At 40.2% G+C, this 1,153,433-nt stretch overlaps 5 protein-coding genes and 2 long non-coding RNA genes across 31 annotated transcripts; 5 read left to right on the top strand and 2 right to left on the bottom strand.

The window, feature by feature from the left end:
• The first annotated feature begins 51,157 nt into the window (after nucleotides 1–51,157).
• On the top strand, nucleotides 51,158–165,567 carry STXBP5 (syntaxin binding protein 5). 13 transcript variants are annotated; one of them, XM_037390873.1, is made up of 30 exons: nucleotides 51,158–51,440; nucleotides 51,666–52,064; nucleotides 53,876–53,973; nucleotides 82,527–82,608; nucleotides 83,424–83,524; nucleotides 97,278–97,412; nucleotides 98,471–98,534; nucleotides 101,910–101,993; nucleotides 112,435–112,558; nucleotides 114,062–114,140; nucleotides 117,321–117,475; nucleotides 118,521–118,593; nucleotides 120,748–120,895; nucleotides 121,301–121,368; nucleotides 122,430–122,470; nucleotides 124,527–124,747; nucleotides 125,564–125,742; nucleotides 127,360–127,485; nucleotides 127,957–128,108; nucleotides 129,619–129,702; nucleotides 135,968–136,030; nucleotides 139,587–139,646; nucleotides 139,743–139,790; nucleotides 146,861–146,911; nucleotides 151,056–151,295; nucleotides 152,793–153,162; nucleotides 155,723–155,888; nucleotides 156,688–156,799; nucleotides 159,034–159,254; nucleotides 159,923–165,567. In XM_037390873.1, the coding sequence occupies exons 2-30, from the start codon at nucleotides 51,912–51,914 to the stop codon at nucleotides 159,962–159,964; spliced, it is 3,540 nt and encodes a 1,179-aa protein (XP_037246770.1). In that variant the 5' UTR covers nucleotides 51,158–51,440; nucleotides 51,666–51,911; the 3' UTR covers nucleotides 159,965–165,567. The 13 variants fall into 13 exon arrangements, with proteins under 13 accessions (XP_037246770.1, XP_037246769.1, XP_037246773.1 ...); XM_037390872.1 differs by having other exon boundaries at nucleotides 135,965–136,030; XM_037390884.1 differs by lacking the exons at nucleotides 51,158–51,440; nucleotides 51,666–52,064; nucleotides 53,876–53,973 and adding exons at nucleotides 63,167–63,177; nucleotides 68,199–68,202; nucleotides 92,062–92,182 and having other exon boundaries at nucleotides 135,965–136,030.
• Nucleotides 68,224–70,914, top strand: LOC119149556. The gene is made up of 3 exons (XR_005104749.1): nucleotides 68,224–68,724; nucleotides 68,975–69,048; nucleotides 70,142–70,914. It is a non-coding gene; the product is annotated as an uncharacterized LOC119149556 (long non-coding RNA).
• Nucleotides 165,568–202,716: 37,149 nt separating the features above from the next.
• LOC119149818 (SAM and SH3 domain-containing protein 1-like) lies at nucleotides 202,717–773,043 on the top strand. Of its 10 annotated transcripts, none has more exons than XM_037391573.1 (21): nucleotides 202,717–202,767; nucleotides 203,240–204,354; nucleotides 671,180–671,308; nucleotides 710,183–710,233; nucleotides 710,344–710,393; nucleotides 720,900–720,940; nucleotides 722,466–722,543; nucleotides 723,804–723,919; nucleotides 725,550–725,651; nucleotides 740,186–740,318; nucleotides 744,387–745,222; nucleotides 749,194–749,265; nucleotides 751,627–751,770; nucleotides 753,923–754,058; nucleotides 755,088–755,257; nucleotides 756,370–756,579; nucleotides 757,307–757,457; nucleotides 760,142–760,255; nucleotides 766,542–767,680; nucleotides 768,263–768,394; nucleotides 769,215–773,043. In XM_037391573.1, the coding sequence occupies exons 2-21, from the start codon at nucleotides 203,878–203,880 to the stop codon at nucleotides 769,473–769,475; spliced, it is 4,542 nt and encodes a 1,513-aa protein (XP_037247470.1). In that variant the 5' UTR covers nucleotides 202,717–202,767; nucleotides 203,240–203,877; the 3' UTR covers nucleotides 769,476–773,043. The 10 variants fall into 10 exon arrangements, with proteins under 10 accessions (XP_037247470.1, XP_037247471.1, XP_037247469.1 ...); XM_037391574.1 differs by having other exon boundaries at nucleotides 202,718–202,767; nucleotides 723,807–723,919; XM_037391572.1 differs by having other exon boundaries at nucleotides 202,718–202,767; nucleotides 722,457–722,543; nucleotides 723,807–723,919.
• On the bottom strand, nucleotides 771,513–790,649 carry LOC119149819. Its single transcript, XR_005104870.1, has 3 exons — nucleotides 790,574–790,649; nucleotides 790,417–790,472; nucleotides 771,513–771,576 (listed from the first exon to the last, which is right to left on the bottom strand). It is a non-coding gene; the product is annotated as an uncharacterized LOC119149819 (long non-coding RNA).
• A 25,188-nt stretch (nucleotides 790,650–815,837) lies between these two features.
• UST (uronyl 2-sulfotransferase) lies at nucleotides 815,838–982,222 on the top strand. Its single transcript, XM_037392589.1, has 8 exons — nucleotides 815,838–816,467; nucleotides 877,413–877,456; nucleotides 895,133–895,288; nucleotides 903,565–903,644; nucleotides 920,305–920,458; nucleotides 947,549–947,646; nucleotides 949,872–950,029; nucleotides 978,156–982,222. The coding sequence occupies exons 1-8, from the start codon at nucleotides 816,200–816,202 to the stop codon at nucleotides 978,437–978,439; spliced, it is 1,242 nt and encodes a 413-aa protein (XP_037248486.1). The 5' UTR covers nucleotides 815,838–816,199; the 3' UTR covers nucleotides 978,440–982,222.
• Nucleotides 982,223–1,055,607: 73,385 nt separating this feature from the next.
• Nucleotides 1,055,608–1,122,712, top strand: TAB2 (TGF-beta activated kinase 1 (MAP3K7) binding protein 2). 4 transcript variants are annotated; one of them, XM_037391357.1, is made up of 7 exons: nucleotides 1,055,608–1,055,726; nucleotides 1,102,715–1,102,903; nucleotides 1,108,360–1,109,872; nucleotides 1,116,216–1,116,376; nucleotides 1,117,024–1,117,117; nucleotides 1,118,424–1,118,504; nucleotides 1,120,658–1,122,712. In XM_037391357.1, exons 2-7 carry the CDS (start codon nucleotides 1,102,802–1,102,804, stop codon nucleotides 1,120,801–1,120,803), a joined length of 2,097 nt encoding a protein of 698 aa, XP_037247254.1. In that variant the 5' UTR covers nucleotides 1,055,608–1,055,726; nucleotides 1,102,715–1,102,801; the 3' UTR covers nucleotides 1,120,804–1,122,712. The 4 variants fall into 4 exon arrangements, with proteins under 4 accessions (XP_037247254.1, XP_037247255.1, XP_037247257.1 ...); XM_037391358.1 differs by lacking the exon at nucleotides 1,055,608–1,055,726 and adding an exon at nucleotides 1,071,979–1,072,051; XM_037391360.1 differs by lacking the exon at nucleotides 1,055,608–1,055,726 and adding an exon at nucleotides 1,095,501–1,095,522.
• Nucleotides 1,122,713–1,138,515: 15,803 nt separating this feature from the next.
• On the bottom strand, nucleotides 1,138,516–1,150,066 carry ZC3H12D (zinc finger CCCH-type containing 12D). Its single transcript, XM_037392272.1, has 5 exons — nucleotides 1,149,652–1,150,066; nucleotides 1,144,280–1,144,419; nucleotides 1,143,107–1,143,341; nucleotides 1,141,028–1,141,134; nucleotides 1,138,516–1,140,303 (listed from the first exon to the last, which is right to left on the bottom strand). The coding sequence occupies exons 1-5, from the start codon at nucleotides 1,150,032–1,150,034 to the stop codon at nucleotides 1,139,288–1,139,290; spliced, it is 1,881 nt and encodes a 626-aa protein (XP_037248169.1). The 5' UTR covers nucleotides 1,150,035–1,150,066; the 3' UTR covers nucleotides 1,138,516–1,139,287.
• Nucleotides 1,150,067–1,153,433: the final 3,367 nt, after the last annotated feature.

Genomic DNA, 1,153,433 nt, shown 5'->3' with positions numbered 1-1,153,433 from the left:
CTTCCTCTGGAACAGCTCAGGGTGACACTGACCTCCCCCTCACCCTCTCCTGTCACTGCCCTGAAAACAAATCTAACAGCTGATGGGCAAGTAGGTGATGGAAGTGATCAAACACCTCCCAATATACGCCAAAGAGTAGGCACAGCTGTATGTTTGTTGCTAGAGCTAGACTGCTTCCTCTGCAGAGAAAATCAGATGGCATTTGTTCAGTTCTGACTGGGCTGGTATTTCACATCTTGCTTTCAACTTTTTTTGATCTTCAATCTGTTGACTGCATTTCCCTCCAAAATAATGAGGGAGCCTGCTGAGGAGCCACAAAACACACAAGATCCAGGGAGAGAAAAGCACAGCCCAAGGTTCATTGTAATGATAATTTAATGGGGCATCCAGGGACCTGCACTTTAAGTGGTTGGGGGGTCTCTTACAGTGTAAATTCTTATTTCCCTTGGAGAAACTGCACTATATAACATTAAGACAGTTGTGGGAACTTGCTGCTATGCCTGCTCAGTCATTACTTCACAGATTTTATGATTTTATGTTCACACACCAAGCATCAAATCATGGTGCAAATCATGGGCTTTGTGACTGAGAAGCAGAACTTGGCACAGTTTGTCATTTGAGAAACCCTTTTCTGAAAGGCAAAAAGCAAGTCTTTGCCACTGCTTTCTAAGAGGGGGTGGTTTTGTTTCAGCTGGCCCAGGTCTTTTTTTTTTTAAATACTGCTTCTATTAAACTATCCCCATTCAAACACCTTCTCTCTCTCCCTAGGAGATAAGCTGCATACTTCCTATAACACATTACAGTTTGTCTCAGAAATGTTAAACTCAGTGTCTCAGTTCTCAAGAATAGGTGGCACAAGGCCAGCGTAAATTCATTCCTGCAGTGGATCCCTCTTTGGCTTAAAAAGTAGCAAATCCTGCTAAAAAAATATCCTAAGGAGCGGTGTAACATTTGGAAGCAGGAGAGCCTGTGAAGAGGCAGCACTGCCCTCTGTATGACATTCATATACCATAGTGGAAATGTGTCATATTCTGAAAGTAATTTTCTGTTAGGGATTAGAGAGAGAAAGAAATGGGTGAAGAAGTTGGAAGGAATCAGATTATATTTTTTGTGATGAGAAGGGACCCCTGGAAATAAGAATTATTTTGGTGTTTGAAAGGAAGAATCTGTAGGGGCAAAGGTGGGGAGGAAGCTCTTGAAAGGAACACATTTCAGAAATCATTGGGAGCATTTTGCAGACTGCATGACAGCACACTGGGGAGGAAAAAGTCTTCTTGAAGTAAAAAACATAGCCCAGAAAATAAATCAGCTGTTCCTGATGTATCCTTCATCCTGCTAATGATTGCTACCAGTATCCTGCAAGCAATCTGGTCCTGCCCTTTTCATCAAACCTATGCAGATCCTGAGTCCAAGCAAAATCTCACTTTTCCACTACAAAAACCTAACAGATATTTTGTTCTTTTCTTTCCAACCACTTCCTAGTTCTAGATTTAATTTCAGAGTTATTTATCCATGCAGGCTTAGCTCCCTGTCTTCTGTTTATAAATCAATATTGATCTGCATCTTCTTATTATTTTAATTAATGCTTATTTACTGAGCGGTATATTGAGAGAAGTTTTACAAAAGACTGCTGCTGCACGGCAAATGAAGCTGGGGGGCACTGGTGGGAAGGATTGGAAACAAACAGGAGGATACTGTTTTTTTGTCTTTTTCCTTTGTTGCATTTCATGTGTCTCATGTTTGCTATAAAAGACAGTGGGGTTGTGTTGAAGCCAGTCTTAGGGAAAGGGAAAGAAAGAGTCAGAAACAGACAAATACCATCCCTAAGTAGCTGAATAGCCAGAGCATACATAGAAAATACACTTATTTGTCCAGGATAGCTTAGCTACAGGCTGTTTCCAGCAGTCCTTTTCCTTCTGGATGCACAGCTTTGATGCTGTCTGCAAGGAGCGCCTGGAGAAAAAGTTGCTTATGTCGGATTAGAAGACAAGGGAAATAAGAGAAGAGAAGGGAGGGGAAGGGAAGGAGCCCAAGCTCATTTCCACTCAGTAGCTGCTTCAGTCTCTGCTCTCAGCTCACAGTCACTGGTTCCTGATTTGCTGCCCCTTAAAACATTTTTGTTCATGATGGTTGTCACCCATCCAGCAGTTGCCTTTCTCTTCCCAGCTGCCATCCATGGCATTAATAGCAGTGACCCAGATGACCTGTTGCCTGCACAGCCTGCAAACCAGCAACCTCCTCTGGAGTGGCTTCTACCTTCCTGCCTTCACCCTAAATCCCCAAAACCATCAGTGCACCCTAGCCCTTACCCCAGAGACTACCAATGGCCACAGCTGATGCCCTGCTTTTGGCAATGCCGAGTGCTGAACATGGACGAGAAATCCCACTTCTCTTTTGTGTTCTGACAACATGCTTGTGAAACAGGAACTCTAAATGGGTCTAACCAGCAGTGAAATATCTTCACAGGGCTGTGTCTCAGGAGGCCGAGTGGGCCAGCTGCAAAGTTCACCGAGATAAAAAGAAGAGTTCCTGCTGAGGGTTAGTACTAGTTGCTGATCTACAATGCAAATTCGGCTCAGGCTGAGATGTGGAGCAGCAGTGCATTGGGCAATGGGTCCTTCCCTCTGGCAAGGGAGGAGTGCAGCTCTGGGGGCAGGAAAGGGGCGCTAGGCTGAGCCCCAGGAGCTCTGGGCTTCCCACCAGACTTTGGGGATGTCGTTGGCTGTTTCTGTACATCAAGAGGGAAGCCAGCTTACAGAAACTGAGTTCATGAGAAAATCTGAGGCCTGGTAAAGCACAAAGGGCATAGGTCAGTGCAGCACAGCTTTCCCGGATATGGGCAACAGCCTGCCTTTTGGTACTGTCACACACAAGGTTATTCAACCAGGAACAAAAAATGAAAGCCATGGTTACAGGAAGGAGGTCTTAGGATGCAGTGACTCTGAAAAGGACTCAGGGCGCTGATGAATTGGACATGAGGGCTCAGCATACCTATATGGCCACTATAGCTCTGGGGAGAATAAAAGGGGAATAATGAGTAGCAGTACTGACATTATGTTTCCACTGTATTCCTCATTTGCACAGCCACTGCTAGGATAGGTAGTCCGAATTTGGTGTTACAGATCGAAAACTACATAGATAAATTGGAGAGAAATCAGAGTAATGAGGATCATGCAGAAACAACTCCTGGAGAGAAGGACTGAAGGAATTCAATGTATTTAGCTACGAACAGTGATTTGGTCGCAATCTGTAGGTAAAGAACAGAGATGTGGTATGAAGGTCTCTGAAGTCTAGCAGACAAATGAATAACAAAATCCTGAGTGCATGATGAATCCAGACAAACTCCTGAACCTTCAAGAACAAAGTTTAAATTTTAGTAGAAAAGATAATTAACTGTTAAAACAAAATTATATATTTTGTAATGGATCTTCTATCACTGGAAAATTTTTAGTCATTGTCAGGCACTTTTCTAATAATGGCTTCAGTGCAAGCAGGAAATAATTCAGCCCCTAGCTTCTGTTACAGCGGAGGTCATGAAGGGACATTGATCAATTTTAACACCAGGATTGATGAACATGTATTCACCCCATAGTCCCAGGAATATGCTTTTAACGTCTGGACTTAAAATACCAAGTTCCCCACCCATGATACCCTAAAACTCTCTGACAGCTCAGAGAGATGTCCTCTAGTGGAGTTTGAGCCATATTATCAGGTGATTTTAGGAAGGATAAAACATTACTCAGAAAACCAAATTTTCCTCAAAACCTCCGGAGGAGAAAAGACGGTGAGAGCTATTTAAGGCTGTTCTGCTGCCACATGTCACACGTTGTGACGCACTCTGTCAGTGTGGTTACACAACACTGCCACCTCCTCAGACACAGCCGCCTTTTCATGCGGGGCCTGTGTGCCCCCTGCACCCCCAGCCCCCCACCACCTCAAATGCAAAGTAATAAAACTCTCCTGATATCTATCAAACCTATCAATTCTGAAACCAGGATGCTTTCTTCTCTTCCTAGAGACTTCTTGCCTCTCTTTGGCACACAACCCCCTTGCTACGATCAAAATACAACCACTGTTTTATTTTTAGTAATTATTTACTGACATTTAATTTGATGTTCCATAGAAGTATTAAAGGATGCTGGCATTACATATGAAAGAATCAATCCAGCAGTCTTTCCACCTCCTCGCACCGGAGTATGAAGCTATACAGTAAAGGCAGATAAGCTGCACAGCTAGTTCGGCGCACAGCCCTCCTGCAGCCTCACACCGTGAGCAGCCTGGGTGAATCACTGGGGCTGTTCCTGCAATAGGAATGCTGGAGGGCCCTGAAATACTGGTTTACAATAGTGGTTTGGTCAATGTGAAAAATCATTAAAAATTAAATTACAACTATGATAGCTAGCAGAAACTAGATAAAAAACATCTAAGTAATTTAACAGGCGTGTTTTGCCAGTTTTTTGGCTGATTTAAGAGCACTAAGTTTAAAATATGTACTGCTGTGGTCAAAATTTCTTTTTTTAAATGTTTCCAGGCTTTACAGATAAGCATGTATTTACATAATAAACTACTGGCATGGAATATATATATAACAAATAAGGCTACCAGTAATCTCAAAGTGAAGGTTGCCCAATACTTTCCAGGACAGGGCTGTACCTTCAAGTATTTGCAGATACGCCAAATTTTTTTTTGCTTTAAACCTTAATATTATAATGTGGGTGCCTGCTTTTGAATGGATATTTAGTGGGAGGAGAAAAAAGATCAGCTATTTCTGACCTTGAGACTAAAGGGAAATACCATGCTCTACCATTTTCAAAGTATACTTTCAAACATTTAGTTAAGCAACTCGGACACCGCTGTGTTTCTTTGACAAAGGAGCCAACTCGGGAGCAAAGGAGCATCCCTCAGGAAAAGTCTGCTCAAATAGAAATTAAAAGCCTTTCCAAATGTGCACGTTCAATGCACAATAAGGATTCCAGCTAAACACCCCCACCATTCTGTCACACTGAGAATAATCCAGTTCGGGACTCGGGTGAAGGGAAATGCTTGTGCTTGCTATTTGCCTGTCATGCGTGGCTCTGGCCTAAGCCATGGGAATATGGGAGCCATGGGAATACAAGGAACTGAAAGCAGCTGTCTCTGCTTTCAGGTCCGGGCAGTTTGCAGAAAAAAAATGTGACCATAGAAAGGGAAAGTAAATAAGTAAATAATAAAAGGATAAGTGTGAGTTTATAGGGAACTGGATCAAAGACATCCAGGGTTGAGGATGCCTGCAAGGATTAAGTTAATGTTTCACAAGTGACATTAGTGATAATGCTGAGTTTGCAAATTTACCGTTCTCTGGAGTAAGGGAAAACATTGAATTTGAAAAGTTTATTCATAACAGAAGAGTCAAGCACTCTTGAAAAAGAATCTTTTTTATTAATTTACATTTTTAATTTTTTGTCTGCAAAAACCAAAGGGCGAAGCAAAGTCCACTATTATTTTGATAAACCTACGAATGCCTTGCAAGGCAAACCACATTTTCTTTTTAAACAGCTTCACATACAAATATCTCTTCCTTCTCCTCCTTTACAAATGCAGAAAGCTTTTCCAGAAGCAAAGATCAAATGCGGTACTCAGATCTGTGCCCTCTGGGATTAGTTGTGTTTTAAGAGGCTGCAAAAAGAGCTTTCAGCCCTTCTAAGCTGGCAGGAACCCAAAGCACACAGGAACCTGCAGGAAGCTCCCAGTTTCAAACTGCCCAGTGGCAAGCTATCTGACTGCAATATATTAATACTTTGCTTAAAATAAAATTTGTTACTCTCTTAATTTCACAGAATCATGGAATCAGAGGATGGTTGAAGTTGGAAGGGACCTCTGGAGGTCACCTGGTCCAACCACCCCTGCTCAAGAAGGGTCACCTACAGCCAGTTGCCCAGGACCATGTCCAGATGGATTTTGAATATCTCCAATGATGGAGACTCCACAAATTCACTGGGCAACCTGTGCCAGTCCTTGGTCACCCTCACAGTGAAAAAGTGTCTCCTGATGTTCAGAGGGAACTTCATGTGCTTCAGTTTGTGCCCATTGCCCCTTGTCCTGTCACTGCTGAAAAGCACCTGGCTCCTCTTTTCACCCTCCCTTCAGGTATTTATATACATTGATAAGATTCTTCTGAGCCGTCTCTTCTTTAGGGTAAATAGTCCCAGGTCTCTCAATCTTTCCTCGTATGTGAGATGATCCAGTCTCTTCAAAATCTTTTTTGGCCCTTCATTGGGCTCTCTTCAGTATGTCCATGTCTCTCTTGTACTGAGGAGCTCAGAACTAGACACAGTGCTCCAGGTGTGGCCTCGCCAGTGCTGAGTAGATAGAAAGGATCACTCTCCTGGACCTGCTGGCAATACTTTGCCTACTGGAGGATAGCATTAGACTTCTCTGTTGCAAGGGCCCTTTGCTGGCTTATGTTCAACCTGGTGCCCACCAGAACCCCCAGGTCATTTTCTGCTCTCCAGCTGGTTGGCCTCTGGCATAAATTGGTGCATGAGGTTGCTCCTCCCCGGGTGCAGGGCTTTGCACTTTTCCATGTTGAACTTTGTGACGTTCCTGTTGGCCCATTTCTCCAGCCTGTCAAGGTCCCCCTGGACGGCAGGACAACCCTCTGGCTTATCAGCTACTCTTCCCAGTTTTGTATCATCAACAAACTTGCTGAGGGTACACTCTGTCCCATCATCCAGATCACTGACGAAGATGTTAGATGTGATTGGACCCAGTATTGACCACTGGGGCACACCACTAGTTACTGGCCTCTAATTAGAATTTGCGTTGCTGATCACCACCCTCTGGGCCTGGCCATTAATCCAGTTTTCAATCCACTTCACTGTTGCTCATCCAGCCCATACACCAGTGGCTTGTCTATAAGGATCTTACAGGAGACAGTGTCAAAGGCCTTACTGAAGTCTGGGTAACCAATATCCACTTCTCTCCCCTCATCTAGCAGGCCAGCCACTTCATCACAGAAGCTTTTCAAGTTGGTCAAACATCACTTCCCCTTGGTGACGCCACGCTGACTACTACTAATGATTTTCTTGTCCTTCATGTGCCTGGAAATGGTTTCCAGGATTAGCTGCTCCACCATCTTCCAAGGGACTGAGGTGAGACTGACTAGTCTGTAGTTCCCAGGGTCATCCTTCTCTCCCTTCTTGAAGATAGGGCTGACATGTGTTTTCCTCCAGTCTTCAGGAACTTTTCCCAGTCACCATGATTGATTATAGATTATCAAGAGTTGCCTTACAATGATATCTTCCAGCTCCCTCAGCATTCGTGGGTGCATCCCATTAGGGCCCATGGATTTATGCATATCCAGTTTGCTTTAGTACTCCTTGATCTGATCCTTTTCCACCAAGGCTACATGGCTACATCTTCTTTGCACCAGCCTTTCCCCCTGGTTTCGGGAACTGAGATTCCTGAAGGCCTGTCTTGCTAGTAAAGACTGAGGCAAGGAAGGCATTCAGTACTTCAGCCTTTTCCACGCCTGGCATGACCAGCTCCCCCACCTCATTGAGCAATAGGCCCACATTTTCTCCAGTCTTTCTTTTGTCACCTATGTGCTTATAGAAGCCTTTCTTATTGCCTTTGACATCGCCGGCCAGATTTAACTCCATTTGGGCTTCAGCTTTCCTAACTTCATAAGTAAACTTACAGAATGGCAAAAACACTGACTTTTTGGCACTCTGCTATGATTCTCAGTAGCAACATGGTCTGGCAACAGACTTCATGAAAACAGTTCCAAATTATGGAGGTCCTGTTCTCATGCAAGAAATGTGAGCTTTTATCAGAAAAGGTCACATCCATCTGTACGGTTTCACTGGACTATTTGAAAACTATCTATATGGTAATGGGGTTTGTAGCATTTCAAAGAAGTTCAGACCATGGGAATCTGACTTTTTTAGCAATACATCATACTTCATTTTGGAAAAAAAGGTGTCTCCAACAATCTTTGCATGGAGTGGAGTTAATCATGAGCATCCATACAAGCCAACCCAGGCAGCTATTTTTCTGGCCTTTTTTTCTTTCAAGAGAAAGCAAAATCGTGTTACAAGGAAACTTCATAGTATACTGCAAGCCATTGTGTTATTCACATAATTTTGGAGGGAGTTAGCGTACAGATAGTAAGCAGATTCAGTCAAATGGTATTTGCTGACTCATGGATGAATTATGTTAGGCTTTGTTTTGGCATTAATGATATTTGCAAAGCATTCCAATAATTTCATATTTGTTGGTGGCTAAAACCACCCTTTATGTATTATCAGCAGATAAATGGCAGGCTAGGTTAATAGCTAAATACTTAGTGTTTGAATTCAGTAGGTAAATTTGGGTTTGAAGAGCCAAGCCATTTGCTATTTAAAAATTCTACGTCTGTCTACTGCAGGCTCTACGTCAATCTGCAAACTAAGGTATTCAGAGACACGTCTGACGTAGAAGATATATTCTGACATACTGTGAAAATGATTCAATTCAGTAACTAGTTCAGGTTCAGCTCAGCTGAACCAAAGTTGAATCAAGCAAGATTTCAAAAATATTCCTTGTGTGTTTCAGCCCAGCTCTAATATTCCTTGCTTTCCACGCACAATTTTTTCTTTGCTCTTCTCTAAAACAGTGATTTTATTGATGTAGGGATTTGTTCAGCTAGCCCTTCACATGTTATTAAAGTGAGCAAGCAGGCTGGGATCTCTGGGACCCTGGAACCAATGAAAAGAAAGGTCTAGTTGGTAAAAGGAAAGAAATTAAGAGTGAGCTTGTGGGAAAGCATGTATCAGTGACATACCCCTACTAACATTTAGTTTTTCTCAGTCCGTTTTTTTAAGCTTTAAGTGCTGAAGTCACCTGAAGAAATTAGAGTAGGAAGAGAAAGAGGTGGGCTGTGTCTGTCTCTGAGTACTTATACTAATCCAACAGTGTACACCTCCCTGGCCTGTCCTCTGCTGAAGATTTTTACTTGATGGAGGCCCATGGAAATGTTACAAAGCCAAATGTATTCAGAAAAAGTACTGAAGGAGTAAACTAGAGCCCAAGGAGAAGGTAACATAGCATTGGCCTTAAAAATATAACAGCTAAGAGTGCTGGGGTCCTGATGGCAATACAAGGATATAGACTAAAACAAATGAAACATCCAACCAGTTCATGATTTAGAACCAATTTTTAAATTGCCCGTGGTAGCAGCACAAACCAGCAAGGGGATACTTTTCTAGTTTTAAATAGTTGCTAAATCTTCAAGGCAGTGCTTCTCTTAACTGAGGTAACAAGAGCCAAAAAAGCATGCATTTCTACCCTCAGAGTAAGGTGTGAGTTCTCCATCTAGATTAGCATCATAGGGGTTTAGGGAGGTAATGGCCACCCTTCTTCTTCATGGACAGAAATGAAGGGAAAGGACTTATAACTGTGTTTGTCACGGAGGGTCAGGGAAGACTGGGATCTTGCACTGTATCCTCATACTGATGAAATAAAAGGAGAGAGTAAGTAAAAATTGGTGTCAGTGTGAGGGCAAGCAGAAGGGTGGAGAGGACTGCTAAAAGCAGCAGCACATTCTGGCTTAACTTCTCAGCAGGGGGAAAGGCAGCCTTCAAACCCTGCCTTATAATCACAAAGGCAGAAAATTACTGCAAATAGACAAAGTGTAACTTATGCAGGAAAGACATTCTGTCCTCTTTTAGGGAATATGACATATCCCCAGTGTCAAGCACTGCAAACTACAAGAACGCAGTGTGGATTTCTGCGGATATTACGCAAATATGCAAAAATCCATATTATTCAACCTGGCAGTACAGACACACACACAAAAATTAAAAAAATACATTTAAAAAGCAAACTAAACTCACCAGATTTAAAAATAAAAGCCATGAGGCTACACAAACTTACCAAATGGAAAGGTCCTATTATGTTCACGTGAGGTTTGCACTACATAAAACTCCATAAAATACTCATACTCAAGAAAAAGGTAAGAGTTAAATTCTCCTTTCGCTTAGTGCTGACCTTTTTTTTTTTTTGTAATAGGTCACAATTTTCATTGAGGTTTCAAGCTGTGTTGAGAGCATACTTTGCTACTCAAGTATAGCCATCTTTGTTAGCTGGTAATCTAAACCTGTGCAAGCAAGAGGGCAGAAAGCCCTGTTCCAGAAGGCAACGAACCCAGACTACTCCTGCTGCAAATCGCCCTGTGAAGGAGCTTTTCTCTGCATTAACCGTACAGGAAGCTGAGAAAGACAGGCTGATCATTCAGGTGAGTGATTTCTAACATTGCAGGTATGGAGAAGAATGCAAATGATAAGAGAAGATGGGAGAAGAAAAGTTCTCTTCTGAAGGAAGGAAAAGAACTTGCTAATCAATAAATAAGTTTCTTTTTTTCCCACTGTCCCACCAGCTTACAAGCAAGAAAAGGAATTACTAAAAACAGTTATCCAACAAAATATTTAAGTATATTCTTGACTTTAACTATAGGACCATCTACTTTAAAAGGAACGTTTGCATACTTAAGAACGTACCTCAGAGTTTGCTGGGTCAAGGACTTTGTTAATTGTGAACTATAAAACCATCAGAGTGGTTTATTTGGAGGCTAGGTCTTGATAGAGATTAGGTCTTCCTGACCTTCATTTTTCTACAGCACTGCTTGCTGTACCTGTTTAATACTGTGGTGTGTATTAAATCTGCATAATTACCTATGGTGGGATTTGTTTATCAAGCTCTCCAGATTCAACGATTTTCCAACTCAGCAGGCAAGTCTCTTCTGCTTTTGATCAAACATATCTGTAGTTATAATGACTTCTAAGATTTCTCTCTGAAGTAATAGGGACAGGAGCTTTATCAGAGTGCTCAGAAATAGTATTTGTTCTATGGCATTAATTCTCCAACTTTGTTTGGGAGCTGTTTGTCTTCTACCCCTGGAAAATAATTATTTACTTAAAATCTGCAGCACAGCTGCATAGGGCTCTTTCTTCAAATTAAATGATTTGCCCTCAGAGAATTTATGTAAATCTTTGGAAATTAATTTCAAAAGCCCTACTCTGGAGAATCCATGCTGTTCTCATACAACACACAATTATATTAAAAAAACCCACCATAAACAACCAACCACTTCTAAACCAATGCACATTAAATGGAACAATTAGATTTGTTCCTTTCTATAGGACAAATCTTTGGCTTGTGCAAATTGATACAATTTCCAAGTCTTCAGAAGGTACCAGTGTATCCTAACCAGCCAACTGTTTTCAAAATCTGAATGTCCAGAGCCATACATTTAATTTCATTATATTTTGAATAAGTAGTTAATTAGCATGTTCCAAGCCCCAGCCTAGAGGATTGCTAGAAAACCTGTAGAAAGGAGTTGACAGTTGCTGGACTAGGTTAGTCAACATTAAATTAACGTGATGTTTCATGGCACATTGAGTAAAGCATTCGTAAAACCAATGGAGCACATCTTTTCTTTTATATAGGAGCAAGAGAAATTTGTTATGGAAATAATGTCATTCAGGAAATACAAATAACTGCACCATTCATCTGCTGCCAATACATCATTTTCAAAGGTCATAAGCCTTATACATAGTATGAATGTTCTTCTCAGCCTCATTTCTCTTATGATTTTTTTTTCTATTTATTATTCCTGGCTCCTTTTTTTTCTAAATGGACCCCCTGGGGTTCCTTTTACCCTCCATTGATCTGTATCTCTAGATACATCTTCCTAGAGATTTATACTTACTTCTTTCCTCCTTTCCTTGGTGTTAGTACATCTCGTATGTACAAATTAATCTTTTGGTGTTAGTACAACTCATATGTACAAATGGAGGTGAGATTTTTATTCTGCCAAAGAATAATTACCACTCCTAGACACAACTAATACATCTATCCATGATTATTAGTATCATATGTAATCAAATATAAACTCATTCCTTGCAAGCCCCAATTTCATTCCTTTCATTTTTGGCTTGCCAGTCTAACCTAAGATTTTATGGGGAAAAGTAATTTATTTCTAGTTAGCCAAATTTCTGTTGTGACCACCTGGAATGTGTGAACAGAACAAATACGTTCTTAGCAGAAAGGAACCTTGTGAAGTTCTCTGTAATCTGCTTCAAGAGATCAGATCTTTATTTCATCAGCATCTTCATCACTCTTCTCAGTGTAAAATTAGCCAAACTGCCTTTTGAGAACCCTTTTTCCAGAGATCAAAGGTCTTCTCTTATAAAGTCATAACTTTGGCTGCGGACTGCAAGATTGTAAAATCATTAAGGACCCTTCCTCAATTTAATGCTCCTTGGACGTTCTATGGCTTCAGAGTTCATTAAGCAGTTCATCAATGAAATGGTGTTATGGTTGATCAGGTGTCTTCACTAAAATCTCTATCATTAATTCCTTATCATTTTAGGATAGAAAAATATGTTTTTGCTCTGAGTTCCTTCTGCTCAAAGGTGAATGCTTTGCAAAATTTCATAAAATTTCCCTTGACTTTTCCTGAGTGAGCTCAGAGTATGAAAAAATATTTTCATTCATTAAATTCTTGGTGTGCTGCTTTTGCAGTCAACCAACTCCAAAATGGTCTTATCTATTAAAAAACCCAAATCATCAAATAACTCAAAAACAAGCCAGGCCTTACATATGACTGTTTTAACTTGTTTTAAAAATGCTAAACTGTAATCAAGAGTATCAATTCTATTCCAAAATAATAGAGTTGGCAGACAGTAAACACATAATACAGTAATGAAAACAATGCATACCAACTATGAGAATCCATGCCAACAGATCTAGCACTCTACTCAATGAAATAATTATTTATTTGCATGCGCTGTGTTTTATATACATCTAGACACAAATCCTTGGCACATTTGACTGGAAAACACAATCAATTAATTGTAATTTGTAAACTCATTGCAAAGCCTCCATTCAGTAATGTCAGATCCATCTTATAAGAATAAGAGGTGGCTCAAGCCAGCCATAGAAAGATAGTAATAGAAATAAATGGGATTTAGTTGTCCTCTCATCAGAAATCAGAAAGGCTTTTATAAAAAGCTCCTAATGCCTTGGAAAAATCTTTGAAGTATCCAAGTAGTGTTGCACTACATATAACTTCTAAATTATGTTCCAGACCTTATGGTTACGCATCATCACGTCACACAAAGACTAACCATGTCACCAGTTAGCTGATGCGTGTTAGCTAATCCCAGATTTTGATGTGACTAGCAGTTTATGTTAAACCCTGTTTTAATTATGGTTTCAACCAGCCGTGTGTGGAGCTGGATGAATGAGAAGAGTGCAGAAGTGGCTGGCTCACTGTGACTGCTCTCAACTCTAGGAGCTGTATATTCATAAGAGGGAATTCCACTTGTGCCAGATGGCATATGAATTTGGAATAACAATGAATCTGGAAACTTTCATAGTTTCCTGTTATTCTCCATGACTCCCTCTTGACATTATTACAAATGTACTTCCTTATTTATTGTTCACATCTTTATTTTACACACAGAGTAATATACTGGCCAAACAGCTGATGCAGTTATTATTATCCAGGACATGTAACTAATTTTATGATTGTAAATCAACTCCTGCTTTGGATTCAAATACATAAAAAATATGGGAATAGTTTTCTCAACAACAATATAATAATATATATCCCTCCTGATGAAAGCAAAGTTCATCTAAGATGGAAGAATTTTTATATGCCTTTTCAAGGGAAAGATAAATTTCTATGATTTGTCCTTAAAAAAAACCTGACAAACCTAGTAAAGTCTAGAAAGTGGTGTGGGACTTGCTGCCAGAGCAATTCTCTGATCTCTGTTGGCTTTAGGGTATTGCATTTGCAGGGAATGAGGTGACTGACAAACTCCTCACTCCTGATCTTGCACAATAACTTGCAAGTCACCATGGCATCCAGGTCCCTAGGTTACCTTCATCCTTGTAGCTACCCAGAATAATGCACCTAGCCTTTATTCGCAGTGAGAATCCCACAGAGATGCAGGCATAAGGGGTAAAGGTTCCCATGAAACTGGTGGTGTACTGCACAGACAGAAGGGCATATTTTGAGTGAAAGACTGAGACCTAGTAGTTTATCAACACCTATAAAAGTTTGGATGTTGCTTTTTTTTTTTTTTAATGGTTAGAGGATGTTTGTAGTTTCCTTTTCTTTACATCAATGCGGTATACATGAACTTCATCATGTTTGTAATGATGCAGGTTTATTTGGAAAAGTTCTCATTTCCAGAATGAACCAATGAAAGATGAGCTGAATATATTGCATAATCTCTTCCCATTTGTATAGTATTTTGGCTAATGTCAGAACAGTAATAAAGCCTGAAATAAAAAGAAGCAAATTAAAAATTCATGAAGTACCAGTGCGTTTCTAAAGTGGATGAGGGGAATTTTGGAATTCCAATGAAAGCTTGCATCCTGTTGTGATTTGGGACCTGATTTCATTTCATACCTGTGAATCAAATGGTGTTGGTGACCCTCCAGCCATAGCTCTTTAAATGATGGGCATGTTTTGTACATGATTGGGAAGATTAATCTTCTAGGTGTTTATATACTATATGGGGTAATTAAAGAACAATACTCTGATATAAACACTTTTTATGGGCATACAAACTGCCACCTGAAACCTGAAGCCTGAAAAATCATAGCCATTTATTGTGTTTGTATGCTATGAAACTGGTTAATCTACAGCCTTTTGATTTTCTTAAGGATGTATGGTGAGGAATGGTGTGTATATCTTAAGACTAACTTGACTATAATAGAAATGAAACAGTCATATTCAAAGATGCTCAATGATGCTTTGATTTGGTGTAATTATGAACATTAAGAAATTGGAATAAACAGCTTAAGATAATGAAATACAAAAACAATACTTCACAGATTGTCCTGAGATGACCTAATACATAAGTGAAACCGTTATGTTTTATCCTCACATGGAATATTTACCTCATGGAAACATCTATAAACAAACAATTCATGACCTTGTTTTTCTTCTCTTCTTTGTATGGGTTTGGGTTTTTTTGGTCAGCCCTAACTTTCTCTACCAAAGAGCTTTTGTAAAATTTTGAAAGTTTCTGGTCGCCTTCTACTTCCAGCAGTGTTTTTTTTTTGAAACAACGGAATAAAAACCCTCACGCACTGAGCAGCTAGCGCAATTAATAGCCCCATGTATAGAAGCCAATAACTTCCTTTTCTTCCTGCAGTTGTAGATGAGAGTTGGAAGGTGTTCTTGTGAGAGAACTACACTGCTGAACATTAAGCAGCTGTATCTAAAAATATAGGTGGAAGAAGCAAAGGTCTTTAGGCAAACTATTAATAGAATATTTTGATATAAATGAAGGAAGCAATTCCACCATCTGTCACACAAAAATTCCTCTACTGAAGTAGAAGATACCCTGACTCAAAGAGCCAAATTAACTCTATTATTATTTGACAGTCATTTATATTTAAAAGTAAATAGGAAATAAATAGCAGTGACACTATATAACGGGCTTGGGTCTGCAAAGAAGAGAAATAATTGTGTCACAAGAAGTGAATACAGTATTATGGAAAGAAATTTTATGAGAGTAAGAAAAGAGTAAAACTTAACTCATCTGTTTTATCACAGTAAATGGTTACATCTGCAGAAAAAGAGTAACTTACCGAAGTTCCATCATAATAGTCATTTTGCTTCAGCATATTTTCAACAACACATTATTAATCAATGGAAATCTTCATGCATTCAAAATGAAACAAATGCTAGAATGTATTCAAAATTGAATGGAAAACTACATAGAATATATAATAACATCATCCTATAATCAGGTTCATCCCACCTGCAGAATTTTTGATGCACGAAATGCAGCAAAAGGAGTTACTACTCTTCATAGTGTACAGAGGCCAGAAGCTAAGGAAAACAAAAACAAATCCCTAAAAAATTTAATAAAACAAAATTTTAAAACTTTTCAAGGTCAGGCTAGACAAGCCTTCAGTGACCTGATCTAGTTGAAGATGTCCCTTCTCATTGCAAGGGAGTTGGACTAGGTGACTTTTAAAGGTCCCTTCCAACCCAAACTATTCTATGATTCTGTGACTGAGCACCATGCTACACTGAAATTGATAGGAGTCAGTATTTTTTATTTTCTGTTTATTAGTCTCTGAATATTTTTCAAATAATTATAAGTTCCCAGGTTTACTTCAGAGAGCAGTTGATAAGTTTAATGTTCTTTTATTGTGAACATTAACAGCTATCTCCCACCAAATCCTCCATAGCAATCTGTCGGCATTTTGTTATATCCTTCCATGCGCAAAACCTTGTTCATGAATTTTATTTAAGAGTACAGCCTAACATCAATACACATCGGGCTACAGAAAGGCAATTCCTCCAAGAATGACTATTTCTCCTAAATATGCTTTTACTGAATTGTTCTATCTGCTTCTCATATTTATGTCCCATATACAACTTAACCATTTTGCATACTGTTAGAAATCCTAAACCTTCTTGGCTATGCAAATAAGTGACTTCAAGTTACAGCAACTGAAGTCAGCACTGATAGCAATATTGTTTTCATATTATTAGCACAACTTTGCAGATGACTCATTAAAATTCCAGGTATCAAAACAATTCTGTTACCCAGCTCATATATCCTGATCAAAATTTTCATATCTTTTGCTCTGTTCTCCTTATCGACTCTACCATCTTTTGAATAGAATTAATTTACTTAATGCCAAGCTACATGTTACACCATAATTTTCCCTGTGTATTTTGTTGCAAGGCAAACATCTCAATAAATTCAGTAGACGTAAAGGTGATACAATCTGTATCTAATTTTAAAAGCATGCCCTTGGGCATAACTTGTAGTCATCTGAACCTGAAAAAATTTTACTGGGATGCTTCATAATTGCCTATTCTGGTAGTTTTTGTACCTCAGCTGACAGATGGAAGTTTGTGTGCAATTATACCTCAGATCTGCTCCAGCTTCACCAATCCCATGTTCCTAAATAGTAGCCAGCATTACTGGAATATCTAACTGTGTAAACCTTTGGTAAACAAAAATAATTGATTGTAGGTAACAGTATTGCTTCTTGGACTCCTGGAATATTAGAAGCAGAACAGAAGTCCCATTCCATTTTGAGGGTGATATTTTTCTCTTAGTAATAGTTTAGACATTTGTAAAAAAAACCCTCAAACAAAAAAAAAACCTCCTTTTTTTCCCAAAGATTAAAAATGATTGCACTTGGATTTGTTTTATTTCAATGAACATTTTCAGTGAAGGGAAATCATTTTTGTTGAAAGCCATTTTCCATTTTGCAGAGGTAGTTTTGTCAGCTCCAGCTGAAAATGCTCAGAAATGCTCCCTCAGCCCCTGGGTTTTTTAGCATATTAGCCATAAAAGCATCACAGCCTGCTATGTTAGTGAAAAAAAGAATTTCTTTGACCAAGTGCAGAGTCCTGTTTTCAAAAGCCTATAACTCAAGCAAATCAAAACACTTTTTCACTCAATTTCAGCTTTTAACATCTCTCCATTACAGTTGTACAGATGTTCAAAATAACACCAGTGCCTCTTTTATAATGATAAATGTCTGTCTATTTTCCCATGCTCACACTCTGGAATGAATTTCTGATCAAACATTTTAAAAATCCTTTTTGGATAGAAACCAAGCAAGAAATACTCCAGCCAAAAGTTGATTTTTTTTCTGAGTTTGAGAATAACTGAATAAAAAGGGAAATCATTATGCTGCCTCAGCCAAAGCTTTAGTTGACAGCCTAATCAAATAACAGACTGGTATAATAAAATGAGATTACCCAAGGTATGTGCTTAGTGGAAAAAGAGGTAGAATTAAATGTAAGGCAATTATACTTTATATAAAGTATAATTGTAACCCTGTGTTAAAAGTTACTAAATTCCTTGTCATGGAGTGTTACCCATCCTGCAAACACTTGCACAAAACATTCCCAAACTTGCAGTGCCTGCCTATTCAACACTTATTTGCAGACACTGAGCTGAAATGCACAAAAGCACAAAAATTCTCCTTTAGGTCCTGTGAAAAGTTTAACAAAGGAAAATTAATTGATTATGTACACAGTAGTATTTTATTTTCAAACACTTGTGGTTATTGTATTCTTTCGGTGTATAAAGAGAAGGTAAAAGGCAAGAGATGATAGCTGAGGAATGTACCGACTATAGTGGTGCTAATTAGGAGCTCTTGTTCTGGGCTTTTCTTCTTGTTGCATTCATAAATCACCTGAAATAAAGTCCGCATCAAAGTCCAGCAATTTAAAACAGAAGTAAACTTCAAAAATTCTACATGAACTTCCATCCAGAAAGCACAAATATACTTCTTATATAACAGACTCCAAAGTTTAAAACCCACAAACAAACAACACAAAAACCTACAATCTTAGCAAATAAGTCTAATTACATGCTTTCAGATTATCTTAAAGGATTTTGAACACTTCTAGACCCACTCACACTACACTGTCAGGTAGTAGGGGCTATATTCTGCCCAAGTGGTGACTAATGGACTGTTTCTGCTCCAAATTCAGACGAGGTTAAGGTTGGCACCTTGTGAGCTTGCTCATACCAGTGCTGAATTTATCTTCCTGTGGCATGAGAACCTATGACTGTGTCCTGGTTTTATCTGGGATGGAGTTAATTTTCTTCTTAGTGGCTGGTGCAGTGCTGTGTTTTGGATTTGGTGCGAGAATAATGTTGATAGGACACTGATGGTTTTAGTTTTTGCTGGGTAATATTAATACTAAATCAAAGACTTTCCAGTTTCTTGGGCCCTGCCAGCAAAAGAGCTGGAGGGGCACGGGAAACTGGGAAGGGACACGGCCAGGACAGGTGACCCAAACTAGCCAAAGGGATATTCCATACCATAAGACGTCAAGTTGAGTATACAAACTGGGGGAAGAAGCAAGGGGGGGGACATTCGGCATTATGGCATTTGTCTTCCTGAGTAACCATTACATGTGATGGAGCCTGGCTTTCCTGGCGATGGCTGAACCCCTGCCTGCCAGTGGGAAGCAGCAAATTAATTCCCTCTTTTGCTTTGCTTGTGTGCACAGCTTTCGCTTTCCCTATTAAATTGTTCTTATCTCAACCCTTGAGTTTTACATTGTTTTCTGATTCTTCTTCCCATCCCTCTGGGTGAGAGGGAGTGAGCAAGCAGCTGTGTGGTTCTTGGTTGCCAGCTGGGGTTAAACCAAGACAGAGTGGTTTCACCAGCCTTGCTTTGAGTACTTCCCTACTCACTGTGCATAATCCCATAGAGAAGAACTTTGAATCAGCTAAGGCTGAGTAAGTATGACATCCATGCAGAGAAAACTCTTGAAAGAAAGAAAATGTCATCTTACGGAACTCCTCTTAAAGGCACCTCAATGCCCACACAACACATTTCCACTGACATGAGTAGACTTCACACCTCCTGACAGAACTTCCTTCTGCCTCCCAAATATAAGGGATCCCATCCAGCTCATTAATTTCACACTATAGAACCCCCACACTATAAGCCTAGCCCAACATTGATTATTTCATAAAATTAGTAAGGTCAAGATGATGTGTATGTGTAAGATTTTGAAATAAAGAGGAGATGGGGGTGTTTGGATTTTATTTATACTTCAGATTTGTAGTTCAGAGCTGTCCAACTGACAGCAATTTGTGTGTGTGTGTGTTGTTTTTCTTTTTAAATAGAATAACATGCAGAATCTATTTCTAAATCTATATTTCAGACTACCAGCTTAGAGAAAATGCTCTGCATTCCTATAACAGGTGAGGTAGCAGAGCAGTTGGTCCAAAGATTAAATGAGGACAGTAGTAACCAAGAAGAGCTATTAGGTTAAGAATATGAATTGAAACATGCTGGATAAACACATAGGCAATTTTTAAATGGCATAAAGATACTGCTTGATTTCTGCTGAGTTCCTTTTGAAAATATCTGCTGCCTAAATGAGAAAAAAAAAAAAAGCATAATTTGCTAAGGCAATCAATTCCTTTGTCTTCCATACACTACCCTGTAGTACTACTACCTCTTCTTATTATTGTCACCTGATGTCTATACATGAAGCAACCCAGAATACATGCTTTATAACGGCACCTGCACACATATATTCTGCCTAGAGTAGGTAGTTCATGTTAATGTTGAATGAAAATATAAACTTAATGAGAAATAAAGTAAGCAGTAATGACATTTTAATCACACAGTCACCTGAATATTGCTATTGCTTTACAGTCAAACTGGTTTCTTAGACTGAGATTAGCAAAGTTATTTAGGATCTTCTGGATGCAGAGAGGCACCAGAGAAATCTGCAAGTTTACATAATCACTCAGACACTTCTGAAAACTGCCCTCATCTGCATGCCTAAACAACTTTGAAATTCTGGTTTCATCCTTTTTCTGGATTGGAACGGCATCTGTGGTTGAGAAAGGCTGAAAGGGAAAAGCAGAAGTCCTAGTTGGGACTCTAGTTTAAAGGTTGGTTGGGTTCTTTTTGTTTGCTTCTTCTTCCACTAAGAATTTGGAAAGTAGTTTCTGCATTACTCTGAAGTGTACCTTGTTTTGACATCAGCTGCCATTTGTCAGAGTGCAGGTATTCTGGTCAAATCCCTACCAAATCAGATGTGTTTGAAAAGACAGGAGAGCTGTGAAAGCGTGATCCAGAAGTCATCTATAGCAGCTTCACACCACTTAAGTAATCCTTAGTAGTAGGAACAGTTTAAACTCCTGATAAAATGAGGGTTTACATTTTTCCTTTTGTGATTGAAGCTATGCAAATGGAACTCAAAATGGAGTTTTGAGTTGAGCTCAGGCTCAGGTTGAGCCTGAATTCACCACAGTTTTAAAATCCTATTGACTGATTTGAAGAACATTTCACTGTAGGTGAATGCAAGAGCATGGTAGCAGAAATATAGGGGGATGGCAGAATCAGCATTAGTTTTGAGGAAAAGGAATAGAAATTAAGATAGCGTAATGAGGGGACAACAAAAAGCTTCAATGTACTTTTCCCTTTCTGGAAACGACTGCAATATTCTCCTTTGGGAGAAGATAGGGAAAAGGGTCTTTTCGTTGTTCATTTTTCCTTCCAGTGAATACATTCCTGTGATCCTCTTGAATATCCTTGATCACAAGGTAGCAGTACTTCATTCTCAGTAAACCATCATATTTCAGAGAATGCTAGAACTAGTTTGAGAAAAACAAATGTCTAACCCTGTAACTGAATATTTTAATGCTAATGACACATTTGAATATCTCTTTTTAAAAAATAGTACCTAAACTTGGAGCATATAGAGTAGGCGAAGTACAGAGTTGAAACAGTGTTTCAAAGAGAAATTGCATACAGAGGTTGTTAAGCAGAAATAAGAAGTCTTCTGCAAATGGGGTTTTAGAAAAAATAGGGAATGTGCTCCTCCCTCATAAAAGCATAAGTAGCAGAAATTAATCCTTACAGGAGAGTTTTGGTAGTTCCAGGGTTTGGTTGGCTCTAAACGAATATGGCTTACAGAATGAGAGAGATACTTGTCACCAGAAACCTCTCTAAAATGCTAGTCAGGCTAAAATTCTATGCAAAAGTATGTGTTCTGCCATCCTCCAGACCTTTAAAACATTCCTACAATTATATAAACACTTCTTGTATTTTATTTGAATGTATCTCTGGACATATGCTATGACCATACTGTCAACAATTCTTTTCTTGCAGAAGTTTATAGTTCATTTTTTCCCTTTGACTGAGTCAGATTTTCCCTTGCTCTGACTTGGGTCCCTTGCTTCTTGCCCTTCCACTGTGTACCTCCAAGAAGAGTCGTCTTCTTGTTTTGGAGCAGAAATGTCTTCCCTAAGCCTTCTTTTCTTAAGACCGAATAAGTCAATTTCTCTCACCCTCTCCTTTGTACATGTCATGGTTTAACCCCAGCCGGCAACCAAGCACCACTCAGCCACTTGCTCACTCCCCCACCCAGAGGGATGGGAAGGAGAATCAGAAAGGAATGTAAAACTCGAGGGTTGAGATAACAACAATTTAATAATTTAAACAGAATAAAATGTAAGAACAACAACAATAGTAATAACAACAATAACAGTTATAATGGAAAGATGGGGAAAAGGATAAAATCCAGAGGAAAAGGGAGAAAGGAAACCAAGTGATGCACAGTACAACTGCTCACACCTGCTGACCGATGCCCAGCCAGTCCCTGAGCAACGATCCCCCCCCGCCCCAGCTCACCCCCCGAGTTTATATACCAGGCATGATGTCCCACGGTATGGAATACCTCTTTGGCTAGTTCAGGTCAGCTGTCCTGGCTGTGTCCCTTCCCAGTCTCTTGTGCCCCTCCAGCCCTCTCGCGGGCAGGGCCCAGGAAACCAAAAAGTCCTTGATTTAGTATAAACAACTAAAAACATCAGTGTGTTATCAACAGTGTTCTCGTATCAGAGCCAAAACACAGTGCTGTACTAGCTACTGAGAAGAAAGTTAACTCCATCCCAGCCAAAACCAGGACAGTACACCACACGCTCCAGCCCCATTATCATCCTGGCAGGCTTCTGTGGGATTGTTCCAGTCTGTTGACATACTACTTAGTTTGGATAAGCTTGTTATCTTGGGCATGGAACTGCATGTATAAACCAGTCTGAGACTGGTAGATCCTAATAGCTGGGTGTTACTGGAAAGATGTTCTTGTCTGGGACTTGCTCAAGTATCTCTCCATCAAAGGTTACTTCTCCTATGGTCTCAGCTAGAAGGGAATCCACATGCTCAGTGGTGATGAACTAATCTTTTTTTCCTCTGCTCAGGCTGTTTAAATGTCTGGTTTTGTTTCAAGAAATCAAATTCTAATCAGTTCCATGGATGGAACTGAATGCAGTCCGATTAGATTTAGGCCTCAAGAGAGAAAATGTGCAGCCTGACACTAAATTAGGACCAAGCTCTGTTTTAGAAACTCATGCGGAAGATAACATGTCACTGATATCCTAGCCAGTGCCACAGCAAGGTACTCCGAGGTAACACTCTCAGATGTTAGGAACCAAAAAACATGTTAGGAATAGTCTCAGGCATGATTTATGAAAATCTGGGGTAATTATGAACAAGAATAATTAAGGCAGAACTTCTATTTAAAAATTAACAATATTTGTTTCATAAACTTTCACACCTTAATCACAGTAAAACTCTGTAGATTTTATTTTAAAAAAATTAATCAACATAGCAAACCAAATACTGCTTGCAGAGCCCTGGCAGAAATTTTCTTTAAGGAAGACCTGAATGAAAAAAGAATGAAATCTGTTTAGCATTTAACATTTTACTCTGCAATTTTTCCACATCAACCTCTGCATAAGAAATGCAAGTGTAAGATTTATCCCTTTGTCAACCAAAACTGGTTCCTTCTCAGTTTATCTCCATTAGTCCCAGACTAAGAATACATAAGCTTGGTATTTGTAAGAAAAAAAAAGGAAAACCAGATTTTTTTGTTGTTCTTTTACGTCCCCATAAAGCAGCTGTACTAGTTCCTAAAACAATGACCTTGTCCCACTTCTGCATCCATGGATATCTAGGTGAAACAAACCCTCATAGCAACAGAGTAAATACCTAATGGCCTCCTAATTGTATTTTATATACTGTCAGAAAAGCTTTCTTCTTTAAAAATGTCAAATGTTAAAAATTTGCAAAGCTCTAAAAGTATCAGATGATTGTTATTCTTTTCATCATAAAAAGTATCTGTGGTGATGCATGGGATATATGATACATGGATGATTTTCCATTTTTTCCAAAGTTTCCTTGATTTTTGACTGTCTAGTCCCACCCTTGTATTTAGAGGGGCTCTTGCCTTTTCGATGTCTTGCCTTAAAATTGTATATCTTGGTACTTTTATGACATAAGATCCCAAAGGATTGGTTCAGTTCTTAGTGCACCTCATTGCATACTAGCCGCTGACTCTCTGGTGACAAGTATATGGCTGTGCTATAGATAGGGGCAGCATTGGCAGGTCTTAGCTTCACACTTCAGTCTGCTCCAAATGTTCTAAGGTCATCACTACGACTAATCTATACATTCCTTCCTTAGGGGAGTCCACCTTCAGCAGGAGACGCTGTAAGCCATTCCCTGTTGTTAGCATGATGTTCAGACAATGCAGTACTGTAAACAGCTGCTTCCATTGTGACCCAAGTATTTATTTGCTTTTCATGTCCTGAAATCTTCACGTGTTTTCAGTCTGAAATCTTAAAACATATTAATATTTGAGGATATCCAACGTCAAAATAAGAGCTCATAAGTAGTTATAATTTAGAAAGGAAATTACGCTTCTTGATAAATCGTGCTGAATATACTTCTTTTTTCCCGGAGTGGCCACATAATCAGCCATTGAAAATGGTTTGTATACAGTAAGGTTTTCTATTCTGAAAATGCAAGTCTGTTCAGGCATCTGTACAATATCTGTGAAGGGCCCTTCACTTCCAATTACCACTCAACAGTACTCAACTCCAGAGTAAAATCTCCTACACTGGTAGCACTGTACATGGTGTAAACAGTAGTAAACAGCAATGTTTTTATGAGCAGAACTGAAAACAATCTCTGCAACTGAAACTGTAGAGGAAGATAGACAATGAGCTTGGAAATGGCATAAAATAAAATTACTCAGGAGCAAAGCAGCAAGGTGATGCATGTTCGAGCTATTCTTGGCAGGTTCCAGAAATATCCAATCACAATTTTTGCTAAATATGCAATGGGAGGGTTGAAGTTGCTTCTGTACTTCCAGTGCACTCACCTCTGCTATGGGAAAGCTAATTATTCTTGAATATACTCTTGAATTTATGAGAACAAAAAGAATATGCATTTATTTTATTGTCTGATATTATATCTCTCCCCTGCTCCCCAAGACGCTGTTAAAATGCATTGTTCAAAGAGTCCTGTGGATTTCTGGATAGAGTGACACATCTGCCAAGGTTTGTCTCCTAATCATAGCTCTCAGACGATATATTCTGATGACTGAACAGCTACACTTGTTCTCTTTCTATAGTTTTCCATGCATTAACAAATTTCTTCACTAATGTACATACTACGTTCTTTTTATAATAACCTTTAAATATTATATTAACAGCTAGATTTTACTTGTTTATCTTATTTGTAGTGTTATTAATGTTATGAATAACATAATACTAATACATTTATGTCTATATGATTTTGTTTGTGTGTATTCATTATTATTAATTTTATTTACACAGACATATATAAGGATCCAAACCAGAGGCCAGGTAAAGGAGGCCCCAGTACTCTAGGGCCTTTTCAAACATATGTGACAGCACAGCCCTTCCCCAGAAAAGAAGAGATCTCTAAACCAAAGGCATTTAAAACCTGAAACATATGTTGATAAAGAACTGGAAACAACAGTAGTAGAAAAGGACACAGTGTATATTTTATTCCAAAATCTGCTTTCTTGTAGAGACAGACCTCTGTGTGTAGCTCCAACATGGAGACAGCACAGTAACGGCCAGTCCTAGCACTGTCCATGGAGCATGGTAGAGCAGATTGCTTTTCCAGGCTGGAAAGGAGTGGCCCTTCCTGAACCACTCCCAGTGCTTACACAGCTGCCAGAGGCATTCAGATGACGAGTTTCTCCACATCTGCCTCAAGCCTGTAGTAGAAAACCTTACATAGGCAGGATTGGATTCAGCTGTTGGTCACTACTTAGATCATCCTCTAACAATAACTTCTAGAAAATGCAGGTACTTTAGTTACATATTCTTACCAGACTAGATGGGATCTTTATAAGTCTACAAAAACAATAGCTAAGGGAATTAATGTTGATGTCTGGTATTAATACTTCTAAGAAAGTCATGTGCAACATCCATGCTACTATTGACACAGGTTTTTAAGGTTTGACAAATATGGTGAGTCAAGCCTGTTTGTTCACTACAGGTACAGCTGGGACTGTTTTTAAGGAGTGCCTGTTTAAATATGTACACCACACCCTCCATATCAACGGGAAGGCCTTGCTCAACTCTGTTGGTTAATCCTTCTAATGTTTTAATGATAATGCTACTTGTTCCAAAGTACTTAAGGATTTCTTATTTGCTCAGAACAATGTATTTGTGTCATAGTACCTACAATATACGCTGGACTATTCCATCACCATTGGTGTGCCCATTAACATCAATTCAATCATGTCTTTGTAAGATGTTTTGTTTTCAGTGGTCTCAGCTCTGAAATTCCCACCTAGATAAAAACTACTCCTGTAGCTTCTGAGACTTCTGCTAAAATGAGTGTACCAAAAATGGAAAAACAGTCATTCTTACCACTGAATTAGTCTAGAGAATGCCAAGGCTGATTTTTTAGATTAATAATACAGTATTAGAGTACTTAATATTCCTATGGTTGTGTTTTCTGGTGGTTGGTTCTTGCATACTGTCCATGCTCTTTACAGCCTCAAATGTTAGAGGAGGTGAAAGTAGTTACTGGCTTAGTTGCCAGAGAGGTACAAAGATATCAGGGAAGTTGTACCTTTTAGCGTTTGTGCATCTGGTGTGCTGTGCTTACCCTGGTCACACACAGAGATATGAGTAGCCACACAACTGCTCTGTCCCCTTCTCTGCAATAGAATAGTGAATTCCCTCCTTCTGGAAAGTCATAGTTGTGTCATGAGTCTCATAGTGTCTGGTGTTTCTTTTAAATCCAGGCACCTGCTATTGCCAAATAAAATGTGCACCTCTATTTTAACAAATGAAAATATACCTAGCCCTTGCATTTGAAAAAAAAAACCCAAACCCCACCTCTCAAAGAATGACAAAAGCATATCTCAAGGTTCAAAACAAACTGTGAGTACAAAGGATCAAATTTATCCTCATTCATTTACAAGGAGGTAGGGAAAGTTGATGTGTTAGAACTTCATTTATCAAAATACTAAAACACATGCTTAGCATTAAGCACATGAGTGTCACATACCCTTGAGTGCTTAAATTTAGGCCCATGATTTTATATTTGCTCAATCAACATCAGCATATTATTTTTATAAGTGGACACTTTCATTCAAATAAAAAAGGATTTTAATGAAGAAAATAATGACTACAAGTATTTCACTTTGCTACCTACTGAAAAAATGACTTCACAGGACTTAGTATCTGTTTTTAAAAAACAATGAAATAACTACCACACTGAACAGCTGTTTCTGACAACAGGGAAGCCACTTAGGCAATTTATATTTGCAGTGTTGTTTACATATGGGAATAATACTCCAGAGCACAGTATGAGAGCCAAGGAAAGTAAACATACACCCAATTTGTAAACTTTTAATATGCTTGGTTTACCATAAAAATAGACTTGCAATTAGTTCCCAGGAGTTTTGGTACAATAAGATGAGTCTAATTTCATACAAGATGAACAGAAGATTGTTGCTTTAACTGAGACTTAGACAAGCATGCCAAGACTGATAAAATGAATAGGAGTCTTCCTACATGTTTAAGTGCCTTTACATCAGAATAAATAACATGAAATTGAGAGTGCTGACTGACAACCCTGAACAAGATATAGCGTTGTATCACTAGCCCAGAGGATTTTAATTTCCTATCTTCAGTCTGTGAGGTTGCTGTGTAAACATAAACACATGGTTTTGAGCAATTAAACAAGATAGGATGATTAACTGTTCTAAGAGGGAGAAGAGAAAGAAATCCTAAAAAGTGACAAAGTTTTATATCCACAAAAACATTATGGTATAAAATGCCCTTTGATATCCGTTTTACTGGATCTAGACTAAAGATCCAATTCTTTAAAGATATATATTCGTGAGACCAACAATTTATAGTCATTCCCACATGACTACTAATATAAATAAAATACCAAAAAACAGTCTTGCAAAATTAGGCCCAAACCATAACACAACACGGTAAGGCTATGCATGCATAAAACACATGTAACACAAAATATATTTAAATGTTTAAAGCAATTTTGAAAACTCAGAAAATGAGGGAAAACCAGAAACTGCAACATCCATGAGCATGTTTGGTATTAGAAAATCAAATGTCTATGTGGAAAAGCTTGAAGGATTTTCTGCCATAGTCACTAAAGAAAATTATAATTTTGAGGTTTTTTCTTGCATGTTGAATTTAGGTGATCACCACAGCTGTTTCAGAGCTAACCTTTCTCTTTTTGGCAGTAAAGGCATGGTCTCATTACATCCTTTTCCCTCTCATCAACAACTTTGGAGACTTGGATGTGGAAGAAAAACTTAGACATTCTTTTGTGTTTTGTGGTATTTGTAATGAGCTCCTAGAAGATGTTGCAAGCCTAAGGCCACTTCAGTAAACTCCCTTGGGAAAATATCCCAATGCACCCTTTATATGCATGAATATATTCAAAAAAGTAATAGCATATTCCTATTCCAAAAGATGTCTGATTCCTATTCCTGCAATGTCTGATGCATAACCTTTGAAGACCCTTTCTATTCCCACAAAATACCATACAAACTTCCTCTGTAAATGATTTGATTTCAGTTTCTTTGTGCAAAGTACTTAAATTATTATCAGTGTTGTAATACGTCCCTCTCTTCCTATTGCTTTCCTTTTAAAGAATTGTTTTGGTGTATATTGCTAGTCCCTAATCTGGCTTTCAAAGTAATAACACAGATATAAGCTCTATAACTAGTAAGTCTTGTTTGCTACTTTACCTCATCTGATAATGGACTCCTCCCATGACATAGAGGGACAAGGATTTCCCAAACATGACCACAACATTCTTTATAACAAGGTCTCTAGCTCTGTCATGTCTATCTGGTTGGTGGTGGTTTATTTCAGAATGGATGGGTTTTTTCTTGCTTGTTATTTGGTTGGTGAGAAGAGAATGTCTTGTACTAGTTTAATCAAGGAAGATTATTATATAACATCTGTCAGATTGACTTGTACCATATGGGCCCTGGGCCATCTTCTGTAAGAGAACTTACAGAGACATCTCAAAATGTCTGTGAAAATAGAACATATTTTTAGAATTGTAGAATATCCTCCTACACTGCCAAATGAACCTGTCAAAAGCGCATCTTGATTTGTTCAGCTCCTACAATTCATGCTTGTTTGCAGTAACGGTATTTATTGACCAAAGGTGGGTGGTAGAGGTTTTTCGTATCTGCTTTTGCAGATGTGAAATCAACAGTATGGATGGATTTTTAGGGTGGGGGGTTTTTTTTGCAAAGTTTTCTAAAAGTTCTGAAGCAATCTCTTTTTTCTTTAATTTTACATGAGAGAAGGAAAGATATGAGACCAAATAATGAGAACAAAAGAGGAAAACAAAAAGTAACAAAATAAATTAAAAACATTTACATGGTCCAGTATGGTGGTTATGCTCCGAATACAAAGATTACATGTACCTGACCCTATTAATGATCCAAAATTCTAAATTTTCAGTAGCAGCAAGAAGTAAAACTTTGAAATAATAATGTTCAGTTTGGGGGTGGCAAAATGGCATCTTGGTGTGGAGCTTACTGGAGCCATTTTGAAGAGAATAAAGGAAATAGGCAGTAGGAGTGCAACTGATCTGGTTGGGGTAGAAAAGCTTCAAGTGGGCGGAGGGGAACTGGAAGGAGAGCATTTGGGAAATGTGGCAAAGCATCTAGAGGCTCTGTATGTGGCTTTTTGACTCTGTATTTTATTTACTTGGCTAGTGGTCTTTGAAGGATAGCATATTCCTAGTTTACTTACTATGGTAGAAAGAGAATCTGCTATTGCTAAACAGACAGGTATTCTAGCTAGTTCCTAAGAGGAAAGGCATCAAGCAGTTGGCTGCTAAAGTCATAGCTGCTGGAATATGGATTTTCTAAATGGTGGTGCAGTTGGCTGCTAAAATGATAGCTGCTAGGATATGGATTTCTAAACAGTGATGCCTAACTAATGAGGAAGCCCGAGCATAATTAAGAATGAATACAAATTTTTAACCTTTAAAAAGAAATATAAACAAAAGGAAAGTAAAGGTTCAGAAACGGCTCTAAAAATGTCCACTGTCCTCAGACTAACATTAATATGCATCTTTCATTAAGAGAGGTGTTGATGGAAGATCACATCGTTTAGATGTATGCACTCACACCTTTCTATTGAAAGCCTCAGTGTAAGCTGGGAAAGAATGATTCACATCTTGTAAAGGAAGCTATACAAGTGGCCCACAAAAATGTGTCTTGTACCTAAGAAAGTGACTATCCCTGCAGTAATCATGTTATTATCAGCTATCTATCAACTCTAGAAACCTACATATATCTAGGACTAGATTTTTAAACACAGTAAGGGCAGGATCATAGACATTTATGAGCATAACGCAAGTACTAGTGTCAAAAGCCACAGCTCAGTATCTACTTACCCTCCCAGCTACCTAGAGTAGAGCTACAGTGCACAAGGAGAGGAGTGCGTAGCTGTCTGAACTTCTGTCAAATGAGCTGGTATGACAATATGGTGTAGCACATGTGCCAGCATGCTAGTTTAGCCTCAGGAAGCAGTCTGGCTGTGAAAGGAAGCCAATGTGGATGAACTAATAAGCTTTACATCTCAGCAAGCCTAATGAGCTTGGGATGACACTGTGCTGATATGACTATAGTGTGGTCCATGATCCTTTTTGCACTATGGACATATCCTTTTTCTCCATCTGCTGGCATCTGCTAAAAGCCTAAATGCTGCTTCCACCTCCCAGTTTGCAAGCTGCTCAAAGCCTTAGCTCAAATCACAACCCTGAAGATGCTGAAGGATTTTAAGTTAGAGAAAGTGGCTTGGAGCATTTTTCAGGGCATATCTGGCACCTGTGGCATGTCCCATACCCTTGCATTTTGGCACAAATCCTCATTCTGACGTCTGATACTTGGTACAAACATGAGAGCTCTCCAGTGCCATGTAGCTCTTAGTAACAATATGGGTAAATGGCATTAATAAGCAGATGTACCAACACTTGCTCCTAGAATGCATGTCTTGACATGCTCAAAGGGAGGAACAAGACTGTAAACCTGAGAAGTGCAACCAGGAGGTGTTTAGGATTATTATGTTTACCGACTCTTTGCTTACTGTTCCTCTCCATGTATCTGCCCAGGTAATCCAGTCTGCTGAAGGCCAAGTCAGCTTCAGGGACTAGAAACACTTGCATTGTCTTTTATCAGTTCTCACCCAGAAATCAGTAACTAACAGTTGAGCAACTTCTTGAATTGTCTTCTAATGCAACAGGCCATGTTTGTTTGAGCGTTGTGCCCTCAAAGGTTGGCCTTAAATCACTGGCACTTTGCAGTGAAATGCAGTAAAGAAGAAACATCCACAATTCAGGCAGCAGTCTCATCTGGGAGGCCACAACAAAAAAGGTGAAGGATGATTGCTGTAGCTTCCAGAAAATGCCTTTCTCTGCTCATGGGAGTGCTTGCTGCCTTCTGTTCTAGGGCAGACATGGAGCAGCAATGTGATTAAGTGATTGCAGTAAGGAAGCAATTTCACTAAAAGTTTATGCAGCTAAGGTACCATTTGCTTGAGAATACACTGGGCAGAAGCAGCAGTGAAAGACCATTGACTCAGTCAAGAACAGCTGAGAGTTAGTTTAGGATGCTACTGCATGAAAGCTGTTGCTGCCTGAAAGCACAGGTTAGCTTAGCGTATGCTAAATATATATTTGGCTGTAAATAACATTGGCATGACCTCTATATTACTGGGTAAGCTGATAATATTTTAAGATGCTTTTGGAAGAGGTCTGAATGCAGCTGCCAGAGGGTGGAAGGGCAGCATGGCTCTCATCAAAACACAGCTCAGAGCGCACAGTGCACCTCTGTGAGATACCACACATAAGGCAAGAGGAATTCAGCTGCTAGTCACAGGCTACTATGTGCTCAGACACCATTCAAGTCTACCACAGCATAACAAATTACTTTGCTATAGCTGTTCCTGTATTTGCTCCTCGTGCATGCTACTGTTTGGTTAAAATTCACTTCAACTTTATTCTTTGAGCTTAGGCTGAGGGACTACACCTCTCTTTGTCACTGCTCTGACTTTGATGTATAAGCCACCCCCTCTCAGTCAATGAGATTTATGAGTTCTGCATGTGCCCTGGTTTTCATGAGATTTACATAATACGGATTTTTAGATTTGAGATCAGTAGGGAAGTACAGATCAATTAATACGTAACGTATGTAATGCAACCATGGCTCCTGATGTGGCAAATTAGGCAAGTAACCTGTCCTGTCTGCTGCATGGGAGTCTAACCAGCATGGTACTTGCTAAAATCCATCAGGAATCAGACACCTTAGTGACAGCTGTTGCCCCACCCAAACAAGCAGTCTTCTAAAAAAGCTCCTAAAAATCTGACCCTGTGTTTCCTGCCTCCTAAAGAACACACGTGGTAGTGCAGGCAGCTGTTTTCTAAGACTTGCTGTTTACAGGCACTTCAGATAAAAAAAAAAACTGGCATAACTGATTGCCCATATGCAAGAGCATAACACACATGAGCTTCCACCATAGATAGTCTCAGGCATTACCCAGTGCAACAGCAGCTAACTGATGCTGCTGACATGAAATGTACTGTCAATATGGAGCAGTAAAGAAGAGGAGCCGATGCTAATTTTGCTTCTCTTTTACCTTCAGAGAAGGAGAAGAGATCAGTCAGAGGTCTACACTGCTCCCAGAAAGCTGAATGTGGATCAGATGCAAAGCAGAAGCAGTATCACAATGCAACGTGTTCGGGATAACATACGCTTCTTTTTAGCAGAGATTTGCAGCTTGGGTACCTTGTCATGCTAACATGGTTATGTGATTTCCAGAGAACCTGGAGTACAGGCAAAAGTCATTTGAGTACATCTATACCTGCCACATAACGACACAGACAAGAATGCATCTAAATTTACCTTTAAAATTCCCATTGCAGTTATGTAAAATTATGGTCCATCTGCATTGTTTCATTAAGTCAAAGATGGTATCTGCTTTGAACATAGCAGGAAGAAAGCATTACTGGCTAGACCAACTCTGAAAAACTGAAAGTGGCTTTTGAAGCCTGTTCTTGCCTTTGAGGTAGCCATATGCATTCCAAAATGCAGGTTATTGTCTGATAGGCAATTACAAGGTTTTGATTTATTAATTTTCACAAGGGAGAAGATTTGAATACAAACACAAATATTGCCAAAGCATATTGCATAAATGGTCGACTTCTTATGTAACCCTGGATATGTGTCATAGGCAAGCATTTATAGAAATCCAGTAAGTTTCCTTCATTAAGAACAGATTAATTCTAGATGACCTCTAGCTTCAGCTGCTTCAGGTCCAACTGAAAATGAGTCTGCAAAAATGTGTATTTTCTCATGTCAGTTTGAAAGCTTCTGAACCATTGATCAAACAAATTTGGAAGATTCTTGAAACATGCAGCAAAGGGAAAACAATCACGTGATTTTCTTCAGCATAAATTGGCAAGAGGGAAAGGTCATTCTATTGACAGGCTGCAAACAAAGGGCACTTTTTTCTGGCAGCTGCAAACAAAAGTCACCGTTCCCTCGGAAGTGTAATATTTGAGAGCTTGAAATGTATTTTCACAGCAGGTAAAAGTCAAGAAGTGGCTCAGCCTTTCCAGTACACATAAGATGGCCCCTGTGCCTACTGTCTTCACTTTTCCTGCCTCAACATCTCCCACAAGAATGGTGCAGCACCTGCTAGGTAAAATTAAGAGAGGGAAAGCACCAAATCGGGCAGCTGAATACCTCTAATCTATTGACTTCCACTCTAACTGCTATGGCAACCAACCACATAAGGTAAGACTTACTAACAAAATTGTCAATGTTAGTATTCTGAAATAATGGTATTTACAAATAAGACATAGCTGAGAGAAATAGAGCTAATAACACATCTTACAGCTATTGCTTTAGGCTAAAGCACTGATTAATGCAACTCTACATCCATTGGCATTTAGACTATTTTCCTTATAGACACATAAATGAATGAAAATCTGCGACATCTTCCAATCTGCTCAAGACAAACTTATTAGTTTTATAGTGAGAACAGTTTTGGTGCCTATAGTTTGTGTATATCATAGGCATACAATGCTGGTTGATGTCTTTAGGGTTCTTAGGCGTGGCAATGACCTGTAATAAGACTGTACCTACATTTACTGAGATCATCTTGGCTTTTACATTGCATAAGTTAAAAACAAACTTGATATTTTCTATGCAGTAGCATTAAAAAAAAAAATATACTGGGAGGATTGGCTTTTGCTATCTTAGAGGTACATTTAAGCATGTTTGCGTTCTTTCCCGTAAGTGGAACAGACGCTCAAACTTTCAGTTTTGGCAACAGCCTAATATTAACACTTATTTGCTTGGTTCAGATTTTGGTTTCACATTTAATGAGTAGTTCTTCTCTATTCTGCTACATAATATGGGGCATCATTTCAACTGTGTTCTCTGCTTTTAGTCAGCTACATCACATCAATTTTCATACAACATAGATTTTATTTCTTAGTTTTGTCACAGCTCCAACAAGACAATGGGAAAGTGAACCAGATTCTATATTGCCAACAATCAAAACACTTATTCCATCTTCTTTATGTACTGTGTGATTACAACAATGTAATTAGAGGAAACAACTATTTCTAATATGCTTAGGGTAACAAAGGACTAGTCCATTATCATTATACGTGAGTCAAGAAAACACCAATCTTGTTTTCAGATCTCAGAAGTAGTGTGCTTTGCTGCCAATTAAAATTTTTTTTATCTATAAACTTGGCAAATTTTAGCAAAAAATCAGTCAGTCAATGGAATTCTAATTTTCGGAATAGAATCAACAAACATGAACACAAGCCTAGGAAATGCAATATTTTAAAAATGTCATTTGTCACATGAATATCAAGAGGCACCAGTTTTGTAAAGTTCATGTTGTCTAAGAAGTGCATACACCTAATATTTCATGTAAGGAAAGGAAGTTTCCTTATACAAACAAGTTTCTTTTCATTATTATTCTCTACTGCACATACACAATTTACAGTGCAGAGACTGCAACAAGTATTACACTCATCTCTTGGTATATTTAGGCAAGTAAAACATATATACAGAAATTTGAGAGGCTGTTTACCCCTCAAAATTAACAGATTTCCTTACCAGATGCAAAACCAAACTAGGGAAACTCTAAAGACTAAGTGATCTTTTCATATTATGAGAAAGTTGGCTCTAATATCTGTCTTACCCATAAGAGCCCTGATATTCTTTCCCTGGGCAGGATATTAAAGACCCAGTCCAACTTAAAGTTAAGACATCATTTGTCACACAGAGACTTTCTATTAAAAATTTCAGACCTACATCATTATGCACCATCTCACCATCATTAAGTATGTTCTTCATGGCTGACTAAAGTTAGCGGAGACACCCTAATAATTACAGAGATATTACTGCTGAGAATTGTTAATGCCTCTTTTCATAAGGACAAGCTACCGACCATGCTCAAGCATGCAATAGTTACACCTTCTTTCCAACTATTTTTGTATACCAACAGATTCACAAATTATTGTCTTGCCTGGCACCTATTCCTATTAAAGAGCTATCTCAAATGGTGTTAGGTGGCTAAGTATAGACACATATAGAGACTTTATTATATTTTATCTTAATGAGACTGTACAGACTAATGGAATACTAAGCTTGATGGAAGGCGTCCTCACAGCAAGAATCAGAAGTAATTGTCCTGATTTTTTACATCTTCTCACCTTTGACCATAATGCCTATACAGCTGTATTTCAGGAATTTCACTTTGATAGTGGATTCCAAACTGCTAGAGAATTGATTTGTTCCTTGAACTCTTTCCAGAAGAACTGACTGTACTCTTGACCCTTCTCTTGTTTGGTGAGTTATACAAAAAGCTCAAAAGGACTTCCACTTTCATAGTGAGTTTAACATCTCTTAATGCCTTTTCTTTAAATACAAGTTTTTAATTTCTCATTCCCTTGCCAGATCTGACAGCAAGGGACAGCTCAGTCCAAGAGTGAAGTTTGGTGGTAGAAAGGCATTTGAGGGAGCTCTTTCTGCCCTGTTCTTTGGCATCATAGTAGTTTTTACTTTTGCACTGAGTTTTACTTGCAAGGTAAGAGAGGAGTTCCTTTTAAGATTTAAGCATAACTGAAGCCCTGGACAGCCTAGAACAACTGCAGAGCACCCAGGGGTCTTGCCAGCACAGCTCCTGATGAATTGTTAAGGGCCAGTTGCAGACTGAAGTCAACACATGTATCAAACACAAACCTTTCTAGCTCTTTAACTAGGGATTTTATAGAGTTCTTACCACTCTAGTATTTGAGAAATTATGGAATGACTCCTGCTTTGTGTCAATGATGAATTCAATAGTATCTGGTGGCAGGAATTTTTCACTTCAGTGATGCTACCATTGGGATGTTCTTATACCCTCCAGGGCATGATGCCCTAATTTTTAATATTAGCATTTGTTTCACCCTTTTCCTTCTTGTTTTGATTTTTAATTACATTATATTAAAATAAAAATAAAAACATTCACCAAACCCAATGCTCATAAATTACATTTTAAAAACAAATGAACAAATAAATAAATAAATATAATGGTAGCATTTCATACTTTGAAGCAAATAATTCAAGGGTGAATTTCCTTGCAGTGTTTTGGGGTAAAAAAAGCATTGTGATAATATGAAAACTTGTAAGTGAAATAACCGGTCCAGTGTTCACTCTTAAAGCTCAACACAGCTAAAAACCACACACACAGTATTAAAATTACGTTATGTAAATGGTCATGTTAAGTCTATAATACAGCAAAGAATCTTTAAAGAACTATATGTATACTCAGTGTTCTTTTAAAAGACTCTTTGAGTTAGAAGCACACATCCTCCATAACTCCCTTCAACTCTGAAACACTGCAAATGTTCCACAGAAAAAGCCATTCCTTTGTACACAGTGAAAATTTCCTACAGGTATCCAGGCATAAGCGCTACTCAAATTTCAAGTGTCTTCCAGGATTCTTGCCCAAATATTAATAAGTTTTTCAATGTCAGATACCATTTGCCATAAATATATAAAGTTTAACATGGTTTCCTCAACACATACAAACAATACAGGGAATTTTTCTTATTTATGTTACTTACAAAGTGATGAATTTTCCCATTAATATTGTTTAGAGTGTGGGAGATTCTTGTTCTGAGATACAAAGGGAAAGTTCTGAATTCAGAGAATAATTTCAGGAACAGAAAGGCTCCTGCACACAGGTTCAGTCTTTGTTAAGAATAAAGTAAGTGAGATACTTATAAATATTGTAAGCAGAAAGAAACTCAGTCATAAGTAAAAAGCTATCTTAAAAGAAAGAAATGCTGCCCTAGTTGGGATGAGAACAGCCATTTACCAATGGAATTCAATCAGCAGTCCATGTAATCCTGTTTCTGACAGTGAACAACACTTGATAGTTACAGGAAGTCAGAAAAAACTCCAAAATTAAGAAATACAACAGTTTCAGTAGAGGAAATTCATCCCTTAGTCCAGCTAAATTCTGACTAATTTAGTCATGAATGGCCACATGCAGTATTTTTCAAAGCTGTCAGGTAATTCTCAGTGGATGTTCTTATTAATCATCCAAATATCTTCTTTTAAAATCCTCCAAAGCTCTTGGCTGACTATTTTTTTGCATTAAATTCCAACACTTCATTTTGTGTGTAAGACATATTGCCTGTTACCAGTTTTTAATTTGTTAACTCTTAGTTAAATATTTGACAATTTTTTGTTGGATGACCAGCTAAAAAGTAGACTCATTCTCTTCTCATAATCCCTTGTAACCTTCACTTTCTCACTGTTATTTGTATATAACTGATGCCTCTTTAATTAATCTCTTTCCTTAATGATGTAGACCTACTCTCCAAAAACTTAAGAGTTTCTTAAACAGGTCAGACTCTCCTTACCGATTTTCCTTCACCAATACTGTTTAGAATGACAAAATTCAGTATCAATTCAATATGCCATTAGTATCTTTTTAGAAATATATTCCATTGATCGTGCACAATAACAATTTATTTATTTGCTATTACCGAGCACAGGTTCTCCCTGAGCTTTCTACAGGCATGATGCTAGTACTTTAAAATGTGAAAATAAATACTCATATTTATATTCGACATTTTCCCACTCTATACATCAATTTACCAGCATTATATTTTTGCTTATCATATAGCTTTTCTTAGCTTTGTGAAGTCTTGTGACTAGTTCTCTCACCTAGATGTCATTAACTGTCTTCAAGATCATTAATAAATATATAATGTATCAATGCATACACTAAGTATATCTTGGAATATTCTGTTAGCATTTTTTTCCCTTAAATTTACTGCTTATTTCTGTTTCTTTTTACTTATATATTACGGCTCTTACACAAGTCTAGTCAATGACTTTTTTTTAATATGGACATCATTAAAAACTAAATAAGACAAACCAAGTCTTCCTTTATTGATAGTTTCTTTGACAATCTATATTTCACTAACATTTTCAACATAGTAAAGCTGGGGGGGTTATGGTGCTTTTATTGGCTTGATTTGTTTGGGATTTTTTTCTCTGTTAAAGGTAAATGCATCTCCACCTTGAGGCTGTTCTCAGCATCCCTGGTAATGTCAAGAAAGCAAATAGTCTTAATGCAACCTCAGACACTTAAAATAATTCTTATGTGTACCAAAGTACTTCAGAAAATAAACAGTGTTCCCCTTTCAAAAAAAAATCCTGTGATCTTTAAGACTTTTGTGTGTAAGGTACATCAATTCAGATCCATTATTTTAATTTCTATTATGATATTTTTGTTTTGCTACTATTGTTTACTATGTGGTGGGAAGGAAAAGAAGTTCCTACCCTATGGGAAAAGTTGTAAGTTATGTTTAACAGACATAAAAAACATTTTTCCTCTTTTTTAAGCCTAACTTAGGTTGCATGAAAGCAATAGGACTTTCTGAGACGCTTATTCAGCCTCATAAATTTATTTCAGAAACTCTATGTATATGCACATTGGGCAGCATGGAAGAAAAGAGGAGACCCTCCCAAGAAAATAGTAGAAGTTAGGAATACAAGTATAAGAAATTAATTTAGGTATGTAAGGAGGACAGTGGGTATTACAGAACTTGAAAATGCTGACAAAATTCTTGTGAGATAATGTCAGATGAAGTGTAAGTAGAGGTAAAAAGAAGGAATGATACAATGGTAAATGATGGGCAAGTATGATAACTTGTGTTGCTGTGGTTCATGGAAAAAACGTGTGAAAAGATGTTTTTAAAGAAGCCAGAGAGATGTTGCATTAGTTGTTAAGGAATGAGAAACTCGAGAAAGGAACACATCCCCAAGGACAGAAATCTTTGTGACAGTGAGAAAGAAGATGAAGTAAAATTGGAGTTCATACTGCTGTGGAGAGTGAGTAGGGGGAGAATTCAAATATGCTGCTTTTAGTGCTGGTAGCATGAGCTCTCATGTGAGCTGCATCCTGTGTATGAATAACATAATGTACTGGGAGGAAGAGCAGGGGGTCTGATTCTCTGTGTGTTAACTGAAGGCATATAAGGGGATACCCAAGAGATAGTTGAGATGGTCCAGGTCTTTGATGAAGAGTGACCAGCTTACAGATCAGCATCAAGAGACAGTAGCTATAACTGTGATGAGGTATTTCACAGGAAACACTAAGTTCCTTCAGGATGTGTCAGGATAAAGTATGAAGGACAATGAACCACATGGGAGGTAGACAGGATGGAGAAAAGCCAGGAGTATGTAACATTTGATACTGCTTCTGATGATTATCTGACATCTGGTGGTATAGCAAGCAAATATTTTCATATCTTTTGTGACCCTGTTCCTGGAAGGTTCTCAAATCTATGCAAACCTACACAATAAATTACCTCAGTAAACCTTTCCTGGTTCAAACTTTTTCAGAAAACTGAAAGTAATTTTTGAATACTCTTCATTTGGATTTCCAAGTATTACATATAACTTTACATAAAAGCAATAAAAGGAACAGTTGAGGGGCATGAGCTTTGTTGAAAACAGGTCTAAGGGAAAAATGCATAAAAATATGGGGGCAGGGAGGCTTACATTGGCCTTTGCATAGTTCTCACTCATGTAATACTGTGGCAGTTGAGGTCAGCTGAAGCACTCATGCTCACAGTTCCATGTTCAACCAGGAAGGAGCTGAAGGAAGAGACCTCCACCATACGATCTTCAGTCAGGATGTGTTTCTTCTGTTAATCCACTAAAACTGGAAGTCACTGACCTCCAGGTCACAGTATTTTTTACCCACTTGCACACTTTGTGTTATACAAAAGAAATGTCCAGCTTGTTCTGACTGGGGAAGGGGTGATATCTTAACACTGTTTCAGGCTGTATGTTTATTTCACAAACACTAAACAATGCACATAATTACTTCAGAAATTAAATTTTAGGGAGGGTAGATTATGATCTATTTTAAAATATTAAAAAAGCAAAGTAGAATTGTGCTTTTCCCTATTTATACTCTTCTTTTAATTTGTTTGATTTTGGTATTTTCCAGCATGAAAATACATGAGCACATTTTGCTACTGTTAAAGTATTTACTTATTGTATTTATGTTCTTAGAAGTATTTCTTTCTGCTTTCACCTTTATGAAAGCTTTTCCTTTATTGTTTAAACAAAGTTATATTTTTTCACTAAATTTAATTTAGTTTTGATGAAATGTGGATTGTCACAAACATTATCATTTTCTGCTTATTGTTTTCTGTGTTAAGGCACCATCCTTTGATCATACTTCCACTTGCAAAAAAATACAGTGGCATGTATCTGCAACCAACTGTCCGCCTCAAAGGAAACTACCAAAGGGAAACATTATATTGCTCACACAATCCTCCTTAGAGGCTGAGAGAAAACAAGCTATGTATGACAGATGAGAGTTACGATGCTGAATGCAGAACTGGTTGTTCACTCAGCAGCTACAGTGGTGATAGTGGTAGTAAGAAACTATGCAGAACAGACTAGAGAAACAAGACAAACTTCTTATTTCACTTAATCATTTACTTCGCTCAAAGTTACCATGCTTTCAAAATATGTGAAAGGAAAGCATTATTATGCTTCAGTATTATGTGAACAGTTTCATGTACAGGGTTTTTTGGGCAATGTTTGGTAATACTTACGTTGCATTTCGGGAGAGCTGAAGTTTTGTCGTAATATAACTCTAATATGCTTTTTTTTTTTTTTTTTTTCTGGGAAGACACCTTTTCAACACATCTGTCCACACCTGAAAGCTCCAAAGTCAGAGGCATTATTAATCCGGCTATTAGAGATATACTTTACCAAATTTATGGTATTTCTAAATACCTGGTTGGGAATTGAGGAACGTGTGAGTGTGGAAATGTAAGTTACCCCATGTCTAGTGTAGCCTAGCCATCGGTAATCCCTGATCAATTTCCCTGGAAAAAGCTATAGTAAAAGCTACTGCTAGGGACTACACACTATCTCTGATAAGACTGGGAACAATGGACCAAGAATAGCACAATGGATTTTGGAAATCTTTCATAATCACTGACTAAAATGTAGCATTTCTTTAATTTTAAGATACACACAGATAGTTCTCGCAATCCATGTTGGGCTTACAGTGCATAATAAATAGCAAATAAAAGAAAACTGCTTGTTTGCACTTATTTGTGATGACTCATTAAAAGTCCTGTTTTCTTTCATTGCCATTTGTGAAGTCACTATGTAGTGTTGGAAATAAACAGGAGAATATTTTAGTAGCAAAAACTGTGCAGTCAAATGAAAATACACAAGTGAGTCAGCAGTGTGAGTGACACAGATCACAGAAGCCCAGGTTTTATTTATTCTTGAGTCAGCCCTCACAAAAACAATGGACTTTCTTGCTTGGGCGTTAGATGAAGAGTGAGAAGATTTTTCCATTTACTTCTGTTGTAGGAAGTAAGTGACATTGCACAACAGCAATCTTAAATTCATTTTCATATTAAGTGAAACAAAAAAACCCAGCTTTAATAATATCACTCGTATTATGCAACTGTTACCAGATTTTCCCATTTTAAATTTGAGAATGGAGCAGTCTCATACATTTTTTCCCAAAAAAACATTCTCGGAGTATGAATGTATGTCCACACTAAATATACAGCAAGGGAGTAACTCACATTTGATATAAGGATTATTCATAAGATACATTTTTCTCTAAAAAATTTTACTTTTGCTGAACTTCTAGACAAAAACAGTCATGACAGGAAAACATTTCCATGGGACATAAATTAAGACTGCCCTTCAGAGGCAAATTGCTACTTCAGATGTTGGCACGAAAATGCCAGGGCCCCGGGGCACCACCAGCCCTGGCTGTCCCTTCCCGGGCTCCCCTCCCCCGGCCCAGCGCTCCGGGCCAGCCCCGGGCCCTCAGGTCTCCTGCTCCCCTCAGCCCTGCCCGGCCATGGCCCCTGTCCCAGCCCAGCCCCGGCCCCCCCAGGGAGGCTCCTGGTGCCCGGGGCTGTGGCTGCCCAGCCTGGGGCCAGCCGCCTGCTCCTGCATGTGGGGTGGGTCAGGCGCTGTCTGCCAGGCCCTGTCCTCATGGACCCCCATGGGCAGCCCCCAACAACCAGGGGAGCCACGGGCCCTCACAGCGCCCTAACAGGATACGGGTCAAACCCTCTTTGCAATGAAACCTTCAGAGCCCAGAGTTAGCACAGATCAATATTTACTGGTTAGGCTGAAGTGTTTTTCAGAAGCTTAGCTGCCATGTTGGCATTAAAAATTTCAGTGTCGCTAAGGGCCACACAGCGTCCAGAAGCAGCACTGTGCATGCTGAGGGGAAGGGCGGAGGGAGCGGGGCTGGCCCGGGCAAGGGACAGGGATGGGGAGAACAGACCTCCTCAGCCTGGCAGGGGGGCAGGAGCTGCGGGCACCCTCGGGCTGTGCCTGCAGCCTCCGCCATTCCTCAGAACACGCCTCAGCAGTGTTCCAGGAAAGCTATTTGCTTTATGGGTAAGGGGGGAAATGCAAATCTAATGCCAATTAAACAGCTTCCACTGCAGTTTGCAATTTAGGCGTAGCTGTAAGAAGCAGTACAAATTGTACCAGATACTTGCACAGCGAAACCGGCACAGCTTTCCTTGTGTGTGTGCCTTTATTTCCAGTTGCTAAAATGAAATATCTTTTTCCCCATTAACATGTCTCTCTTGCCTAAAGAGGTGGGTGTCTGTGCCAAGTCTTTCTCCCACCATTTATCAGGAAGTGGCTTACGAGCCGGAGCATCTACATGGTGATGCACTATAAAATACAGGTGCAATTAATAATTGTTGGCTGTTCCTAACTGGCGCTGTTACCAGCCCTAACTGGGATGCTGTGGCAGAAGGCACGGTGACTCACAGGGAGATTTGAAGAAGCAGATATTAATGACTCCTCACACACCTTGCCTGAAGTAAAGCTCAAAACTGGTAATACATCTAGTTGCTGAATCTAATCCCAGCAATAGGTCTAAATTCTGGGCAGGACAATGCCATGCACTATAGTGCTTGCTGAGCTGATCTAATTAAAGCTTACAATTTCCTCTAGGCTTTAATTCAATGTTACTACATGCCAAAGTTCAATTGCCTCACTTAGGGTTTCAAAAAGTCTTAGATTAAGTCACCAATTGGACATAAAGCCTACTCAAGAATCTCACTGACTAGTGTCTTGGGACAGGATCTAGAAAAATGTAAAGAACAGGAGAAATGAGAATTGTCAGGCTTATTGACTTAAATAAATTGGAATCTGTCCTGTGTATCCTAGGCTTCTCCTACCCATTTGCCTTGTTACCCATTTACTTTCCCTGAAAGAATTATTTGCCTTGTTAATGTCAAATTTTTGTGTTGTTCTTAAATTGGAGGGCACTAGCATTTTCCTTGGAAAGTCTCAGCTGTCCTTGCATTTCACCTTCTGTTTCACTGGTTGGAAGAGAGAGGGGAAATGCAGAAAGAGGTACTATTTACCATGCTTGGAATGGTGTTAAAACCATATAGAATACTCTTGCTTTTATGGGAAATTTTCTTGCACAACTGAGCTAATCAGAAAATTTAAATATGTATCTGATATTATTATTTCTGAACTGGTGTTACAAGAATGGTTTACATTCACAGAAAAATGGCGACATCATAAAAATAAATGTACTAAAAAAAAGGCTAAAATTAAATGAAGCATAGATGCATTTTGGATCTTCTAGCTTCAACATCATTAAAAGGATTGTCTGCTTACTTGCTCACGTGCTTAGCCTTGCAGTTTATGTAATTCACTCTTTTAATTTAAAGTAAGAAGAAGAAATACCAGTGAAATAGTAGTCATTTTTAACAAAGGCCTAATATTTCTGTAGTCTAAATGAGTACTTGTCTAGGTTGTTAAACTAGTGTGCAACAGGAATCCCCTCCCAACTAATGCACTGTAATTACAATGACAGTAATAAAATGTGAGCTTTTTTCTTTCTTGTAGTGGGCAGTCACTTAAAATGACTCATTGATGAAAGATCCTGTCTGAAATGCTACACTTGGTACAAAATACTGTATATAAACAGATCACTATATCTGAAAGACATCTTTAAAATTGGAGCACTATAATTCTGTTTTAAGAATGGATAAATTAGTTTTGTCCATCATATTTCAGCTTTAATTCATTTAGTCCAAGAAAATCCTTCTTCACTTGGCAGACACTCATACTTCATCATAATTTGGCTGTTTTATAAAGCTTGTGTTGATTTCACTGGTAATATTTTGCTGCCTTTTAATGGAGGCAGATTGTATTTCATATTTACTTCACTCTGTTATGCAGGTCTTAAAGTGGCACTGTAACAAGAATCACTTGTATTATACTTGACCAAATATCATAAAATGTGTATGATAAATACATACTAAACAACATTCATTATTCAGTAAAGTATCAGCCCATATTTTTCTGCACAGATAAAAGCCTTACTTTGTTTAAAACCTGTTCTGACTGTACTAGCATTGTATCTCTGACATTCTAATCCTTCCTACTATTAATGTAAAACTCAGAAAACAGAAATGCAGCACATGGGATGTGAAATTGCAATTTTATTTTGTAACAACGAGAAAAGCAGAGGTTACAGAATCTCCATCTTTGGAGATACGCAAAAATTAGATATGACCCTGCCCTGAGCAACACGATCTGACTTTGAAGCTGGATCCAATTTATAACTGAGTAGACCATTGGACCAGATGACCACCAGAGATCCCTTCTCACCTCAGTTATTCTGCACTTATATGATTCTGCATTAATATGTCTCAAATATCCATCAGAATTGATCAAATTGCAGAAGCAATATGATCTAAGGCAAGTAATGATTCAAGTTTTGTACTGGTCACAAGTATGTGATACTATCGGTTGAGTAAACCATGTCTTCTGCTGTAGCTTAAGCTTCTATGTACTGTTAAGGAGGTGCACAGACTGCACTGAAGAAAACATAAGGTTAATTACATGTTGAAGTTATGGCATAGATTGGGCTAAAAGTAGAAATTCCTTAGTATCATTATTTATAATTTTGCTTTGGCATATACAGAACAACTACAACACATTAAGCAAACTTAAATGTTGAGTGTACATATTTCATGCTCCACCTGTAAATCATTACAATCCACCAGCAGTATCTGAGGAACGGCTTTCTTATAAATATAAAGAGACTGAAAACACCAAAACACTTCAGTTCAAGCAAGAGATAAACATTATGAGATTAATTCATACACAAAAAAAATTATCCATAAAAATATAATCATTTAGGAATGGAAGAAATTGACAAAGGATCAGATCCAAAGTATAACAGATGTGGATTTTAGAAGCCTAAGCACAACACTGCACTTCAAAACTGCTCATTCTCTGGCTGCCTAGTCCTGGTAGTGCTTATTCGTGACAAGAAAATGAGAGCTTTAATTCAGACACTCCTCCTTTCACCTAACGAGTAAACACAGTCTAGAGGAAAATGTCATGGAATGAGGATCTATCCCCTACTTCAATTATTGATTTTTTTTCTAAAAAGAAAGTAGGTGACAGAAGGAGATGATCTTTGCAGCTTACAGAGTATTTCCTTGGAAGAGAAGCATCCTAAACTGTGAACCCTGCTCCTAGGACTGTTCATGCACTATACCCTAGAAAATCATGAACAAAAAAGAGGAAATACTCTGACACCAAAACTACCTGTTTTGATCACACAAGAGATTAATTTAAAGGGTACAGGACAACTGAAGAAACTGTTAGAACTAAAAGCGTGAAGCGGGAGAGGACACAGAGCTGGCCCAGGCTCAAGTGAAACGGGATATAGAAAGCAGAAGAAATCAACAGACTGTATGAACAAAAGAGAACTGTGCATTTTTAGTACGTACGAATGAAATTAATTAAGTGCCTGCACTGGCCAGAGAAGATTTGGATAAGCAGAAAAATAAATTATTCCTTCAGACAGTGATAAAAGGAAAGGATTGGCTGGAACCAAATAAGTCAAGACTATGCTTCTAGGACAACCTAACCTTAGGTACCAAAGACATGGCTGAAAATAATGAAAGTAACTTTGAAAACAAAAAATGTGGTGTTAACATCCTTTTTAAATAGCTTTGGTGTTATTTATTTTTTACTTAAAGAGCTTCTATCACATGAAAAAAGATAGATGCTTAAGAACAACATTTTTTGAAGGGACTGCATGTTATCATTGAAGATGAGAATAACATGTAAATAGGTCAATAGACAATAAGCAATACACGTTTTCATTAGATACAGTACATTTTTGTGTATAGTTTAATAGCTGACACTGCCTTTGTCTGGTCCAAGAAGACAGTGGTGGGACAAAGGTGCAAATAGGCATGTGAGTTCCCAAGGAGGATGGTGCACAACCTCTTCCACAAGTCTGTGTTTTCATCACATAGTGCTGCTGTCATCCATTCCTTTTGCCTTATGTACTCTCCCTTGCTCATACACTGTAGCTATTCACCTCTTGTCACATACCACTGGTAGTGGCCAGCTGTCAGAGACCCCCGTGGTTAACTGGTAAGGATTCCTTAAATTCTTCCTAAGACAGCCATGCCTCTTTCTTTTGGCAAGCTCTAACTCAACACACAACTACATGGGCACTTCTGTATTATCGTCTGTACTAGCTGTGCAGATCAATGCTGCAGAGCCCTTCCAATTCATACTTCAACCACCAATGTATGTGTTTGTCATACTTGCTGGCCCAAGCTGAACATGCAGGAATATTGGTGCAGTCTCTGCAGCATTAGGATGTGTCTTCTTTCTGCCATGCACATCCATACAGCCTAATGGCATCCACACACAGTGTTAGTCACACTGTTCCATAGGCCTTTAATAAAAGATGCCCATGATCGGTGAGCCTGCCAAAGACCACACAAGGCTTCTAGATGCAGGAACTCATCATATCAGTACAGGCACGGCCAATCAGGGTGTTTCTGAAATGGGTGAATTTAGAAACAGTAGACAGGTTATCTGCAGTTGAGGTTATGGCAAGTATTAACATAGCTTTCTTCCAGAAGCTGACCAGCTAATTGACAGATGCTTTTCATTTCCTTCTTGTTTACGGCTTATTCAAATCAAGCTGCAGAAATATCAAAAAGTTCACCTGCAGCTGGAAGTCCTCCTTAGTATTTGTCACCAATGCAGATTATGGGGGGGAAACAAATTTTAAAATTACAGATGTTCATTTGGCAACAGCTCTGAGTCTAGAAAGCTTGAGCAGTTTCCCAGCAGCCAGGAAAGATTCCAAAACTCACTTGGAGCTGTAGTTACACTGCCCTGTCCAATACATTTGAGTAGAACAACCTGAACAGGATTAGTTTAGAAATGTTTCCCAGCTTCTTTCTATTTATGGCAAGCAAATGTTTGGCTACTTGATCTTGACGGCAGTGTGAGTGAGTAAGCACCATTAAGAAGTTCTCAGGGAAGCTAAGCATCTTAGTTAGCCTTTAAAGCCTGGGTTGACTGACTGTCAAAACTTTTAGTGCGGTTAGAGGCCAAGCAGAGATCTTGAGTTTACTTGTGATGGTCCTTTTCTCATCTGTGCCAAGAACTGCAATGATTATGATGGTGTTCAAATCACCTGGGGAACATTGCCTTCTCTGGATACAACCAGTAACACCTTTGGGCCTTACGTACAAACTAATGGCAAACACCACAAGTGGACATTTCAGTTCACTACCTATCCTACGCTCTGGGATTTTTCCACCAAATCTTAGCATACATTATACCTGAGTCCGCTTTCACTCATTCTGGCTTATGCGGGACTACCATCATTCTCTTTCTTCTTCACTGGTAGTATAGAACCCCCTGCCTTCCCCCACACCACACACACACCTCTCCCCCCACCCCACCCCAAAAAAAAAAAAAAAAAAAAGCAGCCTATAAGCAAAGTGGTGGCTGCACTTTGCAGTTTCTGTAAAGTTATTGTGATTGTCTTGAGGCAAAACACCCAACAAGTCTGACCTGCAGCAACTAATGGTCTGTAGGATCGCACTGGTACATAAGCAACTACTGCCCCATTGCCTCAAACATCTATTAGGAAGAGTGGTTGCTCATGTGGTATCTGTAGAATACTGATCAAGAAATAAGCAGGTGATCCTCGGTCTCCTTTTCTCGGAGCAGTAAATAACTGGATCAGTAAGAAAAGGCAGGGAAAGAAGACCAAAACCAAGTGGATTCATTTGGTGGCAAGGATTTGTATGGCCAGAGAAGATGCACTTCTTAGGTCTAAGTGACTCGTAAATGTTTATCACTGGCTCTGTCATAGTTGACTCCAAAGATGTTGCAAACTGCTTGCTTGTTCCCCAGCTGTGAAAGACACTTGGGCTTTGAACTGGGGTATAAAACACTGGCAAGAGATTTCAGACATCAGGGGCTGGAAGGTCTGAATGGGCAATGTGAAGCAAGGAGGTTAAGCAGAATTGGTCCCGTTTGTAAACAGGATGTGGTTATTGGGTAAGAGCTGGAGGCCCAAAGAAGCTCTGAAATATAGCAGCTAAATCCTGAGAGATAATAGGGATATTTGCTGAACTATAAAATTAAAAGGTCTACTACTGTTCCCACTGATATCCCAGTGAGAGGGAAGGTTGCTGATTTTTTATGGGAAGAGCTGAAGTCCCAGAAAGCATTGATTTGTTGAAGGGTATCAGCTAGAAAGAAAGCCTGAGGGAAGAGAACTGCTGTTGTCTCAGCCTTGTGTACCTTGTATCATTTCCCTGAATGTTTGCAAGTGTTGTTACAATGTTGCAATAATGAATGAGGGTCTCCTTGTGCTAGGTGCTAACCTAAACAGAAAACAAAACCTGATCTCTCCTCTAAAGACGTATGCTCCAACTAAAGAAGAGGTTCGAGCCAGGTGCATAGAAGGTATGAAAATGACTGTCGTGTGCAAAAAAAGTGTTTTTAAAGTCCTTTAATTTTTCCTCCAGTTTTGAGGTGTTTTTCTTGTTGTGGTTTTTTTTTTTTCCCCCTGCAATTAATATTACTATAAATAATAAGGCTATTTATGCTACAAAAGTTATAACTTAGGCCAGGCCCTGCAAATACCCTTACGTATACTGACAACAGGACTCAAATGGGCTATAATTTACATTCTTAAAGTTATACTGAAAATGCACACATTTCTCTCTCAAAATAATTTGATTTCTTTATCAGGTATTTACTGAACCTTACTTAGGTCTACTGATTTTATTTCTATGACTTTTGCCATCTCTGGAAACATATTTTTCACAATTTACTGGGATGATTTGAGGAAGTGTCCAACAGTCCTGGTAACACAGCGGAACAGCTCTGTAAATTCATGACTCGGTCACTTTGTAAGAATATGTAAACTCTCTTGGTTTCCTTCTAATGCTCATACGTCATACACCTGCTGGCATTGTGGCTGTAAATTGACCTGTGGTTACAGGTCTAAAAAGAGTTTGTGGAATTTTTACGTTTGAGGTTACGATGATGGCTGCATCATAACTATTTTGCTGCATTCTGATTACACTTATCTCTCTGTGTAGTATTACATTTACTGTGCTAATAAACCATGCCTGGCTTTCAGGCTGAAAATACCACTTAAAAGGACCATTTTACTGCGTGTGGAGCCTTTTTACTGCTACAGCATGAATGTAAGCCAATGTCTTGAATCACATTTCTACAAGCTTTCCCTCCAAAAGTGATGACTGAACTGCCAGTTCATTTAAGCTGAGAAGAAAGTTCAGGAAAGAGTCACAAATAGTAATTACCTTCAGCGATAAAACAACGACTGAGACAAGAGTAGTATCTATTACCTGACCACTGATGAGACAATCCAAAAATGCAATCTAGTGCTAAAAGAATAATAAAAGTAGAATACAGAATACTGTACAGCAGCCGTTAGTAGAAAGCAGCGTTTAACTCTGCGCACTCTGTGCCAGTTTTGCTGGCCGTGACTTCTCCCGGCGCCGCCGGCTGGCTCTGCCGCAGCCCTCGGTCCAGCCGCTTTTCGGCTACCGCTCGCAGACCGGGACCACGGCACCGGCGCAGCTCTCACAGGCACGGCGGGCCAGGGTGAGGGGTACGGGGGATCACACACGCAGCCCCGTTAACCGTTACTGCCGCTGGAAACGTTCCTCTCGCCTCGCCCCCGGCCCCGGCGGGCGCTGCCAGCCCCACCGCTGCGCACCGAGGCAGCGCCAGAGGGAAAGCGCCGGCGCTGCTCCGGTTTCGGCTGGCTCCCGCCAGGGCGCCCGGGCCCCCGCCGCAGGGCGAGGAGCAGCCCCTGCGCCCCCCAGCCCCCCTGCGCCCCCCAGCCCCCCTGCGCCCCCCAGCCCCCCTGCGTCCCGCAGCCCCACTGCGCCCCTCAGCCCCCTGCGTCCCGCAGCCGCTGGGGGGTTTCCGCGCGTCACCACGCGCGAAGCGCGACTCTCTCCCCAGGCGCCCGGCCCCGGGGAGCCGCCTCCAGCGCCGGGCCAGCGGCAGGGTCGGGGCGGCACACGGCAGCCTGCGGCCGCCACCTGTTACCTGCTCCCGCCTCCGCCTGGCCGAAGGCCAACACCCAGCTCACGCCCGGCGCGGTGCCCTCACGGCCGCGCCCCCCCGCACCCCTCACGGCGCCCCGGCCCCCGCGCGGAGCGGCGGGGGGGAGCTGGCACCGCCACATCCGGGTGCCGGCGCTCTTAGCGCGCATGCGCGGCCGCCCCGCCGCTGCGAGGCAGGGTGCCGCGGCAGTCGCCGCCGCCGCCACTCCTCCCGGGGCGCTGCGCTTCCGCGTTGTCAGGCAAGGGGGAGCAACCGTGAGGCGGGGGAGGCGCCCTCCGCGGCGGCAGGAGGAGGCGGAGGAGGATGGTCGTGGGGGCGGGCGGCGGCGGTGGTAGCCGCTGGCAGCAGCCGGGAGAAGCCCCGCCGGTGACTGGCTGGCGGCACACGCAGCTTTGAGGAGGCGGAGGGTGCCCGAGCCGCGGGGCGGGCGCCTGCGAAGGGGGGAGAGACTGCGGCGGCGGGAGGGACCGGCACACGCACGCACACATCCACAGGCGCACGCACGCAGAGGGATGACAGCGGCGGCCGCGGCTGCCACGATGTGAGGCGGGCTGCGCGGGGGGACGCGGGGGCTCCGCGGAGAGGCGAGGCGGCCCGCACGCTCCCGGCGGCGGGAGGGGCGGCCGGGGCGGGGCCGGCCGGGCCCGGGGCGAGCCGTGCGCCCCGGCGGGCAGGGCGCGGGGCGCGGAGCGGCCGCGGGCGGCGAGTCCGGGACCGGCGGTGGCGGCGCTGGTGGGCTGACCGGCTCCTGTTTGCTTGGCTCCAGTCTCCGTCTCCGAGCCCGCGGGCCCCGATGAGGAGCGCCCCTGCGCTGCCGGACTGACGCCTCGCCGTCCTCCCCGCGGCCGAGGAGGAGCGCTGCCCCGCGGCGGAGAGCGCGGCGCCCCCGACCGCGGGCCGCCCCTGCACCGCCCTCCCCGGCGGGGGCTCGTCTGCCGCCTGCGGGGCGGGCGGCGCGGCACGGCGGGCGGCGGCGAGGCCGGGGCAGCGGGCAGCGCCGCCGCCGAAGACCATGAGGAAATTTAACATCAGGAAGGTGCTGGACGGCCTGACGGCGGTCTCCTCCGCCGCCTCGGCGTCGTCCGCCGCGCAGCAGCAGCAGGCGGGGAACCGGGAGACCGAAATCCAGGAGACGCTCCAGTCCGAGCACTTCCAGCTCTGCAAGGTGAATGCACGCTGCAGCCCGAGCCGGCCGGGGAGGGGGGCGCGCCGCCGCGGTGGGCTCTGCGGGCTTTGCCTCTCGGTACCGACCGCGCCGAGCCTCCCCGCCGCTCCTGTTTACTTGTTGGAATATTAATTTTTTTTGGGGGGTGGTGGGGAGAAGGGAAGGAAGCGGTGGGTGTAGCTGTACAGGTCTCATGGATTTCCGTAGTCATCTTTCCTGGAGAGTTTCAGGGTTTGTCCTCTTCTAGGCTCTTTCATGCGTGCTAATATTGACCGTGTTCACGAAGGCTTCGTAGAGAGAGTGGGATGGCTGGGGGAAGGAGTCATACCTAGCTGTAGTGCAGATCTGATTATCGCGGCATTTGAGTAGAAGCCTCTGCTAATGGGCCCGAAGGACGGGGAATCTGTCGCTCTGCATTATTTGCAAATGGATTTATCGTGTTCCTTTGCGCCTGAAAAAGGCTGTAGACGTTTGTGGTGGTTTCGCTGCAGTGTGTTGCCAAGTTGCCGATGCTGCTATTGCAAATCTCTGGAGACAGAGGAAAAGTTCTTGGGTTTTTTATTTGCTTGTGCGTGATACAGTAACTGCAGTTCGTGTCTGCACACTTCAGAAAATGATGCAGCGAATTAATTCACCAGCTGTACCAAGAGGAATAAAAACTGATTTGAATATCAATACCCGTTTTTATCTTTACAATGCACTCATGGCCTAGCCTGATATGGGTGAGCTTGTTTGTGGATTTTCCTCCTTGTTTTATCTAGTTTTGCAGGCATTTCTGCCACTTCTGCAAGTTGTTCAGGAAGGACATGGAAACGAGCAGAGCAGTTTCACAGCCAATAAAATCTAACTGGCAATATTGAGAGTTGTGGGGTATGTCTGCAACTTCAGTGAAGTAAAAGGAGTATATCAGAAGCTTCCAATGCATTTATAAGGTTCTAACATAACTCTGCTTTAAACTAAAGGTTTTGAAATGGAAAAGCTGGCATTTGTATGGCTTATGTTGTGTACATTTTGTAAAGGAAATAAGAGTAGGTGACACTTTTTATTATGTTCTCAGTTCTGATTAATTGCAGCCTGAGAAGTGGAGTTATTGTTTGGTCAGTTACCAAATTAGTCTTGGCTAATCATAAAGCTAAATGTGTCGATAGTTGCATATTAAGACAGAATCCCATGGTTGAGGGTGAAGGTTTTTTTGCTTTATTTGGTGGGGTGGTTTTTGGTTTTGTCTATTTTTGGGAGCTGTTTTTTCTCTTTGGGGGAAGCGAGGGGAGAGAGATTGGTTATATGGAGCTTGGGTTGTGTTTGGTTTTTTTATTAATGTGCTGAGACAGGTTGCACTGTCATGTGGGCCTCTTGGACTAAAACTGAAGTGATCTGCAGAAAAGCAAGTCTAGTAATTTGTAATAGTTCTAGTGACAAGTCTGGCTTTGCCAGACTTGCTAGGAACATCTGAGACCTTAATAGTTAAGTGCCTTTGTTATAGCTGAAAACAAGATTACTCAGAGAATGAGGTGGTTGAAAAAATGCTGAGTTGATACAATCTTTGTACAGGAGAAATGTAGGTTCAAATTAAGTTTTAGTAAGTATGACTGTCACTTGATCAAGGATGAATGAGTAATTGTGACTTTAAAAAAAATTTATAATTGGTTCATGTAAGACAGCTGACTTTCTCAGTCTGTTGTTAAAATGCTTTATAGCTCCTTTCTTAATTGTGATTAACACTGAATCCTGTTCCCTAACACAAAATATTGATTCTGTTTATTTTCGGTCTGCTGCTTGTCCATCATTACTGCAATGCTCTGACTTGTTAGACTGTACGCCATGGTTTCCCCTATCAACCTTCAGCCTTGGCATTTGATCCGGTTCAGAAAATACTGGCCATCGGGACTCAGACTGGAGCACTAAGGCTGTATCCTTTTATATTCTGAAGCAGATTCGGTGCACCTCATGCAAGTGATGTTTTGATTCAGCTGCTGGAACCATTCAGAAGTCTGTAGGAAGCAGGTATGCAGGAAGGGAGGAAGAAAACCCTGGTTTCTCTTGGTGGGTGGCCTGGCTGTTCTGGTTGTTGTTTGTGTCAGTTCACATTGTGTTAATGATGTGAGCTATGGCTGCTCAGTCCCCATTATCTCAAGTTAATATATACGTTTTGTAGAGGGTTACTAGTGTGTTGACAGCTTACAGCAGCTGACTGCGAATTGAAGGAGACCTAGGCTGAGCTCTGTTTCATTGTCCTGCTGTACCCTCTGGGATTGAAAAATTCTGTGCTGCTTGTTGGGGAGGTTTTGGGTGGTGGGTTTTGGGTATTTCTGGGTTCTTGAGATAAGCTTTGTAATACTGTAGTTACCTGCTACTGCTTCTGTGTTGCTAAAAGATGGTTTCAAGTGGGGACACTAAAAGGTACAGGAATTGTATTTCACTTTACAGTTTCCAAGTGATTGAGACGAGCAGGATGAATTTGTGGAATAAAGCACCAGTAACCCTACTTCTTTTTGCTCACTGAAAAGTGAACTGCCCATATGTTCATAGGCATATGGTACTATCCAAGCCATGTAAAAACATATGTGTTTAAACTTTTATTTTTAAGAGAAGATGCCCTGTAGATTCTTTATCCACACTGCCATTGCCCAAACCTTACTTTTCAGCAGAAGACAATGAATTGAATTATCTGTTGTCCTGAAATTGACTGAACTCTGACCTTTTTGGGTAAGCCTTAGGCCACCTTGCTAGAAAAATTGACTTAATCCTCTTTGAACTGTAGGTGAATCTCATCTTTTCCTTTGCTTATATCAGTCTGCAAGTAGACCTCTTATTTCCTTCTGTAACATCGCTACTCTGTCTGTAAGGTTAATTGCCTTAAGAGGGTCGTCTTTTGTGGGTTGAAAAATTAGAACTTCCATTATCAAATCCAAGGCTTTAAGAAGAGTCTGAAGTAGCTTGTATGGCTTCTGTAATAATATCTATTATAAATTCCAAAGATCTCTTAATTCAGAGTATGAGTAATGGTAATGACCATGCAGTGTTCTTAGTGCTGTATTTGAAAGTACCCTAAACTCTATAGATTTTGGTTTTAAAATGTGATAAAGTTGATTTAAATGAAGAATGAATTGTGGGTGGGTAGTGCTGGTATTGGTATCAGATCTCATATTGGTAGAATAGATGAGAAGAGAGATAAAAGTAAGCATTTGGGTTGGAGGAAAAGGAGACATCAAAATGTACCTATTTAGAACTTACCTGTAACTGTGGGCAATGTGATGTTGCGATGTGGATAATGATGAATTGGTAAAACCTGTGTACTGGCACTTGTCCATGACTACACCTGTGAGTTCTCAGAGTGTGAATTGCTTTCTAAATTATTGGGAGAAGTGCTGTACGATCCTGAGGGAAGAAACAGTTGCTGTGAGATGAAGTAGTAACATTGACTGAAAATGTGTTTCCTAAGGGAAGGGAAGAAGTTTCATGCAGAGGATGAAACATTGGTGCTCCCCTAACTTCATGGCGAAGAATATGCTTCTCAGTACCTTGATAAAGATCTTGATTCTTGGAAGAACTGGTTAAAACCTCTCAGCCTCAGCTGATAGGCCTAACCTAGTAACACTGCAGAAGATAAATCTGTGATTACTTCCTCTTCGAGATGGAGGAGTGCAGGCAGAAGGGATAGATTCAGACACATTTCAGTGTAAAACCAGACTCTGGCTAGTGAAGCAGGTTTGAAAAGCACCCTTTAGGAAGGAGTAAAACTTGCGAAGTGCTTATTTAATTCTATTGCTCAAAGATAAAAACACAACTGAAAAGTGCTTGTTGACCTACAGGATGCTTTACCTGCTAAGGTGTTTATGAACAATGAATTATGTGCACAGATTCATTAAAATGGGAGCCCTTTACTCTTTAGTGCGGCAGAAGTGTTTTAACTGAAATAAGGTGTGCACTGGAAAGACTGAGAGTAAGTGAAGAGGTATTCATTGAGAAATAAATCCTGAAAGTGGGACATAAGTCAATCGTCATTTTATTCTGCATTCATGTTGTAAGAATATAAAAGTAAAGGAATGAGAATGCTTCTTTCATTGCCTACAAGCAAATGGGAGCTGGATATTAGTGTTTTCCGTGCATCTTACTGAGTTTTCACTTGCTTCCTGTTGCATGTAAGTGATCTGAGGAATTGCAAAGCAAGTTTTTAATTAGGAAGGTTATAAAGTATTCTTAAATTAAGAAATTAGCTAACCTCTTTTAGATTACATTAAAATATGAAAAAATTAATGTTACAGTCCTGGTTGACTTTGGGCCATTTATCAGTTAACCCCTTTTACAGAGCATGTTCTCTGTATTTGAGAAGTCTGCAATTTTGTTATATTAAATTCAAAACCAGTATTGATTAGAACAGATTAATATGAGTAGGAATTTTCTTAATCACGCTTTTATCTCATTCTGTTTTGAGGAGTCTGTAACCACCAATGGAGAACAGAGAATTCTTATACACAAATACTAAATGCTGTCTCTAGTGTTGATACAATGACATGTGAAAATAGAACTAAAGCTTTTTCTGAAAAACCAAAATCTGTGGTTACAGATATACTGGAAGTTCACTGACGTGGTATATTTATCAATTGGAGATTAATAAAGACAAAATAACATCAACGCTGTATGGAATTCTCTGAATCCACAAAGTAATTGTGGAAATGGAAATACCTAAACTATAGTTGATATGTTTCACTAACCGCGTTGGCAGTAGAATTACTACTCTATTAATATTCTTTGTCCCTGAGTCTAGGCTTGATGGGTTAAAACTGGAGGAGTGTTATGGAGTTGATGACTTAGTGTGCCAGAGGCAAGGTCTTTCCTATTCCGTGTTCATGAGCAGCCGTTGGTTCTAGATCTTTTTTCACACTTTTAAGAGGGGGCAAAATCAATAAAAATATTAGGAGACTGCTTTTAGTGTAAAACCTAAACCTCGTAAGTCACCAAAGTTACAGTTTGGGATTGCAGACGAGCTAACTTGAGTGGTGTATCCTTTGTATTCCTTCTTAAAAAAAACCAACAACCCACCCTTGATTCTATTTCCAGGGTTACTTAGAAATATTTCAAACTCTGATTTAACTAGGAGACTTTAACAAGTGTTTCTGAGGCAGGCTGATATTGCTCAGGTATTATCCTTAATTAGAGAAGTATTTAGTGCCCTCGGTGGAAAGGAACATTTTTAACATTTAATAACAAAGGGTCTGTTCTGTTTTCACCTGTGGACAGCAACTTGGTTCTGTTGCTGTGTATGTGGGAAGGTTACAGAGTATAGCTTAGTAAAATAGAAACCTTGGAGGGAGGGCAGATGCTGGACCTGCTACTCCTGACTACAGAACAGCCAGCTGATAGGACCCTCTCCCTGACGGTAGAATCTGTGGAAAATAGTTAAGCTCTTCGGTTCTGTTTTCTGTATTGCAGGGGAAATTGAGTGGTGAGGTAGGCACAAGAGGAGAAGCACAGTGCTAAGTGACATAAATCTTATATTTATTTCTTGCATACACCCACGCTTTTCTGCTCACACTGATCCAGTTGTTCCTCTGAGTTTGTGGTGCTGATCAGAGGACTCAGTTACAGCTGCTTGAGGTGTTTGAGCCTTGGCTGGTGGCCTGCCTCTTATGTGTGGCAATTCTGCCTCAGGCTCACCCTTCTGCACAGTGCTGAGTGCTTGTGGATGTGTTCCCTACAAGTAACAATTGTGCTTGCAAAAGATTTCAAACTGCAGTGGTCAGTGCAAGCTGCTGGTGGCCTCATTTGTCACTGCAGGACAGTATTTTTGGCTTTCTTCATACTTAAAGGGAGTTATCTGTTGTTACCAGGGTGGCTTTCACCTTTTGATCTCCTGTCTCAGATGTCTTAATATCAAGTAGTTAAAAATTAATCTATGCTTTGCCTCTTTCCTGTGCATACCTGAACCATTGCAGCAGGACACATAGTCTGTAGTCTTTAGGAAGTTTTGTGAATAATTGGCTGTGCTTTGTTTTCCCAGCAGATATCAAAACCTTCTAAGGAGTTAGAGCAGAGTATAAGTACTCAAGATTAAACTTACCTGAATGGTGTAATTGAGTAGACTTCACCCCGTGATGTCCTGCCAGCATTTGGTGTCATAGGCAATAGCCCTGCTTTCATGCTGTCTGTTGTTTTTTCTCTTCTGCCTAAAAGTCCCTCCAGAAGTTGAATGTGATCTGAATGGGGCAGCAGTTAAACTGCACAGAGGTTTGAGAAAGGTGAAATGGTCTTTTTCAGGATTTGTCTGCCTTTAGGATATTCTTTGCTGAGAACTTTAAATTTAGTAATTGTACGGGGCTCTGGACTTAATAGTTGGCTGAGCTTTTTTGTTTGTTTTTATAGGAGGTAGAATAAGCTTTGAAGCTAAAGCAGAAAAATTGAAGGAATTCTCTTGCTCCCTGCTGTTTAACTGCTCCATCTTAAACAAGTTTATTCAGTTTTCTGTGCTTTAATTTCTCAATAGCAAAACTAGGACAGTATATCAAATGAGACACATTTTGATTGTCTGCCAACATGAATGCAATATCTTTATTGGTGCTTCATGCCTTTAAAATACTCATTTGAAGCTGGAAACTCAGTCTTTCTTTTGATAGAGGGAATTCTGAAAAGAAAGACCATTTCCACTAGAAATTCTTGAAAATAAAGGGGATACCTGTAGAGTAAGTGTTGTGCCTTCCACACAGACCAAATTGTGCCTATGATTCTATTCCCAAGCTGAATAGGTTCTTAATTAAAAAGTTCAGTGGGGGAGGAGTTTCCTGTTGCAAACCCAGTTCATGGGAAGGAGAAAAATTAGATTGTTCATCGTTCTGTCGTTAAATATCTGAAGATCCCAATCATTCTCAATATCAGCATCTGTTCACTTCCCCTTGTTCTTATCAGCAGTGAAAGATGACTTTGTAAGTGAATGACATTTTCATGTATTTGAGGCGTATAAAACTTTTGTTCTGTGACTTCTGTTCTCTGGCCTGTGTGAGAAGAATCACAACTGTTATTCTTTGATCGAAAGAGCTCAAAGCCTGGATATGTGGTTCCATGCAGTTATGAGATGTTTATGTAGCAGCATCTGGATAGTTTTGCTGTAGATGTATACCGAAAAATTCAAGTAAATTCCCTGAAGCTCTAAGAAAATTCCATTTCAAACTTGTGATCTGATTATATCTATTAAAAATACTATTCCTTTGGATCATTCAGACTATGCAAGGCAGTCTGTCTGGGTTGGTTTTTTTACTCCTATCACAGAAACATCCACTTAAGATGATGTAGGTGGTATTTGGTTGGGGGCTTTTGCATGTGACGGGGGGTTTTTTTGTTTGCTTTAAGTAGCTCTACACTTGCTCTTTTCCCTTCTGGAGAAAGGGCAGTAGGGCAGTGGCTGAAGCTGTGTTTACAGCATGCAGAGCAAAGATTGCATGTTTTTCAAACCAAGCACCTATCTGAAGTTGGCACAGCTTCAAGTGGGAGACTGGAATAGATGAACTTGGGAGGTCCTTTCCAACCTAAATGATTCTGTGATTCTGTCTAATCTGTGAATATACCAAAGTCAAATTAAACTACTGTTTTGTGGATTGCCAGGGGGTTTTGGCTTTTGTACACTGAAGAGAAAAATCTCAACCTTTGCCAGTTTTCTTCTGGACTTCGAACAAATCTTCCTGTTTTGGGAAGAATACATCAGTAAAGCTACTAAAAATATTTCAGTAGTGTCATGCCAGAGAGACTCTGTGATTATCTGTTAATAAAATATTTCTTGGCTACCTTGCCATCCAATTTACAAAGAGTAGTTTAAGTAAGAAAACTACTTTGCTTAAAAATGTACATTAATCTTATCACATTTCCGTTTCCTTTAACATGACCACATTTCTTGTAATATCTTCCAGCTTTTAGTTCACATGGAAATCATTAGCTGTCTTGTATCTTTCTTTCAATGAAAAATCCTCATTCCCTAAATGAAGAAAATAAATTATCTTTAGATATTCTGAAATGAAATAAGGCCAAAATGCCATGATGAGATATGTAACCCTTAAGTGTATGGGATTATACCAAGTTAGTGCTACACAGAGAAAGCTATTATTGAATTCTTCATAATAAATAGGATCATGTACTTTTTAGATCTGTGATTATGCTTGTTGGGAGACTTGGTGTGCTGGTTTTGGCAGGGGTAGAGTTAATTTTCTTCGTAGTAGCTAGTATGGGGCTATGTTTTGTATTTGTGCTGAAAGCAGTGTTGAAAATACAGGGGTATATTAGTTACTGCTGAGCAGTGCTTACACAGAGTCAAGGCCTTTTCTGCTTCTCATTCCACCAGCAAATAGGCTGGGGATGCAAAAGAAGTTCAGAGGGGACACAGCTGGGACAGCCGACCCAGCTGACCAAAGGGATATTCCAATACCATATGGCGTCATACTCGGCATATAAAGCTGGGAAAAGATAGTGGAACACCTGGATGATGGTGTTTGTCTTCCCAAGTAACAGTTACGGGTGATGGAGCCCAGCTCTCCTGGGTATGGCTGAACCCCTGACTGCTGATGGGAACTGGTGAATGAATTCCGTGTTTTGCTTTACTTGCGTGCACAGCTTTTGCTTTACATAATAAGCTGGTTTTATCTCAACCCATGAGTTTTCTCACTCTTACCCTTCCAATTCTCCATACCACCAGGGGTGGAGTGAGGAAGCAGCAAGGTGGTGCCAGCTGGGGTTAAAGCCCCAATGTGGGGCTTGAAGGGTCGAAGAGGTAACAAATTTGATTGGAATGTGCTAGGTCAATTTTATAGATGTTATTTTTGTTTAGCAATTAATTGGCAGGCTGCTGTGCTTGCTGTGGGGCTTGCTTGCCTTACTGTATATTGGTCTAGTGCTCGTTACTGGCTGCTTTTTGGTTTCGCTGCTCGCTGTACTGCTATCACCTTACTGCGTTGTGCCTGGGAACATGTTGATAGCAGCCATGGTGATGCACCTGGGCTGGCAGATGGCCAGGGCATCGCTGCTGTTCGGGTGCTGCTGTACCAGACAGGCTGGAACTCCAGAGTGAACTTGAGTTGAAGGGACTGTGACCTGTGGGTGAGCCCGTGTGGGAGCAGGACACCCCAAAGCATCTGTGACCATGGGTAAGTCCACACCAGAGCAGGTACATCTTGGAGTGTCTGTGGCTGTGTTTGTCTATGCTGCAGCAGGTATGCCTCTGAAGGGTTCTTGGCCCAAGGACAAGTCCACAGTGGAGAAGTACATCTTGGAGCATCAGTAGCTGTGCATGAGATCATGCTGGAGCACTTCAAAGTGTATGGTCATGGATAAACCCATGGCAGAGCAGATCACCTCTGGAGAGACTGCAGCCATGGGTAAGGCCATGTTGGAGTAGGTTTACTTCTGGAGGGACTGTGGCTGTAGGTAAGGCTACACCGGAGCAGATCTATCTCTGAAGACATTGTGGCCTATGGATAAGGCCATGCTGGAACAGGTGCACCTCAGAGCAACTGTGGCTGTCAATAAGTCTGTGCTGCACCAGGTCTTTGATCTAAAGTATTGTTGCATGTACTGTAATTCTACTAAATGGCTTTTAGTAGCAATTGCTTTTGTTCAAAAATAACTGAAGTATAACTGTATTATATCTAATACTACAATTTACTGAAATGGACTTCAGAATGAAAACTTTTCTTCCCTGTAAGTATTGTAATTGACAGAGGAGAAGCCTAGTGGATATAGCCTTGCAGCTTCAAACTTGCTGGGTCATAGTGAGCTTGGGAAAGGTAAATGTTTTTGGAAAGCATGCCAAGTTTGCAAGGCTGCAGGTGTTACAGTAGCACTAGTGTAGCCTGTTTCCTTGTATGTCCTAGCTATTTGTGAAACACTGAGGTGGTATGGATTGGTGATTTGATGATGTAAGGGTAAAATGTGACAGGGACTCAGCTTAAGCTTTCAGACTTCTGATATGGTGCTCAAGTCACTAGGCTCTTAATTCCACATTTTACTGGATTTGTTCTTTCTCAGTTACTGTGGAAGAGCTTTTAGAACTGAAATAGCATTATTGCTGCAGGAGAAGACATGAGCCTTTTCGGTAAGGTCATGTCTGGAAAAGTAGAAATAGCTCATGATTCGAGATATGATAAAGCTTGAAAGAACAAATCAAGATGCAAAACCCTTCCTAACAAAACTTCCTGTTTGACAGAAGTTTTCTGACTGTGTTAGACTACTTCTAAGTGTCCAGCCCTCAATTTTTACACAGGTTTCAGAAGGCAAAGATAAGTATTTTTACATGTTACCTTTAAGGTGAGTAGAATTGCCCTCAGTTATTTTACATATTTACTGCTACTCTTCTGGAACTGTTTTTGTTTCTCATTTTAGCGGAACAGTAAAAACCCATGTTACTTATCAGGATTCCCACAGCACATCTGTTTCTGTAGGGTTGTCTATGAAGAAGCTCAGTGAAAAACAGAATTAAAACTTGTAAATTATTGCATTCTGGATGCAATAACTGCAAAAACAGCAAACTGGAGGATGTGTATTTTGGAAACAGTTCACTTTACCAGTTAGCTAAAATTAAGGACAGTGGTTTCATATTGTGAAAAAATAGTCCTTAGCAGTTTTGAGAGAGTTAATACTGCAGTAGCTCTTTATCTTTAATCTCTTGAGTCTTCTGTTTTCCTCTTACTACTCTTAATGTGGCCCATCCTGGAGTATACCATCAAACTGATCATTATAACTTTTTTTAAAAACCAAAATTCTTAATTCTGCAAAGTGCACTTGGTTAAGTAGACAAGACTACTTTTCCTAAGATCTAATTCTTTGACATGAAGTGTATTTATTTATTTGTTTACCTGAGGAAGCTGTTTGTGGGTTTTGGTTCACAAGTACATACACGACTGCATTGCTTACCCACTGCCAGTGTGCTGTCTTTCAGCAGCTTTTGATGTTACCTTATTTTGCTGACCCCTAAGTTTAAGTTGTGGTATTGTAATTGGTACTTCAATGATAATCAAGCATAGCCTCTTAGTATTCAACTGGTGATAACTTGGGTGAAATTCTTCGTGTCAACACTTCTATCATAAGCACTTCATGACAATAATACAGTTTACATGTTTGTCAAATGGAGCACTAAGTTACTACCGTTGACTTGCTGTGCAAATACAGGTGAAGATCTAATGATATAATTTAAATATCTGACAGTGATATTTGTATTGCTGAACTTAGGCACAGTTTAAAATAATTAAGGTCTTGGAAATAGCTAAAACTGAAATATTTCACCAGTCAGGACTGTGGTAGAGTATTTAGTAGATTTCTAAAACATGCAGCAATTCTGTTAGCCTCCAGAGACTCATACTGAATCCTGATTCATTTTGATTTTTACAACACTTTCATGAGATTACTCTTTCTGTGGCTATCATTTAGCCTGATCTGACACACTGATGTTCAGTTTAAGACACTCTCTCACAAGTGAGAACTATTTTGTCTTACAGTTAAAATATCTCCTTGGGAAGAGATTCCAAAACTGCTCTTGTGTCCTAGATCTGTACAACTTGACGACAACCTTGGTCTCATACTAGTTGTTCTAATTAATCACTTCCTGCAAAGACTCAGTCTATTTTGAATCCTAAACTTCTCTTAACTAGATTTTTTTTATTTATTTATAATGCTTGTGTTGAGGTAGCTATATCAATTGCTGAATTAAGATTGATTTTAATATTGTATTAGTAAAGATTTTTCACTGAAGTTCACAAATAGATCTTCCCTAGTCATTTGTCCACAGTTCTACTCTGTATCAGTGGTTCTTCGGGGTTTTTCATTTGCTTTGAGTTTTATCTTAAGTGTCAAGAATAGTGAAAGTAAATGAAACTTGGAATGTGTGTCTGCTAGAAAACAAAAGTGTAAGATTAAGTACTTTAAGGAATGCTATGTTATGCTGATTGAGCTAACTAAAACATGTGGTGAAAACTTGCTAAATTGATTACTGCTTATGAAAGTCTTTTGTCTTTAATTAGGGATCGCTTAACTTGGACAGTGAGCTCAGGGAGCTCAAGGACAGATTTAATGAGCAGATGGTGTTTGCCTTGAGCCCCCTGAAAAGCAAGATATGAGCAGGACCATCCAGACAATAATTATTGTGTGCAGCTGTGTCATGACAAACTCCACCACGCTTGGGCATCTGGCCAGCATCCCTGGCATGTGTGAACCTTATGAATCATGAGATAGTGCATGCCTGCACTTAGCCTAAACTTAAATTTACATACACTAGGTGTGTAAGCTATTCTTGTTTTTCACTGAGTACAAAGGTGGGCAAGCTCCAGGACTGGGCAGGAAGCCTCACCTACAGGTGGATGCACCACATGGGAATTTTCCCAGTTACTGAGAGGCTTCTGGCACTGGCTGCAATGGTGTTTCCCAGCCAAAGTGTGGGCCTGAATGATGTTAAGGTGGTAGTTGGTGATGTATCCTTTTCTTAGTCTCCTTAACGCTTTGCAGTAATGATTTGATGCTTCAGGTCTATTACTATTTTATCATATTTTGCATAATAACTAGTACTGTTTCCTTTTTTGCATATTGCATGCTATTTTTCCTTTATTATACTGTAATATAATAAAATGCATTTATTTGGTCTGGAATTCATTTTTGCTTGGTATCCAGTCAATCAGCAAAACAACATGTGAAACAATTTTTTTTGTAAAAAAAAAAAGATGCTGATCTTGTAATGCTTAAAAAGCAGTCTGAAGTGTTGCAGTTTGCAAAAATCAACTACATGATTACTGTTCTACAGAGACGTTTGTATCTTGATAGAAATAAGTGAAGGCTACTTTATTTATTCATTTTACTGAATGTCATGGGATTTTGTTTTGTAAGTACCTTATAAAGGTAGTAACAATCTGATTTCTTTTGGGCAACTTGAAGCTTAATTTCCTTCTAAAATTGAGATAATACAGTTTCAGTGACCACTGCTTCCCTGTCCAGAATAAGTCTTAGCCTGCCCCACTCAAACCAGACAGTGCTCGTAACAGCAATACTGGTGGAGAGAGATTAGGTTCTCCCTCAAGAAAGGCTATAGACCAAACTCACCCTTTTATGAGGTATCCCATGGATTCTCCAAGAACGAATTGCCTTCTGCTCCTATATTCTTGTGTGAAGTCTTCACAGAAGCTGTATTAACTTCAGAAACCAGGGAACTAAAGAAAAGATGCAGATCCAAAGGAAGCAAAGCCTTTGTACTTGTGCTTAGCAAGCTACTGTTTTATGTGATTCATGCTATTTCAAGCAGAGAATTGCATTCCATAGCCTCTTGAAGCTGCTGCCAGGCTTGTACTCTGTATGTATTTGATTAACGTTATTAGATCTTTGTTTCATGTTAAGATGATATATTTAACGCTTCAAGAGTAGCCAACTGAAGAGGTAATCCAGCTGATACCCAATGTTTTTTGTAACCTTTTTTACTAAAGGTTCTGCTTCTTTCCCACCTAGTGACACCAACTTGTAGTTAGTAGCAGCAAATGGATGAGAGCAATTTGCATATTTCTGTTTTCTCATTAGGGAAAATAATAGAACGCCAATTTTTTGTGATCACTTAATGTCAATTTGATGGGATTAGTATGCCTGTATTTTTTTGCATATGCTCTATCCAATCTTACTACAGTGTTAAACAGAGCAGATGTTCATCTTCACAGTTGAAAAACATTCTTGACTGAACTTTGTAGTGTTGCTATTAGAAGTACAGTTACTAAGCTTTAGTGATGCTTGTTAATATGCAGAATGGGCTGCAGAGCGATACGTTGCCTGGCATTCCCTTTTACATGTGTTCCAAACTTGTGCAGTAAACTTGTACAGGGAGGTTAGTTTCACAGCCACCCTTAAATGTCAGATAAAGAGGAAAGTCACTACAAAAAAGCCCTGGATAAACTTCCATTTAAGTGACTAAATAATGATTTCTTACTGTCATGGTGAATATCCCTTCATTCTTTAAAATAATTAGGTGGGAAACATAACTCTTAGGAAAGAAATCCTGCTGAGTTACTAACCTGGAAAAAAGATTGGGTAGCCTACCTCTTTAAAGTACACAGTCTTACTAGTAAAAGTCGCCATATTTTCTTTAGTGTTGCTGACCAAAGGAAATTGTATTCAAATAGCAGCCACTCACAAAGAATACTATTTTATTAAACTTGTTTTGTACTTAATTCTGTATCTTTCAGTTAAAAAAAAAAAAACAAAAACACTAAGCAGAAACATAGGTCCAAAAACTGTTACCCACAGTATATTTGGCTGCCTAGAACTTGACTGTTTTACTTATTTTTGTTCATCAGACATTGCCTGTGAAAGTACTGTGAATACAGTCCTAATTGTGTTAATAGTCAGAGGGTTAGTAAAAAAAGTAAAATAGAATGGGATTTGTACATGCCTTAGAGGATGCTGTGAGGAAGAGGCAGTAGGAGTTAACTTTTATAATATTCTTTCTCTTCTTAGGGAAAACCAAATGGTAAAGGACAAAAACTATTTAACTTTTGAGCTATGGCAGTTTAAAAGAACTGTGTTTGGTTTTTCCCCATATGATCACTGTCAAAATTTACAGATCAAATACTGTAAAAAAAAAAAAAAAGAGATGAGGAAGAGGTGGCATGTCCTGAGCAAACTTTACTAACCTTTGATAATCTGTTCTTTCACCTGGCAACACCCAGTGGGAGAAGCAGCACATCAAAAGACGCAAACAGTTTGGATTTCTATAGATAACCTGACTGAAACTTAGTAAATGCATCTCTTTGAATGCAGGAAAGTCACCTGTAATGCATTCAGTGTAGTGCAAACAGCTGTAAAGGCCCCTGTTACAGTAGTTTGCAAATGCAACTCTGCAGAAATAAAAACTTAACTTTTACAGATCTGCAAATACATAGATATCATGACTGGTGCATAGCTACAATTGGAGAGCAAGTGATCAATGTTCAAATGGATCTGTGTCTGTTTGGTCCCCTACTTTGCAGCAGAACTGATTTCTATTTGCAGCGGACTTTTCTTAAAGCTAGCTCTGTTTTGGTAACAGAAACTACTATACCAAAGGGGCCAGAAATGCAATGGTGTGTGGCTCAAATGCGAGTAGTCACTAAAAATATTGTCTTGATGGGTACTCTCCATTATAAAATAGCTAAAAATGATGCTGTTGTTACTTTTGCACCCGAGGGTGAGGTTATCTTCCTTAGCATAATAAGCAGTAGAGGTGATCGCTGTCACCAGTTAATCTAGCAAACAGGAGCTGCCTGCATTTCATTTTGAGAGACAGAAGTTGTAGAGGTCCTTGCTGTTTTATTAAGGTTGTGGATAGGCTCTTCTCACTTAAGTGCTCAAAAGTGACCTTAACTTACCTGTGTCTGGTGCACCCTTGCCTGGGCAGAATACTTAGACTAGCTGTTCTTTAAAAGGGTTTCGCTAAGGGAAGGATCATTTCTAAAACCAGGAAGAGGAAAGTATTTGGTTGTTGCCTACCTACAGGCTTTCTGAGTTGGGTTGTCCTTTACAAATGTGGTCTTTCCCTATTTTTGAGCTTGTCTGGGCAGGGGTGGGGAGAGGTGAATTGATGCCTAGCCAGACTGCAGAAACTTGGGAGACACTAATTCAGTTCCAGTAATACTACCAAAATGATCATAAGTGGGGTTTTTTGTGTATAACTTCATAGTAATTCACTGATCTGAATTCAAGATGACGTTTACTGAGATTATGTATAATACTTAGTGTATTATGTATTTAGAAACATATTTAATGTACTATATTGTATGTAATATACACAATAAATAAAAGAAAAATAGGCCTAAGTTAGATCTTTGAGACATAAAGATCACAGCTAAGTACAAAGCTTCAAATTGGTGGATAAGTGGATATGTATTTTTTTCTGAACCATCTACTGAAACTTGGTTTTTCGACTTGGCCCAACAAGCTTGGAAAAACATGGTCAACAAAGAAGCATTTTGCTGTCATAGAACAATACTGTGTCCATGTTTTGAGTCTGTTTTCACGGTTTTTGCATTTTAAGTGATGTGGATTTAGAGGGGGGAAACTAGAATTAGTGAGAATAGGGTGGCTGCCTTAAAAGAGGATTAACAATGCCTGGTCTCCTCAGTTTAGAGAGGAGGAGAAGGGGTAAATATGATCAAGGGCTGTAAAATCAAGAGGACACCAGTTAAAATGCATGCTGAGCTGTCACTTAGCAAATCTGCTGTGCAAAAACTAAGGAGCATTCACTAAAGTACTATTAGACTGATTTTAAAGAAATAAAAAACAAGTTTTTAGAATTTCACTACTTGTTATTTTCAGACTAGTATTTGTGGGCATGGATGAAACAGTGTTGGCAGGCCATACTGGTGCATTTAGGAAGGGAATAGACAAATTTAGACACAAGTCTTAATAGGTAAATGCTGAAGGTTTTACATAGCTAATCTACTGGGAGGGTTTGGTTTGGGAACAGGCTGAAAAATGTGGACAGGCTTGTGAGCTCTCCTAAATAAAGCTGATTGCTGTTGTAGGAGACAGTTCTGGGCTGCATGGACCTCTGGTTTGAATCAGTGTGGTGGCTCCTGTACTTCTAGTCTGGTTGACTCCTCTCAGAGAGATTCTGTAACAATGAAGTGGTTCAACAGTATGGTTGCACAGACTTCCTGACTTCAGCTCAGCACTTCACATGGTAAATAATTTCTGTTAATGCAATTTAACATTTTCTCAGCTTCTGTGGTTTGTTAGCAAGGAAATAAACTCTGCTTAAGCAGCAAAAATTATCAGCTGCCTGAATAGTTGATGAAACTGTTTCTATACAGTAAAACTTAAAATGCCAGATGTCGTGGTATGGTGTAAGGGTGAGTTTTAACATTAAGGAAGCTGTCCTGAAAACTTGTGTGGTAATCACATTGTGATCTGGTAATGTTTTCTGCTTTCAGTTTTTTGCCTGCAGTGGAGGTTACTGTTGCAATTAAAACAGTGTGCTGGTGAGATCAGAAAGCAACTGCCTTGAGTAAGTTTTAAAGTGGAAAAACTACTTTCTGCCATTCTACAAATGTCATAATGTGCTATGTATACGGTAGTTGTATCCAATTTGACAAAGATGGTGCTAGTAACACTGTTCTAATCTATAGAGTAATGGATGGGCATTTTTAGGAATATAATCTCACCTGCTGCATGGGTAGCTCATTCAAAGAGACTATTCTTTTAAAAATATTCCTGAAATTGTATTTAATATCAAACTTAAAATTGGCAGATTTCAATTACAAAACAGATAAAATACTTAAATGCATAGTTTGAAAACTTTGTCCACATAGTTTGTACATAAAAAAAATATATCCAAATATAGAAGATCTTCTGTATTCTGAAACCTCTAATTGTCTGCTATAGTACATTAAAAACATATACTTATAAATTATACAAATGTACTTAATTTGGGGGAACTTCACTTCTGAGGAAGTTAAACTCAACTGGGAATACTTGTTAGTGTTACCTTAGTGTATTAATGGAGAATCTTTAAAGATGATCAGTGTAAATGCATTCTATATGAGTGATACTGAATCATTATAGATATATTATTTTAGTCTCCTAAAGAACTACTACAAATATTTAGTAGTTGAAAGTACCATAGTAGCTCAGTGCTGGTCACAGCTATTGTTTGGTGTGTTAGTTCTCTGGTTGCCTTTTTTTAAAGGACTACTAATAAATGCCATTCAGCATACTATTTTTGCTGATGTTTGACTGGAATGCATGTATCAGTCTATCATGACGGGTTTTAATAAAACAGACTTCATCCTGGCTTTGTACAACCAGACAGTAGTTAATGTTCCTCTTTTCACTCTGAGATGATTATATGATGAATTTTTTTTCCTTTTATAGTTGCTATTTTGAATTATTGGAAGTTACTGGTTAATCGAAATCTCTGCTTGTCTTTAAAAACCTAGTTAGTCTCTTTATCTTAAACATACGTAATTTTCAGTGTCCATACATGACCAATTTCTTTTTCTCATGGAGTGATTCTTAAAAAATACTATTTTACAGTTTTTAGGCATGCTTTGGTACAATGCTGCTTCTGGTACTTAATTGTAGCTTTCATCCATGTATAGTTTCAAGAATGTATCCATCCTGGAGGAGGCCATCTTGGGTGGTCTTGGGCAAGTGATTTAACTCCTTCCTCTTTTCCCTCTGCTTCAAGAGGATCAAATTTGTGTATGTATATGGCTTGTGAGCACAGATAAGACTTAATTTTGTTGAAGTGTTTTGGTTTTGTTTGTTTTTTTTCCCTGACTCTATAGCCTTGTTACCGTACAGTGAATTTAAAGACTACCTGTTTGCTGGGGACTCGCCAAGTTTAGAGGTTAGGGCAGACTTGGAATGTGTGTGGGGATTTGTAGGTGACTCTTGGTTAAATGGCCTACTACTTTCAGCCTTTCCTGGAAGCTGAAGTTGGAAACGGGGCATTCATGGGGAAAAATGAGGAGTTATCAGGCTTCAGGTTGCAGTGCTAGTGTATCAATCAGTTTTTTTTATAGTCCTTTATAGCAAAAGAAGTTGGGATACTTTGCAAGCAAAACACTGCCAGACTTGTAATGCTTCAAAGAATTAAAGTGAATCTGCATTCAGTTGGCCAGTAAAGATTCTCTTTTGAGATCTGTAAGAGAAAATGACCTTAGCTTTTTTTCTAAATACATATGTGACTTGAATTTAGCTCTGGTGGAATTCTTTACCATCAGGAAGTCATGTTTTTCTTATTGTTTTTAATTCACACAGAGCTACTGACCACTGTAAATATACAATGGGATTATTTGTTGCTGTTTGATTGCAATTCTGTTATGCTAACATTTCAAAGAAGAAATAAACAATGCTACCTTGTAAAGATGGGATTTATTTTCTTCAAACTTTCCTAGCTAAATCTTTGAAACAAGTTTTCCCCTGTGCGTTTGTCCTTTTTCCCCATGTAAATGTTTGAGGAACATCACAGGTGATTGTCTGACAAATACCAATTTAAATGATTACTACTCTAGCTTATATCTGAGCCTCCTGTGTTTCTTAGTCCTCACCATGTAGATAGAGCACATATAACTTTCATGTGCTACAACTCCAATGAGTTGCAGTAGCTGGCTGAGAGTTACATTGCGCGTTTCCTCTTGTGTTTTTTGATGGAAGGCTCCAGAACTGAACTTTCAAAACTAATTTCATTTTCTCTATTGCTGAGTAGAAAAAGCTGTCTGACACTCAGAACATTAAAACAAATGTGTTCATCAAAACATTTTAAGCAGTGAATTATACTGTGTCAGTGCAGGTTCTCCTGACTTAAACCAGGTCTGAACTGAATAGGCCACAGTACCATGTTAATTTTAATGATCTGGATTTGCTGCTTAGAAACCATCTTGAGGTTGGATAAGGAGTTCTGTTACAGACGATACTTTTTTTTTTTTGTCTGAACCCCTGGATATTTTCATGTTATGGCATTTCTGAAGCACTGTTTGTCACAGCTGGAAATTTCCCTAGAGAAGGTGGGAGACCCTGTCTATTTGACATCTGTAACTTCAAGCTTCACCTCAGTGAAGTTCTGGACTGTGGTCTACTTCAAACAGTGAGGGCTTGATATTTTTTTTGTGTATGTCTTTTAAAAAAAAAATTACTTGTGGGGGTAGTAGTGGGACTAGTGATGATGGTAGAGGTTACTTTATTTGGAAGGTGTATGATTGCTAGGTCTTTAAATACTTTTACCTAAGCAGCAGCCATTTTGCTTTCTTGGAATGACTCATGTATAATTAAGTTACTGAGGATTCCAATAGGAACCAAATTGCTTAAAAAATTCAAAATTTCAAACTTCCTTAGTCTTGTATTTTAACAGCTGTGATTTTGAAGGTAGTAATTTTCTGAGGAACCGGGTGGTATTTCTCTTCAAGCACACCTTTGTGCAGACTTGCTCTTTACCTTGCCGCCTTTTTACCATTTAAGAAAAGGAGGAGGAACAGTGGAAATGTGAATGTCTTCTCATGGCATTTGGGGAGCAGCGTGGTAGTGAAGGAAAAGATGGCAGCACTGCAGAGGAAAACTTCTACTCTTCTGCAGCCTTCCCTTGACTGTGGAGGAAGTGTAGACAACTGCTCAGCTTTCTTCACCCCCTAACCCTTTCCCTGCTCCTAATAAATCAGGTCAAACTATTAAATTTCAGTGTGTGCATTTAAGACTATCATTCTTGCAGAATTATTGCTAGCTATTTCAGTTAAGCTAAAGGGAGGAACCTTGGAAGTGCTGAGCAGCATAAGCAGGTATAGCTCTGCATTTTTGGAGGGCTCAAAAGTGTGGTTTGCTGTATGTAACACTTCCCTCAAGCCATCATATGAGAAGAATGGGGTTTCCTCTTCCCTTGGAACTGGAACAGTTTCAGTTACAGGAAGTGAGTTGTAATATATGGTTATTCATTATTTTGGATACTCTTATCTAGAGGAAAGAAACAGGCATTTTATCTGTGAAACCTGGTATCATATGGTTTTAGCTTGTATAATTTCCTGCATGTTGCAACTTCCAAAATGTTTCCTGTGATTGCAGCATTTTATACAGAGCCCCTATTTTAGGATTTTGAGGTAACAGTGCCACCTTTCTCCTGTTGATTGGGATATGGGCCTAAGCTGGGTTTCTTCCCTCTTAGCTACCTATTCACATAAAATTTATGGCAAAGTATTATCTGCAAGACTTCTTCCCTTCTGTCAAAGTTGATCAAAATAGCTCTTCAGGCTCAGAAATTGCTAGCAAATGACAAACAAGTAAAACAAACGTTCTTGTAAAAGCAGGGCAGATGAGCATGGCCTGAAGTATTTAACAGGAATTGGAAGTACACGAGGCCAAAAGATGAGCAGATTCTCTAAAGTATCAAAAATCTCACAGAAACTGTTTTGCAAGGTAATACCTTCCCTCCATCTAGTGAAGTGCCTACTAGAAAAACTCAGGGAAGGTGCATAAGGGAACTGCCTTGGGCTGTGTTTTACTGTTGAAGATCTGTTTTCCATCCTATTGCAGTCTTGAACTGGACTGTGGGTACTTGGAAATCTAACACTGTCTGAATTATCCCCTTACCAGTGTTAATAGGCTACTTGTTTCTCACATCCACAGCCTTTACAAAACAGTAGCTCTGTGTTTGTACTCTCAAGGGAGCTCTTTAGCACTGTTGAGAGGTGCATTTCTTGGGGCCAAAGAAAGGACCCATATGAGGTCTTCTAGTACGATGGAAAGATAAACCTATAGGATCCAAGGTGATGTCTGCAGTAACTTTAAAAAGAGTTAAGATGGCATGGGTAGTGTTATTTTTAATGTTATGCCTCATATTATAACAATATTGAAGACTTGTGTTTTTAATGTCAGTTCTTTTTATCTGACAACTTAATTTAGGTTTTTCTATGACCTTTTATCTCTTGACACTACTTTCAAATAACATTTAAGCTGAGTAATGCAAAGCATTTACTAGTGATGCTGATATAGGCATAAACTTCTAAAAATAAATGACCATAATACTTTTGAAGAAATCAAATAATTCTAAGCAACTTCTAGGGACAATGTCAACCTTTTAGTAGTCCTTCTCAAGTTGGATTTCTGGTAAACACAAGCCACAAAAACACCACTTCATGCAACACTGATATGCAGCTATTTTACTACAAAATGACTACAAATATTTCAACAAAACATAGTAGTCGTCTTAATATCTTGGCATGTAATAAACTATTTTTCCAAGTTCTATGAAAAGTACAAAAAATTTAAGAAACACTGAGTAGGAAATGGTTTTGCGTATTAAAAATAAGAATTCCAGCTCCAAGTTACCCCTTGTTTATGTGCGGACATTGTTTCCTCTTGATTTTGGTGGAAGACTGCCATCTACTGAATTGCTGAAATTGTACCTTAAGTTTTTCATTTGCGGTGGTAATTTTGAGCAAACCTATAAAATAGTCGCTACAACTTTAATAGTGAAATAGTAAGTTTTTCAGTTTCTTTGGTGACTTGCAAAACTAAAAATTATGCCACAGTGGAACCTGAGGAGGCTTAAAATAAATTTGAACACATTGTTCTTAGAAAAACTATATTGCAAAATACTTAGAATAGTGATGTGAGGCTAGTTACTGGTAGCTTATATATGTTTGAATCTAATTTAAAAATCCTGTGTCATTTTCAATGGAGAAGATTTAAGATGTCTCTCTACTTATACCTTTGAGCAGACTTCAGGGAAACTCTTCTGAGGCTTATTTGTTGTATTATGTTTGAATTAAGATTTAGGCACTGCTAGCTGAAACATTTAAAAGGCAACAGCAGCAGTACTGCTTGTGAACATCGCTCTGGCTATTTGGAAGATCTTGCAGCTTGTGACCACCACAAATTTGTGGACAGATTGTCAAGTTGGTAGAGACAGAGAGGTAAACTTGTGTTTACCACCCTGATTTGGCATCTAAGTTTCTACTTTTTGTCTACATGATGGAAGTGTTGGCATTTTAACCTGTGACCCCCTTAACACTTCAGCAAGTGACTTTGCTGGTAAATACTGCAAAAGGCTTCATAAGCAAAAAAATTAATAAGAAAAAAAAAATGCCTGCATCACTCTTGATAAAACTCCTAGTGATAACTAAACTTTCTCCAAAGGTTGTTTGGAAGAGGAGGTTATTTCGATCATAGGTGCAAAGCAAAATGGTGTGTAAAACAGAAGGCTGGATTTAAGCCTTATCCACAAGTTAAGTGGTGACAGATTATGTCCAGGGGGAAGAGCTAATATCAGTGCTGAGAGGTAGACCACAGCAAAATCTGAGGGAGAAATTCATACATGTGACCAACTTAAACTTAAGGTAGTCCTTAAGAGCTTTTCCTCATCGAGACCTTCCAGCATTCTGTTGATAGTGGTTTTAGTTCTGCTTTAGTTGCCTGCTTTTTATTGCAGTTTTTCTCAAAGCAAGTAAGTAAACATGGGTATATGAAGAGTGATAAATTGAATGGCAAAGGTGAAGAATGGGGCAAAACCTGGTTTGGTTTGGGATAAGAAAAGAGTTAAAAGGGGTTAATAGTTAATTTGAGAAATAAGACATTGGTGCCAAAAGGAGAGATGATGTGAGAATAACAAGTTCTGTAAAAGGAGAGAAATATTAACTGAGTGATAGCAGAGGACCGGAGAGGGGAGAAACAGTGTAGCTTATGTAAGTCTTAATAGTGCCTGTGGTCTTATTCTACATAACCCCAAAATGATGTAAAGTTCTTTTTATCTGGGGATATGTATGTATCTCCAAAATGATGTAAAGGGTTAATGAGATATAAGTGAAACTGGGACTCAGCAGGCTACGCTGCCACACAGTTTGCAGGGAGGGGGTTGAAGTATGGGCTTGTATTTGAACAAAGTTGAGATGGAATGACTGGTGATTACAGTTAGTGTTTTCTGTTGTGAATATCCAGTAGTCAGTGACTTGAAAATAACTGAAGAGGACTAGCAGGCAAGAATTAAGGGAGGTATTTTAGATCATGCTCTGTGAATGAAGAAAGACTTCTGACCACACGAAGAATTACTTTTCAGTCAGAAACCAGTATTGATGGACAAAAATTGATTGGGCAAGGATTGGCTATGTTCTTTGAAAATGTTAAATTGTCCTTCTTATTAGATACTATCTATAGTTCTTTACCTATTTAGTTTAATTTATGAAACCATATATAAATTCACTTAACATCTAGTTCAGAACATTGCATTTGTTAATGCTGCTGTGGGCAATGTCTGAACAAAATATTTGGATTCTGGGATGAGTCGTCATTCTTACTCCAAGTGTTCCTCAGTTCTAGGAGCATAGAATGCCCATGCCCTTAGTCTTGGCTAAGGAGCTATGGACATGAGAGGAAAAGCCTGGTTAATTATTAATACTATGGTACAGTATGTGCTACCAGAAGGATGTATGAGGTAGGATATCTGTAATAACATGTTAAAATTTGACATTAAAATTGAACTGGTTTAGATGGATGACAGATGAGCAGGATTGGAAGCATGCAACAGAATACAAAGATTTTTGCCTCTGAATTTTGATTAAGATCTTTCAAAATACATAATTTCCTGGGTTTACTCTTCTGTATAGTCATTAAAAAAAATCTGCATCTTCTGTAGTCAGAGGAACTGTTATGTTGATGTATTAGTAGCAATTTCCAACTCTTTCCCCTTGTATTATACCATTCTCCTTCCCTTCCATCCCACCCAAAAAAGTGCTGATTAGTCACCTTTTTGCAGTGTTAGTACTGAAATACAGCTTTTAGTCTAAAAGTAGTAGAACCTGGATCAGAAAACAAAGTGAATAAAATCAAGGAAAGCCTGCAGCCTTGTTAGTGTTTTGAAAATACTATGTTGCTCAGTCTAAATTGATGTTTTTACCTCTTCATTTAACAGCATGCTTCGCTGTCTGTGAATTGTGCATATAGAAACTTACAATTAAAAACAATTTTATTTCTTGTTTGATTTTAAAACACAGATTTCTAATCCTGTTTGCATTTGTACTACTTAATTACATCTTGTTCTAATGAACGATTGCCTCTCACTGGCAGCTATGAGAAAATTCTACCAAATACAGCCTTTACAAAAAATATTCTGGCACTTTTTGAAGCTGTCTGGGAAATACTGTATTTGTGCATGTTTATGTAAGCAACTTTGATATCTAAGATATACTTTGCTAGCTATTATCATTGGAAAATGGATCAGATATTAATACTGCTCACTATACATTCCTTTCTTACCAGTTTCTATGCAAATTAGTTGAATAAGTGCTTAATTTTAAAATGCATACTAATTTATGCAAAAAAAGTGGTTTTGTGCTTTAAAATTGCTGCAACTTACTGTATACATAAATTAGTTAATGAACTTTAACTGATATCTACATACTTCGGTATTTCTCAGAATAGACCTTTTTCACCCTATCAATCTAAGATTTTATGTTAATTTTGAATCAGTTGGCTTCTGATACTTAAAGGAGCTGAGCATTGTTTTATAGACAAAGTGAATACTTTATTTATGCATACTTACATTTATGCAGTAACTAATGTTATTGGTAGCTGGTTTGAAAGTTGAGAAATTCAACTTCCCGGCAGTTGTGGAATTTCTAAAGCTGCAGTAGGGGACAGCAGGAGCAGTTTGCTGTAAGCTGTTATGCTAATAAGATAATTGTAGTAAGTTCTAACAGCAACTGTATAAATAACCTACCTATTGTTATCCCCTTCCCTGCCCCTGCAACAGGAAAAGGACAAATTATGTGCTGCCCCCTTCCTTAGGAAAGTACGAACTCTTATGAGTGTCAGGAGATGTAAAAACTGCTGAACTCCAATGGTACTAAATAATTTCATGATAATGAATCTCAGATACTTTTTTGGGCAAACATAGTATCTGAATGCAGCTTCTTAGCCTTCATTGTTATTTAAAAAAGAAAACACTGCACAGTCAATACTACTGTGCTCTCAAAAGTATTTGGGAACTTTGTGTAATGTTAAGCTTCCTGGAAAATGAGAAAAACAGTGCATTTGCCAATATTCTGGCACGTAAACGATCTCTTCCAATTTATCTTCCTGTCTTTCCCCCCAACCTTCTCTATGAGAAAGGAAGACCTTTGGGAGAAACCTTTCGGTAACTTTTCAGGACTGAGATCCTATCCTCTTCACCTCTGAGGTGCCTTGCATTCTCATCCTTATGACTAACAGAAAAGCTGAATGTAGATTTTTATTTTTTTTTTCTTAATTGCCTGGAAGGTGTAGCTCTTTACTCTAGGGACACTTGATTTGGTTTCAAAGTATAATATGTAATGTTGATATTTTTTTTTTCTGTCCAAGTAATGAGGTCAGACTGTATTTAGAATTAGCTCATTTGCAAGTGCTATATTCGTGTGAAAGTTGCAGCCAGTGTCTTCTGACTGTCAGTATCTGATGTCTTCCTTTTCCTTATTGTATTTCTTACTGTCAGTTTTCTTGCCTTCTCGCCCTCCTTAGCTGGCAGGAGAGTGCATCACGATAGTCCAGCTGGAATTCCCACAGTAAATTGTTACCAGTGATTTGATAGTATTTCCATCTGATGAACTTCAATCTCAGGGTTTTAAAACCCTAGTTTGTTTTTGCTTGGTGCTGTTAATTACATATAGGAAAGTAGATCTGAAGTGTTAACAAATATTAATGTATACTTTTGCAAACATAAATACTGAGACATGGGGAGGAATAAAAGACCTGATTAGCCCAGTGATATAAACCCAGGATGCTATGCAGGCCTAAAGCTTTAAAAGGAAACTATAATCCTGAAGTTGTTGGAAAACAGTGATATGATACCGTATCAGGATTGGTACAAAGTCTAATACTCTCCCCAAAGTATTTTGTGGATTTTTATTTTATCCTATTTGGTAATACATGAATATGAAAGGTCAAAGTTAGTTTTGGAGGCAGTGTTGACTAGTACTTTCGGACTTTTAAAATAACTCTCTTGCTAAATAGCTGTGTGTCTTGATAGATAGTTCTTTATGAGATTGTTTCTTTGAGACATCATGCTTTTGTATGTGCAGGTAATAGTTACTGATGAGGTCAAGGTGTAGGTAAGATTGAGAAACAGGAAAGTTGTGTGAAGCTGTTCTTTTACTGCTTTAGTCCTGCTTAGATGTATCACCAGGTAGGACTTTATGGTACTCTGTAACCTGATGTAAAGTAAGTTTTTGGCTTTTATCTGTTGTTTGATTATATCCAGACTTGGCAATGGTGAGTAATACCAGACAAACTTTTACTCTTTATTTATAAAAATGATACTTGGAAATCTCACCAGCATTATGTGGGGTTTTTTTCTAAGTTATAATAATTCTTGTGGCCCACAATCGAAGTCCATACAAAAGTGTCTGTGAAGTGATGGTTTTGCTGCCTATAAAAATAATTCAGGGTCTGATTAAGTAAAGTGGAAAACTGCTACATAGCAATGACTGTAGTAAAATATACAGGTATAATGTGCAGTCCTGAAGAACTATACACAACAGACTGGTGTACGTAAGAATATTGTGAGTTATCTACTGCCCTTAGTGTTTTGTATGTAATTCAGATCAGTGATATGTGTTGTCCTCTAGTTGGAATTCTGGGTTTTTGTCAAAACTGTCAAATGTTTAAATACTCTGAGGTGTTACAGCTACAGATTTGAGAAACATCTAGGAATGCATTTTAAAAGGTACTGCAGTTTCAGATTTGTCTTAAAAATCTTGAGATATTGTAACAGTGGCAAATCTGATACAGGAACATGGTCCATATCTTGTGCTGTACTATCAAAACTTTATAGCAGTGTAATGACGTGAAGATGCAAGTGTCTGTGTGGTGATAGTTTGGAAGGTGATTTACAATATAAACGTGACTCTGTATACATAACTGACTTATGCTAGGGATTGAATTGATAGTTACACATGGGTCAAGCACAGGTAAGAACCCAATATTCCCTAGGTCTACTTAGAGTAACTTAAGAATTTAAAAAAAGGACTGCTCTTCTGAAGCTTTCATAAATGTTCTGGAATTAGTTTTCTCTTTCAAAATGTGACTTCTAAGGGCAGATGTGCACTGAGTTGCTCCTATGTAAATAAGCTATAAATAATAGTAATTTTTAAAAATAGTATTTTGTGGAGAGAACTAGGATATTACTAACAAAGTGCTTTAATTCTGCCTGGGAAAAAAAAAAGTGTAACCTTAGGTGTGAACCTTGTTTAGAAGAAAAGTACCTTTTGCAACTGTTGCCTTTTCTCACAAATCAAAGTGAAATCAGTTTCACTATGCAATATTAAATTAGCATGATACTGTGCTTTTCTTATGTATGACCTGCACTTCTAGCAGTTAGAAAAAGCCATAGCTTTTGTCTGTAACTTACTTTTTCAAAAAACATGCAGTCAAGACAACAAAATACTAGTGTTTTCCTGGGTTAATTTCCTAATGGCAGTGGGGGACACAGCAGCAACATTCAAAGGTACAGCTGAAAAGCTATTAATTCATCTAATTTGTTAGTATTTGGAGTAGGGGATGAAGCAAGAATAGTAGGAAGAAATGCTTGGAAGTGAAGGAGGAAGGATGGGTCTTTGATTAGAAAACTGCTCACAGCAGACTGTTTCCTCTAGAGCTACCCGAGGTCTTAGAGAGTTTTTCCTGCCTACAAAATTAAAATGCTTTGCTTATCTTGTCATTATTCATTATAATGTTTGCCTGTTTTGAGAACTACTATGTGGCACTACTTAGTACAGTGAGCTTTCTTGCCTTAGGCACATATATGCAACTATAGAACTTAAAACTGCCTTCTCTGGGATGCTGCCTGTTTTGTGTGGTTGAGAAATGCTTAATATGTACTGAAAGGGGCATGTATCATTATCCTTCTACACTCAGTATTTAAGTGACATGCTTTTTCGACTTGGCATACGCTGCAAAACTGGGAGGCTTTGCATTGCTTTAGAAAAGAAGATTAATGCTGGTTAGGAGGATGATATTAATTTGAGATGAATAATTTTAGCTACTAGGTGAAGAAGTGATGACACAGTTCTTGGGTAAAGGAACTAAAGGGGGCTAGCTGCAAGGACTATTTTTATTATATTGATAACTGTAAGCACCGTAAAAGAGGCCAAACTCTTTTTTTTTTTTTTTTTTTTGTTCAGATCTGCATGTGAGGCTTCTGCTAATTTGTCAAAAAAAAAACCCCAACCACTTGCTCTGAATGTTTAAAGCTTGTGTAAGCTTATGCCCAGTACTGTGTACTTAAGGATCTCTGGAGAGAGAACCGATTGAGGTGTGGAAAAAGCAAAAGGATTTTTTTGTTTTCTTAAAGAAACGGTCAAATATTCTTAATACCGAAACTTCTACTGATAAAGTATTAACAGTGCTTCCAGAAATATTTGCATCAGAAGTGCCTAAAGAAAATATTTGAGGGATAGAATCTGAAGATTGGAGTAACTTTGAGGAATCCATATTTTTTTTATTTTTCTGGGTCACATTCCCCTTGTTTTGAGGTGAGGTAGCTGTAAAGCCTCAATTCCAGATAATCTCTGAGTGGGTGAACGAACAAGAGTTACATTTAATTATGTTGGAAGCTGGTGATCAGGGGAGGAGTTGAGGAAATAGTCTTTTGGTAGAAAACAACCTGTGTCTGTGCAGATAAATAACAAGTTTTAAAATTCAGTTCCTGTAAACATCTGAATTTCACTTTAAGAAACTGCTTTTTTGTTTGTTTCTGCAAAGAGTTATTAATTCAAGTGAATGCTGAAGCTTGAGCCAAGGCTGAAGGAAATCTGCTCTGAAACTTCTGGTGTTGCTTGTAGGGATGTTTTCCCCAATCTGGCAATTTGTGTAGTCAGTCCACAGTTAATACAAAAGCAACATTTTACATTAAAAGTATTTTGAGTTTGTGTAGGAAGGTATCATGGGGATGATTCTGTGCCCCCACCCCCCAGCTTTAAGCTCTCTCTTTAAGTTTTATTAATTTCTAGTGTATACTGAGAGAACAAGTTGTACGTTATGTTCCTTGTTTTGCATATATATATCCTTGGAATTATCTCCTTTCTTCCAAAAACTAAGATGCCTTTTTAAAGTGAGAGGTGTTCAGCTTTTTGGCAACTCCAGAGACTGTGGACATATAATGATGAAGTACTGTCTGCTTTGTTTAATTTATCTGGACTTGTGTTGTTTCTGCTCTGTCTTCTAGAGGATGGAGAATTTTCTTAATATTGGAAGGAGGGGGCTAACCACATTTTGAAATACAGAATCTTTGCAGCTAATAAATGAACAGAGTATGGGGAATTGAAAGAATCTGTGTTGCTGCTGCTTCAGTTTGATATTTATTATGGAAGTATAGGACTGATTTTTGTGTGAGAGGGCAAAATAAACAAGCTTTTGCTATTTTATAGCTGGTGTGAATCAAGGAAGTCTTGAAACAGATCTGGGATATCTGTGCTACATAATTTCCTATTGACTCCGTATTTTGGCTACTGATCTTTTTATCTCTGTCACAGCAGGCTTTTTTTCTAACATGCTTTGCATTATTCAGCTCTCCTTTCATCTGTAACAAGTGTTTAAAAAGGAGAGAAAGCTCCTTTAGTACTTGAAATGTGGTCTTTTGATTATGATGCTTATTTAGATTAACTTGCCTGTATACTAGCTCTGATATTTAACAATACTAAACTGCTTCATTATTCTGTTGTGTTCTCATTGATGAGGAATCCCTTATTGTTAAGTTAAGCAGTTCCACATAACTTTTGTATTCCGTGTGGATAATGATGGGCCTTTTAACTTCTCTGTGTTACTTATATTGTTTATAAATGTTTTTTTTCTGGTCATCACTTGGATCTATGTGGTTGAGTGCAGTAGTTAGAAGCAGGATGTTAACCTGTTTGAATGTTGATTATTTAGTTGAATTAGTGATAATGACAATGTTGTTTATGATGTTTAGTGGTTGTTCTTTTTTCTGTTTTCCATACAACAATTATTCCTTAACGGTACCAATTTTAGCTTTGGTCGTCCAGGAGTTGAATGCTACTGCCAACATGACAGTGGAGCTGCAGTAATCCAGCTTCAGTTCCTGATTAATGAGGTTGGTAAAATGGTGTACATATTCCATAATTCAGAGAAGATAGAGGGTTTTCTTCAGTTTCTCATTAAGCAAGCATCAAAATCAGGTAACACAAGTGGCTCTTAGCATCAATGGCAAGCAGTCACACCAATTATAAATTAACTTTTTAATTTCAGAAAATGTTTGACTGCTGAAAATCTCTCTCTCTAGAGTATTCTTTTGCTATAAGCAATAACTTTTATCCTAGGAATATTTATTCATATCATTGAATGTTATGTCATGAGGTAATAAAGTCTGTTTTCAATAGTACTAGCAGTTTTAGTAAGTAGTTGATTTTATATTGATAGAGTTACTGTTTTAGACATGATCTGAGCAATGATCCCTCAGTAATTTCAAGTGTGTTTCTAGGGGTGTAGCAGCTGAGATGTGACAGTAGAGCTGTTCTTGAGCTAGCTGGGGCCAGATTTGTAGGGGAACTTTAGCTCAGAGGATTGAAGTCAAACCTCACTGGCTTTGTCAGCGCATGAATATTAGCAGTTGAGTTCATTGCTTAATTTCCCTGTGGAGGTGGAACGGTGTGCACACAGGAAAAAGCTTCTCCTTTGCCATCACCCTTCACTATAGCACTGAATCAAATGTGATTGAGCTGAATGACATGGGATCACATCAGCTGTCGTTACTAGTACTTAGAAATTATCTGTGCTGTGGTGTTGATGCATGTGCTTAGAAATACTTTTTCATCCTGGCAGCAGATATGTAATATTTCCACTATGCTGATGAAATGTACTGTTACTAGGGTTATGAAAATAAGTTGACTACAACTTTCTTTCTCATAGGGAGCTCTTGTGAGTGCCTTGGCTGATGATACCTTACACCTATGGAATTTACGTCAGAAGAGACCTGCTATACTTCATTCGCTCAAATTTAACCGAGAACGGTAGGGATTGGATTATTATTGCTTTGCCCCTTACCATCACACTGTCTTGTTTTAAGATCAGGTTTATTAATACAGTCCAATTAATAACTTGTTAAATAACTGAAACTGGTTTATATTGGGTTTGAGTTGCAGGCTGTTAGAACGCAAGATACTTGAGTGAACACACCAGTGACCTAAAGTGAGATGACTTTTCTATCACTTTGCATATTGCATTGCTGAATGTCAGATTTCCCATATTTAAAATGTAGAGGGATGGAAGGCTTGCAATGTGTGTCTCCAAAGGAATTTTTGAATAAGAGAAAGTGTGTGTGTATGTGCACCAAGATGTCAGGAAAACTTGTTCAATTTTAACTGGAAGTTTTTCTCCCCTTGATAAATTGGACTTCCACAGTTAGAGCTCCTGTGTGTATCAAAGCAGCTGAAAACAATGTGAACTTTGACTAACAGTCTTGAGACTCAAGTAACAGTGTTGTAAGCAAGCTAGGGAGACATTTTAGATTAGACTTCTAAAAGTCAGTTGATTGACCTTCTGCAAAAAGTGTGTCCTCTTTTATGTACTAAATAACAAGTAGTCCTTCCCTCTAGGAAAGTAGCCCTTCCTTTCCAGTATGCGTAAAGTCTCAACTGGCACACTATGCCTGCTTTTGAGCAGCATGCTTCAGAAATGGGCTGCCTGGGGAGCTCAAAGGATATTAGCAAGAACACAGAATCTGTGACTTGTACTGCTGAAGATGGCAGGAAGCAGTAAGTTTTAAGTAATGGGTAGCAATAGAAAGCAGTAAGTTAAATATCCATGTAAAACCTTCTAACGTAAGGTAACTACATACAAAGTAGTAAATAGATTGCTGGTGGGTTATGGAGTAACATCGTGGTTTTAAAGAGCAGGTTATAAACAAATTTGTTAGGAATAACATAAATGCAGATTACTGTGGTTTTTGGATAGAGGACCAAGTGATTCCAAGACACCTTTGAGGTTGTTACTGTGAATCATGGTGCATAAACTTTTTACCAGGGCCTGCAGGGATAGGAGTAATGGTTTTCAACTGAAAGAGGATAGGTTTAGATTGCATATGTGGAAGCAACTCTTAACTGTGAGGGTGGTGAGGCGCTGGAACAGGTTGCCCAGAGCAGCTGTGGATGCCCCATCCCTGGGAGTGTTCAAGGCCAGGCTGGATGGGGCTTTGAGCAACCTCGTCTAGTGGAGGGTGTCCCTGCCCATGGCAGGCATGTTAGACTAGATGGTCTTTAAAGGCCCCTTCAAACCCAAATCTTTCTGTGATTCTAAACTATTGTGCACAAAATAGACAGCTCTGACAGCAAAATTCTCTGCCCCAATGGAGTGACAGTATTCCTTTATGCAGCATAAAATCAAACAGAGAAATGCAATTTACAGCCTCTAGTTTAACAACTGTCTGGCTATTAGGAGATGCGGTGGTGTATACAAAGCAAATTTTCTCTCTCTCCCTTCTCCAATCTCTTAAATGACTCTTCTCTTACCTGTAGCACCTACTTGTGTCAATAAAAAAATTCAAGTCTAGTTTCAGGCGGCAAATCTGGACACTGGCTTCTAACTAATGCTTCAAAATAGATATCTAAGGAGGTGATTCTGATTGTGTGCAAATCTGTTGCAAGCTGGTTTACTCTTAGATGTATGGATATCTTTGGTTAGACAATGTGGAAATTATAAACTATCCTTTTTCTCTAAATGTGGTGATCTCCCTAGAAAAACCTGTCACAGTTGAAGTGTGTGTACTCTTACCAGAAAGAGGAGCAGGGGTGGAAAGGAGTCTAGGTCACTCATTCACTTCAGTAGTTGTATTTGCTGTTAACTTTGGACAGAGTACTGATTTTTCCAGGCAACCCTGTGCCTTGCTAAAATAGAGAATGAGAGCACCATAGTTACCAAGAGTGGTGAAAGTATAGTTTGAGACAAAGTCTTATTCTTCTAGTAATTTTAATCTTAAAGTATGCATTATAATAGCATGTACAAGTTGCCAGAACACTTAAGATCCCAGAACCATGCATTGTCTTAGCCACTTACTAAGTCATGCTGGGTATGGTTAACTGTTTCCAAATATTCTGGGTTTTTTTGACTAGTGTATAAAATAAAGCTTTATAAAACAAAGTGTAATCTCACTACTGGGGAATTATTGTGAATGATCTTTAGAGAATTGCACAAATGCACTGTTCAATAATTCTAAATAGGTGTCTTAATTCCAAAGAACTCAGTGTTATAATCAAACCTATTAGATATAATCGTTACATGAATATGAAGTAAATGGGCTTTGCTTAGGTCAGTTTGTATATTAACTACCGAGTCTGAGAAGAGTGTTCATGAATAAAACTGGGTCGTCTTAATTCACAAGCACCAAGTTGTTAGGTACTTACTTAATAATCTTTTAAATAATTAATGTTGTGGGATTAAGATTTGCTCATCAGGATAACTAACCTCTCAAACAGGAATTATTTTAAATATTAAATACTACAGCAGAACATTGTAGCAATATATTTTCTAATGATACTTTAATTTGCCAGCTTGTATAGGGATTTTTAATATCTTGGAAATGTTTGGGTAAGAGAATAGGTAAGTTAACAAACTGGAAAAAATGTCCTTGGAGGGGAAACAAAGCTAAATCTTACTACATGGCTGAAACAACTATTCCAGTTACATCAGTATTTGCTCTAGGACACTGTAGATGCCAAGATTTAAAATTATATACATGATTGGGAGTATTTGAAAGTGTGTTGACATTGCAGAAAAGCAGTACTTGTGTCCTGTTTAATAGGAGTTGAGCTCAACACGTCATAGGCCAATTTTATTCACATTTTGTTTACAAATTGGAGTTTAATATGTAAGGATTAGATGTGAACTAGAAAGTTGTATCATGGAAAGCTAAGTGTAGCAGTTAGCTACCCAGGTTAAACGATATTCTAGTCTTGAAAACCTCTTCTTGAACTATGTTTAAAAAAAAAAAAGGTAAGACTGACTTGTTAAAGAATTCTATGTTCTCCTGGCACAACCTTTTACCAATTCCCGGCTTTGAGCCACATGCAAGAATTACTGCCCAATATTTAACAATGTAATTTCTAGGTTGCTTGATTTTTCTCCTCTTGGCAATCTAGTTAGGCTAGCTTGCTTTCAGGCCTGTTTTGAACATCTTTAAAACAAGGAATAAAACAAGTACATAGCTTGTTTATAAATGCTTGTGTGTTACGTATTTTGTATACTTAACCGAAAATTGAATTACCTGTAAATTAATTGAGGATGCAGTCTCTAGTGTATGACTGGAAAGCATTGTGGATTATTGCTTTTCTACTTGTGAATCTCAAGAACAGGGAACGATGAGAAAGCTACTTTTTCATTTAAAATTTTATGCCCATTACAGACTTCATTCTGAGCTGTGGAGAATGTCTTTATTGGGTAACTTGCAGCATTTTAGATTTGAGCAAAACACTTCTTCAAAAGTAGTGGCCAAGAGACTTCAAAGATGCTGCTTTCTGTTGAATCTTTATATGAATTGAGTATCTGCAGATAAGAAACTGTCCATTTAATAGGTACTTAGCTCTTGACTGCCTTTTGTACCAGTGATAATTACTAATTTGAAGCAAGTCTTCTGAACCAGTGATCGAAGTTTCTGATTTATAATAAATCTGAAATTACTGGCAGATGTCAGAAGCGCAGTGCAAAAGAAGCTAGTTTTGCAAGTTTTCCAGGCTTTTGTTTCTGTTGCATTTGTGTAGGTTTTGTAGCTGTTTCATGTTCTAGTTAACAAACAAAAGTTAGGATATACTAAACCAATGTCATACTAAGCTTGTCCACTGTTCTTTGATTGTGGGAAGTGGAGAGGCCAGGAAAAAATGCATAATGATGCTTACATGGAGGTGGTCGCTTTTGTGACTTGTCATGCAAGTTAAAAGTGTATAAGTAGTACTACTTTGCAGAACGCACCATTCAGTGTCTGAACTTATTTAACATCCTAGGTTTTGTACTACTTTGAAAATTTCTTCAGTGAAGCACAATGTAGTTTCTTTGTCATCTACATACTGTTTACATGAGGGAGCAACTGGAATATATTGTGCTCTTCCTTGAGGTAGATGCAGAACAAGTGGAGACCTTATAAGTAAAGATTAAGGGGCAGACAAAGATGTTGGACACTTTTGTGTGTAGCTGTGGGAGTTTGTGTGTAGATGTTGTAGCTGTGGGAGTTTGCTACAGGACACCTGATCAGGAAGAGGAAGTCAATGAGGCCTTCTACAGACAACTGAAGGTGGCCTCACAACCATAGGCCCTGGTTCTCCTGGGGGACGTCAACCACCCTCACATCTGCTGGAAAGACAACATAGCCAGGCACACATAGTCCAGGAGGTTCTGGCAGAGCACAGATGATAACTTTTAGATGAAGATGGTGGAGGAGCCAACGAGGTGCGGTGTGCTGCTGGACCTCATAGCAACAAAGGACTGACTGGGGCTGTGAAGGTTTGGGGCAGCCTTGTCTGCTGTGGCCAGAGATGGTGGAGTTCAGGATCATGCATATAGGAAGCAGGGCCATAAGTAGGACTGCAACCCTGGACTTCAGGAGAGCTAACTTTGGCCTCTTCAAGGACCCACTTGGAGAAATCCCATGGGTTAGGGCTCTGGAAGGTAGCAGGGTCCAAGATAGCTGGCTAACATTCAAACACCACTTCTCCCAGATCAATATGTGTGCATCCCTGTGAGTAAGAAATCAAACAATGGGCAAGAGGCCTGCATGGATGAGCAAGGAGCTTCTGGCTAAAGTCAAGCAGAAGGAAGTTTCCACGAGATGTGGAAAAAGAGGCAGGCCACTTGGGAGGAATATGGGGATGCGGTCAGAACATGCAGGGATGCGACGAGGGAGGCTTAGGTCTGTTTGGAATTAAATCTAGCAAGGGACGTCAAGGACAACAAGAAGGGCTTCTTGAGGTACATCAGTAGGAAAAGGATGACTAGGGAAAATGCAGGCCTGCTGATGAACTAAGTAGGTGCCTTGTGATGAAGGATGCAGACAGAGCAGGCAGAGTTACTGAGCACCGCCTTTGCTTCAGTTTTCACTGCCAGGGCCAGCCTCAGAAATCCCAGACCCTGGAGGCAAGAGAGGAAGTCTGGAGAAGAAAAGACTTTCCATTGGTCAGGGAAGATCAGCTTAGAGATCACTTAGGCAAACCTGATACCCCAAATCCATGGGGCCCGATGGGATACACTGCAGAGTGCTGAGGGAGCTGGCAGATGTTACTGCTAAGCTCCTCTCCATCATCTTTGAAAGGTCATGGAGGACAGGAGAGGTGCCCGAGGACTGCACAAAAGCCAGTGTCACTCCAGTCTTCACAAAGGGCAAGAAGAAGGACCCAGGAAACTACAGGCCGGTCAACCTTACCTCCAGCCCTGGAAGGGTGATGGAACAGCTCATCCTGGAGATCCATCTTGAAGCATGTGGAAGAAAAGAAGATTATCAGTAGTCAACATGGATTCACCAAGGTGAAATCGTGCCTGAACAACCTAAAAGCCTACTATGATGCAGTGACTGGCTGGGTAGATGAGGAGAGAGCGGAGGATGTTGTGTGCCTTGACCTCGCAAGGCTTTTGGCACTGTCTGCCATAACATCCTCAGAGGGAAGCCCAGGCAGTGTGGGTTGGATGAGTGGACAGCGAGGTGGGTTGAGAACTGGCTGAACGGCAGAGCTCAGGGGGCTGTGACCAGCGGCGCAGTCAGGCTGGAGGCCTGTGGCCAGCGGTGTGCCCCAGGGGTCAGTGCTGGGTCCAGTCCTGTCCAGCTTATCCACCAGTGCCCTGGGTGCAGGGACAGAGCGCACCCTCCGCAAGGCTGCTGGTGGGACAGACCTGGCAGGAGCGGCTGATACAGCAGAGGCTGCGCGGCCCTTCAGCGAGACCTGGGCAGGCTGGAGAGCTGGGCAGAGAGGAGCCTAATGCAGTTCAACAAAGGCGAGTGTGGGGTCCTGCAGCTGGGGAGGAACAGCCCCCTGCACCAGTACAGGCTGGGGCTGACCTGCTGGAAGGCAGCTCTGTGCAGAAGGACCTGGGAGCCCTGGTGGACAGCAAGTTGCCCACGAGCCAGCACTGTGCCCTGGTGGCCAAGGCCAGTGGGATCCTGGGGGGCGTGAGGAGGAGCATGGCCAGCAGGCCGAGGGAGGTGATCCTCCCCCTCTGCTCTGCCCCGGTGAGGCCCCATCTGGAGTGCTGCGTCCCCTGCTGGGCTGCCCAGTTCAAGAGAGACAGGGAGCTACTGGAGAGGGTGCAGCAGAGGGTCCAGAGGCGGTGAGGGGGCTGGAGCATCTCCCTTGTGAGGAAAGGCTGAGAGAGCTGGGCCTGTTCAGCCTGGAGAAGAGAAGGCTGAGAGGGATCTTATCAATGTGTACAGATCTCTGAAGGGTGGATGTCAAGAGGATGGGGCCAGGCTCTTCAGTAGAGCCTAGCAACAGGACAAGGGGCAACAGGCACAAACTGCAACACATGAAGTTCCATCTGAATATGAGGGAAAACTTCTTTGAGGGCAAGAGATCACTGGCACAGGCTGCCCAGAGAGGCTGTGGAGTCTCCTTCTCAGGAGACATTCCAGACCTGCCTGAACACAATCCTGTGCAACCTGCTGTAGGAGAACCTGCTTTAGCAGGGGGGTTGGCGTAGGTTATCTCCAGAGGTCCCTTAAAGACTTCGCCATTCTGTGATACCTGTATAAATATCCTACACATAGTAAAACTGTTGTGTTCACATGTAATGCAAGCCTTATGTCAGACTTGGTTTGACTTAGTAGTATTAGGCTAGAGTAACTTTGAAATAAGCATAGTTAACACCTCGTTAGAGTAAATATTTGAAAGCATGTTGAGAGAGGTACTCAGTGTGGCATTAGTTTTCTTGCCATGCAGGAAGTATTAAACTTTGTGCTGATCTAAGATGTGAAAAGTCATATAGACATCACTGATGAGCCAGGGACTTCCACAGAACCCATTTGAGAGGGTGAAGTGACAAACTTGACTTAAAATAAAAGGTGTGGGATGACAAATTTGAATCTCCTTTGATGCAAACCAAACCCCAAACCAATCAGCTTTACGTGTATGAAAAATTGTTTAATTACCTTTTGTGTGATATTTTGCATCCTTCTGGAGCTGAGATTCCCTGTTTTAATGCCAAAAAAATAGTTTACTTGCTTTGTGACTTAGCATAAAGACAAGAACCAGAATCATAGCATAAAAATAGAACTGAGTGTTTAGCGAGTGCTTTGCATATTGATCAATGAATGCATTGATAAGTTTAATTTTTAATATGTCAACTTTTGTGCTGTGGGTTTTAAATGGTTTTTCTCAGCATGAAACTGCAAAATTCAGAGTTACAAAACTATTCTTTAAGTATCTCTCGTTTTGTATGGTGCTGTAAACAGCAACTTTAGCATTATGTTCAAAACACACTCTGCCTACAGTGAGTGAAAAATCCCATTTGTATTTACTTCTTATTAATAAAAAGGCTTTGAAATCTTATGACACATACCTTACCTGGTTAGATATTTTAACTTTGTACCCAGCCTGTGTATTAGCAGATATTACTTGTGGGAGGATTTTTCCTTCCACCTCACTGAATGTATAAACTGACCAATTCTGCCACTTTGTGGATAGCAGAAGGACATGCAGCTTTTCCTGTCTGAGAGAGCAGGTGATGATAGACGTTGTTTGTGGGGGTTTTTTCTTCCCCTTTCTTTGTATCAATATCACTCTTTCACTTCCATTCTGAGGGCTCTTTTTTCTCCCCTGTGCCCTGTGTGTTTTGGGATAGGATTGTAGTGTAACAGGAGGATTACAGATATGCATCCAAACAACAGGTCTGAGAAGTTAAGTATTTGGAGTCTTTGCAGAGTCAATGATTTACCAAATACAAGCTAATATAAGACACAACCAAGTTTTTCACACATAAGTATGTTTTTTACACTTTTTAAACCAGCTTTCTTCAGAGTGAAAGGAAGTGTTCACTGGGTCTGCTTGCCTTTGTGGTGTCATATAAAGCCTTCTCTTCACCTGGTGGGCTTAGAAGTGTTACTCAATGGTGATCCACTAAATGATGTAATCAGGAGTTTTATCTTGTTTCAAGAAGTTAGCAGGAGAAAGTGAACTTCTTGACTGTCTGGATTTGCTGCAAATATTAATGTTTCTTTCATACAAGATCAGATTACTTTGGAAAACATTTTCTTGAAGCTGCGTATGCAGACAGCCCCACTTGTCAGTGTGGTTGATGGAACTGCAGTTGCATCAGTTGCCTTCTGCTGCCTTCGGCGTTGAGGCAGAACCTAAGTGCTGAGTCCTATTACTCTGAGATTTCAGGTTTCAAAGAAACGGGTATTTTTTTTTTAAACTGTCTCTGTTGTCCTGTTAGCTGTTTGCCTTGCACACTGATTTTTACAGTGGTGTGAGTGGAACTGCCGTGTTCCTGGGCAGAGTTCATCTTCTGGTCTTTAAGCCCTGCTTGTCTGATTTTTCTCCACCAGTGATGGGCATAATTCTTCTGTCTCCCACAGGAAAGCTACATCTCTGACGTGGCCGTTTTTTTAAGTTGTAGTGTGTGACTTCCCCGATGAGTTGTTCAGCCTGAACTGTATGAGTTGGAGCAAGCTATCCAAGTGTCTTCTGATGCCAAAGGTCTGGTTACTTTGAGTCATGTCATACGCCTATGGGAGCTCATAACAGTGTAGTGCAGGGAATTTTCAGTGGTAAGAGATTCTGAAGTCTTTAGGGTATTTGATGTGAATTCCTTCAATACCAAAAAATTTTTTTAGTTTCCAGATCTGTTGACTCGAAAGGCATATGTGTATTGGTCTTTTGTCAGCATTACAAGCAGTGAAGCAGCCCTTTTCTGTTTGTGTATAAGTAAAAATGTGGAAACCCCTTCCAAGTGAAGTACAACTGAAGCTTGAAAAGCCATCTTAAAAAAAAAAAAAGGTGAAATGTGACTCCATAAAGGAAAACATGTAAGTCATGAAATATATTAGGGATACTATATCATAAAAACAGGAATACGTACAGCAACCTAAAAACATCTAAAATGGAATCTTTTTCTGGAAAATAATCTAAATGGCCCCAGTATTGATCACATCAGTAGTGGCAATTCTATTTCTGTTCTTGGCTCTTGCTTCCCCATTACTCCATCTTGACACCACTAGTGTATACTAGATACTTAACGTAGGTACTTCTCAGCTGCTTTTAGAGACAGCCCTGGAAGTGACCATATTTGGAGAAGCATCATTTGGAGTGCTGTTATGGGGTATAAATAGAATTTAAGTATCTGGTCCGGTTTCTATGATATACTGTGTTTATCCACATGGTCTTTTGGGGGGACAATTCTGGGATATATTGAAGAGGAATTCTTCCTCTTTATGTCCCTTCTGCCCATTCAGGCCTTTTTTGTACAGGTAGGTATTAAGCTTATTGCAGTTACTAGATCTGGAAATGGATTCCTTGTGACTGTGGCAAAATCACAGCCACTGCTAGCTTCCATCAGTATGTCATTCTGACACTGGCTATTGACTTTTTATGCTCATTGAAGATTTGATAAGAGACCGTGGACATGGACTTTTCAGCTTCTGAATTTTACATAACGGCTATCTCATGTATGAAAGGCTGGAGATAGAGGTATGCAGAACACAACTTTGGTAGTTTCACACTTTTTAGAAAACTTTTATTTTGCGTATACAATAATGATCTGAGCAGCTAGCGTAAGTACAGTAAGTGCAGATCTATAATGATAACCTGAAGTTCTAGAAATAGTTTTAGTGACTTGAAAATAAAACCAATTATCAGTGTTTGTCATTCATCAGTATTTGTCACTGTACTTTAAAAGCAGTGGAAAATTCTTAAGAACTTAAAATACTTCATAATGTAGTAGACAAAGGAAATGTAAATATTAATTTAGAAGGATTTCTGTTACAATAATATGCTCAGGATAGCAGCCTGTAATTTTTACTTAAAAGTGTAATGCTTTGACTTAAGTATTTAATAAATTATATTCTTTAATATTTTTGTAATTAAATTCCTCTAGGGAGTACTATCGCTTGCTATGATAACTATTTTGATACACATTGTGAAACAACCACAATTAAAGTTTTTCTTAACTAAGTTAGAGAAGTCACATGGTCTTCAGTTAAAGGAAATCCTTTCAGTAAGTTCACAAACAGCCTCTTCAAGACTTTCCTGTTGCTGCCAATACTCTCCCATAAGCAACAGCACAAATTATATTTTAAGTAAAGTTAAAACAAGAATTTTGTGAGGTTTTCTTTTATCAATGTTTTCCACTGCAAGTGTACCACTGGGTTTTCTGTGGCTTTTAAAATAATTTCAATAAAATAATTAAAAAAATAATTTGGTTTTCTTGAACTGTTGGTTCAGGTCTTCCAAATTCATTTAACAGGAAACTGAAATTTCTTGTGGCTTTGTTTTTTCGAAGGGTGCAACAGGGAAAAGAGTGGCTTTGCAGATAGGTATACAGTGAAGAGGAAGATTTTGTGCTTAAGGAAAAGTACAGCTACAGTAGAGTACTGTACCTGACTGTTTTGGGGTTGCATAATAGTACTTAATTTTAGCAGTAATCTTAGCATATATCAGAATCACACTGTAGATTTCGGATTAAAAGAATATATCTCTTTAAAGCATTGCTTTTATCTATAAAGGGATTTTTCTTTGAACAGGTATGCAAAAGTGAAATATTTGAAATAAAGTACTGTGCACAATACTTGCATTATGCCAACAGTACAATCTGCTTCACAAAACGTACTATATTTATTGAGATAGCTGAAATTTCCTTGGAGGTAATGTGAGGAATCTCTTATGCCATGAAAGAGGTGCCTGCAGAAGTCTGCTTTCTGTGATCCTGGCTCAGTCAGTCTCAGGTTGTCTCTTTAGATGCACAAAAGTGCTCTATCTTTCACAGATGCTTCTGGTTTTGACCAGAATGGCTTAATACAGGAGAGGAGGAGTATGGTACTCTGCTTTCTACTGATACACTGTTTTCAGGCAGTTTGAATTCAAGACAGACTCACAAAACAACCTTTTACTTGTGTTGAATGTATCTGTAGTCTTTTCAATCTGTTCCCAACAACTGATTGAGTTTTCCACATTTATATATGTATCCATCTGTGGGCAGGGAGAGACGGGGGAAGAATGCTGGGGTAGTAGAAATGGCCAGAGCATTATATGTAGTCTTCCACTTCTGCTGAACTTAAAACGTTATGGGTAGAGTATATTATTCTAATATTGTGGTTGCAAAACAATAAGTTTTTGAATGAAAAATCTGCATGTTTCAGAAAAAAAAATAATAAATGCTGTCCTTGGTCAAGTATCAAATAAGCAAGACCTTGACCTTCTGTTTCCATCCTCTGAAACAACTCTGAATCCCTTTAATCCTCAGTCCAATTTTCGATGGAGCAAGTGAGGCCACTGAACATGGCCTGTATATTTACTTGTTAGTTTGTCATCACTGGTCCTTCAAATGGTCATAGCTTCACTGGATTTTAGTTTTTAAGAGGTTCTTTAAATCTGTTATATATAACAATGTTGTTTAAAATCTACATAGTTTAAGACAAAGCCTTAATTGCTGAAGAGAGAGAAGCTCAGTACGTGGACTCTTAACATTGGAAATGTTGTTCTGTAAATTGCTAAAATTTAGTTATTTGAAATTAATCACTTTAGACAAATGTTACTGAACTTCTGAAAGTTGGAGGACATAATTTTCCTATTAAGAAAATAAATAGCAAATCAAATTATATTTGTAAATGGAGTAATATTTACCACATTCAAGGTGAAATTGGATTTCTTCCATTATAACAGGTTTAGCACTACAAATTCCTTTTGGATTTAACTAGTTATCAGTTCTGTGAAACAAGCTCTAAGAAATATTTTTTAGGCTATAAAAATCATACAAGATTTTTCTGATTGTAGAAGACTGGTAAAAGCATGCTTTGAAGGATAGAGTTAAGAACCCTGTTTTATATATGCCTATATTTAACAATTTTGAAGTCTCTTCAACCTCCTGCATTTGAGTTTGCAAATATTTTGTGAAGTTACTTGTTCAACTCTACTTTTTACTTAGTGTGGAAACATTACAGTGCTTGCAAACTCTTGGCAAAATTCATCTCGCTTGCATGGAGAAGGCAGTAAATTGGGTATGGCTCCATATTCAAGAAGAGTGTCAAGAGTACTGAGGAGTTGGATGCTTTAAGTTTTGCCCTTTTGCCATACCAATCGAAGTTGCAGCCCCCACTTACATTTGCCCACCTTTAAATGATATGAAGTAATTTGTTTTTGTAACACAAGTGTTGAGCAACTGTAATTGGCAATATTAACTAACAGATCAAGACAGATAGGCCCATGATCCTACTCCTGAATATTATTTCTGGCTGCTAGGCCATGTTTTTAGATCCAACTGATGTGGCTGCCAGCTGCTTCTGGCACGTGGAGTGCTGGCACAAAAAGAAGCTGTGGTGTTGCCAAGTGCTGAAGGCTTATGTTTTTATGCTGCATCACTTTCCTCTTCCCCATGACCTGTTGTAGTATGGGAGCTCTGCCACTGGGCAGTAAGATTTTGGGGCCTGTCTATGAAGTGCATGTTCAGATGTATGTGGCTTAGCAGCCAATAAAGTATTTATTTCAAGGACACTGGGGAAACTAAAGTCTTTAACCTGTGGTGTTTGCAGATTACTGTGCTAAGTAAAAATACTCAGTGAACTGGAAGAAGTTGTAACTTACACATTTTAAAACTTGTATATAGTCTCTTTTCTGTGAAAGATCAATGAAAATGTTAGTGCAGCCTTTTGGTTTAAGTATTCAAGCATAAGAAATCAAGGAAGTTTGAAAATGGATGAAGAGTTGCTTGAGTGATCTGTATTCCCTAACTAGAAAGAAATGAATGATATCAAAAGTAAATGGGTACACTTTTGATCCAGGTAGTATTACTATGGAAGCTTTAACTTTTGAAACCTGTAATACAATTTAACATCTTTTCAGCCAGTAGCAATCTTTTTCATTGCTGCTATTAACCTTTGCTTTTATGCTGAAGTTAAGTGTGCTTATACAGCATCTAATGCAAAGGATCTAAAGCTGTTCTTTGCATAAAAATAATTAACAGGCTGGTGAACTGATGCATGGATTTAGCAAGAAGGGAGTCCAACTGGGAGAAAACAAGAACAAAAAAAATCTGTAAAGCTAAGGATTAGAGCTGACAGAACAAATTTCCATTGAGTAATTATTTTACCTTATCACTGAAACACTTCTGAAAGCCCAAGTTTGATAGTCCAAGTAGTTTGGCAGTTACTTTCAATTTTGGACCTTGACAGGTTAAAATGGTTTAGGGTTTACAGTTTCCACAAGGTTTGTAGACCAATTTCAAGTTATGATTTCTGTTGTATAGGGAAATCAGATACTTCCGAAGCTGCAGTTCCTATGGACACTATTTCTTTATCAGTTTTGAAGAAATAGTAAGCAATAAGCAGGACCCAAGAGGACAGCAATAACAAAGTTTTCAGTTATTAATATTTGCGCTGGAGTTAAGGTCAAGGAAGAGTTCTCTGCTGGTACTGTTACTAGCTTTTGGGTTTTGTTGGCTTTGTTATCTTTTTCTACCTGTAACTGGTCTTATTTCTTCTTGTTTGCCTATTACCTTTCTTCCACCTTTTGGCAACGTAGACCGTGAAGCATAGGATATCTAAAAGACTTTAATACCTTTTCTGGTGGCTTTCTCTTTCAGGATTACATTTTGTCATCTGCCTTTCCAAAGTAAATGGCTATATGTGGGCACTGAAAGAGGAAACATTCACATTGTCAATGTGGAATCATTTACTCTCTCGGGCTATGTCATCATGTGGAATAAAGCCATTGAACTGTGAGTTTAATCAAGTATTGTCTGTTGCGGGGAGGGAGCAGAAGTATCCCAGATGTTATTAACATCAGTTGTAGAAAAGTCATTGTTACCTAGAGTGGCCTCCATATTAGTCTCCCTACACGAAACACACACTATCAATGTACAGAAATAGTCATGTAAAAATTTTTTATTTTCATAAATGTGAAATGTTAATGTATTATGTTTCTGCCTGTAACACTATTTTATCATAGTGCCTGCAATAGACATAAAAATAATTATCTGTGGTGATAAAGAACTAGAAAAATATGTGGTTGGTATTTGGGCAGGCATGTCACTTCTGCAGTTTTGGGGTTAAAGCCCAAAGTACAAAGATACGCATGCTGAGTATAAAATCACTGGCTGAAAGTGTGGATTTAAATAAGCTTATTTCAAGAGCAAAGTCTATTTTACAGCTATTGTCATTGCTTCTCCTTTATAAATAATAAATTTGTGCATGCAAATACAGTGTTTTGTTGCTGAAAACATATACTTGTGTGCTGCTGTTCCTGTGCTGTTATTTTGTTTCCAGAATAATTTCTCTATCTTGAAAAGGTCCGTGAAGTCCATCACTTGCCAAAGGCTGTTTCAACAAACACAATTATCATTAGTCCATCTGCTTCAGTAGCAGGAAGTCAACATAAAGTCTTAACTCTGTGGTGTTTTAACAATGCCCAGCTTGGGCAGTTTATGCAAAAAGGCAAGACCTGTTTTCCAGCATAAAAATAAATGCTTTATCCAACTATGTCAATTCTGTAACAAAAACCAGTAAGACAGTGATTGTAAAAGTAATGGCAATTTTTTCTGTGTTGTGAATAGGCAGTAAAAAAGTCTGTCCTTCCTATAAAAAGACAGGAACTAGGTGCCTAGAAATAAACAGAAATTTATGGGATTGAAGATAAAAGTGATTCCATGCTGAAATGTCAATAGATTGCTTACATTGGAGTGTATAGCTGCAGAATCTGTATTACTTGCAATCATTTTGTGATGCAGTTTGGGGCAGGAGAGTTTTTTTTAATTAAATGGAAATATTTCTTGTTTAGGTCGTCCAAATCTCACCCAGGACCTATTGTCCACATTAGTGACAATCCAATGGATGAAGGAAAGGTACGATATGTTTAAAGACTATTCAAAAACTTTCAAGCAGGACTTCTTTTTTTGAAGTATTACTACCACTGCTTTTTAAGGAAGGATTAAGCAGAGATGAGTACAGTGTTGAAAACAAAAGAAGGCTAAATCAAAGTTGTAGGCTCTGAAAATAACATGAAGCAGGGTGCAGACATGACTGTAGGACACAGTACCAGCATAATTGAATGTATCTTGTAATCGGAAACAGTTGAAAACACAGTTGAAAGTGTTTAATTGTAAAAAATCTTGGAAAAAAAAGCAAAGAACTTTATGGTAGTAAAAAAATGAAGATGTTACCAAAAATGTCATAACCTGAGTGCAGAAATAGTGGGATGGAAATTAAAGAAACTTTAATGCTCTTGAGTGTTGCTGTTTCCTAATTTCAAAATGCTTATTTATATGGGATACGATGTACTTGGTCTAGCAGTTTATGGAGTTTGAGGTTTGACATACTCCCATTTAGCAAACAGCATCTATTGATTATAAATTGCTTAAAACTTAACTGGCCTGTAGTACAACTAGATACTTCAGAAAAATAAACTAAAACATGTAGGACAGAGCTATGTATTAGACTTGTCTCTTTCTTCTTTTGAGTTAGTATTAACGTAATAATCTTTTTATCTTGACAAAAAGTTTTACTGTCTTGCGAGGGCTTCATCAATGTGTAACTTTTTATGTCCTGAGATATAGCAGCCACAAAGAAGAACTTGGGTTATAAAGTCAATGGTCTTGAGTTCCTCCTGTATTACTAAAGGAAATCTACAGGTATTACCCTTTGCTTTGGGACATTTGGTTATGAGGCTTATGCAAAACCAACATAGAACCCATAACTTTAGTTCACAGTGAAGACTTCAAAAATTAAAAGAGAAAGCAAGGAGTTAAAGGCAACATACTAACATTTTAGGTGACAGTAATTACTGTAGTAGAAAATCATACATTCCCCACTAAAGTCATGATTGTAAGACACTGCTTCAGGTAACAGACCTCTTCTACAAGTCTTGCGATGGGATCACGTAACTCACCCACTCTATGAAGGATCTTCAGCCTCTTTGTGTGTTCCATATAGCTGTTTAGCAAATTTTAGCGATCTACTGTTGTTCAGATCCCCTGGTCCACACTGAAGAGTAAACAGGAAGGGTTTTCTTTAATTTTTACAATAGGAGTAAAGCAAAATATGAAAGGATTTGAAAACAGTAGTGTTACCTGTGTCTTTAACAAAAGTTTGTGGACCCCTGATAAAAGTATCATTACAATTTAGCCGGAGACACCTTGATGCCACTTTAAACACATTTTCATTAATGACTCCACTTTAGATTAATCAGGTATAAGTGATTGAAAAGATTGATGACTTAAATTCTGAATTATTTTTGTCAGTGTAATGTCTCAAAAATATCCTAGAGTTTTGAAGTCCCATTTGTGAAGAATCTTCAAGAAGGAGGAAAATAATTTTCCTTACTGCTGTACCATATATGCAGGAAAAAAAATATTTTATTTAGTTGCCTTTCATTTGACATGTTAGTGGTGGATAAAACTGAAGAGAGAGGGAATGATACTCTTGTCTCAGCAGTAGTTTGAATGTTTTAATAGCATGCTGGTTAAAAGCTTGTATCCTAGACACCTGAGGTTTCAGTCCAACAAGAAGAATTTAATGAGTAGAGTTTTTTTCATTGGGGTGAAGCTTACTGCAGTAAGTGCATAATGAATGGATTTCTCTGCAGGATTAGGTTTGAATCACATTCCAGAGTCATGGACTCTAGGATATGAACACAATGAAGCTATGGTAACTTAAGAAAAGACAAACTACTTATTCTGGTGTATTCCACTCCCACCCCACATTTAATTATTGCTAAATAAAGTTTAGGAATTACTTGTTTTATCAACCAGGCTATCAATCTGATGTTTTAGAATCTGACCTTGCACTCATCTTCTATCCCATAAGAAAAATATTGCTGAAAAACCTGTACAGTTGCAAGAACCTCCTGTGTACTCACTTTTAAAATCTGTTCATGCTATTAGCCTTCTAATCACTGTGATTTTTCTAATGTTTAAAGTTAAAACAAAAATTACAAAAGAATAAGCAAGATCACGTAAAATAGTATATATGACACTGTAGTGAGGGAAAAAATCTAATACTTTTACTAGATCAAATGTGTCTTAACATTTTTAGCGTATTCTAGTGCTATATAGCACTGTAATAGATCAAACATTTTATCTGTAAGGTGGAAAGAGATCCTGTTTTATTTTTCATACTGGAAATAACACTACACTGTAAATCTTAACATGCTGAAAAGACTGTCCAGACAAAACCTCTAGGTGCCTTGATTTAGATCTCTATCCTTGACTACAATGGCATGTATGTGAAGGCAGTGTTTTCTTATATGTGATACAAAGGCATTCCTCAGGGCACTTCTGTTTGCTCACAGGAAATAGGCTGCTTCAACAGCCGGTAAATCCCAGCAGCCAACCACTTGGCGGTTTTGTATGTCCATGCTGGGAAAAAGAAATGAGAGTGAAGGCGTGCTACGAAATGCTAGGAGCTGCATCTGCTGTAGCAGCATTGCTCGAAGGAAAGATGTCACAGTAGATCCAGCAGCTATGAAAGATGAAGCTGCATTGCCGCCTTCTACCTAACAAGTGCCAGTTTTGTTACTACTACCTTATGTTGGCCTTGTTTTGTTTTCCTTGTCACTTAAGATAGGAGAGTAAAATACTTACTCAACGATGTTGGGCAAATCATTGAGCAATTTGGAAAAAAAAACATGCAGAAAGGGTTTAATCTTACTTCTAGCAAAAAGATTTAGAAAACTATCTTGTTTAATTTCCTTCTAGCTTTCTTTCTCTTAACAACTAAATGTTCTTGGTGTTCCTTTAGTCAGTTATCTCAATTGTGACTAACAACTGGGGAAAGCTTATATATTGCATAGTTTCTTTATAGACAACTTCAGGAAGGATAGTGTGTTCTTCCAGCAAATCTAAGCAGAACAAATTTCAGTGAAGAAAATCCACAATAAAGTTCTCTTTTCCAACCCCCCCATTTTCACTAAGGAAGGAATACACTTAGGAAAGCTTAATATTAATCTTTCTGGAACTCAAAGGGATTTCCAAAGACTCTTCAGAAGAATACATTATTTTTTTTTCTAATTTTGCTTGTATGTGAGTTGTATTTGCTGGAAGTTTAAGAAAACGATGAGTACAAAGTAAACCTCTCTGACACTGAGGGTCTTCACTGCTTCTCTAATTTTTTTGTCTTCCTAACTACTTTCAGTTATTACATGCTGTAATATTACAGGTATTACAAAAGGTATTATTTGGCTTATCCTTATAAAGACTTAATATATCTGCTTATTATTGCAGCTTCTGATTGGCTTTGAGTCTGGAACAGTGGTATTATGGGATCTGAAGTCAAAGAAGGCAGATTACAGATACACACATGATGAGGTAATATTTTTCATCTATATTACTTCCTATGAGGATTTGCTATTCTAATAATTATTATTCTTTTAGTTTCTTCTGCTTCTGTCACTAATGGATCAATAAATACGTCTCTTTGAAACTGTAGGTACTCCCTAAAAGAGCCATAGTGTTTGAATAATAGAAACTTCAGACCAAATAAGTGTTCACTGAGTTGAAGATTGTGAAGCAGTGAATGGTGGCATGGACTGGATTTCTTTACTAACTGGGGGGGGATGGCTTTCCGATATTTTTTTTTCTGGTTTGAGGAGTGTGACTTTCACCTGTGTTAAGAGCTTGAGTCTTAAGTTAAAGCAGGGTGGTTTAGCAATTATTTTTTTTTTTAATCTTTCACATATTCTGAAAAGTGGAGGGGGAGGTGGGAAGAAGCCACTAAATAGTTTCACTAGAACATTTCTATAAATACACCTTTTCTTTGTAGGGTGAGATCAAAGTTTGAAATAAAACTGGGGGAGGCTTAAAAAAAAGGCAACTGAGTGGCATTTATTTCTATAAAACTTGATTCTTAAAAGAATGTAGGCTTTTTGAAAGACTTAGATTAAGAAAAATCAATCAACATAGTACGCAAGATGATGTATTTTATTTAAAAAAACATAAAATCAGTCTTAACTACACTTCATTGATTGTGAAGACTATCATTGTTCAGTACTAGCTAGGCTTGTTTCTTGTATCACAGTGTGTGTGGTTTTCTTAGCTCTGCACTGAACTCACAAGACAGGATTTGTTGGGGGTTTTTTTGTGGTGGTTCTGGCTCAGTACTCATGCCTCTGTGTGTTAGTTCTACCAATGAAAGGTTTCTTTGAAGGGGGAGTCTCTGAAGTAGTCTAAGCCTCAGATCATCAGAGCTGAATGACGTATCTTTGTGTATTCAGAAATGTCTGTATAAGCCTCAAAGTATGTTACATGAAAAGAAATCTTCTACTTTCTGGTTTCACTGCATGTACCGAATTAATTCCCTCTGTCATTTTGTTTCATAAACTTAGTCATATCTCTACCATCTTTTTCTAGTCTTAATGGAGTTCTTCCTGTACGTCTTTCCTCTAACTTTCTTTTTTTTAACCATTCTATTTTTATCTTTGTTTTATAACAGAGAAACATAGTATAGCATAGTCAAGATGTGGGCATGCTGGATTTATGATGTGAAGTAATTGTTTGGCGTTTTCTTCTTTCTCTCTTGATCTTGATATTGCATTAGCCTTTTGATACTGCAAGCATTAAGCAGATACTTCCTTGAACAACCTACTATAAAACTAACCTCATTCTTCAGTGTTAATTGTCAGCTCAAAGTCCACTGGGTTTATGCATTGCTTCACATTTATGTAGTTGGACAAAAAAAATGTAAGTCTCTCTGCAGTTCTTCAATGGAATCCTGATTTCTACCTTGAATATGCCTTAGCAGTGTCAGCAGACCTATCACCTTAATATGCTTGTTCTTATTTTAGTTATTGATGAATAAAATGAGTGGCACAGATCCTTGAGGGTCTCTACCTATTGACTTCATCCATGAACTAATCAGTTGCTGCCAGCCTGTCTTTATTCTAGGTTGCTTTACTTCTTGATACCTTAACCAATTATTCATCTGCTCAAGGATCTCTGGTTTGTTTGGGTTTAGTTTCCTTTGAGAGGTATTGTTGAAAGACTTTGAAAGTTATGCAGACAACTTAATTGCTGTTTCCATTGGCTGCATTGCTTGTTAACACTTGACGACGCTTGTGGAGGTTTGTTGGATATGATTTCCTTTTACAAAATGCATATTGACTTCTCTTACCTGCTATATTATGTTCTTCTATATGTCTGTTAACTCTGTTCTTTATTAAAGTTTTGCTGGTTTCTCGAAACTTACCCAGGGTAGACATGCTGCTTATCCTGTTTTCCTTGGGGTTTTGTGTAAAAATTGATGCCATACTTGTCATCTTCCTGAACCAACCCTGACTTGAGAGGTTGCAAACAGCAGTGAGTAGTTCAGCTGTTTCATCTTTGATTTACTTTAGGATTTGTAAGTGAATGCATCTAATTGTTCAATTTGGGTTTAGGTTGTAGAAGAGGTAATGAAATACCTCAGGTCAGATACTTTGATAAAGAAATGTGCATTATCATAAGTTGGGAACAGATAGGAAGGGAAGAGTTAAAAAATGAAGATCTATAGAGTGAATTTGATGAGTTTCACTTTCTCATTATTGTGAATCAACATACATAAAGTTACTTAAAAATACTGGCCATTCAAGTCTTCCAAGTATGCTTTTTCTGTGAGTTCAGATTGGCCTTTAAGAAAAATACCTTTCTGGAAAGGAAAAAGAATTACTGTATGCAGTAATAATTTCTTGGTTCTCATCCATTTAACAGTGTATGACAAGGAATTTCTTCTTCAATGGGCAAGTTATTTATATCTAATATTCTAAGAGGGAAGGCAGAATAGAATAATCTCCCTTTTTTGAATTTGGATTTGATATAGTTAGGCAGTTTCAAGTTCTTCTGGATTCTGGACTGAATGGCATAGAAATAAAAAGATTAATTTTGTGTAACAGAATTGAAAAATGTGTGTTTGTTGAAAGATGCCATTGCAGAGCATGCTGTAATTGTTTCTGGACCAATGGCCTTGAGAGAAGATCCTATCGGGTACAGAAAAGATAATGAATAGAAAGCTGCAGAAAGTGGGTGATTATATGTATGCTATATATAGATATCTGTCCTTCTTGTGTGTGTGTGCGAGTGAGGTGGGGCTTCTCCTGTATCGTTATTTCATTTTATTCTCCAGTGCCTCTTCATTTTCTATTTAGCTGCAAAAATGGAGAATCTCCCTCAGTTTGTCAGTGAAACAATTATTCAGCTCCATAATGTTGTCTTTCTAATCATATTATGATCAGTGCTGACTAGTGGCCTATATAAATATACTGTTCTTGTTGTTTTTCAGCTAGCACAGTTTCGAGTAAGTGAATGTAAATGTTAAATGCAGAAGAAGCAGGGGGTTTTATTGCATTTTGAAAGAATAAAATGATGTTGCCAAATAAGAAAAAAAACTGCTAGTTTTTTATAAGCAACTTCCTTAACAGAAAAGAGAAAAGCATTCTCACTTGCTTAAAGCGGAAAGAGGTTACTGTGTAAAGGTGGGTAACCTTTTTGAGTCTTAAACAAGTAATACTGTAATTGATACCGTGAAAAATCCTGATCGACATTATTGGAATCCTGTTAATAGGGTAACCTGTTCATTCTAGTTGAATAACTTAGAAATTCAAATACTTAGCCAAAAATGAAATACATATATAATATATAGTAGGCAAATAATTCTTTTCAGTGACAGGCTAGTACAGTTTTGTAGATATTAAAGTAAAATAGAAAATCAGAAACCAGGGGTACTGACTGAATTGAGCAGGACACAGGGAAGGTAGAGCTAATTGAGGCTGTGAGTAAGAGAGTAACTAGTAGACAGTTCTAGGGAGAAGTGATTTCATGCGTGTCCATTCTAAATTTAACTGCACCTTGGGTTTTTTTCTTCCATATTTGAGGCTGATGTTAGGTTTTTTCTCTGAACGTGTAATACTGATTTCAGATTTGAAAAACTTTGGTTAAGAAAGATGTGACACAATCTGGTTTTTAAGATATGAAATAGAAGTAACCAAAGTATTTTTACAAAGATGTAGCCAGGATGTAACACAATTCATAACTTCTAGAGTTAAGCTTGATCTTGAATGATTTTCTGTAATATCTTTTCCTGTTGATTGGAGCAGCAAGACATGTGCTCCCTGTATAATGAAGGAGCCTAAAAAGTTTGTGGCCATATTAATTTCTTTAGTTCCTTCTCCCTTCTGTCCCCAACTACAAATAATTAGGTAGCGTACCGTAATTCAGGTATTGTATTGCCTTTCCAAGAACTTTATTGATTTAGCTTAGTCTAATCTAAGATTGTTGTGCTGCCCCAAAAGGCAGTCTTACCCTGAGCACCTCAGCAATACCTTTCCATAATCAATTGTGGCTGCACAGGATCAATACTGTGACTATACAGGAAGTCACAGTATAATTGTCCCCTGTTTCCGCTCACCCAAGAAAATTGTCATTTGGAAAGACCCATTGCATGTAAAAACTGAAAGTTTGAGGACAATCTTCAGACTTTCTGGCAACATAGTGGTTTCGTTGCTCAAGAGAGTGCATACACAGCGTCCAGCAGGAATGGGATAATGCCTTATCTCATGAGATCTCCTCTGCTTCTGGTATGTGTGACACAGAGCAGAAAAAGCTCTCTGCCGCTTTGTTACCTGCTAGCAAACTTTGTAAACTTTATTTTCTATGCACAGAGTCTTTCTAGCTTTTGTTTCTTGTTAATTTCCTGGTTTGGTGGCTTTACCACAGGTGGCTTTTGTATGTTGACTGTAAGGGCTGTCTTCCATCCATGGAGGCATTTCACCCCTTCTCTCACAGAGGGTAACGCTTGTGACATCCTGCCCTGTAGCAGGAGCAGGATTTTAAACCTTGGGGCTTATGTCCTTGGTTCTCCACTTCTTGATGAGAGCTCTTCTAAGCATGGAGTTCACAACCAGTAAGAAGAAAGCAACATAGTCCAGTCTTGTCATGTTTGAGATCTGGTGCAGAGCTGCTCATCAGACACAGGAGATGCCATCTGGTCTGCCTTCTTCCCCCCTGACTGTACCCTCTCAGACCACTGAAGTTGGGGCGGGGGGGGGAGGCAGGGGGGAGTTGCAGAAGGATCTTGTTTGGTGAATCAGGCCTGCTTATTCTGGGGGAATAATAAACCAGGGAAACATTCTATGGCTCTAACCCTACTGAAAACAAGTAATTCTTCTGGTACTGGTTAAATGTGTAGTCCCATCAGTTTCATAAAGTCCATCACTACTGAGTTGCGAAGGCGATGACTGATTCTGTGCCTAGTAGAAATAACAGTGCTCTACCTGGGGCGTGAGCTTTGTTGCTGCTGGGAGTTGCAGGACTGACATCAGCAGAGCCTGGCACTACAGTACAGCTGCAGTTCTGTATGACATCGAGACACAAGATAGAGCTGTCAGGACCCTGGACCTGGATCCTCTCCACCTGTGCAGTCATAGTCTCATAGCAGTACTGTGAAATACACTTCTCTGTTTTGAGTGATGGCGGTTGTTCATGGGTGACTAGGCTTCATCAGGTATCATGAACAGGATGGCCAGGCACACTGATACCATAAAGACTGTTTTCTAGAAACTTTGCCATTAGATTAGTCTCCCCTGTCATTGCTTAGTGGTTGATGTTGGTCTTAAAACATGTAACTTGAGGGACTGTGCAGCCTACCACCATCAATTGATGCAACTACTTTTGAATCAAACCTTAGATGTGTGAAGGGATCCAAATGTCATCCTTTATGATCTTCCTCAGCTGAGGAACAACGAAGGTCAAGCTTCCTGCATGATTAGAGGTTTACGGAAAGACATCTGTGCAACTTCCTCAGGGAAGAAGCTGAATCCTATTATGTTTTTTTGTAGCTTCCTGCTTGGTTTCATTCCAAATTACCTGACCTTTAGGAGGCTTTCTTGAAGCAAATTCCCATGACGTAGTGGGGCGGTCTCATTTGTTTTCTGAAAGCTAGGTTAGTGGAACACAGTCCACTCTTTCTTCCTATCTGAACATGTGTGCTTGCCCAGCACCCTGCTCTGGCAGTTGCAGCACAAGAACACTAGGAGCACTCACCCCAAGGACAGGCATGCTCATAGGGTGGTTAACACCACCACCCCTAAAACCCTTGTAGTCGTATTTCTGCTTAACCATGGCTGGAGGATGCAGCTCTAGGTTGTGATTAGTATTAGTTCTGATTATGGAGTATTCTTTCTTCCACAACATTCTAGTTTGTAACAGGAAACTTACTTAGGCTTTATTCTTCATTTTCCCGTGTTACAAATGAGAGGTCCTGAAATGACAGTACTGTACACTTTTTATAACAAAAGTAATATGTTGTGTGTTTAGAATTAGTTAGAAGCATGCACAAACATAACATTCTTTTTCAGAGAATTTGGAAGGAAATTACCTGTGACAATGGAACTGTAGTGACTGAACTTTTCTTTAGAAAGCTGCTTGGAAACCCTTTCCTTATAAAACATCCTTTTTGTCTTGGGCAAGCTTAGTGGAAAAATAAGATTATCAATTCTTTTTGTGTCATTCTTTTATGTTCAAACACTGGGAATTTAAAAAGAAATTACATGTTTATGTAGAATACAGCTTATAGTGGGAACATTTCCCGTACTGTATTTTCAGTCATTAAAGAAATAAATTTCTCTCCTATTAACTTGTTTCTAAAATACTTGAAGTGCAACTTCTGAAAATTAAAACTAGTTTTTCAATAAAGTACATCCTTCAAATAGCATTTTTTTGTTCTCATTTAAAGTAAGCTTTGATAGCATTAACTCAGCAAATGTATTATAGATTACTATTTTTAGACTCAATGTTCTTGTACATGACTGAGTGTAAGATTATTTTACAGCATTAAAAGCATGTCAAAGTAGCCTGTGGGATTAAGAGGAGTGGGGAAAAAAGCAACCCTGATATGTGACTTGCCAGAAACCAAAGCATGTCAGTGCAGTCATTAGGCACTTGCACATTTCATTGCATGAAAGCAATCTTTATGACATATTGCCATTTAAGCCTCAGTAGCTACATTCTTTTTTCTTTTTTTCTTTTGGAGCATTTTTTTTTTCCACTTTCTTTTTTAGGCTGTTGACAGAAGAGTTAGCATAGGTACTCCCGAGTTAGTGTGTTTGCTTTGAATATTTTGGTAAACTTGCAGAAAATCAGTATGTGTCATCATCTGTTCAAGTTTACCAGAAAATACTGTCCCTGTCGATGGAAATAAGACAGTGAAGTCAGAATAGGCTACAGTGAACAGTCTGGTTTGCAGAGTAACTAATCTTGTATTAACTGTCATGCACAGTTTATTCCAAGCTCAGTTAACAGCATACAAGAGTAAGGGATCATGGTCAAATCCAAAGAGCAAAGAAGGGAATTCTCCATGCTTCTGGTGCATTCCTGTGGGAAAGTATGCAAAAACATTTTGCCAAAGATTGTGTTATACTTAAAGGAAGGAGGTGTATAATAGTTTATTTTTTTAAAAAGCCGGTTTACTTAGATATTTTTTTTCTTTTGAGTTGTAGCAACTGTATTTGCAGCAGTCTAGACCTGATATTAGAAGAAAGGGGGTTAAAAAGTCTCTTAGAAACAGGGAAAACTGCTTAAATTATAGCTTTTGTATTCACATCAAAGTGTCAAATTTCTGCATGTATCTTGTCTTGCAGGAAGATAGGATATGAAGAATGGTCTCAGACTGTTCTGAATTAAAATAAGTCTGCAGGAATTGAAAAGAAAGGGATTTTTTTGTATATGTTTCATGAATTGAAACAGTTAAACCTCCTTGGTTGAATACTATGATCAAAAATCGGGTCTTTATTGATGAACTTATCTCTTGAATTGAAAGGTTGTATTTGTATTTAGAGTTATTATTTTTTGTACCTCTTTAAAGAACCAAGAAATAGTAGTGGTTTCTGGGGATACTGACAAGCTATTGCAGCAGCAAAACTGAATTTCATAAAATGTTGTTAAACCTGCATTAATCTCTTCAAACATGAGTGATCTACTTGAGATTTCTGTAGGAGACTTGCATATAAATGTTTTTAATTTTGTCCCTCAGACTTTTTCAGTTTCTTACTTGTTATTGTACTTCACAGTCCTACAGTCTTCCTCAGATAACTGTTGCAGGCACTGCAAGAACATTTCCTTTTAAAAATCAGGTATGGTCACTTTCTTTGCAGGCAGTATAGCAGTCACTTTTCTACATGGGATAATCCTTCTGGAACAGCCAGTGAAAGTGAGGCTTCCGTTCTGCACAGCCTGTCTCCACATAATATTCTAGGATGGTTAGTTTCTACATTTCTGGTTAAGTTTTGGCATATGTAGGACATCACAGTTAATTGTGCTGGGCTTGTTATTCAAAAAAGTAAGATTCAATTATGATTTATTTTTTTCCTAGAAAACACGTAACTATCTTCTGTATAGTCGAGAACAGCTACTTTAACTTAGTGTCAAAGTGAAGGGGGTAACATGAATACTTTTGATGAGAAAACTTTAGTTATAATTAAGTAAATATAAATATTTATTTAATACAGTTTTTCTTACAGAGCATTCTCTATGTAAGTTCCTGTAAAGATTCCCTGTATTTGGTGCATGTTTGTAAATGGAAGTATTCAGAATATTAGTGGGGTCAGGATTTGGGTTACCAGTGCAGACACCTCCTCTTAAAGATACAAATGCCTAGTGCCTTAAATATAGCAACAGCCCTCTGTGGTACTAGTGCATGATCCTGTCATAAAGGATTACTGTCTGTTTGGAATCCGTATGACCAGTGGTACTTCCCACAAAAAAGTTTGAGACTCAGTTGAATCAGCACCAGCTGATTTAAGCATGCTGCTGCATTACAGTACCAAAAGGGTACAAGGTGAAGTTTTTACATCAAGATGAGAATTATGATGAAAACTTTTGGAGTTTTATTCTGAGTCAGCAAGTTTTGTGTAAAATACTGGGGGGAGGGGAGGGGGGGAGGAGATTTTGCTCCTAGGGGCTTTTTAGTGTTTAAGAAGCTCTACGTATAGATTTGCAGCCGCAGTGGATTCTGCCCAATTTTTCTGTCTTGGATGTTATGTTTTCCTTCACATTCTAGCACTAATATTAACCATGGAAAAGATGTCAGAACTTTTGCTCTTGAGTATTGGGATGATTTCTCAGTTACGAGTTTTGGATTGGTCGTTGAAGCTGTTGGTATCAACCAGCTAGTGCCATTTACCATATTCAGCCCACAGAATTGTTAGTTGGAGTATCTTGAAAATACATAAAACATGCTGCTTTTTTTATGCTTTAAATATTTAGATGTATTGCTAAATGTAACCAGATACTCTATAAAACTAGACCATAAATAGCCTTAAAGCCAAAGGCTTCATTCTCTTTCAGTATTCTTTCCATCCCATCAGGTTCCTTGTAGAAATTAAGTGATAGCAGTAATCATTTTCCTTTGTGCTCAGTTTATCAGATCTTTTTATGTTCTTAAGAATTAATGCTGTTTGAACAGTAATGGGTTACTGAATTTCTTTCCTTTTGACCTTCTTTTCAGGAAAAGGAAAAAGTGTTCATTTCTCTGATTTATTTTTCCTTTTATAAAGTTTACTTTCTTAGTGGTTATGAAGACCTATTTCTACATAAACATGTATCAAAAACTGTTCCATTTACATTATGGGTTGCCAACTGTTGTCAACGTTAGACTCCACATGGGAGAGTATTTAAGACTTACTATGTTGTATTGTTAACCATTGGATAGATAAATTCTTTTATTAGTGAAAACAGCATTTTGAAATGCAGCCTTTGCTTTACCAAATCTGCACTTTGAAACATGCTGATCCTTGTTGTTGGTGCAATGTTGGCAAATAAAAACAATTTTTAAATATTTGGTAATGTGTCTTTCTATACCTTTTGGGTAGTAGATAAATACTTCGGGTTTTCATTGTTTATTGATATTTTCATGCTATAACTAAAATTCCCTTGAACATTGCTGAACGGTTTCGTGATGTCTACATGTACTAACAGAAATGCTGGAAACAGAAATGGTACTAATCTTTTACTAGTTAACCTCTTTGCCTTATTTGTACTCTTTGCTTCATTTTTTTACTTTTCTCTCGCCTTAAGGCAGAAACTAGATGTCATTAAATCTGCTTTTTTCTGCAGTAAGATTTCATGTGGCATGGCTTTATCATTCCATTTGTAATTTCATGATTATACAATATGTTACTGTATTCATGGAAAGGTTTAGTAGTAGACTCCTACACTTTCCTGTACCTCAAAACTGCCATTGCAACGTTAGAATGCTATTCAAGCTAATATTTTATCATCTCCAAAAAATCTTACCATTGCTTCAGTTCTCATTTTGGTTATGTTCTCAGCCCGTGCTTGCCTCTTGTGCATATCCACAGATACCCCAAAATGCCATTTAAAACTTTGACTTAATCTCATCAAGTAGAATTTTTTTGTAATGGCAGTGTATTTTTCCCAATAACAAAATGATTCTGGTTAGCAAAGCTCAATAAGTGCTTGCAGGTATTCTCTGCTTTATACTTTAATGCTACACTCTAAGGAGGATTTTTTTTTTTTTTTACCCTTAAATGTACATTACACTACAATGAAGGCAGTATTTTTGGATAAAATATGTCTGAAAGAAGTACTTATGAATAGAAAACCTACCATGGATGAATTAGGACATACTAAGAGCAGCATGATGTAATTAGTACTTTCTTTAATTTCCTTTTGCTGTCTAATGTCATTGAGCAAGGAGTTAAGGATAAAATGATACTAAGCTACTCAACTTATGCTGTACTGGCTTTTCTCTTCTCTTGCGTAGGCTATACACTCTGTGGCTTGGCATCATGAAGGAAAACAGTTTATTTGTAGTCACTCAGATGGTACTTTGACCATATGGAATGTAAAATCTCCTACGAAACCATTCCAGACAATCACTCCACATGGTAAGATGAAAATGGATGCCTACTGTGTGTGACAGCTCTTAAAACACAGACAACTTAAACACGGAGAACTTCGAAGAGTAGTGTGTTTTGCAAAACGAAGTATTAAAAATGTACTTGCAGTGCAAGTAAAAAAAACTTTCTCTGTCAAATGAGATTCCAATAATTTCATTAAAAAGTCTTCATGAACTTAGAATCCAAATCAGTGCAGTTTTGTCTAAATCTCTGAACTTAAGCGTTCCTTTCACACAATGGCATTGATCTCAAAATTAACTAATGCATATTTTATAGGACTTACTTTTTGTCACTTACTTGACATTACAATCCCATATGTTGTTTAAAATACATATAATCAAGCATCTGTTTCATGTATAAATGTGTATATTACCATATAAATTCTTGGAAAGGTTTGTAACAGAGTAAGACTAGCATCTGTTAAGATGTTCCCACTTCAGAGAAGCCTACATTTATGTTAATCTAGGGAGTTAACATTACATGTTGTTCTGTGAAATATGCTGCTGCTCATAAAAAAAAAAATAAAATTATAAAAATGCCAGGTTTACATGGTATGCATGTGTCTAAGTCATGTCTTACCTTATTTACCTCAGATTCTGAAGTGTGAATCTAACAGCTCCATCTGTGAGTTACAGTTGTAGTACAAGATGCTATAGTTAAGCATCCTGATTTACCTATCTGAGCCTCCAGCAAGTTCATGTTTACTGTGTTGGCTGTGGGCTCAAGTGCAAAAAGGAAGGTGTGGATTTCTATATGATCCTGTAGCAGTCAAAAAATAAAAAATGACTGCTACTGTAGTAGCAAAACTAGTTAGAGAAGGCTATCTTTATTTTCATATGCTCTGGCCTCTTTTAATAGTTTTTGGTTTTATCTTGGGCTGCAATTTTCTGCACCACTTTATAGCTGTATTAGATTTTATCAATGCTCAGGTAGAAAAAATGCATATTTACACCATACTCTTAATTTCTACTGACTCCATGGGAAATGGTATCTGTAGAAGCTTTAGTTGCTAATAGTGCCCAGTAGAGGCAGAGTAGGCATCCATGTTCAAATTCAAGTCTTAGCCCTTAAGGATAACACTTAGAGTAAACCTCACTTCACTTGTAAGCTGGCCAATTCTAATTGCAAAATGGTAGACATGAGAAATTTTAAATATCCCAGATTTAAACCAGCTGGTTTAGGGGAGTATTATATTTTTGAAAACAATACTTTACAACAATTTAAAAAACAACAACAAAACAACAAAAAAATACCACCCCACCCAACAACCAAAAAAACCCCCAAACACCCTGCACCTAAATATTCTAGGTTGGTACATTCAGGTTTTTAAGAGGTCTTTAATGATATTATTCCAAGGTATACTCTGTAACTATCAGATGCTGAATATAGGTTTACATGAATGTGCTATATTGCAAGTTGCATAGTGAATGTCATCATTTTTCATCATGTTGTGGAACTGTAAGATTAATATAAGAAAATAATTCACTGTAGGAAAGCAGCTGAAGGATGGAAAGAAGCCAGAACCCTGCAAACCTATCCTTAAGGTGGAATATAAAACAACTAGAGCTGGGTAAGACTTGTTTTGTATGCAAAATTAGCTTAGTAAAATAAATGCAGCTCTCTAGAAATGTACTTTGTTTCCCAGTTGTTGGGATACACATCCTGATGGCACTGAGCTATGGTAACAACTGGAGTAGTTTTAGTAAATCTGGTATTGCTGAATAAACTACAGAAATGTATGTGAACAATTATACACAAACCTTAACTTTAGATAGAGATAATGCTAATGCATTATCTGCGTGCTTTTTGCATGCTGCTAATCTTCACTCAATCTTTTGAGAATATTAAAGAAACTAAGCTGATAAAGCATAGAGGACACCAGAGCACAGACCTGAAGAACTGAACTTTGAGAAACAGTACCCTGATGTGATTATTCTGAACTCTGAATACATGTTTTGCCCCCCAAAATGTTACCAACAGAAGCTTTTCTGGTAGAGTGCAGTAACTTAGCATCAAAGTGTGCCTAATTATGCACATTGAGAATGTAAGAAACCAATAATTGTAACAAGAGGCTCAGATGGAATTAGTTTCTTGAGTAGCATGTTTTATTACCGAGACTGCAATTGCAATTGAAGGATTTCATGAACTGTGTGGAATTTATTTTATTTGTGGTTCTAAAGTGCTTTAAAGTGTTTGAGTAAAAAGTGCAATATAAAGATGAAATATTCATGGGAACCTGTTCAGCTATTTGCAAACGTTGATTTTTTTATATATATATATATATCTTTTCTTCTTCTGCCTTTGGGGACATTATGTAGTTTTCACTTGCTTCCTAGGCATTCAAATCTATAGAAGATTGTTACTTAATTGATATAGTAGAGTTTTCCACTATGTATTGGTGTACCCATACATATAACATCGGTGGCTTTGTGCATTTTTCTTTGCTGAAAGTGAGGTAAACAGAAATTTAAAACTGTGGCTAATTCCCAGACGTATGAATATCTATGACCAGTTGGAAAGCTGTATTTTACTTGCAGCAGTCCACATATGTTCCTTTCTCAATTTCATGAAAATATGAAAAGTTCATACACAAACCTGGATTAATCTTTCTGGCAGACTAAAGTAAACTTTCAATATTCATTTCATCTGTGAAGAATCCATGTGACAGATCCATGTAACCTATTCTTTCCTTTGTAAGGATATAGACGCTGGCAAACCTGCCCGAAACAATCTGATTACCTTGAGAAATAAAACCAAAAGAAACCAAAATGCAGTTTTCACTGGCATATGAAACTTAAAAACTGAAATTTATCCCTTTGTTATCATTTGACCTTGATGAACCTGCAAGTCTGATAATTACTGCAAATTGTCCTGGCAGCATTATCATTTTTAAAAAATAACTTTTTAAAAATATTTATTTAAATAAAATAACATTTTTTAAAATATTTTAAAAAATAGACAAAAAATGAGATACTGCAAGTACATCACACCAGTATTTTTCTTTTCATTGACATCCTGAAAAATATCAGGTTAAATTAAAGTTTGTCCTTTTGAAATTACTTCATGGACCTGACAATAAAAGATTGTGTGACAGTCCAATATAAAGAATTGAGATTAAATGAAAACTTGGAGAAAACATTCCTTCGCTAGAAATGCACTTTTGGCTACTGTTGGAGGTGGGATATTGAACTCAGTGGACCCGTGGTCTAATTTATGGCCATTCCTTTGAGATCACTTCCTCAGCCAGCAGAACTCTGATCCTATCAAATCTTCAGTCACAGGGTTTTCTGAAGCATCAAGCAGATTGTGAAATAATTGCAAAACCCGAAAGCTTATCTCTGCCTGCTTTGCCTTCGATGCTACAAACACGAAGCATGGTTCAGCCAAGCCTTAAACATATGAATGGTAGCATGTGCATAAGCTACATCCTTCATGCATAGTTTTCAAGAAGATGTATCTAGTCTGTCACGTTTTTGTTTCAAATGAAAACTAGTGAAAACCATTTAGATGGCATGGGAAAGATGGTGTTGTAAGAAAAGACAAAAAATAAAAGATCTCTTCAGATCTTTCACAGCATGTCAGGATGGTGCTTTTCCCCTGCAAATTTTCTCCGGATACTGACATACTAGCAGCTTCCACAGTAAACACAAAGGGATAGGATTCCTGCCTAAAGTAAGCATAAAAGTAGATCAGAGGAATTTCGCACCAAGTGTCTGGTTTTCCTCCAGAAGTATAACCTGGAATTTGAGGCAATAGTAATGTGTAGATTTTCTTGAGCTGTATACTTACAAACATTCAGTCTGCTCTTTAAGAGGTGTTATGCCTTATTTTAAACATGAACAGTATTAAAATAAGTGGTAACTTTTGATAATCAGGAAAGAAGAAAATACCTATTAAAACAAACTTAACTTCATCTTGGTTTTCAGTAAATGAAATACTAAACTGTATACTATGTGCATAGTGTTGGGAAATGTGTTTCAATAAAGACTTAATTTTTTTGTAGGGAAGCTTCTGATTTTTCTCAAGAGTAGAAGAAACATTTTTGCTTTGCTGTACTCAGCTATTTAATTATGCAGTAGGAGGAGCCCTATGACATAGTAGTTCCTTCCTACCACAATGCACAGAATTCAAGGGAAATGGATAAAATGTCTAGAGTAAATGTGTGATGAGGGAACCATGGGCATGTACTTATGTCCTTGCTTCTTAAAAGACGTTAGGTCTTTGCTTATCAAGCAACTGGTTGCTTCTCCATAAGTCGTATTACTGTGACTGCAAAATTACTTTTTCACTATTTGAAAAACTGTTCATCCTTCAAAATTTAAGATAATTCTGTACAGGAAGTAAAAGAGACTATTTTTTCCTGATCCTGCTGGAATATTGTGTATTACAGATAAGTGGGGCTGTTGGCAAATCTGAATCTGCAGTTCAGTAAGAAGGAAACAATTCTAAAGTTTAACAATAAAAAAAAAAATCTCATCTCTTCGAACAGTTACAAAGATTGGTTAAATAAACAAAATAGAACAAAAGGTTTGGAAGAGATGCCTGACTTAAGTTAGCCTTTGGACTCTTCGTTTTTAAATTTTGAAATGCATAGCCAAGCTACAGATTGCTTGGAAAGCTAGTTTGCATTATTCTTAACATATCTCTGCATAATGGTATCTTATTGAACTTTATTACAAGGTTACAAAACTGCCAATCTCTTTTAACATATTATCTTAGCTTGATCCGAAATGCCTCTGCTTTATTCCAGGGAGCCTTTCATCATTCTCTCAGGAGGCTTGTCATATGACACTGTAGGAAGACGACCCTGTTTAACAGTTATGCATGGGAAAAGTACTGCTGTGCTAGAAATGGATTATTCTATTGTTGATTTTCTAACCCTCTGTGAAACACCATATCCTAATGGTAGGTTCTGTAAGGATTTTTCTCAGTACTTTGACCTCTTCTCTCTGGAGTTCTATCCCATCAGAATATTCTTCACTATTGCCTTTCTGGTTTACCTCTAGGGATCAGACTGCAGCAGCAACATCTGTTATCCCTATTGTCTGAGCATCCAAAGCATCATGGTAGAATAGTTTAATATAAAACCTATTTTTCTTCTAGAAAAATGCCAATTACTGGTTGCATGGTTTTTGCTTTTTTAATCCCAAAAGCATGTGCAGACAAATAGTAGCATTAAAATTTTAAGCTGTAGTTACTGCACCAGATGTGTTCATAAATATTTATTTGAGCACATAAGACTTTTTCACTCCATGCTAAATCTTGATTAGCATTTGTGTAATACTCCTCACTACTAGTGATTTTATTCTATCCAATACTCATGTGAAGTTCACCACTAACCTGTAATCTAACTTCTGCAGAAGGGTATTTTTTTATCATAGTTTATGTGGTTGTCCCAAATTAATAAAATCGTATTGTCAGTGACTCCAGTGTTTTTAGTTGTCAACTTCCATCAGAGTACATAAAACTGCTTAGCTCAGAATTTGAGATCTGCCTGAAAGAGGGCAAGGTAAACTTTGGAAATGCTTCCCATTTTCTTGTTTCAGTGTAAAGTTGGCTGTCTTTCAATCTATTTTGTAAGCAATTAAAATTTAAACCCCTTTGAATACAAGGAAAAGCAGTTTGGGGGTAGGAAGATGATTGTTCAGTAATTGGCTCATTCTCAAAAATACTGCTTACGCAAGTTCCTCTGCATGTTCCTTTTCCTGTTATTTGAGCTTTTCAAACGGTTCTAGCAAATTGGAAGAGAGCTGAGAACGTAGAATTAAAGGGCAAGCATGGCTTTTCCAAACTTGGAGTATTCAGGGCAGTGAGTGTATAAAATACCTTCAGAAACTATAATCAAAGTGTTTTTTCTAGTCTTGACTGATAAAATGCAAGGACTGATCACATTCTTGAGACTGTGTGTGCAAGAACTATGTTTACCCATAAGAAATTTTCTTCTTCTCAGACTTTCAGGAACCATATGCTGTAGTTGTTCTCCTAGAAAAGGACTTAGTACTGATTGACCTTGCACAAAATGGGTAAGAATCTTGTGTAGTCTTTTTTTCATGGTTGGCTGCAGTGATCAGCCTGTGGTTCTGCTCTAGTTTTTAAATCTACTGTAATACCTCCCTGTCTAGAAAATAACATTCTGAATATTAAATATAAGGTTTATTCAGCGGAACTTGGAATCGTTACCAATCAGACTTTCTCTAGTTAATATGCAGTAGGTGAGTAAATATTATGCAACTTTTTCCAGATTTGATTGACAGAAATTACTCATTCAAACAATTTTCTTTGTTTTACAATTAAACATTGAAACATAGGTCACCACTGCTTTTTAATTATCACAATTTATCTTGAAGTTGATTCCTTAGTCCTATGAGGGGAAGTCAGAATTTGCAGAAAGGGAGCAGGGGAAACAACTGTTCAGATAAGGCAGGTAATTTTGGCTGACACTGAGTGTTGTCATCACATAAGTATTTTCTGATTTTATTGCCAAATGAATTGCTATCTGTATTGCTCAAAGTAACTCAAGTGATGCAATAAATATCATGTATATCAAATTAGAAAGGTAACATCTACTCATTGGTTTACTACTGTGCTACAAGGTTGCTTTAAAAGTAGTATCCTATTGGTTTTCTAACTAATACTTGCCTAATGTGTTTTGACTCTTGTTACTTTGTCCATGGAACAGTCTGTATATTCCGTTAGGTGGTGGCTAAAAATTCTGGATCCTACAATGTTTTTAATCAAGGATTTTGATATTAGTATAGGCAGTAACAACTAACTATTAAGGAATTAGTACAGAGGAACCAGATGGCTAAGATCTTTGTAGTATTCCTGGTTAAAAGTCACCAATGGTAAATGAAGAAAAAAAAAATCCTTGTGAAGAATGTCATTCTAGAGCAAAACAAAAACCTGTAAATATGTATCTTCCAAGTCGGTGGTGATACCTTAGTGAAAACTATCAAATTTAGAAGAAGGTAAAGTTTAGTCCTAATACCTCTGCAGCTAATGAGCAATTTCATTTAGATTTTCCCAATGTTACATGTCCACATGCTGAATCTGAAACTTGTTTCTGATGTATCAATGGCATTAAGCTTCCAACACTCATATGTTGAAAGATGGTATAACAAGTTTTAATGAGCTTCAAATAAAAAGGTTTGTACAAGGCTTTTTAAAGTGAAATAGTTTGCAGTGCCTGAAATTTGAAGTTAAGTCTTGTTCCATTTCACATTAAAAAAATCTTCAGCATTTCTGTTTTTAGAAGACTTAGAATGGTCCTTGTTACAATTTACTTGCAAAGTATTAATTCTTTCACACCTGAAAAAAGCAACAAAATATTAGATTGTTTTGCTACAGGAGGTTTCCTTTTGCCCTGTGTTGTCATATAGATTTGTCATATATTGTTAAAATTAAGCCTCTTCCTTCAATTTTTACAAGATTGTTTTGGCTTTTAAGATAGCTCTGTCTAAAGTTATTGGTATGCAGAACATTTTCATCTGTTGTTACTAAGGTTTCCTTTTAGATGGGTTGAGAAGCTGTGTCCCTTTTCACCTCAAAAAAATCAAAACAGGGGGAGGAGTGTATGCATTTCTCTGGAAATAATACGTTCTTTGAACACAGATATGTTTACCTCTATTATTATTATTGGCATTTTTTCCTCTTTAAGTCTCTGTCACTTTTCTAATGGAGGTGGTAGTGGGGAGTATGTGTTTGTTGGCTTCTAATTGGTAATTGAGTGTTGCTATCTATCAGAAAATTATCTTGGAGTTGCAAGTAGGTTATGAAAAGTGCTGAACAACTTTCTCTTTACATTATTATCTGTATTATAACAATATAGAGTGTGAAGTGGAATCTTTCTGTCTTTCTCCCTGGAACAACAGACTGAAGACTTAGAAATAAATTCATACTACATTACTACAATTAGGACTTGGTAACTTCAGTTTTTTCACAGGCCATTAAAATAGAAAGCTTTTAAAAATATACAACTGCTGGGTGAGTGTACTGGATGAGCAGTATATATATACTATATATAGTATATTTGTTCATAATCTAATTCGATATGCATTTATTTTCCTCTATACGAAAAGAATGTAAATTTAGTCTTCAGTGTTTTACTTGTGTTCTGCATTTAAAAAAAAATATATGTTTTTCCTAGATTAATGGTCCTCCCCTTTCATCCATTAAAGGTACCCTATATTTGAGAATCCCTATCCTCTGACAATACATGAATCTCCAGTTACCTGTTGTGAATATTTTGCCGATTGTCCTGTGGACCTCATACCTGCACTCTATTCGGTGGGCGCTCGACAGAAACGTCAAGGTTACAGTAAGAAGGTACAACATCTAGTATTTACACTTGCATTTGAAAGTACTGAAAACCAGCAGCTCTGAACAATGTAAGAGTGGCCGTACTAAGACCAAATCTCCATCTGATTCATTTTTCTGTCTTTGATAGTGGCTAATAGCAGATGTGTAGGGAGGATATAGCATACGTCAAGCCTATAGTCATGCTTTCCTCATGTGCTCCCATTGATTGCTGTATCACTGGAAGTTAAGGAACTTCCTGGAGCAGGGGTGGTGTTTATAGACCTTGTTAATCTTTCTCCCCCCCTCCCCGTGATGGGTATGTCTAATTACTTTTTGAAGCCATGTGAAATACGGGAATCTGCAGTAATTTCAGTGGCTTAACTTTGTACTGTATGATACTTCCTTCCTCAGTGTTATTTGTTGATCTTCTAGGAATGGCCTATCAGTGGAGGCAACTGGGGTTTGATCACTCAGAGCTATCCAGAGATAATTATTACAGGGTAAGTGACACCATAGTGTAGTAGTAACTCTCTTAGCTGATTAAGTGGAAGTGAGAATATTTTGTTCCTCTAAAAAAAAACAAACCACGAATGTTCTAATAGTGGTTTGAATGGTTTAAGAAATCATGTTCATCAGAGAAGTCATTTGTATATTCTTGAGGTGTTAACAAAGTAAAGCAAAACATGGAAGAGAAGGTAGGAACAAAATGATAGCAGGTGATTTACAGGGATTATTATTATGACATGGGATTGTGATTATGTCTGCTTGCTATCAATATATCCTGGGTGAAACTTACCTTTTACTCTTTAACTTTAGGAAAGTAGTCAAGTTGTGTTTTGAAACATAGGAAGTCCATTAAATAATTGAGTTCAGTTCTTCAAAGTGCAGGTTTTTATTTTGAACGGGACAACCAAATACTTAAGTGTGTTCATTTTGATCTCTTTTGAGACTGATCCTTCTAATACTACTCTAAGGAGCATAAATAAAATTTGATTTATAACCGTGCAGTGCATCACTGAAAGTGAGAACGTTGCTGAAGTTTTTTTAGAACAGCCCATTAACCCTGTTGAGGATTACTGTAACTTTATGCTACACACTGCAGAGACTTTGAGAGACAGTCCTGAAAATATCCAGTTATGTGATTCTCAGTTTCAAAGATAAACAAATTAACTCATTTACACTGAAATACAGTATATTTAGGCATGTCCTTTGCAAGTGTTACTCTGAATAAAGGGCATCTTTTAAGAAACACTGCACGGTAAGGTATACCAAATAGGAAATGCAGGTAACTGAAACAAATACTTAAAATGGTAAATTAGTATTAGTACAGTGGAATTTCAGGGAGACAGCCTCCAAACATTTTTTTAATCCCTTCTGTACAAAGTAATTGAGGCACATGTTTGTAAAATATTGGGTTTTCAATAAATTGTGAAAATCAAGAATCACTAAGAATACTAATAAAAATAGAATGTTAACCATATATTTTTCTAATCAGTAGCAAAGAGGTCTAACACTCCAACTAACCGTTTTACCATCTTATTAATTTTTTAATATTTCATAGGCATGCTGATGGGTCAATCAAGTTTTGGGATGCCTCAGCAAGTAAGTGTTCTTTCCTGTGCAGTAGGAGTCTTCTAAATTTACTGATTTTTTTTCTAATGGAATGTAATTGCAGACTAGTCATTCTCATTATTTCCTGCCTCATGTAGAGTCAGTAACTTCATAGGAAACTTTGAATTACTATTAAACAAAATTAACATTATTTCTTAGTTAGATGTTTCATGATTTTACCACCTCAGTGAAAATGCACTGGTATTTCAAGGGCCAGCTAAAACGGAAGAGTACTAAAATTTCTCCTTCTAAAGCACATTGAGTATAGAGATGCATGACAGGCAAATGCATTCCTTTTTAGTAAACTTGAATTTCAGTAAGCTATTTCTGTCCTTTTAGACAGAGGCACATGTTTATAAGACATCAGCTCCCCATAAATTACAGTATCTAAACATGAAAATTGGAACCAGTAATAGCTTCTGCTAATGAAATGATCTAGGCATTTATGAAGAAAGGCAAGAGAACAGTAAAAGAAAGACTTTTTTCCTTTGGCAGAGCACTGAACAGGCCTGAAGAGTCTGATATAACTTTACATTTCTCTTCAGTTAAAGGGTCAATTGCATCTGGTGTTCTACACAGTGAGAAATGCAGTAAGAATTCAAATTAGAATGCGCTACACAGTTAGATGTTTTAATTAATCTAGTTCTGACTAACGTTAGTCTTGGTGCTTAAAAGCTGTCTGAAGCAATCTTGGAATCGTTGCCAGTTGTCTTTCAAAACTAGTGGAAGGCTGGTGAGATTCCAAAATGCAAGGGCGTGTGTGGGTGTGGGAGGGAACAGATGTAATATATATGTTTAAAACCTGGGAGGAGGATTATTTGGAGTGTGTTAGATCTTTAATTTCAGTTTTGGGTGGGGGTGGAACCTGGGGTGGGGGGAACAAACCCGATTGATTCTGTGTACTTAAAAATTCTATTCAGCGTAGATCTGTCAAAAGGAGATCCTGTTAAAGACATTTAGTTTTTCTAAAACAGATAAACCAACCTGTTAAGGGAGAAACTGCAAGTGTATCTTGATTTTAAAACTTTTAAAATGTCTCTAATAGCATAGTCTTACAGATGAACTAGGAAAGTGTGATTCAGGTAAACCCACTGAAATATGGAAGAGGAGATAGGATGCTCTAAATGAAATTTTCCTGATGATACAATTAGTATTTGCAGCAGTGCTTTGGGTCACTGAATGTGACTTGAGAATGTGCTCGTGGAGTTTGAAAGCAACAAGAAGACAATTGAAAGAAAACGTAAGAAAGACTCAGAGTTACAATTGAGAATGATATTGCTAATTCTTGACTAGCATCCAAGATGCTTTATTTGAATGTAGGATCAATGATTTATGCTCAAACTTGTCTTCTGGGGGGGGAAAAAGGGAGGTCTAAAGGATTGCAGTGTCAGCGCTGCACAAAAATCCCCAAATCAATGGGATAAATAAGTGGGATTATCCGTAAAACCAACGTGGAGTGATTCTTTCATAATTTTAAACTGTGGCAAGGCCTTACGAGAACAGTTCTAGGAAAGACACTATCAAGAAAAATGTGGACTGATCAGAGGGAAGTGCTTTTGAAAGATCAGACAGGACAAAATAAAAACTGGAGGAACTGGGGCTGTTAAGTCTGACAACACAGGTGAGAGGCCATGGATTTGAAATACTGTAAGGAGAAAAGAAAGGAGCTTCACTTTCTCAGCAATAGACAGACTTAAGTTTTGGGTATGGCATATGTAACTAGATATTATTGTTCTAAAGAGATCTCAAAGTATAGTTAGGCCTTGGAGCTGTGGGGGTTTAGTTTGTAACTGAAGCTTAATATAGATCTCTCAGGAAAAGTGTTGTTTAGTTGGTTGGGTTTTTATACTAACCAATCCTGCATTGGGCAAGTGGTGCACTGCACAGGCAGAGTCAGCACAGATACTCAGTTCCTCTACTCTGCCCTTTTTTGTTGAGTATTGTGGCTTTATCTATGAAGAGAAGTTTCGAAATACAAAAAAAAAATAAAAGGAAAAATATCTGTTTAGATAAAAACTAATTTTTATATCTCTTGGTTTGTTCCTAGTAACACTGCAAGTACTCTATAAGCTAAAAACAGCCAAAGTATTTGAAAAATCACGGAATAAAGATGACAAGCAAAACACAGATATAGTAGATGAAGATCCATACGCTATTCAGATCATCTCATGGTGTCCAGAAAGTAGAATGCTGTGCATAGCTGGAGTTTCTGCACATGTCATTATTTACAGGTTCAGCAAGCAGGAAGTGACAACAGAAGTTATTCCGGTAATTAGTATAACAGTTTTTAACTTTGTAGGATTTAGCTATAATAAGACTGTTGATGATTGATTGTTGAATGTTGTAAAAAAAATCTAAATCATTTTTACAAATCAGCCCCTAGTAAATTATTCTTCAGTACTAGGAATGCTTTAAAAAAAAGTACCGTATAGTCCTTTGTTTCAGTCCAGGAGTTAAGCTCTATGTAATATGAGATGAGAATAAAACAGTGGGAAACTTTCTTTACACTGTGCTACCATTAATACTAATATTGTTATAGATCCAGCAGAAGGAAATCTGAAGTCATGATGAACTTAGTTCTTTAAAATGTATGGTCTAGTTCAGTGCAACATCAAACATATGAACTAAGTCCTGTATGTACAGAGCTACAACAGTATAAAGTGTAGCTGTTTATATGACTTCAACTCTTCTTAGTTTCAGCATCCTGAACTACATAAAACAAGTAGTCTTCATAACTGAGAATTTATTATATGCACAGAATAATTAAATGGGTCTTGTATCTAGTATTTTAATTTCTTGACAACATTAAGTGGCAAGCTTTTAAATATTGGAAATGGGCTAGATTTTTGAGTTCTAGCAATCTTCAGATACTCAGTCTGTATTAGTTAACATGGCTTTGTGTTTCTGAAGGCTACATATGTGTATTTAGGTTGCACTTTTTGTTAAACTACTGTTATCTTTCAAAAGATGTAAAAGTCCTCGATGTCACTTTTATCACTGGTATCTTCAGCTGACTTGATTTATTTCATATCTAGTTTTTTCAAAGGCAGAGTTTACTGATAATTTTTTTACTTTAATTTACAGATGTTGGAAGTGCGCCTGCTATATGAAATAAATGATGTTGAATCTCCAGATGGTGAGCAGGTGCCACCTTTACCAACTCCAGGCACAGGTTCCAATCCTCAATCTATTGTTCCCCAGTCTCATCCATCTACTAGTAGCAGTTCATCTGATGGACTTCGTGATAATGTCCCGTGTTTAAAGTAAGTATTTTCTGTTATAATTCTGTTGATTGTGAAACTTTACAAGAATATGTAATGAGAATATATGTACTTTAATATTATTACAGAGATGTCATTGTTGGTGAAATTTTTTTATTCCTTAGAGCAACATTTTCCAAATACCTGAAAGTTGAGTTCTGCTTTAAGAAATTAATATTGCAAACTCAGTCATAAGCCATTTTTTAAAAAAAATCAGAAAATTCTTGCCTTACGATTGCTGTCTGCTTTAGGAAACTTTGGCATAGATGTTAGCGTAGTTACAGATGCTCATGATATAGAGGGAACACTTTACATAGCAGCAATATATTGAGCACATATGTGCTTTGAAATCTTATTGTCCATTGATATGAACAGGCAACTTAATGTTTTGTGGCTCTCCTTAACTTTAGGCCAAGGATGTCTGAATAGTTTTTACCTGTTAGTTTTCCAGAGCTTTAGTGTGTGTAGTGTAGGTCTTTGACCAGTGTTCAGGTTTTTTAAATTGGGAGATTTTTCCTTAAGGTTCTTTGTGTGTGAACTTTTACTCATTTGAGAAATCAAAGTTAAAAGATGACATTTGTTTTCGCTCTTCTACAAGAGCACATTGAGGCTTCTGGACCAACTCCTTTTCCTTGAAGAATGTACACGGAACTTCATTTTCAAATGCAAAATTGAGATGTACTTCTTGTTTTCTGAAGTTTTAAGGTCCCAACTTGTACCTTAATTCTTTGAGTGCACCCATCCAGAAAATAACAAATTCTGATGGGTTTTTTTTCTCAGGGTGGGAGTTTTAGTATTTTATTGGTTGTACTGAGTTGTAGAAGTGTCTTATTAAAGAAAACTGGAAGGAGTGGAAAAATTGGAAATTTATGAATTGTTGTTAAATACCAGTAAACAAAAATATGCATTAATGAGAATGAATGGGTAAAATAAGCTCCTTCGGTTCCTGAATTCTTATGTTCTATGTAATTTTTTTTCACCTTAAAAGAGGAGAAAGACCTAATTCTTTCTGCAGGATGTTAGTTTGTTCATCAGCACACAGACAAAATCTTTGAAGGAGATTCCACTCCCCCATTCCCAGGTTCATTCCCTACAATTGGTCTACAATTATTATAATTTACCTTGCTTTTCTTCCCCTCACCTCCCCCCACCCAGTATTATCAGCCTTTTGTTTGTATTTGTTTTAATATATTGTGCTTCCATTTCCTTCTTCCAGTATACTACTTCCATGTACCCCTCTGACCCCCTTCCATTCTCTTAAGTCAGAGTTCTTTTAGGAACTCTGAAAAGAATGGGTAACACCTTCCTTGTAGACACTGAACACCTTTATTCAAGTCAATCCAGCATGCTAATGCTATTATGCCTAGCTCTGAAGAGGGGAGAAATGAAGTATTGGTGGTGATTATTAATTTTCAATTAAGTAATGAATCAGAAGGGCCCTTAAAGAAATGAATGACCAGTTTCAATGTGTGTTTTTTTGCAGTTGCTTCTATGTTTGTGTTGATTTTTTTGCAGCTTTCCAATTTTGTAAAGTCCAGTGTGATGTAGTATTCAATTAATTCTAAGCCCATAAGGAAAAAAAATGGATGGCTCTGGAGAGTTGCTTTGTTTATTTTGCAGAGTTAAAAATTCTCCTCTCAAGCAATCTCCAGGCTACCAAATTGAGCTAGTTATCCAGCTAGTGTGGGTGAGTGGAGAACCTCCTCAACAGATAACCAGCTTAGCAGTCAACTCAGCATATGGCCTGTAAGTATATTCTATACAGTTCATTATTCTGTTAAAGTGTTTTAAAACTATGTATTAATAATTAAGTATCCATGTGTGTTCACATGAGCTACACAACAACACAAGAGAGGCAATAAGTCCTCTGTGCTTATAAGATAATTTCTTTTGGGTCCTGATGATGCTAACATCAGAAACAAATCAGCATCACTCTTCCTCACCTGGCACTGTACAGCCAGGAGTAAGTGTCATTCAAGGCTCTTTCAGACAGGTTGGCATGTATAATGACAGTGATCTGTTCTACTGTCACGTGTTTTTACAAGAGAAAAATAAAACAATACTGCATTCTAAACCAGTAATTTATAAATATGCATAATTTGGGTTAATTCATAAAAATTATGGAAGCTTTAAAATGCTGAACAGCAACAAATAGTGGTATAAAACTTTACCAAAGTTTGATTAGCACTATCTTTCCTTCCACTTCCCTTTTTCCAGAGTAGTTTTTGGAAACTGTAACGGTATTGCCATGGTTGATTACCTCCAGAAGACAGTGCTTTTGAATCTAGGCACTATTGAACTGTATGGCTCCAATGATCCTTATCGCAGAGAGCCACGGTCTCCCCGAAAAACTCGGCAACCGTCTGGAGGTTAGTGACCCAAAACTTCTTTTAACGAATTGTGCCTTCCTTCTGAGCTTATCTGGACAATACAAGCACACTTTTCTCCACTGTGCTTTCCATCCTTTCTTCTTGATCTGTCCCTAATGTCACTATTATGGGTTTGTTACTTCATGTTTCCTTTAAAACCATTGCTTAGTGGAATCTACTGATGTTTGATGTCATTACTTAATTTTCAGTGTAATGTATGTTTTAAGGAAAAGCAGATGAGAAGGCTTATTTGTTTGAAAAGGTATCAGTATAAATGTACAATGGATTTATGCACTTTACAAGACTCTAACTTAACACAGCATGAAGAAGTAGGAGTGTCCTGATGTTTCTGATAAACCTAGTATCTGTATCACATGCTTGGATAAACAAACCCATTAATGTTTGCACATTGCCAGTGTTTCTGCAGAGAACTTTTGGCTTCCTACTTTAAACTTTGACTAGAAATGTCCCTGATAACAGCATACAGAACATAATATGCTTTAGCTTATGTTATGCTTGAGAGGAAGCCTTTGATTTAAATGAAAGAAATAAAGTTCCAAAAGCAAACTGATAGAGTACACTTCTTTTTTTTTCTTCCAAAAAAGGACTTGGACTTAAAATATACTGAAGGAGGGTGTTCCTTTGCAGCTGAGGAGGAAAGTGACTTTTTGGTCAAAATGGCAAGCTTTTTTTTATTGCCAAAAGGCAAATTTAGTATTTTTAAATTATTTTCTCCTCCTTGTTATGTAGTAGTTACTTTTAATTTGGAACATGGCTGAAGACAGAATGATTAACAATGTCACTGCTGCCCTAAGCAATTATTTTTCAAAAGGAATTAAATTGTTCAAACAACTTCTTCATGCTCTAGTGTTGATGACTTTATATTAAGAGACCCAGAAAAAAGTCCAGGTAAGTTCTTTAGATAATATTTTATTCAAATTGAAATGGATACTCTTAAGATGTATTTTTTTAAATCATTGGTTTCAGAAAAGCTGACTACTGCTACCTAGATCTATTTCAACTGAGGAAACAGGTCTAAAAATCATTAATGTAGAGCAGAACATACACAGCTGGTATCCTTTCGAATAAAATAATTTCTTCTAATAAATAAAAACCTTGTTTAAAAAATTAATTTTTGAGAGAAATTACTGGTTGACTGTTAACTCCTCTTGGGAGTAAAGAGCTTAAATTCTGCTTCATGTGTTTAGATTATAAACTGTGTTTTGGAGTGTTAAGCACTGCTTTGTTTTCTTGACTTTTTTTAATGTACTGGGTCTGCACAACTGAGTTACAACTGTGTCTCTAAGACACTCATGAATGAAGTCCTTTCTGCTCATTAATATAACTGTTACAGGAAATCATATATTTTTTCATCTTACATTTTAATAGTAGTAACCTGCATGGCAAAAAAGCATTTTATGAACCTAGTATACAAGTTATTCTGCTGGCTTTTCTGTCTCAAATGTACTGTTAGTGTCTCCGTCTTTCCTTTTCTCATTGCTTCATAAAGGTATGCTGACTGTGGCTTCTTGCATGTGCGGCCTTTCTAACTTATATTCAGAGTCTGTGAAAAAGCTTCGCACCTCTTATATAAGTAAGTCATCTCATGGCATGAAAATACTTTTGAACATCTGAATTAATTTTTTTGACTTGTTCACTCACCATAAATATTTTTGTTAGTCCAGTTTAATTGTTTTAGTTTTAGAAACTGATTTTAATCCCTTATACATCTATCGTATTTCTTGTTCATGGCTTCTTGAAAATAAACTTTGAGGGGAAAAAAGCAACCATAATAGTTTCTGTATTTTGTGTTATTAAAAAAATAGGATCTCCTTTTGATTTTGATATTTATCTCGGAAGTTAATGATGTCTACAGACCCGAGATCTTACTCACCAAACTTAGTGTGGTTTTGAGATCTACAGACCAGGGATCTTACTTGCCAAACTTAGTGTAGTTTGTTTTGAGATCTGAGGCTAAAAGCTTCCCTTGCTTGAGCCCTTTTCTGGCGGAAAAAGCTTCACTACTCTAGTATTAGATTATTATTATTATTATCTGTATTAATAATGATAATATTTAACATTGTAAAAGACAGTGATTTGTCTATTACAAATGAAAAGTTGCTTCTACAAAGGTGCTGTTCATAGGGATTAAGGCTGGAGGTGTTTGTGTACTGCACAGCCCTGTGGGTTTTCCATGCAGTCTTGGAAAATATAGGTGCCTCTGTGAGTCAGGTAGCCCATCAGAACCATGGTGTACCTGAGGGCTTCTCTCACTTAAGCCATCATTCACGTTTGGAGAATGTAAAGCTGATTTTTAAAAGTGTAACGTTGTTCCTTTCCCTAGGATGCCAATTTTCTCCAGCCCTTGGGCAGAGGTAGGTAATCTCACCCCATTTTTTAATGAAGGAGAGGAGAGTAAATCAAAGCTAAGGGGAGAATGACCTGAAATTTAAAAAGTACTTGAGATTGTGGTCCAGTTCTGTAGTAGTGCTATTTTTTTTTCCCAACAAAGAAAAAAGAAATATATTTTAGGGAGGGTAGGCTCAATGGCCAAATACTGCTTTCTGTATAGTCTTCCATCCTCTGCTGCAAAGTGAGGAAGGGAGCTAGACATGAAAGAAATACCTCCACCTTACGATGATACAGAACTGAAAACTAGGATCTGCCACTGATTTGTTATTGTGAAGGGAAACAAAAAAGTTCCCCAAACTGGTTTCTGAACCCAACAATTGTAAAGCTCAATGTACCTCGACTATTTAATTTAGGAACAGGTTATAGCAGGTTTTGTTAACTGTGTAGTTAATTCTCTTTCCCTCTACCAACCTGCCAATATCTTGGCTAGGTGGAGCCACAGTCTTTAAAAACTGAAAATAATTTCTCTGGAGTTATCATTTAATATTTCTCATTCTTTGTTGTGATGTATGTTTTGCCCAGACTTCATTAGCTTAAATAATAAAGCATTACTGCTGTGTAACTTTCCACAAGTAAGACTGTTAGATTAAAGAATGATCCTTTGCTGTATTTATAGTATTGGAACTGTAAGAGTCAGAACACTTGTGGATCTTGCATTCTCCCTTTCTTGAACATTAGTATTTGCATTTAGTGTTTTCAAAAATGCAAGGAACTTACGCTTCCTTGTTGCTTGGTTTTTTTTTAAAGATACACTTTCACTGAATTATTTATATTGAAAACATTTGTATTTGAATACTTCTAAATTTATTTTTCTACAAATAAGACATGTACAACTACTGTACTGCTTTAACCTTTAGGGATTAGTAATACTTATAAATCTTCCTAGAAAAACTGCTTATGTATTTAATGTGGTTCTTTTAGAGAAACTGAGTATATATCCCATTCTCTTTGAGACAACCATAAGGTATTTAAGAAAAAAAATTATAATAGCCTATGCATGCATTTTGACAGGTTGTTAATTACATTAAGTTCCGCTTCAGACAGCATGCAACAGAGCAGCATATAGTTATTGTACATTGTATTCCAAGATTGGCAGAACCAAAAATTAAATTATTTCATTATAGAGAAGTAGGAAAAAAACATTCTTTGTTAACTGCTTCCATAGGTTTTGCCCAAAAAAGGCAGCAAGAAATCGTCTTTCCTCATTAAAAACCCTGCTATTCCGTATGTTCCAGCATAAAATATCTATAAAATAGATCATCATATCTGCTTACATAGTTATAATTTAGTAAATGGCATGTCCTGATTAAACCAATTGAAAATTTAAAAAGACTTTTTAAAAATAGTTCATAGAATAAGTTATGTATCATCTAAAATATGAATGGAAATAAGAGATTTTTTTCCCTTCATTTGTGTTGCAAGAATATGATGTATGTTTCTGTCATCTTATTTTTTTCTACTCAGAAAAGAAATTCAGATTCCCGTCTTAAAGCAGCATCTATTTAGAGACAAGGCTTTCTACACTAGCTAGAATGTAAACTGTCATTTGAGGCTAGCTCAACAGATACAAGCTCCCAGTTGAGATCGTGTTTTGGAATTTATCAGTGATTCATACCAGGTATACTACTCACATGTTTTGGGTGGCAATTTATAGTTTGTGAAGCATGCAGTATATGTGTTTTGTGAAGGCCTGCTAAGACAGTATCATCAGGTGGTTGTCGGGGATAAAGACAGTGTCAACCTTTGCCTTCAGATCATACTAGTGAAGGGAAAAAAACCCAAACAACTTTGACCATGTGCCAAAAGACATAAAATATGTAAGTAAAAGCTTTATCATGTCATGAAAACTCTATACACAGTAGAGGCTTACACTGTTCAGAAACCTTTGCTTGATACACTGTTTGCTAAATATAACAGGAGCCTTGAAGAAAGTCAATATTGATACCAAATGATAAAACAATTTGTAATTTTATGACTAAACACCAAAACTTAGGGACAGCTGGTTTTTTTCTTGCTTAGTTACATAATGAAGTTCACATAGGACACCAGTCTTAACACTTGCAACTTACTATTGGTGGGAATTTCAAGACTTTATGTGACTTCTCAACTAGTACAATATAATATGACTTTTTGGGAGTTTGTATTTCATAGTGCTACCAGAGGCAGATTAGGATTCTGACAAAATAGAAGCAGTTCTTGCATGCATGTGACTTCCTATTTTTATTATGTGTCAAAAAAGCCTTTTTTGAGTGTAATCTACAAGGGATTCAGAGCTGGGGTTGAGTCAAACTGAAGAAAATACATTCCTAGAAATCTTCAGGGGTTGCTTGTTCTAGTTGTTTTCCCTATCCCCTTTCTCCTTGAACTGGACACAAACTATTTGATTTTTTTTAATTTAAATGTCACCTAAAGCAGACTAACAGCTGTGGCTAAGCCAAATCCAGAACTGAGTCAGGAAATTTGATTGTTGGGTTTGAGGATTTTTGACTCAGTTTTTCAGATTAATTGTTTTTAATTCTGACTTTTAAATCTTTGTATCAAGCTAACTGTAGTTGTAATTTTTAATTAGGCTGGTTTCCAGTCAAGTTGTAGTTTAATCAGAGATAATACCTCCTTAAAGCTTAAGTGAAAAACTGATGTCTCATGAAACTTATACAAGTTAAGAAGTATAACTTAAGTTAATTTTAGCTGTTATTCTAGGAAGTTTTTAATGCAGCATGGTAATTTTTAGGTCCTTAATGACACTAACTGATTTTTTTTTTTTTATTTTGGGGATTTCAGATTTCTTGCTACTAGAGTTCAGAGAGATAAAATAAAACATTAGAAGGTCACTTTTCCATACTTTTGCGTTCTAGCAGGTTGTAGTCTTTGTAGTTCTGAAATGGAAACTCTTGGATCAATTATCTCTTGTAATCCATAGCAGCTTGAATTTTATGCTGTAAGCCTGAAACCAGAGAACTTTACTAGAAGAATTGTCTTACTGCTAGTGCACACACTGCGTCTGTCAGGGTACCTGGGGTGTTAAGATGAACAGCAATAATGATTGTTACACCAGTTTCTTCTCAGTAGTCATGAACAGACCCTCATAGTTCACAGACTTAATTCAGATCATTCTTGTTATTCTCTGCTTAGTTTAATTAATTATATATATTTATATATATAAAAATAGGTAACATTACTTTTTATCTATTCCTGTCCCTTCTTTGCTCTTTCTTAAATAGCAGCAGCGATAGCTGTGCTTAATTTCAAAGGTTTGTGTGCCGTAATAATTGTCATAATGTACACTTACTCTTTAGTGTGGGATAAATCTTACATAATGCATAAGGTTAGTGCATAGGCTTATGATGAGAAAATGTTTTGGTGGTTTTTTTGTTGGATCAATTGATCAGAGTTATTCGTTAAGATGTATATTAATCAAATCATAGCCTCAAGACAAAGAAATCAAGTGTGCAGGTGTGTGACTTCATTCTTGGCTACAGGCTATTTCTGTCAGTGCAGGAATTTTCATAGAAAAACTAACATAGAAGTTAAAATCTTCCTATGAAGATAATTTCCTCTTTCCCATAAATATTTTAATTCTTTAAGTTCCTGAACTATACATGTTTGGATTTGTTTAGTCTGGCTCCCAAAGGAGCACGATCTAGAAACACTAGAAACTACTTCTAGAAGCACAGTACAGGTGTGTCCTCCCAGCACTACTACTATCTGAAATTTGTATTGCTTGTTGGGAGAGCAGCACCTGGATTTCTGAAAAGTCTTTTTACACAGCTCTGTCTAGTATAAAACACTTTGAATCCCATGCGTGTTAAACCCTGCTTTCAGAGGTCAAATTGTAATTTGTTAGGGAATAGGTTCCATGATTACCCCATAGTGCTTATTGACTTACTGATAAAGAAATCAGGGGGTGGGGTTTCTCCTGTGTGGTGAAGGGTATAGCTTCCCCCTGGGATTTCACCATATGTTCTATAATTAAAATCAGTTCCTGAACTGTTAAGTGTAGACTTAACCAAGCCTTAAGGTCATTTGACAATTTCACATCAGTCCTAGTCATTGAGTTTTCAGGTTCAAGCTGTACATGCTTTTAGTAATCTTAAAAAAGACAATTTTGCATAAACTAAACTTTGTGTGAATGCAACATACTTTTAATGTGTTCCGCATTGGTATGATATTTCAGGAGAACCTTTTTCCCTTTAAATTATTAACTTCTGGGTTAGTATTTGGAAATCTTAAAGCTTTGATAGAGTAGTGCTTTTCCCTTCTTTTCGTTGTCTGTGTCAACAGATCTGTACAGATCAGTAGTGAATGTGTAGTATACAGCTGTATAGACAGGCTTTGCATGTGCAAGCCCTTGTTGCCTTAGCCATTACCATTACACCTCTCAGGCTTTTTGAACACTTGAAATATTTGCGTGCATGCCAAAAGATTTCATTTTGACAAATATTTCTTAGCCATTACTGTAAGTATTTCATACTTGTTTTTATTAGTATCACATCACGACGTTTCTAGAGGAAAACTATTATATAAATTTAAAGATGCATTATTAGCCTTAAAATCACTTAATTATGGCCAGTCTTGACAGCAATTTCTTATCAAAAGGAAAATAGAAAAATTCCTTGTATACTTCTATGGACTAGTATTTAGGACACTTATGAGACAACTTTCATCTTTAGCATCTGACTGTGGACTCCTGTGCTTTATTTCTTTCACTGGAATGGAAGGAATGAGCTTTTAGATATTAACATATTGCAGTTATTCAAATGATCAGATTTGACAATGTAAGAATTTAGGAAAATTCCTTTGGACCAGGAAGAACACTTTCATAAGCACTAGAACCTAAAGTCTGTAAGTGACTTCAATAAGGAGTTTTGCTGGAAACCAAACTTGGCAATGTAGCAGCAAATACAAAGCATATCACTGTAACTGGGAAAATGCTTTGAAAAAAAGCACTGTAGTTCCACATATCTTACTGTGTGCGTGGTTGTAAACTTCCAAGATCCTCTTTCAACTGACTTTTGCAATTACAGAATGACACAAAATCACGGAATAGTCAGGGTTGGAAGGGACCTCTGGGGAACAGAGGACTAGCTGAACTAGATGATGGTTTTTAGTATAACTCTAGGATTTTTTCTAAACAGAAATGAAGTTTGTACTTAATTATTTACATGCTATAGATATATATTAACTGCTATGATATGTCTGTCTCGCTGAAAATATGGTCGTTCTCAGAATATGAAGTTTAATGAGGAAGTGTATTTTGTAAAGAAAACTTTAGTAGAAAAAGTAAACAACTACAGTCACTGTGGGTAATGTCCAAATTAGAATTTGTGTTATTTTTTTATCACAACTGCCCGGTTTGTAGCTAATAAGAAATGAATTTCCTGACTGCAGTGGAAGAAAGGATAAAGTAGCAGGTGTATTTATTATACACTGTTTTTGTGTTCCAGCAGGTCTCTCTGATATTAATGAAGGTACAATGGTGCCAGAAGACCGCTGCAAATCGCCCACTTCAGGTAATCGTAACTTCCTCTGACTGTCAGCTGCTTATTTGCCCAGAAGTTGACATGCTTTAAGTCAACACTTACTAGTTGAGTAGTTATATAAGACTGTTGTCTTACAAACTGAGCTCTCATAAATTTTGCAGTGTTGCACAACTGCATTTTTAAAACAAGGCTGATTTAAGAGATGCAATAGGAATATGTCGTAAAGATGAGTGAAGAGATAATCTGAAATATTTATGCTTCAAGGAACATACTGCACAATGGAATTTTGAAACATTGATATAATGCACAAATTCCTGTAGTAGTTCATGTGATTGTGTTTCAGTCCTCAAAAGTGGTAAAGATTGTTTCTGTAAAAAAGAACCTAGTTTACTTCCGCTTCCTTGTAAGAGGTAAATTACTGTTTTTCTTTGGAACCAGCGGTCTTCAGGAACTGGCATCCTTACAAAGCAGGAGTTCCCTACTTAACATTCCCCCTACTTTTTTTAGTTGCCACTACCATATGTTAATATTTTAAATGAAAGCTTCAGCAATATGTAATACCATTCAGTATTTTGCTCAATATTCTCGAGTTGAGGCTATAGCCAGGTAAATACTTAATAGTGCATGTCAATATATGCATGTCAATAATATGAGTATTTCATGTAGTAGCTAAAAATTTGTTGCTTATCTTCACTATTACTCTGAGAACTTTTAAAGTAATACATCACTTCATCTGCTTCATTCAAAGCAGTACTCAAAGTTAGGCTAAAAGACAAAACTGCTGGTTTACTCAAGTACCTAAAGTAGTATGTGCACTCTTTGCAATGTAATGTAAAATGATAATCAACATAGGAACCTGAAGATAGATTCCTTTTTTTTTGTAGCCTGTACCTTTCAAAGCCAAGTTGAAAGCCTAACAAAACATTTTTATTTTTTTTGGTAGCTCTAGTAGAAATTGTAACAAATTTTAATTTCTGATTTGACAACTGCTGTCTTTTGATGATAATTTTAAATTGTGCAGAACTCTCATGTAGAACAGGTAATGCCATTTTCTGTTTTAGTAACCCTTTCTTAGACTAAATTAGATTTATTTATAATTAAAGCAAAATCTGGCTGGAAAATTTAAGTAAAATTTGTAACTGAAGATGTGATTTCATGAAAAATCTGTGTAACGTTAAGTATTGGCAGGTTGAATTAGTCACTTTCAGCATAATTTTTACTGCAAGCATTTTTTGTGGTGTTTAGAATAAAGTGCATCTTTCCTATTTCTTTTTTTTAAATGAAGAGCACTGTCTGTAAATAACTTACTGTGGAGTGCTGCAGTTGCGCAGTAAATCTCTGTCAAGACTGAGGAGAATGATAATTCTTACTAAGGTATTTGAATTGAACCCACTTAAAATGTCCAGGCTAAGTCTAGTTTCTGATAGACTGCTCTAAAATGTGTACAATGGACAGCTAATCATTTGTAACCCTTAGTCCGTATCCTTTTTTCCCCTTTCTCCAGCATCACTCAAATGTCAGCCCAAACCACTTCCATATGACATTGCCAGAACTTAAAACACTAATTTTAATTAGAAGGTTTCTTTCATAATTTGAGGTAGAGCAAAACTTAATTCACTGTTTCTGCTAAAAGTGCAATGAAGGCAAGCCCAAAGACGAAAATCAAGGTTTATATGGAAAAATACTAAATTTGACAATTTGCCTCCCCTCCTTCTCTGCTTACTTCCCTCCCTCCCATCTGAGTTGTGTTAGCTGAAGTTGGGTAGAAATTAATGCAGTTTGGATATTTCTTTAAGAGGATCAAAAAAGGAGGCAACTTAGAATAGTTGAATTCAAATGTCCTGAAAGAAAACAGAATTGGGGGAAACTCATAATTCTGCAGAGCTCTAGAAATCAATTTCCAATTTAAGTTGACTATGAGAAGACTGTTTTGAAGTTCGTTCATATTAGAATAAAGTCAAGATGTTTGGAGAACTGAATATTCTGTAAAAAGAGTATATAATGTCTTGGATACACACAATACTAAAGAGGCGCAAGTTCAAAGTACCAAGAATAGTGAACGGACAAACGATGGAGGTGGAAAGCCACTGCTGCATCCTCCTGTAAACTGGAATCTTGAAGGAGCAAGGCGCTGCACGGTGCCTTGCTTCCCTTGGTTCTGTCCTCCCTTCCCAGCTCTTGGTGAGTGAGATAGGTTCATGGCAGACTTCTCCAGTTTCCTTTGAGAAAGGTACTTGGAGGGAGGCACCTCCCTGATATGGAAATCATTTGGTGATGTTTTGTGAAGAGAGAAGAGCTGCAGTTCCTTAAGTTTACTTTAAGCTTTATATCTTTTCTGGGCAAGAGCACAGGACTGGAAATGGTGTTCAGTTTTCAGAGAGGTAAGAGGGGACATTTAGGATAAATCAGCTGCACAGTATTGGTGAGTTTGAGATGCAGGACGGGCCAGATTTAGATTAATTTCTTCCAGTCTAGGCACGCTCTGCTTTAAAGGAAAATACACTAGCACAAAATATTTGCTTGTTACTAGCTTGAAGACTAGAGGATGGGACTGGCAATTGAGTGCCTCTTTTGAGTGTTACAATATGATGTGTAAAACAGACCAGCCACTGTTTGGGCTGAAGTCTGCATTTGCTCAAGTGATCTAAATCTTCCACCTCTTCCACTTCTCTGTGCCCAGGTGAAGGGAAGTGGAAGCTAGCTTCCATTAGACTTGTTCCAGCGGGTGGTTATACAGTTGAAAGAACTGTGAAAGGGACTACCTGCCTATACAAGTTAGGAGAGTATCCTACAGTTTCAATAGCATGGAACTGTAGAAATACAGTGAAAATGCAAGAGAAATAATAACTATCTGGTGCTTTTTCTGCAGAAGTTAGGCGGTAGTAAGCTTAAACTTGGGGGCATTTATCTGACTCATAAAACTTCGCATAGCATTGTAACCTGTCAGGTTTTTGTGTTCATGAGTGTCAAAATGTTTGCATTCTATTCTTATTTCACACTTCCACAATATAAAATCCAATTAAATTCAACATATTTTAGTTGAACTGTTTTAATTTCATGACAATGGTAATCCCCAAGTTGTGAGGTTTTTCATTATTAAGGATTCAGAAAAATCCCAGGTGGCAGCACTGGCTCAGAGTTATCTGCAGAACAGTTGAAGAAACATGGCCCGATGGTGACTTACTGCATTCGAAAAAAACCAAATATTCAAAACTTGAGTTTATTGTTACAGCAGTGTTCTGTGAATCATAATTTAGGTTAATCTTTGTGTCTGGAACCATGATTAGAACAGCAATCTAGTTGTTCAATGTAAACATTTCATTCAGTGAGAGAAATATTTCTAGGAATAAACTTGCTGCACTGTGCAACGTTGTACCTTGCATTATAATTTTTGTGGTTAATGTGGCAGAATTCATGTCATACCCAAACAATTTGGACTTTATAGTGTCTAATAAAGTTACAGAGAATACCAGTATCAGTATTTGATACTTTTTGTCATCTTTAAACTCAAAGCTTGTATTAATACATTGGTTTTTTGTCAAAGATGCATGTTTGTATATCCATTTCATTCTGTCTTCACTCATAGGTTCTGGTTCACCAAACAATTCTGATGATGATCAAAAAATGAATAATTTTATAGAAAAGGGTACAGTATTTTTTCTTTTCTATAGTCTTATTTTTTATTCAGTTCATCCTTTGATACACTTAGATTGATCTTTTTTTATTAAAATATTATTTACAGTGAAGACCAAAAGCAGAAAGTTTTCCAAGATGGTAGCCAATGACATAGGTAGGCACTAGAAAAATTCTGCTCTGTTCCTAATCCAGTGCCTTGCTCTATGCAACACTAACCCAGCGGCAAAAAAAAATAAAATATAAAATTCAAATTTCAATCCATTACGTTATTAAATTTTCATTCTTTATGCTAATTGGTAATTCTGTGGGCTGCTTCTTTACTAAATACACTGAGCACAATTTTTAAAATCAAGGATATTGCTGGTTTAAATTCTCTGATTTCACAATTGCACTTCTGTATTTTCTGGATGGGTGAAAATCTAATCTGTACTAAGAGTTCAGTCTATGCAAGTCACAACATTATTCCACTACTTTTGCAAAGGTACACTCTCTTTGAGAACAAGTGGCTTCTGTAAATTCTTTTTATGTATTGCATTCATAGTCATATGGTCAGGTTTCCGTATGACTATGGTAAAGATAGACACAGTATCATGTTTTCATTTAATCATCTGGAAGAGGACTTGGTTATATATATATATATGTGTGTGTATATATATATATGCACACAAACATATATATGTACACCCCATTACTGTTCCAGAACTGTATTTACATTTCTGCATCCAACAGTGACACAATACCCTACCAGCTCCAGACTTGTGTCTTAACAATTTGGCAACAAAATTGCCTTGGAATGTGTTGTTTGCAGGTAGATTGAACCCTTTATGATTGAAATGGAAATTAACTCTGCTTCTGGCAACTGGATCATTAAATAAATGAAGGCGAGAGGCTGTATGATTTAATTCTAGGAAAAGGATCCTTCTTCCTTAACTGGGATATGGTTGTTTTCATTTCAGAATCACTGTGTTATCGGTTCTTTTTTTGTTTGTTTAGTACACTAGTTTATCATTGTTGAAGGATTTCACTTTATCTCTTTAGTTAGATCAAAGGTTGAAACTACTTTATATAGTAAAACTGTTTGCTAAACTCTTTCATAGGTTGTATGGAACCATATCTTAAGGCTAGGGAGAAAGATTTCTTTTCTTGTAGTCTCCCTTTGGTTTTCTGTTTGGCAATTTAACTTTTATCCTGAATCATTAATCCCTTCCATTGCAATTCAGTAATTGAGACTAAAGAATAATTCAAAATTTAGTGAGATAAATATAAGTATGACAAAGTAATCTTTGGCATCTGAGGTACAGAATGAGGAAGAACAGGAATATGCCCTTTGCTCAGTACTATGTTGAGCCCTCCTTGCAGTCATGACAGAAATGTTAGGGAGGATGAGTTCTGAGGCAGTGGAAGCCTGAATGTAATTCCAGAAAGCAAATGGCTGTCGATAATATATCAATTCATCTGTAATAATAATAAAAAGTATCATTTACATGAGTATGGATTAATACGTTGTCCTACAGAAATTCAGGATAACTAGAACCTTATGTTCTAGTTCTTCTAATGAGAAAAACAACACTTAATCTTGTGCATGTTATTTCAATGCTTATTGAAGTAATGTTTCCCTTTTGTCCCAGAGCAGTCCCTTCTGAAATTAAGATAGCCTGTCTTGTGCAACAAACATAGTATGTGTGAATGTGACTTCATTATTTTTTCACTTTTTTCAGAGCAATGTTACAGTATTAATGAAACATCCCAATGACAGTTGTGTAGAACTATTGACACCAGTTTCAGCTTGAAGGCTTTCAACCGAAAGTATTGTGAATGTTTTTCACAGCTAAAACCCCAAAATATTTATAAATAATGCATTTGTCAGGGTGTAAGTTAAATACAGAGTTAATTGAGACAATAATGCATTTGATGTGTAATTCATAAGCGTCTCCTATTCAGCCCATACTGTGATTTGTGTAACTTGCATGGTTCGTTGGAAGTTTAAAGAAACCTATTTCATCAGTGTTCTGTTAGTTTTGAGTGGTTTGCTGTGCACTGAATGGGTTTTTTTCACTGCCTTGTCTTCTACACCTTGTCTGGCATGTTTACTTTGCATGGCTCTTCCTGAATTTACATTTTAAGCTCTTCCACATAAGTAAAACTACTCTTCTTCAGTGTTAATAGTTGTATGGTTTTGCATTTGATTGTTTTGTACTGAATTGCCAACTAAATGTTAATGAACAATGATTTCTGTAACTGTGTCACTCACTGTCATTAACTTCACAATGTTATATGAAACAAATTGTTTACCATCAACTGTGTTCACATGGATGACTTTGTATGTAGTATTGGTTATAGCTCTTTGCACTGGTACATAGTGCAGTCAGTTCAAGTTCTTTCCATTCTTTGTCAGTGTGAAATACAACCTGTCAAATGGATTGTGAAACAGAACAAGAATTACTTACATTGGTAATTCCAGTTGCTGTTAATCAGTCCTGTGTTTTTTGTCACATGGGAACAGTGAGTAAGGGAATACTGCTTGCAAAGTGCAAAGTAATTTTATTTCAGTGATAGGGCTGTAAGGTGGTAACATAATAAACATGCATTTAGAGTTATGAAGCCATTGTCAATTTAATCACTATTGAAAATTACGTAGACACATCTTCATGTCTACACTTTTCTATCATTAGTGACAGCATCAGACAAGGAGTCTTGCTCTGTTAAAGGATCAAAAACCATCTAGGACTGCAAGAATAGCAGAAATCAAATAAAACGTAAATGCTTCATGTACCAACACTTCAGCTTTGCCATATATACTGTTAAGATCAGTTGGTATTCTGTGGGGTTTTTTCCTAAATACTCAGTGCTAACTATGTCTTCTAATGGTACGTGCTAAGGAATGGATAGTAACTCAAGGTAAAGACCTATTGTGAATATGTTGCTTTTGGGTCACATTTTGCTTTTATTTCCATCAGAGGTGAACTTTGCAAAAGTTGCAGTTACCTTGGATATATGGAGGTACTTGGTTTAACCATTCCTAGAAATTATAGAAAATACTGGCAGTTATTCAGAGCAGCCATTTATCTTGGGAATGGCAAATATTTGAAACTGCAATGTGCTGTGAAGTAGTACAGAGAAGTGTACCAAACATCAGTGAACTTACAAGAAGAAGATTTGGTAGAAAGTATTTAATTTCTAAGGCCATGTCATTTTTGTAGAAAGAAGTTGTGATCCAACTTAAGCAGAAGCAAAATCTTAAATTCATTACTCGTGCTCTGGTCAATTATTTGGCTTGAAGAGATATATGTGATTAAATATATAGCTACTAATCGGGTCAGAAGCTAAGAGGTATTGTTAGCATCCATTTCTGGAAGAAGCTTTAGTAAAGGTGCGTGCAAAATACTGTAGACTCAAAGACCTTCATAACTCTTCCAGTAGGCTAATGTCAAATACTCTTCAGGAAAATTGGTTTTATTTATTTTCTCCAGCTTATAAATTTTAAAAAATAGCAAACAATATTAGTAGGCAGATCTAAGCAGAGTAGCTCTAATTCTAAAATTCCATAGTTCCTGCTGTTACTATTGACATAAGGTTTCTCACACTTTTTACATTTTAAGTGTACACCTGGATTTTTCAAACAGTGCTAATGTCATTGACTATTAATGTTGTTTTCATGGAATCAAATTTTAAGATATTCATAATAAGTTCTCATTCGCTCTAATGCCAGAGTAAGACTATTTCTTGCAATGTGTTTTTAATACTTTGATCTAATTCTGAGTATATCAAGTATGTATTTTCTTGCGTTGTCTTGTAAAATAGTTTTATTATTCTTATATCAAATTTAGACATTTCAGCATTGATACTCTATTTCTGTATTGTACCATCACTAGTACTTTATTCAGTTCTTTAAGCATCTTGAAATTGGTAATGTAAAACTCTTACTTCTGTGTAGTCTTCAAACAGAATAATTTGAGAACTTTGTCGAAATTCTAAGCTGCTTAGCTATTTCTCATGAAATGTTACATAAAATAGGCTTTATGTAAACTGTTCTCTTGTCTGTCAAAACACCAAGATGCTAGTCTCCTTTATAATCATTAGAATTTTTTTGAAGGGTTTGTACTGTTTTTTTAAATAAGGAATGGATGAGAAATCACTCTAGCTCAGGATAACCCACTGCAAATATTGATAACCCACTTCCTATTGATAGTTCAGCCATCAGATTTTCTTCATCGAGTTGGTGGGGCCTCCTATGCTGAAATATGACTTATTAAGCCAAGGTAACCTTTCGTATTTTAACGTCTGCCTCCTCAAGTCTGTCCTATGAGAGATCTCCAAGATTCCTGAATGTTGTTTTTGCCAGTTCTCTCATATACTTTTATATGATACTTTTTAATTAGTTATGTTAGCAACAGAAAGAATGTGTGCATATCTTTATATAACTCTAGGCCGTCTAATTTAGGGGAGTCTTAAATCTAGGGCTAAACACAGACAAAATAGTCATTGCTGCCTTGAGCAGCAGCACACCAGGAGGAGCAAAACAGCCCCCCTGTCTGTCTCCTTGACTCACACCAACTGCAGAAGGGTGGTCTTGGTGGTGGCTGCTGCAGCCTTTACAACCAAGAGAGGTATTGAACTCTGATAATGACAGCTACTACTTGAGGCCAGCACACCAGCAGGAGCGGTCAACATCACCTTTGCCCTGTTGTACAAATGGAGTAAAAAAACTGACCCTGAGCATTCTGTCTGTAGATCTCCATCCTATCTTTCCCATTTCTCTCATTTGTATCTTTTGCATAGAAGTTGTCTAGCATGTTGCTGGTTTTCATCTAAGGCATGGCAAAACTGAATTTTCTAAAACTGTTGTAGACCATAAACCAGATATAAAAAAACTCCTGCTTGTATTCATACTAAGTAATGTTAATTAAAAACAGCTTATCTGGCAAAATATTCCTATTTTCTTACTGTATCTTTAGGCACTTTTTTCTTTAAACACAAGATGGCACTACTGCTATTTAAATAAGTTCTTGTTTATACTTCTATTTATACTTGAATTATTGAGGCATTTGACACGTGTATGTATTTTTTGCATAGCACATTAATTCATGATTTCTAGTAATGACATCCTTTTTAACAATTCATGTATCCTCATGTCCTGTTAATGAGTCAGTTCAGTGTTTGTAGAAAATGTCTGACAAATTTCTTTTACCTTATCAACCTAGTTCACACAGCTGGCCTTTCACTAAGGAAATAAAGCTAAAACTGCAGATTGACTCTTAGACTCCAACACACTCACCTGTAGTAGTTATTACCTGCTATATTACCTGTTACTAGTTACCTTTTTTTGGTCAGTTTTCTCCTAGTTCCTAAAACTGTGTTAAACATTTGTGTTTGAAAAGCCAAAAGTGAATGCTCTGGTCTGCAAAGTGACTTGGTTAATTAATCTTTGCTGGTATTCACATACGGTAAAAGCTGTGAAAAGCCAAAAGTAATGCAAAATTATCTTTTGCGTGCATAACTGAGCTTTTGTTCAGTATCTCAGCTTTTGTAGTTTACATGTCTAACACAGAAAGCAAGTCTTACCCTGAAGATTGCCCATTTTGTAATTCACAGTTCCAGATTAGGTTTCATGATCTCTTTTCAAGTTGATGTAAATTCAAGCTAACAGCAAAAAGATGGGCTCCTGGTCACTAGTGCTGTTTTGTACCATGGTTTTCTGTTTGTATAGCTGAGCTCTGACCTGAAACAGTTTTCTTGTTGAAAACAACCCTTGGCAGAAACTTTATGTAGATGAGTTTTGGCCTTGCCATTAAGCTAGGCAGGCACCAGTGCCAGTACAAGGATGAGGGTAGAAAACAGGTAGTCAGACTGCCCTTTTCAATTTCAGCCTGCGCTAAAATTGAAGTGACTGGCATTTCTGTCTGAAAGTAAGTAATTTCAGTTTAATTTGAATAGGACATACTTTGTAACATTGACATGAAGGAAATTAAAGATTATTTCTGGAATCTTATTCTCAATTTTTTATAATGTATGACAGGAATAAAACTGTTCAACTATTCAGATAACTAGCATTTGCAATATTGATGAGCATAATTAACGATACAGTGAAGTATCTCACTTTTTGAAGGAGTGGAAGTAACTTTAAATCACGTGCTGTTCTTCAAGATATGTAGAAAATGGAATGATTTCTGTTAAAATGGGAACTAGAATGAGTTAACTCCATTTTTGACTGAGAGAAGCAGCAAGATTCAGGCTGCTTTATGACTGGTATCCATTACTATGTGCTTCTAGAATTAGGAGGCTATTCTCAACTTCTTCTTTAGGTAGAGTAGTATTACCCTTACAAGATAGATTACCCTTACAAGATAGTGAAGAATTAAATAAAAAAACCTCAGCATTTGGCTGGGAAATAATTTCAGAATCTAGCCCAGGTCTAGTAGTTAAGATACATCAAAATTATTCCTTCTCCAGTAATTGCTGGAAGAATGATGGAAGGGGGATGTATGGCTACTAGTAACTTTCATTACAGCAGCATTTTTTTAGTATTGTACTGCATTTTGAAGGGATCTCAAGATTTCTATTTCTATAAAAAGAATGTTCCAGGTCAGGGAGGAGTTCAAGTGCTATTTTGTACTTCAGCAATACTATCAAAATGATGCTATCTTTTGTCTGACAGTGGTGCAAGTATGTGTGTGCTGCTGATTTTATAATTGCTCTGTAATGTCTTCATTCTTCTAAGATTGTGGATTGCATCTCAGATTACTGGCTTTTTACACATGCAAATTAATGTTGTAGCATAATTAAAGATCATCTTTATTATACATATCTCAGGTTTGAGCAAGAACTAGGGCAGAAGAAGAGGGGATGGGTTGTTAACATTACGTAAACTTCAGTGCACATTCTTGCAATAGCCCAAAGTCTGTATTCTGTCCTCTCACTTGAGAAGATAAAACTTGAGGCTGAGCCAAAGCAAAATCCATCCAATTCCTCAAGTTCTACGTGAAGCCCAAGGAGAAATGAAGCTTGGCAAAAGTCATAAAATGCTGTATTTGGGGATTTTTGGTATCTTCCATGTTGTACTTTGAACCCATCCCCTTGTAGAAGTGAGGCTCAGCTTTACAAGAAAATCTGTGAAGTACTGCAATTAATGTAATAATGATACATTACATACTGGGAAAGAAAAAAATAAAGGCCAGCAGAATCATGTTTATTCTTTTTTAAAAAAAGATATACTTCACTTTTCAGCAAAGATGTCCAGGAAGCTAAGTTTGCCAACTGAGTTAAAGCCTGATTTAGGTAAGTTTACATAGCTGATTTTATTTTTACTAAGACTGTTTTACACAATGAGAATATGTTAGAGTCCTAAATTACATAAATGCAATGAAGTCATGATAGTTTATGTGAAGTGTAGAACTAAAATTTTAATCCCACTCTTCTGGGGGGCTCTTAGGCACAAGGTATTGCTGTCATCGTAAGGTAAGCCTGCAATTGTTATAGATGGCTTATCGCACCTTTGTCATAATCTTTAGGCATCTGTCACTCACTTTATCAGTAGTGCTGTGACACCAAAAGCGTGAATAATCAGGTAATGTAAGGAAAATTGCTGCCTGTGTAGAACCATCTGATAAGTTTTAAATTGAAAAATGAGGTATCTTAAGAATAACAGGATATGTTGAAGTCCACTCAAAAAACAGTTGGACATAGTTTTACAAATGTTAATTGTCTTGTGACCACTCTTTCTAAATTAAAATAATATACATCTGTTTGGATGGATGACCAGTCTGAGAATTTCATAATTTTTTTTTGAAAAAGCACAGTAACTTTTTGTATTAAAAGCAATTCAGTTGTGAAGCCTGTAGTGCTCACTAAAACAGCATGCAAATGAATAGATTTAATATTCTTTCTAGTACTTTGCCAGCCTGTAGATCAGGTCCAGCTTCCCTGTCTTGCGCACTAAAAATGATGGGGGACAGCCATAGACCTACAGCCATAGATGCAGCCTGAATGCAAAAGCTGCCTTCTGCCTTCCCACAGCTCGTTCCCCTCCTGCAGCAGAATTCTTAACACAACCCCAGCAGAAGACAGACAGGATCGGATTGGCAGCTGCAGAACTGTATTATTTGACAGCTGCTGCTATCAGCAAGGAAAGAGTCCGTGGCACAGGGATATCCTGAAGCTGAGCTGGACCACCCTGATTTGCAATTACAGCTTGCTCCACTCAAACGTGAAGTTGGAAGGAACCCTCAGACATTCTTTAATCCATTGTTATGGCAAGGATCCAGATGTCCAACAGTTTAACTTCTCATCTATTCATGAGCCTCCAATAAATAAGTTTTTAGAAAAATCCCAGACAGATAGTTCCAATGTTTTAGTCAGTTATATAAATTCCCTGTTATTTAATCAGTCTTTCTTGCATACGTATTAACTTTTTCATTGTTCTTTCCACAATGAACAGGGATAACAAGTGCTCCCTATCTTTTTGTCAGCCATCTCTTACGCTGTTGAAAAGTCATCGTATCTCTAATCTTTCTTTTTGCAGATTATTTTTTTTTTACAGTATTCAGTTCCTTCTTCTTCTTTAGGTTATCTTGTCTAAATCTAGGATGGCTTCTGTTAATCTTCTGTGTACTTAGAATTTTTCATCATCTTTCTAAAACTCTTGTGCCCAGAACTAGAGAGATTAAACTGTGGCTGTGTTGGCGTGAAAGAGCAGAAAAAAAATTGTCTTTTCAGTCAGTTGCTGTTCTTCCTTACTACGTTTACTAATGGTTTAGGGATGATTTCAGTTCAGGGTGAATTTTATCATATTTTGCAAACTGGAACACATTTGTACTTAAACACTATCAGATTCATTCTGACTTTACTGTTTTACTCCTAGTTCTTCAATAGCAGTAAGTACTTACAATTTTTTTTCTAATGAAGACTGGAGAAAAGAGAATGCTGAAATCCTTTCTGCATTTTCCCATCCTGAATGAGTTTCAACATTTTCTACATCGCTTTAATATTTGCTGTTCTTTCTACTGAAATAATGGAGACTTTTTTCAACTCACTTCTGGTATACTCATGAAATAGTTTGTGCCTTCTGAATTGTAATAGCCTTTGACTGGTTTTGCTTGACTTTGCACATGTGTGGATATCTGCACTTGGATGCCTCATTTTTTTCTGTGTAAAATTCTTCTAGGTTTTCAGGTTTCCTTAGGCAATTATAATCTTTTCTTAAATTTTACTTGTATCTTTTCTTCTAGCAGGATAGCTTTTGCATTCTCCAAAGACTGTGAGGTTGCTTGTGTATTTATTTTTTTTTATGCTTATGTGGTCATATCTGCTGGCTCTAGGAGATGACTGAAATACCTTTCTCCCAAGTTTATTATCCTTACCATTTTCTGTCCTTTCTTTCCATGGCTTCTGAAACCTAATCTTTCGTGATCTCGTTCTTTCAAATTGCTTTTCTCTTTAGATCTTTTACCTATCCTCTTTTCTCCCTAAATAGCCAAAACAGAACCACATACTTTAGATTTTCTATTTTAGAAAGTGGAAGATCTCGAACATGCTAGTCTGCATTATACCATTGCTTTTCAATGTTGTAATCAGATGATTCAGGTGCCATTGTCACTAGGTCCTACGCTTTGGTTGAGTTGCTCAAAAGAGCCTCAACTTTCCATCCTTCTGATGAAGTGATGTGTAGTGGGTGATCACACTGTTGTCTCTCTCTATTCATCTGAAACTAATTTGTAAACAAACCATAGATTCTTCCTTGACTCCAGGATAAATAATATGCACTAAAGAAGTTAAACATTTTACCCTTAGCTCTCTCTTCTGAATGAGTTGTCTCCTCTCCACGATGCCTGTATTGTCTGGCAAGTTAATTTTTATGGGGTTTTTCCTGTCCATTCCAATGCTTCTGAGATTTGCACACGTGCTTTTCAGACACTCAACCAGATACAACTTAACAAATGCACATTTAATTGTATGCCTATTGCAGTTAAAGTATTAGTATATTAAGACTGATTAATCCACATTAGAGTTTTAAAAAAATCATTAAGTTAATAAATATTCAGCCCTGAAGAAACAAGGCTATTAAGAGGTTGTGGTCATTAGAATTATAAAACAAATGATTGTTCTTATTGTTTCATTCTGGATTTGATTTTTTTTTTTTTTTTTAATGTGGAAACTTAGGATGTCAGCATCTGAGTGGTTGACCTAGTAGTTTCTTTCTGTAATCCATGTTTTACATTTGGCTTAGAAAAGTTATTGTCTTGCTGAATTTTAGCTACTGTTGGAACAAAAGAAGTATCTCCTGAGAAGATTAGCTGTGTTGAGTAGATGTCTGTATTTAGACAGTTTAGAGCTAGTTTGTATACTTTTCAAATGCATGTTAGATGTTGTTCTTAGAAAGTTTTGCAGTAAGTTAATGAAATTAGCACAGTGATGCTTCCAGAAAGTATGTGGTTAAGTGTTGCTCTTAAGCTCTTAATTCTGCTTTAAAGATGCCAATTGCATCTCTACCCTACCCAAAGATCCAAGACAGTAACTTTAAAAAAATGAAGTCATGGTATACATTGCATCAAAGTTTTACTAGTAAGGGTTGTCTTGTACTAAAATTTTGGCATGGTGAGTTAAAGCAAATGATTAATTTGTGAATGTGCAGAAATCAAGACATGCTGCGGTGTTAAGTATCACCACATGTACAAACAGCACACAGCTAGAATGGAGCAGCATGGTTACTGTTTGAGTTTTGTTAATGTTAGGATTTATCCTCTCTTGGGAGAACCTTATTTTCTAAGCAATGAGTAAGACACCCTGAAAAGCTTTAGTGCCGTTTCTGGCACTACACTACAATATTCAAAATGGAAGTCTTCAGCTTTGCATACCAGTGCCAGGTGGCATTTGGTAGCATTTGATGTTTCTCTTACTAAAAGTTTGGGTGTGTAGATAGCCTGTTAGACCTCCTCCATACAGTTTCCTGAAGTGGGACAATATTTTTGTGAGTCATTACAGGTTATATTATCTTGCTGTCTGGATGTCACTGCAGTTCTTACAGTAAAATAGCTGCATCTTCAGAAGATGATCAAACAGTGTTCTGTGGAAGCCAGTATTGTTTAATCTCAGCAATGAACTAGTGGGCAAAGAGGTTTATAATTCACTTTTTTTAAAGGAGTCCAGTTTGACTCTTCTCTGTCCCAAGACAGAAATATGCATAACAATTGCTCATGACAATTATTGAATGGCAACCTCTGCAAAAAATGATTGGGTGCTTTGTTCAGGATGTGGTATTGTAAACTGGGCCCAGAGGAAATATGGCTAAGGAAGAATACAGGAGCAATACTCAACAGAATGGTAGCTAGTATATACTTCAAGCTAAAGAACAAAAAAGAAAATCTGAATTCTCTTAATCCCTGCATTTTGCCATTCTTTTTAATTAATACTGATTTATTTTCAGATGTCAAAGACAACTCTTTCAGTCGATCCCGGAGTTCTAGTGTAACTAGCATTGATAAAGAAACACGTGAGGCAATTTCGGCTCTTCATTTTTGTGAGACTTTCACAAGAAAGGCTGATACATCACTTTCCCCATGCCTGTGGGTTGGGACCACACTGGGTACAGTGCTTGTCATTGTACTGAACTTACCCCCAGGAGGAGAGCAAAGACTTCTTCAGCCAGTTATTGTTTCTCCCAGTGGTATGTACAAAGCAGACGGGCTAAAGTATACTGTGATAAAATATTGTTGTCTTCATGTTTTTTAAAGAAATTTTGTCAGCTGTGGATTAATGAAAAAATAATGTAGACTCCATTGATCTAGCTACTAAGGTTAACAGTCTAGATTGGTTACTTCATTACTGGATTTTTAAAGTTGTAAAATGGAAAATATGATCTCATATAATACAAAAATACCACTTTGATGTACACTTGCTGAGAAAAGCATGTTTGCTAACCTTAATGTAGTACCTGGCAATTATTAAAGAGAAATAGCAGAAAAGATTAGTATTTCAAATGCTCAATTTATTTTTTTATTGGTTTTATTCATGAGATAGTAAACTGTTTCCTGTGTGATGAATAGGGAATACAAATTAAGGGTTGTATATTGAATAACTAGCTTTAAATATTAGTGATAAATTCTTCCTTTGGATTGCTGTGAGAGGTCTTTTATCTTGTTTTTCTGATACACACCAACTGATTTTATTGTAATTATGTATTAATGGTTTGTTGAATATGCTGTTAGACATAGATTTAGCTTTCTTGCTACCACTGTCTCATGCAGAACATGCTGCTCTGCTCCACTTTGCTCACACAGATGGTATCAGGAAATGCAAATTGCGATTTTATTTGATTGAAATAGTGATTTAAAATAGTGTGACCTCTAGACCATATATGTGCTTTTTGCTTATTGAGTATGGTATTGGCAGCAAGATTCAGATTTTCATAACATCTGATCGTAAAGGCAAGGCTGCAGACTAGACAGTATGTATAATCACTGGTTCTGCAGCATAATCTTTAAAAGATACTGCCTTTTTTTGTGTACTTAGCAAATGTTTGTGTTTTTACACTACGTGTGAATAAATAGAAGTACACTAAGAGACGTATCAGCTTAAGATCTGGCCTACAGAGACAGTGATTTAAACAGTGGGGAGGAAAAACTTCCTCTTTCATTTTATGCTAGAAAAGTGATTTCAAGCTTAAAATGCAGGGGGAAAGAAATCCACATGTTCCTTGTTTCTGACCCTGTCTGTATTGAAGAAAACGGAGGTGCTCTCCTTTGACTAATAGCATCTATTGTTGATATTAAGCACACTGTGTACTCCTCAGGAGAGAATAAAATCAGTTGCATTTGTGACACTGAACGTGAATCCAAATGTGCATTCCAGCTTGGTTCTCTTAATAAAGGTATACATTTCTGTTGATGAAATGATTCTGTTGATTCTCTTAATGAAAGAGTATGCATACGCTTAACCCTTGAAAACTGGTTTAACATCTTGTTGAATACCTCTGTGCTTTTGCATGTGCTTCATTGCTTTTAGATAAATGTCCAAAGGCTTTGGTACCTCTGTTTTGCTACAGAAGCAAGCCAAAGTTCTTTTTTTCTTTTCATTGTGCTAGCTTCTTAGAGGAGTGTTTTATAGCTTGAAAGACAATTTAGGAGAACCATTTTAGGAATGGGCTCAACTTCTTTTTTCCTAGGAACCATCCTGAGGCTGAAAGGGGCAATCTTGAGAATGGCTTTTCTGGATACCACGGGATCTTTGATCCCACCAGCACATGAACCCTGGAGAGAACACAATGTCCCTGAAGATAAAGATGAAAAAGATAAATCGAAAAAGCGACGACCTGTCTCAGTATCCCCTTCTTCCTCTCAGGAAATCAGTGAAAACCAATATGCAGTGATATGTTCGGAAAAGCAAGCAAAAGTTATCTCACTGCCATCCCAGAACTGTATTTATAAGCAAAACATAACAGAGACTTCTTTTGTTCTTCGTGGAGACATAGTGTCGTTGAGTAACAGTGTCTGCCTTGCGTGTTTCTGTGCCAATGGACATATTATGACTTTTAGGTAAGGCGTGTTTGATATAACTTAAATTTTAAAAGAAAAAAGTCTTCTGCTAGATAAGCGTCCTTTTCCATAAGAATATAAATCTACATTCACTCAGTGCTGATGAAATTCTAACACTTGGGCCTGGGTAATTTTGTTTATGCATTCTTATTAGTTATGCCTTTACCACATTAAAATTTACCAGTTTAGTTGAAGCTACCCTGATTCAAGAAACAGTTCCAAATGTGTGATACAGGTTGGTGAGTTGATGAAGTTTCTCAAAGGTGAATTTATTCCCCGATGGAGAAAACTCCCTTGAGTCAGACCTTCAGCTGGTACCTGACCACAACTCTGCATATTTTTGTGCAGCTGTTTGCATCACACTCATGCCTCATTACTGTTTTGTTGTGTAGTTTACTCATATCTTAAAGGCCTTAAATGCAGGCTCTAAAGGCATCATTAATTGCTAGCAGTTGTAGTATAGAAATAAGTCACCTAAAGTGTAAAAAAAAAAAAAGTGTAAAAAGCATGTGTAACTATATTTTTTTTAATGTATTTGCGTGTCACCTGTGCGATTTTAACTTGTCCTTTTTTTTAATATTTCCAAATGCTCTTTTATTGGGGACAGTAGTGTATATACCTATACTCTTGCACCTACATTTTAGTCGTGGCTAATAATAAGGTGAATGTGAAACATGGCTTTATAAAATTGTCAGTAGAATTCCTACAAGATTATTTTTAAGATTGTGAAAACAAGCTCTTAACTTGAGAAAACCTAAAAAGACACTTCTTCAGGAAGTTGTTAGGAATAAAACTAAAGCTGACACATAATACAATTAAAAAATAAGGTTTGATTGTCTGTTAACTCCATTGATGTATCCCGACGTATATTCTAAACATCTCTACAAAGTGCTGCTCACCTTGCAGGGTAAGCACAGATTTTTCCCCAATTAAAATGGAACTTAATAATGTTCAGGTACCATATATTGAAACAAACCCAGTTTTCCTCAGGATTAATTGTTTTCTAATGAACTTTGCATAAAGGTAGGTGCTAAATTATAAACATTGAGTTGTTACATTGTGTGTGGAAGTTGAACTCCCAAGGATTAACTCCCATTTTAGAAGCATGTATTGTTGCTGGGGAGTGGACTTCATGTGCTGATGTGTGAAGTTGTCAGAGCATTGTATCACGCCCAGAATGCCCAATGCTTGTCTACTGATACATATTTAGACAGGAGTCTGCAATTCTGTTACAGATTTGTTTGATAATATGAAAATGTTATCATAGATGTCATGCTTGTCCTATCTGATCTAATGGGTTTGTGTTTTGTGTTGAAGCTGTAAGGATGTTTGATGCTTCTATCAGCCTGAAGCAAAGCACTTCCGTATTCCTAAATCACTTCTAAGAATATTCTTATTTTAGATATGTGCACAGCAGAAGTATCATTTCCTGGGTGACGGGCTTACAAGAGAATATTGCTTGTTATTTCTTACCTGTAGAACTTGCCTCCAAAGTCACGTTACCAGATCTTCCTTTCGTTTGTTGTAGGTAGAGTCTCCTGCTAAGAGACAATCCCCAAGCTGTAAAATGCAGGCTTAACATTTAGAAATCTCAGTACAACTGAAAAATAGTAATCAAACACTTACTGTTGTGGTTTACTACCTCTTTCTTTTTCATTGGTTTTGGTTTCACTTCACCCCTTTACTACTTTCTTAGTTTTTAAAAATAATTATCTTCTGCAGATGGTATCTGCAGCAGAAGCAGATTAATGTATTGTGCATTTACAGCTAACATCTTGTGTAAATTATGTTTTTATGGAAATCTCACAGGGAAATTTTTGGGACAGCAGTTTGTTTTGGGTTCTATTTATCAAGCTATCGGGTGTTCATTCACTTCTCATATTTATTATTACTTTGAGGGAGAGGAATGCTTGGTAGCAATAGTTATAGCCTGTGTGCGCTGCATCTGTTCTTCAGTAGCTTGATGCAGTAAGTACTGCAGTTACATGTGCAGAATCAGAAAATACAAGGTAAGTGAACTTTGCTCCAAGAGGACTTCCTCTTAAATATGCAGTCAGACAAAAAAAAGCTGGATATAATTGATAAGATTGTTTGAGGCTACTGTTTGGAAACACACCTCTGTGTATTTCTAAGTAGTCTTGAGAGATCTTTTAGTCTTTTATTTTTAGTCAAGGAGAAATTCTTCACCTGAGAGAAGAGGCAGAATGTTTAATTGTAAACTTTTGGTAGATACTTATCAAAATCCGTCGTTAGTAATTACTGAATAATGCTTTAAGTGAAACTGATTTACGTGCTCAGAGTATCATTTAAATGATGCTTTCAAATGCATCTGTGGTGCAGATGTTTAAATTTCACTTTTGAGGTGCTACCTTGAAAAGTCTTGTATTTATGTTTTGAGATTTTTCTAATTGCATTAAATGATACCCTGTTTGTGGTACTTATGCAGATGAAGAGAGAAATGATGTATTGCAGTTTACAAATGAGCCATTTGATCAATAGTAAACAATCCTGCTATATTTTATTTTTTTAATAATTTTTGTAATTTATTTATTTTTTTAAGTTTGCCAAGCTTAAGGCCACTGTTGGATGTATATTACCTGCCACTCACCAATATGCGGATAGCCAGAACGTTCTGCTTCACTAACAACGGACAAGCACTCTACCTTGTCTCACCAACTGAAATACAGAGGCTAACCTACAGTCAAGAAACATGTGAGAATCTTCAGGTAATTAATTAAAAAAGTATTTCTCTTTTCTAAGATATACTTGGAGATTCTTCTTTCTGGATTTATGATGCTTATAGTAAAGAAGCTTGTCATAAAGCTGAGCACTTCATCTTTTGTATCTCGATTTATTTGGGGGGGGAAGGTTGTCACTATAGAGTCTTAATTCAGGATGCATCACTTCTCAACTCTGAAATTTTGTTGGTTTATCTATCCTCTTGTATTTGAAACAGTTGCTCGCTTGATTTCCTTTTTGATGGATAAGAAATTTCCTTGTTTAACATGTGCAGTTAACTCGCTTGTTCAACTGGTGCTGGTGGAGGTGCATGCTGACATAAGTGGGGAATGCTAGCTCAGGATGCTTGAAAGAAGCTATTATGTTTCATGTCTGTTAATAGCTTGGAAAGATTCTCAGTCATGCTTCAGCTTGGAGGTTGTGTAGAGTACTGAAATAGCAGAGATGCCCACTGTAAGCTCTACTTTGGTACCACGCATGGATATGAGTATTTGTAGACAGTTTCAACAGAACAAAATCAGAAGTGTTGCTCAAGTTGTTGAGGGGCAAATACAGCTTTGTTTGAACCCATTTCTTTGCTACTGACTTCCATGAGCTATAAGCTTACAACTATCAGAACAGATGGTTTGTACAGATTTCTTAATGTATCTTTATTTTAAGTCACCTTGCAAAGACAGATGTCTGTTAAAGCATATTCATTTTGAAATTCAAATCCCTAAAGTGAAAGAATGTTCTATTAATTTGTGTGTGAAATAACATATGCCTTGTCTCTTCTTCACTGCAAAGGAAATGCTGGGTGAGCTCTTCACTCCTGTAGAAACACCAGAAGCACCAAACAGGGGGTTCTTTAAAGGCCTGTTTGGAGGTGGGGCCCAGTCACTTGACAGAGAAGAGCTCTGTAAGTTTTTAGCAGTCATTATTTTTCTGCTATTTTTACCCAAGGAAGCCAGTGATCCTTGAGAAATGTTACCTATGTTCATAGAACATGACACTTGCAAAGAGGAAAGTAAAAAAGGGTAGGACAAATACTTTTTCATAGCTTTTATGTGTTGTACACTTTACCAAGACGACCAGAAAAGCTTGGTACTGTTTTCTCAAAGACTCCTTTACCTCATTTATTCAGGAGTAGATTATAAAACAAGAAATGGGACAACTGATCTTGTTTTTATTCATCTTTATGAAGTGTATAGTACTGACCGTGATTTTCTTAAGCTGTTGAACTGAAAAGAGCTGATTCTGGAGAACACTGGAGTTTTAATTTTCTCACTGTCTAGAACATTCTACTTCAGTTCATTTGCTGGATTCCTTTTCCTCATTCAACTTGTGCAGAGACACAAAAAGAATGAGGGCAAGGATAGAATTGTATGATAGTTCAATCCAGTCCTCTCTTCACAGGACAATAAAATTCAGATTTGGCAAAGCTTTTATTACTTGATCATTTTCTCATATTTATTTTTTTTATAACAGCTTTATTTTTTTTACTGTGGTGGCATGTAGCATTTTAATATGTTTAAGGAAAATAACTTCCACTTATTTGAATATTTCCTAGATGAAACACCATATTACACCAGTTTATTTGTAAGAAAAATATGAAACATAGCTGTTAAGACAGACGAGGCTCCCTAGCAATCCCTTCTTTTTTATTGGTTCTTTTTATCTATCCGATAAAAATTAACTTCATCTTTACTACTTGTGCCTGTACATTTTGAACAAATATCAAATATTTAGAGGTCACTTTCTGCATTAAAAATTCTATTTGTATTTATATAGGTGTAATACTTTGAAAGGTTGGTCAAGTATTATATTACAGAAATTTGTGCGCACAGATTATGCTTAATAAGTATGACTGGGACAGGGAAAACCTAGCTTTTCATGGCAACAGAAGAGCACTCTTTAACCTTAGGTGCTATCTCTTTACATCATTTCAAGTTTTCACAATCAAGTTTGGCTCAGATATTTAGAAGGAAAATAGTATTGAATGGGAGAAAAAAAGCCTAATAAATTGTAGCCTGAAAGTCAGTTCAATCACAATTCAAAAGATATCTGAAAATGTCTTTAAAATAGTCATATTTAATATGAGAGTCACAGCAGAATCTGTAATACGTTAAATTATTTCTCCTTTTAATTCTTGGGAATTCACAGAAAGGTGTTTATAGTGTTAGTTGAAATCTAAGTTGTTCTTCCTAGAAATGTAAAATCAAATCAGGAAATCTTGAAATATCACACCAAAACTTAAGTTAATCTTCCTAGAGGTGAAAAACACCTATGTAAACCGTAATTTAATTGTTAAAAAGAAGTTAAAGATTATGTGGTTTGACTTCACCATCCAAAAATGTTTTAGTCTTCACTCAGATCTGTGGAGTATACAATTCAGCATGAGCTTGGACTGTCCATTAAGTGTCTAGACTGAACTAGGTGGCTGGTGTCCCATTATGAGCAAAGGAGATGTACTCAGTGTGGTCACTGGTGTCTAGAGAGCTGTTCAGCTGACCATTTGTGGGTGTTTAATTTAGGACAAGCTGGTGTGTTCTTACAACTGTACTTACTTTTCATTATTTACATTGCGCTTTTTTTAACAAGGTTTTTATAATTTGGGAGCATAGACACCTAATATTCCGGTGTCTGCATCTCAAACTGAACTTCCATCAAAGGAAACTTCTGCTGGTGGAGTCACACTGGCTGGCTATACCAGCAAAGCACTTCTGGAACTGACCATAGCTTGTATTTTTTAATTTTTTTTTGTTTTGTCTGCTGAACTCCCAACACCTTCCCTGTGAAGTAGCTGTATTGTTAAAAACCACTTCACCATCACAATTCTGTTGATAACTGTGATGCTAGCAGTGTTGAGAGAGTTCTTAATTTCACACTTGAGCTGTGAAAAATTTTTATAATTTTATAACCTGCCTGGAAACTTGGAAATATGTTTGAAAATCTCAAATTTATGAAATTGAGTAGAAGTAACATCGAGTAACATTAAGTAGTGAGTCTTGCTCACAATCATGCCTATGATTAAGGTGTTCAGTGTCCATGCAAGGGAGTGACACCTCTTTATAAACTAGTTACATTGGTATTTATGTAAAGATGATAGAAAACCTTACTGTTCCATTTTTTTTGCCTTGCAAATGCCTCCAGTTGGAGAATCAGCATCTGGGAAGGCATCAAGGAGTCTTGCCCAGCATATTCCAGGGCCTGGGGGTATTGAAGGTGTCAAAGGAGCAGCATCTGGTGTAGTTGGTGAACTAGCACGAGCCCGGTTGGCACTAGATGAAAGAGGACAAAAACTAGGAGAGCTGGAAGAAAAAACTGCAGCTATGCTTTATAGTGCTGATTCTTTCTCTAAACACGCTCATGAGGTGAGTCTATTACATGTTAAACTGAGCATTAAACTGATTTCCTGTCAAAAAAATCTAAGTTTTGCAAGTAACTGACTTTGGCAAAGGCACTTTAGAGCTATCTAAAGGGAATGCAATATCATTAGTAAAGGATACTTATCTGTCAGTCATTGCTCCTAATAATTAAGTATTAATGTAAACAGCTTTGGCCTGTGGCACCCTGGTCTAGAGCATACAGTCTGCCTCAGTTCCTGTTACTTAAAGAACCTGTCACTGAATTAGCCAAGAGTAATGCTCTGTATGAGATTCCTGTGGTTCTTAAGATCCAGTTTTTGTATGCAAACCCCATGAGTCAGAGTTAATTTTTTTCCCTCGGTAACTGCATAGGATGGCCATTCTCTTTCACGTTCATGCAGATCTCTTTCCACCCCCTAAGCTCCTGTGCGACCTTCCCATTCTCCCAAAAATGTCTTTTTCTGTCTGAGGCCAGATCATCAGCAGTGATGCTACCATTAGAAAATTCATCTTGCTAAACCGTCACCGTTCAGCAATGTTGTTAAGGTTTTGAGAAGCCTTACTGAAGTCCTCCTTTCTCATGCTGCTTTGTAAGCATGTAATTCATTTGTATCGTTGTACTTTTGGATACGTTATAGAAACATTAATTAGAAATTGTTTTTTGTATTTTTTAGATGATGTTGAAGTACAAAGACAAGAAGTGGTACCAATTCTGATGACGCTCATCGATTACATCTGTTTAATTTTGTCCTGATGAAAAAATCTTGGTTTTTCGTTAGTTTTGGCAGGACCATTTAAATATAAAGGAGTATTCACCGTTGGATACTGTTGTTTCCTAGCACAAATCACACACTGTTTTACCTCAGTTGTGGCTTTAACTGAGGAGCTTTATATTTAGAAGAAACACACACGAAGAAAACCAAACTTGAGTGTTTCTTAGCTGTTGGTTAGCTGAGAGTTGGAACAGAGAAGGTAACTAGAACATGTGAAAAACGGTAAAGGGAAAACGTAGTGTGAGATGGGCAGGGGCAATGCAGGGTCAATCCTGTGTTAATACTTCATATGCCAAAAGTTTTTGTGCTATTGTAATTGCTGCCAGTGTTATACCCTCCTGTGAGGAGAGGCAATAAATCAGGGGTCCAAGAGCTGGAATAAAGTTGTTTTGTCTTGCTGGACAGTAGTTGACTTAAACTTAGCCTCTCTAGGACTCACTATATTTACCATTATTGATGAAGAAGACTGGAAGTTTGCTGTCACTTCTTTCATTGGAAAAGCTGGAAGTTTGGAATATTTCTTCTTGAAAATTGTATACATAGTTGACCTGTGCATAGTCTTTTCTTGGACCCCTGATCTAGTATTCTTGTATTCACATCATATTCTGTGAAGTGCAAAACAAGAGAATACACAATTTTTGCATTAAAATTCAAGTGAATAATACGACTGGAATGTGTCATACTGGGAGTTTTCATTTGTGTTATGGCTGTGCAGTGTGAAATGTGGTAACATCTTCATTGTGCTAAGAATACTTCAACTTCAGTTCAGTTAAATATTATTTTTTGCCGAAAATAGTTACTAGTTCAGTTCATACAACATTTAGACTTGGCTGTGGGTTCCATTCATGCTGTGAATTTTTATAAATGTTTAACAGAATGTATCTTTACAGCCATTAATAAAAATAGCTGAGATTAGTTTTGCTCAAACCTTAAGTTCTAGATGCCCCTTTACTATGAAATCAGATAATCTTGGACTCAGGTTTTCAAACAGTTTTACACTTCATGGAGGTGCTGATGCATGAATAATGGCAAGCATCTAATATTTAATATTTGTCAGTATATTGTTCAGCAAATCTTGAAATCCTGCTAGTAGAGCTATTTTACAAGTACTTATCTCACCCCACCCACCTGAACTGAAGGCAGTTGGCCTAAAGTTTGGATCTAGTCTCTAAAGACGGGGTTTCAATGTGGGCAGTGGTAAGCATTCACTAAAATTTCAGGAGCTGGTGAAATAACGTTCAGTTTGGGTGAGGTCGATAATATAGCTAACTTGTCAATGGCTGCTGCACTAAGCAGTGCAGTGGGAATGACCAGAGTTCTTTTTTTAAAATAGAGGATTCCTTAAAATAAAAGTTTGCATTTCAAAAATTCATTTAGACTTTTTTTTTCCTCAAAGCCAAAATAGTTACTGACTGGTTTTATTTTTATCAAAGGGAGTACTTAGAAGCTGATAGGTCTACACTGTCTGAAACTAACCATTTTGGTTTTCTTCTCCAAACATTACATTGTGTGGGGTTTTTTAACACACGTTCTGAATGTTGCCAAAGAAAAACCTCAGTTCTGTTTGTATTGTAAAATGATGTTGTAAGTACATAGATAAGGCAACCTTACAAAACACTTAAAGGATGCAAAATATTGAAGTAGCTGATGGTTCTTTATTCATTTTTCAAATGAATGGCAAATATGTTTGGGCTTTGTAGCACATACTGATAAATTTTCTGGGTTTATATATAGTAACATTTAATTAGACAAGTGAATTCTGTTGCCAGTATGAGGGCATGCCGTATTATGCCTACTGCTCAAAGAACTTAACAAATGAGAACGTGACAGTTTGAACAGGTAGCATTATGATTTCTTGATGACTCTGTCCCATATTTACTGAGGCCGTGTTAACTCCAGTTACTTAACTCAGCTTGTCACTCAATTTGCCTCTGCATGTTAATTTCTTTTTTTTAGTGTTTAATTAATGTGTATTTAAACTAATACCACACTTTGTTAAAAATCCAGTTAGAAAAAAACCTAGATAAACTACTATCCATACCATTTCAAAAAATAAAACACCCTAGCTGACACTTGTCCCTTCCTTATCTCACATTTATAAACTGAGATGACTGGTTGTGATTTGACCTGGTGAAGATGAACTATATTGCAGAGCAACAGAATCCTGGAAAATTAGTCTGGTCAGGCTCTTGGGGAGAGGATTGCAAAAGTACTCTTCAGCAAATCATGGTATCAGTTCAATGTAAGACGACCTTGGCTTGAAAGGAGAGCATACTTAACTTTCTCATCAAGAAACATTTGACAACCACCAGCAAGCAAAAAAATATGAGACAATGAGAGACCATCTGCCAGTACAAGAAGAGTAGTGGCTTATTTGGTGTTACAGAATTTATCACAGTTGTATCTTTTTTTTTTCTGTTGTATATGTTTAAAGCATGCTTCTAGATTTGAAAACTAATGAAACGATTGCCGTGAAATAAATACACAAATGGTTCTTGGTCAATAAAAGGGGCTATGTACAATTTCAGTGTAAAACCTTCCTTTTTCCTTCTCTGTGGAAGGAAGTTGGTTGTACACACATCATTGCATCTTACTCTGCTATTGGTGATGCACCTTTTGTACAGCAAAGTATATTGAAATCCATGGGGGGAAGCACCCCTGGGTTTTTTGCTAGCATTTTAGTTGTGTGAAACTTTTTTAGAGTGTCTGGAAAACTATAAAATACAATTGAGCTATTACTTTTTAATTTTTTTTGATGGAAGTGTAAGAAACTGCTGCTACCTATCTGTTTATACGTAGTGTGTCTCATTAGGAACTGTAAAACTGAAGAAGCTTTTCTTCACCTTAGTCCTGCCAAATTGTGACTTTTGAGTGCTGATATGTGTAAATATGCGTGTAATCCAAATAAGTCTGAAAGTGTAACACCACAGGCATTTCCAGTGATTCGTTCTTCAGCAGTCAGTCAGTTATAAAATATAGTAATGCATAGTTGTGTTCCTTGTCTGTCTTTATGCAAAGATTTTTGCCTGAGGTGATATTTGCATGGCAGGTGATGTTGGTAAGCTACATCCAAAGGAGGATTTTTGGAAACAAGTTCATCTCCTTTTTTTTTTTTCTTTTTTTCCTTTTCTGTATTCTGTTTTTTCTTAATGGCACTGATCTTACCTGAACTTCTAAACTTGAATTTTTCCTGCACTTTAATTCAATCATGGTATTTTATTCCTTTTTTTTTTCTGCATTTGTGCAGTTCAGGTTCATTATTTGTATATAAACACACATGTTCAATAAAGTCTTTAGAATGGATTACTTTCAGGCACATTTGCTAATTATGTGACTATCATTTAGAATGTGTGTTTTCTTAGCAAAATATGTATATACAATATAGAATCTAATGAAAGGCACATATCCTGTGTCAGCATTCAGTTTATAAATTATTGCAACACTTTCAGATTTGTTACTAGATAATACAATGAAATCTGTTATATTTATACATACTGTTTAAGAATATACTTTTAGTTTTAAATAATTTTTATATGTACACTTCTACCTTTAATTTTAAAAATACTTATGTTCAATTTTTAAGTCAAAGTACTTAAAGTATGTATATTATCCATAGAAGAAGTTGTTTTAAGCTTATGAATACATTCATATCTCATATCGAGATGATACAATTACTAAGCAATGAAAACAAATAGCCCATTTTGCTTTGCAGAAAATAATCATACTTATTTTTACCTCCCATTTTGAACATTCTTAAACAATTCCCAAAGTATCGAGAGGGAAGGTAGTGCATTCGGAAAACTAACCTAATGTAAAAGTTTACTCAGTATCACAGTCTGTGGCTGACTGGTTTTCTATGATTTTATATTTTTTTTTTTAGGTATACACATGAAAGACTCTTTTCAGCTCTATTCCTCAGACTTATAAAATTCCCTAAAATTGAAGTGAGGTCTGACCGATAAGTATTTTCTTCGAGTAACGCATTACTCTTGATTATGCATCAGCTTTTTACGTGTAAATCAGGGTGGAGTGGCTTTTTTGGCATACTGAACTTGTGTTGGAGAACTTGCAGCCTGCGGCTGAGTGCCCTCTTGTTTCTCATCACGGTTGACGTACCCGAGTGGGCATTGCTGGCAGCTGAAGCTGGTGCAGGGGGAAGGAGTGCGGTGCCTTGCCTCCCGCCGAGTCGCGCAGTAACTTGTCGGTTGAACCTTTTCTCATTCTAGCCAATTTCCTGTATAATTTATGCAGATCTTTTTGGGTGGATGTCGACAGCTTTGCTACTACCACAAAATCTTTAAATACTTTGTAGACAGAAATTAATGGTGTTTGAGGGGAGGAAGTAAGTAAAAGGGGAAAAAAGATGTGTAGGGTAGGCAAATCAGCTAAACCGATTTTATTTCAGTTTTCATTCAAAAGCTAAGTTAAGCTGGGCCAATTTCTTCTTCTTATGCATGTTATAAAGATGTGTTGTATATCATCTACTTTATTACTGTTTAAGCCAGATGAGTGCACTGTGTTTCTTCTATACTTTATAAAGTTTAAGCTTAAAGATGTGGGCATTCATTTTTAAAAAGAAAAAAAAAAAAGAGGAAAAAGAGAAGAGGCAGAAACAGAACAATCAAATGAAAGTTGTCAATCAGTATTCCTTTTAGTTTTCCATGTAAAGCGCCTAGAAACGTGGAAGTCATACAGCTGTAGGTTACTTTGACACTTGTATTTCTTTATGTAGTACCTAAGTTACATATTACCAGGCAAATAATAACTAGAAGTTAAACTGTTTCAGTTGAAAACATGTAAGGAGTTGTATGTGGATTACCACTACCATTCAGGAATAGGTGATGCAAAGGGTGAGGGGTGGGAACATGTTTTAAATATTCCCTTTTAAAACAGAATTGTAAATAAGCAGTACTGTGTTATTTTAGACCTGAGCTCTGCTATCTGTAGTGGTTAGAACTAGGAAAACATGCTGCTTTCTAGTTATGCTACTGTTTCATTGTACCAGCACCATGGGGCGAAAAAATAAAAAAACATCAGTAAATTTTCCTAACATTGCCCACTTGTGGGTAAGCATGCTTGATGTGTAGCAGTTCTTGTTTATGTATATCTTAGTGTGTACATGTGTGTTTTCTTTTTTCTTTTTGTTCATTGCAACTTATTCTTCAGTTAAGTCTTGCTGAGCCCCACTAGCTCTTCTGAGGGTGATTACTGGAATATGCATTTTAGATAGGGTTGCAAATTCATCTGTCTACAAATATAGTTTCATATGAACTGCAAACTGTACTGTTACAAACACAACTGTTAGATTGCATAGAGTTATTTTACTTACATGTACTTGAACTGAACTATGTCATCATAAAAGTTAAAAAATTAAGTATGGAATATTTTTGTAAATAAAAATACCTGTGCAGCTGGTATTTTAAATTTAAAATGTATTATACATTAATGTTTAAAAAAAAAAATGTTCATATATGTGTATATGAATGTGTCATTATGCTGAAGGGCTCTTGATTGGGCAAAATAAACTATTCAAATCTCTCCTGAAATGAGTGGAGCTTACTCCTTTTCTTCCTAACAGATTCTTTTTCTGCTAGCTGGAGCAGGCAGTGACTCCTTGCCAAAACAGGCTGTTTCATTTTATTTAAGTTTGTGAGATGTGCTTTATAACAAGCAGGACGGTGTGTGCTTGAGGCAGTAGCAGCCAGGCTGACAGCGAATAGCCCCGAAGGAGCACAAAAGGTGAAATGGTTCGTCTGTGGTAATGTTCCCAAGCAGGTCTAAAAACATTCTGAAACACACACCTCAATGATGATGATGTGAAGTCCTGTTATCCTTTTAAGTTATCGGGAGAGTTATGATCACTCATTTTACAGACTTGATAAAGCAAAGTGTTTTCTGCAGCTGCATATGACAGTGTTCATTAATTTAAGATTCTGGGTTGTATGGGGAGAAGAGATTAAGCTGATTTTTTTTTTTCTTTGCTATACTTATGGCACAGTAAATGTAGTACTTTCTTTGGTTGAGGCTCAGCTTTGCTACAGACAGATTTCTAGCTTGCAGTCTGTTAAATTCTGTCATCTGCTGTGGTGGGGGAAAAAAACAACCCACCTTTGTAAACATGCTCTGAACGATGCAGAAATACTGAATCCAAAGAGGGACTGGGGCAGTAATTCTGCAAAGTGAAATTGCTGCACCTCTGTGAAATGTTTGGAATCTCATGTTGTCAAATAGTAAACTATTTTGGTGCTGGTTGTTTTAGTATGTGGCTGATGTGGTGAGGATACAGTTTCTTCTGTGGGAAAAATCTGCTGGTTCCAGACCGCTCCTGCCCTTCCTGGGTTTTGGTTGGGTGTTTTTTTTCCCCCTCTGATATCTGACAGTTACATATGCTGAACTTTAAGCTCTGCAGCACATGGAGTTATAAATCAAGTGATGCATTGGAATAAATTGTTTTACCTTGAACTTAATTGGACTGAAGTTACGTGGAGCTGTAGCTCTGCCTCCAGCTGCTCGCTAGCTCTGCTAATCTCTGCCATCACCAGTGACACAGCAAGAATGGCTCCCTCCTTACGGGGACTGCGGGGCTCAAGGGACTGGCAAGAGGGAGGGGATTGTCAGACGGGCTGCAAAGTGAAGCACTTTGATTTAGTGAAAGCAAGGCTTTGATGAGACCTACATAAAACTTGGTCCCTTTGTACATTGTGTGTTACAACAGTTCCAATGCCAACGAACTGTAAATTAAATGCACCCAAAACCTACAAACGTGTGGTGGCATGACCATGAGTATTAAACTGTGCCACCCTCCAAAAGTTTTCCATATCTGAATTCTTTATTGAGAATGGTCCCTGGCCAATTCTGCCTGGGAGGAGGCTGGGAAGCCCGGTAAGGATATGGCAGTGGGCAACCAAGGCCCAGTACAGAGGGACTGTAAACTGGGAAGTGCCGAGGACTGAGTACAGATGCAGGCACCAGGCTTGTGTCCCAGCTTTTGGAGACAGGCCTTTTCATCTAGGCTGGGTTATGGAACCAACTCCTCCTGGATGCCCACTGGCCTGTGGGTGCTCAGTGGCATCCTAGCCCTGATCTCCCCTGCTCCCTTCTCCCACCCTGGTGTGCCTGGGCTACTCGCTTGCCGTGTGTCGGTCAAGCAAGAGGCACTGGCTTTCTTCTCTTCCTTAGGAGAAAAGGTAGCAGCCTTGCTGGAGGCATCCTAGTCTGGCCTTGGGGAATAGGATGTTTTCCACCACAGTCCTGCACTGAGACAAGCCCACAAGAGCAGAATGTCAGCAAATGCCAGTTTCTCACCTTCTAGTTTGCTGCGGATTTTTCTCAATGTGTAATTAATTCTCCCTTAGTAAGGGCTTGGGGGCTTGCATATGTAACTCGTTATAGCATCAGAGTTCTGCCCAGTTGCTGCAGCAAATGATTTTCTATGTTTTTTTCAGCCACAGGAGACAGCCTGGGCTGAGGCCTGTGCACAGGCTGCTCAGAAGGGAGGCAGCTGTGCCCCATGGCTGGCTGAGACCTGGGCAGTGATTCTTTAGCCTCAAACACTCATTTAGAGCTGTTTGACTCCAAAACTACTCAGAAGGGGTGATGGAGGACCGAAGCAAAGCCACAGTCAAGAGGAAAATGTGAAGACTGATGTTATGTTTTGGAGCAGATAACAATATTTCTGCATCTTGCTGTAGTCAGGGTGTGAGCAGGGCTTCAGAGAGTGTTATCGTTCGAAGGGGTTTGCAATCAAAATGTCAGACCATGCTTATGTTTTTATAAGTTTACCAACTTCTCTCTATAATTAAGCAGACATAATGATAAATTTTATATAGCTGCAATTTCTGTGGCGCAGTCTGGTACTCCTGGGAAGAATAATGTGGAATGCAGTCTCCTGTGTGGGAGTAAACAGAAAACAATTTCAAGCTGATATCCCCTAATTCTCTTGTGCACGGGCAAGTCTCTTAGCACTACCTCAGTGAGTAGCTTTTATTTGTCAGTGTTACCTACTGACTATGGTGCTTTTTCTTCCAGAATCTTGAAGCACAGTGGGCTGGGTCCTTATGAGGCTTCTCTTTATTTCAGTTACGGTCTTTAGACTGGGTACGGATGTGCCTGTCGTTCAAGATGTGTATCACAACCTAATACTAATTTCTATGATGAAGGACTGTTTCTTTAAGATCTGTGTCCTATGAAAGGGTTAGATAAAATTCATTTAAAAAAGGACAAATCAAGGTAATTGTGTTAAGTTTTCTCTTTAATATGCTCTTTAATATTAGGTTAGGTCGGTTATGAAAGGGTTAGATAAAATTCATTTAAAAAAGGACAAATCAAGGTAATTGTGTTAAGTTTTCTCTTTAATATGCTCTTTAATATTAGGTTAGGTCGGTTATGAAAGGGTTAGATAAAATTCATTTAAAAAAGGACAAATCAAGGTAATTGTGTTAAGTTTTCTCTTTAATATGCTCAAACTCAGAGTCAGTTCTAGCTGTGAGCATAGGAGGGCCCTGCTTCCCATTTTGTCTTTAAGCACGGCAGTTTCAGATTGGGTTTTAGAGTTTGCAGTGTCTCTTGAAAGAAATTTGTAAAGTATCTGGGAAGATACAAATCAATTCTTTTATTCTACTGTTTCAGTTAAACTGGAACAGAAAACTTTCTAATTTTTTACACATTTTTGAACATAATTTGCTGCCAGAGCAGGATCCATGGAAGCAGCATTGACCTCTAGAGCTTTCCTTTCATTGTAAAAAGGCCAGTAGTTGGTTTAACTCTCAATGTCTTAATATGCAACTGCTTGTTCTTAGGTTTCTTCTGGAAGTGGCTGCTTTCTCTCCAGTAGTCCTGTCATGCTGCGTGCACCAATTTCGGCAAGTAGCTTATGGACTGTAGGCACCAATGGCAACTTTCTCTTCCTGTAGGTAAAGGGGAGCTGAAAAATACCTAAACGTTCATGACTAGGAGGCTCTGATACCAGTATCGCAACTACTTGAATGTGTTTAGTAGATGATGCCCTTAAAGGACAACCAAAAAATCTCCCCCTGTGCACTCTGCACAGTGCAAAGCCCTGGGACTCCTACCCTGTCAGAGCCGGGGAGTGCTGCAGCCAAGGCCTTTTGCTATCCCGTCATATTTCAATACTGGGAGTGTGAACATCTGTCAGCCTGAAGTGGATGCATAGTTTACTGAGGTCTTTAATGCAGAGCTTCAAGCAAGGAATAGATATGGTCTTCCAAAATATAAAATGACAGGGATTGGCCATGTACCGCATCCTGGAAAGGCAATTTCAAGCCTGAAAACCCTGCTCCTTGTGATTTAACCTGGAGAAAAAGCAAAGCTGATGTGAATAATGGCTGTTTGCCATGGTCCTCCATTGGACTGATGGCAAGTGATAACCTAAAATTTCTCCTGTAGCTGTTAAAAGGAATTTCTTTACATTTGCATTATAAACTATAATGTTGTGGTTTGTTCTCTGTCAGTGTGAGCTCTGTGTGTTGCTGTATCACTGAGGGGGCTCCCCGTGGTCTACTACCTTATTATTACAGGCAGTGTAAAAATGTTGGAAAAAATGTTTATCTGAGCCTGGCCCTGTAGACTTCAGCCTGGCAGAAGAATGACTGTTGTGGTCAGAGAGGCAAGGGGGCGGAAACAAGGAGACAAGGTTTGGCTGGGCTGGTCAGCACAACACTGGTTCTCTTCTTGCCATCTTTTTGCAGCTATTGTGGCAAAGAAAAGCTTTTGAGAATGCACGTAAAATGAGAAAAAGTTGCTGTTTGGGCATTTACAGGTAGCTGCTCCCTGACATAAACACCACCATGGGAAAAGCGAATCTAACCAGGATTGATGGTGTTTAGCGTAGTTCACCGATCATGAGAGATCTGGCATCCCGCTAAAGGAGCAATGGTAACTCTGGAGGGGACAGGGTGCTGAGAAGGCAATAAACATGGAGACAAACTGCTTGCATTTGCTGCTGTCGAGAAGGGAGAAGCAAAGGGAAGGCAGCACGGGGCGGCAACGAGCACAACGCGGCAGGCTTCCAAATGATCTCTGCAGCTGTGTTGTGCGAGATGGCTTTTGTCAGAACCAGAGGAAAGGATCTAAATGAGCGCTGATGTGAAGCTTTGTCATGTGGACATAGGCGACAGGCTTTATTTTAGAACTGATATGTAAAAAAGGGCTGGTGAGGCAGCAGGCAGCCCCCGTCATCAGGGCCTGAGGGGACACCTGCGTGGCCAAACAGAGCACCCATGTCATCTCAGCGTGGTGGGTTGACCCTGGCTGAACACTGCGTCCCCACCAAAGCCGCTCTATCACTGAACTCCTCAACCAGACAGCGGAGAGAAAATCTAACAAAAAGCTTGTGGGTCAAGACAAGGATAGGGAGATCACTCAGCAATTACTGTCACGGGCAAAACAGACTCAACTTGGGGAAAATTAATTTATTACCATTCAAATCAGAAAAAAACATCTTACCCCCACCCCTCCCTTCTTCTTGGGCTTAACTTAATGCCTAATTTCTCTACCTCCTCCCCTTGAGCAGTGCAGAGGGACAGGGAATGGGGGCTGTGGTCAGTTCATCGCAGATTGTCTGTGCTGCTCCTTCCTCCTCCCTCTGACCCTGCTGCAGTGTGGGGTCCATCCCACAGGAGACAGTTCTCCATGAACTTCTCCAGCATGAGTCCTCCCCAGGGGCTGCAGTTCTTTACATACTGCTCCAGCGTGGGTCCCTCCCATGGGTGCAGCCCTTCAGCAGCAGATTGCTCCAGCGTGGGTCCCCGTGGGGTCACAAGCCCAGCCAGCAACCCTGCCCCAGCCTGGGCTTGTCTCTCCATAGCACCACAGGCCCTGCCAGGAGCCGGCTCCAGCGCGGGCTGCCCACGGGGTCACAGCCTCCTGCGGGCATCCCCCTGCTCCGGCGTGGGGTCCTCCATGGGCTGCAGGTGGGGATCTGCTCCACCATTAACCTCCGTGGGCTACAGGTGGGTATCTGTTCCTCCACAGGCTGAGGGGCACAGCCTGCCTCACCATGGTCTTCACCACAGGCTGCAGCGGAATCTCTGCTCTGGTGCCTGAAGCACCTCCTGCTCCTCCTTCACTGACCTGGGTGCCTGCAGGGCTGTTGCTCTCATGTTTTCTCACTCCTCTTTTCCACTACAGGGGTGTTTTTCTGTGCAGATTTTTTTTTTACTCCCTTCTTAAATATTTTGTCACAGAGGCACTACCACTGTTGCTGATGGGCTCAGCCTTGGCCAGCAGTGGATCCATTTTGGAGCCAGCTGGCATTGGCTCTGTTGGATGCTGAGGAAGCTTCTGGCACCTTCTCACAAAAGACACCCCTTGTAGTCCCCCGCTACCAAAACCTCGCCATACAAACCCACTACACTCAGGTGTCACTTCACATACAGTCACCACCAGACCTGGGCCACGTGTTTCCAGACGGTCACACCTGGAGCAGTACTGTGGCTTGTGGCAGCCCAGGAGTGAAGGACCTCAGATTTGTCTGTCAGCCAGGGCGAGGAGACCACTGACACCAGGGCTCTTCTGCTGGCAGCAAGGAGACTGAGAACGAGAGTCTGACATTGCTGCTTCCTCCCCAGCATCCAGACCAGGATCTCTGTCCTCCTCAAAGTGCTACGAGTGGGCTTTTGCTCTTCACAGTTGGTAGGAGGTGTCTCAGGACCCCATGTGTGAGCCTGCTGCCTGCTCTAATGCTGGCACCAGGGCTATGACCCCTGAGGTTTTCCAAGGTGGGTCTGGTATAAACATAAAAAGACAATTTTTTGGGGGGGTTCTGTAGCCGGGAAGGTGAAAATTAATCAATCTTCAATTTTATAGATCTTTTTCTTTCAGAGGAAAAAAAATCCCCAAACCAAATAAACCCAGCTGCTCTGGGCCAAATTAACTGGCAATGCTGCTTAATGTAACTGAAGGCACAACGGGTGCAGCTTCCATCAGTGCACTGATGTGTGGCCCCATCTGTCCATAGGGCATTACAGATGCAAGCACCCTCTTGTGCGAAGAAATTATCAGTTGCTGAGTGCCCTTCGGACAGTTTCTGGCTTCATGGTTGCTGTTCTGCAGGTCTGCTTTACCTTGGGCTCTTCCTCCCTGAGGGCATTGCATGTGACACAGGAGCAGATTTTTTTCATTTATTCCCAGAGCTTCTAGTGAAGTGTCACATCTTGGCTGAAGTCTCATGAGACAGGGCTGCGTGGGCATGCCAAATTCCTGAGCTTCACTGCCAGGTCACTGTGAGTGGTATCTGCAGCAAACTCACAGGCTCAGCAATGAACGTGCCCTGTAAGTAATAAGCCCCATGGCTCTTGGGCACCAGATGGATGTTCTTGGGAGGAGTACTAGTAATACTGCAAATTAATAAGTAAAGAGCCATCCCCTTCTCATTGTTACCCATCCCACTCTGGAGTGAAATAAAAACCCCTCCTGCTTCATAGTTTTAATTAAAAGCTGTGCTGGTACATCATTAGGGCATTTAGGGACGACTGAAACTGCAGGCTCCTCTTCCCCTCCACTGGCAGATTTATTGTGTAGGCAACTGGGAGTTGTAAGTCTTCCCAACAGTGTCATCCTTTAGTCCTTCGCACACCTGAGTAATACACTAACTAGTATATGCTGTAGTAAAACTTCCCATAAAAAGTTCCCATATAACTAAAATATGGGTCTCTAGAAACTTTTGCTTTGACAGGGTCACTTAAAAGATTCACACACTCAGGTGGTGCTTGTGTTGGTTTTGGGTTTTTTTGCGGGGGGGAAGTTCTTTTGTTTAAAAAAACTCCTCCTACCTGTGTGTAAGCTATAGGAAAAGCTTTTGCAAAACCTGTTCTCCAGTTTTTAGTGGAGGGTTTTCCTTGCTCACTGTGCCAGGCAAAGAAATGTCACTGGGCCACAGGAGCAGAGGCAGGGCAGACATACCTGGGGGAAGAGGAAAGCTCCGCCAAGACTTTGTCTCTCCACAAACACCCGTTGGGTGTGAGAAGAGCATGGTGCGTACGCCGGGAGGAGGAGGGATGGGAGGCTGCAGTGTGGGATGGGACAGTCTTGCATGGCTGGCGCTGGCCAGCCCTGGCTCCATGCCCCGCTCCCTGGTACAGGAGGACATCTCGGTGGGGCAGGGGCAGGCACGGCTGCAAGGCGCTGGGGTGCGCAGGAAGGGAATAGCTGGAGGGACCTGGGCTTGGCGGTGGTGGCATTTTGAGCACAGGAGAGGGCCAAGCAGGGCCCCGGCTGGCCCTGCGGAAGCCCAGGCAGTGTGCAGCTGTGTTTTGGACAGGTGAGGGACCGGGAGAAGAAAAGGAGCCTTTGGATTGCCAACACAGTGGTGGGCAGCTGGCGAGTTCAGAGGTGGAGGAGGTGGCCAAGGACAGCAGGAGGAGAAAGGTCTATGTGAGGGGAGTCGCTGCTCTGACTGCACAGCAGAACCAGGTTTTGCTTTGCCGTGACCCAGTGTCCTATTTACAAATGTTAAGCATCACTGGAGACCTGCGAGAAGCAGTTTGGCTCCCAAGGACAGGAGCAGCAGCACCAGGATGTGGGTCACCTAAAACCTGACCAAATCAAACAGCTGGGGATGCTGCACCCTGTATAATCCTACTCACCTCTAACTTGTGTTTGCTAGGAAATTCTTGCTTCTCAGAGGATGCTTTACACGAGTCTGTGGTCACTGCCCATTGTGGGGGGCTGAGTGTCAGAGCAAGGGGAAAAATTTGCCTCAAAATACATAATGAAGGCAACAGTGTGGATCTTACCTAGGTCTGACTGTAATGAAGTGAGCCTTGGGTCATTTAGCAATTATTATGGTTGATCAATAATAAGCACTTCATGAATTAATGTACCCCACTCCTGTGCAAGGTGAAGGTTTTACAGATAGTGACCTTTGCCATGCTGCGACAACTCTGAAACAACTGTCCCAGTCTTTTCTAGCGCTGAAAAAATCAGCTTTTGTCAAAAGCACAATGAGACATTAGGCTTCTGGTCTGGGTTCAGATACAACAACCCTGTGGTTTCTCAGGAGTTTTTAAAAATAAAACCAAAATGCCTTTACTTAGCGTAGGCTGCTATTATAAAATGACATTGTGCGTAGATTACAGATTTTGCTGGAGTTGAACAGTCGATCTTTTCCATATGAGCGCATGCTTTTGGCTGGGAAAACTATTATCTGAATATAATGGCTTGCTTTTCAAGCCAAAAACTAAGTATGGAAGGCACATCCAACTGAAATGAGAAATGCTGTGTTATATCAGTTTTTGTAAAACTGCTCTTATTTCTGATGGAGGTTTTGCTGAAGACAGTGGTTTTGCAGCAGAGATGCAATCTTTCTTAAATAGACTATAAATAATAGCTAAAAACTGAATTGGAAGCAGAATAAATAGAGACAATTAATTCAACTGAAAAAGGCTAATTTTCATTCTGATTACCCATGCTAGCACACAATCATCACTTAATGCCATTACAAGACTGTAGGATGAGGAACAAATAAAATTCAATTGATAAAATAAATGGTACAATATGCCTGCTGTTGGTTTCAATCTGTCAGTAATTATTCTCTGCTGTGTTACACAAGAATGTTCCCTTCCAGTTTGAACACAGTTTCAAAACTGATTAGAAATTTATGTAGACATATATGTAGACAACGTGGGTGATGCTCGGTCCTCAGTTCTTCAGTGTTGTGTGTGTCTTTCTGCCTCCCCTTTCCAAGCACATACTTGGAAACTCTTTTTGGGTGGTGAGTACACTCATGCCCTGCCTCTATAATCTAAAGTATTTTACTGAGGTTATTCCTTAAACCTTAAAATTCCTTAAATTCCTTAAAAACCAAGACAAATCTTGCTGCTTCCCCTCATCCAACTAATTTCCCAAGCTAGCCCACAGTCAATTAACTTTTTGTCATCCTACTGTGCTGGACACACTTCATTCCTACCACCAGATGCCAACCAAAGTTTCTTGTAAGTGGCAGCTGTCATCCAAAAACAGATCCGGAGGAAAGTCCATGCTGCTCTCTGTTGGGAGGACTCAGAGGTACGTGCAGCATTTGATACCTGTGTTGTTTTCACACTGCAATACATATTTCCCCTGGTAACCTACTGCAAGAAAGCCTTTTGAACAAAATTCCTCAATTTCATCGGTGCGGTCTTCATTTTCTGTTTAAAAGCTTCGCCATCTAAAAGCTTTATTTCACTGTAACACTGACCTTCCCCACCCTCACTCATTATGCCCAGAGCGGACCAAAAACTGCTCACACCTCAGCATTTCTGCCATGGGGTGAGGGGGTGTGATAGTACAAGTACGTCTGCTTTTCTTGTTGTAGCTGCTGATGGCCAGAGAATGAATCAGAATTTGGAGGGGATTGCTTTTAGCATGATGTGGAATTTGAGTGAAATTGTAAATTGAAGTTTAAGTGCAAAAACAATTTGCTTGGTATAGGCAACTAGACTACATGAGCACATAAAACTTGTTATCCCTGAAAAAATAGGCTAGAGACCCAGTCTGAAACCCTTAGTACATTTGGATCAAACAGTATCAAGAAATCAATTCAAGAAATCATATAAACAAGAGCACCTTAACAAATACAATTTAAAATACTAATTTCTAACTGGTGCAGCAATGTACTACTAAAAAAAATCTGTTAGCTGGCTGAAAACTTTTCCAAGCCCTATCTCTCAGCTTATCTCTCATCTTTATAGACTCTGGGAAGGCATGTTAGTCTCTAAACGATGAATATGATTTGATTTGTTTACTCAAAGAGCTTCCTGAAATCACAACACAGCACTACTGTATGTTATTAAAAGATAAAAAATGTATTACTGTCGGGTGAAGGGTCAATGTCAAATCCTTGTTATATCTGGCAAATTCAGATTTAAAGCTGAAGCAGTCTTGAAGATGCTCAATTGAAAGCATCATATTCAGCAAAAATATCTCATGATACCACGTTGTTTCCTATGTCTGGGTCCATCTAGTGTTGTCAGGAGAGAAATATCACCCTAACATGCAGCTGCCCATCAATTTACCTCTCTGGATACTTGGCAATAAATTACAAGTTGTACTACAAAAAAGAAATGTAGAGAAAGACCATCTTTACAGTGCGTGGGACCAGGCAGGGGGAGAGGAGAGCCGGGCTGCTCTAAAAGGGCTTGCAGGAGCCTTTGTCTTTCTGGCTGTGAGACGTGGCTCTGCACTGAAAGGAGACTTTTAAAATGTCATTGGTACGTACTGTATCTCAAGGGGAAGAGGCAATAAAAGTAATTTCTGTCAAACAACTAAGCAGATGTGACTGGATATTGTAAGGAGCTATTCAGCTGGAAATCAGAAGTCATTTTTACATAACTGTTTCCAGAAGAAACACTCTAAGTTTTTACTGAGGGGCTCAATCAAGGCTTGTGTACTTGTCTCTTCATTCAGTTTTACACAGATACCATCTTCATAAGGGTTACTGTAACATATTTTGAGGAAACTAATTATAACCTGTGTAATTATTCTTGCCCTGGGAAATTATTAAAAAATATAAAAAGTCGGCTTGAAGTACTCATAGTCACAGCACTGTGATTAAGGTGAAATAGCACAACGGCAATTTTTTATTCAAAAACTAAACCAAAATGTCTATTGAATTGGTGGGGGGAAGCAGAGCAGTGTGTTAGGACCACAAGGCAATCTGATCTTTCAGCTAAATTGTAGAAATCCATCATGTTGCAATGAGGTTCTCAGAGGCAATTTAGGTAACTTTGTTTGATATACATCTCAAAACAGTAATGGTAACAATAAACCACAGAGAAAACAATTTACCCTGTTTCTGACAATTATTCTTTCAATATTGCAGTGACCCCATTAACCAGCCATGTGCATTAGCAAAATCCAGCATTTCAGCTAAGAATAAGGGGAAGAATAACAATGTTTAAATGGGTTCATTCTAAATCTAATAGCCAGTTGAAAAACCTATAAAGTTTTTATTAAGCGTATAGATTCACCTAAATAGACAATGTTTTTACTTATTTTTCCACTACAGAAAAAGACAAGATCCTTAAATCCATGGCCTTTTCCACAAAGGGCTTGAATTTCTGTTACAAATTTTAGCTACTGGAAACTGCTTTTGTATTGATATTTTTCTGTCAGCAGAGGATCAAATATTTAAAATGCCTAATTTATTATTGCTTGCATGCAAACAGTTTCTCTCTTTCAGAATGAACAAGTGCAAATAATTACTTATACATTCCTGACAAAAGAGACACATGAATTTTTCCTCCCACGTAGCGAGGCCATCGACCCATCAGGTATGTCTCTTGCAATTGTTCTAAAGAAAAAAGGAAAAAAAAAACGTCTTTCAATGCCTTGATATGATCGTGTGTAACATCAGTGGCTTATGATAAACCCTATTCTCAAATGGTTTTGCTGAGACAGTTCTGCTGACTTTCCGTATGAGCAATACCCATTGACATATTTCTGCCACAAGCAGCTACTGAGGGCGTTAACAAATCACACTTTTTCCCCTGGGACAGCCAAAGCCCGGTGGAGTCTGTGTTATGCCTCATCCTTGCTTCGGTCTACTCAGGCATTTTACTTGGGTTGCAGCTCCCATTTGCTAACACAGTATCCCTGGAACAGACCATTCTCAGAGTGTGCCTATGCAACCCCAACCTCATTTCCATAGTTTTGTGCATTATGGCAGAGCTGCTTGGCTGGTAGAAGACATACACAGTATAGATTCATTGATGCCGGCCACAAAGTAGCAACTTGTTAGTTTCAATTCTCTTGGTACATAAAATAAAAAAAAAAAAAAAAAGTTTTAGATGTTTCTTTTCAAGTGCAGATGTGATAGAGGGTGAATATTTCAAATTCTTCAAATTCTGTGACAAAACATTACAAATAAAATGAGAACACTGTGCCAGTCAATCTAAGTGTGGTCTATGTAACATTTAGCCATAGGTAAATCATTCTGGAGTTGCCTGTTAGCAACCCCTATGTACACCAGTAAAACAACAGTCACTGCTAATGAAAACACAAGGCAGCACCAGCTCAGGGTCTGGCTGGGCTTACACTGTAGCCCCATGTCATAAAGCTGTTAGGATCAGATCCTCAAAGATATTTGGCTGCTTGATGCTCTTTGAAATTAGTGGAAATCAGGTTATGCTTACCTGTAAAGCTTTATTTCTTTCCCAAAGTAAACTGAGCATTGCTTTTGGGTGCCTATCCACATGCTTGGGTACCTACATATCACTAAGACTCCTGCCTGTGGAGCTAGGATTTCACGACAGGTAAATGGTATGGCAGTAAACACCTGAACAATATCCCTGACACACCAACAACCAGAAGCAGTCCTCCCGTGCTAGAGATGTCCTGTTTTATTTGATTGCTTGTGGTCATTCATAATCCCATGGCAGTTTTTATAAAAGACCTCAAACCGCAATTTAATTGCAAGCTTAAACCGCAGCGCCAACAAAACTGCTATTTGAAATGGTAGATGCGGTCCCACTGGGATCCAGGCAGCGATGGAGCCAGCTTTGTGGGATGACATGGGATAGTTTGGTCAGGCTGAGGTGCAGGGGGAAGGAGAGCAGGACAGGAGGGCTGGATCCCACACAGGTGGGTATGGCAAGGCCACTGCCACCTTGGCCCTGCTCCTCCTCCACCAGCCAAAGACAACACAGCCCACGTCACATGCGACTGGTTTTCCTCCCTTCTGAGGGTATAACTTGTGGTACAATTGCTGCTATTATAAGCAAAGAAAAAAAAAATTGAAAACTGCAATAAATTAATCAAAGGCCATTGCTGAAAAGCAAAAACAGAATCAGGAACTTTTTTTCAGAGACAGATTCCAGCAATACCACTGTGTACCATCCATTTCTTTTCTTTCTTTGTATGTGAGGCATTACATTAAGTCTTCACGTCAAGCAAAGTAATTGTTTGTGACCCTGGGAAAACGACCGTACAGAAATTTTGTTTTGATTTGTGCTTTCTCTGCATTTCAGAGTAAGACCTCTATGGCATGGTAGCATAAATGCTGTACTCTGTGCTGGAGCGTACACCCCTGGTAGGACCAACCCTGGAAGATACATTTTTCCTCAGGGTAAGTAGAGTTCGTCAACCCATGGTGGTGTGTAGGCTCTCATACAGCTGCTTTGCACTTAGTATTTATAAGCAACAACCTCAGAGTTGATTGTGTTGGTTCTATGAGGAGAAGGGTTTTTTTCACAGAATCACAGCACAGTCAGGGTTGGAAGGGGCCTCTGGAGATCATTTAGTCCAACCCCCTGCTAAAGCAGGTTCTCCTACAGCAGGTTGCATAGGATCACGTCCAGGCAGGTTTTGTCACCCGAGAAGGAGACTCCACAGCCTCTCTGGGCAGCCTGTGCCAGTGATCTCTCGCCCTCAAAGTAAAGAACTTTTCACTCAGATTCAGGAGGAATGTTTCACTGAAAAAAGCCTGGCCCATTCTCTTGACACCTGTCCTTAAGAGATCTGTACGCATTGATAAGATCCCTCTCAGCCTTCTCTTCTCCAGGCTGAACAGGCCCAGCTCTCTCAGCCTTTCCTCACAAGGGAGATGCTCCAGCCCCCTCACCGCCTCTGGACCCTCTGCTGGACCCTCTCCAGTAGCTCCCTGTCTCTCTTGAACTGGGCAGCCCAGCAGGGGACACAGCACTCCAGATGGGGCCTCACCGGGGCAGAGCAGAGGGGGAGGATCACCTCCCTCGGCCTGCTGGCCATGCTCCTCCTCACGCCCCCCCAGGATCCCACTGGCCTTGGCCACCAGGGCACAGTGCTGGCTCGTGGGCAACTTGCTGTCCACCAGGGCTCCCAGGTCCTTCTGCACAGAGCTGCCTTCCAGCAGGTCAGCCCCAGCCTGTACTGGTGCAGGGGGCTGTTCCTCCCCAGCTGCAGGACCCCACACTCGCCCTTGTTGAACTGCATTAGGCTCCTCTCTGCCCAGCTCTCCAGCCTGCCCAGGTCTCGCTGAAGGGCCGCGCAGCCTCTGCTGTATCAGCCGCTCCTGCCGGTTTTGTCTCACCAGCAGCCTTGCGGATGATACAAAACTTCCTTTGAGTTGTCTTCAAAGTATCATTATGATCATACTATCTCCTAACAGTTTCCGTCTGACAAGTTCAGATTTCTGCAAAACAGAGACAGGCAGTCTGAATCCAATTCACTTCACTCACAACCCTTCTTGTCACATCACTCACATCAGCAAAGTGTCTTTTGTGTCAGGCTAAAGGATTTGCAGTCCTTCTTACCGATCTGTGTTGCCATGACCTGGCTGCCATGCCCAAGCTTGTGTACTATTTATTTTCCTTACAATTACTCATTCAGCTATTAGGTGTGTACACCTGTAGTTTGGACCTTCACAAATAGAATTAACAGTAACTAATATTTAACAAAGTTTGCACCAAATTAAAAGCTAAGGAAGGAAAAAAATATGTTGATAGAGAAGCTGTGCCTGCTGTTCATTTTCCATTAAACTCCCCCCAAGATCTGTTAATCCAGGATAAGAGCTTGGAGGTTTCCTTGTTGCCATTTCCTTTTTCTCTGCTTTTAAACATTTCTAGGAAATTTAGTAAAGGCTGGCATAATGGCAGGTGGAAAGTTAATCCACTTCAGGCCACAGAGATCCGTGGGCAAATGGGTCAGCATGACATTCTGAAGGAAATCCTTTGAGGGAAAACAAATGTTTGGCTTAAAACATTTTTTTTTCCTTTCAAATCTAGAACAAAAATACAGACAGCTATGATGGACAGTTGAACTCTAGATGTTAAATTATGCTGATCATTTATTTTTTATGCATATAAGATTTATATATTTTTATGCTAAACCAAAACATAGCAAACAGGTCAGAACAGATTGCATTCCTCTTCTGGATAATGAAAATTTAAACCATTGAAGACAAACTTTCTTCACTTTGTAGGCATGTTGTAGGAGAAATTCTGGTTACAAGGCAGACCTTTGCTCCTTGTCCCTGTTCCACACACCAGGATTTCTGCCTGTGCCTATCCCCACCACTGCCGCCCCAGCCTGCCCCAGTGCCCTGGGCTGGCTGGCTGGGGATTGCAGGCCCCCACCAGAGCAGTGGTTTGTCCTCATCATAATCACCCTGCTGGTTCTTCTGCCCTGCAGCTCATCTCACCAGCTACGCCTGCAGCACCTCAACATTTCAGTCATGCCCTCATCTCTCCTGCCTTCATGCCAGGAGGACCCTAGGAGGTCCAGGTATGGTCCTATTAACCTTGCTTTGCTGTTTATCTCCAAATCTCCAGTGTCTGTATACTTGCTAGGCTCCGCCCTTTCCTCTAGGGCAGTCTGCTCCCTCTCTAGTTTCCTACCCTGTCAGTCTTTTATAGTTTCTGCCAACCTGACTTCCTTCAGATCCTGCCATATTCAGGTTTTGTCTCCAGTTCCATAGTCTGGTGTTGGCTTCCCAGCCCCAGCTAACCCTCCTTCAACCCAAAAGGGTTGAACTAATAATTTTCTGCCTGAAAATAAAAAAACCTTGATAAGCATTTGCTGAATTGAATAGACAAGGTTTAGCAAATTATTTTACATTCACTGATTCCCTCAGCATTCCTCACAATTGAACACCAAAAGGAGTGACTGAGGCTCACTCTGGAGACCAGGATCCCTCCTTTCACCAGAAAGCCTGCTGCCAGGTGTAAAATGCTCTGTCCCCTCCTCCACCCCACAGCTTTGCACAGCCCTAGTAATGGGCCTAAGCTGGCCCCCATGGGAAAATCTGCTTTTTGTCCACTTTAATAATTGCTCCATACAGCCATGTCCTTTCAGTCATCAAGCCGTAAAATTGCTTTTGTTATTTATGTTATAAAAGCACCTTGAGTGCAGCCTCAGCAGAGCTTTCTGTGCTAGGTAGTCGGCTTTTTCTCCTTTTTGCCTTTGTCTCGCAATTTATTGATTGAGGTCCTTATACAGATGATTAACGTCCGAGCACCTCCCAGAACTACTGTGTGGAAAAGTTGCATTTACCTCTTTCTGCAGACATGAGGTCAAAGGAGTGGCTTGTGTATTTACCTCTGAATACAGCAAATGTCTTGGTCATCTCAGTACCATTTTGTAGTGAGCCACAAACCTCATACCCCTGAACCAACTGACAAGGAAGCAAAAAGAAACACGGGCACTCCCTCAGTGCCACTGCTGCAGAGGTGAGCACTCGTTGTTCTGATCCGATTACAAATCCCAATTCCATAACCTGTTGGACTATATAAATACAAACTACAATTTGTTCATGAAACAAGATGAATCAAACCTTTACTTTGATTTGTTGTTACATACAGAATTGCTAAAGACAGCAGGGCTGGGGTGATACCATTTTGACAAACTGTACTGCCTAGCACGTGTCCTTTGGTCAGCAATGCTTTGCTGGAGGCAAACAATTTACATTCATATTTCAAGCTTTCTGTTTAAAATGGCATTTATCACACAGAAGTCTGAATTCAGTAGGAAAACTGCTGCTGCTTTTCCAGATGTCAGTCAGAAGAGTATCGCTCTCCTTTCTACCGAACACTCCCATGAGACTCTTTCGAAGCCTGCAGACTATCTGAAGAATTTTGCTGGACAAGTAATGCAGTAATGACATTTCTTTCCACACCACATACTTAGCAAATACCATAAAGTGATACCTTAATTAGGATTAGGCATTTTAGAGTTTCTATCACAAATGATAAGTCTTTTCAGAAAGAAAAGAATATAAAACATTTACTTTCTGCTACTGAATTTCACCCTCCTGAGGGCAGGATATCCACACAAATGAATTTTTTCCATTTGTTGCTTAAGAGTCTTCTGACAATTCAGGCACCTCCAATTTCTTCCACCAAGGCTGAAAGATGCTTGGAGATTAGGACTTTTAAAAACTTCAGTGAGGTTTGCAATTTGAATTGAAAGCCCAATTCTTTAGGTGTTTAGAACACCAAAATGTGTGACTGCAAGTGTACTTACTGGATTGTACTACATGGTTAGCATCTATTACTGTCTTCTAGATTTGTTTTCACATGACACACAGAACTTCTTAGCTACCTGTAAGCCTACGTACTTAAGCTTCCTTGAAGGTTTCAGACTTTTCCTTGGTCTAGGTCATGGGTTCTGGTCATCCTGTGAATATTATCTTCTAGGCAGTAGGGTTGGGTTCAGTAAACCATCTGAATACTACCTGCTCTTCCAAAAGACCAACAAAGCTTGGTTCAGGGAATTTTAGAATCCTTGGATCAAAGGAAAGACCTGAGCTAGAAGAAAGTCAGTGCTGGGCTGTTAAGAGTGAATAGGAAAACTGCTGGTGATGACAAAGGCACAAAGTCAGGCCCACCTGACGTTAAGGTAGATGATTTGAGGTGTAAAGTCTTCAAGGAGCCACTGAGCTGAGAAAGGCAAGGGGGGAGGGGGAAAAAAAAAAGCACTGGAAACTGTATTATATGTTGGGTATAATGACTATTTGTTTTGATATTTTGCCTCCATTTTTGTCTAACCACTAAACTGGCCTGAAGCCATGTCTCGCATGGCCTTCAATTTTTTAGGATTTAGGAGATGGTGTGTTCTTGTGAAAGCCCTTCCTGGCGCAAAAGTTTCTCTCCTAAACCTCAGTGCTTTCTCTCTCATAAGCATTTATAGGATTTTTTGTATGCTTTTTGAAGTTTGATGACCTTGTGCCATTCCCAGTCTTCAAAGTAATATGAATTGATGGACAACGAAAAGGCCATACTGTGGGGCTGTGATTTAATTTCAGAGATCTGGTATTACGGCAGCAAGTTAAACACAAACAGCAACAATTAAGTCTCCCTCTCCTCACCTCCCTCCTCATAAAGCATCAGCTGTGACTTCAGAAACAACACCCAGCACCAGACACTAATTCAAGTCTGAGGATTTTCATTTCAACTAATTACATGAGCAGTGTTCCAGGGCACTGTCTCCATTTCTGAGCTTCATCTATTTAATTTCTTCATTCTCAGCACTTATCCATGTGAATAGCAGATGACACGCAAACCTAGCAGTAGTCCTGTTGCTCCAGTTGTTTCTATTTAATCAGTCATGAAAAACAGTCTTGCAGTAAAGTTTTCCACACTTCTCATCTTCTCAGCTTGAACTAACTCTCCATCATTTCCCCTCTAGCATCAACAAAGATTCTACAGAGAAAAAAAAAACACACAACCAAACCAAAAAAACAGGAAAACAAAAAACTGTGTTAACCTACCTCAGAAAACAAAGAGTGGTTCATGGAGAAGGGCACACCACCAGTGGCATGACTTTCCTCTGCTCCAAGAGCGATACTTGTCTTGTCGGTCTCCAGAGACTTCATTGGCGCTGGCACTGGAGGAAAAGAAAACCTATAAAAAGTTCTACAAAAACACACCTAGAAATTCAGTAGTTATTTCTTACTTTATTCTTTCCTGTGCAAATAATTATGTTTGCCAGCGCACATTGCAACAGAAATGTTCTGACAGACTGCAGGTGATGAGGTGGAAGTTCACAGAAGCCAATGACTTTGTTAAGTTGTGGTCACTGTTATGAAAGCTGCTTTTCCATGGCTTTAGGCACCCTGGCCCTTCTTTCTCTTGCTGCTTTTCTAAATACGGACTTGCATTTCAATCTGTGTTGGGTGGGGTTTTTTTGTTTGGTTGGTTGGGTTTTTTTAATTAGCAGCACACATTGAAAAGGATGTCACTGCTGATGATACTCTAATTCTCTGGACTGGGATCTTTGAAAAAGCTTGGGTGCCCAGCCTCTTAAAACTGAACTTTGGTCTTAAAGGGTTTCCGTCCACTGCTAGGACTCACCTAAACAGAGCCCCTAGCTGCAATTTCCACTCTCCTGTTGGCAGTAGAGTCCTGTCATCAAGTCACAGTACTTAAAAGACTAAAAAAATCAGCATTTTGCTTGCATATATAACAAATAGCCCTAAAAAAAGAAAGTAAGATACAGCTCTGCTTTGTCACTATCCAGAGAATACAAGAGCTCTTAAGACTGAAAACAAATCCTTTTTCCTTCTGACCATGTAAGCTTCCCAGCCACTAAGAATAAATGCCTTATAAAGACTGCAGTAAATCCAAGTTAAAATTTAGTGTACTTATAACTAGTGATGGATTCCACAAAATAATTTAAATCACATAAATTTGTACTTTTGAAAAAAGTTTGTTATTGTGTTACTTCATGTATCAGTAGCACCAAGGGGCTCTGTAACATTCACAAAACTCTAGAGACAAGGTATCTTTCATGTAGCTCAAAGGTTCATTCATTTTAGCCACTCGAGAGCCTTCACTGATCTGCTGTTCTTCATTGTACTGAATCTGAGCTTCTAAGCCTGTTTTCCAAATCTCCTGTGATTTAGCTCTGACCAAGCTATTTCTGGCTTAGCATGTTGTGCAGGGTGGGGGGTGGCTGACTGCTATGACAGCTTTTTAAATGCAAATATGCAAATGACCTTCAGTTTGTCCTCCTCCAAGTGCCTCTAAGCGTAGCATGAATTTCCCCCAATATTTAGGCTGCTAATACCACCCTTTTCTCCAAACCTCTAATTAGCATTTGCTTCTGTGTTGGTGCCTGTTGGAATTAATTGATATTTTTTAGATGCTGAAGGGCAGGAACATATGGTGCCACCTTGTGTGCTGTGCGGATCTGTATAAAACCCTGCTTCTGTAACCGCTGAGTCAGTTCCTTTTTTTTCCTCCACGATGGCAGTAGCTCCAAGACTGACAAGTAGTGAAGGTGAAAACATTTAACCCAGTGTCAGAGCACTGTGCCTACAGCTGCATTAGGGAATACTATGGGCCAACAGAAAGATATGTGTAGAGAGAAACACTCAGTGTTAAAGACTTGGCTTTCAGACTGCGCCTATCAGGAGGGTTGCTTTGGACTAGGTCAGTTCTTGCCCCCTGGGCAGAACCCCAATATGCAGATGAAGCATATTGCATGTGTTGCTGGAGCATGTATTTTTTGGTTTCAAACAGAAGGAAACCAGCTCCTGTGCTCCAAGGCTGCTCTGTGATGCCTACCCTGCATTTGCTGATCTCTATGAAGTTTATTCAAAGTGGTAAGCATGAAAAGTTGGGAGATAATAAATGTAAGCATACCCTATACATGCCAGACTTCTCCCCTGTAGCAGCAATGCCCCATGTGTGATCTAATACCCAGTTCTTTTTCCTACAGATGTCCAAACTGTGAATTGTTAACTCATGCTCTGGATTTAAAGTGGGTTTGAACTAACCAGCTCCTTTGGCAAGAAAACATGGGTGTGATGAGAGGGTTGCTAATGCCAAGCTCCATGCCTGTAGATGCAGTGCAGATGTAAACAAAACTGTTTGGCTTTCTAAGACTGACGTAATCTTCCAGAAATAACCCAGCAACCTCTGTGGCCTCTTTCACTCATAAGCCACATACAAGTGACACACACAGGCATTGTGAATAGCAGATGACATGCAAACCTAGCAGTAGTCCCGTTGCCTCAGTTGTTTCTATTTAATGTCATGAAAAACAGTCTTGCAGTAAAGTTTTCCACACTTCTCATCTTCTCAGCTTGAACTAACTCTCCATCATTTCCCCTCTAGCATCAACAAAGATTCTACAGAGGAAAAAAAAGCACCCAGCAAAACAAAAAACTGTGTTAACCTACCTCAGAAAACAAAGAGTGGTTCATGGAGAAGGGCACACCTCCAGTGGCATGACTTTCCTCTGCTCCAAGAGCGATACTTGTCTTGTCGGTCCCCAGAGACTTCATTGGCGCTGGCACTGGAGGAAAAGAAAACCTATAAAAAGTTGCCTGTGGTGGGCGGTGAAGCAGCCAGTCATTTCTGTACCAACGGCCAAAGGACACAGGGGTTCGGTGACTTCAGTGCTCTAGTTTGCAGTTGTTGTGACTTGGACTTTGCTCCAAGCAGCAATACAAAGCATCAGCTGAACGACTGCTTGATGCTGGCTTTCACTCTAAGAGTAAAGGATGCCAGTCCAAACACAAAAGGACAGCCTACCTGAAGTCCTTGAAGAAAACCACAGCCAGAGCACACCAGAACATGTTGCCCTTGTTTTGGCATGGAGACCTTTGGTATGGAGCCTTTGTCAGCAGGTCTGGTCATACATGACTCGCTGGGGTTGGGGCCTGGGATCCATGCAAACTTGTTTGAGGCTGCGATTCCAAACTCCCCTGCGAGTTTCTCAGTGACTGGAGCAGCTCCCGGGGACCGCAAGCAAGCCCTGCCCAGCAGCCTCGGCCATAAGTTCCTGGGGCCTCTCCCAAAGAGCATGCCTCCCCGCTGCACAGGAGTCCATCCCTGGGGAATATTTTGGCCTTGTTTCTGTGTTTTGAAGAGAAAGAAGAGGGTACAGCGGTTGTGTGTAGGAGGCAAACATTATCTGACACTGTATGTGAGCAGCGAGGTGTGAGAAGACAGGCCACAGGGCTCGGAGGCAGGGAGAGGCTTCCAGAACAAGTATTCCTGCCCCATGACAGATAAGGCCTGAGCTGCTCAAGCTGTCGGTCCCCACACCTGACAGGGGCCAGGCACCACTTCTGCATGCAGCGACCCATCGGATCAGAGAGCTGCGCTCCCCGCTGCGCACGGGCCCCTCCCTGGGCAGCTCTGCCCTCTTCAGCACCCTGGCCCTGCCACACACCACCAGGCAGGGATGCTGCACATCATTATGCGAATGTTATTTCTTAGAAAGCAAAGGCTGGATTCTGCATCCACTGACACGCTGCTGCTGTGGGATTAAGGCATCTACGTTTGTATCGCAATTACTCCGGGTGCCTTTATTTTTATATCACCTTTATTCAGGGACTAGTGGTCGTAGCATAAACATGCAATGTATTACCGGCTTCCTAAACATGCAATGTATTACCGACTTCCTGATGCCATTGTTAACCTTCTTCAGAATAAAAAAAAAAAAAAAAAAAAAAAATTGAAAATACACTGAAAAGCCCTAAAAGAAAAGAGAAAAAAAACAAGAGCCCCACCAAACCAAAACCTGAAACTAACCCCCCATTGCAAGAAAAGGTGGTGCCTGCAAAGCAGAGATGCTGAAAAACTAAATGGGCCATGGCTTTTAGCACTGATTTGGTACATCTTGCTCCCAGGTCTTCAGCAGATGACAGTACCAAGGAACTAGTGCAGATCTGGGAATGCAATCTAGACTTTGTTATTCCTAAACCATTCAGCTTAATCCCTTCTTAGAGAGGACAAATGCATTGAATAAGAGTTTATCGTTTTAAAGCTATGCTGTAGACCCACCTACTGAGATTTTTGGTTTGGTTTTTTTTAAGTTTATGGGCTTCACTACCTACTGGTAGAAAGTTGCATACACATTTTTATCAGCCAAGGAAAACCATAAATTGGCTGCATTTACTGACAGAGGAAGGTGCTGCTAAGGCAAATGTTCTATTTCCTACTGAGAGGCTGTGAATCATAGCACACACAGTAATATGCACAGAGCTCTTATTCTAATGTAAAAATACTGGGGTGAATTTGTTGCCTGGAAGAAATGAAATGCAGTGAGGTAGATACCTTAATCTGTTGCTTGCTAACATAATGTGTTTTGGATAGCTTTTCATTATATTACCCTAAACAGCTGGACATTTGAGTTGATGAGAATTTATCATTTTTTCATGATTAATATAGGTTTTCCTGAGGTAAAGGTATTTCTAGCACAGCAAAGGGTTATTTTATTTTCCTTATTTTACTCTCATTCATCTTCACATCTCTCCTACTGACTTTTTATTTCAGCACCTTTTGCTTTTCATGGGTCTTTAGTTCCATTAAACATCCAGCGATAATTAGACTCTATTGTCTAAACTGTACCAAACACTTCACTCAAAATCAGAGAGCATTTAATTACTTAGCCCACAGGTTACACCCCATCTTGCAACATTAACACAAATGAATAGTTGAAATGCTTGTTACAGCTTCACGAAAATGTAAAAAAAGCTTCTTTAATGGCAATCAAGATTTCCATTTCACTATTGATGAAGACAAGCATGACAAGTCCTTGCTACTCAGATGACTGCTGAGCTGTTTGTCATGGGGGGAAGGCAGGGGAGCAGAAATGCTCATTTCTGTCCTTTCCCAAGCACAGCTGCGCAGGCAAAGCCCGGTGCCTGTGCTGAGCACCTGTGGGGTCAGAGCCAAAAGAGGGGTGAAGCAGCAGGGTGGCCTGCCACGGACAGGTTCAAATTTCCAGATTTTCACTCCTGCATCTTTTTTTTGATCTCTGAGTGCTTATTCTGGCATTCAAATGGGAAGCAAGGAAGTCCAGAACCAGCTGCTAATCTAGTAATATCTGTTTCGTTTCTAATTAATACAGTAAGAGAATGCTAAAGTTCAGTTTATCTGTGTTTATTAAATATTCTGATGTCTCTGGATGTACTACTACCATGCTACCAAGCTCTTCTGATTACCTGATATTTTACTCATGTTCAGGGAGGGAAGAGGTGCAAGACAGGTTTGGGGTACTCACTGTTAATGTACCTGTCCATATCTTCTAACCATTCACAGGCAGAAGAGGAGATATTAAGCCCCAAAAAACATCAAACTAAACTAACTAAATGTCTTAGGTCACGTCCTTCTTTTCTAACCTGGACAGGGTGACAATGACTGCGACAGGACTAGCCACATGCAGGTGAGGTAGGAGAAATTCAGCTACCATGTGCCATCCAACAGGCAGTATTTCTTTCAGGAGCACAGTAGACATAAGGGTGAACTGGATGCCCACTGGATGCTAGACAAAGCATCCAGTGCAAAGTTTACTAAAACTCCAAATCCCAAAGCAAGTCATTTTGTGAAAATCTCACCCTTCTTCCTAAAAGAAAAAAAAAAAAAAAAAAAGAAAAAAAAAAGTAACTCCCACGCACTCAGTCTCAGCTGTCACCCCCCAAAAAAACAGCTGTCACGAAAATGAAATTAATGTCATCAAGCATCAGACCTAGTTCATGATTTCTGAATATTCTGAATTGAAAACATGTTGGTTGCTACAGAAGTAAAGAATATTAGGCAGTTCACTTAAGAAGTTAAATCTCTTAAGAAATTACTCTTCAATGTGTCAAAACCATGAATAATAATTATTTGTGGTCTCTAACAAAGCTGAATACAGTGGTGTGAAAGTTATTTGAAAAAAATGGAAAAGGCTAAACAGAACCAAAACCTGAAAGTGCTTTAAATCTGTATGCTTTCTGGAATACTTGGAGGAAAAGGTCTGCTTAAGTGAGTGAACAAATTCTTCTCAAAGTAGTTCAGACCAGTGACCAGCAGTAATGTTTTCCAGGTACGCTTTACTCCTCCTTCCTCTTCTTCTCAGTAATAATCCTCTAGCACCATTTCAAAAGAAAATTCTGTCAGGTTCAGAGTTTGCCTCTACTTTGCAAGACATTTAAGTGTCTGTTAAAGTAAAACTCCCCAAAGGAGCCTCTTCTTGCAGATGGATCTATGTAAGTCATCTTTTCAAGGAAAACCTGTGCTGAAATATGCAGAACTGCTCAAGCTGTGCTTGGGATAATTTGTTGACGACATTGGGTTAGGCAGCTCAGTCTGCAAGAGCAAGTTGTGCAAGTTAACAAGGAAAATAAAATCAAACTCCCAGATTTCCCCTTTAAAAACTGGAAAAATATTTTTTACAGAGAAAATTATCTGAAGAAAAACAAAATCCAATTTATAACACTTAATTCATTTTGGTGATCTTCAGAATGCCAAACTTTTCAGTCACTTGCTGTGGTTCACTAGCATAGCTGGCTATTAATAGTGGCAGACGTATTTTTGGTGTTCCCATTGTAAAGTACATTGTAAAGTACAAAACCAGTATTACTGTTACCAGTTTCTAAGTATTTTTATAATTTTTACAGTGTGCTGCTGTCTCTCTCTTCCTTGTTCATCCTACAGGTAAAAAACTAAGGAAATAAGGAAGATTTTCCATTCTCCCTCATGAAATTAAAATTTCCAAAATTGAGTTGAACTGTGCACTGCCAAAACTATGGTAAATATTCCTGTTTAGTGTGTTACCTTTTTTTTTTTTTTTTTTTTTTTTTTTTTTTGTAATAAGACCTTGCTACAGCCACTTTTTAACAAATTGCATTAAGTACAAGTAGACAGGTGCCTCATATACTGCTGCCATCTCTGTGGGAAGGTTTCCAATAAATGTGCAATTCCATGAGTTTGAGGTGTCTGCCATTCCTTAAGAGGAAGGTAAGTAAATAAAGCAGCAAGTCCTTGTTTATGTTTTACTATATAAAACTAACAAACAAACAAACAAAGCCATGTCTAACAAGCAGTTGTGGTATTTTAATGGAGAAATCTGTCTTTAAAGAGTTCTCAGAATTAGCACTTTAGAAACCATGTGTTTGACTGATAACTGCTGCAATGTTTTAGGGGTGTCACATCTCAGGGGAATCGCAGAGAATGTTGGAGCATAAGTCAGATCAGCCAATATTAACAAAGTAGCACTAAATATCTGTAGTTTGCAATGGAAAATGACACAGTTTTCTATTTGGACTTCAGACAGAGATAAAATGAATATAATATGGTATTCCATCATTACTCTTCAGAGCTCTGAAACCCCTAACATCCTTGACCTTGCACCAGCTAGTGTTCAAATTTAGTTTATTCTAGAAGTTCAGTGAAGCCTTCTAGCATAGCAAAGGTTTATGCACATGCTTTGTACAAAGCACCTTCAAAATGTCATTAAAAATTATTCATTAAATATTACATTCATGTGTGTTAAGGTTGAATTAGTAGGCAGACCACAGAGACATGTATATTTTACTTCTACAGTTTTCTTTCATCTTATTAATAGGACCTTCCGTTGTATTCCTTAAAAAACCCACAAAAATCTTTAGCATTTCTCTTGCTTTTACTTATCTTCAACAACGTGCCATTTCCAATGATCCCTCCTACAATTACAGTAGACATGCGGTGCATAGCTCGGCATAGCAGTGGGTAAGGGAGAAAACTTCTGTGAAATAGAGACTTTAGAGTTCAAAACCTCTGATTGAAAGAATCCATAGCGGACTATCTTTTTCTGAAAGTGAAAGAGTTCATTTGCATGAGATGGAATTTTGATAAACGCTTGTAACACAAAACCCGTGAGCCTTGCACTGGAGTTAGAGTATTCTGCACAGGCTGGAGCTGACGAAGATTTGTTTGGTTTGATTTTTGCTGCCGTAAGAAAGGTGAGATTTTACTCACCCCCTAAAAAGACAAGGGAATGTCTTATACACCTGCTAATGGAAAGGTAAGCTGCAGATTGCCTCATAAATTTACAGACTGGCATCACTAGAAAGAGTTGGCTTTTTACATTATCTGAAAAGAGAAAAATAATTCATTACAGCATATCTCTGCAGAATAATTCTGACACTTCACCTGATCAGTCTGAACCAATGCTGATTTTAGGAGCCTAAGACTGGTCCGTGATAAGGATGCATTAATCTTCCAGCTGGGTTTCCAACTGGACTTGAAAAAACAAGAATTGCACTATTATTTGACTAATCAAAATTAAGCTAATTCATCAGAATTTTATTAACGTTAGATTTAGATCAAACCTTGGATCTCAATTCCAAATAAAAGTCTTGAACTTAATAAGGACATGATTTTATCTGTCTCCAAGCATTAGCAAGACCAAAACCCAGAGACTGCAGTTAGATGAGAAGGTTGGCGTGCTTCATGGCACACTTCTGAGTCCTGCTCTCTCAACCATCTTAATCAAGGTTTTGGTTAACATGAGCAATAGCTGTCTTCCAGGCTGTGTGACTGCTGTCCTTACCATATGAGTTAATGCAAAGATAACTACCTGGACCCCCAAATTCCACTCTGGTAAGAGGTTGTGATGCAGCTGAAAAATTCACCTGGACACCTGGGAGCTCAGAAATGCCCTCTGTCCACCAAGCTAAGATACAGCTTTTCTCAGATGCTCAAAAGGCAGAGCTATAGATTTAACAGTGTCATCTCCTGCACTTGGCAACCTGAAATGGCAACAAGAATCAGGATTCTGATGAACACCAAAGTGTCATCTATGAGGCCGTTTCTGGACTAGGTTTGACCCATGCTTAGATTAGAGTTGGTGTCACAGCTTGGATCACACACACGTGCAGCCCCTTTTCACTTACACAACAGTCCACTCCTACGTTGCATACTCAGCTGGAGTGGGTGAGACATGAAAGTCTACAGAAGCCTGGAAGGGAAGAAAATATTTCTTCTTCCCTCCTACCAACATTTCCAGGGTTAACAATAATCAGCAATCTGCACATATGGTATTCTTGAAATTTGAGAGCTATTTGCTTTATAACTCGTCTTTCTCCTCTCTTCTCCCACCAGAGGTGCAAAGGTTAACCCACAGATCTGTCTGCCATTCCACAGCCAAGGTCTGTGCCCCTCAGCAGTCTCCCCAGATTCACTTCAAATGTAAGCTGATAATTAAAGATGGATGAGGGTTCGCCCAAATGGAAGTGTTTGTAAGTGAATGGAAACAGCATGAGATACAGAGAATTGAAGACCCAGTGATACAAAGATGAAAAACTTTTGCCGAGCTACTGGTTGTTGAAAAAGGAATTTAAACATGATACATTAAAATTTTAAATGGGATGTGTTCCCTGCAGATAAACCCCATCATCTCGATTTTGTACCTACGAAAAAACTGCCGGTTCTTTTAGCTGGCATGACTCTCTAACAAGAAAAAAATGTCCCAGAAGGACAGAAAACACATATTACTTATTCCTTTTCCTTCCTTCATTTCTAATTATACTGTTATATTGACTTTAGCAGAAATATGTGTGGTGTAAATGAATTCATATGATTGTGAGAACTTCTGTTTGTTAATTCCCTGGTCTTATTATATTCTGCCAGTCTTGTGCTTAACCATCTAAACGGTTAAAACCCCACAGATGCACCAGCTGTGACCACCTGTGTCAGGAAGATACTGAGTATCAGCTGCAGAAAGACTGGAATCAACACTGACTTAATGACGAGTTGGTGCAGCGCTGTGGTGCGGCAGCCAGTGAAGGCAAGGTGGGCGTGATAGTTGGGCTCCTGTGACGCGTGATTGACTCCTGACATGCCAAGTAATGTCAGAACAAGTCCCAGCCGGAAGAAAAGACCACACAAAAGGCAGGAGCTGGGATGCAGCTCTGTCTTTTGGGACACCTAGTTGAATGACTGACAAAAATCTATTATGGAGAAAGGGGAGAGCATGACTAAAAGGTCTCACAGTGTTCATTCTGACAGGATGATTAATTTCTCATTACTCATCCAGAATGGGGCTGTCTTGGGGGAATTCAGGGAAATATTTGATTCTTTCAAACATTGATTATTTGGAGAAAAGCTTTTGCATAAATCCAAACACTTTACCCTGCCTTTGTTTTGAAATGGCACAGCGGGAGCTTTCTGATTTCTTGACGGAAGTTCTTCAGGGTCTCAACACTATCAGGATTCTCTATTTCAAAGCCAGGAGCCAAACCCTTTGCTGCTTCAGAGGTTCTAACTTACTTGGGCCATACTGTGCCCTTTCAGGCCAGCTGGTTCCTTCTCCTCCTCCCCCACTAGGATTATTGGTCCGGCTGATGTGTTGGGCTCAGGTCCATAAGAGGAAATAACGTGACTGCTAACCTGCAGTGCTGCTTGGCTCCAGGAATTTTTACCTGATAGCCACCTGGATTATACTCTTGACTTCTTCCTGCAAGGAAGCACTTTATATTCGATGACCCTCCAGAAATAGATTAAGTATTTGCTGCTTTACTTTTGCTGGTTTCTACCTTGCATGGCTCCTGCTTTTACAGCTTGGGTCTCAAGCGCCATTCAAGAAGCTCTGTGTGTTTATACCATCTACAGCAGCTGAGCTCAAGAGAGAAAGGGAAAGCTAGGACAGTGCCTTTGCCCTTCACAAAAACCATACGCAGCAATGGCCATGCTGAATCAGACAAGAAGTCCCTCTAGCTCAATATCCCGTCTAGGTAGCAGGTGCCTAAGCGAAAAATAAGTATATGAACAGGGCAAACATTACAAGGAAATTTTCCAACTTAACTGTTTTTGTTGGAGGTGCAGGGGGAAAGAATCAGATCTGGATGTGGCAAGAGAAGGGGAAAATAACTGAAAGTGAAAAGCATTAACAAAAAAGGTCATTCATCAGAGAAGTCGTGAAGGAAAAGGGGAGGAACTGTGGAAACAGGAGATGAGGAAAGAGTCCATGAGGCAGAAAGAGCTGCAGGAAATTGGTTGGGGTAATAGACATGGAGGAAGGATGGATGAATGGAGCAGTCAGAGGCCATGAAACAAGGGAACCAAGCATATGCCAGCAGGTAATAAGAACAGCCACTCTCTACTGTCAGCTATGTACATAAGAGAAAGGTGTTTAAGAGCAGAGTTTAAATGCTTATTATTAAGAGAGTCTGGGTTTTGAGTAATTTTGAAAACTTCGTGATTTTCTATCTGTCTTCCCCTAAATACCTTATAAATCTGGGCCTTTGCCTATATGTTGCTGAAGTAAGGCAGAGTAAAAATAAACAAGGGAGAAACTAGGACCTGGTTGTTATAAGGCAGCTTTTCTGATATCTCTGTAAAATGAGAGGGTGACACTGCTCCCGGAGTGCACAGAAGCCTCAGCTGTTCTGAACTGAATGGCAGGGTTTATTTTCCCTAATTTCCCCTGGGGTCAGGATACTACCTTGCAGTTCTAGGACATTGAAGGACCCTTTTGGAATGGAGAAGATGATTTCTGAAGGGTTGAAGGATTCTCCCCTTCCCTGACATATACGTTCTGTCCCACAGTAATTACAGCTGGTAATTACAGCTACTACCACAATTTTTTAGGACAAGCTGCACAGGCTGGTTAGATTTGATCCATTAGAAATGATGGATCCATTTTTGCCCATTTTATTAAATCCCCTTTTTTCCCCCCTCCACAAAATGCTTTGGTGTCCTGGAAACCTGATGCCCGATGTTTGCAGATTTTCACGATGTATTTGTTTAAGACATATGACCATGCTGACTGAAAGAGAGCTCAATTTTATTAGGCAGTAGCTGTATGCTCTAAATTTAATTTCTTACTGGAAAAAACCCAAAACAACAACTTGAAAGCTGCATAAAGATTGTTGTTTCATAGCTTGTGCGTGTGTCTGATGAAGCAGCATTTCTTAATGAAGAGGAGTATGTCAAAGATCATGGCAATAAGGAAACAGAAGCTCACAGTAAATGTTCAAGTGAGCAAAGCTTTCAGCTTTTTGTTCATTATGATTCCAAGATGGTATAATGTGGAAGTGCTAGATTGTAAATTGTGAGGATGTAAATATTCATTAGTTTTCTACCCACTGTGCTGATATTCAGTTGGTATTTCTGGTGACTTCAACAACTTAAGTAGTAGTAAGAACACTATTAGTAATCATTTAAGATTTCTTCTTATATTTACCTGCAATAAATACTTCATTTAAACAGCATTCAGTGTGAAGCTAGATGTTTTGAGTACAGGTAAAATTCGGCTGCGTGCCCATCATATCAGCACTATCTTCTGTCTCAAAGGCAACAGTAATCAAAGGTGGTCAGTGTTTTAAGTTTGTAAAAGTAAACCCACCCTGAATTATTGTAGAGAATTGTTTCTTTATGAAAATAGGTGTCTGTCAGCAGCTGGTAAAATAGCAGTTACAATATATTTCTAGGGATAAAGTATATTTTTATTTTGTTTTAGGATAACGTTTGCTTTCAGGATAGAGTCTTTGCCACAAAAGGCCAAGAAGGTAGTATTTGTGCAAGCCTGTTTTACTTTCTTATTGACAGTGACATTAAAAAAAAATGTTGGAAATTGATTGGTTAATAGGGACTTGGCTACTCCATGGAAGAAACTTAGCTTTTATACTTTCTCCTTCTGTTACTGAGGAAAAAAAAGGCTAAATTTTTAGACTGAATCCTGTTTACAGAACTTGGTCTGAGGAAAACAATAGCCTTGATCTGGATTTTTATTCTAGTTTCTATCCAATTTCCTTCTCTATTTCATTTAGAAAGTGATCTTCTAGTTATCACAGACTTGATCTTAAATTAATGCCTGTAAATTTTTATGGGAAAAGAGAACTACAGTAAATAAAATAGCTGCTCTGTTTCCAATACAGTCTCAAATCCAAAATAATTTTATCTTCATGACAGAGAAAAAGGGATGCTTCATCAGCTAGATCCTTTTACATTCCCAGTTAGATAGTCTCAGTGAGCACTAAATGGTTACAAAAATAGTGAGTAAATATAGCGCAGGGGATCATGGTTTTGTATATTTTAAAGTTTCCATTAAAATTAAAACATTTCTTTGTTTACATAAAGTACCGATAGATTTGTTTTTGTAAACAATTACATTTTTACACTTAAATTTCAGATAAATTCCTTACTGCAGTCTTCTGATTATTCTCTTTTTTCTTTTCTGTGATAGAGCTTTTGCTTAAATAACCCTTCATACCTCACAAACAGCACCTTTTCAGACTTCTGTCTTCTGACAAAATATGAGGAGAGGCTAGAAGAACTTGGTTTTCTTAGCCTGGAGATGAGAAGGCTAAGGGAACCAGACTGCAGTCTTCTGCTATTTGTGGGGAAAGTTACAGAGAAGACAGAGCCAAACCCTCCTTAGAAGTTCTCAGCAAAAGGACATGAGACAAAGGTAACAATTGCTTTGACTAGACAAAAGGAAGAAATTCTTCAAGGTGAGAGGGGGTCAGTGCTGGAAGAGACCACCCAGAGAGGCTAGGGAACCTCCACCCCTGCAGATTTTCAGAAGTCAGCAAGGCAAACCCATATGCAACCTGATCTGAGTTTGCAAGTAGCCCTGCTCTGAGTGGGGTATGGGACTGGGTGACCCCCACAGGTCCTTTCCAAACTGAATTTCCCTAATCTTCCATGAAAAAGTACTTAAAATAATGGTAATCTGATTTGTTAATGAGGAAAAGTCAGTCTCCAGAATACTTAACAGCCAGTACTATTCATTAGTTAGCACAGCTCATGGGAGTTGACGTGATATCTTCCAGTTTTTGAAGTTCTAAGCTTACACATAAGCTTATTTCTCTGCAGAGTTTACATGAACAAATCTTCCTTCAGATGCTGAGTTTTGTTGCTATATATTCTTTAGGATTAACATCTTAGATAAGACATGGGATAAATTCAAACCTTTTCTCACCATCATCATTATTTTCCTCTGGATTCTCTGCCAATGTACTCCATGTTCAGTCAAATAATTGCAGCACTTTTCACAGAAGCATAAATAACTCTATTTACCTGAACTAATAGTCTTGTTCTGCAAATATTTGCCATTGTATATGAGCAGTTCCATTCATTCTAGTGAATTATTCACCTTGTGCCCTAGTGGAAACCCTAGAAAAGTATTTGAGAATCTGCTTCTGTTCATTTAGAAAAGTACAGAAGTATTAGCTTGCACTCATTCACTGCGCATTATTCACTGCAACACAATCATGTGGTCTTCCCTCCCTCTGTGCATGAACCTGAGCTTCCTTCCCTAGCTGAACCACTTCACAAATGTCTTACTAGAATTGTATCCGTTTCAGTCTTCCTCTTATTCATCCACTATGTGATTACTCTTCTAAGTATTAGTGTTCTTGTCTAGCTTTGTTTCAACCATCAAACACACCAGTGTGTAGTTCAAAACACTAAAAAGGATTTAGGTATTCAGAGCAAAGGCCCACACTGCTTCCTTAATGGGTCAAAAATCAACTCTTGATAAAGACAGAAAAAAATAAACAGCTCTAACGATCCTTTAATATATTTTGTACCTAGGTGTAAGTTAGCATTCAGCTACATTTTTATTTATCTCATACCAAGCGAAATTATTATATACAACATCTCCTGGTATAGAAAATGAGTTACCATAGCTCTGCAAAACCTATCATATATTATTGTCAGATAATGTAATCCAATAGATAATAACATGTTTTAATAGAATACCCTTCAGAACAGAAGTTCAAGGATTAAACTTTTTCATTCCTTGGTACAGTGCATAAATGTAGGGTGCCCTCTGTTTAACAGATACCTAAATCAATGATTTTTTAAAAATATCCTTTACATTTGCTAAACAAATTTTTCATTGCTATGCTGTATCCTTTTTAGCAATATCAGGCACATTTATGTGGTAATACATGAACAATATAGTCTGACACAATGAAACATGCCAGGAATCTCTGCGTTTCCTCACAGTGGGCCTGCAAAGCTTACAGAGAAGAAAAAAAATCCTCAGTAAAAATAGTAATTTTTTCTGCCATGCATCTCATGTGTACTTGGTTCTTCTGACTACAGGTTAGAGAGAACTTCTATCCATTTTGCTGAAAGCTACCCTTAAGTGCAAAAATCTGGTCCTTACCCTCCATTACCAACCTGCTTATATGTAAAAACTCTACCAGCAACTTCACAGCAAAATTTCTGTACTTGCTTTCCATATGTATGTACATATACTGTGGCTGCAAGATAGCAATCCTGTATCGTTGGTGCATGTCCTAATACATCTTCCTACCTTTATTATCTGCTGAATTTATAAAAGAAAGTCAAGACTGAGTTTGGAAATGTTAGAGACAATCCAGTCATATGGAGCACTTCAGAAATTAAGCCCATTGTGTCAAATTTTCAACAGGCCACACAAATAAATTCCAACCAAACTGTGGATTGATTAACTTAAGCTCCATAAGCTTTGAAAGAAGTGGTCTTTATTTGAGTGGCAAAATATGGAAAGCAGGGAGAAGTGCCCTTTTCCCACCTGCTAATAACAGGTAAGGAAATATTATTTATTATGTTCTGCATCTCTCTCCTAGGACGACGAAGTTCAGGTTTCCTCTGGGATGCTCATCCTTCCTTACACAGTCCATTGGCAAGGCCAGAGACAACGGACCATTCCATAGCCTATGCACAGTCTTGAGTAATCCAAGACAAAAGGATGATTATTTGCATGATGAGAGCAGGATATTATACTAAATGAAGGAAGCTAGGATGTGTGGAACTAACGTCTTTAAGGTTTTAACTCATCATAGTTCATTTTTCTGATTTTCCTGGAACTCAAAGGCAGACTTACCTGTACTACTTTATCTCACCCATACTAGTTGTCCACTTGTCCTTTCATTTACAAATTGCTCGTACTCTCGCTGTTTGTTTAGGCACAACCTATTGCTGGCATATGTCAGGGAACCCTATGCATTCAGGGAAAGCTTCTTCCATCTTCCAACACATGAACACCTTAATTAGTACATGTATATAGCACAAGCATATAAATAGTGTACCGAGAGAAAAGCTAAAATTAAGGTGAAATAAAGTACCTATATTCCACCACTGAAATTAAACTGCAAATACTGTAAGAAACGCTGTTTAGAGTGATATCACCCTACCGATTTAATAGTTCTATAGATACAATATGCATGATGTGAGGGGCCTTAAAATCAGCAAGCATGCTCTTAGGTTTCAGCTGGATTGAAATCACAGTTCAATGTCTCAGAAATTAACATTTTTTGCATTTAATAATTTTTTAATAATAAGTTTGCATTTAATAAAAGGCATGTAAAGGAGGTTTTCAAACTGAATTTGCTGTTATCATTCAAAACATCTTTCCATTTCCTGCTCCGCCACTCTGTGATCTTTCTCCTTTTTCACTCTCAAATTAGCTTCCCAACATATTTACTAACTCTCTCAGTTTGGTGTCATCTGGGAACTTGCTGAGGATGCACTCCACCTTGCTACTGAGAGCATCAATGAAGACATAGTACAGCACTGGCCCCAGTACCAGCCCCTCCTAACCACCCACAAAAACTTCTTGTAAGTCTTCACAAAGACTTGCCCCAGTTTTCCCAGGAACTGAGGTGAGCTGGACTGGTCTTTTGTTCCCTGGACTTCCTATTGTCTTTTTTAAAAGGTAGACATAACATTTCCTTTTCAATTGTAGCTCATTTCTGTATTTCAAGGTCATGTAAAACTTTGCTGTATTTGCTGCCAGTTGAACTCATTTTGTGAAAGCAAAGTCAATGCCAAACAACCGGAGAGTTTTGCAATGCTGTAATCTGCTGCCAAGCTCCACGCTCCCATGGGGACATACCACTTCCCCTCCTGGCATCCCATCAGAAGCTAAGAATCCTACCCTTTACAGGTGGGAGACCCGCAGTTTACCAAGCACCTCTGAGCATAAAATTTGCAATACCTTAAAAGCCTTCCAAGACCCTTCCAAAATACACACAGAAAAATGATACAGTTCTGCATGTACTGTCAATAAGCCTGATGAATATGGGCTGTACCAGTCAGTTTTTCCTATCTCTCACACCATCAATTCCAGTTCCAGTTCACAGAACCTCCTTGCTAATTTCTCTGATGTTGTCAGTCTTTCACCAGGTCTGTGAAGAGAATATAATTGCTGCTTCAATCTCTGTCTCTGGCCTAAGAAGAGGGTTTGAAATATGATGTGGCCTGGAAGGAAAATAAGGTACAGAAAAAGAAGGATGGAAGGAGATTTCAAGAGAAATAAAAGGCTGCTCCTCCCTTTCTCCCCTTTGGGCTTTATACCCAGAGGCTGCATTTTAACCACTTGTATTTAACCTTTTCACAACACCTTGCATTATGGTGCTCTTTGTGAGAATGCTGCCATGCTACACAATCCTGTGGTGAACTACCATGACACCCCGAGGACAAAAGTGGGCCTATCTGCTAAAAAATGTCCTTCAGAAAACTGTTACAAGTAAACCCCGCCGAATTACAAAAGCGAGTGTGCCCCCCCTCCGGCAGCCCTGGGCTGCGGGGATGGAAGGTTGGTCCCCACCTCCCCCCATCCCCTGCCCCTGCCACTGCCCCTGCCCCTGCTGCTGCCGCTGCCCCTGTCCCTGCCGCTGCCCCCGTCCCTGCCCCTGCTGCTGCCGCTGCCCCTGTCCCTGCCGCTGCCCCCGTACCTGCCGCTGCCCCTGTCCCTGCCCCTTCTGACGGGACCGACGGGCAGGGCCAGCCCGAAATGCTCTCACTCTCTCAGTACCCCGCGCACCGGGCTGAAGGGTCTGCGGGGGGAGGGGGATTTTCGTTAAGCGAACAGGTTTGCACTGGATTTAAATGACAATGACTGCCGGGCCCACGCCTCACCCCGCTGGGGGTGGGTGAGGGGAGCGGGGAGCCCCCGCCGCCCGCCGGGCCGGGTGGGGCTGCGCGGACGGGCCGGGCCGGGCGGCGCTTCCCGCGGCGGCCTGGCGGGGGCGCTGCAAGCCCGGCGTTGCTGGCGAGCGCGGCGGGCAGCGTGCGGCGCCTCGGCCGGCCCCGGGCAGCCGGCGGGGGCGGGTGGGAGAGCGGGGCCAGCGCCTCCCGCCTTCCCTCACCGCTGCCCGCAGACGCGGAGGGACGCTCGCCCCCGCCGACAGCCCCGCTGTCCCCCCGCCGAAGGGTCGCCCTTCGGCCGCGAAGGGGCTCGGTGCCCCCGCGGGGAGCCGTCGGTGCGGCCGTCCCAAGGCGCTTGGGGGCAGCTGCCCGGGCCGTGCGCGGCGCCTCGCCCTTGCCGGGGGAGCGGGGACGGGCGCGCCCGCCGGGTAGCTCGCACGGTGGAGGCGGACCCCGCCGCTGCCCGGCCGGGCTGCCGTGCCCCCGACACCCGCACGCCGCCTCCCCGCGCCCCCGGCGGGTCGGCAGGGGGGCGGCCGGCGGCGGAGGCCGCGGGCGGCCGGCGGGGAAAGTTGGAAAGGCCTTGGGGGGAGCCGGGGCAGGGGGCTGGCAGCGGGGTGACGGGCGCGGAGGAGGAGCGGGGAGCAGCCGCACCGGAGCGCCGGGAGGAGCCGGAGGAGATCTGCTGGCGGCGCGTCAGGCGCCTCAGGGGTAGGGGAGGAAGGAGGACCCGGGAGGGGAGCACCGCGCCGGGGTACGGCGGGCAGGGAGGGGACGACGCGGCCGCCGGTCGGGGCGGAGGGGGGAGCGCAGCGACCTGTCGCAGACCGCCGCCGCCGCCACCGCCGGAGGATGCAGGGAGCGCCGGCTGCCGCACGGCCCCGCCGCTGCCTCCCGCGGGCGGTTGCGGGCAGCGGCGGGAGGGCCCGCAGCGGAGAGCGGGGAAAGTTGTGCGCGGCAGGGGCAGGGCTGCGGGCCCCGGGGGGGCAGGGGGGCACCGCCAGCAGCAGCACCGGGAAAGTGGGGTTGGAAAGCCGCGAAAGCCGCTTCTGGGCTCGCTGCCGGCGAAGCGCATTTAACCATCATCCCGGGGGTGAAGGGGAACTGGGAAAGTAACTCGGAAAAGTGAGTGGGTTTCTAATTTTTTTTTCTCCATCCTTTCTTTTTCCTCTTAATCCGAAAGGACCCGTTTAAAAGGAAAGCAAAAGCCGCCGTGTGCACCCGCTGCCGGGAGAGAGACGGGGGAGGAGGGCACCGCGCACGGGCACCCTGCCTGTGCTGGGCGAGGGTGCGGGGTCCTGCGCTCGGTTCTCCCCCAACATGACCGTGTACCAAAGCAGCTACACATAGTAAACAGATTCATCATGCGACAAAGCGCAGGAAGGTGAGACACAAGAAGAAACAGAAACTAACACTGAAAGGAAGAGGGGGGAAGAAGACAGCGACTGCGAATTACTTCCAGATAAAGTGGGTGGATGTTGTGCAGCAGCGACTTGGGATTTTAGGGGATGCACCCTTATATTTTGCTTCTCTCTAGTCCGAGCCTCCCTTCTCCGGTGACAGAAAGCGGCCGTACTTGGTGGTAGGCAAACAGGAGGCAGAATAAACAGGAGGGGTTCTTTCAGCAGCGCTGGCGATGCCCTCCTGATCTGCTGTAAGGATATTTTTTTTTTCCCTCTTGGTGGATGTTGATTCTTGACCTCGATTTTGAGACCTTTTAGTTGCATCGTGGTTGTTGTGGGTTTATTTCTTTTGGCGAGGAGTGGAAAGGGGGAGGCTGGCTTCGGTGCTGAAAGTTGCAGTCATTATTTTGGAGCCAGCATGTGCACCAACATAGTCTACGAGTGGCTGAAGACCCTGCAGCTCCCCCAGTACGCGGAGTCCTTCGTCGACAATGGCTACGACGACCTGGAGGTCTGCAAGCAGATCGGGGACCCCGACCTGGATGCCATCGGCGTCGCCGTGCCCCACCACCGGCGCCGGATCCACGAAGCCGTGCGGCGGCTGAAGGAGGCGGACGAGACGGCGGCGGGGCTGTACTTCACCCTGGAGCCGCAGCCGCCGCCGCCGCCGCCCCCGCGGCCGGCGCCCCCCACGGCCGGGCGCTGCCCCCGGCGGGCGGTGGGGCAGGATGAGGCCCGGCGGGGGGCGGCCCCCCGGCACCGCCCCGGCGGGCGGCGGGGGGCAGCCGGCGGCGGGGGGCTGGCCGCCTACCCCCGGCTGAAGCTGAAGATCATGATCCGGGACAAGCTCATCCGCGACGGCATCAACCTGAGCAAACCCCCCTACTCCAACCAGGTGAGAGGGTCCCCGCCGGCCGCTGCCCCCCCGGCGGGGCCGTGGCTGCCGGGCGCGGGGGGGCAGGGGGGTGGGCGAGCCCTCCTCCAGGCAGCGGCGGGGGGCGCCGGCCAGCGGGGCCCGGTCCCCTCTGCCGGGCACTGCTGCGCGTCTCCAGCTGCGCCGGTGGCGTTTTCGGAGGGACACGCGGTGGGCACTTGGCCCCCGCCAGGTGCGGGGCGAGCGGGGCCGGCACAGGTCGGGGCCGGCGGCGCTCGTTGCCCTGATGCGGGCTCACAGGGTGGTGCAGCATCGCGCTGCCTCTTGGGTTTGCCTCGATGTGTTTTTTCATTAACCGGTTCTTTTAGTCCAGGGGTGGTTTGGGGCGTGAAGACTGAAACTGACAGCACGGTCTGAATGGTTTGGCTGCTTGTTTGTTTTTCTTTTTCTGTGAAACTTTTCCATTGTGTTGGAGAGTGATGGCTTCCCTCATCTGTTGTTAAAGGTCATGGTTTAGTGTCAGTTTCTGTTGGTGAAATGGCTCATGAAGCAAGTGGTAATCTGGCTGGAGGAACAACTCCTTCTGTTGCCTGGATTTATTTACTGGAGGATGGTGGTGACTGGTGAATGTCAAAACGATTCATCAGCTGCTCCGGCACAGGTCGGACTATCTCCAGTATACGTAGGCTGCTGAAAGGCCAGGAAAGTGCAGGTCTCGGAAGAGTACATTCCAGTTTGATGAAACCCCAATATTTACCTAATTCTTACCTTTTGAAAAGGTTAAAATGTAAGATTAATGTGGTCTAGAAGATAGGAAATGTTGTGTCTAAACTTTTCTGTGGGTTTCCTGCTGAAAACGCCATACATAGAGTAAATAAAGCAATAGAATTAAATGAATAGTGGCATGGAGGAGAAAATGCTTTGTGAAAGAAAATAGGGTATTATGGTGCATGGTTGCTTCAGAGTTCAGAATTAAGTGCTTCAAAGTTGTTTGATGACCCAAGTTGCCTATATTTTCTTTAATTATATGAGGTCTGATTTTTCGGAAAGACTGAGCAGTTGCAGTTGACCTTCAACTTGTGGGTACTTGAAGGAAGGTGACGGGGAAGTCTGGTGTTCTGGGTTTACAGAAATATGAGGAATTAAAATTGAGAATTAATTATCTGCTGTAGGGGATCTAGGTGTGAGGATAATGAGTAAAATTCAGCTTAGAGAACAATGCGGAGGTGTAGATAATAAGGCTGAGAGGACAGTAAGTTTCAGGACTCAAATTTTTTAACAGCTCAGTGATCGAGGGCCACTAGGCACTTTCAAGTACAGCACAGTTGAATGGTGTGAGATATTTGTTCTCGTTTCCTGAAACATCTGGCTAATGACATTGTCAGAGGCAGTGTATCAAATCTGATAGGATAGTAGTCTAATCTAACCAAACATCCATGAACATCTAGTCTAAGTACAGCATCTTTCCTCCCCCACCCCCACCCCCACCCCCCACCCCCGCTTTTGAAGTGCTACATCACTTCAAGACTGGCACCCTTCTGAAATTACTATTACATGTCTTATATAAAATAACTGCTATGGAAATTCTGGCTTATCAGTGTAGCTGCAGTGCATTGCCCACCTCCACAGATACATTTCACTTCTTCCTTTTGAGTTTGTGTATGTTCATAGTCACTGGTTCTGTCTTACCAAGCAAATCCTCTTATCTTCTCGTTTCTATACCTCTTCCATAGGAATTGTAAAATTTCTAAGATGCTAGACATAACATCAAGGAAATTGAAATCTTTAGTGTTGATTTCTTCATTAGCTCACTTTATTTGAATTTGATCAGTCTGATAATAGTGTGGATTAACTGTCAGGGCAAGCTCATCTTGCACAGAAAGTGTCACTCAGCTTTAATTGACTTAAATCTAAATGCAGTATTTTGAAATAGAAAGAGGAACCAAGCTTACTTACCTAGTTTTATTTCAGCCTGTGGTGTCAGTGTATTTATTTTGGACGATAAATGCATATAACATCATTTTTTTACAGTAATAGAGAAACTTTCTCCATCTCCTCACTGTGAATCACTTCACATCATAGCATGTTGTAAGAAACCATAAAGCTGGCAAAATTGGAGTGTGTTGCTCAACATGTGTTATTCTGAATGGCACCCACCATAGCAATCCATCTCCAAAACAGCTTAAAGGGAATAGCAAAAGATCATGTCACTGTACATTATTCACTGGATGTTGTTTAAAGCAAGAAAAACAACATACTGTATTCTTTCATTTGGAAAAGAGCCAAAACTGTGTCTCTTAAAAAAAAAAAAAAAAAAAAAACCAAACAGAAAAATGTGGATATAATTTAAGCAACCTGTATTATACTTTTTGTATGGAACATGCAGTGTACAGACTTATGCATATCAAAAAAAATGGGATGTATTCTTTGCTGTGCACAGGATTAAAGAAGCAGTTGAGGTCTGTGTCAAGTTTTCTAATACATTTATCACGTGTCCACCTACAGAGAGTCAGTGGATATCCTGAAGTAGGGCACTAGACACTGACCTATTTGATGTCCGTTGGCATTTCTGGTGCTGCTGAGCTGCTAACTAGCCTCCTACTTCCCTTCATGGCTTATGTGGGGAATGCCATCATCTTTTCCTCTTACTGTCTATGAATGGAAAGTAGTATCTATGAATGGAGGAGCATACTTGTGCATGTATGTATGAATACTCATATGTATCTGGATTTTACTTGTTTCCTGAAAAATACTTCATGTGTTCAGTTATGTGGTTCTCAGACAGTTTAGGAGTTCTACTTGAAAATATCCCTGAGAACTGGAAATGCTGCTCCTCTGTCTTGTTTATAGCCTTTTGCTAGCTGCCTGAGCCCTAGACTTGTCAAAAGATCAGAAATGAGTATTGGATGTGGCTGTGGAGATGCTAAAAGCATCCTTTTGCTGTCCTTCCAATGTTGTTGCTGTGTTTTCAGTTGAAGGGTGAAATATCAGAGTGGGGAGGATAGAAATGTACTGGCATGGTAGATTTTAGTTTAACTTTGATTACAGTCAGCAGAAATTACTAACTACTTAGCAGAGCTTAATATAAATCTCTTAAAGATGTGCAAACTTTGAATTGGAGCCATGTGTGGGGGTGACTTCAGTCATGGAGAATTATCACAAGCCATCTTGATTATTTCCATGGAGAATTAGAACAAGGTCTCACCTCCTGAAATTGCATCTTGTATATTTTTCAGGTATAACTCAAGGAATGTAACTGTAACTGAGAAGAACTCTACAGAAGTCAGATTTTGTTCCATGTTAGTAATGCTTCTTAATACTCACAGCCCTCTGTTTTAGTTGCACACATGCAGTTGCTGGCTGATAGCCTTATAAGTCTCATATATCTAAGGAACATCTTGTGGAGGTGATGGGATTGAACACCCTTCAAACAAGAACCCATGGTACCTTTCTGAGTCAAGTGTAACATCTGTGTATTCTCAAAACATCTAGCTGCTTTAAAAAATTATCCTTGATGATGGTAATTCTGTCCTTAATTAGGAACTTAATTATGTGCAGTGTAGGAATAGTATTAGTATTATTTTGCCATGTAGAAGTTCTGGGGAATGAAGTTATGGCAAAGCAAAATCAAAATGAGCAGCCTCCCCGGGTTCCAGTGGGCATGAACGAAGGAGAATGCAGCACTGACCTGAACCAGCTGAATCACAGGAAACTAAGCCTTTACCTCCATACAAAGACACTTCTTGCCTTGGTGGGCTTGTTGCAAAACAGGTTGTGTCCATGCTGCGTTTGAGCAGGAGTATTGTCACTAAATGTCGCTGTGGTAGAGAAAGCAGAGGAACACCGGTTTTGTCAATATAAAGACGAGTACCTTGTTGTGCAACATGCCAAGATAAATTAGGTATTCTATTTATCTCAAATATAGATTAAGTGACATTTAATAGTTTACTGGAATTTCATTACTATTTCTAATTGAAATAAATGGCCTGACCTGTTTCTTGAGGAACTTTGTTCAGTTTTTCATCTGCAGAGAACTGCAAATACATTAAAAATCACAAAAACCATACATGCATTGAAAGCTCCCATACCAATTAAGATGATTTTCTTAGCCTCAGTAAAGTTTTACTCATGTAGATTTCAATTTTTATTAGAGAGACTAAAACTGTAGTGTGACATATGTGTATGTACGTGACCTCATTGTCTTTCACTGTGCTGTTCATGATTATCAGCATGCTTGGAAAACAAACACTAAAAACTCAGCTGCATTTGAGGTCATAATCTCAAGAGTTCAAGCAGATGTAGAAAAGTAAGAAGTTAGATCCAAGTGAGTATCTGCTTAAACACCCAACCACATTTTTTTAAGTTCTGTGCTGATGATATAGCACAGATTTGTGGTTCTGATTAAATCTTTGTTTAATCCTTGCCACTACAAAATGAGGAATATTTCACATAAGTTAAATGTTAAGAGGTAAAGATGCCAGCAATACTGCTTTGAAATACACTGCTTCAAGCTGAATCTCGGGCTGGGTAATGTAATGTAGTCAGCACTTTACATATCTACAGAGGTGAATTCAGTGAATTAAAAATATTGTGCTTTGAAGAAATGGCAACACTCACCTATGCTAGAATTAAACATGAACCTTTTTCTAAAGACCTGGCTGCTTTGGAATAACTGCAACTCTGATTAGCAGAGCGTTCTCAAATATGCCTTGGGGAAAGCTGCCTATTGACAAAAGTTCTAGTGCATTAAGTAGTAACAATATTTTCATGGCAATAAATTAGCAAAGCTACAAGCAATGTTCAGGAGGTGAAAAGGTATCTTATATAAGAAAGCACTGAATTTGCCTTTGACTTCCTAAGTCTGCTTTCTTCTAAAGGAAATACAGCACCTTGTATATTGGGCATTTATTTCCAAGTCCTGGTTTATTAAACTCACAGAAATACAAATTGGAAAAGATCTTCTTCCAGTCAGACCATTAAGGCAAAATATTGCAGAAAATGAATAATACAGTACCGTGCTGTATTTGCATTTGAATTGTTCCTGAATATTTTAAAGTGTATTCAATCTCTTCTGGAAGTGTTGAATGTAAATCTTCCTGGGTTTCATTATCTCTCAGTTTTGAGGGGCAGAAGATCCCACAGGGCATATTAAAGGTGGCATCCTGAGAGAGGACAGTATCAACTCCACAGCCTTCTCCCCACTTTCTGTGGTCATGTTCAGTGTACCTTCTCAGCTCTGGCCGTGGTGGGGGCTGGCAGAGGGGAAGAGGAACGTGTGGCTCCCAGCTCTGAGTGTGGGGCTGAGCAGCCTGCCACTGCGAGTGCAGCAGCTGCCCTGGAAGGGTGATCCTTCCTTCGTCCTTCACATGGCTCTAAGTTTGAAGGTAAAGCTAAACTTACAGGTCCCTGGCAAAAGAGAAATGCTTGGCTTTTTGAGGTTCCCCAAAGGCTTTTTCTTCCCCCAAAAGACATGATTCAGCCAGAACTCAGTGGTACAAAGTTGAACTGAATTTTCTCATATCATGTGAGGTTTTGTGTGTACTGCACCTCAACAGGGACACCAGCAGTGCTGTGACAAAAGTCTAACTACCAATTTCACCCCTGCACACTTATAAACCTGTCCTGTTATAAGACATTTGGTGTTCATAACTCTTTCTGAGGAGAAAACACATTTTATGAAAAATATTTCTGTTGATACCCCCACCCCCAGAGCTTCTGTCTCTGACATATGTAGGATGATGAAGCCTGTACACACAACCACGTGTGAGGAATACCAAAGAAACCAAGATAATTTCTCACCAACAGAGTAATCTTGCAAACCGTATTTCTAGTTTTTTGCATGACCAATATCACTGTCTCACATATACCATAATATATAGGTCAGCTGCATCCCTGATTTCAGATGTGAAATTGAAGAATTTGCCTAAAGTAATGAAAAACTTCAGACAGATGAAGGTTGGGACCCACTACTGTGGCATCTTTGTCCATTGCCTTATGATTAAGAGTAAACTTCTTTATGTGTAACAGAAAAGTGATCAAGGAATAACCAGTAACTTGGCTATATGGCAATTAGTTATGCCTGTTAATTTTGCCTGTTAGTTGTACTCTGTGTGCATATGTCATTATGAAAAGTCCCTATTCACTAAGGTATGTATAGATCCATATGTATAATCTGAAACATACTGACAGCTCTTACGGAATTTTTGAAAAGTGCAGCAGAGGGGTTTGAAGTGACAGGAATATTGTTATTGCAGATTAGGAATGAATTTATTGTATCACTTACAGGAGCTCACTTACTGGTCTGAGACTCTTCCAAAGCAGGAGAGGATGGAATGAGTTAAGACTACATTGGTAGGTTCAACTTTTAAATTACTTGCTTTGTCAGTTTCAATGAGCCCCTTTGCTTGGTGTTTGACAAAGCTATCTGGTTCAATCTCTTTGTCTAGGCTAATATGACATCTCATATTGATGTGCTTATCTTGACAAATGTGGTGGCATGTACATGCTGCAGGAATTGTCGTTTATTAAAAGAGCACGGCGGCACTATGTTTAGCACTGCTGCGTTATTTTGGGAGCGGCTGTGCAGCAGGAAGGGGAGATTCGGGTGAACCTTCCCTGACACTGGCAGTCTGCAAGCTGAGCTGGCCCAAAACCGTCTCCAGTGACTCATCCAGCCTCTTCAGTTTGTTACTTGCAGATAGTAAAAAACTTTTATTATGATTTTGCAAAACAAAAGACTAGTGGTGTGTCACATGAAACACAAGTAGAAGGGCTGTAAAATAGTATCTCATCCTGGTTCTCACAGACTCAGCAGGATGTGAATGACAGCGATGCATGCCTCTCACGGGAGCCTTGCTCCTCCAGTTGGTCCTATTCCCAGTGTAGTCAGTGGGGGTTTTGCCAGTGATTTCATTTGATGCTGAGTTTGGTGTGAAGTGTTCAAATTTAAATCAGCTAACAAGCACACCCTTACCGACTGTGATTGTGGGAGGTGAGAACAGGATGATGTGAACAATAAATACAACAGTAGGATGCAAAAAAAAATAATAATAAAAAAAAAAGCAAAACTTTTCAGAGCTGTAAATATCTCTGTTAGCAGCTTGAACACCAGCAAGGCAGACTTCTGAACACAGATCTCATGAGTTTGCGCGAGAGTAAATGTTTGGTAGTCTCTGAAATCTGCACTAGTGTGCACTTAGCTGGAGTCAAGTACACATAGTTGTTTATAGCTGCCCCCTCGGTAACTTACAATGAGGGAGAAATGGCCATAACAGGTAGCAGATTAAACCTAAAACCAGGTACAAGTGTACAACTTCCCCAAGTTATTTTTTCCCAAGAAGAATTGCACTGGTTTTGAGGATACACACCCTGAAGCAGGGATGTGGTGTTATCACTGAATATGACATCAGTCAGAACTTTATGGGGGAATTAAGTCCAGTTGTGATGTCTGTACCTCAGAAACCACACAGTAAATTTGGTGTGGTTAAGGAAAGACTTAAAAAGCTGGAAAAAATCCTGCCTTTCAGTCAGGGACTAAGAAAAGCTTACACTGTGTTTTTCCCAGAGTTAGTTAAGTAGCCACTTGGCCATGCTCTCATATGCACAGAAGGAAATATTTTTATTAGCAGAAAAAGGCATTGAGAACTTCATGGCTGAGAGCTGGAGCTAGGCTATTCATGCTGTGAAGAAGGCCAAAAGCCAGTGTAAACCAAAACCTCAGTAAGTCAATATTCATAGAGAAAAAAAAAAACACTCGAAAACCGAAATGAGTGGGTGCCAGTTCTGCATCAGTGCCCTTGGTTTGTGGACCGGTGCTTGCTGGGAGCAACTCTTCTGCCCTGGCAAACTTCTGTCCCTTGGCTCCACATCTCCTCACTCTGCTGTCCGAGAGCCTTCTGTGTACCCTAGAGCTACCCATTCCCTGACTTCTCCTAAATCATTTCCCTTAAGTCTGCCTCAAGACACACTATCTTCTTCCCTAAAAGCAACCTCTTTCCTACCCAAGAATGTACATCTTTTGCCTTAGGTCTCCCTAGCCTTTTTCTCCCCCATCTACATGCACTCAGCAAAACTGAGGAGTGTTAACCATGATCTCTTTGGGTGGACAGACAGGACTGATGCAGTGATACCTTTTTGTACAGCTTGAGACAATGCTGCATCTTTCTCACTTGATCCCATCCCACTACACCCCATCCCATTCCAAGCCCTGTATGTGTTTCACTCCATATCTCTCTCCTGCTGCCCCTGAGTCTCAGGCTTTGATTTGGATCCTGCTCTTTCCTCGCCCATGCTCTGATGAGAAGAGGAGCTTTCTCTCCCACTCAGAAGAGTGGGGCCATCACTTCTCTCTCCTTTGCTCTCAGTGCCCCCAGCTGCCTTGCCGTTGATCAGCACAGGTGGCTGAGCCCAGGTTGTTCTCATAAAAGTAAAGATCTAAACTTCGATCTTATGAATTTCAATCTTAACAATGCCGCAGGCTGCAGTTATCCAAAATCCCTCTGGCCCCGGTATTGTGGCAGAAGGAAGGGATTGCTCTAGGAAGAGGAGGATGTATTACAGGTTTCAAACATTTGTATGGGACTGTATTTATGGGACTGTATTTGTCTTTTTGAAGCAAGACAGAATGTACTGTTAAAAAAATAAGTTGTAACCTCATCAAAATTCTGAGTTCAATACAAAAATGTTGAAAGCTTTTTTTTTTTTTTTGGCACAATTTTTTAGTGCTAATCATGTGATCATGATAATTGCTTCTAATTTCAGCATTTCTGAAATCTTGTCCAGTTGTTTAGTGGCTGCCAAAATGTTTTTCTTCAAATTTTGTTTAAACTTGCTCTACTAGTAGTTTTTTACTTTGTTGTTCTACTGTGTTGAAAATTTTTTTACAAATGCATCTCTGACCATTTGTACATCTTGTAGTTAAGGTTTTGCCCTAAATATCCAGCTATTAGTTTAGCAGATGTTTTTCTATAGCTAGGAAATGAGAAGTACTTGAATAAAGAATCATAAAGAATTGAATTTGCCCTTGAGAAGGTCTGTCACAAATCTTCACGTGCTAGTTCCTATACTAAAATTTTTACCTTAAAGATAAGAATGAGTGACTATTTTCAGCCTCTGAATCTATATTCTCTCTCATATCAGACCAAACATCACAAGGAGGTCTCATTTTAAAACACTACTCTGAAGAAGCTCAAGGGTTAATAAGTGGAACTGTGGAAATTACTAACCAAAAAGGTTTACTCATTTTAAAGTGTTAACATCCAAAAAAGGAGAAAAAGGAAAAAATAAGGAAATGTGACTGAAATTATACCAAGAGATCTGGAAAAAGAGCGATTTTGATTTCACCTGCTTTGTTATTTTCATGTGAAGAAAATTTGTTGGACTTTCCTGTGATAACTTCTAAATAAGGTGTTGCTAAGAGCGGATTTTCACATATACTTGATATTTACACAGTGGTAAAAATAATGCTCTGTAGCTTGTGGAGTAGGATGGAGCAAGAGGAAGTTTGACAAGAATATCACTAGCTGGTTTCTGTCCAGCTCTAAAAATTACATACAGTAAGGTCGTATTTCATGCAGGCAGTGACTAGAAGTAATGAAATGTGTGTGTCCTTGCCAATAATGTCAAAACCAAACCAAAAAAACCCAGTTGTCCATTTTGTATCACTTTTGAGAAGTAACATTAGTATCCCTAGCAAAGGTTATGGCAAAATTATTCTAAACATTTGACTTTATTGCCCAGATTTGTGGTCTAAAAACTCAGTGTTTGAAGAAATATTGAAAAATTCTCCTTTCATTAGTAGTTTGGGTCCTGATGCAATAATTCCCCAGGAAAATGATTTTATTCCTTTTGATAGAAAGGCATGCACATGCTGCAAAGTGAAAGGAACTAACTTAATTGCTCTCAGGTAGCAATGGAAATCAGCTGAGCCAGGCTTGCTTCTGCATACTTCCAGGCTAGTGGCTTCAGTGCTCATTTACTTCTGGAAGTATGAGTAAAACTGTGCAGGATTGAACCAGTTTGGGATATTTTTCCAATGATTCTTAGATAACCTGCAGTATCATTTGTCATAGGTAAGTGTTATGCAAATTAATGAAAGCAGAAATTGCTGTAATTAGAAGTAGTCTGAATCTCTTGTTGAAGTTGGCTTGTACTGATACTGTAGCAAGTATGTGACAGTGTGGGCGGTGTGTATTTTACAAAATACTACATCACTTACAAAAGCAGGTGCTTTTTGTATAAGCCATCAGTAGCAAGTATTAATTCATCTATATAGGAAGTTGTAAAGGCGTGAGGTGTTTCCCTAAGGAATTATTTCACCTTAGAGCTGGAAACTTACTTAAAAGAGAATTTCTATTCTAATCCTACGTATGTTAAAAAGAACTGCTTATGCAACCACTGGATTCATTAAATCAATTCCTATGGTGTCTAACAGGAAATAAGCTGCTGCAGTATATCTTTCCTCTGTGTGTGATGATTTTGGAAGGAGCACAGATTTGTCCAGAAGAACTAATTGTTTTCATAGTACTTGTCTTATAGATCTTTCAGTGGCTGAAATTGATGTAATAGTTAATAGTATTGATCTAGATTTGGAAAATAAGGCAGAAATTCCTTCATGCTGAACACACTTCTTCCTGTAGGTGTAAGGAAATTAACATCTTTTTAATAAGAAATAGCTTCATACTTTCAATAAATATGAATGAAATTCAAGGCAAAGGTAGTAAAGGAATTTCAAGAGCTGATTTTTCTTTTCTTCTTCTTGCCTCCTTTGTCGTATTTACAGTGGAAATATGTTTTTCTCTAATTTGAAATTTCTGTACAACTGGACAAAACCAATGTCTTCCTTAGCACATTCTAACTTAATAATCTTCCTTTTTTTGTTGTTTCCCCTGATAGTTTGTGCAGTATGAATATACACTTCATGTACGTGATGGTTTTCAGTTCATAAGTGTCTAATTTAAAATTTTCAAGGTGTGCTATTTTTAACTGAAGTGGTGGCATTTTTCTTCCTTTAAATTAAACATGGTGTTTGAACTCTGTTATGATCTTTTAGAGGTGGTGTCTTCAGAATGACTTTCAGAATGATTCAGGTGTTTTCAGTAACATCTCACTGCTTTAGCCAGTCCCTCTAAGAACTTACCTTGGCTCTTTAGTAGTACAAGCTTGCTTTATTTTTTTTCCTGCTGCCTTTTTTTCTTTTTTTCCCTCCTTACTATTTGCTGATACATTGTTTTACTTATCTGGCTGCTTCTGACAAAAGATAAAAACCCTCCATTCTAAATGTTACTGCTTTTTGATTGCTTCTTTATTTTAGTGGAGGTTTGTCTTACAAAATGTTGCATTTACAAAAAAAGCCAAACCACCGAACTTTTCTGCAGACTCTTTCAGATAGTTACCTGAATAGTTATTATCTACTAGTGATTATGTATATCACACAGACAAAGATTAATATGTTAACAGAGCAGTGTTTATGAGTTTTATATTGCATGGTTTTAGGGGCATGTATGAATATTTAGGTTTTAGTTTCAGGGATTTGGTAATGTTTCTTAACAGACTGCAGCACTGAATTTTTGTCTTTCTGTACTTCCCTGCAGTCTGTTTGCTAGCTGCTTGAAAGCAAGATGTCTGTGCAGAATATGTAACTGAAACTTGTATGTTGGTAGGTAAATAGCACTTTGATACAAGAGGAAACTTCTGCAGTTCAAGCAGTGTTACCAGTTGCCTTTTCTATAGTCGGATTTTCAAAAGTAAAAGCGTGTTTGTGATAAACTCTGTCAGGTGCGTAGGGTCTGGACCTGTTACCTCCTGTCATGAAAGTCGGTGGAAATTTTGCTGTTGATTTGGTTGGGAACAGACTGAGGGTTTTGCCGAGGATCTACAATTCTGTTTTCAAAGTACTAAATCAAAATATGTAACCATTGTGGTTTCTGGTTGAAACATTGCCTTGATCTAAATGGCTCTTTAAATATATTTTTATTAGCTTCTATTTTCATGAACTGGTAATAGTCTTTTTCTTGGAATGGGCTGTTGAGATTGTGGGGATTGTGGGTGTCTCCCCAGTTAATGTTGCCATCCAAATACTGCTAAATTGATCTGTACCTCATTTCTAAGTTTTTTTCTTTTCTTTTCTTTCTTTCTTCCCCCCACCCCCATGCCTTCTGTTTCCAGTTTGGAGACTTGTGAAATAAGTCCTAGACTGTCAAACAGCGTGGTGAAATTCTGGATGGTTTTCTTATTTTCAGCTAGAATTAAGGGGAGCAGAAAATGTAATCACTAATAACGACATGCTTTTTGGTATAAGAGAAATATTTAGAAGGCAAGAAATGGAAAAAAGTAGATAATTGTTCTGTTATTATTTACTGATGCTGTATAGCCCTTTCAAAAGGATTTTTAGCCTATTTAAGAAGAGTAATCCTATACATTAATTATTGGTGCCTTACTGGGCTTAAACTGCCTGGGAGGAGCTAAACTTGGAAAGGAGGTATGAGCTGTAGTAAAGAAATCTCAAGAGCAGCCAGGTTGAGAAAAAAGTTTTTAAACTGCAGGTTTACATAGTGGTATTCTGGAGCTGTGTGCTCCAAGGAGGAGGTAACTTTGACTTTGGTGAAATGGTGGGATTTGTTTGGAGATGGGTAGATTGGTTTACTTACTTGTTCAGTCAATCCTAAAGGTAGAAATTTGGCAGATGTTGCAACTAATTTCCTGTTATTTATTTCAAGTGATGTGTTCAGAGGACTTGCTGTCTATCTGTCCATACGCTCACTCACTTTTTCTTCAGAATCTCTGGCTTCTGCTCCCTTTCCTGATAAACACATATTTTTAGACCTGGTAGATCATTGCTTGTGCCCATGTAGACCATTTTGTCAGCTTGGGGGGGAAAAAAAGCCTAAAAGGGTATGTAAATAACACTCTTAAGGGTGTTTTTTTTCTACTGTATAAAGAATACTTAAACCTTGGGTTTCCAAATACTGTCAGTGTCTTTTAAATACAAGAAAAAGTTGGAAAAGAAAAGCACTTTTTTTTTTTTATTAGGTTTATGTTTAAATCGTAGCTCTGGGTGTTGTTGAGACAGCTTGCAGCTGAAGAATATGTTTAGAGAAAAACTCCTGCAGTTTTATGCAACTTCTTTTCCACTGTACAAATAGGTGGTAATGCTGCATGCAACAGAGGCAACTGTGTATCTCTAAAGATCAGAAGCAACAGTGAAATTGGTGCAGGGGTTTTCCATGTGTTCCCTTTCAATATATCTAAGGTTTGACTAAATTGATATTGCCAAAGTTGTAAAAATAATTCTGTATATGTGGTATCAGTTCCACACCGGGAGTGAAAATGTCCTTCTGCTGTTTGGCTAATTGGTAATACCAACCCTTAGTAATTTTTGTGATTGAAATGCTTGTCCAATACCTCTGAATAGAGGTGACATAGTGACAAGCGTTTTCCTCAGGTGTGAGGTGGGTTTTGAAGCTACTGATTGACAAGCAGTTGTCTAACTTTGCAGAAGTTGCACTACTGGTGATCTTATCTTGGCTATTAACCTTTTTACAATGCTAAACTCTCTTTGCCATTAGAATTTTTTTCCTAGTGTCTTACTTAAGTCTTCCAATCAACAGCTTTATCTTGTTACTTCTTGCCATGTCTGCCAGGGGCATGGAGAGTAGAGGGTTTTTTTCCATTTCCTCTCTTCAGCTTTAGCTACCTAAATGTCTGTGCTAAAATAGAGAGGATGGTTCATTAATTCTCCTTTTGTGTTACACTTTCTGGATGAATTCCCATTCTTTGACGTTGGTCCCTTCTGTACTCTTTCCCTTGTTGGTCTGAAGGGGTCTGGGCATAATATTCCAGCGGGGGCCTTGCTGGTGTTGGGCAGAACTTAAGTTACTCTCTTTGCTGTTGATAATTTGATTCATTTACTCCCATATGGCTGTTGCCTATTTTTTCACATTATGATATTGCTGACTCATGCCTTGGATCCACAGGAGGCCCCGGGACCTTTAGGTAGCAGAGCGAGCCATTTGTTTCCCATTATTGCTGTGCGTAATGATTCATAGTCAGGTGTGCTTTCTTGCTGTTGTCCCTGATGAATAACATCTCTCTATTTATCAGACTCTACCTCCAGTTTAAGGCCATTTTAAAGTCTAAGCCTGGCCTCCTGTGTACTAATGCTCCAACCAGTTGAATGTGACCTGCTGATATAAAAAAAAAAAATATTTTCTGTTTTACTACCCAAATCAGTACTAAAAATAATGATTATTGATGTACTGAGGACAGCCCCCTGCAAGCCTTCTTTTGATACCTCTTCAAATTATGGCATAGATTGTTTGTAAATGTGGTTTTCCTCATGTTTTGTACTCCTGTGTTGTTTTCATTTAGGCAGTGCTTCCCTAGTTTGCTGATATAAATGTAGTATGAAACAGTATCAAAAGATGTAATGAAGTCAAGAAGTCTGGCATCTACTTATTTCCATTTTTTTTCCCAGGATGTATGTTTGTCTGGCATACAAAGAGATTAGGCTGATTTGACGTAATTAATTTGTGACAAGACAGTGTTGACTGTTAAGTATCTTGTCACTTCTTGATTCATGAAACAAAAGCATTTTTTTGTGCAAGGATCAATAAGGCTTTCCCTATGCAGCATCATACTCTTGTTCCAACAAATACAGGTTTGTTTCATCCTCCTGTTACCTTCCCTTACCCAAAAAGTAACTACTCTCGGTCATGTACACCACCAGTTTTGGGAGAGGGTACCATGCTTTCTTGGTACACAGCAGACCCCATCTCCCTGTGTGCACTCTCCTGTTTCCCCTCCCCTGCCCCATGCTACCAGTCTAGTAGTGATCGTAAACCTCACATAGAAGGTCAACTCCTTTTAGAGCTGTTTGCCCCTGCATAAACAAGGTTTTGTCAGGCACAGACACCTGTGGGTCCTCTGTGTTTCAGCTCCTGCTAGTTTTCTGTTGGATAGGGGGAACTGAGGATAACGCTGTGTGCACTATAGCACTTTGTGCTTGAGGAGAGTTCATCCATAGGCACTACAGGAATGTGTACGTGCAAAAGTGGCGTCTGCAAAGGAAGGGCTTGAGACACTTGCATAAATCATCTCCTGGGAAGTGCTGTGTGTGTTTTGGTCACTGCCAAGGATCTGGCCTGATGTGTATCGAATGCTGTGTGGCATCCATTCTGTTGTTCTGGATGTAGATGAAGAAAATTGTAACATGTCTGGGTCACACATGAATCATGATTTTCTCAGCCCTCAGAAATATCTTTATTTTATGTTAGTCTGACTCAAAAGTATAAACTGTAGGAAACACTTTTCCTACTGGGCATGTCACATAAAACCAAATGTGTGTGTGTTCTGTGTCTCCCTGCATACATACTGACCTGATTCAGGGTCACTAGGGGTAGGACTAATGTGGCTTTTAATTGCAGGCCTTTAGGATTTTGCTATATAATTGCAAGGATATCCCCCTCCCTCCCTTTCTCCCTCTGGATAACTGGGTGCATTGGTTCTTCTCAAGGAGTCTCTGCTATTCTACATTTTTCCTCTTCCATCAAGACCTCAGAAAGTTTCATAGACTTTTTGTAGGTTTGGCAATGGGCAGACATGTATCCTGCAGTTTGTTTATGGGTATTTTTTTGTTTTGTTTTTGGTTTGGTTTTTTTTTTTAGAGAGGGTAGACAAACAGTAGATTAGTTTGCCCTAGTTTATGCAACATCCCAGGGCCAGGCCTGGCAGTAGCCTGCTGTGCAATATGGGCAATTGAATGACTGACACAGGAACAGATTTACAGGGCATACTGCAACTTTCCTTCCTTCTGTGCAGAGAAAAGGTGCCCTCTCCTTTCTCTCTCCATTGTGCATTTTGCTGTTCTTTTGCCAGGAATTCATCACTCATGCTTTTACTCTCCAGGATCTCCATCCCTTTTTAAATGCACCTAACCTGTCAGTTGTGTGGGAGAGTCACAGCGGGATTATTGTAAATCTCTTCTTCTGTCAACAGTGGTTCAGTAATGAAATCTCTGATGCCATTATCTCTGAAGAAGGGCTCTTCCTCTATTAATTGCACTGCATGACAGCCATACATTGTGAGGATCTTCCTGCTGTGGTGTTGCAAAAGGCAGAAGCAAGAGTGGTTGACTATTACTAGTGGTACCTTAAGCATTTGGCCTAATGAGAAGAAATCCTTTCCTGACTCTAAAATAAGTACTCGGTCATATGCACAGCATCTTGAAAGATAGCACAGTAATGTAACTGGGGAGAGATGTGCTGCTGAAAGGAATCAGGTTTGTGGGAAAGCTCTGGAGAGTTTAATTGCACAGGCAAGAGAAAACCAGAGCCAAGTGACTCTTGTTTCCTCAAGCCTTAGCGATAGAAGTGGTAGATGAGGAAAAGCAGCATCTGCATCCCCATGTCTGCTTCTCCCTAGTGCTGTATATCTTATTCCCTACTTGTATAAACAGCGGATCTTCCGGAAAACGCAGTGGGAACCCATTTAGTATCTTTAAGTGTTGTTGGCACTGTTGTTCTAATGGACTGAGTATGTTTTGGTGCACAAATACTGATCTTAATGTGAAGGGGGCAAGCTGCAGCATATGGGACAATTTTACTTAATTACTGAATCACACATTCATCTACATATACTTGGGTGATTTTAGCATTTTCAACAATTTATTTTTAAAATAGCTGAAATTGTTACATATGCTGAAAGTGGGCAACATCAGCGTCACTGTTCCTGAAAACAAACAGCTCAATATATTACTTTTAGGGGAGGTACTTTGCATGGCTGCTCCTAGCCTGAAGCTTTGGGAAGATCAGGAAATAATTTAGGGGAAGTTATAAATCAGCAGAAAGTGACTTTTGGATTAAAGAATGCTTCTTGAACCATGACTGTGGCTCATAATATGATGTTGTAATCTGGTCATGTAGAAATTTCCATGTTAAAGTTGGGTGTAGGGGGGAACAAAGTGTACTTTTTACCTTGTTCTGTTCAAATTCTGTCCCTGGAGTTTCTGCAGGATGGATCTGGAAATTGTCTTTTACTAATTATTTTTTTTCTTTGGTGTCTTTAATTTAGGAAAACCCCACCAGGATGAAAAACAATTGTTACCTACACTAAAATAAACTTTGTTGACCAGCAGATGCAAACAATTATATCAGCATGTAGGTGTGGAAGAATCTTTTTGATTTGGGAAACTGGTTTATTTCCATCGTTCATCCTAATAGAAGCACTTCAAGATCCTCAAAACTTTGGGTGTTTGTTTTTGTTTTTTTTTTTTTTTTTTTAATTTATTCTCTCTTCAAATAGGAACTATCTTCTAATTTCCAACCCACATTTATTAGTGATTTTTTTATTCCTTAAAAAAAAAAATAATTAATGGTTTAGTTTAAGTAGGTTGTGTGTAAAAAGAACAGCAGCACAATGGCTGTCCACCAGTGCATTGTCTCCAATAGAGGTGTATCTCTTTGCATGTAGAGATAAATTGCAACAGTAGTTCCCATTCAAGGAATACCCCAGATTCACCAGCATGACAAGAGTAGTCATCTCTCTTCAATGGTTTTGTTCTGATGGTAAAACAAGGAAAACTCTTCCAGTCTCTCCTTGTAAATTGGGCTGTCCAAATCCATTAACATTTTGCTACCCCTTTTCTGTACCCATCTAAGTGTTTATTATGCCTTTTTTTGAATGAGGGTTTGTTCCAGATGAATTTTTATTCTACTTTTCTATGAGATGTCTAGCTAGCATACACTTTAATATATCTAGAAACGTTAAAGCCTGTTATGAGGTATTTAATTTTTCTGATTTCCTTTCCACCCCTCCTAGAAAACATATTTCTAGAAGCTAATTCTTTTTTATTACCAAAGAAATACAGTAAATTGCCCAAGTAGTGTGTGGGCAGGGGTTTTTTTTAAATAAATTCATATACAGTCTTTTAGTACTCTGTGGAGTGTTCTTGGGCACTGCTGTAGGTGGGTGGTAAGTCATACCAGTTATCATAAGCTGCGTCTTGAGTTCTTAATTACAGGCCCAAACTGCAGGTATACTACTGCTGGTGTTTTCGGTTTTTGCTTCTAGCACATAGAGCAGTTGGGTTTTTTTTAACTGGTGATTTTGATAGCCACATGTATTGCACAAACAAGCAGGAGTGCCAAATCTGATCCTTGACATTTGTAATTTTATTTTTTTTTTTTACATTTCCCTACCAGTACCACTCTCTTAGATAAAGTAAATGTTTTTAAAGTCAATTCTTCAGGGCTGCAATTCTTGGCAACAAAATAATTTTGAACACTAGTAAGGAAATTTATGGATTTCAATTATAGCTTGTAGTGTATCATAATTCTAGTTTTATACCCTGTGCAGTTCAGTGTTTTGGATTTTTAATGGGTATAGAGCAGTAATCATAAAAGTAATTCAAAATGCACCCAGTAATTACAGAGATTTGCTGTTGCTTTTGCATTAAAAATGATGATGATTTACAATCAACAGAATTGCAGTCTGTGGTTTTACTTCAGATACTCCTGCTATTACACTGCTTATTAGTTATGGTCAGTGATTTAGAGCTTAAGAGCTACACGTTAGAAAGCTGTAAAATTAGTTACTCTTTAATAGATTATAACAGCAAATTTAAAATAGAAGTTAGATTAATTATAATCTTGTACATTAAAGAATACATATGTAGCCCTTTGTATCTTCTTTTGTTGCTGGAAATTAATTACAAGTAAAATTAAGTAGTTGGACTCCATCAGCCAAAGTCACATATATATTTTTTTTTCTCTTTGTTTCTATTATGGTCCAAGAATTTAAAGGTTAGCTGCCAGACTGATTTCTGTCTAGCAAGTACTGTAAATAAGTCCTTTTCTTCAACCCTCCCCATACTCCAGGTGCATATCTAGGTATATGTGAGTTATTAAAAAGGTAGCTAACATAATGAAATTGTGAGCGATTAAAATCATATAAAAAGAAGGGAGACATATTTTAGCTGGATATTATTTTTAAATACCTTGGAACAAGGTAAGAATATGAAGGGGTTTTGCTCACACTTCTCCTTTCTGTCCATTTTCTTCCCTTTATGAATATTTCTTCTTCTTTTCTGGTGCAGTCATGCATCAAAACTCAATAATAGATTACTGCCTGTAAGAAGTAGTATTTCTGAATTGGGCTTTGCAGTTGAGAGCTGTGAGTTAAAGCTGTTCCAACAAAAGTGTGTTTCTTTAAACGTTCTCAAGCATTAGCATAAACAGCACTTTTCCCTTCTTATTAAACCTGGATTTTTAAATAAGATAGCGATCAGGTACATTAGCAGTCAAGTCACGATGTAAAATGTACTGGCATAGTTACTGATTATATAGCTGTTAGACATACTGGCTGAAAAACTCAAAACTAAAGTAGTTTCTGAACGGTTGGATGACAGTGGTTTGTTTCTACAAGATCTCATGGAAAGAGTGCCCCTGTTATTTTTGACCGATAGTGTTACTAGAATAAACTTCCAGTACTTAAGCTAGTGTTTTATGTGGAATCCATAGTTGACCAAGGTTTCAGTCACTGTCTTGCAGTAACAGTTGCATTTATCTTACTGTTTGCAAAATATCCTAAAGTGCTGACCTTCAGAAATTCTCCTTGTCAAAACTCTGTGTGTGAAAAAGGGTTTTGAAATACAGCAGAGACCACCTTGGTACTAGTTGCTTCAGGGTTTGCACACTCTGGCAGATTCTTTCCAGCTTAGTACCTTATTTTGGTGGTTATGGTGGTGTGAGACTGGGTGCGTCAGAAAACAGGAATATCAGGATTTTATTTTTATTTTAGTATGTTTGAGGGCTTAAGCATTTGTAAGTGCAAGCAGGAGAGATGAAACCCAAACCCTCACCTGAAAAGAGGTGTGGGTTTTTTTCTTCACCATGGTCTATTCAGGTCTAGAGATTGTTGGATATTTTTTTAATTAATATTAACAGTCTGAATTGTTTAATTTGGATTCTTCCAGGTTAAGTGAACTTTTGGTTTCTGATGAAACTTGGTGCAGGCTTCCAGCAGAATCTTTCTGGTCGGTAAAGCCTCATCTGTTCATTTCTCCTTCTCATCCTCTTCCTCAAACTGGAGAGCCTGAGAATCCCTAGCTGGTATCTGGCCCCAGTTTCTGCACCCGATTTCTGATACATTTCTGAAGCCCAGGTGGGTTTCTGTTGTGTAGCCAACACTACAGCATTTGAAGCCCAGGAATTGATGATCAGGGTGAGGAGGCGTTTGCCCAGGAGCCATATATTCCGCAAGCCCTCACAGCTGCGCAGTGAGATTGCATTCTTGCATGACTGAAGGTGCCTTTTGCCAAAACAGGTTTTAATTACTGTACTTTCACTGCCTTAGCTGAAATAGTCTGTATCAGAATTAGGCCCTCATTTTCCAAACAGTTTAAACTGGTTGTGCTTTTATTTTAAAAAAAAAAACAAAACAGCAACTTTTTCAGGCAGTTAATTCTAAATTTGTGCTGCCTTCCTCTTGTATGAGCATACACACATAAAAGCTCCTGTTTGTATGAGGAAGATTACTCTTGACTTGGATTAGTCCTGTGGTATGGGCAAGTTCATGATCGTGCAAGGAGAGGTGGCATAAGGAGCGTTAGGAGGTGGAGTAGGGGTAGGCAGGACAATATGAGGGGTGGGAGGAATTAAGGAATGCTTCTCCAGAGTCAGTTTGCCTCTGCCTCCTTCAAATATGTGACCCTGTGCTCTGTGCACTGTAGATTCATGTTTTGTGAGCAGAATGATTTCAGCCAGGTATTAACTGGAAGGGGTAGTGAGTGATGGGTGAGTAGCCAACAGCACTGACAGAGTCCTTTGCTCAAACTAGCTCTTGTGCTGTTCGTCAAGAAAGTTCAAGCCTGCTTGTTTCCAAATAGTTCTGGATTTGCAGAAATAAAACTTTTGGGCAGAGTTTATTTTTTGTCGATTTGTATAGTGGATTGTGCTAGATGGGTTAATATTTGCTGCTAATAATTCCGTGGTTTCTCTGTTTAGGCTCTGTTTTCCATGTAATACAGGAAGGGCAGAAAAACTAAGACTTTAAGTTCCCAGTAAGTCTGTAAAGCATGAACATCTGCTGGAGTCATGAACTGTGTATTGACAGTGTATCATAATAGGGCAAAAGCAGCTGATCATCCTTCTCTTAATTACTTTGTCAAATGTCACTACAGTTCCATGTAGGGAAAAGAGGTATTTCCTTAATGACAAGGAAATCAGATAAACAGCAAGCAAAAAAAAAAAAAAAAAAAAAAAAAAGGGATAGACTGCCAGAATGCTGCTGTTCTTAGTTTTATTTAATCATAGCTGTCATTTGTCATGTTGAGTTCTTTCTTGTGAAGATCTCAGTTCAATTTTTCTACCAAAATATATGGTCTCAAATTCTAGTTTTAAAGGCTGTTGGCCTTTCATCCTTCTAGTAATTACCCAAAGTGAATGTAGGTCAGAGGTTCAGCTTGGGTGTTCCTTCTACCACTTTCACTTTCTCTAGACTACGCTCATTCACCCTAATATTGATATTATTTTTTTAATGTCATCTTAATTAGTGCTTTTATGGAGCAAGATGAGGAAGAGGTATATTTTGCAGATGTGAATGGCTTACCAAAATGTAAAATGGACAGATTTCAAATGAATCTATTACTTTAAGCTAAGCCTGGCAGCAGACGTTACGTTTGAAGCCTTTGGACCTTCAAGGGACAGTAGTAATCCATAGCTAATCTTTATGTGAGCAAATCAAAGACATGTTAATACATTTTTAACACTCAAGTACTTACAATACTCTGCTCCAAAAGGGATTGAATATGTAAACCCAAAATGTATTATATCATGCTAATTCCGTATTGATTGTTTAGCTTGCAAAGCTTGAATAAAGTATTTGTGGTCTTTAAGGCAAAAATAGACTCATGACTCTGTTAAGATCATGACCTCTGCCTGCGCCAAGGCAAAATTGGGCTTTTTCAGGTTAAAACTAGCTGGGTGATAGCAGTAATATCACAGCTTAGACTTCAGTGTTGGCTGTGAAATTCTGTTGGGAATTTTCTGGACAGTAAGGCACATAGAGTAGGTAAATGTGCAAGTTACACACTTTTGCTGTGTTGGATTTGAGCTTAGTCTTTTTGATTTGTTCGGTACTGTTGAGTCCCCTGAGCATTTCTCTCCGTGGGAGTATAAACCAGCAAGTTTCCTGTGCAAAGCAACCCACTACAGCCGTTGAACACGTAATATTAAAGTGACTGTTTGCCTACAGTCATGCTGAATTATGTTAGCCTTTTAAGATGAAATATTCTGAAACCAGCTGCATTTACATGCATTAGCTGAAGTTACCTAATTAGTTTAATTAATTAGCATAATTAGCTAAAGCTTCATTGTTCTGCAGAGTTAGACTGCTGGGTAAGCCTTTGGGCTCAGAAAGGGCATTTGAAGTACCCGAGCTAAACTAGTGTAGGCAGGATAAACTGACTATTAATAAATCTTAGAAGTAATAAAAGATGATACAGGAGATCTTTACATCTGCTAGGACGTAGAGTCTTCTCATATGAAGGCTTACGTGAACTTTATTTGAACAGTTTTTCTTGTGGCAAATATAAACATGAGTCTAAACTATGTTACAGTAACTGCATATGAGATTGGAGTGTAACTTCTTGGAATAGTTTAATATAAGTTGTCAACAGAAGGTCCAGTCACTTGTATCAATTTTTTTACATTATAAATTCCATATAGGTTGCCTGGGAGCTTCGTTAGGTGCCTGAAAACAGGTCAGCACTCAGGAGCACCGGCAGTGGAAGCTGTCATGTTCACCACCGTTTCTGGGCAGACTCAGTTTGCCGATGGAAGAGCAGCGTCTTCTCTCTGATGTCTAAGAGCAGCACATCTGAGGCAGAGGGAGTGCTTTGGTACCCCGCTCTCCACACTTGCAGCCTGAGATGGTGCTGAGCTCCGTGCCCTTTCACAGCAAGTACATGAGCAAAATGTAGGTGGTGGGCTGCCATGACCACATATGAGTACATGCTAACCTTCCCAGGCTGTCCAAGGAACTTGTGCTTTTTTCTAGGTTGGATTCCTTCTGGAAAGGTGTAGGTGTATTCCATCTATGTGCCTGTATGGCTGACAGTGTGTGGAGTTGGGTTTTTTTTTTTTGCTTGACTGCTCACCAAACTTGAGGGGCTGGATTTGTCCCTGATGTAATGTACAAAACCTCTGTGAAGTCTGCAGAGTTGAATCTTATATTTTCATTTGTCTTTTCAAACTAAAACAGTAGTAGCAGGATGAACAGTATTCAGTAAAACAAATGCTGATTTTTATTTTAGAAACTGTAAATTTTAAGGCATGATGTTTGGTGAATAATACTATCACAAGATAGATTTATGGGGAGTTTATGAAAATTGAAACACTGCATTGTTTGCTTTTGGGCTAATTCTTTAATTATTCTTATAATCACAGAACTGCATCAAAGCCATTCCTACTGTTTCTTATTGAATCAGAGTTTTCATTTCTTTGTCCTAGAATGACTTCTGTAAAAGATATTATTAGTCCCTTTAGATTTGTTTATGTAATGATCTGCCGAAGTGTGAGAAAGAAGATGGCTCACACTGCGCTTTCTCCCTCTCACTGGTTTCTCTCCAAAAACATTGCAAATGATCTGTCTGTGCATTGCGTGAGCTTCTGTTGCATGTTTCTCAGTAAGCCTGTAGTATCAAAGCATGCAATGCAGTACACCAGCAACCAAAATATTGAGGCTCATATGGCAAAGGTGTGAAGGGGAGGTAAGGCATCGTGTTATACTTCTGTTTGCTTACAAGTTCTAAAAAAAATATTAAAATAGAGAAATTGAGCTACAAAGAGTACATGTGTGAAATGGCAGCAGCTGGCATGGACTTACATGATTTTAAGTGTGAAATTTAAATTGTCTTATCATCATAATAAGTGTCTATGTTATTCATGCCTGCTGTATTGGTTCCTACAACCGTAGTGCTGTCACTCGTCTGTGAAGTAATATGTAGTAGACACTTCATTTCAGTGATTGGCCTAAAAATAATTTTAAAAGGTGCAATTTTAGAGGCTCTGTTGGAACCAGACACTTGTGACTGATGAGTCCTAGGATACATTCAGTATTGAAGCTTAGCGTGAATGCTTATTATTCATTCAAAATCTTGCCTCTTGTAAATAAATGGAAATGTTAGTTTGTGTTGTGTGAGTGTTTCCTTCACCAGCACCACTTGTTTTAGAAAACCTTGTAGATAAATGATGAGCATATACTAGGGGCCATGTGGATGGAGAAATAGTGTTGAAAGCCAGAGTAATTTATTACAATCAGCTTGTTTTTGGAACAGGTAAGGTAAATCATTAGTTGCCAAGGACATCTCATGAGTGTGCAGAGAGGCAATACATTAACTGAGGAAAAAGCAGACCACAACTTTATTATTCTCTTGCTCAATATAAATGAGGAAGAGGAGAGTGGTACAAACAGGATGCTGTGTCTCGCAAGGACTAGGAAAGACACTGTGTTGGGTTTTTTTGTTGTGGCGAGTGTATATTGCTGTGAGCAGCTGAGTTTTTGTCCTGCTAGCTGTCACTGATACACAAATGAGCTCTTTGGAGTTTGCATCCCCTGTTTGTTCTTTAGACAGTTTTCTGCATGTGAATATAATCCTAAAACTTCAGAAACCTGTGGCTTCCCTTGTACAAATTTTAAAACACCTGTTGGTATACTTAAATGGGCAGTAAAGCTGGTTGAATTTTTTTCTGACTATATTTTAGTGAATAAGTTGGGGTTTTTTTAAGTATGTGGGATTTGATGCTACAGCATTTTTTTGATGTTTTGTTTTTTTCAAAAAACCCAACATTCGTTATAGTTTTTTTTAAAAAAAGGTTTTAAATGGTCAATTTCAAATAAAGGACTTCTCTTTTAAACAGAAGTCTGTACATCAAATAAATGCATTGTGTTTGGGGGTCTGTTTTGTCTTGGTTTTACATCATATGGAAATGATGAGAATCTTTCTGGAAAATAGAAGTGATAGTTTTTTTTCCTTTGAAATAATAGTAATAAAAAATTAGTTGTGCTGATGCAAGACTTGCAAGGTAAGAATGTGGGAGACAGAAGTAAGGGATATGATGGGATGGAGGCCACCCAGGAGAGTCATTACAAGTTTACTGTTTCTCTTTTGGAAAGTGAGAAGGAAATGTTGCGAAGTAAAGGGAATACAAAGAAGACTTGAGGTGGAAGTGTAGGTTAGTATAGCTTTAGTATAGCTGTCCTGTGCCAAAGTACCAAACCTAGTGTGTGTCTGATGATGGTTGCTTTTTGTGAGAGTTTGTTTCATATTATGGGAATTAAATAAAGCTGTGGCCTGCCATATAAGCTGCTACTGTTATCCTTGCTGCATGTCTGAACAGTGATAGTTAGATGCTGTCAAATAAGAAAGTGACTATTTGACTTGCTTTAGATAACTGGAATTTTCTAAAGGGCATCAACATGCTCTGTGTGCTTGTTTCTACCCTTAAGTTTTGCATATCGATATTCCAAAATAAACTTGCGTCTTGGCATTACATGACTAGTGGTATCTCTGACAGCCTAAACCCCTTTTGATCATGATTTGTTGCAATTGATTGCTTACAGATCTTCTTCCAAGCTGAGATGAACGACAGCAGCTTTTTTGCCCATTGTCTTTCTTCCTTTATACACCCTAAACTAGGTGCCTGCTGCGGCTAGCGTGTACAATTCATCACATAAAGTTTGCATAGAATGTTCTTGTTATGTTCCTACAACTCTAAAATGAAATCAGACTTTTCTGTATGCAATCTCATATGATGAGATTTCCATCCTAATCCTATTACTCTAGTTATAGCAACATTTCAAGTTATACTGCTAACTGTAGTTTTCTTTATTCTGTCAGGCTGACTTCTGTAGGTGATGTGCAGAGAATCTCTGCATGTTGCTGCTCCTCAGTTATTTCAGGGATGGGATTGTTCCTTTTTATATATGCTGGGTTTGATACTTTGTTGCAGATGTTTATTGTTGTTGTTGTTGACATGCTATGAAGGAGTGCAGCCCAACCTAATAGTGCCTCTCTCAAGATTTCAGCTTGTGCAGACAAGATGAGAACCTTTCCTTTTCCTTGTTGAGGAGGCTGTTTGGCTGAGGGTCTCAGGCCCTTGTCTTTCCGACCTTTGCCCTTCCTATGTAGGATGGCATACTTGGGAAGGGGGCTGACTGTTGTATCCTCTTGGCCCTCTAAGAAATCTATGTGAAGACACAGATAAGCAGAGAAGTTGGTCTAAGGGTACTGGTACATAAACAGCTATGCCAATCAATTTAGCCTTTGTCTTTGGAGAGGGGGATTATTATTTTTTTCTTTTAACACTGTTTTTATCGTATTCTGTCTGTTCTGTCTCCTCTCCAGTTATTTAATAAGGCACCCAGATTGACTGAGTTAATAAATAACTTGCATCTTCTTCCTGCTCTGCATACTAATCCGGTTCTTTGCGGCCGCTGTGTCCAGTAGGCAGTTGTGATGGGCTCCGGGTTTTATTCCGAGCTACCTGGATATCCTCTGAGCTGCTCAGCCGGTGCTTTCCTGCTGCCGTGGAAGGGAGGAAATGTAATCTCTGATTGGTGTCGAGGACATGCAGTGTCCTGCTGAGGACTCTGTCATTAGTCTCCCTCTGTGTCTTGAAATCAGAAGATTCCTTCCCTAGTGGTAAAATATCAGTGATTGGAATGCATATACAGAAGCAAAAAGAGGTAACATGTGAAACAAGTCATCTCCTGATGATGAAATCAAGACATATGATATGTCACAGTTGGCAGAAGGGCTTTACTGGAGATAAATGGATGCAGTTAAATTCTATACTAAAAATAAAACCTTCTCAACAGCAGACTCAGTTGAACTCCTCATCGCCATATATGTGAAAAAGCAAGACATTTGAGAATGAAAATTGTGTCTCGGGTCTTAAAACTGACACTAGGAATGTTTACTGAAGTGGACATTGTTTTTTAAATTATTGTTCTTTACTTTCAAGTGTTCCAGGTTTTATTAGAGAATTAAAAGGCACTGTGGTGTTCCAACTTTAATCAGCTGAAGGGACAGTGGTTGAAGTCCTGGAGCTGCAGTCAGGAAAATAGATATGTAATTGCAATTGAATGGGATGTTTAATATCTATTTGTTTGTGTAATGTGGATTTATATGCATTTTCTTTTGCACGACGTCAATCCCAGGACTTTCAGTGTTAATGAGTGCACAGAATTTATGCTATCGTCTGCACATCATGTGTTGGTTTTCCAGCTAGAAGCAGCAGATCTCAAAAGATAAGAATTTCTTGAAGATTATAGAAGGAGAAATTGGAGGTTGAAGTATGGAAACTTTCTGTGGAGAAATGGATATATTCTGACCTTGAGCTAAGGGATCAATGTGAGAGGGAGTCAAGTGCTGTTTAAAATATAAACAAACAACAGCAACCCCCCCAGCATTAGTCTAGTTAGCATTATTGCAGGTGAGTGTTTTATTGCAGTAAATCTTAGTTCTCTTATCCTTTATGATTTAAATGTACCAAGTTCAGTCAGTAGCGAGTGGTTTGGGAAACTACTGGTAAAGGACTGACCTCCAAGCTAATAAAGTTTTGCTGAATTTATTATTCCATACCTGGATATCTCACCCAGGCTCCCGTTTAGCCTACAGGATCTATGACCTGAGGTAACAGACTGAAAAATCTCTGGTTTGGTACTGAGTGTTGTGACAGCTGTTGAGAATTGTCTTTGTACCAGTTTAGTACTTGCGGCCACGCTGCTTTACAAACATGTTGAGGGGACTGTTGCTTGGACTTACCATCTGAATAGACAAGATGAACTATGAAAAATGGGGGGAAAACGGTGAAGGGTAGAGCTGATGAATATAAGCTCTATAAATAATCTGCAACTAGATTTTCCAGGTTGATAACTTGCCTTCAGAGCTGTGCCTTGGAAAAGGGAAATGGGGACATCTTTCCTAGCTACTCCTGTCCTTGGTTCAGCAGCCCTGAGATTTTCTTCTGGGAATTGTTTTTGGCTGATTCTTGATGTATGAGGCTTAAGGGTTTGTTATGGGATATAGTCTTTGGTGACCTGATGCTGCCGTTGTGCCAAGTGACATAACTTTTTATCTTGCTGGGAGCATACAGAAATGATGTGAGAATTTTCCTGTTTCTGCCTTCAGGCAGGTAGCAGCGATGGCTGGATGAACTGGCTGGCAGCCTCCCAGCTCCTGTCTGCCTCTCCTTTTCACCCTGCAAACAAGTTGGTTTGCTTCATATTTCCAACTCTTTCAATGACAAAGCTATTTTTCTCACTTAGCAAATGTAAAGTTTAGAGCATTACACACAATATTTTCAGTGATAGAGTAACCTGAGCATAAACAGAATAATCGACAAAAATGCTTGTGTTTTGTTTATGTTTTCAAGTAAAGAAAGAGTAATATCCCCTCAGAGATGAAAAGATAGTACTGTAAAACATAACTACAACCTACTCTGCTCTGTGCTACCGTTGGTTTTTGTTTCTGATAAACAGTGTTGTTTGCTTGTTTATTTTAAATATTGTTGCTCAGTATGAATGGTTTCAAGTTAGTGTTTAATCTTCCAGCAGTTTGCGTTTCATGGGGGCTGAGAAAGGGTCAGTTCATAGTTAGTAAGTTTCTTGGTTTTCCAGCCAGAGCAGTCATATTGATGAAGTAGAAAAATATATACAAATCTAAATGACTACTTAGTCTAGGTGAATTGAGAGATTTTCTTTTCTTTTTCCAGAAAACTGTAAGTGATTTTTGAAATCTTTTTCCAACAAAATGCTTTTCTTAGAAAGTGGGAACAATTATATTAGTAGGTCTTTGGATTTTTTTCATCTGTATTATCTCTGCAGTGATACTCAAGGCTGTGGGAATACTTCTTAATATTTCATGTGATACTATTTTGTTCCTTTAATCTGTAGATTCTGTAATCTCTTGACCTAAATGTCTACTTACTGAACTGAAAAATAAAAGTACTAGATTACGTAGAGGTCTTCATCAGTAGATCTCAAGCGTTGTACAATGGAAAGAAGTACCATTTGACAGGTGATGAAATTTATGAATAGTAGCAAAATAAATCACCTGCGTGTGCTCATTACATCAGTTGAAGATCTGGGAATAAGGCAAAATTTTCCTGTGCCACTTTCTTGTTTTCTTTCCAATAAAAAATACCACCTTGTGCAGCCAGTTTTTTACTGAAATTTCATTATTTTTTTCCTGACAAGAATACCTGGCAGTTATTGAAAATAGTAACAGGTAGCATATATGTCTATCTGTAGTGCTATTTATAGTGCTTACCTGCTCATGGCTCTTTGCAAATATTAATTATTCTAATTATATGCAAGGTTATATTATATTATAAGTTTTATATATAATTAATATTCCTAACCATGTACAATGTTAATACAATTTTTAAATGCATTCAAAGCTGTCTTTTCTCACATGACAGCATCAACCTCTATGGTTCAAAAGAATGAAGAAAATAACCCCCTTTGTTTTGTTGTATAAAGTGAGATTTATCTTTTCTTTAAAGTTTGGGGGGGTTCTGTTGGTTTGTTGTTGGTTTTTTTTAAGATTGAGTAGACGTCTCAGTATTGCCTTTTTGCAAATGCTGTAAGACTTTATCTGTGGCCGCCAGCTCAGATCAAAGGAAGTCATTCTAAAGTGGGATTAAAATTTTATTTCCATCTTTAACATAAATGTCCCATATGCACAAACTGGATTTATTTCAGCTGGAGTATTTCATTGGTATATACCTCCCTGATCTGCCACTGGATTATATTTGCTTTTCCTGTGGGCAGTGGTCAAATGCTGTGGTGATGTTGGGGAACTGCAGGAGGAGCTTCACAAAACTGAGTGGACAAAAAGGCACCAGATGGTTTTAGTGTAGAAAAGCACAGTAGTAATGCATTGAGGGGATGAATAAGCCAAACCAGACCTACATGTTTCTGAATTTGGAAATGCCAGTTAGAAATCAGGAACATCACAATTTGCTGTTCACCAAATCTTGTGACATGGAAACTACAGTGGACTCAAAGCTTGTAGGATATGGGTTTAAAATGAATAAAGAAAGTGTTCCTAACAGCAAGTGAGGAACTTCTAAACTTGCCCATCCTCACAACAGGGAGGGAGACCAACTGCAGAAGGTGGCTGTTCCCATGCCTGCTCCCTCAATACCCCTTTCCCATTGCTTCTGGGGAAAGAATATGGGGCTAAACGGACCAGTGGTCTGAACCACTGGGACATTTTTCTTTTCTGCAACAAGTGATTTGTTGGGTTTATGCAAAAATCTTCCCACTGAGCTGATGACTTTCACTTCTGCACACAGTTATGGAATGTAGATCATCTAGTTCTCCAAATTCAAGTATAAGCCTCTACCTCAATTAGTCTAAGAGCTCAGTCATCTCCTGTTAATGTCTCCCACCCTCATGTTCTGTATTCTGTGCTATTGCAAACTGAGCCAAAGTAGGTTTTGGTGCATATCTTGAGTTTAAACACCACACTCCCAAAACTTTTAGTAACTAATGAAAATAATCAAATTTCCATCCCTTCCAGCAGGCGCTAAGCCTTGCTGTTATTAATTCCCCTTTTTTCATGAATTTGTGTGGTAGATTCAGTCACTGAGATAACTGTGTATTTGTGGCTTCTTCAATAAAACGTAGTTCTTATCTCATCAGATTTGTGTTGATGATGAATTTGATACAGCAAAATTTCGATGATATTCCATGTGAATGTTCAACCTGATGCATGCTGTGCACAGCCCAGCAGTAGGAGTATGTTTATTTTTGAAAGTTAAGCATAAGTGTAAGCCTTTGCAGGATCATGTTTCTGGGTTCCTCTTCTATCAGTTACTTAAACACTTAAAATAGGCTATGACTTGTTCTTCTGACTTCAAGGCAACTTACTTTGTGTACATTTATGTGGGACTTTTCTTTCTATGATTGTAACAAAATAGAATAGCATCAGAGAGAAGTTCCAAGGTACTAGAGGGCCTTTAAAAGGGTTTCCAAGAGCAAATGTCAGGGCTTTGTTGTTGTTTGTTTTATATATTTCACCTAGATGATTTAAAAAACTAAATACAACAATGTGTGCTTGTAGACACATTATAATTTCTTGAAAGGTTTTATATGTCATCATTTGGCTTTTGTGTCTCATTATCAACTTGACATATGGTAAAACATTCTTTTTGTGTGTGTGGTTTAAAATTTGTTTGTTGAAGAATTTCTCTAGTAAAGGATGGATAGTGGGCATTTTGGTATGGAACAACATAATGCCATGTTTGCATTTTTATTAAAACACTGATTTATTTTTTCCTTTGTATTTCTTATTTTCTTTAGTTCAGTATTTTAAGATAGAATTTTCTTTTAAACATACCATAAGCAGTAGTTTGGAAAGATGCATGAGTGCAGTGCTCTCTGTAATCCATCTAGCATTTTGTGGTTGAACTACAAAATTTGGTAGCATACCAAATCAATTAATAACAGCCTCGTAGTTAACATACTGGCACCAGAAGGCAATTATTTGAAGTGTGACTTTTCTTTTAATCCCTAAAAACTGTAGGTTCCATTAAACCAGCCAACAATAATAGTACAATGGAAAAAATCATAATAAAAATATGCTTTTAATATATCTGAGTATACTTTGAAAAAAAATGATGTGATCTTTAGGCAAAGTTTATGTTCTTGATGGAGGAGAAGATTAAAAAAATCTGAGAATGCTTCAGAACATGTTGGATTGCTTTTTAATAGTAAAATAAGAGGAAGGTGTTCCACGAGATCATCTAAATATCTTCATATCACCAACCAAGGCATTTCTCCCAGTTTCACCTGTGTCTCTGTACTCTTGGAAACCTTTTTCAAAGTATACGCTCATGCTGACTTCTCTGGAATAGCAGTTTGAGGCACAGACTTACGTGTCATTTAAACTATGTGTAAGTCTCATAGTAAGATTTTTGTGGTGCCTGGGAAGTTGTGTGATCTCCAGCAGCGAGGTGAGCTTGACCATTCAGTGGAAGCTCACAGGGAGTGCCAGGGGTCCTTTCCCCAGCCCCCTTCCCCTTCCAGGCCTGGCTCTGCCTGACTCCGCACTCGTATCTCCCCCAGAAGGGCTGGGGGAGACAAACTGTGACACACATTTCTGAAGGGCTGACTTTCAGCCAGATGGGCAGTAAATCATAAATTCTGCTGGCGTTCAGTTTTGCAGGGGCTGTCGTTCCAATGAAGGCAGTTAAAACTGTCAGCACCTTACAGTGCTTGAAGATAATGAATGTAATATAAACCTGAGAAGCCCGTGAACGGTGCTGGCTTCCCACGTAGCAGATGAAATCCACTGGGTCTGCATTTCAAGAAAGCCTCTTAATCCTATTCAGGCATTCATAATACAGTGCTTATGTAAAAAATTCTGCTTGTTCAAAGCAGCATGTTAACAAAAATAAGTTAAAGTATTTAAGCATCCTAGATTTAACGTGTTCCAAAGCCACTCCAGGATTTTGACAACTAGTTATTAATTACAGTGCCATGGATAAATATGCCATGATAATGTAGCACATAATTTTATGTAACTTATATACACATTACCCAGCACATGCTCAGTGTTCCCTTGGTGGATTTCAGTAGTAAAATACGGTATAGTGGATTTCTGTGTTCTTCACTAGCTTATCTGCTTTTAGTTGTGTTCAACATAGAAGCAAATTTAATTATCAGTTAGCAATTTTTGTGATAGTTGTTTATTTTTCTAGAAGAAAAGTCTTTGTATCCAAGTCATTTTCCTTTTTTGGGGGAAGAAGGTAGAAGGAATGAGCCCTTAGTAAGGGTCTTTCAGAAGAACGAAAAGCGGCAAACCTAATGGTGTAGGAGGCCTGGCTTTCAAAATCCTTTGAAATTAAATAGAATACAAAGTATTGTAGCGTAAAGTAATCCCCAAGGAAAGTAATTAAACAAAGAAATGATCATGAAATGTGTGAAGTAATTGCTGAGAATAATGCATACAGAAATAATTTGTTTTCTGTCAGTGTGTGTGTGGCTTTAACTAGAATAGAGTATTGTTTGAAAACACAGTTGCCACTAGCCATGGAGTATTCAGTGCCATTTCCCTTTTATTTGACTATTGTAATTTAAAAGCATTTTAATTACATGACCCTATATGGTAGGAGAGATTTAGAGTCATAACATACAACTTTGATTGTAGAAATCACATGGATGCTCTAGAGTGTTCAGTAATTTTTATTAAGAACACTGTTTCATACGCATATCCACACATGCGCATGATATTTACAGAACTATAAGATGATAATTTCTGCCAAGAATCAATTTTACTGTAATAAATTACTTGGAGATGAAAATGTTTGAGGGTAACGTGTCAGAGAGGTGCATGCTTTGTTGTCCATCCTCAAGTGGCAGAGTATGTAGTGTATTAGTTAAAGTAGAAGAGCCAAGTTTGACAAAGGGATGCAAATGGAAAATCATCAGTAGCGCCTGTGAACCTGGTTGCGGAACTTGTGATGCTCTTGGTAAGTCACATCGTTGTGGGAACATGTAAAAAAGAACAAATGAAGCTGGGGAGAATTTACACCAGCTACGAAGGTACATTTTACGTACTTGAAGTTCAGAAAAGAATTTCACTTTCAACTTTCTGACATAGCAAGAGTGTCCAAATTAAATCTATGTGGGGGAAAAAGAATTCAGTTCCCCTCTCCCCAGATTGCTCTGAGAGCAGAAAAAGTGATAGTTACTGTGCCTTGAGTAGTTATACATCATACAACAACCTCATTGGTATTTTCTCATAGTCTCTCTGTGGAAGTTCATCATTGCTACTTCTATTTTTCTCTTTAATACTGTTTCTACAGAAAGAAAAGATACCTGTTTTTGTACAAACTACAAGCATTTAATTCAAAGGGAAAAAGAGACAACTTCTTACTATGAAATTGTACAGCAGAACTCTGGCTTAATTTTTTCATTCTTACCAAAGTATATGCTTAGACCTGGAGATCCCTGTGTTAAACAGTCTTAAGAAATGCTGCAGAACCTCCATGTAAAACCACAAAATCCTGGGTGCATTTCAGCTATTACTTGCATATAAAATGGATTTTTTTACAATATGTATTATTTACTCCTTTGTAATGTAGAAAGAACAGTTGGTTAGGAGGAGGGATGCATTGGCTTGTGGAAATTTCTAAGTGACTTGAAGTGAAATACACCCCTGTGGGAATGAATACAGCTAGTGAAGGATATAGATAAAGTTGCTGTGCACTAATAAAACTGATACAGTGAGCAATTAACTGGCTTTGTGGAAAAATAAATATGATTTTATGATTCTAATAAGGGTCTATAAACAACCAATGACATGAGCTTAGTTTTATAGAAGTGAGCTGTTCCACTCAAGTACTTCTCACTCATGTCTAGAGTTAAAGAAAACATTCAAATGTTTCAAGTATTAATCCCATGGAGGCTGTTTCCTGGACTAGGAGTTGGTGTAAAATGGTCATTATTAAATTTTTGCATATCCCACAAGAAAGACAGCACTCTTCTGAAGAGAAGGGAGGTTTTAACCAAGAGTTTGGGGATTGTTTTTGAGGGATGGTAGGTTGCTGATGGATTTGGGTTATTTTATTGGTTGTTTTTTTTGACTTTGTGTGTGTTTTTTTTACTCTTCTTGTGAGCATCTCTTGGTTTAATGTCAGTAAAGCATGTGTCACACATATCACTTTCATTCAGATCTTAGGCATCTTCCCTTGTGTTGTGGTGTGTGACACCAAACTGAACAATATTAGTTAATCTCAATATTTTTCCAGCTTGGGTTTGGGCCAATACCTGCATGCCATAGTCGGTGATCAGGTCACATTATGCAATAGAGTGTATTTTACATGAGTTTGGTAAATGCATATATTTCATTCTGACTCTTGTTTCTGCAGTTCTTAAGACAAAACACTGTAGGGCCGCAGTTGATAGTGCACATTTAGGTGTGCTACAGAATCAGGCAAGTAGTAATTTTTCCCACTGGAAAACACTATTGAGTCATAAAAAAAAATAGATCAACTTGTTGAAGAAAAAAAAGAAAGTTGGACTTTTCAGTTGGTTTCTGAAGTAATCTCCCCTTAATTTCTCTGGAGAATAAATATCAAAAGGCAAATTAGGTAAAGTGAATTAAAAAGATTATTCCTGTCACTTACAGCTTTGGGAAGACTTCAAAATTTTATAAAAGTATTAATTTCAGATCAGGAATAAATGGGTTAAACTCTGCATTTAGATCTGGTTTCTACTTTCCAGCTAGTTCTGCCAAAAAGTCATTCCAGTGGAACATTAGGAAGGAAATAAACTTTTAAACATAATTTAAGACCGGAAAAATCATTTATGGTTGTATTTTCTATCATGACTGTTATAAAAATGACAACATTTATTATTTTAAAAATGAGATAGTCTTTCAAATCCATGCAGGATAAGATAATACATCTCTGGGACTGAATGGCAGGCATGTCACTGTTTTCTGTATTTGCTTTAATGGTTGTAAGTGTTTAACTTTCTTAGCAACTAGTTCATATACTAATGACTTAACTCAGTAAAATTCCCTGAGAATACGGAAATCTGCTCAGTCCCTGAAAAATAATTCTGGGGCTTGTTCAACAATGCAAGTGCTTACATAAGAGCGTGTGGGGTCTTCTGTTTTATTTAAATATTGTCCTAAAAGTATTCCCTTGTTGGGTTTGTTTGGTTGGGTTTTTTTGGTTTGGGATTTTTTTGAGTGACCTATAACTCTGAAGCAGTTTATTCCTTTCAGACAGCGTAAATGTTCTTATTTTTTTCTTTTCCTTCTGCCTTTTTACCTAAAGCTATTGTTGCAGTAGAACTATACTTTATGTCATTATTTCCACTGAATAACCTGTTATCTTTGAAGTATTTCCAAATCCCATGTATAAGATGCTGCTCATAAGAATAAGGATCTTGATACTTGGTCCTTCTAGAGAAACAAACACAAGTAAGAGGCACAATTATTCATTTAGTTTGAATAACTGTTTAGACTTGCTGTGACTTGCAGGAATCCATAGTTTATTGTTTTATTCTTGCAAGATCAACAAATTAGTCCAATGGTGGCAGTAATTCTCCCTCACTAGGAGAATTTCCTCACTAGGAAGGGACTTGCCTGCTTTGGGCAGCTCTCAGACCTTCTGTATATTCAGTGAACAGGGAGTTAAACACATGCAGAAATGTGATTTCCGAATTTGGACAATGGGTACATACTCTGAAAGAAAAAAATGTTTTGTAGTTATTATTGCTGTTTTCTATTGACTATTCGTTGGATTGCCATTGAAAGCAAATTATGCTTGTGACTAAGTGTGAGCAAAGCAGGTGTAGGCTGAGGGCAATGGTCTGCAGCTAAGTGCCAGCTACAGCCAGCAGTGATGTAGGAGGTCTTGTGTTTATTAACAAAAAGGTATAATTTGTCAAATGTTAGAATTAATGTTTAAAATGTTGCCTGGACAAGGTGAACCACAGGCATATAGATGATTGAGGCTTGTCCTTCTAGAGTCAACTACGGATGATTGAGGCCTCAAAGTCCATTGTGAAATTTAAAAACCCCCAAATGTCTGGTTTTAAAACTAGCAGATTGCACGTGCAGGGAGGGGATCGTCTAGGGCATATGAAGAGGGTAAAAACACAATTCCCAGACTTAGAACTGAAACAATTTTCCAATAATTCTACTGAGCCTATTGTAAAAAATTATTTTCCTAACTGAAAGTAAACCAAAGTATTTTCAACCAAAATGGTAATTTTCAAAAAAGAGTTAATTAAACTGTCACTTGAGCTGTAGCTGTAGTCAGTCTTATAATAACACTTAAATGTTACAGACATCCTTAATTCTTATAATTAGTAAGAAGGAAAAATAAAGACAAAATATCTTGCTTTGTGAGCACCTGCCTTGATAGTGGTTTCTTCATGGTATTTTATTTAAGGTGGTGCAAGTTTACCTACTTTGGCATGCCCCTCTATAGTTAGAATTTTGTTTCAAAAGCTACTGCGAGGTGATACATTAGCACACATTCATTTCCATAGCTCCATACTACACTTTAGCAAACCATGTGCATCTGATTCCTTCCCTTGCAGTCTGATGCCAGAAGCCTCACTAGGCTGAAAACTAGAAAATACAAAAATGTAGAATTTAAGTTTAATTTTTTAAATTTTTAAAATGTTTTCAATAACCTGAAGAGTCTGTGCCCCTGGAAAAATGGAAAGCAAATGCATTCTGTCAGCCTTCTGAAAGGAAGTGGTAGAGATTGCAGGGAGAAGAGCTTGGAGTGTCGCATCTAAAACTGTAGAAATGAGAAGTGTGGAAGGCAATAAGCAAAATGAAAACTAAAGTATTCTTCATAGGGAGTGTGTTAAGGGAAGAAAATAGCTCTGCATTCAATAAATTTGAACATATGCTGAAGAATAGATGAATTAATTTTGCTCTCTAGTCAAATTACTGCTAATAGGTGTAGAAAATTGAAGTAACTTAGAAATAAACTGTCTCAAACATTTGTTTCAAATACCACCTCCTTTCCCATCCCCTTCCAGTGTATAAAAGAGATGAGAGGAAAAAATCCAGCTGTAGAAACAATTTGAAGCACTCTATAACAAATTGTAAAAACTGTGTGTTACTGAGGTGAGATTTTCATCATAAAGATCTGAAACTTAGCACAGGGGGCTTTGCACGAATTTTTCTTAATGTTCTTGAAATGCATGTATTAGTATATGATTGAGTTTGCATCTTTTCACCCTTCCACTCCTATCCAGAATATCCTTCCACTAGATTGGATGCCTTTATTTTAAATAACCTAGATTAATCTTGCTTGTTCCATATTAGCCATATGAAGTACATCCATTATGATCTAGATGAAATTCAGGTTTTTCAATTAAATTTATTATTTCTATTTCTAGAAAAAATAACTTCTATAAATACTGATTTCTAATCACTTTGTCATATTAGCTGATCTAAATTCGACTTACACATTTTAAGCATAAAATGAAAAAAACCATAAAATGTGTAGGTATCTGTGGAAGTAGTAATCATCTTGATTGGTAATAGAGATTTACAAATCATGCTACTTTTATTTTTTAAAAAAATCTTACAGTGAAAAATAATGCTTTGCAGAATGCATTGGTTTATATAATCTTATGGAAGTGAGGTAATTTAAGGTCTGGCCTTGTACAAGTCAGAAAGCAGTCAAATATAATTATAATGTGTCTAATAATGTATTCTACTTGCTGTAAGAAGGTTAATTATAAAGGAGAAGCCTTGAACAAACTGTAAATGTGATTATCAATCATTTTTCAGGTTGCCTAGGGACAGTGTGCATTTCTGTAATTAAGGGTGTGTATTTAACTAGCACAAACATGGAAAAAAATGTATCAATGTCTTAACACTGTATTGGTGAAGTTGTGTTCATTTCTTTCCTGAAGAAACATGTATGGTTCTACATATATGAAGTTACTGTATCAAAATCAAATAATTGTTGTTTACGTTAATTTCAGTGGTTTTAATGGAAAAAAACCACCTGTCTTCTAAGGTAATGGAAACATTTTATTTGTGCAAAAAAAGTTTCAATGTAATGCTGTCTATAAGTATTAGGTAAAAGATGATAGTTATTAAAGAACAGTTTCAGGTGGTGTTCAGGATCCGAGTCATGGCTTTCTGGAGAAGAAAATGTTACTTTTGTTCAGATATTAGATTACTAAAAGAAAAGTTTAAATACTGTATGCTGACTGATCTTGAAAGTCTTCCCCTCCCCTGCTCAATCCTCGCATCTCTCTACCCAGGGTCTGAATGAAACAAAATGGTATTTGTAAGTCCTGGTTTGCTGTGGTCTATTTTTTTTATTAACCTAGGGCAGGTTATTCAGTTTTGAGATTAACTCAAGCACAGGGCAGGTAGACTTGCTGCAGTAGGCAAGGTGGTAGGTAAGGTGGGCTTCTATGACCCTGGGCTGCTCTTTGGGACTGTTCTGCACAGGTGTTGCAGGTGCCTCTTTGCTTTTCCATTTACACCTTTCTGTGTTTTGTACTTGCTCTGGCATAAAGTAGCTTGATCTGTTTTTGTTCTGGTGGTGTTTTGGGTTTTGGTGTTGGTTTTTTTTCTGTTATTCATGATGTGGAAAACTTTTCCTACAAATGTAGGAAAAAGAAAAACAAAAGGGAAAAAAAGTGCATGACTCTTAACTTGAAACTAGAGTTTGTCCAAAAAAAAGAAAAAAAGGAAAAAAAAAAGCTGGGACACACACACCAAAAAAAAAAAGGAAAGAGTAAGTATGGGATTTTACCTTCCTGAAGATCTTTGTCCTCTCACTTTGAAATTTTGCATATTGGAGGTTCAGCCATCCTGGCATCCAGTGTTAATCATGGAATAAACCAACTCTTCCAAACCAATTCCGTAGCACAACTGGTATAATTAGATCTTTTCTCAGGTTGCTGGTGTATGTTAAGAACAGTAAAATTGGATTGTCTTCTGTTACTGTGGATCATCCCTGTGTCTCACTTATCAATTTATGTGGCATGGATACTGTATGTTTTTCTCTTCCATCATTTTACTTTGCCCTCTTAGCTCCTCTGCTTATTATTGTATTGTTAATTGTATCATTTCCCTCAGTTTATCCAGAAGTCATTTCTGTATTTTCTGCCTCTGAAGATTTTATTCAGGCTCAAAAGTTTTAATACCAAGTCACATCATCTTCAATGCATGTAAGATACAACTGTTTTGCTCAGTGTTTCCACTGAGCTGTAATATTGCAAATATATTCAGAAACACTCTAGTGGGTGTCTCTAACACTGTATTCCTCTGAATAAGCCCATCTTAGATCTTTGTTTTCTGTCGTTTAAAAATAAGGGCAAATTTAATAGAAAATTGAAAACAAAGTCGTGTGGTTGAATTTAAATCCATCCAAAAAAGCAGGATGCAGCTGAACATGACAGCTGCGGTTGCCTACAATGTCATTCTGCATGACATTAAAAGCAGTGGCTGAATATTCTCCACCTAAACTGATACAAATAAGAAAGTCTTTCCTACTTCAGTTCTCCCCCTTGTGTGCACAGATGGAGAAAATCTAGTTGAACGATGACTAAGAGTCTTTGTGAACCCTGTGTTTTACTGCTTTTTGAACTGTATGTTTCACTAAAAATAGAGGCAACAACTTTGATAAAAAGGGCCTTATATAATAAAAAAGAAAGCAAATAGAATGTCGTGACAAGCTGCAGCACAAACTGAATATAGTGTGCACAGATGTATATTAAAATTGTTTAAAACAGAAATTCATTTAAAATTCTCTTGTGCGGTGTACAAATAGCCCAGGACAGAGCCACCCTTGAGATCTGTACAGCAATATTAAGTAAATTATTGCAAAAATCAAATACTTTAATAGAACTGTTAAAGGGTATATCAAGAGATAATCTCTGCCTTTGACATCCCTTTGCTATGTAACTCATTCTGAAATACAGCTATTTACACAACAGTCTATGTGGTCTCTTATTTTTCACAATATTTCAAAATGTTCTTTTTCTAGTCTAACACTTGTCAAAATTCTTTGTTGGCATTTGCCTTTGTTAAAGACTTCAGAATCTTGCTGAGTTAGTTTAAGGATTTGTTGACAATAACTGTAAGGGAAGCTTGCAATATTATTACTCTTTTATTTCATGTTGTATTACGAAGCTTTACACATTATGTTGCTTAATAGCTAAATGTGAATTTTTCTTTAAGGAGAAAAAATCAGCTTGTTTCAGTGAAGCTGATAAAGAATGTTAATTTAGAAAATGAAAAGCTGTGTTAAATGATTTAGTATGGTAATCCCATACTGATCTGACTGGGATCAACAGTTGCTTGGGACTAAAACAGCTACTTAATGTGCACACCCGTTTAATAAGGATGGATACACTGGAAATTAGGTACAGCTCATCAGGCTTTACTCTGCAAAATTTTTCTAACAGAACTTGAAAAAATGACAAAATTAATTCTCCCTTCTTGTTTCTTTCATTGTTGAAAATCAATATGCTTTATAGTAAGAAGGGAGAGCTAGGACTTGAATTTAAGTTTCATTGGGAATTTGGGGTTGGGGGGTGGGGAATGCACCTGTGTACACTTAGAAGGATGCAGTAGTGCACAGTTATATGTTTATGACCAGTTTCCTTATTCTGACTGTAACTTGTTCTTCCTGAGGCTGTTTCAAAATGTCTTGTTTTCAAAATCAGGAGAAGGGGTATAACATTGGCTAAGTTTTAAAATAGAAGCAATTTTCGTTGTTTTAAAAGGGCTGAGATTTCCCAGCAGACCATGCTGCTTGCTTTTTCTTGTTGTTTAGATTTCCTATATAGCACAGTGCTGATCAGCATGGACAAGAGTCTACCATACACCCCTTGGTTTGAACCACATATTCCTCAAAATAGTGTTATGGGAGGGCGAAGGGTTTCAGATGCTGACTAGTGAAGTAATGCGAGCAAAATGAGGTGGTGGAAAGGAACAGACCTTCTGGATCTGTGTGGACCCATATCCAAGTAGCATCTTGTGCTGTAAGGCATGCTCTGGGAAGCCTGGCATGTGGTCTGTACCAAAGTTGTTCTGCTCAGTGCCCAGCCTCAGACTGTTTCAAACTGCAGCTGCTTAGGTAGCTAGAGTATTTGGAGCATGTCCATTGGCGTGACATTCCCAAGAGAGGCTATGTTCAGGTGACACAAGTGCAGCACACATGGGGTTTTAGTGGATTGCCCTTACTTTGGGTACCTGAAAAGCTCCCTGAAGCCTGTGTGGTCCAGGCCAAACTTGGTTGTTTGGCAGGTCTAGAAAAGCAGGAGTGTAATTTGGAGAGCAGTATAAAAACATACATAGCTGCAAGAGGCATTGCTTTCATAAGCTCCACTGTGCTAAACTCATCTGAACAATGTTTTCTTAAGAGTAATTTTTAATGTGTGTATTCTTAAAAAATTTCTTTGTTTTATGAAGAAGCTGTTTCTTCATCTAACCTTCTTATGCCAGATTACGCTGTTCCTCTTTCCCCTTTACGTGCAGGTGAAGCAAGGGATTGTCAACAATAAGATAGGAGCATTTAACCTCTAGGTCACAAATTAACAGCTTCGTCCTGTGTCAGTACTGGTAGATAGGGTCACATTTGAGAACTGTATGACACAGATGTGGGATCACAGTGAGATTTTTAGGAGCCTTCATCCATGCAGTAAAAAATTCTAATCTCATTTCTCTTCACAGCCTAGGCATGATCCTTCTGCACTAGGATGGAGTGCATTTAAAAATGTGCATCACTTGTCTATGTTTTCTCTTTTGCCTGGATAAACAAACTGGATATAAAACTGCAAAACCCATGTCTTTTCTAAATACTAAATTCATTTTAGAACAAGAACAAACCCTTTACTTCCTCAGTTGTGAAACTTGCTTATGACTCTTAATTAAAATACCTCAGTAGATATGATTTCCCATCAGTGCATTATTTTGAAAATTTCATAAACAGGAATAACTCCTGAAGTGATTTATAAGTGTGTAATAAGCATACTGATTGGTTTGATTTTATTTCTAGGGAAGAAACAGCACAAAAATCTATAAACCTTTGCTGAAAAATCCTTGAATTCTTGACCTTATGTGTGCTAAAGGAAGAAAGTTGGGTTATGATGCAAGTGGTAGTTTTTGGTTACCCTTGATTATGTTTAGTTTGGCAGTATTGCAAATGTATGTCTCATAATGAGTCTATATTTTTTCCATGTTCTATTGCATAGTGTATATGTACATGTTTTCTTTGGAACCGATAGAGAAAAATAAATGTCATAGGATACAGTGGGCATACTGGTGTGTAAGTACACCTTCCTCTCCTTGTAGAACATATTACTATGTTACTTAAACTGAGAACAAGTAAGAAGTTCCACAAATGGTTGTGTGCTTTTGCTGTTTTAAGTGTAAAAAATGCAAATGTTTTTTTGTGGGTTGTGTTTTTGAGTGCTTTTTTTATGGATATTTTACAGAATAGAAAATGAAGCAGATGTTTCAACAGATGTCACAGGGGGCCTCTGGAGGGAATGGCTGTTCCATGCACCAACAGCATTAGAAAAATACTGAAGGGGATGGAGGAGGAATCTAGAGTTGTGTGACCTGACATCTGGGGAGCTAGAACTCAGAGGCTTGGAGATTGCAGCTATGAAGTGTGGCAGGTTCTGCTTTTATTCTTGTGTCAGGGCACAAATTTAGAAACCTTCATTGCAAACTTATTTCTCCTCCTTTGGCACCTATGAAACTGTCTGCAGGGATTGCAGTGGCCCTCTGCAAGCTCTTGTGCAAAGTGCTCCATCTGTAAGTGTCCGAAGCAGATTTCCCTGTTTTGTGAGAAAGAAACTTACCCTGGCCGCTGCGGCCAAGGTGCCCTTTGGAGGAGCTGCCAGAAGGAAATCAGGCACACCTGTCTGGAAACATGTTTTCTGGGCTGGAGGAAACTGCTGGAGTGAAGGAAGGGTGAAGAATAGAAATGAAAAGCAACTTTACAAAAAGGTAGAATGGGATACAAACTGTAGACTCTTGCTGCACAGTTAAGTGGTACCAGTTGCAGCATTTAGTGAGCTTTAAATTGAGACTAATTTAATTTCACAGCAAGGAAGAATTGTAGCGACCTCCACATCCTGTCTAGCAGTGCCTTGCTCAGGAAAACAGCTTTCCTATCACTCCCTCCCCCGCCTTTTTTTTTAATCAAAATGCCTTTCGTAGTTGTAATAACCATAACACAAAAAGAAAAAGTCGGAGTTAGCTGAGTGGCCTGTCATCCAATTTTATCTTTATTCCATAATGTGCAAAAATGTTTTTTACAAACTATGGGAATATTGGCTCCAGCATCTCTGAGTTCAGCATGGTTATTTGTAGGGTGTTCATGCCGTGAATGTGGTATGTTCCATCCTGCAGATGCAGTTTTGTGGAAAAATGTCATCTTACTAATGAATACAAATACATATTAAGAAAAAGGAAGGACCCATTTCATTTGGGAATGAAAGCTTTTGTCAGTGAGGCCTTGGAGCTTCCAAACATATCTGAACCTTCTGTCTGAATGACACAAAGCTACAGGGAAGATAAAGGGATAGGTCTGAAGAGTCAAGAAAAGCTTTTGAAATGCAAAACAAGCCTTTGTCTTTTTAATTACCCAGAGCGGACTGTTGAAAAGAGTGGGGTGATGAAGAGGGCAAAAGTAAGGAAAGCTGCTCGTTATTTCTCATGGAGCAGAACCTACCCAAATCTGTGGAGGCAGGAAACTGTAGTTTTCTAGCTCATTAAAGGCAGCCGGCTGTCAGTCAGATGCTTATGAGCCAGCTCAGCTGAGAGGGCACATGCCTTGGTTGTTTACACAGAAATCCTATGACTGCTGCATGAACGCTTTTGCAGCCGCTGTTGGCAGCACTTAACACAGTGGCACGTTGCTTTGATTTCAGACGTGCTTCCCGATTTGGACCTACTTTCCCATGTCATCACGAATCAGCTCAGAGGGTATTTCAGAACTAACATTTACATGCTGTATTTCACCTGGAATTGGCTGTGTGTATCTATTAATTTAATCTGTGAGTTACTGCTTCTAAGAATAAATTATTGCAATAATTTATACAATGGGACTCTGTAGTACTATTCCTGTGCTGTATATAGATTTCTGTCCTATAGATTCTCTGTAAATCCATCCATTCCCATGCTGCAATATGAAGAACAGCCATCATCCTACTTGAGGGGGAAATGGATTGCCGGGGCAGGAGGAAGAGGGAGCTCAAAAATTTAAGAGGATTTAAGAATTCCTGAGAAAATAGGTTTTGCCTCGGGCATTTCCAAAATGTGAGAAGCACAAAATGAAGGGGAGAGGAAAACAGAATTAAACGGAGCAGAACAAAACCTAGAAACATGGAGCTGTAAGAATGCATGAGGTGTTTTGTTGGGTTGGAGTTCTTTGTCTGGGGTTTGTTTGCACCTGTGACTTGAGTATTTTGCCTCAGGACAGTACAGAGCTGCATGAACAACCAACCCTGTGTGTGAGTGTAGAAAACACTCAAGAGCTCTAACAAGAGGAAGAGAACCTGGGACCATCCTGGGCTACCATTCCCAGGACAGTGTGGTGTCCTACAGAGAGATGACATCAAATGGATAACAGTTTGCTGAGAGGAAGGGAGAAAAATACCCTAAGGTGGCAACCTTCACCAATCCCTTGTGGTAAAGCATATTATCATGGCTTAACTTTCACAGCATCTGGACTAATGTAGTATTTTAGTCTACATGTATTATTTGCTACCTGAATGGAAAGAAACCTTCTGCCAAATTTGTAGTTGTGAAAATATAAGTGGCTGGAATTATACTCGGAAAGATGTCTTCCATTCCATTTCGTTATGTCATTTAGTAGCTCCTGGAAAAATAAGAATAATTTTGCTGAATCAAGGGCTTTGGAGATGTTTGTTGCTATTTTCCCATGTACTCTAAATCTTGATATTTGTACTTCCAGCAGCAAGCTGATTTGCAGATGTAGAGACTGAAATTTATGGCAAGAAATAGAGGACTCCAGTGGGTTTAATACTGTCCACAGCGGAATTGAAATAAATCCAGAGCAACTGCATTTAAATGTAATAGTTGCTTCAGAACTTTTTTATTGCAATACTTTTCCTCTCAGTGTGGTTTTTTTTCCCTTTATTACTATTTATTTATCAAGAATCATGTAACTTGAGACTATTTAAATGTTGGATATGTGACCCTTACTTGAACATCTGCTTTATTCCTAAAAGCCAACCTGTTGTGGTGGCAGAGTGTTTGGTGGTGAGGTTTTTTTTGTTTAAGTAATGCACAGTGAAAATATGTGGAGATTAATCCAAAAGGAATTACATGGTGGAGATTAATCCAAAAGAAATTATATCTATATTACACTGATGTACACGTGTTCTTGATTTGATTTATAAGATCCAATATAAGATACTCCATAATAAAGCATACTCCAGAGCCATGAAAAATGTTGCTCTGTTTCAGGAAAATACTAATGCATGCTGCCCTCCCCCTTGAAACTGAGGAACGCATGCATTAAAGAACTGTAATTGTTACTTTTTACAATAGTTTTTAATATTTCCATGCATTTGTGATCTGAAGGTGGAGCAGACGTGATGTGCACATTAAATGAACCTGTGTGCAGTGGAGGTGTAGGTGTATTTGTTTATGGTGCGGTTTTGTTTATTTTCAATTGACATAGCTTGACAGAAAGTCAAGTCCCATGCAAAGACATGGGACTTTTGAGATAAGAATCCAATGCAGAGCAATGGCATTCTTTCTAAAGCTTTATTTATTGAGAACTATGAGGTCATAGTTAAATACCTAGGGTACAGTATATATAAAGAAGTGAAAATACAGAAATTTGTATTACTTTCTAGTAGAGCCTGATTTGCTGCCCAGAACACAGAGAATTCATGCCATGAGGAGAAGAATGTGAATGGAGGACAAAGGATGCTATCCGTATGATGCACTGATAGTGTTTCAATTCCATTTTCCATGGTTTTTGGGAACCAGGAACTGTGTAATGTCAATGAGTACAGTTAGGTAACTTTTTTCTCTCTTTTTTTTTTTTTTTTTTTTCCTCCTTCTTTTAAAGAAAGGTTCATATATGTGGGTATGTGTAATATGTCTGTCTCTAAATGATTGTGAACAGCAATACTGCTAAATCATCACATGCTCATGCCAGAAAATCTCAGTTGTATTCTCAGGGGTAGAGTGCCGGTCCAGCAGTGGGCATAATTTAACACAGTTCTGGACAGTGGAAGGTGTTTGCTGCAGAGACCTGTTTAGATATCTGCACAAAACCCTGACTTGGTTCATCACCTTCATTCTTACCTACGAGTGACATAGTGGATTCTGCAGTAAATCTTTGCTTTATGCTGGATGGGGTGGGGAGCTGTTGTGTTTTTCCATCTGCATGAGGGACGCATACTGGAGACTGATGCCACGTTCACCTTGGGGGTACATGTCCACTTGATGGTGACTCTTAATGACTTCAACACCTTCCTGACTGGGTTTAGGGCACTGCCACCCACAGATCTTACTGAGAGCAGCAGCCATTTATTTGCTCTTCGAGGCCACCACAGCTGTATTACCACTCAAAAAAGAAATAAGGAAAGTGACTGAAAATCATGAGATCAATTCAGGTTCTTTCAGTTCTGAAATTAATTTTTGTCTGTTGTTTTTTCTTTTGTGCTTTTTAAGCTTTTTACCCAGCTAAAAAGAACACACTATTAAAGAGTGGGTTCTCATTGGATTGTCACTTAACCATATGCCTCAGGGGGAAAAGAAAGTGCTGATAGTACTTCTGACTGTTGTAGAATTGGCAACATGTTCATATGCTCTCTGTGTTCCTGACAGAGAAAGCAGGCTGACTTTGGCAGTTACATTTCAATGCTCTAAATTATTTGGTTGACATGAATAATAAAACCAGAACAAAACAAAAGGGAAAAAAAAAACCCACCCTATTTTTCCACTAGTATCTCTAAACAAAGAAGTGAGAATCACATTTCAATATACTGGTGTCACAAGACTTTTGTTATGGTCAAGCACAGATATAAAAACTCATTGTCCCAGATTGTCTACTCTTCCCACACAGTAGAATTCCAGTCCTCAGTTTTGTATTTCCAAATTGTTCGGTCTTTTAAAAATTTTATTTGGTGACCCCTGTCTTCCCTCATATAAACTTCTTTTCTTGTGTATTCTATTATCATAAAAATTAGTCTTTCTTAAAACAAATACATGCTTGTTGGATTGGATTGGTGAATTAGGCTTTATTGCACTTTCCTAGTCTCAATACAGCGTAATAATGCAAGCAATTTAAGGAGAGAGTGATGTAATAATAATTAGTTCAGCTACAAGAAGTATTCCAATACCTTCAAATGTAGCAGTAACAGTATTTTCTATATATGGTTTTTAAAAAAAGCCATTACAGAAGCATTTGCAATAGTAGCAAGGACATCTAACTTTACCTTAATCTACTGGTTGACAGATCACTTGTCATCTGCTGATGCTGACCAGTTACTAAAGCGTGAATACAGTTATGGTTCAACATAGCTAGAAGATCAAGTCTTCTCTCCTGATACTTCATTTGAGGGGAAATAAAAAAAAAATAATTGACTTAATCTGTGAAACTCTAAATAATTGCATTGTTTTATTTATTTATTTTTTGAAATGCCAGAAAATGGAGAAAAAAAAAAAAGGAAAGCTAAGGGACCATGTAGGTGATACTTAAGTCACCACTAGTGCGTCACCAACCCATGCAGTTTGTTTAATTCCAGTAGTTTGGTTCAATACATTCTCCTTTAATTTACTTTCCTGTTCAGTTAAGCTTTTCCATATATATTCCAAATAATCTATTTCTAGCTAATGTTTGCAATTTAAATGTATGATTTGGTAAAGTCTTATGTTAGGGATTTTTTTGTGTGTGTATCAGGTAAACAGAGTCATTGACTGTATGTGATTCTTACATAGGCATCAGGAGAAAAGGGTGTCAAATGCAGAGGAAAAAGTAATATGAAAAGTCACAATATAAACTATGAGTAAAGGTTATTTTTAAAAATGCAGTATCGATGACTTATTTTTAACCAGTTGATCCCCCTTGGTCCATCATTCTCCAGACACTTCAGTTATTAATGTAATGTAAACAGTAAGTCCATCACTTTCTCTTGGTTCTCTTTACGCTTGTCAGACACATTTCTGTACAGTCTGTTTTGGCAGCAGCAGTGATGAAATACATTTATTGACTACAGTCACAGCAATCAAAATAGATATCTGTCTTTTCCTAACACCGTGTAATAGGAATTTGTGGGGTTTTCTCCCTGAAGTACATCTACTTAGAGTATTTTTTCTACCACAGGTTTTAATGTTTGATTTCTGTCTAGAGTGTTTTTGTTAACTTTTGGAACACTTACAGAAGGGAGGAAGGTGGTTTTCTGTAATATAAGGTTCTGTTGAACATACTTTGCTATATTTTGGACTTGTTTCTTACAATTAGTGTATAGAATTTGGTCTTTTTCTGTTGGTAGAAACAATCATTTACTGTCTTCTATAAATGTGTTATAAAAGAAGCCTGAAGTAATGGATTTCTTTCCTTCATTCCAGTTCATGACTCATCTCACTTTCTTTGATTAATTTGTCTTCTTTCTAGGTTATCCAGTGAACTTCTTCAACTAGTTCCAGTTGTTCTGGGACCAGTGCAATAAAATTATAGCAAGTTACTAAATCAAGTAGACAATTAGTTTTATTGGGGAAGTCCTCAGTATTGTCTCTATTCTGCTACCTGTATCTTTTATTTTGTATGAAGCAGTAATTGGATAAAACAGGTAATTCTGTTGGGAAAAGGTCTTGGTTGGTAGAGAAGTGGATGGATACCTTTGTCACAGACCATGGAGTTATTTATTTTTTTCTCCCCACCCACTGTCTTTATAACTCTAAGAAATAGTGTCACTGTATAGACAAGCATCGCAGAGTTGTACAGGGGACAGAAAGTGCTGACTTGGTCTGGCCTATAATTTTGGGAGGGGAGAGACATAGGAGGCTGGAGAGTGCAGAGACAGCACCACATTCTTTATCACTAGTTAAACCTCTTCAATTACCTTTTTAAGAGACCCAGGCTGGTAAGAAACGAGAAAGTGGACCACATATTACATATGAATGGTGGGGATGGGTATAGTTTCTGTGTGTGACACATCAGGTATCACAGGTCATCTACTGCCCATTCTGCTCTCTAATCTCATAATTGTAACTGTATATTGACCATTTTTTCACTAAAACCACATTTTCCTACCGCACCTGTATTACTACTACCATTATTTGTTTTCAAGTTGTGTAAAAACTGAAACACTTCTGTATTGGGTTTGCATGGTAAGGTTTTTGGGGTTTTTTGGTGGGGAGGGATACAGGGGTGGCTTCTGCGAGAAGCTGCCAAAAGCTTCCCCCAAGTCCGATGGAGCTCTGGCCAAGGCTCAGCCTATCAGCGACAGGAGTAGTGCCTCTGTGATAACTTCTTAAGGAAGTGGGTTAAAAACCCACCCAGTTGCAGCCAGACAGAGGATTGACAATATGCAAGAGCAACAGTTCTGCAGACACCCAGGGCAGTGGAGAAGGAGGGGCGGGGGGGTCCAGGTGCTGGAGCAGTTTCCCCTGCAGCCCGTGGTGAAGACTGTGGTGAGGCAGGCTGTGCCCTGCAGCTCATGGAGGTTCATGGTGGAGCAGATTCCCACCTGCAGCCCATGGAGGACCCCACGCTAGAGCAGGTAGGTGCCCAAAGGAAGCTGTGATCCTGTGGGAAGCCCACACTGGAGCAGGTTTGCTGGCCGGGCCTGTGACCCTGTGGGGGACCCACGCTGGGGCAGCCTGTTCCTAAAGACCTGCACCCTGTAGAAGGGACCTATGGCGGAGCAGTTCATGAAGAGCTGTAGCCCATGGGAAGGACTCATGTTGGGGAAGTTCATGGAGGATGGTCTCCCGTGAGAGGGACCCCACACTGCAGCAGGGTCAGAGTGTGAGGAGCCCCCCCCTGAGAGGACAGGAGCGGCAGGGACAATGTGTGTGATCAACTGACCACAACCCCCATTCCCCCTGTCCCTGTGCCACTGGCGGGGAGGAGGTAGAAAAATCGGGAGTGAAGTTGTACCCAGAAAGAAAGGGAGGGGTGGAGAGAAGGTGTTTTTAAGTTTTGGTTTTATTTCTCATTATCCTACTGTGATTTGATTGGTAATAAATTACTTCCCCCCCACCCCAAGTCAAGTCTTTTGTCTGTGACAGTAATTGGTGAGTGATCTCTCTCTGTCTTTATCTTGATCCACAAGGCTTTTGTTGTTTTTTCTCTCCTCTGCCCCACTGAGGATGCGGGTGATAGGGCAGCTTGGTGGGCACCTGGTGTCCCGCCAGGGTCAACTCGCCACAAATTCCCTCTACTCCATCTTTACCCAAGAGGTATCTGAAGGTTTCTCTAAGCACTCCTCCCACTCTCTACATAGTTCTTGCTCTGCAGGTTGTGTTCTTGGTGAGATGCTATGTGTTTTGGTAGCACTGGTCTTATGGTGCCCACAACTGTGCAGCTACTTGGTAGGACTTTAGTTAATGGCAAGTATCAGCTGAACTTACTTGTTCAATATTCTGTTAAGAAAATTCTAATTTATTGTACAACTGCAGAGTTTTCAGGCGTTTCCAAGAAGGAATGTTGGGTTTGATAGTAATATCCAAGCATTACATTGCAGATAAAATAACAAAACTGACAAGGACAAGTATCCTATATATTTAAGTCAATAGTTTCACTTGAGTTATAAATTAGATTTCTTTCCTGTTGTCCCGTAGTCTATTATAATAATGTGATATGCATTCATGAAGAGATTTCTTTGTCTTCTTGGGCCAGGGGGACTTGAGCATAAAGTGATACAGTAGCATTTTAAAAACATCCTATCTCTTCCCCATTGGGATTTTACCAGCCACCTCTGTGAATTTTTCTTTAAGTAGCTTTTAGAATTTAATGTGGAATGGTTTCTTTCAGTCTTGGGCTTTGCCAATACACCTAGTTTTCCAAAAATAAACAGCATGTGAAGACTTAAGCTAAAGAATTCAGGAATGCAGGAAGAGAATATTATGGCTGTAGAAACAAGCACGCAGAACAAAGCAAACACCAAGTTGTGGCTACCTATGCAATTTTAACTTCTTGACTTTCTCCTCTCCTTCCATGTGTGTGCTATTTCATAGATAATTTTGTTTTCCAGCTGTCTGTAAACTTTTTTTATCACATGGGATGTGTGATGTGCAAAATGCTACTTTTTTCCTCACTATATACCTAGTACATTTTTTATGCTAACTAAACTGTATTTGTTGCAAAATTATTCAAGTGTCTGTGGGCTTTTAAGGTGGATGTCAGTGAAGTATCTTTGTGCTTCACTAAGTTCATTACTTTCACGATATCCCTTGATGTACTACCTTCCTTATACATTTGGGTGAATTAGACACGAAGGAGGAAAACCAGTATCAGAATTTTTAGCATATTTAACATTGTATAGACATGCTGTCAGATTCAACTATGATGACAAGAACATTCTGCAATGAGGCTTTTAGCTTGTTATTAGACAGCACTCTAAGCTGGCTGTCATGCATTGTAGATGATTACAGTTCATACAAAATACCTCATATAATTACGGTATTTCTTTTGTAGAAATGGATATGCCCATCTTCTTGGTGAGACATGACAATTAAATAAGATTGTTCACAAACACTGCAGCCCTGTCATGGTTTTGCTTAGGCTTCTCTTTGCTGTTGTGTACCACTTGCATACCTTGATGATTTTAAATTAAGTAATACTCATAGGCTGCCTCATGGTTTATGTATCTCTTCATAGTCTTGGTGTTTGTAACTTTTTCTCCCATTCCCACATTGGTGCCACACTTCAGAATCAAGAAATAGGTAAATTATTTTTAATAGCATTTGTCTCCAGTACTATATATGCTAGAGACCAGAAATACCACCACTTTTAGAGTTGCTCTGGATGTTCCCATGGCACATATGGTTTTGTAAGTCAGTCGGTAGTTAGCTAATGTGTTCTAGAAACCTGAAGTTAATCATGCAGATGGGCATTTAGGAAGTCAGCGTTTTCTCAACTCTATGGGTTGATGATGATTTTCTTTAGGACTAATTAGTAGGGTTATTAATCCAAACAATTAAATTTTCTTCTAACGCTACAGCTGTCTAATTAATGAATCTATTAATTAATCAGGTTCTCCAGATGTCTACTTGAGATACTGTCCCTTGAGCAGCAGTATTAGTTGTTAAATTTTTGTAAACCAAGAACTGGAATTATTCATTTGGTTAGTTGTGTGTTAAACAGGAGCTGGCTTTATTAAAGCACAAGAGTTGTATCTTTTCCTTTTTTCCTCTGAGTAGAAATCTATTTTTTAATTATCATTGGTATTTTTTCTTTTCAGCCACCTGACATACTTGTGAATAGATAACGTGTGATTAAAATCTAAGGGGCTGTTATTCAAATGCCTCTTTTCCAGTGACCCAGAAAAAGCTCTTGCAAAAATGAATGTTACCATATAAACATGCAAATAGCTTAACTGCTTTCAATTTCAAAAGCCTACTTGCTTTGTGCCAGCAAGTCATGATCTTACCACAATACTGCTGCTGAACTCTTGCATTTACTGGGATGTGTTTCCTATTTTCCTTTCTACCAAATGGGAACATGCTTGCTGAGGCCAAAGCCACTATTTTGTTCAAAGCTTCTGGGTGATAAGCCATTAATAACGATCTGGTGAACCTGCCTGCTGCCCTGCCCCATGCTCATCTCTACATGTGCAAGGATGGGGAAAGTTATTATGCTTGTTTTCACCTAGAAATGTAAGTGTTGTCCTTCTCAACCTTTGGTACAGGGAGACTAACCTGTGTGGAAGCAGTTTGCACTGTATCATTCCCAAAGGTGCGTTCTTATCTGTGGCATGCTGTCTCACAGCACAGCTTGAAAACAGGCTGCCATTTGGGTCAAGGCTGGCAGAGTTATCCTGTCTGGTTTAATTTGACTGATAGTGTTTATCCCACAGGAACAGAAAGTGCTTTGACCACACACACTACACATATCTTTATATGCACAAGTCTGGAAAAAAAAAAAGTTTCTCTGCATACTGAAATATAGGATATGTTCTGCATGTTTATGCTGGTCTGTTTGGTTTGTAATTTCTTTAGAAAATGTGGGGTTTCCAAATTAAATATTAAATCTTGGTATTTAGTATTTTCTGTTTCCCAACTAAAATAGTTCTCAGTTTATTCAGTAATGAAATCTTAGTCGTCTAAAAGTAATGAAACTGGCGATCATGCTTCTCTCTGTGTTCTGTACAAGCCAAGGTATAAACTACCTCGTCAGTTCTAATTATTGTACAGCAGGCTAGAATGTAACTCCTAAGCTGCCATGGCTGCGTTTTTGCTAGTGTGTTGTCTCCTTCAGAGGCAAGGACCTATTTTATTTCTCCTCTCACTTCTTCCTCTTAACATTTCCCTTCCTTTTCATTTATCAGGTACAAAAGAAGGTTAGGAGTAGGATTTTAAGCTTCAGGAAAATTGTATTCCTTTTAATTAAAATCCTAGAATTCAATCTACACTTCTTATATTCATGTGTTGGTGTGCCTGAGACTCCAAAACTTGCCAGCCCACAGCTGGCAACGTTGCTGTATTACTGGAACATATGCGGAGTTGGCTGCTTTTCCCAATGCCATGCGTCCGTGCTGAGAAAGGTGCTATAGTGGGAAAGGATTGTGTCAGAGGAGCTGAGGGCATATGTTCTCAATTGGAGTTTGTCCGTAGTGACATTTTGCTGGAGGCTTGTGCTGTTTGGGAAGGTAGTTTTACTGAGGTGACAGGCTGGGTTTTGCCAGCTGGCATCGAATTTATGCAAACTATTGGCAACAAGAAACAACGACTTTGAATATAACTTTGTAGGAGCTCAGACCTGAGTGAAACTGGCTTTACTCAGGAAACATCTTGTTCAGGTTTCTTCAGCTTCTGTCCATCTAATTCAGTGTTAATGTGGATATTTTAGGGAGCTTTGAGATTACATTGGCTCAGTTTCCAGCTGAGTTCTGGGAACTGAGGACTGAGCAGGGGTGTCATTCTGTTTCTAGCTATAGACTGAGCTAGAGATAACTGTTAAGCATTCATTGTCTGAACTATGTTGTGCAGAAACCTACAGTTGCAGTATATCAATAGCTGACTGCATGTGGCTAACCAAGCAAAGGGGACTCACTGGAAAATAGAAAGAATGCTGAACAACCAAGGAAATAAATCCTAAATCTATTAAAGGAAGAAAACAGAAAACTTAGCTCTGTAAAACTCTTCTGAATTAGGAAAGGCCTCAATCTGCTTCAAGGGCAGAAGCTTTATTTAGCTCATCTTTAAGAATTTTCAGTATTCCTGTTCCTCTAAATTCTTTTGCATGACTTCAAAAGATGAATCTGACCTATCATTAATTGAAGACTTTTCAGTGGTAGCTGAACAGGTAGTATTCTGGGGTGGTGTTGTTGTTCTTGTAATTTATATAATTGGTTTCTATTCCTGTAATTGTGAAAATAATTTCTTAATTATTTTTTTAAATAAGTGTTTAAAAAACCCCAAACCACAACAAACAACACCTCCCCCCGCCCCCCCCCCCAATCCTCCGTCAACAAAATCTTAACTGTGTAAGCATTTAATAGAAAAGAGTAACCACCCATAAAACAAATGATAGTGGTGTTGGCAAACTTTGTATAGTTGCATCCTAAATATTTCCTCTGACTAAAGAATCTTTGGAATCTGGCTAATCAGAAACTGGAAAACAGTTTCTGTCTCACACCCACCCACTCCCCACTTTGCTCTCCTGTTCTCTTACCCCACCTCTCGTCCCAGCCCCCAGCTCAATTCATTACCTAGTTTTAGAATTTTATAGTCACTTGCTTTTGAATTAGTCCTTGAATATCCAGTGGATTTAGGGCAACAGTGCTAAGAGTTGTTTAAGTACTAAAGTGAAATGAGCAAAACTCACTGTTTGCCTACTTCTGTCTTGACTTTCCACTGCGTCACAGGGGTTTTCACTCTGTGGTTCACTGGTTATTGGTGGTCTGGGAAGTATATGCCAAGTATTTGATCCTTAGAGAGCAAGCTAATCACATGGTTTTAACTCTCCTCGTTGTTTTCAATTTTAAAATTGCATTAGAAGGAAGACAAAACCACATTGCCAATATTGCTCTCATGTAAGCAGTTTATATAGTCATTGAAAAGATATTATATGACTTGTGAATGGAAAAGGAAAGTTGTCTGTGTCTATGAAAGGAAAGATATATGTTTGAGAATATAAGGCTGTGTTAAGACATAGTCTGCAGTATAAAAGCATTTGAAAAATCCTGCTAATCAACCTCAGCATTAATGTTTCCATGGATTCAAATTCAAGGATAACCAATGCAGTCCAAAACCTGGATCTAGAAGCTATCAGAGGCAGAATTAGGATGTGCCCAAGTTCGGCTGATGTACAAGACCGTTTGGAGCATGTAATTGTATTTTGTGCCTTTGAAATTGTTTCCTAACAGTGAAATCAAAAGGTCCGTTTTTTAGACTTGGCTCTACTAACATCTTGATTTCCCCTTTTTGTGTCCTAGCTAAAGCTGTATCTGTAATATTTACTCCAACCTCTTTAGCCTACTTAGAAAAAAAAAGCACCACACAGCCATTAATGCTATATTATTCTACATCTTACATTAGCGCTAATAAAGACTGCTTTAGTAAGACAGAATATTTTCCCCATCTTATTTATATCTATTCTCTCTTCTGGATTTCCACATTAAGTGCTGAAGAAGCATGGTTTTATGATCTCCACAACTTAACGATAAACTTCCTTTTAGGATGGACAAAGCAGGTAATTTGTCGCAATGAGCTGGGCTTTTGGTTCTGGTTGAGAGCTTCCTGAAGTGCATAGGTTAAAAGCATGCCTAAAAAGTGAGATAATTTCTAGAAATGGGAGTCTTTACCTCTCTGCCAAACTCTTCTACGTGCTTGAGTTTCTTGCCACCCAGCTCTGTTTCATTCATTTTGACACTAGCTATTTGTAGTGTTTAGGGAGACTTTTACTTCGTCAGGATGGTCTTGGATACAGTAGATTGTTACTGCACCAGTAACAAGATCCTTTTGAAAGCTGGGAGACAGTGATGAGCTAGCCAACTTTCCAAGCAGGTATAAATAAATTCCGAAGTAGGTTTCACAGAAATAGATTTGTACCTTTGGTCCCACTGCTTCAAAGAGTAGGACAGCATGGAAGCTACTCTGTTTGGCAAAGATAGATTTTTTAAAGGCAATGGAGTTTGAACCTTCTGGGTTTTGATGTAGGTGGTAAGGATCCTTGAAATATGAATGGCTTTTTGTTCTTCCAGCCTACTTAAACACAGCTCCTGGAATGGCGAGTCAGTTTTGAATGAAAGCAGGAGGGCCCCTTAGTCTCCTGCTTAGGCAGACTCTCTCAGTGTACAGTGTATGATACTTCAGCACTTTAAATAAACATGCTGTGTCAGGCATACTTGATCAAAGGTAGCCTTCCATTTCTGATTAGGGCAGGTGTGCTTAGAGCCTGCCTTTTCAGAAGTGCTGAGCATCTATAAAGCTCTGAGTCACTTGGATTTGCAAAGACTCAGCATCTTTGAAAGTCACACCACTAGCAACGACAAAATTGGAGTATCCAATTAGGTCATCTCATTATAAGTCCAGTCAAATTATAGATGCTAGTGTACTTACAGATGCAGGTAATCGTGTGAATGCTTACCTCCATTGAAATCAATAAATGTTAAATTACTTAGTGCTTTTGAAAATCCCATTAGACCCTGAGACATAACTTTAGAAATCTGATGTATGGGAATGTTATTTTGTATATATGGCATCCATTATACTAGGAGACTGTGCAAGACAGCTGAGCTTTTCAGAGAGAGTGAAAGGAATTAAATGCCCAGTCAATGGCCATTCAGTGGGTAACTGTCATAAATTGCTTTAAAGCCCTAGATTGCCCCTCTGCTTCCAGAGGCTTATGGCCCATATGTGGGAAGAGACCAGCTTGGCATATGGCAACAGTGAAGCCCAGTAGAACGTTTATAACATTCAACACTGCTGTCCTTGGCAGAGAAGTCTAAATATTGACCCACTGCCATACTTTCTAACCGCTCTTAGCCAGATTCTCTTCTCAGATAAGTTCCTGCAATACCATTAAGTTCAGTGGACAGAACCTAACAGACATGAAAAAGGGTGATATCTGGAAAAGCAGGAATTCCTTAGAGTTGCTTTTTTTTTTATTTTTTTAGTATCAACATATTTCACTGGATCTCATTTTTCTGGTGATCTCTGTGAAATACAAAGAAATTGTATTTTCTGTTTTGAAAAGCTTGTGTGTAAGAAAGGGTTATAATCTCTTACAGAGGGAAGAGGGAGTTAGGGATGATAATCAGAAAGCCTGAGTGGTAGAATTCCAGTTAGTGTAGGGAGGAGAAAAGTAGATACTTAGCCAATATGAGTCAGACGAGACAATGTGAAGACATGCAATTTCACTTGTCTGACAGATGTTCAAAACCTTATTTCAAAGGAATGCCAAGAAGCCTTCAGTGGATATGAATGTATTAACAACTTTAATCTTTTTAATATTTCAAAAAATAAAATACATTAAAGCTACCACTTGGCTATCAGCTCCCCCATGAACTTCTCCAAATGTCAGCCACAGATAAAAGCAAGAAAGTTTTTTTCATCAGATATTATCAGAAAAGTAAAATTATGTCTGTTACATTTTATGGAAACAAGTGGCATATAGAAAAGGCTTGAAAACTATTCGAAATTTCCCTCAGTGGTGTCTTTGTTGCCTTGCTTTACCTTGACTAGTCTAGACAGCTTTTTAAAAATACATTTTAGGACCTTAATATGTTAAGAGTGTTTTATAATGAAAATCTTTAAATGTGGTCAGTTAATCCATTTACAAAAATAGTAAAAAGCATGGCTTTGTGAAATGCATTTCCTCAGTTAGACTTTTGAATACAAAACCTGCTAAAATTAAGGATTGAGTAACAATTTTGTATGGTCTAAATATATTTATGGTCTCATTTTGTGGTAAGAGCAGTAATCAAGCTATAATTTCTTACCTAAAAAGCTTGCAGTGAAATGCAGCTAAGTTGGTGTTTATTCCTGCAATGCTATTCGCTTTTCTTAGGTCAGGGGGGAAGTGAAGAGCGGTAGCTTTGGGGGCTTTATGGAGGGTGCTTTTTTGATGGGGAGGGACATATTTTTACTGGGACAAACCTTAAGGATGGATATTTAGCAGAGTTTTCAGCCTTCACAATTTTTAGTTTCCTTTCTGTAGATAAGGGTCTGGGTCAAAAAATACTGTATGTGCTTAGTAATAATAACATTTAACAGTGCTGCAAACTGACCCCTGTGAATGGATTGCTCTGCATGACGCCTCCCTGTTGTGTGACATTATAATCTAGTGTGTGATAAACCTCAGTAAATGCCTGTAGGTTGCTTTTTTCTTTTCCTTCTCAATATAGCATGTATTTAGAGGTACAGTAATCTGCCATTGTTTAACTTGAGACAATTTTGTACCTCACCAGAGTGACCTGTTGGGGCCAAGGCATAATATTCTTGATGGAACTGAGCACTACATTTAAGTACACATGTGTTTTAGTTTTTCTGTTACAGGAATTTTTATTTTTCTTATTTTTTTAAAGTTTCAGTCAGAATGGTTGTAGAGTTTCTGGAAATGAGATGAGGAGTAAAAATGTTTTACATTTAAAATAAGTCTAGTAGCTTTTATTATTATTAGCTTTATCTACTGAGTTCCATAATTGGGAGCATAGACTTGAAATTTAGGTGCAGGTGGCCTTTTTGTCAGGGCTATGTCTTTCATTATTCATTTGCCAAATTATAAACTTTTAAAGTCTGCTTGCATGGGCTGAATAGAGACAAAAGGGAGGTATTGAAAAAGGCTAATCTTCTCTATAGTTAATGGCAGACAAGTTCTTCCAGGGTTGATTAAAAGGATCAAAGTTAGGCTCCTGCTGAGTTGCTCTCTTCTTTCATTACTTCTGGAGAAAGTCAAGGGAGAGAAAACTCAGTTGACTGAAGCTAGCCCTGGTGAATACTCCTTTTAAGGTTTCCTGAATTCTCTGAAGTTGTGTGTGAGCATTTTGCTGCACCTTTTAGTTCTGCTAGTGCTGACCAGTCAGTGCACATATCAACCCCTCCTGAGAATACTTAACATGCTTTAGCCTGAAGCTACATCATTAAAGGAGTGGATTCTTTTTACTGCAATTGCTGCTGCTGGCTGAAGAGCTAGCACTGAAACTGAAATCATAGCTCCTGTCTTGCTGTGCTCTTGGTGAACCCTGTGCTGGCCCTGAGGCAATGCTGCAGAAGACTCTGTCAGCCAGCTTTTTTCCTATAGTGTTGCCCGCTGCTTTTTAATTTCAGATTTCCATAATAAACCTATTTATACTCAGATGTTTGAGAGAATGATGCTTTTGTGTGTTGAATGTGCTTTGACATAATTTATCTAGAACTTGACAGGGATGTCATCCTTGATGATTAAAAAGGCATTAATGAATGATGGGTACCTGTCAAGACTGGATTATGGCCATCTCCGTTAGTTAAATGGCAATGGAATGACTACTGGAAACAAATGTGAAGCATACACTTTTGCAATGAATTATTGAGTGTTTTTGATAGGAGAAGTAAGAAATTAGAATGGCTGGACAACAATATAAACATTCCTTGATATTTTAATCAGGCGTATTATGATGTAAGATAAAAAGCTGCATATGATATGAAGCCATTTCTCTTTAAAGAAGCCTAATTCAGTTTAGAAAGGAAAAAATGAATGTGTGGGGGTTTCTTTTTTGATTAAGCCATAATGCACTATGGTTTATGCAATATGCAAATAGATTTCTTCAACATGTACGTGGGAATTTTTAATTACCATCAGATAAACTGATAATAATTCAGCTAGATACTAAGCATATGGTTGACATTACATCTATAACAATTCTCAGAGCTTCAAAATCTAAGTACACACTAATGGTGATCTAATTTCTTAGCTATTTAGTTATCTATTTTTATTTGACAAACTGAAATAGGTGGCATCTTGGGGAACCAGACCGAAATCTGATGTGTAAAGCATTTTGCAATGGTAGTAAGTCTTTACAGACACTGTTTTACTGTGAAAGTCTCTTCACAGATTTTTATCTTGCAATGTCAAAACAATTAATGAGAAAATAAGCATTTCAGGATGCTTCATCTTACTTGTCTTCAGTTTGTTAATGAGCTCATCTGGAAGTTTTTAATATGTACGTGTGAAGAAAGACGTACTGCAGTGGTGGTGCTGCTTTATGGGGCAGTACGGTTTCAGGAAAATTGTAGCTGTGAATGAATATTCTTTCACACACACCTCCCATCTAATCTCAGAAGTATGTGATGTGAGGTACAGTAAACATTTCCTGCTTACCATAAATTTGTGTTTCTTCCAGCCAGAGATAAGAGATACAACATATTAAGGTTTGGCATTTGCAGAATTTTGCCTAAACATGGAGATATTTTCAGAGTATGTTGGTCTCTAGAATTGGAAGGAAAAAAAATTTCTTTTCAACCATTTTTTTTGCTACTCCTCTTATCATGCAGTTGAAGAAAAATGCAGGAAGACCAGTTTTAATTACTTTTAATTCTGCAATACAAATTTTACTGTTTCTTTTGTGCACATGAAATAGACAGTCTTTATCCACTTTCTTGTTCATTACTGTACCAATGTACTTTCCTATTTGAAACTTCATAAATAATGGTAGCTTTAATTCCAAGACATGACGAATGAGTGCATCTGAGCTTTTTTAACACTTGATATCAAAATTGTAGAAAGCCTTTGTTTTCACATCTCATTTTCAAACATTATTTTAGTAAACTGCAACAAAGTAGTAGTTAGGAAGATCCAGCACTGACAGTAATATGTCTGGTCTTGTAGAAAACCATGTGGTCCTCTGTGCTGAGTTAGCCACATATTTTTGACAGCACTTTGGTTTTGGGTTGCAACACAGGGATTACAGGATTACACTGTCCACTAGGTTAGTAAACGATTCCTACTTGGCTGCCAGGCAAGTATGTAGTGAGGCGTACCTAAATTTTTGTTCTTTTTTTTAACCTTTTTGTTTCTAAATCAGAGTAACTTGGAAACCCACTCCTGCCTCCTCAGTTCTTTCTAGCTGTATGTGGGATTTTTCATGACAGTAGGTAATTTCACTTATAAATATCTAAGCATAGATGTCTTGTAACACATTTATGGATGTAAGGATGCCAAAATACCCTAATTAGTTTACTAGGAAGTGCGATCATCATATGTACAAACATTATCAAGCACATGATCGCTTGTTGTGACTCTAACTTCCTCCTTTTGGCGATAACATGAGATGATCTGCCTTCTTTTAAGCAGCGCAAAGGGAACTAACTGTTTCCTGCACCCTGGCCAAGCAGCAATGCTGGCAAAGGAATCTGCTTTGCTTCTCCCATGCTACACCAGGAAGAATTTCCAAGCAAAGTCACCCATCACATGGAAGGGGAAAGGGATGGGTGCACGTGTGTATGTGTGGTGGTGGGGTAGGGTGATTTCACCATTGCACCATTACACCAAGGGAAGAGTTTGGTCTGCTGGATTTTTCTGCTGAAGTAGCGCTGAAGTAGCACTGGAGCTAATGGGAAACAGTTTAAATACCTGCTCAAGCTGTAAAGTAACTGTTGGCAGAACAGCAAAGCACAGACATTTTCCTGGCTGGTTGGATTGTGCCAGGATGTGAACAGCTATGTTTTAGACATAATGTGTAGAGTAAAACCCATTCAGGTTTGCAATGCACGTTAGCTTTTTCATTGTAAGTGGTAAATTTCAGTGTGTTGGGCTTTTTTTTTTCACATGGTTTCTGTTAATATACGGTTTCTGCATTTAGAGAGGGAGAAATACCCATTTTTCCAGTTTTATGACACTGGAGTGTTTTACTTTTATGTGGAGGTTTTTTAAAACAATGAAAGTATTTTGGGATTTAAATTCTCCTTTCACTGAATTCAGTAGGAAAAACTCATGAACCTGTCAGGGAAGACTATCAGGCCAATAATGGGCAGGAAAAATGCCCATTGCTCTGAACCAAGCTGGTTCTGCTTGTGCACAAGCCCATGGTATTTTCTCACATGATGACTGTTGGGAGGCTGAATGTGTCAGCCCCACGCTGGAAGCTCTAGGCTGACTGGAACTGCTCCAAACAAATCTAAATATCACCAGATACAGCGGAGTCTGTTGCATGTTCCCATTGTTCCTGCCCCTAAGAAGCAACTCACAAGTAGGTGTAGGCAGGCATAAAAAGTCTGGTTATCTTTAGGTTAGGTTGCAATGACAGTTTTAACAAGTCTGCCACAAAATTACAATTTGAGAGAACGGTATGTCATAGCCAAACCTGTTACACCTCAGTGTGATTTAGTCCTTGCTGAGAGTTTAGCCAATGTAGCAAGTTGTAAGGCTTTATGTCAGCATTTTGCAGCTGAATCAACCGAAAACATCAGACTCACAAGAAGTGTTCTTAATACAAGTCCAAGCGTACAGTGAAAATGAAATTTCCTATAGAAACTCTCAAAATATTAACTGTGATGATTCCACTGTTATAAGCTGTTAGATACTATTTAGCTGAAGAATACTGTGGGCATGTAAGTAACTATTGAGTGGAGAGAGCTGTGAAAGAAAATAGGTTCTCTCCCCATCTGATAGGTTTAAAAGAAAAATGACACTAAATTAGAGGTTTATGTTATCATTTATTGATGGTATTTTTATGCTTCCATAACATCTTAAATTTGAAAATATCAGTGCCTCAGGAAGCTAACTCATTTCTCTGTAGGTGCTAAAATTTCCATAAATGTGTGGTGTGAAATCTGATAGACTTGTTTTTGCTGAATTGAGATGTAACTGAGGTTCTATTAACTTGTTATAATCTCTCTACTAAATTGGGTTCTGCATGTTTTCTCACTGTTAAGTTTCACTATGCACTGTACATATTGCAAATATGTAACTGCAATTGACTGGGAATAGTTGTGAAGAGGTTGTTATGGTCTCTCTTGCGTAAGTAATGCATCTTTAGAAAAAAGAATTAGGTCATTGGCACACACATTTAACAGTGATTTGACTCAAACAGAAGAACTGGAACTGTTTCTTTGCCCCCTGAGGAAGCGAGCAGTCCTCTGTGTACTGAAGTCCTTCTGACTTTTGATCTTAGGCTACATGTTATGTTTACTGTCCTTCCTTTGGAGGACAATTAGACCTTTTTTGTCAGTGTTTTAGTTTTTCTTTTGGTAAGTGAAGCACCAAGCTCTCGGATATTGCTATGGCTGTACAATAGATCAGTAATACAAGAGATAAAAAGTTCAGAAGTTCAGGCTGCTGTGTGTTGCTATTGAACTACTACTTCCTCCAGTACATCTGATTAAATAAAATCTGAAGGTTAACTATACATCCAGAACTGGTAAGTAGTTTTAACAGTTTGTATGAGAACAGCTGAGAGAAGCCTTACATTTTTAGAGGATCTCAGTGGCATGAAATTAAGAAAATTGGATGTGTTGCTGATGCAGGGCACTGGCTGGCTGGAGTGGCATTTGTCCACATGAGCTCCTCAGTGAAGGCTCAATTTTCTCAGCCTGTGCATGTGGTTATCTCTCTGCTCTGTGGGGAGCACTGCACCAGCATAGCTGTGGAAAGCCAGATCTCAATGTGCAGAGATCTCAATGTCCCTCTTCCCCACCCTGCTCTAGCTTAAGTGTGGAATGGCTGTAAAGAATATTACATTTAAAGCTCCTTTCTTTTGTCTGTGTGAGACTCTGTCAAGGCTGCTCCTTACTTACTCAGAAAGAGTTTTACACTACTTTCACATTTTAAAGAAGGCTTCGCATGTCCTCTGGTTACATCCCCCACCAGTGGGGTGTGCCTCACTGGTGAGCTGGAAATACATTGTCTGTGAGCTGCAATGCAAAACATGAGCAATTAGACTTTGCCAGACCTGTACTGGTCTGTTATTGCGCATGGTCAGTTTGTTATTGCAGCCCCTAAATTTTGGTGTGGGAATTTTATACCCATGACAATTTCCCAAGAGCCATGGCTATGAAAAGGTTAGGAGCAGTTATTCTGCACTACTCCACAGTATGAAAGAATGTACAGGAGAATTTGTTTCCAACTGTTAAAATCTCTTCATAGGTAATGCCGGTCAAAACAGGACAGCTTCATTAAATCTAGCCTATATAGATTCTAGACTGGCATTCAGCAAATACAGCAAATTGCCACTTTAATGCTTGAATATTTTGTTCCATGCTTAATACTATGTCCCTGACAGAGGAAAAACTTGTATTAAAAAACTACCCTGAACTGTGGTAGTAGGTTGCATAAGAATCTCAGCACACTTTAAAAATAAATATATGAAGTAATGCTATATGTAGCAACTGTCATATGGTTTAATCATAGTTTAATACAACCGAGTTCAGCCTGAGTCCAAGAGATAGTTATCCTATTAAAATCCAGTGTGATTACAGAGCTGTTTTCAGGAAGGAAAGGAAAAAGGGCTTGTCAGCTCTTGGCAGTGCTGAGGTGTTGGACTTTGATCAGAAACTTTGATTCCTGTGGCTTCTATTACACAGGAAAGGAACTAGTCTTGGCACATCTTCTAACAGGTTGTGAGAGATCTGTTGCTCATGCCTATTGGAAGAAGTTTCTTGACTATCAGACATCTTGGTTTCATTAAATAGTTTCAGAGAAGTCATGAATTAGAACTTGAGCATTCACAAAAATGGTTTTAATAATGAGTTTCCAGGCACCATATTTATGAAGCATGGGAGAACAACACTTCCCTGCCTGAAAGGAAAAGTTTATTGAAGGTTATAAGAAGCTGTACTTAACTGGAGATTAAAACATGGTAAGGGAATGGAAGGAGGAAAGTAATTTGTAAATACTGGTATGAAAACCTGAAGCTACTGTATATGATTAATAAGCATATTAAACCATAAAATAGTTGAGATTTTATGTATTTTCTTAGGGTTTATATCTTCTCTTTAGAGTTTGTATGATTTCATTCCCCTCTTCAAGTCAATGTAGTGCTGTAAGTGGTCAGATTTTTCTGTTTACCCCTCAAAAGCCACTGGATGACTTGAAATAGGAACATGTACAATCCAAAACAGTGTTAGCAAAAGGAGAGTAAAAAGTGAAAAGATAATGACTGAATCCCCTTTGCTTCAATTTCTTTAATAAAGCTGAACGCTGCAAGCACTACAGAGCTCTACAGGTGAGGAATGGACCTATATGGAAATTCATATGCCCATTTTGGAGAGTTTCTAGGCAGGCAGGAATTTTCTAGAAGTGGAAAGGCATTGCTGCTTCCCCAGCACTGCTCCAACTTCTCCCATCTTGCCCATGTGAGATGGGAAGGGCTGTGTAGGATCTCCACATACTGACCAGCCAGCCCACTTCCATGTCTGCAGATACAACTGGCCACTTAATGCAACTTTCAAAGCTGTGGAGCTCCTGCTGGCTGATCCCAATCATATCCCAGTTGTCAGCCACCTGAGGCCTCAATACTTCTGAGAATTGTCTTAGCTCCCCTTCCAAATGTTTCTCATTATAGCAGAGTGTGAATTTAGAGTGTAATAGCTGTGTCAGATCAGCTCCACATCCAGACCCTAGCAATACGGATGCCTATGCATGGCGTTAATCAGAAACACTTTTCATATACAGAAAGCCAAACTGGTTCATCCAAGGTGATACAGACTGGGAAACACAGACTTCAGACACTGTAAGTTCATGCTTGCAGCCTTAAGCCTTAATTTATTTTTTTTTCTTTAAATGTCACTGTTGTCCTGGTTGATAAACAGTGTGGACTGAGCACATGTCTGCAAGTATGTCCCACAGACCTGAGGTGCCCCTGAGGTTATCCCAGCCAGATGTGGTAAAACTAGCCTTTCTTATGGGGAAACTGGAACTGCAGGAGTGGCACTGAAGGATTCTCAGTGTTATTTTATTTGTATTCTCTCTACAAAATGGGCAAGTGCTAACTTAGTTTAACCTAGATCCTGGGCTCTAAGCCACGCTGCCATCTGTGCTAGCTAGTCAGGATTCAGGATATTCAGACTGAAGCTAACCTTTTGTCTCTGTGAAGGTGAAGAGTTTTCAGCGAAGATTCAGTAAAACATTAAACTACTGATAATACAAAAAGGACAGAGATATTTTATTTTTCATTAACTTTCTGGACATGAAATGGTTTGTTATTGTATCTGTAGTTGGTGGTAATAAACAAATTACAGGCTTTAAAAGAAGCTTGGGATGACTGTAAATTTCCATACAAAATAGTAACGCTAAAAAAATAAAAACCTCAGGACCTGACAGGAATAAGTGGTTTTATTTTTCTTCTTACCATTGCAAGGCAGAATTCTTCAGCTCTGGGCTTGATTTTCCCTTTGGATGATACAGCTCTTGTTTTAACTGAATAGCTAAAGCTGTGATGATGCTGCAATAGTTATTTAAGCCAAAGATGTTCTATACAATTTTTTAAAATGTTCCCTGCTTCAGGGAAAAAAAGGGAGAGTAAATTAAAAACATAAGGTTGTTTTTTGGTTGGATTTTTTTTCCCAAAATACATCCTTTCTATGTTCTGTATACCATAATTTCATGTTTAAACTTTTAACCAAAATGCAGCATGCTTAATGAAGTACAGCACGCAGATCAACAGTTTCCAGTTTTCTGCTGTTTGTGAATCCAGTTCCAGCATCACAGACTTTTTTCCAGTTGCTTCTTTGGTCTGTGAACCCTGATTTATTTGAGAATCACTGAGTTTGCAGAACCATGGCTATGGGAAACCTCAGTGATGAGGAATGAGGCCTTTGTTTGCAGGAATACCAGTTCCCAGTACTGCCTTGGCTGGTGTCCTGGTTCTGACAGTGCATATGACAGCATCAGATGACTGAAGTTGTAAAAATGGCACGGTAGGCAGATAATTTCTTCTTCACAACTGTTTTCACCCTGATTACAGATATTTAAAGACAGTTTTAAAACCATAAAACATGAGACTTCAATAGTCTTTTAAAATGTCGGTTTCACAAAATCTGAGTATCCCCGACAGCTGTGGAAGTTATGTATGGCTGTCAAAACTTCAGCTATATCCTTGATCTTATTTTGAATTTTTCTTTTTGCAAAACAATACCGATCACTTGTTTTTATTTTGGAGTTTCTCTGCCTTCAGTTTCATTGTGTGAAACATTTCTTTGTTCTTGTATTGCAAGACAGGGGTCTCTAACTTCTCTATGCCATTGCTGTTTTACTTTTATATCCTAGGTAGTGTTCTTATTCTTTCACTTGAACAAAGCAAAAAGACTTAAAATTGTCATCTCTTCAGTTTCATGCTACCAGGTTTTCCCATTTCTTGAAATCAGAATGGTAGAGGTCACGTTGGTGGATGGACCGCAACAGATCATTGCACATTTCCCTGTGCATATGGCCTCTCCCTTTTCCCCATCACATTACTCACAGCTGCATATGCCTCTGATTTGCCTCTGCCTTGTCCCCACTAGTTCTGTGATCTCCTTTCTATTTTCAGGAATCTCAAACATTTGGCCTTCTCTGGGCGTGAGGTGGACCGGCTGGGTGGATGAACCTGCACTCTGGACAAGTAACAGAGGTGGCTGGAAACCGCTGGGTCGGTCGGCTTCTGTCTCTTGCCTGTCAGGCACTCGTGGCAATTTATTCTTTCACGCCGTACTCCTTTTCATGGCACAGATGTGATACAGGGGGCTTGGATTTTAGCTGCTCTTAGCAAGCCTGGATTGCATAACCGAATACACAGGCGTACTGTTGTATGTTTACTGTTTGCATATGCAGCTTCAGTTGAGCAGGGAGCTGTTGGAGGAAAAATTAGTAATGAAAATGAGTATCAGAAAGTAAACTGCTTCTGGACAAGTGTCTGAGAACTGTTGGTGGGGAGCGACAGGGCAGGGGCAGGTGGCAATGCAATGCAGCGCTGAGGGAAGGGGCCTGCGAAGCAGAGTATGGCTTCTTCTGGCGAGCGACAGCGGGAGCCCAGCTAGGGTGCTGCCTGGGCTTGTCTGAGGCCTTTCCTAGGCTGCCTGCAGGCAACAGTCAGTCTTTGCATTTGTCGAAGGTTTCACATAGAAATGGCTTTTATTTTTTTCCTAGAGGCAATGCGAATGCTACTTGTGTTTTAAGATGGCTTTGCCATTGGTCACTTGTCACAGGCAGCTGGAGGCCCAGCCTGACGACCGAGCTGCGCCGGGGCCTTGGGACGCACACGAAGCGGTGGGCTCTGTGATGTGGGGGGCTTGCTGGGCTCTGCCGCAGGGCCTGCAAAGGCAGCAGGTCTCCAGATCTGACTGGATCATCACTCCAAGGAAAACTTAAGTGTTCTCTGGAGGTGAGGGGCAGTGATGGAGAGGCAGAGGGAGATGAGGGAGCTGGGGCAGGCTGGCTGCCTGGGAGGCCAGCGCTGGCTCTTTCTCCCCCAGGCAGGAGTCACTGCTGAGCCGTGTGCCCATCCTTGGCATTGCTGTCAGCTGTCTCGCTCCTCAGAGATCTGGCACAGGAAAGTAGGTGGCAGGGACAGGGCTGTTTTCCTGCCCCCAGCAGTCCACTGCTGTAGGCTGTCATCTACTTCAGCTGCACACGTTAGAGGATCCTGTGCTGAGAAGTCTGAACAGAGGCAGCCTCGCACTGTGGCAACAGGTGAGTTCTGCCAAATGCCAGCATACTGGAAAACTGGGTTTGAGGAGGAATGAAACTTTAGTGTATCTTGATTCTGGATGTCAGTGCACGTCCTTTTATTTTTATATATATGAAACAGTAATTAAGTCAAAAGGAAAAGCTGCACAGAATGATGCTGGACTGTCAGTTCACAGACCAAAGGATTGTACCCCTTAGAAGAAGATGCAGAGGTATTTTATGCAGTATTTTCTATCCTGTGTTGGGATAGCTATCACTTTCTGAAGGTGTAATTTCATATGCTGTTCTGAGTGTGGCACTTCTTTAGTGAGTGGAAGAAAAACAAGTGAAAGACTTGAAGCTTGCTAGCAATGAGGGTCTTTAACATTGATCTGTTGAAGGGATGTGAAATTATTTTGCAAGGTATTTATACATCCTTTCTGTTCAGCTGGTATTTGTGACTTGTCCCATAATTTTTTGAGAGCTGTGTTATACTCCATCCATGCTTGTCATGAACCCCAGAAATCACTGGACTGAATTTTCTTGCAGGGACGCCGTGTGTGTTGCAGTTAAGTGTTCAATATAGTAAAGACTGTGGTAAAAGATCTGTTCTGATAGAATATGCATAGTTTTTCAAATGCTTTGCTCAGATTAATTTTTTATTCCCAGTCAGTCCAATAACAACTTACAACTGGAGTTTTTTCATGAAGTTGTTGGAAATAACTGTACTGCAGCAAATGATAAATATGCTATATTATTCTGAAAATTCTGCACTGTAAAGCATGAACATAATTTTCTTACTTATAAGATACTTTCTGTGCTGTGCACAAATCTCTTATTATGTGTCTAGTGTTGCAGTTGTCCTTATAAGATACTTTCCATGCTGCGCACAAATCTCTTACTGTATGCCTTGTGTTGTGGTTGTCCTTATTTTCATTTAAATTTATTGCAGTGTTTTGTCTGAAGAAAATATTTTGATTGGTTAGTAAACATGCCACAGGGGGTAGGTAATTTACATGAACCGGCAATTCGGTTGAAATTGCTATACAGCAGTTGAAACTATCTATTTCATCCTTGCTGTAGTTAAACAAGGGGAAAGAGCTCCCCAAAATATGAGCAGGTGGCGGAACCCCAAACCAAAAAAACCCTGCCAGTTCTAGAAATATGGAGTAGGTGGTTTATTTGTTTCTAGTGAGGCAGTAACTTTCTGTGAAAATAGGAGGAGCATGGTATGTTAGTCTCTATGAATACCCCAGCAATGTGTTACTATTGCAATAAATTCCTGTAGTCATTGATGCTGTTCTTTTTTTGCTATAAAACTAGGTGAAACTGAAGTTCATTACTAGTAGCTTGAGACAATTAAAGTGAATTTCTCAGCCTCTAATTAGCACTAAAAATGCCTGCAAAGTAGCAACTTCATTGACAGAATGAAGCAAATGAAAGCAAATGTCAGAGCTCTGTCAGGTATGAAGAATGATGTTTTCTGCAGAGCATGAAGTTTCTTAAAAAGCTGTTGTTTGCCCTTGTTCTGGTTGCAATAAATCTGTTAAGTATTTAATAACTAAGACATGCATTCTGTAAAACCACCTAATATGTTAGGTGGTTTTAAGCTATGAATGGCCACCCAGTTCTGCTATAGGACTTATGAAAGTTGCGCAGTCCTGGGCCTCCATTTCCCAGTCTTTTATGACTGTGTGAGGCTGCAAGTGAAAGCATTTGTGTTTGGGAACCACTGAAGCATACCTAACGCTGAATAGTTTAAATATGTAAAAGATTCTGCTCTGGGACATGATGTGACAGATTATATCCTTCGTTACTCTTGGACATTGCAGAGCATCTTGCATTCTGTACATCCTTGAGAAGTGTTCACCGACAAAGTGCTTTCTGCCACCTCATTCCTTCTGTTTCCATTTTCACTTCAGTGAAGTACTGAGACCCAAGCTCCAGTGGGCCCAAAACTAGATAGAAAAAGAAATCTAGAAGCCTAAATATGTTCTCAAGAGATGTCTAACTATACACATGTCTCAAGTCAATTAGTGCTCAGATTTTCATTGTCAATATTTTCTGAGAGCTGGAAGCTCTGTTTCTGCCTAGGCGTTAAAGTGTCTGCCATATCCGCATGATTGTTTCTGTCATTTCGCTACAATGAAAAATCACAACAGGGCTGCAAAAGAGGGGGAAAAAACACCACCCCAAAACATGAGGGAGGGGCAGTCTTCCCTTGTCTATTTTAGAGAGCTCAGCAAGGATGTGAAAGATTGAAGATGATTTCTCTCTTCCTTCTGGGAATGTGGTAGCCCAGACACACTTTCCTGTGTCCTGCCTTGCAGATGACCCCCATCTGGGCTCCTCAGCTGAGACTGCTTTTTGCATATAAAAAGATGAGAGACTTACCTAAAAAAAATAAATAAACAAGACTTCATATTTTTAACGTTTATGTATCTAACTCTTGGACTACTTTCAAAGCTGTTTAAATGGGCACATTGCTGCTTGTGCTACAGGGGGAATTGGTTTGAACATGTACCATTAGGTTCCCCATTAGCATGTTATGGTTCCCATTGGCTGACTTTGGCATCTCCTTATCCAGGTTGCTGGTTTTTGAGGGTGCCTTGTGAGGCACCTCCTTTTCCTGTGAATGTGGAGCGCTGTGCACAGGTACTTGGCTCGGGACTATAAGGACAGTGCCTGGAAATTTGGTAACAAAATCTAGGCAGCAGGTAGCTCAGCCACACAGGGATAGTCTCTCTTGCTGGAGAAGGTATTTAGTGAGTTGTATTCACTGCCCAAGAGAAAATAACTGTAATCTTCCTTCATAAGTGAGGATTTGCAGCCTACCTAAACACTCCAACTTCATGATGAGTATTAGCCCAGGCCGTTTCTCCATCTGAAAACTGTGGAAAGTTTGCACCAGGACAAATGAGGCAGCATGTGCTAAGCATGTCCATGTATAACATGGTGGTCAAAGAGCCACAGATTTTACTTTTTCCATATAGGGTTCTCTAAAACATAGCAACACTCTTAAATCCTGTACATCTGAGGAATTAACAGTAAATCTTGAGACCAGCTGTAACACATCTGAAGATTAAATGTGGTGATCCAGGGACAGAATAATTCATTCAATGCTGAGCCACATTGAGATCTACAGCATCTCTTTCTGTTGTATTTCATGATGCCTGTTGATGGTTTAGTGTGTGTGATTGACTTGCTATCCACAGTATACAATGGAAGCTCATTAGCTTTTCACCCATTTTCCAAATACTTTTTGCACCAATAAAAACAATGAATTGAAAATCAAAGCATGAAATACTGTTTCTTATAGCTACATGCAGGCAGTCTCTGGTTTTTGTGTTATTCCTTGCTTAAGTTCTTCTGATTCAGTGACAATTCATTTATGTAAATACAGTTTTTAAAATGTACCTAACAGTTCATTCAAATTTCTAAAATGGTTGAGTTTGGAATGCTATCTCTTTACTGCAATTCTGTAACAGGAATACTTCATGTCATGCACACAAAGGCCAGGCTAAGCAGCAAGCTATGCCAGAATTTTCCTGGCTTCAGCCTTAATAGGAAGTGGTCAGGAATTTCCTGCTTTGAAATGTTTTTGATGGAGTTTTGAAATTGTTGTGACATTCTAATTTAACACCATTTGAATGAAATGGTTCTGCTTTACTCCCTGGTGTTTATTTCAAAAGCTATAATAATTTACAATAAAGCAAAAAAAATTGAAGCCATCAAAATAAAACATTTAGATTCATTTAGGATTACCTATGGCTTGAAGCCATGTTTAGATTTTTGACATTTTATTCATAGCTACAAAAAAATATATATTGAAATTTTGTGTGACAGCAAAACCACTTCCATCTTGGTCTAGCATTAATAATGTGTTAAGCTAGCTTTTCATATTGGAAATTATGAATGGAGGAAAAAATATGGTAAGGCTGTGTTTCTAAGACATAAAAAGAAAGCATTGCATGACATGAAAAAACTGCTAACCTTCAGCTGACAAAGCCAATGTCATAAATATATGATTATGTTTGTATATTCTCTAGCCTCAAAATATATTGAAAGCAGCAGCCACCACTCCACTTGGGCATTTTCTCATAGTGTAAGTATCTTCCTGTTGCCCCTTCTTGCTCCTTTTGTGTCTCCTTGCTCATGCAGATGGGTTTGGTGTTTGTAACATTACAGCTGTTCTTGCTACCCTGAAGTGTGCAAAAGCTCAGTAGCTGATGAATATATAGCATAATAACAATCATGATGGTAATGAAGACTAATTTATTACTCTGGCCGACGCTTAATCTGATGTAGTTGTCAATGTCAGATGCCTGTGAGGTTGTTCTTCTTTTTCATATTACCAAGTTAGGAGCAAATTGAGGGTTGGCAAAAAATGGCAGGAACATTTTCACTCATAAATTATTTTCAACCTTTGTGAAATACCTGTTGCCATTTGACCTTTTACTGTTTGGGTGACTTCTGTGAAGTCGTGTTGGTACTGAACTGGAGACTTCTGTCTACGCCAGAAACTATACAGTTTTGAAATTTTGCATAGATTCTGGATGTGTGCATGATTTCATTGGAAGTTAGTATGAGCCAGTGTAACCATCAGAGTGGAAGAAAGCCTATCAGCCACCTTCTTTATATATATGCTAATACATTTTGAGGCATGTATATTTGGGAACAGCCCATCCCAAGAAATAACTTATTTCTGGGCAGTTAAACTTGAGTTACAGAAGCACAAACAATTTTTTTCCTTATCTGCATGTGGAGGGATTCAAAGCTCAGGCTGTAAGTGGGCAACAGCAAATCTCATTTAAAATTGCACCTTGCCAAAAGTTGATGTAGTTATCAAAAAACCCTAATGCCACTGATGATTACATAGGCAGAAAACTTGTTGTAGGCCACAGCTGGGGATAGAGATGGAGGGGAGGGAAAGGAAGCATGCCAAGACTGCAAGAAAGAAGTCACTTTTTTGTTGAGCAAGCTTAAGATGCTCAAGGCAGTCTCCCAGGTCACTGGTGCATGGGTTATTTGCCCACCTGAGAAGCAGAAATATACCTGCTGGGGAAATGCATGATGGAAACACTGGCAATAGTACCTTGTTGTTAACTGTGGCAATTTTAAATGGCTTAGAAATACTAGCCATTTAAAAAGCAACAGCACTTCAAGCTGGTTTAGAATCAGCGTAATTTAGGTTGGACGGGACCTCTGGAGACCTAAGTCCAGCCCTCCGCTCCAAGCAGAACCAACTACAGGAGGTTGCCCAGGGCCTTATCTGACCACGAAGATAAGCATTCAACTGCTTGCCTGGGCCCCTGTCCCAGGGCCCGTTTCACTGTGAACACTGATTTCCTAATACCTCACTGGAATTTCCTTTATGGCGGACTGTGTCAATGTCACTCATCCTGTCCCTGCATGCTTCTGAGAAGCTTCCCCCTCTGCGCCTGCCAGCTGCCTTACATTGACGTGTTAACATATATCCATGCTGACTATTACGGAAAGAAAGAACAAGCATCCAGAACAAGAATTAGGAATACAAACCAAACATTTAAAGTGCAGCATTTTGCTTATGTGTCACAGTAAGTATCTGTAGAAACAGCAAATTTTTTCGATCTGATTTTTTCCTGGTTTAAAAAATGCATATATTAACAATTTTTAAAATTTAACCCACATCCAGATAGACTGTAAATGTTATTAATGACAGGAGTCCAGCGTACAGCTTTCTTCCTTTTTTCATTTTTCGGTCTAACTCTGTGTTGATGCTGGTTAATTAGATTTAAAATAATGCCATGTCTTCAGTTCAGCCATAACTTGGTCTTCAAATGCTCCTTGATACATATCACAACAGAAAGAAGTGCCCTCTCTTGCTCTTCCTCTTAGGCAGTTGTTTGCCTGCCCCGCTTCACTGCTGAGCAGCTGCTGTGATTTATAGGATAGTTTCTGTGCCAGTTACATAAAGTGTGGGGTGACAAGTTCATGATTAGTAAAGAATATGTACAGCTGATCACAGTAAAAATTGATTATGCTAAATGTGACAACACTGGTGCTAGTGTGGTGCTTTGATGAGCCAAGGACAAATGCTTGACATGTTTGTCATGTATATAATTTTGCTTTATTTTGTTGCTTAGGATGAGTTTCAACTAACTTAAATCTAGCTGTCTGGACAGGCATCAGTCTTGAGCAGGGGTCCTCAAACTGTGGCCCACGGGCCAGATACGGCCCCCCAGGGTCCTCAATCCGGCCCCCGGTATTTACAGACACCCCCCCACCGCCGGGGTTGGGGAGGGAAACCAAGCAGCTGCAGATGACCTCCTGCCACTTCATCCACGTGCCGGCCCCCTGTTTAAAAAGTTTGAGGACCCCTGGTTGAGCATCTCCACACTGTGATTTTTCTTGCCTACGTCCAAAGAGGCTCTCTAGCCTTTTCTATGATGATAGAAGAGTATGTGCTTGGATTTTCTCTCCCTGCCTGCCTCCCTCCCTCTCTCTTAAACTGGCCAAAACTAGATAGATAAATCCTGCCCCTAAGCAGTATCTATCCCATATGTGATTCCCAACTTCATTTTCATAATAGTGTAGTTCTTTTCAAACCTTCTAGTTCTCATTTGTGAATTTCAAAATGCAGTGGAGACCAGTAGCAATAACCAGTATCTGGGTGGGAAACTGAAACATTGTGAACAGAGAGTGGAAGCAGATAACAAGAAAGCCATAATTAGAATCTGCGTTTGTGAATTCCCAATGTACTGCCCTGAGCTTTAGAACAAACTGTAATGTGAGTTCTTTAGGGATATTTTTATTATTATTATTTCTTTTTATTTATTTTTAAGAAATGCTAGACCTTAGAATTAGGTTATTATGTGATAACTTCCATTTCCTTTTTCAATTTTAATTAAACCTTCAGCTTGAAGGTACAGGACTCAAAGCTCTAAATGTGTAAAGAAAAGAAAGGTCTTTAAATACAGTCTGTAAAAGAAAGCCTATTTTTAAACATAATCTCCTGAGCTTTGAAGAGGGCCTTAGTCATGGCTCTCCCATCCCCAAAAGCCTAAGATTTCACTTCCCCACCCCCCAACTATTGCTGTATCTTTTTATGTGTCTGCATTTAGCCAACACAGTATGCTCTGTTTATGCATTGATGGTGGTACATAGTGATAAATCCATTGCAGAGTAGCAGGTCTTTGCACAGAATGCTGTGGTGGTAGTCTGATCTGTCTAGAGCTAAGATGATTCAGTATTGAAAATCTGTGTGGTCTTGGAGAGGAAGGAAACAATAGCTTGCTTTAAGTAGCTATATTTTAAGCAGACCACCTCCTTGTTTTTGGGATGGGGGGAGTAAATGAAATCATTTGATCATCATCAAAAGCCTAGCAAGTCTGGAAGGACTCCTTTTCAAAATCTTATTACATTTTTTTTCAGTTTGAAAACAAAAAGAGAATCTTGTTGGAATTCTTTATTGGGTCTGGGTTTTTTTGCGTGGTTTTTGCCTAACAATGCTCAGATACAAGGGTGGGAGTCTCTCCTGGATCAATGGCAATTTACAGTAAGGCTCTGCATCTGTTGGTGTGGAGTAATTAACAATATGGAGCAGCACAGGTGCTTACCCCTAAATTGGAGTGAATGAGACCTTTTGTGTTTTTAGAGCTAATTGCAGTTAAGTCTAGATAGCAGGGCATTATACTGTAGGAAATACCTCTTAAACATTGCTGTTTTGTCCAATATGAAAAAATTTAGCAGTAAAGCTGATTAGGATTAATGAGTTATGTGGGTCAAAGTTATTTCTCTAGATGATTATCATAGACTGAAGGTAATATAATTTTGCTAGTGTTTTTCAGTCACTTGTAATAGGTAGATGCTGTCCTTATGCCTAATATACTATGTGATAATGTTCTTTGTAGCGTTAAATAATAATTTCCTAAACTTAGCAAATGTAAGTACAATAAGTATGAAAAATGCATCATTCTGGTAACCTGGAATGGTGTTAAAAGGATATAGAAGGGAGTTCAGAGAGGTAAATGTTTACTCCTTGTGTTCTTCTGGGGAAAAAAAATCTAGTGAGGAATACATAACTACTTCAATGTGTGTGTGTGATAAAATAGATGTACTCCTTTTATCACCTCAGCATATGTATATGCTTCATTTCAATAAAGTGAACTTACTGCTCATAATGCTACAAAAATCACTATTAAGCTATATTTAAGACAATATTTTAATTAAATTTAAGCCTCTAAACAATGAATTTAATTAATAGATTGTGTTCTTCAATGACTTTTAAATAAAAAGGATTTTGTTTTGCTTTCTGTTGAAGAACAGATGAGTTCGTACATAATAAGCTGTGTCAGGACTTTTCCTTTCTAAACCTTTAAAAGCTGATTTGGTCTTTACAACAGAAAATTCAATTGCAACTCCTACTTGTGTTGCCCTTCTGCCAACATACCTAGGGAATGATTAAGATGGTACTGTGTGTTACTGTAGAAGTTGAAGAAAACATAATGTATTTTCAGTACTACTCATTGTTTTGCATGTATAAGTATGCAAATGTTATATGGGTAAAAACTAAACACCAAGATTTCTAGCTGAAGCTGTTCGTAAGCATTGGTTAGCTACTTTTTTTCCCTAAATATATGGCTATATCATAGTGTATATTTGGAGTAATTTTATATACTGTCATTTATTTCCCTTCAGTAAACGTTGGCTGTCTGCCTTCATTTCTTTATGTCTGTGCGTGTGGTAAGTTTCTGGACAAATAGTGCTATACTTTGCAATCATGCTGTTGTAGCTCAAACATTATTTTAGTAGAAACTTGAAAAGGGTATATTTACTATTATTTTAGCTAAGCTGTAGCCTTTTTAAATTGGCAATATAGCATACTTTGCCATGTTAAATTTATGAAATCAATTTTAAAAAACATTTTTTCCTACTTTATTTTATTTGGAAGTCCCTGAAAAATATCTGGAACCATAACTATTTCTGTTTATTACCCACTTTTATATTTATTTCTTTCATTTCTTCCCTTCATCAAGCTTTGCTTGCTTTTTTTTATGTACGATCCTTAGATTCAGTCCTTTGCTTGAAGTACGGACACTAAATGTTATGCTATCATAAGCAAAGTGATGGACAGCAGCCCTTGTTTTACACTCAGTGCATGGCTCAGATTTGTTTTTTGAGAGAGTGCAAGCAACCCTCAGAAATTGAGGCTGGCTTCATGGAGAAGAGATAGGGATGTCCTCTTACAGCTGAGTCACTTACTTGAGATGGTGGTAGGAAAACAAGACTAGAAGCTGGACTTAAAGCAGAAAGCAGCCCTCCACCTAAGGAACTGGATAATAAAGTACATATTTTCAGTTGAGTTTGTGCTGTGGTCCCCTCAATGCAATGCATCAGAGGAGCATTAGGGAACACGTTGCAGCAATACAGACTCCGTACACTTTATTCTCTTCTGGAGCCCAAGGAGGAGAGGAATACAAACTGAATCAGCCTCCCTCAGACTGTTTCTGAGGCTGCACAACTGTGTCCCATTTGCTTGTGACCTGCAATGACTGCATATTTAGAAAAAAATGCCATTTTAGGCACTTAACAGGAACTGGAGCAGTTTTATTGGCAGAACTCTCCTGCACAAGGCTGTATTTTAGTTCTAAGTAGTTAAGCTCATGTGACTGAAAGCATGTGACATACTGCTAACTGCAACAACACCCGCTCCTAGCATTTCTAGCGCTTGTCCTGAGGAAACCTGAAAACACTTCAGTAAGGCTACTGCAGTTGGCCTTCATTTTGAAGACTGGGAAATTGAGGCACAAAGTGGTACGTCTAGGTCAAGGTCAGTGAGGCACTGGCAGGTCTTGGCGCCCCAAGCATCAGCCCAACACACAGTACAGTAGTTCATTAACTTCTGTTTGGCCCGTCAGTTGTCAATGAAAGTGTGATTGATTCAAGTGCTCTTTGGGTACTTGAGAGCACTGTTGCAAATGGTCTGTTCCTATTATGTTATGAAAGATTTTTTTTTCTTTAGTGCTGTTAAATATATATCCATATTTTGGCATATTCTGTGCTTTTAATCTTTCATTTTCATATTGTACCAAATCCAACTCTGTTTCTGATCTGTTAGTTTAATTTTAGAAATTTTCTAGTTTGACAAATGTTGATGGATTTCCATAATAGTCTTTATGCTTACACATTCTTAAGCTACAATGGGTTTTCAACAAGAAGTAGATAAAAGCTTAATTTTAAAAAGTGGAGTACAGGTTTCTATGTATTGTATGGTTTTATGCTGTGGATAGCAGTGGCAAGCACAGTTGCTACAGCTCAGACAAGAGAGAAAGTGTTTGCCATTTGACCCTGCTCCTGAGCGGTCCAGGGATGTGGTGCTACACCCCACCACAGCCCTATGAACACACATTAAATAATGGCAGTACTTGAACAAGATTTTCAGAGCTACTTCAAATGGGCATTTAGTTTTATATGGCTTTGAAGGCAGGTGACATATGATCTAGGTGGGGATGGAGTTTCTTGCAATATGCTGCAAAAGGGGATGTGTGAGCAGTTGATGGGGAGCAGGGAAACCATGTGTTCTTCACTGATGTAAAAAAATCCCCAAACTAGTCTTATTGCTGCTCATCATGAGAACGCACTTCAAAAATCTTTAAGTATTTCCAAAATAAGTAAAAAAGACTGTTACCTCTCATCATGTATCAGTCAGCATAACTTTTGATCCAGGCCTTCATACTTCTCATCATCTTTTGCTTTGCAGCAGTGTTTGTACCTTCTCTATCCACATCATCTCAGGAGGTATGGAGAATCATTGACTTCAAAGGCAGTGTGTATTTTAGTAGTGAGACACCGTGAAGAAAAATAAATCAAAAAGCCATTGTGTAGGCTTTTGGTATGTGGCTCATCTTTGTAGTGAAGATCAAATAGGTGGTAAATTTAAGTTTTAAAATAATTTTACATTTGAGAAACTAAAGTGTGGAGCAAAAAGCACCTGTAGAATGTTAAATTGGTGATAGAGGATCGATATGCTTGAGTGGTTTGTTTTGTGGGTTTGGGTTTGGTTTTTTTTTTGTTGCGGGGGTGTGTGTGTGTGTGCATTCTCTGCTTTGGGGTTTTTTAATGTGCAGTTTTACAAGAATGACAAATACCTTCAGAAATCATGGGAACAAGCAAAGCCTAAGAAATTTTGTCCCAAAGGATGACCTTCCTAAGAAAATATATGCAAATGTCTGGCATAAGGTCTTATGATAAAAATGACTTCTCAGTCATAGTTATGACATTGTCCCTCCAGTCCTATAGGCTGTATACTGGGTGTAGCAAACAAGATTGGATTTTGTTTGTTTGTGGCAATACATTGCTGCTGTTACTGGTAATCCATCATGCAGCTTGCTAGAGTAGCTGTTCTGTTCTCCTGCAGCATTAACTTAGCTCTAAGTATGTGGTATGCCTCCTGCTTACCTGCAAATTCCCGGTTACAGTATTGTGCTTTTAATACAAAAGTTATATTCATATTGCCAAGTAATTGGCAAACCTTTCCATGCTAGGATTGGCTATGGTATTGCTAAAAATTAAATTGGTACTATGCCAAATTCATTCATGCCGTAACATTTTTGTTAACGTTTGATTTAAATGGCATTACACCAGATCTGAGTTTAGCCTATTGTGCTTCTGTTGCTTGGTTTTTCCAGGCACAGATACAGGAAGGAACAGGGTGGATATAGTATAGCTGGTATCTTCTTTGCCTTTCCCATGATTCATTTTCCTTGTAAATTAGTTTCATTGAAGGAAATTATATAACTTAGCAGATCCTTGGCACAGTTCTTCATACAAACAAAACACATTATGGAAAAAAAAAAAGTATCTTTGTCCGTTATAGTTTGACAGCATTGTGTTCACTAACCATGTCTGACATCTGAAAACATAATGGGGCCACTCCATATGAAGCAAGGAAGGAATAAAAAAAGCATTTCAAATAGGATGGCAGTGACCAAATAACTTTTTACAATATGAATTTTTGTTTGCATTCTTTTAGCTGTTTTATAACATTGTGGTAATCTTTACAAAGCCCAACCAAACAAAAGAACTTACACAATAGTTTTGTTTGGAGTATTGTCACTTAAAGTACAACAGAAAGTAGATAAATAGGCAAATTTAGCCTATGCAGCAGATTTGGTCTGACCTCGTGATTGTTACCATCATATCCCAGTGAAAGAAATTTAAGAGGGTAAGCAGCTTAGTCCTGGATTCTATACTGTGGGCAAACAGTAAAGTGTGAATTGTGAATGTAAAAATGACATTTTAGAGACTATCTCTTCGTATTTTGCTTATTTGTTTTCCATTCATTATTTCCTCAACAGCTCTTGGAGCTGACAAAGAAAAAGGACAAACTTAGTCTGCATCCTGTCTCTTCTGTAGGCATGCTTTGCCTCTGTAAATGAAGCTTGCTTGTCTTAACTTCATTTCAGATTGCTGCATCGTTTGTCCTTTTCCTGTTCTGTGGCACTGACTGTGCTGCTCTTTGAGTATGTTCCTTCTTTTCTATTGCATAGATACCTGTCTTTGTTTGATATTGATGATCTGTTCCCTTTTGGCAGCAGCCTGCTCTTGTACTGAATAGGTCTAACATGAAACTGCTCTTGGGGACATCATCTTCTCCCTTGAATCAGCCTATGATCTCTGTCTCCTTTGCCTACTAAAGAGATTCTCAAATGAGCACCCATTGCGGTTTCTTGCATGCAGCTTTCCATACTTGGCTGCAGCTCATCATGAGGACCTATAGAACTACTTCATTGCTCTCCTTCACGTCCCTCCTTTAAACTTTCATTGTGAGGTGTGTGGAAAACAGACTTTGTAGGTGGCTGTTGGGCTGGCCTGCACTGCTCCCACTTCTTATTGGACTTCCATCTCTCCTAATCCATCTGCCCTTCTTCCCTATGGAACATATTTTAGTAAAAGGAAGGACTACCCTTTTGTTCTTCGTTCTGTTTTCTAGAACAGTGACATCTTGATCTATGGCTAAGGCTGAAAGTAAGTCATCTTACTCATATTTGTTAACGTGTTGCATTAAGGAAAGACACAATGGAAGGATAAGGAGAAAAACACTCAAAAAGTGCCAAATTAGAGAAGGGGCTGAGGTATCAGGACCAGTCCTTTTAGAACCAGTGCCGCGTGGCATTGTTCCTTGCAATAACATTTATTTCAGGACTGTTTTTCTTAATTGTTCTTCCAATTTCAGTGTCCACACCCTGAAATAGCTATCTCCAATTTGTGAGAGAAAATTCTTTCGTGGTTTAGAGTTGGCATGCAAATCTTAAAATTAGAACAGACTGGTAGTTAAGCAGCTTTTGAAAGAAACACTGCTTTGAAGTAAAATTCTCTTCTTTCTGCAGCTCTGTTCGTTTAACATACAAGGACGGGATTGTGTGCAGAAGAGAGCAGCCATGATCTATAGCAATACAGATAAGCATTAGTGGGGTTTTCTTTGGGGTGGGAGAGGTGGGGGAAGAGCAGCAGTGAGGGAAATTTTGATTATAGATTCAATTTGTGCCCACTCTCCCACTTTGCTTATCTGGTCGACAGGAAAGTGGTGAGATCCCCCTTCTGCTGTATTTTGGGGCTGGGGGCATCCTCTGTGCTTCTTGGGTTGCACAAAGCCCTTCATTAAAAACCTTTGTGATCCTTTCTCCACTGATCGCTCAGTGAGAACTGCATGTTCTTGCTGATTGCTATTGTACTCTGAAGTAACCATATGTATTATTTCTTGTGAGATTTATAGCTCTGGTTTTGTTTTTTGTTTTTTCTTCTCCTTTTTCCCTAGTTCTGTCTATATATGAGTATACCTCATTATGGTGGTAGGCTCTTCCTTTATAGTGTCAATACCCACACTGTTTGAACCTAACATTACAATCATATAATAACTTTTACGTGTGGTATTTAAGCGTGTTGCTCTAAGTCCACTGGCAAATTTCACAACCCAGTGAAGTAGCACAAGTGTCTAGGAACTATTTTAACTATTCCAGCAAATGCCAAAAGCCAAATACACTGGTATAAAACAGAACAGGAACACAGAAATTAAGGATTTGCTGGTCTAGCATGGATTTACTCTAACGTCATAGATGCCTTTGGTTCTTTGGACTTTGCAAAATTATGCTACTGTTAAATTAAGCATACTAATAAAATACAGCACAAAGCAGAAATAAAATCTCTCAGTATTATTTTTTACATTCTTTTCTAATAAGTGCAAATAATAGTGATGGGCCTGTTTTATGAAAAAAGGAAAAGTCACATGAGAACAAGTAATGCATTTTCTTATTTTCTTAATCAAAATGTCTTTTCATAAAGCTTCATTGTACTGACAGTGCTTTAAAAGGGAGGGGGAAAAGCCCTAACAAAATACAGATATTATTATCTATCTTATTTATTATTTACTGTTTATGTAAATTAGGGATTAAAATCTTTCTTTGTGGTGGAAATAGAACTTAATAGTGCATATGGCATTGCAGTTTACAGGCGCTTAATTGTCAGAGGGATGATCTGTTGCTCTTTTGTGTTGAGCAATGAGGCATTTGCTTAGTAGTGGGAGAGAATCCAGTGTAGTATCAACTATGCCTTCCCCTACAGGTGGGCACCCGAGAGAGCTGCTGAGTTTGCTCTTGGACTGTGACAGGTGAAAAATGCTATTTAATGAGTTTTCTTCTCAGTCAATTAGCAGATGGACGGAGCTTTCCCATCTGTGCCTGACTCAACCAGGGTTTGTCAGTTGCCACATTTCCTTTGTGAGAGTGATGGGCAAATCATAGAATGGGGTAATGACAATGCTTTTGCTGGCTGCAGTCGGTCTCACTAACTGCTCAGATCTGTTTAATCTCAGTGTTTTTTTATTAAATAGTTCCCACTAGTTAAAAAGGGCAATGTGGAAGAAGGGTTCTGGTTAGGACAGTGCAGTGCTGTACATGGGCTATGGATGTCTTGGGGTAAAACAAAATACAAAGAATGACCAGCAACCCCCAGGCTGTACTTAACATTCTCATCTATACTTGTAATGTATCAGTAAGAAATGTATGTTTGGATTGCTTACTGTCTGCTAGAGCTGCTGTTACTGGTTGCCTTATTTTTAACAACTACTGGCTTTCTTGAAGAGGTATGTTATACCCACACCAGTAAAATATACATAAATCCTTCTAGAGTCTTTATTAATCTTTTCCCACCCTTTTCTTTTCATGTACCCTAGTAAAGAAAATTTCAGTCTGATACTAGAAAGCACAAAAAAAATCAGTGGGTTACCATTCACATGAATGTAATGCACCTTCCTCTTTGCAAATTCTCTTCCTAATTTAAACAGAATTTTCTAGTTGCGCCTTTTATTCATTTCCAGACTCTATTAATCCATCTAAAGCACAGACTTTTAATTTCTTCACACATCAGTTCTACTGAAGTAATGGAAATAAGAGCACATTAACACATCACATCCTACTGCTGATACATTATATTTACTTGCAGTGATACATAGAATTTTCACAGAGGAAAGGGCAAAATGAGTAGCTATGCTTTCTCTACAGCAAATCAAAATCTCTTTGCAGGTTTTCCTGGAAAGTAAGATTCTTATAAATATATAGCATTCAGCTAAGAATCTGTATATTGGATGGCATTCAGTTGCCTGGTAGCAGTATTATTCCTGTTACCTATACACTTAGTATTTATTTTTCACTTCCCAGAAACTACTTTTGTCTTAAAATCTATTTGAGCAATTTTATTTCATATGTTTTATTGTAGGTTTATAAACTAACATAAATACAGTTTTGAGTAGGGGGAATTGCTTTGGTTTTCTTTTTCTTTTATTTTAAATCTTCAGTTCTGTGAAATATAGCTGCCTTGGGGATTCCTTTGAAAAACCTGATAATGAATGTAAGATGTGAGTGACTGGTGTGTGATTGTGTTGATGTTTTCCCTTCTCTTGAGCCCAGTTTGAAATTCAGCTCTGCACAGCAGGGATTGTCCTCAGCCACATATGACTATTTTGAGGATTGTGTGCTCGAGTAGCTTGTGCAGGCTTTGGGCAACTGGCAGCAGTTTGTCATGACTGCCTTTAGGCTAGTAAACCTTGGGGATTTTAATCCCTGCCCCTCTCTGTCAATCAAGCCTGTTTCACTTTTTGATGTAGTATTATATATTTTCAAACAAATGGTGTTCATTCTACAGTAGGTGCAAAAATACCAAAAGGCAAAATGCATAATGTAGGGGGTTTACCTATTTTCCCCTGGCTGTGCCACTGGAAATTATTTGCTCTGTGATATAATTGTTCATATTTAAATCATCAAGCTCGCCTGCCTATTTTCTCATTGTTTTATTTTGATTGAGTACTTTGATGCTGTGAATCCTGGCTGCATTTAATTCAATATAATCATGTGAAACTAAACCCTGAATGGCTTCCAAATGAATATTATTTAGTTTTCTTTGGCATTCACGCAAGCAGCAGCTTTGCCAGCTGAGTAGTAAGTATAGACACGTTTTTCACTTCTGTGTGACATGGTCAGATTTTAGTGCTGTTCTCTCTTGCATTTCTGAAGTACTGAATGTGCTGTTCTGAATATTATTATTAATATTTTTCCTTTCTTTTAATCCCTGAACGTGAAAAATACAGCACTGAAAAAGCTGTTAACACCATTTTTTTTTTTTTTTATATAAGATGAAAAGGGAATTTCCACACTTAATAGCCAGGTACTTTGCAAAGGTGACCAGACATACTGAGTGTCCAGGAAGAATAATTTGATGTGTATTTGTGACACATTTTAGAATATTATTCTATAAGATGGAAAAAAAAGAAACAGACATTTGTATAACTTTCTGTGTATAGCCATGCTGTTAAATTACAGAACCTCACATTATAATGTTGACAGGACTTCCAACACTCCAAGTGAATTAGTTTTGATTTTAGGCTTCTTTTTGTCCCATGTTCCTTTTTGGGTGAGTTAGTGAATGTGGTACGCAATCTCTGTAGGTAATTCATGGTAAAATGCTGGCAGTTGATTTCAACGAGTTAGCCATAGAAAACAAGTTAGAAACAAATAGTGCTCAAATATAAGTGATTTCAGGAGGAGGCTGAGGTATCATCTTCTAGTGCCTGATGTGTTAAGGGGAATAATTGTGGCTTTCATAGGCTTTTTTTATTGTTGAAATCATACAGTTCTTTTTGTGTCTGAAAGGAGCAGGCAGCCAGGAAGTCAAAGGTTGCTCACAGTGAGCTGTTGGAGCTGTGGTGCACTGGAAGCAAACCAACACTAACCTATCCTCTGCTGGCTTCTCCAAGTGGGAAATAGGCATGGAGTCTAAACTGTGGGGTTTTTCAACTTTTTTTAATTATTATTTATTTTTTTTCCAGAGAAGGGGCAATGTAGTTCGTGTTCTTTGACACCTCAATGATTTTCACACCCATGAAGCTCATATGGTTGCACTTTGGCCCTGGGTTTTTTTCTGCCTTTTGAGTATTATTACCCTATTGTAGAAATATGAGTTTGGGTTGGGTTTTTTTTGTTGTTGTTGGGTGGTTTCTTAATGAAATGCAGGACCATCGATTGAGAGATTTTACTCCCATACAGCAGATTATATGATGAGCAACAGGTTTCATGATATAATAATAGGGCTAATGCCAGTCTGCCTGTCTCTTGCCTTCCTCTTGAGTCTGAGAATGGGTGAGTCCCTAAAGCCCTTGCTTAAAAGAGGGAAATGGTAAAATCCCTTTGTAACATACTCCACATGGGACAAAATCCAAAGACTTTGTTCAGAACACAGGGGTCGTCCTTTAATGATGATTAACGTGGGTCCTCTTGTCACCGTAGTGCATGTGCTCCCATAAGAGTGTGTCATCCCTTCTACTGTTTCATTTTCTTGTAAGGTTTGAATACAGAAGAGTGCAGGCTGCGCTGCCTGTATCTGAGTGGTATGGACATCAGCCCAAATAAGGAATCAAAAGGGAATCCAAAAATGAAGTGACAGCAAGTCCTGATAAATGAACGGGGAAAAGGGAAATGGAAGAAAGGCTTAAATTTCATGAGATGTTGGAGACAGATCTTGCATCCCATTTTACTGTGACAGGAAAGAGCTATTTTAAGTACAACGTACTGGGCTTGCCCTTCTTGCATTCTGCGAGTCTGACCAGACATTTGATTTTTAGAACCCTTGGTTCTGCTTGCAGGTTGAGGGGCATGCTTAAACCTGTTTGTTTTCTGTAGTCATATTTTTTAAGCCTTTTTCTTCCTTGTAATTTCCATGCTGTTATTACTCCGTTACCTACTCAGTCACCTAGACACTGCGCGTTCTGCGAAACTTTGACCTGGTGTTCACCAGGCTGTCAGGCTCCCATGGTACAATTACAGAATGCATGAGGGAGGTTTAAAAATTATTTGGTTCCCTAGTTTTTAACAGTTTTACATATGATTAACTGCTAACTGTCTCAAAATGCTGCTGTAAGCACTATCTTTATACTCCACCAGAGATGTGCTCTCAGGAGAACAATGAGACGTTTATGGTATTAGGGTGGGAGGGAGATTAGAAAGTGTAAAATAATTTCTTACTCATAAACTCCCAGTAAATTATATTTTCATTTCATAATAAAACACTTAGTTTCAATAAAGATATACGTCAGTGGATTGCCAGAAAATGGCACTATATTTTTAGTCCTTAATGAAGGATAACAGTGAAATAATCAGATGGGTTTGGAAATTGTTTCTCACAAATCTTTGGATCTTTGTTTGTGGGAATTCTTGGACTGAGCCCTTTCATTTATGTTCTGCTCTCATCATCTCACTTTCATTAATTCAGAACCTCAAGTTACTGAATTGTGAAGTCTGCTTTTGCTTTTTGTTCAAACTGCAGATCATTAAACAGCAGTGATATGTTATACTCAGATGGCAGTGCCATTTTTCTTCTGAATTAGAAGTCACATAGCCCAAGACCCCAGTCTTCCTCTGCCACAAAGAATAGATGGTCCCATAGAAAGATAGGGTCCTGCTCAGCTCTGGCCACGTGCTTCCTTTATACTCTTGTGTTGTCTTACATGGAGGGTAATGGCCACAGTATGTGACCGTGTCACTTCTTGTAACATTTTGGGTGATGGGCTTTCTCCATAGCCTAACTGGTCTTTGGCATGCTTTTCTAAAGAGCTCCCTAGTCTGGATTAATTTTATGTTTGCAAAAATAATGAAAGACTCATGGATGCTATGGAAGTATTAGAGACTTTTATCTCTGAAATTTCACCTTTCATGTGTAAAGCTGCATAGAGGTTAGGTGATTTGGGGACGAGGATGTTAGGACAACTGACAAGTTTCTGGTGTGATTCAAATGATCGACTTTTTTCCAGTTCTCTTTCTGGGGTAAAGCAGCTCACTTTGAGCTGGATCGTCAGGCTGCAGCATCACATTTGCTCAACACACACCTTGTTGGTTTGAAATTATTCAGGCTTAACCCTGGGAATGGAGGTAGAATTACCTTTACAAATAACATCAAAGACACAAGTTTAAGAGTCTGAAGATCATGTCCTTGGGCACGGAGGTGATTCTAATTAAATCCCCACCTATGTACCATGCTTGTATTATGGATCTTAGTCTTACACTCCGGTTGGAAAAACAACCTGCAACACATCTGGTAACAATTGGTTAGAGATCTTTAATAAAGCATGCTTTTGCTGTAGCTCCATATAGTTGGATAATGTGTAATAGATAAACTGAAGTACAGGTGATATTCCCAGTGAATAATGATCCTCCTTCGTTTGTTATAATCCTTACTTGTTTATTCTCTCTGTTTTCAATAATTAGAATGAATTGCCATATTTACTGGTATTTGTCACTGTTTAATTTTATTTGAAAAATTATACAGTCCGTTCATATGCTTTCTAATTCTGCACTAAAGTAGAATATTAGTAAGTTTAGTTTTCTAGATGACTAGTCTTTGGCTTCAGACTTTTTCTTCCTCACTGTTTGATTTATGTTCCTGGTGTTTTCACTTGATATCCAGGATTCAGCAGTCTAAACTAATGGACTTCTGTGTGCCTTTTCTGACAGCTCACATCAGTCCCCAGTCAGCTGATGAGCTGGGGATTCTTTCACCAGAGACTATGCTCAGCGCTTTTGGAGGTGTGTACAGTGCCTGGCTGATCTGTGGATATCTTTTTAAACTGAGAACATTTCAGATGGACAGAATAATTTGACAGAATACATACTTTCCTACGGGAATTTCAAATTTCTTTTGTATTTATGGATTTCAAAGTGTATGGCCAGACTTCAAATAGCTGATCAGCTTGCTTGATAGGAAGAACTTGCATAAAATTACAATCATGTAACTTGCTTCTTTTATTGTAATAGAAAATAAGAGCTGCAGTATGTGGATAGCATACTCAAAGCAGTAGCTGGAGGAAATGGTCACAACTGAGCACTGTTGCATTTACCAGCCTTAGAAAGATAGCACAATAATCAGGATGTGAGATGCTGTGGGCTTGCGTGAACATTGTAGCCATGTGGAGGGATACAAACCAGCCCTATCTTCCTTCCTTCTCCCAACAACCTAACAGCTTATTCTGCCTCCTTTTACTTACACTAATGCCTCAGTTTGTAATTCACAGAACTAAAAAAACCACCAAAAAACCCCCAAATGAAACCAGAAAAAAACTCAAACAACCCAATGCCACAAACACTACATTCAAGTGCAAAGAACTAGAAACTGTTTTTCTATACTATCTTTACATGCTTACATGAAAAGTATTTCTCTGTGGAATTACGTAATTGTTAAAATATATTTGTAAATAAAGAGTCATACCAATTATGAGGTCTTCTATTCAGTTTTCTTAAGTTTTCTTAATTTGTAATACAAATACATATTTATAAACTAGTAATACATATTTATGGATTGCTTCTAAGACAGCAAGTATTCCACAGTTTGTATAGAAAACGGTTCACAGGGCTCTACTATGTAGTTTTCAGAGCTTGTGGAAAAACAACAGTATCTGTAATCTTTTGAAGACATAGAACCTTAGCAGATTTCACTGTTAAAAAAAAAAAAAAAAAAAAAAAAAGATTTAGAGCATGCCTGTATAGCTACTAAAGTTTTGCTTTTGAAACATGGCAGGAATTCAATTCCCCTGAAATAGATTTGGGGTTTTTTTTCCTACCTTTTTTAATTTTTCCTCTGCCTCCCCAAAACACAAGGAACGAAGAAGGATTGAAGTGATAGTGGTAATCTGTAACCTTCCCACTCACAACATGTAGTACAATCTGTTGTGTTTGGGAGGAAACCTGTGGACCAAACGGAAACATTGCTCAGGCTATTTTGGGGTGTGAAGCTGTCCTCTGGTAGCTGGGAGAAGGAGCTGATGTGACCTACAGAGAATCCTCTAAGCAGTTTAATATGTCTAGGAGACATAAAGGTGACTTCTGCTTCTTCATTCTTCTGGACTGAGTCTACTCTGCTGTACTTATTTCACCCAGCACAGGTTATAGATGATTTTTGTGGTCCCAATTAAATAGAACTAAGCTGGTGAATCAGAACCAATCACTTTTCATACATGTCTTTGTGGCTGCTTTCTTAAAATAAGCATATTTTAGAAAGAGTCAGACAAAAAATTACTGGAGAACATAATATACAAGTCCTTAGGAAATTGTTACAGGAAGGAGCTGTGCCTGCTTTTTAAATGCAGAGAGCAATGGGTAGGAGTAATTTCCTAGACTCAAAACGTTCTGCCTGCATAGCGTAATATTTCTGCTCACTGCAACTTTTGGGTTTCACTTCCAGAAGAAAAAAACTGGGGTTGTCTTATTCCTCAGTTGATTCATGCTTGTAGTGTAATCACCTCTGCCTCAGGGCTCAGTTCAGTGGCCAACAGCATGTCTCCAACCTACACAGGATTTAACCAAAGATTTGGATTACTATGGATACTATTTGGATATTATTACAATTGCTCAGAATACAAATCTTCTGTCAAGTGAATCTAAGTTCACGTAGTGTTTTAAAAATAGCTTTTCCTCTTGCAGGATGAGGAATATATTGCATACAACTGGAGGGAACTGGGCACTTCTGTTTGTGCTGAAGCTCACACTGAGTGAATGGAGAAAGTGAAAAAGATGAAAGCCTATTTCTTCATCTTTGTTCATCTCTAAATTATGAGTCTTGTAACATCCCAGCTTCATGTTGGAACAAGTCTAGACCATACGGTAATTCCTCCTACTCCTGTTGTCCTTTTTTTTATTTCATCTTTTGCCTGCACCCTCACACACTCAGGTCAGGTGCCCTGCAATTCAGACAGTCTTTGTGACTAACAAACCTCAGTGCTGATGGGACTCTCCAGCTGCCTTGTTACTGCAGCACCAAAGGAGCTAGCCATGGGACTACAAAGCAAATTTTGGTTTATATTTTTATATATATTGATATCATGAAACCCTGTATGTCTGCTACATTTTGAAAATTCTACCTTTTAAGCTCTATTTTTGTGATTTTACTATATTCTTTTTATTATTATTTTCATTATAATTACTTCTATTAGTTTTGGGGAGGCTTTGCTACACTATTGCAAAAATGTTCACAGTGCGAAGAGAGATGCTTTAAAAGAGATCTGAAATACACAGGTGCTCAGAATCCTGTTGGTAAAATAACTTCTGTTCAGCTTTATCAGGGTCAAAACTGGTGGGTTTGCAAGATCTTTCAGCTTTAAACATTCTTAGCAATATTAGAAAGTTATGATTTTGGAGGCTGCACAAGATCTTTCAGCTCTAAACATTCTTAGCAATATTAGAAAGTTAAGATTTTGGAGGCTGCTGGTATCTTACACTGTTTCAGTAAAAGTCGTATGTGGAGATCACTTTGCTTTACTAATTGGGAGGGTAGCAGAAGATACCATTGCAGGTTTTGCCTTTGCACTGCGTAGTCCTCATTGTCTAGAAATGAGTGAGGACCTTCATGCCTAGGGGAAGAAGAAAGGAGCTTTCTAATGAAAATTCCAGAGAACCACAATCACTGTACTTTGTTCAGAGGACATAAGTGGAGATAATATTTCTTCCCAAAATTTACAGCTTGTCTTATGTGGCTGATGATTGTAGACAAAAGAAAGAAACCACACAACAAACTGAACTACATAATTTAATATCTTTGACTGCAGCAGTACCAATTTGATGGATCTGAAAATAGAATTTCCTGTTTCAGGGATTGGCATGAAGTCTGGGAACATCATGCCTGATATTAAAATTATGTCTACTAAACTGCATAAGGTAAACTAAGCTATAATTCTCAGCAGTGTTTTCAGGTATCAGCATCCAGACAGGCAGAGAGCCAAAAGCTATCTTGAACTGAGCATGTATACCTGCCAGTCAGCAAGGGAATTAAAGAGAAATATAGGTGGCAGATACTTTTGGTTTCCTGTCACTTTGAAGGGGAAAAATACTGTTAATGTTTCAAATGGATCTGTACACAAGCTTGGTAGGTAGGTGTTTAGGTTTTCTTATTTCTTACAAGTTGTAATAAGGGATTTCTGCTCTTCATCTCTTCCTTTCACTTTCTTAACTGAATCTGTTGCGTGTACCAAGAATGGAGAGTTCTACAGCACTAGAAAATGTACAATGAGTTTATGGTGCCAGTGCACTCCAGGTAACCAGTGAATATAATCCTCTGCTGAGAATGATACTCCTTGGTTGCTACTGTGTTTTCTTAAGGCTTTGTGACTGTCACAGTAGCAGTGCTGCATGGAACTAATTTCCATTTTAAATGATTCATCTTACTCTTGGTAATTGAGCAAGGTTAGCTAGTTTAGTTAGTCTCTCACCCTCCTTGCTGCGCCCCCCCCCCCCCAATTCACTAAAGTCATGCATATTTTTGCTTAGTGTGTTCTGTTTATGTATTTGGGTGGGGATCCTGTGGCCTAATTGTCTGTGGTGTACACATACACATGTGAATTCAGCTACCTTTGCAGTTCATAGAAGTGACACTTGGAGAAAATGATTCACACATTTGTCTTCTGACAGATGTCTAGAGCTGGTCAGGTGAATCACAGCCCAGAAATGCCTTTCTCTTATGGTGAGTCTAGGCAGCTAGCCAAGATGTGGATGTCTGCGTTGCAGGAGTCTGAAGCTGTGTCCTTAAAATAAAATGTCATTGCTTTCACTTCATGAACAACACAAACTATGGTATTCTAACACTATTAGCTGTTTAGATAATTGTGCGAAAAAGTTTACTTTCAGAGTCTGAACTTGGAAGAAAATAATTTAACAAGATAGTTGAGTAAGTTAACTAGGTGAGAAAGCACATTTATTTAAAATGATAGTTAACTAATTTTGTATTTCCATTATTTGTTTGATTTTTTTTTGAGAAAAGTACAGCTTTTACCTCATATATATTATATAAAATATTTTTTGCATGTTATACAGAATATGTTGTAGGCACATAGAAACTTTTGTTCAGTGACTGCAAAGGCAGATGCTCCCTCTAGTGCCTAAGACTATTTTCTTGTAATGGCAATAGCTTTTTTGGGCTTTCTGCCATGTTTTGCTCTCCATTGCTTGAGCCCCTTAGGTATTAATCTTGAAATGGGTAATATGAAATGGCCATAAAACCTTTAATATTGCATGTCTCCTGCATCTTTCCCCCTGTGTGTAGCAGAGGGAGTCAGATAGTGCATTAGGATAAAACATATGGGAAAGTTAATTTTAATATATTCTTTTAATTAATGTAAAGGTTTTTTTACAGCCCATCAGGTCAGTATATTGTTCCTTCAAATTAAACATCACCTGTGAAAACTGTGGTACTTGTGAGCTTTTCTGATCCTAAGGAGGGTTCATTGTGTGTCTGGAACATGAAGGACTCAAAAAAGTACCTGGGCACTGTTCTCAAATTCACTTCGTTGTTCCTTTTTTGGTATTTTTGTTAGCTGATGTTTTTAATATGGCTATTGAAGGTAGCAGACTAAACTTATATGACTTGTTCTAAACTGGTATATAACATCACTGTGTAGAAAGAAGAAATACCTGAGCTATCTAGACCAGCCATATGTGCTGCTTAGTAAGAGAGAGTAAGCTATGAGCATCTATGCTAGCATCTGAGAGGAGAGGAGAGGGGAGAATGGAATATATTTGTGTGCTATGTGAGATGCCTGAGGTTGCTTATCGTCTTTGCTTGTTAGGTTGTGGCTGCATTCAGCCCAGCATACAGTTCTTTCTGAAGGCAGCTTTTCAATGCTCTGTGCATTCTAAAGTTTTTAAATGTTATTTTTTAAAACATGCATTCTACAGTTTTGTGTCTATCTGTAAGTCATGCTTAAAAATAAATTATGTTGGAAATAATATAATAGGTGTAGGGAAAAATATTTTTGAATCAATGTATATTCCTAACAGTGTTCCACAACAAATTGTAAAAGCCAAGCTTATGAATAGTACTTCAGTGATGCATTACTTATACCATTATCAAGCTCTGGTAGATGTGACAGCAGAGGGTTTAAAGGGGATTTGGGGGAAGAGAATATAGGTAGGAATTTCTCAAGAAATTTCTTCCAAGCATGATGATGAGCGAATATTCTTGTGGTTTGTATTTATCCTGTCTAAAAGCTGTCATAAATGGTGAGCTTCTGTTTTGAGGGGGTTTCTGTTATTTCTGCAGGTGGTCTGTGTGTCCCTTCTCCCTCTTTTTCCTTCCCCAGTCTTTCTTCCCACATGGAAAACAAATGGAAAATCTATTGTAAAGGAGCTGTGGACATCAGCATTCAAACCCAAGAAGAAAATACACAAGTAAAATGCATGTTCTACTTAGGTACACTGGGAGTATCAGTAATATTTTTCATTCTGTAGCTTGTGTTTATACAGCTGAATGGAACAAAGATGCAGTGCAATTTGAAATACCTGCCAGCAGCAGCCTCTCTTCTTTGCTGGATTCTTGAATCTTCCTTCCTCTTTCCCAGGAGGAGGGAGTAAGGAAGTGATCACCTGTTTGAACAGTCTTTCTATTCATGGTATACCAATACTCAGTGTAAGAAAAAGTAACTGAAGGTAATTAGCTATTCTTAACTACATTTTGAAGTAGTCTGAATCTAGAGCTGAGTACAAATATATATATAAATAAATAAATCCAGTAACTTGTTACAATTATAACTGATTGTCTCTTAAAAGTTACCTTCTCAGCATTGCCACTGGCAAAGCCATTTGCCTGCTGTAAAGATTCCTTTTCTCCTTGTGGTGGCATTCTATCAGCATTAGTGGGCATGACAGTAAACAGCAAAATCATGGTTTAAGAGCCAGACTCCACTACAGATAACCCCTCCATGAAAAGGATGCTTCGTAGATTGCCTCTCTTAAATTCTGACAAGATATGTTTACATCCTATTTGATGTCTCCATATGCCTTTAACCACTTGGAAGTTTAAATGCTGTGCACTTACTCTTTTGTTTCCAGCTGTGCATTGTAGATTTTGTGCAGTAAAATGTTTCATTTATCTGCTTCAAAATTACTAGGTAGGCTAAACCCTTAGTCAGCTGAGTCTACATTTTACTGGGACTTTTTGGGTGGTCAGGGACCTTTGAAGAGCACATCTTTCCTAGGAGGGGAACTCAGCCCCTAACTTTTTATTGTGTGCTACATTATTACCTTTGCTGAGATTCTCTCAAAAGAAATGCTGTTTCTTGGCAATTGCAGTATAATGTCAGTAGGGACAAATATAGTTCAACAGAGTCATATTCAGGAATTTTAAAGATCGGGTAACATGTCAACATCCTGGAATACAGTATGGAAATGATCATTCATGAGGATACCATTTGCATGTGAGCATCACATTTCTTTTCTTTGAGGAAATGGAAAGGAATTTATCCATCATGAACATTTGCATTCCTGCTTCAAATAAAGGGTTTTTTCGTCAAGCTGCGTTGAGTCAGCAGGATGTAGCCTATCCCTACAGTTCCCTGCTTGCTGCTGCTTCCCTCTAAGACTGTAGCAATTAGCTGACAACCTGTTGGAATAGAAAATTATTACTCCCCCCTCCTGCTGGCTCTGTTTAAAGAGGAAAAAAAGGAGGATAAGGTTTTGGATGTGAAATGCTGAATTGTCTCCTTTTTTATCTGATGATCAGCCCTTGTGTATTCAAACCAAAGATATGGGTGCTATTTCAGGATAAAGTACAATTTCAATTGTAATCCATTCTTCATGTAGTCATATAGCCATTGCTTTTGCAGAACCAAGATGCTCAGGCTTATGATCTTAGGCCTGTTTCTGCCCTAGTGCTGTGATTAGCTTTGTGCTCCTTAGTTAAAATTGTTATGATCATTTAGAAATGACTAAGAACAGAAGTGCACAGCATGATGCTGCACTGATGGAGTTCTTATTATAATTTCTGTCTAAGCGTCAACTGCTATGGGATGTAAACTTTAACAAGACTTTTAGATGTATAGCTTTGGTTTTATTAGTAAAGGGTAAAGTCTGCCCTGTGACTCTGAAAAAATGCATTGGCTTTTGGTTTCTATATGATATAGTGGTTTTTCAGGTAAGGACAGGAAAGTTTAATCTAGCTGAATATATATTTTAAAAATTACTATTTCAGTAGGTTGCAGCTTTTATTTTTGCTTTCTAAGTCCTGGGGATGTCTGAGCAGTGGGGCACTGACCTGACCTGTAATTCTGTCATGAATTCAAGTCCCATCATAGCTATTCTGATTTATATCACTGCTGAAGTTCAACCAAGACCTTGACCACTTATATGTCATGTAGTGTTTTTTTCATGTACTTTTTCTTTTGTGCAGAAAAGATGACTGCTGACTTCCTTTACATTGTAGAATTCTTTGTTTTCTGCTAGTCTTGTTGTTCAGAGTTAGTCTTTCCCTGAATGCATTTATACGCTGGGTGAAAGCTGATTTTTCTATCATGGAGCTTGAGAGCAGAGCTTAGTTTGATTTCATTTCATTTTAATAGTGACCTATTTAAACAGTTTGCAGTTCACCTTTTTATAGTTATGAATTCATACCTTGAGTCTTGTATCTTTGAAATTCTTCTGGATTTTCTCAGGATAGACCTAGTGGAAATTGCTGTCTTTGACAAAAGAGCTTTAAGATGCTAAAGCTACTGCCTGTGTCAGACCTGTATTTTCTGCAAAATGAGGCAGCCATAATAATGAAACAAAACCCCATCAACCTTTAATATTACCCTACATTCCTAACTTAAAACTATAAAATAAAGCCATTGCTATTTCTCTCGGTTTTCTGTTGTAACAGTTTATCATATCAATAATCTCGTTTACACCATTCATCTGACATGTGCTACCAGAGGTTATCTTTCAAGTGTAAATCAAGCTTTTGGAAGTATTCCAGAATATATCACAGTGTGATATATGTCATTGTATAAACATGTTGGCCAAGCTTACCTCAGTATAACTCTAGTGAATTGGAAGTATGAATCACTGTGTTCATATATTTCCAGTAGCTATTCTTGCTTTTCACACTTCTGTGATAGTTGACCTGCTTATCCTGTATTCTTTTCTCTGATTTGTATGCTCTTTCTCATTTTCCATCTGAGTGTTACAGTGCTGTATGCGTTTCCTGACAGCCAATTAATTGGCTAGCTCTTCACGAAGCCAAGAATAGAGGTAGCAGTTCTACATGGACCCCTCATGTCCATTGATGTGTACAGCAGACATCCTAAGAATGGGGACACATTTCCCTGGTCTTGTGGCTGCATGCTGTTCACATCAATTTCCCATTAAAAGGTAATTTAAAGGTATAGCCCCAGGCGGACTCAGGAGAGAGTTATAAAAAGAGTTTAATTAACAGTTCAGAGTAATATAATCTAAGGTTGAATAGTCTGTAACCAGCTCATTTTTTTGTTCACACTTGTCATTTCCTTTACTTGCAGATTAGAGGAGATTTCCTTGTTTGGTAAAGAATGCAGTGAAATAAGTCTTCGAAGAAGCTTTGTTGTACGTGTCTTGGAGCTAGATCACTGCGTTATCGTGAGCTTTAAACCTGCCACTGCTTATCTGCCCTCTGCATTAGCTCACCTCTTCTGGTCAACACGTTCTAAGGGAGGAGATTCAAGTCACCTCACAGCTGGGCCCACCATGCTTTTTGCAAGCTTTACTGCCATTCAAAAATGTATTTAGCCCAACTTGTTCCAAAGTACTCTAAAGAAATAGCTATTTTCATGTGGGGAAAAAAAAAAGATAATGGGGCTGGAAGAGATACAGGAGGCTTTGTATTCAAAAGCCAGTACTGTTGTCTCTCTTTCTTCCCCTTGTTGGTTCTTTTAAAAAACTTTCTTTCTGAGGATTTTGTTTCTCTTTTTCTTCCCCCTTCCCCCCTCCCCCTTCATGTTTTTTGTTGTGCGGGTTTCTGCACACATCCAGCCAGGCTGAATATAGCAGGATGTGTTACTTTCATGACTCCTAATGGCCTTCAAATCAGAATGATTTTCTGTCACACTGGCCTGACCTTTTCCTGGAAAAATATATTACCTAAAAGAAGAAAAAAAAGGACATGTAAGGGGATCTGAAGTACTCTCTTCCTTGAGGGCTAAAGATATACAGTACTTGTTGTCATTTAACCATCCACCCACCTAATTCATTCTAAAATGCCAGCTACAAGTGGAACAATTTGTGGAGATGACATATCTTGTGTGCTTGGTACATTAGGACTACAGGCCTGACAGTTTTATTCTCCCACAGAAATCTGTCTTGCTTTCTTATGTCTGCCCCCTTTTCTCTACCAGTGCAAAATATGTAGATTTTTTAAAAACTTTTCGTTTTTACATAGATCACCTCTGAGGAATAGAGTGGAAGCAGTGACTGAACTCTTGTTTTGCCCCATGGCCTAGTATGTTAAATCATTCCACAATTAAATATGGCTATGCTGGGACATTTTCTGCACAATTTAAATAAGCCTGACTTGTCAAGTATTGAGTTTGTTTTGATTGCAGAGAAAATGAGATGAGGCATAGTTTGATCTTTATTCTTTTGTGTGCCAAGTTTTTAAGAACATTATGACAGTTTAGGAAAAAAAAAAGAAGCAAAACAGCAATCTTTTCATATGATTGACAGAAAGACCCCTTGAGAAGTGCTTTAAGTGACTACCTCAGTGAAAATTGTTGTGGAGCTAAATCAGCCTTTGCAGTATCTAATTAACACTGCCACAACATACAGATAGTTTGTTAATTACTGTTCTGCTTTTCCCTCCAGTTGCTGTCAGGCACAAAAGTTAACATGCACCTCCATAGTATACATCAAATCTGTTAATTTTCATCATGCTCTCACAATGGAAAGCTGTAGAGGTGATCAAAATAAATTTTTACTATAGTCATTCTGAAGACTTTGCAAGCTTATGAGGCAAATGTTAATTTACATGTGTGTATTTCAAACATGATGGGTTTATAACTGTGGAATGATTTGGAGTAGAGGATTTGGACTTGTAGAGATGAGACTAAAAGCAACATTTTTCAGACAAGCCTGAAAAATTCCCATGGTGCTGACAACAGGGATTTTCCAAAGTGAGCATAACCCAAGCAGGCTTGATGTTCATTGCCAGGAAACTCTGACTTCAGGGGTCTCTAGCATTCCTGAGTTCCAGGGAGTGGGTGAAGGAAATTAAAAGTAATTTTAAAATAGATCTGTGTCTCTCAGCTGTAGTCTACACATGTCACATGAAGATAGTCACTGTGTTACTTTTTTTTATTTTCCCTTTTTTTCTCCCTCTTCCCCCTGCTCCCAACTACTCCCCCCTGCCCTGGCCCTGCTGGTTGCAATGCCAGGCTTCTGATCTGTATCTGTCCTATACAGCAGACCCTGTATATCCAAAGGCATAACTCAGGGGTCCTCAAACTTTGTAACCAGGGGGCCGGCGCGCGGATGAAGTGGCAGGAGGTCATCTGCGGCTGCTTGGTTCCCCCCTCAACCCCCGGCAGGGGGGTTCCGTAAATACCGGGGGCTGGATTGAGGACCCTGGGGGGCCATATCCATCCCGCGGGCCATAGTTCGGAGGACCCCTGACATAACTTTTCCATACAGAGACAAGAGCACTACAGAAAAAAATGGACTTTACTGTCCTACGTGCATCCCCAGCACTTCATTGCAGGATTGAGCACTGCTGCAGAAGAGGTCTAGTGCTTGACTTGTACCACTGATGAAGGATGCCAGAGGTGACGTGAGCAAGAGCAGACACATCAATAGCTCTGTTCTGTTTGCTCACAGGTAGTTGCTGACCTATACAAACAGTATGTATGCTAATCACTAAGGAAGTCTGGATAGTATATGCAGCTGTCAACTCTGAGAGGAATGAGGAGAAAGTGGTCCAAGTTTCTCCTGTGATGTAGGCTTGAGGACTTGATAGTCCAGACAAAGATGAAGAGACTGGAAGCTTCTCGCTGGGTTGCATGGTGGAAATCACTGTCTAGCTGTAACTCGCATAGGCCTGAAACTACTCATTTCCAAGAATGACAGTGAGATACATCTGTGTCAAACTGTCACTCCATCTTGTATTAGGATCTCCATCTTGTATTACAGCACAAACACAGCTAGACTTGCCCAAAACAGTGTACTACAGACAGTTTATCTGCTGAGAGGGATGCTTGACAGCTTGTCCCTGAGAGCCATTTCAAGGTGAATGCTAGACATCAGTTTGGCTTGTCTCTCAAAAGTTGGCCCAGCTAGCAGGGAGAGTGAATTTGCTGTGGAAGCATCCCTGTGTATAACTAATAACATCTGACACTTCACAGACTTCCTACATGGCAGAGAGAGACAGTGCGTTCAAAGGTTTGTTGACGGACCATGTGCAAAGATGACTGGAGAACAAGAAAACAGGAGACACTCTGCTTTGCCCCAGAAAGTCGGAAATTTTCAGACTCGGGAAACAGTAAGATTCGACAACAGTGGGTGGCAAGCCCAGTACTTTTATTATTATTATCTTTTATATTAGAATTTCCAAACCATTTATAATGGCTGTGATTTAAACAATTCCCCTCTTTAGCTAGAACTGGTAAAACTAGGAATAAGAGGAGCCTGCAGTCAGGGTAAGGACTGAGCAAGAGCAAGTTCAAAGTGGCACCTAAATACTCACAGGAGGTATATGTCAGACCTGAAGAGAGTTGAATCTGTTAAGAGCTATTGGGTCTGGAGATGCTGTAGCTGTTCAGCAGTGGACTGGGCCAAAATGTTGCATTGAAAGTCTTTTGATGGACATCCTTAACTGACACAAATGCAGCACATTGCAGTTTTTAAATCTCATTGCAGTGCTCTTTCATTTCAACAGCTGTTCTGTCCGTACTTTGTAGTAGCTTCCAAAGTTTTAATTATTCTTGCCTATAGTTAAAATTATGCTTGTGTGTGTAAATGCAAGTATGTTGTATCAAATGTCAGAGATAATTGCTGGCTTCCTCCAGAGACTTGATAGATTCATTACCTCTACATATGGTAGGAAGAAAACTGTCAGATTTTATTTAAGCTTTGAAGAGCCTTTAAAAAGGGTTAGAAATCATCACAGAAAGAGCATCAGTTTGCTGAACAAGGTCCCACACATTGCTACATTAGTGCACTATATTTAAGTTGATACATCTTTCCTACTTGTCTTACAAAAAATAGTCTGGAAACAAAAAATTAAAGGACTTGTGGCTCTCTCTGATGCTCATAGATCTTCCAAAATGAAAGTGCTTTATGTTTGACATTGTCATTTTGAATGGCTGTAGGAGGTCTGTCAAATATACTGAGGTATTTTCCAAGCAAAATCTGTGATGCATCTGATGCTATCACTTACTAAGACTATAGCCAGTTCAGCAAACATTACGAACAGCATGTTCACTTTGACATCTTCTCATTTTATTTATTTTATTGTATTTTTCCAGTGTGATTGCACTTAATGGCCTCACTGTGTTTGAAATTGTATTGCATGAATACAGATGAGACAAGTTCCTGTCTCAGAAAAGTAACGGAAGTTCTTGCAAGCACCTAACAGGAATTTAAGTTGATTTTATTGCTGGGTGTATAGTCCTATTCTCCTTTTTTTTTTGTTTCACGGTCTCATCCCACTCACTTGTGCCAGTTCTGGTATCCATCAAGCCTGTATTTCACTGCATTAAGCTAGTGAAACACTGGTCCAGGCAGCCAGTAGTAGCTGATTTGTTTAGCCTGCCATAGAGCCTCAACCTGGAGGTGCAGTTACATGCTACAGCTGAGCTCATCAAGAGGTGTAGAGAGAACTCCTCCCTTGCTGCTCGTCTGCTGCTAACTACATGGTTTTACCCATCTACTTTGCCACAAAACTTTGGCTTTCACCAACTTTTCTTTTGTTTAACTTGCTAATTCAGCAGAAAGTTCTTCAGTTCCTTTTCTTAGGCTTCTTTTCTGATAAATAACTCTACCCAGTTCAAAAGTGAACCGGCACTTGGTAAGGTGCAAAGGGGGATGAGGGGCAGATGAAGTGGTGGGATCAAGGGGGGAAATGGCAGAAGAGTTGGCCACACTGAGAGCTCCTTCTGCAGCAGCAGCATACTTCACATCAGCTTGGGTCATAAGACGTCACTTCTCCCCAGCATCGGAACTGGTGGAAGAGGTGAAGCCGAGGCCAGGAAACAGGTGCAGAAGAGCCAGTTGCAGCAAAGAGCTGGGAATTAGCTCAGGAACCCTGCACCCTCTAGACTGTGCTGTCATTGTGCTTTTTTATGATCTTTGTGAACTTGTGGCAGGCTTTTGAAAATTACAGCTGCTGCAGAAAAAAAAAAAGTGCAATGGATTTTATTGGATGTTTTCCCATTTGAATCTCTCTGCCTTCCCTGAAATATTTACATGAACTTAACAGATACTGATAAGATTATTTTTTCTATGCACTAACAAAGATTACAGGCTAATTTCAGTGTGTGAATGAAATATTTAAATAATAAAAGGAGAGGAGTGTGTAGTGAGTAGTAAGAACAACAAGTATTTTCATTAACGCAGAGGAAATGTGAAGGCTGTAGGGCAGTGTGGTGGCCTAAGGAAGTTTCCCAGTGGCACTTGCTGGAATTCTCAAAAGCTTGAATCCTGCCTTTGTGCTGAGCTGTCATGGGTGTTTAAATCTGTCATGAGCAAGCAGGGAATTGATCAAAGTATAGCATGCATTTGACATGATGGCAGCTACAGTAAAAGGGATTAAAACTGTTACAGATGTTGACATATTGCAGTTAGCTCAAGTAGAAATCTATCTTGTCTTAATTAACACACAGAAAGCTGGAATACATGTAAAGAGGAGAATTCTTCAGAGCAGATATGGGATCTTTCAGCTAGTTAGTGAGTTTGCTCTCATCTCAAATTCAGAATGATGTCTCTTTAGACGGGAGAGTTGGATGATGAAGCACAATTGTCTCTCTTTTTTCCCAGCATTTAAGGTTAAGAAACCTGGTTATCTAAAAAAAGCCCATTTGTAAAAAAGTTGCTATGCTTAATACCTGTAGCAAACTGTTGGAAAACTGTGTAAATCAAAATTGCTGAAGAAACATCAAGGAGATTCACAGCTTTTCCAGTTTTGAAGTATTATCTTCCAGTCAGCCAAGCACCACACAAGTGTACTGCTGTCATGTATGGATTACTCAGATATGAATTTTTTATTAAAGTAGATGAGAAAGCACATAAAGTACCTATATTACTATGCAGAATAATCTTATAAAGCAGTGAAGGCAGGTGTGAAATTTTCTTCCATGTTTGACATACCTGAGAAACAGAGGGCGGCTCTGCAGAGAGGCATGTAGGAAAGCAGTTCATGGTGTGATGTAATGTCTGTAGAGAGTCATAAAACCCTTCTGTAGGGTTTTATTTAAAAGTAAAAGAACATTTGTTTGTTGTTGTGTAAACCTCCTTTGAGGAGAATTTATATTGCTTTTTTTGTCCTCAATTCTATCAGTGAAAAAAATTCTGTGCATTCCGCACATTTGTCTGTTTTTCTATGCTGCAATTTTCTCTGATACTCTGGGGAAGAGAGTTTTTGAGGCCAATAATACAGAAATTTTGCAGATGTCATCCAGAAAGTGAAATTTATCTCGCTATTGTCTGAGCTGTAGAAATTAGCTTGTGAGGTTAACAGTAAAATAAAAAATGAGGTTTTGTGCAATCTTTATTGTTTGTGATTTATTTCTGATAATAGCCTCTGTCATAGAACTAATCACTTTACAAATGTTCAAGGAGGACATTGTTTGCTCTAGGGAACTCACAGCATAAGGGAACAGGGGAACAGACAGGCAATTTAAAGCTCTGAAGGTGATGACAAGAAGCTTAAATTTGATGTGATAGAAGTGGAAGGCTTCAAAGAGGGAATGACTTGACATGACCAAATTGACAGGTGAAGAAGATGGCTGTTGCAGTTGTTTTGCATGGAATGAGGGGGAGTCTTTGGCAAGTCAAGGAACAGGATTTACTAGTGCTGAAAGTGGGATATAAGGAGGGTCTGAGTAAGATATTTGTCTACAGGAAACCCAAGCAGGATCTTGGAGATGTTAGGAATGAAGCAGCAGTAGAATTGGAGTGTGACTTAGATGCATGGTAGGGGAAAGAACAAAGTGAAAATTAACTCTGAGATTTTAAGTATAAGCGATAGTGAAATCAGTTGAATTGTCATCTTTCATAAAGAAGTACAAAAGTGAAAACAAAATTTTTATAAGGGAACATGGGGGTACCCTTGCAGCAGTTTCATGTAATATCCATGTACTTTGTTACTGTACATCAAAAAATAAAATTGGAAGTACAGCATCTTTCACTTCAGTTTTCCATGCTATAGGTAGGACAAAGACACGAGGCAAGTCTTCCACTGTCTGGAACTGCACTGTGTGCACCAACAGTGCAAAACAGAACTGTGTACAGTTTGGAAAACACAGGAGGAGTACAGAGAAAGAGAATGTAATTCACCATGAACCAGATTGAAAACTTCCCAGAGCAAAGGCACGTGAATTTTATTGATGGGAAAAAGTTCATTTCAAGTCTCAGAAGTCATAGGATACAGATAATCTGTGTTCAAGTGAAATCTAGGTTCTCTGGCTGAAGAAGGGGCTATAGAAAACTCAAAGTCAAGCAAAACTATTTTAGTACCTCATATCAAGTTCTGAAGTATTTCAGCTGTCTTTCACGTGCAGCCAGAAGCATCCTTGTCTGAGGAGCACAGGCCTAACCAAACACAGGGAGCTGGCGCAAATAACAGCAGCATTGTAATTTTAAAAGTTATTTCTTCTTACTTCAAGTTGATTTTTTTTTTTTTATGGGATTTTTTGTCTGGGTGTTGGGAATCAAGGCTTAAGGAGATTTTTTTTGAAGCGTCCTAATAGACTACTGGGATTCAAAGCCACAACTCTCTTTTATCAGGAGAGTTTTCTAACCAAATGACTTCAGAAGGGTTGTCTTTGGGTGGGCATCTAATTATGAGGCTATATCTAAAATAGTAGAGAAAATGCCCATTTCATCAGTCTGTATCTTACCTCTTAGCTTCTTTGAAGTTTGAGGGACTATTTCTTCTTGGCTAATATCAAAGGAATATTTGAAAATTGTGAAGTGTTTGTTTTCTCTAGATTTCTCCATGTACCTTTTTCCTACTTGGTTAACTTGCAGGATATGAAATCTGTGATAAAAATTATTGTTGCAGGTTATAATTCTGCATTTTATTAAATAAAAAGTAAGTAAGAAAAAGAGAGTCCTACAAAACTCAAATTAGCAGTTAGATAGTGCTTAAAGATACTCTACAATTGTCACCAATGTGAAAATATATAGAAAGCCAGGCACAGATGATTTTCACCAGTCTCACTGCGTAACAAAATATGATCTGCCAGCCTGTCTTTTTTGTGATTCTTTTCTTAGCCTTGAGCTTTATGAAACACATTTATTTTAATTTTATTTTATATTACCATCCAAATAACATGGTGGCTGAATGTCAGACTAGAGAGAAATATGCTCTCCTCTACCATGTGCTTTCACACAGGCTTTTAATTTCCCCTGTTATTGCAGAATATCTCTTGTCTGAGCTCTCATAGTGAAGTGTGCTGCAATTTTCTCTGGCTGTCTTGGGTGTTTATGGATTGCTGCTTTAAGAAGTAGGAAAGTTCACTTCACAAACATAACCCTTAAGGTAGGGTAATGGAAGAGTCAAGATGGCCCCTTTGCTACTGTAATGGCACAAGCAGCATTACATTTCATGTTGCACTTGCTTGTGGTGACCAGAAAGTGCTAGTTTTTTACAGGAATTAGTAGCTAGTGGGACAGAACTAACAGAAAACTTTTTTAAGACAGAATATCTAATACGTAAAGGCAGAGGGAAGAAAGAGAGACAATGTATCATCATTGTTGTGATAGAAATCACAGGCTTCCTGGGAGTCATTGGCCATTACTGCAAATAAAATTAGTGGGCAGGAGCTGTATTGACTTATGGCTGGCCTGGACACAAACATGTTTGGTTGCATTTTATTTTGGTAAGATTCAGAGACTTTGCCAGCATCCATCAACTACATTTTAAGGGGAAATGAAGCCTAAAGCATTTACACAGATACACTATGTTTTTATTGCAAGAACATTTTCATTGCAAGAACAATATAGCTTTTCAGGTGCTTCCTTGTGATGGTGACTTCTCTACTTTCAGGCTTGCACAGTGAATTTCTAAGTATTATTAACTTTCTTGGGTTTTTTCTTATCTTTAAGGGTAGCTACCTAAGCGATAATCCAGCTTTCCATTTAAAAAGTCATGTTACTCCATGACGATGTCTTTGTGAGTTTTATATTCCCTTTTCACAGAAGTATCTTTGAGAGGAAAACATGGGAAGGGAAAACTCACGAGGAAATGACTGTATGTTTACAACAAAATAAGTATCTGTATGTCATACTAAGTCATAATCTGTGTACTTCTATATTATTTGCATTTTTCTACAACATAAATGTAATATGCAGAGGGTTTAACCTTTGAAAAGAAAATGTTTAAAATGCAGACAGACTGAAACAGTGGTATGTAATGTAGGGGCTTTTCTATGATAGCAAAGATCAGTTATTATGATTGAAGAGAAAAACCCTTGGTATTTTGACTTCTCTGTCTACAAGAGCTACTACTGTTAAATGTGTCAGTGTATGGGTGACCAGCTGCAGATGTTCGTGACATATGAGTAAGGCAATCTTATTTTCTCTTTTCTTTTTTTACTTATTATCCATCTCCTTCAGTGGCTATACACATACAGACACATATAAAATGTCAGTGGATAATAGGATGACTAAATGCTGCATGTATAGAAATTGTAAAAAAAACCCCAAAAAACACAACCAAAAAAAAGCCAACAAAACCACCCCAAAATCCACAAAGGATAGAAAAGAGGAAGTAATATATTAGAAAAGACTCTAGAGATGTGGTAAACAGAAACCCAAATTATAGAATGAGAAGTTATTCCATACAAGATGTTTTGTCTCTCCAGACTTGCATCTTTATTCTCCATATTAAATTCTAAAATCTCCAATTATTTTTGTATTTTGGTAAATGCTTGACAGCTCCTTCTCTCTGTCCAAACTAGTAGTGTTTGGATGGACTTAAGTAAGAGGCTGCGGCAGAGAGAAATCCTGAAAGAGGAAGGAATTTTACTTGTAATTATTCCATTCCATCTTTTTATGTAGTAGTAGTCCACAAATCTACCAAAAAATCCCAAAAGAGGAATAGCAGATGTATGACCTGGAAAAAAGTATACTTGCATGTAATAAACTGCAATAGAGTAGTTACTGGTAACTTTTTAAGGCCATTGCTTTTAAAATTTTAGCAAAAACACTATGTATAAAGACAGACGTTCAAGCAAAATTGTATACCACATTTTTTTCTAACATGTATGCTTTTTTTCAGATAGATTATATATTCTTGGAAGAGGAATTCAGCCATATATTTGAGGAGATACTGTTTAGAAGGCTCTGTCCCAAATTTAAATTTACTAAGATACATGACTATGTGCTACAATACAAATATTACAACTGTCTTCTGAGTATTGGGAATGGTTGCAAAAAAATAGGCATTTGTGGGCTTCTAGAGGTGAAAAGAAAGCTGGTTAGATTTTTCATGCTTTCATTTCACACCAGATAAATGTTAACAAAATCTTTGTTAGTTAAAAAAAGAAACCCCCAAATTCTTTATTCGGGGCACAAAGGCAGGCATACGGATATGTTGGTAAAGCATATGGAGGCCCTTACATAAAGACAAAACAAAAGCAAAATAAAGTTACTGGCCGGACCCCCAAGGTGCAGCACATAAGTGTTTGGTGGAATGTTGCCAATTCTCTTTTCTTCTGAAGAATAAAAGTTCCTTTATACCCTGAACAAGTAAAAACAATGCAGACAGTATACATCTGGTAGCAGCAGAGTGTTGCACGCTACTTTAATCTCTGGTTTTATATTGGTTATTTTCACTCAGTGCTCAGAAAGTAGTAACCTTGAAAAGCTTATGGCAATTACTGTATTACTCTAGTTGGTTTATTCCATGCTAGCACAATGCACTTTTTTCTTGGGTTGTGTATCCACAGTGTACAAAGATTGCTACTGTAGGAACCTCCTTTCTGTTAACAAATTTCTTTACCCTGAAATGGTGGTTTCCTACTGCAGTAACTTACTTACATTTGCAAATAAAACTTCGCTGGCTGAGCCCAGAAACATAGTTGAATGCAGTTACTGTGTCTCTAAATGTTATGCAATTTTTTGGTCATTTTTACTTCCTTAGTAATAGTTCATGTCTCCCATTTTCATATATGGCAGCCATTTAGACATACCAGCTGTGCAAAGGTAAACATGTACTTAAAAATAAAGTATTTCTCTTTTGCTGAACATAGTATCTATTAATAGCTTGCTCTGAAAGTATTTGAATCGGTGTCTGGGATCTGCTGCAATTGACACACACTGTCATTACTAAATTAAAAACGCCAAAACTGTTAGGGCATATCCACAGACTCATACTACATTTTCACACTCTTTTCATGTCCTCCAAAACAGAGGCAGCATGGCTGAGGGCAGACTGCCTGTTAGGAACAGTCTGTAGTGTACACTAACCCCTTAACCATGGCAAGAGATTGTTAGGGAGCACACTGGTCATCACAGCCCAGAAGCATATTCTAGTGATTTAATCATAGAGACAGGTAAGTTTTAGTACCTAGGAACATTCTTTGGTACAGTAAAATTTACTATTGTAGCTGTAACCAAGTACTACTAATAATAAGTCTTCTTGTAGGCTACTGCTGTCTCTCTATTCTGAGGTATTTTTAGAGAATATTGCTTGGAAAAAGAGGCCACACTGAGCGTTACCCCTTTTCAGAGCACACACAGAGATTACAACTTATGTATCCCTGTACACATCGTTTAAAAAGAAGAAAAGGAGAAAAAAGAAGAAAAGAAAAAAAGTCATGCTCTCTGGAGATTTTAGGCTCTGAGAACTTTCCAACATTAATGTCTAGTGCAGGGGTCCTCAAACTTTTTAAATGGGGCCGGCGCGCGGATGAAGTGGCAGGAGGTCATCTGTGGCTGCTTGGTTTCCCCCCCAACGGGGTGTGGGGGGTCTGTAAATACCGGGGGCCGGATTGAGGACCCTGGCTGGCTGTATCCAGCCTGCGGGCCATAGTTTGAGGACCCCTGGTCTAGTAGATGGCTAATGAATTGTGTTGAATTTTTTTAAAGGACTCAACTGAGTACTCAGCAGCAACCAATAAGGGTGCCTTGACAACTTCAGGTTCTTTTGACAATAATAGTCTCCATTTTTACGCTGTCTTTTTTATGATGTCCTTAAAATTATTAACTAAAAACCCCATCACAGTTACTGATGCAAATTAATACAGTTTCTTTCTTGCAAAAGGGTAGAAGCTACACCTCAGCTCCCAATGTATAGCTGAGGTTACATTCTGAAATGTGAAGAATGTATTTGGGAAAGCTGAATTGTTGCCATGTTCTTCAACACTCAGGTACTGTGTCTTAAAATATATCTTTTAATCACAGACCGCACTGAAGTAGGAGCATGCATGGGCATGAGGGGAGAGAGTGGGTATTAGGCCCCCAAGGGGAACTGCATACCAGAAGCAACATCACTCAGAGCTGTAGCTCAGACACATACAGTGTCTGTGTGGGCACTGTGACAAGACCTCCACAGTACCATTCCTACATCAAGTGCAAACTGTTTTAAATGCACAGCTTCATCTCAGTCCTGCCCAACCTAGTACATGTGAGACTTGCTTCTGTGTCCAGCTTCTCCCAAGCCAGGGCAATATCCTGTAGGTTTGAAGGATGGTACTGGCCTTCCTTTCAGTCTGTGACCCCACATACCAGAGAGAGAAGCTCATACAGCTGCCTCTTGCCTTGGAGACTGCTGCACTGTACTGCAACTGTGTGTGTGCTTCCTAGTGTGGTCCCATGCTGAAAAAAGTCCTGCTAGAAGGCTTCTTGTCTTCCTTCCCCGCATTTGGAGAAGACTGGCACAGCCCATCTGCTCTGTGTGGTCAGAAGTGCTCACTGTGCACACCTCCATTGTGTGGGCCCTTATAAGAAGATGAAGTTGGTCTCTGCCTGTAATGCATCTCAAGTTTCTATAGTGTCTCCATTTTGGTTTTGGACAAGATCTATAAATTATATTGTTAAACGTAATTCATTAGGAAGGCAGTTTACCATGGCTAAGTGTGTCCAGCTGTTAGTGCAAAACAAATAGAAGGCGATGCTTGGCCCAAAGCTGTGATTGAAAAGCAATTGGCCAACACGTGCTACATGTCAGTTTGTTTTGCCGTTTGTTAGATGTAATTCCTCTGATATGGAGAATTCATCTTCCACCCCCTACCTTTCCTTTTTTTAATTGGCATTAGATTTTAAATTGAGAACAGTTTCCCAGACAGCTTTAGCATTCCTTAAATGCTGAAGACGTTTCTGCCATTTAATGTAAATGATGTGGAAAACAATCTTAAAAAACCAAGCAAGCGATGTCCTAGTTTTCAGTCATCTTAATAATTTTCTGTGATTAGATTCAAAATTCATAAATGATCTTTACTTTTATTGCCTAGCAGTTGCACCAAACAGGGTTGCATTTTTTTTCCTCTAAGTGTTCTTGAACGTCAGACTGATAGAAACAAATGCAGAGTATCTTTGCTCAGAAGGACGTACTAAAAAACTTTGAAAAGAAATGTTGAGAACAGAGACGTAATCTGGAGAGTGAAATTCTACTGCAGATAGAGCAATTTCTTCTTTTTCTTCCTCACCCCTTGATTTCATCACATTGATAAGGGTCTATGTTATACTCCTGTGTTAGAAAATTAAAATATTTTGAGGAGCTTATACGGAGTGTCCCTGCAAGAAACAGATCACCTTTTTAGACATGTCTGTTCAATCCCATAGAGCAGAGTTTGAGATGGAGGTCACAATGAGTAGGAGAAGATCAGGAGAACTGGTAGTTCTGCTTCTACACAAATTTAGCAGCCACTTTACAGAGGTTCTGGGGAAACCGAGGGGAGACCTTGGTGAAACAGAGTCTGGGGAGTCTCAGAGGAGGCCTTGGTCTGGAGAGACCAAGAGGCTGATGCACTGCAACACGGTTAAGGAAGAAAGATAACTTTCATGCTAGCTTTATTACTATGAAGTATTTCTGCTAAAAAATGTTTCTGTCCCGTGGCAGTTTAAATATGCCACATTATTAAAAGGCACGTAAGAGGGGAACAGAAAAGATGGAAATTACAAGGCTGCCTATGCGTGAAGGCAATTTTCCAGAAGACTTGTATTGCTAATATGTTCAAATCTTTCTAATATGATGCTGTATTTGATGTTTTTTTAAACGGCCAATTCAAATTATTATGATATTGTGAAGAAAAAAATGAAGAGTGTTTCAGTGCCTGATGTTATCCCAAGCACTGGGTACCAGCAGTGTTTCCCCTGCAGTTATCTAAGTAATTTCTTTTAAGGCTTTGACCCTCAGGTAGGTTTCACCATAGGTTTAGTGAACAAAACCTTCCTATTTCTGTACATCAGCACAAAAGTACATCAGTTTGAAGGTATATACTGCCAGAGTATAGGGCTCCTTCTATTGAATGCTCAGACAGCAGCTCTGGCTGAATCCTAACCGAGCTCCATGTTTTGAACCCTCCCTCATTGTGCCTTAATAAAAGTAGATTGCATTGTTTGGCTCAGCGGTTTATGGTGGTCATGAAGGCTCTCCACCTATTAGTCCTCCATGGTAGTAGGTACTTTCGCAATTTGGCTGTGCTAGGCCCCCAAACTGTTGCTGGTTCCTCAAAGATATTCTAGATATGTAAGCATCTTCTTCAGAATTTAATGATTCTCTGTTGTGCTTGCTATGGGAGATGAATTTTACTATTTAGACAATAGATGATGGATTCCAGCTACAGTGAGGCATTTCCTGACAGTTTGATGAATCAGCCAGAATTTATCACTTGTACATACACAGTTTATTAGAATATTTGGTTCTACAAACACTCCTCAGACTATTTCCCAGTCTTCTGAGTGTGACCTACAGGTATCAGCTGGGTGAGTTTGTGTAGGGGAGGCCTAATACTGATATAAAACGTAACAGTAGGTTAAAGGAAAAGAAATTGGAAGTCAGCAAAAGGTAGCTATTTCTGTGGTTGAAGTACAAGAACAGCTGGAACAGCTGACATCTCACACTGAGTAGTGTCGCAGTCTGCCAACATTGCATGTTCTACAGAAAGATTTTGAAAGGCTCTGACTAATTCTCTACACATGCAGGGTATTCACTATCAGTTTTACTGAAGTGGAACATCTTGGTTACAATTTTTTGTCCTCTTTCACTAACCTCTATTAGTTTTTTTGCAATTTTTAATATTGACACCAATAATAATTACATCTAACTTAAGGGATGAATAGACCTACAGATGTACTGAGATAATGGGAAAGTGCTATTTTAGGTATTTTTAAATTTAGTCATATGTGCTTCTTTTTTCTTCTTCAAATCAAAAAGGTGATAATTTCTATTGCTGAATTGCTTTGGTTGTATTAAATAATTTTAAAGAATAGTTTAAGAATAACTTGAGATCTTGAAACTTTCATTCATAATTTGAATTATGGTAATAGTAATGGAAGTGCAGCTTTGGGATAATACGCTTGCCTTCAGAATCAAAGGCTCGATTTTAATCAGAATTAAAATAAGAACACTTCCTGAAAGGGGGCTGTGATACATCTTCATTGGTGTATATGTCGAGAGCCTGCTGATATCAGTAGTTCATGGACTGCAAATGGTCCCATGAGTTCTGGTAACTTGAGGTGCTCATCTCCCAGAGTGGTATCCTTAATTTCTGTTGTTGAGGTTGTAAGTGTGTGCAGAGAAGTGAGGGACTCAATATTCAGTGAGCAAGTTCCTCCTCCCTTCAAGGAAGTTGATCTTTCTATCAGCAAGAAATTTCTAATTTCTCATTTTGTTAACCAAGATAGTCCTTTATTTTTGCCTTTCAGGAACACTCAGACATGTATACCTTATTTGTACAGTATTGCTTTTCGGAATGGAAGTTGCATTTAGCACCTCTGGTTTCCTACCTACAGTAGGAAGAGATATGTATGTGTTTAGCAAAATACACAATGTCATTCAAGACTATTAATCCCAGGCTATTAAAATAATTCTTGACAGTCAGAATTCCGGATGATTTAACTTTCAGAAGCACCAAAATGCCAGGAGGGAAAACAGATGTAAAAAGAAAAAAACACACCAAAACCCAACTTAAGCATGAGAGTCATCTTGTAGAACTAAGACAAACTAAAACTTAAAACTTAATCACAATAAATGCCTTTAAAAAGCTGAAGACTAGAGCTGTCTGCCTTCCTTCAGCCTTCACATAGGTGCTGTCCAGGTATTATGGAGGATATCCTTATGATGGAAAATTCATCATGTCCTCTGGCCATGTAGTGCTCCCATTTACAAAGCTGCAGCAACTTGAGGAAGATTCACTAACTTTAACAAATTGAAGGGAGCTTGGGAGGAAGATTAGCAATAAAATTAATTAAGGTATTTATAGCTCCTTCTTACCACTAACATAGTCGTATGCACATTTTATGCGTCTGACCTTGGAGCTTCATAAGAGGATGTTTACTTTAGGAACGTGTGATAAACTGCTTATTTGTAAATTTTGATAAGTACTAGCTTTTGCAAAAAAAATGATAGGGCATCATTTAAAATGAAAGTAATTCACTTTAAATAGAAAAATGTCATTATCAAAAAGATGAGATTTACACTTGGTTGTTAATTTGCTGTAGATTTTTGAAGAAACTATAACAATCTGAAATGTGGAAATTTATAACCTTCTGCTATAAAACAGCTGCACTTTTCATAACTAGTAAAATTATGCATATTTTATATTTGTCAGATTAACTACTGGGTTTGTTTTTTGTCAGAGTTGCTGTTACAAAGTCAGACAGAAGTATAAAGTTCATGTTTTTTGAGCTCACTCTGTTATTGCTACTGTTATTATTCTTTCAGATTTTTGCCCCTTTTCCACTCCCTTATCTCACTGTAATCATTTCCACTCCATCTCCAAAGGTCTTTCTTTAAACTAGCTTAAGTCTGTTGTCAAAATTGGTGTGAGTACACCATTAAGAAGGTGGATAGAGTGATGTTCCTGGGCCTTTGCAGTGGAACAAAGTTATGAAAGAGTAAACATTTGATATTGAAGAGTAAGTGTTTTAATTCCTATGTTTTTAACATTTATCTGAATCCTTACCTTTCAGTGCTTGTGCTGTCTACCCATTTTTTTTGTCTTCTGTGTATTAAGTCTGAGAGTGAGATTGCTTATCTAATTGCTTATTGTCCTGTAAGCAGTGGTGTTTTCCAAACATGAGAACAACACTATTGTGATTCATGATAGGACACTGATTTCAGAGAGCACTCTTCCATATAGCTCTTTCAAGGAACCAAAATTTGTCCTTTAGTTATACGCTTAGCTGAGTGAAAGGCATCTTACTAGGCTACATGGACTCCCCATAACCTCAGCCTACCCGGTCCTCTAGCTGGACAAATGTGCTAAGTGTCTGCACAGCGTATTATCTCTACATCTTGTCCAGGAGCTTTGTGTGTTATATCATCCACTGAAAAGGAAGCAGCTGATGCTGAGTAATAAACACCTCGTTCGCACTTTGCAAAGGAGAGGTGGGAGTTCTCTGTTTTCTTTCCTTCTCTCTCTGCAGCTGCTCCCTTTTTTCTCTGTTTCAGACTGTGAAGATAAATCTCCTCAAGTGCTAATATTAGAATACTTGACCAGCAGTTTCAGGTTGCTTCCATTTGTCTCTATTGATGTAGATGAAATAAATTTTCAATTATGAGTTATTTCAATTACACAGCCTTTTCTGCCTACTTGTCTTTAGAAAGAATCTGTAACTGTCTTAGCTGTACATACTGTAATTACTGTTTTCTACAAGCTTATTATTCATTGGTTTAAAATAGAAAATCCATTACTAAGGAATGAAGAAATCTCAGTATGTCTACTGTTAATCTGAATATCTTTTCCCATCTGGTTTCCTAATAATGATAGGTTGTGAAAAAAGGATGTTTATATTTACAGCTGTAATGAACTGCATGATCACATGAAGAACTGGTAGGGGCCTGCTGGGGATAATTCAGAAAGGAGGAAGGGAGATGCAGAACATAAGTGCCAAACACTGTGTGTAATTAGAAAATCCGCAGCACATTCTTACAAACTGTGACTGCTCATCTGCACCGCATACTTGTCCTTAAAGGCCTGATCCTGTGAGATATTGACCGTGATGTTTGCAGGGTACTGTTCTCGTTGATATTAGTGGAAACTGAGGGCATATGTCTCCTTGCGTGAACATATGCTCCAAGGGGTGACATCAGTTACCTCCTGCGATGTGAGTGCCAGCTTTGATCCATCACAATGTAGTTTCCCAGATGTGTCCCGGGTCAGATCTCTGTGCTCAGCCAGTATTGTTCACCTAGAGGGTGAGTGTTCTATATTGCTTCTGTAACCCTTCCCAGGAGCCTGTTTGAGCCAGCACAGCTCAATTACTGGCAGTGACAGCCCTCAGGGTTTTCTGGGTGGGTGGGTCTCTGTGTGTGAGTGGTGATGGGGCATTTACTTTTTAAAAAGAAAACTAGTCAGAGGGAAAAAATACAAAGCTTAATTCTCCTTCTAGACAAATTGCAAGCGATGGACTGTTTTATTCAACTCTGTTAAAAGTGCACAGAATGTATTTACACCACCTTATTGACTATCATGACAAAAAATACACAGGAGAAATTTTTCTGGAGGCAGAGACAGCACCAGAATGTCTTGTAATTATATTACCACTTTAAAAAAAAAACCAACTTAACCTCTTCTTTTAATCAGCATATTTAGCAAAGTTGTTTGTTGAGGGGTGTCTGTGTTTTTGTGTCTGTCTTCCTTTCCCTTCACTTTCCACATTATAATGGAAATACAGGATGCCTGTGTACAGTCTTTCACCTCTGCCGGCATGTACTGCATGCTTCATACAGCTGTCATGGTAATGACAAGCCTGGTACATCAGGATAATTGGGTACCTGAAGAAGATTCATAAGGCAATATGCTGCACAGTACTGTGTTGTGCCCTGGGGCAAGGGGAAACGGAGAGAGGGTACCAGGCAGAGTAGGGAGTCTGTTTGTGAGAATGATAATCTAGTAATGTGATTTTGTTTGCATATGAAGTGGTTTCCCTCATGTCCACCTGCCTGACAGAACTATGTTAAGGGTTTCAAAGTTGGTTTGTACTATGCAGGAAATTGGGTTCCATTTTATAGGTAATGGAATTGAAATATCCCAGCAGAATGAAGGAGGTTGGTGTCGTCACACTGTGGCTCTCCATGAGATGTAGTTTGGTGTCAAACTACACTATAATCCTGCCGTCTGACAGCTCGTTATTAAGAAACAACAAGAACTGACTTTATTACCGTAGACTACAGTTGGCTTATCTGCAAATTAGCATCTTCTGTTCCCTTGTGACAGATTCTGTCTGCTTTTCTGGCATCTGTCATGAGGTGTTAAAGGAGAGCATATTTTTAGAGTTTAATGTGATAACAATTAACCTTTGATCTCTTTTCTGATACATCTCCTTTTTCATTATTGTTGAAGTTATTTGTCTCGGAGTGAAATTGAAATGCTTGGAGACCATGTATTTATGCATACTGATACTGATAGTTGGCGTAATGCACTATTAGATTACTAACAGATTACTCATTAAAATTTTTATAAAGGCTTCTCTCCAGCAAAAGGAGAAGAAGCATTGGTCACAATTAAAAGCAGGAACATACTATTCAAATCTTCCATCTGAATCTCTGATTTCTTTCTGTGTCCTTGAACAAGTCATTTAATCTTTTGGTATGATGGAAATAATAGCCATGGTACCTCACCAGCATGTTGAGAAACCTAATTAATTACTGTTTATATAGCACTTGGGTACCAGCAAATGACTTGTGGCAGAAATATGAAGTACTATTAGTAATAATAGGTTGGAAAATTTAAAAACTGCCAATATCGTTTTGCCTGGAGAGGTTTTTTTTGGTATCATACAAACAGATTTTTCATCCAAAGAATAATTCATTAAAAAATGAGATCTGTAATACAATTTATGCTGCAGATAACATAGATAATGATACCAGCATAACACAATACTAGCACTTGTAAACAAGAGCTGATTTGCAGTTATGTAGAGAAAGGTCACATGCCTGAAAAGCTTTTCCAGCATCACCAATTTTGACTATTACAGAAAATGAAACATGTATCAGGGTATCCTTATCCTATTAAGAATAATGGCATTGACACAGGCCATAAAGGAGCGCTGGAAGAAGCATTCATTAACTGCCGAAATGGTGAATTAGGCTGAGCTTCCTTCTCGTACATCTTTATAAAGAACTTTTTACAAAGAACATATATTGTTTTGTAGATCTCACCCTTTGGGAGCCCAAGTTTTTGAGTACCCTTCAAGGCAATTAGTTCTCTGAGTTTTTCATTGTGCAGGAACATGTTCAAAAAGCACTCTAGAAGCCAGTGTGCTGTCTTTGTATGTTCTCTGTTTCTGGCAGACTTAGACTATGTTTTGAGTGTGTTTGGTCTTCATCTGAACAGATGCTTCCCTTCATTCCCCCTCATTCCTCTCACCAAAAAAAGGATCTGAGTTCTCTGCATCCTTATCCAAAGATGCCTTTGTATTTCATCCCTCCAAGGAGGGCTGTCTTAGGACAGTCCAGTTCCCATTGGCTTGAAGTGAAGCTTCGAAGCATGATCCTGCAGGGTGCAGACCGCTGCCACCTCACAGTGTCCTCAGTGAGAGATAACGGCTCTTCATGCCCTCAAGGGGGTTCCTGCTGCCTTGACATGTATGATTATTCTAATAATTGCATTAGAAATGGATAAGTTAAAAGGTAGCATATAGGTTGAAGTCATGAACTGTTCAGCTGCTGAGTTGCTGTGCTAGCCTTGCATTTTTATGACTTCTGATTAAACCATTTTCATTTTTTGAGCATCGAAGTGGATAACCTTATACTAGTCCACATTTTATTGGCCTAACATTGTATGTATCTCCCTCAGGTAACTCATAATGTATAGGCAAACCCTAAATACACAGAACCTTTGATCAACAGTGGACTTTCATGGCCACATTTTCCTGAGAATGGAACGTGATTTGTTTTCACTCCTCTGAGAGCTGCAAATGTAAATTGTATCTTTGGATGTTATTTTCAGTGCAGTGATGAAGCAGAAAGGGTTATTTTCTTATGATAATCTTTAAATGCCCAGTCTTTCTTATTAGCACCAAGATGATTCACGCTATACTGTGTGGTAGTATGCCTCTGTCTTCTGACTTTTGAAGACACATAATGCAGGAAAATTTCACTGCCCAACTGATAGTCTCATCTGGAAAGCTCTGAGGCTTTTTTTTGTTGTTGCTTGTTTTTTTGGTTTTTAATTCAGTGTTCCTTCTTTAAATACAGTAACTCTCAACCATAGGTTCACTTAGAAACAAAATGTTTAGTTTTTCAATAGGAAGAGAGTGCTAGCACAAATTAAATACATTGTAAAGACATTTTTTCTTGTTGTGTTCAAGATCAAAGAAAAGGTCAAGTAAGGAAATAAATTTGTAGCAAATCAGGCACAAGCCTATTACAATATTTTGTGTGCTGTGAACTAAGCAGTAAGCTTCAGAAAGTAATCATCGTTTGTCTTCTTAGGGCTTGTAAGGTTTTTCTTTCTTGCTCCATTGCCTTTAGTTCACTTTAAAGGATCTTCCACGGGATTGTAGCCATATAACTGAAAGCTGATTTTACCTATTATTGCATAGAATAATAACTTGGGACCTTGATTAATTTTGTGAATATGCTGCAGGTTGCTGCTGACAGCAGGCAGTTAACCAAAGACACTCACAAAAACAACTGAGGACAGTGGCCTGGATTTCTAGAAGCTCAAAAATGCTTGGCTGCAGCTCCTGATTCTGATGAAGGTCTCTGCTGATGTGGGCCTTGTACAGTCTTGTACAGTACAGTATAAATTGACTGCAATACTTAGGAGAACAAACCCCTGATCATATTATCTTATTTCCTTTAACATATTTGTTATGTTGGGTGGTAGAGAGGTAAAGGTTAGATATGCCAGGTGGGACGATCTGCCAACAATCTGTCTCTGCTGACCTGCCAAAAAAGCAGGTTGTTGCATCCAAGGATTTGACCCAGGTTATTTAAAGTAGTAAGACTGAGCCTTGTGAAGCTATTAGGGTGTGAGTGCATATACTTGAAAGGGTGGAGACCTGCGGTAGGTAGGGGAACTTTTCACATTTCAGATTTCATTTGCAGGAAACATACATGTCCCCCAAATGAATTTAAATGTGTCTTTAGTCTGAGGAATTGGGATTTTTGACCCTCACCTATTTGTACCATATTAAGAAGCCTTTTGAACCTCAGGAAAAGCAAGTTCCAGTTCAATGATACCTAAGAGGCTAGATTTTTCTTTGCTTTCCATAATTCTTGCTAATTATATATGTGTATGTGAAGAACTAAATTGTATTTGTAAGGATTACTCTCTATTTGTTCTACAATTTAGTGTTTATGAAATCACTCATTGGGTTCACTGCTGCTATTAACAGTCTTTACTCATTAAAAAAAATGGGTATAAAATACTGCTATTCACAGAGGTTTATTTATTATATGAGATTTTTTAGATCCATTAACCATATCAGCTAGTAATTTTAAAGAAGTCCACATTCCACATTCCCTAGTACTGAATGAAAAAAATGTCAACTTTTAACTCTAAGTAGTGTCTATAAACCACAGTAAAAAATACGTTTACACAACATAACCAATAAAACACAAAATACTGTTCAGTAACAGTCTGATGTTTGACATCTGAATTACAGAGTTTATGCACATACCAAATTATCTTGAAATAATAATCTGTAATTAATGTTTTAATTTTAATATCAACTAAAGAATAATGAATGGTTGGAATGAGAGAACCTGTTTTTAATAAGTGAGTACCTCTTTTAGTGCTAATTAATTCATTACTTCATCTTTCACCATTCATCTCCTTGTTTTTCTTCCTTTTCTTTTGAAGACCATTGTTGCAGCACCTTTTTGCTCAGTGCCTTGAGCTTGTATGCAAAGCTGTCAGATATTCAGATTGACCTGCATTTAAAAAATTATGTCACATTTATTTGGAGGAAGCTCTTCAGTCTTCCCTTGGTTTTGTTTTATTTATGTATTAAAACAATCATAGCGATATTTGTTTTCCCACACCACAAAAAAGCATGTAACAAAGGAATTAAGGCCTTAAGGATGGCAAGGAATTACCCTTGAGCTGCAAACACCGGCCAAGAAGGTCTCTGAGGAAGTCTGTTTCTATTTTTACAGAGCCCGTAGGATCCTGAGTAGGGACTTTCCTTGTGACTTTAGGGCCCTTCTCACCTTTTGCAGTCCATTCCCTGTAGCAGGCTGTTAGCAGCACCGGTAGGTGGGAGCCTCACAAAGCCTTTCCTGCTGCTGCTACTACAAGGTTTAAGCCACTTGAGGGGCTCTTCAGCATAAACAACTCGGTTATCCATGGAAATCAGATGGTATATTTATTATGGTAAGTGTTTGTTGGCTACTTCTGCTCCTGTCCTAGGCATGCCGATGTTTCACTAGGAATGTTAGTATCACAAAGTAACAATAAAAGGTGCCTGAGGAAGAGCTCAAATAGAGCAGTGGCTCTTCTACGTGTTGCTACTCCTACCCTATTCACACAGGTTTAGTTGATCTGGTGGCTTGCCTTCTCGAGTTATTTCATTGACACCATTTGGATCAGTATCCAGAAAGTAACACAACTGTAACTGAGGTATGAAAGTAATTTAATCATCAGTGCACATATGATGCTCTGATTCAATCTGTTGTATCTGAGTGCTTTTCAGGATATGTAGGAAAAGACAGACAAGCAATTGTCCTGAGGCATTAGTTTAAATTTTGATTATATTTTTGACATGCGTGTTATGCTGTGGAAGAATAGAAAGTTACTCCTCAGGGGAAGTAGCACATTCTTTTAAGCAAGTGGAGGCCTAATGTGACCAGATTGACAATACGGAAGACACTATTTAAAAGTGAGACACAACAAAGCACCACATTGTTTAAAAACAATATTATTGGAAATAATGATGGTAAATGTGATTTGCTAGTGGTAAATTGAAATCACTGATTAAATTACGTCTTTGGCTAATAAATTCACTGGGGGAAGAGTGCGCAGTAAGTGCCAACACAGCACAACCCTAAGGCATAAATAAGAGTTATCTAATTGATGGCAAAGATAGATCAGAATAGAAGCAAGTGGCTTGCTAAAGTGCTTACATAGAATTCATTACAGCTGGTGGAAAAATCTCCTCCTCTCTGCATGCTTCACTGCACAAGGCAATCCTGGTGTCTGTCACTTTTACCCACCTGAATTTGTTACCTTAAAGTTTCTAGGGCATGTGGGTTCTTTTGAGGAGGTACAACAGGTATCTGTGAGATAACTCCATGCTTACTAGACTACATCATGGTTCAATTGACACTTGAGCTGTATCTGATTGCTTTTGTGATTTTTCTGCGTTGCTCAAGAAGCCCTGAATATTTTACCAGGAGGTGTTTTGACTTTAGTTAGTGAAGTGAGGCAGGGTCCCAAGCTGATTTCAAACTGACCTTGCTCAGTGTAGTGAATTGAATTCCTGAACCAGCTCTGATGGGAATGATAGTTGTTTCTAGTCAGTACAATTGCCTGTGCAGAGAAAAGGGGATATGCTTTTCAAAGATGCTTTCCCTGGAGTGAACATCAGAAGTCAAATTTCAGTCTGATGACTGAGCAGCCATTAAATGCCACACAAAAAACATGGTATGGAAATTATCCTTTCTTTGTAAAATACTTTGCAATATCCTTGGTCGCTGCTTTGGGCTACACGATCATTTGGTTAGCAAATGAAGGCTTTGAGACATAATTTTAATGACTTAAAATGTGAGTCTGATTCTGCAGTCTTTGAGATTTATTTCTAGGAGAAGTCAATGGGAATTTGGATATCATAGTTCTTCAGACTTAGTTCTTCAGTTCTGTACTAATATATCTTTTAGAGCACAAACAGATAAGCATCAGTGCAGATCCTGTGCTCTCTCATCTGCTGCTATTTATGGTTGTGTTCTCATCTCAGTGTCACTGAGAAAGACACTCAGGTAACTTTGCTGCATTTAAGGAATTTGTTACTCCTCTACCTATAGCTGAACAGAACTTGTCCTGCTACCTAAAGCTGACAATTAGTAAGGATCTAGTCACTTCACAGAGATTATATTGTGCTGCTTCTTTGTGATGGGAATTTTGTGATTGATATTCACACTGTTTCTTGAGCCATTAAGCTTAAACATAAATATGCATGTTCAAGTAACAGCAGCAGACTTAAGCTTCAGTAGAAATCCTGGAAACATTTTAAGTTGTGTAGTTAAATGTAACCACGTGTCCCACATAAGACAAAGTGTAAAAGAATGTAAAAGTGTTACAAATGCAAGTAATGTTGCATTTGAAAAAAAATAAAAAAATGCAGTTCAAACCTGGCAGTGGTAAACCCTGCAAGACTTTATGGTCCTTCTATGCTAGTGCTGGCGGTCTGGTTTTTCATTGTTCTTTCAAAGCTCGGAGCTGCAATTTAGCGGGAAAACCAAGTAATCTTCTCTCTTTGAGGTAGATGGCGTAATGGCTCAACTTCTCCTATCTCAGTGAAGAAAAGAGGCAAAAATTGCCTTTCTTGAAATGATTGTGTAGTTCTCCAGAGACGTAATGACTGAGCAATCATGATAACCTTATTGACTTCCTTTACCTGCCTTGTTGAGTGGACATGCTATTCAAATGAATGCCAGTCAGCATTGTACAATCCTTTGAAGCATGTTGCTGATTATTTTTTTTTTTTTCATCATGAAGTGCAACTTCAGGCAGTGGTGGGTTTGTAAAGAAAAACAGGGTGAGTATCAGGAAAAAATACTGTAGTGATGGGAGATTGGAGTGGGAGGAAACTGTTAAAAAAACCCATTTTGTACATAGTAAGTGGGACAGCCTATGTTTTCATCTCCAGATGAAAAATTTTCTTTGCTGTTGCAGCATATTTTTCTCTAACCTAGATCTTAGATATGCGTAACTACAGATTGTTGGCAACGATAGTCAATTTTGCATGCAAGAAACTAAAATTATATTGAAACAGCTAAAATAGGTTTGTCCTGAGTGTGGTTCCAGCAGCCTTTGCTAGCACCGTTACTCAACACCTCTGAAAAGAGTTTCTTTTGCAGGAATGGCTGATTGAAGGTGCTCAATTCTGAGGTAAAAATGGGCATGTTTTTTATACACATAGCTATTCATTCAGAGTCTAATGCTATATATACCACATGCTTGTAGATGATGAAAGCTGTCCACAAGTGGTTATGGAAGCCTCTTTTTCCTGGTGGGTCCTGCAGTGGTAATACTCAGTGGCAGAGCAGAGTGGTGGGTCCCTGGCAGCCTCTGAATGTGGTATAACAGAAGGAAGCTCCGGAGATACACTGAGTAAGAGATAGCTATCATTTGCTGTTTAGTCTAGACGCTGAAGAAAAAGAGGTGACAGAGTGGTAGGGCATTTGTGAAGGTCTACAGAGTCAGCTCCCACTTTGGAAATGGGTTCTGTACCTTGAAGACCTCCATAATTCCTAACCCAAAGCCAGCTGCTGCTGCTGCTGCTGTTATGCATGGGGAGGAGCAGATTTTCCCTCGTAATGAGTATAGTTGTCTCTTTAGCACTAAAATGCATTACTTGTTATAAATGGCAGCGATGGAAAAGCTCCTGAGATTATTGTCACAGCTATGTGCTATCACATGCCTTGACATCCCCATTAAGGAATTAGAGGTACAAAGAGAATGCTGAATGAGCTGATTAAATCAAATAAACAGATTTTTAATTCTCATTAAAAAACATTAAATAGCTACTGCTTTTACCAACAGAGGGGGAAAAAAGCCTAATAAAAATCTGCCACTGTAATTCAGAAAATTTAAGGTACTGTTTGTATTAGAAATATTGGGCAAATGTAAGTGTATCTTGCTGAATGTTGCAAACCTTTTGCATTATAAGCAGCAAAAATGCCAAAGTAGATTATGTATTAATCAGTCAAAATGCAGAAAGTAAAATCTAAAACCTCATAGAGCAGCAGAGGATATTCCTCAGGGGCTATTTCTATGGAATTGCCTGACTTTTGCTACTGCACAATCCAGATATCTAGCTATTGATTTAAATCTAATTATCTGCCTTTTAGTAATGGCTTACATGTGTAAACATGAAAACAGGTTTCAGGAATGGAGTAAGGAGGTTGAGAAACAGAGGTAAAATGTTGGGGCAATCAGGAATTGAGGAAGATAAATTCAGAAATGTCTTTGATATGTTGGGGAACAATTTTTTGCTTATATGATGGGAGAATCACATAATCAGAAAGCCATTTTATTGCAGGCATAAACACATTTTGTTTAGCATTTTTGCTATTATAAACGAACATTTATTTTGCTTACTATTTGCAGCCTGGTAAGAGCAGAATTAATATGTTCATTTAGTTGCCTGTAGAATTGTAAAATGTCCTGAAGAAGGGCAGATGATTTTCAGACTGGAACAGACAGAGACAGAAGGGAGGAAACAGGAAAAAAAGAACCAGGATGAATTAGATGAATACCGTCTTGGCTTGTCTGTCTGGTTCCTTCTTTCCTTCATCAGCCTTCTTTTCATCTCCCTCTTGGCCATCTGCTTTGGTAGCAGCTCCCACAGGTGCTGAGAAGTTGAGCACATACAGCAAATAGTTTCAGTTTACTGGAGCTGGGGGTTGTTCTCATTAGAAAAATGCCAACCACTTTTTACTACCTTCTGAACCAAAATATTTCATTAAAAGTTCCATGGGAATTTAGCAAAGAAAGTCTCCCAGTTCAAGCATTGCATAAACACCTGGTGGTCTGGGGCTTTTCTATAGTCCTGCTAGCAGCTGTGGATTTAAAGTCACTGCATTTGAAAGGTTCTTTATTAAATGAAAGTAACAAAACAATGGGAAAAAAAAAAAAAAGGAAAATAAAGCTCTTTCAAGGATCTGGAATATTACTATGAGGTATCTTTAGATTGAATAGTATGTGTTGTGCCAAACATAACTGACTGTACCTTGCAATTCTCTGTTTTGTGATTACTAAATTAGTGGTGAGAATGTTGAGGGTCCAAGCTGAATAATGGTTATTCCATGAGAACCCATTCTAGCAAAACACTTAAGGACACACAATGCTAAATACACAAAAAGAACAAGAAAAGTAGTATTCAAATAAATAAAAGTTAATGCATCTGGACTATATATACAGCAAGAATGAAGACATACTTCACGCTTTACAGAACCCTTAGATTGCTAATTTCACATACTTAGTAAGAACAATTAGTAATTTATTTGGATAATAGTTGAAAATCAGTATTTGAAGGTAAGCTTTTACAAGAAAGGTAAGTAGAGAACTGGAAAAAAAAAAAAAAAAAGGTAATATTAGTTTCCTATCCTGTCATTACTATAATAAAAAAGAACATTTTTTAAATCAGATTCCTAATGATCTTCCTTAGTGAGTTGATCCTGTTTCTTCATTTTCTCCTCATTCAGAGCATGATTCATCACAAAAAATATTTGTTCTAAAAACAGTTGACTTCAGAAGTAGTCTGAAGCAGGAAGAGATCATATTTTCAGGAGGACTTATTATCAAAGTTAGTTATTTTGAGAAGGTCCTGAGATACCTATCTGTAGCACTGAGCACCCAAAGACCTTGACAGTTCTGGTCATGACTTATGTTGGAAAATAGTACAGTTTGAAAGTGGATGCTAAATTAGATGCCCAGAACCAGAATTTATTCAGTAGGATGACTATTTTAGGTGTTTCCCACTCATTACTATGAAGTGTGTCATTATCTTTGCACGCACACAGCTTCCTTACCTTTTCCAACCTTTCTCAAGATAGCGGCTGAACAGTTGCTTTATTTAATAAAGTCTTTGGGTTGTATGGATATCTGACCTTGTCCCTAGATATTTTGATTGTACTCTTTTTCCACATAATTATCCCCACTGGTAGTCTTGAAATATTAGGACATGAGTAATGGAATGATACCATAGACTTTCTTAAGTGACAAATGAGTCATGTGGGTTCCATTTACAACTTGGTGATATCCTTATCAAATTATTCATTTCTGAATCATCTGGTTAACTAATTGTGTTTATTGTTCCATATGGAAGAACACTACAAGGTATTGCTCGGAAGACCCAGTGTGCCAAGAGGTGATATGTAGACTCTTAAATAAATATTAACAGAACATTTTTTCTGCCTTAACGTTTGTAAATTATCTGTTGGTTAGGTTTTTTTCCCCCCGTGTCAGTCTCACTCTAATTCTTCAGTCTATTGGGGTGGGGGGAGAGAGGATAAATTATGTCTAAATTACTACAGGGAATTAAGTTGTAACTGCAAAATAGCTATATTTTTGTGACTCTCCCTTTCCCATTGCCTCCTGAATGATTAACTTCTGTTTATTTCTAATTAGAAAAGCCACATCAGACTAAGCCACAAAGCTTGTCAAAGAGTATGCAAATAATGCAGAGTACTTGAAAACCTAGGGCACTTTGCCTTTAAATGCCCTGCGTGTTTTATTAAACTGTAATTGCACTCACTGAAATGTTGTATTGCAATTATGTCCTGGGTTATTAATTAAAAGAAAAGAAACTATAAATGGTAAAAGATAATTTTGCCTGTGAAAAGCTTTATTGAGATTTTAGAGAAGGGCATTCAAGCAAAAAGTCATTTGTGAGAAAAGCTCCCACTGAAAGAAAATTAAATGTTTTGATCATCTTCTGGGGAAATGAACCTGCATCCGTTCTCAGCAGGTTGGGAACTGTAGCTAAAATACAGTGAGCCACAGAGGAAGAATTGCAGGTGATAATGACACAAATTTAGTAATATCAACTTCTATAAGGAAGGTCTTATTTTCTCTAGTCGTATCTTTGGGAAAAAAAATGGTTGTTTTTTCAAAAAAATATGAATACTTGTTGGAGTTACCATAATATAGAAGTTGTTAATATTCTGTAAAAATAGGTACAGATGATGAAACTTCTAAGAGTATCATCTGCATTACCACCACCTCTAGTAGAAATGGAGGTTGTGTGCAAATCTTTGCTATTTAGGAAATGGCACTTCAAAAGAGTAAGTTTTTATGCACCTGATAGGAGTTTACTTTCTGTATTCTATAGAATAATATGGCTTTTAAAAAAATTGAATTTAATTTATGATATATGGAGCAGATCTAAAATGGCTGTCTGCTAAAGCAGGAAAGAAAGCTTCTACAAGCCACAACTCACTCTTGTATGACTTCTCTTTAGGAGTGTGTTTATAATTGAATCCATCCTGAAAATGAGGAATTTCAGTTTGACCAGAGCTTTCTTGTATAAAAGGATCGTTTTCCTGGGTCCGTTAGTGTGAGAATGCATTTATACTTTTCAGAAATCATTGTGCTGTTGAACTGTATTGCTGAGATGGATCTTGCTGAAGCATCTGTAGGTTTTTCTTTTCTGTTAAAGCCTTCCTCCCGTGCAAACTGCATGCTTACACATTACTGCTTTGCAGCTGATGTTAGAAAATAAATCTGACAAGGTGCAGTATGTGTTTCTGTCTACGTGGATATTCTCAGACCATAAATAGACTATGTTTTTACCTCTGTATAAACGTGGGAATATTTTTTGCTTCTTCAAAAGAATGCTACAATTAGCTGTCTTTGGGACAGGGGGAGGAACATCTGTCAGATTACTTAGTAGGTTTGTCTCCAAAAAAGGTTCTTCCATGCTTCTACATAGTAGCGGTAGGTCAGGATGTGTGCGGTGCTTCTGGAAATATGATACCACAGTAGCTGTTTTTCCTCTAAGCATTGTTCAGTCAGTGCAAGTCTACATTGGAAAAATGTTCAAGTTACATGTTTTCTGCATGTGGCTTTCATTTAATTCTAGAGAGACAGAGGAAGCTGGGTCAAGAGGTACTGGCAAAGGAGGGACCAAGAACAACTGCTGAAAGTCAGCTTTAGTGTTGGTCTTGCAGGTGTAAGTAATTCTGACAGTCAAAAGGGCTGCTGGAATGAATGGAAGAGTGTACAAATAATACATAAACTGCCCCTTAGACTGCACAGAAAGACAGCTTTTTATGATAAAAAGGCTCTAGCTGCTATCTTTTTCTTTCAGCTGTTGAGAGGAGAATAATCTCAGCGGGTTGGTTATTCTGTGGAATACTAATCAGAATATGCTTTTTGTTATACTGTGTCTTTTAATTAAAAGAACAACAGGCAAAGAAAAGAAAATAAATATTCTTAGAGAAATTCTTATACATCTCAATGAATGAAGAAAAAGCAAATATTTTCTTCCTGTCAAGAAAAATCATAACCCAAAGACTCACCACATAACTAGAGGCACAAAACTCTTTAAATTCACCTTTGTCTGGCATAAACTCATTCAGGATAGTAAGAAAGTTTCACTGAATCTGGTGTCCCAGTTTGAAAGTTGTTGCAGGAGAGGGGTACTTCTTGGACACATGCCACTGTTGAACCCATTCCCCTCATAGGGAAAATGGAACAGATATTATTTTTTTTCCCACAAAACATAAACCTGAAAAAAATAACCTGTATGAACTGCCAGAAAGTAGGGTACATCCTGGAATGAATCAGGAGCTCACCACTTCATTGTAGCCAGTGATCTTTGGCAAGCTCACAGATGTTAAATAGCAAAACACCTGTATCAGTATATGACCTTATCTGCTCTTCCCTCTGTTAGAGGCTGTGTTTCACCTTCTGTTCATCCAGTTGATTGTATCAGAGATATGTCAAAGTTAGGAGCTCTTGGAAGTAGCTGGGGAGAATAGCAGAGAAGTTTGTTCCGAAGTAGAATGTTTATTTAAAAAAAATACTGTAATCATCTAATTGTTCAAAACATAAGTGATGGAAAGAATGTATTATGCCTTTCAGCAACAGCCTGTAAAGAATTCATAGCATTATGTTTGATACCATTTACTTCTAAAGGAGAAAACACTTCAAATCAAGAATTCTTAAACCTAAATACTTTCTTGGTACTGGGTATTTCGGCTGTTTCATGAAAGCACACTTAAAATAATATAAATGTAAAGTTAAAATCATGTTCAATTTTGTTATTATTTTAACAGTACAATTTGGACTTATTAGCAGCTCGTCATTAGGGTCAGGATTTGAAAAGCTCAAAAAGTTTAGTCTGTTAATTGCTGTGAACCTACATTACTATTATTCTGAGGTTTTGAATCAAGGCATATGTTTAAATAACTATTAATTGAAATACTATTAAGACAGCACTGAAGAGACTGTGCCATGAAGGTGTAATAAAAGTGAAGTGGTAGTACTCTAAAGACTCATTTTGGCACTTTTACAATACAGTTAAATCCTTATAAAACTTTAGAAATAAGTTTTTCAACTCTGTAAATAAAGGAATAATGAAGAATTGGATTTTCTACACTGTAAGGCTGCACTGACCTTAAGCACAAGGAGCTGTGGACTTGACTGGGTGAGAATGGGAATTACTGCATCTGAATTTCCAGAGCTTAATGTGCTCATTTCTGGAGAGTTTATACCCCAGATTTCTGAGGAAATTTGCAAATAAGATTGTCAGTTTGGAATTAATGATTTTGAAGGAATCTACAGTGACAGGAATAATATTGAAGCATGGAAAATTGTTTTTGGAGAGGAACGACAAAAAGGGAAGATGTGACTTAGTATGTGAAATATTAGGAAGCAGAAGAGCTGGCTAACAGGACATGACAGTGAATTGTATTGAAAAGAAAATACTGGCTTGAGGGGGGGAAAGTAGTGGAATTTCCCAAAGATTAAGAAGTTAATGGAGTTAGTTGTGTTTTCAACAAATTTTAGCAAGTTGTAGTGCTCTGCTTCTGCAGTTGACGCAAATTTAGGAGGGACTGTCAATAGAGAATGAGGATTGAGGTAGTGGGATGGGAAGAACCTGATGGACTTGAAGATTTTAATAACAAAGATTTAATGAAATTTAGTGTCAGAAAATGCAGGATTATTTCTGTAGGTCACATGTGGGCTGCTAAATAAGATGGAGAATAGGTCAGGAGGTCGGGCAGTGACTGCAGATTGCACTGCTTAATTTTTTGCATGGTCCCTAATTTTTTACATGCTCCTTGATGTGGTTTTAGGCCGTGTTAACTAGCTCTCTTTTAGGGGCTAGTTAGGAATAGTTCAGGGGATAGCGTGCTCCGAACACTGTTGCTGGCAGCCAGTTTGGACAAGACAATGCCAGTGTCAGCACCACCTAACGCTCACAGGCTTTACACGTTCAGACATCCCCATAATGCTCTCATACTGCACCGTTGTGCCACACATTATACATAATCTCCATTTTGTGGCATAAAAATACTACTGGGATGGGCTGCAACATGGGGTTCTCATTATTTCGGGTACTTTGAACTGAAAAAACCTTACACAACAACAATAGTAGTTAAACTAATAGTAACAATGATAGTTATTGTCACCATCACCATCATAATCATCATGTCCTTGGGCCAGAGAAGTACAAAATATGCCCTATCTTAGACTCTGATGATGTGCAGTGTGTATGTGGCTTTAGGGACAGAGGAGTCCTGGGACTTGTTTTCTTTAGCCTTAAGGCTACCAGTTTCTGCACTGAGGTGCCCCCTTCAGTCACAAATTAACAAGTAAAAAAAAGACCCTCTAGGACCTCGCATACCAGAGGTATTTGCACGCTGAATCCATAAATCAGCCTGTGGTATTAACCAGTGGGAAACTGCATTTTGGTAGAGATAGGAGAACATTCGTGACATTGTACAGGACAGCGGAGAGACCTCACCTGACAGTTTTGTTTAGCCATGTTCATGGAAAATGGATTTGAACTGGGACAGCTGGAGCTAGAGTAATTAAGGAAATAGAAAGCTTGCCATGCAGAGGAGACAAAAAGAGTTGGCTTGTTAAATGTAGTACAATTAAGGCTGAGGAGTGTGATTACTCCTTCAGGGGCAGGCACCAGAGAAGTGAAATAACTGTTTTAGCTGAAGCAGGGTGGTGGTAGCACAAGAGCAAATTGAATGTAACTATTTTACGTATTTGTAATTAAAGTGTTCTTTTAAGAGAGCCTGTTTGATACATAAGAATATTTAATTCTGTATTTTCCCCCTCACCTTTTTATTTATTCTTACAGCAGTTGTGGGGATTCTGGTTTCTGAAGTTTATCCAGGTATGAAAATAATATTAGGTTAGCCAAAGTTTACCAGATAAAAGTATTTTCCAGCTTTCAGTAGTGAAATAATAGTCAACGCCACAATTAATTTGGCAGTCATAATTTTGGGTGCTGCTACCTTTTGCAGCTCTTAAAGATACTATTTGGGAAAGGGGGGAGAATTTAGAGAGCTTGTGACCAGTTATGTTTTCCTTTTCCTGTACAATGATCTGATAATAACTGGACAAATACTAGAGGGAGAAGGTCAGTAATAGAGTAAAAATGTATTGTTCCTGGGGTTGGGGGGGAAGTTGCTATTACTTAAAAACATACTTTTTTAATGAGAGAAACTTAAGGTTTTTCAGGGTAGCACCTGGGGCCTGGGGCTTTACGTCCAATTTTACCAGTGGAGGAAGAGTTGATTCGTTAGGGACCATGTCTGGACATCTAACTACCTGAGCAGTTTGTAGCATATGCTGCTCTAATGTCAGTTGTTGACAGCCTAGTCTTGTTGAATTTTCTCTTTCTGCTATACTAAAAATACCCATTCCAAGTGGGGCGGGGAGAGGGCAGCCAGGCTAATTTAGATGTATCATGCAATTACCTTTATATATTGGCATTCTCAAACATTATGTATGTCTAATAACTTTTCCTCTGAATAAAGAGACCCAATATATGCAAATGTATGAGGAGGCCTCCACTGTTTGGCTGCTTTTGTGCCTGAGGGCACGTTATGAAGTGTTGGTGATTACAGGTGCTTTTGTTTCGAACAGCATTTCCCCTAAAATAGCAAAAATCACCAGTAAGAGGAAAACAAAGCCTTGCCAATACCAGCAGCATTAAATGAACTCAAGGGTGCTCAAGGGTCCTTCTAGTAAAGATAGCCAGTAGGGAGATGGTCTCCTCTTGGCATATTAAATGTGTTTTATTGGTTTTTTTTTGTAAGAGAGGGGAATTACACCTCTCAGAAACCCAGTGGGAGTGACACTGCAGCATAATGGTGCCAACTTTTATGCCTCTGCTTGAAGCACCTCATCACACTAGTGAGAGATTCAGGGAATGGGCGCTTTGAACCGTTGCTTGCGTACAGTCCTCACTGTGCCAAGAGGTTGGAGGAAACCTAATATATGTTGCAAAGAAATGTAAATAAACTGAAAGGCTCCCTTAGGAAAAATGTTATGGTATTGTTACAAACACAGGGGGTTAGGTTTTCTCCCACCCTCCCTGATTGCTAAGGACGTTCTGGCTGAGGCTGGCTCTTGGAAGGCACTTTGTTCGGAATGGTGCCTTGAGTTGCCCCGTCAGCTGCTGCAGTTCTGTGCGGAAGCCCTCATGCCCTGCCTCCTGCGTTTGACTACTGTACTTTGGTGTTGGGTACTGTGATAGCTGTTGCTTCCCCAACTAACTATAGCTGCAGGTCTGGAAGGATGAATGAAAAAAAAATCCTTAAAGAAAGATGAATTGTCACATAAAATTAAAATGTTAATACTTAGACCATGGTGAATATATTATTAATAAACTTATTACAGTTTGACATCACAAAATACAGGAAAATCAAACTCATATCTTCCTAGCCTTTTGATGAACTAATTTGAAATATTTTTCGCTCTGCTACGTATTGGTACACATTGTTAGGACAATTGCATGACATCTTAGCTGGTATCCAGTCTTTAATAGACTCTCCTAGGCCTTTTGTGCTGAGTAGAGCCCTGATCTGAAGAGGCAGTTTTTGTCAGTGACAAAATCTGCCTAGACTGCCAAGGATGCTACTTGCATTCTCTTCCTCCATGGCTGCTCTGCATTAGAGGAAGAGAGTTATTTAGAATGCCTTAAATATAACCCTGAATGACTAATGAATGCAATGTCTAACTTCTAGAAATGCAAACCTCGATGTGGTATCAGGCTGTAATCTCACATCCAGGCAGGGAGAAGAATGTGCAACTAGGTCTCAACATTTTAGCAATACCTTTTCTAAGGTAAAACATTCCATCTGATTCACAGGCAGCAGCTCACAGCTCAGGTTGTTTGTGCTCTGAGTGCTACATTATCTGTACAAATGTAGACAGATAATGAATGATTTTTATGCAAGCATGCATTTAAATGAGAAAAATGCATCTGACTCATTACTAGCTGTTGAAGGAAACTAGGCTTAATCATAGCCATTCTAAAGAGAGTGTGTTTGGAAGAAATATTTTGGAAGAACATGTTTTTTTCTATTAGCTGTATCTTGTTGGAGCAGTGGTGTTTTGTTGGGATACTGCTGCAAGTGGAAAATAGGAATTAAACAATAATGTTCCTCTTGACATACAACAAAATCTTATAGTCTTGCTTAAAACAGTCTTGAGTGATTTTTAGATTTTTATTTTTAATTAAGATTTACCAATCTTGGTAAGAAAAAGAGTTGATGTGAAAGTATAACTCAAATTTATTAATGGATTTCACAGTCAGAAATGATGCAGACTTGCACACTGGGAGGTGAATGACTATGTAATGCAAAATCTAAATAGCAGAGAGCAAAAGAAATAGACATGCCCAGCAACATTTCAGTGTGCCAGGCTCTGTGAACTAAAATGTACAGTAGCTCCAAAATCAATAAGAAAATCTATTCTGGGGAAATAAAGGATGAAAAAAATGTGGAAAATATGTTGGTTCCCCAATAGACTCTTTAAAAAGCCATTTTCAATTTCTGGTGATGCATCAAAAGAAAGATAACATCATTTTCTATAGTGGTACTCTTCTAAGGCAGAGCACATGAAGAATGTCTGTGATCAAACAGATGAAACATCAGATGCAATTAACTTGCATCTAACTTCTTAATTTTGCATAACAGTAAATGCCATTAGCAAATCTGATCTTTCCTTTATGATAGAGTATATCAGCTCCTTTGTCTTGTATCAGTGTCTGTATGGAGACCAATTAATTTCAGTCTAGTTTTTACCAAGGTTCTCACAGAATCAGTTCTTATTATAATGTATATGACTTGCCAGAGAAAAATAATGTCACATGGTTTTCAGTAGCAGTGTAACTCAATAGACTATAGTAAATAATTCCAATCCCAGTTGTCAAAGACTGATCTTTCAACAGTGTAAAAGGCAGTGAGCTGAAAAGCAGACATGTAGAGGCCTTGCAGTATAAGTTATATGCAATACATGAAATAGATTAATTTGGAGAGATGTGTATTTTGCCGGTAACTAAGTAGCTATCAGGTGTTTCAATGATTTTCAGGGTCCTAAAAGGTTGTTTGGCATACTGTTTCATTAAAAGTAAGTTCTACAGAAGTTCTACAAGCAGTTTTATACTGTATACCATTTGAAAACAAACCAAGAAAAATCCTATAAAGTAATTAATATTAAATAAAGACAAATAGTTCTAAAGCATGAAATTCCTTGTATGAGCTATAGGCAAATACAGTATTTAAGAAGGCTTTTCAGTATTAGGTTAGTGAAGCAGTTGTGGAGCGCACACAGCCTATTTGCTTTGTAATTGACATTTCCTGGGCATCTGAGCAGTCATATGACCCTAAAGAAGAGAATTAGTGATTGCAATCATATCTAGTTAATCAAGCCTTCTGCAGTGAGCCATATTTGAAAATTTTCCACGTACACAGGATGTTTAAATTGACTTCCAAATTTTTCTCACACATTTTCACAACCGTCCAATGTTGCATATTTGCTAATATTCCCTAATTTCATTAAACAGACTATGCGAAGTGGATAGTTGGTAGGGGAGGAGCATGTCTGACACTTCTGCGAGCAGAAGTTCAGCTGCTGTAGCTGCTTTATAAGACCTCCTGTTCTGTTTGTTGCTCTGAAATTGAGAAAGCTCTGAGGTGCAAAACCAGCATCACTTTTGAGGGAGGAACAATGCCTGATCCCCTAGAGAAATTCACACTGTTTTTTCATCAGTTGATTTTTCATTTAATGACAATCATGACAATGCGTTAGATGCCCCCAAATAATAATTTCATAAATAAAAATGTTCATTTTTACAGGCAGCATTCTTTATGAGACTTTTTTTTCAGATATTTTGGCTCCAGCCTACAAAATCAGCTTCTTCTATACCTACACTGTCACTCATGTTCATGTAGCAAATGAGTATTTTCTGCGGGTTCTGCCATAAAGAAGTGGTCTTACGAAATTATTTTAGACAAGAAAAAAAAGAATCAACCAAAAAAACTAACCCTGAATTATTGAAACTATGACAGAGGTCTTTCCCCTGATTGGTTCCAAGCGGTAATATAATGAGGTACTTTCCGTACACATTTAATGTATGCCACCTCTCTTTCCCATTTAAATTGTATCACTGGGGGAAGCTGGGTTTTATCTGGTTTTGCTGGGTGAGCTACAGCTAAAGGCAGCAGCACAGGGCAAGACTGTTTTATCTGCAGTAAAACACTAGCTTTGAGGCAAATTTTCTGTGCCTGGTCCTATAAATTAACAGGGAATTGAGCTTGGGGTTTGAAATCTTGAATTCCTGCATCCAAACAGCAGTTCTCTTTATTGATTCTCACTGTCCATCTTTGTACAGAGATGGCGAGGAGTGTAATGTCTGATTAGATGATCATAATGTCCTTTTCTGGCCTTAAAAATCTGTGGATAAAGCACTTCAACCTCTCTGTTCCCTGGTTTCTCCATTTGTAAATTGACATAATTTTTACACACATAGGTCATGGGATATGCGAGAATTATTTAGTGTTTGTGAGAGCTGTGAAAATAGAAAGGCATATGTATTTTTAATAGAAATACTCAAATACTGTTAGAGACACTCTTCAAACATTTACCAAAGTGTCATCTGGCTGTCAGAGTTAATCTAATATGATTAACAATTATATTATTGTGATATGCAATGCAGACATTTCAATACACATTTGCAAGGGATTGCTTCTGATTAATTTGTATGGTAATCCACAGTCATTTATTTTACTTTGTGCCTGTTTATATGAGGTAGTTATAATCTATGTTAAGGTGTTTGTGAGGTGGATAGGCAGTTGGATTCATGCTCATTAAGCCTCAAAGCCTCTCACTGTCTCCCCTGCTAGCAGTGTTCAACGTGCTGTGGTTTTGTGATTTGGAAGTACAGCACTGAGGGAACTGAGCTGAAACCACCAGTCTAATTTCACTTTGGTCTTTTTTCACTTGACTGATCAGAATGATTTTCAGTCACTCCAGTCAGGGCTGGAATCCCAGAGGTGAAAAGTCAGCGAGTAATCCATTTAGCCACCAGGTCCTCCAGGTGGAGCTTAGCAAACTATAACAATTATTGTATTCTCTTCTCTCTTATCATAGCATGGCCATTGCAAATGTTGTGCTGGAGCTTCCATTTAAAACCATGCTTTGCAGGAGGTGTAGAATTTGCTGTAAAAATCCCCTACGTGAAGAATCTGGACACAAAAGCTCGCAATGCAAGAGCCATTTTTGACACCAATTTAAAGATGAGCTTCAGTGACTTTTAATGAAAAATTGACTTTTTCATCCAGAATATTCTTCCCCCAAATCCATGCACAGAAGAAACCTTCTGTGAGGGAAAAAGGGGTATTTGGTGGGATATGTGCCACCATTTCTCCCCAGCTGCTGCATAAGTTGCAGGGGGACCCTTGCTTCAGTATTGTAAGAAACGTGGAACAGCAAAGGAATACCTACGGACTGACTCATTAGTTAAACAGGGCAAAATGTATTTATTTATTTATCTGTCTATCTATTTATTTATTTATCTATTTATTTGGCCAGTGACACCTCATTTTGTTATATCTAACATACTTTATAACAATAGAATTTGCTTTTCATGCTCTATGGTTTGGTTAAACCCTTGCATTTTCAGGTTGGAGAATACAGATCTGAGAACTCACTTGTGTAAACAGGCAGTTTCAGTTTGATTGCCGGTACTTCAACATCTGGGAAACAGTTCTCACAAAATTCTTTGGTTTAGCACAGAACAGTGGAACCAGGATGACTTTTTTTTTAATAATTAAATGCATTTCTTGAATCTCTGTTTTAGAAAAAAACTCGTATTTTTAATCAATTAAAATTAAATTAATATCCATCCCTTTTAAAATCATCTCTGCAAATCGTGTGTGTGTATATATATATGACACATATATATATTTTGTCATATATGGATTTTTAACTGACAAAGAAAGTAAACTGTCCTGAAAACATGAATTGGTGAAAAACAGATGGAAGATGGTCACTGTTGTTATTTTAAAGCCAACTGTTTTATAGCCAGTCTTATGTTTTGTGAGGCCCTACTGTTAAGGGCTACAGACACTTGAAACTGAGGGAACTCATGAAGAGTTATAAACAGAGGAGTTACATCTGAACAGTATTCCACTTACAGTCATTTCTCCTGTTTGGACCTGTTTTTTTGTCTCATATCCTTATATTCCTCTCGCTTCCAAGAAGAAAACATTTGAAAATTAATGGTCTTTCTATTCCCACGCAGAGAACAGGATTATACCCTTAACTCATAAGTGTTGTTAACCATGCAGATACCTTCCCAGACATTATTCTTCCAGTTTATCTCAAGTACTGCCATTTCTTAGGATTCGATGGCTCCATGGAATCACATAAAAGATTTTGGTAGATGCACAATTTGTGCTTTAGCTCTCTCTTTGAAAATTCAGCCTCAAAATAACGACTTGGGGAGAGAAAAACAAACAGAAAAAACCCCACCCTTCTCTTTTCTGTTGCTGGCCTTTCATAGCCGCTGTGCAATCCTTAAAAATTTATCCTGAATTTCTAGTAAATAATGTAACATTTAGCAGTATCAGCAGGCCTTCTCTTAAATCCTTTGTACTTGGATCTACTTTTGTACAAGGAAACAAGATGGTATGCATAAATTTTATGCACTCAGGATATCCCAAGTGTTTTCTCTTTAAGAACTGGAAAATAGGGAAAATTATCAAATAGGAGGAAATATTTTGAATGCATCTTTCATATCATAGAACACAATGGGAAAGCTGACAAAGCATTCCTGAATTGAAGATCCATTTTTTATTTCAAATCTTTAAAAGTCTCTTGGCTGTTAGAAGTGAGATGGATTCAATTATTTTAAAAGTGACAAACTGTAATCAATATTCAATTATTGGTGTGTTAATTAGTAGATGATGCCTTGTCTCTATTATAATTAGCTCAGGCAATTTGCGGCTGAACCTCTTTTATGTTTTGACTGCTCAGTCTTCAGTTAAGAGTAAGTATCAGTACAGAAGCACAGGCAGTGTACCAGAACCTTCTCAGAGCCTGTGTTTGGCCAATTGACGTTCTAAAGAAACATGAAATTTCTGTGAAGAAATGTTTGTATGGGGTTATGTTGCATAAAACACTTTAAAGAGCTTTTATTCGTTAATTAAGCAAAGGCAAAACTACAGGAGTTGTTACAATATGTGCCTGTGCTTGTTTGTGAAGGGCAAGTGCATTGCTTTGGAGTCAGCTGCAAAAAGTTCCTTGACTTCAGTGCAAACTCACTTGGGTTATTAGTCTGCATTGCACTTGGGATGGTCTTTGTGTGAAGCTAGCTACATATTAAATTAATGTCTGAACTCCGCTTTCAAACTATTATGCATTGTACATACACTCGCATATATTGAAGGCACATTTCAATTTAGGGATCAGAGTGGGGAAAACAAGAGCTGGAATTATTTCTCACGGTCATAAAAGCCTAGAAATTTAAATCCTATCAAAAGGCTGAGTTGTTGCTTACCAAAGTAATTTTTAAAAATACCACTAAATTTAGGATACTGTTAATCTGTTGCCTGCTTCTGAAAGTTCAATTATTAAGGGTAATAGAACATTAATGCAAAACAAAATGGTCTGGGTCAAGGATTATTAGTGGAGAGACGCAGATTTGAGTGCAGGCTTATTTTCATCTGTGAGATGCCAGTAAGTACCGGATGACTGCATCAATGTGCTTTTGGTGAATATACCTGTTCCTACAGAATTTAGACTCCTAAAAAATTAAAGATAACAATGTATACTTTCTAAAGGTATTAGGTATTTGATTTTAGTGGGCAGCTAGATAGTTCTAGATGATTAGTGGTACTCTTGGAGTATTAATTGTGATACCTAAGGAAAACAGTATACAGCGCTAGTATTTAGCATCATGCCAATCCTGACCATTTCATTTAAAACACCCAGCAATTCTGCCAAAAATGTTTTCAGTACCATCACTTTCTAACCCCAGTATAACACTAGCAGCTTTTCTCTACAGTAGTTGCATTGCCTTTATGTATATATTTTTTTCCCCAGGACTCTTGTGCTGGGCTACTAAACACACATTGCACTACAGCTTTGTATTTTTTGAAGTATGAAATATGAATTAGAACATGTGAAGTTGAGCCTTACTCATTTTTGCTTAGTTTATGATACTGCTTTTCTCCCTTTGTATACAAAATGAATGTTGCACGTTCAAAGGGACCACGTGGGGAGGAGTACGAATGGGTGCTTTTGCTCTTTGGAAACAGCCGATATGTAATCCACAGTAGCTTCCAGCATGCTTTCAGGTACAGCCTTTTGCCTGACCACTCTGTCTTACCACCTCCTTGCAGAGCTTAAGTCCTTAGTATTGTTCCCACCTTCCTATGCTTTTCTCAGTGTGATTTAGCTGGGCAACACTTAATTAAACTCAATTTCCTTTCTTTACACTTCAGGTATTATTACACAGCTCCCTTCAAGAGGTAGTTTGTAGGCTGTTTATCAAAGCTGTGCATTTAATAATATTAAAGTCATGCTATTGCGCTGTCACTGTAATAAGATATATTGACATTTCTTGTGAACAGGATTTTCTCTGCATAAGCGTTGCAGCACAAGCAAGCTCTCAGGCTGCAACAAGGCTTCACTGTCAGTCAGATTTTACTGTCTGTGCTGTTTCTCCTTCCTCCAGAGACCACATTACTCCTCCTCCATCCAACCCCCTCTCCCACAATCCTCAGGGCTATTTAACCACTTAGTGGAACGAGCTACAGCTGCACATCATCCATGTCAATCAACCCACTGCCTCTGAGGCAAGGCCACAGCTGCATGTTATCCATGCCAATCAACCCACTGCCTTCATTCCTCTACAAATAAGTGTGTTGTTCCTCTGCTGAATATTGTAGGTTTTTAAAATAATGAAACCCCCACAACATCTATGATATTTAGTCACGTTATTCCATTACCCTTACCTCCTTCATAGTTAGATATTGCTATTTAAAAAACAGAAGTTCAGCACCATAGTACTCTGAGTGCAACAGGAAAACCATCCCATGTTTTATCCAACAGTGTTACCTGCACCGCTCAACTAACATTTTGGATACAAGGCATGCAGGAATGACAGCAGTGGCCTTTCAACCTGTTGGAAATACAGGTAGTCTCTGCTGTGGTTCCAGAGCAGCACTGATGTAGTTCTAGAACTGGTCAAAACCACAGATTTTTGTTTCCTGTGGAAATTGTGTGTGATTTGTTAAATAACTGGGGTTTTTTTTTAGGAGAGAAGGTTCTGAACAAAAACCATCATTATTGTACATAAAGCAGATGCCTTCTTTGATATAATGGAACATTACTTGGTGATTTTTTTCCGATATAGTTTCACAATAACATGTAGTATGATTACAAAGTTTGTTCTTTCCTTAACTATTGTGTATATCTCTGCTTTTTGTGTAATTTACTCTCCTCTCCATAATTCTTTGCCCTGCATTCAAGAGGTCTGCTGAGATTGCATATCAAAAATATCCAAAATGAAAATACTAAAGAATGAGCATGAATAGAACTACAGAAAAGACTAATAGCAAACAAAATTACTGAGTCTAATTCCTGCTCCTTTTTTTTTAGTTTTTCTTTACTTTAAATTTCAGGGTAGTAAGAGGATGTGAGAAGGAGCATCTTCTAGACATTATACAATGAACGGTGATTTAGGTTGTTTTAAATTTAAAGGTCAGAATATGCAGTATAGCCGTGCATTAATGCTAACTTCTATGGCAGCGTTATAGCAGCCCTGTGGTATTTTTGAATGAAAAATTATTCTTGAATATTCGGTCCAAATTTTTTATATCTTTTTATTTTAGATTTGTAGATTTTGTTCCACTTTTATGGTTTTGGGCTATTTGTAGATTTTTTTTTATTATTATTATTTAATTTTTTTTGAGAAAGTATGAATTAATTCTTTTCTTAGCATTAAAAACCAGTAACCGATGTTTCTGGTCCTCTCTTTATATGGGCAACCCAATTCTTGTATTGCTTCTTTTTTGAATGAATGCCTACAAAGTGTCTATATTTGGTTCATGTGTACTGAGACTAGACTTATTTTGAGTACTACTATAAATACTGTGGCCATGGATGCTACTGTTGTTGAAAATTCCTGGCATAAGATTACCCTTGCTTATTTAAAAACTTGCTTTCTGTTTGTTGACAAAGTACTTCCTCAGAGCAAATGCAGTTATGTGCTGGCTGCAGAATCCTTGATAAGATAGTCCTAGCTAGGCATTTTTGACAGAAGGTACAAAAACCGGTCTGTCCTCTGCACTATCCCGTAATCTCATCTGCTACCTCAGTGACTTAGGCGCTGGTATACTCCAGAGGACTCTCTCATTGGCACTCCTCTGTTCCCTTCCCTCTTCCCAACGTGAGAAGACAAATCTAAATCTGGAGATGGTCTTGGTTGCTGAAGATTGTGGAATAGCTGCACACCCCACAGAAAAAGTGCAGCATACCTTCACTTCAGCCACTGATTAGCTTTGTTCAGTGACTTCAGTCTCATGGTCAGAGAAGCTGAGGGCATATTTCAACATCCTCCAGGTCAGCTGCCCCAACACTAGAAAAAGGATCAAAATGGTGACCAGCTTTATCTATGTTGGTTGCACTCTTCTCGGATCAGTAGCAAACAATGAAATAAGTGTTCTCACTTTCAAAGAGAATTCATCTTTTAGTTTTGAGGAAAAATACAGATATTATTTTCGCTTCACTTGAAGTACAATGACACTATACTTCTTGCATTTCTTCCTGAGTCTTGGATTCTGTACAATCACAATATTCAACACCTTGAGCTGATGGAGTAGCACAACCTGTGCCAGACTTTGGAGTTTCACTGTCATAAACAATGTGTCATATGGGCATACTAAGATGTTCTTCAGTACTGGATGTGATTTAGGATTTCATTTGCATTGGGCTGAGTACACACAGAAGAAAGCCTAGGATTCTCATATAGGACATTTGCTGCCTATTACCTAAGCAACGAAAGAGGAGCTGGAGGTATTAGATCAGCTCAGGAGAGGAAGTTATGCAAGGACAGCATAATTAAAAGTAGTTTTGCAGAGAAGACTACAAAATACTTTTAAGAACATCCTAAAATGCTCCCTTGAATTAACCGTCTTAAATCAGTCTTAGTATATAGTAACCAGAAGCTTTGAGCTGAGAAAAGAAATCAATTATGAGACTACCATAATATTTGTGGTGAAATATGCATTCAGAAGAGAGAAGAGCTTCAAAGAGAATTAGTCACCACCTTTCAGTTGTGTTATTTTTAGTTGACTTGTAACTGTGTTTGTTCCTCAACTGTCTGTCTGTTCTCACACAAACGTTCACATAGACTGGGAAAGTACATCACAGGAAAGAAATGGCTGTTGACCACAACAAAAGACCAACCAGTCAAGCTTAGTGAGAAACCAAATGCTGGCCACGTGCTCTGTCTCTTCCATGACACAGTTTACTAGCGTGAAAGACAGTTGTGTTTTGTGATTGGACTTTGTTTTTCCTGTTCTTTGAGCTTCTATAAATTGGGTCTTTTGAAGGAAAAAAAGTAACTACATTTATCTGTATACCCATCTTCCCCTACTGACTGGCCTTTTCAAGAGGCTACTTTAGTTATTGTGGCAGACCCCTAGTCCCCTGGCTTTTAGGCCTGCCTGCCATGTTCTTCAGCACACAAACACCCTTGTGGCTTCATCAACTCTGGAGACAGTTGAAAAATTAAGCTAGAGGCTCTGAACCAACTGTTTCTGAGAAGCCAGGAAAAACTTCAATGTTTCTGTTGTCAAGGGCTGTTGTTCTTGGTCCTAGGCTCATTACTCCAAGACCTGTGCCCATACGCATGAATGTTTTCTTTGTCTCATAGGTTTGTGATGCCTTTGGTGTTTTCTTCTCTCCAGCACCTCAGACAGAGACACCTGTGATTTCCACAGGTTTGGGGTTGGCACCGGTCATCTCTTGTCAGGCCACATAGCTCAGCACTGATCATCTCATCACTAAAGCTGCTCAGGATATTGGCCAAGCTTAAGAGTTAGTTCAGTGTTGAAAACTGCAGTGCTAAACTTCATGAAAGATATGATATTCAGGTATCTGCCAGTTCCAATTCCACTTAAAACAGCATGAGGTAAAATTGGCACTCTGCAGATCCAGCCCTTCAGTGAATGATTTTGTCTGTTTCATCTGTCTCTTTGAAAAGAAGCCACAGTGCTCTCTCTAGTCATTTCTCCATCACAGATCTCACAGAAGGAGGCAATACATTGAGCCATTTTCAGAAGATGAAAAATGGGATATTTTCATTACAGCAACAGATCATCCTTTCTCACTGTTCTGCGATCTTCAGGAGCCCTACAGGCCTTGGATGGCCAAGACTCACTGGATTGTGAATTTCTTTCAAAGAAAGTTTTTTTAAATGATCCCATTGTTCCTCTTAGAGGAATTGGAGTACATGGTTGCGTTTCATACCTCTATTTTTTCAGTGTCAGTCACAAAAGGCAAGTACTTCAGGAAGGCCTCTTTTAATAATGGTGCCACTCCAAATTTATGAGACACTTCTCATCAGGTGCTTTCCATACTTAGTCCGCTTCCTAAGATATGGTTTAAGAACTTATCAAAGGACAAGTTGCAAAGATAAGTAATTATGGATAACTTGGGAGAGGTGGCACAACTTTTTAATAGCATACACACAACAGCATTAGAAAAAGTCATCTGTTGAGCATGCTGTAATCACACTGAAGTCATTGGGCACAATCTCACTTTCCCCAGAAAAAGGACTAGAAAGTAATGCTAGGTCACAGCTAAAGAAGAAATTTTGAATGATAGAATTTAAGGAATGGCCCATTCAGTTGGGACATAAGAGGGGTGCTATGATTCAGGTGACCCTGTGGCAAGCAACAGTCTGTCTGCGCTCCTATCCCAACACCATGTTTCCACTTCTCTACTTTGTGTAGGATCAAGTGATTTTATCACTAGAAGGTGAGTTGGTATATCTTGTTGATGAATCAGAAGACTTTCCTTCTGTTTTTCTGTATTGGCAGAGTTAGTTTTCCACATGATGAGCCAACTGAACTAACTCACCATGTAGTTTCATAATTCACTAAATCTGACACAAGGCAGAGAAACAAGAATCCTTGACACAAAAATGTAGAGAAACTGAATAGTTTTGTCTATAAAATCTATTCAGAGGCTAATATCTGAAAGTGACGTAGCCAGTCCTCAAGGTCTCAGACTTTAAAACTGACTTGCTCCTGGGGGACCTTTAAAAGAGTTGAATTTGTAAAATAATGTTAATAATACTGTATGCAAACAACATGAAACATAAATGAAAAAAATAACCTATCTATTAAGTTTACTATGTTATATAATAAACATTTTACAATTTGTACCTATGAATGTGATTGTTGATGCTCACCTGGACGCATCTCTTTTCTTACTGGTTTCTTGGATACCCACCTTTTCTTTTTTTTTTTTCCCCCATGCTTGTTTTCTCCTAGTCACGCACGTACAGACTATAACACACATCAGCTCTGTTTTGAAGCAGAATCTTAAACTTACATTTTTTTGCACATGCCCATTAATGTTTACCTGAACTAAATTATGATAGGAAATAATCCTGATGCTTTTCTGATGCAACTGTGTATTATATAATCACTTGTGGTGGTGCTAGTTACCCAAAAATGAGAATAGAAATTCATTACAAGGAAAGACTCATTACATTTTTAGACCTCACTTTAGAAGCTGAAGGCTTATCTTTGAATGGTTGCTGAAAATAAAATCAAATAAAGCAATTTGCTATAAATATTCCTATGCCTGTCCTTTGAATAAAATAAAACAAAGTAAAACCCAACCCCAAGTTTCCTTCTGCTTGGCTCATCATGTCTTTTAAGGCTATGGTGCCTTGTAGCCATGTACTGTGTTATAGCATTTGAAAGGTTTTTTTTCACATGTACGTGAAAGATTTAGCAGCAGGAACATATGTTCTTCTTCAATTTCCTCTCATCTCCTTTATTATATATAAGATGGTTATTTGCCATAGATAAGTATGCATTTCTAGAAATACTGGAAATAATTCATGTTCTGAAAAGCCTTTAAAGAAATCCAAATCTGTCCTTCATTTTAATGTTTTCTCTTTGTATAGTAGAAACTGCAATATGGAAACTATTAAATGACAGTTGTAAACTCCTTACAGTAAGCATAGCAAATTTTAACTCTGTCAGACCACTAGGTGAACTCTGGGAACATTGTGTTTTCTCTGACCTGGCCTCGAGGAACTTTGCTCATGCTCTGAATTGGGAGTGAGAATTTTGTGCTGCATGTGTAAGCAGCATCTTACTCAAATTATTCTGAAAATATCTTCCATTGTGTCTCTAGAAAATTATTCTTATCAGCCACATGAGAACAGTATAGCAGGACATTGCCCTCACAAGTTGTCCTTTTCCAAATTATATCAGTGATGGCTAGTGCAGTAAAAGCAGTAACAAAAGTGAAAGCTCTTTTTCTTCCTTTAGTTTGGAAATCTGACAAGGACAGGGTGTTTTCTTGCCCATTAGTGCCATGTCATGTTTCACAACTGGGAGACACCCTCATATTCAAATAAATTCTTTCTAAGTGTACACCGGGGGTGTCCCCTTTTTGCTTGTTTTCTGTATCCCAAAATTCTTTCTCTGTGGCTCACTCAGTATTGCTTGCTGAGTAATACACATGCTACTTTATTTGCTCCCTCTTGTGTCCTACTGAATTGTCTGTAGCTTTAATTATCTGTGCCCCCATGGGATATCACAGAATGTGCTCCAGCATAGCGTGGTGAGGGAAGGGTTCATTCAGCCTTTCTCTTCTTCTTGACTCTGCTAGGAGCTCTGTACTTTTCTTGAGAGATTCCTGTGGTGCCTTTCTTCTTTGGTAATGTAGCCACTATGGGAGTCATATAAGGAAGAGAGTTAAATTCTAACACATGGTAAGGGCGGGTATAAGTACAAGCAAGGAATTCAGGGATTATTTTGAAGTTTGCTAAAGATGTTTGGTTTAGACCTGAGTGAACCAAAAAGTAGGAAAAATACATGATAATGTGAAAGTGGGATCATATTTCCAGACTGTTAGGAAGAAATGCTAATGAAAGAAAGAAAGGACTTGGACCATGCGCGTGCTGGATAGAAGAAAAGGAATGTTCAGGAAAGACAGAGGGAGATAGAAATAGCTTTAGTGATAGGCACAGCAATTGCAACATAGGGAAATAATAGTCGTTGGGAGCAATAAAGGATTGCATGTTTCGAATAAGGTAGGCATGAAAAGGAGAAAATGGAATGTGCAGGAAATAAAACAATTTGTTCCACATTTATGTAAAAATAGTTTAGTAAACAGATCGACTATAAAGGTTCTTAAGAAAAAAGATTGTGGCAAGTTGAATTGGACTGCGTGGACACATGAAGACAATAAGAGCAGTAGCAGTATTTGTAGGTGTGAAATAGCTGATCTGCGTTGTCTGGTTTTAATTTCCATTCAAAACAAATTCTTCTACCTGCCCAGTGGTCAAGTTTCTCCTTGATAAAGTTGCATGTAATATCAAGCCAAATGTGGAATCAGTGTAGGGATCTTATCCAAAGCTTCATTATGAATGCTTTGGTGGAAGATCGTTTCAGAGCTTGCGCTATTGACCAGAAAAAGTTAAGGCAAAGGAAGGGCATAACATGCAAGAGGAACAGGGTAATAGCAGGTACAATATGTCCCTGTGTGCATGCACTGCACGTCATGCTGTACTGTCCTTCCTAGGAGGAAGTGAATGCGGGTATGTAATTTACTCCACGCTTGGTTCTTTCCATGTGCTCATGGATTGGATTGTGTTGGCAGCCAAGTGTCTAGTTGTACTAAGAACCTATCTTTTGGCCAGGCTTTTAATTAAACCAAGGATATTAATTAAGATCTGTACATCATAAATGCATAAAGTGTTAGGATTTAAAATCAAATTACTGTTATGAAATGTTCCCAATGACTACTAAAACAAAGCACAGCAAGGCATTAGAAACACTTTACTACCATGTAAAAGGTCAGTGCACTGTAGTAGCCTAACACAGCATTTTCTTTTGCTGCTTTGATAGCTCCTCCATGCCTGCTGCCTTCAGACATACAAATCAAAATATTGTAAATCGTCTTACTATGCCAGGATTAGGCAGCCACAGCTATGCCATCAGCTTCAAGATTACCCTGTGCTATGCGTAGGTAGCCATTGCATAGATGGTGAACAGATAGCTCACTGTTTTAATAGCTGAGTGCTCAGACATCGGAAACGTCATGATTTCTGTTTTTTCTAGATTTTGAAGGAAATTGTCAGAATTAGGCAAGGGGCCAGGCTTTTTTGGTCACAACACAAGATGCTTATGAACAAGTTACTGTATTAATAAATATGTAAAACCTGGTGTTGTGGCAAAACATCCTGTTCATGCTGCTGCCAGATACTGCTACTAAAGAGATGGAAAACTGTTATACCGTAATATACTTTTGGCCTTAATACTTAAAGGGAACATTTATAAATTTAATTAAATGACATTTTCAGTTCCTTTGAAGTTAATGGCAAAAATCCCTTCAGTTTTTCATAGTTTTCACTGTCATATTTCTCAAATCTACCTTCTGTATTTATGCTTATGTGTTGAAAATAATTCAGTGCATGCGGTACCTTTTTAACTATAAAATGTACAAATATTTCAATATCTCCCCTTTAAATCTCAAATCCATTTCCAGTTATTCACAGTGACTTTTCTCTTGGCCGATTGTCAGCATGAGGAAAACCTGTGGCAATTATTTCCTGGGGAGTCTGCCGTGGGCTATAGGATTCTGAGAATGTGGTTCCTGTCTATTCAATTTTCACTTAAAAGCAGAAGGCTTAGGCTTTAACTGGGGAACAGTGCTTTTCTATTTGTACAATAAAATTAAAGATACAGCACTGAAGGTAAATGTAGGTTATATTTAAATTTAGATTAGTTATCTGTGCAAATTATAGGATACTTGAGTACTTTGTTAGGCTTTCCTAGAAAGTGAAGGATTCAGAATTTGGTAATTTCTAGTTATTTTATGAAACTTCATATTTTGATAGTACTTCCTTCTGTCTGACACTTTGTGTAGCTGCTTCATTCCTTAGTTTGTAGGTACCTATCAGGCCTGAAGTTTCATTCCTGTTAAGTCCTTGGATTTGGAATAGGTACATATCTTCCATTGTATTTTTAGTATTGGATTGAGCAAGAAAAGAAGGTGTTGGGATGGAAGTCCATTCTCAAATAAATTCTTACAAGCGAAAGTAAAATAGGGCATATGTTAACATATATTCATATTTTTTAAAGATTGGTCTGTCAGAAACTTTTCATTAATCTGGATCCTCTGTATAATATGCCATACTCATATGTCCACTGTCAACCCAAAGGTTTTGCTTGAGAGAAACCGTTAAAGATGTCTATTAGCAGTGGCTTGTAGCACATTTGTTCTGTAAAATCTTAAGATACAGGCAGGAACTCTTAGTTCGTTTATGACTTTGCAACTGTTCAAGGTAGCAGGTCTTTCAGAATCTGCTTCTAGTGAAGCTTTTCCATAAAACGTAACTTGAATGATAAAAGCAATAATTACAGTACTTAAAAATGACAGTCTGCATTTTTAGTGAAAACATGCAAAATTATGGTTCAGAGTTTATTATTTTATAATAGCCTCTAATTACATTATTGTTTGCAAAAACAGGGTAGTGTTTATACTTGCAGCAATCTGTGAACTAAAATTTTCCTACATAATAGCCTTGTTGGAGACAAAATAGACCCAGCAAAGCGTCTAGCCTGGGGTAACTCCAGCACAGCACTTTTGAGTAAGAGTAAAGAGGAAGGAGGGTGTGTTCAGCTGCAGGCTGAGGCATGACAAGGTTTGTTTGGAATTCAGAGCTCTCCTTTCAGTGATACTTGGTGTGTACTTAAGGTAGGAGCACGTTCATCCAGGTCAATTTGAGAATTACTGTAATTTTCTTCTACTACGCTGCTCCATGCCTGGTAAATTGCTTTACAGTACAAAAATAATGTAACACAATTCCTTTGTCACTTCCAGGAAGACTTTTGATCCCTGAAAGACATGACTGACTGGCACTCAATAAATCCTACAATATTGCTAACAGGATAGAATGCTAAGAAATAGTAACTTGTCTCTCCTCACAGCATCAGCTGAACTCTTTCATGTTGTTAAATCTGACTAACACAATAATGCTACCAAGAGCATGTCTGAGAAGTGCTTACATGTTTGGCGGATAATATTCTTGTATAAGAACCTATAGACTAAAAGTCCTCACTCTTTTGCAACCCCTTCTCTGTTGTTTCTTTCAGGTCTGTTAAAATTCAGCTGCATATTCACACATAAGGTCTCTGCTGTCCTGTGTATTGTAGGAGAGGAGCTGTTTGGCAGGAACTAGATCTAAGTGGCATTTTTTTATAAACCATAAAATCCTGTACATACAAAAAATAGCAGGTAGTAGCATGAATAGAAGTGATACAAGGTTTCTTGGATGGCAAGTCTAGAGAGGTTTTAATCACCAGTATAATATACATGTCCAAGTATGGTACGATGAAGTGACTGTGTCAGTGTCCTTGAATCTTCCATAGTTCCTCTTGTTTCTGTGCAACTATAAAGGATAGCTGCAATATAACCAGAGACAGTAGAATATGAATAAATGATGACCCTGCCTTCACTCTGTATAGATACAATACTTGTGATTATATGCATTACTGAAATATTGTCATCTTTGAATCACAGTAAAATACAAAACAAGGAACAGCTGCTGAGTATCTGAAGAACTTTTCTTTGCTCCCCTCTGTGGGCTGGTCAAATGCCCAAAGAGACATTGTTGTTAGCAGAGAATATTTGACAAAATACTTCACAAGAGTGGGTTTCTGTTCAACGTGTCTTTCTCTCAAGTTTATGTTCACTATGGGAAATCATCTTGACCTTTATTAACCCAAATATTTGGACTACAATTTTCTGTGAGGTGCAATAAATTTGAATATGAACCTATGGATACTAATAATGGATGAAATATCAGCATATTGTAACTGCTGCTGAATAATTTCTGGAGGATTTACTGGTTTACAGATTAATGAAATGATGGAATCAAACTGCTAGCTTCTCTCATAAGAAGTCTGATTATCCATCTGTACTGTGACTGGGGTTCATCACTGCCTGGAAGAACTTCACATAGCTTCTTCAAGAACAGTTGGGCATACCTACAGAAACTGTAGGACCAAATTGTTTTCTAAACACTGAGGTGCTTTTAAGCATGTAAAACATATGGTACTACAGAAGAAAATTTCCTGTCTTCTGATGTGGGCCTCAGCTTTAAGAAAGGATCCTGTAGAAGCAAAGATAATTTTTTTATCAGCTTGCTTTAAGAATGGAGAATTAGTTTACCATTTATTTTTGCAACGGCATCCAAATTTGTCTATATTTGATTATAGTTTTACCTAAGGAAGGACCAGAAGTTCAGAATTTCATAGATATTAGGAAAGTTCTGTTAAGTTACGTGTACGTCTGTCTTCCACCGCACCATCGATCTCCACAGGCAATTTTCCAGTGGTTTATCTAATTTGCTTTTAAGTACCCAAAATAAATTGTGCTTTTGCCATTTGCAATGGGAAGATGATATTCAATGAGTCTCAACAACCACATACAAAATTTATTTCAATTATATATGATGTCACCAGAACTTTATCAACCAGAGAAAATTCAAGCAGAAAAAATATTTTTATTTATATTTGTTCAGACAACTTCTGGCATCGTGGTGGTGTGTTCTTTTTCATAGTATAAATTTTATACCTCAATGCACAGCAGCTGCCTATACTGCCATGTTCTACAGGAGACTTCAAAGGAGACAGATTTATATAATACAGTCATAATTTACAGTCATTAATATGAAGATGTTTTATCCATTACATAAACAAAAATACCCTGCTGAATTTATATCTTTTAGTTATTAAAAAGTGTTTACTATCCTAAATTAGTTATTGGAAATAAAGAATTCAGCAACGGAAATTAATCACTGTCACATTCTTGTGCATGTCTTATGGATGCTAGGCTGTGTAGAACATTTGTTTGGAAAAGGCAAAAATATTATTATTATACCCTTAATAGAAACAGACAATCAAACACATCTTAATTTGAAAAGGTTTTTGCAGTCGTAAATCATAATGGCACTGTGCTCTAATGGAGGAAAACATCTTCATAACTATATGACCTTGGTGCAGAGGGCCACATTCTGGGAAGGATATGTTCTCATCAGACATATTCCCCCCCACCCCCCCACCCCATTTCAAAGACAGATGACATTTTTGCCAAAATACAAAGTTAAAGATGTGCATTGTAGCTTCTGATAAAATCATGCTGTATCTATCCTTACATTTTGTGGCAATTAAGTACATATTTCACCAGTGTGTTATGGCTTTCTCTCTCTCTGTTAATAGATACCTTATGGTCATTTGCAATGTCACTGAACCCAGCAGAAATTAAAGGTCAATATGTATTTAACATAGATATAAAGACCAGTAAGACCAATGTGCTGATAACTCTGATTGTTAGGGTCATGAGTACTTGGGCTGAACAGAATGAAGTTAAAAAAAAACAAAACAAACCAAAAAACAAACAACCCCCAGACAAACTCCAGAAGAAAAAATGTAAAATATGGAACTTAGGCTGCACAAACCTCAGTTGGGGATGTAAGGTAGCTTAGCTGCCATTTTGGCAATCTGCCCATATCATCAAGAGAGGTTTTCTTTTTACATAGGTACGTACATTAAAGATAGTAATTGCACTTTCATTCCCATTGAAGGGGAGAAGATAGTAGATATTGAGTAAATTAGAGGCTGAAATGGTGACAATATTTCTCTTCAGCCTAAGGAGAGATTAGTATGGATTTAATCTAATAAAGAACGGGACAGCAAATTAAGATAGATTAATTGTAGTTATGTATATAGCTTAATGTATTCTTTATTTACAAAATTACTGTCATCTCACCTATTACATCAATGCGGGGCAACTACCATAGTTTAAAAAGATAAGGGAGATATTTTGCGAATTAATATAGTTGAGATAACTTGATACAATTTATATAATCAAAATGACTGCTGAGATCTGTTTATGTTCCTCTGCACTGAGAATGTCAGTCCAATGCCCATAAGTGCACATATGTTTAGCAAAAGATGATCTCCATGCCAAAGAGCAAGATAATGAATATAAAGAGCATATGGTGTAAAGACAAGAGAGAGAGTAGTTAAAGTGATATGGACTGTGGAATTGAACATGTACCTGCTGAGCCCAGCTCTGATACCTGAACCACATCTAGAGTCATTAAACAGCCTGAGCTGGTTCTATTTTGAGATATGGTGGTGAATGTGAGTGTGTGTGTGTGAAGTAATATTTGATCTATATCTTCTGAAAAAAGAAATAAAAATAAAATCATGGAATTAGTTTAAGTTGGAAGGGACATGTATGCAATGAGCAGGGACATCTTCAGCTAGATCAGGTTGCTCAGAGCCCCATCCACCTGACCTTGAATGTTTCCAGGGATGGGACATCTTCCATCTCTCTGGGCAACCTGTTCCAATATTTCACCACCCTCATTATAAAAAATGTCTTCTGTATATCTAGTCTGAATCTACCCTCCTTTAGTTTAAAGCCATTACTCCTTGTCCTATCCCAGTGAAGGGCATAGCAAAAGATTAGTGATGTTGTTTCCTAGTAAATGTTTGTCATCTATCAGTGTGTGAACTTGTACTGTGTCTGGCTTACATCATTACTGTGCACGTCTACTGACCCCTCTCTCTTTGTGCAATGGGATGCACTTCCTGCAGGTTTTCTCAAACAAAGATTTTTGGAGTAACACTTTGGAGTAATTTTTGAGTGTAACAGGTTTTCTGCTGTAAAATGAACTGGCCCCATAATAAACAGCTCAGCAGTATCACGTAATTTTTTTCAGGTCACCTTTAAAGACAGACACAGTGTTCCTACTGTGCTACATGCCCCCACAAACTGCTTCCTTAGCAGGAGCTCTGTTGTTTTATTGATAGCACAACTAACTACAGATAAATACTCTGATTTGGTAAGTCCCTTGTTACGTCCCTGATACAAGGCATTTCCTACTGTGTTTCCTAACTATCAGATGATCAAAAAACTGAACTGTGAAAATAAAAGTAACCATGAATCTTCCTTTCAGAATCCAGTTTTTTAAATAAAAATCTTACAATAAATTAGTAGATGAATGAAATAGATCTCATTAATGTACATTATAGCAGTGAGAGAGAGTAGATTTTACACTAATTAAGGAAATTATAAGTTGGAGAGAGTTCAGCTTTGCTAATGAGCTATATGGTATGGACAGTTAGTCATTGGGATTATGGAGTCTTATGTGATTCAGAAGACACCTACAATTGTAGATCCATAAAGTAGAAGAATAATGATTGTGTATGAGGTGGTGCATTATCCCTTTTATCTGTACACAGGTTCGTGCTGTGATCTTGGAGCACTTTTCTATTTGCTCTCGCTGAAGAAGGCGCTCACAAGGTTTCAGCACCCACTCTGAAAGAATTTGGAAAAGTTACAGGCTTGTTTGTATATGTATCAGCTTATACATCAAAGCTTCACAACTTTGCTTTAGTGAATCTCTATTTTGGGATGTAGTTCAGTCACATACCTTCTCACGAAATGTCACCGCCTCAAGCATACTGAATGTGTCTGGTATCCCATAGGCATCTCATGTGGCCCAGTCAGAGGGATTTTAAGATTGTGGTCATAAATAAATGGCTTCCCAGATTGCACCTCCAGGAACTGTTCAGCTGTACCAGTGTTTACTCAATAGGGCTAAGAATTAGCAGGTCAGAAATACCTTAAAGGCGTTCAGGGGGCATTGACCCAGTCTTGGTAACAGTGATGTTACACATTACAAAGGCTAGTTAAGTCTCTGGAATAGCTGCTTTATTATAAGAAAAGAAAAGTGGGTAGTGTTTTGGGCTGTGGATTTGTAAAGTACAGGTCTTGTTCTTCATAGGTTTTTTTCGTGGAGGTGTTAGCTAATAAAAGCGGCAGTTGCTACAATGCAAGTGTTGCCTTTCCTAGTATTACTTCTGGAAGAATCTCAGTTTGAGTATGTTTGCAGAAAACTAGAGGATCATTCAGTCACTGAACATATTGATTCCACAAAGCAGTCTAGCACAACTGAAAAGAAACCTTCTCTGCTTCTCATCAGTCTGACCATAAAACCTGCATATTTAGCATACCAGGATTCTGTTTGAGAAACAGAGATGCACAAATCTTGAAATACAGAACAAAAACTCAACAGTCAGTGTAATTGCATTTACTGTGTTTTCCATATGCTGAAAATGAAGATGGAGCGGTCTGAGGAAGGCAGGGGTAGAAAATTAAGTAATGTAAACCAAGAGGCTACTGAAACTTGTTGAAATGCAGTAACAGTGTAAGAGCACCTATGCAGTATCCCCTGAGTAGTGCATTTCTGGACTTAGGACAAGGACTGGAGAACTTGCTGTAGATTTTTCTTCAGTTGGAGAAAATATTTTCTTGTTTTTTGTTAATGAGGTTCTTTGGTGAAGCATGGGGGGTTGGAACTGTCACTTTGATTACTTTATGATGGTAACAGGCTCAACATAAAAGGGTTGTGAAATGCTAGGGGTTTTAATGTCTCACTTCATAAATGAACTTAAAAAAGAGGGCAGTCTATTCCAGAAATGCTGGACCACACTATCATCAGTTGGACACTGTCCTTGTAATTGTATTAGCTTTTCACTAAAAACAGGAGCATTGATGGTTTAGGATCCAAAACCATAAAGTATCAAAATAAAAATGGATTTTGTGCTGTCAGAAAACTTACAAGAAAATTTCCAGCTGTGTGGTATTCAAATCTGGAATTGTCCTGCGCCCCTGAGGAAGAGGGCAGAGAAGGCAGCTTTCATTATGCACTGATCTAAAAGCCTTTTCCCCCAGATTCCAGAAGTTTATTTTATGATGAAGCAAGTTTATTATGTTTTGATTATAGATAAGAAGCATATGGATAGCATACGATAGCTAGGACCTACATCTAGTCTATTTTCTGCTAAGCAGAAAACTATCAAACGTATATGCATTTCAGAGCATCTAAGGTTATTGCATCCTGGAGTTCAACACATGCTGCAAACAGGCAACATGCAGCGAATACGTGAACATTCTCTCTTCCTCAAACATATACATTCCAATTTTCAAGAGTTTTGGCTCTAACTATAAGGATGTCTTTGATTTACATATAATACACAAATGTTAGAGAAGCAGTGTATAGGCTGCCTGGAAGTGACTTGTCATTTTACAAATGCAATGGAGATTGTTAATTGTTTGCACAAGATGTTATTTACAATAATGACTTCTGAACCAGGTAATGATCTTTTACATTTCATGTAATGATTTTGGATATTATATCATGCTCCAATGCATTTAGACTTATTACCAAGTCCTTACAACAAGAGTAAAGTTTTCATAATTTATAGAAGTTATTATGCTGTGTAGTGTTGGAGCTGACCAAATAAATAATTGAAAATGGCATTTTTTGCTCAGGTTCCCTGCCACTAGCACATTTCTCCACTCTGACTATTAGAAAACTGTGTCCCAAGCTACTCTTCAGACAATATAGAACATGGTTACAAGGGTCTTAATTTCCATCAGTCTGAATGCAATATGTGCTTAATTCTATCATGTAAGCTTTGTGTACTGGTAGTACTGTACTGATAACTTCTGATGTAGAGAATGGAGTTTTATTTTTTGCTTTTCAGATGCTTGATTATTTCTCTTCATCAATTTTTTTTTACAGTTGTGTATGTTGTACAAATTGTCACAGCTTTAGTTCTGCAACCTCTTTCTCCTTAGGGCTTTTGCCTCAGGGCAAACCATAACTGTCAAGTGTCCTTGTTTAAATTAGCTTGTTTAGAGTGTGTAGCAGGAAAAGACTAGACTGAGTAATGAAATCTATACCCTGACTATTTAAAAAAAAAACTTTTTTCTTTTTGGAAGATCAGAACCTGTGTATTAATTTTGGGCTAGTTGTAGAAAGCTCTGAAGCACCAATTCTAGACTTGTGAGTAGTCCTACTTGTAAACTAGTCCAAGAAGTGCTCCAGAGAGCAGCTTGGCTTCTGAATGAGCAAATTAGGGCTATGAAATTTAAGCTTGTATTTAATTCTCAGCTTCTTACATTTAAAATCTTAAGTGCATGTCACATGGCAATCATCTGCAAAAGCTTAAGAACAACCTGCCAGTTGCCTGCTTCTGCTGGACAGCTGTGTCTACAGACCATGTGAAAGCTCCTCTGCTAGTGTAAAATGGTTTTATTTTATGTCATGGGAGTGTGGCTTGGGCTAAGCTGCTGGTTTTCATGCTATGTGGCTGAAGAATGCAGGTCAATGCAGTAACCTCCAGCACCAAGGCAGTAACATGTAATAAGCTCTGTAACAGCAGCATCTTCGACTACTGTGGGTGCTTGCTAGGCAAAATATACATCTGACCCTTAAAATCTATATTCGTTTAATGAAGACAAGGATTCATGATAGTCTTTGCCTGAGTTACAGTACATAGTTTAATAACTGGATCTTTGAGTATGAGATTGATTTTTCATTTCTTTTTTTTTTTTAAAGAGTTAATTTTTGAAGTTACATTGTCTTTTTCTTTGGTCATGCTATTATGTTAGTGTATATGCATACTTTCAGAAATCTAGCTGCTTTAGAATGAGGATTTTAAGCCCTCTGACAAGTGTTTTCCTTGACAGCTGATGTGTAGTTTTTCATATGCAAGAGTGATGTGTTGATTATAAGGGTTTATTTAGAAGTATAGTAGAAGATGAAGAAGGTGAAGAAGACATTGGGAGGACTTTTTAAAACAGAAAACCAATCTTGAGAGCTCTTTCTGACCACACGTGAATATATGGAGTTACTGGCTTCTGTCGTACACTTAAGGCTGATACAGAGTTGTTCTTTGTTACTGGTTCTTCTAGATAGTATCTTGAGATTTTCTAAAAAAAAAAAAAAAAAAAAAAAAAAAAAAAAAAAAGACATAGCAAAAAGGAAGAGGATAGTGTATGCCACCTGTCTGCAAGGTTCTCAATAAACCATCCACAATCTTGTGTTTGGGTAGCGAAATGTATCAAAAAAGGGTAAGGAAGTACATTTTGAATCTTAGGTCAAGAAAAAATTCTGAACAAAAACTTTAAGCAATATGAAAAAGTAATACTGTTGTAACCAGAATGTGTCAGGCTGCTAAACTGTCATTTTATTTCAAGGGCTTAGCTCTGCATTGCAGTCTTCCCTTTGCAGTGCCATCTTCATTGTCTGTTGGGGTGGGTTACATCAACAATTTTGTCACGGATGCTTGACAGCTAGTGGAGTGACAGGCTCCAAGTGGTCAATGTGCAATAAAAGCCCTTGGACTGAGCGACATTCCCTATAATGATTATAGTTTCTCATTTATTAATCAGTCTTGACAGAAAATAAAGGGGAATATGTATGTGTGGGTGTTTGAAGGAAGGGAATATGGAGAAGGCAAAGCCCTGAAATTCTCTAGTGAGAAGTAATCATAGTTAGCCACATCCTCATAGGCAGGCTTAGCTGCATAGCCAATGAAACTTGTTAGAAAGGGATCAGTGCCATGCAGGGAGTATTCTCTTTTCATGGCTCTTTGACAGTCTGATAACTCTATATTTTGTTCAGACGGAGGTGTCAAGTTCAGAAACATGATTGCTGAGTCTCAGTTCTTTGCCTTCTTGCCATGTTTAGCAGGAGGTTTAGCACATATGCAAAGAAACAGATTTCATAGGGGCAGTGTCTGTGGGCAAGGAGCCATTCCTTAGCTTTAAGGTCAAGTGGCACAACAGAGTTTATACCCATATAGTTAACTTTTTTCCTCCAAAAAATGTCTTGGCCTCATACACACAGCCTTTTCAGAACAGTCCCAGGGCTCTGCTACAACCGGGCTGTTACCCAGTCACACCAGTGCTAGCTGGTGTGGGCCAAAAGCACCAGACAAGGTATTAATTACAGCTTTGACACTAAGTGATCACAGAGCAGTGCTGGAGCCTATTCCGAGCCCTATTATCCATACATGTTGGGGGAATGTATCAATAGCTGAAGTGACAAAAGTAGGGTCTGTACTGGCTGGATTTACAAAGATGACTGATCCCCTTCGTTTCTGGGATGCCAGAAATGATAGTGCATTTGAGAGCTCTAGGACCACAAGACATCAGCAGTCACTAGGCAGACTCAGTGAGCTTTAGATCACGTGGGAGGCAACAGGCATGGCTATGTGTTAGAGGCATGTCCATTTGAGAGAGGACTTGGGTCATTTCCCTGTTTTGCAATAGCTTGCTTAAAAGCCTATGCAAGTACGCAAGCAATGGAGAAGTCTTGATGAGGAAAATAAGGGAGGTATACTGCAGCTGCCACAGTGTCACTTCTTATTCATGTTCACATAATGAAAGGAGCAGGTTTACTCTTGGTTATGTAATGCTCTAAAATTGTACTGACTGACGGTTCTTTCACTCAGTCTAATCTGCAGTTGCAAATGACTGGAATGTGAAATGGAACAAGCCTACAAGGGCATACAATTACTGTAAGGGATTTTAAGTTGATATACAAAATTCACCCTCTCAGTAGTCTTTAAGATGTAAAATGTAAGAAATATATATGTATGTTTGTATATAGGGTACCTTTGAATTTCTAACGAGTGCTTGATTGTGGGGATTCTAAGCTGATAGCATTTTTCACCTTTAATTCCTTATTTCTGGCATGGAATACTCTATCATAAAAATAGACTGTTCTTTTCAAGTATGTTCACAGTAACTGTAGGGAAATGCATTTCATGGTTTGACATTAGGGTTTCAGACTTCACAAAGCAACTGTATTGTTTTTTATGCATCCTTTCAGCATCTAAGTAACTTTATTCAGTGGTAATGACCAGTAAAAGGTATAGCACTCTCCTGAGATGTGAAAATATTGGTTGTAAGTCATAGTTTTGTAGTGGTTCACTACAGGAACTAGGAATATCAAACTATATGTATTATTTTTATTTAAGTGCCTGGAAGTATCCAGCATCTTTCAAGTAAATCACAAGTAACCTGATGTAGCAGCAATGACTTTTGTTTAGGTGAATGGTTCAAGGCTTGATCTAGTGAAAATCTTTCTCCCTCTTGAAAATCTCTAAGCAATTGTTCAAGCTCTGAGGCTGACTTTGGGGGTGGAGGGTAGAAAAACCTAAGCAGAGAGTGCAGAGAAGAGAGAAACTGCCCTTTTCAGGATTGGCATGGACTTAGTTTTAACAAAGTGCCGAGACCACATGTGGACATAGACCATGAAGCTGGTTACCCTGAGCAGCTGCCTGCACATCCTTACTTTGGTTCTGCTCCTTGCTTCCTGGACTATGTAGAGGGATTTTACACAAACCAGCCAGCAAATATGCTCACATTAATCAGTGCTCTTCCTCCAGTTTTTCTAGTCTTTCAAGTTGGATCAGAATTACTGTTATGTCTTAATTATTTTTTTCCCCCAAGAACTTTAGTACCTTTGCCAAAATTATATGCTGATTCAAGGGAAGGAGGGGAAACAGGAATGCAGATGTGTGAGGAGCACAGGAGTACTTCTTTGGGTGGCAGAAAAGAAGGTCATGTCATAGGTCATGAAGCTACACCAAGTACCTGTCTTCCTCTTGTCAGAGTTGAGGACAAGACTTGGTTGAGGTATAGCTTAAGAGCAGAGCAAGGTAATTGCTTCTGCAATTTATCTGGCTACAAAACTATACAAATTGAGTTTGCTTACTACAGAGCAAACCACCTTGTTCTGTAGCCTGTATTCCACTGTTAGAGCAATGCTTCAATGTTAATGTGGAAGTAATACATTTTTGGTCCATGTCTACAAATGTAATCAGTTCTTCTTTTGATCTGGGTATTAGCTGATTTAGCCTTCAACCCTTCTATGCTTCAGATCTTGAACTCTGCAACACATACTCATTTTTTTGCTCATGTTTCACAGGAGTCTTAAGTAAGAAATATGTTTTAGACTATAAAAATTCAAATAATGCAGTGTGAAAATGGCCCCATTATTGTTTTCCAGAAAGGATAATAGATAGTGGTTGAATGAGGGATGTGGAATATAAAAGGCACTGATGAAACGTCAAAAAGGTAGAATATATAGAAGGTAGGAGGACAATTGTGGAAGTTTGGGAGGCTCTGCGTGTAGGAGACTGTTAACTTTCTGGGTTTACTTATATATAATATATATAAATATATATATATATATATATAAATATTTCACAGAATTTAAAATTAATGATATCTTCTAAGATTGAAGAGATAATAGAAAACCTGAAGGCAGATCGTAGCTTGGTCCTTCCATGAATATACTGAAGCCTTTGCTCCAGTAGGAGTAGGCTAGCTGACCCAGTTTAACAAAGCATATATCCCCGCTGATGCTTACAACTGCAGGTTCTATTGGCAGAACATTAGAAATTGTAATCGAGGCTGAACGTGCCAAATTTCAGAGCCTAAAGACTTCAGAAAGGCCCAGCACATTGGGAAGGTCTTTCAAAGGCTTTAGCAAAGGGTTGCAACAAACAAAACTGTAGCTGTTCTCAAAAATAGTTGTGCTACAAAGCAGGAAGTTATTATTTCTGTTATGGCAGTAAAACTTCTCCAGATTACCTCAGAGGGGTACTTCTGTCATCTGGAAAGGTTAATAGTTCACTGGAGTCTCTGTTTATCTCATTGGTCATTAATTTCCAGGAAGTGCCTGGTGCATCCAATAAAGACTCCTCAGATAATTAAATAAATAATGTAAACCAAGAAAACCTTAAACTTAAACCATAACAAACTATTATTAAAAAATATAGTTGTGCACAATAAGTAGATTCAACAGTATTAATACAATCAGCATCTAATAACACTCTTCACTGAATTGCTTTGATTTCTCAGATGCAGTTGCCAATAAATAAATAAATTTCTGGATAACTTTCTCCTGTATTAAAGTTGCGGCTTAGCCTCCTGAATCACTTCTTACATTGAAGTCATAGACATTTTAAAAAATGAATATTGCTAGTTTTTAATGGGAATAGGTTTTGCATGTGTTCTGCTGATAAATGTCCTTCAAGAATTGGAATTAGATAAACTAATTTTAATGAAGACCTTCTGTTTGGACATTGAATCGTTATGCTGGCATTTACTTACTGGGATACTTTTTAAGGTATCTAAGGCCATGTTTACACAGCAGAAATAAACACTTAAGTTGATTGCCAAAGGTTTCAAACTGTAGAAATTTTATTTAATTACATTTCTGTAAATCAGGCCGCTTCCATTTTTATACAACTTGGCCATCCAAATCTGAAAACACTCGCCAAAATTCTACATCATGCCAATAATGGTTTGGTGCTTTTTGGGAAAAAATGCAAAACAAAATAATTCAGGTTTAATACTTTGGGGTTTTTTTCTCAGTACATCCCTTGTGCTCTCTATGGGTACATCTGTACAGATAAGGTCCAGGACATGATCTTGGCTGAGGGCAACCACGCCACTGCTAGGAACAGCCCCAGGTGCTGTTTGGCCTCTCCAGTTAGCTCTGCCCCAGAGACAGCAGGGGTGGAGGGTCCTGAGCAATGTGAACATGTAGTAGTTTCTGGCCATCCTGTATTCAGCATCACAGAGGGTACCTGTGTGTCTACTTCATCTGGTGCCTGTTCTAAGGCAGGATCCAGAATGGAGGCTGTCCTCTTCTGGAATATTCAGAGGGGCCTCACTCACTGGGTGCCTCAGAAGACCCCAAAGAGGTGATGGCCAGGGGAGGCCTTCACAGAGTGGGGCTGCAGCAGCCACATGCTGCTGGTGGAGACTGGGCTACAGGTCTGTCACCTTCTGCCTTTCTACCGATTGCCTTTGCCTTAGGATCCCATCCACAAGCTCCAGGTCCACGTTTACTCCCTTCTCAACGTTTGGGCCGAGCTGTTCACTAGCAGCTTCCTTATTTATCCTCATTTTTATAAGCTGTAATTGGTTGAGCATCATTTTAAGAGACTCTTGCCTGCTTCTGCCCTGCCAGCAGTGGCTTTTCTCCCAGCCCTGAGGAACGGCACTGGGGGTGAGCCTGTCCAGCCAAGGTGCTGAGCGCCTGCTTTTTACGAGGCCAGAGGCTTATGGAGAAGCAGCCAGACTAGTACAGGAGAGTCTCACTTCTCACTGTCTTCTCTTCCCGTTGGAAGTTTTTGCCTGTCAGTTGTAATCTGTGGTTAATGCCCCATCAGCTGCTGTTTCTAAACTTTTGATGCGGCTGCTGTCTACAGACATGGAAATCTCTGCTTGGAGAATCAGAAGGGAAAGAGCAATTATATTTTTTACACTTCATATTTACTGCTGGCCTTTTTTTCTGGTTGTTACTTAAATAGTTGGCTCTCTGAGTTTTGAACTTACCCTGGAAAAGCTTGAGGGTGAGCTTTTTGATCTTTGCAAGGTTCAGGGAGGTGTAGAAGGGACCCCAGAGACTGGTTGCCAGTGCTTTTGAGCTGAGCTCCAAGCTGTTTCCTTTATTCTGCTGGGAGCCAGGACTGATTCTTATGAGTTGTGATGGTGGTTAGAGATATATTTTCCAGTAATTTCAGGTTTCAACATAGTTTAGGGGGTTTTCTCCTTTATTATTTTTTCTAGAAAAATTAAGTAGGTTTAAAAAAAATAATGGATAAATTATTCCAATCCAGATGTGTAGGGGGAGGACTGTGACCCTTCCTCCCCTCCCCTGCAACCCTCCATATTCAACTGTTTCAAGAGAGCTGCCCTGGGTTTTCTTTTACACCTAGTTTTAGCAACCACTCTGCTGTGAGATTGGTCTGTCATAATTTTGAAGGAGTAATGCCTATCCCATTGAGCAGTTTTGGGTTTATATAACTATGTGGAACACAAATCACAACATTTGTGAGCAAGAACGGTACAAAGACTATTTTGAAGTGCTTTTTCAGATATAGCATGACTGTAGGCAAAAGGAACAAGGTAGCCTGTGAAAGTGTACCTTATGTTCATATTTGTTAGGTATGTGACCACATTTTTCTGTTCTCATAATACACAGAAATGTGTTTATGCTTAGACTTGCAGTTTGGAGCAAAGACTACCATAATAGGAATGATATGTCGAGACTTAACTACTCTGTGGATTGTAGTACCATATAGCAGTGATCTGTCTCCCCTGTGATGGTTCTAATTTTTTATTCAGCTGTGGCGTTCCATACCATGCTGTTTATCTTGTACTTTCATTCACTCATGGGTCTGATAGTTGTGAAATTGGCAGATGGTTTGTGATGCTTTGCTAGGAGTGGTTGTATCAATCCCAGTGATTAAAAGGCTTGCTGATTTGCTTACCCCAAAGGATTAATGGCAGGCAGTGAGGGCTTTGTTTGAAAAATCCATGCCCCATAATTCGACAAGGGGACAGAAAAGTAGACTGGAAGTAATCCAGTATTAGAGCTGCTTTGTGGAGAAGCTTTTTAAAAATCTTACTGAATCAGCAACTGGACATTTCCTGATGAGATCTGAACTATCAAGGAAAATGCAGCTTCATGCTGTTTTCTCAGTCATTCCATGAGAATAAGGTTCAAATTTTTAAGCAGGTCAGCAGCGGAACTGAATGACATGTAAAACTTTGAAGTGCCCTGGATATTTTGCTTCTGTCTAAAATCAGTAAGGCAAAGTACAAAAAAACCCACGCAACCCAACTTGATCCATTCTCTCCTAACTATGTAATTTAAGCATTCATAAATTGCTGGGTTTCCAGTGGTATAGTCAAATGCTCAGGCAGACCAGACTATGAGCACTTTAACCTGCTGCTTAGGCTTGTGTAAGTTAATGTGATGGTTTCCTAGGGAATGGTAGTTGCAAAGTATAGTCTACTGTAATAGTAGGCTATTAAATTTAATGTTAAATGTGAAGTACACAACACATAACCTAGTGGAGAGCAAACTTCTCTGGGAGTCCAGGGTGCTGGTCCCTGTTCTCAGAACCATTTTTGAGGTGTATGCAGTGATCCTTGAATGGGAACAGAGCTACTTTATCAGCCTTTCCCACACTCATTCTCTCTTCAGCCCTTCACCTCTTCCATTCTCTGTTTCCCAGCTCTGAGAGGAGGCAGCATCCTCTCAGTCCTGCCTCTTTTTGGATGAGAAAGGCACTCACAAGCAGTCGGGTTCAAATACTGTCAAGCTGGGAATGCCTCGTCCTGCCTCTGTCAGCAACTGTGCTACCTACTGGATGCCCCACAGAGGTAGGCATGGCTTCATCTGCCCAGTGTGAACTTCCCATTTCAGTCGGTGCAGGCTGCCTAAGCCATTTGCAAGTGATTTGTTCTAAACACATCTACTGACTTTATCCTTTTGGGAGTTTAGGTGGAGGTAGGTACACTAGAGCTTAGATGACAGATAGATGTCTCTCCACAGACTAAGGTGCTCCTCCATATGCAAAGATACCCATTTTGTGGCTAAGAAATTGAAACGGAGTTGTTTCTTGACTGTGCATTTCTGAAAATTAAGAATGGGCATAAGAGTAAACAGTCCAAGCTTGCCTGTTTTGGGACCCTAATAGACTGTAGGCAATTGTTCTATAGTATCATACAGTCACGGTGCTGCCACCACTCCTGCATGCCAGCTGGTTCTGCATATTGGTATCCTTTCTTAAGAAGAAAAGGCATCCCTTGTATTATTTTTCTTCATTACATTATCCTGATTTTGATACTTTGTGCGAGCTTCAGATGTTATTAAATATACATTGAATCAGCTCCACTTGCTTTTGGCTTCCAGTCCTTCCTTGTGATACCTTTGCATTTTTAATTGTGCTCACAGAGTCAGAAACTTCAGCCTGGTCAACATGGTGGCTGTTGCTGGAAAAGTGAGAATCACCTTGTAATGAACTAATTCTCAGTCTCCTTGAAATCTCCCTCTGAGATTTCTGTCCTGTAGTATGGTCAAGAGCTGGTCTTTTATCTCAGCTAATCCTCTCAGAGTTGCAAACAGCTTTGCAGTCTTAGGTCAGCCACAAACCTTCCTGAAGTTTTAATTTATCTTCTGTCTTCGAACTTAAAGCATACACATTTTAAAACAAACGTGTCTGTCTTACTTGAGGTATGACTGCAGCTATATGCAATGCACTTGCACAGTTAGCTCCTTTTGCATGATTGCCAACCAAAACACATGAAGAACACAAGAATCTGCTGCTATCAGGCTATCCTCTGCATATTTATTTTTCTTTTCACCAGCACCCATTCCTTAAAACACACAATGTGGTTTAGATCTCTTGCAGTTGCCTTCCATATATCCGGATGTTTCTACCTTTTCTGCTCAGAATATTTTCTGTAATTTAATTTTCTTCTAGCGCTAGATGCTGTTCAGAAAGTTTTGAACCACAGTTTTGAATCTGCTTCTTCGCGAGATCTTTCTGGGTCTTCCAAAGAATGAGCAGGATTATGTAAAGCCCCATTTTTCTATTACATAATGTTTGTAACTATATCAACCAGGTTACTCATCTGGGGTGTTGTCTACAGAATCTGAGACCCAGCTGGAAAACCTGTCATGTAGACCTAAGATAAAATCGTCAAATGTGCCCAAATAACCTAAGATCCTACCTGTAAAAGAGAAAAAAATACTTAGGATTCTAAATTTCACTGAAAGCACTCCTTCTACATTCTTTTGCATTCTTTGCTCTGCTAGATTTAAATCCAGGGATTTAAAATATGCATATTTTCCATATTGTCTCAGCATACTCTGGAGACGCTCTATGTAAGCTGTTTTTAATTAGATTGGTGTTAAAGAGAGACTGTCTTTATCATAGTTGAGCAGGAGATGTATTGAATACTTTTAATGGCAGTCTCTCACTGCTCTAATTGTATGTGTAAGTATGTATTATCTTTTTCCAAGTTATAAAAAGACAACAAAAATTACCTTCAAGCAATAGAGGCATGACACTGATGTGATGCTGATCTCACAGGTAGCAGATGAGAATAAACTTCTGACCCCAGAAACACCTCAGGAACAAATGAACTTAAGCTGCTTATTTACCTAAAACTTAGGATAGCTTCACCAATCAAATAATTTTCCTTTCAGTTAATTCCTCCATATGTAGACAGAGACTTCTTAGTAGTCATTTGCTTTAGATAAAATTTTTCCAGAGCTTTTGTTTTGACTGGAAGGGATTAACACAATGAGGAAGAAAAGTCCTGTATATGAGTAGTTTTTGTTGCCACGAGGAAGAGTGAGCAGTTAAAAACATGTAAGGGTAGCAGGTTGTTTTCTGTTCATATGCTTTATGTATGGAAAAGGTTCTCAAGCAATCCAATTTTAGCTTCAACTCCACAAGTACCTAGTATATTCCAGTGGTTTTTAACCTACGTAAGTCATTTGTCCAGCCCAAACAGCTTAGGTTATATCTATTTTCCTGTGTCCGGGCATAGCTGATTAAGTGAAGCACAAGTGAACTTCTAGGTGTCCGTGATTAAGCACATGTGCATATCCCAGTGCTATAGAGTGGTTGTGGAGAGAAGAATCAGAGTATGTTGAACTGTGTTTTGGAAGAGACAGTATTTCTGTACAGATCTGTCATGTGCAATTATATCGTTTTATAAATACAGTGTTTGCTGCAATGAACAGAAATGCACTGCAAATGTGTTTTTCCATCATAGATAGTACCTTTGCTATCTAAAGCCAGTTTCCACAGCTAGCTTCATCCTTCTCCGTGACTGGCTTCTGTCAGTGCTTTTTTCTTAACAGTGTGCCACACAAAGACACATCTCACACTAAAAAAAAACAGTACTAGGTCTTTCCAGTGGGGAAATTTATACAGTTCTATTGTACCTCAGGTTAAGGAACAGTTAATTTTTTAACTTTGGAGTTCAATACATATTTTTTTTCAGTCTATTGATTATTTTTTTTTCATAGTTAAAAAAGTATTATCACATTCAGCTTGTGAAGTCCACTGTTTCCTTCTGGAATATAAAATTGGTTTGAAGAAGAGTAAGCTTATTCTGCTTTGCAAATCCTCATGTGAACATAGGATACAAGCATTAATAACATAATTTTCAAACTTTTTCTAAAAGGAAAAATGTTTTTCTTTTCCTTTCTGATTTGATTGCTAGGTGTTCACCTAATGAAGACCTGTAGAATCTACAGATTCAACTCTAATAGAGCCTGCCCCTGATTTTAAACACAGGTTGTAGTCTTTAACCATGGGAAAAATATCCCTTTCAAAAGTCCGATCTTCCTAGTAATCGTTAGAATTATTTTAAGACTATGTATAGTCTGTAAGTATCAGATCCCATTCCTTGGACCATAGAATGATACCTTATTTAATTGTGCTAATTCTATTGTTTAAGGTATGAAAGATGTAACACTTTTCTGTGCTGAATAAATATTCTCCCTATTATAAAAATGAATGTGTTCCCTAGTGTGTAAAAACTGTATTCATAGGACACTGACTGGCACAGGTGATCAAGTTAGATGACAGAAAAATGGAACTAATGTCTTGTGAGGACCTTGAAAGAAGCAACAGGTAAAGAGGCTGGTTCTTACCCACACTGTTTTCACCAGGATTAGCATTAAGATTTTTTGTCTTCTCTAATAAAGTACTGGTCCTGCACGGTGTAAGCCTTATTGAAAATAAACCTTATTCAAAATCAGATTGCAGGTAAAGAAGAAAGTAGCAACCATTATGCAGTAAACTCAAAGAAAGTAATTACAGGGAATAATTAAAACATTGTGGTTTCATTCAACAATAACCTAAAGCCTTCTGAATAGACTTTTGTATCTTTAAAATGTTTCAAGTAAAACAACGAAAAATGTGTGTGCACATATGCATGTGTATGTGAAGCTGACAATTTTACAGAAGTTTATACTCAACTCTGAGGCTTGAAATATAGTAATATAGTAAATAAGATAATAGTATTGATGTACTTTGTTTTCCACTGTTTCAGTGTAAGTACTGCTCAGTGCAAGTTTAAATGTACCTGATAAGAAGGAACCTGTAAGCTAAAGTGAAATTATCTGCCCAGTATACATTTTTTTTCAAAAAGTAAAAAAACACATGAATATTGAAAAAAACATACTAAAAATAAATAAAAAATGTAGTAGTTAGAAATACCAGAAGGAAAAAAAAATCCTAGGTATGTTATTAGTAAAAATTACTCCACTGTATCCCTCAAAAGATTTCAGTGAAGAAAAGATTCTAGTGAGGACTGTAAAGAGGCAAAATAACAGTTCACAGCCTAAAGATTAAAAACAGATGGGGGCCAGAAAAAGAAAAAATCCATATGAGGAAATTAATTTGGGCAAAAAAAGTCCTGCCTTTTTTAAACTGTATGTCTACTTAATCTGTTTCCTGGCTGTAAATAAGTGTCAGATATGTTTTTATTTGTTGTGGGGTTTACATTTATTTTACTTACATAAAGAGTGACTAGGTCTTGCCACCTGCTTTGTTTGAGGGTCATTTGAACATGGCTCAGAACAGGTCAGCATACCCTAGCACACAGATGTGTTTTTCCATTTGCACAGTTTTGCTTTCCCAGATGAAGGTTTATCTGTGTCTTGCCAGGTTGCTAGTGTTTTTGTCAATACTGTCTTTGGACCATGATCTGTCTGGTACCTCTTTTTGGATCTGTGTAACGTAATGATTAAAGAGAGAGGAATTGTTTCTCAGAATTGACCTAATTTGCTCTGCTTGTTTAATGACATGACAGCTTAATGTGATGTCCATAATGAAGGTAGTCTGTGATGACTTCACGTGGGATTGAACTAGCCTTAGGCTGCAAAAGAAGGCTAGCCAGATAATTTTATATTTTTTTAAACACCTTCAAAAATCTTGTGAGCTATCTTCAGCACCCTTTTACAGTGATGTACTTTCTGTTTAACCTGACTAGATAACACTAAAAAAAAACCCCAAACCACAAAAAAACCCAGAGTTAATTCTCCCAAATTGGATATTCAGAAATTTGGAATCAGCACTAAATTTGGAACCAAGGTATTTTGAATGTATTTCAAGAGATTGTTTTTCAGTAACTGATAAAAATAAAAGGCTAGAATACCCGACCACTTACCAGTCAGAGACTGGGAATGTAGATTTTTGAGATATTTTCCAAATATGGACTGACAGTATAAGAAAACAAAAAGTAAGAAGATTCTCACTTTTTTTTTCCCTTGCAGATTAGATTCTGATTACAGATTGGATTAACTCTGCTTTGGGAAAAGCTAGCTGTAAATTTTTGCTACTGTATGGAATCGTACATTTATATGAAACAAGAGATTTGTACTGCAGATGAAGACCAGAGAACTGGTGCAGCATAGGAATTACAGGTGCATCAACTTCAGCTGAAGACAGTACGAATTTTTATGTCTTAGCCATGTTAATGACAAGGATGTATTCTTGTCCTGTTTCTAGAATTATAGTGTCTCTCTTCCTTGCAGGTATGGATATACCATTTGCAAAAGCAAGGAAGCAAAAAATAGTCCTGTGGGTTTTGGTTCTTCTTTTCTACTGGTAGTTGTGTGACATTTGCAAGCTCAGCAAGTCATATATTTTCAAAAGAATAGTTTGGTACCCTATTTAAATAATTGTTAAGAGCAGTGATGGCTTTAGTCTGATTTGGAGTGGGTGATCATGAGACTGAAAGATGAACAAAATTACCATATGACAGATGAGTTTCAAACAAACAAACCAACCTATTAAACAAAGTTGCTGGCACAGGTGGTAACTGATTTCTCCCAAATATCCACAGAGAAAGTGACTTATGTCATCACAACATGATACAAAATAGGCTGCCCTGTGTGGTTCCTTTGTGAAGGAGGTAGGTGAACATCTTTGTAATACTGTTGAAAAGCTTATATCTCCTCACCTGAATTGATGGCTGTCATAAGGTTTTCTAAAAAATACTACATAAATCTTACTTTTTGGTGATTTCTGAGATTGAATTCAGTTGAGCTGAAGCCTTTATTGCATTGAATCACAATGTAAGTCAAGGACCAATGGACATGAATAAGAATTAAAGAGATGCAAGAAAATAGCCCTAATAAAAAAAGTGCAGCACTTGATGCCACAGTTAGATTGAGTCCTGAATTGTCATTGATGGGTTTCTCAATCTTGTCAGTAATGATGGTCTCCCATGGTGCCAGCAAACTGCGAGCAATTTTCTGCAGTAGCTGCTGTGACCAGATTGTATTAAGATGAAATGTTGTCATGAGACAAATACACAAAACATTCTACTTGCTTGTGTCTGATGCAAGGAAGAAAACCATCTTTCTCTGCTTGGTGAAGCGTAGAAAACCATCCTCAAATCAAGGCTGGAAGAAAATGTGTTGGTGCTTCAGTCATGTGCCATTTATTGTGTCTTTATTAGAGCCAACTTTTGTAACTGGAATAAAATGAGATTGTGTGTGTACAGACTATTTTCAATGTATTAAATATCATTTGGTCATTTATGTGGGTATATTGTGTACAGTAATGTCTTCTTCATTTATTACATAGTAGAACAAATGTTCTTTGCATGAAGAGTAACCTAACTTAGTATGAACATTTGTAGATAGCACTGCATTATGCTAATGCATGTTTATAAGTTATATTTATAATTAAATTATAAATTATATATAAATATATTATATAAAAATATATATGATATAAATAAATATATAGATATAATTTAATTATAATTATAATATAATAATATTTTAAATTTTGTGTTTCTTAGAAGTAACCCAGACTAGTGGTGGTTGAATATAGTAGTATATTTCAGTTGGAAAGGACTGACAATGGTCATCTAGTCCAACTGGTTGACCACTTCAGTTGCTGGTGAGACAGGAGAACAAAATTGTTTAGATGGGTTTATCGAGGAGCACTGACACAGATGACAGGTATCTACATCAGAGATACTTGGTTCTGTTAAATCCATTGCAGTCTCTAAGTTGAGACCTTTAAGATGACAAAAGTTCACAACTAAACAGCTCTTTATGGAAATATAGCTATTTTCAGTTATAATTAAATATAGACCTATTTACGCCAAAGTCTGTAAACAACAGGGTGTCATCATATCCAATTAAATTTAAGCAAGAATTCTTGGGAAGGATGCAGTTTAAGGTTTCTGTTCTTGTGGTTGCTTTTGCTGGTAGTGAAAGAGACATACTAGCACTTACTGCATACAAACCAGTTTCTGGACATAATCAGAACATTTGGATAAATGAGAGGGCTAGCACTTTGCATTTTAAGTGGATTAAGTACATAAGCAGTCAGGTGCAGTTGAGAGAAAGAGCAACAGCTCTAAATCCTTTAGACACATTAGCTGAAAATGACTTGTTTTGGTTTGATTTGTGTTTAAAAGGTGTTTATTCATCATTGTTGTGTAACTAGCAGCAGCCTACAATTCACCACATAAACCACTGTGGTACCTGCAGATTGGAAAGTGGAAAAGTGACACCAGCTTTTAAAAAGGCTTTCTGGGAAGTCAGGGTTAATATAAACCTGTAATCTATACAGATGTTAGTCTGTAACGGACAAATATAATTTTCAGGGAAATGAATAAAAACTGTAGTAAAAATAGAATTAATAGACGCATCAATAAATATGATGAACATTCATGATGGCTTTTTAAATGGAGTGCTTGACTTACAAAGCCATTGGAATTCTTCAAGTTGTCAGCAAGTATATGGATAAAGGAGATTGTCAGAATTTGCAGGTGGCTTCAACAAGACTTCTTTCCAAAATTTTTAAGGAATTTAAGTGACTAAAGGGTTGCTACTTCTACAGTTCCTAGCATAGACAGGTAGGGGATCAAAAGACAGAAACAAAGGAATAGAAATAACCAGAATGAATATAGATGTGACCAAGTCTGCTGATGATATTAAAATTAACTCTGCATAGTTAAAGACAAGGTTCATCATTTACAAACCACAAGATGAACTTATAAGGATCAGTGACTGAGCAGTGAAATGGCTGATGAAACATAACATAAATAGGTACAAGGTGATGCACATATTAAAAAGGCCAAACTTCACACAGAAAATAAAGGCATTGAGCTCACCATTAATAGGAGAACCAAGAGTGCCCTGGACAGGCTGATCACATCTTATATAAGTAAGAGGGAGCTGAACTGAAGCTGGCTGAAGGCAGGTTTGGAACAGTAAAAGGGGGCAGTTTTTCATCAGTTGTGGAACTCCTTCACACAGAACAAAACTTTGCTGCAGCCCAAGGTCTTATGTGTTAAAGCCAAGGAGCTAAAATGGCCCTGAAAGTTATTGCAAGGATATTTCTTTCTGTGTAGTTCCAAAGTATGGCTTATATTGGTACTAGCAGATGGTAACAAACAACTTCTTTGGCTGTCAGACAAAGCTGCTGAAGTGTGCTACTGCCACCGCTTTTCACAAGCAGCCATATAGTAATACAAATCCATGATGTGTTGTTTCACTGGTACTCTTTTCAGTCTTGTAAAGATACAAAGGACAAATACTACAAGTACGTGCTGTCTTGGGTGAGAAACAAAGCTAAAACATTGAGGTTGAAGCTCTTGTAGACGGTGGGCACACCTGAACAAACAGGGTGCTTTGGAAGTGATGAAAGAGAGAAATTGCATTTCAGAACTCCTGGACCTAAAAGCTGAGACAGGATAAAGTGAAATGGAGGAGTTCAAAATATGAGAAATATACCAACAAAAATGACTGAGGTTGATGGATACCTGTGGGCAAAGTGCAAGAATAGCTCCCTACTAGAGAATCCCAGAAGCTGAGTTATCAAGAGTAATGCTGTCTCAAGTTCTGATTCATAGGCTCAAGTGAGACTTGAGTAACTTTTCAGACCTCTGCCAAAATGAGTACTTCCAAATATGTTTTAGGTGTATTTGAATAAGTAGATTGGAAAGATTTTTTCCAAAAAGTTTGGGTTTTTCCTTCTGATTATTGCAAGATGTGGCAGCTTTACAAGTGCACACCCAGAAGAGGAAAAGAAACATAGTGCCTTTTCTTCCTCTTAGTTTGTCAAGTAATTTCCTGTTAATTCCATGGAAATAACTGATCTTTTTATATCAGTGTCACAGCACATGTCTACTCTCTGGGACGGCTTAAAACAATAATAACTGCTTGTTGTGTAATGTTGCTTATCATCGTCTTTTAAGATTGTTTTGAGTCCTTCAGTAATTTAAGTTGCAGCTGAGACAGGCAGTAAATATATACTCCAGTAATCAATTTGAGATGAATATTTGGAGAGAGCCATACATACGTAAGTGTTGTTAATATATCCTTTAGCCTGCAGGTGTACAGCATATGCAAACAATATAATGTAGCAGGTGGGAATACTAGAGACCTCTGGAAGTTGATGAAACTCATGGCTGTTCATCCTGAGAAAACCTGTGTTTTCAACTCATTAATTATTTGTTTATTTAGGATGCTTAGATTGGTTAATGTTGGCTCTGCCCTTTGTCATGGATGCAGGTAGTCTTTGTATCTCTGGTTGCCAACACTCATTTATTTCTTTCCACTTACTGAGTCTTTGGTTTAGTTTCTGATCTTTCTTGAGGCCCACTCAAATTCCTTATCCATATCTTGGGCATCTCTCCTGAGTAGATAGTCAGCCTTTTGAAGTGGAAAAATCCCATTCGATACCGATTCCTTGAATTTTCTTCTTTAAACTACCTGTATTTTCAATACCACCTTCTATCAATGACTCTTTCTCTTTTTTTTTAACCATTTAACTCTGAAGCTCCTTTTTTTAAAAAACAAACAAACAAACAAACAAACAACTTCTACCAAGTATCTATTTCATTTCTCCTCAAGCTAAACATTGTTTTTCTATTGCCTGAAGCCTCCTGATAGTCTGCCTCCAAATCATCCTTCACACTGTCCCTAGATTCTTTCCACTTCAAAATATCCCCCCCCATCTGCCTTCTAAGAGGTGCACCCTTTCATTATGCTCTCCTTCTTGCAAGCTCCTACATCTTTCTTCTTTCCACATCTCATGGCTACCCAATACGCCTCCTTTCGCCTGTCAGATGTATGCTGCTGTATTTTCCCTGATCAAGATGTCTTCTGTTGTAAAAATAACCTGCTTGCTTTGCTTTCATATATTGCATCTGTAACCTCCTGCCTCGCCTCACCAGGTCTTCTTTTCTAACCCTTGTATTCTTCTCCACGGTTGAGAGGGCACTTAAATTTTCTCCTCCTTTAAGAGACCATCTAACTGTTAAGAATCCCTGTGGTACCTTTTTTTTTTTTACATCTTATTCTCTTTTTTTGCTTCCCCTCTCAGTCACCCAGAATGTAAGCTATAGAAAATGAAGTTTTTCACAGCAGTGCTATGTAAGTGAGAACAGTATTTCTTCATTCTCATTTGTGGCTTGCGTATTCTGTATTGCTGGCATAAAAGGACTCTCCTGATCTCTCCAGAAAGCATAGGTGCCTGCTCAGAGTCTCACTGTGAGCAGAACTGCAATTCTGAGAAGTCAGGGCTCTATGTGCCGCAGTAAATGCCCAGCCACAGCTCATGGCCCAGAAGGTTAATTTTGATCATTTCTTACAGTGAGAGGAGTTCTTCGGATGTTGGCTAACCTCATTTATAACTTAGAGTAAAATAATCTTTATGAGCATTAATAAATAAAGCTTTTACAACAAATTGTCACAGATACGTTTTGGTAGTGTTTCCAACAGTGCACAAGTAGAATGCTGAGCCTGTAGGACCAAGTAGACATAAAAATGATTGTTCAAGAGACTAAACTTCCCTGCCAGGTGCTCCAAAGATATTAGGTGCCTAACATCTAAAATATCAGGTGTCAAAACGCTTAAAATCCTGCTTCTTGAGCAGATGATCTCTGAGCTGAGGTGGGAGGAAAGGTTATTGTATACAGGAGTCTGAGATGAATGTGTATCGTGCTGGTTTCTTTCAGTTCCCCTAACTTTCACCAAGCTTTCTGTGTGCAAAAGGAGAAACAGATTAAAGTGGTAGACAAACTTTAAAATGGATGCTACCTCAGAATTTAGTGCAGTTATAAAAAGTCACAGTCCATTCCCCACCAACCCATCTGCACTTAGTTTCTTTCATTAAAATATAGCGGTTTGTAATTTTTCATAGGACTGTAAACAACAGCAGCCTCGTTTACAGTCTGTTGACCTAATAGATTTTAAATACTGGAATCTTTTTTTCTGAAAATATATGTAAATGGCTAATCAGAAAGGATTTTTTTCTTCTGGTGATAATGGTTCTGACTGAAAACAACTCTCCTAATGGGTAAATCTTTATAAGTCTTTAAACTTCTATGGCATTTGTAGCTGGGTGAATCTAAAAGTACTAACAGAGGGACAAATAAAGGGATAAATTGCTATCACAGTTCTAATTACCAAGTATCTTCTATATTTTGTCCTCTATATATGATTTAGGAATAGGTGTGTAAGTATTCTGTTTCTGAGGGGGAATTCCCTTGTCTTTCATGGTCATAATAGTTCACATGATCTGCAGTCACATGGGGGGTGGCGGTGACTTGACTTATCATGTACATGATGGTGCTGAAAGGTTACTGTTATATTTCCAGGGAATTTGTAAGGCAAATGCTGAACGTCTTACATTAATTATAGAAATGCCTAAACATGTTTTTCCCTTCCATCTTCTATAATCTTCCATAGTCCTAATCTGTTTCCTCCCACCTCAGAAATAAAATTTGAAAACATGGCCTGTAAAACATTGCTAATTTTTAACTAGTTTTTCCCTTGTAAGATTTTTACCTGAACTTGGTCCATTAGCTGAATGGAGTCAGGCAACATCCGTTTCTCCAGAGCAGCTAATATTGAATTCACTAATCTTGAAAAGCAAGCATGGACGGGTCCTGCAGACACACAGTGGCACTCTCCCAAGCTCCCCTCACTGCTGCTTCCAGATTGAGATGCCATTCACTGGGCACAGACAGGAACAGCTGGACACACTGTGTGATACCTGCACAACACATACCCACAGTTAAAATGTCATGACAGAACTGGCTGGCTCCAGCTGTCCCTCTCTTCTTTTGAGGTCTAGCACTTACCATTGCAACCTGACCCAGGGGGTTTCCAGCAGAGGAATTCAGTCTGTGTTCTCCTTTTTCATGCAGGAAAGAAGAGAATACATATGAGGGGATGCACCCCAACATTTTTGGGGTGACTCCTAGCTGCAGAACTGTTGTGTAGGTGGTGGCACCTTTCATGCATGTGATGGGATAGAGGCACTAGGGGAGGACAAGGAAAAAACAAAAAGCTATTCATCGGATAGTCCTGCAATCATTTTCTTGACGTATGATATATATGGATCTGTTCTGAATATTTTACACAGAGATATCTTAACTGAATTATTTTTAAGAGTTGTCTCTGAAATTTCTTCACTTTCTGAAAACAATTTTTGGATTATGGATGACAAAACACATGTGAAATGCTCTCATGTCAATTTACTGCTATGGTGAAGTCCTTTTTTCTGCTTGATACTCTTTGCTCATGCCCAAGGATTTCATTAGTACTTCTTGTCATAACATCATCCTCAGAGTTCTCGTTCTTCCTGAGTCTTTTTCAGCTTCACCATTTGCCAGGTTCAAACCTCCTGTTCTGTTAGGGTGGCCAATATTCTTGGTTCCTAGTGTGCTTACCTTCCCAGTAACTGCTTTCTATGCACTACTTCCTTCTCCATATCAGAGTTTACAAGCAGTCTTTGTGTAATTTGAAAAATCAGCCATGTTTTTGCCATGTTTTTCTTGTGTTTGCTCCTGGATTTTTATTTTTTTTTAATGTTTAATGCGATTGTCTCTAATACTCAACACTGCAAAATAGCACTTTTGGTATTTGAGAATGATTCAGTATTAGGTAATTTTAGATCACTTAGTATTCTGAATGTACACTTTACTGGTATTGTTCAGTGTTGTGCTATTTTCTAAATACTAGTTAATGTGGTTCTAACTGAACCAATGCAAAATTCTAAGAATATCTGGACTTTGTAATTACCAATGTATAACCTCCTAAAATGCTAGAAGTATGTATGACTGCCAAGACCTTCATTTGGTAACCCCAAATATAGTGTTTAGTTGTATTCCCATCATCTAGAAAGCAAATCTTTGACAATCCTTTCTTTTGTCATGCAGAGCATTCATACTTCTTTCTTGGCCTTTGCCGCATACTGAAATGTTAACATGCTTCCGTATTTCTTAAGTTTCCTGAATATTATGAGGTTTGTATAAAAACTGGTAATAGTAGCTGAAATATCTCTCCAGCCATCTCCATAGAGCTTTGGGAGGTCATTATAAAACAGACACTGATTTAGCAATCCTTATCCCTAGTCCATGTTAGGTATTTATCTGCTTATGTTACTCGCACAATGAAAAAATCTTTCATCATTCCCATGTGATGAGTGCATTCTGCTTTTTGCAAATATAAGTATTACTTGAATACTTGAGCCTCATTGGCATGTTATGAAGTTTTATCATTTCCATCTATAACCGAAGTTTTTACTACTGCTAAGTCTTCTCTTGTTACTATATTTTAAAGTCTTTTTCATAATGGCTGTATACCTGCCAGCTGTGATTTGATTTCAGTTGATCTTAGATCTCATCACCATGTTTCTAATAACATCCATCTCACTTCTAATGATAACTAAATAATTTCCCCCTTATTTTATCTTTCTCCAAGCCAAAATCTCTCGTGTGGATTTGACAGTAGCTGCAGCCCTTGGGGAAGTGTTGGTAGGGAGAAATATCGACCAGCTGAATCCTGTGATTTGTTACAGTTAGTCCCTGTGTAGTTGTCCTTGAATAAAGATCTTTGCTTATTTTTAGGTTTACCAAAGCAGTGACATATTTAATATTTTGTTGTTTGGATAGAATTTTCTAATTAATATTAAATGACATCCTAAAAATATGAGAGAAGCAGCTCCAATAAATCATACCAAAGTGATGGATTTTTTTCAATATCAAAACCAGATGTAAAATAAAATTTAGCAAAGCAACATTATTTATCAGTTTAGCCAAAGAAATCAGGCATTGCTTTTGCAGATAGTTAAGGTCTGATATAGAAATTGCATGTATCTTTTGAAACAAGCTTTTATTACCTTAAAGGTCAGTGTAGATCAATTGCTTCCATGTGCAAATCCTTTTCTAAGTATGCCTGTATCAGTAGGCCAGGCATCATGTTGCGAATCAAAAATCATGTTGCTTTTTGCTCCCTCTGGAAGTCAGTTGTTGATATTTTCTGTAGAGCTGTTTGCTCTGTAGTTACTGTGCTGGGGCAAGTCTGAAGACATATTACTGTGGAGCCTGTGGTTTTTGAACATAAATGGAACCCCCCCTCCAGCCTGCTGTGACGAATTTCCTGCACAGTCATGTCCTTGAATCATAAGCAATCAGTGAAGCATGGTTGCAGGAGACAATCCTGGGAAAGAAAGCTGGAGGATAACTACCTTTTAGAGGGACAAATGTAAGGAATAAAACCATAGCTGTAATCCCACAGTCAGCTCCAGGTTAATTCTTGAAATTACGTGCATTGAACCTGCCACAGGATCTTGGTCTTGAAAAGGCACAGGTCTGTAGCAGCAATTTTAATCTTAAATGATACAAGAATTGTCCTATGAAATTAGAGATTCTTCCATTCTTTAATGGACATAGAATAAAAACTTACCCTCAGTTATTTTAAAAGGTGGTGAATGCCTTCAAAGAGAGAAGTTTATTATTCATGCTAAAAAGCTAAACCTCTTAGATACCTAAATATAGATTTAGGATTCTATCTTTAGGCACTCCTGTAAAGAAAATTCTGAGTGCTCTTCAGGGCAAAAAGCTCTATTCGCTCATCTGTCTTGGATAAACATGACTAACAAAAACTAATAAAACAGATAAGGAAAGTAGAGTTAGTATCCTAATAAAAATGCAATTGCATACATTTCTGTTAAGCTTCTCGAAAGGCATTTTTTTGTGAGCCCAAGAGCTGATTGAATGTTTTCCTGTTCATATTTTCTTAAAATTCCTGTGGACTCCAAGCAAGAAATTTATCTCAGCACCCATTCCCAACAAATTTCCATTTTGATACATATTCTTTATGGACTTCCATTGGGAAAAGGAGGATTGAAAGTCAGTATCTGATATATTGAAAATAATGTAACTGATAAGCAAAAATAATCTCAAAAAGATAGACTCATTAGAAAACAAAATACTAACTATTGAAGTGCAAGATGACCACATTTTTTTTTAGAACAGTTTATTTGGGATAGAAGATTGTTGTGGAAAGTAACTTCAAAAGTGCAGTCTAACCTGAAATGTTGATACAATCTTTCTGTAACCTAAGTAGAAGTCTCTCAAATGCTCCTTTATTTTTATGTGTTCCTCCAAAAATATTTGCCCAGTAAGTCATAAAAATCTTTTAAAGTGACATTGTAGTTTGTTAATGTCCTAAATATTATCAATTATTAAAGCATCTCTTTTATCATCTTTAAAGTAGTTATCCATCTGAATAATTGATAGCATAATTGCTTGTGCTTATTTCCATTACCCAAGGGCTTGTCTATTTGCTGTTTTAACATGGCTATCTGGAAGAAGACTACTGATAATATGCAAAACACTTTTTAGTGCTTATTCAAGAGGATAAAAGGATATTATACTGATTTTTGGTGAAGAATTCCTACCTATTTTTACAAAATCTGTGCTATAATAGTGTTGCAGGGGGGAAACGTCACTATGGTTCACCTTGGGATATTGTAATATACAGTAGGCAGTCAGTACATTTTTGTATTCCTCTCATTTTCTCTCAGCCAAGTGGTTGCTGAGCTCTATCCCATATGCAGTAGCTTTGTTTAACAGCACCCATAATCTCCTAGCACTCTTTGTTTCCCACATCTCGGATCAGACAGCAGCATGCAAAGCAGCTTAAAACCAGCAGAATGGTTGTCAAGGGATCAGAGTGGCAAAATGGTAAGGCTGTGAGGAGGGGGAGAAGGATGAAGAGGAATGTGGACTGATCTCATGGTCATGTGTGACACATGGCAGCCATGCTTTGGTCCTTGGGTCCTTCAGACTTGGCAGATTTTTGGCTAATAGTGTGAGAAATTTATAAATTGTGAATAGGATTTGTGTGGGCATTGTGTAAATCATGTTGGTTGTGCAGAAGGATTGGCTGTTGAGTACCCAGGCAGCGAGCTGCGCCCTGATTGCTGGGCCTCCAGTCCATATTGCAAAATGGAACTTTCTGTTAGGACAATCCTATTACATTAGACACCTGCATGAGGTGAGATGTGTTTTTTTCACTTGCTACTGCAAACAGAAAGAAGAGCAGCCTGTTGTTCTGCTCCACTAACAGTCATAGGCATAAAAACCATAAATGGTTCATGATTCACTCTTTAGCGTACAGGTTCTTTGACCTGGGAGGGTGTGGTGTGTAAAGGGAAGGAGCTCTTTGCCCTGTCATAAAAAATGAAAGTTGTCTCAGCATGGCTGTAAAAAATTATTAAGAATATGATGAAGGAAGACATAATATCTGTGGAAAGAGTGGTTTAATTGAGATACTTCAGTAGTGGAGTAGTTGTACCAATAGCTTAAGAGTTTTCTCAGCATCTGTATTGGATTTCACAAAATGGATATAATATTATAGACTCCAGTTCTGTGATTAGTTTCATACTACATTTTTATAAAGAGCAGAAGACCATGAGCTCTGGAGAAATTCTAGGTGGTTATTGCTTTGTAAAGCACCAGGGAACCAATTGCAAGTTTTTTGTAAATGGAGTTGCTTGCCTATTTGTACATGTTGACAAAAAGGACCTACCGCCATTTCTCAGTGCCATTGTAAGAACTGACATTTGCTCCCAAGACTTTGCTTTAAGCATTTTTTTGTCATGCCACACATGTAATAGTGTGTGTGTTGGCTGCCTCCCTACACTACTGTGTGACAGCAGACCAAGTACCCCTTCCGTTCTTTGCCATAGCAGTGGAAAATAAACATCTGTCTAGCTGTCTCTTCAGAAAATATAAAATGTAACTTCTGAGAGAGTGTCTACATACCAGAGCATTACTTTGTCAAAGAAATAATGCTCTATCTAAGAAAAAAAACCCAAGAAACTTTAAAATCACAGTGTACAGCATTAACATCTGTTTTAAAGTGTGTTAAGAGCCAACAACTCAATGTCAATTTGGTCTGACTTTACGGTATTACTTGCTTGATTATGGCTCTCGCTGGGGGAGCTGAGCATTTCAATATCATCCAAAGCCCCTGAGAACGATTCAAACCAGCTGGTATTCTCTATATTACATAATTATGAAGCACACAGTGCCGTTTGGCATACTGAAGAGGCACTGGGGCCCACTTCTCAAAATATTTACAGCCTTTTATTCTTCTCTAAACAATCATTTGCATAGTAGAAGTGATATACAGCATACCAACATGTGGGTTTACTTTATTTTCACTTTCTCAAACTTACCTGGAAGTGGCTGTGTTTAGCAGTGAGTAGGCAGAAGGGAGATGGAGCTGGCAGGGATAAAGGCTGTAGTGTTTCCAGGAAAAGCTTTATTTTGACTCGGTCAGTGAAAGACGAGGAATCTTTCAAATAAAACCTGAAAGATGTATAAAAGTTCTTTTGCCTGCAAGTTACAAAGGGATAGGTGAACGGTTAATGGTAATTTTCTCTTTTCTCCCTACCACAACAACAAAATATATACAGTTCTTGTACACACACAACTCTTGAACTACAAATCTCTATCTGGTCTTAGCACCCACAACTTACCAATTATGCCCTGTATGGGAGGCATTGCACAATGTAGCTAAAGTCCTTCAAAGCCCCAAATTCTTCTCAAGTTTCTCTTATTAAATTCATATTTGTCAAAAGGAATCACATACAGCAATGTGAAATGATAGATTGATTAATTTTTAAAGGCTTTCATGCTGCGTAGTACAGGTTCTCTCTCTTTTATTTTGTTTTTAATTAAAAGATCATTTAAAGTACTCTAGTTATGTTGTGGGTAGGGCTAAACTCCAAATCCTTTGTCTTTTTATTTGCAGAGCTTCAAATCTGATTTGAACTAAACTTTTACAGCTTATAATATTGTTTTGGGGAGGAAAAAATTAGTAGCTGAAAGCAAGCATAGGCAAATTATCAGATACACTATAGGGAGCCTGGTATTTACATACTGTCCAGGATCTGAATGGTTGGTACTAACAGATATGATTAGTTGTAAATCTCTGCACCCCTGCGGGGGGTGTTATCATTCAATTTCCACACAGCAAGGGTTACTGAAACTAATTTTTGGTGCCTGTTTGTTTTCCACTTTCAAGATGTTTTAATACATTGCATGATTTAGACTGTAAGTGAAGGTTTTGTAGCTACAGAATCAAAATGAAAAATATAATGGCAGCCTGAATGGACCATTATAAGCGGTTTGCTGAGCACAGTGACATGGTATGGCAGGTGCCACTGTGTAGTTAAATGTGCAGACTGCAAACCTTACTGAATTCTGAACTATTTTTTGCTGTTTGGTCCACTGCAGAATTTGACTGAGTGCCAGTGGGTTTCACAGCCGACTTCCTAAACCTGTCCAAGAGATAGGGCAAAGAAAGGATGCTCCTGTCACATAGAATAAGGAGACAAACACCTTCACCATGCAATGTCATGTTAGATAGCCAGGCATTAGCAGACCATTGGATCTCCCATTGCACTATTTCTTAATTTAGGCATACCACCAGAGTACCTGCCACAGGAGATGCTAGAACAAATGATCTTAAACCTGCTGGACAGCTGGAGAGGAACATTTCTATTGCTTTAGTTTCTCCAAGAAAATATCTGACTGCATTTTAATGTATTCTGTTTCTGTAAGAGCTGCACAAATGCTTAAATAGGAAACCATACCACTGACTGTTGCTTTAGAATTCTTGTCCTCTGGTTCGCATTCTTTATTATTCTGCTAGTTTCGCCTTACAAGCTTTCCTGAGCAGGGACAGCATCCTGAAGGAAAAAAAATGGTGAATTGAAGGAAAAAGGGATTCATTTATGACACAAGTGATCAATGAACCAACAAAGTATGTATGTATACATATATATATATATATATGGACTCTGCTGGACCACATACTTACAAACAAGGAAGAATTGATTGGGAATTTAAAGAGCAGCAGCAGTCTTGGCTACAGTGATCATGAAATGGAGTTCAGGATCATACAAGGAGGTCACGAGGCAAAAGCAGGATCACAGTGCTGGGCTTCAGGAGAACAGGCCTTCACCTGTTGGTAGACCTGCTTGGAAGGATCCCATGGGATATGCCTCTGGAGAAAAGAGTGGTCCAGAACAGCTGGTTGATTTTCAAGGATCTTCTCTTCCAAGCAACCTGATGGTCCAGCCTGATGTACAGGAGGTCAGGCAATGTTAGCAGGGGGCCTGAGTGGATGAACAAGGAAGCCCTGACAGGGCCCAAACATAAGAAAGATAGCAGGCAAGAAGTGGAAGCAGGGCTAGGTGACTCAGAAGGGATATAGAGACACTGTCCAAGTGCACAGGGATGAGTTTAGGAAAGCCAAAGCCATGAACAAAAGGCCACATACGAAATAGGTGCCGATATAGACTAAAGGTTAGCTCTTGGGTCTCGCAGACTGAGAATTTTTCAGAAGAGGGATCTGTGCATCCTGGAATCTGTTATCCTAATAACAGCCACAAAGCATAGAAAGAAATCCAGATTATTGTGTTGTTACTGTGTCTTTTCTGTGTGTCATTTTTAGACTTTTCTGAATGTTCTTCTCTCCTAACGGTAACACAGATTTAGCCACTCATTCAAGTGAAGTGCAAGCTTTTATCAGGCCTCCAGTCTCCCAAACAAAATATTTTTTTGGTCTTTTAAGGACCCTTCTTACTTCTCTAGGTACTCAGTATAGTGGCAAAACCTAGTTATATTTTGCATGACTGTGTGGATGTGTTTTAGATGAGACAGGAGTCTGCAATGCAGGGCAGAAATACTTCTGCACTTCTGATATTTTATCCAGAAAGAGCAGAAACCCTCCTGCACAGTAGCTCACTAAACTCCCAGTGATACCGTTCCCCCTTCTAACCCAGGCAAACAGTGTTTCCAGTCTGTAATATATCACTGAGAAACACCTTGGAAAGATGGACAATTATGTTTATGTGCTCTCACTACTGGAAGAGAACAGTCAAGATAATGACATATCTGGTGAAGTTTATGTTCTTTCAGCACCACTTGTTTTAACACTATGCTAACTTTTTCGAAAGTCATGCACTGGAGCATCCTATTAGCATATATATTTTTTAACATAAAAATCCCAGTCGAGTTTGTATTTTGAGGTTGAATTTGAAAGTCTGTGGAGGCAGAAGCTTGGAGATTTCAGCTTCATACTCCTTTCCATATACTCCCTGCTCATTCTGTCTGTGAAATCAAAGGAGAGGAAGAAGGGGCAACAGAGTCATTGACATAATCAAATCTGGTAAAAAAGATGATGGATTTAATGGAACTCCTCTGGACCCTCAAAGTAAAATCCATAAATCAGCTGTGAATAAATCAGCAAAAGTTTACCTACCTGGATTTCAGATTTCTTGCCATAGGATGTGACCTATTAAGGAAACTTGAATCAGTGTAAGAATACTTCACAATAGAAGTCTAATTTCTACCAATAAGATGGATCCCTCAAAGAAGGCTGCACACAGATCTCTAACCAGGCAAGGGGTCCTTCCACACCGTGGCTGGAAGGATGTTGTGGATGGAACACCCACCTTCCTAAATGGGCTCTGGTCTGCACACCAGACAGAAACGGGCTTTGCCTTTCACCCTGACACTTCAAGCACATGTGCATGTAGATGAAAAAAGGATGTTTGACAAGAGTTGAATTTAAAAGAGATTTTTTCCCCTTGCTTGTAGGATTTGCTCAACAGTTAATGCAGCTTTCAAATAGACAGTCTTTCTTTTTGTCACATCTCCAAAATATTATTCCTTTGCATTCTGGCATCTTTTAGCACCTCTCTTATTTCTCCAGCTACTTTAATACAGCAGTGACACCTGGTTCTATCCTATGTGATAATGTTGTTTATGGAAACTGGAAAAAGCAGTTGTTTATGGAAACCGGAAAAAGCAGTTGTACCTGAAAGCCTAGCTGCCTCAATATAGATAGGCCTTGCTAGTAGTTAGTCAAGCCTGCCTGAAAATTCCATTAATTACATGTGAGTACTTTTCTCTCCACAAACCTAAGATATTTTAGTCTATTCTGTGTTCTGATGTGCTTCTGAAACAGAACCTTCAGTGAAAAGTAGCCATAGTCCTCTAATGATAAAGGCAGAAAGGACAGTGAATTGCATGTGGAACAGACAACATACCTCTCCAAACCTATGCAAAATAGTGTCACTGCTTTGTTCTTTGCTAAGTTTAAATCCATTTTTTAGCAAGCAGATTCAATAGTCTGTGTGGTGCTACTACGCAATTTAATGATATTTCATTATTACATTCAATACTATTATTAATAAAGTTCAACAAAAAGAAGAGTGTTGTGGAAAAGCGATAATACCCCTTATCACAGCTCAAATAAGGAAGTAACTATTATTCTATTGAATATGTGTCGTATCCTGATATGATTAACTTTAATTCATGTTGAAAAGACTTTCACCTGTACAAGAGAATAGGCTTTTCAAACATGGTTCCATTTCTTTTACTGGTTTTAGTAATTACATTTATCTGGTACTGATTTTTCTCCTCTTCAAAAACGTACATAGTAATTTTTGTGTGTATATATATTAACTTGAATTGCCTGATTTCTTAATGCTGTAAAGCTGCACTTTGAAAGTCCTTACCTCTTGCAACAGGAAAAGAACCTCTGTTGTGCACAACTAGTGTCAAGATATTTAAGGTAGATAATGCAGTTTGTGTTCTTCTGAACAGTATTTGTGCAATTTTTAAAACATTGATCTCTATGCTGTTGTTATAAATCATAATTGAACCCTTATTTGCTGAAATGTTCTCAGAAATATCACTTTAAAATGTGCCTTAAACCATTCAGCTGAAAATGATACCTTTTTAAAATGCATGGCAGCTAGCATTTTGCTACTTGAAAAAAGAAAAAAATCCCAAAGCTTAATGAAGCAAATGCATCAATTAGGTAATTAGCTTAAAAAGCAAAAGGGAATTTCATGTCACTTTTACTTACTAAACCTTAGGATGTCTTACTAATTTACACATTAGATTTTTCTCAGGAAGAGGTCAATAGATTGTGTGCTTGTAACTTCATTTACGTAGGTGGTAAAAATAGCAGACATAGAAAAGGAAATGTGTAAAACTTGAAAAATGGTGCCCACTATGGGGGAGTAGTTTGCTCTGAAATAGGTCTCAGCATATGAAATTCTTATGTTGATTAATAAAATCCTGCTTTGATTTCTTTAATACAGTTACAGGAAGAACTTAAATAAGAATAGTGCACAAAGAGAATATTGTCTGGAATGCTATGTTGCAGAACTGGTAATTATTCTTACAGCAGAACATTTTAGTTTCCCTCTGTTAGAAGCTGATTACTCCCTCTGTTAGGGTGGCAGAGTTTCCAGCCTTTCTTTCTCTGCCTCTGTGGGCTCCAACCATAATTTCCCTGTTACGAGTTATCTTTGCTTGCTTGTACGGCTACGGCTCCTCATTGTACTGTGTTGTATTGTACTGCAAATGCAGGATGAGGCAGGTGAAAAGAAAGGATTCTTGCAACTCTGTCCTGATTTGTAAGATGATGTGACCTCCTTTAAAAAAGCCAATAATCCATATCCATTTCTAAAAAGTGCCTAATACCTCCCCCCTCCTGTGAATTATGTCTGCTGTTTTCTGAGAGGCGAGGGTGGTTCTTTTTTATACACACGATATTTTCCAGGCACAGTGTTCTAAGCAACTTGTGCAAGAGTACGTTGGAAATGAAACAGAGAACTTTTCTTAGTTTTATCTGTTTGATAGCACTAATATGTAACTGATTAAGGCCCAAAGAAAGGGGCATCAGTATAATAGTTTTTAAAACAATGAAATTACAGTGAGATGTTGCCTATCTTTATAACCTGTTCTTGCAGACTTTTGATATAATCCTTACGGATTATCCTTAAATCTAAAATTCCCTTGCATAAGGATTTTATAATCAAGTACCGTATCAGTGCTGATACAGTTCTTCATGCTCTCATAAAAACTTCTTTCAGATTACACTTTGATCATTTCTAGACTTCTATTATTGCTTTCTCACACAGATTAATAACCAAGGAAAACAGCTAATGAAAGAGATTCTACCTAGCTAAAATCCAGACCATCCTGTCTTTGCATGCAACATACACTCTTGCAGACTGACAAATGACTTTTCTTTGAAGCCCTCTACCTATTTTTCTAAGAAAGGGATTTTCAGAGGCTTGCCTAATTCTTCAGGTTTCTATGAAAATCCAAGATTAATTCTTGATTCATTTGGCTATTGACTGCACAGCTCGTTTTCCATTATACTACTAGCCTTTGTCTTCAAATAAATTGTGTTTAACTGCATTTTATGTGTATCTTTCTTAGAAGTACTTGTAAAAGCTTTTAAAACTCCATTTATAACTATTCTATATAACCATTCTATAAAGCTCAACTCTAACTCAGAATTGTAAATTCCTCTGACTGACCCAAAACCCCAAGTAACACCTACAGAAGAAAAGCTTACCACCAGGCTGTTCTGTGAATTAGCTTTCTGTAAGTAAGCTGCCAGCCTGGCTATGTTTGGGATGTATCTGTGTGGCTGCTACAAGTCAGTTAAGAGCTTCTCTTCCTCAGCAGAGGAGCAATAGAAATACAAGAATTTACTTGCCTGTATCAAATTTCTGTGTGAATTCCTGTAACCTAGTTGCAACCAAAAAACAATTTTTGACAATAGATCCTTATAAAATAGACCAACATGCTTCAAAAGCCAATTTGTACTTCTGTATTTCATAAGGCTGTGTGCATGAATCAAGGTCACTCAGATGTGATCGAGCTGTTTCAGTTCTCCATTTTCCCTTTGCTTTCTCCTCTTTTACCTCCATCATTTTATACCTCATGGTTCCACTACAGTCCAGAAAGCTGTAACACGGTCTGTGAGCCTGCACGGCTGCCATTTGGGCCTCCCTTCTGCTTAGGGACCATCTCGTCTCCACACCTGCTTTTACTGCCATTACCTGTGCTGCCAGTCTGCATAGGCCAGCAGGTACAAAAGTAACTGGAATATGGTTGAAGCGGTTCAATTAAGCTTTCTTTCTCTTTCTTTCTTTTCTCTGTCCTTTCTTTTCTTTCATTCTCTCTTTCCTTTTTTCTTTCTTCCTCCCTCCCTTCCTCCTTTCTTCCCCTCTCCTCTCCTTTCTTTCCAGTTTCTCTTTTTTTTCGTACCAGATAGTCTTAGACTGCAGTCTTACTAAGCTTAGCAATGGTTTTTATCTAAGCAACGTTGCTGAGCATGTCTAATTTTTCGCCCCATTGGCCTGCCAGCTCCAGTGGACTAGCTAAATGGTTGTGAACCTGTCAGCACTCAAGGACAAGAGGGCAATATTTTGTTGCACAGCTATAAAACCTCTTTAACAAAGCCCTAAGAATTGCAGAATATTATCGTGCTAGGATGCATATCTTCTGAACCATTCACAATATTGATACTAAAAAGTAAGAATCATGATAGTACAAAATAGGTAACACTATCAAACTATTTAGGTTATGTTCCAAGAATCTGGGGCTCTTTCTCTTTCTTCATGAATGCTCTGTCTTCTAGATGGTCTCAGTTTTGTTGCGGACACCAGGACATTTCTCTGGGAGATTTTGCCTTATGTTATCATCTCTTTTGCTGCAGCTTGTGAGGACTGTCTCTCTCCTTCTTCATTGACCTCCCCAGCTTCCCTCCAGGTTCCTCCAGCAGCCCTTGACCCCACACATGGATGGCATTTTGCTGGTAGCAGTCCCTTTTTCTAGCGTGCACAAGCCATGCTTGCAGTGCAGTCCCCATGTGTGGGCCAGGCTTGGGTGAGTTTGGCTCATCAAAATGTGGTAGCTTAACGAAGGGCCAGACCAGGTGTGGGACACAGAATGAGACATGGTAACATTAACATGTAGTACCTTTGACAATACTAACAGGTTTCAGTTTATTGCTGTTCCAAAAAGAGGCTCCAAACAATTTAGTTCATTCCTAATCCTTTGTCTGTTATGTGTGCTCCTTATCTACCCAGAAAGATGGGTTATCTTGAAAGTGGAAGTATTTCAGGGAAAAATGATATTAGAGGAGTTCGTCAAGTGAACAATCTTATTTAATATTCCTCTTAATGACCTTGACTCACAAATGAAATTTGCTGATAAAGCAGAGATGAGGTCAATCTCAATACAGAGGAGGAGTTGAATAACAAGTAGGATGAACTGGGTAATATCGAGAGCTAAAATGAATAAAAAGAAATGGATTTTAATAGTAGAGAAGACAAAGTAATGTATCAGAAATAAGTAATAATTTCTGCTATATTCTGAGCTCTCACCAGTTAGAATAAAAAAGACTTAAGTGCATTAGGCAGTCATAGGATGTTTATGAAATACTGAAGAGATTTGGCTGTGCAAAACACACAATAGTAAGGGGTGTTTGATAAGGTATTTCTAGCCCTTGCACTGAGTAGTGTCAACTATTTAAAATGTGGATGGGGTTCCTTCTGAAATGCCATGTTCGTGCCTGTCTTCCAGCAGGATGAAAATGTTACTGAAGCCACTGCAAATAAGGACTCTTAGGACTGCAGCATATCAAGGAAAGGACATGTTTGTTCAAGAACAAATAGATGTATCTCTTGCTTAGAAATTTTCTGCAAGTACTGAGACAACCATTGCACTAGCGTTCCAGTGGGCATAGGAAATCTAACCAGATTTAAGGTGACACTTGATAAAGTTATAAATAGGATTATGTGATGCAACTACTTGTCTGCTATAGCAGGGGACTTGATTTGGTGGCATGCAATTGCTTCAAGTGTATGTTTTCCCTTCGAAGGGAGCTCTTAAGTTTTCAGGCATTGAAAATAAAATTTAATAATCCACAGCAGAGAGATGCATTCTCACAACTACTTAACCTCTACAAAAGAGGCAGTGAAGGATAGACCTATGAATTGCTTTTGTCAGAAATGTTTAACCTTTTTTTTTTCCATAAGGGATGCTGGAGGATGTGTTTAAGTTTCTTTGTAGTAGAAGGAGAGTTTTGCACAGTATTGACTCTTCTCTGCTGACTGGAAAAATGCTTTCTTCACAGAATCTGGGCTTCCCTGATTCGGAAATAAAAATGTTTATGTCCTGGAGTTTCATGATTTTTCATCATCCTAAAAAGAAGCTTGCCCTTCTGTGTTAGTTTCTCTGAATCGTCAGTCCTTGAACTTTGCCATAGCGCAGGTTGATTCCAGGCCATGCCTTTTTGTCCTCTTTGGGTTTTTTTCTGTCTGCAACATGCATCTGGACTGTGAGAGGAAATGCACGAGCAACTTGTTGATAATGATAACATTTCTGTGTAGTGACAGAATCTTTCAGCTGAACATACTTTTCAGCTTTTTCATCATTTTTCTAGAAGGTTTCCCTTATTCTCAGCCCAGGTTTGGCTATTCTAAAACAATATTCCTAGTTTTAGTTCAGATGCCAAAGGAAAATATTCCCATTGGTTTTTGCTAAGAATTTCTAAGTATTTGTTCTCAAGGAATTCAAATTGCTTTGACAGTGACCAGATATAAAGCTGGTTACTTTCCAAGTTCTCATTAAAGATCATTTCAAAGACCTCAGAAAACAGGCATCTAATTAGTACAAGTGCCCACATCTGAACAAAAAAGGTCAGTGGTTTTATCAGATACAATGGGATTCATGAGAATGAGAATAAGAGTCCCTGGACAGTTTGCAGAAAGGTAATAATTCAGTTACTATCAGTTTTAACAGATACCAATTCAACATGCATAAGCAATTTTCTCTCAGACTCCTAGACATTCGTATCTTAGGCTTCAGGACAAGAAACTGACGGATTTAACTTCCAGACAGTAAGCATCATTGTATTTCTCAGTCAACCTTAGAAAATATACATGTTTTTTGACTTAGGCGTTCATTAAAGAGCTTGACCTTTATCGTGCTCCAGAAAGGACAAGATTTCAAAATTCAGGAATACATTACTGTTACTGTACTGTTAATTATACCCATATCCTAGTTTTCTGAAGTGTTAGGTTTCAGTGGAAAAAGCATTCTTTAATTTTCCTTCCAGTTCTGGATCTTTTTCCCAGCATGTTCTAATTTCCCAAATTTTTAAACGGAGTCTGCAAGAATAAATCTAGAGAATTCCTGCAGGAAAATATTGTACTTAATCATTTCACTTTCATTATTCCCTGAACCCTTGATAATTTTGCAGATGGAAGACTTTTTTAAAAAATAAATTTCTTTTCAAACATTTCCTATTAGCAGTTGTAGTGGGCCCGTGGAGTTTGTATGTATTGACAGCTTATGCATCTGGAATCCTTATGTGCACATTTTTCCTTTGCATACTTTGGCACTCAGGCCAAAAGCAAGATTTTCTGTCCTCTAAAAAGTTTGGTTAGAATTAAAAAAAAAAAAAAGTACCTGTCTGTCTATCTTCTAGGGTTTTCACAAGTGAACTAGTTGACTGCAACTTTGGTTGACACAACCAAATTAATGCAACAGTTATCAATGAATAGAAAAATTATGGCTAGTTGGTACTACTAACCATTGCCTACTACATTCAGTCTATACCCCTAAAACATTTCCGAGTGCATGTAAGTGCTTCATAAAAGGTTACTGTTGCTCAGTTAAAGAACAGGGCTGCTTCATGGGCAAAGAGCAATGTTTCAACTGTATGTATTTGCTGCTTGGCTTCCATATTTTCAGTGTGTTTCTGGCACTTTAAGAAAGGGAAGAGAAGAAGAAAAATACAGTAAATGGCACTATTACATCCTCAAAATCCCTGTCTTCCTGCCTCTGCTCTCCCAAAATTCTCTACCAGTTGTTCTCCTTCAGCATTTGCTGTCTTCCCAGCTGAGCAGGAGTCATCTGTTGCTGGGACGGGCTTTGAGGTCTGGACATACTCGTTGCCTATCTGATTTCTGCTGATTAAAATAGACAAAATGTTATTTCTATCTCTACTTTCAGAAAATAGGAGACACTTATATGAGTCTTTACTCCTCTACACAGGTGATATATAAGAACTTCACTCCCTTTTAAGGCATGGTTAAAACATTTAAATAAATGTAGAATACTAAAACATTCAATCATGCTTAAAGAGATTCAAACCAGAGGAAATAAAATAACCCCAAAACCAGAAAACCGAATGAGGGATCACATAATCATATAAGGCTCTAACAAAAGAAAAAAAATCCATTATTTTCCCTCATTTTTTTTTTTTTCCTTCAAGATGTAAGTTTTGACCCATTGTAAAGGATCATGGAGCACTTATATGCACATCAGTGAAGGAAACACCCTTCCTTGTTCAGCATGCTTTTTAACAAGAGAATACTTGGAACAATTTGTTAAATAATTATTAAAAATATTCCAGATGTGTAGTTAACTGGGACAGGGAGGGATCAAAGAGGGTGAAATGGGTCCCATGGGAAGACCTATTTAGCTGAACATGAAATATCAATCATTTTGACTTCTTAGATTTCATGGGAGTAGGGCTGGTAACTTTGATTGACCTGAACCTGAGATCTACAACACAAAACTGTAAGATGTGCAAGACTGCAGAAGCAATCTTTGGGGGAGTAGTTTAGGGAAAAAGAAAATAATGGCAGGATGGCCAGAGAGATTGTTCTCCATAATACCTTGTTCTGTCAGTAGAAGGAAGAATGGTTTATGCCACTTAAAAATACAGGTCTTATCTGGCAGTCTGCTTTTAATAAATGTTTGTTGTTTGTTAGGATTTCCACAGGGCTGCTCTAGATTAGCTGATATGAAAGTTGCTGAAGTATGAGAAATGTGCAGTTCTACTTCAGTCTTACTCTCCAGTTCTGTCAAGTAATGTCTTCTCCAAGTGAGATCTGTTCCCAGCAAGTAGTGGTGGTTGAATGCATAACAGGAAAATAATTTGTCTTAGGAAGTATAAAATCTGATGGGCAAAAAGGACTCTGACATTTTTTATACTGTGGCTCTTTCTGTATTAAGCATGTCTGGGGAATTTTAAGACCCTCTTCTAACTTTAAAAAATTTAAAGCCCCAATAGGTATTACTCACTGAGAGCATTTCAGATTATTCACTGCCATTTTAATCAATACTACTTTTCTTCTTTACATTTCCATTGCTTTATTATCCCACTCCAGCACAATTTTTGACTCAAAATACTGTCTGTAGCTATTCTACCTTCAGGTAGGTGCCTTGAACAATTGTTGCCTATGATTACCAGTTCCAGTGGAGAAATCACCTTTCTTCTCATGCATGCTGCTCCGAAAGACACTGACTCATGGTATTTCAGCCCTTGGACAAAACAGTTGCCATGGGAACCTGAATGTTTACCCCCAGGTCCTTTGCAAAACTACACCTGCCCTGTGGCAAAGGTGTTTCTATGGTAACATTATACTGGAGGCCATAGAAGTTACACAGGATGTGCTGTAAGGCTTCTTTTGCACATTATCTGACTTAGATACGTCAATATAGATTTAGCTATATTAAGGCAGGTAATAGTCAGGAGAAGTGTTTCCCTTGCTGACTAGACTCCCTAGGAGTTATTGAACATACTTCATCAGGATTGTGCTTTATTCCAGATTTTTATTCTGTGCTCTTTCGTTGTTTGTGATGGGGTGCCCTATTTTTCAGTAGTAGTCATTCTTTGAATAATATTGGCTGATGATATTATCTTCAAAGAAAATATTATATCAGTATCACTTCTGATCCTTCTTTAATAAATCAAATAAGACTTTTGATTTTTGAGAAGATGTTGATGTGTTTCAGTTTCCTAAGGTGTCGTTTTGGTGTTTGTAAGGAAGTTGCTATCTGTAGCTAATACATTGGACTGAGGGGTTGAGTATGGGGTTTTATTGTTTCTTTTGATTCACTATAGATCATTGTCATTTTTGATAATGGCTTTCACCTTAAAAAATGAGATGACGCTTCCCAAATTAAAATGGGCCATGTTTTCTCACCAAGAGTCATCCATTGATGTCGGCTTCCATTTACAGCAGAGCCTCAGCAGGCAGCAGTGTTCTTGCCTTGTAATAAATAATTTTGGGTTATCATCATTGTTTTATTACTGTGCTATCAGCCTTTATATTTATTCCTATCCATCAGTGAAGCGACTCGTATTGCTGCCAGGTATGTGGGCCCGTTTTGTTTCCCTGCCTGTTTCAAAGCGCTGCTCCTGGCTTTACACCAGCAATTGCTTTGCTTTAACTATTGGGACTAGCTACAATATGGGTTGTTATTAACGTCGATCATTCTCTGCTGGCAGTGGTACAAAAGAAGGCTTCAGCCAACACGGTGCTACTTTTAACAGGAGTCTTAATTAGATCAGTTTCCTTGGCCGGGGAAAGGTGTAGAAGAGAAAATTATATGAGCTAAAATAATTAGGACAAATAAAGGCATTTTGTGAGTGCATTTGTGACAAATTAGCTCAGACTGCAAATAGAGATTGATTTTTTTGGATGAAATGAATTGTTTTCAGAAACATAAAGATCAGACTCTTTAAGATGAGGGAAGGTCTATTTAGAACCAATGTTACCTTTCCTTCTGGCATTAACCCTAAACTGAAGATAGAGTTTGAGGTTAACACCATGGAAGCTTCTTGTGTATACAGTCTTCTTGGGTAAGGAGCAGCTGTTCTCACACAGAAGTTGGATGAAATGCAAATTCTGAAAGTGAGAAACAAACTGAGTCACACCCCATAGAATTAATACTGCCTGCCACCTTACACATACTGCCACCACGGAGGAGGGTGCCAGCATCCCTCATGCTCACTTGCTGAGAAGACTGCAGTCTTAGTCACTGCTGGTGGGCTTAGAGTCAGATCCACTTCAGATGAGTCCCATCAGTCTGCTCAAACTAAATACCCTGAGCTGTTTGCCAGCATATGATTGATGTTAATTTTTATCTTTGCCATGTAAAAGCACAAAGAGGGGACAGGAAATTATTTCCAGCCAACCTGTTGACATTTGGAGTATTTCATTCATGACAGCATTACTTTATTCTGCTTTAAAACGTAGGTGCCGTGTAATTAGAAGCTTTACATGTGAAAAATTCATGCACACATGGCTATCTGGCATTCAATCTTTTGAAAAATAAGCAATTCAATAAAATATGGAAATAAAATATGGAAGCCGTATTTACAGAAGGGTCTCAGTGAGGCATCTGAAATTATTCAAGTACTTTTTAACAAACATTCATTGCCATGCATAAGTTAGGTGACTGCACACATCATTTGATCCTTATGTGTACCGTTTGGTGCTCAGTTTCAGAATGACTCAAAATTGGAACATTTGTTTACTTAGCTGGATTGTTTAGAAATGTGTTTTGCCAAGGCTTTAAGCAAGCCAGCTGTTTGTAGATGCTGTTTGCTAAGGATTCTTCCTAGGGGCAAATCTCCCAGATCCCAAGAGTTAAAGTATTAAGCCAGTTTACCTGAAAGGGTATGAGAAATGCTCTGTGATGCTGCCTGTTCCCCCTCCTCCATTTCTTTGGTTAATTTCCATCCATGTATCTTTACCTCTCTGAAATGAATCATTTTTGTGTTCAAAATAATCAGTTTAACCCTTTTGTAATTGAATTGTGCCCAGCCAAATGAAGTCAGTTAATTCTAGTATCTTGGCCAAATCAAATTAATTAATGCTGGCCTCCACTCCTTCCTCAGGTCTTCTCTGCTGTTACATGAAACTGCACCCTGGATAAGTAGCAGGCCTTCAGGGCACCATTTATTTCTCTTTACATAAGCCTGCTGCCCCCTCTTCTCAGCAGTTCAGAAACTATTTGATACTGCCTTTCCATGCCCAGGAAGAAGGATGAGGCACAAAGGTTAGTATAAACCTTGTTCTCATCTTGCAGACTGTGAGACTATAACTCCTTTTACACTTCTTCCTTCTTCTCTTCATTTAATTTCTGCCTCTAGCAGCGTCTGTATTGCTCCTTTTTTGTACCGTGATTCTCTCTTCCTACACATGCTTGTTGCTCTTGGAGTGCAGCTCAATGGTGGAAGACAGATCATTTGAAAGGAGCAGGCATTTTAGTTTTTTCATGATCTGCAGGAAAACGAAGTCTTGATGCTTTGTTTTGTGGGTTTTTTTTTCCCATGGTGTTAGAAGACAATGATGAAGTTAAATAAAGGGTGTGGTATGAAATCTGCAATTTGGCATGCAGGTAATTCTTGAGATTGCACAACTCCACCTGTGCTCCACCTGTGTCCTAGGAGCTGAGCAGTCTTACAGAAATGGAGATAGGGCCTGGTCATGAGCCACATTCCTCTCCTTTTTTTCCTTAGCCAGTAGCAGGTTTTCCCTATCCCTTGAAGTTCCAGATGAGAGCTGTAATTTCTTCCTGTCCTAGGTGGGAAATGGCACAGGGAGGCAATCCTGTACCTGAGGAAGAGGGGGAATGTAGAGAGGGTCCCATAAGTGCCCTGGGCTGCAGCCTGCACCATGGGATCCTGGCCTTTCCTGCAGGATTTAATTTGGAGAAAGGGTGTAGTTTAAGGCAGAAAAGGAGATTCATGTCACTGTCTCCTCTAAACTTGAAAATTTTTGTAATATTTCCATTTAAACCTTGTGGAATTTTGGTGAGAAAGTTCAAACAATATCACCCTGGATGTCACTGAGAGCCAGGGTAACCCAAGTAATACTCCAATAATGAACCTTCTCTTGGGCCATCAGTAGTGTAGTAGTGTTTGCTCCATAATTAAAGTAGAAGTTTCCATTAAACATTTGCTTTTGGATCCATCCGTGAAATTTGTTAAAGAATTTCCACCAGATTCAAAATGGGTTAGATTGCCTACAGGACTGAGAATTTCTCCCTTCCTTCCTTTCTCCTCCCCCCTCCCCCCCCCCCAAAAAAAAACCGGGGGGGGGGGGGGACGGGACGGGACAGGAATTAGATAATATTTTCCTGAAGACAATGTTCCTCAAGAAGAGGAGGATATATATTCATTTGTATCCAAACCAGAAAGAATGAAATAAAAATTGGGATTTCAGATAGGCTGATATGGGAGAATGAACATTTTTCTTGTTAAATACTTGTTAAGTATTTAATTTATATAGTGGCAATTTATAAAAATGTGTTGTGATGAAGATTTGTAATCCAGTAATTGATAAGAGCACAGTAATTTGACAGTAGATTTTTCCATCAATGCACTTTTGTTGTGACCATCCTTTCTTTTGTTTCTATTGCTCCATTTATGTGAAATAAGAGAGTGATGACACATATATTGTTTAAGTGGGTTCAACAATTAATTACTAGTTGGGATGAACATGGATATACCCATATGTACCTAGCAGTTCAGGAAAACTAGTCATAAGCCTTTCAATATTTTCATGATAGCATTCCTGTAACAAGTTAGGTAGAAAGTGATCCCTAAACCTGCGTGTTAATGCAGTTACTTTGAAATTACTTTAGATGGAGAGAGAATGAAATCCAGGACTCCTGCTTCCTGGGCAAATTCTCTAGCCAGCGGGCTGACATTTGATACCACCTTTCTCCTCCCAGGGCCTTAAACCAGGTAATTAAGCACAGCTGAAAGTTTGGAGCTTTTCACATTTCTTGCAGTGATGTTATTTGGGGCAGGGCTTGGCTGGCTCACTCCACCTAGCCAGCAGTTTCAGTGTCACTCGTAGTAAGATACATAGCATTCAGTAATACAGCACTCGATTACTGTTTGGATATCCTGTGCAGCTATGTTAAATAAAACTCTAGCAGTAGGTCATGTGAACTCAGTTACGACTGGCACAAGTTTTTGAAAGAATTGTTGTGACTGATTTTGCACTCTCTTAACTAGCAGCCAAAGTAGGAAAAAACATTTATGTTCTATAGGAGCAGAATAGTTTAAAAACATATGAATTAACAGAATTTATTATTCTTCATTGTACCAGATTCTTCTATAATGAATTTTGGCAGGGGGATCTAATTAAAGTAAATAGTAGTAAATGATGACAGTAAATACATGGAAGCCTGTGAAATAAATGTCTTGAGAGACACTTTATCGAATGTTTTTCATAGCCCGTTCAAGCTGTAATACTGTGCAGAGCTATGTTTTGCATGTCATGTAGTGATTTGTTATTTTAAGAGATTTTTCTTTTTTTGGTGGTGGTTAACTATTTTGGGGGGTACAGTCACATTAAGTCTAAACCAAAGCTTTACTTCTCATGTACTTTCTTTCCAGTAAAAAGCAATGTGGCCTGCACTACTATTGAAGTATAGCTGGCTGAGTTATCATAGCTGTCATTTTCTTTCAGAAAATACAGGTTCTGGGTTCTAAGGCTCAGTACCATAATACTGATCTCTTTATGTAAAGACATATGGGGTGGGTTCACTGTAATCTACTAAAAGAGAAGCAATTGTTTTAGAATTGCAATGCTTGGAAATGTTCTCTTGGTTTTCTGAGTTTGTCATGAGCAGAGGCTGAATAAATTAGTAAGGAATTACATTACCAAATTTTAAACCTTCAAATTGCAATTCAGTATCTTCTGTCTTTATGTGTTGGGGTCCTACTAGAATAGCACACCTGTAGGCAGAAGGTGTCATGTGAAAAGCGACCTTATTTCAAAAGTGAGTTGAAAATTTCAGGATGGTTCATACAGAAGCAGCAGTCAAGGCATCTAATGCTCTAGTTCAATCTAGCCCTTATTAAGGGTTAGTGAGCACAGAGATGCAACTACTATTTTATCCAGATATTTTAATTCAAGGAGTTCCAATAATATTTACAAAAAACCACATTTCTTGTCTTTCACAAGCTAATTTGAATGAAATTCAGTCATAATTTCCTCCTGTAATTTTGTCTTTCAGTTAGATAATACTGTGTTGGAAAAAAAGAAGGTGATTAGGAGATTAGAATGGGAAAGGACTGTTGGGTTGTCTTCTGTGTTCTCTCAAACACATTGAGCTTATTGGACAGGAGAAAGCAATGTCACACAGCAGGGATTCAGGGATTTTATTTTTTTTTTCAGCACTATTAACTTTGATTTTGCATACATTCCCTGTGCCTCAGGGGCCTGCTGGCTTGGACAGAGGTTAGCCAGTAACTGCTAACCTTGTCTGCGTTACTGTTCATTCTCTTTCAGACACAGTTAAAAAGACAACTTTCTAAATAAAAATTGTGTCACAGTCTATTGCATAGTGTGTACTAAAGCAAGAGCAAAAAGTATCTGTGCCCTTCTGTCTCCTCCTTAAACAGTGGAATTAATTTTAAATAAATACAGATGCTTTAAAAGTGCCCTATGATTAATAACATAATTGGATATAGTGTTCTTTGGTATGCAGTAGAACATTCTAGATGTTCGTTCATATATATTGGTTAAATATTGGATTTTAAATCATTAAGGAAAGATGGGAGAGAATGATGGATCTCCCTTTGACCTGGTCACCATTCCTTGGGTTTAGCCTTCTGGAGAGGATACTGGACAAGGTTCCTCTTTCCAAAGAGCCACGGAGCTTCCATTTCTGTCACTCCTGGCAGAGCAGAGCAAGTCAGCCAGTGGGAACCTTCAGCTGCAGCACAGCCAGGGAGACCTGGGGAAAGTTGGAAGCTGATGGGCACTGGGAAGCCCAGTACCTGAGCTGATGAAGAGGGGCTTTCTCGTGCCCTCTGAGTTAATGGCAGGGAGTTTAAACCTAAACACTGAGAGCTGCTGAGCTTAAGGCAAGGCAATAGTTTGTCTTCAAGCCTTTTTTTTTTTTTTCTTTTTGGCACTTAGCAGTTCTGAATTTCTTTAGCTGCAGTTACCTTTTTCTAGTAATTTTTCTGTGTGTGTGGTGTTTTTTTTTTTCTTTTTAAAGAAGTCTTAAGAGACTGCAAATGTCCAATTAAAGACTGTGAATATTTAGTGTCTTTAAGGATGCTTGAAAGAAAGGGGGAAGCAGTTGTATCCCAGAGCTCCAGCTGACTTGAAATTATGTCAGGCTTTCCTTCAGCCACTCTGTGGTTTGCACCATTAACCTGGAATTCAAACTATCCTGACAGAAAAGGGTACTGGGGGCAAGCAGGGAGACAGTACTGATCTACTGTGTCTCTTGCGCAGGCAGTTTAGAGTTGCTTTTTAAATCACACATGCTGTAGTACGTTGTGTCACTTTGTCCAGTCTACTGTTAGGAAACCCAAATGAAAATTTCCTTCCTGTGATCTCATTTCTTTAATGTAACTGTATTTTCATTTTTGTATCTTCTTTATAACACGTTAAATACTCTAGTCAGTCTACAGGCTGCTTTTATACCTTTTCAAACAATTTTAATAGATATTATTTTGCTGAAAGAGTTGGGTGTATTTCTTTACCTTTAAATAAGAAAAGTTTTATCCCAGTCTCCAGGTGTTAATTGGTAATACTGTGAAATCACAGCATGATTAAACCAATGTGTCAAGATAGAACTTGGCCAGCTGTAAACATTGTTCCTGTGGCATTCTCCAAAAGTCACATAGTGGTGAATGAAATCCTGTGGCCTTATGTCCACCAGCAAATAACCACTTGCCTGTCTGCTTTTCATTTAGATCAGGGGTCCTCAAACTTTTTAAACAGGGGGCCGGAGTGCAGATGAAGTGGCAGGAGGTCATCTGCGGCTGCTTGGTTTCCCCCCCCCAACGAGGGGGGGGCAGGGGGGTTTCTGTAAATACCGGGGGCCGGATTGAGGACCCTGGGGGGCCGTATCTGGCCCGCGGGCTGCAGTTTGAGGACCCCTGATTTAGAAGGATGAGTGATCTACTGTGAGAAGTCCTCCTCTTTACCTGTTACTGGACAGAGTAGCATGAGGAATGAGGCTTATCGTCTGAGTCAGTCCCAAGATCTTTGACAGCGAGCTTTGCCTCACAAACAAACTAGTTCCAGCACTTAAAATAAATATTGTGACCGTTCTTGTATTTTCTTAATAGCAAATGGTAGAGTGTTTTTATAAGTTGCTTCATAATAATATAAACACACATCACAGTTTGTACTGTGCATTTTTCTCAGCTGTGTAGTAAGAGCAATGTGTATGGAGGGGCTTGGACAGCAGCACTAGGGGAGAAATGGGATGAAGAAAGCTCAAGGGAATCAGTATATCATATTTCTACTTGAAAATGATGTTGCAGTAGTAGTGATATTGTTCTTATGAAAGCTATTCTAAATAAATGAAATATTCCACTAGAGGAAACAGAAAGTAAATTTGGTTTGACTTCACAACATACCAATAAATACTGTATTTTCAGTGGTGTGAAAGCGAACCTTTGCTATAGCCAAAGGAACAACATATTTCTATTGTAAGAAATAGCCTTAAAAAGCAAAACAACCCATGCAATACTTTTCCTTTAAATAAACAAAATGTCTTTAATGAGGAAATGGAGGAAAAAAGTCATTACTTTAACTCGACAATTAATCATTATGCCCTTGCCTTGGTAAACATATATTTCTCTCAGTTTAGCTGCATTACATAATAAAATATTCTGGTTTCAGCAAGTGTGTTTTCTGCTGAGTGTTGTGAAATTTAATAGAGAAGTAATGTCTTATTGATGCTTAGTTTTTGTGACCTTTTCCGTCTTGTATTAGTGACATATTGGTCCTCTGTCTGCAGTACTATTGGATTCTAATGGATAGTATAGAATGGGTCAGATAATGAAAGTCCCTGGTACATTAACTTTCAATTTCATGAATGTCTGAATACTGCCTGGAAGATGAATAACAGGCATTTCCTTCCTTTTGCATGTTAACATTTATGACCTGGTTACGATTTTTTTTTTGACTGAATTACCTCACAACAGGTCCTATACTATCATATTAAACTATGTACTTCTGCTTTTGGCAAAGATCAAATACTGTAATTTGCAGGGAGAGGCAGATAATGCCCAAATTCTGCTCAATGAAATAGTCTAATGCCCATTTGTTACTAGGAAATGCAATTTTTTTGCCAAAAGTTGTTTCTTGTTTAATAAGGTCTCACTCAGCAAGTTTAGGAAAGCGGTTAGACTTTGTTAGTGGTTGATCTGTGACTGAAAAAAAAATGGTAATTACTGTTATAAGCAGTATTTGAACCTTGTAAAGTTTTACCAGTAGGCATGATATATAGAATACAGCCAAGGATAGCGATTAACTGGTGAGTATACATAGGATACAATATTACACATATATAATGTAAATACTACACTGTATATATGAGCTAATGGGAAGCTGGAAGTAAGTAAAATGGACACTGCCAGTGTTAAAAGTAAGAACAAATTGTTAATGATATGACTGATGGTACAGCAAGGTGGGAGCTCAGTCAGTCTTCCACCTCTTCATAATATATTAATATAGCAGTTAGTCTTTTTGCAAAGTGTGTAAGAACTGTTCTGAAGCTTTCTAGGAAGGACTTTTAGACAAAGTTTCAGAAGGCGTTACCTTGCAGGTCAGAACAACCTTTTCTGATGATTTCAAGAAGCCTCTGCAATGTCAAGTTGCATAGAAATGGGTATCAGAAAATTTCTGAGAACATAGGTGATAGTAATGCCTAATGTTAAATAACAGCAGTGCAGCATCTTCAGAACCTTTCTGTTGAAAGCACTGTAAACTATTTTCAGGGGAGGAGTAGAGGGTGAAGTCCATATTCTGTAGAAAAGTTCAGCTGCATTTACTCTCCTTCCATTCAACAGCATTCAGAAACTGGAAACAAAGTTATTAATGTCAGTACTTGTTTCATCCATTGAGATTGATGGATATAGATGAATACGGTGGTTAACAAGATGGGAATATAGCCAGTGCACTATGTCTAAATAGGAATTGGACTAGATTTCCTCATTAAAGTGAGTTCTGTGGTTTCTGTTCCAGATTTTAAACTGATTTGATGTTGGCACTAGTGGGGAAAAGGATGTTTTTTCTGATATCAGGAAGAAAAAAAATCCACAAACATCTTAGATTTAAGTGAGATTTTCTAGAGGGAGGTGTGAAACGATGCCAAGAGCAGGCTAGGTTACATCAGAATGTTTTACTGTTTTGTGGCTGCAACAGCTGAGTCAGTTCACAATACATCTCAGAGACAAATTGTATGTCAACAATTTTTCGATTCCCAGCATCAACTTTATTTATGATCCCAAAAGAAAAATTCAAAACATTCTGGAGCTGGATTGCATTTGCTAGCTAGGAACCCCATTCTTTCTCTGAAACCATTTTATGTTGGAGTATTTCAGAAATTAGCAGCATGTGACAGTGTGAATTTAGCAGAGGTTCTGTGGAACCAATTGCAACACTCCTGGGGTGTGTAGACAATTTATAACTAGCTGTTTGATAGACATTGTTATTTTACATTCAAAATCGGGGGGGGGGGGGGGGGTAGAAAGAAAAAAGGTAGTAATAGCTTTTTTCGCTACAACCCATGTTGATATTTTTGCTTTCGCCGCAGTTGTAATTTAATAATGGAGTATGAATACCAAACACATTATATATTTTAGGAAAAAGAAAGTTTTCTTGGGCTGGCTGTATGCAGGAAGACCAAAAATTAACTGCAAAGTAAGAATTGCAAAGTAACTTCTGTATTGTACCTTTTTGATTTGAAAAGTCTAAAACCTGCCTTTTTAAAGTAAGTGTTTTTGGAGGAGGCATTCCTCAGCATGGGTGATGCTCACGGTCATTAGCAGTCCCATCTGTTGCAAGAGCAAGGACTTCTTTGTGAACAGCTGCTGATTATGCAGTGGGTGCCTCATTTAAAGAGGTTCTGTTATGCAGTAAAGCATGAGCGTATATATACATGGGGCATCTTTCACCTGGATTTAGAGGACTGCTTCATTTTTAGTAAAAAACATAGTTGCAAAGACTGTGCCCAAAGCCTTGTTTAGCATTTAAGAGATACTACCTGACAGGCCATGAAAGCCTGTTCACATACTCGGCATATGTAAAAATAGGCTGTGTCAAACCATAGCCTTTTATAACTAGCCAGCTCACTGCTTTTGAATTCTAGTCTGGTTCCAGCATCAAACGGGAAAGCTGATGTATGGAGGGTTGGTGTCTGTGCAAGTGTAGAAAATAATTAATGTCTCAATTTGTCCTCCTTCCATCCAGGCCTAGTTGCCTTCGGAAGATCACAGCTGGGGTTGTGGGGTTGCTGCCTTCCCTTTCTGGACAGACCTTTGACTGTCACTGTAGTTGATGACATTGCCAAAAGCAGGTGTAATGGTATTTGGCCAGAGGTAAATTCTACAAAGCACAGATGTCATCTACTTCCCTAGTTAAAAAGGATAGCCTACCATACTTAGTGTGAAGTAGAGCAAAACTGTGATACAAGGGAGAGACAGCAAATCAGGCTGCCATCTGGAATGAACTTGATTTACTTGCATTTTAAAATGAACTGGATTGCATCAATCAGTTTTGGTCTACTATTAAAATTTCATTTATTTTAATGCACATACAAAAAGGTATTGCAAGTCATCATTTCAAAGTGCAGACATAAAACATTGTACAACATGTTTTTCCCAGATTTAAGAATGAAAGAATAGAATCAAAAAGAGATAATCTGCATTTTAATTTTATTTGAAAGCATATACAATACAGCCAAAGATGATGTACGCTTTGTAGCAAAGATGAGTATACAATTCTTTAACATTAATGAAATAAGTCTGGTAAAATTAATTTAGTATGTAATCTGACATCATATTTTAAACTGAGGCATGTGACTGTGCATTACATGGCACATTCATGATTTGGATTCTGACAAATCTTATATGTCCCATTTTAAGTCTAAAGGCTCTTGTCTACCTGATCATTGCATGAATTAAACTGCAAGTTTGTGTTATACACAGATCTGAGTGACTTTTAAGATGACTGGGATTGCATTACTCTCCATCATGTCACCAACACAATGATTATCACAGTTGTCTTACAATGATGGAGTGACCTCCCTATGGGATAAATGCTGTTTAACAGCCTCACAAAAAACAGAGAGGAAGCACAAGGGGGTATTCCTGCACCAGCACATTTACACAAATCCTAAGTATGAGACCTCAGTGCTTGAGGAAGGGGGAGTTTGTAAATAACTTCCTGTAAATAAACACATTTTACTAAGAAAATCCCTCAGCTTTGGAGCTGCATCAGGGTATCTTTAAGTAAAAAGTGGCTCTGGAAGGAAGGCCCTGGGTCTGGTCCTACTAAGCAAAGCATTTCAGTTATCAGCAGCTCAATTCTTTATCAGGTGGTCCTGCTGCAGCCTTGCTAAGAAATGCTGCTCTGAAAAGGTATGGATGGCTGTTCTGCACAAACGTGTGTGCCTGACCTAGGGCAGGGGCTGGAACAGTGGCAGTGCAGATACAGCTGGAGTTTCTTAGAAAAGACTAAGAAATTCTCTAAGACAGGAGAATTGTTATTAGAAAAAGAGGGTTGGTGGTGCTTGCAGCTACAAAATGTAACTACATGATTTCAAGGTGAAAATCCAGGAGACTATTGTGCTTGAGGAAAGCAAGCTCAGGGGATGTGCTTAAGCAGGGAAAAACTGATTTCAGTTTCCAGTGATTACAGCTTAATGGATTATTGGTAATAAATTCATCAAGTTCCATTTGAAAACTAATTAGAACAGTTACCTCCCTTACTTGTACAGACTAGCAATTTCCATGGAATTCCCAGACTAAATTTATTTGTAGTTAGCTTGTGCTCAGTTTTTCCTTGGCCAATGTAACCAATTTGCTTGGATGTCTTTTGCTCTTCCCTACTGTCTGTGCACCCAAGTGTCTCTCTGGTTCCTTGTATTATTTGTATGTCCAGCCTAGCTTCTGCCTTCCTCAGCTGGCAGAATTTTCTTTGACGTAAACATATGTGCACATGCCTTACTTCACAAAAAAACCCAACCAGCCACCATTAGAATTCTTTACTGTGCTCTTATCCCTTACAATTAAATCCTCCTCTTTCCCATTTAACCCAATTTAAGCTTTCTGAAGTCATATTGCCCAGTACTAGGAACTCAGGCTAAAAACATGTCCTGTCATGAAGCAATTTAAAATGCTGATCTTTGAACATATCCCTCCTGCTCAATTCAATCAAAGCAGAATACATTAAGGGTGGAGATGACATTTAACTTCCATTCACCAGAACTGAGAAAAGTGCAACCAGGAAACCCTATGTCAGTTATCATATTTCTCTCATTTTGTTGGAAAGTTCCCTTTAACCCATATTAACATCTTACACTAATTGAGAAGGAGGTAATAAATTACTTCATGGATCGTTCAAAGTCTGATGCAGTGACATACAAAGGTTTTCTCTGAAGAGTCATTATCCGATTATTTAATCTTTGCCAGAGCCTGAAATTCTGTATTTATTTCTAGGCTTTTTTAGAAGACTTAAGTGAAAGATGGTCATATCCTAGAGATATGGTGCCAGAAAATTAACAATGAATGTATAATCAATATTTCCAGCACCTATTGATTTATGTCAGTAATTACTCATGAACCCGTAATGCTGACTGTTGTCAAAATAGCCTGCTCTTCATGGTGTAAAATACTAGTTGTGTCAAGAGATTCCTTATTTATCTCAATGAATTAAGTATAATAGTGATAACTCTAAGCAAGTGTTTATATTACGTGGCACCTTTGACACTGAATGAAAGTAATTCATTCAGAAGGTTTCTAGGCATGAATTAGTAAAGAAAATAGTAATTCCAGGCAGAGTCAGATAGCAAAACCCTTGGGTTGAGTCAGCCTGGGCAATGCTGATGTAGAATATAGTAAGTCAGCTTTCCTGAAAACTTGCAGAGATTCTGTTCTGCTTTGACACTTGTATTTGTTTTTTCAAACAAAGAAGCAACAATCTAAGTTGTGTTCCTGGCAAACTCTTGTCACACAATAAATTGCATCTTATGGAATGTAAAATACAGCACAGAATTTCTCTAGGCTAGTAGTTCATACCTGATTCGGGGCGGGGAGACACCTGCAAATTTGTCAGTTAATTACAGCTCTCTCCCTGACGGTTTGTATTGAGCACTTCTGAAAACAGGAGCTTTAACTTGCCAACTCCATAATGCTTTTTCAAGGTGTAAGGTGTTCCCAATTTCATCAAATTCACACGGAGCTGCGGAAGACTGGAGTCATGGATTTTGAGTAACTTATGTGTATACTTGACTCCTTTCAAAAACAAACCCACAAAAACTGTGGCTGTGTATCCTGGTAATTGAGGAGTAATACTGAGAAACAGTAGTTAGTACAATCACAATTCACTTCAGTCCATCTTAGAATATATAGGTTGCCTCAGCTTTATACCTGACTGGGCTGTAATTATGTTAATTATCACAGCAGTAACTCATGTCTGGAACCACTCAACTATTTGAGTGTTCACCTGTTGCCTAAGTGTGTTCTTGTTTTGTTTGTGATAAACACCCTCCTTTCCTGGCTCCTTATTTTTTGTTAAAATGACCACAGTTTTGAAGGAAAGCAAACTATAGCACCTCCTTTTTTTTAAAACTGAATACTCAGAACACAAGCTTTGATTAATTTAGACATGATGGCAAAGGCCATATGTTAGTGCTATCAGTATTGCATTACACTAGGGCTTAAAATGCTTAATGGAAGTTGTTAAACTTTATTTTTCTACCATTATTTAATATTGGCAAAAGATTTTTGCTGATCCATACTGCTTTAAGATTAAGTATTCACATTAGAAGTTTAGTTTGCACAGTTGAAACTAAGCATAAGCGTATGAAAGGTCTTTTACCACAAAAGTTACCAAAGATATTAAAAAACTACTTTTACAACAGAAATCCTCTGGATACAAAATGCTTTTCCCTTACATGTTTCCTGATTTTTCTGAGTTAACAAATGCTAAAAAAGGTTTAGGTGTCTATTGTCTATGTTTAATGTTACATTAGACCTTAATGGTCATTGCCTAACTTGGTTAAGTAACAATAATACTGTGGCACACACTAAATCTATCAAATTAAAAGTTCAAGTGCAAAGCTATGATGAATTAGCAGACTACTTGCAGATATTTTTCTGGTTTCCATTACATCTTCTCTTTAATAACTTCATTTAAGAATAAACTATCCGAAATGAGAATACAGAATATCTACAACGAAACTGTAGGTACATTATGAGTAGTCTTCATTGCTGGAAGTCAAAAGAAATAGTACAGAGATTAAAAATTCTCATAATAAGCAGAACAACTGAAGGCAAAATGTAAGAGCAAATTTGAAAGAAAGGCAAGGATAAACAGTGTGTGCTGAATGTTTTGCAGGCATGTTGGATACTTAACTTTAAGAGAAAGTTTAGTCTTTTTGTAAATCTTTTGCCTGTGAACACCTGAAGTTTCTAGTAAATAGTTTTACAAATTAAATGTCAATAGTATAGAACAATAGGATGAGAAAACTGGAATCCATAATGAGATCATGAAGAGGACAAAATTTTGGAATGAAGGAGCAACAAAGCAAATTTCTACTGTTCCCATGTGAAATCCTAAACCTGCTACCTTGACTTGACTGCCGCAGAGAGCAGTGCTCCTTTGTGGTGCCAGGGTCCAGGTGCCAAAGTGAGCCTCAGATTGCAAGAACACACCTGTTTGGGCAGCCTCTGGAGGTAAGAGGGGCAGAAATTTGCCCTCCACTCTGGAGTTACCTTAATTGTTCCCCATGGGACACAGCTGAAGCAATCCTCTGCTGATGCCCAGATGCCATGCTGATCTTCAGGGAGAGGTAACTAAAAATTAAGCCTAGTAGAACAGTAGTTTGTAGGCTGTTGGAAACCACGGTGAAGGATTCACCTATCATGTAACTCCATCAGGAACACTAAAGAATAACAACTGCTGGCAGCAGGGCTGCGTGCCTCTTGGTTTTATGCTTAAGTAAATAACACTTAAATGGTAAGAAGTTTATAAAGATAGCATTAATAAAAATTCTTATGTTTACCTTATCTGGAATAGACAGATATATCAGGAATTAAGTTTTCCTGCTCAAATTATAATTGTAAGTAATTTTATCTGTAATTCTTATGAAGTTAAGATACTCTTTTTGTTGTTGTTGTTGCTCTTAGATGATTTTGAACACATAATTTTGCATTCTGACATGAGAAAAGAAAATCACAGGATATACTTTCCTTTTAAGTCTCTTAGCTTCTGATTTGTACTTCAAGAATATATTTACCTGACTTGTTTCTTAGAACCTTGGATTTTAGTTGATGTAAATTTGCAATAGTTAGTATGATCAGAAATTAGAAGATGTCCTAGAAAAATTATACAAGTGTCTGACAAGAATATGTGGATAAAAGAAGCAAGCAGTGTGTTCAGAGGATAATAGTTTGATAAAATCAATTGAACCAAGGCAGAAGAGCTCCAAGTAACTCCTCCTTCTCCAAAACTGTTCAGTTATCATAACAAAACTTTCGTGGCTGGATTGTCAATCAGATAGTCAGTCCCTTGAGGCTTGCCTGATTGCAAGTGAAAGGATTTTCTTTTTTTCCCTGTTTGCTACAAAATTAGCATAGATGCAGAGTAGAAAGTAATTAACTATAATACAACCCCTAGCATCAGAGAAGAGTAATGAAAAATAATATTTGGGAGGAGTTTTGAGTTTGTGGGAGGACCAAACAAAAAAAATAGAGGGTCTTCAGCTCACTGCAACACAATGCTACGTACCCGCTTGGAGGAGTAGAGCATGATTCCTCCAAGCTGGAGAGGCAGGGCAATGTTGGGGAGTTCCCTTCTTCACCCAGCTCCAGTCACCTCCCTGGAGACCACAGGAGCCTACAGCGTTTCTGCCTGTATTGAGTTCTTGTCTGTGGGTCTCCTCAAGCAGCTTTTGTGTTTCATCATGAACGGTTTCACATCTTTCCCACACTTAACAATTGGTGGCTGAGTATAGTCTCTGACCTGCTTGGGATTTCAACAGACATAAAATTCACAGATGAGGTCTATAGTGGATTAACAGGAGGTTTCACTTTTTCTCATCCTGGAGCACATGGATGCTTAGCCTTGCTTTACAACTTTTCAGATTTCTTCTATCCAAATCAGGTAAAGGATGAGACATCGTTTCCTAATTTTGAGTTCACTATGTTTGTGATAAAAAAAATAAATAAGAAAGCAAGAAATCTTCCCTGCTAAAACTATAGCCTGTGAAGAACAGATTTGAATGTTTCCTTGAGAATGAGGAAATACAAAGCAGTATCCTTTGACAGGTTAACTGAAGTTAGCAAGAAGAAATGTATGTGATGGAGTGACCTTCTGTCATTCAGAATTTCATTTGTGATTGATAGTGCTACTAGTCAGCCTCTTGCAGTCAAAGACTTAATTTAAAACTTTCATAGTAACTTACATTATTAATACTTCAAAAAATTAACTAGCAAAACAAAAAAGGGTGATATTTTTTTTTTCCGGAGTTACATTATAAAAGCATCGAATCTTTTCTTTTTGTCAGAAATGAGTGTTAATGTTTTAGTTGCTGTGAACCTGTGGCTTCATCTGAAAGACGCAGGGCTATGGACTTAGCAAATAAGGAGGAGAGAAGATAACATTGCAGCCTAATGTTAGGATTCTTTTTTCATTCTATTTTTACAGAGTTAACCTATTCATTGCAGGAGAAAAAAAAAAAAAAAACAAAACAAAAAAAAAAACCCAAACCCCAAAAAGTCCAAACCATCTCTAATAGCTCCAGAAAGGTTTAAGCTGTAACCACCACCATCACCCCTTCTGTGGTGCTTCAGTTTGTGACAGACACAGCTTTTAAAAACCTTTCCCTCACTGAGCATTTGTGTGGAGGCTGCTGCTAGACGAGTATTGCAGCCACAGCTGTGATCAGCAGGTTCTGCTGCCACAGCTATTATGTAAGAAAGATTGTTCTTCAAAGAGCAAAGCATCATTTTTGATGAAGAGCTTAATACCTTTTGCTCTCAGCATGACATAGAAAGTCCCCGTTGCCTATGGAAAAATTGATATGGCAGGTCTCAAAAAGAGTTTGAATTCCCAGAAGAAGTCCAGAAGAAGAAGTAAGAAAGAAATTTAATACTCACCTGTCTGCTTGTACACCGAGGTTTCCATTCAGGCTGGAGATGAGGGGTTGCTGGGAGTATGCTTATATTTTGAAGGGGTACGGTGTCCTTTACAGGCAGATTTTTCCCTGCCTCATGACTATCTAATATAGCTCTGTGTTTCTAAAGACTATGGGCTACACAACAATAGTGTTTTTCTTGATCTTGAGGCAAAGCCCTGGTGACAGCTGTTCCTTTGTATTTTCTTCTCTTATAATTCCCAGAAGCTATCATCTCAGTGTTAGCAACTACTTTGAAGTGTTTCTCCCAACTTAACTCATTTCTGAGTGTTGAATATATCTGAAATATGTATAGCTTCAAGGATTTACACTTCTGTTTTATCACCTTGGGTACAACAAGTCCAGGGGCAATCTCTTTAATAAATATAAAAGATGTTTTAGCGCATGTGAAATCTGCTGGGTTAAGAGAACCAAAACCAGAAAATAGAGAGTAAGAAGGTTTTGTTGACAACCCAGACTGGGCTATGGAAAGATTAAATCTCGTAGGGAAGGAAAGTTGATATTAATACATAGCAGTAACAGCTGTAGTCATGATGAGTGAAGGACATAGCTAGCTGAACCGCTCATAAAAATAAGCTACTGCTAATAAGACTGAAGGATAGGCCAAACCTTACCTTCACCAGCACAGTAAAGATGTCTAGCTGTGGCCTTGTGCTCCACCAAGTGTGTCCTAGCAAATCAGTGCAATGCAGCATGCACATACTCTTTTTTTTCTGAACCGAAACTGCAAAAGTGTAACTAGCATTGCTGTTGACTTCATCAAAGGTGTTGGTTCACTTGACAGTTTGACCTTTCTCTTCTGAGGACAAGCACTTGGGAATATGCACTGGAAGTTAGCTTGACTTGATTTTTGTGTGCTTTGTGCTATTGATGCTGCCTTTTGGCTTTTGAGAGGGAAATTGCCCTCTTGCATTCTCAGCTCTTGCTGTAAAGCAGACTGCAATGAACAAATTCTGCCCTGAAAACCTAACGTATAAGAGCTCCTTGCCAGCAGTTTGCTGGCTGCTATTAAGCACAAAATTGGTGTCTTAGGGTATGATCAAGTTTTTACCTTAGCCTTATACATATTCATTATCTTACATTTTGACTAATTGCTCTAGAGCAAGAGAAAATGTTAATTTTTAATCAATAATACAGCATCCTTGAGCACATTTTACAAATTAGGAGTTCATTTAAGTCTCGGCATATGTTGTTAATGTTGGTTGTTACATGCTAATTAGTTTGGATTTTTTTAATCAAGTGTAGCACTGGAAATGCAAGCTATGGAACTGGCAATGGGCAGAAGAATTCTGAGCAGAGGTCAAGTAAGAGCTCCTGTATAGAAGAAGCAGGATGTACTTACTTGCCGTTTGAGTTTCCTCTAGATCAATTGATAAGGAAATGAACTCCTTTTCCTAATACAGATTAACCAACTGTATGTGTAATGCGCAGGAATTTCTTCTGATTAGTGATTTCGCCATTTTAAGGCACCATGATCATAAATGGATGGGGTTTTTTGAAGGTTAAGTATTTTAATGCACACAGATTTATTCATGCAGACTATCAATTACTTTGATATCCTTTGAATTAGCATTAATGTTAAGGGTCTTTGAACTGAAAGGATTTCATTAATTGCAGGCAAAAGATACGGAGTCTGTAATTCCTTTGGATGTAACTGTCATGAATCTTGAAATGTGGCAGGAAGAGTCATTAGCAGACTGCCATTCACATTGGCTCATCAGAAAGGAAGTTTGATGTGATTGCCTCAAGCAGAGTACAGAAGGTCAGCATGGGCCAATACCCTCAGCTAACAGAAATGTAGAAAGTTCACAGAGCCGCATGACAGCTAGCTCCAGTAATCCTGACTCCTCTGTCCAGATGAGTTGTTTCTCTGGGAGAAACCTATTGTCAACTGCTCAAGCCTCTTGCCATTTCAATACTTAAATGGATTTTATTTTTTATTAGATGACATTTCTATAATATTCTACATGACATTATTTTTAGGGGTAGTAGTAAGGTTCAATTAGAGATTAAGGATTAAGGCCATGACCTTCTCCCTATTTCTATGTGTTTCACTTGCAATTTTTCTCTGTGTTTAATGTTCTCCTACTATAGCTCTTGTGTAATTTCACATTGTATTAAATGCAAAAAGAAAATCTTGAATCCTTGCAGACTGAGAAGATATGTGACAGGTCACAAAGGGGCATTTCTTCATTTAGCAGAGCCTGGGCACAAAAAAGATGGATGTGCGTGAGAGAGAAAGCACCAGTCACCAATTCTCAGTTCTTTTGTGCTTTACTTTATTCTACTGGTGCAGGACCAGGAGAGGAGGCATACTTGAATGACTGGAGGCATTTACCCTTCTTCCTCTGCACCACTAACATGGACAGGCACAATTCTGAGAACAAATGAGGAGGTGCAGGCTGGCAGAGCCACCAGAGACAATGAAACATGATAGGTATCCAGAGGGTCTTTTGTCCAATGTAAGAAACTACAAATTATGTTAGTAGGAAGGAGAATATTCCTCTAAACTTTTGGTATTAATCTTACCCAGCTGTTTCAACTCCTTCACTAGATTTCCATTACAAAAGTTTAAATCCTAACCAATTCTGTAGTGGACAATAATATTGAAATTTTATTTTGTATTTTTATTCATATAGCATTATTTTATATGTGATATATGTTATATATCTCATATATTATTATATATAATATATATTTCATATTCATATAACAGAAAAAATCTGTTGAAATTATAGATATGATTTCATGACTCTTGGTTAACTCTCAGTAGTCATTACAAGGGGTATCAGCCTCAGTTTTTCCTGCTTCTTAATCCTTCTACCAGCCCATTTTCCCATGTTAACCTTAAAGTGAGTATTCCCCAAAATGAGATGTATAAACATCAGATTGACTCAAGTGGCCCAGCTTTCTGACCGACACAGATTATGCATGACATAATGCCTACAGAGAAGTAAAGGGACGAGATCAAATTTTCTGAACCACAGTTATTTCTGTTGCTTCTGCAGAGCAGATAAATTTTCTTCACAAAACACTTACGGGTCTCAGCCTCAACAAGGAAGTTATTTGAGATTGGGATTGACTAAACAAACCACTTGATTCATAAACCTTTCAAATTACTAAATTGACAGATCTGGATGGACAGGAGAAAGCATGGAAGGCCTGAATCTGACTGATCGGTAACAAGAAATGGTCTCTTAAAAAGATTACAGTGCAGAACAAGGGATTTGGAGTGGTTTTTTTATGCTTAGGGAGGGAGAGGTTTTCTGTGGTGTTTTTTACTGTGATCATTACTTATCTGTGATGCAACTGCCTTTTACGAAGTGTGTGAGATGCACTCAGTTCTGGTTGCATGAAAGTTCACGCTTAGCCTCTAGGGCTGTGAAAAGGTTCGGTTGATAGTTAAAATAAAAGGTAGGTCACTTACTGCTAGTCATATTTTAAATTTGGTGATACTTCTGGGGATCTACTTTCCATGCCATTACAAGCAAAGGCACTTTTCTTTTTAATTGGCATTTCAGGTTGTAGATGTATTGTTTCTCATGGTCAAGTTTTGAGCTTTTATGTCTCCTGTCACAGTGACAAAGTGTTAATGATTTCACTCAACCAGCCAGTCAGTCAAACTAAAATCTCACAACATCTATATTGTTCATCTGTCTTGTCCTACTATCTTTCAGTAATACTTCTGATTTCTAATGGTCAATAACCCTTAAACCTTTACCAGTGCTTAAGCCCAAAGGGTTATTTGGGGATTTTCTTCTTTATTGTTAAGTACATTCTGTGCCCCACCACAGTCTCTGCTTTACTTCAGTCAAATTCATATGTTTGGGTGTCACGTATACTTTCGTATTCAACCCTGCCATGCAAGTTCCAGCCCTACCAGTCACCTCTGAATCAACAGCACTCAGAAATGTTAGAGCCTGGGAAAACCATGAAGTCACAAGTATTTGTATTTAAAGTAACAGCTTCCAAGATCTTCCATGTACCTCCTGTTTTAGTCTCCCCTGGCATGTGAGGCAAATTATTTTGACTCGGCTATAAATACATAGAGTTTTCCTGGTAGTAAATATCATGGTTTAAAAAAGCGGTAATTGGTGGCACTGCTGCCAAACAATAGAGCTCCATTATTTCTCAGTCTTTGCATTCAGACTCAAAGATGTGCAGTAACTGGAAATACTACTAATCTGTATGAGTTATTTACCACTTACGAGATGCTTTTTCTGGCAAAATACAATCCTTTTAAAAAAAAAAAAAATAAATGTTGTAACAGGTTATGGTGACCTGGCCAGTGGTGATACAGCTATTTTTATATGACTTCACTGCAGTCCACTAGGGAAGATGCAATAGCCCCATTTTGTTGGACCCAGAGATGTTGATATCATCATGAGGGAAGAAAGCAGGTTGAATGATGAGTTGGAGGGTTTATATATAACTACATCTGTGTGTACATATATAGATAGATAGATACATAAAGAGTAGACAAACCTGATAAGATCAGTGAGTGGTTTAATTTGGTCTGATTTTCTAGTTATCCCAGAAATCCATTGAGCAACCTTTTTCAGATGTAGATTAAATCTAAACATAAATCCAAAGCAAATTGCATATCCATTTATTCTGCACAAGGGAAGAAAATGCATAAATAAGCTTAGAATTAGCTTAGAATTTTTTTAATGTTCACTTTATTACACATTCCTCCTGATAGTTATTTAATTTTAAATGGTTTGGGTTTTGAGTCATGGATTTGAGTGCATACCTCTTCAAAGAGATTATCAGTGCTGCTGCATTCCAAAATAAACTGTGATATAAATAAAGTGAAGTAAAAATGTTTCAGTAACATAATTTAAATGTACTCTAATGTTGTAGTTCACAAATCTCAGATAATTTTAGACACCATTCCTTTATTTTCTAGGTATTTTATTCACTTCTTCATATTTAAAAGTATAATAAACAAGTAGAATATAAACTATATATGTAAAGATATATATAGAGAGAGGGTTTTATGTGCTTTTAATAAAAATGTAATAAAATGTTGCATATACTAGATACATGTTTTTACCTACTGTTAGCTGAATCAAAAAACTGCATGTCAAATCCCTAAAAAATTCCCAATAGTCATACCAGCTCACCTACTAATATGAGGACTGCTTTGATCCAGATCTGTATCGTTTGGTCTGAAATAGGGTTAGGAGGAAACAGCTTTGGTGTTAGTATAAATTTTTATGAAAACACGTCCAACTGAGATGATGCTGTAGATGGAAATATTTCCATTCAGCAACTGTAATAGGGTACCTGAGTAATGTTTGCTTTATTTTTTTTTTTTATTCAGCCTTTGAAGAATAAAAATCAGTCTAGAGTTTCTTTAAAATAGTTACTGAAAACAAAAATGAGACACATGCACCGACATGCAGAGAAACAGAGGCACTAAACATACTTGGACATTAAACTTTTTTCTAGCACAAATTCTTAATCGAGATATTATATTGACTTGTCCTATAGGGTGGCCCTCCACCTTTGCCTCATATTTCTTCAAGTACCCTAATTATGACTTAGAGAGCTCAGCATTCCTAGGAAGAGCCTTATTGGTGAAGAAAGAAATTAGCATGGAAGCACTCAAAATATTTAGAAACGTCACTGCCTGACATTACTTTTACAGTAAAAATCCCAGCAATATTGATTGTTTTTCAGATGTTCCAACATTTTCAAAAGCCATAAAATGATCTCTCTGAGGCTATCAAAGGCTCCTTTAAGATTATGTAAGCATTTTGTAAAGAGAGTCCTTGAGGATTCCCTGCCATTTTTGATCCAAATGTGTAGCTTTCATATTGATTGAATTGAAATTTTCATGAGAAGTAGTCTCCTTGTAGCATCTTCCTCTTGTATACCTCTGGGTAAAGCTGTGCTCCCCACGTCTCAATTAAATCAGCATTGACCTTGAACTCCCAGTAGAAAACACAAGAGTTTGTCTTGTCACTTTTTTCCCCTGCTGATTATAATACGTTGTTGTGCTCTTCAAAATTGTAGGAGCAAACCTTCAAAAATATATGCAAAACACACCATGGAATTATTTCAAATGCAATCTCTATATTAAAGTTAACAAATTCCACAATTTAATGTGCTCCTTCTGAAAAGAGTTAAAATAGTACAAAAGTCCATCAAAATTAATTTTTCAGCCCTCATGTGCAGAATTTACTACCTCAAATCTCCCTAAAATTCTGTTTAGGAAGACGCTGTGCCACATGCCAAGCTGAACTTGGTAGCAGGGGTTATTGGGGTAGGGCAGAAGCAATATAGATAGAGCAGGGTATATGATAAGTGGGTTTTAACTGCCAATTGCAGAAGCTGGTGTGCATTTTATCACTGGGCTCAGCCAAACTGAACGGCACACAGGCCAGCCACTGAGTCTTACAACAGCTGGTTGGTACAGAGGACAAACCATAGAGGAGATACACAGAGGCTGGGACTCTGAGAAGACTGAACTCTGCAAAACTGTTTTTTTTTTTTTCCCTTCAACTCAGCAGAAGCGCTTGTGCACATATGTAGCTTATACAAAACACAGAATATGGACCTACAGTGAAGCTGATGCTTCCCAAATTCTAAAGATGGAGGGATATTTTTATAGAAGCATAGGCATCTCTATAGGGAATGGGTAATGCAAAGACAGTCATAATTGATTTGAAGGCATTGTATTTTCCATGTTATTCTCTACATTTTATTGAGCATTAACTGAAAGAGAAATTGCAGCGTATTTTGCAGTTTGATTATTCTTTTAAAAATAGACTTCTCCAGTAATTTTAACAGCTTGTAATATTTTTTTCATATGTCTAGAATATGGTACAGGTTTTGTATTTTTCTTCTCTTCCATTTTTCATACAGGAATTTTGAAAACCCTTTATTATGTAATGGAAGTTATGCCATGCTGTATTCCAAGATCACAACAAACTAAACCCTGAGGGCTGTTCTGTTAGGTTTGCTAATATTTATGCATTTTAACTATTGCCTGATTTTCAGAGGCATCTGTTCTATTACCCAAAGGGCTTTTTCCTCCTAAGAAGCAATTTTGCAAGGTTAGGTAATTCAGAGGCTTGTTAAACCACTGGTCAGGGAGGACAGTAGTTTTTGAAATTTCACTCTGTTTTGGATTTTTTTTCTGTTTCACTATTGGATTTGGATGTGTATTAAAATCATATTTATTGTGGATTTGGGGAATTTGCCTTCCCTCCTATGGGTTCTTCAGTAAAACATATACTTTCATGTGCTTTCCCCAAAACTATAGAAGTCAGCTCCAAATTCATTTGTTCCTTTCTATTTATGAACCAAGTAAGATGTTCTGACTGGCCATTTTTCACCTTTCTTGCAGGCATTTGGTGTATATAAGAATGCAGGGTTTGGTTTTTTCTCAGTATTGTCTGTTGTAATTATGTATATTATAGTGGAGTTTATGGGATCAAAGACACAGAGACCTAATCAATTTTCTTCCCTATGTACTCTAAGCACTTATTTGTCTCCAGTCAGACTGCAATATGTATGTTGACTGCAATTTCTTCTGCAGATGCTAAAGGGAGACAAGAAGAGTTGACATTTATTTTTCATTTTACTAAAAAGTTTGAGAGACAACTGCAGTCCGGTAAAAGCCAGGTGAAAAGAAACCAGAAATAAGGTGTAATTGGGTTTAGAGTCTGAAAGACTGGGACCCAGAAGCTGTGCAGTCATAGCCTAGTCTGCTGTGCTTAGCAGAAATAGGTCATGTATTCAGGGGAAGAAATATAAAAGTGGCAGGCATTTTTGCCAGTTTGGATCAGTTTGTTCAAGTGTCGTTAGCCGGTACAAAAAGGCGTAGGATACAGGATATATGTAGCGTAAAGTATAAAGTAATTATTGTCTAACTAGCACACAGAAGATAGGTGGGATTTAATGAGCTATTAGGCTAAGCATCAGTCCGTAAGCATTAGCATTAGCTCTTAGGCTAAGCATGCAGCACATCCGGCCAGCATGAGCCCAGCAGGGAAGGGTCAGCCTCTGCAGCCCCCAGCACTGGCTCCGCAGCGCTGCTGAGCTGCCGTCTGCCACCAGCTCTGTCATCGCTGCTGTCACTGGCAGCTCAGACCTGTGACCCGATGATTCCCAACTCACTTGACCAGCATCCGTGGCTTTTCCCTCTTGGGTGCACCTTTCCCTCTTGAACGTTGGCTTACCTTTCCCTGTTGAGCCCTTGAGCTACTAACGAGCCCCATCTCAACAACTGTACCCTATGTCTAATTTTTCTTTTCTTGTCTTCCTCACATTATTCTTTCTCCCGACTGAGTAATTTTCTCAGAAACTGGAGGTATAGTTACACAGTTGGGCTGGATCAGAGCTGGGTCTCCAGTCCTGGGAACAGACGGCCAGTGCCCTAGGAGACAAAGAAGGAGCTTATAAAGAATCATGGCCTGGTTTTCCTGTATCTATTTTATTTACCGTTAATGTTTAGCTTTATCAATTTTTGTCAACCAGCCAATTTGGAACAATTTTTTTTGGTAAAAGCATAGCATTGCATCCTGCTTTCCTCCTTTCATCAATATAGGCAGTTGTTCTATATTGTCCCAATGTTTCATCTTTCTACACTGACCTGTATTTCTATATTGACCTATTTCATCCTTCACTATGTTTTTTGAACCATTGGCATTGTTTTCTTTTCACAACCACTTTCAGGTGCATAGCATATGCTGTAGGTTTATAATACAAATTCTATAACCAAGTAATGTATGTTGTGTGCATTACAGGGGAAAATAAGTCATATTTCCATGAGAAAACGTGCTTCCATTTTACAGCATAACTACTTTATCTTGCTGTATTCATAGAAGCAGTCCTTATAAACTGATATTTATGTAAATGCTGAAAAAAACCAGACGTCCAGTGAATTATTTTTTCCAGTGTAATTTACATTTGGTCCAAATTCCTTTCCTGAATGCAGATTAAATATCTTACTATGTTTTGAATATCAAGGCAGAGTACTGTCTGTTTCAATGGTATTTGTATCCTTATGCAAATTGCTACTCAAGTTATATAAATTTAGTTTGAGGTTATTATATGGATAATTTGTTACTTAGTAAAGTAGTTTGTCAGGTTATGAGACATTAATCCTCCAATAGGTCTTTAATTAGGAGAGATGAACTAAATAATTCATAGCAAGACTTGGCCTGAAAACATTTATACTATTCGATTATACCATTTTACATGCAATGACAAATTGTTTTGATGTAGTCTGGAAATAGTGGGACTTAATTAATTACTTCCAAGGTTTTAGACATCTGTGATAGGTCCTTTAAATGCATTAGATTGGAAATTCATACAAAGGCTAAAAATAGAGTTCAAGTCCTTGGGGTTAAAAAACTGAACTGAAAAGAGAACATTCTGCTTGCAGAAAAGATCAGGAAGCAGCTAAAATAGGAGAGGAACGGCAGCTAACTAGCACGTTCAATACCCCAAATATTATTTTTGCAAAACTGAGCTGGAAATCATTAAATATTGAAAATGACATGGTTTAAAATATGAATAAAAGAAATGTGCTAATTGTTTGAGCATCTTTTACTCTTCTGACCAGTATAGATGGAAGAGGTGGCTAAGAAAGGAGGCCTGAATAGTTTAAACAGACTACAAATAAATGAAAAAAGGGTGCAATTTTTTCCTACTCTGAAATCACCTTGCAGATGATATCAGCTAAGTGAGAATAATTTACTAGACTGGAGGGAGAGATTCTTTTTTCGTAAAATCAAGAGAAATAAGCTGGATGTTGTAGTAACCCAAGGTTTATTATATGTCATTAAGTGGGATCTTCAGATGACGAAGCAGTGAATCGTGCTGCTATTGCACTTACAGCTAGTGGGAAGAGCAAATAGCAAAGGCTTATATTCATATAAGCATATAAATCTGAGAAAAAAATCCTTTTGGTAAGACTGTTTACCAACTTAGGTTGTGGAGGATGGTATTTTTTACAAATTCCATACCTCCTTGAACACTTGAGCTTGGAACTCTGAAAGATTGAAATTCATAACCCCAAATCTGGAATTAATCCCTGAAAATGGTCCTTTTCAGTATGGACAGATACCTGATTTTTTTCCTTTACACAGTCAAGTTGCTGACCTTTACATGTAGCCTCACAGTTGGAACACTCATCCAGTGCTCTCAAGTTCTGACTTCAGTTTCCTCTATGGCCTGAGAAGACTCAAATGCACATTGCTACCTTGCAAGAGGACATCTGGATTTGGTAAAAGGAACTGCAGCATTGTGCTGAATGCAGCTGTGGGAGACCAGAAAATGAGCAATCAAAAGGGAGAGTGATGGAAAAGTCATTTGCAGATTATGTGATGGGAAATGGCAGTTTGAGCACCATACAGACTGAGAAGGGTGTCTTATCTACGACTGCTTTCTGACTTTTTGCTGTACATAACTACTATGTACCTACCAGCAGACCTTGAGGTTATTATGCCTGTTTAATTTATTGGTACGGATATGGCTTGTAGGGAGAGCTGGAGGTCTGTGAAACATCCTCCGTGGATCCAGGCCACTATCTTCCACTTAAACTGCATGCTAGGTGCCTCAGCGCTTGTGCTGTTGTAGACCTTTGTCATTTGAGTTTCAGGTTATCTGTCCGTTTGTGAAAGTTCTGAACTGAAAGCCTCCTCTGATCAAAGCACTGCTATTAGGAACAGTGGCGCTGAGGACGGCAACAGGTATGAAAACAACATGAGGTGGCTGAATGGAAATAAGAAGGGAAATAGCAGTAGCCACTACTGCTAGAGTCCACATAACCTAGCCTCATTCGTAATACATTTCACTACTAATTCTTTCTAGTCATCAAGTCTCAGAATATTTGCCACCTTTGGGATGATTTTAGACATCTGCAGAAAATTTCAAACAGGTCCATATTTAATGAAGAAAGAGTCTGAAGTCCACCTCAGAAGCAAAATACACCAATGGATAATAAAAAGGTACTTATAATAGAGATGCAAGAGGCAGGAGAAAAGGGATGTGTAGGGTCTCAGCAAAGCAATGTAGTTATATAAATGGTAAATAGCTGAAGAGTAAACTTACTGATTATGGTTGTCAAATGCAGATACGTGGGTTAGTTGAAGCTAGATTTTATGGGTTACGTGTGAGCAAAGAAATTGCATTTCACAGCCACAAAGCAATTGCTTTATTTCATAACCATCCAAAATCAGATGAATTTTTTTTGTTCCATTTTTCAGTCAGAAACACATTTTTGCAGAACCCACTTTTTAGCAAGTCAGGGCACTTAGCAGGAGCTGCTGCAAACTCTTTCAATTCATTTATCAAAGCATTTGCAGCGCCCATTATAAAACAACAATAGATGTTAACAAAAGGGATTTAATCTGTATTCTATAAATAAAAAGCTAGAGAACATCAAAGCTACTTGCAAACCCTTGTGTTTCTTTTAAGTTTCTTTCAATTTCCCGTCTTTGCATCCATGTGATGAAAGTTTATGTAAGGAGCCCAGCTAAAATATTCAACATTATAGAAAAAGCCATAAGAGCCTACATAAAGAGAAGTGAGAAAAGTGCAGCTGAGTGAGAAAGATGTCAGAAAACAGCTTAGGTAGCTGTCATATGCTGCTGAGGCAGAGCCCTGCAGACAGGCTTTAACTGGCTGCTGCCCCTCCTCAGCATGAGGGGTCAGTGCCCAGAGCAGCTCCAACAGCACCGCTGGACGGAATCACAGAACACACTTTCTCGCTCCAGCATCCACAGCCCCAGCGCCTGCCTGAAGCTGAGCCTGGGTTTTGAATTGGCTGATGCTGTCAGCATGGTTCCTCCCAGTCCACCCAAACAAAACATGAGCTGTTGGCCTTGCAGGGGCTGCTCTGCTTTCTGTGTGAAGCTTTGAGACCCTGCTGCAGTACATCCTGCTGTTCTGAGTTTGCTCTAAAGGAACTGATTGATGGAAGTGATGGTTGCTCCAGTGACTCTGGCAGCAGGAGCAGCACCAGTGGCTGTGATTTTAAAGCATGCATGCCAAGATGGCACCAAAATAGCCTTTGCCCAAAGTCTTAAAATCAAAATAAGCAAGAAAAAAAAGTATGGAAAAATGAGGTAAGACAAATTGTAAGGTCAGTGGAGGAGTCTGAATATGGAGTCTAGCAGAGCAGCATCCTCTGCCAAGATGATCCATTACACGTGAAGGATGCAGGGCAGAGGCAGCAGTGCCAGTAAAAGTCAGCATGATCTATCTCACCAGAGCCTGGCTGCTGAGAGCCAACATCAGGCAGATACAGACAGTCCAAGTTTCCCTCCCTACATTATAGTCCATTAAACCTGAAATAGGTGTCCTTCCAGGGCTGGATTGCCTTTGTCATTTTCTGAAGAGCTTTTCACTTTAAAGCTCATTGTGTGTTAGTCCAGTGTTAATGCATCTCAGTTTGCTGCATAGATTTTGCAGGGGCAGAACGGGTCGTTGGTTTGCCTGGTGGGAGAAACTACTAAGACTTGGTAAAGTGGCAAAATCCTGTGCTGAAGCCACTTGAAGAGGTTAATCTCTGCTTATATCATAAGTGAATCCAGCCTGTGAATTTGTTTGAAAGTAAGTTAAGCTGACTTGTAAGATTTATGTTTTTTCAGAACAGTTCTTACAAGTCGCTGAAAGAGGTACCATTCAGTTGGTTTACTTCATGTTTGGAAAGAAAACCAAACACCACTCAAACCAAAAAGCAAGAGCCATCTTCAAAACATTAGTCTGCATTGTCGTATATGTCTTAGTCATTCTCACCATGAATGTTACTAAAATGAGGATACTGATCATTTCTCAAGCTACTTAAATAATATTTTGCATTTCTCTGATTTTTCAAATCATTACTCAGAGGCATTCAACCATCCTAAGTATATGCTGCTGTCATGAGATGGATCTTAAAACAAGGAGATACTGTGTAACTCAAGCAAGGTTTGCATATTTGACTGTTTGCAAAAAACAGCTATTAAATGTTGGGAGTTGCAGGAAATGTAAAATGTGGCAATGAGAGGGAAAAAAAGGAGAGAGGCTGTGACATGCAGGAGCAGTCACACTGTCCTGAAGTGTGCATGCTGTGCCACCTCTCAGTGGTGGTATTTCAGGTGTGGGGGAGCGTTTGTGCAGTTTATGCCTTTGTTGGTGTTTGGCAACGGTAAAATCTTTCTTTCCAATAGCAAGGCATGTGAAATGCAGGGCTTTTCTCCTGAGGAGCTGATCCCTCGAGAGCATGAGGGGTGCTCCTGCCTGGCAGGGAGGAGGGCTCGGGTCCCAGCTGAGCTGGCCATGTTTATGGCTGCACCTTCTCCCCAGCGAAGAGGCAGCGCAGAGAGATGCTGCGAATGCCCCTGCACATCCAGCTCTCCTTCAGCCACCCCAGGGGCACCTGCCTTTTCCTTCCTACATGTCGCCCATCTCTAGCATCCTCATGAACAGCTGGTGCTGTAGCCCACCTCTGCCTCTGGGGTCCATGTGCAGAGGTGAGGGCGAGGGGCTGGAGTGGGGCCCCTGTGTTTTTGGGCTGGGGAGAGGCCACAGTTGTGTCCTCGGGGAGCTGGTTGAGTAGAAGGGACTGAAGATGTGCTTGTGGCCTGAGGGGGTGGGGGGTTGGGAACACCCGGGTTGGCCTGCGGCTGGGAGGTGGGTGGCCTGGCCTGGCCTGGCCTGGGATGGACACGCAGCCCTGCCGTGGGTGGTCAGCGGGACCTTGCTAGCCAAGCAGGCTGTGCTTCCCGTGATGACCAGAAGGGTGGCCCCAAAAAGTTGAGGTGGGCACGGGACATGTGCTCTGGGCCCTGCCACGCTGCTCTTGTGGCACGACTGCCATGCAGGGTGCATCTTTTGCTCCTGCACCGTAGCTTGCTGGGGTGTTAGGGAATCGCTGCAAATGTATGGCTCAAAGTTTGTTACATTGTATAGACATGTACAAACAGCTCTTGGGCATCGGCATTTGTTGAAGCTCATTTGTGGAGGATGGGGGTTGGGAGGGGTGGCACACAAGGGGGAGCAGGCAGCTGGGCAGGCAGCAGGCTCTCCTCTCTGGGAGAGCAGCGGCCGCCCTGCCTGCACCGCTGCCCCCGCCTGGCATCTGCAGCCTCCTAGGGGTCCCCGTGCTGCTTTCGAGGCCTGTGTGTTGGGAAACTCAACAGTGAGATGAACATCCTGTGTTCAGAGGTGAGCGTGTATTAATATTTCAAAAGCTGTATCTTCCATTTAAAACTCTTCTGTATCTATGAATCAGAAAAGTCTGAAAACCCCTGAACTAGCAAACAGGCAGACATTGCTATTATCTGAATAGTGCTGTTTTCACTTCATCCTGGTCGTGATGTGGAGAGCAGGTTGAAAGGTTGTCTCTTATACTTCCTTGCTATAACACTGCATTAACTTTTGGATATAAATAAATCAAGTGCTCGTGTGGAAATACGGTATCTATGATGGCTGGTAGTTAGGGAAATAATTCACTCTGTTCCAGAAACTCTTGACTCTGCCTTCATTTACTGCTGGCTGTCAAAGTCAAGAGATAACCTGTAAAATACCTGCATAATAAAGGGATCTGGAAACCTAATGGTCATAATCAGAAGATACATTCAGGATACCCTATGTTCACATCATTAGGTAGCATATTGTAGCTCCTTGGCTCTGGATAGGTGCTGAATTTGCTTACCAATATTCAGTGTCGTAAAGGGTTCATTAGAGTAGAAAACAGCTAATTTTTAAACAGCTTTCTGGTGCACTCACGGAAATGTTGCAAAACTGAAGTAAAGCTTCTGAAGCCTGCCTTCACTGAGCCCCTGAAGGTGATGTATCTTGACAGCTCCTGCCAGACTTCTGCACAGCCAGATCATCTGGTGGATTAAACATGGTCTGTAATTAGGCACAGTTACATGCCTGGCCTCAGCTACATGATGGCAGTCATCCAGTAGCAACTTTAACCTTTATGAAGCTTCCTGAACTTTGTTTAAAAAATTCAGCTGTAAAAACCAAACAGCTAATGCCCTCTCTGCGCTCTACCCAACTGCCAGTATCTTAGACCACCTTCTGTGTACTAAGAGTTCTTCAGTGCCTTTCAGTGTGCTTAAATTGCATCTCTCTGAGATGGTGTCATCCATACAGACCTTCATGAGATTTTCCAGGAGAAGTAAGGAGTATTAGAAAAATGTACAGTAAAGACTTAATGAGAAGTCTTTTGTACAATCCATGTCATCTGCCCACCCAGAAAGCCACTTACCTCCCCTTTGTTTGATATGACCTTATCCCAGGTATTCTGACACTATAATTCTTCAGCCACTAATGTTTCTTTCCACAGTATTTTTTTATAACTTTGCATGGGGATCTTTTCTTCTTTGGCCTCTACCATTAAATACACTGGGAGGTGCTGGTAGAGGAAGCTTCATGAAAACATTAGTTGGAAATGAGGGGAGAGGGAGATGAACTTTTCTTCAGTCTACGGAACAACCTTCTTTGACTGGCTTGTAAGTAATTAAATTTTATTCAAAATACAATTAAAAAAATAAGTTTGAAATATCTATGAACAAGAATATATGAAACATTCAGCAGCCTCTGGTTTTAAATACATTGTGTAACTCTCTTCAGGCGTCCGTTGTTTGGGCTTCCTCCATATAAATAGCGTGTGCATGGGCCTAGTTTTGTTGCAGAAAACTCTTCCTACCCCGTGGTAAACTGTGTGAAATGTAGATTGAATTTGTCCCCTGATAACATTAATATTGAGTGAAATTGCTAATTTTGTAACTTCTAATACTTCTTCAATTGTATATTATATTGTAATATTCGAGTAATCAATCCCTCTAAAATAACTTTGAATCATGGAATCATTTGGGTTGGAAAAGACCTTTAAGATCATAAAGTCCAACCATTAACCTAGCCCTGTCAAGTCCACCACTAAACCATGTCCCTAAGCACCATGTCTACATGTCTTTTAAATGCCTCCAGTGATGGTGACTCAACCACTTTCCTGGGCAGCCTGTTCCAGTGCTTGACAACCCTTTTGGCAAAGAAATTTTTCCTAATATCCAATCTAAACCTCCCTTGGCACAACTTGAGGCCATTTCCTCTTGTCCCATCACTTGTTACTTGGGACAAGAGACCAACACCCATCTCGCTACAACCTCCTGTCAGTAGTTGTAGAGAGCAGTAAGTTCTCCACTTGTTATCATTTAGGCTACAAGATTGCGTATGTAGATCTTTCTTATACTGATGTATTTCTTTTTATGCCTCTATGATAATAAGTCAGTGGTATTGGAGAAATAGCAGGTGTTTGTGTGGTCAGAGCCAAAAAGCAGAGGTCCAGTACGGCCTGGGATCTCTCCCTAGAGCAGAGGCTTTTGCACAGAAGTCTCAAAGAGAAACAGCCATGAAATCTGTGTGGGAGAAAGAAAGGAGCATGAGAAAGGAGTTGGGTTTGCAAAACACAGTCTTCAGCAAGTGACTTGGAAAACTGGCTGTGGTATCTGCTGGAACCAGCTGTCAAAACCTAAAGAGTATGCTGGATTTGGCATGGTACCTTTTCTCTTTTAATGGTTCTTTTTTATGTATTGCAGACTTCTCTGGGTGAAAGCAAATAATTGCATTATATACTACACTGTGCTATTTTAAGTAGGTGTAAAAGGTGGTAAATGTCTGGGAAGGGGAAGAGAACTGGTGAGATGCATTACATAATATATCACTTTCAGGTTTTGCAGATAGTAAATGCATATGTAAAATGAAAATGTTTCCTTAGGTTTCACAAGTTGTCAGTCAAAGCTCTGCCATATCCTCTGCAACAGGAGGCAGGAAAGACCACGCTGAATTGCTTCCTTGAATATAACCTATGAAAAAATCCTTGAAATGTAACCTCTTATTCCACAAATGGTCCTTTGCTTATTACATCTTGGTAATAAAAGAAAAACATGTTCAGAAGCTGATTAGATAATTCTTATTACCAAAATGCTGTTTTCAATCAAAAATGACCTTTTCTTACATTTATTGGGAAGCTAGCTTTACAACACATTAAACTGAAGCTTTTGTGCTGATGCTGAAAAGCTTGCTGTTCCACAAAGATGATCTTAGTTTGTTTGCTCTCTACAACCCTTATTACAGACAGCTGGCTGGCTGCTTAATAAGAATTTTGGGAGGAGGGGTCTCATATTTGAGTTCAGTCTTCCTGGTCTTTCAGTCTCTGCTGCATGTTATTAAGTCAGCTGTACAAAGCCTTCACTCTGCTTAAATTCTGGGCATAAAAAGGATGAATAAGAGGGGTTTTAGGTAAAAGATTGTCCCCTGAAGATTATTCAGCAGCCTTATTGCATGTTGTCTTTAGATGTTGAATAAGATGATTTTGTTAGAAAAAAGTTGTTTTAGAGAATGTAAAGTTGCTATTTTCTCATCTGATTCTTATCTCCATTCTAGATCTATTACTAATTGTTTTTTAGTAATGGCATTTTTACATTAAATAAACATCTGACTTTTCTGAGCCTTTCTCATCTTGCAAACAACATGGGGAGTACAAACAAGGATCTAACTATGCTGGCATTTAAAAGAGGGAGGAAGAAATTATAGTTTTGTGCTGTTTAAGAAGTGCTTTCACCTGCTGTCTTTTATGTTTCTTATTTTCTGCTCAGTGGTATGTTTTTCAGAGCAGAATTTTTATGCATGTCCAACATTGCTTTTTTGTGAGTTTTTTTTTTTGTGTGTGTGTTAATGATTATGGCAAGAAGTTATTATCTTAGAATATTGGCTTTTGCTACAAACCATTTCATATTTCCTATTTTCCTGCAGCATTTGAAAGTATTTAAACAATCTGTGTTTTCTGTAGATCAGTTTCTCCTTTTTGTGTGAAAGTGGAAATAGCACTCCAGTCAAAGATTTTTAGGTTGTTTGGGTTTTTTTCAAGCTGTAGTTGTTCAATAATCAGTCATTGCAAGACTCCCTTCTGGACACACCAAGTGTTTTGTATGTTGCAGTCACATGAAGTGAATTATGTTCCTCTACCTGTTGCTAAGCAAAGTGTTCACTGTATTTTACCCATATACTCTTCTGTATTATGTAACTTAACAGCAATGCTAAACAGGACAGAGCTTCCTCATTGTTTTACACTAAAAGTAGCATATATCTTCCTTAACTTAAAACATTCCCAACATAGGCACCCACATGTGAACCTGTGGTGTAGACCCCCACTTTGTAGCTGGTGAAGAGATAAAGATCTTTCTAGGATGTGGTCAAGATCATCATAAGGTTAGTGACAAATACAACAGAAGTGTCCGTCTCTCTTTGCCGACAATAAAGGTCATCTAGAAGTTGTCATTCTCTAGACATGTAAAGTTAAGCAATGTTTCTATCAACCATTCCCTCAACTGTGGAAAGTAGACACACATACAAATTTGAGAGCATTGCTTACTGGGGGTCAGTAACACCTCCATGTGTTCAAGTTAATTGCTGTGTGGTTTTTAAGTTCTTTTAGAAGAAAAATTGTGGGGTTTGAGAAAACTAGGATTTGCTTTTAGATGGGTGATAATTTTTAAACAGTAGCTGTGCCTTGTGGCTTGCTACCTAGGGATGTCAGAAATAGGAGAGAGAGAGAGAGAGGGATTTGTTGGCAGAGGGCAGGTGAAGATAGCCAGAGGTGCACAGTGAAAACAATTTATCAAGTGGCTTTACTGCGCAAAAAAAATGCAATTTATTCTGTAGGTAGTTACCACATTACGTTTTTTTGCTGTGATTCATCATAAGCTGTGCCTCTGTCAAGCCACTGTGGGGACACAAAGTATACATTGACTTGTTCTTGTGCCTGTGTAGGAGACTGGCAGCAGCTTAGAATTTTCCAGCTTGCTTCTCATGAGGCATTGTGGAGGATCTTACTGGTATTAACACCTTACCTAAGATTTTATGGAATACCTCGGTCTGCAGTTTCAAGGAATTACAATAGATTTGGAGGCAGCTTGTCTTTTATGCCCTAATTGCTTGATGGCCTGACAGAAGGATGCAACCTTTCCTGCTAGGGTCAATGATATACAAGCTTGGAATTATAAAAGATAAGCTTCTGTGTTTGTTTAATGTGATAAAGTATCAAATGAACTGTATTTGGGTTTTTTTAAAAGCCTGTTTACATTTGGTTGTGGGCAGATAAAAATCTCCTAGAAGACAGAGAAAAACTTTTATTACAAAGAATTCTGATATGTATATATTGGACAAACAGGCATAGTGCCTCCACAGGTGAATGTTTTAAATCATTCAAGGGGTAAATGGAGCACAAACTGATCTCTACTTTTCTACTATATAAAGTTATCCATACATATATAATATGAAAGGAAACTGGAAGTCAGGCTATATGTCTCAATGTTTTTACATAAGGAAATTGTTTTCAGTGGAGTATAATTAGCCACAGTACGCCAAAATTAAGAGAGAACCTTTTGTCTGAGAGGCTGATATGCTTTGTGGCATTGGTGATAGAGCTTTTTTACAGGAAAATTTACCAGATTACCTCTCCAATAAAGCATTGGATTTAACTGATGTTATCATTAGATACTACTGTCCCAAAGACTTAATTTAGGGAAGTTTTGACAAGAGACATGATGGAAGTTCAAAGCATTTATTTACTTAAGTGTGTTTTACTTCTAAAAACCGTGAATGTTGTGCAAGCTCTATAGTAAGAACTATTGCATTTTTTAGTTATGTCTTAAAAAAGAAAAACAGGAATGAAAATTTTCATCAAAGTAATTCCAGTGTACAAAAGGGAGCTATTAATGTGTGCAGTCATGTTATAAACTACATGAGAGCTACCAGGACCAGTACTTATTAGTGGTGTTTGTAACCTCTTAGGGCATCATTTGAAGATTCTAGGGTGGCTCTCAACTTGAACATCACAACGTGGATATAGACATTGTATATAGTGTCAGTGAATTGTGTGGAGGAAGAGCAAGCAGTCTGTTACTAGTGTAATTTAATTCTGAGGAAAATAACAGAATACTCAGAAGATAGCTGTTTTCCTCCTTCAAATGCAAAGACCATTTTGAGCCTAATAATAATATAGAGAATAAAAGTAGAAAAATATTTCAGGTAGCGCTTATTTATATATCTGATTCTGTGAATGGGTGGGATAATTTGGTTATTTAGGTGTATTTCTGACTCTATGCAGATAAAATTCAATAAGGCAGAAAATGGAAACTCCACACTACATGGAGGCTTTCTTTTTAGTCACAGTTAACTGATTGGAAGAAGTGGAAATTAAAAGCAAGCCTGGAATTTAATGACCCACTGATAAGGTGCCTCAAGGTGGCATCTTAGACATCAAGACAAAGGTGAGAGAAAAATTCAGTTGGTTTAGGAAATCATATGCAAGGATGCTGGTACCAGACAAAGAAGGAATGATTTTCAAACTGTGTGAACTTCATAAAGAGTTTCTCACAGACTACATTTTTTATTATATAGATATATAAAAATATATCTGTAGTGTATATAGTAATGTATATTTTACATATATTTTTTAAAAAAAGCGCAGTCATTTTCAGGTGGTATGTTAATCTGCAAACCTTCTTTTGATCCCTCAGTAGATCTTAAACAAAAGGTTGTTAATACTACATTCCTGGCTCTTTTAAGGTTTGCAAGAAGTTGTAATCTTCACAGTTGTATTCTATGGGTATTACAAGCCATGTGAGGAAGCACATCTTTCTTACATGGTTGTGGCAGTAAAAGTACTAAAGTCATAGTTAAATACTTCCAGTATCTCTAGTGTGAAAATGCTCTTTAAAATTCAGTCCTGATCTACTGACACTATTTTTTTTTAATTTATACATTTTATGATTATGTAAGTGCTTCTCCAGAGAGGGGCTTTAAAGTGAACAATTATTTGGGGCTTTCAGTCGCCTTTTTGATAGACTTCTTTTTTCTCAATTGTCTTTATAACATAATTTCCCTTAAGTAATTATATAACTGAGCAGACTAACCTTCATTTAGTCTCTGCTGATCTTTCTCAAGCTAGAAACAGTCATAGATGGATAGTGAAATTTCTGTATGTCAGTAAAAGTCTCAGCTGAAGTCCTAACAAAGGACTCTAAAATCTGCACTAAAACCCAGACTCTCAAAATCCTTTTCTGGGTCTTATTTCTTAGTAATGAAGCTAGCAAACTGCTAATGAGAGAACAGATTTTTAAAGGTGATGATCATGGCACTTTCACGTTTTCCCTCACCTCTTCAATTCAGTACTACTTAGACTGTAGAGGTAGAAACAAAGTTGAAGGCTGCAGGATTCAAAGTGGGGTTTTTTTGTTTGTTGGTTTGTTTCAAGTTTGTTTTGTAGCTAACACTGAAATAATGCATTCATATTTAAAGAGTTGCCAGATGAGATTATGAGAGTTACAGAATTCAGCTGAAAAAATTATAGAGATATTTTCATTATCATTTCAGGTATACAGTTGTAACTGGCATAAATTAAAAAAAAGAAAAGTGCCTTATATTTAAGAGTTTCTACAATATTACTTTTTTCTATAGGCATTTTTATGATTCCTTGTGGCAAAAGTTTGAAGATTGAGTAGCAGCACTTAATATCAACAAAACATATTATTTCTTTATATTGGATTTGTTCCTACTTTAGTTATGTCTTTGATTTGTACTGTTGGTTACAAACACCTGCTACTTTCCTGTCAAAAGGAAAGGAGACCACTGTGTCGATTCACATAACCTCCATATGAAGCAGCTAAATTTTCAGTGAATCTGAGGTTCTTATCGCACTATTTGGGTTTATTCATTTTGTTAAAGGGGGGTGTATGTGTGTGTGTAGAGGTGAGTATTTTTGCCAAAAGACATGATGAAGTGCCAGCTCTTTACTGTGCTTAAAGTGAGTGTTGCAGATTTCAAAACACAATGGTTACCGTCTCTGGTATCACCTATGAAAACAAGATCTGCTAGGAACATAATGGATAAATCTTAGACCCACAGCTTTAGAAAGAACATACTTCCTTCCTACCTTTGCAGTTGCAAGTGGCCAGGAGAGCTCTTGTGTTCTCCCCGTGGCTCCATGATGGCCACAGTCCTTATGTTTTGTGGTTAGTGGGAAACATAAATTATCTTTCATGATGATAATACTGCTAATTAGCACACTGTAGTCTGCAGTGTGTAATAATATTGCTGCTTTCTGTAGGATAGTTTTGAGAGGGTTCAAGAGGGATTTATATGCCTTCCTCACTCCCCTGCTGCTTGGTCAGTTTGGTTTTCCTCCTGAAGTCAGCCGTGTTCATGGGGAGCTTGCACCCATGGTGAAAGTTACAGTATCAGGTAGTGCTGACACCCCCCAGCCCTGTTCCGTAACAGTTCCTCCCCTCAGCAGCTGTCCTCCCAGAGTCTGTACTCATCTTGGTTTTCCTGCTCTGCTCTAGTCCATGTTGGGAAGAGGAGTAAAACTGGGTGGAAGAAAAATACCTGACTAAGCCCCTTCCATGTATTGTTAGAGCAGGGAGCACATGTAGATAGTACCAGTTTATAGGTAGAGGGAGAAAGGATATAAAAAAAAGCTGAGTTGCATGAAGCCACAGCACTAGGTTTTGGGGTAGTATCAGCCTAATTTCTTGGTTTTTTTTTTTTTTTTTTTTTTGAGGTTTGGTGTTTGCTTTTTTTTCCTTTAATGATGTCATTTACCAATTGTACATTACTAGCAGGAAACCAGCAGTAATATTGCTTGTCACTGAGTTCTGTGAACCTTTACCTGTTACTTATGTATTCTAAAAAAAATATTTTTTAAAATTAGCTTTTTCCCCTATGCTTCTGTATCTAATTTTCACTTAATTTAGAAGGGAGGTTTAACAGACAAGAGTCACTTGCTTATAATGTATGTAACCCATAAGATAATAATTTCCATGTCCCAGAGGGCTGGGAGAGGTGTTTGGTGGTTTTTTTCCTATGTATTTCTAATACTTTCTTAAAAGCCCTGCTTCAGCCAACTATCAAATGTGCCATAAGTTTTCTGAGGTGAGAAGTGTAGAGGAGATGTTCTGCAATTAAAGAAAATACTTGTGGAGATACTTTTCCTCACTTCACACACATCACCTGAGAGATGTCATATTTCCAGAGTTCTCTCTTTGCGCTTTTTCTCTGATGTGCAGGCACGAGGCCCAGCTGAAGGACTGATGATTGCGCTTTGCTTGCTGTTGTATTCAGTAGAACTTTTGAAGGAAATAGAATCAAATCCCTGTGTGTTTTCAGGGAAATATCATTTTGATGTTGAAATGTAGAAATCTTCTCTGACCTAAATTTTTGGAAGTGACTAATGCTTTGGGGAATTGCATTTTCTAATGCCTGAGCTGAGGTTATGTAAGGAGACCTTTTGTGGAGAATGAGTGCTAACAGTTGGGGAATTGATGAATCTTAAGTGATCCAAACTGGTTATCTGAATATTCATGCCTTGAAAATGTATGGAATACAGTTCCTTTGCTCTAATTGAATAACATAAATACATTTTTTTCAGTATTGCAAAATCTACTCAATTATTAACTGGTGCACAAAGATGTGTTAACATGAATCAAAGCAAATCTGATTGAATTACCCCTCATATCTTTCCCTCTCTGATTCATTTTATGAAAGTTACATTAAATGTTATGGAAAAGAAACACTACGATATGGAGAAAAATGTAAATCCACAGAGGTCAGGAAAATAAAAACTAAGGTCCCTGTGATCTCTGTCACTTTTCCTATCTTGTATAGATATGCAGTATTTTATTACTGAGGTCTGCAGTGCTAAACTGTATGGCATAAGGGAGCTGCTGCTGGAAAAAATCTTTCCATCTTTTGATTTTTTGTGCAATATTTGGGGTTTTTTTCAGTGGGGGTTCTTCAAGTTTTATTTGTTTCTTTGGTTTTTTGGTTAATGTAACTTATTTTCATTAAATTCCATCTGACCTTGGGAAGAAAATGTGAGTACATTTACTCCATTTGGAAAAGAGATAGAAAGAGATAGATGTAAGGTTTTCTGTATTAACTGATGGAATAAAATTTGCAAGCTTGCCCCCACACTGAGTGGCTTTGGATGGTGGTCCAGCAGATGCAAAGCAGCTTTCCTAATTGTGCTTGTTGTAGCCAGTTTTTCATGCTGAGGTTTAGATGTGCCAAGAGAAACTGTGTTCTCTTACACAGATAAAACAGTAGGGAATTGAACTTTTTAAAAAATGGTCTGGTGTCTTCATAACATTCCTGCATTCATTTGCATATGCTGTATAAAGTGTATAGATCTGTGCTTAGGAAATCATATATAAATTTTGAAATGCAAATATTTATTTGTCCTCTAAATTGACAATCTGTGTGTACCTTCAAAGCAGGAGGAAATCTTCATCGATGTAATCTAAAAAAATGTATGTCCCCTATAGAAAAGAGATTTACCCAGGGGAACAAGGTATTCTTCAGTTACATCTTTTTACCTGTTTCTGAGAATAGGCTGGAGTTTAGAGAAAAAAATGGAAATATAAACCATCATAATTAAGGCTTGCTGATTTAGAGAGCTAGAAATGTGCCCTTGGTCTCAGACCTTTAACTTTCAGTAGGTTACATATTTGATGGTTTTAGAAGTGCTGCTATACTATAACTGAAGTTACTTTGTTGTAGATGAGGACTAACAATGTTTTTAAGTGCATCGTAGAAGAAATTGTTTTACTGCTGAATTATAGGCAACTTCTAAAAACAGGATGTTGACTACATTGGATGAAATTAAAGTCAGCTTTACTTGATTAAAATCTACATCCAGGAGTGTGTATTTTAAGGATCATCCTTTGATACTTAGCATTTTCATGTCCCTTAAAAACTAGCTTAAGCAGTTAGGATAAGATTTCTAAATGTGTGTTATGCCTAAAGATTCAGTGAAGGCCTGGCAGGATTTTGTAGTCACATGCATTTGAATGTTATGGATTTGTGGAGTAGCTCCTGTAACTCAGTGTGGAGGGAAAAGTCTATGTAAAGATGAAGCTACCTAAAAGTTTGAGAGTGCTGTGAGCTTAGGCACTCTGGAAGTGATGAGAACTTGAAGCTTTTAAGCCATTTCTGTAACTTAGAAAAATTTCCTCATTGTCTCATACATTGAAATTGTTTTTTATACCTTTATGTAATATTTAATGGCAGATGATAGCAGAGAGGAAAATCTGAATAAAAAGAGCGGTACAAATACTATATGAACTGGACTCTTCCTGCCAGGGAAAAGAGAAGACATGCCACAGTAGGATGGTATTATTGCAAATTTAGATTAGTTTAAGAAGCTTTTAAATCTGAAAGGCGAGTGCAGAATTCAGGTGCAAAATAGGTAGGTAGCCACAAAAGCAGCTGTTAGGATTTACCCCATAAGGTAATTTCTTGCTTTTGAATGCTGCATTCAGTACAACAGCTGGATACATCCTCACTGCAAAATGTTATCTTATCACATTATTTTTTCCTAAGTACATTTGTGAAGCTAGAGAATAATTTTCTTCTTGAATCTTTTGGTTCTTCCCCATGCAGAATTCCACAGCAATGCTTTTGAAGACAACATTTCTCTCTAAACATGCTTGGGGAGTGAGGAAAGGGAGTTATTGTTATTAATTTATTCAACACATCAGCCTCACTGATCTCATAGGATTTAGTAGTCTTCTGCATTAGTAGTTCACTTTTATGACCGCTGAAGTAATTATTTATTGTTCCTTAAGTTGGCATGAGAAAGTTTCTTGTTATTCATGTGGATACTCTTGAGTAGCCAGGCAACTAATTTGGGGGATTAAAGCCAGCAACATCAGTGTAAATTGCATATGTTCCTTTAGTTCTTCCATGCTATTGTGTGAAAACAGGTCTTCAAGCTTTGAAAGCCTCTCTTTTGGCTGCTGAGTACTAAGAGTTATAGGCAAGTTTGAACCAAAAATACATAGAGTGGAAACTCACACATCTGCTAGTAGGAGATTCTGATGGCCTGACTGAATCTCTGCTCAGGGCTATCAGGGGATGTATCCTGCAGGATGTAATTCATTTCACTGTGTTCAAAGAAACTACACAGGTGCTAGTGGAAATATTCTGAAGTAATGTTCGTTAAGTTACCTGCAATAATAAGATACTGGTAATTTGTTGCAAATATTACAGTAAAGCACCTATGAAAGTCCTCGGTAAGAACACCTTTGCAGTTAAGTCCTTGTTTTGAAGTGATATTGAAATGTTCATAACTTCTGTGAAACCCTTTTATGTCCATAGAACTAACAGAAAAGAATAAAATATGAGGGAAGCTAGACAGTTGCATCAATAATGAATTTGTGGAGGAAAATACCAAAACACAATTGAGTTGATAATAAAATTCTTTCCTTGTGCCATGCAATTCTTTAGATCTTGAGCTTATCACTTATATATAAACTGATAGTAAAATCACATTATTCCTAATTAGCAAAATACCACCAGATGGTTTTTGGTTTATGAGATAATGAGTAAAGGTTGACTACATTTTCAATAATGAAATGTCACACCATACAATAGATTTATTGTAGAATAACCGTAATACTTTGCACACACTTCATCTGAAAATAGTTCAGAATCTTCTTCCTCATTTATTCATAAAGGCCTGTGGTTTATATAGCTGTATTAAGGACTATACATGTGTGCAGCTATGGATAGTTTAAAATTTCCTTTTGAAAATTGTGTGGTTATACTTGAGTTTGTAGTTTCCTCCTGTACAATGTGAGCCATGGGAAGGACAGTCTAAGCTGCAGCAGCTTCCTTTATTACATCAGTCACTGATCCCATGAAAGGGCTGTGTCATGCTGCATTGTGTATGTGTATTATTTCTCAAAGAGAATTACTATTGAGAATAATTAATTATAATTAGCAGCAAAGCAGGAACAAGGTCAAAATACTGACATCAATACCACCTATTTATGGTTCAGTTAGAGAAAAATCCATTTTTTAGTATGTGTACTTTTCTAGTCTGGATCCAACAGCAAAAGACATTAAAATGCAACTCTTACAGCTGAATTTATGGACTTTTTTTCACCTGAAAGAAAAAAATCCCTATTTAAGCACTAAAGTTAGGCTGTATTTCTTTTGTCATCCCTTAGGAATTCTAGCTAGGATGTATTCATCCTATTCAGGGATGTAGGTTGTTGGGGTCTTTTTTAGTTCCTTGTAAGTATAATCCTGTCAGTGCTGGTGACATGTATCAGCACCACAGAATGAAACACAGAAATGAAAATAAAATTTGAGGCCATCACATGTTTGCTAAAAGCACTGAAAGAGATGTCCTTAGCAATAAACAAGAAAATAATAGGTTAGGCCATGACAGGATTTTGTGCATGTCATCCACATGCACTGATGCTATAAACCTGTACAAATGGAAATAATAAAGGGAATGATTTTACCCTTAGGCTTGACTCCAATAACTGATAAAAAGTGAGAGGAGGGGAAAATCTGATAACCTGTGCACTGAGGACTAAGGAACTGGAGAAAAGTTTATGATTAATTTGACCCTAGATAGATTAGGAAATCAAGCTGAATGCAAGACCGTTACAACACAATGCTGTATGTTGGTTATCCTTTAGATATGAACCAACTGATTGAAGGCATATTTGAAAGTAAAAACTATATGGTTTGTGTATAATAGGTCAAAGCCCTCTGAAAATATTAAATCAACTTAGTAGTAGTTTAGTTGCTATGCTTCTATTCGGACAAAAGGTTTGACAAATATAAGTAAACTAACAAAATTATTTCTATTCCTGAAAAGGTAAAGAAAACAGATATTAATCTTTGCCCCTTCCATCTTTACATTTCCTTTTTTTATTTTTATTTTTTTTGTGAACAAAGAGAAATCACTCCTGACATAAAAGAATTACTCCTGACATTAAAAACAATGTTTTAGGCATCATTTACATGCTTTACATCAGATGTTGTAACTACAAGTTTTGATAACTTGGAAGCATAGGTTTTTGAACGCAAACATATCAATGTGCTGGCTACGAAAGCACAGGAGGAAGTACTGCTGGGACATACAACAGACTTGAATCAAACCAGAGAACACAATGAATTCCTCTTTAAGTAACTGCAAATCATATGAGGAAAGGGAAATATTTTTGAAAGGCCTCAATTTCCAACAGGCATGCTAGAACTTGCATACCAGCAACATTTTCTACAATTGATAGAAAAGTTAAACTCTATAATTCTTTTAACCTAGTGAAGTTCTGTAAAATACAATTTAGAAGTGACAGTATTTTAGAAATGAGGTGGAAAATGTACATGTAAAAAGGAAGAAAACCAAACCAAACCAAAACACCAAAAAAACCCAAAACAACAATCAACCTCCAAGAAAGCCTTGAGAAACATCTACAGGGGGATAGCATTTCAGTGCCAGTGAACCCAAACAATTCAAGATCCAATTTAGAGCTTGCAGAAGGGGTCTAATTACTGTGGACCTAAAGAGTGCTTTTCAGTGTACACAGATGCCACATTACAGTTTTGACAATTAGATTTTTTCATAAGAAATACTGATCTTTAAAGCTAATAGAGGTGACAAGTGGCTCCCTATTTTTTTCCTCTTTTCTAGCATCTCTTTCATGTAGTTTATTTTAATGATGATATTTTTACTTTGTTTTTCCCTCGTGGAAGATCTGACATGAAATTTCTGAAATACATGCCAATTCTGCTCCTATTACATCAATATCAAAGTGAAACAATATAGCACATATTTTTGTGTATTTTATATACATTGTGAATATATATCATGAAATATTTAACAAATAAGTAGCAAATTAGGAAGTTTATCCAGTTTCCTTTCTCTGAAGGAATACCAAGAGCTAAAGAATTGACTCTGCTCAGATCCAGCCAAGCTATCAAAAAACGGGGTAAGGCTGGAGGAATTGATGTGCTTATCACCCTTGCATATCTTCTGTCCTTGTATATTCATTTGACTATGTTACCAGAAAACTTAGGAACCAAGGACAAGATTTTAGACAGGAAAATGTGGAAGTGACTGTAGGAATAACTAATTACCAGTGCTCTTGATGGAAGAACAGACATGAACTGAAATGCCATTGTTTGAAGTGCTTGCGACCTCTTTATAAATTACTTCAGTGATTTTTTTCATTACTATAGAAGAGTAATTGTTTATTACTGCTGCCCTCTCTTCCAAAGTGCTGCATCATTCTAGAGTGCTGTGCTGAATGGATACTTCCCCAGCATCCTAAACGTTGTGTTTTAATGAGCAGATATGGAAAGCAATGCTACTATTTTTTCCTGATAATTCCTTGTGCATTAATGTTTCTGAGGTGTTTTCTAGAAGGTGATTAAAACAGATTGTTCAAAAGCCACAAATCTGACCCACCAGGGCAAGACAGACTAACAAAATTTAGATGAAAAGCATGAATCCAGCTTTATGGTTGCTTTATTTTGCCTTAGCAGCCAATATGCCCTTGACTAGATAGGGCCTAACCATCTAGTACAAATTCTTATACTTGCAGCCTCAGTGGGTTTTGTGGAAGATACTGACTTCTACTTTATGAGTCAGCAGTGTTTATCAATTTTAGTATTATGCCTTAGGAATATTGCCACTTACACTTTAATATGATTTGGCTTGTCTATTCAAATCTTGATTTTTTGCAATTTTAAACTCTCATGATGTTATAATTTATAGGGCTCCATGGTAATTCATAAAACTATGCCTATTGGTTCTCAGATAAAATATTTACAAAGATACAGGGTTTTGTTCTTGCAATGAACTATTTATTTGGCAGGTTTTATTTACCATATTTAAAGGTGTAACATTGCAAAAATTCTTAATGCAAGCTTGGAAGTTCATATTTTAATCACAGTGGGCATCTCAATTGGAAAATGCTCCTGTGGAATCCATTCGGTAAAGATTTAATTCTTGTTGCTGATGTGTCCTACAAAATTCTTTGTATAATCCATCTTAGAATCACACCTTTTCTAAGACTACTCATGTGGGAAATAATAATTTCCCAATATGTGCACAGCCCCAAAATCGTGACTTCTTGATACAGCCTTTGGTGTAGAATTTTACAGGATTTTTTTTATTTAATTTATTAGAGATTTTGGGGGATTTGCAGTGTTGTTCTGAGCTTTGTATGGGCTTTAGCAACTTACTTGTCTTCTCTTTGCTTTGAGGTTCCTTGGCCAAAGACAATAAACCTTATTCCTGCTCACCACACTCCATGTAGATACCTTAAATTAGTCATCAAATGACTGGCATATTAGAAGCCTGAACTGAGTTCTTGGCATAAATTGCTTTGTAAGTAGTGTGACATTAGGTGCTAACAGCATCTTCCTGTACAGGAAAGAATGTTTATTTCATTGCCTTGCCTTTTCAAAAATAGAAATAGGTTGTGTTATCTCTATTTTAAAGACCACTTAGAACTTTAGTGCCAGAGCAGTTTTTCATTTTTTATGTAAAAGAACAATATATTTGATTAAAATAAACAATATCACTAATTATGTATCATCTTTCATCTGAAAGTTGTACAAACATGTTTTAAAAAGTCTTTGTGAGGTATCAAGTAAAGAAAAATTCTTTACATGCATCAACTATTAGTAAAAGTTGTTTTTAAACATTTGCTGTTTATTATGATATAAAGGTGGGAGTATTCTAGCAGGAATAGTGTTGCCTGTGCACTGCGGATACCTAAATACTGTTTTTTGGTTGGCGCTGGGACTTTTGATGCTTGGAGATTCTTCAACGTGAAATATGGTTGCAACACCACACAGTTCCTCTTGTGTTTCCTTAAGCAAATCTTACTGTCATGAACAAGGAAATTGCAGAGCAAACCCAACTATTTCCTTTATAGAAGTTTTTTACTCACCAATAGGACAATGCAAACCAAAATCATTCTGAATGAACACTGAATCCCAAAAGCATGATGATAATTGAGTATACTGCTGAATAGTAGCTTTCAACATGTTTGACCGTGGACTATGGAGAGTGGTGGGGGTGTGGTAAGGGTTTAGGGTTTTTTTTTCTTTTTCTCTTACCCAGTGTTTTATCTGCCCCGTTTTTTGTTCTCTATTTTCTTGTCTGTGGTTCTTACTGTTTGTATATCTGCAAGTTACTCGATACACTTTTTTCTTACCTCTCCTGCCACCAAGATACCCATACCATTTCCAAAGCTGTACTCCAGGCACATAGATGACAACTGGTGGGTTAAAATCTTTATCAGCTGTAAAAGAATAGTTTAGGGAAGAGGTTTACTGTGAAGTATTAACCAGCAAACATGGACTTAAAACATCTGCTTTTGAAAAGCAGTATTTCCAAAACATGATGTTACTGTACTGACTGATATGAGAATTCATATGCCTCAGTTGTTGGGTATTACAGTCTGCATACATATACTGACAGAATAATGGAAAACTGAAGGAGCTCCGAGGATTTAATTTAGAGTCTGTGCTACATAAAACTGTATTCTTGTTTTATTTTAGTTTGCTCTAAACTGAAATTTATGAGGAAAAACAAACAAACAAAAAATTATCCTATATATTGCTTTCCTTTATTCCAAATTTATGGTTTTAACAGTCTTTAGTGAGAAGCTGTTTATCTCAGCTCTGTGCACTTTGACGTACAGGACTCATGTGGCTTTATTTGTGTAATCTGGAATGCTTTTGAAAGAAACACCAATGGCAATTGTGAATATTCAGAAATGTAGTGTGATTCTCTGTAAAAGTGGGACATTTTCTTTACTTTATGGTCTCTTGATATTTCAATATTTGTGTGAATATGAAGGAAGGAAGCATTTAGGTATAATCTGTAGAAATTTAGTAATTTTAGAAAAAAATCAAAGAGAGGAAATATTTTTTTTGAGGGGGTGTATATATGCATGCATATACTAATTTATTAAATACTGAACTTCAATATATATAATACTCTTACATTTACAGAAGATAACTTCAGTGGAGGTTCCTGACAATAAAACTTGAAAAGTTGTGTAGACATCTGCTCTTTGTCATTCCACAAGCTGCATTTTGGTTTCAACTAACAGTGTTTGGAGCATATTAATATTACACAGAAGTTAGACAAAAGAAGGGAGCTGCAATGCCACTAAGGGATTCTGTAACTTATAGTTTCTTATAGGTGTTTTCCATTTACATGCATATTTATTGTCCTGAAAGTAGAGCTGAGGCACTTAATAAGCTGGTCCATAGTTTTAAATTGAGCAGGTAACATAGGTGACGGGCTTGAGCTGCAGGGAAAGGAAATTTGTGATAGCTTCTTAGAGATGGGTTTGGGGTCTTTTGTTTGTTTGGGTTTCCACAATACACAGCAACTTGATGATCTTATGTTTTCTTGGTGTCAGTCAGCTCTTCCTCCTTTTTTTCATGACCTTCATTCCAGTCCTATTGCAAGAAACCATTTGAGTGTTCTTTGCGATATTTACAGTGAAGCTAACTATTGCCCTCCTTAGATACACATTAAGCATTGGTTCCATAAATTGGTCTGTTCCCTCTGGGCAGAGCTGTCACATCTGACCCTATGCAGAGCTGAGCAGGCGTGTGTATTAATACAGTGCTGTGTGGTCACTGCTGCTGTGGCTATCTGCTGTTTAAAAGATAAGACCACAGTCTGATGGCGCGTGTGCAAATAGCTCTCTGCACTGAAACAAAATATTCTACTAATCCAGCCTTCCAGCTCTTTCCCGATCCTAACTACTGTGCCATGCGGTTTCTGTCCTAGAGGTTGAACTTTCTTCATTACGTATCTCCTTATGTTCTCAAATTTTCTGTCCTTATTTATATGCAAGAACACTTACTATATGCAAGGAGCCCTTCCATTCCTTCTTTCCTAATGCTCTGCATTTGTTTCTCCTTCCAAACCCAACATATCCTGGGAATATATCATATTTCTGAGAGATGCAGACTTCTCATCCACCTCCTTCTCTGTTTGTACAACAACCTGTATCACTTCAAGACACCCTGCTGACCGCAGGGTAGCTCTGTTTTCCCTTAAAAGACCCCCATGACTGAGTTTCAACTCAGGGTAGCGTTGTGGTTTAACACCAGCCAACACCCCACCCCACACAGCTGCTCCCTCACTCCCCACCACCACAATGGGGGAGAGAATAAGAAGAAAACGTCTGGCTTGAGGTAAAGACAGATCAACAATATGCACAATATTAGAAGAATTAATATGCACAAGCATATTTTATAAAATGGTGTACTATTTGATTAAAATTATACAGACACCCCACCCCCTCAAATTTACAACGTGTTTTCTAAAATAATAATCAGCAGACATTGTTCTGGGGAACATTATCACATTATATACAGTATATGTTTTAGAAATAGTTCATTCTCGGTCACTGGGCCTCTGTCCATTTTTTCAGTGCCATGCTAGATATAGATATAGCTCTCAAAATATGGTGAAATTGTATTTTGTGCAGCCTTTCTTTTCAGATTTTTCTGTTTTCGCTTTTAGTTGGCTTGGGTTTTTTTGAGAACACAGTGTCCTTGCCAGTGAGATGGTATATGCAATAACTACATTATTTTAAATCTCTCTAACTTTACAAGGCATGAGAGACTGAGCTGACATTACCTCCAGTAGCTGATTACATTTCCTGCTGGTGGATTACTGTTAAGAGTGAGGGAAGAAACTCTTGGTGGGACACATAGAATCTGCCAATCAATTCTGCTAAAATTAATGTAGAATTTACAGCAGAAAATCCAGACCATCAGTGATGTGTTCAGTAACTTGTGCCAAGGCCTCTTTATCAATAATACTTATCTTTGGAAGGGGCATAGTTAATTTCTTCAGTAGTCCATGAATTATTACAGAACTTACAAATCTGCTATAAAATCAATACAACTAATTGTAAATTAATAGATTTCTAAGTGTGAAGGAACATGTAATAATATAGGTAAGTCCTTGAATGAGCACGCCAGTTCTGGTGTCAGGGGTGGGAGCTTCCCACTGTTTTATGTGACATCTTCAAGTGTAAACACATTCCTTTTCCTTTCCCCAACTGATTTAGCCTGCTAGTGTAGCAAGTAACATTTCCATTAGCCTCCTACCGTTAAATTGTGGAGTAACTATAATCACAAAAACATCCACCATGCAAGCAAACTAATAGAGCAGCAACTGTGGTCATAGCTTATCTCCATCTTACAGACATTTTTTGTGAGTTCACCACAGTTGGTGCAGAAACAAATCCCTTTAAACTGCATCTAACAAAGGAGAATAAAAATGGATGGTTACAATACAGACTAAGAGTTTATAGATATTCTTCAGTATGCTCGCTAGAAAGAAAAACATTGTTTGCATTGTTTTCCTTATATGCAGAACTTAGAAACAAGGCAGTGTTTATGCATTGATGCCTAGACTGCTCAGGATTGAAGTGACAGAAGAGGCATTAGTCTGAATTCAGGATACTTCAGATTTTATTTGAAGTAATATATACGTAGATGCTGACAGTTTTAGCTATGTTCCAGGCAGTAGAATAGAAACAATTTTAAGGTAAGAAAAACTTTCCTGTTTATTGCTTACATTGTTTTGGTTCTGGACTAAACCAGACTGTGTTTGCATATGTGCAGTAGCCACATGTTTCTGTCATTTAGCTTTCATTTTAACTAGAATTAAATAAAAAATACTTTTCATACAGCATACTAAGGCTTTGTTTATCTAAAATCCCAGTCTGGTAAATCATGTAGACTTGAAGCTGAAGTGACTCTGAGCAAGGTTAACTTTTTCTGGTCTGGGATTTCAAGGTGTCCTTATCTTCCTCTGAGACTGAAGTCTGAGAACTTGGCAGAAAGCCATTTGTGCCAAACGCTTATCTTGCAGTACAGCTTCTTTCTTTTGGATACAGCTATACCTGTTAGTATTAATGAATTTGATAGTAGTACCTTTAGTACCTATGTGCTATGGGTTTGGTTTGTGGGTTTTTTAAAGCAATAGAATCATGAATAGGGTGATGGTACAAGGTCTCATACAGAGTAGTCTGTACGTTAAATAATATGCGGTAATGGGACATTTTACGTAGGAGTAATACACACAATGTGTCACAGTTTGGAGGGAGAACAGAGTCATAATAAGCTATGAACTACTAGAATAAGTAACAAACCACTAGAATTAGAATGTGTAGAAAGTAGATGCTTTTCTGGTTTTGCTTTTGTTAATTTTCTGATTTCAATTTTAAGTGAAATACGGGCTTTTTCTAACAGCACATTAGGTAACCTATCTATAAGGATGACATGGAGGGGGGGAAAAACAGCTTGCTGTGTAGTGCTGCCCAGGAGGAGCAGCAGGCGCATTGTAGAGATAATTCCTCACTATATCAGATACCGCCTGATCATTCTGACAGCCACCCAAGTTAAACACTTTGGTAGCACTTTCCAGGATTCCTGCTTACAGTTCAGTAACTCTTCATGCTTATATATGTTCATTAAAAGTCAACCCTTGTTCTGTGCTTCTAACTATCCTGTAGCAGTAAGATAGTAATAGAAGCAAGAGATACTTTAGAAACAGTGTCTCACCTGTGCTTGTTGTTCCCAATCCTGGGTTGTCAAATGTATTGTGAACATGAATGTTCCTGTCCAAATATGAGCATTTGTTTAAGGCCCATTTTGAGTCCTTGCCTGCAGAGTGTGCGTTAGGGTGAAAGGGCACAGAAAAGCAACATTTTAGCTATGAGTAATATGAAAACATTGATTGAAGGGCTGAAGGGAAATATATTTCTCAGAAGGTCTTAGCTTAGAGATGATAGGAGTTTCAGAAAAAAATGAGTTAAAAAAGCTTTACATAGATTGACATACATTTTCCCCTGGTTGAGGAGGATGAGGTTAGAGATCACTTAGGCAAATTTGATACCCACAAATCCATAGGCTCCAATGGGATGCATCGCAGAGTGCTGAGGGAGCTGGTAGATGTTATTGTGAAGCCACTCTCCATCATCTTTGAAAGGTCATGGAGGACAGGAGAGGTGCCTGACGACTGCACAAAAGCCAATGTCACTCCAGTCTTCACAAAGGACAAGAAGAAGGACCCAGGAAAATACAGGCTGGTCAGCCTTACCTCCAGCCCTGGAAAGGTGATAGAACAGCTCATTCTGAAAGTCATCTCGAAGCATATGGAGGAAAAGAAGGTTATCAGGAGTAATCAACATGGATTCACCAAGGGGAAATCGTGCCTGACCAACCTAAAAGCCTACTATGATGCAGCGACTGGCTGGGTAGGTGAGGAGAGAGCGGAGGATGTTGTGTGCCTTGACCTCAGCAAGGCTTTTGGCACTGTCTGCCATAACATCCTCAGAGGGAAGCCCAGGCAGTGTGGGTTGGATGAGTGGACAGCGAGGTGGGTTGAGAACTGGCCGAACGGCAGAGCTCAGGGGGCTGTGACCAGCGGCGCAGTCAGGCTGGAGGCCTGTGGCCAGCGGTGTGCCCCAGGGGTCAGTGCTGGGTCCAGTCCTGTCCAGCTTATCCACCAGTGCCCTGGGTGCAGGGACAGAGCGCACCCTCCGCAAGGCTGCTGGTGGGACAGACCTGGCAGGAGCGGCTGATACAGCAGAGGCTGCGCGGCCCTTCAGCGAGACCTGGGCAGGCTGGAGAGCTGGGCAGAGAGGAGCCTAATGCAGTTCAACAAGGGCGAGTGTGGGGTCCTGCAGCTGGGGAGGAACAGCCCCCTGCACCAGTACAGGCTGGGGCTGACCTGCTGGAAGGCAGCTCTGTGCAGAAGGACCTGGGAGCCCTGGTGGACAGCAAGTTGCCCACGAGCCAGCACTGTGCCCTGGTGGCCAAGGCCAGTGGGATCCTGGGGGGCGTGAGGAGGAGCATGGCCAGCAGGCCGAGGGAGGTGATCCTCCCCCTCTGCTCTGCCCCGGTGAGGCCCCATCTGGAGTGCTGTGTCCCCTGCTGGGCTGCCCCGTTCAAGAGAGACAGGGAGCTACTGGAGAGGGTCCAGCAGAGGGTCCAGAGGCGGTGAGGGGGCTGGAGCATCTCCCTTGTGAGGAAAGGCTGAGAGAGCTGGGCCTGTTCAGCCTGGAGAAGAGAAGGCTGAGAGGGATCTTATCAATGCGTACAGATCTCTGAAGGACAGGTGTCAAGACGATGGGCCAGACGTTTTTTTGTGGTGCCTAGCAACAGGACAAGGGGCCACAGGCACAAACTGCAACAACACATGAAGTTCCGTCTGAATATGAGGAAAAACTTCTTTACTTTGAGGGCAAGAGATCACTGGCACAGGCTGCCCAGAGAGGCTGTGGAGTCTCCTTCTTGGGAGACATTCCAAACCCACCTGAACATGATCCTGTGCAACCTGCTGTAGGTGAACCTGTTTTAGAAGGGGGATTGTTGTAGATGCTCTCCAGAGGTCCCTTCTTTGAACACCAACCATTCTGTGAATCTGTGACACAGGAGTTTTTTTGTTGTATCATTCCCATGGTGGTGTATTCTGCCCCCCTGCTGCTATCCTCCCCTCTCTCCCCTGTGAATAAAGGACAGGGGTAACAGGTGAAATCTGCTGAATGCTGGGTATGTGTCGAAAACTTCTGTGTTGTGCCAGCTTCAATCTGTACTCTCATGCCCAGCCAGGATGTCCCAGCGGAGGAGCGGTACCTTAGTCTGCTAAGGGTCTGGCAAGGGTGGGCATAGTCCCACTGAACCAGGGGATGGCACATCACCCGTTTTTTTTCTGTAGGTTTATGATGAAAGAGGCTCTGCCGCTATGCTGCATGACACAACCTTGTGCTTAACTAGATGGCATCTCTGTCCCCAAATAGTAGGAGTATTCTTGCTGTGTTAAAAAAGCCCCAAAGGATGCACTTTAAATATATGTTGGAAGGGCACAACTGCATGCAAACTATTTAAAATCTTCTGAGGATTAGAGTTTTATTGTATTGTCAACTATACTTGTTGGAAATCCTTTGTTTCTTCTTTAAAATATATGTAGGAAATCCTTTGTTTCTCCTTTACAGGCTTTCAGGGTTCCTTATTTAAATGCACATCATCATGTTTTAAATGATTCAAATGCTTCTTATGATGGCAACTTTAGAAAAGGAGCAGTGCAGTTCAAAGGTGGTACCAACTGTGAATGAGAGGCTTTGTTCCTTTCCTTTTTCTCTCCCTGTAACCACTCTTTAAGTGTCCTTATGCATTAAGCATTTCATGTGGTTGAACAGTGGTGTATTCTTAAACTACCCCTTCTTTGATAATACCTGCTAGTAATTAGAAAGCTTTTGTATATCTGTATACGCATTTATAGCAGAGACAGTATGTTCTATTTTTAAAAATCTCATGTTCTAGTAACTTTCAGACACTACCTCATTTCAGGTCTCACTACATTCATATTTATTTTCACATTTTTTCCTTACAAAGCTAAGGAATTATGGAGGACTTCCAATCTAACACTACTCCATTTATTAAGAATTATTTTGTGTGTACTGGATTAAATACTATGTTAATTGTATAGTTCTTGGTTTTATAACAACTTGCCTTCGAGTAAGGGCATGGGAGTCAGTCCACCCATTCAGAAGGGGGGAGGGGGGGCTGCCTCAGGTGTGCCTTGACTGAGTGACCCTTTGGCTCTTGCTCCAGGCAGAAGAATTGTCCCAACACAGCCCCAGGAGGAAGTGGGGAGGTGAGCTGGGAGGCTGGCCCCCCTGGTCAGGGAGTTGCCCAGACCAGCCATTTCATCCATCCCTATCAGATGGAGTTTGTTTCTCTGCCTCAGTTCTCCCCATCTCCCTAAACTGAATATCCTGTTCCCAGTATTCTGAATTTCCACATCATTTTTAATAATAGGCATATTCATGATGATGTTTATTGATTAAATGAATGTGCTGGTTATAGTACACGTACAAACTACTGTAGTTTCTTATCCTTTGCATAACATGTCTTACCTTTTATTTTTTTGTGGGAGGAGGGGGAAGAAGGGTGAGTCAAAACTGAATGAGATAAAACTTCTTTCCCTCCCCTAAATGTCAGATCTGTAACAGAGATTTCCTGATATATTATTTTCATCTTCTTTTTTTTTTTTTTTAATTTTAGGTAAGTGGAAGCTTTCTTTTCATGCCTTGGGGATTCCTTTAATTGGTGTGGTAAGTGTCCCCCATCACATGAATATAGGAATCAGCTGTATGTAAATTAACATCATTTTTGCTTTACAAGTGGCAGGGATGGTTTCTAGAAGGCTGCATAGATCTATACATATGCTGCTTCTCCTACACAAGTGGGGGTTTGAATACAAAAGATGATCTGTCTTCTGCAGATCTGCTCGGTTGTATAGCTTGCAGGTATCTTCACTTATTTTTATTCATGAAAGTGGTTTAGCATTGGCTTGTTATGTTGTGTTTAGTCTTACAATGCGGAAGCTTGTTGGCTCAAGTGGTTTACCTGTGTTTTTATTCTGGCTACTTGTCCTCCAAATTTAATGTGTTCAGTTACAGTAATAAATGTTATTTTCCTCACCTCCTTTGGCAGTATTTCACACTGCTTTGCAGTAGCATAGTTCTGATTTAGTGTCTCGGACTTACTGCTGTATGTATGTTTTGATTGCAAATTACTTTATAAATTGCATGTGTGTATGAAAGGGGGAAAAAAATTGAACAGCTAGCCATGACTACTTTCAGAGTAAAAATGAATGTTCAAATTTGCTTTTGTGCGCTAACTGTTCCTGATATATCATAGCTGGGTCAAAGGGAATGATGGACTATTTCTTAGGAACTTGTTTTTTACATGGTAAGGGAGGAATTTTCTATTTGGGGCATGCAAATTCCACGGGTTTTTTTTGCCTAAACAGATGTATGATGAATGAGGCAGTGTATTGTAGGAGAGAGAAACCTCCTTTTGTGTTTTTGGCATTGTCCTGGGAATAGCAATACATATGTAATCCTCCTGTTGAAAAGACTGTGATCTCGCATTCTAGCATCATCTATTCAGTCATGGCTTTGAAAAGAAACTTTATGACGCTGCTTGAATTTTTTGTTTCTTTTGGAGAGGTTTACGAGGTTTGTGACTGTAAATCTTTATCTTATGTGGTTTTCATTTATATATTGGATTAAAGAATACATTACTTATGGTGGTAGTATTTTCAGCGTGTCCAGCACACTTAGCTTTTGTCAACAGTGTTATTTATATTGATGGTATTTTTGCATGCAGGTAAAAAAAGTTATGCTAGTATAGAATAGATGTTCATTAAAATGGATTTTTTTCATTACTTTCCTTAAGACAGATGCAGTTTGTACTCTATAATAGAAAAGGACAGTTCACTTTTGAACCAAATTAGGTTGATTTGTTTGTATTATGATATCTTTTGTTGCTTTATCAAAAAGAAAACAACGGTGATACTTAATTTTTAAGTAATCAGTTATTAAATATGGAAGTGATGGAGCGGTAACATATCCTGCTTCAGAGTAATCATACAAAGGCTTGGCAAAGTCTTTCTACACTGGTTGTGGCTATTTTGTGTAGAAAAAGATCACTGTACAGTTGTACTTGTAAAATTCAAGTTTTACTCAAGGTATTTGTGAATTAGTTGGAGGAATACCTAGTTGCAATATTTTTGGGGTTTTTTTGCTTAAAGGAAGCATTTACTCAATACTGTACCTATATCAAACTTGTATATTTATATTTTTTAAGGCTGTAGATTATTGCAATTGCAGAACTAATACTGGGGTGAAGGAGAAGCTGGTACAGCAGACAAAATCGCAGCATGTGTGATTATGTACATACATAAATATATGAGCTTTTTATTTAAAGATGTCCAATGATTCAAGTTTTCCAATGCTTAAAGTAACTTTCAAAAAAAAGAAGCAAACAAACAGAAAAAAAACCACCAAACATTTCAATAACACGTAAATCTTAAGTAGGTTGCATTCAAATATTTTTTTTTAATAGGATTCAGTGACCTGATAAAGAATGCTTACTTGTTATTTCAAAAATCCTGAATTTAGAATTGGAATGTACTTATTTGCTTCAAATGTCCTTTCCCCTTACCTCCCTTTTTAACTGAATGCTTGCTAAAACATTTGAATTATTTTTCTATTTTTTTTTATGTCTTACAAAAAAACTTCCTAATTTTGTTGTCCAAAGAGACAGATAGAAAAATTCAAAATAAGTTAAAAAAATTGAATAAATTCAACCACCCCATACCAACACAAATAATATTTTATTGCCTGGTGATGTAGAGTAGTAGAAAACTGACAACTCTGAGAATTAGAGAGTGTCCAAATGGAAGGACATTTCATGCCGAAGTTGAATAAACAAACTCATGGGAATTGTCATCCCTGTTGTTGGCTGTGTGGTTAGAAAGACCACAAAGTGTCCTGCCAGTGATACCCATCATAATGGGGGAAGTCATGCATATGTGTAATGTTATATAGAAACTGCTGATGAGTTGCCAGTGGTCTATGCGTGAAAAAAACTGTTTGAGAACATAGTTATGTCAGTGTCATGTCTACTTATATATTATTTTTCAGCTTTAAAATTTTCTTTCTTTGTTGGGTAGAAACACTGAAAAATTAATTCCTGACAGACAAATAATTTTTTTATTGAAATGTACTAAAGACAGCAGACTTTACTTTAGATGCTACATAAGGGTCCATGCCCCATGCTGTTTCCAACCCTGTTACAGTTCTCTTTTCTATTAAAGGAGGGCTAGAAGGATCAGAAAATAGAAAAATGGGAAGGTGAAGGTCAGTTTTTTGTGCTTGCATAGGCTTTTTCATACTTGTGCTTTGAACCCTTTTAAGAATGACAGAGACACACAAATCCAGATGTTTTTTGAAGAGCTACCTCAAAGGAGGTTGGTCAGAACAAATCACACCAGTGTCAGGGCAAACCTATGCTGTGGCTTTTCATGACCACATACAGTCCAACAGCTTGACAGCTGCACCCCATTTCAAGTGTTAACGCTATCCCGCTATGCCTCTCTTTTCTTTTGCATTTGATTTGAGGGTGCTGGTTCTTGATACCTGAAGTTGTTCGCTGTAAAAACTGCAGTTAACAATTTGTCATAGTGGGCTTTTTTTAACCACCGGTGATCCTCATTTGTACTCAGCATCATTATATATGAAGCTTTTGGTTTTTTTAGTAGTGATAGATATTCTTACTTTGCATTATACTACAGCAATCTTCCAAATGTTAAGAAATTAATTTGGGATTAATGCAGATATTCAAAATTTTCCAATACATTTTGCAGCTCAGGTTGCTTTCAAATTTCTGTAGAGAAACCTTAATAAAACAAAATAGTATTGTAGAAACTGGGAAAAGAAAGGCTTGAGTTCTTTTATACACAGCAAACATTTTTATCACTCTGGCTTTGCAGGCTGTCTTGGTCATCATTATTTTAGGTTGTAAATGTTTCTAGTGTCACTGTTCTGTATGCAATCACCTGTTACATTCTTACTGATCAAGTTGAGTTTTATTGTCAGAAATCAAGTTACTTTTTTTAAAAACCTTTAACTTACAGCTTCTATTACCATGTTGCTTGTTCTCTTGCATTAATAGCATAGTCAAAGGCTGCAGAAGACATTAAAACATGAAAAGAAACAGCTGTGCCTTTTGCTGCTGCTCAAAAGAGACACCAAATGTAAAATTATGCTATCAAAAACTTGTAAACACTAAAAATCTTATGTTTCAAAATAGCTATTCAAAATAACAGTACAAGTAAATAATGTTGGATTTGGTATTCATAACAATTACTTTAGACCTGTGAAGTTTGCTAGGTATGTTTGGAAGGGGAAAGCGTTTCCAAAGAGCTCAGCAGGTTACTTCAGCTGAACATGATTTTGAGGCAAGCCTGGAGTGTATGCATTCCTAGGGGGATGAAGGCTATCATAAAATTTCTCTGTCTGATTAATGGGATAACTTTCCTTTTAGGACTGGGGAGTGTTGGGGTGTTTTTGTGGTGGTGCATTGTTTGGGCTTTTGGGGGTTTTTTTCACTTTGCTACATTTCTCAGACTATTTTAAAAAAATATTTTTGCTAGACTGTATTACCAAAATTGATTTTAAAATGTGCCTTTTTAAGCTTTTATTTTAAAAGATAAATCATTGCATTTCAAGATGCTTCATGAACAAGGACAAAGCAAATAAGATCTGTCTTCTGATAGTACAAGGTACAAAAAAAACCCAACACAAAAAACAGCCAACACCAACACCCTGCCTTGTCTTGGGACTTGCTGTGAAATTTGCAGTGACAGATTGCTTCTAATGAACTTACTTCCACTGCATTAATCTGTTAAGTAACATTTAACTTTTCATGATTATACTATTGAGATTTTCCTAAGCAGCCTTATTTCTACAGCAGGCTGATCAGTTTGTGTCAAATGTCAACCTCCACTGAGAAAGATCCATTAGCTTTCATTGAACCAAACCACTAAAACAATAATCGAAAAGTTTTGAAACTGTATAATGTGAATATATGTATGTATACATGTGTGTAACACATAGGTAATAAAACAGGTTTATAATACCAATCTAGATAATTACACTTTCCAATTTGTTGTTTTGATGATCAGAAACACATTCCTTTTTGGATTTTGTACACTGATAGTTTTGTGTTACATTGTGATCTCTTGTAGTCCATGACCTTACCTTTACCTTTACCAGCACGTTTTTGGTGGGATTAGTCAGAACCATGCTCTATAAAGCAAAAAGCACATTATTTGTATTAACTCAGAAGTCCAGTCTGGAGGGATTGTGGTCAGAAGATTATCAATTTTTAGTCTATTAAATTTAATTTGAAAGGCTTAATAATGAGCTTGTAGCTGCAGGGGTGGTTTTGGTTTTTTTTTTTTGTCTTTGCTTTCTTAATTTTGAAAGCGAGGGGTGAATTCGTGTGAAAATAGTCAGTATGGTCCCAGAAGATGCACACGATCCTCCACAGCACGATCTGTTTCTTTATGCAAGAGTGAGTGGAACCGCTATGGGCAGCAATAATAGTGAGCTTCTGTGTGATACGGTTTCAGATACTTGGATCACTCAGTGTCGCTTATACAAACCCAGTGTGCAGCAAGTTAGAGGTGACACACTGTCTTGTTAAACTGGAGGTCTCAGATTTGACTAAGTTCCTGTTGAGAGCATTTACCTTGATATTTACCTGCCCTTATTTATGGTAGTCAAAGCAGGCCATTGAAATTAAGCATCTGCTAGTTTACGTGTTAACGGGGCGTCTGCTAGCCTTAACCATTTTCTGAAGCCTTGAAAGTATCCTGGTATTTTTGTGCTTTTTCCATCAGCTAGTGAGGACAAACTGAAAGTCAATTTATCTGGTGTCATGTATCAAAACTGGATGTTAAAAAAGAATCATAGCATCGTTTATGGACCAGAATAATTCTAGGGTATTTAATTGCTGTGAGCATGCAAAACTTAACCATCATATTGTGGATTGCCACATAAGTATTGATCTGTGCATTTTACGACCACTAAATTTCTTTTGAAACAAAGTGGAATTTATGAACTGCAACTGAAATCCATATTTGTTTTGGAAAAAAGATTTAAGAAATGTTTTAATGAAACATTTGTTATTTTGTGGTTATTATTTGAATGAGTGCTTTCCTAATTATATGAAATGCTTGTTTTCCTCAGGGTTTGCCTGACAGGAAACAGCAAAATGCTATGTTACAGCTTGTTAGTAATGGCTTCTTTTATATATATATATATATATATATATATATATATATATTTCTCAGCTGTGAGGATTTGTCTCTCATTCTTCTGCATTCGGAACTTTAATTTTCCTTTATGGAAGAGGGGTGGAAGAGAAACTTATAAATATTATAACACCGGAATGGAGTCACAGCAGAGGTGTTGACACAAAATTGTTTTAACATTTATTTACATAAGTAATTAAGAACTGAAGAGACAACCTTAAAATAAAATCATGGGGGAAAGTCTTATGCATGGCAAAATCTGCTCTTTCATTACTGCATACTTTTAGCACTCATTTACATTGTTATTTCCCGAAGTCCCTGCAACTGTTAAATTATGCAAATCAACTTACCATAATATTCAGTGCTGAAATGTTTTATTTAATAGCAGTCATTAATTTATTTCTCTAATCGAATCCACTAGGAAATAATTTTAAATGTATCATTTTGTTTCAAATAAGTCCCAGTTCACCAGAACAAGAAAAGCTGTTGGGCCTTACAATCGTGGTTTTTTTCAACCCGTACATGACAATTCAGCAGTGATGCTCCTCTCTTTCCCTCCCATTTACCCAGTAATTTTGCATAATGGGAGAATCAAACAACATATTTAAACATGACATAACCAGGTATTTTATAATGCAATTAATAACTAGTGTTGTTAATGCATCTGCTCAAAGTAGAGCATTGTAAGAAAAAGAAGAGTTGAACCAGACCTGAGCGAACTAGGGTAGCACCTCTGAGAGATGGTGAAGACAATGATAATGAGATTAAAAAAGAAAAAAGAAATCCTTGTATAGCTCCGGGTCTCTGATTCACGTGATCTTTAGAACAGAATACAAGGACGTCTTGAATGCTGCAATGAGGTAAATTCAAGCAGTTTCTGGATCTCCACAGGGGAACTGATTTTTTTTTTTTCCCCAAGCCTTAGTAGAGGGGAAGCAGGAAATTTTCCTGTTGATTCATCCTTCTGCCATGTGTATTTCAAATGTGCCTCAAAATTCCCCTCCCCTACATAGCACATGATTTAGTTTACTGTGATCACAAGAAGGAGCATGATATGGAGTTAGATCTGCCCTAGGCTTTGGGAGAGCTAAACATAATCTAAAGGTTCTGAGATGTGGAATTACTACTCCAGTAACATACAGAGTTTCTTTTTGTCAGAAGAAGCTATTGTATTTGAAATCCTGAATTTTAGGTATAAAATACAAAGCTTTACATGTATATATTTAAAAGCAAAACCTGGATTTTCTTTCTGCTAAACTCTAAACCTTCACACCCCCTGCCCCCATCCCAATACTCTTGTGCAGCTGTGGCAGGAAATTAAATTCAGTGCAGGACTGGAGATTGCAATCATCTCTCCTCCTGTATCTGACACATTTTAACTTGTTCCATTGCAGGGAAGTTCTGGCAACTTGTTTCAAATATTTTTGCAGGGACAAATAAGGTTAACTTTGCACCATTTAAAAGCTACAGGGAGCAGAATATCCTGTTGTCTTTGAGAACGTGCAAATGAGATTCTTGTCTAATTGAAAAATAGGACATTTCTGGGTTAATTGCTGGAAATGACCAATTATCCAAACACCTCCAATAAAAGAAACGCCACCCCGCCTCTGCTTTCTTTCTTCAAAGAAATTATCATCTTTAATCTGTAGCACGTTTACAAGAAGACTACATGATTCTTATTACATTATTATTATTATTCAGCTTTGTGAATAACTGGTAAGATTGTTTCCCAGCTGCCTTATTTGCCTTTTGAAATTACATGAAGTAACAGTTCTTATGACAGTGGATTGCCTCAAACCTGTCGGTGTCCATCTTGGTGACAAGTTACAGGTCCTTAAGCACACAAAGTGGTGTGAAAAAGTAGGTAGGTGGCCATCACCTCATATTTTCCCATCTTCCCTCTAAACAATTTAATCCAGCCCTAAACAGGATAATTCCTTCAACATCCATTATTCCTTCTTATCTTTGCTTCTAAAATTGTTGCTGTAGGAGGCAGAGGAATTAAAGGAGTGGGGAACCTGACCATTTTTATATGGGTTGAAGGACAAAACAAGGTTGCTCTGGTCTCATCATCCTTTCTCTCCTCTTCCCCAGCCCCTCTTCTGCAGTTAGGCATCTGGAAATGAGGAAGAACATTCCTGGATTTAATCTTTAGAGCAATCTATAAGTGTTTATAGGTTTCTTTATATATTTCCATGTTTTTCATGAAACCCTGACATAAAATTAATAGCATGATGGAGTGTATGTGTGTTTTTGCCTAGTTAATGATGCTTACCTCAGATCACTGAATATATGTAAAAATCAGGACTTAAAAGATATTAGGAGAATAAGTAGGTCTTTTGGAGAATTCTTATATTTATTTGATTTGAAAAGTAGGAAGTTCTTAATACTGTATAAATGCTTATCTTCATGCTTGGGAGAGGTTTTTTTAATTATCTTCTGAATCAATAATTAATTCAAAACAAGAATGGCACATAGAAAAGGTCTTAACTTTAGCCAAAATAATGTAAGCTGCCTTAGACTAGTGTCGCGATATATAGATATTATATTGTGACAGAATTAAATGTTCTGTTTATTTTAACTAAAACAAAACAATAAGCAAAAGCAGTGAGCAAAATCAGTGGTCATCTCCTCTTCTTCCCTTCCTCTTACTTTGTTCTTGGCAGATTTCCCATCTGTGATTATATATTCCTGCATTCCCAAGACATAAAGCACTCTGCTGAATCTCAATGACAAGGAAAAGTCTCAGCAGGTTTATTCTAGCAATCTGACCTTTCCTCTGTCAACTTGTTTACTTACAAACAGTTCCGCATCTTTGATTCAACCTGCAGTTTACTGAAAAGCAAGAAGCAAAGCTTCTGAGTCTGCCTCTACTTCTTTGGTCTGTAATTTGTTTCAAAATAATAGTTTAGAGGATTAGAGAGAGGTTGTTGGGGTTTTTTATTTCTTAGGAGCCCAGGATCTCAGGCTTGGAATTTTGTAGGCACTTTTTACTATCTTGAAATGCTGTTTACCTCACTGCAGTGCTGGGTGTTAATCAGATCAAACGGAGGCAACCAGCTGCTAACACTTCAGTTCCTGTTGCTTCTACATAGAGGTAAAACACAGTAGGTAAAATGCCAGCTCATCAGTCCTAGGCTTTTTTTCAGTAGAATTTCTTGAGAGTGACCTAGAAATACTTGTACAAGCTCACCAGTGTGAGAGAAGCCACTTGTGAGGGAGGAGCAGCTGTGGGCTTGAGGAATGAGGGAAGCTTCTGTCAAACCTCTCGGTGACTCACCTGTCAGCCTGAGCCTTGCTTTCAGGAATAATAGTTTTCATCTAGATCTAGGTCCCTCATCCCCTACCATGTTTTTGTCTGTCCCCACTGACTAGGCTTGTCTTAGCTAAACCGAATCTACCAAATCTACCTAACCCTAGCACTTTCTGTGAGCATACATGATTTTCCATTGGTTTTGCTGGTTGTGAAAAATTGTAGGTATTGGGGTTTTTTAATCATAACAACATGGTAGAGACTGAACTGGTATGTACAAGGTTTCTTTTTAAATTTAACAGAACTTCCTTAGCCGAAGGCGCTCCAAAGCTCAGCTAGCACGTCTGCTTTTATTAGGATGTCTATTCTTGTTACGTATCACAGTGTGTATTATAAAACCATCCTGACTCTTCTTTCCCTCCTTCTCCTTTCAGGATTTGGTTGTACTGATGAGTTGTTTGGAGGTTTTTTTAAGCTAATAAGACACTGACTTAGAAGGTGTTCAGACAGAGAAATGTTTGCATAAGCTAACTACCACTTTGGTTGTCATTTGTAGATGTCCCTAGGCTTCTCCTCCCCCACATTTCTCCCTAAAGAGCCTCTCTCTGTTCATGGCTTGAGAGGATGCTGGAAGACATTCCCGTTGCCTGGCAAGTGCTCGTAGTTATGGGGATGCCCAGGGTAGCAAGGTGGGCTTCTCTACCAGCAGTCAGTGAAGACAGCTGGTAGTAAGGATTTTTTTTCAGTTCGGAAATTACTTCCCCGATCGTTTGCTGTACCTGTTAACAATTAGCATTAACTACAAATAATGTGTTGGTTACTCATTAAAGTCCAGATTTTGAAGTTATTTATATGACCAAGTTCTGTGGGTTTCAGTATTGAAAACTTGAATAACTTTATGAAAGATATAAGTGACTTCTCAAACTTCACAAACATCTACACTCAGTTCATTTCCCTGAGAGCACTCAGTTTCATTTCCCTGACAGCCATCTGCTACGCTGCTGCAAATCTTACATGTAGAAAGTGGATGAGGGACCTTAAAGTGTATTTGCATATTGGTTGCTTGTAAGTTAGATTCTATTAAGAAGATGGTGGCTAAGAGACTACTTTTTGGGGTTGTTTTTTTGGTGGTTTAGTTGTGGGGTTTTTTTTCCCAAGCATATGGCATGTACCTGAAGGTGTGCAAACAAAAATTATTCCTTGCCTTTCTTTACTGTGCGTTTTTACTGGGAACTTTTAGTGTTTTGTGTCCTGCTTTGTTGATCTTCATCATCAGAGATGTTTATCTACTTCTTCTGAGTTTGTTTACCAAGATATGATTAATTTGTGTGGAATAAATAATAAGTTATTTAAATGTCCCTGCCTATCTGCAAAGATTGTTGTGTAAACTGTACAAAGGATCAATGTTAGTGATGTTTAGTGCCCTTTAATGACACCAGTTTCACCACAAACTTTGAAGCCATTAGTACCTGTTAATAGTCTCCAGAGCTATCCACCTGAAATTCTGAAGTGGTTCAATACTTTTACATTTCACCAAGCACATAATTATATTGCTGTTATTCAAAGAAATCTATGTAAGTATACTCTGTACTTCTTTCTCATGATACAAATAAAACTGCAAATTTATAAGAGGGGTTTTTTGAGTAGGCTGAAATCTTGTGTGACTTGAGAAGACAATGTGAAAAGAATGCTGACTAAAAAGAAATAAGATATCTAACTAACCTTAGTCTGAGTGAGTTAGTAATAGTGCTGGTACAGCCTACACTCTCAGGCAGAAATTTCATCTGTGAGGTATCTGTTTGTCTTAATCATATGGCTTAGAATAAACTTTCTTAAAACTGTAGTGCCCCTTCTGATTTCAGTGAAGATTCAGTCCTAAAAAAAACTTCTTGTGAATGCATGTTCTGGATGAGGCTGAAGCCTGAGGATTGAACTACTTTTTGCCTGCCACATGAGTGTACTCAGAAAGATATGGGAAAACTAGTCTCTTTGTGGAATTCAAATGTACAAGATAGTCAGCCCTTTTTACTGACAAATTTGTTTTCAAGTTTTAAGTACTAATAAATAATAGATCTGTATTTTTAATAGAGTGAAATTATGTAGAGTTAGGAAAGTGATTTGAAACTAAGTACATCTTCGAAGGTTAAAGAGTAATCCATCCTTAAAGTAATCTGAAGACCATTAGTCTTCATGTGGTGCCCAGCAACAAGACAAGGGGTCACGGGCACAAACTGCAACACATGAAGTTCCATCTGAATATGAGGAAAAACTTCTTTACTTTGAGGGGAAGAGATCACTGGCACAGGCTGCCCAGAGAGGCTGTGGAGTCTCCTTCTTGGGAGACATTCCAAACCCACCTGAACATGATCCTGTTCCATACCTTACTGTTCCATACCTGATCCTGTTCCAGACCATAGATTACAGCCTATGTTGTAAAAGTAAAATGTGTGTCCTCTCTAAATAGGTAGAGAATTTGATTTGAGAAGAAATCAAAGTCCTAATTCTAGCCTTAACAGCCTGCGTAAGATTTCTGACCATGGAAGACAGCAGAGCCCTTTCCACACTGAAAGTGGACAAATGCCTGATATTGGTAAAAAGTAATGCAATAAATGGAAAAGGATAGAAAGCCCTTAGTGGTAGCGCTTTGAATATTACTATTCTGCTTCACAGGAGTTCTGAAACTGCTTGGCAGGTTCATAAACTGCTCCTGAGGGAAATGCTCTGACCAACAGAAAGGCAGCAACAGCTAGAGAGAATACGTATCTGTTTACATATTGAGTTGTGCAGGGATTTTGTAAAAGCTGTGTATCATTTCAGCCTGCCTTCTACCTATCTAGTCAAGGAAGAAAGATGCCTCCTTGCTGAAATACTTAACACAAAAAATAGGAAGAATAACAAACCCAACGACTTCCCAGTAATTTTTTATTTATTTTTTTTTTTTTCCAAAAAAAAGGCCAAACATAGAGACAGCACAGCATTTCACAGAATGTTCAGGGTTGGAAGTGACCTCAGGAGAACATCTACAACAATCCCCCTTCTAAAACAGGTTCACCTACAGCAGGTTGCACAGGATCATGTTCAGGTGGGTTTGGAATGTCTCCCAAGAAGGAGACTCCACAGCCTCTCTGGGCAGCCTGTGCCAGTGATCTCTTGCCCTCAAAGTAAAGAAGTTTTTCCTCATATTCAGACAGAACTTCATGTGTTGCAGTTTGTGCCCGTGGCCCCTTGTCCTGTTGCTAGGCACCACAAAAAAAACGTCTGGCCCATCGTCTTGACACCTGTCCTTCAGAGATCTGTACGCATTGATAAGATCCCTCTCAGCCTTCTCTTCTCCAGGCTGAACAGGCCCAGCTCTCTTAGCCTTTCCTCACCAGGGAGATGCTCCAGCCCCCTCACCGCCTCTGGACCCTCTGCTGGACCCTCTCCAGTAGCTCCCTGTCTCTCTTGAACTGGGCAGCCCAGCAGGGGACACAGCACTCCAGATGGGGCCTCACCGGGGCAGAGCAGAGGGGGAGGATCACCTCCCTCGGCCTGCTGGCCATGCTCCTCCTCACGCCCCCCAGGATCCCACTGGCCTTGGCCACCAGGGCACAGTGCTGGCTCGTGGGCAACTTGCTGTCCACCAGGGCTCCCAGGTCCTTCTGCACAGAGCTGCCTTCCAGCAGGTCAGCCCCAGCCTGTACTGGTGCAGGGGGCTGTTCCTCCCCAGCTGCAGGACCCCACACTCGCCCTTGTTGAACTGCATTAGGCTCCTCTCTGCCCAGCTCTCCAGCCTGCCCAGGTCTCGCTGAAGGGCCGCGCAGCCTCTGCTGTATCAGCTGCTCCTGCCAGGTCTGTCCCACCAGCAGCCTTGCGGAGGGTGCGCTCTGTCCCTGCACCCAGGGCACTGGTGGATAAGCTGGACAGGACTGGACCCAGCACTGACCCCTGGGGCACACCGCTGGCCACAGGCCTCCAGCCTGACTGCGCCGCTGGTCACAGCCCCCTGAGCTCTGCCGTTCAGCCAGTTCTCAACCCACCTCGCTGTCCACTCATCCAACCCACACTGCCTGGGCTTCCCTCTGAGGATGTTATGGCAGACAGTGCCAAAAGCCTTGCTGTGGTCAAGGCACACAACATCCTCCGCTCTCTCCTCACCTACCCAGCCAGTCGCTGCATCATAGTAGGCTTTTAGGTTGGTCAGGCATGATTTCCCCTTGGTGAATCCATGTTGATTACTCCTGATAACCTTCTTTTCCTCCACATGTTTTGAGGTGACATCCAGGATGAGCTGTTCCATCACCTTTTTATCCAGGGCTGGAGGTGAGGTTAACCAGCCTGTATTTTCCTGGGTCCTTCTTCTTGTCCTTTGTGAAGACTGGAGTGACATTGGCTTTTGTGCAGTCCTCAGGCACCTCTCCTGTCCTCCATGACCTTTCAAAGATGATGGAGAGTAGCTTAGCAATAGCATCTGCCAGCTTCCTCAGCACTCCCCTATATTGGCAATAAGGTACATATTACACAATATGCTCAAAACCATAGGCTTTTTTCTGAGTCAGAGTCGTTGGCCTTTAGTCAACTGCATCATTGCTGCTAGTAGATGCCACCAGAAGACTGATAACAAAACTCACCTCCATTAAATGTATTTGCTCAGCAGGTGTCTGTCATTGGAAATGAAGTTAAATTCATGCTTCACTCTGAAATCTAGCAATATGATCTTTGGTATGCTTTAGTCCTGCAAATTGAAGTGATAGCTGACTTAATCTTCTCTGTCAGACATTTATTTACATTTCGCACATGGAGATGTTTTGCATGTTTAGAAAGCCACTGGAATCTGTTGCAATAAAAAATATTTTTTAGAATAAGGTTCATCTGTCATAAACAGGAATTATATTTCATTGTAATGTGATGAATGCGTATTTGTATAAGAAATGAGATATCTTGATGATCTTGCACATACATCTTTGCAGTTACTGGTGTGCTTTTTTCTAAGAAGCAAGTTCTTTGGCAAAAATAAGATGCTGATGTGCAATGTTTACTTTAGAATGCCACGGGTACTTGATGTTCTAGTAATCCCTAAGACAACCTGAGAATCTCTTACATAGTGCAGAATTGCCCCTGGAAACTTCAGTAATTCCTAAAAAACACATGGATGAGATCTTAGGGTGGGCTAGTGGCCACAGTAGCAGGATTCCAATTTCCACATACTTTGTCACTTAGTTGGACTCTCTATGTTGATGAAGTGGAATGCCTTTGGCATTACTTTGCCTTCTATGTGACCATTGTGGCAGCTCCAGTATTAAATGTCTGCTAATATATATGCCCCATGGGGACGTTCATTCAACTGTGCAGCTTGAGCTTTCCCATCAGCTATTCATCATCTCTGAAGTAAAGTAGTAGGTCACATAGCAGTGGGACAGGTTGTTCTCACCATTGCTCCCTTTGTGGTAAGGAAAGTTGAAATGAGAAGAGCTTGAAACAGCAAAGTTTGTGTTGCCAAACAGGAATGAAGTGGAAATATCTGATTGTTTTCCACTTTAAAGTCTAGTTGAAGTTTGTTTATTAGGTAACACTCAATTATCTTGCTCAGAAGAAAAAAAAAAAAAAAAGAAAAAAAAGTGGGCAAGCTGTAGAGGAATGAAGGCAGTGGGTTGATTGGCATGGATAACATACAGCTGTGGCCTTGCCTCAGAGGCAGTGGGTTGATTGACATGGATGATGTGCAGCTGTAGCTCGTTCCACTAAGTGGTTAAATAGCCCTGAGGATTGTGGGAGAGGGGGTTGGGTGGATGAGGAGCAGTGTGGTCTGGCCTCTGGAGGAAGGAGGAACAGCACAGACAGTAGAATCTGACCTATGTTAAAAGCCTCCTTGCAGCCTGCTGGTTTGTTTGTGATGCAACGGCAAGCTGTTCTCAGATCTTTTTGTTTTGTATTAACTTGGGCTGGACTCTTAAAATACGATGTTTTCTTTTGTATTTGTAAAAGTATGGTTATGTTAAATGAAGCTTAATATATTACTTTGTTAAAAACAATAATGCAGTGAATGTCTCTGAAGTGCAAGCCCTCTCTCTGATTAACCTACTTGCCTTCATATTTAGAATAATCATATCACGTAATTTTTAATAAAGTGAAACTATACGGAATGATGTAAGATGCTTTAATAGAATAATCTGTTTTGGAACTGATATGTCAAATTATAACATGATATGGAAATATAGAAAATTGTAAATATGTAAAAATAATTTGTTGTTTGAGAGCAGCAACATGTTTCAGTGCTCTCATGTATTGTTTGATCATGGGGAAAGAAAGGAATATTTGTGGAAGATCAAACAAGCACATGTACCGGATAGATTATTACAGTTCACAAAGTCTGAGCCTTTTCCTCTAAAATTCATCTGACACCTATAGCTTCATCTGGGGGTGGTGGTGACTTTCAGCATAACAGATTTTTTTTCTGTATAACATTCAGGATGGTCAGATCTATTACTTAAAAAAAATACACCAAAAATCTGTAAGTAATAGGTTCTAATGTATTTGGTAAACTTATCTTAAGGGTTACTTCACATTTTACTTCAATACCATTTGGAATACTAAATTTGAACAGTGTTACAGTCAATCCCACCTGTGGCCAGATAACTGTCTAGTCTGCGTACAGCGGATCAATGGCATGATATTTGCACACACTTGAGAAGAATTTCTGTAAGTGTGTGTGTATATAAATGCTTGGTAGCTTAATACTTACCAGGTGCAATTTAACACAAAAAAACCCACCCCAAAAATAACAAAATCCCCTGTGGTTTGTCTCAGTTGCTGTGCATGCCAAGTAGAATAGAAATTCCCTTGCTTAACCATCAGTGAATAATATGATAATCTTTCAGCATTCCAGTATGTCTTCTCATGAAGGAAATATGTTTGAGTTAAATAAAAACAAATAACAGTAAAGTCAAGGATGTATTTCTGTTCCAGTTGGCATTTTAAGTAGCAGACTCCTGATTTGTGGCATTCAGCTCAAGTAAGGGGTAATTCCTTTTGGAAGAGCAGAGGAAATACTCTCCCCCCACCCACCTCCTGCAAAAGCACCAGTAGAGCTGCCTTTCAGTGACCTGCCACTTGTCCTGGCTTTTGTATATAACTCCCTCAAAGCATGGGCATCACGGCAGATCCTCAGTTCCTCCAGTTCCCTGGTCTGTCTCAAGCCCTGCAAACACTTGCATGCTTATCCAGAGGGAAGTCTTGTGCCAAGTACTTGATGTGAATGTAGCATGTGGCTTCTTCAGTTCATGCTACCTAGTCTTCCTCTGAACTGCTGGTAACACTGCTTTTGCAGCTGAAAAATAGGGATGTAGAGTTTGCTGCTACCTCCTTGCTTGTTTTTCCCCTGCTGTGTTCTTCAGTTATCAGGCATTGTAGTCTGTTATTAAAATGAGTTGTCTCTCAGCCATATTACCACTGTGTTTATTTTTACTAGCTTCTTGTAATTTGACTACAATTCATATTATTGTTATTGACGTACCAACCTGTTTCCTTATAAATGGAATAAAATGGCAGACAGCAACTCTGCCTTTTTCAAATGGCTTGCAACTGACCCAAGTGCAAGACTAGAACTTCTAGCAAGCTGAACCCTCAGTATCTGCATTTCAAACCATCTGCATTTTGAACCATTTTTACTTTCTTTCTGGTTTGCGTTGCACAGGTCTGTTCCTTCGAAATTACTGTTATCCTGTGTTTAAAATACCTGATCAGATGCCTTCAGAGTCATGGCTGGCTCTGCTACAGACACAGTCTGTGTACTTCCCAGAGGGCAGGAACCATGGGTGGTTCTTCCAAAGCTTTTAAAATTGTGGGGGAGGCTGCTGAAGGTCTGGGGAAAAGCGTAGTAGAACTGGATTCATAAGTCTGAGGAAGTAACATAGTCTAGTACCTGTTCTATAGTAATTATGTCTTGTTAAATTGCATGCTACAGGGAACTTCCAGTCCCATATCAGTTTAGGCCACTGCATATAGCTGCTTTTTTCTTTTTAAACTTGTCACATGTCTTAAACTGCACATAATATATGATATGGAGATTGTATCAGTCGTATTTCTAAACACAAGATTTCTGGTTTCCTTTCCCTACTTTGATGTCAGGGTTTTGACAACTGCCCTTTACTTGTGTGCCTACCTGCTGCAGCTGGGGGCCCAGCTTATATGCCATATTTAGTTTTTAAAGCTATATTATTTTTCCTTTGATTTTTTTCCTTTTTTTTCTTTTTTTTCATTACTCTCAAAGGATTTTGTTTTCATGGTATTTTTCTTTTATTCTCTCTTTTGTACTAATAGAAATGAGCCCATCCAGGTTCAGTACTTGGGAGTTTCGGGTTGGGGTTTTTTTTTTGTTTCTGTAGTTTTCCAGCTTCCCTGTTGTTTACAAGGTTTGCATAGACATGCTACACTCTACAGACATTACACTCTAGTCTGGCATTACACTGTGTAATCATTTGTAATCAAAATTGCTTCAGATGATTTAGCAAGCAACACTGAATGCAACTGCTAAGTATAGGAAGTATGGAAGTAGAGCCTGATTTAGAGCCTACTCTGAGATCTTAAAGCATAAAACTAATGGTGCTAAAATGGTAATGTGGAGACAACTATATGTTATCTGAGGCTGGCACGATAGAAGCCTAAATTACGTTATTACTGTACTGTAGCCTTCACATGTAACAAATACCGCTATGCATAAGCAGAGCACGGAGAGAAATAAAATCAGCCCTGTCTGTCAAACGTGAATTCACAGATCCATCTGAAGAGGGTGTTCTGTGTATTTGTACAGTTCTGTGCCTGATGGATTCCTTGTTTTGAAAAAAGTGCAGTTCTGCTAAGGATTTTAAGATCAAAAGGGTTCTTCTGCTTCAAATTAAAATTGAGTCAGAGGACTTAATTTCCTTATTTTTATCCAACTTTTTTCCGTAGCAATAAAATACAAATATTAGATAAGTCTTTAAAAGCATAATAAAACATTACTGTGAATAATACACTGTTGAGAGGATGCAGGTGTAATTTATTTCCTCTTACTCATTATTTTGGAAAAAGATTGTGTTAAAATTTTAATGGAAATACATTTTTGAACCTTAGTCTGAAGGACCTGTATGCAGATAATAGGATATAAAAAGAGAAGTTCCGATTCCAGTTTTAAAACAAACATTTATTTTTAAGATATAGAGAAGTTACTTGTTTTCTATAAATCCTAGTGTTACTATACATTAAAAAATGTAATGAGGAAATCATGTTTGGACATGTCTTATGAAAAGCCAGGACATTGATGGTGTAAAACAACTGCATCCAAGCTATGTTTTCATAGCTGTCCTTGGGGAAAATGAGATGGCTTATCCTAGCAAATGGTTAATTTCCAAAGTGTTCAGGAAAAGTGAAGGAAAATACTGATGAGAAGGAAAAGGAAAGGAGCCTACACCTTGAGGGAGGAAATCTGAATTGGAACTGTGAAGCTAAGAAAATTCCACTCCTGGTGTCTACTTGTGTGGTACTGGTATTTCAATTTCATGGTCTGCTATCCAAAAAAAAGCCTTGTTCATAGTTTTCAACTCAAGTGGTGAGAGTGTGGTACATATGGCCAGGGTGTCTGAATGGGTTCACAGACAAACAAACAATTGGGTTTAATGGAGAAGGTGAAGTACTTGAGATAGATGAGCTTGTTGGTTTTTACCTGGAAAGGTAAAAAACAAAAACAAAACATTTACCCTGGAAAAAGAAAATTCTTGTTGAAGGAAAAGAAAACAGGGATAGAGGTGATTGTGTTTCGTGGTGCAGAATGGTGAAGAGAAATATCCTTGCAGTCTGTGGCTGAAGAAGTTAGATATGATTTTTACTTCTGAAGGTGGCTATAAGCCTTTTTCATTAGCTTCCTCTAACACCATCTCTGTATTTAATTTATAGAATTTGAAGTTTAACACTGACTTTAGTGGTGCTGGCATTGATTTGCAACAATTTCAGACAAATGCAGCTTAAATGGGTTTCTAACATAAGCTAACATGTTGTTCTATTGATGTGTTAATTAAGCTCTTAATTAGATGGTGGTAGACTATGACAATATTATGTGATGTGGCAGGATCCCCAAACTGTTCCTGAAAAGTTGTGTGTTGAAAAAGAAAATGTGGGATATTGAAGGTGGGATGTTAATTTCTACTAAGATGGTAGTAATGCAGTTTTTAAAATCAAACATATTTTGTTTTGCCCAGAAAAGATATGGCTTCAAATCTATTCTTTTACAGTGCCTAACATTTTGATTTAGTAATCTAATTCTGAAATGTTTTCTTTTAATTTGTATTTTTGCTTGTATTTATTTATTGGCCTTTTCATTCGCTTGCAGTAAGTTGTTTGCAATTTAATGGATTTTAATTTAATTTTTCAAAGTCTTTAGAAACCGGAGGTTGGCATTGCTACTTATAGAAATGTCCAGGTACCAAATTCAGCACCCTCCTGATGAACAGCATGGAAGACACAAATCTTCCCCAGGAGCATTTCATTTGCCTGTGAAGACAGTGTCTTTTCAATTGAAAGGAATTTATTATTATGAAAAATCAAAAGGCGTTCAGTCTTTTGGTGATAAATTGTCAGACAAGACTTCTTCTGAAGACAAAGGCATTGATAAAATATTTATACTGAAACTTGTAGCAGGCAAAGGGATTGTGAGGTTCCCAAGACAATTAACTTTTGGTGTTTTTTTTAGCTTGAGTGATCTGAAGGTGAAGAATAAGGATCACATGGAATTCATTAGTGAGTTAAGCCAGAGTCAGAAGCCACTGATGCTGTTGTTTCACTTACAGTGACGAACACAGAAGTTGCAGTGACAAGTTGCTTTTTTTTTTTTTTTTTTTTACAGCTGAGTGATGTAACCTGTGCCTGGGCTGTAGTACAGTAGTGACTGGTCAATAAAATGAGGGTGAGGTGGCAGCAGAGAATTTTGTTTTAAATACTCTGATTGTTACCCTAGTCCTTAACTATACTTGGATCTTTGGCTATTTTTTTTAATACATTTAAAATCTTTCCAATGTTCTTTATGTCTGCACAGTGGAATGATTTTCCATTGCGATGGAAAGACAGCTGCCCCCTGAAGCTATTTACAGCCACTGCAGCCTCAATAGCTGCTCTGGACACTTCTACAACTGATACATCCCTACAGGTGGGAGACATTGGCTGTCCCAGGAGAAGAAAGAAAAGAAAAAAAAGCTGTTGTAAAGAAGATAATAGTGTATCTGTATAGTATTTTTTGATTCTTGATTTTTAGATTACCTGCTAATGCTGTGAACTATAATTATTTACCTCACCCCCAGTTTACAACTGGACGACACTACTATGTAAGCCAAGAGTTGTAACAGTGGATAATTTCAAGCTTCAAAGCTCCCAGCATAGATGTGTCCAGAAGTCCATTCTGCACTCTGAACTGTGGTTTTCAATTACTGCGCACAAAGGCCATGATTTCCAACCCTATTGTTCTGCTTTCCGCTAGCTTTTCTAACCTCTGATTTATTATACCAGAGTGAGATAAGAGTCAGTAAGTTAAAATGTGTCTATTTTGATGGGGGATGGGATGGGAGGAAAGGCTACAAATCCTTTTAGTAAAACTGAATGCTCTCTTGGTGGCTGCTTCGTTGGGGTTTATTAGCTCACCTGCCTTCAAATGGGTCCTGTAGGTGCTTTGACAAATGGATTGAGAGATTGCCTAGTAAGCTCCTCTGCTTCCTGCAAGTACTTCTGTGCCCTATGTAGATGATTTGTAACTTCCTATGCCAATATGTCTCTGTAAATTACACCAGAGACCCCTTTGCCTTCCAAAGCCACAGCATGACTTGGAAGGGGAAAGGAGTGAAAGCTGAAGAATGATGCTGACAGAAAAAGTATTAATAGAGTTTCAATACCTTAATTTTCTAAATGCATATTGAGCAAAGAGATGTCTTTTTCCCTCACTAGTTCTTGCCACTCAAGGCGGTATGTGCTGCTTGCACCTGGAGTTGTAAGACCAGTTCTCTCTTCTGCCAGCTACTGGGGTTCTAATTTGAATCTCCTCCTCATAAGTTGCATCTCTTGTGGCTTCTCCCTGCATTACCTTTGTTCCTCAATTGATACTTCAGACTTTTGAGTTTGGCTTGTCCCAACATCACCCCTGCCTTGAAAGAGAAGTTTAGACTTTACATAAGGACTTGAATTATTCACAGCTGTTGACAAGATAACATATTTGGTATTTCCTGATATTTAGAGAATATTTTTCTCTAATGAGATGAAAGTTGTGGGTGTTTCTGATGCATGAATAAAGTGGGGAGATAATGCTTAAAAACAACAACAAACAAATCCAAACCATTACACATGTAATAATTTCATCTCACCCTGGATATACTGAGATAGGCAAGTGTGATATTTTTACAGAGAGAAGAATGGAGGAACGTAGCATAAAGTCAAGTGTCATTTCCAAGGCTCAGTCTCAGGATCTGGGTATTCCACAGTCCTATGGTTCAATCCCCTCCCTGTTTTTAAATAACTTTTTAGTTTTCTGCAAGATCCTGCAGGTTGAAATTCAGGGCAGCACCCACAGGTGAAGGACATTTTGGTGGTATATAGGCTAAAGTGACTTCTGAGTATTTTTTTTGCATGCTTTAAGTCAAATGCAAAATATCTGGCTCCATACTGGGATAACTGGGTAGTTACAGTAACATCTGACTGATTTTTTTGTGGTAACAACTTACTAGGGACCTGATGGGCCACATTTTGGGGGCTGAAAAACTGTTGTATAGAACAGGTGTTTGATTTTAATCAATTCTGGAAATGTTTCCTTCTCTATGTAAAATATTCCCATGCATATATATTTGTATGTATGTATTAAGGCAAGGAATAGTACTGTGATAACTCACTATGTGAACTTCTTTGTAGATATCTTTATCTTGTAATTTCTTCTGAGGGTTTTACTGTCAAAGCTGGTCTCAACATTTTAAGACTGACCATTAAATTATATCCAAAATGAATAGCATTTGAATGTCGAAGATACTGACAGATGTTTTTTAGAAGACGGAAGTTTTTTAGAAAGTAGGATTGTCAAGTTTTAAACATCTCTGGCAAATTCTTTTGGTACTTTGTGTTCTGATTTCACGTAACATATTCCCTGCTTTTTTATAGCATTGCTTCATTCTGAAGTCAGTGAGGAGAGATTATTTCTGAGAGAAAAGATGCCTAAGAAAGTTCAGTAAAATCTTGGCTTGTTTTGTAATTGAGCAGGTTTTGGTGTCTTTTTTTCTTATTTAAGCAAATGCATGGAGTGGTGGTGGGAGAAGCTTTCTGTTTCTGCTTTCTTCCTAGAAGGCTAGCCTGTTCTCTGGCTGGCCCTCAGTAATTTCTGCTTCGATTTTGGATCTGTATTTTTCTATCGGCAATTAATTTCAGAAAAATTAGAGGGTTTGAGCAATTTTTTACCTGCAGTTGTTGTTCTATGTTGGTACAGGAGGATAATTTTTGATCCCACTTGGAAAGTATAGGTCGCTCTTAATGAGCTTTATTTTCTTCTGTGTCCTCCGGCTAGGGAAAGTTTTCTGGTAGGTCTGACATTTCTCCTACTTGTTTCATACCATAAGTCTTAGGCTATGTCTACAATGTGCTAGCATACTAAGGTTCCTTATTTTAAAAAACGTTGGTGTTACCTCTTAAAATTACTGATGGAGGGAAATTAAGAAAGATTGGTAAGTTTTTAGTAATGCTGTTTTATTTGCTGGGAAAGTTACAGAGCTTCACACGATGTAAGTTATAAGTGCAATCCCAGGTGACCTGTAGGTTAACAGTGGCCTTTGATTGACCATGGAAGCACAAAGTCTTAATAACTGACTCCATACTGAGACAACTTGTAGCCCGCTGCATTTACTTAGTAACTGAGGACCATTATAGTCTCATGGATGTTTGAAGACTTGCTCTTTCAGGCTAAACTTGTGTTGACAGATACCTTTATCTCTATAGATTCTTTTATTGACAGTGGCACAGCTCAGCCAGGATTGATGTAAATTATCTTCATATTAAGATCATAAATAAGGTCATACTTCATTTTTTGGCCAAACCAAATATTTCATTATTATTTTTTTTGTTTGTTTTATTTTGTTTCAAATCAGAAATACATGATAACTGATACAGGTATGAGTTCCAGAAATATATTTCAAAAAATAGAGATCTATATCTCTATTGATCAGCATTCATTAATGAAGACAGAAGGGCCTTTCAGTTTGGAATTTCAAATTATTTTCAAATTCCTGATCATATTTTTTTATTTAATTTCCTGAGTGTCAGGAAAATCTGTAATATATTTTAATTTTAAAGGGAAGTTTCAAATGCTGGTGTAGGCCAAATACAGAACCTAGCACTAATAAAAAACCTCTTACTTCATTCTTTATACACGTATGCATACATACTTCCAGTGTTGTGGTTTTTTTTCCTCTTATGCCGTGTGCTAAGGAATGGACCAAGTTCTGTGTTCTGATGATGTTTGCTACACAGTGGGATGCCTGGGCTCTGGGGCTTCCTTAGATTACCTTTCTCCCAACCCTGCCTGCCCCTTCTTTTGTGTGAAGTTGAACTAATAAGATTGTCTGTCTTTGCACAAGAGAAGAAAAGGGTTTTGCTATTTCAATTTGTCAGTTTTTTCTACAAGCTTGAGAGGTGACCAAAATTAACAGTAACGATGTCTTTTTCTGAAGCATTTGTTAAGGGACAAGAAAATAAAAATATTGAGTCGTAATTCTAAAAAGACATATGGTGGAGCACTGCTTATCTTTCTTGATAATCCTTCAGCACTCTAACAGTGAAAATATGGAAGCACAAAAACAGTCATCTCGCCATGTAAATCAGCATATAATTTTATGAAGAAATTTCTAGATTCTTTGGACAGTCTAAGCTTTTGTTACAAATACTAACTAAAACCATTTCCCATTAAAAGAAACTATTTTCCAGAGTGTACTTTATATCCATTTTATTTATTTTTTTATTATCTTTTTGTTATTTAACTCTTTGCTGTAGGCAGTCTCTCCCTATGCAGAAGAGGACTGCATGAGGTGAAATCCTTCAGGTTACTGAAGGCATTTACGAGAAACAGAATAAAATGCTTTTGTGTTTATTTAAAAAAAACCAGCCAACCACCACCGCCCCACCCCTACCCCCCAAAAAAATCAAACCAAAACAAACTCATGCTGACATTTGTCTTAACAAATCTGTACACACAAAGTGTAGTAACTTAGAACTAAAACAATGCTTTAAACATATTTTCATTTTCATTCTGTACTTTCAGTGTCTAGTTTTGTACTCTGTGTGTATTTCAATGCGCCGGGCAGTTTTATAGTTAGGTGGGGATTGATAAGGTGGTAAATTTGTGTTTGAGATAGTTTAGCACTAGATCAAAAAAATCTCAACCGTGTAAATGGTGAACAGTATATTACAGTTCCAATTTGTTTAAAAGCTCTGAAAGAATAGCTTCGTCCAAGGAAAATTCAGATTGTATTGGGTGCTTTCTGCTTCCTTACACTATTTGGTATTCAGGCAAACTTTATGCTGGAGTGGTGTCTCTGTCTTGCTACAGCACAAACACCTGCACGCACTGATTAAATGGAAAGATGCACAAGCATACTTTCAGGCTTGATACATTTCAAGCTGGTGCTATGTGATGTGGCATTAATGAGTACAGCGTCATGGTATGAGAAGCCCATGTAAATAAACTGGACACCAACACAGAAAACTTTTGTTGGAACCCTTTAATGTAAAGCAGAGCAAAGCCACCTTGGTCTGTAGAAGTGAAAATGACAGTATAGATGACAGCACCACAGTATGAGCAGACTATTGAAGAGCACTGAAAGCTGTGTTTGTACTGGATGTTTTCTGGATTCTGCCTCAGTGTTTACAGATAGATCACAGCTGGAGTATTTGCAGAACTTCACATCATTGGGGCATGCTCAACACTGGCTTATATTATAAATCAGTTTTTCCTTTTTTCTCAGAAGGAATTGGAATACAGGTCAAAAAGAGCATATGATTGACAATACCCAAGTCAAGATAGCAGGACAATTTAAAACAGGAAGAAAAGGGTGAAGGTAATAGCAGGACTTAAGCAATCACAAAAGCAGGGTAACCTTTGTAGTTGAGCCTGACCTCTTTGCCTTTCAACTCCCCATGTCATGCTTGTGTTTTAGGAACATTTTAACTGAAAAAAAAAGAAGAAAAAAAGAGACATTAATCTAAGAATACTAAAATAGCTCAGCGAAATGGGGTATGGTATTGCAATCTGAATCCTATTTAAACATTGTTTTAAAATGCTAGTTTTCCGGGGTTTAATCTCTCTCTTTTTTTTTTTTTTTTCCCTAACTGAGCACAGATACACCCGTAAAAAATGACACTTGGCATGCAGTGATTTGAAAATCGCTGTCTGCCCCTTGATGTCTTCATCTGACAATATCTATATGTTGCCAGGTTGCCATGGTGACTAAGTACAGTTGTAATTGCAACCCTGGAAAGGTAATTCTTTCACTCAAAGTGTGGCATACATTTAGCCTGTCTGAAGTTTCAACAAACCATCTTTTAATGACAAGTATTTTGAAAGGCCTGAATGAGGTAGTTTCTTTGGTGTCATTTTTTTTTATTATTATCTCATGTAGCTTAACTAGATAGATACATTGGCTTTTATTCAGTGGAGCCTGTATTTTTTAACCTTTTTATGCCTTATTTAAGTTTCAAATATACGGTATCAAATGTGAATCTGAAATTAACATATGAGAGCAAAATACCACATAAAGTGTTCATTTACTTGTATTGGCAGTTCTGAAAGCAGAAAATCTTGATACATTCTTCATACTGTTCTTAATCGAATGAGTTTTGTTGCATGGCTGATTGTAATTTCTTAAATTAACAAATAAAAGCACATACCCCTCAAAACCAAAAAACAACTGCAAGTGTTAATACTCAGCAGACCACATAGGCTTTATAGTATCACAAAGACAATCGTAAGAATCGGCAAAACTGCAGTAATTCTAAGAAATTTCCACCTGATTTGTATTCTGGGGCAGGGGGCAGAACTGGGGATTATGTGTGCATAGTTGAGCCTTGTTATTCATATACAATCCTGGATACTGAGAATTGGCAATATGTAGCTGCATTTTACCCTGTTGACAGCCTGACCTGTCTTTTCCATCTGTGATGATGTACGATCTCTCACCATCCATTTCCATTACACAGGGAAAGTAGTATGGTGGTTGACTGCACCACTTAGTAGTAGTGGAAAAAGCCACTTTCCTTGGATGTCATTTAGGGCCAGAGTATTGGGCTTTATACTCTCTGAGGGGTATAAACTAGTTCTGGAAAGTAAGAATGAATGCAGTTCTAAGCTTTCCACATTAATTTCCTCAAACTACTGCCGTACTGCTCCATGAGGACATGGTAGGAGCATTTCTTAGGTTGCCAAGTTCTTTCTCACGAAATGATAATACTGTCACTTGGGATTTCTGGGATAAATTAGGCAACTTCAGTCTTCAAATCTGTTAGAGCTTCAGTGAAAACTGAACATAAATACTGTGGGTTTAACTTCATATGGGATAAATGCCTGCATTTAGCTGCTCCTTTGTCTTGGCTATCCACCACACTAAAATCACTATCCATCAGACACATGCAGAGATGTTTGTGATTTTTTTTTTTCTTCCCTGAAAAACAAGAGCAGGGTGGGGCTCTGTTCTGAAAATCAAGCTGGTTTTGCTACAACAGCTTTGACTTTTCAGCATACGCTTCAACTGCTGGTCAAAGAATACTTTAAATGGATCAAGGCCATTCACACTCCAGATGTATTTTATTTTTATAATAGGTCTCCTTGCAAGTCTAGGCATCCATGATCATTTCAGGACAGGTCCTCTAAAACAATTGTGGCATTATACCATCTGATTAATTTTTTTTATTATTTAATCCTTTGTGCTTCAAATTACTCAAAGCATTTTTCTTTGGCTTTTTTTCCATTGTCTCCTAATGAACCATAGAACAAAACCATTGTATCATTCATCAAACTACAGCTTGTGTATTTTGAAACAAGTCACAGATGTTTCTCTCAAGATGTCCTAAAGCTCAATATTCTAACATATAACACAATGATATAAATAGCAGAGAATGAATCAAAAAAATGATTGATTTGAAATAATTCTTTTATCTCTGAGGCCTGTGCTTTGCGTAGATGTGGTGTATAGTTTGAGCATTTTGTGTGATCTGGTAAACAGCGTTCTAATAGTTTTGGCAGATCACCAGTTCAGGTGTAGACACACCTTCTACACAGGGTAGAAAACAGCCATTCTGTGATTGAAAGAAACTGAGCAACAAGCACATAACAATACCAACTAGTAAGGCAAGTGGAGTAGGGAAAGGACCACAGCAGTGCCTCACCATCTCTCTACATATCTTACTCTGAATATCAATATAGGGAGATATTCTAGTGTCTCTGGATAAACATAATAGGGTGTGCTGGCATAATTCAGCTCAGGATTTCCTGCTTCATATATATGAAATATATTAAGTGTTTTACTTTAAAATTTAATGTTCTGCAATGGAAATGTAGGCAGTAAACTCTCATTTACTTCTTTCTCTAAACTTTGTGTTCAGGACCTTACATCCTGGTTTTTGGTTTATACTGTAATTGTTACTTTTCATTTTCTTAAAGCCATTGACATCTACAAGTTGAATGAGTATTCTTGCAAGAAAACAGGCTGTATGTGTTTTGAAAGCTAGCTATGACTGTGATTTTGATTTCTTATCCCAGTTGCTGCTGTTCCCTGGCAGAGGCACTGTATTGTGCTATCAAAGGTCAGGAGTTCTCACAATCCTGTAGCAGCTCCACACTATTAGTTTGTTGATTTTGGTCTTCACCTGCTGGACTATTGCGCTCTGAATTTTTTCTTGGCCTATCAAGAGGTAGGATTCTGTCTTCACTTGCCATTCCCCACCACCCGCCCCGCTGCATGTTTGCCGAGTAAAAGTTCTTGCTCTCCCTTCATAAGAAGCGTGCTTTCAGGCTGACCTGGACGACACTTACATGCTCTAGTACTCTGCCCCCTGAATGCTCTGTATTTACATTTTATCTGTTCAGAGTGGCATGGTAGGGTATAACTTATAGATATGCTTATGGTGCATAGGATTTGAATGAAACTTTTTCTTAACTTGCCCAAGAAATCAAGAATAGGCAGCCCTTTACTGTATTTTCTCAGTTGCCTCAAGATCCTTCAGAACCCTTTCCCTGTTTTAAACCCCCTGCTTTCACCCTTTGTCTGACCGTGTACTTGGGCAGGACTCCACCTGCTAAGAAAGCAGGCTTTTTATTTTCTGTATTGTACCAATGCTCTTTAGGGGCTCTGTTCCTTAATTGTGTGCTGGTGACTTCTTCATTGACCACTTCAGCACCCCTTTGCACAGAGTTTTTGTCAAAACTGGTTGCCCATCTAGGCAGCTTGCTTAGCCTGCCCGTTCTTGGGTCAGGGCAGCCAAGTTAGAGTTAACCACTTTGTCTGATCCTGCTTCCCACAGAGGCATGTTACAGTCCCTTTTCCCACAGGCACACACTCCTCCTTAAAGCAATTACATGTCAACATTATAATGGTGCCAAGAATTCATAAATTATATATAGACTGCCTGTATCATCCTATTTCTCCTTTGTCAAGGAAACCTCATTAGGATAGAGGTGAGCTAGTCCCCTGGGTGCCTTTCTGATGTTCTGGCATCTCAGCCACAACACACCTGCTTATAATCCTTATTAATTGAGACTTCCAGCATTCATTCAGCGTATGGCCCCCTATCATGAAATTGTTTTAGGTCAGTTTTAATCTACACTGTGTAAATCTCCTTTCTCATTACATGTGGGAAAGCCATACAGAAAAAAGCGTTCATAGCTCCCAGTTATCCTTAAGTTCACTCATCCATGAAATCTGGTTTTCACACATGAATATTAAAGAAAAGAATTTACATGAGGTAGATGTGAATTAACCTGTAATGCTTTTGCAAACCTCTATGTGTGATCAGTAAGACAAATAGGTGATTGTGATAAGCCTGCAGGAAAAAGACACTTAAGCACAATTTCACCATTGCATAGAGCCATCCTGGAGAAGTTTGGAGTCCAGAGGATGTTTGTCTGTTCATCAAGTAGGACTTGTAGTTAAAAGAGAGTAAAGACTACTCTTCATATATGCTGAATGGGCAACAAAAAATAAGTTGTTTCTCACATGGAAATGTTGATATAGAGAGAGTGCCTTGCATACTCTGTAACAATTCTGGTGTTGAATGCGCATACTGTGATTAATACAGTCCTTGCAGCCTTTGGTTGTAAATGTGGGAACATGGGCTAATCAGTAAGAATCAAACTTTCAAAATGTACAGTCCTTACCCATAAATCTAAGAACACATTTTGGCAATGAAAAACATGTTTGAAGGGAAAACAGTATTTAAAACAGAGGGTCACACGACATTTACTTGAAATCATAATTCAATAAAGAAATTGATGCTAATTAATGTTTAAATCTCTCATCTTGTCAGCTCTGTGTGGTGCCTTGTTTGAAGTGAAATGCTTTTTGACACAGCCTTCCTAATGCAAAATTTGTTTTCCTTAGTTCTTTGATGTTGTTGTTAAAGAAAAAGATACAAAAAAAAGCTTGTCTTTAGCAATAGTAGCAAAGGAGGGGAACTGATTTTATTTTCATATCAAATTCTCTGGGGTTTTGCATATAAAGTATCAACATCCCTGACCTATCTTCATCAAGAATAGAGAAAAAATTATTTATTTTTTGTACTGTAGTAGCACCTAGGGGTTCCTTTCAAAGTCAGCTTTATCGTATTTGACATTACACATGTTGATGAGCATTTGTCCTCCAAAAATACCAAATTGGCCAGGAAAAGACTACAAGTAAAATTGGTGTTGTGGTAAGCTGAAAGGAGGTACCCAAAGTCATTCATAGATCCATTGCAGACCTGGGAAAAATGCAAGATTACAGAAGGTAAGACCCAGTGCAGCACAATCATCCCTACCAGTGTGCTAGCACCAGTACAGTGCCATTTGCAGGGGTCTGGGCTACCAGACCTCATAAACTCTTCTGGGCTGCTTACGTGCTGCCCTGTCTGGATAGCTTGGTGGAAATCAATGGGGCAGTGGCAGCTTCAGCCTGAGGTGAGCTGAAGGAGGAGAAAATTGTGAGAAGTAAAGGCTTCCTACAAGAACATTGATACTACACCAATTTGCACTACTTCTGTACTGTATACTCTTAATGCAGTGTAGTATAAAAACACATGGGCCTTGCTTTAAATGCTGTGATAGTACAGTGAGTTGTAATCTGCTGTTTATCTTGCACCTGGCAGATGCATGAACCAAAGTATTCCGGGTGTAAGTGAAACAGAAATAATAAAATATGTGCTATGAAATAATCCTGTGAGGGTGTATTTGTTGGGGAATGGATGTGTGCATGTAGACACAATATAAGTCATAAATAAACCAAGATTACATAGTATCACACACAAAAGCAGTGTTAAAGTAGCCTTATTAAGGTCATAAAATTTAGCTTTCAGGAGCTAGGAGATGTTTGAAGGTTTTCTTCATGGTCCCCATTTAATCTTCTTGTGCACATACATTATAATCACATTGCATACGCTATGTTTGTTTGCCTCCAAATTCTTAATTGGTTCAGAAAGGATTGTTCCTTTTTTCTTCCCCTCTCCTATTTGTTCTTTGTGTTCTTTCTTTACCTGCTTTACTGCATGTTATTCAAACCCGTTCAAATAGGAGAATTTATATCCTTGTGAGTTTTCTAAGGTGTTTATGATTACACAGTCAAAACATTTAAATATGAAGAAACCTATCAACAATACTATTCTGAAATGGCATTGGTATCATTATCCTCATTTAAAGATTAATTTTTCCAGAGCTGCACTGAAAGCATCAAAATGCTGTTTGAAGACTAGCAGGAAGTCTAGAACTGAGGCAAACAGATGACCATCACAAATACCAATTGGATTTATTTGCCTAATCTGAGATGTCCAGGATCATGCTTCTCAGGGTATTGTTTCATTCAAAATATAACTCTGCCTGGATCCACAGCTAAGAAGTCTGGACCTGTGTCACTTGTACAAATAAGAACCAGACTCTTCAGCTGAGAACCCACACAAGGTAAAATGCAAATGTTTAACCATCTATGAAAGTTAAGGTTCTGTTTTGTCCAGTATTCTAACTTCTCACTCAGTGAATATGTAATGTGGAATTAAATTCACCATGGCAATATCCTTCAGACATGACTTTCTGAATTTATATTTTTTTTCTCTGCAGTATCTCTCCAGCTTTTCAGGGGGCGGGGGGAACCCCAAGCCTGAAACACCACAGCAATTTTGTGGGTGTTAGTAATCTTTATGCATCCCCAAGGGGAGGTACATGATATCCAATGCCATTTCACATATACAGTGAAAAAGAATAGTATCTGGTCATTTTAAAGACATATTATTCAGATAGCAGCCAATGTGACACATCTTGTTTATTATGTACTTTATTCACTGTCAGGAATGGAAACTGTAGGACTACCCACAAACGATGACTGAGTAAACAGAACACCCAACAGTAATGGAGAGTTATTTTTCTTTACATCAGAATGGAAGATACTGAAGGATTGGTGATGGTGGCTCTTGGTTTTGGGCTGGAGGGGTTTTTTTTTTTTGCTTCTTGCAGCACAGTACAGAAGACCATCTGAGTCTTACAACCAGAGGTCTTTTTTTAATAGTGTATTTTCCGATTTAAATTGTCTATATGAGCATATTGTCTTCCATTTCCTCCGTTTTAAGAAGTCAAATTTTGGTAGTGCATAGTGGAAGTTTTAAAGCGTTTTCTCTGAAACTAAATATAATAAAAACACCAAATGAAAAGAAGTTATGTAAACTCTGGGTGTATCTTTTCTTTAAATACAATATTTTTTTTCAAGTCACCCTGATGATTCTTGAGTAGGTACAAAAAATCATTTTTTTTTTTTTATGATCTGAAAAATAGAAATCAACAGTTAGATAGACTATTCTCTGTACATAGCACAGAATTAGCTAGAATGTGGCATACATCTGAAGAGTACTTCAAATACTGCTTACATTGGTTTGCTTCATTTCCGGTGTCTTTAAATTATAAAGTGCGTGAAACTTCACATTTCTAGATTAATTGATTTATTCTGTCTATGTTATTAATGTTGAATTGCAGTTGTAATGCAGTTGTAATGTTTGTTTATATTAATGGTGCATCTTCAGTCAATAAACAGCTTCCAGCAAATATTTGAAAACTGCAATCAAATCTGTTGGTATTTTCTATGGATTAATTTCTATTGTATGGCATCTGACTTCTGCTCAGAAATTTCCTCTCAAAATAATGATCATTTTATTGTGAACTTTGTGTGGAATATATTCTAATATGAAACCTTATAAATATTGGCTTCCTTATCATACTAAATATTTTCCTTTATCAGCACTACTGTTTGTGAACTTGACAACTTAGAAGTTATCAGTCCTCCCTCGCATTCTAAGGCAGCCCTAAATGTAGTATGATAGTGCTGGAGAGCAGTGAGTGTGGAGAAACCATCTCACGGAGCTGTCGGAAAATTAGTGTTATTCATATAAAAATAAATTCTAATGTATATTGCTACTCCCAGACATTTTTCTTCTTGGATTAAGTTATGTTCCATCTGGGGGTGTGTTCCTTCTTTGCTTGCTGCCTGCTGTAAAAATGTTAAAGCATTCAGACTGTTTTAATAATCCTTTTAAGTACTCCTACTACAGTTTGTTAGATCATCTGTAGTGGAGCATTATTAGTCAAATGAGCCATTTCCCATGTTCTAGCAGTAAGTGTAATATTTAGAGATATAAATTTGTGTAGGTGTTACACTGTTATTTCAGTATATGAGTCGCCTGGAGAGACCGTAAGTCTCACTTCCATAGGAAGAAATACTTTTTCAATCCCCAGGGCACACCTCTGCCAGCAGTGCACTTTGTGGGATTGTGCTCTTGGGTTGTTGGCTGTTTTTTCTTCTCATGTCTTGTGTTTGTGTCTTTCAGTCTATGACTTCTACTTAGGTCAAGGGCAAGCTTTGTCAAGGTAGTGCATTTCTGTAACTAGAGCTAAAGCCTGCCTGTTAAAGTCTAAAGGAGCTCATTTTATTGTATTGAGTATGGTATGTCAAAACATTTGTACAGTCAATAGTCACAGATTCTTTAGTATAGAGAGGTAATTTTTAAAAATACATGAATAACTGAATCTGTAGAACTTACATCATGCCTCAGTATTTCTGAACTTTAGCTTACTGGGGGAAATGTTTGCATTCTGAAACTCAGAACACTTGCTCCTATCATTTTGTACTTTGCTACTGAATTATATGAAGGAAAAAGAAAACTAAATGCATCTGAAGCAAGTTTACAGTTACTAGTTTCTGAGTTACAGAATTAAGAAACAACCACAAGATAATGCTTTAATGCTTCATCATTTTGTGGGGTGTTGACCATTTAACAGTCATCAGTTTGAACCCTCCAGCCCAAGATAGCAAAGAATTTTATTCCTGTCGAGCTATTCAATAATGAACTGGAGGACTGGCCAACTGACTTCAGTCCCCACATTTCACTGGTAGCCTTAATACGCTAAATCTTGAATTAAGTCTTTAACAGCTGGAGAGGTATTTTTCTGAATTGGAATATGGTACCGTTTCTAATGTGTTTCATACTGACCTTGTCTCCTTTGGACAGAATGGTATGGTGCGAAGTCATGAGAGGTTGGAATACAGATACTAATCTCAGTAAAATAACCTTTTTTTCCCTTTGAAAATTATTGTTTTGTCTTTCTCCCACTTTATGGCCAATGCTGATTACGTTTGTAGTTAGTAAGCCTCTTACCTAGAAAATCAGGAATGAGTCCCATTGCTCTTCAACTTGAAAACTGAATAAATTAATTGAAATGTTGTATCTGAGCATTCAGTTGGTAGAAAAAAAGTATTGATGCAGGGTTTAAATTTTACACATTCTGAAACTTTATTTAAAAAATAGATGTTTGTTTTCTTCTGGGGATGGGTTTTTAATGTTTTGGGGTCTTTTTGGCCAGTCTTTAGGGTAGTAATTTGGAGTTCAATCTGCCAGGTAAACAAGCAGAGGGGCTTAAAGGAAACTTGCCTTTTGGTGTCTCAGGAGACTTCAAGATAATTCTCCTCTTCAACCCTGACAAAGAAAAGGAACTAAAAACATGCAGGGAATGGAGGTCCTGGCAGCCCAGAGAAGGTGAAAATCTGCACCTCTTTCTTTTGTCAAGGAAACACTCCTCTGTGGGCTGGAGGGAAGGAAACTTGAGCGGAGTAAGCGCATGTGGCAGGAGGCAAGCAAGTGTAGGCTTCTGCAATTTTATATCCACTGATAGAGGGCTTTAGTTTGGAAGAGTACATCTGAGGCTGCCTTCACCTGTGCAGTTAGCAGTCACAAATCAGAAGAGGGAGCAGCACAGATATATATTCTTTGGGTAGACTGAACGACAGAAATCCAAAGGCCCTTAAGCTTCAGTCAAAATTCTGGGAAGGCAGAACAGAGTTTGGATGTCGCGCCTCTGAAGGCAGTTGGGGCATGTCACGAATAACTTTGCATCGAAAGATTATTGAGAAAGCACAGTCATCGGGCCCAAAGACTTTAAATCCTGATTAGATTCAGGCTTCATGCACTGGGCTCAAAATAAATGTATGTATTCGGTGCTAGAAATTAAAATGAAAGTCATCATTTGTTGAAGAATCTGTTTAATTATATTCCTAGTTTACTTGTTTTTAAAAAACAAAGTTATTCAGCATAATCTTCACTGCTGTGTCCAAAATAAAACCTGGTTTAGTTAATTGGCTGCTGAAAGTGAGCAGGCTTTTAGGCAGTTTCAGCATGACCCTTTCAGTGATAAGATAGGGAGCAGAGTGTATACTCTACGCAGAGCTATCAATGTGCATATTGCTGCTGACAAGAGTTGCTGTGCTTTCCATTATAATATTTGTTTTACTTCTGTCTATATTCCAGACAAGCATCAAATATTTGTATGTGTTTTCACGTACAGCTCTGTCAGCATATTTTGTCAGTACACAGGCTCCTCTTATTTCTCTGCAATAGCTGCTAAACATCAATCGGCATAATGTGTTTTTGTGATGAGGGTGAGATGACAGTGATTTGTCTGAAGCCACCAAATCAGTTTTCAGCTTTGGCCAGAAGTGGATTTTTAAGCTAGTTCACGGTGATAAACTTGCGGAGTAAGTTGTACAGAAGAGTTGTAGGTGGTATTAAAGCAATAACTTGGTAATACAGTTCTTGTTATTGGACTGCATATCAAGTTGCAATAGAAACTATGAGAGAAATCTTTCATTAAAGAGAGTTAAAAGGCTGAGAATTTCTGATCAAATTTAGTTGCATGATTTTAAATACTTCAGAATAACTTCACAATAACTTATTTAAGAAAAGATGGGTCCTTTGTGAAAAATGTTATTAGTGGAGTCCTTGAAGCAAGTGCTGGAAAATGGCTTTTCCATTACTTCAGAGGCAGCATTAAAGTACCATGAAATTCAGAGCTTCTGGGTTTATCACAGACATTTTTATATCAGTATTTAAGTATTTCTCTTATAGACATTATCTCTAACAGCCAGCATTTTAAGAGAACTGATATACTTGGAGATGGATCACCAAATGATGGATAAACAACAAGTTATAAAGATTTTTCTAAGTGTTGTAGATGCTTATATATCATTAACTGATATTACAAAACATATTTGGGTTTAATTAAAATTCCAGTATATAGAGAACTTGCTTTTGTAAAAGGAAGTTGTAAATTTAGCTGACCTGAAGCCAGCTCTTGGATCTTTTTATTATTTTTCCTAGTTAGGTGGGCCTTTATGAGTTAAATGAAATTATTCATTTGCTTCTTATATAAATTAATGAACTTCCAGACATCATTCCAATTGTTGTATTTGGTCACAATAGGAAATTTTCTTTCCTGTTGCAGTGTCACCTGCAGTCTGCAGAAGAAAAGATTTGCATTTTATTCCTCCCTGGAGACAGATTATAAGAAAGAAGAATTAGTGGGTAAAGCAGAGCAAGTCTGAAATAAAGCATTTGTGCTGACTGCCCACCGTACCATCAGTCTCCTTTTGCCAGAAAATTCATTGAAGCAATATTTTTTCAGACCTGCAGATTATTTAAGGTAGCTGTGGGCGATGACTCCAAGAACACAGCTGCTAGCACCTGGATTATAAATAGGAGTAACTGCAGAGGAAGAGCAGATACATACCTGTCTCCAAGAAAAAATATTTTAGTGAAGGAGCACTTTCAGAAAAAAAACAGACTAGTACAATGGGAACGGTTTCAAAGGAATATGTTTGAATGGCACTACCAGGGCAGGGCAAGAGGGGTTGCAAAATAAGAGCAAATACTTTGCTACATATCCAGAGCTATGGCTTATAGGAATCCAGAATGAGAGAGGAGCTGGGCATCGCAAGAGATTAGAGGGTCATTGTCACATCTATTGTTATGGCACTTTTTCTTTCTTAAATAGGGCTAAAGAAACGTGGTATTACAAGCCTCTTCCTTTTCTGAGATATTTGAGTGCCTGCCTACTACAGAGGCAGGTGTATTGTTCTGTTCTTCAATTACCGGCCAGAGGACTGCTCTTTGAATATTACTGGTCAGTGTTAGTGTTACAGAAAAACATAGTATGTTGTAGCCACAATGTTCTGTTGTCTTCTCTCAACGTGATAAAGGGCATGGCACAGTGAAGGCTTGACAGCACTTGGCTGCTAAATCTGTCAGGAGCTTGAGGCGATTTATAGGAGTGTTTAGTGAAGGCAAAGAGGGGTAAATGAGTGCATTAAGAGGACGTTACATAAAGTTTGTTCTCTTGGAAAAGTTGTAAAGCTGGGGTTTGATCACTTAAAGTTTTTACATTCTGTTTCACCTTTCATAAGTTACTTTCAGAAGTGAGAACTGGTGATGTCCAGACCAAAGCTAACTTCATGTAATTGTCCTCTGACTATGTTACAAGTGTTGTGAAATAGTGTAATAACATCCTCTCCCAAAATATGGTCTGATGTTATTGCATTTTATAAAACAATTGTTCCTTTTTCCCTAAAGCATATGTATTGAAGGTGAAATAGGAAAATTGCTTCTGACAGAATAATTTTAGGTAAACTAGCAGGGAAGTGAGGTTGCTTCTAATGCTCTCCATTATTAAAGCCTGCTTCCTGTAGCTTATAGTTTTACCAGACTTAAATTTCTGGTTCGGAGTTCTCTGTGCTTGATCTCTGTCTTAGGACATTTTTTTCATCACATTGAGAATGAAACTTCAGACTGCAGGTATAAACTGTTTGCACTGAACAAGGTTTACAGGTATTACATACACCTGTAATTATAAACCTGGATCATTGGAAATAAATGTAGTTTGAATTGGTGACCTTACTGTTAAATTTTCATGAGCTCTTGCACACTTAACAAGGTGAAGCATTTCAATAAAATTAATGTGGCAGACTTGCGTTTAGATAATGTAAGAACTGAGAATTCACAAGTTACTAAACATTACATAATAAATAATGTTCTTTCCAGAAATTTAAAGTTAGTTCTTTAGCACGATGAGGTCATAAGCTTGAAAGAAATTAATCTGTTCGGTCACCAACAAGGTAGGGGAACCACCCAGAGGAAGAGCGATGGCCTCTATTTCATAACTTTCTTTCATTAGATCACATCATTGTAGTTAGGAGACAAAGTTATCTAGATTTAATAAGTTTTCATTTGTTATGAGATCATATGAAATACCACTTGAAATACATTTCCAATTGACTTAAATATCCTTTGATAGATTAAAAACTGAGAGGCAATAACCCAAAACTTCCAAATGATCCATGGCAGTGCACTGACTGTAGGATCTATTGAGGGTGTCACTGGTCATCAGTAGCCCTGATCATGCTGCGTGAAGAATTTCAGCAGTAATTTCTTAGGGAAAATGTCACATATTTATAAAACACATTGATTACAGTAAATTGGAAGAGAAAATAAGAAATGGAACACAAAGTGACTATTCATACAGACTGGCAATAACAAATTTAGTTTTGTTATATGGTGTAAGTAAAAAAAACAGGTGCCGTTTTAGTTTTAAAAGAAACCTTGTCATGGTGGGGATATCTTTTTGTAGTAAGGTTATAGTTTAGCACTATCGGATTCTGGTGAAACAGCATCAAAGCTGGACAGCTTGGTATTAGAAAGATGCACCTAAACAATTCTGATTCTGTGAAAGAGAAAATCACGAGTTGAAACTACAAGAGTAAATCATTGATTAAGATTGATTTCTGGCTTGCAGAATAAAGAGGTTCAGAGTGCCTCAAGTCTACAGCATTCATATTAATCCCCTCTAGAGTGACTTGATGGTGCTCCCACCATGTACACATTGACCTGCCCTAGTCTATGTGGGGCACCCCTGTCACTCCCAGACATACTTAGATAAGCATTGGGTGTGGGACAGAAGGGAAGAAGTTAAGCTGGTAACCTAGAGAGAGTCACAGCCCACCAGAGGGGTGGTTTATGGCATGATGTCAAGAGCATGACAGACAGCAGTAGTCAACTTCTCCACCAGGAGAGCTGGTCCTGGCAGAAGGTAACATTAAGTGGTGCTGCCTTGACTATACCTGCCTCTTGGAAGGAGAAGCTGAAGCAAGTCCCCACAGCCTCACCTCAGTTGTATCTGGGTGATCGTTTTCTCTTTCTTCAAAGAAAGAGACACAGATAGTCAACAAGACATGACACATCATCAAACTGGAAATCTGTGTTATTTGGTGGCATACGTGTATCCTCACAATTGTTTGTGTTGGCTGGAATGACTTTGAGTCTGATTGTTCTTTATATTATATCTAGATTAATATATATGCTAAATTAAAGTAGAAAATTATGATAGCTTGTGCTGGGCTAGTTCCAAAAAACTTATGACCTGATGGGTTATGGGCCTTTTTCTCTCTCTCCTTTTTGTTTTCTCTTTTTATTTTTTAATATAGCCAAAGTCTCCCACACCATTGAGACTGTTAGCATATGCTAAATGCCTTGAAGAAACCAAAAGTTACTGTATTGGTAAAAAATTCTATCACTCTGATAATTATTGTTATTCCCAAGCTAATGCAGTTGATGACTGTTAACCTGAGAATTATTAGTTATGGACTCAATGTTGTGTGTCATCTGTAACATTGAAATTGTAACTTTAAATGGCAGAAAGCATTAATGTCTAACACTGGGTATTAAGAAAAAGGTTTGCATTAGAAATACTATAATTGACAGAATCAAGATACTAATGAGATTTCACATCTAGTTCTATTAATTTCAAACATCTAGTGTTTGTTTTAGAATCTAAAATAGAGATCTAAATCTAGATATTTCCAAGCAGGAGTATCAGTGCATATTGTCAAATTTTAGCAAAGTAAAACTTAAAAATGTTTTTACAAAACCAATAAAGTGGGGGTTTGGCTGGTCATGGGGGTTTCTCTTTTCATTTTTGGGTTTTTTTTAGCCTCCACTGTATTTCTCACTTTTATTTTAAGAGTAGAGCTGTTGCTGAAATTAGAAGCTATTATGGGATAAACAAATTCTCTGGATTTTCTATGGGTTTAGGATTGAATAAAAGTGGACAAAAAAGATCTGTTGTTCAGTCAGAATTGCTACTTGAAAAATATTTCAAGAGTACGAATATACCTGACCATTTGTTTAAAAAAATATATGAACAGGTACTTAAAACTAAAATACAAAATATATTGGTCATTAAAGTTTAGGATGTTAGTTATGGAAAACAATCCACAAGTTGATGCCAATTTATATGAGGTTATTACTGTATATTGAGGCAGAATTTCCCAGGTGAAAGCTACTCTTATGCTGCATTTTCTGTGCTGTCTTCCCTTAAGATGCTTCTTAGTCTACATGCAGTTCCCAGTGAGTCCCTTGCTGCCATGTGAAAAATGTATTATGCAAGTTGCCTGTGAATATGTTCACGTCAGTCATTTTGTATGAAAACAGAAATTCCATCTGAGCAATGACCTGCAGAGAAAGGGGCAAAGGAATGAGCAGTAGGATCTATGCCAACAGTATGTCTTATACCTTGAGGAGAATGACTTTCTAAGATTAATTCATTTTAAGCAAGAGGAATCACCTTGTTTTATGGCCAAGTAGTAATCTCAAGGTCTGTACATTAAGTTTTGTCATTATGAAAGGAGGATTCTGAAGTCACATAAAAAAACACGACCTGTTAAAACAATCCAATGCACAAAGTCTATTTGCAAAGATTGTGTTATAAATCATGATTTATTGTGTGATTGTGATCAGCATGTAGTAGAAAAAATTAATCTTTTTCAGTGGCATATTCTTTTTATGGCCTTCTTTTTATACAGTTAAATTGCTTTACTGCTTTGTTCTTTTTCTGAGTTTAAATAGCATTCACATCTTTGCTTGTGTATTTTCACAGTATCTGTTTTACAGCACTGAAACCTTTAAAAGAAAAAGGAAAGCTTTTTTCTTTCTTTTGTTCTTTATAGAATTTTACATTTGCATTTATGCATTAACGTTTCAAGCACAAGACTAGGCACCTAATAGTGAAGTACCACCTTGCTTATTTTTTGACCCAGATTGTGGCTGATGCCTATTGCAAGAGGAAGAATCATATAAAGCACTCCTAACTCTTCTGCAACACTGGCCTGGGCTGTAAGCTGTAGCCCAATGTCAAGCAAACCAGTGCTGCTAAGCATGGGTGAGAAATTATGTAGACACCCTTCCTCACTGCTCCTTTTCTGCTAGCCAGTGTGCCTGAGCTGACACGGAGGTGGAAATGATCTGGACCACTATAAAGCTGTCACTGCCTATGTCCCTTGCCTTTGAGTTACTACCCGATACATCTGCAGCTATGTGTTTCTCTCTTGGGTTTTGTGTCAGAGGTAGAATTTAGTCCTTTATAAGCATAGAATATGGGTGTTTGCAGTCTTTGTGAAAACTGCATTTTCACTGACTCTCAAATGATTTAAAAGTATGGTTCTGATCTAAAACATGATGACATTACAGACTTGTAACTTCCCTTTACATGACATGAGCTCAATTTACACCCCAAGTTTTTATGTTCTTCTGTGCTTGAAGTACTTGAAAATATTTTTCTCTGCCAGCAACTGCTGATAGCTTACAGACCCTCTGTATTTAAATACCCCATGTATTTAAGAGTGTTGCCAGTTACCAAACTTCAACAGTGTAAGAACAACAGATGGAGAGCATAATAATTTTACTATCTCAATAGAAAGCCAAAAAGCATCAAACTGTCTGACACATGGGCCCAAGAGCACATAAATGATACAATTTTTTTTTGCTAGAGAAATTGGAATCTGAGATCTCATTTGACCCACAAAATGTTAAAGGTACAGTTGGACATCTACAGTTTTTAATATAAAAATGCATTTGCAGTAACTTATCTGCATTCAGATGATCATTGAATGATCTTATAACCATAATAATTTAAAAATAAGTGGTTATTATACTTCACTTTAAGTGTCTCTGATATAGGGTTCTCTATTATTGAACTAAGACTGTTAGAAACCTTCCACTTGTTTTATGTGCCGAATCTTGAACTCTTCTACTGGAGACTATCAAACCAAATGTCATTTGGATTTTGCATACCATGATTAACAATGTGCAGGCCTGTGAAACTTTGAAGTAGGCTTTCCTAAACATATTAGTGCATGATTTTTGTTTCTTTTTATTCCAACGACATGACCCCTGAATGAAATCAGGCAAGGCTTGCCTTAGAACTACGCTCTGTTGCTTTGGGACCAAACCAACAAGGGATGTGTAAATTATGCAGAGAGCAAATCCCAACTGTGTGCCGTTTACTTGCACAACAAGCTCAACTTTAATTAAGCCCGGGCCTAAGATCCTTTGCCAAGTTGCTTTCAATACTGATTTTACAGTTCATAGAGCAACATCCTCACCTATATGAAAGCCTTTTTAACCCTTCAAAAACTTGCCTTTGGTAGAGTGTGTGTTATAGTGGGCCCTCATAATTCAGTGGCTGACAGAAATGCTCTGTAATAATAATTTTAGCAGATTGCAGACTTGAATTTAAAAATGCAGATTCTTAGATTTCTTCGGTGCAACAGGCGTAAAGATTGACACGACCTAGCACTATAGTGTTGGTATTAAATCTATGAGATTATCACCTGCTAACATCAAACTGACAGGATTACAAAGAGGTGACCTAAAGGGCACACCCAGGATTTGGAAGTGAGATAAGTTCTCATAACTCAAGAACACTGAACCTCCCATGTGAACTGTGAAGGTATTTCCCAGTGAGTGGAATCCGTTCTAGGAATGCTTATTACTGTGTGAATTCTTTCCTCCGAGAGGAAATAAAATATTAATCCATTTGGCTTATATTCCACAGAGCTATATATTTCAGTTCTATTACAGCTGCCAGCTAGTAACTGTGACTGTTTCACTTCGAAGGGAGTGTGGCTGCTGTAATTTTTATTCTAGTGTGTTAAACAAGATTTCTAAAAATTACAGGGTTTAATTTCCAGCACTAAAATTCACTGTTGCACCTAACATTAAAGTCCATCTAAAAATCTCATTTTAACAAACAAGAAATTGAAAAAAAATTGATTGCCTTACAAAATTAATTATTAGGTGTGTATGGTTAAACTTGTCATGTGGTGTGGGATTAGTCCTAGGTATTGAAAGAGACCAGTTTCACCAGATGAAAATAAATTATCAAGAAAATCAAGGAGAAAGAAGTGTTAAAGAAGAAAAATAAGACTGGGTGATTTTCTGTGGGGCTTTTTATTATTATTGTTGTGCTTTTCAAAACTACTGTACTAGCCCTGATAAAGGACTTTGTTCCTCAAAGCATGTGCAAAAGCAAATCTTAGAAGAAAAAAGGTTGTATAAAAACTAGTAGTTAGGTGGGAGGTGTGACAGAGGGGAATGTGTTTTGGTTTGTGCTTTTTTGTGTCTTTTTTTTTTTTTTTTTTGGGGGGGTGGGGCGCAGCGTTAAGTTTTTTGAAAATTAGACACCTCTGTAATGTGCAAGAGCTCTTCCTGACAGTCTCTAATGCGCTTCAACAGGCTCTCTTCACTTAGTTCATTTCTAATTTCTGTTAGTCCTCTGGCAAGGATGGGAATTTGGGCTTCTAAGATTAAAGTGAAATGTTGGTGCTGACAGTCTGTTCTAAAGATGCTACTGTATGTCAAATACAGCCAAATATGGTCTGTCATTGGATTTCAAATCCTTTTATTTATTTATCAGCAATTTCAGAAATAGTTTAAGCTCCATTATACCTCAGGCCTTTTGAATGAGGCTGGCTGGGACTTGATGGTGAAGGTTAAAATTGCAAATTGCTCGAAGTCCTGGTCACTGAGCTGGAAGCCATTATCGGGTTCTACTATTTCTAGCACACTGATCATATACAGATCTAATGCATGCCACGATATATTTTTACATGAAATTCCCCCTTAGTGCAATCGCTGGAATTGTAAGTAATAATTGAATAGTAAAATATAACCCTTGTGTGTAAATACTAATGCCTGGTTCAGATGATATCTTCAAGATTATCTTATGTGCCAGCATTGTTTATTCTCTGAGTTTTCTAATTCCTGTAAGACCTTCAATGGGTTGTTTAATGTGTATGTTTCTGTTGGTATTTTTAAAACTCCGCATGGTACTGAACAGTAATAAATATTTTTCTGGCAGCTTTTAATTTTCAGCTCATGGTCTTACAGTAATTCAGTGGATGTTAGTTCCCCAGTAGACACCCTCAGTTTTACTGAACTTTTCTCTATGTAAGTTTTTTTTCTTCTTAAGCTTGCTATTGGTGATCATATAAATGTTAGGCCTGAAAATATTTTAGTTTCAATATTTAGTTATCAGATATAGAGACAGTCTCTACATGTATTTTGTTTCCTTCAGAAGGTCTGCACACATGTCTATATCTTCTCGTATTTCTGGATTTTCCAGGCCTTTCAGTAGCTTTTTTTGTATCATTGTTTCTAGTCATTATGTGATTATCACAAAATCTTCTGTAGTCTTACTGTGTCTTACTCATTAGCTTAAGCTTAGTCAAAAAAAAAATTGTCATGTTTTCCAGCCTTGTATAACTCTTGCTCCCCCCACCCAAACTGCGGGCAGTATTCTTCAATATACTCACTGTAACTTACAGCCTAACTCATCTTGACTTACTGCATAGTGATTTCATAGCTCTCAGTCCTGTGACGTTTTATAAAATTACTGAGTTTTCATTCTTTCTAGCCCACTTCCTCGTTTCTGGAACTCGAAGCTTTGCACAGATATTTTTTCAGTGAAGTCTACAGATGAGTCCTAGCTCTTTTCAATTTCTCAGTGCTCTGGTTTTCTTGATGTTGTTGTCAGCAGTCCTCCTATTTGGTCTTTTTTGGGGGACCATCTTCTCTTCTTCTGATATCCCTTCTTTTTGAGGTAGTCAGTCCTTGTAAGGTAGTGTTCGAGTAAGGACTTCTAGTAGTTCGTAGAAGTTTTGATAGAGATCAAACCTTCTGTCTAGAAACGTCATATGTTGGAGACCCTGCAGCTGCCTGACTGTGGGTAAGAGATAATTCCCATAGCTTCATATGTCCAGATCACCAGAAGGGCAATCTAGTTAAAAGGAACAGAAAAGTTCAAAACTAGTTAAAAACAAAAGTGTAGGGTAATAGTAGCAAATATAAATAATCCAAATATGCATTATGGAAAAGCTACCAACCTTTTTAAAAGAAGCTTTATCCAGCACATGCCAAAGACTTCCCAGCATTGCTAGCACTTAAAACTATGGCTTACAGCTCTTTAAAACACCCAAGTGCATGTTTGGTGGTATGTAGTCTACAATAATATCACCCCTCGGAAAGAATAAAATTTAGGCACGGAATGTATGTAATGTTAACCTAGCTGTTACTTAACTAGTGAATCTTCCTGTAGAAATCTTATGGAGAGCAAACAGGTCTACCCTTCAGGGCTCTGCTTCTAGGACACTGAATTTCAAAGCAAAACTTCAGAGGTATTTGCTGAGCAAAAGTCAGCAGTGGCCTTGTTAATCACACTCTACTTGAACGATGAAGCAAGAATGAAATAAAAAAAGCTTAAAAAAAGCAGAGGATTATTAAAATGTTGGAGGGTGGACAAGTATAACATCAGAAAAGAGGCTGAGAGAGGTGGGGGTTACAGCATGAAGAAAAGAAAGATAACCAGGGATATTATTGTAATTTTCAGTTAAAATGGGGGAGGAGCGTTTCAGAGAAAGAAACTGGGTTCCTCTTGGGAGGCGCACAGGGAAAGGACAAGTGGGAGCAGACACGTGGTTGGAATATAGGGGGAAAAGAATCTTCCCTGTGAGGGTACAGCACTGGAACAGAAGCCCTGGGAGGCTGTCATCTCTCCACCCTTACAAGTTTTCAAAGCTTGCCTGGACAAGGCCCTTTGGAACTCGACCTAGCTTTGAAATTGCATCTAAACTTGAAAGGCATCCCTGCTTTTGGCAGATGATTGGACCAGGTCACCTTTAGAAGTTGCTTCCAGCCCAAGTTATTTGGTGGTTCAGTATTAAATCTTCTATATACCATTTAGTTTGAAATCATGTGATTAAAGGTTCAAAATGAATATGATATGTGCATAATAGGTTTAAAATTCCTAACCATTCTTGCATCCAAAGTAGTAACATGTCTCTTTTTCCCACATCCCGTGTCCCTCCCAAGCCCTGGACTAGGGAAGGCTGAGACTGGAAGTGAGTTTGGGGCTGGATTGTGTTCCTTTCTTACTGCAGATAAGAATAAACATGTTGGTCTCAGGGCAAAGTATTCACAACATTTCATTTATTTCTGTAAGTTTTAATTTACTTTATGTGCAGTAACTATATTGCCCTCAAAGGGAAGCTATGTTTTAGCTATTTGTAACTTCACTATCAAACAAAACACTAGGACTAGTGGGCTTATCTTAAAAGAAAAAAGGAAAAGAAAAAAAAAATCCTGGGTCATTTGTGAGCAAAGGGAGGGAATACCAGAGATCAACAGAAGAGTGCAACTGAAATGGGCCCGTCTCTGATGTGTTGCTTAGGGAGAAAAGGAGGGAGTGAGTTTTCCAGCTTCTGACTACATCCTCTCTCTTTTCCTACACATCTTAAATATTTTTTTCATTTAAAATTCAACCAGTAAGATGCTCATTTTAAGCTGTCAAACATTTATTTGAAAACTAGAATAAAATTGTCAGGTTTATGAATTTTTTTTCTCCATTTATTTATCCAATTATAGAAGGTAAAAGGTGGGGGGAAAGAGGGGAGAGAATGCCCTACCAATTGTAATGACTGGCAGAAAGGTCCTTAACGTTTTTAAGTAAGCATTTTCATGCTTTGCTATTGCAGTCTATAAAAGGACAGTGAATTGATTCAGGACTGTTTGTTGAAATGCAAGTCCTTGGATGAGCTGGAATAGACCTTGGACAGATGAAATGCTGGTGTAGTTCTTGGTCCCTTTGCTGAGCTTTTTTGACAGGGAATAGACAGAGAGTTATCCAATACTCAGGTAACGTTGGCCATTTCGTACCTGATGCTCATATGTGGAATGGACTTGAATATGCCCTGAAGAGACTATCAGACATCTTTAGTGCATTGGATTAAACCCAACTTAGGTCTCACAGGTATTACCAGCAAAAGGAGAGGCAGGGGGAGAGGGAATAAAACCTGAAACCTTCATAGGATTCTGCTTATAGGAGCAAAAGATGCCTCCAAGAAACTGAGTTACACTCAAGAAAGAATACTGAATTTGTGCTGGGGGTGGTGGTGTATAATTAATTGGCGTTATGTAGCAGGAATTTCTATTTGGTTTGTTTTTGTTTGGTTTCATTTTTCATTCATGCATCACCCCTAACCTTTAGGGTAAAAGGTATTTCACATTAGCATAAATATCAAGCAGATGCCATTTCTGCTACGTAAAGAACTTTCAGCTAATCATTTTTCTATGCATTTAAATAGGAATATTAGAATGAGGGTAATTACTTCAGTTTTCCATGAGTGATCCATCAAGACATTGAATTTCACTGTATATTTTTGCACAGATTAGTAAGTGTAGAATTACATTAGAAACCAGTGTTAGAATATCTGAAGTGTTTTGACAAGTTTGATATTTTTTAGTTTTTTTAAAAAATAGGGTTTTATTTTTAAATTGCATCCCCTTCCTATGAAAATGTTATTTTGTCAGGAAAAGGTACATCAGATTGGATGATTAGGGAAAATTTTGGTTTTAAGATATGACCAGTTATATTATGGAATAGCCTAGGAGAAGTGAAAAAGTGTTAGAGAAGTTGCTTTAACATTAAAGATTCCAAATTGTTATTGTTGTTGTTATTTTATTTCACATTAAAGATATCACTCTTGGCCTTGGGGAAGGACAGTACAGCATTGTTGAAGCAAATGTAATTGTAACAAACAAGCATGACTTCAACAGAAGTGTCTCTGGGCTTTCAGTTAACAGCTATTATCAAATAAAAAGAGTTTTTATTTGCTTTTCCCATTTTTGGCCGCTGTACCTAGATAATTTTTATTTTTCCAAGTCTTTACAAGAGTATTCCACATTCAAAACATCACAGGGAAAAACTTGTAATTTTATATACCAAGAGGCTAAGCAGCTGTCTCAAAAAACTGTCTTGCTGAGCTGGGCTTGTAAGGAACTGCCAAGAATTACACACCATTGGGTACTATCCGCCTTGCCTAAGTGTACCCTTCATCCCCTGTCCGGGTATAGAAGCAATGTGGAGGTGTTTGTGTCCCTCTGCTTGACTGTATGCTTGAAAGCTGATCATTGGCTAAGCAAGTGATGGGACTTGGAAAGAAATTTGCTTTTTTGAGTAAAACATACTGTGTTGCCAGAATGAAGTATCAGAGGAACTGCTTATTGCATGATTGCAGATCTGATATTAACAGGATGCTTTGTCAATGGTTGGAAAAATCCTAAGTAGGCATCGACTTCTCTTGGCAATATCAAGATTTATTGGCACAAGAGATATTGACTTCAACAAATCCATGACATTATTATATCTCAAAGATTAATAAATCTTGTTACCAGCCAAAACCATAAGTCAATATAATTATGCTTGATGATGCATGTTTTCCCTAAAGGTCTCAGCTTCATTTTATACTTCCAAGAAATATCAAAGTAGCGAGAAAAAACAACTAAGGGAGAAGTCAGTATAAATAGCCACGTTCACATTATCATAGGTCTCTTAGTCTCTAAGCCTTCATGAAGGGCTTTTGCCTGTTTTTGTGCTATTTCATATACTTTTTGAAATGGGTTGTTCTGTCTTGAAAAGTTGGACTCCTTTTCAGCAATAGGATTTAACTTTTATTATTGAAGAATAACCAGATGACACATACGTGTGTCCACAGGAACTTCTGAATTCTCAGATAATCTTGTTTCCAAATTATATTGTAAAGTATGTAGGCCTAATGGGCTGCATATGATTGTGCTTTGTTGAAATGACCATGTTTTACACTGCCTGAAGGAAAACAGTGCTCCAGTGTACAATTTAGGTAAAAAAGTCAAAACCAAGCTCCTTAATAACCTGCTTATTTTGAGCCTGTTTATTGGTTTTTTTGGAAAGAGTAATTTTTATTTTAATAAGACCTTCTGCCATGGCTGTACCTAGGGTTTATTTTCATCAGTTTTTTGTCATGGATTGTGTTCGTCAAAGCAGAAGGAAGGTGGGGGAGGCCCAGGAAGGCTGCTTGGTTTCCCTTTGCCTGTGGCGGGAGGGAGCCCCGCTCACCATCCCTCCTGGGGACGGTATGGGACCCAGCTGAGATCTGGCACACAGATGCTCCCCGTACAGGGCACAGACAGCAGAACTACTCAAGATTTAAAATTTCTGCAGTGAATAGTTTGACATAGAAATAGCTTTGGGACTATGTGGTTGTACAGTGCTTTCTGGTTCTGTCTGAAGCATACTGTATGTAAGAAGCAGGGAACAGTCATGAAAACTCCTTTGCACTGAATTAGTTTTGATTTCTTTCTGGATTTATAACTGATTTTATAAATCTGAAGAAGCTTCTGTCTGAAAATATATAAACACTTTTAAAAAGAATTTCCTAAACTGTTGCATGATTTCAGATATTTCTTTTAAAAGAGCCTCTTGCTAAGCTTTTTGATTTCCTCTCTCGACTATGGCATGTTCTTTACCAGGTGACAGTTATCAGCATTAATAGCTTTTCTTTACAATTTACAAAGTAAGAAGTTATCTTATTGTGGAAGTTTTGTGTTGATCTGTTGTCTTGGAAAAATATTTAATATCAAATGAGTAATCTAGTAAATTTCTGAAGAAATTAGGAAGGTTCACAAAATGTAGCCATACATTAAATTACATTTTTGTATTTTTTCAAAGAGGATATAAAAAAAAAATCAGTGAAGACCTACAATCACACAGCAGTGGAGGGAATAGCTCTGCACAGGAGCTGAATTAACTTTTGTAATAAACCAGTTACTGAAAATGCACTTTAACAAAATGGACATGCTGATGGGGTTGAGGAAGAAGGTAAATTTTAAGTTTGTCCATTCTTTTCAACAGCTTTAATTTCAAATTTTTTACTAATTTGAGGTGAGAGGGCTTTAATAAAACATCAGAAGGTCACCTTTTTTCTGAGAAGTCTAAGCCGTTTATCAAAGGAGGAGGACAGCATTAAGAATTAGGTGCTTTGTCACATCTGATATAGTTGGGGTTGCAAAACAGTTTCCGTATAATGTGAGGGGATGTAAAGTATTAATGGCTCCATAAAATCAGGCAGCAAAATCCCTTCCCATAATCTCCCTTTTGCTCCCACAAATTAGTTGGAAGATTGCTTTACTTCAGAGAAAATAAGAATTGTCGAGCACTTTTCAAAAGCACAGATTAGGTCAGGGAGATTTATCATGTTACAGGATCATATCAATTGGTATTTTAATTTTTTTCCCCCACACATGATGTGGTTTATATATTATTCAAAAGTTGAGATAGTTGGTCTTACATGATTTGAAGCAATTTATAGAGATGAGGGTTGCAGAAAAAACACAAAACACCAATAACCCAACAAAAAGCTAGTAGTAAAAAAGAAAAGCTGCATACAAAGGCTTACAGTATTACAAGAGCTTTTTAAACCCTGTCTGTCCTGTGCTACTCAGGATGTTTCAAGCTGGCATGCCTCCTAGAACTGAGGTCTTCTATTAACAGACAGTGCTGGCATTGCAGGAAGAAAACAGTTGCCATTTCATCTGTAGATCAAACAACATGTTTTTTCAAGTTAAATTTGTATGTGATCTCCAAACCAATTTTTTGTTTGATATACTCTTTTTTTTTTAAGTATTCCAGATATTGTGTTTCATACTTTAAAGGCAGTTTCATAAATGTAGTTTCCCCCTTAATGTGGTGCATTCATCACAGCACAGAGCATAGCGCAGGCAATTGTATCAAAAACAAGAGGTAACAGAACCTGTGGTAAATGAGTGTATAGTAAAGTCTGACTTTATCACTTTCTGTTTTGATAATCTTTCTCTCTTCCCCTTCTGACTAGATGCACACTCATCTTTTTTTTTAGCTGGTGATTCTCTATACCCCCTACAGTCCTTTGGTAGAGATCACATCTACAAGTTTGCAGGCTAATTTGGAGGGAAACCATGGCAGTATCGCAGTATCACATTGTCATTGAGTGGACCACTGTGTTTTGGGGAAGCGCAAACACATAGATTAACTGTTGTCTTCTCAGAAGTTCCTAGGAGTGCAAAGGAACATAAAACTGCATTGGAGGAGAGTGAGGAGAGCTGTGGCAGAAAAGGAGGAAAGCACTGTGATAAGGACAGATACAGTCAAAAAAGTTACTCATTTTTTTGTGAAGGTAGTAGGGATTAAAAAATACCAAAACTGTACATCAAGAGGTTTCCATGAAAATTAATGACAAATGCTCCTCTGTCTGGAATGATAATAGGGAATTGTTTCCTTTGAGACTGCTTTGGCTTCCCTGCGCTGCTATGGAGTCTGTTGTGTATCTCTGATGTAATGAAGACAGAACTGTGACTTACTGAGGTACACATGACACATTTTTACAAAGCAGGTAGATCAACCCTCTGTCCTAGTACAACTTTAATGAAAAATCTTGCAACTGCTGAAATCTGTAGCTAGGCTGTATGTCTACAAGGAAATAATTTTTCATATTTCTAGTAGTTGTTTATAGCAAGCTTCACTGAGTCATCTTAATTTTCCATTTCAAGTTGGTTATAATAAGGATGGTGTGGGATGTCTGAGACACTGTTATAATATTACATTATCTTAATTTTACTGACATATATTGCCCTTTCTGAGGTGAAACACGAGATTTTTGAGTAGGTTATACAAAGATAAAAGCAAACTTGGCCATTCTTTAAAGTGTTTAGAGTAGCATGGCTGGAGCCAGTTTATACTGCAAATACCAAACCACATGCTCTGATTTCCTGATGAATTAGTGACTTGTCGTCTTGCTTATGCTGTATGGACAGAGCTGAAATACAAAATTCTGTAAAATTTCCCTAATGTACTGATCAAATAACTTTGTTTATGAGCAATATAAGATAATGGTTTGTTGTACTGTGTTCATAACTGATCTATAAACCTTTGCTGTTTGCTCTGATAGGGGTTCAATTTGTAATCTGTGATTCAAGCCATTGCTCGTTCTTTTTGTATTCTTCCCTCTTGGCTGGCTGAGTCCCAACACAGTTTGTTCTTTAAGCAAGCACTGAAAGCAATAACCATTAACCTTTTTAAAGTGGCTTTTTAGCATGTCGTGAGTTTAGATGTCTTGCTTCTTTTTACCATTAACCTTTCTGATGGGACAGTGTGCTGTGTTTTGCTTACTTCAGCATGTCATGCACATTTTCACCCCTTGCCCATTTGCAGGCACTGTATATCATGACAAGAAGGATGGGGGAATGTGGTGAGGAAGGAACAAAGGCAGTTCATGCCATACCTTTTCCCTAGGCACATGAGAAGCTAGCATGACCCTAGTTAAGAAAAATAGCCCATTAAAAAGCATCCTTGTTCAGGCACAGAAGCAGCTCCTCTAACACTATTACTGGTGCTTGCTACAAGGCCTTAATTGTCAACCATGATAAGGCATTGCAACCAAAGCCCACAAAACAAAAGCTGTTCATCTAAGGCCAACATCAGTGAAAGGTTCTGTTATTCTTGCTTTACTGAGCATGAAATGGAATTGAAAGGCAATATTAAATGGGTTATTAAGCTTAAGACATGGTGCCTTGTGATCTTCTCTTGCAATTGCCCTTACTACATGCATATATAATGTGTGGAATATTCTCTACAGGGCTAGTCATTTGTATGGCCTTTAAGTTTCAAGAAACGTTAGCATTGCAATTATTCAGTCATCATTTTATGATAAACTAAAAATATGGTTCCTTTGGAAACAAAATGCCTGGTTATTTTCATCCTCTCTTTATGCAGGCAGGTATCTACCACAAAGAATGATTCGGAAATTGAAAAAATATACTTATTTCTAGCACAATTTCCCTCCCTCTCAAAAATGTTTAACATGAGAAAGAGGAGTTTGAGTTTTTTTCTCTTCAATATAAACACCAGTCTCTCAAGTTTTGGGTTTATGTTACATGGAATTATGACTTCCCTCATGTCCCATTGAAATGGTTCTAGGACAATTGATGTATGTTTCCTGAAAATAAACCAAGCATTTAAAAATTAATGCCATCATCTAGTAGCGTTTTGATCGGAACCTTTTCTCAGATGAGCACTGAACAGTTGCTTCTGTGGGCTTTAGCTGGCTTGAGGGCAGGCCCAAGGGAATTGCATGAAAGCACGCTTCTAGTGCTGGATTCAGTGTTTTTTCAGCTTGCCTAGAAACCAGAAAGGGCTGGAACATTAAACAAAAGGAATTAATCTAAAGCATTTACCAGTTAAACCCAAGAGCTGGTAAAGGTGCCTGGTGACACAACATTTTCACTGTTTGCTCAAAAACTACAACCAAACTGGACTAGGAAGCTCCCTTGTAACCCACCATCATTTGCCTGGCAACAAAAGTACTTTCTAGATACTAACCATCTCCATTACTAGTTGAAAGACTTATCCAGACTGGTTAATTATCATTAGACAGGACCATTCAGTATCACTTCACTAACATGAAGTATAAATTGGAGGAACTGACACGGTGCCTAACTGGCAATCAGGCAGAAGATAGAGTGTCAGTTAATTTTGTTAACTGAAGCTTAGCTGATATCCAATTTGTTTTTAACCACATACCCGAGTGCTTGCTAAAGAACTGCAACATTTAGGGGGGGGGGGGGGCAATAGTCCTTGTGAAATGAAAGAAATGTTAGAAGATAATTCTCAAAAGATGTTGCTAGGAATGTAAGGAATGTAATCACTTCCACGAGGATTTGGCTGTCTTATTTTGGCAGTTTGTGTTGAAAACAGCAACTGGATTTAGGAGTGGCTAAGAATCGTGGTATAAATGGGTAAGCTGTATTAGAATTTTTAGTTCCTTTTGCTGCAAGGTATGAATCTATTTCTAAAACAGTAGTAAAGAAACTCACCTTTTTCTTTAATGAATCTGAAAATATCTTTAGTTACTGTCTCTTTAATAATGCACCTAACTCTGGATTATCTGTAATTATCTGCAAAAGAAAAAGAAGTGGTGATACAGTTAAAACACTCACGGACCTAGAGCAAGCAAAAAATTGAATGTAATTAAAGATGCTGTTGGGGAGGATTTTTATTTAATCTAATTACTTGGTTTGGTTTATGTCTCCTGACAGACAACTACCACAGATTCATTTTAATACTTTACAAAATCATCTTCCAAATTGCTAGAAGTACGAAGAACACTTAAGGGCAATTTTCACCTGAAAATAATTTTATTTATCAGAAGAAAAGTAAGGCTCAAATTAAAAGCTTCATCAGATCAGGTCTGAGTTTCTTGGAACAATGCAGTTGCTGTAGCGTTACTCTAAGCATGCTCTGAAATTAGGGTTCCATCTTATTCAAAACTAAAACTATTTTGTTGCAGATATTCAAGGTCCTGACAATTTTTTTTATGTTTTATGCCTGGGATTTTGGCTTATCCTAATGGTCTTTCACAAGAACTATAGATTGACTTCTGATTGTGGGGCCACCTCAGCCTGTATCTAAATCCTGGATGTGCTATTCATAAATAACTTTTTGGTCATACTATTTTGTGGCTATATATGGGATAAACAAGGATTTATGCCAATGATTTTATGTGTTTTCTTCTTCCAATTTACAGTAATGAAATTCTATGTTCTGTTTTCGTCATGCCAGGCATTTAATCCCCCTGCCATTAAATCTTCCATTGTTCTTCAGCGCAACACCTAGAAGCCAGGGAAATGAACAAAAGTGCTTTTTATTTCAAAGAGTAACACTATGGATCCTATTCTCTGTGTTAAGGAAATAAGTATATTCAATCTTCCTGCATGATTCAATCAATGTCCTTCTGAAAGGGAAAACCTGTACTTCTGTTACCTTCAGACAATAGATGTAGTATTTCTACTGTCATATAGAGGCAATGGATTTAGAGGGATTTTCTACCTATAAACAAACCAGACCCACCCAGACTGTTTGCTCTGAAGTTCATGCTTCAGATATACATACTGCAATTAATGCTTCAAGGACTGGTTTTAGCATTGCAGTTTGTGCTGCTTCTTAAGTGGGGTTGGCTGTTCTTACTACTTTTGCTCTCTTTCACAGTGATTCAAGGACCTGCCATGTAGATTTGCACCAGTTGTGCAGTGCTCTATGCAACTGGTGATACTTGGTGTGTTGTATCTTCCATTGACTGTGTTGACACAGTAAAGAGCAGGTTCTGAGCACTCTCCGTAGTGATGCCAGTAGTCTCTGTGTCTAAGCTGCATGTCATTCACATTTAGCTTGCTGAGGTCCAGTGAAAAAGTGGCATTTCAATACACAAACATGTTGGAGCCCTTTGTGATTTTGTACAATAATCTTTTGCAGTCTAATTAAGACATGAGATCTGAGCGATTCATTCTAAATCTGTCAGAAGAACAAAGTTTCTGGTTTGTGGGAAAACAGTTTTGACCTAAAATTTGCCTTAGGTCAAATTGGGCTAGGATGCTTCAAATCCACTCTTCAGCTTCTCCATAAAACATCAGTTTACAATAGCAGGTGCAGGAAGCTCCAGCATCTTTCTCCCCATCCAGCCCAGAGGAGCCTATAAGGAAGCCAGGCACACTTTTGTTCAATAGCCTTGTGTTCAAGAAATTCAAAATATAAAAAAACCCAACTAAACAAACAAAAAACCCCCTCAAAAACCTCCCCCCCCCCCCCCCTCAGTAAATAGACTATAAGGCCTGAATTTTTAGCAGTTTATTGTTAAAAGAGAAGTTGTTCTACCCTGAAAAATCTTCGGGCCAGCTCTGCTTGAGGTGACTTGCACCTCTGTGATGCTGGCAAGGGCAGGGCCACAAAGAGGTAGAAGTACTGTTGTCTTCATATGCAGAAAATTTATGGTGACAGCTAAGAACTGAACATAAACTTGTATTTTATTTTTACCTCTTAAATCTTATAATTTATTCATCTGGTTTCCCTTTTATATTTTACAAAGCATATCTGTCAATCACAGCAATTAAAAGATGAATAATTTGTACTAGTCTAACTGCATATGGCTTTGAAAACCTCAGTCTGCTGTTTGAAAAACTCCACTGGGGACAGAAGTAAAAGTACAAGTTTATCTTAGTTTTAAGGTCTAGGACAGTATTCCAAAGAATATCATAGAATGGTTGGAAGGGACCTCTGGAGAACTACACCAGCTGCCCTGCTAAAGCAGGTTCTCCTACAGCAGGTTGCACAGGATCATGTTCAGGTGGGTTTGGAATGTCTCCCAAGAAGGAGACTCCACATCCTCTCTGGGCAGCCTGTGCCAGTGATCTCTTGCCCTCAAAGTAAAGAAGTTTTTCCTCATATTCAGACGGAACTTCATGTGTTGTTGCAGTTTGTGCCCGTGGCCCCTTGTCCTGTTGCTAGGCACCACAAAAAAACGTCTGGCCCATCGTCTTGACACCTGTCCTTCAGAGATCTGTACGCATTGATAAGATCCCTCTCAGCCTTCTCTTCTCCAGGCTGAACAGGCCCAGCTCTCTCAGCCTTTCCTCACCAGGGAGATGCTCCAGCCCCCTCACCGCCTCTGGACCCTCTGCTGGACCCTCTCCAGTAGCTCCCTGTCTCTCTTGAACGGGGCAGCCCAGCAGGGGACACAGCACTCCAGATGGGGCCTCACCGGGGCAGAGCAGAGGGGGAGGATCACCTCCCTCGGCCTGCTGGCCATGCTCCTCCTCACGCCCCCCAGGATCCCACTGGCCTTGGCCACCAGGGCACAGTGCTGGCTCGTGGGCAACTTGCTGTCCACCAGGGCTCCCAGGTCCTTCTGCACAGAGCTGCCTTCCAGCAGGTCAGCCCCAGCCTGTACTGGTGCAGGGGGCTGTTCCTCCCCAGCTGCAGGACCCCACACTCGCCCTTGTTGAACTGCATTAGGCTCCTCTCTGCCCAGCTCTCCAGCCTGCCCAGGTCTCGCTGAAGGGCCGCGCAGCCTCTGCTGTATCAGCCGCTCCTGCCAGGTCTGTCCCACCAGCAGCCTTGCGGAGGGTGCGCTCTGTCCCTGCACCCAGGGCACTGGTGGATAAGCTGGACAGGACTGGACCCAGCACTGACCCCTGGGGCACACCGCTGGCCACAGGCCTCCAGCCTGACTGCGCCGCTGGTCACAGCCCCCTGAGCTCTGCCGTTCGGCCAGTTCTCAACCCACCTCGCTGTCCACTCATCCAACCCACACTGCCTGGGCTTCCCTCTGAGGATGTTATGGCAGACAGTGCCAAAAGCCTTGCTGTGGTCAAGGCACACAACATCCTCCGCTCTCTCCTCACCTACCCAGCCAGTCGCTGCATCATAGTAGGCTTTTAGGTTGGTCAGGCACGATTTCCCCTTGGTGAATCCATGTTGATTACTCCTGATAACCTTCTTTTCCTCCATATGCTTCGAGATGACTTTCAGAATGAGCTGTTCTATCACCTTTCCAGGGCTGGAGGTAAGGCTGACCAGCCTGTATTTTCCTGGGTCCTTCTTCTTGCCCTTTGTGAAGACTGGAGTGACACTGGCTTTTGTGCAGTCCTCGGGCACCTCTCCTGTCCTCCATGACCTTTCAAAGATGATGGAGAGGAGCTTAGCTGTAACATCTGCCAGCTCCCTCAGCACTCTGCAGCGCATCCCATTGGAGCCTATGGATTTGTGGGTATCAAGTTTGCCTAAGTGGTCTATAACCTGATCCTCCTTGACCAAGGGAAAGTCTTGCCTTCTTCAGACTTCTCTTGCCTCCAGGGTCTGGGATTCCTGAGGTGAGGGCTGGACCTGGCAGTGAAAACTGAAGCAAAGGCAGCATTCCATAAGTCTGCCTGCTCTGTGTCCTTCGTTATCAAGGCACTCACCTCATTCAGCAGCAGGCCTGCATTTTCCCTAGTCATTTTTTTCTTGCTTGAAGAAGCCCTTCTTGATGTCCTTGCCAGATTTAATTCCAAACAGACCTCAGCCTCCCTCGTTGCATCCCTGCATGTTCTGACCACATTCCCATATTCCTCCCAAGTGGCCTGCCTCTTTTTCCACATCTCGTGGAAACTTCCTTCTGCTTGAGTTTTGCCAGAAGCTCCTTGCTCATCCATGCAGGCCTTTTGCCCATTGTTTGATTTCTTACTCACAGGGATGCACACATATTGATCTGGGAGAAGTGGTGTTTGAATATTAGCCAGCTATCTTGGACCCTGCTACCTTCCAGAGCCCTAACCCGTGGGATTTCTCCAAGTGGGTCCTTGAAGAGACCAAAGTTAGCTCTCCTGAAGTCCAGGGTTGCAGTCCTACTTATGGCCCTGCTTCCTATACGCGTGATTCTGAACTCCACCATCTCTGGCCACAGCAGACAAGGCTGCCCCAAACTTTCACAGCCCCAGTCAGTCCTTTGTTTGTTGCTATGAGGTCCAGCAGCACACCGCACCTTGTTGGCTCCTCCACCATCTTCGTCTAAAAGTTATCATCTGTGCTCTGCCAGAACCTCCTGGACTGTGTGTGCCTGGCTATGTTGTCTTTCCAGCAGATGTGAGGGTGGTTGAAGTCCCCCAGGAGAACCAGGGCCTATGGTTGTGAGGCCACCTTCAGTTGTCTGTAGAAGGCCTCATTGACTTCCTCTTCCTGATCAGGTGGCCTGTAGCAAACACCCACAGCAGTGTCCCCCATGCTGGCCTGCCCCTTAATTGTTACTCATAAGCTCTCTGCTTGTTTTGCATCCACCCCTAGGCAGAGCTCAATACATTCCAGTTGCTCTCTCACAGGAAGAGCAACTCCACCACCTTGCCTTGTTGGCCTGTCTTTCCTAAAGAGTCATCATCCATGACAGCATTCCAGTCATGTGAGCTATCCTGCCATATTTCTGTAACTGTGATGAGATTGTGGCCCTGCAACTGCACACGGATCTCTGATTCTTCCTGTTTATTCCCCATGCTTCAAGTGTTGCTGTACAGGCATTTCAGAGAGGCAACTGAGCATGCAGGGGTCCCAGGAGGGGTGCAAGAGCATCCACCATAGTTATGCACACTGTTGAGGTGGTTGGCCTTCTGGTTCTCATCTTTGGAGGCAGCTAAGGAACATTTGTCACTGCTCTGGTTATCTGGCTTTTTCCCTGCATAGATGCGATGATGTGAGCATTGCCACTTTGGACCCTGCCCCTCCCAAGTCCTTCACTTTCATCACCTCACCAAGTTGGCCAGCCCGCTGCCAAGGATTCCCTTGCCTCTTCTAGACAGGTGGATTCCACTCCTCCCTAACAGGTTGTAGTCATCAAAGAATGTCCTGTTTTCAGTGAAGCCAAAACCCTCATGACAGCACCAGCCATGAAGCCAGAAATTGATTTGTATTATACATCTATTTCTGGCTGCACCCTTTTCTCGAACTGGTAAAATGGAAGAAAATATAACTTGAGCACCAATATTTTTCACTTGCACTCCCTGGGCTTTATAGTCTTCCTTGATTCTTGTCAGGTTCTGGCTTGTGGTGTCATTTATGCCCGTGTGAAAGAGTAGCAGTGGATAACAAGTAGTCTGTACAGTTGACAAGTTGTGGCACTCTCTTGGCAGCATCTGAGACCTTATCTCGCACAGGGTTGGGAGACTCACATATGACTCTTTGTCAGGCCAGAAGATGGGTGTCTCAGTGTTCTTTGAGAGAGGGTCACCCACTACAACCAGCCAGAGTTTCTTTTTATGCTGTCCACTGTGTGCTGCTGGTACAGTTTCTCCTGTCAGACCTCGCTTATGGGTGTTTATATTTGCTAAACTTTCATATCTGTTTTTGGTTGCAATGCTGGAGGGTAGAGACTGAAGCAGAGTTCTGCTTTTGTGAGTCACCATGATCCAAGGTGCCTCCTTCTCTGCAGTCTGCTACAACAGCATGGTGCCAAAACCAGCTATCTACCTCCACTTTGGCTGCTCTGATACTGTGCAGCCTTTTAACTGTTTCCTGCAACGTGTCCACTTTGGTAACACATCATCGACCTGTGCACACCTTATGCAGGTGTTTACCTTTTATCTAGGAGAAGGATCTGGGCACTCATTTAAATTTACCACCTGTACTGAAGTCTCCTTCCTTACCAGTTCCATCTGGGTGGAAGCATCAAATGTCTCAGGTGCTTTCTCTGTAGAAACACTGGTTTTAACTCTGAGGCGAGTGGCCATCATTATGGCAGAGACCTACAGCATTTCCGTGGGCTGTTAGCCTACTAACAGGGTGCAGGGCTCTCCTGTGTGAGCTGCCATACCACACCATGGCTGCAGCGTTCCCGAGGGCCATTTAAAACTGCCACGGTCACCCATGGCAACGGCCAGGCTACATCAGCCTCACTCGCAAGGGCTGCCGGCTCCCGGCAGGTCTCTCTGCTCTTCCTTGGGGTTCCCTGGCTCAGGGAGCACCCTGTCCACCTCAGTCTAGTGCTCAGCCACAGGACTTACCGTTGCCACCACTGCATGCCTCACCAACTGAGAGAAAGTATGGAAGAGAATATAAATCAGAGTATGGCTGTCAATCCATCCTACCCCTCACTGTGTTCCCTTGGTAGAATGGTGGCTTCTGTAACCCGTTAACATATTCGGAGGCAGTTTAAGATCAGCAGCTTTTAAAAGATCGAAGGGGGGGCTATTTTTCTTTTTTTTTCCTTTTTTTCTTTTTTAATCTTTTTTCTCTCTCTCTTTTTTCTTTTCTTTTTTTTTTTTTTTCTCTTTTTTTAAAGGCACTTCTAAACTGCACTGGTGTCTGCTCTTACATGCAATGGATTCTTTTTAACTCCAAGGCAAGCCCTGGGGCTGTAATCCATGTCTCCAGGTGACCTGCAGTTAAGGCTTGACAGAATAATTACATCTTGCTGTGGATGGGCATAAGCATTCTTTGTCTTTTTTAAGATTTTGCCCGGTAACCTACCTGACCTGAGCCGACTACCCTTCACAATGGGGGAGGCGAGCGTAAAGTAGAATTAGCTATGCATGTCCTGCTGTCAGCCTGAGATCTCCATCATTGACTTCTGTCAGCCTCCTTGGCAGGAAAACAACCTATTCTGCCTGTGCTTTGCTTTATGAAATCAATGCGTGCTCATTAAAATAAGGAACAAGAAACAAAACAAAACCCTCCATCGTATATTAATTTACATTAAATTGCCTCAGAAACCAAATCCCACATGTTTATTAAGATGTGTGTCCCTGTTGCTGTGACCACCTAGCATTGCCTTGAACTGGAAAGAACAGACAAGGAGTGATTGAGTGTGGATTTTTCCTTTTTATGTATTATACTTGAGTTTAGTCTGGTTCTGGCTCCTAAATAGAATAATCAATGCCATTATCTCTTCCTCCCTTATCTAAATCACATCAGGAGATCAATAGCTACAACAAAGACGGCCAGTGCTTTCTTTCCACTGGGACTCATTACTTTGCTGCCCAAGATGGGGGTATAGATATTCTCAGGAAGGTTATCTGGTGTTCCCTGGTAGTTAACAACAACTGTCAGTTATTAATGGTGCTCTGCAGCCTCACCTTTACAGCGCTGTGACTGATAACAGGACATGTTTATAACAAAATGAATCTCTGCCGCCTTTTTTCCTCACCCTCCCAATTCTTGTTTGTTCTTTAGTTTCCTTTCTCCCCTCCTGTCTGCTATTGCAATCTGAGGCAGCATGTCTGAGAATATCAAATGTTGGGGGCCTTCTCATTGAGATTCCTCACAAATGCAGGTTTGCTTTTGTACAGGCTAACATCTGCTGCAGTATTACAAAGACTAATTAAAATAAATTTAGATCCTAAATTAGTCTTTTCTATAACATTTATTACACAAGACACTGGGTGATAAAGTACATAATATGGTTAAGCTGAAGCAAAAGTCCTATTTGGTTGGGTTTGCTGGCGAGTCAGGAGCAATCTTTCCAAAGAAGTTTGCATTTGCAATATAGTATTTTTCAATAGACTAATAACGAAGTCTGCCACAATGTTCTCATGTTTATTTATACATATCAACTAAATGTAAAAAATGATGCTTAAAAAAAGAAGAAAAATACACTTCTCCTGTCAGTTTGGGCTACACTCAGTTTTTCTTGTCAAAAACAGACAGCCAGTTTGCAAATCCTAGGTGAGTAGTATGACAGACAATTCACACATCAAGTCATCAAATCCTCAAAGGGGTAGTTTAGCCACTAATTTAATGGCTTCACTTTCTGAAGTGGTAGAGCCTCAGTTTAAGTGCAGATCCCATCCTACTTTGTAATCCTGCCTTGGTGCGCTGGGCGTGGAGCTTGGGTAACCCCAGATTTCTGTGGAGTGATAAGCAAAGATAAACAAGGCAGCTCTACCTGAAGTACATTTTGTATGTATGAAAAGTGTTCACAGCAGTTAGAAATACATGGTCGACCAGGATTGTATTTATTCCTTATAACATGCTTCAGAGAATCAGTACAGGGTGCCCAAAGCACGACATCATCACTTTTCTAGCCTGCAAGGCTGTAAATGGATGGAAGTGGGGGGACAGCAGTTGTGAAGCTGTCCCCCTCTAGACACACTAAGCTAAGGAACCAAAACACAATGCAGTTGTGCTCCATCTTTTTTCTAAGACAACATCCAGGATTTACTTATCGATCTTATGGGCCTAATGTTATGCCAAGTGAAAATAACGGGAGTTTAGTGGTTGGATTCGGGTAGGGACAAGAGTCACTTTTCTCTGCAGAAAAACTAACGTTTTTCTGATGTATGGAGGAGAAAAGAATGTGTGATGTTTCAGGCCTTCAGACTACCAGTGAACACCACCATGATGTGAAATGTGTAGCTGTAAAAAGGCTCATCTTAATAAGGAACTGAATTACTCATATCTCCAGTCATTTGTTCTGCTTAAGATAGGTTATTATGGTAGGGGGTTTTGTGGCTCTATGTTAATAATTTCTTTTGGACTTCTTGTTGACTATTTTATCTGCAATCACTCCTCATTTTCGCTAAAATAGACTAAGAAAGAAGAGAAAACACTTGTACTTTTGTTTTGCTTGTCTCTTAATGTACCTAAGAAAATATTGGGAAATGTGGAGTGTGGGACTATTGCTTTCCTTTGCCTGCACAACATTTCACGTGCAAGACCTCCTGGCCTGGACAATTCCTGCTTTTTTTTTTTTTTATGCCTTTTAGGTGCTTCTTTTGGTCATCTTTTTCTTTAAAGATTTTGGGGCCCTTTTGAACTAGTAACTTGGCATCTGTCCTGCTACTCACAGGCTTTGTGCACCTTCCAGTGGATGGGAAACAAGCTAGTTGGAAAGAACCTGCATTTCTTTCTGTATGATTGAAAGAGCATCCTTACGTATGTTGTTTGCTTTGATAGTTTTTATTCAGGACTAAAATATACCTTAAAGATATATTTACCCATAGCTTTCCCTTGGCCACTCCATTTTTCTTACATGAAACAGCAAAGTAGTGCAGGAGTTAATAAAAGACAGGTCCATAAAAAGGGCATAATATGTTACAGACAACTCAGCACCAATATTTATGTTTTCTTTTACTTGGTCAGTCCCCAGATTATAATATAGAGATTGAGTATTTCCAAGGACACCACAGGGAAATGCAGGGAAATCAAAATGGGCTATGGTAGGGCATAATCAAAACAAACAAAAAGTCTCAAAAAATATCCTTGAAAGCAACCAAGCTTCAGAGTAAGATAATCACATCAAAACAGTTAAAAGGAACGCAATGAATGAGAAAGGTAAGCAGTAGAAGTGATTGAGGCTGTCTTAAATTAGAAAAACACAAAGGAAATTAAGTTGTCTTTCTGCAGTTCTTGAGAAATGTGTGTAAAGTTCCTTTTTCTCTGATAGTTTCTTTGTGTGGCATAAATAAAATGACTTGTATGTAGTTTGCTGCTTAAAATCAGTCTAGGAGAAAACATGAACTGGTAGTTAAATTCTGGAATGGCTGATGCCAACTTCTTTCATCTTTGTTACCTGGATGACATTGTGTCTTCATCTCACATGATGATGAAAGAATGAGCCTTTGTTAGAGTACGCTGTACTTTTCTTCATCTGGCAATGTTTTTGAGCTTTTCTCTGCTTGCTTGGGGGCTTGCTATATGCTAGTAGCCATGCACCACTGTCTCTGCATTACTATTGCCGTCATCACTGTTCAAGACCAAGAAGAGATTAAAACATTTTAGTTACGTTTTTATGTTACTTAAAAACATATTACTTATGTTTTTAAATCAAAGTGTGATCATTAACTAACATGAACACATACCCTCGCTGTGTAGAGCTGGTAAACTACATCGATGCACACCTTCACCTTTTGCCATGCTGAAAAGTGAGTGGTGCTGGAATTCAGGTTCAGTCTCACAGGAACTCCTAAAATAGTGAAAGTTTAGTCATACAGTTCACAACCTAGTGTTTGGCTACTGTTCAGCAAAAAGACAAGAAGGGAGGAGCAAGGCAGCAAGATAGACACACCATGCGGGAACGCTGATGCTGATGAGATGTTTCGCTAAGATGATTAATGCCCATTTACAAAATTGGGCTATTTAGAAAATTGAGCATGTAACTTAAAGACCGCCTGGGTTAAAAGAAGCTGTCCCTGCCCGCTGACACTGCTTTTATCGCGCACTGTTCCCTCTGTACCATTGTGCCATAATTATGGCTGAGCCTTGTGCAATGGCCTGTCTCAGGTGGCATTTGTCCAGGCCCTGCTCACTGCAATTGCTCCTGTTTCTCCCGGTGTGTTGTGCCAGGCTGCAGGAGCAAAGGGACAAGGGAGCACTTAATGGAAGGCGAGAGGTTTCCATTTGCGACTGTTATTCCACTCTGATTCTGGGGTAAGAGCCGTTATAAGGGTGTTTCAGAGCACAACAGGTAAAAACTGCCATAACTAGGAGTAATGGGATAAGATTGAGCAAAAGCAAATGGAGGTCATTTCCTGACAGTGAGATCTATTAGACTGTGGAATAGATAAGTCTCCCAAGGGAAGTGGTAGAAGTCCAAGCACTTGGCTCATTTAAAACTACAGTGGACAAAGAGCTCCAGAGTGTATAATAGGGAATAATCTACCAGTGGCCACAGAATGAAAGACTGACATAATATGTCCCTTCTATCTCTAATTTCTGGAATACAGAGAGATTGAAGCTTTCCAGCTTGTAGTTTCCTGCTAAACATTTTTTTAGAAAGTCCTGTTTCTAGAGGAAGAGTAGTAGCTGCAGATGTCTCTTAAAGGAACTACTGCTTGTTTTATAATGCTGTTCCCAACCCTTTCTGTAGATATCTCCTCTGAGTGTGACAAGTTTCAGTCATTTGCAGTTGAGCGAAGTCCAGCTCTGGGGAGAGCTTCCCTTTCAGAAATACCATTTTCCATTCACCCTCGTTGTTCATCACACCCCATATCCAAATATGCATAGTGTTATTAATATTAGTTTTAGGCTTTTTAGGATGCTTTGTACTTTGTTTAACTATTTAAGTAACCCAAAACATACAAATAAGGTTTCGTCTCAGTGGTAGTCATCTCCTTCACCTTACAGCCATATGTTGGCATGGTGGAGTGGGCCTTGCAGGAAGAGAAGTCCACGGTCCTACAGTTTAACTCAGGAAAGGCACCTTGTATATGAGGGAGAGTAAGAATCTGAAGCACAAAGAAAGTATCTATGAGAGGCATGGCAAAGTCTAGAATTACTAGAAGAGATGGGGAATGATGTGGTACCAGAGGAGGACAGTAAAGGTAGGAGCAGCAGAGTTCTTAAGCGTGCTTGAGCATAAATGTGATGCAGAGGGATAATGGTGTGAGCGATTCAGTGCCATAGAGAAGTAGACTTGAGATGCCAAGGTTTTGATAACTTGAAGGCAAAATTAAAGGTGTTGAACAGGAGTCACTGGGGAGGGCAGAGAAACATGTTAAATACTTCTGGGTTTGGAAATTCTACTGCCTCCAGGAGACAATATTGAGCTTACAATGCATTGAGTAAAAGCTGCATCTAACCTGTCACTTTGTCCTTCTTTCACTGTTGCATGCATAATGTAACCTTAGATTAAACCATGGATCACAGAATTCATGAGCAGGTTGTGCAATGTATCTGCAGCTCACTCCTCTCAAGCTATACCCCTTAGTGGGTATTGGCAGAACAATACTACTAGCATAAGAATTGGATTGATCTAATTTTGCAATGTTGTTTGTGCTAGAAAAGTGGAGAATAGTTATTGAAATGGATTATGTTCAAGAAGCCCTAAGGGTGGGCTAATATACTAAGAAATCTTTAGCACCCTGTAATGATTTGCTGTCTTCAAGAGGTTGGGTTTTTTTCTGTGACTTTTTGTTCTTTGAATGTTGCAAGATGAATTTTTAACAAATCTGATCTGAAAATTGTATTGTTCGCTCCATATTTTTTATTTCCTTTCCCTGTTTTCTTTGCAACGTTGATATGTATCATGTTTGCCATTTATGTCTAAGCCTACGTGCTTTGCTATCTCAAGATTCTTTAGTTAAAAGCCTTAGCCAAGAACTGAAACACACTCATTAACCCACTCTGATCTATATCAAATTAAGTCTTTTTTTATGTTGGGCTGTGTAAATGCATGGATTTTTGCTTTGTGCCTGGATAGTGATGTGACTTTTTTTTTAACTAGCTACAATGGCTAATTCCAAAATTTTGACGTCTCACTAAGATGTTCGTTTGATCAGCACCTCCATATTTCCAATTCATTGATGTGGGTGGTCAAGATATTAAAGATAATGTGCTGTGATGCAACTTGACGTGTCAAAAGAAGTGAAAAAATTGTTTATTGATCTTTTTTGAATTCAAAACCTCTGTTTTGCTTGATGTGTCACATCCAGTTAATAACAGCAGTTTAAGACAATTTTATGTGTTTTCTGTTGCCTACACTAAGCAGACAGATCTTCTGTTTCTTGCTATTCTGTTTTGTTGTTGTTGGGGTTTTTTTTTTTTCAGAGAAAATCCATAAACTTTCTTTCTCAGAATTGATTTGCATAGGATAATAATAAAGCTTAAGTATTAACATTGTACCAGAATAGCTGTTACTTTGTGTTTTATATTTATAATGCTGTTCTAAATTTAAAATAATAAATGAGCAAAATTCAAGTGACTATACCAGTGTTTATCCTCTAAATGAACACCTTTATTGTATCATTTAGGTGAAAGATAGGTATATTAAAGAGCATGTGTTATGGTAGGATACAGAGTGTCTATGCATATTATATACACTCCAGTAGAAAGCTATGCTGAAACATGTAAATGGATGAAAACAGCTTATATAACTAGTCTATCAATATATATTTTTCCATATTATTTGTTGTGAAGCTTTTCCCAAGCGGGAAAATTAAGAGCGTGTGAGTGGAATACTGATTCTACTGGAAATAATGGCATCTGATCTACAGAGATGGCTAGTAGATTCAAATTCTTGTCAGCTCCTGCCTTCTAGGCAGCAATCTTTCAATGCAGGATTTACTATAAAGATCAGAAAAACAGCTGGCAACTAGCAACTTGTTATATAAAAGACCTTTAAATGTCTTGTACTATCTAGCTGTGATGTAGACTGATTTATTTAAAACTGTAGCTATTGAATATACAAACTTATTCAAGACCCAGACCTCAATTTAGCTGGTAAAATCCAGTTATGGCTTTAATTGTTTTAAAGTTTCTGTGGGGATGTGAGCCTGTGAAGAGCTAGAAGAGGGGTGGGGGGCAGGGGAAGACTGAGTTCTAGAATTTCAGTTTCCTAACTGTGTCAAGAATGTTTCACTGGATGCATTTGCACTGTCATTAGTGAGCAGAAAGCCACACGGCAAGTATTAAAGAAGGGTAACATACAGCAAACTGCAGAAAAATATAGTTGAAAGGAAAAAAAAATGGGGGCTGAAGGATATGTTGGACATTTGGAGTAACTGAGATAATGATTTTCCCTGTCACTCAGTTAGTGCACCAATGCAAGTGTACAGTCCATACAGACCCACGTACACTCTACATTGCTGGTGGAACTGATGCATCTGCACCACAGTCACTACTGTGGGAATTGGATTGGGATGGTTTTGAAGGTGAATTTTCAAGGTACCTTCTTTACAAAGCAGAAAGCTTGAGAAAATGTAGTTGCCATCAGCAGGGGTTTTTATTTCTATTTCTTTTGTAGGGTGCAAAGTTGTTCTTCAGTCACCTGTACTTACCCCCTCTTTTTTTTTTTTTTTTCTCCCCTCCTCCACAATTCCTGGATCTCTCTCCGTATTACCAAGTATCTAATTCAGCTTTCATATCTGTTTTAGCTATCTATCTCTCTGTTATAGCTACTATAGCTATATTTCAACAAGCTATCCTGCTAAAATATCCTGCCTGAAAACTCAGACCGACAGCTTGGAGAGTGAGTTTGGATGGATAGATAGATAAACGGTTATCCAGAATAGCTCTTAGAGCTGTCTATTTTAGCAAACTATTTAAGCTGTCAGCCTCTGTGTATTTATAGCCTACTTATCACACTAGCATCTGAACACCTATCAATTTAGCATTAGAAATCCAGTCCAAGTCTCAATCCAATTGTGGAGACTCACTGGCTGTTCCCTCCTTGCCTTAGATGAGTAGAATATAAGATGTGATATCCAGCCATGCTTGCCTTTTTCCTTCCTAGTCTGTTATCTGAAAGCTTGATCTAGGGTTTTCTGAAGCCAAAAGAGTCAGAAGAGGCTTTTTTTTTTGATGATTCCTTATAAAAGGTGGTTTTCTCAGAGCTGTTTCTCTGTTTCAGAGAAGTTTGCCTTTTTCTGAAAAGGAATTTCCATTTAGAAGTATTGCAAATTTTCAAACTAAAATTTTACTTTCCATTTTGGCCAAACTTTTCCCCCTTTTTTAGTGTTTTACCCTTTTCCATGTCTTTTATCCATGAAGTTGTTTTTGTTCTTCACATTACTAGTTGGGCAATGATTTCCTTCCCCCCCCAGTTAAAACAATGGATAACATTTTGTTGATATATCACCAAGTGGTAGGGATATTCACTTGGTAGTCAGAAATGCTAAGCTTTGAAAGTGAAGTAGTTCTCCAGCATGCTGAGTTGAGTTATCCAGAGAGAGGGAAAAGGAAATGTTAAACAAAAGTGAAAGTTCCACATCTAATAGCTTGGCACCTTTTTTTTTTTTTTTAAAGAAAAAGAAACTAATAATTTGCAGTGATATGTTCCCAAGCATGAGAAGGACATCATAAGCATGTGGTGGACTGCTCTTGAGGTTTCTGCCGATCACAAATCTGCATCCCATTTGTATCAAAGTGGGCATCTGCATCTTGTCTTTAGAAGTGGCCAGCATTATTGACAGTAAAATAAAAAAGGTTTTCATTACTCCCTAGGTTAAAAGGCAGAACAGAGTCAGGATATGACAAAATGTGGTATGATAGCACAACCTGTGATACTGATTGTTAATGCAGTCATACATCATTAGAAGAGCTCAGTCCATTTGTACTCATGGCAAGTTCATCACAAAGGCACTTCTGCGGCACTGGAAGGTTCTCATGGTACTCCAGCTGCCCTGAGGAAGCACCAATAAAAGAAACCAGGTCAGCATGATCACGAGTTACCCATGTGGATACAGATATAAGTTCACATCTCCATTACTGCTCAGGTCAGACAATTTTCTCGTCATGCCTCTTAAGAATGAGCAAAGAAGAAGACCAGGTGTGTGCAGCCAGAGGCATGCTTGCTTTTGTTCAAGAAAGAGTGATTGTTTTTCTTCAGGGGAGAAAAAGCTTTCTCATAGGGTGGTCTCAAGGAGCAGAGGTTTTCGGGTTTTTTGTCCTTGCTCAGCCCTAGCTCCAGGGCATTTGAGACTGCAGTCGGTCTTAAATATATGAAACCCCATCCCTTGGCCAAAGGGAAGTGGAATTTGTGGCTGAGTTCAGAGTTTGCAGTTTCTTGGCCTTTGTTGCCAAATCACACATGTCCCAATTTTTCTGTGTCAACGTTTATGTCCTGTTTCCACTAGGGAGGTCAAAAAGGAAAAAGTTTGGATTATACCGTTTCCCTTTCACTGAGTATGAGGTTCTGGTGCAGATAGGTGATTAATTCATCGTGGAACAATATTAATGTATTTGGTTCTTCAGTTAAATGAGAGAGGTCATAGGGCAATGTACTCGATGTTTTTGTAGACTTACTCAGCAGGCTGCTTTCTGATGCAGCAAGGAACACGCATATTTTTCTCTTTTTTTTGTTAATTTGATTATGTTTTTCATATTAAATTAAAATGAGATGTGTTTGAAATACTAAAGCACATGGGTTTTCAGGAAAACAAAAAAAACCCCAAAATACTTAACTGGTTGGAGAAATGCAGGTTATAATTGGGAAGACACAGCAGAATTGTCTGGATATCTGTTCTCCTGAAAGAGCTGAGGGAGAGAGCAACCAGAAAAGGAGGCTGCTGCAGGATTAATCTTTGTATTGGGTCTGGTTGGGATGGCGTTAATTTTCTTCAGAGCAGCCTGTAAAGTGCTGTGCTTTAGATTTGTGGCCAAAACAGTGTGGCTACCACACCAAGATTTTCGCTATCGCTGGACATGGTTTGCACCATTTTAAGGCCTTCTCTGTTTCTCACTCTGCTGCCCCAGCCAGTAGGCTGGGGGTGGGCAAGGGGCTGGGAGGGGAGACAGTCGGGACAGCTGACCTGAACTGAGCAAAGAGATACTGCAGCCCATATAACATCAGGTATCAGTCTGCTGCTGGGAGGTAATGAGTGACTGATTTGTATCACTTGGTTATTTATTTCTTTTTCTTTATGTGCTAGACTGTCTTTATCTTGACCGGCAAGAGTGAGAGCAAGTTTTTCTTGCTTTAGCCCTTCTGAATCTCTCCCCCATCCCACTGTGGGAGAGTGAGCGAGTCAGCAGACTGGATGGGCGCTTAGCTGCCAGACAGCATCAGCCCATTACTGTCTGTGATGACCCAACTTGGGAAAAAACGAAAAAAGCCAAGTCTTTCCTGTTGGAGATAAGAGCTTGGTATCAGCTCCCCCCTGCTATGCACCTATATTTACTACTAGCATACTTTTTGTATTCATGTTGTTTGTAATAAAAACATAACAGGGAGAAAAGGACATGCATATAAATATAAATCTCTAGAGGTGTTAGTGACAAGTTGCTCTCAAAGGAAACAGCTGACCGATGTATAGGAAAGATGAAAGGGTGTGATCATGATCAAACAACAAGGTTAGCAGTATCAGCCAGGTCTCCCAGAATAGATGGAAGAGTTGCAATTTCATGTCTTCAGCTACAACCTGGTCTTTTTTGCTGGTTTCAAATATAAAATAGCAATAAAGCATCCATCTACTTGACATCCTTTTATGTTCTCTTTCAATCATGTGCTGCAAAATGTTTCTTTTCAGGTTTACTCTGGTTTGGCAGCCTTGTTATTGCCTATCACTTTAAGGAGTTGAAAGGCTGAGGATTGATTTCGTTTTCTTTTAGCTTGCAAGCTTTTTTATGTGGAATCTTTCTCACTTGGTTTGCATTTCATCTAGGATAATGCTGGCTATCAGTGCTTCAATAATAATTGAACTGAAGCAAGCTGTTCAGCCTAAGGTCTCAAGCTGGGAATGCTATGTATGTCATGTGAGTATTTCAAAAGAATGTAACATTCCAAAATCAAGTTGCAAGTACACACAAAGGTAGGGGAAATCTGTGCAGCTCTGGCTATGCAGCTACACTGCTGTCTTCAGTAGCTCTTCACTGTGCCTGAGCTAGTCCTTCATGTTCTTTAACAATTTTCATCAATGGTACATAGTAAAGCATTACAGCACTGAGAGGTGGAAAATGGCATATTGGTCATTTTGAAACATGGATGAGCCTCGTGGAATTGTTACTCCCACACCTTCATATGCTTAGCTTCTGTTGAATGGGCCTTTAATAGCTACCCTACTTGAAATTGCACTTTTATTTAGATACCATTAGTGCTGCTAAAACATAGAAGCTGGTTGTAGCTTTTGTAAATTGTGACGCTGCACCTTAAGTTTACAGTAACACTATACCATTATTGCTCCACCATCTGTAATCTCTGCTGATAAAAATGTGAAATTGTGGCTCAGCTGGCAGGAAAAGCAAGCTTATTTTACAGTATTGGTCTGTAAATGGATTGGTGAATATGCAATTTGTAGATCACTTCTATTGAATGCCACTGACATTCTACTTGAAATTGGCAGATGTTGGCAGTTGGAGATAAGTGGTTTGGGGTTGCAGTTTGATGCAACCCCAAGTGAGGACTGAATGATGGTCCTTCTGTCTGTAACAGGCTTGGGCTGTGACATGGGGGCAGGGTTTTAGCTGGAGGTAGAGGAACAGAAAATTGTTCACTTCGTGAACAGACACCTACAAAACTACAGAATTTTTTATCTCTTTTTCATTAGATTGCTGTTTGAATCATTCTAATCCTTTTTATAGTCTCCTGTATAAACCATTTTTTCTTCAAGTTGATGGAAAAATTACACTGATGGTCCAAATAGTAATTACATTTTGTAAGTCACAATCTGATTACTTGAATACATGGGTTAATTAAAACTTCACAGAATGTTTTTGAAAAGCTTTAACCTTCTCCTACCCTACACTAATCCAGACATGGCAGTGAGACTTCACCAACATATAAGAACTTTTATGTGTTTTACTAGCTATTCATGTGCAGGTACTGTGCTGCTAGTTAGACAATGTGATTTCTCTGCGCTCTGGAGATGAGAAACAAGGAAAGATGTATTAAATATTAAGGAAAGGTCTTTCTGTAAGAAATTAATCCATTTGCATAAAAGATGCTATAAGATGCAAAAGTGTGAGTTAATCACAGAGGTTAAACTATGAAAGAAAAAGTTACGCTTAGAGAGAGACATTCCTGTTGTAGCTATCTGTGAATTTATGGTACTGCTGATGGATACCTTTTAAACTTCAGAATTAATGAGCACCCTGGGGACAATGAATAATATTTGGTTAAAAAGGAATAGAAGAGTGAAGGGACAGTATTGAATATAGGGGGTTTTGCTCTGCAGGGGTAGGGCAAGCTAAGATCCTTTTGCTGATAAATATATAATAATGTAGTTGGAAAAAAATGCTTCAGCCAAATAAGAAATTGCACAAACCAGTTACAGTATAGCTCCTGCAGCTCAGAAGAGACAGCTAAATAGCATAACTCAAAACAAAAAAAACCCAGCTTTTTCTTTACCTTTGAAACTTCAAGGGGAAATGCCAAGCTTTCAATTGTCAGATCATATCCAAACTGTTACAGACTTCTTTTTTTAGAAGAGAAGAAAGGAATTGGGCTGTCTTGGGACTGTATTTTACCACGTACATAAAATTAGGAGAGGAATGTGTACGTTTGAAACATCCCTTCCTGTGTAGGTGTCTGCAGAATCCTATAGCATGTACATTTGCAGTCTTCTGAACTGTTGAGATGTTGCAATTCAGTGTGAAGGACTTGCTTAGTATTTTCTTTCTTAGATTTAAAGCACTTCTCCTTAGTTCTGAGCACCCTAAATCAGAGGTGAAGTTTGCTACTTTCAGCACTGCTCAGGCTGATCCACATGGTCTTGATGGGTTGATTGAGAGTCAGACAAGCCACTGACCAGCACCTCTGGGTTTTGAGAGTCCTGCTACAAAGTGAGGTAAGTCACACATACAGCAAACCTCAAGAGGTATTCAGCCTTTTCAAAGGCTGCAAGCAGTTGCACAGGCATCTCCTGGTGGTGGATGGTCAGTGTGGATTCAGTTTCCCTCTTGTGGGTACACACTTTATTACCACTCTTGTGCAGATCTTTGGGTTGCACCTGGTCTCTCAGCTGACTGTGCCAAGCCAATGGCCATAAATTTGTCAGCAGCCCGGCAGTAAGTGTTTTTTTATGTTGTGAATCTGGCACCAGCATTATGGAGGGAAGGGAGCAGTGTATTTTAGAGTTGTCTTAGCCTCATAATACTGTGGGTTTTGTCCTCACCAGAGGCCTTCATCTTTGCTGTGTTTGTAAAATATTTGGGCAATTGTCTGCAACTTCCAAGTTACATGGCATTTAATTTTGAAATGTACTGCAGTTTTTGCTTGCCTCTAGAAAAACTTTTCCTTTAACCTTTAAAAATCAGTTCAGCCATTTCTTGAAAAGCTCTGTATGGCTGACAAACTCCTTTTAATCCCAGTTATCCCTCCATTCCTCTGTCTTGTCAGCCCTTGTCATAAAGAGTCCTCTTTCATATGAGTATTTTGTCATTATCGGGGCAGAGTGAGTGCCTTGCTGCTTAATATAAAGCCCTGAGACTTCCCTGAGTGATGAGCTTAGACAAGTAATTTCACCTGTCGTCGTACCTTTTCAGTCTCGGGCTGATCAAGTTTTTCTTTACAAAAACAAACTAGGTGAGCAAACTGAGCAATGTGTCACTGCAGTAAGTAGGACAGAATCTTCCCTCCCCTTGCAGAGGTTGAGTTCAAATGGTAAAGAGGAGGAACATAAGCAGTCCTCCTCCGTTTGGGGGATGTTATCTGGGGAAACGTCAGTTCTGCATCTCAATCACAGCAGATACTGGTTGAACATAATCTCCCAAGGCAACAGTGAGGCTAATATGATCTGCAAGCTGCGGACACTTAGCAACTTTACATTTGGAACTTGGTATGACCGTTGCTGGAGTACTGTGTCTAGTTCTGATGTCCCAGGTACAAGAAGGAAACTGGAAAGTTGGGAAGGTCTAAGGTGAGTGCCTTGCAGAGGCTGAGTAAAGGGTCTTAACTGGTTCAGTTGGTCAAAGAAATGGTTGAGAAAGAACTAAATTATTAGTTTATAGTATTTGCGCAGAGAACAGAAGCATGATGTTAGAGGGCTTTGCAATCCAGCTGACAAATATATCTAACTGGAAACTAGGCAAAAATGAGAGAAATATATAGCCTGCTTTAAATAGTGATAAGCACTGGCAAAATGTACCACAAATCCATCCAAAAGGATGGATTCTCTAAACCACATCAGTGGTTGAACATCACTCAGTATTTTCTAATTCAAACAGGCATGAGTTCCATGAATATCAGAGGTTCCTTCTAACCTCACAAGAAAGTCTTTTAAAAATCATCTGTAATACACCCTCCACCTTACCTTTCTCTTTAATTCTGTTACATACATTCTTTATACTATGGAATAATGCCGTTTGCTGTCCAGACTCTCCAGCAGTTTCTTTTTCTGCTAGGTACAGAGTCTGTACTGTGCATTGGGGACAGTGATGTGAAGATCCTGACTGGGTTTGGTCTGAGTGCAGAAATAGCAATATACAATGGGAGAACAATTATTTGATTTTCCTGAGCTTTCAACCTGCTGTCTTAGAGGACAAAGCAGAACAGAGGAACGTGAGAGCATTTCTAATCTCTGGCTTGTCACAGCTTCTACTTGATAAACAGGTCTATGCTACTGGTAGGTTTAAAGTGTTAGCATTAGACTGCCCTAGTAGTAATGTAAAGGTAGGTATAGCCTTATGTTAAGCTTACTACCTTAATTAAGTGTGGGGATTTTTAGTAATCATTCCTGAATCCCATTCCTTTACTCTACATTTCACTTATACTCCTTGTGTGGATCTCTTGAAAATGAGCCTTAGTTCTGCAGTCTCCTGAGTCTTCACCAGGGCTGAGGATGGCAGCAATGCTGTGTGATTTTTTTTTTCTTTTTTCTTAAATAAAGGTGTTCAGTGCCTGCAGTACTTCATGCTCAGAATTGAGAAAATGGCAGTGTGCTCCCAGCAAGCATCAGAATATTTAATCCCCAGGGCTAGGAGATGCAGTATTTATATCTGTACTTATTTCTCAGGTGGTTTTAATGTCTTGGGTTCCTTTTACAAAATAGGGATGCTTGCATTGGATTTTTTTTTTTTTTATGAGGAGGAGAATACAGACAAAACAATAATAACTTTCATTTTCATTAGCTACATCTCTGCCTGTCCTGACATTTTCTGATTAATACTTCCTAGAATTTCAGCAGCAGCAACAACAGCAAAAAATACTGGCTGTCCTTGAGGTATCTTAGAAGGCTGGGAAACAGGGAAGGAGAAAAAAGAATATTCCAAGAGTATATTGACTGTGGCAGAATTTGGATCTGCTTCTGACTGATTAATATAACCAAAAATACACTTGAGAAAAAATTAGTAGGCAATTATTTATATTCTCCCTTCAGCATATACTATTTGTATATCCTGTCTCCCAGGTTTTAGAAATACTTTTATATGTAGCTAGTTTGTGTGTTCTTCCCACGGAACATGAAACTTCTGAGAATGAGACTCACTGCATTTTTAAAGCTTCCTCTGCTCTGTGTGTAAATGGTATAGACCAGCTACAACAGGTGCCGTTTGTTTTAAACACCCTGTTGTATAGAACCATTTTATGGAGAGCTGGCTGACAAGTGTCTTCAACTGATGGCAGCAGCCGGGAGGGCAGCTACAACTACAAGTTTCTCAGCAGTGCTGAGTCTGAGTCCTCAAGATAAGTATCAGCAATTCTTGCAAAAAATTTAGTGGATGGACAAGCCTTCACCATTTTAAAAAAAGTATTTCCAAATTTGATCCGCACATTTATCTATCTGTATCAGTGTTTCTGTCTCCAGCAGTGGAGAGTATTAGATCTCAGAGAAAAGTGCTAAAACTCCCACAGTGGACAATTATGGAATAAGCTGCTCTAAGGGAAAGTTCCTTCCTAACCCCAGGATGCCTTGAAGTATTTCTGTTCTGTTTAATGTAATTGTAGATCCTCATATTAGTCCTGTAAATGCCAAATCCCTTTTTTAATCCTTCTGAAATATTAGTTCTTTTAAAAGTCAGTTCTGCACAGTGGCTGTTCAAAAGAAGCAGAAATTAATCTTAAAAAAAAAAAAAAAAAGATTCCTTCTGTATTAAAAGCAGGACAAGATCTAACTGATAATTTATAAACATACTTCTTTTCATGACTAGCCTGATACATTCTAGTTGAAAGAAAGATTATTCACCCTGGTTGTGGACAACTGAGTAAATGATGTTGCTGCTAGAATATTCTTGAGAGTTGTTTTTAATATTGTTATTTTTTATTTACCTGTTGCAGTTATTCCTGTAATTCTTCGTAAAACACTCATTCCATAATCCTTTGAAACATACCTCAGATGGTCTTCAGAGCATCCTACACCTTTTTTTTTTATTCAGGTTCATGATCTAAGTTTTAAACATCTAATTCACTACTAATCTTTGTAAGAAATAGGTTCATAAATTCAGGCATTAAAGATAAATATTAGGTAAATTATAAGGCTAATGTGTTCCCAACTAAGTCATTTTCTGATAAGCATTGACATTTCTGGAAGACATTTAATTATTGATGTACAATATATCAGGAATGATTAATCAAAAGGGTATCGTAAGCTCAAATGATATAAATTATATGTTTTATAATGCTGACATTATTTAATTTACTAGGATTTTAGTTTAGCAGTCATCTTGGATTATGTAGGGGCACACTGTGGGAATATTAATTTTTGTCTGACTTCACAGAGATTCTGAACCGGCAGGAACTGGGCACAGTTTCTAAGGCTAAATCCTATGTAGAATTTCAATATGAATGCATGCCTGACAGACGGTTTAACTTGTGTAATGGTGTCAAACACAAGCAAGCTTTTAAACTAAAATTACATTGGCTTCACTTTTCTGGGACTGGGGTGGGGTGTTTAACCTTTTCATGATCTTACCAGCAAAACCTATGTTGTACCATAAAGTGGTGAAAAATACCGTCATCCATTTCTATCTAAGATTTAATATTCTGAGGTTACGCTGAATAGTTTAGATGCTGTAGATTTGATTTTTCTTTCTAACACAAATTCTACTTTGATAGGGTAGTGCTGATACTGCACTCTCATGAATATGTAACAGCATAAGGAAAGAACTGGACAGTGTGTGTTCTATATTAAGAAATCTATTTTCTCTTCATTCTGAAACACAAATATGTTCGTAACAGAACCATCCATACTGTAAGTATGTTTAAATCAGCTGTTATACACTGATCTTATGCAAAAATGCAGTTCTTTTATATGCAGCTTCTGAACATGTCTATTGTGCAGGCTATGTGCTATCTGACAGATTCATTGCTGGTAGAATTGGGTCTGTAGTGATGATTTCTCAGCCCTCGTGAATGTTGTATAAAGTTTGTGGCCTTTCAACTCCAAAATGAGTTTGCTTTTCAAAGTCAAACACATCTCCAAGATGCCTTTTCCAGCTGAATAATCAGCTTACTGAAAATTCTCTATGGTAATACAGTACCAAAGTAATTGTGAATCTAAAGCGTGGTTTGTTTTATTTAAAATCAAAACAACACAAAACAAATGGAAACATTTTAGTGGCCTTCAGGAAAAATGATGTTTTCAGTGAAAATCTGGATGCAGTTATAACAAGCGAATCTGTATTGGCAAATATCGGCAGATAAGAATGTTTTGGCAGTTTGGTATTTTCTCTCAATATGACTTGCTCAATCATTCAAAGCAGATAGAAAGTCCATTATTAGGGCCTTTGGTTATCAGGTCCCTTAAGTGTATTGGGGTAATATTGCTCTTCCCACAGCTTCCATGGCAACTGAGGAATATTTAGAGGTTCAGTTCAGCGGCACACATCAGTGCTGATAGCAAAAATACAATAGCTGCCTGACAGTAACCTCTCTGTTCTGTTACCCCAGAGAGCAAGCTAGTGGAAGAAGAAAAGAAATACCCCATCTCTGCTACAGGTGAGAACAGTCCTGGGTTTGCCTACATCTGGTGCGTGGAAGTATAGGTGACTTCTTGGGCCTTTTGCTTTCCCAGCATACCATCCAGCCATTACTGGACGCCATACAGACACATATCAGTGTATTACTTTTTTGGCTTTTTTTCTTGAGAGAGGTGACAATGTCAATAGTACAGCCAATACTGTATTAAAAAAGGAAAAGAAGGGCACCTTCTCAGTATGGCAGACTTCAGAATTTATGATGATGCCATTGCTGAAAATTCATGCAATTTCTTTTTTAGTAGTGCAATATCTGTGATAGTATCTTTTGTTCATTTTGGAAGAATAAAAGATCAAAGTATCTTAGGTAGAATTTGCTGAAAGGCTCTTGATGGGTTTTGCTTATGTGCTGATCATTTTCAGTAAATTGGTTGTTTATAGTGGAGGGGTGAACACTGCAGTAAGTTAACTGTTCTTTTCCTTTTTCTGATTTATCTCCATCAAAAAGAGGAGTATGTTTCAGGGGTGGAGACCAGTGCAATTTTAAAGAGAAACACTTGCATTTTTAGAAGAAACAGAGTTCTGTATCAAAAGATAAATCATCCAACAGCCTAAGTATTGAATTTGCCTGTAAGTTATTTAATCAGCAGTAAGGTCATGACTGTATAAGAAACCTTTCTGTTCTACAGCTATTGATATGTTTAAAAAAAAAATGTTTGGCTTCTACTACATTTTCTTCGGGCTCATTGTGCCTTTGGAAACATCATGGTACAATAACATCATTTTGAGCTGGTGAGTTCTGTACAAATGCATGTATTTCAGAGATGTGTGAGGGAGATCACTGCGACCATCCTCATGCATCTGCAGATGCCTTTACAGAGGTTCCCTGTTGTCTGTTCTGACTCCTCCATGCTCATCAGGTCTGCTCCTAATGTCCAAAGTTGGGTGGTTACCTTCCTGACTAGCCTTTTACTGTAGGCATTACTTGATTTTTCTGTGTGTGTGCTGTTTTCCAAATTGTGTGTTTGAGCTACTGTGGTGCAGGTCAGCATGACTGAGATTTTGTTCAGGATCTTAACTTAATTTGGGATAAACAATGATTTTGTTAATAGCAAAGCAAGAATGTAAGCAAATGTAGTGGAGCTTTAAGTAAATGAAGAATAGAGAAACATAATTTCCTCATGTACGTCACATGGTTCACCTGGCTATGAAAGACAAATGGTGAAGTGGTGCATATTGGGGGCATTTTGTGCTTAGTGTCACCCAAAAAGATGTTCTGATGCCTAAGGTTAGAGAATTCAATTGTCATGATCAACTTATGGCAAGGAAAGGTTGCAAACACCAAACAATATTCAGTGGAACAAATCTTGAGGGTTGCATATATGTTTGTATAGCATCATTTTAAAATCGCATATTTTAATACAAGAAATACTAAGATTGGTTTGTAACTTCAGAAGGCACTAAGGAAATTGTCACAAGATATTTTTTGTATTTTATAGAGTACATATTTTCTTCTTTCCTCCTTATTAATTACAAGAACTTAAAACCTTAAAAAAAAAAGTACTTCCTTGGCTAATGGAATTATTCTGTGGGGAGTGAACCTTGGATGCCCAGAGCAAAATCCACAAGCTACACATTGCATTTGGTCAAAGAGTTAATTTTTTTATTTAAACTTCTCTCTGCAAGGGTCAGACAGCCACAGTATTCTGGAGTGGGTCACATTTATCAATAGGGGGTTTTGCCATTTTCTCATAAAAAGGCTTGAGTGCAGAGTCTACAGCATGCATTTGGAATGGGGAAAAGTACAGAAAAGGAGGAGAGTAAGCATTTCGCATTTGAGAAATATTGGTGTATTCAGGGATGATCTTATTTACCAGTAGAGAATTTCAACTTTCTTTCCTCTTAGACATCACAAATGTAGCTTGATCTATTGCATCAGTTTTATGCTGGCTAGCTGCCTGGTTAGGCGTAGAGGACAGTGTGCTTATCTGAAGGCAATCTAGTAAGGACTCATTTTGCTGCTGCTGAGTTAAAATTAATCTGTTTAGGGAGAGAATTCATCTTTCCACTGTTCTTTAAACAGATGAGAAGAGGCCTCTTCTTGCGAGGGTTAGAGGCTTTTCAGTAGTCAGAGTTGTCAGCCAAGTGCTCTGTTGGCTTTCCCTCTGCAGGGGCTTGTGTGCAAAGTGGATATTCAAGGTTGAAATGGGATCTCTGCAATCATTTATGTGAAAGTTGTACAATGATGCCCCTAGATGAAAGAATACATAAAAATTCATAAGATACATGAGGAGAAAATTTCATTAATATTTATCAGCCTTCTCCTTTGTGGAATATACAGATGTTAGCTCATTGTTGCATTTAAATGCAGTATACTCAAGACAGGAAAGAAGTAATGGGCAGTAAATTTCAGCAACCTAATATTTCTGAGTATATCTGTACATGGCCATGCAGCCAGAATGATAGTATCCCTGCTTTAAAACAGCATTTTCAGCTACTCTCTTCATGTGAGTTTCCAAAAATTAATCAACTTTATTAACATCCCAAATTAAGGACTGCATTAAGACAATTTTGTTTTCAAAGGCTGACTTCAGACTGTTACAATTGCCTACCATCACAACCCCAGCAATACTGGAAAATTAAATCACGATGGTGAAACAGTATTTCTGTTAATATAAATCATTTTCAAGCTCTTGTGCTCTTTCTGAGAGAGGACAAAAGTTCAACCTGTAGCTCATCATTTAATTCTGCTCCAGAAGTGTAGCTGAAGTGGAGCAGGTTATTTGGAGTTACAAATGTGCTTAAGACTGTCAAATTCTGCTGTGGCTACTGTTGTTCTCATGCTAGGGAATAATTACTTGGAACCGAGGTTCTTGGCACATGTACTTTGTGCCATACCAGAAAATCAGGCTGAGCAGTGCAGTGTAATAAGCAGTATTGTATAACATGTTGTTCCAATTAGCTCGTGCCAGGACCTATTAACAGGACTTTCTCCCATTTTTATTTCCCAGCCAAACATAACAGTAATACCACTGGAAAACACAAGAAAACTATTACAATCAATCCATCAGTTCTAACTAAATGGCAATGTATAATCAGTTGCTGAGGGGTCCTGCACTGTTCTGTGTTGACTGACAAGGCTGCCCTGAAGTAAAGCCAGAGTGTGAGCAGTCTTACCTGTGGCGATTCTGCTTGGGCCTCAGACTCGGTGGTTTCACCTGCACTGGCTCTTACCTGAGTCTTTCTTGAGCAAAACAGCGTCCCGCTTTTCTGGGATGTGGGAAAGATCTGCTTCTGTATAAGAAGTGCCTATCTTGGCTGACAAGTTCGTGTGGTGCCACCTACTTCTTGTGATGCCCTGCTGTCTGCATTCAGTTCCCCATTGTAAGCCCTTGTTTTCGTGTCAGACTCCAGGACCCACATGGTATTGGCTTTTGCTTTCTCTCTCTCCTTAGCTGCTGCAAGACCTGGCTGGGTCTGATGTTGTTTTCCAGCGGTGTATGCCTTCTTGCAATTTTTGGTTAAGCAAAATGCAATAGCTATTGAGATAATTTCTTTTCAGCCCATGTTTTAGATCAGATGTTTGTGCAAATCCAAGATATACTGAAGTGCCAGAAACATCTGTGTGAATTTCTGCTGAGTGGGCTCCCCAGTTTCACACTGCATTACTGAGCGTCAACTGTCAGCTGTAAGATAGCAGCTAGACCCGTGCACATTCTCCAGGCAATTCAACGGGCTTCAGAGATTCACAGCATTAATCTCTGTGTCAAAGGTGGGGGGAAAAATTAAATAAAACAACCAAAATTGATGCAGTTCTCTCTGTTGTGGAAGCTGGCTCTAATGGACTGTCAGAGGCACACTCTGGTGTGGAACTGTGTGTGTCAGACTGGGGCGATGCTCGCCACACAACGGGCTGTTACACAAATGCTACCAGAGGAGCAGTTTCAAATGGCCCTGGGAAAAAAAAAAATCAATGATCTAGAAAAAGAGTTGAAGAAATTATGATAGAACTGTAAGAGTCCTGAAGGAATTGAGGGCTCTGACCCTGAGAGGATTTTAGCTAAATGGCTACTTAGTTGATTGGATTTACTTAGGGACAGAGGGTTGGAAGGGCAGGAGGAAAAAGCTTAAATGAAGCTGGATGGGGAAAAGATTCTCTAATAGATCAGACTGAACAATAGTAAGAGCTTTATTACAGTCTTGTTAAAATTCCCCCAGCTGAACAGTTACTCAGTTATCGTGTTAAGATCCCACTGTAACATGTTCCCAAGGGTGTTTTTCCGTCTCAGAGGTTGTATTCATGCCATAGTAGAAACAAGTCGGTAGTTCTCCATCTTTTGTGCCAAGGGGAGACTGAACTCCTTCCTTGTGACACATCAGCAGAGCTGCACAGAGCTCTGCCCAACACGAGGCAGGTACAGACCATTTAGATCAGACTTCTGCACCTGCCTTTTCATGCAGGCCAAGAGTGTTTCTGATTTCTTGCTCTTGCCTAAGTACAGCCAATTTGCTTCTTTTGCTGCTATTAAAATGTCATCCCTTGATTTTCCTTCACTGAATAGCATGTGTCTGTCAGTCCTCCCGGCAACTCTTGGATCTTGCTTTTTAAACCTGTTCTAAGAGCTACTGCTTTGTATTCTGAATATATTCCACTGCTCCAAACATGACTCACCTCTCCCACCTTGTCTTCTAAACACTTCACTTTTGCTGTAGCTCAGGCTTATTCTAATCTTACAGTAGGGCACTTCAGCTCAAGTGATGGCTCTCCAGTTCTGATGACCTTTTGCTTTCTCCAGCCAGGAAAATAACAGGTAGAATCCCAAGTGTACGTGATGGATTGCATGTGCACCAAGACATTGTTAAAGAAGCACTTACTGCTGTACTTCATACATTGCATACAGGCAGATTCGTGAAACTGTCATATTAGGTCTAGGAGGGGATGATTAGATGTTTCTATATAAATGCAAAGATGAAATGTAGTGCAAAGGACAATATCAAATGAAAATGTGTCAGCAGATGGCAAACTGCTGCTACTAGTACTACTGGTTTATTTGTTTCCATAGCAAAAAGCGTGTAGGAAAAAATATTCTCAGTCAACTCACTGAGCACACAGCAAGCCTTGGGGTGGGAGGAAGTCTTTAACACTGATTTGCAAGAAAAAATAATTTATGTCATGCAATTTCTGCTATCACAGATCTGATCAAACTGTTCTTCATGGAAGCAGCAGCTAGGTCAGACCAAATCCTTAGCTTGGTGTCGCAGGAATGGTGTTAGAGGAATCATCTGTCTGTGACTTTATCCTTCTGAGAACTGATGCCAGTGGCTGAGCTGTCTGTGGATTAGTAGTGACCCCTCAGACCCACAAAATGAGTCTTCCTCTAGAATGACATATGGATTCTTTGGGGCAACTTTTTACCTCTTTAGAACTGTCGTAATGGCTGAACTCGTCATGAGATGACACCACAGGGTTTCTGTTTATCCCCACCTTTTTGTTAGGAAGGAGGGCTAGGTAAGCGTAGATAATTTAGAAACCAAAGAATCATGATCAAAGTTCATTAACATGATGCTTTTCTTTGTAGTTTACTTTTCCTTGGGAGTCTAGCTTGTTCAGAAGGATGGGTCTCTGCTTTTGCTTCAAGATCAGATAGTAATTTTATTTTAAGCAAGTAAAACAGGATCCAAATTATCCATCTCTGATCCATTTCTTACCCTGCTGTCATAAAGTGCCACGCTCAGCACCAGAGAGTGATTCCCAGCAGACTCGACTCAGGGTTCTGTTCTGAGTGACCTCTACTCATGGACACCAGCTGTCAAGGGCAATGCCAGCCTGCTGCTTAGCAGGAACCAGTTTAAATTGCTTTGTAAATATGGAAATAAAAACCCGCTTCATATAGAATTTTCACTTTAAAAAAAAATTAGTTCTTAATCTTGCTTGGAATGTTTTTTAGTCTTTGAGGTTTTTCGCAGCTGGATTCGTAATGTATTTTCATACAGAGTTTGACTGACAGAGGTACAACCAGAGCACAGCTGCTTATGAGCAGTATTTGCACCTTGCCTCGGTACTCCTGCTTGTTCCTGACCCACTGCATCTTATGTTACTTAAAAGCCTTGATTTCGGAGACATTTTTGTATGCTTTTACTTTACTCACATAAGTAGCCCATCCTTCAGAAAGGTGTTGTCATATGCTTAAAAGAAAACTTTTCAAGGCTAATCATAGGTTCCTTAAATAAATAGCGGGTTCCTTTTTCAGTGTAGGAGCATGACATACATTTAATAAAAGCTGCTGAATGTTCCACATGTTTGAAAGTAAGGCTTTTATTTTTACTAGTGTAAAAAAGTTTTCTTGTATGAGTAGATAGTTTTCTTCAAAATGTTGGTCGCATTTGCTAGATGAGGACGTATAACGCTGGAAGCGCTTGGGAGGCAGGGGTGTTTTGGATAGGATAGAATGAAAAATGTGCAAGGACATCCTCGTGTCCCACAGACACTGAGAAGTTAAAATTCTAGGGTCAGAAAGGGACCATATAGCAAAATAGATTACTGTAGATTAGTTAAATAATTGCACATCAAGTAACGTTTGTGAGCTTAAAGGGGTAGCAGAATATGGTGCTTGCAAGTAAATCACCTTCGTGTGTTTGGAAGGTGAAGGATTAAAAGATGAGCCTTTTCCCAATGAAAATACAGTTGGAATTCCTGACTGTGCTGCTGCTCAGCCTACACCCCGATAAAGGGTGGGTCTGCTGTGCTGCTGTTGGTGTGTAAAATCCCTAGAAGATGTTCTGGGTTGAGACAGCTTGCTTTGAATATTCATTCACTGAATTCATATAAATTCAGATAATGGTTGTCACGCCATTTTGAAAACAGATTGGAAAATTATTTCCATAGTTCTAGCAATGGTTAACCTTCAGCATAAGAATAATAAAGGGACCAATGGACCTATAGTACATTTTTTAGGTTTTCCATATTTTTACTGTGCCTTGTAGTTTATTAACTGTAGGTACTTCTTACCCTCTAATATGTAGAGTGTTATACTTAGTAATTGGTCTTTTACCCAGTTTGAAGTTACTGAGCAATTTTTAGAGCATATTCTGCTCAATAAAGGACACCTTTACAATTATATCCTCCTTTTCATGAATTAAAAAAAAAAAATCAACATGACTAAAGTTCTGGTTATAAACTGAAACACAGAATTTATGAGAAGAACGTAGAAGTTGTTGAATTATTAGTATGAAAAGAAGCAACAATCTGACTTCCTAGGGGCAAAAAAGAAGTTTCTTTCTGTTGGCTGTTTTTCAGCATTTAAAATATTTGTGAGGATTGTGTATTGTTTAAATATTGTGAAAAAGTTTGGAAAAAATATTTGAATTAGCCTGTTATCACTGACAGGTTGTATTTTTGTGCATTTAATTTTGATCCTGGCTATAATCACTTTGACTGAAGGCTCTTTACTAAAGCTTCTTCTGCAGCTTAGGTATTTAAAGTCATTTCAGGTTAATTTTTCTTCTAATATAATTTTTCTGTTTGCTTTAGTGTTTTCTTGAACACGGATGGACCATTATATTGAAAATTAGTTTACAAGACTTGTAAATACAGGGGTGAAGTCTGTGAATTTAAATACTGATATAGGAATTAAGCTTTCCTTCAACAAAGACAATTCATGATAGTTCTTTTGGAAATGCTGCAATCTGTTAAAGCTGAAATTACATTAAATATGTATTAGATAAATCTTAAGCCAGAAATATGGAAATATTAGAGCCTGTAATTGCATCTTTTGTTTTTCCTGATGTGTCTATTGATTTTTTGATGACACCAAATTTTCCTCTTCTGATCTTTTAATACTTTAAAAAAAAAAAAAAAAAAAAAAGCCACACCAAAAAACCTCAACAGCCCTACCAGGGTTAGTTGCATTATCATCAAATCCCCAGTGGATTGCTCTTTTGAACTACTGACTCACCTCGGCTTCAGTATTTATAAAGTATCTTTGTTATATCTTTGATACTAAGAGAAGTAAATAGCTATATAAAACCAATTTCCAGTCAAATGCCATTTGAGAATTTGGAATAAATACTGCATTATTGTATGCACTATCATTTATTATTTGCGTGGAATAAAAATAAGACTTTGACCTTCAGGGATTCAGTTGTTTTCTGGCTACGATGAAGGCTTTACTAAATATAATTCAGTGTACTGGAACATGGGTAAAAAGATGTGCAGATACAGACTGTAAGGAAAATGTTAATTATCTTAAATTTAATTACAGAAAAAGATCATGATGAGAATACATAAAAATGCTTGAAATGCAGCCAAAACATTTTCCAAAGAACATTAAAAATGATTGCTGTTTACTAACCATAGATGATGTAGACACGAAGCTGAGGTGAAAAAGATGTTTAAATTTCACCTGTGTGGGCAGCAGTAGAAAACAAAGGCCAGATGTAAAGTAAACTGGAAGAACCTTAGTTTTATAAAAAAGTAGTTTGTCTAAGGCTGAAGCAGAGCCTTCCCCGTTACCTCTGAACTTTGCCAGCTGGACATGTCACCAGCCTCTGCAAGTGTCAAATGTCTCCACATTGACTTCCTCATCCCTGAGTACCAAACACACAAATTGCATGATCCTTGTGAGGAGTCCTGCAGCTTTCAGTGGTCTGCTTTTGTGTTTAATGTGAAGTCTGAAGATTACAGTTAGGAAAGAAGTATGGTACATGGCAGCAGCATTACCTACTTGATAATTGTGGGTGTTTAAGGTTTACTCTCTTACATGCACCTGGTAGCTTCCTTCATTGTGGCAAAGATGGGAAGTTTCACAATCCCACATTTTCAGACAAAAAATGTGTATTAGCCAGGGATGAAGCAGAAAAGTATTTATTGGAAGAATTGTTTGTGACTATTGATTTTTATCTGAGCACTCTGACCCCCATTTCCCTTGAAAGTACTGCTAATTTCTGGCAATCCTTGGGTTTATATTGTTTTATGTCAAGCTGAATGTTGCCCGTTCAGCCAAGTAGAATTCCAGAAAGCTAAATTTTGTTCCTATTAAATGTAATAGTTGAGATTCAGATAACTCACTAAATTCAAATGAGCATTGGAACATGCAAAAGTATTATTTCTTTTCAGAATTGTTTGAGCTTTTTCCAGTTTTACTTAAATTGCTCCGTTGCCCCCACCCCCCACTCCCCACGCCGCCTTCCTCCAAGGAAACAAAGTGTAAGCAATTGGTCTGGCCAATTGTCTGGCTAGCTTCCAGTTCTCCTCCTCAATTTGAGGTGAATAGGCAGAAAAGACAACAAATCAAAATATCCATGGAGACGCACTAATGAAAATGGATCAGACTTCTCACTGCTCCGTAATATCCATGTGGTTTGTATGAATCTTTATATTCCAGAGTATAACAGAGAGTACTGCTGTTTCTCAGACTGCTAGGAAATCTGAACTTAAAACTTCCCAAATCTGAAGGTGAGACAAGTGTAAATTCTAAGGTAAGACAAAAGAAAAGGATAAATCTTCAGGTAACACAAAGACAATCCTGAGACAAGGGTTCAGGAGCATCATGATGGTCTGTAGCATAGTACTTGGAAGTATCAACTCCTTCATCCCACCCCCTTCCTTTTTTATTGCCTTGATAAATGAATGAATTACTCCAGTGCCGATTGATCTTAAATTGAGAAAAGAGGCCTGAGATACTGCAGGAGAGAAGGGAAGGGATGGAAAGGAAATAGAAGGGACCAGGAATGGGGCAGAGGATGAGGTGATTGGGAATGCAGAGCAGTGCAGGTGAGCCTTGGCCCCAAGCCCTGCATGTGCTTTCCGCTGACAGCGAGATCTGGCCTGTCGCTAACCTACCCCGGACATCTGTTGGAAAACTGAACTGGAGAGTAACAAGGAGTCTGAAACATCACGCTCTGTCCCACTGGCCACAATCGCAAACCTCACGCAGCCTTGGCGGTGGATTTGGCATGAGTTTGCAAGCCGTTATCGGGGAGGTTTTTGTTCTGACCTCTCAGGCAGTGAGCACTGTGAGCTGGCTTGGGGCTGGCCCCCATTCCCAGGTGGGAACAAAGGGAGTTAGGGGAGCGAAACAAGTGCCCGGCAGAGGCCCGGGAAGGCTGCTGGGCCTGGCATGTTTGAGGAGAAAGGATTAATTATATTTTAGGCAAATCAGAAAACACTGTAGCTCATAGACCTTTCAGGCTGTGCAACAGATGGTGTTGTTTTGGCTGGCACAGGAGGCAGGTGTTGAAGCAACTTCCAGAGATAATGGAGCTGCAACCGGCAGAGTTGAAAAGAGCACAGAGAATTACAGGGCATAACACTTTTATATGCAGCGTAGGAGAAGCGGAACTTTGAAACTGAACTCAGGCTTTGGAGGCAGCCACCTGACTTGTCGCTGCTTCTGCGTGAAGTCCCTGGTGACTGGAAAAAGGGAAACATTGCACCCATTTTTAAAAAGGGTAGAAAGGAGAGGACCCTGGGAACTACCACCCTGTCAGCCTCACCTCTGTGCCTAGGAACATCATGGACCAGATCCTCCTAGAAGATATGGAGGACAAGGAGTTGTTTCAAGACAGCCAGCATGGCTTCACCAAGGACAAGTCCTGCCTGACCAACCTAGTGGCCTTCAGTGATGGAGTTACCACATCAGTGAACAAGGGAAGAGCTACAAATGTCATGTGTCTTGGACTTCTGTAAGGCCTTTGACATGGTCCCCCAGTTAGCAGCTAAGCACCATGCAGCCGCTTGCTGAGTACACCTGGTGGGATGGAGGAGAGGATCGGAAGGGTAAAAGTGAGAAAACTCATGGGTTGGGATAAAGACAGTTTAACAGGTAAAGCAAAAGCTGCCCATGTAAGTGAAGAAAAACAAAGAATAAATTCACTGCTTCCCATGGGCAGGCAGGGGTTCAGCCATCTCCAGGAAAGCCGGGCTCCATCATGCATAATGGTTACTTGGGAAGACAAACGCCATAACGCTGAATGTCCCCCCGTTCCTCCTTCCCCCAGCTCTGTATGCTGAGCATGGTGCCATACAGTATGGAATAACCCTTGGGTCAGTTGGGGTCAGCTGTCCCGGCTGTCCCCCCTCCCAGCTTCTTGTGCACCCCCAGCCTACTCGCTGGTGGGGTGGGATGAGAAGCAGAAAAGGCCTTGGCGCTGTGTGAGCCCTGCTCAGCAGAAACAAAACATCCCTGTATAACCAACGCTGTTTCCAGTACAAATCCAAAACATAGCCCTACACCAGCTACTGTGGGGAAGATTAACTCTATCCCAGCCAAAACCATCACACACCCACAATATCCTTCTCTCTCTAATTCAGAGAGATACACATTTGATGGGTAGACTTTTTGGTAGATGAGGAATTGGTTGGATGATTACATCCAGAGGGTAGTGGTGAACAGTACAATTTCCACATGGAGCTTCATGACAACTGGTGTCCCTCAGGGGTCCATATTGTGACCAGTACCTTTAATATCTTAATCAATGATATAGTGGAAATCAGTACACCCTCAGTAAGTCTGCAGATGACACCAAGCCGTGTGGTGCAGCTGACATGCTGAAGGGAAGGGATGCCATCCAGAGAGACCGGAACAGGCTCAAGAAGTTGGGCCCGTGTGAACCTCATGGGATTCAACAAGACCAAGTGCAGGGTCCTGCACCTGGATCTGGGCAACCCCCTGCATCAGTACGGGCTGGGAGATGAAGGGATCGAGAACAGTCCTGGGGAGAAGGACTTGGGGATACTGCTGGATGAAAAGCTGGACATGACCTGGCAATGTGCACTTGCAGCCCAGAAGGCCAACCAAATCCTGAGCTGCATCAAAACAAATGTGGCCAACTGGGCAAGAGAAGTGATTCTGCCTCTCTACTCTGCTCTCGTGAGACCCCACCTGCAGCACTGCATCCAGCTCTGGGGCCCCCAGCATAAAAAGGACATGCATCTGTGTTGGACTGGGTCCACAGGACGACCGCAAAGATGATCAGAGGGCTGGAGCACCTCTGCTTATGAAGATGGACTGAGAGAGGTGGCATTGTTCAGCCTGGAGAAGAGAAGGCTCCAGGGAGACCTAATGTCTACATCCCAGTACCCAAAGGAGGCCTACAAGAAAGCTGAGGAGGGACTTTTTACAAGGGCATGGAGTGATAGGACAAGAGGTAATGGCTTTAAACTGAAAGAGGGTAGATTTAGACTAGATATTGGGAAGAAATTCTTCACTATGAAGGTGGTCAAACACTGGAACAGGTTGCCCAGACAGGTGGTAGGTGCCCTATCCCTGGAAGTGTTCAAAGCCAGGTTGGATGGGTCTTTGAGCAACCTGATCTAGTTGATGTCCCTGCTTGTCGCAGCAGGGTTTCGACTAGATGATTTTAAAATGTCCCTTCCAACACAAACCATTCTATGATTCTATGATTCTAGAAGGAAAGGAGATACAATGCCATGTGCTGCTTTGTGCTCCCTTGGGAATGGTGTGAATTGCAGAAAATATGTAACCTTGTCAGGGCTGAGATGTTATGGCTATCAGTTTTTATTGCTGATGTTTTCCATCCTCATATATCACTGAAAGAAGAGATGGGCTGTCTGGGAGTAGTAAAAGCTGTGGAAAAATGGGTTGATGATGATCCCTGAGCATGGTAGTATTTATCCACCAGAGCAGTCTAAGGGGAAACAGTGTTCAGCCAGGGAAGAGGTCCTCAGACTGCAGACGTTCTCATCTTCAGTGGTGAATCCCAACCTGTCAGTTTCTGCGTTTGTTTTTTGTAGCTGAACTTCAGATTCATATTATAAGTAAGCCCTTGCTGGGCACACTTCTGCCAATCCTGCTCTGGTGATGGGCCTGGCCTGACCTCTCTGGTGTCTGCACTGCAGCTTCACCCCTCCACCAGAGTGGCTGGCATGGATGACAGACCTGCTGGGTTGCGAGCCATGGGGGCAGGTGGCCACACAGAGCTAGGCACCGCCTGGGGAGCCCGCTCTGGGACAGACACCGTTTAAACCATATGTAGCCATTTGCTGCAGTGGCCAAATGGTGCTGGCTAGCTAATCATACTGGTTTCCTGACTCAGTGCTTGACTACTTGTAGTGCAACCTGGGCAGACATACATCATATTCAAGCGGAATTCCAGAGGCTTGTGGTTCAGGCTTAACAAAAGGGCAACATTAAATCTTATTAACTCTCTGCTCATGTTAATTTGCCCCTTGGCAAAAACCTGCTACCAGTCTCCCCGATTTATTTTGTGGCTTAGACATAATTTCCCCTAAAGGGACACTTGAATGAAAAAGAAAGGCTATCACGCTGGCTCTGCCAGGGCAAAGAAATGCTGGAGGTACCTGCACAGTTTTCTTGCAGGTCAAATACAGATATTGCTGCAACTTCACCAGGTCAAGCAAACCTTAAAAGTGCAGAGGCCAGTGCATGTGATGCACGTACTGCCATTGGTGCAAACTCAGCTTCCAAGCCCCTGGCTGGGAGAATGACTTTTTAGGTATTGACTTTTTAGGTATTTCTTTCAAGCTGTAATTTCAAGGACTATTTCCTCTATTTCTTCTATATCTTAATTTAGCTAATTTTATTTCCATGACATTGTGACATATTTCATCATTGTTACCATGATAGTAAATAGTAACACAGTTGCTATAATAGCTACTGTATACAGATAATTAAAATAGAAAAATATTACTCTACTTGTTTCCTTTCGCTAACTTAATGAGGAGTCATTGAACGTCTCAAATGCCGCTTACTGTTTAAGGTGTACTCCCTGACTTTGTTAGCTGCTCACTTGGCAGATAGTGTAAAGAAATGCAAGCTGTGTCCCAGTTAGAAAATGTAATACCTAGGTTATTGTGTCATGGGGATCCTTGTCATCTAAGGATTGGTGTAAATAGGTTTTGTAAAATATTTTAGACCTCTAAATCGCTAGAACTTTTTTTACAGATTTGTCAATCACTCTATCTGTTCTCGAAAGTATGTATGGATTATAACTGGTGTATACAGATGAACAGACTATAGAATAATCTCTTTGGAAATACAATTTATCGGTTTTCTAATTTAAATTGCCAAGGTTAGTACCAAGTGTTAGTTATGATCTGCCAGGAAGATTGAGGTCCAGATTGTCTAAATAGGCACGTGGAAGTCTTCCTTTAGAGAGAGATACAAAGCTGCTCATTTTCCAGTGACTGAATGCTACAAATATGTATTATTCCTGAAGTACAGAATTCTACATTTTAAGTGATTTAGGAATTTATCTTGCAACAGGACATTATGTCTAAGTTTTTGTGTTTAAATACAGCAGTGTTGTGATATCATCCATGTTAAAATAGGTGGAGTACAAATTACCTCTTAGACATGTCTGTGGGAGAGTAAGCAATACAATATTTGAATTATCTCTGATCTGTGCATATGGTTCTTGGCTGTTTGCTGCCTGGTAGTCTCAAACCCATGACTTTCAACATTTGACATTGACTTCCCAAATGACAAAATAAACTCAACACTCACTCTGAAAAAAAAAAAAACTTGCATAGAAACAAAATGCAAAGAATGTTTTAAATTTTTTGCAGGGGAAAAATAGATTTTTTTAAAAGAAAGTGTCAGGCTGTATAAAAGCATAGGGTTTTGTACTCTCATTGTCTAGTCAAGTAGATTTTTCTTTCTTTCAATTTGCATTTAATATACTGGTAGAATCATTGAATGGTTTGTGTTGGAAGGGACATTTAAAAATCATCTAGTCGAAACCCTGCTGCGACAAGCAGGGACATCAACTAGATCAGGTTGCTCAAAGACCCATCCAACCTGGCTTTGAACACTTCCAGGGATGGGGCACCTACCACCCGTCTGGGCAACCTGTTCCAGTGTTTGACCACCTTCACAGTGAAGAATTTCTTCCCAATATCTAGTCTAAATCTACCCTCTTTCAGTTTAAAGCCATTACCTCTTGTCCTATCACTCCATGCCCTTGTAAAAAGTCCCTCCCCAGCTTTCTTGTAGGCCCCCTTTGGGTACTGGGATGTAGACATTAGGTCTCCCTGGAGCCTTCTCTTCTCCAGGCTGAACAATGCCACCTCTCTCAGTCCATCTTCATAAGCAGAGGTGCTCCAGCCCTCTGATCATCTTTGCGGTCGTCCTGTGGACCCAGTCCAACACAGATGCATGTCCTTTTTATGCTGGGGGCCACAGAGCTGGATGCAGTGCTGCAGGTGGGGTCTCACGAGAGCGGAGTAGAGAGGCAGAATCACTTCTCTTGCCCAGTTGGCCACATTTGTTTTGATGCAGCTCAGGATTTGGTTGGCCTTCTGGGCTGCAAGTGCACATTGCCAGGTCATGTCCAGCTTTTCATCCAGCAGTATCCCCAAGTCCTTCTCCCCAGGACTGTTCTCGATCCCTTCATCTCCCAGCCCGTACTGATGCAGGGGGTTGCCCAGATCCAGGTGCAGGACCCTGCACTTGGTCTTGTTGAATCCCATGAGGTTCACACGGGCCCAACTTCTTGAGCCTGTTCCGGTCTCTCTGGATGGCATCCCTTCCCTTCAGCATGTCAGCTGCACCACACGGCTTGGTGTCATCTGCAGACTTGCTGAAGGTGCACTTAATTCCACTGTCCATGTCACTGACAAAGATGTTAATCAGCTTCAGTCCCAATACCAACCCCTGAGGAATGCCAATTGTCACCAGGTTTCACTTGGACATTGAGCTTTTGTCTGCAGCTCTTTGAGTGTATCCATCCATCCAACTCCTCATCCACTGAGTGGTCGATCCATCAAATCTATGTCTCTCCAATTTAGAGAGAAGGATGTCGTGTGGGACAGTGTTAAATGCTTTGCCACAAGTGCAGGTAGATGACATCGGTTGCTCTTCTCTTATCCACTAATGCTGTAACCCAGTTGCGGAAGGCCACTAGATTTGTCGGGCATAATTTGCCCTTAGTGAAGCAAAATTGGCTGTCACAAATCACCTCCTTATTTTCAGTGTGCCTTAGCATAGATTCCAGCAGGATCTGCTCTATGATCTTGCCAGAGGTGAGACTGACTAGCCTGTAGTTTCCCAGGTCTTCCTTTTTTCCCTTTTTAAAATGGAGATTATGCTTTCCCTTCTCCAGCCAGTGAGAATTTCACCAGACTGCCATGACCTCTCAAATATGATGGTGGCTTAACCACTTCATCCGCAAGTTTCTTCAGGACTCATGGATGCATCTCATCAGGTCCCAGGGACTTGTGCACCTTCAGGTTCCTTAGAAATTCTCAAATCTGATCTTCTCCTACAATGGACTGTTCTTCATTCTCCCAGTCTTAATGGGAGCTTTGAGAAACCTACTGTAATTTAGTTTGACATGTAGTTTGTATATGCTGCACAAATTTATAATATGTGGCACTTAAAACACACTAAACGTCTCAATTGTACTGAGCTTTGCTAGGCAAAGAAAGATGAATAAAATAATCTCATCATGAGTTTTTGGAAGTCAATATGTGTTCTTCCTTCCAAGTAGTGCATTTGTCTTGCCTGTTGGCCTGAATTATCCGTGTTCTCAATAAAATGTGAGAATTTGCATGGCAGCTGGTGTGAAGTTAGCAAAGTGTCTAATTTCTTGGCGAGTATTATCAACAAGAGATTTGAATATAAAAGTAGACAGTTATTATCATTAGTTTAGAAAATTTGGGAGGGTTTAATATTCAAGATTAGATTGGTCTCATGTTCCTTTATTGCATTTTGAATGTATCACAGCATAATTTAGGAGGCATCTACTCCACACTCCTGTTCAAAGTAGGGTGAGCTATGAGTTCAGATGAGGTTGCTCAGGATTTTGTCCAGTTGGTCTTGAAATCCTCCAAGGGTGGAGACTGCACAGCCTCTCTAGGCAATCTGTTCCACTGCTTCACCGTTCAAGCAGTGGAACAAACCTTTGATTTCCGATCTCAACTTCTTATTTCAACTTATGCCTGTTGTCTCCCATTCTCCCACCATGTATCATTATGAAGAGCTGGATTTATCTTCTCAGTAACTTCCTTGTAGGTTAGCAGGAGCTGCTGTCAGATCTTACCAAAGCTGTCTGTTCTCCAGGCTGAACAAGCCTTGCTCCCTCAATCTCTCTTTATGAAGCAAGTGTTCCAGACCCTGACCATGTTGGTAGCTCTATTCTGAAACTGGTTGATTGTCAGTGTTTTTTGTGTATTGGAAGGCCTGAAACTGTGGTCTAGGGGGTGCTGAGTAGAGGGGGGCTGTGGCCATGGGGCTCCTGTTCACACAGCCCTGGGTGCCACTGGCTGTCTTTGCTGCCAGGGCCACTGCTGGCTTCTGCTCCCAGGTGTATTCATGGCTCCCACCATTTTGGAGTGAGCTGCAAACCTGATGACAGTGAGCTCTGCCACCTCCTCTGGGGTCACTGGTAAAGGTGTTAACCAGGACAGGTCCCAGGACAGGGCCCTGCAGTGTTCTGCTTGTAACCAGCCTCCAGGCAGAGCGCGACCCATTGCCCACCACCCTCTGAGCTCAACCAGCCAGCCAATTGTGTACCCCTATCAGCTGTAACATCCTAACACGGATTCAAGAATATTGCACGTTGTGTTGAAAGCCTTGCTGAAGTCAAATGGGCCCACTTTGTTTCCTTATTTGGCCTTTTACTTCTGAAGTATCTGTATTGTTTCCCTTACTTTAAAGGCTTTTTTCTGACATTGTTTATCCCTGCTCTTTGGAAATTTCTGAAGTTCTCTTTTGACTGACTGGACCAGAATATTTTTCTTTTAATGAGTGGCCTTTCGCTTTTGTTTTATTGAGTAAAATTCAGAATGAGTAATATTTATTATTTAATAAAAGAAGTAGCAGACAGTATTAAGGAAAGGAATACTAACATTTAATAGGTTGTTCAATAAGTAAGAATTTGCTGTGCCCGACTCTGAGTTAGGCTTTTTAAAAATGTGTACCTGTGGTGGAAATTATTTCTATTAAATATAAAGACAAATTATAATAACATTCTAATGGAAAGCTTTGAAAGATACTGCTATGAAAACAAAAAGGTCATCCTTCAGCCTCAGAAAATGCCTTCGAGCAGACTCTGTTTAGGCTGTTTTTTAAATATGTTCTTACAGATATCCTGTCCAGGTAGATCCTATTAGAATACAAAAGTTTATTTCTAAGTAGTTGCAGTCCCTAAAGTATCACAGTTTAGGGATCTGAATGTAATCTCTGCAGGCAGGAAACTCCACTATGTCTGTATGCGCATGCACAAGACCTTGCATCTTTAAGACCAAAATACTGAAGATCCTGAATTCCATTTTCCAATGTGGCAGATGCTGCCGGTCGTGTTTCTAAAGCTGCCTAACCAGAGGATTTATGCAAGCAGTGGGATTGTTAAAAGCATCTGGATATCTATCTTCATCACAATTTATCTGTCTCAACTTTAGTCATCTTAAGCATGTAGTCAGCTAGAGTATTCCAGATTCCCCCAACCATCAGGAGAGAGAGACAGATCCACCACATAGTGAATTTGTCAATGCAGTCCAGATACCTCCTGGGCTGCTTATGCCCTGTACAATTTTAGATTGTATAGTGCTGACATGATTAAATACATATTTATATTTGGGCCTAAATAACGTGATTGTATCTACTTAATACTTTAATATCTAAGGCCTGAAAAATCAAACTCTTGAAAGCATTTATAAAATGGTGTTTAAGAATTTTTCAGCCCTGATTTTTATTATCCGTATTTATTCCAAAGCCTGCCCTTTAAGTCTGAAGGACTTCACAGACTACTTTTGCATGTAAAAGCAAAATGGAAAAATTAAAAGCATTCCTAAGTTATGTTAAAACATACTTCTGTATTTATCTGGGGGGAGAAGGTCTTCTTTCTGTAGTATTTGTCCAGCAGTTTTCATGAAGATAGCTGTCTAGTTGTCCTCTGCTATGTGTGCAAGGAAATGGGAGCGGGCACTTTTCAGTTCAGCAATGGAAATGAAGCCAGGATATATGCACAAACTGCACGACAGCTGCCCTGCGCAAAGCCCACTCTTACTCTAATTTCTAATTTCTTCAACCTGTTAAAAAAGAAATATGTATGAAGCAAAGACTAATATTTTCTTAATATTAAATTTAAAAACCGTGCTTAGACAGGCCTACAGGTAGTAAATGAAAATACTCCAGAGAAGTATTTCATTTTACGTAGAAATCTTTATGCATATAGTAAAAGCCTGCCTAAACAGTCTCCTTTTTATTCTGGGTGGTAAGTGGTAGTGAATTTCTTGTAGAAGGGTGTCTATCGGAAGCTATGGGACAGGAAAAATTATAGAAGGACCCTTGTTTGGGGTTTGAGCTCATCAAAATATCCAGATTGTGGGCTCTTGGTCTGCAGCCATTTTTCAGGGCACAGCACCTTATGCCGGAAGGTAAATAAGAACAGCCCATGTCAGCACACAGTGAGGAGAGGCAGGCAAGTGCCCGGGCACCTCTGCTGTGAGCAGAGTTCACAGCAGCAGCCCTGGCCAGGAGGGTAAGAGAGGAGGGGAGTGAGGAGGGGACACACTGCGGGGTACCCGGAGGCACACTGCAATTGGGATGAGCAGCCAGTTCTCAGGCTCCTTAGCTCCGCCACCCTTCACCTCGAAAAGCCCTGGGAAAAAAGGTAAGTCAGTCAGTCAAACAAATAATTATATTCCTTCAAAAGTGAGTGAAAGTGGCACGTGTTCAACATGGATCCCCTCCACCCTTTCCCCCCCCTTCTTGATCATAACAGAAGATTTGGGCGGATTTCCTATTCACAGGCAATCAGTGAATGTGGAGAGCCAGGGATGCAGCATGCCCTGGCTGACCTTCAGAAGAATTATTGTTTCTTTCACTCATGGTTTCTTCCCCCATCTCCCTTGTACAAGGCTTGGGAGCTACAGAAGCTTTCTATTTAAAAACAGGTGCATAAGTGGAGCTGTCTGCTGCAGGGATGTAATTGATTCAGGACAACAGTGCCCCTAATCAGACAGCTGCTTTTGTCATCTTGCCCTTTTGTATGAGGGAATAGGAAAATAGCTATCACTATGCATTTTAGTCGGGAAATATTCAGCAAATATTTGTCAAGTAACGTGTGTTTAGAATATTGCTTGAAATTATACATATATTTAACACTTTCCCCTCCTTTACTGCTCAAAACTGTCAGGCTTTAAAGGATACAATTTAATTAGCAATGGCATTTTAATACAGTTACTGGCACTGGCTATGCTGTATGCAAATAATTTATTTCAGTGAAATTGTATTGGGATTGAAAACGTTTTTTCTTTCACAAGAAGTATTATAATTCCTAATTGACTGAAGCTTTGCTGATTTAGAAATGCATTCAAAGAAACCAACATGCAAGTCAAGGGTACAGAGGGATTAAAGTTACTGTCACTCTTATGCAAATGTCTGTCACCCTGCACAAGGCTCACAAATTAAAATTGAAGTGCTGGTTTGCTGCCGCAGTCATGCTTTCAGAATAATCAGTGATGAATTCAACTGACATACCACAACTGTTTCCTAAATCCAGAGCATCATTCTTGTATAACACAGCACATTTATATTGTTAGAGAAGATTTATATCAATTTCATTCTGCATTGAGATTTTTGAAAGTCGCTAGATATGAACCAAGTGCCTTTGCCTGCCCAGAAGATGAGCTTTCCGTGTGCAATGCCATGCTTGTCATTACAGATTAGTGCATCGTTTAGAGGCAGAAGGGATAGATAGAATAGATAAAATATTTTGCATATGCATAATCAACACAATTGCAAATAAAGGCAAAAGTCTTGGGAGGCAAAACACAGCTGTAATGCTAATGCTGAGTGAATAATTTTCTTGATGTATTTAGCCTCTGTGTCTGCTCACCAAATGTCCTCAAACATATTGTAATTTCTGAAAATTTGGTTATTCTGTAGAATTGTTGCACTGTTTTGGTTTTTTTATTATTTTATTTTTAACTCTTCCGATTACATGCAATTTATGATTATAAAATATTTGATATTCAGCCTGCAGGCTTTGTTAGCTGGCAGCCATCAATCATATAAACATACCTCATTTCTGTCTATTGGTTGGATTGGTGTAATTCCTTAGGGAATACCATCTGCAAACAGTTGGCCCATATCAAAGCATTCGAACTGTATTTGTAGTGTATTATGGTATATCCTAGGAATAGTTGCTTTTTGTATGTAAAAGAAAATTTTGCAATGTACGCAGTTGCAGTCTTTGAAGGAAGGACAAAAGATAAAGTGGTGATATGTTGCCCATGGGATATGTATTTTCTTTTCTCACCACATTTTCATCTGCTTGGTCTGGTTGAATGTTTTCTTGCTGTTTTTCTGTGGAAAGGAATGTTATTTGCTTTTTTCTGTAATGTTCATTTATAAGCAAAGTGCTAATGATCACAAGCATTTTGAGAGAGTATCTGTAAGAATTATCTATCCGAAAAGTGTTAGAACCTCTTTCTGGTACAATATAAACAACTTATTATTAAGGAAAAATGGAACAAGTGTTATTTCAGAACAATTATTGTCCTTCCTAGAGTGATTAGAACATTGCTTTGCGTTCTGTGGAAGGAAATATTTGCTTTTGTGTTATTAAGTTTTATTTCACTTCCTTATTCTAGTTGTTGGAAACTGCCACAGTGAATCCAGTTAGGCAGTTCAGTATTGTCTTAACATATCCACAGGCTGCCCAATGAGTCAGGAATATTCTCTGTGATCATGTTCTAATGGGTAGCAGACAGGTTATATCAAAAACCATTACAGAAAGTATAAAGCTATAAACCTCCTGAAGTGTTTTCATATAGAAATAAAATCTTATGCTTTCAGAAACAGTAAATCAAGAATATAAATATGCTCACAAGTGGAAAAACAAAGACATTAAATGGACTTATATTAGTTCATGTGATTTAAAAGTATTTAGATACACAGGCACCAAACAACAGGCTGCTGCTTCCAGTATCGTCTGTGTTCTTGCGTTTGCTTTTCCATAAATCCATTAGCCAGGCAGCACTCTTCAACAGCCTCTGTACTGGGTTTTACAAAGTGTTACATTCAGTTATTCTAAAATCAACAAGTTATATATACCAGATAAAATCACAAATACTCTATTTGCCAGTGGCTCTGTACCAGTTACAAGGTTGCAATCAAGCTGCCATACATATGATATTGTTAATGGTTCTGATTGTGTAATTGTCACTCCCGTAATACAGGAGAATGAGTGACTGCCCAAAGCAAAACAGTGTCTGTGAAGAGCCCATCATATGCCATTTTCTTTCGTGACACGTTCGGTGACCAAGTACAAAACCTCACCAACTCCATAGCTGTTATTCAGGAACATTATTTGGTTTGATGTGCGGAAGGAAGGTCAAATTCATTTAACAGCACTGCACGTTCCCAACCTCTGTCTTACTATCTTTAGTATCCAGATGTTGACTGTGAAACCATGTTTCTCAAGACTGTATTTGAGAAAACGATCTGGATGCAGTTTATATATGTCTATGATGTGCACTGTGTTTTCAGGAATTATTAGATCAGCTGAATGGATTTCTTTAGCACCTGTAATTTTTGTTTGGTTTTATGGCTTGCTGTCACCTCTAACCACAAGCATTCATCTCTGGTGAGGCACGCAGTATTGCTGTTGGTCCAGTGGCTGTTTGGGGTCTGAGAGTTTTGCTTGAGGTTAAAGCTGTTCCCTTATAAGTCCTAACTTTGCAATTTATTAAAGAAGTACACCTCAGTGAGGCATATTGGCTGTTGCTATTCTTCCACATTGTGAAGGAACAACTCACAAACTGGATCTACCTTTCTTTTCCCCTCTGAAAGTAATTATTAGCTACAAAGCTGTAATAAATCAGAGCACTTAAAGATGGCCCAAGGGAGCATTTATGTTTGTAAAACCTCATCAAGTCAGGGTTTGGTTTTGCAAAAACTCCAAATGAAGGAAAGTTCCTTGTGTTTTGTGGGGTTTTTTTTTTATTTGAACTTTCAGAGCAATTAAGTTGAGAAAGCTGGGATTAAAGTTTCCTGTTGGGCTGCTTTTTTTTTTTTTATCCTGTTATCAATGCTAATTCAGATATCAGATATATTAAATCAGTTCTCGTTCATTCCCAGACTGCAAAACATTTAAGCTGGGATGAAGAAAAAGTATACGTTTTTATAGCTTCCATAGACCTAACTATGTCTACCCAGACCATTTAATTGCTTCCGTTACTCTGCATTTGAGAATGGTTTGCCTGAGAGAGAGCTTGCAGAAAGAGCCACACTGTGCTCTCAGCGGTGCAGGAGCGCTAATACCAGGCTAAGCCAGAGCACTGGCCCTGGTGGTGTTGGAAGGGCACACTTGTACTGGGAACTGCGGGTGGTTTATGTGCTTAGAGAAGCTGCTGCAAATCCAGGCACCTCCAGTGCTGCATTATGATGGCAATCTTATTTTACATACTGCGGATGTATTTCACACATGGACAATGTTATTGATGGTGCCTTGACATACTTCTGGTAGAGAATACAAAATATCTCCTAAGATGTGATGTGTAGGAAGAAACCTCTTGAAGGGGAAATCACCAAAGAACAGTGTCAGAGACTGTGGATTTGGTTACAAATTGGATTGGACAAAGGAATATGGCAACTGTACTCCCGAGCCTTTAGTTTTATTTTGGTAGAATGGATTTCTTTTCTTAGTAGAAAAGTCATTCCTTTTTTTACAGTGAATTAAGTCAATGTTTCCAAAGTGAATATATACGCTCTTTTAACAAACTGAACAGGACTAACTTAATGGCAGGTTTTAGGAGGACAGGCAAGGTTAAAAGCATTAGTAGAGAGAACAGAGACACAGGCTGCCTAGAGAATAGCTGAGGTTTGTTTAGCAAGGACAGTGTGGCTACAAAACATAAGTTGGCATTTGCTGCTTACTGTCTTTCTGCCAGGCAGTAAATCTGTTAACCAGTTAGTACCTGTGATTGAAAGAAGTCGGGGGGTGGGGCGGAGTTGGTGGTGGGGGCTCACAAGATACAAGAAGTGTTATTGTACTCATTAAGGTATATTAGTAACATCAGAAGTATAAAGATTAATTGGCACAACTGCAGAAGAAGGAGCATAACCCTACAGCATGGTTCAGGTGGACATGGGTTGGAGCAGTTGATTTCTCATGTTTTAAGTCTTTCTTGTCTGTTACCCCTCTGCTCCACTAAAGCAAAAAGAAAGTTATCCGCCAGTGGTGTATATTGTAATTCTCTGTAGATTCCCTAACCTAGAAATGAAGCTGTTACTGTAATTCTTACTGTATTTGTGGAGTAGCTGCAGGCCTGATTAAAACAAACAAACAAACAAAAGTCTTTTAAATGGGTAGGATTGTTAAACTGCTGGAGGGCTGGTTAAATGTATTTGAGAAATACAAGTGTTACTTTAGAACAGCCTAGACAAGGGCATAGGGACAATGCACTGATACTCAGGGCCACCTATCTAAAAATGCTAGACTCACATTAAAATATCCACTTTTTTTTATTACTAGAAAATCCTTAAAGTGAGAGATGGTATGGTAGAAGAGCAATGAAAAAGGAAAATTAAAGAACTGCAAATAATTCTTCCATTTCAAACACTCTCTAATTAAAAGCCTGGGTAATCTCTACTAGTCATTAACTGAGATCAGCTAATGAGGGCACAAGGCAGTTGGGCTGTAGCTCTGCTGTACAGTTGGTCCTGTGAATACAATTGTTACCTAATAGTAATGAAGCATTACTGAAGCTGATTGATAGTAAAACCCCAACTGATTTCGATGGGGAAGGAGAATAGAGCGCTAAACGCTCCCTGTGTTTAGCTAGTGGAGAGACTTTTAACATCATTGAAAAAGGGAAGAAATTTTGCTTCAACTTTTCACTGAAACACCTCCAATAAATAGGATTATACATGTGTAAGCTCTTCAGATCTAAAATAAATTCATCAGGCTAACAAGTGCGTGCTCAAACAACTAAGTCAGTGGTCTGATTCCAGAGGGTGAAGTGTAACTCTGAAATGAAGACAATGCATGTAGAGTCAAATCATTCCCCCCATTTATACTGGGACAATTAGTTAAAAAACTTGTTCTCAGCTGCCAATGATATACTCATAAAAGTATCACAAATCACACAAACAGTCCCACATACATTTTAATGATATGTTCCCAAATGACAGGAATCTTCTCTGCTTCTGACATGTTAAAATCTGTGCACAAAATCAGGCTGTGGGTGAAAAGGAGTAAACATAAAAATGGCAGTGCATGAAAAGGTGAAACACTGAAGAAATAAACCAAGGTATTACTTTGGTCTTTCATTCCCTACTCAGCTGAGCAGTGAGAAGGATGAGCTCCTTTTTGATTCGCCACAAAACTTCAGTACCTTTTTTGGTTTTTTTCCCCTCTCCTTAAAGCTTCAAACTCTCTTGGAGATGTCACTCCTTCCTTCCTAAAAAAGATTTGCGAGTCATGCACATGCTAACTCCAGGCTCAGCAATCCTAATTTATAGGCTTTGTGGCTGCATGTGAAAATGCTGTAGAGCTCCCAGCTGGCAGGCTGTCCAGCTGCCCTCTGGGACAGCCCCTTGGACTGTGCCCATGCTGGGCTCCTTCCAGCAGCTTTAGTCACCCCTTGCTAAACCTGCTAACAAGGACCTGGTGCCCATTTTTGTGTGGAGGGTGTAGCGACAGCAGCAACAGCTTGTTAGTTTTAAGCTTGTTTACTCCTTTTTGGCAGCTCCTTCCCCAATTCAAAGGGGCATCTGAGATATCATAGTTGCAGCCCTTCTGCTTCCCTCTCCTGCTACAGGCACGTGCATTCTCTGTTCACCCTGCCCTAACAAGGTGAATCTTCTAATCTTCCAGTTCAAAGACAAAACCAGCCCAGCAGAAGGGTGTTCAAAAGCAATAATTTGCATTTCTCCATAATGTCGTATTAAAATTTGTATTCATCAGTGAACCTCTGCAAGAAAGTCAAGAACATGTGGTCCTGGAAAGGCAAGTATTAGGTGAATGTCTATTTTGACCGTTTGTTCACCATGAAAAATTACTTTCCATCACACGAAGATGATATTTACTTGGCAATGCCTTATATCCATAAATCTCATCTCCTTTTACTCTTGCCAAAGTAGTTTTTATTCTGAAAAGAAAATGTGAGAGAGTTGAGAACTTTAAAACTTTTGTCTGAAGTTGTTGCTGTTATATGGAAGATGCGTGAAAGTTATGCTAGGGCAAAATGTGAAAACCTTAAAATAAACTTCTTTTGGAACTAGAATGATCCAATGAAATGAGTAGAATCACTGTAGTATAAATCATGGTTTGGCCCTGAGTCTGAGTATTTCTGCAGTTTTTGGTAACTGCGTGTAAGGCCCTGGTAATTTTGTCAGTGTGCAGCACATGCAGTCAGTGTTGCCATTTCCTTCAGGTTAGCCTGTCACGCTTGTTTCCACTATTTGCTGAATGTGCTTTTAGGGCTGAGTGGTGGCAGGTTTATTCTTCACCTGTGAAGAAACACAGAAACAGGGAGAAGGATCCTATAATGCTTCCTTAAACCAGACTGTCAGCAAACTCTAACTAGTTTCCAGAGAAAGCAAATATTCATGTATGTTTTCGTAGCACTGAAACCATCATCTCAAACCAGGAAGAGTGCCAGCAAACTCTGATCCCTGAATAAGCAGTTTACTTGCTCAGACTCTCAGGCCGTATGGGAGTTGGCACTTTTCTCCCCGCAAATACCTCTGTTACTTGAAAGAAGTAGTCCAAGTGTTGCACATGTTCATGGTCAATGGTTCATACTTTGAATTTCAGTTGAGAGAGTTGTATGTAAAACCTGAAACCTTCCCTCACGCAGCCTCTGCTAGCTATTTAAAGTTGGTTAATAGCAAGGTGCAACTATATGAATGATTTTTTTTCACAAGTTTTGATGGGATTAGATGGGATCTAGTCTGATAGGATTAATTCAAATTTGATCTTTGATACACTCAGTGTGCCTGATTTTGGAGTTCCAAGTTTTTTGGCAGGCCAGCACTGCTTGAAAGCTGCTGACAGCAGAGCCGTCAAATCCTAGGTGATAGCCTAAATGTTAGTGTCAGAATGACATCCAGTGTTAAGTTTCTTCAGGTCTAGCTTGGACTGCTTCTAAAATCTTGAAGGAAGGTGCTGAACAGTCGCAAGCACAAGATCTGAGGGTATGTGTTTGGTTTCTTGCCTCCAAAGCAGCAGGAACAAGTGGAAATGTCAGGGGTTCACCTGCCTGAGACCTGTAATGAGCTTGTGGTGCAGCTCGGCACACGATGTTGCAGTTGAGTCTGGTTTGGACCAGTGCCAGCTTGGAAGGAGTCGGGGGTGCTCTTCATCAAGTGTGCTATTACGAAGCTGCATGCATGCTCCTCCTTGGTACTGTGCAGGTTTTTCGTTTTTTCTTTTTTCTTTTTTTTTTTTTTTTTCTCCAGTCAATTTCCTTAGTTTCTTTATTGGCTTCCTGAAATTCTCCAAGGAGAACTGAAAAGCTTTAATAAGTAATAAACTTAAGCCTTTTACAATAACAGTAGTGAAAAAAATGACAATAATTTCTCAAACTATGTGGTGCTGGGGGTTTTATGTACTATTTGTGTGTATGTGTGTCTTGTTTTTTTAGTATTTGTTATTGTTATTTTTTTAAGCAATATCAGTATTCTGAAAGATGCAGCATACTTATTGCAGAAGTGGGAGCACAGGAAACTCAGGTATTCTGAACCAAAGCGATAAGAACTGGAAAGTCCAGGGTTGCAGGTTATTCCTTCTGTGGGTGAAGGCACTGTAAACACTCACAGACTTTGCAAAGGTGCAGGGACATCTGGGGTGATTTTCTCCTGGAAAAGACTTGGAATTAGCTGTCTTTGTGCTTGACTGCAGGGAAAATTTGCCAGTGTAATTAAACTGCTCTAGTTACACAGGTATAACTTCTTGTTCCGTCACTCGCAGGGAGTTTATACCAGAGTAACCACGGCAATGCGCTGCCATACAAGTACATCAAGGCTATTTGCCAGCTGGTGCATGCCAGGTGGTTGCCATCTGAGATGCTCAGGACAGCATTGCTCATAGTGAAAAAAATTGCCGAGCTGTGCCAGGGCCTTAGGCAGGACACACGTTCCCATCAACGCCCTGAAAATAAACATTTTAAGTCATAAGTCAAATCATTCCCCTATGTATATAAGCTCCAGCTGCCTTTGAAAACCTCCTATCACAGCTTTCTTTCACAGTTCAATTTGATAAAAAGATGAATTTAACTGTTAATATTCAGCAGGCTTCTGATGCTTGATCCTTAAATCGGTTTCTCACCACCCCACTTCCCTACCCACCCCTCTTTTTCTCCACCCTGCTTGTGGCTGCAGAGTGATTCCTTACTGAGGGAAGGGCTAGGAAAGGCATAAGTTGACTAGCTGGAAGCATGGGTGACCTGCCTCCAAGCCCTTGCTTTGCTGCAGACTTTCTGTATGGTCTTGTATAAGATAATCTCTTTGCACTTTGATTCCTGCCCTGCAAAGGTGAGGAGCAGCAACTCTCAGAAGAGCTGCAGGTTGTGGTGACTGTGTCAGAGAAGATGAGTTGTACAGGATGAGAGGTCAGGGCAGTATCTCAGCTGCATTACATTTCCCAGGAGATAGGGACTGAAAAGTGTTTCGTTCACCAGCCAGGCTGCCTTTCTGGAGCAAATCCAGTTTGCCCTCCCTCCTCTTCCCTTACTGAGCAGTCTTCCAGAGCCTTAACTGCCCAAAGCACAATTCTGTTTGTCTTAATGCACTAAAATGTATCTTTCTGAACAGAACCCTTGTGACTGCTGATTACTACAACCTGAAGAACTAATTGATTTTAAAGTAGGAAGGTTCATGACACTTCTCAGTTCATTTGTCTTGTGAAGATTTGGCTGGAGAAAGACAACCCTCATTCAGAGAGGCATGTTCCAAAGAAGTTGACTTTTCAATGTGTAAGATATAACAGTTATTATCAGACAGGCTCTGCTATTACCATCAATGTTTGCTAACAACACGTTCAGAAAAATTGGTAGCACTGGATATTAATGTTGGATACCAAAAAAATAAAAATAAAAAAGCAGGGACACACCCCCCATTAAATGTGAGCTAAAGCTAGGTTGGTCTTCATCTCTTCATCACCCACGTGTGTAGCTTCCCATGCTTGGCCTGGTCTGGACTGGAGTTATTTATTTGGCTAGTGTTTTTTGCAGGGTGTTCCTGAACTGCTGAATATTTTGTGTGTTCATCAGCTTGCATAATTTGCTCTTAGCTCTTGTCTTACACTAATCTCTGTCTGAGGGGAAAAAAGCGCTTATCTTATGCGGGAACTTTATTATAGAGTTGTTAAAAGCAGCTGTTTGAATCCTACTTTTCAGTCTTCCTTTCAAATGGGACAATTTAGTTTGTGAGTTTAGCTCAAGGATATACAATGAGGGTAATCAAACGTCTTTATATAGCCTCAAATTTGTGTCATAAAGAACTGCAAAAAAGGCATCCAAACGCAACACTGAAAGTTAGATGGCAATTTATTTCAACAGTGTAATCTGGCAGTCTTTCCCTGGCCTACAACAGGCTTGGAAGTGCTCTGCCATGGTTTGTACACTCTGGAAAGAAAGATCCTCATGAATACGTGCAGAGGTTAAATGTATCTTCTGTGTTTTGGAATTTGTGTTTACTTGGGTAACTGTAGGCATAGAATATCCCTGACATAAAAATGAGGGGATAGGCTAATATTTTATCCACAATTATTGGTGTTCCCTCTTCCAGCCATACCACATTTTCATCTAATGAAATGTCTGGCGACGGGAGAGACAAGCCATAGCTTTTTAAGTGTAAATGGATCACACTAGCTCTCCAGTCTGATCCTTGGTCAGAACAGTAGACAGAGGTGATGGAGATGTGCTTAGTGGGAACTACTGGGTCCAGTTCCTTTCCTTCTCCAAGCTTGCTGGCTTTCCCACCCCCTCTCCCCAGGTCAGTGAGCCGCCCAGGGCTGGGGGCGGGGGTCAGCACTTGACTGACATACCCCACCTCTGTTTTCTCTTAAAAGCCGTCTCTGGTTGAGTACCGCTTTCATTTTTCTTTATTCTTACTGTGCAGAGAATTTTCATGAGAAATAGTTCATTCCTCTTGGTTTTTTCAACATGCAAAGCAAACCAGTGCTGTGTCCTTTCAGATCTTTGTTGCCTTTTTTTTTTTTTTTTTTTTTTTTGGGGGGGGGGGTGCAGTCCAGGGTGGCAAAGTCAGACTGGGCCTCCAATCCCACAGGCACTATTCTAATGCGTGTAAAATATCAGATGCTTTTCCAATTGTATCTATTTAGGAGAAAGCGCAGAATATGTTTAGTGCTTGGTAGGAGTTGGCTTTCTGCAATTCTGCTGGTGATGGAGTTTGCTTGCTTGGTCTCTGCGTGGGGCTAAACAGCAATGACAGGGATATTTTGTTCAAAACTTGCTGTGCTAAACTACAAAAAAACCAAACAAACCAACCTAAAACAAGCAAACAAAGAGCCACATGGTATTTCTACAGCCGTATTGGTTATAAATCATTATCTTTGAGACCACTGGTAAGTTTTGTAGCAAGTTTTATCCAAACACGCCCTCTGTGGAAAGGACTACGTGTGCTCGATGTAGCGTACCTGCGGATCTGGGGAGGGTTACGCGTAGGGGCCGCCCGGAGCAGGGCCGGCCCGCTCCGCCGGGCGGCTGGGCGAGCGCGGGCTGACACCTAGCGGCCGCCGCCGGGCGCCGCGCCGCGCCGGGCCGGGCCGGGCCGGGGGACCGGGGCCGGGACCGGGGCCGGGGCTGGGGTCGGGGGCGGCCATGCATGCGAAGGGGGGGACCCGTCGCTGGCCGAGGTGCCCACCCGGGCTCGCTGGGTTTCGCTCTGTGCTGCTGCCAGAGCGTTCGTACCGCTGGCGGCTGTAGCACACCTCCTCACTTCAACTAAAAACCCCAAACAACAACAAAAAAAACACCACACAAAAAAAGCAAACAAACAAACAAAAAAAACCAAACAAGCCAAACTCAACCCAAACAACCCGCCCCCCCCAAAAAAAACCCCAAAAACCCCCAAACAAACAAACAAACAAAAAACACACACACACACACACACCAAAAAAAAAAAAAAAAAAAAAACCACCAGAGAATCTACAAAATGTCCCATGCATTTACACAGCAGGACTTTGGGTCCGTGACTGAGGTGGGGGTTCATTGCTATGAAGTGCCTGGGGAGGGGAAGGCCCGCGGAGTGCTGCATGCTCCCCCTACGCCTGTGGGTGCTTGCTGGGGCTGGGCACAGCGCTGGGCGGTCTGTGGGTGCAGTGGGGAGGCTGTGGGGCTGTGCTCTCCGGGCCACCCAGAGCCGCCCACAGTGGGGTGGGATGAGGGGCTTCTGGGGCTCCCGCCTCATCAGTAATGGGAGGAATCGGCATTGTCATTGCTTTTGTCGTTCAAAAGAAGTAAACATTTGCTGAAGGAATACCCCATGTCTCCTGAAAAGGCCTAAGGCAAACAGCCTCTTCCCCTCCCCACCCACCCCCAAAACCCCAACAAAATGAAGGAAAAAGGAAGAAAAACATAGGACAAACTTAAACAGGCAGAAGAAGGGAAAACATGATTTGCTTATGTACAAGATCACAACTTAAATATGATACAAAGAGCTCATATTTTGCCCTGACTTTGTAATCATAATTCTACTTTGTTTTTCTTCCCAAAAATGAAATAATTCTGATAAGGATGATAACGTGGCTTAAATAATTTAGCCATTCAAACTTTTCTTTTGAATTATCTGGCATCTATTCACTGAAATGAAGTTATGCCTTCAGCTTTTTTCAAGGCCTAGATTTGAAACTACAGATTTATTTGCCACTTAGAGCCACTTCATATCAAAAATCACTACTGTAAGGTTGCTGGAATTTGCATTGTATTTTGGTATTAACCATTGCAAGATCACTAGTCTGTTTATAGTACAGAAAAGTTGTTTCATGGTGTTTCCTGCTATGCCACACTACCCTTCTGAAATCAATGGAACTGAGCAAATTGGAAGAGAGGAAGATTTGGGTTGTTTATGATATTCTGGACAGAAATAGATGAGGCAACTGAGTCCTGTTTTTTTACGATAGAGAACTGTGGATATAAACAAAAAGCAAAGGGATTCCATTGGTACTAAGAGATTGTTATTTCCCCACTGCTAACACCAGGTATTTAAAAAAACAGTTTTATTTACCATATTACATTTCTTTCCTTTAGGCATCAAACTTTATGTCCTTTCTCTGTGTGATTCTGAATACTTAAATCATCATGAAATATTTCATGAAAACCGAGCTTCTCTTAAATAACATGATTCTAGGAGCTGAAGCTTTATAAAGAAAGCTATGGTTATATACCTTTGAAAAAGCCCCAGGTTATGAAAGTTATGTTAATTAAATTATAGTATTGTTGTCTGGGGGAGGTTGTGTCATTTGTAGTTATCAAAGTATCTGTGGATATTATATATCGATAATGAGGAATGAGACTGACCAACAAACTGCCAAATATTGTTTTATTAGAGCCAGATGCTGGGGGAGGGGTAGGGATACAATCACAGCTTTTGCTAAGAGCCAGGTTGAGGCTATACTGACTTCTAGCCTTGGACATCTTTTTCCCATCAACTATCAAACCCTGACTTATCCTTCATATAGTACTGTCAAGGAGTTTGATAAATATCTTGCTGATTACTTCTGTACTTTATATAATTCTGGCTTATTTCTGACAGGTAATTATATCAGTCTTTGCAGCAACCTAGCTTGGGCTATAAATGTTTTTCTCATGCTGCCAGGCTGCTGTATTAAGTTGAACACAGGACAGTCTGCCATAGACAGAGAAGCTGATACTGTGTGAGAAAATGTTTAAAAATCTGTTTGCAAGTCTGATAGAGAGCGAGGAAGAATGTTGTTTACTGTTGTTTACTGGGGGACTTCATACAAGAACAAAACCAGCTTTTTATTTCCAGTCAGGATCTTGTTGACTGTAGACTGCTTTAGCTTCTAGGATTTAGGATAGTAACTAATGATTGGTAGCAGCCTCCTAATAACAGATAAGTTGTGTAGGAAGCCAGCAACATGAACAACATAATTAACAGAGCTGCTGGAAAGTTCAGAGTAAGATGATTTGTTCCTCTCTCTTCCTGTCTTTTTTGGTAAATGAGATGGTAACTTTTTTTAAAATCAATATCAATCTTTACTGCATTGTTTCCAAAAAACCCACAGCGTTCATGTCTGGGTAGGCCTGACTGAACAAAGAGCATCAGTGGCTTTCTGCCCTACCTTCTAGCACGGCAAATTGTAGAATAATGTTCTGTATTATAAAACTGATGTAAGCACAAACCCACTTTTTGCAGAGATTGCTGGCATCACTCCTGCAGAGGTACCAGATTTTTCTCTTCCTTCTTGGGAATGGCAGCACTCTGTGTACATTGCCTGCAACATACAGCACAGTGTATATTGTCAACAACCTAAGTACACAAAACTTAGGTCAGATGAAAATAAGGCAGCTAGCAGTCATCAAGTCTTTTCAAAAGTAGTTTCTTTGCTCTCATTTGGTTTGGTCTGGTCTTTAACTAAGCTTAAAATTGCTGTTGTCAGTCTGTCCAAGCTGGTGAACTCTGCCAAGGAAGAAACACTGAGCCACTTCCTTGGAAAGCAGCTAAAAATGCATTTTCAAAACAGTGAATATTTTATTGTACACTCTTTCATTCCACACAAACCCTTGCTTTACTTGTGTTAGTGTCCAAGTGTCATGTTCTGTGCATGGGATGTGTGTGCACAGATAAACGTCTTGAGTTAAGACTGGCTCCACATGGAGAGCAGCGCCATCTGCTACCTCTGCCTCGCAGCCCCAGAGACCATAGATCTGATCCAGGGGAATGACTTCCTGCTCCTCTACTTGCAACATTTCTTAAATGTTTCTCACAGCTCACATAGGAGTTGATCTTGATGTCCCAGCTTTGTTTCAGCTGTGAAAGGACTCCTGCTACTGCAGATTTTTATTCATGCCAGGGTTTTCTGCTACAGGATCTATAAAGAGGAAGAGCGTGATGGGAACTCTTCCTGTCAGCATGCTGATTTCAAAAAGCAGCGTTGGTCCTGCAAGGAGGAGGAAGGAGGAGGGCGGGGGGGGAAGCATAGTTAGAAAATGAAAAGCAACATTTCCCTGCTCCTCCACTTTGGCAGAAGTATCTGGGAACATGACGAAGTTTTGGCATTTGTTGATGCTGAAGACCTGTGTATAGGTTCCTGGAGGGTGAAGATGCTGACCTCTGGTTTGAATTTGCAAACCTGCCATGAACTTTATGGTCCTTACTTAGTGTCCCAGCTCCTCTGAAGACTCCATGCTGTTATAGTGTTGTAAATTAATGAAAACAGGGACTGAAGAAAATGTAGTAAAGGGGTGATAAAGTTTTTCCTAGCCAAATTTTGTTCTGATCCCCACAGATCTCTGTAGCATAACAAGCAAGGACAACTGGTAAAATTTAAGGTCTCTTTAGCATAGCTATGTCCGGATTTACTAGTTTACTATATAGTTTGCATTTGGAGTCACTGTTAGAGATGCTGGAGACCTTTTTGTCCCATTTCCTCATTATTTTATCAATTACCAGAGTCCTTGGTGTTGTATTCCCCTGTAGTGATCTGTACTAAACACGAAAAAGAATTCCCCTAACCTCTCAGACTTTGTAGTTACCATTTCATGTGATAATTCTCAGCTATAAAAATGAATCCGGTATTAGACAGTTCGGAACGGTAGGATTTTATGATCAAAACTCTCCTGATATTTTGTGACCCAAAGGGTATTTTGAAGTGACAAAGAAGATCATGCACAGGTAACAGTGGGGACTTACAGAAGGGTTGTGTTTGACTGCTTACCTTTGTCACAAACAATCCAAAACAGTTATTTTCAAGGATCTTCTACCATGGTACATAGTGAGCATACAAGAATTTTTAATAGGTAAGATCTATAACCTGGCTTTTTGTTTTAAGATTGCTGCTTATGCCTCTGCTACACTTCCAGCTCCTGTCTTGTATTTTAACTTGATGAGTCTGATACAAATTCCATTGGCATTAATGAAGAATACTCATTGAGTCTAACAATCTTTGAATTGCATCTGGTATCAATTACATTAACATAATCAAGTGAGGCAATTGTTATGGATGCATTATTTAGCACTGATTGGGGAGGTAGTCAGCTCCCAGTGTCAGCTGGTGTTAGATGTTATTTTATAAGGGCTTGATTATTTGATTAGTATTGCAGGTTATGAATCTTTCAGTTGTCCTTTCATTGCTTGCTGTGCAATATTCTGTATTTATGTTATAGTTCCCCTAAAGTGTACACTGGAGGGGTTCAGCCACTTTATATAATTTCCAAATCTGTAATCGCTTCTTCTGTGAAGTGGCATTTCTTACAAACCTGAGTGAAGTGAGGGCTACAACGTGCCTTACATTCCGCTCCGCATCACAAAGTGAGGCGCACCCTGCATTGCTGCAGATAAGGCTTTGACCTGACAGCACTCATTTGTGCATAAAGTGGGAGAAGGACTAAGCCAGGTTTCTGATGCTGCTCATTCGAATCAGACTCACCGTACACAGTGCTCCTTAGCTGGAAAGTTGCTGAAGGCCATTAAAACAAAGAATATCAAACTACTGATGCCATGTCCTGGAATAACTTCATCAAGCCCTGTTCGGGGAGTGTGATCAGCAGTCATGAAATAGGCAGTTGGAAGTAGGAAGCAAGGTGCTGGCAGGTTACATGTGTATGGCAAAGCTCTGCTCCAGCTGTTTTAGTGACGGTGTTAGGTGTTGCCCTGTCCCCTGGAGGCTCTGCCTGTGCCCAGGACATGAGTGTGGCTGGATTGCTATGTGCAACAACAAATATTTTTAGATTTTTTAAGATCGGTATTCAGCTTGACCAAATCTAAACATATTTGTGGTTCCAGTTGCCACCAGTTTAAAAGCCATACTTGATTACAACTTGAATAAGCAAGTTCAGAGGCCACAATGGTGTAACAATAGGAGACAGGATACTTTCTACAGTGGTAATCTCAGTTTTGTTAATACTTATGGGGCAGTTAAAAATAGTTTTGTTGGTCATCAGGGCTTTTCTCCAAAGAGCTGCAGGAGACATAGACCTCTGCTGCAAGTCAGCTGCTTGCCTTCCAGGAGCACATAATTTGCTTTTAGTGAAGTCCAAAATTATTAACTGTTATATTAACCAATGCATGTGCTTGTGTCAGCAGTTAGAAGAATTTCACTTCAGATCCTAACCTTCCGGCTGATGGACGCCTGTGCCAGTCTAAGACTTCATCAGTCAATAGAAGTCCAGCTGCAACCTTATTTCATGTGGCAAAAGCCAGACCTCACCCAGTAAACCAGACATGAAATATTTTTCTGCCTTGCCAGATTGGAGTCAAGGTGCTGGAGAATAATGTGATTTAAATTTTGGGACAGAGAAATGTGTGCATGTTGTACTGAGCACAGTACTATCACAGTGGGCTGTCTTAATCACACACGGGACAAGGGAAACCTGCAGTGTTACACCCACAGGTAAAAAAGACCCTTTGCTGGGGTGAGTTGCTGCATTTCCACAGCTGAGAGAGATCACCCATTAGTATGTGGCTGCAGTACCGAGGTCTGCTTCAGAAATAGGTCATTAAAATCAGAATATGCTTACACTTGCTGCAGGAACCAACCCTCAGAAATCTTTCTCACAAATCAAAGCAGGTAAAGTGTGCTGAAGCTCTAAGGAAAAACATTTATAAAAAAATAGTGCAAGTGCATGATTTTAACATGTAGCTATGTACATAGGTATTGAAATTAAAATATAAAGTTGAGGGTTGGGTCCTGCATAGTACAGGCAAAAGCATGGAGCTAGATGATGGGCATGTGAAACTGTTCAAAACGTGTTTTCGGGTGGGGGGATCAATATAAAAGAACTTCAGGAAGGGTACATAAAGGTGATTTACTTTTCACCTTTTTCTGGCTTACTGCAGAAAAGTGTAATTGAACTTCAACTGGTCTCTGAATTATTTGGTCTTCTGCTAAGGTAGCAGAGAAAGATCTTTGATAGATGTTTATTATGATCCTGATGGAAGATTTTATGCTGTGTAGCACAAGAATCAAAGGGAAAAAAAAGAAGAAAATAGACTTTTAAAGATGGTTTCTACTGTGTACCATTTCACCTCTGTGGTTTTCCTTGCCATATCTATCCCAAGTTCCTGCTTATAGGATCCAGTAGTGCACAAGTTGCCATCTCTCGCCCTTTGCTCTTCTTTTTCACCCTCCCCCTCCAAATATTAGTTTGAAACAAAGAACTCAGTAACTTCGCGTTTTCACTGCAGTTTTGCACCAGAGTATTTCCAACTGTTGAAATTGTTTTCTAGTTTTTGAAATAACTAATGTAAGATGAGGTAATTTTCCATATAAATTAAATTTCATGACACAAATTCAGATGCTCCTTAAAATAACAGAGTAAAATAAAGTAGCATTATCATGGCAAAGTAATGGATTTACAAAAATTCCTTAGAGCTTACAGTGGAGCTCAGTGACAGGACATATTTCCAACCCACTGGATTCAGTGTACATGGTTCAAAACAACAGATAAAGTATTGGAGACATCCTCGTTGTAACTGGAAAGCCCAGAAGGTTAAAGGTCCTTTGCAATAGGACAAAGATGTCTGTGTTCCACAAAATGCCAGAAGAATTATATTCATTTTCCAAGTTGCAGGATTCACAGAATAAAGCAGGAAAAACATACATGCCGATGAGGAACAGTTTGCTACTTTTTGCAAATCAAAGAGCTTGAAAAGCACTAATAATAGATTTATTGCTGAACGACATCCTTTGTAATTATTTGTTTCTGGACAGATGATTGGCATCCTGTTTTATATCATTGTGTTTGTATAAGTAGAACGCTGAAGTGATTAACTGGGAATAAGTGCTGATTAAAGGTGCATCTACATTTATCCCATATTGTTTGGGGATGACACAGTCTGGGGAAATCTGAAATCAGATCATCGGATGGTAAATGTTGATCAGTGTGTTAAACAGCACAAGTATATCCCAGGCCAAAGTGTGCAGTCAGAGTCCCATATGAGTTTTTTACTGGCCTGGGTGACTCTATTGGGTGTAAACACAGCATTTTTATTCTTTTCATTTTGTCCCACTGATGTAATTAAATGCTGTCTGAAAGTGCGTAACTGGTTCAGGCTATGGTAGGGTAGATACTACACTATTGTATGCGTATTATATTAGGTATTATATATAGGTAGAATTTCCTAAGTGGTATGAAGGTGGAAGGCTTTGCCTACATTTTTAATGATTTAATGGGGTGATAGCATTACTACTTCCTTGCCCAGCAAAAACCACCATGTAGGCGTTTCACAGCCCAGCTGCCGAGGGTCCCCTCCAGCCGTGAGCACAAACCGCCCCCCAGACAGGCTGGCCTGGCCCCAGCGGAGGCTGCCCAGGCTCCCCCGGGAAATGCTTCCTGCTCCCATCCACGTTCTTACTTCTCGTAGTTACAAGAAGAGTCTGCAAGCGCAGCAAGGGCATCAGAGTAAGATGTTAGAGACAGAAGCTTGGCAGAAAATGTAAACTTTTAAATATTAACACAACTCCAAAGCTGTGGAGAACTTTCATCTGGATTGTCTCGGCAGTTTCCATGGCAGTGAGGGCTGCAGCACGTGCAGTGGTCCCAGGTCATTAGGAAACATCAAGAGGTAGAGTGAGTATTACCTCAGACCTCAATGTGTCAGAAAAAGAAAAAGCTTGCAAAAGAGAAAAGGTTGTCTGATGCATCAGGTGAGGGCTTGATGGCCGTGTAAAGGTCTGCAACAGCATTTATTTGCTTGGAGTGAAATTTTTAGTCTGGGACCTGAAAGCTTTTGAACGAGCACAAGGTTTAGCTGTGAAGGCAGCAGAATGAAAATGTTAAAGATAGGCAGATGAAATAAGTGACAAATCTTGCGCTGAAGCCTCGCAACTAACAGGTGGTCATTAGGTTCTTCCATATTTCCCCCTTTTCAATTTACTGCAGAGAGTTGTTACTAAGCTACTCAGCCTCTCAGGGCACAAACAGGTCTGCGTGGCTGTGGAAAAGAAAATGCAGCATTTAGATTGTCCCTTGTTCTTGTTACCCCCATTTCTCAAAAAATGCACTGCAAATTCTTCTGTGCTTTTCTTGAGTTCGGGGGGGGGGGGGGGGGGCATGTTGTAATTGTTGAAAGCGGCAATTGTAAGTGCATGTAAATATGTATTTGTAACTTCTTCCTATCGCAATAGTTTTGTGCATTAATCCAGTAACTCATTGTAGCAGACTAGATGCTTTTAACGTGTGGCTTACGATGAACTTTATGATATTTATATATGTAGCGAGCAGGAATCCACAGTTACGTTTCACACATAGAATGTAACTTCATACACCTTAGGGACTTACACTTCAGAGACTTTTAAATACAAGCCTCTGGCTTGAAGCTATCTTTCTCTTGGCTGCACATAGCACCCAGTAAAAGTTTCTATCTGGCACGTCATTTCTGAGGTGTGGCAGAGTTATAGATGTTAATATGAGTTGAAGTTTTACAAATTATTATGTTAGAGACGTGTATGAATCCTTGAGTTCCTTTATTATATGTTATGCAAGCATTCAGTTAGCTGAGGCATTCTTCACTTTTGAATCATAAGGAAAATGCCACTACCCAGCTTGCCTGCAAACTCGTTTGCTTAGAAGCCTCATTGCATCAGCGAAAACAACAGTGCGTGTTTAGAGCGCTCTGTGGAGCACAATGTTTCCTTTTCTTCATTCAGGACTTTAAATGATTGGAGTGATACTTTTGACAAGGAAGATATAATTTCATTGTCATGGATCATTTTTCAGGTGAAACTGAGTTTTGGAATAAAGTGATGGTGAGTAAACCATGTGAGGGGGGAAGGAGGGATTATTTTTGTTCCGAGTTTTATTCAGCAGTTTCTGAAAACTAAGATGGAAGTGATTTTGGTATTCTGACTGCAGTTATGTTTTTTATTAAGTGGAAAACATAACATAATGATTAAAGAAGGGGTGAGACAGTAACAGGCATGCTTGCTGTCGTGTTCCATGGGAAACTGGAATGTGATTTCTCTTTTAATATCAAGATACAAATCTGATTCACAGTTAGTTCATCTGACTCCTGAAGGGGAAACATGTCAGCTCATTAAATAGATGCATTTTGTCTAAGCAGCTGCTTTTAACATAATAGCAACCTAAGTTTTCAAAATCATTTGTGGGTTTGCTATCTAGATATTTTAAGAGTGCATTTTTACTTTAAAAAAAGGAAAAATAAAATCAAAACCTAAACTTATTTCAGATGGGGGGAAACTTTTTAAAGGACTTATTGTGATTGTTCCCTTTCTGGGAACTGTATTCTCTGTGTTAACTGTATTCTGCATGTTCTGTAAGTAGCCATTTTCTTTTGTTTCTTTTTTTCTCTTTTTTGCCATCAAAATGCAAATAATATTTCAGTCATTGAATTATTGATTTCATCCAAACAGGGAGGGTGGGAGTTTTTAAGTCCAGGTCTTGCCCAGAAGAGTAAAAAGGCCAGACAAAATAATGCTGCTTAAGTATAGGGAGGTAACCACATGCATAGCTGCAGGTTAGGACAAGTAAACTTTATTGTGCCTTCTCTTGTTGCTGATGGTAATCAGAACATTCATATTAGCCTGATGAAAAGAAAAAAATCAACTAGAGGTTTTCTAAAGTAACTTAAGGAACACTTTTTTTTTTTTTTTTTTTTTTCTGAGGGAGAGAGGCAGCGTGATCTAGCTGTAAAGCGTATAATCAGTGTGTCTGGCTTATCAGCTTATCATCTCGGGCACTGCCACAGGCAGCCTTAGACGAATTTAAGGGAGCCACCGTACAGCCAATTTTACTGCACTTGCTTACAAAGTGAATTGTACTTTATTCATGTAGTAACATACCCCTGCAAAATCTTTCCATTTCCGTATTTTTAAAATAGCAGTAATTTTTGTCTCCTTCACAGGGCTGCTATTATTCTTACTCCATTGGTGTATTTAGTCTTTGATGACACCGTTTCAGCCATCTCTAGGTCTTTCCTCCATAGGCAACACTGCAATTTGGAGAAAGCGGTTAACATACAACTTCTTCACATTTGCAGGGACTTATTTGTATTTCCTTGTTTCAGAAAAGGCAACTAAAGTAACCGTTTGGCTGTCCAACTGCTGAAAATACAGGAGTACTTAAAACAACCTGCATTTCAGAGATGTATGAGTTAAGCTAATCTTTTTCCATATAATTTAGTTCAAGTTTGCAAGCTATGGAGTTCTTCATTTTGCTATCTTGTGTATGTGATACAAACATCATTAGCTCATGACAGCAGGTTTGCAAGTGCAAATGATCATCCTGTTGAACCTTTAGGCCATGATCATGCGATCTGGTTGTAAACCAAGAGTCTTGTGGGTAAAGATAACATCCGTGCTTGTCTGAACATGTATATTGAGTGGGTTCCCAGGCATGGAAGTGACCTTTGTAATTTAGTTCTTTCACAAGAGCTTGTGTCCAGTGACAGCTTTGGAAACACCGTGTCCTTCTTGGTTTGCTAATTGGTTTAAATATCTCTTTAAAAATAAAACTAAGAGAGCAGCTCAGCTTGTTCTTTTTGTGCAGTGACTGGATTTTTCTACTGCCTTTCTCCCAGAATAGTAGCACTTCTATCTTCATCTGACTGTACTCTCTTCTCAGGTGAGCTCGCTCTGCACTGAGAGCTGAGCTTTATAAACACTACATGAAGAAGATGCAATGAAAACTTCTGTCTACAGGATTTCCTATCTCTTCAAATCAAGTTTTCAAATAAGCGGCCACATGTCCTAACGTTTTCCTGTCACAGAGCATTGCTTGTAGGACAATGCAATTTTCTTCATTGTTTTTTGCACTTGAATACAGCTTAATAATTTAAAATGTCCAAAGGAGCAAAAATGTTTTTTTGAAAAATAGGGCTATGGTTGTGTGAACATTCTAATTTTCAGGAAGGCTTTCACAAGAAAGATGCCTGGAAATATTGGTTGTAATTTCAAAATAAAAAAGCAAATGCATTGCATTCCTGTGGAAGAAGCCACCTGATTGTCATGAAGAAGATATGCCAGTGTCTGCATTGTTAGTGAGGTCTGCAGTAACATTGCTGTGCTGAGCTAAGATCTGGAGGGGATTCTCAAGTTGCCCTGCAGAGTATCTCAGTGCTGGAAGTTGAGGAGCTGGTTTCCCGTGTGCCTTGAGGATGGGGTTATCTAGCCAGCTTGGTAAGAGTGAGTCACAATAGCTAGTCCATATTGGATCATTGGACTGAGCCACGTCCCCTGTCAAAGACAAAAAGAAGAAAACACTTTGAGGCATGCTAATACTTCAAAGACAGTAGTGGACCTGTTCTCCTAATCTCAGGCGTTTTGCTTACCTCAGTTCCAGTTCTGAGTTTTGGTGAAGAAATACATGACAACCAGAATGTGGCTAAACATCTTGGGATAGAAAGTGTAACAGGGGTAGAAAATATTTAATCCTATAGTCATCTTACGTTGAATAGTGGGGAGCGGAAGGGAGGTCATTAGAGCAAAATGGTGGTTTGATGCAGGGCAACCAAATCCTGTGGAAAGATTAGGGTAGTCGTTTCCCCTCAGTTCCTGTTGGACACTGATTTTCTTCCTCTTTTTGTATCTATGGGTCAGGTTTGAACTGTGACTTTCAACAAAGGCTGATGAATGTGGCAGGTCTCTTGACTTCCCTTGGTGGCTGCTGGTGTCCTGAATCTGGGCATCACTCTTGCAGGCTCAGGAGTGCCCTACCATCCTTATCATCTGCTGGATGATTTCATTTGGGATGCAGTTAGTTATCAACAAAATCTCTTAGTGAAGGGGGGGTTCTTTGTATAAATTCAGAGTTGCTGTAACGTGCCACTTGGTGTCAATGCGGTGTTTGAAACAGGCCGAGAGAAGGTGAGTACAACAGAAAAAACACTAATTGCCAGGTCATGGGTTCATGGGGCCTGTCTAACCATAGGAGTAGGATGTGCCAGTGTTCGCTATTGGCAAGTGCAGCATCACTCAGCTAAGTTTTTTGGGATGTAGTTCAGAAACTTGGCTCTGCAAAACCATAAGTTAACTGTGTGGCCAGCTTCACCATACAATGGAAGGAGTGATCACACTTTCCTTTAATTAAAGTGCTTAAAGTAAAAAGATTAGCTAAAAAGTGCTTTAGCAATATCATAAGTAAAAGCATTAGTAGGTTTTAAACATGAATGCTGAAGAAATCATGATTTAAAAAGTAAGCAACCCTTCTGAACTCAACAGATCTTCTGCAGTCTCAGAGGCAGAGGAGGGAAAGCCTTATTTGTAAGGCTGGGTGCAGCAAGGGAGTGGGCTGTGTCTTCTCCTTGTTTCAAGTTCTGGAAATGCTGATTGTAGCCAGCTTCCCTTGCCAAGCAGAGGTCCAACCGTTTTTAAGAGGACTATTCTTATCTGCATACAATGCACCAACATCTGAAAAGCTTTACCCATCACTGACCAGGTGGAAAGTTCAAATTCACATGTGAAGAAACTGCTGATCCATTTGCATGATATGACGGAGTCCCACTGTTTGTTATGTAGTTAGGCAGTAGATAGCAAAAGATACTGAAACATATTTTTCCATAGTAGTTACATATAGAATGTCCTTTTTTTCTCTTCCTCCTAATTTTCACTCCTATTTTACTACCTATATTTATATTTACATTTATTTTCCATCCAATCTATAGAACTGAAAGTACTGTATCCACTGCACATCTACATTTGTTTTCTGTCAAGTCACCCAAATTCTGGAAACCCAAACCCAATATTTACAGGTAATCTGCTCATCTGGAAGCTGTTAATTTGTTTAGAATCAGGTTGAAGGCTATATGCTTCCCCAGAGAAAAGACACATATATTGATGTGTTTATGCTTTGCAATAATAATATTTGTCCATGTGAGAAAGCATGAAGCTTTTTTTCTTCTGCCACACCATATGGCTTATGACTATTTACAATCCAAGCAATAACAGCTGCTGCTGCTGCGTAAGGGAATCCATTCCTTTGAGCTGGAGATGCGCTGAGTAGCGAATGACAAAGTGTACGTACACAAATGTATTCCAAATACCTTCATTTACCACTCAACATCTTGTCTATCATTCTCCTCTTGGAAACCGTTGGAGCTTTTTTCTTATATGCTTAGCTAATGGGGAGACCTTTGACAGCTTGGTTTGGGAGTTTGGGAGCAGATAGAGAAGCTGTGTCTGATGACAGCTATCCAAATGGGAGAAGGGAAGAACATTCTGGCTGGGTGCTCAGCAAAATGAAAATGTGAATCATGCTCTTAACCCCTTTCAAAGAAAAAACAGCTGACTCTCTTAATATATTAGAAGTCTCTAGTTGGAAGAATAAACCAGGTAGTCTTTTGACCTTTAAAACATGGGTCACTTCATGCCCTTCATTGATGGCATGCTTAAAGTATTAAAAAGATATATTTTGCATTTCTCAGCTAGTATCAGTCTTTTGGGGCTTCTGTCAGTTGCCTGTTTGAGCCTTTTTCCTGCAGTTTTCTGCTGGCCATTCTGATAATTCCTGAATTTTTGTATCAGGCGTTGTAAAAAGTGATTTACCATTGTCAGTCATTCCTGTCAACAGCAAGAGGACAATTTACAGATATTATACAATTGGGCTACGTGCCTGGCCTTTACCTGTGGTGTTCTGACTGGAATCAGCATTTAAACCGTCCATGCCTGTCAGCAGGTTCTCTTATATTTGTACCAAGTTGTTCGTGTACCTGCTCTTTCCCAATAGGTTTGATAATTGGCACATTATATTTATTATGACTTATCTCACAAAAGCATATTCCAGGGAGGATGAAATGTTCAGGGGGATATTCCCTGGGCATCTTCTTCTGGCACACCATAATCTAACAATACTCATTATTAAAAAAGAATTGCAGGTTTCTTGCAGTTGACATTTTATCTGCCATGAAGCTTTGCTGGTAAATAAAACTCACTGTATTTCATCTGACTTCAGAGTTCATTGAAAGGTGGCTATGAATAGAAGTGATCACGCTTTCTAACAGCATTTACTGTTACAGTGGAGCCTCCTCATTGAAAAGCTTTAAAATTAAGCCAGATTAATTCCTTGACAGCATATAATGATTTATATCGTTTACGTTTTACTTTTTTAAAGTGTCTCTGTAGTAGTCCTGTGCCACTGGGAATTTCTCATGTCAGGGCTACTGCTACCATAGAAACAAAAGGACTGAGAGGAACCTTCTGAGCCTTACTGGTTACAGGCAGCCCTGAACCTCACTGTTTCAACCACACTTTAATTTGGGTGTCCTTGTGGTCATCCTACAGAGAGATGTTTTTAACTCACTGTTCTTCCCTCTGCTTGGTGAGAGCAGATCTCCATTTCATATTCCGCTTTACTAAGGTCAACAGCCTCTGCTCTTCTCAAGGGGTGGTTGGGTCACCATCCCTGGAGGTGTTTGGAGGATTTATGGATGTGGCACTCGGGAACATGGATTGGTGGTATACTTGGCAGTGTTAGGTTTACAGTTGGACTCGATGATCTTAAAGGTCTTTTCCAACCTAAATGATTCTATGATAGATGCTCTGTTGCCATGATTACACCAGCTGCTTACAATTTCTCTTTCATGACTGTGCAGTGACCAGAAGGGCTTTGAAGAAGGGACCCCACAGGAATGAATAGACACTTGTGACACTTGAGAATGACCTGTAGGGCACATCCCGTGTGCCAGTTCAGCAAATAAATGAAGTGGGGCTCCAGGTAGGCACAGGTCAAATCCCTTTCTTGTAAAGCCCAAGCAATGCTGCTTCTGTTTAATGCAAAAGCTCCTTTATAAATCTAAGGGCTGTGATATGGCACCACATAGTTGTGATTCCTTAATTCATGTGCTGAGTCAGCTCATTCCCATCTGAAGGAAAGAGTTACCTGAGAACATGCTCCTCGGTGTGAATTTCATCTCGCTTGCCAGAGATAAAATGGAATTACCAGAAATATTTGTATGAAAAGCCGTAAGTGCAGGTTTGATCTACATCAGTGCTACAGGAAAGAGCTTCTAACATATTCCTACCAGAAAAACGGTGATAGGTACTGTCTCCTGCCCCGTTTCTGCTTCACTAGAAGAGACAAATTACTTCAGCTTTCTTGGATCAATGCAGCTGTGCCTGGGTTAAACTTGGAACTGCATGGAGAGAAATCAATGTAAAACAACTGACTAAAAAAAATGGCAGATGGGAAAAATTGCTCTGTATAAACTAAGGCTACATTTTGTCGTGCCCTTTGCCTGCCAAAGCTGTTCTTTGAGCAGTAACAATGGGTTGCATAAACAAATTTAAGGGATTGATGGAATTTGATTTCATGCTTTGTTCCTGTTAGCTGTCTGCTATGTTAAGCAGAGAATCCATTTCAATACCCACTATGCAAAATTGTAGAAACAGCTGTGAGTATTTACTTCTAGGGTGCTGCCTAGGGATAGCGGGGCTTCTTGGCAACTCTATGTTACAGCAATCAGTGTCAAGAAATCACCTAGTGAATGAAATTGTTTTGCTGACCTGTGACATGATTTGAAGCCATTAATACCAGATGTTGAAGCCTCTGCTCCTCCTCCACTCCTGTTCTTAGTTCATACGACACTGAGATGTGAATTTGCTATTGAAAGCTGTCTCTGCTTCCTAAGTAGGGAACCCATGAGTTTTGTCTGTAGAGGAAAGCCTCTGTACTGGCTTAACTAAAGGAACATCCATACGGACTGTTGACTTCATAAAAAACAAAAAAAAGCATATTGTCACACTGCCCAAATGTGGAGACTGAATTTACACCCATTCCCTTCTGCTGCCCCATGGCTTTGGAAACACTGTGGAAATAAATCGGAAAGGGTCTGTGCTTTGCTATCAGCTTTGCAAGCCAGTGAAATTGAGCCTCTCCTGCACAGAGAGCAGCTTGCGTAGTAAAACTGCTTAGCTTTGGGACTTCATAGGTGTTGTCTGCATTTTGGCTTCAGACCAACAAGCTAGAATCTAAAAGAGTAATCTCTCAAATCCCATACGCTTGCTTTAGCATAGCAAGTTAGAGCGAGAAGCTGTGTTTGGACAGCATCCCAGTGACACAGCATGGAAAGTATGGAACCAATTAATGTCAGAAACCTGTACCTTGATGGGAATCCTAGTGTTCTGGTGTTGGTGAAGCACACCTCTCAGGAGTCTTCTCCTGGAAGTTAGACTGGTTGATTTGCCCAGAGACCTTTGCCAGGACCAAAGTGAGTGATCTGAATGCTCTTACGCAACAACCTTGCAAAAGCACGTCCATTAGCATCAGGCAAGCACCTCCAACAGCAATTGTTTGTATGGCTTTTACCTGGCACGTCAGAAAAGGTTGAGCAAAGGCTGAGGTAAGAGGGAATGAATCTGAGGAGGTCTCCTCTCCATCCTACTCAAAAGTAAAGAAGAAAACCCTACTCTTTCCATCTCCTGTCTGTAAGGGATCTTTTCCCCTGTTTCCACAGCCTGATGATAGGAGGACTCATTTTGTTGGAAAATACAAGTAGGGGTAACAAGACAATGTAACAGCAGAATTTGCAAGAGAAGAATTAAAGTGCAAATCCCTTGTCTTCCTCCGTTCACCTCCAGAAATGCCCCATTTCTTAGCTCTGCCAAAGAGCAGGGATGCTGGCAGCAGAGAAAGCTCAGCAACCCTGGCACTCTGAGATCCTCAGGGGAGCCTCAGGTCCCACTGTACTGTAGGAAAAGCATTTGGGGCCATTCACCCCCAGCGTGGCTGTCACTCCATATCTTGAGAGCACAAAATAGTCAATCAGCGCACCAGGCAAGGCTCTGACAACTGAGAGCTGTGCATGGGCAGAACGGTTCACAAGGCATCAAGCATCTGTATGATCTGCTTTAACGTGGGCTATTTTAGATTTAAAATGTGCTTGATCTATCATCCTAGACTAATTCCTGCAACATGAATTGCACTTTATAGTGCCATTGATCTCATTATTTCTGCTATTTCATTCCTTTTATTGTGAGTTTGATCTGAAAATTAAAAAAAATAATAAAAATAAAAAAACCAACCCAAATTTACTGTTCACTGCTTTGTGCTGTCATAGGATGAACTTACTTTCCCCAATACCTTTACTAAACTCACTGTGCAGATGCCCTGTGAAAAACCTGCAGCTGTTACAAGAATTTAGAACATGTATCTTATAAATCCATCTTTTGCCTCTTGATTTAATAGTCTTCTAAGCCATTACTTCAAAAGGGGATGTTGCCTATTTTTTATTTCTTGGGTTCAGTAGTTACTGATAAATGAATCTCAAGAGAGAAAATAACTGAAGATGATGAATAGAAGAAAAATGTTCATTATTAGCTCAGGCAGAAAATGAATCCCTTTTCAGAAATTCAGGAAGTTGATAATAGTGAATTTTTTTTTTATATAGATGATTACCCTCATGACAAATCTATCACGTTGCCTTCTCAAACAAGTATGATATGTTTTGTCTTTTTTTCCTCTTGACAAGGGAATTCATGACATAATGTCACCCTGTTGGAAAATGTGTATGTTTCTGGTAATTACTGGGAAATGATGTTGTTCTTAATTTCCATATTACGCAGGGTGGTTGTGATTAAAAAGTTAGACATTGACATGCAAGAAAGTGCCAGGATAAGTCGGTTAATTCCTCCTAGCTGCAGCAGACATTTCTCTGTGAGAAGACACACTACCACTTATGTGTGCTCTTTTAAACTGTTTAACAGCAATCACTGTACAAAGCAGAGCTGTGATCCCACACAGATGCAGAGTTTCTCTGCTATCTTCAGTGAAGGTACCCTATCCCTCCTGTAAATTTTTACCTCACCAGGAACTCGGCTATACCTTTTGTTATTGCAACACAATGTGAAAAAGAAAGAACTGTCATCTTACCCATTTCCAGGTCTCTACATGTTATTTTCAGAGACGCAGAGGTGAAACTTCATCCAAGCACCCATCCCCCTACAGTGGTGTGCTGCATTTGAAACTCAAACAGAGAACAAACTGCCATGCTGTCCTCCTTATCTGTAAACCAGAATAGTATCTCTGCCTTCTTAGCCATACCCTGCCTTTAGACTACATTTAGTATTTCTCTCCAAATTGTTCTGTTAGAAAATCAAAGCCAAGGGTGACAGAACCGCTCTGTCACCACAAGTACTGGTTTCTTCTCACTGTCAGCTTAACGAGTGAAGTCACAGCTTGTATTAAATCTTGCCCAGCCCTTTATAATTCCTCAGCCACATTTAACATGTCACATCTGGCCACCCTTAGGCGTGGTTGGCATCTTTATTCGAAAGATGTGATGGCATGCTAACCCAAAGTGTTTGCCAAAGCGAAGGACTGAAGCAAAGCCAAGGCTTAAGGTTCCCTTGGGAAGTGGAAAAAGAAGCTGGCAGTGTGATCCCTGAGCGGTCCTTCCAAAAACTGCTGGGGGGAATCAGAAGGAGGGCTGATCCTCTTACTAGTACCCCAAGATAAGGCAAGGTTTGTATTAATGGTTGCTGCAACATAGGCAAATCCATAGTGCTTTCTGAACATAGACAGGTTTTTTCTGACTGGTCATGGTAGAGAAGTAATCCTTTAAGTGGAAATTTATAGTATTTCAACACATTTTTCATTCTCGAAGTAGGATGGAAAACCTAACTCCTGGGAGGCATCATAAACTCACAAACTAAAAATAATTAAATAAAAAATCAGTCACAACATCTCTTTTTGTTTTCCATCCCTTTCCCTCCCATTTGGCACCTTGTTTTGCCAGTTTTTTTGGTCAAAAATTACTAATCCTTCAAAACAACAAAAAAATACTGCCACAGAAAATACAAGCTTTTGCAATTGGGGTTGTTGTTGGCAAATTAAAATCTTTTATGAAGATAGGATGTGTTTACTGAAAAAAAACCCTGCAGTTGACTTAACTCTGTTCTTGAAAGTAGTTCCTTCAAATCCGTGCAAAATGTAGATAAAATCCCCCTTAGCAGTCCTTTCCCCTGGGCTCTGCTTAAAGGAGTCTGGGTCCCATGGGCTTAGGACGCAAGGTGAAAATCTGTTACGTTGACTAGACTACAGTAAAATATGGGTAGAGCACTGGCATTGATTTGTATAGCACATGGCCGAAAGCCTTCTAAATTCCTTACGTGAAGGGAAAGGAAGAGGAGTGAAACCTTGTTTTGAGTGCCTAGATTAAATTCCAACAATCCCACTGTGTTATAATTGAATGATCGATAAAGGAATTCCACACTATACAATTATATGAAAAAGATGAATACTGTTCAACAAGATTAATATGCTAATAAAGGGGATTTTTTGCTCCCAACTAATTATAACGTCCACTTCAAGCAAACAGCTGAATAGGCTCAACTTGCTTCTTCCTAGAATTTCTTTGTCATTGGTTGTCTTTTAGTGAAAAAGTTCGTTATTTGCAATGTAATGGTATAATGAAAAGTAAGAGAAGAGATTGTCATCGGTTCAAGAGGGTTTGGTTTTTTTCATCTTTACAGGCTTTCTGGCAGTTTCATTTAGCTTTCAAACATCCAGAAAGCCGACTTACATTTTAAATCTTAGATGCTGTGTACAAAAATTTCAAGCAGATGTTTTTAGCCTGAGCACCAGTCAAGCGGAGTGGAGCCCTGTGCAAATGGTCTGGAAGCTGATGTGTGGTGTTCCCTGCCTGTGCTCCAGCAAGATCTCTGCCAGATCGCTTTGGCTTATTGGAAAGGTTTTGTTGTGTACAACTGACCCCAAAAAAGGGCCTTTCTGATATGATTCCTGTGAAACTGTGGAGCACAGGGAGTTGTCAGGGTGGAGATGATGGAAACACAGGATAGTTAAGCCAGAAGACAAAGACCCTCCATCTATTCCTTTGCTAGCAGTAGTAGTAGGTGGTAGTAGGAAGCAGGTGGTTCTACATAAACAGGACAGATGTGTGGCAACTCTCTCAAAAGATTTCTCTTTCTTCTGCAGGGCCCTCATTTTCAAAGTCACCTTGCTTTCACACAGCTTTTGTCTGATCTCACCTCTCTCATCTAGCATCAGAGGCCTTTTGGTCCTACCAAAGGCTGCCTAAAACTTTTGCTGCCTGAAAAGAGCCCTCCTTTATCTTTTTGAAGCATCTGTTCACCATCTAATTTCAAAGCACAGCAAAAATCTGTTTTGTTGGGTTTTTTTCTTTTCCCGCATGTCGGTGCTTTTAAATTTCTTAATCCCTTTGTTGCTGTTGTTTAATTTGTAAATTTTTAGATGCGGTCCCTTTTTTTCTTTTGAGAGCAAAAATATTGCCTCAGATTTCTGTATGACAACATAGATCAGATATTAGTAGTTAATAATACTTTCAAAAACAAAACAAAATAAACCACAACATCCTCATTCTGTTTAAACCAGAATAATGATTTCGACCCATTTTGTTCACCAAACAAAAAATCACAAGGAATAAATAAGCTCTTTGACTGAGAAGATGAAATAGTTAACCCTGCTGGATTTTCATACATCAGTTTTGGTCATTTTTTTATGGTTTTTTTTTCCCCTAATACTGTAACTCCCCTGTCTGATGGTGGGATGCTTGCCATGACACTGTAATTCCTGACTTTACAGAGATTGTATGTGCTCATTGGTGCATGCAAGAATAACTTCAGTTTTCCTTTCCCATCCCTTACTCCCCTCTCCCCCTCTCCCATCTTTTTTTCTTCATACATATTTATACCAATAGTGATGAAAAAAAGGAAGGAGAGCTACCTCCTACTATTTCCTTCAAGGCCTAAGGGTTTGGGGTACATATCCAGCTGGGTTACACTTTTCACTTGATGTGGATTTTTTTATTCTCTCCATTTCTAGACTGGAAATAGTCAGGAAATGCTTTCCTCTTACAACCAGCCACAACCTGAGGCTCTTAGAGAAAAAAGGAGAGGGTCTCCCAGAACTTTTTCTTTCCCTTCCCTCTCTCCACACCTCTTCCCCCTTCAAATCACTGGTCCAGACTGTCTCATCTCAGCCAAACACATCTTTTAAACTGCATGGATACATTCCTTTCAGTTCTTTTAAAACTCATTTTTCAATAAAAAAAGAGTGGAAAATTTGCAGTCTTTAATGTGGGTGGGAAGAGCCTTGAGAAAGACGTATCCAAACACATCATGCTGAGCTTATGACAGAGGCTGCTTCCCCTGAGCACCTTCTGAGCTGCGATACTTGTATCTGATCGATGAGAAAACCTCACACAGGGCATTTTCACCAGCGCAGCTTTGTTAAACATTTTGTCATGTGGTTGGCCTGCATGCTGCACCACTAGGTATATTTGAAATCTGAGATGCAGATAAGACAAAATCTTTTTTTACCAGAAAACCGAAAGTTGCATCTTATTGCTCCTTAAATAATATTTTGGTACCAAATATTTTTCTTCTCTGGCTAGATATTTGGGGATAAAAACTCCTTTTAAGAAATGGTAGAAATCATGAAGTTCTCCAAAATATTTGAACTCTGGAAAATTCATCCTTCAAGAACAAGAAATACAGCTGATGTGAGTCTAGAAAGTAAAAGTAATTGTAGCTGTAAAGGCATGAAAATCAAGAGGATCCACTAGAGGTATTCATGCAACATGATAGCTGCTGTTCTTCCTTCTGTAATAGATACCTATGGCTGAATACACAGGTTTGGATGTATACACTCAGTTACTGTAAAACTGGTCCTACCGAATCCAGAAATCCTGAGAACTCAGTTGAGAGGTTTTGAAAAAATTTGTGAATGTGGAGTTACAGCTGTAGCAAATAAGAATTCTGCATCTATCATCAGTGCAATAGGTTGGGGGGAGAATCTCATCTAAAAGCAGGTACAACAAGTACGATTTGCCTGAGTTTCTCCTTTGAACTTAGAGAAAAATGTTCTCCACCTACGTGAGCAAAAGCCAGCTGCTTTCTTGCTTATACACGTACATGTCTGGTCCTGTAGAGTGGGCAGAAACCGAGCTGATGCACTGAGCAAGTATAATTTAAACAGCAGGTTTAATTACAGTCCTAGAACTGGAGTGTCAAGTTTGTGACAAACGCATAGTAATTTCCACTGCACTTCATAGAGTCAGCAAATGTTGATCAACAGGTACTGCTTACTCTGTCTTTCTGAAGTTTTGATTTGAAATAACCAAGATCAAACCAGTTCTAAGAAGGTATGCATGCATTGGATTCTTAAAGTTTATTCATTTTACCAATTCATTTTTTTTTCATGGTATATATTCTCAGTAGCAGTAGAAATTGCAAAACTGCTATGACAAGATAATATGGTTTTAAATGCCAATACTGTTGAGTGCTGGAAAAAGAGAAATGAGTACCCCTTGTACAGACTTAGGATTTGTGTGCGGTGACAGCTGTTTTCCTGGGTATCAGTGGTATGTCAATAATTGCATCCTATTCAGGAGATATGTCATCAAATCATTCTAAAGGCTACTAACTATACATTTTCCATTAAATCAGAGCTGTGTTTCCACAGCATTTGGAATATATTCTCTTAAATCCTGCTTTTGGTTTTAGAGTATGAATTAAGCCCCTTAATATTAAAATAATTTTACCTCTGGTTAACAGAGAGTAGTGTTGTTAATGCAAAAAAAAAAAAAAAGTAGAAAGTAGTGCACAAACACTTTATTTTCAGAAGCCATTTTCTAAATATTTTGTTTTATGTCCATTACCTACACTGCTAATGAATGGCCAAGTGGGAATTATATTTTAGAAAGAAAACTTTTTTCCTCTTTAAAATATACTTTGTGTGTTTTTATGAGACTCTCTGGAGATTTAAAGCAAATAGTTGATTCTCAGGAGGACTTTCATTTGCTTAAAAGTGAGGATTTTTTATTTTTTTTTTTTTTTACAGAACACATTAGTTTAAAAGATGTTATTCAACCTAAATGGGCTGTTGGTTTCATGTTTCTTTGGTTTTCCCAGTATCTTTTGATTTTCCAGAAGACTCCCAAAAACGACCTCCATGTATTTGAATATTTATTTATTACTGTTAAATCAGTGTTAGAAATAAATAAATTACTCCAGAAGATATTTTGAAATTAAAATGTCCATGTTATTTTCTCCCTTTTAATTCAGGCACATTTATTCTGTTCCTTTGAGGAATCTGGGCCCTTCGATTTCTCTTCCCCCTCCCCTAAACCTTTGCAGCATTTTAGTCAAATATATTGACAACTGCAGGATTTTTGTCTTGTTTCTATGTTCCAATATTTGAATTCAAGAGAGCTGTTGTATGTAATCTGTTCAGGTTTGACGCCTCTGATGTCAAAACCCAAGTGGGATGCACTGGACACCACCTTGGTGTCTTCAAGATGAGAAGCCAATTTTGTGTTGTCTTGTATCTGCCCCTATATTTTCCTTGATGCATGATTAATAGAAAACAAAAGGGTTCATGCCCTATATTTTTAAATTTATCAATTCTGTTTTCAAAAAAAATTTGCTGAGCAAAAATTTTTACCATGTGTTAACTCTGTGCTCTTTTTCTTTGGCAAATTTTAGTCCACCTTGCCAATTTCAATCATACTTGAAGAATAATATGTTAGTTTTATTTTTCTAATTATGTTTGTCATGACCTATGAAATAACTGAATAGAAAACATTTTCCAGTTATATATGAGCGGATTTTTGCTCTGTCATTTGCAACATGAGGTTAAGCAATTCTACGAATCAGCTATTGGATACAGGGCCAGATAGCAAGACAGATAATGGGAGAACCTTACTGGATGTGAGCCGTTCCAGTAACGGGTGCAAAAGAGCTGTGGGTCCCATCATGCAGTCCCCCAGCCTGGTTCCCTCATCTTTGTACCTTTCCATCTCAAAATTCCCATCCTCAGAAAGTGTCTTGGCATCCATATCTGACAAAACTGTGCACTACCTCTCAGTGCATTGGCTCCAACCATCCCTACTCCACCCTCCCGAAGGGACCACCCTAAGAAGATTTATGTCAGTTCTGCCCTGGAGCAGTGAAAGTGAGGCTTGAACTTTTCCCCATGCATAAAATGTTGTGAACTTGTCCCATGACTTGACACAGTTGTTGCTCCTTAGTGTGATAAGACACACCTTGACTCCATGAACAGGGCCCCCCTCAAGTCCTCCTCAGGATGCCTCCAGAAAGAAAAGCTGCAGTTCATGCCACTCTGCCACAGAGAGAAGGGAACGATTCACATTCCCTCCAGGCTTTCTGCTTCTCCTTAAGGCATTAATCAAAAAGCTGCCTTGGAACCAGAAGACTTGGGGGATGATCCTGTAGAGGTGTTATGACTTCTTGTTGCAAAGTGGAGAAAAGGTCTTTAAGAAAGAGTCACAGCAGAACTATCTGAGCTGGTTTTGCACTCTAATAATATTAATGTTGCTCTTCAAGTGCTGATGAAAAAGCAGTAACTCCATTAGATACCAGTGGTCTCTTTCTGTTGCTTATATCAATCATGTTGGGTGCTATGGATCATCCATAAGGAATCTAAAGAAAGACAGACTGATTAAGAAACAGCCGGTTGTCTGGTGTTATAAATACTGGCCTATGGCTTTGCCCTTAGTGACCTAAGAGGTACCATAGGTTCAATTTTTATTAGCAGTACTTCCCCAATAAAGTTATTTTCCCTCAAACATCATGTATTACATTGATTATGCACCGTGTCATTTTAAAAGTATGCAGTTGCTCTTTGATTCATATGGTCAGACTGCCGGCCAACTCAGCAATTTCCATCCTAAAATAACAGATCCAAAAAAACCCCAAGACCCACAGTCGGCTGTTTTATGTTGTAATGAGTCAGCTGCAGATCTGTGCAACCACTAATTTCAGCCCATTTGTCCAAAGGGACAAGCGAAAACATGTAATTTTCTAGCAATTACAATCAGTGAAGAACTCTACATGAAACGGTCGGTAGAAATATCAAGAAAAGAATTTAGACCAGGAAGCATTTTCTGCTGTTTTCTGCATGTGCTCTCTGTATATATATACATGTTTCCAGTAAACAATTAAATGACAATCACAGACATTGTTGGCCAGTTTTAGGAAAAGAAAAACAAGGGAAAAACCCAGACCAAAACCAACCAACCAAAAAACCCCAAACCCGGTGAATTCAATGAAGTTGCTAGAGGTTTGTAGCTAAGTGTGTACTTAACTGAATTGATGCTGGCAAGGCAGTGCAAGCTTTAATAATGTCTCTTAACGCCATAACAAAATGAATGAAAGATTTTCTTGGCAGCTCTTCTATGCATGATTATTTCAGATGTAAACCAGACAGGCCCGTGTGTGTCATGTATGTGATACTCTGTCATTGCACACAGCACACAGACCAACAGAGAGCAGCAGTAGGTATGGCAAATACAAAGGTATGTCATATCTCAAAGCAAGAAAAAATAGGGAAGCAGGCCACAAAGCTAAATAATGCTGGTACTCTTTTCATCTGTATAATATGTATCTTGGTATTTATTAGGAAAGAGTAAGAGAAGTTAGTCTACTCTTACTTCTACTAGTTCGAGGTACATAGCTTGCTGATCTCTTCAGGATATTGTGATAGAAGTAACTTGTGGTGACCACCTAAAACCCACTGCACCGTAGTGCTACAGTCTTTTCATTGTGACTGGAACATGAAAAGCTGTATGGTCAATCCAGGTAAGAAATGGCATTCTCAGAGTTCTCTAGTGGTAGCAGGAGACACAAAAAAAATTCAACCCATGTAGTATGCATCTGGAAAGCAGGGAGCCCATTTCTGTTATCTTCCCTTTTGGCATTGTGAAGGTCACCAGGAATTCAGATATTCTTTTTGATGTGAAAGAGCCAGTGAGCATCTAACAATCACTGTGGAATCCAGCTTTTACCAGTCCAATCACTTGTGATCATAATAACATGTGACTTTGCTGTTTTAAGGTGCTCTATAGAGCCTCATACTTAATTTGTATATTGTTTCTGTTAATGATGCATAGTTAAGCCCAGAGCAATAACATAATGAGAGGAATCCAATAGAGTTCGTTTGTGGGGCCTGTGAAAGGAACATCTTTAACAGACCTTGCATTTAATGGGAATATGGTATTGATTAAATTAGATCCACAATGGCATAAACAATAACACTGAAATTTCAAAGTGTGCTCTGATTGAGCTACTATTTCAGATTTAGTCTCTAGGGTTAAAAATGGGGTGAATGCATATCCATAAGTAGTCTTTGCATGGCATCAGTACTAATTAGTATAATTATATCCCAATGTCATTTGCTTAATTTATGAGTTGGCAGCGTGGCTGAAAGTAGGGTTTTTTCCCTGCCTTTTTCTGTTTAGAATTTGGTTATTAGGATGAGGTCGTTAGTTTACAATTAAGTCACTTTATTTCCTCTAGCACTAATATTAATGGAACACTTCATCACTGGAGCCCATATCTTGCCTTTCTGGTAAACAGAGGGAGGAACTCCTATGGGGTTTCGCTTCCCACTCCATCATTAAAGCTGCAGGAGGAATTTCTTACATGTGTTATATGAGACAATGAGGCAATTTCTTATGAAGTCATTTTTGTACACACATTCCCATCTTCATTCCTCCAGTGGGCTCTTTGTATCTTCCCTCCCATCCCACTACCAGCACAATCCATCAGTTCAGATGTGGAAGAAAGCTTTGCTTTGCAGGGTGGGAGGCAGAGTGGACTTGAAACTTGGCTCTAATTCCAGAGTTTTACCAACCCAAATCAGCTCTAAACATTCAGTTCTAGGATATGTGTCTGGCAGCAGTTGACATCAGATCCCTCTGGTGAAGGCTTTCTCCTCAGTGTGGAAGGGAGATAGGGGAGGAGGCCTGTTCTTTGGACCACATGAATAAATCCCTATATTTAGCACCATGTGATGCTTAAAAACAAAACCATAAAAAGGAACAAAAAGATAGTAGAGATTCCTTTTTTCCCACCTGTATATAAAATAAAAGAACAATTGGCTAGGGGCTTTTTATTATTTGTCACAGCATGATCTGTTTTAACAATCTGTCTCTCCCCATACCGTTCCCCTCCAGCGGTGGATCACAGGAGGAGGGCTGCTGCGTACCCGCAGAAGCTGCTGCAGAGCAGACCGAGATCCTTGCTTATGGAATTGGGCAGCAAATGTTTGAGTCACACTTTAGGATGCAGGTTTATAAGCAGTTCTTCCTGTTGTTTTAAATGCTGTGTTTTCCAGTCATGTAGTCATACCCCTTCATAGGTTTTCCTTTTTTCCCCTGAAACTAAATGACCTACAGCTAATACCACTGCCATAAAGCACATCCCTTGTACAGCCCTCTTTGCCAGCAGTATCTGCTCAGAGCATGAGGCATGCTGTTATAGTAAAGCACTGTATTTTAATCCCAATTCACTACTTGTGTCTTTTGTCTTTCTAATTCATTCTAGATAAGTTTTAAAAGAATCCCAAATCTAAACGCACCTGAGAATGTGTGCTGTGGCTTTTTAACAGTGTAGCTGTGTTACATGTACGCACAGGGATACATGTCCCTGAATATAACCTACGCCTGAACCTTCTGAACTGGATGTCTTGAGTTCATCTGAGAAATCCCCTCTGTGTGGTTCCTAATAGAAGCCGTGGGTGGGGGTGGTTGGTCTGCAGTGGGTGACCATGTGAGGATGTGTCACAGCAGGGCTTTTGCCAAGGCTGACCTCCTTCCACCCTCTGTTTGCCCATCGGCCTCTGGAGGAAGGTGCGTGCTGAAAAGCTCTGCCCGTTGACAGGAGGATTAGCTGTGTTCCCAGTCTGCTGGGGCTGGAGCGGTGGTGTGCCGGAGGGCTGAAGCTGAGCAGCTAGCAGGGCTGTGAAAACTGTTCAATGGAGAGCTGGGGGTATCGCCTGAGAGTGGAAGTCCGGTCCTAGTGTTCCTTCACCCATCCCACATTCCAGCCTCCTGCATTCATCTCAGATGTCTTCCAGAAACCTTCCCAAGAGAAACAGCTGTCTCATGCTTAACAGAGGAAACACTGAAAGCTCCTGAGGTTTTAAATCTGGGTGATTGATGCAATCTCTCCCCTTTGGCAACACAAATGGTGTTTAACTCATTTCCTTCCACAGTCAGGCTGAAAACTACCCTAAATTTTTTTGGTTGCTTAGGTAAAGGATGGTACCTTGTGCCGGCCCTCAATGGTCTTAAAAGTGGGCAGCTCTTTGGTATTAAATCATACAGCTTAACAGAATTTGAATAGCTATATTGAGGAAAGGGTGGAAGTGATGTGATATTAGCACATGGGCTCAGATTTTCAAATCTAGGGTACCTTAAGCTTGTTCATGTAAAGGTGGCTCTTTAGTGGGGTTTTTGAAGTGTCTACTAATAGTTAGGAGAATAGATAGATCATTTAGCAAATCTCACTTTTTGTCCCTTTGAGTCCCTGAGTGGTCTATTTATAAAATATAAATGTATATACATAAATATGTATATTTATAAAGTTTCTATATATTTATATAATATATAAATATAAAAATATGAAAATAAGGCTTGTGGGGCTTTTTCTCCTACAATGGCTAAAGTTCTTACTATAATGCCTTTGGAAAAGACAGTCAAGAATTGGTCTGGTATAGGGCTGACTCCTGATTACTCACAGACAGAAGCAGCAGCCTTACAGAAGTCTGGCAGAGAGACTGAAGTCTGAATGTCCACACGCATGGATCTGTTCATGCATGTGTTGATGTAAACAGGCAACTTCTGAGTTGGACTTTCAGCAGATTAATGTTAATTGTTAAATAAAGTGTTAAGTAGGTATTTTGAGTCATAGACATATTCTCCAATTCCCGTAAGGGTATGGTTCAGCTTGTGTTAACACTTGCAGTGCTGTAAATCCAAAGTAACTCCATTGAGACAGTGGCTTTGGCATAAATTTTACCAGAACGTGAACAGAAGGAACAGGTACCTGAGGAAAGGCAGTTAAGACATGGAAGAGAAATTAATTGCTGTGATATATGCAATAATTTTGCTAGATAAACAGAGGAGGTAGAGATTACATTCATACTCTTTAGAAAAAGAAATAGCAATTCTTCATAAAAATAAAAGCCAAAGTTCCTGTAACTAAATGAAGTGCTTTTTCTTCTATTCATTTCTTCCAACTTGCTTACTTCACACTTTGGACAGCATTTTGAGGATATCTGTGTTCGCTGTATCCCCTACCATATCATTTAATCAGTTTTCAGTGTTGTGCCCTGGTCCCTGCTGTTTAGTATTTGCAGGAGTGCCAGCTATATGCTTGGCACTGTCTAAGCACTTGAGGATAGCAGCGTGGACAACTGGTAAGGCAAAAAGTGATAATATTACTCTGCACAGCTTAAAAATCAATGTATTTTTCATAAGCAGCACATTTCAAGTGGATCTGCCAGGTTCAGGTAAAGCAGGGCTTTTGGAGAAATTTCAACAGAAAGGGTAATATGGGGCAAAAGACAAGGAAACTGAAAAGCCGGCAGGCAGGAGGGCTGGGAGGAAAGGAGTCGGGGGGAAGTTAAGATAAAGCTTAACAAAAGGAAAATAAATTAAAGGGACCCAGAATTACATTGAGCTTGGAAGGTCCTGACATGTGTTAAGATTTTGGAGGGAAGCCAGTGGTGAAGCTAAGAAAGGGATGGGGGGAAAGGAAGGAAAATGAACTTCCAGCAAGAAACACATGTTTATTTGGCAGCCCTTGAATTTGTATGCTTTTGTGCACATGGGAAGCCTAAAAGGAGGAATGGAGGCTGCAGTAATCAAAATGGGATATGTGTGAGATACAGAGCAAAGGACCACACTTTAAGGATGGAGATGAAAGGGTGGATTTTGAAGATGCTGAAGAGATAAGTGTAGTGACTTGGAAGTGGTTTGAATGTGGCTTAGGGGGAAGGAATCAAACACAACCCCCAGATGTGTGCCAGAGTGATAGAAAGAGGAGTGATATTGCCAACAGCACTAGAAAAGTTTCATGAGGAAAGGTAAATTTGTTTTGGCCATAATCCATCAAAAATGACAGCTAACAGATTTTCCTGGATAGCTAATTCATATTTAAACAATGATTTTTTTCATGGAATTAATACAATGTTAACTCCCAGCAACTAAAATAGTTGCCAGCTAATTTAAACCACTCTTACATAGATCTGTAAAAGGCCTCACATTTCATGATATAGCTCTTTTGAAATGGTTGTTAGTTCTTGGATTATATAGGTCTTTCAGATAACAATGGGGTAGGAGAAAGACATTTACTTTTAAGGGAAAGCATAACTGGAAGATCCCAGAACTTGGCAAGAAAATGTAAGGCAAAATGTTAGTACCTTAAATAGGTAGCGCATATGTGGATATGGCTGTGCTCCCTTTTTGGGTGGCTAGTTTGCATGTTAGCTTGAATTTCCATGACTGTCAATCTTTCTCTCTGTCTTGCTCTTTTTTATTTCGCTAGCACAAAAAAATATATAGTATCAACTTTTAACTAGTCCAATATGATGTTCAGTATTTCTCTCGATGCCTTCCTGGATCACAGTTCAGGAAAAAAATGGGGGTTTAGCCACTATTGATATCGCTAAAAAAGATAAATAAGAGCTGTTTATTCCAAGAATCTTTACAATGACATGAAAGTTACTAGTTTTAGTCTACACAGCTGAAAGTCATGGCTGCTTCTTTCAAGACTGACAACGAAGTTTATTTCTCTGGCGGCTGCCAGGTCCAGAGCACCCATGAGAAGTTGTCTCCTAATGAACTATTTATGGACTACCCAAGTGGGAGAGCCTGACAGTTGACAGACACACATCAATACTGTGGCAGCACTGTGATTCAGCTGGTAGACGGCATTGAAACTAGGAGCTGCCACTATTATTGTGGCACTCACAAAACTAAAAAATCGCTGAAATACACATTTCTCCCCCTCTGTGCCTCTTCTTTTGCTGTCCTCTGCTCCCAAAGCAGGATTGCACTACTGATGCCAACCTGGCTGTTCCTTGTGGGGAGGTGAGGGCAGCCCCTGCTCCTGAGGGAGACTTGAGGGCAGCCACACTTTCCTTCCATTCTCTCTGTCCAGGGGGCACCCCTTTCTGTTCCCAGTAAAATGCCAGAGCACACCCACATCAGTGAGAGCAGTGGCACAGATCCTGAGGAGCTGCAGGGGGGTGAAAGAGGCGGTTCCAGCATCATTCTGCATTTCAGGCCCCATGCAGAGTGAAATCCCCCAGGGACACACCTGGTCTCCCAGCAAAAGCACATTCTTTAAGAAGCAGAGGCGTTAGCATGGGAAAGAGATTCCTGATGCCAGTGGGATACTTGTAGAAACTTGTCTACTGTGTGACAGTACAGATCTAAACTTTTGAGGAATGTGGTGCCTTTTGTATTATTTAATCTATAGATGAACATACTGCTTTTTTTCAATGTCTTGGTGCAAAAGAGAGGCTGTAGTGTAGCTGAGTTTAAAATGCTTTTTATATGAGTTTATATATGAGTTTCAAATGTGCTTATAAACCTAATGCTTCCTCCAGATGGGAGCTGGAGCAATTCCTGTAGTTTCTTGTTAGCTACCCAAGGACAATTGTGGCTGGTCTGTGATAAGAGAAAATTATTCATGCAATCTGTCTGGAATACAGATTGCATCCTTTATTTTTAAACTATTAGAGGAAGGAAGTGCACATGAGAGGTGGAAGGAAATAAGAATGTAAACGTTTGACGAAAGTCAGCCTACCTCCTGCCCCTCCCCTCAGCAAATGTTTCCTTGTGCATCATCAAGGCCCCTTTCATGATTTATCAGCAGTCCTGGGTAACCAGGGAGGTCCCACTTGACTGGAGGTTAGCAAATGTGACGCCCATCAACAAGAAGGGCAGGAAGGAGAAGCTGGAGAACTACAGGCCTGGCCTGTCCTCAGTGCCAGGGATTATGGAGCAGATCATCCTGAGTACCACCACAGGGCACGTACAGGACAGCCAGGGTATCAGGCCCAGCCAGCACAGGTTTATGAAAGGCAGGCCCTGCTTGACTAGCCTGTTCCCCTGCTGTGACAAGGTGGCCCACTTACACAGAACTTAGTAAAGCCTTTGACACCATTGACCACAGCATTCTCCTGGAGAAACTGGCTGCTCATGGCTTGGATGGGTGTGCTCTGCGCTGGGTAAAAATCTGGCTGGACAGCTGAGCCCAAAGGGTGGTGGTGAATGGAGTTACATCCAGTAGCAGCCAGTCACAGGCGGTGTTCCCCAGGGCTCCACAATGGGGCCAGTCCTGTTTAATATCTTTATCAGTGATCTGGACGAGGGGATTGAGTGCACCCTTAGTACATTTCAGATGACACAAGCTGGGTGGGAGCGTTGATCTGCTTGAGGGCAGGAGGGCTCTGCAGAGGGACCTGGACAGGCTGGATGGGCCCAGCCAACTGCATGAGGTTCAACAGGGCTCAGTGCTGGGTCCTGCACCTGGGTCACACCAGCCCCACACAGCGCTACAGGCTGGGGCAGAGCGGCTGGAAAGGGCCTGGCGGGAAAGGGCCTGGGGGTGCTGGGTGACAGCCATGAGCATGAGCCAGCAGTGTGCCCAGGTGGCCAAGGCGGCCAACAGCGTCCTGGCTGGTGTCAGAAGCAGTGTGGCCAGCAGGACGAGGGCAGTGATCGCCCCCCTGTACCCGGCACCGGTGAGGCCGCACCTGGAACCCTGTGTTCAGGTGGGGGCCCCTCACTGCAAGGCAGACACTGAGGTGCTGGAGCGTGTCCAGAGACGGGCAACGGAGCTGGGGAAGGGTCTGGAGCACAAGTCTGATGGGGAGCGGCTGAGGGAATGGGGGAGTTTAGTCTGAAGGAAAGGAGGCTCAGGGGGGATATTGTTGCTCTCTACAACTACCTGACAGGGGGTTGTAGTGAGGTGGGTGTCGGTCTCTTCTCCCAAGTAACAAGTAATGGGATGAGAGGAAATGGCCTCAAGTTGCACCAGGGGAGGTTTAGATTGGGTATTAGGAAAAACTTCTTCACTGAAAGGCTGGTCAAGCATTGGAACAGGCTGCCCAGGGAAGTGGTTGAGTCACCATCCCTAAAGGTATTTAAAAGACATGTAGATGTGGCACTTAGGGACATGGTTTAGTGGTGGACTTGGCAGTGGTAGGTTAACGGTCGGACTTGATGATCTTAAAACTCTTTTCCAACCTAAATGAGTCTATGATTCTATGATCAGGAGTTTTGCTTTCCTTGATATTTCTGTGTGCTATCATCATCTCAGAGCATTCATTATTACTGAGGAAAACTGGGCTGGAAAACCCCCTTTTTTAAACCGAGCATTGTTTGCTAATCAGGGTGTTATATTTAATTTAAGGAAATCACAGTCTCATTTCCTGCTAAGCAATCTTCTGTGTTTGGAGGAGGAGGAAGCTGTAGCTATTGCTGCTACTGTTCTTTTAAAGTGCTTGACTTCATTTGCTGCAGATAAAGTTTGGGGTTTCCTGCTTCATATGTATGGAACGATTAGGGAAAAGGCACTTTAGAAGGTTTTGATGACTTTCCTCCCGAACCAGACTGTGCTGTCACACCCCTTGCTGGCCACCTCCTGGGACAGTGTGCAGGATTTGCAGCAGTGAAAAGATCAGAGAGCAAATGAAAGTGGCAGCTGCGGAGAAGCACCAGCAGCAAAGGTCTGCCCTTACCCCTTCAGCCCCAGGCTGAAACTTGTTCAGATAGTGATAGCTGAACATGTATTTCTTTTCTAGCAATTACTCTCAACATAAGCTTCCTCTAGGATATAATTGGGTCACTTGCAGTGGGTTTTGCTCTCTCTCTGCCATGAAGTCCTGCTTGAAATGTATAAATGGGCCAAGAATGTTGAAGTCTCGTGGGGAACTGTTTTCAGGGTTAGATCAGTATTTGTGTGTACATGCTCACAGAGTCAGGGTTTAAAACATGTAACCCTGCGCACATAGACCGCCTGCTGACAGAGGAGAGGTCTGTCCAAGACAGACTGACTTCTTTCCACTCGGACAGTAACAAGAATACAGGAGCACGCTAGAGGAGCCAGAATGAATTTGAACTAGATTACTCTATATTTGCTGCTGAGAAATGCAGAACAAGAGCATATCCATTCATATAACATTTCTCTGCTTAGGCATTTGACTAAGGAGGCATGAGGGAGTGAAGCTTTACTCCTGTTAGAAATAAAACAGCCTTAGCCCACATCTCCTGATTTAAAAATAGTGCTCTGTGGCCGAGTTGCTTCCGCTTGACTGGAGCAATAGGTCCTGTCTTTTTTCCTTCCAGTTTTAGTATCGTTCACCTAAATATGCTTATCAGAGTCATCTACTCCTTTACAAGAACAAGGCTGGTATTTTAAAAGGAAAATAATTATCTAAAGCCATTCCATTTCAAAACTCAAACCATCAAATTTACCCATTTCTTCTCTTGCTGGTTCTCTCCAGGTTGACTTGTCAGATCACTTCCAAACATTGTGCTGAGGGATATTTGGGAACCAGAGCTTAATTTGCACCTGCAGTGTCAGGACAAGAGCTGAATGAGCCAGTCATGTCTTAACCACTACCTCTGACTCTAGGGTGCCTGTCTGTACCTGTAGCTGTCACACTGTAGCCAGTGCTCTGCTTCAAATGCCCCCACTGTTAGCTCCATGTTGTCCTCTCGTTGCAGTGACTCAGCTTCCAGCATGGTTTTAGAGCACAGGTTTTAATGGCAGAGAATCACTGTTATCACCTGCACAATACAGTGCAGGGATTTCAGCATGGAGCCCATTCAACCTATCGTTTATGTTTGGTCAGTGCTAGTGATCCCAGATTCAGTCTGGTGAGGAGGGTTCATCTTTGTCTGCCCCTTAAGTTATGGAGGGACAGCTGTGAAACCATAAATAGCTTGACTTCAGCACTTTGATTGCATTGGTTAATAAAGTCTGAAGTTGAAAAAGATGCAGAGGAAGGCTAGAGGGAAGGTAGCACATTCATAATCCTCCAGGCAGAATCCATCAAGAATTACATTTAGGATGACTGACAATAGTGTCTGCCTCTCACAGCACTTCCCAAACTAGCCAGCTGCAGCAAGGTCTTTTACCATCTCATACCAACATACGCTTCATGCCAGTCCCTCTGCTGCCTTCTCCTCATCTCATCTCATCTCACCTCACCTCATCCAGGGCACACTCTCTCTCTTCTTTCTGCTTCTTCCTCCTCTCTCTTCCTCGGCTGGTCTCTTTCCATTGGCTGCCCAACCTCTTAACAGAACCAGCCACAGCTGCACCTTGTCTACATCAGCCACCCCACCGCCCCTGAAGCCAGCCCACAGCTGTGTATTATCAATGTTAATTAACCCAGCTTCATTCCTCTACATCTGCCTTGGCCAGCTCTGTCTCTTTCCTGTGTACATGCACACCTATGTACATACATATATACATATGTATATGCGCGCATATACACAAACATACACACCCTCGGTCTTTGACACAATAGAATTTGTGATGCTTGCGTGGCTCCTTTGCCTATATGTCAGTCCTTCCAGGTGTAACATATGCTTCTGGGGAGCACAGTAACATCACTGTGCCAGCTGAGATCTGTGAGCAGATCTCTGCTAATGCAAACACGCTCTTTGTTCTGATGAGATTCCATTTCTCATTTACATCAGCCCTCTTGCAGTACTGCACCCCTCAGGCTGGGGTCCTAGGAGGGCAAAGGAAGAAGGGTGGCTTCAGTGAAGGTTATGGCTCATTGCAAATTGGCTTCTCAATGTCCGGGTGTTATCTCAGTAGAAATGTAACCCATTCTCATATCCACATCTGGCAGTATAGATCCCATTACTCAGGATGAGCCTGAAAATTTTGTGTATATTTGCTATAAAAGCAAGAGATGCTTTGAAAAAATAGAAAAGAAATTTAACTAGCTTGTGTGATTTGTGTAGTGAAGTAAGTGAACATGGGAACTAATGAGCAAAGTGTGAAGCATGGCTTGGAAAGCATGCAAATCCAATGAAAAGTATGCTGGATTTCAGACAAGATAAAAGAGGGAGCACAGGTGTGAAAGAGAGTTTTCTCTCAAGTCAATAGTTACTGTACTTGGTGAAAAAGAGGAACTGCTTTGAAATGCTGAAGCAGTTCAGACCCAAATACGTTAATTCCAAGTTCAAAAACTATCACAGGCTAATTCAGGGTTGGTGATATTTGGTTTTTATTTTTTGTGATCCACCTGCACATCTGGGATAAATCCTTCTTGCATTCTTAAAAGTTGCTCCTTCTCTCACTGGTGATGCCATGGAGAAGCAGAAGGCCGTGCTTGGGTTCACTGAGCTGGAACAGCATATTGATATAAACAGACCTGGGACCTGCTGAAAGAGATGCCTGCTTGGCAGTAACACCACCTTGAGTTCAGACGGGATGTACATCTGTGCCTCATTGATAATGTAATAACCTTCATTACATTTTTGGCTGAGAGCACCTGTGCACAGCCCAAGATGTCAGCCCAGGGCAACCATTTTGATTGAGGTGATATTAACAACTCTCATTAAAACTGATGGCTATAGCGGTGCCCAATAGCACTGCTGTACTAAAGCATCTGTCAGCATTTCTATTACAGAACTCTATTTTCAGGAGTTAATAATTCAGCCGTAAAAGTTTGCCTACCTCTGAGCTGAAACTTGAATACAAAATACCAGACTGGGGTTTCTTCAAAGCAAAACAACTATTACAGGTCTAACTTTCCCTTTTTTCTGAGGCTATTTTGTGCTTTGTTAACAGTGCAGTGGCATTTATCTGGCAATTGTAAGATGCCAAAAAAGTCATGTGTCTTCCTAGGCTGGAATGAGAGAGCTGGAAATGCCTGAAAAGTCTTGGGAATCCATTGAAGGAAGTATCCTCCATCTGTCCTGAGAGGAACTAAAGGAGGCTATTAACCTTTAAAACTGGGCATTGTTCTAAAATATAGTAATGTGATTATCTTCTTTGTAATTGAATTTGGGCTTTTTTTTGCTTGAATTGCATGCATAAGCTGTATAGTAGTTTTATCTGTCTGGATAATAATTGTCTCAGTAATAATGAAGAAATAATTATTTCAGCTAAAATATTCCTGGTTAAGTTTCTTCAGGTAAGCATGCTTATTTCAATGTATGAATATCATCTTCATACTAAGTTTTCATACTTAGGAGAGAGCATTTAAGTAATTTCCAAAACTTAGGTGTTCTGATTTTGGAGTATAATTTTTTCTGAGTTTATTCCTGAATCATATTCCATTTAAATATACTTGCCAGTGAGAACAGGCCCTAAAAGACAATTAGATTCATTTAAACATGTAAAGGTAATGCATAAATACAGACCCTGAAAATGTCATCTTTCCTCTTACTGGCAAGTAACATTAATGCGTTTGAAGGGTTTAAATCACGATATTTAATTACACAATTCCTTACAGACACAAAATGACCCACTAAATCAGTGGGACCGCAACATTGCAAATACATGTCAGCAAAGAAGAATGTGGATAAACAGCAATTATGACACAGATCTGACAAGTAAAAAAACCATCTGAGCTCTGAAGTTTATATTTTGGCATCTGGCTCTTTGCCAACACCAGTGTTTCATACTTGACACCTTACATGGACAGCGTGTACTTTTGAGAATATTCTTAGACAATTATGTGCATCTTGGCAAGCCAGTGTCCCCCTTAGGGAAAGGAGGGGGTGGGAGAGAGAGGAGAGAGCGAATAATGGGAACATTAATGATGCCTCTTATTAGTCATAAATTATAGAATCACATAATAATTTCAGTTGAAAGGAGCTTATGGAGACCATCAGTCCCAACCAGCTGCTTGAAGCAGGGCTAACTTCAGAGATAGATCAGGTCCTGTCAACTTTTGACTGTCTTCAGGGGTGCTGATTCTGCTAACTCCTTGAGCACCCCTTCAAGTGCTGAACTGCTCTCACTGTGAAGAATTTTGTCCTTGTCTGTAATCAGAATTTCTCTTGTTGCAATTTGTGACTGTTGGCTCTTGTCCTGTTGTCATGCCTCTCTGAGAAAAGTTTGGCTCTGTCTTCTCCACAGCCCTGCTTTTGGTAGGCGAAAACTGGTCAGGGTGCCTTTCTTCCTTCTTTTCTCCAGGGTAAGCAAACATGGCAGTGTTTGGGTTGGGTCTAGCTTCACAACTCTTTGGCCTCTGCTGCATTTCTCTCAAATTTATCAGTATTTATCTTGTGCTGTGGCCACATTGGCCACAATGCTTTGGATGTGGGTTCGCATGCTGGAGAAAAGAGAAAAAACTCTTCCCTAGACTATCTGGTTATTGTCTTGCTCATACAACCTGGTACACAGCTAGTCTCCATCACTGCAAGGGTGCATCACCGGCCCACGTTCAGCTTGATGTTCAACAGGAGCCCCCAGTGCTCTTCTGCAAGGCTGCTAGCTAGCCAGGCAAGTCAGGCTGTATCAGTGCCTCCTTTGGTCTCTCAGCATACTGATGGGTGATTTTTTTAGTTTGGGGTTTTTTTAAAAAAACAGAAACATTCTGAGATTTCAATGGACTTTTATTTAAGAAGCAGTGAAGATGTGAGGATAGACAGGAAAATTACTTCCCATAGTCTATAGAATTAATGCAATCAGTGGAAGAAGGCAACCTCGCCTGGAAGTCATATTCACTGTCTGTATAACTGTTTAACACATACGTGTAGTTTCATCATCCATAAAATTTGTCTTTGTACAGATGAGTAAAACATGCTAAGCATCCTTTCCATGTATGGTACCTAAAGCACAGCACAGGAGTGTGCCAATTAAGCATTCCTCCAAAGACTTAAGCAAGATAAGGGGATAAATATTACAACCATGGTGTAGGGAGTAGGAAAACTGAGACACAATAGTTCAGCTTTTTCTAAAGGTCCTTGCAATAAGTCATTAAGTAAGTCAAAAGGAAAACTCTCCAATCTTCTCCTTAGCGATGTAGCCTTCTCAGTCACCTAAGCTATGCTATAGCTGTATCTTTACAGTTTTAGTGAAAATGATTTGAAGATGGCTTGAGGAATGCATTAGTGTTTTGCATATTTAAGTTATGAGTTAACCAAATGGTTCCTATTTCTGCCTTAAAAAAACAGTCTGGGATAGAATATACCTACAAATTGTCAGGAAATCAAAAAATGTTTTCTATTTCCACAAACTAAAGTAGGATTTGGGTCTTGGTGTTAGAATGACTACGATTTACAAGAACAAAAAAACTCAAAAGTATATTTTAAAAAATCAAACAAGTGAACAGCAGTAAAATAAGCAGTGAATCCAAAGTTAAAACATTGAGAGAAAGCAGCTGTGATTTGACCAATCTGGTCCTCAGAATGCAGAGACAGATCCTTAAATCTGCACTTTCTATGGAATCAATCTAAATCATGCCTTTGCCATCAGTCCTTCCCAGAGCAAGCAGACTGTGCTCAGTGTATTGAGTGTTTTAGATTAATTCATAAGGGGCCTACGAGCCAGTCCGGAAAGGTAGAAAGCAGATCAGTTGCTTGGCACTCCTCTGCGGCTGAATTTGGCCAACAAGCTGTTCATGATGGCAGCAGATGTTCCTGCCTTTGTCTTATGCCAAAGTTCACCGTATGGACTTAGTTCGTGGGCTGTTCCTTCCAGCTGCAAATTCCAGTGCAGGCAAAAGCCTTTCAAAGTAGAAAAATTGTATGCTTGGACTAGTCAGCGTTTTCAAAAAGGTGAATGGCAGAATAATAGTAAACTACAACGTAACAATGCAGATATCAGAATTGCTTTCTTTTCCAGTCTTTGGCCCAGTGCCGTTCTCTTTTGTTTCAGTGCATAAACATCGAGGTTTTTGTGGCTGGACCACATTAAAATTTGCACGTCACATAGTCCACGTTTCCTTTGATGTAGGCCATTAATGTTTTGGGACAAGGTTCCTCAAGGCCATGATTCAGCCCAGTGGAAAAAATGCTAGCATGGATTTGCACAAGCAAAGAGTAACATAAGAAGATTATTTATACTTCTTTTATCCAAAGAAATCCTGGTTTTGCTAATAAAGGACTTCATGAATAGCAAATTGAAGACTGAGGCCAGCTCTGGATAGAAAAGACTATCTCAAGAAGGAAACAAACTTTGTCACGTGCATCAGTGAGTGAGATACAACCACAAACTCTCTTTCTGGAAGCTCTGCATCCCCTCCGAGCCTGTGCAAAGCGAGCCTGTATTGAAGCCATGCGGTGAGCATGCACGTAGCCTGCTCCTGCCTTCAACAGGGAGCAAGGCTGTGCTGGCTGCAGCAGGGCTCCACCCAGAGAGACCCAGTGAGCCGGGATGCGGTGCTGAAGCCTGCACTCCAGAGGGAGCGGGGCTTCAAAAACCATAGCTCTGTGTAAAGAGATCACAATTCCTTTTTGACTTGGGGGCTTTGGGGGGTTTGAAGTGTTTGGGTTTTTTAGAAAAAGAACTGAGTGGCACATTGCTCATAGTTTTAGAAGAAACAGGTCATGTTCTTAATTACTCATGCAATCTTGCTATAATAAATACATCCATTTTATTTAAACATGGAAAGTCAATTAAATGGCTAGGTTTATAATGCTGGGTTTTTACATATTAAAGAAATGGACCTATCTTAAATTTTACGTTCCTTTTTGTGTTACTTTTTTCAGTGCATACCAGTTATTAGTAATTAGTCTATTTTGCTTTTCAAAAATCGGGAAGCATTGTACAACATTTCAGAAATTCTGATCATTTTTCAATTATTTTTTTTTTTGTACATATTTTACCGTGAGACATGCTCCTATACAGGAGAAAGCTAGAAAGTAGGTATGGGTGCTCTGGTAGAGGTATGATGTCAGTATTTCTGTATTTATTAATGCAACAGGTATTTTTAAATCTATAACTTTTCAGTTTTCATAAATTGGAATTTTGGAGTCATTGGCTTTTATTCAAGCTAGAGAGAAACCTACAAGTGGTTATGAATAGGTTTTCAGTGCCTTTGAAGCTCCATTCCTGATTTTCAAAACTCAAGCGGTTAGTATTTAAATCAGTATTGAAAATAGGGCTTTGGTTGCAAGACCATATAACTGCTTCTGAAACATGTTGCCTTTCAGCTACACTGCAACAGAATCACAGCGTCTGGTTAGAACATGTTTAAAATGTACAGTGTGGCAGGCACCTAAGGGCAGAGCTTAACATTTTGTTTATTTCTTAAGAGTATACGTTGCAAACTCTGTCTTTTTTTCTTTAAAATTGGTTAGTTATGTAAGCCTAATTTTTCCACATGCTTACTGACAGTTTGATGGAATCCTAAGTAAGCCTCGGGAATCAATTCCTCTGTTTTATACACCATGCTAAGAGTAATCTGATTATCCCTGTGACTGAAAAAAAATAGCCTGCATCTGTCCATAATTGAAAACAGATCTGTGTTAAAGAGCATTACATCAGTATTGCTGATATGCTAGAAATGAGTCAGTTGGGAAGTACATTTTCAAATAAAATATGATGGAATTACAAGTAATTAACATCTTCCTTGGAGTAACAGAGATATAAGAGATACACGTTCTGCTTTTAAAAATACCTCACACTCTTAGTTGGAGAATAAGATAGGAATAATGTACTTAAAGAGTGGACTACACAGGTAGCAAGGAAATATGTGCTGCACAGCTAGAGACTTTGCTTCAGCCTCACCCACGTAAGCAGTACGTGTTCAGCCAGTGAAATGGTCCTCACTGCTTCCTCCTTTAGCTGAAAATATGGCCTAATGTCTCGAGTCATGCTGGTGCCTCATCAGGCTCTAATATGTATATTAGATTCACTTTTACTGTGCAAAAGACTACAGCTGTAGAGCCAACACATATTTGTAATTCATACAATACAGTTCTTGCTCAGATTGATCTGTCTTCAGTACAAACCAAAGCAGCATCAGCATTTTTACCTCTCTCACTCAGGTGACAAGAACACAGTAGTCAGTACTGCTTCTGAGTAATCATCAAAATGTACTTAAAAAATCCAGTAGCAAGGTAGGTTTTTCATAGCCCATTCTCCTTTTAGGCATATGTGTGAATTACCTGATTTGTTTTCATAAAAGGAAACCTCATTTTAGCCAATTAAAATGCAGTATGTCAGTATCTGAAAAATTTAGAACTATATAAAGCATACTGTAATTAATATCTGAGTCCTTTGGCTTTTCTACTTCTTCGTTCTCAGCAGTTTGATGTGTTTAAGGACCAGTTGATGCCAGAGGTGACTGAGCAAAGCATAGAGTGTTTTGCTGTAGTGAGTCATTCACTTTGAAGCTGCCCTTGACTGTTTCACCTTCCTTAAAAAAACTTAATTAATAAAGTTACACTGTTTTGCTATTTTAGTTTATTGTTTTGGCATTTGCATCTGAAATGAAGTCGCTTCTTGGCATCTGGGACAGCAGTGACAAAAATTACAATTGAATCATCTAGATGTATGTTGAGTTCAAAAAGCAGTTAGTACAAATTGAGGTGGGACAACTGCTTTGTTGGTTGCTTTTGGACTGTCTGCTTGGGACAGGACAAGGCTGTGGGAGGCAATAAGCCTAATTTTTAAGGAAATGAGGCTGTGAATCAAAGATTGACTCCCTGTAGGAGGTATGAGTTACATCCAGTGACTAAAACCACGTGAAAGATAGGGAGCCAAAATGCTGACAAAAGTGGAAACAAGGATTTTTGTTGATTCATTATAAAAGAAATAATGAATGCTAAAAAGATTTTGGAAAGCTGGGATAACAATCACTGGGTCACTTTCTTCCTTTCTTTCTTTCAGAGCTTTTGGAAAAGTGGGAGCTGTATCTGATCTAGTCAGCTACCACTTTTTTTTTTTTTTTCTGAGTCCATTGATCATAAATATTGTGATGGTGTTAAGAGAATTTATGTTACACGAGATTACACATAACTGAAGTAACGATGTATTGGCCAGGAGATGATGTGTTCTTTGCAGGATCCAAAATTTTGTTGTGTTTTGAGAACCTGCCAGCATCCCTTAAATGATGTCAGATTTTCATGTATACCAAAAATGACTGCAGACTGCCATGGGACCATCTTATGATCACCCAGATTTTTTTATTTGGTGGGTTTTTTTGGTGGCTTATTTGTCTTCACCTAACACCGAAAGACCAAGAAAGTTGATCGGTAGAATTAACAGGTTACCAACAGCTCAAACTGTTTGAATAATGGGTCATTGGGAGCCAGTTAAGGAAGTAGATCAGTGGATAACTCTTCCATCTCTGACAACTGGGATCACTCCAGATCAATAGGACTAGTGAGTTATCTTTTGATGGTTGTATTCATCTTGTCCTTGAATACGTGTTTGATCACAGTTAAGTACACATTCCTTGGTTTTGACTCACTGGCACTGCTGGGGACAATCTGGTCATGGCAGAGGAGCACAAAGGACAGAGATAGCACTGTCTTGGCCGTGAGATAGGGAAGTGCTGTTTGTGCTCAGGTGAGTCTTTCTGCATTACTTATGTAAAAGGAAGAAAACTTACTTGAATATTTTACCGCTGCAGAAGCTGAGTTTTTTAAGAAAATCTACTGCACCTTCATTGTTACTTTAGGCTTGTGTGTATGTTGTTACTGAAAAAACATGACAACATTTGTGAGGAAACAAATAACTATTCTCTCTACATTTCTTTTGTTTGTTTTCTCTCTACAGTTAATAAGTGTGTGTGTGTGTGTGTGTAAGTTTACCTGGTATTCACAGAATTTGACTTAAAATATTTGCAAAATCCCCAAAATTTCACAAGTTACTCCTGGCCTTGCATGCTTTGCAGGTTGTCATCAGGCATTAGTCGTCTCTGTTCTGTAATTGGAGAGCAGCAGAAATAGTCAGCAAATAGCTAAAAGTTTATTATTCTACTAAATTATTCAGGTACATATTATTAACATGAAATATGTTCTCATTAACAGACCAAATGAAGGTGCCATATAGATTAGTGGAGGAAGGAAGCACAATGCAACAACATGCTGCTGTGCCGTCAGGTGAACCAGTGTTACTGGGTATCTGTAAGATCAGGGAAGGGGATTGCCTACTTAGCTTCTCTCTGAGAAATCTACATTTGTCATCTATTAGATTAGATAATTAAGCTTTTGTGTGGAAAAACACATCGATTTTTACAGAATTTTTGCTTGCTGGTAGTGAGCTGGCTGCTTTAGCTGCGCCCAGAGCGCAGTGGTGAACAGCTTGTTGCAAGCCCTGATAAATCTGCTGTGGATGCTACCAGGCAATTTGCTCAGTGTTACACCACATACTCAACTCTTACGTCCTGTTCTAACATAACTAGAGCACAAGATCTTGCAAGATACAGTATTTAAGCATGAGCTTAATTTAATCACATGAATAGTTGAGTTGAGATGACCCAAATTTTTATTCTTAAGTACTGTCCTGTTGGACTGATACCACAGCACTTTTCAGCATCTTGTCAGAACAAGACTTTGTTTTATTATTCAGCAAACCGACTTAACATAAGCCATGTACAGGTATGTCTGTGTTACACTTGTAACCATATCAGGACATCCAGCTATGACTACTACTTTTGTCCACCATTATGGGGCTTTCATTTCTCATTTGGTTGGTTAGCTGGTTGAAGGAATTTTGTTTCATGTGTGTTGAACCACCATTAAAGTACCTGAGGAATATCCCTGATGTTTAGCTCTCTTTGTAACCATCCTCAACAATGGGGCTCTTTCTGCAGCCAAAGGTAACATTGCCAGTATTTTTTCAAAAAGTTGATACTCAACCAAGAGCAGTTTCTGGTTTGGACTGGGGAATGTATCATAGAAGAATGAGGATAAAAAAACAGATCATGACTTTTTATTGACCATATCACCAAAACTTTATATATTCTGTACATCAGTGAATAACCATATCTGGAATACTGATTGTATTATCAAAGTTTTTTTCTGAAAAAAATAAGATCCTAATTTTCAATGGGAAATATTTATTTTATATTAAGACATATGGTCTGTGTGCTTTTTTTCATGCATTAACTTCAGGAATAGACGTTTATATATAATTTTTGAAGGATTTCTATCATCTCAGCATTTCTAAAGGGAAATGGATGATGTGTATTTATTAGTGCTATATATGTTTTTATTAGTTAATAGCTATGCAAAGTGCTTTACAAGCAGGTTAGTACCTTAGAGGCAGCTGTCAAAAAGGTTTTCTTCATTTATTCAGTTATAGACCATATGACATAAAGGACAAGTAAGTGTCAAGAACTCAGGTGTAATATTATTGTACTCTATTGTATTCTGCAGTGCTTTAAGAGTCATGTATTTTAACCCTCTGCTTGCTTGGCAGTACATTAATCAGTTAAAGTTCAGAATGTACGTACATTTGGGCACGCACATAGAAAATAATCAGACATTTATTCTCTCTCTTACCATTATTGTGAGCATCATTGCAATTACTACTTTGTCAAAACCAAAACTTCTCTGGTCTGCAATTGTATTTTTCAGACTATCAAACCCAAGGGGAATTTAAATTTAAAAGCTTTCAAAGGAACTACTGGTGACATTTTGAAGTTTATGACAGAAAGACAGATAATAAAGTGCTGTCTAAAGGGAAGGCACCAAAATGACTGCTGTGTCTGCCTTTTCACAGCCTCTGGAATGCCAGCCTCCACTCAGGAGGGTCTGGAGGCAGTGCTAACAACATCAAAATCCTTTCAGACAATTCTCTGGCTTCCTTAGGGTAAATTTCAACCTGAACTAGCCTGTTTGCAAACATGCAGTTTATCTTAGTCTGTTACCTCTTCTTTTTCCTAATCTGACCTGAATTCTCACCCCTTTGTCACTCATCTTAATGGTGTTAGGCACCTGATAACAGTTGACATTGTTAATGAAACAGAAAGGACAAAATCTTTACATACATTAGCATCTCTGTAGTGCATGTTTGCTTTACTTCCTCTTGAACTGTGGATCAAAGCATTTCCTGGTCCCTACAGTTAATCTACTGTACTTGCTTGTTAGACCTCCAAACACAGGAAGTTTACAGCTCAGGTTGCACTTTGATTCAAGTATAAGATATATAAGTACAGGGAAGGTATTTACCCAGTCTTAAGGCAGTAATTATTCCATAAAGTAATTTACATTTTGACTGATGCGTCTCTGAATCTTACTTTAAAAAACTGCAGCTTTTCACTTTCACCCAGTATGCATGTTCATTTATTATTCTTCTTCACATTGTTGTTCTTCAAAGTTCATCTGGCAAGATAATTTTATAAAGGTATTCTGTAAGGAATCCAGGAAAAAACATGTTCTCTTTTTGAAATGGTTGATACTCCCCTTTATTCTTAGGGGACTGGAAATTACATCCCTAAGAAACAAAATCCCCTTTTGAACGGTTGTTCCTACCTGTTGTGCACGAATGCAGTGGACTAACTTGGCTACTGCAGTAGTTTTCTAAGCCAGCAGATCTTTTGTCAGTCACGTAAGGTTGTGCAAGCACTCAGAGCAAACCTCACTGGAGAAGCACTGCCCCACACTGTCAGGAAAATACGCTGAATTCCCATTATATGAAAAGTTAAGTGCTCTTCACGCACCCGCATCAAGACTTCTTTGCAAATGTTTTCCATTATCTGAACTGTTGGCCCAGATCCACTGGCAAGAGCAGTAGTGGGAGTGTAGACCAAGTGGTGACTATTGTTGTCTCTTTTTGTTTTGTTAGATTTCTCATGATATTTTGTATTTTTGCTAATCCCTAGTTACTGGATATAGTGATTACATGAGAAAGACAGCTTTCATTAAAATAAAATAAATGAGAAGTTGCATCAGTGGTAAAATTCAGCTCTTGCTGTTGCAGACTTTGAAAACATTTACTCTGGAGGTGCAAAACTCTGAGTGGAAAAAGAGCTCCAAAATCTGCCTCTTACACATGAATTTAAGCCTCTGTAGGACATTGAGAAGTGCAAGCTACAATATTTGAGAATGGGATGTCCACAATCCAGGGTATATGCATTACAGACCATTTGTTCATTGTTAGCTTTGGAAAGTAGCATATAAAGCAGCAGTAGCCAACTTGCCACATCTATGCAAAACCTCTTTTTGCCCAGCAAGGTGAGAAAAGATGATGTTGTTGGGGTCCAGGCACTTCCAGATAACACCAGATGCATGTTAAAGGTGATATGCAGCATCCTCCTGCTCTTTTAAAAACAGCTTTAAAAATCAGAAGGTAGTGGTGTCTTTAGAAAGGAAAGAATTCAGACTTTTAAATGCTAAGCCAGCGAGATTTAGTTGGAAAGGTAAAGTAGCTGAGGTCATATCTGTTTGCATTGCTAGGACCAAAACAAGACCGAAAAAAAAAATATGTTAAAATGCAGGCTCAGTGCGGTGAGTGCAGTGGGCGAGCACGGCCAGTTCGTGAGCAAGGCAATTTCAAAAATTCAGATTTCTTCAAGAAACGGGGTTGATCTGAACTGGAGCAGGAATCCACCAGCCCGCAGCAGGGAGCAGGAACCGCCTTAGGCAGGGATCCTCTTGTGTCCCAGTTCTGAACCCGTGCTCCAGGGGGCCCTGCGCGGCCAGAAGTGCAGCTCGCTCCGGCTCACCGCCTGCAAGCCGGGGGCTGCGCTGCTGCAAGCCCTGTGGCACCACGGCCCGCGGCCCCGCCTTAGCCCAGTACCGCAGGGGAGGCGAGCTACTCCTGCCCCAGCCCTGCGCACTCCTCAGCGATCGCTGCTTGCTTTTACCTCTGTGCTGATCAGGGCCAGGGTGATGGTGCTCTGCCTGGGAAACACTGGCTACATTCTGCCCTGGAGAGGATTAAGCTTCAGTGCTGAATGCAGCGGTCTCATTTTATCATATATAAATGTCAGTGTATAGGTCATCTTTAAACTCCTTCAGAAGTCCTTAAATGCTACAACGAATCACAAATTATTGTAAGAGTGGTGGTTTATTTGGAGAGAAGTATTTTATTTCCAAGGAAGAAGATAACCAACACATGAAGAGCAATGAATTTTGTGTGTGTTCTGTTTGCAGGCTTGTGATTGTTTGTGGACAAAAAGAAAAAAAAAATAATCAAGTTAAAAATTACCCAGCCCCAGCAGATGCTGGCAGTGCTTGTGAATTGTTTTCTGTGTGTGAACTGGTAGGAAGAGGAAAGTGGGTATTTAGTTCTTTGGGTTTATATGGTCTTGCTGCTTAACAGGTTTCAAAACAGTTGCAGGGCACCTCGCAGAGGACTCCTGGTCTCCCACATTAGGGTGCATACACCTCTGCTGCTCTCCTCTTCCCATGGTCTTCCAGGTCCCATCTGCAAAACTGATACAGGTTGCAAAGGGTGAGAGCAGCTGATACAGTCAGCTGTAAAACGTTTGGACTGTCCAACACCTCTTGCTTCCTTTAAATAAAATGTGTTTCCATATCACAAATGAACGGAAATTCGGACTTCCACCTTTTCTTTTTGCTGCTTAGGTTTCAGCTGCACTCAGTCACGTGGCCTCTAGCGCTGTACAAGAAAAGCACCCTGTCCTTTTAACAGTTCCTGTCATTGAGACAGCCTTTCTTCAAGGAGACACCAGGAAGTTTTAGCCAGCAGTATTCCCTGTGGTTCAGAGAAGCAGCTTGAAATGAAGCTTCTTGAAGCTGTGCTAACCTCGGGAGTTGCAAACAGCCTTATTCCTGATAAGCTTTAGTTATTTCAGAAAAACAGTGATTTGGAAGTTGAGGGTTTAGCGTTGGTGGTAAAGATTTTTTCTGTATGTAACAGCAGACACAAGACAGTTTTCTGGAGTAAAGGGAAGGAATGCAATGAGTCAGTCTTGCCTGTTAAATGTAGTTGGTTTTGTGTGTTAAGATTAATAGTAACTGTGATGGGTCACAGAGTAAGACTCAACTTCTTCCGTTTCCTGCAGATTTATATAGAACACTTACCTAGTTTTGTCTCATTGATGGCTGGAGTTTAAAAGATACAGAACAGCCTAAGCTTAACAACAGTGATCATTCTTGCTTCAAAGCCCTTAAAAAATATCAGTGTGACAGACTAGGGACGCCACTTAAAGATGCAGTTAGAAACTGCGGTGGTTGTAATCATGGCCTGTTTCCACAGGGCACTATTACCAAGCTTATAAAAATGGTACCTAGCTTTATTTAGCTTTACAAAGCTTTAACTTCATTCTGGCAGAACCGCATGAGCCTGTTTCCCCCCGCACACCCCCATGAGAAAGAGGGAAAGTTTAAAAAGGGGGCCCAGCCATTACTAATGAATGCCTGAACTGTGCACACAAATCCCGCTTCTTGGGGACGTGGGAGAGCACTTTGGCTGTGGCTGCACATCCAGGAGCAGTGCTGTTTGAATAACATCTCCCATAAAGCAGCCTTCCTTTTCTCCTCTCTCCCACCCCAGGCTATGCCAACAGAAGTGTTCGTGTGGCTTCCTGGTGTGCCTGATCACAGAAGTGATCTGGCCAGGAAAATAGCCTAAAATTTTATTTCAGGTTTCTTTTTTCCCCGCCCAGATCAGCTCCTTGAAACATTTCACCACACAGCTGCATAAATAGTTGGCTTTGGCAGAGAGAGCACAGGGACAGGCGTGGGAGCAGGCACCAATGTCCAAGGAAGAAGGGGATCCAGGGCTGTTTAAGCTATCCTTGCCATCAGAGAAATGCTCCAAGAACCACAGTCCCAGCTTCATGAAGTGCAAAAGCACAGGTCTAGACTGCCAGCTGCTTCCAGCGTGCATGAAGAACGTCTACAAAATTAGGAAGCCATTGCATACAAATGAGATTTGCCCTGATCTGTTTCTTTTGTGCGGGCCATTCTCAGTGTGCCGTTGCTACGAACCACAGCGGTTATGGTTGTTTAACATTATGTTGCTGGATACCATCTAGAAGTAACTTTGTGCCTTTAAAATATCAACCTCCAGATGTAAATAAAAGTGGCCATTGGAACAGGTGGTGCTTGCACTGTGGTCCCGCAGACATCCATCCTGCTTACCTTGCCATTAAGACAAGGTCTGTGCAACACCAGATCCAGATCAACTGGCAACACAGGTGCACCCCCAATCAGACTTGGGCACATGGTTACTCAATTAGTCCAAGCCTGCAAAACAACATGTATTTCAGACTTCTATTTATGCTGGATTCAGAGGACAGACAGTTCCTAGTCAGGAGTAATGTCTGCCAGAACAAAACATCCTTCAGAAATATTTTAAAACAAATTAGAACCAGAAAAGTAGGTTTGGGCAGGTTCAGTGTTTTATGTCAAATAACTAGATTTGATTGTATTTGGTACTGTGTGCCCTAGAACCAGAGTTAACACATCATATGACAGCAACCTGATATTCTGCACAAGAGCTACAAAAGGAATGAACATCCCCCCCCCCAAAAAAAAAAAACAACCAAACCCAAACAACCAGAATCTCCCCAGCTACATCCAATTGGTTAAAATCAAGTTAAAATCTCGAAACCACCTGTAGCTCATGAAGCCTAGCAGTTTTCTCTTCTTTAATGCCTCATGCTTGCAAAACTGTTCTGAGGCAGCTGAGTGAAAATTAGTAAGAGTTTCTTGTTTTGTTTTCATGCTGGTCCTCTTTTATGGAGGAGGAGATAGTTAATTTTAGCAACTGAGAGTAGCATCCCTATATCTCAATGAGTTGGTGGGGTGTGTATCTTTTAGGTACCCAAGAAAATGCTTTTTACACAATCACTTAAGCTCTTTGCAGTTGGAGGCTTTTGAAACTGTCTCTGGAGGTGATTGCACTGCAGTCTGTGTGGATGTATTATTGGACTGAATACCTGCCAGGTGGCTGCATCTGACTGAACAGGGCGTTTTGCAGAATCCTTCTGGAAGGAAAACTGGCTACAGAGGTCTGTTTGAACAGTTGGATGATGGCAGAAAGGAACAGACTAAATTTTTATGGAGTACCATCCTACAGGTCACAGAAAGCAATTTGCAAATGTTGGAGAACTGTCAGGGGAAAGAGAGGCAACAAGGTCCATCCAGCTCTGAAAGCATCTGTGAAAAATTACGTAGCCCAGATGGCTGAAATGGTTTTCACATTCATTGCACATGTAGTCTGGTTTTAGCTATCTCCAGTGCAGTTGTTTTGCTGATATATGGTAGTTATTCCCCGCTCAGTGCATGAGCGTGTTTCCCATTCACATAAATAAGAGTTATGTCTTTGTATCCAGAGAGAGGGGATTTTATTTGTCTAGCGTCAAAGCAGCTTCTCACAGGACTGTTTTCTTCCCACACTCTCATTTTTGTTCAGCTCTCCTGACCTGTGTTTTCTTTGTTTTGAACTGTTTCGACTTTTATATTTTAGGTAATAAATGTGAGTAAACTATTGGAGAAGGTGACATGGCTAGGAATGGAGTCCTTAGTGGGTTCAGCCTAAAATGAGAGGTAGGTAGAAAGAGAGAAAAAATCTTGAAACTTTTGCAGCGTAGAAGTAATTTTATTTTATGTGCTGATATCCCCACAATTTTCCCTCTCCTTTCCCCCAGTACCTATCAGTGAGTCTTGCTTTGCTGGATGTGGGAAAGCTTGTTCTTATTTACAGGGCTTTTGTGTTATTTAGCTATTTTCTGTCAACTGCTTTTAAAATCTCTGTCACAAGCTACTATTGAAGCAGTGCCAGTGATGCCTACGGCTATCACTGCTAAAAAGCTTCTATGCCATGGAAGGTGGGTTTCTTTTGTATATGAGTTTAGGTTGTTTAATTAATGGAGTGCAATACTGGTGACCAGGGTACCTTAGGCCACGTAGACACCGGTGCTGTACTAGCAACCACAGGGTCGCCTTTGACACCTCCTATTTATTGTCCAAGACTTTTGCTGGGAAAGTGGAGCCAGTAATGTTCACTCAGTATTAGGTTTGATGTACCAGGGTTCTCTGGAGAAAAGGTTCATCAAGTTGGAATAGTCAATTTTTGCCATTTGTTCTTCCCCCTATGCAGTTCATCTGGTGGCAGCCATGCTGCGAGGAGGTTCGCTATGCCCTCCTGCCTATGAGCTTCTGGAAGTGTTGCTGATGTGTCTGCTTTTCACTCACTCATTTTTTCTTGGAGGAAGACAGGGAAGAGACAGGAGAAGAGGAGGAGAGGTGGCAACAAAAATATTTATTTATTTGTTTGATTGATTGATTATTTTCATTCCTCTGCTGCTGTTATGGAGCACGGGGGCCAAGACCGTGACCTCTGGGTGAGGGGCACCCTCCGGGTGATGGTGCTGGGGTGATGCTGCGGAGTGGGGCTGGCCGCTCCCCTGGGAAGCCAGAGAGCCCTTGCCTTCCGCGTGCAGCCCCGCCGCAGCGGGGTTTTGGTACTCGGTGTCAGTGGGTAGCCAGCGCGCAGCGGTGGAAATGACACATGTCTAGCAGAAAGGGAAAAAGGTGTTTGTCAAAGGAAGGCCAGCAGCTGGACAACTGCAGCTGGGTGGCTCTGCCTTTGTTAGAAATAGTGCCGGCGAGTCAGCCAGGCCTTTGGCTCAGCCCCTCGGAGCCTTTGTACCTACCTGTCAATATACTTTCCCGTATTTTAGGGAGCGGCTACACAGCATTTTTAGGAGCCATGGCTTTTCTTTAGGAATGGGACTGTTTGGCTTGCTGATGCTTTTCATCTGGAGTATGAAGTGCTGTTTTGATGACTGATGGGGTTTTTCCCCTTGCTGGGTCTGGAAGTTGGTGCAGAAGTGAGTGGCACAGATGCTTTGGAGAATAGTCTAGGCTGTAAAGAAGAATTCACATAATAATCCCTGTTGAGAAAGTTGCTATTCATTGATGTCAGATGGTAAGTCATTTAAATTACTCCATCCTCATATATTTCTATAGCTATTTACCTGTATTTCCAAACTACATTCAGATTAAATTGATACTTTTTACAGAGCTGTCACCCGACTTTGTGATGATGATGTTTCTCTTTACCTTTTCTGTCTCTTCTCCTTGCAGTCCACAATTTTCCTACCCTGCTCATTGCCTGGTTAATCAAACAAATTGGCATGCAGCCACCTTGAGAAAGAATTGTATAACTGAAGATACAGGGAGAAGGCAGGAGAGGTTTCTGCAGCATAAAAGTTAGCAGTGTGGGAGGAAAGAGCTCCTGGATAGCACTGCGTGCCTGCCAACGTCCCTGCAGCTGGCTCCTGTGTAAGCTGGGGTCAGCAAGAACGACTGGATCGGTGTTGTACCTTAAGCGAGTGCTCTGCAGGGAGCTCAGTCACTGTGGCTCCAGGATAACTTTGCATCAGGCTATGGATATATCCTGCTCTTTTGCATCTTCCATGCTGGTGGAAGGCAATTTTGCCTCAGCTCCTTGTGGTGCTGGGCGAATGTTTGCCCAGCTGCTCCCTGGATTATCAGGGGCTGCAGGAGAAGCAGATTAGGGCCATTCACACCGGCAGTTTCCTTAGTGCCTTTGCAAGACCGATAACTTGTGGCAGAGAGGCAGTGACGCCAGCAGGCACCAATCTTTTCCCCAGGGAGAGCTGCCTGGCCTGTTGTATGTTTATCCCCGCAGGTGTGGCTGCCGGCTCCTGGAAACTCTGTCTCTCCTGGCTGTTGGTGCCTGCAATGGTACCCCAGGCCAGTCACCGCGGCTTGTCCGCCCCAGCAGTCCCTCCTGGGGAGCCACTTCTGGACAAGACCTCGGAGAAGTGTTGCTCAACAGCAGCCTCGTCCTTCATAGGTGCCATTAGGGTGCTGCCGAGGGGGTACATGCTGAGCCAGCCGCGCTGCCACAGATCACAGCCTTCACCCCTATTACCTCCTGGCGGCCCGTGGGGAAAGCTGTGGGCAGGCAAAGACAAGACAAGCTAGGTGAGGAAACAAGAAGAGGCATGAGAATAGCTCGGTTTAATTCCAAGCCTTCACATTTCAGTGCTGCCAGTCAAAAGGCAGGGAGCAGGCTGAGCTGCCCGGGATGGGTGGCAGGGGAGCGTGCCCACCCCGACGTGCAACGTGCTGCTGCAGGAATGTGCTGCGAGCACAACCGCCGACGTGCGAGGCAAGAGCCTTCCCAACAGCAGCACGGTACAGGCAGGCTGCTGGCTCAACCCACTGCGCCTCGCCGAGCCCCTTTACACAAAGGCAGCACTAAGTACAGGCATGCCCTTAATCTTCATTTCCTATCCTCACCTTCAGGGGAGTTACGAAAGCAAAGTCCTTCTGTGTTCGAGGATTTTGTAACACGGCTGTGAATGTATATTAGCTTGCTTGGCCCAGGATATAGTGAGCTACTGAGAAGGAGTGTTTACTGAAGTGTACCCTGGCATCCTTATCCTTCCTTTGCAGCTGCTATTTACCAGACAGCATTTGTGGTGAATGTAGCTGGCAGGAAACATCGTCTAGAAATTAACTGGATGAGTTAAAGAAATTTTCACGCGAACATTGTCGCAGGCATTTGAAAATACTTCACATGAAGGCGTATTTTTGTAACACTGAGTTAAAATAACATTACATGAAGCTGGCTCAACTAAATCGAATTCACCATCAAAATGTTTGGTGTTTTTGTTTTGTGTCCCTGCCTTGTTTACAGCTCCACTGTGTTACACTCTGTGTTGCAGAGAGAGTGTCTCCATCAACTGTATTCATGCGTTGTTTCACAAATGTGGCAGCAGCAGAGCTAATTCATTGGTGCTGGGGGGGGTGGGGGAATTTATACTTTTTCTTGGCAATTAAAGAAACTGATTATGAAAATGTCCTTATTCCTGTTTTAGTCACAATGGCCTGCTATGATGCTATTTCTTTAAGAAGCTCAGATTACTTAAGTAAAATCAGAATGTCTTCTTTAAAAGTTATCAGAATGAAGTAGCAGGATTATTTCTTCCATAGGCTGCTCTGAGATTCGGAATTCACTTTCTCCATTCTGGGTTTTAACTTGCCAGTCAGATGTAATTATTATTCTTGTGTTTTTGTGACCCATGACTGGAACATATTTTTTTTAATTGTCACTCCAGAAACTGAGAAAACTGCTTAAAAATAGATTTTAGAAGAGATCAGAACCCACAGAAACAAAAATACACAACCATTAATATGCATGTCAGTCCACTGTGCTGGTTCTTTCTTTGTAGGTTGTGCAATCTACCCCTTCCTTTACCCGTTGTCTCTGTTTTCTTATTTAGATCTTTGTTTAGATTTCTCGTAGGACTGTAAATCTCTATTTTGTTTTAAAAGTTCCTAGCAGATTGTGGTTGCTATAGCTATATGGGAACAGACTTTTTTTGTTGAGTTATTTATTTGAATTGGGACTCTAAAACCTGCTCCTTGTCGTCAATGTAATAGAGATGTTCTGACAGTGTATTAGTCATTCCTGGGGTGATGTGAAGCAGAATATAGCGTTTGGAGATGCCCCTTCCAGTCAGAGACACTGAGGTTTAAGCCTCCTCACAGATGTGCAGAGCTGTACTAGCCATGCCTAACTCCCTTGCATGCTTAACAGGCTTTTTGCTTATAAATCCCAGTGTTCCACTGAGAGATTGGATCTTTGTAGAAACGCTGGATTTAATGGGAAGCCTGGATGTCTCTCATTTATCTCGCAGCTCGCATCCTCAGTGTTGTTTATGGGGGTGGGCAGAGCGTGCTGCTCTGCCACTGATTCTTTTGCCACCCAGCTTAGAAGCAGCAGAGGGGGAAGATCTCCCTGCCCAGCACCCAGAAGCAGGCTCAGAGCTGGGGCTTTGTCTCCAGAGCTCTGACAGCAGCATGGCCATGAAACAGCTGAAGTAAACAAACCAACAATACAGGCATTTTTGTACAGAATAGATCCATTATTCTTCCTGACAGCATGACTTGGATTTTGAGTTCTCATTCTTTGTATTGTTCCTTATTTAAAAAGAAAGAGAAAGCAGAACAAGGAATAATACAAATGCGACAGCCTAGGGCTTGTGCTTGCCTATAGGATTCTCTTTAAGGTCCTGTTGGTGCTACAAATTGGAACCATTTTGTAACCAGCTCCCTGAACCCAGCTGTATTTATAAAGCCGTCAGGCCCTAAAGTCTTACCTGCCTGCACAATCGATTCACCCAGGACCTTTACGCAGTCTAATAACCAAGAGGCAATAAGCAATCACATACCAAGACCAGCTAATTGATCATTCAATGTACAGTTTTCCTTAGCTCGGCAATCGGGCTTGCACAGTCGCATATAGTAGCATGTGGGGGGGTGGGGTGTGTATGTGTGTGTGTGTGCGCGCACGCGCGTGTGTGTGTGTATTTTCACTGCCCTCTTCGTTTCAGCACTAGGTGGGCTTTAGCCCGGAGGATGCTCGGTGGGCTGCAGCAGGGGTGCACACTGCTGCACCAGGCATGCTAAGCGGTGAGCCCTGCCTGCGGGAAGCTGCCAGGCTGGGTTCTGCCCTGCGGGGCCAGAGGGCTGCTGGAACAGGGCACGAAGCTGTCAGGGCTTTCAGACAGCCGTTTGTTGCAAGGCTCACACTCAGTAAGGCTTCAAACAGTGTGAGTCAGATAAATTTTGAGCCCTTTCAGGTCATTTGGACTGGAAATCCATACTGTCAGTGGGACGCAGAAAAGCCAGCATGGATTCTGGGAAAACACTTTTTTCTTCTTACTCCGGCACAGGCCTGAGAAACAGCCCCTGAGCTCGCTAAAGCATCAAGGGTGGAGACGTTTCCCAGCTACATAAAGAGAATATGGATTTACGCGCTCTTAAAAGCACACAGACTACCTGGCAAAGGATAATGAGTTTGTCTGGTCTGCATGGTAACCTTCTCGCCTGGTTGAGGAAGACATCTGGGTTGTTCCTCTGGCTGGGGGAGATTTGGTTGCAGGGAAGCCCTGCCTGTGGGAGAGGTGAGGGAGGTCTACTGCGATCCTTACGCTCTCCCTGCTCTGACTTTTTCAGATCTGGGTAGCCATAGCAAGGGACGAGCAATAAAGCCATCATCACTGAAATTAGTTGCGCTGTTCTAATAATCACATTAGCTATCCTGAGCCCACTTCTGGAAAGAGCACATCAGGTAGAAAATCGCTGTATGTTTGAAAATTGTTAGTTACTGATTGCGTGTGTTAGAGACAGAATTTCTTGTGTTGCTCTGTGCTGTTTTTGTTTTAATCTCTGCACTTGTGATTTTCCAGGGGGGGCCACAGAGTATCCTTATTCTACTGTCAAGACTGCATGTAAACCCCATTTTAATCGGGCAGTCTGGAAGATCTTTCGTTCAACTAGACGCCATTTATGTTTACACATCTGTAGCATTTAAACATTGCAGGATTGTTTAAATGCAATGTTTAAATGCATTTAGCATTTAATGCATTTATGTTTATGTTTAGATGCATAAACTATGCATATATTCATGTTTAAATGCATAAACATTGCACAACCACCTCAGTTCATGGTCTTCAACATAAATAATTGGGGTTTTTGACCTGGAGCAAACAAACTAACAGTGGAGGAATTAAAGGGAACCACAGAACATCTCTTCATTTTTGTCAGGTAATAGATAACAGGATAACTTTATTAACAGATAAATAAATAAGTGGCTGAGGGTCGTAGTCATTAACGGCGACCAGCAAACCAGCTTCCCCACTTACTCCCCTGATACCATTTGAGAAGCTGATGCCCAGCCACCCGGGAGTGCTGTCCTTTTGCAGCAGGAGGTGGGAAAGTGGAGAGAACAAGCAGCAAGTAGAACAGAGCGCATGAGGGAAGAAGGCAGCATGAGGAACCCCGGTAGGCAAGTCAGATGCATTAAAAAAATGTTTGACTGAGACATGGAAAAATGCAAAAGCAAGAGCTGACAGAGGCATCCAGCAAGAGAGGTAAATGGGAACAGACAGATTTCCCAGTACAGGAGGCCATTAAAGCATCCTGGTCAGGAGATGTGGAGGAGGAAGATGAGGCGGCACATATCTGGAACAGGCCTGGCATCCAATGAGGGTCATAGGATGGAGGTATGACAGAGGGAAAGGCATCACATATGGGTTAACCTGTCGTGCTTACAGACCCAGGTAGCTGGGACACAGGGGCACAGATAGCATGGAGGGATTAGAGAAGCCCACACTTGGAGAGCATGGGGTACACGCAGAATTGCTGGCATGGGAACACCATGGTCAGCTGAAGGAGCATCTTCTGTGGCCCTGGGAGAAGTTCTTGCCCTGTCTTCCCACATCTTCATTGTTTGATACATACCAGAGGCAGCATATGCAGTGGGACTGCATCAGCAGTGCGCTTCATAAGACAGCAATAAAATTTCCTCAGGAAATACATTGTGCATCTGTTATTTTCAATGTATAAGGTGGGAGAAACACCCAAAGGTAATTTGCTGGCTTAATCCCCACTCATACTTTAAATTTGGAAGCTCAAATTTTTTTTCAGGCTTTGCAGCCATTGAGCAGAGGTTGTAAAGCTCTGCTTTCAGTGGGGAAACTGATCAACTTGAAAACTAAAAATTGTCTCTGTCTGACACTGTCTTACTAATTCTGCAGTGTGTATTGCCTTTTTGTCCCTTTTCTGCTATTGATTTCCTAGTATGGGGTAGTTGTGCTATGTTTTTGAATGCATGCGTATGTCTAATTGGACATTTGTCATGAAACATAAAAATCACACACACACACATTAAGCATATGGAAGCCTTGTTAAGAAGGATTTATTCTCTCTGTGGCTATATACAAACATTTTACATACTTGAATCAGAATGAATCATGAGGTTAAAAATAGATCAGTAAAATCTTCATATTTATTTTCTTAATTTTAAACTCTGTGGAGGTGTAAGGAAGCGTTTAAAGTTTTCTTACTTTTATCTTTTTTCTCTGATACCAGGAGTAAACAGGGAGGGCTCTTTCCTTTTAATGAAAACAGGAGATTCTCAAGACTTGAAGTGAAATCCCTAGAATAGGCGACAGCATTTTCCTGCTTCCTTCCCATGTTGTTCCTGCCAGGAGTCCTCAGCTGCAGCCCCCAACCCTCCTGCATCCCCCTTCAGCCCACCCACTGTCCTTTCCCTTGGCTCTTCTGCCCCTTGGATGGTCATTGGTGTGCTCGGATGGGCTACAGCTGCTCCAGCTTACTTTGGCCCCAAGGTCACTGCCACTAGGTGTAAACGTGGGTGTTAAATCCCTGTCCTGGAACCTGAGGACTGTGCCTGTTTGTTATGTGCATCTCACTTAATCTCACTCCTCATTCCTCTTTCAGCAGCAGAAGGGATGGCTGGTGAGGTTGGGATGGTGTCCAGATCTAGCCCACACTGTTTGTCACTGTAATATTGAGGTCAGGCCCTCTTTCTTCTCCGGGGAGCGTAGGAGATCTGGACACTCCAGGGAATGCCTAATTGAATAGCTGCAGATGGAAACGCCACCTATAGCGACTGCAAAGAGCTGCTGCTTGCTGCTGTTGCTGCCAGAGCACACCTTTGCTTTGCAAACGCAGGAATTGCTGAGCTGCAAAGGTGAGCTAAGGAAAGTAATGGAATGTGGGGAAATTACTTAAAATCACCATAGTCACTGTCATCTGTAGAAAATGGTTTTCTGCCTTTCCAGTACTCCAAAACAGCAATGCCATTTTTGCTCATATGAGAAAGAAATCGAGACATTTTTAACCTGGAAAGGGAAAGTCTACGAACATCAGTGACTTCTAACAGTGTGGAGGGACTTGATATATGGCACCCTATCTCAGAATCATTTTACCCCTTTTGAACTCATAGTGATATATGTTTTGATAAAGCATTTTTTTTTCAGTTTGCTTCCAAATAGAACTAAAAAAGTATTTTGGAAATTTGTATGCAGGGACCTTTCTAAAGGCCTAACATTTAAAATCTTCCATGTGTGTATGCATACGTCTAAGAGAAATTTCTATGCATTGGTGTAGGAATGAGTCACAATTTACAACACATTTGCTTGCTTTCTGCACTCCAAGTTCACTCTCACTTGCATAGTTACAAAGCTTTTGCTGTATTTAGTCCTAGATAAGATTCATAGGGCCACACAGACTGGCAGTACAATCCTTATCAGTGGTTTTCATAGCCGGCCGGACTCGGGTTGGTCCAGGCTGGAGGGGAAGCTGTGAAGGGCCCAGCCTGGGCTGGGCACGGGGGCCAAGACCGTGACCTCTGGGTGAGGGGCACCCTCCGGGTGATGGTGCTGGGGTGATGCTGCGGAGTGGGGCTGGCCGCTCCCCTGGGAAGCCAGAGAGCCCTTGCCTTCCGCGTGCAGCCCCGCCGCAGCGGGGTTTTGGCACTCGGTGTCAGTGGGTAGCCAGCGCGCAGCGGTGGAAATGACACATGTCTAGCAGAAAGGGAAAAAGGTGTTTGTCAAAGGAAGGCCAGCAGCTGGACAACTGCAGCTGGGTGGCTCTGCCTTTGTTAGAAATAGTGCCGGCGAGTCAGCCAGGCCTTTGGCTCAGCCCCTCGGAGCCTTTGTACCTACCTGTCAATATACTTTCCCGTATTTTAGGGAGCGGCTACACAGCATTTTTAGGAGCCATGGCTTTTCTTTAGGAATGGGACTGTTTGGCTTGCTGATGCTTTTCATCTGGAGTATGAAGTGCTGTTTTGATGACTGATGGGGTTTTTCCCCTTGCTGGGTCTGGAAGTTGGTGCAGAAGTGAGTGGCACAGATGCTTTGGAGAATAGTCTAGGCTGTAAAGAAGAATTCACATAATAATCCCTGTTGAGAAAGTTGCTATTCATTGATGTCAGATGGTAAGTCATTTAAATTACTCCATCCTCATATATTTCTATAGCTATTTACCTGTATTTCCAAACTACATTCAGATTAAATTGATGCTTTTTACAGAGCTATCATATGGTTAATCATAGCTGAATTTAATAGTTACTAGCATTGCATATTTGATTGAAAAGAAGTAGTTGCTTTCAAACTGGTTTCACCCTGAGAAATAGAAGCATTACTTCTGATATTATTGTTTGTGAACAGTTCTGTTGCTTGCGCTCTTCCTATCAGAGAAAGGTAAGAAATTAAATTAGACAAGTAATTATAGTTACAGGTAAGATTTTAGTGTTGGTTTATATTTTCAATTTCTCCCTTTAAACAGAATTTGTGGATATAAATCATGGTGAAGAATGTTTGAATTGAAAGGAAAGAGACCAATAAATACAAATGTGGAGCAGCAGGATGTGGTGAAGGCTAATTGTGGGGTTTTTTCTCTCTCTGCTTTAACTAGTGAAAACTTGCTTCTTGAATTTAGCTTGAATTCAGATTATTTCTCAGTTGCTACATCCTCTAATTGCTCACCTATTCACATTGTTTTAGAGCCAACAGAAACTGAATGTTGCTCCTATGTATTCACTTCGTGTAGATGTAATTTTCTGTTCAGGGCACCCGTAATGGAGAACATAAAATTTCAGTGATTCACTGGGTGACTGAAGCTGTTAGTACTTCCCAGGGATGGCACAAGAAACGAAATCTCAATTAAAAGTGACTTTCCCTTACAAAGTAAAGCCTTTGAATCAGAGCCTACCTCTGAGCTTTTTGTCTGCCAAGTGGGTGGGGGTAATTCAGTTGAGAAAATGCAGTCAAGATGTGAAAAAAAAGTGCCTGGGGGTATGCAAGACCTGTTTCCAATGATGCACGGATGTTAGCAACATGCTGAGCTTTAAGATCTCAGAGCACAGTAAGGCAGAATATGCTCTTCTCACTCTCTGGAAATTAAATTAGGTGTCAAACCGAAGGGCTATAGGAAAATAAAATCTGAAAATGTTTGGTTTTCAGTTGGAACTTTTATGTGACTTACAGTGTTTTTTGTGTGTGAAAGCTTGCAAAAATATGGTTCTTTCTGGGCAGTGAAGTGAGGAGTTGTCATGTTTTTAGTGTCAGTGCCTTTTATATAAGCAAATTGTAGCTTTGACTCAAAAGCTGTTCAATTATAATGGCTAGTTTCCAAAATAATTGCAGGCTATGCTTCAGCAAAGTGAATTCTAAAAATTTTTAAAAGTATAAAGTATGCTTTTCTAAGTATATAGTTCTTTACAGTATATACACTTTATATTAGATGGTATAGAGTCAAGCTTAAGATTCTTAATTTTTAGAATTATGTGTAGAACAGGACCAAATTATTTTAGAAGTTCCAGTAGAGACTCTTTTTCCAGCTAAATAAGCAGGTTTTCACAAGTGTAATCATCTCACGTATTGTGGTATTTTAATAGTACACAAGAATTTAAATGGAAAGAAAAAAAACATCTGGACTGTTCCTTCAGTGGTGATAAACACAGAATGCATCCCCATTGAGAAGTACTGAAAATATATTTTCAAAGTCCTTACACTTTCAGAAGACTCAGGGAGAGCAATGTTGATGAAAATGGAACTTGAGTCATTCTGGTTGGTGAAAAGTTGGCTGTTTGCATCCCTCCCAGTATCAGTGGGAACTGCTGCACCCTAAAGGGACTGAAGTAAATGTATGTGTCTCTGAACAGAGAAAGGAGGCAAAGTAAATGAAAAGGAAATACAATATACTAGCGCTATACATTTGGTTTAAATGAATTTGAAAGATACCACTTGAACATTGTATGAAGATACATCACTGTGGCCAGAGGATTATATATCTCTAAGTGCAGATTGTCTCTTTTAAGAGAAAATAATAAAAAATTCAACTGGGCTTTATTTTCTTTTCTTCATAAAATATGAAGACCATCTTTTTTTAATACTTTCAATTTTCTTCCTCTTCTAGTCTGTTGTAAGTAGGCAGTATTCTTGATCTCAGCCATTCAAGATTAGCTTAGGCTTCTTGAATAATGAGAATTCTTCTTTAAGCAATTCTCCTTGATACATTTTTGGTGTCTTTTTATGCCAGGTGGGGGTTTTTCAGTATTTGAAATATGCTGAAACTGTATTTTCATGCATTATAAAATCAAGAGGGTTAAAAATCCCTGCTTTCTTCTCCTGATCTCAATTTCCATTAAAAAAAAAAAAAAAAAAAAAAAAGAAATATTGTGTCCACATAACTTCATGTGTTTGTAGAGGGGCAAGGAAATGCCAGCTGTCATAAATTCTTAGGTTGAAGATCTTCCAAGTGAGCTAGCACTAACTCCCAGGCAGCTGAGTTTTTTTGAAGGACATGTCTTGTAGACCTAATAATTTGGCCTCTAGGTTATTTAAGGTGTTCTTCTCTGGACTCAATTGATTCAGATGTTTTTTGAAATGCAGTGTCAGCAATAAGTCTCATAGCCAGCTGATGAAGGTCTTGCAATGCTAAGGAGAGCAAAAGATTTATTTTATGTGTCATCTGTTAGTAAATCTTTACATAATGGTTGCTTTTCTATGACAGCAAGGAAGAACTTTACTCATGGTCAGCCTGCATCCTGCAGATCCTTTTGTGACAACTGCCGCAGGGCCAGCTGTCTCCCATCTCCTGCTCATCCTCCTAACTTATTTCTTCCCAAGTGAAGTATTTTGCAACAGTATGTCCTTTTTGCATACTGCCTCTTGTTTGTCTTAGCCCATTTCTCTAATTTCCATATCCATCTGTGTATCTAACCATGCTCTCCAATATGCCTGCAGCTCCTTCTAGTTCTGTGCAATCTAAAAACTCAGAGATCAGGTTGCATCACCCACAGCAGAAGCTAGCCTGCGACACGGTCCTCTCTTACTCATGATTTTCAGCGCTTTCTGTTGGCCTCTGCAGGCTCAGGCACTTCTTTCAGGTTGCTGCGGAGCATCGTGATCTGGAGAGGGTGGTTACTGGCCCTGGAAGAGCCTCAAAATGGATGTCTTGATCACAACTCTCCAAATGTGAGCAGTCCCTAAATGAGTACGCTGCAAAAATATTGAATAGTGTCAAAATGTCTTGATGCATATTTCCGATTTGATGAGGAACCAATGATAAATACTCTTTGATATGGTTTCCCTGTCATGCACTGGCATTTTCATGTAGACCGGTCTCCTCATGAATAACGAATATACCATGTGTGGCAGCATGAGGAACCATATGAAAATGGAGATATATCTAATCTCCTTCCTTCTTATTTGTAAGGTATATCATTGTACTGTTGAACAAAAATTAGCTTCATTTGACAATAATTTACGTTGTTTCTCACAAAAGCACATGACCTTGATATCTTTACGTGCTTACAAATAGTGTGTGTGATTCTTTGTTCCTGAGCATTTTTTCCTGTAACTCTAGGTCAGACTGAAAGGTCAGTGGGTCCCCTGTGAAACCTGCTTTTGGCTCGTAAGGATGAGCTTATGCTTGCCTTTTTTCTGTCTTCTGCAACATTAACCACCTGTATTGTTGTGCCTGGATCTATGCTCCTGGCCTCACCAGACTAGCGTGCCAGAAAGATTCCGGTGTCAGTGGCTAAGGCGGCTGGAGGGCAGAGGTTGTGTGGGGCAGGGGGGCAGCATGGGGCAGGATGGTGGCGTTGGGCAGGGGGGCGGCATGGGGCAGGGAGGCGGTGTGGGACAGGGAGGCGGTGTGGGACAGGGAGGCGGCGTGGGACAGGGAGGCGGCGTGGGACAGGGAGGCGGCGTGGGACAGGGAGGCGGTGTGGGGCAGCCCTGTGAAGGGCCGGTGAGCCTGCGGGGACCCAGACCACACAGGTGACCTCTCTGAGGGTGGGTAAGGCTCAGGTTCTCTCCCTGTTTCACACCCAGGCTGCAGCTGCCATGACCACCTCTAGCCACTTTCTCCTACTTACATACCAGAGACACACTTAATGGCCTGTGGGGTTTGTGTCTCAGGAGCATTTGGGTAGCCTGGTCTTTCTGCTTACCAGTGGGTTCTGCTTTGTGTGATACTATTCAGAAATAATCCTTACTCAACCTGCTTTATACCTGATGTAGTCATTTATAGTAGGTGTTCAACAGTACCAGACCTTTTGTTATTTTCCCCTTATTAATGCCCAAAAACTCTCAACAGGGCTTTCTGCTCTGCCTTTCCAGGGTCTGAGACAAGCGTAGGTTCCCTTTGAAATACAAATGCAGGCCTCTCCCTTGCTTATCATTCCCAAACAAGCCCTACCTTTTCTATGGTAGTATTTCAGTTGTGTGAATTCTCAGCAAGTTTCTGTTAGGCCAGTTAAATCTCATCTTTTATTATGCATTAAGACTTCCAGTTCCTCCTGTTTTATTCCTCACAGCTCTTTTATTAGCAGACAGGCTTTTAATACATTTGCCAGACTGAGCTGCTATTTGTTGCTGTCCCTCTGGTGACCTTACAGTGAACCCCGGTATCTCTTTTTCCTCTTTCACAGTTTGTGCTCTTTTTTCCCCTCTTTTCCATCATTTCCCTGCGTTTTGACCATTGTCTGCATTGTTTTAGTCAGGAGGGGACAATTCAGTTCACTTTGTTGTTTTCTGTCTGTCTTCACTAGATGGATAACAGCAGGATAGCAGGGAATCTGTAGTGGAGCCATTATCCTGTGGTCAAAGATGTCCAAGTGCTCTTGGCAGTATCCTCTGCACAGCCTCTGCATCCAGCCCCAACACACCTGTGCACATGTATGCACACACATCCATGTGTGCCCCTCTTCTCTGCCTGGTCTTTTACACTGGTTTGGTAGGATCTAAGGTGATGCTTAGTGAGCCCCTGTGCCCTCTCCCTTAGCTCAATTATTGTCCAGTTTTGTCCCACTTTCCCTAGGAATCCATGGTTTTGTTTCTTTGCATTTCCTGCTCCATTTTTTTGAACAAAGAGAAGTTTCTTGCCTTTCCTGAGAGAGGCCGGAACTATGGGTGAAGGGAGGTCACTAAGGTGCCTAAAGACCCAGAGAGGAGCAGGAGTGCTTCCCACTTGTGCTGGAGGTGCCTGGGCTGCTGATGAATTGAAAGGCAAGCAACAGGCAAGGGAAGAGGCTCAAGACCCTAACAAAGGGAAACAAACTTCTAAATATATTTTTTTGAAACTGTAGGAGAAAAATCCTGCATACCTAATGGCTTAGATGTCTTAAAAGAGGGTTCGTAATTTCCTTGAAAATGTCATGGCCACCTCCTCCTCTTGACTGATTCTTCCTCCTTCCTTTGAAAGACCACACAGTTCAGTGCAGTGTACACATATTTCAGGGCCGCTATGCCACTTACTCACCTAACTGCTAGGACTTTGCTATGTTGAACTGACTACTAAATTGCCCCAGAATAACTGATTAGCCCACACACCTTTTGCTTGCAACAATTCCTACACATTAGCCATGGCTTCCATTAGTACGTACCATCATTTAATGGCATATTCTGCATCTGGTACTGTAACTTATCCAGTTAGTTTCAGACTCTGGTTCAAACTCAGAAAAAGAGATTTGCAGCCTTCCTGTATTCTTAAAGATGTCTAGGTGTAAATGCAAATCAGTGTGGTAAATTTAAGGGTATTAAAATGAAGACATTTTCTTAATTACTTTATAAGGACTTCGTTAAGATACTTAGTAAGACCTCAGAAGTCCATGAACCACAATTTGAAAACTACAGCTTCCGAAAAAATGTATTAGGAATTAATGGTGGATTCACAGTGTTTGTTACCTGCATTGCTGCTAGTAAGTAAGAGGGCGGCATCTACTATCTATTTAAGCAGTTAGCATTAGCAGTAGAGGTTTCAAAAGCAATTTGTTTACTCCACTGATACTGATAGAGAAAGGATTTCAGGAGCTAGATTGTTCTAAATGTTTCATTTCTCTTTCTCCCTTTTCACCATATTGGCATATAGTTTTCGATATGGGGAGGTAACGTGAAATCCAAAGGTTGTGAGAGCCTGAAATGAAGAGAGAGAAAACTACCACTATGATTCTTATAAATGTAGATTACTGTAGCTGTAGTTGAATACTCCGTGATTCTTCATCTTCAGTACTGTATCAGCAAATTATGACCATGGGTTACTATGATATAGTGTCTGCCACTTCTGTAATTATCATGAATGTAATTTTACATGGAAAATACAATTGAAATACGACTGCCTGTCACTGTGTTACCTTCCAGAAAGATCACAGTGCTGATAAAGGTCTGCAGATTACTATAATGCTTTTAGTTCTAAGATACCAAGTTGCCTTGCGAAAAGACTTGACTTCAAAAATATTTGATAGTTCAGTTTCTTGTGAAACTCTGCGTTTCGCATGCACTTTGTAGTACAGAAGTATTACTTTCCAGAAAACACTCCCACGTCTTTGCATAGTTTGGGACTTTATTACAGAGCATTTCCCCTTCCCAGTTAGGAGAATAAGTGTCATCTTACAGCTGTGTATTTTCTGTGGTCATTGCTGTAATGTTCTTAACAGGTTTATTTCTGTTATGCTTCATTGTATAAAAGGTGTCTAGCAAAACAGATCATTTCCTAAGATATCTTTGCTTTCTTAGAGTCATGGAGCATGTGATGTGCAGCCTGGGCTGGTGCATGATTATTTACAGCTAGAAGAGTACAGCTTGGTCCAGTCAGCAGTGCCCTGGACCGCGACTCAGGAAGACCTTGATTTCCTTTTTGGCTCGATTACTTATTTGCTGTGTTTCCCAGTGCAAATAATTTTATCCTCATGCATCTTCACCCTCTATTTCTGACTCGGATGGAGAGTGAAAATGCCCTTAATGTATATGCAGTGTTTAGTACAATAAGGAAAATCTTCTTTAGGTGAGGTGTCCAGATGCTTCTGTAATAAACACTGAATACATGCTAAATACTAAATAATACTTGAAGAAGTAACAAAACATGTTCAGAAACTGGAACATCGTAAAAGATATATTTGGGCAAACACCTGTCAGGAAAATTTTCATAATGATCCCACTACCTGTCATTTCCTGGTCCTGAATTTATTCCTGCATTATTTATTTCTAGAGTTTCCAGAACGTTTTGTGTAAGACAAAAGCTTCTATTTTACCTCATACGTTCCTCTGACTTTGGTAACTCTAACAACATTGTAACTTATTATTACTGCAAGAGTTATAATATCTTTTGTTGTAGAGAGCTGGCACGGTGGCAGTTCAGGCAGGAAGAGCAAGTCGCTTAGAAAAGAGAGAGCTCCCTTTCACAGTTGCCACGGTAATTGTCAGCTATGATGAAGTCCAAGCACTGATGATTTTAGATTTAGAGTGTTTTTTAACGCAGAAGATAGTCATACGAAGGAAAAAAGCTCTTTTCAGAATCTGTCTTTATTGCTTTATATCCATGTCAACCTTCATTTTCTGGGTTTTGTGCAAATTTGATTAGTTTTCAGATATTTTAAAGCAAGCATAAGCAGCTAATGCAGGGAGGCTGCAGAAAGGGAGCACTGGGATTTCAGGGGAGACCTTGTCTCTGTTCAGTGCAACACAGAAAACAGGCTGGCTTTCCCTGGTCCCAACTGGATTATGGAGAAAGGAAGCTTCTTGCTGCTCCTTTCCAGAAACTGCTCCTGTTCCAGGGGAAGTAAGCAGGAGATTTACAATTGGCATTGTACCTTTTGCAGTGTGCAAACCAAGAATTTACTAGGAATGGGTTTAAGCCCTTCTGGCAGGGAAATAAGGTACTTAAAGTATAAGTTGCCGACTTCATCCGTCTTTCACCATTTGTGCTTGAGGGGAGGGACTGTTTTCCTACCAGTGGAGTTTTTAGCTACAGTTACTGCACCTTCACAGTTGCAACAAAACTCACTCCTTTTTTGTGGTAAGGCATTCAGTGTGGAAAGGGTATGTATATGTTTTCTCTCTTTTCACCCTCTGATATAAAATACTACTGCAAAAAATATTCCAAACTTTTCCAAAGGACTTTTGCTGCAGAAAGCACTAGTACAAAGAGTTCTTTGTTTGACAGGAGTATCCAAACCTGTGGTAAACTCTTGCTCATTTTTCCCCCCTCCCCAGACAGGTGCCATGAAGCTCTTTGACATTTGTAGAGCAGATGGGATGCCATTTTACTGTTGTATCTAAATGACAGAACCTTACTAACTCTCTCCATGCACCCTGCCTCAGAAAATGTGGACTGGTGGAGTCTCAGAGAGCGCTTTTTCCTCACCAGCAGCTTAACTCACTCACTGCTGGGTGAATAACTTGAGAGAGATAACTTGCTAACTGGCCTATGAAGCCTCTTCGAAATTCATAACCCAGGGAAATTATTTCTTGCTGATGAATTTGCCATTTTGGCTGTTTTTTCACTTGCTGTTGACTTGGCTACCATACATTGTATTACGTATATCTGCAGCCACAGATGTTATCATGGGCATATATTTTAGTGTAAAGAGCAGTGTTGTCTGCCTATGCAGTCACATAATGACATATGTAATTGAATATGTGTAGAACACATGAAGATGTCTGTGAAATACTATTTCTGGGATGCATGAATGTCTCTCCACGCCTCCTCCCTTTTTCAGGCTCCCAAAGGAGGGGTTTTGTGAATGTCCAGTTTTGGGATTTCAGACATGGTGAGGGTCTGATTTCCAAAAGGCTGGTGCCTATGAAGGTCTCAGAGAAGAATGTAACTGTCCCAATGATTTCTGCTAATCTTGCCATGCCACCATCATACTAAGTTCTTGCACATACATCTGTCACATATGAAAAACACAGAATAACTGTTTTGAGTGTAACTTCTGCTAAAGGCTGTACAATCCTTGTCGGGTCTGATTTACACAAGAAAGCTACATATGCAATGTGCTTCATCATTTGAATCCCAATAGACACGTATGTTTCCCCAGAAATTACTTCTTTGAAGAAAGCTGGCAATGATCTCACTTTTTGAAAGGTAGCTAGACTGTATTTTATGGTGAATGCCATTGGATATGACCAAGAAGGGCAGGAATACCCAAACAAATATTTAATGCATTTCATTTGGGGTATAAATGATCTAACAAACCCCTTGCCCTCGAGCAGCTGTAATTGTTAGGATTATTCTTATGAAGTGGATGGAGTTTGAGATTCTTGGCTCCCTTGTGCAGCAGCCTGTCCCTCTGGCAACTGTCATCCTCAGTTGTATCAGTTACATGCTGCCACAGCCACTCAAACATCTTGTACAAATGTTAATATTAAAAGCAGGCCAGGTGGTAGGAAACTCTGGGATAGAACTTCAGGTCACTACCAAAATCACAGGATTTACAAATAACCTGTGCAAAAATTCTCCCGTTCTCCAGGTTTCAATAGTGGTTTCTGTGGCACTGGCATACAAAGCATTTAAATGCCCTTTGTGGTGTCCTTGGTACCTGCAAGCTCTAATTCTAACTTGTGGCATTGTATGTTGCCCTTTTGGCATGAATTCCATTCAGATATCCTTTTTGAATAAATACTGACTGCTGTACGGAGGACTTTGACAGTCTGGTTTTAAAGAATTAAAACACAAAAAAGTATTAAAAAAAAATACTGGAAAGATTTTTAAGACATTATTTAGCCAACCCCAAGCCCCAGTGCAGAATCATTTGTACCAAAATAATTGGATATTGGGAAGCTTTCAAGAACAGGTTAGACAGTGATGAAGGCACTACACTGACTGCAGGCAATCAATTCCACCGCTTTTATGAACCTTGCAGTTAGAAAGCTTTTTCTAGTGTTTAACCCCAAATCACCCCTGCTGCAATTAAACCTGTTCATTCTTGCCCTATCCCCAGAAGATAAAGAATTTTATTTTTCTTAGTGAAGAAAAGCTTTTACATATTTTAAAATTCTTATCCTATTCTCTGGCAATCTTCTTTTGTCTTAGATAATGCATCGTCACACTTTCAATCTCTGCACATAAACATCTCATTCGTGTAGTTGCCTGCTACATTTCTTCCCATTAGTCAATGTCTGTCTTGAGATCTAGGGCATGTTGGTAAGCAGTGTATAGATTACTACATCTTGCATGTGGTTGTGTATCCTACTGGTTGTACTGGGTATGTCCTACTATGAAACTTGCTGCTCTGCACTAAGATGACTTGTTTGATTCATGTTCAGTAGTTATTTTCAAGCTCTCTGAGCTTTCTGTCATCTGTAAATTCAGTGCGCTTATTCTCTATTCCACCAGCGAAACTGTTAATTAAAATATTGAACAGATCCCTGCAAAACTCCACTCAATATATTCTTTCATTTTGGCCGCCAACCACTGAAAACTAATCTCTGAAAGTGTTTTTTTCAACCAGTTGTGTACCACTTTATAATGGTATCAGCTGACTGTGTTGAATAAGGTGGAAACCTTATTAAATTCAGTATGTATTCCATCTGCTGCTACTTCTTATCCAGTAGCAATTATCCTCCAAGGAAGGAAATTAGATTGATTTGACACAATTGGTTCTTGAAAAATCTATTTGGCTGTTTTAAACTCTTACAGGATGATAGGGTGGAAAAATAAATGTTATATACTTTCTGTGTATCTTTCCAGCCCCATGCTCGCACTCCCTTAGCCTTCTTGAACTCTCCTCTCTACAAGTCCTCATTTGTAATTACCATGGTGCAGGAGTGAGAACAAGGGATGGAGGCAGCTGTTATTATTACTGCCAAAACCTTTGTATCTTAAAGCCAAGCCTGGGCATTCTTGGATGAACTTGTTTGAAACTACCAGGCACACTAAGTAGCCTCTAATACTGTTTAGCCCTTTGACACTGACATGAATTGTCTGTCATATGGGGAGCCTGTTACAGTCATTTCTCATACATCCATATAAAATCAATTCAGCTATTTAACCTCTTTTACCTAAATATATATATACACACACACTCCTTCGGGAAATAGCTAAAATATTTTAAATTTTTTTATCCCTTGCCAAAACCTTTGGCTGCATTTGAACTTGTTAGAGACCAGGATAATATCGTGCATGTTTGGGGGTGCCATGAACAGCTAGGTCCTGTGAGTTCCTTTCTGGTTGCAGATAAACATGAGCATTAGCTGGACAAGTACAGGCAATAGAAGGCATAAGTTTAACTCGTGTTTGATACACTGAAAGCTGCTTTAAGTAACTACCCAAGAGAACAATTGTATTTCCTTTCTAACATTAGAAGTGCATGTCTGTTAGTATCATGTTACCTGGAAAATGCTAAGAGATAAAAGGGTATCACGACATTTGGAGTATGCTTTTAGGAGGTAAGGAATCTGTCTTTCTGACAAGTCAAAACACAGTCTTTTCTTAGCTCTGTCTGCTCATTCTGTTCACATATACAAATATAATACTTACCAAATTATAATAAACAATAAATATAATAATTATATTTATCTCCAGGAGTTTTGAATTTTATAAAAACTGAAAGCTGGTGAGTAATGAAAATCATCTAATTGAGGCCTAATACCTTTCTGGCATCTTACCGCATGCTTATGTATTCCCTAAATGCCACATGTGTAACCATGAGGAACCTAAGGGCCACATAGGCTTTTCACACTTAGGCAATTGCCCAGATAGCATACCCCTTAGAATTATCCATTAAAAACACGCAAAAATAATTCATGTAGCTGCAAGCCACATGAAATGAAGCCATGGATTGTATCTAGCCCAGAGCCTTGTGGGCTCACCACTTACCCCTGCTGCTGCCTCCTCAGTGGTGGAGATGGCAGATGATATAAAGTGATTCCGGAAGGTCACCTGCCTTGCCCCCAAGATACAGAGTTACTGCTGCTATTTATCATATTCCCCTCATATTTTTGCATATAAATATAGCAAATCTATTTCGTTCCTTTTAGTCCACTTTCACATATTTTGTCCTCAGTGACATAGTGATGACTTCTGAAATGACCAGAGCCTCATTTGTATACACAAATAATGTCATCGTTTTAGGAGCCAATATTTCAGGGCTTAAAAACACATCCATTTATCTCATTGCCCTGAGTTACACCCTCTTGAGCTTTCTTCAGCAATCTGACTTTCCCCTTGGTGTTTACACACCCTTCATGCTTTCAGATAATCACTGCATCCTTTCCAGTCCCTTTAACCTTCATCTAGCTAAGCAACAGTTGTTTGTTTAAATTTGTTCTCATAAATCACATCTTCCCACAGAAGTCAAAAGGAATGGCTGATGTACTTCTGGGATCAAGTGCATGAGTAACTTTCAAAAACCCAGATCTCAATTACTTTTTATTAGGCATATGTTGCTACAGGATACACTTGTACTGAAGAAGTGTATTTGGCCATTTTCAAAATTGCCTAATTATTAAATCCTTGCAAATGAAGACTCTTTTTTTCTAAGAACTAGACATACCAGCCTACTCTACATATACTTAAACAAGATGACTTCCTTGTAAAACTTCACCAACATGGAGCCAACGCAGTTAGCTCATTGCCCTTGGGGGCTGTTGTATCATCATTGATGCAGTTGGTTGAGTTGTGGAGGGTAAATTCTTCCCACTCACGCCACCACAGTCACAATAATCCTTCTGTTCACTAACTTCCCAAAATATTTATTGAGAGAATAGCTTGCAGGTATGTTTTCAGCAATGCTTAAGCCTGTTTTCACTTGTCTCTCTTGCTTGCCTTTTTCTTTTTTTTTTTTCTTTAATAAATTACATTTTGGGAGTAGGTTGGCCAGTGCTTAAAAGCTGGAGTTTCAGACAGACAGCTTCTCCTCACTTTAATTACTTTGACAGGCACTTCTGCTTTCCAGCTGAGTTTGCCCTAACTGGAAGCAGCTGCTCTTTGGAATTACTCCCCCTCCTCACTGTGTTACAGAAGTAGTGTCTAGTGCCCCTTTAATGAATTTATGGACGTAAAATGCACAGTTCCAGGTCTTCAGGTGCGCCTGGCTGCAAAGCAATGTTTCTCTTCTTTCTCTATTACTTAATGAAGTTTTATGAAGTGAAACATGTCATTAGCAATATAGGGAGAATGAAATGTACAGATTGGATATGATTCTCCACTTCCTTGTTAACTCTTGTAAGTGTAGAGCAGGCTTTAATATATTTTCCCATGCCAATTTGAAACTGATTTGAGAAAATCTTGAATGATTGTACAGCTTGCAGGGTAGTAGTGAAGAGTAAGGTTTCTCCAGAAGAGCACAGGCTCTGTGAATCAAGCTCATGCCTGTGTTTACAGCCACAGCTGAAATGAACACTTGTCATCTTGACTACATTGCCCCCATCTTGCGAATGCTCCTGACTTCATCACAAGCTTGATGATTTATTTAACATCCTGCCACCTGGAGCCAAGTGATGTAAAAAATCTCAATTTGCTGCTGTTTTTTTAATAGTGGAAATGTAAATTCTGGCTTTTATTTTCCAATGGAAGTATGAAAATGTGACCTAAGTGCACCCTGATGACTCAGACAATTGAAGATGAAGCACTCCAAAAGTCTTGCTTTAAAAATTCCATTATATTTAAATGCAAGTGTAATTTTCAGGTGCCTGACATCTGTGAGTTTTGAACACTTATCATTACAGCAGAAATTGCAACACCACGTGTAACACAACTGCTTGCCTACTGCTTGCTAGTCAACTGCTGTTTGTTTTTCCATAAATTATATCTTAATGTACGTGTCTGGGCTCGCTGGGTGGTGCACGGGTCAGCTAACCCAGGGGCACAACTCTGAGAGGGGGTAGGACATGTGTTTTGGTTCGATCTGGTACTCCAGGGAGTGAGCAGGAAGTGTTTAAAAGGAAGGTAGGGCAGCTGTTTAGAAAGTAAGAGAAGGCTGGGTGCTCTGTATCCATCAGAGCCTGCTGATGAAAGCTGTTTCCAGGGATGGAGGCGAGAGGAGAAGCTCTGGCAACAGAGCAGGAGTCATCCCAGTAGAAACTGATCTGAAAGAAGAGGTTGAAGCCAGTAATTTTTTTTCAAGTGGTTGCAGTAGGGAAAATTGACCCTGGGCTGACATGATCTGCAAGCAAACATCAAATAACCACATCTGATCTATTACCGTCACCTGTGGCTAGCTGAGATCATCAGGCAGGATTCTTTGCTTGGCTTCTGCATTAAGCAGACCCACCTACTCCTTCACTAATAATACAACTATGTGATCTGGGACACAGGCTTAAGAAGTGCAGGGTCTGAGCTTGGTACTGAATCCTTGTGGGACTGAAAGTTAGGCTTTGGTAGGGTCTGTTTGTTGCTTGTTCAGAAGGGTGGTGTATTAACTTTTAAAGAAACAGTTGAGGAAATAATCTGTGTTCTGGTATGTTTTTGGACAATATTTAATTGGCAAATTGGGGAGCGAGTGTTAGGTGGAGTGTGGAGGAAATGGCTTTTGGGTGGAAGTGGTCTGTTCTGGAAGAGAAGCTAAGCAATTCTTCCTTTCTTGTTTTCTTGCAAGTCTCTACCACTGGCATGTTTGCGTCATGTATTTTGCTGTATGTAATATTTTGCTAAGGGCAGCTCTGTATAATTTCTTATCTCTTTGTTGATAGCAAGCAGATGACTTTTTTTAAGATCTGCATTTCCATTGCTTTTGCAGTCACAATTAATGAAAGATCTTGGGTTTCTTTTCCCAGAAAGTGTTAGTTTTAGGAAAGTTATTTTCCCTTTCAAAGGGAGACGCAATAAACATCTTTTTCTGAGGTATATCCATTCTTACTTCAAAAATCTGAGCTGGTCACAAAGTGAGTAGTAATAACAGTCAGTCACACTCACAACAGTGTGAGCTTGGCCACCTCTCTTGGTGCTCCTCCCACCTTACTATAGTCAACTTAGTATGACATTTATGTCAGCGCTGAGCATCTCTGAAATACACAGCTATCACACGCTACTAAGTTGTACCTTATTTTTGGGTGGTTTTATGATGTGCTTTGGGATGAGATCATCAGACTCCTTTTCATTAGTAATTTACTAGGACTTTCAACAAAGGAATCAAAGGACGCCGCACTTGGGAAAAGGAGAGGGTGAAGTCCTATTCCCAGTTCTGAGGCTTGCTTTTTGCCTTTTCACTTCCCCAGTTCTAGAATTATTTGGGATAAGAGCAGCTAAAAGACACTGAGCTAAATAGTTCTGTCTCTGTGGATTTTGTAAGTCTCTTACAAAAAAGATTTGTATGCATCCTTTCTAGCAGATGCTTACAAAAAAAAAAAATAGAAAATTGACCGAGCTGTGAGTGACAGTGTAGAGGCTGCCCCTAGACATCCCAAAGGATGCTGAACTGTCTGAAAAATTAAGGCTTATAAAACTTTTTATGAGTTTTGTGTGCTGCAGAAAACGAATAGAAAATGAATGCTAACTAAACGCTGACAGGAGCAAAGTATCACAGCTGGCTTTGCTGTGCAGCTAGAGAAGAGGGGATGCTGAGTTTGGGTGAAGGAGGCAGAAGTAAGTAAGGTGAAGAGGGTTTGTAAAATGTGGAAACTGTCTGGACAGTGCCTGATGTTGTGGGAGACACGGATTTCTGATCTGCGAGTGGTTTTGGAGTGGCATGCTGTGCACCCAAGCAGGATCGTGGCTGTGGTGTCCCTAGGGATGTGTGGTCCTCACCAGTCACACTCTGGCTGCCGGAGCCCCTCCGCTGGCTGAGCTAGTGCTGCTGTCTCCCAGTTAAGAAACCCGGTGCTGCGCTCCACGGTGGGGAGGGGAACTGGGCAGGATATTAGAGGCCTTTGTGGAGCACATCTGTGGGCAGGAAGGGAGGATACAAATCTTTCCTTTCTCCTTATGAGTCAAAATGTCTCCTTCCAGAAGAGCTGTGACACTCAGTGTGTTTAGATTTCTTTCCCTTATATGATTTGTCATGCAAAATCACAGTCACCAATTTCAACTGAAGCCTGCTTAGCAGTATTTGTATGTCTACTGATCGTGGTGCTAGCCCAAAGTATTTAGACTACTGGAATGATTTTCCTGGGCATGTGTATCTCACTCCTTATCCTTTAATCTAGTAGCATAATGATATCTAGCAGAATGATGGATCGGGTGTAATGCGGAGAGCTCAGACTTTTATCAGAATAAAGCAATTCATTGTTCCTAACTGTTTTCTCCTGATAGAATTAAACAGACTTAACTCCATCTGGTTCGTGTTGGGCATATTAGTGTACTGCTGTGATGTGATACCCTAGTCACAAGGCTGGCAATAAGACTGGGAGCTGACAGCTAAGCCTCTAAAAGAATAAATAATGATTTCTGACTGTACAGCAAAGAGTGTATGGTCTAAATACTGTCTATTTTAAAACCAGTGGATAAGTATTGTTTGCACTGCTTTCAAAATCAGGAATACCTTCTGTAGTTATCTATGTGGCAGAGGGTACCAAAATGAGAACATTTTAGGAACATGTAGCACTTTGATGTGCAAATGCACATGATAGAGCCAGTGCTCTCTTATAGTTTATGCTTGTATGTACTAATAGTGTCTGAGAAGGAGCATCAGCCTATTTGGCAGAAAGAGCTGATGTTCCCCATCCTGCCCCACACTAGAGGCTTTCTGGAGCAATCACTGGCATTTCTGCTTTCTGCTGGAGAGCAGCTACTAGCTCCTTTGGCTGATATGGGTGATGCAGAGGTTCCCACTCTGAGGGACCCCGCTACCAGAAATAATAATTGTACTTAAATAATTCTTAAGGAAAACACTTTAAAAATGAAGTAACACATGAGATTTAAAAGACATTATGTTTTAGAAGGACTTTTTTTAAAAAAAAAAAAAGGTAGTGAGGACAATGATCCAAGGTGGATCGTGACAAGTTGATGGGGTGGAGCTTGCAGCTGGGAAGGATTGCAGTTCCAATCAAGGGCTGTGATGTGAAACTGCGTATTTCAGTTTGATGACCCCCACCAAGGGGAAGGAGGGAGAGAGCTGAAAGGAGATACAATCACTGCTAATAGTGTGTTACATTGTTATTTGCTTGTGCTAAGAGTTTTAGAGCTTTTGTGGGTCCCTTGTTGGGGCTAACTGGAATTTTTATTTCTCCCTTCCCCTGCACCCTCGGTGCATACAATGGCTTGCTTATTTATTTCTCTGAAGCTTTGATGTTCCGATTTAGACTTGATATACTGGGCAGGGTGCTTGTTAGCGATGTTGAGAAACCTCATGCGTTTTGTTCATGCATGCAGAGTTAATTGCTAGGCCTCTGAGCAGGAAGCCATTTCCCTCAGGTCATCTATCAGGAACCCATGATGTTTGGTGTCCATTACACCGTGGGACATGATCCACTTTCTAAGGCAACCCGATCTCTCCTAGTCTCGTGCAAGTAGTTTAAAACTGATATCAAAGTGCTCGGTGGTGTTTGTGGTATAGATTTCTTGGATTAAATGCCTTTTAAAAGGTTGCCAGCCATTGTGATAGCCTGTTTCTGATGGTGCATGTCATCTTTTCCATTTATTCTGGTGCATATTTCAATTTTTTGCTATTAAATGCTTTGTCAAAATTATCATATCACTTTTGTGTGACACTGTGGTGAGATGATACATGCTACTTTGGGACAGAAAGATTGTCATCTTTTATCTTAATGATCATAGGTTTGCATTTCAGGTTTGTGTTTTTCACAGAGAAAGAGTTTGGCCTGGTGAAGGCAATCTCCCTAAACCCTCAGTAAAGAGAGGAGGATGAGGTTTTCTATGGCCACCTTAACCTGGAGCTGGGATCCTGCTCAGAGTATCCCTCTAGAAAAAAAGCCTGTCTGTCTCAAATACAGAAGAGTACTTTCCAGGTTGGTTAATCTTGCTTGATGTGTAGATGTGGGAAACTTACTAACTGCACGCCCACGTGTAGCTGATGGTGTGATAGGAAGATACACTCACATGCATCTGGCATCTGAGCGAAACTAGATTCACCACATGTGTTGATCATTTCCATCCCCTGTGTAGGGATTTGCAGGAGAACAACCACCACAGGGAGCTTTGTAGCTGCTTTGTGGTGGGACTTTCCGTCCAGAGTGTACTGAGAGGTGTACGCGAGAGCAGCTGTGAGCCCATGCACTGTGGGTGCGAGACACCAGGGAATTGTGTCAGGATTGCTTCCCTGCTGCCTAGTGCTGCCCTGCAGTGCGCAGTGACCATTTTCCAAGTTTTCCAAATGTTAAGTGTTTGGTCAGACCCTCCTGTGAGATGTCCCAAAAATTTTAGAAAATTGACCAGATCTGTTTCTTCCTAGTAGCATACAGAGGTCCAGCACAACGTGCTTCTAGATCATGGTCTCTTGAGTTATGGTCTAGACAGCTACAGAAAAAAATTCAAACAAACTGTTTTCTAACTTGCTAAATTTCAATTACTTTTAATTCTGTAGTAGCAGTTGTACCCAAACCAAATACTGCAGTCATAACTTCAAAACTGTTCTTGTTTTGAACATCTACTTGTTCTAAAACTTCCCTACTCCTGTTGCAGCTGGCTTTTGTGAAATGCTCTTGCGATTTATTACTGCAGGACATTGGCATCATTAAAATAGAGGAACTGCTGTGATATCTGGGAGCTGGGTCTATTTCAGAGAAAGAGAGCAGGGACTATTTTAGCATATCATTGAATGTCTTGAAAATAGCATCTTGTGAATGTCTGAAGATGAATAGATACTGTAATTTCAAGACCATAGAAGATGATAGCTATTGTAAACTGCCATGGATTTGTTGCAATTCTCTCATGTCAATTTGTTTCTTAAAGCAACTGCTCCTGGAGTCAATGACTTTGCAAGGTTTTGTGGGTTTTTTTTCCTAACCTCCCCTTTTTAAAGTCAAAGGCTTTGTGTTTCAGATTAAATTTAAAGTCAGCTGGCTGAGGGGAAGGCTGCCACAGCCATGCATCACGCTCCTCTGAAAGTTGCTGCCCCATAAAAAGGATGACATCATGACTCAGGAAGCAGCTTTTGGACCACCACAATTTATAATCTAGCTTCTGTTACCTGTTGAAAAGTGCAGATATTCAGGACCTGCTTCTCCAAGTAGTGTAGTCATCGTTGCACAGGGGCAATGACCTCCATCGGCAGGGAGGGGCAGGGCAAGTGGGAGTGCTGCCCATTGCACCTATTTGATCTTAATCTACTGCTGCCCGAGTCAGAACAATGAGGGGGGGGTTAGAATTTGTGCTGCAGAGTCGTCGAGGTTTTTTTAAAGATACGCCTCCAAACTACAAAAAAGACAATGTACAGAAGACTGTGGACAAGAAGAGCCCAGAATACTTAAATCACGAGATCAACAGTGTGCCTTGTTCAGATATTTTGAAAGTAGGTTGACATTGCTGTCCTAAGTGGTGCAATGTGGATTTCAGAGGGTCACTGAGTAAATTACCCCCGACTAATTAAACCAGTTTTGAGTTACGCAAGCTGTCGCGGAGTACCAGAAGACTTCACTGGCACACCTTTATCCTCATACTTCATAGGCTTATAGTCGCGTACAATTTAAAAGTAAATTAGTAAAGATTTTCTACCTGGTTTGGGCCTTTCATAATTTCTCATCACTCGTTAATAATTGTGATGCATTATATAGTGTGTATCCTACATGTGCATTCTAAAGAAGGGCCAGTAGAAACTGTGTATATTTCCACACCATCAGTGTTTTCTTTGCCACATTCCCACAGCATGATTCTCTTTAGTTTTTCCATCTGTGTCCCCCACCTCCTTTTCTCTGTTCTGCTTGTGCTATTCGCAAGAGCTGCAGTAACCCAGTGCTTAGAAAGGTCTCATCCATTTCTTTGCATACCAGTTGCTGAGAAAGGAAGCATTTTCAGCATCTTTTCTCTCTGGTGCTAGCCTACAAAGTAAAATAACCAATCTTGGGACAATCTCCTGCTTTGAGGACAGAGAGCATTGCTAGGAACATGGAGAGAAGATGAGGAGCGCAGTCACCCCGCTTCTGCTCTATGATTTCTACAGAAACTATTTTTAGCCCAGTTAGCAAATGGTTATCATTTGTTGCTCCAGCCCTCCCAGGCTGCTGGTGCCATGCAATCAGTTGGAGTCTGGTCAGCTGTGGGGAGTCGGGAGCCCCTGAGGCTGAACAGGGGGGACAGCGGGGGTGGTGGAGCACAGGTGCCTGGCCCTGGCTTGTGTTTGGGTGGTGCGAGGCACATAACACCCAGCCTGGCAGCAAGGGGGGCTGGTGGGGTGCTGGACAAGCTACTGCCGCTCCAAGATGTCAGCTCTTAAAATGATTGGCCAGTGCATGACAGCTGCATATTGTTAAATACATCACTTCTTACCCCCACCCTGTGCAGACAGGTGCTTCTGAGAAACAACACCTTCAAACAGCAGCTTTTCAAGATGCAGCTAACGCTTCAGAGCTCAGGGATGAGCACCAGGAGCGAAGGACTTTCTTGCTGCCGCGTCCAGCAGCAGCGAGGTGGAGGGCAGGCCTTTGGGTGCCTCCTGCACCAAAGTGGATGAAGGACATCCACTGCTCGGCTGCTGTTACTTGAAGTACCTTCCCCGACAGGCGTGCCCGTGTGTGCGGGCACCTTTGTTTCCCATAAGGATGCAGGAGCACCCCTACTGCTGCCTGTAATTAGTGATTATTTAATTTCATGGGGTGGGGGGCTTGTAATGGGAATCGGGAGGCATAGATGGGGGCAGCGCTTCCCGAGGAGAGCTCTGCCTTTTGTGGGGTGGCCGGTGGCAGATATCCCCTCGGGAGAGCGGTGCGGTCCCGGTACTTGCACCAGGAACAGAACCTGCCGGGCGCCTCTCCCCGCGCCGCCCGTGTCGGGGGGCGGCGCAGGCCGTACCCCGGGCAACCTGCCCGCGGCGTTAAGGAGCCGCCGTCGCCTTTGCCGCCGGAGCTCCCGGCCCCCACGTGAGGCGGGGGCAGCCCGGTCAGCAGCGACCCGTCCCGCGGCGCCGGGTGTCGGGGCGGGGGAGGCGACCGGGACCCCGCCGGGGCGGTGCCGGGGCCCTTTGTTGCCGCCCCGGGGCGGCCACGTGCGCCGGGCGAGTCCACGGGCAGGCGGGGGGCGCGGGGCAGGCCGGCGGCGGGGGGGAGGGGCTTTGCCGCCAGCCGGGTGGGCTCCCCCGCCGCGCCGCAGTGGCACCGCCGGCCGCGCCGTCGCCGGGCCGAAAGTTTGCGGGGCGGCGGCGGGACGGCCCGCGGTGTCCCGGGGCGGGCCGGGGCAGGGGAGGCATGGCGCGGCGGGGCGGGCCGGCGGCGGCGGGCAGCCGTCGGTGAGCCGGAGGCCGGGCCGGGGCATGGAGGGCGAGCGGGCGGCCGGCCCCGCCGCCCCGGCGGAGAGCGGCACGTCGGAGGTGTTCGCCCAGCTGTGGGCTGACGTGATGGGCATCCTGGTGAGTGGGGCCGGGAGCCTGGGGGGGACCCGCCGTGGGACGGGGCGGGCTGCGGAGCGCTGCGTCCCCCCGGCGCGGGGGCTGCGGGCGGCAGAGCCCTCGCCGCGTCCCCCCGGCACCTGCCGCGGAGTGCGGCCGAGTGGGGGAGCGCCTTGGCCGCGCGGGCCCCGCACCCCAGGGACGGGAATTCCACGGGCAGACCCCCGTGTGGTACCAGTGGCCGCTTCGTCGCGGTTTTGGAGTAAAAGTTTCCTCGGCTGTCACTGCCGGGCCGGGGCGGAGCGGCCCCTGCGCCCCTTGGCGCGCCCGGGAGTGCCGGCGGAGGCTGGTCAGCGGGCGCTTTGTTCCCCGGCGCTCCGACCCGGGGGGGTCGGTGAAATTCGGGCGAGGGGTTGGTTTGTCGCCGCCTTTGCGTTCCACGCGCGTGTTGCGGCGTCCCCGCGGCGGGCGCGGGCGGGGGCTTGCGCGTGGGGGGCGCCGTCTGCGCGCGGGGCCCCGGGGGCCGCCCGTCCCGCGGCTGCACCGGGGGCTGCTGCGCCCCGTCGGGATTTTGGGAAGCGAGTTGTTGGGTTACCGGCGGCGGAGCCGCTGCGCCGGTGATCGGCCGAGGGGGGACTAATCCTCGTAGTTCGCTGGGCACAAACAAAAGAGATGGCCCCGGTAACGGGGGCACGGAGAGTTGGGTTCGGTGGGCACGTAGCGTGCCGGCAGGGCGGGCTGGGTGGCAAGCAGTGAAAATACAGGAAGAGTCAACTCTTTATTTCTACTTGCAACGAGAGAATAATATTTACTTTAGGTGCAAGATGATAATTACCGCGGAGGACTGCCACTCAGCAAAAAAACAAATACTGATGTTACATACCTACCGCAGCTGGCGGTTTTCCAGTGGGACAGGAATGTGGTGATCAACAGCAGCGTGCCTGTGTGTTCATTTTAAAAGCAAATGAATAGGCTTGATGCACAATAATTTTTGTTAACATTTGACCGGCAAACATTGAAGAATATTATGAGAAATACTTTTTTGAAAACTGCTGTGAAATGTAATGAATGGTAAATCCTTGGGATCTAATTCAGAAGGGTTATAGAATTGAACAGAGAATGTAATTAGCATTTTACGCTGCAGTTTTTTCTTTTTTCCTTTTCACATGGACGTTATTGTTAATATTTAAAATAACATTAAAAGCCCGCCTCGTGCCTTTTCTTCATAGAAATTCTCTGTTGACATGGCATTCAGCTTAATAGCACCCGGCTGCGTACACTCTTTCACTGTTCATGATTTTAATCTAAGAATGCAAGCGGAGTCAGTTCTGCCAGTTTGTAGGGAGCACACACTTGGTACTTTATGAACAGTCTCTTTCTTTTTCTGGCAGGTTTCAGTGCTGCATTTAGTAAAAGCAAAGTGCTATTGGATGCCTGGGAAGGAGTGTTTGAGGAGGCCAAACCAACAGCCTAGCATGCTGGAGCTCAGTGCAGAAAAAGATCTGATTCTTACACAACTAATACTTTGAATAGGTTTCTTCTGGCTGTATGAGCTAGTTTCCCATCCTGGGAAAATGGATGGAATTTGTTTTCTAATAAAGCAAAGCTAAAGTCATTTGTCTTAGAGTTGGTCTGCTTTACAGGAAGGAATCATCTTGTAACTATGAAGTTGCCAGTTTATAATGGTTGCAAACATCAGGCAGCACTTTTACCTTTTCTTACTGCAGTGTTTTGTGTTGCAACACAGTTACAAATATGAAAAGATAACCCTTATGTTGGGTCTCAAGTAGTAACTTACCTGGGGGAAGGCAGAAGTTCTCACTGCAAGCTGTTAGCTTTCTTCAGATTTAGGTTTTTAAAGAGTTTGTAGTCTTTGTGGCTGCAGAATATGTCTCAGCGTGAACCGTGTATAAACTTAGTGCTCTGTCCTTGTCTGAAGGTGAGGAAGAGGTAGCTCCAGTGCCTTTTTCACTGCTTGTCTTTGTGGTACACAGAGCTTTGTCCCTTTCAAATGTGTGCTGTGAAAGGCAAATGGTGAACTGGATTTGTGGCTTCCAAATGGAAGTTTGTAGAGGTTGGTCTTGGTTCGTGGGACCATAACAGAGGCCTGCATAGCTGGCTTGCTGCTTTCATGTTGTCAAGTGAGAGTATGGGTCTTAAATTCCTGGAACTTGCAATAATTCATGATCCAAAATGTCTAGGGAGCGCAGTGGTGGATGCTGTAGTTATTCACTGGGAACGGCTCTATGAACCAAGAAGATGGTGCAGTGGCGGGCTCGCTAGGTTGGTCCTGCAATAGCTTGAAAGCTACCAAAGGAATGCGCTAGCAGAGGGGGAAGAGGCAGGACAGAGGAGCCAGGATCTTGGGAGGGGAAAACTGTAATGAAATGAGGAAGGAAGGTGATCATCAAAAGTTCGTTGATCAAATGAGAAAATCGCATTCTTGAGCAATGATCATAGGCTGATGCAGTTTAGAAAGGACCTCAGGCGGCATCTAGCCCAACCTTGAGCTGAAGCAGGGAGAGCTCTGAGGCCAGGTGAGGTTGCTTGGGGCTTTATCCAGTTCGGTCTTGAAAACCTCCAGGGACAGAAACTGTACAATTTCTCTGTGCAGCCTGTTCCACCGCTTCGCTGACCTTATGGTGGAAAAGGTGTTCCTTGTAAAAATGATGAAATGCCTGATTCTGCTCTCCTGATCTTAAGGTGTTACGGCAGTGGGGAGGAGGAAGAGGTGTCACCTTCCTTCCACCGGCCCAGCTGGAAGCCTTGTGGGGCATGGTGGTGTCTGCTCTAGGTGCTGGTTTGGGAGGAGAGGCTAAGGAAATCAGCCCAGCTGGTATTTGGTACTGCACTTACTTAAAATACAAACTGAGCCCCTCTCATTCAGTGGATAAATATATTTAATCGTTTGTGTACATTTGGTTAGGTTCCTTAAAACAGGACCTCGTTAGCAGGAACCTGTGATGGCAGATCCCAGGTCTGGAGGGGAAGCTATACTTTTCAAGTGCTGCTTGTAAGCAGCATATTTTATGGACTTTGAAGTCACATAATAACTCTATTTGACAAATATTGAGCATATTTGCAGCTGTACTGGGATTTTGCTGAAGTAAATGCGACTTTTCCCTATTGTGCTTATTCTAGTGAAATATTCCATAGGTGCAGCTATGGTATAAGCACCTCAAAGCTATTTGTGCTGTTAGTGGAGCTCACTAGATAACATAATTATACTTAAAATCTTCTGCTTAGTCCATAGCAAGCCCATGTTGGAACGTACTGGTTAATTATAATTTGCAGCGTCTCAAGGCAACGATGGATGGTGAAAATGTATTAAGGTTTTAGAGAGAGATTGCAGAAGGTGGATCATGAGTTGTAATGTAGAAATTCTCTGTGTCCTCCAAACTCCACACCATAAAAAGAGTTATTTTTGGCATAGAATCACGTATTGATGTAGTGATAGTGAACTCTTTGTTGCCGAGTCTGAAGGTTTGTTTGTGATCAGATCTGAGAAGAAATCATAACACAAAATGAAAATTGTAAACTTTATTCTTTTAAAGATGTGTTTTCAAAACATGGGCTATTGACCTTAGTGCAGGGAAGACACTCCAGTGTCTGTCTTGTTTACGGGATGTTCTTCCTCCTCATATATCATAGCTGGAATAGGTATCTGGGTCAGATCCTGACATTAATGAAATCACTGGCAAAACTCTGATCAGTTTTGATGGAACAGGGATTTCACTGAAGATGTCAGTTTGTGTGAGGAGTTGTTGTCCTCAATGGCCAAGATGCAAAAGGTACAGAGGAACTTGCAAGAGATGCAATGAAATTAGAAGTCTTTTCAGCTTTTGATTTCAAAATGATAGCTGTTTTCTTCTTTCAAACTATTGAATCAGTTAAAAGAGCTGAAAAAAAAAGAATTTTTTTTTTTTATAATTTTTTGCAGTTATGCTAAGAGAAAACCAGTGCTTTCCCACCATCTGCTGTTAGCTAAGGAGAACAGAGTATTTTGAGGACAATAAAGCTTACATGGGTTTGTACTGGGAGCCCTAGTATTTACATATATAATCTATCTTGCTCTCCATGTTTCAGTGACTATTTGAATTTCTTATCAAAGTAACAAAGAAACAAACCAAAAGAGAGAAAGATGCTAGCTGATAATACTACTGTGATAACATGTAATTACATACTGGTTAACATACTTTGGGGAGAGGAATTTGATATTAAGCCAGGGAGCCTGGATATCTGGAGAGATCGGGGAAGTAGATCCCCAACCGACAAAAGCAGTCGGAAGACTGCCAGGAGGAGTTGAGGCAGCTCACACCAGCTGCAGATTTCTCGCAGGATTGCTGTTCAGTCATCGTTAGTTCACTGTGACCTCCCATGGAAATCTCTCTACTCCACTGCTCTCCCAGTGTCTTTTTTGGGGACTCAGTTTCTCTGATGTTTGCTTGGCACCGAGACGCCACTCTGGCTGAAGTCGTTGGTGCTCAGCATGGCTCTATGGAAAACCGCAGGCAACAGAGTAGCTGCTCCAGGTAAAATGTGCTTTTGAAAATGCAATATACTTTTTCTGATTTTTATTGACAAGTTGGCAAAATTGCTGTGGCGCTATGTAACTAGCTCTAAAAGCACTTGGGGACATTCTGATTCAAAACATTCTTGTTTCATCTTCTATTTTAGAGTGCATTTTTAAAGCATATCCCAGTTGCAACAGTAAGGATAAACCTAGAAGGCCTGGTCTCTGCTGTTCAAAGCAGCAGGTATTGTTTTTTCTGTTTTACAACACCACGGAGTATATTTTGCTTTCAAATAAAGAAACCAAGATGGAGAGCGACTGACTGTCAGTTTAGGTGTCAGATTTAATTTTATATTTTAAACTTAACCTGTTGCATCTCCTTTCCCTCTTGTCTCCACACAGTGTTATACCTATCCATGCTAATCCCTTTATGAGGAAAGACAGCTCATCGAGATAACCTTTGGTCTAGGCTTTTTCTTGCACGTCAGGTCACATAAAACAGATGTCTCCATCAGAGAGTTTAGTCCACACAAGACACTACTTGGTCAGGAGTGATGAGAGGTTTTGGTTCTGGTGCTCTCTTCATTCTTTCTTGAAAGCAAATTCTGGGTTTTCCTGGCCTTTGATTTGCAGAGGAAAAAGCAGAGAAGATTTTTATATACCTGTTCTTTGTGTGCTGTGAACTGCTGTTTACTAGATAATAAGTATAAATTTAAGATGAATCTTGGTGATAGAATTTTATTTTCTAGTGTGTTGCTGGTTTGCTGTGAATACCAGCTCCAATATCAATATTTGGGAATATTCCTTTTCCTCATATTTTTTCACATTTTGGAAGTCAATTAACAAAGCTCTCTCTGTCTTTTAAGAGCAGTGGAATACCAGATTGCCAGAATTTGCCTGTAATGATGCCTCCTTCCTTTTGTGGATATGAAAAAATTCCAGTCTCTAAACAGAAAGAATATGTGAAAATCAGTGCAGAAAGTGAAAAACTGTTGCACATGCAGGATAATGAGCGCTTAAAGGAATTTTATTGTGTGGACAATGTGTTATGCTACACGTGCTGGTTACCATTTTCTATAGTCAGGTGAAAGCCTCTTATTTTTAGTGTACCTGGGAACAAATGACATTTTACAGAACTAGATAATGATTAACTTATTCTGATGCTGTCCAGAAATCAATGTAAATTAGCACTGATTGCATGAGATGCTGTGCAAGCAGAGGAGCAGAGGGGTTAAGCTGCGTGAGCTGAGTGGAGGGTCCAGGATGTGACAGAGTGGGGTCACTGTTGGAAGCGGCTGAGAGATGGACTAAACAGGCAGTGCCCTGGGCAAGGGACTTTGAGTCAGAGGGGAGAAAGGATTTCCCTCTCCTTCCATACCCTGGGTGAACTGCTTCAGCATTGGTCTGGGCTTGGCTCCTTCAGGGCTTTTTTCCCTCCAGAAGCGGCATGGTGGAGGAGAAGATGTTGGTGCGCCCAGCCCTGCTGACTGTGCTTTGCCATGTCTCCCTCTGTCATTTGGAGCCGTGGGTGGTAGCTTTTCCTTCATGCAGCAGCAGAGCAGCTTTCTCCTTTTCCACTTACCCCATTGTCACAGTATTAATGGTTGTAGAGCAGTCATTGTGCTTGGACTTTAGGAGGTCCAGTAACACAGGATGAATAAGAATTGCATTGTAATGTCTCTGCAAAGTGGTTTGTCACAATACCTGTTTTAATATAAAGTGCTGCTAATAATTTTCCTCTTTGCAATTACATGATGTAGACGGTGATTAATGAACCTGCTGCTTTGTCTGTTGCCATTACTGGCACTGGGAGGAAGAGGAAGATAGTTGTTGTGACTTTGGGAATGCTGAGGTGGCTTTGCAAGAATTTAGTTCGAGATTTTTCATGAGGAAATGAACAAGGAGGAGGAACTGGGTTTAATATATGCAAGTCTGTAAAAGTTAAGTTTCTACTATAAAAGCATATTCTCAATTTGCTCAATAAAAAAAAAGTAGTACATAGACACGTGTTGTGTGATTAGATGAAGAGGTATGAAGGGCTTTTATTTCTCACTGTCATTGAGAGACTTAACTGTCCCCTTGGGAAGAAAAGATTAGAACACGCTTCACTGAAACACATTTGAACCCAGGAGTTCACAACAGAGATTTCCATTATGGAAAATAACTACTCTAAAAATAACAGGTGCAGTCCCCACCACAGTAGCTGTGGTGTGGGTCAGGTGTGGGCGTGCCGGCTCTGCTTTGATCCTCTTGAGGTGAGGGCAACATTTTTCCTTGCTTAAGGTAATAGCAAACCTTTCTTGTCTACTGCCGTGTTTTGGAACACAAAGTTACAATGTACCATTTTTATTTGAACTAAGATTAGTATAATTAAATACTTACTGGTTTAAGTTTCAGTGATACCTGGATAAGCATTTTTGAGCTAGTTTTAGAGGCACATTTCCTATGAAGAGTTTGAAATTGAGAGTGGGGATTGTATAACCTATCTGGAAGACAGTTTTAGGCAGGAAAATTAAATGGATGAGCTTGAGAGAATAATAAAACAATGATTTATAAATCATGCTTTCAGGCTTTTTTATGCAAGGTCATATGATAAATTGGAGAACTGGTTCCTAATAGCTGTGTCGTGATCTTAGTGCGATGTGGTTGGAGCATTATTGTAGGTCTGCTCTGCTACAAGCCCATTAGATTTTGCTGATTTGACTTCCCTGTGGCCCTGCATGGACACAGGGATATGCTATTGGGATCAGTTTACATGATCAGGCCACCAGGTGGAAAAAAATATGGTGGTTGTTGTGTGCATGGGTAAACACCCACACTGAAGCTTACAAGCGTAGTAATTTCATTGTCAGGAATATAAATATATCCTTTTCTGTTTCATTATTGTCGCTGTATGATATACAGTGCTTTTTGCTCTTTGGTAACAGCATGCTACAGTTTTATATCACAGTGTTCTCCACCTTCAGTATTATTCTCTATGTGTGGGAGTGTGTGTGTAAAGGAGATTAGGCAATTATTTGGTTCAATAATAAAATACTTCAAAAGCTTTGTAGCAAACATGATGAGAGTCAATAGATGGTAGTGAAAACAGTACCGTGCTTGTTACAATATTAAATTGAGAGTACATGAGCAGTCTTTTGACTGAGAGATGCTCCTAACCCTCTCACTTGCAACTGAAGATGTGTTGTGTGGTGCTGATGGGTGTAATGGAAACAAAAGATGAAGAAAAGAACAAAAGATAAAGGGGGCTAATTTCTGCCTTGTTTACATAAAAGCTTCATGAGCCTAAGGCACAAAGTTTATTTATACTGGAACAGTGTGTGGCCTACAGGTTTTCAACAAGAAAGGAAAAAGTGACTTCTGTCATTCTTTCACAAGTTCAGATGAGTTGAGCCTCCTGGCCCTTTCAATGCCAGCACCAAGCTGACCCTGATTTTCAGAGCTTGTTTTCTGCTCGACCGTAACCCCAGTCTGATTCGATGGAGGAAAAAATGGATTTGAGAGCACTTATCATGAGAGCTCATTGCACCATGCCAGCACTGTTGAAAAGTTCTTTTAGGGAGCGTATATCTACAGGTGGACCTTGGGCAAAAACACGTGCTAGGGCTGATTGCATAGCATTACATTGCACTTCAGGAAAAAGGCATTTTAGGCTTCTAAAGTATTTTGCTTGCCTTGTGCCATAGTATATACCTCTAGAAGAAATGCGTCATTGCTGTAGGATCTGTGGGTTTTATGCACTTAGAGCTGGGGAATGTTTGGATGTTGCTGTTCTGTCTATGTTTATTATCGCTGTTTATCTGTTACAGTTATGAAACACATTCATCCTCTTTGGATTTTGTGCTTGCAGTCATCCAGCAGTAGCTTCCCGCATATTCCAACTCAGCCAAAAGGGTTATTCACACCAGAAATTTCTAGCACAATTCTAGGGATAGAGTGCAAATTGAAGATACTTATTTGCTACTGATAAATTGAGGCTCATTTCTTTTCACCATCCCTGTTAGACACATTTCATATTGTTATCAATATCACTGCATAGACTTAAATGGAGCCTTCAGTTATACAGAGTATTTTTTTAATACTTGTGACTTTTGAAGCTTTCAGTGGTTGGCCAGCTTAATGCAGTAGTTCTGAAAGCTGACGATAAATGCTTTGCATTTAAACTGAAACGTATAGTTTGTGAGAGTGAAAATAGGAAAAAAACAGTTTTATACATAAATGTGTTTGTATTCATACATAATATGCACTAGAACTTGCAGGTTGTGACTTCCACTCCGTTATTGGGCTTTTCCCACCTTAGAATTCATAAATAACCATTGTAAAACAGAAGAGTTGGGGGCAGACTGCATGTTGTATGTCAGCTGTGGTTTCTGTCTTCAAGTTTCCATCTTTGAGATTACTATTGTGTTTATGCTTCAAAAACCTGATGCTTCAGAGTGTGTTGTGGGAATGTGTCATGTCTCGTACAAAAGTTGGGAAGAACAGATTTCCACATGCAACATTTTATCAGAGGGCTAATAAAGGTACTGTATTTCAAAACCAAGAAAACTGGTAAGGTGAGGAAATTGCTAGTTGAGCAAGCAATCAAAAGCTCATAGTCAACTGTCACGTTGGGGAGACCATGAAATACAGCAGTTGATGAGCAGGGATGCTAGTGCCTGTGGCACTAAGCCACGTTGGCCAGTTTCTGGTCTGTTCTTCATTGGATTTACGTGATGCTTTGCGTTAGACTGAGGAGTAACTAGGCTCAAACCAGTTATTTGCTTTTCACTGTATCTCTGACATATAAATGTTTAGGGGTTTTTTTTCAGCATAACAAACACAGTGGGTGGTCTCCACCAAAGAAGGTGTTTGTATGCCTGCTTTGCCTAAGATCACTTGCAATTTGCCACTGATTTTGATGGAAGTAAGAACAGGCTGTGTGCTGGCTGCTTATATCCCTTGAAAAATGTTGGCAGCAGAGGTAGCTCCTGGTACCGTATTGGAGGTGCACAGGCACTGATGTCCCTGTGCAGCTGAAGCACTGGTGTGGCTGCAATAGCAGGCATCTTTCTTTTTCCCCACTGGATGTGTTTCCTTAGGTCTGTCTGTTTTAGTTTCACTGGAGAAAAGGCTAAGTAAAGGCAGATTTCCTGCTAGCAGGGTATGTTTTGACTCTTCATACATGGCAGATTCTTTGGACATTTTTCTCTGTGTTTGTACATGGCATGCTTCTCTAAAGTTTCTCTGAGGTTGTGTTTTCCTTTTAGAGAAAAATGGCAAATTCCTGGTGTCTCTTATTATCCACATTTATCGGTCAGTGTTCCAGCTTGTATGTGGAAGTTCCCACCTTGCTTGCTGTGCACTGTACAAATAAAAATTGAAAGATGCATATTTTTTGTTATATTCTATTTTGTCATTGTGTCCTGTGCGTTGTTTGGAGAGGTTTGGGGGAAAGGTCTGTTTTTATTTCTTGTTTCATCAGTGGAGACTGCTCAGTTATAGGTAGTGCAAGATGGTTGTCAGTCCTTAAAAATGCTGTTTTCCTCTTCAGTTACCTTTATTTCTGAGCATTTTGCAATGAGGCATGAAATGGAGTCTAATCCTGTGTCATCCCTCTCCACTGTGATGCTGTGTTCTGTTGTGTACTTAATTGAGGAGGTATTGGGACATGTCTGCTCAGGGAGGTGTGCTGTTTCTTGCTCAACCCAGATCCAGCAATGTATTGTTTAGATTTTGTGTCTGGGAGTGAGTACATACGTGCAGATGGATGAGCTTTGTAAAACCTAAGCTTTGCATGATAGCTATCAGAGCTCAGGAAGTTAATACAGAACATAAGGTCAAGGACTTAATCAAAATACTGGCATGACATGAAGAATAGTTCCACATATGGTGTGTGTTCATACATAAATGAGAAGGGAAGGGGATGCTTCTGCATGTCCTTGTTACACGCCTAGTCATGATGAGTCTCATTGGGTTTGGTCAGTGTGGAGGTTGAGTTCCTAATTACCAGAACTGAAAGAAAAGAGAGAGGTTGGATGTTCTCAGTGTTGCTTTTTCTCTCTGATGAAACAGTACTTTCTTCAAGTAATCTTTGCCAAATTACTTGTGGTTTTTAATCTTCCTCTCAAATGTACTTAGAATACAAAAGATTGTACAAATTTTCATTTTTCATCTGCCAAACCTAATTGCAACTACTGCAAAATGCTTACAGATAGTTATTTATCTTGTAAACTGCCACAAAAAAGAGAGGGGAGTGGAATAAAAAGGTATGTTAGCTCCTCTCTGTCCCTTCTGCCTTTCCTAGGTAGATCAGTGGCTGTGTGGGTTTGAACAGTTTAAAAAACAAAACAAAACAAAAAAACCCCAAACAAGCAATGAGGTTTATGAGACTCATACCTCTCTTAGGAAAATAGCTCTCATATAAAGAGGAAACAGAGGATGACCAGGGATGGAGGTGCAGTGACTCAGTATCCAGAACTGTATTTCTGTGGCTAGAAAAGTGAAAAGTGAGTCCCAGCTGAGAAGGGTAACTTGCAGCTGCTAGAAAGAGGGATTTAGGAGGATCATGTGAAAGGAAGAATTACTGCCTTCATGGCAGGAAACGGCTGGATCACGCACCGGGACCTTGGCAGGGAAAGGTCAGCACGCAGGCTGGCTTCAGAGAGGCCCAGAGGAGGTGAGGTGGCTGAACGTGTGTGGACGGGCAGGGAGCACATGGGAAGTAAATAATGGATATTTAAGCCTGGTTCAGAAATGACAGGACTCAGTTCAGGCACTGAGTAGGGATGTCAGAGGGCAAAGTAAGCCTTCATGTCTAGTTGGTTGCACCTTGTTTTGTTTTTGCTTAAAGCCAAGTGCAGACTATAGGTGGGTAACTATTGATGTGCATATGAGTCACATCAAATTATACCATTCAGGTATTGCCAGCAGATGCTTCAGATGGGTAATTTGTAGTAGAGGGATGGTTAGCTGAAACAAGCTGAGGATGACAGCGTGATTTACTGTTTTGCTAGAGACAGTCTGATGCCCTGACTCCCTGTTCACGTGTAGCTCATTCTGAACCGACCTTCACATTTTGGGTTATACCTCTCAAGCTTTGAAGAGATCACCACATGTATGTGTTACACACAGTTAACCATTTTGTTGAGAGAGTTACACAGCAAAATCTTTGTTTCCCTTTAAGTCCTGATTCTTTATGCATGAGGCGGCTTATTTACTATACATCCTTTGATTTGAAACTGATAATGGTGCATACTGCGAAAAGTGGTGTAACATCTTCCTTTTGCTCAGAGAGCTCCCTGCTGTTTTTGTGGTGCTTCAGATGCATCCTGGTAAACAGGTTGTCCTGCCACTCTTGCTGGGTTCATGGTTTGGTGTACTCAGAGACTGTAGTCTCTTCTTTCATCTCAAAAGCAGAATCTGTGAGGAAACTCCTTCCATCTGAGTCTTTCTTCTCACGTTACAGTCACTTTTACAACTAGGTGAGGTGTTTTTCTTTGGCATGACAACTCTCCTGACAAATGGTTAGTTAGCAAGATGCTCTCCTTTTGATGTTCGTGTTGCTATGTTCGTACGCTCAAGTGAGAACTTGGCTTACTCTCCAAGTCTACAGTTTATTTATGTTTGTTGTCTTTCAACCTGTGGTTCAGGGCTTTGGGTTGATCAGAACCAGCTACTGGGTTTTGTAGAGACACACAATTTTTTGTGAGCCTTACTGACACTGGAGTTCTGCCAGCTTCTGCTTTTTATGATCTCTTTAGCTGCATGGGGCTCTTCAAATTGTTTCATGCTTCAGTTTGAGTTGCATCTCTGTGATGTGCAACACTTGACTTGAAACATTCAGTTTCCAGTAAAAGCAACATAGAATCATAGAATACCTCAAGTTAGAAGGGATCTATAAGAATGATAGAGTCCAACTCTGTGCTCCTTGCAGGACTACCTAAAACCGAACTGTATGACTAAGAGTATTGTCCAGATGCTCCTTGAACTCTGACAGGTGTGGTGCTGTCACCACTTTTCTGGGGAGCCTAGTCCAGTGACTGACCACCCTCTCAGTGAAGAACCTTTTCCTAATGTCCTATCTGAACTTCCTGTGATGCAGCTTCATTCCATCTCCTTGTCTCTGTTACCAGTGGGCAGAGCCGCTAGGCTGACTGCAGCCATGGGCGCAAGCACATAGCATCCTGCTTATCGGGGAGCTCCTGTAAGTAATAAAGTGCATGTTGCCCCTTCGGAGAAATGTGTACTTGAAACACCTGGGAGATATGGCAACCGCACAGTATTCAAGCCCACACTCTGTAGGATTTGCTCTGTAGGCGAGCAGAAATATTTCTCTTTTATTTGGCTAAGAGGCCTGTTTAGTCTAATTAGCAAGTGCTTTGGCAGTGATGGAGCAGTATGAGTGCACAGGAACACAAAAGGCCCATCTTCGCTGTACACAGGTAAAGGGAAATGAACAAATAAAATAAGAGATCCCAGAGCAGAAAGGATTATAAGCTGGCAAGAGATAGAGTTCTTATTGCTAGGTTGATAACCCTAATTGATATAAACATGAAGCCCTGTGCAATCTGTGGTAGTTAAAAGATACGCATCTAAATATTATTTAAATGGATTCTTGCATTTTTAAGACCCACTGGAGTGTAATTGTATTCAACTTAATTAAATGAACTGAAACCCCCTGATAACTGTGCATCACTGCTCTTAAGTAAAACACTCTCTAAAGAGACTGCAAGATGCTTAGTTAGGGCAATAAAAAAACAGAGCCCAGCACCACGAAGTTTTGCATGAGCAGCTTTATATTTAGTTCATAGTTATGCTACCTACAGTGGTTGAGTGTGTTAACAGTGTCATACCTCTGCTAGAGTCAAAAGATGAGGCTTCACTGAAGGGCCTCAGGGCAGAGTCAGTCTTTCTGGTTTTATGTTATTCGTATGAATGCAGGGTGTCTTATTTCAGCCAGCTTATTAATGCCACCAAAGGGTGGGAACTCCTCTGTGCCTGTGCCGGCAGTGGGCACCCAGTCCCCACGGAAGTGAGGGTTTGCAGGGGGAGCACAGGCAGGCGGGATGGGGGGGCATCTGTGAGGGGCGACCAAGGGTGCTGCTTGCTTACGGCAGCTACAGGAAACCATTTCTTCTGCTGCTAAGATTACATGGGAAGACATGGATTGCTGCCATGCTCAATTACGGTTGTTTCCTTTCCCGGTAAAAGATGGCCCGTCAGGAAGCGGTAGGAGTGAAGGCAAGGTTAGTCTCTGGGTGTGCAGAAGTGTTGGGTATGTATCCTCCAGGCTGCAAGCTGCTGAATTTCTAGCAGGAAAAAATAGAAAAATAGCACTTTGAGAAAGCAGTTTAAATGTCAGCATTCTGGTTTTCCACAGCTGACGGCTGGGCTGCCGTCCGCACTTGCAGCGGTGAATCAAGGGCTACTTCTCTGAGGCACACAGTACCCTGTACCACTGGGCGCAGCAACTAGGGTAACCGATTTCCATGTCTGCTCCAGAGCGTAGTGAAAAAAACAAGAGGAGAGACCCTATTCTGCCTTGATGTGCAGAACAGTATTTTTTCACGCTTTGTAAAACTGGATTTTGGGGTGAAGGCAGATACTCTTTAAGGTTCTCTTTCCCCCTTTCCAAAACCTGCACATAGACAGCAGGAGGGTGCCTGTCTTTTGGAAGTAATCCTCTTAAATGGCACATGAAGGAATAAGTAGTTGTGCTTACTGTCACACTCAACTTCATAATAGCATAGTAGCATTTCTAAGCATTGAGATGCTCATCTCTGAGCTTGATGCTGCATGAATAAAGGTGCAGTGCTGCCCCGTAGCTCTTGCTGTGAAAGTGCAGATGAGGTGATAGGCTCGTCCAGCCAGAAGAAACCTGGGGTGACTGCATCCCTGCTGGGCTTTCCCAGGTGCTGGCTTCCCTGCAGAGCGGGAGAAGGCTGGGCTCTCTCCTCTGCTTTTCAGTAATTGTAGCTGGGGGGAAGATCTGGTGCAGGATTTGGCTGCCAAGGCATTGAGAAATTAGGGAAGACATAGAAGGCTGTCCTCCTGTATTGGTGCATCCCCGAAACCAGCACTGCTGGGTTTCAGTGAGCCAGGGAAGCTGCGGTCCTTAGGGAGGGCCAGGCAGGAGACCTGTTCAGCATCTCAGGCCTGGCTCTTGAAAAGGGTGGCAGGAACCCCCCCCTCAAAACCTAGTGAATTACAAATAAAGGGGTGGGGAGTGTACAATGGTACACAGAAGAAACAAGGGGAAGGGTTAGGGGGAATAGAGAAGGAGGAAGTGGGTTTTTTTGAGTAAACTTTCCTTTTTCTGGGCAAGGTATGTTTTGCTTGTGCCAAACTGTCCCAGTGAAAAGCATAGCAAAATTTAAGATAAAGATGGTTAAGTCTCTCTTTACTGCTGTGATGCTTGGAGGAATATGAGTAGAGAGGAACAAAGGTCAGAGTAGGCACTTGTCGCTGTCCCTGGGGTTTTATACAGCACCTAGCACAAGGCAGAATGAAATACCATTTTTTTCACAAAGAAATTAGAGCTTGTGAGAGCTTCTTAGTGTCAGGGAAAAAAGGAAAAATAAACATTTCATAGGCTAAACCAAAATTACTGTGTTTTATTTGGAGAAAATATTTAAGGACCACCAAATTGGATAAAGAACTATTTTACTAAACAAGCAATTGTTTTCCCTTGGGTGCCATGGTGACGTTTTATTTAATATTATCTTTATGTCCCTTATGCATATACCTGTTGGGAAATTCTGTATAATGTCTTAGGCAAGAATTAACTGGAGTAGTAAATACGTAGGGTATAGAGTGCTATAAAGATTGCACTGCCATGTGTTGATGCAATAGAGATTCACAAATCCAAAGTTCAGTGCTTTCCTCGCTGTTTTATGATGTTGATAAGATGCTTCATTTAAAGGGTAAAAGGATTAGGTTGGAATAAAATCCCATGTAGAAGCAGAATATTAGTGTACCAGTAGATGGTATTAATATTCTGAATTTGTTCATATATGGAGGTTGACTTACAGGCAGAGTTGCAAAACCAGTAGAAAAATAATTCCTATTCCTAAAATAAAATCTGCCTTTGAATATTTCTCAGCATACTCCTAGGAGTGTGTTCATAGTGAAATCCTTATTTTCAGTAGTTTCTGATATTATCGCTCCAGTTGAAAGTGAAATCAAAGTTTGAGGCAGTGGAATCATTGTTAGATAAGTCTCAGTGTCTTGTGGTTCATTTACTTGATTAGTGCATTTTATTGTTTTATTGTGTTTCAGCAGTATGTCCATCTGTAAGGGAATGCCCCTTAGTGATTACTGGTATAAAATAGAATTTTTTTTTTTATTATTGACAAAAAGAATGCTTTTTGTAATAAAACTTGGACATAAACGTGGCCAAAGTTTGCTTTCTCTGAATCTGCCATGCAAATTTAACACCTTGGAAAATACTGTAAACCAGACTTGCTGAGCATACACAATTGTCCTAAGATACTGTTGTCTTTTCAGTTTATGTCCTTAAATACCCAAATTGTTGTTTGGGCTTTTTTTTTTTTTTCTTTACATGTTTTCTGTTTGTTTGTTTCAGGTTATGATTTTAATAATTTACTTATACCCCAGTTATGTAGACCCAAATGTCACAGAAGATTTGTTTTTGTCATACTGTGTTACTACTAAAGTTTTACTACTAATATAAAGAAAAGATACAAATTTAATGAGATCTCCTTCGCTATTGCAGTTGATACGGCCAGCTGACTGAGGTAAAGATTTACTTCATCATATACTTAAGATGTCTGGCTTTTGCCTATCTATTTCATTAGACTCTTGTCTTTAGCATGTGTTATGGGGTGGGTTCATGTTTAACTTCCCAATTCTGAAAAAGGAAATTAATCTTTGTCTCCTTAGTGGTGCTTTAATCACATATATGTTCATTTCTTAATTCTCGCCATTCTTCTGTTTACCATTTGTTTCTGCTCCAAGTGTCAGGATAGAAGCCCAGTGCAGCTGGTATGCATGAAAAGACTCTATTTCCACTCAATTTGAGAAAAAGTCTCAGAAAATACTGCAAAAAGAGGATGCAGCAAGAGTGAAGGAAATCTCGTGAGAGGTGATATCAGGTGCAGCTGTGAATGGCTTAAGGAGTTAACTTACTCTGCTTTGCAATCTGGCAATGTGATAACCTGTGCCTGACTGCTGACCAGCGTGGTGGATTGTGGTGCCCTGGCAGGTATCAAAGCAGAGTTCTCAGTTACATTTTGATCACCTTGGGGAAAGGAGGATAGAAGATAATATACTGTTATTAGGGAAGCTGGACATTAAGTGTGCTTTGAACTAACTTTTCCTGAATAACATTTGCATGTAATGTTGTCTGTCAAGATAATGAACATGTGAAAGAGCTGGTTCTACTTGTGATAAACACCTACTTTTTAAGTATGATGGAATGTCCATTTGCATAGATACAACTTTTTTGTTAGCATGCTTATACATATATGCACACATACATATTTTCAGTTTTACATAGAGGACTTCCTTGGTTGCATGCCAGAGAGAAAAATCCCAGTAGTGTGCTTTCAAATTGATTTTAATTTACAAAGAGGAAAACGTACATCAGAATGCTTTTCCTGAGATGGTTTGTTATACTTTCTTGACAAAGACTTCAGGGCTTTGCAGTGAAAAGTGAGGGCAAAAAGATTATGGTGCTGATGGTGAAGGGAACACTAATTGCAGAATTTTGAAAAGGGGGTTAGTTTTGATGTAAAGGTAGGGCAAGGTTTCATGTATGTTAGGAAAAGCTTACATAGCTTTGTAGTTTAATGTAAAGTTTCTGGGTCTAGAGTGACTGTGGTCTGAACTCAGTGGGCTGTATCAGTTATTTCAAATAACTGCTGCAGAAGCTGTTATATCAAACGGTACCATTGTGCATTCTGCTTATTGTACAGAATCTAGAACTGTTTTAACCACGCTGCAGAGAGCTTGACACAGTTTTATTAGATCTATTTTTGTAACTCTGTCTACAAAGCCGCATAGCTTAAAGACTCAATCCTCAGATGCCATAAAAATTAATGGAAAGTCTTCTATTGAATCGGTCTGATCTGTATGTTCTCTTTGTTCTCACAGTGTCCAGCTAGAGGGAGGTCAAGGGAACCATGACAACCCTTCAGCATCCTCTAAAATAGCTGTTCCTAATATAAAAATGTCATGACTTCTACACAGAGTATTTTATGCCTTCCCCTGAATATCAAGGCAAGTGCTGGACTGCCTGGCCTTGTGCTTCTGTCTCATTCACATTTCTGACCCCGCTGACTGTCAAGACAGACTTTGAACCTGTCACTTCATGGATAGTGGAAATGTCAGTTCTGCTGAATGGAAGATTGTTCTTTCCAAGCCCTAGGAAGAGAAGGGAGGGTTTCTCTAGCAGCTTCTTGGGTTCATTCTTAATGGCAACCATTTGGAGCTAAGCCAGAAGGCAAAACATCAGCCTTATCGGCAGAAATACATTGCTAGCAAAGGACAGGTGAGAGGGTCAGAAATGTGTAACGGATCCAATTATCATGAAACTCTGCAGGTTTTCCTACAGATGCCTGTCCTCATCGTGTGAGTCTGTATTACTCTAGCAAACTGAGATGCAAGCCCTAGCTAGAGAGGTGCATGCAGGTTTAACTCTGTTTTGAAAAAGTTTTGGAATCTGATTTAAGTCTGCCTCCTTAGAAAGAACTGTGGACGAACACGAAATACAGTGCCTATCTTAGATTAATTGCCTGTCGCCTGAATTCATATATTAGTATATTTTGCAGCGCAGGGAGGTACACTGCCAGTCCAAGGTTGCCTAGGGTGCAAGTTTCTTGAGGTTTTACGAGCCTGCATTAGGACTTGCATCTTAGTCAAAGTTGTCCCATGAAAATTTGAGCATCCCTTGCTTTCTAGGTAAGCTAGTTCTGGTTAACTTCAGACATCTTGTAGGATGTTTAAACAGCGTGTTTATTAGGCACAAACATCTTTCCCTTCAGCAGATGTTCCCATTTCGCCACTTTTTTGGTCCCTCCTCTCTCTTATTCCTCTCCCCTCCCCAAACAAGTCTGTTTGCTCTGGCCCAGGTTCTGGCTTTCATTTATGTACTTCTTACAGCTATCCAAACCAAAGGTATTATTGAAATGCAGGGTTGTGTTCCACAGATTTTTGGTAGGCATCCCTGTTAAGATCCAGCTGCCAGAAATAAGCTGCTAATGTTTACAGTGACTCTCCACACAGTAGTCCTGTGTTTCAGGCATGGAAATGTATTTTTCTCATCTTGGGCTGCAAAGGTCAAAACCATGTCTTTGCCAGGGCATGACTGCGAAGTGTTGTGGAAGAGTATCTTCTCTTTGGCTATGCCCTTTCCACATATATTTATACTTTAATAGGAAAAAATCAGATTATTTTTTTTCCTCCTGGTTTATGCACGTGCCATGGCCATAGCTGGGGTGGTTTTGAGTTATGAACTTGTATAGTTCTGTTGTGTGCTGTAATCTGCATTGCCATGTGCAGATGGAGGCCCATCTGTCTTGCTGACCAAACAGGCTTGTAGCATGCACATCTTTTGTACATTCTTGAGATTCATGCAGTTACATAAATTCCACCCAGTGGCTTGGAGAGGGAACACGCGTATCTGATAATCAAGACCTCTTTTCTGACGTTCCTAACATCTGCTGGAATAGGAGGAGGATATGCTGGCATGTGCAGCTTTGTAATACATTTTTTTGGAAACTGAGATAGAAAATTACAAACTCAAATACTTGTATTTCTGGTAGATTTTTCTAAAACTTTTATTCTGCATGGAAATTTTTGCTGAAAGTATGTATGCTGTGCCAGCGCCTAGTATTGAGGTTTGTATGCGGGTTCATGAGATGTGTATGTTATGTAGCAAAGTCCATTATTCCTCCTTAGGTAATAGTGTTTTTATTTTATTACTATTAGTAAACTATGAATGTATTTTCACTTAATTTTATTGCCAGCAGAGCTGTCTGACAAAACAACTTTTTCCTTTACACTTTAAGATGATACAAAGGATTCTGCCAATGCGTTAAACTAACTGATGTGCAGTGACCGATAAATCCTAACCTTATAATAAGTGTCAAATCGTTCCAACTTTTCTTTGTAGTCACTCCATTAACAGGAATCCCAATGGATTCCTTTGGTTTTCACATGCATATCAGAACTAATTCTCTGGGAATTCCAGGGCAATTAATCATTTGCCCTGTGTTTTATGATGCCAAAAAATGTTGCATGCATACATTATAAGATGGAAATTTAGGAACATACTTGACAACTGAAAATAGAAATCTGAGATAACTTCTGTATTCATTACAATATTTCATTAAATCTTCATTTTATGTTTAACCCTTTAAAACTAGTGGGTTCTTTATTTTCCTGGCTATCAGACTATTTTATGGAAAATCTCAGGCAGTAGTGAAATCTTTGGAGAAACATGTTGTAACTTTTAATGAATAAATTAAAGCATTTCAGGAATGGTATTTCTGCTCAGTATTTGTGTTGCTTACAAATTTTTTCCAGCACAGAAGATCTGTGGGATTATATAGCTGGAACATTGCAGTTTGTGTGGCAATAAACACAACTGGTGCAAAGCAGTCTTCATGGTAGGGCTTTGCTTGACTTACATTTGTAACAAAATGAGAAAGAGGTTTATTATGAGTTTATTATTTCATTTTAAAAATATTGCTGACCTAAAGTAGTTAAGAGCACTGAATTACAGATATATCAATAAGAATAAATTTGAAAGCTATGTCTTTTTTTTTTTTTTTTGTACTCACATAAGCTGTTTCAAATATGGGACACGGTGGCACATAACCAAAGGCTTATTATAAATTGCATTGGCTTATTATTTTTGGTATCAAATAACTGTATGGTTTTCCCTACCTGTTAAATTAAAATGGCAGTTCACGTTTGTTTGGAACCTGTTGTACTAGTATTGGAATCAAACCCACGGTGCAAACCCGTGGTGTAGGGCTATTAATAAAGAATATGATGAATGAACAAACTGATGGGTCTAGACTGTTATTTCTATTACCTTAAAAATCCCATAGGTTTTGGTTTGCATCTGAAAGCAAGAAGGTAAAAGAAACTTACGAAAACTGACGTTGGCTCTTACTCTTTATGTATCAGAGTGAAATATTTTCAAAGTATTATTAGTTATGAATGCTTCTATTGTTCTATTTAATAATGCTAGGGATTTTAAAAAAAACATTTTGAACAATTCCTTTGACTGTCTTTTAAGGCAATGAATGACTTCTCAAGTTGGAGCTGGTGTTTTGCATATGAATATTTTAAAAATAACTTGAAAACAAAGTAGAAATACAAAGCACGCTGGTGGTGATTTTCTGTGAGACAGTTTAGAACTGTTTGGAGAAGCTGGAGGGGTCAATTTAATGAACAGACAAAATGCCATAATTCAAAAGTCATCTTCTAGTTAGTTGTACTTGTGGTTTGATGAGGTCTAAAGTAGGTCCACTCGGCCATTATAAGTGCAGTAGAAGATGAAGCATCTCCGCCGTTTTTTTTTTCTTTTTGTTTTGCCATGTTCTTAATGTACTTGAAGAATAAAGGAGGAGTAGGGAGAGAACTAAGTAGGGATAAAATTTGAGGTAATAAAAGATATATAGTCCTTTGTTAAGTTAGGTTGTCATTTCCTTACATGTAACATGAGTGGATGCTGTGGGGTGTGAAGTGCTTGCTGTCTTTAGCTTGGGTTGGTTTGTGTATATTTCTATAAAAGCAATGCTTTCTGGATACCCGCATACATAAACTCGTAAAAGAATCCCTTTGCCACAGAGAGAAATGACTCAACTGGCATCTTCCATGACAACTTACTGGCAAGCTGAGATGTAAATGCAAATGTTTGTATTTTTGTTGTCATTTGTCAAAACTAGAGGCTTCAAACCCCCAAAGTTGCCCACACCTGGTTAGAAGGTTGTGTACTGCTTTTGTGGAGTGGCTAACTCGTAAAGCTAGCCACCCTCGGCCTGTAACCCAGCAAAAGTGTACGGCAGGGTTGCAATGAGTATCTATTTCAGTTTTCAGTTCTCATCTCAAGTATCTTGTCGTTTCTCTGTTCCTCCATCTTTTTTTTTTTTTGACATTTAAGCTTACTTTCGTGCAGGACTAGTCTTCCCCGGAGGGCTGGTATGAGGTGTATTTGGAGCATGGCCCCTAACGTGAATCCCAAGCGCCGACATCGGTCGCTCCTCAGGCAGGCAGGCAGGCTGGTGCCTGCAGCTCGGCCTGGCTGGCCACGGCAGCGATGGCGGACTGGGTCGCTTGTGAACAGGCCTTTCTCTGCAGCCACGTGCTCGCCGGTGGTGGGGCCACCCGTGGTCTGTGGGCTGCAATTGGGGTGCTGCAACTGAGCCGATTTTGCTCAAGGGGCAGTCAACAGCCTTCAGCCTTGTAGAGACCACCTTTTGAAAAAGCAGAGTGAACTGCATGCCAACTTAAGTGGAAAATGGGTGCATGTTCGGCTTTGTTTGGTCCATTGTGCAGTGCCATCGCTATCCTGAGAGCAGTCTGTGACCGTGGACCTGAGGAGGTGTCGGTGTGTGGAGGAGTGCTGGAGCGTGCTGCGATCCCCACCTCAGCTCCACCTGGCTCTCAGCTAAGCTGAAGTTCATATGATGTGTTTGGATTTGGAGTATATCACTCGGTTTCAGTCATGACTTTACCTTCACAAGTTATACCCATTTCCAAGCAGGTTTAATGTATGAAATATAATGGTTTCTGATATTGAGAGAGGAAATGGACTGATGAAGTAAATATGCAGATTTCATATTGTTCTAATAAAATGATTGCCGCCCTTATCATTATTGTTTCCAGCTTCTGTATTCTTAACTGGCAAAGCTTATCAAGGCATAAACAGACTCCAGCTGGGGAAGATACTCCAAAGTGGAAATTTTTGTAACCCTTTGAGAGGGATGTTTGTTATGACGGAGAGGCCGGGATTCAGATGTCATGTCAGCTCTTTGGAAATCATACAGGTTTTCTTATTGTCTGCAAAAGCAAGCAAGGGAAGGTTAGGTTTTGGGGTGTTCTTTTCTGTTTGGCGTTCTTTTTTCTTCCCAGCACTGCAGCACTAGTTATCCCTACTGAGTGCACAAACCTTGTGAAAGCAGCTTGTTGTGTGCATGGGATGAGCAAGCATGCCCCCAGACACCAGAGGAGTATCCAGTTGCACGGGCAGATGTGTGGACCTTGTGGCACAGTGTCAAAGTTTCTTCCCCAGCTTGTTGGGAAGTGATGGATGGCAAGGAGGTGGCTGGAGGAATGTGTATGCTTGCTGCCTGCTGAGCTGGTAGTGCTGCTGCTCCAGTAGAAAGGCAGGGTAGCACTGTTGTGCTCTCAAAGATGCCGCTGTTTTGTCCTCGTAAACTATACACTTGCTTAGCAGTGTGGAAAGACATTTGTCCAAAGCTCTGGAAAGTCTGAGCTTCAGAGAAGTGTATTTGCACTAAGGAACCTGGCCTTCTAACATTTGAAACATCTCCCGTTTGAGATCTCTGACAGGTTGAGAGATAGGAAATACAGTAAAAAATACGTAGGTATGTATAAAGGAGTGTGTGTTTATAGATATATATTTAGTGTAGTGGATTTGCTTCTGCTGCTCCAACAAGTGACACGTAAGCCATTTTCCACCCATAGCATATACAGTAGTTTTAAGAAACTGCGAACTGTTCTGAAGTTTGGGAACATGAGCTCTACAATACTTCCTGGGGAATTTGAGGTACCTGTTGTACACGTAGAATTGCACTTTTAAAAAGTAGACAGTGTGTTTCACAGAGTCTGAGGTTTAATAGGCTTTCATTTTGATTTAAACTGGGATATTTTTCAAATTCTCTGGAAGTGATACTTCATAGAACAGATCTGCTTCTTCAGCATAGTGAAGAACCTGAGAGCCAGGACCAAATACTTATTTCCAAATGGCAACAGCTTCAGTAAGGTGTGGTTTTTAATTAAAAGATTTCCTTCTAGCTCATATGCTAAAACTTCACATTGCAATTTATGTATATTCTTAGCATAATTATTGTAAAATGATTTCTCAATTGCTTAGTTTTTTCTTGATATTCAAGATAAGATTTTATTTCTGTTATGTCTGTTAACAGCAACAAGGAAATAACACTCTGCAGTGTATTCTTGTTTTCTCTCAGAATATGCACAAAGTGTACATTGTTACCTTTTAAGGAATGTATACAATAACATCTATGTCCTTTCATAAATTAGACTAAGAAACAAAGTGACTCCATCCAATCTTTTGGACCTATTTTAATATAGGTCAAAAAACCCGTGTGCATCTAATACCAAAAATTTAGTAATTCACCTTGCCCACCCCCTCGCCCAGCCCCCTATGGCATACATATCTGAAGCTTGGAAGGATATCTCATGCCACTTAACATCCAGCCTGGTTTTGGTTTGAGTTCTTTTTCCTTATTTATCTATAATTTAAAAAGTATACATTTTGACTGTAATTAACAGATGATTACAATTACATTCCTGGCTGTAGGATTGCTATCCTGTTAATAAAATAGCTATCTGCCTAGCAAAGCAGACATTTGGGACTGAGCAAGCCATGTTTCTGCCTCCAGTATGTCTTGCAAGACCAACTGGCAGAATGTCTTTGTGGGTGGCATAAACTCGCCTGTTAAAGTCATTTGGCTGGAATTGTTTGCAGTCTGGCTGATTGTGCTTATAAGCAAGAAGTTTAATGTTTTAAATTGCTGTTAGTCATTGTCAAGGAAAGCAGGGCTACTCCCAAGTAAATAAGGTTAGTGAAACGTACATAATGACTGGTTATTGGATGAGTGGGCAGCTGCTTGGGAGAACCAGATGGAATATGAATACATGTGGGTGGGAGGGAATTGAAGCAGATAGTGCTTGGGGATATATTGTTCCACTGCTGTGCGTTGCTGTCCCTACCTTCTCTCTCTGTAGGAATTAGCAGGGTCCCACCTGTTTCTGATGAGCTACTGTGGTACTGCCGTTCCCAGCTGTTCTTGGGTGTTACCCGTGCTTGGGGCTAGGGGTTGAGAGGGTGGCCCAAGAGCTGTGCATTGGATACGCTGCAGGAAAGTGGTCTCCCTCAGAGTTGTGGTGTTAGCTTTAAATTGTAATTTTAAATGCGATTAACCTCTTCTTCCTTTGTCTTCACCATAGGATGGGTCACTGGGAAATATTGATGACCTGGCACAGCAGTATGCAGACTACTATAACACCTGCTTCACGGATGTGTGTGAGAGGATGGAAGAGCTGCGCAAGCGGAGGGTTTCCCAAGACCTTGATATGGTATGTAGACAAATTATGACTTTATTAACAAATAACTGCCATTCGTGCCCCAGATGAAGAATCAGTATTTCAGCTTTAAGAGTTCTACCCAGGGAAATAACTATATGTGATTGTGTTCATGCACACAAACATTTCAGCCAACTCAATTAAACACTTGGAAATTGGCAGGGTTAATTTTTTTTCTAGGTATTTGTTATGATTCATTAAGCCTTGGAGTCTGCATTTCTTAGTTCTTTAATTAGAGTACTTTTTGCTTGTGCACATTTGCTTGCAAACCTCAACTCTTGGAGGCAAGATAGTATCTGATGAAAGCATTGTTTTCTTGCTCCGAGGTGCTCCCAGCATGAGCACAATGGAACTGTGTGCTGGTTTTCAGTTGCACTGTACAAACTGTTAAAGTATGCTTCTTAGAAGTTGAAGGTGCAAATACAGGTTCCAGGCCCCTGCATGTAGGTAATCTTCAGTTTCAGAACCTTTTTCCATTATTACACATTACAGAACCTGTAGCAGGAGACGTTGAGTCCTTCAGGCTGGAAGGGACCTCAGGAGGTCTCTAATCCAACCTTTGGCTCAAAGCAGTGTCAACACTGAATTCAAACCAGCTTGCTCTGGGCTTTATCTGATCAGATTTGAAGACCTCCAAGGATGGAGGCTTTGCAGCCTCTCTGAGCAACCTGTCGTACTGCTTCACTGTCTTCTTAGTGAACCTTTTTCCTGATACTGTATGTGATACCCCCATGGCAATTTATACTTGTCTGTCATTCTCATGCCATGCACCACTGTGAAGAACCAAGCTTCATCTTTATCATAACCTTGCCATAGGTACCAGCAGGCTGCCAGTAGCTCTTCTTGAAGTCTTTTCTCCAAGCTGAATCTCCCATCTCTTCTTGCAGAACCAAGGGCTCAAGTCTTTGAGCCCCTTGGTGGCCCTCCCCTGGCCTTACACAAGTTTATCAATGCCTACCTAGCACACAGGTCTGCAGGGCCAGAGGTGGTGGTGCAAGAATGGCCTGACAGGGACCAGGGAAAGGGGAAGAATTGTTTTCTTCATTCTCCTGGCTACGCTGCTTTTGACAGGGTGTGGGGTGCTGCTGGCTGTCATTGCTGCCTGGGCATGCTGCTGGCTTGTGCTAAACCTACCGTCCCCCAGGCCTTTTCTTCAAAGCAGGCTGGCCCAGGTGGTCAGTCCCCAGCCTCTGCCTCATACACGGGCTTGCTCCTCCTCAGGAGCAGGACTTTGCATTCATCTGGGTTGAATTTCATGAAGTTCTGCCAGGCCACTCTAAACGGCATCCCTGCCCTCAAGTATATCGTCCATTACCTCGATGAGGGTGCCCTTTATTTCCTGCTCAGGTATCTAACAGGATAGGTCCCTGCACTGCTCTGCTTGTAACTGGTCTCCAAGTATGGCACATAAAACACTACTCTTAAATGCCAGCTAGCCAGCTTTTCACCCATACAGTTGCATAGGATTCCCTGGGGAGTCCCACTTTAGCTGAGACTAATCTGCATGCAAGTCATCACCATACCTCATTTTTGTCGGATTTAAGAAGGAACCTCTTAGGAGGCCTGTGACAAAAACATCATGAGTTTTCACTTGTTGGGCAGTTTCCTTACTGTCCTGTAACATTAGTAAGTGTTTGTCACTACTTAAGGTATGTATTCTGATTGCTGTGATTTTTTCGTTGTAAACTTCTTTGTTAGTTTTCATAACATTTCATAAAGATAATCAGTGACAGAGGAAAAAATCTTCTAGGTCTGCTTTGTTAGGTCTTCAGTGTTAAGTTTGTGTTTCCCAGCAGTGTTGTATCTTCTTACATACAGACTTCAAGTCTTGTCTCACAGAAAGCAGATTACTGAAGGAATTATTTTTTTTTTTTGTCACTTACAGTTTTGCTGTGGTGGTAACTTTTGTATAATACATACAGGAACTCAAAACCAAAGTGTGGCTAATGCCTCTATTGTGCCTCAGCACAGCACTGTGGCAGAGCCAGCGTGGGATCAGATCACAGTTCTGCAGTTCCTCTGCAAGATCAAATCCTTTAAGACAAATTTCAGAGCTGAAGTTGTGTAATTGTGTCTTCTACCTTTGCTTCCCCAGATCCTAGTGCTGATTAGCAACAGGGAGTGGTCTCCATCCTTTCTCTAGCAGCTGTGCTTGATGATGTGGATTACTTAAGGCTACTTACTTTCTTGGGATTCCAATATAGCAACTGAGAGGCTTCCAGAATTTGTACAGACTACAAACTTCAGTTACACAATGAGTGGCTGCAGGATCAAGACAGAGTCATCTCCTTTGCCCCGCTGATGTTTGCTAGTTCCTTTATTTTTAAAATGAAAAAAAAAAAAAAAGTCAAATATATTTTGCAGAGACGTTGCTGCCAAGAAGTTCAAAGTGTTAAACAAAAGATTTTTTTGCAGGAAATCCCTCTGTAGAGAGACCCTTGAGGCTTCTGTGCAGAGAAGCTGATGGCACAGAATCGTGGTTCTCATGAAAACCTTCACACTCGGCGTGCCTCATGTTGGCAGCAATGAAACCCCCTTTCCTGGTGCTCTTGGAAGGCAGCTCCTGTGCTGGGTAATGAAGTGTGCCTTGTGATGGGAGAGGACTCCCTTCCATTAGGACAGATGGGCCTAATTTGGCTGCCTTCACTTCTGAAGCTGCAGAAGCTGGGCTGGGGAAAGCCATGTGAGCTTAATTAACTCACATCAAAGGTGCAGAGCTTCACGCTGGTTTAAATAGATGGGAGCTAACCCAAGACAGACCAGCGAGTGATTCACTAGCTCATTCTGCTTGAGAGAAAGTCAGAGAAAGTGGCTGTGTGAAAAGACATCCTGGAGATTGCTCTTCAGTGGTTCTCATACTGAGTTTGCTTGCTCTAATAGTCCAGTGATAACTTCTTCAACTTTCAGGTCAGAGAGAAAATATTACAATTGAAAATTAAATTAGTACTCAATTTTTGCTACATCCGTCGCCACTATAATACGGTTTCTGGACATCAGATAGCCATTCTTCTCATAATGTATGAGACTATAGGTATTAGCTCAGTTTCACAACAGCATCCAAACAGTGCTGACTGCAGCTGAGACTTGCTCTCATCAGTAAGTAGGCAGGTTTGACCTGGGTACATGGGGAGTGAGGAATGGCCATGTTGACTAGAATGCATTTTTCAATGTGATATAGTGTGCCTGTTTGTAATCTGCTGTAGAAACAGGAGTTGGTTTAAACAGCAGAGCTGCCAAAGTGACTGCAAAAGTATTAATGTGAAAGAACAGAAGAGTGACTCTGTTGTGATGTTTTTCCTCTCTTTAAAGCTTGAGGAAAGGTAGTACATTGGCAGAGGTTTTGGAGTAGTAAATGAGGAGTAATGCTGGGGGAAATGCCAGCTTCATAGCATATCCTAGATGTGCTATGATGGCAAAATACGTGCACCAGATAACAAATATATGCAGCCTCCAAATTACTATGCATTGATATTATTGGGCTGTTAGTCTAGCCTGGCTTTATTCTGTTATATATGGTCCGCTATCCAGGGGTTAGGAGGGACAGTGCTGTCTATATACCCTCTCTTCCCATCACTGGGGTTGTGCCAGAGCTGGAGGTGGGAAGTACTTATGCTCTTCCCCACCCTGATGGTCTTCTCCCTGTCTTCAGCAAAGTCCTAGAATGGAGCAGAGCTGATACGCGTGTAGTGCTAGTGCAAATTTCCAGAGCTTTGCTGGAGTGAAAGTTACTGGATTATGAGAAGGAGGTAGCATAGGATAAACTCAACTCCTGCACTGAGATCAGGTGTAAATGAGGAATAAGGGGATGGGGAGAGATTCTCTGTTGACAGCTATTTCAAAGCTACAGATCCCATGTGCAGAAAAAAATTCATAAAGCAGAAAGTATTGGCATACATCTTCAGATTTTATAGTCATGAAAGATTAGGCAATCGGCAGCTGTAATGTAGCTGGGAGACTGCAGTTTGATTTTTTTGGCTGGCAGTTCTGATGTCTTCCTCTGAAATGCAGTATGAGTGATAAATAGCACATCATAGAAATGTGGAAGGCTAAAATTAGGTTTGGAGCTGCTTTTACTGAATGCTCAAAGAGAAAGAACAGGTCACCCCAGGGGTCGAAGTATCCTCTAAAAGCTGCGCAGAGAGGCTGCATCAGGATGAACAGTGTAATAACAAAGAAGTGCCTGAGCTGGCAGAAATTTGCCAGGAACATGTACTTAGTGCCAGCTCACCCAGATTGCCCTTTGTAGCATGTCCACTGGAAGACAGAAATATGAACTGTTTATTGCTGCTTCTGTACACTTTGAAATGATTTGAAGTTGTTTGGGAGCAAGTGTTGATATCTTGATTGTATATTGTACTTTCTAATCAACTCTCCAACCTTTCCTATCAGACCATGGTCGTTTCAGTCTAGATATCCTGCTCTGGAGTTGAATTTTTAAAAAACCACAGTAAAATTGTTTGGGAGAGCAGCATATCTTGTAACAAAACAGTAGCTGCAGATGGAGCCGAACACAGAGTATTTTTCCAAGTGGTAGTGCTATTAAGGATTGTTAGTTGTCCCTAACCACGATAACCGCTTTTTGCATTTGGAATTTTGCCTCTGTTTTTGTAATAGAGAATATGCTTGGGTTTGGACATTAATGTTTGTGAACAGCATGGGAGTTGCCCACATTTCCTAGCATTTGGCCTATTCCTGTGCAACGTGGTTTTTTGACTGAGGAAAAGCAGAGGCTGGAGTAGATATAGTGGATTTTCAGGCCCATAATGGGTATATCACTGGTAATATTGAGCTGGACATCTGCTAAAATGCAGTTACAGCCAGAAAAGTGACTCTGTGAGGACAGCACTTTGCTAGTGCTTGTATGATAATCCTTGTCTCTAAATTGGAGAGACGTGGGTTTGATGGGTGGACCACTCAGTGGATAAGGACTTGGCTGGATGGACACACTCAAAGATTTGCAGTCAATGGCTCAATGTCCAAGTGGTGACCAGTGATGAGTGGCGTTCCTCAGGGATCAGTATTGGGACTGGTGCTGTTTAATGTCTTTGGCGGTGACATGGACAGTGGGATTGAGCGCACCCTCAGCAAGTTTGCTGATGACACCAAGCTGTGTGGTGCAGTCAACATGTTGAAGGTAAACCATGCCATCCAGAGGGACCTTGATGGGCTGGAGAGGTGGACTTATGCTAACCTCATGAAGTTCAACAAAGCCAAGAGCAAGGTCCTGCAGCTGGGTCAGGGCAGTCCTCAGCACAAATACAGGCTGGGCAGAGAATGGATTGAGAGCAGCCCTGAGGAGAAGGACTTGGGGGTGTTGGTTGATGACAAACTCAACATGACCCAGCAGTGTGCACTTGCAGCCCACAAAGCCAATCATATCCTGGGCTGCGTCAAAAGAAGTATGGCCAGCAGGGCAAGGGAGACAGTTCTGCCCCTCTGCTCCATTGTTGTGAGACCCCACCTGCAGCACTGCATACAGCTCTGGGGCCCCCAGCATAAAAGTGATATGGACCTGGGTTGGAGTGGGTCCAGAGGAGGGCTACAACACCTATGCTGTGAAGACAGGCTGAGAGAGGTGGTGGCGTTCAGCCTGGAGAAGAGAAGGCTCCAGGGAGACCTTATATCTATGTCCCAGTACCCAAAGGGGGCCTACAAGAAAGCTGGGGAGGGACTTTTTACAAGAGCATGGAGTGATAGGGCAAGGGGCAATGGCTTTAAACTGAAAGAAGGTAGATTTAGACTAGATATTGGGGGAAAATTCTTTACTGTGAGGGTGGTGAGGCACTGGAATTTGTTGCCCAGAGAAGCTGTGGATGCCCCATCCCTGGAAGTGTTTGAGGCCAGGCTGGATGGAACTTTGAGCAACCTGGTCTAGTGGGAGGTGTCTCTGCCCATGGCAGGGGGTTGGAACTAGATGATCTTTAAGGTCCTTTCCAACCCAAACCATTCTTTGATTCTGTGATCGCTTCCTTTGTGTCTTCAGGATCATATCTGCCTCACTTACTGACAAAACCAGGTTTGCCTTGTCTGTCAGCCAGACAGGATGGCATTGATAGAGCTGTGAAAGAGCAAACTGCATTCTGTTGTCTCCTCCATCACTGACAGCAGCCAGCTAGCTGCTGCCAAAGTCTGTGTTGTAGCTGATGATCTTGAAGTCAAAGAACAGCTTCAGTTTTTTTGATGGACTCTGTCAGCTAGGGTTGTGGGACCAAGAAGTTGCACAAATCTTTTACTTGTGAATTACATCAAGTTTAAGATGCATGCCACTGGAAAGCTGTAAGGCACACAAGTATACCTTTTTTTTCCATCCATTTAATTCATTTCAATATGAAAGGGGAAGTGTTCAGAATCTATCTATATACGTGGTGATAAAGTACAGTGCGTGTATTTGACAAACTGACTTGCCTAATCGCATGTGTTTTTACAGTACTTGCACATGTAAAGTCAGAAAATAAAAATGATTGTAAAATGAACATGAGTTTCTTGCCTTGCTGCCCAACATGTATGTAGTCCTCGTCAGTCTTGGCTGTGCATGGTTTTGAAAGATGCTCAGCAGTCAGTTGTTTGATTACAAATGGAGTTGGCCGTCTAGATAATGTCATAACATGTAAATGGTATGCGTCCGGCAAGGCCTAGTGGAAGGAAAGTGGCAAGAGTAGAGTAATTAGTAATTTGAGTGATGAGTAATTAGACTTTAACCTTTTAGAGATGTATTTGGCTCATACGGTACTGGTGGTTGGCAATATCATAAGATTACTTGAGAAACCAGCCAACCTTCAGTGAATGAGACAAAACCACCCAGAACTATTGCAGTCAGTGAATGATGTGTATTTAAGAAATCACCTTGGGAGCTGGCCACCGAAGCTGGAGTTAGGATACTGAACATGTTTGTGGAGTCTGCCTGTGCCTGCTCTATAGATGGCTTTAGCCACGTCCACTATTCTTTGCATTTTCCATTAAAATCTCAGGATTCTAAAATAGAGTGCTTATTCCCTGCCATGGAATGATCAGCTCTGCTTTGCAAGTGCAATAGTGGCTGCTTTTACCTTTGTCCTGAAAGGACACCTCTATCTTGCTGGAACAGGATCCCACTGTTTTGTTTTGTCTTTGTGGCTGCAAGAGGCCCTCCAAAGTATAAACAACATCTGAGTTGGATTAAAAAGGTATCTACAGCACAAAAAAAATAGCTGGAGAACACACAGATAAGACTTCCTAAATTCTGGAGAGTTTCCAGGCCTTATCAGGCAGACACACAAAAGAAAAAGTAGCGGTAAAAGGCATGGACTTTCAAGCGTGGTTGGTTTTGGTGGGGTTTTTTTCCCCTCTAGCATAGCTTGAAATAGAGAGGGTTTTGCCTAAATATGGGGTGCATAAAGTAGATCTACACACAAAATATAAAATAGAGATTTACTATTTGTGCAGTCTCAGTCTCTCAACATTTTGGGCTTTATCTTCATAAGTAAAATTCATAGTAATATTTTCATTGTTAATGGAGCTTTTCAAAGGTAGACACAATGGAAATTCTGGAACAGACAGGCTATTTTTAGTGTCTCATATATCACACACCAAGGCAGCAAAGGCATTTAAATACAGAGCTAGCATTAAGCATGAAAATAAAGCAGGGCTTGTTTCATACACAGCAAAGTGAATACCATTCTTAGTCCACTCAGTACTAGCAGACTAAGTAAAAAATCTCTCAGCTTTCTGTAGGTTAATGATCTCCTGCAGTCTCACCACTGTTTTTGTTGGAAGCCCATTTATGAATAACCCCTTAAGCAAAATCTGTCTATTTATAGGCAGAGTTTATAGGCTGGAGACTTAGCAGACTGTGCAGTTATGGTGGCTTGGGTGACTTTATCTTCCTTTCGTGCTTTCCAAGGGTCCTTGCTTTTTGGAGCAGGATGTTCAGTTTAACACTTCTGCTCTTCTGAAACTGTATTTTTGTCGATGTTATGGGAAGAACAGGTTGTCAAAGGTAATTGTTATTTCTTCTGAATCGGGAATACTGTTACGAATAAAATAATGTTTATGTTATAAATGGGAAAGATAGCTCACTTCTGGTAGTCTGACTCGTAATCGTGGAGGGGAGAATTTCTCCTTAGCTTATAAATGTTTTTCTAGCTATTCTTAATCTTTTAGCATTATGAAGTGATTTTCTTGTCCCTTTACATTCAGAAGGACTTTTACTTTGAACCTAAGATCAGTTCTTACTGTGCTGTTCTTTTATCCTAGAAGCAGTGCAGTGCCTATCTGCTGGAACTGACAGAGTAGATTTGTATTAACTCTGTGATTTAATCTCATAGGAGCCTGAGGACTTTGGGGGGAAGGGGGAACTGGTTGACTACCTTCATCTCCCTTTGTGTATTTTTTTCCTTTCTCCCCTCTGAATTTAAAAATGACAGCAAAATGGAAATGTACAGCATCATGCTATCTAGACCACTAGGTAAATTTCCTTGCAAAAGATATGATTGTTGAAAAAGAAAGCAAATGAAATTGTCATTTAAGGAGGTGCATTTCTGAGGGGAAAAAACCCCCAACAATAACAACAAAAAAACCAAACAAAAACCAACCAACAAACAAAAACCACCCCCAAAACACCTGAATTCTGTGATGAACAGCTTCTATGGTGTACAGCCCAGCTTGCCATTCACATATTGTTAGAAAAATTCCAAAATACCCAGCTGAGCGGCATTGCTTTGGGAAGGACAGCAGCGTGTATTGGCTGAGTCAGAAGAATGTCAGACTTTTTTAACATGGCAGCAGCTAAACCAACAGAAGAATGAATCTAGAAGGTATAATGTCTTGTATTTAGATTACTCCTCTTTGTCCTATGTGTAGCTTCAGCTTGACTCTCCAGGCAGCTTTTATGTACCCTCCTTCCATCCCCCAACCACTGCTGTCCAGTCCATCTATGTGTGCTAAAGACAGCTGATAGCAACTTCAGATGTCAACTAATTGTTGTGCTAGCTTGCACTTATTCTAAGTCGTTGGGCAGAGGAACACCACTGCGGGTCCTCGAGGAATAGTAAGGATATTGCTCAAGACAGAAGTCTTGAGTTTAGTGAGGTATTCAAAAACTGCACTTGTAAGAACCTTAAAGCCTTGCAGGATATCAGGGAAAACAAACAGGTCTTAATCAAGAATAATCAAGAGCATGTTGTGATGAGAATGAGAAACACATCACGAGTATTTGTGCACATCTGGATGTGCTTTGGAACGTCTGTTTCTCCACGGCAGAAGGATGCTACTCCAACAAAGATGCCCAGAGGAAGGCAGGCCTCCATCTGTGAATTCAAAGGGATTGGTTTCTTTCCTTCTTTTTTTTCTGCCAGTCTGGCCCTGCTCTTCATGATGTAGGTTCTGATGCTGCACAGCTACTCTCCTTTGATCTCTCCATGCTTTATCTTCTCTGTGTTGTGTAGGTTTCCTGTTTTAGCAGTGTTGCCTGAAGCACACAGAGAAATGCTCTGTTTCAAACAAGATGGTCTGTGAATTTTGTGTTTGAAGGAGAACTCAAGCAGTTTGAAGAGACGTGATTTTTTTTGGTGATTGATCAATCTGTATTCCACAAAATAATGAAAAGGAATGGCTGTCAGCTGGAAGCCCCTTTTCCTGGTTCCCATATGTCATATCCCTCTTGATTTTTATTTGTAGGTTTTCCCCAGCAGTTTAGATTGTAGCTGTGTCTTACATAAGGGGACAAAGTAATATGGAATTACTACATCCAGATTTCCCCTGACTCTTAAGTCTGTCTTGGCTGTTGAAGCAAATTGAGTTGGGGAAGGCAATAATCCTGTTAAAACATACATGTGAAAATGAATGGGTAATACTTTGCAAAAGGATTCCATTTCAGTACCTTATCTGAGGGATGAATTTCTTGTGTTGCTGGGCATGATGAAGAAAATCAGTCATGGATTAGAAGAAATTACTTAAAGAAGAACGACTTGAAATGATTAGCAAAATTTGGAATTCATAATTCCTTACAAAATGCATACTGATAATTTTTTGTTTATGTCTGTGTGTTTTACCTGTTGCAGTTGAAATTCCTAATAAGACTACAGTTAGAATCATTTGGTTTAGGCTGCATGTGAAACTAGTGACAGTATGGTTGTATACCCAGGTTCATTTAAGGGTGTAAAGAAGGCAGTGTTTGCAGGAATAATGTCTTACTAAATGAATGGATATAGCTGTGGAAAAATAGACCCTCTTTTCATCATATAAGGCTTTATTCACAACCCATCCAGATAAATTAGGAAGATAAAAAAGCTAGCAAAAGAAAAATCAGAATTTGGAAGCTTACTTTAAGACCAACTAGGCTGATAAACAGTATTTGAAAGAAGCCCATCTCCCCTTCATCTACAGGGTTCTTCAGGCTTTAGTCAGCTTTCTGTCTTGGTACACCATGGGACCTGTTGAGGTTTCTTCTTATGATACTTCAGCAAAGGTTAAGCCATAGTTTGAGTCCATTTTGACAGAAGAGAGAGCTTTTAAAGTTTTGCAGCGTGAGGGAGGTGCTGAATACCATGCAAATGGGAAGAAGGAAGTCAATCATCAGAGTTGCTTTATTATTTTCAGGTGGCTAAGTATTGAAAGCCACATAATTGGAGCCTTTAGTTGTTAGCCGGCACAGAAGCTCACAAAATATTTTTATTTCTCCTTTGTGTAGCACTTTCCACCCTCAAAGCCATTTAAAAACATTAATTAGCCTTTGTTGCATCCTTTTGAGGTTGGTAATTTTAGTACCATTATCCCTATTTAGGCCTCACCTCCCTGAGATTTGGCTGCTGATGAAGGTTTACCAGTGTAAGTCCCTAATTCCCCCTCTGTAACTAAGTTTGCAACAGAGTAGCATGAAATTTGTCCTAAGTTCAGAACAACTTAATAACAATGTCATTGGTCTGGGTCTACCCCAGTGTGGCTGCAAACAAATACCGGTCGCAAGAGCTAATTAAGCAGTGCATGGGCGGTGAGCGACAGGCACTCTAGGTGACCTGTGCATCAAGCCTGAAGTCAAGTCCACTAGAACATACTTGGGGAAAAAAAAAAAAAAAAAAAAAGCCAAACAAAAAACAGTCAGATGTATCTTAAAATTGGCCCAGAATATTACAGTTTTCCTGATGTAGCATCTTTCGGAGCACTGTCCTGTTTTCCTCTGGAGTATGGAGGTCTGGTGAAGAGCCTAGCTCTGTGGGCAGTAGCTCACTGCCAGCCATCTCTTCTTCCTATCCTGCCTCTACTTTAAATAACTGTCTGATGTATGGCAGGGATAATACTAATTAAACGCAGAGGCAGAGAGCTGTGTTACTTTGCTGTGGAGCAGGTTCTCATTTCTTCGACAATGCGCTAGTTTCACTGGAGTAGTGTCTGTTGGTGATGGCTGGAAAAAATGCTATTTCTTTAAGCACCAAACTAAGTATTTAATTTTGAGCACCTGTGGGAAAGTATGAGAAATGAAGGGCATGGTGTGCAAAGTAGTAGGAGATGGTGGTTTGATCCAGCAGTGTCGAAAACCAAAGTTTGGTTCTCTCTTCTGCCTGAGGAAACTTGAACTCTTATCTCCTATCTTGAAGCAGAGTGCTCTGCAATTTAATATTCTGGAGCTGTCTTAACCTTATCTGTTGATCAGCCCTGTTCACATATATAAACAGTTCCTGGTGTAGCAATGGGAATACCAGTGTCTCACCTTCCAGGCAGGCATCTTCTCCACGATATTAGTGAATCCTTTCTTCTTCACTTGCAGATTAAATTATTTGTATACTTTAAACACAGTTCAATGGCTTTATTAGGAATGGAGTGGCAATACGAATCTCAGCCTAATGGTTTTTGGCTCCTTTTTTATTATTTCACATGTTCTGTTTCCTTTACATCACAATGATACTTCAAAAATGAGCCAAGCTGCTGACCTTCTAGCAAAATTCAAGTTTATTTTCCTTGATTGGGATTTTTGACTCCATAACTAGTTTGAATAACTTCTTGTTTGTAGGATAGACAGTAGCAGGCAAGTTATCTCCCTTGAGCTCTTTGTTTATTGACTAGCCTCCCAAGTTAACAGCAAGACTAGAACTTCACTTAATGCTAGGGTGGATGAGCATTTCAGGGGACTTGGTAACTTTGTTTTTCCTCCTTTGAACTGAGTTACACTTAGCCTTAGTGGGTTTGTTTTGTTGTGCTTATAGAATTGCAGCTGGTATTTGTAAACTTGCGCCTTTGCTGTTGAAACATACAGATGTCTTGTAGCATTTTAGCCTAATTTGCTAAGAAATGTTAATGTTATTCAAAATTTCTTTAAACAGTGGAATTGGAAAACCAACATGATTTGCAATAACTCTTAGACTTGTCTTTGGTAACGTGGAAATATGAAGTATCTCAGGAAACTTTCCATGGTTGAATGACAAGGAGTAGACATGGAACACATGTTGTTAAAGACATGTAGAAAAAACAAATAATATACATTCTTCTCAGTATTTGGCAGTTTGGATAAGGTATGCAGTTATTACTGAAGCTAAGTAGCCATGTATTTTTAAACCAAATTTTTGGCCCAAAAGGCGTAAAGGAGGTTAGGAGGAAAGATGAACATAGATTTTGGCAATTGGACATGCTCTTTGGAGCTTCCTGCTCCATTTTTCCACTCTTGTTAGGATACTTCAACTTTTTGAATGCAGATGGTATGATGAGAGCCTCAGCTTTGGGGCAGTGAGGGAGGAATAAGGAAGCCAAGAGAGTCTGGAGCAGGTGCTCCAGGAGCTGGGACCTCTCACTGCCTTCATCAGGTGGAAGAAGATGAAAGAAGGGAATTTTGATTATTGTTTGTTCACAAGGGTGAGGAGTGAAAGGCTGGAAGGTTCAGTGAGTAGGTCACTAGAAAACTAAGCTGTAGTGAAGAACAGATGATGCACTCTGGCTGCAAGGGGAAAAAAATGTCACAAAGCAGCGAGCTATTTTTTGCTTATGTGAGTTCTGAACTATCTGTGTTGATCAAAATACCCTAATAGCAGAACATATTTTAAAGTATGATAATAAGTAACAACCAAAAAAAAAAGCCCCCAAAACCAGTGATGTAGCACAACTTTGTTATTTTAAGGCACTTTTTAGAAGTGTTTCAAGTCTGTTAAGAGTTAGACCAAGAATGGATGCCACAGCTTGCCAGAAACATCATCATTCAGTGGTGCACTGCACTGTCCTTTTTTTTTTTTTTTTTTTTCTTTTTTTTTTTTTTTTCTGCGAATCTGTCATGGTCACTGGCCATAATGCAGGCTCAATTTGACAAGTCATGAGGTCAAAAAAAGAAATTCTGAATAGCAGTTTTGACCTTGTCATTAGAGCCTTGACTGTGGCTCACCACTTCTCCTGCAGTACCTATGATTCCCACTACTCTGAAACTGGAAGCTCCAAGATTAAATGAATGAGGAAAGAGAAATTAAAGGATTGAAAGAGAGCATCATGGAAAGGTTGAACTGTTTCTTCATAGTGTTTTATACACCTGAAAGTACCTAGAGGAAGAAAAATTTTAAAAACAAAACAAAATCAAAGTTATATATATCTTAGTCCAGCTTCACAAAATGACAGGAGGACTTAAAGCTGTTAACCTTCAAGAATAAACTCCACAAGTTCAGTGAAAACCTAAAAAGATCCTGGAATACAAAAGGTATTTATTGCATTATAAACTCATTTGGACCCATGGCAGGGCATGAATATTCCTAGGGTTTGCATCTTTAATGATTTTCTTCTACTCTTAAATAATAAAGTTACAAAAATAGAAATGTCATCCTAACCATAGTTCAGGCAGTGAATGCAGAAGAAAGCAGGAAGACATTTTAGCTGAGTGAGCGATACCGAAAATCTAAGGTTCATAATGAAGTTTGAGATGGGCTTTTTGCCAAATGTCACTTTCATGGGAAACATAGCAAAGTATGGCAGGAAACATTCTTTGTTTTCTTCTACATCCATGCTACATGGAACAGGAAATACTGATTGTTTTCTCTAAATAGTGCAAACAATTGATCGTCTTTTCTTAGTAGTGATGCATTGAGATTCTTCTGACTGAAATTATGCAGATTCCGAAAACAAGAATTATTCAATAGTGGCTTTTGTTGACAGTAAAAGGAGTATAGTTAGGGCAAGACATCACAATTGGCTTTCAAAATAATTTGGCTTATATGAAATTACCTGTTCTGTTCCCTTTCAGCCTTTGACATAAATGGCTTCTTTGATTCTTCTCTATTGAATCTTGGGGTCCTTCTCACACTGAAGAATGTTTTATCATTATCTTTGAGATACTTTGAGGTGATTCTTTTTAAAGGCTATTTCTAGTTGCTCAGTAGCAGCTCTAGAACCACTTCAAGTATGAAAGCTTTCATTAGAGATTATTATAACATTTTTCAACTCTACCTATAAACTTACAGACAACCCTAAATAGCTAGTGTTCTTGAAATGTTTTTCATGATCTCTGGGGTGTGGGTTTTTTTTTTTTTCTCTTTGCACGCGTTTTCCTTTATCATTAGATGACCACAGTCCTTTCTCACTCTCTAGCTGACTTGAAAACAGGAATATAGTATTTTCTGTATGAGATCACAACAGTTTGCTAGGACCTAAGGCCTAACAATTTCCTTCTTTAAAAAAAAAATAAAAATCTGAATTTAATCTTATATGTAAGACAGGGCCATTTTGTTTCTTACTGCTAATGCGATTTCCTCTGGTTGATCTCTGTTACCTGAGGCACGCATTGAAAGTTATCACCTTTGTTTACTTGCAGGGAGAGACACTTTATCAATGAGTAAATCCTAAAAATTTGCTGGCAACGTTCCTATAGTTCCTTTTCTGTATGAACAAATATTCTATTGTGGCAATGCTTTAGGTAACGTAGAACTTGTAACACATAAATGCTGACCCTATAGCATGTAGAATCTTGCATTATTTATACCCTAAACCCACCCAAAATGAAATTATGTAAGATAAGCTGTGTTTTGTATCACCTCTTTAACTGGAATGAAATGGCATGTTTTGTTTAACAACTAATAGAAACAACAGGATATTTGGAAATGTAAAAGAGTGTCTTACATAAATTCTCTTTTGGCTGTTTGAGGAGTAGAATGAAAATGAATTTGAGGCTTCTTGTGAACAAGTGTGACTCATGAGTGTTTAATGTCATTTTAACAGCTCTTTTAATAAAAAGTGAGCTATCGGAATTTTTTAAGGAACCTGTTGACTGTCTATGTCTCCAGCTTTGGTGGAGTTTAGTATCTATAAGAAGTGTGTGCAAAAGTTTATCTGATGTATCATACTAAGAAAATTAACTTCACTTGGCGTGAATCATGCTACTTATCCTGGTGTCAGTAGCTGCTGTTGCTCATCTGAGGACTGGGTAGATGAGCAAGTCTTACAGAAGTTGGACCTGTTCCTTAGCCTGGTTCATTCCCTTCAGAACATGGTAAACCCTTCTGAGTAAGAACTTAAAAGCCTGCAGAAAGGAGTCTCACAAAAAGAAAAAAAGAAGTTTCTTGAAACATAAGCATGTCAATCTTTGTACTCCTGTTACCGGTGGGTTTAGAGCTATTAGGATTCAGTTAAGTGGCAAGATATGTTCAAAATGGAGAATGTCATGTACTGTTACCATACTGTTCTAACGGTTTTCTCTGGGTTTGAGCATAAAACTTTTATTTCTACTACTTACAGAGCTGTGAAGTGGCAAGTGGAAGGTTTCCATTACCAACACTGGATTTGTCAGCCTCTTTCCCAGAGCGGATGTAGGATAAAATATGTGTGGAAGCTGCATTGTTCCAGAATTATCACACCTATCCCTCAGTGATAGTTCACATACTGCCTTATTGCTGCTTTGTTACCAGAGGCTCAAAGCTATGGGAGGAGCCTCAGTCTTTTCTCTGTAATAACTCTCTTTCATTGACACTATCTTTATTTGCAAAGCTGTTCTTACTAGTCCCTGTCATCTTCCATCCCTTCCCTTAGCAGCTCAGCCTATGCCCTCCTGTCTTCTTCATTTCACTCCATGCAAGCATCTTTTCAAAGATTCACCACCTTTTCTCTCTTCAGTACTCAAGAGTAGAAGAGTCCTTGCAGCACCCTTTCATCACTCCCTTTTTCCCACATGCTTGATTTTCTCTTTCCCCTGAGTGCCTCTTGCACCCTGCTTTTCCTCCACCGTTTCTGTATTCCTTGTTCTTTCTCATACTTAGCTTCGTTGTTGTTACCTCTGCATGTTGTTACCGCATGCAGAGCAGGAGCTGTGCGAAAGCAGCTCTGCTACTTCTGCAGAATAGCAATAGAAAGAATGTAAAAGATCAGAAATTTGTGCAAAAAACATTCCCTTGAAGACTCATGAATTGAGGATGGTGCAAATGTAAAATCCTTCTTGGAAACACAAAATAGATGAAAACTTTAACTCTTGTATTTAGCTTCTCTTCTTCTAGTTTTGGATTAGGCATCACCATAAGCACTCTGTGTCTCAACCACACTATATTAAGATTGCAACACCAGCTCTGGGATTAAGTTGCCCATTACTGCAAATGGAGGAGCAGAAATTGTCTTTGTAGTTGTGGGTGAAATGTATAAATGAGCAGTGAAACACAATTATAGCATGATCTGATTTTTTATTTTTGTATGTGTGTGTGGTTGAAGATGGGTTACCAAACATACTCTTTTGTTTAGTACTGTTGTACTTAATGAAATTTGCATTGCCTTCATTTTATAATTTTGAGAAATCACCTGGTGTATCCTTTGCCCCAAGACAAATTCAGCTCTGCTTATCATTCTTGACAGATATTGATATGACCTGTCCTTAAAACTGTCCCAGCATGTTAATTCCACAGTCTCCCTAGGTAAAAAAGTTCTAGTGCGCATAGTCCTTACCACGGAGTGGTTTTTACTGGTATTTTACAGATGTCTGTCTTTAACTCTAGCTGTCTTCCATGGATACCAAAAATGTTCTTAACAGCAGCTTTTTAAAAATTACTATTTATAAAGGGCATTATGTTTTCCCCCCCCCCCTTTTTTTTTTCCCCTCCTTTTTTTCTCTCCACAGATTAAACTGCTAACTCCTGACACCACCTATTTTTTTAGACCATTCACAAATATCACACTTTCTTTTTCTGGACTCTGATCAGTTTTGGTGCCTTTTTTTGAACAGTACCAAAAACCGAGCATGTGATAGCACTTGAGGTCTTAGCAGAACTTACTAGAGCACAGGGGTTGATAGCACGTCATTATACTGCTTATATTTGTAAATACAATGGTGGTCCTTTACACAATAGCATGATACTAATATTCATTCTTAGTTTATGATTTAGAGTAATCCCTACACCCTTTTCTGCCAGCCTGTTAGCTCTCCAGATGTTCCCCACCCTGGATGGCTTTGTCTGGGTAATTCTGTTTAAATGCAGTACCTTTCAGTTCTCCGTATTGAGTAACATCTTATTTCCAAACATTAGGCCAGAATAACTTGCTTTTTCATTAGTTATTTTCCTAGTAGTGGTAGTGGATTGACATGTTTGTTTTTCTAGAATGGAGCCTTATATGAAAACAACCTTTGTCTGTGTAATGGATAATGACACTACCTTCCAGCCCTTTGCTCCTTGGTAACAGAAGCAGACAACAGTCTCTCTTTGTACCTTTGTCGTTTGCTCTATCAACAGACATCAACATATATTTATCGATCTTAAAAGGTATATAAAAAAATACATATGTGTATGTTTTTATAGATCACGTTAGCTTTGGCAAAAGCTAGGCAAGGTTCTGGGGTGGCAGTTTTGAATTGAGCAGTCCCGTTCTGTGCCATCTTAGTCATCTTAATTGAAGTAGGTATTTTTTAAACTCCTCTTGAAAAGCACATGCCACTGTGGATATTTGTAAGAAAGGGTCAGTCTCTAAGCAAAAGTGGCAGTGAAGGGTCCAGAGGACCCCCTGTATTTACATGTGACCTTGCAAAAAGATGGGAGAGAAATTAACCTGTCTGAACCCTGAGGTCATGTGCAAAATGTTAAGTAGTTTATTCAGTGCAGATTATATTCATTCCATGGATTGAATTGGTGTATACTTACTATGTAGAAATATTTTGCCATCCTCTCAAGTGGAGTTACCAGCATTATGAAGTTGTTTTATTCATAATGCCTTCTTTAGTCATTATTTATTGATTTCTGTAGTGGAGCCTTCCATAAATTTAGTAATTAATTACTTGATATTAAACCCTGAAGGCCTTATTTATTGCATGCTACAGTAAAGAAAAAGGAAGAGTTCAACTCAGGCTGTATCACAACTGCTCTTCAACCTTCCTTTCAATAGAACTGAGCTGTAAAAATAAGTGTTTATTGGTTTTTTCTCGGTTTTATGTAATATTAATATATTCTATTTTGTATATTTTAATTTTTTTTCCTGGGAGGTTTGCAAACAAAACACAATTGTATTCCTTCTGTGCCTGATGACTTGGAAATCAAATGATAAACTGTATTACATAGATTTACAATTATATAATAGCTTTGTGAAACAGAATTATTTGTGTAACTTGTTTCCCATTGTCAAACATTCTGTTGTTCTATGGAATTGTATTTAAAAATCCTGATTTAGCTTTTATTGTTTCGAAAACAATATCCTGAATATGTCTTATGATGGGGAAAAGTCTATTAATGGTTTTTAATATAGGTGTTTGTCTGCCACTTTCTTACTTCACAGGCTACTTCAAGGTCTGCTTTTCATTAATAGGAAATAGTACCATATTCACAAACTTTCCTGCTGAAAATACTTCCAGGTTCCTGTCCCTGCACACACCCCCGCACCCACCCACCCACCCCTTTCTGCAGAAAATACCATTCTTCATTAAAAAAAAAAAAAAAAAAGTTTAAAGCCATGCAGGAAGGGAGACTTCTGCGGTGGTCACTTGATTTGTCTGTAAAAAAAATCACTGGTTTAGAAGTGTAACGGCATATCATGTAAAATAGCTTCTGTCCTTTGCCAACACCATGACATCTCTTTCTGAAAACACGTTTTCAGGTAGTGGATTATGACTGCCCTGAAGAGGACAGACTGTGTCTACAGCACTGTAAGGAGTTACTTTCATTGTGCCATGGTACTACTGTGTGTGCAGACAGATTATTGTTACACGTGATTCGCATCTGCGCATTGCACCAAGGTAGATGGTAAAATATCCATTTTACAGATGGTTAAACAGAGGCATACAGAAGTTAACTAATTTATTGGAAGTATTTGGTTTTGATCCAGTGCCTCTTGACAAACTCTGTTCTCTTGATTGGATCAAACCTGCGATGGGACAGTGAACAGATTTGGCTAATGACAAATGATGCCTCTTCAGCAACAGTGAGAAATAGCACAGCAAAGGGGTGTTCCTGGTGTTTGGCATACAGGAAGTTTTACTGCTTTGGTTTCCACATTTTCTTGACAGTTGGCTCTGGGCCATTTCTGAATTTTCATTTGCCAAGATAAATTTTCTCAAAGTTGCAAGAAAATATATTAAGCTTACAAGTGTTGAATGTAGCAATGTTCGTTCTCTGAACTTGATGAAAATTTCAGGACATTAATTTAGATATATGTAAAAGGCTCTCCAAGTGCAACCAAAGGAACATAAATTAGCATTTGAAGGAGTTGCAACAAAAATTAAGGACATTGTGTTTAAGAGATGCTAGTTCAGGATAAGAAGGGGGGAGGGGAAAGGATATTCGTAATGTCATCCCCTTAAATAATCTAGGAAAGATTATATTCTTATGCAGTTAGAGATTTTTCTGGAGGAGCGGAACACTTTCTGTGGATGGTTCCCATTTCTCATTAATAGATGGCTGACAGAGATTAAGTCTCCTTTGCATTGCTAGATGAGGGCCTTATCTTAAGCAGTCAGCAAGGCAGTGCTGATAATATGAAAACAGTTGTGTATACTGTGAAATTGGCATATAGAAACTACTACATTATGACTACAGAGGGAATTTGTGGAGACTGTAAATAGTTGGTTTAATTAGAGGCACAGTGCTAACGGCTGACACGTTTTCTTCAAAGTCTGCTTTCAGAATACAATTAATTTTGGGTTTTGTGTGGTGGTTTTTTTTTTTTTTTTTCAAAATGGGAAGTTTGAGGAAGAAAATTAAGTTTCATAATGCAGTTGGTATTTTTTGTGTGCATGGTGGAAGTATAGTCACAGCCCATGAAGTCTGCAGGGCTGCTTTTGTGTGTGTGTGTGTATCCAGAATCAGAGCCAGAGCTGACAAAGAGCCAATCATGAATTGCTGTGTAGATCAAAATTATAACAGTAAAGAGATGTTATCTCAACTTGGCATGCACACTTTTAATAAAGCAGGGCAAATTGAGAAGAATGACTTTTCAGGGAATTGGATTGTTGTAAAAAAGCAGTTATAGCTCTTTAGTGCTCCCCACCCCCCATTTATTTTTTCAGAATGGTTATTTACTCTAAAAGTTAAGGACCTGACAATAGCCATGCAGTTACGTAAGGTAGGGTGAACTATTTAACCGACTCAACAAGACTATTGGTTTGCTGGGGGCCTTTGCCATCTTTGCTTTCACAATGGCTGTTTGTAAAACAGCTCCTCTCTCTCCACGTTGTCTCTTTGTGCTTTCTTGGACCCCTAGAGATAGCTACTCCTGCTATGTGATCAAGTCTAATTAAAATGTAGTCTAATAAAAATACACAGAAATACTGTATATGCTCTCTATAAGAATACGGGGAGAGAGGTTTGTCTGGGACTGAGTGGGAGGGAGACAGTCACAGAGCGTTTTATGGTTACTTTCTCGGGCAATCATCTCAGTGATGGTTTTCAACACAGGCTTTGGCAGCAGGGTAGTTGCAGTAGCAGAGTCCTTTTTGAGCAGCCAGCTGTGTGCCATGGTCTTGAGTTGAGAGTGGATGCATTGATGGCCATCAGCTGCAAATGCAGGGCACTGAGGAAAGGAGATGCATGCTATAATTCTGGGGGTTATACCTCCGTATGTCTTTTCTGAAGTGTTCAGGCAGCTTCAAAAGAACTTTGACAAAGCTGTGAAGTATGGTAGGTAGGAATTCTTGTTTCTAGATAAAAATACCGATACACAAGGGTTTAAGTAACTCCCTTAAGATAATACAGAAAGCTAGTAGCAGAACTGGAAGAGGGACTGAGTATTTTCTATGCCTAGATTTCTCTCTTACTGTATTGGGAATGTCACTCACAGAAGGTGAGAGGGGAAACAGTTTCTGTGCTGCGTTTGTGGTGGGTTTGGGTTTTTTTTGTTAAGAGTTCCCACCCCTCAGAGGACATGTTTTTTATCTTTGTAGCAAATGATTCTCCGTGTTTTCTTTGGGCATTGTAGGAGGCACGTTATGAATGTTTTTGGCAATTTGAGGCAGAACAGGCACCAGTAATAGCTACCTTTCACTTTTTTTGGTGTGATAGCCTGGGTCGTTTTCAGTTCAGACTCCTAAATATTAGAGAGGTTTGTTCAGAATGTTTGCAGCCAGAGCACGTGAAAATAATGAAGAGGATTTTTTTTTTCTTTGTAGGTTTGCTGGATGAACCTACCATAGTGTCACTCAGCACTGCATTGAACTCATTTATTGCAGGAGGAGCAGTAGATGTGAGGAGCCTTGCTGTCTATTGGAAGACCAGAGCGGTCTGAGTAATGTCAATCTTCTTCAAGATATATCAACGCTGCACTGCTGATTTTGTCTCAAGCTGTTTTGCCCCCAAAGGAGCACCATCTTCTGAAGTAGTCTCCCACATGTTTGTGCTTTGCACTGTGTTTTCTTCTGACCATCATGCCATGCTCTTCTCAGTTTTTCCTGTGGAGGTGGTGATGTGATCTTCAGCAGTGCGAATGAAAGAGTTCAAAGCCGTATGACAGATGTGAACCTAGTGGCTGTCCTGGTGGGAAATACAGTCTCAAGGCTGAGTAGGTTTTGGTTTAGTTTTCCTCTTCCCGGGAATATCAGTGCATTGTGTGTTTCATGGTCACCACATAAATCACTTCTCTAAGCGTGCAGCTGTGGAAAAATCTCATGGGAGCAGGTCCCACAGGCACTAGGACAGTGTATTGTAAAAACACCTCTAAAAAGCAAGTATTTTGTTTGAGGCAGTCCAAAGTGTAAAATATGCAGAAGAAAGCTCTGGAGGAGACTTTTTTTTCCTTTTTGAAGACTTTTATTTCCCCTTTCCGTGGTGTGGAGGACATCAAAATTTATGGCTTGCAGTATGCCCAGAATTAGTGATGGGAGATGCAGTTGAAGAGAGAGCAAAACAGGCTCAAATTAGCCTTGCATGCCGGCCTCTAAAACCGCAGTGGTCTTCTTTCTGTAACTTCTATTTTACATGGACTGCTAATCAGAACAGTCCATTATTTTCAAGCTTGTTGAAAATAATAATTGCAAGCACATTTATATCTACCAAGAAACTGATTTTCAAAATGTTAAAGCAAACAGATCATTCATTTTTCATTCTGACCAGTTAACATTTTTCTTTTTTCAGTAAACTGCAAAATGTCTTTTTGTCCTCTAACATGGAGACTTGAAGCAATAGAAAGGGATGGTATAAAAGACAAGCATTTGTCAGTGCTAGAGAAGCCAAGGACGTGCAAAGAAAACAGAGTATTTTAGTAGCAAATAGGCAAAGGCCACGAAAAACAGTTTTTACAGCAGATATCTTGCATAGCCAGCAAAGGGTCTGGTGTGGGAGTGCTCTACTGAGATAACCTCACATTTCAGTACCTAAACAACAGCAGCAGCGTTTTGAATCTTTGCAGGCACTTCAAGGCCTTGTTGAGGGGGCACAGCTGCAGAAGAGTTATGAGAATCCATTCAATCCACACCTTCTGAAATGTGCAAGGTTGTGTTAAAAGTTGTTTCTTAATTGGATCTGAACGGTACTGAAGGAGTGGGCAAACAAAACTGTTAATATAAAAGGCTGATAACTGAGTATGTTATTAATAGTGTCTAATTCAAGCTGACAGCTGGGAGGCAATTTAGTTACTGTTTAAAAAGTGTAAAGATAAAGATCACGTCAAATCAATGCTCTCACCGTATTTAAGCTTATTTTTTGGCATTTTAAAGTTCTAGTGAGTTACATGTGATTTGAAAACAGGTGTCTGTTTCAGTATATAGATTTGCCATGCACTTTTAACAAGGAGCTAGAATTGAGTACTGGTCAAGGATAGGGAAACACAAGAAATAATTGAAATTATTTATGAATACAAGTATAACTCTCCTAGTCTAGTGTCATCATGTACTTTGGAAAAAGTTAATAGCAAGCAGTTGGTGGATTGATTTTTTCAGGGCTTTTTTCATAGTTTGAAGCATTACTTCAAATCAGAAGTGAATCTGGTATTGGCATTGCAATATTATCAAGATTTGGAGCTTGTTTTCACAAGTGCAGAGTACCAGTAGGTCTTTGATATCTAAGGAATTCTTTACATCCACTTTTGCAATTTAGCAGTCATAGGAGCCCTCACAGAATTTCAGTGCATGAGAGCTATGCCTAGATGTGAGGATTTGCATGCATTTGTGAGGAATGGTGAATAATGAAACTGGCTTCAGGTAGTCTCCCTGTCATTGCTGCAGTCCCCAGCCTTTCCTAGCACTGACTAGTTTCCACACTCTTGTCATCTCAACTCATGTGATCCCATGAACTGAAAAAGAGCAGCCTCTGGACATTCTTGGACAGTGAGTGATTTCCTCTCTTTTTCAAGATTTAAAAAGATCTGCTATCCTCTTAAAGGCTTGCTTAGTTGTGCAGAAACTGCATCTGATGCATAGTGAAATGTGGAAACTGCACTTCCTACAGGAACTGCAATCCCATGCGATGAAAACTTAAGGTATCCTGTGTTATTTACTAACTTCTCCTACTGCTTGTACCCTGTCCTGGGGGATCAGGACTCCATTCAGTAAAGCATGCAAAAACATGCTAAAGTTTAAACATATGAGTACAGTTGCCAGGCATGTGCTTGAATACTTTGTTGTTTTAACCCCTCAAGTTCTCTGAAAGATATTAAAAAAATATATAAGAATGATCGTAGATTAAGCTAAATGAAGAGCGGATTAAAAGACAGGTAACTGTCTTTTAAACAGATAATGTTCATTAATGGCACTGCATGTCTCTCTGGTTTAAAAGCCAGTGAAAGTGCATAAACCCATAGTTTCCTTATAGAGTTAAGTAGCACCCTGAACATGTTGCATACCTTGATCTAGTTCATTTAGCAAGACCTGCTGATATCTGTGAAAGCCTAGCGCAGCACATGGAAGATAGTTCTGTAGTTTCGGCTGTGTTTACTGATGTACTATTTTTATTTCACTTGTTTTTAACAAGATCTTATATAATTGAAAATTTGTTCTCTTTCCACTGGCATGGACTTATTCACAGAGTATGCGTAACTGAATAAGAGGCAATATTATTGAGGAGCAGTTTGTGTTTGAACTGGATCTGAAACAAGAAAAACTGTTAAAGAAAGGGTGTATGCACTGATGAGAGCCTCAAGCTGTTGTAACTAAACCCTCTTAGGGCCATAACCTGGAAAAAACCCAAAGGTATTAAGGGGAGTCTGAGAAGAAAAAGATGAAGCTTTTGGTCAAGACATTTTGTTGCTGTCATGATTAGAGCACACTTGTTTCCAAGGAGCGAGGGCAGCTTTCCCTTCTGAAGACAGAGCAGAGCAATTTGTGCCATGGACACTCCCACAACAGTGGCAGCACCTGCCCAAACAAGCAGGTCTTGGCCACAAAAATCCAGGCATTTAGAAACTCTTGCAGGTGTTTGTACAGCTTAAATTTTACTTTGCTCAGATTTTCCTTACCACAGTAAATTAATTTAGCTGGTAGGAGGGCCTACCAGCGAACTGAGTCATAATGCTTACACAAAGACATTAGCAAAGACAGGGTGTTTGGTCATTTGTTCACCAGGTTTTGCATGTGTAACTTATATTTGCTGGAGGGAAGAGGAGACAAGACAGAGCACGCTTCCTTCCTGCAGCAAACCCTTGGCTTGTTGCAGGCAAGCAGCTTGCAGTGTGCTTGCTCCGTCAGCTTGCCAGCAATGACAAAGCAGCATTGGAAGTGCTTGGCAGCAAATTATTAGCTGAAATGATTTGACTTCAATGGATTTTTCCCAGTCAAGATTTTGACCACCACTTGGTTTAGATTGTAATTGAAGTTTACTGCTCATAGCAATACGGCAGTGTTGTTAAGAGGCACCAAGGTCTCTGGACTTGCAGATTTGATTTGCTATATGTTTGTGAGTTTTGTATTTCTTCTGTACCTTTGCTGCTGTCTTTCTCTTTGAGGGGATTGTGCAATTGGTTCGGTTTTTTTAATGGTTTTGCTGGTGGTTCTTTATTCCACGTGTTTTTTATCTGTCTCCAGAATGAGATCTGGTTGCCAACACTTCTTACCTTGAGGACTGCAGTGTACAGTCTGCTTTGCTCTTGCTGTTACTACACATGCATCCCAGCTGTCAACATTTTCTTTGTCACTTCTAGTCTTGTGCTTTGTTATTTTGTTGTCCATAACATTTAATTTCTCTTCTGGGTTTTTGTTTGGTTGGTTTTGATCTATTTCTGTTCTTAGGTACACACCTGTTTAGAATATGATTGGGAAGGCTTAGTTATATGCACTAGGAGTCATGATAAAGCCCCAAGTTTCTGCAGGAAGATGGTAAAAGGTGGCCTTTACATTACACCCAGTTGATTTAAGGACAATGTAAAGCATGCTTGCTCTAGCTGGCCTCCAGAGTGTCAGGGTTTAACCCCAGTCAGCAGCTAAGCACTACCCAGCTGCTTGCTCCCCCCTCAGTGGGACATGGGAAAGAACTGGAAGAGTAAAAGTGAGAAAAAGTAATGGGTTGGGATAAAGACAGTTTAATAAATAAAACAAAAGCTGAGCATGCAACCAAAACAAAACAAGGAATTCATTTGCTACTTTCCAGCGGCAGGCAGGTGTTCAGCCATCCCCAGGAAAGCCAGGCTCCATCACCTGTAGCAGTTACTTGGGAATGCAAACAGCATCACTCCAAATGTGTGTCCCCCCGTTCCTCCTCCTTCCCCCAGCTCTGTATGCTGAGCATGGTGCCAAACAGTATGGAATGTCCCTTTGGTCAGTTGGGGTCAGCTGTCCTGGCTGTGTCCCTCCAAACTTCTTGTGCACCCCCAGCCTACTCACTGGTGGGGTGGGATGAGAAGCAGAAAAGGCCTTGGCGCTGTGTGAGACAAAAACATCCCTGTATAATCAATGCTGTTTCCAGAAGAAATCTAAACCATAGCCCCTTACTAGCTGCTATGAAGAAAATTAATTCTACCCCAGCCAAAAGCTGCACACAAGGTTGCAAATGCATTTCTTGCATTTACAGTTGTAAGTGACCTCCTTCCAATTATTTAATTTTACAGTTCTGCTTAGGCATGTGGAGGGCTGAACCTTCTCTGTAGCTGTACAGATGAGGCATATCCACTTAATTTCATCAGGACATCCCTGTAACTTACAGCCAACTCTTGTGCTGCTGGATAGCCTGCATAAGGACACTCTGTAGCCCTCTTTAGCAAAGTCGCTGGGTTTTGAATGGGCCTCTAAACAGAAGTAGTTACTGGTTGCTGAGGGCTCTGTTTCACTTTATGTATATTTGAAAGACAAGTTATAAAAATGCAAGCAATGCATACCAGCCTTTTTAAAGCCATACTTTGATTGCCTGTGACTGCAATACTCCTTTAATAGTAAAATATGGTGCCGAGTAGAAAGGATGAATAAGAAGGTGCATGAGGGAGTGCAAAGCTGTACAGGTTTTTCTGAAATTAAGCGTATGTGTTACTTGTACACACTGCATTGCTGAAAAACTGTGAATAGCTCTTGACTGCAAGTCTGCTCTGCACTTGCGCTTCATTTGTTTCTGCATTGCCAGTCATGTGAGTCCTTCTTAAAGTCAAGTGTGATCCACGGTCTGGTGGTGAGAAAGGCTGAAGTTGCAAGTGAAACTTGGGAAGAAGCATGTTGTAGTTGCCACTTCAGGAATAAAATGGTCTAAGCAGCTGATTGTATGTGGTTTGACTGCAGGGAGAAAATGTTAAGTTAGAAACTAATTTGTAAGACTTTACTACAGCACTCTTAATTCTCTGGTGAACAGTTGTGGATGCTGAAGGCAGATGATTTGCTTGGAGCAGTGGTGGCAGCTTTCTTTGCAGATTCCTCAGGTCTGAGTTTTATGTGGTTACGTGAAGGACAGCTGTTTGCTGAGGTTCAAATGCTTTGTAAGCAGTACATAACAGTGTCATAATTACTTTTTCTCTGCAGATATTCTTAATACTAAGTGTGTTCATCATTCAGCAGTTGGCCTTTTGTTTGGAAAAGACCCTGACTCAGTCTGTGATGGGATAACTCGTGTTGCCTAAAAACACAAATGAGGCAAAGATTGTGCATTGCCATCCTGCACTAGCCTGAAACCAGTGCAATGCCCCTGGGCTGGAGGGAGCAGGAGTCAGCCGCAGGGACTTTGTACTAGGAGGCTGCTGTGGCCCTGGGGAGAGGGTTCTGGTCCTCACTGTCCTTTCCTGGGGAAGATCTCTAGCCTCCTGCCTTGAACAAAGGATGAGTGTTGTACAGCTTTAAATTAGGAATCACTGAAACCTGTATTAAGCACTTTTCTGCTGTCAGGCCAGTGTGCCAGGGCAAGACACACCTCCTATCCCAAGTGCTGGTTACCTGGCAGAAGCCCACTTGTGCCTCTTCAGTAGAACAGCTGAGCTTTGCAAGAACTGGCTGGAGCTCTGCAGCTGGGCTGGAGCCTGGCCCAACAGTGGGAGCTGTTAATGGCATGATTGATGCCTTCAATTTAACCCCTTACCAGCAGTTGTGCTGATTAGTATTGGAGCTATCAGATGTCACTGTCGAACCATTACCCTTCAGAGCCAAACTTGCTGCAGCAGTAATCCTATAGAGCATGGCTTCCATTTGCTGCACCACCACCACCTGGGGCTGTTACTGTTAACTATCTACAGCATGAGAGTTTCTAGTCCAGTCTTAACTTTAAATGTAAATAGAAATGAAGAATATTTCTATCAGTAGTTGTGTAGGTGCAGATTTCTACCATGAGTGTGTAGAAGGCAATAATTACTTCTTAATATTATCAAAACAAGGATGCGCTGTATCTATATTGTAAATATACAGAATTGTGACAAATGGTATAATGGCCTTCATCAACCATTTTTCCCTCTGATGGGAACAATCTTTCATGTTGTCTTTGGGCCTAAAAAATAGAATACAATGCATCAGAGGTGATTTGAAATTCAGTTTGATAGTAACTATCATGTGGTGGCCAGTAATGAAGACTTAAATATGTAAGGATCTGACCCAAAGCATCTATCAAATACAGGCTTTAATTTCAAAGGTAAAGAGAGAATGGCTAATTTAATAGTCTTTTTATCAAAGGTATTTTTTATAGCATGAAGGGCGTATAAATATAGACTAGCAATTTGTGGGCTAATCCTTTTTTGCATTAATATGGTTAATTTGTTTTCAGTTCACTTGTTCAAAAAATTAATTTTCCCCTCACTTTCTAGGAGTCTTTGAAGTTCGCATTCAACTGTCAACCTTTGTCTCTCTTCCCTCACCCCCTCACATTCCTTGAGTGCATTTATGCAGGTTGAGAGTGAGCAGTTCAGTGCCTAGCTCTAGGGAATGAATTCGTATTATCCATCTTAATTTTCAGGTGTTCAGTTTCACATACCTACATAGTAAACAAAACCAGTTTGAATTCAAGTTAAACATTGATTATACTTTTTAAATGGTTATAAAAGGCAGGTTTAAAAAAATATATATATATTAAAAGTTTTCCCAATACGACCAGTTTCTTTCCTGCTTCAAGCTTGCCTACTTAGAAAGGATCCTGAAAGAAACTGTTTCTTCAGAATGAGTTTATCGTAGTGGAAGATGTTAGCGAAGAGTCAGTTCCCCATGAGCTGACACAAGTTTTCTGATAGAAGTTTTTTTTCAAAACCTTTTCTCATCTGTATTCCTGCTGTTTCCACTGTCAGCGTGGCTGAAGTGGGGGACAGACTCTACCAGCCCTCCATGTTTAGAAGTCATGATATATACAACATATCTCATGACCAGGGATTTTTCATGAAATGAACATAGAAGTCACTAAGGGGGAACTAAACTGGATTAAAAACTTTAAACTGAAAGTGAAAATCAGCAGAAAAGGCCTTCCGAGTCTAAAGCACTGAGAATGGGTGCATTGAAAGCTAGGGCTGCAAGGCTTTCTACTAACAAAGACTGGAGTTCAGGATGTCTGCATTTTTGAGCTTGCAGCTCTTGATGTTTTTAACCTGTGAAAGAGGAGAAAAGAGGCACAGTTTCACTGTCAGTTGGAAAGGAAGAATCTACTTTGCCCCAGTGTTTAAAGTTTTGACGTAATTTTTGCATGAAAGGATGCAACAGGAGGCTGTTTGAATTTCTGCATGGAAAGATGAGAAAACCAGTAAATGTGTGTGGGCACAGCCTCATGATAAGACTGCTTGCCAGAGATGTGGGATAACGTGGCTCAGGCCCTGGCTCGGCTCAGCTCAGCTCTCAGTTACATGGTTCTGTTGCCTTTGTTTCCTGCTTTTTTTTTTTTTTTTTTTTTTACTGGATTCTTTCCCTTCCATAAAGCTTTAAAAGAAATATCCATTTCCCGAGCAGTAGCACTAAAACTTTCAGAAATTCTGTGCTGGGTGTGAGAGGCTTAAATCTGGTATAATTTCTTGAATTAAAGGAAGGCTTTAGTCCTGTTCTGAAAGGTTCAATTTCACGTTTAAAAGAAAACACAGAGTAGATATATGTGCCTCTATATACAGGCTTTAAAATTAAAAACTTGGATATAGGTGCAGATTTTCCCAGAAACTTATGAACACAAGAGGAGGCCATGAGCTCTGAAGACCATGGCCTGATGGCAATAACGGGCAGCCCAAAGGGTAGCAGTTGTAGAAACAAAGGGTGGTGCCAGGTTTCTCATGAACTGGTGCTTTTCTTCCACTGCCCATGATGCTGTCAAGCTCTGAATTCTGGGTTTGCTCACCACAGCTAAAGGATCCAACAGAAAGAATCTTATCTCTTTCATGTGTATTTGGGTTTTGGTTTGAGTCTCTGTAATGTAAGGTGTCTCAAATAAAAGAAATGGAGAGAACTGTCTAATTTTACTGCCGTAGCCAATCTGCACATTACAGTGACTGTAACAATGGAAGTTTCTGACACAAAATGTATTGCAGGTTATCAGCTTGACATAAATTAATAATTAAAAAAAGCGGAGGGGGGGAAGTTTTAAGCTAAAATATCCTTTGTTTTCCACCAGATAACTTCTTTGACTTTCTCTTAATCTGTCTCTTTTTTAACGAAGTAAATCACTGCTTTCCCAGAATGGAATTAATGGAAAGTGTTAGTACTTTTTCCCCCTGAAATGAGGGACTTCATTGCTGGTACCCTATGCATCTGTGATATTAGGAAAAAAATGACCTTTGTGGGTTTCTTCATGAGTAGTGCTTTCTTCTGATTTACCTACTCGTGAATTTCACCAGGGTTTTTAAGGCCTTAGTAACTAAAAGTCAACTGTAGTTTGTGTTTTCTGCTACAGATCTTCTGAATAATTCATTGGTAATTTACTGTTTGGAACAACATCAAGTGAAAATAATGCGGAGTTTTTAAACGTTAGCTGGCACAATAAATGATGATATGAAAGGGAGTACACTTGCAAAAATTCATCTGTACTACATTAACATCCCATTTCACAAGAATCCCTGAGCCTTGAGTGTATTGATTGATTCAGCATAAAAGCTTCCGTTCATTTGCAGTATAGATCATCTGAAATGTCACGTGCTGGAGGCACGGTTATTGGTGTGTAGGTGCACAACTACCGTATCAGTTGTGATATGACACACAATATGACATACAGTGGACTTGTGTTAGCCTAAGTTTCCACAGTACCTCTGAAAGGATTTATAGCATGGCTGTAGGAGTTTCCTGGAGACATTAAGTCTTAGCCTGGGCTTCCCCTTCTCTTTCCTTGCCACTTTTCAGAAAGAAAATACATGTTTTGTTGTTCTTGAAAGTACTAAAGGAAAATTGAGAAAAATGGCAAAGAAGCTTAGTACAAATACAGTACAGCTTTGTGTACACGAGAATGAAAAATGGGTAAGATCTGAAAAGCATTTCATAGAGGGGAATGGAGAACATCACTGAACCTGAGGAATGGGTATCCTGAATTTGAAGAGCACATAAAAACAGATCAGGACCATCAATATTCAGGAAGAAGTTTGGCATATTCTGCCATGGCTTTCAAGGCGAGGAGCTGTTTGGGATTATCTTATCAATGATGCTGTGAGTGCTTTGCTGCAAAACCACTCTAAATACCTGGCCCTGCTATTACAGGAAAGCAAGATGCAGGGTGGTGGTGGGGGGTATGTTATTCACAGAGGTGCTGACTTCCTAATTATTTGAGGGTATCGCTTCTGCTGAGGCCAAGGTACCCGCACACCTCCATAGCCATCCTCACTAGAGGGCCGGCAGCTGGGCAAGGAGCCTGCACTTGGCTGACCATACTGTTCCTACCCCAAAGTACACTGCAACACACTGTTGTTTGTTTGTTTATTCATTTATTTTCTCCCTTCCTTGTGTCATTTTCCCAAAGGCCAAAACCCCCTCCCTGGGGGAAGTGGTGACTCTTCCCTGGGCCCTGTCAGCTCCTGCATGAGAGCAAGGGGCAGCATCCAGTTGGGCTTTGCCTCACACCCCACTTGCCTGCATCACATCCTGAGCCCCCTCCAGCTTCACTTTTAACCATTCTTGATGTGGTTTGTTTGGGTTTCTTCTTATTCCTCTGAAATGTTGTACCTCATCCTGATGCCACAAACACCCTCGCTATCTTAAAGTCCTCCCTGGAAACCCATGTATTTTGCTGCGTTTTCAATCACTATTTCTTCTCACAAAAGTTCTTTTTTGGCCTTACCTGTACATAAAAGTTGATGCTGACAGACCTGAGGAGTTTCAGGCAAAGATGGCAGGTCTCGCTCATCCTGTTTATACCAGCAAGAGCTCTAGTATAGAAGCAGTTATGTCAGCATAAGAGCTCTTTACTGTTTTACCATTTGGATAGTAGCTGTAAAACGTAAAATAAATCAATCAAAGCCCTGCTGTGTCCCAATTGCATATACACGCCTTTATATTAATATGTTTTTTTGCACAGACAGCTGCCATATTTCTGGGCTTGCTTCATCTTGGATTGGAAAATTGATCAGAAGGTACTTGATTTCCCTGCTGCAGACTTTCTCTGAAGCCTGTTGCTGTTGGTGTTTGTGCCGTAATTTCGCTGATTCGACCTCTATTTGTTACATGTGGGCTTACAAGTTAGCACTGCCTTGCTTTTCATTGTTATAGGGCTTTACAAAAGCTGCAGTTTCTTTGTAATTGCTAATGATTTATGTTTTTCAAAAACATCGTGGAATGTTTCTCAGCCCCTGTGGCTTAGTGTTGCATGCAATGTATTTGAGATGGACAAAAACTTTCTGGTTTTATTGTTGGCAGAGGGGAGAGTGTCAAACGCTTCCCCCCGTGATGTGTTACATTCAATAGATTCCAGCATTTGTGTCAAGTTGAGAGGCATGATTCTTCTTCCCTAACTAAGAGTAAAAGCAGATGTGAGTGCTGGAGCAGCGTGTTCGCTCTGAAGCTGCATTTCATCAGTAGTAAGCTAAGTGTTTACCTGTGTCTGCACTGTGCTGTACAAGGAGGCACTGAGATACTTGGACTGTTATTTCTGTATTGTGTAGAAGTATTTATTGTTTGAAATCCCTTTGGTTGTTTTTTGGGGTTTTTTTTTGTTTGTTTGTTTTTAGTCATTCCTCCCACATAGCTCATTTTCTTGATCCAGAGTTTTGCTGCTGCTACAGGCTGGTATCATTTAGCATGTGTCAGCTCTGGATCTAACGTGCAAGAGTAATGGAGCAGGAAGCCTTCAGTCTTCACTGAAACTGCTAACGGGATGGTCCAGAGGTTGTGGTTTGAGACTCAAAATGGGACTTTTGCTAGCCTGTACCACTGGAAACTCACTGAGATGGTTAATTCCCTCAAAAACTTGCTGAGGTGGTTGCTACAGGGATAGGTCTTTTTTTATTTCTTTGTTCTAACCTGTGACCCCATAGCTAGTGACTTGTAGGCAATTTCCATTACACACTTGCATACCTGCACTGTCTTTGCACTGGGGCTTCCCTTCACCTTCTCCAGAACTGCTGCAGAGGCTGAAATATGGTGCATGGTAGAGCACTCTGGGCAGAATGATTGCTTTCAAAGTAAAACAAACTCTTAGAGACCTTTGGTGCTCTGGCTGTCTTTCAGATGTAGCTTTGTTTAATTGTTTCAGAAGCCAGACTAGAACATGCAGTGCGTGTTTGGAGTAAATAAGGAAAATATTTGGGGGAAGAGACTGGCAGAATTTTCTCACAGAAAGTTCTCTGCTGTAGCTGCCTTATTTACACCTGCTGAAATGCTTTCATAAAATTATTTATAAATTTGCGGTTCAGCTACGTCCTTTTTCACTGGTTATGTCACTGAATTTTCCCAGCAGCCGTCTGGGTCTCACTTTGCACGGTTGCTGTCTGCACAGTGAAATTAATCCTGTCTTGGGATCTGCAGAGGAGTGTTTAAATTTATAATTCAGATGGATACAGCTCCTGTGGCAGAAACTGTGAAGAGGTTCATGAATTTCTAATTAGAAGGGATTCATTCAATGAATATAATTTCCTAAACCAAGTTGTGGTGTGGAGCATAGATGAAGCTTAATGTTTAGGTAATTAAAATATGCGTATTCCCCCTAGAATGTGTGAGCCTTACCCTGAGTAACCAGGTTTCCTTTTGGATGCTTCTCTCTACCATGCTTGTATATTTCAGGAGCAGGACAGCAATGCTTTCAGATAGGCAGAAACGTCCCTTATCTGTTATGTTACAAACAGAACAACTGAACTGAAGTTACCATGGGAGGAAGTCTCTCATGAATTCAAAACCTGCCATTCCAGTCAGGAAATGGGTTTCCAGCTTCTTCCCTGGGTATTTAGTGCTTTGTTATTTCTTCCCATATTCATTTTTCAGGCTTAGCTCATAAATGATTGTAAAACTGTTTTCAAGATTTTGACGAGGAAGGTAGTGTATAAAACTAAAATCCCAATATTTAGAAGCCTGCAATGATTTGAATAGAAAATGCATCCAAATGATCACATAAATCGTGGTATACAAAGTAAGCAGAAAAGCTACCTGTCAAGGAAGCTTCTTTCTTGAGCCCCAAGGCAAACAACTTAAGGCTTGAAGCATAAGCCACAAATCCTGCTTGTTAAGCTTACAATGCGCATTTTCATTCAAAATGGGAGATTTCTATGAAACACTTTGCCGATTCGCACTTCTGCACCAGAGCTCCCAAGCCCTATCAGTTCAGCTCCGCAGCTGCTTTTTGCAGCTCCTGCAGCGCGGAAGTGTTGGGGATACCAGGCAGTACCTGGGCAGTGCGATGCCTGCGGACCTTCCCTTCCTTTAGCTGCTGGAGCACAACTTTAGCCAGACCTCAGGACCTCGTCCTGCAGCTGTCTTCCTGACAGCATCAGCTTTGGGTGAAGGAGGAGACAGGAAGGAGATAGGACTGCTAAGAATATGGCCTTAAAGCTGAGAGAACAAAATGTTTCTGCAAGTTGCGGTTGTTTTAAATAAGCTGTAGTTGACTTGATGGAGGAACCCCTAGTTGAAATTCAGTGGGCTTTGCAGGATATTAGCATTACTAATTTATGACAGCTCCCTCTGGCTTTGTTATCGGTATTGGAGATTCTGTGCTGTGCTAGCTTAGACCTTCAGGGGAGCTGGACAAGCTGGTGCTAAGCCACCATTTGCCCTCCATCTTACGTTTTCTCTGGCAGTTGGATGCAATTTGTGAATATCTCCATTTTTCCAGAATCTTCAAATCTTGGTTGCTGTGATTAACAGTGTATTGGACATACCTAATATGCACTGACAGTGTTTAAGTACAGGATGGGTGACTTACGCAGGGCCCCTTAAATCCAGAAACCGTGGAAGTAAATAGGACCTTTGGGAAACACTGGATCTAATCATGTAGTTTAAGGAGTCTGCACTTAATCAGGTACTTTCTCAGATCATTGGGGTTCTTGCGCTCTGCATAGTGTGTAGGTGGCGTGAATGCCTGGCACACCACAGGCAAGCTTTGTGGGCACATGTGGAGGGCAGTTATCTGGGGTAGCAGACTGCTGGGACAGAAAATACCAATTGCTCTGATGCCTGCTTTGTCTAGACCAGAGTCCTGGAAATGCAGGCTAGGGATGTCTGTTACTGCAGCCGCTCTTTCTGTAATCCCAAGCTCTCCTCTGTTTCATTTTTAAGGTTTGGTTCAGAAGGGTGAAAGATGTACTTTCATGAAACTAATCTTTGAAAATATTTTTTGAAAAGATGTTACAGCATGCTTGAGAGCATGTCAATGATACAACATTTGCTCAACCTTCTAGAACTAGTCCTTGTTATAAAAAAGGCCCTGATCCTGCTGGATTGAAGTAAACATGACCTGTGGATTTTAACGTGAGGTTTAATGGATTTTTAATTACATGAATACAATTGCTCAAGGCTGGTAAAATTTATGTGTTCTCTATATAGATCTATGCCAGAAGTTCAGTCAAGAGTAGTATTTTCCTAAGTATTTTCCTTTGTTTTCTTGTCTAAATAGCAATAGGAAGAATACCATTCTGCTGGAAAGGCGGGTAGGACTAATAATCACAGCAGTACAGAACCAGCAGGTATTTTGCATTCCAGCATTGCAAAGTAGATCTTTAGAGGAGGGAGCGGAGAGTTGCCCTTGCTTCTGTCCTCCACAGTCATCTTGATCCTATAAAACTGCTCCTGTTCTTACAGGGTGGGCTTGACAGTCAGTGAGAAAAAAGAAAGCAAATTCAGTCAGCTTTTTTAGGATTTTGTTGCATGGGATGCAGATGACTATTCAGTTGAATAGTTTTAGCCTGAAAGTAGTGACTTTCTATTTAATTGCAATTTCAGGCTACAACTTCACATGCTCAAGCAAAAGTCTTCTGTAAAGCCTTGGGAACCCAGATAGCATCTTTTAAATGATAGTTTACAAAAACTAATGTATTAAAAAAACACCAACAAACGAACACTTACAGTAAGCAGCTTTTTAAGGCAATACATAAATCATCAGGAAGTTGGGATCTAAAAGCATGTTTGGGACAAAGTGGATTCTCCTGACTGGTATACTGAAACTTTTAAGATGGGATAGCTGATAAAATGCTCTTTTGTTTTTTGATCTGTGCAGCGGTGTGTGGCCAAACAAGGTGCTCATGAATGGGGAGTGTTTGGACCATGGGGCTTGTCTTTCCTTCCCTCCTTGTGGACTTCTAGGCAGAAGTGGGAGAGTGCCCAAGGAGGATTTGCAGCGGTATGCCTACAGTCTTTTCCAGATGCAAAACCTAATCAGATTCCGTTTTGACAGAGCTAATGGGTAGAGAAAGGGATGTCTTGTGCCAATAGCTATTTTTGCTTTCCTGATCTGTGAATGTCTGTGGAATTTCCCTGGGTTTGGTCCAGCTTCTACTTGACTAGAAAAGTCCTGTTGGATCTGTCAGTAAGTGAACGTGGTTGCCTTTTCATGGTGAGTTCCACTCAAGGACTTAATTTCCCTTTTTGTGCTATAAAATCAGCAAAAGCAGATATGCAGACCATGTATGGACAGGCAAAAAAGAGGTTAGAGAGCTGGGTGGAGAGGAGCCTAATGAAGTTCAAGAAAGGCCAAGTGTGGGGTCCTGCAGCTGGGGAGGAACAGCCCCCTGCACCAGTACAGGCTGGGGCTGACCTGCTGGAAGGCAGCTCTGTGCAGAAGGACCTGGGAGCCCTGGTGGACAGCAAGTTGCCCACGAGCCAGCACTGTGCCCTGGTGGCCAAGGCCAGTGGGATCCTGGGGGGCGTGAGGAGGAGCATGGCCAGCAGGCCGAGGGAGGTGATCCTCCCCCTCTGCTCTGCCCTGGTGAGGCCCCATCTGGAGTGCTGTGTCCCCTGCTGGGCTGCCCAGTTCAAGAGAGACAGGGAGCTACTGGAGAGGGTCCAGCAGAGGGTCCAGAGGCGGTGAGGGGGCTGGAGCATCTCCCTGGTGAGGAAAGGCTGAGAGAGCTGGGCCTGTTCAGCCTGGAGAAGAGAAGGCTGAGAGGGATCTTATCAATGCGTACAGATCTCTGAAGCACAGGTGTCAAGAGGACGGGCCAGGCTCTTTTCTGTGGTGCCCAGAAACAGGACAAAGGGCAATGAGCACAAACTGGAACACAAGCATTTCCATCTGAATCTGCGGAAAAACTTCTTTAATTTGAGGGTGAGAGATCACTGGCACAGGCTGCCCAGAGAGGCTGTGGAGTCTCCTTCTGTGGAGACATTCAAAACCTGCCTGGACACGATTCTATGCGACCCGCTGTAGGAGAACCTGCCTTAGTAGGGGGTTGGACTACATGATCTTTAGAGGTCCCTTCCAACCCTGACCACTTTCTGATTCTGTGAAAGCCCCCCAGCAGGGCACTGACCCTGTGTCAGCCATGTTCACTAGCAAGCACATGGCAGTGAGCTGTCCTGCGCCCTCCTGGCTGCCGTGGCCAGCCGTGCGAGCTGCCTCAGCCGTGTGATGGCAGAGTAGGCTTCTGTCTACATCTTGCAAACTTTCTGGGCAGGTTAATCCAACACCACTTTGTGGCAGTCAGTAGTAATTTCCTATTTAGTATTAAAAGGCTGCATTTCCAGAAAATTGTGTCTGCTTTTCTTTTTTTGTAGTAAATCTTAAGAACGTTTTGTCATCCTTCCTGTAAAAAAAGGGCATAGGAAGTATAGTTTCATAGATGTAAGAGATTTACATGTAGACTGAGGAATGCATGAACAAAAAGACCTCCAGTGCTGAGAAATAAATCCACATCCTTTTTTTATTTTTTTGGAGCATGTATACTACTGTGGTTGCTTACTCGGCTACGATGGCCTTTGGCTTACAGTGCTTACTTTGCAATAACTTCACTGGGGTAGGGCTGGCTGAGAATAAACTAACCGTAAATAGGTTCCCCCATGGTTTCACATGCAGATCACACAGCAAAGTGTAGTTCTCAGTACTGACAACTATAATTTCTTCCTCAGTTCTAATTGGAGTTTTCCCACTGCTTCAGCTAGGCTCGTTAATAGTACATGCCTTTTAGGCAGCTGGCTTGCAATCTTAAATTAGATATCACCAGTGGGACTTGCCTCATCTAACTTGAGGCAGCTGAAACCTGTCAAACGAGTTGTTCTGTAAGAGTTCTGTCTTTCTCCATTGACTGTAAAGAGAGCCTGAATGACCAAGTCCTGGGGTAGGTGGTTATGTCCTAGATGTTTGAAGGAAGGCATTGAACTCTGGTCTGTTGACAAATTTCTGTGCAAGAAACTGGCCTTGCTGAAATGTATCTGAATCCTCTCAGTATTTTTAGCTCAAACAATGCTCTTTTAATGCCAGATTTTCCCCGTATATTCTTCTTGAAGTTAAATTTTGGGAAATGGCACTTGAACTGAACTAACAAATTGTGTGATGATCTAGTGAAAATAAAACGTTCCTCTTTCTATTTCGTTTTGAATCACTTCTGTCTGGCATTTTTACCTCTGTTTATATTCTCCAGTGATAAGGATAGAATTAACTGTTTTACTGGAGTATTTCAGAATTTATCCTGAAAGTGGTTCCTTCTGGTGAGGTTGGTGTTTCCCATTTGAATGGTTTTGATGTAGTCCTACATTCTGTTTTTCTTCCCCTTTTCTCCCCTTAAGTTCTATTCTTCCTAGTGTTTGGATAGTTCATTGACCTGACATTTGTTCTGTTTTAGGAGAAACCTGATGCCAGCCCCACATCTCTACAGCTGCGATCCCAGATTGAGGTAAGTACTTTGATTTTGATCATCCATTCATGTTTGTTTGTTCTTTGATTTGATACTGGGTGAAGGTTGCTCTCGTGTCTGCTCTCACTGCTACGTGTCTTCTTTTGCAGGAGTCACTTGGTCTAAGCAGCACCACATCAACACCCGACACTGAAAGAAAGTAAGTGAAGGCACAGGAGGTGAGAAAGGAGGGAGGGGGAATTTGTGTGTTTTCTTTTTCCTCGAAGTAAATTCAGTTTCGATTGTATTGGTGTTTCAAGGTTTCAGATCCAGCCGCTATTAATGAAACCTGTTTTGGAACCTGCTCCTTCTTTTGTTCTCGTTTGGCCTTTTATTATTTTGAGTTTTACAGGTGAGGGTTATCTTTTCTCCCCTCTGTGAGTGCTTAGGGTATGCATACACCAAGATGACTGGTAGTGATTTTTTTAGGAACATCACTGGTTTCACACTCTCCACAAATTAAACCTGCTTAAAAAATAACTTTCTGTGACTAGACCTAAATGCAGCCAAAAAGAGATAGGCGAGGGGAAGGGAGAGTTACTTAAATCACTTTCCTTTTCCTGTGCACTCCTGGGTTTGTAACTGTGCTTTTGAAGAAGGTGCCAAGGGAATGAAGTATTTAAAACCAAGTTAAAAGGAGCTTTAATTTTAACAGTCCTTAATAAAAACCTCTCTGTGAGGATTGAGAGGGTTTCTGTTTACTGTCACCTCCTGCTGCAATGTGTGTGCTTGTTTTCTGCTCCTCCTTCCTTTGATCCTAAGATCTTGGATCCCTACTGCTAAGGGTAACGTGCAGCAGTGCATGAAGACAACTGACACTGTATTTCCAGTTGCCTGCTCTTTGTGGGGTAGTGCCAGCTGGACTGATTCAGAGGGAGTATGTGGAATCCAGTTGTGATGTGATGCGCTTTTGTAAGGTTTAACAGTCTTGCATTTGAATATCTTCTAGTGATGCAATGCTGGATGGTAATAGGAAGGTTGTAAGAAATTGCCTCTCTTGCTCTTGCTAGTTCAGTAGGAGCATCAGTCCCAGAGGGAGCTCTGGTGGATGCGGGGTGTGGGACTCACCTCAGTGCTGGCGGTGTAGAAATCAGGTGTACAATAGGGACCAAGCTGCTTAGGGGCTTCCTGTGAGCTTGTCTGGAAGCTGGTTCATGCTAAAGATCTTGGAAAGTGATAAATTATCTTTTAGAGGTGCCTTGTCTGTCTTCATCACTCAGAGAGAAAGCAGTGATGGTTTGCTTGCGGTAGATGCTCTTTTTCAAAACAGCTTAAGACAGATAAGGTCAGTTTTACCTTGGATACCATCACTGCCCCCATGTTACATGCTGTTAACAGAGAAAGCCTAGAAGGCTTAGAGTTTGAAAGTGGTGCTTCAGATATTGAAACAGGGAAAAGGTATTTTGAAGGATACCTCCTTGTCCAACATTATAATGAAACAAGAAGTGCCAAGTGGATGGGATTGTAACCTGGGAAGTAAGCTTCCAAGGTTATACTGTAATCATGCTTTTTTCTTAGTCTCAAAGCACCTTCCCCATGGGTAAATATCATCATCTCACCCCAGGTAAATAATAAGATAAAGGCCTTTCAGGAGGACCGCACACAGCTGGGAATAAACTCCTCTTACAAGTTCTAGCCAGCTTCCTAAATTGTGTCTCTGTGTAGGTGTTGTACCACAAATAACTGAGTGAGAAGACAGTACAAAACATCTTCTGAGTGACTATTCTCAAGTGCCCATTTACCTCTCTGAAAGGAAATTAACCTCATTATCTTAGTTCACATAGAAGGGACCTGTGATTTTTGTGGACCTTTCAAGAATGTGCCCTGTTTGAGGATTTTTCAGTCAGTTGAAGGGCATAGATGATTAACTTGATCAGACATAGGAGACAGGCACAGAGCAGGTTGTGTCAAATATTTATGGAGTAAGAAGCAAGGCAATGTGATGCACACTAATTGGGCAAGGTATTGAAAATGATAAATGATACCTACTCAATACTATACAAATTATTCAGAGCTGAAATTACATAAGCTTGTGCTGTTAGTTGACAGCCTGCCACTTCAATGCTGGTTTCATCCCTCTAGCTTGGAGAGCTGAATTATCACTGGAATTTTCCAGGGTGTCAGAGTTTATAAAATTGACCTGCAGGAAAATGACCACTTCAAGTCCATCTGATATGTCTGTACTTGCTACTAACATGTTGAATTTGATATTTTTCAGGGAAGGATAGCATATTGGCCTTTGAGAGGGTTTGTTGGGAGTTCAGTGTTTAGTTTATGGCTTTCATGTGAATTTGCTGTGTGGGCATGCTAAGAAACAGGAAAGCTTGTCCCTTTGGGGACACTGCTTTTGTGGCCCCCTCATAATGTGTGAATGATCTGGGGTAAACCTTTTACAAAAGTTCTTTTGTTGTGAGAAGACTCCAGTTTGCCGAACCTGAAACTTGATGCAGATGTGCATTGGTTTCTCATGTTTGAGAAACCCAGAAAGAGATTTGGGGGGACAAAAGAAAAAATTTGTCCCAGAATAGCCAACCAGATTTTCAGGAGCTGAAAATTCTGTTGTTGTGAGTACTCTTTTAAAGCTCAAGTAAAAGCTTGCCCGAGAAAAGTTTATATTTCTACATATTGAAAATATAAACATTTTCCTAGGGTGAGGTGAGTTGTTTCTGGTCTGGTGTTCTGAGCAGGTTGGTTCGGAAAATAAAAGCAGTCCGGTGGAAAAGCCTGTGCTGGGATAGGGAGGAGGGAGCAAGCAGTCAGCTGGAACGTGGTCGCTCTTGGTAGCTCCCTTGCCCAGTGCTGCTGCCTGCACACCCTGCAACTTAATGCTACTGAGGTCTAAAGTTTTAAAATAACACACCTGAATCGTTGTTTAATTTGCCAGAGTTGAGGGATTCCAGAAATAAAGAGGCTTTGAGGGAGTCTGGAAGAAGCTATGTTTGTTTTAACCTGGTTTGGTTTTCCATTTCTGTGGTGCCCAGCTGAAGGGAGAGCCTGACGAGCTCCACTGTACGCTGCACTGAAAACAGATTAGCCTTGGTGGTCTGTGGTAGGAAAAAATCCTGTTTCTGTGGACAAGCAGTGTATGTTCAGTCTTGCCTTGAATCTTACTAACCCTGCTGCCCAGTCTGTTCAAAGCCAGTGTGAAATAGGCTGGTGCCCTCAGTCCAGCAAGTTGCTCAACAAGTCTCTGTCAAGTGGGTGATGTGCTGTAACACAGAGGAGCAGTGGCAGTGCCTGAAGGGAGGCAAAAGGGGTTAAGTGAGCCTGGAGGCAGAGTTGCTTGTCACTTGAAGTCATTGTCCCTCCAAAAAGCATTTGGGGCAATACAGCCTTCCTGTACTGACAACACTGTTCCTGTTAACTAGTTGAAGCTACAAAAACCTGCACATATGAACCTGCTTTATGCATTATAAATGCCCTACCAAAGATGGTTTTGGTTTGATTGATCCTGACAAAGAGAGAAAAATCTTCACTCTAGCGAAGGCCTCTGAGATCTATGTAAATAACAACAAAGGCTACTGATGTGGCCTGAAAAGCTATCCATAAACAGCATAAAACAAAGTTATGTTTGTTCAAACTTTGCCTCACAATTGCTTTGTTTTTTTGGCCATACTGGAGTTCCTTCTGTAAATTGAAACAGTTGGTCAAGCTTCTGAGTCGTATAATCAGCAAATAACACAAAGCATGGAAGGAGATGCTTGTAACTTTCTTCTGTTAATAATAAATTTCATTTTCCTTGCCCTTTCCAAGATTCCCATCTCTTAAACTGCATTCTTGCTGTCAGCTGTGGTGCTAGCGTAACTTTGCAGATTCTCAGCGTGCCTTCAGCAAAGTGACGACAGTGATGCTACTCATTTTAAAGAAAAATCTCCCCAGAACTGCAGGTGCTCATGTGTGGACACAGTGACTTCTGTTTTGCCAGAAGAATCATCAAAGTAACAAATATGCAGTAAATGTGTTCTTAGCAGTTACTATGGCATCTTTGTCCCCATACCATGTTGATCTGGGGATGTATTGTATATACAATCCTTATTATTTCGAAGTGATGGCAACACCCCAAGGATGTTTACTCAGGCAAGGGACTGAGCAGGGTTTCTCATAATTGTAAACAGAGCATTTAAAACAATGTAATCCAGCTTTTAGCCTGTTCCCATTTTTGAGCATTCAAGTCTACATGACAGACTGATGAGCTCTGCATGTTTGCCAGGAAATCCAGGTTAAATCCAGTCCCCTGAACTCAGGCTTCTGCATCCTGATTCTCATCCTGTTTTTAGAAGAACTGGGGATGTTGCAGGGGGGAAGTTGTGTGTTTTTCCTCTTGGGAAATAGATGTGTTTGCTGTCAGTTTGCTCCAGCAGCTTCTGGGCAAGTTTCAAATGTGGTGTATTAGACAACTGCCAGGAAAGAGAAGGAAGTGGGCGAGAGACCCAAGAGCACTTCATATAGATAGGATGAGGTACAGACATTCCTATATAATTTTTTTTTCTTTGCAGCTGCTAGAGAAAGGAAGGACAAAAAACATGTGAGGTAACAGTTGTGGCTGTATCTGGTGTTTCACAGACATTCCCCCCACCTTCACGTGGCTGTGGGTGTTACGAATTGTCACCTCCTACATGAATCACCTGCTGTTCCTTGAACTGTACCGCTCAAGCATGCTCCTGACCAAGTAAATGGTCATACTTCATATTGAGTGCCACAATTCATCCTGCTGTACTCCTCAGCCTGTACTCCTAAATCCCAGACTCTGCCAGAGCAGGGAGTTGAGCAGAAACAGACTTTTTGAGCAGAAGGTGCTGGAGAAAAGCACGCACATGTGGGGTGTAGGCAGCACAGGGCAGCATTGCTCAGGGGCTTTGCATTCCCCTGGCATGGGGGAGCTGCTGTGCCTCTTGGCAGCTGTGTCCTCAACACTCGTGTTTCAGCTGCTCCCGAGAGTGAATTTCTTTGTCGTCCTCTCTGTGTGTGCAGGATGTCATACATCTTCAACCAAGTTCCTCACACATTACAGTTTAGCCAGATCTCTGTTGGGAATGTCAGAGGACGAGTTATAGGCTGCTCAGGCATTATGGCTTTCACTGAGGTCGTTAGCAGGCAACCAGTGAGGCCACAACACAAGTGGCTGCTATCTGCACACTGTCCTCTCTGCAGGAGAGACTATTGACTGAACCAGTTTTTAAGGATTTTCTGTAATGGACGTGCTATAGTAAAGCCAGTCGCTGTCCTGTAGTATAAACTTGAACTCCAAATCAGCCTAAGGCTGGGAGAGTGCCTGCAGTTCAGTGTTCCCATCTTCCACAGTGATTTTCAGTGAAAGCAGCAGCCTCTTTAAAAATGGTTTGGTTTTGCAAAAGGGTTCATGCAAGGCTCAGTTCTGCCCCATCTGGTACAGTAATCTACTGGCCTGTGCCAGTAGTTTTTAACACTAGATTTCCTAATCCTCTTCCCCTGCAGCATCCAAACTGCAGGTCAGACTTTGAATGCAGGAGGTTATTAAATTATCCCTCCAGGTCATGGAGGGGGGTTCTTAAATTCTATCACGTTTGATTCTGGCAACTTCTCACAGTGCCCAAATTAACTTTGGCAGGTATTTGTAAGCTCATCTGCACAGAAAGAGGAGTGCAGATCTGACAGAGGACGTGAGGCAGAGACAGGGCAGAAACTGAGAAGAACAAAGCCAAAACCAAACAAATCCCCCAAACCAAGGATGCTAAAAGCTGTGCTTAATTACTAACAGAATAAATTGTTCCTTTTGCATAGTTTAAAAATGGCAAGGAATATTGGGAGAAAAAGAAGAGCGAGCTTGCTGTATTTGAGATGTCTGCATTTAAGATAGGGGGTTTTTAATACCCCATGCTTGCAGGAATCAAAAAGAATCAGTGAATGTGTATGGCCCTGTTTTCACTTGTTTGAGGCCTGATTTAGTCAAAGCCAAATTATTCATGCTGCCTTTAAACAGCCTCCTCAAGAGAAGTAGGGCAGGAAACTCCCACAATAACCCGCACAATGGGAGTGAGAGGCCAGCCAAACACCGCCTGGGACACGTGAGGAGGGAAACCAGTGCGCCTTTGAGCAGCTGGGAGAAGATTTCAAGCCTGGTAATTTTGTACAAGGAAGCATGAAGGGTGCCTTTCACGAGAAAGTCCAACTTGTTGCAGCTAGTCGACATGGCACATAGTGAGCCACGAATGTGGAACAGGGGTGCATTGCGTGCAGTACGTTGGGCCCTGCTCTTGCTGTCGAAGAGTTTTTAGCTGGCAATTGTCTGCCTCCTGGTTGGGACCAACCGGCCAGTTATTAAATTTGTGACGTAGCCCCATCTGCCTGCTGCCAGTCACCAGACCGAGCCTGTGGGACCAAACGTGGTGGCTTCCGTGCTGGTAATGGTAGAAAACACACATACACACACATGGCCCGCAAGCAGCTCAGTGTTTGTTTCCACTGAGAAAGTTTTGACCTGCTTAAAGAGCCATTGCTATGGAAACCTAATGAGAAGATAATTGAATGAAATGTCTTTGCTTTTGGTCCCTTTCTCACACTGGTGCCAGCAAGGTCAGAACCTTGCAGGCCTGCTTTCTCTTCAGGTTCATGCAAATTTGATAAAAATACTAAAGGCTCATTTTCTTCCCTGTGCCAGCTCTGGTTAGATAAATTATCTTGTATTCAGTCAGGAGCAGTTACAAGTCTGTCAGTTTTTCATACTAATTATGTGACTGGGCCATTTCTAATGCACGCAGATAACCAAATGGCTTTGCAGCAGAGCCAGCATGGGCTTTTGCATCAGTTTATTCACTGCTATGAATGTGCATAATATTTGTAGATTGAAAGTCCCATCCAAAGCATTTTCCTCAATGGGCTATAAATAGTCATTGGAAAGGAATAAGAGGGCCACTATCAGTTTATTGAAGATCATAACAGTAGTGATTTCATTATCAGATGGTGCTATCTATGCACCTGTGGATTTTATGGTCCGTAAATGAGATGCGGCCATGTGTTAAAGCACATCTGCATTTAAAATACTTAGTGTTGAAACAAAAACCCATCAGAAATCCCATCATTCTCAGTTCCCATGTTTGTTCTGTTTTGAGAATGATGAGCTTTCAAAAATCAACAGGCGCATTCATGAAAGCAGCACATGGTGTCACTTGTTTCCTTTCCCAGTTCTGCAGTGTACCAGCACATTCTCGTCTCAAGGCACGTATGACTGTGTCTATTGTAAAATCAACCACTCTGTATGTGAGATAAGCACTGGTGCTTTACTGTCCGAGATCAGAATCAGTCCGGTGTTAACAGGAGGAGCTGTAGCCTAGTAGCTCGATGCAGCCTAGTTAAAACCCATCTTAATAATAAGATGGGGTTTATATATATTTATATATATAATACATTCTCAGTTGGCTTGTGATACAAACGTGTGCATTGGTTCTTCCCTGCGCTCCAAGTTTTGGAGCCTACCTCCAGGATTCAAGAGTTAACTTATAAAAGGGAGGGATTGCTTAGGTATAGCAAAGTCATCCCCACTGCAGCGCTTTTATGGAAAGATAGATTCAAAGACAGTTTTGGATGCCTGGCTTTGCCATTGTTCATACAAAACCCACAGGCTGCAAAAGAAGAACCAGAAGTGCCCTCCAGAGGCAGTCCTCATGTCCAGACCTTTGTTGTCAAAGAGGTCTGGGCTCTGTCTTTCAAGCACTCCCTTAAAAGCAGATTATGGGTTGATAAGAAAGTACTCCTTCCCTCTGGCCATAAATCTTTTTTTCTTCCTTCTTGTTTGAACACATACCCATACATTTCTGCTATATGCTGTGACAGAGTACATTCCATGTGAAAGCTTGCTAATGAAGTTGTACATCAGACCACAACAAAAATGAAGGCCTCCATGGTGGAGTAATGGCATTTGGCTCCCTTTCAGACACACAGTGCTGAAACTTCTGCCAAGTGTCACTGCATCATTAACTTTCAGTACAAGTTATCAGTCTGTGAATGGAAGAACACAAATCACTTTCAGTGCACGTTCACAGAGGAGCTGCAGATTTAACAAAGTAAGAGAGTGTAATTGGCAAATCAAACATGCATCGACTCTGAGATACTGTGGAATTTTTCACCAGACATCTAGGAAGTAAAACGCTTGATTGATTTCACTGAAGATTTTTAAGCATCAAGAGTTGTCTGGTGGAACTAAAAAGCAGGTGCCTTATCAGGCTCTATGTGTTAGTTTTCCCGACATTTCCATCTCTTCAGGCCAGCTGTTAGCATTTTCAAGGTCAGCTCAGGCATGGAAGATTTCCTCTTTAGGGAATGCATGAAATGATAATTGGAATTTGCATCCTCTGATGAAACTCAGCATAGTTCTTAAATCAGTTATAAATGAGAAGGTGGTCTGCTTGCTGTGGATCCTACTCTTCTCATCACACCCCCTAGCTCAGGCACATCAGAAGTTTGCTCCTACTGCTCTTCCCTTTCCTTGGAGGCCTCCATGTGATGAGTTGGTGGCCTGAGGCTCATTCCCAGTGAACAGATGTCCACATCACAAGCATTACCACTACACCTGCTATGTACTTGCATCGTTGTTAGCAACTGCGCCAAGAGAAGAAAAGGATTAAAATGGATTTGGAGCTGAAGAGCACAAGAGACTGCCTCTCTGCTTCGAGGCTGATTTCACTAGTGAGGCAGAGTTCTGACAGATTTCATTTTCTAAGGGTGGTGATTTAGTGCGTTTCACAGATACTAAATTCATTTAAGATAAATAGAATAACTGCTTGATGGGTGACGTTTATGCTCGGGTGCAAAATGTGTAGTGGATTCATTCTGTCAGTTCCAATGGGAACATGGCTTTGTTTTTATTTGGTTGCCTCCCTGTACAAGTCCACATACTTTTTACCCGATTTACCTTTATTTAGAAAAGTACTTGCTGACAACTTTACTTTTAAGTAAAGTTTTTAAGTGTCTGGATGAAATCCTGGCCCTGTTGAAAGTCTTTAAATTTTGACAGTGGCTTTGCTGGAGTTTTTACCCAGAAAGTATGGGGTGGTTTGTATTTTGTTATTCACGCTTCTTAAAAGCTAAATGTTTGGTGGTGTATCACCTATATCATTAACTTTTCCCTTTCAAGGGTAAACTTTGTCAGCAGGGAAAACAATACTAAATGTCTCCTTCAGTCTTGTTCAATGCAAATCTGAAATTTGGTTGCTTCAATTAGTTTTCAGTTTGTACTGGATTAAATTTTTAATCAGTCTGAGGCTGAAGGAAGTTACAATTCAGAGCTCTGCTGTGCCAAGCTCTCCTTGTCTAGATGAATTTCTAAATCAAACTGAAACTTCATACTGTCTCATTTTCCCTTCAATGATGTCTTTGCAAATGGATGAGCATGGTTTTTATGCTTACGAAACATTGGCCAGTAATTGCTTAGATCTTCTAAACTCTGACCTGGCTTGAACTAAAAATTTTAAGTGGTTTTACTGAATTGATCAAAAACTCTTCATTGCCCTCTTCTGGGGACCTAAGAAAACGCAAGGAGCCTGTGCAAACCCTGTGGACAGCAACAAGAGTATGGCTAACATGTATTGTTATATGGCCTCATTCAAAGAACGATTTGGCTTGAGGTCTTCTCAGTACGCTGGGGTATGCATGTTTCCATTCTGCATGGCTGCAGTACAGTCACCGCACAATAGGGCATTGTCATGTCGTGGGGCCAAGCGCTCAGCAAAGACACTGTGCAGCAATGCTTTGCACTTGGAGCCTCCAGCAAAGCCATTGAAGCTGACAGAAGTCATTTCACTGGCTTGGCACAGCCTGGTTACATAGCGATTCCCATAGAAAGGCTTCAAAGAATAGCCCAAGATTTGGTAATTTCTATTAGCTCCATTTATACCAACAGGAAAAAAAAGGCAATGAAGCGGGGTGATGTTGTCTCATCAGAGATCCCACAATGAACCGCTGGCACTGAGTTGGAATCCATTATGGAAAACTGGTTCAATGAACATAAAGACCGAGAACAAAAGATTTACTTACTATTTTAGTGGGTTGTTTGTAAAGTCCATGTTCTGTCTCTCCAGCTAGCTTTTGAGGAAGGGAGCATGCACTGCTGGGAAAGCACACAGAAGGGACTCAGGAGAAAGCTGTAGTCTCCAGTCATCTGTGGTCACACTTCACTGGTCTGGACAAGCTTTCTTCACCTTGGTTTTCTGTGTCTACTCCTCTCATCCCCACAGTGGCTTCTGAAAATGTAATGAGTGCATATTTATAAAGCATTTTCCGATGAAAAACAAATAGGCTGAAAACAGTTAACACAGCTAAATAAATACAGCATCCCAGTGCTGCAGTTTCTAAGGCAGCCAAATTACTGTTTTACAAATGGAAAGGAGGAAAGTATGTGAAAAATTGTTTTTCTGAGGGATCCCTAGACTGCTTTGCCTTAACCATGAGTTTCTGTCAGTATGTATTTTTCTCCTTTTTTTAAGGAGAGGAGGAACTTTAAGAGGGGAACTCAGTTACTGTGGTCAGACGAGTGGGTCCAGGTTTTGTTTCCAACTTGCTGTGTTGGGAAGAAAAGGGAAGAGAAAACAGCTCATGATAGGTTGTGTGGAAACTGTAATTTACTGTAATCAGACAGCTCCCACGAAATGTGAGAAGCCTGCATCAGTAAGTCAATTTCTCTTTTTTGTCCTAGACTCTCCATTCATAAATCCAGTTCGGAAGAAGGCTCTGTAGGTCAGTATATTTCATTTCATTTCATGAACAGGTTTTGAGTTTTGCTTGTTCTGGGATGTGAAGAGCTGAGTAAACACAATGCTGGCAGAAGTCAGCAGCCTTTGTGTGTGTGGGGAGGGTGAGTCTCAGCAGCTTTAAGTTGGATGTTGGGTGCCTCAGTGATCACTGAGACTGTCATGTGTTAAGTACGCATCTTTTGACTTCTATTGAATTTCAAATGTCTGCATGTTAGATTGCTACTAGCCTATCCATTTGTATTGTGAAAATTGCCACCACTAGTGAATAACTGGGGTTTCTGTTTTTTGTTCATCATCCAGAGTGTCTTCCTTTGTTTCTGAAATACTTTGCAATCTTAAATATGTATTTTTCATTGTCTTTCATTTTTTTTTCTTTTAAACTTACTATAATTAGTTCATATTGCTGTCCTAACAATAGTTGAGCTGATACAATTCTGGACAAATTCTGTTTTGCTCATTGGAGAGGAAAAGAAAAACTGAGAGGTTTGCGGAGGGGGTGGGTGCGGTATGTGTGTAATGTTTTTTGTAGAGACATTTCCATACAGTTAAAACTTAAGATGTGTTTCTGAGAGTCAGTAAACCCAGCTCTAGGTCTTCTAGGGTGAGATCCAAAATACTGTAGTCACATGCTGAAGCTCAGCGGCAGAGTGTAAACTGTGTTCATTTTAATTTTTCAAAAGCAGAGGGATGAAGTAACTCTTTATCAGTAGCGTTTCTACCAGATCAGGCACAGTGTGTTCTCTTGCAGGTGGCATAAACTTTATAGCATGTGCCTTGGTTAATTCAACAGAACAGAGATATATGCCCTACTTTGAGCCAGATCCCATTTCTTTTTTTAGCCAAAGTATTTAATTCTGGGCCATCAAGCCATATGTAGATCTGATACTAATGGACATGGAGACCTAGCCTTTTGCAGTCCAGGCATACCAAGAGCAAGAGTCAGATGTAGCTGACAGTCTCATAAAATTTCTCATGCCAAGTAGCAGAATGTGCGTGTGTATGGGTGTGCATGTGTGTGTGCATTTATATATATGTAAACTATTTCTTTTCTGTATAAATGTGCACACGCATACTAGAAAATGACTTATCTTAAGCTAGGCTTAAGTTGCATAATTGTGGTTCAGTTAAAGAGAATAAACCAACAAAATACTTCAAAACCACTTCCAGACTTGACATTATCAACTGAACAGATATCAAAATGAATGTAAAGTATTTTCTGTTTATAATTCAGAATACGTAAGTTACTGGCTTATCTCAGTCCTCTATAGCATTGGCAATCATAAAAGAATGTGCATTTCCCTGAAATAGCTACGTCAGCATAGTTCTAGTACAGAATAAATCAAGAAAAACAGAAAAATTGAGATTTTTTTTTATTCTTGTTTTTGACTTAGAAAGTACAACTTAATGCTTGAAAGCTTCTCTAGCATTCACTAACTAATGTTTCTTTCTGAAATTCTTTTTCCCTTTCCCGTCATCCTCCCTCCCCACTTTTCTTTCAGGGAAAGCAGACTGGAAAAAGAAAAATAAGTTTTTTTGGCAGAATTTCCGAAAGAACCAGAAAAGTCTAATGAGGCAGACTTCAAAAGGTAAACCTTTTTTAAGGTCACACAACCTAACCATATAAAATAGAAGGAGCCAGCATCACAAAGGAGTAAAATACATTTGGAACCGTGTGGCAGTTGGGGGTCTGTGAATCTGAAGTGTTACAGGTTTGGGTCATCATGGCAAGGCTCAGAAAAGTGAGTCATATTTTGTGAGGGCACAGGAGTGCAGACGTGAGGCTGGGGTGCCTTCGGTCCTGACTGTCAGCGACAGCACATGCACAAAGTTATGCAGTTAATATGGATTTGTAAGTAGTATCTGTAAATGAACAAGACGGGGGTTTTTGCACATCCTGACTTGATGAAAGAAATGCTGATCTGTTTTAATTGGAAGGATGTTTCTTCTTTCTTGGGCATTTGGTTATTTTGACCTGTTTGCTTCAGGATTGATGCCACTTAAACTGTCAGTCATCTTTCTCTAGTTCTTCTCTGAAAGGTGCAGCTATGCATTGCTTTAAGTATTTCCCTTCATACAGAAAATTTCTGTTTCCCCACGTGTATCTGTTAGATTCTTGTGTTGCAAACATGCTTCTCCATGTCATTATGTCTCTGTTCAGCTGGATTCTGAAAGACGACAGGAACCCGCTTAGGAGGTCAAAAAGGGGCACATTTACACTCTCACATGGACATGTGGGTCCTAACCGGCTCTCAAGGCGATTTGTAACTGTCCACGCTGACATGCCAAGCGCATACCAAAAGGACAGGTCCTGGAGTTGAAAGCCCCAATACATCCAGCACCTTGTGCCAGCTCAGTGACCAATTAGATAGCCTGGATAGATCTGGGGGACATGGCCAGGCCATAGCAGAGAGCTGCAAGGGCCCAGCACACTGTTCCTGAAAAGGCTTCCTGTCCGCTCTGGCAGCTGACTACAGTATTTCTCAGGGCTGAGTGCAGGACTTCTCTGGCGTTAGCTCTTTCTGTTTTGATTCTTGTCTTTCAGGGTCAATAACTGTAATTGTGATGACAGTCACTTTTTATTTCTCCTTATCATGCTCTGTTGCTTTCAGAGTCGAAGTAGACTTCGTTTTCTAGCCCTAATTTACTTCCTTTTCTTGTTCAGTTACTTCCAAATCATTCAGTCCTTTAAAATCATACTATGAGTCTGCTCTGGGGACAGTCTGTTTCTGGCCAGCCAGATCCACATGGCAACCGAATTTCAGAGCACTGGGTAGAACCCAGTTTCCGTGTACCCCACTCTGTGCGTGACCTCTTACATGTGTTTGTTATTTCTGTGCTTTTTCCAGCAGGAGAGGATGTAGGGTACGTGGCCAGTGAGATCACGATGAGTGATGAGGAGCGGATCCAGCTGATGATGATGGTCAAAGAGAAGATGATCACCATTGAGGAAGCACTTGCTAGGGTATGATATGTACATACTCCAGTTTCCTTGAAAACAGGTTTTAGGATATACCAGTTCGGAGTCTTCATTCGCTCAGAACACATAGAAGGGGGAGAAAGCCTGCCTGTTTGTCCCATCACACTAGGTAGCATAAATTAGACGGCAGTTCCTTAGTTTATGGGGAAAAGTGAGATTTAGCTCAACCAAAAGTACACGTCCAGTGCATGGTAAATTAATCGCATCCTAAAAGCTTTTGCTTCTCTTCATTGGCAATAAATGGTGCTAATCTCAAGTGTAGACATTTTCATTGCAGCTATCTGAAGTAAGGGAGAGGAATCTCACCTGTACTAGCCTTTATTTGCCTTGTATGTTCATAGGTTTGTTTAAGTGTTAAAAGGAATGCTTCAAGGTTTGCTGAGCCTGGCTAATTAGTTTCTTATTATTTTCCTGCTGCTAATGGCTGAAGGGCAGTTTGATTGAAGAAGACTCCCATTTTCATCCATTAAACCATTAAAAAATACTAACATTTAAGCTACATTTTTTTCCTTGTTTCTTGGCCAAAAGGGTGATGTTTTGTTTTAATAGCCTTTAAGAAAACATATTCAGCTGTTCTTGGCATTTGACATTAAAAGATGTTTTTTTTCATAAGTACAGTGGCTGTCACAAGTGTTTCTTTACAAAATCTAAATGTTAATAAACCACAAGAAAAATAAATGTAAGCTATTGTATTTGTGCGGCAATAGAGCTAAGATTTTAATTGCTCAGGAGCCAAAAGCTCAGTGCTGAAGTTTCCACACCACTTCTGATTTTGTACTCTTGTGCAAAATACTGTGATGGAACACAGGGTAATCTGTATGGGCTTCATTAGAGGTGCAGAAAATATGATTTGGATCATGAGTTGGCACTCAGATTTCTGTACTGGCATGCTACATCTTGAAATAATTATTGTAAAATAGAAAATTATTGTCTGAAGAAAACACTGCTTTTCTGGGAATCATATAACGAAAAAAATGCAAAATTTTAACATTGCTTGGTGGCAATATTAGGAATTCTTTTACTTTTCTGCTGATAAAAATCTCGTGGGAGGAGGGTTGTACCTAGTCTGTATGGTTCATATGTGTACTGGTACTGTTTCCCTCCAGTCCCTCTAGTGGTCTAACTCAGTTCTTGGTGATTCCCCTCAACAGTTTGACTCTAGGAGGACTAGCTTTGCATCTTAAGCCTTCTGTTGGAAAACAAGACAGATGCTTGTTTGTTTTAAAATAATAAAAGATGGTTCCTAGTCTTTACTGATATCATTTTCTTTATGAAGGAAATTGGCAGGCTGTTGTGATTTAGTCTGTCCACTGTAAACTCTGCCTCTGAGATGGGGATATGTAATTTATATTTTACCAATGACTGTTCATCAAAATTCAGTATTTACAGATCACTTCCTTTTAAGAAAAAAACAAAACAAAACAAAACTCACCGTTAAAACTTCTGATTCTAGAACAAATTACAAGTGAGACATGCAGTGCAAAAGTTCTGATTTTGCCAGTTCCACAATGATACGGGAGGGGGGAAAATCCTGAAAGGATGTTAACTCTTGCTGTTTTAATGAAGATTGATATCTGCTTCTCACTGGAAAATGTTCTGTCTCTTCAAATTTCAGCTGAAGGAATATGAAGCCCAGCACAGGCAGTCAAGCACTGTAGATGCTACAGAATGGCCTGATGCTTCTTACTCAACATTTGATGGGTCTTCCAATTGTAATGTAAGTACCTGTCATTCTGATATAGCTCTCCAATATCATTTAATATTTAAATCCTTTTACTGCAGTACAGAAATATCCTGATTTACCTGATTTCCTGAATAGCAAATGTATCATTTGACCTTGTGATGCTATGTTCTGTCTGCAGAAAATCTTTTAACATGGATTTTAAATCTTCAAGGTCTGTTGTCATAGAATTTTAATGGTTTTATTGTATAATCTCTCTTTTTTTCTTTTTTTCTGTTTTTTTTAATCTGGCCCTTTGTCACTGAGATTTAGAAGCACAAGTGATCCAGGGCAAAAATGCCCGTGTTCCAAAATGCACACAAGAGGTTTTTTAGATTGTTTAGAGGGAACTATTTTACTTTGCTGATTCACAGTAACTGAGTAGCAGAGTTTCTCAGGCCTTCCTAACCCTTGTTGATACATTCTAGATGAGGGCTGGCTAAGCCCTAGCTGCCTACTGCTTTCAAACAAAGTTCTATCTCTGGATTTGCTAACTCTCAGCCCAGAGAGTTTGCAGCTTTTGCCAGACCCATAAGGAATAAGGCAGCTTTCCTCCCTTGTTTTTACTTCTGAGCTGCGTAACTTCTGTTGCTTTTATGGGCACCAGACAATCTTTTTGTCGTGCCATACTGAACTAATTAATATTTCCTTCCGAATATCTTCATTTTCACTGAGTGGTTTATTCCACTTCATTTCTCTAATTGAAAGTTCACAGATAAATCTTAGAGAGGAACACATTTGGCTGTCAAATCCAAGCTCTTTGTAACCCATATAATTGAATCATAGGCTATTGAGACCATTGATTGATTGATTGATTTTATTGTCAGTGGAATTTCCTGCTAACTGCAGCAGATAGCTTCTCCTCCCTGAATGAAAAGAGGAATGGTATGTCATTTTATGAGATGTTTGAAATATTTTGTGGTGCAGAAAGATTTTCTTGTTTGTGTTAAAAAAAATATGCCCATCTTTAGTTAGATGTGAGCAGAGGGGACTGGTGTTGCCTTATACTCTGAAGAACAGAGAAGGAAAGATCCTGACTCTTGTGCAGTGATTGTTTAGCCAGCTGAAAGATGTCCTGATCTTTTCCTCATTAGTATTTATAGCTTGAACTTGCCCTTCTTAAAGCCTTTGGCTAAGGTACCTATAGCATAAAAGCCTCAAAACTCTCATGTACTGTGATTAAATCTCAGGATACTGAATTTCTCTCTTAAATCTACTGATAGCGGTTTATTCTTGTGTTGAAGTTACTGAAAGCTGTGTATACCTCTGAGGACCAAACATGACTCAGTATTTCCTCCCTAATGGAATGACTTGGCACCTTTTCTCTGAAATTATTTTCCTAAGCCATCTTTACACTTTTTGCCAAGAGCTCTGTTGCCTCTCTGTGCTGTTTTGGTAGAATTTGAATCATTTCCTATTAACTTCAGTGAAGGGTTTGTGTTCCATTCTTGTAGTTACCTCTCAAGATTTTGCCCTTGCTCCTAATTTTTATCCTGGTTACATTTAACAGAAGGTGTGAAACTGCTTGCCTTCAAGGGAAGAGTAGATTATCCACAGAAACAAAACTTCATGTTAGAACAAACGTCAGCTTGGCTTCTTTTTTTGTGTACAAGAAAGAAACTAGACTTAACTGGGGTGAAAGACTTTGGGCAATAATTGCCACACAAGAGGGAAAACCAAATAGTGCGAAGTGTCAGATATGTCTAGAGAGAGGGGGTGTGTTCACCCAGACTATTTTGCCAAATGACATCTCTATAATCTAAAATGACCAGCTTTTCAGATGCGTAAAGATGAGTCTATTTTCAAGCCCTTTCTTTGCCAAATGGCTTGACTTTCAGTGCCATTTGTATGATTCTTATAACTACCCTACTCATTTTATAGAAGCCATGAAGCAAAGATATTTTTCCATGTATTAAAATTGTCCTGTTAGGTAGCCTACTGCTTTCTAACCTCAGAAAGTAATTGAAAATATGAGTCACTGAAAGTGAAGATCCTGGTTTGAATTAAAACTCCTTGGGCAATGGCTCTTCTTGTTCTGTTCTCTTTTTTTTTTTTTTTTTTTTTTTTATGATTTCTGTTTCTTTCAGTCTCATGGCCAAATTGTTACTAGGTTGTTTTTAATGGAACATTGTGATCATACTTGATCATTTTGTAAACATTTTGTACACAAAAATTGTGAAAGCAAATTGCAAGAGAATTGCAGATTGAGGGAATTTAAGAAAAGACTAATCTTTTATTTATCTGCTATAAATTTCTTTGGTAACGTTGGGGATTTAAGAGATACCGAGACACTAGTATAATGGCTTTTTCTTTTTTTTCTTTTTTTTTTTTTTCCCTTCTCATTTTGTCTTCAAAGGCAGAGAGACCTGCTGCTAGCTAGGAGGACTTGGGAGGATGCATCACTAAGTTTTTGTGGAATGACTTTGCCCAATGACTACATTTCAGGAAGGAAAAAAAAAAAAATCCAGGTAGAATCTGCAATCAGAGAATCTAAAAATGAAGGCAGAATGTCTGGAGTGTTCTAAGGGTTTAAGTACTCCATTGCTTTCAAGTCAGCTTTGCCCACATAATAAGAACAGCCACCTGTAAAATAACATCTGAAGGGCAAATATCATTGGTGGTTGTTGTTTTCCTTTCCAGGGGAAAAAAAAAAAAGGCCATTTTTTTTTTTAAAATTTGTATAGCTATCATGTGTTTATGACTAACATCCCTGGTGTTGATCCTTAACGCGTTTTAAAGATTGATTTAAGGATTCTTTTTTCCGGCTCCTCCTCTTTTAAATTACTGTAGCTTGAAATGGAAACTTGCATTTCATACCCTTACAAAACTAAACCCTAAAGATTACCTACAAAGGATCGAAGGGTTGACAGGTCATCATCTCAGTATCCAAAGAGAAACAGCCCAATGTTATTGCTGTGCTATTAATTGTACTTCTTGTTTGTTTGCTCTTAAGAAGGAAACAAACAAAGGCCTTGCCAAGTCAGTAGGTGACTTGGTTCTGTGCCACTTTAGAGCAGTTTGTAGCTTTCAGTCTCACTACTGTGGTCCCTTTGTTTCACAACAAAGTATACGTGTCATTTATTTGCTAATGTAGGAATGCAGTTGAAACTGTTTTTCTTTCTAGTCAGATGTATCAAAAGTCTAAAAGGCTTCGTCATTTTTTTTTAAATTTATTTCTGAATATTTATGTTTCATCTCTGTTGGAATGAAGGCTGCACAGTAACACTAGACAAGCTTTCATTGCCTTGTGCCAAGTGTTGGGATGTAAAGCAGGTGCAGATTACAAATGGATCCTTTTCTGGATTTTAGATAAGGGCCTGTTTGTCCTCAGGAATCAGAAAGTCCAGGGAAAGAGAGGACTTCAAAATGGTATCACATTCTTGCTTTACACTGAGGTGCCTTTTATACTTCTTAAAGATAGAAGCTCGCTTGATAACTTTTGGGGGATGAAATTCTCAGTTCATCTGAAACAGGGCTGCTTCGTCCTCAGAGCCCCACTGGTACGGCTCCAGCCCAGCTTGGAGGACCAGCATTAAGAGAAACCAGTATGAATCCTTTCCTGTGCCCTCTGCTGAAAGACTGCTAATTGGTGCCAGTTGTCATGTTTGCTGCAGGAGTGAGGGAACAGAGAGAAGCAGAAGGGAGGTTTTGACAGAACTGTGTATCATATATGTGCTGCCACTGAAACAAACCACTAATTAACTTCGCTGACAGTTTCTGTAGATACAAGTTAAAGGAAGTTGTAATTTTATCTGGTCTGAACTGTTTTGTTTGCCTTGTCAGGCACCTGTGTTTCAGTTCTGATCAGCAGATAATGGTCAACCATCCAGAGCTCATTAAAGTGAGCTTTCAGGTAGCGCAGCCAGCCTTCGTTTGAAGGGTGCTGCAGTGAGCTGTACTGCACTCCCCCGAGACCTCCCCACCTACCACATGCAGCCTTAGTAGCCTCAGGGGAGAGGCCGTAAATTTTATGAGCACGGAGAACAAAAGCAGCATCTCCCACCAACAGTATGGCCTGCAGGTGGGCAGTGGGAAGCCCACAGTGCTGTTTTACCTCCCTGCCCTCCCAATACTTCTTTACCCAGGACTGTCAGCATGGCACCATTACCAGTAAGAAACAAACCCGGTTTGTTTTCACTGAGGACAGTAGCAGCAGTTGTGCAGACCTGGAGGTGTGCTGTGCACATCTGCATCTGTCATGAGTCTGATGCTGGGGAAAACTCCCCCTCGCATTGCTTCTCTCTTCCATCTTCTGTCAATCTGCTTTGTAATAGACAGCAGCAAATGAAGTCCACACAGCAACAGCTCTAGCTGAAGTGAGATAATCTTCAGTTGTTCCTGTTCTTCGTGTTATTTCCAGAGGATGTTTTCATTCAACAAGTCATTAAATGGAGCTAAAAGTTGAAAGGATGTCTGGTGTTGGGTTTTGTCTACTACTAGTGTCAAAGGCAGAATAATAGATGAGAATGGACTTTGGGTCGTATTTAGTTTCAATCCGAGAGATGCTGAAGCTGTTGAATCAGGGTTGTATTACCTATGGTGTAAAGCTGACTGTAACAAACTATGAAGTCTGATAGAGTTTTCTCTGACTTAACAACAGTCATTACTGTGTTGTTTGGTAAGTGTGGAGAGTAGGAAGAAAAGAAATAATTATAACCTCTGTAGCACCGATTACTGCTAGAGTAAATCTAAGTGTAACTACAGCAAATCTACATTATTCAGGGTTATACTTTATTACAGTGATTCAGATTGTGGATGCTTTCTAAATACAGCATTTTTTAAATCTATTTTTATTCATATTACTGAGGTATTCTTAAAATGTTTAACCATTTGTTGACATTATTATTGCTCGTACTACAGGGCTGTTACAGTACAGAGGAAAAAGCCCTTCTTTTGCTATAGTGAATTTAACTTCTTAGAACTGAGCTTAAAGTCAATGCATATTGGGAATCAGCATTGGCTATCAGTGGAGATTAGGATTTTTTATGATGAGGGTTTTTTAGTTTGAACAGTAGTGTTTAAACTGAAGCAACATGGATACTTCGAGCATTTTGAAGCTATGCACTATGTTAGCCCTGTTTTTGCTGTTATCACAGAACTTAGCATTTCTTGTAAGGTTTTTTTTGATGTGAAAGGCTAAAGGGTGGAAGAGGATGTTTCTGTGTTTCAGTTCTTGGTGAGCTTGTTGCCCTGCTCCAGGACCTGCATGCTCTAGTGACTCAATTTCTATTAAGATTTCCTGAAAGGTACTGATGTGCCATGTTGCATTGGATGGTGTATTTATTACTACTGTCCAAGTTCCTATAATTCTGTCCCGTGCTTAGTAGCATCTGTGATGAAGAAAGAGCCTAAAATAAGACATGGCTTCAAAATGATAGTGCTAAATTCCCATGGTATGTGCCTACTACAGGGACCTGTCTTGGGAATTGCTGGCTCTACCATCCTTTTCCACTGATCACAGAGACGGTGTCCAGTACCTCTCGGTGAAAGCTAGTAGCAGAAGAATTACAGCATGTTTTGTTAACGATCTTTCCCTGCTCTCTGTCCATACATAAGAGCAGGATTTCCCATGGGTATCGTAATACAAATACTTTCATGATAGAAATGAAATCATCATTACAGTTCCCAGGACACAACACAAAGTTTTAAGTAAGGTCAGTGCTGTGGAGTGATGATAGCAGAGCAAGAGACCATCAATGTGTTTATTTGTTTTTTTAGAACACTGTAAGGACTTTTTTACCTATTTGGTCTGAAATTTCCCAGAATACTTTAGAATTTACAGAAGAAATGCATTTATTTAGGAATACAGCTATATTACTACTTTAAGTATTATTTACCATGTAAGACATGGTATCAGACAGAACTTGGCTAGATATGTGTTCCAAGTGGCAGTAAACATTGTCCCTACAGGACTGTACTGAGCAGTTGTCAGTAATGCAGCCCGAGTAAACCTGCCTACTGCCAGTAGGAGTTGCTCCTGCGGGTGTGAAGACTGGATGTAGTTAGTCTGTTGTAAGGTCTCTGAGAAAAATCTGCCTGCTATCATGACTCAGAGAAGAGAGCTTACAGTAATGCACAGGCCATGATTGTAATTAAGTGTGTTCATAACCACTTCTGTTTTGACTGCATTCAGGCAAGCTGTATTGACTGACCTTACTGCAAAATGTTTGGCCATGTATTTTGGGAGGGTTGAAGGTGGGAAGGCAATTAATTTAATATTCATTCTAACACATTACTTGGCTTTTTTTATACCTTTTTGCCCTTGGGCAGCTGCCAGATTTCTCTGCTAATTACCTAGAGGGTGGGGGACAGTGGTAACAGCTTTTTCCTATTCTCCCTGCAAGCATCAGCCAGCAGGAGATGCTGTAAACCATAATGTGGTTTCCCTGCCCCCATCTTTTCTGAGACCAAGGCTATTAAATTGGAACAAAGCCTTGCTCAGTTCAAGAATTAGGAATCTCAAAAGCCATGTGTTTCACTGCCCTATTTGGCAGACCCAAGCTGAATAATCTTTACTTGTGCTATAATAGAAAATTTTAATTACGGTCCTGGCAATTATGACTTGCCCCCTCTCCCTTGCCATTGGTGTTTCCTTCCTCACACAACATTAATAATTTGATTGTTAGAAAATGCTGTAAGAATGTAATCTAAATTACTACACGCTTCACTAAAGGGCTCTCAGTCTCTTCTTTTTTTTCCTCTCTTTTTCTCTGATATGAATTTAACTGTATTTCATGTATTGATGTCCCACCTTTGGTTTTCTGAAATGCATGGAGGCTGGTTTCCAGCTCCAGTGGTGCACTCCATTCGTTAATAGTACAGGCTACACCAAAGAACAGGGATTCTCCCCAGGCCTTCTTAGCTGTGCCAAAACACAAGATGCAGTTGACAGCGCCTTGTTAGACTCTCTTTTGCATGTGTAGAGGAGTCTGCAGGAGAATTGGAAGGGAATGCTGTATTATAACAGATAGAGTGTAATGTAATGCAGAGCTTCATTCTGCCACATATACCTATGACAAGTGGTACATGAGTACAGTTGTAATGTCATTAAAATTAATTATGTTAATTAGTGAGAGAACCACTTCACCATGAGGAAATGTGTCTGGCTTGCAGATGCAAACATCAGCAATGTGCTTCTCAAAATTATTAAACTAAAACCTGGAAACAGTTAACATCTAGGCATTTGTCAAAGCAGTTATTCAAGTATCAAGACAGACCTCCTGGGAGAATTAAATTTTTGTGCTCTCGTTACTTATGACAAATATTTCCCACTAATTTCAGCAAGCAGTGTCGTCATAAGCTGATGTGTAATATATCTTTCACCAAAGTTAGCCGCTGGATGCTCCTTTGATTTCCTTGTAAGTAATCACAGACCAAACGCAGGCATAGTTACCTGCGGGGGGGGGAGGGGGCTACACATTTTAGACTTACACAGCCTTTGCAGTTCATGCTCTTACAGTTAATTATGTGAAATGGCAAAAACATCTATGAGCTTTGTTAATTTTCTTTAAAATTTTGGAGGCCTTTCTTTGTAACCTCAGGATATGATGCAGATTATCACATCTGAGCTTCAAACAGTTTTCTATAAACAGCCTCTGCAAGGATTAGAGATTCATGAAACTTTCTTAATGAGACCCAAAACCTTCAAAACTCAAGTTGCAAAGCCCAAACTTAGATCAGTTTCACTCATGACCATGAACTTTTAAGGGAATCTGGGATACATTTCAAGGAAGTTGCTGTCATGTTTCACTTGATGTGGGCTGGTATGTTATTGAAATTGGAGAACACTAGCTGGTTTTATCTGAAGCTTAGAATTTTCCATAGGGTTTTACATCAGAGTTTTGGGGCTGAAGTAATTCAAGGGTAAGAACCCAGCTACAACACATCAGTAAATCTAGTTTACATGACCGCTAGGGAATAAAAAAGTCATGTATGGTCACTAGTACAAAGATGGAGAAATCATAAAAGGATATTTGGCTAGGTAGCTCATTAAAATAAGGCAGTCATCAAAGGAAGTAGATGTTTTGGCCCCCTGTGATTTCACTGTGTGGTTGATCTGCAGCAAATCCAGATTAACTGGCCATTGATGGTACTGTCCTGTGTAAGGGAAATCTTTTCTTGACTTAAAGAGGGTGCTGTTGTGGTATGTCTTTGCTACTGCTTTCCATCACTGGATAGCAGTGCCCCTGATTAGTAGAGGTTTTGGTGCGTATTTTCTTGTGCTCTGAGAAGAAATGTGCAAATTCTGGATTTATCCCAAGGTTTGGGATTAGTATGGTTGACTATAAGAGGAGGGCTGATTTAATTGAGCATCTTAGAGTCTGTTTCTTAGGAAGGGAGCACTGAGCCTAGGAGGAGAAGTTCGAAGTCACACTACAATGCTTCTTAAAGCTACAATGTGACTAATTCTAGACCAGTCTGAGATTCTGAATTAAACTCATTTGCCTTTCCAGTTCTTAGTGATGTTCTTTTTTATAGTGCTGAAACCAAGGGGTATAAAAAAAAATTATCTAAGTTCACTAATTTAAAAAACATTTAAGCAAAGTTTATTTTTCTGTCAAATTAGCCCTTTATAAAGGCAAATTCTCAGGGGGGCTCTTTGTCAGAAGAGTTAAAAAGTGAAAATAAAGAAAGCCTGGTAAAGGGCTTAAGTTATATTTCCTAGAGACACAGCCTCCACTCTAGCGGTCGTGTCTGAGGGTCAGTCTTCGTCCTGGCTTTGCAGAGATTCTCTGTATTTTTTTTCTTTCACTGAAATTCCATAGACAGTAATTAAGGAACTGGAGGCCAGCAAGAGGTCAGCAAGCCTTCGTCAGTGAAAACAGGGATTGTTTGCCATGTACAACACTCCCTTTTTTCCTTGCGGTGAATAGAAGATTTGCTTAGAGCTGATGACTTACGCCTTTCTTGCAAGTTATGCAGCTAGTGAGTAACTGGGGGAATCAATCAGTGAGCAGAAAACAGCTAATTGAGTCCAGCATCACGCTTTTTTCTTCTTTACATATTCAGCGCTGGAACCGGAGCCAGTTTGGTGTCTGATAATGTAACTCCAGAGAAGAGCATTTTGTGCACAGGATTCGGAGTGAATACAATACTTAAGAAGAAGGGTCTGCTCTTAAATTTTAGGGTTACGAAGCTGACAGCGGTTGAGGACTCGGGGGGAATTACTCGAAACTGAGCTTTAGGCCTATAAATGCCGAAGCTGGTAAGTCACTGAGCATGTAGCATGATGTGGAGAGGATGTGTCTCCTGTTTCAGAAAGGGAGAAAGAGAAAAGGCTTTTGTGGTTATTCTTAGGCACAGCACAGCATGCATAGCTTTTCTCAGTTCTCCTCTTCCTTTCCTTGGGCTTTTATGTTCGTTTCTGTTCTATTTTCCTGTCTCTGACGTTATCCAGGCATCTTTAATAAATTTTTTTAAAAAGTTAGAATGGTTGTTTTTTTTGGCAGATGTAAAGCCTGTTAGAGGGAAAGAAGAAGGGACACGTGTAGCCACGTCTCCTAAAGTGAACAGCAAAATCTCTTTCCATTTACTATAGAGCCTGTAGTTGTGAAGTGAGCTAGCCAGAGCTGGGGGATGTGATGTGATATGCCCACGATTCTGAATGTGGGGTTTTGCCCCACTTCGCTGGACAAGAATTGTCTGATAGCCAAAAATAATTGCAGTTTGGGCTTAATCAGATAGTAACAGAATTCTTTGTTTCTTAAATGAGAGGTTTCCTAGAGATTTCAGTTTGGGGGTGAACTATTATTACAGGGCATAAAGCGAACTGTAAAATTTTAATGTCTCTCTAAACGTCTTCACACAGCTCATGTAAAAGTCATGCATGCTTTTGATGGAGCTGAAACAGATTAATCAGTTACGATAGCTTTAAACTGGACATTGTCCTAGTGTTTCTTAAACATCTTTATTTAGGACCTGGATAGCAGGCTTTGCCTATCTTGTGTTTTTTAAGGGCTGCTGCTATAATCCTGAAGTGTTTCCAAACAGTCTGCCGAAAGCTAGCTCCTTAGTTCTCGTTTACAGTTTGTCAGTTAGTTCCAAGTACCCTAATAAATGCTGGGGTTTTGTGTGTGTGTGTGTGTGCGTGCCTGAAGCACTAATTCAGAGCGGGAGGTTAGTGTTGTTATTTCTATGGCGTGTGAAATGGGCTGGATGTTAGAGAGCAGCAGAGCAAGGCGTGTGCCCTGCCTCCAGAGCAGGCAGCAGCAAAGAGCCTGCGTGAGAAAAATAGGAGAGAAAGCAAAGATGGCGCTGGGAGCAGAACGGCTAGAAAGCTCTTTGAGTATCAAAGTACATGTGCTAATTTCCTATTTGTTCCTGAACATAAGTCTTTTTACTTTGATCTTGCATACGAGTTGATGCAAACAGTGGCCTTTAGAGGCGCACAAGTAGGAAAAGTTTTCTAAGCAGAAGAGATGTTAGAGAATTAATCTCGCCTGGATTTGAGAGCATCTTCATAGGTTTGTGGCCACGTTTGTTAGCAGCGAAGAGCTGGGTGGTGGGGATGGGCCTTGGCCTCTCCATAGTGTTCCAGCCATGTGGTACGTGGTGACTGCAGTCCTCTGCATGCAGTCCTTGGTATTTCCAGATGCTCTTAATTTAGTCCCTGTTTCCCTGAAGTCCTTCGCACATTTGTGCAGCCGACCTCTCCAAGCTGGCGGGTTTCCGCACCGTGAGAGCATTGCAGATGTGTCGGGGATGCACTTGCTCCAAGCGGCGTGGGGAAAGGCGGCTCCGCCCGGCCAGCCCCGCCAAGGGGCCCCGCGGGCTTCGCTGGGTCCCCAGCAGCCCAGCCGAGCCCTGCGCTCTCTTTAAAGCGAGCGCGATTTTTGTGCATCGGCTTTGGCCAATTTGTTATGGTTTAAGGCTGTGGAGCCAGCTGTCTGCAATCTGATGTAGTGTTGCCCTGGAAACCAGAAATGAAACACTTAAGCATTCACCACAGAATTACTACATACAGCATTAGCCAAAATAATTAAAAGTTGAGCCATATGGGCTTTCGGATGGAAAGATTTGGAGTGGAGGAGATGGAAGTTAAGTTGTTCCTATTTGCAGTACTGCAAATCCGTTTGTTTTCCCCTTGGAGTGTGGGGAGAGGCCTGCTCCGGCAGTGTGCAGGGGGACGGGGAGATGGAGGGGCTCTGGCTGTTTTACCGGTGCGTTAATGACGCCGAGGCTTGGCCTAACAGGACGGCCGTGTGCCAGGGGCGGGGAGGCGTTGGCAGCAGGGAGTGCGGCATGGCCTCCTCCCATGCTGGGCAGCCTCTGGCCTAGCCTCTTGCAGACACATCGGTCCCTCCTTAACAGGCCGCGTCTGCCCCGTTGCAGGGCTGCAGCGCACTGAAGCGTGTGTCAAGGGGGGTGAGGGCGAGGTGGAGGCTGGCAGCCGGCTGCTGGGAAGCCCCGTGCCGAGGCCTGGCTGCTAGGGCTATCCGGGAAGCCATTTGCCTGGCCCGCCACGCCTTGGGGGGATTGGGGCGCCTTGGGGAGATTGGGGCGAGTGTCCCATCTGAAGTCAGGGGCAGCCACCAACAAAAGCAATTTGGTCACTGTGGAAGTGGGGAGGGTAGAATGGGTCAGGGAAGTCAAAGTGTCGAGTTCAGCGATTCCCAAATATGTTGCTTACGGCCTGAGAGGTTTACACTTCTGCTTTCTGTTTAATATTAACTGTGAAAGAAAGCATTGCTTGAGCTGGAAAATCAAGCTCTGTTTCCCATGTGCCAAAATGGAAACTTTTGATAATTTAAAGGTCTTTTATAAAAAAAAATGTTTCAAAACCAGGAAGTGAACCGAAAGTGACCACTTTTCAAAACAGTTTAGTTTTCAAGGAATCAGCATTATTTGACAAGAAAGTTTCCTGAGGGGCACCGCTGGCATAGTCACCCACGTTTTTAGGCCTTCTGGTGTAAACTTATTAGCCATCCTTTCCTTTAGAGAAGATTTTCCGTGCCACATGCTACCTGACTATGATTGGAAATAGGCTGCTGGAGAGAGACTGACTTTGTTTGTAGTCAGCCTGTTACCCGGCGGCTCCTGTTGTTAAACACAAGCTGTTCCTGTCCCTCTCGGCCAAGCACTGGTGCTGGGAAGGATCTGTCCCTGCCTGCAGAGGACCCTTGCTCAGAGGGTGCCAGGAGTCCTGAAGTGGCAGGGAAAACCAGCTGGCACCTGGTTAGGATGGGACTTCATCTATTTTGAAGTGTGGTGGGGACCCCCTGTACCATCCACTGGGGTTTGAGGTCAGGACCTTGCACTGAGGCTATTTTGGTGCTCACTTTCATGGTGGTAGTGATGAATACAAATTTTGTTGTCATTGTCAAGTCTTCATAACCCTGGAGGGGACAGTTCTTTGTCCAGTACCACTGGTGCAAATATAAGACAAGTTGTTTATTCTTTGATGAAATCTTGGGTAGGAGGACCAGGTATGAGCTGTTCTCGGAAGTCGTACAGAGCTGACAGTTTCACAAATGGTCTTGCAGTCTTGCAAACCAAGGGTCTACAAAAAGTGATGAAGGAAAGGAATAGCTTAGAGTAATTGCATTTAAAATAAACATATCTCAAGTGCAGAGTATGCATGAGGTTTGCTTGCCAGGTGGTGCTTAATGGCCTAAGAAGTCTTGACTGAACTTCTTGATTACTGTCAATAATCCATTTGTCATCTTATATAAATACGTCAGTCTTACTGTTTGACATGTCACTAAGTTGTCCCAGCCATAATATCTGAATTAATGGTCATCTTGCTGCTTGATTTGTCTTGATATAAACAAGTACAGTACTCCTCTTTACGGCCCTGTTTTTCCCCAAAGGAAGATTATTAATTACCTAGCCAGCCTGTACCCATAATAAGTGCATTCCTGTGGCTCTTGGATGGCAGAATGGCAATTCCTACTGCCGTATGTGGTCCATTTGGTATTCCTTCATTTTTTGGAGTAACAGGAAGTTTGTGGGAAATCAGTAATTGACAGTGCCCATGCAGGAAGTGGCTGAAGTTTGCTCTGGTGTGGTTCTGCTGGCCCTGTGAGGTGCATGCCTGCAAGGTAGGCTTTCAGAGCTGCCCTGGCTCCTTCAGGCACTGGCTGCACCTTTGAAAGTGTAACCATGCAACTGCTAAGGGGTGTCTTGCCCCATGACATCTACTGTTATTACCACATCCAGATATTTAAGTGTATTAGAAAAGCAGAAAGCATTTTTGCTGGGAAAGAGGAGAGGGTGGTGGGAGGTTTTTTTTCTTTTTTATTCTTTGTTTCTTTGCTTGAGTTTGGGGATTTTTTTTTTAAAGTGTAATTAAGGAGAAGGAGAAAAAAGGATGAGCACACTGGAAACCCAGATATCTGCACCGACAGGAAGTTGCCTGAGGGGTTTTAGAGCCGACCATTAGGAACGCAGTGACTTGGCTGGGACCGTGAGTGAAAACAAAGTAAGGTATACGATCCATACCACGCTCCAGCTGGAGGCCGTGTTGCGCACAGGAATGTGCAGCAACACACGGTGCCAGGTCTGTCCTGGCCCAGCCAGAGAGCTCTGCCGGCCTCCTCTCCTCTCCCCTTCCCTTCCCCCCGCTGCCTTCCACATTCTGAACTGATTAAAACAGAGGAAGTAGCACACTGAACGTTGGATCTGGCTCGAAAATCGAAGTCGTCTTCTCGTTCACAAGGAATGGATTGTTTCAGCTTGTTGTGTCACTGCTGCTGGAGAGAGGGGAATTTTTTTTTGCCTCTGTAATGTTTGATACTTGAGGGAAAACAGCTGGAACTGAGCATACTGGATCAGATGCAAAACGAAACGGGATGCTGGGGAATATGGACTGCACTGTATATCTGAAAAGGTCAGAGTTTTCCCTTGGTCAGTGCTGGAGGAATGCTGTGTCCATCTTAATTCCAGCCTCGAGAGCCTTCAGGAGGAGTGTAGGGAGCAGGGAGGAGGAAAAGAATATTTTGTAGCTGTGGCAGTTCGTGAGTGAGGCAGATGAGATCTCCTCCTTGCTTTTCCTTCTCGTCCCCTTCTTGTGCTGCTGTTTCTGATTTTCTGGGAAGACTGAGGTGAAAAAAAAGAGAAGTCGTCAATGACAGAGTTTCAGTTTGGAGAAGCTGTTTATAACCAGGTTTAAACAGCAAGTTCTGAGATGCCGGACAGACCAGTGACTGACCCAAAGCACAGGAGCATAACTGGTATGGTAAGAAGAGCCCTGGGAAAGAGCCCTGCCTGAAACGTACTGTGAGAGGACGTGGAAGTAGTTATTACACAATGCATGGGAAGAAAGACAAGGGCAGGAATGCATTTCAGTGCCTAGGATCTTACGTTGCACAGATTTAGAAATCAAAATGGTATGTCATGCTTTCAGAAAAAGAAAAAGAAAAAAAAGAAAACCCTCACTAATTTAAATGTTTCTGTCTGACCTGGGCTGAAAATATAACACCAGTCACAGAGCTGCATTGACACAGCGCAGCAGATGAGCTGGGTTAACTTGTCTTGAAGGAGCAAGCCGTGGGACTACTACTTTATTAATATTCCCTTTGTTTCTTTGCCAGTCAAGAGAACAATCTGATGATGAAACAGAAGAGTCGGTGAAGTTTAAGAGGTTGCACAAGCTGGTGAATTCTACTCGCAGAGTCAGGAAGAAACTCATAAGAGTGGAAGAAATGAAAAAACCCAGCACAGAAGGTAAAACGCAATGTGCATATGGTTAAAACTGCATGTGTGAATACATTTTTCTATTGAGAGGGGACAGAAAGTGGAGGGCTGGGGGAGGGAGGAGGGGAGTGTTCTTAAGGGACAGTAGGAAAGACTGCCTTATCTACGGTGCATGCCTTACCCAAGTAATTGCATTTTGAGACTGTGGAAGGAGAAAAGTGACAGCTTAGGATGTGGTCACTGCTGATCTCGTATTCCCAGAGCAGTGCTGGAGAGCCCCTCATTAAGAGATTAGAACTTGGTTTATGTTTTATGCCCTATGCTGGGGAGGGAATAAGACTGGGAGCAATCTCAACCAGCTGTCCCACAGGCTCAGCAAGGAAGTAAACAGAGCCACCACCACGTTGCTCCCTCCTCTGAGGCCTGGGACGGCACACAGGTGAAGCTCTTGCTAGTTCTGAGAGGTTAGTAGCTGGCTGATGGTGCAGTTGTGCCACATGGCATCATCCTGTGGCAAAAGTACAGAAACTCTATCAGCCATTCTTGTGGGATAGCAACTGCCTTGTGTAATATTAACTCCTACTTCTGGGGGAGACTGCTTGCAGTTTGGCTCCTGAATGAGCCTTGTTGCCAACAGAGAGGGGGAGAGAAGGGAGGAGAAGGGTGGGGAAACGGGAAGCAGAGTTCGGCCCCTGGGAACACCATGCTGCAGAATTAACTCTGGATGACCTGTATCCGTGTGTGAGCACTCAAGATTAACAGAGCCTGAGCCTCAGGACCCCGTCTGCACAGCCCTGCTTGAGTCTTTACTGGAATTGTGGGCACCCCTCTACGTTGGTGGCCTTCCCAGGATCGTATGCTGATTCCCCTCAGCTTTGCAGTGAGCTGAGCCATATTACGAGTCCCTTCTAGTGCATTTAAGGAGAACATGTGCATCTTCTTGGGTATGTGGCAGGAAGCTGTTGGCAGATTTATGATCTCGCCTGCCTCTCTCCTGCGTGACGATGGTGTTACTGGCTGGTGTGAAAGGCACAGCCAGTCTAGAGCTCTGGACAAGGCAGTTGTCCTGGTCTGAAAAGATTTTGTCACCTCATAGGGTAAATATGAAGCTGGGTTACCTCGGAACCCAAAACATGAGTTTTGAGATGCAGCAAAAAAAAGGGCTATTTTTCCCCTGCTTTGGGGAAAGAAGGACCCCAGAGAGTCCTGTCCTACCCCCCTGGAGGTCTGGGGAAAGCTGTAGGGAGCAATCAGCTGGAGGCCCCAGGGGTGGGGAGCAGCTGCAGGAGCAGGCAGCCCAGGGGCTGCTGGGCTTGCAGATGCCTTCCTGAGTTTGACCAGACTTCTCTTCAGCACATTAACTGTCTGGTTTGCTCTCTATACCCTCTCTTACAGCACTTCATCTCCTCCCTTCCTGTTCTCCTTCAGTCTTTCACTTAAGTGTCTCAGTTTCTTCCAGGTATTTTTTTCCAATGAGTTTTTACACTCCTGCAGAAAAATCACTGAATTAACAATTATCTGTTAAAAAAGAAATAAAATTGTTCTGCTTCTTCCTTTCACCATCTCCTGCCTGTCTTCTCTTTTTTTAACTCCAGGTTTTTCTCAGTGAATGATCTCTAACACTGAGCTGGTACTTAGCACTCTGGAATTTCTTTGTAGATTGGCTATTGGGAAACTCTGTAGCAAAACTAATTATTGCTAAATAACAACATGGATTAACTTCTGCCTAACTTCTATATAACTAGAAGGCCCCTTAAGTAACCCACAAGTCTACATTAGGAGTAGATTATCTATGACTTTTCTTTCAGGAAATGCTCTCCACACCTAAGTTTTCATGTTGCAAATTGGAAGTGCTTCATAAATGGTGTCCATCCCCATCTGTCATAATATAGGTCTATATTCCCATTTGGGTATGTCAGAGGACCCTGCAAGATCACAAAAAATACTGTGATCAGATTTGGGGATTGCTGTCCAGCCTTTCAAGTTACCTGTGGTTGACTGGATCAGTTCTTGAGCTGTTCGCTGCTGTTATTTGAATCTGTGTTATGAGTGTGAAGTAATGCGAAATCCTAGATGGCTAGGTTTTGGGAGTTAGCTATAAAATTTGATTGAGTGACATCAGTAAGATTTCAATAAATTCATCAGTGTTCAACAGCTTTTAACAAAGTGTGAAATTCACTTAGTTTGAAAACTGACAGGCAGTTCCCCACAAGAAAGATTCCCCACAATCCTCCTCAAGAATTTCTTCACAAAGAACAACTTTTCCAAATTTCCATTATACATTCCTGTAGTTTTTAAAGAAAAGTACTCTGGTCCCAGGTCCTTCTCCCACATTTCTGCTATTGACTCTGTTACCACACTAAATATACATCTGAATAATCAGATACTCAATAGAATGTGCCAATATCTGAATCCATGTGTATTTTGTGTTAGTCTGCTCCTAGTGAGCTAAATAACTGAAGCTTTGTAATTCCTGGGCACCATTCTTATATAGCATTTAAAAACAAATCACATCTACATCTGTGTCATTATGGCTTTGCATCATGGACTCAGTCCAAATAACATCTGTTACAGTGTTGACACACAATGCATATTTTACAAGCTGTTTAAATACATATTTACTCAGTGGACTAAAATTGTTTATCAGCACATATTTAGTCCCAGGAGAATGTCTATTTTCTGTTCAAATTGAGAAGCAGAGGGGAAATAGAGCAAGTTGGACAGTCCAGTGAAAGTGGTGTCAAAATCAGACCAGTCTACAGACCTACCCCAGAAAATGTCTCAAGAGTCAAAGTTGTGTATCAGATGTGATCCACTGTCCCTTCACTATCACAGCAAGTTTTATCTTGGTAAAATAACATCTTAGGCTTCAGCCAATAGACGTCAAATATGTTTTGCCAGTAGAGTGAACTGAAGGTGAGACAGGAAGCCTGTACAGGGCAGCTAATTTTCTTTCACCTTGAAATGTGTCCTCTGTTATTGAATGAGCAAGCTTAGTAAATCATAGGTATTTTGGTAATGGTTCAAATTTAGCTCTGCTGTAAGACTGTGGATGTAATCAAAGATGAAGGCGAAGTTGGGTCAGACAAGAAATTTATTTTGGCAAGAAATAAATATGTTTCTGTGTGTGTTTCTGATACATACCTATGAATGCTGTGAAATTTGTCAGGCAGGATTTAGAAGGATGTGTACTCTTGTTTAACTCTTTCCTTATTAATGCATCTCATACCTGAGCCTATACTTTTCTTGGAAGAAAACACCAGAGAAGAGTTTAAGTGATAAATGCAAAAAGGAATTGCCATTTCAGGTCCTTTCTTCTCTTCTCTCCACTCCAAAAACGAGACCTGGCTGTTTGCCCATCTGTTTACCCAGTACTTTCATTGCAAAAAGTCTGCTTCCCTGTCTGTGAAATATGTATTTGGTGAAAACATACCAGCACACTGTTGAAATTGGCAACCCGCAATTTGACCTACTTTTTTTTTCTTTGCATCTGTTGATGTAAAATCTGTGTCATTAAAATCGGTGCCTCTTACCCCATCGAAAACCCAGAACTGTAAATTTCATCCTGGAGCTCAGCTCCATAACTTTCTGGAAAAAATGCTGCTTTCTGCAGCAGCAGCACTGCGTATTAGAAAACTGGACCTGAGAGAAACTTTTTGGGTTTTAATACCTGAGCATGTTTCTGATCTGTTGTAATCTCGCTAGAGCTGAGTATCATATGCAAGTATTGGAAGAAAAACATGAGAAACAAATCCCAGTTCCAGCTTTTAAGGGGTTCTTAGTGAGAGCATCTGTGGTCTTACTTAGCTGCAGATGAAAGAGACTTAAAATAACAATGAGTTATTTTCATAACAATGAACTTACAGGATGCTGTCTTCTCTCTATTGTTAACTCATCCCAGAACTCTCACTTCACAAACTGAAGTAACTGCTTCAGATTTATCCACTCACAAATACCTTCTGGGCTGCTTATATCACAAAAACTTTTCTTCCATTTTAAGTGGGTGATACATTAAATAAATACAATAAGGCTCTACAGGGAAACATCTTCAAGAATTATGAATGGTGACATGTGCTGTGCTGCTTTTGTCCCCTGTAGGTGTGGAAGAGCACTCACTTGACAACTCTCCTATACTGGATGACAGATCGGCACTTTACTCTGGAGTTCACAAGAAGCAATTCTACTTCGACAGCTCCTGCGAAAAGCAGCCAGAGGACGACTTGGAGTCACTTACTACTTCCCCCTCATCCAGCAGTCTTGATACGTGGGGAGCCAACCGGAAGCTGGTGAAGACCTTCAGCAAGACTGATAGCCGTGGCCTTATCAAGCCTCCCAAGAAACTCGGGACATTTTTCTCTTACCCAGAAGAGGAGAAGACTCAGAAAGTTTGCCGCTCCTTGACAGATGGGGAAATGAAGAAGAGCCTCGGCTCGCTGAGCCATGGGGTAAGTACAGAAAGCATTTGCTTTTATGACAGCAACAGGCACAAGCACCATCTTCTGGTGTCCCTGGAGGAGATTCAAAGTGTAAGGAAGCAGATCCGATTGAAGAAAATGGATACTAACTATTCCTGTTCCAGAGCTTTTCTTTACCAGCGCCCTGCTAGGAAAGGAGCATCTCCTGCAACTTGCGACCTACAATTACTGCGACACAAAACGAAAGGGGGTGGAGGTTGTGGCTTCCCAAACAGAAGGCTACGAGGGCGCACTTCTGTCAGCGAGTTCAATATTACCTATGTGGTGGAGAGAAGCCTGTACAGTCACCTCAACTTCTCACAGCTGGTGCGTCCCGTTACTGACAGGACCCTGAGCAAGGCCGACAAGCAGGACCTGAGGAGATGCCTGCTGGAGGAGGATGAGGAGGCCAAGAGGAAGTGGGCTGCCACAGTGGATCGCTGTACTAAAAGGGTTCTCTTGAGAATCCACCAAAAGTCTGTGAGTCAAAGAGTTGCCGTGAAGGTGGTCTTCCAGTTTCTGTGAGGTTGCAGTCAACACTTGCTGCTTTATACTTTTAACTAAAATTCTGGGCTTCTGCTTTCCTTGCCATTAGAAAGTCTTAAGCACTGTAATTCAGCTATGAGGGATGAGACTGATATAATCCCGTCAGAGAAGAGTTTTGTTGAGTCTGCTGTTTCTATGTGTACAGAATAACTTGATGAGAGAGAGCAAATATGACAAAATGCTGCTTTTTACATTCACCTAGTGCAGAAATTGACATCACTGGTGAACAGAAGAGCTTTGAGATGCTATAAACTTGTTCTTTGTGATGCTCTGGGAGTTGGTAATCTCTTAAAGGGACCTGAGAGAAGAACAAAATTCTCAGAGGACTAGAGCATCCTTAGTCAACTGTGCTCTTTCCTGCTGTCATTGCCACATATTGGCCCTCTCCTTCTCAGTTTGCATCTCATCAATTCACCCACCAGCTCTCTGTTCTCCATTACACACACAGCTGCAGAAAGACAGGGAGTCTTACATTATCCAGACACTGCCCAGCTGCTTGCTGCACACCACCAGCAGAACTGCCCCTTCTGTTCTCTCCCTGGCCACTGCTCCTTCTTTCTAGCATGGAGTGAAGGTGGCATCTTCCCTCAGAGCATTGTGGAAAGGGAACAAGGGGTGGCCAGTAAAGGAAATTATGCTGTGCAATGGGAAATTAAGTGATTTGAGCACTCCAGAGAGATCCAAAGCTGCTTCCTGACTATACACAACCAGTTTAGACAGTTCCTTTAACCATGATGCTGAGTTTCCTAGGAATTTGCTTTTGGGGCCAGCCTGATCTCCAAAGCTGAGCCAGTTAGTCTGTTGTCCAGTTGACAGCGTAGATACGTTCCCTACTTCAGTGGGTGGAAACAGCAGTGCACCCATAATGTTAAGCAGGATATTCCAGTGAACAATACAGAAGAAACAGCTTTTCCTCTTGAACTACAGATTTGATTTTGAGAGGTCTGCTTCATTTCGTCAGGTGTGAGGTATTCTCGATATAAGAGTCACAGCCTTGGTCTCATTGAATAACCTGTGGGAGGTGACAAAGCCTTCATTGTTCACTTTTTGCTCTTCAGCCACAAAATATATGGGTGTTTTTCTACCCAATATCATGAACATTCTCTCTTGGCAGCTTCAGTATTTCTTCTGCATTGACTGTTTGCCCTGGCACTCACAGGGTTCTGTTTATTTTCACAATGTACTCAGGAGTCATTGTTTTCCCATCAGGATATTACAATGATAAGGCAAACCTTACTCATCCTTCTGTGGGCTGAACAATAGGGGGGTATCTCAAGCAAAAGAGATGCTTGCATGTGCTAGAGACGGCCCGTAATTAAAAATACCCTCTACTGTCTTTGTAAATACAGATGACAGAAACAAGACTCTCAGTTCTTATAATCAGCAGTCTCACTATAGTAATTTCATTACGAAAACCGTCTGGACTGACTTTTACTTATTAACAGAGATACAATCAGAGAAGAAATGGATAGTGTTTTGTTGTTGAGGAACTCCTCAGTCAACTGCTCCTCCAGCCTCATTTGAATGGGATAAATGGTGGAGGCATGCTGCTCTTACTTGCTTTTTCAACATACTTCTTCCTGAAACTGCAAAAAGCTGGCAAGCTTCAACTAATGCTATTCCTTCTTAGAAGCACTTAATGTTTGTTTGCTGCAACCTCAGGGAAATTGCAATGCCTATGTATTCAGTGGAATTGGTCACTCTGTCTTGCCTTGCCATTCATTTTTGTCATTTATATTTGTTTCAGTGACCTGGACATGCATGAAATTTTCGAATCGCATCAGTTTTTCTTTTCTCCCCAAAAAAACAGTACTTTTGATTGCATGACCATTCCATTGAATATCCCTCTCCTCATCCACGGACCTTCTGTTTGGTACAGTATTGCCAGGGTCGCTACTGGAATCTGAAGGTGGAAATTAAATGTTAAATGTAAGGGGAGGTCCATATTGAAACAATAAGCATCCTTAATATGGTGCGTTTATTCAGAAGCTTTTAACCAACAGACATTTTGCACTCTGAGAAGACTGCTTTAGGAGGAGCTCTGTCTGGTTTGACAGACAAGTTTGCTCAGAGCAGTTCCAGATGTCCTCTCTTAGTTGCTGGGCTTACCATACACTGTAGGATTAATTAGATGGACTCTTTACAGAAGGATGATATTACTCATAGCTAAACGTGCTGTGCTTTAAAAACTGCTCTGATTACTTGTGGTTGATCTCCAATGCTTTCCAAAAACAATTTTTAAAAGCTGTGCCATAGTCACATTGCCTTCTGGAAAAAAACACTTTAAAATATTCTACATCACAGCACTCTTCTTAATGTGTGGGGCCTAGACAAAGCTGGCTTTGAGCTCTACTAGAGTTGTGGTGGGTACAAAAACTGGCGTCCAAGCACTGGTAGGTACACAGCACCCGACAACTAGAAAAGATAACTTTTAAAAGGCTATTAATATGTATGCTGATTGGTGGTGAACAGGGCAGGAAGAATGTTTACTCTGATAGAACTAACTGATATATATATATCAGTCTATATCAGAATGGTTTATAAAGTGGCACAGTTTGTAGAGCTTGCTTCTTCCTAATGGTGTTGAATCAGACTGGTAGTTCTCAGGTGGTTGGTCTTCACCTCCTCCCAAGCACACACTCAGGGTACTAATTGGGCAATCCTTCGTAGGGCTGATCTGATGCTTACCTGAGTCCGAAGGTGTCTTGGGGTAGTTCAGGCCCTAAGAATTTATGGTTTGCAAGTGGCTGATCTTCTGCCTCCTGTTTATCTCAACTCTAACTCTGAAGAGAATACTTAAAATAGACACCTGCCTGTCTCACAACTCACACTCAGAGCTCAGAGTTGAGGTTGTGCAAGTAAATCGCAACTGCCATACCTCGGTTTCCCTGGATTGCCCTGTGAGACTTCTGGCAGGGCCAGGTACTTGAGTACTGTGCAGCTGGTCGGTCAGTGTCCAAATAAAACGTCAAAGGTTTTACCTTTTGGATTGCAAAGCAAAAACTGGATTCTCTCTGAGCCCCCTAAGTGTCTGGTCTTTTTTCAGGTGATACTGAAGCTTTAGCAGAAATTCATCTGCCAGAGTTAAACAGTGCTTGGCTGTGGGAATGCAACTGTACTGCGTTTGCTTGCCCTCTGCTCTTGGGAGGGAAGCAGTGTCATAGTGCCGATTTCCTTTTTTTATTCAGGCTGATTATGATAAACTGCATCTGTGCATTCAGACAAAACTGAGTCACTTCACTAGGTGATTGTGGCACTTCAAACATAGCGTACTTTCTCCCAAAACTAGCAGAGCTGCCACGTATCACCAGAGGTGTGATGGTAAATACCTGATCTGGAATCAGGGCTTGCTGAATATCTGTGGACACAGTGTGTATGGATAGTTGGGCTGGGTTTTCCCTCCCCTTACCAAGGGCTTGCCCTACAAGGCCTGTAGCATTTCCCTGTGTGTCGGTGGAAATGGAGTCTATGCAGCTATTCCCAGAAGGTAGGTTATTCAATGCTTTAGAAGATTGGTGGTTCTCTGTTTCAGTGCTACTGTGGACTTATTTATGAAGGCAGATGGGAGTGCTGAGGTGGAGTTGCCAGCACCCTGGAAACCTTGATGCATAATATCAACAGTTTCCTTAGACCAAAAAGTCTTTTTTTATTATAAAGAGTAGGCAATAGATGACTCAACAGCAGCAGATCTTAGGCCAAGGAGTTGTCTCTGGAAAAGACAAATTACTCAAATTGCTTTATAACAATATCTTGATTTATAATCTCCCATCCTTTTCTTTGTTTGTTTCCATTTTTGCAGACATTTATGTTTTTACTGGCGTTCTCCAAATCACAGATGCCTTGAGTGAACTACTCACTGTGATAGAACTGTATCCATTTTTTTTTTTTTTTTTTTTTTTTTGCAGCGAACCTGTAGCTTTGGAGGATTTGACTTGACAAATCGTTCCCTTCATATTGGAAACAGTTCTGACCAAATGGTGAGTTTAAGACAAAAAGGCACAGACTTTAAATAGCATAAAATGAAATGCGCAATGGAGTTAAATAGACTGAAGTGTAATTTAGGTCTGTAATAACAGTCTGGAAATCCAAGAAAGCAGAGTATCTTTGTTAACCACAAACTTCCTTAGCTTTGAGAATAACATACCCACCCATATCCATGTGTGTATAAGTATTTATATACCGTATGTGTAATGAGGCAGGAACAAGTGATCAAAGCACAGATCTGGGGGCACATCTATGGGCTTTTCTTATGTCTGACTTCCTCAGAGCATCACCCCAGGCAAAACTTGTGATTACTGTACTTTCTTGGTAAAAATATTTACTATTTGAAATGATGAGGCAAAATTTCATTTGCTGAAGATCTCCAAGCTGTTTGGGTGGAAGCCATTATGTAAGAGATTTATTATTGTTTTCCCACTGTATCTAAGAGTTCTGGAGTTGACCAGAATCCCATTGTCCTGGGTGCTGTGCAATTGATCTCAGAGTGCTTTGTGTTAAAAAAAAAACCAAAAAACATCTCCCCTGAGAATTTATTCCATTTTATATTATTCCTGTTGATCCCAGTGTTATTGAGCCAAAAATAACAGAAGAAAAATGAGCCAGAACATTATATCAAATGAAATTACTAACATATTTTTTCCTTTTGCCCATATATGTTTTTCTTTTCTGTTTCAACATTGGATCTGATAACTTCTCTGTTCACTTAAATGAAGTATAAATTGTGAAACTTTTTATATGCCAGTATTATATTTTTTTTTTTTTTCTGTTGGCTGGGTATTTGGGAGTTATTTTTGGTTTTCCAATTACTTTTTTAATGTCATAAATTATAAATTGGCCAAAACTGTGGGCTGTTATTTTATTCATCAATTTTTAACTTAGCAAAAAAGTTAACTTCCAAACTTAGTGTTTATCTTTAAACATAGATACTTTGACATCTTTTGTTCAGATTGGTTCTGATATAAGAAAGTCTGAAACCTCAATACTACATTTTTTTCCGTACTAGCATTAGTAGTGGGAGAGATGCAGTATACCAGAATAATGTATGCAGATCAAATTTTTTTTTCTTGAAGCCATTTACGTCCATTGACTGGAAGGTTTTTTCCAAAAAGATAAGTAAAGAGCTATCCTTAATTTCTGCTGAAAGACCAAAAGTTACCAAAGAAGTAATCACAAACAACTTGTAAAGGAAAAAATATAGATTTATCGGAAATGAAGTATCAGCTGAATTTCAGATAAACTTTTTGGGAGAACATTAGTAAAGTAGCAAACATACATAAATTTAGGGGGAAAAAAATCATGTAGAATATAGTCTACACTTATTTTAGTGTTTGTTATCTTGTGTGCCTACATTGTCCTGAGAAGGATTATTGACCCAAGTCAGAGACCAAATTCAGTATTCAGTCTGTTTGGCCAAACAGATTTTGGTCCTTTTTACGTTGTGATTTGCCAGTGCTGGTAGTAGCTCTAATAGAGCTGCCTTGCTGTGGTGCCTGACAGAGCGTGGAACAAAAGACCGTGTTTAACACGTTTAACATGCTGCCTGGAAGGTCGAATAAGGGCTGAGTCATAGAAGTAACTTTGGCAAAATGTCAATTGATCCATGTTTGTTCTTTGTATGTGCTTGTGGCATAAGTGCTAGGTATCTTAAGCTGATTTAGAAAAGGTTAAATGCGTTCAAAGCAGCTGGCCTTTGTCATCTACTATATATGAACCAGCTAATTTAGTTCAGCAGTGCCCTGTTGTGTGTCTTAAGAATAGCTGTGCAAGTGTAAGCTTCTACCATGGTTGATGGATTTAGTAGCTTTTTGTGTTTTTTTTATAAACAATCCACAGTAAAACCACAGAGACGGTCATCAAGAAAGGTTAACTGCCTGTCTGAAAATAAAAAGTAAATTTGGGTAGCCAAATGTAGGTATCCATATATATATACACAGAGAGAGAGTTATATCTTTGGCTAGAATCTCAGAGGTAGCTTTACTTCTGTTAGCATGAGCCACAATTACTGTTGCAGGGATGTCAGGAGGGCTTACCCTGAAACCATGAAGTTTTCAATCAGGTCAAATACTTACCTGAAACTCAAAGGGATAAAGGCATCCTAACAGACCCCAACACAACTACACACGGTACCTGCAGAAAAGATTACAAATCAGGCCTTGGGAGTAAAGCTACAGTGGACGCTACAGTGATTTGCACAAGGTCTCAACAGTGAACTTAAAGCTGTAAATAGGACACCATGCTGCCATCCTGTGTCTGCCTGGATAGATCTGCAATGACTGCTGACTTGAGGAAAAAAAATGGCTCTTGTATTCTATAGGCTTAAACGGTGTTTTATTTTGCAGGGCAAAGAAGGAGACTTTGTTTATAAAGAAGTGATCAAATCGCCCTCTGCCTCCCGTATATCTCTGGGCAAAAAGGTGAAGTCTGTAAAAGAAACCATGAAGAAAAGGATGTCTAAAAAATACAGCAGCTCTCTGTCTGAGCAGGTATGTAAAGTCTGCAATGGAATCCACTTAATAGTGTAGAAGTGTAATACAGATTCCCATGCTTCAAGGCACATCTGAAGACATTTCTGACAAGACTGTGGCATGATGTGGCTTATTCCTATGTTCTTATAAAGTTCCTCACTGTGAAATGGCTTCCCATAGATACCAGACCATGAAAATGCATTTTCAGGTTTTCATTCAAGTAGCTCATCAGCAGAAGCCTATGGCTGATGGCATTACACGTCTCGCTCTATATTTCCATTTCTTTATCTATCATCATTATTTATTAAGAGAACTGGTCTGTGACACAGGGTCGCAGTAATATATTTAATCTGCAGTTTACACCTTAGTTTAAATTCCCAGTATAACTTCATGTACCACGGTTCCTCTCAGCTATTACAGATCTTTTCTCTATCATAGCGTGCCCTCTGCAGCAGCCCATTAAAACAGATGCACAATGTAGTCAGAAAAGGGCATCCCACAGAAGATTTTCCTATTATTCTTTCATTACAGATTTTTTATAGCTTATTCTTAAAGGCGAACCTGAAGTACACTGGTTGTAAATTAGGCTTTGAATTTCAGTGGCCTAGGAACAATTGCTGTCTTTTTCCCTTTTGGTGTACTTTGGGCTCAGGCTCCTTGCTGTGGTGGAGTGTCAAAAATTCTTTGGCGTTTGTTTAAAACCAATCTTGCCACTTGGAATGTGTAAGTAAGAGCAGAGCGAGCTGGCAAGAGAGCCGAGCTCTCCCTGGCTCACATCGCCCTCGGGTGGCCTCGGGCCGGCCGCCGGCTGGCTGGGGCGCGTCCAGCCAGAGAAACGGGCATGGGAGGCCTTTTGGTATTAATGCAGAGTGTACTGCCTGTGAAAGGAGCAGTTCGTAACATTCAATATAACAATCCCAAACTGCAGAATGCGGAGACGGCAGAGAGGAAGAGATGTGACTAGTTTTATGCAGTGCTTTACAACATTAGAAACCCTTTCCAGTAACGCTGTTAGCCATATTTATTCATAACCAGGGGCAGTGCTACAGTTATAATTTTAATTTAAAATTAAAACATTTTAAGCTCTAACATGATTTAATATTGGTAAGATTCTTTGCTGTGCGACTGGCCTTAAAGTGCCGCTCTGCAAAGTCTGCCTAAGAAAGGGACACTTTGAGAAACTGGTTTACTGTGCGTTAGCAATACTCCTGCTCTCTAGCTCTCTCCAAGATTGACTTGACCTCTGAAGTCATATGCTGGGATGACTTTTTTTTCTGATGATTCTGCAGCATGCAAAATAATAGCTTTCATCTGAAAGTTTTATGACCACACATCTCCACAAAAACTCTTCTTGTATGCAAGCTACAGTTCTTCGGTTTTCAAACTTTTTGGCACAGTCATTTTAGAATATTTGTACCTTCCTGCCATCATGACTCAAACTACATGCCAGTATCTCTTTCTTCATTGAAAAAAACCCCAAGCAAAAGCTATTCTGGCCACAAGTATCTGCTGCTTTGCTTTAACTGATTCACAGAGGCTGACAAAATTTCAATTTAGGAAAGACCCTTTTTGATTTTCTGTAATGCTAGTCTGAATGAAAAGAGAAATTGCCTTACCTATTGCATGTGTAGCAAAATCTTTTTATATTTATGCATTTATGTTTATGAGTATTTATACTATGCACAGGCTGCATTTTCTGGTTAATTCTTTTTTGTTGTGCAAGGTAAATAAGCAAAAATATCAACAATTCACTGGGAAAAAAATAACATTGCTGTGTGTTTTACTTGAATTGTCTGATTTTTTTGTGTTCATCTTTGTACAAAATAGTGACTCAGAAAGCTGAATTTGGCATTTGCTGTTTTTCAAGTACTGCTGGCAAAAATATCACGTGTCATTAAAACCTTGAATTGGGAGTTTTGTGTAATGTTTCTTTTTACTTACAATGTTAGCTTTTTCAGACTGGACTGTTTGCTCCTGTCCCCACTACCATGCCTAACAAAGTGGGGCTTCTGCCACAGCTGAGTACCACTAAATAAGTAAATAAACATAGAAGGTTTCATCCTTCTGGTAAAGAGCAGGAAAAGAGAATCTCTTTCCTTGGAGATGAACGAGCAGGTCCTGTCAGTGCCTGTGTTTGTTTACTAAACTCATACGGTTCAATCCCTTTCAGGAGTCCAGCCCTGGGATCATGCCGGGTTCTCCACAGTCACCGCCACCAGACACTGACTCCCTGGACAAACCCAAGCTGAAAGCTGGTGGCTCAGTAGAGAGCCTGAGGAGTTCCTTAAGTGGTCAGAGCTCAATGAGTAAGTTCAGTTGTAATTGTGATGCTCCATTTCTGTGGCTTCAGGGAGCAGTGACCTCCACAGTAAGCAGAATTAGAGAAAGTCAAAGCAGAAGCAGTGGTTAAGAAGTAGAAGGGCTGATGGGTTGGTTAGTCATTAAGGGTTTACAAAGAACTGTAAGGTCTTTGGTGCAGAGGCGGATCTTTTTTGCTTTTTGTTTATAGAGTGCCCTGAAAAAGTGAAATCCTGCTTTCTGACTGGGTTTGCTGGGTCTTGCTACTATAATATAAATGATTGGAGTGAGAATTGCAATCCTTGGCCAGTAGTACGCAGGCTCATCTTTACACTAGATTTCTCCTGGGGACTCCTGATAGGCTTCCCACCCTCCCCCCAGAGACACCGTAAGGTTCTCTTATGAACTAGTTAGAGCAGTATTATTTAAAACCTCTCTGGTTAAGATTGTCTCTACACAGAGCAGAGCTTAAGTGAGACACAGATGTTGTGAACTTGCTTCACTATTAATTACTGACCAACAGAAACCAAGAACTTATTGGGGAAATAAACTAATTTCTAAGTAACTGAAAGTGTGTTCTGAAAATCACTTGCTTTTTTGCTTTATTCCCCCCTCTCCCCCCCCCCCCCCCCCCCCCCCCCCCAATACAAAGTGTTGCCATAAAACTGAATTTCTGGACATAAGGGAGATTCTACAACCCTCATGCAGGGTTCAGAGCTTATTTTCCTCACAGGACTATGCTTTTTCAGGGGCAAAACTCCCAGAAAGATGACATCTCCTGTGATGTACCATAGATGAGACAGTAGTTAAACAGTTTCGCCGATAAATATTGAGGAGCTGAATTGGGGAAAACAGGAGTGCAAAGTAGATAATTATCCTGTCACATGTGTATGTAAGAAATAGCAGCATTTAAGGACTTGTAACTTTGATTACCATGGTTTGTAGAAAGAAGACACATTTTCTGTCTTGCCTCTGTTTCTGAACTTTCTTCAGAAAGAGATTCTTTTTTGTCGACTGATACTATGTCTCTCACACAGGTGGTCAGACCGTAAGCACAACAGATTCCTCAACCAGCAACAGGGAGAGCGTTAAATCAGAAGACGGTGATGATGAAGAGCCTCCTTACAGAGGACCTTTTTGTGGAAGAGCCAGGGTTCACACTGATTTTACTCCAAGTCCTTATGATACGGACTCTCTGAAGCTCAAGGTACCAGTTTTATCTGTTTTTAAGGGATTAAACATTTATTTTGGCAAAATTCTTAATTGAGAACCCTTTGCAAGAGCTGTAAAATTCTTAGCCTTTTAATGAGTTTACATTTGTTTTTTGAAGCCCTTTAACCTATCTTATTCTGGCACATTTAAGATTTGCTTGAATTATAGCAAAATATTGTAGAACATAAGTAAGTATTAGTATTTCTCCACATCCAAGGAAAGATGCTTGCGTCTTTTGTTTCTGGAAAAATAAAAATGGGCCACAAATTCCTTTCCATTTTGCAAGGATTTTGTTTTAAAGATTGGAAAAATACTTTGTCTGCCACAGTGAATTAGTCCATCAATGGAAAAATTTTCAAAATCCTTGGAAGAAATGTGGATGTGCCTGCACATAGTGTCTCTTAAAGCCATTTCAGTTAATACAACTTGTTTTGAGCTAATACTGAATTGCTTTGCTAACTGTGCGTTGTCACCCCCCTTTAATCTTTCTGGGTATCAGCGTTTATTATTTTTAGTTGTGCTGTATTTGATTCGAACTATCCGTCTCCTTAGATTCATTACTTGAAATTCTGACAGCAGCTAATTCCTATTAAAGCAAATGTACATGAGGTAATCTCTTCGAGGATACAAAAACAGGTGTGCATCCGTTTCTTAGTTGTAGTTGGGAGCACATTAGGAAGAGCAATAGTGCTGCGCAGTTTCTTCTGCATATGACTCCTTTCCTCAGGAGATGTGATGTGAGATTGTGCCCATATATAGTGGGTATGTTCTTACTTGCCCCAGTTTCAGATAGCTGCATAGCTTAGAGACGTCTGTACAAAACAGCAGTGCTGCACTGCTGGGGTGTAAGCAGGTTTGTGAATCTGGGCAGTTGGGGTCCATTTCAGGTTCTTTTGTTGACTTGCTCTGTGGTCTTAGGCATGTCACTTAATTTCCTTTTCTTCCATTTGTAAAACAAGTACCATCAGACGTTTTTGCAAGAGCTGTAGTTAACCTTTTGAAAACTAAAGAGTGTTGTCCATTCTGTGTATATGAAAATCAAAGGGACTGCTTGAGTATCCATCAGAAATCATGCCTAAATAGCTTTGTTGTTTCTTTGGTCTGCAGAAAGGTGACATCATTGATATAATCAGCAAACCCCCCATGGGCACTTGGATGGGCCTGTTGAACAACAAAGTTGGCACTTTCAAATTTATCTATGTGGATGTGTTAAATGAAGAGGAAGAGAAGCCGAAGCGGCCTACCAGGAGACGCCGGAAAAGCAGACCACCCCAGCCCAAGTCAGTTGAGGATCTCTTGGATCGCATCAACTTAAAGGTCCAGATTCTCTCTTTCTCTTTACACTTCAGTTTTGCTTGTGAGAAGGGGGCCACACCTTTGGAGTTGTTTGTTTTTAAAGCTGCACACCAGATCCGTAATCCTAAGGATCATGACATCACTTAGCAGAATCAGGTCTTAGCTGCAGAGGGAAAATAGCTGAGGCCAGGGAGAAGTGCCTGTCAGGTTTGATGAAGAGCTGTGGGCTGCAAGTTTGTATGCACTCTGAGACTGTAAATCGTTGTATAGTATGGCTGCTAGCTAGCACACTGCAAAAGCAAGGAAAAAGTGTAAAATAACAACAGTTACCTTGTCTTAAAAGATGAAGGCTTTTTCCATATTTCTGTTCAGAAGAGCTAGGGGTAAACTGGTGAGGCTGTCATTCACCCTTTGTACTTCTGGCTTCATACAGAGCCATGCCATATTGTGTATCCGGGTAGCATGCTACCCAGACCATTTAATACAGTGCATTCCAAACACAGCAATGTGTGCAGCATTCTAGCTCTGGCACAGCTACCTCCCTGAACTCTGAGCAGTCTTTATGCAAGCTATAATCCTATAATTTTGCTGGTTTACACTGGTTTGTATTTGTGAAACTACTGCTTTTTTTTGAAGATTGTGAAAATCTCTTCTAGTATCTTTATTGACAAAAGAAGTTGAATAAATATTTTGTCTTATAGCTTTTTTTTTTTTTCTTCTTCTTCCTTTTTTCTCCCCTTTTATGCAGGAGCACATGCCCACTTTTCTGTTCAATGGTTATGAAGATCTGGATACCTTTAAGCTTCTAGAAGAAGAAGATTTAGATGAACTGAACATCCGAGATCCTGAACACAGAGCAGTTCTCCTCACAGCAGTGGAACTTCTACAGGAGTATGACAGTATGTGGGATTTTTGAGGTTTTCAGTTTTAACTAGAGCTCTGCCAAGAATGTTGTGAACCCCTTAAATCAGAAAAATGGTTCCAGGATTTTGATCTTTTTTTTTTCCTAATCTAGTTATTTCCAGGGTAATCCTGTGTAACAAAATGTAGATTTTTGAGGAGTGACTTAAGACTTGCATTTGTTCTGCCAGAATTCTTTTGTTCATGTAAGCCCTGCTACCCAACTTACTCAAGCAATGTCAAATGTACAACACGCACTCTTTAGAATAGTGATATCTGGGAATAAATCCTAAGATAACCTACTCAAAATAAGAAGTTGAGTCATGGAGAATAGGATAGAAGAAACTTCTGGACTACAGGGAAGAGACTGAGGTTATCAAAGATAAGAAAAAGATCAAAGCCCAGAGGGCTGTGGAGAAGGGTAATGTGAATTAATTTTTTCTCTTATTGTACCTGCACGTGTGTATGATTCTTGGACTGTGAATTGCAGGATTGTACTAGTAGCTTCAGGTTGTACAAATGACAACACAGTGATTTGTAAAGGGAGAAGATATGTCAGTCAAGCGCAAAGAGTGAAAGGCAGTGACTGAATAAGGTGCAGCAGTGCAATTCTGCCCATCGTACAGATGGTCCTAGGCAAGGGGTTGCAAAGATGAGGGAAAGCAGAGCAAGCCATGGCAGTCAAATTCGATGGTGTCTTTGCCACACAGGAGGAAGCGGGACTGCACCATCTGCACGGTAGTCATGGTAGAGCCATGGCAGAGTAGAATCATTTGAATAGCAAATGTCGCTTGAGACAGGAATTTAGATGTGCTCAATACCTAGCTGCAGCAACCTAAGACAGTACTGAATTTCCCTCTCATCCCTAAGTGTCAGCAGAAGTTTAGTGTCCCACTGAGCAGAATCAGCGGAATGGATTGTGTGAGGGCTTTCTCAGCTGCTTCTCTGCAAAATGTTTTAGCTTACACTGCCATAGCAGCAATTTGAGAAGCTGCTTATTAAGTGGGCAATGCTTAGTTCTGTTACGGGGAGATGTGTGGTTAGTATCTGTAGACAGTACTGTGTGGCCTGAGTTTTCACTGACACATAGCTTTCTTGTTCGTTGCATTTCCCAAAAGGGCATCCACACTTTCTCCACCCTCCTCTACCCCCCAGTAAAACTGCAGTTGCACTTACATCAGAGTAGCTTTTCATCACCTAATATGAGCTTCTCTTCATTAGTTGCAGACCTATTTAGAATGCTCGTTTCCCTGAAGTAACAATTGTTTTTTTAGGGCCCTTCAATTTTAGTTTGAAGACTTGAAGAACTCTGTGATGTGGTGGTTGGAAAGTATAAATTCCATCTCCAAGTCAGGGTGATGAGGAGAAAGAGAAGTGGGGATCAGACAGCTGGAACCTGGGAGGGGCAACAGCAGTTAGTTCCACCCCATAATTACCTTTCATGTGCTGAGAATAGGAATAGCTGTTTCTGACATTTTATTGCAGGGGGAAAAAAAACCCTCAACATAAACTGTATCCTTACATCATGAAGTTAGTTTTCTGTATCTTCAGCTCTAGATTTAGTTTCTTTACAAAATAAGATTTCTGACCAAACATTCTGGCTAAATTCCTGGAATCCAGCCTATATTGCCTGGGTGGACCACACTTGAGCATTGGCTCTTTGCACAGACCAAGGAAGGAAGGAATTTTTACCACTGGTCTCTCCCTTGTTGCTTCCCCTTTCTTAGGGGACAGTATCTAACTTTGCCAGACCCACTCCTGATCCTTCCTCTTGGTCCCTTCTGGAAAGTAGGTCAGGGTTAGGATTTTATTCTGATTCACTTGATTTGGTTCTTTTCAGTGCTTTTTGTTTGGGGTGTTGGGGTTTTTTTCAGTCTTAGAAAGAACTTTGACACCATCATTTTAAATACATTTCCATGGCTGTAAGTTGCAGGACTTGGCCCCAAGGCAGCTAAGGCGCACATGCAGTCCATTCTGCTTTCATTATGTACCACACTGCTCCCTCACACTCGTGCTGAAGCTGTTGCTTAATCCTTTACCAAACAGGATGAATTTTTCCAAAATTTGTGATGGCTGTTCCTAATGCTCACTCTTTTCTAAAACAGTGATCTGTACAATTAATGCAACAGAAAAGATCACAGAATCATAAAATTGTTTAGGTCAGAAAAGACCTTTAAGATTATCAAGTCCAACCGTCAACCTAGCACTGCCAAGTCCACCACTAAACCATGTCCCTAAGTGACACATCTGCAGGTCTTTTAAATACTTCCAGGGATGGTGACTCAACCACTTCCCTGGGCAGCCTGTTCCAATGCTTGACCAGCCTTTCAGTGAAGACATTTTTCCTAGCATCCAATCTAAACCTCCCCTGGTGCAATTGGAGGCCATTTCCTCTTGTCCCATCACTTGTTACTAGGGAGAAGAGACTGTTGTCCTGCTGTGCTACAACCTACTTTCAGGTGGTTGTAGAGACTGATAAGGTCCCCCCCTGAGCCTCCTTTTCTTCAGGCTAAACACCCCGAGTTCCCTCAGCCGCTCCCCATCAGACTTGTGCTCCAGACCCTTCCCCAGCTCCGTTGCCCGTCTCTGGACACACAAGATAGTGGTGTTGGAAATGCAAGGTTGAGAAGTTGAGCCAGATTTTCTGTTTGCCTGTTTTTCACTGTGTTCTCGCATCCTCTAGGTAACAGCGACCAGTCAGGATCTCAGGAGAAACTTCTCATTGAAGGCCAAGGCCTAACCGGATGCTCTCCTCGGGATTCTGGCTGCTACGAAAGCAGTGAAAACCTGGAGAATGGTAATGGTGACAGCAATGACCCCTATAATCCCTGCAGCCTTTTTTCAGTAGATGGCTTCATTTACTTCCTGCTCCTATTGCTAGCTAACACAAGCTACTTCACACTTGATTTTCTCCTTTGCTCTGAATGCCTCTTTCCCTCTTGGCTTGAGCCATTGGTTTTCATTGCTACTGTTACTATTTATTTATTTGCATTGCTAGGAAACTGATCACATTTCACAAATCATCTTTCTTTTGTTATCCTAAGGCAGCAGGCGCCCTCACTGCCGTTGCCTGCCTTCTCTGCTCCCTATCATATTCTCATGCAACTGTGCCTCATGAGGTTTGCACGACTTACATTCTGACAGCCAGTGTCTAAGGGACCATTGGCAATAGAGAAGTTGCTGAACTCCGTTGAGATTAGGAGGATTTCTTCTAAATCCATTAAAAAAACTGTTTAGAAAAAATGTTCTCTGTTTTAGGCCATATTTTAGTGTTTGTTTAGGTTGCATGTTGCATTCTGCTCTGATCAGACACCAGCTGCAGAGAATTAGGACATTTTAGTGTATGAACACTAGCAAGTTAAATTAATGGAGAAGTTGGCAAGGAAATAAACTATGAAAAAAAAGTTTAAGATACCAATTCCGTTACCTTGTCTTGAATCAGTGAAAGGTGATACACAGAAAAATTACCAAGGCAGATGAACAGAGATTGCTCACTCTGTTCTGAAGAAATCAAGTGGTTGTGCTGAGCATGCTTTACTTGAGGATTGGTGTAAACTTGTCATTAGGGATGAAATAATAAAACAGATGAAATTGGTTTGAGTTTGGTATTATCACTCCAAGCATTTGATCCGTGGCTTAGCCTCAGACTACCCGGTTTCATCACATCCAGCATAAACAGGGAGAAAAACAAGAACAGAATAAATAGAGATACTGTATGCCCCTTTGTAGTGGCTGTTTTTCCAATTTAAAATATAAGCTAAAGATTGTTCTCTTAGTATATGCATTTTCTGTCAGTCTGCCACTCAGAAGTAACCATTTATTGAAGAAAATTGCAATTTGCTTTGAAGCTGAATGTCTGAAATCAGCAATAGACTAGTTTCCTGAAAGTGGAGAGAATCTTTTTCTTGAATATGATGAATCCCTATACAGTAGGCATACTGGAATATAATCATAGCTAAATATATGGCATATGTGACGATATAGTAACTTTCTTTCCTTTTTATCTCTATGTGCCATCATAATGATAGCTGTAACACTGAGGTTAAATTGCTGCCTGTACATTTTCCTTATTTTAACAATATAATGAAATCTTTAGAAAGCAATTGTCATTGCCTATCTGCTTAGATACTTACTATTACATTTAAACCAATATTTCTGAGTTTTGCAGAATGTGAAGTACCAGTGATGATTTTTATATTGCTTTTTATGTATGCCTTGCTGCATTTTGCATCATTTTTGCTCACAAAGGCATTTAGTGCTTGTTTTGAAAACCATTTTAAAAAGAACATTTGGTATGGGATTCATTCAGAGATTTTTTCAAGGCTGGTTAATCTGAAATGTGCTTCACCTTCTTTGCAAAGTTCATGGACCATAGTTGTTTATATGCATATTGTTTTAAAAATACATTGGTTTCTTATCTGTTAAAATAAGGAAAATAATTTGTGTAGTATAAACATCTTAATGTGCAGATCAACAATAATAAACTGCATTTCGTAAAGGGGAAATGCATTCTGAGAAGATCTTGGTCTTCAGATTTTATGGGGAATGGTTATACATAATATTTTGATGACTAGTGTAGTGTCCTGTTTTGGGCTATTGTTGGACCTTTTGGCATCAGTTCAAGATTTCAGAGCCGCTCTTACATTTTGGCTAGAACATGGTTTGCTATGTACTATGGCAGTGGTACAGACGTGTCTTTTATAGGTACTTCTTAAGGTGCCACTGCAGAAATATTTGGGTGTTCTCATAGGTATCCACAATGTACTTACAGCAGCATTGTGATTTTATTCTAATTTACAGAGGGCAAGGACCATACAAGTTTGTGACCTATTCAGTGTTAGACAGGAAGAATGTTAAGAGCAGAAAGCCACTATCCATGGTCAGACCATTAGGCCATATAGTCCAGTCCTCTCGGTCTGAAACAAGGCAGAGGAGGGCAAGCTCTCCTTCAGACTTCTGACAATGGTACAGTTATTGGCCTTGTTTTGTGTGCAAGCATTGCCTGTCTGAGACACATTTGGAAACCGTATTGGAAATCTAGTTCTCACAGGACTGGCAAAAGCACGTAGCTAGAGAACAGTATAGGAACCGAGCAAGCATGTTTGGTGCTTCCCAGGGTACTATGGGGAATGAATCATTGAAGGACTTCAAAAACTGAGTACTGTTTCCTGTCATTCATCCATTTGCCTGAAAGTGTTTCTCTTTATGAACATCCCTGGTCTTCCTTAGAACCTCCATACCTAATGGTGTGTATAGATCTCTGTCATACTCCTTCCCAAGTCATCTCTTTTCTAGTCTGAGAAGGCCCATTCCTTATAGGTCATTTGTGCCCCTAATCATGCCTGGCTTCTTTGAACCTTTTCTTGTTGTGCTGTGTAGCTTTTTTGAGGAGAAGGGGGTGCACATTGCACATGCAAGGCACAGAGCACTGAAGAAGCAGACAAACCATGGCTTTATCAGGTGGGATAAGGATGTGATCTGATCTGTTCAGAAACTGGAGCCCAGATTTCCTTAGTGCCAAGTACGCATCCTAAGCACATAAAAGGAAGCAACAGAACAGGTGGCCACATTGCCAAATGTATTATGCACTTCTACTAGTTTGTGATCAGTAAAAAGAGCAATAACGCTACAATTGTCTACCACGCCATCAGCTTTGTTGTGTCAGCAGAGCTGTTTGAAATGCACACAAAATATAGCCACAGAAAGCAGTGCCAAAATGGAGTTAATACAACCTGGGATCTGGACAGGCCACCGAATGTGTTCTGCGTCTGATTTTGAGTAATTAAATTTCTGAAGATGATCTTCCATACAGAGAAAAGTACCAAGAGAAACACTGAAAATTTGTTGTTGTAGCACAGGTGCCTCTGGAAATATTCCCCCAGATAATGCCTTTCTTCTGAGCCAAATGATGACAGGGAAGCAAGAAGTTCCTTCTCTGTATTCTAATAACAAGACATATCATGAGAGGTGAGCAGCGCTTTGTTTAACAAAAACTGCACCGTAACATTAAACAAAGCAGTTGAAGTATGCCTGTAGCTTGACCCGAACCTGGAAACAATAAAAACTTTCCATTTGTTTTGAGTAAGGACCACCTTTGTTATCTTAGTTTTCACACAGACACCTGTGTCCTTCTGTACACATTTAAAGCAGATGCCACTGCAGTTGACGGCACTATGAAAGGCATTAGACTGCTTAACTGTACCAGAGATTCATAAGAATGAATTATTATCAAAAATGTTAACATTAAAAATGTGTTTTAAACTTTACTAACTCTACACTTTTACCCTTGTAGGTTTTTTCTCTTTTTTTTTTTTTTTTTTTTTTTTTCTGAGATAGGGAGGGAATGTTACAGTTGTGCACATTGTTTATATAGCTCTCCACTTCATCAAAACAACATAAAATGTATTTAAAAGTCTGTTTTCAGGAAATACTACCTTCCTTTCTTAATGTCTCAGAAGCATAATCAAGTTACATGTGGCAGTCAAGAGGAGGGAAGGAATAGCTAGAAAAAGAGAAAACACAGCTGCCCTGCTGGTATTGATCTTGAATTAAATCTGTGTAAGAGAAATGACATTCTGAACCCATCCTTTACACAAAACAATGGCATTGAACTCAGCACTTTTTAAAAAGCATTTTGAAGCAGACCAAGATTGCGTGTTCAGTTATATATTTTATAAACTAAATGTTTTGAACTTCCATTCTCTCCACATTTGTATTTTGATGCAAAACAGGGCTGGAATGAACTGAAGATTTGATTGTACTTCCCCAAAACTTTTCTCTTCTTCCTTCTCCTAGTCCCCATTTCTTCTTCTTTCCAGTCCCAGACTACTGGCTTTACATAGGCCTATCCCATTTCTGAAGAAATGAAGTGTTGTTTACTAGATACTGAAGCCATGAGGGTAAGAGCTTATGTTGCACAGCAGTGGCATTTCTCACAGCTTCTCTTTCAGTGCTGAGGTTCCTGAATGTGCTTCCTAAAACCAGTATATCCCCTGATCAATATTTCAGATGGAAAAGAAGGTACATGGATTTTGTTATGTGAGCTGTGACAGCAAGCCCCAGACAATGTGGGTGAATTATTGCACAAGTCAGAGATGTACTAGCAAAAAATATGAATAATGAAAAGAGAACGCTCCTTTCCATACTTATTGCATATTAACATTAGTGCCTGAAGGCACTAAAGAAATGAATGTAACATTTCTTACACGTGTCTTTTTAATGTGGTTTTAAGTTATTTTCAGAAGGCAGTGGCCTAGCTCCATGGAAAGGTGCAGACAGAGAAGTCTTTCTGCTACTTCTCTGAGCTACCTGCGCTCAGGGTTGTAGCAAGGGGGCCAACTTAATGCATGATGTGTCTTTATTAGTGTTTTGGAGAAACGGTAATATTTAGCTTGAGTTGAACTGTGAACCATACAGCTTCTGAGAAAGGAGTTCCTGTGTGCTTGTGTTCATCCTTGTAGGCACACCTTGATTTTAGATAGAATAACCTTGGCTGGCATATCAGAAAATGCAACCAGCTTTGTTGAGGTGCATGTTTTCCTTATTTCTCTTTAAATGTAACCTTCATTTTCTTTGCTAGATTTCTGAATACTTAGGCAAGAGAAAGAGAGAAAGCAAGCTATTTCTTTTTTAGGTCAAACAGATTCTTTCATTCATTCTCAAAGCAAGCAGTGTATATTATTTAAAAGCCGAGTATTGAGCGTCTTTCAGGATAAAGCTTTGAAGGCAAGCTGTATGAGACGAAAGCACCTATAGCTTAAAAGTACACCAGATTAATTTAGTTGCAAGGAAGTTAGCAAAACTTCTCAGATCTCTGAAAGGTACTGGTCCTTTAATTGGCAGCTATTGATAGCTGGTTATTACAGACTTTGATACCATTTAGCCGGATCTGTTGGTTTGGGATTTTTGGTTTTTGGGTTTTTTTCGCCATTGGAAAAATAAAATTTCAGGCTTTATCCATCTATCCTGATTTTAGAAAGCCTACTGTACATAGGGGAAAGTATCCCTGTCACCCTGAAAAGAATAACTGTTCAGGATGTGCTGTCATTCTGGGAGGTCATCTGCTTGAGACAAATTTACTTCTGTCTTGTTAAAAAGATAATTTAAAAAAAATCTATGCAGTATTTGAGAAATGACCTTGTATTTCATACTAATGAATAGTCTAATGAGCTCAGTCCCTTTGATCAGGATTTGTCAAGCAAATTTGGTGGACTTCACTGTTTAAAATCAGTGGTGCATATCATAAAAATACAAAGTAAAGCTTGCAAAGACCATGTAGTTCATATTGATTCATATCATCTCGTCTTAAGTGATTATAATAAAATACCACATCTGTAAGACCTTACAGTTTGATAGAACACCATGACATGAGAGTAACACTCCGATTAGTCACACTTGAAAAGGCCTTTTGAAACACTTCTCCATCTCATAGTATAAGGCTTTCTCCACAAAACTCTGCTGTCCCCAAGAGTAACTACAAAAGGACTGGTGCAAAACCATCTTACAACGCTTCTTTGCACTCTGGTTTGCCATTACAAATAGTTTGCTGTCATTTAAGAGATTAAATAAGACTATCGGCACGCTTTGTAATGAAAATTAATAAACAGGATCTTTTTTTAAAAAAAAAAACAACTTTCCTGAGCAATCTTGTAAACTTCATTAGAAGGTGAACATAGTTATTGATATACTAAAAAAATTAGAAGAGTAGAAAAAACAGTAGATCTTTTGAGTTATTTCTGTCAAACAAGTTCTTACAATGTGTATAGGTTATCAGTTCTAACTGTAGGGTATTTCTACATTGAAAAGGGTTTACATGAGCTAAACCCCAAATCTCTGCAAATCACAGAGTAGGAAGGATATTAAGTATATGAAATGTATTTTCCTTACGTGGTCACATCTACTAGTTCTTCGTGAAGCTCACAAATTCATATGCTTAAAATGGCACTGAGCTGTACATTTAGCATTAACAAGACAAGAGTAAATCATTTTATTTCAAAGGCATTTATAAGTGATCCATTATGTACACTGCACATTGATTGATCGATCGATTTTTTTATGGTGGATTGTGACTTATTTGCTTCTAGGTAAAACTCGAAGGACCTGTCTTCTGCCCTCAAAATCGGCCAGTGAGCATAGCTTTAAGGACTTCAGCAGAAACCAGCTATCAAATTATCCTACACTTCCACTGACCAAGCCAATAGAAACTCTACAGCAAGGGGAAAAAGAAAGCCGGTTCAGCTGCACGCATCGTGCTCTGAAGAGCTCTGTCCAGCCTCCAGCTGTTACGGGTCTGAAGAAGAACCGTAGAAGTTTACCGGTTGCTGTCTGTCGGAGCTATGAAACTCTGGATGGCCCCCAGGGTGTAGATACCTGGCCAAGATCTCACTCGCTGGATGATCTCCAGGGAGAATCCAATACTAACCTACAGGATGTTAGCAAGGAAGTGGGTTCTTTTCCTCAGGATTCACTGGATATAGCGAAAAAGGCACCCGGCTCTGCACTGCTGCCCCAGTCTCATGGAAGCAGCTGTACGGTAGATGACTTGATGGCTAAACAGGGTAAAGGAGCTGCTACTTCTCAGAAGGGAAGAGCAAAGGAATTGGACTGCTCTGTAAGGGAGACTGCAGGTGGAAAGCCTGTTCCGTTCCCCCCAAAATACTGTGAAGCTCAGCCTGCCTTAGTGACACATCCTGCAACAAGGACGCCTCTGGAAATACAGAGTAAAGGTTTTCATGACCTTGCACGGGCTGATTATGCTCCAGTCCTCAAGGGAGGTCTAGAAGCTGAGCAAAAAGGCACAAATGAGGCAAGAATGCAACCAAAAAATCCTTCTCAGCCACCACCTGTCCCTGCCAAAAAATGCCGAGAACGCCTTTCTAATGGGTTATATCATCCTCCCACGACCACAAGTGGGAACTACTCAAGCCTAGAAGCACCATGTTTGCCAGTAAAAAAGGCCACTTCATCCACTCCCATTGATTGTCACGCAGTACCTGCCCATAGGACATCTTCTGAACAGGAGCCCAGTACGCCTCCTAGCCCACTGCCGCCCTGGCTGTCAGAGCTCCCAGAGACTGCTAGTGTTCAGCAGCATGTGATAAAGCTAGGTCCTGCTTCGGCAAGAAAAGTCTCTTGTAGCAGAGGAATGGATCTGGAAATGGTAATAGAAAACAAGTTGCAGTCTGAAGACATTGATCTTACTGAAGAACCATACTCTGACAAGGTAAGTGGAGGACATTGTTTAAGCGTTTTTATTCTACTAGCATTCCAAGGGATAGTGTTTCATTTACTGTATCTGTTCTATTTTTGTGATTGACCACCTAGATAAACAATAAATCATTGGGACATTAGACATCCTATAACTATGTTTGTCTTTACTATCACACCTTACACCTAATGTAACTCAGGGCGGGGTGGGGGGAACAGATGGACGGACTGAGAAATCTCAGACTTACTCTGAACTTTCATCTTTTCAGGCCGCTGCTACCTTGGTGGCACTGGGCATGGAAATGTCTCTTTCTCTGCTGGTGTGGGGAATTATTGCTGAAAAAGGAAGTCAGGATTAGATTTTGTGCTTCCAAGGAAGTCTGAATTGGTAGCATAGTAATTAGGAAATCTTTTTGGGAAGGAAGGAGTCCTAAGGTCCAGTCCTTCCTTTAGGGACTGCTTTTTCAGTTTTCGTGGAATCTTGAGGAAAGCTCCTTATTACTCCCATCCTGCATCTCTCTCTGTTTGCACGGATCGGTCTGTATTGATACACTTCTTTCATCTGTTCTCTCTCCTTTTTGTCTGGCTGTGAACACAGCATGGTCGCTGTGGCATTCCTGAGGCTTTGGTACAGAGGTACTCTGAAGACTTGGACCAGCCTGAAAAGGATGTTGCCACAAACATGGACCAAATCCGGGTAAAGCAACTGAGGAAGCAGCATCGCATGGCAGTGAGTATTTTCATAAAGCAAATTTTCTTATTTATGAGCAGACTTTTAAAAAGACTGACTACTGGTGAAGGGAGATACCTGCGAAGTCCTGGGACAAATGTGCTCCCTGTGTTCACCCAGCAGGTACAACATATGTGGGGGTACTACAGGAGCAGGAGGTACATTCCCTTGTCCCAAAGGAGGACAGTTATTAGTTGAACAGAGAGCAGATAACCCTCCCTCTTGACTGAATAATAGCCTTAAAAGTCTAAGCAGACTGCAAGCAGTGGTAACAGAGACTTGCTCGCTAAGGGTGGCATGTATTGAAATCTGAAAGGTTTTACAGTCCTTTTTCATTTCTTAAACTATACTGTTGTCCACTCCTCCTTAGGAAATGCAGGAGGGGGAAACAGTCAAAGCTTTTATGTTTTTTTATAAAAGAACTTGGTCTGTCTGAGGAGGTAATAGGCAAAATTAGCGTGTTCTTGCCTTTCTGAGAAATAAAACGGAACACCCTGGACAGTCTTGTCACTGGGTATTTTTTACTGATCTCAGACTAACTCAGAATGGCCTGTGATGGTTGCCCAAGCAGCTGAATATTGCCCACTGCATCTGCATTGCCAAAATTGTTGCTGTTGCTCCTATGCCAAGTGATCTTAGCCTTACAACCCACACTGCTTTCATACTGACAAATGTGACATGAGAGAAGTTGAAACATCTGCTATGAAATTCTGCCAGTTAGGAAGAAAAAATGAAATAAGACTTATAAGGCTTGCTGTAAAACAAGCAGTTACATTTAACATTAAGGGTTCTTTTTTTTTTTTTCTTCTTTACTGTACAGATTCCAAGTGGAGGGCTCACTGAAATTTGCCGAAAACCTGTATCCCCAGGACTTATCACCTCTGTATCTGACTGGCTGATTTCCATTGGTCTACCTATGTATTCCAGCCTGCTCACAGAAGCAGGATTCAACACACTGAGCAAAGTGCCTTCTCTGTCACAAACTTGCCTTCAAGAAGCTGGCATCACAGAGGAAAGGCACATAAGCAAGCTCCTGGCAGCGGCAAGACTCTTCAAACCTCTTGATCCAGAGGCAATTTAATGTGCTCCATAATGTAGCATTGCCTGATCGAGAATCCATTGCTTCTTCCTGCACCAATATTGGTCTAATTACTTCACATAGCTAAAGGGATCAAGGAAGTGGCTCCCAAGGACAGGCAGGTATCTTCTTCAAAGGATATGAAATGTTTCTATTGCTGTCTTTGGCAACTGAAGAAGAGAAGCAACCACCAGGTAACACAGATGTGGTACTTCCCTCCCCCTTCACTCCCATAGAATATTCTTATTTCATAAAGTGCATGGGGTTGGCCTGAGAATCAGACAGCTTCACAGAATTAAGGGACCCTTGCACATTTTCCTCAAGTTTGTGAAAGTAATACTACTAATAAGCCCTGTTTCTATGGAGAACTCTTTAGGTCGGGGGTTTTATGTACATCTAAGTTCCAGGTACCTGGAGACAGTCCTAAAGACCAGGCACAAGCCAAGGTGCAAATTCCAGTAGAAGCTGTTTGGCAAATGCCTTTAGTTTACTTTAGCAGTCTAGACCTAAACACAACCCCCTTCCCAGTCATCTTCGCTGTTGCCTCGTATAGGTTCCAATATGCCACAAAGCCTTTAGCTAGGCCAAAGTTAATGGACTGGAATTAGTTTTCAGTATGGTCCATCTCTGTCACTCCAATGCAACTAACCCACGGAGAGTTAGAGAGCTTCTTTTTATTTGTACAGAGCTGAGGTCATTTTTATAACTGCTTCCTAGCAATCAGCTTTTTATTTGCCTTAAAATAAGCTTTTAAACAGTTACCTAGTGTTCACTTATCTGTATTCATGTTTCCCAAATCTTCTTTCAACTTGTCACCCTCAAGCTGCACTTAGGGTGATTTCCGGTTGAAGTAGCTTCTATAAAATGCCTCATTATAACACCTTCTGTGTTGTATAGATGCTTTTACAGATGCAGGGTTATGCTAGGTTTTGGTTGTCAGGCTAACTTTTGTTCACTACAGTCTGCATTTACTGTTGTCACTAAACTGTTCCAAGATATACTGCCTTGTATATATGTAACTGCTTTTCATTTTAATCATATTCTGTGTACTGTGTTATATTGTCAATCATTATGCTGCAGCTTTGACTTGGTATCCTGACCATATCAATTCCAAACAGTGGGTTTCTGCAAATGAAAACTCACTTGTGGGAGATAAAATGCATCAAAAAAGCAAGTTGTGTCCCATAGAAATCATCAGATCCTGTAATTCCATTGCACAGAGGAAAAAAATCCTAGTACTTCATGAATTACACTGTGATTTTACAACAGTTGATATCACTCATGACTGTCTTAATGTTACCTCTCACGGGGAGAGAGCATCGTTCTGGCATATGTGGTGAACCATTTTTCCATGATGTAGTATTTTCCTGCCTAAATCCATGTCAAACGTTCCATTCGCATATGTGGCTAATGACAGATCTTATTTTTCTATATGGGTACACGTTTTATATACCAAATACAGATTATGATGAGTAGCACATAACTAGCTTCTGCTTTGGGGTCAATATATGGTGTGTCCTTCAGCTTCTTGTAGAGCAAACGCCCCGTGGAAGACAAAGCAAGCTTCCTCTGGCAGGTAAAGGGAGAGAGTAAAGAAATCTGGGCACAGGCCAGGATGTGTGGCTGTTTCCAGTATCAGTTCTGACATCAACTAACTGTAAAAAAAACAGACAAGGCACTCACTGTGTGGTGCCTCAGTTATCACAGCCTCATATTGAGATAATGACACTTTTCCTGATAAAATGGTCTCACATTGATGAATGAAAAATTGTGGCTATTCCAGGATTCCTGACTACATATGGTCCTTTCATGATCATGTTTTAAGTCAGATGAACTATGCATTTTACTGCAGATGATAATTAATTTGGCTCCTGGTAGAATTGATAGGTGTTAGGTTTACTTTCCTCATTTCATATTTCACCACTGTCTACTGCACACCATCATGTGAAGGCAACTAATTCACTGGTGTAACTTGAAATTGTTCTCAAAGCTCTTCTGGATCTGTTTCTGTAACGTTCTCCTGGGTATGTGGATAATCAGCACGTTCTTATGTGGCAGCATCAGGAAATATACAGCATAGGTGTTTTGCACAGCTGGTAAAAATCTAAAAAAAAAAAGTGTACAAAAAATCATGTCTTTTTAATAATGATGATTTGTCTGTTCTTGTTTGTAAGCCTCTCTGAGGCTTACGTGGTGACTATCAGTAAGCAGGAGACGGAAAGAGTATTGAGACTTCCTGGGATTGCTGGCGGAGGCTAGAACTGAGTAGAAGTAAGTAGACAGCAGCTATATTTGAGCAAGGGAAAAGTCCAAGCTGACTATATGCAACAAAAAAGGAAACAAATTTCCTCATGTGGCAGGGAAGGCAAGTCACATAACAAAGTTCTCCCATATTAATTACTTTCCCCTCTCTTAATAACAGAAGGAGAATTATGGGAATAAACTGTACCTGTGTGCCAAACACTCTTTGTAAGGCTGTAATTTTTAAACGATTCTGTAGCCCAGGGAAGCCAAATCACACCCATCAGGACTAGAGTGAGCAGTTTGAGATTGGTGTGTTTTAATCGTTGCTTTGTTGTTCGTTTCAGGACTGTACTCTGTGGTCTTACTTGAGTTACAATTTTAGTTTATATTTTAATCTAAAAAAGCCTTAAGCTTCTCTCAGTGTTTGAGCTTCCCAGCTGCAGTTTCCCTAGCAGGTGAGCATTGCAGTATGGGAGCCATAACCTCTTACATCTTCTTGCAACCATTCAGTGCTCTAAACAAAAGTTTGCTCATTAACTCTTGGGAAGCACAGAAGAAACCTGCTGCTGGAATCCTAACCTGCTCTGCTCAGGCTAACAATGTTAAGTATCTATCCATTGTACCATTGTAATTCAAACAGCTATTTAAGAATAGAAGCAGCAAGCCCAAAATATTACTGAATGCCATCATAATCATAAGCTTCGATCAATAACCCGCTGTTACCACCCAGATGGCAAGGTTGCTCGTAGTTGCCTGTGCTCTCTTACGAGCCTGGCTTTCAATGCAAACTGGGAGCATGATCAGAAGCATTAAACATTGCGTTATTCAAACAGGTCATCATCTCTAAGAGCAGCAACAGTGGTCGATTCACCAAGTCACAGCTGTGCAGTTGTACTGTATTATTTTTAGAATAAATAATACTCTTGGTCCAAGATACTTTTATCTTTAATTGACACCCTCTGGGGAATCAAAACTGTCAAGCAAGTTATGTAACAACTAACAAAGGTGCACTTTCTGTATATGAAATCAATATTTAAATAACTTATTTTTCTCCATTTGCTGTTCTTAAATGATGTAAGTAGCTGTAATATACCAGTACTCAATTTGTCCTGCAGTTTGCTTCAACCCAAGAAAGCTGTGTATTGTAAAGAAAAAAAAAAAGAAAAAACAAAATATGAATGTGTAAAGATTATTGTGCTGTTTCATTTAGCAAAAAAAAAAAAAAAAAAAGGTTGACAAAAGGGTTTTCCTGTGTATCAAAACCTGTCTATAATTATATGTCATACTGTTCATAGATAAAAAGTAAATAAATTTCCTTGGTCTCTCTTTTTTTGGTTGTTTTTAATTCAGCTAACATCTTCTCTTTACTGGTAGCAGCATCCAGCTATTTAATCCCAGGCCCTCTCCCTCCAGTTTACCAAACCTGCAGTTCCTCACCTCGTAAGCACTCTCAACACATCTGCAGCAGGAGAAAAAAAGATTAAAATAAAATTTAAAAAAAATAATTAAAAGCCCTGAAAATCCAGGACTAGAAGGAGCCTTCAAAATGTGATTGCCTGGGATGTGAATCATCACTGTCTAAACATTTGTCTCTTATATCCCATGAATGTCCAGCTGCTGGGCTCAGGGAGATGTGTATGAGAGGTCTCCCTGTCGGGAGCTTTTCCATTTTGGAATGAAACAATTTAAAAATGGTGGAACCAGAGAAAGTATATATAACAACTCTGGAGTTGTAGTTAAAGCTCCTGCCTGCAAGATGGCATTTCAAACCTGGCTTTCAAGCGCAGCTCCTGCTTCACTGGGTTGGCAAGGGGCCTTGTTCTGGAGAGGGCGGGGTGACTCCCGAGCAGTCAGGTAATCTCTGCAGGCTGTAATGAGATGCCAATGTCCAGGTTTTAGGGCAAAGGAACCTTAGGACATATCTCTTGGCATTCCTTCTAGCTCGCTTGAGCGACATCTTGCATAGTGTGTTCCATTTGTTGGTCTAGTTAAGTTTGCTGCATAATTAATGGGTGTGCTTAGCTACCTCACAGAGTGCTGGCACATCCACGCGGCAACAGTGCACCGTAGCTGGAAGTTAATCCTTTGTGGATTTAGCCCTAAGTAACAAGGGTGGACTGTGCCTGCATTAGTTGTCATTAACCAGAAGCTTAACTCTGGAAATGGCATAAAGAGAAAGCAAACAAAAAAAATCTGTCCTTTGGGCTGGATCCAGACAGCTGACTTTTCGGTTCCTCTCAGGCAACACTTGCATCAGAACTGTACAACGTGGCAGAAAGTTCGTGGGAATGAGGTAGCGTGTCAGATGTGAACTTCTAATTTTTCTCCTCTATTAATCTCTCTCGGTTCAGCTGAGGACCAGGCCACCGCTGTGCTCCTGCACCAGAGGGCACTGCTCTGCTGGCGAGGGGGAGGCCAGCCCCTGGGAACTGCCGCCGGCTCAGATGCAGGCTGTTTCCAAGAGTCTCTCAAGTAACAAAACAGAAATAAAAACAAAACAAACACTGTGGAACATGAAAAGCCAGAGCGCTTGCCTTTTCTGCAGCTGGAAGGCGTATTGCTTCCCTTCCAAGACTGCTGTGGTCCAGGATTGCTTTGGGAGCAGCTGAAACACAAAGCCCCTATCCATTGCTCTCAGCATTTTGCTCGTCTGATCCAAATGTGTGCTAACCACCCCGGCCACTGCCAAAAGCAAAAGCACCGCTCCTCGGCACATCCATACCTATCCTCATTCTAGAAGTTCTCCCTCCCCAATGAAGTGTTTGCACAGAAAGAGACATGGAAGAAACATGTTAAAATTCTTACTAATAATACTTACAAAAAAAGAAACTTTTATGTCTGAGCAGGAGGTTCACACGTAAGCCCACGGAGACTAAAAAGCTATGAATGTAATGTTACATATACCACCATATACCTCGTGAGACTACTTAAAGGTTAATCATTTAACATGCAGGAAGTAATATAAATCAAAAGTCTTATTAGCTCTTAAGCTTGCCCTTTTGCAGGTACTACAGTCTTTCATTACATGAACAGACATCATTATTTTTTTCCCTTCAATTCTGCAACGCAGTTTGTTTATGCTGGACTTACCCCTGCATGACTGTACTTAGAGATGTAAGTGTACTGGCGATGTTCAAGCTCTGACCCCAGAACTCTGATACTACTGGGATTCTATGATTTCCAGTGGGTTTGGGCCTGGCTCCATGCAGGAAAAGAATCTTTACACACAAATAAAATATTCTACGCACACACACAAAAAAAAAAACAAACCAACAACCGGCCACCCAAAAACTTATTTCTTAAAAACTTTTCAGGACATTTATGGAAATAGTACACTGTCAAAAAGAGTGAGACTATAACAAAGCCATAGGTCTTATTTCCAGTGAACCTTGTTGCTTAGGCTGCTGTGGCTGGAGTTCATAAAAACTCTAGATGCCTGAGGTCAAACATTGGGATTAATTGCTTCCAAGACTAGACAGGTTTGAGTAGGAGGGAAAAGTGAGTTGGGATTACAATTTTGCACTTCAAACAGCTTTTTTGTTTATTGAAACTGTCTTTTTAACTTCACCACCTCAGAGACAAGTACTGCCGCATAGGCTTGGAGGTTCTAGACTTGACTCTTCCAAGGCAGATCGTATCCCAGGTAGGCAGGGCGCTTTGTGTCCCTGACAATTTCTACATTCATTACATTGGCATGTGCTACTCTGAACGTCCCACAACTTGTATTTCTCCATGTAGCCACAAAGTGCATATACAGCTGTGCAAGTTTATGAAAACAAGACTGTATTTACATCCACAAATCCTACCTTAAGGGACATACTTGAGAATTAAACTATCAATCTGCTACTATTTATTTTGCTTTTTGGCTCCACCGACTCCTGTGATACTGAATATATACTCACCAGGTACTAAAACTCTAAGTTAATTTTTTATGTTTTACTGAAGCACAGGTAAGCTGTTACCTAATACTAGCATTCACTTTTAAAGTTCTGATTTAAGTGGCTTGCATTCAGTTAGCCAAACAACCCCCCCTCCACGAGTTCTCTGCCTCGAAGGGTGAAACTGAATTGCCTCTCATGAGTTCTATGTTAATTAAAATACACAATGCATTGCCACCTCAACCATACAACGAGCCATTCGTGTACACTACTAGCAGTGTTACAACAACCCGTCTTTCCCTCTGATGGCCATATGCCGGAGTCCCCACTGGAACTAGCTTGGTACCGAGACCTGAGGTGAGTTCAGCTTCCAGATCTACTCAGGTCTTAGCAGTTCTACAAAGCCAAAAAAAAAGAAAAGAATTGGCAATATTGTGGATCACCTACTACACTCTGAGGTGTGACCAATTTTATATGTTACAGTGGCTATCTGAAATCAAGATCTGTGATGCTGCCGAGTACATTGAAACTATAAGCAAACACTATATATCTTTTTGGGTTTTTTTAGCAGCACTGAATTACCTGCCATGCACAGGAGCTGCTGCATGAGAAGGACCATATTTGCTGATGGTGACAAGCAGGGCTGCTCTCCTCCTGTTTCAGGTCTACTGCTGTTACACAGCGGCACAGGCTGCACTTGCTTATGAGCATCCTAGAAGGTGCTTTGGATTTGCAGCAGTGCAGTTTCTGAAGAGCAGAAGAATGGCTTAGATTAATGCAATTACACAAATAACTCCTTATGTGCTTAATAAAGTCATCTAATGAAAGGAGATGAGAGATGAGAGGCTGTCTCAATTCATTAAGCCTCTTCCCTTTGAGAGAGACTTCTTTTTAGCCCCTGAGGGCTGGATTTAGAATATGCCTTGGGACCAATTGCTGCCTTCTCAGTTTTCTGCTCTGCAACCTGATGACAACGAGGGAGAGGGTTTCAGGCTGCTTTCTAATATATGTAAGAGTGCGAGTCAAAAATTTGCCTCTTGGCACATAGCAAAACCTCTGGAAGGTGCTCAAAAACTTACCTTTTTTTTTTTTTTCCCTTTTGTGTGTATTTTAGCAATTTGGTCAGTTGTGTCTTGCTTCAGGAATATGGGAGGCTTCTACTTGAGTCTGTGAGGATTCATGCGAGTTAACATTAAAGGCAATGGCCCACACTCCCACGCAATACCTGTCAGTGTGTAGAACTGCCTCCCCAGAACAGACAAGTGTCTACAACACAGGGTGATTAACCTTGCAGGCAAAGCTTCCCAGCCATAGGTGTTTCATGCCCAGGAACACATAATACAAACACATTTGTCTGTGCTTGTCTGCATGGATAGCAGGGCAAGATTCAGCCTCACTTCTTGCATCTTTGCAAGTTGCACCCTCCTGCATCCTGCTGTCGTGTTAGTTGTTCAGCCTATGGAAATACCAAAGCTAAGGTTTTGTCAAGTTCTGGTCCCCAGCTCATTATTTGGTGCTCATCTAGGTGTGTGCACAAACAAAAATGGCTCTGTGGTCCCTTGTGCAAGCAGCATCAGAGGTGTAAAGTGTCACAAGGAAAATGCAGCTAATGCAACACTCGTCAGGGCCTCACAAAAATCCCACATTCAAATGGGAAACAGAGGTGAGAACAAAAAACAGCCAGCTGGAGGTCCTCCAAGCTGCTATTTCTGCTCTTTTTTCCAGGTGTATCTACTTTGCTGAGCACTTGTGTAAAGTTCTGTGAAGTTGAGATGCTATTTGGTGAAGAGAAATGCAGTTCAGTCAGGTAACTGAGAGAAGCATCCAGGCCAGATGCACTTTTTAATTCTGAGTAATGTTGTTTCTACTGGGAGCATTGGGTCCTGAGGCACAAGCAATGGGAGGTCCAGGAGAGCAAGGCGGTACAGTGGATAACAGCAAGATCCCACAGACACCATCTTCTTGATATAAGTGAAGTAAATCTAGATAAATCCGATTTAAAGCAAACTGCAAAGATCTGTCAGGTTGCACCCTGAGGCTTGTACAAGGTTTGCACAGTGCCAGAGTAGGAAACATTTGTTTCCTGTTATTTCCAATATCACCCCTAATGGTGTTCCTTACCTCTGCATTGAGTCCCATGTGTGCTGTGGGAATAACATGTAAGGGCTGTGCCTCTCTTCTTCCTTCATGCCCTCTCAAGGTATGCCTGAGCCACCCGAGCACGACAGCCCTTCTGAGCAGCCCGAGTGAAAAACTGGCTCCAGAGTATTCCTGGCATATCTTTGCTTGGGCTGCATTAGGGCACAGGAGGGAGGAAAACTGATCAACCAACTCATGGAACAGCTGCGACGGTAAGGAGGATAACTGGGAGAGAGAGGAGGGAAAGAAGGAAGGACTGGATGAAAAAACTAGTGGAAAGCTGACGAATGTCATAAAAACAAGAGCAGCATCTCTACCTTCTGGGAACACAGAGGTCTCACATTCTCAGATGTATATTTGGTGTCTATTAGACAAGGTTGTGCCGTGCATTTAATTAATTAGTTTAAGATGATGTTTTTCAAAGAGGAACTACCTAGAAATATATTGAGAAATTTCTTCTTCAATTCTCTTTTATTTCTGAACACTTGTGGGAACTACATACTCTTATCCCCTGGAACAGGTGTCTACTGGACAAGGCAAGACGTCAGGCTCTCACTGTGGGCCACCGTTCTCTGTTTCTGTGTTATTCTGAGCAGGCTGTCACTAACTCCGAATCACAACAGTGTCTGATTCATCCTTTCTTACACAGCAGTGGAAACACAAAATAGTTTTCCCAGGCATATAATTTCTGCTCACTGGCTTCACTTAGAAGACAGCAGCTACAAGTTTGTCATCAGTAATGCATTAACTACCTCTAAAACCAAAGGGCTTTTTAAAAACCAACCAAACAAAATCCAAATGATAAAAGTACACAAAATCACAAACCCCACACTTGTTGCTACTGAGCCCATTAGCCAAAAAACAGATGAGCATCTCTGAACCACATTCACATAGAAACTCTGCCACTTGGTGCCATTATCTGCACCCCATGCAAACCGACAATTTGGTCCCAGCTCCCCTTCATTCCAAAGCGGAATCAAACAGTAATTGATGTTGGTACAGGGCTCTGAAAATGTAAACTGTTCTGCAAGTGTTGCTGCTTTCACCTCTGTAATGGAAAGGTCAAATATTTGACAAAAGGCCATTTTTGCCTATACCAATCCATACTTCTAGAAATCACAGAGCTTCAAAACAAATGTATAAATGAAACTATGAAGAAAACTTATAAGGACTTAGAGATATGAGCAACATACAGTTAAATTTGTATTGATTCACTGCCTTCACTTTGTCGCTTACTGACTTGTCACCCGTTTTCACAGAAGGACATGTCCTACGTCTCTTTAGGTAACCTAGCTGGACTATGGCTCTCCCTGCCTGCAGCCCTGAGGCAGGACACAGCTGTGAGATGAGGAGCACTTCAGCCATCACTGCATCAGGCCACTCACAGCTGGTGCCAACCCCCCTGTTGGCACCATTCTGGTGCCCCTAAATCCATACCTCAGCCAGCTCCCTGCTCTGGAGGGTAATACCCAAACTCTGCTGAAGGTTCTGGTGACCTGTGGAATAGATGAATAGCTAGGCTATCAGCTGAGGCAAGGTCCACACCAAACCTGACATATTCTGCGGGTTTGCATTTACAGTGACAATCCCAGAAATGGCCCTGGAGCAATGTAAACAAGCCAAAGAGGCACAGATGTGTAGGACACACAGCCACGGTCTGGAGAGAAGGTCAAACAGAAGGGAGATAATTTGGGGACTTCTGTGCAATTTTTTCCTTAAACACACGAAATGGATTTGCACCGCTCCAAGAGCAAGTAAAATTCCAAATGAGCAGACACCAAAATTTACGTTTTTACCTCCCAAGTCTTCTAAAAGCATCAGTGTAAGAAACTGTCATCACTAAAACAACCAGCAGCCTTTAAAGACAGGCACTGCCATTTCCACACACTTTTCAAATCTTATTTGTTCTGGCATTGTCTCATGCTGGCCAGCAGTATAATAAAACACCAGTCAAATGATTCACTTGGATAACATTCACCGTCCGAAGTTGCACTTGGGATATGTAACTAAAGCCCCCATATACGCAACTAAAGACAGAGACATCTCTTCACATTGGCCAAGTACTGCATTGCCATCTACTGGAGAATAAAGAAATAAAATCCAATAAACGGCTGCTGCATAGTAAGGGAACTTCTTCGCCTGCGCATTTTCTGCTTTAACTTTCCCTGCTTCTACACAATTAATACAAGTCTGTGATGGCCTATAAAATTGTTTCTCTGTTACAGTAAACAACTTCTAGTCTTCACTATCTTCAAAGTTAGACCACATATACATAACTTTGAGAGTGAGGCACTTCAAAAAATTTTTTTTAATGTTTCTTCAAAATGAGCGCATAAGGTCCATTTAAAGCTGGAAGTACTAGATAAGCAGCCAGAAAAAAAATGTTGCCAAGGATAAAAGCTTTCTTAGTCCTGAACTTCTGTATGTGTGTGACCCTCGTGGTCTACCAGTTTGTAAGAATGGCTACTGGATAGCTAAATAGTATTATTACTGAGAGATAAAATTACTGCTAGTAGAATTTATACCAAAGGCAAATTAAAATGAAATATCTAAAACCTTCTCCCTCTATCTCATTTTGCCTGTATAATGAATCTGTGTATTTAGGCCTGCTAATACACAGTAATCTCTTGCTGCCTTCCAATTATTTTTTTTTTTAAGGCCATGAAGTCAAATTTTCTTAGAAGATAGAGGGAAGAATTAAAATTCATGGTACAGCCTTAGCTCACCCTACCTAGTGCTCTACAACTGCCTCTGATGAACTGATTATGTTTCCTACAGGATGCTCCTCCCAATTGCTGCCAAACCTGACTCCGCACTAAGAGACTGTCCAGGTGGCAGATTTAAAAGAGGAAAAAATGAAAAATCTATAGGACTGTAGACTGCATAACTGAGGAATTTTGGGGCAGATATCAAATAAAGTAGATATGTACAGCAACAGAAAGAATGGGTTTGTGGCTGTGTTAGGTGAGGCTGGTTTGAGTCATGCCTGTGACATAGAAAATACGAAAAAAACCATATACCTTGTTTAAAAAGACAGATTAAGATTATTGAAAGGTCGACTGTGTTTCAAGAAGAACACACTCCAGACAGCACAGCTCTTCGGAATCCTTCTGCCCATTTGCACCTCTGCCTCTTCCCCATCTTTCTTTACATCTGTCCTGTGCCCGTCCTGTATTTTCATTCCTCCTCCTCCCCTCACCACCTCTTCTTGCTTACCTTGTCATTAGATCACCTGTTAAGGTGCTTGTCCAGCCTGTTCCTCTCTGCTGAATACCACAGCTATGAGCATTTCAATCAAGACAACTTAAGTCATTCGTTGCTGCCAAGGCTCGGCTGGTGCAGCAGGAGAAAGGCATTTTGGGGAACATCCCATTCAGATCCTGCAGCCTTACGGCAAATCTGCTGAACAGATTTGCGTGGTGCACAGTGGCTGCAGCCAGCATTAAGACTCACTTTAAACTGGACCATTTTCAGCACAAAATAAAAAAATTCTTCACATCATTTAACTTAGTTCAGGTTACATTTTAGCAAGTAAATAAAAATCACAGCAGTGATGAGACCCAGAGTTTGCCAATAGCCATGATCCTAAAGCAATGAGGCAGCAAGTGCTCAATGACAAAAGAGGAATAAGTACAGCTGAGGGCTTATTGTTGTTATTACATATTTTTCCTTAAATTTCTTTCTTAAATAGTTGAATTATTTTTCTTAGGGGAGAAAACAGGTCAGTCAGCAGAATAACCAGCGGAGCCCAGCCTCCCAGGGGTGAACACCAATGCTTATTAGAACAGTGGTTTTCACTCTAATTTGAGGGTTTCTTTTTCAGGAGAAAGTACATTTCTGCTAATCTTCTTTCCTTGAAAATAAAGCACGTTGTTGGTTTTATTCTCTGCCTCTCATACAGGGTATGCTGTATCTCTCTAAAGATCACCACACCATCTGACTGATTGTATTCCACTTTGTAGCAACCCTTAAGACAGAGGCAAATCTCAGTGCTAATCACTGTATGACTGGGAGGGGGGAAAAAAATGTATCACTTTGCTATTGGTACAGTTATCCTCCAGGCTCCAAGTCAGGAGATCAGTCTATTGGTTGAATTTTCTGTGCCGCAGTTTGGATATTTTTCCATCTTGATGGGACTGTATTTCTTGAAAACAAAGAGAAAAAGCCAAATAGGGTGGGGAGCTGGGGAATTTTCCAAGCAGAGCTCTGAGAGACAGTGTGCAAGAGAAAGCTCAGAAGTAATAGTGTAAGCCTTTTGTCCAATAAATTTTCTGAGTAGTATCAAAAGAGAAAAGCTCTGCAAATCGCTGTCATTCAATAACATTTCAGGTAGCTCTATGCCATGCCCTTTTACTTGCCTCTTGTAGCTCCTACAAGAACCAATACCACACATTAGCCAGCCACGCACCCCCCCAGTCCCACCAACTCTGCCATCCGGGTGCCACCACAACCCCCTCCCAGCCAGGTGTCCAGGCGAGGGGTGTGCCACAGCCGGCACCTCTTCCCCTGCCCACTGGTGGTGGCTCAGAGCCCTGTCAGCTGCCTGATGCAAAACTGGGGAAAGTCCGGTGTCTGCTTGAACACTTCCCTGTCTAGAAATCTAGACATTGGATCTAGAAATCTGGACTTAACAGCAAATTATCACCATCTTGCTGCCAGTGGCTACTTTGTATTTGTCTGAAAATGAGCATTCATGTTCCCATCGCCTCATCCTGAGTCAGCTCATACCCCCGCTGTGGTACAGATAGCCAAGCAATTAGCCTGGATAGCCAGCTATGTCTTGTAGAAACCAAAGCCTTTTGCAGAGGGAGTGGGAGAACGAGAAGCCTGTGAACTGTTTTTTGCAAAATCCTTTAATCTTATTCAGACACTACAGGCAAGCTTACACGTTATTTCTTTTAAGTTTTGTTACTTTCCCTTTACAACAACAAAACATAGTGATACTCCGCAATACACTTCCCTGGGCAGCCCTGAACTAAGGCACTTCTGCCCATCTTGATTCATCAAAATGATAAACCAACCTATTGCTGGTCCTGGTGCCATAATGAAGTCTAGCATACAGCTTGATATAATCACCCAAGCGTGGCTCTGTGTATACACTTATTTATTCCATACAACCTTTGGCTTTAGCGGTGTGTCTTGAGGACAAAAAAGGCAGACTTTTCCAACCCAAACACAGGACTTCCCTGTACGCTGTCCTCTTCTAATTCTTCCAGGAGAGCTCCAATGACCCTAGCGATTTTCTTTCATGCTACTGTTATTACCCTCTCCCTCAGTACTTTCCCTTCACGGGATCAATCCTATTTCAGCCTCCACTCTTCCCACCCCAATGATTGCCCCTCTTCTTCCCCCTTCCGTAGCACTAGTCCTACCAAGCAGTCCAACCACGTGCTGTTGAAGAGGCACCTCTTTAGCGTGGCACATGTTTTGGGCAAACCTCACTCTGTCCTAGGGCAAGTCTCGGAGTGCCTTGGCACAATTGGAAGTGTCCAAGAGGACACTTCTGGACTTGCTGTAAGGCAGACGTGGGTCCCAGCAAAGCAGGGGGGACTGTTCTTTCAGTGCAGTTATCAGAGACAGTAATATTTGATTGAATAACTTTCCTCCTAAATTCATAGCTCTGGAGTTTATGTGTTTACCTGCATCTTGCCTACCAGATGTCATTAAGGTCACTACTGTCTCAGAAAACCGCATTGGAATTATACGCAGTACAGCATGAGGACAGGGATGTTCAGTGCAGCACAGCTTTCAGACGAAGAGAGACTAAATAACTCTGAGGTCTGAAGGGAGAGACTGAGGCAGGATAGTATGAAAGGCAGTGAAATGGTGATGGTGAGGGAAAATGTGAATGGAGAACAGTTTGCTCAGGGTCTTCACAACACAGTGAACCACTGATACTAAATCAGCAAAAGGAAATAATTGTTCATGACCACATAGTTATATTGTGGCATTTCTTATAGCAAGCTGCTTCAGAGACCACAAGAATTAAGGAATTGGAGAAATTGTGGAATATAGCTTCATTTATGGCTGCTAAAGGGATTATGGTGTGAATGTCGGCTTTACATCGGGACACACTTAAACCACGGACAGCTGGGAGAGTGTAAAGGGGAAAAGGTCTCATACTCTTCCCACAAACATAATTCAGGATGCTTCTGAGGGAAAGATTCCGAGTTGAATAGACCCTTAGTCTGACCTAACACAGCTTTCCTATGTTAACGCATTTGGGAGGCTTACTGGTAGACTGGAAGGTGCAGCTTGTGCTTTCCTCCTTGTATCTCATTTTTTCCATAGTCCAGGCTAGCGGTAACAACATGGATTTAGCTACAGTTGTCAAATATGAGATTGCTTTTCTTTTGGCTAAGAACAATCTGCAGTACCTCAGACCCCACTTTAATTGTCCAGAAGCCTGTGAGAAGTGAAATGAGAGTAAAGGACATTTCCATTAAAAACAGCGCAGCTCACTACTGTGTTACTCCATAGGACTTCTCAAACTTCAACTGATGCCAACAGCAGCAGCTGAGGAATGATCTCTCCTGGCTGACACTCCATTTTCATATACAATTTATGAAGCTTAGTGTTAATAAATGACCTTAAACAGATGCTGCTTTTCTCCTTCCATGTGATAATGAAGTTTGTGACAAAGCTAGAAGTACCTGATGAGAAGGAAAGGTAGCAGAAGTGTTTTCATTGCAAGGGTGGCCACGGGAATGCTTTGGTGAATTAAGCAGCTGTGCAGCAGGTGACACAAATGTGACTCAGACCTTTTGCTCTCCTGTCCTTCCCTTCCAGCTTTCTACTAACACCTCGTGAAGCAGCAAGCAGAGAAACTATCCATCCCATTCAGTGCAGACAAATTGCAGACATCTACTTTCTCACTGTTATTCCAATTACTAATTTTTCAGGGCCAAGGTGACTGCACAAATCAGAGAAGCAACTGCGGCAGCCACCACCAGACCTCCAGCACCTATCTCTGGGAGAGGCTGGGGCTGCCATGGCTGCAGTGGGGGTGCCTGGCAGAGTTTTTTTGTTTACTTAACCTAAGTTGTCACACACTTGCTAAACAGAATGCACAGTTCTATTGCTTACAATGCCCAAAATAAATGTAAATGAGTTTGGCATTAGCACCTGAGCTTTACAAACCCATTTATATCACTAAATACACCATGATGAAAATTATTTATTTTGGCAACAGATGTTCCAGTGTATACTGTGAACTTCAGTGACAAAAAGTGTAAAGACATAACAAGAAGCAATAAAGCATGCATGGGAGGTGGAGCTTAGATAAGTCACCTGGGTCATTAATGGAAAATTATCCAAAGTGCCAAGCTACATGTTAGAATGCATACAGTATGTATGTATTCTATATTGGACTAAGCAATGTCCTTTCTAACTAAAAAAGCTGCTAATTACAAAAGCGTGCTAGACCCCTATGCTGGCTTTTTATTTGCATATGTCATTGATTTTTATGTGTTTTTTAATGTCTGTCTCAATTTTTAAATGGCAATGGGAGAAACATTCAGCCACAATAAACCAGAAAGATTATTTTCAGAAAAGATCTAAACATAAACCAGCCAACAGGCAGCAATCACATCAATTCTATTTCTCATCTTACTCCATAGATTTTCTTGAATTGTTTTCCTTAAAGCTAGCACACTGCTACTTATCCTGAACCCTTATCTGCTTTTCCTCTGGGAGAAAAACAAATTCAACAATTAACATTTGTGTTGATTTTACTGAAAGTTTCCTGAAGCTGGCTTTGAATATGGCTTTACTCCTGTACAAAGTACAAAACTCCACAACCTCAGTGGTATTCACCTTAGTTTGACCCAAATGAAATATATTCTGCAGATGTTTTGCCTTTTTACCAGGGCGTGTTTAATCAAAAATATATCTGAGTAGGTTTATTTTCAAATATTAGACATGGTGATCTGGATTTGCATTGCAATATTGCTCCATAATCTCTCTTTATCTAGATACAGCAGTACTGGGGATGAAGGACTTCTTCCTAGGGGACCAGAATATGTGTCTTTCCCTGAGCTGGGAGTCTGTTTCTGCATCTCTTTCAGAGTGTATAAAGCATTTACTCAGGTAAAGGGAAGAGAGGACTGGCCTTCAGCAAATGCTGGATCATGCGGGAGCCCCAAGTGAATTTTTGCAGCATTTACAATGTAGAACTGGTGGCCAAGAAAAGTAAAGATGTACACTTGCAAACATCGATCTGAAAATATCGTGATCGGTGGTTTAGTCTCTATATTTAGGCTCAGGTACACCACATGATAAAGATGGGGACTAAATCTCTTGTTCAGTTTGCTATACTATATGGTATCTTGCATATGTCATTAACTTGTGAATATGGTTCCCAAAACCCTATTATATACAGCACACAAATACAAGCATTACAGAAACGATGCATTAGATGCACAAATTGAGTAACGTGCAGAGATTTCATAGCTGAGTTCTACCCTCTGAAATCTGGGCAACAGGTCATGACAACACCATTTTATATATATATATATATATACACACACACGTTGATCTATATATTCAAAAATCATAAATTTCCAGAAGGATTGAGTATGGTATCAAGACGAAAAGTCAGTATGATCATAACAGACAGTTCCTTACTTCTAGAAGAGTATGTCAACACTCTAGAGACCAAATTCCTGTGGTTTTACATATTTAAGTTACAGATGGCATCATTTCCTGCAACTGTCCCACTAACACTGCACTGCTCAGCTTTGGAGATGCCCTTGGCAAGAGTCCTGGGCAAAAAGGTTACCAGCACAACACAGAGACTTGGGAACCTGACACAAAGGCAACCCAGTAGCTCAGGTCAGGACTCAGCTAGGAGCCGAGTCTACTACACCCAGCGAGGAGCCACACCAGAGCCAAAAAGCTTGCCCGGTGCTCTGGAACAGCACAGCACAGAGCAACGTGAGCAGCTCTGCACCCCAGCCACGGGGCCAGGCTAAGCACCAGCTGCCCACTCGTGGGGCTCATCACCTGCAGTTCAGTGCCAGCCATTCTCCTAACAAAGCCTCCTGGATATCTGCCTGTGCAAAATGCTTTCACTATTATCCATGCTTTTGCATCATGCCAGTCTCTCCTACTCTGGGTGGGGCAGAGGAGGCTGTGTACTATGTAGGCATAGTACATATAATGTAAATATGTACTATGTATGTAATAATATATACATAGTATTTCATATTTGACCACTGTAGCTAAATCTGTGTTGTTACCACTCGTCTGGACTATGGAAAAAATGAGTACAAAATAATGTAAATGTGCACAAACACAGCATCTTGCATTCTTCCGTCAGGTCCTAGTGGAAGAAGAGGACCATCAAGCACACCAGAAAACACCTAATTATTCAAATGGCTACGGACTAACTCCTAGATGTTACAGGAGTCTGTCCTCCTTGGTGGTTTTGTTTGTTTAAGTTCAATTTAGTAACAAACAAAAAAAACAACCCCAAACCACCACCAAGCATGAGTCCTATGGTAAGGTTCAATAAATTCCAAGCAAAACCACGTACATTTCATATTTTAGTACTAGAAGAACATTGTACGTCTTCTGTATTCTTGTGAAAGCATTTTTTCACAATACAGAAAATTAATAAAATATTATTTCATAGAAGTAACTAAATGAAAGCTGTTGTGTTTTGGCATGTTTTCTGTGTATGTGCTTGTCTGAAATCTTCAGTGAGTGATATAGAAAATTCACTAGTTCTGTTCCACATTCCATAAAAAGAGGTGCTTGAAATGTCATCAGCTTCATGAAACATGATGATAAGTGACAGATGAATGATTTCGTGGGTTGCCAGTAGAAGATTACACTTTCCTGAAGTGGGAAAGAAACCTTGGATACTTTTGGCTTTTTTGACCAGATTAAATTCTGAACAAATCTCTTAGAGTGGAAAGCAAGGGGAGAAGAGAACATTGTTTTTACAGTTATTTACTCAACATGTCCATATGGGAGAAGAGACTTAAAAAAACCAAAACAAACCAAAAAAAAAAAAACCACCCTACACACCACGAAACAAGAAAATCTGCTTTCCTTTCTATTTTTAAAGAACTATCTTCTTAAAACATGTTGAATAGGTTCCCAGCACTAAGGCTGTTGAGCATGTCCTGAAGAGTGCTGGCAGGCAGGATGGGGTGCATGGTACTTACTGTAAGAGAGGGGGAGTATCACTAGAGCAGCAGAAGTGCTGTCTATCCAGGTATTTGGCAGCACTTGTTGGTGGGGGTAGCATCTGTGAGTGCTGGCAGAAGTTGAAGTTGAAGTTGGATGGAGGTTCCTCACCAGGGGACTGTACCCATCTCCAGAGAGCATTCTGGCTCTACCAGCCTGTTCCTTTGATATTCTAGACCAGGTCTCGTCAAACAGCATATTCTGGTTTTAAGCAGACCTTGATAGATGCTTTTGTGAAAAGGTAAACAGATGGCATTGGAGGAGTGTATTTGATGGAGAGCTTTGGAGATCCAGTGTTGCAGAGGGGAACAGAGAGAACATGCAGCACTGATACTTCATCTTCTGCATATCATCACTGATACTGATACTTCTGCATAGGAGAGCGCTACACTTCCCCTCCTTTTCATTCCTTTCTTATGTCCCAGAGCCTCTTGTTTCAGCAAAAGTGGTGTTCAAGCACATCACTGAACGGGCAATACAAACAGCATGTTTACTGTACTAGCCCCAAAGCCATCCCACCAAAAATCAAGCTGTTGCAGGGCAGGAAAAGCAGGATGAAGATTAGTCTCTCTAGTCCCTTTGCTCTCACAGGATTCATGCAGCCACCTGCTACCAGGTAGATATTACCCTCCAACACACGTAGGAGCAATAATTCCCACAGGTAACTCATCATCATCTGCTTACAAGTGCTGTCACTTCTAGGCAGTGACTTAGAGAAATGATGCTCTGGTAAATCTTCCTAAGATAAGGGATGGTAGAATTGACAGCCACCAATAGCTCAGGCTAGGCTGAAGTCAATGGTCTCATGCTCCCTGGAGCTACAACAGCCATAAAACAAAACCAAAGAGTAGTGTAGCCCTCACCCATGTTGTGACACAAGTCTCCTCCTCCCCTTTGAAAGCACCCTCCCTCCAATTACACAACACAGAGAGAAATAACTGCTGGCAGTCGATGGGAACTAAACCTCTTCTCCCCTTGTGCTGTTGGCAAGGGTAAGCAAGAGGCTAGTCCCCCACATCTCACAGCTGCATGCCTTTTCCTAATTAGAAGGCATTACGTTTTATTCAGTGGTGTGAACTATCCTAGTCTCCTTTGCCTTATGCCATAGCTGCAAAAATTATTATTTTTATTGTAAGCACAACCCTGTTTACTGGCATTTAAGTGAACCGGAAACAATATATGTATGTTCCTTAGACCTGTGATAAAGCTTCAGTTGCTTCTTAACCTCCAAATAAAAATGAAATGACTTCCTACAGGTTCAGCATGGTGCAAAAAGTGTTCTTGCATCACCACAGATCATCTTGAACTCTTACACCTTGAAGCTGTAGTGATTGATAAATGACACCTTCCTTCCTAAGGGAGGAGGGAATGGTTTGGTTTATAGCTTAAAGATGATAATGTGGTCATTAATCACACAGTAATTCTTCACATTGGCTTTGCCCCTTATAAACAATTTGTGACAACACTCTGATGGCTTGTACTAGGCAGATTTCACCCACTCCAATAAAAGACCTCACCCCTTTAAAAGCATAACTGCACTGACATTGATTTAATAAATGAAACATCTGCCAACTTTTTTCCTCTTTAAAGTTGACTGCCTGAAAATAGATGGGCACTTACTCAGCAGAATAGTTTCTTACTACTCTGCTGAGTGAAAGCACAGATCAAACCGGTTCAGAACAAGAACATTTATGCGTGTTTGTAATGCAGGGAAAATCACCTTGTGTTGCAAAGCACTGAAACCTACTGTTAGTATATGCAGAGTCACACATACACATATGAGAGAGAAAAACTCCCACCAAAGGGAAAAAACAGATCTAGAAGATAGAAACTTAGTAGGAGAGAGCACAGACAAGAGGAGGAGGTCATTTAAGGAATTACACAAGTGAAATAAAACAGGTTGCAAAGGGAGAGAAAAACTTGCTGAGCTCTCTACCACTTCTTGGACAACCGGAAAGAGTTAAATTGCAATGAAGTCTTTTAGCTTTAGCTGAGTGATAATCCACTAGCTTAAGGAGTCAGAGGACAGGGTGGGAAAGAAACATATAAAAATAAAAAAGGGAGAAAAAGGGAATAATCCATCTGGAGACCCAAGCTGAAAACTCCCCCACAGGGAGGAAGGCCAGCAATCTGTTGCCCCTTGCAGCACATTTTGCATCAAGCACATCAAGACAATAATGACCCATGCACTCCCTCAGCTCCTAACAAAACTTTGCTTCCCAACAAAACACAATTTCATTTTTTCAAGGGCAAAATACAGAAGTTTCCCCAAGAAATACAACTGAACACGGAAAACCATCACTCCTGAAGCCACAGCAGTTGATGAACACCCAGGGAACATTTGGTTTGGGAAAGAAGGTTTAGCATGACCCAGTTAGAGTCACGCCATGCTTACTGGCCCCCCTCAGGGTACTCACGCTGCCTCGAGCAGAGACCCCCGTCCTGCACTGGGTGAGGCTGTGGGTTTGAATACTCATGAAAGATCTTACCTTTGCAAAAGCAGCTCAGAGACCCCTCCCTACTTCAGACAGAGCCTCTGAATTCCCTGCAAGGAAGAGCTAATCAGCACTTATCAGACGAGCCACTCTCCTCCCCCCACCTTTTTTTTTTTTTTTTTTTTTAATTCTCTTTGGTTTTTTTTTTTACCCGAACCCAGCCTAGCTACAGGTGTGGCTACACTTGTGCCCCTCTGCTTGGCTCCTGGGGCTTGCTCCAGTCTTCACCCTTTCTGCTCCATGCTCCCACACCCAGCACGGCCCTGGCGTTCCCCAGAGATGTTTCAGCGCCTCCCCAGCCCAGGCGTTTCCTGCAGATAGGCCCCAGCAGCTCTCCCCAGGAGCCCGCCGCCTCGCAGGCCCAGGGGCTCTGGAAAGCTGTGAGGAATTTGTCTTCTGAGATGACCTCCAATTATAAGTTTATGAAACCACATTGAAAAAAAAAAAAAGAGTCCCTTAATTTACCCACGCAAGCCATTTCTCCCCTCCTGTAGGACTTTGCAGTTCATGTCACATAACTGCACTGTCCCTCCCGAGAAGCATGTTGGCGAGACAGCCAAGAGCGTTGGGAGGAAGCAAGCCTGCCTCGTCACAGGAGGAACAGCAACCTCTTCCATTAACTACTGATAAGCATGCACAGCCTCTCCCCACAGCTTTCAGGGTATTCAGCACAACCTCAGGTGATTTCTGGAATGTTTCAGCTGACCAGCAGGTTGAATAATTTCAGCTCGTAAGTCAAAAAAGATGTTTTGTAAGGCTGCCAGCCCCACACGCCCTCTCTGGGCTGTGAAAGACAAGCTGTGTTCTTCCTGGCACCGATGGCCTCGTCCATAATCCCGGCCCAGCGCGATGCCTTGCAGGCGCAGTTAAGGTGCAGCTGAAGTCTATGAGGGATGATTTGTGAGCCAGGTGCAGTTTAAGCACTGGCAGCTAGAAAAAACATCTTTTTTTTTTTTCATTTTTAAATGAGCAGATCTGAGGTTTGAGTGACTGAGAACCAATAAATATGGATGTGTGTGGCTTTTTTTACAGAGTATCTTTTCAGAGTAGAGCTGGAGTTGGAGCTCTTAACCTCAAAAGCTGGGATGGAGCCATACCATATATGTTTATGTGGCAGCACAGGAAGAAAGGTTATCATGTTTTAGTTAGCTAAAAGAAGTTTAGTCTGAAACGTTAACTTTCTGCTAAAACTAAGCTTCCACTCCCTTCCCTCCCCTTTGGTTGTAAAGCACTTTCACACCATAAAATTGAATTTTGCAAACACAGCTGCTTGCCCTGACTCCATGGCCAGAGTAAAACTGAGCAAAGATGAATCTGGAGATATTTAAATTTTGCCTTTCTTCCTATTGAAAATTTTGCTGGATAATCTACCAGCATCCTAACTGACCCACAGAGCCAGGGTCTGCCTGTGGCCATCTGCTTGTTCTGCTCACTCTCTGCGTTACCACAGGCATCATTTTCACATTCATCTCCCTTGGCTCATGGGGATCACTGGCAATGCTGCTCTGGGAACTGCATGTCTCTGACAGCAAATCCACGAATGTCTTTTATCTGTACACAAATGTCTTCCTCCCTAGCTATTTACAGAATCCCAAGAAGCATTAATCAGGAAGTTTCAAATAGTAAAGTATTTCCAGCTAAAAGCAGCCTTCCCCTCAGGGGTAACTATTCTGACTTTGAGAGCATCAACCTGCAAGCTCAGGGTTGGAGTGAGCACAAATAACCCGCTAGCACATTTAGATCATCTTTGTCATCCTTAAAACTCAGTGGCACAGGATCTTTTCAGAATACATTGTAAAATTTTACCCAGATCTTGTGAGCTAAAGATTATTAAAAAAGAGATCTGATTCTTGTGGTAGTTCATACTTGTTACAGTTCAGCTGTTTCGGGCTATCAAGTTTCTGGTTTTTTCTGGATGTCTTTCAAACTCCATAGGGTATGAATTTCCATAATATCAGGTATCATATAATCAATTTGATGTATTCCATCCTTATTTCTGACTTGTCTGTTACAGTTTTACAGATTATTTGGTGCAAAATTCCTTCTAGCTTTTCTCTTCTTTCTGAATCCGCCATGCAGGAGTAATCCAGCTGATGAGAGGAGTCGAAGGCAAGTTGTGTTATGGTTCCTTATGTGCAAATTCTTGCATCAGCTCAGCTTCAACAAGTGATGTCCTGAAAGCTGAAGAGTGCAGGACTCCAAGACATAAATATGTTGTTCAGACAGCAATGAGCGAGTTATCACTGCTACGGAACAAAGTTTGTCTGGCTTCTGTCCTGACACTGGCAATTTGAGCAATAATTTCCTCCCCAGATGCTGTGCAGTTTGAAAGAGTTTGGCTCAAGAGGTTAAAAAAATAATGGTCTGGCAGTAAACAGCTTTATAGAAGTATTATTTGGAGACTTACTTTAACTTGTGCAATGCTTTGTCTACAGTAATAGGAATTGCAGCAAGTAACGGTATTAGATACACAATATGTACTTTAAAATGATCTACCTGAAAGAGAGAGCCCTGGTGGACTTTAAAAACTTTCTCTTAGGACACAACTTCTTCAGCTTCTTCTTTTTTTTTATCCTGCTTGAATCAGTGGGTAACATGAGTTGAACACCCACAAGACTTTGGGAAAACTTGAATCTGGGTCTAAATGTCAGGTTTTGGTTCTGTTCTACAGATCTGTGAATTTATCTGCCTATAAAGAAATCTCACAGCTAATAAATAAAAGAAAGAAATGTTTAATGATCCTCAAAGCAATAAATAGCAACCAGTTCCACTTCCTTCTTTCCCATCAAATCCAGCCACTATATAAAAACTGGTTTCTTTAAAGTCAATCAGTAAGAGGCAGACTTTTCCCCCGTGAAGATGAACTCAGCCTGTGCATCATGATATTTAGCCTAACACTTGGCCCTAGCCGCTCTGTGTTTCAGAGGCGACAGTGGGGGGATGAAGCATTCTTCAGCTCCTCGAGGGGTCCAGATCACCGAAAAGGTCAAACAAACAAAGTTAAAATAACCACGAGACTTGCTGCCCAGCCAGCACTTTGGGTCCAAGATCAGTGGTACTGCTGCTTGGTGACTAATGCAATTAAATCAGCTCTCGGTCCTGTACCGCAGAAACAAATCTTATAGCGTTGTGTACAGCTGCCAGATGGATTGCTCAAGCTTGGAAAGCTCCCTCATGCACACATACTTAATCACGACAGGCCCTATTCGTGGAAAAACATGGCACTGAGGGAGGGATTTTTAGCCACTTTCCTGTAGAAAACAATGGCAGGGAGCGGACTCCAGCGCACAGGCTGCGGGTAGTGAACGTGGGCTTTGTGGGTCACAGAGGGCTGTCTGTTTGTTGGGAACAGCAGTAAAGCAGAGCCCAGAGGAGCATGGGCTGGGAGGACTTGCTGGAGAATGGGCCAGCAGGCTCTGTGGGGTGGCCACTGGTGCCGTGGCCTTTTGCATTCTTTTCTATTAAACCTTCTATGTAGGAAGGAGGCAGCCTGCAGAGAAAGTGTTGGAAACTTATTTCAAAGGCAAGTTATAGATTATTAAGGAAAGACCCAGTAAAATCTGGGATGAATGATCTGTCCCAAAGCCAAAAGAATTTGAAGGGAAAAGCTTAACCACTTGGAAGAAAATGACAGATGATTTTGTCAGCTTGAATCAAGCAGAAGAGTGAAACCCAATTTCCTGGGAATTCATGAAAAGAGGTATTTCAAAAAAAGAAATAAAGTAAGGATGCTGTATCCAGATGGTCAAAATCACACAGTGGAAAACTGTCTTCAGCAGGTGGAGATTGCCAGCCTTTTTAAGTGGTGATGTCAAGTCTCATCAGCTAAAGAACTGCAGATGCGAGCAGTAGCTGGGCAGGAGGCACCAGAAAAAGGTGTAATCACTGTGTTTCTCCCAGTAACTCACTGGATGTCATTTTGCTCTCAGGATAGAGCACATGCTCTGCCTCAGTGCTGAAAGGTGCTGTTTTGAGTGAAATGGTAAAACCGAGTTGCTAACCTCCACAGCAATTCAAGAGAGATCACTGCTATTTTTGCATGACTAAGAGTGATGATTTCCAGCTGGCTTCTCTTTTTTTGGTTGTTTCCTTGCCTTTTTTTTTTTAACTTACATTTCCAGGAAGACAGAGCATCTTGGAAGTTTTGAAAACAATAATATAGATGTAAATGTTGGCACTGAAACTCTGAACTGAAGAGGACAACAGAACTCGCTCAGAAAATCCTGGCTAGAGCTCCTTCAGGTTCTGGATGACCTCTGCAGAAAACTGCATGTGATGCTGCAACTCTTGTGGGATGAAGCGTTAGGAGCCTGGCAGTCAAGGAAGAGGGACTACTGGCCACAAAAGCATGATTGCTGCTGGTTTAAAATTTCAGGTTGAAACTGTTTACTTCTGCACTCTCTCCTTCATCTCCCATCTGGTCCTCTCTTGTATTAATGTTTTTTCGCGTAAATCATAAACATTTACCTAGCATTCTACATTCGTAATTCTGGGTCAACAACAACAACAAAATTTTATGCTTGCATTTGTCTGCCTAGATTGTTGATGTGAAGACTGAAGTACTCTGGATGCAAGTTTTGGTTTGGTGGCCTTTTCTGCTCTTTTCATGGTCAAAGTCTGCTTCCTCTCTACTGTGCATGCCACCATAATTTGGGAAGGAGAAGCCCAACCGAGCCATGGGGGAGCAATGGGTTAGGAGCTATTTTGACTGATATTGACTGTATTGAAAACCATGGACACGCTGATTCACACAAAGTACTGAATAAATAATAATTCACCTTTAAAAAAAAATCTTTCATTTTGGGATAGGTGAATTAATTTTCAGCTCCTGACTCTAGATTTTCTTTTTCTAGGTGGCCTTGAAAAACTGTTGAGCTCATCACAAATATACAGAAAAGAATAATTTATGAACATATTTTTGTGAGATTTACTTCTGTTCAAAAATACGAAGTACAGTTTGATTGTACAATCAAGCTGATTCAGTGGAACATAAACATATTCTTGTCTTTAAGTATATTTTCTGTATTAGCTAACTTTCTACTAAAATGATCAGCAGTAAAACAGTTAATGTTTCAGTTAACAAGATTTCGGAGTCAGTACTGTATTGGGATGAACAGGTCATACCAATTGAAAATTATTCTTTGGATTATCTTTGGTCTTTTGAAGATAAGTCTGCATCAGTTCTGTTTGATTCATGTCTTCAAGGATTTCTTCACAGCCGTGACTCTGAGGAATGTAATTTTATTTTAAATGGGATGTGAGACTTCAGAGTACCAGCTTGATAACAAATTTAATAATGACAAAGTCGTGTGAATGCCACACAAGAAATTTCAGAAGCACAGGAATTTCAATGGAACATGCCCTTCTTCCCTCCATCTTCTAGCTGTCTCCCTGTCATACTTAAGTTCAGGTTCGTATTTGTCTACATAGGAGGCAGTAAGCTAATGTCAGCTATCATCTCTCAACTCCTCCTGCCTGTTTATTTCCACCTCTGCAAAATATTTATTGCTGTTTCTTATATTCTTATGTCCTGAGGGATACAGCTTTTGTTTACATTTTAACGGAATTAAATAGCAGGATGTGTTTGCACAAGCCTTACAGGCATGCTCCTGCTTGGTCTGCTCAGGTATTAATTAAAGCTGCTTGTGAGGGACTTGAAAACCAAAGTTTTGTAAGCAAAGGTTTATGTTTCTGGTAGAACAGAAAGTGTTTTACGTCACATAATGAGAGAAAATATAAAATTTTGGGACCATTCACCCAGCTGAGTTATTTCCCTGCAGTAATAAATGTATTTTGCATCTCTCTACTCTTGATGTGATTCAGAATTCTGTGTGTTTAACTACAACAAGGCATTGATACAACCTAATCATTTGGCAGAAGGTTTGCCAGTTTAAAGTCTGTTCACCTGTCCCTAAATCTACTGCCAAGCAATTAATTTCTCATTTGTAGTTAGATTTATGAAACGATGTAGTGGTCTTAGCACTGCAACACTCGTTTTACAGATGAGCATGTCCCATCCATGCAAGGTGCAGGAGACAAGTGTTGAGTCCTCCTCTTGTCTCAAACAATTTAAACTTAGATCTGCCACTTTTCTGCAAAGCTCTCTCCTTCAGAGGCTGCTGGTCTCTGTTCCTGGGCCCAGGGTTCTTCAAGTATCTATGTAAAGTGGAGCACCTTTAAAGAGGGCCAGCATGGGACTGCCTGCCCCAGCCCAGTAGGTCCCTGGGTAAGACACTCACCCATGGGTGAGTGGCAGCTAGGTCCTCATGTCCCATCTTCTCTGTGCGCTGAACAGGCTGATAGAAATTGTCAGTGAAAACAAAACATCTTTGCATGTCTATCTGGCATCTGAGAGCTCCAAGGAATTTATTGTCATTTGACTTCCGCGGTGAGAAATTGGGTACTTATTACAATCCAGTTTAAAGTGCACCCACAAACTGTGCATACTGTGACATACTTTTCCCCTAGAAGTACTGAGAGGATCACATGTGTGAAATTGTATTTACAATTAAATAACTCTTCTTAGCTGCTTCTGTATGTCTGTACTGCTAAATAAACTGTGGCAGGAAGCAATACATGGCCAAGTGGTGCAAGATGCATCCTGTTCGTCCTCCTGGTGCCTGGCTCCAGGCTCCAGGCTCCATACATCCTGCACGGTCCTCTGCCCTGCACCTCCCTGGGGCCTCATCTGCTGCCCTGAGACCTTAGGAGGTGACAGTTACATTTTTGGGAGTTTTGGATTTGAGCTTTTTTTCCATTTCAGAGCATCTGGAGCAATCTGGGCTGCATTACAGCCCATAGTATTGATGGTTTTACAGCATGAAACTGAGGTTATCATCACATGTCATGGTGTTGTGTCGGAAACACTGTCGTACAAAATCTGCTGGAATAATGTCAGAAAACTGTGCAGGTCGAGGAAGCCAAACATGAGGCAGCTGTGTCCATGTTGCCCTTTGGGAACAATCTGTGGAGTGAAAAATTTCCCGAACTGCACCCACACACCTCCTGAAGAAGGTTATCAGGTGTAGCCCACAACAGGGAGCTCACTAGCAACTGAGCAATATACCTCATCCGAGCTGCGGTGCTAATGCTCGCTGCACGGCCATTTATTTTTTAATTTAGCTGTAGGGGTGTGCTCAATGAATCTCAGTGGGGGCCAGGAGCTACAATTTCTGTCCTTAGAGAGGTAGACTATAATAAGGGAAAACAGACTGCAGGAGGTTTTTCTTCCCAGCTTATGTAAAGGCTGTCTCTTTGAACCATAGGATGCTATTGGCTTGGGAAAAGAGAAACAGAGGTGACTTGCAACTTTTTTAAAATATGTACATTTAATATGGCTTTAATGGTCAACAGGAATAAAATATATCTGGGGAACATCTGTCTCTGAAAAAAAATAAAACCAAAGCAAATTGAGACTAGGGCAGGACATGTAAAGAAGGATTAGGAGGAAAACATACATTAAAATATGTAAACATACATCAAACATAATGTAACCATACATTAAAAATAAACCTTTTATTTCAGCTCTTACATTGTCATTTAGGTCTGGGCCATATTTTCAAAAGCATTTCAAAAAACTAATCTAATAACCTTTCATAGATAATTAAGCTCCTAAATCACTCAGATATTGCAGAAAGTAACACTCCCCTCCCATTCTCTAATTAACTAAATAACTTCCTTAGAAAAGAACAGCTTCAGTTAAAGGCTTGCATAGTCTGTCATTTGTTGTAGGGAATAAGAAAGATTCCCCAAGAAGACAGAACTATGATTAATAACCCTGTATCTATAAGAGAAAGAATCTAGACTTCTTTTGTTTCATTTCAGGGAAAATGCTATTGGAAGATTATTGGTTGGTGTCTTACTTGATTTCAAAGGTAACTCTCATAATTAGGACTCTCACTTCATTGCTTTGCCATTCCCATCATCTGTGACAATGAGAAGTCTGGGTCCCAGAGAGCAGGCTTCAATGGCGAAAGGTAGAACTGCTTGTCTTGGTAAGAGGTCATCAAACCACAGCGCTGCCCCTGCTTTTCAGCACTGCACATAAGAAAGGTACCTATGAAAAGGGTATTAAACACTGAAAAGTCAGGGGCAGCAACAGCAGTGAGGAAATTTTAGCTTGGGGAAAAGGTGATTTAGAAGTATGGTAATGACAATCCTCAGAAATGCTACAGGCCACCAGAAAAAAAAAACAAACCCAAAACTGTTTTCCTTGGCCTCTGTGAATAGGACAAAAAGTAATGACTTCAAACACATCATGTGAGATGTAGCTGAGACATCACTGATCAGAACAGCAAAGGACTGGAATTGTGTGTCCTGTGACATGGTGGGCTCTTTGTTGTCAGAGGTTTTAAGAACCTCTCTTTGGATGTCTAAGTACAAACGTCTGTTGAGGTAGTCTAGGCAAAGCTGGCATAGCCAGTTCTACCTTGGGAAAGCTGAATGTGCTAAATGACCTACCAAGGTCCCTTGTGGACCGACTTCCATCAGTCTACTACTCTTGAAACAAAACCAAACCCATCACTCTTTAGCTACTATATAGTATTACACTTGTAAAAAAAAAAAAAATCTTTTTTTCATTTTCTAATGCTGTTTTCGGCATCACAGAAGGTGTAAGGATCCTCCTGCTGTAAGGCTTCTGAGCAATGGTTTAGCCAAATGTTGTCTGGATGCATAATTTCTACCCCTTCCCACCCTCTACATAGTCCTAGAAAATTGCTTTGCATTTGAGGGGAGGGAAAAAAATGATGCTACATCTTCACCACAGTGGTTTGAAGAGAGAGGTGTTTTACATGAGGAAAAACATGCCTTCCTTTTTGGAAAGTGTTTTTCATGTCTATGATCTTGGCTGCAAAAGCAGAAAGTGAATGATATATAGCTGTACCCATTGCATACAGGGTTTTTTTCACTGAAGGTAATGGCAGAAACCACAACTGCACAGCCTTTTTCTGCTATGTCCTTCAGATTCCATAATTGGATGGGATTGTTCCTGGAGTCAGTCCACACCACTTTTAAGCTTATTCAAAGGGGTGAAAACTTTTCCTACCTCTGTAATTAAAGCCTCTTGGCCTTTCATGTTAAAGTCTATAGCAGAGAAGTTTTTAAAGTAATGAGATAGGTATCTGTTCAGTAAAAACATGTGCATGTGTTTTTTGCAATCTATTTAGTTCTTGATACCTGAAGACACTCAGGAATGAGCCTTGCTGAATCACAACCACAATGCTGTTAGACTTTGCTGGTTTATAATTATGGTGCTGAGAAGTGTAATGCTGCCTGGCAAAATTTGAATACCTCCCAAGTGTAGACAACAATATGAAAATGCACAGTACAGAGAACAGGAGCTTTATTTCCTTCTAATCTACTTATATACCTCCAGTCTGCACTCTTTTCTCTTTCTGGTCCTGCTATGCTTACTGCAGGCTGCCTGGTCCAGCTAACTCAGTCACTATTAATCACTGGTGACTTTCAACTCATCATTCAGCACATCTCCCCTGCAATACTGTGCCTTCTTAATTTCAGTGTCCTTTATTGTCCTCTTTGATTCTTTCTCATTTCAGACCATTTTATATTAAGATCAAAGCTTTTAAATGTCCTCTCTATCTATCTTAGTCCATACCATATTGTATGTCAATTGCATGAGGTTCAACAAGCTGAGTACCGGGTCCTGCACCTGGGTCACACCAGCCCCACACAGCGCTACAGGCTGGGACAGAGCGGCTGGAAAGGGCCTGGTGGGAAAGGGCCTGGGGGTGCTGGGTGACAGCCAGCTGAGGATGAGCCAGCAGTGTGCCCAGGTGGCCAAGGTGGCCAACAGCGTCCTGGCTGGTGTCAGAAGCAGTGTGGCCAGCAGGACGAGGGCAGTGATCACCCCCCTGTACCCGGCACCGGTGAGGCCGCACCTGGAACCCTGTGTTCAGGTTGGGGCCCCTCACTGCAAGGCAGACACTGAGGTGCTGGAGCGTGTCCAGAGACGGGCAACGGAGCTGGGGAAGGGTCTGGAGCACAAGTCTGATGGGGAGCAGCTGAGGGAACTGAGGGTGTTTAAGTCTGGACAAGAGGAGGCTCATGGGCACCTTGTTACTCTCTACATCTACCTGAAAGGAGGCTGTAGCATGGCAGGGGTCAGTCTCTACTCCCGAGTAACAAGTTAACAGGACAAGAGGAAACAGCCTCAACTTGTGCCAGGGGATGTATAGATTGGACATTAGGAAAAACTTCTTCACTGGAAGGGTGGTCAAGCATTGGAACAGGCTGCCCAGGGAGATGGTGGAATCACCATCCCTGGAGGTATTTAAAAAACACAGATGTGGTGCTTAGCAACATGGTTTAGTGATGGATTTGGCAGTCCTGGGTTAATGGTTGGACTTGATCTCAAAGGTCTTTTCCAACCTAAGTGATTCTATGGTTCTATGATTCTATATCCACAGCTTGCTTCTGTCCCTTGTAATGTCTATTCCTTAGTATGTGCACATACAGACACCCTTTTTACTTTTGTTATTGTTGCTCGTTTTCAATTACACCTTTTCTTGATCAAGTTATTTGCTAATACATATCGTATTGAGTCACTTCCTCACAGTTATACTCTCCAGAGGTTTAAATTTCAGGCTTCAGCAGGATCAGAAACTCCACAATGAAGGCAAAAGGACACTTCAAAAAGGACCAACCCAGATTTTGGTCACAGAAAGGCATATATCTCCCAAACAGTATGCTTGGAAGGTGTGACCAGGAAAGATGAACAGCATCATGCACAAGAGCAATGACCAGAGTTAGAACTAGCAATGAAGCTTGTGAGATGACCAAACCGTACTCCACCTGAGCATTTCATTAGGACTGCTGAGCACCTATGGGACCCTGGGTCTTCACGTGGAGCTCTGGCCCACCCAAAGGGAAGTCTCTTGGGGCACAGTCCTGCTTGCCCTATGACTAGAATTAAAAGTTAAAAAAATAGTATTTTGTTTCAACGATTTCATTTTTTTGCCTCCTTTCAAAAAGTTATTTCTTTCCTTATCTCCCACTAGCTTGTATTTCCAAAGGGACAAAAACGGTCTTAACTCCATAGTTAATGCCTCCTTCTGTGTTCATTTTAAGCTGTGATCAGAGAAGGACAGAGAAATAAATATTAACAAAACTGAGATGCAAAATGAGTGCCAGGAGCAGTTTAAGCTGAATGAATGGGTAGGCAGAGTAGGTTACCGTGAATTAGTAATGTTTACATATAGCCTGGTTTGTAGTACGAGGGAGAGGTTCAACTCAGAGGTAACACCCAGATGTCAGGGCTGAGAGACTGTCAGAATGGCTAAATACACAAAGAAGAAAATAGAAAAAGAACACGTAGAGGAAGGTTGAACTAAAGATCCATGAAGTGCAAGGGAGATGGGCTGCAACATTAGTTTGGACAGGAGATGGATCTGAAGTGAATCTGCAAGACAACAAACCGACGATAACTGCATTTCTGCTCTTAGCTCATATCGCCTAGAAATAAGGTGTGGAGGGAAAAGAGAATGATAGTGCCCACAGAAAGCTGGGGAAGACAGCAAGGCTTCTCTGAAGGAGTGGGCAGGAGGGAGAGGAAGGAATCAAAGTCAGTTGTGAGAGCTGGGGAGGACCTGGCTTCAGGCAGTCAGCAGTGCCCACAGCACCTGCCTGATGGCTGGGGAAGAAGTTCTGCACCCAGCTTTGTATTAAGGAGATGGGCATCTGAAACCTTGACCACAGCAGCCTGCTTGTTGTGTAAGAACCTAGGTTTTCTAAACTTTTAACAGAACATTTATTGTTTCCAAATTACTTCTAAAACCCACAGTAAAAGTGCTATGTCAGCTAAGTATTAAATTTTAATCTGCATCCCTGACTAATGTACAAGTTTTGCTTACCATCTATCAATTTATTCATTCTTCCTACGTTCAGAAACCTTTTACATAATAGGTATATCTGTAACATCAAAACAGCAAAGGAATTGTACTCCTGTAATTTGATATATCTTTAATCAGCTAGATTATATTCAACTAAGTATGCATTATCTGAAAGGGAGAATTTATACACTAAAAGGGGATAAACAAGCAACCTTTTTGCACTGGAGATGGAAGTAGAATGAAATGCATAATATTTATATGTCCATCATGTATAAAATCGCTCTGCTTCCAAAACACTAACTCTGCAACTTGAGTTAGAAAAATCCATCCATTCAACTACATGAATATTATTATACACTGAACAGATGACATAAAACGCTATTGTCTTTTTCTCTTACTTTTTTGCTTCTACTATTAAGAATAGTAAGTAAGAAAAACTTGTTATGCAAGATAAGTTATTCAACAAGCTAGTTATAATTCATATGGAAAGAGAATATTGATTTCTTTTGGAAAGGCTGAAATGAAAAGATATAAAGCATCCTTTTGTCTGACAGGTTTCAGGGGCTAACTACTTCAACCACATTCTGAAATGGAAACTGCTCTTCTGAAAAGAGAAATATCTTGATAACCAGACTGCAAGACCATGACACATTTATCTAAGTAATAAAATTCCTCTCATGGAAATGACAATGGATAGAATATGGGAACATTTATAATGGGCAGAATGATCCATTGGAAGAAAATAATAGATGCAAGTTTTAGTCTAACTTCTTTTTTTTCCCATGGAAAAATCAATGACCTATGGTGTATAGTAAATTAGTTAATTATGTAAGATGTCAAACCCTGCAAATGATGTAAGATTTGATTTTACAAATCAGTTCTGCCTGTGAGAAGTTTTGCAATAGTAAGTACTAGTGATGAAAATGTCAGCATGAGGGACTGCTGCAGATTCTACCACTGTAATAGAATGTAATAACTACATGCTTGGAAAGTCCACAAAATAACAAATACAAAGTTCAAATTATTTTAAAGAGTGGTTTCGACAGAAAATTAAAAAGCAATAAGGCACAGCAAGGTGGTCTCCATATGTGGCCCTTTTTTAATCAGAACATACCTTACAGCTGCCTTTGCAGCACATTTACCACCCTGCCAGCCAGAGGACCCATGTTTGGGGACAGTATCAGATTGTCTGTGTCTGGCTTTTGCAAAAATTGCACATATTCTGGACATGATGCATTTGCAATTTCTTAAAATACTCTCCTATGCTCACTTATTTGCATTCTTCATTTCCCAGCCAGCCAAATCCCAACAGGACTTGACAGTTTCAATGACAGCAGTTTCTTCTCACTTTCTAGCTCATAACATTAAGAAAACACAACAGAGTTCCTATAGGCTTTACCTTACTTCTTAATATACCACTTGCTTTCAATATAAGATCCAGTCCTTCGTTTCTGACAAGTCTAGTGCTACTGTTTTTAAGTGCAAAACGAATGTGTTGCATCTCTCTGTAGGCACAGCTCAACACTGAACCCTGCAGTGGCAGTTTAGTTTTATTTGCTAAGCAACATCTTCTTTAAAAGATAAAGTGACATTATGTGTGTATTTCACATTTACCAAAATGTGGATTATTGAAAAATAGTAGCAATGGAAATTTTTTTGGGGGGGGGGAATCTGAATTTGGAATTTTCTCTATCGTGTATTTTTTTTCATTCTCTTCCTATTTAGCATCTCCTTCCTATAGTCTGCTTTCATTCAACTGGAACTGCATCTGCTTGCAAGAATACAGCTTATCCTGTTCTGTTGTTTTTACAGGTGTGTTCTGCACCCTTCAAGACTTCTGGTATTTTTTGCATTTTAACTTTCTCAGAAACTTCTTTGAAGCGTTGCTGTCCCTGAAGCAACTTCTTTAACAATTCCTTCTAGCTGGATGCACTGCCAAAGCAGGTATATGATTATTCCTTGCAGAGACTATGTTACAAAGCATGCTCAAAGTGCAAAGATCTGGTAGCTTCTCCAAAGCAAAGAACTGAGTTGTACACAGTATTTTCAGGTTCCCATCTCAGCTTCTCACCACAGACATCCCCAAAGCATTAACATGTTTTCATATACGCTTAGTAAAGGACAGCTAGAGTTTAAATCAGGAGACACTGGACAAACTTTGGCAATTCTCACCTTGCTATCATCAGCTAATCCTTGCCTCTCTGTAAGTTAGCATGCAGTGCCGCAGGAGGGAGTAGATTTCTACTCACAGTAGAAATCACACTATGAGTAATTTCCCTTGAAAAACATAAGACAATGATGTAAATGTTATAAAATGTTTCACAGTCTCTCTGCCAAACTTCTTTGGGATCTTCCAGCCATGCTTTAATTTACCAAAGTCTCAAGCTATGCAGAAAAACAACACGTGGGGTACTCATGTGCCTTCACCAATTCCCATTTAATAAGTCCCACCATTAAGCAATGTTATATCCAACCTCTTCTGAAATTGTATTGATTTGTTTGCTTCTCAGAGTTTTCCCAGCTGTAAAACTCCTCTAAAGTGACTACCATCACCCCCGCCTAGTTTTGGTTGCCTAGTTATAGGTTTGCTGTAGCAAACGTATTCCATCTAATGGATGGAAAAGACCTTTAAAGCAGAGCCAGGGGATGAGAAGTAGAGGCATCCTAGGGGTTGCAAGCAGTGTGGGGAATGATTTGGATTTTCATTTTGCCACCTTTCAGTTATCAAACAAAACCTATTGGAAGGAACATCCGTCTGGTTGGGATATAGGAAATATGTGGGACTGTCTTCAGGTGAGTTGTGACTCTGCCCCAACAGCAAACGGGTTCCCTGAGGAAAGGGAAAGACTTGGGAAAGCAGCCTATAAAGCTCATAAGCCAGGTTTCTATAGACTTGTAGGAAGGGCATATCCTTTCAAATATTTGCAAATAAAGCAAAGATCTGGAGGCTTACACTATGCAGGCATTTGGTAGCTCATTTCTGCAGAGGCTGGAAAGAAATTTACATAAGAAGATTAATTAATCAATTGTGCCACCCAAGATTTTGGCTTTCTGTATACCATCAGACAGGTATGGCTATTAGGAGAGGAAAGTATGTTGTCTTTTTACAACCTGAGGGCAACAGGAGTCCTGACTTTCAGTATGCTGGGCAATAAAACACAGTTTCAGAAGGCAAAACGTACAGGAGCAGAGAGGGAGACTGTAAGCTGGAAATATTGCAGAAAGGACTTTTAAAGAGCATGGAGACCACCAGACCAAGTCTCTCATTTAACTGACGCATGCTGTAGATGGCACACTAAACTCATGCACTGATTCCTCAGTATTCCTGCTTTTAGGTATAGAAGAAGTGATACATAAATAATACAACTTACAGCTTGCCGTGTCAACACTATGGGAAATATTTGGGCTTGTAGTTCTTGTGTATCCAAACCACACGGAAAACGGATTTAGACTTTTGTGTCCACGAGCACAGAGAAGTTGTAATGTCTCAGCTATAATATGAGTTGCAATTAGAAGAACCTCAGCTGCCTATGAGTATTAGAAAATTCAATTGGTAATTAATAGGCAATAAAACTCTCTTACTCATCTTATATTCCCTTAGGAATTCAAAGAACACAAGTGAAAAGCCTTTTTCAAAAGAAAAATTAGAGTGAGATGCAAAAGGGATATAGAAGAGAATGTACCCTCTGTAATAAGAGATTAATGTTTGTTATTAGTTTAATGAAGGGGCCCCAGAAACCTGCTGCAGCCCCCCATTAGTCTAACAATTAGTCCATTGTACACACATATATAATACAGTGTCACTTGTCCTTGTGGGAGATCATGTCTGGGATAAGTCTAAAGGCTAAAAATGAAGCAAATTCCTAACTTCTGAAGCTTAGATTTGAAGTATCAGGAATTTACAAAAGAAAAACAACTTTTGATGTCCCTATTTTTCTAAAATAATATCACTACAGCAAACTTTCTCCTTTGGTTTTGGCTGAGGACTTGGTCTAATCATGATTTATTTCCATCTAATATTTATGTTACTGGTTAAAAGGAGAAGAATTTTCAAAACACTGGTGTTCAGTTTTGCACATACCTCCCCTGGCTTCAGCAAACATACTATATTTGTGAAGACAGAGACATTTTAGCCATTTGTGTGAGCAATACATGCAGTAATGAAGAGTGGGAAAATTTTAGCCTTCTATCTTGAGAAGAGTTAGAGGTGCAAGTCTGTCATTTGGAAGGGAAGCTTGAATGAAGATAAAAAGTGCAGTTTATCCTGTAGCTGTTATGATCCATAACCATATAGATGTTGGTGGTGCAGCACTCAATAACAAATAAAGTAATTATTAAAATATCCTTTTGGGGTGAAATTCAGCTCTTGCAGAGACCAACAAGCCAACCAAATTTCTGAATTCAGCAGGAGAATCACACTTTCGACCATGTATCATAATTTCTTCCACAGCACTTGCATTTCATACATTTGCAGCAGAGTGCTGTAGTTTTTTCCTGACCTGGGATCAGACACAGATGATTGCAGGAGGAATAATTCTTCATCACGCTGTGCTTGGCACAAGGAACATAGGCTGAGGTCCAGAAGAGTGTAGATGCAACTGGTGCAGTGTGCAGATTTTGGAGCAATAGCTTTGTCCTGCCACCCTTCTCTTGTTATCTGTCCTAAAGGAAAGAGGGATTTACACACCACAACACCTCTGTATGTATTTGGGGGTTTCCATTATGCAATTCAGGGTGAGATTTCCTACCCAGCTGCACATCTGTCTTCTCCCATCCTTCGACCAACATAAGAATCCACAAATGTAAGAGGTCTGTAACTCATCTGAGGGTGTAAGCAGGGACTGTCATACACAGTCCTTGCAACAGTCTTCTGTCCATGGATAAATGTGGTTGTGAAATAAAAGGGCAAGGCTGGGGAGAAAGCAATATGACCTTTCTTTTACGGTAAATTACAAACATTTTTCATAAAGTTGCAAACATCTAGCCTTTTCTTTGTATGCTGTCTGAATATGAAAAGGCAACAACATATTAAGCAGATCTTCAAAAGACACAGTGTACTGTTTTCTTAAATGCAAATGTCATATGGTTAGGCCTGCTTGTGTTACTTTGAGATAAATGAAAGGGGGGAAAAGGATCTTTTGATCCTTGAAAAGGGGGGATCTTTTGAAAGAGCCTTCCACAAGGGCAATAGGAGCTGCCTTTACAAGGTGTGATGCTAAAGTCTGGCTTAGCTCAATCAGCAGTGCACACACACAGTCCCACTGAAACAGCTAAGGTTGCTGCAGCAAGGGGCAGGGAAGTAAAATATAACAGAGACAAAATAATATCAGCAGCAACAATAGAGTCAATTTTTATTTCACCAAGCAACAGAAATCAGACCAGTTGATCATAATTGTTGCTCTAGTTTTTAAACTCCAGTCTCTAAATCAGGAGATTACTCAGTTGAAGGCACAGTATAATGAGAATATATGCTTTCTTTTTCCACAAGAATTGGAAATAGTATGATCTAAGACTGACAATCCCAGCATCTGGGAGTGCTTAAAGTAATTCATAGTTTTGCTCCAGTCACATGGCTCTGGACAAAGACTGCAGAAAAATCAAATTGGTCCAGAGGATGCCTTGATGTTGAGAAAAACTCAATAAATTGAGCAAGGAGCCTTTGATTTATTTGCCTTAATTCATTATAAAAGAATGATATTCTTTCTCCTCTTGCAAATGCTTGGCTTGGCTAACGTAGCATTCATGACTACGTTAATTGCATTGCATCTTTTAATGTTCATTTTATAGATTTTATTGCTTTACTTTAGAGGTCCTAAATAATTGATTTATTAGTCTACTTTTTCAGTAGGCATTTTTGTAGGCATTATCTTCCAGACGTATTTTGTATAGGTTTAAAAGAAATGCTTACTGCATTCCAGAAATACTGTTGCCAAAGAATCTAATTTAAAACTGGGGGAAATAATTTATGACATGCAGATCTACTCACTGCTTTGTATATTTCACATTTTAACAAGAACATGAAACTGCAAGAGTAACAAGAATGAGCTATTTACATGAGAGATATTCTTAATGAATTTAAAAAATTAAAAGTTCCATATTTCCCACAGTTATTCTGCAAGCTGACACTGAATAAAACTCCCCATCTGATTGCACAGAATCAAAATGAATTTTTACATACAACTTAAAAACTTTCAGGTTTGAATGTGCATGTGGCAGGGAAAGTATAGGAAGCCAAGGTTATATATGGAACTGTCTGGGAAATGAGTCAAAGCTAAGTTAGAAAAAGAACTCTCTGAGCTGTTGCAATAAGCTGCCTGAACTAGTGTAAGTCAGCATTTTACACCTATAGCTACTTCATATATGTGTGTGTGAATAATTGTATACAGGACAGTGTCTTCACCTTTGGTGCACCACTCTCTTCCAGTCCTGGCAGAATTATCAGGTATTATTCCAGAAGTCTGCGTATTACTCCGTTGGTTTGAGGTTTTTAGATTTTGACCTTCCATTTCAGTTCTCAGTGATATATCACCACTCTACAGTTAAACATTTGCTGATAAAACTCAGTACCTGAAAGGCCAAGTTACCTATTTAGCAAAGGCAAACAGTTCTGAAGGACATTCCCTCCACTGTAGCTCACAAGTAAAGTTTGTATCATCTGAAATACGATGTATTTCTGCTTTGGGGTTGGAAGCGGCAGGGCATTGCTAGCTGAAGGAAGAGCAAAGGCAGCTTCATGCAGCACGTGCTATGCGGCCACCACTCATGTAGGAGGTTAGAAGATGAGGTGACCTCATTTACAAACATTACAATAAACTTAATCTTATGAGTCGGTCCCTTCTTTGTACATTGCATTTTCCAAAACTTAATCTAACATACGTAATGACATACCTGTGGCAGACTATGCAAAAGCAGCCAATGCATAACTCTGGTTTTGGTGAATACCACTTTACCAAGTGAAGGATCCATGCTAAAGAGCTTGACATTTGCTGGCTTTTTGATATGTGAACAAACAGTTTTTCTGAAATACTTTGATTACATGCAATCTGTCTATGAATAATTCAGTAAAGCAACTTTCAGCTTGGGAATCGTTTCATATATAAAGTCTGAGATAAACTGAAAAAACACAGGGCAAAATTTACTAAGGGATTTAGACCACCAGTTGTTCAGAGAGCTGCCTTCGAAAATCCCACCCAGAATCTGAGATTAAGCATTAAATGCATCATATCAGGTGCTGTTTTCCCCACCCCACTAGGGAAGAATTTCTTTCTTCTCCCCTGTAAAAGTACAAGTCACCTCTCCATCTTGCATGTCACACTAGGTGTAGGATCTTTTCTGTTTCCATCTTTGGTGCACTGTAGAGGAATGCAGGCAGTGGGTTGATTAGCATTGATAATACGCAGCTGTGGCCTTGCCTCAGAGGCAGTGGGTTGATTGACATGGATGCTGTGCAGCTGTAGCTCGTTCCGCTAAGTGGTTAAATAGCCCTGAGGATTGGGCAAAGGCAGTTTGATGGAGGAGGAGCAGTGTGATCTGATCTCTGGAGGAAGGAGATACAGCACAGACAGTAGAATCTGACCTATGGTAAAAGCCTCGTTGCAGCCTGCTGGTTTGTTTGTGCTGCAACAGTGCACCACTCTTTCAGGCCCTCATATGAACCTGTTTCCCATTTCTTTCTTTAACTTCTTTTCACTTTGACCTTTCACCTTCCTTCTCCCTTACCTTCCCCAACCCCTTGCCTCCAAACCACTAAAACCAAATGCCAAACCAGTCGGAAAGCCTTCTCACACTGGTTGGAGCCCTCACCTGTGGGAAAGAGAGACCTCATTTGTATGTCTGCCTTATTTTGCAAAACGGCAGTGATGGTGTTACTATTAGGAGCTAGAATATTAATTTCAGGAGTAGTTTCAGCAATGTGGATTGTGGTTTCATATAGACTAGATGGCTGTTTTATCCTCCCACAGTGCTTCCACCTGCGACACCAACGCACCTCAGTGCGTTAGCTTATTTCTCTCCGAAGTTCTCCCCTGTGCTACCAAATGTGACGTACTATGAAGAGCTGTAAAATGTCTCTGAGGCGGGCTGAGGCAAACCAGTGCCGGGATGGCTCCCTGCCCACCCTGGCTAATCCTGCTGACAGCTCTGTGCTAACCTGGCTCTGCTGCTCCCAGGTATTATAATGGTGTAGTTCTACGTGGGGTCACATGCAAGGCACCAGCTATGTTGGAGGTAACTGCGTGTTTCTAACATATTTTTGCATTTCCTGGATTTAGATATAAGTGCCTAACTATCTACTTTAATTAGTGCCTAATTAGCACCAGTATTGTATTTTCCCCATGTGACTGTCTGCATCTTTACATGTCTAAATCTGTTCAGTACATTGTATGGTGTTACTCTGTTAACTGTCTAAACAAATGTAGCTTTTAATGGGTCTGTTGTGTGAAAATTCCTGTTTACACATTGAAACTTCTGCCCTTCTATTAGTGGTTTCTGCAGGCAAATGCAGGAATTAGACTGTTATTGGAAAATCAATACAAGAAGAACAGAAAGTAAAAGGAAACTCAGTTGGGGAGTTCTGAGTGGATATTTATGAGAGGAAAGGATTGATCATCAAGACTATACATTATACAACATTCTCTTGTACCTCTAGCTTCAACTGCCTCTCCAGAATGATACACATACTGATTAAAAAGGAAAGCATCCTGGGTGAATTCTCATTTCCCATTTTCTGTGAAAATTAAGCAAACAAAAACAGTGGTATCGGGAGTTTGGATAGGCCTGTGAGTAGCCCTTCGCTGGAGATAGCCAGCAATGCCAAGGTATTAATATAAATTCCTTTAGATAAATCCATCACACTCCAAGTGAAGTCAACAGAACATACTCATGTAATTCCAGTACTATTTCAATTACAAATTACAAATACCTCTTCTGAAGTGAACTTGCTCCATCAGAGTGTCGCTAAGTTGTATCCATCTGGTACACAAGCTCATTTCCTTGTTTTCAGATATTCGCTGTCATATTTTTCCCAGAACCTGCCACAAAGGACAGAAATTAATATAACCAGCCAGCACAGGGCTGCAATTCCAGTTCAGTCAAGGCAGATGAAACTTGCAAGCATTCTATAAGCATGAAATTAAAGGGTATGGTGCACCCTTATTGCATCCCCATCAAATTATCAACTATTGCTGAATAAAGGAAAATAAAGCCTGCACAGTTGCCATCAATTACTCTGTTATGCTCTGAACCCTTTCTGAATCACAGAGAGTGCTGGTGGAATCTAAAGCTGTAATCTTTCATGGGTGCTTCTCAGGTGACATTATATTGTTATTCTTTTATACCAGTGAACCTTTACTCAGTGAAACTTTGCATCTAAATTTCCTCTGTCCTTACTGTCTTACGAAAATTAGGTCCCAGGCTGTATCTTATCCCTTTCTAGTTATTTATACCTTTGCAAACTGCCTATTCTGAAATATCCCAGCTGGGGAATTTTGCTTAATGAGAATTTATTTAGATAATTTATTTAAAAAATTTCAACAAAAAATGTTCAGATGTTTCTAAGAATAAGGGACAGATGTTTTGCCTATGTTTCAAAGAAAATCCTACCACTGCAAAAATGGGAAATCATAGTACATCTGTTCCTTGGAGCATTGGTCTTTGGTTTTTAGGCGTATGGTTTTTGCTGTTCCCATGGAAGACTAGAGACCTCTCTGTAGCCTCAGATAATGTGCGCTCAGTAACAGAGAGCTGCAGCACCCCAGTAGCCTGGTGCAGCCATTCACAAGATACTAGTGATGTAGGCTCGTAATCATGAGGGCACAGTCCATTTGGCAAGACGCTATGTTACGTCCAGGCTGGCTGAGTAGCAGAACTGACTAGCCAGTGGGTAACCCATGCTGATGTGTCCAAATGAGCCTCCCTGTTGAGTACTGCCAGCCACACAGCCTCCACATAGGCTCTTTATCTCTCTCATTGAACTTGTTTCTGAATCCATGAATTTGGAGTGACAAATCAGCTCAGGAATCTCTAGCACAGCACCAGTGTGGACCCACTTGGAAATTTTTGGCAGCTATCTTCTCCACTCCTTTGATTGTATGGAGCGTCCTCTTCCAGGAGTGGGGAAATGCCTCTGTGTTTGCGATATCCTTCTTGCTGGAACCGTTGCAGCTGGGAAGGGGGTTCAGTCTGAGCAAAAGCTGGACCTGGACTGGATGAGGTCACGGAAGGAAACAAGATTTGTACAAAGATCCTGGAGCTGAGACTAGATCTAGGAGAGGAGGAAAAAGAAGAGTGGGACAAGGTCAAGGCAGGCAGAGGATAAGGACTGCTGCAGTGAATATTGCTTTGAAAATGATTGATTCTGTGTCTGCTAGCACCAGAGCACTCCTATATGATGTCAGGCGGATTACTTGAACTACAGGTGGCCACTCAGTGCTCTTATTATGCTTGGTGTTGAGTTTGAGAGCCTGGGGTCTGATTTGCAGGAGTAGTTAGCATTCACAGCTGTGTCTGAAGTCAAAGGGAGCTATGCTTCGAACATACAAAGTGCTGCATAATGCTAACTATTTCACCAAGGCAAACCCCTGTCATCTCAAGGCTGGCAACCAAAATTAATAGACACATTTAACCTTAATCTCTCTGTGTCTCATTTCCCAATCAGTAAAATGGTGATATGAGCTACATCTTATGAAAGTAATTCATAAGCATTCATCATGTGCTCAAAGTACTGTAACAATGAATGCTGTAGAAAAGCCTGCTATAACATTAATAATTCCACATTACAAGTAGGATTTAAATAGCTTTAAACAAAGCCTGAGGACATATGTTGAACAAGGAGATTAAAAATAAATTCACACATTCAGTGAACAGTGTCTGTCCTATACACGGTACAAGGCAATGGTCCTCTGAGCAAAACAGTATCATCACACAACAAAAGTCTAAGTTGTAAGTCATATGCTCCACAGGTCAAAACAAGTTTCTCTGAAAAATCTTACCTTTGGATTATCCCAAAGTGTCGACACTTGGCTTTTCAACTGTAATATTCCTTTAATGTGGGGTTTGTGTTTTGGATTCTTAGGGTATTTTTGTGTGAGTGGGAATGTACGAAGTTAAGGGTGTAAGTATGTTTTAATTGCTTTATGCTATGCATGAAAATCATACTGTTTTCATTATATGAGTAACAGGGAAATTAAAAATAGGGAAACAATTGCACTGTATCAAGCCATAGCACAAAGTAAACAGTGTTTATGTTCCTGCTCGTTACTCTTATTTGATTTAGGCATTCTAAATGATAGTATAACATAGGTGTGATAGTTCATGTAAGTGAAAGTAACTAATTTTACAGCTAACTTATCCATTTAAGTATATATTCCAGCAACAAAGATTTCCATGTCTTCTTCCTCCCAAGATAATTTTTTATCTGTTGGTGCTTAGAAACATGGCAAGAACTGTCTCAACAGTACAGTCTTCCCACTTAAATTTTACTCGATTGGTCTGTTTTCCCATTTTATTTTTTTTTAAATCTCTTCCTAGAGATCAAAGACATTCTTTGCAACCAGAAAAATAAAGATTTATTGATTCATCTTACAGGTGGTGTCTGTCTTCTCATCAAAGGCTCCATTTTTCTCAAACATTCAGTGTAAGTCCTTACTTGCTTCTCATCTGCAACAGCAACTAGTACTGCTAAACAAATCTGCAGTCTGGTCATTCAAACAAGCCATTAGATATGGAAGTATTCAAAAGAATATAAAACAATTTTAAATGTCCATGGAAGCAGCACACGTTAAGTAAGCCCCCAATACTCCATAAGTGTTTCAAAGCAGCATTCATGAGAGTTAAGAAGTAGTAGTTTAACTGTGCAACTAGAGTTATGACTTTTATCTGGTGAAAATAGTTGGATATTTATGTTTAAAGTGAACTGCAGTCCTAAAGATTTACCTTTTTCTCTTTCTTTTTTCCTTCCCCCCCCTTTTTTTTTCCCCTGAACACTAGCGCAAAGAGGACTCACTTTTTGCATCGTATTACTTTTCTCTTTTTCAAAAATCAAGTGTCATTCCTAACTTTGTCTTTGCTACAGGTTTTGTGTAAGATTGGGAAGGTTCTGTGCAGTGATGCCATAGAACTGTGTAACTAAAACTGGTAGATTCCTCACCAAACTATCTAAGGTGGTCTGCCGTCTTAGCCAGTATGAGGATATTTTTTATCAGGGAATGCAATGGAATTGATTATTTATTGTCAGATTCTGGGTTCATGCTCTTGTCCATACCAGCAAGATTAATTTCCATATTTCAGCAGATGCCCTTTGCTGCTGGATGCAAGCAACAAAACAAAGCCAGTACTGTAGGTAAGATTCAGGCATTTACCCAAGCATAAGTGGCAAAACCATCTGAATGCAGTCTCCTGAGCAAAATTTCCAGCTGCAAGTGCGCAAAGATTATGAGTCAGGCCCCCTACATCAGGATTTATTTTTTAAGCCTAAAAAGGAAAAGGGTGATTGCCTTTTAATTTCTGACCTGGCGAGTTGCACTTGGGTCATGATTTCCTACTTTTCTCCCAAACCACAGTGGACAGAACTTGCTGTTGCTTAGAAATGAAGAGTCTCGTGTGATCCTGTGAGCAGGATCCTGGGGAAGCCGTCCTGCTGCTTCCAGCCAGGTCCATCACACGGAACGATGAAGTGGCAGCAGCACCCCAAGCCCTCCTCCCTCCACTGCTGTGCTGGCAATGCAGCTGCATGAGGGAATGAAATGTATTTCTACATCAGACAATGCCCAAGGACAAGAATAGCTCCAAATAAGCCATCAGGACATATTGGGGACATATGTTTTATAAAGAGGATGAAGCTATTAAGAGCTCAGTGCTGAGCGAGCGCAGCTCACCCTATGCATGGTGGGAAGTGGTTCTCTAGGAAAAATAGCATTATCAAGTAATTAGAGGCTGTATCATACACCATATGTACAAGGGGGTCAAACTAAGGTTGCATGAGCAATTTTAATTTTGTAATTTCTGTGCTTGCCTAAAGCCATATCCCCAGCAGACAACTACCCCGCTTCAACCGTCCCGGCAAAGCTACAATGAGAAGAGCAGTCCCCCTCTGCCCCCACGGACGATGCTGCACGACTATAAAGGTGCCGGACCTTAATGCCGTGTTACTTGCCCAAGCCACCATAGCTACCACCCCTGCAAGGCCAGCTCGGTGGCCCTCATGTGGGCGAGTGGCCTGGCGAGACCCCGGGCCCGCCCGAGCGGGAGCGGCGCGGCAGGGGGCCGGGGCGCAGTGCAGGGCCCGCCCGCTGCTCCCCGCCGGCCCGGCTGCGAGGGTAGGGCCCTGCGGCCGGGGATAGCGAGGCGCCCCGCGGCAGGACAGCGGGGCGGCGGGGGCGGGCCGGGGCAGGTGGGTCGGGGCGGCCGGGGCGGGCCGGGCCCCGCCGCAGTCAGGCCGGTGGGGCGGCGGCGGCGCCCGCAGGGGTCGCTCGCGCGGAGGCAACGGGCGCGTCGCGGGGAGCGGAGGCCGAGGCGGGCCGGGCCGGGGCCGGGGCCGGGGCGGGCTGGGGTGGGCGGCGCGGCCGGGGGCGGCGGGGCCGGGCGGCACGCACAAGTCGGCCGCGAGTCGCAGGCGGCCGGCGGCGGAGCGCTGGCTGTAACTTGACACCGGAGCGAGAGGCCGAGTGGAGAGAGGGAGCGAGAGCGGCGGCGGAGGAGGAGAGGAGCCCCAGGGAGCGGGATGGTGACCACCTCCTTCCCCTCCCCTTAGCGGCGCTCCGCAGCAGCGACCGCCGCCGCCGCAGCGCCGGGGACTCTCGCCTGCCGCGGGCAGCCGGCGATGGGGACGGGACGGGTCCCCTGAGCTGCCGGGAACTTTCCCCGCCGAACAGGCGGATGGAGGATGCGCTTTCCCCGGCGGGCTGCGTGACCCGGAGGCGGCGAAGGGGAGGATGAAGAAGAAGCAGCAGCACGGTGGCGGGGACTGCCCGGCGCCCCGGCCCCCCGCGGTGGCGGCGGCGGTGGCGGCGGGAGGGGGCCCGGGCCCGGGCCAGGGCGGGGGCTGGAAGAGGCGGCGGCCCCTCTCGCTGCTGCCCTTCCTCTCGCTGCGCGACTACGGCTTCTGCATGGCCGCCCTGCTGCTCTTCTGCCTGGGCTCCCTCTTCTACCAGCTCAACGGGGGGCCCCCGCACTTTCTGCTGGACCTGCGGCACTATCTGGGTAAGGGCGGCTGGCGGCGGCGGGGACTTGTTGCGGCTCCTCCTCGCCCCCCGCGGCTGCTGGGCTGGGGCCTCCCTCCGGCGGCGGGGGAGGGTGGTCGGCCGCGGAGCCCTCCGGCTTCCCGGGCGGCGGGAGCGGGATGGGGGGCGGCGGGAGGGACGGTGAGGGCTGACCCCGGGGTGGGAAGGGCCGGCGGCGCCCTGGGAGCGGGGTGCGCCCTCTCAGAAGTTAATTTAGGGGAGGGGTAGAGCCCCCTTGAGACCCGTCCTCGGAGCCAAGGAACCTGTGGCCGGGGGGGCTCTTTGTCTGCCCGGTGGCCGTCGCGGAGCGCGGCAGCCCGCCGGCTGCCTCTGCCGTCAGGTCGGCGTGAGGCGCGGCGGAGGCAGCGCTCGCTGCCCGCGGGTCGCGCCGGGGCTCGGGCGTTGCAGCCCGGCCAGCGCCTCCCCGCCCCGCTCAGGTGCGGGCCGGGCCCCGGAGGGGAGGAGCGGCGTTATGGGTGGCTCGGCAGAAGATCCTGCTGGAAAAACAACCAACAGCCAACCCCAAAACCCCAGACGCATGTGCTGTGTGAGCCAAGCATCACCCGTGTGCGGCCGACGCGCTCCTGGAGAGACCGGCGTGCTGGCAGCGCCGGGGCAGCAGCGCTCCGGGCGGGCTCCGGTGCTTTGCCGCAGGAGGTGTCCCGGTGCCGCGGTGCGAGCCCCGCGCTGCGGTCTGCAGGCGACATCCTCATGCTGACCGCGAGTTTGCACGTGGGTTTTGCGTTGTGCCCCGTTTCCACGTCGCTTCCCTGCAGAACTGAGAAGTTGCAAAAACCAGAGTGTGTGGTGCGGTGGTGTAAGTACCACAGGCTGGCAGGGCTAGTTCAAATAGGGAACAAAACCTGAGGGTATCTCTGTGCAGGAGGATTACTGCGGAGTAATTCCCAGTGTGAGTTTTTACCACATTAGCTGATCTGTGTTACTTGTCTGTGAAGGTGAGCCTTTGGCGGTACAGGCTGTAGAAGGGCAAGCCGTAAGAGATGGTGTTAGGTTGCAAACAAAAATACAGTACTTGTATTTCAGAAAAATAAGCTGAAAATCCTTACCTGTGTGTACATATTTTATGAACATCTTGGGAATACAAGTGTGCCTGTGTTGCTTTTCTTTAAGGGAAAACTATCCCGTGTCTTAACTGATGAGGGGGTATGGAGAGGACACAGACAAGCTCTTCTGGGAGGTGGATGGCAGTAGGACAAGGGGCAACAGGCAATAAGTTGCAACAAGGGAAATACCAGTGAGATATTAGGGAAAAGAATTCCAGTGTGAGAGTGGTCAGATGTTGGAACAGGCTACCTAGAGAGGTTGAGATGTCCTTGCAGATATTCAGAACAGAGCTGGACAAGGCCCCAAGCAACCCAAGTCAATTTGTCCCTGTTTTGTTAGAGTAGCACCAGGTGAACAGAAGTCACTTACAGTTCATATTATGCTGTGATTCCACTGTAACTGGAGAAAAAAAAAATCAGTGAAAATTCATGTGAAAGCAGGAGAAGAAACACTTTGAGTATTACTTACCAAACACAACAGAGTGTTGCCTTTTTGGCTTGAGTTTTAATGACTTTTTTTCTTTTCTTCCTTTAATGTGGCAATTAGGAAGAAATTCCTTCACTGGAGAGGAAACAGACAGATTTTCCACCAAGGCAGAAGCAGATTTTGCTTAAAATTGACTTTTTAATGGGATCAAACACCGATCTCTAGTTTTCAGAGGGAAGCTGATAACTAATTTTCTGAATTTTTATCTTCATCAAGGATGACTGTTGTTTGGCTTGTGTGGGAACAGACTGCGAGAGAGACAGGATTACACAGCTTCTCACTTAGTGGCCTCCTGACTGTTTCTGAGGGATCCAGGAAATAAAACTAGGATCTACTACCCTAACCACGCTAGCCAGTAGTTGTGTGGCTGCTGGAAAATCTTCTGAGACTTGAAGATGAAAGGCTTGGAAACCACTGCATTTTGGTGAATGGGTCATGATAATTTTTGTGAGGTGCTCGGCAAGTGCAGAAAAGCCTTTATTGTGAATGTCGGAATGTGAGGAGTCTTTGGGGAAGGAGTGCAGTCTTATTTGAAAATGGTTTGGGGTTTCTTTGAAGTGTCGGATTCTCTCAGGAGAAGGTAGACATCTGTTAATATCTACCTGTTAATGAACTTCTGCACTCATTAGATCAATTAGTATAGGAATATCCTCTCTGTGCCTGGGTGTCCTGGTTTTGTCTGGGATAGTTATATTTTTTTCTTAGTGGCTGGTGAAGTACTGTGTTCTGGACTTTGTCTGAGAGCAATGTTGATGGAACACTGATATTTTTAGTTGTTGCTGGGTAATGCTTATACTAAGTCAAGGACTTTTTCTGTTTCTTGGGCCCTCCAGTGAGAGGGCTGGAGGGGCACAAGAAGCTGGGAGGGGACACAGCCAGGACCGCTAACCCAAACTAGCCAAAGGGATATTCCATACCATGGGATGTCATGCTCGGTATATAAACTGGGGGTGGTGGTGGTGGCTGGGACTGGCTGATCCCTGCTCAGGGACTGGCTGGGCATTGCTGAGTGGGTGGTGGGAAATTGTATTTTGCATCGCTTGTTTTCTTTTCTCCCTTCCCTTGGGATTTCATTCCTCTTCCCTTCTCCCTCCTTTTCATTCTAACTTAGTGGTTTTTGATTTTATTTCAATTATTAAATTGATCTTATCTCAACCCTTGAGTTCTACATTCCTTTCCGATTCTTTTCCCCATCCCTTGGGGGGGTGGGGGAGTGAGCGAGCAGCTGTGTGATACTTAGTTACTGGCTGGGTAAAAGCACAGCACTGGGTCACCTGGGATGCTGGGGAGACAAGGACTTAATCTAACATCCTGCAGCAGACCAGTGGTTGAGAGGGAAGCAGAGACCTTGTGGTTGGAGTCCTAGTACGCACTAAGCAAACTGTGCTGCTGCCTCCACAGAGAAGCGGAACGTACTTTGGATGCTAAGGTGCCTGTTTGCATGCTACTACTTAAAGTAATTTTACATTTCCTTGGTATACAGTTTTACTTGGGTTTTCAAAGTTGATCCGTGTGGATGACATTGCTAAAGATTTTAATTTATTTTCTTTTTGTACTGAGTGTAGATTTTGCAAGAGTGGTGCATACTCCTTGAGCTATCCAGCTGGTAAGGTCTGCAGATTATGAACAGTTTTTTTGTAACCCGTAGTCTCATTGTCTTCCAGGGAACTAACAGAACTGCTTGGAGATGAATAGGTCTTAGACATCCAGTCCTGCTAACTAGCAAAGCCCTACATATGTTTGTTTTATACAACAGTTGGGCTAGTCAAGTCTCATGCCGTTAAAAAAAAATTATCAAACTTTCCCCCTGAAGCCACAGATCCAGTGTACAAGCAACTCTTACCTTCCAGTCCTTCCAACCCACAATTTATGGTGTTAAAATTTAAATCGCCCCCCCCAAAAACAACCATGTTTCAGTAAGTAAATTTTGCAGTCACCCTTATTGCATTTTAATCTACAAGAACCAAGAAGGGCTAGCCTAAAAGAAGTGATTTCTCTGTTTAACCGCTTTGTAGCCTCCGCAGTGCGGAGAGGGGTCATCTCGACGGACTTTGGGTTTTTTATTTACGTTGGAGGTTTCAGTGTGTTGCTTGTGGTTAGTTATGTTACTCTGGAGGGCATGCTTGGATTTTTTTTACCTCAGGACTTGAAAAGATGTTCCTAAGTAACAACAGAAAACTTCAGTAGCGATCAGAATAGAAGTCACACCTGCATCAGGCAGGTGTGTGCATAAAAGATCAAGGCAGCATGAAAACACTGGGGTTGGAGAACTCATTTTATTCTTAAGGCCTGCATCATACCCTGTAGAGGAGGAGGAGGTGGTGTAGGTTTCTTTTCAGAGGAATTAAGTGTAAAAATTTGCTAGTTCTATGAAGTTTTATTTGATGGAGATGGGGGATGAGTATATTTTCAGAATATTCAGAGTATTAGTAAATTCTTTTTCTTCCAGAGCAGCTTCTCTGATGTCTTGTCTGCATGCATCTTGCTTTTTGTATATGATAGCTATACTGATCAGGGAGAATCTCGGAAAAAACATCATGGTAGTTTGTATGGGAGAAGGTATTCAGTATTTCCACTTTGCATTGCCATCTCTTCTCATTTATAAGACTTTACCAGAGTCATATGGAGCAAATGAGAGCAGAGTAGTAGATAGGAGACTGTGCTTCATTATTTATCCCATTCTGACTTCAAGCTTATAATAGTTCAGAGGACATAAAGGTCTGCAGAAAGCTCATGGTTTCTGCTGTCTATTCTGGCTCTGGTTTATGATAACACAGCACAAGTTTCACACTGTAGTTATCCCAGCAGGATGGATCTAGAGCCCTGGTTTTCGTCATGTAATCGGTGGGGGCATGGACGTTAGTGGGTTTTTTCTGAAGGATCTGTGGAAGATACTTAAAAGCACATCTGTTGGCAGTAGGCTTAAATTTGCTGTATGGGGGTACACACCAGTCCTGAGCCATCTACGAGCTCCAAAATACAAGAAAGTATAAAAACTGCCAGGCTTTCCAGTAATAAACTGGAGTATTGGGATTTGCACAAATGAGGTCTTGTTTGTTGATTCTGCCAAGGTAATCCTGGCTCACTAATCAAAAACCAACTCCAGCAGTGGGAGGAAGTGAGAAGAGTCTTCCCTTAGATGAGTAAGACAGAAATCGTAAATCTTGAACAGCTCAGTGGCTTTTGGGGAATGCACTGGGGACTATATTCCCCTGCAACTGTGATGGTTTTGCATTACTTTATTCTTCCCTGCTTTGGCTTGTAACATACACATGCTTCAAAATACAGAAATGAGTATTTCCAAGGGCTGGTATCAACCCTCTAATGGCCAATAAAAAAAAAAAAAACAAAACGCAAAAACTTTCGATCTTCAGTATTTGCAGTGCAAACTTGTTGTTTCTTTAATTGACATGAACATTTTCCCTGTTGAACTCCCCAGGAGCCAGCCAACAAGTGCACTGATTTGATTGCATGTGGAAGTTGCCTCTGCAGTGGCTTCCTATGCAAGACAAAAGACTTAAGTGGCCAGTTGTGCTCCTCAAACAATCTCTAAATTGCTCCCTACTCTTACTCTTTCTGCCACTGGAAGCTCTCGGGTATTTTGTCCAGATGTGCTCTGTAGGCTTAAAGTTGGCACAACAGTTATGTTTATTTTGGACACCTGGGGGAATATAACCATAATTTTGTCAAACAGAAGAAGCAGAAAGAAATCTGAGTGGGGGCGTTTGTAACAAAAAATCTTCAAAATACATAAAACTAAACACAAAGCAAAACTTTTCTTAATTGAGGTAGTATGAATTTGCTTTATTTTGGTAGGATGTTTTGGGATTGTGTGTGTGTGGGTTTATGTTTTGTGTTTGTTTTTTGTATTTTGTTTTTTTTTTCTGAAGTGTCTGGCTTTTTCCTGTTAATATGTTAAGAGAGGGACAAAAAAGAAAAACTGACTTTTTTCATCTTTTGATCCAAAGCAAACAATAAAAGTGACTGAGAGTGTTACGCATACGAATTTTATTCCTAAACTGTAGAAAGAGGGGACAGACAACAGCTGCGTGTTTTTTTTGGGGTGTGTGTGTGATTTGGCATTTTTATTCTGGTAATACTGCATTGATATTTAAAATGATGGAAAGCACAGAATTCTTCAGGACAAGCTTTTCTAAACAATAAAAGCACCTAGCATGCTGCTTTTTTATGGCCAAAAAGGATTGTCTCATCCAGTTTTGTTTTGCACATGGATCATGAATTGTTTACAGTTTTGAAGGCCCTTCAGGTGTGTGAGTAGGAGAAACACCTAAGGAAAGACAGTCAGGTCTATGAATGAGGTTTACTGAACGGTGACACAATGCCTGCTCCTGAAATGAATATGCTTTTAACAAGGCCCTTATTACGTACTTATTGATAGTTCTTTTCTTACTGTTTTCACGAATGCATAGTGTTTTTAAAAGAGCTCTTCCATACTTCAAAGCATTTTGATTTTTCTCTGGCTTTTTGGTGGATTGTTTGATTCTGTTGCTCTTGGAATTCATTACATTTTTAAAGTCATTAACATTGTAAGGAACTGAAAGGTCACCTTAGAAGCTGCTTCCTAAAGCCTTGAAAAGATAGTCTGAACCTAAATGACAAGTCTGTAGTGATATATCTTTTCTGCGCTCTTTGGGCTTCCACATTTTGCTGTTTTGAATGTGTTACATATCTTTTAGATTTAGTATGTTTGGACTTCCACTTATGTTGCTAAGGTTTCAAGTTATAAGTGAGTTTTTTTGGAAGGCAAAAGATGTGTCTCATCTCCAAGTAGCTTTTGTTAAAAGGCGGCATGACTTGCTCATCACTCCCAGCTTGTCTGGTGGTAAGTTTAACAAAGCTCTACCTAATGCATGATGCTGTCAAGGAATACTGTGCGGAGAACCAGAATATACCTTGTTTTATTACTGCCTCAAGCCTTTTCCTTTCAAAAAGATGAAGTGGTCACTGGGCTGCGTTAACCTGACTGGTCATAAAACACTGTGTACAGTCATAGCAAAAAATGTTTAAGACTGTGTGAATGTGTTGTGATGATATTCTAAGTATATTTGGAAAATTGGACAGTATTTATTTTTTCTGCTTTCAATATCTGACTCTGGGAATCAGGTATTGCATATATGCAGCATTTATGTGTACTTTTTCTGTTTCATATTGTCAGCTTTGACAAGGGATTTAAAGGATTAATCCAGTTCCTGATGAGAGGGAATATTACTACAGCTTTTTCAAAAATGTGATTGGTTTTGGTTTACTTTCAAGTTATATGACAGTGTGGTATATACACCTGTGAGAGAGCAAGTCTGCTGATTAAATGGAGTGCTCCACTTGGGCTTGGGGGAGATGAGGGAGGCTTCAGTTGCTTGCCCTGACAGACTTAATGTGACATTGAACAAGTTGTGTTTTAATTCTGTCTGCATTTAGTCCCCTTTTGTCCAAAGGACATTTTGAAGCTAAATGTCTAACAGGATGTGATATTCTCGGATATGATAGTGATCATAGCCATAGAAATACTTAAACGAAAAAGACACTTGTGATAAATCCTTTCATGGAGGGATTTTGGCCACATCAAAGAGATGAGGCAAATAGTGTTGGAGGGAAGAGCTCCTGTGGAGGCTGAGGCAAAGTCCAGCTACTACCAGCAAAGTGGTCCAGCTACTTTTCTTTCAAGGGTATTGCCACTGTTCATTAACACAGTCTCTGTGTAGTTCTACTTCAGGAGTTATTGCTTGGTTTCCAGTGTCTCTCCAATTATAATTGGTTTCCAGAGTCTCACCAAAGGGTTTATATGTGTCCTGATACGGAAGACTTAATTTCCAGGAGAATTTAACTGTGTTACTTATCTCTTGTTTCCAGTGGTTCTGCTCAGACTTGGTTTGCAAAAATGGAAGTAAAAATACAGTTTCTTGAAGCTTCGTTCACCTGAAATGAATGGCAAGCACTTTGTGCTCTATCAGAGAATACTTGGCCAAAATGAATCATGGCTGTCATGGGAGGAAAAAAGTGGTTGGTGCAGTGGTTCTCATATTTTCATATGAAATTGGGGAGGAGGAAGATGGCTTTTGCTTAGGGTTTGACAAAGAACAATAAGTATTGAAGGCTGCCAGAAAGGGAGACTTTAGCAAAAGTAACTTGTCCAAACGCTTCAACGCTTAATGCTCTGTGGGGAAAATAAAAAATGACTGGGTTTTTTTTTTCCCCTCTTTAACTCTAGTAAAGGATCTGAGGTTACTATCTGTGCTAGCTCTACTGCACAAATTGCTGGTAAAACTATTTTGAAATCAATAACTCATGTTGAAATCAGCAGTGACGGTAAGTGGAAGTTTTTCACTTGTTATTTAAGTATAGCTCTATATTGTCAAAATCTGTAGAACATGGGATGAAGGTATAACAGAGGGACTTGATTTTGATGTGATTTTTGGTGGGAACACTGTGAAATGGTTGAACAAGTCGAATATGATCCTAGGACTGTTCTGACACAAAAGCTTGAAACAGTAAATATGATGGGATAAGAAGAATCTCATATTTTTCTGGTATCCTTTTCTATTCCCTGTGTCCAGCTGGTAATTGATTCTTACACCACCCCCCCACCCCCCCATCCTCTTCTTCTGATCCCATCGTTTAAATCAATGTATTAATAACAAGAGAGTATCTGATGTTTCTTGTGTCTAGCAAGAAACTGCAATTACTGAAATTGTTTGATTGTGTTTTGTATTATAATCACCCCTTTTTTTGGAGATAGAAGCTTGCCCAAAATTTTTCTGGGTTGTTTTAGTCTCATGTGAAAGTACTTGCACATCGTTAGCTTCTAGCTTCTGTAACCCACTCAAAAAGAGCACTGCTTGTTATTTTGGTCTCGTAGCTGTGCTTCTGTGCAAATAAAAGTTTGCAGGTGAGATCTAAGAGTTTGTTTTCATGTTGGGCTGGACAAAAAGGTCTGTTTATAGGTTGGGTTTTTTTGGAAGTGGTGACTTTGCACCTGCTGCTGACCCCCTGCGAGCAGTGTTTTAAATCGCAGCGCTGTGAAAGGAAGCCTTGTGTGCTTCCGCTGGTGCGAGTACAGCCAAGGGGGTGAATAGCCAGTCTGTCTGCTCATGTGAGTGTGTATGAACACACTTACCCAAATAAACTACTGCATTGTTACTCAGGGCAGTTTTTTTTTTAAGGATGTGTTTACAGCCCTTTCTAACAGGATTGTCTTTCCTGAATAACTGGGTGGGTGGAAGAGGTCTCCCTACTCCCCTTCTGTGCTGTTGTGCTTTTGGAGCAGTAAATTTTGGATCCAGTCTTGCAAGAGTTTAGGGGCTGCTCATTCTTACCATGGGAGCAAGAAAAAGACAAGAATCCTTTTGAAATTGGTGAGAATCAGGTTCCTCTTTGGTTCTCGCTGTAAAGATTTATATCACTCTTAGCTATTTATCTGGATTTCTTGTCTTAGAATTGAGGGGAGAGAGCCCCTTCCAGGTCATTACAGTTCATGACAGATATATGATGCAAGTAGGATCAGCCCTTTTCAGAGATGTCAGTTGTCTGTAGCCTGTTGCCATTAAGTTGGAAGGGAACACCAGGCTTGAGCACACTGCTGCTGCCTTTCCCTGAGCAGTAGGGGTGCTTGCCTGTAAGACCTAATCTGACCGGTACAGCAGTGGGTCAAAAACATAAGCTAAAACCTCGTGGTTGGGGTTTTTTTATTGTTATTATTACTTTTTCAGCTTTCAAGTGAAAGCTGTGGAAAATGATGACACACGACTTTTCACCAAGGAAAGTTTCCCCATAGTTATTGGTGAGCAGGCAAGTAGATTTTCAAACATAACTTATGTTTATATAATGAGGCATTTGTTTTTCTTTGTTTTAGAATCTGGGTTAGAGGATGTTTGGAGAGTGGAGGGGTGGATAGGAAGTGGAGAGCAAGTATTTGACTGCAATTTATTTTACTCTCTTGCTCTTTAGAGCTGCAGTGAAGAAAGCAGACCCTCTTGTGTGGAAAATAGATGTTTGGCTTTGTTTGTAAGCTTGGAAGCACAATGATTAGGTTTGTATTACAGTTTCTGAGTACTAATGCTTTAGAAACAGACACTTGGATGCTTGCCAAAGCTTGCTTCTTATCACACTTAATGATTCAGGGTAGAAATCATCAGGAGACTAGGATGGAGATCATGGAGCCCATGGCAGTATGAATAAAGAAGCAGTGCGTCTTTGCCTTATGTAAATAGTATGTTTTAGCACCCTTGAGAATGTTTATTGTAAAAACCTTTACTGGTCAAGGGGATGGTTGGTTCAGTTTAATACATCTGCCCCAGAGAGAGGATGCCAACATAACATTGTACTCATATAAGGTCACCAAACTGCTGGCAAGTGACAAATCTGTCATGAGATGAGCTACCAGTGGCTGGATTAAAAGCATCTAGTCAAGGGGATTTGACTTACTATTTCCCTCTTTTATTTTTTCAGTTTGGAAAGTCCTGGACATTTACAGAGGAGGAGGTGCTCCTTACAACCATCCTTGTAGTTAAACAATAAGTATTTCTAAATTCCTTACAACAAATCTGTAGAAAATAGGTGAATGTTTCATAGCTTTTGCCTCATTACTACTAGGGGCTATTCTCTGTTGTTGCTTGGCTTTTGATCAGAATGACAGGAGGAAACTGATCATCCCAAAGATTTTTACATCATGTTTCAGCCCAGAATTCAAAGCTTGCTCTTGAAATCTAAATTCTGTTGATGTGTCTTTTTACCTTGTAAGGTCTCCTAAACTTTGGGAAGTCTTGTGCAGATTAGAACTTGCATTGTTTTTCTGAATAGATTTTGTGTTTTGTTTTTTGTTTTTTTAATTGTCTGTTTGGAATATGAAGTTGTACACTTTTGCTCCATGGCAGTGACTTGTGTTGAAATGGACACAAGACCTGAAGGGGTTGGGGCAGGTGGGGAGATGAGGGGAAACCAAGCCTTATGGTGTTGTTTCAGAAAGTGTTTGAGAATTATCTCACACATACCAGTTTTGGCTTCAATTTCAGATCACACAGTAATTTTGTGAATGCCTACAGTAATTGATTGGTGGTGTTATGACTTTATCTCATAGCAATTGGCAGGAGATAGCATTAAGTATGGCCATTTTTTTTGTTTGTTTGTACCAGAAAGGAGTTAAATGTGGTGCCAATGTATTCTATTTCTTTGGTCTCATTTTCTCTGTTTTACTGCCTTCCAAGATATGAGCACGTCCTTTTCCTTCCACTCCTCTTGTACTTACAGGTAGTTGCCTGGTCCTCTTGTTGATCTGTTCCTGTACAACACCAGGCCATGTTTAGCAGCTGGTGGTTTCCAAACCATGTCTTGCTGGTGGTCCTGTTTCCTTCAGCCAGGTTCTATTTTCTCAGTGGCTTGCATTATAAAGCAAATACTCCTGCCTCTTTTGTCTCACATGCATCTAGAGAGGAGTAGTCTGAATCTGTGCATTGAAAATCAGAAGTAACTGGGGTCCTAGAAGAAGTGTTCCACGAGTAGCCCATGTCTTTGCATTCTTAAAAGGTAAGGAAAAATGCTGATGAGGTACTTTGAAATACACAGCAAGAACTTGGAGCTGGGATGTTGATGGAGATGTTGATAGACCTCTCTCTGCTGTACAAGTTTGTAGAAAATGCATTCAGATTGGGAAGTACCATGCCAAGAAGATACTTTTTAAAGTGGGAGCTAGTGGAGGGAAGAGGGGGAAAAACAGGTGTCTAGATGATTTGAGAAAGTTACACAAGATTTAGACTGTGTATGGCTTGTCTGTAAGGCCCTGACTCCTTCCTTCAGGGGTTCCCTGTGGAGTCAGCAGGGAGAGGCAGAGGTTTCTTGAAAGAGCAACTCAGGCTACCTGTGCCTTTATAACAGCAGAGCACCTGACTCATGCACAGAGAAATGCTTGATGTTTGGTGGGAAGAACCTGGGTGGTCATGGTATTTATTCTTAGAAACATTGGTTGATGACCAGTGGAAGGCTTCCAAAGAGGAGGAGGTGGGAGAGGAGCCTGGAAGTTATGCTAGCAAGATTTTTAAATTAATAGGTCACTTCATGTCGGTGGGTCATGGAAACCTGAGTGCTTAGGATGCCTAAAAATAAAGATTCCATAAAGCACTGGAAAAATAGCACTGCAGGGAATATCTATCCCTGCCTGATGGGTGGATTTGATGCCATGTTTATTTCTCCCTAAGTCTTACAGTTCCATGAAAAGGGTATGCAATAGCAGCTTTGATATAATCTGAAATGTTGCAGCAGATATTGTAAGGCAAAATCTGTGAAACTGCTGACTTGTTAGTTCCTTTCATGTCTGCAGCTGATTGTTCTTTCCTAGCAGAACCCCCCATACAAATGTACAGATTTCTTCTGTGTTGCCTGTTGGGAGATATCACAGTAAGTAAATTACAATGAATAACAAAATAGTGTGGCCTAAGCACTACCACCTGTCGTTGGTTGAGGGGTTTTTTGTTCCTTTTTTTCTTTTGGTGGTGTGTGTGGGCTGGTGGTTTTGTTTTTTTTTCCAGTTGTGTCATTTTAGTCATCACTGCATCTGTGCAACAGGCAAATAGACGTAGCTGTATATGTAAGTGAACAATAGCAAACATTTGCTACCATTAGGAACAGGCATGGAGGCAGGAGAAACTGAGAGTTAGCTGCAGTCTGAGGATGTGTGCCGCTTACTGGCTGAGGAAATGTTGAAACTAGGCAATTTGGGAGGGAAGAGAAATCTGATGTTGCATGAAAATCGAGGAGTAGCTGCTATAGATACTCATGCTCTGATTGTTGAGTATTTCCCAACCAATTTGATTTTCTGACAGAACTAACTGATTTTCAGGCACACTCACAGAATGGTTCAGCTTGGCAGGGACCTCTGGAGGTCATCTGGTCCCAACCCCTTGTGCTCAAGCAGGGCCACCTAGGGCTTGTTGCCCAGGACCATGTCCAGGTGGCTTTTGAATATCTCCAAGGGCAGAGACTCCACAAATTCCATGGGCAACCTGTGCCAGCACTTGGTCACCCTCACAGTAAAAAAGTGTTTCCTGATGTTCTCGGGGAACCTCCTGTGTTTCAGTTTGTGCTCGTTGTTTCTGGACCTGTCACTAGGCACCACTGAGAAGAGCTTGGCTCTGGTACCTTCTCCCTTCAGGTATTAGTATCCACTGATAGGATTCCTCTGAGCCTTCTCTTCAGGCTGAACAGTCCCAGCTCTCTCAGCCTTTCCGCATATGTGAGGTGGAGGTGCTCCAGTCCCTGTATCGTCTTTGTTACCCTTCACTGGAGTGTCTCTAGTGTGTCCATGTCTCTTGTACTGAGGAGCCCAGAACTGGACACAGAGTACCCCAGGTGTGGCCTCACCTTCTGGACAAGGGAGCACGATTTGAGAATGTATGAGGGAAGCCCTTTGCAAAGTAGGGGCTTCATAGGGGATCTTTTTCAACACATGTAAGTGGGAAAGAGGAATCTGGGTAGATGCCACGTACTTGCATATTGTCTTTTTATTGCACATTTGTTTCTTAAATAGCTTTTGAGCTGGTGGAAGTTGGTGTTATGAACTGTATAATATTACCACTCTCTTGCATGTGAAGTAGCTGTTATCAGAAGTGTGATTAAATGAAAGCTGAAGTAATAACTGCTTCTTTCTCTAACAGCAAGCTCTCTACATTGCCTCAGTAATAGCGAGCAAAACCAATCACTTAATTTCATCCATTCAATAATATTTTTCTGGGGAGTAGTCAGATTCAGTGAATTATTTAATCTTCTGATAAACAGCCTGACTCTAATAAGCCTGTTGCATTTTCCTTACTCTAGTTTTGAATCTGATACTTGTCTCATCTAATCAATGAGGCAAAGTTTGGCAAAGCTCTGGGATTCTTTATAGCTCAGTGGTCATCTGTTTTTTGCACTCTGCTACATGGAAACAGCTGACAGTGTCAAGTTTTGTGGTTTTTTTTTTTTTTTTTCCCCTGGAACATTTTGGTTATGAATGTTAGGAGCTGAAAGATTTTTAAATAGCATGTAGTGTCTTTTGCCTTCTGACTCCAGCTCAAATACAGCTGAGGTCGACAGTAACTGGATTTTTTTGCTGTGCTGAGGTGTTCAGTGAGCTGTGTGCAGCGAGTTCCTTACCTAAATCCTTGTGATAACCATTGCTGGCACTGCCACTCTCCTCTTCCCTCTGCTGGCTCAAGGATATGGCACGTCAGGCCACCGTGGGAGCGTATAGCAGCGGTGGAGGATCCAATGGGTTTTATCGGGTGGAGATCCCAATGGGCTGGTGCGCTTTCCTCCCCCTTTCGTGCTGTGGTTCTGGGCTTGATGCTGTGATAAGTGCTGCCCTTGCTTAGTGCAACAGGGAAGTGAGATCTGGAAAGATGTGACTGAGGGTTGTAAAGCTTGTGGGGAGTACGGACCCAACTGTCCCCAAGGTAAGAGCTGTGCCGGTGTAGTGGATTTCTTTGTACTGTCCTGCTCCACAGTTAGAGATGCTTGCTTGGAGCTATTGTATCAACGATAAATTTATTCCTTACAAAAAAAGAGGCAAGCCTGGAATTTACTGCTTAGGTGTCATAGACCAAGAAATCTTTCCATCTTATGCAAAAGAAGCTGTTAAGCGTCTTACTCGCTTTTCTCTTCTCTCTCTGTCACTACTGGCCGGAGAGTACAACTTTGGTTTTTTAACCTCATACAGCGGTTTCCATCTAGCATGTCAGAGAGGAAGGTAATCGTTAACACTTTTAATCTATTTATTTATTTATTTGAAGGGCACAGAGAGCCATGTACCTTGCTTGGTGTCATCTGGCTGATCAATAGCGGTGTCAAGAATAGGGCCGTGATTCCCTGTACTCTTAGGAGGTTAGAGGTTTGCACGGAAATTCTGATGGGGCTTCTGGAGCACAGGATGGTTCAGGGAGGTGTGAAACCAGGTCTGTTGAACTGTGGGCCATCTTTTACCCAGCAGAGCCTCCATCCAGCACAGGTATGCAAACTCACATTTTCTTGTCTGCAAGCAGGAACTTTTTAGTTTTTCCTTGCCCTGTTCCCATCGGCAGGGAAGCCTGCTACTGCAGAGCTGTACGTTGGGCTCGGGACTCTCAAAATGACAGGAAAGCATGTAGGAGAGAGTGATAGGAGAGGAAAAAAGTGGGGTGAGTGAAGGACAGGTTGCTGGGTAGAACTTTCCCGATTTAAGCTAGAACAGCATACCTTTTAATGTATTCTGCTTAAAATGAACCTGCGAGAGACAGGAATAGTACTAGGGGAGCAGATAAGTGATAAAAGGCATGTTAAGGAGCCTGTTCCCACTGAAAAGTATTTCTTGCTGCTTTCTGCAGCTGTCTTCAACGCCCCTGTGGAATTTGCTCGCCAAAACCTCTACTGTGGGTGTAAAAAGTTGTGTTTGTGGCACAGGTAGATGTTAAAACAGCTGCTTTATGTAGCCAGCACAGCTTAAAAGCTGCATAATCAGCTTCAGAAATGTTTCCATAACTTATTTATTCTGAAGACAGAAATATTTTTAATACAAAGGCCCTCATAATTTGAGGGAGTGGATGAGAGGCTCATGCAAATTTTATCCATCTGTTGGACCCTCTGGCTATTTTTGGCTAAAACTTTACACCCACAGATTACCTTAATTCTGAGATAACAATTGCATTGTATAATGAAAAATGACCACAGAACTTGTTTTCTCATTCTAACAGAATCATTATCATGTCACAAACACAAAAAATTATGAAACTTTAAGGTAGATCAGTTGAATGGTTTATGCTCTAGCTCTTGGCTCTTGCAGCATGATTGTGTTTTGGCTCACAAAGTATGAAAATTTTCTGTTTTCCAGCAGAGTACTCTGGATCCTCATTCAAGCTTGTAATTTTATTTCTGTAAGAAATAAATGTGGTAGTCTTAGACTATTCCTTTGTGAATATGGTCAGCATCAAAGAAAGTAAGAAGCCCACAGTGATTCAATATATAGTTAAGTCCGAGTTAAAAATGACAGGTTTAGCTATTCAGTCATAATATGGCCCTGGTTAAAAATATTTCCTTACTCATACTCCATAAATAACATCATAAGTATGGTTTACACTTTTTTCTCTGAACACCCATGCTTCACTTCTGTTCTAGACTGTTTGTGCTCCTGATCTCTGACTACACCGAGTCCTGCTTAATAGCCAGGCTTCTCTCATATTTTCAGTAAATCTTTTTTATTTGCTTTAGTGGCATACTGGTGCAGGGAATAGTTCATGGATTGCAGAACCAAGGACTTAGTTCCTGATGCCACATGACTAACATTCTTAGTACAAACCCGTATATAGCATTTGGTCGTACTGCATAGAGGCTTCTAATACTGTGCCAGTTACACCTATGGTTTGGCAAATGCTGCTGCTCAACTGGAAAGAAAGTTGGAGGAAGGAACAAGGAAGAGGAAAATTGTAAGCATTCTTTCTTTCCTTCCTTCACTATGTTTTTGGACACTTACAACAAAGTGATGTTAGCACTAATGTGAGACTTAATGTGTTCCTGCAGCTGTACCTCTTTGTGAACCATAAAGAACAGTTTATAGAAAGTATAAACTTGCGAAACGTTCTTTTGTGTGCTTTTGAATGCATTGCCATTTCTTTGACCAAAAAATAAAATAATAAAGAAATTGCTTTGCCAGCCTAAAAAGACTAGAAACAAAAGGAGTTTAGAATTTGGGAAGTTTGTATTAGGCAACTAAAAAGTCAGAGTTTGCGTTAATGGTTCTTATGTGAGTCTTACCAGGTTCAGTCTGTCTGTGACACAAAAGTTAGGTTCCTGCTGAGAATTACAGTTCAGTAGGGCCTGATATTTATTTTCTTTAACTAGAAATAACATAGAGTGTGTGACCAAAGTAGGTTTATTATACTGGCATATATTGAAATGTCTTAGAATTTACGTTTCATTATTTAATATTATTTTATTTATGCAACTCTATCTTCAGTTTGTTTTATTTGGAGTTCGTTCTGTAGTGCCATATTTTCTTTTTTGGGAGAAAGGTCTGCTAGATTTGTTTCTTCAGTAGTAATTTTTTTCCTGCATGCTTTTGAGCATAGAGGTGGTGCAAAGCTTAGATGCTGGGTTATATGACTCTTTCCAGAATAGAAATGAGATATAATCTGCTTCTGGAAAAAACCAAGATCAATAATACATGTGTGTGAGTATATGTATGAAAATAGAAATTGTATTCTTGATTACACACAGTTTAATTGACGCGAAAAGGATGCTGCTGCTCATGCACAACATAAAGCTGAAGCATGTATAATAATATATTGTTTAAACCAGCGCTTTCTGCTTTGCCTTGCTACTTGCCAGTATTTGTGTCCATCCTCTGAGGCAGAAACAAATAAGGAATGAATATAAAGAATTTAAACACTTAACTGTTGGATGTCCTTTATCCATGAGGTCCAGGTGACAAATGTTTGATGTTGTTTCTCCTACATCTCTGGTAATAGATAGCTGTTATTAAGCAAGAATTGAAGTAGTGAGTTTTGTGTATAAGGAGGGTTAAATAATAGAGTAGATTGATCCCAAATATTCTCTGTATTTGTCTGTTTCATACAAATTCTTCTCAAGATGAAAATGGCCAGGGTGTCTGTGAACGTAGATACCGATGTGCCTGCGAAGAAATTGTTCTGAGGTGAAGTAACTTTGGATGCTCCCCTGCTGGAATTCGGGAGGTTAGCAACGAGTGTGTCTTGCCTCTGTAAAAAGTTGCCTTATACTTCAAACTTCTTAAGTATTTTCAGAAGTTACTGCACATGAACTCACTGATGACCTTCTGATAAGATCTATAATGAATTCTTCCTAGGAGGAGTATGAGAAACTGTTTGAGCATGCAGGGATGGAGTTAGGAAAGCCAAGACGCACCTGCAGTTGAACCTAGTGAAGGACATGAAGGGGAACAAGAAGGGCTCCTACGGGCATATCAGCAGCAAAAAGAAGAGCAGGGAAAATGAGGGCCTGCTGCTGAATGGGGACAGAAAAGACTGAAGTACTTGAAGCCGTCTTCACCTTAGCCTTTACTGGTGAGATTTGCCTTCAGGAATCCCAGTCAAGGAAGACTTGCTCTTGGATGTGGAAGACCCGGTTAGGGAGCACTGAACTAAACTGGACATACATGAGTCTGTGGGCCTGTGGGGCATGATGGGATGTACTCATGAGTGAGGAGCGAGCTGGCCAGTGTTGCTGCGAGGCTGCTCCCAGTTGTGTTTTGAAAGGTTGTGGTGACTGGGGGAGGTTCCTGAGGGCTGGGAGAAGCAAAAGTAAATCCTACCTCTAATACAAGTAAGAAGAGTCAGTCAGCCTCACCTTGATCTGTGTGGTGGAGCAAATATTCCTGCAAACCATTTCCAAACATATAAAGGACAAGAAGGTGATTTGGAATAGTCACCTTTTATTTATGAAGGGGAAATCATGCCTGACCAACCTGATGGCTTTCTGGAGAGAGATGAGCCTGTCAGTGGATGAGGGGAGAGCAGTGAACGCTGCTTGTCTCACCGATGGCAAGGCTCTTGACTCTTGTCTCCCCTGGCATCCTGACAGACAAACTGATGAAGTGTGGACAGCAAGACTGACTGGTGGTGATCACCAGCATGAAGTCCAAATAGAGACATTCACTAGCGGTGTATCCTCAGATCACCAGTGGGGACAGCAACATATTCATTAATGACCTGGATGGTGGGAAAAGGGTGCACCTTCAGCGCGTGCAAGTGAGGTCTGGGCTTAGTGGAGTGAGTCCAGTGGAGGGCTGCTGAGAGATCTTGGGACTGGAACATGTGTCACGTGAGGAGGGGCTGAGAGAGCTGGGACTGTTCAGCCTGGAGAAGAACTTAAAATGTGTACAAATACCTTACAGGAGAAGTAGATTGAGCCAGGCTGTTCCCAGTAATACCCAGTGACAAGACAAGAGGCAGTGGCCACAGACTGAAATACAGGAAATTCCATTTAAACATCAGGAAACGCTTTCTTAATGTGAGGGTGATTGAACACTGGCACAGGTTGCCTCGAGATACTTGAAACCCATCCCTGAGCACTCTGCTACAGCTGCCCCACTCTGAGTAGAGGTCCAGAGTGCGTGAGAGGTTCTGCCGAGGTGCCTCCCTGCCCCACTGTGCCATGGGACTGTGCTCCTGGAGTCTAGCGGTATCCTGACTGTCCTTCCAGAAACTTGGTCAGGAGTAGGAGTGACGAGTCAGCTCTAGCTCAGCTTCAGAGGAAGCGGAGAAGATGCTTCCTCTCTGGTGCTAGAAAATGAGAGGATGTAGAAAAAGCATTCATCATACTGCTCTGTATGTCTTGCTGTAGGTGAGACTTTGTAAAACTAAGACTGAACACTGTGAGAAGAGTTCATGTAGCCGATGTTCACTGTTGGTATCGCTGTACTTTTTGTCAAGCTGTTTAGACTGTAACGTATGCATGCATTAAGGAAGATGGACACATGATAGACATGTTGCTGACTAGTGACAGGTTTAGAAACAGAGCTTGGATCCTAGCATTAGCCTTAGCCTAAAGGAGGCTGGTATGTCAAAATTGCATGTCACGTTCAGGAATCACTTTTAAGACTTGAAAATTTTTTTCAGGACTCTGGAAAAATATTTTCTAGGAATTGATTGATTCAACATGGAAGAATGTAATTTTTGTGTTGCAAAGGGGAGGATGGACCACTGCTAAGTACTTTAGACGCTGAATCTTTCTTACTCTTTTGAGCTGGAAGGTGGATATGCTGCTGCAAACTTTTTGATCATGATGTTCCTTGCATAGGTTTCTTCTAGTAGCTGTATGAAATGTGTCATCTTGCATCATGTCATTCTCAAAGAAGGGTATAGCGAGTGATTAAAGAGAGAAGTAGTGACTTGGTAATAAACTTGGGTTTTACACACAGTTAAATATCCAGTTGGACTTCAGCCTAGGAATTGAAATACCGTAATTTAGACCAACAATCTACTGTAGCAGGAAACATTTAGACGTACTGTTTGATTAGCTTCTGTATATACTCTACAAAATCAAGTTTTTCAAAAAAAGTTAGATAATGTGTGTCTGAGTGAGGGAGAAAGAGAATTGATAAGAAATCCAAGAGAGGATGTATATGATCATGTCGGGAAGGGAATGCTCCCTAGTGATTTCAGTTATCGTTTACTACTTTTAGTGCAATCAATTTTTTCTGCTTCTTACTTTGTATGTTTTTCCCCTTGGGTCAGTAGGAGAGCAGTTTCTTAGAACGGGGAAGTAGTACAATAAATCCATTGTGCCTCTAGGATGTATTAACTTCAAAAGATACGATGCTTCAGTTGCCTAGCTCAAGTCAGACAGAATGTAGCCTGCTTGTTTTTGTTTCTCTGACTCCAGTGTGATTCTATCTCTCAAAGGCATGGTCTAATTCTTTCAAGTGAAAAATATTGAAGCAGATTTGTTTCAATGAAATTGATACATCTGGCAAGTTGGATCGAATTCAGATGTCTGTGCCAAGGATGGGAGTCTTGACATTTAAAGGAGACAAAAGAAAACAAAGAATTTTTTCCATTATAGTGTAATTTTAAAGAAGTTATAGCAAGCTTAGGTTAAAATTACATGTGAATTGAGAGCAGAATTGCTATTATGTTAATTTATTTATTGAGATGAGCAGTAATATTCTGAGATTTTCCTTCATACATGTGACATTCATATTTGGCACTGGTAAGCATTCCTATCTGAAGGAATTTTTCTTGGTTTTTTGCATACTTTTTCTGTTTCCTGGAGTGAAGGGAGAGCAATTTGAGTACTGTTGCATCTCTTTTCCTACAGTCCCCCTGTAATTGCTTGTGTTAACTAGATGTAGTAAACTGATGAAGCGATTCTGAGGAAATTTTAGAGGAAACCTTTAAAGTGTCAAGACTTAAAGGAGTGGTGCTGTTTCATCAGGGCAAGCACTGATATCTTTGCAGAGATTCAACAGATGCAGTGATATTGCAAGCTGATGAATTCATTTGAATAATTAAAATGATAGAGTTCAGCTGTATAATTGCATTTAGTTGGCTTGGTTTTTTTTTTTGCCCACTTCTTTTTCCCTCATTTGTCTTAATAGATGTAGGTGTCTTTCTTGCGATGTTATCCATTTAAACAGATAACAAGTACTTTCGTCTTTTAAAAGGCTTTGCTTTCTCTTTTTAGTCTCTGCAGCTCTGCCCAGTGGGTTGCCTACCGATTGCCTAAAACACTCAACATCTGAATGAGAGTAGCAGGAAAAGGACAAACCAGCTAACGGTGACTTCTCAACCTTTGAACGTGGAGTCTGCTAGTGAATCACCATTGGGTGAGAGATGAAGGACACTTCTGAAAAAAACTAACACCTCAAAACTAGGAAACAAAGGAAAATAGAAAGGATTAAATACCTAAAAGATGACTTGTGACCTTCGTGGAAAGGTCCCTCTCCGTTAAAATTTTAATTACTCGAGTACAAGAGAGCAGCGGTTCTCAGATTCTCAGGCCTGTGTAATTGTCCCTTAAAATCTGCAAACGCTTTGTTGCTCTGGAAGTGGGATCGTGTCCTGTTAGTTGCAGGCTGTGCAAAAGATCAGTGTGGTGGTTGGCTCGTTCAAGAAAGAAATGAAGAGCTGTTCTGCTGTGTCGCTATCCCTTCAGCTGACTCTGATGTAGACTGGACTCAGTGATGTTGTTGGACACTAGCACCCAGGCTGCAAGCACAAGCCAGGCGAGAGGGAGGGGGGACTGTGGTACTGCACCACTGCCCAGTAGTCATTTAAAGCTGATCATTCTCAGCTCTGAGAAATGAACAGTGACAATCAAGAGAGTTGGGAATATGGATAAGCATTGATACTGTCAAATGAATATTCAATCCTTCTGTATTATGGTAGACTCGTATGACGTTTCTACAAAGCTACACTTTGTTGCTCTGTGGAACTGTACATGGTGTTGCAAGGAATAGGGGATTTCCTTGAAGTAATCTTTGGGTAACAGTGGTTTTGCAGCCCTTTGTGAGATGGCAGCTTTATGATATGCTGGCAGTGAGCATTCTCCCATCCACTGTGTTTGCACTTCCAGCCTACCTTTTCTTGGAAGGGCAGGAGTGTAAGGAATAGTGCAAAGAATCTTCTTAAGTTACACTGGAAATTAAAATTTGTCACCTTAAAATACATACAGTACCTTACACTGTGACTTAGTTTTACTGTCTGGAAAAATGATTATATAATTTCTTGTCCTTACATGTAGGAGATTCTTATTTTTTAAATTTTTTCTAAAATTTTTTTTTGTAAAGTTGTGTCCCAGTTGGATTGTAATTTCCTTACAGACTGAAGGGAGAAGTTTTGAAGTTAAAAATCTAAAGAATCAGGGCAAGGTTGTAGAAACAGTGCCTATCAGAAACAAACACTGGAAAACTCAGCACAGATATCTTAAAAAGAATGTTTGAGAACAGAAAGAGGAAACTGTCTAGGAGGTAAATGTTCATTATTATTAAATACAAAGTAAACATCATAAAATGCAAACAGTTTTAGATAAGAATTTACAAAAGAAGGAACCTTTTATAGCTATAGGGAGGAATTAGAATCACTTGTGTTTTAAGCTTATTTCTGTCAGTGTGCTATTCTCTGCACCACATGAACAAGTGTCTTGAAACAACCAGGAATCGGGTGGTATTCCAGAAAGTTAACAGTAGTTTAAGCTTCAAGAAAGAATATTTAAGATTGCAGGGATTTCTGAATATCACTTTTGCTGTTCTCTTGAAGAAAGAATTTGGATCTTCATTTGTATCTGGCTTTCTGAAAGTGAATATGGTATATGGTGTATACATATATGATCTTTACATTTTAAAATACATTGTCATCACATAGCTGACGCTTACTATTAACAGTTAAGAAACCCCCATGATCTAAAGAGAACAAATAACCACTGCTTACTGTTGGACTTGCATCAAAATCCTCTCTTTCTCAGAAAAACGCAGCCGGCTGTATCTGCCAGCTAACGTACAAACAGAACCGATAGAAGGAACAGCTGCACTCTGAAAAATAGCATAGCTCAAAGGCAGCAGCGCCCGCCTTGGCTCCTCTGGTGTTTCAGGCTAGAATTATATGTTTTGGGGTAGTTTTACATATGTAAGTAAGCTTTTCTAGGTGATCTGTAGGGTTAAAGATTTCTCAACTGATTAAAAAAAAAGTAATGATATGTTGGTTTCAAGAGTAACTTTATGCTGTTTTTTCTTACCTCTGTGCTTCTAGTGTTTCTTACACATTTCTGTGACAGTCAGTGTTTCTGGGATACGGATCTAGGTCCAGTACTCTGCAATCAGCATCTCTGAAGCTACTTGGTGAGTTTGTGTGGGCCAAAAAAGCCTTATGCCTGGTTCACCTGGATTATGAGAAATATCATCTAGAAATAGATGGCAGTGGCCTAATAAAATACTTCTGCTTGGTGGGCTTCTGCATTGCGGGAAGTGTGACCTCTTTGTTAAGGAGCAAATGGTGTGTGTGTCATGTTTCGGTTAAGACTGCAGCTGAATCTGCATGTGGCAGACACAAAATAACAGAGGAAGTTGTGACTAAAATTAGGGAAATTATCAGAAAAAAATTAAGTGGTGAGTATGAAGAGCGAAGTGTGAAGGTGTGCATTCACCCAACTTTTTGTGCATCGTCAAGTGCCAAATATCACTCTATCTCACTGAAGGGTACTTAGAGCTTGTTGTATGGAAGCTTTTTACAAACAAGAAGCTCTTGACTAACCGTCTTCTAGCGAATATAAATTCAATATTGGTGTGAGGTTGTGGCTTCCAATGACTACTTTAAGTGACTCGCAAGTTTTTATATTAGTATTATGTCCATCAGTTATTACTGAGAACGGACAGCTTTTTGTCTCCATTGCTGTTGTGTGTTTTGTTCCAGATGCCACAGGATATGGTATCTTATTTTTGAACTCCACAAAAGTAAGCGTAATGCTTTATTTTCTCCAAGCCAAAAGCACATTTACTTCCTGTTTATTATGTTTTAGCCAGTGTGCTGTATTTTAGAAAGAGTGTAACACTGGCATTTTCTAGGTAGCATGAACATAATTTGTCATGCAGGAAAAAAGTCATGCAGGTTGTCTTAATTTCCGAAGATGTAACTTGTTTCTGGGTTCATGGTACAAAGTTCTGGCTTAGTGAAGGAGTGGGGTTTACTCCTCCCAGCAGCATATGGTGTTTTTGTTTTGCATAAAACCTGGCAATTTTCAAGGGCAAGACAATTGCAACTTGTTTGCTGTTTTTAGAAATTCGGGAGCTGCTGTTGCCAAGCATACAAAGTAATGCTTTACATTGGTTTGCAACAGGGACACTAACATGCAGCCAGGAGCTCTGTGCTCCTTCACTGATGCCTTGCTCCTGGAAAGCTTGTCCTCACTGGGAAGATGGCAGGCAGAATCTGTCCCATGCCCTGCTGCCCGTCACTTTACCTGGCCCTGGGGCAACCTCTGGTCAGAATAGTGGCCCTTATCACCGGGTGTAGTTTTGAACACAGTTTGTCTGATGTACTAACATAAATGTTCCCCAATAGGTGGAGAAATGGTGCTAACGTGACCCTTGGTAACAAATCTTTTAAAGGACATGGCAAAACAGGCATCAGAGTTTAGTAATGGCTTCTGTGAACATTATGACACATTAATATACTTAATTGAAAGTGTATTTCAATTAATAGTGTCCTATGTGGGTTTTGTGGGGTCACATTAGGTAGTTTGGGACAAAATGAATCCTCAGAGTAAACTTAGTTAACGCCATCTTTGGTGGTTGCAATAACATTGGTTTTGCAGCATCTTGGTTTAGGAAGACGGGGAAGAAGACAATTATGGAAGGCAAACTATTTGTTTTTAGTTTTATAGCTTATGAGATTTATTCCATAAATACAGAAGATATGTTTCTCTGAAGAAGAAAGGTAGAGTCACTCCTTGCTTTTTTGTGGTGTTGTTTTTTGTTGGTTGTTGGTTCTGGTGGTTTTTTTTTTAATTTTAGTCGCTGGGAGTGGGTGGGTGGAAGAGCCTGACACTTAGTGGCCACTTCAGTTTTCTGTGAAAAGCATTTAAAAATATTGTAATGGAAAATGTGGTGGTGTCAGCAGCACACCAGCAAGGTTGAAGAGAAGAGAAAGAGAACATTGGTAGTAGCAAAATAAAACCTTGAAGGTTTTTCAGGAATTGTAGTATTTTAGCTTTATCCATATTTCAGTTTACAGGTGTTTTTTTTTCCTGTTGCTTCAGAGTTCTGGACCCATAGTAATTTGTGCTTTTTTTCTGTACTTGGGTTTTAGCATGCACTCAGTCGGTTTCTTTTGACATTCTGGAAGTCTGATGGGTCCAGGGATAGGCACATCTTTGACAAATTAGAAAGCTCTTTAGTTTTGTGAAATTATATCAAGAATGTAATACAGATTTTTTGTATTAAAGCTTCTAGTAATACTGAACAGCTGGAAAAAATTACCAATGTTTAGAAACCAAAATAAACAGAGCAGATACAGGGGAATATTTTTCTGGACATGCTGTAGCCATGTCTTCTGTAATTTGCAGGCTATGTCCTGGTCATGTTGGCTGGTGAATGTCTCCTGTAGAGCTGGAAGTGGAGTGACAGGCACAAAGGAAAGCCAGCTTCCCTTGCGGGGTACACCAGGGGGTGCATGCTGGGCTGAGAAGGTTGCCCTGCCAGAGCTGTGACTTTCTGCTAGTGCCAATGACTTGGGAACAGTATAGTCAGTATTAGCTGTTAAAATACTGAATTACGTTAGCTGAGTAATACTAGTTGGATGCTGAATCGTCTGTGCTGGCCATTGCAGAATGACAGGAGATGCCTTTCTAGGCTGTGTGTAGCTCTTAGGCTGTTGAATACTGCCATTCAGCTCTGAAACCAGCTTGAAGGTTGCGGGACTCAACACACAAAGGCTTTGTGGCTTACTGACCAGAATGTGTTCACGTAGTCTTAGCAACAGGGGATGTAAACTACGTGGAGAATCCTTGCCTTCCTCCCAAAAGCATGAACCCCACCTCTGCAAGGTTCCCAGTCTGCTGTGGGCTCTGACTGCGAGGCTAGATGGCCAGCCGTTACCTCTCACCATGGCGCTGACTGCATTTGGACCAGTACTCCATAGCTCTCAGTTAGCTTTTTGGGTGTGTGTGTGTTAGAATAAGTTGTCATGTATTGCAGTGAACCTAGAAGCTGTGGACAAAGCTGGGTCGGGGCGAGGTGTGGAGGCTGAAGAGGGTGCCCTTCTTTGCAACACCTGGACGCCTGCACTGGTCCTGAAACACACCCATAGGTGTGTGTCCTCTCTTCCCATCCAGAGTCATGGAGTTACCAGTGGTGAACTGATAAACCGAACAAATTCAGTGGTTTACTTTGTGAGATAAGGAGATAAACTGTGTATTGACTAAATTAAGAATATGTAAACTATATTTACTCACGTTCATCCTTAACTTTGTCTTTTGATTTAGATGTGAATGTTGGGAGGCTGCGTTTGCAAATTTTCTAAACAGTTAATCTCCTGCCTGTCAAAAGGGACACTCTCTGGCCTTGATTATGATACCAGATCCCATCTGTCCTAGCTGGTTTCATCATGTTGATTCAAATTGTGTTAACACTTGAATGGGAAAGCAAATGTTTGATAGTTTGTTTTGTGTGATGATAATAAAACTGGGAATTTGAAATTCAAGAGATTAGTTATATTAAATGACTGAGGCCATTCTGCAGATCTTGGAGAATGACATTTACAAAATCTGGAGATGATTAACTGAATTAGATTTTGGAGATGCTTTTTAGATCTGTTGAAAACTTCTTGATTTGAACACTGCCAAGTTCCCTGCGAGTGCTGTCTTTGTCTTTTGAACTTCACAGATGTCAGACATTTCTTTAGTGCATTATATGGAAGCATTGAAAATAATTCTCATCAAGTGGTAGTTTTATGGAGGTGTTTGTAGCATAAAGCTAAGAGTGATAACACTGTTCTGTCGTGTGCATCTTCTCCAGATGCCAAGAACCTTTGCAGTACTGTGGTTAAGATGTTTTGGTTCAATCTTTGCCTGTACGTTAGAGCTGTTGATGTTTTGGGAATTTTTGTGGCAACAGTTCAGCAGAGGGAAGCATTATTAGAGGCTTGAGATGGGGGAGGGAACCTACATTCTATATATGCCTCTTCTACTGGATATATTTGGTACGTTGTTTAAAATAGCTTACCTTTATTTTCCCTTTTGATAAGCATATGGGCTAAGCTGTTTGTTTTTGAATAGTAAGCCACACTGGTGGTTCTGGATGTGTAATTACCGGAAAGACTCTGAACATAATCAAACCTACTCTTTTGGCGTTGTCTGAGTTGGACTGAAAAAAGGCAGCTTTTAATAGCACATATCAGCAAACCTGCCTGTTTAGAAGTTGTTGACTTTGTCTCTTAGACTTGAATTTTAAAATTTAACTGAAACTTCAAGACGATGTGGCATAATTTGCTGAAAACATGAGGGTAGTGGGTTTTTTCCTGTCTGTTAGCTCTTCTTGTGTTGTCAAGGGTGGAAAGTTGCAAATAAGCCCCCCCAAAAAAATCCGATGCTGAGCCACTTCGAAATTTGATTTGCATGTTCAGCAGCATAAATGAAGTGCTGTGTTTGAAGACACATTCCACTCCCCTTGTGAGGATGCTGACCATCAGCAACAGAGTGCAGAAGCCACCTTTTACCAGAAGTCTGCAGTGAAGAAATTCAGTTCCCTTATGAGTGTTTGTGGATTAAGCCTGATTGTTAGAAATGGTCTAGTCTGTAATGTGTTCTTATTACAAGTGATTTTTTTTTTTTTAATGCAGATCACCATACAAAGTTTTCTACAGATTGAAAAGAATAAAGAGGAAGTGCAAGTTAAAAGAGAGAAAAAATTGGTGGTAAATGTTTTGGAAGTATCTGAAGTAGGTTTTGTTGAAATGGTTAGTGTCTCTAGCTCTTAGATAGCTGTGGCTCCACAGTGCATATTGTACCAGCTGATGCCCCTGTGTGTTGAATGAGCTGTAAGGTGAAGCACTGGTACTGTGAGGGATGACCTTGTGCTGAATCCCTGATCTTGTGCTGAATCCATGCTCTGTCTGTTCAGACATATTGCTGGAGCAGTAATCTGTGAACACAAGTGGCAACAGCAATAGTATTGAAACTTTTGGGTGCAGGTCAGACTCCTACAGTCAGCAGAGGTAACGGCTCCCCCCTCTGTAGCAAATATTTTTTTTCAAACATGGATCACTAATTTTTTAGGTGTCTGAGCTTGCAGATAGGTTTGAAACTGCAAGGGATGTTTTTAAGATAACGTACTGAGGCATCCTTAAAGATCCAGCTCTAGGAACGTGAGCTAAGGGCTGAGCACCGTTCTTGGGTATCCTGCTTCGGTGCACTTTCTCCTCCATGTTCTCTCTGCCTCCAGGATAGCTTTGAAAGCCTACCTCCTTAAACTTTGGAGAGTTCCTGATCCCAGTTTGCATACTCTAGTGACAGCATGAGATTATGGAGGGTGTTGCAGGGTGTGGGTGTTGCCCAGTAGCTGAAATCCCTGCCCTTGGATTTTCTTCTAAGAATATGCATGAATCCATAAACAAATAAAGATTACAGGTTTGTTCATAAATGCTGCATTCAAGGACGTTTTTATGAACGCCAGTTTACTGGGGAAAAAATAACCAATAGTATTAGTTGGGTTGTCAGGCTGCCAGACTTCAAGGAGAAAATTGCAAAATGCTACCTGAAGGAATCTTGTGCTCTTTCCTTCCTCTTGAGCAGAGCTAGAGAGTTGTGAGCTATGTAATACAGAAATCAAAGCTAGGAATATGGGAGGGAAGGACCCTACAATCCAATCCCCTGCTAACGTAAAAACTACCTCCTATAATCCATTTAAAAAACATTTTAAAACTAGTTAAGTTTGTTTACTTATCCATTCCTTTTGTGAAAGCTTGTAACCAAACAGCACTGCTCTGATGTTTAGAGTATTCCTCTCGTTTCCAGCTGAAACTTTTCACTCTGGCATCTTAATTAATCTCTGTTCTTGTGCCACAGTCTTTCTGTGGCTTAAATAGCTCTAGTTCTTCTGAGCTTGTAAAAGCTAATGTAGCAATTCCACGTAAAGAAAACCAACACTTTTGAGTGTCTGGCAGGACTCCCTTCTTCCCTTTGATGGTGCTAGTAACACTTCTTGCACCTGTTACAGGATGAGTTACTCTTTCTGGAACAAAATGGACAAGAATGGTACATGGTATTTTATTTACAGTTTCATGCAAGACTTTGTTCAGTGGTGTTACTACTTCCCTTCCTCCACTGGGCATAAATTTCCTGATGTGAACTATGCTCCTGTTTGGCTTTCTTAGCGTTCATTATAATCTTTTTATAGATATGAACACGTTAATCAATATGCATTGTTTCCATGTGAAAAGCTCCTGTCCTATTAGGGAAGGTTCCTCAGGGTGTCATCTTGTACTATTTAGTTTCACCTAATTTCTGTTTTCTAATCCTCAGCATCACCACAGTTCTCCATAGACCAAGCTGTAATTCTCCTCTGCTGACAGTTCCTTCCAGTTTTGTATTGCCAGGAAGCTTCATTATAGCTGTCCTAACCTTTGTCCCCAAGCAATTACCAAAATTATGCCATTCAGATTATAGACTGCAGCATGTCCAAAGTAAGGTTTATGCAACTTTTGGTTCTTATTATACAGTTCAAAAACGTCTTTTCTGTCTTTCTCAGGCAGAAATGATTTAAGTTCAGAGCAGAGGGCTGGATTCTGTTGTGTTTTGGTTTGGTGTTGATTTGGAGTCATTATGTGAAACTGTAACAATTCTGCATTTCTTCAAGTATTAGACTGAGATCAAACAAGCCCTTCCCTCTGAATTTGATATTTCAGTTCCTTGTAACTTCAAATGTGTTTGTAAACTGTGAACGCGCAATTGGAAATTACGGAAGTCTGAGAGGGATGGTAGCAGGGAGCACTGAAGAACTGTTACTTTCCCCCTTTATTTCGTGTATGTTCTGCCCTGTACCTGAAGATACTCTGTGGCAGCTTAGGTGTAAGCCCAGTGCATTCCTCCCACAACCAGAGCAGAGCTTGCCAGAGACCAAATTCAAGATAAAAGGGGGAGGTTCCTGCATGGGTGACTGCTCTGACTGGATCTTAAAAAGACTTGTCAACTTATTAGTTACTTACTTCTTGGGTAGTAGCATGAAATACTTGGAAGTTCCCAACATTGTTATTTTGTACTGGAAAAATCTAATAAATCACTGAATTACCGGTATTTTTTTTTCTAATTTGATTTTTAAAAATATTAAAGTTATATATTTGACAAATCTCTGTTGAAGAGACCTTAGTTTTATAGTCCACGATCGTAAGATCATGATAACAAATAAGATGGCTGGACTAACTTAATATAATTAATACTTTTCTGTCATGGCAGTTTCTATGTATGTAGTTTGGGTTTAGAGATGGGGTTGAAAGGTTTTGTACCACAGTGTGCTGAAAAGTTGTCATGGCAGTGTGGAGTCATTTCAACAGTTGCTATAAGACCTGTGAATGTATTGATTTATTTTATGAATAAATACCACAAGTGAAATCTTAGTGTGTTAGGTGTAAGCTGCTTACCTTTTCCTTTCCATGTGTCAGATATAATGCATCAGACTCTGGATATTGTTGGCTGCCTTCAGAAGACTTTCTTTTCAGGAAAACATAGAGAGTCATTTATGAGAGATAGCAAAATATCTTTCTTTCCATGATTTAAAAATGAGGCGTACTTCCAACTGTTGACCTCTGTCTCTTCCTATATTTTTGTATGTCTGCTAAAGCAAATGAACCGTCACGATGAGGACAGATGTTTCTACCTTGTAAAACCTGTAAGAGCTGAGCTATTAAGCAAAAGGACTGCATATCTGCAAGAGAAATTTTGTGTTAGAGCTTTAACTTGTGGGTGGTCTGTTTTCCCTCTTGGAGTTTTCCAAGGTTGCCAAAGTACCCTGAGTGTTTTATTGCAAAGGAAAGCTTTCTGATGTTTTCTTGTGTGGGAAATAGGCAGTGTTTCCCCCTGAATTTAGAGGTAGGGGGAGAACTAGGGTGAGTTTTGTGCTGGGGCAAGAAAGACTTGCAAACAGGTCCTGTGCAAGATTGGCCTAAATCACCCTAATCGAGGTGTAGCCTGGAGTGGCTGTATCAGCTTTTGTTCCTCCTGTTGAATTAAGCAATTGATAACATTGCAATGGGCTTGGAAATGTTACTTGTAAAGTAACATCTACTGTTTGAAAACCTTCTAAAATACCTGAAGTATATTGGTTTTGCTTTCCTGCAGCAATTGTTTCTCTTAAAAGACAAAAAGGTGGTCTAGGTGCTGAGGAGTGAGCAAATTGTTTTGAAATACCTAAGCAATCTGCTCAGTGCTGCTGAAACTGAGCTGTGGGTTTGTCCGGTCAGTGTCATAGTCCTGAACAGGCGGTTAGAGCAGCCGGTGACTTTGTTAGGAAGTCAGGGTTTTTGTTGGGAAGCCATTTTGAAAGTAGTAGTAGCTTACGTGAACGATTGGTATTTCTAATGTGATCATGGATACATAGGAAAACAAATGTCACACAAATGTGTTTTGGAAGGTACAGAATTCTTTGTGAGAACCTAATTGCAATGGGACCTGTACATACATCCGGTGTGATGGATAGCACTTGGTGTATTTAGCCTCTGGAAATCCAGTCCTCATTTGCCAGGAGTTCCAGTGAGTGGGTTCCCACTTCAGTTTTGTACTTTCCTCCTCCCTCATGAGGGCTGGAGTGGATTTGGGTTTTGTTTTAGTCTGATGCCTTGGGTTTTGATTATTTTTGCCTTCATGTTCTGCTGCTGCAGTGCAGTGGAGCCCCATGCCAGGACTCCCTCTAAGAGGCTGAGGCAGAGTAAAGCCGGTCCACACAGCAGAGAGAGCATAGTGTGTATTATTACCATGGGCACCTTATTCTTACTGGTTGTCGTCTTAACTGTTGCTGTGCACGGATGGCCATCGAGCACCTGCTTCGAACAGAATGGGTGGCGGATTGAGATTCAAAGTGGAATAGAAATCAGAGGCACAATTCTGCCATGCGGTGAGCTTCCTTAGTGCTGGTGAGTTTTGATGACACTCCTGGGCAAATGTATTTCTGTGAAAACTGGCTTAATATGTATAATATGTAGTTGCCCTTGTTAAGCAATGCAGGAGAGGCCAGCCATCTTCTATCTGAAATTCTTAATTTTATTCTAGCCTGAAACTGATAGAGCTAAACAAGCTGTGAAAAATGACAGTGTCATTTTGAAGTTGCGTTGAAGTAGAATTCCACTAACTTTCACGATACTTCTCTAAGTTCAGAGCTGAGGGGAGTAAAGGTGCTACAGTTCCTCCCTAAGTAACCCCACTGACACTCTTCTCACTTGGTACAGCACTGAACGACAAGGGAGCTTCTTGCCTCTTCCCCTAACCTTATGAAAAATATCATTTATTTCCAAATAATGTGTCTTTGCTTTATAATACAGTAGGAAATTTGGTTAATGCTTTAGACGTTAACAGTTCATCCTTTTTGATAGGCCTGAAATTGGCCTGTTAATAATTAAGATGCAGTAGGATATCAAGAAATTGAACAGTGGCAGTCCTTTCTCAGGGAGTGTCATGAGGAAGCATTGCTCAAAATGTGTGGTATGGTTCACGGAAAACAGTAACTGGCAAAATACTTAGTCTAGAGACTTTTTCCTCTGCTAAGTCAGTAGAAACAATGAAGAGCCCTATATTTTTCCCTTGGTTTTGCTTAGAGGGTTTAATGGGGAGTGATATCAACTGATTGTGTTACGTATCAGAACTTCAGGAATACAAGACAGGAGATGGCTCCACAACCTAAACCCTAAGAACCAGGGAGAGTCACTGTTCTACTAATTAACCAATTGGTAGGGCAGACAGAGGAAAACGGTGGGGTTTTTTGATTGCATTTAGTTTCATATCCCAACGCACAAGTTAGAAGGCCAAACTGAAGAAGGTTGCAGAGCAAACAACTCCATCTATATGCATCTTTCAGGGTGCATCTGAATCAAAACCTGTTGCTATCTTTAATGCTTAAGGTTAACAAAAATGACTGAAATAGTAGGAAATTCAGGATAAGATCTGCTGGTTTTTAGATTTTGTGTTGTCATGTGTATGCCATATAACTCTGATGATTGGATACATCTCAAACCCAACACGTATGGGTTTTGAGGAATTGCCAAGATAGACTTCCTTATGGCGTGGTGACTGACTGTGCAGTTTTAGCTCACTAGTTCGGTGAGATCAGGATTTCTTATAAGTTCTGCATGTGTACTCAGTATTTGTCTTCTCCAGGATCTCAGACATCTTGTTTTATTTGCTCTGCAGCTTGTCTGTAACCCCATTATTTAGCCCACAGGGTCATTAGGGTGCTATACTGAATGGTATTTCCTGGCTTGCTCTCATGAAGCACGTGCACGCCTCAGTAAGACTTAAGCCGTCTACCACTGGTAGCTCTTTATGATGAGGTAAACAAGTACTTTATCTCTCAGGTAGTCATTAATTGCTATTACTTGTGTATTTGTTAAGAGAAGACTTGCTTTTTGCGTATGTCAGGTGTTACTTCCTGAAAGCCTGCAGCACAGCACAAAGGTTTGATGTGAGAAATGCCGGTCAAAATGGCCAAAGCTCTTTTAGTTTCCAAGCAACTGGAAATGGGACCTTGCAACAGGAGGTGAGTGCTGCCGTTGGTAGCAGGCATAGCTATCACATCTGTCCCCAGCTGCCATTGCTGCAGGGCTGAGAGAGACCAACCAAAGGGCACGTGCCAGCCTCCTCCGCTCAGACACAAGTGGTGGTAGGAGGCCACCACACCTGTAGGTACGTGGAGATAGATGTCAGTGCCTGGTGACAGCAGGCATTCCCTGCATATCAGACCAGGGCAGCAGGAGCGTGTTGCCGGACAAGGCCATCATGTGGCAGTGGAGCATGCCCCGGTACGCTCTGGCTCTGTAGTATTTGAGCCCAGGTTTCTGGCCCACCATCAGGCTCTTTCTGTTTCCAGGCAAGGTTTGCTATCTGCACCACCCACTGTGGGTCACAGAAGTATCCACAGTTCCATGCTTTTGTGTTGTCATCGGTGCATATTTTGTCAAAATCTAGAAATTAGTATGTTTAAGTGTTTTCTTGCTTTCCGCAAGCTTTATGGCTAGTTCTGATGATGTTCATCATTTATTACAAGAGGAATTTGTCAACATGAGGGTGGTTCAGCAGATGCATGAAAAAAATGCTGTTTTGAAGAAAGAACTTCTAATGGAAATGGAATGTGAAAAAGAACTACCGGAGACCTCTGGAAAAAACGTTGTTCTTGTTTCTGGTACTAGCAGAGCTTCAGGATTTAAAGGTCTGCCAGCAGATCAGTGAGGAAATGGTGCTTGCAGGGGCATGTACTAACGTTTGGAGAGGTTTGGATGTGAAATTGCTAGTTCAGATTCACTTAATCAGTATTTAAGAATAATATGAAAGATAAAATCTATGATACTTAAATACAAAGGGGGAACTGAAAGACCTAAAAGCCTTCTAAAAACTATCTTTGTTTTTTATGTGTTGAAAGGGCAAATGCTAAGTATTTGTATTTCTTGCATGATTTTGAAAGCTAAGCCCAGGCAAGGGCAGGAGGCACCTCTGCACTTCTGTGTACATCTGTGTAAATCACCATGATAGTGTTGGAAATTGCCTCTACTTACAGAGAGAAAAAAAAGAGGGGGGGTGTGTGTGTAATTAAATACAAAAAATAAGGTTCATTGGGGTTTAGGATGCTAGCCTTTTTGGCTATGTCCAGTCAAATGTTTCCTTCATAAGAAAGACAGACTCTTCAAAACCTGTGAAGATAAATTCTGCAGTTAGATATAGATATATATATGAGGGGAAAGCATATCCAATCCTCCTGTAAGACAGTGTTTTCATACAAAATATGCCCGTATGATGACCAAAGATTATAACAGATTTTGTAAGAAATCACACTTTAACTTCTGCTGCTGTAGACTTTTTTTTTTTAAATAGATGTGCTATTTCATCTCAGAAATACTTAATGACTGTGACTGACATGAGGTATAGTTCAATAGCTATTGACAAAATAGCAGTTTTAAACTATAGCTAATATTAACTTGCTACACAGATAACATTGCTGGTGTCTAGTTAGAATCAGTCGGTACCCGTTGTCTTTTTGACTAAAATATTTAATGTTAAGGACTGTGTCTGTGACCAAATGGAAATTAGTCCCAACCCATGGGTCAAAGGCAAAATTTTTGAAGACTAGTCCTGAAAACGAGTTGGACAAGTAATGCTTGTAAACTCTATTTAATGAAGTGTTGTCCTGTTTAGCTTTTCTTGGCTATTACTGTTGCCAGTATCAAGTATAGTCATTTAAGGAATAAAATTTGTTTTGGTTGTTAAAATCTGAAAAATCTGCTCAAGCTTGAAGAGGTAGACTGGTGTGTTATATGCGTAAATATCTTAATTTTGGCCTAAACAGCAGTCATTACATTGCTAGTATAATGTTTGTGCCATCCAGATTTAGGATCTTTGCAAATACTTAAATACATAAAATTACTCAATTGCATAGGTCAGTATTCGAATTTAAGCTTATGTTCTATATAATTTCCTTTTTCTATGTATCAACATGACCTTTAGACTGATGCTGTGGTAAAAAAGGAACGATTTGCTCCTGGTAACATGAGCAGGAGAACAGTGAGATGACATTTATCTCTGTGCATAGTATAGTTTTGAGCAGCCACATTTTTTAGAGGGAAAAAACAAATTGGAGAGTACTGGGGAGAAAAAAACACAAAAATTGAGGGCTGTAAAAAATACCTTACAATGTAAAAGTTAATATGGGTTTAGCATGAAGAAAACTGGGCCATAATTTGATCACAGTGGTCAAGTACCTTTACAGAGAGAAAATACCAAGGAAATGACAGTACATGAGAAAGTCATAACAGGAAGCAATAGCTGGAAGCTGCAGTCAGATAAATTTGAGTTGGAAACGGCAGTGGTAATGCGATAATGTGGAGAACTGGGGACAACCATAAGACATGTGAAGAGAAAAATCTGTTGTGAAGAATCTGGCTGTAACAAGGTCAGTATCAGTAGCAAGTTCTTCGTTGAAATTTGTATTCTGAGAAATATTTTGGCTTTCCTATACTGTTTTTGTAGTCGATATGGAAAAACCCCACATTTTTTAATTAAGGGAGGAGAAAAATGTTCTGGGAGGTAATAAAAAATGTAGGACAAACATTTCTTGTGGCAAGGACTCAGATGTCTTTTCTAAAAAAAAAAAAAATTCTGCTAATTTCTTTGGCGAATGCTAGAGTTGTAATACTCAGCACTCCAAAAATAAGTCAGTATTTTACAACCTCATCATGGTGCTTTCATTTTGAAATAAGTGGCTGTTACAGTCTTTTTTTGGACTTGAGCTGTTTTGAGCAGTATCAACTGTTTCTGTCTTCAAAAATGGCAGCTCTGAAAGCAAGTGGACACTGTAAATACTTTGTAAATAGTCTCCAGGTGGGAGAACTGGGCAGTAATTAAGGGATAAAATTTTCTAACCTGTTGTACAGGACTGTGGTGCAAGAATAACCTCTTCTGGGCTTTGGGAGGGGAGAGAAGGAAGATGCTTTCTGATTTCAGGGAAGAATAGAAACTTTATGCAGCATTTTTGGCCATGTTTGTTCACTCTGTGTACTTTGCCCAGGGGTTAATCTCTGTGCTTGAGCTGAATACTTGTCCCTTTACAAACTATGGGTGCTGTGAGGCTTGGTGTCATGAACACCTGTGGGTAACAGCTTACTCATGACACAGCTTTGAACAAGTAACTTTTGTGGGAGCCAGGGAGAGAATTGCTTCTGGTCTCTAACAGGCTTTGTCTCCAGCAGACCTGCAAAGTTGTCATGGAAAGGAGTTCCCTGTGAGCTCCGGGAACAAGCTGTGTGAATTTTCACTGAGCAAGTTTTTCAACAAGAATGGTTTCCTAGCTGGTGTTTGTCCCACACGATCCCCCTTCAAGATCATGATCCCTTTTGACTGCAAAGGAGGAGGAAAGGTTGCGAGTGTAACATGACAGGAGATACAGAGGCAAGGGAGGATACTTCACTGAGCCCAAACCTGATGGAGCCGGGCTGCGTTTTGCAGATACAGGCAGAGAGAGGAATCCGTCTTGGGGAGGAGGCAGTGAGAGGCAGGGATGCTGGCAGAGGTGCTGTGGAGCACGTCCAGCAAGTGAGGGCTGCTTTTGGCCATGCCAGCCAGCCAGGTCTTGGAGCTGACAGTGGCAGTGAAGTGGGACTGTCCCAGGAGCGGAGCCAAGTGACCAGCGAAATAATCATAGCTATTCCTGGGAAACTTTTGTACATGCCAGGAGAAAGCTTTCCTTGTGCTTTTCTTGGATCTCTGTCTTGAGCTTTTTGTAGAAAACAGCAAGAGGGTTAGCATCAGATTAAATTTGGAGTTTGACCTCCTGAAAAAGTGAAGTTGGAAATCAAAAAGCAAAGCATCTGAGTTCTTGTGGTTTAAGAGCAGATGCCCACTTTAATATTAATGTACATCCCCAAAACACTACCTATTTCCAAACAATTCTAAACCAGTGCCCCATACCAACATCACTGTTGCTGCCCTGTTTCTGTATTGACCTTGCAATACTTGGGCTCTCTTCAAATGGATGGCAATATGTTTTGAACAACAGGACTGAAAATGCTGAGTGATTTTTTGTTTGTCTTATATTCCTTAGTGTAGTATAGCAGAAAAAGTAAATGTAGGAGACTAGCCCTCTGTCCTAACTGAATAATCCCAGCTGCTGCTCTTCAGTATTATGGTTAGTCCTATGCTTTCACGTGTCAGGAGTAACCTGCATTGCTCAGCATTACCAGTGTTAGCTGTGAGCTGGTAATCTGCATGAGGACTAGAAGAGTGCTTTTGCTTGGGTTCACCACCAGAATGTCACTAAACCAGCCAATTTTATATCTAGAATGGTTATAGAAAAACAAACATACTTGTTCTTATCAATGTGTTAAGTCAGATGTGATAGGTAACAATTTGGAAAGGAATGTTTTGTCGTTTGAAACTGTGTGACCTGAGGCAAAGAAATTATTTTTCTGAACTTAGAGATGACAGTTGCTTCTCACACAAACACCCCAAAAGAAATGATCTAGTGTCTCTTTGCGGCTTTACATGGGAGAGCTAATGGTGTTCTGTTGTAGTATTTGATCATCTCATTCGAACGCACATGCTTTGGTTACAGAGAACATGGACTAGTTTCTCAAATTTTGCATCTATTTTGAAACTGACATTTGCTGCTTTGGAGAAAAAGTAATTCCTTAAAATTGGAGTTGGGTTTACCATGCCTGATAGGTATTGTGATATTGTTGTGTGGTTTTCATATTTTTAATGTGGAATTTGTGACGTATTTACAATTTCACAGAGGACTCGCAGGTCACAAGATGCACATCCCCACCCTTCTAATAACCCAGCCTTTTATTCCCATAAAGCTAGAGATCTAACAGGATGACCAGTTTATTAATCCATGGAAACTTGCCATGTTAAAGCTGGAGGAAAGATAGGCATAAATGCCTGCTTTTAAATAGTGGGACACTACAAAGGAGGCTGGATTTCGTTATTTTTATTGGTCGGTATAGAGACAACAAAAGAAGCTAATGGGCTCAAGCTGTGCTAAGAAAAGTATTCATGTGGACAGTGCTGGAAGGCTCCTTGCTCTCACCCTCTGCTTGCTGAGATCTGTACTTCTGTCTCAACTCTTAGTTTTGAACAAAGACTTCTGGAAAAGTAGGTGGATCTGGTATAAACAAACCTTTTGGTATATTTTTGTCAGATATTAGAAAGGAGAATGGTGATACTTTTTATAAGAAAAGAATAGTCATGGCTCCTGTGCAAGGCACAGCGGCCTGAGACACCTCTGTACATAGAGCCTCTGGAAGAGGAAGGATCTCATGATGCAGCATATTATATAGCACGTCAGACAGGGTAGCACCCCTATAAGAGGCTGGGAGAAAAGTCTATTGTGATCTGTTAACAAACTAATCAGTGTCTGAAGATGCCTAAAACTGATGTTTTATGTATATTGAATGGCTTGACTATATCAGCAGCTAAAATCCACATCCCCTCCCCAAACTGCTTCTCTCTTTCATTGGTAGTAGCAGCCTGCCTCCATTTGAATATATTTTAGAAAGACTACTGCGTCTTCCTCCCGTGGTCTGTGTCTAATACTGCTGTGTGTGTTTGTTGGTGTGCAGGATTTCATGATTTCCAGTGCATGTTCTTGCAGACCTAATAGACCACTCTGCTCCTCAGTGTCTGGTAACAGTGGCACTCTGTCCCGGGCAGGATTTGGATCATGGCAGGTTTTGAGGGGGCAGTTGTATAAGTTTGGGTGGTCATTCACACCCCTTAAAGGAAAGCAATGGAAGTTTCCTGTAGGTCAAGTCCAGCCTATAGGTTGCCTATGAGACATACTTCGAATAAAAGTTGGAAGGCTGACACCAGGGCTTTGCTTCCAGAGAAACCTAAATTGTCATGAGTGACAGAAAGAAGTTACTATTTCTGTGTTATTGCATCGGAACTTTCTGTGTATCAATCTCTGCATATCAGGTGCAAAACAGTATCTGGAAATATTATGCAAAAGAAGAACTTTTAATTACATGCATTTTTGAAGTTTACTGATTTGTTTGAGTGGCCTTTATATTACCAGGAACGAAAAGAACCTTAATCTGTCTTCTGAAGTCATTAAAATAAGACAGTTGGGAACAAATTAGCACATCATCTATATGCTCAAAACTTTGAAGATAAACAGCTACTGAATTTCAGAATATATGAATTATTAATGGCATGACTGTTGCACATCTCACTGCAGTATTTCAATGTGATCACATTCCATGTTTATTTTGCAGCTTTTCCTAAGGAGCTATTCAAAACTTGGGTTATGCTTTTATTGTCCCGTGATCCTGACATTGAGCAATAATTAGTTCACATAGTTAAATTTTCGGTACTTAAAAATAACAGAACAAAACCACTAAAAAAAAAAATAATGCAACCCCCCAAACAAAACTTCTGTTAATTGAATTCAGATGTCTTGTCTGGAGAACATTCAATTAAACACAAAAATAGGATACTGTTCGGTTCAGCAGAAAGGGTTGGGGTTTTTTTGCTTTAATTTCTTTGTTTCTAGTTGTATAATTGTGTTTCTTATGTGTATTGAAAACTGCCTGGATAGTGCAGTATCAAGCTTTTGTCTGAATCTATTGTCTTGCTTTCCTTTTTTCTGCTCAGTAAAAAAACAAGTTGTGTTTCCAGCTGTGATTTCTAAGTCTACCTTGAGAGTCTGTTTTGAAAAAGATATTCACTGTTTTTACAGTCTTTATAAGTTGTAAGACTTTAGAAGCAAAGTGCTCAAAATAAAAATTCACTTTAACCTTGTTTCTAACGTGACGATGCAGAAATGATCACATGAAAATAATGGCTTGGCTAGGGGAAGAAGGTGGGTGAAAGTGGGTGTGTTTAGTTGTAATAGTGCTGTGTGTAGCTGCAGATGTCTGATAGTTAAAATATCGGTGGTGTTTCCCTCATTTTCATGAAAATTAGTCACTTTCTTAATTAGTTGTTCTGTTGTCAACCTGGGAGGGTAACGAGAGCAGGAGATCTCCTGTGCCCACCCAGGCAGTCACTGGGCAGGCAGTGTTCTGTGCCATCAGGACCACTGCCAAGGACCAGGGAAGGAAAACCAGGAGACGGCGTATATTGAAAGTGTCAGTGATAGATGCCAACGAGCCAAGAAGAGAAACTGAAGAGTAGGTGCAGCACTCTGTTGCATCAGAGATGCAGAGAGGCAGGCTGCCCTTGTCTTCATCAGGTGCCAGTGTCAGACTGGTCCCAAATGAGGCAGAAGGTGGCAGGGTGGGAGAGGAAGGCCTCCCGCCAGCAGCACCAGTGCCTGCTGTGGACCAGCATTCATTCTTGCCTGTACAGCAGGCGCTCCGGTGGGCAGCTCAGGTCAATGTGCTTGCAGGTGAGATTTGCAAACTGAGCGTTCCTAGTCTTCTGGACACTGAAAGGAAAATGTTTCAGTCAGCTTTCTGGAAGCTTTATAGTGCGCAAATGACACCAGCTGTGGTTCGGGCAGGATGCTTGTCTGCCCTGTGCATGGGGAGACTGTTTTATGGGCTGCTCTGTAACTCCAGCAGCCACATGTGGGTATGTGTGTTGTATGCTTGCTAACGCTCTTCTGTGGCATGTGTACCTTGGCCTGTCCCACTAGCAAGAGGGCTTGTTGCCCTGAAGAGCCTTCCTCAAGATTAATTACTGCTGTGGCTGCCTATGTGGCCACAGCAAACTTACCATGGCCGCAGTTCTGGGATTTGCTGTAGGGCTGCATTGCCTCCGTGTGAGGCAGGGATTGCTGCCGTCTGCCCACAGGCGTGGGGAGCTTTAGGGTTTTCATGGTGGCCTTGCACAAGAGTTCCTTGTGGCCAGGCTTGCAAAATGCTGCTGTGGGGCTGCCAGCCGGGGCCCTGCGGGGTTCAGCTCGTGCAGGAGCCTGCAGGGAAGCTCTAACAGCCCCTTGGGAGAAGAGCGTGGTGGCTCAGCCCAGCCGGGGATTTCAGCCTCTGTGTGGAGCAGAGTAGCAGCTGAAGTGCCGACGGGACCGTAGGGCTGAATCGGTGCCCACCTGGCCCAAGTGGTACACTTGCCATGACCTGCGGCAAGAGGCTGTCAGGAGGTTTAGTTTGGTTTGTATTGCAAGTGCTTGAGCGAAAGCTGTCATCATTAAATATTGCGTCGTTGTGATTGTGGTTCAGGGTGCTTTTTTTGTTGTTATTGCATTAAAATGGCATTCCTAACACTTTAAGAAGGTACAGGATTGTCATGGTTAAAGTGTTCGTAGGAAATGTAAACATATGATGGAGTATACTTGAAGAGCAATTTAGCTGGCCTTCTGTTCAATTTGGCAAAATCTCAAATAGCATTGAGTGGTCGGGGGTTATTCATCTGTCACTTGGAATGTTTTCTCTGTCTGTACTCTTTTCCCCTGTTGTTGCTGATCAGGTGGGTGACCAAACCGGGAGGAGTTTAGGAAGAAGCGGATCAGCAGCAGTAGCATAGTTGTCCTGCTGTTTGGTACTAGATGTTCTCACCATACCAGAAGTAGTATTTTATTTTTTTAAAGTATTTTACAGAATGGGGATTTCTGCTAAAGTAAAAGCAAGAGATGAAATGGAAATGTGAATGTACTTCAGTTTTTCTAAAAGCAGTGGTAGGAAGAGAAAGCAAACAGTTTCAGTTTCCATAGAAACAAAGAGAAAAAATAATTTCTCAAAACGTCTTGTAATTCCTGTTTCTCCTTTCTTGCTTTAATACTTAATCAGAAGTCTCCAAAGTAATCAGCTTATCAGAGGGTCCTAATTCCAAAATGCATGGTTTCAATTCAGAGCTACTAGAAATGAAAATACAGTAAAGAATTGTATCTCTGTGAATGATTTCATACATGCCACATTAGTTTTGGAGCATGCAAAGATGCATTTGCTGATTTGGTCATAAATTAATTCAAGCTGAAAAACACCATCGTATTTAGTGTCACAAAGTTTGCTATCACCCATAAAAACATTACTGTTCAAGTGCTTTACACAGGGCATGGAGAAGCCAGAGGGCAACTGCTGCACACTGGCTGCACACTGGGAGCAACACTCTTGCTGCAGTGGTTCAGTGCTCAGAGGTTGTGCTGAAAGCCACTCATGGAGTGGGTGGTGCAACACTTCCCAGTCCTGCTCAGAAGCAAAAGTGGCACTGCTGAGGTACAGCTTGGGTCCAGCTGCTGCAGCTGGGTGAGGTGGAGGGAGGCTGCTGCCAGCGCATCAGCCTGGGCGCTGCAGGGTGACACAGCAGCTCGATGATGCAGGTGCCACATTTGTGCCCAGTTACAGCTCAGGGCAGGTTTGCAGAAGGCAGAGATGACCATGTGTCGGTTGTTGTGATGCTGTCTTGCTGTGGTGAGGATGCTGCTGGTTTGGAATAGGGTCTGGTCGCTGGATGCGATCTTGTGTCATTTAGGGTGTGCTAGAGTGCAACACTGCAATTACAATCAGAAACCTGATGTTGTTGTATGGAAGCAAATTTTCTTTGCTTCATTTAACCTGCACTTTCCATTAGCACATATTCTTTATTGATAAGAATAGTAGTAATTAGTATAAAATTTTCCCATATAAAATGGTGCTAAGCTGTAATGGCATATGTACACATTCAGGAAGGTGTCTCAAGGATCAGTACTCTGGTTTCGTGCAATGTCTGCTTTAATGCTTAGAAAGTGGAGAGTGTAGTTTTGATTATATTTGCAGATGATTCTGAAGTAAAGATACTGTAAAAACCAGTAAAGGCAGAGATATATTTCAGAACAATCTAAAAAATTAAGTTGACAGTAAATAATAGATCAGTCATGGGAAAATATGGAACTGACATAACTGCAGAAAAATAGTTAAAATGTCAAAATTGCATAATGTTCTGAAGTACTAAATAGCATACTAACAACGGAAGTCAAGTCAAAAACAGGTTGTGTGCCAGATTGCAAAGAAATAAAAAAGACTATAATTTCAGCTGTGTGAAAACTGTTATGTTAGACGTGAAGATATTCTTCCATTTGTAATGGCAGATATTTTCTAATCACTGAAGACATCATAACTGAGTTTCTGACATTTCTGTGCTGCCTTTTATGAGTTTCCTGAAAAGTTGAGCTGCATTCACTTCTGTACTGAAAACAAATTTTGAAACTAAAGTGCCGGTTTCTCTGTGATAGTTTTAACAGAAACCATAGCTTGGCCAGGATATTGGTCAGCAGCTGGGAGGAGTAAAACTGCTTTCCCTTTTGTGATCTTTGAGTGACTCAATTATTCCTAGATCTTGGTTATACTATGAAATCACATTTCCCAATCTACCCTAACTACTTCTGACATATGTTACTGTCCTATCCTGTCTGGGCAAAGCCATTGCTGACTAGATAGAGTAACATAAACGCGTTAAAGTTCTTGAAGCTTCAGAGTCACTTTTTATTGGGGTGTTGTGCACTTATGGGTGGATGCACGCACGCTTTGGAAAGGGTGCCTTGCCTGTCTGGTATTTTTGTATTAATATTGTCGGAATATTGCACAGAAAGTGAAGAATCAGAAACGGCCACTGTATAACAGCTCGGGTCTGTGCAGAAAATCGCTCTTTCCTTTAGAGGAGAAACTATTCTGCATAACCAAAACTTAAGTTGCTGGAAGTTTCCACTATTTCAGCACTGGCTTCCAGCAGAAATTATTTTAGAAGTTCATTTGGGTTCTCATGACCCAAGTATCTGTTCTATAGAACAGTTGAGAAATTAATATCAAGAACCCTTAGGTAAATGGTGGTTTTGTTTTGTTTTGTCTTTTTGTTAGTGGCTTTTTTCTGTTTTTCTTCTGGTTTGTGGCTAGAACACCATTATCTAATGTGATGATATAACCTATTTGCTTCTTGTGCATCATCTGCCTTAGCTCCAGCAATGGTGCTAATGTCATTCAATGTATTAGATTGGCTCTGTTGAATCCACAAGTTGGAGAAACAACTACAGAAGTCCAAAAATGCTTTCACAACTGTTCAGCTTATTACTATTTGTTTTCCTTTTTGCTTTTGGTAAAAGAGGAGAGGTATCCACCTGATGCTGTAATGTTTTGCTCCACATTCCTTGGGACTCATCTGCACTGCCCTTTTTCTGTGTTAGCTCCCACAGTAACTTTGAAAGTGTTTACATTCAAACATGTCCAAATTAAATGTCCAGAGAAGAACAACAAAACTGGTGAAGGCTCTAGAGCACAAGTCTTACAAGGAGCAGCTGAGGGAACTGGAATGTTTAGCCTGGAGAAAAGGAGGCTCAGGGGTGACCTTGTCGCTCTCTACAACTACCTGGAAGGAGGTTGTAGTGAGGTGGTTGTCAGTCTTTTCTCCCAAGCAACAGGTGATAGGATGAGAGGAAACAGCCTCAAGTTGTGCCAGGGGAGGCTTAGGTTGGATATTAGGAAAAATTTCTTCACCAAGAGTGTTCTCAATCATTGCAGCAGGCTGCCCAAGGAAGCAGTTGAGTCAGCGTCCCTGGAGATATTTAAAAGATGTGTAGACATGACATTTAGGGACATGGTTTAGTGGTGGACTTGGCAGCGTTAGGTTAACGGTTGGACTTGATGATCTTAAAGGTCTTTTCCAGTGTAAATGATTCTATGATTCTGTAGTCTAAGCCAAGGCTTGCAATTCCCAGGAGCAGTGGATGTTGGCAATTGTGAACAGTGTCCGTCAGACTCTGTAGATGTTTAACTTAAAAGAAGTGGTTCCACTGTTGCTGGTAGCACTCCCAGATTCAGCGGTGATGGTGGAAGAGGCTGGGGATGTGGCCCAGCCCCCTGAAGCAAGGCTGGCATTTTGCAAGGGATCTGGGCTTTTCCCTGGGTCCGTGTACCTGTAGCAGCCTAGCTGCCAGAGTGGCCCAGGAGGCTGCAGCGTAGGGCTGAGACTTCGCAATGTCAGTGATGAGGTGCTGATATTCGTGTTTCTGTTTGTTTGGTTTTTCTTCTCCTGGGGAATTCATAAGGAATGACTTCTGTTAGTTAATAGCTTTCAGTCGTGGTACTTAAAATTTGACTAAACATTCAGCAAGTGCCATGATAATAGATGGTGAAAATGTATCCTGTCATTCAGCTGTGTTATAAAAAGGGAGAATATGATCAAAGCTATGGGTTGTTGAGTGCTAGAAAGAAGGCGGCCCTGAAATCTTGCCCTCTTCGCCACCTTCAGTCAAGGATATGCTGAGCCTGCTGGCATCCTTCCCAGTCCAAGCAGAAATATAGTGGCTTAATAGGACATGATAAATCAAGTGCAGAGTGGCTTTTCTTGCCATGGAGATTGTATGTAGAATAATCTATAATTCCATTAGAATATAGACACACTTCTAAAATAGCGGATGAGGGGGAAGGAGAGAAGCAATGAATACATCAAAACAAAAAAGGATGTATGAGGGCAAAGCTGTCCTTCCCAGTTCTGATGCCGAGCTTTAGGCTTTTTGGTTTTATTCTGGGATGTGTGTGTGTGTGTGCGCGCGCGCACTGTTTTCCTGCTGCGATTCATGTGCCAGGCCATTTGCTTTAAAAAGAAAACAAAAGCAACCTAACTACCCTGGTTTCCACTCAGGGTGGTATGTGGGAGTTTCTGTCTTGCTGTGAAGTTGTGTAGTTCTATATAAGCCTTGTATGCTGCCTGGGCAAAATCCTGTTCGTGCTCAGTCACTGCATGTTCCAGCTGATGGTACCATAATTATGCCTCTTCCTTTATGTCTCCATGAACTAAAATGGCAGCATATTTCAGGGTTTCTTAGGAGCTAAATGCAATGCTTGTTTACGTCCCAAAGAAAGAATAAAAATTGTAAGAGTATGTTAAGTCCTGGACTTAATGAATAATAAACTCTTTGGGGTAATGGAAACTTGATGTGTTTTATTTGTCAGGTTAGTGAGTGCTGGGCCCTACATGAGCATGTCAGGAGGCTGTGTCTTATTTCCAAAGAGGTGCTAATCTGACAGCTCAATCCTGCAAGCGTTACTGGCATAAAATTTACTCCATCAGCTGCTCTCATGGCTTTCCAATAACAAGCATGCTAAAGGAACCTTTTGCAGGGCTTTTAGATCCGTTTACTTCTGTCAATGATTTGGATTTTATGATGACTCTGAAGAAGAATTGCTGTTAAGAGATGCTTGAGGTGACAGTTTTGCCTTACTTTAGGGAAGGATTGCGAAGAAGGGAGGAAAAATGCCTGGCATGGGAGTAGGAGCTCTGGGCCCAGTTGAGTCATTTGAAGCACTTTATTGCTTGTTCCTTGGCTGTGAACTCACATTTCAGCCTAAGTAAATACACTGGTGTCTTCTGAAATACGAATGTTGGCAATCCCAGTGCCACAGCATTTTGTCAAGGTTTCTATCCCAGTTTTACCTCCTTAGGGTCCCAGTTTTAGCTTCCTAATTTTCAGCAGTTTGGGCTGGTATATTTTCAGTGCCAGAAGTCTGTCTCAAGCCGATGTTTTGGGGTTTTTTTTCCCTTAACTATTTCTTTTAATTTGAGTAAAAAATAATGTACTATTTTTAAGACAGCAGCTAGGGGAATTACATTGTTTCTTAGTGTTTGACAAAAATAAATTCTGGAAGGTTCTTGGTTGGTAAATAATGTAATACGGTGGAAGCTGCTGTGGGAAACGAGAAGAAAACAGTGGAGACCTCTTAAACAGCTTGTGTAAAGTTGCAGTGGCAGCAGAGAGGAGGTATTTTCACAGCTGTATTTTGTTTGGAGTTTGGGGAGCTGAGTAGCTTAGGCTCTGGCTGACCATAGCATGAGAGCTGCTGATAGTGGATCCATAAGGATGTCAAGACCTGGAACAAAACGACTTGTGGTAGGAAGTCTGAGATGGATTTTTGAGGGCTAGAGAGGAAAGTAATGCCATGTCCTGACACGTGTCCCAAAGTCCAGAGTGTTGTCAGGCCAATGATGCTGAAGCCCTGAGCAATGTGCTACAACCGTTGCCGGTTACATTCGTAACAGGGTAGCAAATAGAGTGTGTCTGCTGCTGTGGCAGTGTGGTTCAGTCGCATGCACTTCTTTAAAGCGTGAAGGCTGCATTCAGATTGAGACAAATTTGGTGTTGGCGTTATACTGATTTTTGGGGGTGTTTGAAATAGAATCCCTTTCCTTCAGGAGCTCATTGGAGGAAGAATTCAATATTCATCAGACAGTACCCTCTATCTTTGGATCAGAGGTCAAGACAATTCACAGAAGTGTTAAATTCTCCGTAACTATAGTCAGTGATGCAGGCACCATTCACGTAGTTGTCTGTCTGTCCTGATGATTTTTACACTGCAGACCATTGTTTCTGTGTTTGGAGACACTAGGCTTCTTAATTTTTAGGTACCTGGCTTCAGAAAAATCTGAGCACTTACCTCTGAAAATGGCCTCTTTCAAGATGCAAGTTATCCAGTCTGTTAGATGGCTTCAAAATATAAACTTTCAAAAAAATAAAAAATAAACCAACACAAAACCAAAACCCATGAGCAGCAAATGCTTCAATATGGGGAATGGGATTTGGTTTTGTTTCCATGGTGGTTGTGTGAACACATGTCCAATATACATCTCCTGGGTAAAGACTGCCAGTCATGCTTAATGGGGCTCACTTAGAAGAAGTGAGTTTTGCAGTATGTTGCTGGTTGGGGAACTCAATAATTTAACTTCAGAATTACTGTACTTAGAGAACCTCTGTTGTAAAGGGACAGAAATCCCATGGGAAGAAAGACAAAGCCATAAGAAAATGAATGAGTGAGATCCGGATGATCTTGTTAAGAATGTTTTTACTTAAGGAGACATACAGTGCATAAGAGTAAACTGAGCAATAATTGTAAGTTAGTTAGTATTTAAGCTTCTAATACCCAAAACCCCAGAACTCTATAAACTTCATAATAGGGAAGAAGATGGTACTTACGTCTTACATTTGTATAAGATGGTGGGTGTTTTTGTTCTTGCTTTCTTGGGTAGAAGAAAATGAGAAGAACCCATGTTTAGCAGTTAATGATGAACTTCTCGTAAAATCTTGTTAACAAGTGCTGTTGTTGGCAGTTAGATAACATTAAACAGTGGGCTGATTTAGCTCTAGAGGGTCCTCAGGCTTTCTTTTATGTAAAACAATAGGTAGTTCTCTTGATTAGATTTCCCTAGGTAAATTTCCCTATCGTTATTGGTGACCAATTGTCATCTTTCTGAGAAACGTAGAATCTAATACAGAATAAAGAATGAAGAATTGCATTTTTTCATGTATCTGATTGTTAATTTTCAGTATGCTGTAATTTCTTTACTCTGTATCTCAGCCAAGCTCAATGGAAACTTGTAGAAATGAAATACTGTCGCTGAAATGACCCTGTGAAATGTTTAGAATTGCACCACTCTGCCTGCTGTATGAGTAGAACAAAAAGCCTATTCTCACCTTTCAGCAAAAGTTTAGAAGTATTGCCATAAAGCTCTGGCATTAAAAAAAGCATTATTACTCCTACAAAAAAAGACTGACAGGCATGTCTGAAAACAAACCTAGTAATGTAATGCAATAACACATTTAAGTTATACTGTCCCATAGTATAAGCTGATACAAATACCTTTTGTTTTAACTTTTTTGAACAATTTTTATTGGCTATAACTGTGTATTTATGTGTAGATAGAATTCTCTTAATGCATGTGTACACTGAGAAGCTGAATTTAGATAATGGCTACTATATTGCAATAGTCTACATGGCACAGATGTTTTTGATATATTTTAAGATGTCTCTTGTAAGAAGCATGGTCTACAGGAGGGCTGGTGAGTGGCAATTAGAGATCTATTGAACTACCACATCGTAGTGGTGACATCCTGATGTGGTTCGCCAAGCTAAATAAAACACAGGAAAATGATATAAAAAGAAAGAGCACGCCTAGGTAATTGTTACCAGTAGTGAATGTTTGCATCTCAGAGTTCATAAGCACGGTCAAAGCACCCAAGAGCAGTCCTAAATAAGTGAGTCAAAATGCATTTCAGACCTTCTTAGTACTTTCATTGAGTTGAACTCCTCACCAGTTAAGTTAGTAGTATATATAGAATGTGTAAATCTTTCTGGGGCAGGTGGAGAGCATGAGAGAAATAATGCCAATTTGAAGACTTCTGCTGAGGTTGATGAAATTTTGGATGGCTTGTGTGCTTGTATGACAGTGCATACAGTGTCGTTGCCTTTTTGACATAAGAGTATTAATGCAGAACTCGTTATTGCTGACATCTTTTGCAATGCTGTCTTAGTCATTGGAAAGCTTAAGGCTGGCAGAATTAATAAATAAGTCTGAAAACTCTTCAAGTGTCTGCTGTCTTTCAAATGTTTTCACTCGGACTTCTGAAAATTGAAAGCATACTAAATGCTTGACAATTGATGACCAGATCTTTTCTGTTTACAATCTGGGAAAACCCCTCAGTATATATTTGTATTTACTGCTGGATGTGTGTGTCTCAAACCTGTAAGCCTTGTGTATTCGTTGTGGGTCTTGAGCTTCATTAAAAAAGACAGCATTAGATTTTGAAGAACAAAAGTTATAAAAATACATTCAATTATTTTTTCATAGGGCTTCCTACAGAATGTTTATGAATCAATCTAAGAAATCAAGCACTTGTACAAAAATGGGTACGAATCTTGTTTAAGGTCATGAGAAATGAGGCAGAAGGCAGGGAAAGTAGTCTTTCTAGAAATCACAACGCTTGTGCTGGCCACTTGCGGTGCATTGCAGAAGAAGAAAATTCCTTCAGAAGTATTGAGTTCTGTTATCCATTCAGTGTACTAAAATTACTTATTTTTCAGTGAAAGCTGAAATCTGAGGTAGAGGATATGTATTGCAAGTGGGTAGAAGGACAGGAATGGGGTTAATCCCATCCTTTTACAGTTGCAGGAGACAAGAGGGTGCTGAAACGGAAAGGCAGGTTTAAGCCCAGACCAATGCTCTATGGTTGCTAAACCTTGCCTCCTGTCTTTAAATATGCAATTTCTATGTAGGAGTTCCTAAAATACAAAACCTTTGCACTGAGAAATATTTCCATCACTCAGATGCATCTGTGTGAGACGGGGATAGAAAGAAGTTAAATTGTCTTCATGAACAGGAGCCAGTAGCTGGATAGTGTGAAAATTGAGCAGTTTGGCCAAAGTATTTATAGTAAGGGAAAATATTTCTATTAAATCATATTGAAGTCTAGAAAGCCATCTGAAGCTTTAGTATTTTTTGTAATAGAGATTAATAAAACTTTATGCTAATGTGTCATAAAGAAGAAATAGCTCATTTAGGCACAGTATGTTCCTTATCTGACCTACTTACATATTCTGTTCTGCAGTTACAGGCTTCTAACAGACCTTGGCAAGAAATGCTGCTTCCAGTTTTCTGCCTGTTAAGCCTTTTGAGGATTAGAAGCTAGTAATGGTTAAACAGTTTGTAATTATTTTTTTTAACTTTATCTTCAGAGAAGAAAGCAATAGAAGGATAGCCACTTCTTAGATGGCATGCTCTTGCTTTTCAAGATGGATGTAAGTATAGAGAAGATTTTTACATGATTTTGTCATGGCACACCAAAAAGAAAAGGTAGGAGGAAAAGGAGACAGACTTGTAAAAAGGCTCTTTTATTATTATCAGACGTACTTTTTGAAATCAGATGGAAAGATAATGTGAACTGTGAAGAAAGTGGAAATCCATACAGACATACAGCTCAGTCCTGCAGGCTACCTCATATGGGAGTCCATTATCCTAAATGCAGCAGCCTCTGTAAAGAAGTGTGACAAAATCATAGCAACTGTATGACTTGACAGATGCTGTGAAAAACATGTGCAAGCAAAACTCATTTGGTTTTATCATGATAAAAATATGACTAATTCTTTAGCACTGTATGTGACCAATTGTCTGTGAAGCGTGTGCGTTTCTTCTCCACTCAAAAGGTTGCCTCTGAGGTCAGACCACAGACCTAGGCAGCTTCTGGGAAATGTGCCTCCAGGGACAGGAACTTCAAACCAAACGCCCAACAAACAACACATTCTGGATAGCATTTGCAGCATAGTACTTAATAATACTAATAGTAGTAATAAAAGTCTTCCTTGAATAACTGGTGACTTGCCAGCTGGATGTTTTCCAAAATGTGCTCGCTGACTTGCTGTTTTCCAAGATTTCCTGTGCAGGAGGAAAAAAGAGAGGTGTATCTGAAAATATCTACGTGAAAGCAGTGGACAAGAATAAAGCTTGCAAGTTGGGTTAAGTTTAAATAATAAAATCCTTGTCTCTGGAAAACTGTCATGCAAAAGACAGAGCTGATGTCTGGTATTGATGTAATGGGAAACTCATGAGACTGGTATCATCTGAGAAGGTGTCTGGTCAGACACACATTCCCTGCAGTTTGCAGCCTGAATGGTAGAGCAAAGTGAGCCTAAGGGACCTCGCACGCGGCGGGGTCTTCATTGAAGCTTCAGCACTATGTCCTCTGTCCAGCCCTCAACCTCACCTTTAAATGACCATCACTTTGGTGGGGAGAGCTTTGTGGAGAGAAGGTTTGTCTATGGAATTACACATGCGAAGCACAGGACTGCAGAGGGAGGTGCAGTGGAAAGCATGTGCGTTGAAAGGGGAAGTGTCCTGGCCCTGCTGCCATCTTTTGTCCCACAGCGTTTCTTCCTACGTGCCTTGTGTTCTGTAGGATAGAGGTAAAAACGTTTTCTCTGATGAAGGTAAATGGCCTGCAAATATTCTCGCACCTATCTAGCACTCAGGAGGAAAAGGGGGAAACAGTAACCCTAAGCCTTCTGAAGTGTCTTCATGTGACAGTCATTTAAAACAGACTTCTTGCCAAGCTAGTGAAACTCTCGCTGAACATTCAGCTGGAGTAGAAAGATCTTCCTGAAAAGTTTTCACAGAGCGCTCAAAGAGGTCCAAAGGCAAGAAGTGGTATTCACCTCCCATCATCTCTCCCTATGCTCTTTTCCTGCAGTTTCCCCTTTGTTTCAGTTCTGCTCTTCTGATGATGTCGCCTGTATCGGAGTTAAAAATGTTATGCCTTTTTTTACTGAATTGCATCTTGTGTTTTCAGACTATTTCTTTAACTTGTAAGTATCTTTATCTGTTTGCCCTGGAGTTTCAGCAGATGTCAAATCCCTTTGTTTGGTATTGTTACCAATTTTAGTACTAGTGCTCTTTAATGCGTTTTTTCAAGTCGTGAATGAGACTATTGAGTGACAGGACTCAGAACACCCAGGGGAAGTTTACTTGACTAAAAAAATAAAAAAAATTGTTAAAAAGAAATAGGTCTGGAATAGGAGCTAGTTTAATTTGCCTGTTGGTTCTAAAGCAGCATGGCAACACCTGGGTTGTTCTTGGCAGATGCCTGCCTAATCTGCCCTTGGAGATCTCCAGTAGTGGCCAGTCCTCATACCCCTGACGTACTGCAACATTTTTCTGTTTCCAGTTTAAGAGTGTTGGGTTTTGTTATCTACTTTCAGAGTACTCTGATCCTTTTTGTGTTCAGCCATAGTAATTTGACAGTTTCCACTATTCTTTTTATGTTAACCAGTTAGGAAATCAAGTAGGAGACCAGTCTTTATGGTTTCAGCGAGTGGCAGTTTATCTGTCAAACTGTGAGCTCTTCCCAAATTGCCCCTTAAATTTTGAACAGCTTAGTTTGTAGTTGCCTAGGTTTAAGTATTGCTTGATCACACATTTTGGGAGAATATTTCCCAGGAATACCCCAAAAGGCACCAAGAAACATAGTAGTGTGTATTTATAGAACTGACTGCATTTTTGTTAAGGTAAATCTTGCTAAGGAAATTAAGAAAAGAATACAAGTCATTACAAAATATCTGGCACCTTTGTGACAGAAATTAGTAACAAAAATCTTTGGTGAGGGAAGAAGACCCCGTATTTAATCAGTGTCCACTTGCTATGTGATACCAGAAAGCAGAATTTGAGAACCAGCTGAAAAGTTGAGTGAAGGTGAATAACAGCTTAATGGGGCTTTGAAGTGCATTTAGTAAAGAGTTACCTGGCCGCAGAGGTAGATTGCAGTCTGTGTGCTCATAGTGAAAAAACAAAATAGTTTGGCTTAATAGCACTTTTTGTGGGGAGGAGGGGGGAGGGTCATCGGGTATTTTCTGTGCTGTCTTGTTAGAGAACTGCATATCTGCTTTTCCTTTGAGTGCAGGAAAATACCTGTTGGGGCTGGTTTTATTACTTGATTCACTTCCTGACCCTCCCCCCACCCCCAGTAGTAATAAAGCAGTTTATTGACAAAAAAAACCCAAAAAACAAATGATAAAATGAAACACCTGTCTGTACATTTGAAATGCTTGTTACTTTTCTGTATAAGGTGTGTTGAAATAAGGCTTAACCACACAATTTGCAGAGGATCTCTGATTTTGGAGTAGCTTTGCCTTCTGGAATCTCCTGTCTTTGCAGAAGGATAGCCATGCCTAACCCGCACCTTCCCTGTCCTGCCCGCACCGCTCTGCCGCACGTGCTGAAACCAGGAGGGCAGCAAGCAGCGTCTCGCCGGGGTAACTGGGCAGGCGGTGTGCCGCTGTCAGGAGCAGCAAGGATGGCTGAACCTGCAAAGAGCTGACAAGGGCAAGGAGGAAGGATCTCAGAGGAGTGGAAGGGGGCTGAGAACTAGCAATGCAGAGGATAAGGCTGCTGTTTGTAGGTAGGTTGGGCTGGGGCCAGTATATACTAGGCAGTGAAGACTTCTGGGTGCTAAAGGCCAGTACAAGAAAAAAAATTGGTGTCAGCTGGTCTTGGAAGACTTCCGAAGTAAGGATAAGATGCAGGTGTCTGGTAATGAGGGGTTAGGAAAAGTCTCCCAGCATGGAGCAAGAGTCACAGAGCAAAATATTCAACTGCTTGATATGTATGTATATAGGACAAACACACAATGTGGGTGCTTGTAGTAGGAAGATTATGAACTTTCTGATGTCAGACCATCTAGGTATCTCTTTGTGAGTTTGTAAAAAGGAAGATTTTTCTCCTTATTTGGGAGTGGTTTTAGCCAAGTTTTCATTATCAAATGTTCAGATTCGATTTCATCTAACCAAAGTTTCTGAACATTCACTAAAATGGATCTTTCATCTCTTACTTGTGGAGTTATAGGCTGGAAACTCTGTCATTAGAGGGTTGAAACAAAAGCAGAAGGCACCAGGAGTGTCGCCAATAAACCCAATGTCTGCAATATTTTCATTTTATTGCTTGCTGTAGATCACATAATTTGGAGAGGTGGGTCATATCAGAACCTTGATTTTTTTTATTATTTTTTTTTTATTTGGACTAAACCACTGAAAGTTTTTAACTTTTTGTTTATGAATTACAATGATAAATTTCAGTATGCTTGAATGTAACCAATAATGTGGACTTTTCTCCTAAGAAACTGGTTTATGGAACAAGTTAACACTCTAGTCTTCAGTGTATTAAAATGCAAGTGTATAAATATATGAACACTAATAGATTTGGACAAACTGATAAGTATACAGAAAGTCAGTATTCTTAAATATTTGTTTTCATAGAAGTATTTTTCTTCATTTAGAATCTTTCTGTAACGTATATTCTGTGCTGGTTTAGAACCTACTGTTATACAAATCCTCCGTATCTGTATTTCAGTACTACTTTTATATGTATTACATATGCAGGATTGCCAGTAAGTTTTCAAAAACTGTACTTGTGTGCCAGTTTTTCTCCTAATTGTGTTAGAAGTATGAAACTGGTAGATAAACAAATCTGAGTTGTATCTTCCTGAAGTTTCCAGGGTTCAGTTCAGTGGGTAATAAAGCCAAATAGGTATTTTTATCATGTTACAGTTTCTTTGCTTCATTGCGTGCAGTGATGTAGAGTGAATTAAATGTATAGGTTTGGTGTTGGGGTTTTTGGTATTTATGATTTAAACAATGAGGAATAACCAAAATGTTTTGAAAGGCAAGAAAGGAAGCAGAAAAATCCATTTTGGAATATTTTTTTAAAAAACAATGCTTGCTTCATGTTTTTTTTCATGGTCAAATTGAAATTTTGACAGGATGTTAGTTTTGCACAGAGGAAACCAGTTGTAGGTACAGAGCCTTTTACATATGAGGGAAGAAATTGCAGTAAATCACTTTTTATTCCAGTACAGACTGGTTAGTGGGGTTTTGCTGTGTTTTGCTATGTTTAATCTTCTCTGCACATGTCTGAAAAAGTTCCCTCTGTTAAAGCTGGTGTGGCCATGCTGACCTGAGCAGTAGCAGGGGTTTTCTTTTAGGTTGAGTTTGAGCTGGGCAACATCATTCTGCTAAGCTGCTGGTTTTCACATTGTAGTTCCTAGCCCCCTTCCTGTCTTTGGACCACAAAGGGCTCCATGACATGATGACTAAGAACATAGTATTTCAGATGTGCAAAAATCTGTGAAATGTCTAAGGATGTCCGCTCCTCCGCTGGGAGGAAAAAACCATAAAGGTGAAAAAAAAATAGGAAGAGAGACACCTATAAAATGCAGGAGGCTGAGAATAAACTGCAGAAACCACCCCCAATCTATTGTTTCTGACAGTCCTGTCTGGCCTGGGTATGTGCTACCAGCTGTGGGCATCTTATTTGAGTTAAAGGTTCTAGTGGTGGAGCCTCCCCGGTGTTTTCTGTAGTGGGAAATTTTTCATGGTGGAAAGAAGAGAGCGAGGAGATTGCATAGAGCAAAATAACTGGCACTGGGAAGCTATGAACTGATTTTTATTGTAGGTGGCTTTCCGGTTTCTTGCTTAAATAATTTCTTGTCTGGAAGCCGAGCAAAACTGATCCTCTTCTGATGACTCACTGGCACTTTTGTTCATTTGAAAGCACAGTTCTTAATGATTAGGGGTGCTTGGTGCGGGAGTCATTCTTCAAAGCCCTGATGTCCAGACCAGAAGACTCATCAGACAACTATTAAAACTGTTGATTTCCTTTAGATGTCAGATGATCTACAGGATGGTGTGCCAGTAGAGGTTGTATCGGCTCCTGGAAGTTTGAGACTGTGACCAAATGAAGAGAACAAAGCAGGATTTTCACAAGACACATTAAATTTGGCAGTAGCTGGATCTCAGCTCCCTTAAACTGCTGCTTGTGATTCCCACCAAGGGAAAACCCTGCTCCAGGAAAATAGTCAAAACTCCACATTTTCCATGTTGACTTCCTCCCTTCGTGTCTACTCAGTTCTTTCCACGTGATACCTGAATTGTTTAAATGGAGTGACCCCGTTTTCATTGCTATCAAAGGATCTTCAGTTTATACGCAAGCCCATTTACCACCTCTTCCCGTACTCCCTGGTCATTTTTTTGGAAAGGCATTTTCCACGATGGCAGTTATTCTTGTTTTCTGTGGTTCTGAAACCGGACACAGTAATATTTGTCGTTAATCCTGGTGACTGACCATCTTTCTCTGTGTAAGCTTGGCTGGCTTCAAGCAAAACCCCCACACTTCAGTGATTCCAAGAAAAAAGGAACATATCCACAAGGTTTCCCCAAAGATTTTGCATACAGCTGATTCATTTAACCTCAAAGACAATAAATTATGGACAAATTTGGACTGTTTCCACATATTCACCATTTTCTGTAATAAAGCTGAATTATTTTCTTTTTCTTTTTTTTCCAACAGAGGCTGGAGGAAACTGTTCAGTCAGCTCAAGTGCGCTGTTGAGCATGTTTGTGGAATGCATAATACCATTGTTTTGAGACTTGATTATTCTGTTTGACTTGTTTCTAATGCCTTACACTTTCATGCCCTTACTGTAAGGCAGAATATACTACAAGGGAGAAAATTTCATGCTTAAAGAATAAATACTTCTCTCTAGGAAGAAAATATCTGGAAGTGTCTTGTCAGGCGACAACAATGTCTTTAGTAAAGTTTTTAAAAATTACTTCAGAGAATTTATTAAATAATATTTTAAGAATAATAATTTTAAAAAATTAAAAATAATTTAATGACATAGGTTGCTCTGGGGCAGTGGGCTAGACTTTTAATGAGGGGAGAAGACCTAATCTATAGCTTTATCATATCCACCAAAGAAAGACTCTTCTCTTCCTTGTGGCACTTAATGATGTCAAACACATGCTGTCTGTGCTAGAGCATATAAAAGCTGTTTAGTAATGTTCTCCATCTTAGATAAGCTTGTTGTGTTGATGCAGTTACAGTAAACACTTGAGCTTATGAACAGTGGTTTCAGTGTTCGTGGTATTTGCTCCTAAGCCCCTGATTTTTACTGTGCAACTCTTCTTTTTGTACTACTTTGTCGCCTGTTAGGGGACAATAGTTCATAGATTGGCTTTACCTTGGTATTTCTCTGTTGTTGCAATATTTGTAATGCTGGATTTTTCTTTTGTTTTTAAACCAGCCTAGTTGGATATGTGTTCTCTGGAAAGTGGCCTTATGTGTGAAAGAGGCGCCCTGTCTTAAGTTCATAAAATTTGTAAATACCCAACTTGGGAGTCATGCTTATTAAGTTTCTCATAGCTCTTATTGTGTTAGAAAGTCATCATCTTACCTGCATGTTTTCTGCAGAAATATTGTGACCTAAAGTGCGCATTTTTCAGGATACTTCTGAATGCATTAAGGCTCCTGTAGTGTGGCCCCTGTTTTGCAAGCACAATGAAAGCCTGATTCTATGACATGATGATCAGTGAGAGCATGTGCAGGGCTTCATGAGATTAAGGAACTGGCTGGTGTACCCCAGAGCTGCCCACTCTACTCCATCGCAGCTGGATTTGTTGAGTTATTTTAGTGCCTTTTACTTAGGGTATGGTACGAATCATACAATAGAAGGTTTCACTTTTATTCTTGAAAAAAAAATACTCGTTTTAAACTTGAACCCAGAAGTATTCAGACTATTGGATTGATGTGGCATGCTGTGGATGCCGAGATCGACTCTGGTTCATATGCCTGAGGAGCAGAAGTAGGAGGCGATCTGGCAGGAGAAGGGAGCTAGCTCAGCACATGGCATGTGGGGCAGTGTAAGGGGATGGGGAATGTCTGCAGCTTTCCTTCCTCTGCTGTTGGTTTGTAAGTTATTCTGACTAGGTTTCAGGTCGCTACTCTTAATTTCCTTGATCACTTTTGTCTGTCTAGCAATTAGTTTGTATCCCTCCTAGTTGCTTCTGGGTTTGAGCAAGTAACTGCTGTGAAGACCTTTATAAAACAGGCTAAAATTGCACTATTGTCTTTCAAGTGGGTACAGTAGTAACTAGACTGTGCTGTAAAAAACGAACATTTTAAGAACAGAAATAAAACCTAGAGGATGCATTTTCAAAGCCAGGAATATTTTGATGTTAATCATTAAAAAATTACAAAGGAATGAAAATGCAGTATGCATGCTAAGTACATAGATTACTTGTACAGAGAGGTGAAATTTGTTATTGGCTTCTAATTTTAAAGAAAATCTCAAAAAGGTTTCTGTAATACAACTCAGACACTTTTGACACTGCTTTATAAGGTACTCTAAACTATGACTAATGATCATTTCTCAAGAGAATGTGGTAATTCAAATCCTCTACAGCAAAACGGTTTGTGATAGGTGATTGCTAAATATATAGCTAGTATATGTGTAGTTTATATTCCTTTTTATTTAGGTAAGCGTAAACTGCCTATGTTTTGCGGAGATGAGAAAAAATACATGACTATTAACGTATCCTTCTTAATACCAATTATAAAATTCAAAGTTTTATTATTCTTTTTAACAAACCAGTAGTTTTTATATAATGTTTATGGCATTTCTGATGTGTTAACTTGTTTAGACAACAAAAATGCTTTTTTAGCAAACATCACTTAAGCATGCTAAAGCATGGAACAAAATGAAACAATTTTCCTGACACAATGAGAAGACCATAAGAGCTATTTTTATCAACGACAGTGTTGGTCTTTCAGCTTGCGTGATTACGAAGAGCAGAAAGTTGCTATGAACTGCGTAGCAACAGCCTGATCCTACAGGAAAGTTAAATCCCAAATGAGTGTGAAAGGAGAGGCACTAACAGAGCTTTCCTTGCTCCTCTCCCAGGTGTAACTCTGGGATTTCCTGAAATGCTTGTTTTTAAGTCCATCTCACTCTGTATGGCGTAGCTACTTTATTGGAAAGCCATATATAACTCTGTTAGCAGTCTAGGAACTGAATTTGAATTACTTCCCTGGCAATTAGAATTGTATCAGAGGAATGGATAAATAGAAATTATCCTGAATATGGAGAATCAGCTGTATTATCCATGGCATTAAATTAATCAACTGGGTTGTTCAGAGGATGGGTATTTGTGTCAAATGTATAGAAAGATGAGTTTCTGGCATGGTTCAGAAGGTGACCGATGATTTCAGATGACCATCGAAAAGTTACCGTTCTGGCTTTAGTAGTTGTGCAAAATTGCAAGATCAGGGTGGGTACATCTGTAAAAGAATGAATTTGAGGTATTGGAACTTAACTTTAGATGAGTTGGAAGACGTGACACAAGTTGCCATAGCTTCATAACCTATGCTAGAAAAGCAGAGAAAAAAACAGAAAGCAAAATACTTCTGCAAACAAATCCTGACTTTTTATTGTACATGGAAATTTATCACACTCACTCACACACAAAATTCTCCTTACTGCCTCCTGGATCCAGAAAGCTATGGGGTTTGTGGCACTCCGAAAAACAACGTGACCCAGTGTCCTTTTGGCCAGGTTGGCAAGAGAAGAGCTCTTTGGTGCCAAATGGTTTTATTCCCACTAGCCTGTGTTGCCCTGGAGGCAGTATCTGCTGCCCATGCAACATCCCAGGAACAGAGATGGTCATGAGTGGGTCATGCTTTTTACAGTCTTTCTCCATGTGACTTATGGATATATAGTAGGCACTTGTAAAAATGATTTTCGTACTCTGTACTGATGTAAGATTAGAGCAGAGGTGGCTTTGCTGTCTTTGGTAGGAGGATGACTGAGAGGAGAGGCATCTGTGGCCCGAGGGGAACTTTCAGACTTGCTGCAAGGTTTCATCTTCTGCTGGGACATGTTGGGAAAGCTCCTGATTAATCCTTCAGAAGAAGGGTTCAGGAAGGACAGCTACAGGGAAGACAGCCTATGGGTGTATGTGGGAGGGTGTATTTTATGTGTGTGTTTGTATTGCAAAAAAAAAGTCTGAAATTGTTGCCTTTTTTATTGTAGCTAACTAAGAAGGGAGGATTTAGAAGCTTTTTTTTTCGTTTTTGAACCTTTTCATCTGAATTAATGAAGCGTCTTGAAAGAGCAGGTGTAATTACATCAGAATACAACTCCCATTCAATCAATACTGTTTGGGAACAAAAAAAGTAGCTTGGAGGTTGAGGAAAATCCATCTTAGAAGAGGGATATGTGAATACTTGTCAACTCCATCAGACCAAAATCTAATTAAGGGCTTTGATACTTTATTATTTAAGGAATCTTTTCAAGGTTAACTGTGCTTAAAATGTGCAAGGATGCAACCAACAGTTTTTGTCATGCAAATAATTGAAGGCTGTGATTACTTAATTAAAGCTGCCTTGGCCCATTTAGGTTTTTGCTAAAGAGACAATGTGCATCTAATCTTTTATCACAAATGTAGCCAAAACAAATTAGTTTTGTTTTTCTCTTGTTAATCAAAAATTAAAGCAGAGGATATTTATTTTCCTTGAATTATTTAAAACCACAGAACCAGTGGGATAGAGATACACTGGTTCCACGAATTGGCAAGTTTTGAAGTTGCATTGGATGACTTTTGTTTTATCTTCATCCTTCTTCTTTTTGTAGGAAATTCCACTTACTTGGATGACCACGGACCACCCCCTCAAAAGGTGAGCTGCTGTTATTTTGCGTTTGCTTTCTTCTTGCTTTTTTTTGGTTTCAATTTTTAACTAATAGTATGTTTACTTATGTGCAGAGCAACTCTGATGAGTTTACATCAACAGCACTTTGCCTTTCCAACTCTTGTTCCCCACAGCATTTTCAGGCATTTTTAAGTAACTTGGGTTAAATCTCTGGGTGATTAAACTAATGGAATTTTTGTCATTGAGTCAAGGGGAGGCAGGATTTTAGTGATGTTTTGTCTGTCAGTGTATTCATGCAAAAGCAAGACACTGCCTTTGGAGCTAATAAGGCAAGTGAAGATGGCCCTTTTGCTGGCAGCAGTTCCTAGAACATGGACTCTGCTGCAGGTGCAACACTTTCAAGCAGAGCAATAAGATATATTTAATGAATGTGTGTAATGAGTCCTTTTATAGGGATGGGATACACTGTTCTCATCATGTGTGACTGTGCAGCATCAACCTTTCCCTCACTATCATCATGGTACCTCATGATGTTTTCAGTGAGGACCAGCATTGTGATGGTTTCTTCAAGAGGAAGAAGTGGAAGCAGGCATTTAGGGTCTGTTTGTTGTTTTGGGGTTGGTTTTTTTGGGTTTTTTTTTTGTTGTTGTTTTTTTTTACTGTGTGTTGGTTTATTCTCTAAAACACAGTTTGGTACTGTCTTGTGTCTGTCTTCCCAGACAAGAAGGCTGTTTTATAGTAGCCATTTAAAAAGAAAAAAAAAAGAAAAGAAAAAAGAGGCAGACAACAGTTCTCTTGTGACTGTCTTAATTTCTCCAGACTCAATTCATTTCTGTAGGTACAGTGTAGTATCTTACTAAGGTATTTGGGTAGAACTAACTGCAGTTTTGAAGTCTTTGTGCTGTGCAGTTGCAACACTTGAAGGTGCAGCTTTTCTGAAAGTTTCCTTTCCAACTCATGCAGAATTCTCACTGTTACTTGTAAAACACCAAAGCAGAAAGGGAGGCAGAGATATTGTGGTTATGTATATAATAATAATTAGCCATAGACTAATTTATATAATATAGCCTATGGCTTTCTTTAATAAAAAACTTTTCAAGTAGTATTGTTTTAATGAAACTTAGATGCCTGAACGCTTTTGAAGGCCCTGTTGTTATTAAAGTAGAAATTTTACCTGTTTCAAGAAATTCCTAAGAAAGGGCCAAGATTCCGTGGTCGCTTCTAGCCAAAAAGTGGAGCCTGCTGATGAAAAGGTCCCTTTTTCCTCAGTAGTGCAAGATTGCCACCAGGCTGATATAGGTGAGCTAGAGCAGTTGCCTGAAAATGGGTCTGTATTCTAATCTAGTTTCCAGACATATTGTTTCACTGATGTGGCCCACGGTGAATGCTAGTGCAGCAAGTGGGAGTGGGTAGTTAGAAATGGGGTGGAGGTGAAGAGCCACTATGTGTGATGGTCCTCACTCATCTCTGTTCAAACTGACCATAAAATCACATCCTGAGCCACCAGTCCTCGCATTTAAATGTTCTGTCACATGTGTGTATCAGTGTGTTGAAACAGTTGGCTTTTGATCAGCAGAAGGAGGGTAATGTGGAAAGCAATTCAGTTTAGCTTAGTTACCAGTAAGAGCAAGCTACAGTAATCTGGGTTTCCTCACCTTTTTGCTGCAAAGTCTGTGTGCACAAGACCTGTAATTTTTACTTGACGTGGATATTTGTTATGCTCCTAAAGTTCAGACAACTCACTTAAAGGAATGATGTACGTCTGATTTTCATCCCCTCAACACAAATTACTCACTTTTTCTGAATGCATAGTTACAAAAACAAATTGATGTAGACAAGTGGCAGAATCAACCTAAGTTCATCATTACTAACTGTGGTGGGACAGGGGGAAATCTAAGGCTAAACAAGTGTTTCACACCTAAAATTTCTTCAATACCCTCTTCTGCTCTTAAAAGATTTTTTTTTTTTTCCTTTGGGTACTCTGTGCTTCTCCTGCCCAGAAGTATTAACAGCTTGCATGGAGTAAAGCATTATGTTTGTCAGGTCTTCATAGTGAACACTCAGCTCAGAAGACTAAAGCAATGCTTGTGTTGGACCTGTATTTTTCATGCTTGTGTTGGCATTAGCTAGGAATGCCTAGCTGTGCCAATAGGGAAAAGGCTGTAATCTAGATAAGAGTTTTTAACCTTGAAAACTTTCTTCAGATTTTGGTCCTTTTACTTCAGGAATTTTGTGTTACCATTAAATGGTGCTGTGGATGGGAACTATACTCCAGTGGGCAATAGCAGCTGGACAGGTTTACCCAACCCAGACACTTTCCTGTTTACATTATGAAAATTTCTTTTTCCTATCTAAATACTTTATTTTGAGGTGTGTTCACAGCTTCATCCAGCTGCATCTCAGCTGTCTGTAAAAAGGCCAGCTGATTAGATACCTGATTGGTTGTGATTAGCTACTTAGTAAAGTTTTGGGGCTTCCTCTATAATCATCCTCACTTCTGAAAGCTTGGTGAGTAGCTCAGTGCAATGACAGGTGTAACTTCTGTAAGTTACAGGTATTATGCTTTTTGAAGTACACGCCTGTGTTTACAAACATTGATAAAAGATGAATGCACACGTTTTGATCATCCCTTGCACAACATATGGGCAAGCCATCTTGTTCTTGAGTGGATTTTTTTGTTTTGTTTTTCATTCTTCTAATCAAAACACGAGCAGAGATTTGTAAATGAGCAGATAATTCTTAGTATTTCCTTAGGGTCATGTATTGCACAAAGATGCTCTTGCTTCGTAAATCTAATGCATTGCATTAATAGTTATGTGCAGTTTTTTACCTTCCTGCAGCCTCAGCTCTGAACTGTGAACTCTGCCTGTTTGAGTGAAAATAAATTCACTGTAATTGTCATTGTCTTTCAGGTAGCCTCTCTTCATGTGACTAGATAGATAACTTTACATTTAAACTAATAGATGGTTAAGGTCAATAATTGGTTTTATTTGGCATATAAAACGATGCCAGAAGGAATTAATCCTGAATCCAACGCTTAAAATATTTCATTAAAAATAGTATTTTCAGTTGTGATCCTCACAAAGTACAGATGATACGATGCACCTTTCCTCAGTAGCATGTTGCTTCAGTCTTTACTACCAAGGCCAGCCATCAGGAATCCCAGACCCTGGCGGCAAGAGGAGAAGGAGGTCTCCTTGGTCAAGGAGGATCGAGTTAGAGATCACTTAGGTCAGGGGGCCTCAAACTTTTTAGACAGGGGGCCGGCGCACAGATGAAGTGGCAGGAGGTCATCTGCGGCTGCTTGGTTCCAACCCCCCCAACCCCCAGCCAGGGGTTTCTATAAATACCAGGGGCCGGATTGAGAACCCTGGGGGGCTGTATCTGGCCCATGGGCCGTAGTTTGAGGACCCCTGACTTAGGCAAACCTGATACCCTGAAATCCATGGGGCTTGATGGGATGCACCGCATAGTGCTGAGGGAGCTGGCAGATGTTATTGCGAAGCCACTCTCCATCATCTTTGAAAGGTCATGGAGGACAGGAGAGGTGCCTGAGGACTGCACAAAAGCCAATGTCACTCCATCTTCAAAAAGGACAAGAAGAAGGAGGACCCAGGAAACTACAGGCCAGTCAGCCTCCTCTCCAGCCCTGGAAAGGTGATGGAACAGCTCATCCTGGAGGTCATCTCAAAGCATGTGGAGGAAAAGAAGGTTATCAGGAGTAATCAACATGGATTCACCAAGGGGAAATCGTGCCTGACCAACCTAATAGCCTACTATGATGCAGCGACTGGCTGGGTAGGTGAGGAGAGAGCGGAGGATGTTGTGTGCCTTGACCTCAGCAAGGCTTTTGGCACTGTCTGCCATAACATCCTCAGAGGGAAGCCCAGGCAGTGTGGGTTGGATGAGTGGACAGCGAGGTGGGTTGAGAACTGGCCGAACGGCAGAGCTCAGGGGGCTGTGACCAGCGGCGCAGTCAGGCTGGAGGCCTGTGGCCAGCCGTGTGCCCCAGGGGTCAGTGCTGGGTCCAGTCCTGTCCAGCTTATCCACCAGTGCCCTGGGTGCAGGGACAGAGCGCACCCTCCGCAAGGCTGCTGGTGGGACAGACCTGGCAGGAGCGGCTGATACAGCAGAGGCTGCGCGGCCCTTCAGCGAGACCTGGGCAGGCTGGAGAGCTGGGCAGAGAGGAGCCTAATGCAGTTCAACAAGGGCGAGCGTGGGGTCCTGCAGCTGGGGAGGAACAGCCCCCTGCACCAGTACAGGCTGGGGCTGACCTGCTGGAAGGCAGCTCTGTGCAGAAGGACCTGGGAGCCCTGGTGGACAGCAAGGTGCCCACGAGCCAGCACTGTGCCCTGGTGGCCAAGGCCAGTGGGATCCTGGGGGGGCGTGAGGAGGAGCATGGCCAGCAGGCCGAGGGAGGTGATCCTCCCCCTCTGCTCTGCCCTGGTGAGGCCCCATCTGGAGTGCTGTGTCCCCTGCTGGGCTGCCCAGTTCAAGAGAGACAGGGAGCTACTGGAGAGGGTCCAGCAGAGGGTCCAGAGGCGGTGAGGGGGCTGGAGCATCTCCCTGGTGAGGAAAGGCTGAGAGAGCTGGGCCTGTTCAGCCTGGAGAAGAGAAGGCTGAGAGGGATCTTATCAATGCGTACAGATCTCTGAAGGACAAGGTGTCAAGAGGATGGGCCAGGCTCTTTTCTGTGGTGCCCAGAAACAGGACAAAGGGCAATGAGCACAAACTGGAACACAGGAATTTCCATCTGAATCTGCAGAAAAACTTCATTCCTTTGAGGTTGAGAGATCACTGGCACAGGCTGCCCAGAGAGGCTGTGGAGTCTCCTTATGTGGAGACATTCCACACCCACCTGAGCATGATCCTGTGCAACCTGCTGTAGGAGAACCTGCTTTAGCAGGGGGTTGGACTACATGATCTTTAGAGGTCCCTTCCAACCTGGACCATTCTGTGTAATGCACAGACGAAAAAGTCCTCCATTTTTTTTCTTTCAGTCCTGGCAGTCACTTACCCTGGAAAGCATACTTGTGCCCTGCTGTATTCAGCTGCAGTCAGTCCTGCGTGGCACTGATATGTGAAGCTCTTCCAGCATTTTCCTAATGCCTGCTGTATTGATCAGAGGGAATTACAGCATGCCCTGAATGAAATGAAAGCACGAGAGGGTAATTTGGTAGATTTGGGAAGTAAGTTTTAGAGCCAAATGGAGTGTAATTAATGCGTCTCCTTAAAAACACTTAAAAAGTAGGAACTGAGATAATGAACAACAATCCCTTGCACAGGGTTGAAATGACTGATAGCTAATATCGGTGCTATGGAGTTAGGTGTAATGGAAGGCCACCAACAGGTGATACACATTGGACTGTAGCTGTTTTGCAGAGTACATTCCAGTGTTTTTTTGGAAATTGTATCAGTTTTGGCTTTTCATCATGGCTTGGTGCCAGAACTTTGGGTTTTTTAAATACTATGTGGGTTTTTTCCCCACTGGAAGGACTGGAAATAGCACTTGTTCTCTGAACAAGGAATAGCATCATGACGTTTCAGGAGATCAGGGTACTGGGCTGCTTTTTTTCAAATAAAGGTGGCAGTAGCAATTTTCTCAGTGCAAGCAGAGAAGGAAAGCTTTGCCCACTGCTGTACATGAACGTTGCTGTGTGGTTCTGGTTCTCTCTTGAAGGCCAGCTGAGCAAGCTTTTCAAGTCTTCCCCCAATAAAGGTTTACTTGACTGTTAAAAGATTAGCATTTGTTGCCCCTGCCAGTGATATAGAGGTTACCATGCCAGTGGTATGAAGGTAGTGTGTCTGCCATAGGCCCTTCTTCTTTGGTCCTTAGGCACCAAGGACAAGGACTTGAGTGAAGATTGACTAATCCTAGATTTTCATGAGTTCTAAGACACAGATCTGTGCATGCTTCTCTGCAGATAGATGAAACCTCCAGTAACCATAGCACACCTCTGGTCTTGCTGGTGTGACAGATAAAAAAGGTGTATAGTTTATCCAAACTGAACCTCCTGTCTGTCATAAAAAATGACTCTTCAAGTTAAAGCACTTGAATTTCCTAGTTCAAATCTGTATCTCACCACCTCCTGCGGGTTTTTCTTATACACGTCTGAAAATATCAATTTTAAAAGTTTTTGCAAAGGTGATTTCTTTATTCTTTCTCTGTACATTGAAGTTTAACTGATGGCTGTAGGTGCTGCTAGCCTGTTTTTAAAAAACACATGTGAAATTGATGTTCATTAGTGACTGATGGTGTTCGGTTGATATATTTAATGTCTGAGCATTTCAGCAAATAAAAACAGATGTATTTTGTACCAGTATTTGGGCAAGCTATTTCCTTAGCAAAAATTCCTGAGGTTTTTACCTCCATCCAAGATGGTGAAGCTGACCTGTGAGAACAAATTATGAGATCTTTATCAAACCTACTGTTGTTACTGATTGAAAGCTTTTCCCCTGAGAACTTGGCATGAGAATCAGGATACGTCTTTCTTGTGGTGCAGCTGATATATACGTGTAAAGTAGCTGTGCACATCAATGACAGATAAATTACATTCAAGTGGTCTGTTCTTTTCTTGATGTTTTTCCCATGGGATGTCTGTCATGGACCCAGTGTCTTTTGGCAGCTGCTTAGATGTCAGCACAGCCCTATGCTTAGCACATGTGTGACAGTGCTTCAAAGCTTTACATGAATACGAAAATGGATGTGGATCAGGATAAGGTCAAAATGAAAAGAAATGAAATGCATACACACAATAAGTTTGATCTGATTTTATTGTTTTGAAGCCAGAAAGTAAATAAATACCCTTTTCACCATTCTTGCAGTTCTCACCTAGTACTTACATGATAATTGTTCATGTCCTCCCTTGTGGGTTAAGACTATGGGAAAAGATGGCAGAATCCTTGAGTGGGCTTTGGTACATATGTAGTGTATCCAGTCCTTGTCCCCCGAGTTGTCAAGCAGTTAGGATTTTTTATACTTTATTATATTTGAATTTAAATCTTATTAAAAGTTGATGTTAGCATTGCCCCCATTATGTCGTGTTTTTATGTTAATCAAGTTTTTGTCAGCTTTATTTTTTTCTAGTTCTTTTGATAACAGTACTAAGATCACAGCCAAGAACGGTGCATTTTTCTTTTGGTTTTGATTTAGTTTTTTTTTTAAGTGGATACTTCCTTTTTCATTTTAACTTGTGTTTTAGTTCTAGTCATCTTTTTTGAGAACATGATTTTAGCCCTTCAGCGCTCTGCAGTCTAAAGTGGTTGATTTGTTAGGGATGAAGTGCTAGACTTCAGAAAAACACAACCAAAAACCAAGCAGGATTTCTTTCCTTTTAGGTACATACTTACTAGGGATTTTAAGAGCATGAATAGTAGTGTGTGTGTGTTTGAGGGAGTTGAAATTCTCTGTTTAGCTGTTCTAAAACAAATGGTGGATAATCTTTGAAGCAATCCATCCAGGGCAGGGTGGGAGGAGAATTCAATGATTAAAAAAGCCCTATCCAGTGTGAAATGAAGAGTTGTTAATGAGACGGTCATGCAGAGTGAAAGTTTTCAGCTAGCAAAAATTGTCAGAATTTAGAAACACTAAAGTAGAGTAACTTCCTGTGGTTATTAGACTAAATACCTGGCTGATAAAATCAAAATATTAGAAGAATTCAGTAAGTGCCATAACCACAAAGAACCCCTTCATAGTGTGAAGTATTGTTTTACTGTATAACTGAGTTTTTTAGCATACTACAGTCAATAAAATACTGTGATTTTAAAAAGCATAAAATATTTCTCCACTTCCCTCAGTTTATTAAAGGGTGGTGTAAAATAATGGTAGAAATATTGGAATATTTTTTTATGCTCTTTTAAAATTGTGTTCTTCCTTATAAATGACAGTATCTCTAGGGAAGAAAAATATTATTTTTCCAGAATATTTCCCTCTTATTTGTAATCAGTTGGAATCCTGCTGAAGCTACAGATGGTGATACAGCACGCTAATATTAGAGATATTGCCAAAAGCTAGAATTGAATCTGTACTATTAAGTGTGAATTGGGTCATAAAAATATTCGAATAGTACTGGAGTACTAATTCCTGTTTGTTTTGTTCATATTAATTTATTGATCAAGAATCTTCAGGACAAGAAATCATTTTACTCTATGATTTACCAAAATAGAGAAGATGATTACTTATTTTTTAATACTTCTGCAGTTTATAGCATATCAGAAAGGTGTTGATACAGGGAGGCTGACTGATGGTTAATGGGCAATACAAAGAGACTTGGGAAATTAAAGCCAGATTGCCTGTCACAAGAAGATAAATCCATGAGGGGATACTGTGCATGCTGGCATCCTGCAAAAGTTTATACAACAGTGAACTGGCTTTTTACTAAGCCTGACATTTTCAGGCTTCTCTATTTTGAAAGACTTTGAGAGACAACAGGGATGTGGGCTTTGTGCATGACAGTAGTCTGTAGTTCTTGTCTGTCGTTCAAGTATTTAATTTTTTTGATTTGTGCTTTAATTGTCAGGCTGTGTGCATAGTTAAAGGTGAATTTTGCTTGCCTCTGGCATTAACACAGAAGCCTACCCACTGCACTGTTACACAAAATACCAAAGTTCTGATGTCACCAATTTTGCAACCTGTAGGTTTGGTTCTAAATCACATATCGTAGCTAAAAAAGTACCCAAGGCATTAGCATCCCCACTTTTGAAGCTAGTAGAGCTCTGTGTTTTCACTGAAATTTAGGACATAATCCATTCTGATTTGGTTTTTGTTTTACCTGCAAAGCATCCATGAAGATTATTTCACAGCATGTGAATAGCTCTTACAGGTAACAGTTTTAATTTCCAGCTGTTCAATAGATTCCACTCTTCTTCCCCTTCTTTCCATGAATGGAAGGTATTAATAAATTAACATAGCATAAGAGAAGGTCATAGGTCATACCCACTCAATTGTGGCCGCCTTCATTAACTTTTTATTAGGAAGTGCTGTATTATAATACTGAAATCCAATTACAGCTGGGTCTGGATAATCAAAACCTTCAGTGGAAAACAAAAAATCTGCAATTCTGGATAGGGGTAGCATGACAGAGTGTCTTGTGTAAGTGATAAACTGATTTGGTTGATGTTATACAAATGACTCACAAGGCTTAGCAACGCAACTTTACCATGAGTCTTTTACCACGAGTTGATGCTGTTCTTAAATCCTGAACTGTTACCATTGAACAGTTCTGGAAGAATCTCAGTTGACCTGGGGAAAAAAAAAAAAAAAAAGCAGCTTGAAGAAAAAACTTGAAAACCCAGAACTTGGGATGCTGTGAAGGCTTGCAAAACTGGGGGAAAAGAAAAAAAAAAATAAAAAAAATTGGTATTACTTTGAAAGCCTCATGATTTTGAAGACAAGCTATTGGGTCCTGGCCGTCCTCTACTCAGGCTTTACAAAACTAGGAAGTATGATTTGGAAACAGTGAATAGTGGTGAAGTGCTCTAATAAGGGCTGTGAGCTTTAATCAAAACCAAGATTGTGAACTTGCTTATTAAGTGGTCAACAGTAGAGTCAAAACATCAAGATGTCTTGACTGGGCTTAAGGGGTCTGTGTGAGAGTGGGGGTACTACGGTAATTCAGGGTCTGTGTGAGAGTGGGGGTACCATGGTAATTCAGGGTGAAGGAGGAGTTTGGGCGAGGAACATAAGGATGGGCAGAGCAGCACCGAATAGGTATTTCTCAGGACAGCACCCCTGGCACCACCATGCCCTGGAGGAGCGTGGAGGCCTTTGCTGCTGGCACTGTTAGGGATTGTGAGTAGATGCAGGGAGAAGCTCCCTCCGTTGAAATGGAAAGGAATCCTGCCTTGGTCAGCAGGAATGAGGTTTGGTTTGCCTGAGCCAGCCAGATTGCAGAAGGGTGAAATGGGAGCACTTGATGCTGGGCTTTGTCCGCTGTTGCCCCCACCATGTGACAGGATCCGCCTGTGACTCAGACGTGGACTCTAGTAGAGTCAGGGAAGGTATTTTGGGCCTTTGAGTAATTTTAGATTTAGATACTGGGATTTCTGAACTGGGTTGTTCTGGCTCTGCTGGAAGAGTTGGCCAGCAGCACGTTGTCCTTCCTCTAGGTCCTTCTTGGTGTTACTCCTTCCAGGTGGTGACATACTGTCATAAACTGGATTTGGATCTGTTACGTGCAGAACCTGTAACGGAAATTCAATCCCTTTGAGCTGCTCTGAGCATATGGAGTGAGAGCACCTTGGAGCCAGCTCATCAGTAATGAGTGTGTGGATTGCAATCCAGCAGAACTGGCCTGTTTTACAAATTAAAATCCAGTTATGGCTATACACAACCTTTATTTCATACTGCAATTGACTTATAAAGTGCAGTGCAAAAGACAAGCACGCTGGAGACATTAAAATAAAATATGAAACTACTGAAGGGAGCCCAAAGTAAAGGGCAGGAGGGCAAAGTGAAACATCGTATGACAGATCCTTGGCAATGGGTGAAACTATGAGTTGTTGAACTACCTGCAGCCTAATAGATAGTCAACCACAATAGGTACAAAAGGGTTAAGCCTCAATGTGAAGAAAGACAAGTGCATACAGGGGAATAAATTATTTAGTCTACCACTCACCACTCTCAAATCCAATATTATTGGCTCCCAGAGTGAATTCGTGAATATTGCATTGGAAGGATAGAAACTACTGTAAGGTTGTTAGGTTACTTAAGGGAACACCAGTGCTGTGATGTATTATAAAAAGTTTTAAAACCTGGCTTAGCTACTTAATATCTCTCATTTTTTAAGTATCCAACATAAACATGTGGGTTGGATGTGATAGGATTTACCACTTAGAGAGAGAATAACTGTGCCAGTGTGTTCTGAGCACATCACAGAGTACAAAACCCTGGGCTCAGGAGGAAAAGCAGCAGGTTTAAACTTCACAGTTCCAAGATACATATACATATAGTACGAAGCTGCTCTGGAGTTAAAATCTGGCTTGCACAAGTTCTGCTGCTTAAGGGTTTTTTTGATATTACATGGAAAACCTTCCAGTGGAATACTGGGTAATGAAAGTCACACCAAAATTCTTAACCTACCCGAATTCATGCTAGTTCCCTCAATGAATACCAGTGTCAGTGAACTATGACCTTACATCATTTGTGTCCTCTCTCTTGCCTATCTTGATAGGTGCATACCAGTAAGAAGACTTTGACAATGTGATCAACTTTACAAGTAAGAGATGAAAATACTGCTTTTCACAGGAAAACTAATGAAGGTCTTCCTGTTCTTTTTCTATTGTAATCTGCATACAGTTACGTAGGGTAAAGAAGAAAAAGAGTGATGGCTTTATGTTCTGCACCCCTCTCTATGACAGTAACAGTCCCAAATGCTTTGATTTTCTAAATGCCGTTCTTAGATGTATTTAAAAGGGGTGTCTGCAAGATGTGAAGGTTAACTGTTCCATTCTCTGACATTAAGGTGATAAGATACAGCACTATATGTAATTTTGGTCCCAGAAGCGGTGAACAAGTCGCAAACTGCAGAAGAAAGCAAGAAGAATGAAGAGGAGGTTGAAAAGCAATCTATGTGAAGAAAGGGTGAAAGGAAAAGATTTGGTTATCTAGCAGGTGTTGGTTGTACTCTCTCCCCAAGCAATCATCTGTTTGATAAGGTGATTCCCTCACACCTGCTTTATCCCTGAGAGGAGTCAGAGCTGCCATTACTTGCACCAGTGAGTGTTGCTGAGTGATGAGAGCCAAGAGTCCTGCTCGCACCTTCAGAGGCTGCCTAACATCAGTGGCCATCTGAAGCTGCTGAGTGAGGACAGCATCTGCTCTTTATCAACCTGTTTGACTCTTTGTATACGTGTGCTGGATTTGAATATTGCTTAACTTCACATACTTGAAATAAACCTAGTTCTGTGCTCTCTTTGGTGGGGAATCTTTTGCAGCAGATCACAGAATTAGAGGTTTTGCTCAGCTGTGAGCTGCTGTTGTAGGAAAGTAAATCAGGTGTAAGGTATAAAAAAAGAATGAAATGTGTTGACAAGGGTGCAGCTAAAACTTTGGAAACCTGATCTTAGACCTATTCTTTGTAATTTTCCTAGGATTCTATTGATATTATCATAGTTTCAATTTGCTGTATCTGTAGCCATAGTCTCTTGTAATAGGATGTGATCTGAGACTTAATGGGGAGAGAATTCACTATGATTTGGACAGAACTCTTTTGATGTGTAAGGGTGTAGTACTTCACAGAAAAATTATTGGAAGTTTTGATATTGGCTATACAAATCTGTTTTGTGGGACACATCGTTAGCTTTGGCAGACAGGTCATAGAAGTTTTTTTCTTCAGTCTTAATAGGTTGGAGGACTATGTCTACAACCAGTCTTCTTTTGCTGCTTGTGCTCCATGTGTATGTTTTCAATTTATTTTGGTACTTAGGGATGTTGAATCATTAGAGAACACATTTTAACTTTTTCTTCCAAACAGGTCAGCAGCCAAACAGATGAAATGCATTGTTTGGGGCAGGGCGGGGGGGGGGGGGGGGGGGGGGAAGTCATTCTTTTTTAATTAAATCAGTTGTTTAATGAAAATGCACGAGAAGAATCTTGTCTCTTCTTCTGCCTTATTTTCAGTGTTCCGCTGCAGCTATATGGCTTTCAAACTTTGAAAACAAACAAACTTCACCCTTAACTTTTTTGTGGTTTCTACTGTATTTTCAGTGACCCGCAGAGGAGCTCATGCTGTCTGGTGTGCTTTAGAGTTGGTTAATTCCAAAAGTTTGTCTCTGTCCAGTGTCACTATTCTCTACAGGTGGATCTTGACATAACTGGATTGTGTAGTTTAGCTGGGGAAGAAGGAAGCTAACTAGTAATTTATTTTGTTTTCTCTCTTTTTCATCTTTCAGTCGTGTTTTCTGTTGACATCTCTTTGTGTTGGCAGTTCTTCATTGTAACGCTTTAAAAGTGGGTAAGAATAAGTTGATATTTGTTTGGAATAAGATTTTGTGCAGCAATTCTTGAAGTTAGGTTTGGAATATGTTATCTCTTAGTGACTTTAAATCTAGAGTTTGTCTTTAAATGGGCCATGGCAGGCTTGTGGCAAACCTCAGTTAAAGAGAGGCATCCATTGGATCTAAGATGATCTCAAAGCTGGTGACTGAATTATCTGATCTGTCTTCATGGAACCCACAATGTGAGAACAGGTATTCTCTGGAAATCATAGATCAGCTAAAAATGAAATGCATGGTGAGTCACAAAATTCTGGAATTTGTTGGTATAGCAGGTTGTGTAAGAAATTCTTCAGGTAACAGGCAAGGATGTGCCTTCTAACATCCTATGTGCAATCTTTGGGGGCATTGGAGGATGAGAAGACACACTGGAGAGGAGCGGACTGCTGACAGCAGTCAGGTTTGCAGATACCTAACAAGCATCCTCCATCACTCATGAGCCAAATGGGGTATTGCTTTGACCCAGTAAGCCATTTTTTAAGTTCTTATAATTCTGTCTTAGTTGAACAGGAAAAAAAATTGAGAGGTTGTACTGAGAAGGTGTGATGCTATATAGAGATGTGTGATGTCAGCAAATGTTACATTGCTTTCATGATCTTAACCAGTTTTGTCTGTGTTGGCTTCATTCACTTGATAAACATGGAGCACTGTCTGACCACAGGTTAGTGTCTGTTCAGGAAGGAGAAGCCTGTTCTGACACCTACTTCTGGCCCCTCTCATGAGTGAGGGCAGGGCAGGAGTCACTTACATGCAGAAGTTGTGAAGGTAATGGATTGCTTTCTGGGAACATGTAAGGAGTTTTTTATCTGGGAAAATCGTACCTGGGCTGGGAAATTTTTGGTGAGTGAGCAAAAATATATACTGGATTTGGCTCAGTAAAAGTAGAATGATTTAGGCCTTTGGGTGGATCCCTAAATTGTTGAACTGCAAGTAATTATCCAGCCTCATTTTGTTTTTTTAAATGGTGCAAAAGTTTACCTGGAGACAAAGCCACCAATGAAGATGGAAGCTGGGCTTTTGTCAAGGTATCTGAGAAATGGCTCCTCTCCTGAGACTGGCAGACCTACCCTGCAGAGCTGCTTGACAGTCGTCATCTGTAATGGAAATTCATTTTGGGTTAAACTTGCTTTTTCTTCTCCTTGATTTCATTCACAGTGGTTCTTGACATCATCTTTAACTGTGAAACAAAAACCAAAAAAACTCAGTTTGATCTGACAAGTAAATTGTTACATAACTTTCCAAACCCCTGGAGAGAGCTGTTGTAATTACACTGTGGGTTTTACTTTTTTATAGCTGTAAGTACTAATTTATGTAACTACAAAGTGAATTATATGTTTGAATTGTTTATATTATCTCTAGGCTTTGGTGCAGTGCTCAATAAAGTCACTCTAGTTTAAGTTGTGTATATTACATGACTGTCAGGTTGCCAGAGCATCACCTCAGCAGTTAGTCAGTCTACATCACACATACCCTCATTGTAAAACAAAATGTAATCCAATTAGCATTTTGTAAACCTCCAGCTGCTGTTTTCCATCTTGTTTCTGCTAATACAATAGAAGCCTTCTTTTGAACTGCCTCCTCTGCCACCATCTCTTACATTGTCTGAATCTGTTGCGAGTATTGTGAGGGGGAAAAGAAAGAAGTTCCTCTCTGAAAAAGTTTTAAATTTTTTGCATTTCCAGATCTGCCTGATACAAACTCAGGTTTCTGGAAGAAGTATTTCTTCTTCTAAGAAATTACTTAGCATTTTCTAAACCACAGAAAGCAGATTTGCAGCGTCTGAAGGGAACTGGTCACATTAAACAAATGCTTGCTTACATACAAAAGCCTGTGTACTGCATGGCTTTGTGTACCAGGCTCACCCTCTGGTGCATTTAGGTGTCCTAAGTAGAATGGTGACGTAAACAGGTGAAACATGAGCAGAACTTCAGCAGTGCACCCCTAAAGCTAGCACATTCAGCAGTGCTACAACTGAAGTTTTGATTACCTTTAATGACTGTGGCGTTCTGAAGTGAGCTTTGAGCTTTAGCATTTATCTTGAATCTTGTCCGATTTTACCAAAGTGTATTCAGATGTTTGCTGAATCAAGGCATTGATATATTGGCCTCCTTCAAGTTAAACAGTTGTCTGAAAATAATAGCCCTTTATTTCAGTTTTCTTTATCTGCAGTGAGTACTTGCTTATGGTTTTTTTGGTGGTTGCCATGGTTATCATCTGTGCACAGAACAGAATTGTGCTACGTAGGAAGGTGAGTTTCAGAAACAAAGGTGAGAACTGGCCAAACTTGGTAGCAGCTGTCATTTTTGTAGCTGGTAAAGTTGTTCGCACTTTACAAAGGCCTGCTTTAATTTTATTACATTTTTAAAGAATGCTATTAATAAGATTCACTCAAAGTTGCTGGCTAATCAAGTGAGGGATTTAATTAGAACTTCATTGTAATCTGGGTGCAGCAAAATTCCCCTTGAAATGAATGAAGTACCAATAAAGAAAAAATTTTCCTCCCTGTATTGCTAAATGCAGCTCTGCTGTGAAAATCGAAACACTTAATTCTGAAGCATTTTAAAATGTTTCTGTAGCCCTTCAAACTCTCAGCATTTATCGCATTTCCAGGATGCTAGGCAAATATATGCTGTATGGGCTCTTGCTCTTTCACTAGCACTTGTCAGCATCTCCTTAGCATTTCTGTTGAAGACTTTCACATATTTGCACAGCAAAGTATGCCAAAAGTGTATGCCTGAGCAGAGAAGAAACTTCCATTCCACAAGTTACGTTGTTGTTGTGTGGGTAGTGCTGCAGGGCTGTGGCAAATATTGGTGCAGGCTTCTGTTATGCAAAGAAATGAAATAAAAAGAGGGCAATCCAGAATATAAGCTGTAGCATAGAGATGTTAAATTCATCACCTTTGGAGTTCTCTAATCATTGAGGCTGGGATTTAGCATTTCGGAGGAAGCAAGGCTTCTGAAGGAAAGACTGATAAGGAGTAAGGGGGCAAGGTTTCTCATAGGAAACTCTATAAATGAGAATTGGTGTTACGTGGGTTTTGGATGAGCCTTAGGAGGCCCATATTTACTTGCTGAATCAGGAGATGTGTTGTCCTGGAACTGGGAAAGCTTAACCAAGGCCGTGATCAGCAAATACCTATCCCTTCCCCATGTAACTTGGAGAATGACAGCATCCATGTTTATGTTGCAGTGAAGGATTTCTTAAACATTGCAGGCATTACAATAGTAGTATTCTTTTGGTTGTGATAGCAAAATGCTAGTATGTTCCCATTATATGCAAGGGAATCCAGATTTTTCCTTTTTTTTTTTTTTTTTTTTTTTATTTTATTCTAGTTTGCAGTCCTCTGAAAGTATTCTGACGGGTTGCTTGAGGAATCATTTTGCTTCTCTGATGAAGGTCTGTTAGCTGTTCAATTACCATGAGAAGTGCCAGAAGCCCATATGCCTCATCTGACTGCTTTTATGTTAGAAATCCTTCTGCTGGGAGAACATGATTGCATCAACAGCAGAAGTAACTATACGTTGAGACACACCATTGCTTTGGCACGTGAGCCCTTCCTTGCACTGAACACATTGCATGGAATTTGGATGCAGGCCCAGCATCAGGAAATATTTTGTGCCGTCATGTTATTAGAAAAATGAGCTTTCTGTGAGTGCCATATATGCACCACTGTGGATGAGACTGTGAGCTCCTGACTGTTAGCCAGTTCAAAAGGCTTGACAGCAGATGCCTCTACCTATGTTATCAGATGCTGCTGCTGTATGCTATGCACCAAATGCTTGTCTAATGCAATAGTGTGACTTCAGAATGCCTTTTACTGAAAGAATAACCCATGGGCATCATCCAGGAACAAAACAAGGCTGCATCCAGTATGCTTCAAGACAGTAAACTACTACTCATTTGTTCCGGTTCCCTGGAGAGGAGAGCATGGCGCAAGTGTTAGCGTGGGCTGGAGACCTTCTGAATCGGCACATTGGCTGTGGCTGTCCTGTTTTGAGGTTTAATGAACGTTATCTGTATGAAGATGGAGGTGATCGTTCTGTGCCGGTTAGCCTCCAGGCCACCTGTGGCCCTGGCGTTGTTTGTTCCACACGTAGATACCTAGCTAGTGGTGTGACCTGTTCTCTGAGTCTCTTTGGAAGATTCATGTTTATATTTGAAACTGAAAAAGTTGCTTAATTTTTAGCTCTGTATAGCTGGTGGTTGTTTGGTTTTGTGTTTTTGGTTTTTTCTTGTTATGCTGAACTTTTGCAGTTCAAGCATTCCTCTTGCATTATGTCAACTTCACTTTGAGTTGCCAAACTCTAGTGCAAATTCACTCCTCTTCATACTTTGTATGGGAGGTGATCGACTAAAGCTGATTGTTTGCATTGAGGTTACAAGTAGCAAGCTTAAGCCCATCATCATCTTCACTAGAAGACATCAGCAGTGGCTTAGTGTTTCTGCAGTAGCTATCAATCTGTGCTGTTACTTTAAACCAGACCATGAGGGCGGTATCTCAGCTTGCCACCTCCTGAGCCAAGTGTTTGTATTCCAAAGAGCATCTAGCTTGCTGGTGGAAGTGAATGCTTCTGACCTGGGCAGGGGCCTAGTAATTCTCCTGTATGTATCTGTCAGTGTATGGTCAAAACATGCTGTGATTCAGAGGTACACAGAAACAAAAATACCTATATACTGACTCCATTTTTTTTTTCAATCTGTATTTAGGTACTTCCTTTCCCCAGCCAGGTGGTCTACAACAGAGTTGGAAAGTGTGGGAGTCGAACTGTGGTCTTGCTTTTGAGAATTTTATCAGAGAAACATGGATTCAACCTGGTTACATCTGACATCCATAACAAAACAAGACTGACCAAAAATGAACAGGTAAGTTACTCCTTCTCATCTTGGATCCTGTTTTCTTATTATGTTTGTGAAACTGAGAAACAAAGGCATATGCTAGCAGAAATAATACTGAAAAGGTGTACTGCTACTTTGACCTGAGTAATCAGCCAGAATTCTTCATCCTCTAAGTGGCTTCAGTTAATAGGAGAAATGGATGGTGGAGCCAAGAGCAACATGAGGTGGAAGCTAACCAGAAAAACTAACTTCTAGTGAGGCAGTTCTTGAATTTAGTCAGCATAGCAATTAGTCCGGCAGTGAGGCAAGAAGGGTTAGTACGAGTGAGGTTAGGTGCTAACAGCTTCTGGAACCTGTATTAATGTATCTGCAGGGCACTGCCATTTATCATGTAAGCAGGCCAGTTTATTTGGACCTAGCTTGGGTCTCCTTAAGCAAAGCAGTAGTAAATAATAGCCAGCAGGGTGGGGTTTTTTGCTGTCTTAATTCACTTCTAGTAATCGCTTGCTTCAAAATGTTGTTTCCCAGGGCCATGCTAACCTGTGTTGCTATAATTTGACATGTCCTTGATTCTATCTCTGCTTCTTAGTCAACTGCCTTTTTCATGTTATAGCACAGCCCTCACTAAGGCAAATGAAAATACCACATGAAACCTCTTTACCCAGACACCCCTTTTCATGTTCCCTTGAAGTTGCAGAGGGCAGTATTTTTGCAGCTTCGATTCCACAAAAGATCCAGTTGTTTAAATTCCCTCGGTTTTAGGGTAACTGTACGCCTTCCGTGAGTATCACTGCTGTTAGTTACTGATGCAAAAAGACTTCAAAGAGTATGGATATAGTTGGAAGCCACACACATTGACTAGAGCAGCTATTTTGATCTGCTGATCAGGTAAAGGCTGCAATACCTGCCTGCATCACTCCTAGGAATAGCAACCTGTAAATCACAAAAGGATGTGTGTGATGATCAAAATACAGACATGGGCCTGCCAGTGGCATCATGCTGTGGTTAATGGAGATGATTAATTTGTAACCTGTTTATGAGCATAGGCTTGTTACTTTAGGTATAGCAGTTTATTCCAAATGGAAATTTGGGAGCAGATCTTGTTCCTGCAGGTCCCACATTCCTCCCTTCCAAGGTGGCCATTTAGCTCCCACTGGCAGCTGGCTCATCTGACCCCACACAGCACTCAAGTTCAGCCTGAGGTGGGGACCAGGCGGCCAGGGCTGCCACACCAGCCCGAAGGCTTCTGTGCACAGCTGGGTGCAGCACTGCAGTAAAAGGCTGTGTGGGAGGACAGTGTCCCCCCACCGCCCCTGCTTGTGGCTAAGGAAAGCCCTGGGCTTCTGCAGCATCCCTCTGTGTATCCTACTAGCAGCGTCATGGCGCCTGGGGAGTTCGCAACATGGTCCCATCTCATTGTGGTCAAACTATCGTGTGCTACAGAGCCTGCCTGATTAGTTTTTCTGCTTAACTGTAGGATATAGGATAAGGGATTTCTGTGGTATGACAGCCTTTGCATTTCATGTTGTTTAGGTTTTGTTTCAACTGAAACTCAATGAAAAACATTGTTGATTAGGATATGTATCATGAAACCTAAAAATCTTTCAGGTATTAATAATCATCAGCTTTCACTCTCATCAGCAATTTTGCTTCAGTTCTGTTCTGCCTTTCTCTGATAGGTGGATTGTCCTTTGTTAAACGTGACACAAGATCACATCTCAACAGTCTTCTGTGCTTTAGTCCAGTATGTGGAGATTCCAGAGAGGCCCAGACTTATTTTTGATGCAGCCAATACACAGAGGATAAATATCTGCATTACCTTTTGCACTCCAGAAGTTGTTTATCCAGTTACTAGACACTGGAGCACAGATGGTGCTGTATGTATCGCTACAGAGCTGATGATTTATTCTGTGTGTGTATATATATATATGTACATACACACACATACTACTATAACTTAGACCATCATAGAATCATTTAAGTTGGAAAAGGCATGTAAGATCAAGTCCAGTTAACCTAACACTGCCAAGTCCACTACTAAACCATGTCCCGAAGTACCACATCTGCATGTCTTTTAAATGCCTCCAGGGATGGTGACTCAACCACTTCTTGGGCAGCCTGTTCCAATGATTGACAACCATTTCAGTGAAGAAATTTTTTCTAATATCCAATCTAAATGTCCCCTGGCACAACTCGAGGCCGTCTCCTCTTGTCCTGTCACTTGTTACTTGGGAGAAGAGACCCAACACCCACCTCACTACAACTTCTTTTCAGGCAGTAGTAGAGAATGATAAGGTCTCCTTGTTTTAATTTATGGCTTATTTATATGGTTACAATAGGTTGATAATGAGTACTTTTGCTGAAAAGTGCCTATGCTTGCCAGGAAGCATGCCCAGAGACAGTAACTGTTGTGTTATTCAGGGTATTTATAGTTGTCTTCTCATTTCTTATGAGCAGAATATGAAAAAATAAATTATTTCTCCCACCTTTGATGTGGTGTACACAAGAGGAAGTTAAGAGAATGGATGGTCTCAGGCTCCAGGCATTGGAATGACAGAAAAGAGAGCTGGGCTGGGCTGTAGGCTCCCAGTGTGAGCATGGACTTCTCGCACAAGATATGTCTCTCTCCCTTCAGTCATTTGTCCTGTGTTTAGTTAAAGCCCTGATCCATCCAAGGCTTTTCTGTAAATATTTAGCTTATGCAGTCTGCTGCTGTTAAATAAAGGTAAGGACCTAGGTGTTCTTAATGACTGCGGGGATTGCACATAATAGAATCCATATTCTCATTGCATTTTCCAAGCTCCTTCCTGCTAAGAAATTTTTCCAAATTATGTGTGCCTGTCATCAATTAGAAGTGCAACCTTTGAACATCTATGGGCATAAGGGAGTGAGTTCTGGGAATAGATGAGTTAATTTTGCCTTAGATTTACTATAATATTTTCAGTTAATTTAAATACAGAAAATAATACGTAATATCCATGTATACAAAGCCAGTCTAATTGATATGGCTTTAAAATGACACACAAACTGTTGCAAAACTAATTCTTCCCCTTCCCTGACCTCCTTCCCCACCCCCATTTTTTTTTTTTGCATTCAGAGAAGTAAAAATGAGTATGTTTATAGATACACAAATACCAGTCACATATGGGACTAATTGATAGTTTACCCTCATTTGGTTTCATTCTAGCACCCGTCCTTGTGGCCGTGCAGCCAGCTTTAATACACTAAAAATCCATCACTATTTTTTCTTAAACGCTTATAAAGACAGAAAATTGATCATAGCAGCTTGGGGAGCTGAAGAAGTTCTTGAAACCGTTCCAAGTTTTTGAGAGCTGAAAATGAAGATGTAGTCTCATTCCTGTGAGTTGTTTATAGAAATGAATACCAAGATGAAAGTGATATACCAAATACCTGTAGATACTTGTGCCTCCTGGACCCTACATGTCTTCAGTAGAGACTGAAAACAGTAGAAGAAAGTAAAGAACTCAGAAGATAGACAGACACAGAGATACTTATGTTTTTTCCTGTTTGTACCAGTGTTAGTGTAGACCATAGTGTGATCCAGCTGACCTCACTTGAAGAATCCCAGTTGCCTCATTGTTTTTATACGTTTTGACCTCGGATTCTTCCAGTGAAATAAAGCAGCTTTGGCTGATGATACACACAATTTTGGCTGATATCTGGGTGGGCATTATTATCCGATTACTAATTTTTGTTCCCAGTAGAATTTACCTATTGCAAATCCTGAACCAAATGGGGCTGCTCTGAGCAGTCAGTGTGGGAGGCTGGCCATTTCCAAAAGAGGGAAAGAAGGTGTCCTCTCTCTGGCAAGCCTGAGTTGAGTTTTTGTGCAGGAACAATGCTGTGGCTGGAGCAAAGCCATCCACGTTTCTCCCCTTTCGGGGAGGGGCCCCATCCAGTCTCTCTCGGAGTCATTTCGCTGTGCCATCTGCTGGATTGTTATTTACAATGCAGCAGCAGCAGAGTACAAATACACGGATGATGCTGAGCCATTAGGGTTTGATTTCTTCAGCATGGCCAGCTGAAGAGATCCTACAGTGGTAGTGTAGGACAGTAGACTAAGGAAACCTCTTTCCCCTTGAGGGTATTGCCTCATGGTGTTCTTGCTCAGGACGGCTTGAAGATTCGGAAGTAGCTTGTGATTTATGGGATTGCCTCTGTTTGCAGAACTGGTTTTCTTTAAATGTCCTGTTCAAAAGCTAATGTAGAAAATGGATTTTGGAGAAAAAATGAGAGTAAAAACTTAAGCAAGGAATCACTGTGGCAGAAAGATGTTATGCTAGGGAGCAAATCAGCATTTAGGCTAAAGACTGTTCCTTACAAGCAGCGGGTGTTTGAGGGGGAGAGGTGGAATGACAGCAAATGTGTGTTGACCACAGCACAGAGACCTTTGCAACTGCTTGCTGTGTTTCAGCATCTCTGCAGACTCCCCCCTTCCCTCAGGGAGCATAGTGCACCCAGTACTTTCGGTTCGCTTTTGCCCAGCAGTCAAGCTGACGTGGCTGGGCTGTGACATGGGCTCCACTGCTGGATGCGAGCACATGGGTGCAGGGTGTCACTGCCTGTCCCTCCCTGCACACTCTTTATGTCCTGGCATTTCCCTCTCCCTGGATCCTTTTTTAGCAGCATTAACTCTCTAGTGGAATTACTCACTTCAAAAGCAAATTACTATCTTTCTCAGCACTGTTTCACTGAAACAGCCTAACTCCCACAGGAGAGCTCGGGGCAGCAGTGAGAAAGAGGAATGGCTCTTTATGGACCGTTATCCTAGTGGGCATGTGCTCCTTTCAGGATTCCTCAGAATATTCTACAGCTTATCCCACCAAACATGGATGTGATCTGGTTCATCTCTCTCCTTATGGTGTTTGCCAGGGTAGTTCTTCTGCTGCTTGTGCCTTTTCTTCTCTTCTCCAACTTATGTTGGTTCAAGACTATCTCCTAGATCACCTGTGCTTGTATGTACCTCTCTCTCTCCTTCGTCACTCATCCCATCCAAAGGTACTTCCTTTCCTTAGCTCTCATCTTCTGCTCGCTGTTACTCTCTGTGGGTCCTCTACGCTGACCATCTTGTTAAAAAATAAAAAATAATAAGCCTCAACAAAACAAACTAACAAAAAAGAAACAAACAAAAAAACCCACTAGAGATCTTACTCTTCTGGGAAACGTTGGAAGATTTTCTTTTTTTTTTTTTCCCCCCTTTTAACAACATCTTAAGAGGGTCAGATCCCTAGGTATTCCTGAGCAATACGTTTGGCTTGTTAGACTGAAATCAGTTCAGCATAGTGGGATCAGAGGGAGGCCTCTGGGAAATACGGCCACAATTTCATGTGGCCGTGAGCTATTACAGTTATTTATTTTTCCCTCCTGACATCTGTGTGTTGTTTCTGTTGAGTCTTACTTACCCTTTTGGCAGGATTTTTAAAGAATGTTTTTTGCTTGTTTGTTCATATCATGTTGTAGCTTTATCCACATCTGCTTACAAGTCCAGTTGATCATTAAGTGTCTAAATATGAAGGTACTTTAAGTTGAAACAAAATTCTGTGTCTGCTTTGGAGTTAGCTATTATCATAGCTCAAGAGATTGGGTTTGATAGCAAGAGATTAAAAAAAGGCAAGAGCCAGATGCTGTCCTGCTCTCTTTGCTCCCGAGGCAGAAGTGCCTGTGCTAGTCTAACAGCAGTTTGACACAAGCCTGACACTGACATCAGGCGCAGTGCAGTGGGAAATGTAGTGGTGGTGTAATGTGAATGTGCCTGGCATTAGCAAATTGGTACCAGCCCCAGGGAGAGCTGAGGGGCCAGGGAGGCATGTGGTACTCTGTAACACTCACATGTACCCATACACACAGGTTTATCTAGCGGTATTACATTAAAGCTGCCTGTCTTTTTAAACTCAGCGGGATTACTTTGAATGGGTATACTAACTTTATGTCTCCATATTTATATTCTAATGATGTTTTCTCATTTATTCCAAAATGGGATTAGAGTGGTGACTGTAGCGGCATGAATAAGAGTTTTTATCCCATATCAATGACTTCCTTCTGCCATCTTCCTCCCTTCCTTCCTTCCTTCCTGCAGATAGAATAACGCAGGTAAAATGCCAATAAAGCTTCATACAGTTCTACATACTTTGCTTCTCCTGTAACTTGTCTGGGTTAAAAAAAAAAAAAAAAAAGACGACAATTGAGACATCTGATACCCAGCCTCTAGAGTCTCCCCTTGTTTCATTCGCAAGATGAATGAATATAATTTTTTGGCAGAGTTACTAGTCCTAAAGAAATGTCAGCTTGTTTGGTTTGCTAGGAAAACCTTTATCTCTTCAGATCATTAAAAAAAAAACCGCTCGATTACTTTGTGCCAATTACTGCAGTTTCCTGGACTTTCTAATTCCGGTCTGGGCAAGTTCTGCTCTTCAGGTTTATGAATTTCGTGCTCATAGCATTTATATTGTACTGAAGGAACTGTATAAAGTCCTGTTTGTACTTGAATCTAACAGTCCAGGGTCCATATATGACTAAATCAGGGGGGCCATTTCCTTCCTGTCTCTTTTTTTTTTTTTTTTTTTTTTAAATCACACATCTCTCTGTTTTCTCTTGGGGATTTTTTTCCTTTCATGTTGCTTTCTTTTGGCAGTCTCCTCTTCTTTATGTTCCATTCCATTGGGTTTACAGCCTTTCTCAGACCTAATAGACCTTAATATACAAGGTCTATACCTAATATGCCTTGATGCACTCCAACTAGTTTGACAGGAGAGGATCCATCCTGAGAAGATGGACAAACTGAACTGTTTGCTTCAGTGGTCATCATACATGTATGTGTATAAAATTATTGAAGGCAGAGGAAAAGTAGAGAAAAGCCCATTAGTATGTGTACTTTTTTATTCGGTCCTAGAATTTAAATGGCAATAGCTTGTGTTGTCTGAAAGAAGGCGGCAGGTTATGTGTCCTATGAAAAAAACCAGAATGAAAGATGGATGAGAAGCAGTAAAATGTGACACACGGTATAAAAAAATGGCAAAATATCAGTATATTGAAACCAGAAAATAGAAGGGGAGGGAAAAAAGACAATTGCTGTCCCTTAAATGTAGTTTATTATTTGTTATGGCACGGACATAATTTTCTACCATGCTCTTCAGGCTTTTAACTTATCACATGCCAGTCCATGACCACATGACAGGCTGGACCCCATGTTTTCCCTTATTTTGTCTACATCAGCTGTAGCATTCAAGTTTTAAGAAATAGATATTTTTTTTAATTAATGTCTCCTTGATTATATTTAAATTTAGTACATGAATTGATATGACTCAAACCAGAATATTTGGTTCACTTTCTGTTATCTCTTTTTTTCCCCCAAGTTTATGAATTTCTGTTACTTTCTGTATTACTTCCTACTACCCAGTTTGTAAAATCAATAAACCTATCATTTCAGTGTCTACAATATAGCCCACAATTGAGCACAGAACAGAAAATCTGAAAGTAAATCTTAGGAAATTAATATTAAGGAAGCAAAATTAACCAGGACACATTGACTCTTTAGTGTGATGTTCCATCAGACACTCCATTAGACTAATTTCTTCTAGCTCATAGCTAAAGCTCGGCTTATGCAACATAGATTTTCATATCCATGCTGCACAGTCTTCAATATATGCTGTTTACATTATTCCATTATAATGGCCTGCAAATTTAAATATTTTTTTTATTTTTTAAAATTAAAATTATGTGAATGCGCCTGAACTAGAACTTAACAACATCTTTTAAAAAATGCCCATTTAATTTGTACTCTTAATTTGCTGTAGTAGTAAAAGGAATGGCAAGTGCTGATCTCTGTATTTAAACAGGCAAATCAATCAGTGTTTTGGCAATTTTTGTTGTTACATGAAACTGGTCATGGACTCAGCTCCCACTTTCTGTCATAGTTTCAGACATTTTACATTTTGACATTCTGGTGAATCAACCAGTGTCATTTGCAAAGCTCTGGTGCAGATTTAGGCAGGGTTTAGATTTTTCCTTTAGTTTATGCCTTTCCTCAAACTGATAGCCACTTCTGAAAGTACATAAGCTCCATGATAGCAGGAGCATGTCTGCAGCTTAACCTTTCATGCTTCAACACGAAATAGTAGTCGTGCCATGTTATTGACAGTGTTTGGGAGGGATAGTGGGGAAGGACTTTCTGAGTAATTCAGACTTGAAAATTATATCATCGTGTGTTGTTTGAGAGTTGTGGTTGTGTCAAAATGTGCATTGATGTAACATGGAAAATAAAATGATTTCTTAATTCTTTTTAGATGGAATTGATTAAAAACATAAGCACTGCTGAGCAGCCCTATTTATTCACCAGACATGTACATTTCCTCAACTTCTCAAGGTAAGGCATTTTTTGAATCAAAAGTATTTTTCATTGTTTTCTAATACTATGTACTTTCCTTCCCCCTTTCTGGCACTGGAAGTCATGTTCAGAAGTTGGAGGTTTTTTTCCCGTGCTCTGTTTGCTATAGGACAGTTATGTACAGCACGTTTGTGAAAAGCCAGGATGCTGTTGCATGCCTTTGCCTCCAAGATGATCTTGGTTTACAACTTTTCCAGCCAACGTCCATGAGATGGTAATTTGGGTCTTTAAACTGTGCACTTGTGTTTTAAAAGTGGCGGCACACTTGTGAATGTTTTATCTCTGTATAGCCAGATACTAATACAAGACTGAAAACTCTACTGAGTTCATTAATATTTTACCTGGAATGACTCTTCACCAATTTAACCAATTTAATTTTGTTCTGACAAAATAGTCCCCATTCCACAGGATATGGAAGTGTTTATAAACCATGCAAATGGATTATGCTCTGTATCATGGGAGTGCAGTCCCTTCTGACAGCTATTTAAAAGTATGTAGCAAGACTCTAGAGACATTTATAGTACAGAATGTGAAGAAAATTGCATTTGGATGAAACTTCTGAGGAATTTTTGGAAGGATGTGAACGAGTGATGCTAGTTAGCATTTAGCCAGGACACAGGGGTTAAAGCTGACTGCAGATGGTTATTGCCCAAGCTGTAAATTTAATTTGGAAATTATATTCAGGAACCATGCCATCCGTGCCACTAGGTTGGACTCCTTATATTTAGATAAAAAATTTTTCTGCAGATCTTTGTAAGAGCTTACCTAACTTCCCAGCATTTTGTTTATGTGGTGATGTCAGTGCACGTCCTTTGAATGTATGGGTCTAGGCATAGGTAGAGAGTGTAGAAGGAAATTATAACACTTGAGGAGGGGGCTGTTGTTTAGTTTTGGATTTTTAGAAAACAAAATATTTTGAGCAGTTGGAAATTCATTGATATATATATATCAATTGATATATAATTTCACTATGGGCATAATTTCATCACATGAAAACAAGAAGAGTTAAACAAAATTCTGATTGTCTGTGTTTTCTGTTCTGATTCCATGAGAGTTCTGTTTCTAATTTATTATCTTTAAAGTATAAAACTCATTAGAATAGGATTTAACACCTTGGGTAAATGATCTCTTCTGTCTGATCAAACAAGTAGCCATACCTGAGGGTCAAAGGGATGTTTCTTGATTAAACTGATTTTTCAGAGATGGTGTGCAACATTAGGTATGTGAGAAAAAGATGAACATGATTAACTCTTGCTCTTCCCAAGATACCATTTTCCATACATATGGTACATCCTAGCCACATAAGTAACATGTTGCTCCTGTTGTGTATCCATGAGATGAAATATCTACTTTTTTTTTCAATACAAATTTCTGAAAATACATTAAAATTATATAAGATGTATAAAAGTTTTTGCAGTATTTTGGCTGTTCCTTGCAAACCCGAAAAACATTTTTTCAGTTTATGTTGGTTTAACTGGTAGCTGTAGAATAGTGAAAAGTCTGATGAGTCTTTTAAATGAGACGTCATTGAAGTGCATCAACACTGCTTACTATTGGTTTAACAATTCCTACTGTTTTCTGAAAAATTAATAATTTTTGAGAGTTTTAGTCTTTAGTTTCAAAATTTGTTGGCAGTTACACCTAACAGTGAAGTACCACGTTGAATATTTACTCTGTTCCTTAATTCTAGGGTGATTATTTTTTTTTAATTGATTTCATTAGGATCTGGAGTGTTAAGTATTGATTTTGCAGAAATTTCAAGAATGTTTTTAAGTACTCATTATAAATATTACAATATTGTGAAAGTGGTTTAGTTATGCTTGATTTTTTGTTTGGGTTTTTTTTGAAATTATTCATTTATAGACCATTTCTAGTGGATAGCTGAATTCAAATTATCTATGGAATACTGGTCTTCCCATTTGCTCCAGCTTTTCTGCCAGCTCAACATAAAAGCCACGCAATACCCCAGAAACCAAAAAGAATATGGGTCAAAGTATCGATGTAGTATTTTCTGGCTGACAGATGGCAGCTTGCCGTGAGCAGCCATCGCAGATGTTATCTTTGCTACTCTTTTGGTAAGCTCCAAGGTCACTGTTTCGATAAAAGGAACCTCTTCCACTTCTGTGCTTGCGTGCTTTCAAGATCTGTAGGGATTGGGTTAAGCCATTTAGAGTATGTCACCAAGGTGCTAGAGCAGCAGAGAAAATGTAAGCAGAATCATGCAAAGCAAGAGTCTGCTTTGCTTTCACTTGGAATCCTAGAAACACAGAATCATTTACATTGGAAAAGATCTTTCAGATCATCGAGTCCAACTGTTAACCTAACACTGCCAAGTCCCCCACTAAACCATGTCCCTAAGTGCCACATCTACACATCTTTTAAATGCCTCCAGGGATGGTGACTCAACCACTTCCCTGGGCAGCCTGTTCCAATGCTTGACAACCGTTTCGGTGGAGAAACTTTTCCCAATACCCAGTCTAAACCTTCCCTGGCACAACTTGAGGCCATTTCTTCTCATCCTGTCACTTGTTACTTGGGAGAAGAGACCGACACCCACCTCACTACAGCCTCCTTCCAGGTAGTTGTAGAGAGTAACAGGGTGCCCCTGAGCCTCCTCTTGTCTAAGACTTGTGCTCCAGACCCTTCCCCAGCTCCGTTGCCCGTCTCTGGACACGCTCCAGCACCTCAGTGTCTGCCTTGCAGTGAGGGGCCCCCACCTGAACACAGGGTTCCAGGTGCGGCCTCACCGGTGCCGGGTACAGGGGGGCGATCACTGCCCTCGTCCTGCTGGCCACACTGCTTCTGACACCAGCCAGGACGCTGTTGGCCCCCTTGGCCACCTGGGCACACTGCTGGCTCATGCTCGTGGCTGTCACCCAGCACCCCCAGGCCCTTTCCCACCAGGCCCTTTCCAGCCGCTCTGTCCCAGCCTGTAGCGCTGTGTGGGGCTGGTGTGACCCAGGTGCAGGACCCGGCACTGAGCCCTGTTGAACCTCATGCAGTTGGCTGGGCCCATCCAGCCTGTCCAGGTCCCTCTGCAGAGCCCTCCTGCCCTCAAGCAGATCAACGCTCCCACCCAGCTTGTGTCATCTGCAAACTTAGTGAGGGTGCACTCCATCTCCTTGTCCAGATCATGGATAAAGATATCAGACAGAATTGGCCCCAGTACAGAGCCCTGGGGAACACCACTTGTGACCAGCCACCAGCTGGATGTAACTCCATTCACCACCACTCTTTGGGTTCAGCTGTCCAGCCAGTTTTTCACCCAGCACAGAGCACGCCCATCCAAGCCATGAGCAGCCAGTTTCTCCAGGAGAATGTGGTAGCAGACAGTGTCAGAGGCTTTACTAATGTCTGAGTGGACAAAATCCACAGCCTTTCTCTCATCTACTAAGTGGATCACCTTGTTATAGAAAGAGAACAGGTTCTTCAGGCAGGACCTGCCTTTCATAAACCTGTGCTGACCAGGCCTGGTCCCTTGGTTGTCCTGTACATGCTGTGTGGTGGCACTCAGGACAATCTGCTCCATAACCTTCCCTGGCACTGAGGACAGGACAGGCCTGTAGTTCCCCGGATCCTCCTTCCTGTCCTTCTTGTAATGGGCATCACATTTGCTAACTTCCAGTCCACCGGGACCTCCCCAGTTAGCCAGGACTGCAGATAAGTGATTGGAAGTGGCTTGGTGAGCACTTCTGCCAGCTCTCAGTACCCTTGGGTGGATCCCATCACACCTCATAGACTTTTGTGTGTCTCAGTGCTGTAGCAGGTCACTGACCATTTCCCCTTGGATTATGGGGGCTTCATTCTGCTCCCTGTCTTCTAGCTCAGGGGGCTGGGCACCTGGCGAACAACTGATCTTACTATTAAAGACTGAGGCAAAGAAGGCATTAAGTACCTCAGCCTTTTCCTCATACCTGTTGGTGCTTATTGGTGCTTCTCAGCTTCCCAAACAGTAGTAAGAAAAATAAACTCCATTTTTGTTTAACATCACTGATGTGAATAGCAGCAATGACAGATTGCTTGGATTTCCCCGCTTTGCACCCTGCACCTGCTTATAATATAAACCTGTCAGCATTAAACCTCTCAGATTATTCAGCAGAGCATCACAGCATTTACTTATAATTGTCTTGAACTGAAAAAAAAAAGGAAGCCTGTCATCTTTCCAGAAAAAACTTTCTAGTGGAAGTGAGCTAAGCCTTTAGTGGTGAATTTGAGCACATGCATGTTTCTGGGGCACCATTAGTTTTGCTGAACAAATTTTGAAGAACTTGATAATCTCTTCCTGACCTGACTGCTTGCCAGGGCTGTTTTTCGTTTGGTTTTGAACAGTGTTTTAAGAGGCCCTGCTGGTTCAGCTGAGTAAATAAATCCTCATTTACTCTCCTTGTCTTCATCTTTTAGTTCAATACTATCTTTTCTCAACTCAAAGTAGTGCAGAGGCAGACAAAAAGATAAATCTTAAAAGGATGCATTGAAGCAAATCTTAAGTGAATTTTCACAGACATTAATTAATTCATTGCAGCTTCAAACAGAAGATAAAAGTATAAGTTTCTTGCTTTTCCTTGATGTGATTGAATTTCTACGTAGCACTTGTTACAGGAACGGCTTTTATTTCCAGGGGTTTGCGGCTTGTGTTCCTAGTCCAGTGCACTAGGGCTAGCTTTAGGAGACAACCCAGTGCCTCGGGAGGGTGGCTACTCAATCCAGTCCATTTCAGGAACGTTTCTTTTAGGGAAGGTGGTGCTGTTTATTGATTATCCTTTACTTGTGATTCCTGGGTCAAGGCTTTTCATTACGGCTCTGTGGTTGTTGTGTCCTACTCATTTCACCCTAAATGCTGGACTGACCTCTCTATACCTGACTTCTTTCTTACAACCCTACTTGAAAATGTTCTTATACACAGAGGTAAGCATTTAGGTGCTTTTTGGTTTCATACTGGCTGTGGCTGCTGAGGCTAGCCCAGCATGGGATTTTCTTGCTGTTGATTGGAAAAGGAGTATATTTCTCAGAAGTCTTCCATGAAATAGTCATCCAGGCTATGTTTGAAGGCATTGTGTTACACCACCTCTGCCACCTCCTTAGGCACTTGGTTCCATTTGTCTGCCAACTTTACTGTCAAATTATTGTGGCTAATTTCTAACATGAATTGCTCTGGCTTTTGCTCTTTATTGACTGGAATGCTTCTTTTGTTCCATGGTACTCTCAAGCCTCTTGCCAGCAGGTGTTTTCCTCATCCATGTAATAACCCTGTGACCCTTCTCTGAAACTTCTCCACTTGTCCCATAGTCTTTATTAAGTGCAAGCATCAAAACCGTGCTCTGGACCTGTATCAGCTTCACTAATGCTGTGTATGGTAGAATGCAGTCACTGTGCTTATACCTTCTAAAGATACAGTTGGGCCACAGCAATCTGGACTTTCAGGGCAAGTTGTTTTTCTCGTGTGTTTCCTAGATCCTTTCCTGATCACTGTTTACCAGGCTGACATTTCCCATTCTGTAGAAATGGCCTTCATTATTCTTCAATGTGTTAACCAAGGGGAAAAAAAAATAATGACATGAAATCTGCAAAATTACAAGCTGCTGTGAGACTGCAGTGGATGTTATGAAGTAGAAAAATATGGAAAAGAAAATCTCCCTTGGTGTGTGTATTTGTACTCTTGGGGTGCGTTGGTCTATGTTTAAAAAACCATACACACACACACACACCAAAAAAACAAAAACCTTTTTTTGTCACATACCTAAGGAGCTGTAGAAGTTGTCAGTCATAACCTGTGCTGTGGTCTGTAGTGCGCAGGGCAGAGACACCCACCTCCACTTGTGCATACTCAGGAATTTAGGAGGTTTGCCTCCATGCAGGGCTGTGTGCCTGAAAAGGGCATGTTGCAGGACCAGGATGACAGCCACCATTTATCTTTGTCATGTTCCAATTCCTTTTCAAAGTCAATGCTGCATGTATTTAAAAAGTGTGAGAGCCATTAAATTAGTGAAAATACTGATATTTTTTTTTCTCTTTCTGAGTTGAAGTTTATATATTAGTGTTGCTTGGAAAAGCATCCAAAATATTAATCAGAAGTGAATATTAAAGAATATCTCTACTCTAAGCTGGTAAAGATATATATGCTGATATATCTGCTGAGATTGCAGTTCTTGTTGGTAGATCCAAGCAGTACAGTGTTAGAGTGCAGAAGCTGTGAAGAACTAGAATAACCTGCAGAGAGACAAAAAGCTATTTCAGGATAGCTGCAGGTTGTTTGCTGTGCTTTATCATAAATGCTGCTTGTCATCTATTTATTTAGCCTGAGAAAAAATGAAGCAGGAAGAATCCTGAAGCTGGAATAGCCCCGCTTGACCTCTTAGTAATCTTCTGCTGAATTAAGTAACTGTAACAGTCTTTGGGCTGCAACTCAAGGTCTTTGGTGTGTCAGAGATTTCAGAGAAGCAGAAAAAACGTTTGCAAGAACGCACAGGGGTTGGTGAGGCCACAATTTTGGGTCAGGGATGGGGATAATTGCACAATTCACGTTTAGGACATGGGAAGGCAGCTTTCCTCCCTCCGACACTGAACTGTTATGGTCCAAGCACGCACTTATGGACTCTGGTTCAGGCAGAGCTGGAAGCTTGGCTGCTCCCTCCTGTGGTGGGGTAAATGAATGTTACAGGGGAACGTGTAAAAACTTACAAATGTGCCTCTGTCAGTGACTGCTGCGTGACTTTTGCTTGTTTAAAGGCTGGCTGATTAGATCAGGGTAAAGTCATAGGAGGGAGAAGCATTAAAAAGACCACCCAAAGAGAGAAACAGGCTTTTTCATGTCTTACTGGAGCTATGATTTCTTTACTTTCTGCAGTAGTTACAGGCCGCTGGGGAGTGATCTCCTTTAAAATTTCCTATGATGTGGTAAGGAGATGCAGAGATAAAGCATGGAGTCAATTTAATCTTACATTTTAATTAGCCCTTGTATTTCAGTTTAGTAATCTTACTTGTTCAAAGCCAGGGTGAATTATTGCCCAGCATTAGTATACGAGGAGCCATCCCTTCTGCGCTGTCAGGCTGCTGCCTTCTTCGGTTCAGCAGCAGTTTAATATCTGCAGCATGTATTTAGCATAGGTGTGCATGTGCTTGAGGGGAGGGGACAACACTTTTAGCATAATTTTCTAAGAAAATAAGACTCATACAACTGTTCCAGCTGCTCTGTGTATCTTTCCAGTTTCCCCCACACCTAATGGCTAAGTAATTTCTGAACCTTTTGGCCAGTTTCAAAGCAAATTTGGAAGGCCAGTAGAAGACTCAGAGACAGCCACACTGCTGCAGGTGCGTCTGCTGAAGGGAAAGCCAAGCAAAACAGTGCTGCTGGACCTTCTGCTGGGCCACAGCCAGCGGCCACCTCGCTGTGCCCTGCTTGGGATGCCAGCCCCAGCTCTGCCTCTTGCTCAGTTCATGAGAGGTTTTGGGGAGGAGAGAAACATCTGTTTTGTCTTTCTGCTTGGGAAGGTACTTGCTTTTTAGTCCCTGGAATAACATGAGAAATATTTTTGGGTTTCTGTTATTCATTAGCAGAGTTATTGTATAAAGTTCTTGTTTTTCTTGAAAAGTGTTTTTTTTGGTAGACAGTCTGTTATCAGCTTTACTGATTTATTTATTTTTTTATATTACTTTTTAAACAGACATAATGGCCAACACTACCTAATAAAAATGAGTACATCAGACTGCTATAGCAGCAGACAGTGTCACCTGCAGCAGTACTGATCAGTTTGGACGCTTTCCTTCAACTCTGACTTGAATTCTGAATTATGGGTAGCAGTGAATCACATGTTGTATGAAGACAGAGATAAACCAAGAGAGTTTCCCATCTGGATAAACCCAAAGCTAAACTTAGTTTCTGAGTATTGTTCATGGTTTTTTGTTACTCATCAGTTTTGTGTTTTTTTCTCATGCAGAAGCAGCTCTAAAAATTGCATTTTAACACAGCACTTTGTCATTACAGCGTTCCTTGTTCTTGGGGTCTGTAAAATGTGTCTGTAGCCAACAAACAAAAAGGAGGTGAATCGGAAGGAATGAACTTGGTTATATGTTGTGTGATGAAGGAGCTGTGTGTTTGAAAGCCGGAGCACACTCTGCTGACAGCGTGGTGTTTGGAAGTCTTGCATTTTAGCCTGTTGATCATTTGTAAGGGTTGGATGATATATTCACCATTTTTTAAGGCAAATAAATATCTTGCTTTGCCATAAGTTAGCCTATGTATATGTCTTTGGTCCATTGATTTGGCAATAGAATTTAACTTTTACATTTTTTAATAGACTGGTAAGAGGCTGATAAAATCAGGGTGATTCTGTGATGCTCTTTTCATTGACTTACAACAGTCATGGGATGTTTTTCACAGGTTTATTTCAGGTTTATTAATAACTTCAGTATTCTTGTTTCTGCCTTTTTCTGGAACCGGTAATACCACACAGAGCATAGATGCTTTGCAGAACATGCCTATTATGTGTGTTAACAGTGCTTCACTAGCTTTTGAAAATAGTGTGCTGGGCAAATGTGTGGAGCTAGCATAACAAGATGCTGAACGTCCATGACCCTTCCAGTGCAAATTCAGGCATACTTTGTGTGAATGGCAGTAGTTTAGGCAGCTTGTACTGATTCTGTACAGGTCAGCTGTGGGAAGGAATCGGGCTCTTCAAATTCATCCTTGAGTCAACAACTCCGAACAATGATCGCAGCCTAAGATTATCTACTGAAGTGGTTTCATGTTGAGGATTTTTTTCTCCTTTTAAAAAAAACCATACACACCTAGGAAATGTCATTAAAAACATGGTAACAAAAAATTATTACCCTCTTGGTAAGCTCTTAAAAGTAGGGAAATGTCAGCTAAACTTATGTGCACAGCCTTAACACTGTGTCTTTATGTGTGTTCATTATAATCCACACTTTTTACTAACACATCATGAAACACTTTCTACCGTCATGTGAGGTCTGCCTTGTAAAGTACACATTTCATGAATGGCCACATGGTGCTGTAATCCCTCCTGCATATTTTTTCTTTTTTTTATACTACATTTTTTTTAATGATGTGAGTGTGTAATGATGTTTTTTAACTGTGACTTGATGGAAGGCTAAGCACAAATCTGCTATGCAGTTTGACCTTTGTATGGTCTAAGGGGTTTTTTTGGTCGTGGTGTTTTGGTTTTTTTTTTAAAAAAAACATTGCTCTGTGGTGAGTCCACAGATTTTTAGGTTATCTGATTTAAATTTTATTTCCCTAGATTTCCTGTGTTTTTTGCATAATAGACATTTTAGCTTTCATTCAGCTGGTAATAAAATATTTTCAGAATAGAGATGGTTGCTTGAAATTTAGTTACTTATGGTGGGATCCGGCATAATGCCTAAAGTATCCTTTTTTTTTTTTTTTTTTTTTTTTTTTTTACTGTCGTTTGGTTTCCGTGCTCACATCCACGCTATAGATAATGTTACCAGTTTGGGAGTAATTTAAGAAAGATGTTGATTACTCCAAAGGAGTCCAAAAGAGAGTATAGCAAATGATCAGATATATAAAAAATTTACCTATGAGGAAAGATTGAAAGGGCAGAGAAGAAAAAAATAGAGAAGATTGGGAAAGAGGTGACTATGATAACACTTTTGAATTTTATGTTAAAAAAGTTCTGCAGAGATAAAGGGACTGTACAGTTATTTATGAGTAATGATAGTAGATGTGATGGTCTTAAATTGCATCGAAACTCTAGATCAGACACCTAGGAAAAGGGTTGAACAACAAGGACAGCGAAGCAACAGAATAGATTGTGCTTAAGGGTTTTGGAGCTGATAGTGACAATTGCATAGCTGATCCTGCCAGGCAAAAAGATGGATTGTGGAAGTCCCAAGTAATTAGTAGTCTTTCTCACCCTTGTGTAATGCACAATACAGACTTTTTAGGTTTGAACCTAAAACCTTCGTATTTCAGGAAAGGAAATTCAAGTCTTGATTTGAAATCGTCAGTAATAGAGAACTGCTGCCCTTGGTAAATTCTTCTGATACTAAACTGTTCTCTTGGATTGTAAATTGTTTTTTTCCTCTTAATTTTTCTGAGAAATCCAATTGACTCTTTTTTTTTTTCTTGAACTTCAGAGTACATTTGCCACTATGTAAAGCCTCCTTTTATCAAATGTTTCCCCTATGTAAGCTTTCATGTGTAATTTCTTACATGACATGGTGCAGTGACCTCTCGGCCTTCTCTGTATTTTTCCCCTTCTCATTTTCTTTTCAAGCTGAGTGTTCTCAGTTTCTTAACATTTTTCCATTGCAGGGCATTTTTTTTTCATCCTCCTTGTGAGTCCGCAGTGAACTTTGTGCATTTTTCCTTAAAATGGACTCTCAGTGGTTACATCAATGCTGTGCCAGGTTTCTGCTCCTCTCTGCTGCTGCTTCTCGGAAAAAGGGAAACTAGGAATATTCTGGCCTGTAAGGTCTCACATGCTGCTAATAACCTGTGAAGGCATGCAAGTCCTTGCCAGAACTGTTCCTTCTCTGTGAGTGTCTTCTGCTTCTGGTTCTAGATGTTCTGGGTTTTACTTGCCATAATAGTGTGTGATGTTTGGTTATGTCTTGCTTGCTGTGTGGCTCAGTTGTCCCTTTATCAGCAAACCACTCCTTTCATTATTGTCTCCTTTTGCAACTTTGTTATCTGAAAATATCATCAGTAGATTTGCACTTATCTTCTGAGTCACAGATTATCATGCTGAACTGTGTAGATTCAAAGCCTCAAGCATGATGATATGCACAGATCCCTCTGGTTGATGGTGATTATGTAGAATTTCACATCTGGCAAAAAAAAGCAGCCATGTTTTCAATTCCAGTTACATTGATTTTTATATTCTATACATTGTATACATGATATGTACCACCAAGTTAAATGGGGGGTGGTGGGGGTGGTGTTTATAATTATTTATTATTATGATTATACTCAACTTACTGTATTTCAATTTCCATGTGGTCATTGCAGCATTATCTTGAGTAGCTCTCTGTGACAGCCATTTCCACAGGACAGCTGGAATCACCCATGACACTTGGTAAATGTACTCATATGAGAGGTTTAATGCATGGTGCCGAGTGCGTTGCAGCATCCTTCACGTTATAAACTTCCTAAGAAGTTGAGCCCCAGCCTTTTATGTGAACTTATCTATCTCAGCTAAATCTGTGGCCTCATCCAGTTCTGAAGATGTATCTTTTCTACAACGTTGGTTGATTTAGTACTTTCCAAAAAGCCGTATCAGCTGTTCTCCTGTGTGTTGGAAATTTATTGTGGTAATTTGTAATTATTTTTTTGTTCCTCTGTATAATGTGCAACATTTGCATTTCTGAATTATAATTAAATATTAATCAGAGGTCCGGAGAGATACTGAGCCAGAGCTTTGGAAAGTCCTGATACAAGGTGTCTGGAACTAAGTGATTTTAAATAATGCAGAGTTTGACTATAGCTGCTGTTAGTGTTTTGTGGAGAATTACTCTTCTCTCTCTTGTTTCTAGCTGTAACTTTGCATTACATAAATGAAAACACAATTAGTATTTCCGGCTCAAGTGTTGCCTTTATGTGAGTTGGGGATGCTATACAGACCCAGGCAGAATTTGTATTAGTGTTGGTGTTGTTCACTATGAATTTATATATGAAAGTGCTTTGATATCCTCAGCGTAACGAAAGACGTAGCAAAAAAACCCTCATTGTTTAGCATGCATTAATGTAAAAGACTGAGAGATATATAGCATAAAGTATTCTGGGAGGTTTACAGGATAGTGAAATAGAGAACTATAAGGCTTTATAGTATGATCTTTTAGCTATTCGCTGGTCTGACGCAGTTTACTAAGCAATTCCCAGAGGACTTAGTTGTGAGTTTTACAGCATTACCCAGACACATCACTTCAGAAGCTGAAATTCCTACTATTGAAATCACAGCTCCTGAAAGGGTAATTAATGAGTGGAATGTTGCCAGTTTGCACTGTTGTGCTGTTAACCTTGAACCACTGGGCATTTTGGATCTCCACACGTAACTCCCATTCGAGGCCAGGCCAGCCAAGCAAGCAGTTCAGAAACAAAAAGGTTTATCTCAACTCACTTTCCTTTTTTCCCCCTCTTAATTCCAAAGAAAAGCTGGAGAACGTGACCACAGCATAGGGTGAAGGCACAAAAGCTGGAAGCAAAGCACTTCAGACAAAAGCAAGATAAACTCCTTGACTTTGGAGGCTGGCAATACTGCTGTAGTCCCAGACCTCAGCCCACTCCTCTGGGAGTCTTTGCAGCTCGTCCTTGAGGAGGGTCGCTGGAGCATCCCAGAGGTGCTAGGTGCCTTGTGGGCAGAACAGAGTTGCTTTGCCGCAAGTGCATGCGAATCTGAGATGTTACAAGAACTTCAAGATACCTTTTTCAGAAGAGAAAATTTGATGTAACTGCATCTTATTAGAGTCCTAAAAAGGGGAAAGCTGTACATTAGTGCTTTTACGTGACCTCTCCATGAAGCTGTGCTGCAGAGCAGGTAATGGAGGTGTAACATAATTGATGAGTAACGCTTGCTGGGCAATTGTGCTCTCAGTGTGTGATTCCCAATTGCATGAAGCTGTACAAGGAAATTGTGCTTCCTTTATAGGAAGTACACAGTATGCCTGTCTCTGTTAGTATTAGATGACTGTCAGTTCTTGTTTGCTTCTATTATATTGAATTTCTAGCAACCAACTCATTTGTTTAAGGGGAGACATTATATATTAAAAGAGTAAGAAGCAGCCATAATTCTTACAGAGGATAGATAGGTTGGGAGTCTTCTTTTCCTTGAGATCTGTAGTTTGCCTGCAGGGATGAAGAAGCCTGCTTCTGCTTGTGCAGAGTTTTGTGATGAATGGAAAGGCAGCAGCCTCCTTAAGAGAAATGAAAAATAATAGGAGCTGAGAGATCATCCATTTTTAAGCCAAGCAAATCACTTTTGTTGCATTTTTAAATTATTTATTTTTTAAACTCATCTTATAAAGGGTTTGTAAATGGTTTTGAACAAAGATTTTGCTCACATAAATAATAAAATTAGAATTCATCAGGGGCGTTTTTCAAAGGGACAGACTTGCAGCTTCTGGCATACTTCTCAGGCCTGTTATTTTCCAATTTTATTAAAAAAAAGGATGGGGGAATATGTTATTAATGAGCCTTAAGTATCACTGATTGAAGCCTGCAAATATTCTAGTTATTTTGATGAGGACTCCAAAAATATACCTGTCACAACAGAGCAGTTAAAACTAATGAGTTTAAATACTGTATATATTAAATAAATCAGGAGAAGCTAAGTACAGGAAGAGTACTGCAGAGGATCAGTGTATGCTTTTTCAGTGCTCCAGTGGAGTGGTGGTGTTCTGGCTCGCTTTACCCAGTTGCAGCAATGTGCTGTCAGACATGGGAATGATCAGGTACCTTTAACATGGCAGGATCCAATCTAGATCCCACTCAGAGAAGGTAAGCCTTCTGCTCAGGCCTAGAAAAATATGAGTGTCCCTTTTTGAATGCTTCACGATAGGTATTTGAGTATAAATAAGGTGATGTGCTCTATAATGAGAGCACAATATGTTATTGTTTGCAAGAGCACTTTCATGTGGGTGGTGTTAATTTGAAGAGTTTCACTCTGGAGAGCTAAGTACTATTTAATATGTTGTAGTTGATAGGTACATAAAAATATGCAGAACATACTTGAACAAATGGAGCATTGATTTGCCCTTTATTTTTATTTCTTTCTAAATAGCTTAAGGTTATTGATTTTTTTAACCAGTATGATTTTTTATGCTATGCAAATACTGCTTAGCTTTCACAACAGGTCCTCAGTACGTTCCATAGAAACAAATGGTTGGAATTTGAAGTATTACAAACAATGTTCAGAAAAAATGCAGATTTGAATAACAGCCAGAACAGACTTAATTTTTCTAAAAATTCCCTGCTTGTTGCCTGGTGGAGCAACTACAGCTGGTTGTATACCAGGCTGGTTATAGTGTACAAGAAATCAGAAATTTGAGCTGTCCTGTGTTTTGGGGGTGTACAGTTTCCATTTCAGAAATGAGAAGTTCCTCTGTAGCTCTTTGTGGAAGAATGGTCTTCCATCTCAGCTGCCTCTCAGGATGGACAGGCTTGTATGTGCCTTTTCTCAGAGCTGTTGGTGCTGGATTTACAGTTCACATGTTCAGGGACACGACCTTACTAGCAGAAGGACACTTCTATGTTGGTTATGCAATCCGATCCCTCCTTTAACTTCAGAAAAGACAGTATGTATTGAATATTTCTATATAGACAACTAATAGCTGCCTGCTTTTCATTCTTTTATCTTCTGAGGAGCACTTAGGCTTAGCATCCCTTATAAATCCTGAGGCAGGATATCCCTGCTCTGTTGCTTCACTGAGTCTTGTAATCATTCTGTCTCTATCTTAAGAGAACTTGCTGTTGTCATCACTTCTTACTGTCTTCACTGTCTCCTCTTTTCTTTGCTTTTCTCCACTCCCTTCTGTCTTCAGATTATTGCTGATATGTATGAAGCAGCAGGAAGGTGATGTGTTCAGCAATTTATGTGCAACCTATTCTTGCCAGCAATTTCACTTGAAACATTTAGTTTTCAGGGCTACCAGCCATGGCATTCACCAAAAACTTTCTATTTGAATAAATACTTTCAAAGCTTTATGCCCTCATTGACCGATGGTGTTTTAAGGAATGCCTTTTTTTTAATGTAGGTTTTATTTCTGTATAAAGACAGCAGCAGAGACAAGCTCAGAGAGGAATGCAGGATACTGGATTCAGGATACTTCCCTTGCACACCCATGTCCCAACTGGGCTCTACGTTAATCAGGAAGCAAGGATTATCTTGCTTTTTTAATTGGATTGTTTTAAAGGTTCATGTAGTCTGTGCAATTTCAAATTATGACAGCCATCCTGCAGCACTGAGGTCAATGAAATTACTGGTATGCATAGTTATTCATGAGACAAGCCTTTGCAGGCTGTCTTTAGCAATCTGGGGGATCATGCAGAATAAAAATCAAGTTGAAACTGTATGGGATTTTTCCCTTTTCTTTCACTGGAATTCATATTTTTAAAAAATTTTGCTGGCTTTTTAATATTTATGAGGAGCCCTGATCTTTTATTATATATAGTCAATTATTCATCTGACTTAAAAGATGAAGAGGAGCCCAGAGGGCTTTTTTAATCTAAAGGGTGTCTTCAGTTTTCTCTCTTCTAATCTAATACCTTACATTTTATAGAAAAATATATAAATCATGACTCAGAAAATCATCAGAACAGTATTTAAGTACTTAAATATGGTTATGTACTCAGGCTCCAAAAAATAAAGGATAAGCTAGTGCTTAGCAAGAATTGTTCTCCTAAATTGGGGAAACAGAAGGGAGAAACGTAATTCATGTTCTTAGATCAGGCATATTCCAAGTGGAATTTTTCCTGTGAATTTCTCAATCCAAAAAGGTTTTACTTTGTTCTTTATCCAACAGTGTTTGTAGTCCATAAGTCTGTTCTATAGCATAAATGTCCATTCTTCAATTTTGTCCGTGGAAGAGTGTAAGCAATTTCCTTTTTTTCATTCCAGTTAGACCTATTCTCCTGATGCTGTGTATTGATATAAAACATGCAGTCGATATTTTAACACTGTGTAAGTGCAGAATAATCACACACTTTCTCAAGCTCCTTTTTCCTCCTTTCTTCTTTTTGTACCCCACGTATTAAACTGTAGATTTTTGTTGTTAATTACCAGGAGGCGGCATTCAGGAGGGTAAAGTCAAGCTGGTGAGGTTGGTCTGGTTTATTTTCTCATCTCTAAATTGCAGGTACCTATGCTGTATTTTGCTTTTGTGCAGAGCCTGGTCACAGCTGGTTTACCCTTTCCTTTTCCTTGGACTTGTGCGTACCTAAAATTGATAATTACTTTCTTTTTTAGAAATAGGAACTTTCATACTGACTTTTTAAATAAAAAAATCTTCATGAAGTGCAGTACAGGGTTAAGGCATTGCATAACCACAGCATAACCTCAAATCCAGCCAGTGGTGCAGGCTAGGGGCGAGGGGAGGAAGATATGCACAAGTTCCAGCAAATATAAATGGAAATACCATGCATATCTGTCAGCTCATCCAAAGGAAGCCTTTTGAAATAAGCTTGAATATTGCAAAATCCTTTGCACGTTACTACACTTACTGTACAGGTGAACGTGATCCAAGGCTGCCTTATGGCAGTTAGTGTTAGGTGGTGCCTGCTCTGGCATGACTTCCAAGATGGGAAGCGTTGCAAAGAAGAAATGCTCTTCCTCATGGTCAGCTGCAGAAGGTTCTTCATCTGAAAACAGCAAGGAGAAAACTCAAGAAGCAGCACTATTGACACAGTAGCAGAAATGGTCTTAAACTGTTTGTATACACGTGTAGCTTAATGTGATACCATATTTACCGTTCATCCTAAAGAGATCTTAACATCCTTTTATGCAGTTTTGGTAACTAGTTGTAAGCTTCTCAGTTTCCCTCCTAACCTTGTAAAAGCTCTGAATAATCTCTGTAGAGAGACACCTGAAAACATTCAGGTGAAGGATGGATACATGTGCCTCTGTGGAACCTTCTGATGAGATTCACTCATTTTTCTTCCCACCAGGTTTGGAGGAGACCAGCCGGTGTACATCAATATTATTAGAGATCCTGTCAATCGATTTTTATCCAATTATTTTTTTCGACGTTTTGGAGACTGGAGAGGAGAACAGAATCACATGATCCGTACTCCCAGCATGAGGCAGGAGGAAAGATACCTGGTATGTTTAAATAAAGGCTCTGATTACCCATTTCCCAGCATAGTTACACAATGCCAATGTTCAAACTGGATGCTTGAAACGTGGGACACTAAGGCATCGTCTGGCCTGCATTTTTTCCTCTTTGTCCTGCCTCATCCTTAGTTTGGTCAGCTTTACTATGTGAGTGTTGCTGATGAATTCAGTGATCCAGTTTGATCTTGTATAAGCGGACCGCAAGTCCCAGATGCCACCGTTGAATTATGGTCCTTTCACTGAGTTGGGTTTGCACTGTATAGTGGTTAGGCATAATAATTCAGCCAATATTCTGTGAATATTAAGACAGATTTTTAGATGGAAACTATGGCTGTAACTGTGCAGCCTCAGAGGAAAATTGGGAAACAGCAGTTCAGTGAGCCCAAGCCTCTAATGTCCTTGCTGGTAAGTTGTGCATAGCGTTCTTTATACCAGGGCTCTGATGTCCGTTCTTGGTTTGGTTTTGTTGCCTTTTTGGATTAAGGAGGTGGCAATAATGTTGGATGAGCTGTTCATAGTAAGTTCAAGTTTTGTGGAACTGCTGAACTGTTGTAATGCCTGTCAGCCTTTGTCACAGACCAAGGTTCTGTGGCAGTAGGCGTTCTACAAGTGCTGAATGAGAAACACAGAGCCTAGGGAGGTGGTTGGATTGTTTGATATTGATCTCTTTACATGCACACAGACAGACAGCTCCCTAAGATGACCAGATGGTGGAATTAATACTTTCTCTGTAAGGAAGATCCAGTTTGATTAGACTCAGCCTTCATCCACACTTGAACCTGCAGAGGATTCAAATGACACTATGGTGGCAGGACTGTTTGATGGTCCGCTATGAGATATTGGAGGCCAAACAACACCAAAACAAGAGAGGACTGTGGCTTTTGGAAAACAAAAGGAGAGGATGTTTGACAATGTTTTGGAGGAGCAGTAGAGTACAAGATGTGGTGTCGATGAGCTGTAGAGAACACGGCTCTGACTGACTGCCACACAACACATTTTAGTCCTGGCTGAGGTCAGATGGATCCAAGGAGGGCTGGGGTGGTTTTTTCCCCATATGACAGGGCTGTGCTGCTTTCTTTCGTACTTTACTACTGTTGCAAAACCCTGTGAACAGATGAGCTTATAAATTATGAATAATTGAAGGGCAGGGTGGATCAGTGTAACTGTGTATAGCCTTAAACTTAAATGACATCTGCTGTACAGATATAAAATCATTTCAGTAATGTTGCAAAGGGTTTCTCATTTGCTGTATGTCTAGAGATACCAGAGAGGCCCCTGTATCAGCTGAGCAGGTTTTGAATTCTTGCTGTGCAGAGTTGAAAGGCAGTCCCAACAGCATTGTGTGCTGTGTGCGTGGACTTTTGTTTTCTCGTCTGCAAATGGGACAAGGGGGTTGCAGAAATGAATGCAGAGTGGGATTTTTACTACATTATTATTATGTTAGCACTGTCACGTTTCCTTTTTTGAAAATGTTAAAAATGAGCAGTACAGTCTGTACTTCACTCAGAGTGCCTCTACTTCTTATTTGAAGTGGAACATGCAGTGATTGGCATCTCTCACAACTGACTGACTCTGTAAAAGCTGGTATTAATTCAGTACCGCCTGTACAGTTTAAGATGTGATATGTACAACCAGTGAAATTTTACTTCAAGCCAGAACTGAAGTGAGGAGATGTAATTACTCTTGTTTGTGTTGGTTTAAAAGCTAATAGAAAGAAATCACCTTGCATAATTTGTGTTGGGATGTTCTTTAAGAAATTAATTATTTATATGCACACACACACACACTTAGGTACATATACACAGATCAGTAGAAAAGCTGTAATGAAAAGGAAATAGAAAGTGGCCATCGAGGCCAGTAATCCTTTTGTTCAAAAGGTAGTTTGTCAGTCTGAGACACCATCAGCATCCTTTATAAAATTTATTTTTGCTTTTTTGTTTTGATTCTTCTCTGTTGGCAATTCATTATTAGAATCCTGGAAATGCTTTTGGAATCTGCCCTCCATCCCTCCTTGGCAGACTTTAGCTGTCATTTACACTACTCAAAAAGGCCAGTTGCCCCTGTCACAGTAATGTATAGGCCACCCGCCAGTGAAATTCATTTTAACAAAAAACATTCATTCTGGATGTTAAGCATTTGTAAGAAATGTGCTATCCAACCAGGTAATATATTGCATGACTGTATTTTAATCTTTTCCTCAGTGGTGCAAGGAAATCTACTGGCATGAATTTTAAAACTCAGGTAATGGATTTTGCGGAATGGTAGTTTCAGAAGCCTGCTAAATCAATTGCCTGATCTAGTTGTGAAGAAAGTAAGCAGCTAGTTTTACCTCTGAGCATAAGCCAGAGTGGCCCTTTAGCACAGGACTGATGGCTTGCCTGATTGCTGTCCTCATACCTTTTGCAATTCTTCCCTAATTTATTTTTTTTTCAATTGAAAACTCACTGTAAAGCAATGTTGGTTTTTTTTTACAGAGAACTACTTGAAGCATAAGCTTAGAATTAGCTTACTAAATATTTTCTATATTGATCACAGAATTAAACCCAGGTCATTTGGGATGAGGTGTGTCTGACTGTGAGCAGATACATGAAAGTGGGGAGGAGGATTTGAGAAGCTTTTACTTTTCTTCTTCTATCATGCCTTAAATCAACAACTAGGAAAACACAAGACTGCTGATTGCTCCACAGCGGTGAGCTCATTCCTGAAGAGCCTGAGAAGCCTTGTATAGACAGCAGTTACAGACTTGTAAAATGGACTGGAGAAGCTGTAATCGTAACTCCTCTGTTTTACGAGGAGAGAAAGGTTTGCTTGGGTAAAGTTGCACATCTTTTGAAACTGGGGTATTTAGGGTCTAATTGTGCTTTTATCAGCCATGATGTTTCTGGCTTCCCATCTCTTGGCTTGGAAGGTGCTGTGGGCAACTGGGAGACCTTTGCAGGCTGTCCTGGCATCTTGGTCAATAGCTGCCAACACTGACCTCCCTTGAAAAGCTGAGGGCAGCATGCATTCCATCTCAGAAACTGCAGTGTGAATGTGTGGGAGCTCAGCACCTTTATCAAGCAGGCTGTTGAGGGAGGAAAAGCATTTTAAGATCAGGTTTTGTGTCGGATGAACTCCTGCTTGGCCATCAGGCTGTGATATCCTTAATGGAGGCATTCCCTCCACTCAATTCTGATCCTTAAGAAAAAAAAGGGATTAGAAAAAAACACCACCTTGAAGTCTTGTAGTACCTTGGGCACTGCTTTTTTAACTTTAAAAATCTGAACTGCTGACATTGCAAAGATCAGAAACGGAGACAGAAATTTCCGCTGTTCACTGATAATCTGAAATTTTCTCTGAATAGAGCTTCGGGCTTTGACTCTGTTCCAGAGAAAACAAGCATTCATTCAGGAGTCAGATAAATTGTTTTAAATGTTTTGGTAAATGTCTGTGTTTACCAAAATTTAATTGAAAGCCAGGGTAGAAAACAGGCCTTTTATTCATGAGTCAGATACAGCAGAGGCAGCTGCTGCAATGTAAGACTTTCCACCCAGATCAGCCAGCTCCATGCCCTGACCCACTGCTTTCTCTGCTCAAGTGAGTTACTGTCAGTCACCTAAAGAGATCACTTCCAAGCTTCCCCAAAGTAAATAGTGGCCATGTGTTAGCCTGCAATATGGCAGAGGTAATGGTCTGAAACAGTGGTGAAAGCCTCAGGTCAAGTCTCAAGCACACTGATGTGAGAGTCGCCCTACGTTATGGTCCTGCAAGATGAGGTAAATTCACAAAAGTTAATTTAAATCCATTGTAATGAATGTGTTGCAGGTTGAACTAGAGTTCTTAGAGTAAATATGCTTCAATATAGCAAGTAACTTATCAGTAGAGCTGTGGGTGCTTGCTGATACTTAGCAAAAGAAAAATGTGCACCAGGTGATACAGTTTAAGGCTTGAAAGTGCAGAAGGCAGGAAGCACTCCTGATGGAGAGGGACTACCATAAATATTTGAAAGCTTTGTATTAAAATTGTCCTTTCCAGAAGGTTTGTTAGTAACTACCTAGTATTTATTATGACTGCAGCCTGAGACATCAAATACAAAAGATATTTATGGAGGTTTTATCTTTCCTTAATACTTGCTAAAACTTCGATCTGAGACAGCTAAGGCTGGATGAGTGTGTGAAGCAGCGTGGGCTGTGTATTGTTGCCTGGATGGCAGGAAATCTGGTTATATGCGATTCTGATCTCTGTTAGGCTCACAAGTAGTATGGCTTCTAACTCACTCAAGTTCAAGATCTAAACATCTTTGAGCTAATTTCTCAGAAGAGAGAGGTTTTATAATAAAAAGATCGTTCAGTACATTAAGAGCATGCTACCTTCCTATATGATGTTTCAGATTTTCATTATAATTACCAGTTCAGTTTACACCGCATCTCCGTTAGGCTCAGCATAGTCTTTCAGCTTCATCTCTGAAAATAAATATGCTTTTCTCAGCTAAAATTAAAAATATTCTAACAATACTCAGCCTCAGTTATGATAAAGATTACTCATGCAACTAATCCCATAAAGGAGCATCTGTCTTTTTGTCTTTTAAATTATGCGTTAAAGTATTTGTTAAAAGTGTGTGAGGAGGGAAGTAAGATTCAAAGAATGTCAGGGAACTTTCAAGTCAGGTGTCGTACAACAGGGATCTCTCCCGTGGCAAAGATCAGCATTCTTGCTAAGTATTTAAACCAAAGTTGTTTAGGTTATTCCGTAAAGTCCAAACAAAATAATAGAAAAAGCTGAACAGTTAAACTCCATATAACATTTTTTTGTATTCCTGAATTTTGAGAATTTCCTTTTATGACTACATTGTTTTTCATTAATATGTTTGCTAAATACATTTAACCAATTCAATTATTCATATCTCCAGATTTCTATCTACAATGAAAAATATTCTTTTACCAATTGTGTTGGTTTTCTGACAGCAGCTGGTTTTCTGAAAGCAGTTCCTGTCTTTATCGGGCTAATAGAAATATTTAACCATGGCTAATTGTGTTGTGAATTGTCATCAGCACTAACACACTGAGCTTTCTCCTTCATGACTTTAGATGTTTCTTGACGTTTCTAAGTCTGGCAGGGGCATGGCCTCCTGGAGACGCCATGGTATGGAAGCCATGCCTCTGCCTCCTGAATGTCACTCTCATGAGTGTGTTTCTGTTTAAAGAAAGGCAGTCAGAGAGTTGCTTTGCCTGCAGGTTTGGTGGAGGAAGGGATTAGAGGGTTCATTTCTGTATGGGACTTTTCTGCTGAGGACCTCACAAGGGGCTACACGTCTGTTGACTGAACGTTGGAACTTTTGGGGAGGGTCTGGTGAACTTGGTTAACATTGTTAAAATTGGAAATCTGAGGCATGCAGAGGTTAAATTGGTTTGCCTATGTCTACACAGTGCATACCAGATATTGGGGAGTTAAATATATAAATTAAAAAGTACATTTTTCAGTTACTGGGTTCTGAGCTGTAGTTAAGAGACTAAACATTTTATGCACTCTCGGCCTTTTCCCTAACTTACCCCCATTCATACAGTACTAATTTTGCTCCCTGTGTTATTGGTGCTGGGATGGTTTGAATTGGTCACTGGGTGTCCTGCAATGTGTCCTGAGCTGCGGCGCAGCTTTGCAGCTGTAGATGAGCTGTGAGGATCACACAGTAGCATCAATCTCTGTGGCTGGGACTGGGCTGTCAGGAGGGCACTGCTGAAGCACAGCCACCTGTCAGCTGACCCAATTAGAACAGTTTGCTGCTTCTTCCCTCTAATGAGTGCTTTTAATAGTCTCCAGCTGTTCCCTTTTACTGCATTAACTCTTCACAGCAAAATTTCTGGCCCATTTTTGTAACGCTTCATCTGCTGTGTGCACTCCCTCATTCCCTTAGACTCTCCCATTTTGTATTAATAATTTATTGAACAACAAAGTTAATGATAATTCAGACCTCAGCTGGAGGAGGGACTGATTAAACAACTTACGAAATGTAATATTAAAGGAAATGTTTTCATGACTGACATTTACTTTTCAGTGACTGTAATTTATAAACTCAATATTTTTGAATGTTCCCCTGTGGAGTTTTCATTCCAAACATTGAATCTTTCTGCAATTATAGGAGAGCAAGAAAATGTGCCTTCCTAATCTGTTTTCATTTACTAGTCTGAGTCAATTGGACATAGTAAATAAGCAATATACTATTGGTCAAGATTGCAGCACTAAAATCTTCCATGTAATTTATAATAAATATTTACATTAATAGCAAAGGTTAAAAGATCTGGATTTTATTAATACCATGCTTTGCTTTTAATGATACCATTCTACATTGCATTCCTTTTCACGGTGGCAGGATGCAAAATAACCACAATATTTTGCTTCAGAATGTAAAAACATGAGATATTTTTTCATGCAGTATTGTAATGGTCTGAAAACTTCTGGCTATTGCAAATGTTAAGAAAGTACACGAGAAGCCAAGTAAGCAGAAAAGTTCCAAGCACTAAGGGATCCACAATCTTATTTAAATTTATCATTGTTACAGGGTCTTACCACCATCAGTAAGCAATATATGGTATTTAAGACATTTGTGTATATATAGTAATTTATGTTTCTTTATTTAAGGACTTAGCTGTATTAAGTTGAGAATGATGAATCTTCATTTTTATGGTGATCTTGCCAAGTTTGTTTTGCCTTTCTGAGCATGAACACAGGATAGCTCTTTATATTCTCTTTTGCATTCTTTTTTGGTTGTTATGTGTTGTGGTAGCTAGTTTTTTCAAGCTTCTCTATAGGAAGCTATTGTTTGTACAGTGGAAAATCCCAAATGCGGAACAAATAGTGTAATATATTGATGCTGGCCTTCTAAGGCCGTATAAACTGTATAAGAGAAGAAGGTATGTCTGTGTTATGTTTTGGGGAGATATATTTTCAGAGATTGAAACAGGAACGGAAAGGAACGTTCTTGTATAGCCCAGGGATAAAAGCCAGCCTTGCCTTCAGTGAAAGAGGAGGAGGGGAATAAATCCCTATTTCACATAGAAAACGAGTTCTCAGCGAACTGTTACCAGTCTGGAATGAGACTGATGTTGTGTTGTGTGGTGGATGGTTTTACCATAGTATCAGCTTGGTTCTCAGTAGCAGTCAAAAAAAGGCAAATCAGAAGCAATAGAGAACAAAACAGAGAAACCTCATCGTGTATAAATCTGTAGTGTGGCTGCATCTGACTTCCTTCATTTGACATTTGTGACTTCCCATTCTCAAAATGGATTTGGAAGAACTGGAATATACTCAGAAATGGGTAAGAGCAGCAATGAAAGGATGGAATAATTTCCATACAAGGAACGACAAAGGTTAGGATTCTTCAGATGAGGAAGTAAACAAAGGGTAGGATATGAAAAGACAGAATTGCAGGAGGCGTGGGAAAGTTGTATCGAGGATGATTGCTTATGGGTTGTTTCAATGTGAGACCTAGAATATTCTAACTGGAATGGGCAGCTGCCAGATCCAAGAAAGAGCAGAAAGATGCGATGGTTTGGACAACATGTAATTAAGCTGTGGAAGTCTTTGCTGGACATTGTTGTGGATAGCAGTTTGTATGTATTCAAAAAGGAAACATTTATTTACAGAAGGGGTGGTCAAACACTGGGACAGGCTTCCTAGTGAGGTGTTCGATGCCCCAAGCCTGCCAGTGTTTGAGGCATTTATGGCCTTAACATACTTTGACTTTTGGTTAGGTGGGTGAACTAGATGATTGTTGTAGGTCCCTTCCAACTGAAATAATCTTATCTACTCTATTTTAGTCTATTTTAAAAGAGTAAATATGTAGCCCTCAAGGGCTATTAATTACCAAGGTAAGGTCTCTTCCTCAGAAAATCTCTGGTAAGCACATAGCCCAGAGCCTCAGGGGTACCCAGAAGAGGGCCCTTGTACATACAGCAGATGTTCCTCATAGCCCATACTGATTTTCTGAAATTAGTGACTCTCTGGGTAACTCAGAAGCAAACTTTGTGGTGACATGCTTGCAAATAAATTCTACTACTAGGCAGTTTATATAAGATAGTTACCATCATGGGCATCTCCAGTTGAACATATTGTATCTTGACTTTAAAGTGATTGAGTGTTCTTGGGTTTATGCCATAGTGGCTAAGGTTTTGTTATCTTACAGCTCTGCCAATCAATGAATCTTCAAACTGACACTGAAGCTTTTAATTGTTAACGCTGTCATGACTATTCTCAAATGTATCTTAAAAAGCTAAGATACAAATACATTTAAAGTGTGACGTGCATCCACAAGTTTACATTATGCATGGCTAATAGTAAAGGTACCAAAACAGAAGATTTGAAAATCATGACAGTAGTGGGTTTAAACATTTTTTTTCAGTGCCTTTTCTCCAGAAAGTAGAAGTCTCTTGGTTTTGATGTACAATAGTTCAGTATGGATGAGTTTTGGGTGTTTTGATGATTTTTCTAAGTCTCGATTTGAGTATTCAGTTTTCAGTTCTCATATATTTGTTAACGTGAAAACAGCAGGAAGACACGTCTGAGACAACACTTAAATATTTCCCAGTAAGTGATGACTTAGCAATAATTAGCTGGCAAATAACTATTGTAGGTGAATGGAAACAAGAGAATCTGTCTGTGATGTGTTATCTTCAGTGCATAGTCCAACATTTGGTGCATTGTGAAGCTGTAAAGTAGTCTTCAGTAGTCATCGAGTAAAATTAAATATTGTTTGATGTTTTGTTTGTTTAAAGTTGGAATAGAATGGCTTTTAGAACTGCAATGTTTTATCATCCAGAAGAAAAGAATGCCTCCAATTTCCATTTCTGTTCTTATAAATTTTAAAATTAATAATTCTAAAGTTACATTTTATGCGTGGCCTAGATAACAGAGATGTGGCATTGCCCAGCTAATAGTCATATATATATGTGTGTGTGCATATATTTAGAAGTCTGACTTTTTGAAATGTTTAGTACTGTATTCATGTTTAATTAAAAATATTTTGAAATCTTGTCTAACAAAATCATGGTAGCCTTTCCTAGAAAACCCTGCTAAATGCCCTCCTAAGTATACTCTTTGCTAGGAGCAGACCTGTTTCCTTTTCCTGGTTGCTTTATGCTCTAACCACTTTAAATGAAAACTTTTATTGGCAGTTTGATGGGGAAGGAAAATGCAGGACCTTTTAGTCCTCTTGATAGAGGAAGGGCAGAGAGGGGCAGCCCTCCCCTTACTGCCAATATATTGAACATATTCAGGCTCTGGCATGATAATGAAATTTCAAGCAGTCAGATATTCACTTCACTCTGTAGGTGTCAAAACCTGCAAGAACTGACAACCCATGAGAACAAAACTGAATTTATTAGCCCATTTTATTCCTTGTCTGTCATCCTCTTTCCTCTTTCCTTTTTGTGGTTTGTACATAAGTTTTCTGGCTGTCAGCTCTGCCAGCGAAGTGTAATAAACTGAAATCCCAATCTCTAAAATTTATTATCTAAAGCAAAGCTGAAGCTCTGAGGTAGTGGATGACTAGGAGAGTCCAGGGTGGTGGGATGAGAACTGCCTGCCCGTGGTGCATAGCTGACATCATGAGGGATAGCTGTGTTTTTATAAAAGCATCCAAGGTTGTCCTGTGCTTTAGGTGTTTGTCAGCAACAAAATATTTTCCTGTTGTGCAATTTTTTTGGTGGTGATGTGGACTCTTCTGTTGGCTGCAGAATGACTGGGTCACACTTGCGATCCGTGTATTTTTAAGGCTCTGAAAGAGTTTATGTTGAAACCACATGGAAGCAGAGGTGGCGTGTTGCAGAAAAAAAGGGACATTCAGTGCCCAGGCATATTTAAGACTTAGTTTGTCCTAGTTCTTCCGAAGTATCTAGGGTTTATTCTAGGCTACAGAGTAAAATCCAGTGCCTGGTCCTGGCCCCAGCTTGCATAGACCCTGGGGCCTGTTGGAGCACAGGATGCTCCTTTCTGTTCAGCACCCAGGCTCATGCCCCTGGAGCCAAGATGCAAATCAGGTGCCTGAATGTCTCATGGGACACAGCTGGGGTGCATGTCCACGCTGGGGAGGTGGGAGACACTTCCCAACCAGCCCACCTGGCAGAGCCTGGTGAGCTTCCACAGCTTCTTGCCTTGCTGCCTTTCCCAGCGACTGCACAGTGTCTCAGCTGCCTTCACGTGCACCCTCCCAGCAGGTACTGGTGCTGAAGGGGCACTGCCCAGGTTTCTTTCAGATGCTAAAGCTGATATATTGTTGTTTGCCCAGGCTATAAATAGAACTACTACTGCCTGTGACCAGTAGGTCTTCTGCTAGCGCAACCTCTATCCAGTACTGTCTGGACAATGTCAGACCATGGCTTTAAGGTTTGGCTTCTCTATAAAGAACAGCCTGGAGCACCATGGTAAAGATGCCAGCCTTGCTTAGTTTGATGGTGTAATCTTTCAAGTTAGGTTATCATGTGAACTTAGGACCAGGAAGAACCAGAAGGAGCTGGAAGAGTGGATGGAGAAGAGGGGGAGCTGCTTAGTGGAAACAGGAGGACAAGTCTCAAATCCATGTCCTCAGTGCAGGGATCATAGTTTTTCTGAGGAGGGTGTTGCATTTTTAGTTAAATAGAGGAAGGAAAAAATAAATAGGCTACTTGAATTAAAAGGACTAATGACAACAATCACAGCAGGAATGTCTAATTCAACAATTAAAATCTTACCATGTGAGATTTGAGGGCTCTTGTAGCCACTATTCAGACTGGCTTGTCCACTCAGAGAAATACTTATTACTTTAGAGTACACAGTCCTTACCCTGAGTATCACACTAGAAACTGTCAGGACAAGGGAGTGTTTCCCTGTGCGAGATACACCTCTTTGTGCACTGCTGCGATCAGCCCTCTCTTTCTCTCTCACGAGTAGAGGACAGGCATGGGTATCTTTGCAGCATCAGGTATCAGCATCCTGCTTTGTTCAGTGAAGACTATGTAGTGTTAGTGGTAAGTAACTGTAATAAAAAGTATTTATTCTAAGGGTCTTCTATTCACAAGTTTGTGAACACAATGTATTGCATGGTGAGTAGTGTCTCTTTTTTTCTTTTCATTTAAAAATGTCTGTAGTTCTTCACTGACTAAACACACACAAATAAAGGAAAGAACCCCTTTTACAATAGTGAAAATGAAACTAAATCCACACCTCTGTGCTTCTGTTTCAGTCTTATTACAGAATGAACGGATCTGAACTGGGGAATAGTTTTCCAAAAAAACAGGTGCTGACTGTCTAGTCTTGCTCTGTTTGCTTCAATATGCTCTTATGATGTAGAAACGTGCATTTGTGTTTCTACAAAATAACCAAGTCCCACAGATTTGTGTTGGCAACTGGATTGGGATGTTCTCTCTGTTTGTTTGGCTCTGCTGGGCAAGTGCCTGGTTTGCTTTCCCACAGGAGTGCTCTTCAGGTGTCAGATATTCCAGAAATCATATTTGTCCATCTTGACATAAAGGGTATTGCTACAGATGTTTTTCTTTTTTGTTTTCTTAAGAGGTTTGGTTTGTTGGGGTTTTTTTGCAAGAGTTTGATTTGTGTTATGGGGTTATCAGCATACCAATAGCTTCACATACGTGAACTTTTTTATTATGAAGGGTCCAGACTCATATTAGGTGTCCTCCCTTCTCAGGTTTTGTTTTGTTTTTTTTTTTTCCTGAAGGGATATGAAAGGATGAGGGACTTCAGACAGTGCGGTGGTGGGCTGGCTTCTTTGCCAGACTGACAAGCAGTTGCAATCAAAAGAGCAATTGGCAAGTTTTACTGCATAGTAAAGTAGCTTTGAGCGGACTAATGGCTTCTGTACCCTGAGATGAGGATGGATTCAAACCACATGCTCTGAGATGTCTCGGCACTTTAATGAAATGAAAACCCAATAGAAATAAGCCCAGGGATGCTGAACGGTCACAGAGAGTCCTTCAGAAAGCTGTGCACAGCCCAATTCCCTCAGCCTTTTTGTGGTAGATTTTACTTTTAATTAAAAAGAAAAAATAAAAGCAGTTTTTTTTAACTTGGTGAGATGATGTTGCCAGAAGAAAATGTGGGAGAACAGACTGTGATAAACTGCAAACCTGTATTTGTTTACATTGAGTTGGAGTCTGGGGCATTTGGACACTGTTTCCTTATAGCCAGTCAAGTAAGGAAGAGTTTTGCTGCTAGGAGCTTCAGGGTTTTGTCTTTCTTGTAATTCCACCTTATATAAAGAAAGATATAAGAGAAAAAAAGAAACATGCATCAGCTGTTTCAAATGCTCCTTCCCACCCCCCCTTAAGATGACTATGTAAAGTCAAATAACCGTATTCAAAAATACACTTGTCCCTCACCAGTTGGCTGATGATGTTGCATGGTCATGAGCTATCATGGGGGCAGTGGGGGCCTCTGTTGAATGAAAAGGTAATTCCATCTTTCAGAACAAGCAGTGGACCTTCCGTGGCAGCTGAGAACATAGGCTGCCTGTGAACAAGGTAGGGAAATTCTCCTTTGAAGTAAAAGTAATGCTCACTTTAAAAAATCCCCACAACAAAAAAACCAAACCAGTAAAGGGTGTTCAGCTGGTTATTTGTTGTTCCAGACTCTGGAAAATGGACTGCTGTTGTTTCAGCAAAGCTGCCTACTGCTTAGTGAATTATTGAAACACAGTTTAGTCAGGTTAACTTGAACACAACTTTTTCCTATGAACTCTGATCCAAGTGAAGCCAGCCTTCTGTTCATAACTGAGCTTTGTCAAGAGTAATTTCCTCTATCTTGGGGAAAAAACCAGTAACCAGTGGCAAATAGGAAACTTTCCCTTTTTTTAGAAATTAATTTGCTGGTTTGTTTAAAAGCAAAAAACAAAACTGAAGTGCTCATCAGTGGTTGAAGGAAAAAAAACCAAAAAAAAAGTTCCCCAAAGAATGTAATCCAAAGAGATGATGTCTCTGATAAACAGGAAGAAAAAAATGCAGATTTTACACTTTTCCTCTCTTTCTAGCAGAGTTATTAACCTCTGTGATTTCATCATTGATCTTGTTACTTGCTGTGCTTTTTAAAGCCACAGCACCTGAGATGAGGGGATTGAGAGTTTCTGGGTTTCCATGTGGGGAGGAGAGGCATGGTTTTATTTGTCATAGTTGTAGAAAGAAACTTCAGCAGATGACTCAAGTTTAAAAAATGGGAACATTAATTATGCCTCTGAACCTTGTAATTTTAGGAGTTTTTAAGTACTTGGAGTTGTCAATACAGTGATAGTCTTGTCAAACCAAAAAGTGAAATCGATAACGTTTGTTCCATTTTGTGGCTGCTATTTAGAATGGCAGTGCTACGAATGATGCAAAGTATTAATCATTTTCCAGAAGAGCATTAGAGCTGTTCAGCAGGGGGAAAGATTATAACTAGGGAAATTAGATAGGGGCAGCAGAGCAGAAACCATCCCCAGCTGCAGCAGCAGGGAAGCCACACACAGTAGCAGTGTGGTTTCTTCTCTGCTCTGCAGCTCCTTTTGCATTTCCACCCTGAGAGAGGGAGAGGTTCAAAGTCAGTTGACACCAGGCAGAAGGCTGATAAGAAGCAGAATTAGCACACAACTCGCACTTCTAGCTCTTTTCTCACCATTCAAGAGACTTGTGGTAAAGTGCCACCACAAATGTGGTAGGTTGAGGGGACATAAAAGGTTCAGACCTTGTTGCTATGAGGAAACTGGTTATTTTTTCTTAAAAGTCAATACTGTGTTTTTAAGATTTGTCATCTAACTTTAAAAAAATGGGCAAAACCAAAGAAATACGTGACCTGTATACTGTATGACGATCATCCTGCATTTTCTCTTTTTTAATGAAGAGGTCAGCAGTGGGTTTCTTTTTCTGGGTTTTTTTGCTGAAAGTGTCCTTGGTATGACTGGGTTATTTCAGGTGCACATCACAATCTGTTGGATGCAATCCCTTTCCCTTTAGCATCAGTGAAAGGGAATTGTATCACTGGAATTCATGACAGCAGATAGTCTAAGCTATAACTGATCAGTATGTTGAAGTAAAACTTGTAACATGTATTAGCTAGCGAGTGTTCATTTTCTTTAGTGAAAATTTTGCTACATCTGCAGATGAGAGCAGCTTTAATAATTAAAAGAAATACTGCTTTCCTGAAGCCTGCAATAATTTCTTTAGATTTATTGTGGCATATCTTCCCTTCTCCATGTATATACTCTTCTGTTTTGAAGATTTATATTGAAGAAAGTAAGCATTTTCTTCTCTATTTCTTGTTATGTGAAGTTCTGTAAAAATACATGCAAATGGAATGAATGATCTCTCTAGTTTGTTTTGCCTCTGTCTTGATGAGATGTATGAGAGCAATAATATTTAATGCTAATTGCCAGTGAAATTAATTTCCTTTTGGCTCGTGGATTCCTTCTCTGTTGACGTCTTTAACATTCAGAACTCTGGTAGTAAGCCTCTCTTAAACTTTTGTATTATAAAAACTGAAAACAGTGTAATGCCAGCTTCAAGATGTCATGGCACTTATAGAAGTTAAACACGTTTCCATTAGTATATGTGTTTTTGAGGTTTGGGCTAAAAGCTGCTGAGCATCATTTCTGTGCATGCAGTCAAGCTTTAAAATTTGACCTGGGGAAGAAAATGTGAGAAAAATGAGAACTATAGAAACCCCTTGTTATTAAAATAGGCTTTCCTTGCATTGCAGCAATGAAGCAATATTCTGAACATTTATATCTCATGATATCCCATCTGTGCAAATGACATTGTGTTGTATGTGACGGTGTGAACTTTCTATACTAAGCCCTTCTTGAGATACATGAGTACCATCCAGCCCAACTGGGCAGACAGTACAAGCTGGGGACAGACTGAAGAGTTGCTTCCCCTCCAGTGTCCTGCCAGCTTCTGATGTTCTTCAGCTGACCAGTTTCCTGAGCCAGATGTTGCTTCCATATCTGTATTTAATAGCCCTTGATAGACCTTTCTACAATGAATATATCTGGTTTTATTTTCTTTTTTTAATTATTCTTTTGGTGTATTTTTTTTTTTAAACCCAGTTGCACCTTTGTCATCTGGAGTATCCTGTTGCAAGAACCCATGCATTTACCAGCACTGAATTTCTTCCAGCATTTTATTGCCTAATCAGCATTGCAGGGCCCTTCTGTAACTCCTTGAGGTCAGATTTCATATCTACTCTCATTAATATTCCCTGAAAAATTTGCTACTTCACTGTTGACGGTTCTTTATTGTGCACCAGAGATGTCTCGGCAGAAATGCTGTGCGACCCTACTCAGTGTCTCATTTCACTAAGAAAACTAGCCATTTTATTCCTGTCCTTAGCTTCCTATCCTTTATCAGCCTCTCTGTTCTTTCTTTTTTTACCCTGAGAATGTAGGAACAAGGGACTGCATTATCACATCTTTAGTGACTAAATCAAAGAGCCATTGGAAGTTGGAGAAGCAAAATTTTCTCTGCTGAGGCTGATTCTTCCCCTTGCTAGTTGTGTTCTTCATTATAGTGCCATCTAATACTAGCAGGTTCTGGCAATCTTCTGTTCGTTTTATCGATTTTTTCCTAAAGAATCTTTGTCGCTTCAGTTCGAGACTGGTTTGTTCCTGACTTATGCTCTGTACGTCCCAGATCTGTTACGGTATTTTTCATTACATGATTTTTCATTCTGAGCAATCTGCAATGCATATCACTGCTCAGTTGTGAGTAGATCTTGAGCTCAGTCCAGGACACACTCTTAGTATTGTGTTTGGCTGGACAGCGAGGCTTTTAACATTAATGGAGTGATGTATTAGAGAGGTGATGACCTACAGTGTTATACAATGATTTCTTCTGTATCTTCTCCAATTTGGTTTTTAAAAAATGTGTAGCACAAATTTTTCTGAGATCCAGCATTTCAAATCAAACAGAAGATGCTGGGTTAAAGGAGCCAGACACATGAAATTATTCTTTAATTCAGTCCATGGCACGCTCTTGTTCAGATGAGAACTTATGTAAGGCACCAGCAGGGTCTTCTCTGCTTTACTTGGAGCTGAAAAAGCCCATGTTAAAAAGTGTTCTGTTTTAGGACTTCTATGAAATTGAAGAGAGTCCAGAAGATGGTCTTAAAAAGGAAATACTGTAGGGAAATTTAGATCTTCAGATGAATAAAAATGTGCTGTGAAGCAGATGTCCTGCAGTTATTCCTTGTGTTCATCAAGATTAAGACAAAAAGGAGTTTCCTTAAGTTACATTAAGGTATTTTCATATCAGATGCTAGTGAAGGTTTTCTGACGGTAGGAGCAGTAAAGCACTGATATGAATTAGAGCAGATATGAACGTTTGTATGAACAGATTGGACAAATGGTAACCCTAGATTAGATAAACTTGGTCTCCTTTAGCAAAGGACGAACGATGCCTTGAGTCTTCTACAGCAGACTTACTTGCTGGGACAGGAGCAGCCAGGACTATTATGCTACATTGTCAGGTGTGGTGGGACCATCCTATCATAAGAAACCTCTCCCACCAGCTGCATCTCTGTCCACTTCCAGCCCACTGACTTCAGCCTTGTAGTCAGCTCCAGGCTGAGCCTGTCATTTGTCAGAGAATAACTTCATCTGTGCTCCAGAACTACCTTTTGTGAGCATAAAACTGCTGGATATATCTGTTGACTCACTGCTTTTCTCACAGGCATCTCTTGGCTAGGTGCCAGCAGCGCTGCATTAGGGAAGGCTGAAGAGTCCTTGAGGTGGGGGGTACTTCCTGCTCAGCACTTGCAGAATTGAATGTATGCTGCCCCTAATTGACTTTATTAAGGGTCTTCACCCGAGCAGACTAATTTTCCAGGTTCTTTTGTGAAGAGGTGTTAGCAAACAGAATTGACAGATGTACTGTCTCCCTGCTGTTGGTTGCTGCTGGGATTCATGATGGCAGTATAATGGTCTGTATTTTTGGTCTTCCCTGGATCTGTGCCCTCTGTAACATGGTGATTATTTAATGCTTATGCACTTCTTCCAGCTGGCAGGCACTTCCCCTTTTTTGGCATAATTTCTTTCTATTTTTTTCATATATTTCCTATACCATACCAAGATGGTTCAAGGTGAAAAACACAAAAACAATGAAATAGAAAGATGTGAGAAAGTGCCTACTTACAACTATGAAGTGATTCCATTCTAATTGTTAAAATTCATCTTTGACAAATTACCAATATGATTTCTGATGACAGAGAAGACAGAAATATATCTGCCTATGTATTTTCTCAATGTGGTACATCACTACAAGTTAGAAAAATTGTGATCTGCAAATTTCACGTTTGTTACATCTAAATAGTAGCATTGTGGGCATAGTTCATCACCTCTGCTAGGTTAATGCCAGAAAAAGTTTGTATATGAATGAATAATTTATGCCTCCACTAAATCAAAATGTAGACAGTTAGCAGAAGACATTGTTTGGTTAGCTGCTGCTTCACTTGCTAAAGTGCCAGGAAGAAGAGCTAAATACATTGTTGGAAGAAAAGCCAGGCAAATTAGCCTAGCCAAAAGAGTCTGTCAAAAAGAAAAAAAGTGGGAATTAAACTTGGCAGCCTATTTGCTTATGTGGTCTGAGGGAAAAAATGAAAAACACGTATTTTGCCAGAAAAAAGTGGAAAGTAAATTCAAAGAAACCCCAGAATTATTCTCTAGAAAAATGTATTTGGTTTGCATGGCAAGGTTTTTGGTAGCAGGGGGCTACAGGGGTGGCTGCTGTGAGAAGCTGCTAGAAGCTTCCCCCAGGCCTGATGGAGCCCATGCCAGCCGGCTCCACAGCGGACCCACTGCTGGCCAAGGCTGAGCCCATCAGTGATAGTGGCAGTGCCTCTGGGGTAATGGATTTAAGGAGGGGGGGAATGGGGGGAAGGGAAGTTGGGGGAACCCTGTACAGTGGCATCTGGAGAGAGACATGGGAATATGTGAGAGCAACAGCCCTGCAGACACCAAAGTCATTGAAGAACGAGGGGGAAGCGGTGCTCCAGGTGCCAGAGCAGAGACTCTCCTGCAGCCCGCAGTGAAGCCCAGGCTGCGGCAGGCTGTCCCCTCAGCCCCGGGAGCCCACGGTGGAGCAGGTCCCCCCCACAGCCCGTGGGGACCCCACGCCGGAGCAGGGGGATGCCCGCAGGAGGCTGTGACCCCGTGGGCAGCCCGCGCTGGAGCCGGCTCCTGGCAGGGCCTGTGGCCCCGTGGAGGGGTGAGCCCAGGCTGGGGCAGGGCTGCTGGCCGGGCTGTGACCCCGCGGGGACACACGCTGGGGCAGCCCGTTCCTGAAGGATGGCACCCTGTGGGAGGGACCCACGCTGGACATGGAGAACTGTAGACTGTGGGAAGCGCTCGTGTTGGAGAAGTTCATGGAGGACTGTCTCCCATGGGAAGGACCCCACACTGGAGCAGAGCAGAGTGTGAGGACCCTCACCCTGAGGGGGCAGGAGTAGCAGACAGTGTGTGATGAACTGACACCACCCGCATTCCCCATCCCCCTGTGCTGCCGGGAAGAGGTGGTCAAGAATTTGGGAGTAAAGTTAAGCCTGGAAAGAAGGGAGAGGTAGGGTGAAGGTGTTTTTAACATTTGCTTTTATTTCTCATTATCCTACTCTGATTGGTAATAAATTACATTAATTTTTTCCCCAGTTCAAGTCCGTTTTGCCCATGATGGTAATTGGTGAATGATCTCTCTCTCTCTCTCTCTCTCTCCTTATCTGAACCCACAAGCTTTTCGTCCAGCAGAGGAAGGGGGGTGATAGGGCAGCTTTGGTGAGACCAATGTAAAGACAGCACAAACTGAATCTGAGCAAGCCGTAGGCTGCTCCAGGCTAGCTGTAAAAATTCGAGTTTCCTCATTAGAGCACAGTTAAAAGAACACTTAACTGAACAAATCTTCATATCCTAACATCTGAAAATACTTCTGTCTTTTTCTCCAGACTTCTGTAATAGAATTTTCTCCTGAATAATTGTACTCTCACAGTACAGACTTTTTTAATTAAAGAAAAAATATCTCATACTATGAAACAAAATGCAGTTTCATTAACTTGCAGTAAATGTCCGGCCTGCCAATGTGGTTACTCAGGAAAAGTATCAAGCTTTGAGGAGAGAAACAGAAGATGTATATATTCATTATTAGGCTATCTATGCTGATATTTAGGGTTGATCTCAAGTCATCAATAGTTGCCAAGGATTCTGTAAGCTTCCCATCTCCTCTCTCAAATGCAGCATTAATGTGCTACCCTGGAGCATGTGAAATAGAAATATTTAGTGTAAGTCTATAAGCTATCCTTGTACCCATAGGTGAAGTTTAGCAGAAGACTCGGGAGTTACCATGTTGCAGCTGCTCAGTGGTGCAGTGTTGTGTGCTTTGCATACCACAAAGAAATTGGACAGCAAGGAAGTAACCATACATGTTGTCTAAATTAAAGCCAATTTTTATCTGTGAGAACAACAGTTGTATTACACCTAGGTAACAGCAGACTTATCTGCTCAAACCTTTAAGTTTGGATGCTGGTTTGGGTACAGAGGTAAGTTCAGTTTCAATCTAAACATGTTAATTGGTGAAAACTCATTCCCTGGAGATGAAACTGGAAAAAAAAAAATATTTCCAGGGTTTCCGAGGTTTTATCACAAGTACCAGAAATACTTTAAAATTTTATTTCTTGAAGTCAACTAAGCGCTTGCAGGCAGCCCCCACCACTCTTTCTCAGGATGGCTGCTGGACTTCCCCGTGCCTGGAGGGAAGGAGAGCTGTCCAACCTGTCTTCTCCATCCATCAGGCCTCTGAGCTGGAGACTCGGAAGAGGAGAGTGTAGCATTCCTGCTCATGAGAGAAAGTGCCATGCTAGAGAATGAACAAAAAAGCTTATTTTCCTTTCATTTTATTTAGATTAAACATTGGGGAACTGGAGGATTTTTCAGGTTTCTAAAGTGTGGGTTTTTTGAAAGAAAGATTTTTTTGAAGCAGACACTTTTATGTTCCTCACCTTTAATTTATAGGGTGTTTTTTTTTTCTTACATGTTGACTGGCTTCAAGCTAACATGTGGGTGTGACTTGCTACCCAGACCAGTAGTGACAGAGAGGGAGCTTGCTCTCCAGGGGGACATAGCAGGGTCCAGTCCTCCTCGTTACCCTCATAGTTTCCCAGGGACTCTGGAGGATTTCTGCAAGATGTCAGGGTGGCCTTTGTAGCCCCTGGCTACTGACCACATGCTGCCACCACCGCTCCATCCCCAGGACTTCTGTTCACCTGCAGGAAAGCCAGTCATCCACAAGAGACACTTTATTGTAGCTTGTAGGTAAACACCCCCACATCTCAAAGTGAGTGACAATGATTTGCTGACAGAAGTGGTCATTGTAGGAAGCATCTGAAAAATCAGAAAAGAGGAGAAGGGAAGAGAGTCTGTTTCCAGATAATAAGTGAAAAATTATTTGGAGAGGAAAAAACCCAACACATTTATAAAGACCACATTGCTCTGTTTTACAGGACAGCTTCTGTTTTGAGCTAACCTTTAAATAAGATGGCTGGAGGACAGCAGCTTGGATCAAATGAGCTTGCTCTATGGGGTGCTTTTGCTTGTCCAATGTGGTGCTGCTAGGAGTCCCTGAAACTTTCTAAAGAATATTCTGGTATCTTCTGATCTGCGTATGCTGTTACATTGTCTCCTCTAGCAGTGCAGTGGGGCCTACAGAAGTGTGGGTGATGAGAGGGCTCTTCTCTTCATCCTCCAGTTGCTTTTTCATGCTGCTTTTTATCAAATACATGATTTAGCTGAAGGCAAAGAGCAGTTCATTGAAGAAATGGTAATGAAGGTTTTCTGGGAATTAAAGAGATCAAGGACTTTTTTTTTATTACTTTTGAAGCATATTTCAGTATGTGGGGAGAATGAACTTGAATATCTGCAAAGGTGTGAAATGTCTGTGCGGCCTTTCAAGAGCTGTACAAAAATGTTCAGAAGTGTATTTCTTCAAAAACAGACACACCATGCAAGAAAGACTTGAAAAGGAGTATTATCTGTGACTGAAAGCTAGTTTTAAAATGCAGACCTTAGCTCAGCTTTCAGACATACTGTTTGTTGAAGGTAAAGTGACATACCGCTTGACATTTAAGCCGGAAAGCAATGGTTAAAGCCAACTAGAAGAGGTTGTCTTTGGGGAGCACGGGCCCAAGCTGTTTTGTGTCCCAGGCACTTCACTGTTCCGTGCTCCAGTTTCCAAAATCCTGTCACAGGCTTCCATCTGCTGCAGCATCTGTCTTCACAGGGCAAACCTACATCTGTTGCATGGACCCACCAGAGGATTAGCCTTACAGGATGTCTCTCATAGCTGTAGTCTTCTCTTTCACAGCAATTGAGATCCTCATCAGGACAAAACGCGAGGCCCACCTCTGCTGTCTCATCAGTAACTATGCGAGACCTGCCAGGGAGCTAAAAAGAGAGGAGAAATCCTTGGCATCCATGAATTTCATGGTGCCACAGAAGACGATGCTGGGAACTTGGGTGGCTCTTGCAGCAGTGGCAGTATTTGGACATAGGAGGACAGTCAGTGCTGGGGTGACACGACTATGCACTCTAGTGACTGTTTCCCAGTCATTGCAATGATCACATTGGCAAAATGACTGAAAGAAATGAACGTGGCAACGGAAGTAATTAAGTATGGCCTGCATTGCTCCAAGGGGGACGTGCCCTGCACAGCTGGTGTGTGGTGGTGCCATGGTGGCATCCCAGCCTTTCCCACGTTATTCACTCTTACAGTAGATGACCAGAAGGCAACAGAAGCAACAAAGAGGGTTTCTGCTGCTTTTTTAGCTGCTAGAGCCTGCCCAGGAGTGAAGGTGCAATCACAACTGGTGCAGGAGGGCATGTGGGGACAGGAACCCGCATTTGGGTTAGCTGGATCATTCTGCCATCTCGTGGAGCTTCTCCCCATAGTGCCCACTGCTCACTCTGCAGCCTGCCACTGGTGTCCTAATAGAATTGTCCAGCTTGCCCTCATCTCCAGAGGACCATCATTCCACCCAGCAGCCCTCCCTGGAGGGACTTGGTACCACAGTGACACAGACTGGGAAACCTTTGGCTTCGGCTGTGTTGGCAGTGCTGGTCTGGGAGGCGATGCCCAGCACCTCTCCACCCCACAGCAGTCTGCTGCCAGTGCTGTTAGCATAGATGCACAAAACAGGTGCCAGATGCCTCCAGAATTTGAAAGCAGCAGGTCATCTTGCAGCTGTGTGGCTCAAGTTATTTGATTGAGATAGAATAGAAACAGTAAATATCACTTGATGAAGTAAAAACCTCTCTATTTAGGGTTAAAAATATGTTGCATTGTAGTTTATTTTCCATAAAAATATGTAAATAATTTGTGCTCCCTAAATAAGATTTAGTAAGTCATGTTATATTTATATTTGAAAACCTTCATGCCAACTATACTTTGACTTTTTAGTGTCTTTCTACAGCCTTACATAGTAGGAAGTTGTTCTTTGCCTTCTTTCATTTCATATTTACATTCATGAGCCCTTTTCTGAACCATCGTGTTTACATCATCTTCCCCATCGCTCTGTGGCCTCCCAGAGCTCCCAAGCTGGGGTCAGAGAAAGTGGTGGATTTTTTATTTTTTTTTTTATTTTTTTTTTTTTTAGCATGGCTGTATTTAGTTCATATGATGCAACATTGTTCTTAGGATGTAACGGTCAGTTTGACCTCTTTACAAACACCAAGCAAGTATGTGAGAAAACATTTTACGAGTCACAAGGGAATTCTTGGGGGCTCTCAGCAGAGTAGAATAATTTTCCTTGGCTGGCAACAGTGAGGACTAGACTGCACCGCTGACTTTAGCAGCATATGAAGAACAGCCTTGTAATGGGAGAGGTCACTATAGACTGGGCTCACTTACTGGTTTTCCATATAATTTTATTTCATTTCCTTTTATAGAGACTTGAAAGGTATTTATTTAGTTCGTTGCTTCCTCTGTAACCTTCAGGACACACCTGAACTTCACATCTGCAACCATCAGACCTAAGTAAGGAGTTATGCACCGTGGCGGGGCTGTAGGCAAGGTCTCACAGAAGTTGCAGTATCCCAAAAGGACAGGGCATGGAAAGGCAATGTGCATGTTGTATTTTTCATTTTGATTGTGAGAGACCAGTTTTTATGGCTTCCGATAGATCAGTGGATGATTAATGGGAAAACATTGGCAAGGTGTGTGTATTTGAGTTACAGTTCCTCATTTTAGATTATTAGGGATACTAAGAACTGATGTACATCTGTGGAAGACTCTGGTGTTTCTGTAATTTTTGGTTAAGATCCTGAGGATCAAGAAGTAGGGAATGCCTTGAAGCCCATGAATTACTTCCTTTTTGAAAAAACTTAAGTGTACCTTGTGCTGGACCAAAGAAAGTTCTTATTTCCCCCAGTACTCTTAGGATTTTGTATTAGGAGGGGAAATAAAATCAAAATCTAATCTAAGGTCACATCTTTTTGTATATGGTACAGTATTTGCCATGAGTTAAAGACATTAATTTAAGTAAAGTGTTCATAATTCTACAAAAAATTTGAAGTTTTGTCTTTTTGTGATAGCATTAAAACTCCCAAAGGAATTTCAGAATTTAGAATTAGGAGATCAGGAATTAGAAATACTTCTAATCATGTGCTGACTTCCTCTTATGATATATATGAACTCGCTATGACAAATAGAACAGTTCTTTTGTTATTAACTTAAAAAAAATATAGTAAAAACACACCTTTGATGTATTTCTGATAGATCAATAGCCTGGCTCCTTGACAGATTAATAGATCAGGGCACATTATGATTTTTATTCGAAAGGCAATTTTACAGAAGAAGGAAGTGGACATTACCAATTTACCATTTCAGCTGAAATTGTAACAGTAGAAAAACAAAGTACTATTAAAGAGAGATGGTTTCTGTTGTTACTTGCAGCCCCAGGCTGATTCCTGGGCATCCCTCTACCTTATTGGAGACAGCAGCCCAGCGGGATGTGAGCAGCGTGGATTGTAACCAGGAGCTGAGGAATAAAACAAAATTCCTCTTTCTTTATTGTGGAGGGGTATGATCAAAGTAGCTGTGTGTGTTTCTTTCTGTATCTTTCCTGGCTGTGTGAGAATCGTTTTTTGACAAGGCTCCTCAGTGATTTAAATGAGCAAGGCTGTCATCTGTCACCTGACAATTTTTTGTCTCGCATAAAAACCTTTCTGCCCTGATAGATCTATGTCCTGCTGGGAAAACATGCTCTTACTAGGAAATGTGGCATTAATGTTGCTTAGGATAACAGAGTAATGCTGCCTAGAATAATGTCATTGTACCTTAGCTTTCTGTGCTCAGAAAAAAAAATCCAACAGAAATTCCTGTAAGTCCTGCTAGCAAATGAAGAGCAGCTTCCTGTAGGGGCGTTTAGGTTTTTTGATGACTAGCACACCTCAGGCCAGCCTTTCTCATGGTTAAAAACTGTGATTTCACATTTCATGGAGCTGCATAATTGCCATCAAGTAAAAATCTCTGAGGGGATGGATGGTGGCTGGTGATTTATTTCACAGATTATGAATACAGTAAGATTGGAAAGGTGAGCAGGTACTGCAAATGCACCAGGACCCTTCAGCAGCTGTAATACGGGTCACAGCAGTGGTGGTAAACAGAGACTGGAAAGGGGCAACGCTTTTACCCTGAAGAAAACCTGGTGCTTCTGATGTCAGGAATGTGAAACGTGTGCCACTGCATGGTGAAAAATTGTAGGTTTGTATGAAAACGTATGTGGTCTTTATCTTAAACCCTGAGTCCATCAAAGAGGAGGGGGGAAGATGTTTCTCTCTCATCCTTTTCCACTCCTTCCACAAATCAAATTCAAAGGGAATTGCCACTCGGTAGTTTAGATAAATGCACTCCTGCTGGATTCAGTGACCCTGCAGCAGTTTACCCTAAAAAAGGAGTACTAAAAAATCTCTTTTTGACTAAATATAAGCTGTTTACATGTTAAATCTGCAGGATTTTCCACATGAATTTATGTTACTTTTATTGTATGGATGTTTCTCTGGCCATATTAATCAGATACTGTTCTCACAGTGACAGGAAGGTTCCTGTTACACTTTTGTGTTGGATGTCAATACTTTTCTCAAAGTATTTTCTGACTCACTGTATTCATTATTCTTGCAAAGAAACAGTATGTTGCTTTGTTGTGAGTTAATGCCGTTCACCTTTGTATGGGAGTAAGAAAAGAGGAATGGTTCTCGGCTGGGTGTTTAACTAATGATTTTCAAATCTTATGTAGGTGTTTCTACCTTTCAGTTAATCCATCAATCAAGTGCAAGCTAGCTTGGGCGTAATTTAAAGTATTGTCAGGACAATATTTCAGATTTTTTAAAATCCAAGCAATGTATTATTTCACTGCAGGTCTCCGCAGGTTCTTATGGAAACTGAAAATATGTATCCCTGAAGACATCTCTGGTGGCATCTATAGTAAAAGCACAATAAACCTTTAAAGAACCACAATTTTTAATTCATGTTAAAAAAAAAAAACTGTTGGGATGATAGGAGGGACACATTGCCTGTGCCGCCTTACTGTGCCATCAGTAGATTTCTTAGAGCATTGAGAATGCGGGGCTGGTTAGCTTCAGCTAAGAGCTTTGAGTGTCAAAATTCAGGTCTTGACCATAAACCTTCTGGTATGTATTTAAGGCAAGCCCTTCTCAGAATGCTTGAATACACTGGAGGGAGCATTGGAGACGGGTTGTTTATATCCCAGCTGGCAATTCTTATGTTGTTTTCTTTGATGGTTCCTCACCATGTGATTTACTTCTCAGCCCAGGATCTTCTAATGTGCTTATAGAATCTCATTTACACGGTGTAAAAGAGGAGGAAACAGGAACATAATTTAAGGCTTACAAACCCAAATGTGACACTAATGAAGAGAGGCACGAGGGCTGAAGCTCTGGGAAGAGCTTATCTGTGCTGAGGTCTCAGGAGTGGATGCTGAGCTGAAGGCCTGTACCCGCCACCGCCCGGGAGAGCAGGGGATGCTCACCATGTCTCCCGTGCTGCCCAGCACTCCGTTTGGTGGGGGACATGTTGCCCACTGAATTGTTCTCTGTCACGTTTTATTTGCTTGGTGAAGTATAGATTTGATTAGTCATTGGTTTGATACATTGCGTTATAAAAATACGCATCTTTAAATAAGAATGGTTTTGCAAAGATGAGATCATTTCCTCTTTGCTTATGTTGTCTTGCACTTTTTTTTTTCCCTCTGCACGTCTCTTTGGAGTCAGTGGGTCTGCTTGTGGAGTAAGGGTCTGTTAGACTAGATAAGGATAGTGGAATTCAGTCCCACTTGCAGGTACATTTATTATTGCACTAGAGTAAAGCTAGAAATGGAATACGGTTCCTCAGGGTTCAGTAGCTATGCCTAGTCTTTGTAAAATTATAAATAGCTCCTAATTAGATGAACGATAAATCAGGAAAATGATAAATACTTTCTAATAAGTCCTTTTCTCAGTGGGGGTTTACACAATAGGCTTAATTCTGAACATCTTAGGAATGTACAAAATCGTAATCAAAAGTGATGTATGTTTTTAAATCAAGAGTAAGCTGTGCGAATTACAGCTTACATTTGTTCATTGCAGTCATTGAATGAAGCAGAATAAAAAATAATAATTCTTGTTTCAATTTAATTTGTTCTGGCTACTTCAGGTTTCCCCCAGGGTGTATTTAGAAGAGGGAAGAGTCTGAAAATAATCTCCTGAATATTTTAAATATAATTCATTATGAAAGTTTATCCATGTGACACACTACATTCAGTAGTCTTGATGTAATAATTGTGTTGTTTGCAGCAAGAAAAAAAAAGTTTTTTGCATTCTAAGACAACATCACCTTTTTTTCTCCCCCCACCCCCCAAAACTTTCTGAGGATATTTAGAAGTAAATAAATTGATCAGCAAATGACTTTCAAGGTGTTTGATATAGCCTCAGCAAAATTATTTGACTCTGAGGTGGCTGTATAAAGTATGAGATAAACAAAATATTTCTTAATATAGAGTCAAGAAAGTGCAGCATTCAGCCTCTTTATTTTGTATTGGTTTTTCTTTCCTCTCTTATAGGACATTAATGTATGTATCCTTGAAAACTACCCTGAATGTTCCAATCCCAGGTTATTTTACATCATACCTTATTTCTGTGGACAGCATCCAAGATGCAGGTAAATATATACAAGGTATCCCAATTTGTTCAGCAATAGCTGTTGCCAACATTTTGTTAGAAAATGGTAATAAAGAGGCAACGATTACTTGAAGTGCAAGAGAAAAGCACTGTACGGTACAACACAAGTACATAGTAGCGCTGTATGTGGTAACTATGTGCCTGTATTTTGCAGCAAGGAGGGTAATGCAAATATAGTGCTATTGTTTTTTCTTGATCTAATACTTGGATATTTCATCAAATTTGGATGTATTTATGTGGATTTTTTTTCTGTGTTGCCAGGGTGAGAATGGCAATGACCGTATGTGCTCGCTACTCATTTTACCTGCACTGTAATTTTGTAATACATGTTTTAGCTCTGCTCAGATCCTCATATCAGGTCTATATATGAGGTATTGCAGGTTTATATGTCCATATAAGAAATAGTAATCAAGTTTAAAACTGTGTGAAGTGCAGCCTTCTGTTGCTGTAATTGAGCTAGCTCATTTTTAGTATGTCTATTTACACCATTCTCATATTGCTGTATTACTGATACTGCATAGTAAATTTTTCTGCAATAATATGCGAATAATTTAAAATACCTTCTTGTTTTCAAATACTTCTGTGTTGTTGGTCACAGCATGTTCTTTATTAGGTTTGTTCAACTTTAAGGCATTCTATTTATTTGTTCTTACCACTTCTCCATAGTGGAACAACTGCACATGTTTTCAAAAATTTCTTTCAAAAGCCATACTTTTTTGTAGCAGTAATAACAAGTGAAAATGTGTTCCTTGTTACTTCTCAGTTTCGAAGTATCTTTGTTGTAAAATCCTGCTTTAATTGTTTGGCATAAGTGAAGCTATGATTAAGAAACAAAACAGATTCATGGCCTCATTTTCATTACACGTTTTTTTTCTTAATATATTTTGGCCTGATTTGCAAATGCTTACGGTTGCACATTTAACTTGTGTGCATGAGTAATCCCATTAGCCGCAGTCGCATACCTGAATAATTTCACAGCATATCTATGAGGTTCCCAAGCAGTATATTGCAGTACTGTTTTGTAGCTTGTTAAAGATCTGTCTCCTACCATGCCCTTGCACTTCCTTCAGCTACTTCTTAGTCTCACAAGGAGCTGCAAGAAGAAGGCTCATAGGAGTTGTTAGGACACTCTGCTCTTCCAGAAAAGCGTACAGAAAGTGGTAGGGAATGAAAAACCTGCTCCAAGTCTGCTCTAGTAGGAGTGTAAAGCAATGAGCTTTTCCACATGTCGTCAAAAGAACTTCTGACAAATGTTGCATAGCTTGCAATAGCTTAATGGGGTCAGAGAAGAGGTGTGATCTCCAGCCACGCTTAGGTATCATATGTGATGCAGATGTTCATCATACCAGCTGGACCCTGTGAAAGAGTTGATTTCCTTTAGTTTGGGATACTGGGTTTATACCCCTAATCAATATGAATGCTGACTGATGCTCCCAGGACATAACTGATATGAGTTAGTCTAAGGAATTTAGGATTCATATGCTTGTCTAACCAAATTGTGCTTCCAGGAAACTGTGAGAGAAGCATAAAGATGTACTGGTGTCCTGCCAGCTTCTCCCACTGGGGGAAAGGAGAGAATAACCTTTCTTCAAATTTCTTCAAAACCAGTATCAGTCAGAGCAAACAAATGTGAATCCTGTATCAGAGCCGCAGGGCCATCAGGGGTGATGGCAGGGAAAGGGAAGCTCACAGAGACTTCGGCAGAAGTTAGAATGAAGGACAAGATGGGAAACAGGCTGGTAGCCTCCTGTGGGGTATTCACTGGGTAACAGCAGACAGTGGTTGCTTGCAGTAGTTCTGATGTGGTTCAGGGACACCTCCACCCCTTAGAACCCTTCATCACCCAGGGCAGTTGTTCCTCTCATGAGACAAGTTGTGTTTCCCAGTTGAAATACAGGAGTTCACAAGTTTGAGCTTATAAATAGCTTGGCAAAAGACAACTTCAGAACAGACGGCTTCCACACAGTGATTAACCTGCTTTTAATGCAGTCATGTTGTTACATGCCAAACCAATCTAGGTGTTGTGCAGAAAAGCTCAGTAAGCCACTCAGGTTTGGTGGGGGCGGTTTCTGTCCTGTTGGAAGTATAGCACTGAATATTTGTTGATTCACTTGTCTGCTTGTATTGAATGTATGAAGTAAATGCATATTCAAACTTCTCTTTTTTTCCCTCTTCTCCCTCTCTCCTTCCATTAATTTCATACAGGGAGCCTGGTGAATGGGCCCTTGAAAGAGCAAAGCTGAACGTTAATGAAAATTTTCTGCTTGTGGGCATTCTGGAGGAGTTGGAGGATGTGCTGCTTTTATTAGAAAGATTCTTACCTCATTATTTCAAGGATGTGCTTAGCATCTACAAAAATCCAGGTAACTTTTTCCATTAAAAAGCTACTCTTACAGGAACTTTGGCAAAATCTGCACAGCCGCTGAAAGGTAGGTGTTTATGTCTTGTTTATTCAATGAAGATATTGATCTCCCTTTTAGGGAGCAGATTTGATTGATGGGGAAGGGTACATATTCTGTTTTTATTCTTAATGTTACCGCGTGGTTTTCATGCCTGGGCAAGCACTTCGTGTTCCGGTGATCTTGCCGCATGCCAGAAAGCTTCTTGTTTACCACTGGAGTGGCTTTTTCTTTTAGTGCTGTCGTAACTCAGCTCTCAAACAATACTGTCAAAATACTCTTCAAATGGTGTCAGCAATAAGTAAACCTTCAAGAAGTGGTTTGGGGAGCTGGACACTTTGGAGGTTCTCTAGTTCCAGGATATATATTTTCTCTCAACCTTGACTAAGATTTGAAATTAAATGAACCTTCCATTAAACTGAGTTTGGGTAAAGTACAAATAAGAACATGTATTTACAGCACTTTTAAGTACAAAGCATACTAAGGAAAAAGACTTAAGAGACTGCAGTAGAGAAATGAAAACAGAGAGCACTTAATCTACCCCTTAATTTGCACCCTACCATCAGTCTGAAAGGGTTCTCTCTTCTCTGCATCAGTCTATCCCTCCCAAACCCATTTATTGCTAACTTCTTTAGAAGGCAGCCTTGTGTCCTATGCCTAAACCAAGAAATACGATGCTTCTGTGGGGCTGTGCATGTCATTCTGGCAGAACTGATTTCCTGCTTACATTTGGCTGGGCCATCAACATCGTATGAACCAGGGAGGGATACAGCTTTCCTTCTTGCTTCGTGACCCACATTCATGTCAATGTGACTTGCCTACAGCCGGTGAAGTGTGTGTTTTCTACAAAGTGTGTATTAAAAACCCTTGGATCAAAGATTGCATTTTGTTTGTAGTGCAGCCGATGGCTGGCTTTTGACTGAGAGCATCTATCACACTAATCAGTCACTTCGTAGAAATTATGGGTTTCTGTCCGTAACTAGGAGTTATGGGTGACTGCACCAAACCCTGCTTCCAGGATTCATCTTTGAAAATTTTATATTTAGGAATTATGTTTACATTCCAGGGAAACTGTGGCATTCCTCCTCTGACATGACTTCACTGGGTCGTTATCTGCTATATCCAGCCATAGAGCTAATTTGCTCAATAACAGATGTAAGGAAAGCATGGTATGGTATTGACATGAGAGCAGTGCCCAGTTTAGAATCAGTTATTTCTCTTTTCTTTGTAAAGTAAAAAATGAGAGAACTTATGGTTGTGTTAGGTGGAAGTCTTCCTAAGAGTTTGCATAATTTAGTCTCCAAGATTTTCTCATGGAGATGTTAGATGAGAGGGAGGCAGGGTGTCAATAGAAGGATGCTGTCTTGGCAATGAGCAGACTTTTCTTTGGGAATTTATAGGACTTCCTCAGCTGTTCTGTGTACCATAGATTTTCACTTCTCTAACACTGGGGGAAGCTAACAAACAGCACGCAGCATCTCAATTTTCATCAAGGTTCCCTACAAATGGCCAGTTGTAAAATAAGCGATCTCCCAGAAGTGCCGCATAATCTTTCTCTTCTCTGTGTATATTCTAGTACCTGGGAGATTTGATCCCCTGTTTCAGGACAGTGGTTTCATCTTGGATTTCATATATAAAACTGGTCTTGTGTCATGTCTTTCCTTCAGTATTTCCCATGTGGGTTAAACTTCTGTTTTATTTTTCCCATTCAGTTATTGACAAGGAAGGGCAGAAAGGAAACAGTTTCCTTATGTTAACTCTCTTCTCCGCTTCTTCATACGTTTGGAGATTTTTCCAATCATAATTATTTTCAGGTTATTTCTGAGTTGGTGCTAATGCTTACAAAAACTTGACGGAATCAGCCAAAAAGAAGATAAAATCCAAGTACTGTGTAAGAAATCCTATATTGTTCTACTCAAGGCACCTTAGACCTGATCTGCAACACCCTCTGCTGTTGCATCATGAAGTACTGGGAAGAGGAGAGATTATTGTGCCCAGCTGCGTGGTGATCCCACAAAGCAGCAGATACTTGGGGACAAAACCGACCTTTTGTTGCAACTAATACTTGCAGATTAAATCTATACAATTTACAGTTTTGTCTGCTGACCCGCTGCTCCACTCGAGATACTCTTACAGCAGTCTTTCCTCTTTTTGTGTAAAGTAGATAAAGCTTTGCCAGAACTTATCTTTTGTCAGTTGAAGATACTGAGATGGGAAAAACACAGTGAAGGACTGTGTGCAGAAAGGTGATTTGCTTCCAGGTCAGTGAACTTCTGCACCAGGGTCCACTGCAATAAGCAATTCTGGATTAGCCACAGTTCACAAACTGTATTTATAGAGCTGCTTTGAAGCAGAAAGTAACTGAAGGCAATTTCCATCCACTGATGCTTTAGTGGATTACGTAGATGAGAAAGCAGAGTAGGAAACTGGTGATTGCTGTCCCACCAACCTCATAATCTAAACCAAATTAAAAGCACCTACATCTTGCTATAGGGAACAAACTGCTGGATGTTATTAAACCCATAAAATCACGTGCACATTTAAGATATGTCTGCAGGACTTTGGGAATAAACCCCTTCTTCTTCACAAAGTTGGGACCCTCCTCCTCCCTCATTACAGGTTCTTTGGGTGGTCACCAGATCACTACAGCTCCCATCCAATCAAACTTGTTATTATTGGGAGCTTTCTGTATAGGTCGATACTAACAGAAGTCAGAATATCTGGAAACTTTTTCTCATCTCTTTTTCTTTTAACCATGCAAGCCATATTCAAGCTTCTTTGTTTTTTCTATATCTGTAGTGAAATTTCTCACCTGACACAGCATGTAACAACATTTATTAAGGAAGACTTGCTCAGCGTCCTCCTAGCTGGAAAACAAAAGACTGTAGCCTTTTTACCTTCAAAAATACTTTGCTGCTACTGTTCTGAAGCAAAAAGACAGTAAAACTGTGGCTGTTTTGATCAGATAAATAGTGGGTGTTTACGTCAGAGAACAGAGAAATGTGAATACAGGTGTCTGTATATGTAAGGACACAGATAACTGCTTAATGCAATAGGACTTGAGTGCTTTTGTTGGTGATGCTACTGATTTGTTTTACATAAGCTGGCAGAAAGAAACTGTGAAGAAAAGGTAAAATATAAAAAAATTAAGAGAGTGAAATGCAGTTGACTTGTTCAGACATTATCACTAACAGCTGGGTTTTGAGATTTTTTAATATATTTTCCTTGCCAGCTGCTGTGTATTTGTTCCGTACTGGCTCTTTTTTTTTCTTTTTGGTAGTGTCACATTTTGAAATGCACCCAGTTTTCTCAAATTTTGTGAGTTTAAAAATGCTGATAGTTCTGTATGACAGGAAAGTTTAGTGTCAAAGGAGACTAGGAGGATAATTTTCTTCATTGCATTAACAAAAATGTTGCCTTCAGCTATTCCATATGCCAAATATTTTGACTTGTGCATTTTATAACAGTGAACAACAAAATGTGAAAGCTCTTTGTTGTTCTAAAGTTTTCATTGGAACCAATCTGGTTTTATCTCATAGAATACTTTAGAGCTACAGGCTTCCTGCTTTTCTCCTTTTCCACTCTCCCTTGAAAATAAGTATTTTCTCTAATGTTAATACCAAGTCAAGAATTGCAAAAGGACTCTTTTTCGATATCTGTCTTGTCCAAAGTGACAAACTGTTCCTGCCCTGACAGCTATAACTGCCTTTGACAAGGGATCAAAAGGAGTGGGGGTGGAGGGTGGCAGACAGATTATGGAATAGATAGATGGATTGATAGATGGGTAGAATATTTAAAAAAATAAAATAAAGTATTACTAGAATTCTTTGCTAACACATTAAAATTTGCTTGAAGTTTTGTCTCATTAGGTTTTTCCACAGCATTAAAGCAAATTGCAGAGCCCCAAGTTACCAACATTTTTAAGTATTCCTTAACTCTTTGAAAGGCCTGAAATAGTTATAGCATAACTTTACATGTAAAATCTCTCCTCCTTCTCAGGAGTACAACTGAAGGAAAAATAATTGGTCAGTCCTGTTCATTTTTCCTGGCTATAGCTCACTTCCGTAGCCTGGCTGGTAGCCAGAACACGGGGAATACTTACACAATTTCTTTTGAAATGGGCACGTGTGGGTTTTTTATCTTTGGTGGGTTTAAGAGGCAGAAAATGCACACTGTAAACAGCAAAACATAGAATTTTCTTCTGCCTTGTCAGCTTCTGTGGCATGGGGTAAAAGTTAACAGCATCTGGTGTAAAAGAATAAGTAATAAATTGTTTTTTATCACCTCAGAAATAGCCCATATCCTCTTGCCTTTCTGCAGGAGTTCATAAATTTTCTTGGCACCAGAAACCCTATAAAAACACTTCTTCCCAATACCAGGAAAAAAAAATATCTTTGTTTCCTGAAAGTTACATTTTGCGTCGATCTTACTCTAAAGCAAGAAGACTGACTTTAAGCTTTTCAAACAGTGAATTTTACTGAGTGCAATGAAACTACTCATGCTGTCAGCTGGAAGAAAATGTATTGTTCAGATAAACTGTAAAATGTGCTTTTTCTGAAAATGCAACAAAAATGTGATTCTCCTTAGGAATCATGTTTACAGGGAATATTTTATACTGTAGTAGTAATATTATCCCGGGTAATATAAACCTGCTGATTTTTTAAATCCATTCTATTCATGAATGCTAGCGACACAGTCTTGACACTTTCTATTTATAAGCTTTCCCTTCTCTTTAAACCCAGTAAGGAGGGAGGTGCTGCCGTTTGTCCTTACTGCAAGGCTGAGGTCCTGTGAGGCAGATGATGAAGCCTTTTTTGGTAGAGTTAGGAAAATGGTGGGATCAGCCGCAGAAGTCTGTGCACCGTGCTGCAGACCACTCCTGTGCCGGGGCAGCGCTGACAGTGGGGCATGCCTACACATCGTTCCTGTGCTAGAAGTGGAGAAAAGCACTTTCCCCCTCCATGTCAAAATAAAACTCTTTGCAAGTGGATAAGGCTAAGAGGGGCTTTCCTTTCTTTCTTTTCTTTTCTCTTCCAGGCCATCACTTTGTTAGCAGTGCTCCCTATAGTCTGATACCTTTAGTAACAAGTTCTTGTGGCAGCTTTTCTGCCAACCCTGTTCTTGGGCTGCTCTGGCAAGATGTGGATGCTGTGCATTTGGAAATGTTCAGGAACTGAGGGTCATTGCTGGAAAAGTTGCTGTGGTATGAAGAAAGCAAAGGGAGGGCTGGAAGATCCCACTGCCCTTTTTTTCCATCTGAGAAACTGGAATAGAGGATATCTTTGCAGGCACAACCTCCAAGAGCAAAAACTCTGGGTAGGAAATTTTGAAAGAAGTCTGATCGAAGGAGGCAGTGCATTTTGTGCAGTGTCCTTAAATCATGATCATCTTATATTCTGCCTTTGTTCAGCACAAAATGAAAGGAATGAAAAAAACAGGGTGAGTGATCTGCAGTTTCTAATACTCTGCCTGCTTCTCGTGAGCTGTACTTCCTGGAGAGAGTTGGGACTGGTATGTGGAAAGGGAATATATTGGCTCATCTCTTGTGCACAAATGAACAACCCTTCTCTGTCCTACAAGCATCTGTATTCTTGATGCGCAAATAAAAGCTGCTTGGATTAGACTCTGTTCAAATGCTGAGATTTTTGTTTTGCATCACTTCTTTGCATCTGCTACTTGCTTAAAACAGAAATTGGGAAAACTTTGACCATGTTCAAATGCTCAAAAACTTTGGAGACTCCAAATATGCAGTCTTTTCTTTTGCCTCACGCTGTAAAACAGCTATGTGCTTTCCCTAAATAATACTCTCAAGAGGAATCACTGTGTGAAAGTTTTCTACAGAAGAGGAAAATACTAAATTTTGTGTGGAGTTAAAACGTGAGGTTGGACTTAAATGTGTGACTTAAAAATTTTTGTCCAGAAGGTGGTGTAATCTCCCTGTTTGTTCAGGACCTTCAGGGGACTTGAACATCATGCCGGTGGTAATAGCACATGTGAATTTACATTCTGCCTGGGTGGCGTTCTCTTTTTTTTATCACCCAACATCCGGTTCTGAAACTAGAAAATAAAAATAGGAAATGTGAACAAACCATTCCTTTCTTCTCCCTCTGAAGTCTGAACTTTCAAAACTACATAGAACACTCTAAAACAATGTGTATGTTAAAGCAGGCGGTTCAAGCTCTATAAAGAGTGCTTAATTGCATTTTTCTTTCTTGTAAAACAAATTCCCAGTTCTCTGTGTGCAAGAGAGGCAGGGAAGGAGGAAAAGTCACAGTGCATATCCCCAAGGATGTTTGTTCCCAGTTAGGTTGATAGCATCTAGGACATTCTGCACAACTAACCTGCTCTTTGGTTTCTTTTGTAAACCTGAATGTAGTATCAAAAGTTGTAGATAAATTATTTAGCTCGTTAGCCATGAAAATACAAGGTTTGGAGAGCAGGGTCCAAAACAGACTGCCTGATCTGGGATGCCTTGAAGTTAGTGGATGCACCAGTCAGTGATAAGCACAAACAGTGGAAATATCCTTTCTTTTCCCAATTCCATAAAAGGAAAATATGATGTTTTCTATCTTTCAGAGGTTTCAAATCCCATTGTGAATAAAGTAAACAGTTTTAAGAATAGGAGCTCTTGCAAGGATTTGAGCACTTCTGGCTTTCTAATGACTGTGTTTTTCAAAAGATCCATTTTGGAAGATTTGTTTCAGAAGCTAAACTTCTCTGTGGCAAGTTCTGCAGCAAAGATTGGCAGCTTATAACAGCTGTGGTTCTTGTCCTGCTTAGGAGGGTGAAGCCACTCCAGGCTATGTGTGTGTTGCATGAGAGGCGTAACTGTGGCACCGAAAGACTCATCCAAGATAGTATCAGTGTCATTGCTAAAATACGAGCAACAGTAAAGGTGCGGCAAGAGTTTGGCATGGCTTTCCAGGCCCACATGGAGCTTGTGTGCATCCAGGCTCAACTCCACCATATTTACTGTTCCCTGCTAGTGTATACTTGTTAGCTTGGAGTTAGTTCATATGTGCATGGTAATGCAGCAGAGCATTTGCCTATAAATACATCGTGGCCCAAAATGAATGGTACATTTTGAGACAAAAAGTGAGTTAGCTGACAGCCCGACATGACAGTGACGCTCACTGCAGATACATCTGCTCCCTGAGCTTACAGTGCAGGGAAGTACAATTTACAGGGCCATCTGCCAAACATACTACTGTGGCTCTGCTTTCTCCTAGAGTCCAGAGGAGTGGCTGACTTTGTAAGTACGGCAGCACCAACTTAAATCAGGTGAGAAACGGACATATTTCATATCGACAGGTTGGGATGGTGGGCATGGTTCATGAACTGGAGGAATGAGGAGGGCTGGTATTGATCCACAGTACCCCTGCCAAGGGCTTCTGGCATTGGAGGAGGTTGGCCTCCTTCCAGGTCTCACCACTGAATACAGCATAGAATGATATGGTTTCTCTGCTTGCCAGTTGCCATGCAAATTTTTGAGTCCTTATTTTAGGCTTAGATTTTCACAGGAGTTGAATTTGTAAAGGCTCTGCTCAGAATGAGCTGTAGTGGAAGGTGAAGGCCATGTTCCCTTAAATCATCCTTTGAAAAACCTAGATGAAATGTTTCTCTTCTACTGAAGCTTCTGGACACATGAGCTCGTAGACTGGCTCTGACAGCCGACAATGTAGTGTAGAGATAGGCCAGTAAGACAGACTTACTGAATCTTCCCTTTCTTTGTGCTATAATACATGTTGTATGTATAGAGCTTGTGCTCTGCAGTCTGCTACCTTTTTCCTATTCCTCTTCACCACCTTTTTCTCATTGCTCTTTCCCGTCAGCTGGCAGGGTCTTTACCTGAAGCCAAGCACGCTTTTTTACATGCTCTTGTCTGAGCTGGTCCGTCATAAGCAGTTTCCCCTCTCTGAACTTCCGACATAATGCATTTATACCTGTAGGGTTATGAAGGCTGAGACCACCTACGGCATCATCTTCATCTTGTAGTTCAATTCCAAAAGACTTCAGCCTCCAGATTTTACATTTCATCCCACATCTTCATGATGCTTGCATTGTTTCAATTTCCTTGTATTAGATCTATTGATGGGCAGTCTGGTTTTGGACTAAACCACACAGATGTAATTTCATACTTCGTTGCTGTAAAAACAAAACTTATTTGTGGTCTAAATCCCAAGAGGCCAGTCAGCCAAACCCTTGCATCCCACATATCTAGAGTTCATCTGGATCTTTCTTTGTGTCAGGGTATCATTTTGAAGGGTTGGTGCTGGTATCTTTCAAGCAAATGTTATGTTTATCTAATGAGCATATCAGTCATTAAAGGTGTTATGGTTTATAACAGTGCTGCTGCTGTTCATCTGGGGTTGATTCCCTGATGCATCTTTTTAATGTTTCCTGTTCCTAGTATGACAAAATAAAAAACGCATGGACAAGCAGCTTTGCTAAAGGTCTAGCACAGAGGGAAAGCTGCATTCAGATACAGCATTAGTTGTATCTCGTAAATAATCCAGGGTCACTGATGACAAAACACCACAAACATTTTAATGACAGACAATTAAAGCTTGCAATGACAGTTCATTCCTTCTTGACCAACTTATTAAATAAAATCATAATGCTATTTTAATCAGTATCATTCCGGCTAAACCTCTGTTAACTGCTTCTGCTTTAAAAATAGCATTTCAATAAAAATTATAACAGATTATGCAAACTGCTTCTTTGACCTCTGTTCAGGCAACAGAAGGCATAGAGGAGGAGGCAGACAGCCATTAAATCCCAGGTAATAAGCCTACTTCTGTTCCCAGCTGCAGTTCCAGTACATTTGCACAGGTCTTCATTTCACCTACATGGAAACTAGCAAGTTGCACAAGGTGTCTGAGGCTGGAATCTGAAAAAATTTTGTCAATCATGGGACCAAAGCAACTGAGAATTTAGCTCGATTATCATTGTGTCCCACAGTCTGTTTTCAGGGTTAGTGTTTGGGCAAAAGCATCTTTTAACTGAAAACCGAGCACATTTGGCATTGAAGACACAGGAGCAGTGTGAAGCAGATCACAGAGCTGACTATTCACTTTGCTTTTAGGAGCATAATAATATTTTCAGTCTTCAGAGAAAGCTATTGTATCTTTCCCTCAGACAAATTGTTAAGTCCTGCCCATTGTATCAGTGATAGAATAGGCTACAGGTCAAACTGATTATTCTTATCCCTGAGGCATCTTGCAAGAGCAATGCGAGTACTGTGAGACAGTATCTTTGATGGTTCAGAAATGTTTTGAAAAATATTCAAGTTAAAGTAACTACAGAAAAGAGATGGAATTATAAAACCACTTTTACCTGTAATTTTTTGTACACTAGAGACAAGCAGCCATTCCTAAGGAACTACTTGGGGGTTCACATAAACATTGCAATTTAAAATCAAGTTTTTACAGTGATACAAGTGAGCTGCTGTAAAATAATTAAATGCTGTAATAATTAAAATGAGGAAAACATGAAAGAGCATAAATTCTGACAAGTTAGGTGTGAAATTATAACAAGGCACTTTCTGGCATTCAGCTTGCTGAAGGCATTAAAGCTAATACCAAAAGGTTTTTTTCAACCACATCAGAACTTGGTGGCCCACCAGAGAGCTGGAAAGAGGGAGACAGTAGGTAGCTGGGAGGAGTGACAGGGAAGCGTCCCCAGGGAAGCGACATACCCAGAGTACATCTGTAAAGAGGCCAGTTTCTCCCAGAGAGCACAGTGCGTTGCACTCCAGGTCATCTTAAGACCACTAGTATTACTATTAGAAAAGAAGGGAAGGTATTACTAGAATAAATTCCAGCAAAGTGCAAAAGTTGGCCCTTGATTACGAAGTTATAAGAATTAAAATGAAGGAAATATATTAGCAATGTAGCTCTCAGCTGCTACACAGGAGTCCTTTTGGTATGTCTCCCAGCCATCACTCCTGAGGGGGTAATGTGCTCACTTGAGCATAGCTTCACACCATGCCTGTGCTCCTTCCTCCGAGCCCATTTGCTTTACCTGCCTTGGAGGCAGCTTGTGGTGCTGAAGAGCCAACCCCTCGCTCTTCCAAGAGTGAGTCTTTCTTGGAGTTTATGCTCCCTACTTCCTTTCCCATTTGGAATTTCCCAGCCTTTTTGATCTGTCCCTCTTGAAAACTTGCTCTCCCAAGAAGTTACAGCAAGAGAAGAGGGTTTTACTTAATATGGCTAGGAAGATTCCTTTTTTCTTCTTTTTCTCTGTTCTTGGAGTAGAATCACAGATTTACAGATGCAGTAAGAAACAGCATCCTCCCCTCTGCTGCTCATCTTCCCTGTCTCCTCCCTTTCTTCCAAATTGCATTCCCATTGTGTTCCTTAATTAGTATCTTTCCAGTTACGCTGCTTTTTCGATCTCCAACATTTGCACAGTTGTTACTGTGCTTTGTAAATCTCACCTTTTGAGCTGACTCATTCTGAATAACTTCAGTTACTTGCAGATGCCATCTATAATACAGGTAACAGATTTTCTGTTAGGGTGGCATATTTTTCTCCTCAGCTGTCTTTACTCCTTGGCAGCATCAGGAGTTCTGCTGCCAGAGCTAGTACTCACCAAGGATCTCTTTACTGAAACTGCCAACTCTGCGGTGCGTCCTGTCATTCAGTCAGCAGCTATATTGGAAGAATGGAAGGCAGTTAACATGGCTTCAAGCTTTTAAAGGGTTCCAATGGTCACCTGGACAGCAACGGATGAAATAATCCAATTTCTGTACTGGTAGGGACTGTAATGAAGAATGGCATTAATGGACAGTTGGGAAAAGTCAGTATGGCGTTTTTAGAGCCCCACAAATCAACTAGTTCCTTGAAGGAGTTGACAGGTACAGGTGTGATTTTCAGCAGGATCTCTGTCCCAAAGCTCTTAAAAGGTGTCAGGCTATGAGAAAGAATGTTCTCCCACGGGATTAAATTGGTTAAGGAGGTAGGCATTAATTGTTCCATAGTCTTCCCTTACTTTAAACAAGGAGGGGAGTCCTGCTCGGGGCTGTGCTCCAGCCTGGGATAAATGTTCTTTTAAAAAGATGAGACTGAGGCGAGAGAGGTCACTGTCAGTATGGAATTACCGGTAAGCAACAAGAGCAACGCTGAAGTGTTTTAGTAATCGTAACAAAGCAGTGTATTAAAATTCAGCTTGTGTGCAGTTGATAAGGTCTGTCCTCAGCACTCAGGACTGCAGCCTGCTGATGCTCTGGGTCCTGGTCTGTGTCCAGGTCGGTAGGAAGGTGCACAGATTTGTCAGATGGGTGCGTATTTTTTTATGCACAGGGAAGCAGTCCTCCACAGAAGAAATTCTTATGTGAAGCTAGATCAAGCCATGGCTGTTTTTTCCAGATGGCAGAAAATGATGACGCAGGATAGAAAAGCTAAATCCCAGCTAAATCTCAAGAGCAGCTGAAGGAAAGACGTTCACGTTTGAGGTGCTGCCCTAGCTGCAAAGCGGGGAACTCATACAGCTGTGGTTCTGATCTACATTAAATCGTAGGTGATTCAGGAGCATCAGTACGTACTTGCTTTTGCTCCAATTTATCCATTCTCTTTCAAGTCCACGTTCTGGGTAGGCAAAAGGCATCAAGGATGACAGTGAAGCCAAACAAAGTAATTTTCTGTAGAAAGACCAGGCCTCATTTGCCAGCTAGACTTACCAGAAAAAAGAATGAAACTGTTGAGTTGGTCTCTGGTTTTCTAGCAGTGAGCAGCAGCTGTTTTGGTAGCAGTAGCAGCAGCTCATATAACAAATGTTTCATGATGAATGCAAACAAAAGCCAGCCCTGAAATTCCAGCTCCGCTATGTACGCATAAAATATAAAACCAGTTCAAAATAACATAATACTCAACTTAAGGGATTTTTCTCCCCCTCTAAATAAATTCCATATGAGCATTAGTGTTTAGTCTGCTTGGTTCTCCGGGGCTCACCCAGAAAACATTTTTATTATACAGGCTGAGGGCAAAAAGTGAGCATAAAAACAGACCAAGAAAAAAATACTTTTAAAAGAAGTGCACGTGCAAAGAGGTGTGTGGTTTGGGGGAAGGTTTTGAGAATACCAAACATGCTTACTGGATTGAAATTACTGCTGATGTTTGTGAGTTGGCTGAATTCACTTGCCTCCAAAATAGGTCTTGGAGGAATTCTTCATGCACCTCCACGCAATTTGGTTTCTGGAGATGGCTTGTGGTTTTAAAGACATCTACATGTGAGAAGACTGTTATGCCCTCTAGCATGAATGGCTTTCCAGATAGCTAGTGGGAGGATTTCTGGGGAATGCAAGCTGCTGATGAGTGCATACTCAGGGGAAATGAGGGTATTGGAGAGAAAGGAAAATATAATAATTGGAGACTCAGGAGAAAAAGAGCTATCCAGGGGGCAGTGCCTTAAATTGTTATCTTCCTCCAGTTGTTCAAGTTAAACAAGTGAAGCAGGGAGCATTTACCCATCCCTCCCTGCTTTGCTGCTTGCTGAAAGTCTGGAGCAGCATCTGTTGCCTGCCCACACAAGCACTCCCACTCTGTTCTCAGGCCCTGAAATACTCTCTCTTCACAATCAATTTTCTTTCCCCATGGCTTTCTTAGACTCCTCTGGTCAGACTTCTCTGCAACTATGGGTTTAAACAGCTCTGTGCATCCACCATTGGAAGAAACTTTATTTCTTGTGTTCTACCAGATCAGCGATAAAACAATATACCCTATTCCTGTGCCTGTTGCAGTGTGATTCCATCTAATACTTTTTGTGTAGTGAAAATCTGAAACCAGGTAATTGTAGCAGTCTGTCTTCTTCCATAGTGTTTCTTTCAATTGAGTTTTGGTGGGTCTGTGAAGTGGTGTTCCTGTGTGATGCATTGCTGGCCTTAGGCTACGTGTGTGTACCTGTGAGGCGTTATGAGTATCATATCTTTGGTATTACCAAGCATGCAAATGCAGGGCTCAGAACAAAATCTGTATGCTCGTCTTGGTCTTTGCTCCTCTTGCTGCTTGTCTGCTTTGATGAATTACCAAACAAATAGCTACGCGATTTGATTTCTTGCTTTTTGTGGAGTGGAAGGGGTAAAAAGAGATGCATAAAGAGCACCGTTGAACCTAGCAAAAAAAAAAAAAAAAAAAGAGGAGAGAGGGGCTGGGTTTTTCTGTTGTTTACTTGTTTCTAGCCACAAAGAAGCACAACACAAGTTACTGGGAGAGCCCAGTGCCTGGTTGTGTTGGGCCTGTGTTGAGGGAAGACGTGGAGCACGCTGGTGTCGCTGCAGCAGAGTATCTGGTGTGTGCCTGCCTTGCAAGAAGCACATGTGTGCACAGTCTGGCCGGAGCCCCCGGTGCTTTGCAGAGCTGCACTCTCAGGGCTTGCGGGATGTTAGGAAGTTTGGAGGTTTATGGCTTGGGCAAGAGCATGTGCTTTTTCTGTTACATAAAATGAGAGTGCAGGGTTAATGTGTGGCTGATGTATAATATACATCTCCTGAAAGCTAGTGGAAATTGGATGTGACAGGAATGAGAGTGTAGCCAAAGCAAATTTATTTAAAATGTTGAATGAAAATATTCGTAGAAAATTCCATTTTAACCTAAATACCACTAAATATTTTGCTGGACGTTGAAGTCTTATTTTTATTTTTTAAGTTTTTTTCCGCTCTCCGCTGTCCCTGTAAGTGCTCTGCCAATTTCACAGTAGCTGTGACTGATCTTTGAAGGGTCTTCAGGCAGCTGACAAACCTGATTTACTTCACTGGGTATTGACACTACTTAATGTCAGATGCTTAAATTATGTACCAGGGAAACTGAACTCTCTGCATGATCAGTGAAGAGAAGTAAATGGCTGTTTATCTCTCTGGGGGATTGTTTGATGCCCTGAGTGGCTGCCTGGAGTTCAGCGGAGTATTTCTCACTCGTGCTCTGTACCAGTGTACAGTTGGGTAGAGACGGATGCTGCCAAGGAGCTGGTATGCAGTAATTGTTTGTAGGAGCAAGGATGAAGTATGCATATAAAACCAAAATTTATATCATGCCGCCTTAGTGCCCTCCTTGTCTATCCAACAGATAGATCTGTGCATCGAGTGCTATTTGAGCCAAGCTTTTGGTGGAATTTTGGGGGGCTTTTTTGTGGGCTTTGTTTGGAGCTTTTTTAGCACCCTTGGTAGTTTCTTCTCTTGCAGTGTTTCCGAGAGCAAAGTCTATGACCTAGTTCCCTGTGGGGCAGAGAAACGCAGAAGCCCAGGACTTCCTTGCCAAGAGCAAAGAAGACAAATGAAGAGGAAGATCTATTCTGGTAAACTCTGAAGAAACCTCTGTGTGGTGACCAAAGCAGCTGCTAGAACAGTGCTTAGCATAAATGAACTGCAGAAGGCAGGAAACCGGGAGAAGGAGTTGGATAGTAAAACTATGAAGGGTTCTTGAATAGGGTGAAGCATAGCAGGACCAGCTGGGGCGGGGATGATGGTCAAACCAACCTGCTCAGGTGTTCGGCAGCAAGGTAATTTCACCAGTTGCTTCCTCCATGTTCTCTCCAAGGTTTTTTGGATACAGCACATGAGATGCGTCTCTGGTCTTGCGCTGTCCGCAGCTTCTGTTGCAGTTGGAGGAGTCCTCAATCTGTTTTTCTGCACTGAATCCTAGTTCATAGGGACTAGCGTCTGTCCAGTTTCACCATAAAGGTATCAGGTAATAGAGTTTTCCGCGTCTTCCTTAGGGTCATTATTTCAGGAATTGTTGATCTCTCAGGTGTGGAGGTTTTATTCCCCTCTAGATTCTTATCCTATCCGTTCCCATTCTTAATTTACTTAAGTGGTAAATTCAGTGGTAAATTTTGAGTGCTTGTGATGGCAATCAAAAGCCATTAAAGGACAGGGTATAATCTGGGAATCCTGGATGCCAAACAGCATTTTGAAGAGGTCATGATCTTCCCTGGTTACAGGTACTTGGTTTAGCCCATGATTTTGTGTGTTAAACCAATTGATTTTCTTCAATGGCCAGGTGAGGTGCTTAGTATGAAGGATGTACACTCATTTCGAGCACAATGAAACAGATTTCTCTTGTTAAGATTATTTTGTTTTGTTTGCAAATGACAAATTGTTCTTTCCAGTCAGCATTGTGAAAAAGGGTGAGATGAGTGCTGCTGGTGCCCAAGCCCTGGAAAGAAAGGCATTATCCTGATAGATGTGTATATATATATGCACACACACATATATAAAAACATCCTGATATACATATATATATGTCTTGATATACCAAGAACAGCAAGAAGGCACTGCAAGCCCTTTTTGTAGTCAACAGTTTTCACCTCTTATTAGCAGAAAATAACAGGGACAAATTGCAGCTTGTACAGCTTTGCTGGTTTGGTGCAGATATGCCAGTGCAGGTGGCTGATTGCAAGAAACCTCAGTCTGTCGTCTTATACTTCAGCAAACAGCTTACCAAAAATGTTAACCCAGTTCATCCAGAATTTTCACTAGCAGAAGAGCAGTGAAATTGCAAAGCACATTTATCTGTATAATGAAATTGAACATTTGCTTGGCATTGTCTTCTGCTGCTGGTAGAATATGGTCTGAGGTCCCTGGCAGGCTCCAATACTTTGCAAAACACATTATTTAGCCTATTTTAAGGGCAGACTCACCACTTAGCTAAAGGTTCTGCTTTGAATCGCTGAAAATTATTTTCCTTGGTGGATGTTTTTGCAAGCTACTTGTAGAAATCAATGGTTTGAGCTCCTGCTTAATTCAGCTATTCAGTTCACAGGCTGCTTCTGTTATCCTTCCAGACCACATCTTGGTGTACATCCCACTTGTGCTACAGGTTTTGTTTTTAACAGAAATAGAAAGTTAGCGCATAGACACTTTGTATCTCATGTGCAGCAAGGGAAATTCTCCAAGTCCCAACACATCTTTTCATATTGTATACACATGTGTGAATAATTTTGTGAAGAAATGGCACATGATACATTGGTATATTTTATTAGCAATTGGCAATGCCAGACCAACATTTTGATTTCAAAGTGATGGCAGAACTTACACAGATTGCCACTGAAATCAAAGGACAAATCTAGCACCACATCCCTGTTTCTAAGTCTTAGCAGACAGACTGGTTAATTGAAGGAAAAAGAGATACAACAAAAGTATTTTGATAAACAGATGTCACCCACTTTAAAGTGTGGAATCTCAGTTTAATCTTTCCCATGCTACATAAATAGTCCCTTCACTTCCTTCAGCCTTGTGGTTTTTCATCCTGCTGTTATTCAGACCAAATGAAGAAAAAAGAAAAAAAAAAAAAAAAGTAGTTATATTTATGAGGATTCTATATTTGCTCAGTTTAAGGGTTTTCATTTCTTCAATAAATGCTCTGGGAATATGCCAGAAATGCTGTCAACCACTGTGGCAAGCAGATGGATGAAGTTTCAGCTGAATGTGAGGTGCCCAGGTTACCGTGTTTAGAAACTGTTGACTGTAGTCACTGGCCACATCAGAGTAGCCTGTGAGGAATGTATTTTTAAAGAGCTTGGAGTCAGAATTTCATATCTCTAGTACCCACAGTTTTACATGAGAACTTGGACTCCATCTAGATCTGTATATTTAGCACTAAGACAAAACCTGATTGCATGCATTGGTCTCCCAGCGAGTGCTGAGCCTAGGTCAGAACATGCGCCTTAGGGCTCTTCTGCCATGGGTAAGTCCATATACACATCCAGCGCGATAGGTGTCCCTTCTACATATGCCAGGCCTCCCAGAGATTAATTTTCATTTTTTGGACAGGCCTTTACAAAGCTCCCTTGATTATTTTTTTTGCATTGTTTTCTGTTACTGTGGAAACCCTGAATATGTACCATTCTCTCAGATAGCTTCTTCATCATGTTTTTAATCATGTTTTCCACAGAATTTTATTAAAATATTCTGGGTTTTTTAGAAAAAATAATATATTCAGTGGTGTCTGCAGATTTTAAAAAGCCGATCATTTATGGTTTCAGGATTTCTTTGAACCATTAGGCAGGAGTGAAATTTAGGCATATATTCTTCTGGTAAACTTAGCAAATGGAATAGTATTTCATAGATTCAGAATCAGGTTTGTTGTTTTGAGGACTATCTGTTGAAATTGGGCACTGAAATGTTAACTCTTGGTTCTTAATGGTATTTTCTGTGTTACGTTACCAGGTAAGTTAAATTTACTTATAGGTTTCCCTCTTCCTTTTAGAATTAGACTGTAAAGTTGAAAAAAAGTCTTGCGCTGAATTGCCTTTTTTGTTAAAGTAAAAGAAACAGTCTCAGTGTGTGCTTTGACACAAGCAACAGTTCAAATCTGTGGTAAAGGCACATGGGTTGTCATTTACTTCTGATTCTTAAATATTAAAAAAGTTAAAATTAGTTACATTGTATGGCTTTTTAACCACAAATTACAGCATTTTCCATTAATTATTTGCAGCTCTAATCATACCATCTCAAAAAGCATCTGACGGAATTAGAAAAAGTGCGAAGCTGGGGTCAGCCCACCACAACAGGGTTTCTCTCTTTATCTTGATGAAATTCAGTGTTGCATGTTTTCTGAATAATGTCAGGGGCCTTTCTTTTGCCACTCCTGAAGATCACAATGTAAAAAATCACAATGTTCTTCAACAAAAGCCTGGTTTTTTGCAGGTTTAGTGCTCGTTTTAATATCCTCACTTCCTCCCAAAATTTGTTTTCTTGGAGAGCTCTTCCTAATTGCTATCGCATCCTTCCAGGTTTCTATCCCATTTTATCCTTCTTCAGAGGTATTAATGTTGATGTATGCCCATAAATACTGAAATGGAAAGAGGGAGGGGTTTGTGCGGTATAACCTGGAAGCATGATAGTCATTATGCTAGGGCTAGTATTGTCATTAAATCAAAACAATGCAGTTATCCTGGAAGCTTTGATACTAGCCAGTCTCTCTAACACTGGAATGAAACTACTAATTGAAACACTGCAGACATAAGACAATTTGCAGGACTAAGTGCAGGAGCAGTGGCTTTTTATACCCTGTAAATCTCCCATTCTGATCCAAGGGTGTTTTCACAGTACTCAGCTAATTCCTTTAATGTGCAATAGAGTTAAGGCTACTAAGAATATACTTCCTGTAAACAAGGTGATAGATGGCAGAACGATGTGCCTACATATCTCTTCCCTGTCAGCACAGTAATACTAAATGTGAGTTGAGTTAAAAAGGATCATTGACCAAACTCTTGTTTCCTCAATGGATTGCTTTTGGTGCTGACACACGAGCAAGAACGGTCAAGGTGTGCTGGAGCTGATCACAGAAGTCACTGAAGGCAGGTGAGGGAGGCTGGCTGCTGCTGGCTGGTGCAGATGCATGGGGTGCATTGGGAGGTCGTCTTCTGCAAAGATCTTGGTCTCATAAGTATGTGTCAGAAATGACATTTCCCCCTTGATTCAGGAGGAAAATCTGTTGCCCGGAATACAAAGCAAGTACGTGCATGTGTAAATTTCAATGGTGTTTGAACAGCATCTAAGCACCAAAAAATGTCCTGTACTCACTTATATTAACCTAAGCAGATTAAGATCACACTTCTCCTTGAATTGGGGCCTGCTTCTGAAAACTGTCAGGCATAAAAATAATTGCTGTGGGAAGCCTCCTGCCACAGCTCACTGAGACACAATCTTGTGACACAGCCTCTGAGGCAGTTCACCTCACCCAGGCACTTCAGTGCTCGGAGTCAAACAGGTCACGCCAGACCCAGGGATTTTCTTCTACCTTTTCAAGTCCTTTTCATCCCTTGCCTGTGCTGCTGCAGTGCTGAGGTTGGACGAAGAGCCACTGCATCTCTGTATAACCTCTGCAACAGCATCTGCCTCTGAGGTTGCAGGGAGGCGCACAACCTCTCGACTTGCAGTGAACCCCACGTGTCCCAAGCTCCCCATCGCAAACCAGGGCTGCAGGCTCTGCTACAGCGACACCAAAAAGCCCAGGTGTGAATCCACCTTGGCTTGGGTTTAATGACTCTGTGGAAATGCAGCAGGAACCTCGGTCACTGTGAAGTCCTGAGAGAGCTAGATGTTTGACTTACCTATCTGTGGGACTCTTCAAGGTCTGCTTAGGTGCATAGAAATGTCTGCCTTTTTGTGAGTGAAGACGCTCACCCTTCACATGAGCTTGTTAATGCAGGCATGGAAGGGTTGCCTGGGCCTTCCTGGAAGGAGGAAAGACACTTTCTTGTTTCTGTTTCATAGTAACTTTGAGAGGCATGAAGACCCTGGCCGCCTTAGGGCTTAGCCCTGTTGAGACATTATACTTTGTCTTCCAGCATGAGCAGTAGAGAATCAAGACATTCCCTCTCCAGGAAAAGCATGGGGTGAGAATTGCATTAGCCACACTAGAAGATTACTCTCCTCTCCCAGGACTTCCAGTTAATATAATTGCCCTTCTTTTTAGTTTTTTTCTCTTGCTGAAACAAGCCTGCCTGTGTTAAACAACAGACCCTTTTCCTCGGTTTTGGCCAGAGGAGGAGGCCTTTGTCCCAATAGCCTGGCAGCTGGCCAAGGCAGTCGGGCTGTGGGCCAGGAGGGGGTGAACTTGAAAGGAACAGTGTGTTGTTTCTGCTCTGGTAGCATTCTTCCTTCTTCACCAGTGCCTCAGCCCCTGGCCGCCTTCAGTCGCTCATTATACACAAAAGAACCTAAGGGCAAAAAGAGAGAATTTTCTCTGGACTGCCTGTAACTTGCAATAATAAGAAATAAAGCCATTTCAAGGCTTTCAGTTGTCTCTGTGCAGACGGAGTTGGGAGAAAATCTTAGAACTGGCAAACTTTCTCACAAGGGAGAAGAGAACTTACAGGGGTTTTTTTCCTCCATTTTAATAGCAGCTTTTGTACAGTAATGTACATCATCCTGTCTACTGGAAGTGGTTTGTACCAGAACTGGTTTTACCTTGGCAGCGTATAAATTTTGTTATTGGCCGTTACTTTAGTCCTAGTTAGTATTTTTGCTTTTGTTTCTCATTTCAGTAGTTATTCTTATATAAAGCAGTAAGCAGTCATACGCATGCTCTAGGAAGACAGGAAGAGACAGCGCTTGGGGTTAATAATTATTTAAGGCTGTGTTCTCAAATTTCTTTTGAAAAAATGTAGTGTTACTTCACATTCCTGCAGGGACCGATACTGCAGAGTGGTGACCACTAGTTTGGAACAGCCAACAACTGGGAAAGGTAGCAAACTAGGTGTTCAGACATCTTCCAAAAATGACATTCACACTGAGGTACCGCAAAGACACTGACAAAAAGGTTTTCACAAGTGGAGCTTCCGACTTGGAAGCTGACACATGCAAGACATTTGGAACTTCATCTATGAAAGACTTGGATGGATCATTGTGTCATTCAACTTGGCTCCTTGTGTGCTACAGGCACCACACAGTTTCTCTTACTTCTGCACAGACATCAGTAACTGGAGTTGGTTAAGTTATCCAGTGTTGATGCAGAACTATCAAGTGATAGCAAATCAACTCTTCTTTTTTTTGTCTTTTGTCTTTTGTTTTGTTCTAGTGATTAGTCACCTTCACCACTTTAAAAAGCTGTGCCTTACTTGCAGTCCGCGTTTCTCTGGTTTCTGCTTCCAACCCTTCAGCATCCATAGTTGTCTCACCATGAAAATATGCAGATTCTGTAAATAAGTCACCTCTCAATCTTCTTTTTTTTTTTTTGTAAGCTGACCAAAATGAACTTATCATCTTTCTCTGAAGTGTCCCTTCCAACCCCAGTGTTCATTCTGAGGCTGTTTTCATACCCTGTCTAATTTAGGATGTGATTACAAAACTGGATACTCTGTGCCAGTGTTGCACTCATCAGTACTATATATGGAAATAAAGACACCTCCACCTCGCTCCATCCCTCTTACACATCTGAAGAATGCTTTTTCCATCGCTTCCTTTCTGTGGACAAAAATCATAAACAGCAGTCTCCTGTGATTCAAAACACAAAGCAAGATGCCTGCTCTAGGTTCTCAAGTCCCTGGCTGTATCTCTGCAGATTTTCCGCGTAACATACCTGTGGTGAAGCTTTTCCTGCTCGTGAGCATGGCTGAAATTTGTCTCGATCACTGCAACTTTATCTTCTCTCTGTAAAAAAGTAATAATGCTAGTATCTGCGTAACCTACTATGCAACACTGTTCACAAGCAATGTGTAAGAACCTGTTTTTGAAGTCAGATCCAGATTTGACTGGATCTGTTCAATAATACTTGTACAGCTATAAAAGATACATTAGAAATTGCATACAAACTGCGACCATAGTAATTCTTTCGGCAACTCAAACTAGACAATCCTGGCATTTCCTCTGCAGATAACTTTGGTTTTGGCACCTCCAACTCTGTCTAGTTCAACTTAGAAGTTGCTTAACAGCAATAAAAGTACCTGACCACATTTTCATAAGAATCTGCCTTTTCGCTCTACCAATGTGGGTTAATTTTCAGCTTTTGTTTTTTTCCTTCTGTGTTAGCTTACCTTAGCTGGGAATGCAACATTAAAGTACACCAAGTAAAGGAGTCTCTTAGAAGATCCTGTTGAGATTTGCTACTTGACCACATGTAAGATACAGCATGTTTCCAGACTGAGGCAGCAGCAGAGGCAGTGTGTGGGACAGGAGGGTTGGCTGAGGTATCCCTTGCAGCTGGAAATCCACGTTGTTGGATCCACAGCTCGGAACTGGTAGGAGCAAAGGCATAACACTGTGAAGTTTCCAAGAGGAGAGCTGGACATTTAATGATAAATACTTACCGGCTGGAGAAGAGACCTCAGAGAGTGGTAGATGTTTACAGAGTATGGAGAAAGTTATATATTTGCTTTGCTGAGTGTGTTGTAAGGCAAGTGTTTCATAATAGTGATATAATTCCTTTAATAGCTGGAGTAGTATTTCAGAGCTCTATTGAACGCGTATCACTGTTACATTGTCCAGCTGACAGCCAGACCAGTGCAGTGTTGACCTCTGCAATATATTCCCAAAATATGTTACTTTCATACTGTAGGAAGATGTTTATTTTCAGCCTTATTGGCCCAAAGTACTTCTAACATGAGTACTTTGTGTGCCACAGACCTAATATTATTCTTTTTTTTTTTCTTTCATGTTTCTTCCTTGTTCTGGTTTTGTGCCATACCTCCTTGGTGTTTACATCCTTGAGCATTAGTAGTTGTTTGATGATGTGTTTTTCAGATTATCTCTGTGAGATCTTCCTGTCTAATCTCTGTTTTGGCATCCCTTCATTTTTCTCTGCCAGGTTATCATTCTTTGAGCTCCCTGCATTTTGTCCATGTTAATGTTAATAATGGAATTATATGAGGTTAACAGTGACATTCTTCCCTCTGGTTTCCTTAATCATTGTAGTGTAAGAAAGAAGAAAGAGCATTGTTGTAACTGTCTCATCTAGTTCAGTCTCTGTCACTGGTGGCCATCATTTTGCAGCATCTGTGCTAATTACAGTCTGGTGTATTTGCTTCCAAGATTCCTGTTTGATAAATAGGATGTCTGATTTGCCTAGGATTGCAGTCTCTGGAGTTCTAGGTGTTTCCATGACCCCTGGAGTGCTGTCCTCTCGGAGGGTTCCGTATCTGACCTTTAGGGGACAGGTCATTGCTATGTGCCAGTGGGCTACAGTTCTCCTAATCCCCATTGTGCTTTCAATGTCATTCCATGTTATCAAAGTGGCACAATGATTTGAGACAGAAACGCTAAAAGAAAGAAAGCATTGCAAGTGAGCCTAGCATAACTGTCCTCCATATGCACAGAAGTGTATAATCTTTATCTACACATTGTTAAAACTTACACCTTATTTTGTTGATGTGAATAACTGAGAAGAGAGTAAACTAGCAAGTAAGGAGGTTAGTAACTGGGACTCACGGTGTTTCAGACAGACAAAGCAAGTAGGTGCTGTGGGACAAATTACCGCTTACTTTTTCATCAACTTTTGGTTTTAATACACTCCTTCCCAGTCAGCAGCTGTAAGGTTTTCTTTACTGTCTGTGCTTTCCTTTCGCAAAGTGAGCCTAGGCGAGGCGCTCAGTCGTGCAGCCCAGCCACAGTGCACCGTCCCTTCTCCCACCTGGGACCTGCCCCAGGCTCAGCGCACTCCTAAGCAGTAGCAGCCCAGTGATTATTGGAAAGACGGCACGCAAGCCAAACACATCGACGTCTAATCTGTTCTCCCAAAACCATCCTTTCCCAGAAATCCTTCAAAAGCCTAGCTAGAAATTTCAAGTTTGGAAAGCAGACCAATTGTGCCAGAAAATTCTCTGCTGAGCTGCGGTTAGATATTCTGGGGGGAGAGCATTTCTAACATAGCCATCAGAACCCTGTTTTAGCACCGCAGCAACTGCTTGAATGGCATATCAAGCAGAGGCCCTCACCAATTCATACGTCACATTTAACCACAGTGACATACATTTACTTCCATTTAAAACTGCGGAGAAGTAGGTATGTGCTGCAGCTCAGCTGCATGCGATTGAAACGCAGGGCCTCCCCGCGTAGTTCCAGGAAATGAGTTTGCTGTATCTGTGACAGCCATCGTGTTCACACAGCCCTAGAGCAGCAGAACTCGGTGTGGGGTTTTTCCACTGCAAGCATTAGCTGGGCAAGGCCACGGTTACACTTGCCTGCAGCAGTCCTGCGCTGGCTCCACTGGGTCACCTCTCCCTGCCAGTTCCCTGAGGGTGCTGGGCTCCCGGCAGTTTCATCCAGCAGCAGTGGAGCAGTGATGGGGAGCAAGCCTCTGCATCGCACCCACCAAAATGGCAGGGCACTGGAGAGAGCATCAGTCCAAAAATCTCTTCTGAGGTGGAGAATGCCTTTAGGATCATTTTGTCTAAATATGGCAATCCAAGGGGTTTTGAGCCACAAAGTATAAAAACCACTTTTCCCTATGGTTTGGATTGCTGCAATGAGTAATGCTGGTTTCTTAGTTTGGGGAAAAAAAAAAAAAAGTGAGAGTGCAGAAAGTAATAGTAAATATTCATCACCTGGTAACCCAAAAGAATTTAATTTTATTCATCCATATCTGCGTACCAATTTAGTCTTAACTCAAGGCATGAGCAGGCAGCACTGGGAGGTTGGGTTACTGTATAGTACGTTCTTTTTCGTAATTTAAAAGAATGCCAAAGCAAACACAGTTTAAAAAAAAATAACCCTAAAAAGTAAATGGTGTAGTTTGTTGCCCTCCATATGGTTAGCTGTCTCAAAGGTCATAAAACGGGGGTCCTTTGGTGGGACAGCTGGGTTTATGTAGCATATGCAGATTGTTATTTTGGCTTTAAGCCAGATCTACCTAATTTTTCCACTTTGCTTCTATGATGAGGAGAGGTGGTTAAGGTGACTTCAAGGGGCAGTTCTGTGATTTCATTCATATTCATATTAAAGAGCCTTTTAAAAGTATTTAAGATTTTAAACCAGTCTAAATAAAATTCAAGTGCCAAAAAAGCAAAGTTCACTTGTTTTATCGAAAGGCTGAGCCTGCAGCCAGGCTCAGCCCCTGTTTGCACCATCTGACAACCAGCACCTCACAACTATTCATGCACTGCACTTGCAGATGATGATACTGTGAAGCAAACCAAGAGAAGCCAGAAAATCTACATTGCTCCTGTAGCCTTCCAGATTGTGGCTGCTTCTGTCTGTTTGTATGCATACATCTATAGATGTAGGTGTGTGCATAGAGCAAAGAATTGCACACATCCAGGAATACCCTGTGCCATGACTGCTGCAAATTCAGAGAAGTGTATTTTGCTGCTTTCTGGCTGCCCACCGTGAGGCTGGCATGCAGCACCTGGCTGCTTTGGCAGATGGGGTGCCAGCAGGCTGCTCCCTGCCTGGCACACCACCCCTCTGGCTGGTCCTGCCCCACACTGACCACCAACCCCCCAGGAAAACAGTCCAGTGCTTTTCACCTTGTCATCCTTGGCAGCACTCCTGGGCTGAACACAAGTGCCTCTCTCTGCTGGGAGGAGCAGCCACCGAAGAGAGCTGGAGCTGTAAGAAGTGGCTTTTCCTGCTTAAAGTCCTGGAGGGATCATATAAGTAAAGAGCTTTTTCCAGCGACGTAAATGGAGTTTTCTGTAACAGAAATAACCTATGTAAAATAAAAATGAAGTTGGCAAGCAGTATAAAGGCTTAAGCTTAATAAGTGCAATATTTAGTAGTGTATATTTGCTGCTGAGTTTGTAAAGAAAACCAGACTGCAGAGCTGGCGGGAGCTACCAGCTAAGTGCCAGAAAGAGGAATGTCTTGAAGTGTTCAATAATCATAAGGGAGCGTTTGCCTTCTCACCCGCGGACAGACTGAGTACAGTGTCCTTCCTGGAGTGTAGTCATCTAATACCCACCAACGGCAACTTGAACAACTGACTGGGAATCTTTAAAAAGATGAGACATTTCTTAGTCTATTCCAGTCTATGGGTATAGAGAGAGAGTAAGCTCTTGGGGAGCCCAAATATTTTCAGCAAAAATATTTCACGCCCTTCACTAGCTACAGGTAGTGCTTTCTATGCTAATATCTATTTTAAATGCAAGCGTTTCATGATCCTTCCTCTGTACCTTTTCTTAGCTAGACAGCACATTAAAGATTGCTTCTTTAATTCAGTTTTTTATATTATAATCATTTTACTCCTATCTAAATAGAACTATGCAAATTGATAAACTGTGAATAGTCAGTAACTATAGAGCATACATCACCATACATCAGTGTAATTAACAAAGAACTCTATGAAGTTGTTGAATTACTTATATATATATATGAGTAGAGACAAGACTTCAGTGTAAAGAATTATGAAGTTTGGTGTAAAAGCTCTATTTCATTACAGAACAGCATATTTTAATTGTTACCAGCTAATGAAAACCATTCTTTCTACGTTTCAAATTACCCTGCTGTAACTGGTAAGCAAAACTGAGAGGGAGAATACCTCTTTCAGATACAACTTTTTTCTCCTGTACCAGATGTGCGTGATGCAATGTAGTCAAATGAATATGAGAATGTCCAGCTCAGCAGCAGCACTTGCTGTCTCATGTAGTATTATTAAAATGAATAGTTCTCGGCTGTTTTTCTTTAATTCCTTTACTCTGAAGTAGGAAAATGTGCGTCCATTGTCTGAAAATTAGTATCTGTTTATTTGTCTGGATATCATAAGCTATATGAACATTAATCTTTTAGAATTTATAGAAGGCAGTTCATGTTCACATAGCTGTGCTCTGCCCTTCTGTTGTACTTTTCAAGATGTAAAATCTTGCAAATACCAACTTTTTGTCTAAAGATCATTGCTGGTGTGTTTGCTAGCTGGACTTACTAATCTTTTATTACCTCTTGAAATAAATGGGTTTGCCTTTGCTTAAAATTCCTCTCTGCTCTAAAAACTTTCTCTTCGTTACTTCTTTTGGGTGAGCATATTGCTTGTGGAATACTAGGAACCATCAATCCATTGCTTAGTCTTACCTGTAAGCGATTGTGAAGCCCTGTTTATCTGTAGAGCTGTGAAGCATGTGTTTAGCTTTGCTGGCAAGTGCTTCAGAAGACCCCAGTTAGGACTGCTCATGTGAGCAAAACTCTGCCCTTGATAAAATCCTATTTTGATTTAGGATCTCCATCTGGAAGTAAGAGTGGTCACTGCCACTGGGACGCAATTAGAAACATGAAATGTTCTTTGTTGTCTGCTTCCTTCTTGTAAGGTTTTTCTTTGCTGTGCTTCATAGCCTGACCCTTTAGAATTCCTCCAACCTGAAGCAATGTCTGACAATAAGAATTAGGTTTCCATATCAAAATCCAGCTCTTCTTCACTGCAACAGTTCATGTATGTAGTCAAGTGGAATATAGGGATTTCTGTTTGGCATTTGAGGCAATGCAAATAAAGGATATAAATACTAAGGAAAGAATGAGCAGCAGAAGCCAAGACATTATCCTGGAACAAAAACAAACAAACCAACCAGTTCTCATGCAGACCTTGCTGTTGTAGCAAAGAGCAAGGAAGTGAGGTAAGGACTGACAAGATTAAAATTAGTCTGTTGGCTTTATAGTCATGGAAAATGGCCTTCAGATGTCCCCTAGTCAAATGGCTTCCCTCAGGAGAGAATCAATTAATCTGCTCTTAAAATCCTCCAGAGATACAGGTTTTGTAACTTGTGTGCTGTACTGCAGTGCCTAACCATCCTTGGAATTAAACAGGTTTTTTGCTATTGTCTAACGGGCATCTCCTTGCTTTTATGCAAGACGGTTCATCTTGCCATGTCTGGACCCAGGTGTACTCTGAGGCTATTACAGTCATGTCCATGGGCACCACGCTCTCTCAGAGTAACACCTAAGGCTTACTGGATTGGAGCCCTAGCTTTCAGAAAACTTGATTATAGAAGCTACTAGTTCATCAGTGTAACATTCATCACTACTTCTAAAGAAAGTTGCGGTTGTTAGGGGGGTTGCAGTGATGCTACAGGTCAGTACTTTCAGCTTTTTCTGTTCTGTTTTTCACAGCTCATTTTCAGTTACATTTCTGTCTTGGAGAAGAAGAAAATACTTAGGATGCTTTGACAGCCAGTTGCCATCTGGTAGAAAACAGCAAAATGATTGCCTTGAGTGTTTGCTTTATGCCTTGTTCAAATACATTAATCTCCGGTGGTACAATAATCTGTTGAGAGAGGAGACAAAGAGGCAATTCAATATTTTTGTTAGTAGCTCTAATTTTTTATCAACAATAAAGGTGATTCTATTTCAGTTTACCAAAGCAAAAGTTGTAAAAAAGTCAGGTGAAGAAAAGCATACTGAAATCTTCCAATTCCAGGGCACAACAGGAAGATGAATCTATAATTAACAGGTATAACAGGATGAGAGAGTCAGCAGGCACAGTCAGTCTTGGGGTGTCATGTGGTGATGCCAACAATGCTCCATTGTTAGCATGAGATGGATTCAGCTCGTTAAGTACCTGTTTAGATTTGAACAATAATAAAGCACAACTGGGACGTGATGTAGTATGCCACATAGGAAATTACATAGGTAAGGCCATGCCTTAATCTTTTTTTTTAAAAAAAAAAGAAAGTTTAGGTCTGATCTCATTAACGAGCACCCACCATGTTGCTTGTTTTTGGTGTTTCTTTACAGAACATAGGAAACTTGGCAATCTGACTGTGACAGTGAAAAAGACCGTCCCCTCTCCAGAAGCAATACAGATCCTCTACCAGCGCATGAGATATGAATATGAGTTTTATTACTATGTCAAAGAACAGTTCCACCTGCTAAAGCGCAAGTTTGGACTGAAGTCTCCTATCAGGAAACCACGTCCCAGACCCGAGTTCTTTATTCCTTCTCCCCTGGAAACAGAGGAACCGATAGACGATGAGGAAGAAGATGACGAAAAGTGGCTAGAGGATATCTATAAAAGGTGATGGATGGAAGAGCTATCCTTTCTCTTCTGGTGACCCCTGCAGCTTTCTTAAGATTTTTTTAATTATTATTAAAAGTATTTCCTTAAGGAACTATGTTATGCGCAGCAGCATTTGAAACGGAACAGAAGAAACCATTCCCACATGCTGAGGCCATCAGGAGATACCTGGTTTTGCAGGTTTGATTCATTATACGATGTTGACTCTATAGCGTCCTTGCTATAGCATAGTTCAAGAGAGAAGTATCTACTGTCTATCACAAAATAACTTTTGGAGTAAAAAATAGTCCTCTGGGAACCTGCAAAACATAGAAGAATAGATTAGACAGTCTTGAAAAGTAAATTTTACAGACTCTCATCTCTTTTTCTCCAGAAACAAGTGTTTATTGCATAACACTGTGGCACTAACTACGGCAGTGTGAACTACAGACGGTGAGCCATTTGGGAAAGGTGCCTCTTTCTGCCCAGAGCACACCAGTATCCTGCTGGTACTGTCAGAGCCATCGCCGTGTCTGTGCACATCCAAGGATAGCAGGCTCAGAAAGGGGCTCATAATGGCTTCTGAATTATCGTGTGTGGGAGGAGTGAGGCTGCTATTCTAGCAAATTAATATTAGTGGACTTAAGGCAAGTTATAGGAACAAGATGTTTGCGGTAAACCCTTCTAGAGTGGAAAAAGTTACCAGGTCAGTGAATGGCAACAACAGATGAAAAGTGCAAGGCAGGGTTACCTCAATGGTAAGAGTTTTGCTTATGCAGTTGAGTATGTTTCTATTAAACACTGAAGGAAAAAGTGCAGCATGCAGTTTTTATGTTCAGGAAGGTTGTTTTTAGATTTTTATTCTTATAGGTCACAAATCCAAAGAGATACAGAAAAAGTTACTCGTTAAACTTCCATGATCGGGAACTCCTATGAAGCATGATCAGTATTTCTGCAATTGCAGAATTTAGTTGTTCACATCTGAAGCTGAATGCAGCTGCCCTACTAATGCAAACAGCAGACACCCGCTTCTAGCGTGGCTAAAAGTAAAATTAACAATATGGACATACACGACTTCTTTAGTTGAAATATTTTTGAATGATTAAACAAAGAGAAGCAGGTATGCTCTGTGAAACCAAAGCTGATTCAGTGATGCATTGTTAAGAGAGTCACTGTGAAAGTTGCCCTTGTTAATCACTACATTCTCAGCAAACACTAGAAAGGGGATGGGTGGAGGCTGGGAGGGGAAAGGAATAGCTCCAGCTCATGACATGGTGTGTCTGCAAGGTGTGTGTCCCCAGGGTTCCCTGTGACATGCAGGCTTGCCAGCTATTCAACAGCCTGCCGGGACTGGTGGTGCGGAAGTGACAGACCTGCAGGCAGCGATGGGCAGAGCTATTTGGCCATCTGCTCCGTAGCAGATTAAGGGTGATCTGGGGGGTCTTGATGAGGCCTTGGCCTCTTGCACACTGTTGTTGCCAGAGCAAGGTGGACTACTGGAGGATAATAGCAATTAATTCCTGTCCTAGAGCACAGGAAAGAAGCAGGGCCAAGGAGCTGCAGCTCCTTGCCAGGATGAGTCCCAGCAACACTTTAGCGGCAATGCACCTCTGTCCAACTCACGTCATTTCTCAAATACCTACCGGGCAATTTTTCTTCCTATTCTATGGCTGCCTCAGCAGTGTGTCTGCTGTCTGCAAGGTCATACTTCAGTTTGCAATAACAAGCAAAAGTTATTTTGTGATGGACAAGGCATATAAACTCGGACTAAGCTCGAATTTGCTTTCCAAGGGTTTCCTCTTCCACGAGCCTGCTGAGAGCCAGTAAACATTATGGCCCATCTCCATCACCAGTCAGTCTTTACTGTACCTACACGCAGAAAACAAAAATAAAGGAGTGCACTCATGTTAAGACAAGATGCTTGTAAATTACAGAAAATAATACATAGAAGATTCTGTTCTCGTTATTAACGTCCCAGGTTAGTGGTAGCAATGCGCTGCCACGAGGGATCATGTTAAAGAAAGCTGAAAATGGCACAGATAACAACTAACATATTAGCTAAAATATGAATCTGCTGCATTGTATATTTTAAGTGGTTTCTATGAAATTACATTGAAAGAGTAATGATTAGTTTACACACTGTGGAGTTGTTATATATTGGAAAGAAAACTAATATTCTCGCTTTCCTGAAATTCTGTTTGAATCCTTTTTGCCAGTGTTGTAACAGAATAATCAGTCACGTAACACATTCACCCTTCCTGCAAGTTCACTGCCGTTTACCATAAAGTCTATTTTTATCTGTTTATTTAATGGTATCTTCAGCCATCACTACTTATAACCTAAATACAAAACCTGTTTAATGATTTACGCGCTAGGTTTTAATGTTGTATTTTTTGTAACAATCAACCTGGCCTCTCTTCCTTGAATGGTACTTCATACATTTATCTGCCACATAGCATCTAAGATTCCTGGTCCTATGGCCTGTTTGTCTGTCATGAAATATATTTTACTTAATTGTTAAAAGGTACATTTTAAGCCGGTTAATCTTTGACTTATTTATTGAAACTTTTCAGCACATTCCAAATTCTAAGTTGCTCAGGAAGAAATTGATTTAAGTGGTTATATTTTGATCTGATGAATATTTCTTATTCCAAAAAGAAAATCATTGTTTGTAAGCCTTTAGCCCACGACAGCTTTGTAGGAAGTGCCATGCATGTGCTTGTAAATCTTTGTGGGGGGAAAAAGGCGGGTGCTTGACATGTATGAAAATAAGAAAACATATGTGTACATTAGCTTAGCTATAAATGAAAGCAACGTATGTTTTGGGATGAAATATTCTTTAACTTATTCGCTACCATCTCCTGAAATAGAAATAAGCCATATGACTCTTTATTTTTCAGTCCAGTGATGTTTAAAAATAAAACTTGTGCATTTCTTCCTAGCACCATAGCCCGCTTGCTTACGCTAGTTTTCTTGCCTGGGTACAGTGGCTGTAGGTAAGAGGACGGAGTTGCACCTAGCAGAGCAGGGCTGGATATGGCACAGCTTATCACCTGCTACTCATACTTGAGCAGCGAGGTGGGGGCAGGTTGTTCCTGGGTTATTCTATGTCCTGAACGGTCTGGAGGTGTGAGAGTCAAGTCAGAATTATTTTACTCACCTGAGATGTGCAGTAAGTACCCTGAAGTACCTTGTCTCGTGTGCTTTGTGGCTGCGAAGTAAAAAGAAGTTTTATCCAGGAGAAAAACAGCTTGGTCCCCATACGCTGCATTTTACTAGACGTGGTATTCGATGGCCAGGCGTAAAAGCTCCAGTAGTCCAGAGTGATGCTGTAATGCAAGTGAAACATCAGTGCTTTAACACTAAAGAGAGAATCAACCATTGTTAAAATGCAGGATTCTGGAAAAAAATAAATTTTAGTCTTAAGTTCCAAGTGACAGTGACAAATGGTGCGGGGTTTTGTTCCTGTTTAATTTACTTCTTTTCCACATAAACTGCGCTGATGATACAAGGCTAAGTCTGAGTATCTGAAGTGTTCTCTACTTAAATGTGGAGAAGTAGCTCGGCAGAACTGAAGGTATGTAAAATTGATGGTGTATTTGAAGCATTTCAGTTCCTTTGCAATTCTTTATCATTGGACCTTTGATGAATTGTTTGAATGTTATAATATAGAATGGTATGTAGTATCATAAAGATACAAACAAAATCACAAATTTTAAACACTGGAGAACAGATCTGTGCATTCCAGACAATGAATTCTTCCTCCTTTCAATACTTGATGTAATAAAAATATTTCATGTAAAGTGGATTTTTTGGCTTACAAACTGCATGCCAACTTGGGTCCTCTTATCAAACAAAAAAACATAGTCCACCAAAGAATAAAACTCTACGTCATCTAAAAAAAATAAAGGTCTGTGATTCCCAGTTAAGGGTAATGGTTCTCTGATCTTTCCTTCCATTTTAAGAAAGGGAACATCTGTGACATTAGACCGTGGCCTAAAACAACACAGCAACATTTTTGAGAGCTGGAATACTGTAATACAATACCACAGCATTCCTTCTGTTTTATTTTTAAGGAATCGGCCTTTATTGCAGAGTTCAGCAAACATGTAAAACACTGTTGATCAATCTGCTTGCATAAGCCAGGACCAGAGAAAAGAACTGAGCGTTGTTACATGTAGACCTCTATACACAGACTCCACGGGAAAAACAAGAAGGGTGTTACCAAGCCTTGGAAGTGCCTGTCCGGTGGTGTTGGGATCACCACGACCACTTTTTGCAGCCTGTCCCAAGAGAGTGTTTGCAAAGCCAGGCTCTGCTTAGGTGCCCGCAGGTACGGTGTGAAGGGTGCTCGAGGGCAGTTCCGTGAGAAATGGCTATTGGAGGGCGAAAAAATCCCCTGCAACATGTTCAAGTGGATGGAAAGGATCTTATTTTGAAGGTCAGAAGTTAAATCTCAACCAGCATAAATCAGTTGCTGATGTCTCACAACTGAAAAACTGTCATACTTTTTTTTTCAGTTTGCGCAGAAGTGGAATTGCATGCCAAGCTACAGCGTGAAGGGAGTGTCAAAGCTCAGTTGTAAGCTTTAGAAAATAGGTGTGTGTAATGGAAGCACCGGCACACCGTAATAGTTGTGTCCCAGCACCAGCGTCTGATGCTGTCATACTGGAAGAGCCAGGAGGTGGAGTGGAAGGTTGTTCTGGGGATGGGGGAAGGGGGAAGGTTTTCTGCACGTACACATTGAGCCTTTCAGATATCGTAAGATGGTAAGATTTGACCAGCGGTATACTTGGATGTGGATTTTGAATATGACCATGGGGATTTCCTTTTCTCAGTATGTAAAGGAAGAGTGCAAGGCTTGTTTTGTGCTTAACTGGTTGTGGCTGAAGGGGTAGGTTAATAACACTGCTGTCAGCCAGGGCTGGTAGGAGTGTGCTTTATGCAAACCTTTGCTATCCTTCTGTTCCGTTCTTCAGATCCAATGGGCAAAAAGGCTGATGGCAAAGAATCCTGCTACACCGCAGGGGAACTGATGCTGTGAACAGTAGAGATTAATGTGAATACATGGAGGCAATGCTGTTCAGGGTTAAGCATAATGGTCTGAACACTAGGATCATACAGAGCACCTAGCAGAAATGTTACACAAACTGCTCACTCTCTTTAGGGCTTTGGCTCATCTGCAAAACTTGAGACCATGCTTCAAAAACAAATGCTGCTTCACGTTTGTGATTTGTATTAAGGCAGCAAATTTTTGTCTTTCTCTATACACTTCCAAATTGCCACTCTACCTCAGAAACCTGGGAGAGTATAAGCACACAGCCTATACCTATGTCTGATGTGCAGGAGCTGATCTGAGACATAGACTTGATCCTTCAGCAAACCTCTCTCCAGGAGGAGTGCAAGTAATGACCTGAGTGAAATTAATCCATCTCGGTGCAGTGGATCTGCTAACAAGCAGAGTAATATTTAGTTACTGTGCCACAAGTGAAAATATTCCTGGAGTTTACCAGGCCAGGATGGTACAGGAGACTTTAGATCTCGGGGCTCACAGAAGTGTTGTCAGGTAGCAAAGGCCAGTTGCATCTCCCAGTTTTGAATTCATGATCGTCTCCAGTTTGGGTGCAGGAAAGAAAGGAAGGTGGTTACAGCCCGTGGCAGGCACAACAGACATCCAGGGTATGGCTTCACAAAGCACACAGGAGTTCCTCTTCTTGAAGTCTCTGATCTAGTTTGTGTGGTGGTGAGCTCAGGGAGGGGAAGTCAACTATAGTCGTTAGTCTGATTCCCCCCAAAAAAGATTCCCAAGATCATTCTGAAGAGATGTGCTAGATGAAGCAGCAATGAGGCACCTGTGCTTCACTGAAGAGCTGTGAGCTTTTTCCATCTTCATTTTTTCCATTTGTTGGTGTTTGAACAAACCATAGGCCGTATTTTGTGTATTTCCCAAGGTCAATCTGTGTAGGGTATTTCTTCACTAACCATCTTGTCTGAACATCTTGGAAAATTATTAATATCTTTATCCTTTTGATCCACAGTGGAGGTAAAGAAGTGCTGTTATCCCCATTTCATACACTGGGAATGGATACAGCAAGTGGGTAAGTGATATTCCCAATGTCACACTGGAAGGTTGTGAAAAAACACTGATTATAATTTAGCCAAGTGTCTTAATCCTTGAACTTTCTTTCCTGCTTTAAAATCAGTCCTAGATTTTAGAAGGCAGAACAAGTACCATGGAAAATTTCAGTTACGTGGAGTTCTCTCCCCTTATCTTTTCTTTAAATCTGCAGACTTCTCGGGTAACTGTCTAAATACAAATGAATTTTTAGCCCTTGAGTGGACCATTTATGTCCTTTTGGGACAAAGATTAATTCCTAGTCTTACGTGTTTAGTTGCATGACAAACACCAGAAATGCTGTAGCTGTAAGGTAACTTTGTGGTTGGGAAAAGTGGTCCTGTAGCAGTAAGAACAGATAAGCAGATGGATGGGTATCTGAAGTCACATCTTGTAAATTAAGCTGTTCACAAGAGTATGGTCACGTTATCTCGTGCAATGTGTGGCGCTTGTAGCCTACCTGAAAAGTCATCAAACCTGTGTTCATGTATGTAGGCTAAGCTGTGTTTTCCTTTGGTTTCCCACAGTGCTTAGAAAACCAGAACATGAAGTGGTGCCTTACTGTTCAGCAGCCAACACCAACACAGAGTGAAAAGACAGTTCTCGCTCAGTTCACCAAGTAGTTGGTTTTGTCTGGCGTATCCATAAACCAGAAAGCTTCTCTGGCTATCAGACAGGGCTATACGCCTCTCGGCTGAGAGATCTGGCGCTTTCCCCTCATCTCCTTGCAGTCCCTCCCTTACCTGGACAGTACATGTTGCTAAAGCTTTTGCCTACGGCTTCTGGGGAGCATCTTGAGGAAGACTGAGCAAATGCGGACATAATCCAAACTCCTCAGTCCAAGTGTCTGTGCTTTGTGGAGGATCGAGAGCTGCTGAGCCTTGCTGTCGGCTTTGATACTGGGGGAAGGCTCTTGAGACCCACCTTGCGGGTGTCAGCTTCGTTCCTGCTTCAGATCTAGTTTCTGCTCTGGGTATTAGGGCGAGTCCCAGCCTGTCTCTGTTGAAGTAACTGAGGCTTAGCGATGCCAAATCCGTCCCCTTTGGCTTCGGGCCGGGAGGCTGAAATGCGCTGGCAGGTGAGCACATCAGGGTGCAAAGCAGTCTCTGCAGTGTCAGTCCTCCGACATGGCAGGGACGCTCGGTGTAGCAGCAGCCCTGGAGGCCGGTGTCTGAGCGCAGCGAGGGGAACGAAGCTGGTTTCTCAGTTGTAGCTAGCTGGTGGGCACTTCTGCCAAATCTCCCTTGGACAAGTTTGTGCTGGTCCTGTCAGCACTTGCTGTGGGAAAAACCTTTCTTCCAAGCTGGCGAGGAGAGCCCGGCAGCGCCTCTTTTCCAAGGAAGCAGAGGGATCCAGGGCAGATGTCAGGGTGCAGGGGAGGGAGGGAGGCAGCCTCCCGCCTGCCCCGTGGGGGGCTGAGCTCCAGGCTGTTTCTCACCAGACCCAGGCGGGACCATGCTGATACAGCATAGTGTTGCTCCTCGGAGCATGAAAATCCAGCTCCTCACAAAGGGATTTCTTGTCAGAAACTCTGCTGTGCAAACTCCCTGGAGTCTCCGCATAACTGTAGCTTTCCAGCAGGTTTTGCCCCAAAGAACAAGATTTGGCCCATCAGTGTTGGCTGGAAACTGAGCTTTCTAGTGATTTCACAATCCAGCTCTTGTCAGTCACGCCACTTGGGTCCATGCATGGGGCTCTTTGTGATAAACCTCACTGGAATTTGGAAAACGTTCAGCAAATTTGACCTCTACTTTGTCTTATAAATATCACAGTGTCAAGCAACATCACGCATGTCTTATCACTCCAAAACTGGGAGAAGGAGATGGAATTACAATGTGGTCAGCTCTGCTTTTCCAAAACAGTATCTTTTGAATCAAAGGAAGAAAGTTTTTGCTTCTCAGAAAGAAAAAGAGAATGTCCTCTTTTTGTCTGGGGGAAGGGAGCTTTTCTCCAACTTATTCTGATCCCTCATGGGCATGTACCAGTCACCCCAAAGGAGCCTAAAGCATTTTCATCTTTTGTAGGTAGAGCACCATGGCAGCCGGCTCCTGCAAGGAAAGTGAGATGAGACCCATCCCATTTCTCTGTTCTCACCGTGGGAAAGGGAACAGAGGCGTCGGCAAAACCTTGGCCAAGAACAGATCTGACCAAAGTTAAGAGCTTCTGACTTCTCTGCAAAATAGATAGAAAAGTGCAAAACAGATAGCAAGGCTTACTGGAGCAATCCAGGGAAAACACATCTAGCCACAGGTCAGCAGCTTCTAAGAAAGCTGCTGCTCCTTGCTAACATGAGGAAGGTCAGGCCCTGTCTTGCCTTAAAAAATGTATGTGGTCCCACAGCGTTTCCTCGCCGGCCTCCCTCGGGGCTGCTGCCCGGGCTGCGGAGCCGTGCCGGTGCTGTCACAGGCAGCAGAAGAGGACGCAGAGGCACGGCTGCCCTGGGAGCCCCGCACAGCTGGCGGCCCAGCTTGCTGCCGAATCGCTGTGTGGCCCAGCCTAATTGCTTAAAGCTTTCCTTCTCCCCTCGCCGCGAAGGCTGGAGTGTAGTATTTATCTACTCTGCAAAACTTTTATGAGAATTGGTATGGTTTTGTAGAATTCCTAAATAACAGGGATCACAATAGCTGCGGAGGAGCCAGACTTCACAGACCCGAACGCCTGCGCCGTTTGCCTTATTTATGTGCGGGCTCTGCAGGCAGGAATTGTGCTCCTCTGCCTCCCACCGATCCCAGCAGCAAGTGCCCCAGCCCGCTCAAAATCCAGCTGAGGTGCAACTGCCCGGCACACCCAGGCACTTCAGCCTCCACCTCCCTCCTCCTGTGTCAGTCCCAGGCTCAGAAAGGAGCCCGGGTGCCACTGGAAGGCAGCTGAATGTCACTCTCCAAACTACTCGGGGACTTTGTACTAGTTTATATTCCTCTGTAAATGCAAAGCAGTCACTGAGAACTTCCCTGGGGAAATTTTCCGTGGGGAAAACCTTATTTTCCTGCCAGGTAGTGAGCTGGGAAGACTAACTGGAAACAGGACAGGTAGTCCTCACCTTCCCCAAAATATCCCTTCAGGTTTTGGCCAGCCCTTATGTTCTGTGAAGCCAGCAGTGTCCCATCTTATACTTGGAAGACTCCTGTTACAGACAATATTTAGGACAAACAGTAATGATAATAATATTTACCTTACAGTGTTAATGTTCACTGTACAGTGTACACCGTACAGCTGAACAGTAGGTGCTGCAGTTGAAAACAACCGAAAATAAGCTTCGTATGCAGAGGAAACCTTATGCAAGAGGGGGATGAGTAGAGGTTGGACTGCAGGAGCCTCTTGCTGAGGAGGCCTAGACTGCAGTGCCTGGTGCCTGGGCATAGCTAGCTTTTCCTTCTCCCCACCCCCTCCAGCGCATGCCAGTCATTTCAGTTTAGATGAAACAACCTTTTAGAAAAAAACCAGCAAGCCAAGCCAAGGCCAGGCATCCATTGCTTTCTCCAGCCTGTCCCTCCAAAAGCAGTTTGCTTTAGCTCAGTGAGTCAAAAGGTATTGCTGCCTTACTCATCATTGCCATTTGCATTGCTCAGGAGGAGAGCTGGCAGAGGAATGGTGTGGACGAGCCCTGAAGCTTGCACTGAGACTCAGTAGCTCATTCTCAGGGAAGCGCCGCGTTAGCTGTTGGGACTTCAGGCTTGGAGGCCGTCTAAATGTTGGTGGTTGTTATTTGCTCAGGGCCAATGGAGCCTGTGTGAAAGTGTCACCCTAAAGGGAGTTGCAATCTGAAATAACCAAGTTATAACCCGGAGCAAAACCGGGCTGGCTCACGCAGCAGTGCCGAGTTCTCACTGTAGCACTGGTAGGTTTCTGCAGGAACATAAGCAGGTATATATGTGTAGCCTCAAAACACTAGCTGCAGCCCTGTGGAGTTCCACAGGGGTTTTAGATGTGAAAGGCAGAAGGATTTCCCTTGTCTAAAGTTTGGAGAGCAGAGCAGAGAAACCAGAAAAGAGGTGAAATGCATGGCAAGGTGTAAGGTCAGAACCCTGTACAAGGGGAGGCAAGGAAAGCTACTTCTGGTGCAGGCATTAAGCAGCTGGATATCCGTAAGGGAGCTGGCGGGAAAGCCAGTCGCAGCCCCTCTGGCTCCACTCTCCCTGCCCCTGCTGCTGAGGACATGCTTCGTGAAAAGCCCACGCCTGATACAAGACAGGAGCACAGAGCAACAGCAAAAGAATTCAGCCTGGGTGCAGATGTAGTGAGGGGTCCAGGTGGAACTGTTTAATAACCCTGGAAGTCACAGGCTTTCAGGTGTTGGAGCCAATCTGAGGGGAGGCGAGCAGAGATGGGATCCTCTCTTCCTTCTGGTTCCCATCAGCGAAGGCCACTGCTGGTGCAGATTAACAAATCCTGCACGGTTTTAAAAGGAAGCAAGGCTGCTATAATATTGTTTCAAACTTTCTTCTAGCAACTGGCCAATATCAGCTCTTGTTAAAAGGTTTTCCTCACTTCTTAATCACAGCTTGGTGCCCTCTGCATGTCCAAAAAGAAAGGCGAAAGGCAGGGGAGCTTCTGGGCTGACTCACTTTTGTCAGAGGAAGGGTTTTTCCTCTTGCTGCTGCGGTCCCTTGTTCCCACACCTCGTGGGTCGCAGCATTTCAGTGCAGAGCCTGCGCTCCGCAAAAATGCGCTGCAGGCTTTCAAGGAATGCGCCTGTTTATATTACCTCTCCCCAGCCCAGCATCCTGTTTTGGGAAAAACAGCTTCTGTGATGGGAAGCGGGGGAAAGCAGACAAATGATTCTTCGTGCAGGAGGCGAAGGTCTTCCTTTCCCCCGAAGCTTCTTTGCTTGGGGCCGCCGCCGCTCTGTTTTCCCGGAATTGCCGCCGGGAGGAAGCAGTGGATGAAGCCGGGAATGCCGCGGGCCCGGGGATGCGCGGTGCCCGCCGCCTGCCCAGCCGCAGCCCGGCGGGGTGGCAGCGCCCCAGCCCCGCGGGGCTCGCCGGGCGGCCGCTAGGGGGCGCCGCGGCCGCGCCATAGCCGCCCGGCCCTGGCCCCGGCCCCGGCCCCGGGCAGGGGGAGCGGCACCGGGGATGGCTCCCGGTCGCCAAACAACCCCGGGAACCCGCTGTGGGAGCCGGCTGTGGGAACACGCTGTGGGAGCCTTGAGGCGGCTGCGGCTCGACGACGCTGGCTTCGCTGCCTCCCGTCTGCATCCGCCGGGCCCGGGTACATGCGGCAAGCCCGGGGCAGCTGGCGAGGAGGAGGGGGAGGAGGGCTGGCCTGCGGGCAGAAGAAGGGAGCTGCCCGAGAGAGCCCGGTCGGAGCCAGGGCCGCCAAACTAACGGTCCTGGAAGGCAGCGAGCGTCCAGGCACCGGGGAGAGCGAGAGATGCCAGGCGGGAGCCACGTGAAAAGCGGCAGGATGCTCCAAGAGGAACGCGCCTCTGGAGATCCCGCAGGGACAGCGCGCTCGGGCAGGGGCAGGGAGGAAGGTGCTGCAGGGATCACACACGGATTGCTTTCAAGAGCCAGCCAAAGGAACGAGGATGTGAAAAGCCCTTCCCAGGCTGGGGCTGTAACCGTCTTCGATGAGCCGCTGACTTTTGGCAGCGGGAGGAGCGAATTAAACTTCTGCACGGATGGCACCTTTCTTCTGGCGACATCAAAGCCCAGGGAAGATGAATAGCCTCAACCTTATTGCTCTCTTGAGAGATCATTCACTGTTACAATCCCAGTGTTGCCCACCACATTTACGTGGCTTCACCCAGCACCCAGTCTCACAGTTCAGGAGCGGGAGCCTAGGTGTCCTCCAAGCACCCCACTTTAAACAGGAGCCTTCCCCCCCACGCCTTCCCCCTTCCCATTGCCTCTCCCCTGGCAACACCGCATGGGGCACAGGCAATTATCGTTAGGTGAACTCGCCTGTGGTTCCTTGTTCGCTATTTTGGTCCGGACAGAACATAGAACCTGGGACACGGGCACAGAGAGAGATTAGGTGGTTTAAATCTTGTGCCTCGGGCCCCTCTCCAAGGAAAAGCTGTTGCTAACTTACAGCTGTCTCGTGCTCTCTGTGGAATGAGAGGGAAGTCCATTCAGTCTGGTGAAAATAAACCCACCATCATAGCTGGCATTCTCGTTGGTAGTCTCAGTGCAGAGGCCAAGGATTTGAGGGCTGTGACACATGAGGCAGCTCGCTCCTAAAGAGCTTGATCTGGGTTGAAACGTGTCATCAGAAAAGCATGAGGCGCCTTGTGCTCCTGCTGTCAATACAGTACTTGCCCTCTTCACGCGGACCAGCTTTCCTTTTCTGTCCTGCCAGTCTGGCACATGGCATGGGGACTCTGTACTGTACATTCACGTTAAAGGAGAAGGACACCCAGTTTCCTCTCACTGAGCCCAAGAGCTCAACCATCCATCCTGCAGCTGCCATCTTGCCATCACCATTTGTCCTTCTCCTGAATAAAAGTTTGTCCCCTATCCTGCCTGCTACCTGGCAGACACTGTCATCTCCTCTCCTCTCTTGTTCCCCAGCTTCTCCTGGCCGTGGAGCTGAGTGCCCATGCAGCACCTGGGTCCAGTGACATGCAGCTGGACAGACTGTCAAGTGGATGAGCAGTGAGAAATGGGCTGTTGCACAAACATTTTTCTCGTAACGGCCTGGTGAGGAACTGCAGGCACAACTGCACCACACGCAGCCATGAGTTTTGTTGACCTGATGGCAGCTGTCAAGGGACCTGAGAAACTCCTCTTGGTTTTGCCAGCTCCACACCACCAGCTGTTTGAGCATCCTTTAGCAGACAGACTTCCACAAAAAAAAAGTGTTTCTTTTTTATGAAGCATTGTTGGCTGGAGGGCCACAAAAATAGTGCTCACATGTTTTATTGTCACTCTTCATATCACTTAAAATGAAGCTACTACAAGACATTGCAAAGGGGGATGTTAAACAGAGGAATTAAATCTTGTCAGAGAATTGTTTGGCTCACTGACTTGCCACAGGTGCAGCTCTAAGAATAAAGCAGTTGTCAGGAGCATGGCAGCAACGTAGCTGTGTACATGCTCTGCTGTTGTCAGCCTTCTCCTCCGGTTTAGGATCAAGAGCGAGTCTAGGGCTGTGCAAGAGGCTATCACAGGCAAGAAGCGTTGACTATAATAAGGCTATTTATCATATGATATGAGAAAGCAGAAGCTTTCATCATAGAGGCCTGGAGGTTTTTCTCTTTACTGTTTTATCAACAGGTCTGAGAGTTTATACAGGCTCTTCATAAGGGGTGAAATCTCTGTTGAAGTGGGCTTCATAATCTTCCTGACTTAATTCATTTAATATGGTAAACATAAGTATACAGCAAATAGGCCAGAACACCTCTCTGAGGTGAGAAGATACAGTGAGTGAGAGGGACAGACGTGGTGAGGGGGGGGTGGGGGGGGGTGGGGGGGTGGTGCACCACCAGCAGAGAACGAAACACAAAGCAAGGCCTTCTAGAAGAGTTGTCATCCGTCAACTGATTTGCCACCTTCCATTGCCACTGTAACAATCTCACTTTGCACAAGCTTTTTCTCATGAAGCCTAATCCAATAGCCACTGTCCCTGTGGGTGAAATTAAGGAGGTGAATCACCCTGGAGATGACTTATCCTTTCAAGGGAAAGAACAACTATTTTTTTTTATAAAAAAAAAAGGCTGAAAAAAAAATCAATCTTTAGTCTTCAAGGTTTCCCAGGCAATTCTGGGTGGCCTGGTTTGATCTCACCCCACACCCCCACACCCCCTGTATTCACTGACATAGGTGTTTTCTTGATACAACTGCCACACACTCACTGTCAGTCCTCCTCAGGGCTGAGCGTGCTATGTGCTCATTCTCCAACTTAAGAAAAAAACCCAAACACACACACACACATAAAAGCTGGAAAAATGTAAGCAAAGGGTGCTCCAGTGAGGCTGTGCGGACAGATCCACAGCCTCTGCAGTGCCTGGCTCCTGCACACCTTCCTCTGAAGGCTATGGAAAGGGGTTTAAATTATATGCTGCCAAGAGAAGGGGAAGCCTGCAGCTGGTTTTAGTCCTGGGTTGAGAAAGTTAAAAGAATAAAAGAATTAGAGGCAGCTCTTTCACATAGGTGATTAGTGCAAAGGAATGTCAGATTCGGCAAAGAAAGTTTGCTTATCAAGCTGCAGATTTATTAAATGCGTTCCAGACTTGCATTGCTTCATTCAAGTTTAACAGGGCTGTAATACTTAATATGCCCTTTAGCAATTTAATACTCTCTTGTAGAAATCATTGGAAAATTTAAAATAGAAAAATATGTCCAGGCTTAACTGTAAGAAGAAGGGAAACTCTACAAAAACAGAGGAGAAAGAATGCATTGGTAAAGCTGAATATTACTGAATATCTTACCACATGTATTATTCTGCTGAGTTATTAGTACATGCACTCTCATCTGCAGGCTAAAGGAGGAACTAGCAGTAATAACTTACAGAACAACAATTTTCAGCATCAGGGCTCAAAGACTGGCATCACATCATGCCCAGAAATTACTCCTCAGGAAACAGGTTTTATGCTTTCTTTTTTTGCCTTCAGAGAGCACAAATGTGGGGTTCTTCTTTAAGGAAATGAAAATCAGTTGTCGGTGCTGCTTATAACAGACAGGAAATATTGCTGTCAAACATCATACAATTGCTTTTGCAACGAAAAGTGATGTAAACATTGAATTGGTACATCACTGAGACATTAAAGGCAATCTTTATGGGAGACAGAGAGGACAAGCCTGTAAAATGCCTCACTGCTGCATAATTACATGTGAATATAAACACACCCATATAAACACATTTCTGCATAAATATTTTGGGTCTAATACCCTGTGTAAGAAAGTTCCTTCGAGGCTCCATGTGCCCAAGGTCTGCAGGGATCTGCCCCAGTTTGGACAAGAGGGTCCTATTTAATATCGGACATTCACGTGGGAAGGAAAGGGCGGGCTTTATTTTGTGGCAGTCAGTTAGACTGCTTGACTTTTCGTTTTTTAAAGAAGCAGAGGCTCTTAAAGCAACTTTCCCAGCCAGTTAGCTACATTCTAAAAACATGATCCTGAATCTGTCACTGGCCTGCAGAGGGCTGGACCAGAAGGTACAAGGGTGCCTGTTGCATCCTACAAGGGGACATTCCCAGGACAGAACCGGAGTGCAGGAAAGGCAGTTACATACGTGACAAGTAATCTCGATCCAGGTGCTACTGATACAAAACTGTATATAGTACAACACTGTATATACTGGCCACTGCTGATGACACTGAATCATTCTGTCAATCCGTAATTGCTGCTGACCCAGACTCGCCGCCAGTAGCCAGCATGAGTCAATGATACACATAGATCACAGGGTCTTACAGAGGCTGGGAAGAGCCATTGCTCCCAGGGAAAAAACTTACTTGGAGCATAAAGGACAGCAAGATTAAAGATTTGCCAAAACTCATGAACTGAGTTTAGCAAGAGCTGGGACCAGAATCTCCCCTCTCCTGCCCTAGTCACACACTACCAGGCCCTGAGCCATTTTTAACAATTATCGTTGCCTTCTACTGGCAACCTCAGACTAACTCTTTCCATACTATTTAAGGGCTGCAGGGCTGGAAGTTACCTCCTGAATCACTGATCCCAGTCCCTCCTAATTGGAGGCAACCACATCATATGAGCCTAGTCAGAAATGCCTCAAAGTGAGCGGGTGGTGGGATGTGTGATGATTTCATCCTTCCAAATTCCAGAGGCAACACCCAAGCAGTTGTGGCAGTGATTGTCTCGTGCTCAGACATTACGGGAAGACTACAGTCGCCTGTTAACGAAAGGAATTTGTGCTGAAAGGTGTTTTGTTTTGCTTGTAATTTTCGTGACATAGCTATGGAAAGGCAAATGAGGTGGGATCTGGGTAGAGCAGCCACTCATATCTCCCACCGTGCTAAGCAGCAATGGCACCAAGTACCAAAAAGCAGCTTGCCAGCATCTGGGACCTTAGAAAGCCATACTAAAGCAGAAGCTGATAGAATATATCATATATCAGAAAGACCTGGTATAAGGTAATGGGGCCTAATTTAGGCATGAATACATTAGCAATGTCTGCCTTTGAAAGGCACATACTTCATGGCCTCTGGGATACACAGAATTTGTTTCCGGAGCAGGGGGACAGGGCCTTGATTCTCCTCCTCCATTAGCCTCTATCTTCCACTTCTCTATGTGGCAGCCTGTCTCCATGCCCTCAGGAACGACAGGAGAGGGGACCTGGGCAGTCAGTGGTTCTGTCTCTGAGGGGTGCAGGTCTTAGCGAGAATTATTTTTTTTTTTTCTTTCTTGTCATCTGATCTACTTGGTGGCAGGGATGCCGTGTGGGATCAGCTGTCAGGTTTGCTGGGGAGCACACCCTGCAATGCACTTCTGCTACCAGTCCTTCCAGAGGCCACAAGCTAAGGAGCAGCATGGAGGCAGCACAATATGCCTGAGGTGGGAATAGGTGACCACAAGAAAGAGAAAGGTAAGCAGAATTGCGTGGATTTTGAAGGTGGGATAGAGAAACAACTAAAACAAGAGGTATAGGGCTGTCACACTAGACCTTAGAGGCAGCTGGGGGTCTGGGTCACCTGGATGCTGCTTAAAAAGTGCTCTTGGACATAGACAGTATATGAGGGACTAAATATGGGCCAGAAGCACAGGAGGAAAAGGAGTAGAAACAACTTTGGAAAGAAGGGCATGGATGCTTGCAGCAGCTAGAAAGCCAGAGCTCCTAGCAAGTGTTGGATTCACCTGGGCATGGCAAGGCCCAACAGCATCGTCCACCGTGGCACAGCAGAAACAAGCAGCAGGAGTCTGGGGCTTCAGGCCTTCCACAGAATCAACCTTCTTGTGCTGGTGTCCAAAGAAGCTGCCAAAGTACAATGGCAAACAGCTATGTGTTAAAGAACAAAGGCCCCTTAAATATCAAATAGTGTTTTAACTTGCTCCAAAACACAGGAATGAAACTGAGTTTCATGTCACCACTGAATTGTGACAAGGTACCAACAAAACCTACTTTGGCGAAGCTGACATGTTTTCCATAGTTGATAGCCAAAAGCTACATAGGTTTATCTGTGACAACAAAGTGAGGGTAACAAACAGAAGAGATTCTGTTGTCAGGAGCAGGAAAGGGGAATCACATAGCTCAGATGTACTGAGGCAGACGATCCAAATAGTTCGGGGGGTGGGTGGGTGTGTAAGTCTCATCTTCAACAAACACCTAACAGAAGAACATACTAAAGCTGCTTTCTCAGGAAGAAGGAGGCAGATTACTTGTATGCATTGCCTGGATCTCATTCACGTAGCGTTAATACACTGCTAGTATTGCTGTAGCTCATGTAGGCATTTCACTTACATTTAAGTTTAAATTTAAAAGTAACACTCTTGTGAGTCCTGTTATTTAAGTTACTATAAATTAATGTAGGCTAGGAGTCACGGTTTGGAATGTGGGGTGGGCAACAGGAGCAGTGCTGACCCTTGCAGGAAAACAGTGCAGCCCTGCACCTAATAGCTCAAGAGGTTGGTCATTCACAGCAAGTGGGACATAATTGATGAGTACAGAGAAATTCATCCCATTCCCAAGCAGTTAAAGCTGGCATTTGCTGCGAGGAGCTGCAGTGGTCAGAGGCTTGGGCATGCTCCATGCATCACGGTGTGCCCATGAGCAACCAACATGTTGTGAGCTTTCCTCTCTTTTCATAAGATACTGGCGTACCTGTGGGTGTTAAGGTCAGAGAGAACCTTTCAGGCCACCAAGAAGTACACAGAATGTTTTGTCCAATTCTGCTGGAGATTTATCTAGTTATTTCTACATGTGGTTGTGTGAAATTTCTTGGCAAAGTTCAGCTTTTAGGAAGGATATTATAGAATAACAATTGTGCTGCATCAGCAATGTGTGAAGAAATATTAAAAATAGATGTAAGTAGGAATGGCAGGTGTTGGTAGCATCAGTCTTTAAGTCAATTGCATGTGGTTTCCATAAAGTCCTTTCCTTATGAAAATCAGTGCAAAGAAAATATGATGACTTCCGCACCTACTCTGGAAACAAAGAGATCACTGTGCAGGACCTGAGGAAGAGACCTCCTCTGCTGAAAACAGTGCAGCATGCTGGTGGCTTCCACTGCTCTCCCCTGTGCCCTCAGCCTGCTGCTCTCCCTAGTGCAGGCGCAGCGGTGGAATAGCATTGCCTCTCACCTGAGCACTTCGCCACTTGCAGCTACAGTGTGCTTCAGGAGGCAGAAAGGTAAAATTCTGGCCTCATCAAAGTGATCCGTAATTACCCCTTCAGAAAAGGTAGGATTTTTGCCTAGTTAGAAGGAAGACACAAAGTCCTTCCTTGCAGCAGACTGCACACTTCAGGTGATCCAGGAACCAGGATGTCGGCTCCTGCTGATCTTCCTTAACTTGCCATGTTTTCTCCCAAAGCTGATGACAAAGGTCATGGCATGATCACAGGCTTGGTTGGGGGTGAAAAGGAGGAATTAAAGAGAAAAATTTTCACATCAGAAACAATGTGACATGTGCCCAGCTGGGGGAGTGATGGCTGGCAGTGGAGTGACGACACTAATGCATCTGGCAGGTCAGTTTGAAAGCCCATAAGGTGCTGTGGTGAATGGCCAGCTTCTCCTAGTAGTTCATGCTGCTGCGTAGATAAATCAAAGCTACCTCTGCAGCTCAGAACATCAGCACTCGTTGCAGGTTGGCAGACCCAGGTGTCTCTCTCAGGCTTCAGGTTCACAGGCACATCTCTCTGACAAGAACAGTAGGTTTGAAGCACTGCAGGCTTCTCCTTCCTCCCCGTGTCTCTCCAGGACAAACAGCTTGCTAGCACTGGGACAAGATGAGATTTCACCTGTTCCTGGGAAACTCTGGTCAGATGGTGGCACTTCACCTGACTGTGAAAAGGCCATTTGAGGTAAAGGTGGATTACAGCAGTCCAGCCCCCAAGGTGTTAGAGAGAGCAGACTTTCCAAATCATTAACAGGGAATTCCTCACTACCATAAGGAAAATATTGAGCCTATATCTCCAAGGAAGTACTGGCAGTCCAGACAGATCTTCATTGTCACAATGGATCTATTACAGCTCTGGAAAAGGGTCTCCCCATCCAAATCAGAGACTCACTAAGCCTGCCCATTCTGAGACTACTGTCAGAGATAGCAGAAGGTGACCGTGGACTGCCAGTTTCCTAATGAATAGTTTCATTTATTACAGTATTTGAAATGTGAGATCCTGAGATAATGACTCAAGAGTTGCTCAAGAGGACAGCATGCAACCTCACTGAAAAGCCTCTTTCTGCTCTTTTGCTGGTAAGATAGCGAATAAATGTCTTCTGGAACGGGGCTCTGGTGCACATTGCCAAAATTCAGTTTGTGCATTTGTTCTTCTGAGGCAAAAATGTTGAGTGATGAAAACCAAATTGCCAGTGTCAGCTGGGTAAAACTGGTTAATATTTTGCAGCCTGGAATAAAGCTCCCATACCTGCATTCCTCCTAGGTGCAGCTCACTTAGGCATTTCAAATATCCATTGAGTGAATACTTTGGGGCTTGGAGGTCAGCAGTGGTTAAAACAGAAGTGCTCGGAGGCTAGTTTGCAGAACAAGCTCTTTGACTGGAGAAAATGAGATATAAAGCAGCACTTTTTCCTGGGGCACAAAAGAGAGAGGATAACTCAAGAGCTTGAACAGTTTGCCTTCTGTTAAAATACATGTAGTTCTGTTAGGTGGTTTAGTAGCCAGAGCTCAGCAGTGTGCTTGCAAGTGAGATCCCAAGAACAACAGCACATCTACAATTTACAGCAGCATAGAAGAGGTCTTCACCTATTGCACTGTGCATCTCGCTGGCAGCGGTGGTGCCACTGCTACAATGTAGACATAGCCAGTGACAGGACAACTGACACTGAACAGTACATTAGTTCTGTTAAAACTGTTAAGTCCTTTAGGAAATTTTTAACATTCTGAGCCTAAGCATAATGAAAGGGTGCTTCTTCAGTTTAGTGTTTTATATGAGAACTAATGATGTTTTATTAGCAGCATGTGGATGCATGCACATGTGAGTGCATGGATGTGTCCACTGAACATAAAGGTTTGACCTGGACAGTCCATATTTTGAGGTTGCTTTGGGTTAGACTACATACCCCATCTGAATATGAGGCGCTGTACCCATGGCTTTGTCTCTAGGACCACGAAACGTTTCCATTTAGGTGCTGCGTGTCAGTAGTTCCCCTTGGTATTTCCAGCTGGCACTGACACAGTCATCTCTAGCTGCAAAGGCAGAGGAGATGGAGGCTATATTAGCATCCTCTCCCACTGATAGCTGCCCTTGGATTTTGCTGACATGGACAAGACCTCATTCCTCAAACGAGACCTTGTCCCTCAGACCAGTATACTCCCCAGCCTCCTGAGTTGAGTGCAGGCAAACCCACTTGGATTGTTGGTCTGTGCCATGCATTGGTCAAAATCCTTTCACGTCTGCTTTTAACAAAAAGCTACTTGAGATAGGTGGCAAAAAAATTGGAGAGGAGCAGACACTCACGTTTGCAAAGCTCGCTGTTTTAGCTCAGAGGTAACAGTGAACTAACATGACTTGTGGGTTTCTTCTCTTTGTAAGGAGTTGGCTTCTGGGCATCTTTTTGATGGGACATTCAGATCCATCACAAACCATCCAGATAGATGTGTTTGCTACAGAACTTCTTCAAGGAAGATAGGAGGAAGGTTGAGAGGATGCAGACAGCAGATTGCTGACCTACTCTTGCCTTGATCCGGTGTGGTTTTCTCTGCTGAAAATGAAAGCATTTCTCTTCTGGATTCCAGAACATTACAACCAAGGAGACAGTAACTACTGAGATGAGGACCACCATTATAAACTATCCAGAGGAAGGACCTAATGCTGCCAGGACACCTGCCTGTTTGTGACCATCACTTTCAGTAAGCAGCCTCTGGCCTGGCAGCTGAAGGAAGATGGAGACTCATTCATACCAGGGCCTGGCAGTCATCCGTGCTGCTCTGTGCAGTCCCTGGCATTACAAACTGTCCACATTTGTGCCAGCAGAAGCGGTCCCAGTCCCATGCTTTCTTGTACTAAAATCTTGAGAAGAGGAGGTCCACAACAGACAGGCTAAGGGGAATCAACATAGGTCAGGTAGACCAGGGGGTCTTTCCACAGGAAAGGTCCTCGTCAAAAGCCACAAGAAAGCTGTAGCAGCTGGATGAAACAGGTATCTTAGAGAACAAAAGACAACTTTTAGCCTATGAACTTGACAGCCCAAGCTGATGTGAGGTGCTATGAAAGGCACATGTCAGCTTTAACTAGTTCAGGGTTAGCAGGCTGAAACCCTGCCTATCCATCTGCATGTTTCCACTTCAAGTTCCCTTGCACAGCACAGCAGCAAGGGGAGAGACACGTTACTGACCAAACCCAGTGAAAATAAGAGCGTTTGGCCTGCAGTATACAGATGCTGGCTTCATTAAGCTCTCTCCCTGCTCTCTAAATTAGTTTTGAACTCAGGAGAGGCTTGATAAGTGACACAGAAGTGGCAAGGGAAGTTGAAGCGTTTGAAAACAAAAGGAAATAATGCACAGTAAGTACCCCCCCTGCAAACCTTGTCTGGCTTTTATCCTTGCCCCATCACTGCTAGAGCTACTCCAAGTGCTGCCTCCCTCTTCTTTCAAATGATTAAACCCTGACCACGCTCAGGGAAGGAAAGTGTTGTTCAAACCATAAATAAAAATGCTAGTGTAATGGTAGGGTAAGCCAAACTGATTTTCAGCTCCCAGTTCATATGGGGCTGTACACTCAGTTGGACTCTGCATCCAGTAGTTATCCACAAAAATTTACCTCAATTAGTACGTCTAGCTCCTTTCTCACTTCCCAGCGTACAACACTAGAAGTTGTTACCTCAGGTGTGGCTGCTGTATTGACAGCATCAGGCGCGCACACACACACACACACACATGCATGCAGACCCCAGTGAGACAGCTCAGTCTCCCTAGCCCTGCTTTGTAGCTGGGCTTCCTACTCAAGATGGGGTGCCAGGATTAACTCGGGTAAGAGTTAACCCTCCAACCCACGGCACAGCGATCTCCAGTTTATCAGAGACCTGGGACCACTGTGGAAGGTGGCAGCAAGGTTATGATGGGCAAACGTGGAATCAAATGAAAGGCTTTTGTTTCCTTAACTCATGGTCAGCCCTCCAATGATCCCTGGAAATGGGAGGGGGTAAATGCAGTTGCAGAAACTGAAGTATTTGCAATTTTGTCCTGAAGCAAGTTTGTAGCTTTGTGGTTTATTTTCAAGGGTAGGCATTACACTCACTGGGTTGAGCAAAAAGTATCTCTAGGTTTGAATCTGTCCTGTGGGATTAGAGTCACTGGATTTGGAGCCAACCAGCCTGTTATTTGGGGAGGGTGAGGAGGCGGCTGTGTCTGAACTGCCCACCCGATCTTGCCAACATTTCAGTGACCTTTCTCTAGAATGGAGAGCTGGAGTCCAGTGAGAGCACAAACATTGCTTTAGAGAGGAAAGAAGTGGAGGCAGCTTCTGATTTTGGCGGTGTAAGCCCACTTGTTTCAGGGATGCAGCAGCCTCAGACCTCACACCAGTGAGACTGAGCCTGGAATGTGGTTTCCCCTTCTCAGCGAAACCAAATTTGAGCCCTATCAATAAGTATCTAAGGAGATATGTATGTATGTATGTCTTTAATTGCTGGAGAGCTATGGCCTAGAATGCCAACGTGCTCAAGCACCCTGCTCCCTTAATCATTTAAAGTGCTGTGCATGCTGCTTGGATACCTCCTAACACTGTTTGCTAGATCAGATATCAAACAGGAATGTTAAACTTTGAAAGCGGGGCAGCAGTATGCCTTAGTAATTGCCCTTCTCACTGAATAATGGAAGCCCACTGGACAGGACAATGATTTGCTAGTACTACTTCTCCTGCCTTCCCCCTTCTCCATGTGCCATCTCAAGCAATTCAGTCAGTAATTTTTAATGGCTGTATTTTATTGTGGCATACTTATCCTAGAGAACTAAAAAATTTATGCCTCTAGAAAGCTCATACTCTCATAGTTGTTGCTGGAATCCAAAATATTTTTCTACAATTGTTGTGTGAACATTTTTCTCATTCTCAGAGCCACAATGGTTTGTATTGCTGCTCTGACCCCTATTCCCTTTACTTCCATCAATAACAATAAATTGCTGAAAGTTAGAAACAGTCCTGGGCCTGGGGTCTGACCTGTGAGCTCTTCACTGCTGTGATGCTTAGGACATCTCGGACATGCCAGTAAACTCAGGTGTAACAGAGCAGTGTTTGGACTGGGGCCCCCCAGATGCTAATCAGATTGCAGAGGCTGCTACCAGAGAGCTGCTTCGTACCCCACAGACACTGCTGTTTGTGTTTCGTTTCTAGCTAGTCTAGGAAATCCATCATATTTCATCTGCTCATTGGCTTTATGTTTGCTGAGTTGTCAAAATAGTATCAGGAAAAAAAATCTCACTGTGCACAACGGTTGAAAACCAACTTCTAACATCCAGCAAAACTTTTCCCTCCATTGCTCCAGGGACTCTATTTGCCTGCCAGCACCATTTTTAGCTCAGAAAAACCCAGTTAGCAGAGGAGGCAGACTAATACTCGTGGTCATCTGCAGCTGATCTCTCTGCTGAGCAGGTGGAGGTGTGTGTCGGTCCTGGTGTGGGTGGTACACCCTTTTCTCGCTCATGCACTAGTGCCTGCACCCCCTCGCCTGGAGGCATGGCTGCATGTGGTCTGCGCTATGTGCCCAACCTATGTTGCTCCCACCGCGTGCTGCTGAGTGATGCTCCAGGCCAGCAGGCACTTGCTGTCTCCTCAAAGCTATTATCTCAGAATCTGAAAATAATAGCCCAGTAGGGCTTCTTGGACATGCCTGCCAGACTAAGCGACAGATCTACTCCTGAGAATCATGAAAACTGCTGCTCTTTGTAACAGGGCAAATTTAGCCCCTTCTGTGCTGCCAAGGGGACTTAAGGCCTTATTCACACAACTGCCACTCTTCTCAAGAGAGTGCAATAAAACCTCCAAGACTGGAATGGAAGCAATCAATGTTTGCCAAGTTCATGTGAGAAAGATCACTTTTTGTAGTGAGCCAAATAAGCCACTGGAGCAAGCTATCCAAAGAAAGTTTTCAGAAATAGCTGACTCCTGATGAAGCAGATCAAATTGAACTATCTCTTTCAATTTGAAGTTATGGTGAAACACAGCAAAGCACTCAAATAACTCTTCTTTCACTGCAAACAAGATACATGACCACAGTCAGTCTTTCTGTTAGTATATGCCAGTTAAATCTCCCATCTCCTTAAAGCTTTCCCCTTGTTGCTTCTCTGATGGACATCATGACTACACTAATCTTGAAAAGAGATTTTTAGGGTTTTTTTCCAAGTGATGACTGAATTGTGGGAAGCAAACTGTGTCAGAACCAACCTCTATGCTGGATAGATACACTTTTAACAACTTACTGAAAATGATATATGTGCCCCAAATGGATCCTTTGAAAATTGTTACCAAGAGAAACTCAGTTCATGTTTTGCAAAGCAGTGACCCTTGCTGTGATCAAAACATAATCTTTTTACAGATACTTTGCTAATAAGAGTCAGTATTTTATCCTTACAGGGGAAGAAAACATATTTTTCACTCCTTTACAGTGCAAGTGTCTTTCCCTCCCTGTGAATGATAACTTGCAGGTGGACCATGTTCCCATGGGAATGGCTGGATTTGGCCCATGAACCAGGGGATTCGTAGGCGCTTTGGGATTCAGCCATGACAGACATGAGAGGAGGCATATGTGGTGCTTGTGGGGCAGTCTCACCCACAGCGTGGGTCCCATCCATGTGCCCAGTGTGGGACTGTCTCTACAAGCATAGCCGGGGCTCGCCGCTCACCCACACAAGATGGAAATAAACAAGTCTGATACTGAAAGTGGTCACATACCTCCCTTTACAGGCAGCCTAGGTATAGCCATGTGCCCATTAGCATGTTTCTTTTCCGTGCTTATCTTGGCCAGCAATAGTTTACATTCATCTGAGGGACTGGCTGAATTAAAACACCGTGCAAAAGTGTGCCTGTGTGCCTGCCCATTCTTTTCCCTCCTTATTCAGTGGGCCAAATTGTGGCCAAAGTGCAGCACGGTGAGGTCTTCTCACTAGGATCTTGCTAGGACCACCCTGTGCCTGGCATGTAGCTCAGCGATCACCTTCCTGTGAAACGAGGAGAAAGCATCATCGTTCCCACATCAGCTTCGCTTTGGGATGCGATGAAGAGGTTTATATTGAGAAAAACGTATCAACACAGCTCAGAAACACTCATGGCACCAGGCTTCCCAGTGATGCTTATGCTTACTGCGCCTTCATAAATATTTTTAAAGAGCAGCCTGTGTCAATAGAAAACAGGTCCCTTGTATCAGGAGGCCCGGTCTCACTCGTTTTCATGGAGCTACGCATTCAGTCCAGTCACTAGTCAGAACAACTCCGCAGAAAATACGGTATCACGTCAAAAAGTAATTTCCTGGTAACGTGGCATCTTCTTTGGCAAAAAACTTCCTAAAACAAATAAAAAAAGCACAATAGATAGATTTCTCAATTCCAGGCTTGTTTTAGACTAGATCTGCCAGACAGCAAGCACTGTTGGTCCCACAATAAGTGACTTTCCCTTCCTTCCCTGTTCCTGCTCCAAGGCTGTGCACACACTCTATATGTGTTTACAGATACAGCTCTGTGATTACTTTGGAAGTGCAAAATACTTGGCGTAAAGGATTGTGACAGAGTTTCCTTGGCTCTGACAAGTCTCCTCAGTGCCTTCAGTTTTGGCTAGCCCAAAGCAAAACCTTTGCTTCAAAATACCGTTCAGTTTTTCAGCAATAAAACAACCACCTCGGGTGGAGCTCTCTGGTGTCACCTGACCATCCGCATGCTGCCTTCAGGATTTAGGAAGGAGCCTGGAAGAAGAATGAAAATGTACATCTGCAACTGGCATTGGGCTTCCTGGCTTTGATTCCTTCTTTGTGGAGTCCTGTCAACCAGCCTGTTGTCTGGGTGTGAGTGTTTGAGTGGTCTTCCCTGGCCATTTTAGTGTGAACTGGTAATCAGCAAGTGTGGGGGGGTGCAGTCCTCTCCTTTGGAGATGACCTTGCACTGGAATATAAAGTTATTTGTTGCTTTGGGTTTGCTACAAGCTCTTTACTCTCAGCTACCTCGTACCTGAAATGTATGTTTTGTACTATCTCGCTTCCCTTTTCTACTACCTACCCATTCCTGCTTCTCCTAAATCCAGCTAAATCTGCATCAGGTGACTCACGCTTATGCTTGTTAGTGCGCTCAGGACTTTTGCAAGAGCTCCACACGATGTGTGCATGGCATTGGCGAAGGAAGGGTTCGGTATTAGAACATCAATTACAAGGGCCTGGCCCAGAACAGGAAATACAAGTCCTTTCCTTACATAAACATTTTCGGTTTGGGTTGGCTGAATACCTGGCTATCAATTCTCTGTGGGTTGGGATCCCTTAGGTTTATTTATCCAGTTATGTTCCTGTTTTCAAATTTAACAACTCCCAATCATCACCATGGTAGAAGAAAATATTGATATGCAAGGTACAGGAGACAATTTTATCTTCAATTTCAACAGAAACTAAGAAAAGTATTCAGCCAGAGGCATTGCTGAACAGCTCTGCCTATTCACACAGAAAAATGGATGAACTGCACCTGTCATTTCTTGCCATCAAACAGCATTTTCTATTTCTTCTGCTTTCCAGAATGGGGAGTTAAAATTCAGACACAAGTAAACAGCAACTTTTTTTTAAGCTCTCCCCATTCTAATTAGAATATTTTGTAACGGGGGGGGGAAATCAAAACCCTTACACACAGAGAAATTAAGGGGGGTATAATCAGAATACTGCATCCCATGTGGTGTCTAATTGCACCAGTATCAGAGATTTGTACACTGGAAGAAATACTGTCAACACTTAAAATGGTCTAAGCAATACTGCTTTGAGGTTTTAATAACACAGAGTGTCAAATAAACAGGGTTTGGAGTAAATGCAAGTATTGGTTAATTATGTATCATTAAGTAGAAAAGAGGCAGAGGCATTCCAGAGGTCAAAAAATGGTATATCACTTAAAATAGTGGAAACAGATTAGGGTTGAGAAGAGTGTCCATGAAGTTCACTGATTTTTCTGCCTCTCAGTTAACCTTACTCTGGCTGGCTGGCTCTACTTCTCCCATTTTGCTCTTGTTTCCAGCACCAGGCCACAGACAGAGACTTTAAGAGTGCTGGGGAGGAGCAGATATGACTAACTGCTTTATTCTTTAAAAAAAAATCTGGAAAAGTGAGATTCCCTTTCAAGATAATCCTGGTCTGAAAAGCATTTCTAACAAAAGGGTATTGTGCCCATAGAGGTAAATTGTTTGGTTTTCTTTATACTACATAAAGATAATTAGTCACTGGACTGAAACTTGACAGTAGCCTGTCGGTAGCAGCATGACAGTCAGTAGGGGCAAATGGAAGACACTGCGGACAAGTCCTAGACATATTTTCGTAAAAAACGGTTTCCTGGAACTGAGAGGAGTTGGGAGAAAAGAATTAGGTAGAAGTCTAAATAATTATTAACTTAGAGACAAATGTATTCAACAGTCATATAAAACTGATCTCATCATTTGGTAAAACCAAAGAGGGAAGGAAAGCTTGGGCTGAAAGGAAGTAAACTAGGACCAAAAGCTGAAGTAATTCACACAGTTGCAACAGTCACTCTCATTCAAGTTTTCAAACTTTAGTGACATTCAGAGCACATAAAAAAAAAAGCCTTAATTCCCTACTGAAGGAGGCAAATTCTTCTAGAGAATGACCAAGACACCAAAACTTCAGACCATACGAATATTTTAGTCTCTTAGAAAATCATCTCCAGTCATCAGGAGCAATATTCAAGTGAAATTAACTATGCATTAATAAAAGAGAGAGAAAATGTTGGAGCTTTAGTAACATGGAAGATGTAAAAAGCAGCTGAAGACAGGTAAGAATGGTTTGGCCATATTTGTGTCACAAGCAACAAATTACTAGTTCGACACCAGGAATACTCCAAGAGAGAAATGGCCCCTGGATAGGTAAAAATGATAAAATGATCAACGGTCATGTAGAAAAGATAGACTTAATCCATTCTTATATGTATTTGGAAGACAGAAGACTAATGCGCATAAATGCCTTCTTTCCACTCATGAAAGAGAACTATATTAAACATCTCTGACACAGAATGAATATTTTGAAAATCACCAGACCTAGAAAACTTGCAGTCAAGAGACCTACATAGATGATGGAGATGATCCTGGCCTAGAAATACTCATTTTTAGTGAATCTTGAAACACCAGAAGGACACCAGAACAATGCAGAGTGTTCAGCCAACGTCACAGTAGGTTACCAGCACACTTGAAAACACTGCAGCTTAGTTTGCCTGACAAGGGATCCTATGCAGCAGAAAAATGAATTGTTAGTGAAATTAGATGGGAACACAGTCACTAGAAGTCTACACTGGTTTACAACATAACATTCTTGTAAGAAACTAATGATATACAATGTCTGTGTGGTTTCTTCCAAAGGGATTAACACAGGGCTTGAAGCCACTCCAAAGAGTTCATTAGCTGGTTCCCTTCAGACAGCCATCCATATGCAGCAGGTTATTCAGTGCTGCTTAGATATGACCAGCCTGAACCCACAAGCAGTTAGATTGCAGTTTGACTACAGCATCTCAGTCATCAGCTGGGGGTCACAGGTAAGACCAAAGCAGAATCAATCTTGCCACATTAGCACGGAACTGTTCAGGTTCAAGAGGCATGACTGATCTCTGCTATAAAAAGAGATGAAAACTTCACAAGGGCCCTTGAGGATTTGATCTTTCAGAGCCAAGTCAGATGATCAGTGTGACTTTGAGCATGTGAGCAAGAGACACCAGCAAAGCCACTAAGGGAGTGGGACGTCATTAGTGACTGGAATCCAGGTCAGCATCTAATAGCGACTGAAAAAGATCACCTCAGAGTAAAACCAGAAAATTTTTCTACCCCAATCTAGTTTGAGCAGGGATGTGCTTTTATCCCTGTGTACAGTATTAGGGAGACTGCTTCAATGCCCACAGTTTTAGAAGGTTGTTGAAATACTGGAGTGGGTGCAGAAAACAGCCACAAAAATTATGCAAGGTCTAGAGAAAAAGGCCACAGCAAAGACTTGGAGAACTCAGTCTGTTGAGTTTAAGAAAGACTTGTAAAAAATGAGAAATGACTCGATTACAGAGGATGTTTCCCTCCTGGCAGAAAATGTCATGGACTAAAGAGCTCTTAATCTAGCAGAGTAATGCGCAACAAAAGCCAACAGCTGAAAGCGGAAGCCTGGCAAATTCAAATGAGAAAATAATCAGAAATGTTTAACAGTGAGAGTAAGCATTAAAACAAATTGCCAAAGAAAGTGGTCGGATCCTCATGTCAAGCTATCGTCACATCAAAGCTCCAGGCCTTTCTAAAATACGAGCTTCTGTTAGACAAGTCGTTGGGCTCCTTAAGAGAATGACTGTCCAAAATGCAATGGCCCATCCCAAGGACTGAAACTTAACTGGCGTTGGGAGGCTCAGACCAGATGGGTTATTGACCTCTCTAGCCATCATTTTGTGGGCCTAAGACGCTGGTACAGATTAGTTTAAATTTTTAAATTCTTATCTACCAGCCTTATTTGTCATCTCTCTTGTAAACAAAGACTTCCTGCAGCTTTCATCTGTCTGGACTCTACGGGTGGGCAAAGAACTGTCTCTGCATCTCTGGAGATGCAAACCTTCTGCTGAGTAAATCTCTCCTTGTAGCTAAGTACCCTGCAATAGCAGGGGCTTTTCTTTTCTCAGACTTTTACATTTTTCCTGGAAAAAGGGCAGTTTCTCTCTATCCATCTTTCTTTCTCTCTTTCTCCATCTCAAGCCACAATTGCCAAGTCTCCTGGAAAATATTTTCTAGCTTCTGGAACGGATTATTATCCCTGCTCGGTGCAGATCTTCTGTACTGTATTTCTCTGGGTGGTTTTCAGAGCCTCTCGGGGCCCACTACTTCCCATGGTCTGGCAAAATCCCTGACCACCACTTGGGACCTTGGTTTGTTTATTTTAACATTTATAGTGCAAAAAAACCTGAAACTAATCGATGCCAACCATTGGTACAAAACAAAAAATTAATATAGACCAAACACATTTCTATCCACTAAAGAAAGATTTAGAATAAAGGCCTCACCCAGCATCAAATTAAATAAAGGCCAGAGTTAAAAGTTTTGTCTTGCGACACATTCTACCACTGTCCAAAATGCATGGCAAGAAGCAATAAATACTGGAGCCAAGGGCTTGAGGGGATGAGTCCTGCCTGGTCCCAGCAGCTCAGGCCCAGAGATAGACAGCAGGAGCATTCTGGTTCACTTCAACTACTGTAAAAATTTAAGAGCCCCAGGGCAAATACCAGCTCCTGTTGGAGAGGAAGGGTCTGACATGGTGCGCAGCTCTAGGAACACTGGTGTCTTAAATAAGCACACGTGGCACAAGCCACAGAGGAGCCCTTGCCTCTCACCTTGGGCCATACTTTTCTGACAGTGCTGGTTTTTATTCTTCTCTGTGTGGGAGGTGGGCTGTGGGACTGACCAACTCCATGGTCTTTACTTTGATCTTTGCACCTCTCTCTGCAGTCTTCCCAGTTTGGGGGGCTTCTCTGCTCTGTTGAAAAACAGGACGTGAAGGAATTAAGTGTCACTGAGGCATCTGGGAAGAGCTGTCTTACATGTCTTCATGGCATGCATGCCCAGGTTGAAAATGGCGATCTGCCTCAGCTCCCTTTCCTCGGTCCCTGGTGTTGCTGCTGGCCCCAGTAGGGCTCCTGGGTTTCCAGCCCATAGTTCTTTGGCTCAGACAGTGCCAAAGCCATTGTTTTTTGTGCTAGAGCTATGTGGTTTCTGTGCCAGAATTATAAGTAAACCGTGAAAAAATATTAACATTTTTTTGTAGACTTATGCAACTTTTTCCATGAAGACCCTCAAAAATGGCAAAAGTCTTGCCTTGCCATTAACTGTAGGGAAGTGTGTGGTACATGTCTTTCTTCTTAAAGCAGCAGATATTTGTCTAGAAAGAGCATGGTTACAGACTAGAGATGATCTGAAGGACATCACGTATACGACTCCCACAAAAGACCTCTGCAAAGGCCTGGCTAAGCAGATGGATATGAAATCTGCTTTCCTGGCAAACTTTGGTCTACAAACACAGCTGCTACGGCTCTTGAGCAGTCACAAAGCATGGTTACAATGTCAATTAGGTTGGGGGCAAAGTCCCACTTTTTGTAGGCCTAGGTTCCAACATGGCACCACATTTCACCAGGAGTGGTTACCTTTTCCGTCCTGGGGCAAGGACAATGGTCATCGCCAGCCAGGCATCCATACTTTGGGGCCTGCTGGCTACACTGCTGCCTCTCACCAAGGGTCCCAGCAATGCTCCCTGTGCTCTCCAACCAGGAAACATGACTGTATATGAGATCCCAAACACTTTATAAAGTGCTTTCAGCCTTAACATGCGTATCAGCACTTTGTAAAACACACGGGGATGGAAACACACATGCCAAATTCTTTGAGCAGTGAGACTGATTGGTGGTTCAAGGTTTGTCCTGAGGAAATGCTTGCTTTTCTAAAATAGTGGGCTGCTGTCACTTGTGTTTGAGCAGCCTTCACCGCTCAGGAGCTCAGATATATCCAGATATTCACAGATGTATGTGAAATCTGCGTGGACCACCATGTGTTTTTGAAGTTGGTGGGTGGACATATGCCCATTACAGAGACTAGCTATACAGATGCTCAACAATTAAGCTGTTAGTGGACTCCTACATGCTTTTAAGGTACACAGGGCTCATGGAGTGCCTGCCAAGTTCCTCAAGTAGTAACAGTTCATGACACTCTTGAGATATCTGCCAGATGCCGACCCAGTGTTCTGAAGTTCCTATTTCAGGACATAATTTTAAAAATACTTCTAGCTCAGGATTTAGATGCCAAAAAGCATTTGTGTATGAATTGTAATGTAAACCATAAATGCAACAGGAAACATCAGAGCCTTCTCCTTTTGTAGATACGATGTGACTAAGGAGCATTAGGAAAATGTTCCTTTATTGGCAAGAAAACAAATACATTTTACTGTCCCATATGTGCAAAATGAAACAACCAATTAACATATATCTGGCAAAGAAAGAATATTTTTACCTTCCAGCATTGCCCACACATCCCAAATTGTATATTGATTGCAACATTTATGAGTATTGCACAAGGGGCAGATGGTGAACACTCTGCTAAGCACTGAGTTTGGCTGACAAGGAGGCACTGCAGTTTTAATAACAGAATCAGCAATTCAGCTCAGCCTGAATTTTCTCATGTTTCTGGAGCTCACACTGGGACTGCTCAGTAGCCTAGCAAAAGCTTTAACATAGTTGCTTTCACATCATCAACTGGCTGGCATAATCACTCTCATAGTACTAAAATAATTCTTACCCTTTCAGTAGATGCCAAAATTAATTGCAGTAGAAAAGCAGTTCTAAGAAGAGACACTTGTCTGCTTTGCCTAATGTAAGATCTACATTTGTAGTGTGTTTTAGTACAGTTGCACAAAGTGAGCGTGTGTGTATGTTGTATGTATGTTTTCAGCACATTGGCCCTTTGAAACAGACTTTTTTTTTTTTTTTTTCCCCCTCAATTAAGATTCAGGTGGGTATGAGGAAGTCTTAGAGCTAACAAGACACTAGCCCTGTTTTTCCCAGTATGGTTTTAGAGGAAAATGCAAAAACAAATACAACAGCGTGAGCAAGAGAATGCAAGTCCCACCCCTGTGGTGAGCCATCCTCAGTGCATGTTTTCAGCCTAGCCACACCAGCCTCTAGACCAGAATAAAGTACGTATTTGTTGTTTCTGGGATATTGTCACAGGCTCTTCATAACTGCTGAATAGATTCAAACACTCCATACCACCCTTTCCAGCCACCCCCATCTTCTTTATTAAGTTTGTGTATGTCAGGCCTCTGAGTACACTAATAAGCCTTAACGACCTTGGTCAGCCTCCTCTGGGGCTCCCGCCCACACCCATGGGCCCAGAAGGCCCATTTATGCTGAGCCCATGGCTGGCAGTCCCTGCCTGAGCTGCACTGGAGGGGTCCTGCTCTCTGGCTCGGCTGCATCTCTGTTTCACTAGAGGCTGTGTTGGTCTAAACTTTAACCTGCAGATTGGCATCCTGGCTAGACCTCAGCCCAGCCTTGTTGTGATGGACCTTCCCAGCTATCATTGGACCTGATGTTAATCTGACCTCCGGATGGAATTTCCAGCTTTACCTCAGACCTGTCTCATTGCCTTATATCTGGACTGTTGGCTGGTTCTGGATATTATCTTCAGCTTTGTCCTGCTCACCTCATTCAGATACTGTGGATGGTCTCTGGGGAGGCTGGGTCCTGCTGGCCCTGGGTTCCTATCACCTCTCAGCTCACCTTGCTTCAGGAAGCAGCTGGTCTGTGTGGTGCCATGGCAGTGGGACCTGCGTTTAGTTTATAGGAGCATAAAAATGGCCAAGAGGGTCTGAATGAGGGTCCCCAAGTGCAGCATCCTCATCACACTGTAGCTGGTAGGCAATGCTTGCAGAAGACTGTAAGTGGCCTATGCTGCCAAATACCATCAGCTGGTGCCTGAGGAACCTCGTGAGCTAAAGGTGATAACTTTATGCTAAAGCTTAAAGTCCAGGTACGCCAGTCCATGCTACTGTTGATGCTTATGGTCAACTTATGTCTGACACTTATGTGGGTTGGTGACCAACTCTGCCAGCATTCCCCGGACTTGCCACTGGTGGTAACCCAGGTCACCTGGGAAGGTCCCTGGTTTTCTCACATTGTCACTCAAACTTACTTCCCAGCTTGTGTCCACTGAAAACTGCTGGCCTTGAACAGAAATTGTCAGCAGCCGTCCCTTTCTATTGCCTTCTTGTTCCTTTTCACTGCTCTACTTCCTTCAGAGGCCCACTGCTGAATAAAAACCCCTCAGGAAGGGCAATTAACTTTAAATATATTTCTAGAGAGTTTCTGGTTTGCAAATGAGGCCCACCATGTGGATAGTTCAGGGTGAACAATGCGGTGTGATGGGGTGGAGAATTTCAGCTTAGGTTGTTTGGGCTGGTTAAAAGTAGTATCAAGGCCAAGCCTCTGTATCGGTGTAGTTATACATTTAGGTCTTGCTTTGGAAATCAGTCCCTTTGTGAGATATTGAAGTGCCATAGGTGATAGCTTTGAATCCTTTCTAGTCAAAGCTTTGGACCTCATAGAAGTAATCTCCAGACTCATGTAGCATGTTAGTACGCGCCACACTGACCAATAAAAGGCAAAAATAGGGATCTCTGGTTTCCCATGTATCTGCACCCCCTGTCTCTTATGGTCTTCACCTAAAACAAATCCATCTTCTTGGTCTCTTAAGGTTTCCTCATAACAATATCCCTAGGCTCTTCTCATGCCACCAGAATAATGATTCCTTCCCTGGTTCCCTTAAGCCTCTGCTTCATTCCATGTCCTTGGCATTTTCCCTTATGGTGATAACTCCACTTCATCCTGCTCTTCAACTCAAATATTTCCTTGTGTTTTCAGCATCTACCATTTTTGCCTGGTAGATGAGCAAGAGGCTGTGTGTGCAAGGACAAGGCATGCCTACAAAGCCACAGGTGATGGCTGGTTTCTACTTGTCTTTCCTTTGGGGAGGGCACTAGTTTGGGTGTCTCTTTTCCCCACTTCCTCATCCCTCCTGGATTTCTCTGAAATGTGAAATTAGTTTTTCAGAGCCTCCTGCTCTCAAACATGATTGAAACTGGCCACTGGGTTCAAGAGTACCTGAGGAAAAGGTTGATAGACAGATGGGCTTTGTATAAACCCTTGTTCCTCTGAACTCTTGCACTATTAAGTGAGGTTAAAGTGCACAGGGGTAGACTTATTTTGCCTCCTTCATTGTTTACTTTGAATTGATCCAAGAACAACTGTAATAGTTTATTAAGTGTATTTAAAGAATATTTTAAGACAACAGCTTTCTACCTTCTGTTTTCAGAACTGCTGTGCAAGATCAGCATTTTACACTGGGTTGTGATAAGAAAGAGCTTTTGAACAGCCGTTACACTGCACAAATATGCAGGGAACTGCTCATCATTAATTTAGAACAGAGAGCATTTTGCAGTTCTGGAAGAAATACTAGTAAGTGTAACTTAAATGTACCTCTCCTTTTCTCTTTTCACTGTTTCCACACCAGCGTGATGTGTAACCAGATAGTTTTCCGAGACCTCTGTTAGTGAGCAGTTTAGTGTGCAGGCACCAATCCTAATATTATGGGAGCTTAGAGGCCTTTGAGTTCAGAACAAATTGGGTTTAAAAGCAATAGCAATTGCTAAAAGGTTCATATTACAATAATTGATTTGAAAGCTTACACTGTGAGCAATGCAGCAGGCAAGAGCCGATGATACAGATGAAGTATTTTGTGAGCTGCTGGGAGCAAAGCAGGTCCTGATAATTGCATTGACAGAGGTGGGTTGTGGGGGGCAGCTGACACCTCGTTAAAGTCATGGCTTTCAATCCACCCATGACTACCGTGGGACTTAAGAAGGATGCAGGATCAGCACTATCAGTCATGGGCTGGATGAGGGAAGAAGGTGAGCCTGGTTCTGTATATTTGGGAGAGCTCTGCACTGACTAACCTAAATGCTGCTGTGGTAAACTTAGGAGTAATTAACTGTAATAGGAAATGAAGAAATAAAAAAAAAAAGGGGGTGGTAGGGGAGAAGGGGGATCCCCAAGTAAAAGGAACTCTAAAGAGATCTATCTGCAAGTCCCTGAGAGAAGACACCGATGCCCAGACCCCCAGAGCTGTTTGGATGAGTCAGGTGGCTGAATAACTTTTTAAGATCTTGGCCGCAGTTGGGGAGACAGAAAAGGAGCTGACAGTCTACTAAGCTGCTTCTTGACAGACTGCTTTTCATCCTTTTTGAGAGGAAGCATGAAAGGCTTAGCTGTCAGTATTTTTCAGGATGTTCCCACTATTGGGAATTTCTCATGCATTTATTTACTCTATCATAATATTTGCATTCTGGTTTACGTGTGGTATATGCATTGGAAGTAACTTGAAATTCTAGAGGTTTCTTTGACTGGCTGCCTAAATACAGTGACATCTTGTTTGAAAGACTGAAGAAAAGATTAAAAGCATTTTGGCTGTAACTCCCTGCCATGGTCAAATTAAAACTTTGATTTCCTCAAACACAAACTCCTTGTTAGAATGACACTTCAGCAGCAATGGTTTATATCTGTACAACAGAACAGTTATTATTAGCTAAAGCCAAAACTTATTCAGTCAATCAGATTCTGGTTTGGGGATGTTATGGATGGCATGTAAAATGAAGTACTAATGACTGACAAAATAGCACAGCAATGAAATTCTATTCATAAATCCATGCTCACTAGTTTCCAAACCATTGTTAATGGCAACCTCTTTCTGGATGTTAACAAGGCAGGAATGGAAAGGCAGAAAAACAAAAACCACTAAACTAAACTTTAGTATGCACATTCATATACATACACACATGTGTTTATTTTTACAAGTGAGATAATGCCATGTCCATTCTGAGTGTCGCTTTTCTGCTGTTCCAACTGTACAAAGGGTTCTTAAAGCAATTATAAAAAGATACAGAAAACGAAGGGAGGACCAAGGGAGTATATGACCCAAGAAAAGCATACAAATCATGTGGACACATGCTGTGTGGGCAGTTTGAGCTGGCTCACAGGCAGCACAAGATGAGCCTGGCTCACAGAGGATGCCACTTTGTGCTCTATCCTCTGGCTTTAATATTCTACAGACATCCTGCTGGCCTTCAAATGGCTGTAAGGATGGTTTTGAAAGTGTAAGCTAAAGATAAGCAAGATAAAGGTGTCCACAGGCAGTCGGAGCAAGATCTTCAAAGATCTGAACTTTTGTCATTAATCTTAATGTCATGTTATTGCTTAAGTCATGCAGCAATACATGGTTTAGTATTGTTAACAATTCCATTGCTGGGTGAAACTTGCAAGGAAAAAAAATAGAATGATGAGTAATAGGAGGATACACACTAGTCACTCTCACTGGCATCTCACTTAGGCCTCACACCATAATAGCATTTTTACTTGAACTTCATATTTGCATTATAAAGGATTGTCTTGAAACTATTTGCTGTTAAATGAGCTGATATTCTGACTGTTCTGCTGTTTACCTGACAACCTGCCTTTACATCACAATTTGACGCTACTGTGACCATGAAATGATAAAATTTAAGTTCCCAAGAAAAGAATGGAAGGCAGGGTGATAATACTGGACTTCATGAGAGCAGATTCCCTCTTCTTCAGGATACCGCAGCAGGCTGCCGCAGAGCAGTGTGAAGGAGGTTCGCATTTGTTTGATCTTCAAGAAGTGTCTTCTTGGAGCACCAGAATGCTCCATTCCAGTGGGACGGAAATGAGCAGTCCTGGCAGGGGACTGGCTTGAGAACAGGGAACTCCCGACTGAAATAAAATGTATCCTTTGAGGTTTTCCATACTTAACTGGATGAAGCTTTGAACAACCTGAAAGTTACTGCTGCTTTGCACAGCAGAGGTGGCTTGGTCCAGAGGTTCCTTCCAACCTAAATTACACTGCTTTTTATGTTTATGCTGTGCCTTATTGGGTATGTACTAAAAAGGTATATTCTTTTCAGTTAACAAATGGAAGACTGCTGGCCACTGTTTGCACTGGATATGCTACTGCCAATTAAAAAAAGTTTATCTGACACTCAAATATGACAGCAATGAGCCCAGTACTCCATGTCTGCAAACCCAGGAATTGTATAGTGTATTGGGTAACAGTAATCATTTTTTTGCCTTTCTGTGCAAAATGGTATTGCAAGACCCAGTCCCTTCCATTTTCTTTAACTGTTTGAACAAGCAATTTGATTCATCTGTTCATTCTTCCAATGATCTTTTTTCCTATGCAGCTTATTCTGATTCCCCACTGTAATACAATCAAGATGTAAATCATATATGACAACAAAGATCTGCCAGAATCGTGCAAGTAAATGCAGACAAAAAGTTGATGTGTACTTTGTACAGTGTTGTATCTTAGTTACTCCAAAAGTTTTGAGATAGATTCCGTGTTCTGTTTCACTAAAGGAAGCACGTGTCTCTTCCCCAAGTAAAAATAATGTGCAGATCTTTGAAGGCAGGACTTAAGTATATGTCACAATATTGCAGGGCAATTTGACAAAGCATGGCATTTCAAAATGCTTATTTTTTGTTACTCCCTACTGAAATGGGTGTGTTCTTCACAACCTATGCTGGTGTGATGGGACTCCAAACTGACTAAAATGTTGAGGCAGATCTGCCAAACTTTCTTCTTAAGTTGGGCACTCCCAAGACTGCAAAAGATCTTTTGAACTCAAACCCAAGTTTTATTTTAACAGAAACTAGATCCCATAGCTTTTAAAACAGATAAAACTTGGAGACAAAACAGAAATGAAAGCATTTGGAAACTGAATTCCTTCTGGCCTACTATGTCCTGGCAAGAAGGGTCCTTTTTTTCAGACTGCTTCTCCATTCAGCAGCTCAGGAGCTTTCAGTATTGCAACAAAAACTCCTCTGAAAAGATCTTGTTTGAAACTCTAGGGAATATCTTTCACCCCATCACTGAGACCTGGTGTGTCTGCTTTTCTGAACAGTTTGCTAGTCTCTGCTTTATGTGTGCTGGGTTGTCCTCACACCCTTAACATAGGTTCTTACACATTTTACTCAGTGATGGAGTATTTTAATTTGATTGCTATTTAATTGGATTCTTAGATTATACAGTATCTAAAAAAACTCACCAGAAAAATGAAAGAGGCTGATAAGAGGGGAACTATCTGGTGAGGATGGGGGAGAGGCTGGAGGATATAAACTGATGAAGGAAGCTGATTTTAAGACCAGCTTGTCACTGAATGTATGTGGTGAAAGAACACCATGTGAAGAGAAGTCTCTGGCGAAGTTTTTAAGGTTTGTTTCTTTGTTGTTTTTTTTTTCTTCAGCTGTAATGCTTAATACCATATAAATTGCACATGGCATGACTGCAAGAACCGTCCCATAGAGGAGATTGCTGTAGTTGTCAGAGGACAGAATAATAAAGATCTTCAGAAAGGACTATAGGAGACAAGGTAAGAAAAGCTACAAGAGGAGGAGAAGCATCAAGCACTGACAGAAAAAGAAACTGAAATGGAAAGATCATTTTACTATATGATAAGATGTTTTGTAGTAATACTGCAAAGACCATGAGAAGTTTCAATCGATATTGTACATAGACACTTCTAGAAAGGTAAGTTGTGTGTAGGAAAGAAACTATCTGGTAAATATCTGTTAACATAAGAAAGTAGCCTTGCTTACAGGCACATTTTCTTTTTCATGGAAAACTGCAAAAGGCATACAGATGTATTTCAAAGACTTAGTTCATCCAGTTTAATACCATGTAATGCCACTGGCTGTTATAAGGCAGTTCTAGCCCCCAGTTTTGGCTCTTACCTATTTTTAATCTGGAATTCTGAAACTAAACTATCAAAGAGTCTAACACTACATATTTAAAGCAATGGTTCCCAGATGGCAGGGAGAGAAAACTATATGAATACCTTTCTTTTCTTTTGCTTTTAAAAGTACTGTGTACGTAGAAAACAGTGCAAATAGTTTGGTCGTTGCACTCTATGCCACAGGTACCCAAATGTGCAAAGGAGAATCTGGGCCCATCTCTGAGTCCACTAGCAATAACAGACCTGCAGCTGTACAGCTTGCCAGCAGAGATGCCACACCACCAGCGGCTGTGGTGGCAGGACAAAATCCTGGTCAGGCCAGGGAGGTGGTGGGTGCCTGGCAGCTTGTACCAGAAGGAAGATCTGTGTGTGAGGGGAAAGTATGGTACCCAGCCGCTAGTCCCAGCGGCAAGTTGGACTTGCAGAAAGGGCAGCGTCACACAGCAAGTATGCGAGCAGGAAGCTCAGAGAGCTATTCCTTAACGAGTCTGCAGCGTGCCAGTCTTTAGATTGGCATGAGTCAACCATTTGGTTTTTAATCTCTTCCTCTGCATGCATAGTGACTATTCATAAGAGGATTACTATGAAGTGCCCTGAAACTAGATGGCATGTTTAGGATCTCATGGCTACATGAATAAAAGTCACAGGCAAGCTTGGATAGTGCAAGCAAGATGCAGCCTTGTTCACGTTTTCCAAAAGGAAACTTAAAAGATCAAATACTCAGTGTAACACTCTTACTCACATTTATCCAAACTCAAAATGCAGCATCAGCTCTAAAAGTCCACTTCTTGTTGCCAGCATGTAAGCGGAATACCTCACATGGGTGTCACCTCCTCAGAATCACCTTGTTCTTGCAGCTGCAGAAGTCAAGCAATGGGAACAGCTGATCACATCAGCTGAGAAAGTAGACAGCCAGTATCTTCTGCAGATCTAATTTTTTTTACTGTTCTAACATTAAAAAATTAGAACATTAAATTTTTTTTAATGTTCTAACAAGCATGTGCCTGTCTGGATTTACCCTGTGAGACAATATAATACTCAAGATGTGTAACTACAGCGTTACTGCTTGCCAAAGAGTCTTGAAAAGCTGAAGTTTTATGTAGATCCACGTACTTCAGGCTCACCTTCATCTCCAGAGCTCATTGTGCAATAGTCCAGTTAGTTACACACATATGCTCAGCAAAACAAGATCCCTTCCTCTGGGGATGAGGGGAACGGGGGCACAGCAGCTAACTACCAGCCTAAAGAAAGAGGAAAATGAGTCACAGTCATTAAATAGGTCACTTCCACTTTGCGTAAAAGTGCTCTTCTAGTAGTCAGGTTAACCTCTGAAATAAAGAACTGTCTGGGCTCAAGTTTCTTTCTGTGCTTGCTGTTTCAGCTCCAGATAAACAGTAAAAAGTAAGGAAAGAAAACCCTTTATAAAAGTTGGTGTTTTCAGCTAATGAATGTATGATTGTCGATTCTAGAGAAATTATTCTAACTCCTACTGACTGATCATGTGGTTTAGTTTTGTTTCATGCATCTATGTAGCTTCTTTAACAAAAAAAAAAAAGCCCCAAACCAAACCTCTGTAGCAGCTGCATTGGCTTCTGCTAGTATTTGCTTCCCTTACAGAAAAACCTAAGCAGTTCAGCAAAAGTTGGAAACAGTTTCTTTATTTCAAATCATGTCTTCAAAACATTAGTTTCTGCTGGAAGACAGAACACAGGCTTATCTGTATGAGTGGGAGGCTGGAGCATTAGATCTTCTTTCAGGAAGACTCTGACCCCAAACAGAGGGTCAAAGCATTTTGGCCATCAAACCCCCCAAACAAGGGGGTTTGCAGCATTTGAAGATTCAGAGATAACAATGTTTTTTCCAAGCAATTTTTCAAAGAAGAGGGAGGGGTATTATTACTGTTTTGTTGTAGCAGATCGTCTACTGTCTGGAGACACTCAGCTTACTGGAAAATTGATTGGGGTTCAGTTTTGAAAAGCGGGTGTTTCCTCTGCTTTTAGTTACCAAATTAGGTTTCCATAAGAAAAAAAATTCTCGTTTCCCATGTTCCTGTTGCTTCCCTGAAAACTCTGTGTCACAATGACTTACTGAATGTGAAGCAAGCTGCTTTTTTTCCCCTCCCCTTCCAGGGAACAGTGCTTTAGCACTGATTCTGGTAACCTGATACCACTTCATGTATTTTTGCTGGAATATGGAGCCTACATAAATTGCACCATAAGCAAATTTCTTTATAATGGAAGGATCGGGAAGCTGCAGCTTGGCAGGCCATTTCATTAGTGTGGCTTTTTTAAGGTGGATTTTCCAGATGCTTTTTAACACATGATATTGGAGACTTTTGCAAAAGGTGTTAGGAATACGCAGTTGTCACTGTTTGTGGAGCATTACACCTGTAGACAAAATGCTGTACATTAAGAAAAGATCCTATCTGCCTGACAGATACCACTCTACAACTTGAAAAAAAACCTACTGCTGTTTTCCCTTGCCAATGTGCCTAATTTGTTATTATCAGTGTTACATGAGCCCATAGGCTCTTGCTGAAATCAAGTCTGATCTTTGCAGTCTCAAATACAGATGAAAATTTATTCACACACACACCCTTCCCACAGAGATGAACTCACAAAAAATCCACAGAGAGTAGTAAAATTTACGCATTCATTAAACCAGAACATCATTCCTTTCTGACTGGCACACAGTAGTCAATACAGGGACTCATTTAGATACAGGGTGGGCAGATGTGACTCTGCAGTGTGGCGTGATGCAGGCAGGGGCTCTTCCAGTGCTGGTCCTGAAAAGGAGCTGGAACAGAGCTTCAAGCATGAGAATTTCCTTCCAGCTGAGCAAAAGCACTTATAGATTATGGCTAGCATGAGATCAACCAAACCAGCTGGATCCACTGCATGCAGAGTGCATCCCAGGACTCCCCTTCCATTTGAGCATGTTGCTGTCCCACAGTAAGCTGAGCCTTCGCTCCAGAAATTTGCCCATTACAATGTTGTATTGGAAGTAATGTTTATTAAAGGAGCCAGAGGGAGAATGAATTCTCCAGGTCATATATAGCAAGCCTAACTATGAGAGAAGCTCCCCAGGCTACCTGCCAGTGGATATTTGGCTCTTGCAGGGCTTCACCTCGGAGGGAAAAGGAGAAGTAAAGCTTCAAGGCACCTTTACTTCCTTATTCCCCCTCGGGACACTGTCAACAAGGGTGCCAGATGAACCAGACAGGAGCTGATAATTAGGACCTAATCCCACAAACTCACCCAGGTGACAAGGCAGTGTGTAGGTGCAGCAGTCCTGGCTGCAGGTCCCCATGGCCACAGGCTGTGCTTCAGCTGGTGAGAGCCTTCCTGTCCTCTTGCTGCTGTGCTGAGACACTCCGCACCCAGCACCTCCTGCACTGCGAGGGGCTGGCACTGTCTGTCCAACACGCTAGTGGCAGTGTGTCCTTTGCCTCAGGCCTTTCCAAGGTGCCACGCTGCTAATGCCTTTGCTAAGATTTCCTGACAGCTCTGAGAAAAAAACTCTCATAAGGCCAGGACTTATTCCTGCTATCAGCAGGGGCTGCCATCCCTTCCCACATTCAGACAACAGAGGAGGAAACCCTGGCCAGTGACTTTGACATGGGAAGCACTTTCCAGAGAGTTTAAAACTTGTGTTGTTTGCCTGGCACAGGCTGAGGTACTGGGGAGAGCTCTCAACTATGCAGACCATGCAACCTCTGTCACCACATCATCCCAACGGGAGAGCTCCATTACAGCTCACTAAAGCTCCCAGACCATTCAGACTTGATCGTGTTGTCATTACAGTATTATCTGTCCCCAGGATGTTGCAGGGTAGTGCACCTTCCCCCAGCTCTTCCCCTCGCCGTGGTGCGCGAATGCACGTTGCGCACGGCTGAGCTGTTGGTCAGGCTGTGCCACACGGGAATTTCTCCTGATAAGGAAAACCGTCACGTTCTGCCCAGAAATGGAGCCTAGTCTTTCAGAAGGAAAGAAAGAAGAAGATTCCCACTTTATTCCTTCCACTGAAAAGAATGCTGCTCAGTGATCAGACTGAGGTAAACACAAGATAGGAGGAGGCTGGAATGCAGCTCTTGGCTTATCGGCTCCTGGACCCTGCCTCAGGAACCCTCTGTCATCTCATAACATTTATTACAGGCTTACCAAGCATCAGAATGGCTTCTGTGTTTTGGGCTTCTGCTGCTAAATAACTTGTGTGATGATGAATGAGTACTTTAAACTTACAGCACATTGCTTCGTTCTTCTCCAAAACTCTTAACAGGAATTTCACTGGGCTCCCTGGAAACTCAATGTTCATAAATCGCTTTAAGAGTCTTTCCTGAAAGGCTGTAAAGATACAAAACATATCTTTTTGTTATGCACAAATAACCTTAACTCCAGATTATAATTCCACAGCCATGTAGTAAAGACTGGCTCAAATTCACACTGCTTGGGGTTTGCCTGCCCTGCAGCGGGGTGGCTGCATCCCTGCTGCACTGCTGCCCTTGGCCTGCATTTCCTTTAGGTCCCATGTATCGTAATTGTGACTGTGAAGCTTAGTTTTTCTTTTAGGGGTAGCTTTCTTGAGTTCACAGTCTCTCTAAAATAACCTGATCTCCTGATAAATTACCCAATGAGGAAGTCCTTCAAAAACAGTCTCAGAGGCTCCTGTTAAAAGAAATGGTTACAAGAAACTAAGCTATGCATTGTCACATAATAATTATGATAATTAGGTCCTATCCCTTCATCTTACACTTTAACTATTCAAAAATGAGGGTATAACCTTAAAAAGCCCTTTTAAAAATATGTTTAGAATACGTGGCAACCTGGTTTCCCAAGGCAAAATACCATCTCTGCTGCTCGCTAACTGCTAAGGAGGAGTTGGTCTGTGCCTGCAGGAGGGATTTCCCCAAAACTCAGCTCCTGGGGATCCCAGCCCGCAGACGCTGACACTTGGCATACACCTCCAGCTCTGAAGGTTGTCCCAGGTCATCTCATCTTGCAGGTATCCGTAGCCACTAGTTCTGGGATTATGGTTTTTGTATTTCATTTGTATTTTCATAGTGTGTTACAGAGGGGGGGGTGTTTTTTGAAACAAATTTTCCAGATCGTGTTGATTTGTCTCCTAAATTCTTAAGTAGTGGCTGCTGAGATCACACTTTCCTCACAGATGCCTTACCCTCTACAAAGGCCAAAACTTAGATGTGAGGCAAGAGGCATAACTGAGGGGTGAAATGTGTCATTTCACTGCAGCTGGGCAGAAAATGGTCAGGTGCTGCAAATGAGTGTTAGGGAAGCGGCACAGCTCTGAAGGGGTATGTGGCGAAGGAGCCAGGGGGGTAACACACCCGGCACAGAGATACAAGCTTATGCCAGGAAAGTCCTTCAGAGACCAATTCCTAACAATCCCTCAAACTTGAAGATCTGTTGCATTTGTTTTACAATAAACAAAGGAAATTAATTAGGAAGCAGTTTGCTTAGCTGAATTTTATTCTTTACTAGAATTTTCCTTGTAATTTTGGTTGGGATTTTGGTTTTACTGCCTTGGTCTATGTCCTTTTGTTACAAATTCACTCTTGTTACAAATTTACTTCCGTAATTTCTTTTTTTTTGGTGTGCAGAGTTCTGAATAAGAGTTAAGTTATCCCATAGGGACACACAAAGAAAAGACAAGCTAGAATAAATCTAGGAAGAGAGCTTCCATACAAAACATGATATATCTAACAATGTATAACTGGCAACAGAAAATTGGTTATGGGGGGGTTTCTAAAGACCTTTCAAACAAGGCTTGGACACAAGCTGAAGTAGTCACCTAAGGATGCTTTGAGATTTATGTGCTGATGATAGCTTCCAGGGAAAGCATTCACACAGGGTGAAGTTCATGCCCACTAGTTCAACTGGTCAATTCCCAATGAATAAATTATCCTGTTCTTGTTTGACATTGCATGGAACAGATATCCAACACTAAATTTTAAAAATGTGGGGAAAAAAAGCAGATCATCATGATATAGATCTCATAACTCTAAGATGATGCTAAAAATTGTACATTATTTGGCTATGATAACATGCCTAACTCTTACCTGTTTCTGATGGAAAACTGAGCAATGCTAATCAGAATGTTCTAGACATTTTCTGTCCTATCAATAAAATATAAGTACAGATATTCAAACAATAGGTTACTTCCCAGACAGAATAAAGAGCAAGGCATTCATAGTAGAGTTTGTAATATGCTGTGCAGTCTATGCTGCTACAAAACAAAACAATTCCTTCTGATTTGTGGATGGCAGTGAGAGATCAGCCTAACTTTGTTAGCGAGGGGAAAGTATGTTCATACAGTGTGAGAGATAATCAAAATAACAAGACACATGCGCATACATCAGAAATGCATGTAATATTTGTCTTTTCCCATTCCATGTATTCAGGATTAACTCTTTCATATACAGAGTGCACATATACAGAGATGGGGGTAAAGTGGCAGATGAAATTCAGCAATGAGAAATACAAACCAGGGGATGCAGGGAACAAGGAATTTTGCTACCTGTGCAGAATGCTGGGTACTGAATTACTTTGCTGCTGCTTAGGAAGGGGACCTTGGGGTCACCGTGGCTAATTCCTGAAAATGGTTGCATTAGAGCAGGGGTCCTCAAACTTTTTAAACAGGGGGCCAGCACACGGATGAAGTGACAGGAGGTCAACTGTGGCTGCTTGGTTTCCCCCCCCAACCCCCGGCAGGGGGGGGGGGTGTTCTGTAAATACCGGGGGCCGGGCTGAGGACCCTGGGGGGCCATATCTGGCCTGCGGGCCGTAGTTTGAGGACCCCTGCATTAGAGTCAGAGTCAAAAGTAAGAAAAGATTTCTATTTCACTCTAAGAAAGTAGAGTGAAATAGAAAACATCATTGTTACACTATGTAAATTTATTGTCCATCTACACTGTGATTACTGGTAGCATTCTGTTCCCCTGTCTCAGAAAGAGCTGGTTAAATGAGAGAAAGGTCAGGAAAGAGGGATGGGATGCTCAGAGGTATGGAATGGGAGGGGAAACTAAAGAGGTTGCCATTTTTTAGCCTGAAAAAAAGAGATAATTGTGAGGAGATATGATAGCTGTAAAACAAACAAGGCAGGGAAGAAGATACATAGGAAACACTTTTTTCATTATGGCTTATATCAGAAAAACTAGGTGTCATCTGAATGATCAGGCATCAGGTTTAAGTCAATACACACAGAGCACAATTATGCTGTGGAATTCATTTCCACACGATGCCACGGCAGCCAAAAGAATAAATTAATTCATAAGAAATTATTGGACAATTTATAGGGATTAGATCAATCAAGGCCTGTTAGTGCAACAATCCAGATGCCATCTCCTGCTCCAGAAACCCCCTACCTACTGATTGCTGGAAGCTGGAAAGGTGCTACCTGTCCATACTACTTCTGCTCTGTCTCTAGTTGTCTGCGATGGTCCATGATAAGAAATAGGGTACTGGATTAGACCGACTGGTACAGATTCTCATACTGCCCCTGCGGGGGACCCTTGGGGGTCCAAGCTTGCACTGATTATGTGAGCTAAGTAACATTCCACAATGTAATCAGAAAGCAAACATTATTTATAAGAACTAAGTTTTCCAAAGAATCAGCAGGCCTTAACATTGCATGAAGTTGACCAGAAGTGTCAGGAACAATAAAATTAAACACAGAAGCAGAGGTCATGGTTTTTAAAGTCTTTAGAAATAATAGTAACCTCATTCAATCAACAGAAGAGTGATTCATTGGACACCTGTTTTCCTTACCAGGTTCTTTTTTTCCTTTGGGGATGCAGAACAAATACTAGAAACTAATCATTAGGGTCCTTAATTTACACCCATATTACAATGACATTATTTATAACAAGGAAAAGTTATGGCACTGAAGGTGGGAATGTGAAACCTTTTAAAGCTGGTGATCTATTGCACTGCAGGAGCAAAAGCACCACTCTAACAGAGCCCAGGCTGGCTGCTGGGTGGCCCTCACAGGGTTTTGCTGCAAGAAAAGGTCCTCTGCAAAGACGACTGAGGCACTGAGTGAAAAAACAGTAGCTTTTGTTTCAACGTAGCAAATCACTTCCTATTTCTACTTCAAGACAGATGAACTTTCGACAAATAAAACCCAGTTTGGGCTCTGTACACCCCTTGACAGCCATAGTGTAAGTGACTGGCAGATAACGTCTTTCCAGAAACTTTGCTTCAGAGCAAGGGCAGTGAATTCTGGCACCTGAGAGGGTCACATCATTTTTCTAAGGCCATGAAACAGTTAAGCTCATATAGGTATTTGTATGTATTTATACACATAGAAGACTACAGGCACACATACTTCTGTATTCAATATATTCAAATAGGTTGCAAATTTTTTAGCTGAAATTGTGCAATGGGATCTGTGACAATATTCAGAATTATTCATTTTTGAGGTTTCTTCAGCATTTCCATCATTTTTATTAAACATTTTTAGAGAGTTCTCTTTGAATTCCTATCAAATGTTTGCATTTGCCTTTTTTTGTTTCAGTAAATGGACATGTCTGTGGATTGAGTAAATTCGACTATGGCATTGTAGAAACTTTTGTGTTTCTGTTGGTGAGTTTTCACTCTGGGGAAAAAAAAAGAGGCATTTTCTGCTGGAAAAGACTTCTCATATACAAATTTTTTACTAACTTTAATAAAAAGTCAAAGAAAAGAAAACATTCGAGTCTCTTGGTTCTTGCCAGCTCCTGCTGCTGCTATTTGTTTTTAGTTTATTCCTTTATTTTTGTTATTACCGACCATTTATTAGTACTGTAGTGGTGCCCAGAGCTTCCCCACAATGCTCATAACTACACTTTGCAGCATGATTTACAGACAGATGAGTTGATACCATTTCTCTCACCAAGACTTTACACTCCCAGGATACAGTCAACTGACCTGGAACCAGGAAGTGGCATAGAATAAATTAGTGTCCAGGCTTTACCCCAGAGTGTTGTGAGCAGACACAACCAGGGAGGATTTTGAACTGCAGGCAAAAAACAGTTTTGGGCACTCAGCTCTGCATGTTGTGGACACTGGTACATCCGTTCTTCTTAGAAGAGGAAGGGGCATTCCTCAGACAAAATAAAAACTTTTGTTCATCCTCCAGAAACAGCCAGTCACTGGATTCTGGAGAAGGCTGCAGGTCTGGGGGGTGTCAGCCGTTCCCCAGCAGCCCAGCTGGGCACACAGTTTGGGGCCTGGCAGCACCTGGCAGGTGCTGAGTTTGGTGGCCACCCCACAGCATGTCACCCCCTTAGGGCCAGGGCCACAGCCAGGGCTGGTCAGATGAGGTACAGCCACCACGCTGGGAGCCTGGGTGCATTTCTTCCCTACTGAGGGTGTCAGTACAAGTCACCAAATGGGGAGCGCAGGGCCCTTGATAAGGGAGAGGGCTCGAGAAGGCAAGAACTCCTCTGGGTTTGAAGCCTGAATGAAAAAAATAAAAGAGGAGTTAGATAACCAGTTACAGCAGTGGATAAAGTTTGGGAGGGTTTGGGAGGACTTTGAGGAGAGAAGCATGTGGCCTTGTACTATTTTAAAAGTGCAGAGGGATTAAGAGAGGACTGATGAAATTTAGCGAAAGGAGGGAAGATATCAGGTCCACTGAGGCTGGGAAAAGGTATTTCCTCACCTACCAGCTCCTTCTGTGTTAGATAGTCTAGTCACTTGGAGGGAAAGTAATCTCAGATAGCACACCAGAAATTAAATCCATGGTTTTTATAAATGCACAGAGGTTGGGAGGAAGGTATTAAGAGACTGCAGGCACCCTCTATTAGAAGACAGTGGCCAAAAACATTACAAAGCTGCCGCACGGAAGGACTGCAGGTGGAAACGTTCAGGATGAGTAACACAGAGGGGATCAATGGCTTTGCAGTAAAAGAAGCGCTGGGCAGACTGAGAGGGCTCAGCTGGCAGCACCTGAATCAACAAGGGGAGAAGCCAGCAGTAAGCCTAAAGTAGGAGAAAATGAAGGAATAAAGAAACTAAGGCTGCTAGGGCACTGCAGTGAGATGTGTCTGTTGGGATGTGGCAGCAGGGTAGAGCTCGCTAAGTCCGTCTGTCTCTTGCTATAAATAAAAGTAATTCCTTTGAAGCTAATGTCTCCGTTTGACATTCATTAGGTGAGGACAGCGAGGGGATGAAAGAAAATGATGATGATGCAAAAGACAGCCCTGGAACATAATCCATCTCTAAACCTGCTGGATAATGTCTGGCTTGGGCAGGGCCGTGCAGCCAGGGATACCAACAGTGGGAGAATAACTCCGTGCCTGCCATGGTGGTGAGGCTGAAGGGAATGAAGTGAATTATTAGCTGTAGTTTTATGTCAACAATGGCATAGCATTAATCCTGTAACGAGCTAAACTGATAATAACTAGTAAGAACTGTTTATGGCTTATTCAACATAAGTTAAGCCAACAATGAGTAAAAATGTAATCAGATATGCAATAAATGTTAATTAGCAAATTAGAGACATGGAGACAATCATTAGAAAACATGATTATAAATGTTTAAACAATGTAGTAGTTGCAGAGCAAGATGTAAGTTAAGTTAAATGGACAGTCTCAGTGACAGAGAAGATACATTTGACAGGTAGTAAAATCAGCAAGCAAAAACATATTTGGAGGGGACCCAGACAATAATACAGGGACTAGGAGAGCTGTATTGCATTGTCATATATCAGATATTTTGTTTATAATATACCCATTATTTCAGCCTCTTTATGAGAGAAATGAAAAACAAAACATCCACGTTCAGTCCATGAAAGAAACCGTATCTGCAAAATTCACCAAGGCAAGTCTGAAAGAGCATGGAAAGTTGTCATGCTTTTTGACTCAACAATCTGGAGGTACTTCCCTTGGGAAGTACACATTATTTGCAGCAACTATTAATTCCATATTAAGGATGAAATCCACGTAAGTTCAGCAACATACTGCAAGCCAGGGTAAATTGGTATGTTAAACCTACAGTTTGCTTACAGTGTTCCTATTAGCAGCCTCATACCATGAAAAATGTAATCTGTTGGAATACATTTTGTTATGGTGTGTTTCTTTTGGCTGTTGGAAATTGTCCTGTAAACCAGATCATGCCAATAAAGAAAGGCAGACTCTACCTGAAATATTGCTGTTGTCACATATTTGTGTTGCTGATAAACCGGAAAATGTTTGCTCAGCATCTTGTTGTAAGGCCATTGTGAAGCAGTAAGTTGCTTCTGAAACGGAACTAAGTTACTGTAGCCTGTATTTTAAGGCTAAAATCTGAAAAATTATGTGGGATATAGGAGTCTTTTTGTTCTTTAAATGTGTTCACTCTCTTATCCCCTCCTGGCAGAGCCACACTCTGTGTGGGAGCTACAACGCTGAAGTCTGGAGCTTCCTACTTATCCGAGTCTTCTAGCTGGGGGGAGCTGTGCCCTCTCACCATCCAACTGAGTCAGGTTCTCATGTGGCCCCTGCAAAGCTATTGTCTTCCTGCTTTCTCCCATACCCAAATATTTAATTCCTAGATTGTACACTCAAGGAGCATCAGTCAGGGTCTTCTTTAAAAACTCCGTTGGGAAAGGAGAAAGAGTTCTCTTCCTTCCATACAGCAAAGAATATTCATCTTCTAGAATAAGCTCTTTCTGTGCATAATTTGGTTAAAAATAAAAATTTAAAAAAAAAATCCCTTGTGAAGACAGAATGAGTGAAGGATCCTGGTTTGAAAAATGCATTTTGTATCCTGTTTTTTTGGAAGGGATTTTTACTGCACTTTTTTCTGTTTGATTGTTTTGTTTTTGTTAGCAGAGAGGAATTCAAAGGAATGAAATTAAGCCTATGAACTAGTACCCGTAATCACATTAAACATGGGAGAATTGAACTAGCAATTTCCCCCAGCTGGAGGCAGTTTGTGAACTGCCAGGCAGTAAATCCACTGCCATCTACCACAGAAAGTACTGTTGCCTGGTTTCCCTTCCCTCTGCCTTGGGATTTGCTTTGCATTCAGCAGATTGTTTCAGATCCTTGCCTGCATTCAGTAGGAAGGCCGCAGTCCAAGAGCAGCTGAGGGTTTCCTCCTTTGCAATCACTGACCAGGGCCAGGCCTTTCAGTACTAAACATGCTTCAGGGGACAGGCACAAAGAAGTGATCAGGTGCTGGAGAGCCTCCTGTGTTGCTGAACTCAGAAAATAGGTCAGCTGTCCTTCAGCTGCCTCGAAAAAAAAAAGGGGGGGGGGGGAGGAGAATAAACTTGGTTTTCTTTCCTTCCTAACAACATTGTTCCAAAGACAGAGGGGGGGAAATATCCATCTCCTAAAAGCTGCACAGATACTGGTGTTCAGATTATTGATTATCCTTTCCCCTGCTGCGTGCCCTCTGCTCCTTGAGGAGGGTCCCTTGTTGTGGGATGTGGGTGCCTTGGGGCAGGCGGGAAGGCTCCCAAGGCAGAGCTGCTCCAGTTAATCCCTTGGAGCACGATGGTGCCTGGGCACTGCACTGCCCTGCTCCTAGCGCCTTTCTAAGCCAAATCATAGCTCTGTAGAAAGAGCTCCTTTCTCTACCCTGGCTTTAATTTCCTTACTAATCCTGCAAACGGGGAGGAGGGGGGTGGGGGTGGGGGGTGTGTGTCTTTTCTTTTTTTCCACCTCCGTACAAAGAAAAACCTCTATGAAAAAGGGGGCTTGTACTTGGCATGTAGCATAGTAACGTGAGCATAATAAACAAGAGTGGCTGTCCCCATAAATAATAAAAGGAATGTTTCTTCTCACATGGCAGCTTTTCAGAGGAGAAAAGGCAGGGAATAGGTAGTCCTGCTCTAATGCGCACGTCGCAAACCCTAATCCCCGCTTCTGCTGTTTTCTTTGGCAAGCCACCAGCTAGTGAAGCAGGGGGTACCTCTCTGCTCTGCGTTCCCTTGTAACTTTTATTCTGTTTCTTATCTCTTGTGCTTTGTGCTTTCTCTGTCTGTGTGTAGTTTTATATTCTCAGAACAACAGAGCCATGCTCCGCTGGCAGTGAACTTCGACTCGTAATACCAGCTCGGAGCTGAAAACAGACCATTCTCAGCTTAACGTCCTCCTGATTTATGTTACTGAAGCAAAGGTGATGAGCTCTTGATACAAGTGAATAACTGTATCATTGGAAAATGTTTCTGATGTTGTTTCAGCTGCTTATGTAAAAATGTTAAGCTTTCTCACCATTAGGGACATGATTTACTGGCAGGTCAGAATTTCCCTTTTCTGGCCACTCAGTTCAAACTTTGAATACATTGTAGTTGGCTTCAGTCTTCAGAGCCATTTGTGAGCTACTGCAGTAGCTGAAAATGCATGCAAATTATCCTTTTATTCTGGCTGAGATTACAACATTAAAACAACAACAACAGAGAAAGGCCTGTGCAGAGAGTATCATAAATAATTTAGCTTAAGTGAATGCTGAAATTAGTCAAGGCACCGCATTGCTTGGCTCCAAGCAGTCTATTTGCAGCCAGATATGTAGAGTACCCTCTGGCCAAAGCCTAGCCTTTCAAAGATGGAAAGCAGGAAAAACAATATGATCTTCTTTTAAAGAAGCATGTTGGAATGATCCACAAGGTATATTTAACAGTCCTCCGTGCCACAGCTCCAGTGATCTCGGGAGAAAACAGACCATTTATAAAGAGCCCCGAGCTAGGCAAGGAGATAATAAATTGTGCTCATGTATTATTGGCAAGTGCTCTGAATGGTAGAGACAAGCTAAGTACATACAGTATTATCTTGCATAATTATTGGGTCACCGTACTGTAAACTAAGCGGTTACTATACTTAGCCATACTACTGTGCTCACTGCCTGATTAAGGACTAGATCCAGCTCTCACTCAGACCAGGCTGTATTTACACTGAGTTCAAAGGATTGAATCAGGGCCTAGCGATTCTTCTTGGGTTGGCCTTCATTTCTGAATAGCTGAGATGAACGTGGTGACAAAATAGTGACAGGCATTTCTAATGATAGCAGTAGGGATGCTCCCACTGCAGGGGTGTCTGGGGAGCCCCTGGGGGTTGGGAGCTGGTTGTGGCCAGGCACCACAAAGCCTTTCCCAGTGAGTCCAGGGCTTGAAGGCACAGCAAGGCAGCAGGTGGGCAAACCCAAATAGATGACTTGGAGGATTTCAGAGAGAGAGAGAGAGAGAGAGAGAAACTAATGTGAAGTACAAACCAGACTGTTTTGAAGCTACTGCTTAGTCTGCATGGATCAGAAACCCCAGATAAACCCCACTGGCGAGCAAGTGTGCATTTCTCCTACGTGCCTTTAAACGTGGCTATCATGTGCAGGTAGCATCTAAGGACAGGCTTCTACCAGCACAGTCCAGGAGAACAAGGAGCAGGCGGCTCTGACAGGCAGAAATGGCATTCTGCAGAAGGGGAAAAGCTGGAGGAGTTTTTTATTATGGCCACTTTCAGAACCAGCTTCCTAAGCACATTTAAGAGTCCCAAAGTGACTGTGCAGTTGAATTAGTCATGGAGAATGGGAGAGACCCCTAAGACAGCCCAAGGCAATGAGTCGAGCAGCAGTGTGTGTCTGTGTCTGTGTGCCTATGTGTATCCTCATGCAAAACCACACAGCTACTCAGAGTTTAGCAAGCTATTTGTAGTGACACAGGACTGCACTAATGTCAAGAAGAAAGGCTGTGAAAGCAAGAGGTGAGAGAAGGAAAAGAAGCCAAGGTTACAGATGGAGATGAGTTGGAAATGAAGGCCAGCAACTGAGATACAAACATGGGAATTAGAAAACACAGCAGCGAGAAATGAAGTTGTAAACAGAAGACAAATGGAGAGAGAATGGAAAATGAAAACAATATTGGTTGAAGAAAGAAGAAACAGCTTGAGCCTTAGGAAATATACAAGGTGAGAGAATAAATGAAACAGAAAACTTATGTAAAGAAAATAGCATGAGAAATCACTGAACAAGACTAATGAGGCAAAGGAGATGAGAAATCTGTCCCAAGATGCTAGTGGCAGTGTTTTCTCTTAGCTGACAGGTGAAAAATAGGTTAGATTTTATATCCTTATTGCCCTTTACCAATGCTACTGCTTTTTCTAAATGGCTGTGCTGAACTGTGGCAGGCCCCTACCAGTCCTTACTCTGAGAAATTTGCAGTAGAAGAGTGAATATAGAAATAAGTGTAGGTTTTGTTTGTATACCTGAATCGCCTGATATATTACTTAACGCTTTTCAAGTCCCAGAGAAATACTCTGAATTACTAGATCATAAGGTCAACTTCAAAAAATTCCCGATAACTGGGGCTTTTTTCAGTTCTGTTTTCATGGGAAAATGTAATGACAAACCCTAAACACTAAGGATTTCCTGTGCATACAGCCACCCTCCCCAAGGCAATCACTGGGTGTATTGCATTGGGTGACTGTTGTAACAGAGAATTTCCTCTGCTGGTAATGCCTGCTCTGCCAGTGATGTCCACCATCCAAAGCAGTGGACAGGGCAGGGAACGGTGCTGCCCTCCCTGGAGAAAAAGGAGATGGTGAATCTGCTTTAGCTGGTAGATAATGGATCTTTAACACCTCTTCATATCTAATGCATCCCTAACGCCACTTTCACAGAGGGAAGAAAAAGCAAAAAGAATCTGTTTTTATCAGTTCTCCACAGTTCCACATGAAACATTAAATTCTGGGTCAGAATCTTGTAACCATGTGTGTTTTAAGCTCTATAAAAATATTTTTTTCCAAAGATTTAATTCTGTTTGTAAACAAGGTAAAAAAGAAGCCGAGATCTGACATAAAACCTTAGAAAAACTTTGTTAAGACATTCAGCCTTCATATGACCTGAAGAGTAGCAGTGACAATAGAGGCTTAACCCATTCCCCTCCCTTCCTACGCAAGCTGGGACAGGGCTTGCCACAGGAGAAGCATCTGGCCTGGCTGTGGGCATGCACATGGGGAAGTGGCCTTTGCTGCATGATGATGCAGAGCACACTACACCTCATCCCTTATCATTGGACTTGGAGTGGCTATGTACCTTGTGTACAGATACAGTGTTTTTTAAATACTATAATAAGGGTGCTTCTATTTCTTCCTTTCTCTCTCTGTCTTTTATTTTATTTTATTTTTTACGCTGAAGACTGTTGGTGTAGTCCTTGGGAGCCCAAAAATATATATTTTTTATGGCACAAAAATTCATCTTTTGACTAGACTGAACCAGTCCACTTACGGTAACTGGCAGGTGGTTTTAATTCCTTAGATTTGCTTACCTGCTACAGATATGGCTAGTTATGAAAAAGGTAGCTTGGTTTTTGAGACCAAGAGGTGCAGCTTCGTAACGCTGTAAGTGAAGTCTGAGGTATGCTAGCAAAAAGTATTTCCAAAGCAGCTCTTTAATGAGAGCTGGTTTGGGTTTTTTTCATTTTTAAAGACATGAAGTCTGCCTTATGTATTTAGTATTAGGAAAGAAACTTACTTATTGCACAGAACTATTTGTCTTATTAAGTCACGTTGACCCCATGTTACGACCAGAGCCCTGAACAAGATGCCATTAGGGCTAGGTACGGTTATTAGGAACTTGTTACAAGTCAGAAAATCTCAGAAGAAGATGAATTTGGTGTTTCTTATCAACAGTCTTCACATCTTTCCTTTGGAGGGGTCAGGATGCACAGGAGCCCCTCATGAATGTTGAGGTGGGGTCTAAACAAATGTTTCAACAAACAGATATTATGTTTTGAGGGTTTTGATCTTCAGTAAGTTCACACATGAAGCAAGTTGCCATGACTCAATAATCTTTTTTTCTGAATCCTTACAGGGTTTGTTTTGTTTTGAGGGAATTAAATTATGCTTGCAATTTAAACCTGCAGTGTGTGCATGCAAGGTAGGAGGTTACTTGGAGGGAAAGGGTTATACATTCAGTAGCCTTTGTATATTTATTTGTTCAGCATGCTAGCTCTTGTGCTATTTGCTGGGAAGGAATGCCTGCACAAAAAGCTACGAGGTGGCTCAAATAAAAAAGCCTAGAATGTTTTGAAAGCCTCCCCCTTGACTTCTGATTGAAGGGATATTTAGAGTTTTTGGCACATTGTAAATCTGTGTTTACTGAAAAGAGAAAAAAACCCCAAAAACCAACAACCCAAAAGCCCCACTCTGATTCTGGTTTTATGTCTATGAAAGTCTATACCAGCCCCAGTTTATAGAATGTTGAGTGGTAATAATTCACAATAGATCCAAGACAAAAGAAGACTTTAACTACATTTTGAGTCTAAACACGTACAGTATTAAAGTCTAAAAATACTATGCAATTCGATCTTAAGAGATTGAAAGGATCCAAGCTTAGTCCACATTGTTCCAACTCTTCTCCTAGAAACTTGAATGTAAACTTTGTGTTTAAATATAAACCCACCTCTGGGGTTGGCCTATTCTCTTTATTTATTTTATTTGCCATGCTGCTGAAAAGGTCATGTGCACAAAAAATATGCCACTCTCCTAATCTTTTTAATCTATTGACTGGGTAGCTCACGCAAAGCATAGTTTCATTGTGCCTTTAGAAGTGGAAAGCAAGCTCTCTTTCTGATTCCTCAGTCCCTCTTTTCACGCTGCTGCATTATGTTTTTCTCTCTTAGATACTTGTTCTGGCCTTTGGTTACAGGCACACACTTCACAGTTTAGATGTAACCTAGGCATAAAACTCTTCTTCTAACAAGATAAAATCTTTCTTTATGAAGTCCTTGCTAATACCAACAGAAGAAGTTGGCATTTCATTATTTATAACTTGTTTCAATCCTATCTGCCAGTTGTTCATACGCTTCCTGAGAACTGGGGCAGAAGAACTTTGGGAATACAAGATTGTGTGGTTACCTAGAGTATTACCAACCTCATAACCTAAATAAGAGCTCTGAAGATGAAATCCAGCACTTGGGTACGTGAGTTTGTGTCATTTTCTGAATGGTGCCTTCTCATTTTTCCTGAACTTCCATCTTCTGAATTTTCCTGGATGTTTTCACACCTCACCTTGTATATGCATCCCTCATCACTTGCACACTGGAAAAGGTAGAGCTAGCAGCATAAAATGGAGATGGTTGGCTACGCTGTGGTGAACATCTTTGTGAGGCTCTGGATAAATCAAGTTCAACCCTTTGCTTTCACTCCCCTTCCCCAAATTTTAAAAACTCATGTTTGATCGCTCAAGAGTGAAAATGTACCAACCAGATGCTTTATTATATTATGTAAGTATAGGAGCCAGATAAAGCTTTAGAGCTAGTTTCTTTCACAATTTGAGGAAGGTTTCTTTTGCAAAGGGAGAGATTTTCCACCAAATACCAGCACCAGAATAGAGCTACTGTGATGGAGTCAGAAGCTACTTTAGAGTCAGAAGATACGTCTTGAGACAGAGAGGTTTATTTGCATTACAAATGATGACAATTTCTTGCAGTGACACCCAGAAGCTTATAAGCACTTGGTGATAAGCAGAGGCGCTGTGTCCAAGACATCCAAGCTCATGTTGTTGTTCAATCTCAGTGTGTTCTGCTCACATTGAAGCCTCTATGGCAATGATTACACCAAAGTCCCAGGGACAGGCTTAAAACCACGTGCAAGTTTTCTCCACTTGTTGTTGTTGCTGGTTATTAATTTAGCTGTGGGTTTGAACTGAAGCATGCAGTTGCTCTTTGGAAGAGCTGAGTTTAGAGTACCCATGGGGGACTGGACAGCTGCACTTGTGGCACCACCTGTGGCTAAAATCTCCCTTGAGTGCATGGCAGTAAATGACCTGCAAGGCAGAAGCCAGAGTGATGCTACCATGTTCTACCTCACCTCTCTTCCACAGTTCCCGGACTAGGTAAAAACTGTTGCTCCTTTGGAACAATGCCATATTCAAAAAGAAAAATCTAAAACATTACTGAAGTGGAATTTAATGAGCCATCCACAAAACGCACCTTGCTTTTTAGCACCTGAGGTGCCCTAGGCATTTTTAGTTTTCTGTATACCCTCAAGTTCTGCTGCCACCTGCTAAGGGCAGCTGTTCCTTGGTGCAGCTGAACATCTGCACTGCTGCTTCCACCTAACCCAAATCTGAATTCACCAAGTAGGTATCCCTGGTCATCCAAGGGCCCTGTTTTCTTAAGGATATGCTGAATTCAGCACACCAGTGCTGCAGTCAGCTTTTCTTGTGGATCTTCTGGTCTGTGGGCAGAAATGTGTCTAGTACGCAGGTCAGCTAAAACTGACCTCTACCAGCAATGAAATAATGTGAAATCCTTCATCAACACAACAGGCCTGGAAATGTTTCTCCTGGACGTTATAGCATCTCTGCCCTGCCAACACTGTATTTACATCCCAGAATCATAGAATAGTTTGGGATAGAAAGGACCTGTAAAGGTCATCAAGTCCAACACCCCCTGCAATGAGCAGTGACATCTTTAACTAGATCAGGTTGCTCAGAGCCCCATCCAACCTGAGCTTGAATGTCTCCAGGGATGGGGAGCCTACAACCTCTCTGCACAACATGTTCCAGTGTTTCACCACCCTCATTGTAAAAAAATTCATCCTCATATCGAATGTAAATCTACCCTCTTTTTGTTTAAAACCATTACCCTTTGTCCTATTGCAACAGGCCCTGCTAAAAAGTCTGTCCCCATCTTTCTTACAAGCCCCATTTAAGTACTGGAAGGCTGCTATAAGGTGACCCTGGAGCCTTTTTTTCTCCAGGCTGAACAGCTCCAACTCTCTCAACCTTCCAGCCACCTGAAAATTTTTGTGGCCCTCCTCTGGGCCCACTCCAATGGTCTTTCCTGTGCTGAGGACCCTAGAGCTGGACACAGTACTGCAGGTGGGGTCTCACAAGTGGAGCAGAGGGGCAGAATCACCTTTCTTGCCCAGCTGGCCACGCTTCTTTTGATAGAGACCAGGATTCAGTTGGTCTTCTGGGCTGTGAGTGCATATCATAGGCTCATGTCCAACTTTCATCCAGCAGTATCCCCAAGTCCTTCTCCTCAGGGATGCTCTCAATCCCTTCATCTCCCAGCCTGTACACATGCAGAGGTTTCCCCAACTTAGGTGCAGGACCTTGCACTTGGCCTTGTTGAACCTTATGAGTTTCACACAGGCCCACTTCTCAAGCTTGTCCAGGTTCCTCCAGATGGCATCCTGTGCCTCAGGCATGTCAACCACACCACCCACCTTGGTGTTCCCTGCAAGCTTGCTGAGGGTGCACTCAATCCCATTGTCTGTGTCATTGATTGAGATATTAAACAGTGCTGGTCCCAATCAGATCCCTGAAGTACACCACTTGTCACCGATCTCCATCCTTTGACCTCATCCCCTGTTCTAATGTGACCAGACAACTGGGAAAAGAAGGGGACCATAAAGCCTACAGTATCTCAGGGAATTTAGGGAAGGGAATGCCCAGGTGGTTCATTACATTGCCTTCCCTGAGCATTATGGAGAGGGAGCAAGTACTGCCCTCTAGCAAAGTGAATGGAGCTCTTTCTCTTCATTTCTCTTTAGATGCAAATAGTTTTGGAGCAAATGGAACTGTTTACAGGTGGTATGTTGTGAGGAAACATCCAGAAAACTGATTCTGCATACAGCAGCAGGAACAGGGCATGCATTAAGTGAGTAGAATTGGAGACCGGAGACCTGTAAATAAGCATAAAGATAGTAACAAAAATTGCCAGGTTTGGAACCCTCACTGATAACCAGAGCTTTATGAATTTGCTTAAACAGAAGATCTATGAGCTGCTTTATTGTGCTTTAGTGGAATACAGAGGCTTATTTTGTACTTGCTGGCCTTTCTTACATGTCTTTTGTGTGGATCAGGCAAAGAAAATGCTCCAATGAAGAGCAGGAGTGCATCTTTAAAGCATGCTACAATGTTTTGTTTATTCCTGCACTTTATCACTGCAAACTCAATCATCTTTGCTGGCATTTTAGAGACTCCACAGTTGCTCTACTCTCAGCACTGCCTGATAGCAGAAGATTTGTGAAAATGCCTCTGTGCAAAGAAGAAGGGGGTGGACAGAAACAAACTTTTCACAGTAACTCAGAATTATCTTAGTAGTAAGTTTAGAGAGAAACAGCTTTTTAAAAGCTCCTGCTGCCTTTGGAACAAATTGGGAGGGGGAAGAAACAGTATTCATTTACACTGTAAAGTATTTGTTTTTAAACAGAGAGAAAGAGATATTGGGGGGGGGGGGGGGGGGAGGCTCTACAATTTCCATTAGACAGAAAAACAAATAACAAGGCTGATAACCACAGAGATGAAAGAAGCAGATAATGGAGAGAAACAGATTTTTACAAATAGTACAGCGATGACAAAATACCAAGGCTCATTGACAGCATTGTCAAAGCTTAAAATTATAGTTAATGATACAGTAGTGGCTCTCTGACATTTTAAAACACCATAGCACATGGATTTCTCACTGTATCTGTGGTTTTCTTCTTCTCTAGAGAGCAACAAACTGATCCTGCTGCTAGGTGGTAACAGACAGTGTAAAGCAATTGTCATCTCAAGCTATAGCATAAATTGGACCATGTGCTCCTCCATACACGTTGTTATCATCCTGCTGGGAGCAAATATAGCACTGTAGTATCAGGAGTTGTTAGTTCAAGTCAGGACTTGGGTGACAGAGCAGGTGGAAGTTTTACATGTCAGATGGAGGAAGCTTAATGCAATATTGGGTAGCCGTTACATAAACTCTGCTAGGGTGTTACTGCTCCTTTACAGACAGGCAAGCTGCAGAGGTTAGAGAGTTTGAAGTGATTAGAAAAGTCAGCCATAAAGCTTCTCTTTAATTTTTGTTGGACTCAGGTTTTATCGGTAAATTGTTGATAGCAAAGTAACTTTGTAATTACTGAAATGCTTACACTTGGTTTAAAGTAGAATGTAGTGCTAACTGTCACCATGCAGCCTGCAAAATACCCAGTGTGCTTCCTTACCTGCCTCTACATCTGAAGGCACGCTGATTCGCACCACAGCAGCAGGTTTCCCTCTCCCACGCTGTCAGTAGGCACTGAAATGTGAAGGAGACACAGGATTTCCCATTCACTCAAGGGTGGTTTTGCTCAGTCTCATCTTGGAGCACCCACCTCTCTGCATCTGGTCCACAGAGACCTGGTCCAGCCAGCCAGTGCTGTGCACTACACCACCTCCGGGTGAAGTGCACTAACAGCCTGAGAACTATACCTCGGGCATCACGTCTGCCCAAAACCCTGACAGTGGGCTGTAGACACAAGTTCTCTCTTCTTCCTTCCACTTTTGGCCCCAAGAAGGGTTTGGGTTTTTTTATTATTATGCAGTAACTCCAGCTAACAGGTGGGACATGGGAGGCCCTACATGGGAATTGTTGGTACTGGGGTAGGTGAGCAGAGCATGCGTGTAGGAACGACCTGGACCCTCTCTGCTCAAGGAGGACTCCACATCCTAGTTGCCTCTTTTCTGGTGAGTGCTGTAGGCTACCACGCAAAATGTAGCTGGGGAGAATATTGACTGGTATTCTCTGGTTTAAGTAAGTGCTAATAAACAACCATTTGAGGAAAGAGCATGGAAATAAGTAAAGGGAGTGAAACTATAGCTAAAAAAAAATGGTATAGCCTTTAAGTTACTGAGGAATACACAGTTTCAGGAGAAGGGTGTTTAACACCAAGGAATGGAATTAAGCACACATGAGGTGGCAGGGAAGCTGAAAGACCTGAACATGCTCATTTGAAGGGTGGGACAAGGGCTATATATTAGGATAACTGATATATTGGAAGAACTAGTATGTGAAATCTAGAAGTAAAGATATTTTAATAAATAGCTGAGATTTAGTCAGAGAGTGAGAAAAGGACAAAAATAGCAAATACTGTGCCTATGATTAGGATGAAGCAAAACTACGACATAAGCAGCTGGATCCATTGATCATATCTCAGCCCTATGCAAGGCTTGTAAATATTGAAGAAAATACAACTGAAGATAAAGAGAAAAAATAAAAATAAGATAAACCACAACATATACTTTAGGAGTAGATTATGCTGTACTGATGAAGTACTAACTTCTCTTATCTTAACAAGGAAAGCATTGGATTCAATCCATCTGGATGTCAGAGAAACACACCAAGGAAAACAGGAGTTAATGTAGCAAAGATGAAAATTAGTAGGAGAAAATGAAAGGTGGCTGAAGACGAGGCAAAACTAATTTAACCTATAAACCAAGAGAGGACAGGATTGCTGCCACTGGAGGAAAGAAAGGAAATTATTTAAGGTAAAAATCAGTGCTGGCACAAAAGTGAAGTAGTATAAACTGCCCTAACTAAATTTACATTGAAAACTTAAGAAGCTTTGAAACATCAGAGGAGAGAGGTCTGGAAGAGCCGCTCAGTCAGTATAATGTAAGCAGTGTTTTAAGGCAGAACTTTGCAATCGGATTTAAGCTTGATAAATTATAGACTGCAGGGCTGACTGATAACAGGGACCTGGGCTTGATGACCCAGGAGATCCTTTCCAATCCTTTGTATATAAGTTGGAATACAGGAGCTGGAATACTCGAGGACCAGTCTTCTTACTGATAATGCACAAGATGATAATTTGAATACCAAATAGCATTAAAGAATAAAGTGCCTTGTTCCTTTATTACCTGTTTGTCTGAGGGAAGATGTAAAGAAGTATAGCCTTTGGTGAACTGTAAGACTTTGTAAAAGCACAAATCTTTTTTCCGTTTACATTGAACAATAGGTTTTTTGCATGTATCTAACATGGTAGTGTTTTACATTGATAAAGGAGTTGATCACAACAGTAAAAAAATGTGATAACCTAACAAAAATGTTTGCATCTTAATTGCAAATTTTTATTGTATAACCAGAATCATGTATAATAGAAATAGGCCTGGGCAGGGCCTTAAAGAAGTAATTTATTCCATCTCCTGTGGGATGAACTATATCCTACAGCATTCCTGAGAGATGTTTATACATTAACCTGTTCATAGAAATCTCCAGACATGGAACTGTGTGAACTCCCCTAGCTATTGCAATGCCTTTGTTGCACTCACAGTTTAGAAAGGTTCACTTAAGGTCCAGCCACAAACCTTGCAGCAATTGAAACTTTTTTTTTTAAGCACCTGTTCCATATTTGAAGATTGTTATTTTATCTGCCTTCAGCCTTTTCTTCTCTTGATCAAACAGCCCCAGTTCTTTCAATCTTTTCCTCATAGGTTGCATTTTTCTGACTTCTAATCCTTCCTTGTTACTCTTCTTTGGTTTCAGTAAAACTGATCTAAAGTTGTACTGAACTCTGAAAGCCAGTGCTGAATAGGGCAAGATTACTTTCTGTGTTTTGCTGACTTTACTCTTCTTTATAAAGCCTAATATGACACTGTTTACTCGGAAGTGCTTCCTGTTTTAAAAAAGGATCATTTCATAAAGGTGAGAACATGTCAGCCAGGCACTTTCGAAAAAAAGAACTGAAACAATTTAATGTGAATGACAACCAAGTACTGGCTCTTAGGAGAAATGTTTTTAATAAGCTGTGAATAAGAAAAAAAATCCACACAACTAAAAGGCATAGGTTTTCAGTTTTAAAAGAAAACAGAGGCACAAATAACAAGGAGGGTTGCTTGTTCGTAAGTTTAAGAATTGTAGAACTTTGCCAAGGGAGAGTACACTTCTAGAAGTGAAACAGTAAACATCAGTAGAAATTTTAATTTCTTTTGTTTTAAGCATATTGGAAACTAAAGGAATTCTAATAATAGCTAGAATTTTATCTAATACAAGGCAGAAATGTGATGTTGAGAGTATCATGGAAGAGAAAAAAATGTTCATATAATGGAATTGTTCTCTATTTTGAAACAATTCAGTGACGTGTTTGATCTATTTCCCAGCTTTTGCTGTTGTCGGGATGAGGGGGTCCTGTGTTTTCGGGTTGTTTTGTGTTGTTGCATGCCAAATGCCAATGGCCCCATGCTCCCTGTGGGCCTCCGTTCAGCCTGGGATTCCTTCACGTGTGCCAAGGAACTTGTTCTGCACTAGGGGGAAGGACCCATCCTTTGCCCAGGTAATTCTGCTATTCTTTGTGGGTTTGGAGAGGTCATTCTAGAAGTAGATTTGTTTGTTACTGTGCTGTACTACACGCTTGCTTTCTAATTAAGACTCTAACTAATGTCTCTAAGTAATGTCTCCAGAGTTAGGTGGATAACACATGGTTTATTTTTTTTCTTATCACAAAAGGAAATACATATTTTACCGGTGAGCATCTTCCTACAGAATTAAAATGTTAGGAATTATAGCGCTCAACAAATGTCTTTATTAACAGTGGTTCAGGCATTACTCCTGACAGGAACCTCTTGCTCGCTTCTTATTAACTCTTTTTCCCATAAAATAAGATGACAGCATTACTTCTTCCCCCTGCTCTCCCCACCCCTTTACTTCGCCAGGGTAGCAATACAAACACTCCTTACTTCAGAGCACATGCAAACAACTGCTCTGCATCATGCCATGTGATTAAAAGATACATCATACTGCTTTCAGTATCTGTTTATTACCCACTCTTAAGCAGGGTGACTTTAAGGCACATGTTGCCACCATGGTCCAGGTACTGTGTGCCGTTGAGCAGTGACATGAGAGAACTCTGCTGATAAAATTATCTTGATTAATATGGGGTCTATTTCGAGAAGGGCTGCAGAGCCAGCTGGGGTTGTAGCTGCTCACCACAAACCGCTGTCTGGTACTTCTTGCAGCCTTGTGTTCCTCCCTCTGCTTCTGCAGAGGTTGTTATAAACCAGATGGGAGTGTTCCTGCTTGTAGAGAGCGATTTGACATAGCACGCATTGCTGCCAGTATAATGCTCCCAATAATTTTGCCTAATACTACCTGGAGTTACGCCACAAACACAGGACCTCCCTACAACTAGTCAGCTCTACAAGGTCAGTGACCAAAAGCCTTCAGATTTACATTCGAAATGCTTTCCTAGCTAGCACTAAACCAGGAATTAATGCTCACAGACTTTGTGGAGTTTAAAATGTTTATCATTTGTACCAAAAACACAGTAATGAGCCTCTTAAAATACATAACTGATTTGTTAAACAAGTTCTTTTTAACTACTGATCTTTTCCTTAAGTACAAAGATTAAAGCTGTATTAACTTAATGCTTGGCCAGGTAACCAGAACAGAAAGTATTGCTGCTAGCTACCTCAGTGACACTGGAGCTGTGCTCAGCAAAATGTTTTAAGTGTACATTTAAACACTCTGATGACCCGATCTGCATATTTAAAGGCAGGGCACTGGATTATCTCAAGAAGATGTAAACTGATAGGAATACTGCAACTCTCCTGCATTTCAATAGCTATTTTCAGCCTAATTTCAGTGCTAGAAGTGGTACCACACAATGCTGCTAAAAGTATTTCCCAAAGTCATATACTTTTTTTAAAAAAGGATGTATCAAATTATTGCTTTTTCAGAATTATCCACTTTTTCTTGTTTCTCTATTACAAGATGTATAGAGCATTTTCTAGGAATTGTTAAAAAACAGTACAAATAAAAGGCAGTGTTTGCCCCAAGATATCCATGAAAGAGTTCATTTGAGTGAGGCAACTGCAACATGAAACATCTGAGAAGAAACGTAGGTGTACTATCTGCAAGCCAACTCCCTTATTGCAATGCATTGTGTTTTAACGTTGTACACTATCATTTTATTGCATCAGCTATGACAGCATGTCCTTTCATTTCAGCAGAAAATTACACACTGTACTGCAACTTTTTCCCCCCTCCCTTTTATCACATTTCTATCTGATTCCATTCTGAAAAGACACAAGGTCCTGTTTTTCATCTCACTATTGCTCCAGGGTAACCATATAGATAATTTTCCTTTACAACTCATCATACCTCTAAAACAAAGAGAAAGCATATGTAGGTTTATTGCCCAGTTAGATGGCCACACAGTCTATGCCATTACTTTTTAGAAGCTGTATTATCTAAGCTGCAAACCACAAATTTACTTATGTTACAGGTATGACAAATAAAGGGAATAGGTTTAAGTAGATGAAATTGTGATGCAAAATGAATGGCTTGTACATTCTTGAACTAAAAGTTGGATAGATTAAATTAATGATTTATCACAGATGAACAACCAAAAGGAAACAAAGGTTATTTAGGGCATCTTGACTTAGACACTTCAAAAATCACCTCTTTTGCAGCATGTTGTGTTGCTTGTCCTTATACAGGCACCTTATGAGTCTCAGCTGCAGCAGCTTAACATGGTATCCTTAATTGTTTTCCACATCTGTGTTTCTTTCATTATGATCGTCCTTCGTTTTTTTCAGAGTTAGGATAACAATAACCTAAATGACAACCAAAACCTAACTCTCTTTTCTGGGTCCTTCGTTGTATGTTATGTTGTGGGAGGTTCTCTCCTATATAAGCTGATGGGTAGAAGCTAGTTTAGATTTAAAGGTACTGATTTGTAACCCCAAAGTTCCTAAGAGCACCGATCATACTTGAAACACACTTACTACGTGAATATTTATTGCCTTGGGAATGCACAGGTGCTTTTGTAATTCAATATATGCGTTGCCTTTGTAGACTTTTGCTATTTGGAACAAAAATTTGTGCATAGTACTGTAGCAAGATTTCTGAATAGAAAAATTACTCCTAAAAATATAACTGAAACTCTCTAAATTAAAAACAAAGTCTGCTTATGCTGTTGGGCACCAGGTATTTACAAGTGAGCTGACAAGTGAATTATAAAAAACCAGTTACTAACAGTGGTTTAAATCTTCTGTTTTTCTGAGGGTGATGGTCTCACTAAAACACTCGTGACAATTATTTTAATCAGTAACAGTTCGATGCATGTACAAATTTCAGATGACTACCAAGTACTGGGTTTTGGTAGCTAGGAAATTGAACCAGATGAGACCTCTATGGTTCACTGAACATTGGTTCCATGAAGTTGCAATAATATGTTTTTAATCCATTTTGAAACTGGTTTTCACTCCCTGTTAAAGTTGGAAGGCTATTTCAGAACTTCACCTCTGTGATTAGAAACTTGTTTTTAATTTTTACTTTAACTGCAGCCTGTTACCCAGTACCAGGACTGATTCTGACAAAGATTAACTGAAACGGGCAGGAGTTTTGCTTGGAGAAAGGCTGATGATTAAACTTTAAAATATGTATTACATTAGGGAAAAGCTCCCAAACTGGAGACCTCAACCTGGTGGGAGTTTTTATGGTCCCATTGCTACAGCTATTTAAAAAACACAGCACTGAATTAACTGTTGGTGAATCTGAACTGTCATCCTGGCCATCTCATATCTTAGCCTGGTATATGGGGCTGGTTTCTATATCCGTTAGCACATCTTGGCTTAGCTGGCCAGCTTGACTTAGCCCCAACCTTGCTGCTATTGCCAATAAATCAAACTTTCCTTTCTCCCACACGTCTGATCAATGTGCAGGTGAGTCCTAAAGCTTCTTTGCAGCACTGTCTGGACACAAAACTTGCACACAGGCAGCACATCCCAGTTTCAGTTTGTGCTCAGGTCTCCTGCCCATTGGTAGAAGGTGACAGGCATACAATGGAAGTGAGACTTGACTGGTATGTGCTATGTGTTCCACGGTGGTTATTTCCAGCTGAACAGATAGCACGGTGGTTTACTGGAAGAGTGCAATTTTAAAAATTATTAAAAACTTTAACCTGATTAATGGTATCTGTATACATCACTGCCATTACTGCAGAAATCAAAACAGGACCTCAGAAGCATTGGCAAAGGGGTGAATTTTGAAGAAAAAGCAATCTCTGACATAAGAGGTAGGAAGAAGAATGGATTTTTATTTACAAGCCCTGCTAATTAGAGTCCCATAACTGTCCATAAGGATGGCTGGGGAAAACATTCTCTTGGAGCCATTTTTCTTCCCATCTGTGATCTCGTAAGTTTTATGCAGTCAATGAATTTACTGTTTAATGTTTGTCTGTGCTGTAGGGCATTGGGACCTCGACCAGGTCTTCACTGAGCAATGGACCGTGCAAATAAGATATGAAAAGAGGACTGAGGATCCTGAGCTTTGAATCCCAGTGAAATCAGGAATTTGGTAACACTGGAGTAATTAAACCTGGTTTTAATGTGTCTCAAGGTGAGGGTTTCCAGTGGGTTCTCTCACGTGTCGTAAGAGTGAGGGAAGACCCATCTTTATTCTCCCCTTTTGCAAGGACCCCAGACACTTATTTTCTGAAAAACTTGAGAATTACAGATGGGTCTGTCCACAGCTGTCCAATGGGCTCAGAAGCTGTGGCTGGGAATGAGGGATGAGCACAAACACCTGCAGGCTATGTACTCGGCAGCCTTGTCCCCTCTGGAAAATTGGCTGCAAGGGGAGGGCTACTGAATGATGGGAGAAAAAGCTAACTTCACAACAAATATTATGTCTTGTCTTTTGAATGACGGGTTTTCCTTTTGAAAACACAGAAATTACAATGCACATGCATTGCCTGCTGATTCAGGTGTGAAGTAATGTTAAAGGAATAAATGACACTGTTACTGAGATAGTTTAAGACATTTTCTGCAAAAGGGTATTAGTGAGAGGATGGCCCATCGGTACAGCTCCACTGCTACCAGGAAGAGCCAAAGCACTAGCACAGAGCAAGCTGCTGTGACCACTGGCATCTTGATATACAAGACAGAACTGTTCTGAACGTGGCCGGATAGCACTGCACTTAAAATGCCAAAGAAGCTGTATCTACGCTAGAATTCATGCTTTGCTGCACTGTTGTTAGCAACAGAAAGTTTTTGCTGGAAAAAATAAAATTAGCATAGACACAGTCTAGTAGAATTGTATCCACTCTGGTTTTGCAAATGATGTCAGTTCTCTTTAAAGGCTAGACGTACAATACCAAATATTTAGAGAGGTTCTTAGCATTAAAAATAAATACATATCACTGCACAATGCATACAAGAGAAATAGTTAGCTGAAATGTATCATATTATGCAATTATATACAATTACATACACTTGAATGAGTAAATTCAGGTGCATCTGTAACTAAACTCAAGTATTTGAAAAGCTTGTCCTTCCTATCTGTCCCCTTCTCCAGGGAATGCAATGGTATCTCTGGAACATCCAGGCTGTTACTAAACAGTGGGAGCACTGCTCTTGAAGCTTGTGCTTGCAAAACGATTTTTTCCTTGATGTGTAGATTAATTTTCTTTTGGGGATGCAAGGATGCAAAAAATGTTTTTCAGCAAATTAAGAAAAATGAAGGTGCTTCTGTAGCAGACTAATTAGACAGCTATCTAAAATAAATGTTTTGTTTAACGCCTGATTTCTTCTTTAAATATATAAATACCAGCTAGTGTTTTAAAGCTTCTGTAGCTGTGAATGGCTCTGCTGTCCCTCACTGCAAGCTACATTTTTATTACTCCTTCCCAAGAAATTTATTTTGCTGACATGGGCCCTAATCCAGTAAAGTGTTAAAACATATGCTTAATTTTAAGCATGTGAGTAAAGCCAACAGAACTTTCCTATGCCTAAATTTAAGCACAAATTTGTGTTTGGCTTAGCTGGGGTTATAGTTTCTGTGTAATGTTCTCGAGGATTGTGTCTGTTCCACAGAATGGGTGCCTTCCTGATGGAAAAACAGACTCATGGCTTTTAAGGTATTTTGTTATTTATCAGCAGATCTTCAGAAGAAAAAAGTACTAGCAAGTAAACGTAAACCTTTTTGGACATTATTGCATTCCTTTACATATGTATGTTATGCAACTCCTAACAAACTTCCCACAATTTCCTTTTCTACCTCTACCTGATATTGTAGTAGCTGAAAACAGCTGAGATAGTAGCTGATTGTTTTCATGAATGACCACCTTATTTTCTATATGGGTTTTCCTAGCTGTATTGAGTGTTTTGGCTTGGAGACAAAATGACTTTTCTTAATTCTAGTGAGCTGATGAGTTAGAAGTTCAATATTTCTTAATATCTTGTGGAAACATTTTTAATTTTGGGTACACACAAGCGATGTTTTCCCACAAAAAAGGTAAAATCTTGAGACGATGACTGAAACAGCTCGACTTGGAACTTGAAAGTCACACAGGTAGAACAGGAACTTGGTGATTTTGATGGCAGTAGCTAGAGGATAGCTGGTTACATTGTGAAGCGTGTTGCTACACTTTTCACTCCTGTTGGCAATCTCAGACAGACCTAGGACAGAGTGGACCTGGAATCGGAGCTGCCTTCTCCTTACAAGGGCTTGCACGAGATGCAGGAGGAAACAAACCGTACAGTGCATATACAAGCTTACAGGACTGATTCTGTTTTGTACACCAGTGAGTTTTCTACAGAAATGGAGAATCCAGTACCAGTCTTCATCAAAATTTACTGTTTCTAATACATATCAGCATTAGAAAGCTCTGAGTGATTTTAATTTTTTTTAATATGGGATGGATTAGAATCTTTGTGTTTCATTTGTGCCATGCAAGCTCTCAAGCACCACAGCTGAAGAGAAGAAAGAATGCAGAGGATCTGTACTAAGCTTTAATTTTACTTAATAGCAGGCACATGATACATTCAGAGTTTTGTTATTGGGGAGGAGTCAAGGTAATTACAGCAGTGGAGCAGAAGGCCAGAAGATGATGGAGAAATCTAGTACCGTGAACTGGTTAGGTTTACACTGTACTTTGGGTTATTTTTTTAAATATACTTACCACCTACCAATAACCTCCTCCACATTTGCAGGAATTTAAACACAATATAATTATTGCACCTTGTGTGTTAACATACATAGTAAGATTAGGTATATTGGCATTTGCACTCTCATGCTCACTTCTACAAAGTGGTTAAAGGAAAGGGATTTGGCTGACGTCAATGAGACAGAAGAGGTTAAAATCAGTAGCTGGAATATGAAAGAGCTGTAATACATTCTGCAAGGGTTTTTACTATGAAAACATTCATGCATGACTTGGATCTGGAACAGCAAAGTCATTTGTTTGGACTTCAAGGTAGGCTTCCTGTATCAAATCAGCAAGTTATACCTGTCCAGAAAAACACTTAAGCCCATTCTTTGCCTCAGGTTTCAACACAGTGTAAAGTTTAAGCAAGTGATTGAAAGGTATCCTGAATACAGATGGACTTTAGCAAGATACCAGGTGTTTTGCTGAACCAAGACCCTAAAGGCATACAGAGACTATATTCCAGTATTATACAAATCTTAAGAAAAGTGGAAATTTATTTTTAACATTACTTTATACTGAATTTCCAACAAGGCATAGGAAACTGTGGATTTGGGAAGAAACATAACCGTTATTTCTTCTGAAGTATCTTGGAACCTCAAATGGCCTTGGCTTTCTATATTTTAGGTCACTGAGTTATCAAGAAATAGTTTCATAAAAGAGGAATACAGTAGCATTAAATAATACTAAATTTGTCTCCCTAGTAGGTATTGACTCAGCTGTATGTCATGTGAACACATATGAGCTTTTATTCATACATTTTTAATTCTGTTATTCAGAGCACTGAAAGATCTGTAAATTGTTGATGCTATCAACAATGCATTTTTTCCAACAGTCAAAAGATTGATTTAATACTGTAGCCTTTCCCAGTTCTAAACCAATTATTTAAAAAACATTCTTATAACACACTCATGATCAATATAAATTAATATTTTTTTTAAGGTAAAGGGAAAAAAAGAAAAAGTCTTACCAAGTCTCCAAAAACATATTATTTCGGTGTGTCACATTAATACATAGCCTACAATTATGCTCCACTGTAACACAGCTCACTATGCTTTCAACATTGAAATGCGAGGGTAAGCTGTCTCTCTCAATGGATTTCTTTTATGCAAAGGCCTTATCCAAATCCTGGGAGGCTGCTAGAACTCATGAACCACTAAGGCACCTCTTAATCATAATCTTATCTCAAATGTCATGTTTGCTCTCTACTCCCAAATAGATGAGCTGTTAGGAAGTAAGAAAGCTGGTGCTATCTTGAAGAAAGGAAGGGAGCAACCTGGAAAACCAGGGGAGTCTCAACAGCGATAGCAGAGCTGTTTGTGTGCTGTGGTTTGAAAAGAAAAACTTCAAGGCACAACAGCCTTTCGTAACTGCACACGTGCAATCTAAGCAACCAGAGTTCACTACAGGCTTTGAATAATTTGACCTGAAAGCCATTTCTTTACCAAAACATCACAAACAAAATGATTATACTTGTTGGTTATTTTAGGATTGTTCATCAGTTCTGAGCTCCTAGAGTTGATGTTTCTGATCAAAGAAGAGTGTTTTGGGCTTGGTTTGTTTCTTAAACCAGACTTAGAATTATGCTGACGTTTAAAACAGAAGGAAAAAGATAGTAAACTAGAATATTGACACTACAGTGTCCAGTACAGTCCTCCAAATAAATATCAATCACTGGGCTACTCCTACACTGGGAAAAAAAAGGGCTTTTTTAAAGCTATTACAAAGTAAAAGCACTCATAGTGGGGTAGGGGACACAAGTGCTGAGAACCTTCACTTGAGCAAAGCTATGCTGTGTATTAATCACAGCTTTTGCTTTATGATGAGGCTCTGCAGTTGAATTTACTTCCAAATCCAGCATCATCCACTTCCCTAGACTAGGATGGTCCAATTATTGTCCTATGGCACACAGCTGATAACTTCTAGATAGAACAGGAAAAGTACAATGCACAGATCTTGTGAAATAAGGTGAATTTCTCTATTTCCTTGGCACATTTTTAATCTAAATTCTAATGTTTTTTATAGGAGAAGCTATGGATGTAACCTCAGACTGGGAGCTTCCAAGGACTGTCCTTTGGCCAGTGAATGCTGCTTCTGTTTTTGTCAACCTCCAAACTGGTAGACTTCTTCTAGACTTCTGTCTAGAAGAATGAAAAAGAAATTGCCAGGTGAATGTTCAAGGGAAAAAGGGTGTTCTTAGAGCTGCCAGTGCCAGCTTTTTCCACTGCAGAAAAATAACTTTAAACTAAATTTCAGAAATAATCATGCCAGTTGTTGTGGATTGGTTTTAACTGGACTTGTTCTCTTACCTTTTCTGAAAAGCATTCTCAAGAAATTTCAGCATCAGAAATGTCAGTACCAAGCTGACAAAACTGACTGTACTTTGCAGAAACAGTTTTCCTGTACAACATGTTTAGAATAAATCCCCAATCCTATTTATAATTTCAGTCTCTAGCAGTGAAGAATATAAACAGTCTGATGAAGATTTTAAAAACCTGAACTCATACCTTGTATGGCCAAAAAAATGGGTAATATTTAAAATCTGCAAGGAAAGCAGCAAGGCTCTGAATTGACTGGACTGGTGGGCAGGTCCCTGTGCCTCACTGGTGACTGAAGGTCTTGATAAAGAGTTACATCCAGATTTTAGTGTTAGGTAGATCCTCCTAGGTCTTGTTTCAGTTACATAGGAGAATAGTTCTTTCCTGAATCTCAATACACAGAACTATTTTCCTAAATACATTGTTGTTTGATTTTAGAAAAGTGTTGGGAAATTATTCAAAATTAGCTGCTACAGAGGAGAGAAGAGCAACTTTAGCCAGGGCTCAGACATAGATGCGGTGTGGAGCGTCTGGGAGAGGGGGGAAAGCATCGTGCAGCTCACTCACATGATCCCAGTGCTTAAGCACTGCAGTAAATACTGCTGATGAAACAGGGAAAGATGGTCTTTCGCCTTCCTGTGGCAAATCCCTGTTTTAGCAACTGTAGGCAAAAGAATCAAATATTTAACTTGGTATTAAACTTAGCAGAATAAGTTCAGTTTCTAGCGCACAAAACGTATTCATGTAAGTATACTATCCTGTCTGTCTGAAAGGTCAGGTATGGCTTAGCAAAGTTTGAAACAATTGTGTTGGAAGAGTGGAACAGCAGCATGCTTGAGCAGGTGACCAGGAGATCATGAATTGGCTACAGCACAGGTCACGGAGGAGAAGGGTTGGATTAATGTAGTGGAGCAACCCTGGTACAGCTCTCTGTGATCTGATGTTTCCATTGCATCTTCTTTCTAGATGTACCATTAACCTTTTTTGTAAGCGATTACATTCATTTCTGGCTGGGTTTGGGGTGATACTACCTTGTTTGCAATTACCAAATATTTCAGCAGATTGTCAGTCCTCTATAACCTTGACTCAAGGTAGGCTGAGTAATAAACTTTGGATACATGTATTTCAAGTGCCACGCTGCTGATGTACAAATGAACTGCAGACTTGTCTGTTAGAGCTTATGAAAACGACCAGTTCTTACTGGAATGAATATACACACCTATATTTCCACATTTTGTGAGGGGAAAAAACCTGTGTTCCTTTTTCCCCCCCCTTTTTTTTCACCTCCCACCATAACAACTCACTATTAGACTCATTGGCATCATGTTCTCTCTCTCCCTGCCTACTCCAAGCAAAGCTAGCCTTTGCAGTTGCTTTTCCTGGGATTCTCTCTGTGTGACAACTTGAACTAAATGCAGTTGAGAGTGGTTGGTTGGTGGTTTTTTCCTCACTTCTTAATACATTCATTTGGAAAACATGTTTTCAATCATTTCTGAAAGTATCCTTTGTTGCAATGGCAAAGTCAACTTTATTTGTTGTAACAGAACACTTAGGCTAAATTGTCACAAATAATTTAGTTCCTGCCTAGCGCATGCTAGGGTTTTATTAGTTTATGTAATTTTATCTTGCAATTTTTAATTGGCCAGTTTGATAGCTGATGTCTTGTGAAGAACGTATGGCCCTCTCTCATCCCACCATTGCAATGGATAGTGCAGCTTTTAAGGTTTGAGATGACCATGACTGGGCAGTTTAGTAATTCCTTTCATACACTGGAGCACACTGGAAATCACTGGTGCCTCTGGGAGTTAAGGTGGGTGAAAAAAAATCTTTCCACTGGTTTCTCTCCAGTACCACTGCTCTGTGGGGAAATCTGAAAGCCCTACCACATCCCTGCCAGGCCCCATTCTAGGTTGCAGGGTTTCAGACAGTTTCCTTCTGCTTCAGCTGATAAAGTTTGCTTTTAAACTATTTGTTTCTGACTGTATTTTGCAAAGCAGGATTACCTAAGAATGGATGGATGGATACTCCATTGTTAGCGTGGGCAGCACCTGCCCGCTGCACGGAGGAAGGAGAATCCAAGAGATACAGGAAGAAAGGAAATACAAGGAGAAAGAGCAAGCGGTGTACGGTGTTGCACCCCTAAAACCCAACTGTTTTACTGGACAATTTTACAAACTCGTCAAAAAGCTGTCTTTTCATTGAAGGTTAAACTTCCTCAAACTATGGAAATACAAAGACCTACTTGAACGCCCCACTAAAATCGAGGACGTCGGCCTTTCTATGGTAGAAGGGATTTGGTACCGATTTCCAAGCCTGCACGTTAGGAGCCCCGGGGCGGCGCGGCCGCCTCCTGCGGGCTGGCTGGCTGGCGGGGCCGGGCCCGGGACCCTGCCGCAGGTGCCGGTGGTCGCCGGGCTGAGGGCCCCGCCCGCCCGGTGGCCTGTCGCAAGGAGCACTGCGCTGGGCTACACCTCGGAGGGACGGTGGAACCCGCGTACTCTGTACACGCATTCAGAGCACCAGTATTTCGGACAGGAAGCGGCAATTCCCGCTCGGAACGGCTGTTTCGCATATAGGGGTGGGGGGTTTTAATCAATCCTGCTGTCCCTGGTTTCTTTTTCCCCTTACAGACGCTCCCCTTTGTGGTGACTGCCCTTCCTCCCGCCGCTCTCTCAGACCCCGCTCAGCTTCCCGCCGGCCTCCCCTTTCCCAGGCGGGCGGCCCACCTACCCACCCCCTGGCGCCGGGCCCGGCGGGGGGCGGCCGGCGGGGCAAGAAGGGGCGAGGGAAGAGCAGGGCTGGAGGGGGCCGGGGCCGGCCGCCAGCGGCCGCACATGGCGGAGCCGAGCGTCGCCGCGTCGTCCCGGGCGGGGGGAGCCCGGGCTCCGCCGTCGCTCAGGCGGCGGCCGTTACCCCACGCGCTCCGCTCGCTTGCGACGAGGGGCGGGGCAGCCGGATTCCCCCCCGTCCCCATCCCCGTAGCGGAGAAGGCGGCGGCCCTCGCTGCCCGCACGGCGCGCGGCGCAGCCCCCGCCACGCCCCACCCCGGGGGCGGGGGCGGTGCAGCCCGCGGCCCCCTCCCCCCCGGTGCCCATTGGCGCGCGCCGCATCCCGTTAGCACTCGGGGCCCGGTCTCGCGATGCTGGGCCGCCGCCGCCATATTGTGACACTATTTTGATTTGGAGCGCAGCGAGCGGGGGGAGGGGGGGCCGGGAGCGACGCGCAGCCGGAGCGGTTCCAGCTGAGGACGGGAGCGGCGCCGCAGGCACTCACCTACCCACCCACCCACTCACTCACCCACCCACTCACTCACTCACCCACTCACCCACCCACCCCGGCCTTCCCGCTTCTCCCGCCCGCGGCGGCAGCACGGACGCCCCCCTTCCCTCCCTCCTCCTCCTCCTCCTCCTCCTCCTCCTCCTCCCCCCCCGGAGCGGAACGGCGGCGGCGGGAGGCTGCGGAGCGTGTCGGGTCGGCGGGGTCCCCCCTGCCGGGCGGAGGCGGCGGCGGCGCTGGTGGCGGCGGTAGTGGCGGCGGCTGCTGCCGTGGTGGGGGAAGCGGAGGACGAGGAGGAGGAGGCGGAGGAGGAGGAGAAGCAACGGCGACAGGGTAAGGCTGACCCCGCCGACGCGGGCCTGGTGGCAGCTCCCCGGGCTGGCTTCCTGGCGGGGCTGCACCCATCCCCGGGGGGCCGCGGGGAGAGGCGCGGGGGGCTGGCCCGGGCCGGCCCCCAGGCCCGAGAGGGGCAGGGGGCCCGAGGCGCTGCCGGAGCCGCTCTCCCGGCCCCGGGCTCTGCCGGGGCGAGGGCAGGGGAGGCCTGCGCGCGGGGAGGGAGCAGCCGCCGGCACCGCGCTCCTCCCGGCGCGGCGGGGTGGGGTGGCGGCGGGAGGCAGGGCAGGGGCGGGAAGCCGCCGCGCGGCGGGGCGTCCTGCGGGAGATGGAAACGTATTTTCCTTCGCGAGCCGCTGGGGCTCCCCCCGCGCGGGGAGGGGTCCGGCGGGCGGGGGGCGCGGGGCGGCGCCCGGGCCTGCCCGGCGGCGGGGGGCAGCGGAAGCGGGCGGCTAGCGGGCTGCCAGCGGCCGCGCCGAGCGGGGGGAGCGGGCGGCGGGGCTGGCCCGGCGCCCAGCAGGTGACAGGTGTGAGTGCGCTGGGCGAGACTCCGCCATTTGGGGATGAGTAACAGTGTCAGAGGTGCGAGGGTTTGGTGCCTGGTGTCTGCGGGGGCCGGCTGGGCTCCATTCCATATATAGTATATTTGGGACGTTAGTTTCCATTATTCAAGGCAGTTTAATTGTTGCGCTGAAATTCTTGAAATGGTTCTGATAAGAGGGATTTCGAAGAGAGGAGATGCATACGGTTTCCTTTTCTTCTCTGTTTCTGTTTTGTCCCTCTGAGAGACCGGAGAATGCTGTGCGGGGCTGTGTGGTACCTTGTCTCATTCATTAAATTGTATTAAAAGTCTGAATGCTCAGTCCTGTTGGATGTAGCAAGGCCTTCAGGGCAGGGACCTTGTGTTCTTTGTACTTTACCTGGTAGCTCAGCAGGGCCTGTTTTTTGCCCAAGACCAGTGGGTGTTTCTGTATTAATGATAGTAAGTGTGTACTTAAAGGAATTCCGAAGGAGTGCTTCTTAGCAAGGAGTGGGTTTCAGGTGTGGTGTTCTAGTCATCGTAAGTTTAGGTTATTTGATATAGACTGAACAAAGCTGTTTCTGAAGTTCAGGTGTAGAATGCTGAAAAAGGCATTGCATGTAATTTTCAGTACTCTGAGTTACATAGGTGTTTAGAGGGCATATGTTAAATACAGAGCCATTCTCTGAGACTGTTCAAAATGTTTTGTAACGTACTTCATACATACATACTTTATATCTACTTTAACCATCAAAATGGTACTGCACATGCACTACAGTATGGAAGGCTAGTGACTATAATGATAGCACTGTATTCACAATGGGACATGATCTGCTAAAATCAGGAATAATTTTCAGCTTAGCTAATGATCCACCAGATAACCAAGCATTTGCATTTCATATACATATTTCAATTACTTGTTCTTTATCTGTATTATTGCAATTGGGTTTTGTCAAATCAGAATTCTGATACCTGCTTTTGGCAAGAGGGAAGTTCCACTGACAAACTAAGAGACATGTCATCAGCTTCAGTAAGTTCTGCCCTTCAATTCAAATGAAAGTTTCAGTCGCTTGTGGCTGTTATCCCAATGTTAAACTTATGGATGCTCTTTGCTAGGTAGTGCCTTGGCTTGCACTGCACCAGAATGGACACTGAGCTGACTTTCAGTTTCTTTTAAAAAATCTGAGAAGACCTGGGTGTTTTTTCATGATGTTGCTTCACAGGGAAGCCTGCAAAGAAGAAGAGGGGAGAAAGGCTGTTGGAGGAGATTCACAGTTTGGGTTCTCCCAGTTTTGTTTCTTGAGAGATGTTTGATAAAGTATCATCCCTACCATTACATTGCAGGAGCAGTGCCATCTTCTTGCTCTGCTGTGCTACCCTTGCTTACGCCAGCTTTCAAAGACTGTGAAATGTAAACCATTTTCCTTCTCAGCATTAAGAGAAGTCAAAGGATTCTTCTCTCTTCCTTTAAATTTGCTGATACAAAAATAGAGTTCTTGAAAATGGGCACTCTTCTTGTGACAGTGTCCTGGTAGAAACTTCTCTTTTCCAGAAGTGGCAGAGTGGAAGAAGATAGTGGTTTTCCTCGTCATGGCATTGCTTTGAAGGCTGAGGTCCTGTGTGTTTTTGTAATGGTCCTTGGCGTTATAGGTAACTGGTATGCCTTTCAAGCCTTGTAGAATTAAATCTGTCATCTGTTGAAGAGATTATTCTTATATAAGGTGGGGGTTTTGGTGGTTTTTGTGTTTGGGTTTTGGGGTGTGGTTTTTTTTTTTTCTTTTTGCTAGGGAGCTTAGAGAGCTTTTGGCAGACTACTCTTTCTGAGGCTGTACTTCGAAACATAAAACTAGATTGGTCTTCATCTTACTGCAAGTGCGACCTGCTTATCATGATCTCCATGGTTGGAAACACTGGAAGAAATAAGTTGGTCAGATGTGTGACCTCAAGTTTATGAAATGACTGTAAATTTAGGACTGAGGAATCAGGCTGATCTTTTTCTGAACCGCTGCAAGCGGAATGCTGAACAATGTTGCTGTTGGTGCTTTTACAGGAAATAGAACAAAAATTCCAGTGATTCAGAACTGGATTTTTTTTAAAGCTATACTCAAAACTCAAATATTTAAATGATTGAATTGAAAGTTAACTTTTTTTCCCACTAATGTGTACAGTGATTCAAGTTGGGGCGGGTGGGTGGGTTGTCTTTAATTGCATAGCAGGTTATCTCAACTACAAAAAGTATATACTTTCAAACAGGAGAAATGCTGGTGGATGTTCTACAATGTCTTGAATGCTGCATAGCAAACTGATCTGGATTGGATTGCACATATTTAAATGCAACTGTGAGAGCAAGAAAGCTGTCAGATTCACAATTGGATAATATTTTTTTATATAAATTCTTATTTGTACTCAGAGGTTCCATATAGTAGTTGTTTTGGTTTCATCCTTTCTTGAGAATGCTTACCAAGAAATTGCTGACGTAATATTAATACTCTCCCTGACATAAGTTTTTGTAGACCTTTATCCTGATTATAGTAAAATTAGGAACTTACTTTTATTGAACTGATCAGCAATCTCAACTCTCATGCAAGAAAGTATTTCAAACAGTATACCAAGTTCTTTCTAGCTTTGTGTTAGGATGCCTTTAGATTTTGGTGTCCCTTAATTGGGTTCTAGTGAAACCAAGTGAAATAGCTCAACATAATTAAAGTAAAAAGATCTGTGTTCTTTGTATATCGTATCCTGATGTTCATGGAACATGTTCATTGCTGAATGAATGGCATCACTCAGGATATTATTGTTACCATAGGTATGGTTAAGATGTAGTTAAATAGTATTTTTAGCATGTGTTAGATATATTTTTTTTGGTGTCTTTATGTGTAACTTCTGATAATGTGCTAAATTACTGGACACAGAATTTTACAAAAAATATTTTGTTAAAAATATGCATTGTATTCTTAGACAAATGCTGTGGGTAATCAGGTTTTATTGCAATGTGGAAAATGTATAGCTCTTTCCTATTCTGAGCACAGATGAAGATCAAATTTCATTGTCTTTAATGATGAGTGCTTTAAAACTCATTCAGATCCTGGTTGTACTTTGAGCAGAATTTATTTTTTTCAATTATTTAAAAATCAGTGTTTCAAAATGGGTTTAGAACTTGTGCTCCCTTTAGTATCTAGAAAAGCATTAACTTAGGAAAGCACAGTGGTAGAAGACATCCCATAATTTCTGTAGGTTGCATATGTGAGTTTTTAAAAAAGATAAAAAGATGAACCCCAAACAACCAAAACTATTAGTTTTGTGTACGTATTGATTATGATATTTTTAGGCTTGCTAGAATTTACTGAAACCAGGTCAGAGCCACTATATGTGCTCACTGCTTTTTGATGATTTTCTAACTTACCTAAAACATGTTCCAGAATTAATCAAATCTGGTGCTGTGTACATGCTGGCTCCTTGGTCTGCTGGGGCTACCGGTGGAGAAGGCAGAGTTCCATCATTGAAGGCATGAATTTGAGTTTCTTTTTTTCTACAAAGCTACCAGTTTTCACAAAATTTGTAGAAGCCTTTTCTATCTTTGAGACTTTTACACCTCTTTTAAATGTGCTTGAAAATGGTTGGAGGATGTAAATACTTACTAAAAGGACACATAGAACATGTAAATGCAGTTTCTTTTGCAATTTAGGAGTTCAGAATCGACTGTTCTCATGTGAATAATATGTTGCGGTGCACCTATTTTATTTGGGTTTTTTGTAAAGAAATGGAGTTGCTGTTGGTTTTTATATATTTGTGTAGTATATAAACCATATTTAATTCGCCTTTCTAAAGACATAGATCTTGGGAAATTGTTTTCTTTAATCGTTTATCTCAAATTTTGAGCTCATTGGTTGATTTCAGAAAATTAGCCAAGGGGCAAGGTGTGAAAAATTTTATGTTTTAATAATATTTGAGAAGCTTTACAATTGATGGCTTCATTGAATAGTTTCATCTCTTGAGGGAAGAGTTTAGCATGAATTTAGCAGTTACCTGTGTTTAGCCTGCCAGTTGGCCAGCAGCTGTTTGTGGGTTAAGAACTAGATGTGAAGTGCAGTAATTTTATTTTTTTTCCACTTTTTTTTTTCTCCTTCAGTCAGTAGTTAGAGGACATGAGAGGTTAAAGTATATTGTGGCTAGTGCTTGGAAGAGAAGGGTAAGATAATAGGCATCTGGGATAGAGGTGGAATGTGACTTAATTGCAACACAGAGGGCATGGTTGAGACAGAATGCTAATCTATGGGAAATGGGGCTTTGTTAGTTCTGCTATTTATGGGACAGTGCCTTTAAGAGGAAGGTTAGCAGCAGCTGCCTGTTTTGGTTTACTGAACAAAACTCGTGTCTACAATAGGTTCTTAAGAAGATGAAGACTTGGGGCAGGCGGGAGGGAAGCAGGGTGTGAGATGGGTAAGGCAGCTGAGCAGACTGCTGGGCTGCTAAGATTATATCATAAGTGGCATGCTTTTGACTACAGTGATAGAAACTGTTGGGGTAAGGTGACTGTTAGATGTTGGGTGATATTGTTGCTTCCACACATACAGAGCCTCTTTTGCTGTGCTTGCGTTACGTGCTTGTATGGGTCTGATTCAACACTGTTGTCCTAACACCTAGACTGACACACAGAGCATGTAGCAGCATGGGGCAAGAATGTGCATGAGTAAGGGAGGAGTTACTTAAGCCGCCGAGGAAATACATGTTGTTCTCAAATATTATCTAAAGCATTATTATATTGTTACATTGTATATGGTTACAGTTTCTTTAGATAATGTGACTTAGACATTTTGTTTGGTGCGAATAGTATGATTCAGTCATGCCTCTGCAGGCTGTTGCATGCGGTGGTGTATTTAATGTACTCCCAGGTCTAATGGACTTGCCTGTGAAGATGAGCAATGGTAGTATCAAATTGTTTTAGTAAGCCTGAAATTAGTTGCTTTTTATTACAGACTAAAGATCTTATGGAGTTCATTGAATCTTGAAATAAGTATCTGGTATACCTCTATTTTGTAGATAACATTAGTAGAAATGGATAAGAAATCACTGGCAGATGTGAAACACTCTTAACAGCAAACTTTTAATTTTATTTGCTGCTGTGTGTCTTTACTGTTCAAGAAGATGCTTTGCTGTTACTGGGTATTTTCGTAGGTGACTTCTAGAAAGATTAGGGAGCCATTCTAGGAAAATTCTTAGAGGCTGTCAAAGCTACAGCTTTAGAATGCATTTTTCCAAGGAAACTGCGTTGTATGTGTATAAAAAAAAAATAATAATTTGTTGATCCAGCTGTTTACTCATATGTCCTCAGAATGTCTTACTTTTTTCAGCAGGGTAAACTAACTGGGAAAAAAAGTACAGTAAGTTTCAGAACCTAAGCACCCCATGAGACATTAGTACTTGTTACTGATCCGATGCCTCAGAAGCTGTGACTAATATGTACATCCAGATAAATCTGTTTTCCTGAAGCTGTTTTGGGGGGTGGGGGTGGAAATCAATTTCTACTTTATACTGGAGGTTAGAAATACAGAAAAGTCTTTTCCCATTAAGTCCTAAGCCTGACTTGGCCAGGTGGAAAAAATTATGAACTGTTTCACCTACATAGGGGGGGAAAAAAAGCAAACACTTAAAAAAAACCCCGAACTTGTAGTGTGGCATGTAATTGTATCCTTTGTCAATTCATGTTGTGTTTAAACCCCTAAAAAAAGTCTCCACCTCCTGTCTCCATGCTGTGCTACCATATCTCTTTTTAAACTACTCTCCCATCTTCTTACGGCACTCGTTTTTTTCAGCTTTTTTTTTCTTCTTAAAGATCTGTTCTGCACAGAATTTATCTCCTCCAACCACCTTTTTACTGACATCCTATCATATTTGTAGGTGAGCTAGGAAAGAGGAGACCTGTTCATTCATATATGATCTATACTTTACAATTGAAACATTAGTGCCCTCTTGTTTATACTTCTCGTTGGCATTCTTTTTTATTCTAATCTTTCTTCTTGGAAACTTTTCTTTTTAAGGAACTGGTTCAGTGCTTGTCATGTCGTTCTCATTCTGTTTTCTTTTCAGAGTATCAGTTGCTAAGTTTACCACTGCTCCATTTAGGCTGTCATGAAAGAATGAGAGAAAAGAAAGTGTGGGGAGTGCTATACTTGGATTTCTTTCAATTCATTCAACTGGTTCAGACTGCTACTTTCTAATTGTTGGAAAAACATTTGTTTTTTGAAAGGGAATGGTAGGTTATCTTACTTAGAGAGCCGCCTTTAGTCTAACAGGTGTAAGCCTGGTAACAGGGAATCACCAGGGGCTCAGCAAAAGTATGCTTAAAAAGGCCTTTTAGGTTGATACATCTAAAGCAGTATGTTTCACATCAGCTTATGAAGCTGCTTCAGTTAAAAAAGTTTTGGTGACTTGTTCCATTTTTTAAAAATATGATCTTTTCTTTGGTTAGTGGGGGTAAGATTTCTTGTGTGTGTGTGCATGTGTCTCAAATTGTGTAATTTAAACTGCCTTGCTGGAATAATTGCCAATCCCAGATTATTATATTTTTATTTATGCTTTGGTATTGGCTGGCGAGCTTCACTTGGATTAGGCCCTTTTGTGCAAGGCACTGTATAAATATTTATTAAATAAGTCAGTCCCGGAAGAGTTTGCAGCCCCATGAATAATAAAGTTTGTTTACCAAGATGCATATATTGGATTAGACCGAGACATTTAGCAAAATATTTGCGGTATCTTTCATATATTATGCCTGTTAGTTCTTCAGTCATTTTAAACTGTGCTGATTAAAAATTAATTATAACTGTCTATAATAGCTGTAATTCATTTAGCTGTTTTGACGTATGATTTTCAAGATTTGTCTCAACAATTCATAAAAGAATTATGAAATTACTTGAGCTGGGCCCTCACCAGCTTGTATTCATTGGTAGCTGCTTCAGGTAGAGGTAGGGTATCAAAGCTGGGAATTCTGTTGAAGACTGTGATAATGGGTCACATCTATGGTGCTTTCACTCAGGACTTCAGCCAGAATGAGAACATTTTTTTGTAAAATGACTTGAATAAAAGGAGAAATTTGACCACTGGCAAATTCTTAAGCCATATATCTTACTTTGTTGTGTATCCAAGTTAGGACTTGGCTTGAATGTATGTGTAAAAGGGGTTGCTAAAGAACTAGTTTCTGTTCCTTCACAAGAAGTGCATTTTGATCTTCCTTTCCCAGGCCTAAAGTGCAAGACTTCTTGGATTGGAATAGTCTTCCATGGTATCTGGTGAAGGAGAATAAAATAAACTGCAAGCAGCAGGAGAGAACTGTTATTTGGATTGTGGAAATCTCTGTTCTCTCCAGCCTCTTGTTTCTAGCAGGTGATGTGTTGAGAAGGAAGGTTCAGAGAAAATACCCATTATTTGTTTCTTTTTTTCCCCTACATGGGGCTGAAAACCCCTGTGGTTTCCAAACTGAAAGGAAAATATCTGTTCTCCCAGTAGTACTTTCATACGCATGCTGTGGAGGAAAAAAACCCAGTGTGACAATGTCTTATGTTCACTCTTCTGGTGATGTAGATCTTGTCAAAGCTGTGAATGGTACCAATGTGGCTTCATCATTTTGGATGCATGAAGTGTCATCCTTCCATAATGTAGCTGTATGCATGCAGAGATTGCTAGCTGCAGTAACGTGCGCAAAATAGTGATAATTTTCTGAAAGGCCTTCAAGCTTAAGTTGGGTGAGTAGTTTTGGTTTATTGATACAAAATATGCCTTTGCTGCCATGAAAGGAAAGCGTTGGCTCTTTTGTCAGTATTCCTATGTGACTTACTCTTGGAGTAATATAACAAAATGGCTTTGAGGTAGATTTAAAGCAAAAAACAGAAGAATGCAAGCATTTGTGAACATTGAGGGCCAGTGATAGTTTTCTGTGCCTGAACAGGGAAGATGTATTTCACCGACACAAGCAGTTGGTCTCTGGTACTTGTCTCATCTGTCTGTGAGCCAGGTTAGTCTATGTACTGGGGGTTAGGAAACTAATCAGATTGCAGCTTAACTGTCTTTAGTCTCACTCTATGAGATCACTTTGCTGAGGAGCTGTTAGATCAGTTCAGTAGTTTCCTCTAAATTCACACTGAAGGGGGATGTTTTGCACTGCAGCTGACAGTGTATAGATTTGCCATCCTTTCCCCTTAGTTCACTGATGTGCTTTATAGTATGATCCCACAAATAGCTTTTTCTGTAAAATTGAGGTATGGCAAAGAAGTAGAAGGTAGAAGATACAAGAGTTTATTAAGCTTGTATTGTTGATGAAGAAAGTCTCTCATGAAACTGTAGACTTCAGAGCAGTGCTGCAGTAAACAAGCAGGAAGACCAGTTCAAGAATTCATCTCTTCCCCACGGTGACACTGCAGCTGTTTGTAGGGTCACCAACTGAATCACCAAAATGATGCAAGTTGAAAGCTATCACTTCAGAAAGTAGAACAGGTACTAGTTGAACTGACTTCGCTACAGAACCCATGTATGTGGATTCTGCCACTGTGTGAAATCTCTGCGAATGGCCTGCCTGGGTGAAAGATGGCAACAATAGTCTTTCTCCTGTTACCTGGAAATAATCAGAAAGTCTTAAATGCTTTCAACAGGTGTGTGTTAATTAGTGAGCTTTAAGTGATGGTGCCTGTAAGAACCCCAGCAGTTTTCTCTTTGTCAGTAAAAACAGCTAGGTTTTCCTAAGGTGTTTAGTCTTTAGATGTTGTAGTCCAGTTTTGTAATGGAATAGGAAATTCAGGTCCCATTGAAGCTGGTGAAAGTCTGGCTAATAGTTCAGCCTAACAGCAGTGAGGTATGTAAACTGTGGAAAAAGGGAAAGATGGCAAGAACCATTCAGAAAAGAGGTACAGCACTTGTTGACATTAAGAAAAGATAAGGTTAAAATGGGGTAGTAAAACAGATGTTTTGTAATGATACTCCTGTTTCACCTTGAGCTGGCCTAGATTTAGAGCCTTTTGTAATCTTTAACGGTTATGAGAGGCAAATGTTGAATCTATTAAATTGCAGTCTGCTGTTCAGCCATGTTAGTGAATGTAAAGCTTCCTTTAAGGACGAGTAAATTAGTGTGTAGCTGTTCTTTCTTTAAATTGCAGATTTTGAATGGCCTTTGGAACAACAGTAGTTGCCAGTCTGGCCTGCATATTCAGATTCTAGGCTGGCACATACTAACTTTTTCAAGCTGAAGCTTAATGTAGATGTCCACCTGTTTACAAAATACTGTAAAAAACACAAGTGTTTAAGCCTCATCTAGGTTCTGAAGTTTGACATTACTAATGTCTTGTTTCTTGGCTGTGTTTATTATATTGGGTTTACTTAATTTTTTTCTTGTAGATTTTAGTTGCAAGTAAATTCCCTGTGATGGAGTATCTTAAAGTCAAAGTACCACGTAATGGTGTTAGCAGAGTTGATGGAGCTACAGGCTTCCTTCCTGTTGAAACTGGCCAAAAGAACAGGCCAAACTGTAGCTTTTGTTTCTTCAGTGTAGAGCCAATGGCAACTCTCTGGAATGTTTTTTCCACTCCCCATCCGTGAGTGGGGAAATTCTTGCCAACGCAAATGAGATCTTGAGACCTGCAACTTGACATAATATAGTTCATACTGGAAAAAAAAGATACTTCAGCTAGAAAAACATCCAGAGTTATGCTAGCATAGGATCTTGTTAATTTGAAAACAGTTGTCTTCTGACTTGAAGTTTTTAGCAGTCTTGGAGCAAAATAGTATTTCAGCTTTGTCTGTGTGATTTCAGGCTGCTGCCTGTTTCTGATAAGGGCAAGTCATCACCTTACACTGTCATGTCAATGAATGTTGCAGAATGCCTATAGTGACTGCTCAGACTGTCAAAATTCACTGATTTCAAAAGCACTTTCTCATTTCATATTTTCCTATTGCAGTACAACTTCTCTGGCTCTTGTAGCTTTGTTTTCTGATGTACATGTATTGACTAGGACTTTTAAGTTGATTTAGGAGAAGCCTAGCAGTACAGCTTTGTTTGCTCTCTGAACTTAAGAATTTATTGTCACTGCTTTGTCATCCTTTCTGAACCTATTGTAAGAATGAAACTAGATGTAGTTGGCAGGAATAATACTTTGCTATTCATTTATGGGGAAAAAAAAAGTGCTTTTATCACAAAATTGAAGTACAAGAGTTTTTTCATAACTTTGTTCTTGCCAGCTCCTGTGAAAAGTCCATATCTGCATTTTTAAATTATGCCTGCCTGTATCCCATGGCTTAGTATTTTTGTGGGACAAGCATTAGAAAATTGGAATGGGTGAAAAACTGAATCCTTCTGAAGTTTGAATCTAAGTCTAATAGTTACGAATCCTTTGCTACTTTATCTACATTACACTGTTCATCTTATCTTTCAAAAGTCGGTCTACTTCTATTAACAGGCCTCTTATCTTTGTTGCAAATGCAAGAAATGTATTAGTACATGTAAGTTTGGAAGAGCCATCCAGACTAGCAGAGTTAATTTTCCTCCATGGAGTTGTTTAGTATGTGTTTTTATAAAACAGGATCTCAGCCCTCTCTTTAGTTTCCTGAAAATACCTGATATCTGGCTATAATTGCGGTTAGAAGATAAACACTGAAGCACAATGATTCTTCTTAGTTTTATGTATTTTTTTTAATATATTTTCAGTGTGTAACTCCAGCTTTAAAAAGAAAGATAAAACACAGCTAATTTCTTAGTTAAAGGCTATAATGTAATATACTATCCAGAAAATACAGGGAAAGGTCAGAATCTGGTGGGAAGATTGTGTTTAATAAAGGGAGTGGGAAATTATCTCATTTTTTAGAATGATTGGCAAGTTAATAACAAAATTGGTTGGTTTAGTAATTAGTTAATGTTTAACATTTTTTACTTTTGGCATGTGTTAATATGTCCAAAATATTGGTGGTTTTATAATTAAAAAGGTTTGTTAGATTTCATAGCTAATACATGTGTGTCAGTTTCAGAGAGAACCCTTTTATATTTTTGCTGCTAGGTGGTAGTGTAATCTTGATTCCTCGCTTTTTAAACAATGGTTTATTTCTGCACTTTCCCTCTGTCCATAGTTTTCAAAAAAGGACTTTGAAATAGGGGTAAGACAGGGACAGAATCTTAGTTGCAAATGTTTGGGTTTTTTTAATGTGGATTTTGGTCTTCTGTAAACCTTGCTGCTGTTGTGGCAGTCTCTTTTATTCCCAAGGAGGACCTTACGAGGTGAGAAGCTTCACTTGCCTTGCACTGAGGCATCTTTTCTGTTGTTTCTCAACTTGCCTCTATTACTTTCCTCATCTGCCTTTTTCAGAGCAGGTTATTTTTAATTTTTTCCTTTGGAGTATCTAGTTGTCTTGTTAGCCTGTATCTGGTGTCAGGACCTTCATAAGGAGATACTGTTTAAGCTAGAAAAAGTGGAAGATAATTTGTAAAAGGGTTAGTGGCCAGCTTTTAAAGGTTGTAACTGTAGGAAATGATACATATTGAGAAGCCTTAAATAAATACTGGAGGCATTTCAGCTCTTCCCAGCTTTCCTTTCCCCTTCCCTTGTTAATCTCCTCTCCCTGAATCCTGTGTGGAGTAAAGTGCAGAAAAAAGGGTCAGTGGTGTTAGTCCTTTACACAGCAGGAAGTGCAGTGATCGCATCTTTCCGTTACAGAAGGCTGGAGAACAAGTAGCATTATTCTTTTCTTTGAAAAAAATTCATAATGAAACGTTGGAAACCTAGGGGAAAACAGCTAGTTTTAAAATGTTGAATTGTTAGTTCCTAGGTAGGAAATCTGTATTTTAATCTAGAAGAAGGCAAGTATGGAAAAATAACTGGGAGCTAGAGGAACAGCTGTTCAGACATCTGTTTGTTACTTTTCCCTCCTGGTGTATGAAATATGCTCCTTGAAGAAAAGCAACAGGAAGAATAACTTGTATTGGCACCACCATGAGTATTTCTATTTGACTTTTGCCTATCGGTGCCTTTTACCTCATCTTGATGTAGGGGTTTTTTTCCAGGTTGATGGATTTTTGTTTGTTTTCCCTATTACTGTGAAGTTGGCAGAAAATAAGTGGAAACTAGATATTTCCTCCCAAATGTTGCAGTGGTGGTCTTAGTTTTGTCCTTATTTATGTTAGTTTGGGAACTAACAGAGAAGGAAGAGAAAACAAGTCCTAGTTTCCATGACCACGCTTCTGCCTGCCTTTCCCTCTTTTCCCTATTCTGTCAGAGAGCTCCTCTGTTAATGTAGGACCCTCTGCCAGTGTAGTTTTGTAGGGGAAGGTAACTGCGTTTAGTTACGAAGTTAAACTCGGGCCTAAAACTGTTGGCAGCCCCGCTGTCCGCCTCTTCCTCATATGGGTACCCTTCATAGCCAAGGGCCTCACTGCCCCTTCTGGAGAGGAGGATCGGTTCAAAAGAGGAGTTCTGTGGCCATTCTTTATGGTAATGTGTTAAATAGCTGAAGGTCTTTCTTCCATACCTCTTAGTGGTGTCCTACCGATCTTTTTGAAGCTCTCCACCTGCTATCGCTTCAGGTGCTGTCTTTCAGCACAGTTGTTTTCAGTCAGCTGCTAACAACTCAGGGAAGTGGTTTGCTGTATTAACCCTTTTTGTGTTGCTTCTGTAGAACTTGTATGTCTCTTCCTTCCTCTTCCCTACAGGCCCACATTGTTGTTTGTTTGTAACAGCTGCAGAGACAGCCTTGTGCGGTTGGGCTAGGTGTTTAACTTCCTAAATGTTTATTCTAGTGCTAAAGCAATGTAAAATCAGAAGAGACTCTTAGTGTTGAGTACAATCTTGGTTTTTTTCCCCTCCTCCAAGATTGCCCTCAGGAAAAATTAAGGGTGTGATTTGTAAATCAGTGTAAGTTGGCTGTGCTCCTTTCCCTGTGTTCACACTGGCATTCATCTGACTCAAAGCAAAACTAGCAGAAAATTAACACTATCCCCCCCCCGCCCCCAGTTTTGCTCCATGAACTGGCTTGCTGCAGGATCAGATGAGTGCCAGCATTGGCTTAAATCGCAGGAGTGAGAGGGGAATGCGTGCCTGGGAGCAGGAGGAATGACAGTAGCAGTATTGAATTGTTTTGGAACTGCATTTTAAGGAGTGGCTGAAATACCCAGCCTTACTGTCATTGAAACGTTATGAGTAAATGATACATTAGTAAACAAGTCAAGTCCCTAAGTTGAAAAAGGAATTTTTTTTTTTGCCAGGGTCTTGCTTTCAGTAGATGTTTACCCAAAAGCTGGATTTACCAGTGAAGCCTTTCCTGTTGATTAAAGAAATTGTTTGAGTTTTGTAAAGAGGGGGAGAATAAGAAGGAAAATATTCAACCAGCCCAGAAGTGTGCATGTGTGATGCAATCCTTCGTGCTCTTTGACTGTGATACTACAAGGAGACTTGACTCCTTGAGTGATAGCTTGTGGGTTGCTAGGAAATCTAAATCTGAAAGTTCATGAAACAAGCTGAGATAGTTCTCAAGGTGAGTCACCCAGGGTAAATCAGAAGGGAGTAAAAGTCGCCTTGTAGTTGCTCTGTTTATGATTAGGGAACAGGAGGCAAGTTGGAGCTCATGATACTTAGCTGCTTAGATATCTGACTGTGTGCCTGCTGCTCCAGTTTCTTCAGACCTTTCATTCTGCTTGCATCTATTTCTGGGATGCGAAAATGGGATGTTGGACTTTATCAATACCTAAATATCTGATAGTGGTCGCACATTTTACTAATTGGTAGTTATAGGTGATACTTCATATTTATTGCAAAAGGCAGAAGTGTTTTGCAAGTCCTCAGTGTACTTTCAAGGAGTGGGTGGATTTTTTTTCTTTGCTCATTAGCTTCCTTCCTCCTACCCATCTCTCAGCTGATCAAATTTCTGCGGAATGGGAGTTAACCATAAGAGACTTCACTATTTTGGAGGCTGAGGACAAGGTATAACTAACTGGTTGTGCCTGTGGAGAGCAAGAGGTTTGGGGTTGATATTGCCTTGAGGCTTGTCCTGATAGGCCAGTTCCAAATATAATTGGAAAAACTGTTTAAATGTGGCAAAATGAAAAAAGGAGGGTTTAATTTTGATTATAAGCCTAGCTTATATTATATTATCAAATATAGTAAGGAAAGTTCAAGCATTTTTTCTTTAATAATTATAGCTGTTTTCTCAGGAAAGTGTGGCTAAAATGAAGTACAGCAATATACAAAGCTGAAAATGTTCTATTTAATCTTTGTACATATCTTTTAATAATACATTTGGTTATTACACTGTATCTTTAAGCCTGTTGTTCTCAAAAAATGACCTCTTTGAATAAGCTCTTGCATAGGAATTACCCCCAAAACCTTAAAATAACAAAAAAATGTTTGCCCCCATTAGAACAAATTTGCTTTTACTTCATTTAAGTAAGAGAAACCTATGGCTGATTGTTTAGCCAGTCATTTTCTACCTTAGGAAAACCTTTAATTTTCAAAAAGAAATAATTTTGTGTGCTTTTCAGATTGATAAAGGTTTAGACCGTGACACGTAGAATAATTTTGCATGGTGTATTTTGACATGGGAAACATTTTAATATACTGGCAATGTTTATATTTAGGATTGAAGTAGTATGAGTGTTTCCAAGTGGTAGTGTCTGTAATGAAACATTTTAACTAAAGCTCTTGAGCAGAAAGAAATATGCTGTATGTGAAAGATACAAAGAAGGCAGAGACTTTATTTGAAAAGTTAGAGAACCTAATTTTATGCTTGGATATTCTTGAACAAACTAGTTTTTGATTAGGCTTAAATGATTTATTGAATCTCTTATGTTTGGATTCAGATCTCATTACAGTCCTGATTCAAGTTTCTTCCTTCACTCTTTAAATGAGGGAAAGGAATCGGTAGTTTTGCATCACCAGTTTGTTGTTGTGTTGTTTTTTTTTTAAGCCGCCTTATGAAACATCCGATGATAGACGTTCCTAAGGGAAAAGTTTGGTTTTTTAATTTCTTCCCTCTTATTCTGGCAGTTAAGGATGTTTGAAGTATCTTTGCTCTGTTAAGGGACCATGGTTATAGTTTTCAGGTTATTTGCAATATAACTACTTAAATATCTTGGTAACATAATTAAATTATTTGGTTATTCCATATGCATTGTTTACTTTTAGCTTTAACCTCATGCATGGACAACATACATTTGCTTTTATCAGCATTTGAGCAAATAGCAAGTCAGGGACATCAGACTGGGGGGAGCAGCGAGGTCTTCTCTGATAATCTCTTCTGAGACTTTTACTCCTCTTAGTTAAGATCATGTTTGTTTACATGCGGTTTTTTTTCTTTCCTTGACAAAAAAAGGGGGACTAATTCTTAGTGTTATTTTCCCTACATATTAAAGCCATCATCCAAATTCTTGTAGGTAGCAGCTGAGGCAGTTTTCTTTTTCCAGCTCAGTCACGTCTTGGACTGAGAAAATGAAACTTAAAATGTCAAAGACTGCTAGAATTGGTGGGGAAGAATCTGAGCTTTGAATCTTAAAACCATGCTGGTATCTTATGCTTTGAAGTAGATAAGAGTTTTAGCAGAGGAGCTATAAAATTATCTTTCGAGGGCAGATGCAGTTTCCAAGAAAACTAGATCAGCACATGGTCATAGGCATATGGACTTCTGTACTGGGGACCTTGTAGTTGTAAACAGTACTTGACAGGATTTATATCAATAACACATAAGTTAAGGGACTGCTGTAGAGGGTAGTCAAAGACTGTTTCTAGTAGACATTAACAACTTACCTTTCCTCCTCCAAAAGTCTGCAGTTTAAACTGAGTGTCTGGTATGTGAGGTTTTTTCTCACTGGTGGTTTTCTCTGGACTTTCTCCTCTGTTCTTCATTTTCCTTGATGTCCTGCAAGGGAATCTGTACTGTGCTCCTTCTATAACCTTTTTCTCTAGCCTATAGTGACAGACGTGTTTCAAACTATATCTGTAGCTGGTTTTGTCTTGCTGATTGTAGCAAGTTGAATTTCTATTATGATTGGAAAGTGAAATTTCTTGCTCTAGTTGCTCTTTAACAGATGAGGGAGTGGAGAAAAAGGAACATAGGGTAATTGAAGTGTTGGTTTCTGAACAATTTGTTTGGTGATTTCTGAACCTATTTTTTGTTTACTGGTAGGATGTGCATGAAGAGATGACAGGAACAAGTAGCAAGAGAAACACTGTGCCAACTCTGGTGGTTTTTCAATGAGCTGAATGATAGTGTTTTTTGAGCCCCAGCTCCTGAAGTCAGAATTTGAATGTTCCTAAAACACAAGCTTCTGTCCTTCAAGGCTGGAGAACATAGTCTGCACATATAAAATTCAAGGTTAAAAAATTTAGGGGAGAATCTTTTTAAAAACAAAACAAAAATCTAATAAAAACCCACACACAAGAACCCAACACTTTCTAGGTTAATTTTGAATGCTTCTGCTTGTTAGGGTTTTGGGGTTTGGTTTGGGTTTTTTTAGTCTTTGGAATGAATGAACTCCAGGTGACGTGGAAATAAAAGGGGGAAGCAGGAAAGAAATGAGGGCAGGGCTGCAAGGGTGAAACTTCCTTCTCTTCCCAGTCCTTCAGTGAGATGAAATTGTCAATGTGTAGAAAAGACATTACCTCAGAATGTGAAAGTGAGAGTGTGCTGAGTTTATAACTGCTTTCAGGGTCCTAACCTTCTAGGCTGGTTTTACTCTTTTGCCTTCCATGCTGTCGGGCAGAGACCCTGTGGAGCCTTCCCATGTACCTCAGAATTCTCCAAAGCTTAGCCTCTAATGCTTAATCTGCTCCATTAAAGGGTATAACTGCTTCTTGCTTGGAATGAAAAAAAGTGAAAGAGAAAAAGAAATTATATTGATAAGAATTTCTTCCTTTCTTTCTTGCCTGAAGCCTTTCAGAAAAGCAAAGCTCACTTTTATGTGGTTGTGGCAATCTCTCTTTTCTTGACTGTTTCTTACTTTTAAAACTGAAGTCACAAACATTTCTAGTCAGCTTCATGCTGATTACCATAATTGATGCAAAATTAAGTTTGTTGTAAAGCTACAGTTGTAAAACTGTCTAATTGAAAATTTGGTATTCTAAAGCGTTTTTACAACTGAGTGGTAAAATCTGAGAAGTGTCACCATTGCTTATATGCTGCCAAGCTTGAAACTTATTTTTGTGAATTAACAGATACTGTAGAGCTCAGTTAGTTGATACGCTTTGTTCTAGCTTCATGATGTGGACAACAGTTTCTGTGTTGGTGCAGGACTGTTCTGTGGATGTGTTTGTGGGATATCTTGGGCTGACTTGAGTTTAGTCTCTTTGCCTTAGTTCATTTGCAGCTTCAGGGGACTTAATTCACTTTTTAAGGAGATTAGTGGAAAGAAAGTAATCTCTGAGCACCAATTCATCTATTACAAGACTGATGGGTACTAGTCCAATTGCTAACAAAGGAGTAGTTTGTCTTAACTATTTGGAGATTCACTGAAAGCTTGGAATCAAATATATATGATCTGTACTTCATATTAATTCAGTCTTTCAGTCTGTTTTAATCACAAAATCATGCAAGACCAAGAATTATAGAAGGTGCCTGAAGTCAGCTAAATGTTTATTTTTAACGGCTCAAGAGTCTTTAGATGTGTACGTGAAAGTGGTAAGCTTGAGAAACCAACTTTTTACAGTTTCTGTAAGCAATATTGGTATGGTTGGATATTTGTTGATGATAGCAGTAACAGTGGTCACTTTATTTATAACTAGTAACATGCTATTTGGCTGTTAGCTCTGGAGTTCAGCAGTCGTTCTGCTTGTTCTATAATTGGAAGTAGTAAGTGCCAATCTAACTACCCCTCACATTAACAAGGGAGATGCATCCCCAGTCTGTACTCTTGCCCTACACGTAGGCTTTTATTGGTACTTCTTGAGTCCCTCTTCTCACCATCTCAATATGCTAGAGACCCGTTCCGGCTCCCCCTCACCCACCAAGAACTAACTCCAGCTGCGCTGGCAGCTGGAATTGCCTCTGAGGTGCCCGAGGGAGGTGGAGGCGGGCGGGACCTGCTCCGGCAGGTGGCAGCAGCAGCCTGTTCTGCTGAGTTGGGGGGTGGCGTGAGGGGACAGAAAAATGAGGACAGGTGTATGATAAACAGATGAAGACAGTTCACTTAAGAGAACTTGCTAGCTTTTAATAAACGATGTCCTGTTAAAAGGATTTATCTTGGCACTTTGTCCGCAAAAGTTGTGATGCAGAACACTTGAGGACACCTACCAAAAGAGCTCTGCAGTAGTATTTAGAAAGGAACCTCTGTGAGTGACAGCCAGCTGCTGTTGTTTGCTCAGCTACCTGTTGTAGGATATTCTGAGAAGGTTGATTCATTTAGGTGCATCTGTGTTACAATAACGATATGGTAAGACTTACATAAGAGGAAACGTGTTTTTAAATAATGTGTTTGGGGGGTTGTGCATAAATAGGTGATACTTGGTTTGGGTGATGTATTTGGGCATGTCAAAATTCATGACTTTTACCTGACTTGCCCAGCTGTGATAAGGTGCTGGATCAAGTACCTAAATGTTAATGGGCTCCCACAAACTACAGTTTAGTTTAACTGTGAGTTTATAAGAATTTGTACCATGACAGAGTATAGTGCTGTGAAACTTGACCCCTAAAGAAGTGTGTTCAGATCAGATGAGAAACCAGCCTACTGTCTCAGGGCTTCAGTGCGGTGCTTCCTTTACAGTACAGACTACTGAGGACTTACACTACTGGACGATCACTAATTTGAGAACATGTGGTCTAGGTTTGACAAATACACTGCTTATCGTTATTTTATGCCTTTTAATTGTTGAAGAAGTGCACACTTCTGGCAATTATCTGAATAGATTTGGAATTGTATGTCCTTAAGTTCTGGGAGGATAAGTATCTGTGGTGAGATAAGTTGTATTCAGGATAGAGGGTAACTGTCTTAACCTGAATTAAGCCTGTGTCAGTGTTTCACAGTAAACTCATTTTTGCTTGAGGTTTAAAAAAAAAAAGTCCTGAGCCAACAGACTTTCCATGTATTATTGTTAATGGTTTGTTCTATTGTAATATGTTGAAAGTTTAGTAAAAGATCAAAATACTAAACAAGATCTGTTGCTCGTGATCCATCTGAGAAGTGCCCTCTGCCCAGTGATGGCTGGAAACTGTATAGTGTATTATTGGCATTAATATTGATTCAGAATAATTTTGATAAGACTCATTCTTTAATTACAGTATTCTTTCCTTGAAGTTATAAACTACTTTGAATTAAATCTGATTATATACATCTAAAATTAACAGGTGAAGAGATGCAATTATTCCCTTATCTGAGTTGATAGCATTACAATGTCTCAGGAATGATTCACAGAAAGAAACTACAAAATTGGACTTAGCTTTTTGATATATTTTCAATTTAAACATCTGAAAAGACAAATCTGATTTATTAATTTTTCTGATACATGTATGGAAACTTGCCCGACGCGTGTGTGTGCATAAGTTATGAGCTTAAATATTAGGCATTTCACAAATCAGGGATGTTTTTCTTTTATTTAAAAGCACATACTTGCTTTTGGGTATTAACTGCAATCCTTTCAAAATCTGTGCTATAACCAGAAGGAGGAAGGAGATTATGTGCCAGGGATGCTGCTTTTGAATGTGATTGACACAGGTGTGTGCTCCCTGTGTCTTGCATGCCATGCTAATATGATATAAGCCAGCTTCTGTCTGGAAGCCGTATCCACGTAGTGATGAACTTGAGCAGTTTGTATGCCAATTGCTCTTGTCCCCATGTGTAGGGTACATTTATATCAACAGAGCACAACCAGCAAGGTTTGTACCTTTTCATGGCCTTGTAGGCATGTTTATCTGATAGTTCCTTTGTACTGAAAAACTTCAGGAGTAAAGCAGATCACTAACAGACTTTTCCTATTGTTGATGAAGCTTACAATCTTACCAAGGAGGTAGGGTGTAGCCCTTAAACAAACAGGGTAGCTATTTTGGCAAGATGAGTTGTAATTTTTTAGTCTTGTTATTTTATCATAGCAAAGAAAATGCGCTTTCTTATAAAGTGCTGTAAACAGATACTACTGTCCTAGCTTACAGTTTATTTCCCCCTCCTTTTCCATTGCCCAGGATTTAAGAGAACAAACGCAGTAGCATCTTGCCCGTTTGCATGAAGGGCAGAGATCCAATACCAGGTTTTGTGTGTGAACTAGTGGAAGAAACAGCAAATGATAGAATACACTTGTTCCAGGAAATGATGATGGGGGAGGGAAGTGGTGCAGTTTTCAACTTCTGTTTTAGAAATTCGTATAGAAAAGACTATTTTTTTTATAGCCCTTGCATAGTATTTCTTGAAAAGTGGGTGGAAGCCTCCTGCACATTTTTTCTACACATCTGTGAGGTAATATTCTTCTCTTTTATTCTGCACTGTTTGGTTAATGCACTTAATCAGGGAATGCCAAATGTTTAAAGACCAAGGGTGTAGTTTCATGAGCATTTCTTTCCCTGTCAGCACTGGCATGAGCTGCCCTGACCTTAGCTTCTTGTTCCTGCCTTGCCCCTCAGTTGCACTAGTATAACTAGTTAATGTTCCAGGTGGCTATGCAGCAAAGCAGATTGTGGAATTTACCATCAGAAAAATATTATTTTTAACCTGGATCGATTCCCTGACCGGCCTCACTGCTCAGCTGCACAAACAGTTGTACCAGCACAGCTGAAGGATGAGGACTGCTTAAGCTGGTACTGCAGTGGAAAAAGTGTTGTGAAACTATGGCCCATGGCTTAAACTGTATTCTAGGTGTTTTGCTGGTACAATTATACTATGCTCGCAAAATGTTCCTCACACATGCGGCTTTCATCAGTGCAGTTTATTTTGATTGTGGAATGGAGAAAAGGATAATTTTGGGTTTTGCTCTGATACCTCTGTGTTGTCAAAATATGTAATGTATATGACATATGCCTGTTTAACTCTGTATAAAAATCATTATTCTTTACATTAAACTGTTTTGAGCTACTATGTGTCGTTAGAGAATGGAAGAACTATAAAGTCAAGGCATCCTCTGTTTATTTGTGCTGTATACTTGGAATACATGTCATGTTGAGATAGCTGCTTCCATCTTTAACCAGACTGCTATTAATCTTTCATCATCTGCAGGAATATCAATCTTTACTTTTGAAGGTGAGGGCAACAGGAAATTTTACAAGAAATTAAATTCACAATTCTTGAGTAGATACAATAAGAAGTTAAAAGCTCTGAAGCAGAGGTTTGAGATTTCAGGAAATAATACGGGATTTTTTAAGAATTCAGATTTTTTGTCACTACACTCTTAGAAAGGTGGTTATTTAGCTATGTGTCCACTTGGGAAAGGAAGCATCAAAATGCTTTTATTCTTTATCCAGAAACTCTTACTTGTCAAATTTCCTGCACCCAGGCAACTCTATTATTTAATTTCTTTTCTGATCTGGTTCTTCTATTGTTTTAGGTGTCAGTTTACTTTGGTTCTCAGTCTCATGCTATAGATGGCGGGGGCAAAGGCAGATATTCTCCCTTAGTTGGAATAGTTAAAGAATTTGAATTTTTTATGCTTCGCTTTTACGATTTGAATTCTGCATATTGCTACATATGACATACAGTGAAGAATAATTTAAAATTGTTACTTTTCTTTGTATTTGGGCACTATTCAGCTAAGGTGGGCTTCTTTCAATCAGATTTGACTAGTAATGTATTTATAGGATTTTTAAAAACTGCTACTACTGTATTACCCATTTTTTTACTCTCTTTAAGTTGATAGCCACATGTGAGTTTAAATATCTGTAAAAGTTACATTGATTTCATTTGGTAATTGGTGTGCCTTCTGTCCAATCTTCAGCTTCCAAATACCAGTCTGGAATGGGCTTTGTAATACAGGGACAATGATAAATCTTAGGTTGAAACAAACTAGTATTCTAAATGGTTCATCAAATGTTACTTATAATCATGTAATGTTAATGCCAGACACAAATCGATACTACAAATAGAATGAGAAATGTAAAGTTGTTACAGTAGAAATTTGTGCTTTGCATATTCCTTTAAGAGTTCACTATCCCTATGGCAACAACTGGAAGGAGCTTTTTCTAATTATGCAAAGTTTAAGATTTCATTAAAATGTGGAAGGGGGGAGAGTGGGGAAGCAGCTTCTGAACTTCTGTGTTTTGTGGCTTGGAAAGTAAACACAAATCTGTTCTGTGTAGGCTTTTTTTGCTGACTCCTTGTAGCTTTCCTAAGCACTGAAGAAAAAATTTAATATATGGTAAAATTACTGATCTGCACAAGAGTGAAATTGCTAAGATCTCTGATACTTGAGAAAAATATGCAATAGTTCAGAAGTTAAAAAGAAAATGCATGCAGAATGTCTTCTGAAGTTGGAAAAAGGCATATAGGCAGCTTCTTTCACTGTAATAGTAGTTTCCCTTGCTCTTGAATGTGTAAGAAATGTATCTCTGCTTCCAATGTTGTTTGTAAGGGAGTTTTCTTCATAGAATGTTAAGTTATGAGGCAAACTGTCTTTTGTCTCTTTTGTAATGTAAATTGAGATACAAGGAATATTTTTTTATAAAGGCAAGTTACATTTATTGCTGTAGGAGTCAAGTAACATTGTTAGATAAGTTTTTACTATGGAACATTTATAGTGGGTAGGGTATATTTTAATTTACTATTATAATTATTAATTTTACTACTAACAGAGACCTAGGAGCATTTCATAATTATTTATTTTGAATTCCTATAACTGAAATGACAGTGTTCATGGTAGATTTTGTTGTTCTAGAGTATGTTGGGTTGTTTGTTCCTGAAACGTATGGGCCCAGAGCTTGCCTCTCAGGTTGGTGGTACTGGTATTGGCATTTAGTTTTACTTTGGCTGTGGAGCAATCAATCCTGTTAGGACTTGCTGATGTAAAAAGAGATTGAGTTTACTGTAACTGAAACAATGAAGCAAGTGTGAATATTTCAGAATATGTTGTAACATTGTGAAATTGAATGGCTGTAGGTGTATTAGTTTTAAATTATTTGTGATAACCTGGGTTGCATTATGACAAATTCAGTAGAATCTGTGGAAGACTTGCTTTGTGTTTTACTTGCTTCCTTGGATGCTGTCTGTGGCCAGTGTCACTAAGCCTGTCTTTTAGGGACTAAAATTAGTCACGTGTATTAAACCTATATAGCTCTCATTGATGTAAGAGGGCACAGTATGGTCAAAATTCATACTGCAATGTCTTGAACGTTTGTGCAGATGTGATTTAGTTACTGTTACACACCAGTCGCCCAAGCTGCTGTATCCCCTGTGGCTCCCAACGAAATGGTTAAGATGTCTTGATCAGTGTCATTAGTACTATTATGTAATGTTAGGGGGCAGGAGGCCACCTCAGCTCCAGACTGGGCCAGGTTTCAGGGGTGCCTGGAATTTTATGCTGTTTGATTCCCTCAGGGGTCCAATCACTAGAACTGGCCCTTCTCTAAAACGTCTGTAACGGTACCCTGACAGTGTCAAAATAAGGATGTGACATTCCAATGGCAGATAACTGAGTTCTTAAAGCTACATTCAAGCTGTGAAAAGTAAGGTAGAAAGACATTTTAAGCTGAAAGGAGGTGTTGTCTTTCATTATTACTTCATAGGCTGTTGTCTTTGCTTTTGTTCTGAGGACTTCTTGTGTAATGACCAAAAGCGATTGCATGCCTGTCTGTTTCAACTAATCAGTAGGCGTTCTGGAAGATCTGTAGGATAAGAGGAAGTCACAGCTTTTCAAAATATTTTTAATCCAGGGGTTTTTTTTTCATGTAAGGAATTAAATGTACCACCTCATTTAAAATAACGATTCATTTGCAACATGGTGGTAACTTCTTTTATGGGAAGTGTAACAGTTTCAATTTCTTATTGGAAAGAGGCTACTTTTCAAGGCGGGTTGCAGGGGGGGGCAAATCAAGTTTAAAAGTCTTATCTGAAACAGTTTGATTTTGGTTTAGGGTTGTTTTTCTTATAGTTTCATATGACTGTGCCAGTAACAAATCACAGTAGCCCTTTTTGATATCTATATGCTCTTTCATTTACAGGGTTCACTGTTCTTCTAGTCAGTACATGGCCATCCTACGTTTATTCGCAAGGGCAGAGCCAGATCTGCCAGCTGCTATGACATGGGAAGATGGGAGACTTGACATTTTTTTCTGAACTCAATAGAAACATTTAGGTTGGAAAAGACCTTTAAGATCATAAAGTCCAACCATTGACCCAGGACTGCCAAGCCCACCACTAAACCATGTTGCCAAGCACTGCATCTACATGTTTTTTAAATGCCTCCAGGGATGGTGATTCCACCAGCTCCCTGGGCAGCCTGTTCCAATGCTTGACAACCCTTCCAGTGAAGAAATGTTTTCCTAATATCCAATCTAAACCTCCCCATGTGCAACTTGAAGTCATTTCCTCTAGTTATCTGGGAGAGGAGACCTACCCCCACCTGCCTACAGCATCCTTTCAGGTAACTGTAGAGAGCAGTAAGATTCTCCCTGAGTCTCCTCCAGACTAAACCCCAGTTCCCTTAGCTGCTCCTCATAAGACTTGTGCTCCAGACCCTTCCCCAGCTTTGTTGCCCTTGTATCAGTATGATACTGAAAAAGGTTTTCCACTGTCTATACTGCTATCTAAAACTTTCGTACTATGAAAATACTGTTAGTAGTGGCTTAGATTTTTGGCATTAAGAAGTTCAGCATTATAAAGTTTGAATTTCAGATATTTAAATGTTTTCTCTGTGATGCCTAGAGAGGACATCTGTCTGGGCTAGAAAGAAATAAGGCTTATTCAAATGGAACTATATTCCACTGGAACATGTAAACATCTAGTTAGGGGAGAGGTATCTAAAGGTCTCCGTAAAAAGAGTTGGGGCTTACATAAGCTACTGATTAAAGATCTACATATAGCCCAACAGTGGCAGATAAATACTTGACACAGGTTTAAATTTAATTTGGGCTCAGTGTCACAAAATGCATTGAGGCTTGTAATTTATATAGCTGTTCCTCATAGCACATTTAGCCCCATAACTTTAATTTTTTTTCTCTGCATGTTTCTCCCCACTTGAGTTTAAGTAGGCAGCTGTCAAACTGAATGCTTTTCTCCGGGTTCTGCAGGTTGTGTGTGTGTCCACAAAACAAAAAGAAATACAGTCAAATGTTGAAAATATTACACATGTAAAAGTAGAGACAAAATATTTCTATACTAATATTTAGTTTCTTTAGATACCTTTTTTACTTTGTTTAAAATACAATTGCTGATGCAAAATCACTGTAAAAGCTTAATTTACCTTGCTTTAAAAAAAGTGTAGTTCAAACAGCAGCTGTGAATCTAAATGGGCTTCAGAGTACTTCCCAATATGTCTGTCTTCTCAAAGCACAGGTAAAAGGGCTTTTCAGACTGCACACAGCAAAGAGCATAGCCAGCATGTTGTAGGATGTGGTTGGTTATTCCTTCTATTCAGCACTTGTGAGGATGCATCTGACAGACTGTCTTGAGCCCAGTGTTCCAAGAGGTGGTGACAAACAGGAGCAAGTTCAGCAGAGGGCAACTAAGATGGTTAGTGATGTATGTGGAGAGGCTGAGGAAACCCCCTATCTTTAATGTGGGGAAGAGAGGGCTAAGGGTAGACTTGCGTATAGTCTTAAGTTGTTTTAATGGGAATTACAGGCAAGATGGGGGAGGCATAATCTTCTCAGGTGCTGAGTAAAATGACAAGAGAAGTCACAGATGGCAACAAAGGAAACCCGAGTTAGACATAAGGAAAAAGTTATTCTTAGTGGGGGTGATTAAACACTGGAGCAAGTTTTCCAGAAACCTAGTGGAATCTCCATCCTTGGTATTTTGATAATTTGGTTGGCCAAGGCCGTGTGTACCTGCTTTAAACCTGAAGTTAGTTCTGCTTCAGGTTAGTCCATCTGAATAGACGTTTGGAGCTGTTGACCTCCAGAAGTCCCTTCCAACCTAAATTTTTCAGGGATTCTATGAAAATGGAGCTGGTTTTTGTTGCAGAGTATCTCTTTCAACACTTAAAGGGGACTTACAAGAAAGATGGGGACAGACTTTTTACTAGGGCCTGTAGTGATAGGATGAGGGGTAATGGTCTTAAGTTAAAAGAGGGTAGATTTAGATTAGATACTAGGAAGAAATTCTTTACTGTGAGGGTGGTGAGGCACTGGAACAGGTTGCCCAGAGCAGCTGTGGATGCCCCATCCCTGGGAGTGTTCAAGGCCAGGCTGGATGGGGCTTTGAGCAACCTGGTCTCGTGGGAGGTGTCCCTGCCCATGGCAAGGAGGCTTGGACTACATCTTTAAGGGCCCTCCCAACCCAAATCGTTCTACAGTTCCAGATCAATACTGTTTTATCAGGGATGCTGCTGGAGGTCATTTGAGATAGAGCAATCTTATATTATTTAATTCTAGTCTGAGGTGGCATAAATCAAAACTAGTGGTTCCTAGAATATGCTTTTAAGTGTTTCTTAGAAATGTTTTTGCTCTGCTTTTTTTCAGGTAGTCCCTGCTCTTACGCACCTATACTAGTTTTAGAATTGATTTAATATGCAATCCCACAGGGAGATAATAGGAGTGGAAGATATAAATGGTGCAGTCACACCACTGATCCAATGCTGGCTGCCAAAATAATATAGTACATGGCTCATAACTCCTCATATTCTGCTTTTGGTCTAGCCGTGCTTACAGGGTCTATAATTCAGATTCTTAATTACAGTTCTTGGAAATTGGGTGTAATTTGTGTCAGCCTCTTTTCATTGTTCCTCTCAGTTTAGCAGTAAAATCTTTGATTTCAGAGTAATACAGTTCCAGGCTTTTTGCACAGTAGTATTTTCCAGCGTGCGCTAATATCTGCTGGTTGTGATGTGGGTGAATGTACCCAAGGTGGTGTGAGCTTATACAGCAGTTTGTTGCTGCTGAAGCATAAAGAATAATGAAAGAAAAAAAATGGTACTGTCTTTTAATAGGTTAATCACTTGAACTTGACCCAAGGATGAGGTTAACAAATATCATGGCCAGAGCAAGAAAGATGGCAGAACTGCAATGTCTGGGAGCAGGGTGGAAGGAGAAGGAAAGATATGTACTCTTACTAAAGCTTTCAGTCTTCTCGGTGTTCTCATATAGTTTCACCCTAAATCTCTTAAGCATTTCATTAGTAAAGGAGCATGCAAGGTTGACTTACTGCCAGACAAGTAACTTGTGGTGCAAATCTTCCATCTTGTAGGAGAAAGTTAATTTGATTTTATCCTCACGGTGAGCAAGAATAGCAATAGTGGACTTGTTGAGTATTCCTCATAAGCAGTCTGGAAATTGAAGCTAAAAAACCCAAAATTAACTCAAGGTGGTTCTGTCCTTTCCTGGCTAAGGTAGTCTGCACTCTGGACTTCTGCTGCAGAAGGTAGCTGGCAGATCTTATGCTGGGCCTTTGTTCTTTGCATCTGCAACAACAAGTGGCCTTCATAATTGGTTTGAAAAGGTTCACAGACATTTTGGGTATATATACATTCAGAAGATTTTTTTATACTCCTTCAAAAGCAAAGTATGCTAGGTTTTTAATTTTCAAATTACTTTGAAGACCTAAAAATCAGAAAACTCCTAGGTGGCTGACTAGCCAGCTTTCATTTGTGTGGAAGCTGGTAGATTTTAGCTAAAATATTTTTTAGTGGTATTTTATTTTGCCGGGAGGAAAGGAAGATTTAATGAAAGACCTGAAGTAACTTGGTTTGGTAAAACTTGATGTGACTATTTTAATTAGTATGTTCAAATAAATGTTATTTAATCAACAAAGAACAGTAAAGTTATAAATCTTCAGGAAGAGTGTGATGAATGTTACCCATAGTGTCTTTAATCTGAATGAGCGCAATTATCTTTTTAGCAACTATATTTTTTCTTTTTCCATTCATAATGTTTTTACCATAAATCATTCTCTTAGTTTGGCAGTCTGAATTATAAGAAAAGTCCTGCTTTTGACACATTATGATCAGTATCATTACCATCCTGGACCAATGATTTAAGTTACTTGATTATTTCTAGATTAATTGATCTGATTGATTTGTTCTTGAAATATGAGTATATAAAATAAGTGACTTTTTGCATACAGAGCAGGAAACTGAGAGCACTTTCTGAAAAAGAGTATGTGGAAGATAAAGGGAATACTTGTAGTTACTCTTAAGCTTTTTGGATTCCTTGTGGCTTTTTGTGACACATACGTTCAGTGTTTGGTGAATGCCAGTGAAAGTGTAATTTGATCATGGAGCCACGTTTGGTAAATACTAGTTTTGTGGGGACAGCCTGTTCTATCCATAGGAGAAAAGCTCACTGCCAAAATATAAATGCTTTCTGTTTTATTTTGTTCTCTGTTCTTTTGCTCTAGACTACTGACATGCAGATACTTGTTACTTGTGACGCTAACAGCATCTGTATTTGCTTTAGTTGTAGTGTTTGATCAATAAGTGTTCAAACTATACTTTTGTTGAAATATGGCTAGTTACTTTGAGAAAATACTTAGAGAAAGTTTTTTGCAAAATCATTTATCAAACATAGGATCAGTGAAACATTAAGAACTGATGTGATGCTTCTAGCCCTCTGCTGCTTAGCAACTGTTTGCCTACTTTCTCAAGTCCTGGTATATGTGAAATAGAACTATTTGTTTTCTGTTGTTTGATGCTTTCTTTAACAGTCCAAAGCTACTTCCAGTTTCTCTGTGAATGGTGTATTTTAAAAACAAGTAGCTAATCTTCCACATAATTTAGACTGTGGGTAAGGTTGAAAATGCTATCTCTTTAATTGTTAATTTTGTGTTCCTTCTATTTGGATTGTAAATGAAAATAAAAGTGCTTGTCTTGCTAGACATACTTCTAAAAAACATTCCAAAAGCTTTTTTCTTTGGCACTAAATAGTACTTCTTTTCCTCTAGGGAAGAACATCAGGCGAGAAGGCAAGCATTAGCATTCTGTGAAATAGTTTTTAACCTTCAGATCATAGTTCTGAGAATGATTTTCAGCTGGCACAGCTTCTGCCAGCCTGTGTTGCTCCAGTTGACACAAGCATTTGACTGACAGAGTGGTGAACAAGGCTGGGAAGCTGATTTAGGTTAAAACTAACCTAGCCCCCAAAAATGGGATTACTAAGTAGACTAAAATGTATTCTGAATAAGTAATCTAATCTTGTCGTGCAAGTACTTGATCAAGGGAGAAAGGAGAAGTGCCAGCCGAGGTACTGATGGAGAGAAAATAGCGATCTTGCCCTTGAGAGAGCCTGGGCTTCAGACTGTCCTAAACTTGCCTCTTGTCTTAACCATCATACAATGCCTGCATATATCTACTTAAATTACACATATGAATGATTTTTATATTAGTATTTCATAAGGAAACTTTGATATACCAGGAATGATAGTTCCACAGTGTAATCTTAATTGGCTGGTTAATTAACGATACTGAGTTACAAATAGAAGTCGAGCAACTTAAACTTCATTTACATCTTCATTGAAACAAGAGTGGAAGAAGCATTTGGTTTGTGGCAATGGAGGCTTAAACTGTGCATGTGAATTCAGTGGCTTGAAAAACAAAAACTGTTGGGTGATAAGGACTATATATGACTACTAAGAGGACATTGTGTGATGTGGCTATACGTGACAGCTAGGAGGAAGTAAAACAGCTTGTTGCTTCTTCTAGTACAGTGCACTAACAGTCCAAACACAGCTGTGGGTTGGTGATGATCCAGTTTAATGCTTTGAGCAATGGCTTTCATGTAAATGGGATCACAGATTCCGCCACCAGAGCTTCAAACCACACTTGTATGTGGTGTATAATGTACATTTTTAATGTACAGGTAACTTTATACTATATAGCAAAGAACGCTGAAGGTGATACATGGCAAATTAATTTTGCTCTTAGATAACACAGTTTGTAATTTGTAATAGTTTACAGTTGCTCAAAATGCTATTGCTCAAGCTATCCTTGGTATCTTTTTGCTTTCGTCTAAGCAGATAACCTCTCTAAAGCCAGCAGTACTGCTCAGTAAATTTTCCCTTCCAGCGCTTTTCTTCCGAGTGGTGTTTTGTATAAACCAAGCCTTCTCAAAGTAGTCTGTGGATCACAGTGAAATGCGACATTCCAGCAAGCTGAATGGGGGCAGGGGTTGTGCACATTGTCTATACCAGTGCTCACAGTTCCTGGTTGTATGACTGCCACAGATAGGAGAGACTTTGCTATAAAATTTTGCAAAATGTTAGTATTCCCCTCTAAGTGCCTGCTTAGTGTATGGGAAATGGGAGATTTTGATGCTATGACCTGGAAGAGTTCTTGTTTAGCAAGTCAGAATTGCTGCTGTTTTAAAATGAGATCAGCAAAGAGACTGCTTTGATAAGACTGTTTGGAAAATGATCTAGTTTTGAAATGCAGTGTTTTGCCTAGTGAAATACAAAAGAAAAATTATGAATGAGCTGCAGTATGATAAGAAGAGAGAAATTGTCTCTGGTTGCGTTCCAATGTGTTGAAATCAGTGTGTGCAATTCTATTCCTGGTGTTACTGTGGAGTTACTGCATGATGTTAGACAGGACTTGAGTGATATGCATGCAAATACGTATGGCTTAATTGTGATGTTACTGATTTTTTTTACTCAGCTTCCCAGTACTTGACCTTTCTTTTTTTTTTTTTTTTTTTTTTTTTTTGGCAAAAAGTAATGTTATCTTATGTGGATGTGTACTTAAAGTCTTTACTGAGTTAAATCCCCATTAATATAGCCTGCTTTGCAGTAGAGGTATCAACTGCTGAACACCTCATACCAATTTAAGATACATATGAAGAATAACTAATTAAAACCAAGATATATTTAACAAAGGCACTGTTTCTGGAGTTTGGCTATCATGACATGACTGAATTACCCTTAAGGTTATAATTAATACTGAGTATCACAACTAGATCTAGCTTGCCTTCAGTATGTTCAAGGTTTTTTGAGGTCTTTTATTTGGTTATTGCATTGGTCTGACTTCTCATTTGTAGAATACGATGAACAGTATGTAACATGGCTGTGAGGGCAAAGACCCAGCAGGAATATTCTTCATAGCAGTTTTATTGTTCATAGTAAGTAGCCTTATTGTAGCAGGAAATGAGAATTTTAAAGACTTTTTTCCTATTGTTATTGTTATAATATACCTTTTGTCAGAAGCTCATTTTTAAAATTTGGTAATGAGAATTCCTGAAGCTAGAGACCTCTTGCTTGCCCTGTGAAATATTACTGCATCTCATTGGCTGGATCAGAAATTTAGTAAAGTGATTTTTTTTTTTTTCCCTGCTAACTGTATGGCTTGAGGGAATTTTGTCCCTGTGCCATGACAACTGCATTCAGAAGCATTAGCATTAGTATTACCCTTGCTACAGTAGTAACAACCCCTAGAGCAATAGATTAAATGAAGGATGGGGAGATCTCTTAACTGCTTGACTATTCTGGGTGCTTTATAAATAAAACAAGATTCTTGTAGTTCTTAGAGCAGAGACCGTAGTTCCATCCAAATCAGTTTTCCAGACTTGGAATTTTTGTTTCTCCAGCTTCTGCTTATGGCAACAGTTAGTTTTATATCCTTATATTCCCTTATACCCTTATGTTTAATCTTCAGTAAGAGGACTGAACTGTCATCCTTCAGACAACCACTTGCCACTCTTACTGGTAATTCATGTAAGGCTGTACTAACACCTTCTGTATTTGTTTCATATGCTTGTCTAAACCACAGCTAAAGTTACCTACTTACCTGGTCCAAGAGACATAAAGGAGTTGAGGGCAGGGGGAGCACCATTCTTGCCAAAGGTGAACATCTTTCAAATAAGAACATGTGTAAAGAACTGGAGAGAGTGTCAAAGGTGCAACTAGTCCTGAACTTGAAATGTGCTCACATTTGTTTCTTTCTATAGCTGTATACATGTTTGAGATTGGGGGGGGGGGGGGGGGGGAGGGAAATAAAAAAGAAAAGAAAAAAAGCAGTGAGATGTGGAAGATGGAAGAAGGGGATAAATCATAGCCTATATTTTGGAGGTCAATGAAAATATGTTTTATGTATTGCACCTTGGCTTTTCTCCCTCCTTCCCTTCCCCCCAGCCCCATGCTGACTAGGTCAGTTTCTTAAGGATGAGACCAGGTTTTGTTGAAGTAGGACTTCCAGATCTTTGCTTCCTGTACCTTTGTTCCCTGACAGGGGACACCACTGTCTTGCTGGGCCACGTTGTGGTGGCAAGCTTGTGCTGAAGTGAGTCACTGTCTAGACTGGGGTTGTATAACTTAAGGAAATAGAAATTCAATTAAAAAGTAAAAAATTAATAGAAATTTATGTTAAAAAGTAAAAAATGGAGACTGGCTTAATGGAGTCAGGGAAGTAATTTTAAAAACTTTCTCGCAAAACCAGGAAATAGCCTGTACATTGTGCAGCTAAGAAAGAGAGATGCAAGCGGTTTATGATTTTTTTCGACAAATTAATGCTTTCAAAGTAGCAAGAAAGCTTCACCTTGTTACTAAAAAATATCTGGGTTGAGCTTTTTTGTTTCAGAAAATCTCATTGTTGATACACTAGGTGTGCTATAATAAGTTTAGGCCAAAATTATAAGCAAGGCGTTTCTTTCCTCTAAGGAAAACTGTAATGCACAGATTAGAAAAAAGGACACAGCATATAATGTGAATAAGAAAACAATTGACATACCTTATTACTACCAGGATTTTGTGAATAAGTTTCTAATATAGTTGTATGCATACAACTTGCTATACAGTCTAACTTCTAACATTGTCTACTTGTAGGGGAAAAAAATTTTAAGGCATTACTTAATGCATTGGATTTTGATGCAGTTAAAAGAACTGCAGTTACCTTTGGTTTGGACATCACTGATAAAGATTCATAGAATGTTTTAGGTCTGAAGGGATGTCTTAAGACCATCTAGTCCAAGCCCCTTGCGGTGGGCAGGGGCATCTTTCACAGGACCAGGTTGCTCAAAGCCCCATCCAGCCTGGCCTTGAACACTTCCAGGGATGGGGCATCCACAGCTTCTCTGGGCATCCAGTTCCAGTGCCTCACCACCCTCACAGTAAAGAATTCCTTCCTTATGTCCAGTCTAAACGTACACTCTTCTAGTTTAAAACCATTACCCCTTCTTCAGAATTGTTCATTGGTAGGAATGGGCAGTTGCTGAGAGACTTTGATTCTGCAGTGTTCCTCTTAAAATGCTGTCATGTCCCTTGATCTCTGATTAGCTTCATTTCTGGCTTACAGTTGTAGGATAATTGAACTTCTTGGCATTTTTTAGGGGTACTTGCTTTAGCATCAGTATGAAACAGAAATCTTGCAGATACCAATGTAGTCATAAGCAAAACCACTTAAAATTGGGTTACATAATGATGGAAGCTTTGAGATTTATAATGCTGTTGCTGGCCTCTGTATTGAACTGCTGAAGTTCACATATTTGCCTGGGCAGAGGCTTCCCAGAGCTTCCTGCTGTGAATTGAATAACACAAATTACATACCAGAAATTGAACTACCTGGCAAGCTGCTAAAACATAGCACAACAGGGCTTGTCTTGTTTATGTTCTTGTATGAATTTTGAAGAAATATGGTAATACTCTCAGTGGAAACATATTAAAAAGGCACAAAATATTAAAAAAGAACAAAATTCACTCTTAGACTTTCCACTGCTGCAAAAATGTGACAAGTGGATAATTTTACATCTAACAATTGTAGGTCACTATGAAAGCAAAAGCATTATGTATCATGCATGTAACTCGGCACTTCTTCAGCCTTTTGCATCTTTGAATTAGCAATATAGGAAAAACAGTAATGTAGTTTCAGTTATGAAATTGAAGATTTTTTTGTGAAACTTTTTTCATGGATAAATCTGAGTTTTAATTGCTTCAAACTGGTTGGGTTTGAAATGCCTCTCTGGTAACAGTCTTCTGAGTCAGAGAAGGGTGTAGCAATAGTACTTTTATAGTTCTGAAGTGATGATACTTCTTGCTGCTGTTGAGCTATGATACGCAGAGTAGCAGCAAGCTGTGCATAACTTTTATTTGTGAGAAACTTTGTAGTAATGCTGTAATAAAGGATGATCTCTACAGTGGTTGTATGTTAAGGCATAAATACATTGTTTCACAGAATCTGTTGGCTCCTTGGTAAGAAACCCAGCAATTGTTTTTTACTTCAGTATTTCAACGTGGATTTTATATTCTTTGTGCTTTTTAAAATCCACTTTCAAACTGTTTCCATCTAAATGTATTTATCTAAGTCATATTCCTGTCTTCTAAAGTTAAATTGTTTATGTATAATTTTGAAGAGAGCTTTAAGAAAGCCTGAGATAATCCTGGTCGTGTGATCTTTTAAGAGCAAAAAATATCATGCTTTTCCTATGTGCCACCTCCTATATGGTGACATCCCATGGTGGCTTTTCAGGTGGGAATCACATGCATCAGCCTCCTTTGGGAGGCTTGATACCTAGTTTGTGTGCTGTCTTGTTCTGGTTTTAAATGGGAAATCACTATCAAAAAGAATTGTGGAATACCTAGGGTTATGGTTTCCTAGAAGTCATGATTCTTGTTTCATCAGATGTCTGTTTCATTTAGCTGAAGATTTTTAAATGAAATATGAGCTTGGCAATCATAAACTGAATCATGCCTGGATTCAGTGAAGTTACCATGACTGTAGAGTTCACATTGACAGCTCTGAAGCAGCCAGTTCTGCTGGACTGTGGTTTTCGTTGGTGGAGCCAGAAGTCTGAAGGATCTGGAGCTCCAGGTCTAATTGGAGTGTGGTTTCATAATATCGAGAGGGTGTTTGGAGCCAGGAGGTTTTGAGATGGGCTTCTGTGTGCTTAGGCTATAGGGTAGTCCCCTTTGGCCCAGACTCAACTACTGTAGAGGCTCCTGAAGCTATTGAATGAACTTGTCATTCATGTCCATTTTATTGCTGCTGTTGGCAGTAGGTTCCTGGCAAGTTCCCTGAACATCTACAGCTTTTTAGGGGGCAGCATGTTCAAGGAAGACTTTGATCTGATTTGGACTGAAGTCAGATATAAAAACTAGAACCTTACAAACTGTTCTGGAGCCAGCTCTTTTTAGAATACTTCTGTTGTAAAGTAGTGATTAAAATTCATGAAAGCAAGGAGATAGAAATAAGCTAACGTTTTTGGATGTTTGTTACCCTACTTGTTACTTTGGTCATAACCAGCATGTACAACAGACTGTATCACAAGCTTAACTTTTTTCTGACTTTAAGGTGCTAAGGACTTCGACTATGACTCTTACTTCTTTTGCAGCTTTTGCCAGGCTATTTCCTACTTAGCAAACTAGGTAGTAATAAAACATTGGAAAACATTTTAGACTTCCACAGCTACTGATATTTAGGGAACTATATATGGAGAAGGAGAAGCATAGGTGGGAGCATGGGGTAGGAATAGGTGAATAAAGTTGCAGTATGCAGTCTTGCGGTGTGTAATAGGCCCTGTGATTCTTATAGGTACTATATTCATAACTCTCGTTACAATTCAGAAGAAAGAACCTGGATTCATGGCAGTTGCCAGAAATGATTGGCTCAATGTGCCAGAAGAGCCTGCAGAGGTGTTGGGCATCATCAGAAAGATACTGAGGACATGAGAAATTGTGTCTTTTTGTTCCCATGTAAAGCCCTGGTGAGACGCCTTCTTGAATACTGGGTGCTGTGGTCCCCATATTTCAGGGAGGATGTGTTTGTATTACAGAAGATAGTGAGAAGATTTTATTTTTTTTTAATCAAGATGACAGCTCTTGCCTTTCAAGGAGGAACTTGGATCAGTTTAGAGAGGTGAAGGTTTTATGGAGGGTTTATGAGTGAAGCTTACAAATTCATGAAGGTGGTGAATGCAGAACTGTTACTCACCAAATCCTGAAGCCTTAGAACGATGTAGCACTCAAAGCTTATAGGACAACTAATTAGAGTGTAAGGAAGATTTTTAGTTGATTTTTTTGAAATTATATCCTTTTTTTTGTTGTTGTTAATGCACAGTGCAGTAAACTTCTGGAATCCTTTGCCACAGGGTATTGTGGAGGCAAATGATTTCAACAGGTTAAGAAAAGGAATTTGATGAGTATGTTGTCAACAGGTCTGTAAAGAGAATAAGCAGGGATCTGCTGTCTAATTTCCTTGATCACACAGTTGTATACACTGAGAGAATGAGAGGAATGTACTACAAAAAGCCTCAGGTTTGCATGTTCTTCCTAAATACTGCTTTTTGTTGCAGACACTGAGCTAAAATGACTATTCATCTGATTCAGTGGATGCTTCTTAAATTCTTATATTGGTGTGCATTTGATCAAAGAATCTGTAAGCGATTATAGCATCTAATTAATTTTAAACTGGTTGTTTAAAATCATCATTTTAGGAAGGCTTTGAATTTTTTTCTATTTGTCAATCATCAATCAAAACCAGACTTTAAAGGAAACCTAGTTGAGTTGAAAAGAAGAAAAAATAAGAAACTTAACTAAGCTGATATTACTTCTGTGTAGATTATGTCATTGTTTTCAAACTATTTTTTAATAAAGGCTGGTCATGTAGGTGTGTGTTTTCCTGCCTCTTTCTGAGATCTGCACATTTTTGTCTTAAGTTTTTTTCTCTTCCTCCAACTCTCAGAACAGTTGCACTAAAATAATTCATACTTTTCAAAAATAGCAATACCTACGTTTGACAGTAGACATCAGGGAGGTTTATCTTTGTGAAAGCTTTATGTTGCCACCGTAGTAGAAAATTGAGGATGCAGAAGGGGAAGAAAAATGTGGAATATACTTTACTGCGTTCTCATATTGTTAGTCTGTGGAAGAAACCTGATACAGTCACAGTTCAGAATGTCAAGGTTAATACTTGCTACTTGACCTTCCTTTGAATTAATAATGGATTTTTCATTATTTGGGAAGCTGACAAATGGAAGCAATTATGTAGATGTGTAGAAAAGAAGGGAATAAATTTGCTTAAAGGGGAAGAGAATTGATTACCTGAGTAAAATTGACACTAAGGTTGCTAAGACTGTAATCTTAATACAGGCAGAATTTAGAGTTGCTATGAAGTTTATTAATGTAGTTAACAAAAATACCCTAACTGGATTATATAATGCAGTTTTTACTTTGTCTGCTTCAATTTGATATCCTACAGTTGTCATGAAACAAGTGCTACAACACACATGCAAAATGTATGGTTACTTCTGAGGTAGAGAAAATGCTTCATCAAGATATATTTGTAAAGATGCTGAGATGTAAAAGTTTTTGAGTTTCATCAAGTACTGTATTTAAGATACACATGGCATTCAGTCATCTTGATCTTCACATGTATTCCCCATGTAATTTAATGGGTAGAGCCCATATTTTCAGATTTGTGTGAATACCTAACAAATCATTGGTTATTTTGTAGCAATTAATTGCACTTACTCTGTATATATCAGGGAATAAAGATGAAGAAAAACAGCATGCTTAGATTTTCTCCTTGTGACCTTTTCATTTCAACTCGGTGAGATTAATTTGATTCTGGTCAAGAGAGTTGGTATGTTCCCTTCTTAACCAGAAGGCTAACTTGTGATGCAAAGCTTTTAGCATTTTGGAAGAACAGTGTGGACAGGAGAGAACGTGAGAAGTATCACTGTTAAGTGGTTGTGTGTACCTTTGAGAATTAGTGTAGAAAGAATTCAAAATGCCTTCTCAACTGTCTTAGAGATGCTTTTCTTTCCTCTCCTCACCTCTACTTCATCTTAGTTAAAAATAAATTAAAATCCTTTTTACAAATTTCAAAGCTTTGAGCCAGATTTCTGTTGTTAGTATGCTGTGTGGAAAATATAGGTCAAATTTCAAACTGTCAATTGTAACAGTAGCTTGAGGTGAGCTTGATAACTGTTGTGATAGATTTTTCTCTAATAAAACCATACACCTGGGAAATTATTTGTAGTGATCTGAGAAACCTCATTTTTAAGGTGCTCGTGTATGAGGTTTACTACCATACTGCTAAGCTATGAAAAAGTCAACTATGAGCTATGCTTCGGTAGAATCCACAGAATGGCCTGCAGTAGGGGAAGGTGGCCTTGTTTTTTAATTGATTCTCTAAGGGAAGGGAGAAAAGAAAAAACGGAGGAAAAAAAACCCAAAACAACAAAAAAACACAACTGCTGTAAAATCCTTTAATGTGCACATTATCATGTCTGACCTGGCAAGAATTAAACTAATTCACAGTAAAAACAAAAAAACCCCACAAAAATAATAAATTTTGTTTTTTAAAGTAGTAACTTTTTTAATTTGTGCAATGTGAAAAAAGTACCACCCCAACTAATTCTGAAAAAGAAATTTTGTAAGTGCTCATAGTTTTTAAGGAAATACTTGATGGATTAAACCTCTTTTTAAATGTTTTATATGTGCACGCTTTTGCTGTAGGACCCGTTACAGCACATTGTTATTTAGGCCAGGAGTTAAAAAGACTTTATGAAATGTGTTAAAGTTTATTTCTGGAAATGAATATTTGTAATGAATTTAGAGGAAGAAAACTCATACTTCAGGGTATGAATCACTTCTAGGTGTGATCACTTTAAAATATATTTTCCATAAGAACAGATCGTTTCTGGGAACTGTTGGAGAGTCTACCATTTTGCTCATCATTATTTATTAGAAGTCTTTTGGTCTAATCCAATCCAATGGCGGGGGGGGGAGAACTCTTAGTCATGCTTATTTGTAATTTTTTTTCTTCTGTTTTATGTTCATGTGATGAAATAAAGTTTATATCCTCTTATATTCTTGTTTGGGTTCAGAACAATGTGAAACAGAGATCTGGCAAATAGTTAAATAGAAGTATCACTGTTTAGTAGGTTGAGGATGAGACCAGAAAGTTATTTGTGAATGAGCTGAATTTTTTTTTCCTTTTTTATTTATTTAGGATATGGATGGTAGCGAGTGGAGGGTGACTTGTGGTTTTGATATAATTGTTTGATATATTGTTATTTGATATGGCTTTTTCTTCTGTGTTGCAAGGCACATTTAGTGGGAGTTTCTCATTTAACAAGGACTTGCAGATATAGGTGAGGAAGGAAAGGGAAGGACTCATAGGTGTGGAAATCAGTACGTAAGAGGCTAGAAAGGTAGGGTTGCAAGAGGAGAATATGGCATTTATAGTCTGATTTTATTTTTCTTTTCTCCAAGCAATATGGATACAATAATACACCCATAACCTAATTCTGAGGGAGAGTGTTGACACATAACAAGTAAGTATAAACTGGCAATAAACTTGGCAATGCTTGTTACTGCCAGAGGAATGAGGTATCACTTAAGAGGGCCGTTTTATGGATAGAGATTCATAAGCTGGTAATGTGATTACCAGTCTTAAGTGTAGACTGGAGACATTCTTATATTCTTGAAAGAAGGCTGAAAGAAATGCTAGCAATATCTGTATTAGCCATGCTTTATCGTTCGAGCTGTTCCATGTAAGCAGATCATCAGTGGCAAGTGACCTAATACTGGCCTGCACTAGAATTAGCAACTTGGAGTTGATGCATCAGAATTGAGGTCTGACTGAAAAGCAGGGTCCATAGGAGTGTTTTTTTAATATTTGACCTGGTGTTTTGATAGTGTTTGGATAAGATAATGGGAAAAAAAGTAGCTAAATATGTGGGGGAAGGTACTGCTCAAGCAAGCATGGAGCGGGGAGGGGAGAAGACATTTTTCATTTTTTGAGTTATCCAGTAGATAGGTGAATAGTTTGGGAGAATTGGAGTGCTACATAGGCCTGCTGAAGGAACCCAAGAGAAGTGTAGAGAGGTTGGTTCGCTTGGTTTGGTTGGGGTTTTTTGTGGTTGGGGGAGGGGGCGGGGTGTTCAGTCGTCTCTATAATAGCTTATCTTTCTGCACCTCTTGGATCCACCAAAAGAAACGCCGGAAATCCCTTGGCTGCTATCTCAACAGGCACTTCAGCAACCTCTACCGGTCTTGCATTGCAACTTGTTGCATCTAATTTGCTGTCACTACAGCAGTTGTCTTACGCACAACATCTATAGTCTGCACCATTTATGCTACGAGGAAACATCCTCTTGTTTCTGCATTCACAGCACCCTTTTATATTTATAGCCAGGTTTCTAAAATAAGCTTTTAGGTGGATTACTTTTCTAGCGTTTTTAGCCATGTGAGTGAAACAGGTCAGATGTGGTCAGATTAGAACTACAGAAAAGCAGACTGATTTACTTATTAGATGTAGCTGAAGTATAAAGGCAGATACAAAGGTTTCATTCATTTCATTTTGGGGAAGGTGAAGGGGCATGCTGTTTACTGTTGCAGTGTTCTGCCTGTTTCCAAAAGCTGTTCTCTTGAACTTGGCAGTTTCCAGAGTGGTAGCTGACCATAAATGAGACTTCAGTTACTATGAGTGCATTGTAAGTTCAACTGGAATTGTTCAATACAGCAGTTATGCTAATATTTGCACAGTTACCTTTGATATTTCTTATGGCATGAACTGTATGTGAAGTTGTGGTAAGAAAAGATTAGTAATGAACAAGAAGTGCAGATAACATTCCAGACTGTCAGCTTCTTTGTTTAGATTGTTAGGTATAATTATTTCATAAAATCTGTTTTGGCAGTATTTACTCTGAAGAAAGCTTGTATTGTAGGTGTTTTATGACAAGTCAGTGTAATATTAAAGTTTGTATTGAAGAATTGTCTCTGATCTGTTGAACGTGTGCTTTGTCAGAAGAAAGAAGATTAAAAATGTATTTCTTTCTTAACTAGCTATTGGTCCATCATTGTAAGAGCCTATTATTTGGCATCTGAATCGTATTTCACATTGTTGTCTTTGAGTTTTTTAATAAACAAGATAAGCAGTTTATTTTGTGTCTCATACTAGTGGTTCTGGATAACTTTTGGGGGATGACACGTTGTTTACTTTCATATCAATAGTTTTCGCAGAATAAATCTTCAACAGGAGCTCCATCATGTTACAGTTGCCAAGCCTTTTAAGTTATCTGGGGATCTTGCCAGTAGTCTTTAAAAGAACACAGCTAATTAATTCTTCCCATTCCTTAGTATTTCTGGCATAAGTGAGCACTAGGATCTTTGTTGTGCGTGTCTCTCTTCAACAGTATAAAGTCACGCTGAAGGGTTTTTTGAAACAGTGAAAAGCAGGATGTAAAAGGATTAGTAAATGGACATTACTACAAAAATGACTTTGTTGTACTGCACTCCAATATTTAAAAGTTTTCATTTGTAAGTAAACTCTACTTTTGATAGTTCTAGGAAGAGTTCTTTCTCCAAGTCGCCATTGCTGCTGATAATTTCTTGAATAGATTTTCAGTTTACTTCTGTAATTCTGTATTGCCCTTATTTTGTGCATGTGTCTCTGAATGAAGCCACAGTGTTGCTGCCAGCAGCTTCCCTTACCTCCTGTTGGTACCCTTTTCTTCTACAGCCTATTTACTGGTAGTCTTGGCTGTTCACTCTTGCGTTTGTGCCTTTTATTTTCCACTGGTATGTATAACTTCCTAACAATAATCTGGGTGTCCTGCTGCCAGATTCTGAGTTCCATGGCTGACAACAGTGCTACGTTTCTGTTCATTAGACATGCATCTGTCAAAATAACTTTCAGTTCTTTTAAGCTTTCCTATAGCAAGATGGATGCTGAGTCTTTTTTATAGTTCCTTTGCAAAATCAAGAATTGATAAAAAGCCTTTTAATCTGTCTGTGCTAGAGTGGCCTCGTGAGGCCTCCTGGCCTGCTACTTCAGGTGTTAATTTGAGTTTATTAATAATCTTTAAATATCTTTGAGCTCTGGAGTAGGTCTGTCTTAAGTGATGTTTGGGGTGAGACCTTAACATTCATGATGCAAGCATTTGTCATACGCTATATTGTCAGCGAAGCCATACGAGTTACCTATTGTAATTGAAACTGAACAAGAAAAAAAAAACCTTTCAGTGAATGTGGTGAATATACTGCCTACAGGACTTTGAGTATATTTGTCTGTGAATTAAGACAGTGGGAGCAGAGCATATTGTGTTTTATTTTCTCCCATACCACAGTAAATATAATCATGTTCCACCGTATTGACACATTTGATGGATGCATACAAATATTTCTTAGTAATTTTAGTAAAAACAATAGAGAAGATGATAGTTTCAGCTCTTCTTGTGCTAACTGTACGCATCTTCTTGGTGCTAAGCCACTGAAAGTTAAAGTACACTACTAAAATAAGAATAAGCAGTCTCCTAATTATCGCGTACTACCAACAAATAACTGAATTTTCCAAACTTTGGATGATGCCCCATAAGTCATTTTATGTCTCATGAAAATGCAGAAAAGCTTCTCTGCAGCACTTCTTTGAAACTGCATCAAATTATTACAATAACTCCTTAAAATTCAGAGTAATAAATGGAAATTGCAGTCATTGTGTGTTTTATCAGTACTACAGACACTGAAAAATGAGCTGGAATACAAAGTATTTTATTGAAATGAAGCACTGGGGTGACAATGTGGAACGTTCTCCTGGTTTTAAATGTTTTAAATAAGGGCGGGGGGTTAATCTATTCTCTGTGCTTTTCACTAAAAGACTGGATGCATGAACCTTTCCCCTTGCAGTTTTTTCTGTAAGACCTGTGAAGGTGCTGTTTTGCCAATATGATACGTCAGACAAAATATGGAAAATTATATTAAGAGTAGATACAAACTTTTCAGTACTGTTCAGGGAATTTGAGATGGAGAGTGTAGAAAATACTGTCCTGATAATAATACAGTGTGTTCTGGTATGGATTACTTTAGTGTAGGTTAGAGAAGATGGAAAAAAATTAAGAGGTCTTGGGAGGATTGAGGGGGGTTAACTGCTTATTTAGCAGTAAGATTAATGGGCTACTCAGTGTAAGAGGGGTGGAAAATGGCATTTGATACTCAGCTAAGGGAAACCAGTTTCTTTCTTGTTAAGAGAAACCTGTATTTTTCTGGACTTGCTGTGATCTTGCCAGCTTTGAATTTTTATTGGAGAAGCATTGCAATACAGTTATCACTGATAAACAATTGAATCAATTGCTTAATTTGATGGGTTTTTTTCTCTGGTTAACAGTGTTTTTCTTAATAGCTGCTTGAAAGAAAGTGTAAGATCAATAGTGTTTTGTCACTGCTCAGATTTGTCTAGGTTGTAAACCACTGAAGAAATAACAGATGTGTTTTTAGTGAGGCATGGTTCATTAATTTTTAAAATTGTGCTACTACTGCCATGGAGTTGACTTTTTCAGAGTTTAGGAATGTAAGATTTCAGAACAATGTCAACCCAGCTAGCTTTTTCTGTCTGAGGGCGCGTATTTTCAACAGTTGGGAGCAGGATCTCGGTCCCTGTCAATCCAAGCCAAGGGCAGATGGCTGCGAAAGGTACTTGCAGGGGAGTGCGCTCTGCTCTGGCTGAAGCTTGTGCGCTCTTCCTTTGGGTCTGCCATAGTGAGCAGCCATTTGCTCCAAGACTTCAGGGACACTTAACAGTATTCTTGATTCCCAAACCTTTATGAATTGCTTGCTTTAAACCTGGGTAAATGTAAACAGGCTTTAGTGTTGTTTTAACAATATATGTACATACTGCACATTGTGCTAGCCAATGCATGTGAAGTGGGAAGGGTAATGAACTCCAGCACTTGAAGTCGTGTTTACAGACTGTTTCATGTCTTCATTTTAACTTCTGCAATTCTTATCTTATTTTAACCCTATTAATGTTATGTTTAATGTAGCTTTGCTCTATAACAGAGTAGAAGCCTGATACTTTTTTCTGGTAGAAAATAAATTACAGCTTTTTATATCAAATTAGGTGCATACTTGCTTTTCTCTCTGGTTGGGGTGGCTTTTCTCAGTTGCGTAAGCCAAGACTTGCTGCTTCAGCTGGCTTTTGAATATGGTTGTTTTTCAGATGTATAGCTTGAATTAGAAACAAAATATTTTAATCTCTGCTTGTCCAGTGTTGCAGTTTCTGAAGCCTCTTAGGTGTGTCTAAACTTCAGTTTAAAGTCAGACCACAGTTTGTTTAGGTGTATCCATGCTACCTTTAAATTACTGATCTTGGATACTGATAGCAGCAGCCACGGGATACCTTCAATATTTCTTGTCTTCAATATTTCTCTACCCCTTTGAGACAGCAGTCTTGGTATATGCAGAGTAAATTTATGCAGAATTAGTGCAGATGTGTATCTAATTAAACTGTAATCATACTGTGACCACTAGTGTTAAATGTGTGCTCAGTACTTTTACTTGTGTGGGACTCAAAATCCGGTATTGCCTGCTATTTTCACAGATCTTCATACTGGTCACCTCTTTGCAAACAGCTGGTTTTTTTTATTTCAGGGGGTTTTAATCATACAGATCAGAGGGGGGAACCAGACTCTCTAGCTCCTGAAGAGTTGGCCGGCTCTGGGTCGATTAATAAAGTGCATGAAGAGAAGGGAAGCTGAACTTGCATAGTCAGATACACAGGATGTGGATTTTGGGAAGGAATACCATAACCTTAGTTTCCAGTTCTAGTAGTCTTGGCTGGTACTTGTACATTTTGATGTTGTGATACTGTTTTCAGTAGTGGACTACTGTGTTTTTATGTACACTAAAAACTGTGGGTAGGATTATGATCCGTTTTATCTCTTAAGTATTCTAACAAGAATTTCTGTTCTTGTATTTTTAAGTATGTGTTGTGATTATTTCAGAGATGATGAAATTTATGGGACTGAAATAATGATCAGATGTTTACTGGAATATTCTTAGGACTTGCGGTCTTCACTATTTTATTAGCTAACAAGTTGCTTTTTCCCATGTGTAGTGCATATAGATGCAGGCTCCAGAGTAACAGTGTTTTGGGTTGTTTCCATTTTTTCTTTCTTCAGAGCTATTCTTAAATTGTTGGCAGAAAGTTAAAATGGTTAACGTGTTGCTTTTCAGATCACGTTCAGCTATTATTGGAGGCGTTCTGATTCAGACCTATTACTAAATGACCAGTAGTTATATCAGTTTGAACTAGAGAAAACAAGTAATAGAGTCGTTTAGGACTAGTACATGATATAATGGTTCAGTGATCCTGGAATAGATTTATGCCTGTCTTGTAATCACTGCTGAAAACGATGTGCCTTGTGCTTTCCCATCAATTCTTTGCAGGTTTTTTCCATCTTTTCAGTGTCAAGAGAAGTTGTAGCATTGCACTACGTTATATTTGAATCACAAGTGCTGTTAATGCACTAGAAAATCATGGTTATTGTTCCTTGATTAACTTCCCACTAGTCCCCTTTTAGCGCATAGAACTAAAGAAGCACAAGCACATAGGTTTCACTTACAAAGAGTGTGCCAGTGGGATTGCTGGGAAAGAACTTGGGCTGATGGGATCCAGGGAGCAGCATGTACAGGCGCCTCGTGGTACTGGAGGCAGTTGTCGGCTGCAAGTTGCTATGAGTCAGCGCGTGGGGTGATAGTGCATGTTGAATATGAGACAAAAAAAAGAAAAGCAGGTAGAGAAGAGGAGGGGCAAGTGAATAAATTGATAAGAGATGTTTGAATAAGATTTGGTAGCTTAAGAGGTAAATGGATGTTGGAGTTGACTACTTAGGGTTTTTTATAAACTCTATGGGCACGTTTATTTGTAATATTAGTTTATATGAAGAGGATACCGTTCTATTGCTTAACACGTAGGTGCATTCTTCCGAACATGACTAGTAGAAATTCTTCTTGGTAAAAGCCTATAGATGTTATATAACCAGGACAGGTAATTTGTATAAATGTGTTGATTGGGTGATTGTGATATATTCTTATTCATAACTCTTCATAATTTCCTTCAAAGGAGAAACAGAATGTGCTGGAGAAACCCAAGTTGTTATAGGGTCATTTCCTTCTAGTTATAATCTTAGAATACTTCTTCTGTTGGGTGAAAAACAAGTAGGCTATTGCTAGTAAATTCTGAAACTTGGAAACACTGAATTTCTAGCCACGATATCCTGATAGTAAATAATAACACTGATGGTAAAGGTAACAGTGTAGATACACTCAGAACTGGAATGAACACTATCTTCCTATTTTTGATGTGGACTTCTTTGTGTTTACTTGTGTTTTAGATTAAGTAAAAATGCTGTTCTTAAAACCATGAATTTTAATACTTTAAGTCAAATATTTTTTTATTCCCAATACATTTTATAATGTTCAATATATAAACCAAAATAGAAGGAAACTGATCAAGAGATGTGTCTATAAATGGGCAATTTTCAAGGTTATGAGTGTGTGAAGGACAATTAGTTAGCCAGAGATGTCACATGGGAAAATGTTGATGTAAAATACAGACTTCTATTGCATAATTGGGAAGGGGTTACGAGGGTGGTGGTTTTGGGGGAGTGTTTTGTTGTTGTTTGTTTGGTTTTTTTTACATCAGAAGTACCTGCTTTCAGTGTCTTAAGGCTTTCCTTCCTCTTCCAGAAAATGCTGGGACAGAAGAGATGAGTACTCCCTTTACTAAGGCCTAAAACTGCCTGTTGAAAAAAATCCTAACCAGGCAATATACGAATGGCCCAAGGAAGCCAGCAAATTGATATTCAGGTTTTACATGACCTGCGACAGAAGTTTCCTGAGGTACCTGAAGGTGTTGTATCCAGATGCATGCTACAGGTCAGTGTTCGGTTAATGAGTATACAAGTAAGCAGTGTTGCTTATTTTAAGCATTATATATGGGTGTCTCCTTTGAAAGTAGTTTTGTCTTTCTCTTTTCATTTTTGTGAGACACACACAATTCCTTTATGTTGCACAGCAAGCTAAGTGATAAATTGGCCTCTCTTGCCCTCCCCCCCCCCCCCCCCCCACCCCCCCCCCATGTCTAATCAGGAGTGGCCCGTGGTACACCAGCCTGTATATCAGTGTGTGCATGGAGACTGCAGTCTCACCAATCAGTATGCTTATGCCTTTTGGCCATCTCAAGACCCAAAACTAACTGTGGCAAAAGGAGAGATGCAAAGCCAACTTGAGTCCAGCAGCGATAATTTAAGGCAGTGATACAGAGATGCAGGTTTTTAGTAGTTGGTTTGTTTTGTGGGTGGGGTTTTGTTTTGTGGGGTTGGTTTTTTTGCTTTGAGGGTCAGGGCACGTTCAGAAGCAACTTTACTACCTGATCTCCATCAGGCTTCAAGGTAATTGGTGGGCCCTTGCCTTCGTGCAGGTTGCCCCACTGTGTTCCACTCCCAGCTTCCTTGGCCTGCAGAGCCAGTACTGGTGACCTTGCCTATCTTCTGCAGCAGGGAGCCTGAGAGTGTAATGCAGGCACACCCATGTGCTCTGAATCAGCCTGTCAGGTTGTAGCCTAGCATCCATCATGTTACACCTGAATAGGTGTGATGCACCGGTGTGCTTCTGCCCTTTTGTTTTGTTGTTTGTTGGGGTTTGTGGTGTTGCAGCTTTGGAGTCCGTGCTGCTAATCTATATGGATTTCTATTGGACATGGATATAACAAAGCATTTTTGTATGGTACTGCAGTTAGTGCTAAGGCTATGGACTGCCATGTCATCAACTTTGACCTCCAGCTGTGTGTGTTCTATACTACCACTATCAGAATACTTATGCTGGTAATTTGTATCAAGTTCTGCTCCATAACATCACATTAGCTACGTCAGCAGATGAAGTGATATGCTTATCCAAAGCTTGACATAGGTATACCTGAATATCTAGAGTTAAGTAAGTCTATCGGCATTTGTTAACTATGTTGTCTAAACATTTGCTTTGCATTTGCCAGTGGTCCCAAGGCATCCATACTGATTGGATTTTTTTCGTTATCTAAGGTATTGAACCTTTGAGTACTCTGGATAATAAGAAGATTGTCTGAATATTCATACTGATACCAGTATACACAGCTTGATTGGAAGAAAGATAGGTCATGAGTTCCCAGAAGTTAGCTGTCTCTGGACTATGGCTAGGACATCTGCGGTTACAATTAAACATTCTTTATACCGTAATTGTTTGTCTTTTTAATATGTATTTGTATTTATAAAATACATATATATGTATACTTACATATGTATAAGTAGTCACACGCACGTGCATCCAGACACAGTGTTTATACTGTTGGGAGTAAAGTGTGACTGCTAATTTAATGTTCATATTTTCAAGACTTTATCATGACTTTCCATTCATACTAGAGTAAAAATCTGAAAACTGCAGGGGTTTTGAGAGAATTGGCTTTGGTTTGCAACAGAGCAAAATTCTGCTTGGCGCTCACGAGGCTTCAGGCTTTCCTCAACATTTTCTCTCTAAATATTTAGCTGAACAGGAAACTGAGCTGGACTGTAACTTGTCTATATATGTTTTCAGAATTGTATACCACTATTTTTACATTAGTTCTCTGTAGGACTAATCCGATTCTTAGACTACAAGTACAGTTTTGTTCCTCAAACGTGAGAACTGCTTGTTGAGCAAGATCAATGGACTTGACAGAGTGAATGCATCAGTAATCACCTTTTGAATGTGATTCTTGATGAATTTAAAAGGTAGTGCTTGGCTCTTGAGAGGCTCAGCAATCTTCAGAATGTTGCATACAGTGGATTGTTTTATATATGTATATAAAAAGGAGCCTTATAACTGAACAAAAGATACTATACATCCCATACTTTTACAAAGATATGGGAGAAAGGTTTTGAGGGAGTATTTTAGGCCAGCTTTCATAACAGGTTCTTTGAAAAATTCCATAGGGTAACAAAAATTGTGTGCAGTATTTTGTGTGCATCCCCATATGCACACTGATTTTTGTTATTTTTATTTTTTTTTTACACTGGAAAGCTGGTTTCTTTGTTAACTAAGAGCTTCTAAGACTCACCAACAGAATCCTGTCATGTTGGTGGTTTGAAATTTCATGAGCTCTGGTTTCTCTGAATCAGCTTCTAACTCTGCTACTCCTCTGAGATAGTGGGATTTTTTTTGTGTATTTTCTTAAATAAGCCTACTAACATGACCCCTTTAAACCAACAAATTTTGTACTTGGACTGGCAGTGAAAACTGGAAAGCAGAATTTGAGAGTACTTTCGTATGTGTTTGCAATACTCCTGGAACAGCATCTGAATCCTGAATTCTGCCTTCTTGTAATTGAGCATAGTCAAAGGAATTTCCAATAAATGCAGTAACTGTGGTTTAGGTCAGAGATAAGTACTCAAGGACATTCTCAGGTATAAGAAATGGCGGGTTTGCCTTGCCCCCACAGTACCTGACGTGCAAACGTGTCAGAATGAGGTTGGTTTTAAACCAGAAAGTGTAAGGTATCCCAGGAGAGAGCCTGAGAGTTTAAGCAGTTACACAGTTCGTAATACTACTGCCAAGAGGTTTTCTTAACAAGAAAGTTTCTTTGGATCACTGTGAATTGTACAGGAAAACTCTAGATACTTAAGTCCTCCTCCTTGAATTTTTGTAGCAAAACACTTTCAGCTTGTTTTCAAAGGGAGGTTTATAGCATTATATGCTTATAATGGAAAACTTAAGGATAAACAGAGTATGCAAATATGTTGAGGTGAATAGCCAGTATCTGGTATGCTAAAAACAGAGGACCATCAAAAATCTTAACAAGATGCAACTTAAACCTGTGTAATCTAGGGGAGTAAAAAGTTTTATTGCTTTCTTGGACTGACAGCACTGAATGTTCCTGAAAAGTTTTGCATCCCTCCATTCTTCCCAACAAGCCTCCTGCATTCAGCTGTCCCCTTCTCCTCATTTAAAGGAGTCACTGCAGTGTCCCCAGTCTGTGGACATTGTCCCCTTTTGTTTTGGGGGGGTTTTTTGGTTTTTTTTTTTGGTCTGGAGCATTCTGTAACTACCTGCTCCTCAAGTCTACATCCTCTCCTTGCTTCCTCATTTCCCTCCAACATTCTTATTCTTTCTTTTTTTTTCTTTCTCTTTCAGGGTGCCAACATTTTAAACTCAATTGGGACATGGGCAGAGCTAAGATGAGGGGTATTGTTTTGCTGGAATATGCTCAGTTCTGCCATCAACCGGTTCTCTGATCTATAAAGAGCTAGAAGCGGTTGAAACTCTGCCTCTGCCAGCCAGAAGATGCCAGGGGTTCCATGTGCCCCCGTTTCCCCTTTGAGTTCTCCAATTTGCTCATTGACGTCACTGAAATTTTGGAATTGATTGGATGCAGTCTTAAAAAAGAAAAAAAATTGTCCTAAGAAATGCATTCAAGCTGAATGTAAGGGCCTTGCAAGCTTGGCCTGTTCCTTTTTGGTTTGGTATTTTTGGCCTTTCTGTTAATAATTTTAATTCACTTAAGTTCATGCAAAATCTGCCTTTAAAATCTTTCTAGCTTGTTTTTCTGTGGCATCCTATCTTTTTCCCTTTTCTGGCTCCCTTGTCTCCTTTGCAACAAATACAAGGCTATGTTCTTATCTTTTCTTACCCACTGTTCTGTCTGTGTGTGGTTCCTTTCTTCACTACTAACTTGATTACTTTGCCCTCCAGTGCTTACTCCAAACTAGAGCCAGTATGCATAGTATCAATTTGATCCATTTTGATATCTTTCAAGACTTCTTGCAATAATCCTTATATATAGCTGGCTAGTTAGATAGCCTTTAGGGAATCCTGGTATTTGAAAAGTTTTTGTGGATAGTTTTTTTTGAGGGATTTTATTTTTATTTTTTTTAAAATTCAGAACTGCCTCTGGACTGTATGAACACAGTTTTGGTCTTGTGGGTGGAGTTTAGCTTTGTCATCCCTCTCCCACTTCTGTTAAGTCTGTCCTTTCTTTTTTTTTTTTTTTTTTTTTAAATGTGTAAAGTAGAGACAGTCTTGCTGTGTCTGCACAGCATTCTTTATGACCTCGTATCCTGGTTGAAGGATGAAAACTCCTGTCTGCTAGTTTGACAAAAATAACTTGGCACAAAGCATGTAGCATGGATCGATTTATTGTGCTTGTATTATTCTTTAACTAACTGATAATGTTACTACTTGGCATATGCAGTTGTTTTCCTTGACTGTATGCATTCTTTCTAGTACTCGTTTCTGTGTGCTGGATGAATTTGACACCTATTTAGTTTTAATAATATCTGGGCCTCAACAGGTGCTCTTCTGGCTGAAAGTATTAACCTTTATTTCTTGGGAGGTTGGGGGTATGGTGGGGTATCTGTAAGAAAAGCCGTATGAACAGAGCACGGTATTAAGAAACTATGCCACTGATGCATGTTCAATCTTTTCTGAAAGTCCTTATGTAGGAAACTGAATTGGGAAGATCCAAGTACAGTATTACTGAACATGTGGTAAAAGAACAGTGAGGGATTAGTGGTTTGCTTCTGAAATGTTCTTAAAAAGAAATTAGCTAGGCTGTGGGTTTTGTTCGAAGTCATCCTGTTACAGGTTTTATAAAGGAACTTTGTACAAATGTGAGTATTTAAAAGCTTTGCAAGCAGTGTTTTACAATGAAAATACAAATATCCCCTGGGCTTTCCATTAACAGTTTCATCTTGCAAATGAGTAATCCTGCTCTATTTGTTTAAACTGAATTTTTACATTTCTTCTGAAGTCATGTACAACTCCTTGGGTCAGCATGATTTTTTTTTATTATTATTTTTTTTCTCTATGTAAGATTAACTTTCCATTTTCAGCAGGAGGTAATGTATAACTGGTATTGAAATGTTTGGGAAAACATTTTAAAATGAACATGTATTTTGCTTTTATTTTTAAGTTATTAACCAGTAATATGGTGCTGTGAATCCATTCCTTCTGTCATTTTCCCCCTCAAGCCAGAGACTTGGTCATTGCTGAAGATAGTTCTGAAATTGAGAAGGAATAGGAGAACTATTCATCCAAGGTGTATCGTACTGCATGATGTTCGCTTGTCAAGGTCCAAGATCTCCCTGTCATTGCTTCAGCAGCAGTGCAGACCTCCGGCCTTGGTGCCAGTGACTGAGTCACTGTTCTCAAAATAGTAAACTTCACATGCAAGCCCCTTGTGAATGTGTAGCAGCTATGCTAGCCAACCACCTAAAGCTTTCTGTTTGATGCTACCTTGTTAATTGTTCAATGATGATTGGGTGCATATATATCTAACTGTGATGGGATTTTCTCAGTAATGTCGAACTTTCATTTCTCTCTTGTAGAATAACAATAATTTGGATGCCTGTTGTGCAGTTCTCTCTCAGGAGAGCACAAAGTATCTCTACGGTGAAGGAGACCTAGGTTTTTCGGATGATTCTGGGATTCCTGGACTACGAAATCACATGACATCTCTTAATTTGGATTTGCAGTCACAGAACGTGTATCACCATGGAAGAGAAGGAGGTAGAATGAATGGAAGTAGGACTCTATCTCACAGCGTTAGTGATGGACACCTTCAAACCAGTCAGTCCAACAATGAACTGTTTCAGCAGGAACCACAGACAGCACCTGCGCAGGTTCCGCAAGGATTTAACGTCTTTGGAATGGCCAATACAGTTAGTACTTCTAATCCAGGGCAGCATCTTGGATTTCACCTAGGCAGCAAAGGAGTGTCTAACTTGTCTCAACAAACACCCAGATTCAACCCCATTATGGTAACTTTAGCCCCAAATATTCAGCCTGGTCGCAATACCCCTACATCTTTGCACATACATGGTGTACCTCCTCCTGTACTTAACAGTCCACAGGGAAATTCTATCTATATTAGGCCTTACATCACAGCTCCTAGTGGTACCACTCGACAGACACAGCAGCAGCCAGGCTGGGCATCTCAGTTTAATCCCATGCATCCTCAGCAAGCCTACCAGCCTTCGCAGCCAAGTCCCTGGACTACTCTTCCTACATCCAGTACTACGCCACATACCTCATCGCAACACTCAACGCAGGCAAATCAGCAAGGCCACCAGACTTCTCATGTCTATATGCCTATCAGTTCTCCTACAACTCCACAAGCACCTATGATTCATTCATCTGGTAGCTCACAATCCTCTGCTCATAGCCAATACAACATTCAGAATATATCCACAGGACCTCGCAAAAACCAAATTGAAATCAAACTTGAACCACCACAAAGAAACAGTTCTTCTAAGTTGCGTTCAACTGGCCCTCGCACCTCCGCTACTTCCTCTTCCCTCAACAGCCAGACATTAAGTAGAAGTCAACCCACTGTTTACATATCGGCCAGTCCTCCAAATACTGATGAAGTGATCACACGCGGTCAGCCCAAGGTCTACATTTCAGCAAATGCCACAACAGGAGATGATCAAGTTGTTCGGAACCAGCCCACGCTTTTCATATCAACAAATCCTGGAGTATCTGCCACTTCTAGGAATATGTCTGGTCAAGTAAGCATGGGTCCTGCATTTATTCATCACCATCCACCCAAGAGTCGAGCAGTGGGCAACAGCACCACTGCAACCTCTCCTCGAGTGGTGGTTACGCAACCTAACACAAAATATACTTTTAAAATTACAGTTTCTCCAAATAAGCCCCCTGCAGTTTCCCCAGGGGTAGTGTCCCCAACCTTTGAACCTACAAACCTTCTAAACCTTCCTGATCACTATGTTGAACCAGAGGGTATCCAGCATCTTACTGACCCTGTTTTAGCACATGTGGATAGGATCAGTGATGCACGGAAATTGAGTATGGGATCTGATGATGCTGCCTACACGCAAGGTAATATTCTTAATATAAATAGTAGAGATTTCAACCAGGTTGTCAGTTCAGTACAGAGCAGGAAGCCGTTGATAACCTTTGTGATGTTAATACTGTATCTTCAACTTTAGCATTCATGAGCATTTCCTAAATAAATAAAAAAGCTTTATAAGCAAATCATAGATTTCTTTATATGGGAAAGACATGCAACTAAATACTTGGAAATAATTCTTCTGTTTGTCTTAAGTAGATATGTTATCTGCTTAATGAAGTGGAGTCATAGCATCTTCATTTTTTTGTTGTTCTGAAAGAAACATGTAAGCTTGTTCGATTTGTCGTAATGATTTAAAGTTACAAGTCTACTGGCAGATTTTTGAATCAGTTGAGATACTGTTTCCACTGGATAATGTTCCCATTTTTCTTTTTGTGAGTATTATTTAAGAAGCAAGAAAAGCAGACTTCAAAAGCAATTAGTGGGACGAAGTGTTGGCCTGACAATAAAATGCTTAAAATATTGATACTTATGTTATGTTTGAAAATAGGAGAAGGACTGCCACACCAAAGAAAGCTATTTTAAAGCATCGGTGGTAATGGGAGGGTAAAACTTCAAAGAGATGATGTGGCAACCCGACCTGTTAATCTTTTTCTTCTATTTCTATGTTTTTGCATGCTTTTATTACCAACTTGATGGTTTATTAACCCTCGTGGACTTTTGGATAAAGATGGTGAATGAGTCTTAGGATACTTAAGTAGTGTTCAGGGTGGGTTGTCAAAATATTTGTCTTGGACCTCATTGGTCCTCTTTGGACTTAGCGAACAATTCGATGTTGTTAAACTGGCTTGTTCCAAGACAGTTCTAAACATTCTTTAGATTAATTTAGCCATTTTGGTTTGTAAAAGTAAGTACAGTGATCAGGACACTGGAAACCTAGTCTTTATCTGGAGTCCTACAGTAATGAAGTAAATAACTGATTGTAGCTTGTGCAGTATGTCTGGATGTAATTATACCTTTGGTGAGAGAATAATCCATCCTAACTCAAGTGTCTAAAAGGGTAGGTGTCACAACCAAAAAAACAGATCATCCTAGGCAGTTTTGCATAATCAGTGGAGAGTTTAAAGAACTTCAGAAACAGATTAATCTGTAGATAAGCAAAATAAGTAGCCCTCCAGAAGTGGTATTCCCTTTCCTTAATCTGAAGAGAGACTTGAATGGCTGTTCTAGAAGACTGTAGATACCCAGAAAGTAAGCAATCGAAATCTTGTCCTTAGGCTCTAAATATTCTTCTAGATCATGAACTTGCTTTCCAAGCATTCTGCATTTTAGGTACCTGTTGGGAAGAGTGTCCCCTTATCCTGTTCTGTCTTTCTGATGGGACTGACTTCTATCAGGTCTAGCTTTTAATTACTTGTACCCCTGGTAGTGATGGCTGCTGTAATCTGTCTTCCTGCGCAATCCTGCACAATTCCTGCATAATCTCAACAGGCTGTGGGTATCAGCATCCAGTTTATCGAGCTGGGGTGACCTTGCAATGTCTGTTTCTGCTATGCAGCCTAGAATTCAAAAGTGTCGACTGGCTCATACCTGCTGTGGAGCCCAGTTGTTCCTGAAGCCAAGACATAGACGCAGTTTTCAGATGAAGTGTACATGCATGATGTGGGCTGGTGCAGCTTTAGGGACCTTAGGGAAACACCATCTTTCTGTGTCCTTCACTAGTTCATACAGTCATGCTTCTGAGGTTCTTTACATTCAGAAGCGTTTGGGATTTCTGGCATGATGTTGTTCCATTTCTGCTGCAACAAGTGCAATATTTTTTTTTTAAAGTTTTTGTAACTATTTAATCTTTGGAAAGTTGAGGAGTGTGTGATAGACTTGTATGATCTTGATGTCTGGCAGTCCTAGTTATTGCTTATAAAAAACTTTTATAGGTGTGTTTTTCTGTTACATACTGAAAGGGATTTGAGTTACTTGATGCTTTCCATTGTGAGGCCATGTTCTATGCTGCTTATAATTTATCTAGACTGTGCACAAAACCTTTCATGCTAGGTGCTTATCTCACTTTAATTTTAGTCAGAACAGGTGAGTAGTTCCTCTGGCCATGATTAGAGAAAACTGTATTTTTATCAGCTTTTCCGTTTCTGCCCAGAATGCTCCTTATCTTGGCAGGGAGAACTGAAACTGGCTTGGGGTAGAAGAAATGTGGAAGGTGGAGTTGCTTTGTTGTCAAAAGGGATTTCCTTTACTTTGTTCTGGTGAAATACATTTATGTGCGTGGTCCAACCCAGGAGAATAGAAGTCCCGTTGAGCCTATCTGCAAGTGCTTCTGCCTGCCACCTAAGAAGCTTTACTTCAGTTATGGTGTGTGTAAGCACTCCAGTCATCTTCCATGATTAGATTTCTGGTTTTCCTCTCAAGTAAGTCACAGTGGCTAGTAGAAGACGGGCACAGATCTCTTTGTTTGCTGTCAGAACTGGAGGTTATATGACATGAAAAGGAGTAGGGTACTGCTCAGATAGAATCAGCGTGGTCACCCGGGAGTGCTAGGTTGTATCTCCTCCACTGACTTTGTGACGCTAAGAAACTCACTGTCACCACACTTCTCAGAATATTTTCGGGAGTTCCAATTTGAGATACTGCGGACTTGCTTGTAGAAACGTTGAGACTACTCATCCACTACTAAAGTCAGTAAGAATTATTAATGCTGTGAGAAAAATACTGCTAGGTGCATGTGCCCAAGAGGACAGCCAAAGAAGGATGCATTTTTTATGCTAATCTATTTAGTGTCAGTTCTCTGCGCGTACAGGAGTATCATTTCTCATTACTTAGCAGAGATTTCAATTTCTAATGTAATTTTATTAATGATGCAATCACCTAAGATTTCAATATGCAATTTAGTATAAAGTGTCTTACAGATGAAAACCAGTGAAATCCTGTTAGAAACTGAAAATTTTGTACTCAGAATGTTGTTGTGATATACGCTCACAGTGCATGCAGTCATATGTTGAGTAGTGAGGCTAAACAGTTATAAGTTGCTCGCTCTGTGTATAGGTTTTTGGCTGTATAATGGGCAGGCATCCTATCAAGAAAATACATAATTGTGTAATAAAATCTTTATTATCTATGTTTTTATACTAGAGAGCTTAAGTCCCTTAGTTCAGTACAACTTGGCTTTTGTCTGATTTGTTCACGTTTTCTTTAACTTGGTCAGGAGGTCATATGCATAGAGTTGATCATTAGTACCAATAATAGGTATGTATGTGGATGTATTTTTACTTAGCAGTTCTGTGGTTTAAATATGTTAATTGATAAATCAGTTTGGTAATTAGACATTTTGTACATTTCTTGCTTTGGTTTCCTGGAGCTCTTTAAAATTTTCAGAAAGAGAAAAAGCTCCAGGAAACAAACTTCTTAAAATACTAACCAGTCCTTGTAGATGTTTAAAAAAACCAAGAAAACCACCCACACAACTTGAACGAGATACAGCTGTGCCCCATCCTCCAAGGGGCCTTAAGCCCTTAACATCACATGATTTAAGAAAAAAAATACAGCTTTCTATTTGGCTGTGTATATCAGGCCCCACTTTTGAGTGACACTTCAAAAAATTAAATGAAAAGAATTTTGGAAAGGGAGGGGAGAAAAAAATCAATGTGAACTCTTGAAATTGCGTATTAAATGCATATTAAATGACTGAACTATAATGATTTGCAGCATTTTTGTGGAAAATGTGCACTTTGAATGTCAAAGGAAGCGGTGGCATTTGCCGTACTGTTCTTGCCAATCAGCTGAATGTGAACATGCAGAAGCTGAAAAAAATGAATGTGCATAATACCCTGTTTGCACATCATTAAAAAGTTGAACATGAAATCTGTTCTGGTTGTGGTACAATAATGACGAGTCAAGGAGGCAACCTTTGTACTTTTGCTAGGATGATTACAGTAAACAGCTGCTTTTTAAGGATGTCTGAATAAACAAGTGCAAGCGTGAGGATTTCTGGCTTGTACTCCAGATTAATCTGTGTAGAGTCTGCGTAGGTGGAATTTCCTTTGTGCAAGAAGCACAGGGTTATCAAAAAGTCCATTAAGTGTAAATGAGATCTAGTAGCTGAATTGCATTAGATTCAGAAGTGCGCGGCATTTTTCTTAGCGTTTTCAGTTGCTCTGGTCAACACTAGAGGGAGCTGAATACTTAAATTCTGTTTTTCATTAATAAATACTGCAGTGGAATATGGGGAGATTTTTGTTTTCCCCACCCTATTTTTTCCTACAGCTGTTAAAATGATATTTAAGCAAAACTACCAAATTCTATGTGAAAGCCAACACTTAAAGCCAGGGCAAAGTCCTCCAGAGATGCTAGACTTACCCTTGAGGCCATGTCATGCATCCTGGAGGTAACTGTGATAGCAGTCTTCCTCGCTTTTCACACCCAGCGTACTTGCTGCTCACCAACAGCCTGCATCCACAGTTAGACAGGTCTGAAGAGTTCTGAGTCTGGTTGGTAGAGCAAAGCTGTGTTCCTGCAGGTCAAGTACCAATAACCCGGGCTTCGAGGCGTTGCCTCAGCAGTAATACCAAGGTAATGAAAATTAGGACTATCTAAAAGTGGAAATAAAGTGTAGAAGGAAAAAGGGCTTGTACTCTCTCTGCAAAGTAGACTTTGATTTCCTTTCTTTATAGTTGTAGCTACATTTGTAATTCCTGGAGTTCATAAATGGGAAGAAGTTTTCAGCTGTTTCTAGAAGGCTTGTCAACAGGGGAGGGAGTCTTTTGAGGCTGCTTACCTGATGATCCCAAGTCTTCAACAAAAATTGTTATCCCGCCATGTCAGTTACTATATTTTTGTATTGCATGTGAGCACAGCTGCAACTGTAGTGTGACCAGGGGCTGCCCCCAGTGTAGATGCCTGTTTATGTAGACGTTTCTAAATTGAACAAAATCAAGCAGAAGCTCAAGCACCTTTGTCATCTCGGTATCTTTTTAACACAAGTGACTCAAAAGCCTAGGCTGAATCTCAGTAAGGCCTTGCAGCTCTGTTACACTGTACAAAAATAGTTTGGCATGGTTGTTCCTTTTGAAGAACCTCTGGAAGACAAAATATGATGTGTGAATGAATGAACAGGCAGGAATTGCAGCAGAGAGCAGTTCTGCTTGCCAAAGATGTGGAAAGCTGTATCTTTTTGGTGTGCCATTTTTTCCTTTACTACTACTCAGGAAACCTAACCAACCAAATTTGAGTGGTTCTGACTTTTTAGTACTTGAAGAAATCGTGGTGAATTAAACATCATGTTCCAGCCAGAGTTTTGCTTAAACACTTCTGAGGCAAATTCAATCTTTATAAAAAAAGTAGCAATAACAAGGTATTTTAAAATTTTCTCAGTGCTATAAAGGTGTCCGTGGTCTGTGAAACTGATCTTAGTTTATATGTGTTAGTAATTTCATGGATGAATGAGTGGTTGTGCAGAAGTTGAAATAATTGTTGGGTTTATTTAATGAAATAATTCTCCATTTTTATAGAAGGTGATAAATTGCTTTGAGCAGTGTTATCTGCCTGCATGGTGATACTTAATAATATACCTTCAATGAAATAAACTACTTAAATTGTATGAATTTGATTGCATCTTCGGCTGCTTATGTTCTTTAGATCTTTAAAAGCTGTGGTTTAAATGTTAATTTCACATTTCACCATTTTTAAATTAGGTCTCCTCATGCCATTTTCTTTACAAATAGTAAGCAGTGTTAGAAATTAGAAGCTGACCTAATGGTTCGGCACCATAGTTTAGGGATAAAATGGCATACAATCCAGCCTCTGCGATAAATATAACTGATGTTTGCCAGTGGTATTACTTGTAGTACTTTCTGTGTTTCATTTGGTGTCTCCTGCAATGACAAGAACATTGGATTATGTTCCAATCCAAATAGCAGTAAAAATCAAAATCTTGATGCTTATCTGGCATATATAGTATTCTGTATTGCAGCTGTCTCTCTGAAATCCTCTTCATACTACCTGTTCTACAATGGTTGGGCTGAATACAATGCAAGGAAACATTTGGGTTTGGTTTCTGGTAGTCATTCCTGTAGATTGGTTGGGGTTTTGAAAGATTTTTACAGATCACAGCTAAATTTTCTATGGTCATCTGTTACATTGTGTGACTTTCGCATTGTATTTGCTTGTTATCTGTAATTGATTTGTGCTGTTTTGAAAAATACAACATTTTCTTTCCTGTGGCAGAGATTTTCTTGTAAGGAGAATGGAAAGGCAATCTGTAGCAATGTTTTTGTATTTTCCCAAAGAATACTAACTTTCATCTTTATCTGATGTTGCCATGTGAAGGGTAATAAAGTAGATAAAATGGGACTTTATGTATTGCAGCTTTACTGGTACACCAGAAGGCGAGGATGGAGCGACTTCAACGAGAACTTGAGATTCAAAAGAAAAAGTTGGATAAACTAAAATCAGAAGTCAATGAAATGGAGAATAATCTAACACGAAGGCGCCTGAAAAGATCGAATTCTGTTTCCCAAATTCCATCAGTAAGTTGAAACGTCTGTAGGCTATAAACCTAAACCACAAGTGTGGTCTGTCACAATAAATTAAAGGAACAGTTCCTTGTATGCTGACAACATAATAGTGACAGGCAGTGTAGCTAGAATTAAACTGGTAAACAGTGTCATTTAGAGTAAAGACTAAATGTGCATTATTTAACCACAGACTTCCAGTTCACTAATTGCTTTGTGAAGTGTTGCTTTTAAAGGTAGTCACAAAAGGTTTGACCTGGTAGTCCTTTTTAACGTTTCAGACTACAACTTAGTACTCCATACTGCTTTCCACACAAAGTGTTTTTTGGTCTTCATGCTTATAGCAATCTCAAAGAAGCTGATTAATGCACCAGTTTCCAGTGCCAGAAGATCAGCCATTGATCTGGTGGACCACTGGCTGTGTTTTGACTACAATTTGGAGTTGCTCAGTCAGCTCTGAAATCTGATGAGAGAGAAGAATTTGGTGGGTCTGAAAGCTTTTTGTAAGATTACACTTGGATTAAAAGAAAAAGGCTGTTTTTAGGGAAGATTGTTTTTTTATCTTCACTTCTGAAATAACTAAATGCTGCCTACCAATGCATGAACGATAACTGGCAATAAAATGGGAAAAATTAGTCTAACAGGCAGATTTATTTTTTCAGCTGGAAGAAATGCAACAGTTAAGAAGTTGTAACAGACAGCTGCAGATAGACATAGATTGCCTAACCAAAGAGATTGATCTTTTTCAAGCAAGAGGTACAGTATATCTTAGTACATCAGCAACTGTAAATGTTGGTGTGTCTTTCCTTTCTTCTTTCACTGTCTGCATGTATCCAATTATCAGAAGTGTCTGTTATAAATGTATAGACAGTTTGCAAAATCTTCATGTCATTTTGAGTGAAACCATGGAAGTAGTTGTCTTCTCAGCCTGTTTTTGTTGGCTTTATGATTTTCCTAATCCCAGTCATTTCTATCTCATACTTTGCTCAGAAGAGAGAAACTTGTGATGCCATTTATTTAGTAAGGGGAGGGGCGGGAATCTGATTATTTGAGCACCAAAGAAGAGGGAGAAGTAGTTTTGTGAGCGATACAGCTGTGCATATGTGTCAATATCTCTCGTCTTCCACTTCTGCGTTACAGTCAGGGTCTCAAGTTAGCAAATAGAAAGTACAGTTTTGACTTCCAGTGTGCTCTCCTCCTTCCACTTTACTTGTCTGCAGGGACGCAGCCTTAGGTCGTGAGGGTGAAATTGAGACAGCTGAGCCAATTCAAGAGCTGCCAGCAAGAGGTCCCTCTCTCTTCCTGCTTCCCTCTCTTACTGTGCTCTGGCTCTGTGTTAGCTTTTTAGACCCTTTGCAGAGCTGATTCTGCTCACTAGCCAAGCAAAAAATGTTGCATTGCTGGAAAAGCTTGCTGCAGCTGATGTGAGGAGAGGCGCAGGAAGGGAGAACTGAGATAGTGAGAGGGAAGGGGCTAGTGCTTTCTACTTCCAGCAGCAGTGAGCTGTTAGATCAGTTCGCTCAAAAGCCATGGAAGTTCTTCAGTGTACCTGCAGATAAGGAGAAAGTAGACAGGTGTACTTGAATGTAATGCTGCACTAAAAACTTGACCTTAAATAGAATATTCAGATTACGTGTGATTTTGTATCTCTGTTACAGTAAATTGGAGGCAGGAGTTCCTTGTAAGTATTAAGTGTAAGCATAATATACTGCATAGTAAATAGCACATATCTTTCCGTATAGTTACAATTTAGAAAGTCTCAGGTAAAATTTACTAATAAAATGCTGTTAAATATTTAAGAGTGGCAGAAGAAAACACATTTAAGGAGTTTGGTCTGCTGGATTCTGTTTCAGACTTGATATTGCATATTTTGGGCAATAAGTATTTTCAAGTGTTGTTGACATCACTAATACCTCACTTGGGTCTCTGTTGACACCTTGATACAAAAGGTGATAATGAATAGTAGTTCTGTTTCAGAATTACTGCCAAAAAAACCTGATACGCTTTCCTACCCAAGTTTATTTTTAAAACTGCTTCACTTTTTTTTTTTTTTTATTTTTAGGACCACATTTTAATCCCAGCGCTATTCATAACTTTTATGATAATATTGGATTTCTTGGTCCAGTGCCACCAAAACCCAAAGGTACTATACTGGTAAAATTTTGATGTAATACTAATATGTGGTTTGCATCTAATATCAAGTTCTATTCTGTTAATGTAGTTTAAATGTTGATTGTGAAATAGCATACAAACCTTGCATTTTATTTGTATTGGCAGTAATACACTTCTATTTGCTCTTCTCTTTTTATGCATTCAGGAAAGTAGTATATTAAATAGGGTATGTTTGAAGATGGATAATCCGTTGGGAGGTGTTTTAAGTAAATGGAAGCATCCATCTTTTTTTAAAAATTAATGAGAGGTAGATTGCTTAGGGATGAGTGAAACTTGTTTAAATAGTGAAATTTTCATAATTGTCCTTGGTGAAGAGTGGATTTATTTACGTATTAGAATAACTCAGTTTGGTTACCCTGACTGGACTTCCTGGCTATGTAGAATTTTTATTAATGATTTACATAAGAGCCTCTTCTGGCTATTGTTAAATACAATTTTAGATAGTTGAAGAGGAAAGGAATGCTGCCCAATAGGGCAGTCAATATTGCTGAATTTGTTAGTCTTGAACATTCTGCTTGTTTTTAAGTTTTGCATGTTACTCATTCTTTTGCCCTAATGGGATCTCAAACAAAACAGAATAATTCTTACATGTTACATAAAGCAGAGAGTGAAATTAACTGTTTGCGACAGCATCTTGGTGCGACCCGTAGGCAGACCAAATCCACTGATGTTTCTGTGCAGTCTTTGTTCTCCACATAGTACAGATGTGTATGTGACTGGTCCTTGTCATGTGTGTTAACTTGTTACACAGTCTCATCTTACAGATTTCTGACCATTCTGTATTTCAAAATGGTCTAGGTGAATTTGACTTTCTTGTCCTCCAGACTGATACTGTTCTTCATGCCTTAGAAGGATTTTTAATCTTTTGTCCTATATCATTATGCAGGCTGTTAGTGAAAATACTGAGTGAAGTTAAAGCCATGCAAAGTCCTATTAGATACATTTTACAGCCAAACCATGAAGAATTTATCAGTTCTGTCAATTACATAGTTCCCTTTACAGTAAATAAAAACTAACCTAGCAAAGAAAAAATTAAAATACGTTTTCTGTGAGTAGTTTTTAACGTTTGCATCAACTCATCTTCTAGGAACTCACAAATTTAACTGTTCAGTAATTTGGTAAAACCTATCTTGAAAATGCAAAGTTAACTCCAACTGGTTTCTAAACCTCTTGAGTTCCTCTTATCCTTTATCTTTCTTTTTAAAAAAGTATTGTTGCTGTATCGTAGTCCTCCATTGACTTTTGTTTTCAGTTCATTTTATTTTTTAAGTTTTAACTTAACTATGTTATAGGCTGAGACTTAAAAAAGAATTATCACTGTTCACAGAATAATGAAAAATTATTCTTTTGCAGTTGTGATCAGTGGCATGGTACTTCTTGATGTTGTTGCTGTCATTTTGCAGTGGTTGCCATTGGCTAGTTGCTAATGAGATGTTCTCCACTTGAAATAATTGTCTGGAAGACTTTGTTGCAGTTGCCTAAATGGGCAACCCTTAATCTGAAGTCACTTTTCTCTTTTTATCTTTTTCATCTCTTCATCTTTTCTCTTAAATTAGTTCAAGGTTGTTGTCTAACACATCATGCAAAAAGATGCACTTGTATGCTTGGGAGGATTACAGTGTAGCATGACAGAGCTAACCATTGATTTTTCCTTAATGTATCTGTCTGCTTATCTGGTTTGAGGAAGAACTGCTAATACTCATTCTAGGGTCAAAATGTTAAATATATCAAAAGGTTACAGAGCACTTACTTCTTGCCATAACAAATTTTAGACTGCTACATAGACCTCAGACTAATAAATCTTGTGCATGTTTCCTGTGCCGATTAATTTCTGAATTTTATCTCCTTTTCATGCAACAGCTTTGAACTGAGACCAAAAGGGAAGAAGGCAGAGCAAAGGGGTGGGAAACTTGCTTTTTATAGTTTCACCTTGTGCCATTTGGCTGACTTACAATCAAGCTCTAGTGAAGGGGGTGGTAAAAAGCTGCCTCTGTCACTTGCAATAACTGTGCTGCTCTCGGAGGAACAAGATAGTTCTCAGTTACTGAAAAAAAAATCATCTCAAAATTCTTTCCATGCTGTTCTTAGTTAGTAACTGCTTATCTTATCTCTTTCATGTCACAGATCAGAGGTCCACTGTGAAAACACCAAAGACTGTTCCAGACACAGATGAAGATGAGGGAGCTCAGTGGAGTTGTACTGCCTGTACTTTTTTAAATCATCCGGCCTTAAATCGCTGTGAACAGTGTGAAATGCCCAGGCATTTCTGAGCCAACAGGCCTGTTACCTTCTATAAAACCATAACAAACGTACAAGGAACTACCCAGTTATTGGGGGGCAAAAAAAGCATTTATGCGTGGGATTTTGTAAAATTGAAGGTGTGACGAGATGGTATTTTGCTAATGTTAAATGTCAGCCCACAGAGCTAGTAATACCTCAGTGTTGTGTCACAGGCAGTTGAAATTGATCGGCTGAAAGGTAATCTGCTGAAAGACTCGGTTGCCAGCTGCCTAAACCATGTACAGTATTACCAGTATCCCAGTAACACACACCATGTTCAGTGCTTGGGTGTTGCCCATCCTCTTCTCTGCCCCAGTGTCACTACTGAATTTTGACAGGGGAAAGGAATAGAGTGCTAGTGTTTTTGTTTTCAGAGCTTTCAGTGAAACACTACATGCACAGAGGAGATCTAAAAGGAACAAGGTTTAACTATTTGAACTGTTTGCTGCCACATAGTGCCTTCGATAAAGGGAAGAACTTCACAAATCAGTGGTACTCTTTGCCTTGTCTTCCCTGAAAACATCTCTGTGAAGCCAGAAATCAGTACAATCACATCTGAAGATGAAAAGGAAAAACTGCATGCGTTGTCTGTACAATACACACAGTGAAATACCCCAAAGCTTTTCCTACTGTACATAGCTCTAGAGCCTGCTTTAAGTGATTTCTTTTCTTCACCTTTATTATTTTCTTGTACTTCTGTATGTATAGTGTAATAGTCTTTTTGTTAACTTTCTTTTTTCCCTTTAAGTGATTAAGCACGATCATGTCCCTTTTTTTTAAGCTTTTATCTGAGAGAAGCAATGCCTTAAAATAAGAGCATTAATAAGAAACTATGCACAAAATAGCTTTCCTCTGCTCATTCTGTACATTGCTCTTGTAAATGCTGATGATCTGTGAAGACCTGCAGATGCAGCGTGGTAAAAATGCAGGAAAAGTTGGAAGAATTATGCATATAGTTCACTCTGTACACTGAGTTTTACGGTGGGTGACACAAGGTAGCGTTTTGTCTGGTGTGAGGAAACTTTATACTAAGAAACTTTCAACCCACCAACAGATCAGCATCTGATTCAAGCTTGCTTCATCTGCTGGGTATCTTGCAGACTCCTGGAGAGAGATTCATTGGGGAAGTACATACAGTGCCAAAATCAACAGCAGCAGCATCGTACAGCTTTGTTCAAGGACTTTAAATGCTTTCCTGTTTTGGCAGCCGGTTTCTAAACCTGACTTTGTGGTGAAGTCTCATATTTATAGAAAACAAGGATAGCAATATTTAGGACAACTGAAATAAAGGCTGGAAAAGAGAAATCAAACAGACTTGAACACTGAAGCAACCTCAAGCATCTCTTTATTTTGATGATCTATTTTTTTAAGGAAAATATTCACGTGATCGGGGATGTACGTAACCAAGATCAAGAAAATGGAATTCCAGTACAGTATGCATGAAAGACGGCACGCAAAGAATTATGTAGCAGCACTTAGCGTGAGGCTGGAGGGAGTGCTAACAATGTAGCAAGAGACAAAGTAGACTGTCACCCACTGTAAACATTTGCCAGTGGACACTTTTATTAGGAGTTTTACAAGTGATCTATGTGAATGCACAGAGGCCTTTGTTTTGAAGGCTTTGCATTTTTTTTTTATGTGGGAAGAAAATGCCAATCCCAGGTAATTAGGCAGTAGACCCAAAGCACTTGCATTCAATGCATTTTGTTTATAAAATGAGGCCTTGTTTTTCAGCTTCATCTGCAGTTCTATGTGAAGATTGACAAATCAGTTTTTACCTGTTTATTAATAAAACCTAATTTGGATATCTTGAGTTGATGGTTTTGTGATTTAGCTGGGTAAACTGCCTTTGTAACAGATAAGTTATTTATAAAAATTAAAAAAAAAATTATATTCTAATGTTTGGTTTTGTGATTTGTTTGTTTTTTCCATGCTGTGGAGCAGCAGAATATTCAACGGAACAATAAGCGTTAATAGTATTAAAAGTAGGCAGATTTCTTGCCACCAGAGATTCTATTTAAGCCTTTGTTTTGTTGAATCTTGTCTTTCCTCCCATGTATTATTCTGTTAAATTCTAATTCCGTGAGCGTAAGGAATGTATTCTGAAAAGTTGCACTGACAAGATTGTGTCCTGACCAGAGAATCATTCACTTTATGAATAATTAGTAAGCTAGACACGTGCTCTTTTTACTTCATGCTTTAAGGGTTTATGATTTTAAAAATATTTTTCTGATTCAAAATGGGCAACCACTATGTCCAAGGTAATAGTTTATCTACTTTGTGTACTGTTAACATAAGCACAGTTTAATGATTAATATGGTTGAACTGTATTTTGTGCTGTGTATACTATAGTGCTATGAGATGTGAAGTGCTCCTGGACATGTCTTTCCCACTTGGACCCTGTTTAGACAGACATTTGGTGTGTGGAGCTGGGCTTTCCTGAGACACAGTGATGCTGTGTAAAAGCCTTTCAGGAGGCATCTATAAAGAGATCAACTACAGATCCAATAAAAAACATTCCTTAATGCAGATTAATCAGCTGAAGTGCCTTTATCTGCTGTATGGAAAATAATGCTTGGAGTGAGGAGGGCAGCTGTTTTTAAAAAGCAAACAACGAAAACTAATCAGTTGGGGGGGGGGGGAAACATGTTTGGGGAAATAGGTGAAGTGGAATTCTGCTCATCATATCAAATGCGTAATTCATCTTCTCCCTGCATTTATTTTGTGTGTTATTTTCTGAAGGAAAAAAAAAATTTACATCCTAGCTCCCAGCTAACTGTGCAGAGCCATCAGCGCATTAGTATGAGCGTATGGGGCAGTGTTTTCAATAACTGATCCTGGAATAGTGGGACAAGAGAAATGACATCTCCAGTGTTGTCTGGTTCACAGACTTTTAAATTACCTTCAGGGGCTTTATGTTTGTCCTGTGTATCATTAGGCCTTCCTTCAAGTTGATACCAGTATATTGGCATATCACTGCTGTATGCTTTTAAAGGGTAGGATTTTGAGGGATGAAGTAGAACTAATTTCACTGCTGAATTTTTTTCTTTTTCCTCATAGAAGATAAATAACAAAAAATGAAACATTTGCAGTAAGGTTAAACTTTGTATTGTGAACATCAGTAGTTTATCTTGGATGATGCTGATTTATGACTATGTTTCTGTACTGTCTTTGTTAGGGATCTCTATAATGGTAAAAAAATCAACAACAGGAAAAAAAAAAACCCCAAACAACAACCAACCCCAAATAGATTATTTCACTCTTTAGCAGGAAGGGAGAAGTATGCTTCTTGGCTTTTAGAGGTGCTGCTGTTTATTTGTTTATTTTTCATGAATATGTGAAATGCTCATCACTCAGTCAAGCTTTAGAATTGGGATGACTGTAGAAGTGCAGGCAGTGAAACAGACAAAGAGCTGGTAACTGGGCTGCTGTGTCACGTCAGCTCTGCGGGGCTGCCTTCAGTTGGCATTGCCAGTTTTCCAGATAAATTAGAAAAACATTTGTCTTCTGTGGTCTCCAGTCAGTAGAGCTATTCTGTTACCCAGGAGTATGGTTGTGTGTGTCACCCCTGAAATTTAGATTGTGACATTTGATATCTTCAGTCTCAAGCTAATGATACATTGATTTTAAAACTGCATGGTTGGTATTTGTGCCTGTCTGTTTTATTTGTGTGAGCTTAGTCAATTTTATGATCTTGAAGTATTTACCTTCAGTGTATTTTGTAGATGCCCAGGAAGAAAAGTATCCTTATTAGTACTGCATTTCTTCAGATTCCTCTGCCTTGAATGTACATTCAAGCCTGGACATAAATTAAAGGAGAACTTGATCAAAGATGTTAAACAAGCATTTAACAAGAAGAAAAAAAAAGCCAAGTATTGAAATTTCCTGATATTCACCCTTTTCAGTGCCACTACTTTGGTTTTCTAAAATGCGAGCATTGCTATAAAACAGTGGCAGAAACTTTTCAATACAGTCAAGTAACAGCATCTGTAGTGTAGCTTGTGAATCCATGGCAATTCTTACGAATATTTCATTCTAAAATAGCAAGGAAATGCTTTGACTTTGTCTTATTTGTTAAAAAAATCCTAATGTGAACAGGAAATAAAAATTAGTTTTAAACTTGATTCCTTTCGTTGGTACAGAGTAGAATGATTACAATGCATTCCTTTTTCAAGCCGGACTGGTTGAATAGCTCTCTTGTTGCTAACTTTGAGGAACAGTCTTTGATTTTTGTGTAGTCCAAAATGCCTGGTGAGGCTCACACTTTGAATATTTTACTTAAATTACTGGAGAGCAAGAGAACAGGAAGTTAGTACGAAATGTTTGGGGACTTTTAGGCTTCACGAAGAGCATAAGTGCTGTAGGAGCACTTGGGAATGATGATGAGCATTGAATGCTGCAGTCACACTAAACTTTGACTTTTTTCTTTTTTGATACAATTCTCCATGATTTTTATTTGGCTTTCTTTGAGCAGTTTGGTGTCAGTGATATGCTTGCTTCTACAGTAGAGCTTCTCAAATAGTGTCACCTTCAGAGGCAGCACTAGTAGAACTCACAAGTGCTTGCTTCAGTCAAGCTTTAGACATACTAATTCCCAGTAGTGTAAGTAGTTATAATCATGTATTCATCAAACACACAATGGTCTCCAGCCAGTGCAATGCTGCAGGCATGAGCTAGGCAAGCATTTTTCTCAGTGTCCCGTTCTCTTCACTGATTTGTTGCAGGTATCTGTGTGTAGTTACAGAGGACTGAGCCAAAATTATCTACGTGGGTTCAAACTGCCTATTATTTGTAAGTTTATTTAAAATAATAAAACACTAACATATTGCATATGAGCATGGATTTTGAAGGAGAAAAGTGGCATATTGGTTTGGGTACTACTCAAATGAGCAGTTAGGGATTTTTATATATAAACCTAATTCCATATTTTTAATGCACATGCATTGTGTTAATGCCTTTAAATTCTGTGACTACATGCTGTTATTCTACACAGTTTACAGGAGCACGATGCCAGTACGATTTTGATGTAGTTGATTTGGTAATGAGTGGAAGAAATGTGTGTTAAGCATTTTTAACGTGGTTTTGTCTTAGTAGGTATCAACAGACCACATCCAGCCTGTGACTGATCAGCTTTGCCTAAATTCAAGTTCCTATTGCGAGTGATTTAGGTCAGGGCTGAAAAAAGATACACTGATGGAGACATAGAAGGGGACTAAGGGATGCTGTGTCCTTTGTTCTTCATATGCAGAAGCAAGTGGTGGTGGTGTTCTTGCACCCCACTGTAACATGCAAACTAAAACGTGGCAAGCATAAGGCCTCAAAGCAGAAGAGGCTGTAAATGTTAGTGTCAGGAGCCTGGGACATAGCATCCGTAGCATGCCTGGCCGGGAAGACTCATCATGTGCTTGGTCTGTGGTACCTCAGGAGTCTGTCGGTACAAGTAAATGAGTTTTACCACACGCAGCTAGTCATGAGGCTTGTTTTTGTGGCAGTTGATGGAGTTGGTTGATGCGTTATGTTCCTGAGCACGATGACCAAATGTTTCTATCCCGTGATTTCTTTGCAGACTTGCACAATACACTGCTCAGTAGGGTCAGCAGAACAGCAAGGTTAAGGAACAGCAGCATCGGAGTATTCGCTTCACAAGCCTTTTGACAGGAAAGGATGGCTGACTTCTCAGGCTCACCTCAGGGGCAGTGGAAGGTGCAGTCCGTATAGGAGGTACGCAAAAACAGTTCATCACAACACCCATTTCCTGTGACATGACAGATGTGCAGGTGTCACCGCTGTGTATCTGCTCGTGTGACAGCCATGTCTCCATCGCATGCCAGGGTCTCGTGCTTGGCACGTTTGGTTACGTGCCGAGGAAAGGTTTATAAGGTCCTCCTAAGAAAAGGACAGTGGGAAGCGAGCTCCCGGAGTGCCTGGTCTGGCTGCTACACAGCTGCTCACCCACGGCGGAGGAGAGGCGCCTGCAGGTAAAATGGGTTATTCTGCCTTTACAGTTTTGGAGGGTGGACACTTGTTCCTTAAAATAGACGCTTTGTAGTCTGAAAAAAAGGCCAATGCATCAGGAAATCTGGATTAGCTTTTTGCCATCATACTACAATAATAAGCTCTTAAAAGTGGTGTATTGTAATTAAGGGAGTAAGTCTGGAATTGAATTCAAAACAGGTTAGTGAATATTGATACCCTTCTGATGTGACAGGAAACGTGTTTCAAATAAAAGAATGGAGTGAAAACTTTATTATGAAAATTACCAGCCAAAAAATTTCAAATGAAGTATTAGCTTTATAGTGGCTTTATGTTGATGTAAGAATATAAGCAAAGCAATGTTTGTATGTATGGAATGTCTCATCAGCTGATATAAAAAAAAAATTACTCGTTTACAAACCCTGCTTATGGTAGCAACTCTGTAGTTAGTTGTAAGTTGGGCAGCCCTTTTTTATTATTTTTAATTTTTGGCATTTCATGTGTTGTATCCTGGGGAGAACATAATTGGATGGATGGATTTATTTCATGCAAAACCTTTTTAGTTTTGCTTTCGGTTTTTCGTTTTGTGTTAGTCAGATTTCCATAATGTCCTGCTTAGGGTCTTAGAGTATTGGGATGGAGGCTTACTGTCACCCAGTCTGGGAGCTGCTGTTGAGAAGAAAGATTCGGAAGGTACTTGGATGCATTGTACTTACAATTCATCTGGTTACTTTGGGGCTGGAGTTGACTGGGAGCCTGTGGACAGTTGCGGAAAAGTGAAATGCCACTCAAAAGGCATCTGGCCAAAACAAACTTCGTCTAAAGGGGCCTGTTGGAGAGAACAGGCAAGGCAAATGGGGACAATTGTGCAGCAATTGAAGGAGCAGCAGGTCCAGCACTTCTTTCTGCTGGAAGATTTACACCACCACCTTAGGGTTTGTGTGCTTCCTCTCGTGTATGACCTGTGAAGACATCCTAAAGGTAACATGTTTTCTCCCAGTCTTCATGTTGCAATAGTGTTTTGTGCTGCTAATGGGGCAGAATGGGGCCAGGAAATAGTCAAAGGATCACAGAAGGTACTAAATAAAAATGGTAAAAATGCCACAGGTGTCAGTACCACCACAGTGATCGTTATCTCTGCAATATCACTGTGTCATTGGCTGGCTTTCTAAAAGATGCTCTGCTCTAGTGACATGGCAGCTCTGCTCTGAGCAGTTGTAGAGAATGTGAACCCAAGATTTTGCTATTCCCTGTGCCTTCATTCATCTCTGTCCCTGTCTCGATCTCTGCCTTTTCAGCTTTCCTTTTTCAACTCTATAATTAGAGATTTGAACCATCACTCAAGCCAAATTTCTGATGTTTTGTTGCAGTCTCTGGTAGCTACTGTGAAAATCTGGATTGAAACTGTGATGTGTCTTGTATTTTTTCATGCGCTTTTTCCTTTCCTCTGTGTTTTAAGGCCAGAAATAAAATTTAAATGTGACCTAAGGAAAGAAAATACTGTCTTTTGACAGAGATACCTGACGCAATTATGAAGAGAGAGTAACGAGGTGTCTTTTCTGTCCGCAAGAATCACTTTGGTAGCCAAAGTCTACAGATGAAAACCGTCAGAAGATTTGGATGCTGTCATCAGGCATCCAGCCTGAAGTCAGAATGCAGTTTGGCCCTGTGTTACAGACTTGCTTGGTGGTTTGGAGAAAGTTGCTCAGGTCCTTCTCTATCTGTTCCATGGCAGCAGTATGACCTTTCTCATTTTTGCAGTGTTTCTTGTGCAATTCCCCTGCCATTGCGAAAGCATTTGGAGGTGCGTACCTCTTTTCGTGCCTTCTGTCCACACTCCTGAATGTTTAAGGTTTTCAGGAAGTGGGGCTGTGTGCTAGAGGTTCATACTATGCCAGTGCAACTAAGCTGCTGCTGTACTTAAATTGAAAAGACACTGTAACTTGGCTTCAGGAACTCTTCCTTGTCCTTGGCACAGCTACCCTGTACATGAGAAAGAAAATACCATGTTAGTGTTTTTTGAGCTGAAGGACATGACAAAAGCTTTTCTTCTTGAGTAATGATTAGTAACGTGTTTTTTTTCTGATGAGCTTGATACTTAAATTGCTTAGGCTTTTTGAACCCCTAAGGAAACCAAGCACTGCGCTGCCTGGCCAGGGTTCTGTCCCTGCGAGCTTCTCTTTGGGCCCTGGGACTCTGGACTATGTGAAACAGAACAGCCGGCTAAAAGGAGCTTTTCCTTTTTGTAACGGGCCCTGCTGCTGCCCCAGTGGATCTCAGCAGTGCTTTTCTGCCAGCCCCAGACCCTAGCCACCAAGCTCCACCTTCCAAACTTACCAGTAGTTTTGCTCTGAAAAAATACTTCGCCATTTTTCAGGGCAGCCGTGCTATGTTCCAGTTCTCAGTGCTTCCTGAAGCAACGGTACGGTTGGGTGATGGGGAGAAATACTTTACCATTCATGTGATTTACAGTTGCACCCAAAACAACTGTTAGGCATAGCTGTGCCAGGAGATGCTGTGCTTGGGAAGCTCCTTCCCACTTGGAGAGCCTAGCCATGTTTGAAGTGGTGATAAGTAACATGCAAAAGTATGTTTTGCGTAGTTTTGTTGAAAATTGTATCATCCATCTCCTGATCTCACACTTCATGTTGGTTTTCATTTTCTTTCACTTATATGATAATCTTCTGTCTTTTCATTGTGTTCTTTTCCTGGACCAGTACCTGCATCCTAATACTAGGATTGAACCTGTTGATTTTTGATTGCATGCAGTGGGTTAGTTCAAGACCTGAAATCAGCATCTAGGTCTCACTTGAACATCAGCACGTCACCCCATGGCAACCATGCCCTTCTCTTGGTTTTTAAAGCACTTTTAGTAGTTCTAGTGCTGCCCCAGAAGGTGGTAGGCTGCCGTGTGGTGATTTCAACTCGCTTAAAGGTTTTCATTTTGTATGTGAAATTCATCTCATGAGACGTCAAGACAAAATGCATTAGTATGCTTTGGAGCATGGATTGCATCACCCCGCCAGCTGCAAGCGTCTTCATTACTAGTTTACAGGGTGGTACTCGGTGATGCTCCCATTCTCTGTGGAGCTGTTGATGAACTATGAATCCTGTGTTGTGGCATCGGAATAGCACACCCTCCCTAGGGGTGACAGGGAATGGCTAATCTGGGCGTTTGCCCATCCTTTGGTCAGAGCTGCTGTTTTCTGAAAGGCGTGGAAAGGCTTTTGCTCCTGAGGCCAAAAGGAAGGTGTAATCAAGTATTGGTTAACTTTTTTCTGAATACTAATTGTATGACTCTAGCCAGGTCTCAGGTGACACAGCTCATTTTCACAGCACAACTGGATTATGCTGTTGCTGCCATAACCTATTTGTCTGTCTTTTCATTTTTTTTTAAAAAAGCATTTAACTCCAAACTTAAAATAGACCAATGAGTCAAACACACCAGTGAAGAAATTGTGGATAAGGGCCTCTGAGGTAGGTGGCAAAAGCGGGATTGCTCAGAGGCTTGCTTTGTCTGCTGTTAATCATCTGTTAGCAACTCCTGTGTGATCCTTTAAAGCAAGAGCCCTTGCTCCCGTTGGAAAGAGCTTGCTTTCCGTGGTGTCCTCCACCCTGAAACCCTGCTGTATTGTAGTTGGCTACAAAAGCACTCTGTACCTGCAGTTTGGTGGCTGCTTCTGGATGTATTACTTGGGGGGGGTTGAGAGAGTGCCTGCCAGCTGTCAGGATACAGGCACGGTTGGTTCTCTCTGCGTGTCCTCAAGCAGTAACGTAAGCCAGCGCACTCACTGACCTTTTTCAGATGTTTTTTCATCAGCCTCTGATATCTGGGTTGATGGAATTTGCTTTCCCTGCCTTTTTAGCCCTTTCCAGGCTGGAGCAGGCTGTAGTGTTGTGAGGAGTTGTTATACCATGGTATGGGTAGATCCCAAACTGTATTTTTCTCGTTCTCTTGACTGTCCTGCTGGTGTGTTTGATGGTGCAGGGCTTGATGCACTGCACAGGAGCTGCTGAGTCAGCCCTGAGCTGGCAATGTTTTACTGTACTCTTAACCCCATATAGAGCTGTCTGGACCCTGAGCAGGCAGGAGAGGAGCCAATGTTTCCTGCTTTGTTCTGAAACATGTCAAGGCCAGCCTGGGGGAACATTTGCTTTCAGCTGTGTACAGCTTCCAGTGCCAACTACCCTGCACCTCGGATGCCACGTACTGAAGAGCAGCATATCCAGGCAGGGCCACAGCAGCACTCCTGGGGATGTTCCAGCAAAACCCTGTGTGCAGCCTGCGTTGTGGGTCCTTGCAAGTCCCAGCTCTGTATCAGTGTGATGTAACATACATACATCTTAACCTCATAGATTTGCTTTGGAAGTTGTGCAAGAAGGAGGGGGGTGTCTTGTTTTTACAGATTCCTGTTCTGAACAGCAGAGTCTAGAAAGCATATGTAACTTTTGTAATATTACTGCTAATTGCTATGATGCAACTCTGCTTTGAAATGGGATGAACTGCATTCTCCAAAATATAAAGAAGACTACATTTTGAGCCCTGAAAGCCAAGAACTGAGCACCACAGATGCAGTTTTTAAAGCAGGCCTGAATAAATGAAGGGTTGATGGCACAGCACTGGGAATCACCTGCTGGCCCATGGGCAAATCCAGGCTCCATCAGGAGGCTCAAAGAGTCTTGCCTTCAAGCCAGGGTTGCTGCCGCACCAGTGATGCGATAGCTGGACCTAAGCGGGGGCTACCTGTGCCTCTGGCAAGGAGGTTAGAAACAAGGCTGCAAGCAGGTTACAAGTAGCTGGAGCTCAAGCCTGTATGTGCTGTGTTGCACATCCAGCCTCCACCCGGCTGGTGGAGAACTGCAATTTGGTATGGAGGTGCCCAGCTACCTGGCCTCGGGCAACTGTACAGCGGTGGTGCCCTGCTCCCCAGAAACGAACCGAAAGAAGGTGTAAAAGGAATGCAATAGGAGCCTGGCATCTTGAATTACTTTGGAAGAAGCTTATTTTTTATTCTCCCCTCCTACTTAATGCTGCCTTACAATTGGATGCCTGGAATACTTGTTGTATATCTCTCTAACCCTTGATTGACACATATACAAGATAATAATCTTAATTAGTTAAAATCCCCTGTGCTCAGATTGACCAGTAATGTTCAAAGTACACCTGGAAAGACTTTCGAGATAACGTTTGTAAGACAATGCTCTCTGGGCTCGAAGAGAAAGTGTTTTTCCAATTAATTTCTGTCTAAGGGTTGACTGTGATACTTACCCAATTGACAAACCTAGTTTCAAGTTTCAGCTTTAAAATATAATTGGCAGCTCAGCAAATTCATAAAATTGATCCCCATTCACACTTATTTTTGGCTTGCATTAAGAATGTGCCAACCTGGAACTCTAAACTTAACCCCGAGTGACTTTCCCAGGGCTGCTGCCCTGAAAGGGAAGCCTGGCAGCGGTGCCTGGGTCCTGGCCAAGGTAAATCCTGAGCCACTGGCGCCAGGGCAGCCGTGGCCCAAGCCGCAGGTGAAGGGGGAATAAAAAGATGGAATAAAGGGTGGATTTTGTGAAATTTCCCCTTTCTGGAGCGTGTTGTTTAAGCGGCCCTGCTGCTCGGCTCAGCTCCCCCGTGTGACACAGCGCCGTGGCTCCTAGGAGCATCCAAGCTGTGGCGGGCGCTGCAGAGCTGCTGGAACATTGGACACGCTGGAGTTAGGGGGCCGTGCCGCTGCCCGGCTTTGGGGTGTCTCGGCTCCGCGGTCGAAGCTACTAGAAAGTGGCGGAGCCTTCCCGGCGGGCACATGCGCCTCTGCCAGCCTGCGGGAGCCTCCGTGGCGTGGCTGCCCTGGCGAGGCCAACGCACGGGTGCTGCCCCCCCACCCCCCCCCCGGGGTGCTGCCCCCCCACCCCCCCGGGGTGCTGCCCCCAGAGGGAGAGTGAGGGCAGCCCCTGCCGGGGGGCTTCAGGCGGGTGGATGGGGCTGGGGGTGGCGATGTCAGCCCTGCAGCAGCCAGCCCTGATTCTAGCGCTACCACATTGACACCTGGTGGCGGACGCGGCCACGGGGTTTTTTTTTAAAAGCAGGCGGTCGGTGTGTGTCTTACGGGTGGCGTTTGCTAGCGGCGTGCCGCTTGGCCCTTGATGCTTTTTCTTTCAGCATCTCTACTTAAGCTCCCTTGGACAAATACAAACATTAGGATATGAAAGTGTAGAGGCTGACCTAAACCGGTGTCTCCCAAATATTATCTGCTGTTGCATATCGGTATCGTAAAAGGTGATCAGAAATAACCACAAGAGTATTTTTTCTACTTTTCTGCTTATCCAGAACTTGGATTCTCTGCCCCTTTTTTCATAATATTGTTGTTTTGACTTCAGCTTAAACTGACGCTCACTTCCTGCAACCCCACTTCTGCAAAGCTTAAATAGGACCTATGTAATCAAAGAAAGATGCCCTAAAGATTTGAAGATCTTCCATCTGTTTCTTTAAGTGAAGCCAGGGCTCTGCGTCCACCACACTTCATATATAATGTTATGAACGAAAGGATATTTGGATGCTGAAGTTCTTCTCTGAGAATGTTTCACTGCTGGAAATAACATTTTTACAAGCTTCTGTATTCCCTTCAGTCCCTTCCTAACAGGACCTCCTGTGGGGAGAACTTGGTGTTTCTCATTCCAATAATACCTTTGAGTAACGTTTATAATTGTCTGCTAACAGTCATGTGTTTTTTAGCAATAATAAATCATACTCAAATCTGCTTCCTTGCTAAAAATGTCTTTAGCAGTGCTTTTGAAGCAGTCGTTGGATGGACTGCAGCCTTTGCCAGGCTGTCATGGCATTTATGCTTTTGGTTTCCCTGGAGCTGCAGAATGTGGGGTTTGTTTATGGAGTACAATTTGCCATTTGAAGTGGTAAAAGCCATCACCTTCCCCCGTGCTTCTCCTGCTATCCCCCCCCACACACACCCTTAGCAAGCGCTGGTTGCTCTTTAGTCCTGTTAGGCAGTTCTCATCTCTCTGCAGCTATTCTGCTGACGATGCGAGGAGAACGTTATTCCTGTAGTAAAACTGGCTCTGATCTGGAAACCAAATCACCAGACAGTGAATGATATCTTTGTATTGTCTTTGTGTCCAGCGTTGTGGTTCATGCAGTTACTATAGTTGATATTGCTGCTTATTTAGCATTTTTCTCAGTTGTTTGGAGTCTCTGCAGGTAGTAAGTTATGGGCATTCAATTCAGCAAGCTGAGAGTCACGGGAGAGCTGGACTCCGCTTAGCTCAGTGTTGCAAGCGTGCAGGTGGATGGCAGCCATCCTTTTCCACCTGACCTTGCACAGCAGTACCTTCCTGAGGTTTATCGTACCGTATGTAACATACAATACTTGCTTCTACTAGCTCTATGCTTCTGTAGTTTTATTTGATACCTTTTTGGGTTTTCTTTGAGAAAATTTATTTCCATTTGCCCAGTTTGACTGGTTTTTTTTTGTCATCTGTGTTTTGCTGTCTGCTTCTAGTTTATGTTTTTGTTCTGCCATTCAGTGTCCTCATGCCCATTTGTTTTCTGTATGAAAACAGTAGCGTTAGGAACTCCCTCGGGTGCACAGTCTGGGTGACGGTAGGTGAAGGATGAATGTTGCTTTTACAGTAGGATTTCAGGTCATTAAGGGTGGATGGTGGCTGAGTGTCTGCTAGCATCCTGTTTGGTCCTCAGAGAAGGGAAAGCTGTGCGCAGTCAGCGCCAGCACCTGTGAATGTAACTTTGCCTCTTGTTTCCTTTCCCAAACTGCTTTTGCTAGGAAGACCACTTTAAGGTGCGATGGGAAAACAACTTGAGCATATCAGGTCTCTGCCAGGCTAAAGGTATCTATGTCATGGTTTTAACAACAAAAACCAAACAATATATATATATATAAAAAAAAAAAAAAGAGGGGGGGACAACGACAAAAAAAAGAACTCCAAAAATATGCATCAGCTGGAGGGCAGGGGTGAAGGGAGAGAGGTAAGACGCTACCTGGGCTTGAGCAGGAGGGGTACATGGCACAGCAAGGGAGCCGGTGAGTGCCGGGGGCGGGGAGGGAGCGGAGAAGCAAAGTGAGTGTGAAACAAGAGCTTGGGGTGGCAGTGGCTGGGGGCTTGTGGTTTTGGGGAAGTGGAAGGAGAGGGGTTGGGACAGGGAAGCATTTTGTAACCTGTGGCCTGCTCCATAAAGAGTGCAATGGAAATCCCGTTCTCGTTGGGCTCAGGAGAACAAAAAGCGTGTAAAAAAATTAGGGAAGCAGAGGAGATTGTGTGACACAAGGGAAAGCCAAAGAGGAGGAGCTGGCAGTGCCGTTATGGAGAGCAATTCTGATGCTACTATTCATTGGCAGAGGCACATCATCTGATTTCCTTACCATGTTCAAAGGCCTGATAGCCCTGCATGCGTTGTCCTAATTTTCTGGCTTGCTGCCTTACATGTGCTGTCCCCACAGATCGCTGGGTTCACAGCTTTGCTCCGTTTCTATGTCCATTTCGCTTTTGCCAAGTCAGCACATCGGTGCATCTTAGTGAGGAGTTCCTCTGAGCCTGCTGCAAGACTTCGAGGCAGCGAGCCCAACTTGGGGCAGAGAAGGGATGTGGCTACAATGCTATAAAAATCCCTTCTGTATCGACTGCAAGATGTAGCGCCTTCTTAATAATGCTAGACAAATGATGCTGTAATATTAAACTGTTCTTCTCAAGAGTTCAAAGCATCCCAGTCCCACCAGCACATAGGAGGTAAATACTACAGCAGTCCTGTAATACATGTGGGTGAATGCAGAGCAGACATACCCTGAGGCAGAGAAGTGGTAGAGGGGATGAGTTACGGCTGGGAGTAAAACTGAGAGTTTTCAACTCCTGGCTTGGGACAAGCCCGTGCAAAAGGTGAAAGGTAATATCTGAATTGTTGTATGAGGGAGATGTATGTGATATACCGGTGTTCAGCTAGAAGCCTGTTAAAAGCTTTTACCAGAGGCATTGGGATGGTTTTTGACTTGCAGAGGTGGTCTGTCACACAGTGAGGTGCAAGGCTTGCTTGTGCTTCCCTACAGTCCAACACTGTGAGGGAGGAGAGAAGCTGTGAAACCTGTCTTGTTCTATTCAGTTGTCTGTGATTAGTTCAAACATTTGCTTATACATGCTGGAGCTCTTATGGGAAGTGAATTTAAAATACTAGCAAAACATGGCAGAATAATTGGCAAATGCAAGTGTTAGGTCATAAACGTGTTCTGTATCAATATCGTAGACCATTTTGTGGCATTGATTTTTCTGATGTCTAAGCTCACCAAATCAGTAGACTTGTCATCAGCGTTCTGTGAGGGAGAAATGTCTGAGTTTAAGAAGCGGTGGGAGGGGGGTGCTGTGAGTGGCCCAGGACGGCATCGCATCGGCTGCGAGGGCTACCCGCTTTCCCCCTTTTTACGCTGAGGAGCTGCTGCAGGGCTGACTTCCAGCCAAGACTTTTCAGTGAAGTATTTGTATCTAGTTTCCCTAGCCCCTCACAAAGGAGGGAATCTGTGGCTTCCTAACTTTTTGGGAAAGGGCGAGAGTACAAAAAGGAAGATTATTCTCTTTTATGACTATTTTTTTTTTTAAATCTTAAAATGAACTTGGCAACTCTGTAACTCTCCCTTAGGAAAGCAGCCTGTCTCCTGGAGGATTGCTCCCACTGCTTCCAGTTTCTTCTAAAAGAGTCTTGACAACCAAAAAGCAAAGAACCTCAAGGGCTTTCCAAGCCTGTTGGGATTTAAGGATTCATTTTCAACTTGGCAGTGAGTGCTGGACTCATGCATCTCAGCAGAGATACCGAACGGCAACAGCCTCCTACCCTGTCAGTGCAAAAGCCACCTCCTCCTTTCTGTTAGCGGCCTTCCCTTACCTCGGGGGCTGACAAAGGCAGAAAGAAATCCTCCTGTCCGGAAAGCACAGAAGGCTCTGCATGCAGATGCTTGTGCTGTGGTGAAATAACGAAACAGTCTGTGCTTTCTGTGGGCTCCTGGCCAGCAGCAGAGTTCCTCTCCAGCAGGCAGTGACACAGCACTGCTGCTGAGCTGCCCTTCAAACAAAAGCTCCATGAGAAAAAACCCTCTGGTGAGCAGAAGAGCCAAGAGAAATCAAGTTTTGTTTCGTGCCAAAGCCTGATTTATTTTCTCAGACACTTTCTCAGCAGAATGCACATTCTATGTATTCTGTTGAAAGATTCCCCAGGAAATAAGACAGAAATGAAAGAAAAATAAGTTATTAAATATCAAGAGAGGGTTTTGAACAACCACCAAATTCCTGTGCATCCTCAAAGGAAAAGGAGAAAAGCTTATGTGCAGGTCTTCAGCAAGCCAAGGGCACTATAGAAAGGCAGTGTGCCAATTTTCCTATAGATTTTAAATGCTTTCCGTATTGAAATATGTAACTTACATTCCAGGCATTAAAAAAAAAAAAATGCTGACATGTACGGTTATATCCTGTGCCATTGCTGTATGTATATGTTCTGAATGCTGTCGTTTGGGACTTGTTCTGTTTGAGTAGGTGGAAGGTATTTTTCCACTTTGTATCACAGTTCCCCTGTGAGGGTATATATGTGCTCGGAGAAGCTGGAAAAGCGCTGGTGCAGGCTGTTGGGCAAGCCATGAGCCTGGCCCCGCGCAGGCACGATATAGGCATTTAATCTGTGAAACGTCTGCGGTTGCTTCAGTGTGATGTGTGGTGCGTGGCAAATTTCAGTGTAGTTAATGATGGCTGTAGAACTCAAATACTTTCCAAAGCATTTCACAGGGCATTTATTCTATAGTTTTGTTTTAATGTCATTTATAATCTTTATGTAATGTGCAGTGGATAAATTTATAAGCCATTCTGGTGATCCAGCTGGATTATGACTATAATTAGTGGAAAATTCATGGCATATGGAAAAAAATGTCCTGTTCTGTGAAGATAAATCATACCTCCACACTCCAGATTAGAATTTCTTGGAGCCAACCACATGGCCATAAGAGACTGAACTGATACAGTATACTTATTTCCTGAAGATTCCTTAACCACCACCACCAAAAAAAAAAAAAAGTAAAGCTGCTGGTGTTTTCCAGAGGGAAGCAGATCAAACTATCACCACTTTTAAAAAAAATTCATCGTGTGATAATGTCACTAAAGGTAAATTACTATTCCTTAGTCACTTTTTCAAAAGCAAGATAATTCAGAATTGTTGGTGAGGGCTGTGGTTAAATCCTGCCTGGGCCAAACATCACCAATTGCACTTCAGAGAAGAACCTAATGGAGATACTGCAGGGTCAGAGAGTTTGTAAATCCTACTTCAGTTTTGGACTGGGTGAGGCATCAGTGCCAAGAAAAAAAAAAAAGGCAAAAGAAAAAAAAATTACATTACTCAGAACAAAGTGTTCTAGATGACCATTTTAGAATAGGTTAAAGCATTTTTAAAACATGTCATACTGACATACTTAAACTTTGGTATAATGCCAAAAACCTTCAGGATCAACCTTAATATTTGAATTCCATGGAATAACGCAGAGATTAGCAGCTTTACAGCTTACTGAAAATCAAATGTGTCCCAACAGACCACAGTTTAAATGTTTGTAATCATAAAGCAGCTGTATAATTGCATCATGGGCCCGCATTTGGTAATTAAGGGTTAAAGTAGCAATTGTTTTCTTTGACACAACAGAGACACTTTAAAGGTTTTGGTTGGGGGGGGGGGGGCAGGTTTCCCCCTTGGCATTATCTGGGTTTCTTCGTTTTTGAATTAACGACCCTGAGCCCTCAGTCCACATCAGGATTACACTGAAGATGACTTCCTTGATTTGACTTATATTGTCCGTGATCCCTAAGAAATGAACCTATAGGGGTGTGTGTGTATATAAATATATATATAAAAAATTATACCTTCAGGTGCTCTGGTGTACCTGCACCACCTGTGCTAAAGAGCATGTGTTCAGAGCATTGGATTATAAACATGAGACACATCTTTGAAAGCTCGGTGATAGAGGACTGCGTTCTCTCACAGAGAGCGCAGCCCTGTGCTAGGAGGAAAAAGCCAAATTACTTTCTATGCTAGCTGAGCACGTGGTCATGGCGTGGGGGTCCTGTAGAGAGACCTTAACTGGGGACTGCGGAGCATGGCTCTTCTATGGTCATTGAACAACAGGTTAGGACTTGAAAAACATGTCTAGTGTTTCAAGGCATTGATGAAGATCTCTGCCACCCTGAACCTAGTGAGGCTCAATTGCTGATAGCTCAGTTACTCTGAGCCTCCCCATTCCATTCACTTCCAGGCGAGGTGAATGAGATCCCGCTGCAGTGAATGACAGCCTGTGCCTTGACCTGATGCCCCAGGTGACATAGCTGATTGATGCTTAGACTTGTGCTCCTGGAACAGCTATAACCTTTGTCATAAAACCCTTTAATGACACTTAGTTAAGCCTCAGAATAGCATCTTTTTGCCCCAGGACTTGTGCTTGCCGGGAAAGGTTTAAGGTGGAAGCTTCACAGGTTTCTGTGTCTTTGAATCAGTAAAGTCAAGCTAGCAATATCCTTGATATCAGGGTACAAAGCCATAACGTGGTTCACCTCCTGGTAAGAAAAAAGGGAGCACAGCTCCCTGTGTATGCTTGCTTCGGGGGCAGAGGGTGGCCTTGCAGCTGGGGTGGGCCAGTAGTCACTGTAAGCCTGGGCTTTCTGGAAGAAACCCAGTCCATCGCTGGAGTCTAACAGAAAGGGCTGTGGTGGGGGCTGGCTGGGGAAACGGTGCTGGTGCTCGCTGTAGAAGTGAAGTGGGTCAGCAGGAAGAGCTGCAGGCTGTGGCAAAACACGGTGCTGAGTCTCCGGGGCCTGTTGGTGCTGAGCACTGTCAGGGACGTAGCGGCTCCTCTGACCCGTGCTGTGCATGCTGCAGCACTCCTGAGGCCAGCTATAGTCTGGGCGCATCCCACCCCGTGCCCGTGAAGGCCCCATTTGCTGCAAAGGGCACCCCCGCAAGCACGGGTGGTCCGAGCTACGGGCACGGTGCAGCGAGTACAGGTTTTGCCTGAGGTCACTGCAGCGATGAGGGCTGCCCATCACCTCTCTGTCCTGAGGGTTATGTATGGACCGAGTGTAGCCACAGGTGTCATCGCCGATGGATAACACTGACATCTTCTCCAGGAGCAGCTGGTCCTGCAGTGGCTCTGGCTGTAGCATCTGCTGCTCTGGCCCCAGGTCAGAACTGGGACCACCAGCCCAGGCAGCGGATGACAGCGCAGGATGGCTCCCCCAGCACCACGCTGGGTAGTGGGAAGCCCCTGTGCAGCCACTGGCTTCTTGCGGCATTTCTGTGCAGGTGTCGCAGGGTGCAGGCTCTGCACCGGTCCTGTACAGTGAGTGGTTACGCTTCTCCTCCTCTTTGCCCAGGCTTAGCGGGACCTTTATTTTGGCCCTGAGCTCATCAGCAACTGACAGCTGAACTTGATGTGCTCTCTCTGGGTGGTAAAATTTGCATTTATTGCCATAGGTGCATTTTTTACCTGAAAGAATCAAAACACGAAACAGGAGGTTGTCACCAGCACCCACAACTAACACACACATTGCTTCTCCCCCAGCACTGTGTATTTTGCAGGGGCGAGGTGAGCACAAACAGCAAGAGGGGAAGTGCTGTTTTCCAATTCAGTACTTTTGGCCCCAGATTTAAATACTGCTGACCTAAAATAGCAGGGTGAAGCTGCAGTGAAAGCAAGTTTCTGCTATTTTGGAACTGTCTGAAATTCTTACATGTTCTGGTTGCTGCACACAGTGGGCTGGGAGACCTGCTGCTGCAGAGGGTGGCTTTAAAAAAAGGTATAGGGATTTACCTCTGGGAAACCTGCACATCACTGGAAAGCTGTTGGGAGGGGAGGGAGGGGAAGTGTTTGGATGGCCATTCCCTAGCACTACACCGCAATTCCACTCTGCAAAGTGAAAGGTGTGTGCAGGCTGGGGGGTCAGCACAGCCACGGCGCCCGGTTCGGGTGCTGCGTGCAGGCAAGGATGGAGGAACCAGAAAGAGCCGGTGCCTTTGCTGGGGCTGAAGCCATTTGAGCAGGAGAGGGGAAGAAGCATCACACGTTTGTGCAGCGCTGTCTCGAGTCCCTACCACGTGAAGCAGGCCAGCACGAGGCAACAGCATTTGCCCTTAGCTGAAGGAAAGCGCCACTGGGAAGCAAGGGGCAGGAGGAAGAGGGGTGGCAGTTCACAGCACAGGGAGAAACCCACCATAGGGGCAAGGCTGCCACTTTGGTTGAGGAAGCACTGGCTTTTTGCTGAGGAAGTTGTTAAGAGTGGGTCCGTGCCGGCCTAACGGATCATCAGGAGGCATAAACCTGAAAAAGGAAAGAGTCACCGGGGTAGCAAACATACCTCGAGCTTTTGGAGCTGAAGTGCCATCACAGCTTGTAGCATGAGGTCATGGCAGAAAATCCTTGCCCTCCTTTTGTGTCCTGGCCTTCAGGACTCAGGCTGTTACTAGACTCACTGCCTTCTGCCTGCTGAGACAGCAGTGCCTTCTCCTAATACCATAAAACACCTGGGAAGGCACGGCAGCCCCAGCCCCATCGCTTCCTTTCCCTCTGAAGCAGCCTCTTCTGTGGCCCCAGCACTGGGATCCTCACCATCAGCTCCCTCCCACAGCAAACTCACTTTTCTCTTACTAAATACTTGTAGGAGAACGAGGACTAAAAAGCCAGCAGTTAATTCAGAGCTACAGCTGATGGTGACATGGTGCAATAAACAAGCCCAACCTTTTTCAAGGATTCAGTAAAAGGCTTCCTGCTATGAGGCCTTCAGAATGCTCATGTAAAACTGTTTATTATTCTGTGCCAGTACCTGAATGTAATGCTTCAGGAAAAAAACTAATTAGCTTCTCTAGACTTGTTTACAAATGAATCTGCACCACAACCCCCCTGGAACAGCTCTCTGCTGAAGGGAGTTGCAGGCAGGAGAGGAAGGGAGGCACTCAGGGAATTTGGTTATCCACATAATGGGACTGAAACCTCCAACATCAAGCTGTGGTTTTAGAGAGGTTCCCAAAGCTGTGCCAAAAGTGTTCTGCTGAAACTATTCAAACAGGCTTCACAGTAAGGAGGTAGACTTTCTGAGGGAAGGGCCCTGAAAAGGTGTGGCAATCCCTACAAAATAGGAAGGAAAATATCACATAAATATTTGTAACCCATTAGTAACTAGGGAAGAAACCTGGTGGTAAGGTGGGTGTCAGTCTCTTTTCCCAGGCCACAAGCAATGGGACAAGAGGAGATGGCCACAAGCTGTGCCAGGGAAGGTTTAGATTGGCTATTAAGAAAAGTTTCTCCACCAAAATGGTTGTCGAGCACTGGAACAGGCTGCCCAGGGAGGTGTTGGGTCACCATCCCTGGAGGTGTTTAAAAGATGTGCAAGTGTGGCACTTAGGGACCTGGTTTAGTGGTGGACTTGGCAGGGCTAGGTTAATGGTTGGACTCTAATGATCTTAAAGGTCTTTTCCAACCTAAAGAATTCTGTGATTCTGTTATGGACCAGAGCTTTGAGAAATACAGTATGCTGATGTTCAGAAGCTTCACTTCTGTGAACAACATCACAGGGGAACTGAAACCCAGTGGCAAGCACTCCCATCCAATTTTGGTGGCAGGATTGCCAAGACCCAGAGAGAGTAGCACTGCGTAAGGCAGCTTCCCTGCTTGCGCCCATCCGTGCGTGCTGGATGTCTCCGAGTGCATTTTCCCAGCCAGACTGATGGCCGATGACACCTCTGCTGCTAGGAAACTCAGACAAAGCAGACAAAGTTGGTGTATACCAACCGAGGAGCGTACAGCTCAGCCTCGCAGGCACGGCGCAAGTGCCTTAATGAAACCCTTCCCCAGGGGAGATGGTGAAGGGCAGAGAGACCAGTTCCTCGTCTCTTTTCTTGAAAGTCATCATTACAAAAACGTAGGGAAAAGTGCTGTTCTGCCTTGTAGGGGAATTAAAAATACTGCCAGATAGCCAGCCACCTCTCACGGATTTCATTCTGTTTCTTACAGGAAACAGAAATTAAAAGATACTGAGCCTTGGTTTAACATCCCAGTTTGGATTGGAAAGAAGCAAAGCTGGTCATTAATGCTGCCATTCAAATAGAGAAGTTCATTGAAGAGTGGCAGGGAAGGGCTACGACCAAAACTGAGAAGAAGTTACATACGAAAAGTTGCAGTAAATTCCTTTCAGAAAAAGACTTATGTACCCTGCTGCTGGTGGGAGGTGCACTGATGTTGGAGCTGACTTGGCCCGTAATGTTTGAATTCAAGATTAACAACAACTGTGTCTTACCTGTTACTGACAAAAGAGTACATGAGTAGTCGCTGCTCAATAAACCATTTCCACTCTGGGTTTTCATTCTGGAGATCCCGGTAATGGTCATTGGAAACAATAATTCCATCTTTCTCATAAGCAACTTTTACTATATAGCGATCATCATAGCAAACGACCCTCTTGCCTTTCACTTTCCGGGATGGGGTGTACACAAGGATTGATTGCTTTTCAAGCTCTTCAAGGATGTGCTGATCTAGTGGGGTCATTGGCAGAAATAAAAGGGGGGGGGAGAGAGAAAAAGATAAGTTAATTGATTAATAATGACCAGGTCTCAATCATGTGCTAGAAACCTACAGGAATCTCAAGCTGTTTCAACACTTTAGGCAACTTACAGTGGTGTGGTTTTCAGATGCAGGGATACCTGGTGGTTATTTGGCAACTTGAAAATTAGGTCTTTTACAAAAGCATCTACTTTAAAATCTGAGACACCATTTTGTGGGTTTTAGGTCTTATCTGCAACAGGATGCCTTGATTTCTACAGTGACCCCCTCTGGTGCCCTTTTTACTCTGCTAGATGCTAGAAGGCTCATAACCATCCTGATATAAGCTTTACTTGGAGATAAAATGTGTCTGGCAAAATAAATAAACAAACCTCTTTTGCTGCTATTGAGGACACTCTGACTTCTTGCCATTCCCTGGATGCAGAAAGGCAGATCCCCAGCCACCTCATCTGCAGATACCAAGTTGCCAGCACAAATCGAGCAGATCTATTTTCATACAAACTGAATCTCACCACCCTCCCACGGACTTCAGCTGATGCACTTCCTTCTCCTGGAAGAGGAACCCATGTAGCTCCTATGCTGGGGGAACAGGCTAACAGATAACAGCCATGCAGCAGTGAATGTTTTGGATACGGCCATCTTTGGATAATGTGTGCAACAATCTTGTCGTCTCCTGGCTGGCCTTAAAAACTCCGCAAACTCATGAGCTGACAAACCTGTAACTCAGCTGGAAGCAACTTGTGCTTGTAAAGCAGAAGGCTCAAAGCAGCATAACAAAGTCTTGCAAGCAGTTTTATCTGCTAGCCAGAAGCATGCAGCAATAAAATAACGACTATACTGGATCTTCACACACCCCCACCTCCAAACTGCACCTAATGGTTGTCAAATTATGCCCAGGACAGTGACCTACCTGCAATGGGACTGTCTTGTCGAGGGGGCTCCTTCCTCCAGAGTGGGACAAAAACCTTGATGTACATGTGCCCCCTCTCTCGAAACCAATCCACTGCCAGCTGGATACCCCAGCAGGAAAATACCTCTTTATTTCCGTGACTATTAAAAAAAAAAAAAAGAAAAAAAAAAAAAGAAGAATGGCGAGGCAAAGCTTTCAAGAAGCTTAGGGTTTTCTTTAACTAAGCCAGTAATGAAAAGGCAAAATAAACAGCTTGTGTGTCATACACCACTTTCCAAGAAAACAACCTGGCAGGGTGTCCTGGTTGGAGACATGCAAACACCTCCTCCAGTGGAACCAGAAACTTGTTCTCTGAAGCAGTCTGGATACTTAAGAACAGAGGTATCCTATCCTCATTTCTATGACCTGCCTGCTACCCAAGACTGTGCTTCCATCTGTGTCTGGCTGGACTTGGATCCTAAAGCACTGGCAAGATCTTAGGTTGTGTCAGACCCTTCGTGTGCCTTTGCTGATTACGGTTTGAGTACTGAGAGTTTCTTCTGGCGCAAGCAGAAACCCACAAGGCTCTCCTATGAGAAACAAAATGTGGGTATTTTCTTCTGTGGTGAAAGTGACATTCCCGATTTTAATGTCTGAAGCAGCTGCAAGTGTGATTGCAGGTCATTCAGCTGCTGACCTCTTCTGGAAACAGGAGTCAAACTATGGAGGAAGAAAAAGTAGAAGATGCAGGATGGGAAATACAGAGAACCTAAGCCAGGGCACCAAAAAAAGGACAAGACCTCAGTGAGATGGCCACAGGCCCCTCAGGCACATCTTTTTCTTGCCCTAGTCGGTGGATTTTGTCTTCATAGCACAGAGAGGCAGGAAAGCCCTAGGGCAGGTGCTGTAGAGGATGCAGGCAAGGCGGGTTCCGAAGCATTATCAATACCCAGAGCAAGACACAGAAAACAACCTCCAGAAAAAGTTAGGGTTGATATCCTTCCGAAGTTTCTCCTCCTCTCTTGAAAGTTCTCACTGTTTGTCATTTGCTTAACTAAATTTTGGCTGAAGTGCACGTGTAAAGGGACATAATTTGTTAACTACCCCTGCAGAAGGAGACAAAAATAAACTCTACACAAAGTCCTAAAATGGATAAATGCTCTCACAGTATCTACAGAAACCTCATCCCTGTACTTTGAGCTTTTTGAGTAATATCACCACAGTTTCCCTCAGGCTTTCATTCTCTGCAAAACGTCCTTGTAAATTACTCTCTTGGTTACTACACCTACCTGCAGTGATGGACAAGTCAAGTATGATGATGCTGTCTTAAATGCCTCTCCTATCACCATCCCCCAGGAATTCATCTCTAGGTTCTGCCTACATCGGCCTCATAACCAAAGCTCTGTTTTACACCTAATATAAGTCTCAGTGCTAAAATGGTGACCGCAAATGAAAAGTAGTGCAGTTTGGGGGAAGAAACCTGGTTGCTTATTAATAGATACCCAGGCAATAGGAAGTCTTAAAAAAACGTCACTAAGAATAAATGGTCTGAAGTGCTCAACACATCTAATCTCCATTCTTGAACAGCTGTTTTCTTTGGTTTTAAAGGATAGGATCTACCCAGGATAGGTATAAAGTCACCTGGACAGGTGAATTGGAAGTTCAGGTGACTTTTTCAGATAACTACCCTCAAAAGCAGGGGTCCTCAAACTTTTTAAACAGGGGGCCAGCACGCAGATGAAGTGGCAGGAGGTCATCTGCGGCTGCTTGGTTCCCCCCCCAGCCCCCGGCAGGGGTGTGTGTGTGTGTGTGTGTGTCTGTAAATACCGGGGGCCGGATTGAGGACCCTGGGGGGCCATATCTGGCCCGCAGGCCATAGTTTGAGGACCCCTGCTCAAAGGCAAGGCTAGGTACATCTTTAATGCCACAACTCAAATGAAGTCCAGTGACAACCTGCTTTAACATTGACTCACATATATGACCCTGTCTGCTTTAAGAAAGTAGCTCTAGATATTCCTCCAGTACAGAAGGTTAAGCACTCAAGCACAAGTGATTCAGCCAAAATGCCAAGCAGAGCAAGCGAGAGTGTTTCTCACCATTATCACTTCATCCAGTTGCTGCTGCATTGCTACAGCCAAAGCTGAGGAACATGTATCTAAAATGGTGTGTACACACGTGGCATGCTGCAGCATCGACACGACTGAACACCAACATCTGCCGTGCAACGGAGCAGGGGCTTTAAACCTTCACATTCTCACTGTGTGGTGAATTTATGTTGCCCGACAACGAATTGCCTCCGGTCAGCCACCTTGCCCATGCACCCTGTAGCCCATGGACCATGACTGATCTGTCATAACTGAGTCCCATCTCCCTTTTGCCAGCAAGCAGGTACATTGCACATGGGCCACAGGTCGGCAGGGCCCATCTCCCAAACAAAAGCAGCAATTTGGCCTCGCTGTGACTCCAGCAATTAACCTGTAATTAGTATGCAGTGACTCCTTCTTAAATTGTGCAATTCCAACCCCTTTAGGAAGAAGTTTAGTCCAAACAACTCCTTTTGAAAACTGCAAATGGCACCATCTCCGCCCTATGGTGACAGAGCATCAGCCACAGCTTTGGCAGAAGGCAGAGAGCCTAATGCATGACTCCGCTGGCCTAGAAAAAGGCCTCTGTACCTATCACAGCTTAAAAACTAGGTGTAAGTACAAGCACTAGACTAGATGGCTTCTTCAGTGTGCAGTGAATAGGGTTATGGCAGTTCCCTTTTCATATTAACTCAACTCTATTGATTTTTTATCACTAGCCTTGCTAAACTGCCCTGCCCGCTTCCCGTGGATGGGCTGGCAGGCGGATAAGTTTCTCATTATGTCTGATGGAAACGCAAGGTGTACTGAGACACTTGGCTAGTGAGGCTGGCTGAAGGAAAGGTTATTTCCCATTCAGTTTCTATGGATAGGCTGATCGATGATTGAGACCACCAGCTCACCCGCTTTATTACCCTGGGGCCTATTCAAAACCTTGCACCCCACAATAGCCGGCCCTCAACACCGACTCTGAGATGCTCCAGAAACACCAGTCTTAAGATAGAAATACAAATGCTCAAAGCATTTTTCTTCACACAAGCAACTGCCTCTCCCAGCTTCCACTTTTTGACAGCTTCATTCCCAAACTGCTGCTTCTCCTGCACTTTTATGGTCGTTGGTGTTGATGATGAAGTTTATCCAGCAAGGAAAACTAACAGCCCTTTTTCCTGATTTCTGCAAGCATCCCTTCTCCATCTGACAGCAGCAAAGCAGAAAAATTAAAATGAGGATACCGAAAGCACTCACCAAGCCTGTCCCGTTAGCCAAAGCAAGTGCCATTCAGCACCACTTTGAAAGGCATCCAGGTGAGGAAAGCACCCCCTTCCAGGCTACGTCTGTTTAGTACAAACTGAACTGACAAGCTCAATAGTCTTCTGCATCATCCAGGTAGTCTTAAATTTAGCAAGACAGAGGTTGGGGATGACTGAGAAGAGCTGTAAAACCTTTCTGAAACTCAAAAGTACTTCACATTCCTTTAATTCTTTCTAGGTGAATGATGACGAAACCACAGCAGAACACCAGCTTTCAATAATCTAGCAGGCAAACATCTCTCAGACTCACAGTTTGGAAATTACTCTACAAAAATATTTAGATTTTACATGCCAAGAAGTACATGTGGCTTCTTGAAAACCCATTTAGGTGGGCACGTGGTCTAGGAAAGCAGTATGGCATACTGGTTCAAGCCATCTGCTGCACATTACCTGTAATGATGTTTGTTTTAAATAGTCTCTGTCTAGAAAGCTCCTATGCACAGGCTGGCACAGTGGGATGATCTCAGAGCTTTCCCAGAGTACTCCAAGCTCAAAACACACACTATTTATTTCAGTAGCCACAAACTTACTCTTGGCCTCCTGTTCAGTGGCAAGGGTGCATCTTCTGCTGTCTTGGAAACTACACCGTTCTCTGCCTTGCCCACCTCTGCCTGCTCTAAAAAAGGCCTGGTAAATAGGTGAGGGCCAGGTTGTGCCAGCAGAATGGGGCACGTGGCCAGTCAGCGGTAGCATTGCCCTTAACGCAATGAAGGCTCAGCTCGGCCACTCAGCCTCAATGGGGGCTCATTTCTTGTGTAGAGAGGCAAGAAGGATGCCCCAAGGAGGGTCCAGGGTGAAAATGCAAATGGGAGCAGGAGACCCTAACACCTGGCTGCCGAACTCACAGCCCAGGCAAGGCGAAGCAATTTTGGTCTGTTGCGTGTTTCTCATTCGTCGTGAGCTGCCCTGACCGAGGAACCCTCCGTTTTCAGATGGGATTTCTCCCTTCATCCAGAAGATGGCATAATTCGCTTAAGGCTCCAGTTGCTCTGGATGCCTGTGTCCTCTTTACCCTCTAACCAGAGGGGATGGGGTCCCATCCCACCTCACACCAAAGCTGACCGAAGGGGGAAGCCCTCCTCTGCCCTGTCCCAACATGCAGCGACAAGCTTGGCTTGGCCCTGCTGTGAACGGACAGAAGTTAGGAGGGAAAACCGATGGATACCCAGCGTGTCGTGGACTCTGCCGGGCCTCCGGCTGTTCACATTGCTCCAGTAAACAGAGGCCAACCCACTGCTGTATTTGTGCTTCCCATCCACACGGATGCGCCGGGCTCCCCCTCGGTAAGGCTGCTTTCACCGTGCCAGGACGCTGCTTAGGAAATGTGATTGGCCAGGGCGAGTTGTTATGACATTTCCCAGAAGCAGAATTAATTAAGGAGGAAATGAGACTATTCAGTACAAGTCAACTATCAATTCCCTGATGTTTCCATAAAAAAGAAGCCAAAACAAAACCCAACAAAAATATACAAGCCAGGAACATTTCTGGGGTTTACTTGCAAGTCAGAACACCACAACTGTGATGTTGTTAGGAACCAGTCACCTGTCTTTGTTTTCTCTCTCCTTCTTAGGTTAGCTGGGGTGTTCTGTCTATCCGTTCATCAGTTTTTCGTGGAAACTCCTCAGCATATATATTTAGAGATCCTAGGTTCCCATTTGAAAAGGCAGGGAGACAGCAGGGGTGAGCTAAAGGGGAGGGTGAGCTGCTGAATCATAGCGCCCCGAGCAGCAGCGGGGAGCTGGCTGTTGGCTTGTGAAGGGTCAAAACGCGGAGCGAGCCAGCGATCGCATTTGGTGAGCGTCCTTATGGGCATAGAGACAGCAGGTCCCTAGAAGCCGTGCCTCAGCCAAAGAACGGGAGTAAGCAGCGGTTCATGCCACCGTGGTAAATACATCAACGCATCTCTCACCAGAGGAAAAAAACCATACTTCAAGCCATCAGCTTTAAAATTCAAAAGCTTCAGAGGAAGAGAGATCCCTTCCAGGAAAACAGAGCTTACCTCATTGCGACATTGCTGCCGTCGATCACAATGGGTCGCAAGTAACTAGAAGAATCACTGCCATCTTCTCCAGGCCACTTTGATGCCGGTGTAGTGCTACATGATCCACGGGCAACAAGTTTTAGCGGGGAAGGCCGAGCCTGGCTCTCCAGAGCTTGAGGTTTGCTCCCCATCCGAATCAGCTCTTTCAACACATCGTCTTCCAAGGCTTCTTGGCCCAGGTTCTCCAGCACTTTGTAGATGTCCTGCTTACCATAGCCCAGCTTGCAGAAAAAATCCAGCTTGCTCTGGTGCACTTCCACCCCTGCCGTAGAAGCTTTTCTGGAGCATGGTGGTACTGGTTTGCTAGAAAGTGAACTGGCCAGTGCCATCTTAGCAGGCATTTACGCTCCTTTAAACCCAGTGCCCCTGTTGTCCCAGCCTTGTCCAACAGGCATCAGCTTTAGGGAGGGAAAGATTAGAAACAACAAAACACAGGCGTTAAGGAAGAATGTGCAGTATCAGTTATTTGCCCAGCGCACAGCAAAGAGACTCTCTGATAGCTGTCTCTGAAGAGACTGTCCAGTCTTCTCCCAGCATTAAAGCATTTTTCTGGCCCACTCTTATTTATAAAAGCCCTGAGCGTCCCGTGCAATGTTTATCGCTCTCCAGGAGTTATGATGTCAGACAGGTGTCACCCTGCTTCACGAGCCTTGCAAGCCTGCCAGCACACAGATACGCTGTATGCGTAAGTTTGTTCCTCAGACTTACCTCACAGGAAACTATACGAAGGACGGTGTAACCGGGGATTTTCATTTTGCTCAGTGTGGTTTGTAAGCCACAGATAAAAATCTGTTGAATGCTGTTGGATGAGCTCAGATGCCATAGCAACTTAACAACTATAGCAAATTTCATCAAGTGAATTAAGGAAACATGTTTGCAAAGTAGCTGGGAACACTGACTTTTTTTTTCTTTTTTTTATAGTTTTATGTTTCCTAGTATATGTCCGTCTGTGTATACACAGACATACCTTATGAATTTCTGTCACTCATCTGTTCCGATGATGCCTGGCTTACTCTTTTCCTGTTATTTGCTGTTTCAGTAAGGACTACTATATTGAGAGAAGCAGCTTGTTTTTTGAAAGCTGTCAGGGCAGTGGTTGGAAGCAGGCAATCTGAAAAGCAGTTTCAATTTCTCTTATATTTATTGACAAAAGAAACTGGTAACTCAGAAATGAGTGTGCAGGAGCAGCAGAAAGGTACCTCAAGCTTCTCCAGAACTGCACTATTTGCATTTCTGGTCTACCCAGTAAGTGAAGGCGATGCGCAGCATCCACAGGTGTACCCAGCACCGCTTCAGCCCAACAAGTGTGACAACAGAAGGGCATACACCGTGACCACTCATCCATCAAGCCAAACATCTCTGGTCACTGGTGGCGTACCTGCCCTGAAGCTTCTCTTGCCACATCTCTGCAATTATTGGTGCTACCTGGATAAAAGCTGTGGCTGGTTCATCTACCCACATGTAGGGCTTAAGGGTGGCCCCTCTTCCCTTCACTAGCTGGCAAATGACACAGTATTAACTGACCGAACAACTACGTCCGTGATGAGCCCAGAGCCACAACCACACTGCACCCATTGGCTCCCCTGCCCAGCCCACCAGCCACGGGCCACCCCAGGAGCTCCGAAGCTAAAACCATCTGAAGGAAGGCACCGAGGACCTGGAGACAGGAGGTGGGAGAGAGGCCACAGTGCAGCACCTCCTCTAGGCATCAGAAGCCGCTCCCCCCCCCCTCCCCCCCGACTGTGGGGAAGAAATGTGCATTGGGTTCAGTTAATTTAAAACTGATTATTTCAGCAGGAAAACTGGATAATTAGTTGTAACCCTACCTCATACAACTTTGACCTTTACTTTTCTAAGTAACCTTATAACTTTCAGGTATTCTGTGGAAGAAATCTGGCTGTCTGTCAAAAGTGATAAATAGCATCAGTAAAATAAAAAACACAATCCCTTAAGCACGCCATATACATAAGGGGAAAGCAGTTACCATGTGCATTTTTCCACCTCAACCAGAGTGCTGCTTAGCATAGCCAGTGGGCTTGACTGTTTTTCCTCACAGTACAATCCACAAGTCTAACAGTTTTTACATCTAATCCTTTTTTTTAATTCATGGGTTGAAGATGTAAAGGTATTTGTCTACTTTTCATTACTGAAGTGGTTTCTTAGCTTTGAAATAGCTACTCACTGAACTAAAATACACGAAGGTATCTTTGTACCTAAATGCAGCTGAAGCTGTTGCAGCTGGGCTCGCACTGTAGCAAACCCTGCTTCCAGGTGTGCCGGCAGTGCCTCCAAACACTTCACATTTACTACTTGATTTTTATTTTTTTTTTTTTTATGTCTAGATTATTTTAGTAAATCATTGTAAAGGAACGACTTTAGTTGCTGTCTATCCTCAGGCTGAAAAGAAAACATTTAATACTCATTTTAATAGCCATCACTATTATTTTTTAAACTTGTGCACCTCTCTTTTTTTCAGTATCAGAGCGATTTCCCACATTGCCATCATATTGTGCTGTGTGTATGTTTGTCCTGGATTTCACCAGAAAGCAGGTTCAATTCAACCCTTCAGAATTCTACCGGGCAGCTTTCCAGCTGCAGAGGGTGCAGAGGCCACCCCACCGCACACCCTGCACCCTTTGCAGCCCCAGCAGCACACACCAGCACACACTGGACGGACGGCTAGATGGACGCTGCTCACCGCATCACATTCCCAGCCCAGGAAGCCCCAAGCCCGTGGTCCGGGTCTGCACCCTTTACTTCCTGGCACGCAGCATTTGGCAAGGTTTGGCCCTTCTGTACAAGCCACAAACCCCTTCGGCTCGGTGAGCAGGGGCAAAGCCGGGAGCGCTGAGCTCTGGGTGGCTGCCGGGGGCTGATACTTTATCGGCCATCACTGGCAGCGTGCCAGTTCTGCAAAGGTAACCACTGGATTTCTGCTGCAGTTTGGCCAAACGTGAAGACTGAGTGATACCGTGGCTGCCGGGTTTTCACAACAGAGAGAGTAAGTTTGAAACCCTCAGGTAAAAGCCTTGGTCACAGCCAACACTGAGGTCGCCCTTCTAAAGAGAGAATTAAAGGACAGTAAAACCACTAGCCTACACATCAGTAAACAGTGGAGTGCCCAAGTCCAACAGGCTAGTTGGGTGCTAATAACCAGCACAAAAACACATGACAAGAGGAAAAATTGTGCATCACGGAGTCCTGCTTTTGCTATCACAAACAGGTTGTAAAATCCCATTTGTAAACTTTATGACCTTCATTTTCAAACTGCTTAGATTTCCTCCTGCCACTTTTTTCCCTCTGTCTCAGCAGATCCCTTGGGAAGATGCTCTTGTTTTCCCTCCACTGAAAGCCAAAGCCTTCTCATTTCCCGCCTAAATTTATCCACAGGTAACCACGTGCTCATCCTATGTTTAAAAAGCTTGAAAAGCACCCCTCTCATCTGTGGTGTTCTGCCCCCTCTTGCATACACACACACAGAGGGGATACCTCTAGTCATGTTTCCAAAATTCTATTTTAACCTTAATGTTTTAGCTATTAAGAAAAAAAATTACTTTTGACCAAAAAATTGGGAGACCTATCAAGGTCTTCTGTCTTTGTTATATTTTTGACAGATTTGGAAGATGATAAAAAAATAATTTGAAAGTTTTGTAAAAAATGTCTAAAAAAGTAGTGGTTACACTCCAGTTCCTCATCTCTAATGACTTTAAAGAATAATTTCTGCCTCGTCCTTCCACCAG

Source organism: Falco rusticolus, chromosome 6 (genome assembly GCF_015220075.1).
Source record: "Falco rusticolus isolate bFalRus1 chromosome 6, bFalRus1.pri, whole genome shotgun sequence".
Taxonomy (NCBI): domain Eukaryota; kingdom Metazoa; phylum Chordata; class Aves; order Falconiformes; family Falconidae; genus Falco; species Falco rusticolus.
The sequence above is the reverse complement of the archived record's forward strand: the minus strand, read 5'-3'. Positions and strand labels throughout refer to the sequence as shown.

Bases quoted from the DNA above. Each gene is read 5' to 3' on its own strand.
- ZC3H12D (XM_037392272.1), bottom strand. From the start codon at position 1,150,034: ATGCCTGCTAAGATGGCACTGGCCAGTTCACTTTCTAGCAAACCAGTA. The intron at 1,143,342-1,144,279 runs GTAGGTCACTGT...TGACCCCACTAG, and splicing joins ACAAGACAGTCCCATTGCAG to ATCAGCACATCCTTGAAGAG. The intron at 1,140,304-1,141,027 runs GTGGGTTTCTCC...TGATTCTTTCAG, and splicing joins GTGGCAGCCTTGCCCCTATG to GTAAAAAATGCACCTATGGC.
- LOC119149818 (XM_037391571.1), top strand. From the start codon at position 203,878: ATGTGCACCAACATAGTCTACGAGTGGCTGAAGACCCTGCAGCTCCCC. The intron at 710,234-710,343 runs GTAAGTACTTTG...CTTCTTTTGCAG, and splicing joins AGCTGCGATCCCAGATTGAG to GAGTCACTTGGTCTAAGCAG. The intron at 710,394-720,899 runs GTAAGTGAAGGC...TTTTTGTCCTAG, and splicing joins ACACCCGACACTGAAAGAAA to ACTCTCCATTCATAAATCCA.
- UST (XM_037392589.1), top strand. From the start codon at position 816,200: ATGAAGAAGAAGCAGCAGCACGGTGGCGGGGACTGCCCGGCGCCCCGG. The intron at 903,645-920,304 runs GTAAGGCATTTT...TCTTCCCACCAG, and splicing joins CATTTCCTCAACTTCTCAAG to GTTTGGAGGAGACCAGCCGG. The intron at 950,030-978,155 runs GTAACTTTTTCC...GTTTCTTTACAG, and splicing joins TAGCATCTACAAAAATCCAG to AACATAGGAAACTTGGCAAT.
- TAB2 (XM_037391357.1), top strand. From the start codon at position 1,102,802: ATGGCCCAAGGAAGCCAGCAAATTGATATTCAGGTTTTACATGACCTG. The intron at 1,117,118-1,118,423 runs GTACAGTATATC...TTTTATTTTTAG, and splicing joins TGATCTTTTTCAAGCAAGAG to GACCACATTTTAATCCCAGC. The intron at 1,118,505-1,120,657 runs GTACTATACTGG...TTCATGTCACAG, and splicing joins AGTGCCACCAAAACCCAAAG to ATCAGAGGTCCACTGTGAAA.
- STXBP5 (XM_037390872.1), top strand. From the start codon at position 51,912: ATGAGGAAATTTAACATCAGGAAGGTGCTGGACGGCCTGACGGCGGTC. The intron at 98,535-101,909 runs GTACGATATGTT...TTATTATTGCAG, and splicing joins ATCCAATGGATGAAGGAAAG to CTTCTGATTGGCTTTGAGTC. The intron at 146,912-151,055 runs GTAAGTTTACAT...ATTTATTTTCAG, and splicing joins TGAGTTAAAGCCTGATTTAG to ATGTCAAAGACAACTCTTTC.